Source organism: Leucopleurus acutus (genome assembly GCF_964270905.1).
Source record: "Leucopleurus acutus genome assembly, chromosome: 1".
In the NCBI taxonomy this organism is placed as follows: domain Eukaryota; kingdom Metazoa; phylum Chordata; class Mammalia; order Artiodactyla; family Delphinidae; genus Leucopleurus; species Leucopleurus acutus.
In genome coordinates this window covers 144,111,784-145,135,613 of record NC_139142.1, presented here as the reverse complement: position 1 = coordinate 145,135,613, position 1,023,830 = coordinate 144,111,784, and the positions used below count along the sequence as shown (strand labels likewise).

At 40.8% G+C, this 1,023,830-nt stretch overlaps 7 protein-coding genes and 1 pseudogene across 9 annotated transcripts; 4 read left to right on the top strand and 4 right to left on the bottom strand.

Moving 5' to 3' along the window:
- Positions 1–7,143: 7,143 nt before the first annotated feature.
- On the bottom strand, positions 7,144–8,242 carry LOC309960506 (surfeit locus protein 1-like; annotated as a pseudogene). Its single transcript has 2 exons — positions 8,188–8,242; positions 7,144–7,859 (listed from the first exon to the last, which is right to left on the bottom strand). The product of its transcript is annotated as a surfeit locus protein 1-like (transcript).
- Positions 8,243–99,707: 91,465 nt separating this feature from the next.
- TMEM266 (transmembrane protein 266) lies at positions 99,708–186,233 on the top strand (the record flags this gene model as incomplete). Its single annotated transcript, XM_082835997.1, has 10 exons — positions 99,708–99,745; positions 102,216–102,404; positions 118,490–118,644; positions 121,540–121,613; positions 139,070–139,126; positions 140,549–140,687; positions 142,537–142,652; positions 155,982–156,171; positions 184,238–184,300; positions 185,641–186,233. 10 exons carry the CDS (start codon positions 99,708–99,710, stop codon positions 186,231–186,233), a joined length of 1,614 nt encoding a protein of 537 aa, XP_082692123.1.
- Positions 186,234–196,704: 10,471 nt separating this feature from the next.
- On the bottom strand, positions 196,705–282,439 carry ETFA (electron transfer flavoprotein subunit alpha). Its single transcript, XM_082836090.1, has 12 exons — positions 282,300–282,439; positions 268,555–268,701; positions 266,232–266,313; positions 266,056–266,138; positions 261,367–261,466; positions 260,161–260,271; positions 259,420–259,521; positions 258,112–258,180; positions 252,459–252,541; positions 215,074–215,139; positions 208,143–208,223; positions 196,705–197,018 (listed from the first exon to the last, which is right to left on the bottom strand). Exons 1-12 carry the CDS (start codon positions 282,336–282,338, stop codon positions 196,980–196,982), a joined length of 1,002 nt encoding a protein of 333 aa, XP_082692216.1. The 5' UTR covers positions 282,339–282,439; the 3' UTR covers positions 196,705–196,979.
- Positions 282,440–308,486: 26,047 nt separating this feature from the next.
- On the top strand, positions 308,487–313,530 carry ISL2 (ISL LIM homeobox 2; the record flags this gene model as incomplete). Its single annotated transcript, XM_082839494.1, has 6 exons — positions 308,487–308,544; positions 309,392–309,581; positions 309,867–310,129; positions 311,953–312,236; positions 312,848–313,015; positions 313,414–313,530. The coding sequence occupies 6 exons, from the start codon at positions 308,487–308,489 to the stop codon at positions 313,528–313,530; spliced, it is 1,080 nt and encodes a 359-aa protein (XP_082695620.1).
- A 7,049-nt stretch (positions 313,531–320,579) lies between these two features.
- SCAPER (S-phase cyclin A associated protein in the ER) lies at positions 320,580–815,524 on the bottom strand (the record flags this gene model as incomplete). Its single annotated transcript, XM_082835986.1, has 32 exons — positions 815,487–815,524; positions 781,024–781,090; positions 758,026–758,143; positions 755,500–755,570; positions 744,891–745,088; positions 696,289–696,389; positions 691,960–692,076; positions 681,630–681,790; positions 665,315–665,577; positions 662,273–662,506; positions 651,309–651,479; positions 650,524–650,599; positions 650,210–650,327; positions 649,824–649,935; positions 646,389–646,529; positions 630,975–631,130; positions 625,652–625,794; positions 619,670–619,751; positions 617,501–617,653; positions 616,601–616,708; positions 586,394–586,530; positions 554,805–554,870; positions 545,245–545,371; positions 475,471–475,586; positions 451,449–451,572; positions 404,078–404,310; positions 391,639–391,794; positions 365,114–365,351; positions 359,833–359,982; positions 326,818–327,009; positions 322,967–323,018; positions 320,580–320,683 (listed from the first exon to the last, which is right to left on the bottom strand). Exons 2-32 carry the CDS (start codon positions 781,027–781,029, stop codon positions 320,580–320,582), a joined length of 4,224 nt encoding a protein of 1,407 aa, XP_082692112.1. The 5' UTR covers positions 781,030–781,090; positions 815,487–815,524.
- A 21,962-nt stretch (positions 815,525–837,486) lies between these two features.
- Positions 837,487–854,058, top strand: RCN2 (reticulocalbin 2). Of its 2 annotated transcripts, none has more exons than XM_082840394.1 (7): positions 837,487–837,757; positions 838,138–838,243; positions 840,796–840,992; positions 848,011–848,124; positions 851,439–851,535; positions 852,404–852,543; positions 853,064–854,058. In XM_082840394.1, the coding sequence occupies exons 1-7, from the start codon at positions 837,590–837,592 to the stop codon at positions 853,214–853,216; spliced, it is 975 nt and encodes a 324-aa protein (XP_082696520.1). In that variant the 5' UTR covers positions 837,487–837,589; the 3' UTR covers positions 853,217–854,058. The 2 variants fall into 2 exon arrangements, with proteins under 2 accessions (XP_082696520.1, XP_082696519.1); XM_082840393.1 differs by having other exon boundaries at positions 837,488–837,757; positions 852,401–852,543.
- A 42,550-nt stretch (positions 854,059–896,608) lies between these two features.
- PSTPIP1 (proline-serine-threonine phosphatase interacting protein 1) lies at positions 896,609–936,676 on the top strand. Its single transcript, XM_082834036.1, has 15 exons — positions 896,609–896,760; positions 916,349–916,449; positions 916,800–916,874; positions 924,532–924,566; positions 924,795–924,901; positions 927,208–927,270; positions 927,908–928,006; positions 928,952–928,997; positions 930,014–930,093; positions 930,699–930,797; positions 931,868–931,964; positions 932,505–932,595; positions 935,052–935,107; positions 935,303–935,436; positions 936,405–936,676. The coding sequence occupies exons 1-15, from the start codon at positions 896,728–896,730 to the stop codon at positions 936,534–936,536; spliced, it is 1,248 nt and encodes a 415-aa protein (XP_082690162.1). The 5' UTR covers positions 896,609–896,727; the 3' UTR covers positions 936,537–936,676.
- Positions 936,677–951,096: 14,420 nt separating this feature from the next.
- On the bottom strand, positions 951,097–976,676 carry TSPAN3 (tetraspanin 3). The gene is made up of 7 exons (XM_082836146.1): positions 976,451–976,676; positions 962,720–962,911; positions 962,396–962,470; positions 960,761–960,862; positions 959,220–959,372; positions 958,872–958,955; positions 951,097–951,996 (listed from the first exon to the last, which is right to left on the bottom strand). The coding sequence occupies exons 1-7, from the start codon at positions 976,511–976,513 to the stop codon at positions 951,904–951,906; spliced, it is 762 nt and encodes a 253-aa protein (XP_082692272.1). The 5' UTR covers positions 976,514–976,676; the 3' UTR covers positions 951,097–951,903.
- Positions 976,677–1,023,830: the final 47,154 nt, after the last annotated feature.

Here is a 1,023,830-nt window from a genome sequence, read left to right as displayed (position 1 = left end):
ACTTCCTGTACCCTGCATCTCTGGAATACCTGAATAGACAACGAATCATCCCAAAACTGAGATGGCGGACTGTGTGTGATTTTGTCTGTATAGCTTTGCTTTTACCATTTGTCCTAGATTTCTGTCTGTCCTTTTTTTTTTGGTATAGTTTTTAGTGCTTGTTATCATTGATGGATTTGTTTTTTGGTTTGGTTGCTCTCTTATTTCTTTCTTTTTTTTTTAAATTACTTTTTAATTTTTTTTACTTTTAACGATTTTTTTAATAAACTTATTTTATTTTATTTTTCTTTCTTCCTTTTCATTCCCCTTTTCTTCTGAGCTGTGTGGCTGACAGGGTCCTGGTGCTCTGGCCAGGTGTCAGGCCTGTGCCTCTGAGGTGGGAGAGCCAAGTTCAGGACATTGGTCTACAAGAGACCTGCAGGCTCCACATAATATCAAACAGTGAAAGCTGTCCCAGATATCTACATCTCAATGTTAAGACCCAGCTCCACTCAATGACCAGCAAGCTACAGTGCTGGACAACCTATGCCAAACAACTAGCAAGACAGGAACACAACCCCACCCATTAGCAAAGAGGATGCCTAGTATCATAATAAGGTCACAGGCACCACAAAACACACCACCGGACATGGTCCTGCCCACCAGAAAGACAAGATCCAGCCTCATCCACCAGAACACAGGCACCAGTCCCCTCCACCAGGAAGCCTACACAACACACTGAACGAACCTTAGCCACTGTAGGCAGACACCAAAAACAACGGGAACTATGATCCTGCAGCCTGCAAAAAGGAGACCCCAAACTCAGAAAGTTAAGCAAAATGAGAAGACAGAGAAACACACAGCAGATGAAGGAGCAAGTTAAAAACCCACCACACCAAACAAATGAGGAGGAAATAGGCAGTTTACCTGAAAAAGAATTCAGAATAATGATAGTAAAGATGACCCAAAATCTTGGAAATAAAATGGAGAAAATACAAGAAACGTTTAACAAGGACCTAGAAGAACTAAACGGCAAACGAACAATGATGAACAACACAATAAATGAAATTAAAAATTCTCTAGAAGGAATCAAGAGCAGAATAACTTAGGCAGAAGAACGGATAAATGACCTGGAAAATAAAATAGTGGAAATAAGTACCACAGAGCAGAATAAAGAAAAAAGAATGAAAAGAATTGAGAAAAGTCTCAGAGACCTCTGGGAAAACATTAAACGCACCAACGTTCGAATTATAGGGGTCCCAGAAGAAGAAGAGAAAAAGAATCGGACTGAGAAAATATTTGAAGAAATTATAGTTGAAAACTTCCCTAATATGGGAAAGGAAATAGTCAATCAAGTCCAGGAAGCACAGAGTCCCATACAGGATAAATCCAAGGACAAACATGCCAAGATACATATTAATCAAACTATCAAAAATTAAATACAAAGAAAACATATTAAAAGCAGCAAGGGAAAAACAACAAATAACACACAAGGGAATCCCCATAAGGTTAACAGCTGATATTTCGGCAGACACTCTGCAAGCCAGAAGGGAGTGGCAGGACATATTTAAACTGACGAAAGGGAAAAACCTACAACCAAGATTACTCTACCCAGCAAGGAGCTCATTCAGATTCGACAGAGAAATTAAAACCTTTACAGACAAGCAAAAGCTAAGAGAATTCAGCACCAACAAACCAGCTTTACAACAAATGCTAAAGGAACTTCTCTAGGCAGGAAACACAAGAGAAGGAAAAGACCTAAAATGACAAACCCAAAACAATTAACAAAATGGTAACAGGAACATACATATTGATAACCACCTTAAATGCAAATGGATTAAATGCTGTAACCAAAAGACATAGACTGGCTGAATGGATACAAAAACAAGACCCGTATATATGCTGTCTACAAGAGATCCACTTCAGACCTAGTGACACATAACAGACTGAAAGTGAGGGGATGGAAAAAGATATCCCATGCAAATGGAAATCAAAACAAAGCTACAGTAGCAATTCTCATATCAGACAAAATAGACTTTAAAATAAAGACTATTATAAGAGACAAAGAAGGACACTACATAATGATCAAGAGATCAAACCAAGAAGAAGATATAACAATTGTAAATATTTACGCACCCAACATAGGAGCACCTCAATACATAAGGCAAATGCTAACAGCCATAAAAGGGGAAATCGACAGTAACATAATCATAGTAGGGGACTTTAACACCCCACTTTCACCAATGGAGAGATCATCCAAAATGAAAATAAATGAGGAAACACAAGCTTTAAAAGATACATTAAACAAGATGGACTTAATTGATATTTACAGGACATTTCATCCAAAAACAGCAGATTACACTTTCTTCTCAACTGCTCATGGAACATTCTCCAGGATACATCATATCTTGGGTCACAGATCAAGCCTTCGTAAATTTAAGAAAACTGAAATCGTATCAAGTATCTTTTCTGACCACAACGCTATGAGACTAGATACCAATTACAGGAAAAAATCTGTAAAAAATACAAACACAGGCGGCTTCCCTATGGCGCAGTGGTTGAGAGTCCGTCTGCCGATGCAGGGGACATGGATTCGTGCCCCGGTCAGGGAAGATCCCACATGCCGCGGAGAGGCTGGGCCCGTGAGCCATGGCCGCTGAGCCTGTGTGTCCAGAGCCTGTGCTCCGCAACGGGAGAGGCCACAACAGTGAGAGGCCCTCATACAGCAAAAAAAACCAAAAACCAAAAAACAAACACATGGAGGCTAAACAATACACTACTTAATAACCAAGAGATCACTGTAGAAATCAAAGAGGAAATCAAAAAAATTTGTATTGCTAGAAACTTCCGTCTTACAACTGCTTCTGCCACATCCCATAGGTTTTGGGTCGTTGTGTTTCCACTGTCATTTGTTTCTAGGAGAAAAACCATATAATCATCTCAATAGATGCAGAAAAAGCTTTATGACAAAATTCAACACCGATTTATGATAAAAACCCTCTAGAAAGTAGGCATAGAGGGAACTTACCTCAACATAATAAAGGCCATATATGACAAACACACAGCCAACATCATTCTCAATGGTGAAAAACTGAAACCATTTCCTCTAAGATCAAGAACAAGACAAGGTTGTCCACTCTCACCACTATTATTCAACATAGTTTTGGAAGTTTTAGCCACAGCAATCAGAGAAGAAAAAGTAATAAAATGAATCCAAATCAGAAAAGAAGTAAAGCTGTCACTGTTTGTAGATGACATGATACTACACATACAGAATTCTAGAGATGCTACCAGAAAACTACTACAGCTAATCAATGAATCTGGTAAAGTAGCTGGATACAAAATTAATGCACAGAAGTCTCTTGAATTCCTATACACTACTGATGAAAAATCTGAAAGAGAAATTAAGGAAACACTCCCATTTACCACTGCAACAAGAAGAATAAAATATCTACAAATAAACCTACCTAAGGAGACAAAAGATCTGTATGCAGAAAACTATAAGACACTGATGAAAGAAATTAAACATGATACAAACAGATGGAGAGATATACCACGTTCTTGGATTGGAAGAATCAACATTGTGAAAATGACTCTACTACCCAAAGCAATCTACAGATTCAATGCAATTCCTATCAAACTACCACTGGCATTTTTCACAGAACTAGAATAAAAAATTTCACAATTTGTATGGAAACACAAAAGACCCCGAATAGCCAAAGCAATCTTGAGGAAGAAAAACGGAGCTAGAGGAATCAGGCTCATGGAGTTCCACCTATTCTACAAAGCTACACTAATCAAGACAGTATGGTACTGGCACAAAAACAGAAATATAGATCAAAGGTACAGGACAGAAGGCCCAGAGATAAACCCCCACACATATGGGCACCTAATTTACAACCAAGGAGGCAAGAACATACAATGGAGAAAAGACAGCCTCTTCAATGAATGATGCTGGAAAAACTGGACAGCTACATGTAAAAGAATGAAATTAGAACACTCCCTAACACCATACACAAAAATAAACTCAAAATGGATTAAAGACCTAAATGTAAGGCCAGACAGTCTAAAACTCTTAGAATCAAACATAGGCAGAACACTCTATGACATAAATCACAGCAAGATCCTTTTTGACCCACCTCCTAGAGAAATGGAAATAAAGACAAAAATAAACAAATGGGACCTAATGAAACTTCAAAGCTTTTGCACAGCAAAGGAAACCATAAACAAGACCAAAAGACTACCCTCAGAATGGGAGAAAATATTTGCAAATGAAGCAACTGACAAAGGATTAATCTCCAAAATTTATAAGCAGCTCATGCAGCTCAATAACAAAAAACAAACAACCCAATCCAAAAATGGGCAGAAGACCTAAATAGACATTTCTCCAAAGAAGATATACAGACTGCCAAAAAACACATGAAAGAATGCTCAACATCATTAATCATTAGAGAAATGCAGATCAAAATTACAATGAGATATCATCTCACATCAGTCAGAATGGCCACCATCAAAAAATCTAGAAACAATAAATTCTGGAGAGGGTGTGGAGAAAAGGGAACACTCTTGTACTGCTGGTGGGAATGTGAATTGGTACAGCCACTATGGAGAACAGTATGGAGGTTCCTTAAAAAACTAAAAATAGCACTACCATACGACCCAGCAATCCTGCTACTGGGCATATACCCTGAGAAAACCATAACTCAAAAAGAGTCATGTACCACAATGTTCATTGCAGCTCTATTTACAATAGCCAGGACATGGAAGCAACCTAAGTGTCCATCAACAGATGAATGGATAAAGAAGATGTGGCATATATATACAATGGAGTATTACTCAGCCATAAAAAGAAATGAAATTGAGTTATTTGTAGTGAGGTGGCTGGACCTAGAGTGTGTCATACACAGTGAAGTAAGTCAGAAAGAGAAAAACAAATACCATATGCTAACAAAAATATATGGAATCTAAAAAGAAAAAAAAAAGGTTCTGAAGAACCCAGGGCAGGACAGGAATAAAGATGCAGATGTAGAGAATGGACTTGAGGACACGGGGAGGGGGAAGGGTAAGCTGGGACGAAGTGAGAGAGTGGCATGGACATATATACAGTACCAAATATAAAATTGATAGCTAGTGGGAAGCAGCCACATAGCACAAAGAGATCAGCTCGGTGCTTTGTGACCACCTAGAGGGGTGAGATAGGGAGGGTGGGAGGGAGATGCAAGAGTGAGGAGATATGGGGATATATGTAAACATATAGCTGATTTACTTTGTTATAAAGCAGAAACTAACACACCATTGTAAAGCAATTATACTCCAATAAGAATGTTAAAAAAAAAAAGAAGACAATAGGATAACATTTGGAGTGTTAAAGTATAGAATTTTGAACCTAGACATTTATAACCAATAAAATATCCTTTAAGTTTTAAAAAAATTAAAACAAAACATGCTAAGTGAAAGAAGCCAGTCATAAAAACCACATATTGTATGATTCCATTTATAAGAAATCTTTAGAAAAGGCAAATCAGAAGAGACAGGAATAGATTAATGATTGCTTGGGACTGGGCCTGGGAAAAGGAAATTATGCAAATGCGCATAAAGGATGTTTTTAGAATGATGGAAATATTCTACAATTGGATTGTTTAGGTGGTTGCAAATTTGAGAGAGCTAAAATATAGGGCTTCCCTGGTGGTGCAGTGGTTGAGAGTCCGCCTGCCAATGCGGGGGGCACGGGGTTCGTGCCCTGGTCCAGGATGATCCTGCGTGCTGCGGAGCGGCTGGGCCCATGGGTTGTGGCCGCTGGGCCTGTGCATCCGGAGCCTGTGCTCCGCGACGGGAGAGGCCACAGCAGTGAGAGGTCCGTGTACCACAAAAAAAAAAAAAAAAAAAAGTAAAATATAAAATAAGTGCACTTTATGGTATATAAATTATGCTTTAATAAAGCTGCTAAAAACAAAATAAAGGAATACCAAAACAGATGTCATGAGTAAGATAATGATTTCTCTCAAGACATGGTATATTTAAAATGTTACTGGGACATGTAGAAGGAAATGCCTGAAAATGCAGATCTTGCATGTACAAAAAGAATGAGGTTAGAGATAAGAGATTTGGGACTCAAATTCCACAGGTGGCTGCTGAAGTCATTAGCTCAGAGTGTGCACACGTGTGAGACAGAGGCCATGGACTGATCCCTGGAAAATATCAATATTTAATGGTTGGAGAAGGAGCCCACTAAGAAATTATCAGAGAAATAAGAGAAGAACCAATATGACCAATGGCAAGCTCTTCTTCCATAATTCAAAATGCTTATCCTCTCTATTTCTAGATTTAGCACTCTAGACAACATCTAACTCCCAGTGATGAAAGATGAGGCTTCAGCTCTCTTACACTACCCTCTACCTCTTTAATTTGAATGTTTGATAAGTTACACTATTATCTATTTCTTCTCTTTGTTATATCTGTAATTTTAAATAATATACTCATACTTCTGTCCTCATCAATGAACTTGAGTCAATTCACAGACTAACTTCTTAACATGTAAAATAAGTAACTGTACTGCTAACTTTGCTTCCACCTTTTCTCTCCCCACTTCCTCCTTCTGCCTTAGCAGCTATACCTTGACTCTTACATCATGAAGGTTTTTAACATTTACATTCTCCTCTGTGACCTTAATGAAGTGTTTTCATAACTTTGCCTCTAGACGTAAAACTTGAAAACCAATAAATACAGTTCTGTCAATATAACTGTAAATAGTAATCACAGCAGATCCATGCAGTGTGAAAGAATAACATTTCCTTCTATTGTTTCAGTGTCACAATACCTGGGCCATTCATAAGACAATATTCCCAAAAGCAAGATAAAATAAATTCTCTTTTCTTAAACTCTAGGTTGATTAAAATCATGCTATATTTGAATTTGTATCTTATTTGTATCTTTTTTTTTTGCACAGCTTTAGAGTTTACAGTTTCCTTCTTTTTGGGGGGCGGGCGAGACGACTGAAAAATAATGTGCTTTATCATAACATCTCAAATATTCAGCTGCTTTTTTTTGTAGTGTAGAGATTTATTTATACCGATAGCACATGATCCAGCATAAAACCAAATCTCTTGAAATGTTTACTCCGTGACTTCCTAATTATTCAGGGACAGGGCTCATCAGCTAATCTCTTCACACACCAGGAGTCCAAGGTAGGAATTTCTTAAACCACAGGTATGACGTGGCTGCACAGAGTCTGTACCAGGTCAATGATGTACTGCAGGTGCTCATTCCTCAGAGTGACTCTAGTTTGCCCTCCAATAGGTCTTTTAAGAACTGTGCTCTGGAAGTCAGCATCAGTGAAAATGGGGTCTGCACCTGGGAGCCTGGACGTGGTCTCCAGGTCGTGGTAATGCCAGTGGTTCCTGTCTGGATTATTCTCAGAGACAAAGGGCTTCCTGGTTTCTGTCAGCCTCACCATCACGACTAGGTCCACTTCTCCCTCAATCTGTCCTTTACACCATGTTTCAGGATTCACTTTCTTCTTGGGCACAAACCGTCTGTTTAGCAGGATGGTAATTCCCAGGTCAGCACAGTAAAAAGGTAGCACCACCGAACAAAGAGAGCCAGTAGGCCAGCCTCCTGGGCAGGGTTCACCATGGTCCAAAACATCATGACAGCAACTTGGAGTGGTCAAAGTGCCTCCTGACCTTCACTGGCCTGTACTCCAGATTTTTCAGTTCCACTGGGTCTGTTGGCAGTGAGATGGGCTTGGCCACCACTCTAGACTAGCTCTGTGATCAACTTTAGCTTCCACTTCTGACGTTGGACCTGCCATGTCCTTGGGCCAAAGATAGCAATAGGAATGAGAAGCAGAAACCACTAGAGAAAGGTGTCGTCTTCTGTTTCTGTGGCAGTTGCGGCTTAAGAGCTGCCACACCTACTGGGTCTCTAGGCCAACACTTGGGAGGAACATGCAAACTGTGATGATTAGTTATGCTTTCCTTTAGGATCCTAGACACCTGGGTTTCAGTCTTGGGTTGGCCCAGCACTAGCCCAAGGAGGCATAGGAAGTTACTGCATGTCTACAATCAAGTGTATAATACAGGAGTGCGGGAGGAGCCAGCCCTGGGGCTTTCATGAGGACAGAGTGCTAACCAGAGCGGGTACACAACCAGGGCCTGATTCAGAGGCTCAGGGGGCAGTTCCAGAGCGTATTGCAATGCCCATACTCACCGACCCTCCTGGGCAAAGTGGAGGGCAGGGACAGGGCAGCTTTTCCTAGGTACATAGGGCATACCTGGATGAGTCCTCACCTGGGCACAGGACAACCCAAGAATGTTCCTCCTGATGACACCCGCCTGGTGCCCACCCTGCACAGCAACAGCCCTAGCCTTGTGGCCTGCAGCCCCAGCCCTCAGATATTCAGCTTCCTAATCATACTATTTATTACATGTAGTCTTCTTTCATTTTCTTAGACATCCTTTCCAAAGCTCTTTCTACCTCCTACTCAAATCTAGAGCTATACCGAATTCAGCATATCAGTAATAATCACTATCTTTTTAACTTTTATTTTTTTATTGAAGTATAGTTGATTTACAATGTTTCAGGTATACAGCAAAGTGACTCAGTTACACATATATGTATCTGTTCTTTTTCAGATTTTTTTCCATTATAGGTTATTAAAAGATACTGAATATAGTTCCCTGTGCTATATAGTAGGTCCCTGTTATTTATCTATTTTATATATAGTAGTCTGTATTTGTTAATCCCAAATTCCAAATTTATCCCTCCCCCTTTTCCCCTTTGGTAACAATTTCTTCTGTATCTATGAGTCTATTTCTGTTTTGTAAATAAGTTCATCTGTATCATTTTTTTAGATTCCTCATATAAGTGATATTATATGATATTCTCTAAAACCATAACAAAAATAAACTCAAAATGGATCAAAGACCTAAATGTAAGATTGGACACTATAAAACTCCTACAGGAAAACATAGGCAGGACATTCTATGACATAAATCACAGCAATATTTTTTTGGATCTGCCTCCTAGAGTAATGAAAACAAAAATAAACACAAAAAATAAACAAAGCTTTTTAAACTAAAAAGCTTTTGCACATCAAAGGAAAGCATAAACAAGAGAAAAAGACAACCCTCAGAATGGGAGAAAATATTTGCAAATGAAGCAACTGACAAAGGACTAATCTCCAAAATATACAAATAGCTCATGCGCTCAATATCAAAAAAATAAACAACCCAATCCAAAAATGGGCGGAAGACCTAAATAGACATTTCTCCAAAGGAGACATACAGATGGCCAACAAACACATGAAAATATGTTCAACATCACTAATTATCAGAGAAATGCAAATCAAAACCACAGTGAGGTATCACCTCACAGTGGTCAGAATGGCCACCATCAAAAAATCTACAAACAATAAATGTTGGAGAGGGTGTGAAGAAAAGGGAACCCTCATGCACTGTTGGTGGGAATGTAAACTGATACAGCCACTATGGAGAACAGTATGGAGGTTCCTTAAAAAACTAAAAATAGAACTACCATATGACCCAGCAATCCCACTATTGGGCATATACCCAGAAAAAAACATAATTCAGAAAGACACATGCAGGGCTTCCCTGGTGGCGCAGTGGTTGGGAGTCCGCCTGCCGATGCAGGGGACGCAGGTTCGTGCCCCGGTCCAGGGGGATCCCGCGGAGCGGCTGGGCCCGTGGGCCACGGACGCTGGGCCTGCGTGTCCGGAGCCTGTGCTCCGCAGCGGGAGAGGCCACGGCAGTGAGAGGCCCGCATACAGCAAAAAAAAAAAAAAAAAAAAGACACATGCACCCCAATGTTCACTGCAGCACTATTCACAATAGCCAGGACACGGAAGCAACCTAAATTCCATCAATAGAGGAATGTCTAAAGAAGATGTGGTACATATATACAATGGAATATTACTCAGCTATAAAAGGGAACGAAATTGGGTCATTTGTAGAGACATGGATGGACCGAGAGACTGTCATACAGAGTGAAGTAAGTCAGAAAGAGAAAAACAAATATTGTATATTAACACATATATATGGAATCTGAAAAAATTGGTATAGATGATCTTATTTACGAAGCAGAAATAAAGACACACGTAGCGAACAAACATATGGATACCAAGGGGGAAAGCAGGGGTGGGGCGGGGCAGGTGATGGTGGTGTGATGAATTGGGATTGACATATATACACTACTGATACTATGTATAAAATAGATAACTAATGAGAACCTACTGTATAGCACAGGGAACTCTACTCAGTGCTCTGTGGTGACCTAAATGAGAAGGAAATCCAATAAAGAGGGGATATATGTACACGTATAGCTGATTCACTTTGCTGTACAGTATAAACTAACAATATTGTAAAGCAACTATACTCCAATTAAAACAAAAAAGGAAGAAGGAAATCTTGCCATTAGCAACAACACGGATGAACCTGGACGGCATTATGCTAAGTAAAATATGCCAGACAGAGAAAGACCAATACTGCATGGTATCACTTATATGTAGAGTCTAAAAATAAGTTTTTTTTAATTAAAAACTCAAACTCATAGAAACAGAGAATAGAACGACGGTTGCCAGGAGCTGGGAGTAGGGGAAATGAGGAAAGGTGGTAAATGGGTATAAACTTTCAGTTGTAAGATAACAAGGTCTGAGGATCTAATGTATAACAAAGCAACTATAGTTGATAATACAGTATTGTATAACTTAAATTTGCTAAGAGAGCAGAACTTAAGGGTTCTCATTTTAAGAAAATGTAAATATGATATGAGGTAATGGATGTGTTAACTCGATTTTGAAAATCCTTTCACAATGCACACATATATCAAATCATCACATTGTATACTTTAAGTATATTACAATTTTATTTGTCAATAATGCCTTGATAAAGCTGGAAATGAAAACTCTGCTTTACAAAAGGCACTGTCAAGAAAATGAGAACACAAGCCACAGACTGGGAAAAAGCATTTGCAAAAGACATAGCTGGTAGAGGATTGTTATCCAAAATATACATAGAACTCTTAAAATTCATATAAGAAAATGATCAAACCAATTGAAAAGTGGGCAAAAGGCTTTAACAGACATCTCTCCAGAGAAAATATACAGATGGCAAATAAGCATAAGATTCTCAACATCATATGTAATCAGGGAACTGCAAATTAAAACAACAAGATACAACTACACACCTATTAGAAGGGCAAAAATCCAAAACAGTGACAATACCAAATGCTAGTGAGGAAGTGGAATGTCAGTAACTCTTTTTTTTTTTTTTTTTGCCACACTGCACGGCATGCAGAAGAACTTCCCGGACTAGGGAATGAACCTGTGCCCCATGCAGTGGAAGCATGGAGTCGTAACCACTGGACCACCAGGGAAGTCCCAGGAACTCTTATTCATTGCTGGGAAGGTAAAAGGGTGACTCCACTTGCATGACAATTTGGCAGTTTCTTACAAAACTAAACATAACTCTTACCATAAGATCCAGTAATCGCATCCCTTGGTATTTACCCAAAGGAGTTGAAAACTTATGTCCACACAAAAACCTGTACATTAATGTTTATAGTAGCTTTATTTATAACTGTCAAAACTCTGAAGTAAGCAAGATGTCTTTCAGTAGAAAAACAGGTAATTAAACTGTGGTACATCCAGACAATGGAATATTATTCAGTGCTAAAAAGAAATGCAATAACAAGCCATGAAAAGACATAGAGGATCCCTAAGTGCATATTACTAAGTGAAAGAAGCCAACCCGAAAAGGCTACACAATGTATGATTCCAACTATATGACATTCTGGAAAAGGCAAAACTATGGAGGCAGTATGAAGATCAGTACTTGCCAGCAGTTACAGGGGAGGGAGGGATGAATAGGCAGAGCACAGAGGACTTTTCGGGCAATGAAACTATTCTACAGGATATTATAATGGTAGATACATGTCATTATACATTTGTCAAAACTGAGAGAATGTATACCACCAAGAGTGGACCCTAATATAAACCATGGATTCTGGGTAATAATGATGTGTCAATGTGATGTTTATAGCTGGGGAGGCTGTGCATGTATAGAAGCAGGAAACATATAGGAACTCCATGTATTTTCTGCTCAATTTTGCTGTTAACCTAAAATTGCTCTAAAAATTTTGTGCAGCAACAAAAACCCAATGCAACCAAAAAAAAAAAAAAAAAAACCAAAACACCTCAAGGATGAAACATCTAAAGAGAGAGAATAGCATCCAAATACCCAGACTGTACATTAAGAAGCGCTGGGCTTGTAACTTAAAACAATGTACAATGCAAAAGCAGCATTCTGAATTGAATAGCATTACCGGGACTTCCCTGGTGGCGCAGTGGTTAAGAATCCACTTGCCAATGCAGGGGACACGGGTTCGAGACCTGGTCCAGGAAGATCCCACATGCCGCGGAGCAACTAAGCCTGTGTGCCACAACTACTGAGCCCGCATGCCTAGAGCCCGTGCTCCGCAACAAGAGAAGCCACTGCAATGAGAAGCCCCCGCACTGCAACGAAGAGTAGCCCCTGCTCGCCGCAACTAGAGAAAGCCCACGTGCAGCAACAAAGACCCAATGCAGCCACAAATAAATAAATAAATAAATAAATACTATTACCAATTAGATATAATTAGTTGAAAACATTGCTAAAATTTGGCCTTAAGGCCAAATTAAAGCTTCCTCATAATTCAGTACTTGAACTGGATGAATTTTTGACTACTGAAAGATTTTACTCTTACTATTCGAACTGAAAATATTATTAATTTTTTTTTTTTTTGCGGTATGTGGGCCTCTCACTGTTGTGGCCTCTCCCGTTGTGGAGCACAGGCTCCGGAGGCGCAGGCTCAGCGGTCATGGCTCACAGGCCTAGCCGCTCCGCGGCATGTGGGATCCTCCCGGACCGGGGCATGAACCCATGTCCCCTGCATCGGCAAGTGTACTCTCAACCACTGCACCACCAGAGAAGCCCTGAAAATATTATTTTAATATTCAATGGCATAGATATAGTACAAGCAGAGATGTCAGAAAAAACGCAAATAACTGAAACAAATTCATCCTTCCTCTTAAGAACAGATCAAATAAAGCATCCTTGTTGATTATAGCTTAAAGGTGCTATGCTCCAAGGTTCAACTCTGTACACTCTCTCCTTTGGAGATCTAGTCCATTCCCATGGCTTCAATTACTCCTCTATGGAAAAAACTCTCATTTTTATTTACAGCCCTAATCATTCTTATAAGCTCCACTTTTGAACTCTTACACATAAATATCCCACTTCTATTTAAATTCAAAATACAGAATTCAAACCAACAAATACTTACTGAGTCCCTACTCCGTAGCAGACAACAAAAGAATCGCAAAAGAGTGAAATCATTTCCTACTCTTAAGAAGCATATAGTCTAGTTGATGAGAAACATGAAAAGTTCAACAGCAAATGTATAGCCATGCAAAGCAGTTTCTACATGTTACACATACAAAAATTATAAAAAGTTAGTTGTTATAGTATTATTTTTTTTTTTTTTTTTGCGGTACGCGGGCCTCTCACTGTTGTGGCCTCTCCCGTTGCGGAGCACAGGCTCCAGACGCGCAGGCTCAGCGGCCATGGCTCACGGGCCCAGCCGCTCCGCGGCATGTGGGATCTTCCCAGACCGGGGCACGAACCTGTGTCCCCTGCATCGGCAGGCGGACTCTCAACCACTGCACCACCAGGGAAGCCCAGTTGTTATAGTATTTTGCTATAACATTATTGAGAGGTTCCCAATCCTCCATCAGTTCACACTAATAAAAAGAAAATCTCCAAAAATCTTTGCAACTTTGGAGAAAGCAGATTTCTTAGAACATAAAAAGTATGAACCATAAAAGAAAAAAAATGGATAAATTAGACTTGAGCAAATAAAAACTTTTGCTCTTTGAAAGACACCATTAAGACAATGAAAAGGCAAGCCACAAAGTGGGAGAAGATATTTCCTATAAATGTATCTGACAAAGGATTTGCATTTTATATTTATATATTTTATGTTTTTATATATGTTTATATATATATATAAATGAACTCTTCCAACTCAATAATAAGAGAGCTCAATTAAAAGATGGGCAAAAAAAAAAATGTGAAGTCATTTTACCAAAGACATATGAAAATAATAAGCACATGCTCAACATAATTAATCACCAAAGGCAACATAAAAGCACAATAAAAATCTACATCCCTATTAGAATGCCTAAAATTAAAAAGGCTGTCTGTCCATATCAGATGTCAGCAAGGATGTGGAACAACTGTAACCCTCATCATCACTAGTGGGAGTGTAAAGTGGTATAAAGACTTTGGGAAACAGTGTGACAATTTCTTAGAAATTTGAGCAGACATCTACTGTGGTGGAAAGCCTTTAAGGTGCATCCCAATGAACACCACTTCCTGATACTCACACTCTTGTATAACCTTCTTCCCTTCAGGGTGGGCTGGACTTACTGACTTACTTCTACAGAACAGATACGGCAGAAGTAATGACGTGCTGCTTTCAAGACTAGATTATAAAGATTGTGGCTTTTGTCTTAGATGTCTCTTTTTCCCTCTTTTAGATTTCTTTACTCTGGGGGAATCCAGCTGCCATGTCATGAGGCAGACCTGATAAAGAGGCTCACATGACAAGGAACTGAGGCCTGACAATAGCCACATGTGTGAGCTTGGAGGTGGATTTTCCCCCAGTCATCCTTGAGATGAGCACAAGTCCTGACTGACACCTTGACCGACCCTGAGCCAGAACTATCTGGCTAAGTCATTCCTGGATTCCTGACCTAAAGAAATTGTGAGATGATAAATTTTTGTTGTTTTTAGCCTCTGAGTATTTGTTTGCCGCAACAGATAACTAATAAACCAACCATATGACCCAGAAATTCCACTCTCTCATATTTACCCAAGAGGAGTAAAAAGCACATCTGCAGAGTGATGTGTACATGAGTATTCACAGTAGCATTATTCATAACAGCCCCAAACTGGAAAAACCCAAATGTCCGTCAACAGGTGAAGGGATAAATCAGCAAGCATCAGAATTATCTGGAAGGTCTGTTGAAGAATAGACTGCTAGGCCCTACCCTCAGAGTTTCTAATTCAGTAGATCTGGTGTGGGGTCTGAAATTTTGCATTTATAACAAGTTCCCAGATGATGGTATGGTGCTAGTTTGGCGCTTTGAGAACCATCATATTAGTCTACAATTTGAATGTCTATAGTAGTCTGTGCTGTATAAACTAGAACATATCCACAGGGTACTACCAGGTTGATGAAGGGAATAAAACTCTAAGGAATTCACTGGAAGAAAAATGGAGAATTAATCACCTAGAGAAAAGATAAAAAGGAGAAACTCAATAACTTTCTTAATTTACTACCCTGGATTTCTCTTTAGTCTCTATATGAATATGCTTTATTTCCTTACTAGACTATAGGTTTCCTGAAACAGGAATAGTGTCTTATTTATCTTTATCCCTCTAGGCTAAATCTGGCCTACTGCCTTATTAACAGTAGATGTTTAACAAATATTTTGTTATGAATTTATTGCTGATAGTTGACTGCTAGACTGACTTGTAATTTCTTATGTTTTACTAAAAAATGACAAGCTTTTTAATAATTATCAAGGGGATTCCTTAAAAGAGCATATCAATCTTCCCATATTTCATTTTAATTTATGTAAATAAGACAGAAAAATTATCAACACCTCAAACTTCATCTTCTTACACATAAGCTGAATAGAAGTGTGTGTTTCATAAACCCTAAAAAATAATTCTGTATGGAATGAACTGGAACTGCACAAAAGAATGTACTGGCCAGTGACACACCTTTAAATCTCATTCTTACAGGTTCTACAGGTTCTTCTGGTTCACCTCCCAAACACAAGAAAAGAATGTTAGCTGCCACTAGTCTTATCTCAAAAAGATAAAAACCCATCAACCAGAAAACTTTCTGAAATTTTTCAATGCCTATGATGGTTATGCCTTTGCAATATCCAAAATAGATTACAGTCCTGATAACAAGAAATTAAACAGAGAAACTTCTGCTTTAAAGATAGTGGTCTATTAATTTCCAAAATATACAAAAAGCTCAATCAACTCAATATCAAAAAAACAACCCAATCAAAAAATGTGCAGAAGACCTAAACAGACATTTCTACAAAGAAGACATACAGATGGCAAAAAGGCATGTGAAAAGATGCTCAACATCGCCAATTATTAGAGAAATGCAAATCAAAACTACAATGAGACATCACCTAACACCAGTCAGAATGGCCATCATTAAAAAGTCTACAAATAATAAATGCTGGAGAGGGTGTGGAGAACAGGGGACCCTCCTACACTGCTGGTAAGAATGTAAATTGGTGCAGCCACTATGGAAAACAGAATGGAGGTTCCTCAAAAACTAAAAACAGAGTTACCATATGTTCCAGCAATCCCACTGCTGGCCATATAACCAGAGGAAACCATAATCTGAAAAGATACATGCACCCCAATGTTCATAGCAGCACTGTTTATGAAATAAATAAATGTCCTATTTATGGAATAAGTAAATGTCCTAAATGTCCGATGACAGATGAATGGATAAAGAAGATGTGGTACATAAACACAATGGAATACCATTCAGCCATAAAAAAGAATGAAACAATGCCATTTTCAGCAACATGGATGGACCTAGAGATTATCACACTAAGTGAAGTAAGTCAGAGAAAGACAAATATCATGTGATATCACTTATATGTGGAATCTAAAAAATGATACAAATGAACTTATTTACAAAACAGAAACAGACTCACAGACATAGAAAACAAACTTATGGTTACCAAGGGGAAAGGTTGGGGGGGTAAATTAAGAGTTTGGGATTAGCAGACACAAACTACTATATATAAAATACATAAACAATATTCACTATCTTGTAATAAAACATAATGGAAAAGAATTCAAAAATAAAGACAGTGGCCTAAAGTTGGCATTTCTCTTTTTTTCCTGGAAATAAGCATACTCCCTTATTACTACAACAGCAAAATTTGAAATCAGGTAGTGTAAGTCCTCTAGCTTTGTTCTTCTTTTTCTAAACTGTTTTGGCTATTCTAGGTCCTTTGCCTTTCTATATACATTCTAGAATTAGCTTGACAATTGCTATTTTTAAAATGCTGTTGGGATACTGATAGGGAATGTGTCGAATCTACAGATCAAGAACTGTGCACTGAAAATAAAGCCTTATATTATTTTGACAAAAGAACCAAGGTAATTCAGTGAGGAAAAGATAGTCTTTTCAACAAATGGTACTGGGATATTTGAATATCCACGTGCAGAAAACAGACTTATACCTTTACCTTAAAGCATACAGAAAAATTAATTCAAAATATATCACAGACCTAAATGTAAGAGCTAAAACTATAAAACTTCTAGAAGAAAATCGTTGTGACTTTGGGTTAGACAAAGATTTCTTAGATATGACAGCAAGAGCACAATTCATAAAAGAAAAAATTGACAAAGTAGACTTTATCAAAATTTAAAACTTTTTCAATTAAAAAAAAATTAAGAAAATGAAAAGGCAAGCCACAGAATGGGAGAACATATTTACAAATCATATATCTGATTAGAGACTTGTATCCAGATGATATAAATAACTCTTACAAATGAAATAAAAGGAAGACAACCCAATCAAAAAATGGGCAACCACTTTTTCAACTTAGGGAAATTGAAATTAAAACCTCAATGAGAGGACTTCCCTGGTGGCACAATGGTTAAGAATCTGCCTGCCAATGCAGGGAACACTGGTTCAATCCCTGGTCTGGGAAGATCCCACATGCCGCAGAGCAACTAAGCCCATGTGCCACAACTACTGAGCCTGGGCTCTAGAGCCCACAAGCCACAACTACTGAGCCCGCATGCCTAGAGCCCGAGCTCTGCAACAAGAGAAGCCACTGAATTGAGAAGCCTGCGCACCACAACGAAGAGTAGCCTCTGCTCGCTGCAACTAGAGAAAGCCCGCACGCAGCAACAAAGACCCAATGCAGCCAAAAATAAATAAATAAAAAATAAAATAAATTTTTAAAAAAACCTACTACATACCTACTAGAATGGCTTGGCTATAATAAAAAATACTGACAATATAGTTTTGGCAAGGATGTAGAGAAACTGGAAGCCTCATACAAAACTGGTGGAAATGTAAAATGGTACAGCCACTTTGGAAAAGTGTGGCAGTTTCTTAAAAATTTAAACATGTGCTTATCATACAACCCAGCAATCCTCCTCCTAAGAATCTACCTAAAAGAAATGAAAACATATGTCCACTAGAAGATTTGTAAACAAATGTTCATAGCAGATTTATTTTTTAAAATGTAAACACTTTTTGGATAAACCAAACATGAAAAAAGTTCTACTAAAAAAACTGCATTAAAGTATGAATGGAAAGTACTGAAGAATGAATGCAAGGAAGGAAAATGATTCTAGCTAACGATACAGATGTAAGAAGGAATTAAGGGCAAAGAAAGCTGTGAATATGGTGGTAAATCTAAATAAACACTATATAAAAAGTGGAAATGTCCTTTGGGTTTAATTAATATGCATGTAGTATTAAATACCTGAAAACAAAAGCATCAAGTTAGGAAGGAGTACGTTAAATGTGTCCTAATGTCCTTTTATTTTCTGGGATGACAGCAAAAGTATTGAATAACATTAGACTTTGCTAAGTTAAGAATGTATGTTGTACTTAATAAGGTAACTACCAGCAGAATAGAAACTGTTTAAGTTCAAACTAGCAGAGGGGAAAACTGAAAAAAAAAAAAAATCCCAAAGAAGGCAAAGGAGAGAAAATAAATATGAAACAGATGAGACAGAGTAAACAGGAAGAAGACTTCTCCCCTCTCCTCTTAGGAACTCAGCCAATGAAAAAGTCACAGACTCTTTGTTTACTGTAGCCTTTCCAACTTGTTTCTCTCCTCTATAAAAGTGTTCTCCTTCCTTTGCTGTGTGGGGACTTGCACGTAGCTCACCATGGTTGCAGACCCCAAACTGAAATTCTCTGCTGATCCCAAATAAACCCACTTTTCTTGTCGCTGGAAAAGTAACTGGCAGATATTTCATTTAGGTAAAAAGTTAGAACAACGATATACGTTTGAATTACATAATAAACAAACTTGATCAAATGAAGATATACAAAACAATGCTCCTAACAACTGCTAAATATACTTTTTTTAAGCATACACAAGACATTTATAAAAAACATATCATTATTGAAAAGCAAGTCTCAGAAACGTTTAAATGATTAAAATCATACAGAGTAAGTTCTCTGACCACAGTGAGAATAAACTAGAAATTTTAAATGGGTCAGTGAAGAAATTTAAAACATATTTTAACTCAACTTTGCAAATATTATACATTAAAACATGTGGATGAAACTGAAGCCACATTTAGAGGAAAATTTACAACCTTAAATGCATATGTTAAGGGGAAAAATTGCTTACAAATGATAAGCTAAACATCCAACTAAAAATAAGAAGAAAAACAAAATCAAAGAAAGTTTAAAGAAGGAAATAAAAAGCAAAAACAATAAAATGGAAAGCAAACATACAACTGAGAGAATTAACAAGGCCAAAAGTTGATTCTTTGAAAAGACTAGAAAAATTGACTAACATTTATTGAGATTTATCAAGAAAAAAATTTTAAATTACAGGTCAATACCCCTGATGAAATAGATGTAAAAATCCTCGACAAAACACTAGCAAAACAATTCAACAGCACATTAAAAGTCACCATACGCCATGAGCAAGTGGGATTTATTCCTGGGATGCAAGCGGTTAACATATGCAAATCAATCAATGTGATTCACTATATTAACAAAAGTGATAGGGATAGAGTAGGATAATTAAAGAGTCAGTTTAGAAATCTCACTAGGGGATTAAAGACAGAAAGGGAATTTTAAGGGAGGTTTGGAGACTGTTGTAAGCTAATGACCACTCAAGAAAAGAATCCAGTAACCTAGCAACAATCTACACTACCTTGAAGGAAGACCAGGTGCGTCCAAGTGCCAACACACTCAAGCCACTAACCCTGACAGTTAAAATACAAGACAATAGATACAGGGTCTCAATCTTGTGAAGTCAGAGAGTTAATAGTCCTTGAAGAGTAGCATTTTTACATGTAGCCAAGACAGAAATATAGTTGACAGGGGAAAGAAATTAGGTGAAAGGGGACATTATACTGAAACCTAACATTAATTACCATATTTTAGTATATGTCACCACCCTTTTGCTAATATATATATATGATTTAAATAGCACCATGACAGTCCCGGTTAAACCATGTAGGGCCGAAGGAGGAACTAATGATGTAAGTCTTGATGTCTGCCAAAGAATGAGGAAGTAGGTAGTCTTCTCCCCTTTCCACTTTTTCTTTGATTATAAAAATGTATCCCTCTTTGTTCTTGGGGCTTTGCTCCCTTGCCGGGCTCCTTGTATCTGTCACCAGTGTCCTATGCTAGTAAACTCACTCTTTGCCTCACGCTGAATTGTCTCTGTAATGAGACAAAAGAACCTGAGCTTCAGTAAGTATTGACACCAAGTGAGCAGTTCTAATCAAAAGACAGTGGGTTCAAGTCCCCTCCTAAGCCAGGGATTGTGTGTTCAAGCCCCACTCTGAGGTGCGGGTGGGTTCAAGTCCCACCCAAGAAGGAGTGCAGTTTCAAAAGGACGGATTAAAATCCTACCATCATTTCAATAGTTACAGAAAAAGCATTTGACAAAATTCAAGATCCTTTCATGATTAAAAACTCTCAACAAATTAGGTATAGATGGAATGTACCTCAACATAATAAAGGCCTTATATGACAAGGTCACAGCTAACACCATATCCAATAGTGAAAAGCTGAAAGCTTTTTCTCTAGGATCAGGAACAAGACAACAGAGTAGTGAAAGCCCTAGTCTGAGTAATTAGGCAAGAAAAAGATATAAAAGGCATCCAAATCAGGAGGGAAGAAACAAAATTCTCTGTTTGCAGATATATGATATCACATATAGAACACCCTGAAGACGCCACCAAAAAAACTATAGAACTAATCAATGAATTCAGTAAAGCTGCAAGATATAAAATAAATATACAAAAAACAGTTGCATTTCTATACACTAACAACGAACTATCTAAAATAAAGAGGAATTAAGAAAACTATCCCATTTACAAAAAATAAATACTTAGGAACAAATTTAACCAAGGAGGTGAATGTACAGTGAAAGTCATAAAACACTGATGAAAGAAATTGAAGATGACACAAATAATTGGAAAGATGTTCCATCTTCATGGATTGGAAGAATATTTCCATATTACCCAAAAAAGATATACGATTCAAAACAACCTCTATCAAAATTCCATGGCATTTTCCACAAAAAATAGAAAAAAAAAAACCCTAAAGTTCCTATGGAACCACAAAAAACCCCTGAATAGCCAAAGCAATCTTGAGAAAGGACAAAGCTGGAAGCACCACACTGTCTGATTTCAAAATATACTATAAAGCTATGGTAATCAAGGCAGTGTAGTACTGGCATAGGACAGACATAGAGACCAATGGAATAGGATACAAAGCCCAGAAATAAATTCTCACATTTACAGTAAGTTGATCTTTGACAGGGGTGCACAACAGAGATAAGATGGTCTTTTCAATAAATGGTGTTGGGAAGTCTGAATGTCTGTGTGCAGAAGAGTGAGGTTGGAACATTGTTTCACACCACATACAAATGTCCACTCAGGATGGATTACAGACCTAAACATAGGACCTAAAACTGTAGAACTACTAGAGGAAAGCACAGGAAGAAAGTTTCTTGACATTGGCCTGGGACGTTCTGAATATGACCCCCAGGAGCACAGGCAACAAAAGCAAAAATAAGCAGATGAGACTGCATCAAACTAAAATCTTCTGCATGGCAAAGACACTCAGCAGACTAAAGAGGCAGCCTATGGCACAGGAGAGGATGTCTGCAAATCATACATTTGGTAAGGAGTTCAGAACATATTCAGAATATATGAGAGACTCAAACAACTCCATAGCAAGAAGATAGATGACCTGATCTTATTTTGTTTTTTTTGTTTTTTCCCAAACACCTTATAGTTCTTTATTTAAAGATTGAATTATTTAGCTTTAGTAAATTGAAATGTCTTAAACCTGTTAACACGGCCAATGAATTAAGGTTCTGAGTGATAACTTATTTTGTAAATAAAGGACCTGATTTTAAAAATGGGCAAAGGACCTGAATAGACATTTCTCAAAGGAAGACATACAAATGGCCAATGAATATACGGGATGATGGTCAACATCAATGATCAGTTGGGAGGTGCAGACTAAAACCACAGTAAGATATCACCTCACACATGTTGGAATTACTATTATCAAAAAGACAAAAAATAACAAATGTTGGTGAGGATGTGGAGAGAAGGAGCCTTTGTGTACTGTTGATAAGAATGTAGACTGCTACAGCCATTATGGAAAACAGTATGGTGGTTCCTCAGAAGACCGGAATTGGAACTGCTATGTGATCCAGTGGTCCCCCCTCTAGATATGCATCCAAAGGAAATGATATCAAATCTTGAGGAGATATCTGCATTCCCACGTTTACTGCAGCGTTATTCATGATAACCAAGATATGGAGTCAATCTAGGTGTCCATCAACAAATGAATGGTTGGAGCTGGTGTGGTGTATAACAATGGAATGTTATTAAGCTTTAGGGAAGAAGGAGATCCTGTCATTTGTGATAACGTGGATGAACTTGGAGGACATAGCACTGGGTAGACTGAGCCAGACACACAAAGACAAGTACTGCATCATCTTACTTGTATGTGGAATCTGGAAAAGTCAAAGTCATGGAGGCAGGAAGTGAAACAATAGTTGCCAGGAGCTGGGGGGGTGCAGGAAATAGGGTGATGTTGTTTAAAAAAAAAACAATGGCTAATTTCTCATCACAAAATAAGTCAGAAGAGAAGAATAAGGACCTCTTTCAAGTGCTGAAGAAAAAACAAAAATTCTTCTATCATAGAATTCTGTACCTAAAAAAATATTCTTCAAGGAATGACACAAAATAGAGACACTTTAAAATGAAAGCTGAGAGTATTTGTGGCTAATAGACCTACTCTCCAAAAAAACAACAAAGAAATTTCTTCAGGCTAAAGGTAAATGATCCCAGACTGAAGCCTGATTCCACAAGAAGAAATGAAGAACTCTATGGTAAAGAAACTAAGAACACGGTGGTAAATTCAATCTGTTTATGATAAAAACTCTCCACAAAGTGGATGTAGATGAAACGTTTCTCAGCATAATAAAGGCTATATATGACAAGCCCTATCAAAACCCCAATGGCATTTTTCACAGAAATAGAACCAATCACCCTAAAATCTGTATGGAACTACAAAAGACTCTGAATAGCCAAAGCAACGCTGAGAAAGAACAAAGCTGGAGGCATCACATTCCCCAATTTCAAATTCTATTACAATGCTATAGTAATCAAAACTGTATTGTACTGGCATAAAAACAGACACATACAACAATGGAACAGAATAGACAGCCAAGAAATAAACCCATGCCTATATGGTAAGTTAATCTATGACAAAGAAGGCAAGAATATACAATGGGAAAGGACAGTCTCTTCACTAAATGGTATTGGGAAAACTGGATAGTCTCATGCAAAAGAATGAAACTACTAACTTATAGCATACACAAAAATTAACTCAAAATTGATTAAAGACTTGAATGTAAGACCTGAAACCATAAAACTAGAAGAAAACTTAGGCAGTTAGTACCTTGATATGGTCTTGGCAATGATTTTTTGGATCTGATTCCAAAAACAAAGTCAACAAGAGCCAAAACAAGTAGAACTGTATCAAACTAAAAAACTTCTGTACAGCAAAGAAATCATCAACAAAATGAAAAGGTAACATGAACTGAATTCAACTTTGATTTGGACAAAGTTGACTGGGTGTTTTAAAGGGAGAATGAGGGAATAGGGAGGGGAGGTGAGTGGGGGCTTAATAGAGTTGAGGAATTGAAAAATTACAAAAAGCAAGAAGGTGGGGAGGTTTTTCCATGTGTGTCCCATCTGGGTTTGTTAACTGGCAGTTATCTAAGGTAGGCTCCTACACTGCCATAGAGGGTGGGAGATAGGAACCCTATCTTTGGGTAAATTCTTTTGGCAACCTTGAGTTTCCTGAGGCAGGCACTTTGGGGGTGGGGGGGAGTGTAATTCTAGGGATGTGGCCTTCAGCTGTTAGAAGGTATGTTACTGTTCTGTTCAAGGATGAGGCTTAGTCAAGAAGAGGGTTTAGAGGACCCTGGCTAGAGACTGGTCAAGAAGAAAATCTTTGTTAGCCCCCAAATGTGAATCAGATTCAGATAATACAACTGATTATTCAAGAATGAACCTAATATATATGGAATCTAAAAAAAAAAAAAAAGGTCATGAAGAACCTAGGGGCAAGACGGGAATAAAGATGCAGACTTACTAGAGAATGGACTTGAGGACATGGCGAGGGGGAAGGGTAAGCTGGGACGAAGTGAGAGAGTGGCATGGATATATATACACTATCAAATGTAAAACAGATAGCTAGTGAGAAACAGCCGCATAGCACAGGGAGATTAGCTCGGTGCTTTGTGACCACCTAGAGGGGTGGGATAGGGAGGGCGGGAGGGAGGGAGACGCAAGAGGGAAGAGATATGGGAACACATGCATATGTATAACTGATTCACTTTGTTATAAAGCAGAAACTAACACACCATTGTAAAGCAATTATACTCCAATAGAGATGTTAAAAAAAAAAAAAGAATGAAACTAAATTAGATCTATGATATTTTGGCTTCACAGAATTGCTCTATGCCCTCTCAGTATTTTATGAACAAGAACTGTGGATAAAAAATCAAAGTCAAAAAAATGTTCACATGTGACTGACATTAATATCCATGTGAGTTAATAATAATGGCTACCATTTCCTGTGCACTCACAGTATGCCAGACAAAATAATAAAAGCTTCATATACCTTATATAGGACTTAACAATAGTTTTACAATGTAGGGATTATCTTCTTTTTACAAAGGAAACTGACGCTAAGAGAAGTGAAGTGGCTTTTCCCAAGGTACAGCTTGTAAGTGGCAGAATTTTTAAAAATTTGCCATGGTAAATAAACTATACATACTTAGTCTTATGAATTTACTTATAAATGGAATATGTAAATATATTCTCAAAATCCAAGATATAGGATATATAAAATTCTTTTAAATCCCAGGTACAGAATGTATCTGAGATCCTCTTTCTCTGAAGATGATTGCGATTATATAAAAAAAAGCCATTTAAAGTTAGTCCACTTAGGGACTTCCCTGGTGGTCCAGTGGTTGACTCCACGCTCCCAATGCAGGGGGCATGAATTCGATTCCTGGCTGGGGAACTAAGATCCTGAACACCTCATGGCACAGCCAAAAAAAAAAAAAGTCCACTTAAAAGAGATGAAAATTTCGTATAAAAAGAGGGGTAAGAAACTTCCCTGGTGGGTGTAATGGTTAAGAATCCGCCTGCCAACGCAAGGGATACAGGTTCGATCCCTGGTCCAGGAGGATCCCACATGCCATGGAGCAACTGAGCTGGTGTGGAGCAACTATGCTGGTGTGGAGCAACTGACCTTGTGTGCCACAACTGCTGAGCCTGTGCTCTGGAGCCCGTGAGCCACAACTACTGAGCCTGCATGCCACAGATGCTGAAGCCTGCGTGCCTGGAGCTGGTGCCACGCGACAGGAGAGGCCACCGCAATGAGAGGCCCACGCACAGCGGCAGGGAATGGCCCCTGCTCACCGCAGCTGGGGAGAGCCTGCACACAGCAACGAAGACCCAATGCAACCAAAAATAAATAAATAAAAATTAAATTAAATTTAAAAAAATAGTGGTAAGAATTTTGATGTTTATTTCATCTTTTATTTAACAAATTTGGGTTATAATTGTAATTATGTGCTAATTCTTTTTTCATAATTTTTTTTTTTTTTCCTGTACGCGGGCCTCTCACTGTCGTGGTCTCTCCCATTGTGGAACACAGGCTCCAGGCACGCAGGCTCAGCGGCCATGGCTCACGGGCCCAGCCACTCCACGGCATGCGGGATCTTCCCAGACTGGGGCACGAACCCGTGTCCCCTGCATCGGCAGGTGGACTCTCAACCACTGCGCCACCAGGGAAGCCCCATAATTAATTTTTATTGGAGTATAGTTGATTTCCAATGTTTTGCTAGTTTCTTTTGTACAGCAAAGTGAATCATTTATACATATATTCACTCTTTTTTAGATTTTATTCCCATATAGGTCATTACAAACTATTGAGTAGAGTTCCCTGTGCTATACAGTAGGTTCTTATTAGCTATCTATTTTATATATAGTTGTGTTTATATGTCAATCCCAATTCCCCAGTTTATCCCTCCCACCCCTCTTTCCCCTTGGTAGCCATAAGTTTGTTTTCTACATCTGTGACTCTATTTCTGTTTTATAAATAGGTTCATTTGTACCATGTTTTTAGATTCCACATATAAGCGATACCAGTGTGTGCTAATTCTTAGAAGGAACAAATCAAGTGGGGATTTGGGCATAATTTTTCTGACAAAATTGTGTTATATATAAACAGATTTCATCTAATGTCTAGTTTCCATATGGACAGTCGTAAAGAAGGCTGTAAAAATTTTGACATTGTTGACAATTTTCCCAAGGCCCTCCTTTAATCCTGATATCCAAATATTTTAAGAGATGAGAGTCATCATCATCATTGCAATTTCTCTGTTTTTCAATTGTTGTGGCCTAACTCTGCCAAATCTTCATTTGTCATTGGTTTCATTTGTGATTTGAGTTCACCAACATCATTTTCATCATCTCTCCCACATCTTTTCAAGATTCACAATTTTGCCCTAAAATCACTTGTATTGTATTTGTGTTTTATAGGAGTATTCAACAATCATAATAAGAAGACCGGCCAACAATGTCTCTAAGCTAGACAAGGATGCATGCATGAGGGACAACCAATTTTATAAGTGGTTTGTTCATTAGTGAATGTTATTATAACTCTGGCTTCTCTTTGGAATCTCATAACTGTGGGAACTTAGGTAACAGTCAGATAACTAGGGTACCTGTACTAAAAGACCACCTGTGAAGTTTGAACAGATAATGGCATAAGATGAGGCCAGAGTGGGAGGCATCCACCTAGCAAGGCTGCCTCTCATAGTGAAAGAAGATGGGCACGTGTACATCATATACGATTTAAGCCTGCAAACTTAACCATAAAAAGTAGATAGAGAATCACCCAGCAGACTTTATACAGTAGTCATAAAAGCCACCACTCCAATAATAATACATGCTTAAAAATAAGAGTAATTTAAATCAAGAAAATCCCCAAGCTTTACACTCTGTTTCAAACTCTTTCTACAGAGTGTTCAAATATTAGTAGAAATAGATCAAAAAGAGTTTTCAGGGGCTTCCCTGGTGGCGCAGTGGTTGAGAGTCTGCCTGCCGATGCAGGGGATGCGGGTTTGTGCCCCGGTCAGGGAAGATCCCACATGCCGCGGAGCGGCTGGGCCTGTGAGCCATGGCCGCTGAGCCTGCGCGTCCAGAGCCTGTGCTCCGCAACGGGAGAGGCCACAACAGTGAGAGGCCTGCGTACCACAAAAAAAAAAAAAAAAAAAAAGAGTTTTCATCAGTTGGTTAAAAATATCCTTATCGTATATTTAAGAATTTCCCACTTAGATGTTAGCTTGCTAGTCTTACAATATTAGTAGTTTTTTGGCAGGACTGACTCAGGGTACATCAGGAAAGGAAAGCAAAATATTATGTATGAAACCAGCAAGCAAGAAAATCACAGTGGAGACCAATATATCTCAATACGCCAAAATCACTTCATGTATATTTAGATATGGTAATAATAGGATCTTCAGTGTCAGGCCTTTCCAGCTTATTCTAAAAATAATTTAAAAGCTTTTGTTTTTAGGGCTTCCCTGGTGGCGCAGTGGTTGAGAGTCCGCCTGCCAGTGCAGGGGACATGGGTTCGTGCCCCCGTCCGGGAAGATCCCACATGCCACGGAGCGGCTGGGTCCGTGAGCCATGGCCGCTGGGCCTGCGCGTCTGGAGCCTGTGCTCTGCAACGGGAGAGGCCACAACAGTGAGAGGCCCGCATACCGCAAAAAAAATAAATAAACAAAAGCTTTTGTTTTTAGAATTTAATGTATTTTAAAAGAAACTTTCAGATTAAAATACTTTTTTAGGAAGTGAAAAAAATGATTTGGATCACATTTTGTCAATATGTGAACACAAATTAAACAGCTAGTTTTTCTTGAAGCCAAACGTAATTTTTCTATAAAATACATCCAAATAAATATGTCTGTTCTCCTTAATTCCATATTTACCTGTGGTTAGTGTTCAAGCATTCCTTTTGATATAAAAAGCTGGCACACATGGCTATTACCACTAATTCATTTTAAGAAAGGCAAAAATAGAAAAGTACAATCACGAACCTCATATGGTTGAGTCAAAAACTGGAATAAAAAATTTTTCTGAAATGATGAACAAAAACATTTAAAAGGACACTGGAAGAAAAAGTACATGTTCTGATATAAAGGCTCTAGAGTAAAACATCATTTTGGAAGTAGTAAACATTTACTAGTAGTCAATGATGCGGAAATAAAAGATTGTCCTATACAAAAGTCAAAACTTACATTGAACCTGTTCTACTCCAGTCAGCAATTTCTTCCTGAAGACTTCTATTTGGTTGTAACAATTTTTAGCTTTTCTTGCTGTATACCTCAGCAGGAGAAACCAATTTCCAAAAGGTGTTCCCTAATTATATTAAATGTGCACGCTGAGCCATGCCAATATTCTATTCCAAAAAGTAAAAATGTAAGATAAGTCACATATGGAGGAGATGCCTGTCAACAGTAACGCATCAATAATGCAATTTATATGTGAATCAGGCTATTGTCAAAGTTTTTTTTAAAAAATCTTTTCCTCCAGGGATCAAACCCACGCCTGCTGCATTTGAAGCACAGAGTCTTGACCACTGGACTGCTAGCAAAGTCCTATGTCTGCTTCTTTCACTCAGCATTATATATCTGAGGTTCATCCATATTGCCATATGCAGTTGTAGATTGTTCACTGCTGTATAGTGTTCTTTTATGTGAATATACCATTAAAAATTCCATTATCCATTGGAAAAAAAATATTTTCCTCACTTCATATAACTATTTACTAATAAGACTTCATGGTAAAAATGAACCAACAAATAAAAACTATCCTTAAGGTTGCAGTATAGGAAAGAGACATTTATACTGCATCAGTTTAGAATGCTTTGGATTGCAGGCAACAGAGAACTCAGTTCACAACAGCATAAACAAATATGGATTCACTTCTCTCACAAGACAAAAAATCTTGAACTGGTGATTGCTAAGGTTGGTGTTTACCCATCAATGGTGCTATCCATATCTTCAATATTTTTGCTTCACCCTCCTGAGTGTATTTACTTTTAATATTCGTGTCTGTTGCCTAATGCTTTCAAGATGGTCACTGCAGCTCCAAGCATCACATCTAAGGTCAAAGCAAGAAAAAAGTTAACCCCAGCGCTGTCTGACCCTTTTATCAGAAAAAGGGAAAGCCTTCAATGAAGTCCCCTAGCAGGTTTATGGGCTAGAATTGTATTACATGACTACTGTAGCAGTAAAGAAGACTGGAAAATCAAATATTTAACTTTGCTAATTTTTATGGTAGAGGTAAGAAATGGATATGGATTGGCCAGCCAACAGTGTCTGCCAGTCCTCAACTCAATATGCACACACATACTTCTTACACATGTGTTAAACACAACATACTCATCCTCTCTTCAAGGAAGACAACCCCACTATCTCATCCAATTACTGCATGACGCAGGATCTTTGGTTGATTTTCTGTCTGCTCTATCAAGTCCAAATATGACAACTCTTATCTGACCATTTGTATGGCTAAAAGGGAAGCTGTCTCTTAACCACTCCCCTCACATATATACAACGATGAAAAAGAAAGAACAGAGTGACCCCCAAAAAATTCCATTAAGAAAGGGAGATAAGAGGAAGTACACAGTAGTAAAGAATCCACAATCTATATCATATCTTCCTAGACAGAAATCACAGATTCCTGGGCAGGCAATAAAGTAAATCCCTTGGCCAGTCACTCTGACAGCGCCTACTTTAAGTCTCAGGAGGATCTGCTTTGTCATTGTTCTCTGTAGCCATATCTAAGGCAGGTTTTGAAGCAGATGTCCTTCCCAGGGGATCCACAGCTTTTGTAGCCTACTTCATACTGGTTTGACTTAGGGAGGAAAGGATGAGGATTGCTTGGAAGGTAGAGACAATCACAAGGAATCGCCAGCTTTGTACCTGCAGGTTCCCTCAAAAACATATCAAGCTTCTGGTCTGTCTGCTTCAGATCAATTCCTTGTGTGAGTAACCACACCCAAAAAGCATTTCCAGAAATAATCTTTAAGCCTGGAGATTCTAATCTCTTAGCTGCTGACCTCTGAGCTCTCATAACAGACAAGGCAATTCCAACAATAGTCTTAGGTAAGAAGGTCCTACCCTTAATCCCTACAAAATTCCAAATTACAGGGCTCTTTTGTCAATTTAGAGTACAAGCTAAAGGCAGAATACCTCTGTAGCAAAGCTATATTCTTCTGCCCTCTCTGCTTTCATGCTGAGGAGCACTAATTTGAGTTCACCCCCTTCTGTAGGATCCTACTGAAAAGCCACAAGAAGTCACCAATACAGCACAATATTCCAAATTCTTCCTTTCATTTCTCCTAACACCACAGTTTCAGTTTGCATAGTCAGCCTTCCACAGAACAGCAGGTACAGATTAATCAAATGCTTTGCTACTGTATAACAAGGGTTACAACTTTCCTTATTTTTCTCCATAATGTCTGGAGGTAGGCAGTCCAAGATTGGAAGAGCTGTTCAACAATGTCCAGACTCTTTCAATCCTTCTCCTTCACGGTCCTCAGCTTGTCAGAATCATCTTTTCTCTCTCATACTTGTCATTTCATAGTTGCAAAGATGGCTGCTATATCTCCAGGCTTCATGTCTGCATTTAAGGCACAATGAAGGGGGAAAGAGGAGAGTACCAGCCACCACTGTTCTCTTTATCAGGAAAGCAAAAGCCATCCCTGAACTTGGGAGCCTTCCCTTCATGATCACTGGCCAAGGAAGATGGGATTGTCATGACTGGCTTCAACTAGTCAGGACTTTTTGCTTGAAGCTGGGAACATTGCTGTCCCTAACAAAATGAAGGTAAGCAATAGGGAATGGGTATAAGGAAGGTCACCAAGAATATCTCCACACATAGACATTTACAGTTTTAAGAGAATGTTTGAAAAATGAAAAGCAATCTCTATTTGGTGAAATTTCAAGCAATATAACAGAAGCGGGGGGAAGCTCCTCAGGCAGTGCTATAGAAATACACTTTAGGTAAAGAGATCTCTACTCAGGCATACCCATCCTACTTAGGAGTCTATCCCTTAAATTAACACCCTTTAGTAACTCTGCTTTTCACAGACTCTTCCCTTCCTTCAATTGTGAACCCACAGATTCTCTAAAATACCCATGTTTATTCAACAGCTGTTTCTATGGCAGCAGAGCCCCTGGTGGAAGGGCACAGGGGTGGAGGCTATTTATAATTTAAGGACTGACAGTACATGCCAATAGCAGCTATTATTGATGAAATCCTTGAGAAATGTATGAAACAGATAAATACTGTGAAAAGCCAAAACCAGAAATATTCATGGTGCCTGCTGTTCACCAAGAAACCTCTTATAATTTGGTTTCCCATCTATATTCACCACCTGGAAGAAAATACACTGATCATACTGGTACAACTGGTTTTTGTAACAATTTTATCTCATTGTATTGGGTTGGCAAAAAAGGTCGTTTGGGTTTTTCCATGTTACCGAAAAACCCGAACGAACTTTTTGGCCAACCCAATATTTAAATTAATTTGCTTTCTGGCTTTACATATTAGGCTGATGAGGTCGTTAGACTAATTTAATCCTCTCTGGGACACTTACTGACCAGATCAGGTTTCTAAGACCACAAGACTGAGAGTTAGACCCTAGTAAACTCACTAAGGTTATACCACCCAATGTGGTCTTTTGAATAAAAGCAGCTGGCCTGCCCCAAGCAATAGCCCTTTACATCACTGAGTGTATTCGCATGAACTTCTTTAAAACATTTAATCAATTTTCATTCCATGTAGCTGCTCACAAGAGCCACTTTCTTTGATGTAAATTGTGCTACCTATAAATATACTCAAGTCACCAACCATTCAAAGTAAAATAGTTTCCAAGCAACCCTCAAATCACCATTTTTATGTGTAAAAAGATAAGTAGTGTAGGGGTTATGGGCATGGGCTCTGGAGCCAGAAGGCTAGAGTGCAAATCCTAGTTCCACATTAGAACATTCTACCATAGAATCGGGCAAAAATCTTTGTGCCAATTTTCCTCATCCATATGTGAGGCTTGAGGTAGCAGGGGACAGAATAATAGTGCCTACTTCAAAGAGTTGTCTGAAAATAAAATGAATTTATATATATAAGGTGCCTGGAACACAAGAAGCACTCAACAGGTGTTAGCTATCATTATTCTTCACTGGAAAATCCAATAGTATATGGTTGCATTTAATGCAAATGTAAAATGATTTGCTAATAAAGATTCACTTTATATGCAAAATATGAAATAACACAAAATCCCCCCCAGTTAATAATTCATCAAGAATCACAGTTTCGGGCTCCCCTGGTGGCTCAGTGATTGAGAGTCCACCTGCCGATGCAGGGGACACGGGTTCATGCCCCGGTCTGGGGAGATCCCACATGCTGCGGAGCGGCTGGGCCCATGAGCCATGGCCGCTGAGCCTGCGTGTCCGGAGCCTGTGCTCCGCAACGGGAGAGGCCACAGCAGTGAGAGGCCCGCGTACTGCAAAAAAAAAAAAAAAGAATCACTCTTTCAAAGCTGGTTGGTAATTGACTTATAAACTCTTTTAAGCTACTGCCCACATGGCAATAGCAAACTTCCCATTCTTTGCTGCCAGGAATAGTCTTGAATTACGCATGTCTCCTACAAAAGGCTACAGCTTTATACAGAGATGTGAAGGAGATAATAATCATAGTACTTCCCAACCCCACTGACCTCTCAGTGTTGATCCTGGTCTTCCTGGAGGTTTCCTATGTCCTTGGAGCCTAGAAACTCTACAACCAATATCCAAACAGAATTAAGTCTCTGAACACTGCCCCAGAAAACTTTTCTTGAAATAAGGGGTCACTCAGCCTGGTTATTTTTCACATATGTGTACCCTTCTCAGACCTGGAGTAATTATCATCCATTCCCATTTTCCTTACTGTACATAGTTTTTTTTTAAACATCTTTATTGGAGTATAACTGCTTTACAATGATGTGTTAGTTCCTGCTGTTTAACAAAGTGAATCAGCTATACGTATACATATATCCCCATATCCCCTCCCTCTTGTGTCTCCCTCCCACCCTCCCTAACTGGTCAAGTTTAATACTTCCTTGCTCACAAAGAAATATTATCCTAAATGGCCCTGATTTTCCTTTAACCTATGTCTACTCTTCTCTCCTACTCAAATACTTCTTTCCCTTCTGTTTTATTTACTCGCCTCCATCAGCACAAGTCTTTTTTCCCTTTTGCATGTGACTGGCACATCTTCACTCTCAAACTCCCCCAACCATGCTCATTCCACACCCAATTCTTCAACTTCTGGCATTCTTTACCCTCTGCCCTATCCCCCATCTACTAGACAGTCCATTTATTTGAGGAAAAACTCTTTTATCCAAATTTATTTTTCACTTTTCTGCAGTTTACTCTTTTTAAGAAATATTTTATTTATTTATTTATTTGGTTGCACCAGGTCTTAGTTGCTGCACATGGCTTCCTTAGTTGCAGCTCAAGGACTCCTTAGTTGCAGCTCACCAGCTCCTTAGTTGTGGCAGGCATGCTCCTCAGTTGTGACTCGAACTCTTAGTTGTGGCGTGCATGTGGGATCTAGTTCCCTGACCAGGGATTGAACCCGGACCCCCTGCATTGGGAATGTGGAGTCTTAACCACTGCACCACCAGGGAAGTCCCTCTGCAGTTTACTCTTAATAAAAATCTGGTTCCTCCTTAGATCACAAGGTACCTTTTCCAATATAATTTATTTAGTCCTTACTTTCTGCTTTCTCTGAATCGATGGGAAGAAGTGAGGAACAGCCTCTTCCTTGCTCCCAAATGCCAGTTTCAGATCATCACACTGTGGCCCACTCTCCACTGTTTGAAATCTCTACCTTATCTTACATTTCAGAGAGCTGTTCTCAACAATCCTATCTGAACACACTCATCTTTAAATTTCTCCTCCCATTCTTCTCTCTAGTCTTAATAGAGGTGATTCAATTTCTGTTGACAGTAACGTATGTATTTGAAGAGCATGATATGAACCAGAAAAATTAAACATGTTAATGGTGATCACATAGTCAACGATGGAACAAACTGAATAAAACACATGACTACTTCTGTGCTCCTAAAAGAACTTTATAATTTTCTATAATACTCCTAAAGTCAAGTTCTACTAGTTCATATATTCTATCATTAGAAATATATCATGTTAGCTACTGCCTTAGACATAAATCACCGTATGTTTGTCAAAATAAACCGTAGCAACAGAAAATTAGAAGGCCTTATGATGGATATATAAGCTATTATTGGCAGATGATCACTGTACTTAGAAGACCTTCCAAAAAGAGGATTCTACAACTTCCCAAGGTAAATCATTATAATCTTACACATCCTGAATTTCAAAAGCTTTGACTCTTCTTATCTAAATTTCTCCTGCTGTTTTTCCTCTATAGAGATGGAAAAAGGACAGGCACCATCCTCAGTAAGTCAGCATCTCAACTACTTGAAAAGCAATATCATCCCTTAGCCTTCACTCTTCTAAACTCAACAACTTGAACTATTTTCCAGACTCCTGTTCTCCAAGGCTTTCTTAACCTTCTTTAATTCTATTCATATTATTTTTAAATTACAAAGACCAGACCAGCTTACAAGTTTGTTTTTAATATGTTTTTATGAATAGTTAACACATACTTGAACATGGTTCTATACACACACACCTTTCCAACTTTAGAATGGAGACCCAAGCTTCTGTAATTTAAAAGTTAAAGAACTTTCCATATTGTGGAGTCTACCACTATTTTCTCTTAGTTGAATTAAAACAATGATCTATGGCTATAGTTGACAAATTATGGCTCCACAAATGGCCCCAAAACATTACAAAGAATGAATTAACAAATAATTACTTACCTGATCTGTCCTCGGGTGAAAGTTTTTCACCTAGATTGCAGAGTAGAGATGAAACTGGCTCTCACTTTATAGTTCACCTCTTTTTCTTCTGCTTTGATAGAAATTGTGGCCACCATAAAGAAAAATAAAAACAGAAAATATTTTATATAACAATTTTAGCAACACATGGAAGAAAAGAGTAGAATCTGTTTACAAATTTTATGGGCTTTTTCTTTTACTTAGTAACACTCTCAAAGAACTTCGTAATAAGTAACAGAAACTTCAATATTTTTCATTTCTCCTGCTTCCCCTTTTTTAAGCCTCAGGAAAACTATTTATTGTTAATACTTCTAAATACTAGGCTAGGAGCTGGATTAAGAGGGAAACAGAATTTTATTAGAAGATTATTGTGTGGGAGGAAAAAAACCCTTTCACACAGAGACTTTTGGGGGATGACAAGGAATTTTATTTCTTTTTCTATGAAAGTTACTTTTTGTGTTATGTCTCCACCAAGAAAAAAATTTACATACAATATTATGGATAGAGAGTTAATAAGGATTGTCATTTCAATAAAGTGGTAACCTTCATGAGAAAGAAAGGGAAAAAGTGGTATAAAATATGATCTATCTTCCACTTTAAAAGTTCCTTTTCCCAAAGAGCTTTACTTTATATGGCATGAAGAAGAAGGTCAAGGCTCAGAACACCTTAAGTATATAAAAGTGGCATATATGAATAATATAAATTTTTATATCAAGCCAATTATCAGAATGCATAATCAATCCCTTAGAAGTTTATGGTCTTTCTAGACCCATATGCTGAAAACTATAAAACATTGATAAAGAAAGCTGAAGATGATTCAAAGAAATGGAAAGATAGCCTGTGCTCTTCGACTGAAAGAATTAATATTGTTAAAATGGCCATACTTCCCAAAGCAATCTACAGATTTAATGTCTATCAAAATATCCATGACATTTTTCACAGAACTAGAACAAATAATCCTAAAATTTATATGGAACCACAAAAGATTCAGAACTGCCAAAGCAATCCTGAAGAAAAAAAGAACAAAAGCTGGAAGTATAACCCTCCCAAACTTCAGACTATACTACAAGACTACAGCTATCAAAACAGCATGGTATTGGCACAAAAACAAACACAAAGATCAGTGGAACAGAATAGAGAGTCCAGAAATAATCCCACTCACCTATGTGCAATTAATCTACAACAAAAGAGGCAAGAATATACAATGGAGAAAAGACAGCCTCTTCAACAAATGGTGCTGGGAAAGCTTGATAGCTACATGTAAAACAATGAAATGAGAACATTCTCTCACACCATATACAAAAACAAACTCAAAATGGTTTACAGACCTAAATGTCAGATATGACAACATAAAATTCCTAGAAGGGAACATAAGTGAAACATTCTTTGATATAAATCGTAGATCAGTCTCCCAAGGCAAAAGAAATGAAAGCAAAAATAAACAAATGGGACCTAATCAAACTTAAAAGATTTCGCACAGCAAAGGAAACCATCAACAAAATGAAAAGATAACCTATGGAATGGGAGAAAATATTTGCAAACGATACAACCCACAAGGGGTTAATATTCAAAATATACAAACAGCTCACACAACTCAATATCAAAAAAACAAACAACTCAATCAAAAAATGGACAGAAGACCTAAACAGACATTTTTCCAAAGAAGACATACAGATGGCCAATAGGCACATGCAAAGATGCTCAACATCACTAATTATTAGAGAAATGCAAATCAAACCCACAATGAGGTATCACCTCACATTAGCAGAATGGCTATCATCAATAAGTCTACAAATAATAAATGCTACAGAGGGTGTGGAGAAAAGGAAACACTCATACACCATTGGTGGGAATATAAACTGGTGCAACCACTATGGAAAACAGTATGGAGGTTCCTTAAAAAAACTAAAAACAGATCTACCAAATGATCTGGCAATTCCACTTCTGGGTATATACCCAGGAAAAAAACGAAAACTCTAATTCGAAAAGATACATGCACCTCAGTGTTCACAGTAGCACTATTTATAATAGTCAAGCCATGGAAGCAACCTAAATGTCCATCAACAGATGAATGGATAAATAAATTGTGGAATATATATACATATGTGTGTATATGTATATATACAATGCCATTAGAAAGAATGGAATATTGCCATTTGCAGCAACATGGATGGACCTAGAGAATATTATGCTTCGTGAAATAAGTCAGAGAAAGACAAATACTACCTATCACTTATATGTGGAATCTAAAACTAATACACATGAATCTGTATACAAAACAGAAACAGACTCAGACATAGAAAACAAACGTATGGTTACCAAAGGGGAGAGGGTGAGGGATAAATTATAATGGATACAATAAGGATTTACTATACAGCACAGGGAATTATACCCAATATCTTATAATAATCCATAATGAAATATAATTTGCAAAAAAACAAAATCACTGTGCTGTACACACGAAACTAAGACAATATTGTAAAGCAATTATATTTCAGTTAAAAAAAAGAAGTTTATGGTCTTTCTGTAGTCACAGGAATAATGAACATGAAAGGTTTAATAGTAGCATATGACTTCCCTGGTGGCACAGTGGTTAAGAATCCGCCTGCCAATGCAGGGGGACACAGGTTCAAGCTCTGGTCCGGGAAGACCCACATGCGAGCACATGGAGCAACTAAGCCTGTGCGCCACAACTACTGAGCCTGTGCTCTAGAGCCCGTGACAACTACTGAGCCCACGTGCCACAACTACTGAAGCCCACGTGCCACAACTACTGAAGCCCACGCGCCTAGAGTCTGTGCTCCACAACAAGAGAAGCCACTGCAATGAGAAGCCCACTCACTGCAACGAAGAGTAGCCCCCGCTCACTGCAACTAGAGAAAGCCCACCCACAGCAACGAAGACCCAACACAGCCAAAAATAAATAAATAAAAATTTTTTCAAAAAAAGTAGTATAATTTTGTAACTACAAAATATCAGAAGTTTATCTACCTTCAAATTTAATCATGCTAGTTTTTTTCCCCCCTCTGGTTCATTTTTAGTCTGTTAGACAAGTGAAAAATCAAATTTTCTTCTTTACATAAAAATAATCATAGAATCAGAAAAATTTAGAGCTAGAAAGAAATTTAGAGAATTTCTAGATGTACCAAATTCAATCCTCTCCAAATCAGAGACATTCATTTAATTGCCTTTTTCAAAGTTAAAGAATGAATTGGAGGTGAAACCCTGGAATCCAGAATGCTTTTCCCACTTAATTCCTCAAGCTTACTGAGACACAACTTGTGTGTGTATGTGAGGCAGTGAGGCAGTAGGGTTGAACTTGAGGTCTCTGAATCAGACTGTCCAGGTTTGAATCTTATTTCCTCCACCTATTATCTGGGTGTTCTTGAGCAAATTACTTAATCCCACGGTGCCTCAGTTTTCTCATCTGTAAAATGAGATAACAACTATACCTTCCCAACAGGACTTATGAAAAAGTTAATACAAATAAAGCTCACAGAATGATGTCTGACACACCGTAGGCATTTAACAAATGTCAGTAATCATTAGGAGTCTATCAATAAACACATGGACATGTACTTGCTAGGTTTTAAAATAGCCTAATTAGACTAGAATTGGAATACTAGATCATTTTTATGTTTTAAAATACATATACAATCACTGATATTTCATTTTGCCATATAAACAGTGCCCCCAAAACGGTTTCCTCATGAAGTACATGCAAAATTCCAGATATTAAACACATAATAAAGCTCACTTAATTTGAATACCATTTATTTTGTGATCACTTGAGCCCAGTGGTATACTCACAATATGACACCCAAAAGGATCATTTTTTTTTCTAACACACCCTCCTCTACGTGACAAAATTATTTTTAGTAATGATCGTGAAATGAAACAAATAATAATAGCCAGGAAAGAAACAGACAGTGAAAATTCTTTTACTCAACTCCACTTATATGCAAATATAAAATAAATATTACAGTACAAAAAAGGAAAAATGCAACGGAATTCGTGTTTCTGAAAAAAGGAAAAACTTAAACCTACATATTGTTTTGTGGAAGTACTAAGTAATAACAATGCACCTCCTATTGATTCCTTCTTCAGTTTTGAAGTAAACATTAATAATTTAAAAAGAACAAATTTCAAAGTAAAAGATTTTTTAAATTCAATTATTCCGAAGAATAATTTCACATATTAACTAAATTTGTACTTACAAGCCCAAAATATTAGACTTTGTTTCCCTCAAATGTTACATGCAAAATGAAAACCCTAAGTGGTCATACAGAATGACAACACTGAAGTCATCAAGTCTGTTTCTTCATCCTTATAGTTGCTATGCAATCACTGCTTAAGAATCTACTATATAAATGCAAAGATATGGACCAAAGGGGCTGCAGACATGAACTGCACCTGAAACCTTGAATTACCCTGAGTTTTTATGAATTTATTTGGAAAAATATCCGTAGAGCTGAGTCTATGTTTATTGAAGGCCAGCTGTATAACTGGGAGTTCTCTGATTTAACTTCTATGTAGAATATGATATTTATTAAAGGATCAATAATTAAAATGTGCTAATTTGAAGCTTACATATACATTACTAAAACTTAACAGTAACTACACTAATTGTTTAGAACATAGACTCATAAGAAATTTTTCAGGGAGAAATATCTTATCATTGACACTGTTTGAATTTCTGGTACACAGAAATTGCTGGTAATAAAAATTGGACAGACTTTTAGTGGGTTTATTATAGTTTAATTCCCTACAGACAATGAGAATTTTTGTTGCCTACACCCCAAGTGATGCTCTCATTGCTCCCACGCCTGGCATGCTACCGCTCAAGGTGAAATCTGCCACTGAGGTACTATCCTTGAACATGGGCTCGCTACGTTAAGCGTATTTAAGCTACTTATGAGAAAACGTTTTTAAAAAGAATGTTAATTGAGGACCTATTCAGTGCACGGTACTGTGCTTTGTTTTATCCACATAGAATGTAAGCACATGAATTTTGCTAGTTACAAGTCAATCACATTTATTCATTAAAGCCCTCTCAGCAGAATTTTTAAAGCTATTTTGTTAGCAGTTATTATGTATACTTAAATTTTTAAATAATTATCAGAGTCGCATATATTCCATTTTTCAAGCTTTTCATTAACTTAAATTGGCTTTCTCCCTGTGTGTTCCAAATAAGTGAGGGTGCATCACAAATCAACATTCAGAAGAGGTTTTAAAATATTAACATTTACATAAACATTAACAACTTAAAATCTCTTGATATTTTAAAATTTCACAACTCATGTGGCATCAGATTCATATGTTCTACTTTTTCAAGCAGCTACCTCAAGAGAACAAATTTTAACTCTAATAGCAATCTTTTTCATTCATAGGATCAACATAATCTCCAGTCTGCCTTCTCATAATCTTGCAGCTGCATACATGCACAAATTTTCTGGTTATGTGATTCTGGTACTCTTGAAAAGACAGTCTTTAACTGAAAGAAAATCTGACTTACCTCAAAAGGTACTTTGGTATGGGATAGCGTGCCAATTACAGCTACATTAGAAGGAGATATATCTGGCAAGAAAGTGACACACAAGCCTTAAAACTACAGTTAATTTCTTCTACTCCTGCTGTATAGGTCCTATTTTCTTTTATGCTGTGGGGCTCCTTCACCCACAAAATCCCTCTCACTAGTCACCTACAGTCTAGTAACGCCAAACCCGTTCCGTTTATAGCTCTAGGATTCCCCAACCTCTCCCATTGATAAGAATCACCTGGGACAGTTAAAAATAAAAATAACAGGCCACACTCCCGTAAATTAGATTTTAATGGGTTTGAGGTGAGGCTCCGGTATCTGATTTTAATCAAGTATCCTCAAGAGATTCTTACACCCACATATAAGAATAAACTAGAGAGGCCTGCCAGAGATCTTCACAGTTCCTCCAAATTGATCAGTCTCAAGGGCTAATCCTCCTTTGGGTATTAGGACTTAGGGTATTTGAAAACAGAGCAGGAGAAGTTTGGAGAAAGCAGAATACCATCTTGTCTACAACTCTGATTTAGGTTTCCAACATCCTAAAGAATTAAAGAAGTGGAAGATTTTAGTTTGGATAGGTGATGTGAAGTACGACACCACCAGGGAGCAGCATAGAGCTGATAAATTACACATGTTTGGGGATTTTTTGACTTCACACTACCACATAAAATGGTGTACCTACATTTTCCATGAACTCAGATTACAAAAAAACAAAACCAAACAAACAAAAACCCCAAAGCAGCACACTTAAAAGACACAGATAAAATATGTTAGCATGTAATTTCCAGTTTTCTCTCTCTAGAGGGTCTTCATTGACAGCTGTTGTAGGAAAAAATTTCCCTTGAAGTAGCCTTGCACCTGAATCCAAAACTGGTATTAGATTACAAAGATTCCAGGTAAACCAAAGTGGTATTCCAATTTTTCTGTCTGCAAGTTTCAAAATACTTGTCCTACTCTTTTAACTAGCATTGTAACTGGATGCTTTTCAATGGTTTTAATCAAGTCTTTAGAGTTCTAAGTGTGAGGGTGGGGGGGGGGAATGGGGTGGAAAACAACTTTAACAAGCTATGCCGAGGGTTTTTTTTTTTTTAACACTTTTTAAAAGTGTAGTTGAAATTTTGCCACCACCTGTCAGAAAACTATACCCACCCACCCAGCAATCCCATCCATCCTCCCAAGTTTTCTTGACTCATCCCCACTTTCTCTTTTCCAGTCCACATTAAATGTAGAAAAAAGTCCTCTGGCAACCCAGGTAGCTTCTACAAATATCACCTCCAAGGGCTTTGTGTTCCTCTGAAATTCCATTACAGTTGGGTTAAGAAACATTGAAAGATGAGGGAGGACTTGAAGAAGGAATTTTACTTACTTCCCAACTTGCCAAAATTCGATACTCATTCCCTACCTAGAAATTCCTGTGTCTAAGAAAAGTATGATCCAAGCCCCTGTGGCAATTCTGTGACCTGGGTTTTGATTTCCATCTTCTAGCTAGAAAAGCTGAGGTGGGAGGAGGAAGAGGCAAGAATGACTAAGACATTCCTGGGAGACCAAATAGGCCTAACCAAAAAACAAACAAACAAAACAAAACAAAACAAAAAACCCACTCTAGAAGAGGTGTGAGAACCGGAAATCAAGGCTGTCTGCGGAGCTAGAGCCCATCCTGGAACTTAGCGTTCTAGAAAAGAGGGTTTCCAATCTTTTCAAGTATCTTAGCAAAAATGTCAGGACCCTACTGGAAAATGGCTAGTTTAGCCTGAATTGAGACGAGTAACAAAACCTATTCCGAATCCAGAAGCTGCTTAAGTGATTGTATTCCACTGCTCACAGCAGCACCTGCAGACATTAGAAAGAGTTGTATGGGAGGACTTTAACCTACAGAGAGTATTATGGGTGCATCCACAGCCCTCACGTACTCCACTTGCTCCACCCGCTAAAACCAAGAGCCACGGTCCTAAAGCAAGCATTCATTCTCCACGGGGTTGATGTTATCTCCAAGGGGCGAAATCTCACTCTTTTCATGTATAAAGCACAGATACACGTATGGTACATAAACAGCTATTCAGGATATGAATGGTATTATAATTTCATGGCGGGTGGGGAGGAAGGGACTGGTGAACAAAACGTTTAAAAAGGCTTTTCTTAAGAGAACGATAATGGAAAGAAAAAAAATAGGCTGAGTAACACTGTCCTATAAGGGTCCTGAGCTAAAACCATCAAATGAAGGTCCTGACAGGTAATTTTCTCCCAGACAGCAGCCTAAGGGTCAAGGGTCTCTGATTCTGGTTCGATCTCGGCCACAAAGAGGTGTTTTCCTCTCCGTGCCTCAAACCTCAGAGGGCAGTGAATGCCCGCCGTTTGCTCCCTCACGGGGTACCGTGTGTGGATGTGCCCAACAACTAGCAAAGAGCTTTGGAAACCGCAAAGCGCTGCACCGAAGCCAGAAGAGGTTTCTATTCTCGGCCGCACGAAATTCCCCGGGTGGGGCCCCCTCGGCCTCCGCACTTGTTGCTTCCCGGCCCCGCCGGCCTCCACCTCAGACCTTCTCTCCGCGACCCCCTCCTCTCTCCACAAGCGCACGCACAGCACCCCCCTCCCCCGGCCCCGCGACCCCCTCACCCACGCCACGAAACCGGCGCGCTCCGTTCAGGCCCTGGCGCCGGCCGAGTCCCCAGCCCCCATCCCCCTGCCCAGTTCCCGCCGACTGCCCGGCCCGCAGAGGCCGCCGTTTCCTAGACAGCCGCGCGGCCGCTCCGCAGCCTCCGGGGCACGCGCGCCGACGGCGGGAGGCGAGGGCGCAGGCGCGGGCCCGGGCGAGCCGCCGGCGCGTGGCCGCGCGCGCCCCCGATCGCGGTGGGCGGAGGAGCGGAGGCAGCGGAGGCAGCGGCGGGCCGCGAGGGGGCGAGGGGGCGGGGGGGCGGAGAGGGGAGCCCCGGGAGCGCGAGCCGCGGCCGGCGCCGCTGCAGAGCCGAGCGAATCCACAGCCCAGGCGGCAGGTATGTGTCCCCGCAGCCGGCCGTGGCCGGGGCTTCCCCTGCCACTCTTCCCGGGTCCTGTGGCCGGGGCGGGGGTGGGGGCCGGTCAGGGTTTGCAGGGTACGTGTCCGGGAGGGCTGGGATCTTACCACTGACCTTCATCCCCTCTGGTCGCTGTAGCAAGGCGAGGGTGCCTGGGGCAGCCTAGGGCTTCAGCTCCAGCCTGGGGATCTGCTTCTTGTCACATGCTTCTTATTTATTTTTGCAAACTGCCCTGGTTCGGGTCCAGCTGCAGATGCCTTACCTCCCATTCTTTGCCTCTGTGTGCCATCTTGCATTTATTAATAAAACATGCAAGCTGGGGGTTGGGGATTGCTGCTGGGGGGGAATCCCATTGCAGTATAACAAGCGGGTGCCTATTTTAGGTTTTCAGGCGTGGTATTGAGGTGGAAATCCCACACCCTGGGGATTTGTAGCTTTGTTGGTCGTGACCACTTCCTAGTGGGCTTCCCCCATTTGTCTGGAGGCGCCACAGCGGCAGGATGGACTGATAGGAAAGGATGGTGGGTTTTCACCGTCAGGCCAAAACCCCGTTCTAGGGACAGGTGCAAGCTACGGCGGACAGTTCCCTGCTTGCTAACTTGCCAGGGTGGCTTAAAACCAGAAAATTGTATCCCTTGATTGCCGAGACGAGGCCTTGAACAGAATCCCTGAGACTTGCATACTCAAACTCATTAAGGTTTTGCATCTGAAGATGACTAAAGCTTGCCACCTGTTGGAAGTTAGACCCCATGAAATCCCCCGTAATCTAGCCCACCAATCCCTGTTTCTGTCACTAATACTGAGATAGCAATAGGCCCATGTTGATTCCTTCCATATTCTTTAATACTGCTTGGCTTTTGTCTCTTTTAAAATAAAACCTACCTATGATTTGATGCCCCATAGGTTAGAGATTGAAATTACATGATTTGTTTATATTCCATACACATATAACATCATATCCTAAAGAGTAAATTTCTCTTCAGTGTATATGTTGCCTATGTCCCCAGCTTTTCACCTTGCTTCAAGAAACAGTTCAAAAAGTGGGATGTATGTAACTGATTACCTTTCTTTTTTCCCCCCCCGAAATACTGTGGTGAAAAAAATAGTAAAAGCTAGAAATATAGAATGAAAATGGTTACCACAAGATGTTGGGGTATGGCAGCAGGACCGTAATTTCTTCTAAAATATATAGTAGTCAGAGTGCCACATCTAATCATGAGAACACATTTCTTAAATGCTCATATGTGCCAGGTACTGAGCTACAAGCTATTGGTACATATCTCATTTCATCCTCATAACAAACCTGTTATCTCCATGTTGAAGATAAAGAGACTAAGACTTAGAAAGGTTAGCTAACTTGCCCAAGGTCACACAGCCAGGGACAGGATAAGGATGCAAACTCTAGTGCATCTGATTGCTGGGGGGGTCAGTGGGGGGGGGGGATGAGAGTAGCCTTTAACCCTGGTGCTGCTGTTTCATCTACATTTTCATTAAGATCAAAGCTTATGCATGAGCACACAAGCTTGGATCTGATTTTCCGTTTCATAGATTTCACATCAACCTTTGTGGCTCTCCAGTAAGAGAAACTGTTGTTTCAGAATGGGTTTGTGTGGAATTTTTTAAGGTGGCACTGAGCCTATAAACATGGGGTTCAAGATGTTTCCATTCAGCTCTCCCAAACAAGCAATTAAGTTCAAAAAGTTGTTTCCCTTCAGATTTAAATCTGTAAAATGTATATGCATCAGGTAGAATGAATTACGTTTTTCATTATCACATCCTACTCCAATCTTCTTGCCGCCCTGCATGCTATCTTCTGGTCTCGCTGCCAGTCATTAAAACAACATTGTCTGTCATGCTTGTGTGTGAGTGCCTTAACCAGCTGAAGGAATCCATACAAGTCGTGAACCATAATCCAGTCTCTGTGATTGTAGCAGCTCTTCATTTGAAAGTTTTGGAATTTGTACAGTCAACAATGGATATAAATTTAATCTTTTTTTGTAAATGCATTATTATAATGCAGGTATTGGATTGTGCTGCACATTCCTAACAGTTCTCACAGACTTAGAAATCACTGTAGTTGCATCAATGGGAAATTCACTCAGGGGGGCTACAAAGTTTTATCCTCAGGTCACATATTTGAGATGATGGTGAGAAAAGTACAGCTAAGTAGAAGGGGTTATTTGAAAATTACATCCCATGGAAATTACAGCTTTAATGATAAATTGATGAATAATATTAGGTCAGAAATAAAAGACTCTTGTAAATTCTATAAGGTCTGTTTTCTTTCTTGACTGGTTTTAGGACACCATGATGTTACTTTTTTCATTATACTCTATTCTGTTGATAGTAAAGTAATTTGTTATAGCCGTTTTGCCTCATGGAAATCACTCGGTTTTGGAAGAGCTCAGCCCCAGTGCTTATGGAATTGCTGAGATGGAGTCTTTCTGCCCTGGGGATTTCCAGTCTATGATCAGATAAACTCAAGATGAGTCCTGATGTTACTGGAAAAAAAGCAGAAAGCAAAGAGAGCTACTGCTTGATTCTGGGGAGCAAATTGGTTTTCCTATGGGGAGCACCATTATCTTCTTCAGTCAGAAGTCTCATAATTAAAAAGCATCTAAGAAGTCTACTTTCTTCTGTTCAAGCAGGATTTTATTTACTGCAGACCTGAGCACCCTTTTTTGGTGCAATGGTCAATTTGAGGAATGTTAAAATGTTTCTGACTACATATTTGTCTTCTTGAAACATATGTTTACACTGGGAAAAGCCATATGAACAACTATGGATGCTTAAGCATTATTTTTTTTTATTCCCCTCATCAGGGTTTTTTTTTCTTATTTTTGGAAGTGGGGAAGCAACTAAAATTTTTCCAAGCTATATAACTAGCATGCATTGCAATGACTGATTGTAATGCACATTTTAATGCATTGTTGAGTAAGATACTGGGAACTGGCATATTTGACTTTCCTTGACTGACCTTGTAGGCTACTTAGTTGTGAAATGTCTTGTTTCCTTAACAGTATTTCTTAACTCAGTAGTCTCTAAAATGAGATTTTTTTTTCAATGTCAACAATCTTGAATCACAGTAGTTCACAGCTTACTCTGAAATACTTGATTTTCACCAGTCTTCTTTTTCTCTCCTTGATGGAAGCTATAGCAAGCGTTTTAATTTTATTTAGAAAGCAGTTCACAACCTGCAAGTTAAGCCATCCCCTTTCCAGACTGAACCAGTCAGAGTTCACAAATGCTGGCCAGGCACACCCACCGTAGGACCTTCTCCTATAGAGAACCCTAGACCTCCTTCTGGACTTACATGCGCTCATTTTCCCCATATGGAAGATTTAAGAGGTCCTAAAGTGAGCTCACACCAGTGGGCCTTGGGTGCAAGGTAGGATGGAGGCTACGTATAGGAAAGAGTCAGGAAATCACTTCTCCTGTACCAACACTAGTCTATATTGTGATTTCTGCTTGCAAATATGTATTCATTATAAAATGTTTGATCATTACATAAATAGAGAAGGTAGAGGTCCATGGTTAGAATCTTTGATATTCTTATACTTTAGTGAGACCACCATTAATAGTTTGGTATAGATTTCTCTGGATTTTTGAATGTGGATACTAAAATGTTACTGTTTGCCAACAATACTATACATAGATGCACACTATTTTGCAGTTTCTCTTCTTGCACTTGGTAGTAGACTTTGGATCTCTAGAAGGCCCTTGAATGGCATACTTTCAGACACGGCCACAATGGGAACTAGATGAGAGGAGCCCTGTAACCAGGGGTAGAGGAAGGGAACTAATGTGTGCTGGGTAGGAACCTGGCATTAGCTGTGTCCTGGGATAGGTAGTTTCACATTCCATATCTCCTTTAACCCTTTGCAATGACCCTTTGTGGTCAGCTGTTTCTAGATTAGGAGAGAAGAGCCCAAGGTCCATGACATAAGGAGCAGAGCTGAGATTCAGACCCAGGTCAGTGTGGCTCAAAATCTGGGCCTTCTCCTTCTTTTCACTCTGATTGCAGGAGGGAGAGTGCTGTGTCCCATCGTTCTCTGGCCTCCCATCCTCCTCTGCCTCTGCCCCTGCCCATCCACACAGGCCTCCTTACTGTTCTCCCGCCTTTGGGCCTTAGCACTAGTGCTTCCGTCTCCTGGACTGCCCTTCCCGCAGATTCTTGCATGGTTTGCGCCCTCACCTCTTTCTGGCTTTGCTCAAAGTCTCACCACTCCTTTAAAACTACACGCCCTCCCACAGGCATTCCTGTTCCTCCTCCCTGCTTTGCTTTTATTCATAGCCCTTCTAAATATACTATATAAATCTCCCACAGAGAATGAACACTCCAGAGTACAGGGATTTTGTCTGTTTTGTTCACTCCCCTAACCCTGGTGCTGTGGAAAAGAACTGACAGGTCACAGTGGCATCCTTGAGTATTTCCAGCCTCCCACACTTTTTGTTTTTTGTAGCCCTTACAGTTCTGGTAGTGAGCAGTGAAACCTCTCAAATGCAAAGGCTTTATATGTGTTTGGGGGCAGGGGGAACAGCAAGGAAAGTAGAGAAGAATTGGGAGAGATGTTGTCTTACTCTTGAGTCGAGGTTAGGAAGAGAGGAACCTCCCAGGTAGAGTCAGCCCCGTAAAGATGGAAAGAAAGTCTCCTGAGGGCTGGGCTGTATAACAAGGCAGCAAAAGCTACATGCGGAGATGGCCTGGGTTGGGGAGGAGACCTGTGTGGGTTCCCCTCTATTTGGAGTGCAAAATATTTTGAAGACTTCCAAGAATGGTGCTCCAGATTCCACCAACTTTCCCGTGGCCTGAGTCACTAGAAAGGAAAAGGAATCTGTGGACGTTCACACAGGCAGGTTAATCACTGCACTACCAGCATCAGCCTTTTTTTTTTTTTTTTTAAATACCTGTTGGTGCCTTCCCCCCTCCCCTCCCCCTCCTCCCCTCCCCCTCCCCTCCTCCCCTCCCCTCCTCCCCCTCCCCTCCTCCCCTCCCCTCCTCCCCTCCCCTCCTCCCCCTCCCCTCCTCCCTCTCCCCTCCTCCCCTCCCCTCCTCCCCCTCCCCTCCTCCCTCTCCCCTCCTCCCCCTCCCCTCCTCCCCTCCCCTCCTCCCCCTCCCCTCCCCTCCCCTCCCCCTCCCTCCCCTCCCCCTCCCCTCCCCCTCCCCTCCCCTCCCCTCCCCCTCCCTCCCCTCCCCCTCCCTCCTCCCCTCCCCCTCCCCTCAACCTCCTCCTCCCCCCCTCCTCCTCCTCTTCGGTGTCTTTAATTGCTGCCTTAGGCAGTCGGAATTATCTGCCAGGAGAGAATTCCCCCCCAAGAAAATGCAGCCACCCTAAAACTGCTTTTGATTTGTAATGGAAACTACTCAGTAGCTAGGACAGGGGCTGATAACTCAGTTCCCACAGCTCATTAAAACAAAGAATTTTAGTAAGTATTTCTGCCTTTTGCAGCCCAGGTATTTGGAAGTCCAGACTGCAGTCAGGCAGCTCTTCTCTGGATTTCATTCTCAAGCCATAAGGCATGCAATGCTTTCTGCTACTCTTGGTTCGAAACAAGTCCGAAGCAAGTTATTTCCTCCGTGATTCTCTCAGTCTCCCACCCCAGTTTCAGAACTGCCATCATGTCCAGCCAATGCCATATATAGTATGGTCAAGTACCTTTCTCCCATAACGATTTCCCTTCAAACAGTTAAATCTTTGGTTTTACCTGAGTTTAACGCAGTGTTTTTTAAAAAAATTTCTGTGACACTTGCTAATTCTCGTTTAACCATGGCTACTAAAATTTGTTAGTTTTGCCCTTCAAAACAAAAGAACAAGGTGAATTATATTTGTAATCCCTCAAATAAAGAAAATGTTCCATTGTTTGGGAGGGCATAGTCTCAAAAGAGAAGCCTGGAAAATTCTCTCCCATCTCTCCCTGTCCTTCCATTATCAGTTTCTACCCAGGACTCTATTACTCCCCACTTCATGTCCTGCCAGGAACCCCGGTCCCCACCCTTCTACGAAACAGAACTCTTAAAGGTCACGCCTGATTGCCTAATCACAAATCCAGTGGCCCTTTCTCAGATTTCGTTCCTGATGGCTCAGCAACATCTGACCCCATTGACTCCACTCCTTGAAATGCTGGCAGCTTCTTCCTAATGTGTCTGGTCTTTCCTCAGCTCTTATCCTTCCTGTTCTATCAAGAGGCAGTCTGGAGAAGCAGTTAAGAGTGTGGGCTCTGCCCAAGGGGTGAATCCTGGCTCTAGCCCTTGCTAACTATGTGACTTTGCAGGAGTGATTTACAACCTTGTGCCTCAGTTTCCTCCTCAGTAAAATGGGAAGAAGAGTGGCTATGTCATAAGGCTGTCAGGAAGAGGATGAAATGAGTGTGCCTAGAAAACAGTAAGCACTCAGTCAGTGTCACCTTTTATCATTATAACTTGTAGCTGCAAGATAAAACCGTAACTTTAGCGCCTGATTAGTTTGCTTCTGCCCCTGACCCTTTCCAGTGTGTGCCCACTTCCGAGCCTTTGCCCTGCCCCTCCTTCCCTGGCCAGAGGAGGGAAAGAGAGCTGAGGGCTGTGCCTGCCTGGAGGCTCTGAGCACAGACCGCCTTGTAATGAAAGACATCCTCCCTTGGGCACCAAGCCTATCCCTCTCAGGCAGATTATAAATTACTTAAGGACACCAGCTGTGATTTATACTTAAAAAAAAAATACACGCCTCAACATTTAGCACTATACTTTACACATAGTAGGAATTTAACTCATATCTTTGGACTGCCAAAACATTATAGGTTTTCTTGGTCCTTCCAAAATCCTTTTTCCTCCTACACTGAAACTTCTATTGATCAGTCCTAAAGCCCAGTTAAGCTTTATATGGGAAAATTGAGTCAACACCACAGGGCGAGTTAACCACTTCAACGTTTTTGGAATGAGGAGGGATATACAGAAATCATTAAAATAATGGAATCACAGGGAGTAATTTAATGCTTTTTAAAAGGAGTTTGAAATCCTACCAACCCGTGAAGCTGTTAGGATTTTATAGTGTGTGGAGCTTTTTTCTGTCCTCACACCATCACTCCCAAGTAAAGTGAGCCCTGAGGGTATAAGTGGAAAATCTTCAGACCTTGTCACAGGCCTGCTGCGGAGCCAGTGCTCTAGTCCTGTTTTCTTTCCCCTTACTACCCAGGTGAAGAGGACATTGAGGTTGAATGAAGATCAAAGGAAGGGCTGCCTACTTAAAAAAAAAAAAAATTAATCCCATTCCTGACGTTCTTCCTTCTTCATTGGCATGGCAAATATTCCATCAGTTTCTGCTGTGTCTCTGAGGTCGTGTACAGTCACAGAGTTGGGCTACCAATAAAACCGATAGAATTTGTGCTCCCCTGGAAGCCTTAAGGACCATGTTCTTTGCATCTTGAGATTCTATAGCAGGGTTTTTAAACCTCAGCACTTTTGGGACCGGATAATTCCTTGTTGGGGGGAGCTGTCCTGTGCACTGTAGGGTGTTTAGCAGTATCCCTGGCCTCTACCTATTAGATGCCAGTTGCACTGCCACCCTCCCCCAGTTGTGATAACCAAAAACGTCTCTACACATTGCCAGATGCCCCCGGGAACATTTGGCATCTCCCATTTGAGAACCGTTGCTCTATAGACTCAATCAGGAAAACTCAGCATCTTACCATTTTGTAGAATACCAGAGTTTAGACAGTTGGGGGCAATTGAAGATAAAGATTTTAATAGCTATGAAAGGTAAATTTGGGTTTGAAATTACTAACACAGAGAAAATTTAGTGTTAATAAGCAGTTCTAGAGTCTATCATAAATAAGAAGAAGTAAACAAATGAAGCAGTTACAGAAATTGAGACCATTCAGGTCTGAACACAACAGCACATTCTAGGACTGTTTCAATCATCCTTGGAGTATTTTTGTTGGAATTGTATTTAAGTGCCCCACATACTTTTAGGCCTTTGACAGTAAGTATATTAAACCAAAAATCATTAATATTTCTAGTGAAATCTTGGTTGATTACCAATGGAGAAAATTATATTTGACCTAAGGTAGGCTGGCTCTCTTCACCAGAGTCTGCTTCTGACCACAAACCTGCTTGAAAACAGCACTTTCAGGCACTTCAGGGGCGAAGTAGGAATGACAAGGCACTTTGGGCTTTGGTGAAGGGCAACAATTGATCAGCGATCTCCATGGCTCTTAGAAAATTTAACTGTATACTTGTGATTTGAAACCCACCTCCAACTGACAGTCACCATTGTGTTCTTTCTAAATGCAGTAGCTAATTTGCATGCCATACCCCAAAACTGAAAGTAATAGTTAAACATACAGCTTTCTGAAAAACGTTAAGGCTCCAGCCTTAGGAGAGACCTGCTTTGGTCAGAGATCACATTTGGTATATTAATTGCCTTTGAAAAGGAAAAACATACACAGAAGACCCCAAGATGCTCACTACCCGAGAGTAGAGAAATAAGCCTTGTGCAGTTTCTTGAATCAAGAAGGTCAGGTGGAATTACTGATTCCACAGGTAATTGTGATCATCTTCAATGTTCCAGACTTGTGCTAATAGGTGGAAGGAACTCTAGTGCTGTGGACTGGATGGGGACCCCCAAAATGCATATGTTGAAGCCCTAACCCCCAGTGTTATTGTATGTGGAGATAGGATCTTTAGGAGGTAGCTGTCTGCAAGCCAGGAAGAGAGCTCTCACCAGAACTAGACCATACTGGCACCCTGATCTTGGACTTTTCAGTCTCCAGAACTCTGAGGAAATAAGTTTCTGTTGTTTAAGCCATGCAGTCTATGGTATTTTGTTATGGCAGCCCGAGCTGACTAATACATCCAGCATCCTCATTGTGCAGATGAGGAAACTGGACCCAGAGAAGTAAACGACTTTCCCACGGTCAAGCTACTAGTTAATGGTAGAACTGGAACACAAAACCTAGGTTTCCTGACACCTAGTCCAATGTCTATTCCCCTTTCCCCACTGCCTCGGGTCATATAGCACTTTTTTTTTTTTTTTTTTTTTTGCGGTATGCGGGCCTCTCACTGTTGCGGCCTCTCTCATTGCGGAGCACAGGCTCCGGACGCGAAGGCTCAGCAGCCATGGCTCACGGGCTCAGCCGCACCGCGGCATGTGGGATCCTCCCAGACCAGGGCACGAACCCGCGTCCCCTGCATCGGCAGGCAGACCCTCAACCACTGCGCCACCAGGGAAGCCCCATATAGCACTTTTATTCATTATCTCTAGAACCCGTGGCTCATCACAGTCTTTATACTTGCCCTGTTTATCTCAGCATTGTTGTGAGGATCAGTGAGATGGTACAAAAAAAGGCAGTTTAAGTTTCTGAACTACAAAATATTTTACTAATATAAATATCATACTCAACTCAGATTGTGCCTGGATAGCAGGAATCTATTTGGCTCTGAAAATTGTAAGTTGACCTCTAGTCAAGTTGGAACTTCTGTGAGGTAGTATTAGGCTAGGAGGTCTCAGGTAGGGGGGTTGGCCCTTAGCTTTAGGGGATGAATCAGAGGACGGAGAAGGCAGAAGGAGGTAGGGCACCTGGTTCAGTGGTGTACCATCTCGAAGAACAGCTGAGAGCAAGACAACTGCTCTTTTTTGTTGAGTTGTAAAAGTTGTGGGTGATGTGACTTTGCCTAGTAAGAGAAATGTCCCTCTTCTAAGGACAGAATATCAGAGCTGGAAGAGAGCTTGTGGTACCACTTGGAGTTCCTGGTGGTAAACAACAGAACAGTTTATGAACTACAAAATATTTTATAAATGTAAATACAACCATTCTCAACTTTTATTTATTGAAAATATATCATGAAGGAATATGCTTATCTGAAAGTAACAGAAGGTCTGAAAAACAGTGGCTTGAATAGGTAAATGACTTATTTTTATTGTGTAAGAAGTCTAAAGGTGGTGGTCCAGGCTTGCCTTGCTGCTCAGAGATATCATCAGAGGCTAGGGTTCTATTTAGCATTTTGTTCCTCATGGTCATGAGCGGCTGCTTCACCTCCAGGCATTTCATCTGTATTCCAGGCAGGAAGAAAGAGAGGGACAAATGTGAAGTGCAAAAGCTTTCTCCTCTCCAGTGCAAAAGCTTTCTCCTCTCCAGGTTTTGCCTTCATTTGGGGGAAGGGACTTGTTCCTTTATTTTAATAATCAGAACTGTATCACATGACCACTTCTTAATGCAAAGGCATCTGGGGATTCAAGTATTTTGCTTTCTAGCTTCTAGGGTAGAGGGAAACAAGGGAGAAAGAGGTTGAGTGGGGCTTGTGAGTCAAGTTGAAATAACTATCACAGAAGAACATGGCATTTCTGCAGAATCATAGGGGACTAGAGAGCCAGCTTCATCAAATAAGCAAGGTGGCCAGGCACAGCTCGAGGGCACTGGGCACTCCTGTACTCTTCTAGGCTGGTCACTTCCAGTCAGCATTCATGCCATACCCCTGGACTTCTCATTCCACCACAGCTAGACTTTTGCATTCTTAAGGATTCAAAGTCCTCAGCTGAGCCTGGGTCACATTTCCATGCTGTAGTATATGGGAGGGGTAGGGAATGAGACTATATGGCCTCCTCTTGGGCTTCCGTGGTGGACCAGGAGGGAGTCTGCCTGCATCCCATCTTGGAATTCCTCCAAAACGAGAGGGTAGTCCAATGCTTTGTAGCCACAAATATTCACCATCCCCCTATTTTATAGATGGGGACCCTGGAGCCCAGAAGGAGGAAAGGGCTCAGGCTGTACCACTGAGTGGGTGAAGGGCAGAGGCGGGGTTTTGTCTTATCCTCGTGCACCCGATCTGGTTGGTTCCAGGGAGGCAGCTCCCCTCAGAGTCTTCCCCTCAGAGTCCTTGACATTCCCTAAGGTGAGGGGATTTGTCCTTGGAGGCAGCCCCTCCTTTTCCCAGCAGTCCGTGGGCAGTTCCCTTTCTCTGCCCAGGACCTTCCCGGTGGCTCCCTCCTCTTTGTGTAATGTCTTCCTTTCCAAAAGTAAGAACTACCCTCCCACCTTGCAAACAACACTTAGGACTCTTCTAAGAGAATACTGACTGGGATTTTTTTTATGAAGATACTAGGTGGTATGTATCCCCACCTTCTAAAGAGGAACAGCTAGGCACAGCCGCTCAAGATTTATGTAAAGGTGGTTGAACTTTTCTGGCTGCCATCACCCACCTATATAGCCTGTGTGAAGAAAAGACTAGACATTCAAGGAGAGTTGATTCCCTGGGCAGAGTGTGAGGGACAGTGCAATGGTGGGGGGTGGGAGAGCGGGGAGAGCCTTGATTCCTCCCAGCCAAGGGAGAGGGCTCCCAGAGCACCAGCAGTTTGGTGCCCCTGACTCAGATCCTTTGGAGATTCCCATAAGGCCTTTTCAGAAGCCATAGCTGCCTCCCACGGCACATTCGGCATTTGGACACCAGCCCAGAGGATGCTGTCAGCCGAGGGAGATCTAGAAACAGTCAAGTGCAGAGACTTTAGTCCCTTGACTTCAATCCTTGACAACTCCCCCACCCCAGGCCCACCAGTGATCCTGGGAAACCAGAGCCATGGAAGAAGGGGAGGAGGAGAGAAAGCAGATTTCACCCCCTTCCCCATCACAAGACCTCAAGCTGTGAGCCATGATCACAGACAGTCTGAGCCACGATCAGGGGAAGAGCTTTGAGCTGGATGTGAGATTGAAAACTTGATTTAGACCAGATGAGTTTTTTTTTTTTTGAAACACCTGAAAATGAGTCTTAATGGCTGAAATGAGGTGGTTCTCGAAAGTGTAACCGGAAAGCTATAGAGTCTGTTTGAAGACAAAGGTTGGAGAGAAATAAAGCTGTTTCTAGTCGTAACCACATTCAGGCTGTTGTTACTCTCCTTTTCCAAAGATAACATTCCAACTTTTGAGAAGAAGCACGGGACTAAGGTATGAAGATTTCTGGAGTCCAGCCCCAGCTATTCCACACGCTAGGAGGGCAGCTCTAGAACAGTCACTTTACTCTCCTGGGTCTTGGCATCCTCTCCCCAAATGATGGGATTGTGCTTTGTGGTTTAGGTGTTCCAGAATAATTTCTCTACTCCTCTGAACCATGCAGTGACTTAAAACAGCGGGACAAAATAACTCGCACAGTGAGTTTGCTTTTCAAATTGTACTTCGGTTCTAGTTGTTGGAAGACTCAAGCATAGATGAATGGCATTTGGCAGGAGAAAACCTTAGTACACCCGAAACCCTTAATTATACACGATAGGCAGCTCTGTAGCTTGGTCTGTGTCAAAAGATGCCACATTATCAAATGACACATGGTAGAGATATTCAGAGTTTTTGCAACAGCTTGTTCATCTGTAGCATGATTGGCCTGTGTCAGGTAGCATCCACGTTTTCACCTGAGTCTGCGTTTGAAAACCTGAGGGCTCCTGTATTTAGATTAAAGGCCTCTTGTCTGGTTCCTGTGGAGATGAGTCCGTTGAAATTGATGACACTCAATAGGAAGTTTGGGGCCCATAGCTAGTGACACGTATTTATTTCCAGAGTTTGTATGTAGTTAAATATTATCACCACACTAGGTATAAGTTTTATACACAGCTCTGTATGTATTTTATTACATATGTAATATATAAAAATCACACATAAGTAATACATAAATACTTTTCCTGCAATATGAAAATCATATGTAATCATATGTAACCCTAAAGATAATTATTATTCCCCTTTTGATCCTATCCTTTCAGACTTGTTATACATGTATACATATATTAATTATCTTTTTCTTTTCATTATTATTTTGGTAAAATACACATAACATAGAATTTACCAGTTTGACTAATTTTTTTTTTTTTTTGTGGTACGTGGGCCTCTCACTGTTGTGGCCTCTCCCGTTGCGGAGCACAGGCTCCGGAGGTGCAGGCTCAGCGGCCATGGCTCACAGGCCTAGGCGCTCTGCGGCGTGTGGGATCTTCCCGGACCGGGCACGAACCCGCGTCCCCTGCATCGGCAGGCAGACTCTCAACCACTGCGCCACCAGGGAAGCCCCAGTTTGACTATTTTTAAATGTACAGTTTAGTGACATTAAGTACATTCACATTAAGTTCTGGAGATCTGTACGAAATAGAGCCTGTCATTACGTACATTCACATTGTTGTGCAGCCATCACCACCATCCATGTCCAGAACTCTTTTCGTCTTGTGAAACCGAAACTCTGTACCTGTTAAACACAAAAACTCCTTTGCAGCTCCACACCCCCCTACACACACTCTGTGTTATTGATGTCACAAATTTTCTCTTTATATCTTACATTTTTAGGTAGTATACGTTCAGTTTAATAACCTGCTGAAGACAGCAAGGAGGCCTGTGTAACCAAAGTGCTGTGATGAAGGGGGTAGGAAATGAAACTGGAAAGGGAGCTTGCAGGGCCTTGTGGACCATGGTGAGCACTTGGACTTCATTGAAAATTAACTGGGACGTCTTTGGATAGTGGAGGGCAGAGGAGTAACATGACTTAGTTTTTCTCAGAAGGTTCACTGGGCTCCTCTTTAGAGCGTGACTGGTAGGGGTTGGGAGAGGAAACAGGAGAGCAGTGGGGAGGCTCTTTCAGGTGAGAGTTGATGGTGGCGTGGATCAGGTTGCTCTCAGTGGAAGCAGAGGCAAGTGGTTGGATTCTGGATATATGTTGAAGGTAGAGCCGGTAGGATTTGCTGATGGGTTGGATGTGGGGTGGGAGAGAAAGAGGAGTCAAGGTTGACTTCAAGGTTCTGGGCTTGAGCAACTGAATGAAACTGCCATTTCCTGAAGTGGAGACGGAGGAGGAGGAGATTTTAGGTGGGGGGAAATGAAGAGTTCTGTTTCAATCACGTTAAGTTTTACAGTCTATTAGATGTCTCACTAAAGAAGTTCAAGTAGGCAGGCAGATATGCAAGTCTGGAGTTCAGGGGAAAGAATGGGGCCAGAAATAGAAATTTTGGAGAAAGCCTGTGTGGATGACATTTTAAGCCATGAGATTGAATGAGCTCACCTAGGCCCTGGCAGAGAGGATAGATGTATAAGATATGAGGCTTGAGTACTGAGCCCTGGGGCACGTCACCATTTAGAGGTCAAGAGGAGGTGGAGGACCCAGGGAAGGAAACTGAGAAGGAACATCCAATGAGGGCAGAGAAAAAGAGAACAAAATACCTCAAGAAGAAGGAATGAGCAGTCCGTTGTGTCTAATGCGGCTGAGAAACTGAGTGTTGTATTTAGCAACATGAAGGTCATGGCTCGTACTTGGGATGCGGCTCCCGTCACCAGGGTCTGTGTCTAACCGATGATGTGGGGGGGACTCCTGAATCAGGCAGTTCTCCTTCCTTTTAGTGCTTCTGATTCTTAGTGTTCTTCTGTCAGATATTCACATACATTTTGAAATTGGGGCTATATTTTGTCTACACAGATGCTTCACCAAATCCTGTCTGGGAGGAGAGGAAGACACTTTGGGTCCTCTAACTTTCCTTCCTGAAAGATCTGTGCCATATTTCTTGATAGAAAATCACATTCCCTGTCTTAACAGTTACCACTTACGTAAAAGAACTTTACCTTTTAGCTGAATGTTAAACATCTCATCCTCTAGGAGATAATTATCTAATTTTCTAAATCAGTTGACTCAAAACAAGTATTCTCTCTTCTCTTGGACCTTCCAAGCAAACAGGTGTTTTTTTCCTGCCTCACAATGGAGAGCAGTCTTGTTTTGGTGTGATCTGTGCTTTAACCATCACTAGTTCCCCTTACATTCATCAACCAACAGTTATTTAACAAAATTCCGACAATAGACTGTATTATATGCATCGAGTCTAATTGGAGAAAGAAACTCTCAGGAAGAGTTTATCAAGTCCCAGGCACAAGTGATTCCCACGGTCAGGGTAGGAAGACCTCAGAGGAAAGCAGGATTGTGAGAAGCTGTGGAGAGTAAGAAAATGTCATGCCCTGGGAAGGCGAGGGGTTAGCTGGGCCTCAAAAGGTAGAAAGGATTTGAAGAGGTAGAGTAAAAGATAATCATGCCAGATATTTGATATCATAGTCAAATTTAATGCTAATTGCAATTACAGTTTATAGTGACAGATTGGCCTGAAGAGATGTCAGAGATAATTCACATTGAATCATGAGCCCATGAAACCCATTCATACTGGCCTGTGCTTGAGAGGCCTATGATATCAAGATTCTAGATTTCCTTTCAGAGGGATATTGATGGTATATAGCGGTAGTGAGGTGCCTTAGAATTTAGAAATAAGATTGCCTTAATTTAGCTCTTCAGTCTCATTCATGTATGAGACACTGAAGATGTATGAATACAGATAGATACGTCCAGTGTTCAAAAGCCTCGAATGGTGGCGTGAAATCCCCCCAACTGCGAAAGATACTCACATGAAGTCCCCAGAACCTGTAAATATTACCTTATTTGGAAAAAGATGTGATTAAGTTAAGGATCTTGAGATGAGGTAATTCTGGATTATCAGTATGAAAGTCACGGAGAAGAAGACGTGGCAGTGTGGCCATGGAGGCAGAGATTGGAGTGATGAGACCCAAGCCAAGGAACACCTGGAGTGACCAGAAGCTGGAAGAGGCCAGGACCAGATTCTCCCCCAGAGCCTTCAGAGGGAGCCCAGCCCCACTGACACACTGGTTTTGGACCTTTGGCCTCAAGAACTGTAAGAGAATAAATTTCTGTTCTTTAAAAAGAATACCACCAGGCTTCCCTGGTGGCACAGTGGTTGAGAGTCCGCCTGCCGAAGCAGGGGACGCGGGTTCATGCCCCGGTCCGGGAAGATCCCACATGCCGCGGAGCGGCTGGGCCCATGAGCCGTGGCCGCTAAGCCTGCGCGTCCGGAGCCTGTGCTCCCCAACAGGAGAGGCCACAACAGTGAGAGGCCCGCGTACCGCCAAAAAAAAAAAAAAAAAAGAATACCACCAAGTTTGTCGTACTTTGTTACAGTAGCTACAGGAAACTAATGCAGGCGGTATTAGTTATTATGGTATTAAACAAATTGTAAATGTGGGTTTGGAAGAACCCAGAACTTTAGTTAAGGTTACCTGCTTTGTGATCTTAGGGAGGCAAGTCCAGACATAACTGTAATATAGCAAGTTTAAACATAATCATTTAACACCCTGTTTAGAGGACAGCTATGTGAATGGAAGTGGGGCAGTTGGCCCCAGACCATGGAGAAGAAGAGCCAGAAAACCAGAAACTTGCAGTGAATGCTGCAGACAGGCGGGCCTGCACTTTGCGGTCTGTCATGGTACAGGGAAGGCCACTGGGCCTCTCTATGGCCTGGAAGGAGTCCCTTCCTCTTTGCTTGCTGGGTGGTGCCCTGCCTCCTTGCTTTCATTCCATACAACTTACAGTCACCGATCAGCTTCCAGGTGTGCTGACTCTGGGCCCCTGCCAGTGAACTTGAGCATTTTGGATCCTGAAAGAGAAGCTTTCTCTCTTTCTCACACACATACAGATCAATACATTTGCAGCCTTGTTTTTATTCCTTGGGAATTTGATTAGCATGATTTAGCTAATCATGCTAAGGTTGACTCAACCTTGAGATTGACGAAACTAGAAGCCGCATCCTGACACTTACTGAATTTGCCAGCCAAAGCCACACGATGAGACTTTTTGATAGACAGCCTTCAGGTCTTCCAGATACTATCTAGTGTTATTGTTGATCCCTCCCTGCTAACTCAGGGACATCATGCTTCTCCCTCAATTTAAAATCTGGGAAATGCATTTATTCAGCAGACATTTTTTCTTGGCACTCACATATAGGGGTGTAGCTAGGGGCTGGAGAGCTCCTTAACATGCCCTTTAGGGAGAATGACCTCAGCTCCTGTATTTGTTTCCTAGGGATGGTGTAACGAAGTATAACAAACTGAGTGGCTTAAAAGAACAGAAATTCATTCTCTCACAGTTCTGGAGGCCATAAGTCTAAGATCAAGGAGTCAACAGGGCTATATTCCCTCCAGAAGCTCTAGGGGCGAATCCTTCTTTGCCAGTTCTGGTGGATTCAGGTCTTCCTTGGCTTGTGGCCTCATCGCTCCAAGCTCTGCATCTGTCTTCACTTGACCTTCTCTGTCTCCTCTTCTGTCTCTTATAAGGAAAGCTGTCATTGGATTAGGGCCTACCCTACTCCATATAACCTTATCTTAACTAATTACAAAGACTGATTTCTGAATAAGATCACATTCTGAGGTTCTGGGTGGACATGAATTTTGTGGGGACACTATTCAACTGACTATATAGCTCCTCAAGTTGGAAAAGCTGCCAGGGCTGGAATGAGTCTTAGGTTATGCTAAAATAAATGTGAGTCAACTACAGCACAGACTAAGTAGATACCAATTTGTTAAGTGCATGGGCTGTAAGATAATAAGGAAGCTTGGTAATGATCAAGAGACCACCCTCTCTGGTGGCAGCAGTGATACACAATGATGTCTCCTGTTAATATCCCTAAAGGCACCTCTCCAAATGGGGAACCTGCCCATCTGGCTCTCCTGCCCTCCTCTAATTCAGATCACTCCAGCAGTACTGCTCTCTACAGGTGGAACTAGTTCCCACATCGCCTGCTGTTCTCTGTGGGTGTGGATACCTGTCTCCTGGTGCAGGATCTTCACAGCTTTCCATGGACACTGGCAATTCTTCCAAAGGCTCTTTTTCTCCTCTTGGGATAGGTTTGTCTTCTAAGGGCTGCCCCACCCATAGTCACTCTGGTTATCACCCAAGTTATTGCCATCTTGGCATTTGTGCCCCGAGCTCAAAAGGTCACATGAAGGCATGTCCCCATGGCACTCTTGGACTCCATGGGACTCTGTGGAGAAGTTATTGATCTCATCTTTAGTTAGGTTAGCCTGTGATGTACTCCATGGTTGGTTTTTTTCTGATCCTTCCCATCTCAATGAGAAGACAATGTGTTCTATGCCAAAGTGTTACATTCTAGCCTCCCAAACTGTCTTCTTATTCCTCATACACTGGTATGAGACCCTGGAGGGCACATTATGCAAATGAAACTGACCCTATAGGCAAAAACTGCCTGTCCCACCTTGCACTGTGCCTAGGCTACAGCTGTATTGGAGCAAAACATCTGAAACCAGTGAGAAGGGACAAGAACTCACGTTCTGTGGCTCCCAAGTTGCCACAGGCCTTGAGTTCCAAATCCAGGTCACCCACTCACTGACAGTGTAGATCCAGGAAAGGTTTTTAACCTCCTTGAACCCAAGTTCTGTACATTGTAATTTATCTGTAAATTGGGCCTAAAACTATATACTTTGAAAAATTATGAAAATTTAGTGAGATGGCAAATGTATGTGAAAACTCCCAGCATTGTGCTGGTTGCACAGTCACCAGTCCATAAATCTGCTACCATGATTATGGGCAGAATCCATGACACAGCTGACACAAAGTGATTGTCTGATAGCACCGTGCAGATTCAGGAAAATGTCCAGTGAACCACGTGACTGTAAGAACCACCAAGAGTTAGTGTCTTTTCTCTAGATCTTTCCCCATTTTCCTGCCCTTTTCTCTTACCTCAAAGGAAGAATGATTCTTCCTTTTCAAAACTGAAAATCTATGTATTTGTGATTCCATCCTTTCCACCTATGGCAGAACTGTGTTTACATATTTCATCCCTTTACCTCTGTTCGCTGTATTCCCTCAACAAACCCAAGTTGTGCCTTTGCTTAAAAACACTCTTCCCCCAACTTTGCAGCCCACCCAGGATCCATGTAATCTCTCTTTCCATTAGCTGTCAAACTCCTTGAACACTTCTAAAATTGACTAATTCACAAATGTGTGTTTCACATGACCCTGTGCTGGGTACAGTGATGGACAGTGGACAGCCATCATGGCTGTCAGCAGAGGATGATACTACCAGGTCTGCTGCTGTTCTGTCTTGACCAAGACGGTGGCCACATGAGAGCAGCTTCTGGTCTGGCCCTTGCCCAACTCTTTTCCCTCACACGGGGCCCATTAGTCTCTGTTCTCAAACCTCCGCCAGCTTAATTTCAGTTTCCTGAACAGTCTCAGGTTCTCTCCCACAATAAGGAGCAACACATTTCACCTGATTAGTTCCTGTGCCTCCTTTAGATTCCAGTATTATTTGCTCAGGGAAACCTTCCATGCCCCCTCCACCCTATTTAGGACAGATTCTTGTTTACATATTCGTAGACTCATCACTCCCTGTGTTCAGACCACTTAACTCAGTTTCTAATTCTGCATTTGTGAGTGTGATTACTTGGCTTTCTTCCCCACCCTACCCTAAGCTCTAGGAGAGCAGGGACCATGACTGTTACTACTCATTCTCTGCATAGCAGCTAGTATAGTGTCTGTCTGGTGGTAGACCATCATTAAATAGTGGTAGTAGTGTCTTCCAGGAGCTAGTCCAGTAGCAACTAGAAAATAATGTGTTCTAGTGCTTTGAGCAGAGTATTCTAATGGAGTTATATCCTGTATGTTAAGGGAGCACAGCATAGCAGCAATTAACTCACAGGGGTGTGGGTACAGGTGTGAAGTAATCAGCACATAGCTCTGAAAAGATGAGTAGGCATTCACTATGCAAATGCAGCAGAGGGAAGGGCTTAAACAAAGAAGTGAAAGAACTTCATGAGTTGAGGGAGCTGAGTGAGGTTAGTATGACTGGAGTGAAGGGAACATGTGGAGAAGTAGCAAGAGATGAAGCTGGACAATTGGGACACAGATAATGGAGAGCCTTGCCTATTTCCTTTGGAATGTGAACATAGGTGGAGAGAGCCAGAGATGGTCTTTAAGTAGGAAAATAGTATGACAGGTTTGCATTTGAAAAAGACTTGTTTTGGCAACTGGAACTCTCAGACATGGCTGGTGGAATTATAAAATACTAGAACCATACTGGAAAGCCGTTTCGCGGTTTCTTATAAAATTTAACATACTCCTATCCCGTGAACTGGCAATTCTACTCCTGCATACTTCTCTAAAATTGAAAATATTATGTCCAAAAAAGACTTACACAACAATGTTCCTGACAGCTTTTTCATACGAGCCAATACTAGAAACAACTCAATTTTTCATCAACAGATGAATAGAAAAATAAGTTGTGGTATATCCATACAGTTGGATACTACTCAGCAATATAAAGGAACAAACTAGTGAAAATGCAATAACCTAGATGACTCTCACAGACACTGTGTTGACTAAAGAATCCAGACACAAGATAATCCATACCATGTGACTCCATTTATATACAGTTCTAGAACAGGCAAAACGAATCTATGGTAATAGAAATCAAGATATCAGCTGCCTCTGGGTATCAGGGGCTTGACTGAAAAGAATCACAAGGGAACTTTCTGAGACTACAGAAATGTTGTATATCTTGATTCGGGTGGTGGTTCTGTTTAAACCCATCAAACTTTACACTTATAATTTGTGTGTTTTATTGTGTGTAAATTATGCATCCACTTTTTTAAGTACTGGAGGAAAAAGACTTCTTTGGAAGCAGTTGGAGCATGCTGGAAGAGGGATTGAGAATTGAATTGGGGAGACTAACAATGCAGCTGAAAATTTTTAGGGCTGGGATTTAAGCTGTGGGTTTGGAAAAAGAGGGGGTACATTTCTGGATTATTGAGGTGATAGGATTTTTTTTCTCTTCTCTCCTCAACCCCCTCCCCTCTAGCAACCACCTGTTAGTTCTCTGTATCAGTGCCTCTGTTATTTAGTTATGTTGTTCATTTACTTTGTTTTTTAAATTCCATATGTAAGTGAAATCATACAGTATTGTCTTTCTCTGTCTGTATTATTTCACTTAGCACCTCTAGGTCCATCCATGTTGTCACAAATGGCAAGATTTCATTCTTTTTTATGGCCAAGTAATACTCCATTGTGTGTATGTGTGTGTGTGTGTGTATCTATAAATCTGTATATCACCACTTCTTTATCCATTTTTCTGTTGATGGGCACTTAGATTGCTTCCATATCTTGGCTATTGTTAATAATGCTGTAATTAACATAGGGGTGCATATATTTTTCATTTTCTTTGGATAAATACCCAGGAGTGGAATTGCTTGATTGTATGGTAGTTCTATTTGCAGTTTTTTAAGGGGCCTCCATACCGGTTTCCAGAGTAGCCTCACCAATTTACATTACCACCAACAGTGCACAAGGGTTCCCTTTTTCCACATCCTCACCAACACTTGTCATCTTTTTGATAATGGCCATTCTGACAGGTGTGAGGTGATATCTCATTATGGTTTTGATTTGCATTTCCATGATGATTAGTGATGTTGAGCATCTTTTCATGTGTCTTTTGACCATCTGTATGTCTTCTTTGGAAAAATGTCTATTCAACTCCTCTGCCCCCCCACCCCCGCCTTTTTTTTTTTTTTGCGGTACGCGGGCCGCTCACTGTTGTGGCCTCTCCCATTGCGGAGCACAGGCTCCGGATGCGCAGGCTCAGCGGCCATGGCTCACGGGCCCAGCCGCTCCACGGCATGTGGGATCTTCCCGGACCGGGGCACGAACCCGTGTCCCCTGCATCGGCAGGCAGACTCTCAACCACTGCGCCACCAGGGAAGCCCATCTCTGCCCATTTTTTAATCGGATTTTTTGTCTTCTAGATGTTGGGTTGTGTAAGTTCTTTGTGTATTTTGGATATTAAGGCCTTATCAGTTATATCATTTGCAGATATCTTCTCCCATTCAGTAGGCAGCCTTTTCATTTTGTTAATAGTTTCCTTCACTGTGCAAAAGCTTTTTAGTTTGATGTAGTCCTATTTGATTATTTTTGCTTTTGTTTCCCTTGCCTGAGGAGACATCCAAAAACGTATTGCTAAGACTGATGCCAAAGAGCATACTGCCTATGCTTTCTTCTAGAAGTTTTATGGTTTCAGGTCTTTTTCTATGATGATCTTTTATTTATTTATTTTTTGCCACACGGCATGTGGAATCTTAGTTCCCTGACCAGGGATTGAACACGCACCCCATGCATTGGAAGCACAGAGTCTTAACCACTGGACCGCCAGGGAAGTCCCCCAGGTCTTACATTTAAGTCTTTAATTCATTTTGAGTTTATTCTTGTATATGGTGTAAGAGAGTAGTCAGTCTGATTCTTTTGCATGTAGTTTTGCCTAGTTTTCCTAATACCGTTTATTGAAGAGGCTGTCTTTTCCCCATTGAATATTCTTGCCTCCTTTGTCGTAGATGGATTGACCATATAAGTGTGGGTTCATTTATGGGCTCTCTATTCTGTTCCATTGATCTATGTGTCTGTTTTTATGCCAGTACCATATAGTTTTGATTACTGTAGATTTGTAGCTTGAAATCAGGGAGCTTTGTCCAGCTTTGTCTTCTTTCTTAAGACTGCTTTGGCTATACAGGGTCTTTTGTGTTTCTATACAAATTTTAGAATTATTCGTTCTAGTTCTGTGAAAAAATGCCATTGGCATTTTGATAGGGATTGCATTGAATCTGTAGATTGCCTTGAGTGATATGTTCATTGTAACAATATTAATTCTTCCAATCCATGAGCACAGTATGTCTTTCCATTTGTTCGTGTCATCTTTGATTTCTTTCATCAATGTCTTATAGTTTTTCTGAGTACAAGTCTTTTACCTCCTTAGTTATATTTATTCCTAGGCATTTTATTCTTTTTGATGTGATTGTAAATGGGATTGCTTTCTTGATTTCTCTTTCTGATGGTTCTTTTTTAGTGTATAAAATGAAGGTGATAGGAATAACAAAACTTAAAAAGTGATAAGAGGAAAGAGTTAAGAAAACTTCGGGTTGTACCCTTTGGTAGGTAGGTATAGTTGGTGAAAATTGGGAAGCAAGTTTTCCAGGGAGCTTTTTGGTGGTGGGAGATGAGTTGAGTTCCAGAAATGTGAGCTTGCTGTGCCCCTGGGGCATCTCCACATCCAACAGGTGGAGTTAAATATGGGTCTGAAGCCTGGGGATATTCCAAGGCTGGAGATAAGGATGTGGGGTCGCCAAGAGGTAGGCATCATTGAAATCATCACGAATGGGAGCAGAGACAAGATCTAAAAACAGAACCTTGGAAACCTTGACATTTAAAGGGCAGTAGAGAACAAGGAGCCCATGAAGGAATCTGAGGAGATGTAAAAATGTGCCTCATAGAAGCCAAAGAAGGGGAAAGTGATTCAATAAATAGGCAGGGTTGATGTCAAATGCTGTAGCAGTCAGGTCAGAAAAGAACTGCTTCCACACCACTTCCTCTCTCCTAAGCCCTTTAGATCTCATCAGCTCCTTCCTCATGCTACTGAAATGCTTTTTCCTGAAGGTGGCCAGAGACCTCCAAGTCTCCAGATACCGTGACCTATTCCCAGCCTCATCTTCAACCTCCCTGCAGCATTTGACATCATTGACCATCTCCTTCTCCTTGAAATTCTCTCCCCTAGGTCTTTGTGACTCTATAGGGTCCTTATTACCCTCACGCAACCCTTTCCATGGTTCCCCTTCCTGCTCCTGAACATACTCGTTCCCTGAGGTTTTGCCTTCTTTTCTTCCCTTGACATCGAATTGAAGCATCTTCTCATGGTTAGATCTGTGCTGGGTGCTGATGATACCAGTAAGTGTAACACAGGCCTGGCTTCCCAGGAGTTGACAGCATAGCCACAGAGGAAGAGGAAAATAGATCTCAACAATATTGTATGCTAAAAAGTTATTAGCAGGGTTCTCTGGGAATGTGGAAGGACAACTGAGCCCGAAAAAGTTAGGAATGAAACAGTAAATAAGAATGCATAGCGCCGTGAAGGGGAAAGTCTAGGAAGGGATGGGATCCTCAGAAATTTCTATGGCTGAAGTGTATGTAGAAAATGTGGGGGTGAAGGGTGAGAGGAGGGGTGGAAATGTAAATGTAGAGAGGTAAATTGCAAAGTATTTTGTATAATCGTAAGGAGTTTAAGCACTGTTCTATATATGTAAGCAGTAGGGAGCCAGCTGGGGTCTTAAACAGAGGAAAGGTATGATCACACACACAAAAATTTTGGGAAGGTAACTAGCTGAATGAAGGATAGAGAGACTGGGAGGAGGCTGGGGACAGAGGGGCCAGTTAGGGGGCTGTTTCCGTAATTCAAGTGAGAAATGATGAGAATTCGAATTAAGGTAGCAGTGAGAATAGGGAAGATGATGAAATTCCAGAGATATTTCTGATATAGACTTGAATAGATTATTAGGCGACTGGTTGGGAGATATGAAAGAAGGAGAGGTTGAGGATGACGGCACAGTTCTTAAATAGGGAGATTTGGGTCAATGGTGACTCCATGATCCCAAATTAAAACCACAAGAATGGAAACAGCCTTTGAATGGAGGTAAACTAATGATTAAGATTCAGACATACTCGGCAATTCCCTGGAAGTCCAGTGGTTACGACTCAGCGGTTTCACAGCCAAGGGCGCGGGTTTGATCCCAGGTCGGGGAACTAAGATCCCACAAGCTGCACAGCACAGCCAAAAAAAAAAAAAAAAAGATTTAGACATACTAATTTTTTTAACATCTTTATTGGAGTATAATTGCTTTACAATGGGGTATTCGTTTCTGCTTTATAACAAAGTGAATCAGCTATACATATACATATATCCCCATATCTCCTCCCTCTTGCATCTCCCTCCCACCCTCCCTATCCCACCCCTCTAGGTGGTCACAAAGCACCGAGCTGATCTCCCTGTGCTATGCAGCTGCTTCCCACTAGCTATTTATTTTACATTTGGGAGTGTATATATGCCCATGCCACTCTCTCACTTCATCCCAGCCTACCCTTCCCCCTCACCGTGTCCTCAAGTCCATTCTCTACGTCTGCATCGTTATTCCTGTCCTGCCCTTAGGTTCTTCAGAAACTTTTTTTTTAGATTCCATATATGTGTGTTAGCATACGGTATTTGTTTTTCTCTTTCTGACTTACTTCACTCTGTATGACAGACTGTAGGTCCATCCACCTCACTGCAAATAATTCAATTTCATTTCTTTTTATGGCTGAGTAATATTCCATTGTATATATGTGCCACATCTTCTTTATCCATTCATCTGTTGCTGAACACTTAGGTTGCTTCCATGTCCTGGCTATTGTAAATAGAGCTACAGTGAACATTGTGGTACATGACTCTTTCTGAATTATGGTTTTCTCTGGGTATATGCCCAGTAGTGGGATTGCTGGGTCATATGGTAATTCTATTTTTAGTTTTTTAAGGAATGTCCATACTGTTCTCCATAGTGGCTGTATCAATTTACATTCCCACCAGCAGTGCAAGAGTGTTCCCTTTTCTCCACACCCTCTCCAGCATTTATTGTTTCTAGATTTTTTGATGATGGCCATTCTGACTGGTGTGAGGTGATACCACATTGTAGTTTTGATTTGCGTTTCTCTAATGATTAATGATGTTGAGCATCCTTTCATGTGTTTGTTGGCAATCTGTATATCTTCTTTGGAGAAATGTCTGTTTAGGTCTTCTGCCCATTTTTGGATTGGGTTGTTTGTTTTTTTGATATTGAGCTGCATCAGCTGCTTGTTAATTTTGGAGTGCTTCATTTGCAAGTGTTTTCTCCCATTCTGAGGGCTGTCTTTTGGTCTTGTTTATGGTTTCCTTTGCTGTGCAAAAGCTTTGCAGTTTCATTAGGTCCCATTTGTTTATTTTTGTTTTTATTTCCATTTCTCTAGGAGATGGGTCAAAAAGGATCTTGCTGTGATATATGTCATAGAGTGTTCTGCCTATGTTTTCCTCTAAGAGTTTGATAGTGTCTGACCTTACATTTAGGTCTTTAATCCATTTTGAGTTTATTTTTGTGTATGGTGTTAGGGAGTGTTCTAACTTCATTCTTTTATATGTAGCTGTCCAGTTTTCCCAGCACCACTATTGAAGAGGCTGTCTTCTCTCCACTGTATATTCTTGCCTCTATCAAAGATAAGGTGACCATATGTGTGTGGGTTTATCTCTGGGCTTTCTATCCTGTTCCATTGATCTATCTTTCTGTTTTTGTGCCAGTACCATACTGTCTTGATTACTGTAGCTTTGTAGTATAGTCTGAAGTCCGGGAGCCTGATTCCTCCAGCTCTGTTTTCCTTTCTCAAGATTGCTTTGGCTATTCAGGGTCTTTTGTGTTTCCATACAAATTGTGAAATTTTTTGTTCTAGTTCTGTGAAAAATGCCATTGGTAGTTTGATAGGGATTACATTGAATCTATAGATTGCTTTGGATAGTACAGTCATTTTCACAATGTTGATTCTTCCACTCCAAGAACATGGTATATCTCTCCATCTATTTGTATCATCTTTAATTTTTTTCATCAGTGTCTTATAGTTTTCTGCATACAGGTCTTTTGTCTCCTTAGATGTACTAATTTTGAAATTATTATGCAGAGTTTAGTTAGAGCTCTGTTTCAACACAGAGATGGTGGCTGAAGTCCTGGTGTTAGATGAGCCTTTTCAGAAAGCCCATGTAGAAGAGACCGTCAGTGGGTAGAGATGGAGCATCAAAGAATATCAGCATTGAAGGTTTGTGAAGAGAAGGAAAAACTTTAAAGGAAATAAAAGCAGAAAGGAAGGAAAGAACAAAGAATCCCCAAAACCAAGAGAATAAAGAGTTTTAAGCATCAGACGGTCATCAGCAATGTCAACTTTCACAGAAAGTTTCAGGACTAAAGGTGCCCATTGTGTTTGGTACTTAGGAGGCTCCTGACTAACATATCAAGATCATTTTTATTGCAGGGCAGGGGTGGAAACCACAGTGTTGAAGTAGGAAGAGAAAAATTAGAAAAAGCATAATGTAAAATTATGTCACATTCAGGCATGCAAATACTCAGAACATCTCCTTTCCACATAATTTTACTCAGGAAAATTACTTGAGGATGTAACTCCAGCGTAAATAAAAGGAATTCAGCAAAGAGGAGGACATGGTATCTGAGATGGAAAAAAATGGAACCAGGCCTTCCTGGTGGCGCAGTGGTTGGGAGTCCGCCTGCCGATGCAGGGGACGTGGGTTCGTGCCCCGGTCCGGGAGGATCCCACGTGCCGCGGAGCCGCTGGGCCCGTGAGCCATGGCCAATGGGCCTGCGCGTCCGGAGCCTGTGCCCCGCAATGGGAGAGGCCACAACAGTGAGAGGCCCGCGTACCGCAAAAAAAAAAAAAAAAAAAGGAACCAAGCCAGGATAACAGCTGTGCAGCAGATCCATAGAGTAATGTGTCCAAAATTCACCATTTAACAGGAAAATTAGAAATCTTGGTGATCTTACCATAAGATGAAGAAAACATATATATCTACTTTCTGTAAGAAAAAAGGCAGCGAGAAACTTCAGAGGTATAAAGAAAAACCTGCGGAAGACGTCTGGACTAAGCGCGAAGCATACTAAAGTATAGAATGATTTTGAGCAGCTTGATGGCGTACAAGAAAAGAAAAACAAACCTATATACTTGAACTTTTTCCATCCAGAAACTTCGATAGAAATAGTGTTGCATCCCTTTCTGTCCTGATTTAACCACACTACCTGATTCTGCAGTGGATATAATCATAAATATAAATGTTGCTTATTGCTCTACAAGTTTTAGATGCAATTTATGAGCAATTTGCAAAGCACGCAAAAATTCCTGTAGCTCCGAAACACACTCTGAATGATTTAAACCTTGACATGTAAAGAAGCATTGGTAATCAATCAATCAGCTAATCGAAAGTTGGAATGTGGAGAAGGGTATTAGTAATTTGATAGCTAACATTTATTGACTCTCCACTATGTCCCAGTCCCTATCCTAAGCCTACTATAGGTTATTGAATTCATAACAAAGCTATGAGTTAGGTGCTATTTTTATATCCATTTTCCAGATAAGAAAACTGAAGTACAGAGAGGCTAAGTAACCTGCCCGGGGTCACACAGCTAGAAAATGGAAGCAATGACATTAGCACCCCAGCCATCTGGCTCCAGAGCCTACATCTACGTACAATCCACTGTCCTGTCTCCTCAGGAGAGGCCGAGAGAAGTGTCCAGGCCAATGACTTCATCACACATCCTGGAGAGGCAGGAGATACCGACCCAAATGGATGCAGCAGACAGGAAACATATATTTTAAAAAGTAACCTGAGGGGGTTGCCTCTGCAGGTTAGGACTGAGGGGTGGGAGGCTGAGAGGAAAACTTTTACTTTCTGTCATATTATATACCTGTGTACCATTTGAATTGTTATTACTATGTGCATAGATTCGTTTCATCATTTAAAACTCCTGGGCTTCCCTGGTGGCACAGTGGTTGAGAGTCCGCCTGCCGATGCAGGGGCCATGGGTTCGTGCCCCCGTCCGGGAGGATCCCACGTGCTGAGGAGCGGCTGAGGCCGTGAGCCGTGGCCGCTGAGCCTGCGCGTCCAGAGCCTGTGCTCCGCAATGGGAGAGGCCACAACAGTGAGGGGCCCGTGTACCAAAAAAAAAAACTCCTACCCTTCCTTTAGGGTAAAAGTTTCCTCCCAAAGCTTCCCTAATTCCTTTAGTAAAAAATGGGCTTTCAATCCTCTGAGCTCCTGTAGGGTTTTGTCTCTGTCTCTGCCCTCTTTAGAACCCACTGCTTCTTTATTTTTTCTATTAATTTTTGTGTTTTTTAAAAATTTTTATTGGAGTATAGTTGATTAGAACCCACTACTTCTGACTTTACTACAGTTGCCTTTGAAAATGCCTTGAGGACAGCACCTTTGTCAGATTTATCTGACTGATCACCGTAGCCTTGGCACCATGCCCTGCCTATGGTATATGCTCAGTAAATATTGAATGAACTGGATGAGTGGCTTCTTTTAGCACCAGATCATGTCCATTTCCTTCAATTTGGGGAACTTGGAAAATGTAGCTTAAGTATGTCTATGTGTCAGTCATTGTTCTGCCACTGGGGAAGAGGGAGGTGGGAAGAGAAGGAGGTGTGGAGTGGACACTCTGCCTCATTCTTCTATAAGAGCAAAGTCACAAAATGACAACGCTGAAATGAACCTTAGGTCACTACGTCCAACCCCATCATTTTACAGATGAGGAAACTAAGGCCAGGGAGCAGAAAGGACTTGAAAACCTACAGTTAAATTGTAATAGCTGTATCAGCTTAGGTTCTTAAGGGTTTTTTTCCTAATTACCAAAGCAATACATGTTCAATGCTTAGCTTGGGGTTTTTTTTTTTTTAACCCCCTATAATCTCTATTTCTACCTGAACATGGTTTTGAGCTTTTATTTTTCTCTTAGAGGTCATGCTTTGTATGTGATATTTTAAGCTGGCACAGATTCTGTTTGGATGTCAGTGAATGATGGATGGGTGGATAAATGGATGAATTAGTGACTTTCCCAGGATAACATAGCTGGTCGGTGACAGTAGCAAACCACCTCGCTGAGGGATGCCAAGTACCTGACGCAAAAGCACTTCTGAGTTGCCATGACAACTACAGTAGTCCTCTAATTTCCATCAGAGCATGTGAGGATCAGGGTCAGACCCTTACGTACAGGCACAGAGGTTAAGGCCCAAAGGAGGCTGCTCCTTCCCAGGCTGTGATGGCACAGCCCAGGCTAGACTCAGGATTCAGCATTTTGTTGAAACCACCAGGCCTGGTCTGAAAGAGGGGCCAAGGGAAATGGATCCAAAGGACACTGTTATCCAGACAGCACCATGTGGTGAAGAGATGCAGGAGGCGGACCCAGATTCCAGTCCTGGCTCAGATACTGACTCACTGAGTGACTTTGGGCAGGACCCTGGGCCTCGGTTTGTTTACCTGTGAGGTGAGGTGCTCAGACTAGTGCCTAGGTGATGTCCACGGGCTCTTCCACTGTGAAAATGCCCTGACACTTTGCAATTGCAGGCCACACCAGTTGCAACATGTCTCGTCAGAATCCAGAAAAGGCTGGGATTCCAGCCTCAGACCCACATAGAGGAGACATCCCTCCCTGTACCCCTTTGTCACACACAGACTCCGCTCCCCTCTGACAGCCAGCCGGAGCAGTGGGAGGGCAGCCCGAAGGCAGGTAGACCCCCCCCAACCCTGGCCAGCTGCCCACTTCAGGTGAGGTGGGAGTGGGGCCAGGAGCAGGTGCTCTTCTTCAGAGACTGCCTCCCCCTTTGGAGGCACTCGGGAAGCGCTCCAGCTACTAGCGTGGTAAACAAAGAGCCAGGTTCCTTGGTTGGAAGCGGGGGTGTGTCTCCTACTCCATGGAGATGGGGGCTGGCAGGAGGTCAGCAGTTCTGGGAGCAGTGCTGGGAGGATAAAGAAGCCACCTGGCTAGAGGGGCAAGGTGATCTGGCGACCTTTGGTGACTCTCCATCCATGCCCAGTCCCTGAGGGTCGTGTCCCCCAGCCTCTTCATGAGCCATCTACCTCCCAAGCCTCTCCACCTTCCTGTGCTCATCGCCACTTATACTTCATTCATTCCATAAATATTTCTTGAGCACGTGTTGTTCTGGGTGCTGAGGATACCGTGTTAAATGAGAGAGACACAAAATCCCTGCTCTCAAGGAGCTTATGTTCTAGTGGGGGAGGTACTTAATAAATAAATACTAATCATATAGTATATTATACAGATGGTGAGACGTGCTGTGAAACGAATAAAGCTGGTAGAGGAGATAGGAAATGTGGGCAGAGCGTATTATTTGAATTAGGGTGGTCCAGAAAGACCTTGCTAATAAGGTGGCATTTGAGAAAAGACCTGAAGGAGGTGAGGGTACAAGCCCTGGGACGTCTCAGGGAAGAGCATCCCAGGCAGAGAAGAGGCCCAGAGCGGGGAGTGTGCTTGACACGTTTGAAGAACGAAGCTAGCGTGGCTGGAGAAGTGAGCACAGAGGAGACAGGTGGAAGTTGCAGGGGCTCCGGGGGGCAGGGTACAGAACCTTGAGGGCCGTCACTTGGCAGCCAGAGTAGGGAGCTACTGGAGGTGGTGAGCAGCAGGGTGATGTATCTGCCTTGGGTTTTAAAAGGGTTTCTGCTGGGCGAAGGACAGGCGAAGGAGAAAGCAGGGGGACAGGTGAGCTGTCTATTGCAGTAATCCAGCTGAGAGATGACGGGGGACGTGGACCAGAGTAGAGAGGTGGTGAGAAGTGTTAAGTTTTGGGATGTATCTTGAAGGCAGAACTGACAGATTTGCGGACAGGGTGGATGTGGGGTATGAAAGGAAGGAGTCAGGGATGACCCCAAGGCTTTTTGGCCTGAGCAACTGGAAGGATGGGGTTGTTCACAGAGACGGGAAAGGCTGTGTTGAGGCAGGTGAGACATCTAAGTACAGTTGTCTGGTCAGCAGTTGGATCCACAAGTCTGGAATTAAGGGGAACAGTTGAGGGTAAAGATGTATTTGGGAGTCATCAGCAAATAGACCTGCACTGTCCAGTATGGTAGCCACTATCCACGAATGGCTTTTTAAATTTGACATAAATTAAAATTAACTAACATTTAAAATTCAGTCCCTCAAGCACTCTAGCCACAGTTCAATTGCTCGATAGCCAAATGTGAGCAGGGGCTACCAAACTGGACAGCACAGGTATAGAACATTTCCATCATCACAGCAAGCTCGTTGGACAGTGCGTATATGTCTGGATGAGATTCCCAGGGGAGTAAATGGAGAAAAGTGAGCATTTATCTGTTGGCAAGGTGAGGAAGAGTGACCTGTACAGGAGGAGGAAAACCCAGGAAAGGATAGATTCCTAGATGCCAGTAAAGAAAGTGTACTGCAGAAGAGGTCAAATGCATTTATTAGGCCAGGTAGACTGACAATCAAGAATTGACCTGTAGAGGGACTTCCCTGGCAGTCCAGTGGTTAGGACTGTGCGCTTCCACTGCAGGGGACAGAGGTTCAGTCCCTGGGCGGGGAACTAAGATCCCGCATGCCATGTGGTGTGGCCAAAAAAAAAAAAAAAGCCTGTTTGGAAGAATTGACCAGGAGACTTAACAACAAGTAGGTCATCAGTGACCTCAGTGAGAGCAGTTTTGTGGAGGGCGAGGCAAATGCTTGAGGGAAGATAGATTCCAGAGAGAATGAGGAGAGAGGGATTGGAGGCAGCACATGCACACACCTTTTCAGATGAATGTGCTGTGAAGGAGCAGAGAGATAGGCAGAGGCTTATGATGTTAAGGGAAATTTTCAGGACAAGAGGAGGAGTATAGCATGTTTGAAGCACTTGAGATTAATCCAATGGAGAAGGAGAAACTGATGATGCAAGAGACAATTGAGAAAACCATGCCTTGAGTAAGGAAGAGCCAACAGGATCTCATCCCCAGCGGTAGGATGGTCTTTGGTTAGATATGGACAATTCATCTGGAGGATGGAGGGAGGGCAGAGTTGGTGGCAAGGCGGCAGGTAAGAGGGAAGCTGGGGAGCATGTGGAGGTTCTCTTGTGATTGCCTCAGTTCCCCCAGGGCAGTAAGGAGTTCATCAGCTGAGTGTGAACAGAGGCCTTGGAGGTGTGAGGAGAGAGAGGAAGGCATCGAGGAGTCATCCAGGAAAGCGCGAGAGTGGTGGGATTAGGGGATGGATGTGGGGTTGCCAGGCTGCACCAAGGGCTTGGTTAAAGTCTGTGGTCCTGGGCTTCCCTGGTGGTGCTGTGGTTGAGAATCCGCCTGCCAATGCAGGGGACACGGGTTCGAGCCCTGGTCTGGGAAGATCCCACATGCCGCGGAGCAACTAAGCCCATGTGCCACAACTAATGAGCCTGCGCTGTAGAGCCTGTGCTCCACAAGAGAAGCCACCACAGTGAGAGGCCCACGCACCGCAAGGAAGAGTAGCTCCCCCTCGCTGCAACTAGAGAAGAGCCTGCGCGCAGCAACCAAGACCCAACGCAGCCAAAAATAAATAAACAAAAAAAATTTTTTAATGAATAAAATCTATCTTTAAAATAAAGAAAAGGCCTGTGGCCCTGCCAGAGCCAACTTCCAGAATTTGCCCTGTTTTAACCTCTGTGTGTTCACATAGGCAGCTCTTTCTCATAGGAGGATCCTTTCCATTTCTCTACTCCCTTGTCTGCCCAGCCAACCCGTGGTCCTGCAAGGCACAGTTTGAGCATCAGCCCCTCTGATACCTCCTTCCCTTTCTTTTCAGCAGTGCCCATCCTTCTCCCAGAACTCTGGTAGTGTCACATTATCATTATTTGCTTACATGGGTGTTGCTTGAAGACAGGGGTCAGTAAACACTTTCTGCAAAGGGCCAGATAGTGAATATTTTAGGCTTTGTGGGCTGTTTGATCTCTGTCACACTATTCATTCTGCAGAAATTGTAGCACAAAAGCAGTCAGACAATACAGAAAAGATTGGGCGTGACTGTGTTCCAGTAAAATGCTATTTACTAAAGCAGGCAGTGGGCTAGATTTTGCCTACGGGCCATAGTCTGCCAACCCCTGCTCAAGGGGATGGCAGAGCTGGTGTCTCAGTTATCTCTGTGGCCCCCATATCTGTTGTCGGATCTGGGTACCAGGTAGGGGCTCAGGAAATGTTTGAATGGATGAAAGATGAATGGATGTGCTGAAATAAATACTTGGCCTGCCGAGATGCTTCGATTACAAGACAGTGCTCCCTCAGACATGCAAGTTTTGGTCTATTTGTCAGTGGTCTGTCATTACAGTCACCTTGTGACTAGGGAAGGATTACACACGAGAGCATGAGCCCTGGACACCCGGGAAAGATCGGAGATGGCCTCGCCATCCACTGCCTCAATGCTAAGCTGCCACCCTGTCTAGCCAACCTTGCTCCTACTTGTTCCCAGGTGCACAGCCCCCCAGTTCTGAGGGTCCAGCCTCTTCACAAACAAGCCCTCTGTGTTCACTCTCCCTCTGCATGGTTCCTGTGTTCTCCTTCAGCCCACCGCCCCTCGGCCCCTGCAAAGAACAAACAGTCATCAGTCGTATGCAAGCCATGGTGGGAGAATCATAGGCCCTTCCCTGAAGAAGCTCACTCACAGTCTGTGCATCCCTCCAGGGGTGCCCTCTGCCTACCCACACCGTACTCACCTGAGCTCCTCCTGAAAGCTTGCCATAGCCACCCCAGGCCGCCTGATTCCCCCTTCCTTTCTACTTTTTCACAATCCTGTGCTTCTGCACCGCACTGGGGTTCTCTTGGGTATGGATTCACATGTAAATATCATCTCCCCATCACAGTGTAAGCTGACAGAGCGCAAGGACAGCAGAGTGTGCTTTTGTTTCTCTGAGACCAGCACTGTCCAATAGAAATGTAAGCCACATACACGATTTTAAAATTTTCTAGGGGCACATACAAAGAGTTCAAAGAAACTGGTGAAATTAATTTTAATGTATTTTATATAACCAATATATCTAGAATATTATCATTCCAACGTGTAATCAATATAAAAATGATTTTATTCATACTAGGTCTTCAGTGTCCAGTGTGTATTTTGCATAGAAAGAATATCTTAGTTTGGGCTAGCTACACTAGAGTACGTAGTTCATGCAGGGCACGTGGTGGTAGCTGCCTACTAAGTGACTGCATTGAGTTCTCCTTGTGAAGTGCTTCACACCTACTGTCCAACCCTCACAGCAACCATATGAAAGAGGAACTGTTATCCCATTTTCTAGATGAGAAAACTGAGATTTAAGAGGTTGCTTGTACCCAGCTGCTAAGTCACAAAGCTCAAATTTGAACCCAGGTCTCGGTCCAAATCCTGTCCTTAAAATAGAATATTTAAGCTGGAAGTTTCTTTAGAAAATGATCCAAATGTCAACTCCATAAATATCACGTGTGTTCTCAGCACCTAGCCCCAGTGTCGGGCTCATCCTAGGAGCTCAAATACTTGAATGAGCGAATCTGGTCTCACTTTACAGATGTGGAAATTGAGAAATGGGGGGAGACTTGTCCAAATCAATCAAAATAGGGAAGTCAGGGGCTTCCCTGGTGGCGCAGTGGTTGAGAGTCCGCCTGCCGATGCAGGGGACACAGGTTCGTGCCCCGGTCCGGGAAGATCCCACATGCCGCGGAGCAGCTGGGCCCGTGAGCCATGGCCGCTGAGCGTGCGCGTCTGGAGCCTGTGCTCCGCAACGGGAGAGGCCACAGCAGTGAGAGGCCCGCGTACCGCAAAAAAAAAAAAAAAAAAAGAGGGAAGTCAGGAGCTAGAACCCACATTGCTGATTCCCACTGCACTGCTTTTGTTCTGTGTCCTTCTGTCATGCAGATGATCAACGCCAAAAAAGCATGGGAATTTGATATCTGAAGCTTTCTTTGTATTTGCAGGGACAGATTTTAGCAGGCATTTTCTTCCCCATCTCCACAGCCTCGGAACTCGCCATAAATCTTTCTTACAATTCCCGTCTCTCTTCTTAACTCCACCTACCCAGCAGCCCAAAGGATGGGCAGAGCAGTTGAGCCTGCTCCGTGACCAGGACTCCAGGTCTCCAAGTGAAGCCGCATAAACCGGCAAAGCTCACTGCACGTGGGCACCACCCCCAGCTTTCATCTCGGGTCACGCTCCATCGTGACAACTTGTGCTGTTTCCTTGGCTGGAGGGCAGCATGAATTTACAACAGGGTCACGCTAAGTAGCCGCCAGCAGCTGCCTGCCGTGCCTGGATGCCTGCCCTGGAGCCTGGTTAGGGAGGCACCCTCAGGCTCACTTCAGGCCTAGCCAGTCAGCATCCTCCCAGGGCACTCCTAGCAGCCTCCTTCCTGATCAGGTCATAGTAAAGGTCACAAATTGTAGAAGCTTAGAACTGAAAGGGAATTTAAACATCATGCATCCTACTGCTCTTCAAACTGTAATGTCCTACAAGTGTCCCGGGAATCTTGTTAAGATGCAGATTTCTGATTCAGTAGGTCTGGAATGAGAATGAGAATCTGCATTTCTAACAAGCTCTCAGGGGATGTCAATGCTGCTACTGGTCTAGGGACCACACTCAGAAAAGCTAGGATTTTGGTGAGAAAACTAAGGGGGGGAGGGATTAATTAAACTCACAGTCAAGTCTCCTCTAAATTTTAACTATACTTACCAACTGTATTTGCTATCTGCAGAATTTGTTGGCACTTATCACAGACTACTTTGTATTAATATCCTTTTCTTCCGATTAGACTGTTAGAAGCAAGGATATATCTTATTCTTCTGTGTATCTCTCTTGAAGTCCCCTCTGAGAGGCGGCATGAGCTGTGAAAGCCCATGTACCTGGGCCTGTGCCTTGGAGGGTCTTGGTACCAGGTGTTCCTGGGATCAGAGGCACAGTGAGGTGGAGCCCAAGTTGGAACTAGAAAGACCTCAGCAGGTACCAGACCTGAAGGGCAAGGTGAGGATGGAAGTGGAAACTTGTAGTTTGGGAGTTAGCAGAGGTGCAGAGGCTTGGAGTCTTTCTGAACACAGTCCATGGATAGAGAGGGAAGGCTGCGGGCTCAGCTCATTATGTGGTGCCCAGGGCGTGGGGCAGAGGCAGTGTGGCTGCTTTGGAAGCAAGGACACAGGCCCAGCACCGAGTTTTTCCAGGGGCTCTAACGTTTGTTGAATAAATGCACAAATGAAGATCAAAAAAGATGCAGCAGCAATAGTTCAACACATTAAAAGACTCCACATGCTTAGTGATGATTTACACACTTCCTGGCACACTTCAAAAGTGGCAATGGCAGGTTTTTCTCTTTGACTTAAAAATTAGTTTTTCTTTTGACCCCAGTGAATCGAGGTCTGTTCAGGGCACACACAGGACCAAGCATAAGCCCATAGACCTGGGGGGCCGAATGGAGTTGCCCAATAAATGCTGGATGTCAAAGATGGCCCCAGTCTCTCTGTCTGTGTGCTGTGGTACTTATTTTCATAAAGGTAAAAAACAATATGTAATGAAAAGATAAGCCACAAACTTGGAGGAAACATTTGTAAAACACACATCTAATAAAGGACTTGTGTCCATATTATACAAAGAACTCTTTTTTTTTTTTGTAAATAAGATCCTTTGTATCATTTTTTTTAATCTTTATTGGAGTATAATTGCTTTACAATGGTGTGTTAGTTTCTGCTTTATAACAAAGTGAATCATTTATACATATACATATGTTCCCATATCTCTTCCCTCTTGCGTCTTCCCTCCCACCCTCCCTATCCCACCCCTCTAGGTGGTCACAAAGCACCGAGCTGATCTCCCTGTGCTATGCGGCTGCTTCCCACTAGCTATCTACCTTACGTTTGGTAGTGTATATATGTCCATGCCTCTCTCTCGCTTTGTCACAGCTTACCCTTCCCCCTCCCCATATCCTCAAGTCCATTGTCTAGTAGGTCTGTGTCTTTATTCCTGTCTTACCCCTAGGTTCTTCATGACTTTTTTTTTCTTAAATGCCATATATATGTGTTAGCCTACGGTATTTCTCTTTCTCTTTCTGACTTACTTCACTCTGTATGACAGACTCTAGGTCTATCCACCTCATTACAAATAGCTCAATTTCATTTCTTTTTATGGCTGAGTAATATTCCATTGTATATATGTGTCACATCTTCTTTATCCATTCATCCGATGATGGACACTTAGGTTGTTTCCATCTCCGGGCTGTTGTAAATAGAGCTGCAATGAACATTGTGGTACATGACTCTTTTTGAATTATGGTTTTCTCAGGGTATATGCCCAGTAGCGGGATTGCTGGGTCGTATGGTAGTGCTATTTGTAGTTTTTTAAGGAACCTCCATACTGTTCTCCATAGTGGCTGTACCAATTCACATTCCCACCAGCAGTGCAAGAGTGTTCCCTTTTCTCCACCCCCTCTCCAGCATTTATTGTTTCTAGATTTTTTGATGATGGCCATTCTGACTGGTGTGAGATGATATCTCATTGTAGTTTTGATTTGCATTTCTCTAATGATTAATGATGTTGAGCATCCTTTCATGTGTTTGTTGGCAGTCTGTATATCTTCTTTGGAGAAATGTCTATTTAGGTCTTCTGCCCATTTTTGGATTGAGTTGTTTGTTTTTTTGTTATTGAGCTGCATGAGCTGCTTATAAATTTTGGAGATTAATCCTTTGTCAGTTGCTTCATTTGCCAATATTTTCTCCCATTCTGAGGGCTGTCTTTTGGTCTTGTTTATGGTTTCCTTTGCTGTGCAAAAGCTTTGCAGTTTCATTAGGTCCCATTTGTTTATTTTTGTCTTTATTTCCATTTCTCTAGGAGGTGGGTCAAAAAGGATCTTGCTGTGATTCATGTCATAGAGTGTTCTGCCTATGTTTTCCTCTAAGAGTTGGATAGTTTCTGGCCTTACATTTAGGTCTTTAATCCATTTTGAGCTTATTTTTGTGTATGGTGTTAGAGAGTGATCTAATCTCATACTTTTACATGTACCTGTGCAGTTTCCCCAGCACCACTTATTGAAGAGGCTGTCCTTTCTCCACTGTACATTCCTGCCTCCTTTATCAAAGATAAGGTGACCATATGTGCGTGGGTTTATCTCTGGGCTTTCTATCCTGTTCCATTGATCTATCTTTCTGTTTTTGTGCCAGTACCATACTGTCTTGATTACTGTAGCTTTGTATTATAGTCTGAAGTCAGGGAGCCTGATTCCTCCAGCTCCATTTTTCGTTCTCAAGGTTGCTTTGGTTATTCGGGGTCTTTTGTGTTTCCATACAAATTGTGAAATTTTTTGTTCTAGTTCTGTGAAGAATGCCATTGGTAGTTTGATAGGGATTGCATTGAATCTGTAGATTGCTTTGGGTAGTAGAGTCATTTTCACAATGTTGATTCTTCCAATCCAAGAACATGGAATAGCTCTCCATCTATTTGTATCATCTTTAATTTCTTTCATCAGTGTCTACAAAGAACTCTTTAAACCTAGTAATAAGAAAATAAACAACCCAGTTGAAAAGTGGACAAAATATCCCAACATCAGATACCTCACCAAAGCAGCTATGCTGATGTCAAATAAGGAGATGAAAAGATGCTCCACATCATATGTCATGAAGGAATGGCAAATTAAAACGAGATACCACTACACACCTCTTAGAATGGTTAAAATCCCAAAACACTGACAACACCAAACACCGGTGAGGCTATAGAGCAACAAGAACTCTCATTCACTGCTGCAGGGAATGCAGCTTGGTGAAGCCACTTTGGAAGACAGTTTGGTAGTTTCTTACAAAAATAAACATACTCTTAACCACATGATCCAGCAAGCACACTTCTAAGTATATATACCCAAAGGAGTTGAAAACTGTGTTCACACAAAAACCTGCACACGAATGTTTATGGCAATTTTATTCATTATTGCCAAAAATTGGAAGAAACTAAGATGTCCTTCGATAGATGAATGGATAAACAAACTGAGGTGTACCCAGACAATGGAACTTAATCAGCAATAGGAACACATGAGCTATCAAGCCACAAAAAGACATGGAGGAAGCTTAAATGCATTCTACTAAGTGATATGGTTACACTGAAAAGGTTGCATACTGTATGATTCCACCTATATGACTTTCTGGAAAAGGCAAAACTATGGACACAGTAAAAAGAGCAGTTGTTGCTGGATATTGGTGGGGGGGATTTTTCGGGCAGTGGATCTGTTCTGTATGGTACTGTCATGGTGGACACATGATATTTTGAATCTGTCAAAACCCAGAGAGTGTCCAACACAAAGACTGAACCCTAACAATAAAGTATCAATACTGGTTCATCAATTGCAACAGATATACCGTTGGAAGCTATGGGGGGGGGGTGGGGAGATGGTCACATGGGAATGCTCTGTACTTTCAATTTTTCTGTAAACTTTAAAACTGCTCTAAAAAATAAAGTCTATTAAATTTTTAAAAATGTGCTACTGAATTCCAAGGGGAGATCAGTTGCTGGGTAATGGCTCATCCATGTTTCTCCTTAGGTGCAAAGATGATCTTGCACATTCACTGCTGACAGCCCCTCCAAAAACTGCCTGCCTCAAAGCATTGACTTGGTTTGAGAATTGTCCTCGAGTTTTATGGGTTACTGAGGAATACTTTTTGAATGCAGAAAGCATACTCATGGGGGCCATCTAAGGGCCCTGAATTATTTTTCTGCCTTTAGAAAAGCTGCTGAACTAAATCTGGCACATAAAAATGTGCCTGAGGGATTTTTCTTTTATTTTTAAAGGTTTAAGTTAATTTTTATTTTATATTGAGGTATAGATGATTTATAGTGTTGTTTTAGTTTCAGGTATACAGCAAAGTGATTCAGTTATACATATATCCATTCTTTTTCAGATTCTTTTCCCATATAGCTTATCACACAATACTGAGTAGAGTTCCTTGTGCTATACAGTAGGACCTTGTTATTTATCTATTTTATGTATGTTCGTGTGTATATGTTAATCCCAACCTCCTAATTTATCCTTGCCACCTTCTTTCCTCTTTGGTAACCTTAAGTTTGTTTTCAAAGTCTGTAAGTCTCTTTCTATTTTGTAAATAAGTTCATTTGTATCATCTTTTTAGATTCCACATATAAGTGACATCATATGATATTTGTCTTTGTCTGACTTACTTCACTTAGTATGATGATCTCCATCCATGTTACTACAAATGGCATGATGTCATTCTTTTCTGCGGCTGAGTAATATTCCATTGTATATATGTACCACATTTTCTTTATCCGTTCCTCTGTTGATGGACATTTAGGTTGCTTCCACGTCTTGACTATTGTTAATGGTGCTGCAATGAACATTGGGGTGCATGTATCTTTTCGGATTATGGTTTTCTCTGGATATATGCCCAGGAGTGGGATTGCTGGATCATATGGTAGTTCTATTTTTAGTTTTTTAAGGAACCTCCATACTGTTCTCCGTAGTGGTTGTATCAATTTACATTCCCACCAACAGTGTAGGATGGTTCCCTTTTCTCCACATCCTCTTGGCATTTATTGTTTGTAGACTTCGATGATGGCCATTCTGACCAGTGTGAGGTGGTACCTCACTGTAGTTTTGATTTGCATTTCTCTAACAATTAGCAATGTTGAGCATCTTTTCAAGTGCTTTGAGATTTTATTTTTAATTTGCTAATATGAACCCTGACCTTAGTGAGCTTGTAGTCTAGAGTAGATGGTACAGGAGCCTAAACCACTATAACACAAGATAGAAAAGTGATTCATGCACTGAGTGAGGTACCATTAAAGTGGTTGGGAGAGAGATGCCCTTCCCCCACACTGTCTTCAGGTGGAAGCAGTGACACTGGGTTATAGAAGATTGGATGGGAGAGCAGGTATTATGGTTGGGGCCTGTGGAATAGGGGAATCCATGTTCCATGCAGAGAGAATTCCATAAGCAGAGGCAGGGAGGTGGATAATGTGTATGCATGTGTCCGTGTCCTGGGAAAAGTGGTGTCTGCACAAGGTGGCTGGACCATAGCACATGAAGAGGATGAAGAATGGCTTAAAAGGTATGGCCAGTTGGTGGCAGCCTCTGAATCACAGGCCAGGGAATTGAGACCATGTTCAGTAAGCAGCGGGGACCAAGCAAACCCCAGCTGTGCTTCAGAAGAGTCATGTGGTAGCAGCATATAAGATGTGTCAGAGAAAAGAAGCCTGGAGGTAAGGATACTTGTCAGAAGACCACTTTGAGGAAGTATCAAGAACCCAGGAAGTTGGAAGCTGTCTCTTCAGCCTCTGAATTCCCATATCCCTTTACCTGTATCTCTTGTATACACTTATCAATTTTTACCTTATGTATCTTTTTTAGTTTAAAAGTAGATTTAGTTCATTATTAAGGAAAATTAGACAACATAGAAACATATAAAGTAAACAGTTCCCTGTAGTCCCACCACCCAGAGATAACTACTGTTAACATTATGGCTCTATCCTTTCAGATCACATTATATAAATCACACTATACTGGCTTTTTTTTTTTTTACAAATATCAGCATAGTTTTAAAGCCTACTTTTTTGTTGTTGTAAAGTTAGAAGTTATTTTTTATTTTATTTTTTTGCGGTACGCGGGCCTCCCACTGCTGTAGCCTCTCCCGCTGCGGAGCACAGGCTCCGGATGCGCAGGCTCAGCGGCCATGGCTCACGGGCCCAGCCGCTCCGCGGCACGTGGGATCCTCCCGGACTGGGGCACGAACCCGTGTCCCCTGCATCGGCAGGCGGACTCCCAACCACTGTGCCACCAGGGAAGCCCTTAAAGCCTACTTTTTAAAATTACCTTACAGTGAACATCTTTCCTTGTCAATCAGTATTTCTAGATTTCTGTTGTTTTTTTGGTTGGTTTTCGGTTTTGCTTTCCCAGTTTTTCAAATTGTGGTAGAATACGCATAACATGAAATGTACCGTTATTGACAATACATTCACAGTGTTGTGCAACCATTACTGTTATTTAGTTCCAGAACATTTTCATAACCCCGAAAGGAAGCCCTGGACCCATTAAGCATTCATTCCCTATTCCTCTCTCCTCAGCCCCTGGCAACCACTTATCTGCTTTCTGTCTCCAGAGATTTATCTGTTCTGGAAATTTCATGTAAATGGACTCGTACAATATGTGGCCTTTTGTATCTGGCTTCTTTTACCTATCACAGTGTTTTCGAGGTTCATTATATCTAGATTATCCTTTTTTTTTTTTTAAACAAAAGGTGCTCATGAACAAAAAGCACTGAGAAACAAGACCTCTCCTCAAGATTTCCACTTCCCTACCTCCCTACCTGTTAATAATTTTGGATACAGCATCTGGACCTTTTAGATGAACATATCAAGCGATACGTCCTTCCAACATATTCTGCTGTCTCTCCCTTCCCGTCACCTGACATGAATGTGGGAAGATGCCTTAGCTTTTCTAGTCACTTTCAGGATTTAGGACAGGCTCATTTTCAGTTGTTAAACTATCCCATGTAAATCAAAACTTCCATTCAGTCCACACAGCCTGACCTGCAGATCAGCCCTTCTGCTCCTTCCCCACAATTCACTCAGCCTAATCCTGGGATGCTTTTGTAAGTTCCTTAGAAACCCACCTCCTGTGTTCTGCCCACTCTAACCCCTCTGGGGGCAGTAGGGGAGTTGCACGCACTATTCCACTGGATACTTGCCTAACTTTGGAGGGCTACCTTCAGTTCCTGCTTTTGACACTGTCCCCCTGGAACCCCTCTGGCCTTCTTGGGTGGAGTCCTGTCAAGATGTCCCCTGGAATCTATAACTGTAGAGGGCACTTGCCATATTTGTGATCATCTTGCATCCTTTTAGTGGCCTTTCTAGATCTGGGGAAATTCCCATGTTGAGTCCACCCCCCATTCAAGGTGGTAGCCTCCCTTGGAGCCAGGATACAGCTGTGTGTTCTATCTCTGCCAATCAGATGGAGCTGGGACCTAGGATTTGGAAGCTGAGAAGGAGAGGATGTTGGTGTGGTGCAGTGGCATCAGCGATGCTTTTGCTGGAGCAGCGCCAGGGTCCAGTCACTGTTCCTGACCATAGAGTTTTGATGCCTGGCTCTCTGACCCACCTGGCATTCAGCATCCTTTAAAAATGCATAATCTGCTTAAACTATTGAGTTTAATTTTTACTAAGATCCTTGACTGATGCCACATCCTTGCTTAGCCTGGTGGTTAAGGGCAGGTTGCTCCCACCAATGCTCTCTGTCCCCACCTGGCCACCTCCCATGCCCCAGCCAGCCTGGGAGTCTGGCATATGTTTCTCTTGCCTTCTCTCCTGCAGGCTGTCAGGAGTAGTAGTTACTGGACCAGCTTCACCATCTGTTAGTATGTTCCAAATATATAGTCTGACATCTCTCTTTAGAAAATGTGAGTACTTACCATTTTGTCCTCAACTTTTGGGCATCTGCAAAACTCTGAGACAACAGGAAAAGTCCTATTGCACACCCTGTCACACACATATTTTCTCTATATATTATGTAAGTGGGATCATCATCTAGTTGTCATTTTGTAACCTTTTTACTTAATGTTATATTGCAGACAACTTTCCATGTTAATGAGAATAGTACACCTTCATCCATTTTTTAAAAAAATATCAGCCACATTGGTGAAAGAATGATTTATAAACAATAAAAAGCACCCATTTTAAATGCACACTTGGAACCATCACCACAATAAAGATTTAGAATATTGCCTTTAGTCCCAAAAGTTCCCTCATGTCCCTTTGCAGTCAGTACTTCCCAGTCTTCAGCTCTAGGCAACCATTCAACTTCATCCTTTTCAATAGCTGTATGACAATCCCATAATATAGAAGTTCCTTAATGTATTTAACCAATCTCCTATTGATAGACATTTACATTGCTTTCAATTTATCGTTTTATGGATTCCTTATCAACACATATTTGTGGAGCACCTACTATGTGCTAGGCATGGTGCTATTATAACAATTCAACGAACTTCTCTATGTGTATATGTGTGTATGCATTTATTATTCCCCTAAAGTGTATCCCCTAACAGTTGAGTGACTGGGCCAAAAAGTGTGCACGTTAAGATAATTTTGATAAATATTGTTAAATTACCCATCGGCAAATTTGCAACAATTTACACTTCTATCAACAATGTGCATGAATGGCCATTTTCTCACACCATCCTCAGTACTAGGGATTATAAATCTTTCCCAGTCCATTAGGAGAAAAAATGGTTTGAATTTATGTGTCTTTGCTTACTGATGAGGTGGGCCAACTTAGCATCTGTGAATTTTATTCTGGAAATCACGGCCCCAGAAGCCAGACTCCCTTGACCTCACCCCTCAGAGTGAGGCTGTGGCCGGGCTCTCTCCACTGAACTGGAAGGACATCCTGTCCTGTTGGAAGTGGGACAAAGGTCACCCTTTGGTTCCTGACAGCTCACTACCTCCCGCCCCCCTTTTCTTTAAATTAATTAATTAATTTTTGGCTGCATTGGGTCTTCGTTGTTGGGTCTTCGTTGCTGCGCATGAGCTTTCTCTAGTTGCAGCGAGCAGAGGCTACTCTTCGTTGTGGCATGTGGGCTTCTCATTGTGATGTCTTCTCTTGTTGCAGAGCTCAGGCTCTAGGCACGTGGGCTTCAGTAGTTGCGGCATGCGGGCTCAGTAGTTGTGGCTCGTGGGCTCTAGAGCACAGCCTCAATAGTTGTGGCGCACGGGCTTAGTTGCTCTGCGGCATGTGGGATCTTGTTAGACCAGGCCTTGAACCCATGTCCCCTGCATTGTAAGGCGGATTCTTTACCACTGGACCACCCTGGAAGTCCCCCTACCTCCTCTTGAACAGCCACATTGGAGAAAGCCCCTCAAGGATGGGGTTGGTCCTAGTCTCCCGTGATTGGACCTGCCCCTGCAGGTACACCTGAGGAGGTCCATGTCATTTAGACTTCTAAGCTGGCAGAGAGTGTGGGTGGAAATATAGCAGGCTTAAATTAGATATAGTTCCTGACCAACGAGATAAAAATCATTATCAAAGGAGAATTTTAGCAAGAGTCACTCTTTTTAACAAGTAAGTATATCAATATATAGGTTAGTGCCCCAAATATTACTGGAAACTGTTAGAAAGTGGCACCAGAATCTCCTGTAGTCGCCCCCTCCACTGTGGTGCTCTCCTGTCCTCATTCCCAGGAAAGTCAGATCTGCTTCCATAGAGCACAGCTTGTAACTCCTGGGGGTGGGCAGGAGATGGGCACGGGTGGGAACCCAGGACCTGGTTATGTGGTTGGTTTAGCTGGGAGAGGTTAGGGTTTACGGCACAAGGAAGGAAACAGGATCCTCGGGCCTTGACTGTTGCTGAAACAGCTCAGAAATACTGTGACAGGGTAGTTCCTAAGTCAACTATGTCTTTTCTTGTGGTGTAAGGATATCTATTGCTATTTTTGGTTTCATCCTGTCCTCCATTTTTGCGCCAGTGCCCATGGAGAAGAGGGTATAATTAAGCAAGTATTTGGACTTACTTGGTCCACAGCCACCCTCAACAGCTTGCAAATGATTAAGACGCTCCCTCAAAAGGGAGCATTCATACTTTGCTGTGGAGTGTGAATTGCTATAGCCCTTTGCAAAGCAGTCTTGTTTTAACTATTAAAATTTAAGATACATACTCTTTGACCCAGTAGTCTCACTCCTGGGAATCTATCCCATACAAATAAAAATACCAGTACATAATGAAATGTATACAAGGATATTTATTGTAGCATTTTTCACAGTGGCCAAAAAAAAAAAAAACCATCTAAAACTGCCTATCAACAGGAACATTGTTAACTAAATTATGGAGGATTCATACCATGGAATGTTATGTAGCATAAAAGAAAGAATGAGTTCGAGTTTTACTGCCTGACTTGGGAGAGGGGGATTTCTATAGTTTCCGCTGTTGAGTGTGAAAAACAAAGAGCAGTTAAGTTTGAATAATGTATTTTTTTAATAAAACAAACAATGAGATGTTTATTTGTGTATAATTGTGTAAGCACAAAGAAAAGTAAGGAAAAATATACACAAGCTTAACACTGGTGTGTGTTTGTGAATATGTATATTAAGGGAGGGGGAAGCAAGCAAAAAAGAAAACATAGGTGCCACTAAAGACATGAATTTTATGATAAGCACATTATATAAAATTATATATTGTACCTGTGTATATATATGAATTAAGAAGTTAGAGAAAATGTAAATCTTTACCTATTGATCAGAAAGGATGTCCATTATATATTGCTAAGTGATAAAAGCAAATTGCAAAGTTGGTTTTGTTTTGTTAAACACAAACCCACAAAAATTAGGCTATATATGTGAGTACATGCTTGCATAATTCTGAGCAAGGGTTTCCACACCTGGGTATTAACATAAGACCTCAAGGGAGAAGTGGAGGGTTAAAATGGAGGCTGGAGAGAGGTTTATCTTTTTTAAAATATACATCTTTGTATTATTTTATGTGTTGCAGTGGACATTTATCTATAATGTGTCAGTGATCTATTGCCACAATAATACCACATAACAAACCACCCCCAAAACTTGGTGGGCTTAAAGAAACAAACCTTTCCTAACAGATGGCTGAAGGAAGAGGAGGATTGTTCCTGCCAGTGTGAGCAGTCATTAGCTACCTAATATTTATAAGGAAGTTTAGAGCTTTCAAAACACTCCTTTGTAATGCTTCATTCTTCTCACCTCTTTGAATTTTAATTTCTATCTATGCATCTGTCTTTATCACTAGCCCACTAGTTTCTTGAGTGCATCTCTTTTATCTTGATAACTCCAATGTTTGGTATACTTCCTAGAACGCAACAGGTGTTAATAAATGACTAAAGAATGATTTTTTTAAAAAACCAAAGTTTTATTCACCTCCTGGGTCTGTGAGCCTGCGATTTAGGCTGGGCACAGCTGTGTGACTCTTCTGGTCTTGATCCAACTCACATGCCTGGGGGTGGGGGGGGGAGGGGAGGTGGGCAGCTGTCTGTTGGCGGTCCTTGGCTAGGGTGACCAGGCATGCAGGCTGTCATGGAAATGTGTACGTGAGAGGGCAGTCCCAATCACGTGAATGCTTTTCATGTTTGCTGATACGGTTGTCAGGGTTCTACAGAGAAATAGAAGCAATAGGATAGATATATATGTGTATTGTCGTGTGTGTGTGTGTGTGTGTGTGAATAAAGAGATTTATTATAAGGAACTGGCTCACAGGATTATGGAAGCTGAGAAGTCCAGACCCAGTAAAGCCCATAGTGTAAATTCGAGCCTGAGTCTGAAAACAAGAGGCTGGTGCCCCAGCTCAAAGTCAGTGAGGCAGAGAGAGAATTCTTTCTCACTCAGCCTTTGGTTCTCTGTAGGCCATTGACAGATTGGATGAGGCCCACCCATACTGGGGAGGGCAACCAACTTTACTCAGTCTACCGATTCAAATTTTAATCTCATCCAAAACACCCTTGCAGACACACCCAGAAATACTATTTAACCAAATATCCCTTTATGCGTGTCAAGTTTCCAACCTACGTGGACAAAGCAAGTCATATGGCCAAGCCCAGTGACAGGTGAAGGGGCAGTGGAAAGTTATGTGACTTGTCTTCGTCCATTTGGGCTGCTGTAACAGAATACCTTAGGCTGGGGGCCTTCAACAACACACATTTATTTCTCAGAATTCTGGAGGCTGGGAAGTCCAAGGTCAAGGTGCTGGCAGATCTGGGGTCTAGTGAGGACTCTTCTGGTTTGCAGTCCGTGGTATTCTGGTTGTATTCTCACATGGCTAAGAAGTCATCTCTCTTGTGTTTCTTCTTATAAGGTACTAATCCCATTTGGGAGGACTCGTTCCCCATGAGCTAATTACCTTCCAAAGGCCTTACCTCCTAATATCATCACGTTGGGGCTTAGGATTTCAACATATGAGTTTTGAGGGACATGTTCAGTCTGTAACAATGACAAATACAGGAAGGGTGAGAATGGGGTCATTTTTGCATCATACCACATGTAGTCCAAAAAGTGTTGAAGAAAGAGGACTTCGTCCCTCCATTTACCAAAGAAGAGTCACTTGCCTGGTGCCATGTAGAATTCAATTGCCAAGTTAATTATGTCTGGGTTCTTAACATGTTTAGTCAACATCACGTACAGGTGAAGATTGCTTCAGAGATTTGCAAAGTGCGGCGTTTACGCTTAAGATCTTAAATCTTACGCTTAAGATTTGCTTGACTGGGACGGAAAAGGCGAAACGTAGGGGTAACAGGGCAGCCACTTGCAGCCCTAGCTCATTGTTGGTGCTTCCCCATATCATAGCTATTTGAGTTCCCCAGGAGCTCTGCAGAATTCTGGAGGGAAAATGACATCAGACTGGGGTTGAGGAATGCCTGTTGGGGGGGGGGCATCCTTTTCTGCCCAGGCCAGCCAGGGGTGAGGAGCCAGTAGGTCCTTTGTCCCAGCAGGGACAACTTAGGGGAGTGTTTGTTAGGAAAAAGAATATCGAGAGGAAGGGAAGGATTAGAATAACGGTCCTCTTTGTTTTCTTCTCGGAATACCTGAGTAATTTCAGATCTAGTTTTGTGTGATCTCGTTTTGTGTTTCCCCTGCTTTATGAGACTGGTAATAGTTGAGAGGCTGTGTAAGTGAAGAGGTGCAAACAATAGAAAGTAAGAGGGGTCCACGGGAGACTGTGCTGCATCTAGAAAAGAGAGCCACTGTGCGCTCCCTGCCCACTTGCTTAGCCACTAAGGATTGTGCAGTGGACTGGAGATCAGAGTGGGAGAATGCTCGGAGACATGATTGATTTTCTTCATTTTCACTTCTTGTTAACGGAGCAAGGTGTGAATGGGTCAGGGTAGCAACAAGGATGACTTCATGTTGTTATACACCAACCTTTCTCTTCTAGCATAAGAATCACCCTTCTCCGCCTGAGGGTGTGGAACATCATGTCTGTGAAAGGTGCCTGAGTGGTTTCTCCCTAGGAGCAGATTCTACAGTGAGCTTTAGGATGTCAAAACTGAACCCCACACACATGCAATGCTGTCTAACTAAAAGAGCCCCAAGGTTTGGTAAGAACACATCTTTCACATCTCCTGCCGACCAGTTACCAACACTTGGCCAGTCTTGTTTGGAGACCCAGGAAACTTATTCAGCGGAGTGTCCAAACCTGGTCTGGCAGACAATTGGTTATACACACAATAGCTCCTTCCTGTCCTTGCTTGTTAAGAGAACTGAGATTTGTTTATGGAAACAATATGCACAGCTCCAAAGGATGAATCAGGATTGGTCTAGGCTCTCATATCACTCCTTACTCCCTTGGCCAGCTGTGCGTTGTCCTCGGTTCCTTTGCAGCCGTGTGACCCCACTCTGCGCAAGAGACATCAGATGTTGACTAGAGGACTTGGAGAGATAATGCTGACTGAATAAAAGATCAAAGCTTCGTGAGGAGAAAGCCTTTGATTCTTTTTTTTTTTTTTACATCTTAATTGGAGTAAACCTTTGATTCTTTTCTTGTTTGGGAGCTAGTGTGAGGATGTGCAAGCTGGAGCTGCAGCAACCATTCTGCAACCACAAGGCAACAAGTGTGAATAATGCGTCACACAGGGGATGGGGGAATGGAAAGATGCAAAGAGCTTGGGTCCTTGGTGATACCTTTGAGCCACTGCCTCCAGGCCTCTTCCTATGTAAGATAATTAAAAGTCTTCACTGCCTAAGTCCCTGTTAGCCAGATATTCTGTTACTGGCAAATAAAAAGTATTCCTAACTGATATATCTGGTCATCTTCAGCCTGGCCAGGGTAGGTTTTGCTGACAATTCCACCACACTAGCTTTGTAACCAGTTGACTTCATCTGCAAAATATGTTGGGAAAAAAATACCTTCTTTATTACCTCAAGCAAACTTTCTGAATCACAAGATCAGAGCGTGGTCTGTGGATCAGCAAATCATTATCCCCTGGGGTTTCTTCAAAACGTAGACTCTCAAGCTTCCACCCCAGACACACTAAATTAGAAATTTCGTGGGTAGGGCTATCAATCTGTGTCTTCATAAACCTTCCAGGTGATTCAGTTGCAATGGAAAGTGTAAGACCACTGATACTGAGGGTCAACTGGAGTGGTTGCATGTCAGAAACACCAGGGGAACTTTAAAAAGATTCTCAAACTCCACCTGCAGAGTTCTGATTCAGCATTTCTGTAGTGTAACCTCTGAATTTATATTTCCCGGAAGGCCCCCAGGTGATTCACAGTGAAACCAGGTTTGGTAACCAATGGAATGCATATGAAAGCAGGTCACCTATGCCAAGGGGCTGTCACTCTAGTAAGAGATGAGGAATAGACCTGGTCACCCCGGGGACAGGTGAGCTGAATTATGGATTTTCTCACCTGGTAGGTAAGGGAACTGACTGCTTGATCTTAGAAGTCTTTTTCAGCTCTAAGTTTCCTAGGATGCCCACTTGAACTTTGCAGATCTGGCTGGAACAAGCAAATATGGTCTTGGCAAATTACGTAGAGAGACTCAGGAGCAACAAGTGGAAAGGACTGGAATTTTACTAAAGTTTAAACAGCAGCCTTGCTCCCCACCACTGCCAGACCCAGTAAATCCAAGACAGGTTTTCTCTTCTGCTTTTACCGGGTTTATGAGACACAGCAGGTTTGCACTTCAGATGTTCATTTATAGAGTGCTAGACTACACCTGCTTCACGCTAGGCTTGTGCTCTGGGCGTTCTTTCCTTTGGAAAATATTATTTTTAAAGAACATCATCTTAAGGCATCTTGCCTTCTGAAGTGTGCTACTTGTTAAGGATCAAAACTTCTGAAGCAGCCTACTTACCGTCCATCCAAATATGATTTTAACCCTCTCTCCTGCCTCATCTCTGCCTTGTACAGGAGATGCCAATCATTTCTTCCCCACTCCCACATCTCCTTCCAGGAAACTGCAGTCCCTGTTTCCAGCGAGCCTGTTCCCCCGCTCAACCCCTGCTGAGTGAGTGTTTAAATCCGTGACACTGTGGAAAATAAACGACACCTCATCGATTGACTTTGGAAGATTATTTTGAAAACCAATAAATAAAGGGGGAAAAGTTAAGCATTTATCCTTCCTTTTCTATATGAACTGTACCTTAGGCTAATCGAATAGTTGATGAGGGGGAGTTTTTCTTCATAGAAGCTGATAAATGAAGAAGGAAAGGTGAAATCGTAGCATGATCCTTTTGCAAGGCCTAATGAATTAATGGATCTAATAGGCAACCCTCAATGGCTGTTATGTCACAAAAAGAGAAAAAAGAAGACATTCTGTGTCTCTGAATGGAAGTCATGACACTGCCTCTAGTCTTGCAAAAAAAAAAGTTCCACCTGAATCTGATTAAAGTCTATAGACTAAAATTTACAGGAAATATAGAGGACAGAGGAACATGTTAAATGAAAACGAAGGGATACAATCACCATAATCCAGACTGTGGGAAACTTTCTAAGACCAATGATCTAGTTTTTCCAACAAATTGCACGGAAAACATAAGACACAGGGGGAAACCTACAGATTAAATGAGACTGAAGAGTCATATTAACCAATCGTAATGTGTGGACCTCATTTGGCTCCTGATTCAACAAACCTTTAAAAATTACAGGAAAAACAAGGAAATGTGAACAATTCCTGGATATTTGATAATATTAAGAAAATATTGTTGATTTAGTAGTGATGACAGTTTTGTGGTTACATCTTTTAAAAGGAATCCTTATCCTTATTCTTAGAGCTACGTATTGAAACATTTACAGATGAATGAAATGACGTCGGAGATTTCTTTCAAAATAATCATGAGAGGTGGGGAAAGGGCAGGATACAGAGAAGCCTGTCCCTGAGCTGTTAACTGTTGAAGTGGGTGATGACTAACTAGAATTTCACTGGACAGTTCCCTACTACTCTCTATATTTGAAATTTTCCTTCCTAAAAAGTCAAATTAAAATTAAATCACTTTCATTTCTATTTTTTATATATATTTTATATTAGCCATAATATATTAGTATAGGAGTTGATGTTTATTTTTTTATACATATAGATTTATCAAGTTTTACTTGTTCTTCACTGCTAAGGGTACCCAAAAATTTTGGAGTTTTTTATTTTTCACACTTGCCTGCCCAGCTGGACTGGAAGGTCCATGGAAGCAGAGACCTTCCTAGTATATTCTCCACAGAGCTAATACCTTGTGGAGCTTGTAAAGTGCCCACCCTGGGAATACAGCTCGTTAAAACACCATTCCAGAAGGGAGTATTGCTCACCTGGTCTCCTATTTGTGGACACCTCCATCCCGACTTCATTGTTAGTGGAGGATGGACAGTCCACACGACCATTTCCTACCACTGGGAGGAGTTGGTTAGCTTGAGGCTTTGTAGAGAGAACAGAAATGATTGAAACTGACTAAATCTGTGTTATGGAATGGAGAACGTTATAAATTTACTAGGCAGTTAATACTACAAATACTACAGGAGAGTTCTGGCTTTTACATGTAGACCCTCTTTATGAAAGTATAAGGTAAAGTGAAACCACTGGCAAGGTGTGGCTACAAAATGTCTGTCCAAATTCTCTTTGCTTGTTGTCCCTGCCTCTTGGTTCCATGTTGTTGTTGTTATTGTTTTTGCCCCAGAAACATCTGGTGTGAAAACGGTGGTCCCCTGTATTAAAGCCCTTATGATTTTAGAAAGCTCTCCATCTCTCTTATTTCCGGTTGCTCGAAGTTCAGACTTTCCCAGGATTTCCTCAGTTTCCTTTAACTTGAGCTCTCACTTTTCTTTTTCTTTTTAAATAAATTTATTTATTTATTTATATTTTTGGCTGCGTTGGGTCTTCATTGCTGCACGCGGGCTTTCTCTAGTTGTGGCGAGCAGGGGCTACTCTTCATTGCGGTGCACAGGCTTCTCACTGCGGTGGCTTCTCTTGTTGCAGAGCACGGGTTCTAGAGCACAGGCTCAGCAGTTGTGGCACACAGGCTTAGTTGCTGCACGGCATGTGGGATCTTCCAGGACCAGGGCTCAAACCCGTGTCCCCTGCATTGGCAGGCGGATTCTTAACCACTGCGCCACCAGGGAAGCCTCTCACTTTTCTTAATTACACAGAAGTTAGAGACACTTCTCCACTTTGTAAATTTACCATCACTGCTTACTCCAGGAGCACCTTTTACTTCTGCGTGATGTAACAATTCTATCCCTTTGTCTCTCCTGAGCTTCAGGATTGGGAGAGGGTATTCATCCTGGGTTGATGTCTTGTAGGAAAAGCAGTTTGCAATTAGAATATAACTTACAAAAGGACCGCCCCTTGGAGTAACCTCCCTTGTAACTTGTTCAAAATCACCCAGAACATGGGTCTGTCTCCTTGTCTTTGTACATTCTGCCTGATTGTTACTGTCTCCCAGAAGACTTCTAGGTGGTACCACAGCATCCACTTATAGAAAAGTATACTCTATTTACCTAGTCTGGATTTTAAGAGGAAATCTTACACTCGGCCATCCAAATGCTTTCAACAGACCGTGCAATTTAAATTTATAAAACAGTAACTATGTCGATAAAAGCCAACACTACATGCCAGGCACTATTCTAGGTGTTCTAGACGCATTAACTCATTTAGTTAGTTCTATTATTATTCCCATTTTATAGGTGGACAAACTGAGGACAGAGGGCTAGTGAGTGGGAGCCAGCCTCTGACTATTTTTGGGACAGCAGTCTTGAAGCAGATCTTATTTCCCTGCCCAGGGATTGAACCTAGCGGCTAGTCCACCAGGGGCTAGAGGCTAGAAGCAAAGTTCCCTGGTTCTTACCTCCTTTGAAAGCAAAAATGTTTCAAGGAGGCAAAAACTGCAAAACAGATACAAAGTTTATTATAAGAGGCACAGTACAACGGTATGGGAGAGCACAGAGAGAAACAGTTTATTTATTTTTTTGTTTTGTTTTGTTTTGCGGTACGCGGGCCTCTCACTGTTGTGGCCTCTCCCGTTGCGGAGCACAGGCTCTGGACGCGCAGGCTCAGCGGCCATGGCTCACGGGCCCAGCCGGTCCGCGGCATGTGGGATCCTCCCGGACCGGGGCACGAACCCATGTCCCCTGCATCGGCAGGCGGACTCTCAACCACTGTGCCTCCAGGGAAGCCCAGAAACAGTTTATTTATCGAAGTCAGAAGCAAGGCAGAAATACACACCCAGAGAGGAGTGCAGGCGTCCTGAATGAGGAGGCAGTAAAGAAGGGATTGAAATCACTTATATAGGGCAGTCCTTCTGGTCTTTGTTTACATTTGGCCAAGCATCTTGTTTCTTTTCTCACACCTGCCTGGCCCTGGGACCCTCCCCAACTTTTTGCACAACTTTTTGCTAGGATGGATCCCACCGCAGAGGCCTGTGGGGGTATGTCCACACTTATTATGGGGTGGCGCCCCCTCCCTTTTTGACCCCCAAGGAGCCTTCCTGCGCATGTGCAGACAGGGAAGTTTTCCTTGACCTCCGGAGCGGTCATCTTATCTCTTCAGCAGAGCTCAGCGTCTGCCACTAGCTTTGTCCTTGGAGCGTCTGGGTGAGAACAAAGCTTCCATTTTACTCCACTTGACAGACACCAGCTGTCCAGCCCAGGGGCCCATCTATCTCCTCACTCATGACCACAGGAAGGCTGGCTCTAGGGTGTGCTGCCTGTCTCCTGGAGAGACCCAATTGGGAAGAAGAGAGGAACGCCTGGAAGAGTGGAGAGACAGAACTACCAGAGGAGAGGGAAATCTCGGGAGAAAGAAATTTCTGGGAAAACGAGATATTTTTAAAAAATTAATTAATTTATTTTTATTTATTTATTATTTTTGGCTGTGTTGGGTCTTCATAGCTGAGCGTGGCTTTCTCTAGTTGCCGCGAGCGGGGGCTACTCCTCGTAGCAGTACGTGGGCTTCTCGTTGCGGTGGCTTCTCTCGTTGCGGAGCACGGGCTCTAGAGCACGCAGGCTTCGGTAGATGCAGCGCGTGGGCTCAGTAGTTGTGGCTCGTGGGCTCTAGAGTGCAGGCTCAGTAGTTGTGGCTCATGGGCTTCGTTGCTCCGTGGCATGTGGGATCTTCCCGGACCAGGGCTCGAACCCGTGCCCCCTGCATTGGCAGGTGGATTCTTAACCACTGCGCCACCAGGGAAGCCTGGAAACGAGATTTTTGAGACAAACCTGATTTTTGAGATTCCTAAAGCTGAAGTATAAAGTTACCCTGGTTCTTCCTTGTCTATTTAGTAGAAAGAGCTGTGGTCCAACCTGGCTCTCTGCCATCTCTGTGTGACACAGAAAAGTCACTTTATCACTCTGAGCCTGTTTCTTCATCTCTAAAAAAGAGTGAAATTATGCCTATTGCTATCCGCCGTAGGTAATGGTAGGAATCTGTTCACTATTGCTTTGAAGGAAAGTCTATATGGAAGAATGTTCTAAGGGCTTCCATTTTTAGATGAGCTTAGGAGGACTTTGGTTTTGACATCTGAGTGTAATCAATTCCTACTATTCAATTATTTGTTTTCAGTGCACCACATTTGTATGCCTTATAGAACCCACGCTTGGACATGCTGACATCAGGCTTCAAGACAGCTGAGCCCCACTAGACACCCAAAAAACCCATGGCTCTGGTTGCATCTTTCAACATGACCAGTCCGCAGTAAGTAGCATTGGGATCGGCCCTCTGTGGATACTGAGTTGGCACGTCAGGATTGGGGGTACAGCCAATAGCTCCTTCCCCAGCCCTGTAGAGATGGAGGGGCTCCAGGTGGTTTTGTCCTTGAGCCTGACGTTAAAATAATGTGTTAACATCTGCTTTTTCTCAGAGTTACCTTATTCATGTCATCTCATTTTTTAGTTCAAATAGGCAGAGGAATTCTGCAATCCAAAACTGGGATTGTAATCCCATTGCTAATCCAGTGGGATTGCTAATATCAAATTGGCCGAAACAAGTCTCATGACTGAACACAGCATCAGGGGTGGGGAAATATACTCTTCCCTTTGATGGGAAGCTCCAAAGTCACGTGGCAAAGTGAGGGGTGCAGAGCAGAGCCACTGATACGTGTTGTCCACCATACTGTTCTTCATATTCAAGACCAGGGAATAGTCCCAGTACTCAGGCTATAACTGTGAGACTTTCACTCCCCCTAAAGGAGGCCTTGTCTCCTCCCACTGAGATGATCCATGGCCAGAGATGGTGCTGGACCACCATGACCATTGGCAAGAGGGGAACAGAGGGCAGGAAGGCAGGAGTAGCTTATTCCATGCTTCTCAGAGCCACATCCTGTTAGTTTCAGAAACTCACCCCAGCCCTCCATGAATATCTCATTGATCAGAAAGCTCTACGTGTTCAGTTTGGCAGTCCACAGTTTCCAAAAGAACAAATTTGACCCAGCATCTACTTTTTGGGAAACATCTGGAAGAGCCAGGATTCCCCCCATGAACACCCACACTTTTATTTCAGTTGTTGAGAAACACAGAAGCTTCACATCCTGTGACTGTTCTGTCTGAAGATCTTGAGTCATTGTGTAAATGCCACACCATGATGAGTACTATTATCTGTGCTTGACAGGTAGCAAAGAGCTAAGGTTTAAAAAAAGCCTACAAAAGAGAAGTGGGGCATTGGAAATTACGTGGTGAATTCAGGTAGTTTAGGCAGCCAATCTGTGGTGTTCAAGGAAAAATCCCACTTTTTTCTCAATTATCTGGGATGATTCAAGCAAAAGAGAAGTAGGCAGATTCAGTTCCAAACTTTCTGGATAACTGCCACTGTGTATTATTGGTTAGCTTTCAATGGTGGTTGGAAAAATTTAGAATGTAGTACTGTCCAGCCAAGTGTAGGAACTTATCACTCCATAGCCCCTCCCACCTGCTCCATATTTCTCACATCCATGTCAGATCACAGAGAAAGAATAGAGCCTCTATTCCACCTCCTCATGCTTCAGCTGGAGAAACTGAGGCCCCAGAGGAGGTCCACAGAAGTCAGCATTGGAAACGGCACCAGAGCCCCTGAACAGTTTATCACAGGCTGGGCTGCATTACAACTGGCCTCTCAGTGTTCCCTCAAATGTTTAATTTTTACTCCTCTCCACTGTTTGGCCAGAGACACAAGACCCAGCCCCTCAGATTCTACAGATGAAATAGGGTCAAGGATGTGTTGGGGGAACCAAAGATGGAAGCCCAGGAAGTTAAAGGAAAATGATCCAGCCCACCATCTCCTCACAGTGTAGCTGTTGGTATTTGGAAAGAAGAGTTCTTAGTTACTGAACACACTGCAGGATGTCCCCTTTCTTAGTTGTGTCATTAGTGACCTCCTTTGGTAATGTGACAGCCACAAATGCCTCCACCAATTGTCAAATACCCCTGGTGGGTTGGGAGGTAGTCCTGCCTCTGGTTGAGATGCCCTGTAATGCCAATGGAATTGTGGGTTACTTGCAGTGCCCTAGGGGAGCCTGATGGTAACCTAGTAGGAGACCCAAAACCCCTCAGACATTTGTTCAAGTGACCCCCATTTCCTACTGTCAACCTTATAAAGGGAGCTGTAGTAGGACCAGTTTAAGTAGGAAGGGAGTGGCACCCAGAACAGCTGGCCCCTCCTGTCCTCACCGTCCCAAGGCTCACTTGGTCCCTACAGGCCTCCAGGTCAGCTCCCCGAGCACCAGCAGTACATCCAGTTGTGAACAAACACCTCTCTTCTCTATTGTGGTACAGATGGTAGAAACATTCCCAAGGACCTTTACAAAGAAACACGGAAGACAATTTAAAAGAATGTATTACTCCAACATAAAGTCTAGTTATTGAGAAGACTAAAAGTCTAAGTCCTGGCTTTGCTGGTTGGCAGAGTTTCCATCTGGGTCTTTACCTCCCTTTGATGAAGGACTCTGCCCCCCCAAACCTCATATTTTAAGATCTGAGCATGCTTCCACTTTTCCCCAGCTCGTGAGGGAGATGCGGCTGGTAGGGCCTCAGTCCAGTCCCTGGGTTGGCCAGCGGGGAAGAATGGTGACCTCACACTTCCCCTGCCCTCCTCCAGCACAGATTCTGGTGCATTCTCCCTCTTTTCCTTGGGGAATGGAAAAATCATTTTGTTCTTGAGGGATGACTCTGCCCTGTTGCCATCCCCAACTCAGGCCTGCCACAGAAGGAGGAACTTCCGAAGTTGAGATCATCTCCCAACAAGTAGATGAAGAAACCAAGAGCATTGCTCCCGTGCAGCTGGTGAACTTTGCCTATCGGGACTTGCCCCTGGCTGCGGTTGACCTCTCCACGGTGGGCTCGCAGCTCCTGTCAAATCTGGATGAAGATTACCAAAGAGAAGGGTAGGTGTTGGTACCGTTGAGTAGCTAAGACGTCTCTTGCATAACTCCCTGGGTTTCCATGGGTACCTACAGTGAGGCAGCCCAGAGGTGAGAGGTGCTGAATAGTAAGAGACCAGAAGTTCACATCAGGCCACTCCGGCTCTTCTCCTCAGATATTGTTTCCTCAGAAAGAGGCTGTGGGCACAGAAAATACCTGTTGCTGCTAGACAACCTATTAAGTGACATTTGCTTGGAACTTGGGGAATTATAAAATTAAACGCGGTCACACTGCATAATAGCCCATCCAACCCCCAATCTGGACACCTGGGAATCAAGAGACCAACAGGATTTAGTGTGACTCACCCAAGGTCTCAGTGCCTATAAAGAATGGATTTAGAATATACTTTCTTTTTATCACGTCTTCTTTCACCAGGGACGAGATGGGGAAGAAAGCATGTGTGCAGTAACATGCTAAGGGTGGGAGGGAATTTAGCACCATTCAGCCAGGAGCTTTGCAGACCTTAAAAAGGTCTGCTGCTTTTTCCAGTGAGAACAAATAGCATATGCTGGCCCCTGATTCAAAGGAGTGGCCCCTACCTACTCCTACTTAACTGGTCAATCAGATTGGATGCCTTTGTTCAATCTAGATAGGGAAGAAACAGCAGTGACACCCTCCATTCACGTGGGGGAAGCTGAAGGCTGGACAAGGGCAAGAACAGGTCCTGGGGTCACAGGGCAGGTCAGACTTTCCCCAGCCCCACCCTGTTGCTCTTAGATATAGACTTTTAAACATTGGCCAGGAGCTTGGGAGCCAGTTCTGGGCTACTCTCCTTCCTCAGATGCCACCGCTAAATATTTTGGAACATGCTGACAGCTTTGAATATAAAAACGAAGGGTTGCCAGGTTATTTTAGAAGCAAATGAGAAGCCTTAGCTACAATTAAATTTTCAGAGCTTGGATTCCCTGTAAGTGTTTTGGAAGGGCCTCCCCGCCTCCCTAAGATAAATTGCGTAACAATTGTGAAACCATACACCTTTTGCAAAAACTTCACTCCAGTGGCTTTCTCTGAAAATATAATTTTTTCCAAGTACTGTGCTTAGAGTCAGCAAGACATTGGAAACAAGGGTAGGCAAATGGGTTGGAAATAGTTCAGGGTGGCCTGGCGGAGGGTGGCAGCATTCTGAGCATGGGCAGCACCATCCGACCACAGGGCCAGCTTCTCCAGGTCTCCAGGTCCTTGGCTCCGCCAGAGATGTTGGCGGTCAAGCCTTCCTTGAGCACCTGGCTACTGTGCCACTGCCCTCTGGAGGTCAAAATTGGTAGTGCAGCCTGGTATCCTGCCCCAGCCATTCTCATGGACTCATTTCCCGCCCCACCAGCGCCACCTTTAGGCTCTTTTCAAGTTTATAGTCGGAAGGCAAGGAAAGAAGCGGGAAGACCTTGGAGGATCTAGTTCCAGACCCTATCCACACCTGCACCCTGGAGGCATACGCACCACAGGTGGTCCAGGCTTTGGGGGCACCACTCCTTAGCCTGAACTGGAGAAGGCAGAGTCCCTGCTTTGTCATTCCATTTGCTTCTGAATCAGGCCCCTGCAAGGTTTCTTCTGAGCAGGGAGAATACAAATGGGATGCCTGCAAGGCAGAGAGGCTCTTGATTTGGTTTGAGTCTCCAGGTGTGCCCTGGAAAGCTGCTCCTGTTGGGTAAATAGGAAGCAGCCGGGTGAAGAGATTTGCTTCGCTGCTGGAGTTCTCGGCAGCCGGCTCCATTGGCAGCTAGAGGGCTTCCTGGAGGAAGGAAGAGCAGGCACAGGACACAAGCCAGGTGACAAGGAAGCAGAACAAAAGCACACTGTGAAGGGGGGAAAAAGCCTCTCTTCACAAGCTTCTTGGCTTTTGCTGCATTTCCTGGGGTTTTCCCCAAATTTCCAACCTGGCCCTTTCTGAAATGATGCAAAACAACACAATTTACAGTTCTGGTAGGTCTTCGAAAAGCTTTGGTGTAAGTCTTGTCAAATACACCTCTTCCTACTAAGGGAAGTGTTATATATAGGAATGAATCTTTTCTGTAGGAAACGAAGGGACCTCAAGGATCTCAAGGACCCTAGCAAGATAGTGCCCAGCCACCCCACCATGAGTTCAGTGGTATTTCAGTCTTTTAAGTTTCCCAGAATCTGAGAATGTTAGAGCTGGAAAAATCCTTAGAAAGTATATATTCTAAATATTCTAATTGGATAGCAGAGTCCAGAGAGTGGAAGGAACTTGCCCAAGGTCACATAGTGACAGAGACAAAAATAGAGCCCTGGCTCCTGATCCAGGCTGGCACTACTGGGCTTCCATTTGTCACCTGTCCCTTTACAACGTCACAGTTGTGACTATGGTTAGCATGCATTGTACATGATACCACTGTTAGGCTATACTGTCAAAGGCCCTTTACTTTTTGGCATGCAGTCACTGAGATGTGGGTAAACCCCTAGGCACAGGTGGAAGAGTTTCATCTGTCTCAAGCTCCTTGACTTTCCTAACAGTGCTTTGTCCTTCTCGTGGACCTGCCTAGCAGATCTTAAACTGAAGAGCTATCTGTTGTCTACCCTCTTTGCTTCTACACACAGACTGCTGAGGGCTCAGGTAGGAAAGTCAGACAACTGTGCAGATTGGTGCTGTCTTAGTCTGGTGGGGCTGCCATAGCAAAGGACCACAGACTGGGTGGCTTAAACAACAGGTATTTATTTTTTCACAGTTCTGGAAGTGTGAAGTCCAAGATTGAAGTGCCAACAGAGTCAATGGCTGGTGAGAGCTCTCTCTTTGGGCTGCAGACAGCTGCTTTCTCGCTGTGTTCTCACATGGCCATTCCTCATTGTGCATGAGTGGAGAGAAAGAGTGAGCTCTGGTCTCTTCCTCTTCTTATAAGGGCACTAATCGCATCATTAGTCATTAGGGGCCCCACCCTGACCTCATCTAAACCTAATTACCTCCCAGAAGCCCCACCTCCAAATACCATCACGTCAGGGTGGGGTGGGTGCGGTGCTTAGGGCTTCAACATACGAATTGGGGGGTGAGGGGGGAGGACACAGACATTCAGTCTATAAAAGCACCTCCCAGACTCAAGGCCTCCAGTCTCAACTTGCTTCTCAGCTTTGCCTGACAGTTCTCTGTGGTCCTGGTTATCTTTCACTCCTGGTCCCCAGGTGGCCATTTCAGATTGTTTCCATTTCCGCCAAGCCTTCTCTTGCCTCCAGCAGATGACCTCCTCTCCTCCTTCCCTAAGAAAGTAGAAGCAGTCACAAATGAGCTTCACCCCACCCCTCAGTCCCTCACTTCCTCCCTTCTAGGGCCAACCTCACCTCTGAGTTCTGATTCCCCTCCCCTCACACCTTCTCATGAACTGTGCTGCATCAGTTGCATCCTCACACTGACTCGTCACACACTCAGGTCTCTCACATCCCCCCTTGACTCCACGCCCCCATTAGCTGCCACTATCTCTCTCTTCCTCTTTGCAGCCAGACTTCTTAAAAGCCTCATCTGCACTAGCCATGCCCCCTTTGCTCTCTCCCATTCATTCCTCAGCCTGCTGCAGTCCAGCTTTAGCCCCATCCACACCGTGGAAACTGCTCTCCTCAAGGTCATCAACGGCCTCCGTGTTGCTAGGGTCCTTACACTGTCCTCTGTCCAGCATTTGAAAACGTCATCCACTCCCCGCCCTTGAAACACAGTCTTGTGTGTCCTCTGCTCTATCACACTTTCTGGATTTTCTTCCTACCCCTCTGGCTGTCCATTCTAGGCCTTTTAAAACTTGTTCTTTCTCTGCTTTGTCCTTAGATGTTGGGGTTCTTCGTTTTCTGTCTTTGGCCAGTTTAGCTCTACTAATTCTACCCACTGGGTAATTGCATCCACCCACATAACCAAAATTCACATTCTTCAGCTTGTAACTTTCAAAGCTGAGTCTCTAGCACAGCTGCTCTCTCTTTCTCTCCCTCTCCCTCTCTCTCTCTCTCTCTCTCTCTCTCTCAAACTGCTGGCTCACATCCAACTACTTCCTGGACATCTCCACAGGATCCCAGACACACCTAGAATCCTAACAAGTGTCTGTGGAATTATCTGTTCTTCTACCTCTGAGTTGGCTGCATATTTGAGCAAATATTGAGCAAATGTTCTTGCCTCCCCCCAAGTCATTGCTAAAAATAGCCTTTTTGGTGACAGCACTTAAATCCAGCCTGAGGAACCATTATCTGCCCAACCAGAACTTCTGGCCATCTCAAACCCAACAAGGCCCCAAACTGAACTGTCTTTTCCTAAAACATATTCGGTCTGGCCCCAGTCAGTGGATCTAGACTTACCTGGCTGACCTCCCCAACCCATTACCAGAGGGAGTCACATGTGCATGTTGGCTCATTTCCAATGACCCTCAGCCTCCTTCCTGCCACAACAGGAGCCACTGGCTTCCAAGACACCAAAGATCCATGAAGCCAGTCGGCCAGGCATAGTCACCACTGGAACTTGCATCCTTCTTCCTCCCCTGCTCTGGCTCCCTCTTGTCCATGTTCCCTGCCCATGAAGCCGCTGACACTGACAGTGTCCACTGTGGGAACACTAGTGCCCAGTTCAGGGCCTTTCAGAAACCACAAGGCCACAGGATGCCCATGCAAGGTGGGCAAGAAAAGCCTCCCCTCCCCCCAGACTCTGTACCAAGCTATCAGTGAGCCCAGAAGTGTCTCTGCTTATGGCCACTGCTCTGGTCCTATTTGCTTCTGGCCTTCACTTCTCTACACCCAGGTCTCCGGTTCAATCCAAGGGGCTGCACTGGCACATCATGCCAGCTACACCATCATCATCATCATCATCATCATCATCATCCTTTCCCTCCTTGCATCTTCCCCCCAGCCATGCTCCTCCTCCTTCAATAGTGGTAAAACACAGATTTCCATGAATGTCTGCAGATGTGAACAGACAGAGGAGGGGGAAGGGGAACAGAGGAGGTTCTTGAGCACTTCTGAGCCCCAGCTGAGCCAGCCACAACGACCCACTACATCGGTACCCTGAGAGACCAGCTTAATTCCTTCTCCTTCGTCCTCATGTTCTGTCATCTCCAAGTCCTGTACCTTTCTACTGCCCTAATATCTCTTCACTGCATCATCCTTCTCACAAAGGATTGGTAACCCTATCAGCCAGGTGCTTTGGACTGCATACCACAGGAAGCCTATCTCAGACTCAAACAATGAGGGTTTTCATCAGCCCATGGCCCATGGAGCCCAGAGCTAGGGCAGCTTTGAGGTTGGTCCAGACCCTCAACAGTAGCAACAAGGACCAGATTCCTTCTATCTGTCCACTCTGCTGTCAACAGTGTTAGCTTCATCCTGATGCTGTAAGGTTCCCCTTATTTTTTGAGAGGGCTGCCCTTGGTAATCTGGCCACATCCTTCATACATGTCTGGCAACAGAGAATGGCTACCCATCATTCTCTTTTAAGAGCAGCAAAGAACTTTCCCAGAATCCTCTAGTTGCTCTCTCCTCATGTCCCATTGGCTAGAATTGGGTCACATGGTAAGGGGTATGGGAATCCACAGCCCAGTCAGGGCCACCCTTGAACTGTGTCATTTCCCAAAACACACTGCTGTTACCCCGTGGGTCAAGGGTGGGATGGATATTGGAGAATTGCCCACAATACACCACAGTCTCTAAGAAAGCCAAGCCTCCAGAATTGATCCAGAATTAGATCCAGAATTAGAGCTTCCCTTTTTCCTTTCTAGTCAGTGTTCGACTTGGAAAAGATCTAGAAGCATGTCTGCCTTCTCAGACTGTTTCTTCAGTAACTTGGTTGGCTCGATTATTTCGCTCAGATACAGTTTGAATTGTGTCCACTATCCCAGGGGACAATGCTTTGTGTTTCCATGTAACCAGAGCCCCTTCTGCCTGGTTGCCTTTGGACATCACCCCATTCAACAGTGGGAAAGTGAGACACAGAACTGCTTCTCAGTGAACCAACTGTCCACCTTTGGAAGAGGGACACTGGCTTTGCAGGAGGCTGACTCATGGCACAAACTGGGAGTTCTACTCTTTCTCAACCAGCTACACTACATTGAAGGCCTGGTTGGTTTGCAGGGTCTGGGCTAGACAAGAGGCCACAGCAGACAGAAAATTCGGAGAAGCGCAGAACCTCCACCCTTGGGAAGCTCACAGCCGATAGGAAAAATGATGGTGACAGTATATGTGTGAGGAAGGCGGCGAAGGCAAGGGTCATCACCCCCTTTTATAGAGGAGATTCTGTGGGCCACATCGAGAGATAGTGCTACCCATCTTTTTAGTGGAAAGAGGGTGCAGAGAGGGTCATGGAAGAGTAGGTAGGATAGTCTTTGTCAAAATATAAAAACAAAGTAAGAAATGAAAGATATTCAGCCTTTTGTAATTATTTACATTTTAGGGTTCTAAGAGGTCTGACCTGGTTGGTCAGGGCCAGACCCCCAGATGGGAGAAGCTTGGAGGAAGGCTGCATAGACAGAAAGGGACGTTATTGCTTGGAGATGATGCCAATGGCACATTTCTGCTGGAACTTAACAATCAGAGAAAGAAAACCTAATGGTTTTGAGATGTCAGGCTAGGAAAAGATGACAGGGTCCAATATAGCAACATCTTTAAATAAGGACTGAAATAATTTTAGATATGCCAGCAAACAAAGGCTGGAGGCAAAGAGGGAGGAGGGGAGGTACCCCCTGAGCCATAACCCCCAATTCCCTTCTCTTTTCCCATACTGTCCAGCCCAAGGACCACCCCCTCCGGAAAGTCTTCTGTCTCCCACCCCACCCAGGCCAGAGCCTCACCTTGGTGTACCCATAGCCCTTGACCTTCTTCTATCTCAGCACTTATGACACTGAGCTCTACTCTGGTACTGGACCAAGTGCTCCCTCAGGGCAGAGATCAGATCCTTTGAGCCTGGAACGTGAGGGGTGTTGATTAAATGAAGGAATGACTTGAGCGAGTGAGTGGATGAGTGAGGCTGGGTTAAGATAAGGATTAGAAGAGAAGAGGAAGGCCACTTCCATTGGGGGAGAGTTGGGGGCTGGCTCTAGACCTGTGTGGCATCCAGGAAGAACCACAGGAAGGGACCAGGCTTCTCACTCCCCACAACTCAAGGCCATGGTCTGTGGCTGGCCCACCTTTGAGCATCCCTGCTAATTCCACACCCCCTCCACAAAGTCATCCTAAAAGAAAGAAATCAGATTTGCCTCAGAACATGCCCACTTCACTTAGTACAACCTTAGCATCCTTTTAGAAGAAGGGAAGGGTTTTGGGGGTTTAGGGTTAAAAGGCATTTCCATCCCTGCCATGACCTTGCAAGTGCAAAGTCCAAAAGTTCTGCATCACGTGGCTTGTGAAGTCTTTGATTCATTTTTCCCTCAAGGAAGAAAAAAAGTTAAAAAGAGCTTCCTTATTCCATGTGCTTGATGCCAAGCAGATTTGTCTCTAATAAAACTCTGCCTCTTCCTCTGGCACACCAGCTGTCCCTGGACCCGAGCTGACCCTGTGACCCACGACTCCTTATATTTTTTGTAGGCTTAGGCTTCCATGAGGGTTCTTGATGTCCCAACCAGGAAATAAAGGTTTGATTCAGATCAAAAAGTATTTTCTGGTAAGCACAGGTGAGCCTATTTCCTGTAGTCCAAGAACTGCAAAGATTTTATATTGATTAAGAAGGCAGTAAGTTCACAGATAACATTATTTCTCAGCGAAATAAACCTCTTGTCCCCACCTACTCACAGGGCAGGGTGTACAGCCTCTGGAGAGCACTAGGTGGCGGCAGAGCACCTCTGACCACCTTCGCGTGGGTGCGTGAGCGCTGCATGGAATGGGGTGGGGGACTTGAAGCCAAGGCCAGGTCGCCCAAGGAAAGTGAGCTGACTTTATGGGATTTGGGGGTCTCCAGTCATCTGCGGAGGCCCTTGAGATCTGAACTTTAGCCAAAGAGAAGAAGAGGGAGCTGGCCATCACGGGATTTGCCAAGCCACATCTCAGAACCAGAGAGAGCTGGACAGAGAAGTGGGCGTGGGGTGTGCCTGAAAGCCGTAGCCCACTGGTTCCCACCAGGGTAGGAAGCTGACCTCATTCGGGCAGCCCTGCCCACAAAGCATAGCGTGAAGGAGACTCTCAGGCTTCTGGCCACTTCCCAGAATTGAGGACTCGAGGTGGGAGAGGGTCTTGTGGCCCCTTGGTCCAGCAGGGCCCCACTCCCTCCCCTGAGTAGGCTTGAACCCCATGGAAGCCCTTCAGAGATGTGTGGGCAATGCCCTGGGTTCCCCCAAGTAGGGGCAGCCAGTCGATGGTGCGTATTAGCCATTGTGTTCCCAGAGGGGGGTTGGTGGCTCGCCAAGCGGGGTGACAGCTCCTGGGCTGGGCTCTTGCCACCACACCCTGCTGTCTTTCCCAGCGCTTGCATTTCCCAGGGTGCAAGAAATCTGAGATTCTGCAACAGGAACATGTCAGACTCCCGTGACCCCAGCTGCACACAGCCCTCCTCCCTCCCTCCGCCCCAAGGCAGTGGGGGCTAACCTTTAGCTCTGATTGCAGAACGGAAGCTGCTCGTATGGGAACTTCAGTTTCTTCAGTTCCCCCAAGGGCTGGGAGAGTCACCTCTGACCTCCAACCTGAGAGTCCTCATGACTGCAGTGTGTTGTGTGCTCTCATTTCTGGGTGTTTTGTGCTGCTGTGGCTTGCCTCTTGGAATTGGGTACAGGAACAAAGGGGATGCTTGACAGTGCTTTTCCTGCTCTTCTGGTTCTCCCTGCGAGAGTGAGAAAGAAGTACAAGGGTGTCCCTGTGAGTGTTGGGTTGATGGTTCTCATGGGCGGGTATTTGTCTCTCTGAAGAAGTTCTGCACATGTGAGCTCATTTCCCTCTTCTGCCTTTTCCTCTCCCTTTATGTGTTTAGCTTTTCAGGGTAGTCTGGGGCAAAGAGCTCATTGCATAGTCTGAATTCACTTATAAGGCTGCAGGCTCCATGCGGATGAAGGCCCTGAGCACTCTCCTGTGCTTAGCGCCCAGTACAGTGCCTGGCACTTAGTGGGCATGTAATGACTATGTGCAGAATGGAATGGATGTTGAAACTGCCCATATTTAGATGATTAATCCCTTTTCTAATGCTCACAGGCCTAAATCATCATAGTACATATGAATGGTCGCCGTGCCGTAAGCGTTACGTTATGGGCTTTACATATGTTATTTTTAATATTTTAGAACGACAATCCTGCAGTAAGATAGTACTTCTTCCCATTTGGGAGCTTAGGAAACTGGGGATCAAAGATCGCACTCAGAGTTCAGGCAGTGGTGGGGCTACGGTTACCACCAAAACCTAGACAGTTGGAAGAATCTGGCTTTCCCCATTGTTTGTCAACAGAGAGAAAAATAGAAGGAATTGTCTTTTAAAACTACTAGATGAGTTAACATTTGTAAAGTGCTCGGAATAGCATACATACATAGAAAGTACCTTATAAGTGTTTGCTAAATCAATAAAAATAAAACCCAGGTCAGTGCCAGAAGTTGGATTTAAGTCAGCTTCGTGGCTTTCTCTGACAGTATGTTAATCCTCGGGAATAAATAGAGTAAAGAAAAACCAAGTGGGGCCATAGGATGTTCTGCTGACAAAACACCACCAAGTCTGTGGCTCCAGGCGGCAGGTGTTTAGCGTCACAGAATTGGAGCATCTCAGGGCCTGGACGGGTCTCAGCTGCCCAGTGCCGGGGTTTGAACTCGGATCCCAGGTGTCCTTAGAAGACCTATCAGTGAGAATCAAGGGGTCCGTGCACCCCTTGGAATGTTATGCACAGTGTTGTGGTTTTGTGCACTGTTCAGGTATGGGGCCACGGTTTTCACGCCCTGGAGAGCTCTGCAACACACAAGGGTTCTGAGGCTCTGATCTAGTAGTGCCTCCCAAGGTCATAGTTGAGGCAGGTTGAGGCAGGTTGGGGACCCCAGACTTCATTAAGGCAGGTTGGGGACCCCAGACTTCACCCCAGACTTCATTAAGGCTTCAACTACACACCCTTTCTTTGGGGACTTAATGGATGGAAATCTCCACTGAGTAGGACTGGCAGGCCATCTGGTCTGGCCACCTACTGGGAAATAAGCTCTTCTGTGATCTTCCGCCTCCTCCAGGGACATCATGACTGTCCCCTGCCTGTGGACTTTGCAGGCAACTTGGGGGTCTCCACAATCCCCATACCTCGCCACCGCCCCTTCCCCCCATCGTGCATCCTCCCAGCCATGCCAGCCTGGCAGCCACACTGTGGATTGCCAGGGTGGGAGAAGCCAGACCCCCCCAGGAGCAAACACAGCCCCTGCCATCCTGGCACTGCACAGAGCAATTCTGCCCTACCTTTCAGAAAGGGGCTGTTTCAGTGCCAGGCTTGGGAATGCTGCCTGATGGAGCAGTGACCTGGAGCCGCTTCCTTCTGGGCCACTCTCGTGGCTTGACCTCATATAAAGGATTCATCAGAAACTTGCCAGAGTTCATTTTAATATTCTAAAAGTTATCCTCTCAAACTTTTATGAAGACACCTAAGTATAGAAAGCAGAAGAAGTAAGGGTACTCGGCCTCTCCTCCCTCTCCAGGGTTTCTCTGAGGCCGCAGGAGTGACTGGTGCACCCACACAGTAGAACAGTCACCTGCCTGCCAGGAGATGCCATCTGGTTGGTATTTACAGACTTTGGCAGCCGAAGCCGGCCTCCTGGAGCTGTCCCCTCGCTGCCACTGCACCGATAGGAAATTGAGAGACGCCTGCCCTCTGGTGGTGATCCTGGGGATAACACCACCCTGAGAACCAGCTCTAGGGCTTTGATGGGCTGAACGCTCAAGAGATGGAGGAAGGTATCTTTTCTAATTAAAGAGTCAATGCTGATTTCCCTTTTGACCCATTAAACTCCTTGAGTCATTATTTAATCACTCAGGGATATTTTGAAGCTGGAAATATTCTATTTTTCTACTAAAACCCAGTCTCCTAGGAATATCTGAGTCATTTGAATTTCAGAGGAAATTTTGTTAGTAGCTGGGATTTCCAAACACTGGGGCAGCCAGAAAGTCTTCTGCTTCATCCCAGCCTCTTTTCTGGAGTCTTGGGGTCCGTGGTCCTGCTCTTCAAGGAGCTGGAAGCCCAGAGCCTGCTTGGCCTCCGGCTTCAGCCTCAGGTCTGGGCTAAGAAGCCCTCGATGCCCCCAAACACATACACTCAGTCTCAGCGCTACTTTCTGCTCCCCAGGGGGCCTACCTGCTTCCCCATTCCCTCAGTGTTGGGTCCTGCACCTCGGCCCCAAGGGCTGGCTGGGGACCTGCTTGCCTTCACTGCCTCATCTCTCCTGCACCCAGACTCCCTTTGCCATGCCCTGCCCACCTCCTGAGCTACCCGTTACCTCTTGTTAAATCCAAAGCAGTGGTTGTCACCTAAATCACTGAGATGCAGACACTTTTCAGTGGGTATGGGAAGGCCCAAGAGTCCGCATTTCCAACAAGGTCCCACGTGATGCTGATGCTGCTGGTCTACGGAGCCCACTGAGCATCAAGGAGCAAGGACAGTGGTTCTCAATCTCAGCTGCACATTGGAATCACCTAAGGAGATCAACACATGCTAAGGCCTGGGTCCCACCCCATAGTGTGTGGTTTGTGTGGTCTGGTGTGTGGCCCAGGCACTGGGATTTTTAAAAGCTCTCTTAGTGGTCCTCAGCCAGGGTTGAGAACCACTGACCTGGAAACAGATTGCAGCCCCCCTGCCGCCACTCCTCAGCCGCTACTGTATCCCTGGACACCATCCTTTCTTGGATGGGTGGTCTCCCTCCATCTGCTTCAGTTGAGTCCTCCCCTGTGTGTATTGTCCTGGGGTTCACATAGAGTGTGTGCAAATAGCACCCCTTGAACTGGTGCACAAAGGGGGTTTCAGGAAGTCACCCCCAGATGGGCATGGTTGAGGGGCTTGTAGTGGAAGGCAGAGCAGAGGTGGGGGGAACCACTGGGCTGGTGCGGGAGCGGAAGCAGAGGACCAGGGCAGTGAGCATGGGCTCCACTTTGCAGCTGCCTTGGGCTTTTTTGGGAACTGCGTGGGTTGGTTGCCCCGTGGGCTGTGGGAACACCTGCAACACCTGCTCGGGGTGGGGTTAGGTCAGCTGCCCCCAGCCCTGAAGGGGAAGCCCTTCCGGGTGAGGCCTACCCTGACCACCTAGTTTAAAATGTCACCCTTCATGCCCCCCTTTCCTCCCACAGTGCCTACCACCTTGTAGGACACCATGGAATGTCAACTGCCCTAGAGCCGTGGCCTGTGTTGAGCACAGTGCCTGACTAGCACATGGGGTGTCTGGCGTTCACCTGACTTCCAGACCTTCCCCTCCCTGCCTGGTTTCTGAGTCCTGCCACCTTCCTGGCCCCTCCCTGGCTGCTTCCCGAGGCCGAGGAGTGCCGTGGTGCCAGGGCAAGGCTCGCATTGCCAGCTTTGGACTACAGGTCCCCACTTTGCACCGACCGCTTCCTAATAACCAAACCTGGGTCTGCTTAGGAAGTTTTTCTGATCAAACAAGAAAACGAAAAGCAACATCTTTTCTTCTTTTTTCTGGCTGCACCTTGCAGCACGCGGGATCTTAGTTCCCCAACCAGGGATCGAACCCGTGCCCCCTATATTGGGAGCGTGAAGTCTTAGCCACTGGGCCACCAGGGAAGTCCCAAAAGCAACATCTTAACATTTGAAGCCGCAACATAAAATGACTTTTCGTTCCCATGGAGAGGCAGGTCAAGTGTGGAGTCTCCTTTTTAGAGGGAAAGCCTGCCACTTGAAGAAACAAGTGGTTTGTTTCATCCCTTTCTCCCTGTGGGACCTTCCTCTCAGGGTAGAAGGCCCGGTCTCTGAGGGATGCACCCCACGCTTCTGGGGTGCACAAGGCACAGATGAGATCAGGTGCCCCGCTTCTCACACTGGACGTGCAGGCGAGTCTTCCTCTGGTTGCTCAGCATGGCGCCAGCCCAGGCAGACGGCTTTGGCACCTGCCCTTTTCATTTATCACTGCGGAGGGTGCTTGCCTCAGACTTCAGGTGACAGTGAAATGGCATCAGTGTAGGGGCCACAGACGATCGGACTGGGTTTTAGAGAGGATGTGGAATTGGAGCTGGGTCTCCTTTGGGAACCGGGGAGGAGGGCAGGAGGGTAGGAGGCCACAGGAAACTTCCAGAGGGAGTGCCGAGGCAGCTGGAGGCTGGGCGAGAACTGGGGTGAGAGGTGCGAAAGATTAAAAATAGGGCCAGCGGAAGGGGGCGGGGATGTCACACTATGGGAGAAGGAGGGGTGACACTCTCGGGATGTATCAGGAGGAGAGGCGGTCAGCCAAGTAATGATGGCCAAAGGTACCTTACAATTCAGAGGGTCTTTCATAGGCAAAAGCATACACAGCTGATAGCACCTGTGGGTGGAGCCTCCAGGATTCTCTGTGCCAGGTAGGGCGCGGCTGTCCCTGCCCACTCTGGTCCTTCTTTCCTGGCCTCCTGGACAGACACGCTCAGCCCTCCCACAGGTGTCCTTCACGTGGCCTTTCCTTTCCTGACACTGTCTTCTAATCTGTATCCCAGGGATCCCATGCATTCCTCTGACCAAATCCCAGCCACCCTCACCAGGCCCCCTCAAGACCCCTCTGCTCTGAATTTAGGGCTGTCAGTTTAGCAAATAAGAATAGAGGACACCCATTTAAATTTGAGTTTCAGATAAACAATGAATAAATTTTTTTAGTGTCAGTATATCCTATACAACATTTGGGACATACTTATACTAGAAAATCGTTGATAGATTATTTACCTGAGATATAACTGCTTGTCCCGTATTTTCTCTGGCAACCCTACTGAGCTCCACATGGTATCAGTTTGGGGTTTACCCTGTAGCCTGTTGCTTTTGGGTGGCCCTCGTGAACCTGCAGGAAGGTGGAGAGAAGTGGTTCCACGGGGGACTTTGAAACCCATCTGCAGCACGTGAAGCAGGCCTTCATCGATGGCCTTCTGTCTGGCCTCCGCTCGCCTTTGTCCCCCTGTCTTCTGCTTGTCCTCAGTGAGAACCCTCTCTTCTGCCTGGCAGCTCTCCTCGCTTCTCGCCCCATGCTCTTGGCCATGGGCGAGGGTGTCCCATCAATCATCCTCTGCTTGTCCAAAAATGCCTCCCTCCTCTTCCCCCGTCACCTGAAAGCCAAATTTCCTTGAAGAGCCATGAGCTTTGTCCCACTTTCCAACAGCTGGGGCCTCCTTCAAGCTTTCCCTTGATGGACTGTGGGGAAGAAATCTCCCTGAAGCACCTACATTATTCCTCCGAGGAGAAGGGAGCACCTCAAGGCAGAGCTCCCCTTTCCAGAGACACCCTCGGGATCTTCAGGGATGGGTACCGGCCGCTTTGCAGCAGGCTCCAGCCAATTGCTCCCTCTGGACAGGAAGGACAGTGGGTGACGGCCGAATCTTTGGGCCATCAGATAATTTATCATCATCATCACCATCACCATCAACTACTTGGTGCTTTACAGGTCAGATACATTTTCTCATTTAACTGTCAATAACCCTGGAGGCTAAGGAGTTTGACAGATGGGGAGGCTGACGTCCGGAGTGCCTTTGACGTGGTCCCGGGAGGCTGAAGGCCAAGCCAGCAGTGAGGACTCCCCAGCCAGTGCTGTCTCTGCTGTTCTAGGGCGCCTAATTCTTCCTCATCAAGGCAGGCAGGCGGGTCCAGCTTCTAAACAACCCACCAAGGCAGTGAGGTCTGACTTCACCATCCCCATGCCCCCTTAGAGGCACCCCCTTTCCACCAGGATCTTGTGTTCCTGAAGGGAGTGGATCACATGCCCTCAGGGGCCCACCAGCTCTGAGATTCTGTGCCTTCTCTCCACTTCCAAACCTACTCAGGAAAGATTTCATTGTTGGTGGCCTCACGTCTCTGTGTGAACGTTCACGATCATCTAGTCAAAGGTTTCCCAAAAGACGGTCCATAGAACACTAGTCCCTCCAGGTGCTACATGACAAAAGAGTGCGTGGGCCAGCGAGTTTGGGAAAAACTGATACTGAAATCCCTTTTGGAGCACAGTGATGCATGATAGCATATTAATGGCACTACAAGGTCCTGCAGAGAAAAATAGCCACTTAACTTTTTTTTTATAATGTTTTAAAATTTTTATTTATTTTTGCCTGCACTGGGTCTTCGTTCCAGTGCGCGGGCTTTCTCTAGCTGTGGCGAGTGGGGGCTACTCTTCATTGTGGTGCACGGGTTTCTCATTGGGGTGGCTTCTCTTGTTGTGGAGCACGGGCTCTAGGCGCATGGGCTTCAGTAGTTGTGGCTCGCGGGCTCAGTAGTTGTGGCTCACGGGCTCTAGAGCGCACGCTCAGTAGTTGTGGCACATGGGCTTAGTTGCTCCGTGGCATGTGGGATCTTCCCGGCCCAGGACTCGAACCTGTGTGCCTTACATTGGCAGGCAGATTCTTAACCACTGAGCCACCAGGGAAGCCCTATCCACTTAACTTTGACCCAAATTTTCTAAAACTTATCCAACCCTAGTAACTTTTTATTGAGTAACAATCATTAACTTTCTGTGGAACTAGCGTTCCTTACAATCTACTTTGAGAAACAGGGATCAGTTCAAATCTTTCCTTGTATAGCTGAAAAAACAGAAAATTCACTTACGAATTCATTGAGCATTTATTAGAGGTGGGCTGAGGGTATCCTAAATGCAGAGCCTGTGCTAGGCTCTGAGACCTGTGCGGAAGTATGATATAATAAGTGTAATAATAATAATTCATGCAGCACTTACCACATAGCCAGGCTCTCCACTAACCTTTGTGGTCTTCCATCTTTACAAGAAGCCTATGAGATGTGGTTTTGTACCCATTTTAAAGATGAGGAGACTGAAGCACAGGGAGATGCTGTGAGCTGCCCAGGTCAGCCTGCATACCGAGCTCCATCTCTTAATGAGATGTTTCCGGTCTTCATCATTCTACCTAGTGGCCCCTTGAAGAAAGCTGTGTTTCATCAGGAAGCACAGAGCCGGGGAGGTGTTGAGAGCAGGGCTGTGGTGGGGACGCCACCCCCTCTCAGTGCCTCCTCCCCCACTTTTGTCCCCGCAGGTCTACCTGGCTGAAGCCGTGCTGTGGGAAGAGAGCAGCCGTGTGGCAGGTATTTTTGCTCAGTGCAAGTGTCAACAGTTTCCTGGTAGCCTGTGTAATATTGGTGGTGATTCTCCTGACTCTGGAACTTCTAATAGATATAAAGCTTCTCCAGTGTGAGTAGCAAGAGAGATACATATGTAAATACATATGATGTCAATATTCCATGTGCATTCATCAGGGGTCCCCAACTAGCAGTGTGATCTGCCCCCAGCCTGACGGCGCTGCCCACCCCCGGCCCCATGGCTCATGGGTATGACCACTGGGAGGAAAGCATCTGGCAGCTTCTCTCCCTGCCACCCCCAGCATCGCTTTGCCCCGCTCCGCCCAGTGTGGCCTCTTCACTCCCCTTCCCCAGCATTCCATGATCAGAAACTGATGAGATCCAAAATGTTGGGGACCCCTGTGTGCACCATTTTTTTTATTGTTCCCATTTGGAATTTTCCAGGTTGGGATTTGCTGTAGCTTAAAGAGAGTTCCCATGTGTGGAGGCGTCTCACCTTGTAGTAACTAATAATGACAGCAGCCACAATGACGCTATGATTCCTTGTATTTTTATCCATCTGTAAGTTGGCAGCGTTATTTATCTATAACGTGATCATTTTGAAAGCACTTCTCCATGTATTTGACCCTAGCAGCAACCCTGTGAGACAGGCAAGACTGGTATTATCCCTTTTTATGGATTTGGGAATTAAGCTTGGGAGAAGTTAGACTTTTCCTAGTTGAGAGGTATCAGAGCTGGGACTTCAAGCCATCAGGCCCGTTTTCTTTCCCAACCTGGTCCTCTGGGTGTTCGTCCTAGTTTCATGTTCACGGGAGCCTGACGCACATGGCAGCAGATAGCTTGTCTGCCACCTCTTCTGTCCTTCCAGGTGTCCCTTGGCAGCACGTCTGTCAGAGCGGAGGGCCCTCTTCCTGCCTCCCACCCCGTAGACCCCTGTTTGGTGCACCAGCAGGGGGCCAAGGGTCTTGACTCTTGGCTTTGGCTGAGTGAGTGGTTTCTGGTAGAGCTCCTGGCTCCCCAGAGGTCCCCCAGTCAGAAGACGGCTCATTCAAGTGCAAATGAAAAAAAGAAATGAAATTGTTGACCCCCCCCACCCCCGACCCGAGAGATTTCCTTTCCTGCCATTGGCCAACGTCCAGGACGGTAGATCTGGCCACCCCCGGACCCATTCAGTCATCTTAGACTTGTATTCTCCAATGCCCCCGGACCCTTTACCGGAGTCTCTGTATCCAGGGTCCGTCCTCTTCAGGGTTCCAATCAGCCGTCCCCGCTCTCTGAGAGAGGACGGCGGGGAGTGCAGAACTGCTTTTGTCTGATAAGCCTCGTTGGCTTTTGTACAGCTGGTGGCCCCTTGGTTCCAATCAAAGTATCTTCCAGCAGAAAGTGACTAGCACTGATTTTACAGTCAACCTGTCTTCAATTAAACCATGTTGTATACTTTCCCTCCTACTCATTGGTATGTCTGCTTTTTATGAGGTCTGACGGTAACAGAGTCATTCTTTCCTGGGTTATACTTGGGGCTCCTGGCCGCTCAGGCATTGAGTAGAACTGAGAACACGGCCGACGCTGGAATTTTGCTTAAAACTAAGCATCCAGGAGATTGATTTTGGTGGGAGATCCACTAGCAGCTCATAAAAGGCATCTTAAATTCCATAAAATGCACAATCAGAGATTTATTGCTCTTCTGAAGCAAACCATAAAAAAAGGCACAGGAATTCATTTGAGAAATAATGGGGAGAGATTTTATGCTTCCAGAATCATCTGGAGGTCTTTTCAGAGTCACACAGGCCTCAGCCTCCCGGTTCCCACTCGTATTCATGTGACCCAGGACGGAAAGAATCCACAGTGTGGCAGGACTTGCCTTCTGAGGCTCGTATTGGTCCAAAGCCAGGAACCCCAAAGTCTCCCACTTGGAACCTGTCTTTGAAGCCTCCTTCCCCCAGGACATGCTCCAGGACCTTGTTTCCACCCACCCCCAGGGCTTGCCGATGTCAGAGCTTTGGGGGAGGCTGTGGGTTCCTCTCCTTCGGCCAGCCCACCCCACTGATAGCTCTGGGCATCTTTCCTTGTCCCCCAGGGGATCTGAGCTGCGTGCTGACCAGAAGGAAGTGTGCTCCCAGCTGCATTCCTGCACCTTGTTTTAGTCCTGCCCCACTGTCCGGGGACGTTCTGAGGGGGCATCCCCTCCCACCCACTCTCCATCGGAGCCCACCTGACCTTGTCCTGGGCCCCAGCACCCTACTTTTGGCCTTACTCCCTGATAAACTATGCTCCGCTACAGCTCAGAGGCTGGTCACGGCCCCTGTATTGTGAAAGGGCCTGCCAGAGGTGCTGCCTTAATGCCAAGGATTGCCTGGTGGAAGGTGGGGTGGGAGCTTTCAGTGGCCGATAGCTCTCCCCGCTCATACTCTGGCGTCCGGAGGCGTGGCAGCCCCCAGCTGCTCGCTCTGCCACTTTCAGGAGGCTGACACCCTGCCCCACCACTGGTGTCCTCTCCAGTCCCGGCTCCTGCCTTCTCCCCCAGAAGACCCTGGCTGACGCCGCCGTCTCAGCCACTCAGAATTTTCAGAATGAGAAGAGTAAGCTTGCCTTAAGCCCCACTCACAGTGCTTTGGGGGTGAATTGTGGGGATTTCTGGAAGCTCATCTCGATCTGACCGAAGCTGCCCACCCAGGTCTGAGATGTCTTCCTGCTCCCTCTGGAAGGCTCCCCTGGAAGGCTTCTTTCTGGGCGCAAAGCCCACGGCGGCTGATGGGACGGAGCTGGAGCTCTGAGAGGCAGCCCGTTGGATGGAGGGAAGAACAGCATCACCGGCCCACCAGCCTCCCACCACCTCCATCACAGACACCCCTTAAAGCTGCCTGGTGTTCTCTGGCCCGAATGCATCCAGTTCTAAATACTCATGCTCCGGGCTTCTGGAGGCCTGCCTCCGCGCTGTGAGGCCCCCTCTACAGTTGCACCTAATTCCTTGCTCCTAAAATTGGCCCCTGTTATTGTGCTTTTGCAGTTTCCAGTGCATTCCAGTTTGCTGGCGTGATACACTGGATCAGTCTGGTCATTCTCTCAGTGTTCTTCTCAGAGGTAGGTCGAGACTTGGGCCCTGTGACCATCTCTTTAGGGCAACTCCTGGCCCAGGGAGACCAAGCTTTATTCTCTAAACACTTTCTAATGACAGACCCTCTGCCAGACCTTGAGGCTGCAAAGAGGGAGACACGATGCAGGGAGCTGAGTTCTGTGCTGGGCCTCAGCGGGTGACCCAGACGGTGAGCAGGTGTCGTCCAGGTGAGGGTAGATGGTGACATCTGTGAAGGTGAGACTGAGTGAGACATAGTTGAAGGAGAGCAAATAGTTTGTGTGACTGGTAAGGAGAAGGCGGAGGCCGGGCTGAAGCCCAGGGGGCTGGAGGTGGGGAGACTGATTAGGACGCTGTGGCCATGGTCCTGGGTACATAGGTGACTTGCCCCTCGGGGCCGAGGCCCAGGGGGCAGAGAGGGCGGAGTCACAGGGCTGGGCAGTGGACTGGACCCAGTGCTTCAGTGGGTACACGGTCTGGCTAGACTGAGCTGTGCCCCCTCTGTGGGAGCAAAGGGGCACGTGTCTGGGATGAGGGAGCATGGGTGCCCTTCGCCGTTGCTAGAGCCAGCTGATGAAGCCCGAGTCCGTATCTCTATGTGTGAGGTAAGAGGGAAAAAGCACCTGGAAGCTCATGGACCCTGGGTTTTGGTGGGAGCTGATAGCCCTGAGTGGGTCTGAAATGTGTGGGAACAGTTCCCCCACCTTGACATGGGGGTGAGTGACGCGTCCTCTGAGCAGCTCCCAGCCTCTCACAGTGACCCCCTGGCCTGTGTGTCAGGGGCATTGACTTGGGGCTGCTCCCGGCAGGGTCTTCAGGGGAAGCCGAGAAGACTGGGCTTCATCCTATGTGCGGTGGCGGGTCTTTGAAGGACTGGAGAGTTTTGTGTGGAAATCCTGTTCCTCCTAACAGAAGACGGGCCCAAGTCAGCTGGCCACTGGCCCACTCCCTGTGTGTGCCCTCGGCCCCACGACCACAGGTCCAAATTAGCCCATGCAGAACCCCAGTGGGGCCTTTCAGCATGGTCAGCAACCGTGGGCAGAAAGAAAGGAATACGGTACAGAGCCTGCTGGGGTGGCATGTATGCCTGCACGTGTGCACGTGCGCACGCACACACACACACGCACGCAGCTTACACCAGCAAGGGTCTCAGAGGCAGAGGGGGCTCTGAGTCCCAGAGCCCAGCGGGGCCTTGAAGGAGGAAGGATGCTCCGGGAGAGCAATGCTGTGGGTGGAGGTACGGAGGAAAAGTTTTTTGTACTGTGATCAGGGAGCCCAAGGAGTTAGGCACCCCAGGGTCCTCCTGGGCCGGCTCTGACCCCATCTAATGGCACACACTTTCTCTCTCAGACTCAGGGGAGGCCTGCGCCTCAGGCCTTGAATCCAGAATCCTGAGTCTGGGTGTGGGGTGTGGTGGGGCTGGTCAGCAGGCATTCCAAGCATGGAACATTCTTTCCCAGGCCTCAGCTCCCGCAGCCCACGGGGTTGGCAGGCGAGGACTCCGACACTGCCCTTCCTGGGAAGCGTCCCTAACAGCTCGCCGAGATCATTGCCCTGGAGGCGCCTCAGACCCCCGAATAGTGCCTGCTCCCCAGCCTGCTGCCCCTTGGAGGGTCCTGCCCTCCTGGCCCCCTTTGTCTCCGCTCACTGGGATTCCCTCCCATGCACACATGGGCTGTGGCCAGATGTCTCCTTGATGCAAACCTTGGAAAATGTGCCATGTGTCTGTGACTGCCAACAAAAATGTTTAATCAGTTGCTGCGGTTCTTCCATCTATCCCTCTGCTTTCGTTTTATTGGCTTTGCAGAATTTATCACCCAGTGTTAATTTGGCATTCCCTTCCTGTCACTGCTGAAGATGAGCCACCTGAAACAGACAAGCGACAGTGCAGAGGAATGGCGGCCTCAGATCCCCCCCCCGCCCCCCCCCCATGCCACGGAAGAGTCTGGGCTTCCCACAGGCTCAGCAGGGAGAGCTGGGGGCTGGCGGAGGATGACTGTGACCTTGGACCTGGTTAGAGATGGTGAGAGTGGGGGTGGAGCTGTAAGGTGGGAGTAACAGAGGAGTAACGGGGTAACAGGAGTAACAGAGGGGTAACAGAGGAGTAACAGAGAGGTAATAGAGGCGTAACAGGAAAGTAACCAGGGAGACCTGCCTCCCCCAGTACACCCAGCCCCGCGTGAGCAGAGGGGCTGGTACCCAGTGATCTCGTGAGGAGGCAGCCCAGCTAGCAAGCCGGGGTTTCACGGACCTCCCAGGAGAACCTAGCATCCGAAGAGGTTAGAGCAGTCCCATAGAGGCCCCGTCCCCCTGCTCCCTGGAGGGCTGGAAATGTGCGAAGGTGTCTGTGCTTCTCACAATGACTGGGGCACAATGACTGGGGCACAGTGACTCCCTCTTTCTAGTGGGAAGGGCCAGGGCAGCCAAACATCCCTCAGCCACAGAGCAGGCCCTGCGTTATTTGCCTGCTGAAAATGCCAGCAGTGGCCCTTTAAAACCACATGGACGAGGACAGCAGCCCAGGGTCACACAGCCAGTTCCCACCAAAAGCGGCCCAAGGCTCTGGACTCTTCGTCTGGTCCATCACCACTGCATCCTCCCCATGGCCCTAGTGCCGGCAGGTGGGGAGCAGACCAAGTATCTGGGGGAAGGGCCTGGACCAGCAACTGAGAAAGAAAAAGCCCAGCCCTGGAATACCTCTGACTACAAACCCAGCACAACTGGCACGCCGCCTCACCTAGGGAGAAGCGAATGCCACCCCTTGGGGGCTGGCCTTTCTTCCTCTGGGAAATGGCTGCAGGCCAAGGGTGGGGGTCAGTCCGAGCCAGATGACTTAACATGGGTGTGGTGTCACAGGCAAATTCCAAGAAAGTCCAACCCAAAGGACTCCTGATGCCAGGCAGCCTTTCACCTAGTGCTGAGCGATATTCCACCCCTTGTCCCAACTGAGCTTTAGGACAGCCCCTGAATTGGGAGGGACACTGTGAGTTAGGAAACTGAGGCCTATAGGAGGAGCAGAAACCTGCCAGGCCTGCAGGTGGGACAGATGCAGGCCTCGGGGTGGGTGTGCAGTGGGCCAGCCCATCCTTGCCCATCTCAGAGCTCTGAGGGCGGCTCCAGGGAAGATGCCCCGGAGGACAGAGCTAGGCCCACAGAAGAGAAGTTCAGGGCTGGTTTGGCCTCAGTTTGAGGACATCTATTCAAATAGGCCGAGCTATTCACCAGTGAGGCAGGTGAGAGCAGGCGCCCCGCACCCAGTCAGGCTGTGTGGGTGCCCGACAGGGGCCCGAGGTGACAATGGGTGCCTGGGAAGCTTCTGGGTCCTGCCGTGCTAGGCCAGGCAGGGTCATCCCACTTCCGTGGGTCCCTGCAGCACCGAGATGGGGCAGAGCCTTCGGAATCCAGATGGAGAATTATGCTAACGGTGTTTCCAAAGTGCCCCCCCTGCCCTTGTCTGAGACCAGGCCCAGCAGCCACTTGCCACCAGGGAGGCCAGCAACTTCTCTTCCTGAGACCGCATGAGGCCTTGGGGCCCGGCCAGGCTGGGCTACCCTGCAGCAGGGCCTTAGTACAGGTCATGGTGTGTCGGCCCCATCCCCTAATTGGGGTGGAGATGCAGAGAGGCCCTGCTCTTCCTGGGAGAGGAGAAAGCCAACCCACGGCCGGCCTTCTGGACAGGAGCCTCAAGGCAGCGGCTGCAGCTGCTGCGTCCTCTTCCTCGTCCTCCTCCCGTTTATTATTATTAGGATTCAGTTGAGGTGACATTTACATAACAAACATTTTAAAGGTTCAGTGGCCTTTAGCACACACAGTGTTGTGTGACCATCACCCCTTCCTAGTTCCAAAGCATTTTCATCACCCCCAGAGGAGACTCTGTCCCCATTAAGTGGCCATTCCCCCATCCCCCCTTTTCCCCAGCCACTGCCAACCACTAACCTGCTTTCTGTTTCTATGAACTTAACTCTTCTGCATATTTCATATAAGCGGAATTGTATGATGTATGACTTTTTTTTTTTTTTTTTGGTGGTGGTATGCGGGCCTCTCACTGCTGTGGCCTCTCCCGTTGCGGAGCACAGGCTCCGGACGCGCAGGCTCAGCGGCCACGGCTCACGGGCCCAGCCGCTCCACGGCACGTGGGATCCTCCCGGACTGGGGCACGAACCCGTGTCCCCTGCATCGGCAGGCGGACTCTCAACCACTGCACCACCAGGGAAGCCCGATGTATGACCTTTTGTGTCTGGCCCTTTCATGCAGCACAGTTTCAAGTTCATCCACGTTGTAGCATGCATCAGTGCCTTGTTCCTTTTGATGTCTCGATACTATTCCATTGTATGGATAGACCACATTTTGTGTATCCATCTGTCAGTTGATCAAGGTTTCCTTTAACATCAGCTGTTAGGGCCACCTCGTCCTCCCCGGCACTGTCTCTTAAAGTTGTCCTCGGCTGCGCTGGGTCTTGAGGGAGTCTGGCCTGCTGGGTTACCTGTGCTGTGTGCCAAGCGAGGGCCGTTGCCAAACTAAACAGAGCCAGGGCCTCCCTCATCTGTGCACATCAGCAGCCACCCCAAGATTCTGGATCTGTGAGGGGTCCCTCTCCTGCCTGCTCCCTCCTCCCAGGGGGGCCCTGGTGAGCCTCAGTCATCAGATGGAAGGCAAGAGGGTTGTGCTTCTTTTTTTTTAATTTATTTTTTATTTTATGTTGGAGTATAGTTGATTAACAATGTTGTGGTAGTTTCAGGTGTACAGCAAAGTGATTCAGGTATACATTATACATGTATCTATTCTTTTTCAAATTCTTTTACCATTTAGGTTGTTACATAATATTGAGCAGAGTTCCCCGTGCTATACAGTAGGTCCTTGTTGGTTATCCATTTTAAGCATAGCAGTGTGTACATGTCAATCCCAAACTCCCTAACTATCCCTTCCCCCCGGTAACCATAAATTCCGTTCTCTAAGTCTGTGAGTCTGTTTCTGTTTTGTAAATAAGTTCACTTGTATCATATAAGCAATATCATATGATATTTCTCTTTCTCTATCTCACTTACTTTACTCAGTATGACAATTTCTAGGTCCATCCATGTTGCTGCAAAATGGCATTATTTCATTCTTTTTAACGGCCGAGTAATAGTCCATTGTATATATGTACCACATCTTCTTTATCCATTCATCTGTTGATGGAATTTAGGTTGCTTCCATGTCTTGGCTATTGTAAACAGTGCTGCAAAGAACTTTGTGGTGCTGTATCCTTTCAGACCATGTTTTTCTCCAGATATATGTCCAGTAGTGGGATTGCTGGATCATATGGTAGTTCTATTTTTAGTTTTTTAAGGAACCTCCATACTGTTCTCCATAGTGGCTGTATCAATTTACATTCCCACCAACAGTGCAAGAGGGTTCCCTTTTCTCCACACCCTCGCCAGCATTTATTGTTTGTAGATTTTTTGATGATGGCCGTTCTGACTGGTGTGAGGTGATACCTCATTGTAGTTTTGATTTGCATTTCTCTAATGATTAGTGATGTTGAGCATCCTTTCATGTGTTTGTTGGCAATCTGTATATCTTCTTTGGAGAAATGTCTATTTAGGTCTTCTGCCCATTTTTGAATTGGGTTGTTTGTTTTCTTGATATTGAGCTGCATGAGCTGCTTGTAAATTTTGGAGATGAATCCTTTGTAAGACGGCGAACTTAATCGATGAATGTTTTGTGTGTTCTGACTGCTCCACCCACCAGCTGTTCCCCAGTCTCTCTCCCTTCCCTCAGCCTCTCTATTCACTGAGACACAGTATTGAAATCAGGCCAGTTAATAACTCTGTAACGGCCTCTAAGTGTTCAAGTGAAAAGAAGAGTCACACATCTCTCACTTTAAATCAAAAGCTAGAAATGGTGAAGCTTAGTGAGGAAGGCATGTCAGAAGCAGAGACAGGCCAGAAACTAGTCCTCCTGCATGAAACAGTTAGCCAAGTTGCGAATACAAAGGAAACTTTCTTGAACGAAATTAAAAGTGCTACTCCAGTGAACACACGAAGGCTGAGAAAGGGAAATAGCTTTACTGCTGCTATGGAGAAAGTTGTAGTGGTCTGGATAGAAGATCAAACCAGCCACAACATTCCCTTAAGTCAAAGCCTACTCCAAAGCAAGGCCCTAATTCTGTGAAGGCTGAGAGAGGCGAGGAAGCTGCAGAAGAAAAGTTGGAAGCTAGCAGAGTTTGGTTCATGAGGTTGATGGAAAGACGCCATCTCCATTACGTAAAAGTACCTGGTGAAGCAGCAAGTACTGATGCAGAAGCGGCAGCGAGTTATCCAGAAGATCTAGTTAAGATCATGAATGAAGGTGGCTACACTAAACAAAGGACTTTCAATGTAGACGAAACAGGCTTCTACTGGAAGAAGATGCCATCTAGAACTTTCATAGCAAGAGAGGAAAAGACAGTGCTGGCTTCAAAGCTTCAAAGGACAGGCTGACTCTCTTGTTAGGGACTTAGGCAGCTGGTGACTTTAAGCTGAAGCCAATCCTCATTTACCATTCTGGAAATCCTAGGGCCCTTAAGAATCATGCTAAGTCTACTCTGCCTGTGCTGTAAAATGGAACAACAAAGCCTGGATGCCAGCACATCTCTTTACAGTATGGTTTACTGAATATTTTAAGCCCACTGTTGATACCTACTTTCTTTCCACATAGTACTGCTCACTGGCAATGTGCCTGGTCACCCAGGAGCTCTGATGGAGATGTACAAGGAGATTCATGTTGTTTTCATGCCTGCTAACATCTATTCTGCAGCCCATGGATCAAGGAGTAATTTTGACTTTTTGGTCTTATTCTTTGAGAAATACATTTTGTAAGGCTCTAGCTGCTACAGATAGTGATTCCTCTGATGGATTTGGGCAAAATAAATTGAAAACCTTCTGGAAAGGATTCACTACTCTGGATGCCATTGGGAACATTCATGATTCATGGGAAGAAGTCAAAATAGCAGCATTAATGGGAGTTTGGAAGAGGTTGACGCCCGCCCTCATGGATGACTTTGAGGGGTTCAAGACTTCAGTGGAAGAAATAACTGCAGATGTGGTAGAAGTAGCAAGAGAGCTAGACTTAGAAGTGGAGCCTGAAGATGTGACTGAATTACTGCAGTCTCATGATGAAACTTTAATAGGTGAGGAGTTGCTTCTTATGGGTGGGCAAAGAAAGTGGTTTCCTGAGATGGAATCTACTGCTGGTGAAGATTGCCGAAACGACAACAAAGGATTTAGAATATTGCATAAACTTAGTTGATGAAGCAGCAGCAGGGTTTGAGAGGATTGACTCCAATTTTGAAAGAAGTTCTACTATGGTAAAATGCAATCAGACAGCATTGCCTGCCGCAGAGGAATCATTCGTGAAAGGAAGAGTCAATCCAAGCAGCGAACTTCTTGTTATCTTATTTTAAGAAATCACCACAGTCACCCAACCTTCAGCAAACACTGCCCTGATCAGTCAGCAGCCATCAACAATCGAGGCAAGACCCTCCACAGCGAAAAGATTACAACTTGCTCAAGACTCAGATGGTTAGCATTTTTTAGCAATAAGTATGTTTTAACCAAGGTATATACGTTATTTCTTTAGACATAATGCTATTGCACACTTAATAGACTACAGTGTAGTGTAAACATAACTTTTATATGCTCTGGAAATCAAAAAATTCCTGACTTGCTTTATTGCAATATTCACTTTTAAAAATATATTTTTAATTTATTGAAGTATAGTTGATTTACAGTGTTTTGTTAATTTCTGCTATACAGCAAAGTGATTCAGTTATACATATATATACTTTTTAATATTCTTTTCCATCATGGTCTATCATAGGAATTTTTTTTTTTTTTTCGGTTCGCGGGCCTCTCACTGTCGCGACCTCTCCCGTTGCGGAGCGCAGGCTCCGGACGCACAGGCTCAGCGGCCATGGCTCACGGGCCCAGCCGCTCCACGGCATGTGGGATCTTCCCGGACCGGGGCACGAACCCGTGTCCCCTGCATCGGCAGGCGGACTCTCAACCACTGCACCACCAGGGAAGCCCCAATCATAGGATTTTTTTAAATAAATTTATTTATTTACTTGTCTATTTATTTTTGGCTGTGTTGGGTCTTCCTTGCTGTGCATGGGCTTTCTCTAGTTGCGGCGAGCGGGGGCTACTCTTCGTTGTGGTGCACGGGCTTCTCGTTGCAGTGGCTTCTCTTGTTGTGGAGCACAGGCTCTAGGCACGCGGGCGCTGTAGTTGTGGCCCATGGGCTCTGGAGCACAGGCTCAGTAGTTGTGGTGCACGGGCTTAGTTGCTCTGCGGCATGTGGGATCTTCCCAGACCAGGGCTCGAACCCATATCCCCTGCATTGGCAGGCGGATTCTCAACCACTGCACCACCAGGGAAGTCCCCTATCATAGGATATTGAATATAGTTTCCTGTGCTGTACAATAGGACCTTGTTGTTAATCCATCCTATATATAATAGTTTGCATCTGCTAATCCCAATCTCCCAATCCTTCCCTCCCCACCCATCTCCCCCTTGGCAACCACAAGTCTGTTCTCTATGTCTGTGAATCTGTTTCTGTTTCCTAGATATGTTCATTTGTGTTGTATTTTAGATTCCACATATAAGTGATATCACATGGTATTAGTCCTTCTCTTTCTGACTTCGCTTAGTATGATAATCTCTAGGTCCATCCATGTTGCTGAAAATGGCATTATTTCATTCTTTTTTTATGGCCGAGTAATATTCCACTGTATACATGTACCACATCTTCTTCATCCATTCATCTGTTGATGGACATTTAGGTTGCTTCCATGTCTTGGCTGTTGTGAATAGTGCTGCTATGAACATAGGGGTGCATGTGTCTTTTCGCATTATAGTTTTGTCTGGATACATGCCCAGGAGTGGGATTGCTTGATCATATGGCAACTCTATTTTTAGTTTTCTGAGGAGCTACCATACTCAATATTCGCTTTATTGAGGTGGTCTGGAACTGAACCTGCAATATCTCCAAGGTGTGCCTGTATAGTCTTCTGTCTCCCCCATCACCTGGCGTAGGGCTGGGCATCTGACACCCACCAATGAAGGCATGAATAAATTAAACATGTGAGAAATTCTTTTTCAAAATCTTGTTTTCATTTCTTCATTTGCCATGACCTTGACAGTGATCTTAGGGAGCATGAAAGTTGGATATAGAGATGAATTTTCTAAACAAGTTGGAATGTACTGCTTTAGACAATGTCAAGCTCACCGCTGGTGGAAGTCGGCAAGCTCAGGCTAGATGACCAGCTCATTGGGCTACCAGACAAGGGATGAAAAATCATTGGAAGGTGGTTGGGCCATGCAATGTAACCTTCAAGGTCCTCCCTCCAGCTCTGAGATTCTAGAAATAATCCCAGGTCCAGAACATTCCACTTAACACCACATTCTCAGCAACAACTGATCCGTGCAAGTGGGGAGAGCTGGGCTAATACTTCTACCTCCTGGAGGAGGGACCTAGTAGGGAAGAAGCACATTCTCAGTGACCCTTGGCCTCAGACACAGACCAAGACCTCATGCCGGGCTGTCAGGGTGACATTCAGAAGGAGCTGAGAGGCCACCACACAGACAACCCAAAGTTTGGGTCCCTGGTGACTCCTCTGGATAAGCACAAGGTTCCGTCTCATCACCCTGATGTATAACAATAATCCTCATGTTTACAAAGATCATTCTGCCCATTGTAGAAAATACAGACAAGACAAAACGAGAAAAAACAAATCGCCCACAGACAACCACTATTCACTTGGTTTACGTCGACAGTGGCCAAGTCACTGGACATTCCCATCACCCACAGACAACCACTATTAACTTGGTTTACGCCCAGTGAGCCTTTTTCAATGCCCAAGTGTGTACGTACACACTTTTTCCTTAAGAAAAACGGGGTTATAGTGGACCTGATATTCTGGAACGCACTTTTTGTCTGTGAATATTTTGTAAATGTCTTTTCATGTACATACTTTTACAACCACGTGCTTGGGATTCTACCTAGTGGTTTTTTTTTTAATTAGCAAATAGTTGAAACACATCAAAAACATAGTGAACCATTTAATGCACACATGTGTTCCCACCATCCAGCTTTGTCAAATCCTAACATTTTGGCAATCCCCTGCCATACAGTGGCTGCAGCCATTGTACGATGTCCCCAGATTAACCCTCATCTTGGACTTGTGGGACTTCTCCCCGTTTTCTGCTGTTATAAACAGCAACAGCCCTGAAGACTCACCCCATCTCAGTGTGACTCAGTTTGGGCTTAAGAGCAGTGACCCTTGAGCCCGTGTGACGCCGCCCCCTGCTCCTCTCCTGCCCAGAGTCCTCCCTTCCGCCCTCTCCTCGCACCACTTCTGGCTGTTTCTGGCTGTCGTGGCGTGTCCTCCCACCCAGGCGGCAGTTCATTCATGTGGGCCAGTGGCATAGAGGGAAGGTCAGGCCCAGGCTCTGAGCCTCCTGGTTCAGCCTCCTGCCAGCTGTCTGGTCCTGGGGAGGTCACTTAGCTTGTCTGAGCATCAGCCTTCCTCGTCTGTAAGAGGAGGTTAAAAATATCCATCTTAGAGGGATTTTGTGAGAAATGAAATAATGTGTATAAAGTCCCTCTATTAGTCTAGGTTTTCCAGAGAAACAAAACCAACAAATATAACCTAGATGTGTATATTTATGTAATAAGAGAGATTTACAGCTTCTTGGTTCACGTGGTGATGGAGGTCAAGAAATGCCCCAGATCTGTAGGGGGCAAAAGCTGGAGGCCCAGGAGAGCTGATGATGCGCATCTCAGTGCACGTGGGAATCTGCAATGTCCCAATTCAAAGACAGTCAAGCAGAGAGAGCAAATCCTTCCTCCCTCTGCCTTTTGGTTTTATCAGGTGGATTGGATAGGATGAGGCCCGTTCACGTTGGGGAGGGCAATCAGCTTTTACTCATTCTTCCAGTTAATGCTAATCTCATCCGAAACACCCTCCCAGACACACCCCAAATGAGGTCTGGCCAGATATCTGGGCACCCTGCGGCCCAGCCAAGTTGACACGTAAAATTAACCTCCTAGCTCCTAATACAGAGCCTGGCACAGAGGAAGGACTTGATAAATGGAAGCTCTTGTTAATTTATTCATTCAGCCCACATTTTTGAGTGACTCCTTGCCAGGTGCTGTAGGTGGTACTGGGCGTGAGGATTCTGCCCTGATCATCAAGGTGCAGGCCCAGCTCAGGTGTTTGCGGTCTACTGGGAAGCCGCCAAGGGGACGTGTGTAATGAGAGAACCGGAAATGGAGCTTAAGTCTCCTGCTGCAGTCAGTAGGAGACCTCAGAGGGAAAGCAGGCTGCTTGCGGATGTGTGAGGTGCTAGGTGCGCGGTGGGGATAGAGGACCTTCAGGCAGCAGTCACAGAGCAGACAAGGGACAGCGTGAGCGACCACAGCGTGCCTGGTTGTTGACTACAGCAGGGAATGGTGAGAGATGTCCTGGGGACCAGGCCAGGTCATGAAATGCCCTCCATGTCTTGCTCAGGAGTGGGGGGTCTTGTTTTGAAGGCAGTGGGGAGGAGGCCCCAGGCAGGAGAAGCGGGTGATGAAGTTGGACTTTTAGAGAAATCCCTCTGGCAGCTGGTAAGGAGCAGCGGTTGGAGGTGGGGGCAGACTGGAATTTGGAGACTATTTAGGAGGTGCCATTTAGCTGTAAGAGGTTAAAGGTTTGACCCAGAGCAGTGGAAGTGGGACAGAGGAAGGGACAAGCTGGACAGAGTTGAAGGAGCTAAACTCTGCAGGACTTGGGGACCGGCCATCCTGGGGGAGGGGGCACATGCGAGCGAGAGTGAAGGTGAGCACGACTTCCGGGGGAGGCTGGCCTCCTAAGAGGGCGTGGGGATGCCCTGTGCTAAGCCTGGGAACTGCTGCAGGAGGAGGTCTCAGCTGGAGTCGTGGACTGGGTGGGGCTTCAGGGTGTCGGGTGCGAGTTGAAGCCAAGGGTGCAATTGTCCGGGGATAAGGGAGAGTGAGAGGAGAAGAAATGGAGCCCCAGGAAACAATTTTGGGATGGAAAGCTGACTGAGAAGGTGTAGCCAGGGAGGTGGGAGGAGAACCCAGAGGGTGTGGGATCCTGGAAACAAAAGGAGGCCTTCTAGAACAAGGAAGCCAGCAGCACACCTGAAGCTGCTGAGGGGTCATTGGTAACCAGGGCGAGCAGTTTTCCTGGAATGTTGGGTGCTGGCATCAGACTGCAGTGGGTTTAGTGGAGGCATCTCTTCAGAAACTTGGGAGAACGTGGGGTCAGTGAGAGATGTTTCAGGGTGGAGGAAGTGGAGGTGTTCATATGCCCAGAGGGAGTTCTGGGACAAACCTTGCACATCATGTGGGTTCCAGTTTCTCTCTTCGTCACCCAAGCCTAGCACGGTGCCCCCTGCACAGGGAGCACACAGCCAGGGCATGTCAGTGCTTAATTCACTGCCGTTTGGTCATGTTGTCACCACTGTGCTCTACCCTGTGGGTCTTGAACCCACTCTTTTAAGGTAGCCGGGAACCTCCTGCCAAAATGAACCCAGCATGGCGGGAGACAGTGCAGCCAGTGTGCCTGGGAGCCCAGGTCCCTGGAGATATCAGCTGCTGCCTCTCGGAAGGGGGTCATCTTTAGACCCCTAGGGAGGAGGCAGTCTCCATTCACCATCCTCTTCCGCACAGATTTGGAAGACTTGAGGAGGGAAGGAGGGAAGGGGTGGCTGCTGGCTCTACTCCTGTTTTATCAACGCCTAACCCCAGGGGGCACCCTTGTGCTGCCTGCAATCACCCCTCAACCTGTGCATGTCATCCAGCAAACCTTTCTTTTGCAAACCAGTTCAAGACTGCTTTTAGCCCCCACAAACGTTCCTCACATTTCCTAAGTTCTCCTTGTAGCTGGATCCCGGACTCCATGTCTTCCTTTTGCTTCTCTAGTTTAACCGGGGGCTTGCAGAGGAGGGAGCCTGTAGCCGTCTTGGCAGCAAAAACTTGCCCAAGGGTACATCTGCTTCTTGAGGAAGTACCAGGGGTCAGCCCCCAGCGGCCTGCTGCCCATCGTGTGTCTTCCTCAGGCCAGGCTGTTCCCCCTAAGCCGTGCAGCACTCCGCTCCCCAACGCCACCGGCTGCAGCCTTCCAGGGGCACAAGCTCAGGGCGAGATGTGTGCTGCTCCATTTTCGCCGGCTGGTGGGCCCGGCTTTGGGAATGGCTCTGCAGGGAGCGAGGGTGCCAGCCCCCACTCTGCTCAGCAGGCAGTGAGCCAGGGGATCTCCCTCTGCTTGGGGAAGGGGTGCCTTTGAAAAATTTGCTCAAAGGCGTCTGATAGACGAGCAGGTGTTTCTGCCTGCATCTCCCAGGGTTCCTAAACCCTAGGAAACTCATCAGGCCTCAATCAGGGAAAGAGGCCGATTCCCCTAAGGGGAGGGGCTCAGGCCTCAGGCGGCAGGAGGCCAGGAGTCCTTGCTGCCACCTGAGCGAGGCAGGGCCTGGAGCAGATGCAGAGGGTCAGGACTTCCCATCCTCCCCTCGTGCTGCCTGAAACCTGAGCCCCTTCCCTTGGGAGAAATGAGGGGAGTCCCTCCTGAGAGCGGGGCTTGCCGAGGGAAAAGATGAGGCCTCTGGGGTGGGAAGGAAGAGGGGCCTGGGGACCAGAAGGTTTACCTGCCCCTCTCAGCCTCAGTTTGTGCATCTGTAAAATGGCACGAGAGCTTGGATTATAGTAAATAATAGATGGTGCCATCTTGGAGATTTTGCCAAGACTCTGGCCTATCTTGATTGTCAGAGCATCCTCATCTCTGGAAGGTGAGACTGGAATGAAGGAGGCTGAAAACCCTTCTTAGTCCCAGGTGGGACAGAGGCAGCTGGAGCTGAGGGTCCAGGTCCCTCAGTCCCACCCCCCTCAAAGCCCTTTGCAAATCTTAGGCGCAGGATTTCAAGGCCGCGGGCCCTGGGGTGGGGGTGGGTGATAAAAATAACCCCTCCTTAGTGTCCTCCTGCAGTTCTGTTAACAAAGCTCTTTCCAACGGAGCTTTGTAGCAGCTGGCTAGCTGAGGCAGGCAGCACGGGGTCACTAGTTCTGCCTTCCTGCAGGCTGACTGAGGGCTTCGGCCGATGTCCCATGGTTAGTAAGGGATAGTCAGAGCCCAAAAGGGGGACCTGACCTTTGACTCCTGATCTAACTCTCTTTCTCCTTCTTGCATCTGGGCACGTGGTCTCCCTGGGTTTACCCAGGGCATTGTCACCTTACACATCCCTGCCGTTCTGTTGGGTACTCCAGGGGAGTTTGTTAAAAAAAAGGCATATTTCTGGGCCCTGCACCCAGAGATCCTGACATCCTGGATCTTCATGAGAGCCCAGGAATCTCCATTTTAAACAGAATCCCCAGATGTTGCTAAAGCAGGGGGTCCTTGCCTGCACATGGAGACACACAGGCCAACAATGGGTTAGTCAGTCTGGGTGAGACCCGTGCTGGGGGCCGTGACGCGGCAGGGCAGCATGGCCAGGTCCTTACCTCCACGGACAGCAAAGGATGCTGCAGGGGAAAAACCCCTGGGTGGAGTGTTTCAGAGCTGGGTTCTCATTCCACCTTTGACCCTGACTCGGAACAGCCAGTTCCAGGCCATTTCCCATCTACAGCGGGAGGCTGGCCCAGGAGCTGTTTCCCAAGCCATCACCACAGCTGCCTTTTGGCTGTTCTGTTTCCATGGGCTGGGCTAGGAAGGAAAGTCTCCCTCACAGGGTGGGTCCCCTGTGGATGGGCCAGCAAGGAGGGAAGGCAAATAGGTGGCCAGTACTCCCGCTGTTCCACTTGCCTACCTGGTACCACCTTGACCCATAAGCCCATGCAACCTCCATCCCTTCCTAGAGCACAGAGGCCCCGCCGGTGCTGTCTGCTGTCTGCTCCTCCCCTCTCTGGGGTTCCTGGCTGGGTTTCAGCCTGGCCAGCTCCCTTCCTCATACCCACACTGACATTTTAGTAAATGCTGCCTTGTTTATAAAGCAGGATGATTCCTTTTAAATGAGGTAACCTAGAGGAGTCAAATTCATAGAGATGGAAAGTAGATGGTGGTTGCCAGGGGCTGTGAGAAGGGGGAGTTGATGGTTAATGGGCACAGAGTTTCAGTTTGCGGTGATGAAAAAGTTCTGGAGGTGGATGGTTGTGATAATTGCACAACAGTGTGAATGTGCGTAATGCCGCGGTTCACTTTTAGAAATGGTTAAAATGGTATAATTCATGTTTGTATATTTGACCACAATTTCCAAAGACAAGCAACAGCGGGGCGGGGAGAAGGGGGTATCACATCCGGACCAGGCCCTGTTCCTCTCTGTGCTAGCCTGGACTTTTTGCTGTGGGAGCCCCAGAATTGGGATTTTGAGGTGGATGTGGCTGGTGTATCATTTCAGAGGAGACAAATACTGAGTTTCAAAGTCAGCACAGTTCGAGGGAGTGAACAGCAGCAAAAGAAACGAGGACAGTATCTGGCGTTCTTATGCAGCTTGAGTACACTACACAGAGTCAGACACCTCTGGGTCCAAAGGCCGACTCACCTCCCAAGGCCTGAGTGACCTTGGGCAGCTTCCTTAACCTCTCTGAGCTTCAGCTTCCCCTTCAGTAAAATGAGAATCATGTGTGAGGAGGGTTGGCCCAGGATCTGCAACCTACTGATATGTACCAGATGGCAAATGTTAGTCTCATAATGAATTGGAAGATTTGTATCTTCTAACTCATCTCTCTAGCAGAAGGGGAAACTGAGGCCCAGAGAGGTTATTTGACTTGCCCAAGGCCACACAACCAGCCGATTACTGAGCTGTGACCTCAAGATATTGGACTCCAACCCAGATCTCTCTGCACCCACTCGAAGCTGTGGTGCAGTTAAGCGAGAGATTGGGAAGCCACGTGGAATGGGCATCAGGCTGCCACATGTCCCTGTGTGTTATCAAACATGGTGACAGAGCTGGCCGCCACCAGCATCCCTCCTTCTCATCTCTTCAGGATAGTCCTTTATGGGGAAGAGGTAAATTTTAGCAGCCAAGCCTTTTTGTGGCTTAAGTGTGGGTAGAGATCCCTAGGCTTTCTACAGCTTTGCCACATTCAGATGGCTGGCCTTGTACTACAGGCATGTGGGAGCAGGGACCTCACCTGGTGTGAATTACTGTGAACTTCTCATCTTGGTTCAAGGAAGGGCCTACGACAATTGTACCAGGGTCATATGAGACCAGCTTTTAAGTATCTTCTTTGGAGAAAGATGTACTCTTGGTGAGGAAACCGCCACAGAAGGCGGAGGCATTGGAGTGAGTTCCTGAGGGCTTTAAGGAATCAGACATGCATGCATTTGTTCATTCATTCACAACTTGTAATCACTCAGTGTCGCTCTATGCCAGGGATTAGGGGTAAAGGAGAGAAATCAGACAGTGTCTCTTGAGCCTGAATTGGGGGATCAGGCAGATAGTCACCACAAGGTAAGATCAAGTCCAAGGGAGGGAGGGTGGTGATTGATGGTCCAAGGCCTATAGGAACACCCAGGAAAGAGGCACTGAGCCTGGGGAGGGTAGAAAAGCTTCATGAAGGTGACATTTGAGCCGTGGCCAGAAGGAGAAGGCCTTTCCAAGAAGAGGAAGGGGAAAAGGCCCTGCTGGTTAGCACACAGGCCAAGATGCTATAACAAGAAAACCAAAAACACATGGACTTAATTAAACAAGGTGGGGTCAGCAGTTAAGGCTTACGTGGTGGCTTGGGGCTAGTGGGGGCCCAGCATGCTTGTTGCCAGCCCTTCCTAACTGAAGACACCTCCCCACCACACCTACACACCCACATTCTAGTCTTTGGGAAGAGGGAAATAGGAGGACGAGCCTAATCCCTTAAAGGTCGCAACCAGGAGGTGGTACACAGAGCTTCTCTCCTTATAAGCCATTGGCCAGAACTTGGTCACATGGCCACTACAGATGCAAGGAAGGCTGGGAAATGTAGTCTTTATCTGGGTGGCCATGGTGAAATTCCAATTATTGTATAAGGAGAGAAGAGAGATTGGGGGTGGGGGGGAAGTCAATGGGGGAGTCAAAGCCACATGCAAAGACAAGGCAAAGGAGAAAGAGCTTGCATGTTTGTTGATTTGCAAGTGGTTTGTGACATGACAGGAGTGCAACAGATGACTGGAGAAGGAGGCAGGGTCCTGCGTATCATTCCAAGGATTCAGAGTGTATGTGTATGTAATGGGAGCATTGAAGGTGCTTAGCCAGGGGCTGGCACAGGCGGTGACGCAGACCTGAGCTAGGGCACTCAAAGCGGGGGTGGAGAGAGTGTGTGGGCTGAGAAACACTTAGGGGATGGTGAAGACTTCTCCCGTTATTGAACAGGAAGCAGAGCCCTTGATTCCGAGCTCTGGAATCCTCTCCGCCGGGAGGAGGGGGGAGGGAGAACAATAACCATAACCTCTTTTCTCACTTCCTCTCAGACTGTTCTTCGGATAGTGGTGCTCGGGATCTGGGATTACATTGAAAACAAAATAGAGGTAAAGACCAATGTCCATCTGCACCCCCCAAGCCAACCATCCTGGAAGCCAGGAAATGTCACTGTCCCATCCATCCCAGGGTGGGAGCCATCAACAAAGGCCATCTCCTTCCCACACTGGACACAGGAGTCTGTTCAGCTGTGCCTTTGGGTGGGTGGGGAGGGGGGTGAACTGAGAAAGTTTCCAGCAAAGGAATGGTCTAAAAAATCTCCTTGACTTTCTGCAAAATTTAAAAAGTTATTCTTTTTTTTTTAACATCTTTATTGGAGTATAATTGCTTTACAATGGTGTGTTAGTTTCTGCTGTATAACAAAGTGAATCAGCTACACATATACATATATCCCCATATCCCCTCCCTCATGTGTCTCCCTCCCACCCTCCCTATCCCACCCCTCTAGGTGGTCACGAACCACGGAGCTGATCTCCCTGTGCTATGCGGCTGCTTCCCACTAGCTATCGGTTTTACATTTGGTGGTGTCTATATGTCCATGCCATAAAAAGTTATTCTTGAATCATTTTGGAAAGCTTTTGAAATGTGTTTTAAAACAAATCCACTCTAAAGTGGCCCCATGATCAGAGAACTGAGTGGGGGAACCATAAAAGTGTTTCTCATAAAAGTGTTTCTGCAGAGCAAACCGGTTGCTTTGTTTTGTATAAAAGCAGGTGGCGTGTGGTGGGTGGAGATGAGGTGCGGGGGAGGCTGGCTGACCCCCAGAGTTTGGTGTGCACAGGACAAGGCAAGGCTGTCAGTGTCTGCTGCCCATTCCTTCCTCACCACCCCATTCCTCACCACACATACTTTTTAGCCTCTTTGGGCCAAATGCTGGGAGCAGACATAGGGGCCTGGCCTGTGGAAGTCTCAGACCAGGCCAGGCTGGAACAGGCAGATGGAAGGTCAAGGCCCAGAGCTGAAGCGCAGGCTGGGTCCCCTTCTCTCCGAGCTTTGCCTCCACGCAGGGTTAGAGACTCAACACCAGCACCAGATGCAGATGAGATGTGGGCTCTAGGCTGTTGCTTCCCAGGGGTAAGGGGCCTGCCTTCAGCCTCCACTGCCAGTGAGGGATTCAGTGAGGCCAGCGCAGGAAACCTGCGACATGGGATGCAAGCCCCACCCCGAGAAGGGACAAGATGCTGGAGACGTATGCTTGCAAAAGAAGCTTGGAACAGCCCAAGGCCGTCCGAACCAAGGCTGGCGATGGGCTGAGGTCACTTGGAGGAGAGAGAGGGCTCAGGGGCACGTCTGGGGTGGGAGGTCCCTAAAGACTAAGGAGGGTCACGAGAGGCAGCCAGGGATGGGGGTGAACTTCTGAGGGGGGTGCAGGGGATCACTGGCCAGCACCAGCTGCTTTGCCTGACCTGGTCTCTGGTTCCAGGACATTCAGGAAGTTGGCCCAGGGCACTGAAATCCACCTCCTCTCACAGGTGTTTGATGGGGCTGTGATCATCCTGTCCTTGGCCCCGATGGTGGCGTCCACTGTGGCTAACGGGCCCAGGAGCCCCTGGGATGCCATCAGCCTCATCATCATGCTCCGGATCTGGCGGGTGAAGAGGGTCATCGATGGTGAGTGGCCCGAAAGGGGTGAGTTCAAGGCAGGAAGGATGGTCTCTGGGGCCTCTCATCCCCTTATCGGGGTACCCTCTCCCTGGTCCCCAGCCCCATGTCCCATCCTGTGAACACTGTGGGGTTTGACGTCTTGCCAGGGAGCCCCTAATCCAGAGTCCTCATCAAACTGAGCTGTGATCAGGTCCAGCTTTGTAAGGCCCACGCAGGAAAGGCACTGGGAGATCATCTAGTCCATTCCTCTCATTTCACAGATGGGGAAACTGAAGCCAAGAGGGATGAGGGTCACACAGGAAACCAGCTCTGAGTCAGCAGTGAAGCCCAGGACCCCTGACGCCCACCAGTGTTCCCTTAGCTGTTCAGCTTCCCCCATCTTCACAGGCTCTGCTCTTGGCTCTGTCCCTGAGGGGCTGCCACTGGCTGGGAGCTCATGGGGCCCCGTAATCCAGAGTCCAGGCTCTCTCTCTGGGTCTCAATGTATGTCTTTTATAAGTAGGATCCACTGTGAGTAAGAGAGACTCAGAATAGCAGTGACTAAAACAAAACAGAAGCTTATTTCTCCCACATGAAAGCCTGGGCCAGTAAGGTAGGCAGTCCAGGGCCAATAAGGAGCTTCTGAAGTCATGATTCCAGGTGCCTCTTGTATTGTTGCTTTGCTGCACATAGCCTACTTTCCAAAGTCACCCTCATGGTTCAAGATGGCTGCTTCAGTGCCTGCCATCACATCCTCATTTCAGCCAATAGGAAGAAGGAAGGGAGGAAGAAGATAAAGAAGCAAAAGGAAAGCCCCAGCTGCCTTTTCTTTTTACACATCTTTATTGAGATATAGTTCACACACTGTAAAACACACATTTAAAGTACACAATTGAATGCTTTTTAGTATATTCATAGAATTGTGCAAACATCACCAAAATCTAAGTTTGGAGCATTTTTATCACTTCAAAAAGAAACCCATACCCATTAATTAGCAGTCACTCCCCATTCCCCTCCAGCCTTAAGCAACCACTAATCTACTTTCTGTCTGAATAGATTTGCCTCTTCTGGACATTTCATATAAGTGGAATCATTTATGTGGTCTGTTGTGTTTGGCATCTTTCACTTAACAGAATGTTTTCAAGGTTGATCCTTTTTATTGATCCTTTATTCCATTTTATTGTCAAATAGTATTCTATTGTATAGATATACCACATTTTATTTATCCATTTGTCAGTTGATGGACATTTAGTCTGTTTCCACTTTGGGCTGCTGTGGACACTCATGTACAAGTTTTTGTATGGACATATGTTTTCATTTCTCTTAGGTTCCTGGGTATGGAATTACTGGGCCATATGGTCACTCCTTGTTGAATATTTTGAAGAACTCCTGTTTTCCAGAGCAGCTGCCCCATTTTACATTCCCACCAGCCATGTGGGAGGGTTCTAATATTTCCACTTCCTCCTCAACTCCAGGTGCCTTTTAAGGAAGGCTTCTGGAAGCCGCTGTACAACACCTGCACTTGCATCCTGTCATCCAGGATGTAGTCTCATGGCTTCTCACAGCTGCAAAGGAGACTGGAAAATATAGTCCTCATACCAGGCAGCTGTGCACACAGCCAAAATTAAGGGTTCTTCTATCACTATGGAAAAGGAAAAAAAAAAAAAAACGGTATCTTAGTCGTGATGGGTTAGGGTTCTAGCCCTCTTATAGTTTCTGGGTGCTGTTGGGTACCTGACACCACCGCCCCCACCCCAGTTCTTCCAGGAACCACACCTGGGCCTGAGCCTGCTGCTGGCTGGATGCTGGGACCAGCCCCTCCCCCACCAAGCCCTGCCGCTGCCAAGCTGTTCACGGGACTGTCTCTGTTTTCCAGCCTACGTCCTGCCTGTGAAGGTGGAGATGGAGATGGTCATCCAGCAGTACGAGAAGGCCAAGGTCATCCAGGACGAACAGCTGGAGAGACTGACGCAGATCTGTCAGGAGCAAGGGGTAACGCGTGGCCACTCAGTTCTGCCCAGTTCCGTCCAGGGCTGAGGACCCTAGTGGTTTCTAAAGTCCCCTAGGGTGCCAGAGCTGCAGGTGCCCTGCGGTCAGTGACCTCCTCCAGCCCCTTCACAGACACATGGGAACCTGAGGCCCAGAGTGGGGAGACGCGTCTCTAAGGTCACTCATGCCCAGCCCAGCCCAGCCAGGCCCGGACTCCGCCCTGGCTCTAAGGCCAGGCTTCTTTTCATCTCTCCGTGGTGACCAGTCAGCTCTCCAACCTGAACCGGCTGAGTCGTCCCCTCAGTTATCAGGGTCTTCTGGTCACGGCGGTCTCTGAAGCAGGGGTCGGATTCTGTGTACAGAGGTTGCTGGGCACCACTGTGGGCCAGTTGCCACCCAGGACCCCCAGACACACTAGAGAGCCTTCAGCAGTGCCCTCTGCCCTCTAGGAACCCTGGCAAAGACTCAGAGACAGGGATGGGCCCTCCAAGGCTGTGCTGGGCAGAGCCAGGGGGCCAGGCAACCGGGGCTCGGAGAGGGTCTGTCTGGGAATCCAGAGGCTTCTCTCAAGGTCCAGCCCCCCAGTCCTCTGCTCCCTCCCCCAGGACTTCAACCAAGTCACACACTTCTTTGCCCTCACTTCTTTCCTCCCTAAGATGAGGGGACCGCTCCCATGTGAGTGGGACAGACAGCCCCTTCTATAGGAGTTTAGGGGAGGGGACTGGGGCGCTCAGGAGGTCGGAGGACAGCAGGGCCCTGCAGCAAGGCTGCAAAGCGCTGTAGAAACATAGCCTCAAGTGCAGGGAATGTTCTGGTACCAGCCGTGCAGGGTGGGAATGCCACAGAGCGATGAGCTCGTAAGGTGGTGGGAACGTGTGTGGGAGGATGGGCCCCAGCCCCGAAGCCCTCGCTGTCGGCCTCCAAGGGTCCTGGGCACTCACTTCCACGGGCCGTGCTTGTTCGCACCCGGAGCTGCTTCTCCCACTAAGCTGGATGCTCCCCTAGGGCAGGCTTCGTCCAACTCGTGTTTGTCCCCAGGCAAGCACCCCATACGTGTGGGTCTCCTGGCTCCCCAGCCCCAGGCTCTCGTGGCTGGAGAAGGCACTGGAGCGGGTGGGGAGTGTGTGGAATTACCCCACAGGAACACGCAGGCCACGTCTTCCAAGTCATCCCCTTGGAATGTCTGTCCGGGAACGTTTATCTCTTTATCTACTTGGGGAACACCACGGCCTTTCACTTCAGCACAAAACGCTTATGAGTGACAAGAGGGGCCATCAGGGGGCACAGTCCCCAGGGGCACATTGTCCATGGGGTCCCTGGAGTGGGGCCGTCTAGGCTGGGAAGAAGAATGCTGCTCCGGTCCCGAAGCAGTTGGCATCAGCTTCGTGCTTACCCGTGCATCTGGTCAGCCAGGAGTGTGCACAGGACAGGCCCCTGCCCTCAGGAGGCTCTGGGTGACTCGGGGCATTTAGCAGGCCCGTGTAATGCATGCTTCAGCAGGGACATGTCGGGAGCTCTCGGTGGGGTGGACGGGTTTCCAGAGGCGCTGACATTGAGCCACGGACCCCTGGCGAAGGGTGCCAGGTAGAGGGGACAGGTGAGGCACGAGAGTGGGCATTGTGCTGGGGGGATCAAGGCTGTTCAGGGTGTGAGCAGAGGCGGGGAGTGGGGGGATTTGGAGGCAGGCTTGGGGAGGGCTGCAGGGCTGACCAGGGAGTTTGGGCTTCATCCAATTGGGAGGGAAGAAGCCTGGAGTGTTGGAAGCAGGGCCGGGGGGATTTGCTCAGATTTGAGTTTTTGGTGTATCTTTCTGGTAGCCTTTGAAGGACGGATGGGAGAGGCAGGAGTGGAGACAGGAAGCCCGGTAGAGGCGGCAGAACCACCAAGGGGAACGCGGCCTGGGCTTGGGGCAGAGGGAGGTGGAGGGGTCAGGGAGAGGACAGCTCAAGTGTCATCCAGGACCCGGCCAGAGCGTGGTCAGGCAGCTCTCAGTCCGCTGTCTAATAGGAAAATGAATGCTCTGCTTCGTTGCATTTGGCCACGTGAAAGACACAGACGCAGCGCCGCATCTGCCCTCCATAAATGCATGGCCACGTTAACAGCCCACGTGCTACATGGCTGATGGCAGGCCACCCCTCCTGGTTTCCACTGTGACCCCGTCCTGAGCCCCCGGGGACCCCACATTCCTGCCGTCCCGGTTCACGTCACCCTCTATATGTGGCCTCCTTCCCAGGGATCTGGGCCAGAGGGAGACTCCCTTGGATTCTGCACAGGAAAGAGCCAATAAATAAAGACAGATTCCCTCTACGTAGTGACATCTGGAAAAGAGATAAACAGAAACAAACCATTTTAATTTAAAAAACACCTGAAGCCTGTCATCTTAGTTAAGACAGCAAAAAAGGGCCAGATGGGCTGGAATCCCAGCAGGCTGCCAGGGAGGCGGGAGGGGCTGGCCAGAGCCACACGCTGGGTCACTGGGTTCTGCAGAGAAACCACGAACGCTGCTCTCCCAGAGCCGTGCCCGCTCCACAGGGTGGAGCAAATAGACACCTCATTTTCAGCTGGATTTTAAGACCAGACTTGGGACCTGACTGAGCAAAAAATGCCCTTAAAGAAATGTGAATGCTGGCTCGTGGAACGTCAGGGATGGCTAGGCCCTTTGAGAGAATAGTGCCTGGAATGGTTAGGATGTTAGGGACAGACCTGAGTGCAAAGCCATCTTGGCTACTTGTGGCTTTGGGCACCAAGGGGACCTCTGTGGACCTTGGTTTTCCTAATCTGAAAAATGGGGATAATAATACAATCCTTGAAGGATGGTTGTGCGATTGCTTAGCCTAAAGCCTGGCACGTGATAAATGGTGACTCTATGGGAACTAACCACCCATTTCTCCACGTACACCCATTTTACAGATAAGAAAATTGAGAAGTGGTGACTTGCCCAAGAGCACAGAGCTAAGAGAGGGCTTTTAGAGTCAGGAGTGGATCCAGGTGTCCTATCTGTGAAAGGTGTTCTTCCCCAGCCCACCTTGCTAATGTTCTATGATATTTTTATACCCATGTCACTTCTCAGGGCTCGGTGAAAACATTGATTAGACTGTGCACCAGGGTGTCTTTAAACCACTGCCTGAGGACAACTCTTCTCTTGCAGGCACAAACCTGGCTGCCCTCAGCTGCCTCAGTAGCATTTCCAAAGAGTCTCTTGCTGCTGCCCTCACTCCCACCCCACCCAACCCCATTCCAGGTCATTCTGTTCATCTGTGTCACAAACTCTTGCGCTCTCTCTCTCTCTCTCTCTCCCAGCAGGAATTCTTAGGGCTTAATGAAGCAATTTCCAAACTGAATTTGTGTATGCTACCTAAGAAATTGAAATGTACCCAAAATTCCAATGAAGTGTGTAGAATCTCAATTTAAACAAAACACTCACTTTGCGTTCACCTTGCTCTCTCCCTGGCATGTATTTGTAAAACTGTTTGCCAACACTTCACTCATCTTAGCTCTTTTTAAAAATAAACTTTATTTTTTAGGACAGTTTTAGATTTATAGGAAAATTGTGGTGATAGTACAGAGTTCCCATATACCCTGTACCCCTTTCCCCCATTATTAACATCTTACATTATTATCATACATTTGTTACAATTAATGAACCAATATTGATATGTTATTATCAAGGCCCACACATTGTTCAGATTTCCTTAGTTTTTATCGAATGTTCTTGATCTGTTCCAGGATCCCATCCAGAACACCACATGACATTGAGTCATCATGTCTCCTTGGGCTCCTCTTGGCTATAAAAGTTCCTCAGACTTGCCTTGTTTGTGATGGCCTTGACAGTTTCGAGGAGTTCTGGTCAGGTATTTTATAGGATGTCTCTCTGTTGGGATTTGACTGATGCTTTTCTCGTGATTAGACTGGAGTTCTGGGTTTTGGGGAGGGAGACAGAGGTCCCGTGCCATTCTCATCCCATCATATCAAAGGTACATACTGTCACTATGACATCACCGTGGATGTTGACGCTGACGTAGTGTTTGTCAGGTCTCTCCGCTGTAAAGTGACTCTTTTTAAATTCATCTTAGCCTTTTTAGAAAGCTTAAATTGCTTCTTACTGTGACCCTGTGGAGACTCTTGGGTGACATGCTTTGCTAGCTTCTTGCATGACTATCTCACGCATTTTATCTTCTGTGCCACATGGCATCTCATTCTTACCACAGGCCACGCCCAAGGTGCCCCAGAACTCCCTTGTGTTATAGATGAGGGGCCCCTGGATTTGGCAGTTGGAGGAATCTGAGGCCAGTTAGGAGATTTGGATGGAACAGGGGTCTCTTACAGCTCATTCTAATCCTTTCCTCCCCCCAGATCACACTGACCTTCTGGTCTTCACAGGGAGACAGGATTCAGTGCTTCCCTCATTCCCTCATCTCTCCTGACTACTGGCTCACCTCATCCTTAGCAGATTCCTACTGGAAAGAGGAGCCCAGAGGGGCCAGGGTTGGGGCGGGGGGAGGGAGGGGGACACTGTTGGTCAGTCTCACCTTTCCCAAGCCCTGGCTGACCTTCTGCAGCCTTCTTCCAGATGGCTCGTTTCTGTGGTGGAAGCAGGTCGCCTCAGACCCCTGCATTCAACAGTCCTTCGACTGGAAGGTCCTTTCACTTTTATTTTGCTCTGTATCTGGATTTTGTTCTCTGCCCGTCCAGCCAGAATTTTCTTAGGCACTCATCTCTCTGGTACACAGATGGATTCCAGAGGTGGGGTGCTAGTTCCTGCCCTTCAGAGAGATGGTATGAACTTTTTGTCTCTTTCTTTGTACTGGCTGCTTCAGAAATCAAAGCTATTTCAGATGCAGTGGTTAAATCAATGCAGTGATATATTCTTCCAACTTGTCTTAAGAAACCACTTCTGAGGTTTCAGTACATCCCTGCCCAGGACCTTCATGCTCTGAAGTCCCCATTGTACTTGCTCTTTGCTCTATAAGCCTTGCAACAACTTTTGGTCCAAAATAATACGATCCAACTCAGCTCATGGTCGAAGTTTGTTTCTCTTCCCTGCTGGGCCCTGTGGGACCAGTTAAGTTCTTCTTCTTCAGCACCATCCAGTGAGACCACTGGCAAAAGACCCAGGGAGGTGGGGCTCAGTCTAGGGTGACTTGAGGCCCAGCAAGGAGGCCAGTGGAACTCTGTGAGCCCCTTAGGTCAGCCTTACACCTGGGGCAGGCGGTGGTCTCTGAAAGAAGAGTCCTGTGCGGGGGCAGCTTGGAGGGTGGAGAGCATCCTCTTACCGTGGGAATCAGCAAGTGGGATTCTAACCTCAGCTCCACCAATAACCCTCTTAACCCCTGGACCTCAGGATCCTCATTGGAAAAATGGAGGAAACAAGGCTTACGTCACAAGGATGCTGTGACTATCAGATTAATTCAAGTAATATATGAAGTCTGGCCCACTGGAGTCTCTCAGTAAATGTTAAAAAAGAGAGAGAACAAAAATAATACTAAATCATTTATATAATGGTGACCATTTACAAATGTGCTGCCACGTGTTTTAGCTCATTTTGACTTTGATGGTCAACGTTGGCAGGCTGGGTATTATTAATCCTTTTATAGATGGAAAGGCTGAGTCTGAGAGAGGCTGCTGCCTGCCCAGTGTCTCACTGTTTGTCATGGAAGGAAGGGCTGGGGTGGAACTCAGAGTTCAGTGTCCGTTTTCCTCCACCCGAAATAGGGCATCCGTACAAGTCACTGTTAGAATGAGTAACACAAACTGCTCCATTAAACAAATCCAGACATCTCCGTGGCCGAACACAAGAGGAGCGTGTTTGTCACCCACACCGCAGCCCAGTGCAATTACTTTGGGGAGGGGGTAAAGGGACACTGTTCCACACAGTCACTCTGGCCTCCAGGCTCTTCCCGTGTCATGGCTCCTTCTTCTTCTAAGTGTTTGGAGTTTTCTCCCTTCAGCCAGGGGATTAAGAAAGGGAGGGTAGAGAATTGTGCATAGATTTTTACTGGCCGGGCCTGAAAGCGGTGACATTGTTTCTGCCCCCATTTCGTGGGAGGACTCAGTTACACAGTCACACCTAAGGCACCAGATGCTGACAAAAGTAGTCTGAGTGGCCAAGGAGAAAACAGTCACCTGCACAGTCACCTAACAGGCTCACGATGTTTCTACCTCCATTCCCCCCTTCCCACTAGCAGGAGGTACCATCACAATGATTAATCCTTCCTGGATGATGCAAGTCTCCCTGGCCTGTTTCCTGAAGAAACAGGACGATAACCTGGACCCTAAGCGATAGGCGTTCCCGCTGGAGGCAGGTGGGGGGCGGTGTCCACTCCACGGTCCTTCGAGGGCCAGCAGCCCCTTCAGCAGGTCACGAGCAGCAGGAAAGGGGTTCTGTCCTGGCTCTGGGGGTGTCGCTAGATGCTGACTCGTTCCAGAGAGCCCCCTCTTTTCTTGCAGAGGCCACAAGCCCCCAGCTCAGCACAATAGTCTTTGTTACCCGGATTATTCAAGATCCCCACTGTGGGAAGTGAATTTTTTTTTTTTTAAACATGGGCAGTGATTTGTAAAACAGCCGATAGCTTTAATGACAAGCCTATTTAGCTGATAAAATTAGCCATCAGAGGAATAATTTATGTTATCCTTTTGCCATAATTTAAATTTATGGCCAACTACCAGTCATCTTCACAGTGGATGGAAAGGGGCCAAGGTCGAATTCAGCTTCACCCTGCTCCTAAATCATTAGTTTGCAACTGTCTCCTGAGTTTTATTGTTACCAACAATGGCGAAACTAATGGAAATAAACATTGGATGCCATCCCAATAGCAGATGGGTTTGAAGGCAGGGCAGTCTGTGCAGACAGCACTAATAGGATGGAAGAAAATTATTGCTATTGCATTAGATACCATTGAGCTTCTGGCCAAAGTGTGCATTGATCAGGCCAAGGCCCTGTCAGTTGTACTTCACAAACCAGACCATTAAAGGCAGAGATGGGCTGGGTGTGCCCCCCCTGCCGCCCCCCCCACCCCCCGCACCGGGGTCTGGCCCCGCCTGGGCATGCATTAAAAGCCCAGCCCAATGGAAGGGGCCTGACTCACTCCAGTAATGCACGCTGAGGGCTTCCCTGTGGATCCCAGCAGATCTGGTCAGGTTATCTGATTAGAAATACTTAGCTAATAATGTGCATTAAGAAGGGCTGTGACTGCACTTTCCTTCTTCCCAACTCATAGGAGGGTCTTTTTTTCCCCACTGGCCCAGTTTGCCAGTGGAAAATTTGCTTCATTTTATCCTCAAAGCCACCATGCACTTTCTGTCCCAGAGGCCCAGGCTCACGTGAACCTGGAGAGCCTCAGCGCCATGGGTGTTTCTCCTTATCTGTGTTTAGCAGTTTGACTAGAGGGTTTCTAGGTGTGGGAGTTTTGTATTTATCCTCCTTAGGGTTCGGATTTGTGGGTTGGTGTTTTCATTAGATTTGCAAAGTTTTTGGCCATCATTTATTTATTGCTTCTGTCCCATCCTATCAGTCTCCTTCTGGAGCTCTAATTACATATGTTAGACCTTCTGATCATGCCTCACTTTTTCCTTAGACCCTATTCTGTTCCCCCATTCTCTCTCTTTTTTCTTTTTCTGGCTATAACTTTTTAAAAAAAAATTAAATTTATTTATTTATTTTTACTTGTGGCTGCGTTGGGTTTTCGTTGCTGTGCGTGGGCTTTCTCTAGTTGCAGTGAGTTGGGGCTACTCTTCGTTGCGTTGTGTGGGCTTCTCATCGCAGTGGCTTCTCTTGTTGCAGAGCACGGGCTCTAGGCGCACAGGCTCTAGAGTGCAGGCTCAGTAGTTGTGGCACACAGGCTTAGTTGCTCCTCAGCATGTGGGATATTCCCGGACCAGGGATCGATCCAGTGTCCTCTGCATTGGCAGGCAGATTCTTAACCACTGCACCACCAGGGAAATCCCTGGCTGTAACTTTTAGTATTTTTCTATAGACCTATCCTCAAGTTCAACATCCCTATCTTCTACTGTGTCCAGTCTGCTGTTACACCCATCCAACTGAGTGCTCAATTTCAAATATTGTATATTAAGGTCCTAAAAGTTTCATTTGATTCTTTTTCTAGGTTCTATTTCTCCACTGAAATGCTACAACTATTTTGTCCATCTTTTCCCACACTTTTCTCTAACTGCTTTATGATTTGATAATCGATCCCTTTTTCCTGCTTGTTTGCATGAATAGTAATTCTTATTGTACGCTACACATTGTTGATGCATTTTAGAGGTTCTGGGTTATGTTATCTTTCTCTAAAGAGTTGGCTGTCTGACAGTGAGGCATTTCCGTAGGAGCAGGGGATGGCCCTGAAGACAGCACCAAGAATTAACTGGCCCTTTCACTTTGTTCCCTCCCAGTTAGAGTCCCAGAGCCAGCACAGAGCTTGTTATAGACCAGAATTCAGCTGCTCCGTTAGCCTTACTGAACACACAGTGAAACTGAGGCCCAAAGAGGAAAGGAGACTTACCAAAGTCAGAGTGAGGGAGGGGTGATGGGCCGAGAGTTGAGGCTCCTCCTCCAGCCCTGGCTTTTTCCCCACATGGGGGCCCTCCTGCTCTTTCCTGGCCCCCATTACCATGAAGCTCCCCCATATTCTGTTTGAGCTGAGTCACTTCCATCTCTCCCTTAAGGCTTCAAGTTCCCTGACACAGGGTCTGGGGGGCTGGAAGCCAGAGACATGGGTTCTGGGCCCAACTCTGCTCTGATGCACCATGTGGTCCTAGCCTTTACCCCACACTGTCCCCCAGCACAAAAGCCTCCTGCCCATCATGGGGCCTCAGTTCAGCCATCTGACTAAAGAGGCCCTGCTCTCCTAGGGCCCCTTGACAACGCTTCATCAACTGGAGAAGCACATGTGGCCATGTTCAGCATATGGGAATCAGGAACCAGGCTCTGAGGGTCCCAGCTAGAACATCCAGACAGTCCCCTGGGCTGTCACAGCCAGTGACCAGAGCTGAGAGCCATTTAGCCCATCTGCAGTGTCTCCGTAAGGAGTCAGCCGTTCCTTCTCAGGGTGAGGGATCAGAGCATCCAACCACCCCATGCCCTCTGGGTGTGAAGCTTGTAAAAATATGTCCCCAAAGCAGGTTGCCTCCTCCCTCACCCGCATTCCAGTCCATGCCCATGCTGACACTTCTACCTCCTAAACAGTCTTCATCTTCATCTCCACTGTCTCTACCCTAGTCCAGATTCTGGTCATCCCTGGCCTGCACTGCTGCAGCAGCCTCCCAGCTGGTATTCCCATGTCCGCCCTGGCTTACCCCCATCCAGTTCATTCCCCGCTCAGCTGTCAGCACAGTCCTCTCAAGATGCTCGTCTGAATCACCACTCCTCCACCTCCACCCCTCCACCCTTCTGTTCAGAAGATTTCAGTGGTATATTGTTTCTCTTTAAATAAGGGCTGAAGTCCTTAAAATGTCTTACCATGGCTACAAGGCTCTGCCTGGTGTGACCCCTGCTGACCTCCCCCAACACCTCTTACCTCCCGGTCTCTGTCTCCCGGACACACCGTGCCTCTTCTGCCACAAATGTCACCCAGAGCTAGCCCTTAGAACTCTCCTGGGACATTTGTTCCCTGCAGTGCCACAGACAGTGCCTGTCGCTTGGGCCACCCAGGACTCGCTGTGAAGCTGGGAGAGGCAGTTTCATTCCAATACACATAACAGGATTTTAACGTTTCCCTCGCCATGCTTTACCTGACTTCTTAGTGAATAAGTGAATAAAGGAGTGAATGGGGGAACTACCATACACTCGGGTTCATATTTCTAGCCTAAAACGTATTTCAGTGTACATGCCTATGTCTGCGCATGTGGGCTTGGGCAAGCCATGGCCTCTGGCGTCTGGCCTGAATTCCAGTGGGACACTCATGGGCAGCTCTGTATCAATTACAAGTTATCAATAATGCATCTGTTCAGAGTGGCCTAGGAGGCCATTAGCTAGGGCTGCCGGCCCTGATGAGCGGCCTTGGAGAAAGTGGGCTGGGTATGCCCATGGGAAGTTCAGATCATCCTGGGCAGGAGGGGCTCCCAGCCCCAGCAGAGCTAAGGAGGGTTGCCTAATGGGCCCTACGTGACATCTGAGACCTTGCTGCGAGAAGGGTGGCTCGAGCCCTCTCCCCCTGCACAGAAGGCCACTCTATAATAAGCTAGTCTCGCTTTCTCACTTTCTGAGACCAGTGGCCCCATTCGAGTACTGGGTTGTTGAGATCCAGGTCTGAGCCTAGTCTGAGACCAGAGTTAGGGCCCAGTGTGTGATCAGGATGTGGTCTTAGTATGTGACTTGGGTCAGGACTCAATGTGTGACCAAGCTTGGGGCTCAGTGTTGGGGTTCAGGCTTTGCCTCAGCTTTGGGTTAAGGTTGGGGCCCAGTTTGTGGCTGGAGTTAGGGCTCAGCCTGAAACCGCAGGAAAAAGCTGGGCAAAGCTGACTGGTTTCACACATTGATTTATTGATTCATTCAGCAGTATTTACCGAGTCCCTTCTGTGTACCAAGCAACAAAACAGGCAAGATCCCTGATCTTACAGAGATTATATTCTATATTCTATTCTTATATAGATTATATTCTATATCCCTGCGCTTACAGAGCGGTGAGGGTGGCAGTGGTGTGCTGGAGCTCCCACTGACTCGTGAGAGCCAGCTGTGCACATTTCTTCACAATTCTGCATGACATCATGTTGGTAGTTTGCAATTGGCCATGGTGGGAGTATTTATACCAGAGATTAGCATGTACTATAAATCAGGCCTCTTTTTTTCTATACCAGCACACTACTGCAGCTGAAGTGACCGACCACACGTGTTTATCTGATCTCCTTCCCCAAACTCCACCGAGATGATAGTAAAGAAAAAAATCATAAACACGTAAGAATTAAGAAACTCTCTTTAAGTCCTGTCCATCAGGACAAAGAGGATACAGATTTCAGTGGATTTAGGGAAATGGGGAGTGATTTAGCAGAGTGGAGAATCTATAACTATAGTGTCTAAACAGGCGGATAGTGAGGGAAATGGGCTAATTCCCCCCTCAGTACCCTTTAGAGTTTGGGAGGAATGGGGTGAATGTGAAGCTGACCACAGGGGAGAGGGGTTGGCTAGAAGTCTGTACACATAATATTTGAACCCTCCGTGTCCCCTCCCAAGTTCTGCACACTCCCCCATCATACAAGAGGCAAGAGGTTCGTCCTCTGGAGAAATTGAACCAGAGGGCTCTGCAGGTGGGCACTGGGTGAGGCAGAGGCCTGGGGAGAGGTTCAGGGCTGAAAATGAGGATTAGGTGAAAGTCCTTTCATCTAATGGCTGGACCCTCTGCCCCATTTTTCTGCCCTGCTCCCAGCACAGAGGCAGCCAGAGGTGTGTCCTCAAGCAGGAGGCTGAGGAACTCTGGGAAAACCTGAGTGTTCCCAGAGACAAAATTTGTGAACACTGACATTGGGAAGTTGCCCCGATGCCTGGCCACCCTAGTGTTAGTGAATGCTTCAACTGTGTGTTTCACTTTTGTCAAAAGAAAAATAATAAAACGTTAGAATAAACAAAAATATCAGAAGGTGCCAAGCAAAATGTAGAGAATTCGAACAGAGTGATGTGATGGAGTGCCTGGGGGCTGCCTTAGGCCAGGGGTCGGGGAAGGCCTCCACGAGGGGGAGCCAGCCGTGTGATATGGGACCAGAGGTCCCTGGGAAAGGGACCTTTGACCAACACACACTTACTGTGTTTAAGGAATGACGAGAAGGCCTGTGTCACAGCGGGAGGTAAAGGGAGAAAGAATGTGGTGAAGTGAGCCAGGTAAGCAGAGCCAGAACATGCACCTGTTACGTAAGCCAAGGTCTATGGACAAGGTCTATGGACAAGGGGGTGACATGATCTGATCTAGGTTTACGAGAATCCCTCTGACCCCTGTTGGCGAATGGACAGTAGAGGGCTGTAGGGCTGCAATCATCCAGGTGAGAGCTGGCAGTGGAGGTGGAGGGAGGTGGGCAGGCTTGTGGTAGCACTTAGGGAGCTGGACTTGAGGGCAGATTGGATGGCAAGGATAAGGGAAAGTGCGGAAGCAAGGGAGGAGATTGCATTTTTGGGGATACAGCTAAAATGAGATGAAAACACCTGAGGAGCAGGTGTGGGGATAGAGCGAAGTGTCCTGTTTAGACTATGTTGAGTTTGTGACACCTGTGCCCCAATTCTGTGTTGCTGTCAGGTAGGCAGTTGGAGGTTTGATCTGACATTGCAGGGAGGGGCCAGGGCTGGAGATTGGGATCATGGGCAAGTAGGTAATCTCCTAGGTAGGGAGCCCAGGCCCGGGGACTCCCTGGGACTCCTCTACCCGCCTCCCTGCTTCAGGCCTTTGGGGGTTTGACTGGAGGTTGTGGGGTTATGCCAAAGCGATGCAATGTGTGTTTGGAACACTAGGTGGCAGTGAAAGATCTCCTTCCTCCTGAGCCCATGGCCAGGCCCTTCAGTGTCAGACCCAAACTTTGCCTTCACCCAGATGGCCCACGGAGGCCCCCAGAGTGTGAACAGCCGTCTCAGCCACAAAGTCAAGAGGCATCTGGAAGCCTCTCTAGGCAACCTTCCCCAACAAAAACAAAAAATGAAACCAAAATAAAAATGCGTGCAGCTTTTTACAAAGCCTTTATGAAGCCCTCAAGTCCTCAGCTCTGTGGGGTGATAACCCCTGTTTTACAGATAAGAACACATGGCAGTACGCCGCAGGGTGGGAACTAGAGTCCAGTCTAGTCTGGCCAGCCCTCGGAACACCTCCTAGAAGAGGGGATATGGGCGTTGCTGGAAGACAGATGGGTCAGGGGCAGCCTGACCATGGGAGCCCTGACAATGGGCTCCCACCGGCTAGTTACACTGACCCTGAATATTGCGGGGTTTCCCGTCTTCCACTAATCGTCAGTGTGGGACGCCAGAATAAGGCTCTTGGGTGGCACGTTTAGGCAAGTAACCAGAACGAATCCCGTTCCCTGACTCCTCTTCCTCCGATGCTCTTCCCGCAAACCACGGCTGTGTTTCCTCTCACGGCCATCTTGTCTTCACTATGGGGCCAGACTACACAGTATCCGAGGTGAGACACAGGAACGTGTTTTTTATGACTCGGAAAAGCCTCCAGAAACGTCAGAGACTCTTGCGACTAGTGTCGTTGGGAGATTTGTAAGGAACGCCCCCTCCAGCCTTGGGATGCTCAGCCCATTCCTCCCCGCTCCCCCAAGAGCAAAGCGCCCAGACGTCGGGCTCGGGCCGGGTCCACGCCCCCCACCCCACCACGCCCCTGCGCAGCCCACCACCCACCGCCCCGCTCTTTCTTGCAGTTTGAGATCCGGCAGCTGCGGGCGCACCTGGCGCAGCAGGACTTAGACCTGGCGGCCGAGCGCGAGGCGGCGCTGCAGGCCCCTCACGTGCTCAGCCAGCCGCGCAGCCGCTACAAGGTGGTGGAGGCCGGTACGTGGGCCGAGGAGACCGCGGATGAGAGCGTCGTGGAGGAGCTGCAGCCCGTGCAAGGTGAGCCCGCCCGCGGCCTCCCCAGTCCCGTCGTGGGGAGCCCCGTCCCCACCCCTGCCCTAGGGCTCTGTGCACAGCTTCCCGGAGTTGGAGCACGCCTCCTGGCAGGACCGTGCCCCCATCTCGGCCCACGATTGTGGCGGTGGCGGTGGTGGTGACCCTCAGATCAGTGCCCCCGGGACTACCTTTCTGAGCCTCGGAGAAAGCGTTCAGGTAAGCTCCCTTGACCCGACCTCTACATGATCTCAGTGGCGTGTACTCATTTCATGCCTGTGGGCCACTGGCTGCTTTGCGTGCACTATTTCCCCAGTCCTCGCGGTAACCGCCTGCAGGAGGCTTGACTTTCCTACTTTATGGATGAAGGAACTGCGACCCAGAAAAGTTGTCCAAAGGTGCCTCAGTAATAAATGGCAGAGCTAGGCTTCCAGCCAGATGCTTAGGACTTTCCTACTGGACTGCCCAGCCCACTAAGGCCCAGATAGTAAGTTCAGGCCTGGGGCCCAGAACAGCCCAGAACCTATGCTTTGGGGATGGTAGTAAATTGATGGGCAGGTGATGTTGGTGGAAATGGGAGTGCCGGCCATACCCTGGGGCAGAATACTCTGTAGAAGACCGACCAGCTGTGTCACCTTGTAGAGGGGAATTAACCTTTCTGGGTCTTGGTTTTACCAGCTGTCAAATGGGAACAATGCTGAGCTTTTCCCACAGGGTTGTTGTGAGGCTCCAGGAAGCAGGTGAAAGTGGCTTCCAGAATTGCAAAGTAGTCCTGCAAATGTCAGGTGGTATTATTTCGTGATTGGGGGTGAAAGTACCCTCACCTGGTGATGCAGCCATGTCAGGTTTGGGCCTTTGGGAGGTTTGGAGAGACTGTGTTCTCATGGGCTCAGGCCAGGAATCAGCCTCGGCTCAGGGGGCACAGCGGGGGAGATCTGTGGTCTTGCTGGAGCCCCGGGGGAATCCTGGGAGCCTGAACATGAACGCTCACGTCTGAGTCCTCCCTGCCCCAACTTGCACCTGAAAATGTTATCACTAAAATGATGGTTAAGGGATTTCTTCACTTTACCAAGATATTTTTTAAAGTATTGATGTCCCCTAATAATTCAGAATACATTTTTGGGTCCCCATTTTTTACCTAAAGGTAAGGGAACTAAGATTCATCAAACTCCTCCAAGAGAAGCTTTTTACAGTGTGATTTCATTTCGTCCTCACACCTCCTTTCTCTCATACGGAAGAGGAAACTCAGACCCAAAGAGGTCGAGAGAATTTCATGGGGTCACACAAAAGAAATGGAGGTGCTGGGCTTGGAACCGAGGCTGTGGGATCCTAAACTCCAGCTTGATGTGGGGCCCGCTTTGCCTTGGCGTGCTGAGTGCTCCGTGCCAGGGCAGCGGCAGCCAGCAGGGCTGGGCAGGTTGGGTAGCAGGAAGCCAGAGCTCCAGACTCTGCCACTCCCCGGCTCTGTGATTTGGGGCTTCCGTGTTCCCTTCTGCAAAGTGGACTCATCACTCCAGCTCTGTCTGCCTTACAGGAAGTCTGGGGAACTGATGGATGTGAGAAAGCTCTGTAGGCTGTAAGGCACTGTGAACAGGTTTTGGGGAGCGGGGTGATTGCTATTATGATCTTTTGAGAGACCTTCCAACCTTAGAACTGTAGAATTTGGGGGGTAGGAGGGACTTCTGAGTCCAGCTCTTCAGCTGATACGCTAATCCCATCTATTACACCTGCCAAGAGTTTTACCTTCTTCTAAGAATAGGTACCCCGAACCTCCCAGAGAAGCCCATGCCAACCCAACATCAGATGGCTCTGCCTGTTAGAAAATTCTTCCTCAGGCTGTGCTGAGGTCCGCCCCCGGCACCCACCTCTCCCACATGGACGAAGCTTTTATATATAGGCCTGGTGGGTGCCCTCCCAGCTGAGATATCCTTTCGGAGACTGGCCTCTGAGTGTTTTCTCCTCCAGAGACTGTCACCTGCATTCCCACAACCAGTCCTCAGGGGACAAGCTCTCCAAGTTCTTGCTATTCTGCCCCTCCCTGAGCATCCCAATGTTTCAGTCACGCAGTTCTTGGGGAGCTGCAAGACCAGGGCAGAGCGTCGAGGGGCCACCCCTGCCTTTTTTCTGGACCCAAGATCCCTGTGACAAGGCCAGAAAACTCCTGAGCCTTGTGGTGGCTGCCTGGCCTGAGCTCACAGGTGACCCAGACCCACACGGCTCTGTCGAGCCCTGTGTCCCTGCAGCCCATCCTTGGGCAGCGCACTTTCTGTACCCCCATGTGGATTTTGACATTCATTTGTGTTCAGCTGGAGCTTGTTTGATTCCTGCCTTTACTCCGGGTTTCTAGGACTTTGTAGATCCTGACTCGTCACCAGTTCCTTCCGGTTTTACTGCCTACATATATCGTGAAACATTCCCCTTTTCCATGTGCATTGTTCAGCCTTCCTTATCTCTGGACCTCGGCTGGCTCCCTGACCTCAGCCCCCATAGGTGCCCTCTTCAGTCCTTTGTCCCCCCCTACACACACACAGTCATCTTTCATAAATCCTTCATGTCACTCCCTGAGTTAACACCTTGGCTGGTATCTCCTAGGGCTGCCGAAACAAAGTACTGCAAACTGGGTGGCTTAAACAACAGAAGTTTACTGTCTCACAGTTCTGGAGGCTGGAAGTCTGAGATTAAGGTCTTGGTAGGGTTGGTTCCTTCTGAGGGCTGTGAGGGAGCATCTGTTTCAGGCCTCTCCCCCGGCTTCTGGTGCTTTGCTGCTAATCCTTGGCATTCCTTAGCTTGTAGAAGCGTCACTCTGACCTCTGCCTTCTCTTCACATGGTGTTCTCCCTCAGTGTGTGTCTGTGTCCAGATTTCCCTTTTCATAAGGACCTTAGTCATGTTGGGTCTGGGGCCCATCCTACTCCAGTATGATCTCATCTTTTTTTTTTTTTTTTAATACATTTATTTATTTTTGGCTGCATTGGGTCTTCGTTGCTGCGCACGGGCTTTCTCTAGTTGTGGCGAGCAGGGGCTACTCTTCCTTGTGGTGCACGGGCTTCTCATTGCAGTGGCTTCTCTTGTTGCGGAGCATGGGCTCTAGGCGTGCGGGCTTCAGTAATTGTGACTCGTGGGCTCTAGAGCGCAGGCTCAGTAGTTGTCGCGCACGGGCTTAGTTGCTCTGCAGCATGTGGGATCTTCCTGGACCAGGGCTCAAACCCGTGTCCCCTGCATTGGCAGGCGGATCCTTTTTTAAAAAATTTATTAATTTATTTTTGGCTGTGTTGCATCTTCGTTTCTGTGCGAGGGCTTTCTCTAGTTGCAGTGAGCAGGGGCCACTCTTCATCACGGTGCGTGGGCCTCTCACTGTCGCAGCCTCTCTTGTTGCGGAGCACAGGCTCCAGACATGCAGGCGCAGTAGTTGTGGCTCACGGGCCTAGTTGCTCCGCGGCATGTGGGAACTTCCCAGACCAGGGCTCGAACCCGTGTCCCCTGCATTGGCAGGCAGATTCTCAACCATTGTGCCACCAGGGAAGCCCAGAAGGTGGATTCTTAACCACTCTGCCACCAGGGAAGTCCAGCCTCATCTTAACTAATTATATATGCAACAATCACATTTCCAAATTAGGAAATCACAGTCTGAGGTACTGGGGGTTAGGATTTCAACATATGACTTTGGGGGGGAGGACGCAATGACTCAACTCATAACAGGTGGCATATAAAACCCTTGATGGTCTTGTCCCAGGCTGGCCACTCCCCCGACCCCCACCATCTCATTTCCTTCCAGTCTGCACTCTGTCTTCACTTGCACTCTAGCTGAGTGAAACATCTTTGCGTTTGGGAAGTGTTCTGCGCAGTAGTAAGTCTCTGAGCCTTTCCACATGTTGTTCACTGGCAGGACAGGCCTGCCTGCCAAACTTCTTTAAACATCCTTAAAACCCGTCCCAGAGTGAGCTCCCAGTCACCACGCCCTTCTCTTGAGACCTTATACGATCTCCCACTAGGCCCCAAGTGTGCCAGGTCGGTCCCACACTTTATCTTCGGGGCCCACTGCGCCTGGCCCTCAGCAGGCTCCCCTTAAAGTCTGTTGCATGGAATGTAATCTGCAAGCCCATAACTGATCGAAGAACAAAATAAGGCTTGTGGACATCACTTGTTTCCCTTGGGTCCTGCAATCCTGGGTTTTCTCTCGGAGCTCGGGGGCATCTGGCAATAGCCCACTCCAAAAACCCCACTCCTGGCTTTCAGCTCCCCATGCTGGTGCTTGTGGAATCCAGAATAAAAGAATATAATATAACAAGAATAGAAGTATCTTCTTTTTGAAAGTTCTCCTGGAAGTCAGTGGCAGCTGTTGCCCACTTTGTCTTGCTTTCCAAGGATGCGAAGAGCAGGTTTACAGCCTCCTGGTCCATCACAGGACCTTCCTCCTGATGGAGCAGAGGGGGCTGGAGCAGCCTCTTCCTCGCTCTCCCTAGCGGTCAGACTCCTTGCCCTGCCCATGGCAGCTGCTCACCTGATGCTTGAGCCTGCCCGGTGCTGTTCTGTCTTCAGCTGAGCCCACCTTGAAACACCTGAGCTCAGCTGAGCACCTCCAGTACAGCCACACATTCTGCAGCACCTCTCTGTCTCTCTCATCAGGAGACTGAGCTCTTGAGATAACAGCATGGCCGTTGCTATCCCCCAGCCAATGACCTCCAGACCCTGGACACCTGATGCCACATTTGGATTCACAGGGAGTCAAGATCGGGGGTCAGAGAGTCTGCAAACAAACAAAGCCTTTAAAATAATCCCACACATTCTAGTGCTGTGAAGCTTTGAGTGCCTCCCTCTCTACCCTGTTCCTCCTCTCTCTGCAGTCCCCATAGTGGGCAAATTCCAGGAGGAAGTGGAGGGACACAGAATAAGAAGGGAGAAAGTGACTGGCTGCATGTGCCAGCTAGGGTGTTATGGGGTCTGTGCTGACCCTCCCGGAAACTAGAGGCATGTCTGAACGAGGCACTCAGGCCTCCCATAGAGGTGGCAAACGTGCACCCCTGGGAGCAGTTACAAATGCCCTTCCCATCTAGTCCTGGAATCCCACCCCTGTTCTCCTTTATCTCCTCTGTGACACCCCCTACCTCCCAGCTCTCTAGATGCACACCTGCCTGCCCCAGCCCACTCAGTAGAGCACAGCGCATTCCTGGTCTGCCACTTGATGGCCAACCCCCAGAGCTGTCAATAGAAAAGGCAGTGCCTCTGAGGCAGAGGGCAGAAGCCTGGGGGGCTAGCAAGTGGCATGCGTGATTCACAGCCTCAGATGGGCCAGAGAAACAGGGCACCCCAGCTGATCTCTCTTTGACCAGGAGCTGTGTCCAGGGAGGGATTTCCACGTCATTAGAAATTATGGCTAGACAGGCTAGGGGCGCTCTGGGCCACGCTGGAGACGGAGAAAGGTCAACGTTCATTGCTCACCATGACCTTCAGGCCAGCGAGGGCCCTGAAGCTCACCATATCACACTAGTACACAGACCATCTGGGGATTAACCTGCAGACAACAGCGATAAGTCTCAGGACCCTTGGGCAAGGGCCTTGCTCCAGGGGGGGATGGCAGCCCAGGAGGGCGGGAGTGCCATCCTCAGCCCGGGCAGAAGTGGCTCCTGCAGTCTCAACAGTTGCCAGCAGGTCACAGTCAGACTAATGCCGACCAGCTTCTGTTTAAACTTGCTCCAGCACAAATCATTTTTAAAACCCAGGCGGCAAAGTTGCAGGCTTTGGGGCCTGCCAAGTTCACAGTGCCCCTGTGTAGTCATTAATACTTCCCTCCCAAATTTATTAGTCTTGAAGCTCACCCATAACTTCTGAATTACAGCCCCTGGGGGGAGTGCCGCAGCTTCCACCATATATCACAGTGAGCCTCGGTGTCCCCCCGTGCTGCACCAGCGCTCAGAGAAACCCCCCCAGAGGTGCACCAGGCCCGCAGAGCTGGCACCAGTGTTTAACCTTGGGAGAGGAGGGGCCTGTGTGCCAATGGAGGCAAGCCGGGGTTTCTGCCATCACTGGCCTCCTGATGTGTGTGCCTGATGGGGGCCCCTGGGGACCCCGGGGAGCCCCGGAGCTGTAGAACTAGAACTGGGCAGCGAGGCAGCTGACAGGGCAGAGCTGGTGTGGGTGGTACTGAGGGAAGGACGTGGGTTTAAGACTCAGGGCTGGGTTTGAATCTCAACTTGGCCTTGAACAAGTTACTTAAACTCTGAGCAGGTCTGGCTTTATGGTGGGGTGACCCATACAGTCACCGAGGGCCTCACATTTGGTTCGATGCTCTGCTGTCACTCTTGAAATTCTTAATGCTTCTTTTCTTTCAGTGAGGTATAATTGACATATTAGTTTCAGGTATACTAGGTAATAATTCGATATTTGTATATACTGCAGAGTCACAACAACCCTAGTTAACATCCATCACTATACATAGTTACAGAATTTTATTTCTTGTGATGAGACCTTTTAAGATTTATTCTCTTAGCAACTTTCAAACATAAAATACAATATTAACTATAGTGACCATGCTGTATCATATCCCCATGACATTTATTTTATAACTAGAAGTTTGTACCTTTAGACCTCTTTCACCCACCCATTTCACCCACCCCCCAGCCCCTGCCTCTGGGAACCACCAATCAGTCCTCTGTATCTGTTTCTTTTTAGTTTTGTTCTGTTTTTATTTTCTATTTTACTTTTTTAACATCTTTATTAGAGTAAAATTGCTTTACAATGGTGTGTTAGTGTCTTGCTTTATGACAAAGTGAATCAGCTATATGTATACATATATCCACACATCCCCTCCCTCTTACGTCTCCCTCCCACCCTCCCTATCCCACCCCTCTAGGTGGTCACAAAGCACTGAGCTGATCTCCCTGTGCTATGCAGCTGCTTCCCACTAGCAATCTGTTTTACGTTTGGTAGTGTATATATGTCCATGCCACTCTCTCACTTTTCCCCAGCGTACCCTTCCCCCTCCTCGTGTCCTCAAGTCCATTCTCTACATCTGGGTCTTTATTCCTCTCCTGCCCATAGGTTCGTGAGAACCTTTTTTTTTTTTTTTTTAGATTCCATGTATATGTATTAGCATATGGTATTTGTTTTTCTCTTTCTGACTTACTTCACTCGGTATGACAGTCTCTAGGTCCATCCACCTCACTACAAATAATCGTTTCTTTTTATGGCTGAGTAATATTCCAGTGTATATATGTGCCACATCTTCTTTATCCATTCATCTGTCGATGGACACTTAGGTTGCTTCCATGTCCTGGCTATTGTAAATAGAGCTGCAGTGAACATTGTGGTACATGACTCTTTTTGAATTACGGTTTTCTCAGGGTATATGCCCAGTAGTGGGATTGCTGGGTCATATGGTAGTTCTATTCTTAGTTTTTGAAGGAACCTCCATACTGTTCTGCGTAGTGGCTGTATCAATTTACATTCCCACCAACCGTGCGAGAGGGTTCCCTTTTCTCCACACCCTCTCCAGTATTTATTGTTTGTAGATTTTTTGATGATGGCCGTTCTGACTGGTGTGAGGTGATACCTCATTGTAGTTTTGATTTGCATTTCTCTAATGATTAGTGATGTTGAGCATCCTTTCATGTGTGTTTTGGCAATCTGTATATCTTCTTTGGAGAAATGTCTATTTAGGTCTTCTGCCCATTTTTGAATTGAATTGTTTGTTTTTTTGATATTGAGCTGCATGAGCTGCTTGTATATTTTGGAGATTAATTCTTTGTCAGTTGCTTTGTTTGCAAATATTTTCTCCCATCCTGAGGGTTGTCTTTTGGTCTTGTATATGGTTTCCTTTGCTGTGCAAAAGCTTTGAAGTTTCATTAGGTCCCATTTGTTTATTTTTGTTTTTATTTCCATTTCTCTAGGAGGTGGGTCAAAAAGGATCTTGCTGTGATTTATGTCATAGAGTGTTCTGCCTATGTTTTCCTCTAAGAGTTTTATAGTGTCTGACCTTATATTTAGGTCTTTAATCCATTTTGAGTTTATTTTTGTATATGGTGTGAGGGAATATTCTAATTTCATTCTTTTACATGTAGCTTTCCCAGTTTTCCCAGCACCACTTATTAAAGAGGCTGTCTTTTCTCCATTGTATATTCTTGCCTCCTTTATCAAAGATAAGGTGACCATATGTGCGTGGGTTTATCTCTGGGCTTTCTATCCTGTTCCATTGATCTATATTTCTGTTTTTGTGCCAGTACCATACGTTCTTGGTTACTGTAGCTTTGTAGTAAAGTCTGAAGTCCAGGATCCTGATTCCTCCAGCTCCGTTTTTCTTTCTCAAGATTGCTTTGGCTCTTCAGGGTCTTTTGTGTTTCCATACAAATTGTGAAATTTTTCGTTCTAGTTCTCTGGAAAATGCCATTGGTAGTTTGACAGGGGTTGCATTGAATCTGTAGATTGCTTTGCGTAGTATAGTCATTTTCACAATGTTGATTCTTCCAATCCAAGAACATTGTATATCTCTCCATCTGTTTGTCTCACCTTTAATTTCTTTCGTCAGTGTCTTAAAGTTTTCGGCATACAGGTCTTTTGTCTCCCTAGGTAGGTTTATTCCTAGGTACTTTATTCTTTTTGTTGCAGTGGTAAATGGGAGTGTTTCCCTAATTTCTCTTTCAAATTTTTCATCATTAGTGTATAGGAATGCAAGAGATCTCTGTGCATTAATTTTGGATCCTGCTACTCTACCAAATTCATTGATTAGCTCTAGTAGTTTTCTGTTGGCATCTTTAGGATTCTCTATGTATAGTATCATGTCATCTGCAAACAGTGACAGTTTTACTTCTTTTCTGAATTGGATTCCTCTTATGTCTTTTTCTTCTCTGATTGCTGTGGCTAAAACTTCCAAAACTATGTTGAATAAGAGTGGTGAGGGTGGGCAACCTTGTCGTGTTCCTGATCTTAGTGGAAGTGGTTTCAGTTTTTCACCCTTGGGAACGATGTTGGCTGTGGGTTTGTCATATATGGCCTTTATTATGTTGAGGAAAGTTCCTTCTTTGCCTGCTTTCTGGAGGGTTTTTATCATAAATTGGTGTTTAATTTTGTCAAAAGCTTTTTCTGCATTTATTGAGATTATCATATGGTTTTTATCCTTCAGTTTGTTAGTATGGTGTATCACGTTGATTGATTTGCGTATATTGAGGAATCCTTGCATTCCTGGGATAAACCCCACTTGATCATGGTGTATGATCCTTTTAATGTGCTGTTGGATTCTGTTTGCTAGTATTTTGTTGAGGATTTTTGCATCTGTGTTCATCAGTGATATAGCCTGTAGTTTTCTTTTTTCGTGACATCTCTGTCTGGTTTTGGTATCAGGGTGATGGTGTCCTTGTAGAATGAGTTTGAGAGTGTTCCTCCCTCTGCTATATTTTGGAAGAGTTTGAGAATGATAGGTGTCAGCTCTTCTCTAAATGTTTGAAAGAATTCGCCTGTGAAGCCATCTGGTCCTGGGCTTTTGTTTGTTGGAAGATTTTTTTTTTTTTTCGGTATGCAGGCCTCTCACTGTTGTGGCCTCTCCCATTGCGGAGCACAGGCTCCGGATGCGCAGGCTCAGCGGCCATGGCTCACGGGCCTAGCCACTCCATGGCATGTGGGATCTTCCTGGACCAGGGCACGAACCCATGTCCCCTGCATCGTCAGGCAGACTCTCAACCACTGCACCACCAGGGAAGCCCCTGTTGGAATATTTTTAATCACAGTTTCAATTTCATTGCTTGTGATTGGTCTGTTTATATTTTCTATCTCTTCCTGGTTAAGTCTCAGAAGGTTTTGCTTTTCTAAGAATTTATCCATTTTTTCCAGCTTGTCCATTTTATTGGCATATAGTTGCTTGTAGTAATCTCTCATGATCCTTTGTATTTCTGCACTGTCAGTTGTTACGTCTCCTTTTTCATTTCTAATACTGTTGATTTGAGTCTTCTGCCTTTTTTTCTTGATGACTGTTGCTAATGTTTTATCAATTTTATTTATCTTCTCAAAGAACCAGCTTTTAGTTTTATTAATCTTTGGTATCATTTCCTTCATTTCTTCTTCATTTATTTCTGATCTGATTTTTATGATTTCTTCCTTCTGCTAACTTTGTGGGGTTTTTTTGTTCTTTCTCTAATTGCTTTAGGTGTAAGATTAGGTTCTTAATTTGAGATTTTTCTTGTTTCTTGAGGTAGGATTGTATTGCTATAAACTTGCCTCTTAGAACTGATTTTGCTGCACCCCATATGTTTTGGGTCGTCGTGTTTTCATTGTCACTTGTTTCTAAGTATTTTTTGATTTCCTCTTTGATTAATTCAGTGATCTCTTGGTTATTTAGTAGCGTATTGTTTAGCCTCCATGTGTTTGTATTTTTTGCCGAATTTTTCCTGTAATTGATATCTAGTCCTATAGTGTTGTGGTCGGAAAGGATACTTGATATGATTTCAATTTTCTTAAATTTACCGAGGCTTGACTTGTGACCCAAGATATGATCTATCCTGGAAGAATGTTCCTTGAGCACTTGTGTTTGGATGGAATGTCCTATAAATATCAATTAAGTCCACCTTGTTTAATGTGTCATTCAAAGCTTGTGTTTCCTTAGTTATTTTCATTTTGGATGATCTGTCCAGTGGTGAAAGTGGGATGTTAAAGTCCCCCACTGTGATTGTGTCACTGTCAATTTCACCTTTTATGGCTGTTAGCATTTGCCTTATGAATTGAGGGGCTCCTATGTTGGGTGCATAAATATTTACAATTGTTATATCTTCTTCTTGGATTGATGCTTTGATCATTATGTAGTGTCCTTCTTTGTCTCTTATAATAGTCTTTATTTTAATGTCTATTTTGTCTGATATGAGAATTGCTACTGGAGCTTTCTTTTGATTTCCATTTGCATGGAATATCTTTTTCCATCCCCTCACTTCAGTCTGTATGTGTCTCTAAGTCTGAAGTGGGTCTCTTGTAGACAGCATATATGGGGGTCTTGTTTTTTGTATCCATTCAGCCAGTCTGTGTCTTTTGGTTGGAGCATTTAATCCATTTACATTTAAGGTACTTATCAATATGTATGTTCCTATTACCATTTTCTTAATTGTTTTGGGTTTGTTTTTGTAGGTCTTTTCCTTCTCTTGTGTTTCCTGGCTAGAGAAGTTCCTTTAGCATTTGTTGTAAAGCTGGTTTGGTGGTGCTGAATCCTCTTAGCTTTTGCTTGTATGGAAAGGTTTTAATTTCTCCATCAAATCTGAATGAGATCCTTGCTGTGTAGAGTAATCTTGGTTTTAGGTTCTTCCCTTTCATCACTTTAAATATGTCCTGCCGCTGCCTTCTGGCTTGCAGAGTTTCTGCTGAAAGATCAGCTGTTAACCTTATGGGGATTCCCTTGTATGTTATTTGTTGTTTTTCCCTTGCTGCTTTTAATATTTTTTCTTTGTATTTAATTTTTGATAGTTTGATTACTATGTGTCTTGGCTTGTTTCTCCTTGGATTTATCCTGTGTGGGACTCTCTGTGCTTCCTGGACTTGATTGACTATTTCCTTTCCCATATTAGGGAAGTTTTCAACTATAATCTCTTCAAGTATTTTCTCAATCCTTTTCTTTTTACTCTTCTTCTTCTGGGACCCGTATAATTCGAATGTTGGTGCATTTAATGTTGTCCCAGACGTCTCTGAGACTCCCCACAATTCTTTTCATTCTTTATTCTGCTCTGCAATAGTTATTTCCACTATTTTATCTTCCAGTTCACTTATCCTTTCTTCTGCCTCCATTATTCTGCTATTGATTCCTTCTAGAGAATTTTAAATTTCATTTATTGTGTTGTTCATCATTGGTTTTTTGCTCTTTAGTTCTTCTAGGTCCTTGTTAAATGTTTCTTGTATTTTCTCCATCCTGTTTCCAAGATTTTGGATCATCTTTACTATCATTACTCTGAATTCTTTTTCAGGTAGACTGCGTATTTCCTCTTCATTTGTTTGGTCTGGTGGGTTTTTACTTTGCTCCTTCATCTGCTGCTTATTTCTCTATCTTCTCATTTTGCTTAACTTACTGTGTTTGGGGTCTCCTTTTTGAAGGCTGCAAGTCTGTAGTTCCTGTTTTTTTTGGTGTCTGCCCCCAGTGGGTAAGGTTGGTTCAGTGGGTTGTGTAGGCTTCCTGTTGGAGGGGACTGGTGCCTGTGTTCTGGTGGATGAGGCTGGATCTTGTCTTTCTGGTGGGCAGGGCCATGTCCAGTGATGTGTTTTGGGGTGTCTGTGAACTTATTATGATTTTAGGCAGCCTCTCCGCTAATGGGTGGGGTTGTGTTCCTGTCTTGCTTGTTGTTTGGCATGGGGTGTCCAGCACTGGAGCTCACTGGTCATTGAGTGGAGCTGGATCTTAGCATCGAGATGGAGATATAGGGGAGAGCTCTTACTGATTGATATAACGTGGGGCCGGGAGGTCTCTGGTGATCCAATGTCCTGAACTTGGCTCTCCCACCTCAGAGGCTCAGTCCTGACACCCGGCCAGAGCACCAAGACCCTGTCAGCCACACAGCTCAGAAGAGAGGGGAGAAAAAAATGAAAGAAATATTTTAAAATTAAAATAAAGTTATTAAAATAAAAAAAATAATAAAAAGTAATAAAAAAAAAGAGAGCAACCAAACCAGTAAACAAATCCACCAGTGATAACAAGTGCTAAAAACTATACTAAGATAAACATAAAAATCAGTTACTAGTCTGTCACATACAGCAAATCCTAAGTCTACAGTTGCTCCCAAAGTCTACTGCCTCAATTTTGGGATGATTCTTTTTGTATTCAGGTATTCCACAGATGCAGGGTACATCAAGTTGATAGTGGAGATTTAGTCTGCTGCTCCTGAGGCTGCATGGAGAAATTTCCCTTTCTCTTCTTTGTTCGCACAGCTCCTGGGGTTCAGCTTTGGATTTGGCCCCACCTCTGCGTGTAGGTCGCCCTCTGGCGTCTGTTCTTTGCCCAGACAGGAGGGGGTTAAAGGAATGGCTGATTAGGGGGCTCTGGCTCACTCAGGCCAGGGGTACGGAATGCAAGGTGAGCCTGTGGCCGCAGAGGCCGGTGTGACATTGCAACAGCCTGGGGCATGCCATGTGTTCTTCTGGGGAAGTTTTCCTGGATCACGGGACCCTGGCAGTGGCGGGCCGCACAGGCTCCCGGGAGGGGAGATGTGGATAGTGACCTGTGCTTGCACACAGGATTCTTGGTGGCTGCAGCAGCAGCCTTAGCGTTTCATGCCCGCCTCTGGTGTCCACACTGATAGCCGTGGCTCGTGACCATCTCTCAAGCTCATTTAGGCGGTGCTCTGAATCTCCTCTCCTCGAACACCCCAAAACAATGGTCTCTTGACTGTTAGGGAGTTCCAGACTTTCCCAGACTCCCTCCCGGCTACCTGTGGCGCACTAGCCCCCTTCAGGCTGTGTTCATGCAGCCAACCCCAGTCCGCTCCCTGGGATCTGACATCTGAAGCCTAAGCCTCAGCTCCCAGCCCTCACCCACCCTGGCGAGTGAGCAGACAAGCCTCTCAGGCTGGTGAGAGCTGGTCAGCAGCGATCCTCTGTGTAGGAATCTCTCTGCTTTGCCCTCTGCACCCCTCTTGCTGTGCTCTCCTCTGTGGCTCTGAAGCTTCCCCCTGCCTACCACCCATTTCCACCAGTGAAGGGGCTTCCTAGTGCATGGAAACTTTTCCTCCTTTACAGCTCCCTCGCCGAGGTGCAGGTCCCATCCCTATTCTTTTGTCTCTGTTTTTCCTTTTGCCCTACCCAGGTACGTGGGGAGTATCTTGCCTTTTGGGAAGTCTGAGGTCTTCTGCCAGCATTCAGTAGGTATTCTGTAGGAGTTGTTCCACATGTAGATGTATTTTTGATGTATTTGTGGGGAGGAAGGTGATCTCCACGTCTTACTCTTCTGCCATCTTGAAGGTCCTCCTGTTTTGTTTTTAGATTCCACATAAAAGTGAGATCATACCTTGTCTTTGTCTGACTTATTTCACTTAAGCATAATGCCCTCTGGTCCATCCAGGTTGTTGCAAATGGCAAGATTTCATTCTTTTTTACGGATGAATAACATTCCATTGTATGCATATGTGTGTGTATGTATGTATATGTGTGTGTATGTATGTATATGTATATATCACATCTTCTTTACCCATTCATTTATTGATGGACACTTAGGTTGTTTCCATATCTTGGCTATTATAAATAATGCTGCTATGTACATTGGGGTGCATGTATCTTTTCAAATTAGTGTTTTTGTTTTCTTCAGATATATACCAAGGAATAGAATTGCTGGATCATATGGTAGTTCTTAGTTTTTTGAGGAGCCTGCATACTGTTTTCCACAGTGGCTACACCAATGTAGATTCCCACTAACAGTGATCTTGGGTTCCCTTTTATCTATCTTCTCTCCAATACTTGTTATCTCTTGTCCTTTTGATAATAGCCATTCTACAAGTGTGAGGTGATATCTCTCTGTGGTTCTGATTTACATTTCCCTGATGATTAGTAAAGTTGAGCACCTTTTCATGTACCTTTGCCCTACTGTATGTCTTCTTTGGGAATATGTTCAGATCCATTTTTTAATTGGATTGTTTGTTTTTTTGCTATTGAGTTGTATGAGTTCTTTATATGTATTGGATATTAACTCTTACCAGATAATTTTGCGAATATTTTCTCCCATTCGGTAAGTTGCCTTTCATTTTGTTGATGGTTTCCTTTCCTGTGCAGAAACTTTTTAATTTGGTATAGTCCCAGTTATTTTTGCTTTTGTTTTTGCTTTTAGTGTCAAATCCAAAAATGCATTGCCAAGACCAATGTCAAGGAGTTTACCTACTGCCTATATTTTCTTCTAGGAGTTTTATGGTTTCAGGTTTTACATTCTTTTTTTTTTGACTCATATTTGATTTTAATTTTTTATACAGCAGGTTCTTATTAGTTATCTATTTTATACATATTAGTGTATATGTGTCAATCCCAATCTCCCAGTTCATCCCACCACCACCCTCTCTCCCTGCTTTCCCCCACTTGGTGTCCATACATTTGTTCTGTACATCTGTGTCTCTATTTCTGCCTTGCAGACTGGTTCATCTGTACCATTTTTTTGGATTCCACATATATGCGTTAATATATGATATTTGTTTTTCTCTTTCTGACTTACTTCACACTGTATGACAGTCTCTAAGTCCATCCACATCTCTACAATTGACCCAATTTCTTTCCTTTATATGGCTGAGTAATATTCCATTTTATATATGTACCACATCTTCTTTATCCGTTCGTCTGTTGACGGACATTTAGGTTGCTTCCATGACCTGGCTATTGTAAATAGTGCTGCAGTGAACGTTGGGGTGCATGTGTCTTTTTGAATTATGGTTTTCTCTGGGTATATGCCCAGTAGTGGGATTGCTGGGTCATATGGTAATTCTATTTTTAGTTTTTAAGGAACCTCCATACTGTTCTCCATAGTGGCTGTATCAAATTACATTCCCACCAACAGTGCAAGAGGGTTCCCTTTTCTCCACACCCTCTCCAGCATTTGTTGTTTGTAGATTTTCTGATGATGTCCATTCTAACTGGTGTGAGGTGATACCTCATTGTAGTTTTGATTTGCATTTCTCTAATGATTAGTGATGTTTGAGCAGCTTTTCATGTGCCTCTTGGCCATCTGTATGTCTTCTTTGGAGAAATGTCTATTTAGATCTTCTGCCCATTTTTGATTGGGTTGTTTGTTTTTTTTAATACTGAGCTGCATGAGCTGTTTATATATTTTGGAGATTAATCCTTTGTCAGTTGCTTCATTTGCAAATATTTTCTCCCATTCTGAGGGCCGCCTTTTCATCTTGTTTATAGTTTCCTTTGCTGTGCAAAAGCTTTTAAATTTCATTAGGTCCCATTTATTTATTTTTGTTTTTATTTCCATTTCTCTAGGAGGTGGGTCAAAAAAGATCTTGCTGTGATTTATGTCAAAGAGTGTTCTTCCTATGTTTTCCTCAAAGAGTTTTATAGTGTCCGGTCTTACATTTAGGTCTTCAATCCATTTGGAGTTTATTTTTGTGTATGGTATTAGGGAGTGTTCTAATTTCATTCTTTTACATGTAGCTGACCAGTTTTCCCAGCACCGCTTATCAAATAGACTGTCTTTTCTCCATTGTATATCCTTGCCTCCTTTGTCATAGATTAGTTGACCATAGGTGCATGGGTTTATCTCTGGGCTTTCTATCCTGTTCCATTGATCTATATTTCTGTTTTTTGCCAGTACCATATTGTCTTGATTACTGTAGCCTTATAGTATAGTCTGAAGTCAGGGAGTCTGATTCCTCCAGCTCTTTTTTCCTCAATATTACTTTGGCTATTTGGGGTCTTTTGTGTCTCCATACAAATTTTAAGGTTTTTTTTTTGTTCTAGTTCTGTAAAAAATGCATTGGTAATTTGATAGAGATTGCACTGAGTCTGTAAATTGCTTTGGGTAGTATAGTCATTTTCACAATATTGATTTTCCAATCCAAGAACATGGTATGTCTCTCCATATGTTTGTGTCATCTTTGATTTCTTTCATCAGTGTCTTATAGTTTTCTGAGTATAGGTCTTTAACCTCCTTAGGTAGGTTTATTCCTAGATATTTTATTCTTTTCATTGCAATGGTAAATGGGAGTGTTTCCTTAATTTTTCTTTCTGATCTTTCGTTGTTAGTGTATAGGAATGCAAGAGATTTCTGTGTATTAATTTTGTATCCTGCAACTTTACCAAATTTATTGATTAGCTCTAGTAGTTTTCTGATGCCATCCTTAGGATTATCTATGCATAGTATCACATCATCTGCAAACAGTGACAATTTCACTTCTTTTGCAATTTGTATTCTTTTTATTTCTTTTTCTTCTCTGATTGCTGTGGCTAGGACTTCCAAAACTATGTTGAATACTAGTGGTGAGAGTGGACATCCTTCTCTTGTTCTTGATCTTAGAGGAAATGCTTTCAGTTTTTCACCATTGAGAATGATGTTTGCTGTGGGTTTGTTATATATGGCCTTTATTATGTTGCGGTAGGTTCCCTGTATGCCCACTTTCTGGAGAGTTTTTATCATACATGGGTGTTGAATTTTGTCAAAAGCTTTTACTGAATTTATTGAGATGATCATATGGTTTTAATTCTTCAGTTTGTTAATATGGTGTATCACACTGATTGATTTGTGTATACTGAAGAATCCTTGCATCCCTGGGATAAATCTCACTTGATCACGGTGTGTGATCCTTTCAATGTGTTGTTGGATTATGTTTGCTAGTTTTTTGTTGAGGATTTTTGCATCTATATTCATTAGTGATATTGGTGTGTAATTTTCTTTTTTTGTAGTATCTTTCTCTGGTTTTGGTATCAGGGTGATGGTAACTTTGTAGAATGAGTTTTGGGAGTGTTGCTTCCTCTGCAAGTTTTTGGAAGAGTTTGAGAAGGATGCGTGTTAGCTCTTCTCTAAATGTTTGATAGAATTCACCTGTGAAGCCATCTGGTCCTGGGCTTTTGTTTGTTGGAAAATTTTAAATCACAGTTTCAATTTCATTACTTGTGATTGGTCTCTTCATATTTTGTATTTCTTCCTGGTTCAGTCTTGGAAGTTTATACCTTTCTAAGAATTTGTCCATTTCTTCCAGGTTGTCCATTTTATTGGCATAGAGTTCCTTGTAGTAGTCTCTTAGGATGCTTTGTATTTCTGTGGTGTCCACTGTAGCTTCTCCTTTTTCATTTCTAATTTTATTGATTTGAGTCCTCTCCCTCTTTTTCTTGATGAGTCTGGCTAAAGGTTTATCAATTTTGCTTATCTTCTCAAAGAACCAGCTTTTAGTTTTATTGATCTTTGCTATTGTTTTCTTTGTTTCTATTTCATTTATTTCTGCTCTGATCTTTATGATTTCTTTCCTTCTGCTAACTTTGGGTTTTGTTCTTCTTTCTCTGGTTCCTTTAGGTTACGATTAGATTGTTTATTTGAGATTTTTCTTGTTTCTTGAGCTAGGATTGTAGTGCTATAAACTTCCCACTTAGAACTGCTTTTGCTGCATCCCATAGGTTTTGGATCATCATGTTTTCGTTGTCATTTGTCTCTCGGTATTTTTTGATTTCCTCTTTGATTTCTTCAGTGATCTCTTGGTTATTTAGTTACATATTGTTTAGCTTCCATGTGTTTGTGTTTTTTACGTTTTTTTTCCTGTAGTTTATTTCTAATCTCATGGCATTGTGGTCAGAAAAGATGCTTCATATGATTTCAATTTTCTTAAATTTACTGAGGCTTGATTTGTGACCCAATATGTGATCTATTCTGGAGAATGTTCCATGTGCACTGAAGAAAGTGTATTCTGCTGTTTTCATATGGAATGTCCTATAAATATCAATTAAATCTATCTGGTCTATTGTGTCATTTAAAGCTTGTGTTTCCTTATTAATTTTCTGTCTGGATGATCTGTCTATTGGTATAAGTGAGATGTTAAAGTCCCCCACTATTATTGTGTTACTGTTGATTTCCTCTTTCATGGATGTTAGCATTTGCCTTATGTATTGAGGTGCTCCTATGTTGGGTGCATATATATTTATAATTTTTATATCTTCTTCTTGGAGTGATCCCTTGATCATTATGTAGTGTCCTTCCTCTTCTCTTGTAACATTCTTTTTAAATTAATTAATTAATTTATTTTTGGCTGCGTTTGGTCTTCGTGGCTGCATGCAGGCTTTCTCTAGTTGTGGCGAGTGTGGGCTACTCTTTGTTGTGGTGCACAGGCTTCTCATTGTGGTGGTTTCTCGTTGCAGAGCATAGGCTCTAGGTGTGTGGGCTTCAGAAGTTGTGGCATGCAGGCTCAGTAACTGTGGCTCATGGACTCCAGAGCACAGGCTCACTAGTTGTGGCACACGGGCTTAGTTGCTGCCCAGCATGTGGGATCTTCCAGGACCAGGGCTTGAACCAGTGTCCTCTACATTGGCAGGCAGATTCTTAACCACTGTGCCACCAGGGAAGCCCCTCTTGTAACATTCTTTACTTTAAAGTCTATTTTATCTGATATGAGTATTGCTACTCCAGCTTTCTTTTGATTTCCATTTGCATGGAATATCTTTTTCCATCCCCTCACTTTCAGTTTGTATGCGTCCCTAGGTCTGAAGTGGGTCTCTTGTAGACAGCATATATATATGGGTCTTGTTTTTGTATCCATTCAGTGAGCCTGCGTCTTTTGGTTGGAGCATTTAATCCATTTACATTTAATTATCGATATGTATGTTCCTATGACCATTTTCTTAATTGTTTTGGGTTTGTTTTTGTAGGTCCTTTTCTTCTCTTGTGTTTCCCACTTAGAGAAGTTCTTTTAGCATTTGTTGTAGAGCTGGTTTGGTGGTGATGAATTCTCTTAGCTTTTACTTGCCTGTAAAGTCTTTGATTTCTCTGTCAAATCTGAATGAGATCCTTGCCAGGTAGAGTAATCTTGGTTTTAGGTTCTTCCCTTTCATCACTTTAAATATGTCATGCCACTCCCTTCTGACTTGTAGAGTTTCTGCTGAGAAATCAGCTGTTAACCTTATGGGAGTTCCCTTTTGTGTTATGTGTCGTATTTCCCTTGTTGCTTTTAATAATTTTTCTTTGTCTTTAGTTTTTGTCAATTTGATTACTATGTGTCTTGGCATGTTTCTCCTTGGGTTTATCATGCCTGGGACTCTTTGTGCTTCCTGGACTTGGGTGGCTGTTTCCTTTCCCATGTTAGGGAAGTTTTCAACTATAGTCTCTTCAAATATTTTCTCAGGTCCTTTTTCTCTCTCTTCTCCTTCTGGGACCCCTATAATGTGAATGTTGGTGCATTTAATGTTGTCCCAGAGGTCTCTTAGGCTGTCTTCATTTCTTTTCATTCTTTATTCTGTTCTGCAGCAGTGAATTGCACCATTCTGTCTTCCTGTTCACTTATCTGTTCTTCTACCTCAGTTATTCTGCTATTGATTCCTTCTAGTGTATTTTTCATTTCAGTTATTGTGTTCTTCATCTCTGTTTGTTTGTTCTTTAATTTTTCTAGGTGTTTGTTCTTTAATTCTTCTAGGTCTTTTTTAAACATTTCTTGCATCTTCTCGATCTTTGCCTCCATTCTTTTTCTGAGGTCCTGGATCATCTTCACTGTCATTATTCCGAATTCTTTTTCTGGAATGTTGCCTATTTCCACTTCATTTCATTGTTTTTCTGGGATTTTATCTTGTTCCTTCATCTGGTACATATTCCTTTGCCTTTTCATTTTGTGTGTCTTTCTGTGAATGTGGTTTTCATTCCACAGGCTGCAGGATTGTAGTTCTTCTTGCTTCTGCTGTCTTCCCTCTGGTGGATGAGGGTATCTTACAGTCAAATCTTAATCCATTTTGAGTAAATTTTTGTTTATGGTGTAAGAGAGTGGTCCAGTTTCCCCAGGACCACTTATTGAAGAGACTGTCCTTTGCTCATTGTGTATTCTTAGCTCCTTGTTTGTAAATTAGTTGACCATACATGGGTAGGTTTATTTCTGGGCCTTAATGCTTTTTTTAAAAAAATAAGTTTATTTATTTTATTTATTTATTTTTGCCTGCATTAGATCTTTGTTGCTGCACACAGGCTTTCTCTAGTTGCGGCAAGCGGTGGCTACTCTTGGTTGCGGTGTGCAGGCTTCTCATTGTGGTGGCTTCTCTTGTTGCAGAGCACGGGCTCAAGTTACGCAGGCTTCAGTAGTTGTGGCGCATGGGTTTAGTTGCTCCGTGGCATGTGGGATCTTCCCAGGCCAGGGATTGAACCCGTGTCCCCTGCATTGCCAGGCGGATTCTTAACCACTGTGCCACCAGGAAGTCCTAACCTTAATGATTTTTAAACAAGTTATGCAGCTGGTCTTGTGTCTCAACCCTAATTTTTCCAAAATGAGAATAGTAGTGGAAGCACATCTTCACTGAGAGGAACTGAACATTCAGTCATACACTCTGCCCTCAGCCTGGTACACAGCAGGTGCTCAGTGAATAGTAGTGTCCCCCCTCAGTGAGGCTTGCTGAGCTGTGGAGCAGCAAGTTGGAGTTTGGGAGTGGGAGTCCCGACCAGCAATCAGGGCTTCCCTCTGGGCTTTGGGGCCTGGATCTACACAGGACGTGTGGGTGTGCAGTCCTGACCCCCACCCCCAGGCTGGCCAGTCCTGTCGCCTATGGGAGGCCCAGCTGACTCACCACCCTTTTGCTTCACCTCTGCCTCGCTGGGCAGGTTGGGGCCCTGCCCAAGGAGCAAACCCCACATAATGAGCATTGCCACCACAGCACCTGACCAGCTTTGGGAGGATTAGTCAGGATGGCTTCGCAGAATGTTCACACCCTAGGAAGAAAGGTGCTGGGCAGCTGAGAGCAGCTGCCACAGAAATGACCCAAGACTTTGGGGCTGGCAGGGAGCACCATGGGCCGGGGTTTCAGGGAGGTGAGGAACAGCCCCAGGTTAGACTTGACCTTCATTATCTCAGTGAAACATACAGCTCACCTGCATGTAGATATTTCTTATTCCCATTTTACAGGTGAGGAAGCTGAAGCTCAGAGTGGCTAGGGATTTGCCTAAGACCACACAGCAAATGTCTGCACAGTTGAGGTTGGCACCTGGGCTCTTTTGTCCTGAAGCCTGTGTTTGTACCAACCCTTCTTTCCTACCCTCCAGGGTCAGCCAACCCAGTCTCCCTGTGAGGTAGTTCCTACATGGCCCTAGGGCTCCTTGGTGCCAAATCAAAACAAACTGTGGGGCAGGGGGTTATTCTTAAATGGAAGGTGGGTAGTCCCATGTTGAGGCTGACTGATGGCCTCTTCCTGGCCACAAGCATCTGTGCCTGCCTTTCTTCCCTCCCCCTCAAGCTCCCAGACACCCAGTAGTCACTAGTCTCTGGGCAGGAAGTACCAGGGACTGAGAGCAAGGCTGTGTGCTGCAGGGTGCAAAGAGCATCTCAGAGGGTGAGGGGAATGGTCCTGGGAGGTCTTGCATGCCCCTGACCCAGCCATAGTCACTGTTCAGTCATCCTGTTTATTGGCCGCTGGTATACGCCAAGCCCCATGCTAAGTGCTGGGGAGACTCTGAGTAAAATGTGGCCCCTGCCCTCTAAGGCTCTTGGGCCCCTGTGTGGATGGGGACAGAACTCCAGCCCAAGTGGTCAGTTGTGGAGAAGGGGGCCTACCTGAAGCAGAGACGGGTGGGCGGGGGTGGGGGTGGGCGGGGAGCATTAGCACTGCTAGGGAAGCCCGGGCAGGCCTTGCTCTGACTTGTCTAAAAGTTCACTCTGAGGCCCCTGTGTGGGAACATGTTTGGAGCAGAAGAAGCAAATACAGACTGGACAGGCCTGCAGTGGCTGCCTGGAGACCTAGGTTCTGTGTCAGGCATGTGCATGGAGTGAGCAATCCCATTCATTAATCCCACAGGCATGACGAGAGTCCAAAGGGGAAAGCAAGAGGTCTGACCTAAGGCTGGACTATGGGCCATAGCAGAGGGTATCTGGGGTCCCTCAACTGGTCAGATTTAGCAGCAGTTGCATGGTTGGTAAGGATGGAGAAGAAGCATGGAGAAGTGACCAGGGTCCCAGCCTGGGTGGGCAAGGGAACCATTCACCAAGATGGAGGCGGAGGGAGAAACTGAGTTCTATTTTGGACATGTTGAGTCAGAGGTAGCTGGAGGTCATCCAGGTGAAGCTGTCCAGTTGGCCAGACAAGTCAAAAGCTCAGGAGAGATATCTGGGCTGAAGGTCACCTGGCCTAGGTTATTTTTATCAATGGCTTGGATGAAGATGTAAGCATCCTCAAATAGTCAACACTGAGACAGGAGAGAGAGAGAGAATACCTTAGTAGACTGAATCAAGATTCAGAATGCTTTCAGCAGGCTCTGGGCTGAAACCAGCAAGCTGACATTTGCCTGAGATGATAAACATGAAGTCCTCTGGGGGAGGGCGGTTACACAGCTACAGCATGGCAAAGGCCTGGCTGGCCTGGCCCCAGCTCCTGCAGAGAAGACCTGGGCATTGATGTTGGCCACGAGCTCGTGAGTCAGCAGAGTAGGGTGGTTGCTAAACCCACTTGGAGGAGGTTAGGCTGCATTAGGGGAATGATCACACCGGATCTTGGGAAGGACCCATCTGTTGCACAATCCCAGCCTTGCAGGACAGCAGTGAGGATTAAAGGAGGTTGGTGTGTGACGTGCCGAACCTGCAGTCTGGAGCATTGAAGGGCACAGTAAACGCTAGCTCCCTCCTCCCTACTCCTCCCCCCATCTTGGTCTCATCTAGAGCCCACAGTGTAAGCTTCAGAGTGGAGAGGCTGGAAAACTGGGGAGAGGTGAAAAATGGACAGGGGTTTCTCAGGAGAAGAGAATTCTCAGGAGGGATGTGAGGGCTTTTTAAGTGCTGGAAGTTCTGTCATACAGACTGTGAGTAGAAATCGGCTTAGCCTTGGTACCTGTGGGGGCAGGATCTGCAAGGCTTCACATAGCAGGCTCTTCCTGAGGAGACAGAGACTGGCTGCTTGACCAAGGAGTGGACGTCCCTAGGAGGCCCTGACTGTGCTCCTTGGAGGTAGAGGGTCAGGCACACTGACCGTGTTGAGCACAGATGAACCTGATTATTATTATTTTTTAACATCTTTATTGGAGTATAATTACTTTACAATGGTGTGTTAGTTTCTGCTTTACAACAAAATGAATCAGTTATATATATACATATGTGCCCATATCTCTTCCCTCTTGCGTCTCCATCCCTCCCACCCTCCCTATCCCGCCCCTCCAGGCGGTCACAAAGCACCGAGCTGATATCCCTGTGCTATGCGGCTGCTTCCCACTAGCTATCTACCTTACATTTGGTAGCGTACATATGTCCATGCCTCTCTCTCGCTTTGTCACTGCTCACTCTTCCCCCTCCCCATATCCTCAAGTCCATTCTCTACTAGGTCTGTGTCTTTATTCCTGTCTTACCCCTAGGCTCTTCATGACATTTTTTTTCTTAAATTCCATATATATGTGTTAGCCTACGGTATTTGTCTCTCTCTTTCTGACTTACTTCACTCTGTATGACAGACTCTAGGTCTACCCACCTCATTACAAATAGTTCAGTTTCATTTCTTTTTATGGCTGAGTAATATTCCATTGTATATATGTGCCACATCTTCTTTATCCATTCATCTGATGATGGACACTTAGGTTGCTTCCATCTCTGGGCTATTGTAAATAGAGCTGCAGTGAACATTTTGGTACATGACTCTTTTTGAATTATGGTTTTCTCAGGGTATATGCCCAGTAGTGAGATTGCTGGGTCATATGGTAGTTCTATTTGTAGTTTTTTAAGGAACCTCCATACTGTTCTCCACAGTGGCTGTATCAATTTACATTCCCACCAACAGAGCAAGAGTGTTCCCTTTTCTCCACACCCTCTCCAGCATTTATTGTTTCTAGATTTTTTGATGATGGCCATTCTGACTGGTGTGAGATGATATCTCATTGTAGTTTTGATTTGCATTTCTCTAATGATTAATGATGTTGAGCATTCTTTCATGTGTTTGTTGGCAGTCTGTATATCTTCTTTGGAGAAATGTCTATTTAGGTCTTCTGCCCATTTTTGGACTGGGTTGTTTGTTTTTTTGTTATTGAGCTGCATGAGCTGCTTATAAATTTTGGAGATTAATCCTTTGTCAGTTGCTTCATTTGCAAATATTTTCTCCCATTCTGAGGGCTGTCTTTTGGTCTTGTATATGGTTTCCTTTGCTGTGCAAAAGCTTTGAAGTTTCATTAGGTCCCATTTGTTTATTTTTGTTTCTATTTCCATTTCTCTAGGAGGTGGGTCAGAAAGGATCTTGCTGTGATTTATGTCATAGAGTGTCCTGCCTATGTTTTCCTCTAAGAGTTTGATAGCTTCTGGCCTTATATTTAGGTCTTTAATCCATTTTGATCTTATTTTTGTGTATGGTGTTAGGGAGTGATCTAATTTCATACTTTTACATGTACCTGTCCAGTTTTCCCAGCCCCACTTATTGAAGAGGCTGTCTTTTCTCCATTGTATATATTCTTGCCTCCTTTATCAAAGATAAGGTGACCATATGTGCGTGGGTTTACCTCTGGGCTTTCTATCCTGTTCCATTGATCTATCTTTCTGTTTTAGTGCCGGTACCATACTATCTTGATTACTGTAGCTTTGTAGTATAGTCTGAAGTCAGGGAGCCTGATTCCTCCAGCTCTGTTTTTCGTTCTCAAGATTGCTTTGGCTATTCGGGGTCTTTTATGTTTCCATAAAAATTGTTAAATTTTTTGTTCTATTTCTGTGAAAAATGCCAGTGGTAGTTTGATAGGGATTGCATTGAATCTGTAGATTGCTTTGGGTAGTAGAGTCATTTTCACAATGTTGATTCTTCCAATCCAAGAACATGGTATATCTCTCCATCTATTTGTATTGTCTTTAATTTCTTTCATCAGTGTCTTATAATTTTCTGCATACAGGTCTTTTGTCTCCTTAGGTAGGTTTATTCCTAGATATTTTATTCTTTTTGTTGCAATGGTAAATGGGACTGTTTTCTTGATTTCACTTTCAGAAGTTTCATCATTAGTGTATAGGAATGCCAGAGATTTCTGTGCATTAATTTTGTATCCTGCTACTTTACCAAATTCATTGATTAGCTCTAGCAGTCTTCTGGTAGCATCTTTAGGATTCTCTATGTATAGTATCATGTCATCTGCAAACAGTGACAGCTTTACTTCTTCTTTTCTGATTTGGATTCCTTTTATTTCCTTTTCTTCTCTGATTGCTGTGGCTAAAACTTCCAAAACTATGTTGAATAAGAGTGGTGAGAGTGGGCAACCTTGTCTTGTTCCTGATCTTAGTGGAAATGCTTTCAGTTTTTCACCATTGAGGACGATGTTGGCTGTGGGTTTGTCATATATGGCCTTTATTATGTTGAGGAAAGTTCCCTCTATGCCCACTTTCTGCAGGGTTTTTATCCTAAATGGGTGTTGAATTTTGTCGAAAGCTTTCTCTGCATGTATTGAGATGATCATATGTTTTTTCTCCTTCAGTTTGTTAGTATGGTGTATCACGTTGTTGATTGATTTGCGTATATTGAAGAATCCTTGCATTCCTGGAATAAACCACACTTGATCATGGTGTATGATCCGTTTAATGTGCTGTTGGATTCTGTTTGCTAGTATTTTGTTGAGGATTTTTGCATCTATGTTCATCAGTGATATGACCCTGATTATTAGAGCTGCTCAACAAAGAGGTAGGAGTCCCCTTCCCTGAGGTGCACAGGCCCTGGTGGGGAGAGCCCCCTGTCAGGCAGGTGTTGAGGTGATTCCTGCACTGGGGGTTCGGGACACAGCTCAGATGCCTCCGGTCCCTTCCCACTCTGCTCTGACTCCACCTCTTGGAACTTCAGGGCTGGCAGAGGGGTCGGGAGCCAGCTGTCGCAATCTCTAAGAGCCCCGCTGGCCCCCTCGTGGTACAGATAAAGAAACTGAGGCCCAGAGAGGGGCTGTGACGTGCCCAGGTTCCCATGGTGGGCGCAAGAGCCCAGGCTCTGGGTTTTTCTCATTCACTCCAGGCCACCTCCTGAGAATGGCCCCTTTGGGATTCATGGGTCTGTGGATACTTTAGCTGAGTTCATTGTCCTGCCCATGTCACATGGCCCTCTACAGCCCCATCACAGGTGTCTGCTGCCATGGCCTCAGGATAATACCAAGATAAGAGACCAGAACCTTCCACCTCCCACTACCCAGGGTGGCCTGCAGGGCTAGACAGCATTTACAACATAAATTATGAAGGACCATGGAGAAGACTGTTGCTGTCTGATTCTGAGGGAGTGTTGCTGGTTGATCCTGAAGCAGGGCCTGGAGCCAGCCTGGGGCCCCTCCCTCAGCTCAGACATTAGTGAAAAACACACCTTTTTTCATTTAAAAAAGAATGAAATGACCACAGGCATTTAACGATCAAAAGAGGCCAAAAAAGCTTTTAAGAGCCAGGTTGCTGTGTGTGCTGCCACCTTGTCTCCCAGTGTCAGGGCAGACTGGCTTCTGCAGCCATCTCAGGTGTGCCCAGGAAGGTGGCCACAGAAAGCATCAGGCCCAATCACCTGCAGACCATGGCTTCTTGGGGTGTGGACCCCAGTCCTTCCCTTCTGCCCCATCAGGCACCACCCAGCCTCCCTCAGGGCCTGTCTTCCTCAGCCGGGCACTGTGGTCTCTGTTCTCCTGTCTTAAAGTCTGACACCTTCCCAGCCACTCTCCCCACAACTTTGGGAGTGACTCGCACCTGACCATGTTCACACTTTCCGGTGGCTCCTCACTGTACTTGAGGCAAAGCTAAGCTCCTTAGGATGGCTTTTGGGGTCTCCTGTCATCTGCTTTTCCTCCTATGGGCAGGCCTCTCTGTGAAGTTCTCACCTCTCCTCTCTCCATTCCTTCCCCACCCCTTCAGGAAAATGAACCAACGTTTCTTTGAGACCCTGTTCCCTTACCATCTCTCTTGACCTGGACAGCTTTACACCTTCTCATTTGTTATTCATTCAATAACTGTTTAGTGAGCACTTACCATGTGCTGGGAACAGTGTAGGGGGTGGGCATGCCCAGCGCCCATGTCCATTCCTGTACAGCGTGCAAGACCGAGGGGGCTGTCGCCGATGATCAGCACCTGGCTGTGTGTGGCCGCAAATGGGGCTCTGAGGCTTTTGCACTGAGGACAGCATTCCCGGTGACCCTGAGAACCTCAGATGGATTCAGAGACTCGGGACATCCAGGCAGGGAAGGCCCTGAGGAACTATTTCCACACCCCTTATCTCAGAGAGGGGGAAACTGAAGACAGAGAAGGAAAGGGCCTGTTCATATCACACAGCAAGCTGGAGATGCTCCCTGATACCCAGTCCAGCCCAGCCCTGGGGCAGATGAGACATGCAGTCCCCCACGGAGGAGCAAAGTGTCAGAGAGCTTGTGGGAGACAAGTGCCTGCCTCCCCTCGTGGTAATGGGGGTAGGGGCAGGAATACTGGGGGAGGAGCGTGAACTGGCCACAGCCCCTGCCTCTTGGACTCTCTGGCTTACCATCACACTCACCCTTCTCGTCCCCACCTCCATAGAAGCTGCAGTGAAAGATGACATGAACAGCTACATCAGCCAGTACTACAATGGGCCCAGCAGTGGTAAGTCTGTGTCGGCGGCTGTTCTGCATGTACCAGAACTTCTGTGTGGCCCTGTGCCAGAGGTGACCCTGGCAACCCCTAACATCCAGGCTAGGGACAAGTCGACCTGGCTGTCCATCTCCCAGCACCTGTGAACCATAACTGCAGGCAGGGTTCAAGGCTCCCAGCAAACTCTAGTGCTAGAGCTGTGGGTGCTGGGGTGGGAATGCTCTGGGATCGCCAAAGAGAGCTGCGTGGGGGACCCTGGAATGGAAGGGGGCTGGAATCTAGACGTCTAAGTGACCTCAGCGCCTCCCAACCTGAGAACCTTTCAGGATGAGCATGATTGATGGGGGTGAGATAGCAGCGTAATTGGGCTCGAGAAGCAACAGGCACTGGGCGTGTCCTTGCTTGATTTATGTTTCATTCTTGCACCTCAGAAAGTCTTAGGGGGACCTAGTGGTTTTCATTTATGGGAAAGGTTGAGTTTAAAAATAATACTCAGTCCTTCAACATCTTGTTTCTCCTTAGCCAATGTCTTGAATCTTGTAGTTGGGGTTCCACAGCCCTTAAATCCTGGTAAACTCCGTTTTAAGGCTAGAATCCCTCTTCTGTCTCCTAGTACACTCTCCCCACCACTTTAGAGAGAAACCTTGACCACACTACATCCACTATGATTCAGCCCCTTGATACTTCTCACTTAGAGAAAAGACATTTTGAGGTGTCCTCCACCCTCCCCCTACAATGCATCATATAGAGATTAATCAGTCTTCTGAAGGCACAGCTCTGGTCACGTCACTATCACACTGGACCCATTTAAAACTCTGACCCCCCTCTGACCATGAAATTCAAATTCCTTGTCGTGGCACACCATGCTTTCTGAGTTAGGATGGGCTAGGTTATGCCACAGTGGCAATAACCCCACATCTGTGTGGTTTAAATAAATCAAAAAAGGCCTATGGCACACTGGCCAGGGGCTCTGTGCCCAGGCTGTCATCTTTACTCTAGCACCCAGCAGGCAGAACACCTGTCACCCCTTCCAGAACAGTGTTGACTGCCAGAGCAAAGCACGTCTGGTTTACATAGCTTCTCTGGGAAATGCCACGGGTCAGTTCTTACAGATGATTGGCCAAGTCACGTCACGTGTCCGCACTTGAGTTCAGCAAGATGGGGAGGCATAATCCTCCCTCAGGGTGGTCAGTGAATACTGGAGAACTGGACCGCCTACCAAGACTTCTCCCAGCAAAGCCCGTTCACACTCACTGCCCACCGTCCAGCCCCATTCCTAGACCCGCCCCCATCAGGGCACGCAGAGGTGTGGCAAGGGCGGAGTGTGACCCGCATCCCCTCCTTCCTTGCAGACAGCGGTGTCCCAGAGCCAGCTGTGTGCGTGGTCACCACGGCGGCCATAGACATCCACCAGCCCATCTCCTCTGACCTCTTTTCTGTCGATGTGCCCCTGAAGCTTGGCAGCAATGGTACCTGCGCCAGCGCCACCTCTGAGAGCGCCTCCTGCTCCACTCGCGGCTCCGTCACCCAGGCACAGAGTGACAGCAGCCAGATGCTGGGCTCCTCCACGGACTGCAGCACTGCCCGCGAGGAGCCGTCCTCTGAGCCTAGCCCCTCCCCTCTGCCACTGCCGCCACCACCTCAGCAGGAGACGGCGGAGGCCACAGTCCAGGACCTGTTGTCCTCCCTGTCAGAGGACCCCTGCCCATCCCAGAGGGCCTTGGACCCAGCCTCCCTTGCCCGGCCCAGCACAGCGGGCTTGGCCCAAACCAGCCCTGAGCTGGAGCACAGGGTAAGTCTGTTCAACCAGAAGAACCAGGAGGGCTTCACTGTCTTTCAGATCAAGCCTGTCATCCATTTCCAGCCTGCTGCACCTGTGCTGGAGGAGAAGTTCAGATCTTTGGAATCCAAAGAGCAAAAGTTGCACAGGGTCCCTGAAGCCTAGAGCCTCTGGGCAGGCTGGGAGGGAGCAGGGCAGCCAGCCATCTCACGCTCTCCCAGGGCCCTGGAGGCTACCGGGGCCACACAAGGGGCCCAGGAGCCCTCCTGGCCTCCCTCAGGGTGCTGCCTGCCTCCAGGGAGGTGACGCCAGGCCAGGAGGCCACACGCCTCAGACCTCAAAGCCCAGAGCTGGCGCCTCCTCTCACCCTGCTCAGGGGAGGGTGGTGCTCGTGGCTGGGGTTTTTTTAAACCACTTTTACAAAAACCAGCCTGTGGCCCAGCTTCAGCAGGGCAGAGTGCGGGGGCCAGCTCAGCCTCTTCCGTTGCCTTTGTTCCTGATGCCCACCCCGGACCCCCGGGAACAGCACTGTGAGCAGGGGCTATCCAGCCCCACCCCCAAGCCGTCTTTTCCAGGAATCCTGGGTGGAGCCAACACAATCACACACAGACCACCATCTGAGCCTATTTCATTTGTCCTCATTCTCTCATTTAGGCATGAGCATTTCTGAGTCTTTTCAAGACAAATCTAGTTTTCACCTTCACAGGACATAAAGGGATGGATCTGAAGGTGGGTGGGAGGGTTAGGGGGGGTGGGGGGACAGCCATTTTCCAATCTTGGCTTTAATAATAAAAACCACCTGCACTGAGACTTCCAGTTGGCAGAGGTGTTCCTTTGGTTGCTAGTCCAAGTGAGGACCCCAGAGTAGCTTTTTTGGGTTCGAGTTGGCCTTGAAAACCAACCCAGGGAGCCCCAACCCCTCTCTGGTGTGCCCGAGGCCTTTATAGAGTGGAAGGAGCCCTGGACCCCAGGAGGGAAGCGCTCACACTGCCTGCCTGTGTGACTGTCAACTAGTACCTTCCCTTCCCTCATCTCCCCACCAAAATGGAGCTCAGAATACTGTGTTCCTTGCTGACAACTCCCAGACGCAGCTCACTGACCCAGGGCTCCATCCCTCAGGGATCTAGAACTTAGCTGGTCCAAAGCTGAGCATGATATCTTGCCCGCAGCCTGCGCCTCCTCCCGGGTTCCCAGCCAGGGCACCACCATCCACCCAGCCATGAACGTGAATGAATGTTGGCTCCCTTCTCATCCCCCACAAGCAGTCAGGGAACGCTGGCCATTCTGCACTCCAAGTCACCTGCCCCAGACCCCATCATCACAGCCTTGCTAAGGCCCAGGCCCAGGTCTGGCTCCACCCCGCCCCTCCAATCAGTGTGTCCCCACCCGGGCTGCTGAGCCTGGTCACTGTCTCCCTTGCTGAAAAGCCTCCAAGGGATTTTATGACCACTATGTTTCATTTTATATGTCCAGAAGAAAAAGGGAAGGGACTTTTTTTCATTTCAAGGGCTCCCATTGCCTCAACTGAGTTTCTGGGTGGGGTCACAACTCCTAAATGAGCTCACTTGCCTGCCCCCTGACCACCCCTCCCAACCTGCTCTTTCTCCTCTCCCTGTGTGTGCAGGTTGTTCTCACTACTCAAGTGTCTCACTAGTAGGTCAGGGTGTCCTCCCAGCTCCTGTGGCCCCTTGGACTCACCCTGACAGTGCAGTCAGTGATCCCCTGGTTTGGTCAGCATCTGCATCCCTGCTTGCTTGGTCCTCAAGATCAGGGATCAGGCCCGAGTCCCATTAAAACCCTAGAGCCCTGCGTAAGGCCACAGGCTTGGGCACAGAGTCACTCAGGAAAGACGGCTGAATTGGAAAAAAGGAGGGAAATTACCACATGCAGACAAAGAACACCTCATGATTTGTGGGGAGATCAGCACTTGTCAAAAAGATATTAAAGGGGGCAGTGTCCAACCAAGCCGTTTTGGGGTGTAATCTGAGGCATTCCAGTTACAGCTTCCATTACTGAGCACTCTGTAAGGCCTCTACACACGTGGGCTCCTGTAACTTTCTGATGACCCTGTGAGGTGGTAACACGGCCCATTCTACAGGTGTAGCACCCAAGGCTGAGAGGTTTAACTTCTCTGAGGTCAAACACTAATAAGAGAGGCACTGAAACTGGAGCCCAAATCTGCCTGGCAGTGTGCTAGGTGCTAGGACTCCCAAGTTTTAGAGCCTTTGGAAGTAAAGTGGTCACTCTTAGGTTTTGTCACATGATGGGCTGGAGGGCATTACCTGATTTACAATCTCTAGGACAGGAGTCAGCAGGGTCTGTTATTAGCGGTCTGCATCTGCTGGACTAGAAACAGCTACCCTCCTCGGCCAGGCCCAGCTTGCTAAGCTGTGATGCCTTCTTTGCTGACTTCCCGTCACCCCAGCTCATGGGCTAGTGCTGGCTACCCAAACAGGTAAATGAGCCTGTCCTGTGCCTGAGCTGAAACCTAGCTCCTTGCTGGCACCGCCTCTGCTGTGGCCTTCTACTGCAGAGAAAACCACAGCACAGGGAGGAAAGCAATGGGGTAAGATGCTAGGCAAGTGGCCCCTGCTCTCTGCCTCAGTTTCCCCACCTAGAAGACCTCCACTTTTAAAAGCTGGTTTCTTAGGGTATTTACAAATTGCTGTGAGGTGAAATTCTGCCTGAGCACTCACTGTTGCCTTCCTGCTTGAACAGGCAGTAGCAGTGTTAGAACTGCCGCACAAGCAGATGAAGACTGGGGGCAGAGATGCCAAGAGGTGGTCCCACCTCTCTGAGAACAGAGTCTACAGTCACCGAGTTAGAGGGTGCACACAGACAGAGGAAGCCACTCACCTGAGGACAGGCGCAGGGCAGTCTCTCACAGCCTGAAGTGCAGGAGGTGGAGAGTAAAAGCTTTGGCTTTCACGGTTCCCCTGGGTGCCACAGCCCAGAGTTATGGCTGGCGGGCAGCTGGGGACCGGTGGACATGGAGCCTGAGCACTCCCTGGGAGGTTTGCAGCTCTGGGAAATAGCTCCCCTTGCTCGTCAACCCATTGAGAGCCCACTCTGGTAATCTTCCAGGAGACAGGAGGGTCTGGTAACAGCTGCTGTCTCCTATAAGCCAACAAGAGGGTGATAACAGTAATGGCTCCCATTTATTCATTTCCTGTTGTGATGGGTGCTCTTTGCAGCGTTCCCCCTTGATCACAGCCTTGCAAACTGGGTGCTGTTTTCCCTGCTTTACAGAGGAGAAAACAGACACAGAATGATTAATTAAATGACTTGCCCAAGGGCATACAGCTAAACTACTGGCAGGATTCAAACCCAGGTCTGTCTAGGTTAGATGCCATGCTGGATATGGTGAAATGAACTGTGGGGAATTAAACCAGGTGTCGTCAGGAGAGCCAGAGAGAGAAATCAGCCTATGTGGCCCCTCAGGCTGGAGGGACCCACCCACCCACTCTGCAGAGCCCTGTGGCTCCTCCCACAGGGCCAGCCTCCTGGCTCCGCCCTGCCACAAAGCTGGAGAGGAGCCAATCCTGTGGCCAGGGTGCCACCCTGACCTGCCAAACCTGGCAGCGAAGGCAAGGCTGAGAGCCACCAGTACTGGTGGCCAGCCCCCAAGGCAGCTTGGCCAGAGACCTGCAGGCCTGGCTCTAAGTCCACCCAGAACTGGGGAGCTGTAAGACCTTCCCTGAATGACACAACTGGCCCCTCTCCAGTCAGCCCTGGGCAAGTCCTCCAGCCCAAACCTTGGTTTTTCAGATCAAGTCACATAGACTCGGGTTTTTCACAGACCCTGGACAATTAGAGGCTGGTGGCCAGGAATTCTCTTTGGCGTGGTGGGTGTTTGTTTATTCCATCAAGGACTCTCGGCTCAGGAACACCTTTCTGACTCCAAGCTCCTGACTGGTGCTGCCTCCACGTTCCTCTCTGGTGTAATTTTCTCATCTCTAAAGAGACTAAAGGTGGGGCCATACACTCTGTGAGCTGGGCAGAGCCTCAAATAAGATGAGGTCCAAGGAAGCCTTCTTAAAAATCAAAGTATCTTACTAACAAGTCAATAGGACACTTGCACAGAGTTGCTTAACAAGGATACCCAACAACTCTGGGAGTTAACCCCAGGTTTTGAAAGGACATCTCAGGGCAGGAGAGAAGTCTGGATCGCTCCACCTCCACCCTCCACCTCAGATGCTGTGGTGCATACAGGGTGTGCCAAAGCCCTGGATTCTCAGCCCAGCTCTGTTTCTGGTTTGCTACATGGCTCCAAGCGAATCCTTGGACCTGCTTCCTCACCCTGTACAGCAGGAATAATAACTCTCGTCCCCTCCGCCCCCATCGCCGTGAGGGTTGCTGGGATAGCTAATGACATAATGGAAGGGAAAGCCCTTTGAGAATGTTTCAAGGGAGACACAAACAGAAACCATCCTTATTAATAATAGATGCCTGGGGTGTTTCACTGCCTACCCACGTTCAGCACTTCTGGGGAAGGCTGCCCAGGAGATGCTCAGCTATTTCATTTGCTGCCACTGATAGTCTGATGTGGGGAGAGGGTGGTAGATGGGTGTTGAGAGGACGTGTGCCCCACCCCCCAGCCCCAATAGCCAGCTCAGGCACTGTATCCCCACTGGTTCCCCTGTAAATAATGCCCTGGAGTCACCCCAAGTTACAGCACCGTTGTTCCCCAGACAGGAGCCACCTTATCTGCTTTCCTCTCCCTTTTCCAGTACAAGCCAAAAACATACATTTCCATGGCATAAACTGAGTGATGAATTCATATCTACTCTGGAATTTTTTTTTTTTTTTTGCTCCAGCACTTAAAAGTTTAATATTGTCTCCTGGTGAATAGTTAATTTAATTATCCAAAGAAAATGATGGAACATTTGCTGCTAAATTTATTGCAAGCTACCAAAGAGACAGGGCTGGCATAATTTTATGCAGAGCCCCAGGCTATATAGCATAGGGGAGCAGGCTGCCTATTCATTCTGAAACAAGCAAATGAAATTGACTACCCTGGAGATCAATCAGGACATTAAACACTGTGATGAATGTGGCAGAATTCTTCAGTGTCTGAGATTTACAGGGCAGCTTTCACCAAGCGCTCTAGGAGCCTCCCCAACATCAATTAGCCTCACATCTAGGTAGGCTCACCTCCGCCTCCACCGCATAAAGAAGAGGCATGGGGTTCTTGGACCTGGGTTTGCTAAGTGCCACAAAAGATAGCCAGTGTGCAGACTAGATCCAGATTCTAGTACAAAGACCCCCTACTTCCCTCAGCAAGGAACATTTTAGAATGGAGGAATCAGGTTAAAAGGGGACTGAGGGATTGGGGTCCAGAGTGTGTCACGTTCTTGGGCCTTGTTCACGCTGGGCCTTTTGCCTGGGATACATTTCTTTAGGGGTTGATTGTGACTGGTCCTTCCGAACTCGGCTCAGCTGTCTCATCTTGCTCCCCTCCGCTTCAGCCTGCCCCAGTCAGGCTGGATTAGGTACATCCTCTGAGTTCCCAAAGAGGGACTCAGGATATGGCATGTGGTTAAGAGTAAACTTTGGCCCAAGGTCACCACTCACTAGCTATGAATCCTTTGGCAAACGTTTTAAGCTCTGTAGGCTTCAGTTTTCTCAACTGGAGAATGGAGAATACTACTATACCTTGTGGGGTTATGAAGCTTAAATGAAATATAATGTCTGTAAAGCCCTCAGCACAGCATCTTGGGCCTAAAAAGCTCTCAAAAGTGGTTACTGTCTCCATTTACCTAAGCTGTTTGATATCTGACAACACATTCACACAGGTCAAAGCTTGAAGATATCTTGGAAGATTACCAAGTGCAATTTGCCATTTTACAGATGAGGAAAATGAAGGCTAAAAGGAGAAGGAATGTGGCCAGGGTACCTCTGAGACCATATCAGAACAAGGACAAGAAACCAAGGGTCCTGGTGACCAGCCCACTCAGTGCTCAGCCCTTCCTGTGGTCCCCAGGTCCCAGACCCCAATGTTTCCCGTGCAGGCCCCACGCTGGGAAGGGAAACAGCCCTCCAAGCTGGACTTGAGTACACAAAAAGGCAGCAGTAAGCTGCCTTTAACCACGTGACCAGTTGTGGTAGGCAAAGAAGGTGAAGCCCAGACAAGTAAAACCTCACCATGGCCTGACTGCTCACCAGTCAGGCACCAAAGAAAGTAAATGCCAGCTTCCTTCCCAACAAATTCCTAATTCCATCACACTTCCATGCTTCTAATGACGAGCTTGCTGTTTTGAGGCAGTGCAAGCCAGAGGATACGTCCTGGAGAAGCTGGAAGATGCTGGGGGGCAGCCTGGCACGGTGCAAAGGCCAAGCTCTCCAAACCTGGAGTCAGCTTAGGTTCCACATCTCAATTACTGCCTCTGCTCGGTTACCTCTCAGCGCATTTCTTCATCCAGAAAGTAGGGGTTAGTGATACCCCCTTTGGGGATCATAGTATTAGAGAAGGATATACAATGCACCTAGTAGGTTCTTAACAAGTAACATTTGCCGAAATTCTGGTTTGTGTTCTACCTCTACCATCTGCTTTGTGCCTTCGGGCAAATCACCTCTCCTGAGACCCTGACTTCTTCACTGTTTCCTACCTTTCCCACCTCTTGGAGTAACTTACATGAAAGTGCTTTTATAAACCAAGGATTATCAGCAACTCTTCTTCATTTGGGTTTCCCACAAAATATTTTTAAAACCCTAGGGCTATACGAATTGTGGCATTATATCACCCTATATGGGCTTTTTTTTACAGGTTATCAGTCAAGTCTCCTTTAGTTCAGCAACAGCTAACCAAATCCATCTGTTACAATCAATAGTGTTCTCCGCGTTTCCCAGCCTCTTAAGCACACTTTTACGTGGACCAAAACAAAAACCCCTCTTACCCCCGTGAGAGACAGTGTGAAATGCAACCAAGCTGACTATCCCTTTCAGAAAGACAGCAAAGAGAGCACTTATGGCTGAGGTTTCATTCAAAGCCCCCCAGCCCAGTACAGACACGCCCAGGCTCTGCCGGCAGCATGGCTCCCACTCTGTCCTGGGAGGAAGAGCCCCAGTCTCTGCCAGCCTCGCCTACAGCACCGGACCCATTTCCACAGTCTCAGGGGACCCATTCTGTACCCAAAGAGCTTTCAGCCAAACCCATCCGGGGCGTAAGGCCGGAGGATTCCTGCAACAGCCTCCTAATCACTTCCATCTTCTCCTCCTCCCTCCATCTGTCCTGTACACACTGCCAGGTTATTTTATTCCTCTAGGTTATGTTATTCCTCCAGATCAGGTTACAGGCCTTCCTCTATATATGTCAATATCTCCCTGTTGCCCGGAGGGTGCTTCTTAAGACCTGTTCAGGTGGCAGGGCCTCAAGACGTCATATGCAGCTATTTCTGGAACATTCTGGACATACTGACATGTTTAATTCTAACATACAAACAAGGAACAGAACAACCAGCAGAGAGCATTTTTAAGGATTCAACACATGTCCACTAAACAAAAGCTGTGGAGGGTCAGTGGCTGCTGACCTCCTTAGTTAATATCTATTTGCTACCTGTTCATTCACTTTGGAATCTACTTAAGACGACATAGCAGCAACCAAAGTTTTAGAAAAACGTATGCAAGAAAGACTTAGATTGGGAAATTCTATTATTTTTTTTTCTGTAAATCAGGAAAAGACCTTTCACTGTACCATCCCCAGCCCAGCTCCTGAAATGGCAGTATTCCTTGAGGGCAAAGTTTGAGAACCACTGACCAATAAGGAAAAAGGACAAACTCCTCAGCCTATCAGTCAATGTCCTCTGCAATCTGGCCTTAACTACCTACCACCATCAACCCCTTTCCTGACGCCCTGTGTTTCCACCCGTCACTGCCTCAGGCATCCACGTGAGCCCTTATCTGTTCTACTTCTGCCCCACATGCTAATATTAATGCCTCCACAGCTGGCCCACTGAGGGAGCTCTCCCTGTATGCGTTGACTACATGCTATCTGCTTTTCTAATCACTTGGGTCTCATCTTCCCTGGTAGCTGCAAATCTTGAGGGCAGGGGCTGTGCCTCTAACAGCTTGTATTCTCAGAGCCCAGGAGGAAGCTGTTCTCCCTGTCAGGACCACAAGCTTCAGGACAGTGGCTGGGCCAGACTTCCAGGTGTTTGCTCCAGCATCCCACACAGCACAGCTGGCGGATGAACCAGGGAATATGCCCCATAGTACTGCTGAGAGACCGTGGGACCAGGGGCAAAGCTGGGTTCTGTACTTTCTCAACTACTGGAAAGCTGAGACCAGGGCCCTCACTGGGCCTCAATCCATAGAGTAAGGAGTTGTTCGCTTGATCTAAACGGCCCCAAGGACCTACTCAGCTCTGCCCTCACAGGGCTGCCCTTCTACATGCGTACTTTTGCTCTCTCAGGGACTCTGGGTTCTGCCTAATTAACCAAATTCCCAGGGGCCGTATGAGGTTAACCAAAGACCTCAAAAAACTAGGGAGAATAGAAAGCTACTCCTAACACCTTTCCCCACACTGCTTCCAGAGCTACTGCTCTGGGTCCTCAAGCCAGATGCAGGGGCAGTCATTTGGAACTGACAGCTTGGTTTCCAACAAAACATAAGGAAAAAAAGGGCACGTCAAATTGCATCTTCTGGCATATATGGTAGTTTTAACAATTTGCCCCATCTCACACAACTGCCTTTTTAAGGTAAACTTTAAGTGGGCACTTAGAGGGGCTTCTGAGTTGAACGAATTCCTGCTGGAAAGACAAGCCCAGAACACTGACTCTTCTCCTCAACTAGGATCCTGAGGATGTGCCCTGCCCACCCAGCACCAAGCACTGAGTGCCCTTTACCTGAGGTTACTGTGCAGCGACTCCCTGTTCCTTGAGCCGAAGTGAAGCAGAATCCCATACTGGTGAAGCCACTGCTCTGAAGCCAAACTTCCTGGTTTCAAATCCTGGCTCTCATTTATAAGCTGTCTGAATTTGGGCAAGTTATATAACCTCTTTGTGCCTCAGCTTCCTCATCTGTAAAACAGGGATGATAATAATAGCATCTATCTTACAGGGTATTGTGAGGACTTAAGGGGTTTAATATATTTCAAGTGTTAGAACGGTGCCTGACATATAGTAAGCGCCATATTTAATGCTATTATGATGGTGCTGAGTTGTACCCAGTAAATTAAGTGAACAGCTGCTTAGAGCTGGGGCAGGGCAGTCATGATAGGAGGGAGCCAAAAGAGAGAAAGACCCACCAGTTCAACCCTGAGGCTAGGAGCCACACAGAGATACCAGCTGGGATGGTCCTCCGTGAGCCAGCACACCCTATATATACTGGGGGTACCTCTGCAGCCATCACCTTTGCTGTCTCTCCTCTCCCCCAGTTACAGTGTCCAATAGGGATGAGGAGTAAAAGGAGAAGGCAATGAGCAAGGTTAGCTTTCTTCGGAAGAGCCCCAAAGACAGCAAAAAGATATGAGAACTACTTTTGCAAGGGTGATTCAAACTGTGTGGCCTTGGACAAGTCACTTTACCTCCTTCACTTCTTCTCTGTGCCTCAGTATCCCTATCTGTCCAAGAGGTGTGAACCTGATGATCATTCAGCTCTGCATTCTAGGATTCTACAGTTGTAGCAGAGCATCACTTTGATGCTCCTCTCATCTCATTAAAAGAAGGCAGAAATGCCAGTGTTTCACAGCAAATGATTATGACACATCAAAAAGGGTTCAACTAGTCAGTCCCAGGCTGGCCACACAAAGGGACTGGCTGGCCCCTCTGCTCCCTCCCCTTATGTATCACTAGTCACTTCCCATCTCTTCCCTGCCATTTTCCTTGTCAACTACTATACCTTCTGCAGATTGGCTTCAGGGTGGCATTCTCTTCATTCAACTTGCCTACTGACTCCTGGCCTTTCTATGACCCCAGATACCTGCCCATGCCTTCCTGCAGGCTTGGCCAAAGCCTCACCAGCCTCTGTTCTGTGGGCTGCATTCACACCAGCTTCTGGCCTCTTGCGACACTCTCAACCGCAGCCATGCCCTAGGGCAGCAGAGGGAGAGTGCCAGTGCTCACCACACATGTGGCCAACTCACATACCTGGCTGCTTTCTAAGACAGCCCAAAGGAAGCCACCAGGAGGGCGAAAGAAAAGCCAGAGCATTCTCTGAGCAGGACTTTAAACATTTACAATAATATCAAACTATCTGTTAGCATAAGAGGCCATACTGTCTCAAAGCAGCCCCTCCTTCTCCACTTCCCTCTCCTTTATAGACACAAAGTCCTATCAGCTGACAAAACCTTAAAATGAAATGGAAAATTAAATTAACTTCAGCCAACTAAATATATTCAGCAGGTTCAGGTTTAGCTCAGGTCTGCTCTTGTCACATTAGCTATGATTTTCGGAAGACTGGAATATATTTAAGATAATATCCATGCTTTGTGGCCATGCTTTTTTAACTCTCAATTTGCCATTCCAGTTCCCTTATCTGTTACTAGATTATGTTGATTAGGCTGGTGGCAACATTCATGTTTACAATTTTGCCTAAAACACAGAGCCTTCCATGAACAACACAGGCAAAGATAAAATAATAAATTAACTTTCACTCCTTTTTTTCAATTTTCTCTCTTCCTTTACAAAGATAGGCATATTTCTGGTAATAGTTTTAAAGCTGTGAAAAGGCTTTATTATATATTTTATTACAGAACTAGAAAATTTCAAAAAATAACTGTGTGGAACCACAAATAATTAAAAAGAAACATAATAATAACCCCATAAAAAAGCATTCTGGCGCCTGTTAGAATTTTTCCTCAAATTACAAAATGTAGCTCTCCACGCTTTCCAATGATTGTTACGTTAGCCATGAATTTCTATTTCAGCTGAATATACTTTGATACAATTTTCCTTCTTAAGACATGGTCATGGCTCATTTTTTCTTCAATAGTTCTGTCATTTCAGGAACAACCTGCAAATTAAAAAAAAAAAAGTTATTAGCAACTTGAGTCTTCATTTTGATATGGTCACAACTCCTTAAGAAGTAAAAAGAGGCCAAAAGAAACAATGTGAATCACTACAGAGGTACAAAGTGCCCCCTTCTCTCCCCCACCCAGGAACTCCCGGTTCACCCAGTCTCTCTTCCCATCCATGGGGAAACTATAAACCTTGGGAGGGAAAGGTCACCTGGGACACATGGCTGGTAGGGCCAAAGCCCACTCATGGCTTAGGAGCCTTTCTGACACAACCCCAAACCTCAGAAAGGCACCACAGAAAATAGGAAGTCCAACTTTTCTCTGTGCTGAGAATAGTGTATATATATTTTAACATCTTTATTGGGGTATAATTGCTTTACAATGGTGTGTTAGTTTCTGCTTTATAACAAAGTGAATCAGTTATACATATACATATGTTCCCATATCTCCTCCCTCTTGCGTCTCCCTCCCTCCCACCCTCCCTATCCCACCCCTCTAGGTGGTCACAAAGCAAGCTGATCTCCCTGTGCTATGCGGCTGCTTCCCACTAGCTATCTACCTTACGTTTGTTAGTGTATATACATCCATGTCTCTCTCTCGCCCTGTCACAGCTCACCCTTCCCCCTCCCCAAATCCTCAAGTCCGTTCTCCAGTAGGTCTGTAATGAGGTGGATAGACCTAGAGTCTGTCATACAGAGTGAAGTAAGTCAGAAAGAGAAAGACAAATACTGTATGCTAACACATATATATGGAATTTAAGAAAAAAAAATGTCATGAAGAACCTAGGGGTAAGACAGGAATAAAGACACAGACCAAATACTGTATATTTTTTACCTTCGTGTTTTCTAGCATTCTTCCTTCCCTCACTGCATTCCTGCCCTTCCTTCAAAGTCCACACCAGAGTCTCTTGCTTAGTCATGACTCCTGTCAACCTCCTCTAGTACTTGTTTTCTCATTGTTCATTCATTCATTCATCATTCATTTAACAAACACTGTGGCTGTTGTTCCTCAGCATATGTTACTATCTTCTGGCACATAAAAATGAACTGCATGCTGAACATTACCCATCATCACTCTTTATTAAAATCAAGGCCTTGTGCTGATGCAGTGGCTGGTCAGCAGACACAGTAAGAAACCACAGTGAGGGAAACTGACCGAGTTGGCTCCCACCTTAAAAAGGATTAATTACTAACCCTTGGTCTTGGCAGTTTAGTGGCTACAACTGGAGCTTTTGGTGTGGAGCTGCTTTGTAACAGCCTGGACAACAGAGGAGGGCTACATGTGGGGACTGCAGGGGAATATCACACAGAGCCCACCTGAAAACTAGCTGAGCCACTCATGTAAAATATCAATTACTCAGTCTTCCAAGGGGCTGTCGACTGCCCTAGCTCACAAAGATCCCAGCTGAACTCGCCACTGATGAATATAGCCTCTCAATTATTTAAGAGAGCTACATTTCCATTAGGTGGAAATAATGTGTTCGTACAAAATTTATTAAGGAAATTGTTGACATGTTGTTCCTTCCGAATGTCACTTTGTCTCCAGACTATTAAAAGGCCCATGTTTACCATGGAGCCAGGAGGCATTAGCTCAGGGGCAGCATTAAGTGCTGGCACCACTTCTCCCAGCTTTTCTCGGTGGAGAGACCATGAGCTTATGCCAGTCATACAGATGACATGCTAAATGAGCTTCATGTGGGACCTACGTGTTTCATGAAAAATAGGCTAGAGCCCAACTTCTTTTAAATAAAACATTAATTTGGTTTAGAACACAGTTTTTAAAAACCTTACAGAATGTCCCCCTGCCACGGTCCCCAAAAAAGAGTCGAAGGGTCTTTCTCTCTCCATCCTCTACATCCTTTTTATTAGACCAACCTCAGACTTTCCAAGCATACCACACAATGCCTTAGTTAGGAAAAAGAACATGTCAACTCAGTTTATTGAGTATCTGATGGTCTTAGCACACTGAAAGATCTGGATTCTTATTTTTATTCTATTTTAGATACTGCAGAGGCAGTTCCCTATTCAGTAAGACCAAATGAGAGTGAATTTATGTTTAAAATACGATAATCTACTGATATAAGTCACAGCACAACTATATTTCACTCATTTACCTAGTATTTCCTCAGGATAAGCACTATGGGAGATAAAGAAGTTCAGGCCTGATTCCTGGCCATGAGGAGTTCCACTCACTATTTGGAGAGAAGAGCCAGAGGCCTATGAACAACCCAATTAGAAATGTGCTCATCTTCCACTGTAATGTAAGAGGATGAGAAGAACGGCACTAAAAGCTCCAAATTCAGGAGTCCTGAGGAAAGTTCAGACTGGTGCAGACTAAGAAAAATCAGGACATTACCATGGAGAAGAAAAAGATACTGAGCAAAAAAATAAGGAGGCAAACAGATAAACATTGCAGGTTCCAGAGACAGTAAAGGGATTAGAATGACTCCAGTGAATGACTATGCTGGGAAGAGGTGAAAAAGGTTTAAAAAGACAGGAGATACGCCAAGTCTAATCAATGGGAACACAATAGTCTCTCCAACGGAGATGGACAACTGGATATCCACACATACAAAAGAATGATGTTGGATTGGACCTTCACCTCACACCATATACAAAAATTAATTCAACATGGATCCACAACCTAATTATAAGAGCGAATACCATAAGACTCTTGGATCATGACAACAGATTCTTAGATATGACATCCAAAACATAAGCAACAAAAGAAAAAAAATAGATGAACTGGCCTTTATCAAAATTAAAACCTTTTGTCATCAAAGGACATTATCAAGGAAGTGAAAAGACAACATACAAAATGGGAGAAAATATTTAGAAATCATATGTCTGACAAGAGTTTAACATCCGGAATATAAGAAGAAATGTTACAACTCAACAACAAAAAGACAAACAATTCAATTAAAAAATGGACAAAGGACTTGGATAAACATTTCTCTAAAGAAGATATACAAATGGCCAAAAAGCACACATGAAAAATGCTCAATATCACTGGTCATCAGAAAAATGCAAATCAAAACCACAATGAGATACCACTTCACAACCATTATTAGGATGGCTATAATAAAAGACAATAACAAGTGTCAGCCAGTGTATGGAGAAACTGGGGCCCTTGTATATTATTTGGTAGGAATGTAAAATGAGGCAGCCACTTTGTAAAACAGTCTGACAGTTCTTCAAAATGTTAAACATAGAGTTATAAAGTAAACCAGCAATTCCATTCCTAGATATATATCCAAACAAGATGAATCAGTGCACAAAAACTCATACATGAATGCTCATGGCAGCATTATTTACAACAGACAAAACATGGAAACAACTCAAAAGTCTATCAACTGATGAATGGATAAACAGATTGTGGCATATCCATATGATGGCTATTACTTGGCAATAAAAAGGAATAAAGTGCTGATACATGCTAGAACATGGCGAACCTTTAAAACATTATGCTAAGAATCCAGCCACAAAAGACCATATTACATGATTCTATATCCAAGACTGGCAAATCTACAGAGACACAAAGTAGATTAGCTGTTGCCAGGGGCTGGGGAGAATGTGAATAGGGAGTGGCTGCTCATGGGTATGGGGTTTCCGCTCAGTGTGATGAAGATTTCCAGAATTAGACAGTAGTGATGGCTGCATAACTCTGTGAATATACTAAAAAAAAAAACCCCACTGAACAGTACATTTTAAGAGTGCAAATTTTACAGTATATGAATTACATCTCAGTAAAGCTATTATATTAAGAAAAAAACAAAGACCCCAAACTACCAGTCAGGTGGTGCCCTCTCCCCTATCACTCTAACTCTGATTATGATATTTACCATTTATTAAGCACCTACTATGTAAATGTATGGTAGGAAATACAAACAGGTAGGCTAATATTTAACATAGACTATACTAGGTGCAGTATAATCTCATTTAATTCTCATTACAAGGTAGTATAGTATTTATATTATCTATGAGAAAGCTTATATTCAGAGAGATTAAATAACTTGGCTAAGATAATTTAATTAGTATGTGCCCAAGACAGAATATGAAACAAAGCTCATAATTACCATACCATGTTATTTCTGTCATATGAAGAAAAAAAAAAACTTGTCCTAACTCATATGATTGTTGAAGGGTAAAGTGAAAGGATGAATATAAGAAAATAAAATGTTATGCATATACATTTTTACTCCAGACATGATGAAATTTGGTGGACACAGTATCCCTTAGAGAATTATTAGTCTAACAGCTATATACATTTGTTATGTGTGATACAGTTTGAAATTTTTAATTTTTAAACAAAAATTTGATCTAAAAAAGCCCTTTTTATACAGCTCTTATTTGACTTATGATGTTATTTTAAGATCATAATCCCAAATAGATAATAATTTTCATTCATCATTTGCATATTTGTATTTTTCAAGTTGTTATACCTTTAAATATTTGATTTTTAAAGAGAGGGTGGCCCCAGTGAGAAGTATATTCACTGAGCCACCCTGTCTCCTCTTCTGTCAGAATTACTATAATATTCATCTGGAATCATTCTGATTTCAACTGAGAAAACAATTTGATTTCTATCTAGTTCTGCCTTGGCTGCTAGTCTGTCAAAGATGTGGTTCTATTTACTGCAACTTATCTAAGGTACAGGAGTAGCGGTGAACCACCCAGCTGTGGTACCTGATGAGCTGGAAAGGCAGAGTGATGAGAAAACGAACAGAATCAGGAGCCTGGCTTAGTTGTACCAATAACTTGCTGAGCAGCTTCTCCAAATCACATCTCTCTGGGACACAGACAACTTAAGAAGAACACACCCTGCATGTTACTCATATAGCAATAAATGGGAGGCTGCAACTCAAGCAGAATTTTTAGTATCTTCTTTACTAGTTTTTCCCCAAACTGCATTTTTAAGGACTGATTTTCTCACTTTGTATTAATCAAAGGCATATATAACTGTACTTCAGAACTTCTGAGCCGCATGAGATAGACACTACCGTAATTCTAGCTAAAGGCAAATAAAAATTATGTCTTACTCCAAATAGTCTCCCTATAGTCAAATGTGGACTTCTTAAGGGATGGAAGATGATACTCCAAGCAAATGGCAGCCAAAAGAAAGTGTAGCTGCACTCATATCAGACAAAAAGACTTCAAGACAAAAAAATTAACAAGAGACAAATTGGACAATGTATAATGAAAAAGGGGACAGCTCATAAGAAGACACAACTTATTAACATATATGCACCTAACAGAGAAGCACCAAAATATATAAAACAACTATTAACAGACCTACAGGGAGAAATTGACAGCAACACAGTAATAGTAGGAGATCCTACTTACATCAACCAATAGAGAATTCAGACAGAAAGTCAATAAGGAAAGAGCAGCCTTAAATGAAACGTCAGATCTGATTTGATAGATTTGTACAGAACAGGCCATCCAAATGCAGCAGAATACACATTCTTCTCAAGTGCACATGGAGTTTTCTCAAGGATAGACCATATGTTGGAACACAAAACAACTCTCAATACATTTAAGAAGACTGAAATCATATCAAGCATCTTTTCTGATCATAATGGTATGAATCTAGAAATCAACTACAAGAAGAAAGATAGAAAAAAATCATAAAAATGTGGAGAATGAACAACATGCTACTGAACAACTGTTGGGCCAATGAGGAAATCAAAGGAGAAATAAAAAATTACCTGAACACAAAAGAAAATGAAAATATGACATACCCAAATCTATGGGATGGAGCAAAAGCAGTACTGAGAGGGAAGCTTATAGCAACACAGGCCTACTTCAAGAAACAAGAAAAATCTCAAATAAACAATCTACCCTAACACCTAAAGGAACCAGAAAAAGAACAAACAAAGCCCAAAGTCAGTAGAAGGAAGGAAATAATAAAGATCAGAGCAAAAATAAATGAAATAGAGACTAAAATATGATAGAGAAGATCAGTGAAACTAAGAGCTGATTCTTTGAAAAGATAAACAAAATTGACAAACTATTAGCTAGACTCACCAAGAAAAAAAGAAGGCTCTGATAAATAAAATCAACAAAAGAGGAGAAATAACAATGGGTACCACAGAAATACAAAGGATTATAAGAGAATATTATGAACGTATGCTAACAAACTGGACAGTCTAGAAGAAATGGACAAATTCTTAGAATCATACCACTTTTCAAGACTAAATCATGAAAAATAGAGAATGTGAATAGACCAGTCACTAGTACAGAGACTGAAACAGTAATAAAAAGCTCCCCAGAAAACAAAAGTTCAGAACCAGATGGCCTCACAGGTGAATTCTACTAAATATTCAAAGAAGATTTAATAACCACCCTTCTCAAACTATTCCAAAAAACGGAAGAGGGAACGTTTCCTAACTCATTTTATGAGGCCAACATCACCCTGATACCAAACCCAGACACAGAAAACACAAAAAAAGAAAATTACAGACCAATCTCTCTGATGAATATAGATGAAAAACTCCTCAACAAAGTATTAGCAAACCAAATACAACAATACATTAGAAGGATAACACACCATGATCAAGTGAGATTTATTCCAGGAATGCAAGGATGGTTCAACATCTGCAAATCAATTAACGTGACACACAACATTAACAAAATGAAGGACAAAAACCATATGATCATCTCAACAGATGCAGAAAAAGCACTTGACAAGATTCAACATCCATTTATGGTAAAATCTCTCAATAAAGTGGGTGCAGAAAGAATGTACTTCAACATAATAAAGGTCATATGTATCAAACCCACTAACATCACACTCAGTGGTGAAAAACCAAGTTATCCCTCTAAAATCAGGAACAAGACAAGGATGCTCACTCTCACCACTCTTACTCAACATAGTACTGGAAGTCCTAGCCAGAGCATTTAGGCAAGAAAAAGAAATAAAAGGCATCCAAATTGGAAAGGAAGAAGTAAAAATGTCACTATTTGTGGATGACATAATTTGATATATAGAAAACCCTAAAGATTCCACCAAAAAACTATTAGAAGTAATAAATGAATACAGCAAAGCTTCAGGGTACAAAATCAACACACAAAAATCTGCTGCGTTTCTACATACTGCCAATGAACTAGCAGAGAGAAATTAAGACAACAATCCTGTTTACAATCACAACAAAAAGTATAAAATACCCAGTAATATATTTAACCAAGGAAGTGAAATACCTGTACAATGAAAACTGTAAGACATTGTTGAAAGAAACTGAAGAAGACATAAATAAATGAAAAGATATTCCATGCTCAGAGACTAGAAGAATTAACACTGTTAAAATGTTGATACTGCCCAAAGCAATCTACAGATTCAATGCAATCCCTATCAAAATCCCAAGGACATTTTTCACAGAAATAGAACAAAAAATTCTAAAGTTTACATGGAACATAAAAGCCCCCCCAAAACAAAAGCAATCCTGAGGAAAAAGAACAAAGCTGGAGGTATCCCATGTTCTGATTTCAAACTATATAACAAAGCCATAGTAATCAAAACAGCATGGTATTGGCACAAAAACAGATACACAGATCAGTGGAAGAGAATAGAGCCCAGAAATAAACCCACACATATATAGAAAATTAATTTATAATGAAGGAACAAAGAACATACAATGGAGAAAGAATAGTCTCTTCAATAAATGGTGCTGGGAAAACTGGACAGCCACAGGCAAAAAAATGAAAATAGACCATGCCCCTCACAAAAATAAATTCAAAATGGATCAAAGACTTGAATGTAAGACCTGAAACCGTAGTAGTACTCCTAGAAGAAAACATAGGCAGTATGCTCTTTGATATTAGTCTTAGCAACATCTTTCCAGATATGTCTCCTCAGGCAAGGCAAACAAAAGCAAAAAATAAACAAATGGCAAACTAAAAAGCTTCTGCATGACAAAGGAAATCATTGATAAAATGGAAAGACAACCTATGAAACAAGAGAAGATATCTGCAAATCATATATCCAATAAGGGGTTAATATCCAAAATATGTAAAGCGCTCATACACCTCAACAACAACAAAACAAACACCCTCATTAAAGAATGGGCAGAGGAGCTGAATAGACATTTTTCCAAAGAAGACATATGGATGGCCAACAGGCACATGAAAAGATGTTCAACATCACTAATTATTAGGGACTTGCAAATCAAAACCTCATTTCTGTTAGAATGACTATTATCAAAAAGGCAAGAAATAACAAGTGTTGGTGAGGAAGTGGAGAAAAGGGAACCCTCCTGCACTGCTGGTGGGAATGTAAATTGGTGCAGCCACTATGGAAAAAAGCATGGAGATTCCCCCCAAAATTAAGAATAGAACTACCACATGAACCAGCTATCCCACTCCTGGGTATTTATCCAAAGAATACAAAAACACTAACTTGAAAAGATATACCGGTATTTAAAATGACCCATATACAAGGACCTACTACATTGCACAGAGAACTCTGCTCAATGTTATGTGGCAGCCTGGATGGGAGGGAACTTTGGGGGAGAATGGATACATGTATATGTATGGCTGAGTTGCTTTGCTGTGCACCTGAAACTATCACAACATTGTTAATCGGCTATACTCCAATATAAAACAAAAAGTTTTTAAAAATTTTAAAAAAAGAAAAGATATATGGGGACTCCTGAGTTCACTGCAGTACATTTACAACAGCCAAGATAGGGAAACAACCTAAGTGGCCATCAAACAGTGAATGGATAAAGAAGATGTGGTGTATATATATATACAATGGGATACTATTCATCCATAAAAAAGATGAAATCTTGCCATTTATGACAACATGGATGGACCTTGATGGTATTATGCTAAGGAAATAAATCAGAAGGAGAAAGGCAATTTCACTCATGTAGAATATACCCCCCCCCCACCAAAACAAAGTAAATGAACACACCAAATAAAAACAAACACACAGAATCAGAGAACAGAATAGTGGTTACCAGAGGGGAAGGGGCTTGGGGGAGGGTGCAATGAGTAAAGGGGATCAACGGTATGGTGATAGGTGGAAACTAAATTTTTGGTGGTCAGCATGCTGTAGGGTATACAGAAGTAGAAATATGAAACTTATATAATTACTGAAACTTATATAATGTTATAAAACTATGTTATCTCAATAAAAAAAATTTTTCAAAAAATTTTTAAAAGTGCGCTTCTTAAAACACCAAAAATAGCTTGAGAATCTCAGGTTGGAAATCAGCTGACTGGATGATCTTTGAGGTCCCTTTCCACTTTTACTGTCCTAGGACTCTGAATGAGATATCTCTTTGATCATGTGCATGCGCACAAACACACACACACACATACAATACAGATACATACACTCTCTCATGTTAATGCACAATGTGTGGGACACCACTGCATCTATCATTGCTACAAAGATAGCAATGATATCCTGCCTTGAGGCAGGAGCATCTTTGTAGCAATGATAGATGCAATGGTGTCCCACACAGTATGAACATCACAAATTTCTGACTGTCTAACACTTCATTCTTTTATCCAGTAAGCCCCGCATGTAAGTAGCAATACACAGTACACAAGCAGACAGAATAACATAACTTAAAATAAACAAAATTACTTATAGATTTACTCAAATATTCTCGAGGAAAAATAAAAGGTAACTACAGTAGATGCCTGTCTGCAAACATATCAACATGATACATGGTTAAGGTTCAGAAAGTGTTTGCTTTCATTTTTAAATTAAAAGGTCTTTATCCCTTTATCTGTATCTCACTGGAACTAAATGCTTTCTACTTGAACAAAGGTATTATTATACAGAAATACAAAAACATTTATCTTTTTCATACTAACTTTTCCTCCCACTGGCATATCTTGGTCAAATGACTGCCACTACTGTTTGTTCTTACATAGTTGGGCCAGGTCACAGGAGCAGCTAACCTACCTAAACCCTAAATTTCAGATACAGAACCCCAGGATCACAGAAGAGGGGGTGTATTTTTCCCATGCAATATACAGGCTCTTTTGGGAGGGGGGAGGTTCCATGGGGAAAGCTGCCCTATGCTGACCCAGGACAATAGCCCCAATTATAGTCTCTCCATGAAGTCTGGACCATTACTGAATAATTCTGAGCATTTGAAGGGCCCATCTTTCACTGAGCATGAACACACACTTCAAAATACAGATGTGCTCTCAAAGTGTACTCATTAGTTCATCTGGATCATAAACAGTGCTGGAGAAGCCATGGTAATGGGCCAATCCTCTTGCTGGGGAGACCACCCCTGGCTCTGTCCTCAGGTTGCAGCCTCTCCATTAAGGCCCACAGTAGCTCATTATACTTCTATGTGAGGGGTTCCTCACTCCAGTAAACCCAGGGTTGGATGCTACTTTCAGAGCCTCAATTCCTGCATGAGTGATTTCTGCACAAGGTGACCTGGAAGCCAGTAGACAGGCCCTGAGGGACAAAAAGAGGCCAGGCCATGCATAAGCTATGACCTTTAAATGTGGCCAAATGAATATCAGGTGCTCAACAATATCACTAAAGTAATTCTCTCACGGAGAGGGCAAATACAGGGGTGGTAGCAGGGTAGAAGGAACACTCAAAAAAATGAAGAGTGCGAGGAGTAGGAAATAAGTGTCCTTCTCTACAGCTGTCACTGTTAGGAAGGCCTGTGACTCTCAAACACAGCAAGCAGAGCATACTTGCTGAGTAGATAAAGTGGACTTGAGTGCCCACTCATCCCATGAAAAGCTATAGCATCACTAGTAAATCTCTGAATGAGGGGTTATGATGTGAATTTCTTTAAGGTACCTGCCAAATATGGTTCTAGGTTATAGTTACTTGAGTCATTTCACACTGTATACTAACTTGGCATATGAGATGCCAAGAGCCATGTGGATATTTGAAAGACAATATGGACTTCTTAAAGGGAAAGTTATAATGCTCTATATAAACATCATATATTAAGCAGAACAACTCTTCACTTTAAGTAGTTCAAAACTGCGTATATTAATATATACATACACAGACAGACACAGATACACAAACACACAATGTTTTCCTATAATAGCTTCCTCCCTGACCAACTCCTGGAGGTTGTTGGATGACAACCTAGATAACAGCCATCACTCTCAAGGCCAACTTACCTTAAATAAATCTGCAACTATTCCATAATCTGCCACTTGAAAAATTGGAGCTTCTGGGTCTTTGTTAATAGCCACAATTGTCTGTGAAACAAAAAGAGAGTTTGGCCTTTATAAGAAAACATACCACACAGATTGATGGTTCTATTCTAACTTCCCTAACAAATTTGTATTCTTAAAAATGTCTACCATATAAGATTAGTTTGATTAATGTATGCCAATATTGTAAGTTTAGAAATTTCTGGATTGGAACATAACAAGATTATCTCCGACCCCCACCACTAGCCCACTGCAGTATTAAAAAGGTTTTAAATCATTATTTTTTAAAGTTATTTTTTTACTTATAAAAATAAATGTTTTAGGTAAGTAACAAATCAGAGGAGAGGATTCTGGGAAGACAGCCAACTAGGAAGCACTGGGAATCTGTCTCCTCATGTACACTACAACTGAACTGGCAGAATCTTTCTAATGTAACCATTTTGGAACTTTGGAATCTATTAAAGGTTTGCCAACTAGGAAGCACTGGGAATCTGTCTCCTCATGTACACTACAACTGAACTGGCAGAATCTTTCTAATGTAACCATTTTGGAACTTTGGAATCTATTAAAGGTTTGCAACTTCCAGTGGAAGACTTGCATGGTAAACTGTAGCTCTTAGCAAAATAGTTGCTACCCACCCCCCAACTCCCAGCCCTAGTGGCAGGTAGCTGTGCACATATTCCTGGGGCAGCTTTCACACAGCTTACAGGAGCCAGAGTGGGCAAAAAGGACCCTGTTCTCCAAATATTGAGGATCTGTGCTTTGATCATGGAATGCTGCTTCTGATCACAAAGGTGCAAAGAGGACAGTGGCTACTGCTGTTGTACCTTAACCATCATTGTTCATGCCTTCCCCCTCCCGTCAAAGTTATTTCCAGGAGATTTAAAGGATCAGTGCTCTTCATTTTTCTCTTTTTCCCCTTTTGGGAGCCAGACATTAAAGCCTAGGACATTGAAAAGCAAATGCATATCAGGAGAAAACTACAAAGTGACCACACATGCCCAGGGAAAGGCACAGGCTCTGAAAAGACCCAAGAAGACAGTAAGTTTATACCTCAGGTAAATACGTGGCACAGAGACAGCCTACAACAATCAAAAAAACAAGAACAATAATAAGCAAAAACAATAACCAAAAACCCAGCAAACCTGGGGAAAAAGGAGAACCTGATTTCCAGAGATACCACATTATTAGATTCAAGCGTCCAGTTTTCAACAAAAAAAATCACAAGGCATACAAAGAAACAAAAAATTATGGCCTATTCAAAGGAAAAAAAAAATCAACAGAAACTGTTCCTGAAAAAGACCTGATGGCATATCTACTAGATGAAGACTTTAAAACAGTCATCTTACAGATGCTAAAAGAACTAAAGGAAGATGAGGAGAAGGTCAAGAAAACAATGTGTGAACAAAATGGAAATAGTGATAAAGAGAAAACCCAAAAAGAAACCAAAAAGACATTCTGGAACTGAAAAGTACAAAAACTGAAATGAAAAATTCACTAGAGGGATCCAAAGGCAGACTTGAGCATGCAGGAGAATGAATCAGCAAATTTGAAGACAGGATGATGGAAATTAACAAGCTTGAAGAACAGAAAGAAAAAAGGTTTAAGAAAAGTGAACAGAGCCTAAGGCACCTGTGGACCACCATTAAGAGGACCAAAATACCTATGGTGGGAGTCCCAGAAAGAGAAGAGAGAGAAGAGGGCAGAGAGAATATTTAAAGAAATAATGGCTGAATATTTAAAGAAATAATTTGATTAAAGATATGAATAGAAACAGCCAAGAAACTCAAAAAACTTCAAGTAAGATGAATTCAGAGATCCACACCAAGACACAAAATCACACTTTCAAAAGCTGAAGATAAAAAGAGAATCTTGAAATCAGAAAGAGAGAATTTATTTGCTACACACAAGGAACCCTCAATAAGACTATCAGCAGATTTTCCATCACAAACTTTGGAGGCCAGAAGGTAGTGAGCTGATATATTCAAAGTGCTAAAAGAAAAAAACTGTCGACCAATAACCCTATATCCATCAAAACTGTCCCTCCAGTGACTTTTGCAGAAATTGAAAAACTCATCCTAAAATTCATATGGACTCTCAAGGGACCCTAAATAGGACCAATGAAATAGAAGAGGGAGCCCAGGAATAAACCCTCACATATATGGTCAAATGATTTTTGACAAGGGTGTCAAGATCATTCAATGGGGAAAGGAGAGCCTTTTCAAAAATGGTGTTGGGAAAACTGGATATCCACATACAAATAAATGAAGTTTGCCCCTTACCTAACACTATATACAAAAACTAACTCAAAGCAGATCAAAGATTTAAACACCAGACCTAAAACTACAAAACTCTAAGATGAAAAACATAGGGCAAAAGCTGAATGATGTTGGTTTTGGCAATGATTTCTTGGATATGACATCAAAGGTATACGCAATGAAAAAACAGACAAATTGCACTTCATGGAAATTTAAAAAATTTTGTGGATCCAAAGGCACTATCAACAGAGTAAAAAGGTAACCCAGAGAATGGGAGAAAATATTTCAAATCATATATCTGATAACGGATTTTTTTTAATTAATTAATTAATTAATTTGTTTTTGGCTGTGTTGGGTCTTCATTGCTGCATGTGGGCTTTCTCTAGTTGTGGCGAGCAGGGGCTACTCTTCGCTGTGGAGCATGGGCTTCTCATTGCAGTGGCTTCTCTTGTTGCAGAGCATGGGCTCTAGGCGCACAGGCTTCAGTAGTTGTGGCTCACGGGCTCTAGAGCGCAGGCTCAGTAGTTGTGGCACACGGGCTTAGTTGCTCCGTGGCCTGTGGGAGCTTCCCGGACCAGGGCTCAAACCCGTGTCCCCTGCATTGGCAGGCAGATGCTTATCCACTGCGTCACCAAGGAAGTCCCATGATAAAGGATTAATATACAGAATATATTCAAAAACCTACTAAACTCAACAACAAAAAAAACCAAACTACCCGATTCAAAAATTGGGTGAATGACTTCCATAGCCACTTCTCTGAAGAAGATATACAAATGGCCAATAAGCACATGAAAAAATGCTCAACATCACTGATCATTAGGGAAATGCAAGTCAAAACTACAATAAGATACGACCTCAGATCCATCAGGATGGCTACTATCAAAAAAACAGACAAATGCTGACAAGGGTGTGGAAAAATTGGAACCCGTGTGCATTGTTGGTGGGAATGTAAAATGGTACAGTTGCTGTGGAAAACATTATGGTGGTCCCTCAAAAAATTAAAACTAGAATTACCATATGATCCAGCAATTCCACTTCTGGATGCATACCCAAAAGAATTAAAAACAGGGCCTTGAAAACATATTTGTACACCCATGTTCATAGCACCCTTACTCACAAAGGCTAAAACTTGGAAGCAACCCGAGTATCCACAGATGGACGAATGGATAACCAAAATGTGGTGCATACATACAATGGAATATTATTAGCCTAAAAATGAAGGAAATTCTGACACATGCTGCATGGATTAACCTTGAGGACATTATGCTAAGTGAAATAAGCCAGTCAGAGAAAGAGAAATACCAAATGATGATTCTACTTAAAAGATGTACTTAGAATAGTCAAAATCATGGAGACAAAAAAAATAGAACTGTGGTCGCCAGGATCTGGAGAGTGTGGGGGGAGACTGGGACATTACTGTTTAATGGGTATGGAGTTTCAGTTTTACAAGATGAAAAGAGTTCTGGAGTTGGATAGTGGTGATGGGTGCACAACATTATGAATGTATTTAATAACACTGACAGTGGGTACACATCTAATTTTATACTTAAAAATGGTTAAGATGGTAAATTTTTTGTGTATTTTACCATGCAAAAAATATTAAGTGCAGTGTACTAAAAAATTTGAATTTTCTGTATATAAATTATACCTCAATAATCTGACTTAAACCAAACAAACCAAATGTAACTGGAAAGTTTGGCAGTTCATCGAAAAATTTTAGATATATTGAATGAAAACCATGGATGAAAAATTAATTAACTTATTTTATATTTGGAGTGCTTTATTCAATAAGACAGAAGTCTACTTTATAAAATCATCATGAGATATATATTAGAGTCAATTCTCAGCTTATTTCACTTATAAAATGATTAGTATTTTCTATCTCCTATTAACAAGTATATATATTTAAACTTGTGACTATAAATGTTAGATTTCAACTTTAAAAAAGTAACAAATCCATATCCTAATTCCTAATCCATATCCTAATCCTAATAGGCTTTGTAGCTCACTATTTATCCTCCATGTACTGCATTCAATTTAATATTTTAAAATTACTATTCTGGGTCTATATGAGAATACAAAAGTTAACTATCTAGTCAGCCTGTTAAGATGAACTTTAAAACAAAAAAGTTTAAGTCTTTATGTATGCAGCAAATATAAATAAATGTAATAAAGCAAGTAAATTACAACATCTCCTACAAAAACTACCACAAGTTCTTCTTATCCCCTATAAAATTTTTAAGTGTAAAAGGTTATAATGACAGATCAGTAACAGATTAAGGAGACATAGTCACTAAAAAAGGTGTTATGTTTACACAATTATTCGATTAACAACAGACTTATTTATAAGTTACAAATAGTTTGGTATTCCCCACAGATGCTTCTAACACCATTGCAATTAAAGTAAAATTAGAGTTTTGACTCTAACATGCTGTTATTTTAATAAAAAGATCATAATAATGTGAATCTCTAGAAGAAAAATTAAGTACTTCCCTGCCTATTACACCATCTCATGAAAACAGCTGGAACACCTTTTTAAAGTATTTTGATATAGTCTGACTTAAAATATAGGCTACATGACATTATGTGTAATTCCCCTAGAGGGGCCCTGAGGCGGAATATTCCAGAATATCTGAAACTGGCACACACTGTAGTCCAGGTAACTAGTGATCCAGAGAAACATGCCATATATATTAAAGTATGGTCAGAGACGATAAACGAGGGTTTCAATATGAGCCTCAAATCCAAAGTCACAAGGACAAACATTTTGAATCACAGGCATTGATTTGCATCGAGGTGTTTCTCTTCTGGGAATATGTAGCCTGCTTCACAGCTACTAGCAGAGATTTATTAAATTAACGATGGTTAATGATTTTCCTGGAGGCCACCTAGTCAAACGTCTGACAGTTTAATCATCTGAAAGCTTTTTCATCCCACTATATAAAAGTTATTTTTAAAGAAAGAACACGTAACTGTGGAAAAGGAACCACTATAGTATTTAAGAAAAAAGATTTGGGCTGTTCACAGTTTTTCAGATTACTAAAAGAATATTCCTGAATTATCAACTGTAAATAACTATGATAAAATCTTACTTGCACCTTAGAGCTCTTTTAATATGTCCCTATAAATGCATGTTCTTCTTCCTTACAGACCTTTTAAAGCACAGACTGTATTCAACCATATTAATATGTATACAGTTTCATCAAATTTCATATTCTTTCAACTAGACCACAATGCTAACTAAAACTACAGCTTATATGCAATGCAACTATCAGATTTAAACCAATCACTTAATATTCCTTTTTAGAGCTTAACCAAAATTACAACCTAAGACTGCTGTGTCTCCCACACAAGACAGTGATGGCAGGGACTATGTCTTTTTCATTTGAGCATCTCCAGCATCTAGTACAAAGTACACATGTTTAATAAATATTTGTTGATGGCATGGAGAGACAAATTCTTGGCTCAAGTTTATTCTTATGGATTGTTCCCCAACACTGGTCTCCTTACTTCAATTATTCTTTTTGCTTTGACTATCTAGTCCAGTTCTCCCAATCCAGCCCTGTTGGCATGTAATGAGAACTTTCACCAAGATCGTCTAGGCAGGTAGAGTCTTTTATTTTAGAGAAGCAGAATTCTAGATATGTCTGAACTGGCCCAGCTAAAAATATTTTTTAAGGTTGCTGGTGTTGGAGTGGTTTTTTTCCTCTAATGCAGCAATAACATTTTCCCCATTGGCACTGCTGTTTTCAGAGCTCAGTAAAGAAACCTGCCATCCAACTGTGAAATCTGACTGATTTGGGGCCAATTCATTTAGAGGTTATAAGGAGGTAGTGCATGCATCTTTTCAAGTTAGAAGTTAAACCTATTGAAAGTTTTATTACCTTTTATATCAAACTTCCATCTGAATGGATAAAAGCAGGAGTGTCAGAGGCATCTCTGACTTCATGAAAGACTAAGTTCATAATTCAAACTGTGCATTGTTATGCATGAATTGTGTCATATTCTGAAATATATGTTCACAGAGTCATTACACATAGAGTCCAAGTAGCAAGTTAAAATCAAGTGTTTCCTCTATACACTGTATTTTTGACAATTACTGAGGTTTTGAGACACTCCAATCCAAAACATGTCAGTCGCAATTTAGTAACAACCCAAGAAGAGGGGCCTTGCTGAGGTATGAGGGTGGAACCATTAGGGGACTAGGGTGAAGCAGAGAGAGAATCAGGCATCAGAACCTCATAAACTAGATAAGTCAGAACCTCATCAAGTTGTTTTCACCCCACATTTTCTATCCATAGATTGTCAGAGCTGAAAGGGATCTTAGAGATCATCACCCAACACCTGCATTTGGCAGACACAGAACTGAGGTACCAATAGGACATGTCACGTGGTAAGTTGGCAGTGGAGCTGGGATCCAGGTTCACACCTCTTTCCATGACATAGCACTGCCTCTCCTACCAATGGTACATCTTCAGGCAGGGTACAGTAGCTTATTTATCTTTCAGTTCCCAGATTTGTGTTCATGTGAATGGTTCCACTATACACACTATAACTACATAGAAACATACCAGTCAAACCCAAGTTTTAAAATATGAAAACTTTTCCTCTTAGCATCTTTATTGTTGTGTAGTTACCTTGCTGTCTTTCATCCCAGCTAAATGTTGGATGGCTCCAGATATTCCTACAGCAATATAAAGTTCCTGAAACAAAAGAGACCATATCATTAGTATGTATTTATATTATATTATACCTTCCAAAGTATTTGCTATTAGCAACTCGAGTCTTATACCACAAGTATTTTAAATAGAATAGATGCAATATGTATTACTTAAATTATGCTTTCCTCCTTCTCTGATCTCCCTAACCCATAGTCCTCATTTTCCTCTGAATTCCTATAGTAGTGGTGGTATAATAATAAATACATGGATAATGAGAGTTATTGAGCATTAACTATGTGTCAACCACTGTGCTAAGCATTTTACATCAACTGTTTCACTTAATCTCACAATTTCCTGTGAGGTAGCACTTTTTTGTCTATGCTACTCATTTGGATAACCACACTTCAACTCATCACTCTGTATGTAACCATTCACAATACACACACATTGTATATAAACATATAGACACATACACTTACACATATTAAAATATATTTTGACTTAATTGTTTGCCTTCTCATGGATATTTGTGGAAGTGGTAATTAGGGTATATTTATTAAGCTTCATATTTAGAAAAACCAAAACTACAAATCAGTCTCAAGAGTCATCACACACACACAATCTCCTTAACTAAAAAATAACAAATTTCTCAAAGGCATAGAATGAACCTTTGTATTTCTAACGCCTAATAAATGGGTCACCGCACTGTAGTTTCTAAGTAAGTGTTGATGATATTTGCATCTCTTCCTACCCCTCTGCCCCCACTAATTACAAAGGGAATGATGACTTACTGCTGCTCTCTGTCCCTTTATCTAAAAATTTTAAAGTATCCATGTTTGACAAGTAAAATTCACTATCATCATGGAAAACTGACTTAATAAGTGCTTAATTAAAAGAGCTTAGCTGCTCTATTCTGTCTAGTAGGGATAATTAAAGCTTCAACTGAAAAGCTTTTCCCACACATAAACTGAACTAACAAGTCCTGGCTTGGGTAGGGGGTGCACCTACCATGTAACCAAAATAACACTACAGTTTTGTCACAAATGACAGTAAAGTTTCTCCTCAATATGAATAACATGGAAGGCATTGAAGGTGGCTCTGTCACACTCAGTTTTATTACAGGGCAGATACTTCGAAGTCAGTGACAGTGTCAGGTGGTCCCACTTTGTTTTCTGTACTGCTCATAATCTTATTTATGAGCATTGGAGCTTTTTAAAAAAGCTCTCCAGCATTGGACCTTTCTTAAAAAGCTCCCCACGATGCTCTAATGTATAGCTAGAGCTGAGGCCCAGTAAAACAGATGATTCTCAGCTCTTGTGCAGCTTGAAACCTGTAACTCGACACAGCACACTGACAGCATATCTCTGGGTCTCATCTTTAAAGGCATAAAGTGTCCATTGCTTCTAGAGCAGTGAGATACACTGTGTACCCCAGAAAGGACACAACCTAGCCCCCATTGTGAGTTAATCATCTAAAAATCTAAAATGAGCTGGGCTTGTTTTCTGATTCAACTTGCTCTATAGTTAACCATCAAAAGCCTGAAGAAAAGAAAGAGCAATTTGGCCTAAACAGACTGTGTCTTAGGGTGGAGGGTATACTGCAGAAAGTAAAATGTATGGGTGAGGATAAAAAGCAATCCCATGCTCCATGATTCTATCTTAAACATAATCCAATGTGTCAATTATGACCATACACAGCTGGACAATACAATAAGGCCCTGTCATTATACTGTCTTACCAGACATGGACACTCACATGAGTAATAAACAAGCACCACTATTTTCCATTGAAGATTTTACAGGTAACTTCAATTGATAATTTTAGCATCATTTCAGTTTATTCTGACTAGCATTTCTTTCAAGAAAGAACATTCATTAAATTATTAATCAAAATATACTTACTAAATCCTACATTCAGGAAAACCAGGCCAAAAAGTTCTAATGTAAAGATTTTTAAAGTAAGATATTTAGACAGACACTGTCTCACTAACCACTCTTTTAAGTATATTCTCAAAGCAAGTATTGGGAAGGATCAATAGTTCTGTAAATGAGTCTTTCTGACATACATGTCTTCATTAAAATTCAGCCAGTTTGGGCTTCCCTGGTGGTGCAGTGGTTGAGAATCTGCCTGCCACTGCAGGGGACATGGGTTCGAGCCCTGGTCTGGGAAGATCCCACATGCCACAGAGCAACTGGGCCCATGAGCCACAACTACTGAGCCTGCGCGTCTGGAGCCTGTGCTCTGCAACGAGAGGCCCGTGCACCGCGATGAAGAGTTGCCCCCGCTCGCCGCAACTAGAGAAAGCCCTCGCACAGAAACGAAGACCCAACACAGCCAAAAATAAAATAAATAAATAAATTTATTTTTAAAAAAAGAAAATTCAGCCAGTTTTAAAAGCTGCTCCATTTGCATTATAAAATGCTAATAAAAAAATGCTGATTCACTCTGGCACTACACATCAACATAAATATGATATAAATGAAATTTACTTTAAACCCCCTGAGAAATGAATACTGTTGGCTTTATCCATAAATGTCACTAAGGAAATAACAGATTCTGGGGCAAAGGAAACCAAAGGCAAGTGGTTCCAGGGTCATTCCCTCCTTTCTGACCAGCATACATTGCCCAAATAGGTCCACATGACCAACAGGACCTTATTTTATACTATCTTGCAAACATGGTTCTCTTAATAAATATAAAAGCTTTGAAACAACAGCCCTGAACGAGTCCTGAGATTTTGGCTGCTGTTCTGAGATCTGATAGCTCTCTAAGGCAGGAAGAGAGGCTTTTTTCTTCTTTTTTAAAAAAACGTGTACAGGCAATTAGACTAGTGTCATAGGATGCTTCCTCATGGTTCAGAAAGCATTTCTGTATTTCAATAATAATAATTAGTATGTACAAAACTCTCCACAGATGCTAATTTATGGAGCACTTTAGACACTGCTTCACAACATAACAAGGCAATGCCTGCCCTGAGGCACTTTCTTTCTAAATCAGATAGTAAGATAATTTGGAGAGAAAATGAGAGGCAATGTTGGAGGGGAGAACAGCAATTAAGGGTTCAAGAAGAGGTGGGATTAAAGAAAGGAACAGACACAAAAGGAAGGAGGGGTAGTCCTGGAGATAAAATCCTAGTAGCCTTTACAAAGGGAGGGAAATCTTGAAGAGTGAGAGACTAGGACAAACTACACAGCTGGTAGCAGTCTGGGTGGATCATCCTGCAATTCAAGGATGGAGACTGGTGGGAAGAAATAAAGCCACAGAGCAGTAAGAGAACCAGAAGTTATTCTGAAATATAAAGAAGGGACAGCACCTTCTTCAATACAAACAAATTCTGGCAGAAGTAAACACAAATCTCTCTTCCTTTGCCAAAGCCTAAAAAAGACTACAGCTGTAGACTCATCCAAAGAACTTACGGGCAGATGTCTAAACTACTCTAGAGTGGGCTCAGATAAAAACAAGAATGGGGCTTGGAAACTTCTGCATCTAGTGTGGTTAACAGAGGTTTGCAAGAGGAGCATATTATTGTTGTTTAGAATCTAGCCTCTGGAATCTCACTGCTACGTTTAAATGCCAGTTCAGCCACCTAACAGACATGAGACCGTGGGCCAATTATTTAACCTCTCTATGCCTCAGCTTGCTCATCTGAAAAACTGGGATTCTAAGAATCCCCACTTCATAGGGTTACTGTAAGGCTTCAGTTCTTAGCATAAGTATCTGGTTTCCCAAGACACTGGTGTGCCACTCATGAATTGAGATTTGCTCAAACATTGATTTTCTCAGCCCACTGGGTGACCAGTGGACTCCTGGGGTGGTCCCAGGGCTACCATGTACAGCTGAGCAGGCTGTATACTGAACAACTCTGAAGGGAGGTATCATTCATATCAGTCGTTAAAGATCTGCATTTTATTACAATAATTTTCCAACAGATGGCAGTAAAGTAACTTGAGAAAGGGGTACTTTTTTCCTAATTCATACAGAAGAGTTGTCTGGACTAGTAGAAGTGCAGGGCAGCAAGAACCCCCTGTGGTACAAACACTGTCATTGTCTTAAGGATGCCATAACATGGTTTTACTGTTGTTGGTACAGTTATACGTTACAGGGAATATAAAGACAACTAATTCTTTGTCCTGTGTTCTCGTGAAGCTCACAGTCTAACAATGTAGGTTAAGGTAAGATAATAAAAATCTGTAATTCATTACAGGAAAAAATCAGGGTGTGATAGAGCTCTGGTCTCTTATGCAACCCCTTACTTTCTGTTCCTGCCACCGAGAAGTGGAAAGGCCTTTACAAGCAGGAAGCAGTTCGCAGGATGACAGTCCTCTGTAGTCATTTCTATCCTCTGCCAAACAGGAGTCCACTTTTATATCCATCTGTTCCTGTTCCCTTAGTCCTTCAAACAAAATAAGCTTTTAGAAGAAGTTTTATTGATCCTAGCCTGATGATAAATCTGTATGTCTGAAAACAGAAAGACCGGAATGAAATCTTAACACTTTTACAGAAATCTAACCAACCTGTGGAATCGACATGGTCAGAGTATCCCCTGGTGGATGATTTGGGTTTGGGCTGCTTTCTTCAGAAAGTATGTGCTAACATCATTCTCCTGCTTTACCCAAACCTTGTGCAGGAAATCTGGAATTGCAAGAGGTATTTATTTCTGAGTCCTGCTCTCTAGAGGATTCTGGTGCAAAAGCTAAGGAGAAAATTTTCTTATTTCCTCATTGTGATTTTTGCCTAACGTTATTAAATCCAAGAGATATACAATATGATGTGAGCTACATAATTTAAAATTTTCTATTAGCCTCATTAAATAAAGTAAAATGAAATAGGTGAAACCAATTTTAATAATATAATCTCAATTAAGACTAGCCACATTTCAAGGGCCCAATAGCCACATGTAGCTTAGTGGTTACCATGCTGGACAGCACAGATCCAAGATGATTTAAGAGCAAGCTAAAGAAGGGAATTCCCTGGAGGTCCAGCGCCCACTGCTGAGGGCCTGGGTTTGATCACTGGTCAGGGAACTAAGATCCCACAAGCCATGAGGCATGGACAAAAAAATCAAAAACAAACAAAAAAACAAGCAAACAAACAAAAACAAGCTAAAGAAGAGCCTTCTTGTAAGCTCTAAGAGGTACTGTAGAGCATAGTTTGATAGTAGGCCTCAGGATAGAATGACATCAGTCTCTTGTGTCAGCTTTGCTTGTATTATCTCAGAACAAGAACATTTATAGGTTGTTCAAACTCTGTGAGAGAACCAAAAAGGAAAGTCAGCAGAATGACGAAGCTGAAGATGAGTGTAAGAGACATGAGACAGCAAGATTAAACAAGGGAGCAGCCAACAGAGACACAAATAGATGACAAAAATCCATCAATTTTCAGGTACAGTAGACCATCATAGGAAAACCAAAAGCAGATGAAAATGACTGGTTTAAAAACAGTAAATTTATACTCTGAAACTAATTATCAAATTTTGTTCTCTAGTAAGATATTTTTTCTTAAAATTTTAGAAAAACCTGAAAAATCTATCCTGAGAAGCTCACAATTCTTAAAAAAGGGTACAGGCATACTGTGGAGATTTTGCGTGTTCTAGACTACTGCAATAAAGCGAGTATCCCAATAAAGCGAGTCACAAGAAGTTTGTTTCCTAATGTATATAAAAGTATGTTTACACTCTACTGTAGCCTATTAATTGTGCAATAACTTTATGTCTAAAAAAACAACATACCTATCTAAATTTAAAAATACTGTATCGCTAAAAAAATGCTAACCATCATCTGAGCCTTCAGCAAGCCATAGTAGTAACATTGAAGGTGACTCTTCACAGATCACCATAACAAATATAATAAGATCAGAGACAGATGGGTTCAGATCCTGGTTCTTCCACTTAACATCTGTGTTCTCAGGTAGGTTACTTAACCTCTCGAAGGCTCAATCTCCTCATGTAAAATGGAGATAAATACCTGCAGCTAATAAGGATTGCTGCGATCATTAAATAACAGAATGCATGTGATGTGCTCAAGATATTAGACATTAATGCTATTATTATTATTACTGAATGATCACTAAATCTTTAAACTAGAAGGCATTAGACAACCAACTACCATATAAATTCCACTTTAAACTACTTAAGTAGTTTACTATTGTAATAGTAACTATTACTATCTCAAGGCAAGTTGTTACTTAACTTGATACAATTCTTCTGGGATAATGTACTGAGGAAATTTCTTTTTATTGATATTTATTAGTTTCTGTTTTGCATTTAGTACTAGCTGTAAAGTTTGAATTTCTGCCCAACTTTCTAGACAGTGCTGGCCGGCCTAGGAAGTTGAGGTGAGTTTCTTTACAAAATTCTAACACAATCTTCATACAGGTACCAAGACATGTCAAATTGGTCATACAAAAAATACATATATCAAGTTGAAATTACACTTTTTTTCTAGAATTGGAACAGTATTCTGCTGCAGCAACTTCAGATCTGCTTTACTTTAAACAAAGTAGAAAGGAAAGATTTAAACATTTACTTTTTTGTTTATATGAAATATGGCTATGAGAGGAGTAGTTAAATCTGGAGCTTTCCAAGTAGAAAAACCAGGCCAATATTACTTCATCTCTTTAAAAATCAGGTTTAAAATATCTTTCCTACCAAGTCTCCCTTTCTAAATAGAGTTGGGGAAGGAATGTAAAAAACTACATTTATTCAAAGATAAAAAATTTTAAAGACGTCATATAAGTAGTTCTCACTAGAGTTCAGCAATCCAATGTTACGTGCTCAAAAACAATACCCTATGACTACCTCAGACAGGACAAGTTTTACAGAATGGCACATGCTCTCTCAACCTTGTTTACTCAGAAGACTACAGAGGCATAAACTTAAACAGCAACTGTTACAACTAAAACACAACACATACACAGGACAAATGCCAGGTTAGGAGTTAAATGGAATTCATCATAACAAATAATGAACGTCTCTTTGAGAAGTAGATTAACTGAATTATGTTTTCTAATTAGGGCAAGTCTCCTGTGCATTAATATTGCTATATTTCATCCTGCTGCTCATTTAAAAGGCCAAACTATTTCCTCTGTTTGCCAAATTGTGTTTAAGTCTCTTCTCTTTTTGGAAGAGGCCCCAAAACGCAAAGCACAACTATCTGTGGCCCTTTTCTCAAACAGCTCTCTGCCTATATTATGAAATTCTCAGGCAGGATTATGGCTAAACTGAGTTTTACATGAATAGAGAACTTTACCCATACTCTTGGTTTGAAGCTGAAGGTATGTCCCATCCATCAGACAATGCTCCTATACTAGGACTAACTCAGGTTTTATCAGGATTCAAGATGGCATAGTAATCATCACAACTACATGAATTGTCTATAATATTGCCAGTAACCATGTTCTACTTTATATACATTAACTCACTTAACTATGACAACTCTAAGGGGTGGAAATTCTTCTCATTTTACAGAACAGAAAGCACAGGCTCAGGCAGCCTGCTGAGTTGTTCAAAGTTATATACACCTAGTAAAAGGCAGCCTCTTAACCTTTAATTTTTCTTAAGAGAATATTTTGACAATAAATTTTTAATATTTAACTATTTTGCAATTAAATGCTTAGCATTTATGTAATTAGTTTCTATACCAATTCACAGATTTTCTACGGTGGGGAGATATTCTTCAAGTATACCTAGAATGATAGAAAGCAAAGCATATTATATAAAATTATTATATAAAATTATTCAGATGATTAAATTACAATGAAATATTTGGGTGTATGACATCAAAATATTTAGATATACAATCAGTCTATTACAAACTTTGCATTTTAGCAGATCAAATAAAAATTTTGACTATAAAATTTTTTATCAGTAAGGTTTTTTAACTGACATGGTTAGTTAGATCATGCTAAATTATATATACCTATATAGAATTTTGGAGTACTAAGGAAACTCTACGAATTTAGGCATAATCTTTTTATTTAATCAATGAAAAAACAGAGGCCCCCAAAACCAAAGCTGGCAATTGAACCTGACTTCCAAGTACTATTCTTTTCACTCACCAAGCTACCTCTTTCCCAAAATTACTAAGAAGGCCATTGTTTGTGCACAGCCTTTCTTGATGATTATTTAATCTAAAATTATTAAGATAACTTCTGTGCCAAGGAGCTTATGAAAGGTACAATGTAACCAGAGGAACACAGTTTGGAGGTTCTTCAAAAAGCTAAACAGAGAATTACCATGTGACCCAGCAATCCCACACCTAGGTATACCACCCAAAAGAATTTAAAACAGGGACTCAAACAGATATCTGTATGTGCATGTTCATAGCAGCATTATTCACAATAGCCAAAAGGTGCAAACAAAACAACGCAAGTATCTATCAACAGATAAATGGATAAACAAAATGTTCATGGGGGCTTCCCTGGTGGCACAGTGGTTGAGAGTCCGCCTGCTGATGCAGGGGACACGGGTTTGTACCCCAGTCCGGGAAGATCTCACATGCCGCAGAGCGGCTAGGCCCGTGAGCCATGGCTGATGAGCCTGCGCGTCCGGAGCCTGTGCTCCGCAATGGGAGAGGCCACAACAGTGAGAGGCCCGCGTACCGCAAAAAAAAAAAATGTTCATGGACTATTACTGAAATATTTTTCAGCCATAAAAAGGAATGAAGTTCTGACACACGTTACATGGATTAAATCTGAAAACATGCTAAAAGAAGACAGTCACAAAAGGACAAATATTGTATGATTCCACTTTTATGAAATATCTAGCATAGGCAAAATCATAGACACATAAAGTAGATTAGGCATTACCAGGGACTGGGGTGGGAGGGAATGGGGAGCTACTGCTTAATGGGTATAGAGCTTCTATTTGGGGCCATGAAAACTTTGGGGAATAGACAGACAGTGGTTATGGTTGCACAACATTCTGAATGTAATTAATGCCTCTGAATTGTACATTTAAAAATGGTTAAAATGGTAAATTTCGTTACATTTTACCACAATAAAATCATCAAAAAGTAATTTCCTTGACAGAATCCTTTACATAATTATCCGTCTTCAAAACACTTAATTCTAGAATCCTATGGTTTCAACAACTGTCAAAAGTAAATAGTTCAACATAACATTAAAAAAATAACAATAGGTGAAACCAGGTAAAAGATTGATGGGAATTATCTGTACTATTTTTGCAATTTTTCTGTAAATCTAAAACTGTTCTAAAATGTTTTCTTTTGTTTTTTTAAAAAGCAACTAGAGTTCTCTGTGAAGTTCAGCCCAAGTTACACAAAGACTCCTTGAAGCACATTTTAAAGTTATAAGAATTGGAGCAGGGCTAGTAATGTAGAAAAGGGAAGTGCCTATAACACAATAATAAATTTACTATTCTTCCAACCTTACTGGAGACCTTCTAAGTAATCTCACTTTAAGGAAATGGAAGATATTCCCCTGCCCCAAATACCATTTCCCAAATTCCTTTTCAGACTAAGTTTAGTTAATATTAATATATAATTATATTAAAATAAGTTATTAAAATGTTTTATACAAGATCCAAGTACTCATGTCTTTGGCCCTAAAGTAAGCACAAGGATTGAATTACATACTCTAACTGATCAACCATCATTAAATAAACATTTCCTTTTAGTACAGTGTCTTATGTTCTCTGACATGAATGTGCATGTTTATCTTATCAGAAACTGCACATGAGAAAAAAATTAGCTTTTATATGAAAGAACCAAAAATACAGTTAGAATTAGAATAGAAATTTAGAATAGTTTTATTCAAGTTGCCACACCACGACAACTACAACAAAGATTTGCTGTCTACTCTTACTGATTTTCGTGCCAGCTGTTAAATGAGATTGACCACCTACATGTCAATTATATCAGTGGAATCTTTTTTTAAAGTTCTAATATATACATTAAAAAATTCAATTGTCTCTCCAAAACTTAAAAAATTTAACTTTATACATAAAGTAGTAATGGATAAAAAACCTGGCTGATATTTGTCCTCTGAAATAAATGTTTAGAGAAATCAGTCTAATAAAAATTAGCTAAGAAAATAAAGCAAAGATTTAATTAGAACCCAAAGATACAATTACAACTAACTTTTAGCAAAGAAGTTTTTAACTACTGCACAACCAAACTATTTATACATCCAAATCACAGTTTATTAGTTCTACAACTTCTCCTTTGTCATTTTAAGCTTCACTGTAAGGGCTTCGATCATCCAGGCCATGTAATTACCTTTAAGAAGCATGCTTAGGGTGTTTTCTGGACTACAGGTCCATACAGCATTTCTCTTTGTCCTCTTGGGAATAGAACATCAATTGCTTTCAGCTAAATGCACTCACATATGAATATTTTAGTACAATTTAATGCTTCTACACCAACCCCAAAGGAACAGAGCATCAATTTGTGAACACTGTTCTCTTGGAGTTAAAAGCCAAGCTGGATAATGCAGTATGAAAGGGGTTGTCAATCTTTAGCTTTTTAGCAAGTCAGAAAAGCAGTCCATAAATTCAGTCCCAGCTGTGTACAAATAACTCCATAAAATTTATTCATACACAGATTTTTCAACATTAGTGAAATTTTTCAAGAGAACCCCGAAACAAAATTTCTTGTCTTGCTAAATTCTCCCCAAAACTGCTTCTTCATCTAGTAACTATTCACCTTGTCTTAGAATTATAAATGAACCACTAATCTGTTAGTAAAATACCAAAATACAGACAAAGTAATCTACTTCCACTAAGTGTAAAAACACATTTTCCTGGCATTAGGTAACAGATTCTTTAATGACTGCAATATGCTTATATGTTTGGATGATTAGGAACATAAAGTCATCAACAGGGCTTCTAAAAAGCAATCCAGAAAAAAAGTTAAATGGGAACTACCACTAACTATGACAAGGCTTAAAAAGCCATATTCATTAAATTCTAGTCAGAGCATAAATCTGACACTCTGTTAAGCTCAACACATGTTAATTAATGTCCTAACAAACTATCAGGTATTAGTTAAAGAATTCAATACCTCTTCATGATTTCAAAACAAACAAACTTTCAGCTAACAAGGATTTATAATAGTAATGATAAAAATAGCTAATTCACAGTACTTATACTATATGCCAGGCACAGTTTTAAGTGTTTTACATATACTAACTCATTAAATCTTTAGAACTGCCATATGAAGTATACAGACTGTTACTATCACCATTATACAGCTGAAAAAACTGTGGCACAGAGAAGCTAAGTGATCTGTCCAAGGTCACACAGCAAGCAAGTGGTAATACTAAGAACTGAATTCAGACAATCTGGCTACAAAGTCTGGACTGCTAACATTTTTAACCATTATATGACACTGTCTACTGTAGGAAACTACTTTAACATCATACCTAGTGGTGAAACACTAGAATTCCCTTGAAAATAAGAGATAGGGATGTTTATCAATCAAAACTCCAACTGTGGAGCTTGACAAATTAATTCTAAAACTGTGAAGAACAGCAGAGAGCCAAAAATGGCTAAGACGATTTTGGAGAAGAATGAGGGAGAGGGGTATTGCCCAACTAGATAATTTTATTATAAAGCTTTAGGTGCAGTATTGGTACAATGATAACAACTGATGGATAGAACAGAACAGGGAACACAGAAACAGACTTGTGCATATATGTAAACTTGATATGTAAGAGGTAACACTGTAGATCAGTGGGGGAGAAAGGAAATGTGTAATAAATGATTAGCTACATGAGGAAAAATTAAATAGTTACTTCACACCAAACAAAAAATCAAATCAAGTAGATTATAAACCAAAATGGGAAAAGCAAAACTTTAAAACTTTTAAGAAAACAAATACTGATTAATATTGTTAAGACCCTGTCTTAGGAAAGATTCCTTAAATAAGACACAAAAAGCACATATCAAAAAAGAAAAACTGTTCAACAACGTTAAAATTATAAGCTTCTGTTTATCAAAAAATATGATTTAAAAAATGGAAAAGACAGCCATAACGGAGAGGAAATGTAACATACATAACAAAAGATTAGTATCTAGAATATATAAAAGAACTTCCAGAAATTGATAAGAAGACAGACAATTCTATAGAAAAATGGGCAAAAAAGATATAAACAGGAAACTCAGAGAGGGAAAAAGCCATGAATGGACATTTAGCATATGAAAAGATCCCTCACTAATAATCAGGGAAAAGCAAATTAAAAAACACAGTGCGATTTCATGCCCATAAGACTAGCAAAACTTTTTAAAAATCGTAGTAAAACATAACTAACAAAGAAGTTACCATTTTAATCATTTTTAAGTGTAGTTCTGTAGCATTAAGTATGTTTGCCTTGCTCTGCAACCATCACCACTACCTATCTTTGGAACTATCATCTATCTCTAGAACTGCAAAACCTTAAAAAAGAGAAAATACCAAAATACAGAGATGATGAGAATAAAGGTAAATTTTATAAACTGTTGTTAAGTGTAAATAACCACTTTGGAAAATAATTTGTCAATATCTGGTAAAGCTAGACATTTACTGGTAACTAAGCTATTCCACCCTTAGGCATACTTCTCTAGGGAAATACTAACATACAAGGAGACATTTAAGAATCTTTATAGCAACATTACTTGTAATAGCAAGAATTTATAGACTACCTAAACAAACATCCATTAATAGGAAAATGGTGGAGTTATGATATATTTATATACTAGAATACCATAAATCAATGTAACACAAATGAAAAGATGCTACCCACATTAAATGAATGAATCTCACAAACAAAACTGACTAAAAACAGGATAAAGAACACATACAGTAAACAAAGCTGGTATAGAGGGAATATACCTTAACATAATAAAGGCCATATATGAAAACCCCACACGTAACATCATACTCAACAGCGAAAAGCTGGAAGTTTTTCCTCTAAGATTAGGAGTAAGACAAGGACGCCCACTCTCACCAATCTCATTTGATATAGTATTAAAAGTCCTCACCACAGCAATTAGGCAAGAAAAAGAAATAAAAGGCATCCAAAGGCATTCCTTGGAAAGGAAGAAATAAAACTGTCTCTATTTGCAGATGACATGATATTATATACAGAAAACCCTAGCTCTCCTGCCCACCTGGCAGTGGTGCATGGAAGGCAGGGGTGTGGACCCCGGCCTGCCTTTGGTCTTCCACCACTGCCTCTCATGCCATGGGCACTCTAGCCTCACTGCACGTCTCATGACAGGCCCTCCCCACAGTGGGGTAAGGGCAGGGGTGTCCTGCCACCGCCATGCACCCCGCTCAGTGTGTGAGAGCATCTCGCCCTGCCCTCAGTGGTGCCCCTGCAGTGCTCCGGGTTGCCCCTCAGTGGCCCAAGCTGTGGCATCATTTCCCATTGCCAGCAAGGCCCTCGAGTCCCCACCGCGATGGTACGACCATTGAGCAGCTCTCTCGGGATATTGAGAGGTCTTTTCCAGAGATGTTCATGAATGGGCTCCTTTCCATCCTAGAGGTCGACCTGAATAGATTCTCATCATTCTATGTGATTTCCAGGGCACCTATCAGGCACCAGAGGGGGACCATGGACACCTAGGGGGACGGGAGGAACCCCCAGTGACTGGCTTCCGGGATCTTGGCACCCAGGCTGGAGGTATGGCCCAAGCTCCTGTGGTGGGAGCTCTGAGTCCAAACTGCTGGACTAACAGAGAACCTCAGACTCCAGGGAATATCAATCAGAGTGAGGCCTCCCAGAGGTCCTCATTTCAACACTAAGACCCAGCTCTATCCAACTGCCTGCAAACTCCAGTACCGGACATCTCAGGCCAAACAACCAGTGAGACGGGAATACAGCACCACCCATCAAAAAAAAAAAAAAATGAAATGACAAAAAAATATGTTACAGACGAAGGAGCAAGGTAAAAACCTACAAGACCAAATAAATGAAGACAAAATGGGCAACCTACCTGAAAAAGAATTCAGAGTAATGATAGTAAAGATGATCCAAAATCTCGGAAACAGAATGGAGAAAATACAAGAAACATTTAACAAGGATCTAGAAAAACTAAAGAGCAAACAAACAATGATGAACAACACAATTACTGAAATTAAAAATACTCTAGAAGGAATCAATAACAGCATAACTGAGGCAGAAGAACGGATAAGTGAGCTGAAAGATAAAAGGGTGGAAATAACTGTCAGGGAGCAGAATAAAGAAAAAAGAATGAAAAGAATTGAGGACAGTCTCAGAGACCTCTGGGACAACACTAAACGCACCAACATTCAAATTATAGAGGTCCCAGAAGAAGAGGAGAAACAGAAAGGGACTGAGAAAATATTTGAAGAGATTATAGTGGAAAACTTCCATAACATGGGAAAGGAAATAGTCAAACAAGTCAAGGAAGCACAGAGAGTATCATACAGGATAAACCCAAAGAGAAACATGCTGAGACACGTATTAATCAAACTATCAAAAATTAAATACAAAGAAAAAATATTAAAAGCAGCAAGGGAAAGTAACAAATAACATACAAAGGAATCCCCAAAAGGTTAACAGCTGATTTTTCAGCAGAAACTCTTCAAGCCAGAAGGGAGTGGCAGGAGGTATTTAAAGTGATAAGAGAAAAACCTACAACCAAGATTACTCTACCAAGCAAGGATTTCATTCAGATTCGATGGAGACATTAAAACCTTTACAGACAAGCAAAAGTTAACAGAATTCAGTACCACCAAACCAGCTTTACAACAAATGCTAAAGGAACTTCTCTAGATACACAAGAGACGGAAAAGACCTACAATAACAAACCCGAAACAATTAAGAAAATGGTAATAGGAACAAACATATGGATAATTAACTTAAATGTAAATGGATTAAATGCTCCAACTAAAAGATATAGACTGGCTGAATGGATACACAGACAAGACCCGTACACAACCTGTCTACAAGACACTCACTTCAGACCTAAAGACACATACAGACTGAAAGTGAGGGGATGGAAAAAGATGTTCCATGCAAACGGAAATTGAAAGAAAGCTAAACAATAATGCTACTAAATAACCAAGAGATCACTGAAGAAATCAAAGAGGAAATAAAAAAATACCTAGAAACAAATGACAATGAAAACACGACGACCCAATACCTATGGGATGCAGCAAAAGCAGTTCAAAGAGGGAAGTTTATAGCAATACAATCCTACCTCAAGAAACAAGAAACATCTCAAATAAACAAACTAACCTTACACCTAAAGCAATTAGAGAAAGAAGGAAAAAAAAAACCCAAAATTAGCAGAAGGAAAGAAATCATACAAATTAGATCAGAAATAAATGAAAAAGAAATGAAGCAAACAATAGCAAAGATCAATAAAATTAAAAGTTGGTTCTTTGAGAAGATAAACAAAATTGATAAAACATTAGCCAGACTCAACAAGAAAAATAGGGAGAAGACTCAAATCAACATTACTAGAAATGAAAAAGGAGAAGTAACAACTGACAATGCAGAAATACAAAGGATCATGAGAGATTACTACAAGCAACTATATGCCAATAAGATGGACAACCTGAAAGAAATGGACAAATTCTTAGAAAAGCACAATCTTCCAAGACTGAACCAGGAAGAAATAGAAAGTATAAACAGCACAATCACAAGCACTGAAATTGAGACTGTGATTAAAAATCTTCCAAAAAACAAAAGCCCAGGACCAGATGGCTTCACAGGCAAATTCTATCAAACATTTAGAGAAGAGCTAACACTTATCCTTCTCAAACTCTTCCAAAATATAGCAGAGGGAGGAACACTCCCAAACTCATTCTATGAGGCCACTATCACCCTGATACCAAAACCAGACAAAGATGTCACAAAGAAAGAAAACTACAGGCCAATATTACTGATGAAAATAAATACAAAAATCCTCAACAAATTACTAGCAAACAGAATCCAGCAGCACATTACAAGGATCATACACCACAATCAAGTGAGGTTTATCCCAGGAATGCAAGGATTCTTCAGTGTACACAAATCAATCAATGTGATAAACCATATTAACAAACTGAAGGAGAAAAACGATATGATCATCTCAACAAATGCAGAAAAAGCTTTCAACAAAATTCAACACCCATTTAAGATAAAAATTCTCCAGAAAGTAGGTACAGAGGAAACCTGCCACAACATAATAAAGGCCATATATGACAAACCCACAGTCAAGATCACTCTCAATGGTGAAAAACTGAAACATTTCATGTAAGATCAGGAACAAGACAAGGTTGTCCACTCTCACCACTATTATTCAACATAGTTTTGGAAGTTTCAGCCCCAGCAATCAGAGCAGAAAAAGACATAAGAGGAATCCAAATCAGAAAAAAAGAGGTAAAACTGTCACTCTTTGCAGATGACATGAAACTACACATAGAGAATCCTAAAGATGCTACCTGAAAACTACTAGAGCTAATCAATGAATTTGGTAGAGTTGCAGGATACAAAATTAATGCACAGAAATCTCTTGCATTCCTACACACTAACAACGAAAAATCTGAAACAGAAATTAAGGACACACTCCCATTTACCACTGCAACAAAAAGAATAAAGTACCTAGGAATAAACCTACCTAAGGAGACAAAAGACCTGTATGCAGAAAACTATAAGACACTGATAAAAGAAAGTAAAGATGATACAAACAGATGGAGACATATACCACGTTCTTGGATTGGAAGAATCAACATTGTCAAAATGACTCTACTACTCAAAGTAATCTACAGATTCAAGGCAATCCCTATCAAATTACCAATGGCATTTTTCACAGAACTAGAACAAAAAATTTCACAATTTGTATGGAAACACAAAAGACCCTGAATAGCCAAAGCAATCTTGAGAAAGAAAAACAGAGCTGGAGGAATCAGGCTCCTGGACTTCAGACAATACTATAAAGCTACAGTAATCAAGACAGTATGGTACTGGCACAAAAACAGAAAGATAGATCAATGGAACAGGATAGAAAGCCCAGAGATAAACCCACGCACATATGTTCACCTTATCTTTGATAAAAGAGGCAAGAATATACAATGGAGAAAAGACAGCCTCTTCGATAAGCGGTGCTGGGAAAACTGGACAGCTACATGTAAAAGAATGAAATTAGAACACTTCCTAAAACGACACACCAAAATAAACTCAAAAGGGATTAAAGACCTAAATGTAAGGCCAGACAGTATAAAACTCTTAGAGGAAAACACAGGCAGAACACTCTATGACATATATCACAGCAAGGTCCTTTTTGACCCACCTCCTAGAGAAATGGAAATGGAAACAAAAATAAACAAATGGGACCTAATGAAACTTAAAAGCTTTTGCACAGCAAAGGAAACCATAAACAAGAAGAAAAGACAGTCCTCGGGATGGGAGAACATATGTGCAAACAAAGCAACTGACAAAGGATTAATCTCCAAAATACACAAGCAGCTCATGCAGCTCAATATCAAAAAAAAACAAACAACCCAATCCAAAAATGGGCAGACCTAAATAGACAGTTCTCCAAAGAAGATATACAGATTGTCAACAAACACATTAAAAGATGCTCAACATCACTAATCATTAGAGAAATGCAAATCAAAACTTCAGTGAGGTATCACCTCATACAGGTCAGAATGGCCATCATCAAAAAGTCTACAAACATAAATGCTGAAGAGGGTGTGGAGAAAAGGGAACCCTCTTGCACTGTTGGTGGGAATGTAAATTGATACAGCTCTATGGAGAACAGTATGCAGGTTCCTTACAAAACTAAAGCAGAACTACCATACAACCCATCAATCCCACTACTGGGCATATACCCTGAGAAAACCATAATTCAAAAAGAGTCATGTACCACAATGATCATTGCAGCTCTATTTACAATAGCCAGGACATGGAAGCAACCTAAGTGTCCACTGACAGATGAATAACGAAGATGTGGCACATATATAATGGAATGTTACTCGGCCATAAAAAGAAACAAATTTGAGTTATTTGTAGTGAGATGGATGAATCTAGAGTCTGTCATACAGAGTGAAGTAAGTGAGAAAGAGAAAAACAAATACTGTATGCTAACACGTATATATGGAATCTAAAAAAAAAAAATGATTCTGATGAACGAAGGGCAGGTCAGGAATAAAGACACAGACATAGAGAATGGACTTGAGGAGACAGGGAAGGGTAAGGGTAAGCTGGGACGAAGTGAGAGAGTTGCACTGACATATATACACTACCTAATATAAAATAGATAGCTAGTGGAAAGCAGCCACATAGCACAGGGAGATCAGCTTGGTGTTTTGTGACCACCTATGGGTGTTGGATAAGGAGGGTGGGAGGGAGGCGCAAGAGGGATGGGATATGGAGATATATGTATACATATAGCTGATTCACTTTGTTATACAGCAGAAACTAACACAACACTTTAAAGCAATTATACTCCAATAAAGATGTTAAAAAATAAAAATAAAATAATGTCTGAAAATTAAAAAGAGAAAACCCTAAAGACTCCACCAAAAAATTGTTAGCACTAATAAATGAATTAACTTGCAAGATACAAAATCAATATATAGAAATCTGTTGTGTTTCTACACACTAACAACAAACTATCAGAAAGAAAAATTAAGAAAACTGTCCTATTTACAACTGCATCAAAAAGAATAAAATAACTGGGAATACATTTAACTAAGGAGGTGAAAGACCTGTATACTAAAAACTATGACCCTGATGAAAGAAATTAAAGAAGACACAAATAAATGGAAAGATATTCTGTGCTCATGGATTAGAAGAATTAATATTGTTAAAACATCCATACTACCCCAAGCAGCGTACAGATTAAATGCAATCCCTATGAAAATTCCAATGGCATTTTTCACAGAATTAGAACAATCCTAAAATGTGTATGGAACCAAAATATACCTTGAATAGCTAAAGTAATCTTGAAAAAGAATAAAAAAGCTGGAGGCACCATATCAGAAATTTGTAATATAATTTAAAACTATATTACAAAGCTATAGTAATCAAAACAGTATGGTACTGACATAAAACAGACATATAGATCAATGGAATATAACAGAGAACCCAGAAATAAACCCATTCACATATGGTCAATTAATTTATGACAAAGGAGCCAAGAATGTACAATGGGGAAAGGACAATCTCTTCAATAAATGGTGCTGGGAAGACTGGACAGCCACAAGCAAAAGAATGAAACTGGACCACTATCTTAAACCATACACAAAAATCAAATCAAAATGGATTAAGGACTCGAATAAGACCTGAAACCATAAAACGCTTAGAAAACATAGGTGGTAAGCTCCTTGACATTAGTCTTGGTGATGGTATTTTGGATTTCACACCAAAGGCAATAAAAGCAAAAATAAACAAGTAGGGCTATATCAAACTAAAAGGCTTCTGTGCAGCAAAGGAAACCATCAACAAAATGAAAAGGCTACGTACTGAATGGAAGAAAATATGTGCAAATCATATATCCAATAAGGGGTTAATATCCAAAACATGTAAACAACTCACACACCTCAATAGCAAAGAAAAAACAAAACAGAATCCAATTAAAAAAATGGGCTGAGGTTATGAACAGACATTCTTCCCAAGGAAGCCACACAGAAGATGGCCAACAGGTACATGAAAAGATACTTAATGTTGCTAATCATCAGAGAACTGCAAATCAAAATCACAATGAGATAGCACCTCACACTCTTAGAAATGGCTGCTATGAAAAACAAAACAAAACAAACAAAAACCCAAGAGACGACAGCTGGCTAGGGTGTGGAGAAAACGAAGCCCTTGTGCACTGTCGATAGGAATGTAAATTGGCACAGCCACTATGGAGAACAAAATTAAAAAGAGAACTACCATATGATCCAGCAATTCCACTTTTGGATTTTTATTCAAAGAACACATAAACACTAACTTGAAAAGATATTTATTGCAGCATTATTTACAACAGCCAAGATACGGCAACAACCTAAGTATCCACCAATGGATACATGGATAAAGAAAATATGGTGTGGGGCTTCCCTGGTGGCCCAGTGGTTGAGAGTCCGCCTGCTGATGCAGGGGACACAGGTTCGTGCCCCGGTCCAGGAAGATCCCACATGCCGCGGAGCGGCTGGGCCCATGAGCCATGGCCGCTGAGCCTGCGCGTCCAGAGCCTGTGCTCCGCAACGGGAGAGGCCACAACAGTGAGAGGCCCGCGTACCGCAAAACAAAAACAAAAAGAAAATATGGTGTGTACATATATACAATGGAATACTATTCTGCCATAAAAAAGAATGAAATCTTGCCACCTTGAGAGCGTTATGATAAATGAAATAAGAGAAAGACAAACACCATATGATCTCACTTAATGTGGAATCTAAAAAAACAAACAAAACAACTCTAAGCTCATTGATATGGAGAACAGATTGGTGGTTGCTGGGGGTGGGGAGGAAGGGTCAGAGGGTGGGCAAAATGAGCAAAGGGAGTCAAAAAGGCACCAACTTCCAGTTATAAAATAAATGAGTCATGGAGATGTAATGCACAGCATGGTGACTATAGTTAATGATATTGTACTGCACATTTGAAAGTTGCTACAAGAGTAAATCCTAAAAGTACTCATCAGAAGAAAAAAAATTCTGTAACGATATATGGTGATGGATGTTAACAAAAAAATAGCATGCTATCATTAACATAAAGTTTTAAAAATATACAAAACAGTAGTATGTATCAGTACTTCCCAACTTATTTATATCATGGCACACAGAAAATAGTAATATTTGTATGGTACACTAGGCTAAATGAACAAGGCTAGTCATAATATTTACTCTTCCAAAGACTGAGAGGATCAACATCTTGGCAAACTTGTAAATCATCCACGGCACTCAAGTTGAAAAGTTCAGCTATATACTGTTTAGGGACCTGTCGATATACAGTAAAAGTAAAAATGACATGCATTGAAAAAATAATCATCAAATTTAGGGTAATGGTTACGTTTGAGGGGAGGGAAGGATATGCATTGAACAAAGAGTTACAGGGGTTTTCAATTGTAATACTGCTTTTTAAATTTGGTGGTAAAAACGTAGGTGTTTACTGTATTATTTTATATATAAATATATATTTACATATATATTTTTAAAATAAAAATAAAAGAATGGGAAACAAAGTGAATTTAGTAAACATAAGCTAATTTTTCAAGCTTAGCCTAGCAAGAGAGATAAACAGGGTGGTAGCTAGCAGGGAAAAAGAGCTGCTGGGTGGGTAGATGAATAATTTTCTTTTTTTAAGGTTATAAAATAGCAGCCAGGGACTTCCCTGGTGACGCAGTGGTTAACAATCTGCCTGCCAATGCAGGGGACACGGGTTCGATCCCTGGTCTGGGAAGATCTCACATGCCACGGAGCAACTAAGCCTGTGCACCACAACTCCTGAGCCTGCGCTCTATAACCTGCGAGCCACAACTACTGAAGCCTGTGTGCCTAGAGCCCGTGCTCTGCAACAAGAGAAGCCACTGCAATGAGAAGCCCGCGCACCACAACTAAGAGTAGCCCCTGCTAGCCACAACTAGACAAAGTCCGCATGCAGCAATGAAGACCCAAAGGCAGCCAAATAAATTAATTAATTAAACTAAAATAAATAAATAAATAGCAGCCAGTAGAGAGGTGCCCTGGACCCAAAGTATGGGGGTAATTAATGAAATACCATCTCAAAGGAGGTAAGAAGTGATGGGATCCAACGACAGGTAGACATATTAGTATTAAATAAGAAAAGGGCCACCTCTTTCTCTGATACATATAGGTAACCTTGGTTTTTGTTTTGTATTGTTTTTTGCTTTCATAGAGAGGACAATAAGTTGACTTGTGAAGCAGAAGGAAAGGTCAGTGCCCAAGAATAAGGGAAATGATACTAAATAAGGGGTTTAAAAAATTGGTACAATATAAAATAATGTAGTTGATATATACTAACAAATCAAAATTCAGTTCAGGTAGATATACTTGTGGAAAACTGTCTGAGGCTATACAATCCACCAATTTTTTCTGGACAAGTGATTTTCAAAACGTGCTCAGGGCTCTAATCACTCTGCAAAGGTGCCATAGAAAATCTCTCAGAATACTGAGAAAGGGAGGGAGCTGAGTTAGTAGCACTCCAGATACATGGCCCCAATTCAATCCCACTTTTTCTTATGTTATGTATGGAGCTTTCTGATAAGATTTCATATGAAGAAGGGCTCTACAACGAAACCACTATGAAATTTTATCCTAGCCAGACCTACAGGCCCAAAAGCAAATAATTTTGACTCCTTACAGTAGTACACTTAAATATTAGGCAATTGGCTGACACTGAAAAATACTATTTTTTTAAAAAAAAAAACCTGCCCTATGAAACCACTGTCCTATTTATAATAAAGATATTGTTGAGGATGTTAATCAATAGTGTCCTCTGTATAAGGGCTCAAGGGATAAATGTATTTCTCTGATCTTGATACCAGGCCAAATTATGCTTCCCATGTGCAATTAGTTTGTTTTTACCTTAGGGACAATGTAAATGAAGACACTGATCTTGTTTCCCAATATGAACTGGCTTCTAGAAAACCTAGTGCCAAATTGGCAGCCCGGGTCTAACAAATGGACAAGGCCATACAGAATTTATTTTCTTTAAAATCTCTCTCCTAGTTTCAACACATATCTCCAACCTTTGTTTACTCTCCACCTGAATTTTCTCAAGACCACTCAAATTGCTATCCAGCCACCCCCCCACCTCACCCCAAGAGATACAAGGCAGAGTTTGGCTGTGACAGGTATGGGAGTGGAAAGTCAGAGCAGGAACACTAAGAAATCCCTATCTCTGAGGCCCAGGTGCAGAGGACCTGCCTAAGATAAGGTTAAATAAGAACTGAGAACCACCCCTTAACACAACCAAAGAATAAAGAGATATGACAAATAAATGCAATACTTGGCCCTAAACTAGACGCTGTACTGGGAGGGGAAATATATTATCATGAACATCAACAGGCTAATAAAATAGGAATATTCCATTAGAATATGGAAAACTGGAATTGGAATATCAACTGACAAAATCCAGATACGGAATGTAAACTGTACTTTGGCTATGTAAGAGACTATTTCTTTTTTTTTCTTTTATTGAAGTATGTTGATTTACAATGCTGTGCCAATCTCTGCTATACAGCAAAGTAACTCAGTTATACACATGTAAACATTTATTAAAATGTTTTTTCCATTATGGTTTATCACAGGATTTTGAGTATAGTTCCCTGTGCTGTACATTAGGACCCTGTTTAGCCATTCTAAATGTAATTGTTTGCATCTACCAACCTGAAACTCCCAGTCCATCCCTCTCCCTCCCCCACTCCCCCTGGGCAACCACAAGTCTGTTCTCTATGTCTATGAGTCTATGTCTATTTTGCAGATAGGTTCATTTGTGCCACATTTTAGATTCCACATGTAAGTAATATATGGTGTTTGTCTTTCTCATTCTGACTTACTTCACTTAGTATGATCATCTCTAATTGCATCCATGTTGCTGCAAATGGCATTTCATTCTTTTTTATGGCTGAGTAGTAGTCCATTGTATATATGTACCACATCTTCTTTATCCATTCATCTGTCAATGGACATTTAGTTGTTTCCATGTTTTGGCTATTGTGAACAGTGCTGCTATGAACATATGGGTGGATGTATCTTTTCGAATTATAGTTTTGTCTGGGTATATTCCCAGGAATGGGATTGCTGAATTATATGGTAATTCTATTTTTAGTGTCCTGAGGAACCCCCAAACTGTTCTCCATAGTGGCTGTACCAACTAACATTCCCACCAACAGTGTAGGAGGGTTCCCTTTTCTGCACACCCTCTCCAGCATTTGTTATTTATAGACTTTTTAATGATGGTCATTCTGACCGGTGTAAGGTGGTACCTCACTGTAGTTTTGATTTGCATTTCTCTATTAATCAGTGATGTCGAGCATCTTTTCACGTGCCTACTGGTCATCTGTAAGTCTTTTTGGAAAAATGTCTATTAAGGTCTTCTGCCCATTTTCAATTGGGTTGTTTGGTTTTTTGTTATGGAGTTGTATGAGCTCTGTATATTTTGGAGATTAAGGCCTTTGGGGCTTAATATTTGCTTAATTTGCAAATATTTTCTCCCATTCCGAGGGTTGCCTTTTTGGGCTTTTTTGTTTTTTATGGTTTCCTTTGCTGTGTAAAACCTTGTAAGTTTGATTAGGTGCCCTTTGTTTTTGTTTTTATTTCTATTGCCTTGGGAGATTGACCTAAGAAAAGTTTGGTATGATTTATGTTAGAGAATGTTTTGCCTATGCTTTCTTCTAGGAGTTTATGGTGTCATGTCTTATGTTTAAGTCTTTAAGCCATTTTGAGTTTATTTCTGTGCATGGTGTGAGGGTGTTCTAACTTCACTGATTTACATGCAGCTGTTCAACTTTTCCAGCACCCCTTGCTGAAGAGGCTGTTTTTTCCCCATTTTATATTCTTGCCTCCTTTGTCGAAGATTAATTGACCGTAGGTGTGTGAGTTTATTTCTGGGCTCTCTATTCTGTTCCATTGATCCGTATGCCCGTTTTGATTTCTGTAGCTTTGTAGTACTGTCTGAAGTCTGGGAGAGTTATGCCCCCTGCTTTGCTTTTCTTCCTCAGGATTGCCCTAGCAATTCTGGGTCTTTTATGGTTCCATACAAAATTTTGAATTATTTGTTCCAGTTCTGTGAAAAATGTCATGGGTAATTTGATAGGGATCACATTAAATCTGTAGATTGCTTTGGGTAGTATTGCCATTTTAACAATATTAATTCTTCCAATCCAAGAGCACGTGGTATCTTTCCATTTCTTTGAATCCTCTTTTATTTCCTCTATTAATGTTTTATAGTTCTCAGCATATAAGTCTTTCACCTCCTTGATCAGGTTATTCCTAGGTATTTTATTTTTTCAGGTGCAATTTTAAAAGGTATATATATATTTTACATTCCCTTTCTAGTATTTCATTGTTAGTGTAAAGGAATGCAACCAACTTCTGAATGTTAATCTTGTATCCTGCTACTTTGCTGAATTCATTTATTAGATCTAATAGTTTTTGTGTGGAGTCCTTAGGGTTTTCTATATACAGTATGTCATCTGCATATAGTGACAATATTAGCTCTTCCCTTCCAATTTGGATACCTTTTATTTCTTTTTCTTGTCTGACTGCTATGGCTAAGACTTCCACTATTATGTTGAAGAGAAGTGGTGAGAGTGGGCATCCCTGTCCTGTTCCAGATTTTAATGGGAAGGCATTCAACTTTTCACCCTTGAGTATTATACTGGCTGTGGGTTTGTCATAAATGGCATTTATTATATTGAGATATGTTCCCTCTATTCCCACTTTGGTAACAGTTTTTATCATGAATGGATGTTGAATTTTGTCAAATGCTTTTCCTGGATCTACTGAGATAATCATGTGGCTTTTTACTTTTCTTTTGTTAATGTGGTATATTACATTGACTTGCATATCTTGAACCATCCTTGTGAACCTGGGATGAATCCACTTGGTTGCAGTATATGATCTTCTTTATATGTTGTTGGATTCAGTTTGCTAATATTTTGTTGAGAAATTTTTCATCTATATTCATCAAAGATAAGGCCCGTAATTTTCTTTCTTGGTGGTGTCTTTGGTTTTGGTATCAGAGTGATGGCGGCTTCATAGAATGTCTTTGGGAGTGTTCCCTCCTTTTCAATCTTTTGGAAGAGTTTGAGAAGAATCAGTGTAAGTTCTTCTTTGTATGTTTGGTAGAATGTGCCTGTGAAGACATCTGGTCCTGGACTTTTTTTTTTTTTTTTTTTATGGTCCTGGACTTTTGTTTGTAGGAAGTTTTTTTTAATTACAGATTCTATTTCAATTCTAGTGATCAGTCTGTTCAAATTATCTATTTATTTTTGATTCAATTTTGGGTGGGCTGTATGTTTCTAGAAAGTTGTCCACTTCTTCTAGGTTGTCAAATTTCTTGGTACATAATTGTTCATAGTACTCTCCTACAGTTTTTTGTACTTCTGCGGTATCAGCTGAGATTTCTCCTTTTTCATTTCTTATTTTGTTTATTTGGGATCTCTCTCTTTTCTTCTTGGTGAGCCTGGACAGAGGTTTGTCAATTTTGTTCACCCTTTCAAAGAACGAGCTCTTGGTTTTGTTGGTTTTTTCCTATCGTTTTTTTAATCTCTATTTTATTTATTTCCTCCCTGATCTTAATTCTTTGCTTCCTTCTGCCAATTTTAGGTTTTGTTTGTTCTTCTTTTTCTAATTCTTTTAGGTGGTAGGTTAGGTTGTTTACTTGAGATTTTTCTTGTTTTTTTGAGGCAGGCCTGTATCACTATGAATTCCCTCTAACAACTGCTTTTGCTGGATTCCATAGATTTTGTATGGTTGTTTTCATATTCGTTTGTGTAAGAGACTATTTCTACTCTTTGGAAATACACACTGAAGTATTTACAGGTCATGATCTTACTGTCAAATAGTTCAGAAAAAAATTGTGTACATATGTGTACACATACACACATACTGTATTATTTTTAATTTTCAAATTTTTATAAGTTTGAAATTATTTCCAAATAAAAAGTTAATTTAAAAAAAAGGAATAGAAGTCTTTGTTGCAACAGTAAGCTACAGACTAGTGGATCCCTATAACTGGGTCTGAATTCTTACAGGGAGCATGAATCCATAAACATGCCAGATTGTTCCATATAAATAAATGTTCAGTAATCTTCCATATGTACGTGTCAACTGCTATGAATGACAATATAAAAATGTATTTAAAAGTATAACTAAATTCATAGCATCTCTGAGGTATTAGATATTTTCTTAAAAAATTGATAATAAAAGCAAAATTATTTTGTGAAATAACAAAATTTGCCTTTAAGTGTCCCCTTACGTGAAATAAGGAACTTCTTACTATTCATCATCAGAGAGAACTATGATGATGCTTTCCATAGCTGTAACAAAATGGCGACAAAATACAACATAGGATCTTCAAATAATATAAAGTTATAAGGAATAAGAATGAAAAAAAATCAAGCTTTAAAAGATTCAGGAGGTTTTGGTGGTAAGACAACACAGACCCAAATTTAATAAAGATAACTAAAAGTACTTTGTTCAGCTTTAAACACTAAGAAACATTGCATTATTACTAAACATTGCATTACTAGACACGGTTTTAACAGCAAACAACAAAATATGGAGGAAGGAGAAGAGACATTTTGGATGTCTTCGAATGCCAACAGTAGGATCCGGCTGCCAAGAATCTAATGCAATATTAAGTAGCACTAATTAAAATATTATTTAGGAAGATAATAATCCAACTCTGTACTAGTCAGAGCACACATGAAGTAATGTGCTCAATTCTAAGCCTCAGGACTCCTGCTTATGGCCCTGAGAATAGTTTGTATCAGACTAACCCCCCTCTTGCAGAGAAAAACTGTGAAACCTGGTGAAAATAAAGGCAGCAATTGTTTAAATACGTTGGAGATCAACCAAGATAGTGGACACTTGAGAAGCCAGAATTCTGTTGGGGAGGGAAGCACAATGAAAAGAGCCCACCATACACCTCTACTTCTTCCCTTGGGCCATATGCAGATCTCCCACAAGGGAAATAAAAGCCCCTCAGAAAGCAGCCACTTTAGATAGAAACCTGAAGTCTTATTAGTGGAGGGAACAAACAAGACAGTATTTATGGCTGCAACATTAGCTGGAAGGTGAGGAAAATATTCCAGAGGGACAACCAAAAACTCTGCTTACATATTCTGCTCAAAACTCTGGCTGACCACCCCCGGACACACACTGGACATGTGTCAGGTAGCCTCTAAGCCAGCTGGCTAGGCTAAAAGAGAAGAGGATTTGAGGTTTGAGTGCAGTCAAATTAATTGCCTGTGAAAACAAAAATGAATATTCTCAACAGAAATATAACAGAATCCATAATCTCTAAACATATTATTCAATGTGCATAATATGATCCCAAAGTACTAAGCCAGTGATTCTTAAAATGTGATCTGCATATTCCTGTAAGTCCCAAGACCCTTTCAGGGGTCTGCAAGGTCAAAAATATTTTCATAGTAATACTAAAATGTTATTTGTCCTTTTCTCTCTCATTCTATCACAATGCTACAGTGCAGTTCTCCAGTGGTTACATGACTGTTTGAGGAAATCATCTCTCTGATAACTACCAGAAGGTATGCATCTGTATTTCTGTGTTACCTAAAAATGTTTAAAGTAGTAGGTTTTAAGTATAAATATGTATGTTTAGAGAGATTAACTCAGTTTGTTCTCAGTACAGTAGCTTGTGCTCTTATAGCTATAATTTCTGTAACCTCATTATCATCCAATAAATTGATATTTGGAATCCCAAAGATTTCCCTGTGCCTACAAGGAAACACAAGAAGTACATTTTGTTACCTTATATGGCAATAAAAAATGTTTTGTAAATTTTTATATATTTTAAAATTTATCTAAAACTATAATTTTAGATTTTGCTAATATTTATACTAAAATACAGAAGACTCACTTTCCCAACCCACAGCTCCAACATCTACACCAAAAGATGCTGATAAAGATGAAACTGATAACAGAGATCTCTAACTTATGGAAAAGAGGAATCTATTCTAAAAAATATTGTGTAAAATTAAAAATAAGTGAAAATATGATGAAAGTTATCTTTCTCTTGGCTTCAGAGATGTTAATGATTTATGTTACTGTGTCTTTTGCAACAGAAATGATGGCCATTTTGAAAATAATTCCATTTAGAGAAAAATTAATTGAATGTTTTATTTTTAACACAGATGTGATGAGTTTAAAAGTAAAAAACTGTTTAGCTTTTCAAACCAGGAAGGAAAAAGTCACTGAAGCATCATATGGGTTATCATATTTCATTGGCTAGACAAGCACAGTTGCTAAAAGACTAATAAAGGTGACCTTGCTAAATGCCTGCTAGATGAAAAATCAGTGAAAGAAACTATGGCACTGCCACATTCCAATGATACAGGAACTTGCTGAATAAAAGATTCAACTGTAAACATGAATATTAAGTTAATAAATCATCTGCAAAATTGTACTTTTGCCTAACAAAGAGACAAATCTATATAGTTGGGTTTTGTGTTTTAATTGTATTTGTCCAGTATCAATAACAACTAAATACTGAAGAATTCCTTTATGTGAATGCTTGGCAACAAACAAAAGTGGTACTGAAAAACTCAAAGTATTAAGTAACATTTTTGGATCTCATGGTTTATCCTAGAAAAACTGTATTGACTTTTGCACTGATGATGTAAAAATAACAGTGGGTAAAACTGCTGCCTTAGCATTAAGCAAGACAGTTGCACCAAACTGTACTAGTTGTCACTGCATTCTTCATGGCCACATACAGTTTAAAAAAAAAAGAAAACCTGGTTTCACTTAACAATGCCCTTGATGAAGTAGTAAAACTTATTAGTTTTATTAAATCTTGACCTTTGAGTACACATCTTTTTAGTATTCTGTGTGACAAATCACGAAGTATGCAAAGTACTTCCATTGCATACAAAAGCACAATGATTGTCTTGAGGAAAATGGCTCGTGTGATGGTTTGAGTAAGCCACCCACATTTTCATGGATCACCATTTCCACTTCAAAGAACAACTGATAGATATTTGGAGTTTTGGCAGACATTTTATTGAAAATGAATGAGGTGAGCTTATCAATTCTTAGAAAACAAAGTTTTTGTTGCCATGGACAAAATTTGTGAATTAAGTTGATAATTAGAATTTTTTAAAAACTTGTATCCATGAATATGAACTGTAAAGACTCCTCTAATGAGATGAGTGGTGATACTGATGAAGGTAATGTTTTGATATTGATAAAATGTGTCAATATTTGAAAGATCTACAAAACTCACTAAAGGTTATTTTCTAAATGTTACAGGATAGTGAAAGATCCATTCGAAGTACAATACAGACCAGCAGATTTTAATGTAAGGGTATGAAAAGTTCATTGATATGTTTCAGATTCCACACTGCCAATACCCTTTAACAATTTACTCCTTGTCAAGTTCTGATGTAGTGTAAAAGAAGAATATCTACAATTTTATGAAAAGGCTATTAAAATATTCCTTTCTTTCTATATATCTGTGTGATGCTGGATTTTCTTCATATACTTCAATCAAACCAATATAAAACAACACACAGCAGAAACGAGAATCTAGCAGTTTTCTACTAAGCCAGATATCAAGTCAAAAATGTAAAAAAATTCCATTATTCTCATTAAATTTCTTTTGTTTTGGAAGACAGTTATTTTCACTAAAATGTTATTTATATTAAAAGAAATGGCTTTACTGTTGTTATTTTCAAAAGAATAAATATTTTAAAATTTTCTCAGTTTGAATTTCTAATATAAGAAATATCAATAGATATAACCCAAATAAACAAAAGCTCTGAGAGCCCTAAATAAATTTTAAAAGTAAGGAGCCCTAAGACAAAAAATTTGAGAACCATTGTACTACACACATAATGAAACAGGAAAGTGTGAAAATACAATCAAAGGACATCAACCCTGAAATAACCCAGAACTTGGAATTAGTACACAAGGATTTAAAAGCAGCTATTACAAGTATGGTCAAGGACGTAAAGGAAGATACCTGTAATGACTGCACAGATAAGAAATCTCAGCAGAGAAATGAAACTATAAAAAGAACCAAATGAAAATTTAGAACTAAAAAATACAAAATCAGAAATTTCCTAGATGGGTTTAATAGTATATTAGAAATTATAAAAGAGTCAGTAACCTTGAAGATAGACCAATAAAATTATTCAATCTGAAGAACAGAGGGGAAAAAAAACATGAAAAAGAATGAACAGTACTTAAGTAACCTACAGAAGAATATAAAGATATCTAAAATACGTGCAACTGGAGTCCTAGAATAAAAGTAGAGAAAAATAATGTGGCATAGTGTTCTATGTCAACAGGCCAAATCTGGACCGCCATCTGTTTTTGTACATAAAGTTATAATGGAATACAACTCATTCACTTACTTACAAGTCTATGGCTGCTTCTGCTCTACAACAGAAGAGTTAAGTAGTTACAACAGAGACTACGGCCAATTAAACCAAAAATACTTCCTATGTGATTTACAGATAGCTTGCTGTCCCCTGGTCTAGATCTTTTATGTCCTTACTGAAATTTTCCATCTAGTTATTCTATCAATTACTGGGAGAAGGTATTAAACCCTCCAACTATAATTATGGATTTGTTTATTCCTCACTTTAGTTCTGTCAGATTTTGCCTGATGTATTTTGAAATTCTGTTATTGGGCAGTTACACATTCATGATAGTTCTTTCTGATAAATTGATCCTTTTATCATTACATAATGGCCTCTTTATGTTTGGCAGTACCCATTGTCTTGAAGCTTGCTTCATCTGATATTAAAAAAGACAAACCAGATTTCTTATGCTCATTATTTGTATGGTGTATTTTTTTTCTATCTAAATGTATTTCTTTTAGGTAGCATATAGCTGAGTCTTGCTTTTTATACATCTGGTAATCTCTGCTTTTTGACTGGAATATTGAGTTCATTTACACTTTTCTCTCACTGCTTTTAAGAATTTATTTTTATCAGTATTGAAGTGGATGTACATTGTTTAAGAGTTTTGAATACAATTATATCAACCATAAAAATAGACCAAACAATTCTGCTTGTCCGTCAGAAACCAATTCTTGATCATGAGATTTCAGGTCTTCGTTTTGTTCTCATTTAAAGTAATAAAAGGTGTTTGCTGATCATTAACTGGAGAAAACTGCAAAGTCAGTGAATCTGGAAACTAACATTTATGACATACAGATGGCCAAGAGGCACATGAAAAGATGCTCAACACTGCTAATTATTAGGGAAATGCACATCAAAACTACAATGTGGTATCACCTCATACCAGTCATAATGGCCGTCAACAAAAATTCTACAAACAACAAATGTCAGAGAGGGTGCAGAGAAAAGGGAACCCTCCCACACTGTTGGTGGGAATATAAACTGGTACAGTCACTACGGAGAACAGTATGAAGATTCTTTAAAAAACTAAAAATAGAGCTACCATATGATTTAGCAATCCCACTCCTGGGCATATATCCGGAGAAAACCATTATTCAAAAAGATACATGCACCCCAATGTGCAATGCAGCACTATTTACAATAGCCAACACATGGAAGCAACCTAAATGTCCATCAACAGGTGAATGGATAAAGAAGATGTGGTACATATATACAATGGAATATTACTCAGCCATTAAAAAGAATGAAATAATGCCATTTGCAGCAACATGGATGAACCTGGAGATCATCATACTAAGTGAAGTAAGTCAGAGAAAGACAAATATCATATGATATCACTTATATGCAGAATCTAAGAAAAAATTATACAAAGGTACTTATTTATAAAACAGAAACAGACTCACAGACTTAGAGAACCAACTTATGGTTACCAGGGTAAAATGGTGGGGGGTATGAACAGACTGGGAGTTTGGGACTAACATGTACACACTGCTATATTTAAAATAGATAACCAAAAAGGACCTACTGTATAGCACAGGAAACCCTGCTCAGTACTCTGCTAATAACCTAAATGGGAAAAGAATTTGAAAAAGAAAAAAGTTTCAATAGGGAATGCAGCAAGGAGATCTGATGTTGGTTAAATTATGGACTCTTTCCAATTAGTTGGCTCTCCCTCCAAAGCAAATGTACTAAAAATAAAATGACTTCCTTTTTGAAAAAAATTTTTTTCTTTTTATCATTCTGTAAACAATTTGACTATTACACACCTTGTAGTTTCATTCCTGTTTCCTGTTCTTGGGGTTTGTTGAGCTTCTGAGATCTGTGGATTTATAGTTTTCATCAAATTTGGACATTCTATGGTCATTATTTCTTACAATAGTTTTCCTGATCCAATTACACATATATCAGGCCTCCTAAAGTTGTCCCATAGCTCACCAAGGCTCTGTCCGTTTTCTTCCTGTGTTTTCAAAATTTTCTGTGTTTCATTTTGGACAGTTTTTGCTGCCATATCTTCAAGTTCACTAATCTTTATTCTTGTAGTGGCTAATGGCAGGATAAACATTCTTTTCAAGTGCACAAGGTATATTCACCAAGATAGAGCATTTGTTAGGCCATAAAATAAGACTCAATGAATTCTAATACTGAAATATTAAAGAGATGCTCACCAAAATTAAATTTGAAATCAGTAATAGAAAGCTATCAAGGAAAAAAAATCACAAATATATAGAAATTAAACATTCTTAATTTTCTAAATTAGAAAATTTTTTTAACGAATGATGAAAATATATCAAAATTTGTGGGATGCATCTAAAGTACTATTTAGAGGGAAATTTGTGTCTTTAATATTTACATTTAAAAACAAGCAAAATACAAAATTAATGAAGTAAAGTTCTACCTTAAGAGCAAGGTAAACCCAAAGTAATTAGAAGGAAGAAAATTAAGAGCAAAAATCAATAAAAAGAAAACAATGAAAAAAATTAACAAAGCTAAGAGTTGGTTCATTGGTGTAGCTGCTCTGCAAAACAGTCTGGCAGTTCCTCAAAGGTTAAACATAAAGTTACCATATGAACAGCAATTCCACTCCTCGGTACATATCCAAGAGAAATGAAAACATATGTCCACACAAAAACCTGTACATGAATGTTCCTATCTGCATTATTCATAAGAGCCAAAAAGTAAAAGCAGCCCACACACACACAAACCAATCTTACACAGATTTTTCCTTCAGAAAATACAGCAGGAGGGAATATCTTTCAACTCATTTTATGAAGCCAGCATAATGCCAATACCAAAATTAGACAAAGATATTCGGCGGGGGGGAATTACAGATTATTTTGATAAAGACAGACCTAAAAATCTTTAAAAAAATATTAGTCAATCAAAACCAGCAATGTATTAAAAGGATAACATATCATGATCAAGTAGGGTTTACCACAGTAACTCAAGGTGGTTTAACATTCAAAAATCAACCAATGTAATTCACCAAATTAACAGAAAAAAGGAAAAAAAAACATGATCATTTCAACAGATGCAGAGAAATATTTGACAAAATTCAACAACCATTCATGATAACAACTCTCAGCAAATCGGGAACAGAAGGGAAGTTCCTCATCTTGATACCATTAAAATAAACAGGCAAGCCACAGATTGGGAGAAAATATTTGCAAAACATATATGACAAGTAACATATCTGGAATCGGTTTTTAAAAAAACTTCTACAACCCAATAACAAAAAGACAAGCAATTCAATAAAAAAGGTGCCATACATCTGAACAGATACTTTGTAAGGAAGACATCTGAGTGGCCAATAACACAACAGTGTTCAATCATCACAGATATCAGGAAAAAAACCACAACAAAGTACACCACTACACAAGCACCTGAACAGCTAAAATACCAAATGTTGGTGAAAATGAGGAGCAAGTGGAACCCAGATACATAGTTGGTGAAAATATAAAACTGTACAACTACTTTGGGAAGAAATGATCCAGAGGGGTGTCAGAGTCCAAGCACGGTAGGTAGGGTTATCTATATAGGAGGGCTGAATGTTCAGTGCAGGGTATGGGAGCCTGAGTGGGGCAAGGAGAGCATTTGTGCAGGTTAGCGTATTGGCAGGGTCCAGGTTTTTTACTGCCAATGAAAGGCATTACAAACAGGTAAAGGGAGAGTCAGAATTGACCTTGGACTGGAATTGGTGATGTCACTGTGAACTCATGGTTTTCAATGTAGATAGACTGATAGTGAAATAGATAAAAATGTTTGTATGTGTATATGAATACATATGCGTGTATATCTGCATACATATATACATACCTACACACATTCCCTAGCTTTTTTCACTGAGGGGTCCTGGGAATAGCAACGAGCACAATTAATATCCAGATGTCAGCTTCATACTATTCTTCACTAAAAGAAGCCAGGACTCCCTGGAGAAAAGACTGATGCCAGGGCTGGGATAGGAAAGGTACAAAAAGCCTGGAACATCTTACTCTGCCAGTAAGTAAGAAAGGCCTCAAAGAATTATGGGAACATGTCAAGAAGATACAGAAGCCACCTTGAAGGGGTTCTCACTGGCCAAATGTGGAACAATTTTTACATCAATTAAAATAATAACAACAGATTTTCACCCATTGAATAAAACAGGAACCATAAGTCCTATTATAAAGAAATGAATATTTATTTAACATTTATAAATAAATATAAATAAATAAACTGAAAGTGAGGAGAACTGGAATATTCACATCATTTCAAAGTAACTCCTCATAAAACATTTATTAATTACAAAGGGAAAAATAACTTTACAGTGGAGAAGTTTGACAGACATCAAAGCCTTTAATATATTTAAATTCCTTATGAAAAATTTAACCAAATGGTCAAAGTGAAAATCTAATAAGACACAATGAAATTGTGTACAATCTGATAGTATGAAATACATCCTTTTGCTATATAGGACATTATTGGGACAACTGGCAAAACCTGAACAAGGTCTGATGATTAGATAGTATTAATGTAAATTGATGTTAATCTCCTAATTTTAAAAGTTGTATTGTGGCTTTATAGGACAATGTCCTACATATTTGGAGATGATGGAGAATCATCTCAGCAACTTACTCTCAAATAGTCCACAAAAATAAAGGCTTTTACTCTGTCCTTGAAAGTTTTCTGTAAACTTGAGGTCATCTCAAAAAGGCTTTAAAGTCTTAAAGAAAAATACACACACACACAAAAATAAATATGTACACATATATATACATGTCAAACTCTAACTCAGAGTTAATGAATCAGAATCTCTGGGGCTTACATGATTTATGTTAAAGAAAGTCTTCAAAGCCTTTAATGTATTTAAATTCCTTATGAAAAATTTTCAATAATCCTATATTCATGACAGTAATGTTGAAGAAAGCTGACTGTATGGCATTTATTTACAATACAGGTAAGGATGCCACTGGTCATTCCCTGTCATTCTGCTATCCTACTTAATAACAAGTGTGTTGTTACTGAAAAGTCAATGTAAATAAAAGTTTGTCTCCCACCATACTTCCTTGTAGAAGTATTATTGATTAGGAAGGTTGTGGGTCTGATTTTTTGTAAATAAATTCAAGCCTAAAGATTATCTATTCACGTAAACTAGGACAAACAAGATTTCTACCAAAAAAATACCTATGTGCCACAGCTCATTAAATGCTAGGGAAGGCTTGAGCTTACTTGCTCAATAAATGCTCTCACAGCCTGACTAATGCAGTATCACAAGCAAATGGGTCACATGGTTTTGTGACTTTGTTTATTGAGTAACTATTTTACATTCTGAGATCTTATCTGACTTCAAATAAGCTGAATAACACAAAAAGCATTAACCATCAATACGCTAGATCTTATAAAAATTAAAAATTTCTGCTCTTCAAAAGAAAGTGAATAAAGAAGCAATAAAAAGACAAAGAACCCAATTTTAAAATGGGCAAAAGACTGAACACTCTTCAAAACAAACTTCAAAAGCAAGACAAATTTTTTGCCTATTTTGAAACTTTGAATGAACCTCTGATGGAACAGGGCACTGAGATATGAGATTTTTAAAAACAGATATGACTTAATATCCTGTTTTGAAATACATTAAAAAAATTTTGAAATACATTAAAAAAATTTTGAAATATATAAAAAAATTCATTTTCCTCCACACAATAAAGACTTAAACTGGCTGAGAATTGTATTCACTGAAAACCTGAATCATCTAAGAAATGTGAACAATCATTAGATATTGTTAGTGATTCAACTTTGAAACCAAAGTATTCCTTTTGTAAGTTTTGGATAGTTTTAACTGAATAGTCTAGTATCACTTACCCATATGGATAAGAATTTTCTGAATTTCATGCAACTAGACATAATAGAGAAATAAATTAGGTGTTCAGGAAGATATAAGACCACAGTTGTCACTCACGGCTCCCAATTTTGAGATTCTGTGTTCATTAATATAGATTCATCAGTTTTACTGATAGATTTTATAATATATAGGCTTTATGGTAAATAAATGTTAACGTGAACTTGTAAAATCCATTTAATAATAAAATGCTGCTTCTATCAATTTTATATTTAGTGTTGTGACATAAATTTGACAAACTATTCCACTGCTTTAAAAAATGTGAAAAACAATGCTGGATTTAAGAACTGCTCTGTGTTTTACTGAGGCCAAGAAATCCACAGACCTGTGAGAAGGACACATTCACCATGGTAATGGCTAACTGCTTAGGTACATTGAATAGGGCACCAATCACAGGGATGATTGTTCCACAAATATATACAGTTCTTATCCCCATAGAATTCTGCATGGCATATTTTATTGCGATACTTACCGGTGCTACTATTTTTCCTGTCTGTCCAACTTGCATGTCATTGGGAACAAAGCCAGCATCAACAGCAGCACGAGATGCACCAACTAAGGAAAAAATATTTGTCATTTTTTTAAGCTCTATTATTCAACTAGTTGGAATATTCACTGATAACAGTTAAAAAAAAAGAAGATTGATATAGTACATACATAAAACATACATTATAACCTGTTTGGGACGTCATTATATAATGCTCCTTTACACTGTAACTTCACAGCTTTTAAAGAAAGGTATTATAATATCTTTACCCCTAGGACCAGATAAAGAAAAGAGTTACATACAACACAAGATAAAGGCTTAACCAGTATTTTCTATCTAAAAATAAAAATGAGAATTTAACTAGCCTTCTATCCTCATTCAGCAGGAGTCAAAAGGGGCCCTGTACTTGGAGAAAAGGTACCCCACTCCCAGCAGGGGTCAACAATGAGCCTCAGGTCCTCTTCATCTCCATCTAGAGAGGACAAAAAGGGGGAGCCCTAGTGAATACTCCTCACTACCTCTTAACACTCACAGACTCACCTCCACTACCTATCATGAGTCAGTCAGGACTGATCACATTCTGCCCTTCACTTACATTAGTCACTGCAACAAGCCCCAGACTCAAAGGTTATCCTTCATAACCCATACACTGATCCCCACAATGCCCTGCATGCTCCCCAATCTGCACCTTCTCCCATGGCTCCCCAATTCCTGAAATCTTACACTATGATTTCTGGAATTCACAGCCTGATACCAGCAAACCACAAGTCTCTGTATCTTCCACCTATCTGTCTAAATGTTCCCTGAGGACAAGGATTCCCCTGCAGCCCTCTCCAGCAGATGTTGCTTTGCCTGCCACCATCTTCATACCACTGGGCCTAGAGGTGGTACACCAGGCCCTCACCGCCACTCTCAGAAAGTTTCCCCTCCTCCCTCCTTAAAACCCTTCAGCTTCGAATCTCATGTCATCAGATCATGTCACCCATATATTGCTGTGTCATCTATCAACCAGCAGGTCAATCCCCTTCATTCCTCAATGATTTTTAGCTTCTGGGTCTTTGTCACTTTCTCCAATACTAGTCTTAATTCTTGAAGACTTTGACACCCTGGCTTCTCAGTTCCTTGAGCAACTCTCCTCCAGTCATCTTGTCCTTCACTCTGCCCATGGTCATATCCCCAACCAGCCCATTAGCAACATCCCTCAATAATCTTGATTTCCAAAGTCTCTCTGTGACCTCCCCTTTCTAGCTGACTATTTTTAGTACCCTACTCCAACAACCCTCTGACCACACTGGGATCCACAATTCTATTCATTGTCCCTCTCTCCCCTCATGTTCTCTCTTCTTTCTTTACCCAGCTTAATTTCTATGATCAGTGACTCTAATCACTCCTCTGCATATGTCTTTAATTTCTTTGCCCTCCTCTTGTACCATCACACTCAAGTGGAAATCCTCCATCTCTGGTTACTGATTAAGCAATCTTTCCACCTTTTCCATACCTGTCCTACTATAGTTCTGCATGGCTGGAGAAAAACACCAATACTCAGCCATGTTAACTGGGTTTTCCTTTAAATAAATAGGCCTTAATTCTCTCCATCTTTCTTAAACTATCGATATAATTTCATATCTTTCCTTCTCTCTTCAAACTTCCAATACTCTTTAAGATTCTGCCTATTTCACTGAAAAAGTTGAAACAATCAGAAGAGAGTTTCCACATGCTCCAACTAACACATTCACCCATCAACCTGCAGCTGTGTTCATATTCTCTCTCGTCTACTCAAGAACATCCCTCCAGTAACTCTCCTGTCTATCTCGTAGTATGATTAATCTCTCCCTCTTAACTGAAGCACTCCTATCAGCATGTATGTATGCTATTATTTGTCCAATCTTTAAAAAGTCCCTCTGTTCGTCCCACTCCCCCTCTAGCTACTGTCTATTTCTCTGCTCTCCCATATAGTTAAAAGCCTCTAAAGAGTTGTTTGCATTCACTGTCTCCAATGCCAGGCCTCCCATTCTATTTCTAAAAACTTTTTTATTAAGATATAACACACATACAGAAAAGCACACAAATCACAAACGTGCTACTGCTCAATGCCTGATCATAAAGTGAACACAACCAGGTAACTACTACCTCGGACCATTCTTTTAAACCCACTCCAATCAGGTTTTCGCCCCCACTACCCACCACCCCCATTACTAAAACTGCTCAAAGTCACCAATGACTTCTAAGTGGCTGAATCAATTAGTCACCTTTCAGTCCTCACCTTCCTTGACCTTCCGTCCTTGCAGCATTTGACATAGGTCATCACTCTTTCCCTTACTGAAACACTTCATTTGGATTCCAAAACATCATACTCTCTATCCTGACTTTCCTGCCTTACTTACCCATTCCTTTTGGTCTTCGTTCTCCCCTTCTCCCCTACCTCTTAATCTTGCAGAGTCTAAGGCTTAGTCCTGGGACCTCTTCTATATCTACACTCAGTTAGTTCCCTTGGTGAGTTCATCTGGTCTCATGGCTTCAAATGCCAAATAAACGCAATTGATTTCCAAATTTCTATCTCCAGCCCAAACTTTTGAACTCCACATTCCTATACCAATTGCTTAATTGACATCTCTATTAGGATGTCTATTATTAGACATCTCAAAACTTAGTACAGTCATTCTTCAGTATCCGCAGGGGACTGGTTTCAGGAACCCCGCCCCACAAAGATACTGAAATCCAAGGATGCTCAAATCCCTTATGTACAATAAAATGGCATATATTTGCATATAACCTACGTATACAGGCATACCTCAGAGATATCGCTGGTTCGGTTCCAAACCACCACAGTAAAGCAAGTTACATGGATTTTTTTGCATATAAAGGTTATGTTTATACTATACTGTAGTCTATTAAATGTGCAATAGCATTATGTCTAACAAAATAATGTACGTACCTTAATTTAAAAATACTTTATTGCTAAAAAATGTTAATCATCATCTGAGCCTTCAGCAAGTCACAGTCTTTTTGCAATAGTAACATCAAAGGTCACTGATCACATATCGTAACAAATATAACAGTAATGAAAAAGTTTGAAATATTGCGAGAATTACCAAAATGTGACACAAGAGACATTAAGTGATCAAATGCTGTTGGGAAAATGGCACCAATAGGCTTGCTCAAAGCAGGGTTGCCACAAACCTTCAATTTGTAAAAAATGTAATATCTGCGAAGTGCAATGCCTACACTTTAAATCATCTCTAAATTACTTATAATACTGAATAATGTAAATGCTATGTAAATAATTATAAATACAATGTAAATGTTATATAAACAGCTGCCAGTGCAAGGCAAATTCATATTGTTTTTTGGAACTTTCTGGAATTTCTTCCCCCCAAAAAATTTTTTTTTTTTTTTTTGCGGTACGTGGGCCTCTCACTGTTGTGGCCTCTCCCATTGCGGAGCACAGGCTCCGGACGCGCAGGCTCAGCGGCCATGGCTCACGGGCCTAGCCGCTCCACGGCATGTGGGATCCTCCCGAACCAGGGCACGAACCCGTGTCCCCTGCATCGGCAGGCGGACTCTTAACCACTGCGCCACCAGGGAAGCCCCCGCCTCGAATATTTCTGATCCATGGTTGGCTGAATGGATGCAGAACCTGCACATATGGTGGCCTGAATGCATGCCCAAAACTGAACTGCTGGTCTATCCTTGGAAGCTGTGCCACCTGGGGTATTCCCCATCTCAAGCTAATGGCAACTCCATCCTACCAGCTGCCAGATAAAAACTTTTCCTCATAATCTATATTCAGTCTATCAGGAGATCCCAATGGTTCTACCTTCAAATATATATCCCAAAACTCTTTCTCCCCACATCTACAGCTACTAACCCGGTCCAAACCATGAGCATCTCTCACTGAATGATTGAAACAGTCTTCTAATTGATCTCCCTGTTACTGGACTTATCACCCTATAGTCTATTCTCAAAACTGTAGCCAGACTGATGCTTTTAATATGTGTCAGATCATGCAACTCTTTTGCTCAATGGTTCCCAATTTTACTCAGAGAAAACCAATCTCCTTACGAAGGCCTACAAGCCCTATGTGATCTGGTCTATTACTTCCAATCTTATCTCTTAACCACTCTCCCTTTCTGCACTTTTCATTCCAGCCACACTGGCCTCCTTGTTATTCATCACGGAGGCCAGACACCTTCCTGCCTTAGCAAAAAGCCCTTTGCACTTTACTGGTCCCTCTACCTGAAACACTCTCTCTCAGATTTCCTCATGACTTGCTTCCTTACCTTCTTCAAACCTTTATTCGGATGTCTCCTCATTAAGGCATACTCTGACCAGCTTATTTAAACCTGCAATCCTCCCCCTCCAATCCTCCTCCTTCTCCTTTTCCTGTTCTATTATTTTCATAGCATTTACTACCCTCTAACACACTATATTATTTACTAATTTATTGTGTTTACTGTCTGTAGTAGGCAGAAAAATGGCCTCTCCAAAGATATAGTCACTTTCTAATACCCAGAACCTGTGAATATTACCTGTATGACAGCAGACAGGATAAAAAATTAAGGATCTTGGGAGAAGGCACTTATCCTGAATTATCTAGGTGGGTTCTAAATGTCATCACAGTATCCTTGTAAGAAGGACACAGAAGGAGATATGAAACAGATACAGAGAGAAGAAAGTAATATGAGGACAGAGGCAGAAACTGGAGTGATGCGGCCATAAGCCCAGGGATGCCAAGGCAGCCTCTGGTAACTGGAAACAAACAGATTCACCCCCAGAGGGAGTGTGGCTCTGCCAACACCTTGATGTCAACACACCTGTGGCCTCTAGAGCTGTGAGAGAATAATTTCGCTTATTTTGTTCATTGCTTTCGCTTAGCTCCTAAAATAGTGCCTGCCAAATGGCGGACACTTGATAAATATTTGTTCAGTGAATGAATGCATGAATGAAATATCCTCAGTCAAATACCACCATCTGATTATAAAGAGTCGATATCCTGCCTTTATTCAGACAAAACCATAACTGTTTCTATGGGTACACATATTAGGTAATAAAGAAGCACAGGAAAAGCTTAGAAAGTTATACACAAAACTCTCAAAAGGGGGAGAACAAAACAGATATTTTTATAAAAAGAAGAACATATTCATGTAATGGTTGTATAATTAAAAACTAAAATATTTTTAGTTTTCTTATTTTTCAAAAAACATCATTCCATTCTCAATATACTTTTAATAACAAGATGTCTCTTCCCTATAAATTTAAAAAATAATGTTAAATGTTAGTTTCTACTTGTATGAGAGATTTATGTTAGACCACCAATAAAGGGAAAAATAAGGCATTCCTGAATCTGAAGTAGGCGATGAAGCTGACATTTAATTTTTTTTAATGGAAAAAACTACTAAAATGTGGCAAATGTTAAGTGTGTCATATAAATAATAAAAAAGAACATAGACAACCTCTCTCCACTGAACGCTACACCATTTACTTGGAGACTAAGAAAAACTGTTTCAGAGAGAAAAGTTGAAAACCAGAGAAAGCAAAAAATCTGCAGCTTTGAATGACTTATATACAAAAGAAACAATGAAGAAAAAATATTTCCAACGAAATGGGAACATTTTTCTACTAAGGAAAGTAACTTTACCTGCAGCGTGTAGTTGATCTGCCAAATCGTACAACAATTTAAAGTTCTCTCCACTCTTCAAACCCCGACCTCATTTAAAAAGATGAAAAAAAAAATTGAGCAAATATAAACTCCATTCCATAAAAATTTTGAACTTCGTATACATGAATGAATCTTCATATTACACAACTACCATCTCCTCTATAAAGCCTTTCCTGAGTTCTCCCATGATACTCCTGTACTTCTCCTATAAAGCATTCAACACTACTGTAATTAACTAACTGGTTAACTAATGGTATAATCAGTCTTTAAAATCAGTCTTCCCCACTAGAAGAAAAACTCTTTCAATACAAGATCCTTACCTATCTTGGTCACTGCTATATTTAGCAATACTTAGCTGAACAACTGAAAGAAGTTATTTTCATGGAAGTCATTCCACTAGACTTTCAACTCCTTAACAGCAAGAACAATCTGCCTTTTCCTCTTTGTTTCTTCAGCACTTTGCAATGGGCCTGGCAGAGAACATATACCCAATAAACATTTCTTAAAAAAATAAGTGAATAAACTAGTCAGATATACCTTTTTTGAAATATTAAATTATTTCCTCTCAATGCCACTTGCAACAGGAGGCTGTATGGAAGCTTAATTATTTCATTTGATGTTTAGTTTGGGAAGATTTTTAAATCACAGCAGTTATTTTTTTAAAAAGCCAGCAGGCTATAAAATGTGGGCCTTTTTGTTTGTTTCTTGGTCTTTTTTTTTTTTTTAAGTAAGAAACATGACATACAAAAAGAAGCAAGTCTTGTGCAATATTAACAGCTTTGATACTAAATGTGAAAAAACTTTCAAAGAGTTATCCATAGAGACCTGGACTGCACTGGAGGTCTTTCAAAGAAGAGTGAAGGGTGGGAATCATACAACACAGCGAGACCTGGACTGCACTGGAGGTCTTTCAAAGTAGAGTGAAAGGTGCGAATCACACAACACAGCCCTGAGATTCCAACCAGTTCTTTCTGTGATTTCAGAAGTCAACCATACTCTTTTGAATAACACAGAAGTCAGTCAAAAAGACAAAGCTATGGAGTTGAGAGATTTGTACCATGCTCCCCCTGGTGCCAATGACACAGATTTGCAACAGAAAGTCCAAACTGTGTATTAAACTCATGATTTCATTTTCCTAATCGGTAAAATGGGACTAATATTTGCAACTTACCTACTTCTTACATTTGAAAAAACACCTGTGCTCCTCTAAAATGAGTACTAATAAAAGCAAAGTATTTTAAGTTTACATCATTTTTTAAAATTAATAAATTACAATATTCCACTTACCACCAGATACCACCACTTTGGCACCTGTTAGCTCTGGTCGATCGCTTTTTGTTAATTTCTGGTCAAGCCATTCTGATATCCCCACTGGGGAAGCACTTGATGCTGCATATATTGATACATATAACAAAACATAGAGCATGAATTCAAGTTCTACAGTAAAAAATAATTTTTTCAGAGAAATATACAAAGAATTAATTCCAGGAAATTTAACTTTGTTAGTTACTGTGAATTTTTTATGCCACTAATTTCATTCTCTCTGATTTTATGAAAGACAACTAGATTCCAGCCTTCACCTCATTAGCTCATTGAGAAGTCATTTAACTCTCTGAGTCTAGCTATAAAACTAGAATAAGCCTCTCTCTATGGGGTTCAACAAGATACTGTATATGTTAAAGTATAACACCTTCCATAAGTTTACTATTATTACATTATTCCATTATATTGAATCTCTATTATAACAGGCAACAGTGAGAGGGGAGTAAAAAATCTTTACATCAACATAACGGATTAATCTTAATGCCCCCCCTACCCTTTTGATGTACACCAAAGCAAATATCCGAGGACCAAAAATGATATAAATATTTCTTATTTTTGTATAAACTTGGGAATACTATTTAGATTGAGGTCTCAAACACTCTGCATTAGAAATTTAACTAGAAGCCTTCTCTTATTCTAATATAATCTCTGAGCTAAAAACTAAAAAACTGAAACAAATACAAACAAATTCAAAGGAACACTCACCCTTTTCTGAGCTGGCACTACCTCCACTTGTTGCTGCAGCTTCAAAAGATGTTCCTCGGACAGAAAACACCTTCACTTTCTCATCACACTTCACTGTACATAAAGCATTTCCTGTAATACACATTTATTTTTAAAAAAACACCATGAAAGGCAAAAAACCTCCCAAATATTCCTTTGAGGTTCAGAATTTACTTCACAAAGAGAAGGAAGAAATAACTGTAGACCAGTTACTTGTTTTCTACCTTTACTAAGTATAGGATAAAGGACTACACACTGAAGAAACATATCAGTGGCTCTCTGTATAACCTTGGATGTCTTTAAAAATAGAACAAGTGCTGACCTGCGTGGAAGAAACAAACTGGAAAAGGCAGTCACACTAATCAGGTACACTCTTCCTAAAAGGAATATAAACAAAAGCTTCCTTCTCCAAAAACAACATAATCAGTAACTCAACAACACGAGCTGCAACAACTTACTAAGAACGAAGCTACTATGCCTTGCTAAGGGAGGAAAATAAGTGAAAACATGATCAGGCATAAAGGACAGGAAGTGTGATGCATCAAGACTTTTAAAGGATTTGAAACATTTCTTATGGATTAGCAATCACATTAAGAGTGACCTAAACTATGACCAAATATTTTCCTTTAAACACTACTAACGATGAAAGATCTGATTTGAGAATTGCCCATTTATACTGAAACACACAACTTCAATCAGAAAGAACAAAGAGTTCACTGCCTTCTCCAGCCCCACTAGAGACCAGCATGCTTACCAAAAGATCAACTAAAGAGATACCAAAATGAATATCGTAATGCAGATGGAAATGAAGTAAAAGCAGCAAAGAAGACTGAAAATACTATTTTACAATAAAGATGTTAAAAAAAAAAGAAAATACTACTTAAAAAAATAGAAAATTTTCTTTTCCAGGTGCCACTTACAAAATATACTAAATAGTAAATCTAATTTTTATTGATCACTGGAAAAATCTCACTCTGTACACTGAATGATTAGGAAGGAAAGAAGTGTGTTCCAGATTTACCAGAGAGAATGTCATGTCATGGTCCAGCAGCAATTCTAAGACTAAGATTTTCCTCAGAAATCTTTAAGATGGTCCATATTTCAAAATCCTATCTTCAAGATTAATCTCTGCTTTTAAAGTTTTCAAAAATTTAACATACTGATTAATTATTTTCCTTGGGTACTTACCTGCATAAATGGTTCTCACAAATGTGTCAGGTGATTTGATTGCAATGATGTCAGAAATAGGGGCAACATCAAGTTTGGCTGCTATTCTGGGCAAAAGGTTCTAAAAGCAAAATAAGTAGTGAGTTACACACATACATGCTGATGGATGGCTATAAAGTATAAGCAATAACATTCTCTAAATGGAAATTCTGTAGAAATTTTAATTTGAATCTTTTGTATTTCACATGCATCTTTAGACATACCACAATTTCAAGCACAACTTTTTGGATAGTCTTTGAGCATAAGTAAGAGTCGATGATTACTCTAACTACATTAAGAGTTTTATAGCAATAAATTACCTTAACTCAGTATGCTGAATTATGAGATACGATATTTGCTTTAATGATCATCATTTATGAAGTGTGACAGTTATAGACTACTGAATTTAGATAATATAGAAAAATATTTAGAGTAGTAGTAAAATTCTCAAATACTGAGAAAGAACATACTTGTATATGTTTATTTAATGTACATGAAACAAAAAATTTCAAAGCAGACATTTTCACCTTTTTAAAAAGTGATGTTGCATTTAAAAAGACCAAAACTAACCTAAGTGTTCATCAATAGGGGATAGGTTTATAAATTATAGTTCATCCATATAATTTTAAAAAATGAGAAAAGTAAAGCACAATGCCTCTCTCTCTCTCTCTCTCTCTATATATATATATATATACACACACACACACACACACACACAATATATCTCAACAAAAATTAATGTACGTGCTTTTCCTTGTATATGCATATAACATCTTTGGAATAGATACATGTGGTAACTTTGCTCCCACTAGCAGGGACCATTGGGCAAGCCACAATATTCCCAGGCCTTAGTTACTTCACCTCACAAAGAGAGGAAGAGAATCTCTATGCTTCTACTCTAAATTTCTCTGACTCTCAGGCTCTAAAACAGAATCAGTTAGTGAAGAATGAATATCCATGCTTTCTAGACTCAGAGGTTCTCTTAGATGATGACACCATCTACGTGTAATTTTAAAAGTGAAGTGTTGCTTTGATCACATAAATAGAAAAGGTGAATTGTACACTACTTTCTACAGAGAGCTTACTCCATGGCATCTCCTAAACTCAGCACATGATACTACCTCTAGCAGGCAAACTTTCATTATGACAGTACTCAAGCTCCTCTCCTCACTCCATCCCCAAACTCTCTGTTCCTCTAAGAATTCTCTCAGGATTATCCTCTAATCACTCCTTTATTCTTCATCCTCTTGCACGCATGTACAATTATACTATTTAATTGGCACTAACGTGTATTTTGTTTTAAAATACTTTTTAATATACATACTATATGACCCTCAACTAAATTTATAAAGCACCCTGAGAACAGAGATTGTGTGTCTTCTGCTTCTTGTGTCTCTGCCCCGTATCTAATAAGCAGTTCTACATAAATCGATGCTAACAAGTGTTAAAAGCCTGAATCAAATTTCCTCCTGTTGCATCTGAAAATCTATAAAGATTTTCTAATTTTCAATCTATTGCTACCTATGTTATATAGTAATCCCCTTTCAACCATGATAAAAGAGCTACTGAAAAGTACTGTAGTTTATAAATCCACAATTAGAAAAAATTAAGATTTCACAGGAAATAAAGGGCTTGGGAAAATAATTAAAATTCCATTAAACACAGCTCTAACTTGATAAATAAGAGGTTTAGAAGACACGTGCTTTTAAAACAAACCAAATTTGTCAGCATTTAAAGCCTACTTCAGTAAGTAACTCTTTTTCCTGAGCCACCTTCTTTAAATTGTTCAGGAAATACTGCTGGAATATTGTTACCTGGCTGAGCAGATTCTCTTACAAATTTTATGATACGCAGACCGTGCTTCTTTTTAAAGTTTTAGAACTTTCTAAATTTGAAATTTAATATACTTTGTACTTCTATTATCCCTTGTTTTATTTTAGCACTTCTTGAAAAAAATTTACCACAGTACTTAAAGGCACATGTTTTTCCAGGTCTGATCTTCTGTCTGAATGTCCTGAGAGGATGGATGGTAAACAGATCTATTTCTACACTATCCAACAGGCTCAACCACATGGTTTCAGGGAAGGAGAGGCAATAACTAACACAGTTTTCTTTTGATGCACAAAAAGATGACAGATTTTTAAACTCTAGCATACCAGTACAAAGGTGTGGTATCTTGAAAACACAATTGGTGAAGAACTGTTATACAGCCAATTGTTTAGCTTAATCTGATGGACTCTTCCTCATTCCAAATCCATTCAGAGGCTGCAGCAACAGCTACTATTATGTGACCTTTGTTCTCAAAACTCCCATATGCCACAACATAGCAATCAAGGCTAGAGTATTAAAATCTAGCTAATCAGATACAACAAACACCCCTTCTTGGTTTAACAATCTTTTAGGTAAACTGTCATCACAGAAACTCAGACTCACGAAATTGTTTAAATCACCCAACACAGAACCAAACTCTCAGAGATGGAATGGTCCATAAAGATCTTTTAGTTCAATGCTCATGTACAACAATCCAAAGTACAGGAGCTGGATGTCAAGCCTCTGACTTAATCATTTCCAAGGGAAGTGAAACCTGCCATAGAAAAAACCCATTCCATTTTAACATTTCTAGTTGGTAGATCATAGACATCACTTGGCCAAACCGCATCATTTTACATATCAGAAAACAGATTTCAGGAAGGTAAATGACTAGCCCAGAGTCATATATCATATATATAGAACCATCTTACTTAGCAATTACCAAACCCCACACAAAAATGGGAAAACTTATGATAGTCTGCAATGTGACAACCTAATTGTTGTCACACTGTTATTAGTAAAAGAACAATTATTCATTAAACTCATGTACTTACATTGTAGATTACAAATTCTGTTATTGCCCAGAAATTCTACTAATCTTAAAAGAAAAAATTTAATGAATTCAAAGTGATAATTCTGAGCTTAAAAACAAACTAGAGCAATTCACATGGGTGACAGTGCAAGATCCCTACATGTTTGCAGTGATTCACGTCTAGAAGCAATATTGCACTACATATAAATATTCACAAACACTATTCATTTTGCAAGAAAAGGGATCAATGTATTGGGAACTCACTGCTATTACCACTAGACATGGTTAGCTGATGAAAGAGCTTATATCTTATTCCCCAAACTCATATTTAAAAATCAATTACAATTGTGAATGTAAAAGGAAAAAAAGTCAAATCAAGACAATTCAAAAAAGAAATTTAAATGACTGATAACTATATGAAAAGATATTTGATCTCACTATCAATCAGAGAAATGCAAAATTTTTAAAGATATATTTTTCACACATCAGATTGGGGGAAATGTTAAAATGTACAATAGCAAGTGTTGGCAAGCTATGCAACTGGTAGAGTGCAAACTGAGGCATCCTTTCATGAGAGCAATTTAGCAATATACATCAAAATTTTAAAAGCACGTAGTCTTGACCCAGCTATTTCACTTCTAGAACTCTGTTCTAAATAAATACCAGCCCATGTATACAAAGGTATATACAAGGACGTTTCTTCACAGCAAAGTTTATAAATACAAAAAATTAGAAACAACCTAACTGTCCATCCTTGGCTAACTATGAAATATTATGCAGCCATTTAAAAAATGAGATAGACACATTATGAGCAAATATTTTCAAGATATACTCCTAAGTGAAAACCACCAGTCACAAAACAATTCATGCTATACTATCACATTCTAGAAGTAAAAAAAAAAAAAAAAAAAAAAAGTACATTTATTATAATTTGAAAATCCACAGGAAAAGGCTTAAAAGAATGTACAACTGTTAACACCAGTACTTTGGAAGAGGGAAGAGAGCTGGGAATAAGAAAGGGGAATTGTGATACCTTGCTCTGCATACTGCTTTACTGTATGCATCTTTTATAATAAGAATGTATTCGTGTACAACTTAATTTACCATCTTTAAAGGTAAAAATAAAAGCTACAAGCTGCAGCTTATTAAGAATGGGATAAAAGAAAAGGGAGCTAGAATAATACCCATGGTCACAGGGAGAGCAAGAAAGACCCACTGACAAATTCCTTCTCTTGGGCTCCCCCTACATTCCCCCTCCCTTTTTTTAAACTTCATGCAGACCACGACCCATCTCATAGCACATTCTTTCTTCAGACATATCACAATGCACATGATCAGATTACACATTTCTCTACCCTAAGGATGTCTTCAGCCACCACACAGCCCTTCCCAAATCCCCCAAGTAGATAAATTTGGCCTTTCTAAATATCCATCAGTCACCCAAACAAAGCCATCTCTTATGATGGGTTACTAATACAAATGACATTCACACAATGAGAAAGTTCAACATTGTTTTTAAAGAAAAATGATTTTTTTTAAATAGAGTTTTTCTCCATAACAAAATCTGAAAATCTGGAAGAGGCATTCTAATAAATTATGACAAAATCTTGAAAGAACAGAGTTGTCTCTGTGACAAAATGGAAAGCCTGGGGATAGCATTTTCACAGAAATTATAACAAAATCTTGAAAGAATAAATTTTAGCAAAACTATCACATTAATTCTGAAAGCCAGGATTAGCTATCTAAACAAAGTCTGTTGTACATTTTCAGCACAATGAAATCTAATGCTTCCAAGTAGTGACATCAGATTCCAGTCTCAATCTTCTCACCTTTCCAAAGGCAGATGCTCCAGCGCAGATGTGTGTGTAATTAAACTGCTTCTGAGTTGCCAAAATCAATGGTGTCAGTTCCTCTGAGAATTAAACACATTTGATAAACACATTTCATAGTATTTTATTTATTTCATAAATTCATAAACTTATTTATTTCTACTGGAAAAACTCACCTGGAAGGAGGCCTTTGTACACATCATGCTGAGCCACCAGAACTTTTGCTACACCTGTTACTTTGCAGAGATCTTGTGCCACCTATGAATAAAAGAGTTTTCAATTATCCATCTAACAGAAAGATACTGATAGATCCACCACTACAATTATCAACAGAGCATAAAATCTTAATGGCCAACTGTAAAAACTGTTCTTATGGGAAAAAGGACTATTTGAGAAATTAAAAAATTATTTAACAAAGAAAATCTTAAGCCAATTGATCTTACTGTCCACTGACCTTAAACAAAAATTCCTGCCTTGAAAAAGAGAAGTACTAATTGATAAACCAAAATCAACACAGCTGCCTACTCAAATTTTGTTGTACATTGTGCTCTTTCCTTTCACTCAGTGCAAATGTAAATTCATCATTTTAGAAATGGTGAAAATGAAGCAACAGTTAGATTCTTTCACAATAACAACACAGCCAATACACTTCAGACTCAGGGTTCCTAGAGCTAAAGAACAGGAGTTAACCACATTGGTATACAGACTACTGCACTTTCTCTGGCAATAATAATTTCTGCTGATTTTAAAATTAGTGAGTGAATCTGGGCAATAAAGAAAATCTTATATAACAGTCCCCTGTGAACCACTGAGTTCCTACTCACTGACATATATTTATCTATGATGAAGCAAAATATTTTGTATTTGAAATCCTCATTTCTTCTGTTCAGAATCAGGATGGGGTTCTGGATAAGCTTTTTGACCACTCAGACTTCCTGTATACAGAAGACAATTAGAATTCCTTCTTTTAAATCTCTTTAATTACAGCATAACTAGTTTCTGCTTTAGGAGAAACATGGTAATCATATTATGGTCTACTGTCTTCTTGTTTACCTCCATGCTGATTCACTGAGGTGTAGGCATAAAATGCTGTGCCTCCTGTCCCCTCCCCCTTGATGGAGGGTAAGATTGTAACAATATTCACTGAAGAAAGAATGCAGTGCAAAAGCACCTCTTCTGAATCAAGTGTTCACTGGAAGACAATCTTGTACTATCAAAACCATCTTTTTTTAAAAAAAAAAGAAAAAACCAGCAAAAACTTCAGGCACTACACAGAAGAGTCACTTGCTGTTTATGATAGCTACAGAAAACAATATAAAACTGAAATACGCCTAGGCTATTAACAGAGTCTCTATATACAGGTACTGATTGTTTTTCTTTAAGATTAAAATGTGACACGACAATAAAATTGTAACTGAAGAAAAGATGATTTGCTTTGATCTTTCTCAAAATAATGTAAATAAAATAGCATCAAATATTTTTAAGTCATATTAGAATAATTATTTAAAATCACAGCAAAATAAATAATCAAATCCAGAACTAGTATATCTGAAAGTAGGGCAACCAAAAAGATAGCTTAGCTATATCATCATACATTGTGGTTAATAACTATATAAGATTCAACAAGTGTTAGCAGGATTTTGGTAAAGAAATCCACATAACCGCAAACCTGCTTGAATACATTCTTTTAAGATACCAATTTCACATAAGAATATGGACAGAAGCAACACTAACATTCTGAACCTGCATTATATCACATGCTCTGTAACAATGCCATTTAATAAAAAATAAATTAAATCCTCTAAAAAGAAACATGCTCTATTAGGGATTTCTTCCTCTGAGGTCCAAGCCCCCAGCTATACAACTGGCAACTCCTGTATAGTGAGAGGGAACGGGCGGCTCAAGCTGGGTAAGCTTAATTGAAGCACAATTTCAACTACACTACAGCCCAGAGGTACAGACTCTGCATACCACATTAGAGCTCCTTTCCAGGGGGTTAGCTTACAAAGCTGTCACTGTCTTATTTCAACAACAACCAAAATGAAGAACACCTTTTAGTAGCAGCTATAGTTTAGAAAGCATGATACTTACATTTGAATTCTTACACCAATTAAAAATTAACACGCATGATACTTTTTCCAGATTTACCACTTACAGGAATTAAAAGCAATTAGCAAGCATATTCATCAATACAAAAAGGGATCAGCTATTAACCTCTAAGGGGACTCAAATATTATCACTCTACTTGGTACCTGATGGTACATGATGGTGCCAGTGGAACTAAATTAAGTATTCTACCTCATTTCAAAAGATAAAATGCCTGGTGAGCAAACCTTTTAGTTCCTTTTTTCACACGTAGTAACGGTTGTGACATTCAGCATTTAATGAGGATCAGAGACCAGTTTGGGTTACAGTCCTCAGCATAATTCTCTGTCTCCATCTCTCCCTGTCTCTTGATGGAGATTATATTTGCTATGGTTGACCTTAAAAATTTCTCACCTTGTCACATTTGGTTCCAGCTACTAAACAGGACACTTCACCTCCAAGACGATTGGCTGCAGTGATGGTATTTAATGTAATGGGTGCTAGGGTATCATTTGCATGCTCAGCTATTACCAGGGTACTCTGAAATCGTAGCAATGAGGCCTAAAAAGAGAAAGAAAAAAAGGAAAAGAATGTTGTAATACAAACTTTATTTTTACTCTAATTGGTAAGCATGTGTGCTTTAAAGAAAACTGTATGCAATATTCAGTTTTATAAATGTATTTATAAAATACTTGCTCAGTAGCAAAAATTTGGGCTGTGTCTATCACTCTATTACTGATAGTCTTACCTAATAAAAACAGAGAATACAAATTAGTATTCTACTGTTAGAAAAAAAATTTTATTATTTCCAAGCAACTTTCCCACTAATCCATGTTCAATAACAAACTGATAAATGTATCTAAATTTAAAATCCTTAGAACACATTAACCATCAAACTGGGAATCAACTACTACCAGTTACATTCACTTGCAGCAATACTGCTAAACAGTACATCTAGAAATAATGATTATGAAATCAATTACTAAAGTTCTGTTGCTTCAGGCAAAATGAATACCAAAATAACTGATAATGTAAATCTGCCTTTAAAATACAATACTACACAGCAATTTTGCTAAAGTTTCAATTGTTCAAATATGCTTCCAACTTCAAAAAAGAAGCTTTTGGACAGTATCTTGGAACCAACTAATAACCATCCATAGCTACTGTGGACTATCAAGAGACCACCAATAGTTCATGGTCATTTGAAATAATTTCAAACACCAGAAACACAAAGATGAACAAGAATGGTCCCTGCACTCAAAGTTTTCAAGAGAAATTAAGACTTGTTCACATACAATTATAAGACTTGTTCACATACAATTATAAGTTTTCAATTAATGAAGAGAGCCAAAATGTTGGCAGCTGCCGATCATGAAGCAGAGAATCAAGAGGAAGAATGGAAGGAAGTTTAGGTATTCCTATCATGTGAAAGGATAAGGAAGCATACCACAGGCACGAGGAAAGGAGAAAATTTTGGAACTATCCTTGTGGAAAACGGCAATGAGAAATGAGAAAAAGGGGCACTGATGATCAAATGTCATGGTTCTGTGGCTTTAAATTCAGCAATAATCTTCAGATCTGGAGTTGGAGTGAACAAAGCAGGGTGTAAAATGTACCCAGAGCTTGAAATTTACAAAGAGGGTATGAATGAAGGGAAGCCAGGTACATACAGGACTATAAGGCTGGTTGCACAACTAAACTGACAAAATACATATTTTTTTGTTTACTCTGTTGTATATACCAATTGCTATATTCTTCACCTTTTTATTAATATATGAGCATATCAGTTCAACTAGTTTCCATAATCATTTGGGTTATTAGTAATTTTTTATTATTATAAACAATGCAGAGACGAGCATCCTCATAGCCAAAGCTCTGCACTTATCCTCAACAGATAAGAGTTCCTTTTAGTCCAGTAAGACCTTTTTGGCTGAAACTTAGCCAAGTTACTCTACCTGTTCTGCTTCCACGGATTACTAAGTCAGATTCTGTGCAACCTTCAACAAAATAGGCCCTTCTTCCTCTAAGCCTCCTACTTCTACCACTGCAACCCCTTCCTTCTCCTCAGCCCCCTAAACCCCCTCTATCCTTGATGAACCTAATCCCAGAGCTGGGGACCAGAGACTCCAAGGCAAGCCTTCAGGGGCAGAAATGCTTCCAGAGCCACAGAATGAGAATGGAAAGAGGAAGAGGACAGCACTGAAGAATATGCCAGAGGAAGAAATTGCTGCACTGTGTATCAGTGGATAGCATTTCTTGTCTTTTTTCCTCCCTTTCTGTTCACTCAAAGGGAGCAAGAAAAGGGGAGAAAATTAGACTTTTGTTTTTGCCAAATCAAGTCACTGTTTGTATAACTTTTCCTTTTTTACGATAAAAAAAATTGCCTTCTCACGAGAGGTGAAATTCTTTACGGTTAAGGTTAGAAATCTTTATGCACTTCTTAAGATTCTCTTCTTATGACAAATTCCTAGGAGTGTTAGATCAAGAGATAGACACATTTTCAAGGCTTTTAATACTGATTGACACAAACTGTTCTCCAGAAAAGTTGTAGCAATTCACAACAATTCACAATTCCTGGGATGGCATGAAAGTTCTTAGAAGACAAACACCATGCCTGTTCACTTTTGTATCCCCATAGTCTAGAACAATATTGTTTCCAATATACATCTGTAGAATTATACGGTACTTCTTTTTTAATCAGAAGAGCACAATATCTTGTAAAGAACTTTGTAATTAGGACCCAATGGCATAATTTATGATTTAAATCACATTTCACAAGAATTGCCAGTAACAAACTATTTATTACCAATATATATCAGACACCATATTTTTGATTATGCTTCACACATCATTTGCCATAAAAATTATGAGCTTTTCATCACCATTTAAAGAATAAATCCAAGATTTGGTGGCAAAAGGCCCATATTTGCTATAAATTATAGTTCTAACATAAGATAAATTAGGTAGTGTCCTAAGGAATTGTCAAGCCTTTTAGAACTTCCAAGGGATCACTGCATATTCTTTCTAAAAGACTATTCAAAATTAAATTTATAAGAATAAACAACAAAAGAATATACATAAGAAACTACTCAGTCCGTCTATCTGATCAATCTTTACTAAGTACCACATATATCATAAGGCACTCCATATTACTTTATCAATTGACTCCTTTATAGTTTTTTTAATACTACGCTTTCTTCTAATTCAATGTTCCATCTTCTATTTCTCAGATACCACCTAAAGAGAAGCTGCAAGCATCTAAACATGGTTATGTAGCTTAATTCAGCAATAACAGCTATGTGTAGCCTACAGCAGAAGAAACTGGTCTGTGACCTTTAAAATGTTATTCCTCACTCCAGAGCCCAGTTTCTTCATCTTCAAATTGAAGGAGACAAACTAGATCAATGGTTTTCAGACTATACTCCATCCAGGGAGGCACCTCAGGAACGACCGCATAGAATAAAGTGAGAACCAGGCAGGTAGGGCTGCCAGAATGGTCCCCAGCTTTGCTTTAACCAAATTAACCAAACTAATATTATAGAGCCCTGTACTAAGATAAAATCGTATTTAAAATTCAAGAAACCTCTATGATGTAGGTACCATTATTATCCTGAGTTTACAGATGAGGGAATTGGAGCTTAGTGGCTACATAGCTAAGAAACAGAGCCAGGTTAAAGTCCAGGTAGTTGGACTCCAGATTTGGGGTTTTTAATTACCAGCTCTCATCAAAGCACCATCATTTTTAGCTGTTTTATATATGGGTCATTCCTGTAATGTTTCACTTAGCAAATATTCTCTTGTTAAAAAAAAAAATAGCACTGGTCAAAAAGAAACAAAAAGATGATATCAAAGGCCTCTTTTCCAGCTCTAAGAATTCTGTAACCCTAAAATCCTATTTTAAATAGAAGTGGTATATAATATCACAAAAGATACAAAAAATACAGGTCCCGGGCTTCCCTGGTGGCGCAGTGGTTGAGAGTCCGCCTGCCGATGCAGGGGACACGGGTTTGTGCCCCGGTCCGGGAAGATCCCACATGCCGCAGAGCGGCTGGGCCCATGAACCATGGCCGCTGAGCCTGCGCATCCGGAGCCTGTGCTCCGCAACAGGACAGGCCACAATAGTGAGAGGCCCGCGTACTGCAAAAAAAAAAAAAAAATACAGGTCCCATTACTGAAAAGGTTTTTAAATGAAAGTCATTTCATTACCTTATGACCCATTCATTGCATCTGTAGACTTTAGGGCCCTCTCTTTTATGGGGAAAAAAGGAGCCAAATCTTAAACATCTGAAGGTAACTATTGAAATCAGTAAGAGAGCTGCTCAGAAAAGAATCTCAATCTCTTCAAAACACTGCTACTTAAATTCAAATTAATTCATGCAGACCAGTGCCACCATATATTCTTGGTCATCAACCTTATCTGGGCCCTCTGCCTGGCAATGTTACTATGACATCCTTGTTGGCACTCTCACTCACTCTCCACAGCAACTATTTCCAATATCCCCTTCTGACATTTTTCAAACTGCCAACATAGTCTGCTCCTTACTCTCAGAAGAAAGCCTCGCTTCTTACTTTGCAATGAAAACTGAAGCCATCAGAAGAGAACTGCTTCCCCTTCCTGATATCCAACACAGAAATTCCCACCCCTACTCTATCACAGTAGAAGCTGCTGCAGGTCCTCCCTCCTGGATCTGATCCCTTCATCTGGACTCTGGATTCCATCCTCTCAAATCTAGTCAAACACTTCATTCTGTAATCACCTCTCAGTAACGTTTCCAACCTCTCCCACCTCTCCCTTTTCCTGGGCTCCTTCCCGTCATCTTTAAAACATGTTTGAAGCTCTCCCAATTTTAATGAAACCCAAAATTAAAAATCCATTATCCCACCTTTCACTCCAGCTAATTCCTCATCTCCCATACACACCTCAACTACTGTACTTGTATCCTGGCTTCTGCACTCACCAAAATTACCAACAAATACTTTTCATGCTTACTTCTTCTCTCAAAATGTTTGAAATTACTGACTAGTCCATTCTTACTTCCATTGCTTAATTAATAATTTATCATCTATATAAAAATGACAGATATACAGACAGAGATAGAGGTATCAAATCTCTCTCCTAAGTGCTAGACCTATATAATTAGGTTACACCTGCATATCCAATTGCTTAACTTGTCTCATCAATCACTCACCAACTCAGCAAATCCAAATCTTAACTCATCTTTCCCTTGATCCTCCAGCCCCCTCCCATACTGCTTCTCTGGAGTTCTTCAGGGGATGCACCATCCCCTAACAAGTTGCCCAAACCATGATCTGAGAGTCATATCTGGGTTTTTTCCTCAACTCTCACAGCCAATCAACCACTAAAGCTGTAACAATTCTTCCTTCTAAATATAGTATATCCTAACTCCACTCACTTCTCTCCATCTTTAATTCCACTACCTAGTGCAGGCCATTAACCCTCTCTTATTACTCCAACTGACTCCCAAACCAACTTTGCTCCCTTCCAATCCATTTCTCTCAGTGATCTTTCAATGATAAAAATCCAACGTTATTCTCCTGCTCAAACAAGTCAACTGCTTCCTGCCTCCTTAGGATATGGTAAACTAGACTCCTTAGATTGGCTTACCAGGCATTTATTCTATGGCCTGATCTACCTCCCTAGCCATATATCTTTTGCTCTATTTATAACTTACTTTCGGATACTTGAACTTGCCCTGCTCTTTCTGACCTTTAGCCTGTCCTCACATTGTTCCCTCTGACTTAAGGACCTCTTCCTCTATTACCGGATTAGCTTCCAATCACCCTTAGATTTTCTGCTTAAATGCCAACCCCTCCAAGAAACTTTAGTACAGTGCTGTGGTAAAGAGTACAGGCTCTAGAGCTCCCCTGCCTGTTCTTGTTTTTTGTTTTTGTTTTTAAATTCTCTGGCTGCACTGTGCGGCCTGCAGGATCTTAGTTCCCCAACCAATAATCAATCCTGGGTCCGGGCAGTGAAAGTGCAGAGTCTGATCCACTGGACAGCCAGGGAATTCCTGCCTGGGTTTAAATCCCACCTCCACCATTACTTCTTTGTGCCTCAGTTCCCAGATCATAAAATGTAGATGATGATAACAACAGTAATAATCTCAGAGTTGTTGGGAAGGATTAAATTAGTAATTGTAAAATAAAGCTCTTGGGATAGTTCCTGGAACATAATAAATGCTCAATAAAAGTTAGCATGAAAGCTTCCTGGATCTCCTCCAACTGGTTAACTTTCCTAGCACCAACACAGTACCCTGAATCGACTTCATTCCAGCACTTGACCACACGCACCTGATTACTTTGTCTTCCCTTCTTGATTTTGAGTACAGAGGTCATGTCTGGTCTTCTTACCGCTACAACCCCAGCTTCTACTTCAATGTCTAGCACAGAGTAGATGTCTAATAAATGAGTTGAAAATTGCTTCTAAAAACTTCTTCATCAAAAGGATAACAAGCCACAGATTGGGAGAAAATATTTGCAAAAAAAAAATATCTGATAAAGGACTGTTATCTAAAATACACAAAGAACTCTTAAAAGTCAACAATAAGAAACAAACTGATTTAAATATGGGCAAAAGTTCTGAATAGACACCTCACCAAAGAAAATATACAGACGGTAAATAAGCACACGTAAAGATGCTCTACATCATATGTCATTAGGGAACTGCAAATTAAAACAAGAATGAGATACCACTACACATCTATTAGAATGGTGAAAATCCAAAACACTGACAACACCAAATGTTGGTGAGGATATGAAGTAATGGGAACTCTGGTGTAAATTCAAAATGGTACAGCCACTTTGGAAGACAGTTTGGCGTTTTCTCACAAAACTAAACATACTCTTGCCATACAATCCAGCAGTCACACTCTTTGGTATTTACCCAAATGAGTTGAAAACTTACATCCACACAATGGGACTTCCCTGGTGGTCCAGCGGTTAAGACTCTTCTGGACTTCCACTGTAGGGGGATGGGTTCCATCCCTGGTCAGGGAACTAAGATCCCACATGCTGTGTGGTGTGGCCAAAACAAAACTTATGTCCACACAAAAACCTGCAAACGGATATCTATGAAAGCTTTATTCATAATTGCCAAAACTTAGTAGCAATCAAAACGTCCTTCAGGGGACTTCCCTGGTGGCACAGTGGTTAAGACTCCGCACTCCCAACATGGGGGCCCAGGTTTGATCCCTAGTCAGGGAACTAGATCCCACATGCATGCCACAACTAAAATTTCACATGCCACAGCTAAGGAGTCCGCAAGCCGCAACTAAGGAGCCTGACTGCTGCAACTAAGGAGCCCTCAAGCCACAACTAAGGAGCCCTCAAGCCACAACGAAGGAGCCCTCAAGCCGCAACTAAGAAGCCCACCAGCCACAACTAAGGTCCAGTGCAACCTACTTAATTAAAAAAAAAAAAAAGTCCTTCAGTAGGTGAATGGATAAACTGTGGTACCACTCAGCAAATGGAGTACTAGTCAATGCTTTAAAATAAAAAAAAGAGCCATCAGACCATGAAAAGGCATGGAGGAACTGTAAATGCATATTACTAAGTGAAAGAAGACAGTCTGAAAATGCTACATACTATACGGTTTGACCAATGTGACGTGCTGGAAAGGAAGAGCTATGGAGACAGGAAAAAGATCAGTAGTTGCCAGAGGTTGGCAGGGAAAGGGAAGAGCACAGAGGATTTTAGGGCAATTAAACTATTCTGTATCCTATAACAGTGGATACTTATCACCGTACATTTGTCAAAACCCATAGAATGTATAACACCAAGAGTGAACACTAACGTAAACTATGGATTTTGGATGATAATGATGTGTCACTGTAGGTTTTTCAATTGTAACAAATGTACCACTCTGGTGCAGGACGTTGATAGTGAGGGAGGGAAAAAGGGGTAATATGGGAATGCTCTGTACTTTCTGCTCAATTTTGCTATGAACCTAAAACTGCTCCAAAAAATAAAGTCTATTTTTAAAAAATCTGTTGCTTCAAAAACATCCTTTTAAACTTCTACTTTATACACTGAGCTATAAAAAAAACAATTTTAAGACTCTAGATTAGTTACTCCTCAAGGTTATTCATTTGAACCACAGAAAATGATGCGAATAACTGTCTTCTTGATTCTCCTGAGAATGAACATAGCTAGGACCATTCCAGATTCACAGGTAAGAAGTTATTTAATTACATACAGTGAATGCTTAAGGATTATAAATGTTTGTTGCCACCTTACACTTAGATCTTCCTTTTGTGTGTGTGGGTGTGCAAGAAGTTTATTGGGGAGTACTCTTGAGAACGAGACTCAGGAGGCATCAAGGAAATAGAACTGGGCGGTGGAAGAAGCTGAACTGCAATATTGCAGTGCAGTCACTACAAAGCTCTCGGCTGATCTCACAAGGAACCCTGGAACTAGGATGGCCCTTCAGAGTTGTCCAGAACTGAAGCAAGGGGGCCACAGACTTTGGGTGGTTTTTTGGGGTTTTTTTAAGGATAATCAAACTAACATGACCGACGCATTCTTTTATTTCTAATTCAACCCTGGAAATAACGCCATGTTTTAAAAAAAGCAAGATATGATCAAATAAGAACACATACAATATGTACAGAATTAAAACAATGGTAAACAGGTGATTTAAGATAGCCAAAACTCAAAAATGAAGTGGCCTTCTTATCTAAAGAAAATCCTTCACCCTTACTATTACTTCATCAGCCAATAACAACAGTTGTAAAGCACCTTAGTTTACAAAGTAATTTCACAGGTTTCTCTAGCCCCCTAACTAGATTAATGCTCTCCCCAATTACATATTCCCCAAACACCCTATACACCTTTCTGTCACAATGATCACACTTAAAATAATGTGTTCAATATTTGTCTCTCCCAGTCTGTTTGCACCATGTGGGCAGGGATTAGGTCTGTCTCATCCTCCACTGTGAACTCAGTATCTATCTTTGAGCGTGACACATAGTGGGCATTCAATGAATGTTTAGCGACTAACTGAAAAGTTTCCCCCTAAATGATCAAAAACTAAAAAAGCAACCGTTTTTCTCTCATTGATAACTTAATTATCTAAGCAGTTAATATGTGTATCTACCAAGGACAGTACGCAAACTTGCTAAATCACTAAAGAAATACCCCATCATACTTTTACAGAACTTACCTAGACTACTAAGTAGACTTAGTTCCCATCAGTAAAATGTGAAGTTTTCTTCTGCATACCTGCCACATACCCTTGTTAAGTTGACTGACCTTAATGAGACAGTACTCTTGAAGATAGGATTAAAGGGGTCATCATCCTCCCTCCACCCTTTCAGAGCCAGACTTCTTGAAAACAACGTCCTTAAGCATAAACTCTGCTGCCTCACCTCACTCTTTCTCCTTTACTCACAGCAAACCAGCTTTCACTTCCACTACAACACTGAATCCAGTCTCTTCAAAGTCACCAACAACCTGGGATAGCTAAGTCCAGTGAACACATTTTGGTCCTTCTCTTATTCAACCTTAACAGTTTTGACACTGTTTTTGCTTTTCAGTGTTTTTAGGAGCAACAAAGGAGATTCACTGCTCAGGTGCTCCTGCTGTGCCTTTAACTGTATGTTCAGGTAGTAAACTACCACAGGTGTTAGAAGGAAAAAAAAAGTTGGACTCTAACTCCCTACTGTACAAACCCACTCAAAACCTAAAGTAGTAAGAATAAGTTTAACCTACCTCCCCCACCTTTGAAAACTAAGTGGGGTAATGGGAAGGGTGTGGGGGTCGTTTTGCTTAACTCAAAAATTAAAAAGCAGGAACAAACTATAAAATCTTTCCAACTTCTACTGAAAAAGATAAATATATAATTAAAGTTACCCATCCCTATTTTAACATATATTTTGTAATTTAAAAACGTATATTACATTTCTGTACTTTAACCTCCTTAGTAATAAAATATGATAGCTTTTAATCATGACTAGAAATGTCATATGACATTGATTATATTATTAAAAACACAGTCAATTTACTTCACTTTAAAAACAGACAAGACCCTTAAGTAGACACGTTGGCAGGAAGCATAATTTTACAGAATTCCCCTTATGCAATAAATGTTTTAGTACCACATCAAACTTGGCTTTCTTCTTTCAAAAGAAATTAAAATTTGCATGTGAATTACAGAGTTCAATCTCATTCATCAATGATAGACCGTGGACTCTGAAAAATGTCATGTTCCTTCATACCAGTTTCATAGCTTCTGAATCAAGGTAGATATGCCTCCTGTCTGGCAATGAATATAGTAACAGGAAGACTCAAATAACCTTGAAAAGTGTTGCTTCACTCTCCATGTAAAACATCTCTTTGGTATCTTAGTCAACAAATCAATTTCAAATGTAAATGAATAAAATAACACTAATAATTCAAATCAATAACCCTGCAAGAATGTTAACTACCTATTTTCCTCTTATTGTGTTCCCCAGATGGAAAACACTTTCATTAACAGATAACATTGAGGACCACTCCCCCCTCACCAAGAGACTTTGCTCAAGGCCACAGATAAATCAAAATGAAAATGGAATTTAGATACCAAATGCGAGTCATTTAACTTACATTCTAACAGTTTAAGGTATCTCTTTTATTTTCACTAGTTGCAATAAATTTACCGTCTTAACCATTTTTAAATGTACAGTTTAATAGTGTTAGACATTCTAACAGCTTATGGTATCTTTTTTTCACTAGTTGCAATAAATTTACCATCTTAATCATTTTTAAATGTACAGTTTAATAGTGTTAGCTATATTCACATTATGATGTTAACAGTTTAATCTTTTTAATCTTTTAATAGATAAATCTATTATTAAAAATGTGGTTTTGTAGAAACATATCTTCCTGAATTTACTCATGGTTAGCTACAGAACAATTTATTTAAATTGCAAGAGTGGGGATTCAGATAACTCACTTTGACTTTACGGTATCATAAATATAAGTAAACAGGAGCCAGACTGAGTGACTTGCACTTTAGAAATCTGGGACAACTTGAGCACCAAAACATTTAAGAGTAGTAATGGATGAAGTAACCTACTGAATGAAGTAAGGATCCATGAGTCCATAAATAAATACATCAATAAGCAAGAAGAAAATGTTCTTTCTTATAATTATACAAAGCTAATAAAAGTAGAAGGAATGGACTTCTCTGGTGGTGCAGTGGTTAAGAATCCGCCTGCCAACGCAGGGGACGCAGGTTCGAGCCCTTGTCTGGGAAGATCCCACATGCCGTGGAGCAACTAAGCCCGTGCGCCACGACTACTGAGCCCGCGCTCTAGAGCCCACGAGCCACAACTACTTAGCCCACGTGCCACAACTACTGAAGCCCGCACGCCTAGAGCCCAAGCTCTGCAACAAGAGAAGCCACCGCAATGAGAAGCCCGCTCATGAAAACGAAGAGCAGCCCCCGCTCGCCACAACTAGAGAAAGACCACGTGCAGCAACGAAGACCCAACGCAGCCAAAAATAAAATAAAATTGATTAATTTTTTAAAAAGTAGAAGGAATGATGAAATTAGAAAAATCGCTATTTTACATCACAGTACTCATTTCTCAGGCAAGAATCATCAACAGATAAGACTAATGGGTGAAAGTCTGATGAGAAACAGAAGAGTTACATCGTTTCAATGTATCTCTCCACAAATTAGTTAACAGATAAGTAGTAATTTGATAGTGGAGAAACCTGCTGAACACTTTAGCCAATTAATTAACATCACCAATAATGGGATAAACCAACATTATGAGCCTCCTAATATGATGCACTGAGAACACAATACCACTTCTGTGATACTCCTGCCAGTACATAACCTGAAACTAATCAGAGGAAACACCAGACAAACCTAAATCGGGGGACAGTCAACAAAATAGAAGGCCTGTACTCTTCAAAAATGTCAATGCCATCAAAGCCAAAGAAAGGCTGAGGAGTTTTCTAACAAAGACTGAAGAGACATGAGAACTAAATGCAAGGCATGATCCCAGAGTGTCCTAGACCAGAATAAGAAATACTGCTACAGATGCAAACTATTACATAGAGAATGGATAAACAACAAGGTCCTATTGTAGAGCACAGGGAACTGTATTCAGTATCCTGAGATAAACCATAATGGAAAAGAATATAAAAAAGAATGTGTACACACACACATATATAAATAAATCACTTTGCTGTACTGCAGAAATTAACACACTGTAAATCAACTATACTTCAACTAAAAAACAACAATAAAAAAATACTGCTACAAATGAGTAACAATTGGTAAGACCTGAGTAATATCTACAGATCATAGTATTGTATCATTGTTAAACTTGCTGATTTTGCCCATTATACTGTGATAATGAAAGATGAACCTCCTTGTTCATAGAACATATACTGAATTATTTAGTATAGAGCATGTCTGCAACATACATATTATATCAGAAAAATAATATGTATATATGAGGAGACAGAAAGCAAATGTGCCAAACTGTTAATAGCCGGTGAAACTCAGCAAAGGGTTTTGAGAATTCTTTGTACTATTCTTGCAACTTTTCTGTAAGCTTGAAATATCTAAATTTTTAAAGTTAAATATGTATGTGTATTTATGTATCCATTTTACAAGTGTTCCCGCTGTTTTCCTATACCCTTGAAATTCAAATCTCTCAAATGTTCTTAATGACTTTAGAGGAGCTACTCTAAGCATGACTTCAAACTCTGAAAATAAAGTCAAGGTCAAAGTCTTTGGCAAACCACAGCAAAGATTTGGAAATACTGCCTATGTATATTGGCAGTGTTTATAATGACTTAAGCTAGTCATTCCATTTTTTTCTGTTAGTGCTACAAAATAACTGAGTCCTAAATTCCCCCTCCACAACTATTTCACTTATGCCAGACTTCTAACCTGTCCACATAACTATCTTCCAATTACTGTATAGGTAAGAATCTGGCTCTGATACCTGGAACTTTCCCAAATCCATGACTTTAACTTGTTTATGTCTGAGTCATCTGAGGAAAATTTCTGGGGAAGACTGAACACTGACCTGAAGGATGTGGGTTTGAACTTTGAGCGTATGGGGGGGGGGGGCAGGGTTGGGATTTTTTTTTTTAAGGGAACAAGAATACATAAGAAAAGGGCCTACAGATATCTAGAAATACTGCCAACTATGTTTCAGGGAGAAAATCCCAGCGGTGGGTATGAAAACATGCATGCACAAGAAAAACTGTAGAAAAAGTACAAAATGTCAGGAAAGTTTCTGACCCAAGTTTAGCAATCTTGTCACTTAACCATCAGAATATCTACAGAATCTACAATATAAATTGTTACTTGACTTGTAATTGGTCAATCTCCAAATACTACTGTCCCATAGCATTAGGAAAACACATATTTTCTATCAGTCTTTCTCATAATAGCAAAATGTGGTAAACTCATGATTTGTAACTAATGAAAGCATCAAAAACTTACCGCTACCAATATCGTTCCCTAGCTATTTAACCAGCAATCTGCTGGTTTAAAAGCAGGTCAGCTTGCAGTAAAAAGACGCCTGCCTTTCAAAATTGGCTACAGCTGTCAGCACAATCACCTAAACGCAGCACTGCCCCATTAGCCAGAGAGCAGAGCAGGTTTCCAAAACCACATTGCCCCTCGCTCGCCCCAGCACTTGACAGTGAGTGGATTCGAAGAGCCGCAATGCATCCAGGGAAAATGTTTAATTCTTCCAGAAACGTCACCTTCCAAGCTGAATTCAGGTTTTAAACTTTTTCCAAGAGGACATGCCGGCGGCGACATTTTCCTCCCTCGGGTAAAGATTCCCCGGGGACTCAGCTGCTCGCTCCCCGTCAAAGGTGGAGAAACTGGCGGCCTGTCAGTGCTGGAGGCTGGGAGAGGGGCTGGGAAGAAGACGGGGAAGAGGAGGGGCAGCGGGAGCGCAGGTTCAGTACTCTGACCTCTGACCTCGACCCCCACCTGGCGGCCCGAAAGGAGGCAAGGGCAGGCCCCAGAACTTTGAGCCCGAGCCCCAGGCCGGGCTGGGCCTGCCAGCGCGAGGGCCAGTCAGGTCCGGGGGTGGCGGTGACCTTCGCCCAGACCTTCACAGGGACAGCAGATCGAGGCTGGACCGTCACCGGGCTCGACCCTTCCCTCCCGGACTCACCGCCCGCCGGAACTGACCAGGAGCCACCGCTCGGAACATGGTCACGGAACCCGTTCGCTTCACACTAGCCGTGAACGTACCCAACTGCACCGCCTCCGCGAGTTACCGTAACGCTCGCGAGACTCGGGAACGAGAGCAGACTCCCCGGCGAGGAGAGCAAGCCCGCGGTTTCTGCCTGCCCACTGGGCGGTCGCGCAGCCAATGGGGCCGGCGGAAAGTTAGGGGCTGGACTTGGGAGTGGGGCAAAGGTGAGGCTTTTAACTAGGAGACGTAGGGGGAAGCCAGGCTAAAGAAAGGCACGGGCAAAGCGGTCCAACTGCCGCAGACCGTAGCCCAGACTGTCTGCCAGCCCCAGTGTGCAACGCTTGTTAGACTGAACTTTCCCACTGAGCTGATGACGTCACTGTCCTGGCTTCCCAGACCTCTGGACGAAGTTCACCTCTCTCACTCTAATCATTCTTCTGCCTGTTCATTTGCTCACGGATATCAATGTTAACCCCTGCAATGTGCTAAATACATTTTCCAGGTCAGGGGAATATAATAAAAGTATGCATAAAATGTTGACCTCACCAAACTCTGGAGGAAACATACGAGTAAACCTATCATTACTATTATGGGAGGAGGGATTCCTGGAATTGGTGATATTTGAGCTGGGTTCTAGAAGGAGGAACCTCCGGAGCACAAACAGGGAAAGAACATGACAGGAAGGTCCAAGGACAAGGGGCAGGATGCTGTGTGCTGCCTGTAGAAGGAAGCAGATTGGTAAAGGTCTTGAATGGGGGAGTAACATGCGGCCCCACCCTAGCCCTCTTCTTTCCCCACTCTTCCTATCCCAGGACAGGCCCACCCACACCCTGCCTTCAGTGCTCTTGACTGCCAAATCTCTTCTGACCTTTGGATCAGCTTATCCACCTGCCTACTGGGCATCTCCTCAGGATGTTCCTCAACACCTCAGACCCCCATATCCACAACTGACTGGGCGTTCCCTTCCAGACTTTATTCTCCTCCTGTATGCCCTTTCACAGGGAATGCTTTCCACCTCCACCCAGCTGCTCAAGCCAAAAACCTGGGGGTCATACTTGACTTGTTTCTTCCTTTCTTCCCTATCCTATGAGTCACTAAATTCTAGCGATTCCACTCCCAGAACAGCTCCCAAATCCATCCAGGACTCTCTACCACGCTCTGTGTTTGCACTGCTGCAGTTGCTTCTTTACTCTTCTCCCAGTTTCCAGTCTTCAATCCATCTCCCACTGCAACCGAAGGGCTCTTTCAAAAGAGCAAACTGGTGATGTTACTCCCCTGTTGAATAATACACTTCAATGGCTGCCCATTGATTTTAGGATAAAATGCAAACCCCTTAACGTGATGTATAAGCCCTGTGTGAGCTGATCTCTTCCTTGCTCTTTTACCCCCTTTCCATCTCCCATGGCCATACAGAATTTCCTTCACATCCTCCAACGCCCTATTCCTTCTGCCTCCCCACTCTCTTCCCCCTTCCTCTCCCCTTTACTCCTTCAACTGTTTAATACTTATTCATTCTTGACATTTCAGCTTGGACTTTCCTCCCCCCAGTAACTCTGAATTAGACCTCTCTTCCACATGCCCCTATTTCTGCCTGTACTTCACCTGTATATAGCGGCAATTGCCACATTGGTTGTAATGGCCTGGTTACTTGTCTGTCTCACCCACCTGACTGTAAGACCCGTAAAGGCAGAGTCTATCCTACTTTTTTTATTAATGTGTCTTCACACCTTGCACAATGCCTGGCTCACAGGAGGCCTTCAATCAGTGTTTGTTGGATGAATCCACAAATCAATGAGTGACTTGGCTAAAGAGTCTGGACTTTAAGCAGGGGAGTGATACACTCAGAAATTGTCTCACTTCCCAATTTTCTAACCATCTACCTTTCGATCCTTGTCGAGTCTACCAACAAATCCCACTGGCTCTACCTTCAAAAGATGTCCAGAATCCAACAACTTCCACCAACGCGTCTTCATTCCTCCACCACTACCACCTCCCCTCAGGCCCTTATCATCTCTGCCCTGGATCATGGAAGGAACCTCCTGACTGGTCTTTCTGTTTATACCTGTGCCTCCTGAAGTCTCCTCTCCAAACAGCAGACTGATTGTGTGCTCTGCTCAAAGCCCTCTTCTGCCACTGCCCGCTCTGTCACTATGCCCCAACAGAACTCGCTGCTCCTTGTACACACCAAGCAGCTCCCATCTCTGGCCTTTGCACTCCCATTGTTCCCTCTGCCTGAAATGCTCTCCCCTGGGGACCCACGTGCCTCTTTTTCTCACTTCATTCAGGTCTCTGTTCAAAAGCCACATTTTCAGAAAGGTCGACCTCGGCCACCCTACGTAAAAGAGCCCCCCTCCTTCTGCACTCTCAGTCGGCTTCTTTGACTTTCCTTCTTGGCATTTATCACCAACTGACAGGATGCACGTTTCTATTCATTTGTGTTTCTTGCTAATCTCCCTGCATGGGAATGTAAATTCCCTGGAGCAAGAACTCTGAGCCAACAAACGTTCGAAGGGCCCTGTGCTTGGCTTTTGCTCTTGCCTCTGTCTGGAATTCCCTTCCCCACTCAGCAGGCCTCTGTTCCACATTTAACACTCAGCTCACTTGACATTTCTTCTGTGAGGCTTTCCCCGCCCCTCTAGGATGAACGAACCCTTTCCTCTTCTTCACTCTCCTGGTTCTGTGACCATAAATTGAGCATACGTTACATCCACTTAGAATATGTCTGCACCCACGTGGTGGGCTGGGGCTCGGGACCCCCTCAGTGAGTCTGCATGTGGGAGGGGCCGTTTAGTATTCCGTATATCACTGCATTTGCCTCCCAACCCAGTTTCCCAGTTGGACTCATAGTCCTATGGAAGTGGAAAGAAGAGGGAAGGGTGCTTTAAGTAAAAACTGAAAGGGGTATTTTACTAAAAACGATGTAAAAAAAAGTGGTCCACAAAGCCACCTCCTCCCCTGCCTCCCCACCCATGACAAAGCAGAACACAAAAGAGGAGAGGAGCTTCCCCACCCCCTCCCCACCTCCATCTCCCACTGGGCAGCTTTGGCACCACCCAGCCTCCGGTGAATCAGCAGCAGCTGTGCCCAGCAGAGGCGCGATGCCAACAGAGACAGGGTGGTTCCTGGCAGAGCCGAGACAGAGCCAAGGAAGAAGCAGAAAACTGCCCAGGTCTATGATAACTGACCAGACCTGCGCATGAGCACAGAGGGGACGCCCCTTGGGACTTCGCCGGGGAGTGAGGGGGGGTTCTATATTCACATGCAGGTCAACAACCACCGAAATGTGTGTACGAAAACGTCTAACTTAGAGGGATTTCCCTGTAGATACTTGGGTGTCTGTTTTTCCCCCTCAGTTATGAGCTGCTCTGATGGCAAGACCCCGTGATTTTTATTATCTGGTTCATGTTTAGTGAGTGTTTGTAGAAATGTTTGTCCAAAGAGAAAAGGGAGTAAGAGAGGGTGGGGAGAGGGAGGAAGGAGTTGCCACAGTCAAGCCCTGAAGACTTACTCCAGTCTCTTTGGAAAAACAGCTCACCGCACCTCTTTCCTCTTCACAGGCCAGTTTCAGGAGCAGTTTCTCCAGGATTCCTGGTGAAAACTTAAAAGAGGAGAGTTAGTGGGATGAACTACAGCCCCAGCTGCTGCAACTCTCTTGGGGGGCCACACTCCTTCCTCGTCAGCCATGCTAGGCTCCCCTTACCATCAGCTGGCACCTCCTCTGGGCTCAGTGGTTTATCTGCTGATCTGAGCCCTTGACCACCAGGCCCTTCTTAGGCCAGAGTTGTTGTACTTGTCCATTTATCATCACAAGTGGGCAAGAGAGTACTGAGAAGCACCCAAGTGGATCACTCTTGGCCAAGATGATGTCTCCTCTTCGTCCCTGCATACAAGGTGCCCAAAATGCCCAGGTGGCATCTGTAGCTAAATACTTCAGTGGGACTCTTACCGTGTCCTTTGGTGGAAGAGTCCCAGTTTGGAGTCAAAGACCTCTAACCCTGCAGAGCCCGGAGCTGTGAGGTCTGGAAGCCCAATCACCTCAAGTGCTCACTGAGAGTGATGGTGAAGTAGGCCCCTCCTGCTTCCACCCTTTGGTTCCTGGATCCATGTATTCTTCCTGCTGGGGACACAGCACCATATAAAGGTCTTTGATTCAAGATGCACATGGCATCCTGGAGGATGAACCCCATCCTCATAAAGTATTGCCTCCAAGCTGGTGCTTCAAGTGGGCCTTCAGGAGGTCATTCTGATGCCCTATCAGGGCAGCAGCTTTGGGGTGGTAGAGTGTGTGACTGGATCATTGACTCCTGTCATCACAGACTCATTCCTGCACCTCCACTGCAATAAATTAGGTCCCGGGTTTGACATGATGTTACGTAGGATCCCATGCTGGTGAATCAAATACTCGATAAGCCCTCAGATAGTGGTGCTGGCTAAGGTCTTGGGGACAGGAAAGGTAAACAGTACCCTGAATATGTGTTAATTCCTATCTGGATGAATCATGGTTCTTCCAGGGTGGAAGGGGTTCAATGTAGTCAACATGTCACCACATGGCCAGTTGGTGTCCTGGAGGAATGGTACCATATTGCTGGCTCATTCAGCAACAGCAGTAGCTAGAACAGCCTTCTTAAGTGGGAGCCCATGCTACTAGGTTCATACTAGCCTCTCTTGCTGTCACTGTGGCCACTTCATTCATGTACCCTTAGTGCCAGCACTGGGTGGCTGACGGCAGAGGCTGGCTGAGGTCATCTGGCCAAGTGATTTTTTTGTCTTCTTGGTTATTTAGTGCCTCTTTCATGGTGAATGCTTGCTGGTGGGTGTTAACATGTGATACAAATACTTTCATACTTGGTGCCAACGTTCACACAGCCATCCATCCTTGTGTCTCTATCCCAGACCTCTTTGACCCTAATCCTCCAATCTTTCTTCTTCCAGGCCCCTACTAAGCCATGTAGGCCATTCATCACTGCCCCTGAACTCCCATATATTCTAACCTTGGGGCACCTCTCTGTCCACACAATGTGGATGACCAGGTGCACCTCCTGAAGCTCAGCCCACTAAGAAGAGTTTCCTTCACCACTATTTTCAAGGTCACCCCGGAGTGGGGCTACAATGCAACTGACATCCATTTTCAGTTTGAACTCACATACTGAGCCAACTCTCCATAAACCATATACAGGATTTTCTTCCTCTTGTCTGCTGGTTCTGAGGGATCCTACACAGAGCAGGAAGTGTGAACTGAGGATGGGTGCTGGTATAACATGGGGTCTGGGCTGCCTGCTCAGGCAACTTGGTCATGCTCTCTGGTCCTACTTGTGCTCAATTCCAGATGTACCTCTTCCATCCTAGGACAGACTGTTGCTGCCTACCTGATATTATGACTTGGTGGGTTTGATAGAAACCAGCTTATGATGGGTGGTTTCTGACATATGGTTACTTGGTGTGGTTACACCAGCTTCCTTTTTGCAAAAGGCACATAAATCTCTGCTGTAGGTGGCATGGCCTTGCTCCAGGGGCAAGGGCCTATTTTGTGATTCCCAGTGGAGGTTGCCATAAACTTCACAGAGCATCTCTTCTACAACTGATAGCACTAATACCAGCTATGGAAACATAAATGGCCTAATAGCAGGACTGCTGGGACTACAGCAGTAGTCCTTTTTCTGTATAACCTTTTTCTGCCCTGAGCTGCATTAAAGCTGGCAGCCTTTTGTGTCACCTGGTTTATGGGCCAGAGCAATATGTCCAGGTGTGAAATATACCATGCCAAGAACCCAAAGCGGACTACCAGGCGTTATGCTCCCTTATTCATGGTAGGAGGTACAATAATTTATCTCTTTCTTTGGATGGGTTATGTGGCATTCCCCTGACTCTGGACCCCTAAACATCTTACTGATGCTATCGGCCCCTGCGCCCTTATAGAATTTATCTCTCACCCTCTGGAATACATGTGTCAGACCAAGGCCTCTAATGTGCTAGCCACCTTTTTGTCCATCTGACTGAGTTAATATGATGTCTTTGTTGTAACAGATCAGGATGTGATGTTTTGCAGGATGTCTAAATGGTCTTGATCTCTTCAGTCTGTCTTACTACAGAAGTTGAAAGTTAACATAGCTCTGGAGCAAAACTATAAATGTACTCTAAATGTATAATGTTGATGTTCCATATGAATGCATACTGTGTCTCATCCACTTTCCTCATAGGGATAGGAAAGGACTTATTCACCAAATCAATATCCACATAAAATGTACCTGAGGCTGTGTTCATTTGCTCTAGCCAAGATACCCAAACTGGTGTGGTGGCTGCAATAGGGCTCCTACTTGGGTGAGTTTGGGCTAGTCCACTGTCATCCTCTAGGTTTAGTCTGGTTTCTGCAGGGACAATACTGATGAACTGAATGGAAAAATGATGGGATTCCTTTAGACCCGTAAATGTTGCTTCATTGTATGCTGCCAAGGAGGCCCTCTGACTTGTACACATGGTTTTCAATTGCCTGTTAATCACTCCTAGTCTTTTATATTTTTCTCTAGGGCATCAGTGGAGCTTAGTAATTGCCACCCAATGCCATTGTCTTGTAGTTACTATTTCCCTGTATCTCTCAAATGCCTAGCATATTCCCTTCCACAGGCAAAGCATCCCAATTCACCACCAGTGAAAGCTGTAACAATTGAACCACCACTTTATGTGAAGGGCTATCTGTATTCCAGCTACTGGCAGTGAGGGGGTCCTCAGTGCCGGTCTAGCAAAGAGTAACACAGCTCCAAATCCCTATCTCATCACCTGCTTTCTCAGACCGCTCCCATACTCCTGTTTCTATTGGAAGCAGGCTCTGAGACAAGTTTAAAGTACCTGATGACTACTGGGGGGATGCCCTTAGATTCACACCTCTGTAAAGGATGAGAGAAGCAGAATGGGGCAGAAGGAGAAGCTGGGAAGATATGTAGGCCTGAACAACAATGCAATGGAATGTGAATTATTCTGTTATTGAGTAAGTGGAAAAGCACTGTGTTTATTATGCAATAACACTATTGCCATGCTAAAAGAATACAGTATATGTCAACATTCACAGACTAAACGCTGACCATTATTGTCAACCCGTAGGAGAACAACCATCAGAAAAATTAGAAAATTAAAACTGGAATGTATCATCTGTGATACTTGAAACTGAATAGCTCATTACATCAGAATTTCTTCACAAATGGAAAGACTGAAAACAAAGCTGCAACCAAAGTAAATTTCTGATTGGCTCATCTGTTAGCCAAACAAGGAAAGCCTTTTTACTGATGGTGATTTAATTAAATTGGGCTTGATCGCAGCAGCTGACAAAATGTGTCCACAGAAAATTAACTTGTTTACTATGATTAGATTTGGGGGGGGGGGGTGGGTAGAAGAAATGAGGACGTGAAAAGCAACATCAATAATCAATTAAAAATCAAGGTAAATTATTTCAAGTAGTTTTCTGTGGCTTTTGATAAGTTAACAGATGTTCCCAATAATGCCCGGTTAGTCTTGTTTATTCAAGGAGTCAATGCTAAGTTTGAAGTTACTGTGGAATTGCCCTCTGTGAATAGTCTGAATGAACAAACTATTCCCTAAGAAGGTGAGAAAACACAAATCAGTACAACCTGAAGTGGAATCTGCTAAGATGTATTACACAGCCAATGGTGGCAAAAATATGTGTGAAGCAGAAAAAGGCTTAGACAAATTTAAAAACTTGTGAAAATGTAAGGTGTGTAAAGCCTGTAGTTATTCATTGTATTATTTGTCAGCAGCTATTTCCTTGAAAATATTTTGAATCTATCATTTTTCATTGTCTCAGTGTCAGCAGTGAAATTCATTCACTCTCATGGACTCTTATCAGTTCTGTGATTTTTTTGCTCAGAAATAGAAGCTGAACTTGTGCTACTACATAGCAGTTTGACGGTTTAGCAGTGATAAGGTTTTATTGTGATTTTTAGCTCAGGGCCTAGATTGAAGTTGTACTCGAATGTTTACAACAGCTTATTATCATAGCCCCAAACTGGAAATGACCCAAATGCCTATTAACTGGTGAATGAATTAACATATCGTCGTCTATTGTATTCCATTGTGCTATGGACTGAACTGTATTCCCTCCAAATTTATGTATTGAAGCCCTAACCCCCAATTTGGTAGTATTTGAAGATGGGGACTTTGGGAGGTAATAAGGTTCAGAGGAGGTCATGAGGGTGGGGACCCAGTGATGGGATTACTGCACCCTTCCTCTCTCCCACATTTGAGGACAGAGAGAGAAGGCAGTGTCTGCAAGCCGGGATTACCAGAACCCTACCATGCTGACACCCTGATCTTGGACTTCCAGAACTGTGAGAAAATATATTTCTGTTGTTTGAGCCCCTCATCTGTGGCATTTTGTTATGGCAGCCCAAGCTAAGCATGATCCATTGTATTCCATTGTAAAACAATAAAAAGGGCACATACTACTGATACACACAACATGAATGAATATCAAAAGCATGCTAAGTGACAGAAGCCAAACACAAAAGACAGACGATTCCATTTATATGACAGTCTGTAAAAGGCAAAACTAAAGGGACAACTAGCTGATCAGTGGTTTCCAGGAGCTGGAATGGAGGGTGGAGATTGACGGCAAATCCGCATGAGGAAACTTTCTATGGAGATGAAAGTGTTCTGTATCATGATTGTGGTATATATATCAATGATTATGTACACTTATTAAAACTCAACAAACTGTATATTTAAAATTGGTGAATTTCATTATATGTGAATTTCACCTCAGTAAAGTTGATTAAAACACATCCACACACACATACAGCAGGTCACCAGACTGAACCCTCTGCTGATACAATTTACAATCAGGATACTGATGCAAACATAAACTGAAACATTTCATTTTGTAATCTGACCCACATCCTACATTCAATCCACCAGCAAATCCTGTTGGCTCTAGCCTTCTGCTCCCACTCTAGTCTAGCCACTGTCATCTCTCGTGGAGTTATTGAAGCAGCCTCCTAACTAGTCTCTGAGTCTCTGCTCTTGCCTTCACAGACTATACTCAGAACAATTAGTGATCCTCTTAAAACGTAAATCACATTACACCACCCCGTTCAAACCCTTCCATCCTGCTGGGGAGAAACTCCAAAGCTCTTGCCATGGCTGCAAATCCCTCCCTGATCTGGCCCCTGCTTGGCTCTCCTATTTATTTCCTCTCTCTCCTTCCATTTCAGGTACTCTGTCTCTCTACTCTTCCTCAAACACATGAGCATACTCCTGCCTTGAGGACTTTGCACTTGCTGTTCCCTCTGTTTGGAATGTCTTTCCTCTAGACCTTCTGCTCAGTTTGCTCCCACTTTTCATTCAGGTCTCAGCTTAAGTACTGCCTCCTGGGAGAGACTTTTTCTGACCACCACCAGGTAGTTCTTTCTCCATTTTCTCCATCTTCTAATTATGTTTTATTTTTCAGAGCAAGGACTTTGTTCTATTCCCTGTTGTATCCCTTGCCCCTAGAACAATATCTGGTGTGTGTCAGGACTCAGTACATACTTTGTGAATGAACAAATGAATGAACAGATGAGCTTACTTGCTATGAAGCCTTCTCAGACCGCCTGGCCTGCCTCTCCAGGCCATCTCTCCCTCTTCCTCATCTTTCTGGCATTTGCTCTTTTTGTTTAATTTTAACAACACCTTTATTGAGATATAATTATGTGCCATACAATTCACCCATTTCATGTATATAAATAAATTATTTTCAGCATACAAGCCACAGTCAATTTTAGAATATTTTCATCACTTCCAAAAGAAACTTCAGGACTTTGCTAGTGGCGTAGTGGTTAAGAATCTGCCTGCACGCAGGGGACACGGGTTCGAGACCTGGTCCGGGAAGATCCCACATGTCGCAGAGCAACTAAGCCTCTGCGCCACAACTACTGAGCCTGCGATTTAAAGCCCGCGAGCCACAACTACTAAGACCACGTGCCACAACTACTGAAGCCCGCGCGCCTAGAGCCCGTGCTCCGCAGCAAGAGAAGCCACCGTAATGAGAAGCCCATGCACCACAAGGAAGAGTAGCCCCCGCTCGCCGCAGCTAGAGAAAGCCTGCACGCAGCAACGAAGACCCAACGCAGCCAAAAATAAATAAATTTAGATTAAAAAAACCCAACAACTTCATATTCTTTTTTTTTTTTTTTTTAGCTGTACGCGGGCCTCTCACTGTTGTGGCCTCTCCCGTTGTGAAGCACAGGTTCCGGACGCGCAGCCTCAGCGGCCATGACTCATGGGCCCAGCCGCTCCGCGGCATGTGGGATTCTTCCGGACCGAGACACGAACCCGTGTCTCCTGCATCGGCAGGCGGACTCTCAACCACTGCGCCACCAGGGAAGCCCAGGCCTGTGCACTTAAAACCTGCTTCACAGTTTCAAGGCTCACCCGTGTTCCCAACAAACAATTATTCTGCAATGACATTCTGCCTTTCTAAATACAGCACATGGAAATGGACCGCCCTTTTTAGCAGTGTCTGGCAACAGGACTTCTTTCTTGGTGCTAAAATTACCTGCAAATTATTTTAACTGTGCCACTTTCAGATTCTCCTTTCAACGTATCTGTTCCTTCCCGTGTGTTGTCATTTCTCTATTTGAAAGTCATGACCGTGAAACCTCGAACATTTATGGGTTATGCAAACTGCTTCTTTTGGTATATTTTTAATAATCACTGCTCTTATTATTACCAGATGTTGAAATCGCAAATGATAACAAAGTGACAGACTTTAAGGGTAAGATTATTTGGGCAAGAGAAATGTGACTTTTTGTCCTCTGAGAGATAGCGGGTGTCTTGCCTGGATTTGTATCCATTTTTTCCCACTTTTAGCTGAGATGTCTTGGACAAATTCTTTAATTTCACGGATCCTTTGTGTCTTCATTGGTAAAGAGTGCTGTTAATGCCTCTTTCATAGAGTTTTGTTGAGAAATGTGTGGGATTTTTTGTTATTTATTATTATCAATTAGTTATTAGTTATCTATTGCTGTGTAACAAATTACCTCCCAAATTTAGCAGCTTGAAACAATGTTTTTTATCTCACACAGTTTCAGAGTACTAGAAATTGAGTGCTTTAGCCGGGCGGTTCTAGCTTAGAATCTCTCACAAGATTGCATTCAAACTATTGGCCAGGGATGCAGTCTCAGTAGACTTAAATGGGATCAGAGGAGTTGCCTCTAAGCTCACTCAAGTGGCTGTTGGCAGGAGGCTTCAGGTCCTCACCACGGGGACCTATCCATATGGCTTCTCCCAAAGGCAGTAATCAGAGATTAAGATGGAGACAGAGATACCAAAACATAAGCTGCAGTCTTTTATAACCTAAACTCAATGGTGACATACCATCATGACTGCCGTATTCTACTGGTCACACTAACCAACCCTGTTACATTGTGGCAGAGGACTGTGCCAGGGTGATTAGAACAGGAGGCAGGGATCACTGGAGGCCGTGGTGGAGGCTGGGTACCACCTATAGATAGAGTACCCAGAAGGCATCCCTGAACACCACAAATTCAACAGCCCTTCTAGGCTCCGGAGATATAAAATAGACATTGTCCTTGCCCCCCACGACTCTCATTCTAGAGGCCCATAGTAAGTGCTCAAGAAATGTGTTTTTCCCTCAAGAAAAAGAAAGAGACAAAAACTTCACAAAAGGAGATCTTGCTAATCAGAGGTATAGCCATGATCGAGGTAATTCCCGCTAGGGAAAGTAGGGAAACTCTCCCTAAGGGTGACTATTACAAGTTGGATGACTCTGCAATTTTCAGTTTAGAGCCTGAGAATTTCTGTTAAGGATCCTAGCAGAAGTAAAGACAGCCATTACAATTGTCTGTGAGAAAAAGGTGTAGTAGGCAAATTGATGGTATCCACAGCCCAGCAAACAAGGTTATTTTCCAAACCTATCTTTTCAGACATTGGCTGCATCTATAGGCACACTAATAAGGTTCTAAAGTCCTGGGCTCCTTATCTCTATGTAAAAGCAACTAAGGTGGGACCTCTATTTGGCAATGACTCATCGACTGTCAATTTTGTTGATGTTTAACATAACGTGTATATACAGATAATGTATGTACTATATAATAAGGTGACCTTGAGTTTAACATCTTCTAGAAGGCACTCTGACCTCCCAGTTTACCCTAATTAGTGAGGTTTTACTCCCTTGATATTTTACCTGTGCTAAAATATTCATATTTCAGGTTCTTAGAGGAGGCATGTATGACTCACGGGATTAATGGCAAAGGAATTTGCCTCCGTTATCAGATTAGCCTTGCATCTCACCAGCCTTCATAATACTGAAGTGAAGCTTGAGATTTATACATAAATATTGAAGTCTTATTCCAAGTTTAATAAAACATGCATATCTTTCTAATATACCCATGGACAGAAACGGACACTGGAACTTTTGCTGATGCAGAAGAGCCCCCAGGTGTCTGAGAGATACCAATTCAAGTCCCACTGGATGGCTGTCATTCCCTCTAATGCCCTTGACTGGCCGTTTCAGGTCACTGAAAACTTTGTGGTTCAGTAGCTCTTTGCGGAGCCTGCCGTCCTCTGCCAGGCCCATGGAGGATGCCGGAGAAGAGACTGATACCATCTCTGAGCTCATAGATTTAATGAAAAACACTCGTCCTAGAGTCCCTGCCTCCACGAGAAAGAGCAAGGATTATATCTGTCTTATTCACAGCTGTGTTTGCAGTGTTTAAAAAAGGGATTTCAGGCAAACTCCGTTAGGGAGTCCCTAAGAACTAAATCATCACGTGGTCCCCGGGTGTCTCCACAGTGAAGCATACACACCATGAAACTATAATGAGAGCACTGGGGCCAAGCAGGGGGCCAGACCTTTCACAGTCCCCATATTTCGGGTTCATTCCTGCCTCCCGGCTTTGCTGCCAGGTGCCTGCTGCCTTGGTGCCAAGACTCTACCCCAGTGGTTCCTAATCTTCAACCCAAGAAGAAGTTTTTGGCATTTTGCAGCCAAATGAGAAAAACCAGAATAATATAATGAGTTTTTCACAAAGCTCGATGGGAAGGACTATTGATTCTGAGACTAGGCTTTCTTTTTTGGTGTTACTATGTTACCTCTTACATGAAATTATGGTAGGAGATAGTGGGTTTGTTTTTTTTTTAAGTGCCTCACTTGGCATCATGGAATTGGCCGTCCTGTGTGATGTCCCCATTGTTTTTTCCTTGGTTCCTGAATTCCAGAAGTCTGAGAACTACCATCATACAAGAACAGTTCAATCCCCACCTCACTCTTGGAGTCTTCCCTGATCCTTCGGGGCTCACTTTCCCTTTCTTTAAACACAATATCAGGGCTTCCCTGGTGGTGCAGTGGTTGAGAGTCCGCCTGCCGATGCAGGGGACACGGGTGCATGCCCCGGTCCGGGAAGATCCCACATGCCGCGGAGCAGCTGGGCCCGTGAGCCATGGCCGCTGGGCCTGCGCGTCCGGACCCTGTGCTCCACGGCAGGAGAGGCCACAACAGTGAGAGGCCCGCGTACCAAAAAAAAAAAAACCACAATATCAATTAGGATATTTTTCTAAAGTCATAAGTATATAGTGCAGGACAATTGGTAAATGTAAAAACTCACGAAGAAGAAAACAGAAATCCTCTATAGCCCCACTTCTCAAGAGAAAATAAACAGTCTGAGAGATGCCCTTCTATTCCATTTTCTGAGTTTTTCACTTAACTTTTTAACAAAAATGGAGTTATTTTGTATAAACTGTTTGGTAATTTCATAATATTCCATCCTCCTCCTCCTCCACAATTTTTTAAAAAATAAATTTATTTATATTATTTATTTTTGGCTGCGTTGGGTCTTTGTTGCCACGTGCGGGCTTTCTCTAGTTGTGGCGAGCGGGGGCTACTCTTCGTTGCGGTGCACAGGCTTCTCACTGCAGTGGCTTCTCTTGTTGAGGAGCATGGGCTCTAGGCGTGCGGGCCTCAGTAGCTGTGGCGCACGGGCTTAGTTGCTCCGCAGCATGTGGGATCTTCCCGGACCTAGGGCTCAAACCCGTGTCCCCTGCATTGGCAGGCGGTTTCTTAACCATTGCGCCACCGGGGAAGCCCCCTCCACAATTATGAAGTGCTGACTTGGTCTAGCTGCTGTGGTAAGCATTTACATGTATGAGCCACTTAATCCTCACAACAACCCCATAAAGTGGATACTATTATTATTCCCTCTTTGTAACTGAGGCTCAGAGAGGATAAGATACACCCCCATTTCACAGAGCTGCTAAGTAGTAAAGGCCTTCTGACCAGGGGTGCCTGGCTCTGGAGCCCAAACTCCAAAACAGTATGATTTAGTGCACTTCCATTATATGAATTTACCACAATTTATTTAACCAGTCTTTTACTTTTGTTCATTTTCCTTTTTTTTCCCCAAGTTTCTGGTATTATAAATAAAGCTTCTCTGTACAACCTCATGAGTAAATCTTTATGTACATTATCCGTAAGTACTTCCATAGAATAATTTCTAGCAGAGGATTTGCTGGGTCAAAGTGATGACAGCATTTTAAGGCTTTGTCAAAATTTGCCAAACTGCATCTCAGATTGTTGTGCCTTTTCAGAATGTTGTACCCTGGACACTCCCTCCAACAGGCTATGAGAAGGCCACTTTTCCCACACTTTGCCACCATTGGGAATTATCGGGGTTTTGTTTTTTTAAATCTTTGCCAATGTGAGAGACCCAAAGTGGCAATTTCTGATGCTTTAGTTACTAATGTGGTGGTAACCCCCAGAGACTCTGACAAAAGTGAAGGATTTTGTAGATGTAATTAAAATCCCTAATCACTTGATTTTCAGTTAATCAAAAGGGAGATTATCCTAGGTGGGCCCTACCTAATTGGGCGAGCCCTTTAAAGGGATCATTGAAGTTAGAGAGAGAGTCAAAGCAGCAGAAACTCTCTCTGTGGCTGGCTTTGAAGAAGCAAACTGTCATGAAATGAAGCTGAAAGTAAGTGAATTTCATCACCAATCTGGGAGCTCGAAAGTTTGTCCTTCCCTAGTCAAACCTCCATATGAGAATGTAGCCTGGCCATCACCTTGATTTCAGCCCTGTAAGGCCCTCCCGGAGCAGAGAACCCAGATAGGCCATGCCCAGACTTCTGAGTTACAGAAACCCTGAAATAATAGACGGGTGTTGTCTTACGCCACTGAGTTGTGTGCTAATATAACTAACAAGACTACAATTTTTCCACGTGTTTTTAATCATGTTTTTTTCTTCTTTCTAGCTCATTTTTCTGTTAGCATTCATCATTTTCTTATTTGAGTTCTTAATATATTTGTTTTAAAGGTATCAACCCCTTTGTCTGTCATAAATAATAATCAGCCATTGCATTTTTATGTGGTCAAATCCATTGGTCTTTCCCATCTGGAATCTATCTTTGTTGTGCACTTGGAAAGCCCACCCTCATCCCAAGGTTATAGGAAGAGTCACATACATTTTTGTCTAGTACTTTTGTGTTTTTTTCATTACATTTAAATCTTTAATCCATCTAAAGAGGGTTTTAATAAACGGTGGTGCAGAAAAGTCCAACTTTAATTACTTTCAAATGTACCAATAATACCTACTGAATAATCATTTGCTTTCCAATTGAATTCATATAAAATCAAAAGTCTAATTTTGGCCTTTTCAATCTGTTACATTAAGTCCATCATGTTCTGCTTTAGTATCAAACTGTTTTCATTATTAGAACTTTATAATGCATTTGAGTATCCAGTGAGAAAAATCACCCTTCATTTCACTTCTTTTATAAATTTTCCTCACTATTCTCACACATTTCTTCTTTCATTTTATCTTTCGAATTATTTTGTCAAATTCCATTGGCAATTTAATAGTATCTGTAGCATACCAAAATACATTTATAGATTTATACACATATAGATTATTTGGGGGAGAAATGACACCCCATAATTCCATACCAGAACATGTTTGGCATTCTGTGCATTCTTCATGGCCCTCATCAAGATAGGTTTATTCATGTACACTTGACATATTTCTTGTCGAATTAATGACAGGGTTTTAAATATTTTCATTTAAAATATACTAACTCTAGTATATTTTAATAACTGTTTATTGCTAGATTATAGGAAAAATATATTTTTTTACTTACTTATGCAACCATAAATTAGTAAGAGTTTGGCAAAAATCAATGAAAGAATTCTGTGAGAATCAGTTGGCTATGTGGAATTTACAGGTCAGAGTATTGTGTATTTTATAATTTATTTGTAAATTATTTGCTATAGTTCCTTTATATCAGTAAAATTTATTATGAACATATATATGCTTTATGTGTATGTATATGTGTGTATATATATATATAAGTGTGTATATATGTATAAAATTTCTTCCCTAGAGACTCAGTTCTTAAACGTTTATCAATACCCCACTCGTGGGATGTATGTGCCTATGCTGATTTGTCTAAGCCATAAGGGAATCCCAAATTCCTTGCCAGTAATTGGTTCAGGAATGGACAAATCTAAGCCAAGTTGGGCCAGTGAAACAGGAAAGAGGCTTCCCAGGGGATTCTGAAAAGAAGCTCTCTTGCTCTTTGGTGAGAGGCCCAGGAAGCCAGCTTCTCCAATTGGTCACAGACAAGGAGGCATGTGTATATTTTGGCAGCCGTGTGTGACCATAAGAACCACTCTCAGAATGAAGCTGAGTCTGTGGACAGTAGAGCAGAGAAACAGAAAGACACTGCTGATGACATCTTTGAGCCCCTGGGTCGTGTAACTCTGGGGTCTACCCTGTCTCTGTGCTTGTTCTTTGAGCCAGCTCATTTTCTGTTTATGTCCCTTTCACCTGAGCCTTCTTTAGCCCAAAGCACCCTGCCGATACATGAAGACTGAGTGAGGTATGGAGAGTATCCACCAGTTCCCAGCACACAGTGGCTGCTCAGTAAATGACAGCACCTCACCCCACCCCACCGCCTCCCACCCCCAGCCCCACCAGGCCTTGCTTCCCCATCCAGTGCAGGCCTGCCTCCAGCTTTTGCTCCTGCAACCTCCCTCCTCACCCACAGGCCACACTTGAAACTTTCTCACCCTTAAAGACCCTGCTCAAATCCCACCTCCTTCACAAACGCTGTCCAGCTCATGGGGAATTCTTCATGCTCAGCTTGTGTGAGCCTCATCACATACTGTCTCCTGTGGTTGCCTGTGCCCTCCTGAATCTGGGTCCATCTTCCCTAGAGCGGATCCCTTTAGGGCCTGGACCATTCAGTGTGCATCAGAGTCTGCCTCCTACACTGGCCTGGCTCAACCTCTTGCCCCCTGTAACGTTTAGTGAGTACTTGGTGCTGAACTTACCAGACTTTAATCTCTTCTCTTCCTTGCTTTTTGTAAACTGTGGGCACCAGGATTCAGCTGAATGAGATTCCTACAACAGCAAGAGGAGTGTTATTATTTTGTTCTGAAGGTCTTTACAAGCACAAGGCATGTCTAAAGTGGCTATAAATAATTTATATTGTCCATAACTCAAGCTGATCAAAATAGACCTCATCACAGTGATGCGGCAAAATCTGGTACAAGCTGCTTTTCTGCTGCCTCCAAACCAATTACACATTCGGCGCAGATGAAAATCTGCCTGGATTCCCTCCCGAATCGGATTAATGCCCCATCTGCAATCACATTCATCACAATCTGTCCATGATTAGACATTGGATAATCCCATTGGACAAGAGGTGACAACCCAGTTTCTATTATCTCATTTATTACCTATTTTTGGAATTTGCTGGTAACTCTAGCCTCTAGAAGATGTTTTCCAGTGAAAGAGGCTCCTCTGTAGATTCTTTTGAAAAACTGTCACTTCATAGGCTTCAAATAGAGCCAAGCACTTGGTGTTATTTATGATTCCTATTTTGTTTCCAGGTGATGAATACACAAATAGGACACAAGTCTGTGGTCTTTGTTACGAGAAACACACACACACATTTAGCTTCTTACAAATGTGTGTTGGAAAGAATAAAAGACATCCTTCAGAACCTTTAAAAGATCTGGACAACAACTTTCTGAAGAGGCATCCTCACGTTTGAGATATATGATACTTCCTTTTCTGTTTCTTTTAGTATCATAAAAGCAAGCATCTATGATTGGTAAAGGAGCCGTAACTGGCCCCAAAAGTCTGAAAACCTAAACCCACACACATGCACACATTTGTGCAGGATGGAGGACCTTCTACAATATTCCATTTTCCTGCTGGAAGGTCAAACTGAACTCCGATAGCTGATTGTTCCTCTCATTTGCATCTAGAAATACCGCTCAAGGGACTTCCCTGGTGGCGCAGTGGTTAAGAAGCCACCTGCCAACGCAGGGGACATGGGTTCGAGCCCTGGTCCAGGAAGATCCCACATGCCACGGAGCAACTAAGCCCGCGTGCCACAACTACTGAGCCTGTGCTCTAGAGCCCACGAGCCACAACTGTTGAGCCCAAGCACCACAACTACTGAAGCCCACGCGCCTAGAGCCCGTGCTCTGCAACAAGAGAAGCCACCGCAATGAGAAGCCCGTGCACCACAACGAAGAGCAGCCCCTGCTCGCCACAACTAGAGAAAGCCCGCGCGCAGCAACGAAAACCCAACACAGCCAAAAATAAAATAAATAAATAAATACATTTATTAGAAAGAAATACCGCTCAAGGGAAATGCTAGGACCACATGAGTTCGGGCAATTCTAACATCGCGCCCACGTTCTCAGACCCGCGGGTGCTGGAGCACAGCAGAGAAAGCCCGAAGTCACTCCCACCCCAGAAGGATACAACTCACAAAGCAGGATTGTTCCCCACAATGTTGGTGTCTGTATCTCAAACCAGATGTATTTTTCAATATCTTCAACAAGTAAGTTACAAGTGAGTGGTATTCTTTTCCTCCTTCTTCCCTTCACCCCATGGAAATGGTTGCGAGCAACTGATTACCAGCCACCCCTCCTTCAAACCAGCCTCCCTCCTGCCGTTTCTAGGTTTCTAGGTGGAGAGAGGAGCCTGCCAGAGGGTTTCTCCCTTCGTCTCCTGCCCCCGCTCCTGACTCACGATCTTGTTACCTCTTGCCTCGCTTGACTTACCCACGTGTTAATTTTCCCACAGCACAGCTATGTTCTTGCCATTTTCCCGTCTGAATCTCTTCAGTACAACAACAGGATCCTGGAGGTTCTCCTTTGCCAAGAGAGTCCCTCATACTCCTCAGTGGAAGTCTGAGGCTTCCCACTGTCTGACACGAGCTTCCCTTTCAGTCTTTCGCTCATGCTGACTCCTCTGTGGGAGTCCAGCCGCATGGACCTGCCTTGGGTGGCTCCAGGGGTCTTCCCTGTCTCTACGGGGCTTTGCCTGTGCCACTGCCCTGATTCATTCCTGCCTCTCCCAGCTGCTCACATTTTCCCCCAAATGCACTCAACTCACTCATCTCCTCCCTCTGTCTTTGAGACTGTTCCCTCTTCCAAGCAGACCTTCCTGCTCCTTTTCTGCTTGGAAGAATCATACTCATCATACAGGGCTCAGATGATTTGCCGTGGGCTCCAAGAAGCCTTTCCAGTCATCCCGTTCTGTGCTCCCTCCTTGGTGTTCCTGTTGCAGCTCTGGTTCTCAGCTCTGTGGTAGCCCTCGTCCCATAGCTGACCCTAAGTCAAAGGTGAACAAAGCTGGACACTAGGTAAAGTGGCAAGGACACATTTTAATTAGTAATATCTATTGCAACAGGGAGAAGAGTCCCGCATGAACCGAACTCAACTTCGATTTGTACGGAGGTGATGGGAATTGTAAAGGGAGAATGAGGGAACAGGGAGGGGGATGAGTGGGGGCTCGGAAGAGTCAGCAAAGTGATAAATTATAAAAGGCAGGAATCAGGGGTTGGTCTGTGAGAAATCCATCGGGGTTTGCTAACTGCTGCTTATCCAAGGTAGGCTTCTACGCTCCCACAGAGGCTGGGAGACACTGGCCCTATCTTAAGGTGTTGGATGGAACAAAAAGTAAATTCTTTCAGCAACCTTGAGCTTTTTTCAGGTAAGCACTTTAAGCGGGGCTGGGGTCATCCTAGGGATGTGGCGTTGAGACATTATAGACTACGTTAGTGTTTTGCTCAAATCTTCATAGGCTAAGACAGAGGTCTAGTTGAGAAAGCGCTTAGAGGAGGCTGGCTAAAGTCTGATCAAGGAGAGACTCTGTGTCACCTACCATCATCTTTCTCTTCTCTCTACCGGGCTGCCTTGTTTCAGTGAAGGCACCTTGTCCAATCAGGGCCCCAGCCCCAAGCCTTGCCCATTTGGCAAGAGACTGGCCTCTCTGCAAAACCACCCAATCCTGGTTTGGTTAATCTATTCCTTTTGGAGCTCAGTCTCTCCCTCTTTCCTTCCCTCCCTTTCTTTCTCATTTTGCCCAGTATCCAGATCTCGGCAAGGGGAGGGATAGTGCTAGAAAAAAACCGAACCCTAGAAGGTAGGCCCTGTGAGTCTGCAGGCTGGCAGAAGCAGCCAGGAATGCCAGTGCCCTGGGTCAGGCTGCTCAGAACCACTCCCAGGCCACACTGAGCCAGCTGGGGCTCCCCCTTCTGGAAAGATGGGAAAAATGCAACTGTCCCAAAAGGCATCAGCACAGCTCCTTCCTATTACCCCCTCCCTTCCTGAGATCTGGGCATGGCAGTTTATCCCTGTGGCTACCAGGGTGTGCTTTGGAAAGAAACAAAGGCTCCCATGTGTTGTTTTTTTTTTCAAAGGGTTAATTTTTCTCATCCTTCTGTAATGACCATATTGATCCCGCAAGGAAAAGAGTGCTAGAGACTGTGGGTTTCTTAATACAGAATGACCCTGGCACATGTCCACTATAAACAAAGCAACAAACAAACAAACAAGTTCATTCCCATCTGGATAGACTCAAGTAGCACAAGTTCATAACTCGTCTCATGGACTAGTGGGCTTGAGTCTCAGTCCCAGCTCTTACTAGTTGTATTAACTCGTGAAGGTTATTAATTTATTCATTTCTGAGCTGCTGGAAGATGGTAAGAGGACCTGGCCTGCCTCAATGCCTCAGAGGCAGAGTTGGCTTCATGGGATGCAACCGGTACAGTCCATGGGGCCCCATGCTTGTTTTCATGCTCTGCCATTGCCGTCTTGAAATTGTCACTCATTTTTGAGCGAGGGGCCCCGCATTTCATTTTGCACAGGTACCTGCAAATTATGTAGCCCATCCTGCCCTGTGGTTGTTGGAAGCTTTAAATGAGACCTTCTACGATTGCTTAGCCCAGGGCCTGGACTGCAGCAAGTGCTCAGTGAATGTTAGGGAGGGAGAAAGGGGCTCAGGAAAGAGGGAGAGGGACCCGGCAGTGTCACTGGATACCTGTTTGCTCAAAGGAAGTTGGTGTGGGTCAGGCAAGAGAGCCTGGGGAGAGAGGACGGGCTTGGATATCGAAGGCCTGGAGTCTGACTCTGATTTGCCAAGTTTCTTTCTCTTCCTGGGCCTTAGTTGCTGTCTCTGAAACATGGTGCCCAACTCCCCCAAAGTTGAGCTCTCAGAAGTCTATGGCGGTGGTGATGGGGATGCTGAGACCCTTTCTGGCCTATTCTGTACAATGTCTCCAAGTGCCTTTGGAGAAAAGTAGAGGCCAAGGTCGTGGGGTGGGAGGGGGATGGAGGCAGGAGGCAGAGGAGGAGGCCTGGTCCTCAAGTGGGCAGTAACAGAATCCCATCCTAAAGGACTCCAGCAGGAAGACCCCTGGTCTGGGTCAGGGGACTTGGCTTCCAGCTCCATTTCTGTCACTTATATGCTAGATGACAGGTCATTGGCCCTCAGTTTCCTCTCTGACACTCACAGTGGGTTTAATGCTCCCATCACTGGCAACAGCTTCCTTTGTGTTGGGTGGGCACTATGCCTGTGACATGCCCTTTGTGAGTGATCCAGATGCAAGATAGTGTAACGATTCCACCAGCAAGCTCCGGAGGCAGAGAGCCTGGCTCCACGAGCTATGTAACCTGGGATAAATTACTTAACGTCTCCAAGCCTCAGTGTCCTTATCTGTGAAATGAGGATAATTTTAACAATAGTAACTCCTTCCTGAAATGGTTGTGAGCATACAGGCAGTCATGTGTGTGAAGGTGGCCCCAAGTGAGAGTCCTATATGTTAGCCATGACGATCATGATGATACTGAAGATATAGGTTAAGCCCCACATTCCTTCCCACATATGCATTTCCATGACAAATAGGAGACAAATCATCTCCTGGCAGGTAAACTCTCCTGAGTGGGTAAGAACAGCAAGGCGGTTAGCGGGGAAGGAAATGGAGCGCGTGTGTGCACATGTGGGCCTGTAGGAGCTGTCTGGGGGCTCTGAGCTTGAGGACAGGCAGGCTGGGCGAGGATGACCACCTCTCTGGGCTGCAGATTTTTCTCTGTCAAACAAGGGTCTGAAAGAAAGTCTCCAAAGGGTCTTCCAGCGTATTCATTCTAGAGTTCTAGAAGGAAGGAAGAACGGAGGATTGACTAAGCAAAACTGTAAAATAATAAAGCCTGGTTTGCTTTAGGTGACCTGGCCTGCTCTGTGATCTGCTCCTAGGCCCTGGCCCCATGCCTAGTGCTTTCCTGCTCTTTCTTTCAGGACTTGTTCCCAGGGTAGGAGCTGCTATCCCTGTATCGTGAATGACCACCTGTTCTGTGATTTCTCAAGGATTTCTGCACAGTAAGCCTATCTTTCAGGAGAATTGTGAGTAGAGTTTAAGGCAACAGAGATGGGGTGGGGGGAGGTTTGGGGAGAAGGAATCCAGAGAGACTTCTTTGTGCTTCTGCAGTCTTCTCAGGAAGAGGGTCATAGCCGGGGCTAGTTTGTTTTTTTTTTTTTTGATTTTTTGTTTTTGCGGTACGTGGGCCTCTCACTGTTGTGGCCTCTCCCGTTGCGGAGCACAGGCTCCGGACGCGCAGGCTCAGCGGCCATGGCTCACGGGCCCAGCCGCTGCGCGGCACGTGGGATCCTCCCGGACCGGGGCACGAACCTGTTTCCCCTGCATCGGCAGGCGGACTCTCAACCACTGCGCCACCAGGGAAGCCCCCGGGACTAGTTTTATGGGATAATACAGAGCTATGGAGCTCAAGTTGCTATTCCCAGTAAGGACAGAGAGTGATCTAAAGCCCAGGAAAGGAGGCTCCCAGATCTCCCGTGTGCTGTAGCCTGGGACAGGGAGAAGGGGACCCTGGGAGCAGCCAGGAAGCAGGGCCAGATCAATGGTGTCTTGTGGCTGTGCCGGGGGAAGAGGATTTCCACTTCTCTCACTCCGGTGCTGGTCTCCCAAGGATGGCTGTGACCCAGGAGACCCACATGGAGGGATCCTGAAACGGGTCCATGGTTTTACAGCTCCAGAGAAGTGAAGCTGGTGAGTGATGGAACCACACCCATGTGGGTCTTCAACTGCACAGTGAAAGAAGCAAGGGAGAAGGAGCCAGGCAGACCTGCTTTGAATGCCAGCTCTGACTTACCCTGTGACCAGAAGCAATCACGTCACCTCCTTAAGCCTCAGTTTCCTCATGGACTAAATGAGTCTAATGCTACCCACCTCATAATATTGCGGTAAAGACCTAATAGGCTAATAACAGGGGCTTTGCACATGATGGAGACTAAAGAAATATTAGTTCTTGACCCAGCTACCTGACATCTCAGGAGAAATCACCACCTCCCCCCTCCTCCCTAATAGGGTCTCAAAGAATTGGCTTTTTTCTGGTAAGGAGGAATTTCTCCTCTTGGCAGGAGAGTGTTAAAAGTCTGGACCTAGGATTCCAACACAGAGCCTCCCCCTCCCGGCCGCCTGTGCCATTGAGTTAATTGATTTGCTTGCTCCTAGTTGGGTGCTGACAGTCTGGCCAGGCCCAGAGCGGCTGGAGGGAGAGGCCAACCGGCCAGGAGCACCTCCTAGTTCACTAGGGAAGCACGCCTACCACAAACCTCCTCCCCATTCTGAGATGGCACCCAGATACACAGACATTATTTGTACACAAATTCTGCACTCAGTCCACAGTTTCTGATCCTCCAGCCCCACAGGAGATACACACAGAGCAAGCACACATGGAAATGCACAAAGAAATCATCAGATGACACACACACAGATATACGTAGACCTCCCCTCCACGCCCAGAGGCACGCAGGCGCCGCACACAGGAAAGGCACGGCATACGTAGAGGCTCCCGACACAAAGATACAGCCATAATTGTGATGATCATAGTTACTATGTATTGCACTTATTATGCTCCAGATATTGTTCTAAGCCTTTTCCAGAGAATGCTTTAATCCTTACAATAGTAGAGGTAGATATTATTTTTATCCCTCATTTTCAGATGAGGAAACCGAGGGTCAGAGAAGTAAAATAAAGTGCCTGAGGTCACAGAGTGGCCTGGTACAGACATACCCACCCATACCCGTCCCCTCGCTCCTCAACCCCGTTTATTTTCATAGACACGCCGCATTGTCCCCACCCCGACATGCTCCACACACACTCAGGGCGAGCGCTGTTTGGGGCACTAGTGGCCAAAGACGCAAAAAATGGCCTGTTGGCACAGCGGCTGGTAAACTGTACTGAAGAACCAGATGGGTGGTTCAGGCGTTCCAAAGGTAGTGGCAGTGGTTAAAAGCCTTACAAGACCGACGGGGCCACCACGTGAAGCACTCAGCACAGCGCTGGGTGGCGGGCCGTCATCCAGTAGTGAGTTCAGTGTGCGCTGAGGGCCTAGCCCCAGCTCTGCGCAAAGCCTCTCCTTTCGCGCTTGGCTGCACCCATTTCCCGGCGAGCAGCCCAGAGTGTGAGGCCAACCAGCCCTAGTTTTAGCAGAAGGGCCGCCGAGCTCGACCGCGCCCTCAGGCCGACTTGGGCCGGGATCTGGGGTTCCCGTGGAGACATTTTATTCCCAGGCGCCCACCTGCGTCCCATCGCGCACCAAGTTCTTGGTACACCTTTTAATGGGAAAACAACGACAGCCACCATGGTTGGATAAATGTTATTTATAATTCATGGGCCAGTTCTTGAACCCTTTCAAACAAAACCCACAGAGATTTCTTTGAAAGAAAAATGCCTGGACTCTGCTCAGAAGTCGCGGGTTTTCTAAGGAACGACAAGCCGCTACACAGATAGTAAATTACCCCGCGCGCCACATTTGTTTCTGATTATTTGCGTTGCAGTTGGTTTGTGAAATAAAACAGAAGAGTTTATAAATATCATTTATTCTGGAAGTGAGACACACATTCGACCCCAGCCTTGTTCCTAGAAGGAGCTGTGCTATTCGAGTGGGGAAAGAATGGGGGAGTCCGTGTCAAATTACACTCCCGCCCCAAATGCAAGTCAAGGCTCGAATCTGGATCCGGTGATCGTCTTCGGATTCTGCGTTCTGGCGTTACCCACCTAACGCTCCAACTGGGAGAAGTTTTCCACAGGCGGACGGGTGGGGAAGTCTAAACAGAGTTTATCCAAACCCTTAACCTCTCTCTCTAGCTTGGACCCTGAGAACAAAGGCGCCTGAGAGGAGAACGGTGACCGGCTGGACGGTTGAAGGTCTTGTCCAAACAGACCACCCTTCCCCCCAGCTCTCGTCCTAAGAGAGTGGATTTTTTTTTTTTTAAGGAAACAAGGGAGCATCTAAAGGACAGGCCCCCCTTCACTCCCCCAGGTATCCATCACCCTGCTTGAGCGCGCCTGGGGAGACCGCACCGCAAGTCCAAGAGGAAGTTCAGAGCTGCGGCGGCAGCAGAGACAGCTCAGCGGTGACACAAGGTCCAGCCGGGATAGCCCGACCCAGCGCCAGAGTGAGGATCCTTGTACATTTCAGGGGAGGGGGGCTGCGCTCCATTGTTCACTCTGGGCCAATCAGGGTTAGCCCATTTCCTCCCAGCCAATCCTCCGTCACCCCCGCCTTCCACCCAATCTACCCCGCCCATCAGCCCCCAGGTCCCCAACACCTCCCTTGCGTCCCCAGCGGTTCTGGGGAAGCTTCGTGACGCCACAGGTCCCGCCCCCAGCTCCGGCCACGGGCGAATGCGTGCTGACGTCATGCTGCGTGCGGGCCGGTGCGGAATCGCTCCTTCAACTCCGCGGGGCAGGAGGAGTTAGTTAGCAAAAGAGCCGAGGCTGGGCGCGCGACCTTCGTCCTTCTGCCCCTGGCCGCACGCTTTGCGCACATCTCTTTTCTGCATGGTGGATATTATTTTTCATTATCCTTTTCTGGGTACTATGGGGGATCATTCCAAGAGTAAGTCTTCCTGTGTGTGTGTGCGTTGTTATGTGTGTGTGCTTAATATGCAATATTTCTAACGCAGAAGAATGTTTAGTGGATTCTACAAGTGGCTTCTATTTGACAGGACACTGGGAGAGAAAAAAAAGAAAACGAATGCATTTTCCTGCAGGACCGCTTATCCGTTGGAATCCTGTTGTTTTAGTTTATAATTAAACACTCTTTCTCAAGCCTGCTAGGCTGACCTCAGGCTGTGAAATCTGCTTCTGTTTCGCGCTAACGCAATAGGTTTGATTTAGGGATGTGGGCTTTTTTGTTTGCTTGCTTGCTTGCTTGTCTTTCGGCCTTTCCAATAAGGAAGATTTCTCTAGCTTGATCTGGGATATTTAAACTAAGAAATGTCAGAGGATGAGCGGAGACTCCGCCGAAAGCTGATGTGTCTGTATTGGGATAGGAGGGAGTCGCTGTGAGAGGGAGTGTGCGGACGGCAATGCCGGAACATCACCGTCCAGTATTGATAGTGTGGCGTCCGCAGGGTTTAAATGTCTATTTACTCTTTCTTCTCACTGACTTGTTATATTTTAGTTACAAGATATATCGATAAAACGCCTGTGTCCAAGTGAATGTAATAGCGAAAAAAATCGGGGAGGGGGATGGGGGAAGACAGAAAGCCTTCGCAAATTCAGAAGATTTTGCTTTTTCGTTTCCAATTGTCTGGACCTATGGAAAGCCCATTTCCTTTTTCTTGTGGTCGCAATTCTTGAAAGAGAGCGAGAGCGCCAGCGGGTTGGGTTGGGGCTGGAGCGGCCTCGGCCGGGGTCCGGGCAGCCAGGCCTGACGCGGGCCCCGCGCCCTTCCCCGGCAGAGAAGCCCGGGACGGCCATGTGCGTGGGCTGCGGGAGTCAGATCCACGACCAGTTTATCCTGCGGGTGTCGCCCGACCTCGAGTGGCACGCCGCCTGCCTCAAGTGCGCCGAGTGCAGCCAGTACCTGGACGAGACGTGCACGTGCTTCGTGAGAGACGGGAAGACCTACTGCAAGCGGGATTACGTCAGGTGAGGCCCGCGAGAGCCCGGGCTGCGCCACCGCCCGCTGGGGCCGGGGCTCGAGGATGGCGGGCCGCCCGCGCGCCCCGGCGCGGGCAGAACACGGCCCCCAACCCCGAACGCGTGCCGCCGCACACCTCCTGGCCTGGGAACCCCCCGAGGGCTGGTCCCCGCAGCCTCCCTCTGGGCCACAAAGCGTCCTGGGCGCGTGTGCCCGGGGTGGGTAGCAGCCCGGCAGGCGAGGCCGGCCGCAGGCCCCGTGCTGACACCACCGCCCGTGCCTTGGGCCCGCAGGCTCTTCGGCATCAAGTGCGCCAAGTGCCAGGTGGGCTTCAGCAGCAGCGATCTGGTGATGCGGGCGCGGGACAGCGTGTACCACATCGAGTGTTTCCGCTGTTCCGTGTGCAGCCGCCAGCTGCTGCCCGGCGACGAGTTCTCGCTGCGGGAGCACGAGCTGCTCTGCCGCGCCGACCACGGCCTCCTGCTCGAGCGCGCTGCGGCCGGCAGCCCGCGCAGCCCCGGCCCTCTCCCCGGCGCCCGCGGCCTGCATCTGTCAGGTAAGCCGCTTGCGCCCGGTACTGCGTCGCCGGCTCGGGAGTGAGTGCATGGGTGTGTGTTCGTATGGGGGGTGGTTGTGATCGGACGAAAAGTTGTCACTTGGGTGTATTTCCGTTTGCCTGCAGTGTGGGGTTTTCTGGGTGAGTTCAGAACCCTGTGTTAGGAACGCGGCTGAGTGTGTGTTCGTGTGACGGGGAAAAATTGCATGTGGGTAAATGTGAGCCGGGATTGTGTGTATGAGTGTGCAGAATAGTGGGGAATTGTGTTCTCCGTGAATATGTGGAATATGTGGAACACAGTAGTAGGAGCAGGAAGGTGAATGATCACGGGGAATCTGAAGTGGTGACTTTGTCTGTGGAACTTGTACTCGGAATTTCAAGCAGTATGTGTGTCGTCAGAGAGAAAAGATAGGTTTGCCTGGGGGTATGTGTGTAAGGAATACAGTTCCCAGCCTAGAGGTGGGTTCAGCCAGCCAGAAGCCCACCCGTAAGGACAGCTCTGAAGGCTAACCACTCAACAAAGAGCTAGTGTCTGCATTTGTCTTTTGAGGCCCAGTTTGATGCACAACTTAGCCAAACGTTTCTCGGTGGGGAAGGAGTGGACGTACAGTGGACTCAGGGATCATACACCTCAGGGGATGCTCTGGGTCCTAATCAGGAGATGCCCAGAGTTGGGTTCTAAGTGTGTGGTTACCGGGTAGGAACAGTGACTCTGGCTGAGCAGTTACCAGCAAGTAGCCACAGACCTGAAGCGCCAATCTCTAGACCAGGCTGAGCCTCGGGGTGCTGTGTGCTTGAAGTGCTCCCACTTCCTCTGGTCCTCCCTTTATTCCCGTATAGAATGAGAAAATTGGGCTAGATGGGCTGTTTGTAAATATTTATCCAGATCTAGATATGCCCAGAAGAGGATATAAATTGAAACAGTGAGACTTGTATCCAAACCTGGTTCAGATGGGAGTGCGAAACAGGATGAAGCCAGTGTTGAGGGCACCCTGGTCTCGGGTGTCGGAGGGGCTCCCTTTTGTTTGCTGCGGGTTGCGGGCCACGGGAATCCGGCCCTAAATACCCGATTCTACTTAACCTGGGGTTGAGAGAACCCAAGGCCGAGTGAGGAAAGTACCAGCGGCTGCGCGCGGGCCGGGAGGGCGGCCGCTGGGCCAGGGAACCTGGAGCCTTGAGGGAGGAGACCCGGCGGGCCGAGGCCCGAGGGCGGGCAGAAAGGAACCGTTCCAGGCCCTGGAGGCCCACTCGCGCCCCAGGGCAGGTCTTCGCGACACACGGCCTGGCCCTGTCCGAGAGGCGTCTGAATCAGGGAGAAGGGCTCTTGGGGGCCACCCGGGAGCGGGAGACAAGCCCCCCAATTCCGAGGCAGCGCGGCGCTTGGGGTCCGTGTGGGTCCCCTTCCCCTTTCCCCCTCCAGAGTCCCGGGCGCGCCTCCTTCCTCTTCCTCTGAAACTCCGACTTCTTCCGGAGAGCTTCCCTCGTCCCGCGGAACCCACGCGGGCATTCCTAGGGTCTGGTAAGTGGAGGAAGCACAGCGGGGGTCGGCCACTCCCGTCCCGCACAGGCCTAGCTCGGAACTCCCACGCCCCGCTTGCGCGCTGGCGAGATCGCTGCGGGGAGAGCCCTGTGGAGGAACTAGGGAAGGGACGAAAATGCACACCTTTTTCCGGGTAGGGCGAACAGACGGAAAGGGAGAGAAGACGAACAATAAAACGGAATAAACGAGAAACGAAATCGGGCCCCGGAGGACTCGGCCGCCGCGGGGCCCGGCGCAGGGAGAGTGAGTAGCGGTCACTCTCTCATCTCTCGCTCCCTTGCAGACCCGGGATCGGGCCGGCAGCCCTCGCTGCGTCCGCACGTGCACAAACAGACCGAGAAGACAACCCGCGTGCGGACCGTGCTCAACGAGAAGCAGCTGCACACTCTGCGGACGTGCTACGCCGCTAACCCGCGGCCCGACGCGCTCATGAAGGAGCAGCTGGTGGAGATGACCGGCCTGAGCCCGCGGGTCATACGCGTCTGGTTCCAGAACAAGCGGTGCAAAGACAAGAAGAAATCCATCCTCATGAAGCAGCTGCAGCAGCAGCAGCACAATGACAAGACGGTGAGAGACTGGGAGCTGGAGGATCGGATCGGGTGGAGCCTCGGGTTCGCCCTGCGGCATCTGCGTGCCCATTTCTGGGCCGGCTCTCGGGAGATCCAGGGGGAACTGGGCTCCCCAAGAGCGTGTGTTGGTGCTTTCAGAGCAAGGCTTACCTTGAGGTTGAAGGCTTCTTAATTACTGTATCCGAGGTCAGGTCTTCCCCAGTTCCAGCGGCAGACCAGAGTTGGGGTCTGGGGCGTAGTTCGGAGGTCAAGGTGGCATGTTTGCCAGAGCCAGCAAGTCGGGGCGGGTTGTGTCCTTCTCTCAGCATGACTCGGTTTGAACACTTTTCCTCTGTAAACCTGGAGAGGGATGGGAACGCAGGCCTCACGTTCGTTCCCTTGCCATGTTGGCTTCCAGCACCGAGGCTGGCCTATGGTGGCTGTTTTTGGGCCCGAGGAATTTGCACTGGATAAGGCGGGCTCACTTGGCTGCGGACAAGTGTATGCCTCCCTTAAACCGTTTCAGGCTCCAAATCACGTGCCAGTGCCTGGGGCCCCAGTCTCAAAGATGTCGGGAAACGCAAGACCTAATTCGAGCATCTTCCACCCTCTCTTCTGCTTGTCCCGCAGAGCCTGCAGGGACTGACCGGGACGCCCCTGGTGGCGGGCAGCCCCATCCGTCACGAGAGCGCCGTGCAGGGCAGTGCAGTTGAGGTGCAGACGTACCAGCCGCCATGGAAAGCGCTCAGCGAGTTCGCCCTCCAGAGTGACCTGGACCAACCGGCCTTCCAGCAGCTGGTGAGGCCCTGCTCTACCCGCCCGGAACTCAGGACTCTGGGGGAGGTGGGGTGGATTTAGCCACTTAGCCAAGGTGGGAAGGGGTGGGGGTTTCTCAGGGGATGAGGGGATTGGGGGGTTGGGGGGAGGTGGGTAGCTGCAACCGCACCCGGCTCATTAATTCGCTCTAAACCAGGTCTCCCTGGATTAAAGCGCTCGCAGGGGAGGTCGAGGGATTACCCAACCCGCAGCCCCACCCTAATACCCCTGCGTGCGCTTGGGGACCTGGCCGACTTATCCAAGGGCCTGCTCCCAGCCGGTGGCTTGTCCCCAAGGGACACCTTTGGGAGTAGGTGGCCCGGGAAAACCAGCTCGGGCGCTTCTTCACCCGCTCCTTCCCGGTGTCTCCGCTGCCCCAGGTCTCCTTCTCTGAGTCTGGCTCCCTAGGCAACTCCTCCGGCAGCGACGTGACCTCCCTGTCCTCGCAGCTCCCGGACACCCCCAACAGCATGGTGCCGAGTCCCGTGGAAACGTGAGGGGGACCCTTCCCCGCCAGCCCGCGGACCTCGCATGCTCCCTGCATGAGACTTACCCATGCTCAGGCCATTCCAGCTCCGAAAACTCTCTCGCCTTTGTAATTATTATTATTGCTATTTAAAGAGAGAGGACTGAGAGAAGCGGTCGGGATAGCCAAAAGCGCCGGGACGCAACCTGCTTTCACCAGACTGGAAAGCCCTGCTCCGAGGACTTTTCTTTTTACAAAACCAGAATTTGGGTTTACTAACGTTAGCTCTGCCATCTCTTCTCCCTCGCTCGGCGTGGCCGCCGCCGCTCTATTACCGGGCCCCCCGGCCCACGTACCCACTTGTGCGTGGAGAACGCGCAGGTCAGGTCCCGCGCCGGCCCAGCCCCGAGCTCGCCCACGCGGATGCGGGCATCTGCCGCCGCCCGGCCCCGCGCTCCCAGGTGGCCTCGCCCCGGCTCTAGCGGGGAAGAGGACGGGGCAATCCAAAGGAACAGGCACTCAATCCCCCAAAGCGCATGATTGCCGGAAAAAAGTAGAAACGAGACTTTCCTTGAAAATGTTTTAAATTATCGGTCGACGGAGGACAGAGTGTGTGAGCCTTTGCCGAACAAAACGTAAGTTATTGTTATTTATTGTGAGGACAGCCAGTTCATAGTGGGACGAATATTTTGATCTTAATAAAAAAAGATAATAACCCGATCGATGCTGCTCCTGTGTGCTGTTGGTGCAGCGGGAGGGCTGGACGAAGGCAGGTTGGGGTTGGGGCTTGTTTCAACGAAGATGAGGCTCCGCGCAGGGCCCACCGCTGGTGCCCGCGCCTCGCGCGCCACTGGCCCGCGTGCTCCCGCGCAGACAGGGGCGGGCCCGGCGGGGATTGGGCGCCGCGCGGGGGGCGGGGCTGGGTCCCTGTGCTCCGTGCGCCCCGTGCGGCCCAGCGAGGCCCAGAGAAGCATGTGAGAGCCCAGGACCTCCCGGAAGCCTGCGCGCTCCCTGTTGGCTCTCCACTCTCTGCGTTTCGCGGCAGAAGCCCGCGGGGCGGTGGGGTGACCCCGTTTGGGCCGGGAAACCTGCGATGTTCCGATGGCGTCCGTTTGGCTGGCTAGGGCCAGCGTTTCCGTCTCAACCTGGCCTCAGCTCCTGCAGCTGGACCCAGCCTGGCGTCCCTCAAGGCCCCCTAGACCCTCGCTCCACTTTCGGCCGGGTGCACTCGGCCCCCCGCCTGCGTTTCTTTTCCCGCGGGTCTGGAAGCCCGAACCCCCACCCCGGGCGCCTCGCCCGCCGAGCAGCGAGGCCAGCCCGCGGGCCCTGCCGCCCGGGCCCTGCCGCCGAGCAGCGAGGCCAGCCCGCGCGCCCCGGGGCGAACAGGGGGGCCTTGACGGCTCGTCCTCGGCGCTGTCCCCAGAGTGGATGCGCGACGTGATCAATCCCGCTGCATTTATTAATTCCCCCGTCTAGACAGAGGAGAAGGCCGTGCGGCGGCTCCTTATCTGCATTTGGCATCACCTGCAAGCGATACACTGAAGGAGCCACAACAAGCCCCCGCTAGGATCGAGGCTGCCAGGGAAAATAAGTCCACCCAGAACCAGTCTGGCGTGTCCTTGGTTTATTTTCTTTTCAGACCCGAAATGCAGGGGGCGGGGGATGGCCCGGGTGGGAGGGAGCTGGGAATGGCCCCTGGATATGCCGTGCCCAGGTCACTTGGTGTGACATTTCAAACCCCTGTGACTTGTTTTCTTGAAAACTGGCTTTAGTGATCGCAGGAAATAACCAAGAGATACTGAATCTCCAGCAGGCCCCCGGGCAAGCACAAAAAACCGGGAGGCTCAGGTTTTACCCTTCACAAATATTTAACCCTTTGGCAGCCTGGGGTAATTCTTTTCCCAGACCAGTCCTCTTTTGGTGGACTCAGAAAGCTGCCAGCCTGCCAGTGATTCCACTACTCTTGAACAATCTCTGGCATTGGGTTTCCTTGTCCCTCCAAGTTAAAAGACCCTTAAGTAGCTCCTTCTTTGTCCAGGCATTGTTTTGAAAGAGGGCAATGCCCTTACTGAGTAGGGGATAGTTGCAATCTTAGCTCAGGTAGCTTCTGGTAAGGAAAAATGTGTCCGAGGGGGCATCTGTGGTCGCTGGATAGAGGAATCGATGCTTTCTGTTGAAAAGCCGTGGGCTGATTGGATGCCAGACGCTGCTGTAGATGTTTCAGCTGAACTGATGGCAGAATTCCATCAGCAGGTTTCTCCCCTTCCCCCCCATTAGAGATGGGAGGCTGGAAGACTGGCTGGCAATTGAGGAGGTGGGAAGATCGGGCCACATTTATATTTTACTTCCTGAAAGTCAAGGTGATGCTAGCACAAAAATTAAAGAGAATCTTCCCCTCTTCAGAATTTAGGAAATGGTGCCGCAGACTTAGCGATAAGGGGAGAGATATGTAGGTTTAATGAGGACCAGCTTTACTCTCAAGTGCCCAGAAAGTGTTTTAATAATCAGGGTTAGATTCTTTGAGGGTTCATTCCCTTAACTTAGATCATTCCCTCCCAAACAGAACTATAGATATTTCCCTTTACCTTCTGGCTGGCCATTGGATTAGGGGGCTAAACTTCCAAGAAATCTTACTTTTGAAAACTTTTGATTTATCCAGAATATTGGGTTTTGTCATTTTTAAAAAGGAAATAACAGGTTCTTGAATTTAAAAAATTTCATTAATGGTTGTTGTTAATTAGCTCTGAATTTTTGCTTTGAACACACTGCAGTGTTTTAATGCTACAAATGGAAACATCTGCCTATCTAATTACAGTCACCTCTTCCCTTGACATCCATAGATCAAAAATCTAATTCCTCTTTTTGATATTTATATGAGTGTGTCTGTTTTTGAATATTGGGAAATTATCCAGATCACGGTGGTTACTGTGTATTAGGATACCTGTATCTATGTGTATTGTTGTATAAAACATCACAAGCTGTTCTCCTGTAGTTTGTTGCTAGCCATCCAAAGGGGCGCATCGTTTTCCTTGTGGGTTTCCAAGGAAAGGGTTTGACTCTGAAGCCTTATTACAGCGGTCCCTGGTGAGGTGTCAGATCTATGGTTGGTTAGTTACATTAATAAATATCTGTTTTACTGGTTCCCAGGTCATCTTTAAACATCTTCTGTAATACAGTAGGGATATCCTTGTAAATTAAACTACAAGTACATTTGTAAATTGTAATTACAATTACAAGTGTTGTATTTTATGCTTACTGAACTTTTAAAGTGAGATACCCAGCTGTGTAGTAAAAAAAGTCAGTTCAATCAAAGAGGCCATAGATGGGAAATGGGAGTAAGTTATTTAACTAGATTCACCTTAGAATAAGATTTTCTCAATGGATTTATCTAATAATTTGGATAGCTCTATGTAATGGAGGCAGAAAGGGATTCCCAGAGATGGAAAAGTTTATGGCTATTACACCACAAAATTTAATACATATTGAAAGGCTGCACAATTCTGGGAAATTCAGAGTCCCTGTGGCAGTATTTCCAACGAACTTTAATTTTTAATGGGTTGTGGAACAGAAATCAGCCTTTCAGTTTTGAATATGAAATAGCTTAAAGCTTAGTTTTGTCAGAGCTGCAAATACTGGGTTTAAATGAGACGTTGTCTAAGATTGTTCTCTAAAAAATGTGAGATTCTGCCACTGCTGTCTGGGGGAGGGCATAAATTGCCACACGTTTAGTTAGCTGTCTTTTCCCATACAAGTATTCACCAAAGAGAGCAAGAGAATTAGTTGACTAGCAGCACGCTGGAGAGGGGAAACAATGAATGAATAATAAACGATTTGCAGAGGAGTTCCCAATGGACTTGTGATAAAAGCAGGAAATTCAGAGAGTTTATTAAGCTGATGTAGGGAAGATTAGAGGCTTTTAAATATGGGTCTGATTGATGTAAAGGTAAACTTTCTTCAGGATACTGGGATTCAGTGCAATAACGAGGATTGTGTGACCAATTACAGACTAGCACCTTGTTGATGGAGACTGTGCATGGAAGATGCAGATAAATGGAGCTAGGCTGAGAGCAGTAATGGGAGAGACAAAGGGCACAGAGAAATACTCCATTGGGATCCAGATGTGGAGTGGTGTAGGGGGAGTGGTTCAATTTATAAAGCAAGTTTGGCGCCCGGCAGAAATCATGCCAGAAAGGCTGGAGTGCTAGGCGAGGCCATGTTTTGGATCGGGGCACCGCCTGGTCCATAAGGTCAAGGGCTCGTGAGAGAGTGGGTCAGGGGGTGAGCGGAGGGGCAGGAGTTCAGGAAGCCTGAGCGATTCCTCAGTGGGAAACAGGATATTCAAGGCGGTAGTTTCAGTGTTTAAGGCAGGAGACCCCAGTGTTCGTTCGGGGCGTGGGAGCAGGGAGAGGGACGTGGAAGAAGAGGAGTGGTGAGGAGTAATCCCTTCCCAGATTGAGACCCAAGAATTCAGAAAGCTTGGCAAGGAGCTCTGGAAAAAATGGCCCACGTGCTTTTCTTCCTGGGGAAGGAGGGAAAGATGGTAGAGGAGGCGAGGTCCGGACCTAGATTCAGGGTTCGAGGGTCACAGCGCCTCCAATTGCCTGTAGGGAGGGAGAGGCTCCGGAACTCGGCAGAAAGCGGCATCCTGCTGGGCGTCCGGTGTGACGAGCCCTGTAGAGCTCCGGGAAAGCGAGCTGCCGCCTAGAGCGGGAAATTCGGTTGGGCAGCGGCGTTGGGCGTTCAGATGTCGCTGCCCCCGGACGTCGGGCGGCTTTTACCTATTTGGCTCAAATTCTGGGCTCTAAAGCCTGGGCGAAATTGTAACCTTTGCTCCGACTGGGCCCTGTCGCGTCATCAGGTTTACAGGCTGGACCCAGCAGAGACTTTTCGCTTCGGCCCAGCGGGTCCACCTGTGGCCCCTGAGCCTCGGGAGACGCGGGACGTGGCCCCCGCCCCAGGAGAAAGCCAGTTGGTGGCACTTGTCTCCGCAAATTGGAACAAGATGTGCCTGCGCTCACCTGCGCGCTGTTCTCTCCCCACCCCCGGAGAGTTTAGAAGTAGTAAAACCCAAGGGAGTTAGAGCTTAAATCACTCTGGCCCTGCGGAGCGCACAATAAAGGAGGGAACTTGAGACCTGCAGAAACCGCGCGGGTCGGGAGTCACAGAGGAGCCGCCAGGCCCGATCCTCGCAGGCTCCCCAGCCGGGTGGAGCCGGGGTTTGTCTCAAACAAACCCTCTCCCCTCCCGGACGAGGGGGCCAAATGAGACCATTCAATTAAATGTTTAATTGCGAATTCTGGTATGGTTTCTGGAAGGTTAATCACAGCTGTCTCAATTATTTATGGCTTTTTGGCAAATTTCCGACCAGATAAGAAGTATATTCTACTGTGAAGCGTCTTGCAGGAAATCTGATAAATATTTGATTATTCCTTTCAGCTACAAGGATTCTGCGTCCACGCCCCAAGACCCGCGGGGCAAGCGGGATTTGGGAACTCCTCCCCTGGTTGGGGCGCCCCGGGCGACGGCGGGTCGAGCAAGGAGCCGGCCGCCGACACCTGGCTCCCCGGCCCTCGGGCAGCGGAGAAGCCCGGGCCGCCGTCCTGGAGGAGGGCGCGGGCGCCAGGGCCCAGCCCCTCGGCCTCCCGGGGGCGCGGCGCTCAGCCCGGCCGCAGCTCGAGGTGTTTCGGAGCGCGCCGCGGGGAGGGTCCGGGGTCCTGGGTCCGGCGCCCCGGGCCGAGTCGCCGCCGAGCCCTGGCAGCGGGCTCCGCCGAGGCGGCAGGGACTTCCCGAGAGTCGGTCCCACTAGCCTCGGAGCCGCCGTCCCCGCCCCGAGCCCAGCCGGGCTTCGGCCCCGCAGCCCGAGCGCGGAAGACGCCGGGTCCCGGGCGGCGGAAGTACAGAGCGCACTGGGATGCGTTCGCTTTTTCTTTTTTTTTCGTTTGAAATTGGATCTCTTTATTTTCTATTTGCAAAGGAGTAAAAACAGCATATACAAAACTCGGCAGCCTTGTGAGGCTCCAAAAAGAAGTGTCCTGAACATTAGGTAGCTAAATTTGCTTTCAACAATCCGATGAAACTTCTGTATTTTCCAGTCCCCTCCGTCCCCGGTCTTGAATCTGATAGTATTAAAACCATTTTTTACCCCCCGACCAGATCTTTCTTCTTGGTAATGTTTGATCCTTATCTGACAGAAATTATTACCAATGTCACTCAGTGACCGGCTTAGCACTGACCGTTGGCTTAAGGTGGAGAACCGATGAGAACAAGATATGAAAAGGTCAACATCTCCTGGCAGACACTCCTCCCGTTCAGCTGTGAGCCGTGCACAGGAGTTGAAAACTTCAATTCAAAGCCCTTGTGACCGTCTGTTTTATTTTTACTTCGGTTTTCATTGCAGTTATTTGAGAAAATACTTTAGGGTGATTCACTATGGTTGATCTTTTTGGATCCCTAATTTTTATTCTGGAGAATTTCAGTTCAGCGATGCTATTTCTATAGGAGACTCTCAGTATTGGCCGCTAGGAAAGTTTAAGCAGACCAACGAATATAATGCTTTAAATTCAGTTCAAATAGCCCCCAAAACATATTATGTAATTAGAATGTAAAACTGTTATAAACATCTTTTACTCAAACCTATAAAAGGGAAATTTAGAGCAGGTTAACTTTTAGTAAGTCTTTAATTAAGATACTTCCGGAGTTGGAATTAACGTTTTTCTTTCAAATTTGTATTGCTTTAACAAGAAAAGTCATCATTGCAAACAGAATAAGTTATTTTATTACAAGAACAAAACAGACTTGCTAATTTTATGTCTAATTTTACCCACATTACAAATGCAAAGTATATATTATCATAGGATGTAAGTTACCAAACTCCAAAATATTGTGCATAAATGAAATAAACTCAACTTGCAGAATTAGAAAGAACATTAAAGTATCTACAGTCTTTATAAATAGTGCAAAGTATATACCATATCTACAGAGTATAAACATGTGAAAATGAACTTCTTAAGGAACAGTTAGAATGTTTGATCAATTTAAAATATTAATGAGGGTACTCAAATATACAACCAACCAAAACATTTATTTTTTCTCTTTTTTTAAGAAAAACTGTCGAGCTTCTTCCCAGGCCTGCTGAGGAAATCTGTTAGCCAGCTCAAGATAGTCTTGGGAACCAAGGCATTTTCCTGAGAGAGAAAAAAAAGAAGAGTAAAATTAAAAAGAGTTAAATTCTTCAAAATGTAAGAAATGAAAATTATTTTGATATCTGAGTACAAAATGGAGACATACTCTTCAAATAAATCATGATGCAAATTTAAGTAAAGGTAACTGACCTATATCTATTATAGTATAAAATATATTATATATATTTTAATCACAATCTATTTCATGCTTCTAACCTATTCAGACATTAACCCCTATGTAAAACATTGTGAAAAACATTGTTTTTGGACTCTGGAGTAAGAAAATAAGTAAATAAGTATGGTAAACAAAATAAAGTGACAGTCATGTATTCCATCCTTAAGTTAGCCTTGAAAGGCTAAATCTGTATGTAAACGTTACAGTTATTTTCTAAAATAGTCTATTTAATCTAAAACATGATTTTAGTTTAAACATAACTTTAAAAATGTTCCAATCTGGCACTCAGTCACCTAACAAAGCAGAGGGAACTGTCAGGAGCCTTACTGGCTCTTGAAACAAACGATCTCCTGGCCAGCCAGTCATCTAGCAGCGAGTATTTGAAAAACAGAATTCTTCCTCAGCAATAAGAATGTGGTGCTGCCAGGAGCTGCTTTACACTTAGAACTTAGAGGTTCACCTGGGCAATGAACTCAACATCTTGAAACATCTTGAAACATTTTGGGGGGATTTAATCTAAGCAAAAGGGGAACAGATGTCCAAGGTGCAAACTGGCAACTTAGTGTGGCATCATCATTTTTTAAAATCAAGTAAGCATATTATGAGCTGTCACCAGTAGAGTGATGACTTTTTCTAAGCAAAGCAGAGAACAGTTCCCTATTTGTTGGTTTGTGGATTAACCCATAGTAAATCCACATTGGGGAAAGCATGAAAGTCAGAGAAGATGGTCCCTTGGAAAAGGAAAGAAGGTTGAAACCATGCAGACAGAGTCAGCCCCTGGGACTTTGCCTGCCAGATAGGCAGCAAATTGTGACTCATCCTTACGTCAGGAGAAAGAGGAAGAAAAAAGAATGTTTATATGTCTTACTGGCAAAAAAATTGCTGTACAATTAAAAAATAAATTAAAAAATACATTAGATTTTTCTAGGCATTTTCATAAATTCAAAATTTAAAACATTGTTTTATAAGGTATAGTAACAAATTATGTTGATTTCTGTCTAGCCTCCAACAGCTTAAAAAAAAAATGCTGTCACTGAGTCAGGGCAGAAGTGAACTTGCACACTAATGCAGGCTTAGACAAATGGTACCAAGTATGATGTTGACTTGAATTTCTAAAAAGGGGCATAGCTTTCTGTTTACTTCTCTGAGTGCCTGAACCAATAAAACGACATTTTTTCATATTGTTACAGTTTTAGATATATTCTCTTTTACGTACTTTTCAACACCTGCCCACTATAAATAATGTGTGTGTGTGAGACAGACAGACAGACACACACACTCCAGGGTGACCTCCCCTTCTCCCAAGTAAGGGCTACTGAATGGGTGCCCCATAGGGTTTTGCTGGGAGTAAACCTCTGGCCACTTTAAAGGCTATCAAACTAATGGAAGAATTGGGGAAAATCTGGATTAAGGTCTCATTAATCAGAGATGCTGTCACGAGAGCCAGACAAAGAGCAACTCGTACTTCTCAATTACAGTGTGGGTAGCAGAATATTTCAAAAAGTAAATATGCACTTTAAAATTCTACATCTCAGCTCTGATCACAGGACTCACCTCAGCAGGAATGCTATAGGGAAAAAAAACCTTGTAAATCTTTTGGCCCCTGAACTGTGCTGTGCTCATCTGATGGCTTTTTCGTCATGTAGAACAATTTTACACTTTTATTTTCAATAAAAAATTCAAGTACTTGAATTTAGGGGGATGTACGGGCTACTACCAATGACGATTTTATTCTGAACATGGAACCAAATGTATGTGATTTCAGCATTTATGTGATAATGTAGGCCAATATTAATGATCTGATTGTCTCTTGTATTGCAAAGTAGCTCTTTAGTAATTATTCACCATTTATTATACCTTGCATGAGGTGAGTATAAATTACATAAAGACGTTTTGTGGTTTTCTTTTACTTCCATAGATTTCTCTGTATATTCTGATGTACTCATGCTTGATGACAAAATCAATTTCTTTATTCCCTGAAATATATTTGGTATCCGAATCTCAAATATTTTAGGTGATGTAATAAACTGATTTCTCTAACAGTTTCAGAGGGTTGAGTGAGAAATGTCCAGCTAACAAACACATGACATTTAATTTCAATAGAGACGTACCTTTGGGCTGATAAGACTGGGTATCTGCCTGACCTGGAGTCTGTGCAAAATCCTGTGTGAAATGAGAAAAGTGTTTTTTTTAATACCAATGCTACGGACAGAGAATTTTGCTGAGCGTGGCTTTAAAAATGCTTCTGAATTCTGAGGCAACTATTTTTTTTTTAACATCTTTTTTTTGGGGGGGGGTACGCGGGCCTCTCACTGTTGTGGCCTCTCCTGTTGCGGAGCACAGGCTCCGGACGCGCAGGCTCAGTGGCCATGGCTCACGGGCCCAGCCGCTCCACAGCATGTGGGATCTTCCCGGACTGGGGCACGAACCCGTGTCCCTTGCATCGGTAGGCGGACTCTCAACCACTGCGCCACCAGGGAAGCCCTTTTTTAACATCTTTACTGGAGTATGATTGCTTTACAGTGTTGTGTTCATTTCTGCTGTATAACAAAGTGTATCAGCTATACGTATACATATATCCCCATAACCCCTCCCTCTTGCCCCTCCCTCCTACCCTCCCTATCCCCCCGCTCTAGGTGGTCACAAAGCACTGAGCTGATCTCCCTGTGTTATGCAGCTGCTTCCCACTAGCTATCTATTTTACATTTGGTAGTGTATATATGTCAATGCTACTCTCTCACTTTGTCCCAGCTTACCCTTCCCCCTCCCTGTGTCCTCAAGTCCATTCTCTATGTCTCCATCTTTATTCCTGTCCTGCCCCTAGGTTCATCAGAACCATCTTTTTTTTAGATTCCATATATATGTGTTAGCATACGGTATTGTTTTTCTCTTTCTGACCTCCTTCACTCTGTATGACAGGCTCTAGGTCCATCCACCTTACTACAAGTAACTCATTTTCGTTTCTTTTTATGGCTGAGTAATAGTCCATTGTATATATGTGCCACATCTTCTTTACCCATTCATCTTTCAATGGACACTTAGGTTGGTTCCATGTCCTGGCTATTGTAAATAGTGCTGCAATGAACATTGTGGTACATGTCTCTTTTTGAATTATGGTTTTCTCAGGGTATGTGCCCAGTGGTGGGACTGCTGGGTCGAATGGTAGTTCTATTTTTAGTTTTTTAAGGAACGTCCATATGTTTTCCATAGTTGCTGTACCAATTCACATTCCCACCAACAGTGTAAGAGGGTTCCCTTTTCTCCACACCCTGAGGCAACTATTTTTGCATGAATAGTTTGGAGCCCAAATATAAAAGTTGAAGAAACTGACATTATGTAATTCAGGTTCTCATACATTTAAATTAAATAATGATGACTCAAATCTTGCTAAGTATCACCAGGGGCCAGGTTGTTGCCTCCTGTGGAAAGTACAACTTTGTTTTATATCTAACAAACTGAATTCTTTAGCCAAATACTGTCTTAAAATATTGATAGATTTTTAACATTTTAAAAAGCACAACTATAAAAGCCCTTAACGTATTCTGCAGCTATCTTTTTTTAATTGAAGTATAATTGACATACAGTATCATATTAGTTTCAGGTGTGCATCATAGTGATTCCGTATTCATATACATTCCAAAATGGTCACCATGATATGTCTAGTTATCATCTGTCACCATACAAAGTTATTATATTATTCACTATATTTCCTATGCTGTACATTATGTTCCCATGACATTTATTTTATAGTTGCAAGTCTGTACCTCTTAATTCCCTTCACCTATTTTGCCCACCTCCTACCTCCCCATGCCTCTTTCCCAACCACCAGTGTGTTCTCTGTTATCTATGAGTCTGTTTCTGTTTTGTTATGTTTGCTTGTTTTTTATATTCCACATATAAGTGAAACCATATGGTAAAATTGCCTTTCTCTGTCTGACTTATTTCATGTAGCATAATACTCTTTAGGTCCATCCATTCTGCAGCTAAATCTTAAAGTCTAGTAATTTTACTCTTAGATGGAACATGAAAAATGTCATCTATAATATGTAAAGTTTCAGGAACCTAGGACAAACTACTAGCTCTTATTTTAAATATAATTTTCTAGTAACTATTAATCGTCTAACACAGGGGACCTTGAAGAACCATTTTATAAACTAAAATCCAATGTATTTTCGTTCCCTTGAGCACAGTTATTTATAGAAAAAAAACAAACTTGATTTAACTCCAGCAATCTAAAGTGCTATCCCAAATAAGCATTATAAGAAATTTCTGTAGTATTTATAAAATCTGTGTGCTAAAATAAAATGTATGTTAAATGTGTTACATTTACATTAAATTACATTTAATTGTGTGTTAACTGTAATGGAGAAGAGTTGAATTAGAAGTACTCCGAGATCAATACCAGATGAAAATAATATATATGATCCTTACTTTAGATTCTGATACCATTTATAGTTTTATAAATTGTTTTCCAAGCAGTTGAAAATGTAAGGGACTAAGTTGGTACAGATGCAAAATTGTCTTTGCTCAACAATCACTCTCTTGGTTCAACAATCACTGTCCTGGTTGAGGCCTCTCTGCTCATGCCATGAAAAACTGCATATCACCTCCCTGGCAGTCCCTGTCCCCCTTTCTTGCCTTACTTTTCTCCACAGCACTTAGTACCATCTGACATGCTATTTATTTTACTTATTTATTTGTTTTTTGCTTTGACTCCCCCCATTCTAATGAAAGACCTTTAAAGGAAGGCATTTGTATCTGTGTTATTTGCTGCTGTATTTCCAGTGCCTAGAGCAGTGCCCAGCACACCGAGGGCACTAAAAAATTAGTGAATGAAAGAAAGAATGAATTTTAAGATCACAGTCTTAAAATTCTCTATAACATCTTTTCTGTTTAAATTTAATCCTAAGGCTGTAAGAATATCTGAAGAATCCTAAATGTTAATTATGATGTTTACATGAAAATTCATTAAGATTTTAATTATTAATCACAAGATGTTCTTTGAAAAATCTCTACCCTACCTATAGATCTGAATATCTTTGAAAAAATTTTCAGAAATTGGAATCCAGACTCAAACAGAACAATTAAGCTGAAAATAAAACATTTCTAAACAATTGATCTAGTATGTTTATTAACTGATCATCTAATAGAGGATAGTTTAAGAAATGTAAACCACTGATTGCCATCTAAGGTGAAGAAGGCTTGGGGGACTCTTTAGCCATCCCAGCCAGCTGGGCACAGTTACACCCTTTCAAAAGTGATATTCGTATATTAGCCAGAATAAGGAACAATAACAATACAGAGCTCTGCTTTCTGTTTCATTATTATGAACAGAAAACACTGTCTATTAATCACACGTGCATCATGGAACAAAAACAGATTGGTTTTAGGGTGGAACATTTGAAGGAAAATGGAAGATTCTGATTCCAGTCCTACAGAATTTAACTGGATCAGAAAAATATAAGGCCATACTTAAAAGTTTTAGATTTAAGAAAAAGCAACATAACAGATTTTTATTATACACACACAGGCTGTGTGTATTTATTTATTTATTTAAAAATTTATTTTAAATATTTATTTAAAAATTTACAAATAAACTGACATTTTAATTGATCTTTCTTCAGCAATCATTATCTTTTCCCTATAAATAGACAAAAAGCAAGATGAATTAACAGTTAAAGCCTTAAAGAAGTCTTTTAAAAAACATTTCCTTAGTGCAGGCTTACCATTTCATTAACTGGAAAAATACCCTTTTCTTGAAATCCTCCAAGTAGAAATGATACAACACCCAAACCCCAGTTTTACTATCATGATATTTTAGAAATTAATTTCAAGCACAGAAATATGTGAAATTTTTAAAAGGTAGCGTGGATGGCAAGAATAAACAGCTGGTTCGCTTTTACTTTTCAATTGCATTAGCTTACACACAGAGCCAGAGAATTAGGCATAACACAGAAGGTACCTGAATGAACGTGGCCAGTAGAACACAGCTCATCTCCTGCTCCAGAATGATCTTGTTCTGAAGATTGTTGTAACAAGCAGCGATAAGTGAAGGGAACAGCACTTTGATCAGCCGTGGGTCACTGAAATACTGGAAGGGCAACTGGCAAAGCTTCTGCAGCACGGTGGGGTGGCGGCCGGACTGCACGATGACCTGAAACAGAGGAGGAACCCCAGGTCAGCTGCCAAAAAGCCCCGGCCTGCCTGCCCTGTGTCCCCCTTCCCCAGCCAGTAGTGCCAGTAAGAACCATGGAGAATATGCTGAATAAGTGTAAGGAGGAAAGAAAAAGACTCCTCAACTCCTTACCAGAGCTTAACTTAAGTGATATTTGAAAGGAGCAGAAAAGAAAGAAATCTCATTTCCTAACTTAGGGGAAAAGACTCCAAAAGTTCTGCACCCATTTAAAAATTCTTATAATCCACGAGGAATCATGCATTTATCATGGAGAGAGGGTGCCTGTGAAATGGGTTTGGGATACACACTGCTTTAACAGAGTGCCCCACCCTTCACTCTTCCCCTTAAAGCAAAACAGCCATATTCCTTAAAACCTGCAAAGAGCTCACTCACAAGAAAGATACCCTTTCCTATAGTCCTGCCCACTAACCTAGCTCACGGAATATATTGAACACAGATAGATCTATTCTGTATGCAGACAAACCCTTGGAAAGAAAAGGGGATTGTAAAGGGAATGGGAACAGTTTCAGCAAACACAGGCTCCAAAAGTTCCTTCCTCCGATCCATACAGCTTATCTATGTTTCCATCAGTGCCACTGAGTCTAAAAGGAGAATTGTTTAGATAAATGAGACTGTTGTCTTGAAGCAGTCTAGGTTTACAACTGTGTACATTTTAAGAAATGGGGCAATGCAATTAATGGGCTTGCAGGGAAGCCCTCCTAACTTACTCCCTAGGCCTACATGATAAACTAAGAAATGTCAAAATCAGATCTGTTTCAAGTAACCTTGATTAGACTGTTCTAATATAAAAGAGCTGGGTGACCCAAAGCCCACTTCTTGGTATAGGAGGAAGCTCACGGAAGGTTAGGAACACTGTAAAATCTAAGGTCAAGACCGTAAATTGTACTTGGAAAAACACAGTTTTACAGGTACACACCCAGACAGGACTGCATTCAAATTAAAACCAGAAGGACAGAATGAAACAGCAGAGGCAGGAGAAACATAAATTACAGGGATTTACAAGTTTTCAAAGTACTTTTAACAATACTTTAAGAACACACTCTCAGATGATAATGCAGTTTGGTTTAAGAAGAAAATCAACAAAGTAATAGTTCACATATTTTAGTTCAATAGCTAAAATGACATCAAAAACCTTTAGAGAATGTTGATAGGGACTTGTTAATACCTTCAAATCCAGCAGGAATTTTAAAGACTTGCAGTGTGACAATTCAGCACATGGCTATATGCTGCCATTTCTGACACTGGCTGAGAAAAATATGCCCTATCATCCACTTTATTGATAAAGCATTTGCTTAAATCTTTATTTTAATTATTAGCTACAAATTTTGTAGCACAGCCAAATGATCATCACTTTAGAATTTATAATGACACCATTATTAGAAGTCTCTTTTCTCCCTTTGGACAAAAATTAAGAACAAGTTTTTTCTTTGGAACTTCACTGTTAAAATGCTATTATTGGAAGACTCACTGATTGAAAAGACGTTAAACTGGACAGTCTGGCTAGCACAGGCACAATGTTAACTCAAAGATGACAACTCCTGGTTCCTGGTAAATTAGCCCAGAACATGAGAGCTTAACCATAACTTATTCCACCTGGACTCCTGACTCTCGCTGGGGTGAGGCAGAGCCCCTTGGGGGTCAGTCCCCTCTGGGAACAGGGCTGGCTATCAGTTGCCTGTTGAAAAAGTGAGTTTACAGAGGTCACCAGCAGTGTAGTGAGATGACCTGCCAGAGGCCACTAGCTTTAAGTCCTGAGACTGCAGAAGACACAAATGGAGGCAGGCAGTTTGGTTCCCTTGGGGTAAGGAGTTCTACCCACAGGACTGACTATGACAGGACTCAACCAGATTATAGGTAAGGGGTCCAGTCCGTGAGAGCCACACCCCTTGGCTTGGCTGTGAGCCAGAGTAGGACATGTAGTTGTCACTGTCCCTCAAATCACACTTCAGACATTGTGGGGAGACAGGATTAGGAGACCCCGGAAGTGGCCAACCTGTAGCACTGAGACTCAGTTGGCGAAGACTCCTGGATAATTCAGGTGGGCTCTTGGCACAGAGCAATGGCAGTTTGATGTCATGAGCACAGCTAAATAGTCATCTGAATTAGGCTAATAAGCACTTCCTGCAGGGGCAGGGAAGCAAGGCTGGGATACAAACAGCCTGACCTCAATGCTCAGGGCCTTGGGTACCAGGAGAGAGTTTCCTGAGGGGCTTTGGACAGATTAGGGGATGAAGGCATCATTCAGTTTTATTTCATCCACTCACTCCCAGGCCTTAGGGGGTAGGTCAAATGTCACCTTGGACTACGTAAGCTTTCCAAAATCAGTAGAAAGTCAATAGAGTGTCATCACGGGGCATGAAGTTCTTGCTGAATGAAAGAAACGTACATAAGAGAAATCTCAGACATACAATATGATGTAAATATGTCTCTCTATATGCCTTCCTCATGGAGCTGCAACTAAATCAATAACTGCTGGTCTGCCACCTTTGTCCAGACAAAGGGTTACCAATAAGGCCTAAGGTGGTACTACCCTGAACCTGGCCAGGCCACCTGCCCTTCCCTTCAGGACACACAGGCCAACACAAATATAAAGAAGCTTTTCACAGAGCCCCTTTCCAGAGTACTGCACCAAGGGAAGGATGTGACCTGCCTGTAGATTTCTTTGGTGGCCACAGTCATCAGAGACAGTAGGTATGGCCTCAGTAGTAATAAGAAACCTCCTCTCAAACATGATGTCCATTTTCAGATGCAGAGTAGGGCTCCAAGGAAACCAAGGGAATTTCTAGCAACATTCAGATCAAAAGAGACTGAACTTGCCTCTTGCGCTTAGGTGTGATTCTAAAATAGGTACTAACTTAAGAAGAACTAGGAGATCTGAGTTCCTGCCTTCACTCTAGTCACCAACTAGTTGTGTGACCTAAGCAAACAGCTCAGTTGCTTTGGGTTTTAATTTTTTAAAAAGTATACTTTTCATTGAAGTATAACACACACACCCATTAAGTTAATAGCTTGATTTTTCACGAAGTGAACTTAACCTGTGTCGCCAGCATACAAATAAAGAAAGAGAACACGACCAAGGGTTCTGGGTCTTTAATACACTCTTTCTCACTAAAAATTAGATTTCTGCATTTTGAATTTAAGACAAGTCACAGAAACTACTTGACTGTAGTAGAACATAAGATCTCTCTTATGTTCTTAGCACTTCGAGGCCTTCTTGGATTCAGTCTCTACCAATCATTCTCTGGAGAGAATTCTCCTTTGGTCTTCTAAGCAAAGGCCAGTGGGCCTAATTCCTCAGTCACTGAAGAAAGACACCTTTTACCCAAATGCCCTGGCATTCACCACCTTTTTCTTTGGTATCATTGGCAAGGGGTTGGGGGAGGGAGTAGGGAGAGGGTAAGAGAGGAAGTGGGAGAGAGACCCTCACTTCCTTTTCTTTTTGGAACTATCAACAATTCTGGGAAGAAGGGGCTTTAGAAAAAGGAAAGTTGCATGCTGCCAACGTGTGCTATAGCCTGTGGAAAGAGGGCCAAGAGGATCTGAATGCTGGCATTAAAAAGGCATCTGGGAAAAAAAATAAAAATAAAAGAAATCTGGAGTAGACAAGTGGACACGTTGATTCTTTCATCTGTTGATCCTTGACTACCCACTAAGCCTTCTGGCTCCAATCTTTGTACTTCCTACCAAGTGAAGCATAATCTGGGTGCACTGAGTGAGAGAGCCAGAAGAGAGCTCTAAATTCAGAGGACGTTTGCTGAGTGCCTCCTGTGTGCCAAATGCTGTCGGGGACATGGACAGGAATCAAGTTTTAGCTCTCAGGGAGATGAAGTATGTCCACAGTAGACAATGATGCAAAGGAGCCTGGGTCATCAGAGAGGGAAGGATAAGGTACTAGGGGACCCCTCACCTCCTTCCTTAGGCGAGGAAGGCTGCACTGGGAAGGTGGGCTGGACCTTCGAGGCTAGATCAGATTTGAGCACCGAGAATTGTAGGTGGAGGAATTTTAGGTGGAGAGAAGAAACGCCTAGGTTCAATAACCAGCCTGTCTTTGTCTGCTCAGGCTGCCATTACAAAATACTATAGACTAGGTGTCTTAAATGACAGAAATTTATTTTTGAACGGTTCAGAAGCCTGGAAGTCTGAGATCAGAGTGCAGCATGGTTGGGTTCTGGTGAGCGCTCTCTTCCTGGTTTGCAGACTTGACACCTCAGTGTGTCCTCATGTGGCCTTTCCTTAGTGAGTGCACATGGAAAGAGAGATCTCTCTCTTCCTCTTCTTATAAGGCCACCAATCCTATCACATTAGGACCCCACCCTCATGACCTCGTTTAACCTTAATTAACTCTTAAAAGCCCTATCTCCAAGTACAGTCACATTGGGGGTTAGCATATGAATTTTGGGGGGATACAATTCAATCCATAGCTCAGGTCTGATTCCTTATCACCCCTGGCCAGAATAAAGTTTCATTAGCAGGCTACCCTCACTAACCAGGTGGATTTTAGAAGTGACGGGTCAGTTGTCTCTCAGTGGGCATAAGCCGTGAATCTGCAGGCTCAAGGGTGCTTGGTGTTAGGTAGCCCTGGGCTCTAGGCCTGGCTCTGTTCAGTTAACCAGTTTGAGCCTCAGTGTTCTTTCAATAAAATAGAGGTAGATGGCAGCCTTCAGGGTTTACATGAGGATCAAATGACACAGTGTCCGTGACCACAATGCATTAATAAAAAACAATGTTAGTTATGAGCGTTTGGTTAGCTCACCAGCTCTGCTGCTCTGAGTCTTCTCCTGCCGGATCTGGCTTTCCTACACTTGCAGGACCAGAAGTCCCCTCCCAGCGTTAGGCTTAATGAATGCTTTCCATCATCCCACCCCCATCTCTCCATAAGGGCTGCTCATTAGAACAGGGCATCTGGCAGCAGCCACGTGGGAAGCCATTGTGGCGGCCTCTCCCTGGCCCTGTCTGCACAGGAGACAGCTATGCAAACAGTGCTGGGGATGCAGCTAGGATCTCGTGGTGGTGGGGTAGGAAGTGCATTCTGAAGGCTCTGAAAAGAAAATCCTAGCATAAGCACGATCCAAGAAATGCAGGTAGTGGTACAGAGAAACAGTCTTAGCTTACTCTGTGTGTGTGTGTGTGTGTGTGTGTGTGTGTGTGTTTTGAGCCTGTTGTGCTAGACGTGTCAATCTGAAGACAGAGCAGGAAGGGCCAAAGCTAATAGGCTGGTGTTGTGGCCTCCTGATTCAGACCCAGGAGAGCTTCCCTCCAAGCACTTGAGGAAATCCTTAAGCCCAGGAAGTCTTCCCAGGTAGCACAGCCTGAGAATGCCTCTCCTTCTCCACCCAAAGACAAGGCAGCAGCGTTTGCGTATTTAAGTGTGTGCAGCTTAATTCCTAGTTCCAGAAGGGCAGGAACTGTATCTTTTACTCTTCTGTTCTCCATTGCTCGGTTACAGGGCTAGGCACACCAAAGTTACTGGAATGAATGAATCGAAGTGACAGAGAGTCCCTACTTAACAAATTCTTCTGTGCCCTACCTTGGGGGAGAATCATACCACAATCTCTTCTCATGAGGTATAGATGCTGTTTTCTGACTCAGGGGCCTCAATGGTCTCCACATCATGTTGCCTTAAGTCTGCATAGCTAGTCCCTTGTCATAGACTGAATGTTTGCATCCCCCCCACTCCAATTCTTTTTTTTTTGCGGTACGCGGGCCTCTCACTGTTGTGGCCTCTCCCGTTGCGGAGCAACAGGCTCCGGACGCGCAGGCTCAGCAGCCATGGCTCACGGGCCTAGCCGCTTCGCGGCATGTGGGATCTTCCCGGACCAGGGCACGAACCCGTGTCCCCTGCATCGGCAGGCGGACTCTCAACCACTGCGCCACCAGGGAAGCCCACACCAATTCTTATGTTGAAATCCTAACCCTCATGTGATGGCATCAGGAGGTGGGGGCCTTTGGGAGGTGATTAGATCATGAGGGTGGAGCCCTCATGAATGGGATTAATACCCTTATAAAAGAGACCCCAGAGGGCTCTCTAGTCCTCTTTCTGCCATGTGAGGATATATGAGAAGTTGGTAGTCTGTAACCTGGAAGAGGGCCCTCCCCAGAACCTGAACAGGCTGGCACCCTGACCTTGGACTTCCAGCTTCCAGAACTGTGAGAAACAAATTTCTATTGTTTATAAGCTACCCAGTCTATGGAACTTTGTTATTGCAGCCCAAACTAAGACATCCCTAAAGAATGGGTTTTGTGATGCTCTGTCTCCTATCCTAGAAGGAAGTTGGGCTTGAGATCCTCAGCGTCCTAGGCACAAACTCAGGGTTCCCTGGCCTGGTTATAAAGAGAGGTCTGGAAAAAATCCTCCTCCTTTGTGGGTGGTGGGTGACACTGGTCTCTCACTTGATGTGAAAGAATCCAACATCTTCTAGGATATCACGTTGCCAGAACCTCAGCAATACCCAACTCAACAGAAAGCCTGTCACTGGCGGAGACATTACTCAACAGTCTATAAAGCCCCTTTCCCTACATTGTCTGAGTCTCTAAACACCCTGTGAGGTGGGCAGACAGGGATGACTATACTCTTTTATAAGAAGAGATCTAATGCTCAGAAAGTTTGAAAGACTTGTCGCAGGTCCGCCAGCCAGTCACTTATGCAGCTGGGCCTGGAAAACTCTTACGACTGACTGCTGGCTTTTCTCTCACCACTCAGGCCTGTCCAGGGCTGTCAGACACTCATGATGCTGCCCCTTACTAGGCAGAGGGGCTCTCTGTCACCTGAGCTCATTCCAATGACTGGCTGCCAGCCAGCTTCTCGCACAACTTTGCCCGCCCAGATGAAGATGAGGATGACATACTGTCATTCTAAACAGACTAAACCAATTGACATATACAGATTAAACCAACACAAAAGGCCTTTCTTCAAAACCCTATATTCTGTTTGGCTAGGTATCAAATAACCAGTTCTCTGCTATGGGCTGTGCTGTGCTAAGGGCTTGTCTCAAATGATCAGACCTAAGAACTTGAAAGAGAGGAACGGTTGGTAATGGGGCTAGATTCTCAGGAGTGAACTGTTGGAACATGTGACTCCGAAACGAGGACCCTCTTGTGATGGTTATGTAGTCAGCTGCCTTCTGGGTTTTGAGTGCCTGCCAATCTGGTCTTACATTTTTGAAACAACTGCTATCATCTATAATATATTTATAATGTTAATCCTTGGTATGACCTGAACAGTTTTTCCCAACAGTTAAATTTAAAGAAGAAAAAAAGGAAAGTGGAGGTAGGCTATTGAGTAGTTCTAAGTCTGGTCTAGAAATGCAGTCGGCCTGGGGAGAGTTTGCAGATTTCACACCTGTGAAATGACAACTGCTGTATTCACTTCAAAGATCCCAAGGAGAGTGGCTAGGAAGGCCTATGGAGACTCTATCATGTTATGTAAATGGAAAACAGCCTGATTCTCCTCACCCAGATGGCCCCCTTCCTCCAACTGTGACCACCTGGAATGCAGCCAAGAACCAGGAAGTGAGCAGGCAGACCACTGAGCAGACAAATCAGTTCATTCATCAAAAATCTACTGAGCATCTACTCTGGCCAGGTGCTGTGTTAGGCTCGGGGAGCGGGGTAATGAATGAGTCAGACACACCCTTGCCCTCATAGAGTGCCCAGTCTTTCCACAAAACTGATGTCAATTATTGACAGCAAAGTTCTGCAAGCTCCAACTCAGTCTATCAATTCACATTTCAGAAGCAAGTCTAACAAAGTGGATTGGAATCAGCAAATTAGGAGACTGCTAGAGATAGATAAACTGACAACAGGAAGAAGCATCTGCTGACACGAATAAGTGACGGGTGGGAATTAAAATTATTTCAAGAATAAATAAGAATTCAAAAAGTTGCCTGGAACCATTTAGTATATAAATAGTTGGTCTTGAGTGCATTAATGTACTGTAGTAAAATATCATATTATAACCCATTACCTTTTCTTAGTACTCTACACTTTAAAAATTTGCTTCAAAGAGAGGCTTCTGGGAAGATGGCGGAAGAGTAAGACGCGGATCACCTTCCTCCCCACAGATACACCAGAAATACATCTACAGGTGGAACAACTCCTACAGAACACCTACTGAACGCTGGCAGAAGACCTCAGACCTCCCAAAAGGCAAGAAACCCCCCACGTGCCTGGGTAGGGCAAAAGAAAAAAGAATAAACAGAGACAAAAGGATAGGGACGGACCTGCACCAGTGGGTGGGAGCTGTGAAGGAGGAAAGGTTTCCACACACTAGGAAGCCCCTTCGTGGGCGGAGACTGCGGGTGGTGGAGGGGGAAAGCTTCAGAGCCGTGGTGGAGAGCACAGTAACACGGATGCGGGGGGGCAAAGCGGAGAGATACCCGCATAGAGGATCGGTGCCGACCAGCACTCACCAGCCCGAGAGGCTTGTCTGCTCCCCCGCCGGGGTGGGTGGGGCTGGGAGTTGAGGCTGGGGCTTCGGTCAGAGGCAAGGAGAGGACTGGGGTTGGCGGCGTGAACTCAGCCTGCAGGGGGTTAGTGCGCCACGGCTGGCCGGGAGGGAGTCCGGGGAAAAGTCTGGACCTGCCGAAGAGGCAAGAGACTTTTTCTTCCCTCTTTGTTTCCTGGTGTGCGAGGAGAGGGGATTAAGAACACTGCTTAAAGGAGCTCCAGAGACGGGCGCAAGCCGCGGCTAAAAGCGCGGACACCAGAGACGGGCATGAGATGCTAAGGCTGCTGCTGCCACCGCCACCACCAAGAAGCCTGTGTGCGAGCACAGGTCACTATCCACACCCCGCTTCCGGGGAGCCTGTGCAGCCTACAACTGCCAGGGTCCCGGGATCCAGGGAAAACTTCCCCGGGAGAATGCATGGCACGCCTCATGCTGCTGCAACGTCACACTGGCCTCTGCCGCCGCAGGCTCGCCCCGCACTCCGTGCCCCTCCCTCCCCCCGGCCTGAGTGAGCCAGAGCCCCCGAATCAGCGGCTCCTTTAACCCCATCCTGTCTGAGCGAAGAACAGATGCTCTCCGGCGACCTACACGCAGAGGCGGGGCCAAATCCAAAGCTGAGCCCCTGGGAGCTGTGAGAACAAAGAAGAGAAAGGGAAATCTCTCCCAGCAGCCTCAGAAGCAGCAGATTAAAGCTCCACAATCAACTTGATATACCCTGAATCTGTGGAATACCTGAATAGACAACGAATCATCCCAAACTGAGGAGGTGGACTTTGAGAGCAAGATTTATGATTTTTTCCCCTTTTCCTCTTTTTGTGAGTGTGTATGTGTATGCTTCTGTGTGAGATTTTGTCTGTATAGCTTTGCTTCCACCATTTGTCCTAGGGCTCTATCTGTCCGTTGTTTTCTTTTTCTCTTAATAATTTTTTTTTATTTTAATAACTTTATTGTTTTATCTTACTTTATCTTCTTTCTTTCTTTTTTTCCTTCCTTCCCTCCTTCCTTCCTTCCTCCCTCCCTCCCTCCCTCTCTCCCTCCTTTCTTTCTATTTCTACTAATTGTTTCTTTCCACTTTTTCTCACTTTTATTCTGAGCCGTGTGGATGAAAAGCTCTTGGTGCTGCAGCCAGGAGTCAGTGCTGTGCCTCTGAGGTGGGAGAGCCAACGTCAGGACACTGGTCCACAAGAGACCTCCCAGCTCCACATAATATCAAACGGCGAAAATTTCCCAGAGATCTCCATCTCAACACCAGCACCCAGCTTCACTCAACGGCCAGCAAGCTACAGTGCTGAACATCCTATGCCAAACAACTAGCAACACAGGAACACAACCCCACCCATTAGCAGAGAGGCTGCCTAAAATCATAAGTCCACAGATACCCCCAAACACACCACCAGACGTGGACCTGCCCACCAGAAAGACAAGATCCAGCCTCATCCACCAGCACACAGGCACTAGTCCCCTCTACCAGGAAGCCTACACAACCCAATGAACCAACCTTAGCCACTGGGGACAGACACCAAAAACAACAAGAACTACGAACCTGCAGCCTGCAAAAAGGAGACCCCAAACACAGTACGATAAGCAAAATGAAAAGACAGAAAAACACACAGCAGATGAAGGAGCAAGATAAAAACCCACCAGACCTAACAAATGAAGAGAAAATAGGCAGTCTACCTGAAAAAGAATTCAGAATAATAGTAAACATGATCCAAAATCTTGGAAATAGAATAGACAAAATGCAAGAAACATTTAACAAGAACCTAGAAGAACTAAAGCTGAAACAAACAATGATGAACAACGCAATAAATGAAACGAAAAATACTGTAGATGGGATCAATAGCAGAATAACTGAGGCACAAGAACGGATAAGTGACCTGGAAGATAAAATAGTGGAAATAACTACTGCAGAGCATAATAAAGAAAAAAGAATGAAAAGAACTGAGGACAGTCTCAGAGACCTCTGGGACAACATTAAACACACCAACATTCGAATTATAGGGGTTCCAGAAGAAGAAGTGAATAAAAAACGGGACTGAGAAAATATTTGAAGAGATTATAGTTGAAAACTTCCCTAATATGGGAAAGGAAATAGTTAATCAAGTCCAGGAAGCACAGAGAGTCCCATACAGGATAAATCCAAGGAGAAATACGCCAAGACACATATTAATCAAACTGTCAAAAATTAAATACAAAGAAAGCATATTAAAAGCAGCAAGGGAAAAACAACAAATAACACACAAAGGAATCCCCATAAGGTTAACAGCTGATCTTTCAGCAGAAACTCTGCAAGCCAGAAGGGAGTGGCAGAATATATTTAAAGTGATGAAGGAGAAAAACCTGAAACCAAGATTACTCTACCCAGCAAGGATCTCATTCAGATTTGATGGAGAAATTAAAACCTTTACAGACAAGCAAAAGCTGAGAGAGTTCAGCACCACCAAACCAGCTTTACAACAAATGCTAAAGGAACTTCTCTTGGCAAGAAACACAAGAGAAGGAAAAGACCTACAATAACGAACCCAAAACAATTTAGAAAATGGGAATAGGAACATACATATCGATAATTACCTTAAATGTAAATGGACTAAATGCTCCCACCAAAAGACACAGATTGGCTGAATGGATACAAAAACAAGACCCATATATTTGCTGTCTACAAGAGACCCACTTCAGACCTAGAGACACATACAGACTGAAAGGGGATGGAAAAAGATATTACATGCAAATGGAAACCAAAAGAAAGCTGGAGTAGCAATTCTCGTAACAGACAAAATAGACTTTAAAATAAACACTATTAGAAGAGACAAAGAAGGACACTACATAATAATCAAGGGATCAATCCAAGAAGATATAACAATTGTAAATATTTATGCACCCAACATAGGAGCACTTCAATACATAAGGCAAATACTAACAGCCATAAAAGGGGAAATCGACAGTAACACATTCATAGTAGGGGACTTTAACGCCCCACTTTCACCAATGGACAGATCATCCAAAATGAAAATAAATAAGGAAACACAAGCTTTAAATGATACATTAAACAAGATGGACTTAATTGATATTTATAGAACATTCCATCCAAAAACAACAGAATACACATTTTTCTCTAGTGCTCATGGAACATTCTCCAGGATAGAGCATATCTTGGGTCACAAATCAAGCCTTGGTAAATTTAAGAAAATCGAAATTGTATCAAGTATCTTTTCCGACCACAACGCCATGAGACTAGATATCAATTACAGGAAAAGATCTGTAAAAAATACAAACACATGGAGGCTACACAATACACTACTTAATAACGAAGTGATCACTGAAAAAATCAAAGAGGAAATTTAAAAATACCTAGAAACAAATGACAATGGAGACACGACAACCCAAAATCTATGGGATGCAGGAAAAGCAGTTCTAAGAGGGAAGTTTATAGCAATACAATCCTACCTTAAGAAACAGGAAACATCTCAAATAGACAACCTAACCTTGCACCTAAAGCAATTAGACAAAGAAGAACAAAAAAACCCCAAAGTTAGCAGAAGGAAAGGAATCATAAAAATCAGATCAGAAATAAATGAAAAAGAAATGAAGGAAACGATAGCAAAGATCAATAAAACTAAAAGCTGGTTTTTTGAGAAGATAAACAAAAGTGATAAACCATTAGCCAGACTCATCAAGAAAAAAAGCGAGAAGACTCAAATCAATAAAATTAGAAATGAAAAAGGAGAAGTAACAACTGACACTGCAGAAATACAAAAGATCATGAGAGATTACTACAAGCAACTCTATGCCAATAAATGGACAACCTGGAAGAAATGGACAAATTCTAAGAAATGCACAACCTGCCAAGACTGAATTAGGAAGAAATAGAAAATATGAACAGACCAATCACAAGCACTGAAATTGAAACTGTGATTAAAAATCTTCCAACAAACAAAAGCCCAGGACCAGATGGCTTCACAGGCGAATTCTATCAAACATTTAGAGAAGAGCTAACACCTATCCTTCTCAAACTCTTCCAAAATATAGCAGAGGGAGGAACACTCCCAAACTCATTCTACGAGGCCACCATTACCCTGATACCAAAACCAGACAAGGGTGTCACAAAGAAAGAAAACTACAGGCCAATATCACTGATGAACATGGATGCAAAAATCCTCAACAAAATACTAGCAAACAGAATCCAACAGCATATTAAACGGATCATACAACATGATCAAGTGGGGTTTATTCCAGGAATGCAAGGATCCTTCAATATATGCAAATAAATCAACGTGATACACCATATTAACAAACTGAAGGAGAAAAACCATATGATCATCTCAATAGATGCAGAGAAAGCTTTCGACAAAATTCAACACCCATTTATGATAAAAATCCTGCAGAAAGTAGGCATAGAGGGAACTTTCCTCAACATAATAAAGGCCATATATGACAAGCCCACAGCCAACATCATCCTCAATGGTGAAAAACTGAAAGCATTTCCACTAAGATCAGGAACAAGACAAGGTTGCCCACTCTCACCACTCTTATTCAACATAGTTTTGGAAGTTTTAGCCACAGCAATCAGAGAAGAAAAGGAAATAAAAGGAATCCAAATCAGAAAAGAAGAAGTAAAGCTGTCACTGTTGGCAGATGACATGATACTACACATAGAGAATCCTAAAGATGCTACCAGAAAACTACTAGAGCTAATCAATGAATTTGGTAAAGTAGCAGGATACAAAATTAATGCACAGAAATCTCTGGCATTCCTATACACTAATGATGAAAAATCTGAAAGTGAAATCAAGAAAACACTCCCATTTACCACTGCAACAAAAAGAATAAAATATCTAGGAATAAACCTACGTAAGGAGACAAAAGACCTGTATGCAGAAAATTATAAGACACTGATGAAGGAAATTAAAGACGATAAAAATAGATGGAGAGATATACCATATTCTTGGATTGGAAGAATCAACATTGTGAAAATGACTCTAGTACCCAAAGCAATCTATAGATTCAATGCAATCCCTATCAAACTACCACAGGCATTTTTCACAGAACTAGAACAAAAAATTTCACAATTTGTATGGAAACACAAAAGACCCCGAATAGCCAAAACAATCTTGAGAATGAAAAACGGAGCTGGAGGAATCAGGCTCCTTGACTTCAGACTATACTATAAAGCTACAGTAATCAAGACAGTATGGTACTGGCACAAAAACAGAAATATCAGTGGAACAGGATAGAAAGTCCAGAGATAAACCCATGCACATGTGGTCACCTTATCTTTGATAAAGGAGGCAGGAATGTACAGTGGCGAAAGGACAGCCTCTTCAATAAGTGGTGCTGGGAAAACTGGACAGGTACATGTAAAAGTATGAGATTAGATCACTCCCTAACACCATACACAAAAATAAGCTCAAAATGGATTAAAGACCTAAATGTAAGGCCAGAAACTATCCAACTCTTAGAGGAAAACATAGGCAGAACACTCTATGACATAAGTCACAGCAAGATCCTTTTTGACCCACCTCCTAGAGAAATGGAAATAAAAACAAAAATAAACAAATGGGACCTAATGGAACTTCAAAGCTTTTGCACAGCAAAGGAACCATAAACAAGACCAAAAGACAACCCTCAGAATGGGAGAAAATATTTGCAAATGAAGCAACTGACAAAGGATTAATCTCCAAAATTTATAAGCAGCTCATGCAGCTTAATAACAAAAAAACAAACAACCCAATCCAAAAATGGGCAGAAGACCTAAATAGACATTTCTCCAAAGAAGATATACAGACTGCCAACAAACACATGAAAGAATGCTGAACATCACTAATCATTAGAGAAATGCAAATCAAAACTACAATGAGATATCATCTCACACCAGTCAGGATGGCCATCATCAAAAAATCTAGAAACAATAAATGCTGGAGAGGGTGTGGAGAAAAGGGAACCCTCTTGCACTGTTGGTGGGAATGTAAATTGATATAGCCACTGTGGAGAACATTATGGAGGTTCCTTAAAAAACTACAAGTAGAACTACCATGTGACCCAGTAATCCCACTACTGGGCATATACCCTGAGAAAACTGTAATTCAAAAAGAGTCATGTTATCAAAATGTTCATTGCAGCTGTATTTACAATAGTCCGGTGATGGAAACAACCGAAGTGTCCATCATCAGATGAATGGATAAAGAAGATGTGTCACATATATACAATGGAATATTATTCAACCATAGAAAGAAACGAAATTGAGCTATTTGTAATGAGGTGGATAGACCTAGAGTCTGCCATACAGAGTGAAGTAAGTCAGAAAGAGAGAGACAAATACCGTATGCTAACACATATATATGGAATTTAAGAAAAAAAAAGTCATGAAGAACATAGGGGTAAGACAGGAATAAAGACAGATGTACTAGAGAATGGACTTGAGGATATGGTGAGGGGGAAGGGTATGGTGTGACAAAGCGAGAGAGAGGCATGGACATATATACAGTACCAAACGTAAGGTAGATAGCTAGTGGGAAGCAGCCGCATAGCACAGGGAGATCAGCTTGCTTTGTGACCGCCTGGAGGGGTGGGATAGGGAGGGTGGGAGGGAGGGAGATGCAAGAGGGAAGAGATATGGGAACATATGTATATATATATAACTGATTCATTTTGTTGTAAAGCAGAAACTAACACACCATTGTAAAGCAATTATACTCCAATAAAGATGTTAAAAAAAGAAGTAAAAATTTGCTTCACATACATGATAATTCTCCTGTACCTGATATTATTGTAGGTATTCATTTCTTAAGGCATCAAAAAATATATATTAAGTATAATTTAAGTTTTAGAAGACAGGAGACTGTAATATTTAAAAAATGAACACAAGTAGTTAATGTTTGTTCTTTTTTTAACATCTTTATTGGAGTATAATTGCTTTACAATGGTGTGTTAGTTTCTGCTTTATAACAAAGTGAATCAGTTATACATATACATATGTCCCCATATCTCTTCCCTCTTGCATCTCCCTCCCTCCCACCCTCCCTATCCCACCTTTCTAGGTGGTCACAAAGCACCAAGCTGATCTCCCTGTGTTATGCGCCTGCTTCCCACTAGCTATCTATTTTACTAGTTTGGTGGTGTATATATGTCCATGCCACTCTCTCACTTTATCCCAGCTTACCCTTCCCCCTCCACGTATCCTCAAGTCCATTGACACAGACCTACTAGAGAATGGAGTTAATGTTAAATAAACATCATGTTTTAAAGGTAGGTTTGGTCTTCTGCATAATTCACTTATATGGGAACAGCTCATTCCCTGACCATACCAAAACCGTGACACTAAATAATAGAAATAAACTAGAAAAAGGTTCTGTGACAGTTTCTTGCCCTTCTCCAGATCCATCCATCCATCCATCCATCCATCCCTCCAAGCATCTTAGACACAGCCATGGTGTACTATAGTAAAATCTCTCTCTCTCTAGAACTCACCTAATTCAAGGAAACAAAACAGAAAATGGTCATGTTCTGTCTTACCTACTGATACTCTGTGAATCCTGCTGATTTTGCTAAGATCTAAGAATGATCCTGAATTTCCCTCTTATTTAGGAGAAAGTTTTGCATTTTGTTTTATTTTTATTAGTTTTTTTTTTTTTTTTCTCAGAATGCCCTCTGGCAAGCTTCTAAATACTTACATCACTGGGACTCCAATCCTATGTCTGCCATGGACCAGAAGACAGAAACACACATATGGCCTGCCTGGCTCCAGATGCACGAGCAGTTGTTTAGGCAAAGACAGGCAGATGTGAATCTCCAGTTTTCAACACTCTTAAGACTATAAGCTCCATGGGAACAGGGGTTATGTCCCTTTTATTCACTGCTGTGTCCCCAGCATCTGGCATAGTGCCTAGCACAGTGCCTGACAAGTTACAGGTGCTCAATAACCATCTGGGGAATGAATGAATGAGGACTGAGCTTTGGTTTCCAAACCTGACTCTAGGGGCCTATACCTTCCGCACCAGAGCCCTGGGCCTACTCTTCCCAGAGCCTTCAAGGTCCTCAGAGACACTGTCTTTGGACCTACAAGAACAGCTGACTGAGTACCTCAGCCAGCACCCTGTCCAATCCAATAGCCTCTTGGCACAAAGGTGCGGGAGAGTGGGGCTAGGTGGGGCAGGGGTAGCGTCTTTCAGCAAGACTTGTGAGCTGATCAGTCAAGCCTAAGGCCAAACCACCTCCCTCGGCCAGGGTGGTAGGGTGAGTGGAATACGGGTCAGACAGAAATGTATACAAATAGTTAAATCTCACCAAGGCAAATTCTTTATGCTCAGGAATTCCTGTTTTGCTTTTTTCCATTTCTTGTCAGAGACAAGGTGTCCTCAACAAAGGGGCAAAAATAGGTGTCTAGACATCTAAATTCATTATAAGAGACAGCCAAAAGAGTCTGTAAATCATTGGAACAAAGAATATTTTTCTAGCAGAGCAGAAACAAAGTAGTTGTTGCATTCCTTCCCGCAAAACTGGTCCTGCTACAATGCTGAAGTGAAGAGGTAGCGGCCGCAGTGGCCAGGCCAGTGCACAAGCCTCTCTATCCACATTGCTTTTGACAAGTCTCATCACACCTGAAGCCCAGGCCCAGGAGAGGAACAATATGACAGGAGGGGCCTTGAGGCCAGTGACCTCTATGAATCATATAAAGAAATGGCATGCCCCAAACACACACACACACCTTGTTTCTCTAATCTCATGCCTTGGGGGTAGAGTAGGGAGGGTGTTGAAGTGGCTTTATTTAAATACCACATGAGAAAAGTTTTAAGAGTCTGTCCACATACATAATCAAATCAAATTCAGAGCAGAGAAACACAAAGATTCCCTTGGCTAGCACTGCAAACAAATTCCTCTCCTCCCAAGCCTGCTTCTGCCATAAGATAGATTTCTAGGCTGAGTTAAATGCAGAGATCTTAGCAGACTGTGTGGGAGGCAGGCCCTTTAAGCACTAGCCTTCTTGCTGGTGGTCCCAGGGATTCACTGCTGTCTAGCGCCAGCAGAGGGTCAAGGAGGAAGGAAAGAGGGGGAAGAAGGGAAGGAGGGAGGAAAGCAGCCAGGGGCACGAGGAGAGGCTAAAGCCAGTAGTTGGGGGCTTGGCCTCTCAGAGGCTTTGGAAACCAGGTGATCCTACAGAAACGAGGGCTTTCTTCATGTAGTAAAGGGTGAGTGGGTGTCCTGCAGTGTCCCTCCAAGGGAAACTGGGTGAGAAGGCCCCTGAGCTGTGTTCCCTGCTTCCTATGGGTGACAGGCTGTGTGCTGAGTACCACCAGCAGAGGGGTGCAAAGGAGGCTTCTGGGCAGGCCTCCCCCTCAAACGCCACTCTGCTCCTGCAGGCGAGAATGATGCTTCAGAACCAGGGGCATCAGGTCCCAGTCCTGGGGCTCCAGTGTGGAAGTCCTGATGACCTCCACATACTGGAGTGACTTTCAGACGCAGGCTGAACATATCATCCTGCTGCTCTCCTCATCATCTCCTAGAGGATAAATCCCCAATTCTCAGCCCCACACGTAGGTCTCTTCATGACCTGGGCCTGGCCTGCTTCTTCACTCTTAGCTCTTATTCCTTCCACTACCTCCTAAGCTCCAGCCAGAATGAACAGTTTGCAGTTCCCTAAACCTTCCCAGGCTATTTTACATCTCAGTATCTTTGCTCACGGTCTTTCCTGTGCCTAGAATGTCTTTCCTACCTTGCTACCTGGTAAGTATTTATTCCACTGTCAGATATCGGCTCAAGCACCAGCTCCACTGTGAAATACTTCTAAGAGGAAGCTCTAGCACCGATCCAGGTTTGTTTACTGTCTGTCTCTCCCTTTTCTCTTAGAATGTCAGCAACTTGAGAGCAGGGACTTAATCTGTTTTGTTTTTCTCTCTCTCCTGGGTGTCTAGAACAGTGCCTGGACCATTGCAGGCACTCGTTAAATGTTTGTGGAAGGAAGGAATGAGTCTCAGCACTGACAGCACTGCTCCTAGGCTGTGGGTTCCACAAGGACAAGATCTGAGTTGTATTCATTTCTTTATCTCCCAGCACTTGGTTTGAGATGGGGGGTGGGCATTTAGCAAAAGCTGATAAATGAGAGAAGGAATGAGTGATGAACGCTCATATGGACAGAAAGCTCATGATACGGGGCATTTCCCCAAGAATAAGTCACCTCCAGCCTTCTGTTCCATGTTAGAGCTTCTTTTTACTTCTTTCATGTTGTCTATTTTGTGAGGAGAGTTACCTTTTAAATGAAGCATGTTCCAAATTCCCTTCAAACACATCTTGTAGCACAAGAAGTGTGGGCTAGATTCTCTTAAAAACTTGGCTAACCCTAAAAGTCACAGATTCTATAATTGTTAGGGACTATACCCATACGTGCTTTTCTGTTTTAATTTATGTTTGAGAAAGAACCTTGTCTAAAGAGCACAAACCTTGGAAATGATACAGACTCACTGTACCGTCATACATTTGAGGGACTACTTTATTTTGGATTTTTTGTTTATTTGCATTATCTGTGTCCCATCTACCACAAGGTGGGGGGAGGGGAGAAGAGAGAAGGCTGGTCACAGAAAGTCCTAGATAATGTGCCAGGAGGCCTGGCTCCAGGGACTTGAGCAAGTCCTGCTCTTGTCTGGCAATGAAGGGAGTTGGACTAGATGATCTCTGAAGGTCTGTGAATTTGCAGAAATAATATAATCCTGTGCTATGAGCATTCACACACATAAGCACCTTTTGCTGACTATACCTGCACAGATATTACATTTAAATATCATAAAAAAATAGTTTAGAATATATTTTTCTTATGAATGAAAAAAAGTCTTCACACAAAACATGCTATCTCCACATTCTCAACTATTCTGATTTTCTAATCCAGCTTCTTTAAGAAAAGAGAACTTATAATCACACACACACACAAACACACGAATACTGGCAAGATTATGTCCATTACAGACTAACAGGACATGTGTGTGTGGGGGTTGGGAGGGGGGTAGGTAGATGGACAGTATTTTATAATGCCCTAAAATACAAATATTCCAAGTGGGCTCTGGACCATTCCTGTGAGGAGAACTTGGGTCAAACCTTCTTCACCATGGAGCCTTTGGGTGGTGTAAGAACAACAGCAGGGTTAATAAATGCAGAGCACAGCCTGATAGATTTTCTGGTCACATCCTAACAGCAGCCAGAGAGCATGGATGCATTCCATGGAGCATTTATGGACTCACTAGCACCAGTCTATGACAATTTTATTTAATCATAAAAATATAATAGTAGTCAAATCTTTTTGTAGTTTCAGTTTACTGCTTTCTCAAGTGAAATAAATGGTCTCTCAGATTTCTTTTACTTTCATCTCTCTGCTCTAAGTACAGTAGGATAAGGTTCCAATTAAGGCCCATTAAATGTTCACGTTGATTCATGTGAGGCATTTTCCAGTTTCTTTTCCTAACACAATCTCAGTGTACCTCTGAGTTACCTCTGTGGTGTGTTTTCAGTTTAGCAGTTGCTCATATAGAAGAGAATTATTCGGGTGTGAGGTCTCCCTTCCTCCTATTTCTGCAGCCCAAAATGGTGAGTAGAGCTTCTCCTTCATTGCATTCCAGACAAGCATATGTTTATCACCTGTCAGGTACATCCAGATGAACTACACATGCCCCTTGGGAAGGGGAGCTGGCAGCTGGCCAGAGCAGACTGACCCTCCCAACCTCTCTTTGCAGCTGTGCTGGAGCGGCATGGTGAGTGGCAGCCCAGAGACCCCTACAGGGGGACCTCCTGGTGCTTCTACATCTTTTGGGTCCATGGAGACACACAGAGTTCTCTTCAGTTTCTCAACAGATGGGGATACACGCTTTGACGGCAGAGATGGCCTAGCTAAGGTGATATCAAGTGTCAGAGCTGACTGAGCGGATACTCCAGGGATTTTCCCATTAAGAGCAGGGAATGTGGAGGCTGACAACGATAGTTTCAATAACATCATAGTCAACACTTGCTCCCAGCCAGGGAATGTGCTAACACTATGCGCATGATCAAATTTAATCTACACAACAACCCTATGAGGTGTTATCAATGTTATCCCCACTTTATAGGTGAGGAAACTGGCACCAGGAATGTAAGGGGTTTGACCAGGATCACAGAGCTAGTAAGTGGTATAGTTGTGACCAACTCCTTAAAGCAGAGACCAGCCCGTGGCTACCATGACAGAACTCCTGCACACTAGGGTCTCTGACGAGGTGTGCATTATCTGACGGCAGACCAAAGGTGCATAATCCCAAAGGAATTACATACACATGAAGAGATTTAGGAAAAATATTTTAAAATCCCCCCAGGAAACTTGCTATTAAATGAATGATATGGTGATTTGGGGGTCTTTAAGTGTAGATTTTCCCAGTGTGTGCTTTCAGAGTGAGGCATACCTGCCAAAAAGCCTTTTTTTTTTTTTAACCAAATCATAACAAGTCAGTGTAGATTTGCTGTGACAATGCCACCAACTTGATAAGCAAATACCCCAAAGACATCCACTCTCACAGCTGAGAGTCAAACTTGGGGCCTACGTAATAAGGATGACATTTAACCTTCACAACAATCCTGTGAGTTAGGACTTCTTGGCTCTATGTTACAGCTGGGGAAAGCAACACTCAGGTTAACCTGCCCAAGTTCATCACTCAAGTGAGAGGAGGGGCTAGGACGTGAACCTAAGTCTGCCTCCAAAGCTTTCTCTCACACACCGCTGTTTTCTCAAATGCAGGATTTGCCAAACCTTAAGCACAGTGGTTTCATTTGGATCTCAGAACTACTGGCTCCAGCAAAAGCAAAACTAAGAAGTTCCTTTTAGAATAAATTCAAAGATAAACAACTTATAGTGCCAAAGAAATGGCTCTTAAATTTTTAGCTGAAAGTCAGTTCAGGAGGTTTGGTCACTAAAATAGAAGTGCTGTATCCTTCAAAATCTGGGGCCATTTTATCCTTTCCTGCAGTATTATGCCTAAGAAGAGATGTATTATCTCAACATCCAATAATTCATTCAACAAATATTAAGTAATTACTCTGTGCCGGGCACTGCTGTAGGCACTGCAGACAAAGGTGCTGTTCTCAAGATACTAACATTCTAGCAGGATGGGGTGGGAGTGGGGAGACAGGCAAAATAAATAAATGTCAAGGGCGGGTAATAAGTATACAAATAAAAATAGAGCAAGGTAAAGGGGAAACAGTAACCATGGGTCTGGTACACTATTTTAGATACTGTGGTCATGATAACATGACATCTGAGAAAAAAACCTTTGAAACACCCCCACCTCCCAAACCATGCTGATTTCTGAGGGAAAAGATTCCCAGGTAGAAAACAGCAAGAACAAAGGTTTGTTTGTAGAAGAGCAAGGAGACCAGCATGGCTATAGTGGAGTACTTGCGATTACTGCAATTAGAAATGAAGATTATTAAATTCAAGTGCTTATGTTGGTCTGGACATGACTTCCCACTTCACCTTAGAATTATATGTTTGTCCTCCATCAGAGCTGGAAGGGCCCTTGGGAGTACCCAGCCTAACTCTGGGTAAAGCCCAGAGAAGGGCAGTGACTTGCCCAGCGTCACACAGCTGTACAGCTGTGAGAGGACCCAGCCATCCTGACTGCTGCACTAGTATTTGTTCCTTGGTGCTGGGCTTTTTGTGACTGATGAGGATCTCATATAAGATTTCCTATCTCAGGAGAGGTGTTTTCTCTGTGATTACAGATTAAGTCTTTATAGTCTATCTCAGTGATTTATTAAAAAGGTCCCTCTATGACCAAACACCCAGGCAGGACCAGAAAAAATTAGATTCACCACTGGTCATGAGTTAAACTTTGACAAAATATCCCTTCTGGCCTCATTTTCCACCCCATTAGAAGATTTCCAAGGGAGCAAAGGATGACTGAGGGTTGTGCACACACCTGACCTGGCAGTAGGGTTCAGCTCTGGACCTTGTTCACAGGATCAGGGTTTGGGCACCTGGGGAATAGGGTGCTGACAGCTTATTGCTTGGCTTCCCCTTGTGCATCTCCTGCTGCTCTGCTCAGTCTTGGGATGGAGCTCAGAAGGAGATGATCAACTTCATGGCATCTTGCGGCTAAACTAAGCCCTCACAATGACCCTACCCATGCTCTTGGTCTCACTTCCACTGCTGAAGGCGCTTAGTGGGTTCCCAACTTTTTATAGGAGAGTGGAGATGAAACTATGGTTAGCTTTCAATTTCAAAGTTTCAATGTTAGATTTCCTGACAGTTATTTTACTGGAGTGTTCTGAATCTGAGTTCCCCCAAAATGAGAAACTGAGAAGACTGGTGAAGGAAGGATAGTTTACCTGTACAATTGTGTTTTTTTCCGATCACTATGCCAGAATTATGAATTCAGCCTACTGCTGAATCAGGTGTATTATTTAGTGCCATAAAGATGATGGTAACAGGGCCATCAGGGATAGCAACAGCTGCCTTTCTTGAGCATTCACTATGAGTCAGGGCCTTTATTGTCTCACTTAATTCACACAACAATGTGAGAAGTAGTGGTATTATGTCCTCCATTTCACAGATGAGGAAACCGAAGCTCACAGCTCAGTAACTTGACCAAACCAAGGTCACAGTGCTAGGAAAGAACAGAACACGGATCTCAAAGCCAGCTGACTTCAGAGCCTATGCTCTATGTCACGGAGGTGTGACATCTGACTTTTAGTACTATCAGAGATCAAGTTCAAAACCTCAATTGCCGACTGACTCAAGAAGTGAATCCATTCAGGTGCCACCTTAACTATCGCTGTATCAACCACAAGCAGGGGGATCCATGGGATTACAGTGAGCCACGAATTAGGACACAATCCTGTACAAAGGGGGAGAGGAATGTTCCTTCCTCAGTTAAGTGCTACAAGTATACCTGGCCAATGTTAGCCTTGGGTGGTGAAGGCTTCCATCTGAGAGCTCAGTGGAGGCTCCCTTGCGGAGGCTGCCATTTACTCCAGCTGATTCCCTGGCAATGCAGCCACCGGGTCAAGGAGGGAGTTCCTTATAACTTCTCAGGTGGTTTTTGGAGTTAAAAGGTACTTGGTACGAGCTCATGGTACTTCAAACTACCCTTGTGTTGGAAAAGAGAGATGAGGACACCAAAGAGATGAGGGAAGTAAAAGGTATCTTTTATTTGGATTCTGTGACATTGGTGACTTTTAATACAAGCAGCCAAAATTGCTAACTGGCAAATTTCTCCATTCTAATATCAGCCAGGTCACTCACTAGAAGTCTTAGAATAAATCTTTAGGCAGGGGACTTCTCTGGTGGCGCAGTGGTTAAGAATCCACCTGCCAATGCAGGGGACACGGGTTCAATCCCTGGTCCGGGAAGATCCCACATGCTGCGGAGTAGCTAAGCCTATGAGCCACAACTACCAAGCCTGTGCTCTAGAGCCCACGAGCCACAACTACTGAGCCCACGTGCCACAACTGCTGAAGCCCGTGTGCTTAGAGCCCATGCTCTGTAACAAGAGAAGCCACCGCAAAGAGAAGCCCATGCACCGCAACGAAGAGTAGCCCCTCCTCGCCGCAACTAGAGAAAGCCCGCATGCAGCAACGAGGACCCAATGCAGCCAAAAAGAAATACATCAATAATTAAAAAAAAAATCCTTAGGCAGAAGTTACTATTATTTTTGCGGTACGCGGGCCTCTCGCTGTTGTGGCCTCTCCCATTGTGGAGCACAGGCTCCAGATGCGCAGGCTCAGCGGCCATGGCTCACGGGCCTAGCCGCTCCGCGGCACGTGGGATCCTCCCAGACCGGGGCACGAACCCATGTCCCCTGCGTCGGCAGGCGGACTCTCAACCACTGCGCCACCAGGGAAGCCCCAGAAGTTATTTTTAATTAGGAAATTTATTATTCTACTTCTGGGAAAAACCCCATATTTTTCTTTGGTGCTGTAATACTGAGAGTAACTCCAAAATGGTTATACTGTTGAAGTTCTTCGGCTCTGCCTTAGACATGATACATTTTTATTTTGTGAAAGGAACTGTATCTGTCGCACAAAGAAAGAAAATACAGAAAGCTGACGTTTGTGTGACAGCTACAGAATAAGCTGCCAACACTGGGAGAACAGAAAGGCCTTGAATGCTGGGGTTTCCACTTTGAGCCCACCACAGCAGAGTCCATTCCTGGACTTGGATGGGGCTGGGGGAGTTTACCAAATGCGTGTGACCTAGGACCATCTGCCTTTGAGAAAAACAAAGAGTAAAGTAAGAATGTGTGAGCAGGAATTAGGCCACCTCTGAAAGTTCTAAAGGCTACAACGGAGCTCTGGAAAACCGCCACTCTTAAAACACAACTCTGTGTCCCTCACTTGTAGATGGTATACAACTGGGAAACTGCCCTGTTTTTGTTTTCAGGGAAACATCTGAGGTGAGTACAACAGATACATTTTAGGACCATTTAGTCAATTAACATTTGGATTGTCTTATTAAGCCATCAAACTACAAAAGACTTGGAAAACGCATGTCACACAGCTCAGGCAGAATCTAGTTTCAAGAGCTTCAGTGTCCAGCTTACTCGCAGGTTCTGATCTCCCCCAGACACATTAGGGAACCTTTGGTGCAGTGCCGAGCAGATGATTACATGATCTGCATGACTCTCTACAGAGAAGCTGATGGGGGGAGGGTGGGCCAACGGGATCCTTCCTACTTTCAACTATCACAGGAGACTCCGGCTCTGATTGCTGGAATCTATGGGGTCTTTCCAAATGAAAAAGTCAGTCACTAACTACAATGAATATGCAAAGGTGCTTATTCCCAATACAGTAATATGCAGGCAGTCAAATCATCTGTCATTCAAGTTAATTTAATTATCAGACCACATTTAATTATCAAATATAAAATGTAAATAAAGTGAAGGTCTGACAGCCCATACTAATTATGTTCATTATAATAATTAAATGGGAAGGAACGTAGAGTCATGAAAGTACCATAAAAGACAAGGAAGCTTTTGATTAAAAAGAATATTTTAATTAGAAACTGCAGCCCTATAGGAAACAGATGATTGGTTCTATCAAGGATGGGGCATTACTTTTATTATCCAGGTTTCTCTTCTAAAGTCATCTTTAGTATCATGGGGCTCAGTCCTTCCAGTTAATAGACTAAATGGTGGCAAATAAAAAGTGCCAATCCTTTATGCAAAGCAGTTTCCTAATAAAACAGCCTTAGGCTGCAGCAGGAGTTCAGGATCTCCTGTCTTATAAAGACACAAGCTGGAAATAAAGGATCCTCTGTGGACAAACAGGCACTGAAAATTAACATGACTTCTGCTTAATGATACGGAAAGATGAAATGAATTGAGCATCATAATTTCGCCTCTGAAATTTCTCTGATTTAAAGTAAGTGGCATGAGGTTAAATAAATTCACTTTCACAAGAACAGAAGTGAGGTGGAAAGGGCACTAACTGGACTGCCAATCAGGAGGTTGGGCTCTGCCAGTTCTTGCTTGGCAATTCCTTTTCCTTCTCTGAGCCTCAATTTCTCCATCTACAGTATGAGGGAGCCGGACTAGGTATCTCAGGGCCCTTCCAGGATGAAGGCTCCATGAAACTGTGATTGAAACTGGAATGAGAGCTTAAAACTGCACTTCCATATCCCTCAGCAAATGCTCACTTGGCAAATTACTGGGTTTTGGAGGGAGCAGAAAGGGGATTTAGAATGAAAATAAACAATCAACTTTTTAGTTATAGAAAACTCCCCAGTTCTACTGGGATATGAGCAGTTATCATTAAGTAAGCTTGAGGCTATTTCCCCTACCCTTCCCTTGCCATGCAGCCTGATGGGCATGGAGCCCAGCCACGGATGGGGAGCATGGCTGTTTGGTGCAGGTGAAACTACTGTGGCTAGAGATGGCATCACACAGCAAGGACACTAACATCTCACCTGTAAGTCTCTGCTTGTGAGTGTCTGCCAGTGGATCCCCCTGTATTAAGATAGGAGAACCAAGGTATATTCAGCTTTTAAGGATGAGCTGCCATGGAGTGGGCAAGCAGCTCATGAAGCTATCAGGTACTGAAAGGATCTGGAGTAGGGCAAGGAGGATCTAAAAAACCACAATATGTCTCCATAAAATCAGAATGCTGGTCTGTGGTTCTAATCTCAGCCATTAAAATATCACAGACTCATGGAGCTCAAAGGAGAGATGATCTAGGACAATCCTAGGTCATCCTAGATCATCATTTAAAAAAAAAAAAGGGCTTCCCTGGTGGCGCAGTGGTTGGGAATCCGCCTGCCAATGCAGGGGACATGGGTTCGAGCCCTGGTCCGGGAAGATCCCACATGCCACGGAGCAACTAAGCCCGTGAGCCACAACTACTGGGCCCGTGTGCCGCAACTACTGAAGCCCATGCGCCTAGAGCCCGTGCTCCGCAACAAGAGAAGCCACCGCAATGAGAAGCCCACACACCGCAACGAAGACCCAACACAGCCAAAAATAAATAAATGAATAAATTTATAAAACAAACAAACAAACAACAACAAAAAAAACCCACAACATTTTTTGGTGGTAAAATATGGATAACATAAAATTTACCATTTTAACCATTTTTAAGCCTACCATTCTCAATGGCATTAAGTACATTCACAATATTGTGCAACCATCACCACTATCCATTTCCAGAACCAAGCTATTGGGTTGGCCAAAAAGGTTTGTTTGTTTTTTGCCATAAGATGGCTCTAGTAGTGCTTAGTTGTCTTTACCTTTATTCGAAACAATTTTGTTAGATTGTATTGTGACAGCTGTCATATCAGAGTGCATTTTAAAACAATTATCAAAATTGGTGGATTTTTGTGTAGCCATTTTAATATTGAAGATGGAAGGAAAAAAGCAACATTTTTGGCATATTATGTTTTATTATTTCAAGAAAGGTAAAAATGCAACTGAAACACACAAAAAATATTTGTGCAGTGTATGGAGAAGGTGCTGTGACTGATCAAACGTGTCAAAAGTGGTCTGCGAAGTTTCGTGCTGGATATTTCTCGCTGGACGATGCTCCACAGTCGGGTAGACCAGTCGAAGTTGATAGCGATCAAATCGAGACATTAACTGAGAACAATCAACCACACAGGAGACAGCCAACATACTCAAAATATCCAAATCAAATGTTGAAAATCATTTGCACCAGCCTGGTTATGTTCATCGCTTTGATGTTTGGGCTCCACATAAGTTATGGGAAAAAACCCTTCTTGACCATATTTCCACATGCGATTCTCTACTTAAACATAACGAAAACATTCCATTTTTAAAACAAATTGTGATGGGTGATGAAAAGTTGACACTGTACAATAATGTGGAATGGAAGGGATCATGGGGCAAGTGAAATGAACCACCACCAACCACACCAAAGGCTGGTCTTCATCCAAAGAAGGTGATGTTGTGTATATGGTGGGATTGGAAGGGAGTCCTCTATTATGAGCTCCTTCTGGAACACTGAATGATTAATTCCAACAAGTACTGCTCCCAATTAGACCAACTGAAAGCAGTACTTGACGAAAAGCATCCGGAATTAGTCTACAGAAAACGCATAATCTTCTATCAGGATAACGCAAGACTGCATGTTTCTTTGATGACCAGGCAAAAACTGTTACAGCTTGGCTGTGAAATTCTGATTCATCCACCTTATTCACCAGACATTGCACCTTCGGATTTCCATTTATTTTGGTCTTTACAAAATTCTCTTAATGGAAAAAATTTCAATTTCCTGGAAGACTGTATAAGGCACCTTGAACAGTTCTTTGCTCAAAAAGATTAAAAGTTTTAGGAAGATGGAATTATGAAGGTGCCTGAAAAATGGCAGAAGGTAGTGGAACAAAACAGTGAATACATTGTTCAATAAAGTTCCTGGTGAAAATGAAAAATGTGTCTTAGTTTTACCTTAAAACCGAAGGAACTTTTTGGCCAACCCAATACCTCTTTGTATGGTCAAAAAAGAGTCATGTACCAAAATGTTCATTGCAGCTCTATTTACAATAGCCCGGAGATGGAAACAACCTAAGTGCCCATCATCGGATGAATGGATAAAGAAGATGTGGCACATATATACAATGGAATATTACTCAGCCATAAAAAGAAACGAAATTGAGCTATTTGTAATGAGGTGGATAGATCTAGAGTCTGCCATACAGAGTGAAGTCAGAAAGAGAAAGACAAATACCGTGTGCTAACACATATATATGGAATTTAAGAAAAAAAAAATGTCATGAAGAACCTAGGGGTAAGACAGGAATAAAGACACAGACCCACCGGAGAATGGACTTGAGGATATGGGGAGGGGGAAGGGTATGGTGTGACAAAGCGAGAGAGAGGCATGGACATATATACACTACCAAACGTAAGGTAGATAGCTAGTGGGAAGCAGCCGCATAGCACAGGGATATCAGCTGGGTGCTTTGTGACCGCCTGGAGGGGTGGGATACGGAGGGTGGAAGGGAGGGAGATGCAAGAGGGAAGAGATATGGGAACATATGTATATGTAAAACTGATTCATTGTTATAAAGCAGAAACTAACACACCATTGTAAAGCAATTATACCCCAATAAAGATGTTAAAAAAAAAATGCTCAAGCCTCAAGAGGGAAAATTATTTATCTAAGATCCTGCAGCTAGTGGCAGAGCTGAGGTTAGAACCCAGGCCTTCTATTTGCTAGATTATGGTCCACTTTGTGCTCATAAAACACACTCATTTACACTTTCCCAGGATCTTTACGTGTCTTCCCCACGTAAGGCACACAGATATGTCCCAGAAGCATTCAGAGTTGCAGAATGGCAGCTTCTCAGTGTACTGTCTAGGTAAATGGGCATCATCTTCTAAACCCTCCACCCCTGCTCAAGAAATACTTCAGAGATCACTGGTAGAACGGGCCGGTGATACATCTAATTTTCTCAAGCAATGTGAAATGAAAAGAACACTGAGCTGGGCTTTGCAAGACCTGTGTTCTAGTCCTGGTATTTTAGCAATTCTTTATGTCATTTCAGGGGGCTCATTTCACCTCTCTGAGTCCAGATTCTTCACCTGTCTGTGAGGTGGGAGTAATTCCTCTGCCTTATAGCCTCAATGAAGTGCTAATGAGGTCCAAGAGGCCACAGATGGGGCAAGCAGTATAAAGAATTCTACAAATACCAGAGGTTATGCTTTAGAAAAGCATCTCCATAAGGTGCAATGTCTCAGTGTTTGACAATTACTATCATTTCTATCAATTTCTGATTTCTTCTCTACTTTTTGTCATATTCTTTCTTTTCACAGATTGTTGCATTTCAGCAATTGCCTGAGGACTGAACTGACTTCTCTGACCTTCTACCTTCCACCAAATCAGAAGTGGATGTCCAGTTAGGATTCAATCCCTCTGGGAGGCAAGGTGTCGAGAAAGGAGGTCTGGCCTTTTTTACTTTTCTAATTTCTTCCTCTCAACAATTACCTCTAAACCCCACGGCTTCTTCCCCAACTGAGAAGCCACAGGGTCTCTGTCTCCTCCTTGGATTGCTTGCTGCTCTCTCTGCCCATTTAATCTGCTTTCTTCCTGTCCCAACATGCCCAGTCTTTACTTTGCCATCAGGTCCACGTCAGTTCTAACATGCCATTTCCAAATACCAGTTCCTCCGACCCCATTTCTCATTGACTCTGGTGAGCCCAGAGATACTTAGAGTGTGTGTTTTATCTATAGGAGAGGATTAGTCTGTGGTCCGGCAACAGCAGAAAATCTCTCTGAAATCCCACACAGTTCTGAGTTCAGTAAATTCATCACAACAGAGTTGGTTTAAGCAAAGAGCTTCAACCATCCCTAAACATGTGTGTGCTGAAGAAACTGAACTTTTTGCTGTAGAACTGTACAGCAAAATATTATCACACACACAAGTTACTTACCTCTTTAAAAGTGCAGTAGATAGTGTCATGATAAATGGTAAACGACTTAACAGGAAATTGTGAGGTAAACCATGGGCTGTCTACACAAGATAAAGCCACGCAGCCATTAAAAACTGTATTCACAAAGAAGGATTATGATATAATGTTAAGTGTACAAAGCAGGATAGGAGTGTATATACCATATGACCTCAGCTATGTAAAAATATTCATAGAGGGCTAAGGAGTGGGTGAAGTGAGTGAAGGTGGTCAAAAGGTACAAACTTCCAGTTATAAGGTACATAAGTTCTGGTGATGTAATGTACAGCATGGTGACTGAAGTTAACAATACTGTATTGTATATTTGAAAGCTGCTGAGAGTAGATCTTAAAAGTTCTCATCACAAGGAAAAAAATTTTAACTATGTGAGGTGATGGCTAACTAAATTTACTGTGCTAATCATTTTGCAACATATAAATATATCAAATCTTCACACTGTACACACTTAAAAATAAGACAGTGTTACATGTTAATTATATCTCAATAATATTAACTGGCAAAAATATTCACAGAAAAGAGACTGTAAGGAACCTGCCAAAATGGTAACAGTGACTATCTCAACGGTGAGATCAGGGATAACTGTGACTCCTCCTCCTTCTTTACACTTCCTATCTTTTTCATGATGAGTAAGAAACACTTTTGTAATCAGAAAGATAAAAACAAACTTTTAGAGGGAAACAAAATGCAGTTTAGTAGGTCAAATGGATACACATAAAGAAAAGAAAACCACACAGGAGATTTCACTCAACTTTCCTTCCTTGAGTAGCTTGTAAGAGACTCGTGGACCTGCTGGGCTTAGTCCGCGGAAACGACAAAGCATCAGTACCTGAGAGAGCACTGCGTGAGTGCTCCTGTGGCGGGAGGTGAGAAAGATCTGCCCTTCTGGCAACGAGGTCTGCGAAAGGGGAATTTTTCTACGTATGACGCTTCTTCTGGCAAAGGTCCACATTTTCTATATTTTAATCATGGAAATCTTTCTAGAATGGACTTCATATTCCTTAGCCTTCTTAAAGGGAATGCACAGAACATACATTTTGCCTCCATGCTCACTCAGGGTCCGCACGGGGGGCATCAACAATCATCCAGGGAAATCAAATACAGGGCTTAGTGTCCCTTTGAAACCAGATAGCTACAATTTTTTTTTCTTTTCTCTTTTGGCCGTGCCACGCGGCACGCAGGACCTTAGTTCCCTGACCAGCGATCAAACCAACGCCCCCTGCAGTGGAAGCGCAGAGTCTTAACCGCTGGACAGCCAGGGAAGTCCCAGACGGCTACAATTTCTGAGGTCTTGTGCTTGTCTTGTTGTTTTCTATCCTCTTTCTCCTTATCAGATAGGCAGTTGCAGCTCTCAGTGTGTAGGTTCTCACCTTGTATTTGGCTCTGGCACTACAGCTATCTCCTTCCTTCTTCCGCCCTGGTCTAGTTTACTGCAGGCTAATAAGCCTAGTAAGCAACTCACTTATTAGTGAGTTGCCTAAAATAAAAATCAGTAAGCTTAGAGTGAGGGTTAAGGGCTGTTCATAGGCCTTTTTCTCAGCTATAATCCACATAATTAAGGTTGCTGAATATGAGGCATTAGATAAATGAGGTAGTCAGGAATTACAATTTGATGTGTTAGTTATGCCATGACTCTGTTTTTAAAAATAAAGATAACAACCTAAATGGAAAACGAATTTGAAAAAGAATAGATACATGTATATGTATAACACTTTGCTGTACACCTGAAACTATCACGACATTGTTAATCAACTATACTCCAATATAAAATAAAAAGTTAAAAAAAGGTAAAGTGCTTTATTATTGTTATTTTTAAAATAAAATCTGTAACACAGATTTCCCAACTTTTTAAAGCAACAGAACCCTATTTACAAATGAAATCTTGCTTCGAAACCGAATAATCAAAATAGTTAAAAGCAAAACTACTCTGGGTGATTCAAGGGGGTAAGGCCCAAGCCCTGCCTTCTCAGGCTCCCCTCCAACACCATCTGGCACCCTCTTAAGCACCTAGGCAGAAGCCAAAGACCAAGAGCAGTTTCATAAAGCACCAGACTAATGCTATAATATTTGCAAAGTAACCCAAGTTGAAAGATGTAATCGATTTCATTAAAACAACCACAAAAAAATATGAATAAAGCATCAGGATCTATGTGGTAAGGGAGTAGATGCTTCTGTGTGGCTTAAGAAGAACATTTTATTAAAAATATCTTATTGTTATAGCTTTAAGAGGAAGTCCTAGTGCTGATCTAGTGCTGATCAAATCTCTTTGGAGAGAAGTCAGAGGCATATCCCTGGAGCCTGGTTAAAGGGCCTCACACAGGACAGATGGGTTCCAGCAGGCTAGCCTGCCTTTTCTCACTCCAATACCTCACACTCTCAGTGCTGGGGAAGCAGTCTGAGGAACTTTCCTGTGCCTCTTACCTGGTTATCTGGGTGGTTGACAGTGAAGTAGCCCACACAGACGATGACCTCATGAAGGAGGCTTTCGCAGGAGACGTGGCTGCAGTGGCCCAGTAGGGAGCTGGCGATGTGCCGGAATGCAAGGGACAAGCCCTCTGCCCCTACAATAGACTAACAAAGACAAGGACCAGTTAGAACTCCCCAGCCCAGGGACAGCCAGGGCTGCAAATCACAAAACACACCTGGGTCCTGTGCACCTTCTGCCATGATGCCAGAAAAGCATATGAAATTTCTAGAGCACTGTGCTTAACAGTTCAGTTCAGGGATTCCTGCTCCAATAAACGACCATAATAAATGCAACGTTTAAACTGAAAAAAAAAAAAAAAAAAAAAAACCAGAAAATAAAGCATAGCAGACCAAATGCCTGTACTACGTGGATCAAGACACTATTCACCTAAAGCATGAGTATTTATCCCATTTTTAACAAGGTATTTTTTTTCTCATTGCACAGTCTCACTGTAGAAAATTTGGGAAAATATAATAATACTAAAATTCACCTGTAAATCTACCATTTAGCTAACTTCCAATACTTTTTTTTTTTCTGAAGGAGAAAATATTTTCTTGTATGCAGGGATAAAAATATGACTCTAATTATTTACTTATGTTCAAATAGAAAAGAAATATAAATAACAATTAGTTATTCAAATAGCTCTTGTGCTCCCAAAGTAATGTAAAAAAACCCAACAACCTCTCCCTGCCCCCCCAAAAGAGCACAAAAAACAAACCATGAAGCCCCCTCAGCTATGAGGCTTCTGGGATCCTTTCTCGAGACAGTCAAAGGGCTGTTGGTGGTGGGCGACGCGGGAGGAGAGCCTGAGTCTGTCTGTGCAGCCTGAAGCGTCTATTTAATAAACATGTCAAACAGACAGAGCGACAGGAGGGCAAAGGGGAGAGGCGAGGCCCACAGAATGCACTCGCAGCCCACACTGGAATGAAGCACCACTGCCAGCCTGTGGGAAAAGGCAGTGTTTTAAACTCATCTCTTGATTTGAGGTCTTGGCTGGCTTGAACCAGGTCAGATACTTTGCAGCTTGGAAGTTTCAATGAATTCACTCTGCCTAACAGCCGGGGAGGCACAGTCTTTTTAATAAATACTGTTGAAACAAAATTACTACTAAATTTTAAGAGTGCCTTCTGTCTCCGTTTCATTGCACTGAGACAAAATGTTTTTCAAGCCCCAAAGAGACTTCAGGAGGGCCCTGCTCCTTTAAATCAAGTAGTGACACCTTCTCAGCTCAGCCCTTATTTAATTAGTTGTGTCCAGCTTGCTGTGACCCAGTGCCCTCTGTTTAACCTTCACTGATAAGAGCAGGTCAAGGGGCATGTAAGTTTGAATATAAAAATTAAACCAATTTATCAAGGAAACTATATTTCCTTTTTAGCCAGAATTAATTGCCAAGTCAGTACATTGATTTGTTTCTTGAGACCACCTTCAATTGTAAAAACTGTCAAAGTATATGCACTATACAATATCCGGGATCTCAAGGCCATCTGTGCCAATATGAATTCAGAGTGAAATCAGACTCTTTGCTGAAGGGAGAAAAATATTTTGACAGCCTTATTAGTATATAATGAAATGGAACCAGTTAAGAAAATATTCTAATGGATAATCTTTTGTGACTACTATGCGATGAGTTCTCAACCAAAACAATCACATAGGTTTATGGCTTCAAAGAAGGGTGCAGAAGCACTGGGAATGTTGCATTTGAAACCTAACCTTTTGATTCAGCATCTGCAAGATGGTTTGGGTAAATTCTTCACCTTCAGAATATGAGTCAGTCCACATTTCCTGAGGGCCTACTATGTGCTAGTTAGCACAGTGCCTTTATGTAATCTCATTTAAACCTCAGACTTGTGAGGTTAGTGTTTTTAATCTCTATTTTACAAATGAGAAACTCAGTGTTAAGGATTCAAATGACTTGTCCAAGGTCATACAACTTGGTAGTATGATGGCTCAAAGTCAGGTCAGTCTGACTCGAGACCCAGAGGTCTTGATGAGGATGCTTCTCCATAACAGCTCTACAGAGATGCATTCTTGCGATGCACTGGGACTCAAACCATCAACATGTCTTACACTGTCTTGTCTAACTCTTCAGAGGGTCAGACCATTTATCTCATTTCAATTTTCTTCTTCAGTTCCTTCAATCCTCTCAGGCAATTCATAAATTGTCTCCCAGATTTTTTCTGAGCTCAGACCCATGCTGTACCTAAAATCTCTTTTCCTGTGCTTTATAAACATAGTTCCTGAAATCTCACTTTTGACAAGTAAGTTGTTTTAATGAACTAGAATATGAGTTTCTCTGACCATATCTATCATAAAAATAATACTTTTCTCCTAAACTCACCCATTGCTTTACAATGCAAATATTGTGTATTTGTATGCTATTTACTTGAGTATTGCACGATTGATCAGGTGTCTATCTATGGCAATGATGTCTATGTGGTCAGATGCTTTGCTTTAGCTTGCTCAACAGAGTGTAGTGGTTAGTTAAAAAAAAGGACTATAAATCTTTGACAGCCGTCCCACTGAGAGATGGGGCCTATGTCTTCTCCTCTTGAATCTGGAAGGCTTATGACGGATTTAACCAAGAGAGGATGGCTGATATGTAACCATATGACTTCTGAGGCTAGGGCATAAAAAAGCTATGCAGCTTCCGTTGGTTCTCTTGGAGCAGTTGTTTTCCAGGAGCTTCGTCTCAGGAAACTCCTACTGAGAACCCAGACACCATGATGTTTTGAGAAGCCCAAGTCACATAGAGAAGCCATATGTAGAGTCTCTGGCCAGTAGTCCTTGATGAACCTAGTCTCTGAGTAATCAATCCCAGGCATAAAACATGAAAGTGAAGGAGCCTCCAGATAATTTGAGCTCCCAGCTATTTGAGTCAATTTGCCCCTCTTCTCCATACCCCCCAACCCCAGTCATTCGAGCCCCTCAGCTGAAGCCCTACATCGTGGAGTAGTGACAAGCCACCTCCACTGTGAAAAGCCCTGCCTGAATTCTGGACTCACAGAATCTGTGATCATAAAGGTTGTTGTTTACCCCACTAAGTTTGTTTGTTTTTCAAATGTATAAAAGTAACTGGAACAGTAAGGTAATCATTGGTAGATGTATTAAAGGACCTGATGTTAGAAATTCTAGGTATCTGGGTCCCTGCACACACTGATGAAGCATAAGAGAAAAACATGTGCTCGACTTTGGGCACCAAAAGGATGGCAGCCAGGAGGAAGGTCCCTGAAGGCCTTCCTGGCCCATGCACTGGTTAAGGGGAAAAAGGTACCTGGGAACAATGTCTGGGGAGAGGATGAGAAGCAGTGATGGCAAAATTGACTAAAATAAGACAGGAGAGTCAGAACAGAGAAAAGGAAAAGAAGAAAAAGCAGGAAAGAATTAAGAGAAATATGGAGTAACAGGAAGGACAGAGAAGAAAGAAGCAAAAGAAGTGTTAGGAACCAGCCACAAAAGGACATTCCCCTGGGGAGGTGGGCATCTCACTCTAAGAATGGCTCGAACTCTCGAGTCACCTTGGTGTTTCTCCTGGGGTTGTGGCAAAAGCGGCTCAGGTAGGGAATATATTCTGGGCTCAATACGGCAAGGAGCTGCAGAGGAGAAGTCGTGGTTTCATCTTAGTTGGGCATGAAGGGCTCCAGAAATAGATTTTTGACTTTTCTAACATTATTGGCCATTGTGCCTAAAGGTCATGAGGGAGCAGGGCTGGTTGGAGTTCACTGGTTCTTTTGAGTAAGGCTGCACAGGCTGTGAGTTCATGGAGGGCTGGGGGTAGGGCAGGGACCTGGGGCTCCCTGACACTCAGAGTGACTGATGGAATAAATGGCTGACTTAATGTAAATGCTTGTGTATGATGTGGTGACCCCTGAAGCAGTATAAATCCTGGTCAGAAGACCCATAAACCAGGAGCTCAGGAACATTTTTAGGTATTTGCTTTTCATAATCCCTGGTAACAAAAGAAATCACTCTAGTTGGACCTAGCTGATGGGTAGCCTGCTGGTCTCCATATTCTGAGGGCATAAAATTAGCATATCTTGATTTCTAAGCTGTTTCCAGACGGAACACAATGGGGTTGGGTCTTCATAAAACACAAATGTTACGTTCAACCCAGAGGCAAGAACCATTGGCATTCTCTGGAGCAGGTACCTCTTGTTCTAGGTGTGGCTGTAAACTCTCAGAACTTTACAGATTGTGTAGCTACCACCTAAGGCTAGTTCAAGTGCTTTGAAAACTGAAAAGCATTAACCCTAAGGAAGAGATTTCTGTTCTTATGATGGATAAACTAACTCTACAAAGTTGAAAGATACTGAATCCAATGATACGACTTACTAATTTCCAGTTGTGAAGAGAATGACAGGAAGACAAGAACTGCACATTTGTCACCAGCTACAAAACAGAAGTGTTTCTTCCATCTTGCGATGACCAAAGACCACAATTTTCATACATTTGTATCTCTATAACCTTTTTCCCTTTGAGCAAAGCAATTCATCTAAATTATGGGTTCATTATCTGCCAAGTTTGTTCCCTTTTTAATGAAATCACTTGACAGTTAATAAACTGAAAGAGAAAGTCTACTCCTTGGGGCTTGCTCTGTTCCAAAGGTTCAGTGTTTTTGAAAATTAAATTTCCTACATGAAAAACAATCTGTTTCTAAGCTGACAGTCTGGTGTTATAACATAAAGCAAGTTTTCTTTAGCTATAAAAACTTAGTATTTATAGGGGTTTGCACATTTAACTACACATGCACTTTACGTTGGATACAAGTCAGTTAAATCATTCATAGACAGTCATATCAATCAAAACAATTTATCTAATTTTGGTCGTGTTTATATAAGAAACCATTACTTTCCTTAATATTTAAATGTTTATGGTATGATAATGCCTTTTCTAAAGAAATCAAGACAGAAGATTTATAAGTAGCAGAATGGCATAGGCTTGGGGCCATGGGTACCAGTCCTGGCTCAGCCATGTGTAACCCTGGGAAATTACTTAACTGCCAGCTTTTCCACCTGTAAAATGGGTATAATAATATTCTGTAGGGTAGTCATGAGAATAAATAAGAAAGCCTATGCAAAGCACCTAATCCAGTTCCTAGAATACAGCAGCTTAATAAATAGTACGTATTATTATTCCCTGTATTGTAGCTTATTCCTTATGCCCCAATCCAGGAAAAGAACCTCTCACCATATCTACACAAAATTATTTACTCTTGGCTGGTTAACCAATTCCTGGTACCTGAAAAGCAGGCAGGTCAAGAGCTGCAAAGCTGTTGAAGAAACGTAAACTCTGAATGGCCACTTGGACTGTGTTCTGAGCGTAACTCTCCTTGGGACTAGAAGTGCCGGGGTCCGAGATTGTGCCATGGAAGAGGACACAGTAGAGCATATGCAGAACTCCAGCCAGGTCTGTGGCCTGAAGAGCAGCTGTCAGTCCTGTGGGATCCTGGCGATTATTGTCAAATATGCTGTGTGACCTGATAAGAAACATTCAACTTTTTAACAGAAATCTACTTAAAGGATGCTAGCATTTTTATAGGTCAAATGGAACATGACAAGCAGACCGTTAAAAGCAAACCATGTGAGTGGTGTAGTAAGGTAACAAGAAACCTCCAGGAGTAAATGCAGCCCTCCCCCCAACCAAGTGCACTGCGGCCCGCCCTTTTCTCCAGCTGGGAGACCGGGCTGCTGCAGCAGTGGCAACTGAGTACTCTGCAGCCAGGCTGAGGCTGCTTCCACCCTTTGCAGCCTAGATAGCCTCACTTTGTTTAGATTCCAGGCCTGGTGGAACTGGACAGAGTCCATGAGAGCTGTTGGGACTCAGAACTCAAAACACCATGGCTTCCTTTCTGGATACACAAGGGAATCTTCTCAGGGGAGGCAGTTACTGGGAAAGTACGAGGCCTCAAAAACCCAGTAGTGTGTTGGTATACCGTGACAGGGAGACACTTCAACCGCTTCTGAAGGCACAGTTCCATCATCAAGGAGTATTGGCAGGACAGGTTGTAGGGGCCAGGCTCTCAAGAACAAGCTAGTGCTGGATTAGCTTTGTACAAATCACCTTGAAGTTAGCTTAGCAATTGTGGCAGGCAGTATGGATGAGCAAGAAGCAACGGCAGTGGCAAATGAATTCCTCAAATCAATGGGAAAGGAAGGGTTTGCTAAATCCACCTCACTCTGGAACTCAGGTATGCGTGAAGCATCTAGTGATCAAGAGCCTACAATTTTAGTAAATGTGGCTGCTAAGCATTCATTCACCCTTTTTGCCCCTAGAAACCATACCCAGGTTTCTCTCCCCTTCCCACAGCCAACATGCTTCAGGTGGGGCCCCCTTCCTATTCACTCTGGCTCAAGGGTATGTAGGCCTAAGGTAAGGGGAACATGGAGGGAGATTCTTGGGCTGAAATGCCTGGAAAGAAGCCCTCCCTTTTTCTCCACAGGTTTGAATCTGAAATGTAAGCTGCTGCAGCCATTTGTTCTAACCACTGCACAAATCCTCAGGTCTCTGGGCTGTTCCAAGTGGGTCAGTCACCTTTCTTCATGGGACACAGCTTTTTCTCAGGAAGGGAAGTTACAAGTCCCTGCTCAGTGTCTCCCTTTAACCTGGTATGATCTGCATAAAGCTGAGCAGAAGTGTCTTTATGTTTCTGCCACAGGATGATGCCCTTCCCTATTTAACACTAATATAGGTCCCTCCCATTCCTTTTTCTGTTGTTGTTGTTATTGTTCCTTTCAGCTGGAATCTAGAATGGGAGAGAGGCATTAAAGATCTATGCTTATCTCATAAATTTGCCCAGAAGCACTGAAGAGATGCCACTAAGTAAATATGAATTCGAAAGTGCTGGCTGGCAAGTTTCTAGTATCTTGTCTAGTTTTCTAATCTATAACTTTTTAAAGGGATTATATTATTCATTCTAATTTGTTAGTTTCATCAAAGTATAGTTTTATTCGTAACTGTGGTAAGCATTTGTTTCCTGAATGTGCACTATTTCTGATAGTCTAAGAATGTGGGATGACACTTATACTTGTTCTCTTCTTAAGAAAGCAGGTCTTATGAAATACTATCATCTCATTTGCATGGCAGGACCTGCTAAGTACATTCACATCTTCCACCCCGCCTCATTTGTAGTTCTTCATAGTTGGTAGAGAAGGTGTTGTTCTCCTCACTTCACACATGACACAACCGAGACCCTCAGAGATTCAGTGAGATGTTTTAGGTCATAAACATTTGTCAGTGGCAAAGGCAGGGGTACTACCAAGAACTGTTGACTCTTTAAAGGCAGGGCTTTGTCCAAAGACCAAAACATCCAGGCCAAACAGGAGGTGACCTCTTCTTTCGTCTCCATGCCTTTTCTTAAATCAAATCTCGGGGTTAACTGAACACTGTTAAACAAAGTACACAGACGTTGTAATGTAATCCTGATCATCACCGAGAGACACTTTCTGTCTTATGGGACTCAGTAAAAACAAAAAGTTAAGAAATTATATTTATTTGCTTACAGGCACATCTGAACCTTTACACAAACTGTTAGCTAATGTCATTTCAGTTCACCCTTCCTTCCTTCCTTCCATTATAGCCATGAGAGTTAGGGGTCAGACCCCGACTAAAGACGTGAGTAGAGATTAATGTGTCTGAGTTTATTATATAGATTCCAAAAAGGGGTCTGTGTTTGTTTAACAATGACTGCCTTTTAGAACCAATGACAAGTCAGAAGACATTTCTCCCTAAAGCTAATTTCTAATAGGCTTTCAGAACCTTGGGGATGAGTGACATCACTGCTGGTGACAACATTTTTTCTTCTTTGTGATTCAGAATGGTCACCTCCCCTTTACTGCCTGTGTTGCTTTTAAACTGATTATTAGCATATTCAAATGCAGATATTCAGGAATATAGCTTTATTATTTAGAAAACTTTGTAACAGTTAATCTTTGCAAGCATTTATGAAATGACATGAATTCACTGCTATTACTTGTTTAAAAAAATAAATAAAAAAAAACCCAGCAAGTGAAGATCATCAGAATAGTTTCTCTTCTCTCCACCCCACCCTATTTAGGAAAATACCAAACTATAAAATAACATAACTCAGGATCTTTTGCAATATTCTTCTGATGAAATAAAAATGTTGATTCAGAAAAATCAATTAAATTAGCATTCAAGAACTCAGATGTGGAAATGGTTCAAAATGTATATTAATATTGCTTTGTGGAAAAGACACTTTTAAAGTTAGCCTACAGAATATACAGGGTGGAGGGGAGGGGAGAGAGCTTGTCTGCTGCATTTGGCTTCCACAGAACTAATGTAGACATGAAGGGACTTTAGAAAATGTTTACTTTTGATTTAGTCTGAAATACGGATAATTTGTCCTTGAACAGGCCACTGGCTCCTGTTGGTCTTAAATGTCAGCTATAATCACTTTAAGCCTAAATGTTTATAATAAAAAAGTAAAAGGCCTTATTCATATCAGGCACAGGTTATAAAAAGTTTTCTTTTTTTAAATAAATTTATTTTTGGCTGCGTTGTGTCTTTGTTGCTGTGCGTGGGCTTTCTCTAGTTGTGGCAAGCGGGGGCTACCCTTTGTTGCAGTGCGTGGGCTTCTCATGCCGGTGGCTTCTTGTTGTGGAGCATGGGCTCTAGGTGCGCGGGCTTCAGTAGTTGTGGCACACAGGCTCAGTAGCTGTGGTTTGTGGGCTCTAGAGCGCAGGCTCAGTAGTTGTGGCGCACGGGCTTAGTTGCTCCGCGGCATGTGGGATCTCCCCAGACCAGGGCTCGAACCCGTGTCCCCTGCATTGGCAGGGGGATTCTTAATCACTGCGCCCTCAGGGAAGCCCATAAAGTTTTCTTTTAAAAACACATTGAAGATATGAAAAATCAGATCTGAAATTTTGTATATTACACTCTAAGATCTTCTCAATTTTACTGGATTTTAAAGTGTTTTTGTTTGGTCTCTAGGATTAGAGATCTTAGTGGCATATTCATTTCTGTTCATTAATTGTGAGATTCAATCAGGAAAAACTATAACTGGGCCATCAATATACCTGCACAGCTCTTGAAAACCCTACTTTGCCTTAAAGGAGAGTATAGTTGGGCAAAAAAAAAAGCAATAATTTGTGTGGGCATGAATCACCTGCCATCTGTTCTATCTTTGGTATTTTAAACCACTTATGTAACAGGCCTTATTTGGCCCAAAAAAGCAGCTGTGACAGTCGCACACACTATAACCCCCTTTCCCCATTTGTTCCTGGCTTGTTTGCTCTTGTATGCCTGGTCGCAGATTTCTGATTCGGTAACATCCACCCTGATCCCCTTCAGTGCCGGTATCTTCTAGACTGCTCTCCTAGCTTCTTGGATTTTGGCTTTGTTCCCTCCTTTAGATCTGGAATCCCAGAGGCATCTTATCAGAACCTCCCATTTTAGCCTCTGAATCCAGAACACTCCCCACAAAGGTCTGCATAGTGCTGGGAGTGGACGGAGTTAAGTCACTGTCCCTCACAATGATGAATGTGAACTTCACTGTTCAAGGAGAAGTGAATTATTTCTTACAGAGTTATTCCAGCTGTGGGCTCTTATGTACTGGAACAGTCTTAGAAAGCTGACCTTCATCTAGTAACATCATCATTTATCAGGCTTTGTGGTGAGCAAAAGGGACATGATTATCTGTCATATATTCTCTATTGAAAAAGCCAAAGTACCTGTGCTCCAGCAACAGTGACCTGTGATGTATTACAAAATCAAGGAAGACCAGACCCCTGTCCTATAGAATGTTACAGTCTAATAGTGGCAGGCATGTGCATCAGCTTCCTATTGCTGCTGGAATAAACGATCACAAGCTAGTTGTTCAAAACAACACAAATTTATTCTCTTAAAGTTCTGGGGGTCAGAAATCCAAAATGTCTCACTAAGCTAAAATCAAGGTGTTACCAGAGCTGGGATCCTTCTGGAGGCTGAAGGGGAGAATTTATTTCCTTGCCTTTTACAACTTCTAGAGTATGGTTGCTCCTTGGCTCCTGGCCCCTTCTTCCATATTCAAAGCCGGCAGCATAGCACCTTCAAATCCCTCTCTAACACTGACTTTCCTGCTTCCCTTTGAGATTACACTGGGCCCACCTGGATAATCCAGGCTACTCTCTCCATCTCAAGATCCTTAACCATTCCTGCAAAATTCCTTTTGCCATGTTAGGTAACACATTCATAGGTTCTGAGGATTGGGATACAGGTATCTTTGGCAGGGCATTATCTCCCCCCACCCCTGATTTTTTTTTATTGTGGTAAAATACACATAAAATTTACCATCTTACCTGTTTTTAAGTTTACAATTCAATGGTATTAAATTCGTTCATAATGTTGTACAACCATCACTACCAACCATCTCTGTAAGTCTTTTTTTTTTTGTGGTACGCGGGCCTCTCACTGTTGTGGCCTCTCCCGTTGCGGAGCACAGGCTCCGGACACGCAGGCTCAGTTGCCATGGTTCACGGGCCCAGCCGCTCCGCGGCATGTGGGATCTTCCCGGACCGGGGCACGAACCCGTGTCCCCTGCATCGGCAGGCGGACTCTCAACCACTGCGCCACCAGGGAAGCCCTCCATAACTCTTTCATCATGTAAAACTGAAACTCTATACTCATTAAACAATAACTCCCTATTCCTTCCTCCCCCTGGCAACCACTATTCTACTTTCTGTCTCCATGATTCTGACTACTCTAAGTATGTCATATATGTGGAATCATCATATAGTATTTGTCTTTTTGTGACTGGCTTATTTCACTTAGCATAATGTCCTCAAGTTTCATTCATGTTGTAGCATATGGCAGAACTTCCTACCTTTTCAAGGCTGAATAATATTCCATTATATGTGTATACCACATTTTGTTTATCCATCATCCGCTGATGGACACTTGGGTTGCTTCCGTTTTAGCTACTGTGAATAATGCTGCCATGAACATGGGTGTATAAACATGTCTTCAAAACCCTGTTTTCAATTCTTTTGGATATATATCCAGAAGTAGAATTTCTCAATCATATAATAATTCTATTTTTAATTTTTTGAGGAATTGCCATAACATTTTCCACAGCAGCTATACCATTTTACATTCCCACTAACAATGTACAAGGGTTCTAGTTTCTCCATATCCTCACCAAACCTTGGTATTTTCTTTTTTTTTTTTTAATAGTAGCCATCCTAATGGGTGTGAGGTGATATCTCATTGTAGTTTTGATTTGCATTTCCCTATCAACGACATGGAGCATCTTTTCATGTGCTTATTGACCAATTTGTATTTCTTCTTTGGAATTCAAGTCCTTTGCCCATTTTTTAATTGGGTTATTTTGTTGTTGAGTTTTAGGAGTTTTCCATAGTTCCTGGATATTAACCCCTTAACAGATATATGACTTGCAAATATTATCTCCCATTCTCTGGGTTGTTTCTTTACTCTGTTGATATTATATTTTGATGCACAAATCAAAAAACTTTTCATGCAGTCCCATTTGTCTACTTTTTCTTTTATTGCCTGTGCCTCTGGTGTCACATCCAAAGAAATCATTGCTAAATCCAATGTCAGGAAGCTTTTGCCCTGTGTTTTCTTCTAGGAGTTTAATTGTTTTAGGTCTTACATTTACGTCTCTGATCCATCTTAAGTTATGGTGTTAGATAAGTGTCCAGCTTCATTCTTTTGCTTATGGATATCCAGTTTCTCCAGCATCATTTGTTGAAGAGACTGTCCTTTCCCATTCAATGGTCTTGGCACCCCTGTCAAAAATCATTTGGCTATAAATACAAGAGTTTAAGTCTGTGCTCTCTATTCTATTCCATTGTTATATATGTCTGTCTTTATGCCAGTACCACACTGTTTTGATTACTGTAGCTTTGTAGTAAATTTTGAAATCCGAAGTGTGAGTCCTCCCCCTTTGTTTTTCTCTTTCAAAATTGTTTTGGTTATTTGGGGTCCCTTGAGATTCCATATGAATTTTAAGATGGGATTTACTATTTCTGCCAAAAAAAAAAAAGCCTTTGGGATTTAGATAGGGAGTGCAAGAAATGTACAGATTTATAGATTGCTTTGCATAGTAATGACATCTTAACAATATTGTTTTATAATCCATGATCATGGGATGTGTTTCTAATTTATGCCTTCTTTGATTTCTTTTGGCAATGTTTTATACTTTTCATTGTATAAGTTTTTCATCTTCTTGTTTAATTCCTAAGTATTTTATTCTTTTTGATGCTATTATAAATGGAATTTTCATAATTTCCTTTCCAGATTGTTCATAGTATATAGTGTATATAAATGCAACTAATTTTTGTGAGTTGACTTTGTAGTCTGTTACTTTATTGAATTCATTAGTTTTAACAGCTTTTTTGTGTGGAATCATTAGTAGTTTCTACATATAATATCATTTGCAAACAGAGAAAATTTTACTCCTTCCCTTCCAATTTAGATGCCTTTTTATTTTTCTTTTCCTCACCTAATTGCTTTGGCTACAACTTCCAGTACTATGTTGAGTACAAGTGGCAGAAGTGGGCATCCTTGCCTTGTCCTGATGTTAGAGGAAAAGCTTTCCTTCTTTCATCCTTGAGTATGATGTTCCTTGTGGGCTTTTCACATATGGCTTTTATTATGTGAAGGTAGTTTCTTTCTATTCCTAATTTGTTGAGTGTTTTTATCATGAAAGGGTGTTGAAATTTATCAGATGCTTTTCTGTATAAATTGAGATGATCGTGTTTTTTTTCCCCTTCATTCTGTTAATGTGGTCTATTAAATTGATTGATGTTCATATGCGGAACCATTCTTGCACTCCAGGAACAAATCCCACTTGGTCATGGTGTATAATCCTTTAAACATGCTGCTGAGCTTGGTTTGGAGGTGTTTTGTTGAGGATCTTTAAATCAGTGTTCGTAAGGAATATCAGTCTGGAATTTTCTCTCTTGTGGTGTCTTTGTCTGGCTTCGGAATCATGATAATGCTGGCTTCATGTTAGAAAGTATTCTCTCCTCTTCAATTTTTTGGAGAAGTTTGAGAAAGACTAGTGTTAGTTCTTTAAATGTTGGGTACAATGTATCACTGAAGCCATCAGGTCCAGGGCCCTCCTTTGGAGACTTCTGATTACTGCTTCAGTCCCCTTATTAGTTACAGGTCTCTTCAGATTTTCTATTTCTTTGTGATTTAGTCTTGGTAGGTATTGTGTTTCTAGGAATTTGTCCATTTCATCTAAATTATTCAATTTGTTGGCATACGTTGTTAATAGTACTCTCGTATAGTCCTTTTTATTTCTGTAGAATTGGTAGCAATGTCCCATTTTCATTTCTCCCCCCCCCCAACTTTACCGAAGTATAACTGACAAATAAAATTGTAACATTCAATGTGTGTAAAACATGATGATTTGATATACATTGTAAAATTATTCCTATCATCAAGTTAAAACATCCATTACCTCATATAGTTAATTTTTCTTTTGGTAGAATGCTTAAAATCTACTCTTTTATAATTTCAATATACAATACTGTACTACAACTATAAAAAAACAAAACACTTCAAGAATCTGAGTGTCATCTTTGTGCAGGGACCATGCTAATCTTTGTTATCATTCTAATTTTAGTATATGCACTGTCAAAGTGAGCACCCCATTTTCATTTCTGATTTTAGTAATTTCAGAGTTCTCACTCTTGTTTTCTAGCTGAAGGTTTGTCAATTCTATTGATCTTCTCAAAGAACCAACTTTTGGTTTCACTGATTATCTCTATTGTTATTTTATTCTCAACTTAATTGATCTCCGCCATAATCTTAATTATTTCCTTCCTTTGCTAGGCTTGGGTTTAGTCTGTTCTTTTTTTCTAGTTCCTTAAGTTGTATAGTTTTTTTTTTTAATTAATTAATTAATTTTTGGCTGCGTTGGGTCTTCGTTGCTGCACGCAGGCTTTCTCTAGTTGTGGCAAGCGGGGGCTACTCTTCATCGCAGTGCATGGGCTTCTCATTGCGGTGGCTTCTCTTGTGGAGCATGAGCTCTAGGCATGTGGGGTTCAGTAGTTGTGGTTCGTGGGCTCTAGAGCACAGGCTCAGTAGTTGTGGCGCATGGGCTTAACTGCTCCGCAGCATGTGGGATCCTCCTGGATCAGGGCTCCAACCCATGACCCCTGCATTGGTAGGCAGATTCTTAACCACTGCACCACCAGGGAAGTCCCTAGTTAATTTTTTGATTTGAGATATTTCTAGTTGCTTTAGTGTAAATGCTTATAGCTATACACTTTCCCCTTGACAGTGCTTTTACTGTCCCATGAGTTTTTAATTTATTTTATTTTTTATTGAGGTATAGCTGACTTACAATTATATTAGTTTCAAGTGTACAATGTAGTGATAGAAATTTTTATAGATTATACTCCATTTAAAGTTATTATAAAATATTGGCTATATTCCCTGTGCTGTACAATATATCCTTGTAGTTTATTTTATAGATAGTAGTTTGTACCTCTTAATCCCCTACCTCTACGTTGCTCTTCCCCACTTCCCTCTCTACACTGGTAATCACTAGTTTGTTCTCTATATCTGTGAGTCTGTTTCTGTTTTGTTATATTCATTAGTTTGTTTTATTTTTTTAGATTCCACATACAAGTGATAACACGCAGCATTTGTCTTTCTGTCATTTATTTCACTAAGCATAATATCTCCAGGTCCAGTCATGTTGATGCAAATGGCAAAATTTTATTCTTTTTATGGCCAAGTAGTATTCCATTGTGTGTATGTGTGTATGCATCTCCTTTTTCCATTCATCTGTTGATGGACACTTAGGTTACTTCCATATCTTGGCTACTGTAAATAATGTGGCTATAAACACTGGGTGCATGTATCTTTTCAAATTAGTGTTTTCATTTTCTTTGGATAGACACCCAGGAGTAGAATTACTGCATCATATGGTAGTTCTAATGTTAGTTTTTTGAGGAACCTCCATACTGTTCTCCAGAGTGGCTACACCTATTTATATTATACCAACAGTGTACAAGGGTTTCCTTTTCTCCATATCCTTGCCAACATTTGTTATTTGTGGTCTTTTTGATGATAGTCATTCTGACGGGTGTGAGGTGTTATCTCATGGTTTTTAGAATTTTATTGAAGTATAGCTGATTTACAATGCCGTGTTTAATTTCTGCTGTACAACAAAGTGATTCAGCTATATATACATATATATATATACACATATATATATGTATATATATATTCTTTTCCATTATGGTTTATCACAGGATATTGAATATAGTTCCCTGTGCTATACAGTAGGACCTTGTTGTTTACCCATCCTATATATAGTAGTTTGTATCTGCTAATCCCAAACTCCCAGCTAACTTCCCTTCCCCATCCTGCCTCCCCCTGGCAACCACAAATCTGTTCTCTTTATCTGTTAAGTTTGTTTTTGTTTTGTAGATATGTTCATTTGTGTCGTATTTTAGATTCCACATATAAGTCATATCATATGGTATTTGTTTCTCTTTCTGACTTACTTCACTTAGCATGACAACCTCTAAGGTCCATCCACGTTGCTGCAAATGGCATTATTTCATTCTTTTTTTATGGCTGATAATATTCCCTTGGATATATATATACCACATCTTCTTTATCCATTCATCTGTCGATGGACATTTAGGTTGTTTCCATGTCTTGGCTATTGTAAACAGTGCTGCTATGAACATAGGGGTGCATGTATCTTTTCGAATTATATTTTCGTCTGGGTATATGCCCTGGAGTGGGATTGCTGGATCATACAGCAACTCTATTTTTAGTTTTTTGAGGAACCTCCATACTGTTTTCCACAGTGATTGTACCAATTTACATTCCCACAAATAGCGTAAGAGGGTTCCCTTTTCTCCACACCCTCTCTAGCATTTATTATTTGTAGACTCTTTAATGATGGCCATTCTGACTGGTGTGAGGTTGTACCCCATTGTAGTTTTGATTTGCATTTCTCTAATAATTAGTGATGATGAGCATCTTTTCATGTGCCTACTGGCCATCTGTATGTCTTCTTTAGAGAAATGTCTTTTTGGGTCTTCTGCCCATTTTTTAATAGTGTTGTTTTCTTTTTTTGATATTGAGTTGTATGAGCTGTTTATATATTTTGGATATTAACCCCTTGACGGTTGCATCATTTGTAAATATTTTCTCCCATTCAGTAGGTTGTCTTTTCACTTTGTCAATGGTTTCCTTTGCTGTGAAAAAGCTTTTAAGTTTAATTAGGTCCTATTTGTTTACTTTTCTTTTTGTTTCCTTTGCCTTAGGAGTCAGATCCCTCAAAATACTGGATTTATGTCAAAGAGTATTCTATTTGTTTTCTTCTAGGAGTTTGATGGTTTCCAGTTTTACATTTGGGTCTTTAATCCACTTTGAGTTTATTTTTGCATATCATGTGAGAAAATGCTCTAATTTCATTCTTTTACATGTAACTGTCCAGTTTCCCCAGCACCATTTATTGAAGAGACTGTCTTTTCTCCTTTGTATATTCTTGCCTCCTTTGTCACAGAAACCATAAGTGTGTGGGTTGATTTCTGGGCTCCCTATTCTGTTCTGTGAGCTATGTGTCTGTTTTTGTGCCAGTACCATACTGTTTTGATTACTGCAACTTGGTAGCATGGTCTGAAGTCAGGGAGCGTAATACCTCCAGCTCTGTTCTTTCTCAAGATTGTTTTGGCTATTTGGGGTCTTTTGTGTTTCCATACAAATTTTAAAATTATTTGTTCTAGCTCTGTCAAAAATGCCATTGGCATTTTGATAGGGATTACATTGAATCTGTAGATTGCCTTGGGTAGTATGGTCATTTTAACAATATTAAGTCTTAAAATCCATGAACATGGTATATATCTTTTCATCTGTTTATGTCATCTTTAATTTCTTTCATCAGTTTCTTAGAGTTTTCTGAGTATAGGTCTTTTACCTCCTTAGTTAGATTTATTCTTAGGTATTTTCTTTTATTTTTTGATGTGATTGTAAATTGGATTGTTCCTTAATTTCTCTGACAGTTTGTGTATAGAAATGCAACATATTTCTGTATATTAATTTTGTGTCCTGAAACTTGACTGAATTCATTGATAAGCTGTAGTAGTTTTTTGGTGGTGTCTTTCAGATTTTCTATGTATAGTATCATATCATCTGAAGACAGTGACAGTTTTACTTCTTCCTTACCAATCTGGATTCATTTCATTTCTTTTTCTTGTCTGATTGCTGTGCCTAGGACTTCCAATACTATGTTGAATAAAAGTGGTGAGGGGCTTCCCTGGTGGCGCAGTGGTTGAGAGTCTGCCTGCCGATGCAGGGGACACAGGTTCATGCCCTGGTCTGGGAAGATCCCACATGCCGCGGAGTGGCTGGGCCTGTGAGCCATGGCTGCTGAGCCTGTGCTTCCGGAGCCTGTGCTCCGCAACGGGAGAGGCCACAACAGTGAGAGGCCCACGTACCGCAAAATAAATAAATAAATAAAAAAATAAAAGTGGTGAGACTGGGCATCCTTGTCTTGTTCCTGGTCTTAGAGGAAATGCTTTCAGCTTTTCACTGTTGAGTATGTAATTAACTATGAGTTTGTCATATATGGTCATTTCTTATGTTGAGGTATGTTCCCTCTATACCCACTTTGTGGAGAGTTTTTATTATAAATCGATGTTGAATTTTGTCAAAAGTTTTTTCTGCATCTATTGAGATGATCATATGATTTTTATTCCTCAATTTGTTAATGTGGTGTATCACACTGATTGATTTGTGGATACTGAACCATCTGTGCTTCCCTGGATAATTTCCACTTGAACATGGTTTATGATCTTTTTAATGTATTGTTGGATTTGGTCTGCTAATATTTTGAGGATTTTGGCATCTATGTTCATCAGTGTTACTGGCCTGTATTTCCTTTTTCTTGTGATATATTTGTCTGGTTTTGGTATCAGGGTGATGTGGGCCTTGTAGAATGAGTTCAGAAGCATTCCTTCCTCTGTAACTTTCTGGAAGTTTGAGAAGCACAGATGTTAACTCTTCTCTAAATGTTTGGTAGAATTCACCTGTGAAGCCGTCTGGTCCTGGACTTTTGTTTTTTGGGAGGTTTTAAAATTCCTGATTCAATTTCATTACTGGTAATTGATCTGTTCATATTTTCTAGTTCTTCCTGGTTCAGTCTTGGAAGATAGTACATATCTAGGAGTTTGTCCATTTCTTCTGTCCAGTTTATTGGCATATAGTTGTTTGTAGTAATCTCTTATGATCTTTTATATTTCTGTGGTGCTGGCTGTAACTTCTCTGTTTTCATTTCTGATTTTATCGATTTGTGCTCTGTTTTTTTGTTTTTCCTTGATGTATCTGGCTAAAGGTTTATCAATTTTGTTTATCTTCAAAGAACCAGCTCTTGGTATCACTGATTTTTTCTATTTTTTTTTTACAGCCTGTTTCATTTATTTCTGTTGTTATCTTTGTGATTTCTTTCTTTCTACTAATTTTGGGTTTTGTTTGTTCTTTTTGTAGTTCCTTTAGGTGTATGGATAGGTTGTTTGTTTGAGATTTTTCTTGTTTCCTGAGGTAATCTTGTATCACTATAAACTTCCCTCTTAGAATTGCTTTTGCTGTGTCCCATAGATTTTGGATTGCTGTGTTTTTGTTTTCATTTGTCTCCAGGTATTTTAAAATTTCTTCTTTGATTTCTATAGTGATCCATTGGTTGTTTAGTAGCACATTGTCTAGCCTCACCTGTGTAATTTTTGCAGTTTTTTCTTGTAGTTGATTTCTAGTCTCATAGTGTTGTGGTTGGAAATGATGCTTGATATGATTTCAATTTTCTTAAATTTACTGAGACTTGTTTTGTGGCCTAGGATGTGATCTATCCTGGATAATGCTCCATGTGCACTTTAAAAGAATATGTATTCTGCTGCTTTTGGATGGAATCTTCTTTATATATCTATTAAGTCCATTTGGTCTAATGTGTAATTTAAGGCCAGTGCTTCCTTATTGATTTTCTGTCTGGATGATTTGTCAATTGATATAAATGGGGTGTTAAAGTCCCCTACTATTATTGTGTTACTGACAATTTCTCCCTTTATGTCTGTTAATATTTGCTCTATGTTTTTAGATGCATCTATCTTGTGTGCATATATATTTAGAATTGTTATATCTTCTTCTTGGATTGATCCCTGATCATTATGTAATGTTCAAGAGTGTTTTGTTTAATTTCTGCAAATCTGTGAATTTTCTAGTTTTACTTCTATTATTGATTTCTTACTTCATCCCATTATAGTCAGAGAAGATATTCTGTATGATGTCTACCTTTTAAAATCGACTGAGACTTAATTAGTGGCCTAACATGGTATTCTATCCTGGAAAATGTCCCATATACACGTGAGAAGACTGTGTATTTTGCTTTGGGGTAGAATGTTCAGGAGGGGCATTATTCTGTCACATGGGCCTATTCATTCATGATTCATTTAGTCAACAAATATTTACTGAGGACCTACTCTGTGCAAGCACTTTTCTAGGCACTGGGATTCAGCAGTAAAATCCATGTTCTCTTTCTAATAAAACTTACATTTTAGTGTACGAGATACAATGAACAAATAAACAAGTATCACATGTAATATATAGTATGTCAGGTGTGCTAAGTACTGTAGAAGAGCAGGGGATATGGGTAGGGAATGAAGATGCAGGGGTGTGTGTGTTTGTGTGTGTGTGTGATGCTATTTTATATAGGGTGGTTGGGGAAACACTTTCTAAAGCGCTATTTAGACAGAATTCTACAGAAAGTGAGGAAAGAAGCCATGTGGATACCTGAGGCAAGGGTGTTTTTAGGCAGAGGAACAGCAAGTCCCAAGGCTTGGAGCCAGGAGCATGCATGACATATTCAAGAAACAGTAAGAAGGCCAGTGTGGCTACAGCTGGTTAAGCAAAGTGGAGGAACAATGGGGGATGAGGTCAGAGAGGAAACAGGAAGACGATCAGGTAGGGTCTTGTAGAGCACTGTAAGGACATTATAAAGGTTTTACTGAATGAGATGGAAAGCCATTGTAAGGTTTTGAGCAGAGGGGTTATATAATATGACTTTGGTTTAAAAATAATCACTATAGCTAATTGGTTGAAAAGTTGTTAGAAGAGCCAAGACAGAAGCAGAGAGGCCAATTAAGAGACTGTTTCAATCATCCAAGTGAGAGATCATGGTGGATGAACCAGGATGGTAGTCATGGATGTGGTAAGAAGTAGCTGGATTCTGAAAAACCAATAGGATTTCCTGATAGAATGAATGTGGGGTGAGAAAAAGAGGAGTAAAAAATGGCTCAGTGGTTTTTTTTTGCCTGAGTAATTAAAAGAATGTGGCTGCCATTTACAGAAATGGGAAAGACAGTGGATAGAGCATGTCTGGGGAGGAAAATGAGGAGTTCACCTTTAAACTTGTTAAATTCAAGATGCCTATTAGACACCTAAGTGAAGGTACTGGATCAGAAGTTGGATAAAATGAGCTTCCCAAGGGTAGGGAATTTTGTCTGTCTCCAGGGCTTAGAACAGTATCTGACATAGAGTAGCCACTCAATAGACATCTGTTGAATAAATGAATAAATATACAAGTCTGAGTTCAGAGAAGCGATCTGGGCTTGAGATATTTGGGAGTCATCAACACACAGATGGTATTTAAAGCCAGCTCATCTAGTGAGTGAACATAGATTAGTCCGAGAATTGAGCCTTGGGATACTCCAAAGTGTAGAAGTTGGGGAGATGAGAATAAATCATCAAAGGAAACTGAAAAATGAAACCAGTGGGGTAGGAGGAAAAGCAGGGAAGTGTGGTGCCCTAGAAGCAAAGTGAAGATAGTTTCAAGGAGGAGGAAGTAAAAAATAAAAAAGTTTAATTAAAAATAAATGAGGACTAAAAAAGGATGAAATTTATAGAAATGACTATTAAATCCTATTTTTAGATTTAAAAACTAACTGCATAGGTTTAAGATGGGAAGAAGGTAAGTGACAGGGGACTGGAATATAGCTTTCAATGATAAGTAGGGGGAAAAGACTTAGCAAATTAGCTTCCTATCCATTCAAATGAAGAAACAGTCTTGCTTGATTACCCATAAATATAATTCAATTTTGACTGAGCTAAGAGGAGTAAAACGTACACAACCAGAAAGGTTTATCCTGATCCACTGCAATGAACAACTACTCTGGAAGTACTGGTTCTAGCACTGGGTATGGCACTACATTCAGGACACTGATGTATCAGAAAGTTCCTAAGGAAAGTGAATTGTGTGGTAAAACTATGTGGAAACAATGTCACCTGAGGTACATTTGAAAGTACTGGGAAATTTATTTCAGAACTGGAGGATATAAAGGTTATCTTCAAGCTGAAGAGGTATTACACTGTTATTTATGACACCAGAGGAGAGATGCTACCTGAAAGCAGATATTAGATAAACTTACAGAAAATTTTCTAACAATCAGAACACCCAAAAGTTAAATGGGCTGTTGGTGAGGTATTACATTCTTAACTATTCTGAATCAGTGGAGGAATACATTCACTGAAGTGACAGAGGGCACTCAAAACTCAGCTGGGCAATGGACAGGATGATGTCTAAGATTCTGTTCAGTTCTGGGGTGTTATAACAGGTGTGAATTTACTTCAAAAATTATAGTCTCCTACACAGACACACACACGCACACCCCCCCCCCCATATTTTATATATACAGTAGAGGGAGAAAATAGCTTGTTTAATGCAGATCTAATTTGGAGCCCTGTTGAAGGGAATGAGGATGACTTAGTAGAGATATGAGAGCAAGAGAAAACTCAAGGTGGAAAAGATACATGTGTAAGCACTATAAGATAGTCTGGACATTTGGTTAGAGAAGAGGAAAAATATAGGAGAAATTAAATAGTGAGAATATTAGGTAGGGTGAGGTTGGCTGATTACTTGGGAGGATTTCCAAAGTACCTGGTTATTAGTTTCAGTTGAATTCAAAGAGGAACTTTTGAGAAGGAAACCTTTCTGGGAAGAGAAGTGATAGATGATGAAAACAGAGAGACATTCTTGTTGTTGGAGATCAACAACCTAGAACACGCTTGAGAAAGAAGAAGACCAAGAGGACACCAATGAGAATGGAAGGTAAAGGGTGAGGACCCTAAGAAGAAACTGTGGTCTCTGGCAGAGGTCTGGGAGGAGGACCAAGAAAGTGGAAGATAAAGACAGTCTGGGGACAACCAAAGGTGAATGGAGAAAGGGCAGGGAGGAGTCCAAAAGGTGAGAATACGGCAGCTCTGGATGACTGACAACAGTATATGGTCCTAGATCTTGGAACTACAGACTAGGACTGTTGTCCAAGAATGCTTCTCAGATGGGACATTTCTGACCTCTCTATCTTCAGTTTTCTCATTATCACTGTAAAACACAAAAGGGCCCTGTGCTGATTTTGGCTAGTTCAGCTGATATTTTGGGCTTCTCTTATCTTTAGTATTTGGCAGTTAGGCTGAAGGAGCTCTGCCAGAGGCTCTGCTGTGTTGCCAAATGAAAGCAATTACTTCTTCTGGGTGAGTAACTGGGAGGAAAAAACTGTCATATCTGGGCTGCGTGATGCAGTACCCTCCTAATTAATCTTTCCTGCTTCCACTCTTGCCCCTATAATCCATTCTACACAGAGTAAAAATCCATTACTTTTTAAGTAATCAGATCATGCTGCTCTCCTGCTTAAAATCCTCCAGTGGCTTCCTATCACACTTAGAATAAAACCCAAACTTCCACTCTCTCTGTCCTGATCTCTTGGCCCTTCATCTCCTAGCACTTTCTTGCTCATCACATTCCAGCACACTGCCTTCTATGTTTCTGGTACACACCCACTTCAGATATTTGGGAGTCATCAACTTCCTATTCTGCTCAACTAGAATACTCTTCCCTCCGATCTTTACAGAGTTGGCTCCTTCTTAGCTCAGTGTCATCTTCCCAGAGAGGCCTTCCCTGACCACTCACCCAAATCACTCTGCTATATTACCCTGCTTTATTTTCTCATATCACTATCACTAGCTAAAATTATCTTATTCATTTACTGGTTTATCATCTTTTTCTCCTGTTAGACTGTGAGCTCCACAGAGTGAGTATTTTGTTCACCACTGGATCCCTAATACCTCGACAAGTGTCTGGCACATATCAAGTGCTCAGTAAACAGTAATTAATAAAGATTTGCTAAAGCAATGGAAGGAAGAGAGAGAGAACTGGTCTCAGAAAGGTATGCCAAAGGCATGAAGGCCTTGGACGTCTCCTTCTTACCTTAGGGGAGGAAGAACGTGAGACACAGGCACCTCTTCTTCCTATGCTAAGAGTAAGCCCAGGAAATGGGGCCCTGGCATAGGTCGATGGTGCACACCAGTATTTGCTAATGCTGCCAGTCATAGCTATTTACCGACTTCTTATTTTGTTTCTAGCCTGGTGCTAGGTGCCTGAAGGGGAGCTGCTAGGATATTTAGTCTCTCTCCTTAGGGAAACCTTTTCATTTGAAGACACAAAACATATACACAGGACAAAGGAATTAGTGAATTAGAAGTAGACAAATATCAAGCCATAGGTATAAATAACAGGAGCCACCTCGTATTTCTGTGGCAAGCATCTTTTTGATTTAATTGCATAGGACTGGATTGGATTCTGAAAGACAGAAGTCAAAGATAATAAAAGTCTGAGGTCTTAAAATCTGTTCATATTACTACAGTCATGAGCAGAATAAGGTAATCAGGAGGAAAAGCCAACTTTGGAAGAAAGCCAATGAGCTTAGAATCTGACATATTAAATATAAGTTCCTGGTAGAAACTGCCAGTAGGAATTCCAAGAGGAAATGTCTACCAGGGGCTTGTTTATGAATATGGTTTATGCCTTAACTTTACTTGCTTCTGGCTTCATTTACTTTTCCTTACCTATTTTTTTTATTCTAATTTTTTCATCTATTTTTTAAAAATAAGAAGACATATATACTTCTATAAGCCATCTCAAATCTTTTTGGAACAGGGTGGGGTGTAATAAATATATATAAAAAAGCACCTTGGGCAGAAGGTTAGGGTGACAGACATGTTAGCCCCCATTTGCCCCTACCCTGACCAACTCTGTGAAGAAGAATTGTCAAATTCATGTTTATAATGTGAGGAAACAGGCACTGAGAAGCTAAAGAATCTGTCACTGGTCACAGAGCTAGGAGAGCAGGAACTGCATTCACATTTTTCTGACACCCAAACCTGGGCTCTTCAATACAACAGTACAAAAGGATTTTCCTCTTGAGATCCTGACCCCCAAAGTCCTAGAGCCAGTGGGAGTTCAACTGCAAGTGCACACCAGATATATTCTGCTATCCTAAGTGTGGTGAGCCTGCATACGTATTGGCAGACTACCTTCATCACACCCTCTCCCCTCTGGGAGTAGTAAGTCAGTGAAGCCTGCCCCTAAATGCTGGCCCTGTGGGCTAAGGCCCAGGCAGCTCTCTTTCTCTGGCATAGTGCCTAGCACACAGTAGACACACAGTTTGAATTGCAGCAATGAAGCGATCATCTTTCTGTCCCTACAAGTCAACTACGACTTTATTACCAGCTGGGATAGATCTTTCAGAAATCTCTGTACTAGCATTTGCCCAATTGTGAATATAGAGACAGTCCAGAGGTTCCTGTTCCTGTATTCTTCTCACTTTCCAGACCTGAAGGATTCAGACAATCACTCTTCCTTATCAGTCTAGAGGCTGTTATGCTCCCTTGGACAGTGTGAGGATTGCTGGGAGATAACTCATGAGGAGCCCTTAGCCTGGGGCACATAAACAGTGTTCAACAAATGTTATTTCCTTTAGTTACACTTGTTTAGTCTTATTATGTTCACTTCATTCCCCATCTCCCAACACCAGCAAGCCTTTTGTCCGAGGACAGTGGCTAAAGATGCCAAGAGAAATGATAATACCAAGCATGAGACTGCAGAGAGGAAAGAATACAGATGAGAATAGGATACTGGGAACACATTTATCTCTAGGGTAGGTTGGAATGTGGAAGACTCTATTTTTCAAACATAAACATAGCAATATTTCTGGTACAATACGCTCTTCCAGAGCCTTTATATTGCCCATGAAGAGATGGGAGTCTACTTCTCCTCCCTTTGAAGCTGAATGGGACTCTGTGGCTGCCTTGCTGAATAGAATTCAGTGGAGGGGATGCTGCATGACTCCTCAGGCTAGGTCACAAAAGGTGACATGGTTTTCACCTAGCTCTCTCACTTGTCAGGATGCTCCTCCTTTGAACCTCCACCATGCTGTGCAGCCCAAATTAGCCTGTGCAGAGGGACCACATGGAAAGGTCCCTAACAAACAGGTAGCATGAACTACAGTCATGTGTGAACAAGCACACAGATGATTCCAACCTCCAGCCTTCAAGTCTTCCAACTGAGGCCTAGAGACTGTGGAACAAAGATGAGCCATTCTCCCTGTATCTTGATAGAATTCCTGACATACAGAATCTGTGAGATTAATAGATTGTCATTTTATGCCACTAAGTTTTGCCACTAAGTTTAAATTATTCTAACCCCACTAAGTTTCGGGGTAATTTGTTACACAACCACAGTAACTGGAACAAGAATGAAAGCAAAGGAGAATATGTGGTTCGGTGAGACGGGAGAAGTGTAGGGAGAAGAGTGGGGTTAGAATAATCTATATGTTGCCAAGGAGCAAATAGGACTAGTACTAGTAGGTAGTATTAGGGAGACGGATTACAGCTTGGTATAAGGAGAGGCTTTTAAAACATTAAAACTGATCAATGACAGAACAGGCTCCCCTGGTAAATAATAAGTTCCCTGTCAATGAAGATACTCAAATGTAAACTGAAAGAAGTTATTGAAGAGCTACAAATCTGAACAGAAGACTGGATTAAGGTGACTTTAAGGTTCCTTCCAGTCAATGGAACGTGACAGCACATTAGATCTGGGGTACAAGGAAGACGGATGAGAGAGAGATGACATCTGGAGCCTGATGCCCGAGAGACCAGTGATACCATACATAAAAAGAGAGACTATGAGAGGATTTAAAAAGATTCTTCGGGCTTCCCTGGTGGCTCAGTGGTTGACAGTCCGCCTGCCGATGCAGGGGACGCGGGTTCGTGCCCCGGTCCGGGAGGATCCCACATGCCGCGGAGCCGCTGGGCCCGTGAGCCAAGGCCGCTGAGCCTGCGCGTCCGGAGCCTGTGCTCCGCAACGGGAGAGGCCACAACAGTGAGAGGCCCGCGTACCGCAAAAAAAAAAAAAAAAAAAAAAAAAAAGATTCTTCTTTTTCATTCCTTTTGCCTCTTGCCCAGATGCTGTTAATGTTCTTTCCCACTTTCTACAGCCTCTCTCATACACTTTCACATGATAACTCCCAAATATAGTTTTTAGCATGTCATTGCCCTGATCAAAGGCTTTTAACGACACCACTGCCACCACCACATTCAGCAGATTGTTTTATATATCACACAGTATTTTTATATTTATTACCTCATTTGAACATCATAACAGTCTGGTAGGCACTAAAATCACCAATACATACATCTCAAAATCCAGCCAAATTAAGTACTCTGTTCATTCTTCATGTTTTTTTCTGCTTTGATGTCTTTGTGTATGCTATTTTCTTTGTCTATGTTTTTCTCAACTCTAAATATTCCAACCCTTTTTATCTTCCAAGGCCTAGATTAAATTTTAGTTGCTCTAGAAAACAGCTAATTCCTACAACTAAGAGTGATCTCTCCCTCCTCTGAAGTCCATCAATGATGATGTGATAATCCAATATTTATTAAGCATTTACTATGTGCCAGGCAGCATGCTAAGTGCTTTTTGTGTGTTATCTTCTATCCTCTGTATCACTCTCTGCCTTATACCATGGATATCTGTATATACCTCTTCTTTACTAGCTTACAAGGTCCTTGAGGACTCGATCAACATCTTAGCCATTTTTGTTTTCTCCCAAGCCTAGCACAGGGCCTGGCACAGAGCAAGCACTGTATAAATATTTGTCTAATGAATGAATGAATAATTCAGGCAGGCAGAGTTAAAGTTTACCTTTGCTTGAACAAATGGTTTTCAAGCACCCTTAAACACTTGAGAAGCACTCATTTATATCCACATAATTAATGGGCTAAATTACAAATCATTCTTATCTTTTTATGACACAGGTTTCCAGAGACGTTGGCTAGAACTCATTTTGTTAGTGTAGTTTACAGATGCGAAAATAAAAACCACAAATACACATAATAACAAATTTCTTTTTGTGTAAAAATATTCTAGCATTCAGAATAGTGTTTTCCAACCAATCAGAATTAACTAAGTTTTACAAGCTCCTGTTTTTCTTCTGTGCAGTCACAAGGACTGTAAACTCTTTCACTTTGGATCCACTACTTCTTGGCACTCTTGCTATAGTACTTTGCATAGTTATGCATCTAGAAATGATTGCTGATTAACTGCAAGGGTTTGTGTTGGTTACAATTTATAATCACTCATTACTGTTCGGATCCTATTAGTTTGGCTAAGGAGCCAGCACCTTAAGGGGGACTTGAGCCTTAGCCAATTATGGCAGTTGAGTCACTGCCCTGAGATTTGAAAACTATCCTTTTTTCCTTATTTCTTGCAGGCCCAAGAATGGAAAACTGGTAACAGTTAAGGCCCAACAGTCATTTCTGAAAGTCCTATTACAGATTGTTGAATTTTGTTGAAGTGATTAAGAATTATAGCTTGTGAACAATTCGCATATTAAAATTGTAGAGTAATCCTAATATAAAAATCAATCCTTTCACAGAAGATCACAATTTCGATTTTTACTTAAAGAAATGCAAGTTTACTGTTCAAAACCAAGGCTGGTACAAAAATCATGTGAGTACTTTTCTCCCCCATGCTGAAGTAGAGATTAACAATGTAAATACTGACATCCAAATTGTCTTTCAGAAAACCTAGGTAAAAATTAGAAGATTAAGGGCACAATAGCAGGGCAGTGCAAAGGCAGACCTGCTATAATCACCATCACAAAGGCCGGCCACCAGCAGACTGCAAAGTGTTTACTCAAAGCCCTGTGCTATCAATTAGTGTACATAATTATCTCAGGGTCCGCCAGTTCACAAGAGGCAGTTTTTGAAGGTCTCTCTGGGCCCCCTTTGTCTTTTACTCCTGTTGGTCACAGAAGGGCTTTGAGGACAAGCCTTCCTCGGCGCTCAGGCTCTGGCTGGCTTCCCTTGGCAGCCCCAACAGGAATTATGTGAATTCCTCTAGTATAACAACAACCAAGCTACCTTTCTCCCCACACACGGCTTTGACCTTGTGCTGAGACTATTTAACACATGCAACAAAGTGCTTTCAACAGGTCATTATAGTTTATAGTTTAAAAATATAATTTCCACAAAGAAATGGGAAGTATTGTAGCACAAAATGGGCTGTAAATATTAGAGGTAAACAAATCAGAAGATGTAGGAAAAACTCCCTGTCTTCCTGTAGCTTGGCAGTATTCAGGAAATACTGGAAGACTGAAGGATGAGAGGAAGAACAGCAGGCAGGGGTCATTCTTCTTGTCTCTCAGAGAAGCAGCTTACACTGATACTGCTAAGAATTTCCTAGGTAAATTAAGCCAGGAAACCACCCGAACCTGCTTTTGCAGCAAGGCCTACCAATAGAATTTGCAGAGTAACTGAGGTTGGAGAAGGAAATTATATTGGGTAAAAAATAGATGAAGAATTCTTAAAAACCACTAAGGGTTAATCATTGATTTATTTAAAATCCAGTTGTATATGTACATAGAAATAATTATACTTCATTTTATGAGTGTGTGTATATACGTATAGAATAAGGTTTTATATATAAACTTCATACATACACACTCACACTTTGGTCTGCCTGGATAATCCTTGGGCATGTCTAGAATCATGGAAAACCACATATATCCCCTAATTTGGAGACTACACCATCTACCACTCAAAAATTTCAAGTCAGAAACTTGGGAGTCATTGCAGACTCCTCACTTCCTTTTACATCCCATACTATCAGCTCTATGCCATTTCCCTTACATTTATTCTGTGTCCTCAATGTATCTGCTCCTCTCTATTTCTACTGTCTCCACAGCCCTCAACATTTCAAGAGCCTTTTTACTATTCCTTCTGCCTCTAGGCTCATGCCATTCCAGTCATTTCTATAGTTTTCAGGAGTGATCATCCTATCACAGAAATTTGAACATGTACGGAGTGCACTGAATACCTCATCTCCTGCCACTCTTCACAGTAACCCTATTGTAAACTACATCAAACTGAACATGAGACAATGTCTTATGTATCCATAACTCTTGGTTTGGGTTGCCCCCAAAGCAGTCCCTGAAACAAAGATATGGGTGTTAGTAGTTTATCTGTGAGGAAGTAGAGAAGGAAAAGAGGGTAGGGAGAAAAGCTAATCAAGTAAGTGTTAATGAACAGGCTACCACTGGGTCCCTTTGAGAAACCGTACAGAACATACCTCAGGATCGTCCCACTGAGGGTTAGCGGAGCTGGGATATTACCCACCAATGTATTGTTGGAGAGTCACTCCTGGGGGTGTTAACTCCCTGGCACTTCTAGCGAACAGCTACTTGTTCAGTGAATATCCTCAGGCAGAGAAATACAGGAAGCCACTTGTAGGTGACCTGATAGGCCACAGGCACCAATAACATCTACTATATCATGCAGTGCCCATATTATGCCCTTTCTCCCAAATGAATTCTTTACTCCACTTGTCTTCCTGGATCCTTTAAGATTTAGGCCATTGAAGCCCTTCTTGACCTCCTTTGGAAGTGCTTTACTTCCTTCTCTGGGCACATTCTCTTCTGTTGCAGCTATTATGTTGTAGCTATTAATTTGCAAGTCTGACTCCACACCAGACTCTGGGCTCCCTGAGGGCAGTAACCTTAGTACTTAGCTTGGTGTCTGGCCCAAGGCAGATGTTCAGTCAATGTCTACTAGACACGGACATGACTGTGTGTGTTAAAGAGAAGAGGATCCTGTTTTCCACATATGTAATTGAGAAAATTTTCAAAGAAACAAAACGTATGCTACCATATTTTGAATAATATAAAGTCAAGTGTGTAGGAGGGAACACCAAGGGAGGAATCTTGGGTCCTAATTCAAGTTAGTTTGGCTCAGTTGCTTTCCCTATAAAAATGAGTGGCTATTAATGACCTTTAAACTTCTTTCAAGTTCCACAGATTTCAAGTGACTGAATCCATGTGTAAGTGAAAGCGGAAGCCCACAAACTATACAACAACCACATATGGAAATGTTTATATGTGATATTCATCTGGATTCAAGGAAAGAGTATAGGTGACAAAGACTTGAGACGCTGGCAGGTTTATAATGGTGTGTATACAAAAGAGTGAGTGTTGGAAGGGTCTCCTGGGTGAGAGGATACCTCCCAGGGAGTGGCCTGGCTACTGCACAGGAGCTAGCTGGGCAGCATGGCAGCCTCCAAGCTGGCAGGTGCCAGGGCCCTGGATGGAGCCCTGTCACTGCTGCCAGCCTCTGGGCAGTGTGGGACCACCCGAGCTTACTTAGGTCACAGACCTACACATAGCCACTTCCTGAGTTCTCATCAAATCCCTGGAAGGTAGGCTCTGGCTACATTTCTAGAAGGAACAGACTAAGTGGAACACTGACTACAGGTCGTGCTTGGCTTCCTTGATACTCAGACAGTCTTAATCTTCCTAGAAATGTGACTCAGGGTAGAGGCAAGAATAAGGAAGAATAGGTGGGTGTCGGGGTCCTATGCATAACAGACTAACAAATGTTGAGGAAGTTCATTTCGGGAAACAAATTCTCTTTTAAAATATTCTGAATACAGACATTAGCATTGTGTGTACATTGAATACGGCTGGATAAGATTTCTTTAAGTAGCTAGACTTTATTAGTTTCAAATCATTAGTTTTCTTCTTGACAAATCCCTGATATATATATATATATATATATATATATATATATATATATATATATATATATAATTTGTATGCAGTGCTGTTTAGAATTTAATTGTAAGAAAATTGTTTTACTGAACATCCTTAATATGCCTGAGGGATATGTCATATTTCTATCGGAAACACTGAGTCACTATTGCAAATGATTTTTACTTGGTAAGAGGGGAGAGAAAAGAACACGAGGCGGTTTACTCTGTCTCCCTTAGAGAATTACTGTTTTTGAGGACAGTCCACAGGGTGGGGTGAGGGGGTTTACAGAGCCAAGCAGGCCAGTCGTAGTCCCTGGCACACTGGCTAAAATGATGCCCATGGGTCATGTGTGACGTCAGGGGGCTCCTGTTTTTGGATGGCTCCTTTCTCTTATTCATGGAGATACCTTGGAAGGACAAAGGGGAAAATAAAGTACTTAGGAGGTGATAACTGAAAGCATGTGATGGTCAGGGCACTGGGAAGCTGTGCCGTGTTGCACTGAAGGCCTGACTTGATTTGGTCTAGGCTTTGTCACTGACTTGCTGACTCAAGGAGAATCACTTGATTCCTCTGGATCTCAGTGGAAGAGGAACTGGATGACTTCTAAGGTCTCTTGTAGAAATTATAGTTAAGTTTATGACACCAACAAGAAAAAAAGGCTCTGACAGGAGCATGTAGCCAGGGAAAATGAGACATATTAGACAAGTCTCAATATGGGAAGCCAATAAGGACAGAGGTAGCACAAAGAGGAAAAGAGCCCAGGATGACCATGTACATCCCTATGAAATGACTCCAAAATGAGCAAAATCCAAGAGATGTTTCAAAAGTTGACTCCAGACTGACATCAAGTAGAGGCCTTACCTTCCGGTGACAGCAAAGCACAGCGTGCACATTCCGTGTAACAGCCCTGCGGCATGCTGCAGAAATGTGGCTGTTTTGGGATTCTCATCCACTGGGCCTTGCACCGAGAGGAAGCAGCCACAAAGCTTGTCGATCAGACCAATGTTCACCACGTAGCTAGATGTGGGGAGAAATGTGTGTTAGCAATCTGCATAGTCTGGCAACATCTTCACCTTCAAAGATAAATCTTAACAAACACAGGCTTAGACCCTTCAAGCAAGCAAACACAACACACATACGTTTGGGTACAGCATCTTAAATAACAATTTCCTAAGATTTAGTCCTGAATAATCAGCTATTTCTGTAAATGGTTCTCTTTTCTCTTTTGGTTATTCTGATGCTATTTTTTTCAGGAAAGTGATCATCTGATCATTCTCACCGGTCTAGTGAGTCTGACAATAATTGAAATGATTTACAATGATCTCTATCCTCTTGAAAAACAGTACTTCCTAAAGTACTAAGAAGCTAAATTCACCAGAATTCAGGGATTCAGAAAATAAGATAATGCTACCCAGACACTCCTGTTACAATCTAAACTTCTAATGCCACTTTAGATTCTCTACTTTTTTTTTAAACCCTATCCCCATTAGAAGTATAACAGTGAGAATCTAATTGCTCTGTTATGAAAAGCAGCAGTCCTGAGAGTTGACAGTAACACTTATGAAGTCATTTTCATCTTTTCAGTCTATTAAACAGTTTTCCAGAGTCGTTTATTAACCTGGACCAACAACAGTAGTTCTTTTATTAGTCTACAAAGCAGAAATAATTGAAACTATCTGAAGACTATAAATGACCTTGTAGATAAATCAGCCTTAGCTTAGACATTTTATACCAATTCAGTGCTATTGCATTTACATGTATGAAAAGCGCAGGACTCTGAATACAGCAGTTCTGAAAATCAACACATACAAACTTTCAGCAACATGTGCAAAGGAATTGATGCTTCTGCTTGTAAGTGCACTAAAATCCCTATCACTATTCATTTACTAATACAGTTTTTTGTAAAAGGAAGGAAAGCTGATGAATAATTCATGTTTGGAGCCTCTTCTAAGTTTACTATTTAAAAGGTATAAAATAATGTTCCCTTTCTCCTTTTACATTTGGAAATGCATTTACCTGGTTACTGAGCATCCGTGGCCTGTTAGGAACCAGGCCACACAGCAGGAGGTAAGCGGCCAGTGAGCTAGCAAAGCTTTATCTTTATTTATTTTATTTATTTTTTTACATCTTTATTGGGGTATAATTGCTTTACAATGGTGTGTTAGTTTCTGCTTTATAACAAAGTGAATCAGTTATACATGTATATATGTTCCCATATCTCTTCCCTCTTGCGTCTCCCTCCCTCCCACCCTCCCTATCCCACCCCTCTAGGTGGTCACAAAGCACCAAGCTGATCTCCCTGAGCTATGCGGCTGCTTCCCACTAGCTATCTATTTTACGTTTGGTAGTGTATATATGTCCATGCCACTCTCTCACTTTGTCACAGCTTTATCTTTATTTACAGCTGCTCCCCATCGCTCGTATTACTGCCTGAGCTCCACCTCCTGTCAGATCAGCGGCGACATTAGATTCTCATAGGAGTGCGAACCCTGCTGTGAACTGCGCATGCGAGGGATCTAGGTTGCACACTCCTTATGAGAATCTAATGCGTGATGATCTGGAGCTGAAGAAGTACTAGATGCTAGTGCTGGGGAGTGGCTGCAAATACAGATTATCATTAGCAGAGAGGTTTGACTGCACAGAGACTATAATAAATTAATTGCCTGCAGACACATATCAAAACCCTATCAGTGAGTGGCAAGTGAAAACAAGCTCAGGGCTCTCACTGATGCTGTATTATGGTGAGCTGTATAATTACTTCATTATATATTACAATGTAATAATAATAGAAATAAAGTACACAATAAATGTAATGTGCTTGAATCATCCCAAAACCGACCCCTCCCAAGTCCGTGGAAAAACTGTCTTCCATAAAACCGGTCCCTGATGCCAAAAAGGTTGGGGACCACTATCCTACAGTTTTAAAATTGGGAAGTATGAAATGATGACCACTAACCCTATTATCTTATAATGAAGGAAAATGACATATTGACATACTGAACCTTAGCCCTGCAAGTTACTGGATGACCTTGGGCAAATTACCTTGCCCCTCTTAGTCTGTTTCCTTTTTAATGTAATAGAATGTTAGTATAAGGTTCTTATAATAAGTGACTGATAAGCTAATACACGCAAAGAAGTTGATACATTTTATTGTTAGTTTTATTGTTACTAGTAGTAATAATAGTATTTTAAAAATAGATGCATGCAAACTTACTAATCATAAACACAATGAAAATGAAGACAACACAAAATACCATTTCACAAATATCAGACTGACAAAAATCAGTGAGTTAATATAAAACACTGATAAGGATATGAGGAAATGGAATTCCTATCCTTTACTGATGGAAAGTGAAATCTGTAAAATCACTTTGGAGAACAATTTGGTGTTACTTGGTAAAGTTGGACATGCATTTATCATAACATTCATAAATTCCTACTGTAGGCATATAAGCTTGAGAAACTCCCATATAGGTGCAAAAGAAGGTTTCTACAAGGATATTCATTGTATCATTGCTTGAAATAGTGAAAAAATAGAAACTATTGCCCTCAAATAGAAAATGGATGAACTGGGAATTTATTCATTTAATAGAATCTGTAGAGCAGTTAAAATAAATTTATCAGATTTATATGCATCAACATAGAGCTCAACCCCATGTTATGTGAACATAGAAACTGACAAAATAGTATGATAGCATTTATGTAAATTTTAAATAATACAAAAAATAGAAAGCAGAATATATTGTTTATGGATATTTATTATATATAAATATATACATATAAATTTTATATACACAAATATATTTATATATATTTGTATATATTTACATATATACATATATATTACACACATGTATATAAAAATTTTATAAAAATGCATAGGAATTATATACACACACTCTAACATAGTGATTTACATCTTGAGCGAGAGTAAGAGGAAAGGGATGGAGATGGGGAGTTAGCTGTATCTACAACATTTGGTTTCTTACCAATAAGAAAAAAGATCTAAGACAATATGGAAAAATGTTATTGGTTACTGAAAAATGTTGTCAAGTTGGTACATAGGTATTGATAATTTTGTTAGGTGTATGTTGATATACTTCATCATAAAATAATAGAAAACTTAAATATTTTAAAAGGCAATAATGACAAACAGAAAAAGCATTTGAAACGTGTAAGATGAAGGCCTAGTGTATTTTTCCCCCATGTTTATTGAGATATAGCTGATATATATATCATGTAAGTTTAAGGTGTACAATGTGATGATTTGACATATGTATATACTGTAAAATGTTACTGTTTTCCAGTTTCACACCACTGTGATTGGAAAAGATACTTGATATAAGTTATGTGTTCTCGAATTGTTGAGACTTGTTTTGTGCCATAACATAGGATTCATCTTAGCAATTGTTCCATGCGTATTTGAGAACAATATGTATTCTGCTGCTGTTGGATGGAGTGTTCTATATATGTCTGTTAGGTCCTTTTGGACTATAGTGTTGTTGAAATCTGCTGTTTCCTTACTGATTCTCTGTCTGGAAGATCTATCTATTGTTGGGAGTGGGGTATTAACGTCCCGACATATTATGGTATTGTTGTTTTGTTCTCCTTTTAGTTCTTCTAGTATCAGTTTTATATATTTAGGTGCTCCGATGTTGGGTGCATAAATATTTACCACACCACTGTCATATCCTTGGTGGATTGACCTCTCTATCATATAATGACCTTCTCTGTTTCTTTTAACCATTTTTAGCTTAATATCTATTTTGTCTGATATAAATATAGCTACTCCTGCTTTCTTTTGCTTACCATTTCCTTGAAATATCTTCCACCCCTTTGCTCTCAGTCTATGTGTGTCTTTAAAGCTAAAATGAGTCTCTTATAGGCATCATATTGTTGGATACTGTTTTTTTATCCCTTCAGCCACTCTATGTCTTTTGATTGGAGAATTTAATCCATTTACACTTAACGTATTGATAATTACTGATTGGTAAGGACTTACTATTGTCATTTCACTAATTATTTTCTGGTTTTTAGATCCTTTGATCCTTGCTTCCTCTCCTGCTGTTTTCTTTTGTGATTTGATGACTTCTTGCGGCAGTATGCTTTGACTTCTTTACACTATATGTATCTACTACAGGTTCGTATAGGCTTAAATAAAACATATATATTACATCCTATTTTAAGTTGATAAAAAGTTTGATAGCATACAGAAACTTTATACAATTGTCCCTCAGTATTTGTGGGGAATTGGTTCCAGGACCCGCTATAGATACCAAAATCCACAGATGCTCAAGTCCCATCATTGGCCCTCCATACCCTTGGTTCTGCATCTACAGATTCAACCAACCACAGATTGTGTAGCACTGTAGTATTTATTGAAAAAAACCTGCATGTGAGTGGACCTGCACATTTTAAACCTGTGTGGTTCGAGAGTCAACTGTACTTTTATTTCTCCCTCCTCATATTTTAGGTTATTTGTGTTATAATTTATGTATTTTTATAGTGTTCATTCAATAACAAATTACTGTGGTTATGTTTATATCTATTATGTTTGATTTTTTTTTTTTTTTTTGCGGTACACGGGCCTCTCACTGTTGTGGCCTCTCCCATTGTGGAGCACAGGCTCTGGACGCGCAGGCTCAGTGGCCATGGCTCATAGGCCCAGCCGCTCTGCGGCATGTGGGATCTTCCCGGACCAGGGCACGAACCCGTGTCCCCTGCATCGGCAGGCAGACTCCCAACCACTGCGCCACCAGGGAAGCCCTATTATGTTTGATTTTTAACTTTCAAACTAGACTTGTAAGTGAATTATGCACCACCATTACAATACCAGAGGATCGAATTTTGACTATATGTTTACCATTACCAGTGAGTATTACACATCCATATGTTTTTTTTCGTTTTTTTAAAAATTTATTTATTTTATTTTTGGCTGCATTGGGTCTTCGTTGCTGCATGTGGGCTTTCTCTAGTTGCTGCGCGTGGGCCTTCTCTGGTTGCGGCGAGCAGGCTTCTCATTGCGGTAGCTTCTCCTGTTGTGGAGCACGGGCTCTAGGTGCGCCGGCTTCAGTAGTTGTGGCTCTCAGGCTTGGTAGTTGTGGCTCACGGGCTCTAGAGCACAGGCTCAGTAGTTGTGGCTCACAGGCTTAGTTGCTCCACGGCATGTGGGATCTTCCCGGACCAGGGCTCGAACCCGTGTCCCCTGCACTGGCAGGCGGATTCTTAACCACTATGCCACCAGGGAAGCCCATCCATATGTTTTTATGTTATTACTTATCATCCTTTTCTTTAAAAAAAAATTATTTATTTATTTGGCTGCGCTGGGTCTGAGTTGAGGCACGCGGGATCTTCATTGCCACGAGCGGGATCTTCATTGTGGCATGTGGGATCTTTAGTTGCAGCATGTGGGATCTTTAGTTGCAGCATGCAGGACCTAGTTCCCTGACCAGGGATTGAATCCGGGCCCCCTGCATTGGCAGTGCAGAGTCTTAACCACTGGACCACCAGGGAAGTCCCTATCATCCTTTTCTTTAAACTTGAAGAATGCCCTTTAGTATTTCTTGTAAGGCAGGTCTAGTGGTGATGAACTTCTTCAGCTTTTGTTTGTTTGGCAAAGTCTTTATTTTTCCTTCATTCCTGAAGGACAACATTGTTGGGTACAGCATTCTTGGTTGACAGTTTTTTCCTTCAATATTCTGAAAGGCTGTGCCACAGGCTGGGCTTCTTGATCAGGTTGGCTGCTTGCTGTGCTCTGATGTTGAGCAAGGTCACTGGCTGGCCTCTCTGGTTGGGAGGGGCCTCCATTTATATCTCATAGTTGGGTGGGTAAAGAAACTGTCTCTGTGGTTGGGAGAGTCTTTGTCTGGGCTCCATTGTGGGGTGAGGATGCAGGCTATGCTCTGTAGTTGAGTGGGACAATAGCTGGGCTCTAAGACTGTCCAGGGTTACTGTTCAGTCTTCCTGGTTATGTGGGGTCAGAGGCTAAGCTCAACAGTTGGGTAGTTCTGTTGGCTTGGTTCCCTGCCTAAGAAGGGCTGTAGTTTTGGCTTTGCGGCTGCCTGGCTTCCCCAGCTGGCCTTCCTAGATGGTCAGAATAAAGGCGATGCTGAGCTAGAGGGCAAGGATGATATTTTGCTTTCCTTCCCAGGTTGTGTGGTAAAACAAGCTCTACAGCCAGTACAGTCTGGGGACTGGGGACCCTAATCAGCAGAACTGCCAACTGAGCTCCGTGGCCAGATGGGGCTACAGGCTCAGTTCCACAGATGGGCAGAGCTGCTGCCTGGGATCTCTTCTTGGGCACCACTGCAAGCAGCAATACAGTCCACCAAGATCTGAGTGCTGACTGCTGTCAGCCCCTCCACACCTTTCTACTTGATCACCAGTGGTCAAGCTCTGCAGATTCCCCCAGCAATCCCGGTGAGGTGAGACCCAAGTGGAAGTGTCCCACAATGCTGGGAGAGCTGGATGTCCATTTGGGCTCCCTCTTCCCACTGGAGAAACCACAGGCTTGTGGGGGGATGGGGGCTCATGCAGCGTTGTGCTGGCCTGTGGGAGGGCTGTTGTGGTCAGAGTGTAGCTGCTCCTCTTACCCTTCTAATGTGGTACTTCTTGATCTCTGAGGTCTGGGGGGAGATGCTTCAGTCTCATCTACCTCCTGCATTCTGAGTTTTCACAATGGTTTCTTGTCTATGGATAGTTACTATCTGGCTTTCTTGTGAGGCCATCTGTTTGATGACAGAATCTGATCAAAAGTAATGAACTAAGACCTTGTAAACAGAGGATTATCACAGGGAATCAACACTGATCCTGACAAACAGGAGCATCATCTATAGCACTGGAGTCCATTTCATAGTACAAGACGGTCGGCTGTTCTTTAGCACATTCCATCCATATCTCAGCAAAGTTCTGGAAGCCAAGAAAATCCAAGATCAAGGTGCCAGCAGCGTTGGATTCTTCTGAGGCCTCTCTTTTTGGCTTCCAGATGGCTGCCCTCTTGCTATCTTTCGTATGGTTGCCCCCTATGCATGTGCCTAATGATTTTAATACATGAAGAGCTTTTACAATTAAAAAAGTCAATACCTCCAATAGAAAAATGGGCAAAGTACATGAACAGGCAACTCACAAAATAATTAAAATGGCCAGTGAACATTAAAAAATGTTCAATATAACTACTAATACAAAAACTGAAATATTTTCACCTCTCAGTTTGGCTAGGACTCAAAAGAATGATGATATCCGACAGTGTCTAGGCTGAGGGTACAAGGACGTACTCATATGTAACCTTTATGTAGGACAATTTGGCAATATGGATCAAAATCCTTAATGCATATTCTTTGACCCCCAAATTATACTTCTCAATGTTTAATAGAAGACAATAATCAATTGTAGGGAAAGATGTTCTTTACAGTATTATCTGTAAGAGTAAAATACTGGAATAAACCTATGTAAGTAATAATAGGTTACCTAAAGCAAATCATGGCTACATAATTAAATACTTGGAAAGCCAGTAAAAATTCATTTGCAAGTTTCTGTTGATTTGGAAAAGAGCACTTAAAAAAAGTATGACCAAACAATGTGTATAAGTATTACAATTTTTTTCATAAAATAACCACATATATATGTACCAAAACCAAAACAAAACCAATGATTATCTTTGGGTGGTGGGATTAAAGATAATTTTTGTGTATTCAACAAAATCCATTGTGCTTTTCTGTGTTTTTCAAATCGTTTTTCTCACTGAGCACATATTAATTTTATAATTAGGAAACAAGTTATTTTAAAAAGGAGAATGGGGAGAGAGGCAGAGGCAAGCTATCTGCTATTACAAGAGAGACTGCACTCTTAAAGAAGTAGCAATGGAGCAAAGGTAAATCTGAGATATTTACAAGGTAGAATCAATAGGTACTAAAGACTTAATTGGATATTGGTTTGGTAAAGGATTGTGAAGAGTTTTTGACAATGCTCAGAATGCTGGCTTAAGTAACTGAATGGGATACTGGTGCTACAGATAAGGACAGAAGACACAGGAGAAGTATCTCCTTTGGGTGGAAAGATAAGGTGTCCAGTTTTGAACTTGTGGAGCCTGAGGTGCCTGTAGTACATCCTAGCTAGCTTGGCTAAAGTACAGTTTTATGACTTCTCCTTGAAGAGATGCCTTATGTTTACTAATTTTTGATTCCAAAAGGCTGGTATCAGTGACTTGGACTATCTAGTTGCCGCTAGGTTGCAAAGTTTGATTTCCTTATTTTGAGAGACAGATATAAATTTCTAATTGAACATGATGAAAAGAATTGTGCTTCAGCAAAAGACCATGAATAGCCAAAGGAATCCTGTGAAAGAACAACAAAGCTGGAGGTATTACATTTCCTGATTTCAATCTATATTACAAAGCTACAGCAATCCAAATAGTATGGTACTGGCATAAAAAGAGACATGTAGACCAATGGAACAGAATTGAGAGCCCAGAAATAAACCCATGCATATCTGGTCTATGAATATTTGACAAAGGAGCCAAGAATACTCACTGGGGAAAGAATACTCTCTTCAATAAACGGTGCTGGGAAAATCAGATAACTACATGCAGAAGAATGAAACTGGACCCCTATCTTACACCATTCCCAAAAAAAGAACTCAAAATGTATGAAAGATTTAAATGTAAGACCTGAAACCATGAAACTCCTAGAAGAAAGCATAGAGGAAAAAACTTGACATTGGTCTTGGCAATATTTTTTTGGATATGACACCAAAAGCACAAGCAACTGAAGCAAAATAAACAAGTGGGACTACTTCAAACTTAAAAACTTCTGCACATCAAAAGAAACAATCAAAAAAATGAAAAGGCGACCTGCAGAACAGGAGAAAATATTTGCAAACCATATACTGGATAAGGGGTTAATATTCGAAAAAATAAGGAACTCCTACAATTCAATGGTAAAACCACAAATAATCCAATTAAAAAATGGGCAAAGGACCTGAATAGACAGTTTTCCAAAGAACATATACAAATGGCCAATAGGTATAGGAAAAGATGTTCAACATCACTAATCACCAGGGATATGCAAATTAAAACCACAACAAGATACCACCTCACATCTGTTAGAATGGCTATTATCAAAAACAAAAACATAAAACTAAAAAGTCCCCCAAACCAAGAGACAACATTGGCAAGGATGTGGAGAGAAAAGTGAACCTTTGTACACTGTTGGTGGGGAAAGTATATTTGTAAAGCCACTATGAAAAACAGTATGGCGGTTCTTCAAAAGATTAAAAACAGAACCACCATATGATCTATCAATTCCACTTCTGGGTATATATCTGAAGGAAGTGAATCATTATCTTGAAGAGATACTTGCATTCCCATGTTCACTGCAGCATTATCCAGAATAGCCAAGACGTGGAAACAAAGTGTCCATCAACAGATGAATGGATAAAGAAAAGTGGTAAATACACACACACACACACACACACACACACACACACACACACATATACACACACAATGAAATATTATTCAGCCATAAAAAATAAGGAAATCCTGCAATTTGTGACAATATGGGTGGCCATATAAGGCATTATGCTAAGTGAAATAAGTCAGACAGTAAAGGATAAATCCTGTATGTTCTCACTTACATGTGGAAACTAAAAGAGCTGAACTCACAGAAACAGAGAGTAGAATGGTAGTTGCCAGAGGCTGGGGTGGAGGGTCGGGGAAAGGGGGAGATGTTGGTCAAAGGGTACAAACTTCCATTTATAAGATGAATAAGTTCTGGGGATGTAACGTACAACATGGTGACTAAAAATAACAATACTGTATTACATACTTGAAAGTTGCTAAAAGAGTGGCTCTTAAATGTTTCAAAACACACACACACGGTAATTATGTAAGCTGATGGGAAGTGTTAATGAACGTTACTGTGGCAATCATTTTGCAATATATATGTGTATCAAATCATCACGTTGTACAACTTAAACTTACACAATGTTATATGTCACCCATATCTCAGTAAAGCTGGGAAAAAACAGAATTGCAGAGCTTCAGGGTTGATGCATTTCTTGAGCAAATTTCAAACCAGTGTTTTTTCAAATTGCAATCTGCTTCTACCCTACACACAATACTGCTTTCCTAGAACTATGCTAAACATTTGACACAGACAATATTTGCATCTTATAGAAAAAAGAATTCTGATGTTTGATAGCCAAAAGATATTATTTGGATATTCTGTTAAAGGATTTTTTTAAATTTGTTTTTTTTTTTTTATCCCAGGACCTTGTGAAGTGTCTGGCACAAAGTGAGCACAAGTGATCATATTTTGAGGTGATAAATATCTGAGGATCCCTTAGATCTAGAAACTTGACTAAACTATGTAAAATAATGAGAATAAACACTGTTATTACCTCATCTTGGTTAGACACCCTCTTGCCTCTTCTATGCCAGATAAGGAGAGAACAGGGACATATGTCAGGGTGATGTGCCCTGCTCCAGCTCTACCTTAGGGGTAGTGCCAAAGACTGTGTTGGAACGCTTTCCTCACAACTTTACAATGCTAGAGATATAAACTGACAAAAAATGCACAGGTTGTAGCAGGGAGTGGTGTGAGATTTCCTGTCACTTCATATTTGAGAAGGTGAGAAAGAAAGCATGAAAGTAGTTAAACATGTTCTGTTTGCTTCATTAAGAAGATCTGAGATAAGGTTTGTGGTTCTACATATAGGGATCATCAAGCCAGCCTACAATGCATTATCTACAAGAAAACAATATTTAACAGAAGTGGTTCAAGTCAGATAAAGAGTGGCATGGTTTTGTACTGAAGTACTATAATTGTCAATCACCCTTTTTAAGCTACATGAATTATTTGGTTTGGCAGATTACCACTGTTATTTTTTTCCCCAATAACCTTCTTCTTTTTACAAAGGATCTGGTAACTATAATAATATATGTAAAAATGTAGGTACTTTCTCCCGGAAGGCCCACCAGAATTGCATTGAAGCACTTGGCTGGACCTTCTGCCTCATCACAGCTGAGGCATGTGGCTAAGCTGTCTGGATGACAAGAATGCAGGGTTGCTGCATCACAGAGTAGCCCAAGGGAGAATGCTGGGGCTGAATGGCATTCATCAGCAAAGAGGGCCAGGTTCTACAATGACCAGAAGGACATGGGGAAATTGAATGGGATCAAGCAACTGAGAGAAAGGCCAGGGAGGGTCAAAGTCAAGTGCTGTATGATAAATGGTTGTGGACCCAAAGGGCCTAGTACTCTCTAGCAATAAATATGCCTGGGGAAAGAGGGCAGGCAGATGGAAGGGACAAGTTAACAAAGTAATCAAGGGTAAGAAAGATACTGAATGAAACAACTGTTTTCAAGAAAGCACTACAAGAGACCAGTGTAAAATTTATGAACTGTGAAAGAAGCAAATGCAGAAGAGGGCATTCTCTTTCTCCTATGAACCTACTATAAGCTTCAGAGAATAACAAATTGCATGGGTTTTGGAAGTCAGAGATCAGTGCAGATCACAGAGGAGTTTCTGATAGGTGGGACAGGTAATTGATTAACACCAGATGGAACCCTGTTGGGAAATTAAATGTCCTACCTGATTCCAGATTCATGAGGGAAAAAGAATTCAGATGTCAAAGTAGGAATAAATTTCCCAGGAGAGAAGGTGACCTTGGAAGGAAGCAGGGTTGACCTTGAACAGGTGTTAGGAATTGCCACATTTGTGTAGTGGAAAACATACAGCTGTTGGGAGCACAGCTAGACCTGAGTTCCAGTCTCAACTCTCCTACTTAACTTTTAAACTTATTCAGTACATAACCTTGGGCAAAGCACTTAACCTCACTGAGCAATTTCCTTACCTACAAAGTCTGTATTAGAAATCCTACACTTATAGGGCTGTAAAGCCTCTACTACAGTACCTTACACATAATGGGTGCTCCATAAATGATAGCTATTATTACTGTTTTAAATCTGAACCAAATTTATAACCAGAGATGACCTGAGATAGGGAAATTCTTAGAAATTCTTTGAGTTGGAAGGAGTTGACAGCAAAAAAAGTTATAAAAAGCTTGGACACTACCTATTCTAATATCAAATATCTAAATATCAAGAAAGACAAATGAGCTCTAACTGTAATGCTTTTCATTAATAGGATTTTCCTTCTCTCTACAAAATGTGGTATATTTTGTATTAGGAATTTGTGGATGGTGTGAGAAAGATTGCCATCACATTGGGCCCTGAGACTTAAATTATTTTAATATATATTTTTTAACAAAAAAGACAGTTTTAAGAAATCTAGAAATTTACCTGATGAGGTCCTGAACTCGACTGTTAAAAGCATCACCTTGTGAGGGTTTGCTTTTCATTTCCTGTGTTGATATTTTTGGTGTAATTGGCTGGCTGTTTCCATCTGGTCGATTGGCAATCAGGCAGCCAAAAACCACAGCACTGACTTTGAGAAGTCCAGTTGTCAAGCCTTCGAAAACTTGCTTATTTGTATTTCTTCCCAAAATAGCATTATTTTCATCTGGAACATAAACCTAGATAGAAGAAAAATACAGTAATTGTGTTTCAATAAAACCACCAAAAATGAACAGAGATGATATGGAAATTTTCTGGAATCATAAATAATTTTGAAATTATAGAGGTGCCATTTGAATGTTTGAGTATTGGTTCTAAGGTCAGATTGTCGAGTTCAAATCTCAGCTTTGCGCCCGCTAGCTGGGTGACCTTGGGTAGGTTGTTACTTCCAAGCTTCAATTTTCTCATTTATAAAACACGGATAATGACGTTACCTATAACATAGGGTTCTTGTGAGGATTAAATGAGCTAATAACATAAAATGCTTAGCTTGTGCCTAGGTGCATAGTAAGCACTCAATAAATATTAGTTATTCAATTGAATAAAGTATATTACAAACTTGTATAAACTCAGAAAACAAACCAGTTGGTAAACTGACAGCACTGTTTCTTGTTAAAGTGAATTTTTAAAATATCTAATCTAAATTCCTCTCTTAGGAAAAAATTTGCATTTCTTATTACAAAATGGTAAAATAGTTTTTTGCCTAATACATAGGGTCATATTGAGCTGTTTATTTATGGTTTACAGGAAGTAATATGCCTGTTAAAAGCTGGACAAGGAGTCAGAACCTGGGCTTGGGTTCTGGCCTTGCAGCTATACATGATCTTAGACATGTTCCTTAACCTTTCTGTGTCTCAGTTTCCTCAACTGTTAAATGAGGCTAATCTTAGTATCTAATGAATCAACATATGTAAATTCTTAGAACAATGTTTGGCACATAGGTAAGTCCTACAGAAGTGTCATCTGCTACTATAACTGCTACTCTTACTGTGATTCCTACTATTACCAGGAGTAAATACTACTGTGTGTGAACATCAGCTCTTGCAGAGAAGTACAGCTCTTGTAGAAGTACAATGGCTAGATACATAATTATCAGGCTGGGAGCTCTGTGCCTTGGTATGTGATACTGGCTACATAAGGGTTCACTCTTCCCACGGAGAAGAGGGGCTCTTGAAGGCCTCACTACCAAGAAAGGGCAGAAACAAGAAGCTAAAGGTGGGGAGAAAGGAAGTTTGGAGTTGGAATCAGATAGCACTGTATTTAAGTTCCAGTTCCTCCTCTAGCACATCACATGACTGTATGTAAATACTTCATATTTCCAAGCTTTGGGTTCTGTATCTGTCTACCTGCTAGGACTACCATGAAGTTCAAATAAGATGACGAATGGGAAATCACTTGGTAAATTATTACTAATAACTTCACAAATGCACTTACTTAGTAACAACTAGTCTTTGCCTCATTCTCATTCTTTATCTGCAACAGTTTTATCAAAAGATAGAGGAATAAATGATCACTAGGATTCAAAAGGAAGATCTTCATAAACACAAGCAAATATTCCCTCCATTGTTTATAGTTGTTCATTTAGACATTCCATGAAAGTTACTTTTCTGAGAATAGCCTTGTTTAAGACTGTTGACCATCTCTAACCACTGAGCAATCCCTAAGCCAAAGTAATCACAGTAGAATCTTTCTGCAGTATGTGCTGATGGAAGTTCCCTTTGAAACTCTATAAAACAGTCACAGAGCTTCTTCAAGCTGTGACTAGCATAATCTAGCCTATCCCAATACAGAAGGTGGTATTAGGAGCTGAGTTTGAATCAAGGATTTCTGTATAAGTCAGGATAAGCTAGGTTATGCTGCAGTGAAAAATTCCTCAAAAATTTCAGTGGTTTCAAACAATAAAGCTTTATTTTTCATTCAAATGACATGTTCATCTGAGACTGGCTGGGTCTCCTGTTGTCCTTACTTCAGAGTCTAGGTGACAAAGCAACCATCATTTAGAGCAACAATGCCCAACAGAACTTTCTAAAATGATTGAAATGTTTCAATCCATACTGTTCTACATCTGCGCTTGTCACATGTGGATAACGAGTACTTCGAATGTAGTTAGTGTGACATGGGACTGAATTTTTAATTTTAGTTAATTTTAATTTAAATAGTGGCTAGTGTATTGAACAGTACAGAGGACTGTAGGTCACAGTGGCAGAGAGCAAAAAATATCTCTGGAGGGTCTTGTGTCAACATTAAATGAGCTGCCTGGAAATGACACATCATTTTTGCTAACAACTTATTGGCCAAAACGAATCACATAGTCCAATTCAACCACAAGGAAGACAAGAAATGTCATTCTACTATGTACTTGGTAAGAGGGGGAGAATCAGAACATCTGGTCCACAGCACTACCGACAGCAAAATATGGTTTCTTCCAGTATGATTATACAAATATTATTCACAGTTAAGCTATTTAGTAAATGATTACATTTACTTTCTTGTACAAATTTTTGGTTTCACTCAGATGTTGAATTTCTTATGTATGTATCACTAGTTCATTGTCAATCTTTCTGGTTAAAATGGAATTTCCTCTCAAGTTCAAACACATCAGGGATTGTTGATTCTTTTTCTCCCTCCAATGGAGACAATTGTCCTGAAACCGCCATCCTCCTGCTGTAATCTGGACTGGTTGCTCTCTAGGCATGCTACACAGCTCTCATTTTGAGATGCCCTTCATCTTCATCCTAAGAATTCCTTCCACCCCCACCCCTCAACCCGGAGTTAGATTCCTTTATTTCTTGGATTCCAAACAACTTCCAAAGAAAGGGTGCATGGGAAGAAAAATTTTGAGACCTTGTATGTCTGAAAGTATATTTATTTCATCCTTATACTTGACTGATAGTTTGGATGGATATAGAATTCTTGGTTGGAACTAATATTGGTTGGAACTAATTTTCTTTCAGAGTTTTTTGTTTTAAATAAATTTATTTATTTATTCATTTATTTTTGGCTGTGTTGGGTCTTCATTGCTGTGCGTGGGCTTTCTCTAGTTGTGGCGAGTGGGGGCTACTCTTCATTGTGGTGCATGGGCTTCTCACTGCGGTGGCTTCTCTTGCTGTGGAGCATGGGCTCTAGGTGCGCAGGCTCAGTAGTTGTGGCTCGTGGGCTCTAGAGCGCAGGCTCAGTAGTTGTGGCACACAGGCTTAGTTGCTCCGTGGCATGTGGGATCGTCCCGGACCAGGGCTCAAACCCTGCATTGGCAGGCAGATTCTTAACCACTGTGCCACCAGGGCAGTCCCTCTTGCAGAGTTTTTAAGGACTGCCCCATTGTTTCCTACTTTAAGTACTGTTCTTCATAAGTCCAATTAATTCCTAACGTTTTTGTACATGTCCTATTTTGTCCTCTCTGGAAACTTTTAGGCACTTCTTACCCCTGATTTCTTCTGTCGTGGTATAGGTCTTCCTTCATTTTTTGCTCAAAAACTCAGTGGTCTTTTCAATCTGAAAGTCATGTGTTTCACTTCTGAAGATATCTCTTGTATTACTTCTTTGCTAATTTCCTCATTTATTTTCTCTGTTGGATTTTGGTCCTGAACTGAGTCTTGAATTTTCTTGTATTTTTTTCTTCTGCTTTTCCTATCTTTTTACTTTGTCCTACTTCTTAGGCAATTTCCTTAACTTTATTTTCCAGTCCTTCTGCTGAATTTTTCATTTCATCAATTGTATTTTTAATTTTCAGGAGTTCTTTTGGGCTCCCTGTTTTGTTTTTACAGTACTTTGTTTTTGCTTCATGGCTGCAATATTTTCTCATCTCTGTGAAATTCTAATTTTTAAAGATATTCTTTTGTTTCCTGCATGGTCTTTGTTTCCTCTGAGTTCTTTCTTTGTATTTCAGGTTGTAGGCTTTCCTTAAATATGTGGTAATCTGGAGATTTCTGTTCATACTTAAGATTAATGCATAGGTGGATTTCAGTGTTTCACAATCTAGATCTAATCACAAGCTGGATACAAAGTCAGCATGAGGGGCTCCAATTTGGATGACTAAGCAGAGACCCTGCTGGGGAATCCCAACTGTCAATATTTATAGGTCTATTCTCCTGGGGCAGTTAGTGTCACAAGAATGGAATCCTATGCCCTCTAAGCCTAGAGTATATGACATGGCCTGCTCATTTTCTCAGAGGTTCATAGAAGAAGGGGCTGAGTGTCTCAGTGTTTAAGGAACAGATTTTCACTTAATCATTTTGTTTTTGTATGATTTCTGTATGGCTGTACCTGGTGGCCCCATGTCCTGAGTAACTTTGGTTCAACCTCTTGTCTTCTGCCAGTGTTTGGGGAGGGGCATTCACTTGGCTGTACATGTAGCAGATGGGATCTAGGGCATCTGAACTGCCTCTTATTTAGACTTTCAACCAATCCTCCTCTTTCCAGCCCTACTTGTACCCTCATTTTCTGAGATACTTGGGAACTCTAATTTTTGAGCCTTCTGGGGTTATGTGGCACAGGTTTTCTTCCGGTAGGAAGACCTCCTGCTAATTGAGGTTTTAGCTTTTAGGCAACTGTTTTTCAATCATCTGCTTTCCAGATTAAAACATACTTGCTTTACTTTCCTTCCCATTCTCTCTGTCTTTGAGGGGTTAGAACTTTATCTGTTTATCTATTTACTATAATATTAGTGGGGGCCTTCAGAGAGAGAGAATGTAACTTGTGTGTTCAATTGGCCACATTTAAAAATTAACTCAATAAATCACCTAAAGACACAAGTTTCTTTTTCTTTTACAAACTACAGAAAGAATATGAGAAACACATTTCTGGGTAATGTCAGGGTTCTTCATACATCACAGATTTTCATATTCCTTTCTTTTCAAAAACCTTGTACTGATATTAAGTATTTCAAATAAAACACTATACATGTGCATTTAGCAATCTTTCACTTCTCTAGAAGTATTTTATCCAATAATTGCACCTTTTAAGAATACAGTTGAGAATCACAAAGACATTAAAGACTTCTGAGATACCCAAATTAGTGTCATTTATTTAATCACCTGCTCATCTAACATTTGAATATCTACTACATCCATGGTCAAAGGAATAAAGTGATGCTCCGCTTATTCTAAGGGTCATTTAGACCTTGTATACTTTGATTTTACAAATAAGTGTAGAAAGCTGTGGTTTACTGGTTTATAGTAGAACAGAAAGAACGATATGAAAGAGAGAAGTGGTAGCCATTTTAGAGGTAGGCAGTAGCGAAATGTAACACTAATTCTGGAAGCATAAGAAAAAACAGATATAAGAATGCTAAAGGCACTGCAATGTGAGACATGTTATTTTTACTGGACTCACTCATCTTTATTTGCACTGAAATTATTATTTACTACAAATCAGTATAACAGTTTATGCTCAAAATGACAACCTTAAGATATCAAAAAAAAAGCTAAATTATGAGCCTCACTTATTTGAGGGGGGGCAAAGAAAAAAGGATGAAAACTAACATTTATCAAGTTTTTCTTCTATGCCAGATACTTAAGCATTTTCTTTATACCATTACATTTAATTATTGCAGATTAACATATCAAAGTTCAGAGATATCAAGCAACATGTCCAAGTTTCACAGCTAGTTAATAGAAGAGCTGGGACTTGAACTTGAGTTTATCAGACTCTGAAGCCCACGTGCTTTCTCTTACCCCACACTGACTTCCTCCCACTGGCCATCTCTTCTACTGAGGATTCTGGAGCAACTGTCTCAATTGGAGGGAGGTGAAAACTGATCATGGGCCAAACATTGCCTTTCTGATGTCTCTTCCATTAAAAGCTCTTAATTAGGGCTTCCCTGGTGGTGCAGTGGTTGAGAGTCCGCCTGCCGATGCGGGGGACACGGGTTCATGTCCCGGTCCAGAAGGATCCCACATGCCGTGGAGCGGCTGGGCCCGTGGGCCGTGGCCGCTGAGCCTGTGCGTCCGGAGCCTGTGCATCCGGAGCCTGTGCTCTGCAACGGGAGAGGCCACAACAGTGAAAGGCCCGCGTACCGCAAAAAAAAAAAAAAAAAAAAAAAAAGCTCTTAATTAATTTGAACTTTATTCTTGACCAAAGGGCATGAAAATATTTTATTTAAAGGTTGTTGGAATAATTATGGGTGAAATATACTAAACTTATCATTCAGAAACCATAAATGTGGTTGAAGGACCAAATGTTACTTCTTCATCAGCCCCCCCCAAAATAAGCTCAATGTAAAGTAAATCAGATATATTTTTACACTTTTCTTATTTTCTCTGTCCACAACTGACAACTTTTGATTTTTCTATTTCATTGGGGCTTTCTGCTTAATTTTAGAAACACCATTTTGGCAATTTTTAATAAAGTAAACAGAAATTGAAAAAATTCTCTAACCATCTGGCAATTATATGAAGAACACTTGTGGCCTGCAGGAGCCAAGCTTGCCATGGTGAACCCTGGGACCGCAGACCTCAGTCTAAAGTCTCTCACTGTACTGAACAGTCTTTTATTTTCTCACTGTGGTTTCCTATTTTCCAACAGTCTAAGCCCCTCACCTCATCACATTTTCGCCCCAAATTTGTTTTTTTCTCTCTAATCTCCTTATTTAATATTGATCCTTTCACTGCTGAGAATAGAGTTTTCTTTTGCTTGTAACCTTTGGTGAAGTCTTTGTCTCATAAGGACATTATTTTATTCAAACGGTCACAGAAATTCTCCTCACCCTTCTATATAGATTTTTCTTTTGCTGGTTTAAAATCCTTTTAACGCAATGTTTTAAATAGGAAACTGATGTTTCATCTAAGAAAGAATTTCAAAATTGACTGAATTAAAGTATGAAGGGGTTTATCTTCAGTTAGACAAAAGGTTCTTTCTAGTCTTCAAGAATGAGATTTGATAAAGAGAAACTTTAAGGAGAAGGTATCTACACTGTAAAGGATATTCTATTCAGAGCAGTACTCTGCACTGTTGTCTTTTGTCTAGTTGGGTATCACTGTTACTTGCCAGAGGTAAAGTAACTCGTTAACAGCCTGCTCTTTTGGGACACTTAGTAGATGAAATGCACACCTAGAGTTCTGATATACGCTTATAGACTAACACTTGAGTTTGCACTTCCTTCTAACACAGCTGCTGGGCCAAGGGCACACTGCAAGTTGAGGGGCCTGTCCTTTAGGAAAGGTGTGCAAGCAACATCCTCCCTTCCCCCCGTCCGCTGTCTATTGCACACCTGGCTTACCTGAGTCTGGAACACATTCCATCCTAGGGTGGGTGGTCTGTGGAGGGCAGGGGAAGGTTGCCTTCCCAGCATGCAGCAGTGCTTGTAACTACCACCTGCTGGTACGTACCAGGCCTGGCCTGGGAAAAAACAGAGCTATGTAGCTTTTGTCTCTTCTGAATCTGTCACTCCTGAGGCAGAAATCTAAAAACCACAATTTCTCTTCAATGGATGCAAGGTATTTCCTTTAGTATATTTCTTTAGAATACACTGGTGTGGTTATTATCTTACTCTTATAGTAGCAGCAAACTATAAGTAATTTCATATAATACTGTTATTTATAAAATTTCTCCTTCCTCTCAAAAAATATTTGGCTTTCTCAAAATTTGCAGATATTTCATATAGTTTTAGATCAAGAAAGAAACTTAGCATCAATTTTTTTCATTTTATATTTGAGGAAATAATGGTCTAGAGGAGAAAGAGACTTTCCTGAGAATGAAGAAACCATCAGGGCTAGAATAAGTACTGTGCTACTTCTCTAAACCTACTCCAAGGAGAAACCCAATATCTATAGGGCTAAGCTCTGAGGCAAAGTGTTTTAGCAAAATTAAATTAAAAGTCATTATCACTTTTAAAAGACGAGCTCACACTCTTTCTTTCCCCCACTACCTCCCACCATCAAAGTAGTTGTGAAAACTTTCCACATTCTTTTTTGCAATCCAGAAAGATGTTTTTATTAGTAGTATAAATCTATCCATCTGTAACATGATTCCATGAGACAGAAAATTAACTTGGTAATCAGTGGTAATTCTATCCAACTAATTTTCAGTATTGTGAAGTTGGGCTTAAGTATTTTTAAGTTGTAGAGTGTGTTCACAATGGTCAGAATATGAACTAAACTCACTGAGAACCAATAGGAGATTGTTTAGAAAGCTCCTGTCAAGTCAATGTCAGAGTATAGGGGAAAAAAAGGCAAAAAAATGTGGAAGGGCTCCAGCATCAGACACAGGTTTCCACATTGCTGGCACCATTTTATTTCCTTAGCTAAACTGTCTTCAGACTACAACAGTCATTTCACCATTGACATTTTATAAAACATCTATGCTCATGTTGTATTATGTATAAAAATAGAACTCATGAATGATATTTACCCTGATGATTTAATTGGCTTGAAAGCATGAAAAGAAATTACATATGAATGGCTAATAGTTTTCAACATTATCTTTTTTAAATTTCACAAACAATATCAAGACAATATTAAAGAGAATATTGCATTTTATCCCAAATATTATTACCCTTTTTAATATATTTATGCCTTTCAGACTCTGTTTATACATTTTCCAAAATCCTAAATAATATAGTTTCAGAAAGCTCTATAGTGCATGCCTTAGTGATCTTGATGCTTGGAAATTTCTTTGGTACTAATGTTGAATTATATTATTTTTCTGCTCAAAAGAATCCCTGGCTTCTTATCTCCTGCAAAGCTAAAGTCCAAAACCGCATAATGGCCAAAGAGGCCCTTCCTGATCTACTTCCCCAATTACCTCTCTGAATTCATGTATTACACTTTGTCTGTATGGCTCCTGCTCTGCTATTTCCTCTGCCTAAATACACTTCTCCCAGGTATCCTCATGATTCATTCCCCCTCTTCCTCTAGGTCTCTATTCAAATGCCATCTTATCCATAAGCTTTTCCAGACTATCTCTTTAAAAGTTACATTCTTCTCCCCCAAACCCACTTCCCTTTCCTGTTTACTCAGCTTTATTTTTCTCCCATTGCAATGGTCTAAACTAGTATGTATTTCCTCTCTCTCCAAGCTAGAATATAAGCTCCATGAGGGCAAGATTTTGTTTTGTTCAATTCTCTGATCCTGGTGCCTAAAACAACACTGGCTATGTAGGAGGTGTTAAAAAAATATCTTGTTTAATGCACCTAGATATTGATTTTCAATTTTAAAAACCCAATTACTGTAACATATTCAGAAGTTCTAAGTTAAAAATAAAACCAGCACTTAAGGGACTTCCCGGGTGGTCCAGTGGTAAAAAATCTGCCTTCCAACTGCAGGGGACGTGGGTTTGATCCCTGGTCAGGGAACTAGGATCCCACACGCCGTGTGGCAACTTAGCCCATGTGCCACAACTACTGAGCTCGCGCGCCTCAACAAGACAGCCCTAGTGCTGCAAACTACAGAGCCTATGCACCCTGGAGCCTCTGCACCACAATTAGAGAGAGAAAAGCCTGCACACCACAACTAGAGAGAATCCCATGCACTGCAACAAAAGATCCCGCATGACTCGAGGATTGTAAATGCCACAACTGAGACCCGACGCAGCCAAAGAAAGAAAGGAAAGAAAGAATAAAAACATGACATTAACAGAAAGATAGACAAGATGAAAAGGCAGAGGGCTATGCACCAGATGAAGGAACAAGATAAAACCCCAGAAAAACAACTAAGTGAAGTGGAGATAGGCAACCTTCCAGAAAAAGAATTCAGAATAATAGTGAAGATGATTCAGGACCTCGGAAAAAGAATGGAGGCAAAGATCGAGAAGATGCAAGAAATGTTTAAAGAAGAAACAAACAGAGATGAACAATACAATAACTGAAATGAAAAATACACTAGAAGGAATCAATAGCAGAATAACTGAGGCAGAAGAATGGATAAGTGACCTGGAAGACAGAATGGTGGAATTCACTGCTGTGGAACAAAATAAAGAAAAAAGAATGAAAAGAAATGAAGACAGCCTAAGAGACCTCGGGACAACATTAAATGCAACAACATTTGCATTGTAGGGGTCCCAGAAGGAGAAGAGAGAGAGAAAGGACCCGAGAAAATATTTGAAGAGATTATAGTCGAAAAGTTCCCTAACATGGGAAAGGAAATAGCCACCCAAGTCCAGGAAGCACAGAGAGTCCCATACAGGATAAACCCAAGGAGAAACACAGTGAGACACACAGTAATCAAATTGGCAAAAATTAAAGACAAAGAAAAATTATTGAAAGCAGCAAGGGAAAAACAACAAATAACATACAAGGGAACTCCCATAAGGCTAACAGCTGATTTCTCAGCAGAAACTACAAGACAGAAGGGAGTGGCAAGAAATATTTAAAGTGATGAAAGGGAAGAATTACAACCAAGATTACTCTACCTGGCAAGCATCTCATTCAGATTTGATGGAGAAATCAAAAGCTTTACAGACAAGCAGAACCTAAGAGAATTCAGCACCACGAAACCAGCTCTACAACAAATGCTAAAGGAACTTCTCTAAGTGGGAAACACAAGAGGACAAAAGGACCTACAAAACCAAACCCAAAACAATTAAGAAAATGGTGATAGGAACGTACATATTGATAATTACCTTAAACATGAATGGATTAAATGCTCCAAGCAAAAGACACAGGCTCGCTGAATGGATACAAAAACAAGAACCATTTATATGCTGTCTATAAGAGACCCACTTCAGACCCAGGGACACATACGACTGAAAGTGAGGGGATGGAAAAAGATATTCCATGTAAATGGAAATCAAAAGAAAGCTGGAGTAGCAATACTCATGTCAGATAAAATAGACTTTAAAATAAAGAATGTTACATGAGACAAGGAAGGACACTACATAATGATCAAGGGATCAATCCAAGAAGAAGATATAACAATTATAAATATGTATGCACCCAACATAGGAGCACCTCAATACATAAGGCAACTGCTAACAGCTATAAAAGAGGAAACTGACAGTAACACAATAATAGTGGGGGACTTTAACACCTCACTTACACCAATGGACAGATCATCCAAAATGAAAATTAATCATGAAACACAAGTTTTAAATGACACAACAGACCAGATAGATTTAATTGATATTTATAGGACATTCCATCCAAAAACAGCAGATTACACTTTCTTCTCAAGTGTGCACAGAACATTCTCCAGGATTGATCATATCTTGGATCACAAATCAAGCCTCAGCAAATTTAAGAAAATTGAAGTCATATCAAGCATCCTTTCTGACCTCAGCGCTATGAGATTAGAAATCAATTACAGGGAAGAAAACGTAAAAGACACAAACACATGGAGGCTAAACAATACGTTACTAAATAACCAAGAGATCACTGAAGAAATCAAAGAAGAAATCAAAAAATACCTAGAGACAAATGACAATGAAAACAGGACAATCCAAAACTTATGGGATACAGCAAAAGCAGTTTTAAGAGGGAAGCTTATAGCAATACAATCCTACCTCAAGAAACAACAAACATCTCAAATAAACAATCTAACTGTACACCTAAAAGAACTAGAGAAAGAAGAACAAACAAAACCCAAAGTTAGTAGAAGGAAAGAAATCATAAAGATCAGAGCAGAAATAAATGAAATAGATACAAAGAAAACAATAGCAAAGATCAATAAAACTAAAAGCTGGTTCTTTGAGAAGATAAACAAAATTGATAAACCACTAGCCAGACTCATTGAGAAAAAGAGGGAGAGGACTCAAATCATTAAAATTAGAAATGAAAAAGGAGAAATTACCACAGACACCGCAGAAATACAAAGCATCCTAAGAGACTACTACAAGCAACTCTATGCCAATAAATGGACAACCTGAAAGAAATGAACAAATTCCTGGAAAGGTATAACCTTCCAAGTCTGAACCAGGAAGAAACAGAAAATACAAACAAACCAATCACAAGTAATGAAATTGAAACTGTGATTAAAAATCTTCCAACAAACAAAAGTCCAGGACCAGATGGCTTCACAGGTGAATTCTATCAAACATTTAGAGAAGAGCTAACACCTATCCTTCTCAAACTCTTCCAAAAAATTACAGAGGCAGGAACACTCCCAAACTCATTCTATGAGGCCACCATCACCCTGATACCAAAACCAGACAGAGATACTACAAAAAAAATATAAAGAATTACAGACCAATATCACTGATGAATATAGATGCAAAAATCCTCAACAAAATACTAGCAAACAGAATTCAACAACACATTAAAAGGTTCACACACCATGATCAAGTGGGATTTAACCCAGGGATGCAAGGATTCTTCAATATACACAAATCAATCAATGTGATACACCATATTAACAAACTGAAGAATAAAAACCATATGATCATCTCAATAGGTGCAAAAAAGCTTTTGACAAAATTCAACACCCATGTATGATAAAAACTATCCAGCAAGTGGGCATAGAGGGAACCTACTGCAACATAATAAAGGCCATATATGACAAGCCCACAGCAAACATCATTCTCAATGGTGAAAAACTGAAAGTATTTCCTCTAAGATCAGGAAAAAGAGAAGGATGTCCACTCTCACCACTATTATTCAACACAGTTTTGGAAGTCTTAGCCACAGCAATCAGAGAAGAAAAAGAAATAAAAGGAATACAAATTGGAAAAGAAGAAGTAAAACTGTCACTGTTTGCAGATGACATGACACTATACATAGAGAATCCTAAAGATGCCACCAGAAAACGACTAGAGCTAATCAATGAATTTGGTAAAGTTGCAGCATACAAAATTAATGCACAGAAATCTCTTGCTTTCCTATACACTAATGATGAAAAATCTGAAAGAGAAATTGAGGAAACACTCTCATTTACCATTGCAACACAAAGAATAGAATACCTAGGAATAAACCTACCTAGGGAGACAAAAGACCTGTATGCAGAAAACTGTAAGACACTGATGAAAGAACTTAAAGATGACACAAACAGATGGAGAGATATACCATGTTCTTGGATTGGAAGAATCAATATTGTGAAAATGACTATACTACTCAAAGCAATCTACAGAGTCAATGCAATCCGTATCAAATTACCAATGGCATTTTTTACAGAACTAGAACAAAAAATCTTAAAATTTGTCTGGAGACACAAAAGACCCCAAACAGCCAAAGCAGTCCTGATGGAAAAAAAACGGAGCTGGAGGAATCAGGCTCCCTGACTTCAGACTATACTACAAAGCTATAGTAATCAAGACAATATGATACTGGCACAAAAACAGAAATACAGATCAATGGAACAGGATAGAGAGCCCAGAGATAAACCCATGCACCTATGGTCAACTAATCTATGACAAAGGAGGCAAGGATATACAATGGAGAAAAGACAGTCTCTTCAATAAATGGTGCTGGGAGAACTGGACAGCTACATGTAAAAGAATGAAATTAGAACACTCCCTAACACCATACACAAAAATAAACTCGAAATGGATTAGAGACCTAAATGTAAGACTGGACACTATAGAACTCTTAGAGGAAAACACAGGAAGAACACTCTTTGACATAAATCACAGCAAGATCTTTTTTGATCCACCTGCTAGAGTAATGGAAATAAAAACAAAAATAAACAAATGGGACCTAGTGAAACTTCAAAGTTTTTGCACAGCAAAGGAAACTACAAACAAGGCGAAAAGACAGCCCTCAGAACGGGAGAAAATATTTGCAAACGAATCAACAGGCAAAGGATTAATCTCCAAAATATATAAACAGCTCATACAGCTCAATATTAAAAAAACAAACAACCCAATCCAAAAATGGGCAGAAGACTTAAATAGACATTTCTCCAAAGACATACAGATGGCCAAGAAGCACATGAAAAGCTGCTCAACATCACTAATTATTAGAGAATTGCAAGTCAAAACTACAATGAGGTTATCACCTCAAACCAGTTAGAATGGGCATCATCAGAAAATCTACAAACAACAAATGCCAGAGAGGGTGTGGAGAAAAGGGAACCCTCTTGCACTGTTGGTGGGAATGTAAATTGATACAGCCACTATGGAGAACAGTATGGAGGTTCCTTAAAAAACTAAAAATAGAATTACCATATGACCTAGCAATCCCACTACTGGGCATATACCCAGAGAAAACCATAATTCAAAAAGACACATGCACCCCAATGTTCATTGCAGCATTATTTACAATAGCCAGGTCATGGAAGCAACCTAAATGCCCATCGACAGATGAATCGATAAAGAAGATGTGGTACATATATACAATGGAATATTACTCAGCTATAAAAAGGAACGAAATTGGGTAATTTGTAGAGACATGTATGGATTTAGAGACTGTCATACAGAGTGAAGTAAGTCAGAAAGAGAAAAACAAATACCATATATTAACGTATATTTGTGGAACCTAGAAAAATGGTACAGATGAACTGGTTTGAAGGGCAGAAATTGAGACACAGATGCAGAAAAAAAATGTATGGACACCAAGGGGGAAAGTGGTGGGGAGGTGGGGGTGGTGGTGTGATGAATTGGGAGATTGGGATTGACATGTATACACTGATGTGTATAAAATGGATAACTAATAAGAACCTGATGTACAAAAAAATTAAAAACTAAAAAATAAATGGAAAGAAAATGAATAAAAACATAAAACCCCCCAGCACTTAAAAAACAAAAATGTACAGTACGTAGTCACCCTGGATGAATTTGTAAAGTGAGTAAAAGGAAGAAAGGAATTTTGCATGTTATCCCCTTCTCTATGCAATATCCTACTTCTTCTTCACCTCTTATTCCTAGTTCAGTTGCTGCAGTCTATGGGATATGTCTTCTATTTTCCCCACCTGACAGTTTAAGTTATGTGCCTCACTAAAGTCCCCAAACACCCCGGGCACACTCTGCTTTATTGCAGTACTAACTGCAATGAATTTTAAATGTCTGTTATCTGTCTTTTCTACTAGACCGTAAGCTATTTGTCTCTGTAATTCCAGTGCCAACTACCTACTTGGTGCTTCTAAATATTTGTGGAATGAAAGAATGAGTAGGTTCTAGAGGCATTTACAAAGCAGTATTGGTATGCTGACGTTACTGTGCTGGGAGCTAGTAAGCCAGGGTCTCATTCTAGCTTAGCCATTATTACCAACATGATCTATGTGTCTCCAATTCTTTATGCATAAAATAACGGCATTTGGCTTTAATATTTATTGAGTCATTTGGAAGTAAGATGGTGAGAGAGGTACTTTTATAAGCATTTAACTCATTAAATGTTTACAGCAACCCTCTATTATATCTATTATTATCCCTATTTTGCAACTGAGAAAACAGAGGCTCAGAAAGGTAAAACAACATGCACAAGATTGTGAAGTCAGTAAATGATGAAGCAGCTTCTCAAATTCAAGACATCTGATTCCACGTTTAGTGACTTATCCCAACATCACTGTATCTTTCTTAGTAGGAGGTTGCAATGATTACTCTCTAAGGCCTCTTTTTATTCTCAGATTCTTTGATTCTGTAGGCCTAATTTATTTATGATTATGAAGTTATTCAAGTAAAGCCATCTATTTGGAATACAAGCAAGGACCAGGGAACAAAACAAACAGACAAAAACAAAACCAAAAAACCAACGAACAAAAAACAATGAAAAAGGAGATGGAATCAGGCATACTGATGCCAGTGAGAAAATAGTTAAGCAGTGGAAGTTGAGGTAAAAAATGACAGCACCACTATAAGCATCATCATAAAATACTAGAGGGAGGAACCCGAAGTACAGAAAATCAGAGATTCTCAGAGTGGAAAGCTCTGAGAATTAACTGAAAGCATTAACTGGTTCATCCTCCCAGATAATGTAGGGATTTCTCAATATGGGTCTGACACCCTCAGCCACAGGGTCTCCACCAACCATTCGCCAAGGCAGACCTTTCCAATTTTAGACAGTTCTAATTATTTATTATGTTTATGTCAATGTCTGTCCCTGCTCCTAGCCCTATCAATCTCCACTGACCCACTGGTCATTGGTCTTCTTATTCCTCTATGCAATCAGAATAGGTTTGTTCCCCTGTCCCCAGGAGAACCATTGAGAAATTTAAAAACAGTCCTCATGTATATTGAATCCCAGTTTCTTCATTTATTTCTTATTTTGCATGATTTACATTCTCTTTACCCATCAGGTTACTCTCTATTCTGCAGAGGGACTGTCATTCTCTTGTTCTACACACCATTCAACTATATGATATGACATCAGTTTTTTTCAGAAGTCATGTTTCACTCCAGATATACTAAGTTCATAGTCATCTAAAACCTATAGGTCTTTCCTCCAACCTTGAGTCTTTTTCACTGATGCAACAGAAAAGCTAGGTTACCACCACACCCTGCATCCTGTAGCTGATTTTTTTCAACCTAAATGCCAGTCCACTGAGATCTTTATCAGTCCTATTTCTATCACTCTAAAAACAGCCTATCCTTCCTAGTTTTGTGCAAATTTGATATGCCTGCATTCTATGCCTCTCATAGCCAGATTCCTACCAATACAAGGCTTAAGCCCAAAGGCTCTGAATGCACATAGCCAACCAAGGAACCCATGCTGGGGCACATCTTATTGAAATAGCTTTCATTCTCTTTTGGAAACTCAAACCATGCCATTTGTCAAATGGAAACCACTGTGGTTTATGGGTTGGGGGTTGGCAGGGTGTGAATGGGAGAAGTATATATACGTGTGTGTGTGCGCACACACATGTGCGCACACCCACACCTTCACAGATGGTAAATATCTGTGAAGGCAAAACACTGGGTTTCCTATCACATAAGTGTGGAATTCCTAAATAAATTATTTGGCATTTTGCAGCAAATAATGTCTCTTTTGCTCAAAGCTGCCATTCAAAATTCTATCGACCAAAAAACAAAAAATCATCCTTAAGTACAAGGGGCTCTTCTCTAATAAACCTGGTACTCTTCTCATTTTTCCTATCGCAGATAATGGCACTACCATCCATCTAAGTACAAAATCCAGAAACCTTGGTCTCATCCTCCTTACCCTACATATCCATTACCAAGGTGAATATTTCTTGACTCCTCTATTTCGATGGCCATCCTAATAGTCCAAGTCACCAATAATCTCTCTTCCAGACTACTCTGATAATCTAATTGGTCTCTCTGAATCCATATTTGCCCCCCCCGCAAAAAAATCCATTTTAGATATCCATATGTATATCTGATCATATCTGATACCCTTCAGGAATGTATATTTATGATTAAAGTCACAAACTTAACTGAACCTACAAAGTCCAGCATGCTCCAGCCCCTAAATCTACCTCACTTGCCCAAACTGACTGCCTTCACTTCTTGCTCACTAGGGTCCAGCCTCAGTGGCCTTCCTTTGGTTCCCTGAATTACACAACCTCTTTTCTACCTCAGAGCTCTCTTAGGAGCTATTCTCTCTGCCTAGATCATTCCCTCACCTGCCTTTTTGCCTAGCTAATAAGCAAAACCTAATCCTTCAGGATTTAGTTTAAATATCACTTCTTCATGGAGGCCTTTCTTGACCCTCCTAGCTTGGTCAGTTCCCATTTATGCTTTCCTAGTACCTTGTAAATATTCATTTAGCATGTAACACAATAGTAGTCACATAATTAATTGCATAATGACTATTCCTCATACCTGGTAAAATAGAAGCTCTACAAAGATTAGGACAAATGTATTTCATTCACTGTTCTATTCATAATACCTAATGTTCAGTTCTTTATATACTATAGGTGCTTAATAGATTTTTTTTTTTTTTTCCCAGTACGCGGGCCTCTCACTGTTGTGGCCTCTCCCGTTGTGGAGCACAGGCTCCGGACGTGCAGGCTCAGCGGCCATGGCTCACGGGCCCAGCCGCCCTGTGGCATGTGGGATCTTCCTGGACAGGGGCATGAACCCGTGTCCCCTCCATCGGCAGGCCGACTCTCAACCACTGCGCCACCAGGGAAGCCCTTAATAGATATTTTTTAAAAGACTAAACAATTCTTTGAAAATGGTACTATTGTTTATCCCCATATTATATGTAAGAAAACTGAGTTTTAGAGAAGTGAAGAAATTTGTTCAAAATTAAAAATTAGCTAATTATGGAGTGAGAATTTGTACCCAGGTAGTTTGATTCCAGAGCCCGGGCTATATGCCTTCTAAGGTATATGAGATACTTTTCAAGAAGCATCTTCCCTCTTACCCATTTTTATGTCTTTTTTTTATTGTGGTAAAATACACATAACATAAAAGTTACCATCTTCACCATTTTTTAAAAAAAAATTATTTATTTGGCTGTGCCGGCTCTTAGTTGTGGCACGTGGGATCTTCATTGTGGCATGTGGGATCTAGTTCCCTGACCAGCAATTGAACCCGGGCCCCCTGCATTGGGAGCACGGAGTCTTATCCACTGGACCACCAGGGAAGTCCTATCATCTTCACCATTATTAAGTGCACAGTTCAGTGGTAATAAATACATTCACATTGTTGTGCAACCATCACCACCATCCATCCCCATAACTTTTCATCTTATAAAATTGAAACTCTACACCCATTGAACAACTCCCCATTCTCTCCTTCCCAGAGCTCCTGGCAACCAACATTCAACTTTCTGTCTTTATAATTTTGACTACTCTAAGCACCTCATAGAAGTGGAATCACACAGTATTTTGTCTTTACGTGACTGGTTTCTTTCACTTAGCATAATATCCTCAAGGCTCATCCACACTGTAGCATGTGACAAAATTTCCTTCTAAAAGACTGAATAATATTCCATTGTATGGATATACTACACTTCACTTATCCACTCATTCACTGATGAACATTTAGGTTGCTTCCACATTTTATCTATTGTGAATAATGCTGTTTTGAACATGGGTGTATAAATACCTTTTTAAGACTCTGATTTCAAATCTTTAGGGTATATACTCAGAAGTGAAATTACTGGATCATATGGTAATTTTATTTTTAGTTCTTTCAAGAATAAGTTCCTTAAAAGAAAACACTTTCTACAATGGTTGTACCATTTTACATTCCCACCAACAGTACACAATGGTTCCAATTTCTCCATATCCTCACCAAATCATTTGTTTTCTGATCTTTTTGACAATGGCCATCCTAATGAGTGTAAGGTATTATCTCATTGTAGTTTTGATTTGTATTTCCCTAACGATAAGTGATGTTGAGTATCCTTTCATGTGCTTATTGGCTATTCAAATATTTTCTTTGGAGAAATGTCTATTCAGGTCTTTTGACCATATTTTAATTGGGTTTTATTTTGTTGTTGTTGTTGAGTTTTAGGAGTTCCCTATATATTCTGGACATTAATCCCTTATCAGATATAGGATTTGCAAATATTTTCTCCTAGTCTGAAGGTTGCTTCTTTACTATGTTCACAGTGTCTTTTGATGCACAAATTAAAAAAATTTTCACTCAGTCCAATTTGTCTATTTTCTTTTGTTACCTGTACTTTTAGTGTCATACACAAGAAATCACTGCCAAATCCAATGTCATGAAGCTTTTGCCCTATACTTTCTTCCAAGAATTTTATTGTTTTAGCTCTTATATTTAGGTCCTTGATCCATTTTGTCTTAATTTTTGTATAGGGTGTTAGGTAAGGGTCCAACTCTTTTGCATGTGGTATTTAGTTTCCCCAGTACCATTTGTTGAAAAGACTGTCCCTTCACCATTGAATGGTCTTGGCAACATCAACAAAAGTCACTTGATCATATATATGAGGGTTTATTTTGGGGCTTTCTATTTTATTCCATTAGTATATATGTCTGTTTTTATGCCGGTACTACACCATTTGATTACTGTAGGTTTGTAGCTAAGTTTGAAATCAGGAAGTGTGAGTCCTCCAGTTTTGTTCTTCTTTTTCAACGTTGTTTTGGTTATTTGAGGGTCTCTTGATTTTCCATATGAATTCTGGAACAGGTTTTTTTTTCCCACAAATACATCATTGGGATTTTTATACAAATTGCATGGTACACACAGATTGCCTTGGCTAATATTGACACCTTAACAATATTAAGTCTTGTAATCCGTGAACACAGAATGTGTTACGACTTACATATGTCTTCTCTAGAATCTTTCAGCAATAGTAGTAGTTTCCCTTGTACAAGTCTTTCACCTCCTCAGTTAAGCTAATTCCTAAATATTTTATTTTACTTGATGCTATGGTAAATTGAATTGTTTTGGTAATTTTCTTTATAGATTGTTCACTGTTTGTGTATAGAAATGCAACTAATTTTTGTTTGTTGACTTTGTATCCTACTACTTTGCTGGATTCATTTACTAGTTCTAACAGTTTTTTCTTTTGTGTGGAATCTTTAGGGTTTTCTACATATAAGATCATAACAGATAAAAACTGAGATTATTTCTTCCTTCCCAATTTGGATGACTTTTATTTCTACTTCTTGCCTAACTGCTCTGGCTAAAACTTCCAGTACTATGTTGAATCGAAGTAGTGAAAGTGGACATTCTTGCCTGCTCCTGATCTTAAAGGAAAAGCTTTCAGCCCTTCACCACTGAGTATGATGTTTGCTGTAGGTTTTCATATATGCATTTTATTATGTGAAGATTCATTTTTTTTCTTAGATTCCATATATATGCGTTAGCATATGGTATCTGTGAAGATACTTTCCTTGTTTCTAGTCTATAGAGAGTTTTTTTTTTTAATCATGAAACGGTATTTTGTATTTTGTCAAATGCTTTTCTGTATCAATTGAGATTATCATGTGTGTTTCTTTCCTTCATTCTGTTAATGTGGTGTATTACACTAATTTATTTTTGTATGTTGAAACATCCTTGCATTCCAGGAATAAATCCCACTTGGTCATGGTATATAATCCCTTTAATATGCTGCTGAATTTGGTTTGGTAGTATTTTCTTGAGGACTTTTACATCAATGTTCATAAGGGATATTGTTCTGTAGTTTTATTTTTTTGTAGTATCTTGTCTGGCTTTCATATCAAGGTAATGCTGGCCTCATAGAATGAGTTAGGAAGTGTTCCCTTCTCTTCATTTTATTTTTTTGAAAAGTTTGAGAAATATAGATATTAGTTCTCTAAATGTTTGGTAGAATTTGCCAATGAACCTATCAGGTACAGGGCTTTTCTCTGTTGGAAGATTTTAAATTGCAGATTATATTTCCTTGGTTATAGGTTATTCATATTTTTTTCTCCATGATTTAGTCTTGGTAGGTTCTGTGCCTCTAGGGATTTGTCCACTTTGTCTAGCTTATCCAATTTGTTGGTGAACAACTGTTCACTCTAATCTCTTATAATCCTTTTTATTGCCATAGAATTGGTAGTATAACGTCCTCACTTTCATTTCTGATTTTAGTAATTTCAGTCTTCTTCGTCTTCCCCTTTTTTTTCTTTGTCCATCTAACCAAAGGTTTGTTAATTTTGTTGATCTTTTTTGAAAAAAACAACTTTGGCTTCATTATTTTCTGTATTGCTTTTCCATTCTTTATTTAGTTTTTTCCTGCTCTAGTCTATATTATTTTCTTTGGGTTTAGTTTGTACTTGTTTTTCCAGTTCCTTAAGTTGTAAAGTAGGTTGTTGACTTGAGATCTTTCTTATTTTTTAATATAAGCATTTATAGCTGTAAAATTTCCCCTCAGCACCACTTTTGCTGGTTCCCTTAAGTTTTGCTTTTTTATTCAATTTCATTCATCTCTAAGTATTTTCTAATTTCCCTTGTGATTTCTTCTTTGATCCATTGGTTGTTTAAAAGTGTGCTGTTTAATTTCCACAAATTTGTGAATTTTCCAGTTTTCCTTTTGTTACTGATTTCTAACTTCATCCCACTGTGTTCAGAGGAGATATAATATATCTCTTTTTTAACCTATTGAGACTTTTTTGTGGCCTAACATATGGTCTATCCTGGACAACGCCCCATGTGCACTTGAGAAGAATGTGTATTCTGTTGTTGTTAGGTAGAGTGTTCTGTATATATCTGTTATAGCTACTTGGTTTAATGTGTTAAGTCCTCTATTTCCTTACTTATCTTGTGTCTGGTTGTTCTATCCATTATTGTGACTGGGGTACTGAAGTCTCCAACTATTATTGTAGAACTATCTATTTCTCACTTCAATTTTGTCAGTTTTTGCTTCACATATTTGGTATTAGGTATGTAAATGGTTATAACTGTTATATCTTGCCATATTGAAACTTTCCAAAAATATATAATGTCTGTCTTTTTTTCTTGTAACCTTTTTGATTTAAAGTCCTCTTGATCCAGTTTTAAGAATCAAGCATTTTCTTATTTTATCTCCATTATTTTTATCTGCATCCACATACTTCATTACACAGAAATAGAGAGAATTTAAGATAATATAGAAATGAAAATGCAATCACAGAGTTAAGATATATAATTCTAGTCTGAATAACTTCCCTCTTGGTCACAATATGTTGGAAAATAATAGCAAGTAGAGTAGAACTATATCCAAGATGGCCTCCTTCCAAGGGATTTGTTGAGAATTTTAGGGTCAAAGGCAATTGGTCTGGAACAATTTTAAAGGAAGAATATTTATATTATTTTCTCCTTTCCCTATTCCAACAAGGTGCTATGTACTTATCTCTCGTCTGACTCTGATGTTGTACTGTAATTACTGATTCTTACGTCAGTTGACTTACTATATTGTGAATGTGTTAATCCCAGAAATATATATTTTTAAGATGTACAGCATGATGAATTGATATACAGAGTGAAATTACTACAGTCAAGTTGGTTAACATAACATCTACTCACATAGCTACCATTTTTTTTTGTGATGAGAACACCTGAAATCTCTTAGCATATTTCCAGTATTCAATACAGTATTATTAACTATAGTTATATATTGTACATTAACTCTCTAGACTTATTTATCCTACATAACTATAACTTTGTACTCTTTGACCAACATATCCCAATCTCCCCCAGGCCCCAGTCCCTGATAACCACCATTCTACTCTCTGCTTTTATGAGTTTGACTTTTTAAGATTCCACATATAAATGGATTATATAGTATTTGTCTTTGTATGCCTGGTTTATTTCACTTAGCATCATCACATCCTCTGAGTTCATCCATGTTGTCACAAATGAAAGGATTTCTTTTTTTTTTTTTGGTCGCGCTGAGCAGCATGCAGGATCTTAGTTCCCCAACCAGAGATTGAACCCGTGCCCCCTGCATTGGGAGCATGGAGGCATAACCACTAGACCACCAGGGAAGTCCCAGGATTTCCTTCTTTTTTAAGGCTGAATAATATTTCATTATACCTATCTATCTACCACATTTTCTTTATCCATTCATCTGCCAATGGACACTTAGGTTGATTCCATATCTTAGCTATTATGAATAAGGCTGCAATGAACATAAGAGTGCAGGTATCTCTTTGAGATATTTATTTTATTTGGATACATATCCAGAAGTGTGATTTCTGGAGTCACACTTGAAGTCATTTAATTTCTAGTGGACATTTAAAGGACTTTCTGGAATACAGCCTAGTAAATGGCAAGAGACTGACACAGCCTAAATAAAATTCACACAGAACAGAAAAGAATATTTCACTTGCTGTGACGAAAGTGTCAGGAGTGAAAGGAGTGAGGCACAACGAGGAAAATAAATAAGCATCATAAATGGGATGCTGGGCTACACATGCCTAAATATTTAATTAGGCCCTAAGATGATTTGAAGGCAGCACAGAACAGCAAGGCAGGATGTTGAAAGACTGTTGGATTATGAAGCATGAAGAAATATGTTCAGGCTGGGTGAGCTGGCATGAGTTTTTTTAACTCTTTAATTTAAAATAATTACAGATTAATTGGAGACTGCAAATAAAAGTGTAAAGTGGTTCTATGTACACTTCCCAGTTTCCTCCAATGATTACATTTTATATATCAATAACTGTAGTATGATAGCAAACCCAGGAAATTGACATTGGTACAATGTGTGTGTATAGTTAGTTCTATGCCATTTTATCACCTATGAAAACTAGTGTAACTGCCACCACAGTCGAGATACAGAACTACTTCATTACCACAAAAACATCCCTTTATGGTCACACATACATCCTCCTCATCTATTCTTCACTGCTGGCAACCGCTAATTCACTTTCCATCTTTATATAAAATTCTATCACTTTGAGAATGTTATATAAATGGAATCATTTAGTATATGACCTTTTGAAACTAGCTTTTTTCACTCAGCATAGTACCCTTGAGATCTACCAAGCTGTTGAGTGTATCAGTAGTTCCTGACTTTTAATTGCTTAATAGTATTCTATGGTATGGATGTACTAAAGTTTAACCATTCCCTATTAAAGGACACTTTGGTTGTTTCCATTTTTGGCTATTACAAATAAAGTAGACTATTTATATTTAATGATAAGTTAGGACCTAAGTCCATCATTTTATTTTTTGTTTATCCTGTTTGTGGCCTTTTCAGCTTTTCGAACCTATACATTTATGTCTTTTGCCAAATTTAGGACAATTTCAGCCATTATTTCTTCAAATACTTTTTTAGTCCTGTCTTCCCTCTCCTCTCCTTCTGTGAGTTTGATAACATGAATATCTGATCTTTTGTTATAGCCCCATCGGGGCCCTGAAGCTCTGTTAATTTTTTTTTCAGTCTATCTTCTCTGTTGTTCAGATTGGGTAATTTCGATTGTTCCATCTGAAAATTCATTGAGTCTTTCCTCTTTCCTCCCTGTTCTGTTGTTGAACACATTCCCTACATTTTAAAGTTGTGGTTATTATAGCTTTAAGTTCTAACATTTTCATTTGGTTCATCTGTATATCTTCTATTTCTTTGCTGAGGCTTTCTCTTTTCCATTTGTTTAAGCATCTTTGTAATTGCATGTTGAAGCATTTTTATGATGGCTGCTTTAAAATCCTGTGAGATAATCACAACGTATGTTGGCTCTCTCTTCTCAATCAGGTATAGGTTTTTCTGGCTCTTGGTATGATGACTGATGTTTTAAATTATATCTTTGATGTCTTGGGTATTACAAGACTCTGGTTCTTATTTAAATCTTGCATTGTAAAAGGCCTTCTCTGACACCGTGCTGGTATGGGGTAGGGTATGCCACCTTGTTACTGTCAGGTGGGGACAGAAGTGCAGGTTTCCTGCTTGGCCTTTACTGACACCCTTGGCGGGGGAGGGTGCCCCATCATTGTTGGGTGAGGGTAGGAGTTCAGGCTCCTCACTTAGTTTTCCACTGATACCACACTGGCTTGCTGGTTTGGAGAGGGAGAGGTAGATGTTACTGCTCCCCACATGGCCTCCACAGGAAGGTGGTGGGGCTTGTTACCTCAGGCAGGTGGTAAGGGTGGTAGGATTTGTTACTAGAGGAAGGTGGTAAGTCCTGGCATCCTACTTGGCCCTTTCTGATGCCACTCTAGTGAGAGAGAGAGTGGAGTCTCACTACCTCTGGGTGGAGTGAAAATTCAAGCTCTCAGCATGGTCTGTGTTTACCCTGGTGGGACGAGGGGGGCTCTTTACTGCTAGGTGAGGATTAAAATCCCAGTTTCCCACCCAGCCTTCTCTGAAACCACCATGGTAGAAGGGCAGTGCATGAGTGCTTAACCCCTTCTTAAGGCCTCTGCTTCTTCCAGAGAGTAACAGCCACTGTCACTGTGCAGGGATTTTTCTTACAGTGGTAACAGAAGTAGTGAAAGAGGCAGTAGGGATAGTAATAGCTTATACTTAGTGAGCACTTAACAATGTGAGCTACCAATGCTAACAGCTTCACCTGGTTCATTACACTTAACCCACACAATATTGCCAAACAGCAGCATTGCTACTCCTTTTTCAGACAAGAAAGCTAGGGTTTAGAGAGGTTATATTATGGCCGAGTCAGGATTTCAATCCAGGCAGTCTCACTGCTAAGCCTGGGCCTTAAAACTACTTTACTATACTGTAGTGAGGATTAATCAAGATGACGTGTGAAAGTGCTTGAAAATTAGAAAGCACTAAACAAGTGCGAGGGAATTTTTATTACCACTTTTCAGAGTACTTTGACAAGTGACCATGATTAGGTAAATGAAATTTCAGGCTTCATCCAAAGCTAATGAATCATTTATACACTGTTTTCCACTGTACCAGCTACCCAAAAGATAAGTTTCATATTCCGTAAAAGCTGCAAAGCACCTCTGAATGAAAGTTTTAAAGGTAGAACTTTAGGGAAATACATGTACAGACTGTTTTCTCATAGGTATTTTTACATTTTTCACATATAGAAATGGGAGCTGAATTTTGGTTTAATCTCTTTAGATAGGTTTAAACAGAAGTTGTGAGGCGAGAGGTGTTATGGATAATCACTGAGCCATGCTATCTACTTTATAGGAAGGAGATTAAGTTGTGGAGGAATCCCTTTAAATAAATAGTTATATGTAGATCATGAAGTAGACAAATTCACATGAAAAAGGAAATGTATATCATTCACATTTCAACTATATTTGAAATGATGTATAATTCTCTAAAGCACATTAGCTTACAACACTGTTGCATTCATTTATCATTTTTCCAATACTACGTCCTAAGTTCTGTGATAAGCTCAATGGGCGAAGATAAAGACACAGTCCTACTCTCAAAAGTTCATAGGTAACTAAACTGTAATTAGAATTCCATGTAATAAGTACAACCCTAGAAGTAAACTCATGGCACTGCGAGGACTGGCACAAGGAACAGTGTGGAGGAGGTAACTCCTGGGCTGAGTCTCACAGGAAGAGAAGAACTTAGCTTGCAGGGGTCTCGGTGGTGTGGGGCAGTACAGTACACAAAAGGACACAACATGAATGAAGGCCTGAGAGAGTGCGGACATCTAGGGAGCTACGGGTTGATGGGTGTAGCTAGAGCAGCAGGAAATGAGACTGTCAGATCACACAGGCCTGGTATGCTTCATTAAGGATTTTGGTTCTTAACCCTGAAGGTGATGGGTAAGCCAATCAAGGATTCATTTTAGAAATAGGACGCTTGTCATAATGTGGTGTTATGGAAGGGATTAAAACTAAAGGCAGGGAAGAAGCCTATTATATTGCTACAAATGAGAGATGATGGGGATTGTAGAATAATCTGATTAACTGCATATCTGGTGAATGGGGAGGAAGAGGAGCGAAGAGAGGTATGGTTTTAAAACATTTCCTAGGTTTCTGACATAGACGGTAGTTTATCAGGGTAGGGGAGAGGTAAGGGGGGAGGACAGGCCCAGCTTTGGGCATGCTAAGTTTCAGGTACTGGGTATGGAGATGCTGATTTGGGATCGTCAGTGTGTGGACAACAGTTGAAGTCATAAACATAAAACTGTCCATGAAGACTGTACAGCTTGAGGAGGAGGAGGAGAAAAACTCAAAAGGGAATCCTAGGAAACATCAACATTTGCAAAATGGTCCTCTATGAGGAAAGTCCAGAGGGAGATTTTACACAAACCAAAGGAGGGGAGATTTTTAATGTGGAAGTCACTGGTGATCTTGGTGAAAGCACTCTGAGTGAAATGGTGGGAGAAAAAAGCCAAACTACAGTGGGTAGAAAGTGAATGTGTAGTGTGGAAGAGAAAAAAGTGGATGCAGACAGCTCTTTAAGATGCCTGGATGTGACACACAGGGGGGGTAAGTATGACCAGAAGCCAATGAGCTGTCATTTCTTTTCTACTGGAAATACAAGGATGCCTAATGACAGCAATACAATAAAGCTGATGATGCTGGCATTTTACAAATGATAGCTTAATCTTTGGCAACTTGGTCAAAAACAAATGCAGGAATGAAACAGAGAAAAATACAAAAGTGCTAGTCTCAGGATGGGTAATCTGATGTAACATAGAAGCCACATTTTCCCAAGTTAATTATAGGCAACAATAAGTAGTTTTCAAAATTATGTCATTTATTTGTTCTTCTAAAAATACCTATGAAATATCTATTAAACTGTATGTGAAATGCACAATTTAAAAAAGGGTTTTGGTCTTCCTCTTTCACAACTTTCGCTTGGGAAACAAATCCCCCCTGACATTTCTCATTGCACACAGTAAACGTCAAAGGAAGGGAGAGTACATATGATTTGAAAAAAGTCTTTTAGACAGTCTGATCTGCATTCCCACACCTTAGATGAGACTTCTTGCCCTAGAAAGGTACTTCAGGAAGGCAGGTCAGTTCAATTCGGTAAATGTTGGTTTACGTGTCTCAATGTGCCCAACACAAGGTGTGGAAGCAAAAGCAATGGGTTTTAGTATAGCTCCCCCACTAACTTTGTGAACTTGCATGAGTTATTTAACCTTTTTAAGTCTGTGGCCTCACCTGAAACTTGAAAGGGTTGTATGAGAGAATCCTTCAAGTTCTTTACAGTTCTTTATATTTTATGATTTGTTGACAAGTGGGTCAAAGGTTGCTAAATTAGACATTCTTTTCTCTCTACCTGGTGATTTTTAAGAGCATATGCAAAGTTTTCCTTCCACGCTTCCTGCTCCAACCACTTACCACTCTGTTCCCACCTGCCTAATTCCTACTTAGGTTCAGCTTCCAACAATACTTCCTCAATGAAGCCTTCTCCAACCTTCCTGTTAGGAAGGAATCGCTCCTTCCTCTGACCTCTCAGAACACCCAATCTTTACTTTGTTTATGGCACTCTTTGCTTTGGCATTCATGTCTTATTTTACTAGACCACAGGGTGGCAAACTTTTTCTATAAAGGGCTAGATAGTAAATATTATATGCTTTGCCGGCATACCGTCTCCATCACAACTACTAAACTCTACCATTATAGGGAGGAAACAGCCATATGTAACAAACGAGTGTGGCTCTATTCCAATAAAACTTTATTTACAAATAGGTGATTGTTTGGCCTGTATGTCCTAGTTTGTTGACCTTCGTGCTAGACGATAATGCTCTTGAGAGCAAGCTCCACACCATATTGTCTCTGCATTCCTTGTGATGCCTAGTATAACATATTCTTGCCTAAAGATGGCACACAAATAGATGGAATAAATTATGTACACTTAAAATGGGAGGAAAGAAAATCAATAACCATTCCCTCTATGTTATTCATTTCAAGAAAAAAAAGAGAGAGAATCGATATAAAAGCATAAGAAGATGGTGTAGCCCTTCAATAATCTAATCAGTGTCTTTACATTGCTGCCTTTTAGACAATACTTTTCCCTTTCTAAATCTAGGGCAAAAAATTAAATTTCAATGCCAATGGCCCTTACAATGCCAAAAGCCAAAGGCCCTTCTGCATATAACAAAAGCACATTTCCTCCAATTTTTTGTTTTGAAAAACGTCAAGCTGTTAGAAAAGCCAAAGAATATTAAACAATGAACTATACTCTACCTAGATTCACCAACTGATATCATTTTGCTACATCTGCAAAAGCACGTTTCAAAAATAAATTTTATTGTAAACTGCACCTATTTTAAGTGTAACTTGCAACAAGTTTTTTTTCTGAGAAAATTTTAAAGTTTTGCTTCTTAAACATTTGGGGAAGAGTGTTTGCCCAAGCATACCATGACATCCAATATCCTTAAAGGAAAATATTAATGTATTTGATTACATAGAATGAGTAACTTCTATACCGAAAAAGACAGTATAAGCAAAATTTAAAGGAAAAGGAGACACCAGATGCTAGGAGAAAATGTTAGCAACAAATCTATAGAACAGGAATACAATATATAAAGATAATAAATAAAAAATTTAATGTGTGAACAGAATTTAAGAAGACAACTCAATTAAGATGGATAAAGGATGTGAAGATATACAAATGACCAATAAATATATGCAAAGATATGCAATCTTACTAAGTTATCTAAATTTATCTAAAACATTAGTGAGATTCCATTTCAGTTTAGCAGATGGGCAAGTATTTTAATATACAGAATATATCTACATTGTAATATCTGATGTTGGTAAGTCAGTAAGTTTTGACAAATATGCACCTCTATAAGAACCATCAAGGTAGAGAACATCTTCAACACCCCGAAAAGTTCCCTTGTGCTCCTTTGAAGTCAATGTTCTCCTCCACCCCCAGGGCTCTAGGCAACCACTGATCTGCTTTGTGTATCATAGATTATTTTGCATTTTCTAGAATTTCAAATAACTGGAATCATAGAGTAGGTGGACTTTGAATCTGACTTTTTTTTTTTTTACTTTGAATAATGCTTCCCTGAATTCTGAATAATTCATCCATGCTGTTGAGTGTATCATCAGTCCATTTCTTTCTATTGCTAAATATTATTCCATTGTATGGATATACCACAGTTTGTTTACCATATCACCTGTGGGTGGCTATGTGTGTTGTTTAGGGATTTTAGTTAGTTATGAATAAGGTTGCTAAGGTCATTTGTTTTTTTTTTTGTGTGTGTGTGTGTGTGTGTGTTATGTGGGCCTCTCACTGTTGTAGCCTCTCCCATTGCGGAGCACAGGATCCGGATGCGCAGGCTCAGCGGCCATGGCTCACGGGCCCAGCCGCTCCGCGGCCTGTGGGATCTTCCCGGACCGGGGCACGAACCCGCGTCCCCCATCAGCAGGTGGACTCTCAACCACTGCGACACCAGCGAAGCCAAGCAGGTTATCTTTTAAGGAACAAAACTACATACTGAAGTGTGGTCTACATTAAGACTCTCATTTGCTGCGGTCAGAGGTGTTAATGAGACCTAATATTGCTGCTTTTCCTCTCTACACACACTGCTTTCATAGGTGAGAATGAACTGAGCAAGAGCAGAGGCCCACCATAAAGAATGCTTTTAGTCTATTTCCAGTATCTCATAAAACCCCAAGAGGACTGGGAAAGGGCATAGAAACAGGAACTTAGCTGTGTGTGTGACCATTTTAATGTCTGGTATTACTGTTCTCTTTCATTTACTAGAAACGCCAGAAGGCCTTCTGCTTGATGCCCTGCTATGTCTAAGTACAAACATGAAGATGTTGGGATGTAAGCTTCAGGAGGGCAAGAAGAGAGACTGAATTATTATAGGGTGCTGGAAAAGGCCTAAACAGAGTTCATCTATATTCACCCTTCTAATTTCTGCCTATCTTCCACACCTGACCCACTAGTAGTCTCTTTTTCTCTCCATTCTATATTGCCCTCCTGAGCCCTCCTCTTGTCTGTTTCCTCCTCGTCTTGGGTCCCACTCTTGTCTTCCTTTTAGTCTCTTCCATTTTCTTTCATCTTTCTGCTTTCTGAGTATGTGTACAAATGTGCATGTGCATGATTCTCACCCTTGCTAAGCTTATTTCAGGCTTCTCTTCCTAGTCTCTCTTCTTCCTCCCAAACAAAAGCTATGAAGTCTGTTAGACATAAAGAAATAGAATTATTCCCTTGCAATTGTTGATGACGGCCTTTGTGCTTTTCATTTGCAGTAGTTTTCTCCCTGCAGCTAGGTACTACAGGTTCCAGTCTGAGTACCGGGATCACCCATTTTCCTGAATCTCTATGTTAAATGACAACATAGCATGTTCAAAATGTACATTGAATAGCTGCACTCCCTTTAAGGAATTTTCAAAACATGGGTTAAATAGTTGTTTTTAAAATTCCTCTGCAGGTATTTTAAAACATGTTTCAACTATATAGCTATAGATATACAGTCTACAATGAAAGCTTCACTTTCCTTTCATAAAAACAATCATTTTTCCAATAAAGAAATCTTTTTAAGTTCAAGGCCATATTTAAGCCCTAAGAAATAAGTCCTGGTATTTAAATTACCAAGTATTTCAGTTACTGAGGTGAATGCATGTAGCTGATGGAAACCACATAACTCTTCCCAAATTCCAGAAGTCTAGAACTTTTATTTCTGTACTGCTTTAAAATCTATATATATGTATGTGTGTGTTTGTATGTGTATAAAATATCAAACTTCAGAAAAGTTGCAATTATAGTTCAGAATCATGCTGTACCTAGTTGTCATGTCTTGTTCCTACCCATCTAGAAAATTCCTCAGTGACTCCTTGAACTTTCATGATTTTGAGACTTTTGAAGATTACAAGTTATTTTGAAGAATGTCCCACAATTTGGGTATGTCTGATGTTTCCTCACGATTAGATTCAGATTATGCATCTTTGGCAGGAATATCACAGTAGTGATACTGTGTTCTTCTCATTGCAGCCTATCAGGTGACAGACAATTTTGATTTGTTGTACTACTGATAATGTTCACTTTCATCACCTAAGGTGGTGTGTACCAGGTTTTCCCACTACAAAGTCACTTTTATTTTGTAATTAATAACAACTTGGTAGGAATGTACTTTGAAACTAGGTAAATATCCTATTCCTCATCACATATTCATTTTTTTTTAAAGAAATGGGTACAGCATAAGTATTTCATAAAAAAGTAAATATTTCTCTTTCACTGGTTAAAAAAAGGCAGAGTGATATTTGGAACAGGATTTGAGATATAGGTCTTCCAGCTTAAACTGACAGATCAATTACCATTTGTATCTATTTAAAACATAGGCCATTATTTTAAAAAAATGTAGAAGTACAATAAATGTATTCTTTCCTCACATTTGAAACCTGAGAAATAAGCAAGCTTCTGTAGGGTAAAAGCTAAGGCCATGTCATTTCACTGTTAACTCAGTATCCGTCTTAAACTGAACCTGGCTTAAGTCCGGCTGGAGCTCTCACCGCTTAGCACTCACTCCTTTTCCCTCTGCCTTTATTTTGGCTGTAAACTTACTAAGGTTGATATTTTTTTCTCATTTCCTTAGATAATGATTAAATTACTTATCAATCAGTTCTCAGTTTAGATAGCTCCTCTAGGAACTTCCCCCGACTCTTGAATATCTCAGCACCCTGTCTTGACTCATCATAACCCTTAAAATATTGTATCACATTTGTCTGTTTGCTTGTTTGAACTGAACTATCCACAAGACTGTAAATTCCAAGAAGACTAAGATTGTGGCTTTAGTCCATTAAAAATTTAATAACTTAACTAGAACAATACCAACAGATTTAAACTCTTTTGGCTCTTCTGCTATCCCACTCCATGCCTCTCTACTTAAGTAACCACTATCACGAATTTTGTGTTTGTCATTTCCTTGCTTAATAAAGTTTTTTTTATCACATATGTGTCCCTAAAGAATATAATTTTTAGTTTCCCTTGTTTTCACACTTTATAAAAATAATATTTGAAAAAATTAATCAGTGAATTTAATTTACTAATATTTTTAGAATTTTTGCTTCGGTTCATGAGAGAAACTGGCCTGCATTTTTTTTTTTTTCTTGTTTAGTTTTGTTAACAAGGTTGTACTGGCCTCAAAGAATGAATTGGGAAGAAGTTCCACTTTTTCTCTTTCTGGAATAGTTTGAAATTGAAATGATCTCTTCCTTGAATGTTTGATAGAAGTTGGGTATAAGATCATCTAAGCCTGTGATTTCTTTGTGGAAAGACTGTGAATAACCAATTCAATTTCTTTAATGGTTAGAGAAATTTTCAGGCTTTGTATTTCTTAAGTTGGTTTGTTGAGTTATAATTTTCTAGGAATTTGTTAATTTAAAATTTTAAATGCACTGGTATAAAGTTGTTTGACGTATTCTCTTAACTTTTTAATTCTTCAAGCTGCAGTTAATTCTTTATATTCCTTATATTATTTGTGTCTCTTCTTTTTTTTCGTGATCAAGTTTGGCAGAGGCTTGCCTACTATATTAGATTTTATGAATAATTAATTTTTGCTTTGTTGATATTCTCCAATGTTTGTTTGCTAACTACCTATTATAATTTCCCTTGTTTTCTCTCTAGGTTAATTTGGCTGTTCTTTTTCTAAGATTCTTAAGTTAAATACTCAACTACTTATCCATACACTTTATTCTTTTCAAATATAAGCATTTAAATATATATATTTTACAGTTTTGCTTTATTGCATCCCCCCAAATTTTGATATGTAGTATTTTCATTATTGTCCTATTTTAAGTTCAAAAATTTGTGACTTACTGTATGACTCCTGAGTTTAAGTCTCTAAATTTCTAAATGTATATGGATGTTTATCTTTTTGTTATCAATTTCTATCTTAATTGCATTACATTCAGAGCAAATTGGTTGCAGAATACTTCTATTAAAAACTACAGGGCTTCCCTGGTGGCGCAGTGGTTGAGGGTCCTCCTGCCGATGCAGGGGACACGGGTTCGTGCCCCGGTCCGGGAGGATCCCACATGCCACGGAGTGGCCGGGCCCGTGAGCCATGGCCACTGAGCCTGCACGTCCAGAGCCTGTGCTCTGCAATGGGAGAGGCCACAGCAGTGAGAGGCCCGTGTACCGCAAAAAAAAAACCACACACACACAAAACTACAAACTTCCCCTTAAGCATTGCTTTTTGGGGATATGCTATATTTTCATTATAATCAATTCAAATTATTTTCTAATTTCCCTTGTGATTTTGTAGGTATATTATTGATTTCTAATTTTATTCCATTGTGGTCAGAGAATATACTTTCAGTTTCTTTAAATTTACTATGATTGTTTTATGGCCCAGAATATAGTCAATCTTGAACACACTATGTATGCTAGAAAAGAATGTGCGTATTCTGCAGTTGCTGGGTGTAGTGATGTATAAATATCAATTAGATCTAGGTGGTATCATCTATATTTTTACTGACTTTTTTTTTAGTCAAGTTATTTTATCAGTTGCTGAAGGAAGGTGCTGAATATCCGTCTATGAGAATGGAATTATTTTTCTCTTTGTTAATATTTGCTTCCTGTATTTTGAAGCTGTTATTAAGTACATATACATTTATAATTGTTATATTTTCCTATTGGTTAACCTTTTATCAATTTGCAATGTTGCTCTTTATATCTTCTAATACTGTTATATATTAAACTCCTCTTCGTTTGATATGAATGTAGCTATTCTAGCTTTTTGTTTTGTTTTGTTTTCAACTCATATTTATATAGGTCTGTGTTTTTATATTTAAGTACATCTCATGTATATAGCATTTGGTTGAGTCTTGGTTTTTACCCTTTTTGACAATTTATGCCTTGTAATTTTTTCAAGGAAAGTTTTGCACATTCTGTTTAGTATAATTATTGATATATTTGGGTTAGGTCTGCTGTTTCATTGTTTTCTGTCTGTCTCACTGTGTTTTGGAATATTTAGATATATTACAGAATTCCATTTTAATTTACATATTAGCTTCTAAGATATTTTGCTAGTAGCTGCTCTAAGGGATTATAATACACAATCTTAACTTTTCATAATTTACTTAGAGTTAAGATCGTACCACTTTGTATAAAATTCAGAAACTTTGTAACCTTATAGGTTTTCTGTCCTCCCCATCCTTTATACTATAGTTATCATTTGCAGTACACCTAAACATGTTATAACCTTATAAGACAGTGCTAAAATTTTTGGTTTAAACCATAACATGTACTTTAAAATTTTGTTAAAGAAACAAAGAGGAAGCAAATCTTCATTTCCAGTGTTCTTCATTCTTTCCTTCCTAAAGATAGCAATTTTCATTGGGTATCATTTTCCTTCAGTCTGAAGAACTTTAGCATTTCTAGTACTGCAAATCTGTTGTCAACTAATTGTCTTAGGCATATATTTTAAAATGTCAACTGTATTTATTTCACCTTTATTCTTGAAGGATTTTTTTTGCTGGATATAGAAATTCTGGATTGAATTTTTTCTTCTTCTAGCATTTTGAAGATGCTCACTGTCTTCTGGCCTCTGATGAGACAGATGTCAGACACTATCTGAATCATTATTTGCCTGTATGCAGTGTGACAACTTTCAACATTTTCTCTTTTTATTATACTTGGTTTTTATCAGTTTGGCTATGATTTACTTAGGCATGATTATCTTTGTATTTATCCTTTTGGAGGTTTGTTGAACTTCTGATTGAATCTATATATTTATGACTTTTACCAAATTTGGAAAAAATTTAGACATTATTCTTTCCAAAATATTTTAATGCTTCATTCTCTGTTCTTCTTCTGGATATCCAATATATATTACACTGTTTGATATTGTCCCACAAGTCCCTAAGGCTCTGTTCTTTTTCTTTGTTTTTGTTCCCCATTCCCTCCACCACACACATTCTTCAGACTGGTTAATTCCTATTCATATAACTTCAAGTTCAATAATATTTCTTCTGTTACCTCCATTCTGCTGTTAAGCCCACTGGTGAATTGTTTTTTAAAAACGTATACTTATTTTGTAAATAATTTTACACTTCTCTCAGCCTTCCCTAGTGTTAACACCCTACATATAACTATAGCACAATTACCAAAACCAGAAAATTAACACTGATACAAAACAATGAACTAATCTACAGACCTCACTAGAATTTTGCCAGTTTTCTCACTAACGTCCTTTTTTTCGGCTTCAGGATCCAATCCAGAATCCCACACTGAATTTAGTTGTCACATCTCTTTAGTCTCTATGAGTTTTTCAATCTTTGCATTTCATAAGCTATCTTGTAGACTGTCCTCAATTTCGATTTTGTCTGATATTTTCTCATATTTAGATGGCATTTTTGGCAAGAGTACCACAGAAATGATGATGTGAGCTTCTAAGTATATAATATTAGAGGGTAAATGATATTGATATGTTCTGTTTCTGGTGATGCTAGCTTTGATCACATAGTTTAGGTAGTATCTGCCAAATTTCTTTATTGTAAAGTTTCTATTTTCCTTCTTTGTAATTCAAAGTATCTCGTGTGGAGTTATTTTGAAACTTCGAAAATACCTGTTTCTTGTCATACTTTTACTCACTAATTTTTGCATCCGTTGATGATTCTCTCCTGCAATAATAATTACTGTGGTGTTTGTCTAATGTGATTTTTCTATTTTTCATCATTCCCTCTCATTAATTCATTTGGTGAATTTTTAAATTCAGTTACTGTATTTTTCAGTTTGATTCTTTTAAAAAAGCAGGCATATGACTTTTCTGGACTCAACTGGAAAACTCTATTCTTGGATAGCAGCTGAAATCTCAGTTCAGTTTGTCTTTAGCTGAGGCACTTGGAGTCTGTCCCACACATATATGGTACCAGGGTCATTCAGATATTTATAAATAATTTAGGGGATCCTCCTTTCTGGCTCTCTCCTTTTTGAATATCAGCCTTACATTCTAGCAGTTGTCTTTGCCCCAGATTCTGTCTTCTGGTTCTTTAGGCCGGAAGAATTGCAGATTTTCTACAGTAGTTCTAGTCATCCCATGTGGTACCAACTGTGGCCTGCCCTCAGGCTAAAAGCCATAAAACCAGGAAACTCACTCAATGCTGTTCCCTTCTTCCAAGTATCTATTCCAATCAGAATTTGTCTGCTTTTGATTGGTTTCTAGTACCTTCAGGTAGGTTTTTTTCATACTTTACCCAGAGATTATACTTGTCATCTGCAGGAGGGTCAGTCTGGTAGGAGCTTATTCAATAATATCTGAAGCAGTACTGGATTATCTATATGATACTGATTCTTTCAAATATGTTAAGACTTGCTTTATGGCCTAGTGCATAGTCAATTCTTGTAAATTTCCCATGTGAGCTTATAAAAAATGTATATTCTCTAATATTGCCATACGGTTCTATCTATGTGCATTAAACCAAGTCTGTGAATTGTTTTATTCAGCTGTGTACATATTTAACAATTCTGTCTGCTTTACCTACTATTTGAAAGCAGTGTGATAAAATCTCCACTATGATGCTGGATGTGTCAATTTCTCCCTCAAGCGGTCAACTAATGATTCTAGGTGACAGTAATAATAATGATGATGATACTATTTCATATGACTGCAGTAGAAGGGCAATTAGAGTTATAATCTGACCCATATTCTTTCACTAGGTCAATTTTGAATATAGCTTTGAGGGTAAAGTTCTACATCAGTCACAATATCCTTTAACTGTTCTCACCAAACTTACATTAGCGGTGTGTCATGTAATACAGTAGAAAGAAGGTTAGGTTGGGATTTTGGAGACCTGAATTTGAATCCCAGTTCTATTGGTAACAGGCTGTGAGACTTTTGGCAAATACCCACCCTATACATCTCCCATCCTTCTCCTTTTTTGAGTTCCATTGTCCTCATTTGTAAAACAAGGAGGACTGGACTAGACTAGATACTATGAAGGCCTCCTCTCTGTTTCTGATATACTCTGTATCAATAAGCTATATAGCCTACTAGACACAGAGTTCACATTATTGATGAAGAAAAGGGTAGGGTGTCCTTGACATGCTGAGCAAGTGCCACATAGTGAGGAAAGGAGAAACAAGACGCAAGTGGCATCAGGAAGAGCAATACTACCAGTAGAGCTGAAGGATTTCTGCTCCCTGTAATTAACTATTAAGTCCATGTTCTGGCTCCTTGGTACAAAGAAAACAATGTGGTGAATGGCCAATTCCAGGCCTTTGCTACTGTAATGAAAATGAAATAGGCACCTGCATGGCTCTGCACACGACTCAGTGAAAAATGATCCCCTTGCTGTAAGGTTGCACTTATATTTTCTTTGTTTGTACACAGGGCTTTCTTGTCACATTCTGAAGTGCTCACCAACAGTCTCTTTGATCCAACAGTACCATATCAATTATTTAAGGTTTGTACATCACTTTTCAATTAACAGTTTCCTTGGCTCCAGAAAATATATACACACAATTTATAAGAGTATTCTTTAAATATTCCATGAGGAACAGGTTACTATGAATTAAAAATAAGAATGCTAATAAAATATGTAATGCCTTTTAAAGTGCAATGAAACATCAAGAAATTATAAATCTTTTAATTAAATGCTTCTTCAGTGTACCTTACCCAGGTGACAATATTAAACATGTATAAAATTAAAGTCACAAAAATGTTACTTTATCTCATTTGTCAACTCAATAAGGTAAGGACACATGAATTTAGGTTATAGGAAGGGATGTCCTGGTCAGGGACTCAGGAGACTAGCATCCAGGTCACGGTTCTATCACTAGGTAGTTGTATGATCTCTTTGCCACATCTCAATTTACTAATCTGTAATATGGACTATTTAGAATTTGTTCAACATTAAAAGTCTATCAATCTATTTTCACAGCACTCAGTAGTACCTGTACTGGTCTTTTTTTATGGTAATAAACACGTAACATAAATTTACCGTCTAACAATTTTAAGTATACATTACAGTCTAATTAACTATATGCACATGGTTGTAAAACAGATCTCTAGAACTTTTTCATCTTGCATGACTGAAACTCAATACCCACTGAACAGTAACTTCTCACTTCCCCTCACCCCAGCTCCTGGAAATCACCATTCGACTTTCAGTTTAATGAGTCTGACTACTTTAGATATCTCACATAAGTGAAATCATGCAGTATTTGCCGCTCTGTGACTGGTTTATTTCATAAGTTTCATCCATGTTGTAGCATACGTCAGGATTTCCTTCTTTTTTATGGCGAACCAATATTCCGGTGTATGTACATACATTTTCTTTATCCACTCCTTTGTCAATGGACATTTAGGTTACCTCCCCCTCTTAGTTACTATGAATAATGCTACAGTGAAAAAAAAAATAATGCTACAGTGAACATGAGAGTGCAAGTATCTATTTGAGATTCTAATTTCAGTTCTTTTTGGGTAAATACCAAGAAGTAATCCCATATGGTAGTTCTATTTTTAATTTCTTGAGGAACTGCTGTTACTGTTTTCCAAAGCAGCTGCACCATTTTACATTTCCACCAGCAGTGCACAAGGGTTCCAATTTCTCCAAATTCTTGCCAATACTTGTTACGTTCTGTGTTTTTGATTTTTGGATATTATGTATTTTGGATATTAACCCTTCATCAGATATATATGTTTCAAATATTTTCTCCCACTCTGAAGTTTGCCTTTTCATTTTGCTGATTGTTTCATTTGCTGTACAGAAGCCGTTTAGTTTGATGTAGTGCCACTTGTTTATTTTTGCTTTTGTTGTACTTTTGGCATCATATCCCCCCCAAAAAATCCTTGCCAGGACCAATGTCAAGGAGCTTTCTCCTCATGTTTTCTTTTACGAGATTATGGTTTCAGGTCTTACATTAAAGTTTTAAGTCCATTTGGAGTTAATTTTTGTGTATTGTGTAATTTTTGTGTATGGTCCCCACCTTTTTGGTACCAGGGACCAGTTTTGTGGAAGACAGTTTTTCCAAGGACTGGGGTGCAGGGGCAGTGTGTGTGTGATGGCTCAGACGGTAGTGCAAGCGATGGGGAGTGGCAGATGAAGCTTTTCTCACTTGCCCGCCACTCACCTCCTGCTGTGTGGCCTGGTTCCAGGGGTTGGGGACCTGTTGTGTAAGATAAGGGTCCAATCTCATTCTTTTGCATGTGGATATCCACCATTTCCCAACAGCGTTTACCGAAGATTACCCAACAGCATTTATTGAAGAGACCACCTTTTCCTTTGTGTATTTTTGATGGTTTGTCAAATCTTAGTTGACTGTATATTTGTGGGTTTACTTCTGAGCTCTCTATTCTGTTCCATTGGTCTATGTGTCTGTTTTTATGTCAGTTTGCTTTAATCTGAATTATTTCCTTCCCTCTGCTAACTCTGGGCTTAGTTTTTCTTTTTCTAGTTTCTTGAGGTATAAAGTTGTTTGTCTGAGATCTTTCTTCCTTTTTAATGCAGGCATTTATTGCTATGAACTTCCCTCTTAGCACTGCCTTTAAGCATCTCATAAGTTTTTGTATGTTATATTTTGTCTCAAAGATACTATCTAATTTCTCTTTTAATTTCATTCTTTGATTCACTGGTTTTTTCATGAATTTGTTTAATTTCCACATATTTGTAAATTTTCCAGTTTTCCTTCTGCTATTAATTTCTATTTTCAATCCATTGTGGTCAGAAAATATACTTGGTATGGTATCAGTCATCTTAAATTTGTTGATGTGTTTTGTGACCTAACATGTGATCTATCCTGAAGAATGTTCCATGTGTGCTTGAGAAAAATGTGTATTCTGCTGCTGGTGGGTGGAATATTTTGTATATGTGTATTAGGTCCGTTCAGCCTACAGGGTTGTTCAAATCCTCTGTTTACTTAATGATTTTCTTTCTAGATGTTTATCCATTATTGAAAGTGGGGTATTGAAATCCCTTACTTTTACTGTGTTACTGTCATCTTCTTCCTTCAGTTCTTTTCAATGGTTGCTTCTTATATTTGAGTGCTCTGATGGGTGCATATGCATATATATTTACAATTGTTATATCTTCCTGAAAAATAGACCTTTTATTACTATATGATATCATTCTTTATCTCTTCTGAGAGTTTTTGACTTCAAGTCTATTTTGTCTGATATAGGTATGGCCACCTCTGTTCTTGTTTGGTTACCATTTGCATGGATTATCTTTGTCACTGCTTTCACTTTCAGCTTACGTGTGTCCTTAAATTTAAAGTGAGTCTGATCCGTTTGATCCGTTCAGGCACTGTATGTCTTTTTACTGGAGAGTTTAATCTATTTACATTTAAAGTAATTATTGATAGAGAAGGAACTACTATTGCCATTTTGTTAATTATTTTCTGTCTTGTAGTTATTTTGTCCCTCATTCCTCTCCTGCTGTCTTGCTTTGTATTGTTGATTTTTTTTTTTTCTGTAGTAACATGCTTTGATTCCTTTCTCATTTTCTTTTGAGTATCTTCTATAGGCATTTTCTTTGTGGTTGCCACTGGGTTTACATAAAACATCTTATAGTTATAATAATCTATTTCAAGCTGATAACAACATCAATCACATAGAAATATGCTACACTTTTACTTCTCCCCCCCAATATTTTATGTTACTGATGTCACAAAATACATATTTTATATCATGTATCCATTAACATACTTTTATAGTTATAGTTATTTCTACACTTTTGTCTTTTAATTTCTATAACAGAATTAACAGTGATTTAACCACCCTCCCATTACAGTATTACAGCATTCAGTATTTGTCTACATACTTACATTTACCAGTAAGCTTTCTACTTTCATATGCTTTCATGTTGCTATTTAGTGTCTTTTTGTTCCCAATTGAAGGACTCCTTTTAGAATTTCTTGTAAAGCAGGTCCAGTAGTGGTGATGAATTCCCTTAGCTTTTATTTATCTGGGAAAGTTTTTATTTTTCCTTTATTTTTGAAGGATAGTTTTGCTGGATATAGTGTTCTTGGTTGGCCTTTTTTTCTTTCAGCATTTTGATTATAACCTCCCACTCCCTTCTGGCCTGTGGTGTTCCTGATGAGAAATCCACTGATTGTTTTATGAGAGTTCCCTTGCATGTGACAAGTTGCTTTCCTTTTGCTGCATTCGAAATTCTGTCTTTGACTTTTGATAAGTTGATTATAATGTGTCTCTGTGAGATTCTTTGGGTTCATCAAAGTTAGGATCTGTTGGAATTCTTGAATTTGGATTCCCTTTCCTTCACTAGATTGGGAAATTTTAGGCCATTATTTATTTAAATAAGCTTTCTGCCCCATTCTCTCTTTCTCTCTCCTTTTGGGACTACCATAATACATACATTGGCCTACTTTACAGTACAGCATACGTCCCTTAGGCTTTTTTCATTCTTTTTTCTTTTTATTCCTGACTGGATAATTTCAAATGACCTATCTTTTAGTTCGATGATTCTTTCTTCTGTTTGATCAATGCTGATCTTGAATTCCTCTAATTTTTTCAGTTCAATCATTGTATTCTTCAGCTCCAAAACTTCTCTTTGGTTCTTTTTATATTTTCTACCTCTTTGTTATTTTCATTTCGTTCATATACCATTTTCTTGAGTTCATAGAACATCCTTATGATGATTATTTTGAATTTTTTGTCAGGTAATTCATATACCTGTTTCTTTAGGGCTGGTTTTGAAGATTTATCTTGTTCTTTGTAGGGGCCATGTTTCCCTTTTTCTTTGTGTGTCTTGTAACTTTGTGTTGGGATCTGCACATTTGAAAAAACAGGCATGACTTTTAGACTGTACATACTGGCTTTGTAAAGGGGAAGACACCAATCACCTTGACTAGGGAATCAGGCATTCTCTGACACTTTTGTAGGGGATAGGACTTCTCTGGGCCTGCGTGAGCAATTCCTCAATTAGAAAGGCTTGCTGGTTTCTGTTTCAGGAGATCATAATCTCTTGCTCCCTCTGGTGTCTGCCTGCAGCACTGCAAGTTCTCTGGTTCTCAGAAGCAAGCTGCCTTGCTCTCTCTTGTCCTCAGGGCCTGCCAGGCATCCAAAGTATGCCAGTTTCCTGTCAGTGCCATAAGTCAGGTGAGACAGATACAAGTCCCCTGGCAGCCCTCCAAAAAGCCAGAATGCAGGACTCACACTCAACTCCCCTCCCTCCTAGAGGGGAGAACCCATGGCCTGGGGTATTATCTTCCAGTGTGGAGCTGTGCCAACTTGAGAGAGGGGCGATCATGAGTAAAGCGAAACAGTTCTTCTTACCCACATCAATGTGGCTGTTCTTGGCTTTGAGATCATCTGGGGTATTGCAATATCTTAACTGTTTACCAGAGTTCTCACAATGGTATTTTGGTCTGTATATAGTTGTTAAGTATCTCCTGTGGGGAATGAGAACTGGGACTTCCTATTTTGTCAGTTTGCTCTTTTTCACTGGTCTTTTTATTGCCTTCTAATGTGCATGTCTGGTCTCCTCAAGGAGACATTTTGAAGGTAGAGGCCTACTTTTCTATGCACCGAAATGATTTAGGTACAGAGAAGATTCTTAACAATTACTTATTGAATGAAATCTGCTTTAACATATTTTAAAGTTTTCATACTTTTTGGAAGATAATACATCTCTGTTAGCCTTCATCCTAGATCATGCCTGTCTAAATGTACTGTTTTTACAGGGCTCCAAATAAATTCCTCAAGACCTTATCTTAAAAATCCTACTTTGAATCTGCGCTGCAAGAAAAAGCACATACTTTTACAGCGCCACATATGCTAATTTAGCTTTTGTAAAAATCATAATCCAGAACTGTAGAATTTCCATCCTTCCTCAAGGCATGGGCAAATACAATTTCTTCCCGAAAGCCTCTCCAATGCTCCAATTAGAACTCATTCATTCATTCATCAAATATTTAACAGGCACCTCTTATGTGCCAGGCACTCTTTTAGGCTGTGTGGGCTACTCTGTAGCTCTGATTATGTTACAGAACTTCTCATAGCTTTTCTTTAATGTTAATGTATGTAAGTTGTTCCTTCTTCAACTGTGGGCTTCTAGAGGGAAGGAACTGTGTCCAATTCACCTCTGTAACCCTGGAATCTGTACAATGCTTTGCACATAATTGAGATGAAATACAAGAGTGCTAAAACAAACTCCAAACAGCTAGATTGGGGGAAAATAAAGTCTTCGAAACCATCTCAGTTTGCTGAAGAACCAGAAAGGCTGAAGTGCACTATAATCAGGTATCATATAAATTCCACCAGATCTCAATTAATTAGCTTCTTTTATGCTTCTTTCTAATCCTTCTGGAAAATGTGTTGATGACTATTTTCTATCCTTTACTTAAAGGGTACTAACAAGTTAGTGATCCATATTTCAGTTACATGTATATCAAAACAAGTCAGCAATAAAAATGGAAATGCACTCAAGTGATTTCCAGAAAAATAAAAATCACCATCACTAGCCACCACCACCCTCCACTTCCCCAACTTAGAAAACATACCCTCCTCTCCCAACTATCACATACTCTATCACAGTGGTATTAGAATTGACAGCTAGAGAATGAAAAGCCAAAAGGAACAGCAGAAACCAGAAAGTGCCACATAGAGGGGGGATGAAATGTGTTTGACAAACTAATGTCCCAGGATCCCAGTTCTAAACTGAACAAAATAAACATAGAATGTGGTAAAATCCACTGGTTGGGAGATTAAAAGCTTTCTGAGTGTCAAGAAACCTTGAGGTCACAAGTAAGGGAATATTATTCAAAGAAAACTGGGGATTTCAAAATACAGGGAGAGGATCAAGCTACTTGTACAAGCTCCTGGCACATAGTAGGCACTTAGTAATTGAAAGCTATTATGAGAAGCTAAGGTCTAGCTCAAGTGTCCCTCCTTTGTGATGTCTCGGGCAGAGGCTACTGAGCTCCTTCCTCTGTGCTCCATTATACTATGTACAGGTTTCCAACACACCATTTTTATAGGCAGTTTACATGTCTATTCCCACTCCTATGCAGGGATTTCCTGGATGATTGGGATCATGTCTTATGCTTCTCTGGAACTGGAAATAGTAGGCGCTTACAATTATTAAGTGAGAGAATAAACAAACTACCTCATACAATAAGAAAAGGTTTCGATCAGAAAAGAATGAACAGCTAGGATGGAAGATCTTGTCTATAAGTCTTCTTGCTCATTCCTTCACATTTCAAATGTCTCTTTTGTTACTTGTTCTGTTCAAAGTACATTTACGTATCTTCTTCCATTAGCAATATAGAATAGGTTTCACAGAGTAAATTCTTCCAGATGATGCAGCATGCAACAGTGGGAGAGCATGGGGTTTGGTTTTATAGTTTTTGCTTCTTATTTTGAAATAATTTTAAATTGGTAATGGAAGAATATAAATTATATACTTTGTACAGGACAAGTAACAAAAGAGAATGGCTTTTAAATGTGAAAGAATATGCAAGAAGACTTAAAAACAGGATATGATGCAAGAATAGTAGAGTTCCCTTCAGCCAGTACCCCTACTGTTAACACCTTACAAAACCATAGTATAATTACCGAAAGCAAGAAGTGAGCCAATAAAATTAACTATTCTATAGACCTTATTTGAACGTTCAGTTTTCTCACTAACGTCCTTTTTCTGGTCTAGGATCCCACATTACATCTAACTGTCAGATCTCCTTAGTTTCCTCCAGTCTGTGACAGTTCTCCAACCTTACCTTTTCTTTCATGACACTGACACTTTTAAAAAGTACATGTCAATTTTTGTGTAGAATGTCCCTTAATTTGGGTTTGACAGACCTAGGTTGGACACTTGACTCCGTGACTTACTATCTATGTAGCCCTGGGCAAACCAACCTCTCTGGGACTCAAGTTTCCTCATCTGTAAAATGATATAATAATACTGACTTTCTGTTTTAAAAGTTAAATGAAGCAATATATATTAAAATACCTGGAATATAATAAGGCCATACCACAAATGCTAAGTCTTTTCTCCTTGCCCCTGCCTTTCAACTATTTCTGATAGAATTTTGCTAAATGTGTAACCCGTATTTCAATGCCTTCTTTTATAGATAAAACCATATATAACTTAGCCCTCAAGTGATGACTCAGTGTCATCACTATAAATAGCCATTATTGCACTGTGTAACAGTTCTAGGTCTGTGTTTTTTGTTCTCTCTCACTGCAGTCCCTTCTCATTGTCAGCATACCTACGTGTAAGGGCCTCATCATTTCCTTTCTGATTTTCAGCTTGAAACATATGGAGTTCCATTTATTTACTTATATATTCATCAAAGACATACTGAAGCTACTGTGTCAGGCCCTGTGTTAGGATCTTGGAGAAAGTGATAAATTACCTCCTGTCCTCCTTGATTTTATGGCTAGCTGGGGAAATGGACAAGTAAACAGTTAATTACAATTCAATGTGGTTAATTCTATGAATGACATAATGCAGAGGAGCATATAAGAAGAACACCTAACCTGGACTTGGGGAAAGAGTCAGGTTGGGGAAGGTTTCATAAAGAAGGTGCCATTATGTCTCAGTAAAGGTCTGCAGAATGTGTAGAAATTAACCAGATGGAGAAGGAAAGAGAGCAAAAGGCACACAGTTTAGGATGAGCTATTAGAAATACATGCTGAGTAAAAGTAGATCGGTTCTGAAAAATAAATCTCCTGTGTTATAAACTTGCAGCTTGAGAGCGATTTTGTGCCAATACCTCAGGAGCTCAGAAACTTGACCAAGAAAATTCTGGCCCCAGGGCTGTGTTCTGGAGACTGCAGTTGACAGGCCTAAACCTTTGGATATTATGCTGAGCTTACCTCTTTCAACATCTGTGAACCGAAGTAAAATGTAAGGCTACAATTGGCTGCTTGTTCCCATTTCAAACGTATAACAGGTTTGCCCCTTTCTGACAGAGGAGTTTCTTGCTTCAAAAAAATATATCAATGGTCATCAAAAAGTCTTTTTTAAACTGACCCTTTTAACTGAGCTGGTAAGATAGGTTTTGAGACTTTCCCAGCTGTCTTCCCTTCTACAGCACTCATTCCTACGGCCTCAGAGGTTTGCCTTTGAGCTTAACTGATTCCAAAGCCCTAGTATGACCATGTAAATTTATGATATCAGCAAGTGCTACAAGTATATTACCCATCAAATACTGGAAATTAGGAGAATGCAATATAAGATTTTCAAATTAAGAGGTTTTTCTGCCAGTTCCTATTTCACTCTCCCAATCATCTTCACTTTTTTTTTTTTCCCCCAATCTGGAGAGTAAATAAGCTTTTAGTTTTCTCCACAGGGGATATTTCTCAAATCTTAGCTGCTTCTAACTCAAAGCAATAATATTACATACCGTCAACTGGTGTATGAGGAGGTCCATTAAGAAGGTAATCTTGTTACTAAACAGAACATCAGTGCAGTTTTCTGAACAGTTATTGCAGGTGAGGTTGTAAACATTGATTGCATTGCAGAGAGACCTAACAGAAGGAGAAAAACACCACTTATAAAACTCATGCAGCTCTTCTCTAAACAATTTAAAATACATAAAATGAATGGTATAAAAGCAACAGGCATGGGATAGAAGTCACTCTAGAAAAAAAAAAACAAGCCAAATATTACTAGGTACAAGGTCCATCAGCTAGATATAAAAGCTTGTAATTTTTATCCACAGCCCAGTGTTCATTAGTAACTAATTATTGCCTCTTATTAATTTCTTAGTTGCAGCAGCAGGCAATGGAAATGTACTTACCAGTCTACTGACAAGGTCTTAATAATCTAAGATTAAATATTACCCAGGAATTTTGGGATCTAGAATTCTTTGAATAATACCCAGAAAAAAAGGTCTGCCAAAGCTCCTGTTGCTAGATCTCCTGGTTGACAAGGGCAGATGATGGAAGAAGGGAGCACACATGAGGAGAAACTAGAGGCTTTCCCTGTGAGACAAGAACTGCAGAGTTCTGGGGAGTGAGCACCACACCTGCTCAGAGATTGAGCAGGGGAGGACCTAGAGAGTAAAACAGTCTAAGGTCAAACCCATCAAAGAAATGTTTTTTTTTTTTTTTAAGGAAAAATTATATGCCACTGTTCAAAGAAACATTTGGAGCAACACTCAATGGGTATTCTTCTGAATGCTTTGAAAACTGTTGATTAACCTGCATTGCCTGAGTGATCAATGTTGATTCCTGCCTGTCTGACTAAATCTCCTGCTTAAGTCCTATGTATAAGTGTTTTGATTTAGTCCCTTACAACCAACCCTCTAGAACAACAATTCTTAAAGTGTGAACCATGGACCAGTAACATCAATATCACGTGGGAACTTTTAGAAATGCAAATTCTCAGGTTCCACCCCAGATTAATAAATACTAGAAACTCTGGGGGTAGAGTCCAGCAATTTGTGTTTTAACAAATTTCACAGGTAATTCTGATGCATCTTCAAGTCAGAGGACCACTGTTCTGGAATAGGGGCTCTAGAGTTTGACAGAGCACTAGCATCACCTGTGTATCTTCAAAGATATATACTTGCCTGAATTCCTCCCCTGGAGATGCTAGTTGGGGAATGGGAGGGCTCTAGACATCTGCATGTTTCAAAAGTTCTATGAGCAATTCTGATGTATAGCTAGAGTTGAAAAGTACAGGTCTAAGAACCAACAAGTGAGTATTCATTCATTCAACAAATATCTAAGTGTCTATGATTTTCCAGGCTCTGTGCTAGGTGGACAAGACAGACAAGCTCCCTGTCCTCATGGAGCTGATGCTCTAGTAGGAGAAAGATGGTGAAGACAGCCCCTCTTGTACTTGTAATCATCTGTTTGTCTGATATAGTTGTATCTTGCTTCACATAATTGATAGGTTCCTGAAAACTGAGCATTAGAATACACTGGTTATGAGTAGAGGTACTGGAATAAGACACTAGGTTAGAAACCCAGTTGTGCCATTTGAGGTTTTAGCAAGTTAGTCATTTAATATCTTAGCATCCATTTTCTTACCTATAAAACTGAGATAATAATACCTAAGCATCACATGGTTATCATGAGAATTAAATGAAGTAACAGATGTAAAATATTATACTTAGGACAGTGCCTGGCACATGCTTAAATACTTAATAATGATAGACTTCGTTAGGGTTATTAATCTTATTATTCTTGTTAAGAATAATGCACAAATAAAACATTAAAAAATCCAAAGTGTGCTATAGAAGCTATTATTTCCAGGATAATAAAGCACGGTGTGTCCCAAATTTTTTCATGGCATACTGGCATAAACAATGAAAGAGGGCTTCCCTGGTGGCGCAGTGGTTGGGAGTCCGCCTGCTGATGCAGGGGACGCGGGTTTGTGCCCCGGTCCGGGAGGATCCCACGTGCAGTGGAGCGGCTGGTCACGTGACCCGTGGCCTCTGGGCCTGCGCGTCTGGAGCCTGTGCTCCGCGGTGGGAGGGGCCACGGCGGTGAGAGGCCCGCGTACCGCAAAACAAACAAACAAACAAACAACGAAAGGACTCTAAGTTGAAGGGAGCCAGGAGGAGGCTCAGCTCTGGCCTGACTTAATCCCTGAGGATTGTACAAGAAAACGTGGCCTACATGTAACTCATTTAGGACACATTGGTTGGAGGCACTACCTAACAAATTCTCCACAAATGCAAATCAGCATTATTTCAGTTATTAGGTAACATATTTAGCTTTTTCAAGAGGGCTTTTCTTTTTAATTTAAAAAATAACATGTATTTGTGATTATAAAAATAATTTTAGATAACTGTCATAACTTTGGGAAAGAGAAGCACAAATAAACAGTAAAAAACTATCAAGAGATGATTGGTATTTGTACTTCCAGTCTTCTCTTCTTACAAATATTCACTTAGTTAATATGTGTACAATGAATATTTCTCCATGACATTTAATATTCTTCTATAGGGACTTCCCTGGCGGTCCAGTGGTTAAGACTTTGCCTTCCAATGCGGGGGGTGAGCGTTCGATCCCTGGACGGGGAGCTAAGATCCCACATGCCTTGGGGCCAAAAAACCAAAACATAAAACAGAAGCACTATTGTAACAAATTGAATAAAGACTTTAAAAATGGTCCACATCAAAAAAAATCTTAAAAAAAAATTCTTCTATAACACTGGTCTTCAATTTTTTAAGAAAAAGCAGCAGAATACTTTCTTACTCAGAAGCTTAAAAGCTAACAAAATCTTTTTCAGAAGCTTAAACCAAAGAACAGATAAAATCAGACCTCTTCTGACTGAAGCAGAAGTTGGGGACCCAGGACCCTACTTTGTTCTCCTCTCAAAGAGCCTTGAAGGGTTCCTCAGAGGCCTGGGGACACCTACGGGTGTGTTCCCTTGGAGTACAGTAAAAACTACTGAGCTTCAATACAAATAAAATTTAACTTGGTAACTTTTTGAATAGGAATGATGACCTTAGTACAACACACACAAAAAAGCATGGTGAAAAGTATCTCCCTCTTACTTATTTCCCTCAGCCACTCAGTTCCCTACCTTAGAAATCACCATGGTTACTAGTCTACATATCCTTCCAGAAGTAGTCTGTGCATATGCAAGAGTTGTTCCCTCCCACACAAATGGTATCATACAAGATTTGGAGGGTGAAGTGAGCCAAGGCCATCTTCCCGTGCCATTGGTTGTTGTCCTTATCAAGCAAGGTTTGGAAAAGTGAGGTTTTCCTGCAGTAGTATTCAGGTTCCATTTCCCGAATTCTGTGTGTCAAGAACCAGTGGGATAACTTGTACTACTTGATTTGATTTCCTAACCTCTGATCTGCAGCCTTAAGTACCCATTCTGTGGTTTCCCGGTTGTGAGAGAAAGTTGTGTGTGGCATTAGCTTATTTCCTTCCTAACTTGTGTTTGGCCTCAAAGGGAGCAGTGCCCCCAGTGGATATGTCTGGTATTGTTTTGGAGTCAACAACAAAAGGTCTACAACTTTTTCCAACAGTTTTGTAAACATCCAATTTCTTATTTTAAATTCCTTTTCTGATTAAAATACTTACATTGAGAAATATTATAGATTTTAAAAGATGGAACAGTGTCATCCAATGGATATAAAATTTTACTTCAATCAATCCCTTACTATTGTGCCCAATTTTCAACGTTATAAACAACACTGTTTTAATATTCAGAGTTCTTAGTTATATGCCACAGGAAGTAAGCTCTGGTTGACTTAAATATTAAGGAAATTAACTGACAGGCTATTGGGTATATCATAGGATTTAGAAAACACAGGCATAGAAGTTACCCTGCCCGGACCAATGTCCAAATCACATACCATGAAATTGATCTGCTAAAAAAAACACTGGGCACCATATGCCACAGCTTGAACTCACACTATGATTTTGGACACCAGATGCAGCTGCCTCCAATTGTCAAAAGAATAGAGTTTGGGATGTCCTTGCTTCTTACTTCATTAGCCTCAGAGTAAAAGTCTGGAGTGGGTATGTTGGGTTGTGAAGCCTAGGTCACAAGTTTATATACTAGACACAAAGAATACTGGGAAGCAAATACCTGGCATTCTCATGCTCTATAGTGGGAGGGCCACATTATATGCTTGGGAGCTCCAGAAACATAGGATGCGCTCAATAGCACAACTCATGTCCACAATAGCTGTACTGAACAAATCCTTCTGCTTCCTTAGGATGAATTTTCAGCAATGATAATTTGAGTCAAAGGATATGAACATTTAAGATTTTTGAGACACTGCAAAATTCAAATTGCCTGCCAGAAAGAAATATTTTAAACCAATTTATACTCCCAGAAAAAGAGTTTCTCCATGTTTTTACCAACATCAGATAATTTCATTATAAACAACTGTTACTGATCTGACAGCTAAAAATGGAATTTTTTTTTGCTGTACGCGGGCCTCTCACTGTTGTAGCCTCTCCTGTTGCAGAGCACAGGCTCTGGACGTGCAGGCTCAGCGGCCATGGCTCACGGGCCCAGCCGCTCCGCAGCATGTGGGATCCTCCCAGACCGGCGCATGAACCCGTGTCCCCTGCATCAGCAGGCGGATTCTCAACCACTGCGCCACCAGGGAAGCCCTAAAAATGGAATTTTTAAAGGTTGCATTTCTTTTATTACTAGTGTGATCAAAGACTTTTTCATGTGCTTATTGCCAATGTATATTTATATTTTCTTGAATTATCACTGTGAACCTTTTACCCATTTTTCTATTGGGGGGGGGTCTCTCTTTTTCTTATTGATTTATAAGGCTCTTTACCAATAATAAAGATATTAACCTTTTATCATCATATGTAGTAAAATAACTTTTCCAGTCTGTTGCTTATCTAAATTTTTTGTTTTTTGTCATAAAGAATGTTTTCATTTTTATTTGATAAAATCTGTCAAACATTCCCTTTAGTATGCCTGGGTATTGTGTAAAACTTAGAAGGACCTTCCCACTTCAAGATTATAAAAACATTCTTTTAAATTTACTTCTGGCATTTTCATAGATTTTTACATTTAAATGCAAGCTATGGAATTGATTGTGGGATAAGGTATAAGGTGAGTAGCCACTTATCTTTTTGTTAATTATTCTTATCCTCTATTTTAAATTTTTTATTGGAGGTTTTTATCTTTTTCTTAGTGATTTATAAGGATTCTCTCAATATAAATATAAAAAGGGTTAATATATGTTGTTAATATGTTTTCCAGTTTACCTACTGCCATTAATTTTGCTTGTTATTTTGAAGGCATTTTTTATGTACTGAAGCTAAACAATTTTAGGCAGTCAAATAATTCTTTCTTTGTGATTTATTTTTTTCTTCCTTTCCTTTTATCCTTTAAAAGGTTATTCTTCACTATAAGATGAGGTAACTACATGTCTTTGTCTAGCCATTTGTATTTATTTTTCTTCAATCATCACTGTGTGTGGTAATTTTATGGTTTTATAATTTACTATCAAATCATTTAAAATTTATTTTGGGGTGTGGCATGAGGCAGAAGCCTAAATTCCACCCCCCGCCCCAGAGATTACTCAATAATTCAACTTTTCTCTACTGGTTTGAAATGCCACCTTAACTATAACTATATATATAGGATATATTCCCTGGTTTCCTAGTCTAGTTGCTAATATTGTTCAGCATTGTGCCAATATCACGTTGTTTTGTGTATTGCAGCTTTACAGTGGGACTAACATATGTAACTATAGATCCCTCAAGGCTTAAAAAAAATGAGGGTACTATATTTAGAATGACACGTGGAATTATAGTTCTATAATTGTATCCTCTTTTCCCTTTGGTTTTGATCTATAAATGTTATGGTCTTGATTTCTAATCTTTTTTCTGTCTTATTCAATTAAATCCCTACAACTTGTCTAAAATCTTTTGTGGAATATTGTAAGGCATAAATAAACAAATACATGAAAAAGCAAACAGCACATGGTAGGGGATTTTGTCCTAAAGCCCTCTGTGCTTTAAAGAAACTGCATTTACTAGTAAAGTATGGAATATGCATCTGTATAATCTTATGCTCACAAAACTCTCCAAAGAAACTTCCACAAAGAAACTACTTTCTGATGAGAAAAAAGCGGTGCGGGGGGTGGGGGGCAGTAACCAAAAATCTCAGGGTCAGGAAAAACTTGTCCACTTAGTAGAACTTGTTTGAAAAACAACCTCTATTTGAAGAGCACCTGTCTTAGAAAGATCACTTCTTTGAACCCAGCTTGGGTGGTCTGCCCAAGCAGCTTTCCTTGTAATTTAAAACTCAAATGACTGGAAGCACTTTTTAACATCAAACAGAAAGCCCCAGATTTTAAAAGTATCTTCTGAGAAGACAGTAAAATCTTACTGTCCTTTCTGTCAAAAGTACACTGTGGTTGGGTTTAGATAAAGGCTTTCTGCTCCAAATAATCATGAATACATGAGTGAATCTTGTGTCAGTAAGTCTTCTCACTGCAAATGTTTCCTCTGAAAAACAGAGGACAGAAAAGGCGTCATAAAGCTGGGTATTTTAGCAATAAATACAGGAACCTATTTATACCCCAAAAGAACATTAATAGAATACAAGTGTAGTACACCTCTGACATTAAGATTAGTATCTAAGATGTTATGAAATAGTTAAATAGAAAAGCCCCAGGTGGTTGCAGCCTAAGAGGACTTGATAATATAACTAAGGAAGTATGTAAGTTTATATCCTTATGCAGTTTCTAGTGATTAAGACTTTTCAGGAAACACTGTTCACCAAAATCCACTATCTCATACCAGTGTCAAGAAAGCAGACATTTAAAAACAACTGTCATTGGCAGTTTAAAACCAGAGGCCTTATATTATAAATTATAATTTGCCTTTGGCTTGCATTGAGCATTTAATAAATGGCATATAGCTTATACACATGGAGGTGAGTGAAGGCTTTAAGTTCCCGCAGAGCAAAATTCTGTGCTAAGTAGGCACAGCAAGTAATAAGAGTCACACCAATACAGCTGCAAAGAGAAACTTGGAATTTTCATCAGTTACTGTTTCAGCCCTCATGTAAGCAAAGGATGGGCTTGATGTGGATAAGTGTAGGAAAGAGACAGAACATCACAAAACACAGCAAATGATATAGTTTAAGGAAAGAAGATTATCTGGACTGAACCAGAACACACAGCCCTGGAGTAATACCAGTTTCCTAGGGAAGGGAGAAATGAATATTAAAACTAGAGCTCTCAAACATATTATAATTTACCACGTACATTTTGTTTGCATTAAGCATTTAATAAATGGTATATAGCTTATATGCATTGCCATTCTCAAATTATGCTTTGTCTTTATAAAGCTCCAAACTACAAGAACTTTTTAAGATATTATTAAAAAGAATTATTTGAAACTAGGGAGATGCAACTGCAGTTAAGAATTCTAACACCCTAACTGGACCCACCAAGTGAGTGGCCCCTCACAGAACGGGGCCTGTGATGTAGGCCTGGCCTTGCAGGACTGGCCCACCTGAAAGCTGTATGTGCCAGTTCTGGAGGCTAAAAACTGAGACTAGTGTCAAAGCACTGAAAACTCTATTCTATTATACAACTACTTTAAGTTAGTTCTAAGCAAGGTCCTTGCCTGATTCATCCTTTTTGGGGCCCTCATAGTATGCAGCACAGAGCTGGCTGAGCACAGAGATGTCTAAATGAAGGGACAACTGTCTTCCTTGTTTCAAGGAGCATATACAAGAATGTACATCTGTGGAACATGCTAACACATTAATTAACCACATTTCCCACTATTCTGCTTTTGTAAACACTCATTAGAATGACTAGGGGTGGGAACCCCATCCCCCAGTTAAAGATCAAGTATCTTGTAAATTCATATTGTTATTTCAGATTCAAACTCAGGACTACGGGATTTTTTCTTCAAACTCTTCTATCAACATATAACAGCTCTCTTTCCTCTCTTTGACACTGAGAATCCTGGTCCTTAAGAGCAGCAACGATGACAGAGTTAGAATATCCATAATTACTTATTTGCTTTATGCTACATTATAACACACAGCAGTTTGAGAATAACAAAATTAATAGTACACTAATTATGATTACTGAAAACAGTTAAAAATATTTTGGCATATGCCATACCTATTCCTCACCTCCAAAGAGGCTGTACTAGCTACACTGTCAGAACATACAATCATCTCATACTACACTCTCCCTCTTAATCTTCTTTAGTTTTAGTGCCATAATTATATATTTAATGTTCACTATCAGTCCACATGTCAATGTATCTATATTCATTACTTGTCTGAAGCTTGTTCTCTATTAGACTCCTTAGCAAGGTCTTGTGGGAACAATATTCCCTGAGTTCTTGCATATTGATAAGTGTCTGTCCCTTTTATAAGGGAAGGTCAATTTTGCTGAATATAAACTCCTTGGCACGTATCTTCTTTTCTTGAGTATATTAAAAATGTTACTTCATTTCCTTCTGAAATAAAACACTGATATTGAAAAGTCTAATGATAAATGAATTTTCTTTCATTTATATATCATGTGCTCTTTTGCACTTTCAATATGTAATTTTAAAATTTGAAGTACAATTTATACACAGTTACCATTTACCCTTTTTAGTGCACAGAGTTTTGACAAATGAATTCAGCAGTGAAACCACAACCACAATAAAGATATAGAACCATCATCTCCCAAATTCCCCTGGATGGTTACTTTCTAGTCATCTCCTCTCCTAACCCCTGACTATCACATATCTGTGTTCTAATTCTGTAGTTTTGCCTTTTTCAGTCATAGAAATCGAATCATTCCATATGCAGCCTTTTGACTCTGGCTTCTTTCACTTAGTACAATGCATCTGAGATTCATCCGTGTTGCTGCATGCATAGATAGTCTGTTCCTTTTTATTTCGGAATAGTATTTAATTGCATAGATACTTTCCATGCTTATGAATTGCTTATTCATTTACCAGTTGAAGAATATTTGGGTTGTTTCAAGTTTGGGGCAATTATGAATAAAGCTGCTATAAACATTCATTTACAGGTTTTTGTGAGCACATATTTTGTTTTATTTCTCTGGGGTAACTAGGAGTGGGACTGCTGGGCCATATAGTAAGTATATATTTAATATTATGAGAGACTTACACACTGTTTTCCAAAGTGGCTGTTCCATTGTGCATCCCACTAGTAGTGTAAGTAAGAGAGTTACAATTGCTCTGTATGCTCACTGGCACTTGGTAGTATCAGTTTTCTTTTTTATGAAATTTTAGTAGGTATGATGAAGTCTCTTCTTGTGGTTTGAATTTGTATTTCCTAATGAGGTAGAGCATCTTTTCATACACTTACTTGCCATCTGTGTGTCTTCTTCGGTGAAGTATCTATTCAAATCTTTTGCCCATTTATTACCTTTTATTCCGTAATGTATCCAAAGCACATAAAACACTTCCTGGTCTATACATACCGGGAACTAAAAAATAAACACTGACAACAGAGCGAATGAATGTAATACTCTCTTCCTCAACAAAAAAAGGTAGAGAAAGAACACTACCCAGCTTGCAAAACATGTGGAAAGTTCATGATTTTTAAATTTTTAAAACAAATAAAATCAGCTTTCATTTGCAAATCTTTTAGTATCAGATCTCTTAGTTCTTCTCTACAGAAAGTAGAAAGACTCTAGTGTATATTACTGAACCAGTGAATTTAAAATTATAAAACAACATGGAATGCTAACATGTAGTGTTAACAGAGAGTGCTATTTGATTATGCTTATAAAGTTATTTATTGAGGCAAGGGAGAAAATTTTCTAAAGCAGTCTCATTTTAATAATGTTCACTTGGTCTGTTGTACCAAATAGATTTTAGACATATAGTACTGATTAGAATAAAATAAACTGAATAAAAGTGAAGCAAAATAGTATTTAACATGGAAAATGTATTTGCAAAAAGTTCTATATGTGGTCTTGCATATATGGAAATCTTTTTAAGTGTTACTATTTTATTGATAAAATTTGAAGATATTGAATAAGCAAGTCTTGGTTAATAAGAAAATGTCTTCTCAGCAAGAAATCTGAGGACAGAAGAATGATGCAGAAAATTTAATAAGGAAGAGATGATTCAGTTTTGATATTTTTGTGACCACAAAGAATGTGGACTTGTGACAGAATTTGGAGGTATTTTTACAGTGGACATTTGGATCCGTGTGAGCTGCGGACAAAGAGGAAAACTTTTCCCACTGGCACAGTGATGACTAGTGTAAATCCACACTGCCTTCTCTACCTCTGACTCCCTCCATTCTGACGCTAGAACACTGAGGGTGGGCGGGGATAGCAGGGGGGCCAACATCCAGGAATTGCAAATCAAGACAGCTCAAGGGGTCTTGAAGAGACGCTAATAATGCTGCCGACCAACCGATCTTTACTATGGGTATGTAAGTTAGGTGCATCCTACACTTCAGTTTGCATCAAAATTCAATGTAACAATCACAAATGATTATTACATTGCATATCATATTCTACAATGTAACATTTTAATAACACTGAGAGTAATTTTTTAATTAAATGATTTTCCTAAGTATAATGATGTCTCAGAGCAGGAGTAAGAAACTTTCAAGTGGATATGTTATTTCAAGGGTTCTTCTTTAATTGGTGAATTTGGGACAATTAGATAGGCAATTTAATTATTCCACAGAGACATATTCTAATTTTAAACGTGAAACCATATATATTTTAAGCACAACCTAATTAGACTTTCTACATTTCCTAAAATTAATCTCCCACTGAGAAGGTGTTATGTTTCAAAGATTACAAAAATATATTTAAAAATGTAGGATGAACATCAAATTAAAACATTAATTTTAAAGTCTAGTGTTAAACTCTGTCTTGTCTAATAACAAGACAGTTATGATTAGCAAGTCTTTAGATATGTTCTTACGTAGGATCTGGTTATATAATTTTAAAGTCACAATTAAACATGTTGGCTCTGGAGAAGACCCCAGGTGGTTTGCAATGTTAAACAGCAGATTAAAGTCGACACAACTAATTTCTTTACTTTAATCTTATTAGTGGTACAACAGCTGTCAACTGTAACCATTTGTGTTCAGCCTTCCGAGGCATAAACAAAATGCCTCAATATGTCAAATGGAGATGAGTATTTATCAATCACTATGGCTAATTAGCTTGCAAAACAATGTTTTTACTTTTATTGTCTTGGGGAAAGTTATTCACTTCTAGTAAACCTTGATCTAAAAATAGACATTTAGAATTATATTACAATAATCCTGCCTAGAAATAAGGAATTGCTTATTAACAGTGGATTGTATCCTAAATTTCACCCACACTGGCAAATACCATTTTATTAACACTTAATGAGGGGCTATAACGTAGCAGATACATGGGGTGGCGCATGATTTCCACCTCTATAGTACCCACATCTGTTACTGATGGGAAATAAGTCTTATGATAAATTTGTCCATATTTGCCACCTGATTTAAGTCATGAGAAGGGTGTTTAAGGTAACACAGAAACATTGCACTGCTTTTTTAGACCTCATTGCTAGATCTTCTCTGAACATTTTGTCTCATACATACAGATAGTTACAAGTGGTTTTGGTTCATCTTTCCCAATTTCTGTTAGATCATTCCTGTTGTCCCTCTTTGGCTCCTAACCTGTTAGGAGGGAAAAATCATTCCACAAGCATTTTCTGTACCCACACCAATAAGCCACTACAATAATTGGTTTAAAAACCTTAAACCAATCAACCAAACAATACCACCTCCACCAAAAGTAAAAAACTAAACAAATAAACTAAATAACAGCAATAAAAAAACCCCAAGCTACTCACAGGAATGATGACAGTAATTTTTATAAGGTATCAAAGAAATATGCAATTTTTATTAAATTTTTAAAAGTTAAATATTCACATATCAGAAACAGAAGTATAGCCATCATTACCCTGTAAATACCAGCTTTGTAAGAGATCCACTGAGGACCCTTACAGACTCAAACAAATTAAATCACACTTTCTGCATACACCTTCAATAATTCAATTTTTTTTTGCTGTGTGGTGTAGAGTAACTTACTGATTAGTCTTATCTTTCCCGGTGTGATGTAAGCTCTTTGAAGAGAAAAATCTCACATATCTCAGAAGGAATTTAACAAATACCTGAAGACTGATAATATCTCTCTTTGGTGATACCATGTAGGCAATAAGGTAGAGAAGGAAGAGTACCAGAATAGAATGCGCAGTCCTAGCTGCCAGTGTGATAACTGATGGTAAATCATTCAGTCTTTTTAAGCCTTAGTTTCTTCATTTATATAATGTGATAAATTGGTGAAGACAAGCCAAAAACTCTGTTAAATAAATGTAATATATTTATAAAACAGTTTTATTACTCTTGTATTTCTGACAATGCCAAGTGTTTTGCAGGGATTCAAAACAGCTTCTTTGTAAAGGTTCTGTCTCTCACTCATCTTTTACCCACAATACTAAACAAAGTACTACGCACATGGCAATAAAAGAATATATTAAATGACAGAATTCCTCTTTGGTTAAAATAGCAAAAGCAATACGGGCTTAAATTAAGGTAGTGGCAGCACTAATAGAAAGATGAGTGAATGAAAGAGATATAAACTTTTCTTGCCAAAATGTAAAATAAATAAGGAATAAATACCTTTTACTTTTCCCTGAATTAGTCATTTTGTCCAATTCCATCAGACTTAATTATTTTTGATATTGTACTGACAGTGTTCTAATATCTTTTCCTCTTATTAGAACATTTGTGCCCTAAGAATATCAAAATGTGTACAGCTTCCCAAGCACATCCTATTATTTCAGGCCTCCATGATCTTGCGCATGCTGTGCTCTCTGCCTAGTAGGATTTGTTAATTTGGCAAACTCTGAATCTATCTTTTAAAACCCAATTTAGATGGCATATCCTACAGGAGAGATTCTGTGTCCTCCTATGGCAGTTAATTACTCCATCCTTCATGCTATCTCTGTACTTGGTGCATACTTCTATAGTTATGTTTAGCACATCACACTAAATTACCTAGTCCCTTGTTTAGCTCACCTCTTAATGAATGAGCCTGCTGAGGGTATGGACAATGTTTTATTTCCACAAGTCTACTGCTCAGCACACAACTCTCAATCAGAATTGTACAAACCTCCTAGGTATGTGTGTAAAGGTATAATAACATATTTGGTTGTCACAATGACTGAGGGCAGAGGTATTTAATGGGCTATTACACACCTTGCAGTGTGCAGGGCAATCCCGCATTCTGACCCAGTGCCACTGGTATCCCATGCTAGAGTGTGACAATTCACAAAGCCCTTTCCTACATATTAGCATTTCACCTTCACAACAACCCTGTGAGATAGAAATCTTTCCCCCATTTCCCAGATGAAAAATACTACAGCACAATAAGGTCTTAAGAGACAGGTCTCACATTAAATACTGGCAAAGCTGGTATTTGAACTCTAATGCTCTGACTCTAAACCCCAGCTGAGTTTAATCCATTAGTGCATTATATTCCCTTTTCTCTAATTCTAAATACAGATATTCCTGGCTTCAGTTCTAGAACTAATCAAGTGGGAAAGTGAATATGTTTATAGAAGTAGATTTTAGCCTAAAATACATTATGTGTTAGACTGTGTACATATTTGTAAAATGTGATATTATAATCTTCATCCTATTTAGGTGTTTCTCAAGAATCTAAGTCCCAGACAGTAACAAAAGAAAAGAGGTTACAAAGTTAGCAAATTGCTACATAGTTCATAATTCTGAAAGTGCTACAGAGTATTTCAGTAGGACTGCTGTGTTACACTGTCTAGAACACCAAAGGACTTGGTCACAAACTCTACATCAATTGTTTAGTGCATTGACACTTTCCTCACAGAAATACACTGCTGATTTTAGAAGGAAATTAATAAGAAAATAGGATTCACTTAATAGAAATTAGCTTTACAACCATCTTTGCTGGAATGCATAAATTTGAAAAACTGAGAGAGATTTGTATTTACATTAACTCAAATGTCAATGCTGAGAACTATTTATATGAATTTTTATTTTCACTAAGGCAATAACCTGAACTCTGAATCAATAGCTAGGCTTGATGAAAATGATTCCCTGGAGAAGGCATTAAAGGAAATAGCAAGCAAGTTAGAGCCTCAAATAAGTTGTGAGTAACGTCCCAGGAGTTATTTACCAGTGACAGTTCAAGTTAAAGATTTTCTTAAGTAGACACGTAACCAAAACTGTTCAACCAACAAAATATTACCTGAGAACTTTCTACATGGAAAGAAAATGCCTTAATGTAGACTGGGCTAAGAAAAAAGTTTCAAAACTGCAAATTTTATCAGAAAACATGAATTTTGGTAAAACAACAACCCCATCTAGAATAAAGTTTTGCATTTCTTATTGGGAAAGAGAGAGAGAGAGGAATAGGATGATGCAATGCCCTGAAACTTGCATCAGGTACTTGACTATGTCATGCTTTGGGATAGATGTTTAATAATATGGAGATATTGTGTGGTTTCCCTGAGAAGAACAAAATTGCAAGTCCAAAAAAAGCTTGAACTGAAATAAGTCAACGTTTTTCTTCCTTCTTTTAAGTACTATAAAAATGACTTAACAAAAAAACATTTGTCTTTTACCAATGCTATATCTTTCTCCTAGCAGTTGAAACTGCACCGTTAAATCTTAAAATAAAGGCATATTATTCAGTTCTTAAAAATATAATAAAGCTTTACCTTGTAGTATAGGATTAACATTCTGACCTGCATCATGCTGTCAGGACTTGAGTGGGGGGTTGGGGGGTGGTGACTGCTCTTGCAATCTCCTCACATTCAAAACATCTTAACCTCAGCTTCAAAACAGGCAACTGGTTCTAATTTCAGAAGATAACTGGTACACTGATTAAGTTCATCATGAACAAACATTTTTCATTAAAAAGTTGGACTATGGTCCATTATGATCAAGTCTGAGAAAATAGAGTCTAAGAAAATATACTTCTAGTTTTTGTAAAAATAAGACAGTGTTACTGGGATTCAAACTAAGTTCTAATTATAAAGTTAATAATGAGGTAATCAATCTGTGACCCAAGGGCCAACCAAGAAAGTTAACACTTGAGGGCTATAAAGAACATGAGTAGTACTGTTACTTGTTCTTGCAGAACTTATGTATTGTTATTAAAGAACAATACACAATACATTTTCTAATCTGTGATCCTGAAAATAAGCTCTGCACTCTAGAGTATGTTACTTGAAGTGTGCTTACCTTAGCATCCAGGGACAGAATGTTTAATGTATATAATTTTCTATACAGATTCTCCAAACTGGGGTTAGGAGAAAAAAGGAAAGTTCTGCCAGTCCCAGCTTGTAGAAACATTTAATGTTCATAAAGAACTATACCCTAGAGAACTTGTAAAACGTGCTTTCTCTATTTCTACTTTAAAACATGGGCATTCATTCATTCTTTCTTGGTATGAAAGAATTTAGGAAAACAATTCTATGAGGTTGCAAGGAAGGTTCTATATCATAGTCCCATATTTTCAACCCAATCTAAGTTTTAAAAAATCTTTAATATTTGTATTTAAAAGTATCAGGCTCTAGGTTGGAAGGGACAGAAATTTACTCAAAATATGTCAAGTAAAAAGAGGCATTTACTGTAAGGCTGTTGGGAACTTTCACGTGACTCCAGGAGAAAATGAACTACCACACTTCAGGAGGGCAGGAACAATGCCAGCTCTGTGGACTGGGCCTACTCTCATTTCCAGCCCCCTTTTCTCTTATGAAGCAGTTTTGGTCTCCTCCTTTCCCCCCAACTGGCCTTCATTAGTCCTGCTAAACTTGGAGTGAACATAGCCCTGTAATGACCATCCCAGAAGTTATTCTACATGATTTTTCAAATTCAAACACACATACACACAAAAAATAGGTTGGAGTTTTATAATTTTCCAACTGCAAATCCCTGAGAGAGAAACTTGACTGGCCCAGTTTAATTTTGGGGGCTGCGTTTTAAGCCTGATACTGCTGGCTGGTCTATAGATTGGCTGCTTTTGAGTCAAATGTCCATTCTTGGTTTAACCAGCTACGGCCATTGGGGGAAACACCCTATGGCGTAAAATATAGCTGCTTAGAAGAGGCACAGCTGCAATGCCTAGAACATGTAGTATTTATAAAACCCAGAAAAAGGGAACAACGAATAGGAATGGAGTTGAGGCGAATATGAAGTGAATATGACAAGCCAAGAAGAAATAAAGGGTAGTAGGGAAGGAAGCTCATGGTGAAAACAGGTTAACAGAGTCTGGATTGTGTTACAAACTGAAGAGAAAGGCAAAGATTTAACAGTAGATGAGCTCCAAAGAGAACAGACACGTGAGTCAAGAGACCAGAATAAGAAGCAAGCTATAGGCCAGGCACACGAGGCCAGGCATCTGAGGAAACTAAGTTTGCAGACATTAGATACGTAACAAAACGTTCCTTTTATGAAGAGCTTACATATACCACCAGGCTCGCTACTCCACCAAGGTAACACAGCAGGCTAGTACTAATGATATTTAGAGTTTAACCCACCTCATTTCCCTGTAAGTTCCCTAAGGACAAGGTCTATTTCAAATGGTTCCTAGATGTGGCAATCCCATTCCCATGTCCATATGTACATACAACTGATCCCAAGAAAGGAATCCCTAGAGAACAGTTTCCCTGGGTATCAGGATCAGAAGCCCTACGTCATGTACCTGCTTCTGGTATACAACGGGATATCCCTTTTCCACTATGAAATGAACTGCATCAGTCGCTACCCTGTGAGTATCACTAGACCAAGAAAAAGGAACAGACACCTTTAGGGATGAAACCTCAATAATCATGGGAGAGTAATTCCGAACACTCTGCCATTTGGAAAGAAGAAACACTCTTTGAAAAAAGAGTATCATGGCTCTCTTTCAGGTTGCAGTCATGCCCCAAACATTGTTGCTCCTGACCCTCATTCTGGCAGCGGTCACGTACATGGCTTCCGGCGACTGTGAGGAGTGAACAAGGGAAGCCACGCAAAGCATCTGACACAGGGACTGGCACTGAGGAGGCTCTCAATAAATGTTAAGTTCTGCCTCCCCACCAACTTCAAAGGATCAAGCAAACGCAATATTGCCAAGTAGATAAATTGCATAAGTTTATGTTATTTTACTTTGGAGAATAAATTTGTGATCTTCCTAGTAAGCAAGGCTCTACCTCACATCATCCTAAACTTATTTATTTTTACTGTATTCAGTGACTATTGTTCTACCTGAGACTGATTTACTAGATAGATAAATGTATATACTCTAAAGAAGCAAAAAAGCAACTTAATTTGTTTGATGTGAATAGAGAGGTATACTTTATAAAGGCCACAGCAGCAGGAAGAATTTATTTTTCATCATAGATTAAAACAGGGGTAATCTTATATAAACCTGTGTACTCTGATTCTAAAGCTGTGATAAGGACAACAACCAAGAATATAGTTGTAGCATTCCCTTTGACCTTTTGAGGAAAGAAGTTATAGATATAAGATATACAAATCCACAGAAGTTTAAAGATGGAATAAAAACATATTGCCTTAAGTCTAGCTAACAGAGTGGTCAAAATCAGTAGGGCCTTATTTGGCTAAGATTGAGATGTGATCATATTTTAAGTCCACAGAGTCAAGTATTTGAAGCAGTGTGCTCTTTTACTGCTTTACTTCCGTGTCTCAGAAAATGAATTCATTCATGTATTCAAATGATATTTACTAAGATATCATATGATTTATAAGTAATGTATTTACTATGGTCTCTGATCCCAAGGAATTACAGTATCTCTGAGGAGAAGATAACACAACGAATGGAGTACTTGGCAACATTAATAAAGTGCTAAATTGGACTATTCTCTAAACTGTTTGATATTTCTTCAATATTTAGATGAAGATACATATCTTTTACAGATCAACTTCAGGAGTGGCACAAAGTTAAAGAAAAAGAAACTAAATTAGAGGCCAAATCAGGATCCAAAAATGATCTTGACAGGCTGGGCCAAAATTAACCAGGATGAAGTTTGGACTTAGGGTGAAAGAAACAAATGACCAAGTAAAATTAATAGATCATAGATTCTTAGAACCCAAAGTGACACAGACTTAGGGATTTAAAGTTCAATAATTAAGTAGGGTAAGTGGAGTCAAGACAACAACAACTACCAAAAAACCCCCATTGATATTAACTAAGTGCTTGCTTTGTGCAGAGCACTTAATAAATACACACACTTTTAGCAGTCAACAAGCCCTACCCTACATGGTAGGGTTACCATTTAACTGAGGTTCTGTTATAACAAGCAATTTAGCCCATGATCCCATAGCTACCAAGTGGAAAGCAGAGATTTAAGCTCAGATCTGACTGCAGAGCCTGTCTGTTCTCCATTATACCATGTGGTCTGCACTGCTCCATGTTGATAAGACTACTTACATATAAAAAAATTGTGTCCAGAGGGACAATGGAGGAAGAGAAGCAAGGCTGATGGAGAAGAAAGAGGGGCTGGTTAGTTCTGCTACAGAACAACCTAGAGCAGCTTAGAGAATAAAATAGTTAAGTAGAATAGCTTAACTATTTGGCCCCTTTATTGTCCATGAGTACCTGTCAAGAACTAGAAATACCAGATAAGTAAAAGGCAACCTGGGAAAGACAGCCCAGTATCATTTTTGGTGTTCCAAAAGGTTTGCTGGCTTCTTTATGAAATATGAACATTTACTGCTGCCTGAAAAGGGCTTGGAGATGTGGAATGCCAGCAAGTGTCAACTCTCACTTCTGTTATCATTGCCACTATGTAAATATACTACAAAAACACAACACAAAGTTTAGGTCACAGCAGATCCATCTTCTTATTTACATAACATGGGGCATTACTTTAGCCCAAAGAAAATGACAAACTATCATTTATTTTCAAATATTAAAAGCTATGTTAAGAGGCAAACTAGTATATATAGAATGTATAAATAACAAGGTCCTAATAGCACAAGGAACTATATTCAATATCCTGTGATAAACCATAATGAAAAATAATATAAAAAAGAATGTACATATGTATAACTGAATCACCTTGCTGTACAGCAGAAATTAACACAACACTGTAAATAAACTATACTTTGATTTAAAAAAAAAGCTATGTAAAACAACTGTTATTAGCCTAAACCAAAGGAAAGGTTAGAATATGTCATTCATTGTTTTGTACTTGTTTTCTCCAAGTAAAATTAGGAGGCAGAATAAATGAGTCATTCCAAAAGTAGATACAACATGAAATGAAAATTGCCTTGTTAAAAAAGAGGGGATATAGGTATACGTATAACTGATTCACTTTGCTGTACAGTAGAAGCTAACACAACATTGTAAAGCAACTATACTCCAATAAAAATTCAAAAGAAAAAAAAAGAAAGAAAATTGCCTTGTTTCATGGTGATCTTTCCTGGCACTGAAAACAATTTTACTGGAGCACATTTGTTAAAAAGGTTGATTTTAGAATACCATATCCCGACCAAGTCCTTTCAGTAATAACTGATAATATATATATATTAATTGAAGTATAGTTGATTTACAATATTGTGTTAGTTGTACAGCACAATGGTTCAGTCTTATCTATATATCTATAAATCTATAGCTCTATCTATCTATCTATATCTTCTTTTTCAGATTCTTTTCCTTTATAGGTTATTATGAAATATTGAGCATAGTCCCCTGTGCTATACATTAGACCCCTATTGGTTATCCATTTTATACATAGTAGTGTATATATGTTAATCCCAACCTCCTAATTTATACCTCCTCTACCCCTTTCCCCTTTGGGAACCATAAGTTTGTTTTCTATGTCTGTGGGCCTATTTCTGTTTTGTAAATAAGTTCATTTGTATCTTTTTTTTTGATTCCACATATAAGTGATATCATATGATAACTGTCTTTGCCTGGCTTATTTCACTTAGTAGGATAATCTCTAGGTCCATCCATGTTGTTGCGAATGGCATTATTTCATTCTTTTTCGTGGCTGAGTAATATTCCATTGTACATGACAAACCCACAGTTAATATCATACTCAATGGAGAAAAGCTGAAAGCATTTCCTCTAAGATCAGGAATAAGACAAGGATGTCCACTCTGACCACTTTTATTCAACATAGTTTTGGAAGTCCTAGCCACAGCAATCAGAGAAGAAAAAGCAATAAAAGGAATCCATGTTGGAACAGAAGAAGTAAAACTGTCAGTGTCTGCAGATGACATTATACTATACATAGAAAATCCTAAAGACGCTACCAGAAAACTACTAGAGCTCATCAATGAATTTGGTAAAGTTGCAGGACACAAAATTAATACACAAAAATCTGTTGCATTTCTATACACTAACAGTGAAAGATCAAAGAGAAGAATTACGAAAACAATTCCATTTACCATTGCATCAAAAAGAATAAAATACCCAGGAATAAATCTACCAAAGGAGGCAAAAGACCTGTACTCTGAAAACTATAAGACACTGATGAAAGAAACTGAAGACGACACAAACAGGTGGAAAGATATACCGTGTTCTTGGATTGGAAGAATCAATATTGTTAAAATGAGTATACTACTCAATGCAGTCTACAGATTCAATGCAATCCCTATCAAACTACCAATGGCATTTTTCACAGAATTAGAACAAAACATTTTACAATTTGTATGGAAACACGAAAGACTCTGAATAGCCAAAGCAATCTTGAGAAAGAAAAACGGAGCTGGAGGAATCAGGCTCCTTGACTTCAGACTATAATACAAAGTTACAGTAATCAGAATAGTATGGTACTGGCAAAGAAACAGACATGTAGATCAATGGAACAGGATAGAAAGCCCAGAAATAAACCAATACACCTATGGTCAATTAATCTACAACAAAGGAGGCAAGAATAGCCAATGGAGAAAAGACAGTCTCTTCAATAAGCGGTATGGGGAAAAGTGGACAACTACATGTAAAATAATGAAATTAGAACATTCTCTAACACCATACACAAAAATAAACTCAAAATGGGTTAAAGACCTAAATGTAAGACTGGATACTATAAAACTCCTGGAGGAAAACATAGGCAGAACATTCTTTGACATAAATTGCAGCAATGTCTTTTTGGAGCCATCTCTGAGAATAATGGAAACAAAAACAAAAATAAACAAATGGGACCTAACCAATGATAATTTGAAAAGGATTCAAGCAGGTTTATGGGCTTTCTCTGTTTCTAAAAAAAAGAAAAACAACCCAGTGAAGATTCAGAAAGGTTTCAAAAATTTAAATTTTCATAAGTGGGTATAATTCTCAATTTCACACTAAAAAATTCTGCTGGAAGCAAAATATTCACTCAGAGGGAGTTACCTAGCAATAATTATAGGACAACTGCTGAGGTACCATGTGTAGTAAAAAGGAAGATGGGCAAATTGGTGAGGAAAGAGGATCAGGGAGTTGATTTTTCCACTCACAGAGCTCTGGGGCTGTAGGGGCAGTGAAGCATTAGGCTTGCAGTCATAGGTGACCCACATGATAAATGTTACTAGACAGTGGCTGCAACTTCTCAAATCTTTTCCTGTTTATTGCTGAGAAAAATGAACTACTGTAGGATAGTAAAAAAAAAAAAAAAAAAAACAAAAAACAGTGAGAAACAAAATACAGTCTCTCTAGGTAAGAGCCATGAAAGGCCACAGGAAGCAGAAAACAAAATGCGCTAAGGTGGCAGAAGTTTCATGATGATGAGGGCTGGGAGCTCAACAGGGATAGAAGGGGAGGATCTGGGCAAGTTGAGAGCAAAGGAAGTCCCAAGGCCAGAGAGCAGTTAGAAGGAATATGAAAAAGTCACTGACTCAGGCCCACAAGTGTGCTTTGAGTCTACATTTAAATCTAATGTAGTTGTGGCATTTTTCTTGCCTGTCTCCAAGTAAGCAGCATAACCCTAATTCATTAGCCCGGAGAAGTGAGGCTAGTTTAGAAAGTAGAGTCATGATCTTGAGCTGTGCTAACAGGAGAATCTTAGAGTCAATGCTAGATGCCCACAGCCCTGAGTGCTGGCCTCACTCAGTAAGCAGTACCTGGCTGAAAACACAAACTTATTGGCCTAAGATGAGATGAAGAAACAAACTCTCAATCCTGGCACTGTGGCCAGCTGAGAAGCACTGATCTGGACTTTCAGGATTCCATGGCTCCTTTCCAAAGCAGGTGTGCTAATTCTTACTTAGGTCTTTTTGGGAACTATGGAAACCTCTTCTGTTCCCTAAACAAGAGGCACAAATAAGCACCAGAACATGCCCTCTGCCACAATGACAAAGGTAGCTTTGGGGAAATAGGCATTTCATCTAGGTTACCATTAAGGGAGCTCAGGGTCATGCGTGCTGCAACCTACCAGAAAACAAACAAAACAACAACAACAACAATGAAACCAAAAAACAAAACAAAAACTATAGGTGCAGTTAAGATGAACAATATGAATTATTAACAGTTATGAAAAGCACTGTCCCAAAGAATCAAATGTCATTTCCTTTCTTACCTCAAACATTTTATTGTATTTCATTCTTTCCTTCTTCTCTCTCTCTCTGACAATTAATATACATTGAGGGCTGACAACATGCCAAGCAACACACTGTCAATAAAGTCTACTTTGATAAGGAGTAGCAACTCTTCTGGGTTAGAACATCTATTTGTGTGTTATAACTGCCCCATGTACGGTTTTCTGCTCCAAAGAAAGATATCCTGACTTTAAAGGACACCTATACATTCTTTCATTAATCTCTACTTTGTCAGTAGAGCAAAACCACCCAAACTAACTCAGTATCAAAGTCTGTACTTAGAAATCTCTCACGTCAAATAGATAACACTGTCTTGAACCAGGCAAGATTACTACTTTAAAAACTGTCACCTAATATTTATATAACACTTTAAGGTTTACAAAGAACTCTCACATACATTATTACTTCAACTGATCCCCACACTGTGAGGTGAATATGATTACCCCTGTTTGACCAAATGAGGAAACAGACGCAACAAGATTAAGGCACTTGTCCCAATTCTCCCAACTAGTAACCAGCAGAGGTAAAACTGGAATTCAGGTTTGTTTGACTCCAAAGCTGGTGCTATTTCTATTTTACCAAATGTCTCTCAGGAAGAAAGATAACATACTCTTGGAATTTTTTTTTTCTGTTGTATCCAGCACACAAATGAAGCACTCACTTTTATAGAGCTAATTCAATATTTAAAAGTTTCTCAGTGATATAACTGAACTTTTATCAAAACTCTCATTTAAACCCTGTAAATAAGAGTCTCCACAATCCAAAACTTGTGCATGTTACAACTCAGGAATACAATACTTCTGAAATAATGCTGTCTGCTACTACATCCTAGATGGCCAGGGACCAAAGGGTGATGTAAAAGAATAAGCAAGTAGATCTTGGGTCTAAAGGATGCACATGATCCTTACGACAGAGCAATTTGCAGTTAAAAGACCAAACTGCAATCCACTTCCCAACTATTTGGCTGGGACTCCAGACTATGGCAGTCTTGGCCTCAGACTGCTCTTCCTGTACGTTAGGGACTTCTTCAAATTTCACAGCTCAGGCCTTTGTCAATGTACTTACCTCCTTTTTTGTATGCAATACAAAAAGTTAGCTGTTATTACTACTCATTTCTGTTCAAATTTTGTAAGCAGTTAGAATTCTCACAAGTTCATCAGTTCTTCTTGATTTAGGATTAGAAAAGGTCACAGACCAAAGAAATTTCCTTCATAAGGCTTTTTAAGCTCAATTTGAGTTTTGTAAATGAAGTCGAGCACCTCTGTTTTTCTCCCTAATGGGGAGTGTAAGCTTTTGCTATTCAAGCCTGAATAAACACACAATTTTCCTGTGGTCCCCCATATGGAAACCATAGGGCAGAAATGACTCACAAGTGAAACGTGAAAGACAGATTAAAAAACTATACTTACTTAGGAGGAATTCGTGAAACTGTGTTCACATTTGTGACTGGGACCACTACTTGAAGAATGTGTTCAAGGGCTGTTAATCCACCAGCAACTTGAAATGCAATCTGATCTGCCACATTCTAAACAGAAATACAAAAAGAAATTAACCCCATTTCCCAGGCATAAAATTATAACCAAATGAAATATTTAGTTGTAGTGTGAAATATTCTGTTGGTTCAATTATTCTACAAACACTTATTGAATGCTTACTCAGTGCTAGGAACTATAGGCCAAAAGTGGTGAACAAAAAATCATAGCTGCTGTCCCCATGAAGCTTAAAATTTAGTGGATGAGACCAACATTAATCAAATAAATATAAATAAAACAATTTGAATTACAGTAAGTACTCTGAAGAAAAAGGAAAGGTGCTCTATGAGAACAGTGCGGGAATCAACTGTATATTGGGGAAAGGGGTCAGCACAGGCTTTTCTGAGAAAGTTGAGGTTTTGAGACAGGCAAAAGAAAAGGGAAAGGGATGAAGCACTCCAAGCATAGGAAAAAATCATTTCATACAGAAGTTTTTAGCAACACTTTTAAAAACTGGATTATTTTGTAATGTTAATTACCACTTAACAAGACAAACTGACTTCCACAAAGATTTCCTTTGCTAGAACTTTTTTCTTCAGTAATACAAGATAATCTAATAACTAACCAGTTAGATGTACCTTTTTTAAAAAAGGGGAGACCTTTAAGATGGTGGAGGAGTGAGACGTGGAGACCACTCTCCTCCCCACAAATACATCAGAAATACATCTACATGTGGAACAACTCCTTCAGAACACCTACTGAACGCTGGCAGAAGACCTTAGACTTCCCAAAAGGCAAGAAACTCCCCACGTACTTGGGTAGGGCAAAAGAAAAAAGAAAAAACAGAGACAAAAGAATAGGGACAGGACCTGAACCTCAGGGAGGGAGCTGTGAAGGAGGAAAGGTTTCCACACACTAGGAAGCCCCTTCACTGGCAGAGATGGGGGTTGGCGGGGGGGGGAAGCTTCTGAGCCACGGAGGAGATCGCAGCAACAGGGGTGCAGAGGGCAAAGCAGAGAGATTCCCGCACAGAGGATCGGTGCCCACCAGCACTCAACAGCCTGACAGGCTTGTCTGCTTACCCACCAAGGCAGGTGGGGGCTGGGAGCTGAGGCTCAGGCTTCTTCAGAGGTCGGATCCCGGGGAGAGGACTGGGGTTGGCTGCGTGAACACAGCCTGAAGGGGCTTAGTGCGCCACAGCTAGCTGGGAGGGAGTCTGGGAAAAAGTCTAGAACTGCCTAATAGGCAAGAGACCATTGTTTCAGGGTGCACGAGGAGAGGGGATTCAGAGCACCACCTAACTGAGCTCCAGAGATGGGTGCAAGCCGCGGCTATCAGCGCGGACACCAGAGACAGGCATGAAACGCTAAGGCTGCTGCTGCAGCCACCAAGAAGCCTGTGTGCAAGCACAGGTCACTATCCACACCTCCCCTCCCGGGAGCCTGTGCAGCCTGCCACTGCCAGGGTCCCGTGATCCAGGGACAACTTCCCCGGGAGAACACACGGCGCGCCTCAGGCGGGTGTAACGTCATGCTGGCCTCTGCCGCCGCAGGCTCGCCCTGCATTCGGTACCACTCCCTCCAACTGGCCTGAGTGAGCCAGAGCCCCCTAATCAGCTGCTACTTTAACCCCGTCCTGTCTGAGTGAAGAACAGACGCCCTCCAGCGACCTACACACAGAGGCGAGGCCAAATCCAAAGCTGAACCCCAGGAGCTGTGAGAACAAAGGAGAGAAAGGGAAACTTCTCCCAGCAGCCTCAGGAGCAGTGGATTAAATCTCCACAATAAACTTGATGTACCCTGCATCTGTGGAATACCTGAATAGACAATGAATCATCCCAAATTTGAGGAGGTGGACTTTGGGAGCAACTGTAGACTTGGAGTTCGCTTTCTGCATCTAATTTGTTTCTGGTTTTATGTTTATCTTAGTTTAGTATTTCGAGTTTATTATCACAGTAGATTTGTTTATTGATTTGGTTGCTCTCTTCCTTTATATATATATATATATCAAATATACATATGATATATATATCATATATATGATATATATCATATATATATTTGATATATATATCATATATAATATATATGATATATATATCATATATATATATATTTTTCTGTTTTCTCTTTTTGTGAGTGTGTATGTGTATGCTTTGTGTGATTTTGTCCGTATAACTTTGCTTTTACCATTTGTCCTAGGGTTTGGCCTGTCGGTTTCTTCTTTTTTTTTTTTTAGTGTGGTTTTTAGCGCTTGTTATCATCGGTGGATTTGTTTTTGGTTTGGTTGCTTTCCACTTTTTTTTTTTCTTAATTACTTTTTAATTTTTAATAATTTTATTTTACTTTTTATTTTAATAACTTTATTTTCCTCCCTCCCTCCCTCCCTCGCTTTCTCCATTTTCTTCTGAGCTGTGTGACTGACCAGGTCTTGGTTCTCTGGCCGGGTGTCAGGCCTGAGCCTCAGAGATGGGAGAGCCCAGTTCAGGACATTGTTCCACCAGAGACCTCCTGACACCATGTAATATCAAACAGCGAAAGCTCTCCCAGAGATCTCCATCTCAATACGAAGACCCAGCTCCACTCAAAGACCAGCAAGCTACAGTGCTGGCCACCGTATGCCAAACAACTAGCAAAACAGAAACACAACCCCACTCATTAGCAGAGAGGCTGCCTAATATCATAATAAGGTCACAGACACCCCAACACACACCACCAGACGCGGCCCTGCCCACCAGAAAGACAAGACCCAGCCTCATCCACCAGAACACAGGCACCAATTCACTCCACCAGGAAGCCTACACAACCCACTGAACCAACCTTACCCACTGGGGGCAGACACCAAAAACAACGGGAACTATGGACCTGCAGACTGCGAAAAGGAGACCCCAAACATAGTAAGTTAACCAAAAGGAGAAGACAGAGAAATACACAGCAGATGAAGGAGAAAGGTAAAAACCCACCAGACCAAACGAATGAAGAGGATATAGGCAGTCTAGCTGAAAAAGAATTCAGAGTAATGATAGTAAAGATGATCCAAAATCTTGGAAACAGAATGGAGAAAATACAAGAAACGTTTAACAAGGACCTAGAAGAACTAAACAGCAAACAAACAATGATGAACAACACAATAAATGAAATTAAAAATTCTCTAGAAGGAAGCAATAGCTGACTAACTGAGGCAGAAGAACGGATAAGTGACCTGGAAGATAAAATAGTGGAAATAACTACCCAGAGCAGAATAAGGAAAAAAGAATGAAAAGAATTGAGGACAGTCTCAGAGACCTCTAGGACAACATTAAATGCACCAACATTGGAATTATAGGGGTCCCAGAAGAAGAAGAGAAGAAAAAAAGGGACCGAGAAAATACTGAAGAGATTATAGTTGAAAATTTCCATAATATGGGAAAGGAAATAGTCAATCAAGTCCAGGAAGCACAGAGAGGCCCATACAGGATAAATCCAAGGAAAAACATGCCAAGACACATATTAATCAAACTGTCAAAAATTAAATACAAAGAAAACATATTAAAAGCAGCAAGGGAAAAGCAACAAACAACATACAAGGGAATCCCCATAAGGTTAACAGCTGAGCTTTCAGCAGAGACTCTACAAACCAGAAGGCAGTGGCAGGACATATTTACAGTGATGAAACGGAAAGAATTACAACCAAGATTACTCTACCCAGCAAGGATCTCATTCAGATTCGATGGAGAAATTAAAACCTTTACAGACAAGCAAAAGCTAAGAGAATTCAGCACCACCAAACCACCTTTACAACAACTGCTAAAGGAACTTCTTTAGGCAAGAAAAACAAGAGAAGGAAAAGACCTACAATAAGAAACCCAAAACAATTAAGAAAATGGTAATAGGAACATACATATTGATAACTACCTTAAATGTAAATGGATTAAATGCTCCAACCACAAGACATAGACTGGCTGAATGGATACAAAAACAAGACCAGTATATATGCTGTCTATAAGAGACCCACTTCAGACCTAGGGACACATACAGACTGAAAGTGAGGGGTTGGACAAAGGTATTCCATGTAAATGTAAACCGAAAGAAAGCTGGAGTAGCAATTCTCATATCAGACAAAATAGACTTTAAAATAAAGACTACTAAAAGAGACAAAGAATGACACTACATAATGATCAAGGGATCAATCCAAGAAGAGGATATAACAATTGTAAATATTTATGCACCCAACATAGGAGCACCTCAATACACAAGGCAAATGCTAATAGCGAGGAAAGGGGAAATCGACAGTAACACATTCATAGTAGGGGACTTTAATGCCCCACTTTCACCAATGGACAGATCATCCAAAATGAAAATAAATAAGGAAACACAAGCTTTAAATGATACATTAAAAAACATGGACTTAATTGATATTTATAGGACATTCCTTCCAAAAATAACAGAATCCACTTTCTTCTCAAGTGCTCATGGAACATTCTCCACGATAGATCATATCTTGGGTCACAAATCAAGCCTAGGTAATTTTAAGAAAACCGAAATCTTGTCAAGTATCTTTTCCAACCATAATGCTATGAGACTAGGTACCAATTACAGGAAAAAAATTGTAAAAAATATAAACACATGGAGGCTAAATAATACACTACTAAATAACCAAGAGATCACTGAAGAAATCAAAGAAGAAATCAAAAAATACCTAAAAATATATGACAATGAAGAAACGACGACCCAAAACCTATGGGATGCAGCAAAAGCAGTTCTAAGAGGGAAGTTTATAGCAATACAATCCTACCTTAAGAAAGAAGAAACATCTCAAATAAACAACCTATCCAGACACCTAAAGAAATTAGAGAAAGAAGAAGAGAAAACCCTAAAGATAGCAGAAGGAAATAAATCATAAAGATCAGATCAGAAATAAGTTAAAAAGAAATGAAGGAAACAATAGCAAAGATCAATAAAACGAAAAGCTGGTTCTTTGAGAAGATAAACAAAATTGATAAACCATTAGCCAGACTCAACAAAAAAAAAAAAGGGAGAAGACTCAAATCAACAGGATTAGAAAAGAAAAAGGAGAAGTAACAACTGACACTGCAGAAATACAAAGGATCATGAGTGATTACTACAAGCAACTACGAAATGGACAACCTGGAAGAAATGGACAAATTCTTAGAAAAGCACAGTCTTCCAAGACTGAACCAGGAAGATATAGAGAATATAAACAGACCAATCACAAGCACTGAAATTGAAACTGTGATTAAAAATCTTCCAACAGACAGAAGCCCGTGACAAGATGGCTTCAGAGGTGACTTCTATCAAACATTTAGAGAAGAGCTAACACCTATCCTCCTCCAACTCATAGTAGAGAGAGGAGTACTCCAAAACTCATTCTACGAGGCCACCATCACCCTGATACTAAAACCAGACAAAGATGTCACAAAGAAAGAAAACTACAGGCCAATATCACTGATGAACATAGATGCAAAAATCCTCAACAAAATACTAGCCAACAGAACCCAGCAGCACATTAAAAGGATCATACACCATGATCAAGTGGGGTTTATACCAGGAATGCAAGGATTCTTCAATATATGCAAATCAATCAATGTGATAAACCATATTAACAAATTGAAGGAGAAAAACCATATGATCACCTCAACAGATGCAGAAAAAGCTTTCAACAAAATTCAACACTCATTTATGATAAAAACCCTCCAGAGAGTAGGCATAGAGGGAATTTACCTCAACATAATAAAGGCCATATATGACAAACCCACAGCCAACATCATTCTCAGTGATGAAAAACTGAAACCATTTCCTCTAAGATTAGGAACAAGACAAGGTTGTCCACTCTCACCACTATTATTCAACATAGTTTTGGAAGTTTTAGCCACAGCAATCAGAGAAGAAAAAGAAATAAAAGGAATCCCAACTGGAAGAGAACAAGTAAAGCTGTCACTGTTTGCAGATGACATGAGACTATACATAGAGAATCCTAAAGATGCTACCAGAAAACGACTAGTGCTAATCAATAAATTTGGTAGTAGCAGGATACACAATTAATGCACAGCAATCTCTTGCATTCCTATACACTATTGATGGGAAATCTGAAAGAGAAATTAAGGAAACACTTCCATTTACCAATGCAAGAAGAAGAATAAAATACCTAGGAATAAACCTACCTAAGGAGACAAAACACCTGTATGCAGAAAACTATAAGACACTGATGAAAGAAATTAAAGATGATACAAACAGATGGAGAGATATACCGTGTTCTTGGATTGGAAGAATCAATATTTTAAAAATGACTGTACTACCCAAAGCAATCTAAAGATTCAATGCAATCCCTATCAAACTACCACTGGCATTTTTCACAGAACTAGAACAAAAAATTTCACAATTCGTATGGAAACATAAAAGATCCCAAATAGCCAAAGCAATCTTGAGAAAGAAAATGGAGCTAGAGGAATCAGGTTCCCAGACTTCAGACTATACTACAAAGCTACAGCAATCAAGACTGTATGGTACTGGCTCAAAAACAGAAACAGATCAATGGAACAGGAGAGAAAGCCCAGAGATAAACCCACACACATATGGTCACCTTATCTTTGGTAAAAGAGGCAAGAATATACAATGGAGTAAAGACAGCCTCTTCAATAAGTGGTGCTGGGAAAACTGGACAGCTACATGTAAAAGAATGAAATTAGAACACTTCCTAAAACGATACACCAAAATAAACTCCAAACGGATTAAAGACCTAAATGGAAAGCCAGACACTATCAAACTCTTAGAGGAAAACATAGGCAGAACATTCTATGACATAAATCACAGCAAGATCCTTTTTGACCCACCCTCTAGAGAAATGGAAATAAAAACAAAAATAAATAAATGTAACCTCAGGATACTTGAAAGCTTTTTTGCACAGCAAAGGAAAACATAGACAAGATGAAAAGACAACCCTGAGAACGGGAGAAAATATTTCCAAATGAAGCAGCTAACAAAGGATTAACCTCCAAAATTTACAGCCAGTTCATGCAGCTCAATATCAAAAAAACAAACAACCCAATCCAAAAATGGGTAGGAGACCTAAATCGACATTTCTCCAAAGAAGATATACAGATTGCCAACAAACACATGAAAGGATGTTCAACATCCCTAATCATTAGAGAAATGCAAATCAAAACTCCAATGAGGTATCACCTCACACCAGTCAGAATGGCCATCATCAAAAAATCTACAGAAAATAAATGCTAGAGAGAGTGTGGAGAAAAGGGAACCCTCTTGCACTGTTGGTGGGAATGTAAATTGATACAGCCACTATGGAGAACAGTATGGAGGTTCCTCAAAAAACTAAAAATAGAACTACCATGCGACCCAGCAATCCCACTACTGGGCATATACCCTGAGAAAACCATAATTCAGAAAGAGTCATGTAGGGCTTCCCTGGTGGCGCAGTGGTTGAGAGTCCGCCTGCCGATGCAGGGGACATGGGTTCGTGCCCCAATCTGGGAAGATCCCACATGCCACGGAGCAGCTGGGCCCGTGAGCCATAGCCGCTGAGCCTGCACGTCCAGAGCCTGTGCTCCGCAACAGGAGAGGCCACAACAGTGAGAGGCCCGCGTACCGCAAAAAAAAAAAATAATTAAAAAAATAAAAATAAAATAAAAAAAGAGTCATGTACCACAATGTTCATTGCAGCTCTATTCACAGAAGCCAGGACATGGAAGCAACCTAAGTATCCATCAACAGATCAATGGGTAAAGAAGATGTGGCACATATATACAATGGAATATTATTCAGCCATAAAAAGAAACGAAATTGAGTTATTTGTAGTGAGGGGGATGGACCTAGAGTCTGTCATACAGAGTGAAGTAAGTCAGAAAGAGAAAAACAAATACCGTATGCTAACACGTATATATGGAATCTAAAAAAAAAAAAAAAAGTTCTGAAGAACCTAGGGGCAGGATAGGAATAAAGGCACAGACGTAGGGAATGGACTTGAGGACATGGGGAGGGGGAAGGGTAAGCTGGGACCAAGTGAGAGAGTGGCATGGACATATATACACTACCAAATGTAGAATAGCTAGTGGTAAGCAGCCGCATAGTACCGGGAGATCAGCTCAGTGCTTTGTGACCACCTACAGGGGTGGGATAGGGAGGGCTGGAGGGAGATGCAAGAGGGAGGGGATATGGGGATGTATGTATACATAGAGCTGATTCACTTTGTTATACTGCAGAAACTAACACACCATTGTAAAGCAATTATACTCCAAAAAAGATGTAAAAAAAAAAAAAGTCTGTGATAATGATAATAGCTAAAAATAAATAAATAAAAAAAGCCACTTCACCTATTTTAGGGAGAATATTAAGTAACCATTTTAGAACTCAACCTATGATTTTTCTATACAACTTCTGATTTGTATGCCATTCTTGTGGGAAGGATATATAAGCTCTTTGCATTCCTCTGGCATGGGGACGGCAAGAGTTTTTAAGCATACACAGAATCACTGCATCAAATATGTGAAATACAGGATAGCAACCTGCTATAGGCTGAATTGTGTCCCCACCCTCCACTGAATTCTTATGTTGAAGTCCCAACCCCTAGTACCTCAGAATGTAACTGTATTTGAGGATAAGAAATTTAGAGAGGTGATTAAGTTAAAATGAGGCTGTTAGGGTGAGGCCTTAATCTAATATGACTGTTGTCCTTATAAGAGAACAAGAGAAACCAGGAATGCACATGCACAGAGAAAAAGGCCGTACACAGCAAGAAGGTTTCCAATTACAAACCAAGGAGAGACGCCTCAGAAAAAAACCAAACCTCCTAACACTTTCACCCTGGACTTCAGCCTCCAGAACTCTGAGAAAAGAAACTTGTGCTATTTAAGCCACTCAGTCTGTGGTACTTTGTTATGGCAGCCCTAGGAAACTAATATTCAACCCCTCTATTACAATACCCCCTTATATTTCTTTTAATAGTATTCTACAGTTCACTAAGCCTTCAAATGTCTTTGGGATACTGAGGGGCTTTTTTATTGCGGGGGGTGCTTAGGGGAGATATATGAGTTATTCACAGGCTCTGTCAAACATGTTTTCCTGATTCTTCTGATGTTCAAAGCACAATGCTCTGCCTGCTTGATGTGGACTATCAATTATTGGCTCCAGTACATGTCTGGAGTTTGGTAGTATAATATCTTAATCATTCATTTACTCATTCTTTGTGCACAATAAAATACAGTCTGAGACTATAAGAAGTTCATCATGAATCCTAGACAAGACCTCACACTTTTAAGATTAAAAATTAACAATTTATGTTGTTATTAATGAAAAAATGTTTCCTTGCAATAAAACAAACAATCAGAAAATTGAAAACTAGGTGCTCAGTAATTTATTTAAAACCATAATGCTGTTACCATTCTTTCTTCTTATGCTAGGATGTCAATATAATTAGAAAATAGTAACAACTTTGTATTAGTACATAGCATACACAGATAAAACTGCACTAATCATAACTATATAGCTGGATGACCTATGGCAAATTGAAAACACATTGTAATAACTCCAAAATTAAAAAATAAAGCTCTATAACATGCCATAATACCCCTGTTGCCCATCCTACTCATTATCTCTCCGTCTTTCCCCGATGTAAAGGCTCTCCTGACTTCTAAAATCACAGAATCCTTTTGTTTTCTTTTCAATTCTATAAAAATAGAATCACACTTTATATATTCTATAATATCTAATTTTTCTTGCTTGTTTTTTCCCCTAAATTCATCCATATTGTTGCCTGTAGCAGTATTTGATTCATTTTCCTTGCTGTATGGTATTCCTTTGTCTGATTACATACCTCAACTTATTTAAATGTTTAACCGCTGATTGACATTTGGGTTGTTTCCACTTCGAAACTCTGGACAATGCTGCTTTCAACATTTTTGTATATGTATTTGGGCACATGTGACATGCAGTTGAGTATATGCTTAAAAGCAGAACTGCTGGGTCACAGAGTGTGCATAGGTTGTGTTATTAGTTATAGCCAAACAGCTTTCTAAAATATTCAGAACAATTTTTGTACACATTGCAGTGCTGTGATGATTTCAGTTACTCTACAATGACACCAAAACTTGCCTTTATCAAGTTTTTTTTTTAAACTTTAGTGATTCTAATGGGTGTATACTCGCCTTTTTTTTTTTTTTTTTTTTTTTTTTTTTTGGCTGTGCTGAGTCTTTGTTGCTGTATGCGGGTTTCTCTGGTTCCGGCGGGGATGCAGTGAGGCTTCCGTGGTGGTACAGTGGTTAAGAATCCGCCTGCCAATGCAGGGGACATGGGTTCAAGCCCTGGGGCTACTCTTCGTTGTGATGCACGGGCTTCTCACTGTGGTGGCTTCTCTTGTGGCAGAGCATGGGCTCTAGGCACGTGGGCTTCAGTAGCTGTAGCACATGGGCTCAGTAGTTGTGGCCCACGGGCCCTAGAGTGCACGGGCTTCAGTAGTTGCAGAGTGTGGGCTCAGCAGTTGCAGCGTGCGGGCTCTAGGGCGTGTGGGCTTCAGTAGTTGTGGCACACAGGCTCAGTAGTTGCAGCTCGCAGGCTCTAAAGGACGGGCTCAGTAGTTGTGGCACATGGGCTTACTTTACTGCATGGTATGTGAGATCTTCCCGGACTAGGGATTGAACCCATGTCCCCTACATTGGCAGGCCAATTCTTAACCACTGGACCACCAGGGAAGTCCCTGTATACTCACATTTAATTGAGGATTTTATTTGTCTTTCCCTGATAATGATGGGGTTGAACACATTGTGTTCATTGGCTTTTTTTTTTTATTGAGGTGTACTTTACAATAGGGTGAAGAGCTCAGATCTTAAGGATACCATTCAGTTAAATTTGATGAGCACCTATCAAGACCTGAACATTTCCATTACCCTAGAAAGTCCCCTCATGCCCCTTTCACAGTCAATCCCTCCTCCCTGATGCAACCACTGATTTGATTTATGGTACCGTAGGTTAGTTTTGTCCACGGTAGAATTTCATATAAATGAGATCATGTAGTACGTATGAATATTTAATTTGGTAGTGATTGGTTATCCTACCAGCAGTTTTACCAGAGCCAGGCCTAGGGTATCACGGAAGCATCTTTAGCCCAGGGGAAACGGCAGAGGGGCTCTGAGTCAAGATAGGGAAGCAAACACATATGTACACATCCTTTCTTCTATACTCAAATAGGAATTATAGATAAAATATTTAATAACATGAAAAAATAACCACATTAAAAATAAGTGAAACATCTCTGTAAAATAGGGATGGAAAAGCTCATAATAATGCATAGAGCAAGGGTCCAACTTTCAGCAGACTCTTAAAAGAACATTTGCCCTTCTAGACTTCTTCCTCAGCTTTCACACTGATTCAGCCTCCAAGTTCTGATTACTCATCTCCTGTTATGGCCCTTAACTTTTGCCTTTTCTATCCATGTCTATATTCTTACCATGTCAGTTCAGGCTTTCATGGTCTGTTGCTTGAGGCACTGCAGCAACCTCCTAACTAGTATCTCTGGATCCTAGCTTACTTCACAGCACACCATTCTCTAGAGCAGTTCTTCCCAAACACTCTAAGATAAAAGTCAGGTGTTTTTGTTTGTTTCTTTGTTTTTAATATTTTCACTCCATTGTGACCAATAGTTTTGTGAAATATAATACCAATTAAATACTAAACAAATGAGGGAAAAAAGGTGTACTAAGTTTGAGCCCACATTTTAAAATATTAGATGAAAGACAGTAGCCTGGCACTGGCCTGTGGACTCTCTTTTGAGTAGCCCTGCTCTGGATGCCTTTATATGCAATGAAGATAATATTCTCAAGAGTAAATGTGATCATGCCACTCTGTGGGTGAAACATTTGAATGACTGCTTCCTCACTGTCTACAGAATGAGGCCCAAACTCTTTAGCACAATTCTTCAGAATCTGATCCCTCTCTAACAGCTTCCTTCCCTGCCATGCTCCTGCCTCTCTCTCAACCAGATTCCCCATGTGGCCCATGCTGTTTCATGCCTCTGTGCTTTGGCATATACTGATCTTCCTAGAAGGGATGATCCTCTAGCATTTCATCTTTGTATCCCCACTAAACTCAGAACTTCCTGCAGCCAGGGACCATGTCTTCTTCATCACCATATCCCCAACACTTAGCAGAGGGGAATGTACTCAGAAAATGCTTCATCAACGGTTGTTCGGAAAATGCTTCATCAACAGTTTTGGAAAAGAAGGCTCACAAAGGTATTTTAACAGGATTTTAACTGTGAAAACACAGATAGTCAATTGCTCTGGTATGATCCCAGGATACAATTCCTGTTACTGCATGTGCCTAGTGGAATAGTTTTTCATTGGGATTGAGCTTCATGACCAGAGAACAAAATTCAGTTTTTCGAGACTGAAACACATGTTCACCTTGAGCCTCCTTAATAGCCACCAAGAAACTAAATTCTCCACTTGTACTCCGTTTCAATGTAAAGCCTTTGTATTTTGATATTTCTCAACTCAAAGTTATGTCATACCCTAAGCCAAGCAGATGCACCAATTGATGCAATCTGTCCACAGAGAAACAAAACAGCACCACTGCTGTTCTCATAGACCTTTCCACAAGAAGAGAGAACTGGGTCAACATTGCAAAAGTGTAGGGGAAAAGGACTGAGTGAAAGCAGACCATCTTAATGTACACATCTATGCCTTAAAAACAAAACAAAATAAACTCAAAGCCTTTCATGCAGTGCCAACAACATGGATATGACCTCTTGAAAAACTTAAAACATGGGCTCTAACAGACATTAAGCAGGAAAAAAAAAGCCAATTTCAGGAAGATAGGCCATTCAAAGCCAAATTTTTATTAAAGTATTATTGAAAATTGAAGTTCTAATTTGTCAATTGCACCTTTTCAAGGAACTGAAGCAAAAAAAGCAAAACCAACTGTGAAATAAAAAAACTCACAAATTTCTCCCCAGAGAAATCAAGGATGGTTTTGGTCATGTGCACTTCTGTATTACAGATCCAACAAGCCATTTTTGGATTCTCATCCACAGAGCATGGCCAAGTGGGAACACTGTTCAGTATCCTCCTAACTTCTTCTTCATGCCCCACATCAACTCCTATTCATGCCATCATCTCTGCCCTACCTCAGGGCCCCATTTCTCTCTGTTTGCAAGCTCCTCAAGAGTGGCAGCTGACTCATCTCTGCAGCCCCAGTGATGACACAGAACAGAAATGGTAAATACTTGATGGATGAGTGACTGAACAAAAGGATGAACAAATGAAAAGATCTCTCCCAAACAGCAAAAATGTCCTGTGAGATATGACAGTTTAACACAATTATAGGGGCCCGTGAGCATAACAAGGAGAAACACCTCCCACTGGATCCTATTTCCTAACACAGTGCAAATGAACAGCTCTTCTTTCTCTCTGTACATAAAGGTAGATGAGACAATCCTCTGATAGCCTATGCCTTTTTCACCTCAGGGGGACAGAAAGGGAAACTCAAACTGGCTCAATGATGAGTTGCCCAAATGTTAAAATCAAGGGGGGAAAAACACCTTCTTAAGCATGTGGCATTAAATACTCTTTATGCAAATGAAGATCACTTTCACACAGTAATCCAGGTAGACTTAAAGGACGTAGAGAGCCTCTCATTTCTTCCTCCTCTCTTTTCCCACCACACTAGCTTCTTGTGCCAATCACGTGGTACTTCCTATACACTGCTCTCTTTATATTCCTGGATGCCACAGTGAGGCTGGATGCTCCTCAAATACATGGTCATATACTTGTTCCTATCCCTCTCAGTGTCTAGAAAAAAGCAAGTATGCAAAAAATGCTTAACCATAACTATACTCTCCATCCAACCTGCCCCCTTCTCGATTTGTAATGTTCAAATGCTATCTCTCAATCCTTTAAGACCCATATCAAATCACTCATAAAGTCTTTCCTGATCCCCTCAACAAAAGTCAAAAGGTCTTTGTATTTAACTGTATTTCTCTTATGGCCCTTATCACTCTTGACTTTATCCCAGAGGTTTTTGTGTTCATGTGCTACACTGTGAAGCCTAAGCTCTCCTACCTCTGCATTCTCAACTGTGGTCAAGCACAGGATGCACATACTGCAGATACCAAGCAAAGTTTGTTAACTGATTGAAAATACCTCATCTAGAAAGGTGAACTAGATATTTTTCCTTTTTTCTGTTACCCCTTTTCCAAATACTCTGCGTTCAGACAGAAATTATGAAATTAGAACTTTCATAAATAGCTTTATCATTCTGATGTGAGCAAGAAAAAAATACCTCTGAAGAGGAAATATGTGGCTTTACTTGTGTACCAGACATAACACCTTAATAGCTCTCCCTTCCTTTGCTCTCTCCCACTGTGAGACTGACAACTGACTAATAGGATTAGAGGCTCCATTATAATAACCCAGCTTAGCTAAAGGCCAGCAAAAAATGACAGCTTCAATCTGAATTACATGGCCTAGGAATCCATTCAATTATTAACTAGAGTAACTGTTATTACCTCTCCCAATTAAAGGAGAGGCAGCTGTTAATCTTTGGTGGCCTGAAAAGGCTGATGGCCTTTGTACTTGACTTCTCTATAGACAGTAATTACATTCTTTGTGATCAGAGAGGAAGGCCTTCCTAGCCTTTTAGACAGAGGTGGCAGATGGGGAAAACTGTTTGCATGTTCATTAGCAGGATAGGCTAGGCTAGATTTGTTTGGAGCATCTGGTGACACCTTAAGACCTGTTTAGAGATAGTACAAGTAGGTTTTGGCAAGTTCATAAATTTAGAACTAGTAGCCCCATTTATAGAGATGAGAAGATTCTAGAGTGAATTGTTTTACAGCTGTTTTTCCCATAATGAAAACTTTCCTACCGCTTAAATGACATCATCTCTACTCAACTACTATCTTCACCTGTTATGGTCAGCTTAAAAGAAGCAAGTATAATGAACAGATATTCCTTCTTCTGTTACATGGCTTTGCTCTTCTAAGCCTTCTAATGTCCGCTTCTTCACATTCCCATAATCTACATAAAGGTTTGGCTCAGTCTTTCAGCCGTAGACACTCACACTTGAAAGAATCAGTTTCTGGAGTCAAGAATATCACAAGGAAATTGTAAATTTGTGGGACTGTGGTGCCAAAAAGAGTAAAATCATAACCCACAGTTTGAAGGGTTAGGTAATAAGGTAAGTGGGGCTGAGAGAGGCTGGAAAAGCTTTCTCAAGATGAGAGGAAGAATTCCTTTGTGATGCTAATCAGAACATGGACCCTGTGGAAGGCTCTCCCTGAGGGAGCTGAATTGTGCCATGTTTGACCTGTTTGGACTAAGTGAGATGAGGGCAGGGTGAGTGAGAGGGGGTGGTGCAGGAACTGAAGGATGAAAGCAGGACACAGACCTGAGTGCTCTTTAAGCTGTTATGAGACAGATGACCAAAGATTAGTGTATAGAGTTTATTACTGCAATCCAACAAAACTCACAATAAAGTCATTTTGATCTTCCCTCATCTTCACGCTCCACAAAGCTGCCAAGTGGCAGGCACTGGGCCAGACCCAGCACTCATAGCTACAGTGAGAGACAGACTTAACATAGACAAATGCAACACTGTGAGATAAGCACTATAATAAGGGGATGTACAAAGAGTTGTATGCACACAGAGGACTAGTTCTTCAGGATATAATGGGTGTCAATGTGGACAGTTTTCTGAGTTATCATGTTATCAAACTAAAAGACAAAAAAAGGATTCAAAGTCAAGGACCTACATATGAAGTTCCTCGTGCAACTCCTTTATTCTCCCACCATTCCTAACTTCCAGGCTACCCGCTGCTTTACCGCAGAACTTGAGGAGTCTTACCACAGCAGTTCCCTGTTTCCCTTGTTGCTGCATCTTAACTCTCCTGGGTGCTTTAAAGTTGGGAGGCAAAAGAAACTCAGGACCGTGAGACCAAGGAGAATCTGTTTTGGGCAAGGGAGCGATACGGACAAGGACCAGTAACAAGGACAAACTCCTTTAGGTCCAGCAGCTCCCAGGGAGCAGGACCGTAGAGCTCGAGGCTCTTGTCCACTGAGATGCAAGGAAATGGAGACGAGTGGTCCTAGAGCACTCTGTTCTTGCTCCATTGTGACACTGGCACTTCTTGACTGATTTTTCTATTATTTAATTGTAAACTAGATCATACTGATTATTTATTTAATCACAAGGTAGACTGTGAGCTCTTTGACAGCTGGGATTACGTTTCTATAGGTCCAGCAAAAAGTAGGTATTCAATAAATAGCTGTTGAATATAAAAGTACAGTCTAATTTCTGGGCTCTCACATCAGAAATTCTCTTAAGAGGAAAGAAAAGCCATCAATCCTTAATGAGAAAGAAAAGGCTTAGAAACACTCATGTGCCTGGGAAAGTCAAGGCAAGGATACAGGTAAGCTAGAAACTGTGGCTGATAAGGCAAGGCAGGCCCTGGTGTTAGGCTTGCCTGAAGGGGACAAGCCCAGAGAGGAGAGGCCAGAAATGTGAAGGCCAACTGCAAGGCCTTTGCCAGTCATCTTTGCTTATGTCCTGCCTTAGTCATCTCGGCATTCTTTTTTTTTTTTTTTTTTTCCCCCTTATACTCAAGGGAAGTAATGACCCAGACCCTTTTATGTCCTTAAGAAGGGATGCGGAGAGCAGTTTTCTCCAAGCGCCATCCTGGAGGGCTGAAAGTGACAATTCAAGGAATTACTATGTGGCAGGCCCTAGGCTGTTATCTAATCTAAGCCCTCAAAACTGGTACCTCATCATCATCCCATTAAAGAAAAATAGTCTTAGAGGAGTCAGTTACTTGCTTAAATTTTTACAGCTAGCAAGTGGTGGAGCCAGGGATTGAGCCTAGGTTTATCTGACTTCCAAGGGTATAATGGGTCTATACCAAGAAAGCTGGGGGGGAAATCTAGTGTGTGGCTATAGGAATGTACGTGACTTTTAGCACACTTATCACTCAATATCCCAATTTTGTAAAATCTTGGACTTGATATTATTTTAAAATTTCAAAGAATATTTTATTTTGAAATAATTTTAGATTGAAGAGTTACAAGTACAGTAGAGAATTCCTATATGCTTTAATTGAGCCTTCTCTCATATTAACATCATACAAAACCATGGTACATTTATCAAAACTAAGAGATTAAATTAAAACTATACTATTAATTAAGCTATGGCCTTATTTGGATTTCCCCTAGTTTTTCTACTGATGACCTTTTCCTGTTCCAAGATCACATCTAGAATACCACATTGTATTTAGCTCAATGTTATTGTGAAGACAAGGTGAAGTTACTCTTAGCATTCGAGGGGGGATTCTGAGCTCTTACATTAGCATTCACTAGCAACTAAAAAAATTCAAAAAACTTGAAGTAATCCAGACTCAGAGAATGCAAAGGAATGCCAAGTTTGACTATCACAAGTAAATAAAAAAGGAAATGAGAGCTAACTAGATTCTAAGGGACTGAAATATGAGTAGTTCTTTTAACTGGTGGTGCAGTTCTTGAGACTGTCAGGAAATGGGAAGAAATGTGCACACAGCAGGAGGGAAGCAAGCCTTGGGTGAGGAGGGAGGGAATGTGGGACCAGGGTTAGAAGAGACTCCAGGTGGCCCAGGATGGTCTCCCCCTGCAGCTCCAGGCCCAATTGGCCTTCAGTACTTTTTTGGCCTATGGCAGGCTTTCAAAACCCTTTCCTTCCTGGATGTCAGTGAAATCCAGTAAAGCCTTCCAACTGTAGCATGATACTGCTTCAAAGTCTTCAGAGTATGCCTTTCCCACTTGTGCCCATGATAGGATATTTACTGCAAGATTTTTTTCCAAGAAGCAGCTACGTTAAAAACCTTGTGATGGGGCACTAGGAAAATCAGTTACAGTTGATTTTCGAAATGATCCTGCTAGGAAGCACTGGGTCTGCTTAATTTAGTCAGGAGGAAATGAAAGGGGGGAAATAACTAGTGATAGGCAATGTTTTCTCAGATGGATTATCTGGAGTCTGCACTCCGGTTTAGTCCCTCCTGTTCTCTAGCATCTAAAGTATACAGGGAAAACAGAGGAGACAAAATCCACACTACATCTGTTACTTAAGAGACTGATACAAAGTATGGCAAGGAAGAAGGCAAAAATGAGCAGCCTTTCAGATTTTGGACTTCAAGATGATTTTGCTAATTTATACTTTGATTGTGGATGAAAACTGTGTAACCATGCAGAGCTTTTGTTCCCCATTAAGATGTTGCAAACAAGACCTTCTTATACAGACAACAGTGTGAAAGGCAGAATATCTGGTCATTCTTCCTGATTTTGCTAAATCAAATATGATCAAATGTTTACTGAAGAGTTAGTGCTGCCCGACTGAATTGTAACTGAATTAGAGATGCTCTGTGCTACCACTTTTAGCTAGTGAGAATAAGATAAGACCTTTACTAAAGGTGAACTAAAAGGTTTAAAAGTCTGCTTATTCAAGGCAAACAAAACTCAGAAGACTCATTAAGTCTGGAGAACACCAGACCATTACAGAATCTTATTTCTTTATAAAAAGGCATATATGAATCTCTTTCTCTTTACAAGGAATAATGAAGTTCATTTGAAGAGAAATTTGGTAATCAATTTATATTTACACAGCTTTTAGTCTGAAGTCTGAAAAAGGTTTTAGTTTTAAGTCAGAATGCAAGTCCCTATCCTCCCATTATGGGGAAGTAAAGTTATCTTATGGAAAAGAAATGTAAAGATCCTAAAAAGAGTCCACACTTCTGAGGACATCCATGTATAAACATTAAAAGGCATACAACACTAGGAGGCCTTTTCAGCAGGGACAGGGAGAGGTAGGGATTTGAGAAAGACAGGCAGAAATGATGTTTTAGATTTTGTTCGTTATGGCACAAATGGTGTCTTTTTTTTTATTTTAAAGAACAGATGTTATTTGTTTAGAGTTTGCTATAGCAGATAGTCAGCCACCAACAGTTACATTTGGCGGAGGGATGGGTAACCTTTATAATGAAAAAAAGAGAAGGCTTCAAGTATGCACTGTTTGGAGGCTATTGGCATGGGGAAGCTAGAGGTAGGTTAACTAGGAGTGGGCATCTTATGTGATGGCTTGAGTAGCATACTCATCTTTTCCTGGTGGGTCTTGAGTTAGAAGCAGGATCAGAAAACAGTGAAGCTGGCAGTCACTGATCAATTTCTGACCATTGCTTCAGAGGTAGTAGATTGGCTTCCTAAACTGGTTGCTGGTCATTGTTCTATTGTTATATATGGGCTGGCTATTGTCTATTTGTATATTCAGTTTCTCAGACAACTTGAACATACATGCAGAAAATCCAGAGGAACATACAAAAAAGCTCTAAAAATAATAAGTGAGTTTAACAAGGTCTCACAATATGTCAATACAAAAAAATTAATTCTATCGGCAAATCTGTAAAGATAGAAGTAGATTAATGGTTGCCAGGGGCTGGGGGAGGAGAAAATGGGGTGTAACTACTAATGGGTATGGGGTTTCTTTTTTGGGGTGATGATGTTATGGAATTAGATAGTGGCGATGATTGCACAACCTTGTTAATAAACTAAAACCCACTGACCTGCATACTTTAAAGGGGTGAATTTTATGGTATGTGAATTAGATACAAACTACGTCTTACTTACTGTTTAGAAGCTGTTAGCATGGCCTATGGATTAATTCTGCCACGGGTTGAATCCCAACTCGTTCGTTTACTAGGCATAACATCAGGCAAGTTCCTTATCCTCTTGATGCCTCAGTGTTCTTACAAATGAGGGCACGTAATTCCCACTTCAAAAGGTTATTAAGAGAATTAAATAAATTGACCTATATAAACATTAGAATCATCATCATCTTCTTTATATTGTCCCTGCTTCTTTAGCTAAGTACCTAGTATAATGTCATCAAATAAATATTAGTTCCTAACTGCTGAGGGTTCTTGCTTTTTCTAGACTTCACATTTCACTTCTAGTTCATTCAGTACTAATACCCGTAAGAGTAGACCCTTAATGTTCTTGAGAGGACATATCCTGGAATCTTTCTGATACCTCAAAATTTCACTGAAGTATGATTTCTCTCATAAATACCTTTATTTTAGCTGAGTCTACCTTCTCACCTCGTCAGCCTCAGCTTCAATATTAGTTCCTCAAAAGGGCGTTCTCTGACCTCTAGGTTGTATTTAGTCTTCCTACGACTTCCACAAACAACTCTGTATTTCCTCAATCATTTCCTCAAAAACTCATCACTCTTTACTGTAATTAACTGTTTAACTGCCTATAAGGGCAGGGCCGGTATCTGTCTGAATTAGTGCTATTTCCCATGTGCTTGGCACATAAAAAATTCACTAACATTTGTTAAGCGTGTGCACACAAGGTCAGGTACTCTCTTAAGTGCTGCTTTGCAAGCACCGTCTCATATAATACAACAGCATGAGGTGGATACAATTATCATTCCCATTTACTTGGAGAAACTAAAGTTCAGGGAAGATAAGTAACTTCTTTAAGATTATGTAACTAGTAAGGGCTGGTCTAAGACTCAAATCCAGGTATATCTGATTCTAGAATCTGAGCTTTAACCATCACACTATTCTGCCTCTCTGCATACTATGCACTGAAAAACAAAATTGTTTCATTGAACTAAAATGTCTGTGAGTGAGTACAATGACATAGAGTTAGTGCTGGGAAGTTTCCCTAGACAGGAAGATAGCATCATAGACATAATAAACTATACATTTCTACATAAGGGATGGCTCTATATTGTTCTTGAGAATAAGGCTTTGAAAACGAGCTATTATTCAAGTAGCTAGGAGTAAATGGTAAGAGGCAGAAAGTAATTATAGAAACTAAAAATTTTAGATTAAGAAGAAACCTGAAAATGATCTAATTCTGTTATATAATTTGAACACATTAGATCAGGCAAAGATGCACCATAGAATATTTTAAGGTGGCCATTTTGGGTAGTTTGGCAAATGTTATGTGCTCTATAATCTTACTATATTTTTATGGCATATTTTATAACTTATTGTCACAACTTGTAGATAGATGAACAAGCATGTTATATCAATTCAGCAAATAATCTATGTAGTACCCAGAATATATAAGGAACTGTAGTTGGTGCTTCAGAAGACCAAATCGACAGATAGCAAAAAATCAAATTTAAGGGTAACTAATGTCTGTACTTTGGATTTTGTATTCAAGAAATTAATGATGCAGAGGACTTTCCTCGTGGTCCAGTGGTTAAGACTCCATGCTCCCAATGCATGGGGCCCAGGTTCGATCCCTGGTTGGGGAACTAAGATCCCACATACCGCGACTAAGCTCGCGCGCCGCAACTACTGAGCCCGCGCACTCTAGAGCCTGCAAGCTGCAACTAGAGAAGCTCGCAACTAGAGAAGCCTGGACACTGCAACGAAGAGCCCACGCACCGCAATGAAGACCCAGCGCAGCCAAAATCAATCAATTTTTAAAAATTCAATTAAAAAAAGAAATTAATGAGGTAAATTATGTATAGGCTTTTTAAGATAAAAATATTTTCCAGCTTCCTTTGGTCCTTGATATAAGTATAATAAACTTGGGATATGTAAATGACAGCAAACACAATAAAACAGAGTCACTGCTGCAACTCTTTGAGATAACACCAATTTTTCCCTCTGAATAGACTGACTTTGTGAGGTAATTCCCAGAACTCTTTCCTAGTATTACCAAATCTGCCAAGTTGGCTACTTCTGTAAAGTAAGCTATTTGGCCCAGACAAACATCTATCTTGAATGTTTAGGCATTTACTTGCCTTAAGGCAAGGAATGGACTAGAAGACAAGCCAAAAAACCATTCAATTTATTTGAACAAACATTTATTGCCTGCCAACTGTGTGCATGGTGTTTGTTAAATGGCAGAAATACAGACGCACAGAGGATCAGGACCTGCCTTCAAAGACCTCACATTCTACTGAGAAAGAAAATTAAAAAACAGGTTAATGCAACATAGTGTGATAAGTCCATAGTGTGATATGATGGAGGTACAGGGTACACCCTGGGCTTACGTGGTAGGTACCTAACCTGCTTGGGTGAAGATCAGAAGAATGACAGGGAATACTTCCTAGAGGAGGTGACACCAGAGATGAGCCTCAAAAGAAGCCATCCAGGTAAAAGTATTTGATTATGGGGTGAGGGTGGATGTGTGTGTGTGGGTGGGTGAGTGGGGTGGAGGGAGGCAAATGCACTGAGCGGGAGAGAGGGAGGTGTTCTAGGGGATGAGGTGTATGCAGATAAAAGGGTACAAGACCCACTCAAGGGGCAATAAGCCACTGAAAATGGTTAAGAGTGTGAAGTGATGGGGGAAATGTTGAGAGATGATGACAGAGGGGTAGGAAGAGGACAAATTTTGCAGGGGACCTCGTACTCAAAGAAAGAGAGTCTAAATCTTATTCTAACGCAACAGAGAGCTTCCAAAAGGTTTTAAAGCAGAGTGACACACCCAGATTTTCACTTTTGAAAGCACGCTCTGGAAGCTATACGGAGGACAGACTGGAGAGGGGTAAGACAAAACACAACTCAAATAGTAGAAATGATTAGGGACCCAACACCATCAGTGACAATTCAAATAGAGAAGTAGGATGGCTGGCTAAAAGCTATATTTACAAGTAAAAGCAACAGCCTTGGCTGCTGATTGGATGTGGGAGAAAGAAGAGTCAATTTACCAATCATCTTCTATGTATAAGGCAAAATGGATACAAACTGGTCTGGCACAGGATCAGACTCTCCTCCACGAAAAAGCTTAGAATTCAGTTAAGTATACTAGGGATAAAAAGAATCTAATGATTTTCAAGGTAATGTCTACATGCTAAATGAGTATGTGGCAGTCACAGGACACAGGGTTCATGGAAGGCAGGAGAGAGACAGGTCTCATGCCTCCTTTTCATAATGCCAAGTGAAAAACATGTTTAAAAACGGTTTTAACCTTTTAATATATAACCTTGGTAAATGGAACAGTGGCTTGAATCGGGTATTTGTACATAGGACTGAAAATTAGACAGATTTTTTACTGCATTTGTCATTAATCAGCCATCTCTGTTCAATAATATTAATTTCATAGAAAAGATAAAGGAGTAAAATATGAAGGAGAAGGGGAAGGAAGAAACAGGAAGATACACTGCTTTTTCTAGGAAAGGCAATATTTCTCCCAATGAACGTCATATATTGGTTGCCATGACTCTGAAAAAAAAAGCCTACTTTTCTTTCCCTTAATTTGAACTTAAAAGGATTCCTATGGCATCACCATATAGGTGCCATTGTTCTCTGAAGGTTTTGTAGATATTGGTTTGGCATCTCTTCTATGTTCATAGCAGCAGGGGGGCTACATCATAGGCCCCTATAATCTGTACCAAAGAACAGAGTGTGGAACAGTTTGAACACGGAATAGTTCAAAGAGGAGACCAGAACGTCAGTGAAAGACTTTTGAATGATCTTGTGCTCATGTTTTCCAAGCCCTAGTCAGTATATCCATAAGCTCAGAAGCAGTGTATATTTAAGCTTTGTAAGCTATTAGCCATCCATAGACATGATTTTGTCTTCTCAGAAAGTGCGTTTTATTAAATTAACCTATTTCTGACAAAGCACCTTTTCTCTAATCTGCTGAGAAATACACTTACCATATTTCAGATGGCCTCTGAGTGGCACTGCCTAACAGTCAGTAGACTGTGTCAGATATGCAGTTATGCTACCTCCCCTTTTTTAAAGAACAACATAACTTGATAGGAAGAACTAGGGCTATTTCAAAGTAAACAGGCAGGTCAAAACTGTTAAGTTAAAAATTTCTATACAAGCTTAAACACCTTACATATATGGTCTGAACATATTTACATGAAGATGTGAGTGTTGTCAGGTAAATTTACTTATATATTACAACTTGCACTTTAAAAATTAATTTTTATAATCCTAATATTTAACACAGTGCCTGGCATTTAAGTACTGAGTAGGTACTTGAATAAATGCAAGTTTTTTACACTAATAAAACACTTCCCAGCCTACAAAGGAATACATCAAAAGATTGCAATCCCTAAACATACGAAATACCAAAATGCACAAGCAGCACAAGAGAATCACATTCTATACACATTGCTGTGTCCAATGAACATTACACCAGAATTTAAAGTTGCACTGTACAATATATACATACAATGCATATATTATAACTAATCAGAAATATTACTTTTTCAAAGGTAGATGAGCTACAGCATTGCCAGTGATCGGTGTGGATTTACAGGTTCCAGGCAATCCTACATTCCCATCTTTTACTACTCCAGCTCTGGGTGGTGCAGGGGTGGAGAGGAATAGCATCCTGCAGTTATAACTCTCTGGGTACCATCAGCCTCCTCTTTTTGCTCCTCCAACCTGTCCAATAATTTTTATAATGAAATCTTTGTTTTAAATACTCTTCTTTTTGAAATATCTAAAGTAGTCACTATTTTCCTGACTGGGTAATACTTTCTTACTGCCCACTGTTGCTTGACATTTTCATTCATTTATTCAACAAACATTTATCAAGCAACCATTATGTTCTTATATTAGGTTCTGGGGACAGTTAAAACAGACATGTCCATCCCTTTATGGAGTTTATAGTCTAGCATTCTAGTCTGGTATAATTAGTTTCTATTCACAAATACATAAGGATTAAAAACTCAGTGAAAGATCATAAAGTACTACTCAATTCTTACTGGTAAATGCTTTACTCAAAATTAAATTTATTGCTTTAAGTAAACCAAACAATAAAAGTAATTTTATTAGTTAATAAATCAAAGTGATAAGAAAAGTAAGTCAACCCTTCATAGTTGTACTTTAGTAATCCAATCCTATTCCTAATGTTACAATTAGGCATTGCAAAAATACATACGTGATACAAGTTATGCAAACTGTATACAAAGGGTACACAAAGCATATACAAAAATATCAGAGAAGCTGCATAGACTCATCACGAATTTACCTAAATCCTCATTTGAATTAGATAAGAAATTTATTAAATTTGTTTCTATGGCACTTGATACAAAGATAGTAGACAAGTCCAAAACATCCTCTATCAAACGGAGTCAGCAGTCTAATGTGTCCCCAGACACCAGGTTACCAATTTGTTTATCACTGATCTTGACTATAAGGTTTTTAATGTATTATTCATAAGTACATTATGCATTTTACTGCTTGTTGCAGAGATTTTAATTCAGAAAATGCTCTGTGCCAGCAAGAACTTAGTGTAAATGATACAGATAAAAAGATCATTTCATGTGTTTCTGACAAGTGATTTACATAACTTTTCTATTAATCAAAGTAGAATAAGTAGTGTATAACGTAACTTGTCACCCACATGGGGTTTTCTATTCTGAAAAATCCAAAATGCTTTGTGACTGACTTTAATTTTCTTATAATTGTCTAAATCTATGATAAAGAACAATTTAGACCAAGAAGTCTGAATTGAATACACATAATCCAAACTATAAGAGATACATTCACCCACTATGACTTATTCCAATTTCAGTTTGGTGGAGAGATATCTCTTTAATCACGGTATAGTAACTGATGCACTGGTAGTGAGTCAATTAAAATATTGACGATTTTAATTCTGTCAATAAAGCAATAGTTGCTCCTCAAATAGTATACTAATTTTTAAGTTTTATAGTTGAAAGGAAAGGTAAAACGATAATATTCAAGTTACTAAATTTGGAGCTCATTTAGACAAATAGCTTGCAGTAAGATATGAAAACCTGGACTCTACAGAGATGGTTGAAATACACACACACATACACACACACACACACACACACACACACACACACACAATGTGAACCTTTGATCATTATACTAAGACAGGGTAGGAAATAAATATTTCAAGTGTAAATGTTAACAAAATGCTAAGGGGGATGAGGGAGATTAGAGAGTGATGATTAAAGGGTGCAGAGTTTCTTTTCAGGGTGATGAAAATATTCTAAAATTGATTATATTGATTATATTCAACTGTGAATATATAAAAACAGTAAATTATATTGTTAAATGGGTGAATTCTATATTATGTTTAAAGCAGTTTAAAATGTTAACAATAACATAAAGCAGTTTAAAATGTTAACAAAATGGTTTTACTAAAAACCACACAATTTATTGAAATATTGGGTTTGAAACATTTACAGCAATTTCAGAATAGACCGATTAGCATAGTTCTCACGCAGTATTAACGTCTTTACTAAAAGTGGCACATTGCCTTAAGTAAACATAGTACATAAAATTCAAATTAGAACAACACTTATGAAAATATTTTCTACTTTATAAAAGATTCAGATTCAGTTGATAGGACTGAAGAAAGTCTTAAGTAATAGATCAGACATACATTTGCACAAAAATGAGAAAAACTTAGAATCAGACAAAAGTCTCTGATTCTAGGTTCTGATATGGACCGACATGTTTCTCTCTCTCGCACAGAAGCCAGAAGTTATGAGTTACAGGTTTCCAGGACAGTCACTGATTACCCTTTATGGGAATCTGATAGAACCAACGAATAATCAACAAAGAGATTCAGAATTTCTGTGCTTCAGAAAACATGATAATATAAACAACCTTAAGCACCTGAATTCCATGGGAATTAAACTACTGTCAGGATCTCATTCATTCATTCAATAAACATTTTTGTGTCATTTAAGGCTTGTGCTTCCTTATTAATTTGGGGGTATCCATCCAATGACAGTACTGAGGTGGGAAGTACTGTGTAAGGAAAACAAACAACTCACTGTAATTCCATGGTAAATGCTATAACATAAGTATAATCAGAGGGCTGTGAGAACACAGAAAGAGGAGAAATTGCTGCTTGTATTTTAAAAAGAAAGTACGTGCTTTATATATGAAAAATAACAATTATAGCATGTTATCATGTATGCTGGACAGGATGATATACATTCCACTTCAGTGTCTTAGTAAAAAAAGAAGTGCATAAATCAACTATCAAAAATCCCAATTGTTGTGTGTGATCAGGGTAAATTCACTTAACCTCTCCCACCTTAGTTACCTCACACATGCCATCAATTCCTGACTCACATGAGACTGAAATGACTGTCCGGACTTAAATAAGACTCTTTCATATTTCAAATACGGTTTGAAGTTCCTTTAAAACATCAACACAATTAGCTTTACACAAATCTTTCTAATGTTAATGGCCTGATTATTCAAATAGAAACTTTACTTACTTTACCAGCAAATCTGTAAAATTTTCATAGCTTTGCAAGACAACATGCGGTAACATACTCCTATAGAATGATTTGTTGTTAGAGTTAAAAAAAAAAAAAAACTCCACAAAACTCAGATATACGAAACGACCGTTCATGTGACATTTGTGCGCTGTGTGTATAGACTGTGTTCATCTACCTTGTGGAATATAGACAGCCATGGTAGGAGACCTTGAGAAGACTAGTGTTCGAAGCGATAAAAGAACAAGCAGCTACAAGCCAGGGCAAAAATTGGTACTTGTCCTAAGACAGATGCAGACAAAGTGTTTTTAGAGTTCAAAGAAGAGAGAGATCATTACTCCTTTGGGAGATATTTTCACTTGGATTACTAGGCTTTTATGGATGATTCCATTAGAAACAAGACCACCATATATCTGAGTGAATATTTTAAAATATATTCACTTATTTACATCTTACTGCATAATTATTCTTGCCTCCATGTTATTTTTATGATACTGAGATAGGAAATGAGGACAGTCCCACATTCTGCTGAGAAATGTTCATTCTGTACTTTTTGGGACATTTAAGACAACGGTTAACAATTTCTGGAGTCTTTTATCATTCATTCAGAGACTTAACAATAGATGAGCGTGTTATCTTTGGAATGAAACAAGAACTGTAACCTAATATTGAAATATCTCAGGAATAAACAAGAAATAAATCCTTCCAACTATAGGCTTACATGAAGGGAAGATCTTCTGAGACCTGAACTACTCAAAAAGTCCATCATAGGACCCTTAAGTTATGAAAAGTTAAACATAATTACTGGTCCACATTAATACTGACTATGTTAATACATGACTGTAAGGTAGAATTTAGTTTTTGGTCAAGTTGGATTTTCTATGCATACTTAAAAAAATATAGGTATCCCTTAACAGATGCCTATTTTAATTAAATTTAATTAGAAGTTTACCCTGTTAATGGTTTTCAAGCCTAGGTCAAGTAGTTTTATCTTTGCCTTATGAAATCACCGGCCTCATTTATGATTTACCTGATTTTGAAACCTTGTTCTAGAATCTAAACTTATAATATGACATTATTGCTGTGCAGTAATTTTGATTCATAAGCATAGTAATTTATGGAAAATATTCACTCTCCTCTACTCTTACTTTACCATTTCTGTCATAAAGTCCTTTGCATATTTTAACTCCCGATTATATACCCTCCTCATATCTTGTTATCACCAACTAAAGGGTTAAGTTTTTCTTCCTTTTCCTTTTTGTGTAAATAAAAAGTTTTTTTTTTTTTAACATTGTCAATGGTTAATGAAGCAAACTGATGCATTTTTACAATTTCTAGGCTCACCATTTTTACATATCCCATGCCTTCTCTCTGAACTCATTTTCCTCTTGCTGACATATCTTTTAATTGCTCTTTTAGTGAAGGCCTGTACTTCTTCTATTTCTTTGTCTTCAAATGTTTGAAAATGTCTTCATTTTGCCTTTATTCCTGAGTCATGTTTCACTGCGCGTAAAATTCTTGGTTGATATTACACATTTTGAAGATACTGTTCTCTTGCCTTTTGGTACCTCTCATAGCTGACAAGAAGTTTCAGCCTAACTGTACTTTTAAGATAATCTGTATTTTGGTAGTTTAAAATATTTTCTTCTTCTCTTAGATCTTCTGCAGTCTCACTATAATGTGAATGCATGCCTTTCTTCCATTCTTGAAAATTCTCAGGTTTGAGTGTGAAATATTAACTCCACTTTTCTCACCATTCTTTCCCTCCAGAACTCCAAATAGATACTATGGAATCCCCTCAGTATACATTCATGACTCCTAATCATTCTTTCATTCTTTTTATCCGTTTTTCTTCTGTGTTTGGGGGATATTCTTTAATACCATCTCCCAAGCTACTGATTAATTCTTTCCCTGTCTACTTTCAGTTTATATTTTAGCCTGCTGAGTTTATTCTTTATTTCAAGAGCTATATTCTTATTTCCTAGATTTCTTTTAGTTTTTTCTCATATTACCTATTATTTCACTTCTGCCTATTTTTTCATGCTTTCCTATTGATTTTAAATGGGTGCTTTCATTTATCTCCTTGAGCATACTAAATATATTTCTTTAAAAATCTCTTTCAGAGAATGCTATAAAATCAATTTCATCTGTTATAAATTCTTGCTCCATTTAAGAAATTGTTTGGCTATTCTTTCTAACATTTTATTTATTCATGTCTGTAATTTTGACTTGTAGGCACATTCTGAGCAGAGGTGTTTTGTTTTATTCTCTCTATCCCTTTATTCTCCCTTATCTCGTTTCATAGTTGCTTCCCCTGGGCAGCCAGGGCTCAAGGTCACTTAAATGGCAATTCAGAGGTTGGAGCTCCAGCAACGATCCTGGAGATACTGTAGATTTGGTTACTGAGCAGGCAGGTGGCTTGGTTTAATTCTTGGTTGTGAGGCTGTGTGTTCTCTTCCTTCCTAGGCCTGAAACTTCCTGCAAGCTGATGCACTAAGCAGTAGTCAGCAGCATTTTTTATTCAACCTGCTTTCATGAGTGGAAAATTCCCTAGCCCAAGCTTTGTCCTTGGGCTGTGAACATGACTTTGTATGGGACAGTTACCCGCTTTCAGTCCACAGGAGCCCAATCCTGGTCGCCATAGTGTCTCTGGTCTGAGAGTAGTATGGAATGGTGACTTCTGCCCTTTTGTTAATACTTTGTGTTTCTATTCATTCCATCCTGGTCCACAAGAATCCCAGTTTTGCTTTTGACCTGGCTATGTCCCCTTAGTTTTCTTTTAAAATATCGTTTATTATTGTTATGTATTTGAAGCAGAAGAGAGGTGCCAGTATATAAACTTCCTATGCCAACATGATCCAAAGTTTCCCTAACTATCTGAAAACCCTGTTTTTCCCCTTCTGATTTTCCCTATCACTCTCACTAACATTTACCTTCATCTTTGAAGGCTTGTCTTCCTTTGCTTCAATCAGGGGTTAGTAAAGTTTTCTTGATGGACCAGATAGTAATATTTTAAGTTTTGCAGGCAAAATGAAGGCTATTATGTAAAATATAATCACTAATAAATGTAAAGAGCATTCGTAGTTTGTGGGCCATTAAAAAACTGCCAGTGGGCCAGCTTTGGTCCATGGGCCTTAGTTTGCCAAACTCTGCGGTAAATATTATTATTTTTCAGGTTTCTCTCCTCCACTCTATCCTTTCATTACTCTATAGATTTTTATCCATTTCTACTGTTCTCTTCACTGTATCCAGGCCGATGATCCTAAATCTCTATCTCTAGCCTAGGTGCTTCTTCTAAGCCCCTTGTTTTTAGAGTTAACTTTATACTAGATATCACTATGTGGATGTCCCATGAGCACATGAACATATCGAAAATGGAATCTGTTCTGTTTTTTCTTATAAACCTGGTACTAAAAGGCACCATCATCCACTTCATGTGAAGCTTCTTCCTTCCCCATACTCCTCACAGCCAATGTTGATTGAATATCTCTTAAATACTTTTCAAATGCATCTATTTCTCATCCTTACATTTGTCAACTTAGTCTGCCACCATCTCACTTAAATATCCAAAATAGGCTTCTAAAACGCTTTACTGCTACAAGCTTGGCCTCCTGCAATCTACTCACCACACTGCAGCCTGAAGGATAGTTCCAAAAGAAATAGCAAAGCTACTGACTTCGCTCCCTGTTTGAAATTCTTCAGTGGCTCCCACTCTCTTTATCTGACCCTTCACTGGTCCCTGATTATCTCTCCAGTTTCACTGCTTACCACTCCCCATCCTTGCTATGTCCCAGTTATGATAAATGACCAAAAGTACCACACACTCTTGTGTGCTTCTCTGGGTCTTTGCAAGTGCTGTTCTCTCTGCCTGAAATACTCTATTAAAAACCTCTTACTCATCTTTCAAGTCTTAGCTTTGTTGTAAGGTCTCCTCTGATATCAATTACTAGATTATGTGCTCTCATAGCACCTAGTATTTAAATTTTACTCATTTACTCAACAAGTATTTATTAAGCACAGACAGAAATCCCTACTTTCATGAAAGTTTTATTTTAGTTGGGGTAGAGAGTCATTAACAACATAAATGAGTATGTTAGATGGTGATAAGGACTACAGAAAAAAATAAAGTAGAGATGAAGGGCTGGGGGCCGTGGAGGGAAAGAGGGTTACAATTTTTAAAGGATGGGAAGAGAAGGCCTCCTGAGAAGATGATGTCTGAATAAAGACCTGAAAGAGGTGAGGAATAAGCCATGCAGCTATCTGGAGGAAGAGATTTTCAGGCAGCAAGAAGAGTAAGTGCAAAAGGCCTAAGGGAGAAGAGGACTGACATGTGTGAGGAATAGCAAGGCCCATGAGGCTAGAGCAGAGTCAGTGAGGGGGAAGAGTAGTAAGAGATGAAATCAGAGATGTAAAGAGTGGGGCAAATCTACAGCTTTCTAGGCCATTGTAAGTACCTTAACTTTTGCTTCAAATACACTGGGAAGCCACTGGCAGGCACTGGGTAGGGAAGTGATGTGATCCGACTTAAGAATTATTCTGGATGCTGTGTAGAGAGCAGACTGAAAGCAGCAAGGATGGAAGCAAGGAGACCTATTATTGTACAACTTATTATATGGTATTTTAACTGCCTCTTTGCTTTTCTGTAGTCAGCTATTAGACTGAAGCACCTTGTGCGCAGAGTGTGACACATACATTAGGCATTTATATTTATTGAAAGAATGATGTACTTCCCAAGGATCTGTTTTTAAACATAGTTTTCAGGAATGAAGGAACATGCTCTCCTAAGAACATATTGCATAATAAACATCAAATGCCTTTTAGGAGACAGATGAAGTATCCTTCCAAAATGAAAGGCAGGATACGTCACAATAAAGTCTGCGTCCATCAACTAAATTATCTACATGTTATAACTTATCTCTGTGTTTCAATGACCATGTGACTCCTTGGTTTTCAATGACCAGGTGAATCCTACTCTCAGGCATCCTGTTTACTTTTTGGTCACTGTACTCTTTTGAAAGAGGAGTAGGCATTGCCTCCTTGTAAACCACGTCCTGAACCTTTCAAACCCAAATTATCTAAATGTGGTCTGAGGATGAGAAAAATTTTAAAGTATCATGTACGAGGCATCCACTGTCTAGAAAAATCTGTTCCAAAGACACTATGGCAAATTTATCAAACCCTTCATAGTCAAAACTTTCTCATGAGGATCTTGTTCTTTTTATGTTTTTTCCAAATAAAAAAGTGAGTATATGTACCTGCACATGGTTTCTGAGTGTGCACTGGGGGAACTAGAGAGCATCTGTTTCCTGTGAACATGCTATGTATCTGGAAATCATCATCATCGTATGCTAATTATGTACCATTGTTCACAGACCAACCTACATCACTGGGAAGGGAAAAGTGAAAAGGAAGAAATGAAGAGAGAGAGAGAGGCAGAGAGGTATGTTAATGATGGAAGAAAACATCAAGAAGACACACTTCTTGTAATCGAAGAACTTTAAAGTTATGTGTGTATATATATTTAACCCAAAGAACATATTTATGAATCAGTTCTGAACTATATAGATAAAAGCAGTGATTTAGATGACTGTAACAAAAATTTAGGGTTGAAGTCTGTAAATCTCAGAATTAAAAAAAATGACTATACATATGTTAGCCTTCAGGAATACTGGTATTTCTTGAACACTTTAGCAAAAGTTGAGGGCATAGAGACCCTTAAGTAAAACTCGCTAGGAGAATCTACTGAAGTTGGTAGAGGAAATCAGAAGATCAAACCACTTGGGATGAGATGCCTGTTTTCCTGACTGGGCTGGAAATATACTCCCTCCAAAAAGATATCTGAGACTGAAATATGGCTCTTGTAGTTGTGGCTTATGGGAATGTGTGAAGCACTCTGGACAAAGGAGTTAAGGGACAGTCACATCCAGATGCATGCTCAAGCAAGTAAGAGGCAGCAAGATAAATATCAACTTGCTTTGCTCAGTACACTGTAGTGACTAATAGCTTGGACTCAGGCTGCAACTGATTTGTTTTCAACCCCTGGTTCCCTACTTATCTGCTGTGGGACCTTGGAAAAGTGCCTCCGTCTCCTCATTTGTAAAATGGGGATAATAAAAGCAACAGGACTGCTGTGAGGATAACATGTGTTAAGTTTATGTTAAATATTTAGGATGAGTACCTGGCACAAAATAAGTGTTAATTATTAGTCTGCACCTATTGAATCATACTGTCCAGAGATGTTTTCTTCTACGTTCCCAGTATCTTTTGGCTCTGAGTAAAGGAAGCCTTCAGGATCCCACAGAGATCTAGTGGCCTATCTACCAATCTTTAGTAAAGTCAATGAATTGGATGACTGGGTTGTGTCCATGCTCTTTTCCTCAGCAGATTCCTTGTCCCTTTGGCATCAGGGCATGGTAGAGAACACAGATAATCAAAAGCATCCCCCAGCAAGAATAAACATCTTCTCTAAGATGGAGTAGATAGAACATAAGTTTTCTCCCACTTGCCACCCCCCACTAGGTACCCTTGGTTTCCTTATCCTCATTCCAACTCTTAGTGGCCATCAGCTTTGTTCTAACTTCTGTAAGAGGATCTTCTCATATGAGGAATGAAATGAGAAAGATTCTTTGGAAACCATGATGCCATCTGCAAATATAAGCATTATTACTATTATTGTGGGATTGGAGAGGTGGTACATCTATTCTGAGATTCCACCACCTTCTGATTATACTGGCCAAAAACTTTCTAATTCATATTCTGCCTTTCTATAATTGTGTTTGAGGTAGTCAGAGGAAAAATTACATTTAAATTCTCTTTGAATGATGTAACCATTGTCTTGAAATCCTACAACGCTTTTCTTCTTTAGCCACATAATAACTTAAAACTCCCCTTGCCATGACTATACAACTCCTTCAGCAGAGAGTAGCTTCCACAGTATGGTTCCAGAGACATAACGCTAATTAAATTTCAATCTGCCTTCTAAATAGTTCCACCCAAAAACCAGTTTGCTACTTTCACGTATCTGTAAGAGTCCAAGATTGGAGAGCTCGAAGAACCCTCAAAACCACTGTTTCATTGACGAGGAAACTGAGGCTAAAAGGTTTTGTCATTCCCAAGCACATACAACCAGGTAATGACACATCTGGAGCAAGAAGCTGAGGCTTATCATTTCTCTGGCACTGTTCTCCCTTGTCACAAAGATGACTACACTGGCAGTAAGATGACTATATGACTAACATTCAAGCTCCATTGAGATTATTTTTCCCATCATTTATTTTCCTTTTTGTTTAACATATTTTTCTCTTTTAAGTTTATAGTCTAATGTTGACTTCCACTCATCAATTTATCTATTACTCATTTATGTTTTCATTAAGTATCCTGAGGGCCTATACTGCTCACTGTACTCTTGAAAGCCTCAAGTACTGAGTTAATCATAGGTTTTCTAAAGGAAGTGTATCTTGAATGTGATCTTGAAGAAAACAGTAGGCACAGATAAACAGAGGAAATGGGGGCCTATTACAGAAGCAAGGAAATGCAGAAAGAAAAAGATGGTGTAAGCACAATACAGAGGATACTGTTCTGATTAACAAGGGGTGATGCCCTTGGAGAAGTGGGAATGAAGAACCAGTGAGGGAGGCTATGAATGCTAGCATTCTAGAGCAGAAATATGATGTCCTAAATTAAATAATTCAACATTTATTTAGCACCTACTAAATGCCAAACACTCTGCTTTACACTAGTGACACATGGTTAAATAAAACAGCCCTTACCTTTTAGAAGCTTCCAGTTTTAGTAGGGGAAACAAACAAGAAAATCAGTAATCATATTATGAGGTAGAAATGACAAATTGTATTATGCAGCTATGACAAAACTTGGTAAGGACTTTAAAAGCAAACAATGGACTGAGATAAGGCTCCTAAAGGTGATTACTGAAATTAGTTTTGAAAAACAAGTAGGGGATGGCTTCAGGGAGTAGGTGTTTCAGAGGAGGAAGCAGTATGGAGGCCGTTGGGAATGAAATGTACTGTTAAAAATTCAGTATGTCACGGACTTTCTTGGTGGCGCAGTGGTTGAGAAACCGCTTGCCAATTCAGGAGACATGGGTTTGATCCCTGGTCTGGGAAGATCCCACATGCCACAGAGCAATTAAGCCCGTGAGCCACAACTACTGAGACCACGTGCCACAACTACTGAAGCCCGTGTGCCTAGAGCCCGTGCTCTGCAACAAGAGAAGCTACCACAGTGAGAAGCCCGTGCACTGCAATGAAGAGTAGCCCCCATTCGCCACAACTAGCGAAAGCCCACGCGCAGCAACAAAGACCTAATGCAGCCAAAAAAAATTTTTTTTAAATTCAGTATGTCAGTATTTATATACATACATATGATCTCTGGACAGATCTTAAGCAACATTCACTTTATTTATACACTCCCCAAACCTTTGCTCAATAAAAGATTAAGTAAATACCTGAAATTGAGAAACAGGCTTTAATTGGCTGTAATAGTTGACATGACTACAGTGCAAGCAAAGGGCCACTCCTCCTTTCTAAAAACTCCTCCTCTGTCTACTTGTCAGCACATTTTTCTGACCTAACTTGGAGATGATCGGAAAAAATATCACCACAGGAAACACATTCTACATGTGAGTTTCCACATTTCACTTTTGGAAGAGGGTCATTAACCAAAATAGTAATATAATTTCTAATGCTGGAATGGCTTCTTCTCATCCTTTAGCCATCATCTGTAAAACACATTTTTTTAAAAAAAGACTAATTCAGAGCAATACATGGCAACTAGCATAAAAATTCTGTGCTATTCATCTTCTTGTGCTGCAGTTGGTCACTATAGTGAGCAGGCCTGACAGTTTGCAGATGAAAATGTAAACACTGAGCTCGACTCAGTTATGTTGAGGCCAACCATTTCTGACAGTCTCTACAACGTGATAAACACCGTCTGTCTATAGTTCCTCTGTATTTGAAAGTTACGACAAACATTTTGTTGAAATGTAAACAACTGACTTCGTGACTGGTGAAGCAGTGGGCTGCAAATTTATCTAAAATCAAGAAAACAAAGATCTTGTTTGACACTAGATAAACCATTAGTGGTCACCAAGGGAGCAGCTTTGGGAGGTCATAAGTGTTGTCATCAGTCTTGAGAAAATATGCACCAAAAGGTATTGCCGCAACTTAGTTGAGGCAAGAATAAGTAATATGAGAGACAAAAGAACTAGAAACTAGTAGAAAAAGGGTAAATTTTTCTTTTACTCTAAAGCACAGTTTTTAACCAGTAGAAAAAAGGTGAAATTTTCTCTTTAAAGGACAGTTTTTAATTGGAGCTGAATTTTAAAATCTATTAACCTTAATTTCTGTTTTTTCAATGACTTTAAGTGGAATAGTATGGAATAAAATTTATAACTAATTTTCTAAAAAACTTAATGAATCCATTCTTTCATTTATTCAATTCTACGGGAGATAATTGTTATTACTTCTTTGTACGGCCTTCCTGAAAAGTTATGCAAGTCCAGCCCAGTGCTCTGGAAAACTTCAACTTACCTTTTAATTAAGGTGGCATCGCAAACCAAATTCTACTATTGTATAATGATATATTATAAGGTTAAATTAAATATTTTTAAGTTATAAGGTTAGAATATCACTGACTGAATTTTTATGACAGCCTGTAAATGTTTACAATTCCTGTATCTGTATTCCTGGGCTATATATACTTAGACCTTAATGATGACTTTCAACATGAAGGACAGACATATTAAAATTTTTAATTTCTAGATATGTAAAAAAGTGTTTATAAAATGGAATGGCGGTCACTTCAAGACATGGTAACAAATATATTAAGTGAGAGTCCAAAATCAAGGACTTGGCTTCTTAAAGTTCACAATAAACATCAACTAAATTATTTTCTACGTTTTATATAAGGCAATTCATACTGCACTATATGGCAAATTAAAGTCAATTTTTTCTAGTGAATTTATTAAGATTAATCTTCTTTAGTCATTCAACCAATATTTAGAATATGTAAAATGCACTTCAAAGACCTCTTTTCAAGATTAGAGAAGGGAGATATTCCTACTATGAAAATGAAAAAAGAATCTGTATATTTTACTTTGATCAATCAGCTAAAATAAAAACTGACATAGCTTTATTCAACCTGTACCATTATATTTTAAATCAAAACCACTAGATTCATTTTGTAAATCATGTAATTATAAAATCAAAGACAAAAGCACATGAATTTGTTTACCTAGTGTAGTTCTTCCCACTGGTTAGCTCAGTCTTGTATTTTATAGAGTATCAGTCATATGTTAAGCCCTCTATGGTTTCTTCTCAACTACCTACCTGCCCCCTGAACACACCCAATACCAGAGAAACAGCAGCTCAGCAATATTTTCTAGTCACAGCCTAGTACTAACCTATTTCTTGATCGATCTGTGTGCCAGCTTCCATCCGCTTCTGTTCCTCCCAGGTAAAACTTTGCTGCTTTTTCTTGTGTTTCTTCCCCGTCTTTGCCTTTTACATCAGTCAAGATGCTCAGCACCATTTTTATACCTAAGACCTACATTAGAATAGCCTCAAGTAAAAACGTTACAGTCTTGGTTTGGTTCACCCTGTGACTGTTTAATTCTAAAATTTTCCACCAACTTTGTCCTGGCCCCAAAGTCTAGAACTACACATCATGGATGGCTTTAGCCTAAATTCCCAGTGTACAGGACAAATGCCTAGCTACCACCTTATGAAAGGAAGTCTACACCCTTCATAAATTACCTATTTATTGAAATAGCTTAGTAATCTTTATAGGCAAGAAAGTTTTCATAGTCTATGAAGTTGTACATTTTGGCTCATTTCTCATTCTAACCTCAAAGAAATTGGATGGTATATCTTAGACCTTCTTATTAAAAACATTATGTATACAAACTCCACTAGCTTACTCTTTACCCTTTTCCTAGTTAACAGAATAATCTCATCCATTCTTTAATTTTCTTGTTTCTTCAGTAAATCTTTATTGATCATCTAGTAACTATGTCAGACATTGGGCTAGGTCCTAGGGACTCAGAGACAGAAGGATCCTCAAGGACTCTACACTCTTATAAGAAGACAAACAAGCAAGTGAGCTATTCTGGTATAGCAATGATTCTCCACCCTAGCTGTATCTCAAAATTACTGGTAGAGATTTTTATTTAGTAAATCTGTGGTGGACCCAAAGCATCATTTTCTTTTTAATTTTTATGATAAAAAATTTCAAACATAACAAAAAAGAAGAGAGAATCACCCAGTTATCTGTATTTACTTTAAAAAAATTCCTAAATAATTCTGAGGCACAGAGTTGAGACCAATACAATATATTAATGATAGTGCTGTGAGAGGTAAACATGAACGGATGAGATTATAAAGAAAGGGTACCAAATGTTCATTGCAGCTCTATTTACAATAGCCCAGAGATGGAAACAACCTAAGTCTCCATGGATAAAGAAGATGTGGCACATATATACAATGGAATATTACTCAGCCATAAAAAGAAATGAAATTGAGCTATTTGTAATGAGGTGGATAAACCTAGAGTCTGTCATACAGAGTGAAGTAAGTCAGAAAGAGAGAGAGAAACACCGTATGCTAACACATATATACGGAATTTAAGAAAAAAAAAACTGTCATGAAGAACCTAGGGGTAAGACAGGAATAAAGACTGTGTCCTACTAGACCTACTAGAGAATGGACTTCAGGATATGGGGAGGGGGAAGGGTATGGTGTGACAAAGCGAGAGAGAGGCATGGACATATATACACTACCAAATGTAAGGTAGATAGCTAGTGGGAAGCAGCCACATAGCACAGGGAGATCAGCTCGGTGCTTTGTGACTGCCTGGAGGGGTGGGATAGGGAGGGTGGGAGGGAGGGAGACACAAGAGGGAAGAGATATGGGAACATATGTATATGTATAACTGATTCACTTTGTTATAAAGCAGAAACTAACACACCATTGTAAAGCAATTATACTCCAATAAAGATGCTAAAAAAATAATAAATAAAAAAAAAGAAAGGGTAGCTAATCTGGAGCGATGACAGGCAGGGGTGTGTGTGTGAGTGTGTGTGTGTGTGTGTGTGTGTGTGTGTGTGTGTGTGTGTGTGTGTGTGTGTACGTACAGGTACAGAAAGGGCAGCTTGGTAGGGAAGTCTTCCAGAGAATATAACACATCAGCTGGTTTTCTAACAGTGGAATTTCCAATCCTTTATTTTGCCATAGAGATTTCTAATCAGAAAAACGGGGATCTACCATGGGCACTCCAAGCTCACTGTTATCACTGCTACAGTTCCTTTTCCTGCTGTTGTCCTTTTCTTGGGTTGGCTAGGATTCCCAGTGGAGAAGGGACTACAGTCCTCTTCTTCGCTGCTCAGTTGAACATCAATTTACGTGCTTTAGGACTTTACCCCAAGAGCTTCTCACAAAATGCCGGATGCAATGTGCAATTTATAATTCTACTTCTAGAAATATGTCCTGCAGAAATACTTAACACAAGTACTCTGCAAGATCTGTAGGTCATTTTTTTTTATTCAACAAACTTTGCCACTTACTAATATTTTCCCTTCTGAAGAAAATTTAAGATCATAGGGTAAAATCAAGATTGGCTTTTCTTCTTTTGGAACTGAAATGCCAAAAACATAATCACGGGGATGTAGTAGGTGAGAATTCAATGTAAATTCAAGAGGTTATCAAACAAAACATTTTTCAGAAACTGTGGCTTAGCAACTTGGTGTGTGTCTCTCTTATTTACATTTGGATGTTAACTATAACAAAAGGTAAAACTCAATGTAAAGAGAAATACAGGTCTTAATTTATACAATGAAAACATGCTAGAGCAGACACACTCAGTAGGTCCTGTAGAAACGAGTTTAACATTTAGGATTATAGACTGATTGGTTTACCATGCCCATGCCATGACCACGTTATCCTCTTCCATTAAGAGTGTAGGAAATTCCAATTTTAATCTGTATTGATATGGCCTTTACGGACTTAAAGCATCAGCACACTTCATTCACATATTCCACAAACAAAAGAATGAGAGAGTTGGCTAAATAACTCTTAAGGTGACTTAACTTCTAACATTCTATGACTTTCTTCCTATAATTTGTAAAACCAGGAAAGTGCCTTGTAGGCTCAATATATACTTAGTGAAAAAATTTTATAAACCATTCTGAAAGAATATTTCATGAAAGGAAAATATACTAAAAATTTCATATTATTACAAGGACTACTTCTATATTTTGCCAGAATGTTTTAACTTCTTATATGAAATATAAGACATTGAAATGCTGAATATCCCATTCGTGCAATAAACTTATTATGTCAAATAAAAAGGCTTAAAAGTATTTTTCAATCTCAGCTCTGCCACTTACTGTGTTACCCTGGCCAAGTTAGTTAATCTCTCTGTCTCAGTGACTTTACTTTAAAAATAGGGATAACATCAGATAACATTACTATACTATAATGTTACTATAATGAGTTAATGAGACAACATAGGAAAGCGTTGACAGTAGATGCTCAATAAGTGCTAGGGTTTTGTCCTTGCTGTTGTTCACTGAGAAACATTTTCCAGCTTTAAGATGCCTTTTGGATTAATAATACCTGGTGTTGGCAAGGATGAGTGGAAATGGACCCTTGCAAACCATAGGTAGGCTTGTGAATTAGTATAGTACAAATTTCTTTCAGCTGCTCTCCACTTGGCCAGAATGATGGTTTATGGGACACTCTCCACTTCTGTAAAACATGCTGACTGATGCCTACATCCCAGTGAACATCTTGCCTCTGAGTGTTATCACACACAGCGTAGGTTCCATCTGTTCCCAAAGAAGTTTATGTTAATTGACTCTTCACCATATTATGTAATTTAACTAAATGTCGAGAAAATTAATGATGTATTAAGAAAAAAACATTTCTTTGAAAACTAAGTTGAATGCTTCGGAAAGATTCGATAATAACAGCTGCTATACAAAACTGCCAGCAAATTAGGTCTAAGTGAGATAAGTGAAAGGACTGGGGGAAAAACATAAAAATCTAGAGGACTAGGATGAACTCAGATGGTTTTACACTTTAAAAAACCTGAATGTGAAATCTGTATCTATTGTATTATAGGTAATAATACTCATGTAAGAACAATGGAATGGAATTCCAAAGAAGAGATCTATTCACAAAGAAAAGCCTTGCTTCTACACCAGAAGACTGATGAATGAACATAAACTGAAATGTTTTATATATTGAAACAAAATATTTAAAGTACTTAGGTATCATTTATCTTGATTTCCTTGGTTTGACCTTTGGGCTTAACTGATCAACTACAATTGATCTCAATTATACTGGCTAAGAAGGTTACTACTTTTTAACATGTATGAAGTATATATAATTGGCTTTTTTAAAATCAGAATTTCAATTCCATACCTAGTAAATCTATCCTGGAAAATAAGCCCAAGTCCACGACAGCACAGGTACAGAGATGTACATTGACGCACTATTTGAAAAAGCAAAATCCCCCCCAAAATCCAAACAAAAGTCCATCAATAGGGAAACGGTTAAATAAGTCAATGGCACAACTATTCCATGGAATACTATGCAGTCTTTAAAAAGAATTTCCAGGGTAAGTAAAAGAGAAGGTTGCTTTTCATTGAATTCCCTTTTGGATGGTTTAATTTTTTTAAAGCCATGTATTGCCATTTTTTCAATTGAAAAATAAGCCCAGCTAATTAAAAAGGTAAGAATTAGGTAGATCATGTGCTCACATGGAATAATATTCATAATATGCTACTAACTGAAAAGAAAGGACTAACAATACATATAGCTTGATTTTTTTAATTAGAAAAAGTATATATGTATGTATATGCATAAGAATATTAACAGACAAAAAATATGGAAGGATATTTTCCTAACTCCTTAACAGCTGTTATGTCTGAGATGAGGGACTAGGAGGGAAAAATGAAGGGGCTTTCGCTTTTCTATATATGTATTTCTGTACTGCTTAATTTTGTTTTTAACAGTCAACATACATTATCGTAAACCTAAAGGTCTCCCAAACAGATGATTAACCAAATAAATTATAGTACTCTCATATGATAGAAAACCGTGTGGTTCTTAAAATCATGTTCATAAGAAATACTAAGAAAATGTTTAAGTGTTACACATTTTCTACCAACACACATTACTTTACTAGAATAAAACTAAAATGTTTTATTTTAAAATTATATTAAAATACATATATTTTTATTTGAAACATTGGTAGTTTGCTTCTGAAAGTTTTAAGTGGAAAAGAGCTGTTGTAATCAACTTTTTATTTTCTGAGGACAATTCTGTATCCATCCCGTACCATTAGTAGAGGAAAATCAATGCAACCAATTCATACATATTGGAGACTTGTATGGATTTGTTCCTTCTCCCCTTCCCCACACATGACGGTATATTTTTGTTCTCTTCACAGAAATTCAATTAGCAATATTAGCCTCCTCCTCTGTCAGTGATGGACACCATTGAGATTCTCCTCACCACCTAAAGACATGTAAGATGGGCTTACTGATTCCCTGACTTACTAGTTAACAGGAGAATTACTGCCCACTCCTATAAATGACTCTATATGTTTCTTGTCATAAACACAGTGACAGCTCCTGAAATCAATCTTTCATGACCTTATTGATTAGGACACTTAGAAATAATGAGACTTCACTAGTGGCAGAGTAATGCTTGGAAAAAGAAAAAAATACTCCAAAGAGGGCTTGCCTATTAACACTGTGAAATTTATCTTCTCATTGCCCTTTTCTTATTACGGACATTCACCTAGAAACATACATGATGAAAAGTTAATAATCAGTTTTGTGGTTCATGTGCTTTTTCTTAATACTTGCTGGTAACATTTTAAATTAACAAAATAAATAGATATAAAAACAATTTTTGACCACTGTCTTCCTACCCTGTTAAGATCAGCACATAATTTCTAAACAAGGGGAACACCTGGGTTTTTCTGAGAGCGATTACAGGATAAAAGCTATTTAGGGAAATTCTGAATATTCTAGAAGGGGGAAGTTTTAAAACTGTTTCACTCATTTGAAAATTTTCTGCTTATATGATTTACATCTATGTGTTTGAAGCAAAACACATAATTTTAGAGCTGGACAGAACCCTAGAGATCTTCTAATTCAATCTACTTTTCATATTATGAAGAAATTGTCACCTAGGGAAGGGAAATGACTTGCCTAGGGTTATACCCAAACAGAGCTAAGATTGGAATCCATAACTCATCTGATGAGATGTTTTACAATTTTCCATAAAGTTGAGAGGAGGAGGTACAGCTTATCTGGTTAAAGAAAAAAGAAAGAATTCTGCTTCTTTTATCCTCTATATCACTTTTAGGGTATCTGGGACAGGGTTAGGAAACACGACCATGTTTTATTTAAAATATGGGCCTGTAGACAAGAATCACATCCCTTGTACAGTACCTGGCATATTACAGGTGCTCAATAAAAACAGGCATACCTCTGAAGAGTGTTCTGTGGATAACATTTTCCTGGTACAAAGCCTCTTGGTTTTTAATACCCAAACTTGATAGAACGCACTTATCTCTCATTACAAAGCTTTTCAGTTGAAATATACACAGAAAACTTATATGTACCCCGAACTCAGTACATTTTAAATACAATGATATGCAAGTTGAATTACACTCCAAATAGAACTCATAAACGTCAGGATTCCGTGTAGATAGTTCAAAAAAATGCACTGACTGACAACAAAGGGAGTATGTAATATGCTACTGCATGCAAAGCAAAATATTAACAACCATATTAATCGTTATGATGTTTTAGACACTTTACATTGTAATGTGTCTATTACTTACATATACATTTTGCCGTGTTTTAGTACAGTTTAGGAAACTGGAGTTTAAAATGTAATGTGTTTTTTTTTTCTCATTTAAAATAATGGGAAACAGACTTGCAGTTAGCATTCTCACACATAATGGATTTACTTCAGGAATGAATTACTAATGGTAAGAGGGAGATTTTCAGTGCAGACACCGTGCTTACAACTGCTGGGCACAGCGCTGTACTTTGCACTGTGGACAGAAGGAACTGTACTTCTAAATCCTGTCATTGTTGAAATCTGAGAACTGGATGTATCTGCTGCTACCCTTACTGGAATGGATTCTTTGTAGTGCCTTTCTTCCTTACCTCCTTAGACTCGGATGCAAAATTTGGCATGGGTGCTTCTAACTGGAAGAACTTAGATCATAGGCCCATGCCAAGCTGTAAGGGAGGCTGGAAAAATATTTTCTGATTTCTATTATGAGAAGGCTTGTACTCATAAGGTAGGACTTCCATAATACCATGAAAACTAAGACCTCAATATCATGATTTTGCAATAAGACACCAAATCCAAAACCAAAAGAATAAAAAATAAACTGGACTTAATAAAAATTAAAATTTTTATGCTTCAAAGGACACCATTAATAAAGTGAAAAGACAACCCAAAGAAAGGGAGAAATTACTTGTAAGTCATAGTACTGATAAGAGACATAACCAGAATATATAAAGGACACTTACAATTCAACCATAACAAATAACCCAGCTTAAAAATGGGCAAAGGATTTGAATAGACATTTCTTCAAAGAAGATATACAAACAGCCAATATACACAAACAGATGTTCAATATTATTACTTATCAGGGAAATGCAAATTTAAATCACAACAAGATACCACTTCTCACCCACTAGGATATCTATATCTATATCTGTCTGTCTGTCTGCCTGTGTATCTATCTATTTATTGGCAGAAATTAACAAGGATGTGGAGAAACTGAAACCTTCATATGTTGCTAGTGGGAACGTGAAATGGTGCCAATTTGGAAAAGTTTGCCAGTTTCTCAAAAAGTTAAATCTAGAATATACTATACAACTAAGCAATTCTACTCCTAGACACATATCCCAAAGAAATGAAATCATACGGCCACACAAAAACTTGTACATGAATGTTTATAGCAACATTATTTATAATAGCCCCAGAGTAAAAACAACTCAAATGTCTATCAACAAAATTAAATGTGGTACATCCGTACAATGCAATATTATTTGGCAATAAAAAGAGGACAGAATATTGTACTAATACATGCTACAATATGGATGAGCCTTAACAATATTAGGCTAAGTGCAAGAAGCCAGTCACGAAAGTCTACATATTGTATGATTCCATTTATATGCAATTTCCAGAATAGGCAAATTTATATAAACAGAAAATAGATTAGTGGTTGCCTAGGATGGAAAGGGTAGGGGAAAATGGGGAGTGATTGCTAATGGGTACAGGGTTTCTTTTGAGGGTGATGGAAAAGTTTTGAAACCGACTGTGGTGGTAGTTGCACATCTCTGTGAATATATGCTCTGTGAGCATATATTCTCTGTGCTCTGTAAGCACTGAACTGTATGTCTTAAATAAGTTAATCGTATGGTATATGAATTATGTCTCCTTAAGGTCCCCCTATATATAGAGGACCAGTTAACTATACACCTAATTGTTTTTAGTATCTACTGGTGGTTATTATCTAGATTCATTTCATTAGAGGATTTACAAAACTAGTGATTTTCAATGTTCAACATTCTTTATTAATTTATTAATATCGATTACTTGGTTACCCTAAGATAATATGTACATAAAAAAGCCAGGATAAACACTTGATTCCTTCCCTCAATTTACATATTTTCAGAATAATGAAATATTACAAAATATTTCAAATATACACAAAAATATAGAGAATAATATAACTAAAATCTATGGGCTCATTGCCTACATTTAATAAATGTTATTTTTTCAAACTGCCTTAATTTTTAAAAAAGAAACAGAACAAATAGGGTTACCTTCCCCTCCTAACTTTCTCAAAGGTAATGACTATCTCGAATTGGTATATATACCTCCTATTAGTGCTTTTACACTTTTATGTAACCCTTTCTCTCTCTCTCTCTCTCCCTCCCTCCCTCCCTCTCTAGCAACATAACATTTCTTTGAGCATTTTAAATTGTTAACCTAAACGGAAGCATACTGTATGTAGACTCTTACAATTTTCCTTTTATGGTCAACATTGCATTTACATTTTTAAAAGTAAATGTTTTACTTAAGTATACATATAGAAAAGTGCATAAATTATAAGTATAAAGCTTGATGACTTCACAAAGTGAACATACTCTTTGCCTCCATTCATTTTAACCGCCACAACTTAAGTGATGACTTACAAGACTCTGTGTTGCTTACCATCATATCCTCAGTATCCAAAGTGTTTAGTACACAGTTGAAAGTTCATTAATGTTTCTTAAATAAATGAATCAATAAACTGCTTCATAGGATTCTATTATACGACAAAGCTGCAATTCATTCATTCTCCTAGTGCCATTCCCCCACTGATGACATTCAGGTTATTTTGCTATTAAAATGAGGATAGAACACACATCCTTGTATAGATCTCACTGCACCCAGGTATAAGAGTTTCTCCAAAGTATAAAACTAGAAATAGAATTTTGGGGGTCAAACAGGGCATGCAAGCTTCTACTTTACCAGATCTTGCCAAACTGCTCTACAAAGTAGTATATCAATTAATATTTCCACCAGCAGTATATGAGGGATTCCTTTCACCATATGCTTTCAAACACTTAGTATTTTCCATTTTCAGTTTTCACCAGACTGGGAGTGAAATGGTGTCTTGTTTAAATTTATAGAAATCTATTAATGAGGTTGAACATCTTTCCAAATATTTAATGGCCATCTGGATTTCTCTTTTTTTATGACTCCACTCAATGTCCTCATGGGTTCACTTTTTCCTACTGATTTGTAGGATAACTTTAATATATTTTTCTAGTCCAATTTCTGGTTATATGTGTTGCAAATATCTTCTTTTCATTCAGAGCAAATAACTTTGTTTGAGTTATTATTTGAAGACATTTTTTACTTTAATGTTGTCAGTCATGTTACCTTAATTATATATGCTTTTGAGATCTTAAATTATGTTATAACTAATATCATAAAGATATACTGTATTTCTTCTAAATTATAAAAGTTCTGCTTTTTACATATAGGACTTTAACTTATCCTAAGTTTGTGAGATAGGGGTCTTATTCCATCACTTATTCACTTACACATACATCCATTCATTGATTGATTAGTATGGAAAACTAACTGTCCCAGTCCCATTTACTGAAGGGTTCATTCTTTCTCTACTATTGAATATGCAACTTACATCAAATACCAAGATCCTCTCTCTATATACATGTATATGTGTACACGTATGTATTATACACACACACACACACACACACACACACACACACACACACACACCCCTATATATGTAAAACAGTTTCTGGGCTAATATTTTCCACAAATGTATTTGTCTATTTGCACCAACATCACATATTTACTACAGCTTAAAAAAAGTCTCGTTTAATTCTTTGGTTTTTTTTTCCCAGTGACTATCTTTTCAAAATTTATCGTTCAGTTTTATTGAGATATAATTGACACATAACACTGTACAAGTTTAAGGTATCAAGTTTAATCAAATAATGTGTTGATTTAATATACATATATTTTATGAAATGATTACCATAATAAGGTTAATTAACACCTTCATTATCTCACATATTTATCATTGTGTGTGGGGGGGGGTTGAGGACCTTTAAGATCTATCTCGTAGTAACTTTAAACTATATAATACAGTATTGTTAACTTCAGCCACCACACTATACATTAGATCCCAGAACTTATTCATCTTATAACTAGAAGCTTATACTCTTTGACCAACAGCTTCCCATTTACCTTACCCCCCAGACGCTGGCAACCACCATTCTATTCTCTGGTTCTATAAGTTCGATTTTTTAGATTCTACATACATGAGATCATATAGTATTTGTCATTCTCTCTCTGACTTATTTCACACAGCATGCCCTCTATCCATGTTGTTACAAATGGGAGATTTCCTTCTTTCCCATGGCCAAATAATATGCATTGCATATGTACACACCACATTTTCTTATCCATTAATCTGTTGATGGATATTTAGGTTGTTTCCATGTCTTGGCTATTGTGAATAATACTGCAATGAACATGGGAATGCAGATATCTCTTTAAGATAGTGGTTTCATTTCATTTGACTATATACCCACAAGTGGGATTGTGAGATGATATGGGTAGTTTTATTTTTAATTTTTTGAGGAACCTCCACACTGCTTTCCATAATGGGTATACAGATTTATATTCCCATCAACAGTGTACAAGGTTCTCTATTTTCCACATCCTTGCCAACCCTTGTTAATTGCTCTTTTTTTTTTTTTTTTTTTTTTTGCGGTACGCAGGCCTCTCACTGCTGTGGCCCCTCCCATTGCGGAGCACAGGCTCCGGACGCGCAGGCTCAGCGGCCATGGCTCACCGGCCCAGCCGCTCCGCGGCATGTGGGATCTTCCTGGACCGGGGCACGAACCCGTGTCCCCTGCATCGGCAGGCGGACTCTCAACCACTGCGCCACCGGGGAAGCCCAATTGCTGTCTTTTTGATAATAGCCATTTTAACAGGTGTGAGGTGGTATCTCATTGTGGGTTTCCATTACATTTTCCTGATGATGATGATGATGATGCACCTTTTCAAGAACCTGTTGGCCTTTTTATGTGTTCTTAAAAAACGTCAATTCAGGTCCGTTTGCCCATTTTAAAATCAGATTATTATTATTATTTGCTATTAAGTTGTAGTAGTTTCTTATATATCTTAGATATTAACCCCTTATCAGATATGTGGTCTGCAAATATTTTCTCCCATTCCACAGGCTGCCTTTTCATTTTGTTGGTTGTTTCTTTTGCTATGCAGAAGCTTTTAAGTTGGATGTAGTCTGACTTGTTTATTTTTGCTTTTGTTGCTTGTGATTTTGGTCATATCCAAAAAAATCATTGCCAAGATAAATGCCAAGGAATTTTTTGCTTGTTGTTTTCTTCTGGGAGTTTTATGTCTCCAGGTCTTAGATTTAAGTCTTTATTCCATTTTGAGTTAATTTTTTTTGAGTTAATTTTTGTGAGTGTGAAAAGAGTCCAGTTTCATTCTTTTGAACGATTATCCAGTTTCTCCAACACCACTTTTTGAAGACGTTATCCTATCCCTGTTGACTATTCTTGGCTCCCTGGTCAAATATTAATTCACACTATGTGTTGGTTTATTTTTAGGGTCTCGATTCTGTTCCACTGGTTTTTGTGTCCGCTTTTATGCCAGCACTAAACTATTTTGATTACTATAGCTTTACATAGGGATTGCATTGAATCTATAGATGGCTTTGGGTAGTGTGGACACTTTTAACAATATTAATTCTTCCAATCCATGAATGAGATTTTTTCCCCATTTATTTGCACATTCTTCAATTTCTTTCATCAGTTTCTTACAGTTTTCAGTGTACAGATCTTTTCACTTCTTTGGGTAGATTTATTCCTAAGTATTTTATTGTTTTCGATGCTATTGTAAATAGGATTGTTTTACTTCTTTTTCAAATACTTCCTTGTTAGTGTATAGAAAAACTACTGATCTTTGCATATTCATTTTGTATCCTGCAACTTTAGAGATTTTGTTTATTAGTTCTAACAGCTTTTTTTGGTGGAGTCTTTGGGATTTTCTATACATAAGATCACATCTTCTGCCAACAGAGACAATTTTACTTCTTCCTTTCTGATTTGAATTTTTTATTTCTTTTTCTTGCCTAATTTCTCTGTCTAGGACTTCCAGTACTATGTTGGATAAAAGTGGTGACAGTAGGCAGCCTTGTCTTATTCCTGGTCTTAGAGGGAAAGCTTTCAATCTTTCATTGAGTATGTTGATAGCTGTGGGCTTTTCATATACGGATGTTATTATGTGGAGGTATATTCCTTTCATAACTGATTTGTTGAGAGTTTTTATCATGAAAATGTGTTGAATTTTGTTAAATGCTTTTTCTGGATCTACTGAGAGGGTCACATAATTTTAATCTTTCCTTCTATTAATGTGGTATATCACATTTATTGATTTGTGTATGCTGAATCATTCTTTTATCCTAGGGAAAAAATCCCACTTGATCGTGGTTTATGATCCTTTTAACGTGCTGTTGAATTTGTTTTCCTAGTATTTTGCTGAGAATTTTTACATCAACATTCATCAGGAATTTTGACTTAACACTTTTTTTTCTTGTAGTGTCCTTATTTGGCTTTGATATCAGGGTAATGGTGGCATTGTAAAATGAGTAGACAGTATTCACTCCTCTTTGATTTTCTGGAATAGTTTGAGATGAACTGGAATTAATTCTTCTTTAAGTGTTTGGTAGAACTGACTAGTGAAACCATCTGGCCCTGGGCTTTTCTTTTTTGGGAGGTATTTGATTACTGATTCAAATCCTTATTTGTTATTTTTCTGTTCAGATTTTCTCTTTCTTCAGGATTCAGTTTTGGGAGGTTGTACATTTCCAGAAATGTAGCTATTTCTTCTAAGTTGTCCAATTTCTAGGTGTGTAATTGTTCACTGTAGTCTCTCATGATCCTTTGTGCTATCAGTTGTAATGTCTCCGGTTTTGAGTTTTCTTTTTTTCTTAGTCTATCTAAAGATTTGTTAGTTTTGTTTCTCTTTTCCAAAAATCAGCTTTCAATTTAACTGTCCTTTTCTAAATTTTTTTTTCTCTATTTCATGTATTCTGGCCTGATCATTTTTATTTCCTACCTTCTACTAACTTTGGGCTTAGTTTCTTCCTTTTCTAGGTACTTGAGGTATAAAATTAGGTTGAGATCTTTCTTTTTTCTTAATGTAGATGTTTATCATTATAAACTTCCTCTTAGAGCTGCTTTCATGGCACCCCATAAGTCATGATATGTCATGCTTCTATTTTCGTTCAAGATCTTTTTAAAATTTCACTTTTTTTTTTCTTTTTTTTGCAGTACACAGGCCTCTCACTGCCGTGGCCTCTCCCATTGTGGAGCACAGGCTCCGTACGTGCAGGCTCAGCGGCCATGGCTCACAGGCCCAGCCGCTCTGCGGCACATGGGATCCTCCCAGACTGGGGCACGATCCCACGTCCCCTGCATCGGCAAGTGGACTCTCAACTACTGCGCCACCAGGGTGGCCCTAAAATTTCACTTTTGATATTGGTTGTTTAGGAGTGTGATGTTTAATTTCCACATATTTGTGTATTTTCCAGTTTTCCTCCTGTTCTTGATATCTAGTTTCATACCACTGCAGCTGAAAAGATACTTGGTATGATTTCAGTTTTCTTAAATTTGCTAAGATTTGTTTTGTGACATAACATATGATCTATCCTGGTTAATGCTCCCTATGCACTTGAGAAGAATATGTATTCTGCTACTGTTGGATGAAATGTTCTGTGTCTATTAGTCCATTTGGTCTAAAGTATAGTTTAAGTCCAATGTTTCCCTATTGATTTTCTGTCTGAATGATCTATCCATTATTGAAAGTGGGATATTAAAGTTCCCTTGTATTGTTGTCTATACCTCCCTTCAGATTTGTTAGTACTTTATATATTTAGGGGCTCTGATGTTCGATGTATATACATTTACAATTTTTATAGCCTCTTGATTATCTGACTCATAATTTTATTATTATATAATTACCTTCTTTTTCTCATTATAATTTTTGACTTAAAGTCTATTTTGTCTGAAATAATGTAGCTACCCCTGCTGTCCTTTGGTTTCCATTTGCATGGAATGTCTTTTTCCATGCCTTCACTTTCAGTCTATGTGTGTTGTTAAAGGCTGAAGTGAGTCACTTGTGGCCACCACATACAGAGGTCTTTTTTAAAATCCATTCAGCCACTCTATACATTTTGATTGGAGAATTTAATCAGTTTACGTTTAACATAATCATTGATGGGTAAGGACTTGCTAAAGCCATCTTACTGTCTTCTGGCTACTTTGTAGTTCCCTTATCCTTTCTTCCTCTTTTGGTATGTACTATTTTGGGGGTTTTGTTTCTTGGTTACCATGAGGCTTACATAAAACAACTTATAACAATCTCTTATAAACTGGTAATTTTGATTGCATACAAAAGTCTACCTTTTTAATCCCTCCCCCATTTTATTTTTTGATGTTGCAACTTGCTGCCTCTTTTTATATTGTGTAATAATTAACAAACTATTGCAGCTATAGTTACTTCTGATACTCTTGTCCTTGAACCTTTATACAAGAGTTAAGTGACTAACACACCACATTACATTATTAGAGTATTTCAAATTTGACCTTAACTTTACCAGTTTTATATTTTCATGCTACTAATTAGCATCATTTCATTTCAGCTTAAAAAACTCCTTTTAGCACTTCTTATAAGGCAGGGCTAATGTGATGAATTCCATCAGCTTTTGTTTATCTGGGAAAGTCTTTATCTCGCCTTCATTTCTGAAGGATAGCTTTGCTGGCTAACATATTCTTGGTTGGCAGTTTTTTCTTTCAGCACTTTGAAAATATCATCCTACTCTCTCCTGGCCCACATGGTTTCTGCTAAGAAATGCACTGATAGCCTTATTGGGGAGGGGTCCCTTGTATGTGAAGAATTTTGTTTCTCTAGCTGCTTTAAAAATTCCCTTTGTCTTTGACTTTAGACAATTTTATTATAATGTGTCTTGAAGATCATTTGGGATTGCAATTTTGGGGGCACCTATGAGTTTCATGAATTTGGATGTCTAAAACTCTTCCCAGATTCCCGTATCTGTGAAGTTCTCAGGCATTATTTCTTTAAGTAAGCTTTCTCAAGAGACCCTTTCCTTCCCTCCCCTCTCCTAATTGGATTCCAATAATGCAGACTTTTTCTTAATGGTAGACCATGGTTCTTGTTAGTTTTTCTTCACTCTTTTTCATTCTTTCTCAGGTAAATCTTACATCTCCATTTCTTTGGGGTCAGTTGCTGGAAAACTGTTCCTTTGATGGTATCATATTTCATTCATGTCTTGCATTGCTATCTTCTTGTTTAAAGAAGCCATCAGCTCCTCTTTACTGACTGGCTTCAGTAGAAAAATTAATTTGGTCAGCCCTGTTAGGGATTCTAAGTTTTCTCAGAACTATGAATACACTTGCTCCATACTTCTTGCTCCTCTTCTGAGGGAATGTTAAGATTATACGCCTTCTCTTGATCCTGCAAAGCCAGGCCATGTGCTGACAGCCTCCCTTTTGCTTTCCCTAGGGTGGTGCTGAATGTTCACATTTGGGTGATTTCTCTCAATTCCCCAGAGTTGGGCCAGCTTTCTGTGTTGCTCATTAGCCACCGGCAGAGGTTTCTTCTTGCTGCTGTTAGAGGCATGCACTGGGAGCTGGCCAGGGGGTGTAGGTTTGTGTGGATGAGGTGCTGGGGTACTTGTGGACCAGTTGAGGGGATTCTAGGGCAAGGTGTCTTCAGCATCTCATGGGCGAGCTTCCTGATGGAGTCCACAATGTGGTTCATAGGATCCATGTCCCTTTGATGTTCTCCAAGAGCACTAGCTGCTGTTCTCCCAGTCACATCCAAACTCCTAGTCACACAGCATACCTCAGTATTGAGGATGGGGCTAAAAAGAAGTGGGTCTCTTTGGCAGCGTCCTGCCCAGCTGGGGAAGACTAACTCTAATATGCTCTCACAATTCCTCCTTGGGAGAAATCACAGGCCTAAAAGGTGTCTCATGGCACTGTGCTGTGCCTCCTTGGGGTAGAGGTGACACGTCCTCTTATCCTCTTCAGTGTATCCAATCTCAAAATTTTTTGCTCCAACAGTGTGATGGAACTTCCCCTGGGTCTAAATTGGTGTTCTTTGGCAGGGGGAAGACTATAGGAAATATTTAACCCACCATGTTGATGATATCACCAACTCTCATTTATTTCTTATTTAAAATTGGTTTAGTTATTCTCAACTTTATTTTTCTAAAGACTTTTAGAATTGTAATATTCCATGAAAAAGTTAATTGCAGTTGTAACTGAATTTAATTTATGTTTTAATTTGTAGAGAATTGACACTTTATAAGTCTTCACAATCACAAACATCAAGTATTTCCATTTGTTGAAATACTCTTTCCATAGAATCTCATAATTTTATCCCTAAAAGTCTTATTTTTTTAAAAAAGGTTATTCCTAGGCATATAATGGTTTCTGTTGTTATTAAGAATGAGATTAAAGCTTTTCTTTTTTACATTTGTAGTTTTTGGTCACTGGTGTCTAAGAACACAACTTAATTTGGTAAATGGATCCTGTAACCAGGAATCTTTATCGTCTTTTTGGTTTTAAGAATTTGTGAATTTTCCTGGATTCTCAACATAGACAAGCACCTTATCAGCAAATATACACAACTTTGTTTCTTTACTGCTTATCTTTTATTCAGGCATGTTCAGATATGTTAGCAACATACTTCACAGATATCAACCAATCAAAAGGAAGCAATGGCTTTAAACAATCCATTTGGCTGTACTGGTGCATATCAGCCAGTAATCAGCACTGCTTTTTCTTGTTATATTGAACAAGAAAATATATCGTCCAGGACCTTGAAGACAGTGAATCAATGTTTCATTATTAAATACGATGTTTTTTGCAGGTTTTTGGTAACCACCCTAAACTAGCCTCTTCTTCTTAAAATTAAATCTTTAAAATTGTTAAAAATTAGGAGTAAGTGTTGAATTTTAATTTATGCCTTTTCTGTTTCTACTAATACTGTTTTTCCCCTTTAATTTTAAAATGATGGTTTATATTAATTTATTTTTAGATGTTATATCAATCCTTTCATTTCTGTAATAAATAATAGTTGATTATGTTGCTACTAAATTTTAATTCTCACAACTGAAAGAGTTAGATATGCAATCCTACCCATATTTTTCAAAGGAGAAAAGTGAAGTTTCTGGTACTTCCCTGGTGGCGCAGTGGTTAAGACTCCACGCTCCCAATGCAGGGGCCAGGGTTTGATCCCTGCTCAGGGAACTAGATCCCACATGCATGCTGCAACTAAGAGTTCGCATGCCACAACTAAGGAGCCTGCATGCTGCAACTAAGGAGCCGGCGAGCTGCAACTAAGGAGCCCACCTGCCAAAACTAAGACCTGGTGCAACCAAATAAATAATAAAAAATAGATATATTAAAAAAAAGATTAATTAAAAAAAAGAAAAGTGAAGTTTCCTACAAAGGTTAATAATCTGGCTAATCTCACAGAGCTACTGCATGGCTGATCTGGAATTTGAATTCAGGCCCATAACTACAAAGCCTGTGGTCTTAATAGCTGCATTACATTGTATCAACATCTGCCGACTGCCTAATTATTGCCATGAATTTAACATAAATTATTTCATTTAATAGTCACACAATCCTTTGGGACGTGTCAACATCATACACTTTACTGATAGGAAAGACTGAAGCCCAGATAGATTAATTAATTTGTCCAGGTTCACAAAATAAATAGGTAGCAGGTTCTAGGCCCATGCTTTTAACATTGCTCTCATCTGCTTCCTTAGTATCTGCCCATTGCTGGTGCAATTTTGACCAACATCACGTGCAACTTTCAATAATCCTCTATTTCTTCATAGTTCCTGAGAATGGAATAGAGGACAACATAGATGATTTAATTTATTCTAAGGCAGAGTTTCTCCAAATGTCCATTTAAGTATCTCTAATGTCAGAAAAAAAGTGAATTTCCAGGGACATGGGGGGTATACACCTAGTAACAGCAAGAAGCATCTTCATGAGTATCTTGTTTCAAAAATAAAAAAATGTTGCATTCCTTTCCATGATATCATCTATGTTTATTTTAACCAGAAAATAGTTTTATATGACATACTATTGAGGAGGAAAATAGTTTTCTACTTGCCTTACTTCATACACAAGGTATTTGCCATGGAGTCTATTAATGTAAAAAAAATGAGCTGAACTGAAGACAGCTAGCATCAAGGTCCTTATACAGGCAATTTCTCATTTTTTAGTGTCACTATTTCCGAGAACCCAGACTTATATAAATGTGGTTAAAAACAGTAAGTGTTTACTCACTGCATCCAGCAATCAATAACTAAGGTGAGCCCAAGAGTAGAATATTGCCAGAGAGGTAGCATGATGGAATACCGTCAGGCTGCTATGGGAAGAAACTTCAAAAAGCACATCTTACTGACAGGTAAAATCACTCATGTCATGTGCTGGGCTGAAAGGATCTCTTATACAGCATTGTCTATTTACTTATTTATTTTAAATCATAACAACAATGTACTCAACAAGAACTTTATTAGTGAAGAAATAACTCTAACAATTTGTTCTTAATATTATCAGTAGCATTGTCATTTTTAGCAATGTAAATGAAGATTAAATAATTCATGGTCCTACTTCTGGTTCTCAAACATCATTTTCATGACATTTCTTGCCTAATACAATAATTGACATGCTTTGGTTAAAATTTATCAATTATTTGCCACAAAGTATTTATTCAAGAGATAATACTAAAATAGTCTTTTTCACAAAAACCTGAGTGTAAAAAATTTTTTAACAATTTTTTTTGTCGCTAATATTTGCATAAAACTGACACTCCAGGGAAGTGTACTTTTGTATCTAATAGCTTTGAGAAGCCCCCCTTAGCAATGTTCTAGGGAAAGGTGATTAACGACAGTATATCGGCATTCACCTAGCTAGATGAGTAGTGAACTTGGTTTTGCTTTCTCATGCTTAGCTCTCTTTAAGCACACCATAATCTCTCTACTTCTAAGAAGAAATGAAAAATAACCACCAAAAGGTGTGTAGCTGGGATTCAGTTATAAATAACTCTAATGTCCTATAGTTCTGGTCAGTGAACTGAATACTTTTCTGAATGAGGACCTGCACTGTTCAGTCAACACAGACAGACATTCTCTTTTTAAACTAAGTCCTCTACGTGTGATACTTTTCTAAGTAGAAGATGACACACAGCTGTTTTCCAAGATTTGCAACATGGTTTGATATGAAACAGGTTGATCCTCAGTTACACAACTAGCTAACAACTCTAACAGCCATTTCTCAAAATGCTGCTGTTACAGACATTAATATCCTTCCAGTCTTAATTTATATTAAAAGTATGATTTAAAATGATACTAGAAGGTACCTCATTCAAAAATGGGAAACTAAGCAATTAAGATAAGCTCTCCATTTGAAAACAACCAAAAAAGCTGAATAAAACATTTTTATTATTCTAAACAAATTAAAGCTACCAGAGAGAGAACTGCAAGTCAAAAATCCAGGAGAAGGTAAAAACCAAGAGACAGAAGCACAGCCCTCAAAGCTGCTTTTGCTGATCCATGAGAAACAGTTACAAAATGACACAAATTAAACCATTCCAAAAAAGACTGAAAAGTTTCATCCTCATGATAAGCCTGAAATGGAAGTCAGCCAGCCAATCCACATACTTGCAGCATGTTTAGGACACCCAAGTGGCCTGGGGAACCTTAGACCTTGAACTTGAATTAACATGGTTCCAGAAACATTAGTACTCTTAGCACCTACCAAAAATAAATGAAAATATTTCCAGAGGAAGGCACCATCATATTAGGTTTTCAATTATTCTTAAAAATTGTTCAAATACAATGACCACAAAACACATGTAAATAAATTTTAAAAGACTGAAATTATACAAAGTATCTTCTCTAACCACAAAAGAATGAAATTAGAAATCAGTAACAGAAGAAAGTCTGGAAAACTCACAAATATGTGGAAATTAAACAATACATTCTTGCACAACCAATGGGTCAAAGAAGAAATCACAAGGGAAATTAGAAAATACTTTGAAATAAGTGAAAATTAAAACACAATATAACAAAACTTATGGGATTCACTGAAAGCAGTGCTCAGAGGAAAATTTATAGATGTAAATATCTGCTTTAAAAAGAACAAAGATCTCAAATCAATAACTTAACTTTACACTTTAAGGAAGTAGAAGAAGACCAAACTAAGCTCAAAGCTAACCCAAAACTAAAGGAAATAAAGATTAGAGTGGTGATAAACAAAATAGAGAACAGAAAAGCAAAAGAGAAAAATCAATGAAATCAAAGTTGGTTCTTTGAAAAGATCAAAAACATTGACAAACCTTTAGCTAGACTAAAGAAAAAAGAGAAGATTCAAATGACTAAAATCAGAAATGAAAGTGGGGATGTTACTATTGACCTTACAGAAATAAAAAGGATTATGACAGCATACTATGATCAATTATATGCCAGCAAGTTAGATAACCTAGATGAAATGGACAAATTCCTAGAAACATGCAAACTACTAAAACTGAGTTAAGAAGGAATAGAAAACTGGAATATATTTGTTAACAAGCAAAGACACTGAATCAGTAATCAAAAACCTCTCAACAAAGAAAAGCCTCGAACCAGATGGTTTCACTGGTCAATTCTACCAAACATTTAAAGAATTAACACCAATCCTTCTCAAATTATTCCAAAACACAGAAGTAGAGAGAACACTTCTTATCTCATTCTATGAGGCCTGTATCATCCTGATAATACAGCTAGACAAAGATATCAGAAGAAATTCTAGACTAGTACCCCCTATGAGTATAGATGCAAAAGTTCTCAACAATTACAATTATCAGCATGTAATGAAAAATTAACAGGTTAAAAAGGAAACAAGACATCACAAGAAAGAACGTGTAAAAACACACACTGAAAGATGTGAGATATTAAGGTTATTAGACACCGATTGTAAAATGTTATCTGTGTATAAATAAAAAATAAGCTTGAAAATATCTGCAAAGAACATGCAATTATAAAAAAAGGTCATAGCAGGTGTGAAAAAGAGCAAACAGGCTTTCTAGACATAGAAAATTGAATACTGTGGTTAAAATTAAGAATCTCATGGATAGTTTTAAGAGTGTATCAGAGACAACTGGGGAGAGAATAAATTAAAACAGAGAAGCTAGAAGAAACTCACTTATCTACAAAACTTTGATTTACGACAGATGAGGCACCAAAGAACAGTAGGGGAAACTAGTCTTTTCAATAAATGGTGCTCAAAAAATTAAGCACCTAGATGGAAAAAAAAATGAAATTAAACCTTACAATAAGCAGAAAAATTAATTCCAGGCAGATAATAAACTAAAAGTAAAGGCAAAACTATAAAACTTCAAGAATAAAATATAGAAAAAGACTTCTTGACTCAGGAATGGGACAATAGTTTATAAAGAGCAAAAACTATTAACCATAGAATACTGATAACTCTTTGCACACTAAAATTAAGAAATACTATATGATACCACTTATATGTGGAATCTAGAAAATACAACAAGCTAGTGAACAAAACAAAAAAGAAACAGACTCACAGATATAGAGAACAAACCAGTGGTTACCGGGGGGGAGAAGGACGGGGGGACACTACCATATTGTGGTAGTAGATTAAGAGGTACATGCTATTATGTATAAAATAAGCTACAAGTATATATTGTACAACACAGGGAATATAGCCAATATTTTATAATAACTATAAATTGAGTATAACCTTTAAAAATTGTGAATCACTATATTGTACACTTGTAACTTATATAATATTGTATATAAACTATACTTCAGTTTTTAAAAAAAGAACTGTTCATCAAAAGAACCAAAAGAGAGTAAAAAGACAGCTGAGTAATAGAAATAGGTATCTTTAATACACTTCAAAAACATAGAACTGGTATCCAGAACGTAGAAAGAATTCTTACAAATCAGCAGAAAAGTGAGCAAAAGATTTGAACAGGCATGTCACAAGAGAATTCAAATGGCCAAGCAATATGAATAGGTGCCCAAACCTACCTGCCAATAGAGATGCACATTAAACTACAGCAAGCATACTACTACATACCCACAAGATTGGCAAAAATTAAAAAGTCTGATAACATCAAGTGTTAGAAAAGGAGAAAGAAACAGGACTTTTATACTCTGCTGTCAGTAGAGTGGCTTGGTACAACTTATTTGGAAAACAATACAGCATTATCAAGAAAAGTTAAAGGTACACATACCCTATAACCCAGGAATTCCACTCCCTAGGGAAATTCTTGCACATGAGTACAAGAATACATGTTTAGAAGCACATTTTTTATAAAAACAACCCAAATTTCCATCAATGGTGAAATGGATAAGTGCTACTGTGGCAAATTTATATAATGACACAGTACATACAGCAATGGAAAAAACCCTCTACACAACATAAATTCTTAAATACATAAACCTGATAGACGCCAAGACACAAAAATACAGAGAGTAGCATTCCATTTATATAAAGTTCAAAACTAGACATGTTTAAACTAACATATATTATTTAGGAATGGATCCTTAGGGAATAAAACTATACAGAAAATTTTTAAAAAGTGGTTTCCAAAAAGTCAAAGTAATAATTTATCCAAATATTAAAAGAAATGCATGATTGGCAAAATAAATGTAGGTGGGTTGCAGGGTTCGAGATGCTGGTAATGTTCTATTTCTCAACAAGTAGTCACCAGGGTTTCTTGCTGTTATAATTATTCATTTTTCTGTGCAAGTGTGTTTTACACAAATTTCTGTGTGTTGTATTACATAAGAGGTTTTTTTTTTAAGACGAGGTTTTTTAAAAAGAATTTTAAAAGAGTTTACAAAGAGTTAATGTGCATAATCAGAAAATATCACAAGTTGTGTAAAAAAAGTTACTATAAGCTAGCAGTACAAATATTCATCACTGAGTTTTTATAACAAATTTATTTGCTTTTAATAGAGCACTCTTCAAAAAGAAGCCACAATAAGTGATTTCACACGAGATGACTAAAATAGTGTGTTTTTATAAAGGCAAGCCTCAACATCTGAAAAATAATATAAACTATTTTGGAATCATGATTATCTAATTTTTTTTGTTTTTTACTGAGACATAGTTTACATAAAATGCACAGATTTAAGTATTTGGTTTGATGACTTTTGGCAATTGGACACACCTATATAACCACATCTAAAACAAAATACACAAACACTTCCTCCTTTCTTTTCCTTCACTGTTTCTTTTTAAAAAATACAAACCATATACATATTAAATTTCTGTATGATTCTTAAAATAACAATTCCATTTTCCTTATATTAATTGTCTAATGCAAGCTAGTTGAAGAAGTATCAGAAACATTTTCATTTTACTTTGGGCCATACGATACACTTGTCACCTTCTGACAAGATATGGGTGTCATACAAGCTGTATAGTTACTTGTCAGCTGCTACGAGGAAACAACTACATAAATTGAGAACACAGTAAGTGAGGGGATCAAAATAAGACCATCCTACAACTGAATATTTTCCAGTTCCTCTCAAACTGAAGAGTTCCAGCTGAAAATAAAAGAAGTAAAACCTAATGCAACCATGAGGTTTGGAGGATAGACAGTGTCTACCAGGACCTGGACACAATTTTCTGAACACAATTAGGTTGAAAAAGCTCTTAGGGATTAGTGGTTTATCTTCTCTAGGCATGTGTTAAATAGCCACAAAAAGCAGAAAAAAGGGGAGTGGGGTGAGGAAGGGTTTCTACCTTTCTACCTTCCACAGTTTTTTGTTGGTGGAATTTTGCAAGATAAATTTCAGAAACACCAAAGTAAGACGGGGTTTGCTATAGGTATGACAAAGTCAATTGTGATTTGACATCTCAATTCAATTAAATTATGAATGCTGTCAGCTACGTGGTTTACTTATTCAGGTTCAAGAGATTCACAGCTGAATCCCTATTTAAATTTGGCAGGATTCTAAAAAAGTCAGGAAAGGCAACTGGACAAAATCCACGTCCAATCCATTTGCTTAAAGTGTTTACTTATAGTAACAGCATACAAATGTCTCATGTTACTGATAAACCACAGAAAGCTTGTGGGATGCTGTTACTATCCAAACTTAAATGTAATGTTCATTATGGCAGAGTAATGAGAAAGTCAATAAAAATACAAATCACATTTACTTAGAACCAATTTAATACAATGGCAAGTATGATGAAAGTGCCTTTGCATATATGAGAATGTTTTAGAAACTCTTATTTGAAATAATTAAACATTTCTGCAACAGAAGTGTCTTTGGAGCAATTTATTTTAACTTGAACTTTAATTATATTGTGAAACATAAACATACATTAAGACAGAAAAAAAGAAAACATTTAGTACAATTTTAAAGAATAATTATAATTTGAACATAACATCACCATCTGGTCAAGCAAAAAGAAGACTAGAAGCACTCAAGAAGCCACTTAGGTAAATCTTCCTGATCATACCATTCACCCTCCTCTTTGGATAATCATTATCCTGATTTTGACGAGAAATATTTTCCATATCTTCTTTATAGTTTTACCACCTATGTATACAGTCTAAAAGAATAATGTTACCTTTGTCTATCCTTAAAGTTTATGTAACTGGAAATGTAACAGTATATAAATATATTTTGGCGACTTGTGACTACACATTGTGAGATACACCCATGTTGTTACCCATAACTGTAGTTCATTCATTTTTTTTTAAACATCCTTATTGGAGTATAATTGCTTTACAGTGGTGTGTTAGTTTCTGCTTTATAACAAAGTGAATCAGCTATACATATGCATATATCCCCATATCTCCTCCCTCTTGCATCTCCCCATTCATTTTTACTGTTGAACAATATTCCATTACATGAACATACCATAATTAATATATTCAGCTGTTGATGGATACTTGGGTTATCTTCCATATTTGGTAATTATAAACAATGCTGCTATTGAACATTTGTGTACGTGTCTCCTGGTGCATATATGCATTAATTTCTCTAGGGTATAAACCTAGAAGTAAAATATGATATGCATGCCTTCAACTTTAATTGATCCTGGGCATACATCAGAGAAAACCATAATTCAAAAAAATACGTACACCCCAAGGTTCACTGCAGCACTACTTACAATAGCCAGGACATGGAAGCAACTTAAATGTCCATCAACGGATGAATGGATAAAGAAGATGTGGTACATATATATGATGGAATATTACTCAGCCATAAAAAAGAACAAAATAATGCCATTTTCAGCAACATTGATGGACCTAGAGATTGTCATACTGAGTGAAGTAAGTCAGACAGAGACAAATATCATATGATATCGCTTACATGTGGAGTCTAAAAAAATGGTACAAATGAACTTATCTACAAAACAGAAACAGAGTCACAGATATAGAAAACAAACTTATGGTTACCAAAGGGGAAAGTGGAGGGGTGGATAAATTGGGAGATTGGGATTGACATATACACGCTACTATATATATTGATAAAATAGATAACTAATAAGAACCTACTGTATAGCACAGGGAAACTCTACTCAATACTATAATGAACTATATGGGAAAAGAATCTAAAAAAGAGTGGATATATGCATATGTATAACTGATTCACTTTGCTGTACAGCAGAAACTAACAAAACATTGTAAATCAACTATACTCCAATAAAAATTAATTAAAAAAAATAAACTTGTAGTACCAACTTATATTATCACAAACAGTGTATGAGCATTCCCATTGCTCTATATCTTTGCTGATACTTGGTATTTTCAGTGTTTAATTTTTGCCATTGTGATAGGTGAATCACAGTACCACACTGCGTTTTTTATTTGGATTTTCCTGATTAATAAAGAGATTGACTATCTTTGCATCTATTTATTGGCTAATTAAGTTTCTCCTTTTGGTTTTGTTTTGGTTTGGTTTTTTTCCGCTGCACTGTGTGGCATGTGGGATCTTAGTTCCCCGACCAGGGATCAAACCTGTGTCCCCTGCATTGGGAGTAAGTTCCTCCTTTTGGAATGCCTATTCTCTTGATCATTTTCCTACTGGGTTGTTGGTAGGTTTTTTTTTTTTCCCTCATTAATTTGTAGGAATTCCTTATATACTCTGGATACCCTTCTTCATGGGTTGTACATATAAAGATCTTCTCCCATTCTGTTCTCTTGTCTTTCTACTCTTTTTTCTGGTGTCTTTTGATGAATAGAAGTTCCTATTTTAATGCAAATTTATCAACACTTCCCTTTATGGTTAATGTCTTTTTTTGTCCAGGCAAAAGCCCAAAGTCAAGAAGATATTCTTCTCTTATTTCCGAAAGGCTTTTTTTTCTTTTTACATTTAGGTCAATCTGGAATTAATTTTTTGTTTATGATGTGAGGTAAGGTCAAGTTTCATTTTTTAAAAATAAGGATATTTAATCATTATAGCATCATTCACAAAATAGACCATACTTTCCCCTAATGCTTTACAGTGCCTCCTTTTTCCATACATACATAAACAAGCATACACATTTGAATAGGACTATTTATGTTTTTAATTGTGTTCCATTTTTCTTTTTCTCCATCTTTGCTCCAACAGCACACTTTCTTAATTACTGCAGCTTTAAGCAAGAGATATGAATAATCTAATCCATGAACATGATAGATTTATTCCTATATAATATTTTTATATCATAAATACAACTGATTTTTTTATACTCTCCTTGTATCTAGTGGCCTTGTTAAACTTATTTATTAGCTTATGATGTTAGCTATGTTTTTTTTTTTTTTTGTAGATACAATTTGTCAGATTAAGGAAATTCCATTCTATTCCTGGTTTACCATCATGAATTGTTTGGCTGCTGAATTTACCAAATGTTTTTACTGCATCTTTCGAGATGATCATTTTTTTTCTTTTTTCTTCTATTAATATAAGCTATGATTGATTTTCCAACATTAAACCGAACTTGAATATCCTGAATAAATCCAACTTTGTTGTTATATATTATTCTTTTAATACATTGCATGATTCGGTTTGCCAAAATTTTGTTTAGGAAATCTGAATCCAAGTTCATGAATGAGATCGGCTTGTAATACGATTTTCTCCAATTTCACTATGATGTCTGTAGGTGTGTATTTCTCTTTATTTACCTGGCTTGAGCTTCATTTGGCTTCATGAATCTGTGGGTTGATTTAGAAGTTTTAGAAAGTGCTAAATGATGATGACTTCAAATAATGTTTCTACTTTTCTACTCTCCTTCTGAATAACTATACATACATTAGGCATTTTCACTACATATTATATGCCTCTTACACTCTTCTCTGTGTTTTCCATGTCATCTTCTCTCCATGTTTCAGTCTGGATTCTATCTTATGACCTACCTTACAGTATACTAATTCCCTGTCCAGCTGGTTTATTCTGCTGTTATCTCATCTACAGTTTTCTTGATTTTAATTACTAAAATATTCAGTTCCAAAACTTCTATTTTCTTTCAAATGTGCTGTACCTTTAAAAAAATAATTAATACTTATATCGTTGAACATAATAGGCATAGTTCTAGAGCCCCTATTGGCCTGTTTCTATTCATTTTTATCCATGTTGTCTTGCCTTTTATACACCTAATTATCTTTCTCTGTCAGACAGTATATTTGAAAATTATTTTGTTGAAGTAATTTGAGACTTAGGTTGATTATTATCTTCCTCCAGAGTAGACTATCCATTTGCTTTTGTTAGGTACCTGGGGGTATTAGCAATTCAAGATCACTTTACTGCTTTTTCCAATGATGGGATTTTCCCAGCTACCCAGATGATTTGCCGTTTATCTGCTGTCTGTGCAACGACTGGCATACTGCCTGTTTACAGTTCAGTCCTTTAAGGTCCCAACCCAAAACATGGGTTTTTGGCCACTGTCCTACGACTTACAGTTCCAGACTCCAACAATTTTTCCCCACCAGTTCTGCAATAATATCAAAAGTACTACTCAGCTTCTCATCTGCCCCTTTTGGATCACCAATTGTACCCAGCCCCAAAATGCCTGCCATGTTCCCAGATCTTAGACCAGTAATTCTTCACTACTTTATTAGCAATTCAGTTCCAGTTTGTATTTTGTCTAGCTTTATTCATTGTCATCAGTGAGAGGACTATTCTGAGTTACCTCCTCTGTCATTGCTGTTAGGTCTATAACTAAATATTTTCAAGCTTATCTTTTGTTTCCTTAACACGTAAAAGAACAGTTTTACGATCTGTGACTGGTATTTACAAAGCCTTGCAGTTCTAGTTTCTGCTTGCTCTTACTCATAATGACTTATCCACTTTTGTGCTTGTTTTTTGACTGCAGCTATTCGTTCTTATAAAATTACTTGACAAAAATTACCTGAGGCCTAGGATAAAGGTGTCTTCTTCCAATTAGGACTCGCATTTCCTTCTGCCAGGTTTCTAGGGGATGCTACTAACCAATCTGGGACTATTTTAAACTCACTTCACCATTTGATATAATACAGGTAATGTGAACTTGGACTGCAAATCTACTCCAGGGCTGGATTATGGTTATAACTTCTGCACTATACCGAGACACTTTCTTTGCAGTCTCTGAGGTCAGGTGAGAGGGTTCACCATTACGTCGGGGAGCAGGCTATGGTGGTTTTGGTGAAGGGAAAATCTCCTATTAGACTTCATACCTTAGGTAGCCCTTAGGCTTTTACTTTTGTCTCCCTACCCCATGAGGCCTGCAAAATCGTAATTCACATTTGCCAGCCTGGCAAATACTCTTGGGGCATTCAGTTATAAGCAAAACTGTCTAAACTCTTGCTTTTTCTTTGGCCTGATAACTCTTTATTTCTCCTTAGCTCTTTGATGCTTTTAAGAAAATTACTTTTAAATTTTTTCCAGAATTTTTAGATGTTTTTGATGATAGAGTTGGTGCAAGTCCCCTAGATCACCATATTTCTTACAGAAGTGGCTGCGGTTTGTTAAAAAGCATAATACATGCAGGAAAGCTTACAAACGTTTTATTTCTGAACAGAATCAGAGAACCCAAAAAGCCAGAAGGGACGTGAGACACACAGTAAGTATTCCAAAACCCAGGTCTCCTCAGTTTCCAAATCTCTTTTGTGACAAGAGCATTTTTGTGCATCACACATTTAACCTGTTAGTCCTAAAAACATTTCTCAGAACTTCAGAAAAATTACCTAAGGAAACTGTGTCAAAGCAGTAACAGAAAGCATCAGTGTGTTGAGGTCTAAATTAGAGGACAAAGACCTCAAGATTAATCTCTCACCATTCCACAGTGAGTGCCTGCCCAAGTTCTACCAGTCCCCCATCCCCACCCCCATCACTTCTAGGCTGTCTTCAAATCCTTCACTGGGTACTTGGCTTTGGTGTTAATGATTTTGTTACTCCAGGCAGTTTTCCAAACAAAAAGGAATGGTTATTTATAATTCCTAGACTGAAATCATAAATACCATCAGCTGAATTACACTGAAATGTCCGTATAACTCTATGAACAGAAGTTCACATAAAGTTAGTCTGTCTTGGCTAGGTAAAAAGGATTTTAGTTATAAAAGTTGCAAAAGGATCTTATTGTAGGTAAGTTTAGACTCTTAGGTGGTCCTGCAGTGTATACTCTGAGGACAGCTTTGCAGCAAGGTTCCTGACACAGATCATTTAGGCTGGGAGCCAGACAACATTTTTCTCCCTCAAATTATAAGGGATCAGTGGTATTCCAGTAAATTGCCCCTTTGTGAATGAAATAACTTTACTTAGATTTTCATACTGAAATACCATACTGAATACCTTTCTTATACAGATCATTTTACTTTTTCCTCAAAAATTTTGTGATTACTTCAGTCTGAAACAGTATTCACGAGATACGGTATACATGGTGGTATCTTCAAGCAAATGCCTTTTAGTTCAAAGTATAAGTACCCTTTATAAAAAAAAAATCAGTATCTGCTAATTTTAAAATAATTAGAGGCTTTTCCAAGGTATATAAAACCTCCAAACACTCCACCTAGTACATGTTGGACAACTAACAGCTTCTGAACTCTCTCATACTCTGAAAGGGACATGTTATACAAAAGAACTGACTCTATGTGGCTCTGCCATGATATCACAGTGAATATGCTGCTCTCAGTTCCTATAGAGGATTGTATTTTCTGATGCCAAAATGCAGCTGAGCACTATCTTGTAAAGCTGATCATTTATATGACTGAAAACCTGGTAATTCCACCCATGAGGCATATCCCCTAGAGTAGAGCACTGATTCTCAAAGTATAGTTCCTGGACCAGCAGCATCAGTGTCACTTGGGAACATATTAGAAATACAAATTCTTGGGACCCACTCCAGACCCACTGAATCAGAAATCCAAGGTGTTTTAACAAGTCCTCTAGGTGATTCTGATGCAGACTAAAGTCTGAGGCTCCCTGCTTTAGAGAAATTCTTGTTCACTTGCTCTGATACAAGAATTGTTTGAGCAGAATTGCCCCTTCTCTCTCTACCTCTCCACACCGCCCCCCCCCCACATCCAATCCCGAAAATGAACATCTACTGTCAGGAGAACAATATAAAAAAATGTACTACTAACACAATGTAGTACTCACTATACAACAGAGAAAATAAATGAAAAACAGCTACATTTACAAGCTTAAATAAAACTTAGACCCATAATTTTGATTGAAAAAAATCACGTTAAGTCTGCAGTGTGATATTTTATAAAGGTTAAACACAAGCAAAACTAAATAATATATTATTTAAATATATATTTATGTGATAAAGCAATAACACTATTTTTAAAAAACAAAGAAAGGATACCCCTTTAATTCTGTACAGTATTTCCCTCAGAGGGAGCAGAGGCAAGGGGATAGGGTGAGGAAGGAACACAGTGGGAACCATAAATGTACTGGGATCAATCTAGTTCTTAGGTTGGTCATGAGATTGCAGCTGTTCACTTATTTATGTAATTTTTATCACTACATTCTTTTGTATATATAAAATATTACATAATACATTTTAAACCCAGAAAACAAAAAAATGCAGCTCATAAACAAAGACAGTCATTACCTTAAGTAGAAAAATTAGAAACCACCTAAGTGATATAAATTGTATAAATTGTGATATGTTCATTCAGTAAAAAAGAATTTTAAAATATATGAGAAAAAATTTATGATAAAATGAGTTAGATAAAATAATGTAAAAAATGTACAGTAAAAGGATTAGAAAAAAATACAATAAAATGTCAATAGTGGGTATTACAGGGAGTTTTGTTTCTTCTTTGTACATTTAAATTTTTCTATAGTGAATAATAAATACTTTAAAAATCATTAAGGATTTTTAAAACTGTCACTGAAACATTTAATAACTCTAAGTCATTAAAGAAAACTACCAAATCTTCCATTGGAAACAGGAAGGAAGTTGGTATTTTGTGAAAATCTGTGATATATGAGCTTTATAATTCAAAGTTTTATATTTTCTGCCATAAAACTGTGTATCTTTACTACTCTGATTTCATTTAAAATAATTTCATGTTGTTTGTCTGGGAGGAAATATCACTGAGAAAACCGTGACCTAAAGAATATATTTTTGCCATAGAGGACTTCAATTAAAACAACTAAAAACAACTTCGATATCCTTAAGAACAAAAAGAAAAAATATCCACCAATGGTTGACCAGCTTTTGGAAACATCGAAGAAACACATATACTGAGAGTCTGCCTTATAGCCCGAGGGCCCATCATTATAAGAAAGAAACATAAAGATTAAGGCCAGAGGCCAGAGATTAGTTACATACCTCTTTTTCCAATATTCTAGCGACCTCACCAAGGGTACGATCTAAAGCAGAAACCTTATTGTTTGCCCATGAGCCACTGTCTTGTACTTGTAGTTGTTTTAGAAGATCTTTGGCTAATCGCTGAAGCCTTGGATACAAAATGAAAGAGAAGAATGACATGAATGTATTAGACTATAATATTTCATTTTCCTAAATATTTTTAAACAAAAGTTACTTTCATTATTGTATTAGAAACTGCTTCATAGAGCACCTAAGGGGAAGAAAAACAAACCACTCCTAAGGCTGGTATTATCCTATGTTCACAAACACCAATCTAGTCCTTGTGACACAAAATAGATCTAGAGGACAGTACTGTCCATTCACAGGATTAGCTGGAGCAATTGCTGCCATCAGTTTCCACGTGACCCTTAAACTAGAACAGAATTGGAGATGGGGAAAGGTGAGAGTATGATGGCAGAGAAAATGAGTATAAGACCTTGAGCAGGTTTTCATATTTTGATTTAAATCTTCAAGGTAGCCTTGGATACCATGTTATAAGCACTGTAAACTCTCAGAATATCAAACTCTCCATTTTCCAATTTACAGGCAATTTGGGGATTTCCTGCCACTGCTGATGTCATTTAGACAATAGAGCAATTATTTCCTTTTCACCAAGAATAACACATATTTCCTAGATCGTAAGATTCTTTAGTAAGGGGAACGTATGTAATATTTCTTTGAAGCCCTTACTTCTTCTGTTTCATATACCTTACTCTTTGATCAATCTTCCTCTCCTTTCAACTTACTTGCTTGAGTATCCTACCAGCAAATACTCACCAGACACTTTCCCAGATCTCTCCACTTTTCCCCTACGAATCATCTCCCTGTTGCCTTACTTCCATTTTTATCTATGATTGATTCCATAGGCCATCATTATAATCACTTTCTTGTAAACGTGTGCTACATTCCCTTTCTGTTGTTCTGTTACTCCTACAGCTAACCCCCAGCCATGGTAACAATCATTAATGTTTGTTTAGTGGGCCAGGCATCCCTCTCAGTGCCTTGCATACATTAATTTATTTAGCTGGATTAGTGAACATCTGCCTGCCTTTTCCATTTTTGATACTGAGAAACAGTCATACCATGCAAAAGACTGGTATGACTACAGATTCAGAATCTTACTAACATACGTTTGTCTAGTCTGCTCACTCTCCTACAAAGACTTGCTTCATATATTGCTCAATCTCCTCACAACTCCACCCATTCCTTTCTCCCCATTACTTTCACATATGAAGATCTTACATTTTATAGAGAAAATGGAAGCTACTGGAACCAGAAAATCTTCTTTCTGCCACAAAATCTACAAGGATATCAGCACTTCACCCATACTCTCCCTTATTTCTCCTATTACAATCAAGGAAGACTGATTCCTCCCACGTAGGGCTAGTCTTGCCACACAGGCTCTGTATGCACGAGGTCTTCCTGGATCTAAATCTCGCTCTTCCTGCTTCAGTGTCTTTGCAAATGCTATTCATTCATTCCTCTGAAATGCTTCCCCCACCTCCACATTATCTAGAAAATTCCTACTTATCCCTTAGTTTTTAGGCCAAACATTGCTTTCTCTGATTTGACTATTCCTTCAAATCACTTATTACAAGTCTCTCCCATGCAGAGATTTACAACAGAACTTTTGGTAATGATGGGAATGTTCCATATCTGTACTGTCCAACATGGTGGCTGCTAGCCAAATGTACCTATTGTGCACTTGAAATATAGTTAGTGTGACTGAGGAACTAAATTTTAAGTTTTATTTAATTTTAGTAATTTAAAAAGCCATATGTGGCTAGAAGCTATCATACTGGACAGTGCAGAAGCACAGTATTAACTTCATGAGACAGGGTTCTTTTCTTTTTTTATTATTAATTAATTTATTTATTTTTGGCTGCATTGGGTCTTCGTTGCTGCACATGGGCTTTCTCTAGTTGCAGCGAGCGGGGGCTACTCTTCGTTGTGGTGCGCGGGCTTCTCATCGTGGGGGATTCTCTTTGTTGTGGAGCACAGGCTCTAGGTGCGAGGGCTTCAGTAGTTGTGGCACGTGGGCTCAGTAGTTGTGACTCGTGGGCTCTAGAGCACAGGCTCAGTAGTTGTGGTGCACAGGCTTAGTTGCTCCGTGGCATGTGGGATCTTCCTGCACCAGGGGTCGAACCTGTGTCCCCTGCATTGGCAGGTGGATTCTTAACCACGGCGCCACTATAGAAATCCCGAGACAGGGTTCTTGTCGACCCATTCACCATCTTATCCGTAGCACCTCTAGATAAGTACCCTCAATAGATATTTAATGATGAATGGTCTAAGAAGAAATTTCTTCTTTACATTAATAGTATCCATAACCTCATATGTTACAAAATGCTTTCATGTACATGATCATTTTTAGTCCTCTGAAAAACACTGTCCATCCCTGTTTGAAAAATGACGACGCCAAGGCTCAGGCAAATTAGGTGACTTTCCTAAGGCCTCACGACTGGTAAATGTATTATTGGGACTAGAAACCTAGGCCTTTAATCTTCAAATTTAATGCCTTGTCTCCACACCATATTAGTCAATTCAAATAAGGAAATTTCATTCACAAATGAATAATATCTTAGAATATAATTTCATCCAGAAATGTATTTATGTAAAAAAACTGAACTCCTCAAAGAATACAACAGTAATTGCAGCTCAAAAAGGCCCTGGTGAACTCCAGTTTAAACCTAAGCTATCCATATGAAGTTTACTTTGATAAGTCAAGGAATAAATACAAACTCTAAAATCAGAAATACCTATGCTTAAACTCTGGCTCCAGAACATACCACATATGTAAACCCTGGCGAGGTTATTTATCTACTTTCAATCTCAGTTTCTTCAACTTGAAAGTGGAGATTTTATATATACATATATATTTTTTTCTTTCAGAGCTTCTGAAGACTAGAGATAATTAATGTAATGTACATAACACCATTCACTAAAGTAGACATTCAATAAATGACCAACTCTTATTACTATTCATTGACAGAAAGTCTCAACCTAACAAAAGGAAAAAGGGAATATAAAAAATACAAAAATAGAATAAGAGCAACATACTTCTTTTCTTCCTAATCGAATATGGGCTAGAGTCCCATCCGATTAAAGTTACTGACCTTATCATGTGGATGAATATTGGCAGCGAACTTCATTGTGTGACAGATAAGTAGCCACTTCAGCTTTTGGCTGAATAAAGCCTGCACACCATGTAACTGAATATCCAGCCATAGCAATGGATGCATATGAATCTAGCACTATTCTTACCAAGAATGCTCACATTCCACTGAAAACCAGGGGTATTTAGGGAGGCACAAGGGCCATTTTAATTCACAGAATACAAGAGGCTTGTATTTCACCCTGAGGTAAATCAAATCTGGGATTCATATGAACCTATCTTTCAAGGAAGAATGCCAAATCAAGGGGATGCTTAGGTAACATGAGCTAAACCTCTGTTTTATTCCCTGCCTCCAAAGAAGTACCACAAATAATACAGCCCCTCTCAAGAAAAACATTAGATTTTGATTCATACTATAAATAATGATAGAATGTCACAGGACTCAAGCCCTGAAAGCTGTATTTTCCCTACAGGGCAAGAATAGGAGCTGTTTAGAGGGTGCAGTTTTTTTTTTTTTTTTTTTTTTTTTTCTGTACGCGGGCCTCTCACTGTTGTGGCCTCTCCCGTTGCGGAGCGCAGGCTCCGGACGTGCAGGCTCAGCGGCCATGGCTCACGGGCCTAGCCGCTCCGCGGCATGTGGGATCTTCCCGGACCGGGGCACGAACCCGCGTCCCCTGCATCGGCAGGCGGACTCCCAACCACTGTGCCACCAGGGAAGCCCTAGAGGGTGCAGTTTTTATTAATACAGAAATTGCTATTTGAGTTACTTCTGGCATGTTAATTTTTTCTAGCATGAAAAGAAAACGTGAAGGATTCATAACTCCTAGCCTAGAACATGAGAAGTATCTGTCAGGTAAATGGCTTTATGGAGAATTTTTTAAGGTCAGATATTTTCTTCTCAAAACTTGAACAAATTCTAACAACTCTAAGTTCAAACCTGTCACTGGCAAATGTGAAATGTAAGGGCTTCTCTGTAAGGATCCCTAACTTTTATCACGGTCAATTTTGGGAGGTTCATTAGGATCATTGGGAAGATTTATAAAAGTATAAGAAAGGGGACTGGGCCCACGTTAGGAACTAACATTGTTCTTCGGTGTGATGGACAGGAAGACATAAACATATTAACTTCTTTTTTCTTTCACCTCCTCTATTTGAAAGGTACATAGTCTAAATTTAAGGCTACTGGTTCCCCTTCCATTTGTAAATAATATGCTTAAGCCTGTATTTCTAAATGTAACAGCCTAAGAAATCCCCATATAAGATGAAAAAATCAGTGTGCATATATTGCCTCCTACATTGATCATCATTCATTGTTGCCAGCCAGCATCCTTTCCTGTGGAAAAAGAACCCATCTATCCCTTTCAGGGAACTACCTCACCTTCATACTTACATGGGTATACTAGATGTGCTCAATGCTATCAGGGTGTTGCTGCTCCCAGACCCTCATTCTTAGTGGAAAGATCTAGAAAATGTGTGTATATTATTATATAAATAAATATAAAAAATACATATAACTGGGCGCAGTGGTTCAGAGTCCACCTGCCGATGCAGGGGACACGGGTTTGTGCCCTGGTCCGGGAGGATCCCACATGCTGTGCAGCGGCTGGGCCCGTGAGCCATGGCCACTGAGCCTGCATGTCCAGAGCCTGTGCTCCGCAACGGGAGAGGCCACAACAGTGAGAGGCCGGCGTATTGCAAAAACAAAAACAAAAACATATAACTATATATATAATTATATATACACAGAGTTGACGCTTGAGCAACAGGGCTTTGAACTGTGCAGGTCCATCTATACGCAGATTTTTTTCACTATGTATGTCCCACAGGATTCAGGATTGGTTGAATCCATGAACACAGAACTTTGGAGGGGAAGGCCGACCGTAAAAGTTACAGGCAGATTTCTGACTGCTCGGAGGGCCGGCGCCCCAGCTCACACCCTCACTGTTCAAGGGTCACGTGTGTGTGTGTGTGTGTGTGTGTGTGTGTGTGTGTGTGTATCCCTACACTTTACATCTATATTTATTTCTACTTATATATATAATGGAAAATACGAGTTAAAACCGATACCTACAATTCCAATTCACCACCGTAGGATTTTCTATTCTCCCTGGGTCTATTTTTAACTCTCTTCTCTCATCCTTAATATATTTACCTATGTGAACAATCCACCTAACATATCATGCATCTTTCTTTATGCATACTGTTATCTTCCTGCTTGGCCTCCAACTCCCTACTCTGGGCTCTTCTGCCATTCTCAGCTTGCTTGGGTTTCACATCCTTTGCAAGACTCCCCTGACAGACTGTGCCAGGATTACATTCCATGGATTACCCTCCTCATTTGGCTCTGATTCCCCACACCAGGCCATGGTGTCCTACCCCACATGGAAGCTCCCTGCGCTCTGCTTGGGCTGTGAACCTCCATACCTGGCGCCCCTCCTTAGCCTACTCTGACACCCACCGTTGTGCCACTGCTGCCTCCAGCCATCCAGCCAGTGCAGATGGTTGCTTGGTGCTCTCTCTTCTAGTGGCTTTAGGACTGAATTTTTCTGGAAAGGGAGGGGAAACTGGTGGAAGAGTCATTTTCATTTATTAGCTAGAATAATTTTATAAGGAGACATTTCTTTTCATCTGCTATTTGGTTACCAATTTCAATCGGTTACAATAATTATCCTTTTTGATGCTCAAATTGTCCTATTTTTGTCTATTAGTAAACTTTTCAAGTCAGCTCCTGAGTCTTTTGATAAAACACTAGCAGTCTTTGAGAGATTCCTTGCCATCTAGTATGACAGAGCATTCAGATCTAGCATTAGACATTTTCCCAAGAAGCTCTTGCTCCCTTTAGTGAGATATGCTCACTGCTACTGCATTGGTCATTGTTTCTAGGCCTCTTCAATCGACAGAGCTAGGAAATAAGTAAATGTGTGTACACACATATACATAATACATGTGTATCTATATATGTATACACAAATACATATACACACAAATATGCAGAACACTTTTTAAAAGATAAAATATCTCATAAATTCATATATTTCAAATTCAGTCCTACAGGGGTATTACCTGATCTCTAATGTATTACATCTATCTCCTTTCATCCAGACTGAGAATTCAGTTTCTCAGTAATACAGGGGATGAAAGAATGCTAGTCTCCATAATCTTCTTTACTTTATCCTTATTATTATGCACATAGACTCAGAATAACATTATCAATAATACCATCACCAATATAACTGGAGAATGGTTAATTTTTTAGAATATGTTTTCCTCATTCTCCCCAATATTTTTCTTATAGTTATACTATAAAAACAACTGAGATACAGTTATTACATAATATTCTTTTTCTTCTGGCCATCACTTATTCTTAGTTCTTTAAGAAACTATAACTTTACTATTCATCCCTAGTCTTTATGTTGATATCTAATAATTTTGATTGTCTAAGGTTCATTCTCTCTTAGTATTTAAGATCCTCAAGAAAAGAAAATGTGGGTCAAGGATTTTGTAACTGGCAAAACTGATTTTTTTTTTTTTTTTTTTTTTACGGTACGTGGGCCTCTCACTGTTGTGGCCTCTCCCATTGTGGAGCACAGGCTCTGGACGCGCAGGCTCAGCGGCCATGGCTCACGGTCCCAGCCGCTCCGCGGCATGTGGGATCTTCCTGGACCAGGGCACGAACCTGTGTCCCCTGCATCGGCAGGCTGACTCTCAACCACTGTGCCACTAGGGAAGCCCGGCAAAACTGATTTTTGAGGGCATAAAATTATTGATAAGAAAGAGTAAGAACTAAGGCAACATTGTTCACATCAGCCCTTCTTGAGAAACCTACTTAAGAATGAGGTTCAGGTGCTTCTCTCAAATTGGTTCCCTGAACCGTCCAGTGAAAACCTGTTAGTTATTTTGGGGTTATCCTTTCCTTACATCTGTTATCCCAGTTGCTTCTCTTTGCTTTCTTTCACACTGATGTCATTACCATGCAGGTCTTGTGGCTATTTGTTCCCATCCACTTGCACTTCAGATTTCATGTAGATATCTGGCAATGCAGTGTTTTTTGTAAATGCTTCCATGGGTTTTGGGTTTTCTTTATTAGTTATCTGGTTTCTATATTAAAATCTGAAGATATTGAAAAATTATGCTTCTATTGCTACTGCCATTTTTCTAGACTTATAATTTAAAAGAATATCCTGGTTGCCCTGTGGTGAAGAGACTGTAGTAAACAAGGGCAGAGCAGTATAGAACTAATTAGGAAGCTGCTACAATAATCCAGATGAGAGACACTGGTAGGTTAGACTACACTAGTTACTATGGAGGTAATGAATAGTTGTCAGATTCTGAATATATTTTACAGATAGAGCCAATAGAATTTTTTGATGGACTGAAAGAGTGTGAGAAAAAGGATGACTCTAAAGATTTTAGATGTCTTAATTTAAGGATGGGCTTGCCATCCTTAAATTAAGGATGAGCAAAAATATGAGGGGTAAGGTATGGGAGCAAATTTCAGGAGTTTGATTTTGCACATGTTCACTTGAGGCATCCAAGTGAACAGAGACATTCAAGTGGAAATGCTAAATAGGAAGCTGGATATAGTGTTCTGGAGTTCTGGGGACAGGTCTGTATTGGAGACATAAATTTAAAGTCCATCCAGATACTAGATGTTTAAAGTCATGAAACTAAATGAGATTACCAAGGGAGTAATTCTCTATTTGAACTCTCAGGACAAAGGCATGTTAATGTCAGTGGTCAAAGAGACAAGAAACAACCAGGCAAAAGATACTGAAAAAGAGCATCTAGTCAAGTAAGAGGAGAATCCAGAGAAAGTTGTATAGTAGATTGTTACATTAAAGGTCCCCCTTGAAGTATATCTTGCCAGCCATGACGTACATAGTCACCTCAGACAGTGACTACGGCCTTGGCAAAATGACTTGCCTTGGCCAATGGGACATAAACAAATGTGACACAAGCAGAGGCTTGATAAGGCCTGATATCCTCTATGAACACTGATGCAAAAACCCTCAATAAAACAAGCAAAACAAATTAAACAGCATATTAAAAGGATTATACACCATGACCAAGTGATCTGTCATCCTCAAGGAGGCTGACCAAAGCTTCCTTATATGGCAGTCACAGGGGAGCAAGAAAGCAAAGTTGTGAGCAGAAGCCTCAAGACTTCTGGAGCCAAGGCTCAGGAGTCACATATTGCTTCTGCAGTAGACTGTGGATGAGAACAAGTCAAAAGGCCAGAACAAATTCAAGAGTAAGGAAAATAGAGTCCACTCCTTGGTGGCAAAGTTATATTGCAAAGGGACATGCCTCCAGGAATGGCTCAACAACTTCTGGCCATCTTTGCAAACACTATACCACATCATATATTAAATTTCCTCAAATTTTGGATCTATTTCTAGACTGTTTTAAAAAATCTATTCCATTAATTTGTATTATTATTCACATGCCAATACAAAACTATTTGGTGGATAAATTAGGAGTTTGGGACTAGCAGATACAAACTACTATATATAAAATATATAAACAACAAGGTCCTACTGTATAGCACAGGGAACTATATTCAATATCTTGTAATAAACTATAATGGAAAAGAATTGGAAAAAATATATATACTGGATCATTTTGTCGTACACCAGAAACTAACACAACATTGTAAATCAACTATAAATTAAAAAAATAAAGTACAACTTCAAGTGCTAGAACTTAATCATATACATAATGAATAAAAGATATCTTAACCGTAAACATAAAAGTGGACATCCTAAGCTCCAGATTCACATTGCCTTTCAATAAGACTACACCAGTCTGTACCCCCATCGGTAGTATTATATAAGTACCTTTCTCTCACTGCACCTCTACTGGTAGTCTATTTGAGAGAAGCAAAATGATGATGTTTTTGTTTACTTAGCTATTACACTTAGTAATTACACTTACACCCAATGGCGGAGTCTAAATCCTCATCTGTCAAGTGGCCCTTGCAACAATCTTGAATGAGATCTCCTCAGAGTAAGAACCAGTACAGCCTTGCCAGAACTTGTTTTGTTAGAATAGGGTTTCTTTACCTCAGCACTACTGATGTTTTGGATGTGGTAATACTTTGCTGTGGAGGCCTATCTTGTGCACTGAAGAATGTTTAACAGTATCCCCTGGCTTCTGCACGCTTGATGGCAGCTGCACCATTTTTCCAAGCTGTGATAACCAAAATATTAACACATACCCCTAGGCACAGACAAATGTCCTCTCGCAAAACCATCCCCAGTTGGATACCACTGTGTTAGCAGAATAAAATTCTAGGCATCAGATACAAAGTCCATGACCACAGGCATACAATGATGGTTCAGATAAGCTTTTGTTACAGGCAAAGACTGAAAAGACAAAGAACTAAAATGTAGGATAAAATACTCACTTTGCTTTATAGGGTGAGTCTGAGCCAGAATTTTTTGTTTCCAATAAACTCTCGTATTCCTTGGCCCTAAAGAGAAAAGAGTTTTATCACTGTTAGTTATTTTGCTGCTAATTTTTATAACAAAATAAAATGTTGGCTGTGTTTTTCCTCTCCCAGTATTAGGAACATTACTACACTAATTTTCACACTTAGATTTCTGAGATTGCATCTTTAAAATATTATAAATCTATCAAAAAAGACTAAAAAATACATATTTCCTCACAGGATATAAAACAGATTCATAAAAACACTTCTGAGTTTAGGGACATGGTACAGAATGGTGCTATTTTTCAGAAATGTTAAAATCATGATAATTAAATTTAAAACCATACTAAGTTTCTACAAGGTGGTTGAGGTGCCTCAGGAGGCATATAATGCAAGATTAAATACAGGTAAAGAATAGTCACTTAACTCTAGAGATAATTTTAAAAGGCAGTGGAAATGACTTGACCAGATACTCAAAGATTTGTTTTGTTCTGCTTTTGTTATTTATACTGACTAAATACCAAAAGTCTGCAAAAATCTGAGATAACACTCTTCTGCCATTGTCCAACTAAGCTCCACCTTGCCTGTAACTGTAGGTGACAGCCATCAACAGGTCACCAAACTAAGCAGATGTCACTACAGCAATCCATTAACAATGACTTAATTTGTCAATTTCCCTTTTCAGAGGAAAAAGATAAAAATACTAATTTAAATATTAACCATTCACCCAAAGGGTTCTAGTCTCAAATAATTAGTCCAGTGACCTATGAAAGAATTAGTCACAATGTACACCAATCCATACAGCAATGACAGGTGAAAAAATAAAAACTGTTTCATAAAAAACCTGAAAGATGCAAATTACAACAAACCCAATGAGAAAAAAGCAATCTAGCATAGGTTATGCTTGGGAATGAAGAAATAACTAAATTAGAATTAAACATTAAATTATGTATTGTTTCAACCTACGTGTGCTCATTGCTATCAGCCAAAATATTAAGGCATATCAAAATGGGGAAATAACCACATTGTAGTTGCAAGTAATTGTGACCTCATATGAAAGGTGGGGAAAGTAACAATTTTGCAGGATTGAATATGTTCCAAGAGCTGTGCCAAGGAGCTACACATTTGTTGTCTCATACAGTCTTACAAACTCAATATATACATTGTCCTCCTTTTACAAAAAAGAATTTGAGGCTTAGGAAGATGCCAGTTATATCAAGACATATATTTTATCTGAGCCTTCAAGTGGAAAAAACTGAATACATTCTCCCATTCATGCACACCTAACTAGAAAAATACTACCCAAAGAAATCCTAACTTTACCTGGAATGGTAGTTAACCACTTTTTCCTAACTTGAATCTCACCTTGATTCACTTTTAGCAATGAATTAAATATTTATTTCCAGAGCCCCTACTCTGTATAAACTAGAGTATGGGGGGATAATGAGAGTTATATATATATCAGGGATGGGGTATATATATATATGTATATATATAGTGGGAATATTCAATGTATTTATTCTCCATAAGGAGGAGGAAGATACAGCATTAAAAGATACATAGTTCTACAAAGCTGAGTAAGTGACTCATGGGTACTGTCACAAGTGCTCATTTCCACCTAAGATGCTAGGGGGAGTTTCCTCAAGGAAATGGAAAGTGTACCTGCTTGAAAGATAGGTAGCATCTGAATACATGAAAAGAAAATGCCATTAATAGGGTAGAGAAGTGAGCAAATAATGCTAGACATGGGAAAAACACAGGTTTTGCTTAGGGAACAGTGTACAGATCCCTTTTGCTGGAGCAAAAGATTAAAATGTGGGAATAATGAGAGATAAGGCTGAAAAGAATTATTTCAGAAACTCTATTATTATTAAATTCTGATTACTTACTCTTTAAGATAATGACCCACTTTATTAATATTCTAAATTTATTAGTGTTGTGTTGTATACTGCATTCCCTCACTTTTTGTCTCCTTGTCATCGTGGTTGTACTCTTTCTTAGCCATAATGTGGGATATTTATTTACTCCGTTTTATTTTTTGTTAGCTTTTCAGAGTTTACCAATATTCTCCAAGAATTAGATCTTATCAACTTCTATTTAGTTTCCATTTTTATCTTTATAAAGATATAGTACATTGTAAGTGCCATATGTATATTTGTTAAATAAAAATATCTATCCTATTTCCCATGAAGAAGATATGAATATTGTTCTAACCCTTGAGTTGTTTAGACCACTACTACTTCAACTGATAAAATAATTTAAGGCTAAAATTTCATTCTGAGTAAAGTTTTGACCATACTCCATAAGTTTCATGTTCTCATTGTCACAAATTTCAAACAGTTTATATTTCCATTTTGTCTTACTCCTAAAAACTCTTACTTCAAATAATGTTTTCTGGCCCACTCCCACCCCTTGGTTCCAAAGTGTTAATTTTTTTGTCTTTATAATTCTTTTTTTCATTTTTGAGTCAGCTTTATTGAGGTATAATTTACAAACAATAAAAACTTTAAATTTTAAGTGTATAACTTGATGAGTTTTCACAGTTGTGCCTACCAACATAAGTGAAACCACAATCATGATATAAAGCATTTCCACCACCCCACAAAATTTTCTCATGTTTTTCGGTAATAGTTCTCTTCCCCCTGCCCCCACCTTCTTGTTCCTAGGAATAATCCATCTACTTTTTCCCAGTATAGATATCTGAATATCAAATTACTACAATCATACATACTTTCTTGTGTGTGGATTAATTCATTTAGAATAAATCTTGAGATTCTTTCATAATCAAATATATTATTAGTTAATTCCTTTTCACTGCTTTGTAGTATTCTATTGTTTGGACACCACAATTTATCCATTTCCAGTTGGATATTTTACTTCTTTCCAATCTGGGGCTACTACCTACTCTAAACATTTGCAGACAAGTCACTGCATGGGCAGATGTCTTAATTTCTTTTGGATAAATACCTAGGAATGGGGTTGCTGAGCAATCTGATAAGCATGTGCTTAACCTTAAAATACAAAAATGTTTACCAAACAGGTCATTCCAATTTGTACTTCTACCAGCAAAGAATGAGAGTTCCAGTTGCTTTAATCCTTGAAGAGTGTCTTGCTTAATTTCTTTATATCTGTGAAGTTCTCATATTTCCTTTTGACTTCTAACTTCATTTCCTTGTGGTTAGAGAAGATATCTTGCGTGATTTCAATATTTAAAAATTTATGGAATCTTGTTTTGTGGTCTAATGTATGATCAGTGCTGAAGAGTATTTCATGTACACTCGAGCAGAATATGTATTCTGCTGTTTTGGGGTAGAATGTTCTCTATTCATCTGTTAGGTTTAGTTAGTTGATGTTGTTCAAGACTTTTACTTCCTTGTTGATCCCCAGACTGGTTGTCCTATCCATTATTAAAAGTGGGGTATGAAGTATCCAACTATTACTGGTGAACTGTCTATTTCTCCCCTCAATTCTGTCAGTTTTTCCTTTATATATTTTGTGACTTTCTCAGGTGCATATATGTTTGTAATTGTTATGTATTTTTGATGGATTCATCCATTCATCACTACGTAATATCCTTCTCTCTTTATTGTACAATTTTGGTCTTAAAGTCTATGTCGCATGATAGCAATATAGTTACTTCAGCTATATTATCTTGCAGAGGGTACTCTTTGCATGAAATATTTCTATCCTTTCACATTAAACCACTTGGGTTCTTATATTTTAAGTGAGTCCCTTGTAGACAGCATATAGTCGAATGATTTTTAAAAATTCATTCTGCCAATTTGTTTCTTTTACTGGTGTCTTTAATGCATCTATATTTAATGTGATTACTGATAAGGACAGATTTACTTCTGCCATTTTGCATTTTCTGTATATCTCTTTGGTCCCCCAATTCCTTCATTACTGCTTTATTTTGTGCTGAATATTTTCTAGTGTACCACTTTCATTCCCTTCTCATTTCTTCAAGCATATGTATATACTTATTTATTTATCTATTGTTTTCTTAGCAGTTGTCCTGAATTATAATTAACATCTTAATTCATAACAATCTAGTTAGAACTAATACCAACCTAGTTTCAGTAGTATACAAAAATGTTCCTATATAGCTACCTCCTTTATGCTATAAGTCATTTCTTTATACATTGGGTGTCCATCAACATAGGTTTATAATTATTGTTTTGTGTAGTTCTCTTTTAAATCAAATAGGAAAAATGAGGAGATACAAAAATACTACATTTACACTGATTTATACATATATAGTTACTTCTACAGCATTCTTTATTTCTTTGTGTGGATTCAAGTTACTGTCTACTGTGTTTTTATCACAGACTGAAGATTTCCGTTAGAGCTTCTTGAAGTGCAGGTCTACTAGTGACAATCTCTCAGCTTTTGTTTATCATGGAATGTATTAATTTCTCCTTCATTTTTGAAGTTTTGCCAGATATAGAATTCTTGGTTGACAATTTGTTCTGCTTTTGTGTTTTTCTACCAGGAAACTGAATATGTTTATCCTACTGCCTTCTGACCTCTATAGTTTCTGATGAGAAATAAACTGTTATTATACTGAGGATGTTTTACATATGAAGAATTGCTTCTCTTTTGATGTTTTCAAGATTCTCTTTGTCTTTATCTTCCAATGTTTGATTATAATGTGTCATAACGTGGATCTCTGCATTTCTCCTACTTACGAGTTTGTTGAACTTCCTGGATCTGCAGATCATATCTTTCATTAAATTTGGAAAACTTTCAGCCATCATTTCTTCAAATGTTATCTGCCCTTTTCTCTCTCTACTCTTCTCTGGGACTCCCCTTATGTATATGTTGGTAGGCTGGATGGTGTCCCACAAGTTTTTGAGACTGTATTCAAATTTTTCCCCATTCTTTATTCTTTCTCTTCCGTGGAGTGGATAATCTCAATTGAGAATCTTCAAGTTCACTGACTCTTTCTTCTATCTGCTCAAATAAGCTGCTAAACCCTTCAAGTAATTTTTTTTCACTTCAATTACTGTACTCTTCAGCTACAAAATTTCTATTAGTTCTTTTAAAATTTTTATCTCATTATTAACATTATCCAGTTGGTTACATATCATTCACATGTTTTCCTTTCGTTCTCTGAGTATATTTAAAAAATTTTTAGGGCTTCCCTGGTGGTGCAGTGGTTGAGAGTCCGCCTGCTGATGCAGGGGACATGGGTTCGTGCCCCGGTCTGGGAAGATCCCGCATGCCATGGAGCGGCTGGGCCCATGAGCCATGGCTGCTGAGCCTGCACGTCCAGAGCCTGTGCTCCGCAATGGGAGAGGCCACAACAGTGAGAGGCCCGCATACCGCAAAAAAAAAAAATTTTTTTTTTTAAATCTTTGTCTAGTAAGGCCAATGTCTGGGCTTCCCCAGGGACACTTTCTATTAATTTTTTTTCCCAGTGTATGGGGCCAATCTTCTTTTTTTTTTGCATGCCTTGCAACTGTTTCTTGAAAACAAGACATTTTAAATATCATAATGTGGCAACTCTGGAAATCAGATTCTCCTTCCTCTCAGGTTTTGTTTTTGCTACTTGATGTACTTGTACATTTGCTTAGTGAGTTTTCTGAACTAATTTTCTAAAGTTTATATTCTTTGTCATTATGGCCCCTAAAGTCTCTGTTCTATTACTTTACCAATCAATTAGTGATCCAAGAGATTTCTTTAAACACCACAAACAATAACATCAAAACTCCTAATCTAGTCTTGGCAGATGGGCTCTGTGTGTGTGTTGGGGCAAGCCAACAAGACTCAGTCAGGCAGATTAAAACTCTACCTTAGCCCTCACTTCCTGCTTGCATAAAAGACTAATGGTCAGGACCTTCTTGGGTCTTTTCTGATCATGTACCCATCCCTGGGCATGCATATGGCCTTCTAGATTTCTCAGAGTATGTGGGAGGTTTTCAAAGCCCTTGTTCCCCAAGGCATCTCAATCCTCAGCCTTTCCCTGCAAATTTTTTGATTAATTATTTACACTAATTGTATACCCTTGCACTGGGCACCACCAACTAATACATTTGCCTTTAAATTGTTTTTGACAATCACCCCCAGGTAGCCTCCTCAGCTCTGGGAGGATCCTGAGTTAGGTAAAAGGAAGACAAACCCTTAGAACTAACCTTTCAGAGAACCATCAGTCAGGTTAAAACAACTACAGTTCTTTGAGTACAAGGTTTGTTCTACTCCCTCCATTACTAAGTACCTGTAACAGGGATGCTGGGAAGTTGAGACATGATCAGGGTAAGTTAAAACACCACTAGCCTCTTTTTTCAAACTGAAGTATAGTTAATTTACAATGTTGTATTAGTTTCAAGTGTACAGCAAAGTGATTCAGTGATATATATATATATAGATTTTTTTTTCAGATTATTTTCCATTACAGGTTATTACAAGATATTGAGTATAGTTCCCCGTGCTATACAGTAGATCCTTGTTGTTTATCTATTTTATAATATATAGTAGTGTGTATATGTTAATCCCAGACTCCTAATCTATCCCCCAACCCCCACTATCCCCTTTGGTAACCATACATTTCTTTTCTATGTCTGTGAATCCATTTTTGTTTCATAAATAAGTTTGTATCATTTGTATCATTTTTTAGATTCTACATATAAGTGATATCATTTGTCTTTCTCTGTCTGACTTGTGTCACTTAGTATGATAAACTCTAGGTCCATTCATGTTGCTGCAAATGGCATTATTTCATTCTTTCTTAAGGCTGAGTAGTATTCCATTACATATACACCACATCTTCTTTATCCACTCATTTGTCAATGGACATTTAGGTTGTATCATGGGGTATTCCTCTGTGGGTTAATCCTATATGGAACTCTCTGTACTTCCTGGACTTGGGTAACTATTTCCTTTCCTAGGTTAGGGAAGTTTTCAGCTATTACCTCTTCAAATATTTTCTTAGGCCCTTTCTCACTCTCTTATCCTTCTGGAATCCCTATAATGCAAATATTAGCGTGCTTGATGTTGTCCCAGAGATCTCTTAAACCGTCCTCATTTCTTTTCATTCTTTTTTCTGTTTAGTGGCAGTGATTTCCACTACTCTGTCTTCAGCTCACTGATCTGTTCTTCTGCCTCGTTTAGTCTACTATTGATTTCTTCTCGTGTATTTTTCATTTCAGTTATTGTATTCTTCAATTTTGTTTGGTTGTTCTTTATATTTTTTAATTCTTTGTTAAAATTTTCTAATTTCTTGCTCTGTGCATCCATTCTCTTCCCAAGTTCTTTGATCATCTTTTGATCACTACTCTGAACTCCTTCTAGGGTCGACTGCCTATCTCCACATCACTTAGTTCTTCTTCTGGGGTTTTATCTCATTCCTTCATCTGAAACATATTCCTCTGTTGTCTCATTTTGTCTAAACTGCTACTTGTATTTTCCTGTATGTGGTAGGTTGGTTAAGTTTCTCAACCTTGGAGAAGTGGCTCTCTGTAGGAGATGTCCTATGCATCCCAGCAGTGCACACGCCTCTCATCAACCAAGAGCCAGGGGTCAGCTGGTCCCAGGGTAGTGTCTGGTCTGGATTTGTGGACTTGGTCTGCAGGCTGTGGGACTGTAGTTTTCTTGCTTCTGGTGTCTGCCCCCTGGTGGATGAGGCTGGTCTAAAGGTTTGGGTAGGGTTCCTGGCAGGAGGGGCCAGTGCCTGCCCCCCTGGTGGGTTGAGCTGGGTCTTGGTCCTCTGATGGACAGGGCCATGCTAGGGGCATGTCTAGAGGTGGCTGTGGGCTCAGAGAGTCTTTAGGCAGCCTGCTTATAGATGGACACATCCCCACCCAGTTTGTTGTTTGGCCTGAGGTGTGTTGTTTAGCACTTGAGCCTACAGGCTATTGGGTGGGGCCAGGTTTTGATGCCAAAATGTCAGACTCCAGGAGAGTTCTTGCAGATGAATGCTCCCCACTGTGTCCGCCACCAGTGTCTCTGTCCCCAGGGGGCCACTGCCACCCCCACCTCCATAGGAGACCCTCCAAGACTAGCAGGTAGGTCTGGCCCAGGCTTCTATCAAATTACTGCTTTTGCCCTTGGTCCTGGTATGAGTGAGATTCTGTGTGCACTCTTTAAGAGTAAAGTCTCTATTTCCCCCAATCCTGTGAAGCTCCTGCAATCAAGCCCCACTGGCTTTCAAAGACAAATGCTCTGGGGGCTCTTTTCCCTGGTGCTGGATCCCTGGGCGGGGGGGCCTAATGTGGGGCTCAGAACTCTCACTCCTGTGGGAGAACCTCTGCAAATATAATTATTCTCCAGTTTGTAGGTCGCCCACCTGAGAGATATGGAATTTGATTATATTTCAAGTCTGCCCCTCCTATGGGTCTAGTTGTGGTTCCATCCTTGTATCTTTAGTTGTAGAGGATCTTTTCTGGTAGGTTTCAGTCTTTTTCAATGATGTTTGTTCTGCAGATAGTTGTGATTTTGGTGTGCTCATGAGAGGGGGTGAGCTTGGGGTCCTTCTACTCTGCCATGTTGGCCACTCTCTTCCCTCTCTTAACGAGGTTCATCTGATTTTTCTTTTTTTTTTTTGGTACGCGGGCCTCTCGCTGTTGTGGCCTCTCCCGTTGCGGAGCACAGGCTCCGGATGCGCAGGCTCAGCAGCCATGGCTCACGGGCCCAGCCACTCCGCGGCATGTGGGATCTTCCCAGACCGGGGCACGAACCCGCGTCCCCTGCATCGGCAGGCGGACTCTCAACCACTGCGCCACCAGGGAAGCCCATCTGATTTTTCTTAATTGCCTTTTCCCCCAGTAGCAGTAAACCTTTGATCATTTCCTGAGTTCAAAAAAAGTTGATTCTGACTGTTTTTGCCAGTTGATTCATTATTTTTATGGCAATATGGACTCTTGGAGTTCCCTACCCTACCTTTTTATTCACATCATTCAGGATTTTTAAAATTTTAAATAAAAGACCTTAATTCATATTTACATTATAATTGATGTGTTTAGCATTATTTCTGCCATTTTATTTTTTAAACCAACTTTGAGATATAATTCAAATACCATATAATTCACCCATTTAAATGTGTAATTCAATGTTTTTAAATATATTCATAGGGTTGTATAGCCAATCATCACATTCTAACTTTAGAAGATTTTTATTTTCCCTGAATAAAATCCAGTAACCTTTAGTACTCAATCCCAGTTTCTCTCCTCCTGCTCACATCCCCAAGCAACACTAATCTGCTTTTTATCTCTATAAAATTTTTTATCCTGGACATTTCATAAAAATGGAATCAAAAGATACATGACCTTTTCCTGACTGGCTTCTTTCACTTACCATAGTGTTTTCAAGTTTCATCCACATTGCAGCACATGTCAGTATTCATTCCTAAATACTATTTCATTGTATGGATATATCAAATTTTGCTTACCATTCAACAGTTGATGAACATTTGGGTTGTTTCCACTTTTGGCTCTTATGAATAATGATGCTATGAACATACCTGTACAAGTTTTATTTGACCATGTTTTCAATTCTCTTGGGTATAAATCTAGGCATGGAGTTACTAGGTCATACAGTAATTCTGTGTTTAACTTTTGGGGAACTAACAAACTGTTTTCCAAAGTAGACAGACCATTTTATATTCCCAACAATAAGGTATAAAGGTATAAAGGTATAAGGTATAAAGATTCTAATTTCTTCACATCCTTGTTACTAGAATATAGCCATTCTAGTTGGTGTGAAGTGGAATCTCACTATGGATTTGACTTCCCTGATGACTAATGATGTTGAGCATCTTTTCATGGTCATACTGGCCATTTGTATACCTTGTTAAAGAAATGTCTACTCAGATCCTTTGCCCATTCATTATTGGTCAGTCTATCAAGGCAAAAGAAATAAAAGCAAAAACAAACAAATGGGACCTATCGAACTCAAAAGCGTTTGCATATCAACAAAATGAAAAGACAACCTACTGAATGGGAGAAAATACTTGCAAATGATGTGACTGACAAGGGGTTAATATCCAAAATATATAATCAGCTCATACAACTCCATATCAGAAAAACACACAACCCAATCAAAAAATAGGCAGATGACCTAAATAGACATTTTTCCAAAGAAGACATACAAATGGCAAACAGGCACATGAAAAGATGCTCAACATTGCTAATTATTAGAGAAATGCAAATCACAACCACAATGAGGTATCACCTCACACTTGTCAGAATGGCTAATATCAAAAAGTCTACAAAAAGTAAATGCTGGAGAGGTTATGGAGAATACTGCTGGTGGGAATGTAAAGTGATGCAGCCACTATGGAAAACAGTATGGAGGCTCCTTATAAAACAAAAAATGGAGATACCATATGATCCAGCAATCCTACTCCTGGGTATATATACAGAAAAAACAAAAACTGTAAGTTGAAAAGGTACATGCACCACAATGTTCACAGCAGCACTATTTAGAAAAGCCAAGACATGGAAGCTACTCAAGTGCCTGTCAGTGGACGATTGGCTTAAGAAGATGTGATATATATATATATATATATATATATAGACACACACATACACACAGATATGCAATGGAATATTACTCAGCCACAAAAAAGAACAAAACATTGCCATTAGCAGCAACATGAATGGACCTAAAGAATATGCTTAGTGAAATAAGTCAAACAGAGGATGACAAATACTATATGATATCACTTATATGAGGTATCTAAAAAACAATACAAATAAATCTATATACAAAACAGACTCACAGACACAGAAAACAAACTATGCTCACCAAAGAGGACAGGAAAGTGGGAGTGAGAGACAAATTAGGAGTGTTTGATTAACAAACTACTATACATAAAATAGATAATTAACAAGAACTTACTATATAGCACAGGGAATTATACCCAATATCTATAATAATCTATAATGGAATATAATCTGCAGAAAAAAACCCAGACAAATCAATATGCTGTACACCTGAAACTAACACAATATTGTAAATCAACTACACTTCAATAACAAAAAAATTATTCTGAGCATTAAACACACAGTATATAAAAAGAATGACATGGTAACTATTCTTACTAAGAGTTTACAGTGAGGGGAGTAAATAAAAATTTAAAAAAATAAATAAGGTAATATCTGAGAATAAGATATCCTATAAAGAGAATAGAGTAATTAATATACAGTGGCTGATTATATGTATGTGTGTCAAGGAGGTGAAGGATTTATAGAGCACAATGAAGGAAGGCCTCTGAGAAGTAAGTCTTTAAGCAGAAACCTGAATCAAGTGAAAGAGCCAGTCACAGGGAAATCTCGGGGAATTTCAGGCTGGCTAGAGGGAACATCAAGTGCCAATACACTAGGGAATATTCAAGGAACAGAATGGCAGCAATGGTAAAACGAATACAGAATTATGTTTATTATATAAACATGCTACTCCATTAAAAATGCTTCCTTGAAAGTCATCAATGATCTCCAGTATTACCAAACACAATGGCTTTTTCTCTGTATTCATTCTCCTTGAACTTTCTGACTATATTTCACATCTCACTATCAATGCCTTTTTCATGCCCTCATCTCCTTTCACTTCCATTTAACAAGTATCTATTGTTACTATTGCAATTTTAATATTATAATAATGAATGCTAAATATATAATTTTAACTTATAGTCCAAATTTCAAACTCCTGAAGCTCTTCACTTGGAAGCTCAACCTTCACCTTATTCTCTATATCTTTAAAGCCAAAATCATTCTTAACATTGTACATCCACTTACCTATATTTTTCAATAGTACTTTGGACTAATATTTCAAAATTATTTTCTATTCTTCATTTTCTTTTCTCAATGTTATTATCAAATCACTAATCTTAGATTAAAACACTTCTTGATTGCTTTCTTTAAATTTATTATACTATACACTGTAATGTCAGCCCTATCACTTCATGCCTGAGTTAGTAAAATAATCTCCTATGCACCCAAGCTCTCAACCTTCTAATCCTACCTGTATAGCACAGGTGACAAATCTTCCCAAGTCATTAATTTCCTGATGTTATTCCCTTGGCAATCTATGGTAGTTCTTTCCCAAAAGATATAGTCAATCTTCTAACTAGCATTCTAGGCTCTCCATAATTTGACCCTTTGCTACTTATTCAACTTTATATTCTCTGACATATCAACTGCATTTTATAAATTTGGATTTGCACAGTACATTATCGAGACATTTTCACCAGTTAGGATACTGCTAGCAGGGAGCAGTACAGCTTAATACCTGCACAGGTTAATGCAGAAGGCAAGAAATAGGAGGAAATTATTACTTTTACAAAAATAAACTTCAACTGAAAAGAATAAATAGGCATTTAACAGGCTTACGAATGTGGACACTGTCTACCAGTTCCTCTGGGATATCACTTGGAGAGCTGAAACCTACTTGCTGTATGCTCAGCCACATCATCTCTGTGCCCCTATTTCATTTTTCCCCCAAGTTTACTGAGATACGATCAACATACAGCATTGTGTAAGTTTAAGGTGTACCAAGTGATGATTTGATACACATATATACTGTGAAATGATTACCAAAATAAAATTAACACCTCCATCACCTCACATAATTACGATTGTGTGTGTGGTGAAAATATTTAAGATCTACTTCCTTAGCAACTTTCAAGTATTAAAATATAGCATTGTTAACTATAGTCACCAGCCTGCACATTAGATTCCCAAAACTTGTTCATCTCATAAGTGGAAGTTTGTTCTCTTTGACCAATATCTCCCCATTTCCCCCACCCCTGAGCCCCTGGTTACCACTGTTCTAATCTCTATTTATATGATTTTGACTTTTGTAGGTTCCATGTATAAGTGAGATCATATAATATCTGTCTTTCCCTGTCTTACTACTACATAGTAAAATGCCTTTGGGGTTCCATACATGTTGTTGCAAAAAGGCATAATTTCGTTCTTTTTTATGGGTGCTCCCTATTGCAATCAAGGACATACATCAGCATACAGCTAGATGCTCTAAGGACATCATCAACTTCTTCCTGCCTCCCTCTCTCACATAATCTATCTCAGATTTCTTTCTTGTATCTATCTACTCCTCCACATGTCTGTGCCAAACATTCTGGCATCCTTACTGAACCACTGTCTAACTACTTTGTGTGAGGAAGTTTTTTTGTTTATTTCTAAGTATGGCCTTTAGAAAGCCATTGTATTTTGTAAGCCTGGTTTTCCGCATTTGTAAGATGTGGGAATACAACTAGCTAATTTTTTTTTTTTTTTTTTTTTGCGGTACGTGGGCCTCTCACTGTTGTAGCCTCTCCCGTTGCGGAGCACAGGCTCTGGACGCGCAGGCTCAGCGGCCATGGCTCACGGGCCCAGCCGCTCCGCAGCATGTGGGATCCTCCCGGACGGGGGCACGAACCCGCGTCCCCTGCATCGGCAGGCGGGCTCTCAACCACTGCGCCACCAGGGAAGCCCCTACTAGCTAATTTTTAAAGGTCTTTTCTAGCTCTAAGATTCCATGATTCTAAATTCTTATAAACAGTAGGTACAAATTTGTTAGGTAGGGACTTCCCTGGTGGCACAGTGGTTAAGAATCCGCCTGGAGGGGACACGGGTTCGAGCCCTGTTCCAGGAAGACCCCACATACTGCGGAGAAACTAAGCCCGTGTGCCACAACTACTGAGCCTGTGCTCTAGAGCCCGTGAGCCACAACTACTGAGTCCACAGGCCACAACTACGGAAGTCCATGCACCTAGAGCCCATACTCTGCAACAAGAGAAGCCACCACAATGAGAAGCCTGCACGCTGCAATGAAGAGTAGTCCCCGCTCGCCGCAACTAGAGAAAGCCTACATGCAGCAACGAAGACCCAACACAGCCAAAATACAAATAAATAAATAAATTTTAAAAATTGTTAGGTAGATTAGAAGTAGTTGCGAGCTTGCTAAAATGTAGATTCCTCACCTAAAACCAAGTTAATCAGAATCAACTGGCTGAAGCCCAAGAACCTATCTTTTAAATAGGATACCAAGTGATTCGGATGTAAGGGGTCAAAGACCACAGTTTGAAAATCATTGTCCTGTTTCATGATTTGATCTATATTAACAAAACAACATGAAACTTATCATTTATTGAGTTATCTCTTAGATACTAGGCCAGTAGATTTTAGAGTATGATGTGATACCAGGGGGTCTCGGAGAATCTTTCAGAGGTACAAGGTAAAAACTCATTCATTCTCATTCTCTTACAAGCATACAATGGAGGTGAGACTATATGGCATGTGATATTACAACACAGAAGCAAATTTGAGAATCCTCCTCTATTTTTTAAGCCAGACATTAAGAAAATTAACATAACTCTTCTTACTAAATTTTTTGCTTGTTTTAGAAAAGTTATTTTTCATAAATTTTTTTTCATTTTTAGACCCTTTGTTTTATAAATTATGTATTATTGCTTTGGCTAGAACTCACAGAATTATGTTCAAGACCAAGGGGGATAGTCTTTTTGGTTTGCTTCTGGTGCATGGGCTTATTCATGGGCTCTCTATTCTGTTCCATTGATCTATATGTTTGTTCTTGTGCCAGTACCATACTGTTTTGATGACTATTGCTTTATAGTATGCAGTTGGCCCTCTGTGTCTATAGGTTCAACCTCCATGGATTCAACCAACCACAGACTGAAAATATTAGACAATATTAGATTGAAAATATTAGAAAGTTCCAAAAAGCTTAAATTCGCTGTGTGTCAGCAACTATTTACAAAGCATTTACAACTATTTACAGAGCATTTAAATTGTATTAGGTATTATAAGTAAGTTAGAGATGATCTAAAGTACATGGGATGATGTGTATAGGTTATATGCAAATAGTATGCCATTTTTATATGGGGGACTTGAACATCCACATAGTTTGGTATCCACAGGGTGTCCTGAAACCAATCTCCTGCACATACTGATGGACAACTGTAGTTTGAAGTCAGGAAGTATGATACTTGTAGATATTTTCTTCCTTCTCAAGATTGCTTTGGCAAGTGTCTATTGACAGATGAATGGATAAAGAAGATGTGGCACATATATACAAAGGAATATTACTCAGCCATAAAAAGAAACGAAATTGAGTTATTTGTAGTGAGGTGGATGGACCTAGAGTCTGTCATACAGAGAGTGAAGTAAGTCAGAAAGAGAAAAACAAATACCGTATGCTAACACATATATATGGAATCCAAAAAACAAAAAAAGGTTCTGAAGAACCTAGGGGCAGGACAGGAATAAAGATACAGATGTAGAGAATGGACTTGAGGAGGGGGAAGGGTAAGCTGGGACGAAGTGAGAGAGTGGCATGGACTTATACATACTACCAAATGTAAAATAGATAGCTAGTGGGAAGCAGCTGCATAGCACAGGGAGATCAGCTTGGAGCTTTGTGACCACCTAGAGGGGAGGGATGGGAAGGGTGGGAGGGAGACGCGAGGGGGAGGAGATGTGGGGATGTATGTGTATGCATAGTTGATTCACTTTGTTGTAGAGCAGAAACTAGCACACCATTGTAAAGCAACTGTACTCCAATGGGGACTTTAAAAAAAAAAAAAGATTGCTTTGGCTATTCAGGGTCTTTTGTGGTTCCATACAAATTTTAGGATAATTTGTTCCAGTTATATGGAATATGCTATTGGTATTTTGATAGGGATTACATTGGCTCTGCATATTGTTTTGGGTACTATGGCTATTTTAACAATATTAATCTTTCAATCCATGAGCACAGTATAACTTTACATTTATTTATATTATCTTTAAATTCTTTCATCAATGATGACCAGTTTTTATCTTCTTGCTTAAATTTATCCCCAGATAGTTTATTCTTCTTGATACACCTGCAAATGGGATTATCTTCTTTTTTGTTTTTGTGGTATGTGGGCCTCTCACTGTTGTGGCCTCTCCCGTTGCGGAGCACAGACTCTGGACGTGCAGGCTCAACAGCCATGGCTCACGGGCCCAGCTGCTCCACAGCACGTGGGATCTTCCCAGACCAGGGCACGAACCCGTGTCCCCTGCATCAGCAGGCGGATTCTCAACCACTGTGCCACCAGGGAAGCCCGGGATTGTCTTCTTAATTTCTCTTTCTGATTGATAGTTTATTATTAGTGTATACAAATGCAACAGATTTCTGTGTATTAATTTTGTATCCTGCAACTTCACTGAATTCATTTATTAGGTCTAATAGATTTTTGATGAAGTGTTTATGGTTTCCAATTCATAGTATCATGTCATCTGCAAATAGTGATAGTTTTACTTCTTCCTTTCCAATTCAGATGCCTTTTATTTCTTTTTCTTGTCTGACTGCTATGGCTAGGAGTTCTAATAATATGTTAAATACCAGAGAGTGGGTATCTTTGTCTTGCTCCTGATCTTAGAGGAAAAGCTTTCACCTTTTTACTATTGAAAATGATGTCACTTGTGAATATGTCATATATAGCCTTTATTATGTTGAGGTACATTCTCCCTATGACCACTTTGTTGAGAGTTTTGATCATAAATGTATGTTAAATTTTGTCAAATGCTTTTTCTCCATCTCTTGTGGTTATTATATGGTTTTTATCCTCCATTTTGTTAATGTTTTGTATCACACTGATTGATTTGCAGGTACTAAACAATCCTCGCATCTGTGGAATAAATCCCACTTGATTATGGTATATGATCCTTTATATTGCTGAATTTGGTTTGCTAATATTTTGCTGAAGCTTTCTGCCTCTATGTTCATCAAGGATATTGGCCTCTAATTTTCTTATTTTGTAGAGTCTTTTTCTGGTTTTAGCATTAGGTGATACTGGCCTCATAGGAAGATACTTCCTCATTGGAAGCCTTCCTTCCTCTTCAGTTTTTTGGAACAGTTTGAGAAGAACAGGTATTTACTCTTCTTTAAATATTTGGTAGAATTCATCTGTGAAGCTGTCTGGTCCTGGACTTCTGTATGCTGAAAGTTTTTTTTTTTTTTAATTACTGATACACTTTCATTACTAGTGATTGGTCTATTCAGATATTCTATTTCTTCCTGATTCAGTGATGGAAGATGGTATATTTAGGAATTTTATATATAGGAGTTTATCCATTTCTCCTAAATTGCACAATTGTTCATGTATAATTGTTTGCAGTAGCCTCTCTTTCATTTCTGATTGTATTTTTTGTGCCCTCTCTTCTTCTTGAAGAGTCTGGCTAAAGGTTTGGCAATTTTGTTTATCTTTGCAAACAACCAGCCCTTAGTTTCACTGATATTTTCTATTGTATTTTTCACCTCTATTACATTTATTTCTCTTCTGATCTTTTTGTTTTACATCTTTATTGGAGTATAATTGCTTTACAATGTTGTGTTAGTTGCTGCTGTATAACAAAGTGAATCAGCTATATGTATACATATATCCCCATATCTCCTCCCTCTTGCATCTCCCTCCCATCCTCCCTACTCCACCCCTCTAGGTGGACACAAAGCACTGAGCTGATCTCCCTGTGCTATGCAGCTCCTTCCCACTAGCTATCTATTTTACATTTGGTAGTGTATATATGTCCATGCCACACTCTCACTTCATCCCAGCTTACCCTTCCCCCTCCCCATGTCCTCAAGTCCATTCTCTGCATCTGCATCTTTATTCCTGTCCTGCCCCTAGGTTCTTCAGAACCATTTTCATTTTTTGTTTTGGATTCCACAGATATGTGTTAGCATATGGTATTTTTCTCTTTCTGACTTACTTCACTCTGTATGACAGACTCTAGGTCCATTCACCTCACTACAAATAACTCAATTTCATTTCTTTTTATGGTTGATAATATTCCATTGTATATAAGTGCCACATCTTCTTTATCCATTCATCTGTCGATGGACACTTACATTGCTTCCATGTCCTGGCTATTGTAAATAGAGCTGCAATGAACATTGTGGCACTTGACTCTTTGGGAATTATGGTTATCTCAGGGTATATGCCCGGTAGTGGGATTCTGGGTCATATGGTAGCTCTATTTTTAGCTTTTTAAGGAACCTCCATACTGTTCTCCATAGTAGAGGCCACCAACATCCTGATACCAAAACCAGGCAAAGATGTCACAGAAAAAGAAAACTACAGGCCAATATCACTGATGAACGTAGATGCAAAAATCCTCAACAAAATACTAACAAACAGAATCCAAAAGCACATTAAAAGGATCATACACCATGATCAAGTGGGGTTTATCCCGGGAATGCAAGGATTCTTCAATATATGCAGATCAATCAATGTGATAAACCATATTAACAAACTAAAGGAGAAAAACCATATGATCATCTCAATGGATGCAGAAAAAGCTTTCGACAAAATTCAACACCCATTTATGATAAAAAAAAAAAAACCCTCCAGAAAGTGGGCATAGAGGGAACTCAACATAATAAAAGCCATATATGACAAACCCATAGCCAACATCTTTCTCAATGGTAAAAAACCATTTCCACTAAGATCAGGAACAAGACAAGGCTGCCCACTCTCACCACTATTATTCAACATCGTTTTGGAAGTTTTAGCCACAGCAATCAGAGAAGAAATAAAAGGATTCCAAATCAGAAAAGAAGAATTAAATCTGTCACTGTTTGCAGATGACATGATACTATACATAGAGAATCCTAAAGATGCTACCAGAAAACTACTAGAGCTAATCAATGAATCTGGTAGTAGCAGGATACAAAATTCGTGCACAGAAATCTATTGCATTCCTATACACTAATGATGAAAAATCTGAAAGAGAAATTAAGAAAACACTCCCATTTACCACTGCAACAAAAATAATAAAATACCTAGGAATAAATCTGCTCTGATCTTTATTATTTCCTTCTTCCTACTAACTTTGGCCCTCATTTCTTCTTCTCTTTCTAGTTGCTTTAGGTGTAAAGTTAGATTATTTATTGGAGATTTTTCTTGAGCTAGGTATCTCTATAAATTCCCTGTTAGAACTACTTTTGATGCAACCCATAGGTTTTCAAAGGTTGTTTATCCATTTTCATTTATCTCAAGGGACTGATATTTTTTTGACTTTCTCTTTCATTTCTTTGTTGACCCATTGATTAGTTAGTTTCATGTTGTTTAGTCTCCATGTGTGTGGGGTTTTTTTCAGTTTTCTTCTTGTAGTTGATTTCCAGTTTCATACCATGGTGGTCAGAAAATGTTTTAAATGATTTCAATCTTCTTAAATTCAATGAGACTTGTTTTGTGCCCTAGCATGTGATCCACCCTAGAGAATGTTCCATGTGCACTTGAGAAGAATGTAAATTCTGCAGTCTTGGGATGGAATGGTTATACATATCTGTCTATCTGGTCTAATGTGTTGTTTAAGGCCAGTGCCCCCTTACTGATTTTCTGTTTTGATGATCTATCCATTGTCAAATTGGGGTACTGAAGTCATATGCTATTAATGTATTGCTATCAATCTGTTTTTTACATCTATTAATATTTGCTTTATATATTTAATATAGGTGCTCCTATGTTGGGTGCATAAATATTTACAGATGAATAGACAACAGTGAGATGGTAGAATTAAAACAACCCCAGAAGTAATTTCATTAAATGTAAATTGATTAAAACCTGAAAAAAAATAGACACTGTTACACTGGATAAAAAGGGAAGATTAAATCATATGAAAATTATAGGAGATGCTCAAAATATATAAAAAGACACTGGTTACGTTTAAAACTAAAAGACTTGGAAAAATTTATCATGTAAATAATAAGTGGAAATGGTAATTATTAGCAAAAGTGGACTTCAGCATAAGGGACAGAAAAAGTGGACTTCAGCATAAGGGATAGTACCAGATATAAAGAAGGACACTTTATAATGGTAATGTGATCAATTTGTCAAGAAGATAAAATAATACTAAATTTGTATATATCTAGCAATAAAGCTTCAAAATTTGAAACAAAACTGGAAAAAACTAACATGAGAAATAGATAAATCCACATTTATATTTAGAAATGTTAATATTCTTTTTTATGTAACTGATACAAGATGAAATGGACAATACCAGAGATAAAATACAGATTTTAACAACACTATCAATGAAACACACCTAAGTGACACTACAGAAAATGCACTTACCACAAGCAAAATATACACGCTTTTCAAGTAAACATGCAGCATTGACCAAGACAGACCAGATGCTGAAGATAAAAGTCTCAATAAATTTAAAGGAATTGAAATTGTGTGCAGTAGCATCTCTGAACACAGGAAAAAAAGGCAAAAAGATACATGAAAAGTTGCCAATTATTTGCAAAGTAAGCAATACATTTCTAAGTAGCCAATGGGTCAGTGAAACTGAAAAATATTTTGAACTGAATGAAAATTAAGACACAACATCAAAAATACTGGAATACAGTTTAAGCAGGGCTTAGAGGAAATTTTATAGGTGTAATTTCAAATATTAGAAAAGAAGAGAGGTTTCAAGTCAGTAATCTAAGCTTCCACCTTAGGAATTTAGGAGAAAAGGCAAAATAAATATAGAGTAAACACAGGTAAAATAATAAAGTACATAAATCAATAAAATAGAAAACAAAAAAGTAGAGAAAAATCAATGACTGCAAAAGTTCATTCTTGAAAAGATTAATAAAACTGATAAATTCCTGCACAGAGCGACCAAAGAAAAAAAAACAATTACAACTTTTAGGAATGAAAAAGTGTATGTCACTACAATCCATACAGGCTAATAAAATATGGGAATTTTTGTTAAACTAGTTTTTAGAGCAGATTTAGAATCACAGTAAAGTTGAAAGTTACAGAGATTTCCTATACACCTACTGCCCTGAACATGCATAGCTTCCTGCATGATCAATATCCTCAACATGCAGAGCCTCCTGCATGATCAGTGATGATGGCCATTCTGACCAGTGTGAGGTGATACCTCACTGTAGTTTTGATTTGCATTTCTCTAATAATTAGCGATGTAGAGCATCTTTTCATGTGTGTATTAGCCATATGTATTTCTTCTTTGGAGAAATGTATATTTAGGTCTTCTGCCTATTTTTCGATTGAGTTGTTTGTTTTTTTCTTATTGAGTTGTATGAGCTGTTTGTACATTTTAGAAATTAAGCCCTTGTTGGTAGCATCTATATGGAAAAATAAACTTGGACCAATGCTTCCTATCATACTCACTAATTTATTTGAGATGGATCATAAATCTAAATGCCAAAGCTAAAATTACAAGGCTTCTAGAAAAAAAATATGGAGGCTTTTTTAACCTCTGGTCAGACAAAAACCTCTTAGAACCCAGAAAGCATAAGAACAAAAAAGAACATATTGATTGGGGGACGAGGGGAAGATGGCGGAAGAGTAAGACGCGGATATCACCTTCCTCCTCACAGATACACCAGAAATACATCTACACGTGGAACAACTCCTACAGAACACCTACTAAATGCTGGCAGAAGACCTCAGACCTCCCAAAAGGCAAGAAACTCCCCACATACCTGGGTAGGGCAAAAGAAAAAAGAAAAAACAGAGACAAAAGGATAGGGACGGGACCTGCACCAGTGGAAGGGAGCTGTGAAGGAGGAAAGGTTACCACACACTAGGAAGCCCCTTCGCGGGCGGAGACTGCGGGTGGCGGAGCGGAAAGCTTCAGAGCTGCGGAGGAGAGCACAGCAACAGGGGTGCGGAAAGCAAAGCGGGGAGATTCCCGCACAGAGGATCGGTGCTGACCGGCACTCCCCAGCCGGAGAGGCTTGTCTGCTCACCCGCCGGGGCGGGTGGGGCTGGCTTCGGTCGGAGCGCAGGGAGAGGACTGGGGTTGGCGGTGTGAACACAGCCTGCAGGGGGTTAGTGCACCACCGCTAGCCAGGAGGGAGTCTGGAGAAAAGTCTGGACCTGCTGAAGAGGCAAGGGACTTTTTCTTCCCTCTTTGTTTCCTGGTGTGCGAGGAGAGGGGATTAAGAGTACTGCTTAAAGGAGCTCCAGAGACGGGCACGAGCCGCAGCTAAAAGCACGGACCCCAGAGACAGGCATGAGACGTTAAGGCTGCTGCTGCCACCACAGAGAAGCCTGTATGTGAGCACAGGTCACTATCCACACACCCCTTCCCGGGAGCCTGTGCAGCCCTCCACGGCCAGGGTCCCGGGATCCAGGGACAACTTGTCTGGGAGAACGCACGGCGCGCCTCAGGCTGGTGCAATGTCACGCTGGCCTCTGCCACCACAGGCTCACCCCTCACTCCGTGCCCCTCCGTCCCCCCAGCCTGAGTGAGCCAGAGTACCTGAAGCAGCTGCTCCTTTAACCCTGTCCTGTCTGAGCGAAGAACAGACGCCCTCCGGTGACCTACACGCAGAGGCGGGGCCAAATCCAAAGCTGAGCCCCTGGCAGCTGTGAGAACAAAGAAGAGAAAGGGAAATCTCTCCCAGCAGCCTCAGAAGCAGTGGATTAAAGCTCCACAATCAACTTGATGTACCCTGCAACTGTGGAATACATGAAGAGACAATGAATCATCCCAAACTGAGGCAGTGGACTTTGCGAGCAAGATTTATTATTTTTTCCCCTTTTCCACATTTTGTGAGTGTGTATGTGTATGCTTCTGTGTGACATTTTGTCTGTATAGCTTTGCTTCCACCATTTGTCCTAGGGTTTTATCTGTCCGTTTTTTTTTTTTTTTTGGTTTTTTTGCTTTAAAAAAAATTTCTTTTCTTTCTTAATATTTTTTATTTTAATAACTTTATTATATTTTATCTTATTTTATTTTATTTTACTTTATCTCCTTTTTTCCTTCCTTCCCTCCTTCCTTCCTCCCTCCCTCCTTTCTTTCTTTCTCCTTCTTTCTTTTTCTTTTTCTCTCTCTCTTACTTTCTTCTATTAATTCTTTCTTTCTACTTTTTCTCCCTTTATTTTCTAAGTCGTGTGGATGAAAGGCTCTTGGTGCTGCAGCCAGGAGTCAGTGCTCTGCCTGTGAGGTGGGAGAGCAAACTTCAGGACACTGGTCCACAAGAGACCTCCCAGCTCCACATAATATCAAACAGTGAAAATCTCCCAGAGATCTCCATCTCAACACCAGCACCCAGCTTCACTCAACGACCAGCAAGCTACAGTGCTGGAAACCCTATGCCAAACAACTAGCAAGACAGGAACACAACCCCACCAATTAGCAGAGAGGCTGCCTAAAATCATAGTAAGTCCACAGACACCCCAAAACACACCACCAGATGTGGACCTGCCCACCAGAAAGACAAGATCCAGCCTCACTCACCAGAACCCAGGCACTAGCCCCTTCCACCAGGAAGCCTACACAACCCACTGAACCAACCTTAGCCACTGGGAACAGACACCAAAAACAAGACAGAACTACAAACCTGCAGCCTGCAAAAAGGAGACCCCAAACACAGTAAGATAAGCAAAATAAGAAGACAGAAAAACACACAGCAGACGAAGGAACAAGATAAAAACCCATCAGACCTAACAAATGAAGAGGAAATAGGCAGTCTACCTGAAAAAAAATTCAGAGTAATGATAGTAAAGATGATCCAAAATACTGGAAATAGAATAGAGAAAATGCAAGAAACATTTAACAAGGACCTAGAAGAACTAAAGATGAAACAAACAATGATGAACAACACAATAAATGAAATTAAAAATACTCTAGATGGGACCAATAGCAGAATAACTGAGGCAGAAGAATGGATAAGTGACCTGGAAGATAAAATAGTGGAAAAAACGACTGCAGAGCAGAATAAAGAAAAAAGAATGAAAAGAACTGAGGACAGTCTCAGAGACCTCTGGGACAACATTAAGCGCACCAACATTCGAATTATAGGGGTTCCAGAAGAAGAAGAGAAAAAGAAAGTGACTGAGAAAATAATTGAAGAGATTATACTTGAAAACTTCCCTAATATGGGAAAGGAAATAGTTAATCAAGTCCAGGAAGCACAGAGAGTCCCATACAGGATAATCCATGGAGAAATATGCCAAGACACATATTAATCAAACTGTCAAAAATTAAAAACAAAGAAAACATATTAAAAGCAGCAAGGAAAAAACAACAAATAACACACAAGGGAATCCACATAAGGTTAACAGCTGATCTTTCAGCAGAAACTCTGCAAGCCAGAAGGGATCGGCAGAACATATTTAAAGTGATGAAGGAGAAAAACCTGCAACCAAGATTACTCTACCCAGCAAGGATCTCATCCAGATTTGATAGAGAAATTAAAACCTTTACAGACAAGCAAAAGCTAAGAGAATTCAGCACCACCAAACCACCTTTACAACAACTGCTAAAGGAACTTCTCTAGGCAAGAAACACTAGAGAAGGAAAAGACCTACAATAATGAACCCAAAACAATTAAGAAAATGGGAATAGGAACATACATATCGATAATCACCCTAAATGTAAATGGACTAAATGCTCCCACCAAAAGACACAGACTGACTGAATGGATACAAAACCAAGACCCATATGTATGCTGTCTACAAGAGACCCACTTCAGACCTAGAGACACATACAAATGAAAGTAAGGGGATGGAAAAAGATATTCCATGCAAATGGAAACCAAAAGAAAGCTGGAGTAGCAATTCTCATATCAGACAAAATAGACTTCAAAATAAAGACTATTACAAGAGACAAAGAAGGACACTACATAACGATCAAGGGATCGATCCAAGAAGAAGATATAACAATTGTAAAGATTTATGCACCCAACATAGTAGCATCGCAATACATAAGGCAAATAATAACAGCCATAAAAGGGGATATCAAGAGTAACACATTCATAGTAGGCTACTCGAACACCCCACTTTCACCAATGGACAGATCATCCAAAATGAAAACAAATAAGGAAACACAAGCTTTGAATGATACATTAAACAAGATGCACTTAATTGACATTTATAGGACAGTCCATCCAAAAACAACAGAATACACATTTTTCTCAAGTGATCATGCAACATTCTCCAGGATAGATCATATCTGTGTCACAAATCAAGCCTTGGTAAATTTAAGAAAATTGAAATTGTATCAAGTATCTTTTCGGACCACAGCGCTATGAGAGTACATATCAATTACAGGAAAAGATCTGTAAAAAATACCAACACATGGAGGCTAAACAATACACTACTTAGTAACGAAGTGATCACTGAAGAAATCAAAGAGGAAATAAAAAAATACCTAGAAACAAATGACAATGGAGACACGACGACCCAAAACCTATGGGATGCAGCAAAAGCAGTTCTAAGAGGGAAGTTTATAGCAATACAATCCTACCTTAAGAAACAGGAAACATCTCGAATAAACAACCTAACCTTGCACCTAAAGAAATTAGAGAAAGAAGAACAAAAATACCCCAAAGTTAGCAGAAGGAAAGAAATCATAAAAATCAGATCAGAAATAAATGAAAAAGAAATGAAGGAAACGATAGCAAAGATCAATAAAACTAAAAGCTGGTTCTTTGAAAGGATAAACAAAATTGATAAACCATTAGCCAGACTCATCAAGAAAAAAAGGGAGAAGACTGAAATCAATAGAATTAGAAATGAAAAAGGAGAAGTAACAACTGACACTGCAGAAATACAAAAGATCATGAGAGATTACTACAAGCAACTCTATGCCAATAAAATGGACAACCTGGAAGAAATGGACAAATTCTTAGAAATGCACAACCTGCCAAGACTGAATCAGGAAGAAACAGAAAATATGAACAGACCAATCACAAGCACTGAAATTGAAACTGTGATTAAAAATCTTGCAACAAACAAAAGCCCAGGACCAGATAGCTTCACAGGCGAATTCTATCAAACATTTAGAGAAGAGCTAACACCTATCCTTCTCAAATTCTTCCAAAATATAGCAGAGGGAGGAACACTCCCAACCTCATTCTACAAGGCCACCATCACCTTGATACCAAAACCAGACAAGGATGTCACAAAGAAAGAAAACTACAGGCCAATATCACTGATGAACATAGATGCAAAGATCCTCAATAAAATACTAGCAAAAAGAATCCAACAGCACATTAAAAGGATCATACACCATGATCAAGTGGGGTTTATTCCAGGAATGCAAGGATTCTTCAATATATGCAAATCAATCAATGTGATAAACCATATTAACAAATTGAAGGGGAAAAACCATATGATCATCTCAATAGATGCAGAGAAAGCTTTTGACAAAATTCAACACCGATGTATGATAAAAACCCTGCAGAAAGTAGGCATAAAGGGAACTTTCCTCAACATAATAAAGGCCATATATGACAAACCCACAGCCAACATCGTCCTCAATGGTGAAAAACTGAAAGCATTTCCACTAAGATCAGGAACAAGACAAGGTTGCCCACTCTCACCACTCTTATTCAACATAGTTTTGGAAGTTTTAGCCTCAGCAATCAGAAAAGAAAAGGAAATAAAAGGAATCCAAATCAAAAAGAAGTAAAGCTGTCACTATTTGCAGATGACATGATACTATACATAGAGAATCCTAAAGATGCTACCAGAAAACTACTAGAGCTAATCAATGAATTTGGTAAAGTAGCAGGATACAAAATGAATACACAGAAATCTCTGGCATTGTTATACACTAATGATGAAAAATCTCAAAGTGAAATCAATAAAACACTCCCATTTACCATTGCAACAAAAAGAATAAAATATCTAGGAATATACCTACCTAAGGAGACGAAAGAACTATATGCAGAAAATTATAAGACACTGATGAAAGAAATTAAAGATGATACAAATAGATGGAGAGATATACCATGTTCTTGGATTGGAAGAATCAACATTGTGAAAATGACTGTACTACCCAAAGCAATCTACAGATTCAATGCAATCCCTATCAAACTACCACTGGCATTTTTCACAGATATAGAACAAAAAATTTCACAATTTGTATGGAAACACAAAAGACCCTGAATAGCCAAAGCAATCTTGAGAACGAAAAACGGAGCTGGAGGAATCAGGCTCCCTGACTTCAGACTATATTACAAAGCTACAGTAATCAAGGGAGTATGGTCCTGGCACTAAAACAGAAAGATAGATCAATGGAACAGGATAGAAAGCCCAGAGATAAACCCACGCACATATGGTCACCTTATCTTTGATAAAGGAGGCAGGAATGTACAGTGGAGAAAGGACAGCCTCTTCAATAAGTGGTGCTGGGAAAACTGGACAGGTACATGTAAAAGTATGAGATTAGATCACTCCCTAACACCATACACAAAAATAAGCTCAAAATGGATTAAAGACCTAAATGTAAGGCCAGAAACTATAAAACTCTTAGAGGAAAACATAGGTAGAACACTCTATGACATAAATCACAGCAAGATCCTTTTTGACCCACCTCCTAGAGAAATGGAAATAAAAACAAAAATAAACAAATCGGACCTAATGAAACTTCAAAGTTTTGCATAGCAAAGGAAACCATAAACAAGACCAAAAGACTACCCTCAGAATGGGAGAAAATATTTGCAAATGAAGCAACTGACAAAGGATTAATCTCCAAAATTTATAAGCAGCTCATGCAGCTTAATAACAAAAAAACAAACAACCCAGTCCAAAAATGGGCAGAAGACCTAAATAGACATTTCTCCAAAGAAGATATACAGACTGCCAACAAACACATGAAAGAATGCTCAACATCATTAATCATTAGAGAAATGCAAATCAAAACTACAATGAGATACCATCTCTCACCAGTCAGAATGCCCATCATCAAAAAATGTAGAAACAATAAATGCTGGAGAGGGTGTGGAGAAAAGGGAACACTCTTGCAGTGCTGGTGGGAATGTGAATTGGTACAGCCACTATGCAGAACAGTATGGAGGTTCCTTAAAAAACTACAAATAGAAATACCATATGACCCAGCAATCCCACTACTGGGCATATACCCTGAGAAAACCATAATTCAAATAGAGTCATGTACCAAAATGTTCATTGCAGCTCTATTTACAATTGCCTGGAGATGGAAACAACCTAAGTGTCCATCATCGGATGAATGGATAAAGAAGATGTGGCACATATATACAATGGAATATTACTCAGCCTTAAAAAGAAACAAAATTGAGCTATTTGTAATGAGGTGGATACACCTAGAGTCTGTCATACAGAGTGAAGTAAGTCAGAAAAAGAAAGACAAATACCATATGCTAACACATATATATGGAATTTTAGGGAAAAAAATGTCATGAAGAACCTAAGGGTACGACAGGAATAAAGACACAGACCTACTAGACAATGGACTTGAGGATATGCGGAGGGGGAAGGGTAAGCTGTGACAAAGCGAGAGAGAGGCATGGACATATATACACTACCAAATGTAAGGTAGATAGCTAGTGGGAAGCAGCCGCATAGCACAGGGAGATCAGCTCGGTGTTTTGTGACTGCCTGGAGGGGTGGGATAGGGAGGGTGGGAGGGAGGGAGACACAAGAGGGAAGAGATATGGGAACAAATCTGATATGTATAACTGATTCATTTTTTTATAAAACAGAAACTAACACACCATTGTAAAGCAATTATACTCCAATAAAGATGTTAAAAAAGAACATATTGATAAAATAGACTTCATCACAATTAAAGAACTTTTGCTTATTAAAAGCTATCATTAACAAAATGTATAGGCAAGCTCCAGATTCAGAAAAAAATTCACAAGACACACATCTGACAAAGAACGTGTAGCTAGAATATATAAACAACTCAAAAATAAAGTGACAACTTTTAACATGTGCAAAAATCTTCAACAGACACATCATAAAGGAAGATATGAATGGTTAAAAAGCACATGGAAAGATACTCAATACATATCATTAGTCACTAGGAAAATGCAAATTAGAATCACAATGAGATACCACTATGCTCACACTGGAATTAGGTTAAAATTTTCAAAACTCACAATACCAAGTACTGACAAATTGTTGGGCAACTGGAACTCCCACAGTTTGCTGATGGGAGTGTAAAACAGTACAACCACTGTGGAAAACAGTGTGGTATTATACTTTTAAGTATTTACCCAAGAGAAATTAAAATGTGTATACACCCAAAGACTTGATAGGAGCTTAATTTACAATGCCAACAATTGGAAACCCAAATGTCTATCAACATATGAACAGATAAAAATTTGTGGGACATGCACACAATGGATATGTTCAGCAATGAAAAAGAACAAACTATATACATGCTACAACACAGATAAGTCTAAGAAACAGTATACAGTTGACCCTTGAACAACATGGCTTTTAACTATTTGGGTCTACTTATACATGGATTGTTTCCAATAGTAAATACTATAGTACTACACAATCCCCGGTTGCTTGAACCCATGGCTGTGGAAACATGGATACAGAGGAACTGCAGATACGGAGGACCAATAAGTTATACGTGGATTTTTTGACTGTATGGAGAGTCAGTGCCCCTAACCCTCTCATTGTTCAAGGATCAACTGTACTTAGTAAAAGAAGCCAGCCACAAAGGAATCTAATTTCATTTGTATGTACTTCTAGAACAGGAAAAACTAATCTATAATGATAGAAAGCAGATCAGTGGTTACCAAGCACCAGGAGTGGTGAAGACTGACTGGAAAAGAGACACAAAGACACTCTGTGGAGTAATGGAAGTGTTCTAAACTTTGACAGGAGTATGGCTTACGTGAGTATCTAGATTTGGCAAAACTAAACAATCTGTACATTAGAGATCTCTACTATCACTTAAATAAATCATACTGCAATAAAAAAAAAGTCTATAGATACAGATAAGTATGCATAAAAACGATATATATGCCAAAATATTAGTATCAGAATTATAGTTTTTTTCCTATAACTTAAAGATTTTCTTTAATAAACTAGCATTATTACTATATATATTATACATATTACTATATATATTATATTAATATATATGTGTGTGTGTGTGTATATATATATATATACATATATAAAACTATACTATACTTCCCTGAAGGACCTCACTGAAAAGGTGACATTTGAGCAAAGACCTGAAGGAGGTAAGGGAGCTAAGCTCTACAGATAAAAGTAGGAAGAGCCATCCAGGAAGAGGAAAACTGAAGTACTGAAGTTTAAAAGCCCTGAGGTTTTGAGAAGACAAGTGACGTGATCTGACATTTTAACAGGTTCACTTTGGCTAGCGTGTTTGGAATAGACAGTAAGGAGCCAAGGATAGAAACAAAGAAACTAGTCAGAAGAGTACAGCAATAATCCAGGTGAGATATGATGGAGGCTTGGTTGAAGGAGGAAGTAGTAATGCTAGAGAAAGACAGTCAAATTCTGAACGTATTTTAAAGCAAAGCTAACATTATTTGCAGTTAGATTGGATGAGTAGTGTGGGAGAAAAAAGAAGGTCAAGGACAACTTCAAGGGTTTTGGCATACACAACTAGAACAGAGCACCTGGTCATTACGATAGGGAAGACTATGGGACAAGAACGGGTTTTTTTTCGGGAGGGGTGCTGCAGAGAAGAAAGCAGGAGCTTGTTGTTTGGACATACTAAGTTTGAGTAAAACTGAAGATATATAAAATTGGTAGTCATCAGCAAATGGAGAATATTTAAAGCCACAGAACTGGGTCAACTAGCCAAGGGAATGTGTACACAGAGGAAAAAAAAGAGAGGTCCAAAGAATGGACTCTACAGCATTTCAGGACCTCAGCAAGTTCTTAGCACAAACTAGAAATGAAGGTCAGTAATACCCTGAAGTATATACTGCAAAACTATTTTTAGAAACTTGGAGGAACTTCAAAAAATATAATCAAAAAAGCCTTTTCTATTCTTTGCCTGAATGAGTACTCTCGTTTTCACTGATGCTATAAGATGAAATCGACACCTTTTAAAATTACAATCTGAAATTGGAAACTACAGAGAGATAACCCCTGTTCACCATTATTCTAGACCTGTATTTCTGTAATCCCATGGGTGAAGCTTCTCTATCTTTCAAACCATTTGGGAATAAAGGTATAACAACATATTCAGACTACCTTCCTTCAAATAGCAAAGAACTATCTTCTAAGGAGGAACTACATTTGTGTCCTCGAACAAGACTCATCAGTCATCAGATGATGCTCAAAGCTTGTGAGGTAATGATATACTACACAGCTGTCTGATCCTCAGATATCACTTTGGAGGCAGATGATAAACTACAGATCTGACAACTCACTTTCCATTTCAAGATATTTCTTGAACTTTTTCTTGTTGTGACAGGCTACCAAATTGATTAAACCTAGTCATGGTATTTGACACTACAGCCAGCAGACTTCTATTTGTTGATTGCTATTGATTTTCTTTGATACTTCATTTAAAAATCAATAGTTGGAAAGAAAAATAGGCTTGGTTTACACATACTTAAACATACTGTTGTATGCTGAAGGAGGCACAAGTTTGGCAGGGCTTTGGCATCCAATTATAAGAAGAGCTCTTAACAGGTGAAAGCAAGGGCTTCAGATCGATATGCAGTTTTCTTTCTTAATCAAAGAAAGTGGCTATAAATTAGGCTCATCGGTGTTATTTTCAAGGCTTTCTTGAAGCAAACAAGTTTAAACTTTTTTGGCGGGGAGACAGGGTCTTCCTTGGATTTACATTAAAAAAGATACATCACTAAGAGTTTTTCTTTGTTTTTAAGGATATTTTTAGTACCTGAAGTTCATCCGGGCTTTTATCTTTTTGGCTTTTTTTTTGTTTTTTTGCCGCTCTTCTCCATCTTTCAAAGGCTCTGGTGGAGCTGCACTTTCAACCACAATGTCAATAATATACTTCTTTAAGGAAAGGTGCTCCTGCAAGATAAATAAATGAAATAATGGTGATGATGATGATGATTAAGAAATAACATAGCATTGATACAGACTACAGTATGAAAGAATATATAGATGAAAGTAAAAGTAATCTCTATGAAATACTGGTTTCAAAAATTGCTTGGGGAAAAACTGAAGAAACTGTTTTACTTGAGATTTTCATGGACTCACCAAACCTTTGCTGCACATCAATTGCGCTAAATGCTAAGGATACAGCGACATATCCCTGTGCCTTGCAACCCTACACTGCAGTAGGAGAGGTAAAATATGTACACAAATATATAATACCAAGCTTGAGAGTTAAGAGTGCTATAGGAGCTCAAAAGGGGAAACAAGATCACTGTTCACTCAGGGTAAAGAGGAAAGATTTTAAGAAGGAAGCACCATGTCTGCTATCCCTTGATTGAATTTGAACATATGGATATTGGGGATGTGTGTATTTGTTTGGGCTGGTAGTTGGTAAAGGTGGCAGGGAGGAGAAAGGAAAAGGGCATCTCAGAAAACAGGCAGAGATGAGAAAGTGGAAGGTGGTTACTGGCAGCAGAAGTTGGCCCCAGTGCCCTCCTTAGCCATCTTGGATTTTACGGCTCATCACCGTAATCACTCCCTTTCATGTACACAACTCGCTTGCCCCTCTGTTCTTCTTTCATACTTGCAAGGAAAAATCCTAACCCTAAATCCAACTCTTTCCCTACTCTGTACCCATAACTGAGCAGATTAATATGGCTATAATTACAAACCATGTTGACTACTCTAACTTTAAATTTATGACATTACACCTCAAATGGGCTCCAGTATTGCCAGGCAATCAAGCAACCTTAGTCTACCCACATTCTCCTTCCTAGAAATTATTTTAGACCCTCTCCTTAAATTTCCAACACCATTAGCACTGTAGATCACTTCTTCCTCCCTGACACTCTTTCTTCACTAGGTTACTAGACATCACATTGTCCTCCTAACTCCAGCTGTACCTTCTACGTTTTCCTTGCTAGATCCTTTTCCTCTTCTTGACTGGTAAATGTTAAACATCTCACACCTATCTTCAGATCCTCCCTCTTCTCTATTCAAACTTATCCATCAAGTGCAGTGACTTGAAACATTATTCACACAGGCAATTCCCAAATTTTTATCCCTAGTCCAGACCTCTCCCCTGAACTCCATTCTTACATCAAACTGTCTCCTGAAAATCTCCACTTAAGTAGAATATTTCCACCATAAGCATTTCCAAAATAATATTCTACAACAAAACTCTTACGCTCCCAATATAAATTGCTCTTAGAGTGTTCAGTAAATGGTCCCACTATTTGTACAATTGCTCACATCTAATACACTAGTAACTCCTATCAGCTCTACTTTCAAATATACCCATATTAATCCCAATCCAACCACTTCTCCCCACCACCATCACCTAGTCTAAGGCATCATCAGCTCTCATCTATATTATCGCAATAGCCTCTTAAATGTTCTTGCAGCTTCTATGATCTCCAAATCTTTCCTTTACAAAATCAGCGACTTTTAAAAATATAAATCACATCATATCATTCCTCTTATCAAAATCTTGAGTTCTCATCACATTTAGGGTCAAATCCAAAGTCCTTACCATGGCCTACTAAGCCCCCACATCATCAACCTCTCTCACCTCATCTTACACTACTCTCTCCTTTGTTCACTCCTTTCTATCCACAGTGGAGTGGTTGCTGTTGTTCCCCACATTCATCAGGAATGGTACTGCGTCAGAACTCTTGTTTCCTTAGCCAAGAATATTCTTCTCCAAGTACTTGCATAGTCTCAGGTAAAATGAACACCCAGTCTTAAGTAACACCTTCTATTATTTGCCATCTTCTTATTTTGTTTATTTTTCTTCATAGGACTTGTCTAATATTAGTGCCTAACATCAATATTCATTTGCAATCTCCTGCACTAGAATATAAGTTTCATGAGGGCACTGACTTCGTTTTGCTCAGTGATGTTTCAGTGTCTGGTACTGTGCCTGGCATATGGTAGGCACTCAATAAGTAAATGTTAAATGAATGATGAGAAGAGGGTGAGGTAATAAGATCTAAAATAGTATTTGTGGTCAAATGAATGAAGGTGGTCAAAATGTACAAACTTCCAGTTATAAGATAAATAAATCATGGGAATGTAATGTACAACATAGTGACTATAGTTAACAATACTGTATTGTATATTTGAAAGTTGCTAAGAGAATAGATCCTGAAAGTTCTCATCACAAGAAAAAAAAATGTTAACTATGTGTGGTGATAGACTTTAACTAAACTTATATGGTAAGTTTACATTTCATACACTATATACATCAAACATTATGTTGTACACCTAAAACTAACACAAATGTTCTGCCAATTATATCTCAATTAAAAAAAGACAAAAATAGTATTTATGAGGGTTTATTCTACAACATATATTGAGGTAAGTACTTTACATACTATCATTTAGTCCTTTATACTAAAAGGTATATATTGTTGTTATTCCCATCTTAACTATGAGGAAACAAACACAGAATCAAATAACTTTTCTGAAGTTAAAAGGTCAAGATCATGACTAAGCAGCTTTGGAGGTAGTAGTGATAGAGCCTAAGTTTAAACCCAGACAGTATGATTATGGAGTCTGTATTCTTGACTAGTACCTTACATATATGGCTGGAAAATGAGTTTGAGTCATAGAGTTGTGCTCATCATGAAAATTTTATGTTTAGTGAAGTCAGAGAAAGACAAATCTTTTATGCTCTCTCTTATATGTGGAATCCAAAAAATAAAACAAATGGATATAACAAAACAGAAACACAGTCACAGAGAACAAACTAGTGGTTACCACTGGGGCGAGGGATGGGGAGGGACAAGACAATGGAAGGGGATTAAGAGGTACAAGCTACTAGTTATGAAATAAATAAGATACAAGGATGTAGTATACAGCACAGGGAATATATATATATATATATTATATAATATATAACTATAAATGGAGTATAATCTATGTAAATATTGAATCACTGTGTTGTACAACTGACACTAATATAAGATTGTAAATCAACCATACTTCAATAAAAAAGAAACTTTTCAATTCATAAACCTACCAAAAAAGCAAAACAGAAACTCTACAACCAAAGGCAGAAAATATTCTCTCAAATGCAGAAGCAATTATTTTCTTTATTTAATCATTTATTAAATACTTACTGTGATCAGCAAAGGGCTAACGTGCATATATTATTTCCTAAAATCTTCACAACCCCATAGAACAGGTGGCAATATGTTTACATTTTACAGATATTTAACAAAGGCTCAAAGAGGTTCAATATTATGTCCATGATCACAAAACTCAAGTTCAAAACTACAACTGGCTGACTTCACAAGACCAACCTTTTTTACTACTCCACATTCCCTCCCGCTACACTGCTCATGTGGGCTGAGTCTCTGACATCTAATTGCTAACACTGCGTTAAGGAAAGGAAATCTTCTAAATGACGTCTTCAATTTTGTGAAAAGTTCAATTATACTATTTTCAGTTGTACATAAATGTTATTTACATATCTAATAGAATCCATTAAGTATTAATAGGATCCTTATTATGAAAATGCAGACATTATATAGAAAAATTTGGATTCTATCCAGAACAAAAAATTGCATCTTTTAAAAAGACATTACATTTACATACACATTCACACATACAACACACATCATGCCCTCAAATTTATGTTAATTTTTTAAAAACCTCAAAACTAAAAACAAATGAGAATATATATTTTTGTTTGATTTAACTTTTTTCTTAATACAAAATCAACATGTTAATTATAGAAAATATGAATAAAACTAAGAAATAAAAATCTCCTATAATCTTAACACCTAAAAATAATTATTTGAGTATATCATCCAGACATTTTTCTTCATATATATTTTTATTAAAATGGGCATACCTTTTATAATATTTTATAATCTGCTTTTTAAATTTAATATTGCAAATATATTCATACCATTAAATAATGTTCTAGAACATAATCTACTGATTATAAGCAGTACACCTAATTTTACTAAATGCTTTTTTGTTAGATATTTGGATTTATTTTATTTATTCAATATAATAAATAAGAGTGCAATAAATATTCCTATAGTTAAAATTTTAAACACAGAGTATATTATTCCTTTATGATCGAATCATAGAACTGAAATTCCTGGGTTACAGATTACACATATTTTTAAGGCTTTTCATATGTATTCCGAAACAACCAAAATGAGAATTAAGTCCCCACAAGTGATTTGCTAGTACCTAGTGTTTCTGTTTTCTTTTGTCTTTTTTTTTTTGTAAATATGTCAATTTGTTAGCTGAAAAAGTGATATTAGTATGCTTAACCATTTGTTTGTATTTTGTCTTCTGTGACTTAAAATGTGTCTTTTGTCTGGCTTTCTATAGACACATTTCAAGGTTTTATAGATTTGCTTCTGGTGGTTTGCATTATGTTTTCACTTTTTGTAAGAAAAGAGACCGCCTTTTGATGATAAAAGAAATGCATTGTTGAATGTGACACAGGATGATTAATAGTTATTTTTCCATTAAAACCATGAAGACTATACAGGAAGAAGGTTTTGAGATGGTTTCTGAAGATGGAGAGAATGTACAAAGAAGGTTTTTCACACTGAGATGTGGTTGAGAAAATTATGGTATATTTCTATGATGAAGTATTAAGTCATTAAAACACTTATGAGAATTCTGAGAAAATGAAGGCAGTGGTAGCAATGTTTAAGATCCTCTCGGAATCATCATATAAATCAGAAAGAAAGATTAGATAGCAAAAACAAAACCCACAGAAAATATTTACAACAAAGTAAGTGACAAGGTATCCCCACAGCCTCCAAATAGAAGAGGGTGAGGACAAACTACCAATAGGTCAGCTGTGTTTCAGTGCCTTTGAAGGAGAAATCAGAGGGAAACAACAAGAGTGAATAATGAACTTGAGAACAGAACTCTAAAAGGAACTGTTTTTCACTGGAGAGTTCAATAGGCCAATTTGCGAACAGCATCTAAAACTGAGAGGGGTTTCCCACTCAAATGGCAGGTGAGTAAAAGGTGCCTGCATTAAGAAGGTCTGAACAGTGTGGTGAAGGCTAGGCCCTATGAACTCTTGAAACTGAGCCAAGGAGAAACTGTTAAAAAAGGAACTTAATTAAGCCAACTAGGGATAATTGAGACAAAGGGGGAAAAAGCCTCGATAAAAGCAGAGCAGGGAAACAGAATCAAGAAATATTAGAAAGCAAGTCACTATATTTTTCACAAAAACAATAGAAGAGGGAGCTCTAAGAAGTTAGAATAGGTACCCTGAGTCACAACTCATTATAAAAGTCTTATAAAACCAGTTCCACATAAAAATAAGCAATACAAAAGTATCAAGGTCAAATGTCAAACTTATTAAAAGAAAAAGAAAATAAGTAGAATAGCAACACGACAACAATGAAAACACACCAAAAAAACCCACAGAAAAGATAAAAATGCAACCTTCTATTTCAAAATAAACTAAAACAAATACAGAAAATGTTCTAACACAAATCGCCATCCTAAAACCTCAGCATTTAGGTCACAGAACTCAATGAAGACTGCAAAAGAAAATAAATCATTTAAGAAATGAAGATAAAACAGATGACAAGAGTGAATGAACACAACAAATAATGCCTCAGACAACTAAAAGATAAAAGGTAGAAAAATACTTAAAGCAAAAGAAATAAAAATTATTTGAGAGTAAGTGGAAATACAGAAGATAGGGAAAGATGCAGCAAACTGAATAGAAGTGCCTGAAAAAGAAAATCAAACCGAGGGAACAAATCAAATATTAAAAACTATAATTCAAGAAAACTTTCCTGAAAAAGAATATAATTAAATATTGAAAGAGTACACCACATATCTGAAAATATTGACCCAGAGTGGCTAATACCAAGATATATTGTATTACAATTTCTAAAAATATAATTTATGAAAAAAATTAGATTATCATCAGCCCTTTTGACAGCAATATTTTATGCCAGAAGAAAACGAAGTACAGTAGTTCCCCCTTATCCTCGGTTTCACTTTCTGTGGTTTCAGTTACCTGTGGTCACCAGGGTCTGAAAATATTAAATGGAAAATTCCAGAAATAAACAATTCATAAGTTTAAAATTGTGTATTGTTCTGAGTAGTGTGATGAAGTCTTACACCAATCTGCTACATGGCCTGGATGTAAATCTTCCTTTGTCCAGTGTTTCCATGCTGCACCTACCCGTTAGTCACTTAGTAGCCATCTAGGTTATCAGATGGATTGTGGTACGGCAGTGCTTGTTTTTAAGTAATGCTATTTTACTTAATAATGGTCCCAAAGCACAGGAGTAGTGATACTGGCATTTCAGATATTCTCTTACTTGCCTAATTTATAAATTAAACTTTATCACAGGTATTTATGTATAGGAGAAAACAATACAGCTGACCCCTGAAAAACATGGGGGTTAGTGATGCTAATTCCCACACAGTCAAAAATCTACATGTAATCTTACAGCTGGCCTTCCATGTTCGCAGATTCAACCAACCACAGATCACTTTATTGAAAATAATCCATGTATAAGTGGACTTGCATAGCTCAAACCCGTGTTGTTCAAGGATTAACTGTATATATAGTATTTGGTACTATCCATGGTTTCAGGCATCCACTAGGGTCTTGGAACATATCCTCCAAGGATGAGAGGGGACTACTGTAAAGTATTTATTAAAGAAAGAAATGTGAGCTAAGGATTTTATATCCAGCAAAACCAACTTTCAAGTATGAAAAGCACAGATAAACTGTTATCAACATTTAAAAAAACCTCAGAGAATATTATTCTCATAAGACCTTCCTGAAGAATCTACTACAGAACAAGCCTCAGAAAACCAACATGACTAGAGAGACACAGACATAAGACTCGTGGTAAACATTACACGTACACTTACAGAACTAAGACTACACTAGTGATTAAAAGGTAAAGAAATATAGTTATATAATGGCTATATGTCAGACTTTTCACAGAATTACTAATAAAAAAGATGAGAATGGGGAAAACATGAAAAGAATTTTAAACTGTTCTCAGTAATTAACATTGGTGGTGGGATTATTAGTAATGTCATTCTAAGATTGCTGTGTGTGTAATGTGGGATGAAGTAAAGGAGATTATGGGTATTATAATTCTATCATTCCCTGTGTCCTTTATACCCTGAATGCTTGGTATGGAAGAAAAGAGATACAGATACAATATGGAGAAGGTTAAATAAAACCCACGTAGTCCTGAATTTGAATTGTAAGAGTTCATGAGTCCATCATCATTTAATAAATAATAAACGTATATGCACACACATATGTATATAAGAGCTTGTATGTAACATACTCACACACATATCACATACATTTTATTTCTTTATTCTGTAATTCTGTTCACAGTGATCCACCCAGCAGCAATGACCATCCCTTCTTATGCTCTTAAAATACTTTCTCAGTAAAAGTAATTAGGGCTTCTTAATGAAATAGTTAATCATAAACTAAATGTCTTGCCATACCAAGTAGCAAGGTAACTAACAAATTCAACTAGGCTCATGTCAAAAGAACTTGAGAGCAAACTTTAAGAGGCTCCCACTGACCAAAAGATAGCATAATCTAAGCTTTAAAAAAAGGACATTTTCCAATGACTGAAACCCATCAAAAGTGTTTAATTACAGAGTTTATAATGATATATACATTTTAAAAACTAATTGTGGACACAGTTGAAGGATAATAGGAAACCAACTCATTATACTGAAAACAGGTAAATAACCAAAATTTTAACCTGCCACTTGATAACCAAATAGTAGATGAGGGAAAGCATCTCCTTATAAATGTATTCCAAATAATAAATGCAAATGAAATGTATAATTAGAATATCCCCATATCCATGAATTAATGGATTTAAGTATCCATTAATCAAAACCCAAGAGCATCAACAGCTAATATGTCAACATCACAAAAAGAAAGACAATCAGACATTAAGTTCATCCTGATGAAAGAACTCAGCACCAAATACAGTTTTTCCAAATGGGTTGAACCTTAGCCTGATCAAGCTTCTAGATCCGCCTGCCCATGAGCAGGCAATAGAGACTACAGAGGAACATACTGCGTTGCAGCAGGCTGCACAGTAACAAAGCTTTAGCAAGTCACACAATTCTTCAGCTAGGAACTGAATTTCCCAGTCCCTCTTATAGCTAGTGGTAGCCATGTGACTGAATTCTCATCAATGGACTATGAATGCATGTTCAGTGTTTGAAGACCATTCACTTTCTTCCCCTTCTGCAAACTGGAACACAAAAGGGCCTATAACACAGCTCTGACTCTGAAGGGGGGGGCATAACTTAGGGGATAACAGAGACAGAAGATGGATCTCTGAAAAACCACACGGCATAAAGCCTTGGGACTGCTTACCTCAGGACTGACCACTTGGGATTGCTTACCTCAGGACTTTATTGTGAGAAATAAACTTCTATGTTCTTAAAATCACTGTATTTTTGTCACTATTACAGCAGATTAGTCTTTTCCCTAATTAATGCAATTATGTAGAAAATTTTATAATAATTATATATATATCTTTGCATTTTTATATGTGTATACGTATGTGCATAAAATGACTATAAGAAAATAAGGCAATGGGAGGGAGGCTCACGAGGGAGGGGATGTGGGGACATGTGTATGTATATGGCTGATTTGTTCTGTTGTGCAACAGAAACTAACACAGTATTGTGAAGCAATTATACTCCAATAAAGATCTATTTTTAAAAAAAAGGTGGAAAATTACTAAAAGTTGTCACTAGATGATTGATAGATTTTTAATTCTCTCATTTATAATAAGCATGTATAAGTAGATGGTAAATCATTTTAAAATAGTTCTTATGAGATGAAATCTGGAATTGACTTCAAAAGAGTATTTGAGGAAAGTGAATGGAACGTCAATAAGGCAGGATAAGTTTATCATTGTTACAGCTGAGTAATGATCACATGGAGGCTTGTCATATTATTCTGACTACTATTATAAATGTTTTAAATTCTCCACAATAATCAGTTTAGAAAATCTTGTAACAAGAAATAATTTGTACACATGCATCTTAAAATTCTATGTCGTGCCAAAAGGAGTAAATGAAATCACAATATTCCTATATCTCAAGCATCTAAGAACTGGACTTAAAATGAAATTTACATGTTTGCACACTATTCAAGTGCTAAAAGTGTGTACTACAAGTTTGAAATCTATTGTAAGGACAGAAGGAGACAATATCCTGCAGAAAATAATCCTTAATGACATCCTTTCTTAAAACCCCAAGGAACTGCCTAAGTTAAGAAAAATACAGCAGTCTCATCTCCTTTTACCCGAAATGTTGCTTGCTTCAAGTTTTCTATAGTTCTGGTCATCCAAAAATAGAGCTTTTCAGAGACTGATATTCCTGCCTCCATTCTATATGAACAATCAAATAGCTTCACAGCCCAGTCTACTTAATAATTAATAAATGTTCAGTTAAAAAAAAAGAAACTGTAAGTAATTTACTTCTCCAACAATATTACTCTATAAATATATTCACACTGCAGTGAGATTTACAACAAAATATCAGCAGTAGGGAATTGACTCCATAAATTATGGTACATGAATTACTATGATACTATACAGATTTGTTTAGTTTCAAACAACAGTAATGATATTAGAAACATTCATTGTATAATGGTAAATAAAAATTCAGTAGATGCAAAAATCCTCAACAAAATACGAGCAAACAGAATCCAACAACACATTAAAAAGATCATACACCATGACCAAGTGGGATTTATCCCAGGGATGAAAGGATTCTTCAATATACGCAAATCAATCAATGTGATACACCATATTAACAAATAGAAGGATAAAAACCAAATGATCATCTCAATAGATGCAGAAAAAGCTTTTGACAAAATTCAACACCCATTTGTGATAAAAACTCTCCAGAATGTGGGCATAGAGGGAATCTACCTCAACATAATAAAGGTCATATACAACAAACCCACAGGAAACGTCATTCTCAATGGTGAAAAACTGAAAGCACTTCCTCTAAGATCAGGAACAAGACAAGGATGTCCACTCTCGCCACTATTATTCAACATAGTTGTGAAAGTCCTAGCCACAGCAATCAGAGAAGAAAAAGAAATAAAAGAATACAAATTGGAAAAGAAAAAGTAAAACTGTCACTGTTTGCAGATGACATGATACTATACAGAGAGAATCCTAAAAATGCCACCAGAAAACAACTAGAGCTAATCAATGAATTTGGTAAAGTTGCAGGATACAAAATAAATGCACAGAAATCTCTTGCATTCCTATACACTAATGATGAAAAAATCTGAAAGAGAAATTAAGGAAACACTCTCATTTACCACTGCAACAAAAAGAATAAAATACCTAGGAATAAACCTACCTAGGGAGACAAAAGACCTGTATGCAGAAAACTGTAAGAAACTGATGAAAGAAATTAAAGATGATACCAACAGATGGAGAGATATACAATGCTCTTGGATTGGAAGAATCAATATTGTGAAAATGACTATACTACCCAAAGCAATCTACAGATTCAATGCAATACCTATCAAATTACCAATGGCATTTTTTACAGAGCTAGAACAGAAAATCTTAAAATTTGTATGGAGACACAAAAGACCCCAAACAGCCAAAGCAGTCTTGAGGAAAAACAACAGAGTTGGAGGAATCAGACTCCCTGACTTCAGACTATACTATAAAGCTACAGTAATCAAGACAATATGGTACTGGCACAAAAACAGAAGCATAGATCAATGGAACAAGATAGAAAGTCCAGAGATAAACCCACACACCTATGGTCAAGCAAGGATATACAATGGAGAAAAGACAGTCTCTTCAATAAGTGGTGCTGGGAGAACTGGACAGCTACATGTAAAATGTAATTAGAACACTCCCTAACACCACACAGAAAAATAAACTCAAAATGGATTAGAGACATAAATATAATAATGGACACTATAAAAGTCTTAGAGGAAAACGTAGGAAGAACACTCTTTGACATAAATCACAGCAAGATCTTTTTTGATCCACCTCATGAAACTTAAAAGCTTTTGCACAGCAAAGGAAACCATAAACAAGACGAAAAGACAACGCTCAGAATGGGAGAAAATATTTGCAAATGAAATAAAGGACAAAGGATTAATGTCCAAAATATATAACCAGCTCATGCAGCTCAATATTAAAAAAACAAACAACCCAATCCAAAAATGGGCAGAAGACCTAAATAGATATTTCTCCAAAGAAGGCATACAGATGGCCAAGAAGCACATGAAAAGCTGCTCAACATTACTAATTATTAGAGAAATGCAAATCAAAACTACAATGAGGTATCACCTCACACCAGTTAGAATGGGCATCATCAGAAAATCTACAAACAACAAATGCTGGAGAGGGTGTGGAGAAAAGGGAACCCTCTTGCACTGTTGGTGGGAATGTAAATTGATACAGCCACTATGGAGAACAGTATGGAGGTTCCTTAAAAAACCAAAAATAGAATTACCATATGATCCAGCAATCCCACTACTGGGCATATACCCACAGAAAACCATAATTCAAAAAGATACATGCACCCCAATGTTCATTGCAGCACTATTTACAATAGTCAGGTCATGGAAGCAACCTAAATGCCCATCGACAGATGAATGGATAAAGAAGATGTGGTACATATATACAATGAAATATTATTCAGCCATAAAAAGGAACGAAATTGGGTAATTTGTTAAGACGTGGATGGATCTAGAGACTGTCATACAGAGTGAAGTAAGTCAGAAAGAGAAAAACAAATATCGTATATTAACGCATATATGTGGAACCTAGAAAAATGGTACAGATGAACTGGTTTGCAGGGCAGAAATTGAGACACAGATGTAGAGAACAAACGTATGGACAAACAAGCTGGGAAAGCGGTGGGGTGGGGATGGTGGTGTGCTGAATTGGGCGATTGGGATTGACATGTATACATTGATGTGTATAAAATTGATGACTAATAAGAACCTGCTGTACAAAAAAAATTAGTTATATAAATATGCAGGTGTAGATCCATTTATCTATTCTGTTCCACTTGTCTATTTTCCAACCTAGATACTAATACTACACCACTCTGATTGCTATAACTTTTATAATAAGCCGTATAATCAGGTAGCATAAAATCTCCAACTTTGTTCTTTTTCCAAAGTTGTTTTTGTTATGAATCAGCTTGTAAATTGTATTCTGTTCCACTTGTCTATTTTCCAATCTAGATACTAATACTACACCATCTTGATTGATATAACTTTTATAATAAGCCTTATAATCAGGTAGCATAACATCTCCAACTTTGTTCTTCTTTTTCCAAAGTGGTTTGGTTATGAATCAGTTTGTAAATTTTTATAAGAAAGTGGAGAAGAAGTACTGAGATCTTCCTGAATGGAACACTTGTAGGATAGAGCCTGAGGATTTGTCCAAGGTGTTCTCATTTAAGTATTATTTCCTAAGCTCTGCATTTATCTAAAACAGAGATAATGTAGAAAAAAATGTTAAAAAAGCATATATATAATATGTATAAAAATTCTCAATTGGGCTTTCCTGGTGGCGCAGTGGTTGAGAGTCTGCCTGCCGATGCAGGGGACACGGGTTCGTGCCCCGGTCCGGGAGGAACCCACATGCCACGGAGCGGCTGGGCCCGTGAGCCATGGCCGCTGAGCCTGCGCGTCCGGAGCCTGTGCTCCGCAACGGGAGAGGCCACAACAGTGAGAGGCCTGCGTACCGCAAAAAAAAAAAAAAAAATTTCTCAATTAAAAAGGGCTACCTAAATACGTCTGATGAACTTAATGTGATTGAGAGACTCGGATATTGCTGCTTCGGTTATCTTGTGTGCGAGACCTATTAGATGTGTGAAAATACCGACCCCTTGGAAAAGAAGTCTGTGTTAATATAATTGTACATTCTATATTGTCATATGTAGCATATCATGTAGACAACTGTCTGGCTGTACTTGGAAGATTTTTTGAAATCTGATTGCTACTCGATGATTTTCTGTTTTAAAGTGTGAAACAGATCACATATGCAAGTAATAAGACCAAAAATCTTAAGACCAATGTATACAATTAAACCACATAGCTTATATTCTTAAAAAATAAAATAAAATTCAGGATTCAATCCTTGCAGTGCAGCTTATATATAAATAAGTGTGTAAGATTCATATATTCATATGTAAAGAGCTGAAAATTAGATCAAAATGTTAACAGTAGGCAAACTATATTTTTCTCAAATTTTCCACAATTGACATATATTTAAATTTTAATTATTGTGAAATTAATGGTAATAAGGAAATGTAAGGAAAAGGCAAGCTATTTAAAGAAAAGAGGATTTGTTTGTATTAGGTTAAGTTGCTATAGGCTCATTTGTGCTGCAGAAGAATAAGTATAACTACATAAAAATACACTCATCTTTTTGTATCTATCCACAATCCTAATTATTATGGCACAGGCACAAGGAAAAGCAAAGTATACTCTTTGAGACACAGTATCTATGACTCATTTCCAAAATATGAATCAATCAGGACCAAAAATCATCCAAAGACCCCTGGATCTTCTTCTTTCCTATAAAACTTTAAAAAATACAGCTCCTACCCTGGAATCCTGCTCAGTGCAAGTACTAATCTGCTACTAACAAGTCAGAAATGAGTCTTCATTGGCCATTCTCAGTATTTGACACTGTTAATTCTAAATATCCATTAAGAGGGGAGACTGTTTTTCCTTAGGAATAGAAAAGCAAATCAATGCAGTGGAAACAGCACTGAACTGTGAGTCAAGATAGCTATACCAGGATAAATTCTACAGCTCATGGCTAAGTGACTTCTCTGGGCCTCAGTTTCCTCAGTAGGAAAAAAAGAAAAGGGATTAGACAGTAAATTGCAAAGTCCCCCATTTTCTAACATTCTGGAAATGAATGTATCAAGCCCAAAAGCTAATTAATGATGGCTAACTGTGTATACACATACACACACACAAATTTAAGTCTAGTTTTAAAGTCACAGCTGTGACTTTTTATATAAAAACAACATTGCTGCAATAAGAAATACCAGTACAACATATAAGGAAACTAATACCTATACAGATGATCTCATCAAAGTTTATACCCTTCTTATTCTTTTAATTACCTTTTACAGCATACTAGACCAAACCCTGGCCTTTCTAACATAATTTACTATATTCAACGAAATAATTCATATTGAAGTTTATGACTTCGATATTCTATCAGACTCTTCCTAAAGGCTCTCATAGTTCTTTATTTTTTAAAAGAGACAGGAAAAAATTAAGCCATAGATAGGTTCATGATCTTTGGGAAAGAATGTCAAAGTTCTAAAAATAGTTGATTAGAAGGAAAATATAAATGACACAATATAGGATTTTATTAAACTATAATTATTATAGCTCTCTCAAGGGTTACCACACAATAAATACATTTCATAAAATGTGCTACATCAAAGAAAATAATTTGCTTCCCATTATTTAAAAATATTATAATACAGAACCGAGAATTTTTAAGGATGTTATTCTTCCTTGATCAAAAAGCATTTAAATATGTCTTCTTTGAATAAAAAGGACCAGAATTTCATTACAGTAATAGAAATGTATTTTTACTTGAAAATCAAACGTCATGTTCAAGAGGCATATTTCTCTAGAGCCAAAAGTTTACTTTCAAGAGCAGGGTGGATACCAAGTTACTAATCTAAATAGATGAGAAATTAATGCAAGGGTTTTCAATTTTGTTTGGAAAACAACATTTTTCTCTCAACCTCATCCTTTACTTTCTCAACCTTGTAATCTAAAATCCAATGATATTAATCAATTCCAGAACCAAATAATGTTTTCTCTTAAATTCTTAAAAATATTATGAGGCATTCTGCTCTTTGAAGCCTGCCTGGCACAACAAGTAAGATAAACAGGAGGCATTTTACAATATTTCCTCACTGTCTTCTACAAAAACTGGGAAAGGGTGAAGGCCTGGAGGGTTGGAACTTGTTTTTCTTGTTTTTCTGGATGACGATGGTAAGAAAAGTGAGGGGTGAAGAAGAGGTGGAAGAGTGGAGAGATGAAGGTGTTTGGGAAGGGAAGAAGAAGAAGGAAAATCAGGAGAAAAAGAGGAAGAAGCAGATGAAAGAAGGGAAGAAATAAAGAAATACTCAACCACAAACAACATGGCATTTTTAGACAGTACTTTACCACATATTTTGAATACCAACCTCACAGACATAGTATATTGAAAATAATAACAGGTTAGCTCATTAACATTTAACTTATTAACATTTAATTCAATACTAAGTGTCAAGGGCTTATGCTAACAGCTTAAGTTAAAGAGTCAGAGTTTTACTCAGAATAAGACCAAAAGAATCTAAACTATTATTTTGACTGATATCACTCTTCCATAAAACTATTCCAGCAGATTATCCCCCAGAAAGATTTCACAGGAAAGCTGATTTGTAATTACTGATTGTTTGGATGGCATTAGCCATATCTACAGATTATTATCATCCAGGCACTATTCAGAAGTGAAAGCACCATATACAAAAACTAGTTCATTTATATTCAAATGAGTGTTTAGAGATTCATGAAACTATGAAATTTATCAGAGATAGCATAAAATTAAGAGATAGGCTCAAGTGACATTATTTATCTGCATTTCCCTGGTCCCTGGACTAGTGCAGAGTGCATAAGCAGGTGCTGAAGAAATGCTTAAAAAAAAAGTTTGAGAGTTCCATTATATTTAAATAAAATTTTAAATTTAGTCAAACAGTAAATTTAAGAAAATCTGAAATGTAATGCCTTTTATCAAAATAATGCCCTTTGTGACAGCATCATTTTGAAAAATTAAACACGTGACAATGACAATTTTTAAAACTCGATAGGCTATTTTAATTATACAAAAGATTCAACTCTGCCAAGGTCCCTGTCTACAGGTATAGGATACACTTATGTTCTTATCTACTACAATCTATGTATTATATTGTTTGAAGTGACCGATGAGAAAAATGAAGCTAATGAAATACTGTGAAACAGACACCATGTAAAAGAGAAAAGGCCATCTTCTGATAGAATGATAGTCCACCATCTGTCCCCCTGCCACTCAGTGACAATTACAAATACTCCATCAGTTTTCTGATTGGTGGAGATGATAAATGAGGTAAAGACTTCTTTTTCAGATACTGATATTCCTTTCTGATCTAATCTGAGGTTTAACAGATGACTCAAAGAAAAGCCCAGAGTTCAACAAGCTTATAATTTATCATGCTGTGAAGATGGAAAGAGGTCTGAGCTCAATACTACAACAGGGAATGGTTCAGTGGTATTGAACCACGGCTTATAATGAAAAATATCTTTGCAGAATTCTCAGATTTAAAATATAGCAACTTAGATTAGTATCAGACTTCATCCTCAGAAATCGTTTCAATAATATCCCAGTAACAATATTACCACAGATCACAAATAACATCACCCTTTCAATACAGAATCAAAGAGACAATAATGCTCATAGACAGAGCTGGAACTCCCCAGTTGTGAGTGGCTTTCACAAGCCCTGGGTGACAAGGGCTTGAGAGAGTTAGCAGCTTCACATCATAGTCAACAGTACCAGAATAAACATTCCCTTTAAGTCTATTGACCTTTAAATGTTTAAGAAAAGGATGCATGCAAAAAAATAAATACATAGGTTAAAAGTAAAAGGATAAAAAAGGATATACCACTCTAACACTAGATAAAAGAAAGCCGGAGTGGTTATGTTAATATTAGACAACATAGCAAAGAATATTATTAGGAATAAAGAAGGTCATTTGACAATAAAAAGGGGTCAATTTAGTCAAGAGGACATAACAATGATTAGCATTTATGAATCTAATAACAAGGCTTTGAACAACATGAAACAAAAACTGGTTGAACTGCCAAAAGAAATAGAAAAATTAACAGTTAAAATAAAAGATTTCCATATCCCTCTCTCAAAAATTGATAGAACAAAAGTAGGCAGAAAACCAGCAAGGATATAGCAGATGATGAAACTTTTTGAGGTGACAATTATGTTCACTATCTTGATCTTGGTGATGGTTTCATGGGTGTATGACTATGACAAAATTTATTAAATCATAAACTTTAAAGTAAGTGCAGTTTAATGTATAACATTTATACCTCAAAGTGCTTTAAAAACAGCAGGAAATTCCCAATTTGTATGAATCTAGGCACTATAATACTGAGTGGAAAAGAGCTAAGTTCAAAAAGATCACATACAGCATGGTAACTTTATAGAGCAGAAAACAACTAAAATAAAAGTATATTTTTTAGTAACAGATCTAGATGCAAAAATAAAACTATGAAGGGAAGAGGAGGAAAGAGGAAGAATATAAAAGTGCATATCAAAAACCTAACCAAAACTAGGTTTGCCATAACAATACAAAAAAAAAAATTCTAGGAGAGAGGCATTAAATAAGAAGGAGGAATGTTTCATATTCTTAAAAAGTATAATTCATCAGTAAGATGAAAAGTGTGTAAATAGTTATGACCACGATAATTAAACTTTGTGATATATATATTGCAAAAACTGATTTTAAGAATACAAGGAGGCAAGAATACATAATAATAGCATATTGGCAGTCTTCATTTTTGAGAAAAGGATATTAATGAGCATAAAAATAGGTGTAAAAAAGTAAGAATATTCACATAACAATGAACAAATTTGATCTAACATATATTATACATACCCAAAGAGAAAAAAACATATTCTTCTTAAAATTTTACAATGTATGAAGCTATAAAGAAAATCATTAAATTTCCCAAAGTAGAACCTATATAAGGCATAACCTATGACCATTATGAAATAAAAATTGAAATTAAAAACAAAGAATAGTGCTCATTTTGGCATTACATATTTTAAATTAAAGCAATGCACAGAAGATTAGCCTGGCTCCTATGCAAAATATCTGACAGTCAAATCCATGAATCATTTCACACTTTTAAATACACACAAACACTCATATTCATAAAATAAAGCAAAAGGCATTGCCACCACTCTAATCTATAACCTTGGAACTACCTCTTTGTTTAAAAGAAAATAAAAACTGAAATACAAAATACTTGTAAAACCCACTAATTATTGAGAAACAAGCCAGCAAGAAATGCTTAAGACTTAAATGAAGAAAACTATACACTTTACTGAATGACACATACATACAAATACAATATATGAGTAGACAAACATGTGGCTGGATGGAAAGAAAGAATATTTAAAAGATGTCCACACTTATCTCAATGCAGTCTCAATCAAAACACAAACAGGATTTTCTTAGCTTACAAGTTAATTGCAAAGGTTATGTAGAAACTGAAAAGCAGAGGAATAGCTAAGGAAATTTTGAAAAAGAATAAAGAAGAACAAACTGACCCTATGAGGAGTAGAAGCAAGAAGACAGCAAATGATATCTACTCAATTTTTGGAGAAAATAAATGTAAAATTGCAAATGTCTACCCAGTGAAAATATCTTTCATAAACAAAAGCACATACAAACAAACAAAATTTCCTACTGGGAGATTCTTACTAACCTGAGTAAGTAGGCACAAAGACAGTTGTTCTATTATTATTCTACAAACAGTATACATACATCTTATGTACTCTTCTGTTACATAATGAATTTCACCAAAATATTTTAAAGTAGAAAAAGATACACCATGCATATACTAAATAAATGAAATCTAGTATATGTATACTACTGTCAAACAAAATAAGACTTCAAGAAAATTCTTCAGAGGTAGAAAAAAAAGCCAATTTATTTTGTGAATCTGTTATGAACTTGATGTTAAAACCAGAAAGCACCTGCAGATAAAAAGGAAAACTATTCACCTATAGCATTACTCATGCTACAGAGCCATTTCATATAGTAAAAGGCTGAATACATTGAAAGACATACAATTGTAAACTTGTATGCTCTTAGTAACCTAGCCTCAAAATATATGAAGCAAAAATGGCTGGAACAAGAAAAAATAAATTTATGATCATAGTGAGAGACTTTAATCTCCTCAATCAGTAATTGAAAGTAGACAAAAATCAATATAGATATAGAATATTGTAATATCATGACTAATATGCTTGATAGAATAGGTAACTAGAAAATACAATTTCTCTTCAGGCACAGAACATTTACAAAATCTTACCCTGTGCTATGCTACTTCAGATTTCAAAGGATTTCAAAGACTACATTCTCTGATCTTACTGTAATTAATGTAGAAATCAACAGACAAAACTCTTATGTTTGGAAATTTCAAGTCAATGTTCTAAACAACCAATGGATAAAAGAAAAAATTCTGAAGGAAATTAGAAAATATTTAGAAGTGAGTAATAATGAAAATATATTGTATCAAAAAAGGCCTTAGAGATTAATATCTTTAGGAAAAAAGGCTAAAAATTAATGAGCCAAGCATTCATCTTAAGGAGTTAGAAAAAGACTGGCAAAAATAAACTCAGAGAAAGAAGTAAAAAGGAAATAATAAAACCAAGAAATGACATTTACTGAGTAAAAAACAAAGAAGCGATAGGATCAACAAAACTAAAAACCAAATTTTTAGAAATACTAATCAAATAGACAAACTCATGACAAGAAAGATCAAGAAAAAAAATATAGGCACAGGACTTCCCTGGTAGTCTAGTGGCTAAGACTCCACGCTCCCAATGCAGGGGGCCTGGGTTCAATCCCTGTTCAGGGAACTAGATCCCACATGCCACAACTAAAAGATCCCGCCTGTCGCAACTAAAAGATCCTGCCTGTCGCAACTAAAACGATCCCGCATGCTGTAACGATCCCGCATACTCATGCCGCAACTAAGACCCAATGCAGCCAAATAAATAAATAAATAAATATTTAAAAAAAAATATAGGCACAAATTTTAAATGTTAGAAATGAAAAAGGAGACAGTTAAAGATTCCTTTAAAAATCACAAAGAATACTATCAATAATGTTTTGCCAAGACCATTGAAAACTTAAGAAAACATATAATTTCCTAGTAAATGAAAATTTACCAAAATAGATGTAGTAAATCATAGAAAATCAAAATACACTCAAATAAATAATTGCTAATTTAAAATCTGACCAACTCATTAGGATAGCTACTACCAAAAAAACATAAAATAACAATGTTGGCAAGGATGTGGAGAAATTGGTACCCTTAAGCAGTTTATGGGAAAGTAAAACTGTACAGCTACTGTGAAAAAAAGTTTAGTGTCCTCAAAAAATTAAAAATACAATCACAGTATGATCCAGAAATCTACTTCTGGGTATACATACAAATAATTGAAAGCAAGCATTCAAACAGATATTTGTACATGTCCATAGCAGCATTATTTGCCGTAGCCAAATGGTGGAAGCAAACCAAGTGTCTATCAACACATAAATGGATAAACAAGATGTGGTATATACATACAATGGAATATTACTCTGCCCTAAAAAGGAAGGAAATTCTGACATATGCTACAACATGGTTGAATCTTACGCTGAGTGAAATAAGCCAGTCACAAAAAAACAAATACTATAGGATTCCATTTGTGTGAGGTGTGTGTGGTAGTCAAATCCTGAGACAGAAGGAATGGTGATTGCCAAGGCCTGGGGGGAGGGAGGATGGGGAGTTATCATTTAAAGGGTAAAGAGTTTCCGTTTTGCACAATGAAAAGATTTCTGTGGCTGGATGTTGGTGATGGCATACAACGTGAATGTACTTAATGCCACTGAACTGTACACTTAAAAATGGATAGGATGATAAATTTTAACTCGTGTATTTTACCACAAATAAAAAACAGAAAATAATTTTTCAGAAAAAACATATACTAAGAACATATAATTTTATAGACACATTAAACAAAACCTTCAAAGAAAAGATTATTTCTATTTTATGCAACCTATCCCAGGAGTTTAAAAAGAAAGGAAAAACTTGTTAGCTTATATTATGAAGCTAATATAATCTTGAGAAAGGAAAATTAGGAAAATCTAACTAAAATATTTGCAAAACAAATTCAACTACATATCTTTTTATTTTTTTCGGTATGCGGGCCTCTCACTGCTGTGGCCTCTCCCGTTGCGGAGCGCAGGCTCAGCGGCCATGGCTCACGGGCCCAGCCGCTCCGCGGCATGTGGGATCTTCCCGGACCGGGGCACGAACCCGTGTCCCCTGCATCGGCAGGCGGACTCTCAACCACTGCGCCACCAGGGAAGCCCCTCAACTACATATCTTTAAATCAAGACCAAATAAGTTTAATAACAGAAAAGTCATTAATGTAATATATCACATTAAAAAAATTAAGGGAGGGCTTCCCTGGTGGTCCAGTGGTTAAGACTCCACGCTTTCACTGCCGAGGGCCCGGGTTTGATCTCTGGTGGGTGACCTAAGATCCCACAAGGCGTGCAATGTGGCCAAAAAAATAAATAAATAAAATAAAATATAGGAAAAAGTGACCTTTCCATAAGATCCAGAAAAAAATTTCAATAAAAATACCTACTTATTTTTTTAAGACCTTACAAAACTAGGGAACTTCCTTACCTTGATGAGAGCCATTTATAAAAACTTGTAAATTGTTAAAACTCCAAATCAGAAAATAAACAGGGTAAAAAAAGTCTTAATTTCATTCAGCTTAAAATGCCAAGTTACTGAACTAGTTACCAGCATAAATCTAAGGTCACTCTGTACCCCAAATCCTATAGCATGGTTAACACAGATGAATCCCTGGCAAGAGTCAATTGTACATGCTTTAATTCACTTGTTCTACAATGCCAAAAAGCTAAAAAGCCAACTTGAAATTAAGAATACATGCACCTATCTGAGCAAATCTCATCAAAGTGGTCAAAATGGAATCTAGTATTTTGTCTTTTATAATGGCATCAAAGGATATTGCAACAATTTAAAAGAATAAAGAACTAAGGATGTAACAAGCCAAAATACCCAACTTCACCATAATGGTCTTTTATGGTTGCAGATGCATTCATTTTCTAATTTTAACCTTGAACCAAGAAAAAGCAAAAAAGGGGCACAGAAGACTCCGGAGCAACAGGGACACATCTCCATTGTTCTATTTCTTTTTTAATTTTTTAAAATGCTTTTGCTTTTATCAAAGTTACCCATACACATAATTTACACAGTCAATAGTTCAAGGAAAGTAGTTTCCTACTGGTTCCCCCACTTCTTTCCTCAATCCAGAGGCAATGATTTTAGCTGGTTATTTTATCTTTTCTTCTCTATACTCCTTAATATATTTTGTGTTGCTACTTCTTCAGTTTTCAATTTTAGGATTATCTATTGACTTTTCATTGTGAAACATAAGGACTTAAGCTCTACTCCTGGAACCCGGTCCTCCCACCCACACTTTGTATCTCATGTATTCCCCTATCCTTCCAAATGTAAAGAAAAAAAAGAAGTGTTATCACCTAATTATCCAGGTGACAGGAATATGGGGTTTACTACATTACTTTCTTCTTTTTTTGGTGTAAAATTTTAATATTTAAAAAGAAAATTCAGCAACACTAGTGAAATATGGGAGAAAAGGTAATATATTTTATCTTTGCATCAAGTAATATATATAAATTATCTAGAAGGAATGAAATATTAAATTTATATGACTGAAATTTTCACATAATATAATAATATATATATCTAAAATTTTTTCACTTTATAAAAATTTCTTCAATGTAATTTTAAACTAGGCCACTTTATTTTTATTTTATATTGGAGTATAGTTGATTAACAGTGTTGTGTTAATTTCAGGTGTACAGCAAAGTGATTCAGTTATACATATACATGTATCTATTCTTTTAAAAATTCTTTATGCTAAGATACTTCATAATCTAAATAAAATTTTTTTGAGAGAGAGGACCAAACTATGGGACTGTGACAATTTTGCTTTATAGCTTTGTGATTTTCCTAACACAACAGATGTGCCTACTCTGCCAACTGCAAGAGAAGCCAAAGTGACAGAATAATTATTACTAAAACTCAGTAAGTTTGATCAGAGATAGGTGTTCCCTGCTCCTCTATGAATATCTACTTTGGAACTAAAACACTGGCCACTGAATTTCAGATAAAGAACCTAATAAAGTCTTAATTAAAGTAAAAACATTTATAATCACTTATTTATTAAGGAAAATTAGAAGAATTATCTAAATTAGGCATGTAAAATGCTAAATTTGTCGTCTATCCTCATTAGGGCAGCAATGTTCCCTCTCATAAACTATCAATAAATCTTTCATTTCCTTTATCCCTCCCACATGAAATCATCATACTATGGATTTTAAGATTATGCAGGCATAAAATTTCTATATAAAGAAATACATATTATAAAACTTTTACAGCATATTCAAGTAGAAGCAGCTTGAGTTGTATAAATTTGTCTCACTGTAACCCTGTTTCAGATCCTCCATCATCCAACTGAAAGACAGCAGCTGAGAAATGGTGATCACAGTTGCTCCAATCTTTTAACATCGCCCATGGACACAATTCTGCAGCTCCTTGTAATTGACACTTAAGAGCCAGATGGGAAAGTATCAGCCTATACTCTGTGAATGTATAGAACTAGCCACGGTTCGAGTCATTCCTAGCTACCATGATCTGGATTAAGAGTTTAAGGAGTTTAAGAGTTGTCTTTTATAAAACAATAGCGTTTAGGTATGTAATTAACTTCTTAAAGGCAATGGATACCTGTTGCAAATAACTGCCAAAAACATATTATAGGGACCTCCCTGGTGGTGCAGTGGTTAGAAATCCACCTGCCAATGTAGGGGACACGGGCTCCAGCCCTGGTCCAGGAAGATCCCACATGCTGCGCAGCAACTAAGCCCGTGTGCCACAACTACTGAGCCTGAGCTCTAGAACCAGCAAGCCACAACTACCGAGCCCATGTGTCACAACTACTGAAGCCCTCATGCCTAGAGCCCATGCTCCACAGAGAAGCCACCGCAATGAGAAGCCCACGCACCGCAACGAATAATAACGCCTGCTCACCGCAACTAGAGAAAGCCCATGCGCAGCAACAGACCCAACACAGCCAAAAATGAATAAATAAATAAATAATTTATATTAAAAAAAGTACAACACTTAACATATCATCTAGGAAACTCCATTCTAAACCTCAAATAAGCAGATGCCAAAAGGAAAAACTAATCTTAATTAGTTTAAGTAAACTATGAAATTTAGGCAACCACCATGATGCAAAAGAAAAGTAGCATGTGTTACAGTATACACGCACCAAGGACTCATGCAGGAAAATATGGTTGAAATGGCTTTTCACATTTGTACAGGTTAACAGTATTTTGAGAACTAAGAGTCACAGAATGAAATTTTATCCAAAACTAAATAGTTTAAGTTTCTAAACTGCAGTTATTTGTTACCTATTTAAAAATGCATTTTATAATAGAGCAACTGTTTAAAAGCAAAGATCAATGGAAGAAATACTGAGACAGTGATTAGCAGTGAAAGCACAACACGTAACATTAGAAGAAGCATGAGAAACAGGTATCACTGGAGTACTATTTCAAAATTATTAATGTGATTATCCATTTTACCTTCCTTAGCACATGGCCTTTGCCCATTTCAACCCAGCTAGACAGGTGATTAGAATTTGTTCCAAAATAAATAAAAGAAAAAAAGCACCTTATAATCAACTTTAGATATGCAGAACAGATATATGCAGCAAGAGAAGAGTTTTATAAGCCAAGTTAATATCCTGAGGTTTAATAAATTTATTTACTTTGCCCTTTAGCATGTCAATAATCAAGCTTGGAGGATTCCTATAGCATTTACTTCAAAGTATAGAGAAAGTTCCCTTTTGCAACCTTAAGGCTTAGTTACTTGGTTAGAATAAGGAGGAAAGAGAGGTTAAAGTAAATTTTACTTCTTTCTAGCCAAAAAAGTTTGGAGATGAAAGAAGGAAAAAAAAGTGTGTCCCAAGGGAGATAGGTGTGTTAGCTAAATCAGAGTAATGACAAAAGTATTATTTTGATTCTCAAAAGAAACTGTCTCTCTAGGTGTCCCTGGCACCAAATAGGGTATGGTCCATTAATATGGCCGTGCTGTGTGGTTTAGCTTTCCCCAAATGCCCTTAGTTCTTATGTGATAGAAGCCAGTAGGATGCCAGGGGCCAGAATGGAGGTTATGGTAAAGTCTCAGAGATATGAAAACAGAGAGAACTGAGGGGTGGCCTGATCAGGAGGAGGTAAATAAATGGCTGATGCTCCACTGAAACACCGTCCAAGTGGAAAGAATAGATCAAGAGTTCACTAGCCACCCTTCCAGATCGGTGGCCCTAAGTAAACTAAGTGAACAGGTAAACAAGCAACTCACACTGGAAATCAGAAAAGACAGAAGATACGATGTAGTAGGATCCCAACTTTTCCTTCTAACATGGGGTTACGTATGCCATACTCTTACTTCGATACGCAAAGATGCCATCTTAAGGAAATAAGCAAGAGGATGGGGACCAAGGATTGTTATAAAAGAGGCTGGGTACTAACTATGGAAACTAATTAAATTACCAGATCAAACTAAGGTTTAAAATAAACTGGTTGCCTACTTAAAATTTCTTCCTTAAAAAAAAAAATTTCTTCCTTGAACCAACGAAGAAGACTAAATCGGCTATAGATAGATAGCTACATATTCTCTGCAAATCCCAGGTACAATGCAAGTGAATTTACCACCATAAGAATTCCAAAAGTGAGAAGAAATATACACATTAACAATCAGCTATATGTGTGTGTGAATTATATATACACACAACTATAAAAATTTTCCCAGCCTATTAAACAGAAAATGAAGGCAATGGAAACTATGTCCTATAAGAAAGGGTAAGATGTTTTTACATCATTTCTCAAACTAACATAAAATGTACTTATTGAAGTATTGGGGGGAAATGAAGATCCATTCTGAATGAGTTCTAGTTTTTTAATTTGACTTGATTTTCTGTTGAAAGGCAAAGAAGATATTTTCCTAACATGATTATTAAAAGAGAGTAAATACTTGTGCTTCTACAAACGTAATAACCAAGGTAAAAAGAAAATGAATCTATTAGGAATTACGGAGTTATCTATTATTTCTCAGACTGCCATCAATTCTGGGAGACATCTACTACCTTTTTTTTTTTTTAAATTAATTTATTTATTTTTGGCTGCATTGGGTCTTCGTTGCTGTGCGCGGGCTTTCCGTAGTTGCGGTGAGCGGGGGCTACTCTCCCTTGTGGTGCGCGGGCTTCTCACTGCGGTGGCTTCTCTTGTTGAGGAGCACGGGCTCTAGGCACACGGGCTTCAGTAGTTGTGGCACAAGGGCTTCAGTAGTTGTGGCTTGCGAGCTCTAGAGCGCAGGCTCAGTAGTTGTGGCACACGGGCTTAGCTGCTCCGCGGCAAGTGGGATCTACCCAGACCAGAGCTCGAACCCGTGTCCCCTATATTGGCAGATGGATTCTTAACCACTGCGCCATCAGGGAAGCCCTTTACTACTTCTTCCACATCAATGCCAGGCACACTCTAGCCAAAGAGATTGGCTTATATCCCATTAAATACAGTGATATTCATTTTTTCCTTCAATCACCTAATTAGCATAATTTTCCAAGCAGAAATACTAATTTGGGATTTGTAAAATCACACTTGGTTGTAAACATTCACTAAATTATAACTTAAGATTCTTCATAAAAGTTGTTTTCATACTTTCCATGAATTAAAATAAACTATTATTTTCTCTATATTTAAATAACACGGTTGACAAACAGGTATAATGTATACGCTTTTAGGGCCAAGAAGTCTCACAAACACAGAAATGGATAACTTAAAAAAATTTTTTAAACCTTTTTAATTTCATTTTCTATATGGAATTAAATGTACTTTATGCAAGTCCTACAAAAATCACTATCAGCTTCCTCAGAGAGTGTGAAAACAGGATCACAAAAGAAATCAGAGTTTTAATTAAAACTAATACTTTACTATTTCTCTAGTAATGTGCTGAAAAATTAAATTTTGGAATGTATTTAAACTAGCACCAGTTTCTTTTGACCTTTAAAAATCACGTACTTTTATCGTTTGCATTCTAGGATGATGAAAGAGAAAAAAAATCAAACATGTAACAGCTCTTTTTGTGAAGTCTCAAGAAACATAAGAAAAATTTCCTGGTCAAATTACAATAAAAACACAAAACATTAAACCTTTCTTGCTGGGCAGCTACCTATTATGTTTAACAGGCTTGAAACAAAATGTGTCAGAGATCAAGAGTAAGTTATCTGATATGTCAAGTGCATAAGGTCAAAGGTCCAATTTTATTAGGTCAGAGGTGGTATAAATAAAATCTTATATGTCAAAGAAGAAGGGTCACAGATAAAGTGTATATAATATAAAGACATCACAGATGACAAGTAATAACTTTAAGTAGAACAAGTATGTTTACTATAGATACCTTTGCTGATTAAAAATGACGTGTGTGTGTGTAAATATAAAATTGCCTTTCTGTATTACACAACTACATTGCACACTTGTTTTCAGGAAAAATGGGCTATAACCAAGAATAACTACATGAATTGAGAACTTAAAGAAAATTTAATACTTTTATACTGAAACAGTACACAAAATGAATACATCGATCAAATCTCAAACCACAACAGCTAAACATCAAACTATGCTTTAGTAGCTAAAACAGTTAGATAATATTACACATTTTTCTTCCAAAGTACATGAATTAAATATTCTTTCCTTCTCTACTTCTCTCATTGAGATAAAAACACATAAAATTTAGATTCCAGTTTACATAATAGCAGTGCTCCACAAAAATTTAAAATATTTTTTTGTAAATTGAATAATATATTTAGTTTTTTTTATTAAGAGAACTTAGTTACAAATAATTTTTATAAGTGGAAGAATTTCCTTTATAATGAGAATAATTAAATTCTAATTAATGAAGCAATTAAGAATTTTTTTTCATAGTGGAACACACATAAACTTGACTCTAGCTCTAAACAGTAAACTTAAGTAGAAAATGGGGATAATCACATGAATGATTCAAGTAAAAAAAAAAAAAAATTCCATGTTACTCTCTCTTAAAATACCCATACGATTTGATTAAAAGGCAAAAAAATTATTTCAGGTAAACTAAATAGATGATTAGTTCCATTTTTTAATTTCACCTTTATTAATGGTACCTAAAGCCATTCTGTATAACCTTTCAGTTCAACTCAACTAAATGAGTTCTTATTAAATACCATACTATGTGTCAAGCATTATGTCAAACAATGGCTATTAGAGAAATTAAACATTTAAAGACTTCCAATTTCAGCCACAGTGACTGGCTTATACTGGACTAATCTTCCAACTCCAAAAGTTGCACAAAATATACAAAACATCTATTTAAAGGCATTAAAGAACAGCCAACACAGCCAGAACTTGAGAGACCATGATCCCTAAAAGGAGGGAAGCACATGAGGCGAGCTCCACATTCACTCTGGATTTTTCCCTAAGGGCTTATGCCAATTTTTGGCATGAGAGAACAGTGCAAGGTGAAAGTGGCAGTCTTACTAAGCTGAGGAGACAGAATTTGGTTTAGAGCTGTCAAAATAGTTGGAACTTGAGGGGCAAAAATCCTTAAAAGGAGGAATCATAAAGAAGTGAGCCAAATTAACCATGTGCAATTTCCCCTCAAACACTGGTCATATCCAGAAACTAAGGAGAAAACAGCAGCTTTGTTCCTCCTATCTAGGTAAGATTTATTAAGAACCATCCACAGAATTACCCCTGCTTCCTGACAGCATCCATTCCAGAGCAAAGTCCCACGTCCTTGAACACTCCCCCCAACCTCCAGGTCACCTAGCAAAGATCCAAATCCTATAATAAGTCCTTTCTAACACATTATTGAGAAACTATAACTTCCCATAGTGTGCATTTTCCCTTCTTTTAACAAGTCAATAAACCTAATTTTATTCAATTGTAGATGTGTTCCTGATGGTCTTTGCCTGGAGAGCACTGACAAAAACCCAAGAAAAAGAATGAACTATAGCTTCATATAAACATTAGGGACCAATCTCACAGACTTAAGGATGAGTGAAAGAAGCCAGGTACAAAAAGTACATACTGTATGACATCATTTATATGAAGTTCAAGAACAGGCAAGACTAATTGATTGTGCTAGTAGTCAGAGAACAGTTACCTTTTGGGGGCACGACTGAGATGGGGCATGAGGGAGCCTTCTGGGATTCAAGAAATTATTTATGTGCTGATATGAGTGGAACAAATGTAAAAATTCATCAAGCTATATACTTTAGATTTGTGTATTCTATTAATATATGCTCTACTTCAAAAAAGAGTTAAACACACATGTGCACATACACACAAGTACTGCCCTCAAAGAACCACAATAACCTTTCCTGGACATCTTAAAAGATGCTTGACAAACATGAATTTCTCATCTTTGGGTATGTTTAGAAATTTTCTATTAACAATAGAACCAACAAATTCAGAGATTAGTAATGTCATACATATCTCAATAACAGTCGAGTGAAAAACATTTATAAAACTACTTATACAAATCTAAATTCCATGTAAATAGCAATTATAGGTAGATAAATAATGCATTTCCCAAAATTTCTAAGTATTGTACTGATACAAAATTATCAATCTATATGATTTTTATATTGTTAACTGTTTTCCAAGAAACACAGACCATCACTAAATAAAATTATTAAAAAATTTAAATTATTAATATTTTAAAATTATTAAAATACCATAAACCTTTTTTTGCACTGAAATTATATAAACAGTATTAAATTCTTATTTCTATGTTTCTTTTAATATATATACTAAGATAAGGACATTTGTATACTATATTGTAGTAGTTATTAAATATTAAATATAGTTTTAAATAATCACAGAAATACATATGAACATGGATTTCTTCATAATAGAAAAGAACATAGAAGGTACTCAATAAATGAACAAAATTAAAGCTTACCACTTCCTCATCTGAAAGTTCACGCCCTTGGATGCTGCTATTTTCTCTCACAGCTTGCTGGTGTTTTTTTCCTTTAATGTGGCTAAAAAGATACACCTCTGAAGAGATCTAAAAGCATAAAATCAAAGCAATGTAATGAACATATAATTATATCTTACTTTAAATATTACACATTCTATCCAGTATACTATATGCAAGTTGCGATCACTCTAGCATTTACATATTAGTCTTAAAAATATTTTCTTTAGAATACAATTCTGAGAATCCTCTAGAACAGGGGTGCCCAACCCCGGGTTCGCAGACCGTTACTGGACCTCTTAAGAACTGGGCCGCAGAGCAGGAGGTGAAAGGCGGCAGGTGACTGGCCAGCGAGCGAGCGGCTTCATCTGCCGATCCCTGTCGCTTCCATTACCACCTGAACCATCCCCCCTCCCCCGTCTGTGGAAAAACTGTCTTCCACGAAATCTGGTCCCTGGTGCCAAAAAGGTTGGGGACCTCTGATCCAGAAGACACATGGTCAAAAAGGCATGTCATCAAAGCCAACCTTAACAGAGTATCATTTCTTCTAAGTATCAAGGTTCAAGTTTCAGCACTGAAAATGTTCCTTTTCTTCTGTGGTCACAATACCCAAAAATATTGACTTGGGCTATCATTAAGCAGGTATACATCCATTTTAGCAGCAACTGCATGCTTTGGTTCTTTGCACTGCTACTCCTAACTGCTGATACTATTTTTGTACTACTTACTTACTTTGCATAAAAATCATGAAAGAAATCCATGGTAGTCAGCAGATGCCTTAGTATGACTTTTAAAAGAGTGGGAGAATATATTTCCATAGTTTAATAAACTTTAGTAAATAAATTATAACGTATCATAACAATACTGATACTGACAACCTACCGGGACATTGCAGAGAGAACACTGCTTCTTTCTTTCATAAGGGGTCAATTTGGGGGCATAATCAGTATTTGCATGTCGTCCACTGCTTAACTCAGCAGCTTTTTCTTTTCTTTGCTCAATCTGTTCCATGTGCCTTCTAATGCTTTCATCATGCTGTAAATGAAGTCGAAGTGTGAGAATACAGAAATTTATTCAAGTTATACTGAGAACTTGAAAAAGTAATATTTCCATTAAACTTTCTAATATAACAAAATGTCTTAATTCAGTATTAACTTGGACACTGAGGACAAGAATCTACATAAAGCCCTTTAATATCTCCTACATGCACAGTAACATTTCCTAAAGTGTACTTCATGGAATTACACTGTGGGTTATTAATAAGTGTTGATATTTTGTGGAAGAGGTTCTATGGTCAAATAAACTTGGAAAATATTAAGTTAAAGCTACTTACTTACTCCAGCTTGTCACTGTGCATTATGACTCAATAAACCTAGCTTACACTAAGCAACATTTTACACACTTATTTGACAACAACATACTTTTGAGAAGCACTTCCTGGAACACACTATGGGAAATGTTGCCCCACAGGTAAAGACCAAGCTCATCCTCACAGCAGACAAGGCCCATCATGACACAGACCTTTACCCACATCGACTCCAGTGACTTCCCAGAAAACAAAAAATAAACCAACTAAAAAACACTACTTCAGACTTCTGACTTTGTGCTCATACCATTTCATACGGCTGGATGCCACCCCACCCATCTACCTATTCAATTCGTCTTTCTTTCAAGATTCAGCTCACAAATTATTCTCTAAAATTATTTCCCTGACTTCTGAAATTCTTCATGTTAGCTTAGTATCCTCCTCTGTACTTTCATAGCACTCCATAGCACTCTATCCATATGGAAATTATCTGCTTAGCATCTGAATCTCACACTAGATTGAGTTCTTGAAACTGAGAACCATGTCTTACTCATCTCTGTATCCCCATGCCTAGCACAAGACTCAATAAATATTTGCTGCATTAAATTTAAATACATGATAAAGTTCTAGAGCTATGCAAATAGTAAAATAGGGTTCTCTACTCCCTGGAATTTACTACCCCTGTGAAAACCCAACATGTAAATAATTGTGACACAATGTAAAATATTCATACTGCTAGAAACTACTAATGGTAAAGATTTTCTAGAAAATATCAGCTTATCATAATCTCCCAAGCAACAACTGTGCAATTCATAAACATTGAAATAATCTTTTAGTTTATTTCTAAATAATTAAAAGTCTATGAATATAAGAAAGCTAGTAGCAATGTCTTCAAGTCATTAACAAATTAATTACTAAAATCAAGAAATGCTAAAATTCCTTTACATTTTTTCTGTCAATTGCTTTATCTTACTAAAATAATTTCAGTTTTCAGATAGTTGAGTTGGAATTGATCATAGCCAAAACCATATGTCTTATTCTCCAAATACTGATATTAGGAATACAAATTAATTCAGTTTTTTAAAAAGAAATATGACTGATTCTTTTCTTTTTTTAATAAATTTATTTATTTTATTGATTTATTTTTGGCTGCACGTGGGCTTTCTCTAGTTGTGGCGAGTGGGGGCTACTCTTTGTTGCAGTGCGTGTGCTTCTCATTGCAGTGGCTTCTCTTGTTGCGGAGCATAGGCTCCAGGTGCACGGGCTTCAGTAGTTGTGGCTCCAGGCTCTAAAGAGCAGGCTTAGTAGTTGTGGCGCACGGGCTTAGTTGCTCCGTGGCATGTGGGATCTTCCCGGACCAGGGCTTGAACCCATGTTCCCTACATTGGCAGGTGGATTCTTAACCACTGCGCCACCAGGGAAGCCCTAATTCAGTTTTTTTTTTTTTTTTTGCGGTACGCAGGCATCTCACTGTTGTGGCCTCTCCCGTTGCGGAGCACAGGCTCCGGACGCGCAGGCTCAGCGGCCATGGCTCACGGGCCCAGCCGCTCCGCGGCATGTGGGATCTTCCCGGACCGGGGCACGAACCCGTGTCCCCTGCATCGGCAGGCGGACTCTCAACCACTGTGCCACCAGGGAAGCCCCTAATTCAGTTTTTATACAATTAATTAAATCGATAAAATTTTAATCTCATGCTACATTAAAATAGCTCTAAAATTTCAAATTAAAATATATAATATTCCTACCTTGAGCTGAATTTTTTTCTGTAGCTCTTCCATAGCTTCTTGTTGAGCAGCTGTGAGTGCTGCCAATCGTTCTTCCCTGTCTCTATAAGAAGATATTTAAAAATTATAAACTCAACTGCTTGGAGTAACAAATTTCATGAGGTTAAAAAAATACAATTAGGACACATAGGCTTATATATTCTAGAGAGTTTTTAAAATTATTTTTTTCTGAATGCCTATTAAGTCTCAGATATATTATTGCTCATTAAACATTTGGGAAGCAACAGACATTATTATTTATAAAAGTAGGTTTCTGGACCCAAGAATGGTTTTAAATACTAGCTCTGGGCTGTCATTTAAATATGGCATATTGAAAATATATATCTATCTCTTTTCCCTTCCAAAAACCTATAAAACAATATGAAAGGAATAAAAAAGGCAAAAATTCACAAAGACAAAGAGAATACGAGAGGAATCAATCACAAACAAATTATAAGACATACAAAGTAGTATGACCATGTTTAAGAAAAATGCAGTCAAATGAAACTCTCTGAATGAGGCCATATGCTAGATTTATTTGGTATTATAAATACATTATAAGAATTAAAAGAAAGTATGCCAACCTAAGGAAAAATATTGTGACAATGATTCAACAGATAGAGAATCTCAACAGAGAAAGAGAAAACGTTTTTTAAGAACTTTCCAACGAAAGAAACTAAGAGTCCTTAAACAAACGGCTTTCTAGGGATGGAGCAGGGAAAACATAAGATGAACTTGAAGCATCTTGCAGTGCCAGGAAGTAAGGAAGTACTCAAAAAAACAAAATGATGAAGTATGTCAAAGGCAAGCAGGGGTCAAACGAAAAAGCTTCCAATGTCCAAAGGTGAAACAATTTGAGCAACAAAATAAATACCATAATACTGGTTTGTAACCCATAGTATAATACAAATATAAACGAGTCCGCGTTGACATAACAAAGGAATTTAATAAATAAATGGGAGAACAAATATCCTGTACAGAAGAACTGCAAATAATTTATGTATGAATTCGTGTCTCAAGGAGGTAGAGAATAACTCCCCATCTCTTCAGCATAGGCTTGCTTCCAAGGAGGACAGCATAGGGAAATTTTTAAACTATACAGTGGAGAAATCTGACAAATACTACCTTAGCCAGGTGATCAAGGTTAACAAAATCAGTGATAAGTCAAGGTGACAGTATGAACCTTAGACATTTTAAAAATGGTAATTCACATTCACCCCTGTGCTCTTCCTCCCAAAACCCATAACCTCAGTCTAACCATGAGAAAAACATCAGACAAATCTTAAGAGAGGAAAAGTCTACAAAGTACCTAACCACTACTCAGAACTGTCAAGGTCATCAAAACCACGGAAAGTCTGAGAAACTGTTACAACTCAGAAGAACCTGAAGAGAAATGACAATTAAATATCTGAAGAAATAGTGGCCACTTTCCAAATTTTATGAAAAGCATTAATGTACAGAGTAGGATAATCATGAAGAGAACCAACCTACTGGTGAAAAACAAAGTCAAAAAGAAAATTTTGAAAACAGGAAAAAAACCCCAACAACTCACCATATACAGAGGAAAAACAGTATGATTAATGGCTGACTTTTCATGAGAAACAACAAAAGTAAGAAGATTCAAAGTACTGAAAGAGAAACCAAGAATTATATATCCATCAAAACTACCATTCAAAAGGAAGCCAAAATAAAAATATGCCCAGATAAGCAAACACCAAGATAATTTAATGAAAGCAAACCTGCCTTACAAGAAATACTGAAGGAAGTCCATCTAGCTAAAAAGATATGCCAAAGGGTAACTTGAATCCACAGAAAGAAATGAAATACACAGGAAATGATAAATATGAGGATAAATATAAAGGAATCTACAAATACATTTTGTCTATTATTCTAATTCCTTTGAAAAATGTGGGACTGCATTTAAAAAATCGTAACACTGTACTGTTGAGTTTATGACATATATAGATGTAATATATATGACAATACAAGGAGAAAAAGACATAGTGCTATATTGGAACAAAGTTGTTCTATTTTACCAAAATTAAGTTAATTTTAACGTGAAGTAGTTTGTGATAAGTCAAGATGAATACTGTAATAAAGAAAGCAAACACTAAGCAAATAACTAAAGTAATACAGTTTTTAAAATCAAGAGAAAAATGTAAATGACGCCCTAAAAAGTACTGGTTGAGGGACTTCCCTGGTGGCACAGTGGTTAAGAATCCCCCTGCCAATGCAGGGGACACACGTTTGAGCCCTGGTCCGGGAAGATCCCACATGCCGCAGATCAACTAAGCCTGTGCGCCACAACTACCAAAGCCTGGGCGCCTAGAGCCCAGGCTCCGCAACAAGAGAAGCCACTGCAATGAGAAGGCCAGGCACTGCAACGAAGAGTGGCCTCCGCTGGCGGCAACTAGAGAAAGCCCACGCACAGCAATGAAGACCCAACACAGCCAAAACTAAATAAATCAATAATTTTTAAAATGTACTGGTTTAACAAAAAAGAAGACAGTAAAGGAGAAAAAAAACTTGAGACATACAGAAAACAAATATCAAAATGGCAGACATTAAATTCAGTCATATCAATAAATTACATTAAATAAGAATGGACTAAACAATCAAAAGGCAGAAAATAGAAGGCCAGATATAAAAAGAAACCTCAACTATATATAAGTGACACACTTGAGATACAAAGACACAAAAAAATGTTTCCCGTTAGACAGAAAAAGACATATCATATAAACAATAAACATGGCAATATTTAAAACAGAAAAAAAATTGACTTTAAGACAAGAAATATTTTTTTAAAAACCCAACGAGGGATATTTCATAATGATAAAAGGGTCAATACTTCAAGGAGTTATAATAAGTATAAATTACATGCCTTTAATACTAAGGCACCAAAATACATGAAGCAAAAAACTGTCAAAACTGAAAAGAGAAATAGACAATTCAACAATTATTTTTGGAGATTTCAATAACTCTATCTCAAGAATTAATACAACTAGACAGAAAATCAGTAAGTATACAGAAGACTAAACACTATCAACTAACTTTATTTAACTGACATTTAGAGAACACTCATCCAAAACAGCAGAATACACGTATTTTCCAAGAGCACACAGAACATTCCCTAGGATAGTCTACATTCAAGACCATAAAGCAATAAGTTCAATAAATTTAAAAGGACTGAAATCATACAGAAAACATTCTTCAACCACAAAATAATTAATTAGAAAACAGAAAAACGGGAGACATTCCAAATATTTGGAAACTAAATAACATGCTTCTGAATAACTCAGGAATCAGAAATCATAAGAAATATTAGAAAAAATCTTGAATGAAAATAAAAATACAATGTATCAAAACTGATGAGATGAAATTAAAGAAGTGCTAAGAAGAAAACTGGTAATTCAAATGCTTATATTAGAAATGCAGAAATATCTAAAATTAATCAACTAAGTTTTGACTTTATAAAAGTAGGAAAGCAAAGCTAATCAAATCCAAAATAAGCAGAAGGAAAGAAATGATAAATATCAAAGTGGAAATCAATGTAACAGAAAACAGAAACATAATGTAGAAATTCAAAGAAACCAAAAGCTGGTTTTTTGGAAAGATCAACAAAATGTACAAACCTTTAGCTAGACTACCAAGAGACAGAGAGACAGAAAGACAGAGACAGAGAGGAGAGACATAAATTAGCAAATAAGGAATGAAAAGAGGAACATCACTATAGATCATGTTAAAATTAAAATCCTTATAAGGAGCTATTAACAACTTTATAAAAATATACAACTTAGATGAAAAGGACAAATTCATAGAAAAACACAAATTACCAAAGCTGACTCAATAAGAAACAGAAAAATCACAATAGATTGATAACATGTTAAGAAAAATTTATTTGGTAATTTAAAGTCTTCCCCAAAAGATAACTCCAAGTCCAGATGGCTTCACTAGTATATTGAACATTTAGCAAGAAAAAGTAACAATCCTACACAAAGAGTTTCTGTAAATAGTGGAGGAAAAAACACTTCCCATCACATTCTCTGAAGCTAGGATGGCCATGACATGAAAGCCAGACAAAGACATCACAAGAAAATTACACACCAATATCCCTTATGAATACATCCTTAATAAGAATTCAACAACACATAAAAATGATTTTACACTATGACCAAGTGCGAATTAACCCAGGAATGTAAAGTTGGTTTAATATCCAAAAATTAATTAATGTAATAAACCATATTAATAAAAAATGAAAGCTACATGATCATCTCAGTGAATGCCCCCAAAGAAGCATTTATTTAACCAAATTAAAAGTACATGCATGCTAAAAACTCTCAATAAACTAGAAATAGAAGAGAACTTCTTCAACCTGATAATGAGGATTTATGAGAAACCTACAACTACATTATACGCAATAGTGAAAGACTGAATGTTTTCCCCCTAAGATCAAGAACAAAATAAGGATATACAATGTCACAACTTCTATTAATGTTATATTGTAGGATCTAGTCAGTGCAATAAGGCAAGAAAAAGATATTAAAGACATCTGTATTAGAAAGCAAGAAGTAAAACAATCTCAATTTACAGAGCACATGAGCCTTTATGTAAAATATCCTAAGGAACAACAACAGCAAAAAAGAAAACACTATTAGGAAAATACGCATAGGAAAGTTGCGCAAGATCATAAAAAATTATAAAATAAAATATATAAAAAATTGATTGTATTTCTACATACTAGCTAAAATACTAACAAAAATGAAATAAAATAACTCCATTCACTATGGCTTCAAAAAGAGTACTTAGGAAAATATTTAAGAAAAGAAATGCAAGACCTATTTTCTAAAAATTAAAAAATACTGTTGAGAGAAATTAAAGCAGATAGAGACACATACCATATTCATGGATCATATACAATATTGTAAAGATGGCAATTCTTCCCACAATGACTTATAGATTCAAGGCATTACTATAAAAATGCTTGCAAGCTTTCTTTTTTTAGAAACTGGCAAGCCTACCCTAAAAAGTTATTTGGAAAGCAATTCTGAAAGAGAACAACAACATTAGAGAACCTACATTAATTGATTTCAAAACTTGCTATAAAGCTACAGTAGTTAAAACAGTGTGGTGCTGGAGTAAGAATAGACATGTAGATATCAAAAGAACAGGACAGAGTCCAGAAATAAACCCTTACATCTATGATTAATTGACCGTGAACAGGCAGCAAGGACAGTCTCTTAAAAGCTACCCTCTTCAACAAATGGGGTTGTGATAAATGGATATTTATATGCAAATAAATAAATTTATATTTTTGATTCATACCATACATAAAAGGTATCTTAAAAGGAATTAAAACCTAAATGTGTGTCAAACTGAAAAACTATAACATTTTGAAGAATATCTTATGACACAGGGTATAAAAGGATTTCACAAACAAGATCAAAAAGCACAAATCAATTTGGCCAATTAAATGCTTTTTCCTGGGTCTTTGAATCTTAAACAAGTGATTTTAAAATGTAGGGATGGCTGAGTGTCATTTAACATAATCAGGGCGGCAACATGTTGACCAGACCCTTTCCATCAAAAGACCACTGCCGTGGCTCCTGGGACCTAGTCTCTGATACTTGACGATGTCCCAGCCTGGTCATCTAACCACCTATCACTTTCGCTCCCAATATTTTACTTAAAATTTACTTTGCTTAAGTTAGCCAGAATCAAATTCTATTTCTTACAACTGAAAATATCTTGAAATATCAAGTTTCCCATCCAACAGAAATTTTCAAAAGTTTTCCATTTTGAGTAGGATGTCTTAATTCCTGGAAATCAAAATTCAGTATAACATTTCTGTATATGTAACACTTTCTAAAAATTCTACATGACGGCAAATAGCTTCAAGACTTGATTTGAATATGCACTCACTGCAAATGTTCATCAGGATCAAAATCCAGAAAGCAAATGAAGTACCTAGCTCTTTCCCGGGCAGCATCTTCCCGGGCTTTTTCCTTTTCTTGCCTCTGTTGCTCAATTCGGGCTTCTTGTTCTTTCCTCTTCATTAACAATTCTTCTACACGGGCCTGCCGTTCTGCTTCTAGAGCTCTCTTACGTTCCTAATGTCAGAAATATTTTAAAAGATGTTAGAATTATGTGTAAGATGAAAATGAATAAAGGTGACACAGCTTTGACATATACTTATATATTCAAGCCAAATAGATCCCTGGCTTCTCATTAGGTATGCTTCTCAGAATTTAAATGAAATCAAATACCAATACTATCTGGTTTTCATATGTCATTTACCAGTGTTACAAATAATTAGAAGAATAAATGCTGGGCTTCCCTGGTGGCGCAGTGGTTAAGAATCCTCCTGCCAATGCAGGGGACATGGGTTCGCACCCTAGTCCGGGAAGATCCCACATGCCACGGAGCAACTAAGCCTGTGCGCCACAACTACTGAGCCTGCACTCTAGAGCCTGGAGCCACAACTACTGAGCCAGCGTGCTGCAACTACTGACGCCCACACGCCTAGAGCCCATGCTCTGCAACAAGAGAAGCCACCGCAATGAGAAGCCTGCGCACCACAACGAAGAGTAGCCCCCACTCGCCACAACTAGAGAAAGCCCGCACGCAGAAATGAAGGCCCAACAAAGCTAAAAATAAATAAAATAAAATAAATTTATTTTAAAAAGAATAAATGCTATTTTAAGCAGATACTATCTTATTAGAACCTGATACATATTTTATGGTTAATCACTTCTAAAGCCTTGTGTTTGGACATGGTTATAGAAATAACAGAACATGGTGAAGAAAGCATAATTAACAGATTTTATTTCTGAACTAAGCTTCCATATAGGACTTAAGTGAAGAAAAGCTTGTGGCAGGGAGAAAGAGGCATTGTAATATAGCATAGTGGGTAAGAAAGTGGACACTGTATTAGATTCCCTGATTTTGTTTCCTGATTACATTATTTACCAGCTGGGTGACCCTGGTCTAGTTATATTATATATATGACTTAGTTTTCTGGAAGACAAGTAACAATAGTGCTTATTTCTTAGGATATTGTGAAGAACACATGAGATAATACATGAAAAGCACTTACATAGGGGTTGGCATATACTAAATTCTCAATAATTATCATCATCATCATCATTAATGGAGAAGATACTTCATTAAAATACTGTGATATACTTCCTGTGTATTTTTGCCTACTAGGAGTACTTAGCTAATTTTCACCATATTACTAGATGTATTGATATATTTCTTTCAATTCATCCCCATCCCCCAGGGAGCTCACACAACATCTCCCTGGTCCCTACTCTTTATGATAAATGGAACACACTACACTGATCTAGGCTCTAGTAACCACTACTTACATAGCCTTGGGCAAGTCATTTTACCTTAAAGAGACCCAGTTTGCTGTGAGATCTAAATTATTAACACAGGTAAGTACTTAGCAAAGTGTTTAGTACATAGTAAAGTGTTCGGTAAATGAGAGCAGAAAAGAAATGCTAAAGCAGTTTCTGTTTAGATAACACTGGGGAGAGATGCTAATATTCCTAATAGTTAACTAAGTTACTAATAAGCTCACAATGGTAACTTTATATCTACAACAAGCTGTATCTACCCAGGGGAAGAAAACCTTTTTAAAGTAGTAACACAAAAGTGTCCCTATTTCTTTTCTTTCTTTTTTTTTTTGGCAGGGGGCCTGAGAACTAGAGGGAATGCACTGAATTCATGAGAGCACATCTGACAAATCATAGACTGTTGCAGGTGGGCAATTAAATTTTAAATATAGTCTTTACTTTCTAACATACTATTCATGAACTGGTTATAGCTATTTCTCATTACTAAATATAACATGTAGAAACTTTTTTAGTTATATACTCTCTGAAAAACTCAAGAGTAAAAAACAATCAAACCTGGTACAGAAAATTTTCTCCAATAAAAAACATGAACAGGGACTTCCCTGGTGGTCCATTGGCTAAGACTCCACACTCCCAATGCAGGGGGTCTGGGTTCGATCCCTGGCCGGGGAACTATTCCCTCATGCATGCCTCAACTAACAGTTTACATGCTGCAACTATGAGTCCACATGCCACAGCTAAGAACGCCACATGCAGAAACTAAAGATCCCACATGCCGCAACGAATATCCCATGTGCCACAACTAAGACCTAGTGCAGCCTAAATAAATAAATAAATATTTAAAAACACGAACAAAAGAGTTTTCCCTTAAACTCAAATTTATTTTTAAAAAATCTGCATTATGTCTGAAAACACAACTTTCACACTAAAATGCAAAAGGTTAAAGCATTAAATATAAAGAATTAAACCAGAACTTTCCATTTCAATTTTTATAAAACCAAAATCTTGAGGGATATACTTTTAAAAATTATAAGTTGGTCTTATAAATGAAATTTATTAATATTATATACAAACAATTACTTTATGTGTATGTGCAATGTAGCTACGTTGAACGCAAAAATATGATGTCAACTTGCTGATTGTTTTTACGGATATAAGAAATACTCCAACATTGTACTAATAGAAATAACTGGACTTCAAAAAATATCCAGTCTTCTAATTTCTGTTTTTAATAAGTGGAAGAGAAAATTGGTAACTGTATACCTAATGAGTAAAATTAGTAAATTCACCTAGTGTTTTCGTTTCTAAAATTTAAGTTTCCTAAAGATAGGAAACTTTGTACTCCACAAAAGCATCTTGTACAGGGAAGGAGTTCGATAAATATCTATTAAACAAATGAAGCGTAACTTTATAATATTCATTATAAATCTATATACTCACAAATAAAAAGCATAAACCTACAGCAAATGAACTGTAAAGATATCTAACTCTCAATCCTTCTGAAACCTCTCAGACTCCCATGTACTTTGTTTCACAGTCAACGATGTGTTTATGGCAGCCTAAGAAAGGATTTTTGCAACCCCGCTCTTTACGCCTACAAATCAGAAGATTAGGGCAAGAGGACAAGGCAGAATATCTAAGAAAACTGGGCTTAAAACTAATCCATCAGTAATTTATATGGCAAAAAAGGGAAACTGAGAATATATGACGGCAGCATTAACTTAGTATTTCACTTACAAAAAACAAGAATCACAATTGCCTTTAACAATTTAACATTTATGTGAATGTTTCAAGAATAAAAGTAAAGCAGATGGAGGGCCTCTGAATTCTTTATTAAGTCAGTATCTTACTATTATTGTATTTACAGAATGTTTGGCATTATCTCCTTGCACATATAGTAATGACTACATATTTAAAAAAATTTTAAATTTTATATATATGTTATATATTACCAATGAATTTTTCTATTATCAGTTATCTCGATTAAACTTATGTACATACATTTTAAATTTTTCACTGAAAATTAAATCCATAGGAAATTTCTACATTTTTAAAGATAAAAATAAGTCCGAGTAGTCAAAAAAAATTTTAAGTGTTAGTGAGTTCAGAAGATTCCTTACTACTTTCAGAAAATAACTGCTTTCCTTTACGCCTTAATAAATGTTCCAAATTATAAAATAAGAGTCGTCATTTTTAAACAGAAGATAACTCCTATATTTCAAATCTGTAAAATAAATGCAGAAAAAGTAACTAAAGATGTCTACTCAAAAATATACAATATTACTCATATATTTCCCCCCAAAATCCAGTTAAGAAGTTACCTCTTCCACTGAACTTTCCCTGACATTCCCCTCCCACCAAGAGAGCTAATTATTCCCTACTCTGTGATACCACTGTAACCTATACAGTACAGGTTTCTATTACACTTTCACACTATGTTGTATTATTTGCCATAAAGGCAAAGATCATATCTCATTTATTTCTGAATTATTAATGCCTAATGGTTGCTCAAAAGTAACACACAATTTTCAAAATAATAATTATTTTTTTAACATCTTTATTGGCGTATAAAAAATAATTATTTTTATAAATTGGTTTGATGCAGAAAAAGAAAGCAATAAAGCTGAAGGGATGGCTCAAATTAAAAATTCAAATATCCTATTTCATTTACTCATTTAAGAATGCTAGTTAATGAGTAATTAACTTTTAAATGATAAAAATGAATTTTTTACTGTTCCTTTGAGAGGAAAAGCTAAAGTTTCTCTAAAAGTAATATCCTGTATTTTTAAACATAAGTTAGCTTGACACTCAGATTAAAATGAGACCTTGAACTCAAATCAAATAGATTGGGGTGAATATGGGACTGATTGCTAGTGTACAAAAAGAGCATAAAGTAACCAATAAACTTGAAAACTGTAATGATATTTTAATTTCCTAAAATTACCAGTGACATGAAGAAGCATGAAACATTAATAACATCCCTAGCTTTTAACATAACAACAAAGCTCTTCATGGTCAGGTCCCTAACTCTACATGCCATACTCACTCATCTCCTGCATTGAATGCCTACTTTGCACCATTTACGACTGTCTCAGTTTTCAAAACTTAGTTGAGGCACCGCCTCCTCCAGGAAGCTTTTCCTGATGTTCTCACATCTTTGCCACTCTCAATTTGAGTAACAGGTTCTCCTTTGTGCTTCCAAAAACGTCTTTACTGTTACACTAATCCTATGGGTTAAGATTTGTTTACATATATGTCTTCCCATTGAGATCAAGGATATATCTTTTTCATGTCCTTGAGCAAAGCACAGCACACAGATTATAGCAGTAATTCAATAAACGATAACTGAATGAATAAACAAATAAATATTAGTCATAATAGATAAAGTATGTCTGCATCCATATTTGATCTTGAGGAAGATTTAAATAGTTTAAAACCATCACTAAAGTTTATGTGTTAAGTCTTCTTCCCATTCTGAAAATGGTAGCTAACTTAGGGTATGCTACAGAGGTTAAAGTACGTGATGACACTGCCCAATATAGGACAGGTGCTCCTTGTCATAAGCATAAAGATTGCTCAGTTACTAAGGCTATATACATTGGTTCAAACACAATCCATTTGTAAGGGAAGAAAGGAACATATTCTTGCCCAACCCAATTAGAAAAGAATAGATAATAATCTGTCCAGAGCAATTTAGTCCTTCATCTGGTTGAGACTAGAGATTCAAATTGACAAAAACACTGATACCCTTTCTGAAGGAGTACACACTGCCTTGGCAATCAGACTTCCCATTTCCAAACCGTGCTACACTAAACCATGCATCCTTGGGAACACAGACTTGGTCTTACTCCTTTTTGTATCCTCAGCACCTGGCTCAGAGCCTAGGAAATGGCTGGTGCTCAATAAATGCTTGCTGAATAAAATTCTACCTGAACAGCTTCATCACGTGCTTGCTTTTCTTCCTGTCTTCGCTGACGCTCTTCCTGTAACTCATTAAGCCTCTGCTCATATTCCTTCAATTTTGATAAAACATCATGCCGTTTGTTCTGGGCTTCGAGGGTATTTATAAAGGCAATTTCGTTTACCTGCAATAAAAAAAAAAAGAGAAAGTGAGTTTCAAATCAGGTTAATTCTAAGGCACATCACAAAAATAAGAAACTTAACAGTCTTTATATAATAATACAAACCAGTTTTAAGGCATAGACCAAAAAATGAACGACTTATAGTCTTTTCTTTCAATACTTAGCCCCCAAATGGATAATAATCCAGTGTACATAACAAACCCATAGGCCGCAGTAAGAAGTGATTTAGAGAAGTGGTCCCCAACCTTTTTGGCACCAAGGACTGGTTTCGCGGAAGACAGTTTTTCCACAGACGGGGGTAGTGAGAGGATGGTTCAGGCATTAATGCGAGTGATGGTACAGGCGATAATGCAAGCGCTATTCAGGTGGTAAGGGAAGTGATGTGGAGCAGGAGATGAAGCCGCTTGGTTGGCCGCCACTCACCTCCTGCTGTGTGGCCTGGTTCCTAACAGACCACAGGACTGCTAACGGTCCGCGGCCCAGGGGTTGGGGACCCCTGATTCACAGTAAAGGTCTGCCATTGAAATATATTTTTTTTATAGAAGCATAGTTGATTTACAATGTTATGTTAGTTTCGGTGTACAGCAAAGTGATTCAGTTATACATATACATATATTCTTTTCCATTATAGTTTATTACAGGATATTGAATATAATTCCCTGTGCCATACAATATGACCTTGTTGTTTATCCATTCTATATATAATATCAATAGTTTGCATCTGCTAGTCCCAAATTCCCAATCCAACCCTCCCCCTTGGTGACCACAAGTCTGTTCTCTATGTCTGTGAGTCTGATTCTGTTTCATAGATAAGTTCATTTGTGTCATAGCTTAGATTCTACGAATAATGATATCATATGGTATTTGTCATCTCTTTCCTACTTCACTTAATGTGATAATCTCTAGGTCCATCCACGTAGATGCAAATGGTATTATTTCATTCTTTTTATGGCTGAGTAATATTCCATTGTATATATTTAGATCTTCTTTATCCATTCATCTGTCAATGGACATTTAGGTTGTTTCCATGTCTTGGATACTGTAAATAGTGCTGCTATGAACATAGGGGTGCATGTATCTTTTTGAATTATAGTTCTGTCCAGATATATGTCCAGGAGTGGAATTGCTATATCATATGGCAACTCTATTTTTAGTTCTCTGAGGAACCTCCATACTGTTCCCCATAGTGGCTGTACCAATTTACATGGTCACCAGTTTTGTAGGAGGGTTCCCTTCCTTCCACACCCTCTCCAGCATTTGTTATTTGTAGACTTTTTAATGATGGCCATTATGACCAGTGTAGGATGGTACCTCATTGTAGTTTTGACTTACATTTCTCTAATAATTAGTGATGGTGAGCAACTTTTCATGTGCCTGTTAGCCATTTATATTGTCTTCTTTGGAGAAATGTCTATTTAGGCCTCCACTGAAATGTTTTTAAGAGACAAATTAAGATTTTTATAGAAACCATTTTATAGTTACTTAATATCATTGTGATTTGATATTATACAAGTTACATTAATTTTAATAGGTATGTACATTATTCTAATGAGTATGAGATGACAAAACTTAAAGTAAACAAACAAATCATTTTTCTTCAACATACACCAAATAAGTGACAATTAGGTACAAGATATTAAACTGTATACCTCATCCTCAACTTCACATATATTGAGTCTGAACAGTCAAGTTTTGCTAGAGAGTACAGTTTTTTTTAATAGATCTTTATTGGAGTATAATTGCTTCACAATACTGTGTTAGTTTCTGTGGCACCATGAAGTGAATCAGTCATACGCATACACATGTCCCCATATCCCCTTCTTCTTGAGCCTCCATCCCATCCTCCCTATCCCACCCCCCTAGATCATCACAAAACACCGAGCCGATCTCCCTGTGCTATGCTGCTGCTTCCCACCAGCCAACTGTTTTACATGCAGTAGTGTATATATGCTGATGCTACTCTCACTTTGCCCCAGCTTTGCCCTCCCACCCTATGTCCTCAAGTCCATTCCCTATGTCTACCTCTTTATTCCTGCCCTGCAACTAGGTTCATCAGTACCATTTTTTTTTTTTTTTAGATTCCATATATATGTGTTAGCATACAGTATTTGTTTTTCTCTTTCTGACTGACTTCACTCTGTATGACTCTAGGTCCATCCACCTCACTACAAATAACTCGATTTCATTTTTTTTATGGCTGAGTAATACTCTATTGTATGTGTCATGTCTTCTTTATCCATTCATCTGTCGATGGACATTTAGGTTGGTTCCATGTCCTGGCTATTGTAAATAGTACTGCAATGAACACTGTGGTACATGACTCTTTTTGAATTATGGTTTTCTTAGGGTATATGCTCAGTAGTGGAATTGCTGGGTCATATGGTAGTTCTATTTTTAGTTTTTTTTAACACATCTCCACACCATTTTCCATAGTGGTTATATCAATTTACACTCCCACCAACATAATTAAATGAAATAGAAACAAAGAAAACAATAGCAAAGATCAATAAAACTAAAAGCTGGTTCTTTGAGAAGATAAACAAAATTGATAAACCCTTAGCCAGACTCATCAAGAAAAAAAGGGAGAGGACTCAAATCAATAAAATTAGAAATGAAAAAGGAGAAATCATAACTGACACCGCAGAAACACAAAGGATTATAAGATACTACTACAAACAACTATAGGCCAATAAAATGGACAATCACAAGAAAATGGACAAATTGTTGGAAAGGTAAAACTTTCCAAGACTGAACCAGGAAGAATTAGAAAATATAAACAGACCCAACACAAGTAATGAAATTGAAGCCATAATTAAAAATCTTCCAAGGGCTTCCCTGGTGGCGCTGTGGTTGAGAGTCCGCCTGCCGATGCAGGGGACACGGGTTTGTGCTCGGTCCGGGAAGATCTCACATGCTGCGGAGCAGCTGGGCCAGTGAGCCATGGCCGCTGAGCCTGCACGTCCGGAGCCTGTGCTCCGCAATGGCAGAGGTCACAACAGTGAGAGGCCCGTGTACCGCAAAAAAAAAAATCTTCCAAGAAACAAAAGTCCAGGACCACACGGCTTCACAGGCGAATTCTATCAAACATTTAGAGAAGAGCTAACACTGATCCTTCTCAAACTCTTCCAAAAAATTGCAGAGTAAGGAACACTCCCAAACTCATTCTATGGGGCCACCATCACCCTGATACCAAAACCAGACAAAGATACTACAAAAAAAGAAAATTACACACCAATATCACTGATGAATATAGACGCAAAAATCGTAACAAAATACTAGCAAATATTAAAAGGATCATACACCATGATAAAGTGGGATTTATCCCAGGGATGCAAGGATTCTTCAATATATGCAAATAAATCAATGTAATACACCATATTAACAAGTTGAAGAATAAAAACCATATGATCATCTCAATAGATGCAGAAAAAGCTTTTGACAAAATTCAACACCCATTTATGATAAAAACTCTCCAGAAAATGGGCATAGAGAGAACCTACCTCAACATAATAAAGGCCGTTTATGACAAAACCACAGCAAGCATCATACTCAATGGTGAAAAACTGAAATCATTTCCACTAAGATCAGGAACAAGACAAGGTTGCCCACTCTCACCACTCTTATTCATCATAGTTTTGGAAGTCCTAGCCACAGCAATCAGAGAAGAAAAAGAAATAAAAGGAATACAAATTGGAAAAGAAGTAGTAAAACTGTTACTGTTTGCCAATGACATGACACTGTAAATAGAAAATCCTAAAGATGCCACCAGAAAACTACTAGAACTAATCAATGAATTTGATGAGGTTGCAGGATACAAAATTAATGCACAGAAATCTCTGGCATTTCTATATAGCAACAACGAAAAATCAGAAAGAGCAATTTATGAAACACTCCCATTTACCACTGCAACAAAAAGAATAAAATACCCAGGAATAAATGTGCCTGAGGAGGCGAAAGACTTGTACTCATAAAACTATAAAACACTGATGAAAGGAATCACAGATGACATAAACAGATGGAGGAATATACCATGTTCTTGGACTGGAAGAATCAATATTGTGAAAATGAATATACTACCCAAGGTAATTTACAGATTCAATGCAATCCCTATCAAACTACCAATGGCATTCTTCAAAGAATTAGAACAAAAAAATTTACAATTCATATGGAAACGTGAAAGACACCAAATATCCAAAGCAATCTTGAGAAAGAAAAATGAAGTTGGAGGAATCAGGCTCCCCGACTTCAAACTATACCACAAAGCTACAGTAATCAAGGCAGTATGGTACTGGCACAAAAACAGAAATATAGATCAATGGTAAAGGAGAGTAAAGTTTTTATGAGTAAAGTACAGTTAATGATAAAAAACTGGAAAATGTCTGTTGGGGTCAAATTTCTCATTCTTGAAAGCCAGAAGGAAGACATGCCACAGTGAAAAAGGTAGAGTGAAATTGGGAAGTAAACAAACTCTGAAGCTTACTCTCTCTGAAAGAAGTATAGACTCCAGGAATCCATGTTGGATGAAATAAAATCTATCACTAGATATGTTACAAACTGAAACAAGAAAGTTTGAATACAGTTCTAGCAAAGATTTCCCAATCTCCATCCCATGTAACTACTGTCATAAGTAAATTAATATCATTTCTCAAGGTATACTGAAAGTATAAGACAAACAGGTATGCTCAAGGAAAATTAATCATAATGTATCAAGGGTCACATGTTAAACATAATCAAGATGAAAGAAAAAGAAATGAGACCTAATGCTCCAGACAAAATAAATAAAATAAAATTCAGAGGGAAGAATGTGCAAAAGCAGCATAAAAAATACAATCTGTGATGTTGGTTAAATGCTACAAAATTTTAGTTATGCTAGTTGAATATGTCTGGAGATGTAATGTACAGCATGGTGATAATAGTTAATAGTACTGTACTATATACTTGAAATTTACTAAGAAGATAGATCTGAAATCTTCTTAGTGTGTGTGCACGCACACACACACAGTAACTAAGTAGAGGTAACAGATATTTTAATTAGTCGGATTGTAGTGATCATCCCACAATGTATATCAAAATATCAAGTGTGGGCTTCCCTGGTGGCGCAGTGGTTGAGAGTCCGCCTGCCGATGCAGGGGACACGGGTTCATGCCCTGGTCCGGGAAGATCCCATATGCCACAGAGCAGCTAGGCCTATGAGCCATGGCCACTGAGCCTGCGGCGTCTGGAGCCTGTGCTCCGTAACGGGGGAGGCCACAACAGTGAGAGGCCCGTGTACTGAAAAAACAAATTTTATTTGTATAACAATTTATTTATTTGTATAACAATCAACAATCAATTTATTTATTTGTATAACAATCAACAATTTGTATAACAATCAAAATTGTTATACAATTTTGATATGTCAATGATATCTCAATCAAACTGTAAGTAAGTAAAAAAATAAATAAAACATTTCCTGGAAATTAACTGGAAGAAAACATAACCAAAGAAACAGCAGAATATCTCCTAGGCAAACTTTGTAATGTAAAAAGAAGTCAACACGAACCTGAATTTAAAGGTGCAAAAAAGATGATAAAATGACATGATAAAATAAAGGAAGACTAGAGAGTTAAGGAAACTTAGGCCAAAGTAACACAATCACAGAATTAATTAAATTAGAAAAAGCATGAAACAGAGCAAAGATCGTAAAAAGTCGAATCACTAACAGAGGAAAGGCTTGTTATAATCACAGTTAATATGGACTTTAAAATGAAAATTTATGTGTAAGTAATAACTTTTGAACATGGAGAACAAGTTAAGATGATCTAATGTAAGAATAATATCTGTAAAGTTAAGAAAGACAAAATATTCCAATATATAATACAGAAAATTTTCCCTGAAAAAAAGAAATACTGAAAATTGAGAAAGCCCACTTTATTTCATGAAGAATTTATTCAGAAGATCAACACCAAGAATACCCTTATTAAATCACAAAACATTAAGGAACAAGCACAAATTTTTTAAGCTTCCAGGTAGTAAATGCAAGTCATCTATGAGAAAGAGGGAGAAAAAATCTGTCTAGCCTCAGGCTTCTCCACAGAATTAGTTAATGCTAGAAAAACATGGAATAATGCCTACAAAACTTTGAAGGAAAGATATTCTGAACCATGAATCTGATCTCTAGCCAAGATGTACTCAGAAATGCCACAGGCCTTTGACACCTAAGAACTCAAGGAATAGAGCACAACAACCTCTTCCTGAAAAAATTACTTGTTAATAAAATCCAGCCAACCAGGTCAAAACAAAGAACTCATGAATGGAGGATTAGGCAAGCTGTGCATCCATTCATACACAGAAGGAAAACTAAATTGTGGAATTTATAGTTTCAGAGCAAAATGTAAATGTTATAAACCTTAACAATGTAAAAATAATGAAACTATGAAAATTGTTGGGAGGAGATCTTGTGATAAAGAAACATTTATTACAAATTCAATAAGTCCCTCAACTTTACTTCCATGTCACTTCCTTCTCTTAAAATGGAACTAAAATAGAAATGAATACTTCTTATTAAGAAGTACCATGGATAGTATAATTCTTTTTTTAAAATTAATTAATTAATTAATTAATTTTTTGGGCTGTGTTGGGTCTTCGTTTCTGTGTAAGGGCTTTCTCTAGTTGCAGCAAGCAGGGGCCATTCTTCATCGCGGTGTGCAGGCCCTTCACTGTCGCGGCCTCTCTTGTTGTGGAGCACAGGCTCCAGACCCGCAGGCTCAGCAGTTGTGGCCCACGGGCCTAGCTGCTCTGTGGCATGTGGGATCTTCCCAGACCAGGACTCAAACCCGTGTCCCCTGCATTGGCAGGCAGACTCTCAACCACTGCACCACCAGGGAAGCCTGATAGTATAATTCTATTTTATAAAGTTATCTATTCATTCAATCTGAACATTATTCTAAAGAGATTTCTGGAAGAGTATTTATAATGTCAATGGTAGCTACTTCTGAGGGTGGGATTTTGAGTTTCCTTTGCTACATATTGCTCGAATTCTTTAAAATGAGAATAAACTATTTTCATAACAATATGACCACTATTCTACATATAAAACAGTATTAAAGAAAGCTAGAGTAATGCATTTATACTAAGAAAGACAAGAGAAAGTCCCTAAAGGTTTTTAAGTTGAGAGGTAATACAATAATGCCCTTAAGAAAGATTAATTTGAAGGGAGTAGGGACAAAAGGCAAGAATAACAACTGCAAATATTGATAAATGATCACAAGCTTTCCAAGTCTAGATTAATGGGAGACTAGTGATACCATTCATCTGAAATATGAATTTCAGGAAAGGCAAATGATTTGGGATACAGGGGTGGTGAGCTGATGAGTTTCACTGGATACAATCATCAAGCAATAGGTAACTGAGTCTAGAGCTTCATTGAGAGGGTGGGGTTAAAATGCAGATCTAGGAGTCACTACAGAGAGGACAGCTGAAGCAATGAGAATGACTGTGATATTCAAGGAAAGGAATAAATGAAGTGGACTGAAGGCAGTAACATTTAAGCAGCAAAAGAAAAAGGGAAGATAGTAAAGCATTGGTTAGGAAAGCAGAAGGAAAACCAAGATAGCGCAGAAGAAAGTGTTCTAGAAAAAAATACATAAAAGTGTTGATAATGAACAGATCCAGAAAAGGCTTTTAAACATAGTGATAACAGAGTAACATTCTGAAAGGAAAGTACAGTATAGCACAGAGGAAAAATGGTGTCATAAGGAATTCAAGAAGACAGGAGTGATGAGGTAGTGGAAATGAGCACAGACAGCTCTTTCTAGGAATCTAGTGATTTCCAAAAGGAAAGAGTAGGTAATCTATAGAACAGGTGGAAGTAGTCAGTCTAGAGGAAGAAAGCAAAGGAGCAGGCACAAGAAGATAACTGATGAAGCAAATTTTAAAAGCAGGCAAGAGGACACAGCACAAGGAAAAGGCTACTGCCATAAATAAGGAAAAAGATGTCTTTTCCTCAAAAAAAAACCCCAAAACCCTGTAATTATGAGTAGACACATTGCATCTGAAAAGCTATCAATGAGACCATTAAGAAACTGAAAATAAAAGCCATTTTATACTATTAAATAAATGATAAAATCGGGTGCTGAATAACTCTGCCTGTAATAATAATCACTAACAACTAAATAGTAGATGACTTATTTTTAATCATCTGTGTATCCAAGAAAGAACTAAGACATTTGAGAAGACTGTTAATTTATGCCAAGAACTCACAAAAAAAGTATATGTGGAAAAAATATCTTACACAGGACTGAAATAAATATATTTGGTATGTCTCAAGAACATATTCTTAAATTCTAGTGGAACTTAAGTATATTTTAAATCACTGGATTATTAGAACTTCTGGATTAGTAATAAAACAACAGAAATGCATTAGGGACTTAAGGAAAAGGTAGGAAGTGGAACACAAATAGGATGTGGCATTCTATGAAATTGTAATATTTTACAGAGTATTTACAGCATACCAAGGATGGCATTAACTGCTTCACAATACGCACAACCTAATTTAATCCTTTCAGAAATTCTTTGAGATGTAGGTAAGATTATTCCTATTTTACAGATCAACAAATAGGCTGAGAGGCTAAAATAACACCCAAGACCATTCAGCTACTATGTGGTAGAGTCAGGACCTGAATCCAAATTTATCTAACTCCAGAGACTTCAGTCCTCACTATTATGATGAAAAATTACTTTTGAAGAAGGAGCAACTGTTTGATATATGTGGAACCAAATTTCCTGATCATAAAAATCACCTGGGGGGCTTATAAAAAAATAAAGCTCCTCAGGGGCCACTCTAGCATTACTGAAAAAAACCTGCAAAGCTTGGAAATCTCTTTTTAGCAACTCATATTACTGTTATAATCAGGCAAGACTGGGAAATATTGGCATGTGATAAAACCAAAGGTAGGAGGAGGTTTTGTCTCATAGATTAAAATGTCTGGGGATGAAAGTAATCGACAATGTTTCACACAAACTTTTAAGATATTTATGTAATTATACTAAGAACAATTCATTCATAAAATATTTAAATGAATGAGAGAACAAGAAAAAACTAGATTGTCTATTTTTATTTTCTTTGTAGATATAATACATTTCAAAAGAGGGTTTCAGAGATTATCGAAGAGAAAGCAATGAAAATTAAGAGAACCAACAGGGCAGCAGTTGGTAGCAGGGTTTTAAAGCAGAATTTCATATTAGCAAAAATCTTAGTACAGACTGTTAACTCAGTGAACCTGGATTATTAAGAATTTTTAAAACTGAAAATGGTAGCTGATATCTTTATGTAAAAACAACCAGCAGTCAACCACTTATCTTGACGGAAATTATTTAAACTATAGTTTGGGTTAATATGTTTATAGGAGCCACTTTGGTTTAATGAGATTATAATGAAAGTAAATATATTAGGCAATTAGATCAAAATTCATACAAGTCATATAAAAAAAAGACCACAAAATGAAAATACTAAACCAATAATAAGAACAGTGGTAAAAGCATAGGCTTTGGAACCACAAACATCAGGATTTTAATTCCGACTGTGTGACCATCAACAATCTGCCTTCAGACTGCTTCTCTAAAATATAAAAATAATACATAGTTCAGAATTTCCACTTCCAGCTATGATAGAGTAAGAGGGTCCAGATGCACCCTCCCACCTTAAACAACTAAAAAATTAGACAAATATATAAAGTATATGAAATTCAATGAATGTAACACAGCAAATATCAAAAGGACAAAACCACATTATTCTTGCAATAGATGGAGAAAAAGGATTTGACAAAATCCAATACCCCTTCATGATAAAAACACTCAACAAACTAGAAGTAAAAAGGAACTTCCTCAATCTTTGAAGTGTATCTATGAAAACCCCATACCTAACATCATACTTGATGATGAAAGACTAAATGCCTCCCACTCCAAAGATCAGGAACAAGACAAGGATGTCCACTCCTACCACTTCTATTCAGTACTGTATTGCAGGTTGTATCCTGAGCAATAAGCAACAACAACAACAACAAAAATCAAAGCCATCCAGATTGGTAAAGAAGAAGTAAAACTATCTCAGGTTGCAGATGGTATGATCTTGAATATAGAAAATCTTAAGGAATCCACTAAAAAGCTATTACAACTAATGAGCAAGTTCAAGCAAGGTTTCAGGAGATAAGATAAATATATAAAAATCAATTGTATTTCTATACACTAGCAGTAAACAATCTGAAAATGGAATTAAGAAAACAATTCCATTTACAGTCACCTCCAAAAGAGTACAATCAATACTTAGGAATTAATTTAAACAAGGTGAAAGGCTTGTGTGCTGAAAATTAGAAAACACTCCATAAAGAAATTAAGGAAGATTTAAATAAATGGAAAGATATCCTGTGTTCATGGATTGGAAGATCTAGTATTATTAAGATGGCAATACTCCCCAAAGCATGGTAAAAATTCAATGCAATCCTAACAAAACTCCAATGGACTTTTTTATGGAAATGGAAAGCTTATCCTCATCCTAACTGCAAGTTGCCCCAAACAGCTAAGACAACATTGAAAAAGAACTAAGTTGGAGGACTATAGTTCCTGATTTCAAAGCTTACTGAAGTGCTACAGTAATCAAAACAGTGTGATACCAGCATAAGGATAGACGTATAGACCAGTGGAATAGGACTGAGAGAAGAGAAATAAACCTGTACACCTATGGCTAATTGATTTCCAGCAAGTGTGCCAAGACCATTCACTGGGGAAAGAATAGTGTCATCAAGAAGCAGTGCTTGGACAAATGATATCCACCTGCAAAAGAATAAAGGCAGACCCCCTACCTCATTCTGTATATAAAAATTAATTCAAAATGTATCTATGACCTAAATATAAAAGCTAAAACCATAAAACTCTTAGAAGAAAACATGGAGGTAAATCTTCATGACTTTGAATTTCGCAATAATTTCTTAGCACAAAAAGTACAAAAAATAAAACAAAAGATAGATAAATTGGACTTCATCAACATTAAAAACTTTTGTGCAAAGAACATTATCAACAAAGTGAAAAGGTAACCTACACAGTGTGAGAAAATATCTGCAAATTATATATCTGATAAAGGACTAGTATTGAGAATATACAAAGAACTCTTACAGCTGAACAACAAAAAGACAAACAGCCCAATTTAAAAAAATGAGCAATGGACTTTGAATAGACTTTTTTCTAAGGAAGATATACAAATAGCCAATAAGCACATAAATATATGCTCAATATTGTTAGTCATTAAGGAAATGGACAGATTCCTAGAAAGACACAAATTACACAAGAGAAATAGATAATATGAATAGCCCTATGTATATAAAAAAATGGAATTTTTATTTAAAAAACTCATCCACAAAGAAAACCCCAGGCCCAGACGGCTTCATTGGTAAATTCCACAAAAAATTTAAGGAGGAAATTGTACCAGTTCCACATAAACTACTTTAGAAAACTGAAGAGGATGGAAACCTTTCCAAGTCACTTTAGGAGGCCAGCATATTCTGTTACCAAAAGCAGACAAAGACATTATAAGAAAAGAAAAAAAAAGATCAAAATCCCTCACAAACGTTGATGCAAAAATTCTTAAAATTTTAGCAAACGAAGCACACCAAAATATAAAACTGATATTATATCATGACCATGTGAGGTTTATCCCAGAATTGCAGTTACTTTGGTATCCGACAATCAAATACTGAAATTCACCATTTTAAGATCTTAAAAAAACACATATCATCTCAATAAATGCAGAAAAAGCAGGTAACCAAATTCAAAGTCCATGGTAAAAAAATTTTAGTAACTAGGAATAGAAAGGAAGTTCCTCAATCTGATAAAGAACATCTATGAAAGATCTACAGCTAATATCACACTTAATGGTGAAAGACTGAACACTTTCTTCCTAAAATTAGGAGCACGGCAATGATATTGGTTCTCATCATTAATCAACATTGTGCTAGTACTGGTTAATGCAATAAAGGGAGATTTAAAAATGAAAAACATACAGGAAAAGAAGTAATAAAACTAGAACTAGTAGGTTTAGCATGGTTGTAGCATATAAGGTAATACACTAAAATCAAATGTGTTTCTATAAATTAGCAGCAAACAATTAGAAACAAATTTAAAACAAGATACTATTGACAAGAGCATTAAAAATATGAACTGCAGATAAATTCCATAAAATATATACAAACCAAAATAAATGGAGATATATGCCATCAGACATATGGTTCAGAATACTCAATATCATTAGGATGACAAGTCTCCCCCAGATTAATGTATATATTCAATGCAATTCTAATCAAAATACAGGCAGGCCTCTTTCGGGCAGGAGGAGTAGAAATTCATAAGCTGATCCTATAAATTACATGGAAATGCAAAGAACCTAAAAGAGCAAAAGTAGTTTTAGAAGAAAATAAAACTTAAGGATTTATACTTGATTTCATGACTTATTATAAAGGTACAGTAATGAAGATACAGTTGTATTTATAAAGATAAATGTAACAGAATAGAAAATCAGAAATAGACCCACACATATATAGCCAATTGCTTTTCAACGAGGGTCTAAGGCAATTCATTATACAAAAGATAGTCTCTTTAACAACTGATACTGGAACATTATATAACCATATGAAAAAAATGAACCTCAACCCTACCTCACACCATATAAAAAACTTAACTCAAAATGGAACATAGACCTCACTGTAAAATTTAAAACTTCTAGAGAAAACTTAAGGGAAAATCTTAGTGACCTTAAGTTTACATAACTTTTTTAAATAGGGTACAGAAAAACATAAAGTATAGAAAAAAAAAGTCTATATGGGACCTTTCCAATTTTTAAAACTTCAAAAGACACTTTTAAGAAAATGAAAAGGCAATCCGTAGACTGAGAGAAAATATTTGCAAAACATAGATATTAATATCTAAAATATACAAAGTCCTCTAAGAAATTCTGCTATTTCCCACAACATGGGTGAAACTGGAGGGTATTATGCTAAGTGAAATAAGCCAGAGAAAGAAAGAAAAATACTGCATGGCATCACTTATATTTGGAATATAAAAGAAAAAGTGCAACTCATCGAAACAGATTTTTCTTTCTGTAGTTGATTTCTAGTTTCATACCATTGTGGTTGGAAAAAATGCTTGACATAATTTCTATCCTCTTAAATCTGTTGAGACTTGTTTTGTGGTCTAGTATGTGATCTATCCTGGAGAACATTCCATGTACACGTGAAAAGAATGTTTATTTTGCTGTTTTTGAATATAATGTCCTATAGATATCTATTAAGTCCAACTAGTCTATTGCATCATTTAAGACCATCATTGCCTTATTGATTTTCTGTCCAGATATGCAACCAACTGAAATGCCCATCAACAGATGAATGGATAAAAAAGATGTGATATATATATATATATATATATACACACAATGGACTATTACTCAACCATAAAAAAGAACAAAATTCTGCCATTTGCAGCAACATGGATGGACCTAGAGAACTTTATGCTTAGTGAAGTTAAGTCAGACAGAGAAAGACAGAAACTGTATGATATCACTTATAATTGGAATCTAAAAAATAATACAAATGAATATATATACAAAACAGAAACAGACTCAGAGATATAGAAAACAAATAAACCAGTGGTAACCAAAGGGAAGAGGGGAGAAGGGAGGGGCAAATTAGGGGTACAGAATTAAGACATACAAACTACTATGTATAAAATAGATAAGCAATAAGGATATATTGCTATTACATGGAATTACAGCCATTATCATGTAATAATTTTAACGGAGTATAATCTGTAAAAATACTGAATCACTATGCTGTACACCTGAAACTAACACAATATTGTAAATCAACTATACTTCAATTCAAAAAACTCAAAGAAAGAGCGAACAGAAAAGTAGTTGCCACAGGCCGGGGGGAGGCAGATAGAAATAGGAAGAGATTGGTGAAAGGGGACAAACTTTTAATTATAAGATGAATGAAATCTAAGCATCTAATGTATAACATGGTAGCTATAGTTGATAACACTGTATTGTATTGATATAATTGAAATACGCTAACAGGGTAGAACTCAAATGCTCACACACACACAAAAGATAAATATGTGAGGTGATGGATATGTTAATTAACTGGATGAGGGAAATCCTTTCACAATGTATATGTATATCAAATCACCATGTAAATATCTATTTTATTTGTCAACTATATCTCAAAAAAGCTGAAAAAGAGAACTGTTTGACTAATAACAAAACAATCTAACTTTAAAAAATGAACAAAGATATTTGAACAAACACTGTACCAAATAAGAGCTACAGATAGGAAATACACACATGAAAAGATGTTCAAAAAGCAAATTATAACCACATGACACTATACATAAAGACTAATATGGAATGGTTAGAATTACAGTATGTAACCATGTCAAGTGTTGGTGAGAATGTGGCTAACTAGAACTCACATCCACTGCTGGTAAGAGTATATAAAGTGTTTCTTTAAAAGTTAAACCTATCATAAGACTCTGCCAATATCAGGTATTTACCAGAGAAAATGAAAGCACACATCTGCACAAAGATTTGTACACGAGTTTACACAGCAGCTATATCTATAATAGCCAAAAACTGGAATGAAAACAAATGTCCATCAACAAGTGACTGGATTAACAAACTATGGTATTTCTACACAATGGTATACTTCTCAGCAATGAAAAGGAAATGATACACAATAGCATGGATAGAATTCAAAATAACTATGCTGAATGAAAGATGCCAGGGGAAAGAGTACATACTCTATGATTCCATTCATACAAAATTCTGGAAAATGCCAACGTCCATAGTGACAAAAAGCAGATCAGCAATTGCGTGGTAACAGAGTTGGAGGAAGGAATGAATTACAAAGAGGTATAAGAAACTTTTGAGGGTGATGGAATTGTTTATTATTTTCATTGTACTGATGGTTTCAGGAATATATATGTCAAAACTCAACAAATTGATGCTTCACATATGTGTTATTTATTGTCTGTGAATTATACCTCAATAAACCTGTAAAAAGTAATACATATCTCACAGGATTACTGTAAGAATAAGATACTGCACATAATATCAAATGAGCATGTAAAAATGCTGTTATTCTGGCACAGGATAAACATTTGATAAACATTAGCTTCTCATGTAACAACTGAAAAAGTACTCAAGTAACTAATTCAATGTTCAAAGCACCTAAGTTATACCTTAGCTTCTTCCTCTTGTGCTTTTTTAACAATTGCTTGTAACTGCACCTCTCGTTTAAATTCAGCATGAAGTAATTTCTCTTCCATCATCCTACGTCGTTGGTCTAGTAACTCTTCTTTCCACTTCCGGACATCTTTCTCCTATATGCAATGAATTATCACATCATTAATTTCAGCATACATAGTCACTTGACAAGAAGTGCAAACAGATAAACAGCTTAGGAATTATAAAGTCAAGAATATGGAAAGACCTAAAGGATCATGACTAATGATTACGAACACAGCCTATGGAGCCAGACTGATGAGTTCATAATCTACCATGGTCACTTGCTAGATATATAAACTGGGCAACTTTTTTAGCCTATGTCTCAGTTTCCTTATCTATAAAGAGAATAGTAGTAGTACCTAACTCATAGGTTTTGAAGATTGAGTAAATATATGTAAACTCTTAGAACAGTACATTAGACATTGCCCAAGAGAAATATTTGCTGTTATTATTATACTGCACTATGAGCACACTTAAAATGAAAATAGTGTATATGTCTTATCCTTATAAACATTAATGGCTCTATAACCCAAATTCAAGACAGATAATTTTATCCTAGAAATTGAAAAAAAGGTGAGAAGTCTGAAAAATAAATATTTGCATAAGAAACATTCTCTGAAGGAACAGAGAGTTTTGACTATAGAAGAATAATTACGTTAGCTCCCTTTACTTCCTTAAAACAATATCAAATAGAAGTAAAAGACTTGTCCTGTGCTCCAAGAAATCAGAACCTGCACCTGCAATAAGAATAAATTATAGAAAATCAATGTTGGCTCAACATGAATGGGAAGAAAACTAACATTTCAGTTGAATTTCATCTATATAATAATGTATTTAACCACCTAAAAAAGTATGATGCAGAAACAGTACTGGATTAGGAGCTAGGAACAGGTCCTTAAAGCTCTAGCTCTGCAAATTATTGGTCATGTGACATTGGAAACAGCCCTTAGCCTCTCCTAGATTCAGTTTTCACATCTATAAAATGGGGTTCAGGGGGACTTCCCTTGTGGCGCAGCGGCTAAGAATCCGCCTGCCAATGCAGGAGACATGGGTTCGATCCCTGGTCTGGGAAAATCCCACATGCCACAGAGCAACTAAGCCCGTGCACCACAACTACTGAGCCTGCGCTCTAGAGCCCGCGAGCCACAACTACTGAGCCCGCACGCCACAACTACTGAAGCCTGCGTGCCTGGAGCCTGTGCTCCACAACAAGAGAGGACATCGCAGTGAGAAGCCCGTGCACTGCAACGAAGACCCAAGGCAGCCAAAAATAAATAAATAAAATAAAATAAATTTTTTAAAAAATGGGGTTCAGGATCTGTTCAACTCTGTGTGCCTCACAGAGGTATTGTGGTGATCAGATGAGACCATATATGTATAGAATAGTGTTGAAACAATAACTTATTATATAAATGGAAGGTGGGATTTATCATTTAATAATTGAAGGGATACCTACATTGATGGGAAAATTAAACCAGAGAACCTCTAACGTCTTGTACAATTTCAAGAATTTACTATTTTGGGGCTTCCCTGGTGGCGCAGTGGTTGAGCCTGCGCGTCCGGAGCCTGTGCTCCGCAACAGGAGAGGCCACAACAGTGTGAGGCCCGCATACCGCAAAAAAAAAAAAAAAAGAATTTACTATTTTGTTTGCATGAGTATCTGGAGATTATATTATATAGTGAGAAAATAAAGTATATAATTTTATTTGTATTAAAAATACAATAAGAAGGGAAATTATAATTGTGTTAGAACATTTTTCTAAAGCTTAAAATGAAATAATATATTAACTCTTATAGAGCCCCATGACATGGAGACTGTTTTTCATATTTGATCTATTCAATCTAAATGATTAAAATCTTGATTAAAATGATTAAATTCTTGAGATTCAGGTAAAGAGAAAAATTACAGATTTTCTTCCTTTCCCAGCCAACTTTTCCACTGTACTAAGGAGAATCTTATGCCACCTCATTTTTACATTCAAATTATTTGGTCCAATTGTTTTCCCCAATTTTAAAACAAACATAAGTAATGCAAATATTTTTAACCTAGGCATATTAGTCCTCCTTTCTAGGACCAGAAGGTAACAAAGGAGTTCACCTATACTATAACGGTTACCTATCTTCTGTCATGCTATGTTAGGTATATGTAGTTCACAGACTTCAAGATGGCTCCAAATGATCCCAGCCACCTGGTATTCAGACCCTTGTGTTTTTCCCCCCAACACTGTATCAGGTTCGTGACCAATACAATTCAGCAAAAGTGATGGTATATCACTTCCAAGATTAGGTTATAAAAGACAGTGCAGCTTCCATTTTGGCAGCTCACTTGTTCATTCTCTCTCTTTCTCGTCTTCTCTCAGATTACTCTGTGAGAAAGGTAGCAGCCATGTTATAAGAACATCAGCCTACGGAAAGACCCACATGGCAGGATACTGAGGTCCATAACCAACTGCTAAAGAGGAATCCAGGCCTGCCAATAACCATATGAGAGTTTGGAGGTGGATCCTTCAACTCCAAATGACTGCTGCCCCAGACAACAGCTTGACTGCAACCTCAGGAGGGACTCTGAACAAAGAAATAACAACACAAGCCACTCCTGGTTTCCATGCCCAAGAAACTGTGAGCAGTTGTTTTAAGTGAAAATGTGTGTTGTTTTAAGCTGCTAAGTCTTGAGGCCCTTTGTTACACAGCACACATAACTAATACAGTACTCATGTCTGCCATGTGTAACTAACAATAAGAATGACCATATGCTGAGCAACAGCCACCCGAGCACCACGCTACTGTTTTACTTGCCACTTTCATCATCACAACTGGTTAACAATAATAATTGTCATTTTATGGATAAAGAAATTAAAAGGCAGTATTGTTATGTAATTTGCCCAGGGCATCATATCCTATTATGTGGTTCAAACCAGGATTTCACCTGATTGGCCATCTCCAGAGCCCATGTTCTTTCCACTACATCACACTAACCAGAAGTTACACTGCTCTAAATACTCCAAGAATCTCTTCCATAAATCTAATTAGTGCCCTACTTATTCAAATCTGATCATCTCAAGCTCAAAACTGTCCTACCAATTCATTGAACACTTTGCACAAGACTCCCCAAGGAAACCTCCACTGAAAATGGCAAAAGACAACGTGCAGCTTTAATAATCCATGCGAACTCAGCAAAACATCAATTTACCAGCTTTTTTAGGAATGACAAATTCTGTTTTCTTTCTTTAACAGGTAGCTTTCTGTGACTCAGCAGATAGAGATGCTTTTGTTTCCTAGTAAATTTATTTTTATTGTTCTTTTAGCTTCTCTCGAACCAGAAGAAGTCAAGTTGAAAATAAGCCCATTAATTTAAGGCAATCATACTTCCCTAAAAATTAAAAACTCACCCTTTCTAACAATTTCTGAAGCTTTAATGTTTTCTCTTCACGTAACTTTTCCCTTAGCTGCTGTGCTTTCATTTGTTTTTCTTCATGTTTCTTCTTAGATTCTGCAATTGTTCTATTAATACAAACAAATGGATAAGAGACACAAATGTTTACATGATAAAGTCAATAATATCTTCTTTAGTCTTCAAAGTTCTTAAAATAAATATAAAAAATATACAAAACTAACTTTGGCCTAAAATTTCACAGAAGCACTGTCACTTTTCAATGGATCTGGAAATGTCTTGAATAATGTACCTTAAAATAGTATGTAGTAACTCCATTTAATAGTCAAGAACATCTAGTTCCCTTCCTGTGAAACATTTCAAATTAATTTTCAAAGGCCAGACCTTTTACGAGATGGTGAGGAAAGTTTTTCATGCATGTGAATTCCATGTCCTGGAGGTCTAGCAGGTTCCTCCTCTACAATATCCCCCCAGGATGTATTTTGGCGCCAAGATTCACGAGCTGTTTTCAGAAAAAAGAAAACTGCTATTGCTTAACCACATAATTCTATAAAACCAACATTTGAGAACAGACTTTTAAAAGGCATCCCACTCTTATTTATTTTACACAAAAACCCCAAGTAATAAGATAATCTATTTTATACCCCTCTACCTATACATACAACACACACACACACAAACATACAAACATGTAATACCTTCATAATCTGCAAGGACATCGTTCCAATCCATAGACATACCACAGAAAGATACACTTCCACTGCCCATGCTGGCCTAAAATGTAATAAGAAAAATTGAGTAACAAATATTTGAACCAATTATAACCTTATAAAATGAACTATATATGAAATTTTTCTACCTATTGCTCATATATTTCATTGAGCAAACAGTCCAAAACCAGAAAAAAGTTACATACCTCTTACAGTCACAATAATTACCAAGTTAAAAATACCACAGCCTATACATTTTAAGAGGAAGACTAACCTACGTGCCATTAACAGCAGAGACAAGCCAAGTAATTTTAAAAGAAAACTACTGGGTTTAAACTATTACTACATAAATTCTGACATATTTAGAGCATACATCAGAAAAGCTAAAAAGTATTTGTTGGGCATTAAAATTTAATAGGATAACATAGCAAACATTCATGATACTTTTATTCTTTAAGAAATCCCTCTCATCAACATATATATCCTGAGCACCTAGTGATAGCAAGGCAATGTATCATTTGATTTTATTAGCAGAAGGAAAGATATATCTTTGACTCTTCTTCAATCTGTACAATTATAATCTGAGAAATGTTACGTATTTACTTACTCTGAGATTCATTTTCTTGATTTGTAAAATGAGAAAACAACTTCCAACTTGTCAATTGCATTATATATAAAAACACTTAGTAATGGTAAAGTGCTTAAAAAAAAACTTGCTATTGTTTATCGTATAAGTCTCAATCACCCAGAGAATAAAAATTCTAAAAGCTCACAGAAAAATCACTGTCGTTGTCAGTTTCAATATTGATATCATTGTTTTCTTCAGCTTCAATTTCTCTAGTTAACTGTTCCTCTTCAGCAATAGCACTAGCAATGGCTTCTTCATTGGCCTTTTCTAGACGATCTGCTAGCTCTTCCTTTTTAGCAAGAACTTCTGCCATAGACTATAAAGTTAAAAACAAAATCAGTTGACTGGAAAGTTAAGTAAGTATTTCTTTATGTTCTAATCATAAATAGTATATATAAAAATAGCATTGATCTAGAATTATAAAACTTGGGGTCCAGTTATATGACTCGGAAATTTCTTAAAAGCAAAAGACTATTTTATATTCCATAAAATGATACAATAATCCATGAGACCTTTTTACTAAACTGCTGTGTATGACAAACTGTGAAGTTGTATAAATAATAGTTATTGTTATTAATAATAAACTGTGAATTTCATTTGAGCACCAAAATTCAAAACATTTACAGGTCAAATATTTGAAAAACCAAAGAAAAACATTATACTTTAAAGGGAATATAAAAAAAAAATTATGCCGTACTGGTGATGACACTTTCTGAACATATATACCTTACTTAAAATTATGCATTAGAATTATGTAATACAAATATATGCATCAGAATTATTAATTAATAAATCCCTATAAAAAGCTAAATATGCATATTATAAACCCTAAAGCAAACAGTGAAATAACAAATATTTATGGCTACTAAGCCAACAAAGAAGATAAATTATAAAAGAAAATTAATCAAAAAGATGGGAGAAAAAGGAAAAAGGGGATGAAGAACAGATGAGTCAAAGAGAAAAACAATAAGATGATAGATTTAAAGGAACCATATTAATAATCACATTACACGGAAAGAGAGACTCAAATTGGATAAAAGCAAGACCCCAAACCACATGCTGCCTATACGAAACCTAATTTAAATATGAGAATATAAACAGATTACAAATAAAAGAGCTACCATACTAACACTAACCAAAAGAAAGTTGAAGTACTAATATCAGACACAGTAGATTTCAGAGCAAAAAATATGACAAGGGATAAAGAAGGTCATTTCATAATGATAAACTGTTAATTCACTAAGAAGACAAAACAATCCTAAAGGTTTATGAACATAATAATAGATCTTCAAAATGAAAGAAGCAAAAACTGATAGAATTACAAAACAAAATAAACTTAATGGGAATGTAAAATGATGCAGCTACTTTGGAAAACAGTCTGATAGTTTCTCACAAAGGTTAAATGTAAAGTTACCATACGACCCAACAATCCCATTCCCAGATGTATACTCAGGAGAAACAAAACCATATGTTCACACAAAAACTTGTACACAAATATTTAAAGCAGCATTATTCATAAATTCGAAAAAGTGGAGAAAACCTAAATGTCCATCACTGATGAATGGATAAAATGTGGTATATTCCACATTTTTCAATCAGTGGAATATTATTTGGGCATAAAAAGGAATGAAATACTGATACAGGCTAAAACACGAATGAACCTTGAAAACAATATGCCTAGTGAAAGAAACCATTCACAAAGACCACATATTGTATTCCACTTCTATGAAATGTCCAGAACAGGCAAATCTATAGAGACAAAAGACAGATTAGTGGTTGTATAGGGCTGGGAGGGTGGGGTGAAAGGGAGGACTGCTACTGGGCACTGGGTTTCTTTTTGTAGTGATGGAAGTGTTCTAAAACTAATTATGGTGATGTCTGCACAACTCTGTGAATATACTAAAAAACACTGCACTGTACACTCTAAATGGATAAACTGTATGTTATGTAAATTATATCTCAATAAAGTTGGCTTAAAAAAAGTAGCCCCACAGATATATGCAGAGATTTCAATACCCCTCTCTCAACTGGTAGAACAAGTACAGAAAATTGGCAAAGGAAACCTGAACAATATTATCAACAAAACTGACTTAGATATTTTCCCAAGAGAAATGAAAACATATGTTCAAAACAAAGACAAACGTTCATGGTGCCTTTATTCATAATAGAGAAACTGGCAACAACTCAAACATCTGTCAACAATTGAATGGATGAACATACTGAGTTACATGCACACAAGAGAGTACTCCTAAAGACAATAAAAGAAGAAGGAACTATTAATATACACAACTACATGGATGAATCTCAAAATAATTATGCTGAGTGAAAGAAGCTAAACAAAGATTACATTATTCCATATACAGAAATTTCTTAAAATGCTAATTAATATGTAGTAACAGCAGAATAGTGATAACCCTGGGAAGGGGAAACAGGGAAGAGCAGAAAGGAGGGATTACAAAAGAGAAAGTGAAAACTTTTGGAGGCAATCGATACTTTCATTATCTTGATTATAGTGATGATTTCACAGGTATAAACACATGTCAAAATATATCAATGTGTATATCTTAAATATGTGAAGTTTACTGAAAATCAATAACACCTCAATAAAGGTATTAAAAATGCAAGTGCTTGAGCTTCAGCTTATTATTGAATTGGTCTGGAGTGGAGCCTAGACATGGGTATCCTTCTTAAAGCTTCCCCTCCCCACTTCATTTCCCCTGTCGATACTCTGCCCCCTCAAAACATACAAGATTGTCCCTGGGGAAGAGAATGGGGTAAGAGAGTTTAGATGACAGACTGTTTCTTTGCATCATAAGCTTTTTCTCTGTAAACGCTAGAATATTATAGAAACTAACTTGTTAAGGTGCCACACAAATATCATACCTAACAATGATTTAAAAAAACTATTAAAGTTAAATATATTTAACTTTGCAGAAAGTAAATTCTCACATAAGCCTATTTCCTTCTCAATTTTATCTTCTCCAGAGAACATTTCTATTTCACCTCTTAAGACCTGAAGAGGTTTTAACAGAGTAACAGAGCTTACGGATGAAATAATGATTAAATTATCCATATACAACTTCTACTATTTTCACACTGTGAAATTCAAATACATACCTGCATACATAATCATTTTTTAAATTTCTAAATTTTCATTAAAATTTGTAATTTCAGTAAATCTAAAAAAAATAAATCCATGGTAGCTAGGATTTACATCAGCACATTTTTACAATGGTGGCAAAAGTGGACCTTAAACATAAAGGGTTCTTTATGTTTAATAAATAAATTTTATTATTATAAATTCTTACAGTCATTTTTTGCTTAGGCTTCTGTTAAATAAGAGAACTACAGATTTTTTTAGTTGAACCATGTATGTGACAATACTATATTGAGGGGAAAAAAGAAAACAATTTTCTCAACACTGCAGCAATTCTCTATAACCCTCTATTTAGAACCTAAACAATAACATGCTTATCTAGAGCAACCCACAGAAGTATCTGTGCCAAGACAAATTAAAAACATAAAATTTTCTCAAAATATTAGTTTAGTTAAAATTCCTCTAAGACCTCTAAGGATATGATAATATTCATATGTAAAGCAGAACGTATTTTCCTTCAAGTATGTAAATGTCATTCTCAAAATAACCAAGAGTTTTTAATACTCTACCATAAGCTTATTTTACCTACGTGATCAAAATAAAAATGATGAGAGAAGAATTTTTAAATAATTATTTTATGCTTATTTAACTATAGGATCTTTTTCCTCTTTCGAAATTTGAATCTCATAGAATCCATTTGCAAAATACATAATTTAATATGATAGCTAGCTATGAAAACAAAAATATAAATACGACCAATTTCTACCGATACATTAAACCCACTATTTACATGACCGTAAATTAGTTAACCTTTAAAACATTCGCACTAAAAAACCTAAGTTAAAAAAAAGTTGCCCTTTATTCCTTTATAAAGGAATCTAAATATTTGTTTTTCTTATTACTGTAACTCTTATTTTTCCCTTAAACAATCCATATCAAATTTCAACTATCTAATCTTGTTCTCTCTCTAAAATGTATAATTTGGCCTAATATCATCTGCTGGTATCATCTTTCAACATGATGAGGCATTAAGTTTAAAAAGAAATTATAGTATACAGTGGCCAATTAAAAACTAAATTTGGAGTGTAGGAGGAGGAACCGAGATGGCGGAGTAGAGGGACATGCTCTCACTCCCTCTTGCAAGAACACCAAAATAACAACTAGCTGCTGGACAATCATCCACAGGAAGACACTGGAACTCACCAAAAAAGATACCCCACATCCAAAGACAAAGGAGAAGCCACAGTGAGAAGGTAGGAGGGGCACAATCACAGTAAAATCAAATCCCATAACTGCTGGGTGGGTGACTCACAGACTGGAGAACACTTATACCACAGAAGTCCACACATTGGAGTGAAGGTTCTGAGCCCCATATCAGGCTTCCCAACCTGAGGGTCCAGCAACCAGAGCAGGAATTCCTAGAGAATCAAACTTTGAAGCCTAGTGGGAATTGACTGTAGGACTTCTACAGGACTGGGGGAAACAGAGACTCCACTATTGGAGAGCACACACAAAGTAGTGTGTGCATCGGGACACAGGGGAAGGAGCAGTGACCCCAGGGGAGACTGAACCAGACCTATCTGCTTGTGTTGGAGGGTCTCCTGCAGAGGCGGGGGTGGGGGGGATGCTGTGGCTCACCATGGGGACAAAGACACTGGCAGCAAAAGTTCTGGAAAGTACTCCTTGGCTAGAGACCTCCCAGAGTCTGTCAATAGCCCCACCAAAGAGCCCAGGTAGGCTCAAGTGTTTGGTTGCCTCAGGCAAAACAACCACAGGGAGGGAACCAAGGCCCACCCATCAGCAGTCAAGTGGATTAAAGTTTTACTGAGTTCTGCACACCAGAGCAACAGTCAGCTCTACCCACTAACAGTCCCTCCCATCAGGAAACTTACACAAGCCTCTTAGATAGCCTCATCCACCAGAAGGCAGACAGCAGAAGTAAGAAGAACTACAAATCTGCAGCCTGGGAACAAAAACCACATTCACAGAAAGATAGACAAGATGAAAAGGCAGAGGGCTATGTACCAGATGAAGGAACAAGATAAAACCCCAGAAAAACAACTAAATTAAGTGGAGATAGGCAACCTTCCAGAAAAAGAATTCAGAATAACGATAGTGAAGATGATCCAGGACCTCGGAAAAAGAATGGAGGCAAAGATCGAGAAGATGCAAGAAATGTTTAACAAAGACCTAGAAGAATTAAAGAACAAACAAACAGAGATGAACAATACAATAACTGAAATGAAAACTACACTAGAAGGAATCAATAGCAGAATAACTGAGGCAGAAGAATGGATAAGTGACCTGGAAGACAGAATGGTGGAATTCACTGCTGTGGAAAAGAATAAAGAAAAAAAGAATGAAAAGAAATGAAGACAGCCTAAGAGACCTCTGAGACAACATTAAACGCAACAACACTCGCATTATAGGGGTCCCAGAAGGAGAAGAGAGAGTGAAAGGACCAGAGAAAATATTTGAAAAGATTATAGTCAAAAACTTCCCTAATGTAGGAAAGGAAATAGCGACCCAAGCCCAGGAAGCGAAGTGAGTCCCATGCAGGGTAAACCCAAGGAGAAACACGCCGAGACACATAGTAATCAAATTGGCAAAAATTAAAGACGAAGAAAAATTACTGAAAGCAGCAAGGGAAAAATGAAAAATAACATACAAGGGAACTCCCATAAGGCTAACAGCTGATTTCTCAGCAGAAACTCTACAAGACAGAAGGGAGTGGCATGATATACTTAAAGAGATGAAAGGGAAGAACTTACAACCAAGATTACTCTACCGGGTAAGGATCTCATTCAGATTCAATGGAGAAATCAAAAGCTTTACAGACAAGCAAAAAGTATGAGAATTCAGCACCACCAAACCAGCTCTACAACAAATGCTAAAGGAACTTTTCTAAGTGGGGAACACAACAGAAGAAAAGGATCTACAAAAACTAACACAAAACAATTAAGAAAATGGTCATGGGAACATACATATCAATAATTACCTTAAATGTGAATGGATTAAATGCTCCAACCAAAAGACACAGGCTTGCTGAATGGATACAAAAACAAGACCCATATATATGCAGTCTACAAGAGACCCACTTCTGACCTAGGGACAAATACAGACTGAAAGTGAAGGGATGGACAAAGATATTCCGTGCAAATGGAAATCAAGAGAAAGCTGGAGTAGCTCTGTTCATATCAGATACAACAGACTTTAAAATAAAGAATGTTACAAGAGACAAGGAAGGACACTACATAATAATCAAGAGATCAATCCAAGAAGAAGATATAACAATTATAATTATATATTCACCCAACATAGGAGCACCTCAATACATAAGGCAACTCCTAACAGCTATAAAAGAGGAAATCGACAGTAACACAATAATAGTGGGGGACTTTAACACCTCACTTACACCAATGGACAGATCATCCAAAAGGAAATAAATAAGGAAACAGAAGCTTTAAATGACACAATAGATGAGATAGATTTAATTGATATTTACAGGACATTTCATCCAAAAACAACACAATACACTTTCTTCTCAAGTGTGCACAGAACATTCTCCGGGATAGATCACATCTTGGGTCACAAATCAAGCCTCAGTAAATTTAAGAAAACTGAAATCATATCAAGCATCTTTTCTGACCACAACGCTATGAGACTAGAATGAATTACAGGGAAAAAAACGTAAAAAACACAAACACATGGAGGCTAAACAATACGTTACTAAACAACCAAGAAATCACTGGAGAAATCAAAGAGGAAATCAAAAAATCCCTAGAGACAAATGACAACGAAAACACGACGATCCAAAACTTATGGGATGCAGCAAAAGCAGTTCTAACAGGGAAGTTTATAGCTATACAAGCCTACCTCAAGAAACCAAAAAAATCTCAAGTAAACAATCTAAACTTACACCTAAAGGAACTAGAGAAACAATAACAAACAAAACCCAAAGTTAGCAGAAGGAAAGAAATCATAAATATCAGAGCAGAAATAAAGGAAATAGAAACAAAGAAAACAATAGCAAAGATCAATAAAACTAAAAGCTGGCTCTTTGAGAAGACAAAATTGATAAACCATTAGCCAGACTCATGAAGAAAAAGAGGGAGAGGACTCAAATGAATAAAATTAGAAATAAAAAAGAAGTTACAACAGACACTGTAGAAATACAAAGCATCCTAAGAGACTACTACAAGCAACTCTATGCCAATAAAATGCACAACTTGGAAGAAATGGACAAATTCCTAGAAAGGTATAACCTTCCATGACTGAACCAAGAAGAAACAAAAAATATGAACAGGCCAATCACAAGTAATAAAGTTGAAACTGTGATTAAAAATCTTCCAACAGGGCTTCCCTGGTGGCGCAGTGGTTGAGAGTCCACCTGCCGATGCAGGGGACACGGGTTCGTGCCCCAGTCCCGGAAGATTCCACATGCCGCGGAGCAGCAGGGCCCGTGAGCCATGGCCGCTAAGCCTGCGCGTCTGGAGCCCGTGCTCCACAACTGGAGAGAATGCAACAGTGAGAGGCCCGTGTACCGCAAAAAAAAAAAAAATCTTCCAACAAACGAAAGTCCAGAACCACATAACTTCAGAGCTGAATTCTATCAAACATTTAGAGAAGAGCTAACACCCACCCTTCTCAAACTCTTCCAAAAAACTGCAGAGAGAGGAACACTCCCAAACTCATTTAATGAGGCCACCATCACTCTGATGCCAAAATCAGAAAAAGATACTACAAAAAAAGAAAATTAAAGACCCATATCACTGATGAATATAGATGCAAAAATCCTCAACAAAATACTAGCAAACAGAATCCAACAATACATTGAAAGGATCATACACCATGACCAAGTGGGATTTATCCCTGGGATGCAAGGACTCTTCACTATATGCAAATCAATCAATGTGATACACCATATTAACAAACTGAAGAATAAAAACGATATGATCATCTCAATAGATGAAGAAAAGGCTTTTGACAAAATTCAACACCATTTATGATAAAAAGTCTCCAGAAAGTGGGCATAGAGGGAACCTACCTCAACATAATAAAGGCCATATATGACAAAGCCACAGCAAACATCATTCTCAATGGTGAAAAACTGAAAGCATTTCCTCTAAGATCAGGAATGAGACAAGGATGTTCATCTCACCACTATTATTCAACATACTTTTGGAAGTCCTAGCCACAGCAGTCAGAGAAGAAAAAGAAATAAAAGGAATACAAATTGGAAAAGAAGTTAAACTGTCACTGTTTGCAGATGACAGGATAATATACATAGAGAATCCTAAAACTGCCACCAGAAAACTACTAGAGCTAATCAACGAATTTGGTAAAGTTGCAGGGTACAAAATTAATGCACAGAAATCTCTTGCATTTCCTATACACTAATGATGAAAAATCTGAAAGAGAAATTACAGAAACACTCCCACTTACCACTGCAACAAAAAGAATAAAATACCTAGGAATAAACCTACCTAGGGAGACAAAAGACCTGTATGCAGAAAACTATAAGACACTGAAGAAAGAAATTAAATATGATACCAACAGATGGAGAGATATACAATGTTCTTGGATTGGAAGAATCAACATTGTGAAAATGACTATACTACCCAAAGCAATCTACATATTCAATGCAATACCTATCAAGTTACCAATGGCATTTTTTATGGAACTAGAACAAATCATCTTCAAGTTTGTACGGCGACACAAAAGACCCCGAATAGCCAAAGCAGTCTTGAGGGGAAAAAACGGAGCTGGAGGAATCAGACTCTCTGACTTCAGACTATACTACAAAGCTACAGTAATCAAGACAATATGGTACTGGCACAAAAACAGAAGTACAGATCAATGGAACAAGATAGAAAGCCCAGAGACAAACCCACGCACCTATGGTCAACTAATCTATGACAAAGGAGGCAAAGATATACAATGGAGAAAAGACAGTCTCTTCAATAAGTGGTGCTGGGAAAACTGGACAGCTACAGGTAAAAGAATGAAATTAGAACATTCTCTAACACCATATACAGAAATAAACTCAAAATGGATTCGAGACCTAAATGTAAGACCAGACACTATAAAATCTTAGAGGAAAACATAGGAAGAACACTCTTTGACATAAACCACAGCAAGATCTTTTTTGATCCACCTCCTAGAGTAACGGAAATAAAAACAAAAATAAACAAATCAGACCTAATAAAACTTCAAAGCTTTTGCACAGCAAAGGAAACCATAAACAAGACAAAAAGACAACCCTCAGAATGGGAGAAAATATTTGCAAATGAATCAACGGACAAAGGATTAATCTCCAAAATATATAGACAGCTCATGCAGCTCAATATTAAAGAAACAAACAACCCAATTCAAAAATGGGCAGAATACCTAAATAGACATTTCTCCAAAGAAGACATACAGATGGCCAAGAGGCACATGAAAAGCTGCTCAACATCACTAATTATTAGAGAAATGCAAATCAAAACTACAATGAGGTATCACCTCACACCAGTTAGAATGGGCATCATCAGAAAATCTACAAACAACAAATGCCAGAGAGGGTGTGGAGAAAAAGGAACCCTCTTGCACTGTTGGTGGGAATGTAAATTGATACAGCCACTATGGAGAACTAAAAATAGAATAGAACTAAAAATAGAATTACTGGGCATATACCCCAAGAAAACCATAATTCAAAAAGACACATGCACCCCAATGTTCATTGCAGCACTATTTACAATGGCAAGGTCATGGAAGCAACCTAAATGCCCATCGACAGATGAATGGATAAAGAGGTTGTGGTACATATATACAATGGAATATTACTCAGCCATAAAAAGGAACGAAATTGAGTCATTTGTTGAGACGCAGATGGACCTAGAGACTGTCATACAGAGTGAAGTAAGTCAGAAAGGGCTAAACAAATATCGTATATTAACGCATTTATGTGGAACATAGAAAAATGGTACAGATGAACCAGTTTGCAAGGCAGAAGTTGAGACACAGATGTAGAGAACAAACATATGGACACCAAGGGGGGAAATCCGCGGTGGGGTGCAGATGGTGGTGTGCTGAATTGGGCGACTGGGATTGACATGTTTACACTGATGTGTATAAAACTGATTACTAATAAGAACCTGCAGTATAAAGAAACAAACAAACAAACAAAACCTAATACTAAACTTTCTTTGGGTTATTTGTATGGAAATATGTTAATATAAATGTTTCAGACATTACGTGAAATTTCTAAAAATCTTACATGTTCTGGTATAATGTTATAAGTCATAATTCTAGTTATTACTTTAAAATGTATATCTCAGAAAAAACTAAATTTCCTTGTCAATTGCCAAAAAAAAGAACTAAATTTGAATTTTTTCTCAACAACTTTTTATATGTGCCTATTCCTTTTGAAAATTACTTTTTAAACAAACCCAACATGACCTAATCTGAATTATACTCAGGCCAAGTATCTTAATATTAAATGGGAAGGAGAAAGACATGAGCAGAATTAAATAGTCATCCAAAAACATAAACCTATAAGTAATTTTAAGTCAATGCATTTTTAAAGATTCTGCCATAGGGATGATAAATAAATTTCATCTTAAAGACCAACTCCAAGCAAATGATAGTAACTGTCTAAAGTACTCTGTTAAGAGAATTCTTAAAGCTAAGTTCATTAAGCACAATTTCCCATCTATCAGAGTGGTAGATGTGCATAGAAAACATTATTATGATAGTTTCTTAACATGTGATCAAATCACACACAAAGTGAATGATTTTGAGCAAGTTATTTAATTCTCACAGTCTCATTTCGTTCCTCTACAAAATAAGAAGAAACTTAACTATATCAAAAGTTTGCTATAAGAATAAAATGTTAAAATGAAATAACATATATAAAATGCTATGTTAAAAAGTGCTTGTAAAGTGTAGAGAAATATACATTACAATTTTTTATTATTGGGGTTTATGTCTCTTTAATATATTTACTCAGAATTCCGATAAGTTGTTCTTACCAAGTTAGCAGCACTCACATTTGAAATATCTGAAGGATCCATTTCACTTTCTATTCTTTCTTTCTCTTCTGAAAATTTGTCTTCAATTGCTTGCAAAGGTGTGTCAGCTTGCTGAGTAACTGAAACACACTCTATATCAATGTGAACGGCAGGTATTTCAGAAGTTTGCACAGAATTGTCTTCTAAGAAACTACTGCCAGAGTTCTTGACATCATCCAGTGTACTCACTGTGAACTAACAAAACATATTACAGATTGAATCAGAGATAATGGAAAATACTCACCAACTTATTTCACTCTAGAAAACCTGATTCTGCTTAACCTATCAACTGTAAAGCAGCAGTTGACTGACAGATGACTCAGTCATTTTTTGGTATGTTTCAAGTATAAGAAGAGAAACCATTAAGCAGCCACAAATTTTATTTGCACATCTACTATGTTTAGGACACCACATAGCACATAATACCAAATCTCAGATATAAAAGAGAAATACACCATAAAAAGTAGAGTATATGTCAGCATGCAGTTTCATTATGCAATTCATATTCTTTAGACTTCAATAGGCTCTCCATTCCCCTTTAGAAATATTTAACACATAACCAAGAGAAACGTAAAAACCATTTAAACAAATACAACTTATGCTGAAGTCAAATACATACCCATTTTTTAAAAACTTTCTAGTTTAGTGAATAGGAACAAGCCTTTATTTTCACTTTCTAACAGAGTACAGAAAGAATGGTGCCATGTTTTCCAGCTATACTCAGAGTAATGAACTCCAAGGAGAAGAACTAAAATCTAAAATAGTGAATTTAAAACTTACTCACATCACTACTTAAATAAACACTAGATAAACAGTGCAGTGGCCATAAAAACCCTAGTTTGATATAGTATTTATATAAACATTAAACTTGGCCAAGTCATATAAACTACTTTAAAAATCCTACTATTGGTTAGAACTTTAAAGTGTCCCAAAGTGTTCATTTTAGCATAAGCATTATTCAAATTGCATCACAATGTTTATACTGCTATCAACATTATCCATACATCAGTCACCATGGTTTATAATCTTCTCAGTAATATTTACATTAGCATTATTGATCTTCACAATATAGTCAACGCTGTTTATTAAAAAATCAATATCAACTTAAATAACAAAATCAAAGCTAAACTATAATGTTGAAAAATATATAAAAATGCTAATTCCATTTTCAGAATGACAGTGGAGAAAACAATTATTAATATTAGCTTGGCCACCACAAGCAGTGAACTTTTATACTGAAATAATTTAACAATAATTACTCAAAAGTTCTATGTATAGGCTATTTCTAAAACCTCAAAAAATCACGTAAGTTTATTCATTACACAAAATCAGCATAATTTTTATACTGTTAAATTTTATAGTTAAAATATAATACATGTACCAAGAATGCCAGATGTTAGTTAAGTGATATAGAAAGTGATTTCGTCATCAAATTTACCTACATTTAAAAGTTTCTTAAAGTTTCACCCAACAACTATGTACTGATTACTTCCTACGTATCTTTGACTCTGCTCCATATTGTGGGAAATTAAAAGGCAACATAAGATAATGCCCACAAGGAGCTTTCAATCTCATGTGGGCACAAAACATACATACATTAAAGAGTTATAAAACATCAGGAACAATGTAGGATTAAGAGCCATTATTATCATTAAGGAAAAAAACCATGGAAGTTGAGTACAGTTTCTAATAAAAATAAATATCCTACAAGTAAAAGGAGAGAATTTTAAAAGGTAGATACTATTCTGTACTGAGAAATATGACAACTATTTTACAACTTTTTTACTTAGTCCCTGTACCTTATCAAAGAATCTCTCTCATATTTCATTGGACATTTTACATAAAATTATACTAACTGAACATAAAATTTTTTTGTAAACAAGTATCTTTTAAAAATGCATTGCTGGGACTTCCCTGGCAGTCCAGTGGTTAAGACTCCATGCTTCCAACGCAGGGGGTGCAGGTTCAATCCCTGGTCTGGGAACTAAGATCCCACATGCCATACAGGGTGGCCAAAAAATAATAATAATAAAATAAAAATTTTTTTAAAGTCCTGTTTTTTAAAAAAAAATGCCTTGCTTAACCAAGTAAGTAAAATAAACTTCAAATGGACTGACAGAAGAGTACTGGGAATATTAACTTTAAAGAATTATTTAAATATAAATCACTCTATACTCGAATTGTAGGAAGTAAAAGTAGAGCAAGTGAAAAATTATTCTACTTTCATCACCATTTAAAATAACGCTACAAATGAAGCAGTAGGACACCATTTTAACCAGTAATCAAAGTTAACAAACTTGGGCAAATTGATATGATATGCCTTTAAATGTGAGGCTAAGAACAATCTCTTTATTTCTCTCAAAAATGTATAAGCTAAAGTGAATAATGAATAAACAAACTGAAGAACACTGTACAAAAAACCCACAATGTATACTTCAAAAATATTAATGTCATGAAAGACAAAGACAGGCTGAGTAACGGTCCCTGGTGAAAGACATTAAAGAAACAAAGACAAATACAATGTGTGACTCTAGATTGGATCATGCATCATGGAAAAACATTCTATGAAGAAATTATTGGGACAACTGGAAATTTTTGAATACAGACTATAAATTCGATAACCATATTATATAAATGTCAAATTCCCCGAATTTTATAATTATAGTGTGGTTATGTAAAAGAGTTTCTTTGTTCTTTAGAGATATATGCTATAGCATTTAAAGGTGAATGGTTAGGATATTTGCACATTACTCTCAAATGTTTAGCATACAATATGAGTGTGTGATATGTAAATAGAGAGAGAAAAAAATGTGGCAAAATGTTAATCTGTGAATCTACGAAAAGGGTACAGGAGAGTTCATTATTCTATTCTTGCAACTTTTCTGTAGATCTGAAATTTTTCACAATAAAAGTAAAAAATGAAGTAGAAAAATTAAGACATTCCAACATATGTATATATATCCTTTATAAAAAAGCAATAAAAGGATTTTCAGAATGTACTACCTGGGTTCTCTCTGCGAGAGGATGATCACATGAGTGTAATGAGTCTTTGAGCCGAGATTCTATAGTATTAGAAGGTCCACCTCCAACAAATTCACCTTTCTGAATACTTTTGTCAGGTAGAAGATGTACATTTTCTTTATCACTGTCATCCTTTGACCTTAATGCTTCTGTTGGTAATGAAACTTTTGGCACCACTGCTGTTGATCGTGAACGAACAGGCCTTCCTCTCTGAACAGTTTCCCATCCTTCAGCATCTTTCCGTTCTACGCAATTGAGGGAAGAAAATAAATCAAGATTTCTTTGATGATAAACATTTTCAAAACCCTACAAAATAACATTTTCCAATCTAATTCCCATTAAATATAACTAAAATATAAACATGACACTAATTACTATGCAAGGTGTATTGTGCACAAGTGTGTGTGTGTATTCTCTAGTTCCTACAACCACACTGTGGGGTAGGTATAATTATCCCTATCTTACAAATGATAAAACTGAGATTAAGACTGACCTAAGACCCTGGGACTTCCCTGGTGGTCCAGTGGTAAAGAATTCACCTTATAATGCAGGGGACACGGGTTCGATCCCTGGTCCCACATGCCAAGGGGCAACTAAGCCAGAGCACAACAACTACTGAGTTCACACCCCTCAACTAGAGAGCCTGCATGCCGCAAACTACAGAGCCCATGCACCCTGGAGTCTGTGTGCCACAACTAGAGAGAAACCCATGTGCCACAACGAAAGATCCCACATGCCTCAATGAAGATCCGGTGTGCCACAACTAAGGCCCAATGCAGCCAAAAATAAAATAAATAAATAAGAAATAAAACCTTAAAAAACAAAAAAGACTGACCTAAGGCCCCATAGTCAGAAAGTAATAACATTTATACTGTGTACACTATGTGCTAGAACTGTTCTAAGTGCCTTAGATGTAACTCTTTTAAATAAACCCTCTTAGAGGGTTCACAACAACCCTCTAAGATCAGTACTATCATTCCCATATTACCAGTGAGGAAACTGAGACAAAGAGAGGTTGAGTAATTTACCCAAGGTCACACACTTAGTAAAGGTAAAGCCAAGATGTAAGTCTAGGCAAATTGGTTCTGATGTCCATACCCAACGAATATGTAAAAACTACCTCCCCTTCTTTTAGAATCCAAACATAGGCCTTGCTCCAAAATCCACGTTCTTTTTCCCCTGTCTCAGTACTAACAGTATACACTGACTTAGGAAAAAAAGGTAAAAAACTATTTTAATGATCATAAGATTATAGTGTTAAATGAATGAACCCTCAATGATCTAGTCCAGTATTTCACCATACACATAAGAAAATGAGGGCCTGTGTCCAAAGTCACAGAGCAAACTAGCCTAAAATAAATAAGCTTCTACCAAAATGTTTCAAAATTTCACAACCTGAGATATATATGTATACAGTGATAGCCACAATTTTTAAAATTTTATAGGCTAATTGTAATCTATCAAAATTAGTATGAAGACTTCCAGTTCTGGCCAAGATGGAGTAGCCTCACCTTCATTTCCACGTCCTCCTACTTACAATTAAGAACTCTGGAAAAAAACATACAAAATAAGCACAGGATGATTTTAAAAGATAGAAAGTAGTAGGTGGACTGCCTAGTGACCCTGGGAATTGAAAAGCAGCACAGCAGTGAGTTCTGTTTTTGTTTATTGCTGACAGGATGCTATAAAAGCCTCCAATCCAGAAGGACCAACTGACACAGACAAAACAGGCAACAGCAAAACTTGTTTTGCCAAGCCAAAGAACAGAGAAAAGGATGGCCTAAGAAAACAGACAACCATTTTGGCAATATTCCTTCTATTCTAGCCAAACGTCAGTGGAAAACTTCCACCCCATAGTTTCAATAGGGGTAAGCAGAGAGCTGAACTTCCGTTGCCCACCTGGCAGAAGCAGATGGTGGTCCAATTCCCTCACCAAAACAATGTCAGCAAAGGTGAACAGTGAGCTGAGCTCTTACCTCCAGTTGGCATTAATAACACTAAACAAAGCAGTAGGAACCGTACTTACTCAGCACTCCACTTTCCCTCACACCTAGTGTCAGTGGGAGCTGAACTTCCACACCCACCAAGCAGCAGTGAGACTTAACGAGGTGGTGAAAGTCAGAACTGGTAGACACTGACCTAGTCAGCTAGCTGGGAGGGAATCCGGGAAAAAGTCTGGAACTGCCTAAGAGGCAAGAGACCATTGTTTCAGAGTGCACGAGGAGAAGGGATTCAGAGCACCGCCTAAACGAGCTCCAGAGATGGGCATGAGCCATGGCTATCAGCACGGACACCAGAGAAGGGCATGAAACACTAAGGCTGCTGCTGCAGCCACCAAGAAGCCTGTGTGCAAGCACAGGTCACTATCCACACCTCCCCTCAGGAGAGCCTGTGCAGCCCGCCACTGCCAGGGTCCCATGATACCGGGACAGCATACCCGGGAGAACACACGGCATGCCTCAGGCTGCTGCAACATCACAGTGGCCTCTGCTGCCGCAGGCTCAAGCTGCATACCATACACCTCCCTCTCCCCAGCCTGAGTGAGCCAGAGTCACCTAATCAGCTGCTACTTTAACCCCGTCCTGTCTGAGTGGAGAAGATGCCCTCAGGTGACCTACACGCAGAGGCGGGGCCAAATCCAAAGCTGAACCTCAGGAGCGGTGTGAACAAGAAGAGAAAGGGAAATTTCTCCCAGCAGCCTCAGGAGCTGCGCATTAAATCTCCACAATCAACTTGATGTACCCTGCACTTGTAGAATGCCTGAGTAGACAACAAATCATCCCAAAATTGAGGTGGCAGACTTTGGGAGAACTGTAGACTTGGGGTTTGCTTTCTGCAAATAATTTGTTTCTGGTTATATGTTTATCTTACTTTAGTATTTAGAGTTTATTAACATTAGTAGAATTCTTTATTGATTTGGTTGCTCCCTTACTTTTATATTTTTTTTTTTCCTTTTTTCGTGAGTGTGTACGTGTACGCTTCTTTGTATGATTTTTTCTGTATAGCTTTGCTTTTACCATTTGTCCTAGGGTTCGGTCTGTCTTTTTTTTTTTTTCTAAGTACATTTTTTAGTGCTGGTTACCATTGGTGGATTTGTTTTTCAGTTTGGTTGCTCTCTTCTTTCTGTCTTTTTATTTCTTTTATTACTTTTTAATACTTATTTTTCATTTTTGATTTTAATAACTTTTATTTTATTTTTTGTGTCTTTCTTTTTTTCTCCCTTTTCTTCTGTGTCGTGTGACTGACAGGGTCTTGGCACTCTGACCAGGTGTCAGGCCTGTGCCTCTGAGGTGGGACAGCCGAGTCCAGGACATTGGTCCACCAGAGACCTCCCGGCTCCACGTTATATCAAATGGCGAAAACAATCCCAGAGATCTCCATCTCAACTCTTAAACCCATCTCCACTCAAAGACCAGCAAGCTACAGTGTTTGACACCCTATGCCAAACGACTAGCAAGACAGGAACACAACCCCATGCATTAGCAGAGAGGCTGCCTCCAATCATGATAAGGTCACAGACACTCCAAAACACACCACAGGACGTGGTCCTGCACACCAGAAAGACAAGATCCAGCCTCATCCACCAGAAAACAGGCACCAGACCCCTCTACCAGGAAGCCTACACAACCCACTGGGGGCAGAAAACAAAAACAACAGGAACTATGCACTTCCACCCTGTTAAAAGGAGACCCCAAACACAGTAAGTTAAGCAAAGTGAGAAGACAGAGAATTACACAGCAGATGAAGGAGCAAGGTAAAAACACACCAGACCAAACAATTAAAGAGGAAATAGGCAGTCTACCTCAAAAAGAATTCAGAATAATGATAGCAAAGACAATCCAAAATCTTGGAAACAGAATGGAGAAAATACAAGAAAACTTTAACAAGGACCTAGAAGAACTGAAGACCAAATAAAAAATGATGAACAACACAATAAATGAAATTAAAAATTCTCTAGAAGGAATCAATAGCCAAAAAAATGAGGCAGAAGAATGGATAAGTACCCTGGAAGATAAAATAGTGGAAATAACAATCACACAGCAGAATAAGGAAAAAAGAATGAAAAGAATTGAGGACAGTCTCAGAGACCTCTGGGACAACATTAAATGCACCAACATTCGAATTATAGGGGTCCCAGAAGAAGAAGAGAAAAAGAAACGGACTGGGAACATATTTGAAGAGATTATACTTGAAAACTTCCCTAATATGGGAAAGGAAATAGTTAATCAAGTCCAGGAAGCACAGAGAGTCCCATACAGGATAAATACAAGAAGAAACATGCCAAGACACATATTAATCAAACTATCAAAAATTAAATACAAAGAAAGATATTAAAAGCAGCAAGGGAAAAACTACAAATAACATACAAGGGAATCACCAGAAGGTTAACAACTGATCTTTCAGCAGAAACTCTGCAAGCCAGAAGACAGTGGCAGGACATATTTAAAGTGATGAAAGGGAAAAACCTACAACCAAGATTACTCTGCCCAGCAAAGATGCCATTCAGATTCGATGGAGAAATTAAAACCTTTACAGACAAGCAAAAGTTAACAGAATTCAGCACCACCAAACCAGCTTTACAACAAATGCTAAAGGAACTTCTCCAGGCAGGAAACACAAGAGAAGGAAAAGACCTACAAAAACAAACCCAAAACAATTAACAAAATGGTAAAAGGAACATACATATCAATAACTACCTTAAATGTAAATGCATTAAATGCTCCAACCAAAAGACACAGACTGGCTGAATGCATAGAAAAGCAAGACCATATATATGCTGCCTGCAAGAGACCCACTTCAAAACCACGAACACATACAGACTGAAAGTGAGGGGATAGACAAAGATATTCCATGCAAATGGAAATCAAAAGAAAGCTGGAGTAGCAATTCTCATATCAGACAAAATACACTTTAAAATAGACTATTGCAAGAGACAAAGAAGGACACCACATCATTATCAAGGGATTGCTCCAAGAAGAAGATATAATAATGGTAAATATTTATGCACCCAACATAGGAGCACCGCAATACATAAGGCAAATAATATCAGCCATAAAAGGGGAAATTGACAGCAACACAATCATACTAGAGGACTTTAACACCCCACTTTCACCAATGGACATATCATCCAAAATGAAAGTAAACAAGGAAACACAAGCTTTAAGTGAAACATTAAACAAGATGGACTTCACTGATATTTATAGGACACTCCATCCAAAAACCAACACAATACACTTTCTTCTCAAGTGCTCATGGAATATTCTCCAGGATAGATCATATCTTGGGTCACAAATCAAGCCTTGGTAAATTTAAGAAAATTAAAAGAGTATCAAGTATCTTTTCCGACCACAATGCTATGAGACTAGATATCAATTACAGGAAAAGATCTGTAAAAACTACAAACACATGGAGGCTAAACAATACACTACTTAATAACCAATAGATCACTGAAGAAATCAAAGAGTAAATCAAAAAATACCTAGAAACAAATGACAATGAAAACACAAGGATCCAAAACCTTTGGGATGCAGCAAAAGCAGTTCTAAGAGGGAAGTTTACAGCCATACAGTCCTACCTTAAGAAACAGGAAACATCTCAAATAAACAACCTAACCTTACACCTAAAGCAATTAGAGGAAGAAGAACAAAAAAAACCCCCAAAGTTAGCAGAAGGAAAGAAATCATAAAGATCAGATCAGAAATAAATGAAGAAGAAATGAAGGAAACGATAGCAAAGATCAATAAAACTAAAAGCTGGGTCTTTGAGATGATAAACAAAATTGATAAACCATTAGCCAGAGTCATCAAGAAAAAAAACAAAAGACTCAAATCAATAGAAATAGAAATGAAAAAGGAGAAGTAACAACTGACACTGCAGAAACAAAGGACCATGAGAGATTACTACAAGCAACTCTATGCCAATAAAACGGAAAAACTGGAAGAAAGGGACAAATTCTTAGAAATGCACAACCTGCCAAGACTGAACAAGGAAGAAATAGAAAATATGAACAGTCCAATCACAAGCACTGAAATTGAAACTGTGATTAAAAATCTTCCAACAGAGGGCTTCTGTGATGGCGCAGTGGTTGAGAGTCCGCCTGCCGATGCAGGGGACACGGGTTCGTGCCCCGGTCCAGGAAGATCCCACATGCCGCGGAGCGGCTGGGCCCGTGAGCGATGGCTGCTGAGCCTGCGCGTCCGGAGCCTGTGCTCCACAACGGGAGAGGCCGCAATGGTGAGAGCCCTGCGTACCGCAAAAAAAAAAAAATCTTCCAACAAACAAAAGCCCAGGACCAGATGGATTCACAGGTAAATTCTATCAAACATTTAGGGAAGAGCTAACACATCTTCCAAAATATAGCAGAGGGAGGAACACTCCCCAACTCCTTCAAAGAGGCCACCATCACCCTGACACCAAAACCAGACAAAGATGTCACAAAGAAAGAAAACTACAGGCCAATATCGCTGTTGAACATAAATGCAAAAATCCTGAACAAAATACTAGCAAACAGAATCCAACAGCATATTAAAAGGATCATACACCATGATCAAGTGGGGTTTATCCCAGGAATGCAAGGATCCTTCAATATACGCAAATCCCTGAATGTGATACACCATATTAACAAATTGAAGGCGAAAAACTATATGATCATCTCAATAGATGCAGAAAAACCTTTCGACAAAATTCAACATCCATTTATGATAAAAACCCTCCAGAAAGTAGGCATAGAGGGAACTTTCCTCAACATAATAAAGGACATATATGACAAACCCACAGCCAACATCGTCCTCAATGGGGAAAAACTGAAAGCATTTCCACCATTATCAGGAACAAGACAAGGTTGCCCACTCTCACCACTATTATTTTAACATAGTTTTGGAAGTTTTAGCCACAGCAATCAGAGAAGCAAAAGAAATAAAAGGAATCCAAAACAGAAAAGAAGAAGTAAAACTCTCACTGTTTGCAGATGACATGATACTATACATAGAGAACCTTAAAGATGCTACCATAAAACTACTAGAGCTAATCAATGAATTTGGTAAAGTTGCAGGATACAAAATTAATGCACAGAAATCTCTTGCATTTCTATACACTAAAGCTGAAAAATCTGAAAGTGAAATTAAGAGAACACTCCCATTTACCATGGCAACGAAAGAATAAAATATCTAGGAATAAACCTACCTAAGGAGACAAAAGATCTGTGTGCAGAAAATTATAAGACACTGATGAAAGAAACTGAAGATGATACAAATAGATGGAGAGATGTACCATGTTCTTGGATTGGAAGAAACAACATTGTGAAAATGATTCTAGTACCCAAATCAATCTACAGATTCAATGCAATCCCTATCAAACTACCACTGGCATTTTTCACAGAACTAGAATGAAAAATTTCACAATTCGTATGGAAACACAAAAGACCCTGAACAGTTAAAGCAATCTTGAGAAAGAAAAATGGAGCTGGAGGAATCAGACTCCCTGACTTCAGACTATACTACAAAGCTACAGTAATCAAGACAGTATGGCCCTGGCACAAAAACAGAAATATAGATCAATGGAACAGGACAGAAAGCTCAGAGATAAACCCACGCACATATGGTCACCTTATCTTTGAGAAAGGAGGCAAGAGTATACAATGTAGGAAAGACTGCCTCTTCAATAAGTGGTGATGGGAAAACTGGACAGCTACATGTGAAAGAATGAAATTAGAATACTCGCTAACACCATACACAAAAATAAACTCAAAATGGATTAAAGACCTAAATGTAAGGCCAGACTCTATAAAACTCTTAGAGGAAAACACAGGCAGAACACTCTATGACATAAATCACAGCAAGATCCTTTTTGACCCACCCTCTAGAGAAATGGAAATAAAAACAAAAATAAACAAATGTAACCTCAGGATACTTAAAAGCTTTTTTGCACAGCAAAGGAAAACATAAACAAGATGAAAAGACAACCCTCTTAATGGGAGAAAATATTTACAAATGAAGCAACTGACAAAGGATTAATCTCCAAAATATACAAGCAGCTCATGCAGCTCAATATCAAAAAAACAAACAACCCAATCCAAAAATGGGTAGGAGACCTAAATAGACATTTCTCCAAAGAAGATATACAGATTGCCAACAAACAGATGAAAGGATGCTCAACATCATTAATCATTAGAAAAATGCAAATCAAAACTCCAATGAGGTATCACCTCACACCAGTCAGAATGGCCATCATCAAAAAATCTACAAACAGTAAATGCTGGAGAGGGTGTGGAGAAAAGGGAACCCTCTTGCACTGTTGGTGGGAATGTAAATTGATACAGCCACTATGGAGAACAATATGGAGGTTCCTTAAAAATCTAAAAATAGAACTACCATATGACCCAGCAATCCCACTACTGGGCATATACCCTGAGAAAACCATAATTCAAAAAGAGTCATGGGCTTCCCTGGTGGCGCAGTGGTTGAGAGTCCGCCTGCCGATGCAGGGGACACGGGTTCGTGCCCCGGTCCAGGAAGATCCCACATGCCACGGAGTGGCTGGGCCCGTGAGCCATGGCCACTGAGCCTGCGCGTCTGGAGCCTGTGCTCCGCAACGGGAGAGGACACAACAGTGAGAGGCCCGCGTACCGAAAGAAAAAAAAAAAAAGAGTCATGTACCACAATGTTCACTGCAGCACTATTTACAACAGCCAGAACAAGGAAGCACCTAAGTGTCCATCAACAGATTAATGGATATAGAAGATGTGGCACATATATACAATGGAATATTACTCAGCCATAAAAAGAAATGAAACTGAGTTATTTGTAGTGAGGTGGATGGACCTAGAGTCGGTCATACAGAGTGAAGTAAGTCAGGAAGGGAAAAAGAAATACCATATGCTTACTCATATATATGGAATCTAAAGGAAAAGAAAGAAAATGGTTCTGATGAACCTAGGGGCAGGACAGGAATGAAAACACAGACATAGAGAATGGACTTGAGGACACGGGGAAGGGAAAGGTAAGCTGAGACAAAGTGAGAGAGTTACACTGACATATATACACTACCAAATGTAATATAGCTAGTGGGAAGCAGCTGCATAGGACAGGGAGATCAGCTCGGTGTTTTGCAACCACCTAGAGGGTTGGGATATGAAGGGTGGGAATGAGACGCAAGAGGGAGGTTATATGGGGATATACGTATGCATATAGTGATACAACAGAAAGTAACACAACATTGTAAAGCAATTACACTCTAGTAAAGATATTAAAGGAAAAAAGAAAAAGAAAAAAAAAAAGCCCTGGAATAATCCCAACCTGACTGTGATTTGTTATCATTTTTATTTATCGCTGTATTTAATTCACTAATATGTTGTTCAATGTTCAAGAGAAAATGTTTTATTATAATATCCTTTTTAGGTTTTGATATTAAGGTTATAAAATGATCTCTCTTTTATTCTGAGGAAGAGTTTCTTTAAGATTGAATGTATCTTTACCTAAAATGTTTGGAAGAATTCACAGGTGAAGCCATTTTGACCTGGAATTTTCTTTGTGAAAAAATGTTTCATTATTAACTCACATTTTTTTAATACTTACACATTCCTTCAAGTTTTTCTAATTCTTGCTATGCAACTTTTGTTATGTTTTTCAAGTTATTTGTTAATTTCTTCTAAATTTAGTGTATAATATTGCTCAGAATTTCTTTTTAATATTTTGGGGATCTGTGCCAATGCCCCTGTTTCATTCCTGGTGCTAGGCCTTGTCTCCTTTTTTTCTTGGTATTACTAGAAGTCTGTTAATTTTATTGGTCTATTTGAAGAACTACATTTTGGTTTTGTTAATTTTTCTCTATTCTCACCTGTATTTTTCCTTCCATATTCCCTGGGTCTAGCTTGTTCTTTTCTAACTTCTTGAGATGGACAGAGTATGGATTTTAGGTTTTCCTCCTTTCTAATTGGTGTAACTGAAGCTAGAAAATTTCCTCAAAGCTTTACCCTAATCCCAAAGATTTCAAATGTTCATTTTTATTCAACTGACATTTTCTAATTTTCAGTGTGATTTCTTCCCTGACTCATGGATTATTCAGATATATATTCCAAAATTCCAAAAATCTGAAAATTGTACAGCTACATTTTTGTAATTAATTTCTAACTTCATTCCACCATGTTAAGACAGGCAGAATAAGTTCAATCATCTGAAAGTTGTTGAAACTTGTTTACTGTGTCAATTTTGGTAAATATTCCATGTGTGCTTGAATATGTATTTGGACTTACAGCCATGACAAAGTAGCCTGTATTAAAATTAATCTTCTTCCTGCCAAACAGAACTACAAGAGCTAGACGAAATATATAAATGAATTGTTTAAAGGCATTGGAAAGCAACCAGTATAGGCAAGACTTGAGGAACTACAATTCCTGAGAATAGGGACAACAACATGAGATCCACATTCACCCTAGAATTTTCCCTGAAGACTGCTGGAATTCACAGTGTAGGAAAGTGAGTTCTAGCAGAAACCAGCAGTCCTATCTAGCTAAGACAGATATTGGAGTTCGATGAGTCTAAAGAAACTGGGGCTTCAGGGGAAAAAATCTTGGAGAGGGGGAAACTGCAGGAAAGTAAGCCAAAAGAATCTGCATTCAATCTTCCCCTAAGAAGTCTGACAACTGCTAAGCTTTGCATATACAGGGCAAGATTCCAAGACACCCAGCAGAAAACAGCAGCTGGGATGCTAATGAACTAAGCAGATATTGTAGCAACTGTATGGTGCCGAGGAAATAAAAGTTGGAACTCAGGAATGAAGTGGTCTTGGCAAGCACCCCAGGTTTTCAATTGAGACTCCAAAAGGAACAAGAAAAAACTAAAACACATCAACTTTAATAAAACCTCAAGCCAAACCTTGACAGGATTAAGGTGTTCTGCTTGTTCTCTACCTTACTGCCATAAAAAACGATATATTTTTAGAAGCAGTCTCTATAACTTTTAGTATACAATGTTAAACATTCAATTAAATATGAGGCATCCTAATCAAAAAGAGTAAAATAACTCTAAACTGCCCCAAAACTGTTTTTTAAACTAACAAACTCACAGATGGTTCAAACATTTCACTTTTCAGACACAAATTTTTAAAATAGCTATTATTAATATGTTCAAGAAAATATGGATTAGACATACAGAGCAGAGGATGAGCAGAATGACTAGAAGACATATCAGTAAAAAGTTTCCAGATTGAAGTACCAAAAGGGAAAAAAATGGAAAAAAAAAGCATTAGTTGTTAGACATATCAATTATGTCAAGTTCATTAATCAGGTTGTTTAGATATTTTTGATCTTTACTGATCTTTATCTACAGGTACTATCATTTGAGACAGTTATGGTAAAATCTCCCAGTGTAAATATAGACTTTTTTTCAATTTTTCCTTTCAGTCCTGTCAGGGTTTGCTTTATATGTTTTAAAGATATGTTATGTACATATAAATTTAGAGTTACTTTATCTCTCTGTTGAAATGACCCTTTAAAAATTTTTAAAAATCTCTAAAATGTTGCTTGGCTACTCTTATTTCATCTGGTAACAATACTAGCTTTGAATTGAATGGGGTATGTATAGAATATCTTTCCCTGCCTTTTCCTTTTGACTTTTCTACATCTTAATATTGAAGGTGTATCTCTTATAAGCAGAATACAATTGGGCTTTTTTTTGTGTGTGTGGTATGCGGGACTCTCACTGCTGTGGTCTCTCCCGTTGCGGAGCACAGGCTCCGGACGCGCAGGCTCAGCAGCCATGGCTCACGGGCCCAGCCGCTCCTCAGCATGTGGGATCTTCCCGGACCGGGGCACGAACCTGTGTCCCCTGCATCGGCAGGCGTACTCTCAACCACTGCGCCACCAGGGAAGCCCCTATTTTTAAAAGTGTTATAATCTTCATTTTTAAAATTTAATATTTAGGCCATTTACATTTAATGTAGGGATTGATACATTTACTTCTATTACATTATAATTCTTTTTTTGATTTGTCTTATGTGTTTTGTGTTTCTTTTTTTCCTCTTCTCTTGCTTTCTTTTGGATTGATCAAAAAGATTATTAGTTGAACATTCGTTTATTCTTCTTTGTGGTTTTCCTGAATTTATAACACAGCGTTGACTTATGTCTAATGCAAACGAGCACTTTTGTAACTTCTTAGACAATGTTAGAATCTAGAAAATATAAACTCCATTTATTCCTCTCTTATCTTTTGGGTTACTGTCATAAATTTTCATTCTACATATATGTCAAGCTCCACAAGACATTGTTTCACACAGTCAATACACATTTAAGGTTATCTGCATGTTTATTCCTTCTATTTTTTTTCATTCCTTCATGCATTTCTGGGATGCTATCTGGAATCATTTTCCTGCCATCTGAAGAACTCTGTGGTTTTTTTAGTGTAGGTCTGACTACAAATTCTCTCAATTTTTATTCATCTAGAACTACCTTTATTTCACCTTCATTTTTGAAGGTTATTTTTTGCTGGATGCAGAATTCTGTCTCTCCAGTTATTTTCTTTCAGCACCTTAAAGATCTCATTCCACTGCCATCTGGCTTTCATCAGCTATAAGTTGACTCTTGCTCATTTTAAAAGTCTTTTTTTTTTTTAAAGCTGTGACTACTTGCAAAGATTTTCTCTTTCTTTGATTTTTAATATTTTTATTATATTGCATCTAGATGAGATTTGTTTTATATTTTTCCTACTTGGAGTTTACAGTGGTTCTTGAATATAAGACAGTATCTTTTGACAGTTTGGGGAAATCTTCAGTGATTACCTCCTCAAAGGTTGCTTTTGTACCATTCATTCCATCCCTTCAGACTCCACTTACAGGTGTGCCTCTTATGCTCTTCTCTGCATTCTCCTCTCTCTCTCTCTTTTCTCTCCATGATATAGCCTCAGTATTTTCTACTGACTTAGAATTAATTCAATCCCAACTCTCCTAAATTTTAAATCTCTTCTCAGTGTGGGTAAACACATTAGTTGTTTTAAGAATTTCATTTATCATCCTGGATTCCTCCCTTCCAGGACACTGTGACCATAAAAAAATCTGGACTGGCTGCTATCTAGACATTTACACAGCAATCATCCTGGGATCACCACCACAGAATTATTACCTTTGCCTCTTCTCTGTACTGGCTCCCTCTTGTAGTGACAGTGTCCATAGAGTTAAAAATCTTTTGAGACCTAGAATGTTTGAAAATGTCTTTAATCTACTCTCACATCTAATGGATAATTTGGCTGGACATAGGATTTTAGCTTAGAAATTATTTTCCTCCAGAATTTTGAAGACATTGCTCAATTTTCTTGTGGCTTCTAGAGATAATTCTGCAAAAGCAGGTGTCATTCTGATTCTTGGTCATTTGTATACAAACTGATTCTTTTCTCTAATTTTTTAGAGCCTCTCATCATCTGTAGTACTCATAAATTTACCACCTTTTTTTTTTTTTTGCGACACGCGGGCCTCTCACTGTTGTGGCCTCTCCCATTGCGGAGCACAGGCTCCGGACGCGCAGGCTCAGCGGCCATGGCTCACGGGCCCAGCCGCTCTGCAGCATGTGGGATCTTCCTGGACCGGGGCACGAACCCGTGTCCCTTGCATTGGCAAGCAGACTCTCAACCACTGCGCCACTAGGGAAGCCCCTCCCAACATGTTCTGATGTCACTGCAGTTTCATCCATTATAGTGGGCACTTAATGGGCCCTTTTGGTTAAAAACTTATTATCTTTCTGTTAAACAAAATTTCCTTTAATTATTTCATGACTTCTTCCTTTTCCTTTATCTTTCTATAATCCATGTTATTCAAATAGTGGATAGTCCAGTATCTATTTTTATATAATAAGTCTAAAACTTAGCATCTTAAAATACTATGTTATTTCCATGCAATTCTTTGACTCAGGAATCTGAAGAGTGCTCAGTTTGGTGGGGGGAGGTGTAGGAGGGGGTTCATCTCATCTCCATATGGTGTCAGCAAGGGTGGTTCAACTGAGACCAGAGAATTCATGATAGCTTCACCACATGTCCAAATCTTTCATACTAGTTACTGGCTGAGACTAAGTTCTTCTCCTGGCCACTTTCTCTTCACATGGTCTCTCATTATTCAGCAGCCTATCTTGGGCTTCTTTACATGGTAGCTGGCTTCCAACAAGGAGAAAATTGAAGCTGCAAGCCCTCTTACCAGCTAGGTTGGGAATTTACCAAACCTCACTCTAGATACATTCTATTGATTATATCAAGTCACAGGACCAACCAAAGATTTAAGGCGAGGGAAAACAGAATCTACCACTTGACAGTGGAAGTGGCATGCATGCACAGGGATGAGAGAAACTGTTCACACCCATCTTTGCAGACAATCTACCACAGTCCACAATCTGGCTTCAGATTGCCTAAGTCTTCCAAGACTACCAGACATTCATCAATTAGAGAATCAGCCTTGAAGACCAATATCTCATGATCTATATCAGATTTGGATGTGTTCCTCAGGTGTGGGTTCTCTTGATCTGGAAACCTGGCAGTTCAAGTAGAAGAGGGCTTGAAGTGGAAGCAAGATTGAGGTATCTCAACATTATCTTTATCCATAGTCTTCTACTTAGTCTCGTTGTTTGCAATACAGTACCCCCACCTTCCAATGTGTCTGGTATCTCTCAGGTCAAATACCATCTTTTGTACCTTCTCTAGAAACTAAACCTCCAATATTCTGTAGGGTGAGAGAGATACATCTACTCTCATCCTACTATTCAGAGTTATGGGGAAGTGGGGAGGATTTGAGATTCTTCTTATAATCCCTACCTATACCCTCACTTCCAGAGATACCTGCTCCCACCAATTTCTGATCCTTTTGGAAGTTATGTGGATCAAATTGGATTGCTTGACAGTTTTGCCCACCCCCTGAGCTGAGGATTCAGCTAGCTTACTCAAATGTCACAACTGGTCTTGCTATTTTCCAACTTTCAAAAATTTGTTCATATCATCTCTTCTCCTGTCTCTTTTTCCTTAAGTCCTTTCATATCATTTTAGTTGAGTCTGGGGAAAAAGCAAAGTAACTGCATGTGCTCACTCTATCATCTTTAACAAAAATCAATTTTATAGCATATCATTACAAACTTGAGTACTATACCTACTGTAATTATAAATTACTTAAGATATACACCGTAATTCACTGTGCAAAACAGTGCATCAAAACCCCACAACTGAAAACCAAAGTGGTCAAAAACAAAATTCCTTGGTATATTAACGAGTATTTTTAAGCCTAGTCATAATGAAGATCTATCATTTCACTTCAACCAAACGGGTCACACTCATAAATAATCTGAGAGTACTGCTTTAAACAAAACCATGATGCATGCTAATACTATAATTCCTTTAAGCTCTTTTGCAGTTTTGATTTTTTAACACATTTCTCTCAGACTTTCAAGACACAGACACTAAACTTCATGATTCCACATTTTCCTACCTTTTCCTAAGAAAGAACTCATACCAACTCTCAATTTTCTACTTTCTCAATGGAGAAAGCAAGGGCAATATATTCCATAAAAGTAAGGTATATATCTGAAATAAGCCAATAGCACTTACTGAGACCAAAATGGAAAAACAGCGCAACAACAACATCAATAATGCAAAGGTGGCAATACCTTTGTTATATCCAATAAAACATTTCTTTATGAACCAAAAAACTCCAAAGTGATCCTTCATTGAATAGAAAAGAAAGCAGTATTCTCAAGTTGTTCCTTAACTAATAAGACAAACTCATTATTACTTACTATTACTCTAAAATCTAAGCCTCTAAAGATGTATAAAAATCCACTCTGGATTTATGAAGGAAACTCCTATGGAATCAATTCAGATGAGTCTTCAGAATTACAGCCCTTCTATTTATTTTTGCCCCTTTATTATTCTGATGGTATGGAAAACAGATATGTGAGTAAAGATAAACACATGATATTATTTTAGTACCCAAACAATATTTAAACATTAATGAAATGAAGTACTGACATGACATTTTAAAGTGTATACTACCTAGAAGATGAACTACTTTATTTCTTTTCTACTTACAAATGAACTGACAAAAGATAACATTCTCCTTAAAGTTTACACAGGGCAAACCTGAGACTAGAATGACCTCCAAAAGTTTTCATACAGTTTTTAAGATGATTTTATGATTTTAACTAAGGCAAATTAACATCATATAAATGATGCACAAAGATAAATATATAATGTTATTAGCACCAAATTCAAATAAAATAAATATCTTCACATAAATCTACTTGTCTAATACATACAAAGGTTGATTCAAAGTCACTTGCCATTTTTGCGGGAAGGCTTCTGCACTGTCATTGGTGGGCAAGACTGGGCAGGTGCTACATCCGAAGAAGCAGTAGAGCCTGTATGATGAGCCTTTACCTTGTCAGCCCAACTGACACCTGTGGGAGCCAGACGCGGAGCAGCCACTGTGCCAGGTGAACCCCTATGGAGAAAATGACAGCATTTAATAAATCAAATATAAGTTAAAATTTTAAATATATAGTTAATATATTTAAATTTTAAATGTATTGTGTGTGTGTGTGTGTATCCACATATATAGAATAACATACTACCACAGCAATTTAAGGCAAATATACTCATAAATTTATCTTCTTCTAATACTTCATTAATATACCATAACATATTATATGGGAACAAATATAACAAAAAAGCTCTCACCAGATTGGTTTAAAAGAAAATTTCAGTTAAAGGGGGAATCTTAAAAAAAATGCATATATTTTTTATTTAAAATTTTATTTTCATTTAAAACTCATAACTTTTAATATAAATGTGCATTAATTTGCCAATTTATCAATGTAGGCATTATTAAAACAGGCTTTTTTTGTGTATATTATTTCATACATGATGCCTTATTGACAATGTCCAATTTTGTTTTCTTTAAAATGGAGTGATACTTTAGTGACACCTATTAAATAATCTTAGTACACAATCCTCCTCAGTTTTAATAATAATTTCCCCAATCTTTCACAGCTGTCCTATCCACTCATCTGACAGCAAAACTTTAACAGTTCACTTTATGAAAGCTTTCCAAAAACTTATCTTAGTTTTCACAGAAACAATGACTCTTTTACACTCACATTTTAGTGGTTTACTTAATATTTAAGTTATGAGTTATTATATAGACAACTTGAGTAAACAAGTTTGGTAACTAACTGCATAGTCTAAAGCATTTAACTCAACCAGGAAGAACAGAATTGCGCATATATACTAAAGTAAGCCTATAAGCCACAATCTTTCAGCATGCTTAAACATGTTTTACAATGATAATAAAGAGTCTCAATTAATCCAATGACACAATACATGGAGATCAGTATGAGAACCTTTACTATGCATGCATTAAAGACTTCCAGGTTAAAATAAACCATTTACTATACAATACTCTGAACCACAGACTAATGGACTGCATTACAGGGAAATTTCCCTTAAACTGGTGATAGAATATAAAAACATTTGGTTTTATTTGCTTATATGTCTTTCCCCCACTCCACTAAGGTCCAATTATTATAAGGTTCCAAAGTCCATCAACCTTCACCTAAGGCAATATTATCTAATAATCTCATATGAAAGCAAAAAATTGCTTCTACTGAATAACACTTTATGAGCTCTTAGTAAGGGTCAAGTATTGATACAATGCCAGATGCTTGTGATAGAGAAGATATGACAAACATCTTGCCTTAAAGAAGGTCATAATATAAGTACAAAGAGTAAACAAACATTAAAAATTTTAACACACTGAGGGTTTGAGGCAGCTGCTGTCGTGGGGTGGATAAGGCAAATCAGCAAGCCACTCCAGCAGCCAGTCACAGGAGAGCAATGCTTTGGACCTGCCATCAGCTTATGACATACAGGATTATGTGTTGCAGAGACCCAGCAAGGAGGTCCACAGTGAGGCTTTTAGTCCTGAGGGAGCCCTTTCTATTCCTTGCTCTTGTGATGTAGATCCAGCTGTGTGGCTGACAGGGTCTTGGTGCTCCTGCCTGAGCCTCTGAGGTGGGAGAGCCAAATACAGAACACTGGACCATCAGAGACCTCCCGGCCCCACATAATATCAATTGGCGAGAGCGCTCACAGACATCTCCGTCTCAATGCTAAGACCCACATGCACCCAACGGCCAGCAAATTCCAGTGCTGGATGTCCCATGCCAAACAACTAGCAAGACAGGAACATAACCCTATCCATTAGCAGAGAGGCTGCCTAAAATCATACTAAGTTCACAGACATCCCAAAGCACACAACCGCATGCGGCCCTACCCACCAGAAAGACAAGATCCAGCCCCACCCACCAGAACACAGGCACCAGTCCCCTCTACCAGGAAGCCTATACAAGTCACTAAACCAACCTCACCCACTGAGGGCAGAAACCGAACACAACAGGAACTACGAACATGCAGCCCGCAAAAAGGAGACCCGAAACACAGTAAGTTAAGCAAAATGAGAAGACAGAGAAATACACAGCAGATGAAGGAGCAAAGTAAAAACCCACCACACCAAACAAATGAAGAGGAATTAGGCAGTCTACCTGAAAAAGAATTCAGAGTAATGATAGTAAAGATGATCCAAAATCTTGGAAACAGAATAGAAAAAACAGAAGAAATGTTTAACAAGGACTTAGAAGAACTAAAGAGCAAACGAACAATGATGAACAACACAATAAATGAAATTTAAAATTCTCCAGAAGGAAGCAATAGCAGTATAACTGAGGCAGAAGAATGGATAAGTGCATAGAAAGTAAAATAGTGGAAATAACTACCACAGATCAGAAGAAAAAAGAATGAAAAGAATTGAGGACAGTCTCAGAGACCTCTGGGACAACACTGAATGCACCAACATTCAAATTATAGGGGTCCCAGAAGAAGAAGAGAAAAAGAAAGGGACTGAGAAAATAGTTGAAGAGATTATGGCTGAAAACTTCACTAATATGGGAAAGGAAATAGTCAATAAAGTAAACGAAGCACAGAGAGTCCTATACAGGATAAATCCAAGGAGAAACACGCAAAGACACAAATAATTCAAGCTATCACAAATTAAATACAAAGAAAAAATATTAAAAGCAGCAAGGGAAAGCAACAAATAACATACAAGAGAATCCCCATAACGTTAACAGCTGATCTTTCAGCAGAAACTCTGCAACCAAGAAGACAGTGGCAGGACATATTTAAAGTGATGACAAGGAAAAACTCACAACCAAGATTACTCTCCCCAGCAAGGATGTCATTCAGATTCAACAGAGAAATTAAAACCTTTACAGACAAGCAAAAGTTAAGAGAATTCAGCACCACCAAACCAGCTTTACAATAAATGCTAAAGGAACTTCTCTAGGCAGGAAACACAAGAGAAGGAAAAGACCTACAATAACAAACCCACAACAATTAAGAACATGATAGAACTACCATATGATGCAGCAATCCAACTACTGGGCATATAATCTGAGAAAACCATAATTCAAAGAGTCATGTACCAAAATGTTCATTGCAGCTGTATTTACAATAGGTAGGACATGGAAGCAACCTAAGGATCCATCAACAGATGAATGGATAAAGAAGAGGTGGCACATATATACAATGGAATATTACTCAGCCATAAAAAGAAATGAAATTGAGTTATTTGTAGTAAGGTGGATGGACCTAGAGTCTGTCATACAGAGAGAAGTAAGTCAGAAAGAGTAAAACAAATACCATATGCTAACACATATATATGGAATCTAAGAAAAAAAAAAGTCATGAAGAACCTTGGGGTAAGACGGGAATAAAGACACAGAACTACTAGAGCATGGACTTGAGGATACGGGGAGGGGGAAGGGTAAGCTGTGACAAAGTGAGAGAGTGTCATGGACATTATATACACTACCAAACGTAAAACAGATAGCTAGTGGGAAGTAGCTGCATAGCACAGGGAGATCAGCTAGGTGGTTTGTGACCACCTAGAGGGGTGGGATAGGGAGGGTGGGAGGGAGGGAGATGCAAGAGGGAAGAGATATGGGAACAAATATATATATGTATAGCTGATTCACTTTGTTATAAAGCAGAAACTAACACACCATTGTAAAGCAGCGATACTCCAATAAAGATGTTAAAATAAAAAGAACATGGTAATAGGAACATACATATCGATAATTATCTTAAATGTAAATGGTTTAGATGCTCCAACCAAAAGATATAGACTGGCTGAATGGATACAAAAACAAGAAACGTATATATGCTATATACAAGGGACCCACTGCAGACCTAGGGATACATACAGACTGAAAGTGAGGGGGTGGACAGAGATATTCCATGAAAATGGAAATGAAAAGAAAGTTGGAGTAGCAATCCTCATATAAGACAAAATAGACTTTAAAGACTATTACAAGAGACAAAAAAGGCCACTACATAATGATTAAGGGATAAATCGAAGAAGATATAACAATTGTAAATATTTGTGCACCCAACACAGGAGCACCTCAATACATAAGGCAAATGCTAACAGCCATAAAAGGGGAAATCGACAATAACACAATGATAGTAGGGGACTATAACATCCCTCTTCCACCAATACACAGATCATCCAAAATGAAAATATTTAAGGAAACAAAAGCTTTAAATGACATATTAAACAAGATGGACTTAATTTATATTTATAGGACATTCCATCCAAAAACAAAAGAAAACACTTTCTTCTTAAGTGCTCAAGGAACACTCTCTAGGATAAATCATATCTTGGGTCACAAATCAAGCCTTGGTAAATTTAAAAAAGTTGAAACCGTATCAAGTATCTTTTCTGACCACAATGCTATGTGACTAGAAATCAATTACAGGGGAAAAAAACTGTAAAAATTACAAACACATGGAAGCTAAACAGTACCCTACTAAATAACCAAGAGATCACTGAAGAAATCAAAGAGTAAATCAAAAAATACCTAGAAACAAACAACAATGAAAACACAATGACCCAAAACCTAGGGGAGGCAGCAAAAGCAGTTCTAAGAGGGAACTTTATAGCAATACAATCCTACCTCAAGAAACAAGAAACATCTCAAATAAACAACATAACCTTACATCTAAAGCAATTAGAGAAAGAAGAACAAAAAACCCGCAAAGTTAGCAGAAGGAAAGAAATCATAAGGATCAGATCAGAAATAAATGAAAAAGAAATAAAGGAAACAACAGAAAGATCAATAAAACTAAAAGCTGGTACTTTGAGAAGATAAACAAAGCTGATAAACCATTAGCCAGACTCATCAAGAAAATACGGAAGAAGACTCAAATCAACAGAATTAGAAATGAAAAAACAGAAGTAACAACCGACACTTCAGAAATACAAAAAATCATAAGAGATTACTACAAGCAACTATATGCCACTAAAACAGACAACCTGAAAGAAAAGGACAAATTCTTAGAAAAGCACAACCTTCCGAGACTGAACCAGGAAGAAATAGAAAATATAAACAGACCAATCACAAACAATGAAATTGAAACTGTGATTAAAAATCTTGCAATAAACAAAAGCCCAAGACCAGATGGCTTCACAGGCAAATTCTAGAGAATTCATTTAGAAAAGAGCTAATAACACCTATCCTTCTCAAACTCTTCCAAAATATAGCAGAGGGAGGAACACTCCCAAACTCATTCTACAAGGCCACCATCACCCTGATACCCAAAGCAGACAAAGATATCACAAAAAAAGAAAACTACAGGCCAATATCACTGATGAACATAGACGCAAAAATCCTCAACAAAATACTGGCAAACAGAATCCAACAGCACATTAAAAGGATCATATACCATGATCAAGTAGAGTTTATCCCAGGAATGCAAGGATTCTTCAATATATGCAAATCAATCAATGTGATACACCATAATAATAAATTGAAGGATAAAAAGCATATGACCATCTCAACAGAGGCAGAAAAAGCTTTCAACAGAATTGAACACCCACTTATGATAAATATGCTCCAGAAAGTAGGCACAGAGGGAACCTATCTCAACATAATAAAGACCATATATGACAAACCCACAGCAACATGGTTCTCAATGGTGAAACTCTGAAACCATTTCCTCTAAGACCAGGAACAAAACAAGGTTGCTGACTCTCACCAAGATTGTTCAACAAAGTTTTGGAAGTTTTAGCCACAGCAATCAGAGACAAAAAAGAAATAGAAGGAATCCAAATCCGAAAAGAAAAAGTAAAACTGTCACTGTTTGCAGATGACATGATACTGTACATAGAGAATCCTAAAGATGTACCAGAAAACTACTAGAGCTAATCAATGAATTTGGTAAAGTAGCAGGATAAAAATTAATGCACACAAATCTTTTGCATTCCTATACACTAAGATGAAAAATCTGAAAGAATTAAGGAAACGCTCTCATTTACCATTTCAACGAAAAGAATAAAATACCTAGGAATAAACCTATCTAAGGAGACAAAACACCAGTATGTGGAAAACTATAAGACACTGATGAAAGAAATTAAAGACGATACAAACAGATAGAGAGATATAGCATGTTCTTGGACTGGAAAAATCAACATTGTGAAAATGACTATACTACCCAAAGCAATCTACAGATTCAGTGCAATCCCTATCAAACTACCAATAGCATTTTTCACAGAACTAGAACAAAAAATTTCACAATTTGTATGGAAGCACAAAAGGCCCCAAATAACACAAAGCAATCTTGAGAAGGAAAAACAGAGCTGGAGGAATCAGGCTCCCTGACTTCAGACTATACTACAAAGCTACAGTAATCAAGACAGTATGGTATTGGCACAAAAATAGAAACACAGATCAATGGAAAAGGATAGAAACCCCAAAGATAAACTCACGCACATATGGTCACCTTATCTTTGAGAACGGAGGCAAAAATATACAATGGAGAAAAGACAGCCTCTTCAATAAGTGGTGCTGGGAAAACTGGACAGCTACATGTAAAAGAATGAAATTAGAACACTTCCTAACACCATACACAAAAATAAACTCAAAATGGATTAAAGACTTAAATATAAGGTCAGACTCTATAAAACTCTCAGAAGAAAACATAGGCAGAACACTCTACGATATAAATCAAAGCAAGATCCTTTTTGACCCACCTCCTAGAGAAATGGTAATAAAAACAAAAATAAACAAATGGGACCTAATGAAACTTCAAAGCTTTTGCACAGCAAAGGAAACCATAAATAAGACGAAAAGACAACCCTCAGAATGGGAGAAAATATTTGCAAATGAAGCAAGTGTCAAAGGATTAATCTCTAAATTATACAAGCAGCTCATGCAGCTCAATATCAGAAAAACAAACAACCCAATCCAAAAATGGTCAGAAGACCTAAATAGACATTTCTCCAAGGAAGATATACAGATTGTCAACAAACAGATGAAAGGATGCTCAACATCACTAATCATTCGAGAAATGCAAATCAAAACTACAATGAGGTATCACCTCACACCAGTCAGAATGGCCATCTTCAAGAAATCTACAAACAGTAAATGCTGGAGAGGGTGTGGAGAAAAGGGAACCCTCCTGCACTGTTGGTGGGGATGTAAATTGATACAGCCACTATGGAGAAGAGTATGGAGGTTCCTTAAAAAACTAAAAATAGAACTACCATACAACCTAGCAATTCCACTACTGGGCATATATGCTGAGAAAACCATAATTCAAAAATAGTCATGTACCACAATGTTCACTGCAGCTCTATTTACAATAGCCAGGACATGGAAGCAACCTAAGTGTCCGTCGACATATGAAATGGAAAAAGAATATGTGGCACATATATACACTGGAATATTACTCAGCCATAAAAAGAAATTGATCTGTAGTGGTGGATGGACCTAGATTCTGTCATACAGAGTGAAATAAGAAAGAGAAAAACAAATACCGTATGCTAATGCATAAATATGGAATCTAAAAAAAATAAAGGTCTGATGAACCTAGGGGCAGGATAGGAATAAAAACGCAGATGTAGAGAATGGCCTTGAGTACATGGGGAGTGGGAAGGGTAAGTTGGGACGAAGTGAGAGAGTAGCATTGACATATATACACTACCAAATGTAAAATAGCTAGTGGGAAGAAGTTGCATAGCACAGAGAGATCAGCTTGGTGCTTTGTGACCACTTAGAGGGGTGGGATAGGGAGGATGGGAGGGAGACGCAATAGGGAGGGGATATGGGGATATATGTATACATATAGTTGATTCACCTTGTTATACAGCAGAAGCTAACACACCATTGTAAAGCAATTATACTCCAATAAAGATGTTAAAAAATATTTTTAACACATTGAAAATCTAATAATATAAGTATATGCAAGGTTTAGCAGTAACAAGAGATAAAAATGACTGTGATACGGTGGGGTGGGGTGGGGTGGGGTGGGCAGTGAGGGGAGCAGTAAGAAGCCATGAATAAAGGGTAAGTTTTAACAGAAGAAAGATAATTGACCAAGTAAACTACTCACCAATCCTCACACTACACATCAAATGTTAAGACTCACTCTAAAGAACTAAAGTCCAAACAAATTTTCGTCTTTAAAAACAAATTTTGCCAGGGAAATTTAAGGAAAACAACAGTGATGACTGTGATGAACAATATCATAGCTGACAGAGCTGTGAATAGCATTTTGGGCAAACAGGGGCTAACTTAAAAGGAAAAGTTGGAGAAGCTGCCTCAGGAGGCAAAAAGGAGAAATGCTGATAAGTGCTTAAATTAAAAGAGTTGCTTCAGGGCTTCCCTAATCTCTCACCTCTGACTGACCTGGCTCTGAGGAAGCAGGAACTGACAGTAAAGGCAGAATTGTAAACTCCAGAGCACCGAAGACATAGTGATCACATGTAAGACCAGACAAGAGCTAGGAGATTTACTGGTTCAAGGTGATTTACTGATTCAAGGCATTTAAGGAAACCTCTGTCAAATCATTAGTTGACAACTAAGATAACTGAGCAGAGACTTTAGTGACTACACATGACAAAGAACATAGACTTCATAAAACTAGTTCAAGGAAGTCACTAAACAAACAAATAGCAATAAAACCACCACCACTAAACAGCCACAACAGCAAATCCTGGGAAGGGTAGCAATCTGATCCCCAGAGCTGTTGCATTATATGATTTAAAATATCCAGTTTTTAACAAAAAAAAAAAAATAAGATATGCAAAAAACAGGAAGGTATGGCTTACTCACAGACACACAAAAAGAACAGTAACTGAAAGAGGTCCTCAAGGAAGCCTGAACTTTGGACTTACTAGACAAAGACTTTACATGAGCTATTATAAATATGTTCAAACAATATCTAAGAACAAAAGGCAACCACATCTAAAAATAAAGTATGATAACATTTCATCAAATACAGAATATCAATAAAGACAGATTAAATATAAAAAAGAACTACATAGATGTTCTGGAGTTGAAAAGTACAATAATGGAAATGAAAAATTCACCAGAGGGGCTCAACAGCATAACTGAGCTTGCAAAATAAAAAAACAGCAAATTTGAAGACAGGTAAAGTGAGACTATCTAACCCAAGAAACACAAAGAAAAAGAATGCAGGCATTTGAACAGAGTCTCAAAGACCTGTGGAACACCATCATGATTACCAGCACAGGTATAGTGGGATTCTCAGAGGAGAGAAAGGGACAGAAGGAATATCTGCAGAAATAATGGACAAAAACTTCCCAAACTTGATGAAAAACATTCATCTACAAATCCAAAAAGCTCAACAAACCTGAAGTAGGATAAACTCAGAGATCCACACCTAAATACATCATAGTCAAACTACTGAAAACCAAAGACAAAGAGAGAATTCTGAGAGCAGCAAGAGAAAACTGAGGCATCTCATGAAAGGATTCCCAATACAAATAACAGTTTATATCTCACCGGAAGCCACGGAAGCCAGAAGGTAGTGAGAGGACATAGTCGAAGTGCTAAAAGAAAAAGACTCTCAACCAAGAATTCTATGCACAGCAAAACTATCCTTCAAAACCTGAAGAATAAGATATTCTCAGATAAACAAAAACTGAGAAAAAATGTCACTAGCAGACCTGCCCAAAAAGATATATTAAAGGGAGTTCTTCTGGTTGAAATGATAGGACACTAGACAGTAACTTGAATCCACATGAAGAAATAAAGAGGACCACTAAAAGTAACTACATAGGTAAATTCAAAAGACAATACAAACTTATTTTTTCTTGTAACCCTTTTCTTCTCGTATGTGATATAAAAGTCAACTGCATAAAACAATAATTATAAAACTGTGTTGATGAGATTATAATGTATAAAGATGTAATCCATATGATAATATGGGTAACACAGTTTATGATATATTTAGATCATTTGTTGTGAAAGAAATTGCCAGTTGATGTTACAAATCATTTAGCATGAAATATGTTTATGAGTTTTAATTTTTGGATCCTAATTATGTTTGAATATATAACATTTCCTGAAACTTAAACTTTACTCTCCTGGATTTTTTTAACTTTTTATTCAAACAATTTCAAACATAAACAAAAACATATACATGGATATATTTATAGTGAAATACCAGTTTTATAATACTATATATTACCCACAAAAAAATTATTTACTGTAATGCAAGCCTCAGTAGGCTTTTTTGAGTTCATCTCACCCAAAATTTAAGCTTCTTCGAGCATTTGACGTTACACTTATTCTATCTGTTGACGGACTTGGAATCACATGACGTCCTGGGGACATCTTCTTTACTTCCCATGCCAATGAAGTTGGTCTGCCAATTCAAGACATATAGCAGATTAACAGAGAAAAGGGGTGGCAGGGGGAGGGGTAATCTAATCTTTTCTCTTGGTTGTTAGTGCATGAAAACATAAGCAGGTCACAATTTTTCCCTAGTGCATTGTTTTCCAGAAAGTTACCACATTACCAGTAAGTAATCCCAGATGATGCATGGTCCAGGATTTTCCACCCACTACAGCATAGCAGCATAACCATAATTATCTAAAAAAGGGCTATGGGGTTACAAAGACAGGATATAAACTACTTATATTTTAAAAGCTTCCATACACCCAGCTAAAAACACATTAAAAAGGCAATGGTACTAATTCTGGCTGCTTGTGTCTAATATCCTTGGAGAGCTAAGTGTGTAGAACCGAGATCAAGACAGAAATACAGTGGTGAGGGTTAAAATGTAGAATACACAGGAAAATATGAAGTCTTCATCCTCTACCTCTTAATCACCTGTGAGAGTGACATCATAGACATTTCACTGCTCTTTGCTATAAAAGCTAACTATTCCTCCTTCTTCACTGGCCCCACAACCAATCAGCTGATAGGATGCACAATCTCTACTAAGATGTTTTTCCGAAGCAACATCTTCTTTATCCTTATGCCCTCAATCAGACCTCCATAACTCCCCAAATCTCCTTGCCTCTTACTTTCCATTTAATCTAGTGATTGTGATTTTTTTCCCATTAAAAAGTAAAATTTATTGTTAGAAAACAAGAAAATTCAGATAGATGATTATCCAAATAAAGTCTAAAGCTTTTGATAACTTATTGCTAAATTGCCTTTCAGAAAGGTTGTAACAAATTACACTTCCACCAGATGAAAAGTACCCATTTTACTTTAACGTTGCCAGTAGTTGGTATCTTGTCTTAAAATTTTCGTTGGCTTGTGAAAGAGACAACATTGCTTGCAAAGCCTAAAATATTTACTATCTGGCACTTTACAGAAAAAGTCTGCTGACTCCTGTGCTAGAGTTTCAGTCTTTGATGAGTTCTTTTTCCTACAAGGATGTCAATAAAGATGTTTAGTTGAAAAAAAACATTCACTGGCAAAATGGTATTTGCTTTTGTTTTTTAAATTATAATACACTTACTATCATTACAAGTGAGGCTGAACTTTTTCACCAGCCATTTAAACTTCATCTTTTGGGATTTGTACATTGGTATCTACTGTCCATTTTATCCACTGATACTTGCATCATTTTCTAATTGATTTGCAATCATTTACTACTACTACTATTATTATTACTATTATGGCTACAAATCTTGTCACATAGATGACATAACTATTTCACTTGTAATTATCTTTTTATGTAGAAAGGCATATTTTCTTCCTGTTAAATCAAGCCTATCAATATTTTCCTTTGTGCTTTTTGCCTTTGTCTCACAAAGTCCTTACCCACAATAAAAATATATAAATATTTATACTTTCTTTTCTAAGCATGTACAACATCAGTTTTTACATTTACATTTCAAGTCTGCGTGAAATAAATTTTGATGCATGATTTGAGGAATGAAAGATGGATAATGCCATCTACAGGAAATTTAAGGTTGCTTTCTATATCTGGGAGCTGCCTCAGGAGGCAAAAAGGAGAAATGCTGATAAGTGCGTAAGTTAAAAGAGTTGCCTCAGGGCTTCCCTGGTGGCACAGTGGTTAAGAATCCACCTGCCAATGTAGGGGACACGTGTTTGAGCCCTGGTCCAGGAAGATCCCACATGCTGTGGAGCAAAGAAGCCCGTGCACCACAACTACTGAGCCAGCGCTCCAGAGCCCGCAAGCCACAACTACTGAAGCCCACGTGCCACAACTACTGAAGCCCATGCGGCTAGAGCCTGTGCTCTGCAACAAGAGAAGCCACCGCAGTGAGAAGCCCGCGCACCGCAACGAAGAGTAGCCCACGCTCGCCGCAACTAGAGAAAGCTCGCACACAGCAACAAAGACCCAACACAGCCATAAATAAATATGCAATGCAGCCATAAATAAATAAATAAATAAATAAATAAATAGTTGCCTCAAGTATATTTTTGTAGGATATGAATAGCTGTTGGACGTGGCCTCACAAGCTTTCTCAATACAATCTTCAACATAGCCACTGTTAGCTTGGAGTTTGCAAGCAAGAAAATAAATCTAGTTAGCTTTTTTAATGCACTAATGGTTATATTACAGACTCTTTTTGGATATAAGGAACAGGAACTCCATCAAATTAAATAAAAAAGAAAAAAGTAATAAAGACTTATTGTAAGGATACAAACTGTAAAATGTCAAGGACATCCTCAAGGTGGCTCATGATTAGCCACCTGGAAGAGGCAGGCTTTAAAGCAACACTCTTAAACTCTCAAAGACCACATGATTTCTCTCATTTCTGCCTCTCTCTGTACATCTATTCCATTTTCTTTGAAATTGCTTTCCTCTGCTTATCTTTACAAGGGCAATATAGTCACCAATCACAAATCAGTGTGATGATCTCTTAACTTGGTTCAACCCACTGAAGGAATGTACCCCCCACTCCTGCCCAATCTAATCACCTATTACCAAGGCGTAAAGACGAAACTGCTTGTTACAAAGACAACTAGGCTTGATCCACCCAGGGACAGAGTAAAAAATTTTCATTGTGAGAAAAAAATATTAAAAGGATCAACATATCATGGCTTCCTTGAATTTGGTTTCCTGGGAATCAAGACTTCCTGGATTTGTCTCTTGGGATTCCTTCACTCTCTTGATTTCCCCCTGGGGCTGATACACTAGGATGGGATAAAAGATACGTTCTCTATAGGACGGTTCCACTCACTGAGACTGAACCAAGGTTAAATCTAAGGGAAAGAGGCAGCCTAGGCCTGTTTTCTCTGGGTAAAAAGGCATCATTGTAGCTCCATGTGAACTGACCCATTTCACAAGGGCTCAGGTTTCACTTTTAAGTCTAAATGAAATAGTAAATTGTTCTTTTGCCTTTGCACATAGCCAAAATGATACTAAATCCAGTTGGATTACCTATCTCTGGAATATCTCTCAACTCTCCCTAGTGCCTTTACTCTAGTCTGAGTAGCCATCATCTATAAACTATACTGATGAATCTCAACCTTCCCACACTACAGCCAGAAAGATCTTATAAAAACACAAGCCTGGTATGTGGTTTCCTTACTTAAGAACCTTTACGGCTCAAAATAAAGTCTAAGGTTTTTATCATGTCTACAGAGTCCTACATAATCTGGTCTCACCCTACCTCTCTAGGCTCCTCTCATGCCACTTTTCCCCTGCTCTCTTCACTCCAGCCCTGCTAAACTTTAAATTCTTGACTACACTGTGCTCTCTTCCACCTCCAGGATATCATATACCATCACCTCTACCTGGAATTACACTTTTCTTCTCTCCTTGTCAAGCTAACTGCTTCTTGATATTTCTTCCCCACTTAAATGTAACCTCCTCCTTGGGGAAGCCCTCCTGGACTTAACAAACTGCATAATGGTGCATTTTCTTATACTCCCAAAGTATACTACATTTCTTTTGGATGACACTTTGTACACTAGTAAGTGTTTACTGTCAATGCACTGTGCACTTCATGAGGGCGGGGACTATGTCTGTTTTCTTCACCACAATAGTCCCAGAGCCTGACACATAGCACTCACATGTTGTGTGCTGATTCCAAATGAAGGTTTCTAAAATATCTCTAATCTCTCATTATTCCCCTCATCTCATCAATTTTCCTCAGTGCCTACTACATTAAGAAATACTATACCTTTCCCTACATGCTGTCACTTCACACACTCTGCACTTCTATAGCTATCCTTATTTCCTTCATCTGAAAGGCCAACCACTTTGTTAAAATCCATCACTTTCTTTAAACACTTCTGTATTTTCCATGAAATCTTTCCTGATCTATCCCCCAAAAGAAATATGACCCTGTCTTTCACTGAACATCTATAATAGTTTTTCATAGTAGTAAGTTCTATTTTATTCGACCTTTAGACTGAAAATTCATGAAAGGAGTAAATGTATCATATTAGGCAATTAAATTTCTGTACCAGATAAAAGTGCATTGTACTAGTAGGTACCCGATAAATACTTGTTACTTAACTTGAGAAATGCAGCTCACAACTTTAAGATTTTTACAAGTTTCAAATTAAGCTGAGATCAAGTTCACTGTCAATTTTAATAATTGTTTTTGAATCTGCTATAAATATAAAGACCAGAATTCATTACCTGCTTTGAGCATCTGTCTTCTCTAGCTTTTCCTGAAGTTGAATCCAGTCAATCAACGCTTTGAAATCTCTTACATAATTATCCAGCATCATTAGCACCTCCTAATTCAAAACAAACAACAAACATTAGATTCCATTCTGAAACTAAAGAGTTTCAAGAAAAAATTTTAGAGTAAAAGGACTTAGGAATTAATATTTTTTACACTATATATGCTCATTGAGGAAGCAGCAAAACCTACAGATATTATTTGAGGGGGGTTGTTTTATTTTCATTCTCACTCTTTGGTAAGAAATTAGGTGAAGCTGACAGTCTAAAGACCAAGAAATGGTACTGATATTCCTTCTCAAGACTTTCTCAACTGACCATCCTTTTAACCTTTTTTTATTGTTAAATTTAATAAACAGAAAAGTGCACAAAACATAAATGTACACATGAAAAGATGCTCAACATCACTATTGGAGAAATGCAAATCAAAACTACAATGAGGCACCACCTCACACCAGTCAGAATGGCCATCATTACAAATTCTACAAACAATAAATGCTGGAGAGGTTGTGGAGAAAAGGGAAGCCTCCTGCACTGTTGGTGGGAATGTAAATTGATACAGCCACTATGGAGAACAGTATGGAGGTTCCTTAAAAAACTAAAAATAGAGCTACCATATGACCCAGTAATCCCACTCCTAGGCATGTATCCAGAAAAAAACATAATTCGGAAGGATACATGCACCCTGATGTTTACTGCAGCACTATTTACAACAGCCAGGACATGGAAGCAACCTAAATGGCCATCAACAGAGGAATGAATAAAGAAGATGTGGTATATATATACAATGGAATATTACTCAGCCATAAAGACGAACAAAATAATGCCATTTGCAGAGACGTGGATGGACCTAGAGATTGTCATACAGAGTGAAGTAAGTCAGAAAGAGAAAAGTATTGTATATTAATGCATATATGTGGAATCTAGAAAAATGGTAGAGATGAACTTATTTGCAAAGCAGAAATAGAGTCACAGATGTAAAGAACAAACCTACGGATACCAAGGGGGGAAGGAGGGGTGGAATGAATTGGGAGATTGGGACTGACATATATACACTACTATGTATAAAATAGATAAATAATGAGAAACTACTGTATAGCACAGGGAACTCTACTCAATGCTCTGTGGTGACCTAAATGGGAAGGAAATCTAAAAAAGCATGTATATATGTATGTATGACTGATCCATTTTGCTGTACAGCAAGAAACTAACACAACACTGTAAAGCAACTATACTCCAATAAAATTTTTTAAAAAACAAACATAAATGTACAGATAAATTATTTCAAAGCAAGGAACCATGCAACCACCACCCAGGACCAAAAATTTATTAATATCAGTCTCTAAAAGTTCCCTGATGTCCCTCTCCGAATCACTATTCCACCCCTGTTCCAAAGTAACCACTGCTTTGACTTCTAATAGGTTAATTTTGCCTGATTTTGAAATTCACATAAATGAACACATAGAGTATGTATTACTCTGTGGCTTCTTTTGTACGTTTACCACATTCATTCATATTGCAGAGTGTACCTGCGATTCATTTACTGACACTGTCCAAGGTCACTACTAAACAGTATTCTAATGTATTAATATTGGGTTAGCCAAAAGGTTCGTTTGGTTTTTTCCATAAGATGTCTCTAGTAGCACTTAGTTGTCTTTAACTTCGTTCAAAACAATTTTGTTAGGCTGTATGTGACAGCTGTCATATCAGTGTGCATTTAAAAAAACATCAAACCTGGTGAATTTTTGTGTAGCCATTTCAATACTGAAGATGGAAGAAAAAAAGCAACATTTTCGGTATTTTATGCTTTATTATTTTAAGAAAGGTAAAAACGCAGCTGAAACACAAAAAAAGATCTCTGCTGTGTATGGAGAAGTTGGCTGATGAAACGTGTCAAAAGTGGTTTGCGAAGTTTCGTGCTGGAGATTTCTCACTGGATGATGCCCCATGGTCGGGTAGACCAGTTGAAGTTGATAGCAATCAAATCGAGACATTTGTTGAGAACAATCAGTTATACCACGTGGGAGATAGCCAACACACTCAAAATATCCAAATCGAGTGCCAAAAATCATTTGCAGCAGCTTGGTTATGTTAATCGCTTTGATGTTTGGGTTCCACATAACTTAAGCAAAAAAAAACCCTCTTGACCATATTTCCACATGCGATTCTCTACTTAAATGTAATGAAAACATTCCGTTTTTAAAATAGATGAAAAGTGGATACTGTACAATAATGTGGAATGGAAGAGATCGTGGGACAAGTGAAATGAACCACCACCAACCACACCAAAGGCTGGTCTTCAACCATAGACGGTGATGTTGTGTACATGGTGGAATTAGAAGGGAGTCCTCTATTATCCTCCTTCCGGAAAACCAAACAATTAATTCCAACAAGTACTGCTCCCAATTAGACCAACTGAAAGCAACACTCGACGAAAAGTGTCCGCAATCAGTCAACAGAAAACACATAATCTTCCATCAGGATAATGCAAGACCGCATGTTTCTTTGATGACCAGGCAAAAACTTCCCAGCTTGTCTGGGAAGCTCTGATTCATCCACTGTATTCACCAGACACTGCATCTTCAGATTTCCATTTATTTCGTCTTTACAAAATTCTCTTAATGGAAAAAATTTCAATTCCCTAGAAGACTGTAAAAGGCACCTGGAAAAGCTCTTTGTTCAAAAAGATAAAAACAGTTTGGGGAAGATGGAATTATGAAGTTGTCTGAAAAATGGCAGAAGGTAGTGGAACAAAAGGGTGAATACATTTTTCAATAAAGTACTTGGTGCAAATGAAAAATCTGTCTTTTATTTTTACTTAAAAACCGAAGATGGGACTTCCCTGGTGGTCCAGTGGTTAAGACATCGCCTTCTAATGCAGGGGGTGCAGGTTCACTCCCTGGTCAGGGAGCTAAGATCCCACATGCCTTACAACCAGAAAACCAAAACATAAAAACAGAAGCAATATTGTAATAAATTCAATACAGACTTTAAAAATGGTCCTCATGCAAAAAAATCTTTAAAAAAAAAAAAACCGAAGGCACTTTTTAGCCAACCTCAAATTTATTTATCCAGTTTATTGGTTGGTATTCATTTTAATATTTATTTATCCAATATTTACCCAATCTAATGTTGAAGATTTAAGTGATTTCCAAATTTGGGATATTACAAATTATATGCTGTTATTCATGTACATGTCCTATGCATATGTGTATCTATTTCTGTTGAGTGTATGACCAAGAGTGTAATTGCGGAGTCACAGATTAAGCATGTGTTCCACTTTATTTATTGTTTTAAGTTTATTTATTTTTGGCTGCTTCGTGTCTTAGTTGCAGCACGCGGGATCTTCATTGAGGCATGCAGGATCTTTCATTGCAGCACACGGGCTTCTCTCTAGCTGTGGCGTGTGGGTTTCCTCTTCTCTGGTTGTGGCACACAGGCTCCAGGGAGCGTAGCCTCTGTAGTTGTGGCGCGCGGGTTTCAGAGTGCATGGGCTCTGTAGTTTGTGGCACGCAGGCTTTCTAGTTGAGGCGCGTGAGCAAAGCAGTTGTGACACATAGGCTTAGCTGCCCCGCGGCATGTGGGATCTTAGTTCCCTGACCAGGGACTAAACCCACGTCCCCTGCATTGTAAGGCGGATCCGTTACCACTGGACCACCAGGGAAGTCCCAATGTTCCACTTTAGTATATAATACCAAACTGTTTTCCAAAGTGGTTGCCACTCCCACCAGCAGTCTATGTGAACTCTACTTGCTGCACACCCTCACCTACACTTGGTATTGTCCATTTGGGGTCTTCTTTGTTTTTAACCTGAGCCATTCTGGTTGATGGGGGTGTAATGGTTTCATTTTGGTTTTAGTATGTATTTCTCTGATTACTAATGATTCTCAGCACTTTTTCATATGCTTCCTGGCCATCCTCTTTTTGTGAAGTGCCTATTCAAGACACTTCCCATTTTTCTAGAGTGTCAACTGTCTTTCTCTTTTTGATGTGTAGAAGTTCTTCACATTTTTTGGATATGTGTCTTTTGTTGATTATATGTGCAGCACATATATACTTGCCTTTTCACCCTCCTAATGGAATGGAATTTTTGATGAACAGAAATTCCTAATTTAAGGTAGTCTCATTTATGAGCCTTTCACCTAAAGACTGATGTAGCAATCGTTTTCTACCACAAGGTCAGGAAGATATTCTCCAAAATTATCTTTTAGAGCATGGGTCTATTTCTAGAATCTCTCCTCTGTTACACTGGTCTGTTTATCTATTCTTATACCAGTACCAAACTATCATACATTGCTACAGCTCTAAAGTAAATCTCAAAACTCAGTAAATTCTCCAACTGTATCTTTGACTTCAAAGTTGTCTAGGCTAATTCCAGGCTTTTGCATTTCCATATAGATTTTAGAATCAGCGTGTCAATTTCTCAGGGGAAAAAAATCAGAATTTTCATTGCATTTGCATTGATTCTATAGATGACCTGGAAGAAAACCAACATTTTTATAACATTGTTTTTCTAGTCTATGAACAGATCTATAGCTCCATATATTTATCTTACTCAATGTGTCTCAGTAACGTATTACACTTATCTGTGTAGAGGTCTTACACATCTTCTGTTAGATTTAACCCTAAGAATAAATGGAAGTTGTTTTAAAGTTTTTCTTTTTCAGTTACTGTTGATTTTTTTATTTTGAACTTGTATCCAGCAACTTTAACTCACTCAGTACTTCTAATAGCTAATCTTTAGATTCTTCTGGACTTCATAAATATACATATATACATACATACATATATATATATATAAAATCTGTGAATAATGACATATCTATTTTTCTCCCTAAGCCTTATACCTTTTATGTCTTATTCTTGTATTCCTCTGCTGGCTAAAATCTTAAGTACAAGGTTGAACAGAAATAAGGTTAGCAGCCTTTCTTGTCTCATTCACAACTGCAGAAGGAAAGCTCTCAAAATTTCACCATTAAGTACGATGTTTACTCTAGAATTTTTGGAAGATTCCTTATATCAGTAAGGATGTTCCCTTTTATTCCCAGTTTGCTAGTTTTATCATGAAAGGGTGTTGAACTTCATCAAATATTTTTCCTAAATCTACAGAGACAATATGATTTTTCATCTTCACTCATCTAATTTGGTAAATAACATTAATTTCATATTCAAATGTTAAAGGAACACTGCAGGACTGGAAGGAATCTCACTTGATTGTGATGTAGTGTCTAATTTTCAAATAACCAGATTTGATACATCGTTATATGGTTTAGGACTTGTGCACTCTGTACTCCAGAGTGGCCTGTATTTTCCTTTCTCGTAAGTGCTTTCGTTATCAAAGTTATGCTGGAAAGAATTCTCTATTTTTCTAGGTTCTAGAAGAATTTGCATAATACTGGCACTTTTTCCTCAATTTTAAAAATTGAGATATAATTCATATACCATAAAACTCACCATTTTGAATTATACAATTCAGAGTTGTGCAACATACATGCAAAGAGTTGTGCAACTATCTAATTCCAGAACATTTTCATCACCCCCAAAAGAAACCATAAGCAGTCACTCCCTTTGCTCCCCTCTCTCCAGGCTTGGAAACCACTAATCAACTTTCTGTCTCCATGGATTGGCCTGTTCTGGACATTTCATATAAACAGCATCATACAATATGTGGTCTTTTGAGGCTGGCTTCTTTTACTTAGTATAATGTTTTCAACGTTTTTCCACCGGATAGCATGTATCCGTACTTCATTCCTTTTTATAACTAAATAATTGCATGAATAAACACACTTGCTTATTCACTTGTCAGCTCATGGATACTCAGGTTGTTTCCACTTTTTGCCTATTATGAATAATGCTGCTACGTACATTCATGTACAAGTTTTTATGTGAACACATGCTTCAAATTCTCTTGGGTGTATAACTGGAAGTGGATTTACAGGGCCATATGGTAACTCGAAGTTTAACATTTAATATTAACGACCAAACTTTTTTCCACAACAGCTGTACCATTTTACATTGTTATCAGCAATATGAGAGGGTTCTATATTCTTCATATCCTTGCCGAGATTTGCTATTTTCTGACTTCTTGATACTAGTCAACAAAAAGAGGATAAAGTGGTATTATTGTTGTTATTTCAAATTCCCTGATGACTGAAAACGTTGAGCATATATTCATGTGCTTATTGGACATTTGTATATCTTCTTTGGAGAAATGTTTATTCAAATTCTTTTTTTTTTACATATTTATGGGAATATAATTGCATTACAGTGGTGTGTTAGCTTCTGCTTTATAACAGAGTGAATCAGCTATACATATGCATATATCCCCATATGCCTTCCCTCTTGCGCCTCCCTCCCGCCCTCCCTATCCCACCCCTCTAGGTAGCCACGAAGTACTGAGCTAATTTCCCTGTGCTATGCGGCTGCTTCCCACTAGCTATCTATTTTACATTTGGTAGTGTATACATGTCCATGCCACTCTCTGACTTCGTCCCAGCTTACACTTCCCCTTCCCCATGTCCTCAAGTCCATTCTCTACATCTGCGCCTTTACTCCTGTCCTGCCCCTAGGTTCTTCATAACCAATTTTTTTTAGACTCCATATATATGTGTTAGCATATGGTATTTGTTATTCTCTTTCTAACTTACTTCACTCTGTATGACAGACTCTACGTCCATCCACCTCACTACAAATAACTCAATTTGGTTTCTTTTTATGGCTGAGTAATATTCCATTGTATGTATGTGCCACATCTTCTTTATCCATTCATCTGTCGATGGACACTTAGGTTGCTTCCATGTCCTGGCTGTTGTAAATAGAGCTGCAGTGAACACTGTGGTACATGACTATTTTTGAATTATGGTTTTCTCAGGGTATATGCCCAGTAGTGGGATTGCTGGGTCATATGGTAGTTCTATTTTTAGTTTTTTAAGGAACCTCCATACTGTTCTCCATAGTGGCTGTATCAATTTACATTCCCACCAACAGTGCAAGAGGGTTCCCTTTTCTCCACACCCTCTCCAGCATTTATTGATTCTAGATCTTTTGATGATGGCCATTCTGACTGGTATGAGGTAATATCTCATTGTAGTTTTGATTTGCATTTCTCTAATGATTAGTGATGTTGAGAATCCTTTCATCTGTTTGTTGACAATCTGTATATCTTCTTTGGAGAAATGTCTACTTAGGTCTTCTAGCCATTTTTGGATTGGGTTTTTTTTTTTTTTGATATTGAGCTGCATGAGCTGCTTGTAAAATTTGGAGATTAATCCTTTGAGAGTTGCTTCATTTGCAAATATTTTCTCCAATTCTGAGGACTGCCTTTTCATCCTTTGCTGTGCTAAAGCTTTTAAGTTTCATTAGGTCTCATTTGTTTATTTTTGTTTTTATTTCCATTTCTCTAGGAGGTGGGTCAAAAAGGATCTTGCTGTGATTTATGTCATAGAGTGTTCTGCCTATGTTTTCCTCTGAGAGTTTTACACTGTCTGGCCTTATATTTAGGTCGTTAATCCATTTTGAGTTTATTTTTGTGTATGGTGTTAGGGAGTGTTCTAATTTCATTCTTTTACACGTAGCTGTTCAGTTTTCCCAGCACCACTTATTGAGGAGGCTGTCTTTTTTCCATTGTATATTCTTGCCTCCTTTATCGAAAATAAAGTGACCATGTGTGAGTGGGTTTACCTCTGGGCTTTCTAGCCTGTTCTACTGATCTATATTTCTGTTTCTATGCCAGTACCATACTATCTTGATTACTACAGCTTTGTAGTATAGTCTCAAGTCTCGGAGCCTGATTCCTCCAGCTCCGTTTTTCTTTCTCAAGATTGCTTTGGCTATTCAGGGTCTTTTGTGTTTCCATATAAATTGTGAGTTTTGTTCTATTTCTGTTAAAACTGCCATTGGTAGTTTGATAGGGAGTTCATTAAATCTGTAGATTGCTTTGGGTAGCATAGTCATTTTCACAATGTTGATTCTTCCAGTCCAAGAACATGCTATATCTCTCCATCTGTTGGTACCAGCTTTAACTTCTTTCATCAGTGTCTTATAGTTTTCTGCAATAAAGGTCTTTTGTCTCTTTAGGTAGGTTTATTCCTAGGTATTGTATTCTTTTTGTTGCAATGGTAAATGAGAGTATTCCTTAATTTCTCTTTCAGATTTTTCATCATTAGTGTATAGGAATGCAAGAGATTTCTAGCTATTAATTTTGTATCCTGCTACTTTACCAAATTCATTGATTAGTTCTAATAGTTTTCTGGTAGAGTCTTCAGGATACTCCATGCATAGTATCATGTAATCTTCAAACACTGACATTCTTCTTTTCCTATTTGGATTCTTTTTATTTCTTTTTCTTCTCTGATTGCTGTGGCTAAAACTTCCAAAACTATGGTGAATAATCTTGGTGAGAGTGGGCAACCTGTCTTGTTCCTGACCTTACTGGAAATCGTTTCAGTTTTTCACCATTGAGAACGATGTTGGCTGTGGGTCGGTCATATATGGCCTTTATTATGTTGAGGTAAGTTCCCTCTATACCCACTTTCTGGAGGATTTTTCTCATAAACGGGTGTTGAATTTTGTCGAAAGCTTTTTCTACATGACTTGAGTTTATCATAGAGTTTTTCTCCTTCAGTTTGTTAATATTGTGTATCACATTGATTGATTTGCGTATATTGAAGAATCTTTGCATTCCCGGTATACACCCCACTTCATTATGGTGTTTGATCCTTTTAATGTGCTGTTGGATTCTGTTTGCTAGCATTTTCTCTTTTTTTCTTTTTGTGGTATGTGGGCCTCTCACTGTTGTGGCCTCTCCCATTGTGGAGCACAGGCTCCGGACATGCAGGCTCAGCGGCCATGGCTCACGGGCCCAGCCGCTCCACGGCACGTGGGATCTTCGCGAACCGGGGCACGAACCCGTGTCCCCTGCACTGGCAGGCAGACTCTCAACCACTGTGCCACCAGGGAAGCCCTGTTGGCTAGCATTTTGTTTAGGATTTTTGCATCTATGTTCATCAGTGATATTGGCCTGTAGTTTTCTTTCTTTGTGACATCTTTGTCTGGTTTTGGTATCAGGGCGATGGTGGTCTCATAGAATGAGTTTGGGAGTGTTCCCCCTTCTGGTAAATTCTGGAACAGTTTGAGAAGGAGAGGTGTTAGCTCTTCTCTAAATGTTTGATAGAATTCACCTGTGAAGCCATGTGGTCCTGCGCTTTTGTTTGTTGGAAGATTTTTAATCACAGTCTCAATTTCAGTGCTTGTGATTGGTCTGTTTATATTTTCTATTTCTTCCTGGTTCAGTCTCGGAAGGTTGTGCTTTTCTAACAATTGGTTCACTTCTTCCAGGTTGTCCATTTTATTGGCACATAGTTGCTTGTAGTAATCTCTCATGATCCTTTGTATTTCTGCAGTGTCACTTGTTACTTCTCCTTTTTCATTTCTAATTCTATTGATTTGAATCTTCTCCTCTTTTTGTTGATGAGACTGGCTAATGGTTTATCAATTTTGTTTATCTTCTCAAAGAACCAGCTTTTAGTTTTCCTGATCTTTGCTACTGTTTCCTTCATGTCTTTTGCATTTATTTCTGATCTGATCTTTATGATTCTTTCCTTCTGCTAACTTTGGGGTTTTTTTGTTCTTCTTTCTCTAAGTGCTTTAGGTGTAAGGTTAGATTGTTTATTTGAGATGTTTCTTGAGGTAGGATTGATGTGCTATAAACTTCCCTCTTACAGCTGCTTTTGCTGCATCCCATAGGTTTTGGGTTGTCGTGTTTTCATTGTCATTTGTCTCTAGGTATTTTTTGATTTCTTCAGTGATCTCTTGGTTATTAACTATTGTTTAGCCTCCATGTGTTTGTATTTTTTTACAGAATTTTTCCAGTAATTGATTTCTAGTCTCATAGTGTTGTGGTCAGAAAAGGTACTTGATAACGATTTCTAATTTCTTAAATTTACCAAAGCTTGATTTGTGACCCAGGATATGATCTATCCTGGAGAATGTTCCATGAGCACATGACAAGAAAGTGTATTCTGTTGTTTTTGGATGGAATGTCCTATAAATATCAATTAAGTCCATCTTGTTTAATGTATCATTTAAAGCTTGTGTTTCCTTATTTATGTTCATTTTGGATGATCTATCCATCGGTGAAAGTGGGGTGTTAAAGTCCCCTACTATGATTGTGTTACTGTCAATTTCTTCTTTTATGGCTGTTAGCATTTGCCTTATGTACTGAGGTGCTCCTTCGTTGCGTGTATAAATATTTACAATTGTTATATCTTCTTCTTGGATCGATCCCTTGATCATTATGCAGTGTCCATCGTCATCTCTGGTAATAGTCTTAAAGTCTATTTTGTCTGATATGAGAATTGCTGCTCCAGCTTTCTTTTGATTTCCATTTGCATGGAATAACTTTTTCCATCCCCTCACCTTCAGTTTGTATGTGTCCCTAGGTCTGAAGTGGGTCTCTTGTAGACAGCATAAACATAGGTCTTGTTTTTGTATCCATTCAGCTAGTCTATGTCTTTTGGTTGAAGCACATAATCCATTTACATTTAAGGTAATTATCAATATGTATGTTTCTATTACCATTTTCTTAATTGTTTTGGGTTTGTTATTCTAGGTTTTTTCCTTCTCTTGTGTTTCCTGCCTAGAGAAGATCCTTTAGCATTTGCTGGAAAGCTGGTTAGGTGGTGCTGAATTCCCCTAACTTTTGCTGTCTTTAAAGGTTTTAGTTTCTCCATCAAATCTGAATGAGATCCTGGCTGCTTAGAGTAACCCTGTTTGTAGGTTTTTTCCTTTCATCACTTTAAATATGTCCGGCCATTCCCTTCTGGCTTGCAGAGTTTCTGCCAAAAGATCAACTGTTAACCTTATGGGGATTCCCTTGTATGTTATTTGTTGTTTTTCCCTTGTTGCTTTTAATATTTTTCCATGTTTTTAATTTCTGATAGCGTAATTAATGTGTGTCCTGGCCTGTTCTCCTTGGATTTATCCTGTATGGGACTCTCTGCACTTCCTGGACTTGATTAACTATTTCCTTTCCCATGTTACGGAAGTTTTTAACTATAATCTCCTCAAATATTTTCTCAGTCCCTTTCTTCTTCTTTTCTTCCTCTGGGACCCCTATAATTCGAATGTTGGTGCATTTAATTTTGTCCCAGAGGTCTCTGAGACTGCCCTCAATTCTTTTCATTCTTTTTTCTTTATTCTGCTCTGCGGTAGTTATTTCCACTATTTTATCTTCCAGGTCACTTCTCTGTTCTTCTGCCTCAGCTATTCTGCTATTGATTCCTTCTAGAGAATTTTTAATTTCATTTATTGTGTTGTTCATCATTGTTTGTTTGCTCTTTAGTTCTTCTAGGTCCTTATTAAACATTTCTCATATTTTCTCCACTCTATTTCCAAGATTTTGGATCATATTTACTATTATTACTCTGAATTCTTTTTCAAGTAGACTGCCTATTTCCTCTTCATTTCTTTGGTCTGGTGGGTTTTTACCTTGCTCCTTCATCTGCTGTGTGTTTCTCTGTCTTGTCATCTTGCTTAACTTACAGTGTTTGGGGTCCCCTTTTTCTGGCTGCGGGTTTGTAGCTCCAGTTGTTTTTGGTGTCTACCCCCAGTGGGTAAGGTTGGTTCAATGGGTTGTGTAGGCTTCCTGGTGGAGGGGACTAGTGTCTGTGTTCTGGTGGATGAGGCTGGATCTTGTCTTTATGTTGAGGAAGACCACGTCCGGTGGTATGTTGGGGGTGTCTATGACTTTATTATGATTTTAGGCAGCCTCTCTGATAATGGGTGGTGTTGTGTTCCTGTCCTGCTACTCGTTTGGCATAGGGTGTCCAGCACTGTAGCTTGCTGGTCGTTGAGTGGAGCTGGGTCTTAGCGTTGAGATGGAGATCTCTGGGAGAACTTTCACCATTTGATATTACATGGAGCCAGGAGGTCTCTGGTGGACCAATATCCTGAACTTGGCTCTCCCACCTCCCACCTGTGCCTCCCAGAGGCACAGGCCTGACACCCAGCTGGAGCACCAAGACCCTGTCAGCCACACAGCTCAGAAGAACATGGAGAGCAAAAGAAAGAAAGAAAGAAAAAAATAAAATAAAATAAAATAGTTATTAAAATAGAAATAATTATTAAATATTTAAAAAATTAAGAAGAAAAAAAAAACAGAAAAACAGGTAGAAGAGAGCAACCAAACTGGAAAACAAATCCACCAATGGTAACAAGTGCTAAAAACTATACTTAAAAAAAAAACAAAAAAAAAACGGACAGACAGAACCCTAGGACAAATGGTAAGAGCAAAGCTATACAGATAAAATCACACAAAGAAGCATACAAATACACATTCAGAAAAAGAGAAAAAGGAAAAAATATATATATATTGCTGCTCCCAAAGTCCACCGCCTCAATTTTGGGATGATTCGTTGTCTAGTCAGGCATTGCACAGATGCAGGGTACATCAAGTAGGTTGTGGAGATTTAATCTACTCCTGAGGCCGCTGGGAGAGATTTCCCTTTCTCTTCTTTGTTCACACAGCCCCTGGGGTTCAGCTTTGGATGTGGCCCCGCCTCTGCGTGCAGGTTGCCTGAGGCCGTCTGTTCTTCGCTCAGACAGGATGGGGTTAAAGTAGCAGCTGATTAGGGGGCTCTGGCTCACCCAGGCTGGGGCGGAGGGAGGGTTATGGAATGTGGGGCGAGCCTGCGGCAGCAGAGGCCAATATAAAGTTGCACCAGCCTGAGATACGTCATGTGTTCTCCTGGGAAGCTGTCCCTGGATCATGAGAACCTGGCAGTGGCGGGCTGCACAGGCTCTCCCAAGGGGAGGTGTGGACAGTGACCTGTGCTTGCACACAGGATTCTTGGTGGCTGCAGCAGCAGCCTTAGCATTTCATGCCCACCTCTGGTGTCCCTGCTAATAGCTGCGGCTCACGCCTGTCTCTGGAGCTCGTTTAGGCAGTGCTCTGAATCCCCTCTCCTTGCACACCCTGAAACAATGGTCTCTTGCCTGTTAGCCAGGTCCAGACTTTTTCCCGGACTCCCTCTGGCTAGCTGTGGTGCACTAGGCCCCTTCAGGCTGTGTTCACGCAGCCAACCCCAGTCCTCTCCCTGGTATCTGACCTCTGACCTCTGAAGAAGCCAGAGCCTCATCTCCCAGCCCCCACCCGTCCCGGAGGGTGAGCAGACAAGCCTCTCAGGCTGGTGAGTGCTGGTCCGCACCGATCTTCTGTGCGCGAAACTCTCCACTTTGCCCTCTGCCCTGCTGTTGCTGCGCTCTCCTCCATGGCTCCGAAGCTTCCCCCCACCAGCCCCCATCTCTCAAGGGGCTTCCTAGTGTGTGGAAACTTTTCCTCCTTCGCAGCTCCCTCCCAGTGGTGCAGGTCCCGTCCCTATTCTTTTGCCTGTTTTTTTTTTTCTTTTGCCCTACCCAGGTATGTGGGGAGTTTCTTGCCTTTTGGGAAGTCTGAGGTCTTCTGCCAGCGTTCAGTAGGTGTTCTGTAGGAGTTGCTCCACATGTAGATGTATTTCTGATGTATTTGTGGGGAGGAAGGTGATCTCCACATCTCACTCTTCCGACATCTTGAAGGTCTCTCCTATTTAAATTCTTTGCCTATTTTTTAACTGGGTCATTTGTCCCTTTTATTGTTGGACTGTAGGCGTTCTTCATATATTCTGTATATTAGACTGTTATCAGACATATGGTTTGAAAATATTTTCTCTCATTCTGTGAGTTGTCTTTTGACTTAATAGTGTTGGCTTAATAGTGTCCTATAACACACATAAGTTTTTACTTTTGTTGAAGTTCAATTTACATATTTTTTATTTAATTATTTGTGCTTTGGGTATCATATCTAAGAAACTATTGTCCAGTCCAAGGTTACAAAGATTTCCACCTATGTTTTCTTCAAATAGTTTTATAGTTTTATCTCTTACATTTAGGTCTTTGCTCCATTTTCAGTTAGTTTTTTGCACATGGTGTGAGGTAGGTATCCAAATTCATTATTTGTGTGTGGATGTCTAGTTGTCCCAGCACCATGTGTTGAAAACACTATTCTTTCCCCATGAAATAGTCTTGGCACCCCTGTCAAAAAACAGTGGCCACAGATGTGTGGATTTATTTCTAGGCTCTCAATGTTATTGCATTGATCTATATGTCAATCATTGTTCTGGTAACTTACTGCTTTGATTATTATAACTTTGAAGTAAGTTTTGAATTCAGGAAGTGTGGGTCCTTCAAACCACTCACATTTTACCAACTGCCCCACTACTGTACGTTAGAGAAAAAAATAATCTAATCCAGGATCCAGTCGAGGATCAGGCATTGCATTTAATTGTCCTGTCCGCTTAGTTCTGCTACAGTTCTTCCTCAGTCTTTCATGACCTCATATTTATAAAGGATACAGGCCAGTTATATCATAATATGTCAATCAATTTCAGGTCAAATTAAATTATCAGGAATATCACATTTCTGATGTTGTGGCCTTAGTGCATTATTTAAAAAGGTACCTGGGGCTTCCCTGGTGGCGCAGTGGTTAAGAAACTGCCTGCCAATGCAGGGGGCATGGGTTCAAGCCCTGGTCCAGGAAGATCCCACATGCCACGGAGCAACTAAGCCCGTACGCCACAACTACTGAGCCTGCGCTCTAGAACCCGCGAGCCACAACTACTGAAGCCCACGTCCCTAGAGCCTTGCTCCACAACGAGAAGCCGCTGCAATGAGAAGCGCGCACATCACAACGAAGAGTAGCCCCCATTCGCCGCAACTAGAGAAAAGCCCACGCACAGCAACGAAGGCCCAATGCAGCCAAAAATAAATAAATAAAAGGACACCTGCTATGTATATGTCCTATTACTGGTGATAATAACCTTGATGATTTGATTAAGTGGTACCTACCAACTCCCCCACCTAAACTTCCTATTTTTCTTTGTAATTAATATTTTATAGAGAGATATTTTGTGACTATATAAATATCCTGTTCTTCAACAAAATTTCACCCACTAATTTAAGATCCATTGGTGATTCTTGCCTGAATAAATTATTATAATAGTTGCTAAATGATGATTTTCTAATTCCATTATTCCCTCTACATTTACTACTTAGCATCCTATTGTAGGAAAGGTGCTGTCCCTTCTCCCTCATTTGCCTATTTATTCATTTAGTTATTCATAACAGTATGGATTCATCAATTCCTACATTATTGAATGATCCATTACTATATTTGTTTTGATGCTCAAATTGTCCCAGATTTGGACAATCAGAAGCCCTTAATGCTGGCTCCTATGTATTTCTGACATGTCCCCATTATAGCAGAGCATTCCCTAGCTTTCTGTCACAAAAAGAATTTTCAGGCTCATCTTGTATTTTCCCTGCCCCTGCTCTGGAACCAGCCATTCCTCTAAGAAGCTCTAGTTCCTCTTATTGGAGAATGGTATCTTGACCACGACTAGGTGTTTAATGTGCTCACTGGTACTGGTGTGTCAATGCTTCAAGGTGCTACCAGTAGACAATAGAAATATATATATATTTTTATAAACACACACACATATATGTATAGTTTACTTTTTTCCCCTAATTTCTTGAGCTGGATACTAAGATCATTGGCTTTTAGCCTTTATTTCATTTCAATTATATGCATTTTAGCACTATAAAGTTTCCTTTAAGCAGGACTTAGGCTCCATCTCACGTATATTGTTTTTGTTATCATTCAGTTCAAAATATTTTCTAATTTCTATTATAACTTCTTCTTTGACCAATGGATTATTCAGAAGTGTTTTGCTGAGGCTTCCCACTAAGGATTTCTATCTTTTCCTGGATCATGCCCCTATCATTCTCCCCTGCTTAAGAATTCTTCCCTCTCCTAAGCTGTCTGTAGATTTGTTATTTATCACCTAGCACTTCCAGTCCTCAGAGAGAGAGTTGACCTGAATTTTCTATTCCATCTCTAGTAGAAGTGAAAGTCCCTCTACCCAAACATTTTCATAAAGCAATACAGGGTATGCTCATCCAATTTACAGGTGAAATATATCTATGGTAGACAACAGAATTCGAAAAATATATAAATCTGCACTGTTCAATATGGTAATCACTTGCCACATGTGGCTATTAAGTACATGAAAAGTAGCTCATCTGAACTTAGACTTGGACCAAAAGAAAAGGAATGTAAAATACCTTAATGTTCATACTAAAAAATAGTAATAATGGTCATACTGATTACATGTTGAAATAATTTTGATGTATTGGGTTAAATTTAAAATATTACTTAATGTTTCTTTTTGCCTTTTTAATGTAACAAATAGAAAGATTAAAAGTACATATGTGGCTCACATTATATTTCTATTGGGCGGCACTGATCTTGACAGGCTACAGTAACTTGGCAAATCTAAAATGATGAGATTTTTAAATGATAAATTTCTGATTCTACCCTTTGATCCAGTAACTAACTGTACAAGTAAAAGATTGGGGGGAGGTTGGTCTTAACAACACATGACACATATAAAAAGACTAATTTTATTTGACACTAAACTCAAGTTGAGTAAATAGTTTGCTGAGCGAGAGGTAAAAGTGAATAAGGCCTCACACTTCAATAATACAAGGATAACAGCAACTATGAAAAGGCTGTGAGTCTCACCAGCACAAGGTAAAATGAGACCATTTCCTCTGTGGGATTTCCATTTGTATTAAACATTTTTTATTGCTAACCAGAATTTTCACTCCCTTTCCAGTTTGGGGAATTGGGTTCTTGCACAGATGTAAAAGGAGAAGATCCTCCTCCTCCTTCCTACTACTTGGCAGTAAGGCTCAGAAATATGATTGGGACTTAACCAATCAGATTCACTTGCCTGGGACTTTGAATCTCAAACTAGTAAGGCAACGATGAAGAGGCAATGGTGTTATCAAAAAACAGCAATACAACCTAGCCAGATGTTTCTCTGCAAAACCTCCCTTGGTTTCTGCCTACTTTCTAACCCTGATTCGTCGGTTCTAGTGACAAATCTGTGAACTATACAATATCCTCCCAATAAATTATTTTTTCTACTTAAATCTGCTAGAGTCTATTTTTGTTGCTAGCTACCAAGAGCCTGACTGATAAGCCATTGTAAGCACAATTTAAGGAGGCTAGATAGATAAAGCAGAACACAATAAAACAAGTGTGATAATAAGGAAGACTTTAACATCACATCATAGTAGGAACTATAGTAAGAACTGGATGACTAGATTTTAAAAGACTAAAGGGATGGTATGATAGATACCTTCACATGTAAGAGAGCTTGACATAAAGGGATTATATTATTTCCGTATGAATATAATTTATAGAACAAAGAATGCTTGGTGAAAATTACAGATTTTTACCTGGCAGAGCTGTCTCAAAAGAGAATTAGTTACCCGGGGGAATATGGTCAAGGGTAACTCTGTAATTGTTATGTGGACTAGACAACTTTACTTACAGTTCTAAGATTCTATGATTTACTCACCAAATGCAAATTTGTTAGGAACCCACTATGTGCCAAAATACTGAATCTGTGAAACTCAAACCACAGGAGAGATGTATTCTATGCTTTAAAACACTGATAGCATGCCTGCAAATGCTGCTCTTTAGGCTGAGTGAATTAAACAGATTATTCCCTCAGATACCCAATGTAACATTTATCAGTGGTACTTTCTGACAGAATGAATTATAATTTACAATCCCTCTTAAAGCAAATTTCTATCCTCTCCAATCTTTAGAAAGTTTTACTCTAGGACCTGAGAACAAGGGGGCAGGGTGGGAAGGGTAAGGTGGGACAAAGTGAGAGAGTAGCAATGACATACATACACTACCAAATGTAAAATAGATAGCTAGTGCGAAGCAGCTGCATAGCACAGGGAAATCAGCTTGGTACTATGTGACAACTTAGGTGGGACGGGGATGGTGGGAGGGAGGCGCAACAGGGAGGGGATATGGGGATATATGTATACATATAGCTGATTCATTTTATTATAGAGCAGAAACTAACACAACATTGTAAAGCAATTATACTCTAATAAAGATATAAAAAATAAATTAAAGTAAATAAAAAAATTTTAAAAAGATAATTTTATCCTAAAAAATTGGATTAATAAGTAAAACTATTAGCTGCAAAATACATTAAATAACAAGCAAATCCCACAGAATTATCTGATGAGTGATGAAATCACACTGTCTACAGTCAGCCACTTCATTTTCAAGATAACACTGACGTTTAGCGATCTGGATGTGATGGCACAGAACCCAAACCCTACTGACACCTGGCCCACTGCTCTTTCTGCTAAGTCATATCTCCAAGACTTCCTACACCAGCAGCAAGAAAAATAAAAGGAAGAAAAGATAGGAACGAAAAAAATTACTAGCAAAATCCATTATCAAGGGCATGTTTCTTCCAGTGTTCTTTATTAACACTTTTTACATTTACTACTAAACTGAAAGTTTCTGATGTGAAAATTCAAAAAAATAATAATAGTCTCTTCTAAATACTCAGTCTTAAATTCTACTACCATATATGTGAAATCATCAGTTTAAAAACAAATAAATTTGGAAAAGTAAATGTTTAGAATTTTACCAGCATTTCTTATGCGATTGACTCAAAGCTAAACATATCACAGGCAATTATGCATGATTTAAAACCAGTTTTCAATAATATGATGGACTACTGCATTCTGTTCATCAAATACAGCATTTGCACTGGCAGTGAGCTTCCAATGGCAAAATAAATTTTAAATTGACTGGATTTCACAGGGAATCATTTCTAAATCAGCTTGTCTAGTATAAACAGATCATCTGTGCTCCACTGTACATACTCATGATAATAACCATTGCTGCACTCTAATTTTCTTCTTTATTTTTTTATTAATTAATTTATTTATTTTTGGCTGCGTTGGGTCTTCATTGCTGAGCACGGGATTTTCTCTAGCTGTGGTGAGTGGCGGCTACTCTTCATTGTGGTACGCAGGTTTCTCACTGAGGTGGCTTCTCTTGTTGTGGAGCATGGGCTGTAGGTGTGCAGCTTCAGTAGTTGTGGCACGTGGGCTCGGTAGCTGTGGCTCACAGGTGCTAGAGTGCAGGCTCAGTAGTTGTGGTGCAAGGGTTTAGTTGCTCTGTGGCATGTCAGATCTTCCCGGACCAGGGATTGAACCCGTGTCCCCTGCACTGGCAGGCGGATTCTTAACCCCTGTGGCCACCAGGGAAGTCTCTGATTTTCTTCTTTAGATAATCCAAAATAACATTACTGGGACACTACATTTTACACATCTCGCAAAGACTTTTTCTTAGCACAGACTAGTTTTGCATATGAATGACAATGAAAATTTTACACAAGAGTTAAATGCACAGGCCACTAAGATCTACTCCGTTACTCAGAAACAGGAACTGATTTCAAGTGTAACTATGTGTAGATATTGCTTAATTGGCCAAAGTTGTCATTTAAATGCATAAGACAAAGAACTTCAAAGTGTATTCACTTCACCAGTATCACACCATTCTCATCTTACTATAAAGACTAAAGACATACCACTCTCACTTTACTATAAAAGCCAACTTTCCAATACTCCCAGAAGATGACTATCAGAAAATGCTAACCAGCTATAAAAATGCTTAGGTTTTATAAATACATTACTTTTCTATAACAAAATCTTAGACTGATGTTTTAGTGTCAGTGACCCTCAAAGACCTCAAAAACACTTTTCACTTATATACGCCTAATTATTCATAAATGAAATATAGTACCAACCTCACTTCAGTCATAAAAGTTATATTCTACTTTAAAAGATTCTTCTGAACAAAGAAGTATTGTTTATTTTCTTTCAAAGGTAATCTTTAGTGCCAAATCACTGGTAATAAAAGTCTTCTTACAATCAGGAAAAGGAAAAATTTTTAAATTTAGTCGGCTTCCTTTTCTCAATTCTACTAACAGATTCAAATTCTTTAACTTAAATGACCTATTTATTTAGGGCACAGAAAGTTTTAATTCAGGATAATTTATTTTAAAAGTTTTCTACTGATTTCCCTTTTTGCTAAAAAAAAAAAGAAAAAACCCTCTAAAAGGTAAGAATATAAGCAGCTATACTTCTAATACAAGTTGGCACAGAGAAAGTACATTTGGTGGCTTAAACAACCTATTTTAAGGAATGTTTAGCTCAACGTTATCAGAAATGATCAGAGTGGTACCGTGCAGCTGTAATCCGAGTCATGTTTTACGAACAAGGGAATACAAACAAGACAAGCAGCTGGAGCAGCCTCACAGTCACTGATGCACATCTTCCTCCTTACAGCTATGAAGGCCATTTTGTCAAGCAAGATGAAACAGAACAAAAGTGGCTCTGAAAGTAATGTTATAGGCATTCAGATAACTACATATAGATGTACAGCTAAAATTACCAATTAGTTTACCAATTGGCTGCAACGGATTCGATTGGTTTGTAACTAATTCTAGTTACTGGCACACAGAGCAGGATGGTTGGCGCCATCCCTTTGTCCTCCTGACACACAATACTAGTGCAGACCCTTGGGCCCAGGACATCAATACAGCCCTCCAATTCAGCTGCAGGAATGAGCACAGTGGTGTACCTCAGTGATGATGAAGAAGTGGAAATAACCATCACATGAGAAGTCAGTGATAAAGGGAATGTTATGAAAGAAAGAACTTTACAAAAAGTGTAACAAGTTTTAAAAAGCATTATTTTTTAAAAACAGCTAATCTAACTTTTAAAAACTACTAATGAAATAAATAGTTCAAAAGGGAAATCATCTGAAAGCAAAATGGCAAGTAAACCACTAACAAAACTGACTAATTTCAACATTCACGGTCATGTTCATTCCTTTATCATTCACTTCTTTCAAATATCTCGCCTTAATTTTCAGTATAAGCAACCTGGAAAAAGAATACATTATATGTTCAACAAATGAAAGCCTGTAAATGAAAATCTGCTGATGGAAACCATTCTCCTATAATTTAATCCTTACTAGGATCCTTTTGGATAAACAAAATTTGCAGTTGCCTGGGTAGTGATAAAAAAATATTTTGCTGCAGTGGCTAATTTTTATCTCAACTCATTTGCAAGCTGGCTTGAATAGATGCTTTTCTCTTATGTAATTTCCCACTATGAAAACTGAGAGACCTATTGCAACTAAAAATGAGCAAAGATACTCAAATAAAATTGTTATAATGCACAAAATCAACACACTCAAGTTCAAATTCTCCACTGATACTTTCATGGTTACCTTTAAACAGCTACTTAATGAATTTCTTATGCCTGGAATATTCTCCCAATACCAAACTAAATGTTTACATTCAGGCTGAAGGTCCTCAGGTGTCATCTAGTCAAACTCTTCATTTACGAACACAAAGGTAGGAAAAGGTTTGGTGATTTTTCCGAAGTCATGCAACTAGAGTAGAGAAAACACTAAAATAACTATTATTCCATGAAATCGACTACTTTCCTTTCAAGGGACAGCACAAATATCACATGTAAAGAAACTCTACCAGAATCCTGCAGCCTGTATCTCTCCTTCTATGAATATCAGCATATGTAAAAACTAATGTTAACACATATTCAAAACTCATAAGTGCTACTCATGAACCTGAAAGGGAGAAAAGACTTTTCTCCCTCAATAATTACAATATATTGTAATATTGCGACCCACATCCTAAGAGAAAAGTAACATGACATTTTTCTAAAATTTTAACCTCCACTAAGTCACCATGCATAGAACAGCAAAACTTCTTCTGAAGACATAAACTGACTCTCTCCCAGCAAACAAACCTCAAATATTTTTAAAAATCCTGAGGAATAGCATGACAGAAATATAACCTTTGCTGCTACACCTTGTGATCTGGACATCAGGAAGAAATGTGTTCTGTATTGCAGTCATTACCTGGTAAATTTCCATCATGCAAAATTAACAGTAGAATTCAACTGCAGGAAAAAAACAGTAAAAAAGAAAAACTGTAAAAACCACAAATACATGGAGGCTAAACAGTGAGCTACTAAATAACCAAGAGATCACTGAAGAAATCAAAGAAGAAATAAAAAAATACATAGAAACAAACGAAAATGAAAACACAACAGAAAACCTATGGAACACAGCAAAAGCAGCTCTAAGAGGGAAGTTTATAAAAATTCAATCTCACCTCAAGAAACAAGAAAAATCTCAAATAAACAATCTAACCCTACACCTAAATCAACTAAAGAAAGAAAAACAAAGAAAACCCAAAGTCAGTAGCAGAAAAGAAATCATAAAGATCAGAGCAGAAATAAATAAAATAGAAACAAAGAAAAATATAGCAAAGATCAATAAAACTAAAAGCTGGCTCTTTGAGAAGATAAACAAAATTGATAAACCCTTAGCCAGACTCATCAAGAAAAAAAGGAGAGTACCCAAACCATAAAATTAGAAATGAAAAAGGAGAAATCACAACTGACACCACAGATATAGAAAGAATTATAAGAGACTACTACAAACAACTATATGCCAATAAACTGAACAACCATGAAAAAATGGACAAATTCTCGGAAAGGTATAATTTTCGAAGAACGAACCAAGAAGAATTCGAAAATATAAACAGACCTATCACAAGTAATGCAATTGAAACTGTAATTAAAAATCTTCCAACAAACAAAAGTCCAGGACCAGATGTCTTCACAGGTGAATTCTACCAAACATTTAGAGAAGAGCCAACACCGATCCTACTCAAACTCTTCCAAAAAATTGCAGAGGGAGGAACACTCCCAAATTCATTCTACGAAGCCAGCATCACCCTGATACCAAAACCAGAAAAAGATATCACACAAAAAAAATTATAGACCAATATCACTGATGAACATAGATTCAAAAATCCTGAACAATATACTAGCAAACAGAATCAAACAACATATTAAAAGGATCGTGCACCATGATCAAGTAGGATTTCTCCCAGGGATGCAAGGATTCTTCAGTATACACAAATCAATAAATGTGATACACCATATTAACAAATTAAGGAATAAAAAGCATATGATCATCTCAATAGATGGAGAAAAAGCTTTTGACAAAATTCAACACTCATTTATGATAAAAACTCCCCAGAAAAATGGATAAAGAGGGAACCTACCTCAGCAAAATAAAGGCCACATATGACAAATACACAGCAAGCACCACACTCACTGGTGAAAAGTGAAAGCATTCCACTAAGATCAGGAAGAAAACAAGGATGTCCACTCTAGTCACTCTTATTCAACATAGTTCTGGAACTCCTAGCCACAGTAGAGAAGAAAAAGAAATAAAAGGAATACATACTGGAAAAGAAGAAGTAAAACTGTCACTGTCTGCAGATGACATGAGACTATACATAGAAAATCCTAAAGATGCAACCAGGAAACTACTAGAACTAAATAATGAATTTGGTAAGGTTGCAGGATACAAAATTAATGCACAAAAATCTCTGGCATTCCTACACACTAACAGCAAAAAATTAAAAAGAGAAATTAAGGAAACAATCCCATTCACCACTGCAACAAGAAGAATAAAATTCCTAGGAATAAACCTGCCTAAGAAGGCAGAAGACGTGTACTCATAAAACTATAAAACACTAATGAAAGGAATCAAAGATGACATAAAAAGACGGAGAGGGCTTCCCTGGTGGCGCAGTGGTTGAGAGTCTGCCTGCCAACACAGGGGACACAGGTTCATGCCCTGGTCCGGGAAGATCCCACATGCTGCGGAGCGGCTAGGCCCGTGAGCCATGGCCACTGAGCCTGCACGTCCAGAGCCTGTGCTCCGCAACAGAAGAGGCCAACGTACTGCAAAAAAAAAAAAAAAAAAAAAAAAAGATGGAGAAATATACCATGTTGTTGGGTTGGAAGAATCAATATTGTGAAAATGACTATACTACCCAAAGTAACCTAAGATTCAATGCAATTCCTATCAAACTACCAATGGCATTTTTCACAGAACTAGAACAAAAAATTTCACAATTTGTATGGAAACACAAAAGACCCTGAAGAGCCAAAGCAATCTTGAGAAAGAAAAACAGAGGTGAAGGAAAAAGGCTCCCTTACTTCAGACTATACTACAAAGCTACCGTAATCAAGAGAGTATGGCACTGGCACAAAAACAGAAATATAGATCAATGGAACTGGACAGAAAGCCCAGAGATAAACCCACACACATATGGTCACCTTATTTTTGATAAAGGAGGCAAGAATATACAATGGAGAAAACACAGCCTCTTCAATAAGTGGTGCTGGGAAAACTGGACAGCTACATGTAAAAGAATGAAATTAGAACACTCCCTAACACCGTATACAAAAATAAACTCAAAATAGATTAAAGACCTAAATTTAAGGCCAGACACTATAAAACTCTTAGAGGAAAACACAGGCAGAACACTCTATGACATAAACCACAGCAAGATCCTTTTTGACCCATCTCCTAGAGAAATGGAAATAAAAACAAAAATAAACAAATGGGACCTAATGAAACTTAAAAACTTTTGCACAGCAAAGGAAACCATAAACAAGACCAAAAGACAATCCTCAGAATGGGAGAAAATATTTGCAAATGAAGCAACTGACAGAGGATACATCTCCAAATTTTTCAAGCAGCTCATGCAGCTCAATAACAAAAAACAAACTACCCAATCCAAAAATGGACAGAAGACCTAAATAGACATTTCTCCAAAGAAGATATACAGATTGCCAACAAACACATGAAAGAATGCTCCAAATCATTAATCGTTAGAGAAATGCAAATCAAAACTACAATGAGATATCATCTCACACTGGTCAGACTGGCCATCATCAAAAAATCTAGAAACAATAAATGCTGGAGAGGGTGTGGAGAAAAGGGAGCACTCTTGCACTGTTGGTGGAAATGTAAATTGATACAGCCACTATGGAGAACAATATGGAGGTTCCTTAAAAAACTAAAAACAGAACTACCATACGACCCAGCAATCACACTACTGGGCATATACCCTGAGAAAACCATAATTCAGAAAAAGTCGTGTACCAAAAGGTTCATTGCAGCTCTATTTACAATAGCCAGGAGATGGAAGCAATCTAAGTGTCCATCAACAGATAAATGGATAAAGAAGATGTGGCACATATATACAATGGAATATTACTCGTCATAAAAAGAAACGAAACTGAGTTATTTGTATAGTGAGGTAGATGGACCTAGAGTCTGTCATACAGAGTGAAGTCAGAAAGAGAAAAATAAACACTGTATGCTAACACATATATATGGAATCTAAGAGGAAAAAAAAAGTCATGAAGTACCTACGGATAAGATGGGAATAAAGACACAGACCTACTAGAGCATGGACTTGAGGATATGGGGAGAGAGAAGGGTAAGCTGTGACAAAGTGAGAGAGTGGCATGGACATATATATCAAACTTAAAATAGATAGCTAGTGGGAAGCAGCTGCTTTGCACAGGGAGATCAGCTAGGTGGTTTGTGACCACCTAGAGGGGTGGGATAGGGAGGGTGGGATGGAGGGAGACGCAAGAGGGAAGAGATATGGGAACATATGTATATGTATAACTGATTCACTTTGTTATAAAGCAGAAACTAACACTCCATTGTAAAGCAGAAACTAACACATCATTTTAAAGCAATTATACTCCAATAGAGATGTTAAGAAAAGATATTCAAAAAAATGAACAATGTGAATATGATTTTGAAGGAGACAATTTAGTTAAGCTCAATTTCTCTTCTAAACACTTCAAAATTCATTGATAAAAATGATTTTCTGATAACAAAATTACTCTCATTGTACTATGAAGAATATATTTAACAAAGAAATGAAAAAAAAAAAAACATGACCCACAGAGTAAAAAGGAAATTCAAGGAACAGGAGAAAATATTTATAAATCATGTATCTAGTAAGGGATTATATGTATCCCTCTATATAGTCTATATATCCAGACTATATAGAGAACTCCTAAAACTTAACAACAACAAAAAAAAAACAATTCAAAAACGGGCAAAGGACTTGAATAGACATCGCTCAAAAGAGGATTTACAAGTGGTCAATACACAGATGTAAAGATACTCAACATCACTAATAATCAAGGAAATGCAAATCAAAACAACGAGATATCACCTCACACATGTCAGAGTGCCTATCATCAAAAAGAACACAACAAATGTTAGCAAACACATGGAAAAATGTGAACCCTTGTACACTGTTGGTGGGAATGTAAACTGGTGCAGCCTCTGTGGAAAACGGTATGGAGGTTTCTCAAAAAAACTAAAAATAGAAATACCATAAGACCCAGCAGTTCCACTCCCGCGTAGATGTCCAAAAAAAAATGTAAACAGTAATTCAAAAAGATACATGCACTCCAGTGTGCACAGCAGCATTATTTACAATTGCCAAGATGTGAAAGCAACCTAAGTGTCCATCAACAGGTGAACAGGTAAAGAAGATGCTGTATATACACATACACCCCCCACACACACACAATGGAATACTACTCAGCCATAAAAAAGAATGTAATATTGCCATTTGCAACAACATGGATGGACTTGGAGGGTATTATGCTAAGTGAAATAAGTCAGACAGAGAAAGACAAATACTGTATGATATCACTTATATGTGGAATCTAGAAACTACAACAAACTAGTGAATATAACAAAAAAGAAACAGACTTAGATATAGAGAATAAACTAGCGGTTAACAGTGGGGAGAGGGAAGGGTGGAGGGGCAATATAGGGGTAGGTGATTAGGAGGTACAAACCATTATGTATAAAATAAGCTACAAGGATATAATGTACAACCCAGGGAATATAGAAAATATTTTATAATAACTATAAAAGGGAGTATAACCTTTAAAAATTGTGACTCACTATATTGTATGCCTGTAACATATACTACTGTACATCAACTATACTTCAATAAAAAAAGGAAAAAAAGAAAAAGCAATACTGTGATTTAATTGATAGAGAAAACAACTGTCATGAAGAAACTCAATGAGCTACAAGAAAACTTAGAAAGGCTGTTCAGTGAGCTCAGAAATAAAATTAATGAGCAAAAGGAATACTTTACCAAAGAGACTAAAACTCTAAAAATGAACCAAATAGAAATTCTGGAGCTGAAGAACTCGATAATACAAGATGAAGAATGCATTAGAAAGTACTGGAAATAGAGCAGACCACATGGAAGAGAAAATTAGAGAGCTCAAAGAAAAAAATCTAGAAATGATACAAGCAGAAGAGGAAAGAGAAATGGGATTTTTTTTTTAATGAGGAAATTCTACAACAGTTATCCAACTCTTTTATGAAGGGTAACATTAGGGTAATGCACACCCCAGAAGAAGAAAAGGGAGAAGAGGGCAGAGCATTTATTTAAAGAATAATAGCTAAGAACTTAACAAACCTGGGGAAAGAACTAGATATACAAGTTCATGAAGCTAAGAGGACACCTAATTACCTCAATGCAAAAAAGACCTTCTCCAAGACGTATTAAAATTGCCAAAAGCCAATGACAGGACTGCCCTGGTGGCGCAGTGCTTAGGAATCCACCTGCCAGTGCAGGGGACACGGGTTTGAGCCCGGTCCAGAAAGATCCCACATGCTGCAGAGCAACTAAGCCTGTATGCCACAACTACTGAGTCTGTGCTCTAGAGCCCACAAGCCACAAATACTGCGCCCGCGTGCCACAACTACTGAAGCCTGCGTGACTAGTGCCCGTGCTCCACCACAAGAGAAGCCCCTGCTAACTGCAACTAGAGAAAGCCCAGGCACAGCAACGAAGACCCAATGCAGCAACCAATCAATCAATAAATAAATAAGAAAAAAAAGCCAATGACAAAGAAAGAATTTTAAAGACACCCAGAGAAAAAAAAGACAGTAACCTATAGAGGAAGCCCCATTAGGCCACCAGCAGATTTCTTAGCAGAAACTCTACAGGCCAGGAGGGTGTGAAATGACATTCTCAAAATATGAAAGATAAAAACTGTCACCCAAAAATACTCTATCCAGCAAAATCATCATTCAGATATGAAGGAGAAATAAAGACTTCCCCAGACAAACAAAAGCTGAGGGGAGATTCAGGTGAAAGGATGGCAGCGCTGAAAGATCCTGAGATGACCTCCTCTCACAAGCCCACCAAAATCACAACTATTTGCAGAACAACCATCAGTGAAAAAGACCAGAACCTACTAGAAAAGATCTTCTACAACTAAAGATATAAAGAAAAAACACAACAAGTCAGGTAGGAGGGGTGGAGTCATGATATACTCAAGTCCCATACCCCTGGGTGGGTGACCTACAAATGTAAGAATAATTACAATTGCACAGGCTCTCCCAAAACAGTGAGAGGTCCAGCCCCACAACAGGCTCCCCAGCTCAGGGGCCCTGCACCAGAAAGATGAGCCATCAGAGAATCTGGCTTTAAAGGCCAGCAGAGTGCAGTTTCAGGAGACCTCATGGACTAGGGGAAATTGTGACTTCACTCTTAAAGGGTGTGTACAAAATCTTGCTCCAGGACCCAGGGCAGAAATAGTATGATAGGAGCCTGGATCAGACCTAACTGCTGATCTTGGAGAGTCTCCCAGAGAGGGAGGCACCAACTGCAGTTCACCCTGGGGACACAAACACTGGCAGCACCCATTTCTGGAAACTCCTTTAACTACGTTGGCACTGGTGTTGACAAGTACCATCTGGGAATCCCCCCTCTAGCTTATTAGCCCCAGGACCCAGCCCCATCTTGGCCCAACAGTCTGTAGGTGCTAGTGCTGGGACACCTCAGGCTAAACACTAACTGGATGGGACAAAACCACACCCAGAGACAGACAAGTTACCTTAAGACCCCCTGAGCCCACAGCTGCCCCTGGACAAGCCACTGCCCTCCAGAGGGTCCAGGACCCAATCCCAAACATCAATGCACAAGCAATGGATCCCAGGACCCCAAAGGCCCTCCAGACAGAGACTGTGGAAACCACCCTTACCCAACAGGGGGCAGACACCAACCACAAGAAAAGCATAACAGCACAGTCTGTGAAACAGCCCATCTACTAGCATATCAGATCCTGCCCTGAGACTGGCTGAGCCCTGGCCCCACCAACTAGTAGGCCAACACAAGCTTCATGAAACCCCAGCCCCCACAGCCAAATGTGTCAGGAACAGGCCCCACCCACCAGCAACATGACACCAGCTCTGAGACCCTTGGGACTTACAACGAGACCCTGGAACATGGCTCTGCCCACCAGTAGGCCAGCACTAGCCCCATGACCTCCTTCACCCACCACTAGGTGGACAATAGTCCAGGGGTCTCCTGGACCCTGACTACACCACCAGTAAGCCAGCACTAGTCCCTGGGGACCCCCAGGGTCCCAGAGTCAGCTGCCTTGTGACCGGGTCCTGCCAACCAGCAGCTGTTAGCTTTCACACAAGCAGAGCCTGGCAACCAACTGGGCTGGGGGCCAACCAAGCCTACCATACCATCCACGTAGTCAGCCTGCCATAATAATAAGACCCACACAGCCCTCATAAGGGGAACCCCTAGAGCATATAGCTCTGGTGATGAGAGAGGAGTGCGCTGTTGAGGTGCACAGGAGATCTCCTACAGAAGGCCACTTCTCCGAGGTCAAAAAACATAACCAACCTACCAGATACATAAAAATAAAAACAGCAACTTAGGCAAAATGAGGCAACGAAGGAACATGATCCAAACGAAGGAACAAGACAGAACCCCAGAAGAAGAGTTAACTGAAGTGGAGACAGGCAATCTACCTGAGAAAAAGTTCAGGGTAGTGATCATAAAGAAACCCAAAGAACTGAGGAGAAGAATGGACACAAAAAGCAAGAAGTTAGAAGCTTTAAACAAAGAGCTAGAAAATATAAAGAAAAACCAAACAGATGAAGAATATAATGACTGAAATGAAAAATACACTAGAAGGAATCAACAGTAGATTAAATGATACAGAGGAATGAATAGAGAGCTGGAAGACAGAGTAGTGGAAATCACTGATGCCAAACAAAAAAAGAAAGAAAGAAACAGGAATGAAAAGAAATGTGGAAAGTTTAAGAGACCTCTGCAACAACATCAAGCACATTAATATTCACATTATTGGGATCCCAGAAGGAGGAGAGAGAGAGAAAGGCACTGAGAGCATAATTAAAGACATAATTGCTGAAAACTTCCCTAACCTGAGAAAGGAAACACACATTCAAGTCCAGAAAGCATAGAGAATCCCACACAAGACTAACCCAAACAGGAACACACCAAGACAAATTGTAATTAAAATGGCAAAAATTAAAAATAAAGAGACTATTAAAAGCATCAAGGGAAAAATAAAAACTTACACATAAGAAAACTCCCATAAGGCTACTTACATCCCCACTTACCTCAATGGACAGACCATCCAGGCCAAAACACCAATAAGGAAACACTAGACTTAAATGACACATAGACCAGACGGACTTAAAAGATATCTACAGCACATTCCATCTGAAAGCAGCAGAATAAACATTCTTTTCAAGTGCACATGGAACATTCTCCAGGACAGGTCACATCCTAGGCCACAAAATAAGCCTCAATAAATTTAAGAAAACTGAAATCATATCAAGCATCTTTTCTGACCACAACACTGTGAGACTACAAATCAACTGCAAGAAAAAAAATGTACAAGACACAAACCTATGGAAGCTAAACAATATGCAACTAAACAACCAATGGATCACTGAAGAAACCAAAGAGGAAATCAAAAAATGCCTGGAGACAAATTAAAATGAAAAAAAAAAATGATCAAAAGTCTACGGACTACCAAAGCAGTTCTAAAGACATTTATATTTATACAAGTGTAGCTCAGGAAACAAGAAAAATCTCAAACAACCTAAACTTACACCTAAAGGAGCTAGAAAAAGAAAAACAAACAAAACCCAAAGTTAATAGAAGATAAGAAATCATAAAGATCAGAACAGAAATAAATGAGACTGAAAAAAAAAAGAACAAAAGATCAATGAAACTAAAAGCTGGTTCTTTGAAAAGATATACAAAATTGATAAACCTTTAGCCAGACTTATCAAGGAAAAAAGAGAGAGGGCCCAAATCAATAAAATCAGAGGGGACTTCCCCGGCAGTCCAGTGATTAAGACTTCATTCTTCCAATGCAGGGGACATGGGTTCAATCCCTGGTCAGGGAACTAAGATCCCACATGCTGCATCGTACATCCAGAAAAAAAGACAAAGAAGGAGAATAAAATCAGAGATGAAAAAGGAGAAGTTACCATGGACACCGGAGAAATACAAAGGATCATAAGAGACTCTACAAACAACTATATATCAGTAAAATGGACAACCTAGAAGGGATGGACAAATTCTTAGAAATGTACAATTTCCCAAGACTGAATGGGGAAGAACTAGAAAATATGAACAGACCAATTACCAGTAAGGAAACAATCAATTAAAACAAAAATTCCCAACAAACCAAAGCCCAGGACAAGATGGCTTCACAGGTGAATTCTACCAAATACTTAGAGGAGAGGGAACACCTATCCTTCTCAAACTATTCCCAAAAATTACAAAGGAAAAAACACTCCTCAACTCATTCTATGAGACCAGCATCACCCTGATACCAAAACCAGACAAAGATATGACAAAAAATGAAAATCACAGGCTAATATCACTGATGAACATGTATGCAAAAATCCTCAACAAAATATTAGCAAACCAAATCCAACAATACATTAAAAGAACCATACACCATGATCAAGTGGGATTTATCCCAGGGATACAAGGATTTTTCAATATCTGCAAATCAATGTGATACACCATATTAACAAATCTAATTGAAGAATAAAAACCATATGATCATCTCAAAGGCTGCAGAGAAAGCTTTTGATAAAATTCAGCATCCATTTATGAAAAAAAACTCTCCAGAAAGTGGGCATAGAGGGAACATACCTCAACATAATAAAGGTCATATATGACAAGCCCACAGTTTAACACTATACTCAACAGTGAAAAGCTGAAATCATTTCCTTTAAGATCAGAAACAAGACAAGGAGGTCCACTCTTGCCACGTTTATTCAACATAGTATTGGAAGTCCTAGCCACAGAAATCAGAGAAGAAATAAGATAAGAGGAATCCAAGTTGGAAAGGAAAAAGTAAAACTGTCACCATTTGCAGATGACATGATACTTTACACAGAAAATCCTAAAAATGCCACCAAAAACATACTTGAGCTCATGAATAAATTTGGTAAAGTTGCAGGACACAAAATTAATATATGGAAATCAGTTGCATTTCTATACACTAACATTATTAGTGTATAGAAATGCACTGTTGTGTAAATTAAGAGAAACAACCCATGAGAAATTAAGAGAAATTAAGGAAACAACCAATGTACAACTGCACCAAAAAAAAAAAAAAATACCTAGGAATACACCTACCTAAGGGGGCAAGAGACCAAACTAGAAGACACTAATACTAGGAATAAGCAACAGTGGAGATATAGAGGAACCAGGAAACAAAAGATAAAATGGCAGTACTAAGTCCTCATCTATCAATAATCACCTTACATGCAAATGGACTGAATCCACCAATCAAAAGATACCGAGTGGCGAGACAGGTTAAAAAACAAAACCCAACTGTATGCTGCTTCCAGAAGACACGCCTCAACTCTAAAGATAAACATAAGTGAAGGGATGAAAGAGGATACTCCAAGCAAATGGCAGCCCAAAGAAAGCTGGTGTAGACATTCTGCTATCATACAAAATACACTTCAAGGTAAAAAAGGTAAGAGACAAAAATGGATAGTAATAATGATAAAGAGGATACTTCATAAGAACACGTAAGTTATTAACATTTATGCATCTGACATAGGTGCACCAAAATATATAAAACAATGATTAACAAACCTAAAGGTAGAAATTGACAGCAACAGTAATAGTAGGGGACTTTAACACCCCACTTATGTCAATGGATAGATCATCCACACAGAAAGTCAACAAGGAAACAGCAGCCTTAAATGAAATTTTGACGAGATGGATTTTATAGATTTGTACAGAATATTCCTCCAAATGCAGGAGAAATCACATTCTTCTCAAGTCCACATGGAACTTTCTCAAGGGTAGACCATATTTTGGGACACAAAATAAGTCTCAACAAATTTAAGAAGACTGCAATCATATCAAGCATCTTCTCCAATCATGATGGTATGAAACTAGAAATCAAATTCAAGAAGAAATCTGGAAAAATCACATATATGTGGAGACTGAACAACATGCTATGGAATAACTATTGGGTCAATAAAGAAATCAAAGGAGAAATTAAAAATTACCTGAAGGCCAATGAAAATAAAAATATGACATACCAAAATCTACAGGATGCAGCAAAAGCAGTACTAAGAAGGAAGTTTATAGCAAAGGAAAGAAGAAAAACTGTCACTATTTGCAGATGACATGATAATATATACAGGAAACTGTGGGAGACTCCATCAAAAAACTATTAGAAATAAATAAATGAATTTAGTAAAGTTGTAGGATACAAAATTAATATACAGGAATCTGTTGCATATCTATACACTAATAATAAATTATCACATAGAGAAATTAAGAAAAAAATCCACTTAGAATTGCATCAAAAAGAATAAAATACCTTGGAATAAATTTAAGCAAGAAGGTGAAAGATGTGTACTCTGAAATCTATAAGAGTTTTAAGAATTATTATTATTGATGAAAGAAATTAAACACAACACAAATAAATGTAGAGATATACAGTCCTCACAGATTGGAAGAATTAATATTACTACAATACCTATACTACCCAAAGCAATATACACATTCAATGCGATCACTATCAAAACACCAATAGCATTTTTCACAGAACTGGGAAAAACACTCCTAAAATTTTATGGAAACACAAAAGACCCTGAACAGCCAAATAATCTTGAGAAAGAAGAACAAAACTGGGGTTTTGTTCAACATCACTAATTATTAGGGAAAGGCAAATGAAAACCACAGTGAAATATCCCCTTATGTCTGTCAGAAAAGCGATTGCTAAAAAGGCAAGAAATAACAAGTGTTGGAGACGATGTGGAGAAAGGGGAAACTCATGCACTGACGGTGGATGTAAACAGGTACAGCCACTATGGAAAACAGTATGGAAATTCCTCAAAAAATTAGGAACAGAATTACCACATGATCCAGCTATCCTACTTCTGGTTATTTATCCAAAAAACAAGAAAACACTAATTTGAAAAGATAATATGCACCCCTATATTCATGACAGGACTATTTACTGTTGCCAAGATATGGAAAAAACCTAAGTGCCCATCAACAGAGGAATGGATAAAGAAGATATGTCATGTCTGTATGTGTAACACATATATATTTATATTTATATTTATATACAGCAGATGAAGGAGCAAGGTAAAAACCCACCAGACCAAAGAAATGAAGAGGAAATAGGCAGTCTACCTATAAAATAATTCAGAGTAATGATAGTAAAGATGATCCAAAATCTTGGAAATAATATGGAGAAAATACAAGAAACGTTTAACAAGGACCTAGAAGAACTAAAGAGCAAACACACGATGATGAACAACAATGAAATTTAAAATTCTCTAGAAGGAAGCAATAGCCTAATGACTGAGGCAGAAGAACGGATAAGTGACCTGGAAGATAAAATAGTAGAAATAACTACTGCAGAGCCAAAAAAAGAAGGAAAACAATTGAGGACAGTCTCAGAGACCTCTGGGACAGCATTAAACACACCAACATTTGAATTATAGAGGTCCCAGAAAAAGAAGAGAAAAAGAAAGGGACTGAGAAAATATTTGACGAGATTATAGTTGAAAATTTCCCTAATATGGGAAAAGAAATAGTCAATCAAGTCCAGGAAGCGCAGAGAGTCCCATACAGGATAAATCAAGGAGAAACACGCCAGGACACATATTAATCAAACTATCAAAAATTAAATACAAAGAAATAATATTAAAGCAGCAAGATAAAAGCAACAAATAACATACAAGGGAATCCCAATAAGGTTAACAGCTGATCTTTCAGCAGAAATTCTGCAATCCAGAAGGGAGTGGCAAAGCATATTTAAAGTGATGAAAGGGAAAAACCTACAACCAAGATTACTCTACCCAGCAAAGATCTCATTCAGATTTGACAGAGAAATTAAAACATTTACAGACAAGCAAAAGTTGAGAGAATTCAGCATCACCAAACCAGCCTTACAACAAATGCTAAAGGACCTCTCTAGGTGGGAAACACAAGAGAAGGAAAAGAGATACAATAACAAACACAAAACAATTAAGAAAATGGTAATAGGAACATACATATTGATAATTATCTTAAATGTAAATGGATTAAATGCTCTAAGCAAAGGATACAGACCGTCTGAATGGATATGAAAACAAGACTTGTATATATGCTGTCTGCAAGAGACCCACTTCAGACCTAGGGACACATACAGACTGAAAGTGAGGGGATGGACAAAGATATTCCATGAAAATGGAAACCAAAAGAAAGCTGGAGTAGCAATTCTCATATCAGACAAAACAGACATTAAAATAAAGACTATTACAAGAGACAAAGAAGGATACTACATAATGATCAAGGGATGAATCCAAGAAGATATAATAATTGTAAATATTTATGCAACCAACATAAGAGCACCTCAACACATAAGGCAAATGCTAACAACCATAAAAAGGGAAATCGACGGTAACACAATCATAGCAGGGGACTTTAAAACCCCACTTTCACCAATGGACAGATCATCCAACATGAAAATAAATAAGGAGACACTAGTTTTAAATGACACATTAAACAAGACGGACTTAATTGATATTCACAGATATTCACATCCAAAGCCAACAGAATACACTTTCTTCTTAAGTGCTCATGGAACACTCTCCAGGATAGATATCTTGGGTCACAAATCAAGCCTTGGTAAATTTAAGAAAATTGAAAGCATATCAAGTATCTTTTCCGACCACAATGCTATGAGACTAGATATCAACTACAGGAAGAAAACTGAAAAAAATACAAACACATGGAGGCTAAATAATACGCTACTAAATAACCAAGAGCTCACTGAAGAAATCAAAGAGGAAATCAAGAAATACCTAGAAACATACAACAATGAAAACACAACAATCCAAAACCTATGGTAGGCAACAAAAGCAGTTCTAAGAGGGAAGTTTATAGCAATACACACCTACCTCAAGAGACAAGAAAAATCTCAAATAAACAACCTAAACTTACACCTAAAGCAATTGGAGAAAGAACAAAAAAACCCAAAGTTAGCAGAATGAAAGAAATCATAAAGATCAGAAATAAATGAAAAAGAAATGAAGGAAACAATAGCAAAGATCAATAAATCTAACAGCTGGTACTTTGAGAAGATAAACAAAATTGATAAACCACTAGACAGACTCATCAAGAAAAAAAGGGAGAAGACCTAAATCAACAGAATTAGAAATGAAAAAGGAGAAGTAACAACTGACAGTGCAAAAGTACAAAGGATCATGAGAGATTACTACAACCGATTGCCACTAAAATGGACAACCTGGAAGAAATGGACAAATTCTTAGAAAAGCACAACTTTCAGAGACTGAACCAGGAAGAAATAGAAAATATAAACAGACTAATCACAAACAATGAAATTGAAACTGTGATTAAAAATCTTCCAAAAGCAAAAGCCCAGGACCAGATGGCCTCACAGGTGATTCTATCAAACATTTAGAGAAGAACTAACACCTATCCTTCTCAAACGCTTCCAAAATATAGCAGAGGGAGGAACACTCCCAAACTCATTCTACAAGGCCACCAACACGGTGATACCAAAACCAGACAACGATTTACAAAAAAGAAAACTACAGGCTAATATCACTGATGAACACAGATGCAAAAATCCTCAACAAAATACTAGCAAACAGAATCCAACAGCACATTAAAAGACTCATACACTATGATCAAGCGAGGTTTATCCCAGGAATGCAAGGATTCTTTAATATATGCAAATCAATCAATGTGATACACCATATTAACAAACTGAAGGAGAAAAACCATATGATCATTTCAATAGATGCACAGAAAGCTTTCAACAAAATTCAACATCCACTTATGATAAAAACTTTCCACAAAGTAGGCACAGAGGGAACCTACCTCAACATAATAAAGACCATATATGACAAACCCACAGTCAACATCGTTGTCAACAGTGAAAAACTGAAACCATTTCCTCTAAGATCAGGAACAAGAAAAGGTTGCCCACTCTCACCGCTAACATTCAACATAGTTTGGAAGTTTTAGCCACAGCAATTGGAGAAGAAAAAGAAATAAAAGGAATCCAAATCAGAAAAGAAATAAAACTCTCAGTGTTTGCAGATGACATGATACTATACATAGAGAATCCTAAAGATGCTACCAGAAAACTGCTAGAGCTAATCAATGAATTTGGTAAAACAGCAGGATACAAAATTAATACACAGAAATCTCTTGCATTCCTGTACACTAATGATAAAAAATGTAAAAGGGAAATTAAGGAAACACTCCCATTTACTACTGCAACAAAAGGAACAAAATACCTAGGAATAAACCTACCTAAGGAGACAAAAGAGCTGTATGCAGAAAACTATAAGACACTGATGAAAGAAATTAAAGATGATACAAACAGATGGAGAGATATACCACGTTCTCAGATTGGAAGAATCAACATTGTGAAAATGACTATACTACCCAAAGCAATCTACAGATTCAATGCAATCCCTATCAGACTACCACCGGCATTTTTCACAGAACTAGAACAAAAAGTTTCACAATTTGTATGGAAACACAAAAGATCCCGTATAGCTAAAGCAATCTTGACAAAGAAAAATGGAGCTGAAGGAATCAGCTCCCTGACTTCACACTACACTACAAGCTACAGTAATCAAGACAGTATGGTATGGCACAAAAATAGAAATAAAGATCAATGGAACAGATTAGAAAGCCTAGAGATAAACCCATGCACGTATGGTCACCTTCTCTTTGAGAAAGGAGGCAAGAATATACAATGGAGAAAACACAGCTGCTTCAGTAAGTGCTGCTGGGAAAACTGGACAGCTACATGTACAGGCATGAAATTAGAACACTCCCTAACACCGTATACAAAAATAAACTCAAAATGGATTAAAGGCCTAAATGTATGGCCAGACACTATAAAACTCTTAGAGGAAAACATAGGCAGAACACTGTATGACATAAATGACAACAAGATCCTTTTTGACCCACCTCTTAGAGAAATGTAAATAAAACCAAAAATAAACAAATGGGACCTAATGAAACTTAAAAGCTTTTGCAAAACAAAGGAAACCATAAACAAGATGAAAAGACAACCCTCAGAATGGGAGAAAATATTAGCAAACGAAGCAACTGACAAAGGATTAATCTCCAAAATATACAAGCAGCTCATGTGGCTCAATATCAAAAAAACAAACAACCCAATCCAAAATTGGGCAGAAGACCTAAATAGACATTTCTCCAAAGAACATATACAGATTGTCAACAAACACATGAAAGGATGCTCAACATCACTAATCATTAGAGAAATGCAAATCAAAACTACAAGGAGGTATCACCTCACACCAGTCAGAATGGCCATCATCACAAAATCTACAAACAATAAATGCTAGAGAGGGTGTGGAGAAAAGGGAACCCTCTTGCACTGTTGGTGGGAATGTAAATTGATACAGCCACTATGGAGAACAGTATGGAGGTTCCTCAGAAAACTAAAAACAGAACTACCATATGACTCAGCAATCCCACTACTGGGCATATACCCTTAGCAAAGCACAATTTTAAAATAGTCATGTACCACAGTGTTCACTGCAGCTCTATTTACAATAGCCAGGACATGGAAGCAACCTAACCTAAGTGTCCATGGACAGATGAATGGATACAGAAGATGTGGCACATATAGACAATGGAATATTACTCAGACATAAAATGAAATGAAATTGAGTTATCTGTAGCAAGGTGGATGGACTTTGAGACTGTCATACCAAGTGAAGTAAGTGAGAAAGAGAAAAACAAATACTGTATGCTAACACATATATATGGAATTTTTAAAAAAAAGGTTCTGAAGAACCTAGGGGCAGGACAGGAATAAAGATGCAGACACAGAGAATGGACTTGAGGACACGGGGAGGGGGAAGGGCAAACTGGGACCAAGTGAGAGAGTAGCACTAACATATATACACTACCAAATGTAAAATAGATAGCTAGTGGGAAGCAGCTGCTTTGCACAGGGAGATCAGCTCAGTGCTTTGTGACCACCTAGAGGGGTGGGATAGGGAGGGTGGGAGGGAGACACAAGAGGGAGGAGATATGGGGATGTATGTATATGTAGAGCTGATTCACTTTGTTATAAAGCAGAAGCTAACAGACCATTGTAAAGTAATCATACTCCAATAAAGATGTTAAAATAAAAATAAGAAAAAATGAAAGATTAACATCATTGGTAAAAAGCACTACAAAAGCAGAAACAACAACAACAAAAATGAGATGGGGACATACCCAAAAGGACAAGAAAAATGTTCACCAGAGAGTAATAAGGGTCTTTAAAAGGCAATGTATTGACACTAGGAAACAGGGAGGGGATGTGTGAATGGGAAAAAAATGCAAAAAACAAATGAATAGGAACTTTGAAGCTGACAAAGAAGAAAGCATGGGTGGCTGGGAGAGTGGTGGTCATTAACAGAAATAAAGAAATCAGGAAGCAATCTTTTAAAATGAAAGTATAATATGGTTTGATGGCTACTCCTAAGAACTAGGTTACCATTACTAGGAACTTAGCCCAGATAAGTCAGGTTTGACTAACCCCAGTAATAGTTACAACATGGTGATTGTGGGATCAAGTTATTAAGTTATTCCAAATACCCCAAAGAAAAATAATCTATTCTCTATTGATTATAATAAATGAGAACCAAATACAAGGAACAAAGACTTATCAACGAAGATATCATCAATGAAGTGTCATGTTAAATACACTAAAAAATAACAATTCATCTACCTCTACAACTTAAACACTGAATCATAAAATAATGTCTCAGGAAATGTTATACACATAGGAGTAATTATTCTTTAATCAATAAAGATAGCAAATTTTTACTGTAAGCGTACAATGAATGAAAAACAGCAAAGAATACATAACTAGAATAAGACCAGATACAGACAGAGGAAAAGATAGCTATTAATGGGGTGGGAGGTGGGTGAAATGGGTAAGTTGGTCAAAAGGTACAAACTTTCAGTTACAAAATAATGAAGTTCAGGAAATGTAATGTACAGCATGGTGACTATAGTTAATAATAATGTATATCTGAAAGTTGCTAAGAGAGTAGATCTTAAAACTTATCACCAGAAAGAAAAAAAATTGTAACTATGTGTGGTGATGAATGTCAGCTAGAGTTATTGTGGTGATCATTTCACAATTTATACATATACTGAATAAATGTAAAAAGTAAATTTTTGAAAGATAGTTATTAATGTAAAACAATGGTAAGGTAACCAAAGCCTAGTCCATAAATGCACAGGTGAACTCTTAGCCTACTCTCCCTGTGCAGAATCTCATGTTCTTTGTAACAAACTGCAATATCCGAGCTAAAGGGCAATAGGCAAATCAAACAAACCAAAAATAGATAGAGAGATTATAATATTAACATCACACAAAACAGAATTCACAAATGTTAAATTCACAATGAAAACACAACTCATATGATCCTTTATACAACTAATAATAAGGCAGCAAAATGGTTTAAAAAATCTTAGTACCTTTATTTTATATATTTTCTTTTCAAATTTCTGTAAAAGACCATCGATTTTTACAGCAAAAATTAAGAAACTGAGACGCTTCCAGTGTATAGAGTAGTAAAATATAAGCAATGAGAACATAAAAGGTGGAGTAGGTCAATGGAATTGTGCTGTTGTAATGTCCTTACACTCTTCATGAAACAGTGTGATATTAATTGAAAGTAGATTATGATAAAGTAAACATGCATGTAATACTTATTCCTACAGCAGGTTATTACCTAAAAGTTTTGCCTTAAGTTAAATCTGATTTTCCAATAGAAACAATGGCATTAAATGAAGATGTTTTCCTAGGGACTCAAATTCAAGGCCTCCCTCTGGTGCTCACTGCAGAGTATACTTCGTTGTGACAATGCCCCAAATTGGCAATGCACAGCCTGAGAGGAGGTCTTCTCCCAGAGCCTGCCCATCCTCGATGCTCCCCCCAACTGATCTAACATGGCTCCCTGTCTCCAGGTCAAAGCCTCTGAGGACACTCCTCTAACCACTGCACTCTCCACCCTTCTCTCTCCTACAATCCAAGGCTCTCCAGCCTATTGTTTTGCTGCAAAAACTTCTTTTGCACTTCTAGACTTTTGCACTTATGTGCCTAGATGGGATGATTCTATAAATCTATAAATTCTATAAATTTTGCAACTTTAAAAAAAAAATCTCAGAAATTCAAGGAAATATTGAAGAAACGGCAATAGTAGTGAGAGACTAAAATATCTGTGTCTGACAGATCAAGAAGATTAAAAAAAGTAATAATTTGGAGTATGTAAATAGTAACTTTAAAAATATAAACTTATCAATTTCTATCTAGAGAGAATCCACCTTACCTATTCCTACCATGTCCAAAGGATATTTGCAAACACTTAGCTTCTTTACTTTCTCCACATCTATCAGGCTTCTGCAATAGTCATCTCCTTTCCCATCCAGCTTAGGTTCCATGGTCCACTACTCCAACTACTCTCTTACCCTCTCCAATCCTTTACTCCAATGAAATTACACTGCATCTGCCTAAAAAATACCTACCCATGATTAATTCATCTACCCACCATCTTTGTGCATTTTTAGCAAGCAACTGAATGCTAAGTATACCTCAGGAGAGAGAGGAATCACATCACTGTGTAAACCAGCGTCTTCACCCCCCAAACTCTATGTAGTCTCATTGCTTCACACAGCCTTTTGATATCTATTTACAGAGCATTTACTATGTTTCAACGCCAGTTCCAAGAACTAATGACGGAGGGGTAAACAAAACAGTATGGTTTCTGTCCTCATGGAGCTTACTGTCTAATAAGGGAGACAGATATAAAAACAACAAAATAAACAATTATGTAATTTCAATTGTGATAAGTGCTTCTAGGGAAAGTATTAAGAGTACAGTCGGTCCATACGTGCCCAAGCAGAACCCATGGATACCCAGGGCTGAATGTACTATGTCATTTTATATAAGGGGCTTGAGCATCCATGGATATTGGTATCCACAGGGCAGGGGTTGGGGGAGAAGGTGTCCTGGAACCAATCCCCTGAAGATACTGAGGGACGACTGTATATTATAGGGGAACCTGGTTTAGTCTGAAATATCTGGATAGGCTCCCCCTGAGGAAGTGACACTTAAACTGAAACCTAAATTAAGAATAGAAATTAGGTAAAAGGGATGGGGGAGGTGAGGAGGTGCTGGGCAAGGAGAATGAGGTATTAGTGTTCTGGCAGAAAAATCAGAATGTAGAAATGTCTGAAGACTAGTGAGCGCATGGCATGTTTGACTAACTGAAAGAAGGCTGGTTTAAATGAGGCAGAAGGGAAGAGAGAAAAGTGGTGTGAAATGAGGTTAGCACTGATCAAGTCACTCAAGATTTTAAGGTCATGCTGAAGATTTTAATGCTCAGAGCAAAGGGAAACTTTTGAGGAGCTATCATCAAAAAAATTAGAGCTGGGGCTTCCCTGGTGGCGCAGTGGTTGGGAGTCCGCCTGTCGATGCAGGGGACACGGGTTCGTGCCCCGGGCCGGGAAGATCCCACATGCCACGTAGTGGCTGGGCCCGTGAGCCATGGCCACTGAGCCTGCGCGTCTGGAGCCTGTGCTCCGCAACCGGAGAGGCCACAACAGTGAGAGGCCCGCGTACCGCAAAAAAAAAATAAAAATAAAAATAAAAGTAGAGTTTATTTTTGTGGTTTTTAAGTATCATTTTGCCTATAACATGGAGAATGGATTGGAAGGATGCAGGGAATCCTGTTACAAGGTTTCAGTTGTAATCCAGGCATTTTTTACTGGTGGCTTGGACTAGAATGGTAGCAGTGGAGAATGAGAGAAGTGGACAGATCAGAAAGATTTAGTAAGTAATCTGAAAGAGGCTGATTCATTGGACAATGGCTGGTGTGAGGTGAAGGGAGGAGGGGGGAAGAGAAATACATCTCCAGGTTTGGGGCAAAGGAAGCTACAATGAACTTGGTTTATATACGTCAGTTGGACATGCTTGTGAAATATACAAGTGGAGATGCCAACTAGGCAAGTTGGATATACAAGTCTGAAAATCAGACGAAAGATACAGGCTAGACATATAAATTTAAGAATCATCAGAAAATGAATAGTAAATTAGGCCATGGCATGGAGAAAACTGGAGGGAGAAAGATGGTCTAAAAGGAGCCTTAATAACTTCTCAAAAGCTAAAGGTCAGGTGGAAAAGAAAAAGCCAAGAGGAGGCAGAAGCAGCAGCCAACAAAGGAGGAAGAAAACTAGCAGAGGTTGTTCCATAAAAGCCAAAGAAGGGAGTGCTGTAAGAAGAGGGGAGTGGTCAACAGCATGAAATGCTACTCAGAGATCATGGAAGGGACTGAAATATAGTCACTGGACTTAGTAATACTGAGTGACTTTAATAAGAACTTAACAGAAGCTCTGATAGGATGTGACACCAGGTTGGAGTAGACTAATGAGTACCCAGGAGAAAAGGAAATGAAGGCAGCAAATGTAGAAAGTCTTCTAAGAAACTTGGCTAAGAAGGGGAGGAGGAAAATGGGGACTGGGAGAGTAGATGAAAGGATAAGTAAAGTAGAGAAAGGGTTTGGGGGTTTCTTCTTGTTGTTCTTATTTTTGTAGTTCAGAATAGAAGAGAAATAAGCATGTTGTATGCTGATGGGAAAAGAATCTAATAAGGAAAACTGAAGATACAGGAAAGAGAAGAATTTCCAATCTCAACTGTGACCTTCAAGGCTGCTGGGCAATCGGTTTCTATATGTCAGCCCTTTCATCTCCATCACAGTTATTTCAGACCTTTCCACTCTCTTCAAACTTCCAACCCCACACCTCCTACTTTTCAAAATAAAGAGAGCAAAGAACCCATCAAATGGAATTTCAAATTCTTATCACAAATTTCCACCTTGATCCCATCTGTTCTTATCCCTCTTGAATGCCAAGTTGAACAAGCTTTCTCTCAACTGCAGTCATTCTTAACCTATGCACCTCTCCTACTTCTTCCATGGCTTTTGGGACATTCCTATTCTCCTATCTCCTTCCTACTTCTATGATGATTCTTTCTCTGTCCTGGACCTATATTCCTTTCTCCACCTGTGACTTCTCCTTTCATCTAATTATAAAATTTATTTTCTTTTTATTGTGTGTCATACCTTTCTAAGCACTTTCTCACATCTCATTTTGATCCTTACTTGTTGAATTGAGAAGTCTCAACTATTGAGATATAAACATAGAATACTTTTATTTTTCCCCCATATAACTAACTACTCAGTTGAATCCTAAACCTGCTGAGTATGCTCAGTGAAATTCCACAGTTTTTCAGTCACATTCAATTATCAAAGCTTGTTTTTTAAATCCCATCTACAGACAACCTGCCTAGCACAAGTGAGAATTACATGCTTTAGCAGATGCTTGTGGTGGGGAAGAACACAGCTTGTCCTCACGGTGTCTCTCCTCTCGTCCTCACTGTGTCTCTCCTCTCGTCCTCACTGTGTCTCTCCTCTCGTCCTCCTCTGTACCCCTTCAAACTCTCCTACATTCACAAACTTATGTCCTTGCCATAAGTGGCAGCTGTGGGAACACAGCAATATCCTACTTATTATAGAGCTCACCAGTTATTAGTGATGGATCTACTACAGTCATCAGCCAGTCCTTCTCCAGGGACTAAGGTGATACTGACCACCAAAAGAATCAAGTGCTGCCAGGCAGAGATGCACCCCTAACCTTTCTCTGAATCAATTTGAAGTCAGTGGTCTCTACTGATCTCTGCAGTACATGGTAATTTCGGCACAGGGAACATTCATGGTTCTCTAGGCAGTGGTCAGGTTTACCCTGGCTCCCTCTGCCCAAGCAGTATCTGCCTCAACTCCAACAGAGGTTGGTATATTTTACCTAACCAGGTGTCCCCATAGGAAGCCCCTATTACTCCAACATCTTCACTAATGTACACAATTCTACCCTCACATAAATCGTGAGATGCACTGGGGTTCCTCTTTACTTGGTGAATGACAAGTCCCATCCTATCTCCTTCCAAAGAAAGCATACTACCCTTAAGTCCCTTCAAGCCCAGCTGGCATGAGCTACTCCAGCAAGCTTATTATGCTATGAAACTTCTAAGGGAGATGTAGGTACCACTCTCTATATTCAAGGATGCCCCCAATATTCCAGAGCCACACATCCAGTTCCCCCAGGTTGAAATGGAAAAAAGGGAATGGAAAGTACAATATGTTCCCAGTATGCTTTTCCCCAAAATCTCTCAACATATTCCACAGGCACCAAAATCAGCACGGCAAAGATCCAACCAGAGAACAAGATGCCAGTTTCCTGCAGCCATACACACAAACTTCACAAGCAATTCACGCACCACATCAAACTTCATTAACTGTGCACTCCCCAAAAGGTAATCTCCCCCTAGCCCACTTTATATGGAAGAAGGGGAAATGCAGTGGTGATGGTCAGATTACAGCTTTGCTGAAAAAGTCAGCTCTTAGCAAGTCATGCAGTGAAGTAGCTGATGGCATAACAGGCATGCCTTTAAACCAAAAAAATGAGAATTTTAGCCTCTTGATTAAAGAGATTGGCTCTGGTCAGCAATCCTGGTTGATACAGTTAAGATACTTTTTCATGCTGTATTTATCATGTGAATTACAAAATACAGGAGTTATTAACTGCATTTTACATATGAGACAAAAAATTGAACTGTGGTTACTTAACAAAGGCGTTGCACAAAAATCACGAAGAAGGATAAATATTGTCAGTAAATCTACAAAATAAAGGCTGAATGTACCTGTACAATGAGGATCTATAAAATGAGGGTTATACATCTTACAATGGTACTAATCAAATGAGATAATGGATAGAAGTGCTTTTAAAATGAGAATAGAACAAAACATAAATAGAACTCCAGTTATTATATACCCAGCACATGGATAAAGCAAATATTAAACTGTATATTTTTACATCACCACCTGTAAGTCCTAGATGGGGAGAGGAGCAGAGTTGGGTATGAAATTAACTTTTAAGCTCCCAGATTTTATTTCTCAGCATAAAGCTTTGAGCATCTTGACACAGTACAAAGAATAGAGAACACATTTCTACTCCTCTGTCAAAATCTTCTCCATTCTTTCTTTCTTTTTTAATTAAAAAAAAATATTTATTTATTAATTTATTTTTGGCTGTGTTGGATATTCATTGCTGCACGTGGGCTTTCTCTACTTGCGGTGAGCAGGGGTTACTCTTCGTTTTGGTCCATGGGCTTCTCATTGTGGTGACTTCTCTTGTTGCGGAGCACAGGCTCTAAGCACACGGGCTTCAGTAGCTGTGTAGTACATGGGCTCAGTAGTTGTGGCTCACAGGCTCTAGAGCACAGGCTCAGTAGTTGTGGTGCACAGGCTTAGTTGCTCTGCGGCATGTGGGATCTTCCCGGACCAGGGATCGAACCCATGTCCCCTGGATTGGCAGGCGGATTCTTAACCACTGTGCCACCAGGGAAGTCCCTATATTGCATTATTCTACTTTGTATTTGAAAATTCTCATAATAAAAAGTTAAAAATTAAAAAAAAAATTTTTTTAATCTTCTCCATTCTTGTAATCTACAACTTGCACAACCAATTTCTATTACTGTTAAACTTTCACAAAGCTTTGACAGGACTGAAAATAAAAGCTACACTGTCTTTGTTTCATAGATATGTTGATTTGTATCATATTTTAGATTCCACATATAAGTGATATCATATGGTATGTGTCTTTCTCTTTCACTAGAGATGATAATCTCTAGGTCCACTAATGTTGCTGCAAATGTCATTATTTCATTCTTTTTGATGGCTGAGTAATATTCCATTGCATATATATAATAATTTTTTTTTAAAAAAAAGCTACACTGTCTTATGGCAAGTCTAGCTTCCCTGAATACAGTATCAGAGATAGATGCAAGAGTTTCTGCTCATCACAGAGACATGGCTGAAATTGGTCCAACTCACTTCTATAAAGAAGTACACATTTGACAAATTTGATTTCTTCAGTCAACCTTTTGTTATTTTTAATCACAAAATCAAAGAATCTGCTGAGCTTATTGATCTCTAGGGATGACCTAAAGATTATCTAGGCCCACATGCTCATTTTATATAAGAAACTATAACCCAAAATTAAATCCAATAGTGTTTTCTACCACAACATGCTGATTCATTCCACCCCAATGATACGATTTTCCTTAAAAATATTTTTCTTAAAACATAAAAAGTTTTACATGCTGATAGTAACAATATTAATTGTGACAACCAAAGCATAAATGTGGGTGATTTCAACCACTGTTCATTCTGAAAACTGTTTCTGAAGAGTCATATTTTTAGGCTAGTTTAAAACATTTTGGCTGTTTCCAGTTTTAGAGGAAACATAGCTGTTGTGTCAACATGTAACTTTGCTTTGACCCTTTGGACATTTCAAAGGTTAAACAATGAATTCCAGGATTTTCAACCATGTTCACTGTAGAAACAGAAGCTACCTCTGTAATATTTCTATGATGATGTATCATTCTGGTTTTTCTCAAAATAATTTTATTTAGTATAAACTAATACAGTATATAGTTTGTATCTACTAAACGGCCAGACTTTCTAGTGAATTTTTAGAGCCATATTATGCTATGTGTCTGTTTAATATACTATTACAAATACAAGGTTATCTAAAATTAGAAAACACACCTTACAATGACATCCTAATCCCGCCCAGGATTGTTTATGGTTAGCCATCAATCTCACTTTTCCCTGATCACAGTGAATTAGAAGAGTGATAAGTATCTCAACAGAAAAGAAGCAATGTCCAATTAAAGACATTAAACAGGAAACCAAAGAATGTGAAAATCTCACTAATGCCACCTACAGTACCAATGGAGAACACAGATAAGAGATTTTTTAATAAATTGTGTATATGTGTACCTATCCCTTAATTTCTTGCCTAGGACTATGTACCAAGACAACTTTCTACCAAATCTTGCACAGAATATAAAAGTACATAAGTAGGTAATACAAACAACAACAACAAGGGTACTCTTGAAAAATCAAAACAAAGAAAAACCTGACACACTCACAGAAGCAGAGAGTAGAACAGTGGTTGCAAGTGATAGGGGAAATAGGGAGATGTTGGTCAAAGGGTACAGACTTTCAGTTATAAGATGAATAAGTTAAGCAGATCTAGCGTATAGCATGGAGACTACAGTTATTATTAAAGTACTGTATACTGAGGCAAATTATCAAGTCAGATGTAGCAAAAATTGGAGAATCTGACTTCAAATGGATTACAAAGCCTCAAAGCAAAGCTTACCTTACATTCCACCACACTCTGATCTGATTCACAAGTTACATAGATTTCATCTACAGCCCGGCGAAGATTGTCAAAAAGGAATGCCCAGTATCGAGCTCTTAGATCAATTTTCCGAGGGTGCCTTGTTTTAGTGGGACTTTTATCAAAGTGTTTATCTCCAGTTGTAGATGACGTTATTTTACAGTCTACTGTAGTGTTCTGATGAAATAAAACAAAACATGAAAAAATATTTTTTAAAAGCCTCCAGGAACTGGATTTTTGTATAAATCAAATTTTTCAACATAAATACTTAAAAACATGACATTCTTCTTTTTCACTTATATCACACTGAATTCATCAAAACAAAACTTCTCAACTTAAATAAAAGCGGCAGGTTTGTAAGGTCAATTACATGTTTCATTGAAAATTAGGATGATTTTAATGGTGAACAGACTCAGTCAAAAAGGAGCACTAAAGTGGCTCCTGATTTACTAAAATATGTGTATGGCACATTTACATACAGTAACAAATAACAGATACTAATTTCAACATTTTGAAATTGCTTGTATATATTCTTTTCATTTAGAAATGACATATCTATACTTATATTCAGTTACTTAATTTTATCTTAAACGTTTTTCCACTAAAAGTAAAAATATATAAATACAAAACAATTTACTAGAAAAGAACACTGATTAATAAAACCAAGCATCAGCTACAGAGCAGACTCACCAAATAAAGTAACTATAGTATTCTATGACCCAATGTTTCCTCAGCTGCACAGGCGGACTTTGAAAATACAAGATTATATTCTATACTTTTATAGACTGTACCAAAGAATCATTCCCCCACAAACAGGAGCGTGCAGTTTACATAAAGACCTGAACTTCTCACTAGAAGTACAAAGGAGTTGCTTATCTCTCTGTGGCTACTTAAACTGATAAATAAATAAATACTAACCTTGTACTACAGTTACAACAACAAACAATCTCAAGTTTCTTTGGGTTGTTTTGTATGTGTGTATGTCATTCCTGTTAGCTTGTTTGTTTTTCCTTTTCATAGAAGAGCCCCAGAGTGAAGAATATCCAAAATAGAAGCTAATACTCTCCTGTTTTATTTTAGGCTTTGGCCTTCAATGTAACAGTGATTCCTATACTTCAAAAATCTTTTATAGCCAATCTTCGGTTTATATAGAATCTTCACTATCAAAAGTCAAGCAAACAAAACATATATACTCACAAAGACATGCACACTTAAGAGGCTGAGATGGAGCTGCTCATCCTCCACAGTCCCCCATCCAGACTAAGGTTGTCAGACTCAGCAAATAAAAATTAGTAAATATTTTATCTGACAGCCTTAGTCCGGGCCCAAATTCTCAACACTCAAGCAATAAAATTTAAAGTAATCATCAACAACCCACAAAACCTTTGCTTCAATGGCTCTCCAAGCACTTTCCAACCCTAATAGTAAATGATAAATCATGATGGCAAATACCCACTCACACAAATTTTAAAGTATGTATTATTAGCTCTACTTTACAGCTTAGAAAATTGAGATTTAAAGGCTGATTTGTCCAAGATCACATAGCCACAGGAGACTATCTTCCAGTTAGAACTCTGCAATTACACCGCTGACTTCCCATTACACTGCACCCCAAGGCCCTGTGCTAACAACCCTTTACCGAATATTCCAGACCACCTCATTTCTCTTCCTATATACCACCCAAAGTTAAAATTAACTTGAATTTTCCTGAATTATACTTCCTTCACAAACTTCTTAGAGTGATCAGCAAAACACTAGTAGCTTCCTGTGAATTCAGATCCTAATCTTATAAAATTCTCAAAAATAATTTAACTCATCTTCACCCATTTATGTATTTACCCTATCATGCATCCATATGTATATGATTCAAATACTTTAACCAACCTTTCTTAAAATGTAGAATAGGCAAAACTGCTTTTAGGTTAAGATGTTTCTGTTCTCCGTGATTGCTCTATCTGAGGCTTTTACTAAGAAAGACTCCAGAAAGGCAGAAACTACAGCTAGGTAATTCCATCTGAAGGGCAATGTACTATACAAACTTGACATTTCAGCTTGACAAAAATAGTAATACTTTATATTTGCACATTTATTTACATTTTATGAAGGGCTTTTGAAAACATATCATTTAATCATCACAGCAAACTATAAAGACAGGACAAATATTGAAATATTATTATTCCTATTTTGTAGATGACAAAATCAGTAAGATTCAATTTCTTGACCAAGTCAAAAGGCTGAGTGACAGAACTGGGACCAGAACCGAGTCTTCCAACTTCTGCTCCAATGTTCATAAAGCATTTCACATAGCACCTAGCACACAGTAGTACCCATATAATGTTAGGTATAATTATAGTGGGAAAGACAAAGAGGTGAAGAAATATGCTCACAGAAAAATGTGAATAAACTAATGGCAAAATTGCCAAATTTGTGAAGAAAGGTAGAAGAAGCATATCAAATTGTAGAGGCTGATAAGTCTGTATAAAGTTTCAAAATACAGCACTCTTACCTACCACTGATAAAAATAACAGCAGTGATAATAATAATTGCAGTGGCATCTAATATTCATGTCATACTTGCTATGTGCCAGACACTGTGCTAAGTGCTTTCCATACAGTTATACTTCATTTAATCTTTGAAGCAATTTTATATCACAGTTACTATTATTAGTTCCATTTTATAGAGGAGAAAACTGAGGTTTAGCTAAATTAAATGATAAACCCAAGGTCTCACACTAAGTAAGAGACAAAGCCAAGATTCAAAATCAGGTAACTATCCCATTGTTATGACTTACTGTGCCTGTTTCCAAGACATTCAACAGAAGACAAAGCAACCTAAACTTCTGGAAAAAGCTAGACACAACTGAATCTCATGTTTTAAATAAAATTCAATATAACAAATGTTATACTATTTTAATCAATCACTTCTGAGAGAAAAAGAGGAAAAAAGAAAGAAAGGAGAGGGAAAGGGGAAGGAGGAAATTGAGATTTCTGACTCACCTCTCTTAGAACTCTCATCAACTCCCCTGAGAATCTGAAGAAACCTATGGACCTAAACCTCTGACAACAGCTTGTCTTTTTACTGTCTCCATATTTAGTCTTTTCTAGAATGTTCTAAGGTTGGAATCATACAGTATGCAGCCTTTTCAGATTGGCTTCTTTTACTTAATAATATGCAATTACTTTCCTCCATGTCTTTTCATGGCCTGATAGCTCATTTCTTTTTAGAGCTGAATGTACCACAGTTTATTTATCCATTCACCTACTCGATATCTTGGTGGCTTCCAGGTTTGGCAATTATGAAAAAGGCTGCTATAAACATCCATGTGCATGTTTTTGTTTAGACATAAGTTTTCAACTCATCTACATATACACCAAGGGCATGACTGCTGATCACAAGGTAAGAGTATGTTTACTTGTGTTAAGAAACTGCCAAACTGTCTTCCAAAGTGGCTGAATTTCCACTCTGAATTCCCACCAACATTGAATGAGAGTTTCTGTGGCTCTTCATCCTCACCAGCATTTGGAGTTATCAGTGTTCCCAATTTTGGTCATTCTAATAGGTGTGTGGTGGTAGCTCATTGTTTTAATTTGCATTTCCCTGATGACATATGATGTGGCACACCTTTTCATATGCTTATCTGCCATCTGTACATCCTCTTTGGTGAGGTGTCTGTTAAGGTCTTTGGCTCATTTTTCAATCAGGTTGTTTCAATGATTGAAACATTGAAACATGTTTAAAAAAAGAGTCCTTTGTATATTTTGGATAACAGTCTTTTACCAGATATCTTTTTCCAAATATTTTCTCCCAAGTCTGTGACTTGTCTTCTCATTCTCTTGACATTGTCTTTTGCAGAACAGAAGTTTCTAATTTTAATGAAATCCAGCTTATCATTGATTTCTTTCAGAGATCATGCCTTTGATACTGCACCTAAAAAGTCATCACCATATTCAAGGTCATTTAGGTTTTCTCCTATGTTATTGTCTAGGAGTTTTATACTTCTGCATTTATGGTCAATAGTCCATTTTGAGTTAATTTTTGTGAAGAATGTGAGGTCTGGGTCCGGATTCATTTTTTTTTTTTTTTGGTCGTATGGATGTTCCAGCACCATTTGGTGAAAAGACTACCTTTGCTCCATTGTATTGCCTTTGCTCCTTTGTCAAAGATCAGTTGACTAATTACGCAGGTACATTTCTGGGCTTTCTATTCTGTTCCATATATCTATTTGTATTTTCTTTTGCCAATATCACACTGCCTTGATTACTGTAGCTTTATAGTAAGTCTTGAAGTTGTTTAGTGTCAGTCCTCCAACTTTGTTCTTCTCCTTCAATATTTTGTTGCCTATTCTGGGTCTTTTGCCTCTCCATATAAACTTTAGAATACGTTTATTGATATCTACAAAATAATTTGCTGGGATTTATTGAATATATTCTTCAACCTGGGAAGAAATGACATCTTGACCATATTGAGTCTTCCTATTTGTCAACATGGAATGTCTCTCCATTTATTTAGCTCTTTGAGTTCACTCATCAGAGTTTTATAGTTTTCCTCATATAGATCTTATACATATTCTGTTAGGTTTATACCTACCTATTTAATTTCGGGGAGTGCTGATATAAATGGTATTGTGGTTTTGGGTTTTTTTAAGATTTATTTTATTATTTTATTATTTATTTATTTTATTTATCTATTTTTGGCTGTGTTGGGTCTTCGTTGAGGCATGTGGGATCTTTCACTGCAGCACGTGGGCTCTTCATTGTGGTGTGCGGGCTTCTCTCCAGTTGCGGCATGCGGATTTTCTCTCTCTAGTTGTGGTGCGTGGGCTCCAGGGCATGTTGACCCTGTAGTTTGCAGCATGTGAGCTCTCTCGTTGAGGTGCATGAGCTCCCTAGTTGTGGCGCGCAGGCTTAGTTAGTTGCCCTGCAGCATGTGGGATCTTAGTTCCCTGACCACGGATCAAACCCTGCATTGTAAGGCAGCTTCTTTACCACTGGACCACCAGGGAAGTCGCAACGGTATTGTGTTTTTAATTTCAAATACCACTTATTCATTGCTGGTACACAGGAAAGCAACTGACTTTTTTATGTTAATCTTGTATCTTGCAAACTTCTGTAATCAATTATTAGTTATAGGAGTTTTTTTGGTTGATTCTTTCAGATTTCTTACATAGATGATCATGTCATCTACGAACAAAGACAGTTTTATTTCTTCCTTCCCAATCTGTATACCTTTTATTTCCTTTTCTTGTCTTATTGCATTAGCTAGAACTTCCATTATGATGTTGAAAAGCAATGGTGAAAGGGGACATCCTTACCTCATAACTGATCTTAATGGGAAAGCTTCTAGTTTCTCCCATTAAGTATCATGTTAGCTGTAGGGTTTTGTATTTTTTTTTTATTAAGTTGAATAAGTTCCCCTCTATTCCTAGTTTAGTAAAAGATTTTTATCATCTTTTCTAGGTGTAGAATTTTGTCAAAGTTTTTTTCTGCATCATTGATATAAAACTAGGTTTTTTCTTTTTTATCCTGTTGCTGTGATGAATTCCATTGATTTATTTTAAATTACGAACCAACCTTGCACCTCTGGGATAAATCCCACTTGCTCATGGTGCATCATTCTTTTTATTGTGGGATATGATTTGCTAATATTTTGTTGAGGATTTTTGTATCTATGTTTGTGAGAGTCACTGGTCTGCAGTTTTCTTGTAATGTCTTTGTCTGGTTTTGGTGTTAGAATAATGCTGGCCTCATAAAATGAGTTAGGAAGCATTCCCTCTGCTTCTACCCTCTAAAATGGATTGTAAAGAATTGGTATAATTTCTTCCTTAAATGCTTGGTAGAATTCAACAGTGAATCCACCTGGGCCTGGTACTTTCTGTTTTGAAAGGTTATTAATTATTGATTTAATTTCTTTAATACATTTAGGCCTATTCGGAGTGTCTATTTCATCTTGAGTGAGTTTTAACAGATTATGTCTTTCAAGCTATCAGTCCATTTCATCCTGGTTATCAAATCTGTGGCAAAGAGTTGTTCATGGTATTATTTTATTGTCCTTTTAATGCCCATGGGATCTGTACTGAAATGAATAAGTAGGGACAGGCAATAGGACTTTGGGACAGTACTATCCATATGAGGTTAGCGGTCATAAGTGTCAAAAGAGCCTTTCAACGTAACTGATACTTTTCTCCTGCCACTTTCAAATGCATGGGGCACAGAGCAGAATAGGCAGAAAAGTGGCTGTAATGAGGACAACTCTGTCAAGCGTGTACTACCAAGGGGCAGGGTAGCCAGACAGTTGGGAGAGTGGGCAAGAAGGCAATTATCACAGACAAACCATAGAATCTCAGGTGGATATCCAGGAAAGTGTGGTCATATGGAGGATGAGGGATAATGAAAGGGTGGTAGGATCAGTAAATTATAGATTGCATGGGGTTGAAGAATTGTTAGAGTCACATGATCACAGAGAATAAGGCAGGAGGAGAGATGACAGGTAGAAAATGTGATGGCTGAGACTGAGATCCTGGAGGGAGAGTAGTTGTTAGTGAGAACAAGGCAAGAGTCTGACCATCAGAATGAGTAGAAGACAAAACTATTGGAGGAAAGAAATGCAAGAAATTGAGAGGACAGCAGTAATGGTGTAGAGCATGCAGTGAGCCTGAAAATTATATCTTCAAGGAATAAGAAGTGACCTGGAAATCTGTAAGTGCTGCAACAAGAAGAGGGAGCAGGTGGTATAGTCTGATGGCATGTCCTTCAAATCTGAGGAGTTTTAGGAGATGGGAGGGAGAACTGCCCGAAATGCCAGTGAGGAGCAAGCAGGAAACCTAACCCACCTCTAGGATCACAGGTAGGAGTGCTGTGGGGGAAGAAAACAACTACTACTTAAAACAACTGTGGAGGAAGCAGTATCCCCACACGTGAGTTGGAATTTACCTAAAACAAGAAGGTAAAGGGAATGTGCAGGGAAGAGAGGAACAAAGAAAGTTTTGCTGATGGTAAACTTACTTCTAGAGGGCAAAGTTGTAGGATTTCACAAGTAATCCAGAGGCATTTCCCTGATTACTACTGAAACTGAGCATCTTTTCACAGGTTTACAGGCTATTCAGGTTTCCCCCATTTTTTATTGGGTTATTTGTGCTTTTTCTGATGAATTTTAGCTCTTTATGAAGTCTTTGATGAATGCTATCTTCTCCCAGTCAATCTCACCTTTAACTTTAAGTGAGTTTTTTAGTATATAAATTTAATTTTGATATAACATATCCATCAGTTATGCTTTTTGTCTTGTCTAGGAAAGCCTCTTCTAATTCAAGGTCATAAAAATATCCTTCCAGATAATCTTAATTTTTTTGTTTTCTCATTTGGTCTTTAGCCCATCAATAATTTTTTTTATATTACATGAAAATATCCTTATATTTTATTTGTAATTTAATTGCATTACAGTCAGAGAACATGCTGTGTCTGACTTCTATATTCTTGTCTGACTTGTATTTACTGAGACTTCTTTATAACCTAGGATGTGATCAATTTTTGCATGTGCTTTGTGTACACTATTTGAGTGCCAATAAATACACACATATACATGCATACATATACATACATATATGTATATGTATTTATGAGATCAGTCATAATCGCATCTTAATTCTATCTTCTTGCTATTTATTCCTGCTTGATCAGTTTCTGAGTAAGAGATATGAATATTTACCACTATGATCATGAATACACTTTTCTCCTTGTAATTTTGTTAGTTTGGGCTTTAAATATTTCAAGCCTATGCTGTTAGGTACCTAAAAGTTTTATACTTTTATACTTTTTGGATGATTATTCTTTTCACCATTATATAATTTCTATCTTTCTGTAATCAATGCTTTTCATGTTGAAGTCCATCTGGTTTGATATGAATATTGCTATTCTAGCTTTAGAGCACATCTAGAATATCAAGTATTTTGCCTGGATTTTTTTCTCTTTCTTTGTTTTAAACTTTCCTTGAAGTTTTAAATATGTCTCTTATAAGCAGTATACAGCGCAATCTAAAATGAGAGGTTTAATTCAATCATCTGACTTTTAAGAACTGAATTTAATCAGTTTACATGTACTGATATTATGTTTGCTGAAATATTTATACTTAGTATCTACCATTATCTTTCATGTTTTTCACTTACTATGATTTTTCTTCTTTTTTTCTTTCTCTTTCCTTCTATTTAGTTGAAAAGCTTTGGTTTATTCATTTTCTCTTTTCCTCTGTTTATTTGGAAATTGTGCCCGCTTGTTTTAGTCCTTTAGTAGCTAGCCTTAAACAAAGACTTCTTCCTAAATAAGACAAGGATTTTATCACGTTAACTCCCTTCCAAACTCCCTACGGTCTTCTGTGTTAACACTGTTTAAGATTACAGCTCCACCTTTCTAAATTTAATTGTGTGAGTGCTTTTGAAAACCATCAATAGTTAATGAGATTTACTAAAATATTTTACAGCTATCTTTTTATCAAGCTCCCTCCTACAGGTTACCTTTTCTTCTTGCTGAAGTATGTCTTTAATAGTCCCTTCATTAAGCATCTGTAGGTGGCAAACCCTTAGCCTTTGTACATCTAAAAATGGCTTTATTTCACTCTTGCACTTGAATGATCATTTGAATGGGCACAGACTTCTGGGTTAAAAGTTATTTCGCCTTATAACTTTGTAGATATTGGTCCACTGTTCTTTTGTTCATTACAAGATTATTGTTATTCCTCTGTGCTTTTGTTTACTTCCTGGTATTTTAAGAATTTTATCCTTAACATTTTGCAGGTTCTCTAGAATGTATCTAAGTATAAATCTATTTTTATTTATCCTGCTCAGCTCTACAGTTATGCTCTGAATCTCTTGAGAACTCAAAGTAAGGAAAATTTTAAACATCATTTTTCCAAATATTGCATGCCCACTATTTATTCTCTATTTCAAAAGTCCTAGAAGGCATATGTTAGAGTTTCTCAATCAAATTCTCTTTCCAATTTTCCATCTCTTTAGTTCTCTGAGCTACATTCTAAATCCTCTTAAGTAGTTAGTGTCTTCCAACTCACAAATTCTCTCTTTAACTAATCTCTCTGTCCAATATATCCTTTATTCTTACTAATTGCAGGTACGAATAAAAAATTAAAATTTCACGGACAACATTTTCATTTGTAAGATGTTCACTTTTATCTATAAATGTTCAAAATTCATATCCATCTTTTATTTCAGAATTTTCCTTTTTGCATTATATTTAATCTTTCCTTTGAGGAATTTAAACTTGTTTATTTGAAAGTCCTCTTTAGAAAAATGACCATTTTTCATTACCTCAGGAGTAAATTCTCTCATTTGTGGAATGTGTTGTTTATATCTTACGATATTATTTTCCTCATGTGCCTTGATATTTTGTTTTGCAAACTTATTTTGCATTTAAGTTTGTTTTATTTTAGTTTTTCACTTTGCTCACCCTAACTACATGTGTACTAGTTTTATGGTTACCATCATCTGGCCCACCATGGTCCCCTTCCAGAGGCCTTTTATTGGGGACTTAAAGCTCTCACCCTTCAAGAATATAGCAGACCCAGTCATGAACCAGAGGGCCACTCTCTTTTATTGCTTCAGATGTCAATTATCACAGGCCACAACCCCAGGCAGATTGTAGTGTTCTTTGTCTCCTAGTGCAGAACACTGCACAAGCCTAAAGTTTTATGCCATGAGCCTGGATCTGTTTTCCCACCACAATCAGGGTGTTTCAGCCTCCCTTATATAGGACTTGTCCAGTAAGTGTGTCCCCAACTCCACTTATCTGTGAATATATGTGTTTGTTTTATTTCTGATCCAGAGAGATTTTTATTTTATTTTTGAAAATCCTTTGTCTCTTTAATTTTTAAAAAATATTTTATCATTGATGCCTCTTGTATGAGAGGACTAGGGAATATTTTATGAACTCACAATGCCACCTTGATTAGAAGTCCATGTTTTCCTTATGTGTAGTTTGGGGTTTACATAATACATATTGGTATATTTAATAACATCAAACTAAAATAATATATATGAAAGGTTCAGGGAAAATAACTACAGATTACAGAGCTAACTATAAATATGCCAAAACACTTTTAAAAATAAGGTAGGCTTGTGTTCTCTAAAATTTTAGTAGAACAATCTGAAAAATTTTAGATTCAATACATCTTTATTATCCTACATCCAAAAGACTTCATTATACCTAGAAAGTACATCATAGAAGAATCACAAATATGGAATGTGCAGCAGAGGAGTTAAGAGCATAAACTGTAGAAATTGATGGCATGGGTTCAAATCTTGGCTGTGTCACTTACTAGTAAGTTACATAACCTCTCTCTACCTCAGTTTTCTCATTTGTAAATGAAGAATAATGCCTACATCAAAGGGTTGTTATAAGAAACAAATTAGTATCTGTAAAGTATTTAGTACAAGTTAGGCACATAATACTACATACACATTTGTTAAATAAAGGATGTTACATTAAATTTTTATATGAAGATAAAATATGCAATATTCAAATCCTGAAAAATTAGATTTTATAATTGAAATTAATCACAAAAAAGTAAACAGTTGTATATGCTGTACCTGTTTTGTCGTTTTATGAGTGCCTTGAATTGTCCTCTTTGATTTTCCACCAGTTTGACATTTAGATTTTCCTTCAAGGCAAAAATAGATAAATATATAGATCAACAAATAGATAATATAAAACTGAAATGTGCAAATTATCCAGGCATACTAACACATAATCTCCTTCCAGAGACCACAGAACAATCTATACATGGCCAACATGAACTACAGATGTCATAAAAAACAAATTTCCAAGGTCCCAGAGACTGCTTTTATTGAATGGCTTTCTCAGAATAGGAAGAAAATCAACTTCGTCAAGAAGTCAGATAGTCTGATAATTTAAAAACAAAATCAGGTTAGTGACACTCTTCAGCTTATATATAGCTCCTTTGAAAATAGTTCTTTGAATTCAAATTTTAGTTTGACAATAAAATTAAGAATACATTTTTTTTTGTTTGTTTGTTTTTGCAGTACGCGGGCCTCTCACTGCTGTGGCCTCTCTCCTCCCGGACCAGGGCACGAACCCATGTTCCCTGCATCGGCAGGCGGACTCTCAACCACTGCGCCACCAGGGAAGCCCAAGAATACATTTTTTTACCATATAAAAACTCAGTATTTTCTGTTTTAATTTATCTGATTTATGAAATATATAGTTTCATTTTGAAAAGGGACATTTTCAGTTCTTTGTATTTCTGCAGCAGATATAGCTTTCTCACTTGCTCTTTTTTATAAGAAAAACACTAACTACTGTTTTATAATCACTCTATTCTTGAGAGCTATTCCAAAACAGGAGTAAAATTCTGTAATGTACAACAGACTCGTTTTCCTTTTTGCAAAATAATTTTGGGCCAAGACCCCTGAAGCAGTACAAATGAAATGAACCATAACACCTACTATCAATTTATCTGCACATCAGAGGGCCTCCCTCACTGTTCTACCAGGGGTGGAGGCAGAGAACTCTCCACCCCCACACAGCCTTTTATTCATCCTTTCATCATAGAGAACAATGTATCAGAGGCTTCTTAGAATATCCAGGAGAATAATCAGCTTAGAACAAGTACCAGAGGAGACAGGAATAAAACAAAGAACAGAAGAAAACTTTTAAAAATTGAATTATCATCCTCAGAAACATCTGAGTATAGATGACAGCCATAAAACAAGAACGAGTTGATATTTTTTAAAAAGCAAAATAAAGATTTTTCTGTAAGTGGCAACGTTTTAACAATATAAAATAATCATTAAAAATTATGAAGTTAACATTTTTCCTTTGTCATCATTATTATAGATATTCAGAACGTTCTAATTCTTTGTGCTCTTATTTCCATTAGTTTGCAATAAGCATAAATGAAGCTTTAAAATAGTACTGGCCGGGCTTCCCGGGTAGTGCAGTGGTTGGGAGTCTGCCTACCAATGCAGGGGACACGGGTTCAAGCCCTGGTCTGGGAGGATCCCACATGCCGCGGAGTAACTGGGCCCGTGAGCCACAATTGCTGAGCCTGCGCGTCTGGAGCCTGTGCTCCGCAACGGGAGAGGCCGCGGCGGTGAGAGGCCCGCGCACCGCGATGAAGAGTGGCCCCTGCTCACCGCAACCGGAGAGGGCCCTCGCGCAGAGGCAAAGACCCAACGCGGCCAAATTAATTAATTAATTAAACAAATTTTAAAAAAAAATAGTACTGGACAATTTTTTATGTATTTATGTGCAATATCAGGATATATACAGATATAGGATTCATTATTATATTTTCTTTCCTTTTATGTTTTTTGAGTAGAAGCAATTTTAATAATAACACCTTCAGACTACGTTGTGTTCTGAATAACCCATGAAAAATGAGAAAATTTCATAAAACAGTATTTATAACATAGAGCAACCATGAGATATTTCTAGGTTTCTTGCCACTTTTGTACTAAATAATGTTGATATATATTTTCTATAAAACAAATGAAGTAATAGTAAGCTCCATATGACAATTTTAGCTAGTAAGGAGCTAGATTTAAAAAGAAAAATTTAATTTCCACCTCTATTTAATAGTTTTTGTGATCCAAAAGAACTGCTCTCTAAAAATACCTAATAAGACTGACAAATGAGTGAGGTGGATGGACCTAGAGTCTGTCATACAGAGTGAAGCAAGTCAGAAAGAGAAAAACAAATACCACATGCTAACACATATATATAGAATCTAAAAAAGAAAGAAAAATGGTTCTGAAGAACCTAGGGGCAGGACAGGAAGAAAGACAGACGGAGACGTAAAGAATGGACTTGAGGACAGAAAAAATCTAAATCTCCTAAACTTTAAAAAAAAACTAATCTGCCAGTCATAATAACACACCCAATTACATTCCTATGTGAAACAGTGAAACTAACAATATCATTTTCATTTGTGTATTAGGTAAGATAAAAAATCAATTAAAAATTATTTCTTATTTAATACATACTAATTTGCCCAAGACTTCTAATTATAAACAGTCTTCAGTCTATCTACTGTTCAAGACTAAATACATTCTTCTAATTTACAACAAAAATGAAACTTTTTTTTTAATACATACCATCATCATCTTTGCTTTCTAGTGGAACACTCCAAGCTATTAGGTTTCTTGCTGTACGACCCTCCTCTGCAACTATTCTCCTTACTTTGTCATGACTATTGGAGCGCTGGAATGAAGCCTATGCACAGAAAAGAGAACATGTATTAGTTTATTAAATTAGTCAACATAAAAAATATATCTGGCAGACAAATTCATCATTTCTATTATTTTCTCAGAAAGGAAACACTTAAAACTAATTTGGGATCGGAAACGTGCTTAGACAGAAATAAGAGTAAGTCCCAGATCTTTTTTACTTCTAAAAAGACTGAATTTTACAACTTTAAAAATAAATAAATCATTTCAAGAATGAATTCAACCTAAGGTTTGAAAAACTGTCCTAAGGAGCACAAACACTGCTGTGTACCCATTTCAGCACCACTCCCCCGTATGTATCACAGGTTAAAGAGGGTACATATTCCCTCTGAAAGCTCTCGGCAACAAAAAATGTTTTCAAGACTCCTATTTTTTTCCCTACAGATACTGCTAAAGTAAATTTTCACTCAGCTGTAAATTTCCACTGCATAATTTATCTCCAAGTTATTGGGATCTAAATAATAATTCCTATAAACTAACATATTTAAGTTGCAAAATTTTAAACTCTGCCCTACTGCACACAATGTGTGTATGTATACATGTAAGTGGTGTGTGTGTGTGTGTGTGTGTGTGTGTGTGTGTATTCTTGCTTTCTCTAGTTCCACACAGCTGAAAGCAACACTAGCCTACAGGTTCAGCCCCAACAAAACCCTGGGCCAATGGAAGCCAGATCCAGTAATGTAAAGGAAATTACCTTCCCACTAATGAATGCTATATGAAAATAGCCCACTTTTATTTTCTGTTGTAATAAGATCATGGATGCCTTTTCTGTCTTCTTTTGCTTCTCTATATTTTTATTTTTATTTTTTTACTTTTTTTTTTTACTTTATTCTTTTGTAACATCTTTATTAGAGTATAATTGTTTTACAATGGTGTGTTAGTTTCTGCTTTATAACAAAGTGAATCAGCTATACCTATACATATATCCCCATATCTCCTCCCTCTTGCGTCTCCCTCCCACCCTCCCTATCCCACCCCGCTAGGTGGTCACAAAGCATTGAGCTGATCTCCCTGTGCTATGCGGCTGCTTCCCACTAGCTATCTATTTTACATTTGGTAGTATATATAAGTCCATGCCTCTCTCTCACTTTGTCCCAGCTTACCCTTCCCCCTCCCCGTGGCCTCAAGTCAACTCTCTACGTCTGCATCTTTATTCCTGTCCTGCCTCTAGGTTCTTCAATACCAGAAAATAGCCCATTTTTATAAGTCAAGAATCTATGAAAAGAAAACGGCTCTAAAGCATCCCTATGAGCACAAGGATGCAGCCTCCTTGCCCAACCCTTAACTCCATGTGGGAAATCTACCCCTTTCTGAAAAGAATTCACTCCTGGCCCAGCCCAAAATCCTAGTCCAACTAATGAGTGAGTTCATCTTCTCTTCTAGTTCTTGCCAGTCTAAACTCTTAGCATCCCTGGAATCCTTAGTCAACAACAAATTTACTGGACAATTACTATGTGCCAAGCACTGTGTAAAACACCGAGAAGAATAAAAAATATAAGGTAATATACGTGTCCTCAAAGAATTAACAATCCAAATGAGTGAACCAAACACATAAGAGCAAAAACTAATATATGAATTAATCAGTATGGTATCTAGTCTCCAGATGCCCCCCTTCCCCTCAATAAACCACTCCTGCTGGTGTTCATGCCCTTGTGTAATCCCCTCCCCTTGAACCTGGCTTTTTGACCTATAAAATGAGGTGGAAGTGACACTGCGTAATTTCTGAAAATAGGTCATAAGAAGCTTTGCAGTCTCTACCTGGGTCTCTTGGAATGCTCCTTCTTAGGATATTCACTCTTGAAACCCAGCCATCCATGCCATGAGAAGCCAAAGCCACCAGTAGAGAGACCACGTAAAGTCAGCACTGATGGACAGGCCCAGCTGAACTCCCAGCTGACAGACAACATCCACTGAGCCATCTTGGACATTCCAGCCCAGTCAAGCCCCCGGATGAATGCTGCCATCCCAGCACCCCAGGGCAGAAAAACCACCTAGTCAACCCATAGTATCATGACAGGTAACAGGAACTATATGTATGCACACTAATCCACAATAAACACATCTGTATTTCTGTATCTATCTGTATAGAGATATTGAAAACTGTGAGTTTATATTAATACCTCTGATACCTCTGATTTCTTTTTTTAATATTTATTTATTTATTTTGGCTGCACAGGGTCTTAGTTGCAACACACGGCATCTTCCTTGCAGCATGTGGGATCCTTAGTTGCGGCATGCAGGTTTTTTAGTCGCAGCAAGTGGGTTTCTTAGTTGAGGCATGCAGACTTTTAGCTGCGGCATAAGGAATTCTCAGTTGCAGCATGCGGGCTTCTTAGTTGCAGCATGCAGACTCTTAGTTGCGGCATGCATGCAGGATCTAGTTCCCTGACCAGGGATCAAGCCCAGGCCCACTGCACTGGGAGCTCAGATTCTTACCCACTGGACCACCAGGGAAGTCCCAATACCTCTGATTTCAATCCTACATCATAGGTTCATTTTAGCCTTCCCCTTTCCTTATTCGTAATTTCTTTCTCCAACAGTAAGAAACCCAGCTCTCATCATCTAAAATATATTTACTTACCTGTTCAATTCTAATATATATATAAAGTAGTTTCAAAAAAAAAAGGGGGGAATTCCCTGGCGGTCCAGTGGTTAGGACTCTGTGCTTTCACTGACGAGGGTCCAGGTTTGATCCCTGCTCAGAGAACTAAGATCCCACTAGCCACGCCATGTGGCCAAAAGTAATAAAAAATAAATAAATAAAATAAAATAAAGTAGTTTCATAACTGCTAACCCATGTCTCTGTGAGAAACACACTTACTAACAAGATTATATTTCTATACAGTTCCATCTTTAGCCTTACAGTGTCCAAAGTACTAAATTTTGTTTTCCAAAATTACTTAAATTAGTTCGTCTCATCCTCAACCCTTCAGTGTGGTTACATTATATACCTGTAATATGTTACTCTTTAGTTTCTGGGTTCCCCTCACGTACTGGTAAATTTTAATTCCTGGCTTATTTGGGGAGTATGTGAAAGAAAGGCAACACGTGGTTCTCAAACAAAAGAACGTATTAATTAGTATGACTTTGAGAGAAGAAAAAAGTCACTACACTCTAGGGCAGGGGTCCACGAACTTCCTCTACAATGGGCCAGACAATAAACAATTATTATTTTAGGCTTTGCAGACCATACAGTCTCTTATGACAACTACTCAATCATGCCATTTTGTGTGACAGCAGCCATACACAACATGTAAACAAATGGGTGTTGCTCTGTGGGAAATATATATTATTGTTCAGTTTGAAATAAATTCAAATTATAGAAAAGTTACAAATTAGCACAAAGAATCCTCAAAATATCCTCATGCATTTTTTTCCTAAAACATCTGAGAATAAACTGCAATCATCATATCTTTTGCCCTTAAGTACTCCAATGTGTATTTCATATATCCAAAGACACTCCCCTATATAAATATACTACAACTATCAAATCAGGAAATTATCATTGATCCAAATTATTATCTAAATTAGAGTAATTATTTAAATTTCACCAACTGTTCCACTAATGTCTTTGATAATATAAAGTTGACAACAGAGAGAGGGGGAAGATGGCAGAAGAGTAAGACTCGGAGATCACCTTCCTCCCCACAGATACATCAGAAATACATCTACACGTGGAACAACTCCTACAGAACAACTAGTGAACACTGGCAGAAGACCTTAGACCTCCCAAAAGGCAAGAAACTCCCCACGTAAATGGGTAGGGCAAAAGAAAAAAGAAAAAAAATAGGGATGGTACCTACACCAGTGGGAGGGAGCCATGAAGGAGGGAAAGTTTCCACACACTAGGAAGCCCCTTCACGGGCGGATACTCCGGGTGGCAGAGGAGAGCGCAGCGACAGGGGTGCAGAGGGCAAAGCGGAGAGATTCCGCACAAAGGATCGCTGCCGACCGGCACTCACCAGCCTGAGAGGCTTGTCTGCTCACCCACCGGGACAGGCAGGGGCTGGGAGCTGTGACTTGGGCTTACCCCGCATCGCAGGGAGAGAGGACTGGCGGTGTGAACACAGCCTGAAGGGAGCTGGGAGGGAGTCCGGGGAAAAGTCTGGACCTGCCGAAGAGGCAAGAGACTTTTTCTTCCCTCTTTGTTTCCTGGTGCGCGAGGAGAGGAGATTAAGAGCGCTGCTTAAAGGAGCTCCAGAGATGGGCACGAGCCGCGGCTAACAGTGCGGACCCCAGAGACGGGCAAGAGACGCTAAGGCTGCTGCTGCCGCAACCAAGAAGCCTGTGTGCAAGCACAGGTCACTATCCACACCTCCCCTCCAGGGAGCCTGTGCAGCCCACCACTGCCAGGGTCCCGGAATCCAGGGACAACTTCCCAGGGAGAACGCGCGGCGCGCCTCAGGCTGGTGCAACATCCTGCAGGCCTCTGCCTCCGCAGGCTCGCCCCGCACTCCGTGCCCCTCCCTCCCCCTGGCCTGAGTGAGCCACAGCACCTCAATCAGCTGCTCCTTTAACCCCGTCCTGTCTGAGTGAAGAACAGACGCCCTCCGGGAACCTACATGCAGAGGCGGGGCCAAATCCAAAGCTGAGCCCCGGGAGATGTGAGAACAAAGAAGAGAAAGGGAAATCTCTCCCAGCAGCCTCAGGAACAGCGGATTAAATCTCCACAATCAACTTGATATACCCTGCATCTGAGGAATACCTAAATAGACAAGGATCATACCAAATTGAGGAGGTGGACTTTGCGAGCAAGATTTATTATTTTTTCCCCTTTTCCTCTTTTTGTGTGTATGTATATGCGTCTGTGTGAGATTTTGTCTGTATAGCTTTGCTGTCACCATTTGTCCTAGGATTCTGTCCTTCGGTTTTTTCTTTTTTTTTTTTTCTTTTTGCGGTATGCGGGCCTCTAACTGTTGTGGCCTCTCCCATTGCGGAGCACAGGCTCCGGACGCGCAGGCTCAGCGGCCATGGCTCATGGGCCCAGCCGCTCCGCGGCATGTGGGATCTTCCCGGACCGGGACACGAACCCGCGTCCCCTGCATCAGCAGGCAGACTCTCAACCACTGCGCCACCAGGGAAGCCCTGTCCTTCGGTTTTTTTTTTTTTTTTTTTACTTTTTAAAAAAAATTTTTTCTTAATAATTATTTTTTATTTTAATAACTTTATTTTATTTTATTTTATCCTCTTTCTTTCTTTCTTTGTACTTTTTCTCCCTTTTATTCTGAGCCGTGTGGATTAAAGGCTCTTGGTGCTGCAGCCAGGAGTCAGTGCTGTGCCTCTGAGGTGGGAGAGCCAACTTCAGGACACTGGTCCACAGAGACCTCCCAGCTCCACGTAATACCAAACGGCAGAAATCTCCCAGAGATCTCCATCTCAACACCAGCACCCAGCTTCACTCAACGACCAGCAAGCTACAGTGCTGGACACCCTATGCCAAACGATTAGCAAGACAGGAACACAACCCCACCCATTAGCAGAGAGGCTGCCTAAAATCATAATAAGTCCACAGACACCCCAAAACACACCACCAGACATAGACCTGCCCACCAGAAAGACAAGATCAAGCCTCATCCACCAGAACCCAGGAACTAGTCCCCTCCACCAGGAAGCCTACACAACCCACTGAACCAACCTTAGCCACTGGGGACAGACACCAAAAACAACGAGAACTACAAACCTGCAGCCTGCAAAAAGGAGACCCCAAACACAGTAAGATAAGCAAAATGAGAAGACAGAAAAACACACAGCAGATGAAGGAGCAAGATAAAAACCCACCAGACCTAACAAATGAAGAGGAAATAGGCAGTTTACCGGAAAAAGAATTCAGAGTAATGATAGTAAAGATGATTCAAAATCTTGAAAATACAATAGAGAAAATTCAAGAAACATTTAACAAGGACCTAGAAGAACTAAAGAGGAAACAAGTAACTATGAACAACACAATAAATGAAATTAAAAATACTCTACAAGGGATCAATAGCAGAATAACTGAGGCAGAAGAATGGATAAGTGACCTGTAAGACAAAATAGTGGAAATAACTACTGCAGAGCAGAATAAAGAAAAAAAAATGAAAAGAACTGAGGACAGTCTCAGAGACCTCTGGGACAACGTTAAACACACCAACATTCGAATTATAGGGGTCCCAGAAGAAGAAGAGAAAAAGAAACGGACTGAGAAAGTATTTGAAGAGATTATACTTGAAAACTTCCCTAATATGGGAAAGGAAATAGTTAATCAAGTCCAGGAAGCACAGAGAGTCCCATACAGGATAAATCCAAGGAGAAACATGCCAAGACACAGATTAATCAAACTGTCAAAAATTAAATACAAAGAAAACATATTAAAAGCAGCAAGGGAAAAATAACACACAAGGGAATCCCCATAAGGTTAACAGCTGAACTTTCAGCAGAAACTCTGCAAGCCAGGAGAGACTGGCAGGACATATTTAAAGTGATGAAGGCGAAAAACCTACAAGCAAGATTACTCTACCCAGCAAGGATCTCATTCAGATTCGATGGAGAAATTAAAAACTTTACAGACAAGCAAAAGCTGAGAGAGTTCAGCACCACCAAACCAGCTTTATAGCAAATGCTAAAGGAACTTCTCTAGGCGAGAAACACAAGAGAAGGAAAAGACCTACAATAACAAACCCAAAACAATTAAGAAAATGGGAATAGGAACATACATATCAATAATTACCTTAAATGTAAATGGATTAAATGCTCCCACCAAAAGACACAGACTGGCTGAATGGATACCAAAACAAGACCCATATATATGCTGTCTACAAGAAACCCACTTCAGACCTAGGGATACATACAGACTGAAAGTGAGGGGATAGAAAAAGATATTCCATGCAAATGGAAACCATAAGAAAGCTGGAGTAGCAATTCTCATATCAGACAAAATAGACTTCAAAATAAAGACTATTACAAGAGACAAAGAAGAACACTACATAATTATCAAGGGATTGATCCAAGAAGAAGACATAACAATTGTAAAGATTTATGCACCCAACATAGGAGCACCTCAATACATAAGGCAAATACTAACAGCCGTAAAAGGGGAAATCGACAGTAACACAATCATAGAATGGGACTTTAACACCGCACTTTCACCAATAGACAGATCATCCAAAATGAAAATAAATAAGGAAACACAAGCTTTAAATGATACATTAAACAAGATGGACTTCACTGATATTTATAGGACATTCCATCCAAAAACAACAGAATATACATTTTTCTCAAGTGCTCATGGAACATTCTCCAGGATAGATCATATCTTGGGTCACAAATCAAGCCTTGGTAAATTCAAGAAAATTGAAATTGTATCAAGTATCTTTTCCGACCACAATGCTATGAGACTAGATATCAATTACAGGAAAACATCTGTAAAAAATACAAACACATAGAGGCTAAACAATGCACTACTTAATAACGAAGTGATCACTGAAGAAATCAAAGAGGAAATCAAAAAATACCTAGAAAAAAGTGACAGTGGAGATACGACAACCCAAAACCTATGGGATGCAGCAAAAGTAGTTCTAAGATGGAAGTCTATAGCAATACAATCCTACCTTAAGAAACAGGAAACACCCCAAATAAACAACCTAACCTTGCACCTAAAGCAATTAGAGAAAGGAGAACAAAAAAACCCAAAGTTAGCAGAAGGAAAGAAATCATTAAGATCAGATCAGAAATAAATGAAAAAGAAATGAAGGAAACGATAGCAAAGATTAATAAAACTAAAAGCTGGTTCTTTGAGAAGATAAACAAACTTGATAAACCATTAGCCAGACTCATCAAGTAAAAAACCGAGAATACTCACATCAACAGAATTAGAAATGAAAAAGGAGAAGTAACAACTGACACTGCAGAAATACAAAAGATCATGAGAGATTACTACAAGCAACTCTATGCCAATAAAATGGACAACCTGGAAGAAATGGACAAATTCTTAGAAATGCACAACCTGCCAAGACTGAATCAGGAGGAAATAGAAAATATGAACAGACCAATCACAAGCACTGAAATTGAAACTGTGATTAAAAATCTTCCAACAAACAAAAGCCCAGGACCAGATGGCTTCACAGGCGAATTCTATCAAACATTTAGAGAAGAGCTAACATCTATCCTTCTCAAACTCTTCCAAAATATAGCAGAGGGAGGAACACTCCCAAACTCATTCTAGGAGGCCACCATCACCCTGATACCAAAACCAGACAAGGATGTCACAAAGAAAGAAAACTACAGGCCAATATCACTGATGAACATAGATTCAAAAATCCTCAACAAAATATTAGCAAACAGAATCCAACAGCACATTAAAAGGATCATACACCATGATCAAGTGGGGTTTATTCCAGGAATGCAAGGATTCTTCAGTATACACATATCAATCAACGTGATACACCCTATTAACAAACTGAAGGAGAAAAACCATATGATCATCTCAATAGATGCAGAGAAAGCTTTCGACAAAATTCAACACCCATTTAGGATAAAAACCCTGCAGAAAGTAGGCATAGAGGGAACTTTCCTCAACATAATAAAAGCCATATATGACAAACCCACAGCCAACATCGTCCTCAATGGTGAAAAACTGAAAGTATTTCCACTAAGATCAGGAAAAAGACAAGGTTGCCCACTCTCACCACTCCTATTCAACATAGTTTTGGAAGTTTTAGCCACATCAATCAGAGAAGAAAAGGAAATAAAAGGAATCCAAATCGGAAAAGAAGTAGTAAAGCTGTCACTATTTGCAGATGACATGATACTATACATAGAGAATCCTAAAGATGCTACCAGAAAACTAGTAGAGCTAATCAATGTATTTGGTAAAGTAGCAGGATACAAAATTAATGCACAGAAATCTCTGGCATTGTTATACACTAATGATGAAAAATCTCAAAGTGAAATTAAGAAAACACTCCCATTTACCATTGCAACAAAAAGAATAAAATATCTAGGAATAAACCTACCTAAGGAGACAAAAGAGCTGTATGCAGAAAATTATAAGACACTGATGAAAGAAATTAAAGATGATACAAATAGATGGAGAGATATACCATGTTCTTGGATTGGAAGAATCAACATTGTGAAAATGACTCTATTACCCAAAGCAATCTACAGATTCCATGCAATCCCTATCAAACTACCACTAGCATTTTTCACAGAAATAGAACAAAAAATTTCACAATTTGTATGGAAACACAAAAGACCCTGAATAGCCAAAGCAATCTTCAGAACGAAAAATGGAGCTGGAGGAATCAGGCTCCCTGACTTCAGACTATACTACAAAGTTACAATAATCAAGACAGTATGGTACTGGCACAAAAACAGAAATACAGATCAATGGAACAGGATAGAAAGCCCAGAGATAAACCCACACACATATGGTCACCTTGTCTTTGATAAAGGAGGCTGGAATGTACAGTGGAGAAAGGACAGACTCTTTAATAAGTGGTGCTGAGAAAACTGGACAGATACATGTAAAAGTATGAGATTAGAACACTCCCTAACACCATACACAAAAATAAGTTCAAAAATGGATTAATGACTTAAATGTAAGGCCAGAAACTATCAAATTCTTAGAGGAAAACACAGCCAGAACACTTTATGACATAAACCACAGCAAGATCCTTTTTGACCCACGTCCTAGAGAAATGGAAATAAAAACAAAAATAAACAAATGGGACCTAATGAAACTTAAAAGCTTTTGCACAGCAAAGGAAACCATAAACAAGACCAAAAGACAACCCTCAGAATGGGAGAAAATATTTGCAAATGAAGCAACTGACAAAGGATTAATCTCCAAAATTTATAAGCAGCTTATGCAGCTTAATAACAAAAAAACAAACAACCCAATACAAAAATGGGCAGAGACCTAAATAGACATTTCTCCAAAGAAGATATACAGATTGCCAACAAACACATGAAAGAATGCTCCACGTCATTAATCACTAGAGAAATGCAAATCAAAACTACAATGAGGTATCATCTCACATGGGTCAGATGGCCATCATCAAAAAATCTAGAAACAATAAATGCTGGAGAGGGTGTGGAGAAAAGGGAACACTCTTGCACTGCTGGTGGGAATGTGAATTGGTTCAGCCACTATGGAGAACAGTATGGAGGTTCCTTAAAAAACTACAAATAGAACTACCATATGACCCAGCAATCCCACTACTGGGCATATACCCTGAGAAAACCAAAATTCAAAAAGAGTCATGTACCAAAATGTTCATTGCAGCTCTATTTACAATAGCCCGGAGATGGAAACAACCTAAGTGCCCGTCATCGGATGAATGGATAAAGAACATGTGGCACATATATACAATGGAATATTACTCAGCCATAAAAAGAAATGAAATTGAGCTATTTGTAATGAGGTGGATAGACCTAGAGTCTGTCATACAGAGTGAAGTAAGTCAGAAAGAAAAAGACAAATACCGTATGCTAACACATATATATGGAATTTAAGAAAAAAAATGTCATGAAGAACCTAGGAGTAAAGCAGGAATAAAGACGCAGACCTCCTAGAGAATGGACTTGAGGTTATGGGGAGGGGGAAGGGTGAGCTGTGACAGGGCGAGAGAGAGTCATGGGCATATACACACTAACAAACGTAGTAAGGTAGATAGCTAGTGGGAAGCAGCCGCATGGCACAGGGATATTGACTCGGTGCTTTGTGACAGCCTGGAGGGGTGGGATAGGGAGGGTGGGAGGGAGGGAGACACAACAGGGAAGACATATGGGAACATATGTTTATGTATGACTGATTCACTTTGTTATAAAGCAGAAACTAACACACCATTGTAAAGCAATTATACCCCAATAAAGATGTTAAAAAAAAAAATCTAGAAACAATAAATGGTAGAGAGGGTGTGGAGGAAAGGGAACACTCTTGCACTGCTGGTGGGAATGTGAATTGGTACAGCCACTATGGAGAACAGTATGGAGGTTCCTTAAAAAACTACAAATAGAACTACCATATGACCCAGCAATCCCACTACTGGGCATATACCCTGAGAAAACCATAATTCAAAAGCAGTCATGTACCAAAATGTTCATTGCAGCTCTATTTACAATAGCCAGGACATGGAAGCAACCTAAGTGTCCATCATCGGATGAATGGATAAAGAAGATGTGGCACATATATACAATGGAGTATTACTCAGCCATAAAAAGAAATGAAATTGAGTTATTTGTAGTGAGGTGGATGCACCTAGAGTCTGTCATACAGAGTGAAGTAAGTCAGAAAGAGAAAGACAAATACCGTATGCTAACACATATACATGGAATCTAAGAAGAAAAAATTGTCATGAAGAACCTAGGGGTAAGACGGGAATAAAGACACAGACCTACTAGAGAATGGACTGGAGGATATGGGGAGGGCAAAGGGTAAGCTGTGACAAAGTGAGAGAGTGGCATGGACATATACATTACCAAACGTAAAACAGATAGCTAGTGGGAAGCAGCCACATAGCACAGGGAGATCAGTTCGTGCTTTGTGACCACCTAGAGGGGTGGGATAGGCAGGGTGGGAGGGAGGGAGACGCAGAGGGAAGAGATATGAGAATATATGTATATGTATAACTGATTCACTTTGTTATAAAGCAGAAACTAACACACCATTTTAAAGCAATTATACTCCAATAAAGATGTAAAAAATAAATAAATAAAGGTGACAACAGATATAAGCTCAATTATTCCAGAAGCTCTACAAACTCCAAGCATGATAAATATAAATACAAAGAAAACCATGCCTAAACCAACCACAGAAAAACTGATGATAGCCTGAAACATAGAGAAAAACTTAAAAGTATACAGAGGAGGGAAAAACAGCTCACCTTTAAAGAAGCAATGATACAGTAAGACTGACAGCTTTGAATTGTCCAGGAAGTGATAAAAGTAATAATTTATAATAAATAAATGAATAACTTATTACTACCTATTCAGTACAATAGTAGGGTCAAAACCTTGACTGAAGAGAGTTCAAGAGAATGTTGAGTGAGAAAATGGAGACAGTAAGTATAAATAACTTTTTTTGAGTTTTGTAATACAGGCGAAAAGAGAAAGAAGAAAGGAAAAATGAACAGAGAAGTTTTTAAGATGGATGATAGTATGGTTTTATGCTGATGGGAATGATCCATAGGAAGTGAAATTGCATATGTAGGGAAACAGGGAATAACCAAAGAAGCTAAAGCTGCGAGTGACAGGAACTGAGTTTCAGTGTACACGAATGAACCACCCAGCTCAAACTATTAGGCAAACAAAGACTGCTCTCTTCCCCTCTAATACTCTGTGCTATGAAGTTAACCCAAATTTCCCTCTCCAAAACTTGACTATTTATATTTTTAAAATAAATACCTGCCTCCACATTCCTTCACTCCTCTGACCTTACCCTGGATATCCACATGGCATCTACTTACCTGACTCATAAGCTTTCACTGAGACTCATTAGTCCGTGACCAATGTCCCAGCTCCATTCTGTGCAAAATACTTGAATGATCTCTTTTCTATTCCCATACTTTCCAATCAGTGTAACATCATAAAATCTCCTTTTGCTTAAAGACATCTCCCAATGATTATATAACTTAGGTTGGCATCTATCATTTAGGTTACCTAAGCATTGTTTTAACCAAAATGTATCACTATTCCTTTCAGGCCAGATGAATACATTTAAATAGGTGGTCTACTTTTCATCTGTTTTTCAGATAATTCTCTTATGCAATCACAGAAAATTATATAGGTAGATATACATATATATACATACATATATATATATATATCAGATCATAAAATCCACTATTCTTTACTTTATAACTCAAGAGTCTTCATAAAGTAATGAGTTTCTCGGAACTAAAATGACCACAAGAGAGCAACACTGTAGTACTGCTAGACCAGAAAATTGGAAACCTAATATTGTCTTCTTCTATAAACATTTCAGTTCTACCACAAATTTTGTAGTTAGTTCTTTTATACTTAGTACACATACATATATTCAAAGAAAAAGCCACCCGCTCAACACTGTCTTCATTCTTAATTCCAATACTTCATAAGGAAAAACATTATAACACTCATCTTACAACACATGACTGAAAACCATTTTTCAGTTTAAAGCACAAGTGCCTACTGCAGTATATGCTGAATGGATTCTTTTCAGTAAAACCTCATATATTATAATCAATTTTAATAATCCTTATAAAAATGTCAGTAGTAAATTAATGCAATTTTAAACATTTTAATTAAAGCATCAGGGTTTGAAATGCAATAAATGAGTCTGAGATACTTCAAAACATTATAGATGTCTATTTCAAACAGTATTTTCACACAGGTTCTTTTCTTCCAAGAGACTTAAACAAAATATATGTATTTTCATCCAAAGTCACAGTGTGCCACCTAGTGCCATAGGGAGATTTTACAGAGGCTTGTTCAAAAACTAAATGTTTCACCCAATCCAAAAATGGGCAGAGGACCTAAACAGACATTTCTCCAAAGATTGCCAACAAACACATGAAAGAATGCTCCACATCATTAATCATTAGAGAAATGTAAATCAAAACTACAATGAGATATCTCACACCGGTCAGAATGGCCATCATCAAAAAATCTACAAACAATAAATGCTGTAGAGGGTGTGGAGAAAAGGGAACCCTCTTGCACTGTTGGTGGGAATGTAAACTGATACAGCCACTATGGAGAACAGTATGGAGGTTCCTTAAAAAACTACAAATAGAACTACCATATGACCCAGCAATCCCACTACTGGGCATATACCCTGAGAAAATCATAATTCAAAAAGAGTCATGTACCAAAATGTTCATTGCAGCTCTATTTACAATAGCCAGGACATGGAAGCAACCTAAGTGTCCATCATCGGATGAATGGATAAAGAAGATGTGGCACATATATACAATGGAATATTACTCAGCCATAAAAAGGAATGAAACTGAGTTATTCGTAGTGAGGTGGATGGACCTAGAGACTGTCGTACAGAGTGAAGTAAGTCAGAAAGAGAAAAACATATACCGTATGCTAACACATATATATGGAATCTAAAAAAAAAAAAAAAGGAACAGAAAATGGTCAGAAGAATATAGGGGCAAGATGGGACAAAAGATGCAGACCTACTAGAGAATGGACTTGAGGATATGGGGAGGGGGAAGGGTAAGCTGGGACAAAGTGAGAGAGTGGCATGGACATATATACACTGCCAAACGTAAAATAGATAGCTAGTGGGAAGCAGCCGCATAGCACAGAGAGATCAGCTCAGTGCTTTGTGACCACCTAGAGGGGTGGGATAGGGAGGGTGGGAGGGAGGGAGATGCAAGAGGGAAGAGATATGGTGACATATGTATATGTATAACTGATTCACTCTGTTATAAAACAGAAACTGACACACCATTGTAAAGCAATTATACTCTAATGAAGATGTCAAAAAAAAACTAAATGTTTCAATAAAAAGCATACACATCAGTCTTAAAGTTTTTATGTTTGACTCTTCACTATATAATCTAAGAAAGTAAGTGCTCAGAATGTTTACCAAGAAACATATATACCTCTTAGCAAGGCTCATCAAACAAAAGAAAAAAGAAGGCAAAAATAACCAATATCAAGAATAAAAAAGGAACATCACTACAGATTCTAGAATCTCCAGAAGTCAAAAACATAAAAGGATGTTATAAATAGTATCAATAAATTTGGAAATGTTGATGAAATGCACAAAATCCTTGAAAAACACAACCAAACTTGGCATAAAAGGAAACGGGAAAATCTGAGTATTTATTAAAGAAATTTTTAAATTTTAAATACTAAAGAAATATTTACTGAAGAAGTTCCACAAAAGATAATCCAGGCTCAGATAGGTTTCACTGGTGAATTCTCTTAATCACTGAAGGAAAAATTGCACTACATTCTTCCAGAGAATAAAAAAGAAGGATCAAATCTCAACTCATAGAGTCCCACGTGACGCATTTAGGATATGAGAACCTAAGAGGACAAGAGAAGTAAATTACCCGTTCAAATTCTTTCAGAAGTAACAATGTGAAAATTACATATACATACACACACACTCACACTTGCAAACTGAATCCAGGTAAAACATCACAATCAAGTTGATTTTATTTCAGGAAGCAAGGCTGATTTAACATTTTAAAATCAATGAATGTAATTTGCCATATTAACAAAATAAAGGAGAAAAGTTTGATGCTCACTTCAGCAGATGAAAAAAGCATGTGATAAAACTGGACAATCATCCATGATAAAAATTCTTCACAAACTATAGCAAACAGCATATTTAATGATAAAATCTTGAAAGAGACAAGGATGCCTACCATCACCACTTCCATGAATCACTGTACTGAAGTTCCTAGCCCATGTAATAAGGTGAGAAAAAGAATGAGAGGGAAAATATAAGGTGAACCTGGAACAGCTTGTTACACTAGAAAGTATAGAAGGACTCAGAGAATAATAGGAGCATATGAAAAGACACAAGAGCCAGTTTGAAGGAGTTTCCACCAGCTAAATCAGGGACAATCTGAGCATCAAAATAAATGGTAGTAATAGATTATAACAGTAAATAAATAAAAAACCCAGAAAGCCTGAAAGACAGACAGGCACACAGATAATTGGGAAGAAAGCAAATATTTATTATCTACTTTAATTAGTATTTATTATCATCAGTGGATGCTAAAACTAATGGGTAGAAAGTTTGATGAGTTGCAGGGTATTTACATAGCATCAAAGTATCTCTTGACAAATTAATTTCAAAAGAGAAAGCAAACTTTAAATAGAAGAACCTGGCAATACCCTATATTAACCAAGTGATCAGAGTCAACATGATCAGTAGCAGGACAAACTGACATCATATGCTTCATGATATGATATACTGACAAGGATACATCATCATTCATGTGCTATTCTGCCAAAAATACAAAATCTGACTCTAATAATAAGGAAACATGACCAGAATCGAGCGACATTCTTCAAAATAACTGTCCTGTACTCTTCGAAAACGGCAAAGTCAAAAGAGGCAAAGAAAGTCTGAGGAATTATTCCAGGTTAAAGGAGACCAAAGAGACAACTAAATGGATCAAGAAAAAAAATAGCTATAAGAGATATTATTGAGATAATGACAAACTTTGACTACATTGTGGCTTATATAATAGTATTATATGAATGTTAAATTTCTAGATTTTGATAACTGAATTGTGGTCATGTAAGAGAATGTCCTTGTTCTTAGGAAACATACACTGAATATCTAGGGATAAAGGAGTATGCTAGCTTCAAATTGAGGCAGGAGATAGGTGGGCCACAGGCTGAGCAGCTGGAATCTGTCCCCTGTGGACAGATACTCCAAGAGAAAGATAATGGCAGGAGCAAGGAGGAGCAGAGTCTAGCTTGGATAAAAGATAAAGAGACCACATATTTCTCATTTTTAAGGACTAGGAGACCTCTCCAACTACACGTGTGCAGAAAGACTCCTCTGGGGTCAAAAGGGGAGGGGGCGCCACCCCATAACAGGTGGTGTCAACCTCCCCAGAGGCCTCTACACTGGAATCCATCTTGGCAAAAAGATGCACACACATTTCAGGGTGGGCCCTAGGACAGGTCCCCTGTGGGAAAGAAATGAGATAATTGGCCAAAGGTAAACAAAGACCAGGAAGAAGTGCCCTATGTAAGTGATTTGAATCACCTCTCTGGTGCACTCCTCCTCATTAGGAAGGACACCCACACCCTTTCTCTTCAGGTGTGTATCTCTGTCTTGCTTCTGTCTTAAATAAACTGTTTCTCTGTGCTCTCCGACTTGTGCTGTGTCTCTAGTAATAAACTTTGTTCCTGTTTTTACAGTTTTTGCCTCCTTGAGAAATTTATTTTTCAGTGAGGGGCAAGAGCCAGGGCAACTTTGCTTCTAGCCTCTAGCCCCTGGTTGTCAAGTGGTTAGGATTCCTGGTTTTCACCCAGGCTACCCAGGTTCACTTTCTGAGCAGGGAACTAGGATCTCTCTTCAGGACCACTCACTGCTGTCTCCTCGAGATCAAAATATTTTCAAATGGTTCATGGAAGAGTAATATATTTATGCACATAACATGCATATACTATATGCATGTTTGTGCAAATATGTGTGTGTGCAAATACATGTACATGTCTATAGGTACATATGTATATGTGTTTGTATGTTTACATGATCTTTTTTTTCTGGCTGTGCCGCATAGCATGTGGGATCCTACTTCCCCAACCAGGGATCGAACCTAGGGCCCCTGCAGTGGAAGTGCAGAGTCCTAACCACTGGACCACCAGGGAACTCCCTATGTGTAATTTTAGATACACATATTGTGTATATATACATTTATACACATCTGTATGTTTTATATACACACACATACATATAGAAAAAGAGAAAGAGAATATGAGAAAAGAGACAAAATTAGCAATTGGTAAAGTTAGTTAAAGAATATATGAGAATTCCTTGTACTCCTCTTGCAACCTTTCTTAAATTTGAAATTATAGCAAAATGAAAGGTGCTAAAAATAATGCTAATAAAGGATGATATTTTCATGAACTTCAGGTAAAGAAAAAAGTCTTAATCGAGACACAAAAAGCACTAATCATAAAGGAAAAAACTAATAAACTGAACTTCACTGAAATTAAGAACAGCTTCTACTAAAAAGACATCATTAAAAGAATGAAAAAGCAAGCCACAAAGAAGATATATGCATAAAAGAAACAAAGGTATTGTACCCAGGATAGATAGAGAACTCCTTAAATCAATTAGAAAAAGAAAGACAACCCAACAGGAAAATAGGCACTTCACAAAAGATACAAAAATAACCAATTACCATACAAAAAGCTACTCAAAAGCAGGCACCGGAAATACTAAATTTTTTTTTTAAATAAATGACTATATTGTATGGTGGTGGTGAGTTGGGGCAACTGCTTACACTGCTGACAGGAAGCTAAACTGGTACAACCACTTTGGAAATCTGGCATTATCTACCAAAGCACAAACCAGCCTCTGTTTATCTCTCTAGCCTCATCTTCCATTACTCTTTTCTTTTCTTTTTTCTTTTTGATAAATTGAGTCTCAGAAATTTTATTTTATTTATTAATTTTTTTAATTTTATTTTTGGCTGCATCGGGTCTTTGTTGCTGCGCATGGGCTTTCTCTAGTTGTGGCAAGTGGGGGCTGCTCTTTGTTGAGGTGCACAGGCTTCTCATTGACTTGTTGCACAGCATGGACTCTAGGTGTGTGGGCTTCAGTAGTTGCAGCACACGGTGCTCAGCAGTTGTGGCACATGGGCCCTAGGGCACATGGACTTCAGTAGTTGTGGAGCACGGGCTCAGCAGCTGTGGCTCACAGGCTCTAGAGAGCAGGCTCAGTAGTTGTGGTGGATTCTTAACCACTGTGCCACCAGGGAAGTCCCTCCATTACTCTTCTTGTCTGTCATGCTCCAACCCCACTGACTTCTATTCAGTTCCCTACAGCCACCAAGCTCCCTCCTAATTCAAGGCATTTATATAGAATTCTCTCTGCTATTTAGAATGTTCTGCCACTCTACAATGTACATTTATTGGCTTCCTCCCCAGCATTCACTCCCTACATCTTTCCTAATAGTTCAATTTTGTTGCGGTCTCATGTGGTTCTAGAGAAGTAGACTTCATCCCTAACTCCAGGCAACCCATGACCTTGCCTAAGCCAATCAGCATATTCCACTCCTCCAGGCATAACAAGTGATTCTGGTGTAAGCATGTAACGTAAGGTGATCAATACACAGTGGACTTCAGATCTTCTCCTGAAATATTGGAGAAAAGACTCATGTTCCTACTGGCCATACATGAGGGAATACAAAGTTCTGAAAACTATCACTAACCAACTGGAGACCTTAAAGGGAGCAAACCTTAAGATTATGGCAACAAAACAGAAGGCAGAACCAAGGGAAGAAAAGCAATCAAATCCTTGGTGAAACTGTTGAGCTAATAGATCAAGTCTTATGTCTACTTGCTACTGAAAACATCCTAACTAAGACAGTGTTCCTCTTAGCCCAGCCAAGGCCTAATGATCTTTCAAGCCCCGACTTAATGGTACTTTCTTAGAATGAGGTATCTTCAACTCCCAGACTTGGCCAGGACCCCTTTTATATACTCGAATCAACTTGTACACCTTTGTAGCACATCTCACAATTAAATTTTAAATTATATAATTATGTGTTTACCATCTATGCTCCCCATTAGACTGTAAGCTTCTGGAGGACTGGATTCTGTTCATCACTCTAGCTAGTGTGTGCTAGCACAGTGCCCAGCACATAAATACATCATGAATGATGAATAATTGGAATGATAAAGAAATCGTCATAGATAGCTAGTGGGAAGCAGCCACATAGCACAGGGAGATCAGCTCGGTGCTTTGTGACCACCTAGAGGAGTGGGATAGGGAGGGTGGGAGGGAGGGAGACACAAGAGGGAAGAAATATGGGGACATGTGTATGTATAACTGATTCACTTTGTTATAAAGCAGAAACTAACACACCACTGTAAAGCAATTATACTCCAATAAAGATGTTTAAAAAAAAAGAAATCATCAATAAATAATTGACAAAATAAATATATCATGAATAAATGAACAACATCATTGGGAAATAAGGTGCTCAACATAAATCCACAAGTAAAGTTCTGCCCTGCTAAGCACAAATTCTTTTTGATTTTACCATTTTGGATGAAAATCTCTGAATCACAGTTCCCTGACTTCTGAAACAGAGACTACTGAAGCAACTTCCTCTTTTCTTGAAACTTTCAGGCTATCACTACAAACACCAACTTTTGTATGATATTGTAATATATAGCCTTCAGGAGCTATAGAAGGGCAGTGGATGACTGTCTTAAAATAAACGGGCCCAGGCCAAAGTGTTTTTAGACTTTTTGGGCTCTTTACTTCCTAATGATTTTGCAGAAAACAAAAACTTAATTCTTAATTATTTTGTCTTCTTCCCTATCAAGCTATCAGCTGTCAATTCTTATCTGTTAGAATTCTGGGAAATGTACTACTATGTTTCTGAATAAGAAACTCAAGAATTCTACAAGTACAGTGAATATATTTTCTGTATGTGAATTATCTGTTATGGATGATCACAGGCATATTTCATTTACTTTCAGGGTTTTGGCCACATTCTTCAGAGTCACAATAAGCAGTGCTTTACTATACCTTTCCCATTAAGCAGTTTAAAAACAACAGAGATCAAAAGGAAATACTATGCAGCTGTAATAAGGAATGAAGATCTCTAATGATCTAGGATATATTGCTAAGTGGGGGAAAAAAGTATTAGAATACGGTATTTTTGGATTTGAGAAAGAGAATGATAAATATATATAAATTATATACATACTTATATATTTTTCTTCTTTTTGAAAATATAAGCAATAAAGGATAAACCAAAAACTAGTCAAAATGATTACCCACAAGACCCATTAGGATAGCTACTACCAAAAAAAAAAAAATAATAACAAGGATGTGAACAAACTGGAACCTTTGCTCACTACTGGTTGGAATGTAAAATGGTATAGCTGCTGTGGAAAACAGTATGGAGGTTCCTCAAAAAATCTGATATGATCCAGGAATTCTACTTTGGGTATATAGCAAAAAGAATTAAAACTAGGGTCTCAAAGAAATATTTATACATCCATGTTCACAGCAGCATTTTCAAAATAGTTAAAATGTGGGAGCAACCCTGTCCGTAGACAAATGAATGGATAAGCAGAATGTAGTATATACATACAATGGAATATTATTCAGTCTTAAAAAGTAAATTCTGACATATGCTACTACCTTAGGATAGTATGCTAAGTGAAATAAACTAGTCACAAAAAGACAAATACTGTATGATTCCACTTATATGAGGTACCTAGAGTAGTCATAATCATAGAGAGAGAAAGTAAAATGGTGGCTGCCAGGGGCTGGGGGAGGAAAGAAATAGGGAGTTATTGTTTAATAGGTATAGTTTCAGTTTTGCAAGATGAAAAGAGTTCTGAAGATGGACAGTGGTGATGGTTGCACAACTATATGAATGTACTTAATACCACTGAACTGAACACTTAAAAATGGTCGAGGGGCTTCCCTGGTGGCACAGTGGTTAAGGATCTGCCTGCCAATGCAGGGGACACGGGTTCGAGCCCTGGGCCAGGAAGATCCTACATGCCGCAGAGCAACTAAGCCCATGCACCACAACTACTGAGCCTGTACTCTAGAGCCTGCAAGCCACAACTGCTGAAGCCCACATGCCACAACTACTGAAGCCCACATGCCTAGAGCCCGTGCTCCACAACAAGAGAAGCCTGCGCACCACAACGCAGAGTAGCCCCCGCTCGCCGCAACTAGAGAAAGCCCACGAGCAGCAACGAAGACCCAATGCAGCCAAAATAAATAAATAAATTTTTTAAAATGGGTGAGATGGTAAATTTTCTGCACTTTACCACAATTTAAAACATGGAAAAGAAAAGACTGCCCACAAAGGGAAGAAGAGGATGAAGAAAAGTCATACTTCTCTAAATGAATACTGTTTAATAGGAATTGTGAACCATGTAAACATTGCATATAATATTAAAACAAAGTAAAACCAAAAAGAAAAAGAAATATCAAAAATCAAACAGAGGTTGAAAACAGTGGAATAATTTTTTCAGCATACTGAGAGAAAAATTAGTCAATCTAGACTTCTATACTCAGCAAACCATCTTTCAAAATTAGGGCAGGAAAAAAAGATACCTTAGACAAACAAAAACAGAGCTTATTAGGACTTAAAAGGCCCTCACTATAAGAATTTCTCAGAATATTAAAGGCAGCAAGAAAACAATCCCAAATGACAGATTTAAAACATTTAAAACTCAGCTTTTTTTTATGTCTTTAAGATATAAAAGAAACTGGAGTGTGGAATGGGGCAGGATGAGATAGGAAAGGAGAATATAGGTAGAAACAGTCCTGCCTTTATACCCAAAAGAGGAGGCTCCTGCCCTGAGCCCTACACTTCAGGAGATTACACCTATCAAAATACCAAAACATCAAAAATATCAAAACCCAAAGATAATAAGTAACTAATTGAGGGTACAGGAATTAAGAGAGAGAGATTCACAAACTGAACTGAGACCTCCCCATCCTAAGAGAAGACAATGAAGAGAAGGAAGGAGGCAAAGCACAGCCTCTGTGCTGAGAAACCAAGGTAAAAACATCTAATTTTACTTAAGAATGGCCACCCCCAATCTCCCAGGGAGGTGTCTAGGCAGCCTGGATTCCCCCAGAAACTGCTTTCCCTCCTCCTCCTGGGTTTGAGTGGGATAGTTTAAGAAGATACTTAGAACTGCCTTAAATCTTGAGTTAGAAAAGTAGAATATGGGGAAGGAGAACCCATCTGCCCAGACTCTCTGGGGACTTTCACCACATCAGTCCCCATCTAAGATTCGGAGACCACCCTGGCCCAACTTCCACTCTGCCAACCCCAGGGAGTATATTGCTCCTTTAAGAGCTGGCTGGGCCCTGGGTAGGAAAGTAAGTCAGGCTGCTGACATAAACTGATTTATAACTTTTTAAGATTAAGACATATTGTTAAAAAAAAAAAGCTGACTTCCATTTCTATTCTTGCCCTAGGTTGTACAAATGTTAGGAGTGAGAGTCTATGGCTCTCAAGTTGAACAGTACATTCACAGTCAGTTACTTTATTGTTGTGCTTTATAACAAATGTGTTCCATAGAGTGTCTTGAAGGTAACAAATATTACATCAAAAAAGAGAATGAATTAAAAATAGAAGGAAGGAAGGGAGGTAGAAGGAGGCTAAAAAAACTAAGGTTAATGCTTAAGGTAGCTTGATCACTTACCATCATTTTTTAATTCCCTTCTATGCCAAGAAGTTCATTTACCACACAAACCCATGGGGTGTGACTCCTATAATAAAAAAATATATAGTACATACTCTTAGTCATAACATTGTCATAAAATCATATTTATTCATAAAAGATAAAAATCTCATCCCCGCAGGTTTCTCATTACATTAAACAACAAAAACATCACCCCTTTATATTCCGTTTAGATATACTATAGCATGTTTTAAACACTCTATGCTGAATAATACCTCAATATCTCCAAAAGAAATTAAATGGAAGAGAAAGAGTATTAATTACATAAATAGCCTATGACATTCCAATCCAAAGGCTTCCAGCTTTTTTTTACTAAACACACACACACACTTTATATCATGACTCAGTTCATACATACATGATTAACTGAAACAAAGTTTCATGAAGTAATATTTATCCCTATTGTGAGAGATGCACTCTGATTATTTCCTATTCTATTCTATTTCATTTTTTAAATACTGCTTTCACTGAATTGATTTATGACCCACTAATGAATCCCAACTCAGTATACAAAACACTGTGTAACCTCTCCATAGGAACTTCCAAAAACTGAGATTTTATCATAATATCTCAATTACAGAACATCTAATTCTCTACGTACAACAGATCCTACTTTTCAGGGAACCGAGTTAATATTGGTCAACCCTTTATTCAAAGAAATCCAAAGCTAGGAAACTAGATAAAAAACAAGAGGACAGAGAAATTGTGAGAAAAAATGGCTTAACGCCGTAACAAAAGCTACTGAACAAAGAAAAGCAAGCAACAGTTGGAACCCAACCTTCTGGGATGACAGTCTAGGTCATTTATCTTCGTCAAGTGAATCTGCTCCTTTTAAAATGCAGCACTTCAAACGAAAACATATGTTCACACAATAACTTACATACAAGTATTCACAGCAACATTATTCCTAATAGCCAAAAAGTGGAAACAACCCAAATGTCCAAAAACTGTTGGATAAATAAAATGTACTATATCCATACTATGAAATCTTATTCGGCCACAAAATAGAAGAAAGTACTTGTACATGCTACAACATAAAGGAATCTTGAAAACAAGATGCTAAGTGAAAGAAGCCAGTCATAAAAGACCACATATTACATAATTCCACTTATATGTAATGTCCAAAATGGGCAAATGAAGAGAGTCAGAAAAACAGATTACTGCTTGCCTAGGGCTAGAGAGTTGGAGGATGATGAGTTACTGCTAATGAGTACAGGGTTTCTTTTTGGGATGATGAAAATGTTCTAAAATTAAATATGGTGACAGTTGTACAACTCTGTGAATATACTAAGAACCACTTTTTAAATGGGTGAGTTGTAGGGTACATGGATTATATCCCAGTAAAAATGTTATACTTTTAAAAATATACTACCTCTGTTCACAACTTCTCCAATGCCTCTACATCTCACTCAGAGTAAAAGTCAAAGTCCTCACAGTGGCCTACCACACCCTAAACCTTCTAACTCCCCGTAAGTCTCTGACCATACCTCCTACTCCTCTTCTCTGGTGTTCATTCCACTTCAACCACACTGGCCTCCTTAAGTTCCCCAACATGCCAGACACACTACTGCCTCAGGGCTTTACAATTTAAAGTCCCCATCTGGAACACTCAAGATTAACTCCATCTTTGCCCACATGTCACTTTCTCAGTGAGGCCTTCTGACACGCTCTTTTAAAAAGTGCAACCTGTTTATCCTGACTCCCACCACTGGCACTCCCTATCCCACTTCTTCTCTAGAGCACTCATTACTTTATATTATTTACTTACTTGGTGGACTGTCTCTCTTTCCCCACAAGAATGTAAACTCCATTATGTTCTTTTTTTTTTTTTCTATTAGACCTCCCTCCCACCCCACCCCCATCCCACGCATCTAGGTCATCACAGAGCACCAAGCTGAGCTCCCTGTGTTATACAGCAGGTTCGCACTAGCTCTCTTTTACATGTGGTAGTGTACTTATGTCAAACCTAATCTCCCAATTTGCCCTACTCTCCCCTTCCCCTCCCTGTGTCCACATGTCCATTCTCTACGTCTACATCTCTACTCCTGTGCTGCAAATAGGTTCATCTGTACCATTTTTCTAGATTCCACAAATATGCATTAATATACAGTATTTGTTTTTCCCTTTCTGGCTTATTTCACTCTGTATGACAGACTCTAGGTCCATCCACATCTCCAAAAATGACCCAATTTCGTTCCTTTATATGGCTGGCTGAGTAATATTCCACTGTATATATGTACCAAATCTTCTTTATCCATTCATCTGTTGATGGACATTTAGGTTGTTTCCATGTCCTGGCTAATGTAAATAGTGCTGCAATGAATATTGGGGTACATGCATCCTACTGAATCATGGTTTTCTCAGGGTATATGCCCCACAGTGGGATTGCTGGGTTGTATGGTAGTTCTATTTTTAGTTTTTTAAGGAACCTCCACACTGTTCTTCATCGTGGCTGTATCAATTTACATTCCCACCAACAGTGCAAAAGGGTTCCCTTTCCTCCACACCCTCTCCAGCATTTATTGTTTGTAGATTTTTTGATAATGGCCATTCTGAACAGTGTGATATGATACCTCACTGTAGTTTTGATTTGCATTTCTCTAATAATTAGTGATACTGATCATCTTTTCATGTGCCTCTTGGCCATCTGTATGTCTTCTTTGGAGAAATGTCTGTTTAGGTCTTCTGCCCATTTTTGGATTCGGTTGTTTGTTTCTTTAATATTGAGCTGCATGAGCTGTCTATATATTTTGGAGATTAGTCCTTTGTCCATTGATTCGTTTGCAAATACTTTCTCCCATTCTGAGGGTTGCCTTTTCGTCTTGTTTATGGTTTCCTTTGCTGTGCAAAAGCTTTGAAGTTTCATTAGGTCCCATTTGTTTATTTTTGTTTTTATTTCCATTACTCTAGGAGGTGGATCAAAAAAGATCTTGCTATGATTTATGTCAAAGAGTGTTCTTCCTATGTTTTCCTCTAAGAGTTTTATAGTGTCCAATTTTACATTTAGGTCTTTAATCCATTTTGAGCTTATTTTTGTGTATGGTGCTAAGAAGTGTTCTAATTTCATTCTTTTACATGTAGCTGTCCAGTTTTCCCAGCACCAGTTATGGAAGAGGCTGTCTTTTCTCCATTGTATGTTCTTGACTCCTTTGTCATAAATTAGGTGACCATATGTGCGTGGGTTTATCTCTGGGCTTTCTATCCTGTACCATTGATCTATATTTCTGTTTTTGAGCCAGTACCATAATGTCTTGATTACTGTAGCTCTGTAGTATAATTTGAAGACAGGGAGCCTGATTCCACCAGCTCCATTTTCCTTTCTCAAGATTGCTTTGGCTATTCGGGGTCTTTTGTGTTTCCATACAAATTGTAAAAAATTTTTTGCTAATTCTGTGAAGAATGTCATTGGTAGTTTGATAGGGATTGCACTGAATATGTAGATTGCTTTGGGTAGTATAGTCATTTTCACAATATTGATTCTTCCAATCCAAGAAAGTGGTATATTTCTCCACCTTTTTATGTCAACTTTGATTTCTTTCATCAGTGTTTTATAGTTCTCTGAGTACAAGTCTTTTGCCTCCTTAGGTAGGTTTATTCCTAGGTATTTTACTCTTTTTGTTGCGATGGTAAATGGAATTGTTTCCTTAATTTATCTTTCTGATTTTTTGTTATTAGTGTATAGGAATGCAAGAGATTCCTGTGCATTAATTTTGTATCCTTCAACCTTACCAAATTCATTGATCAGCTCTAGTAGTTTTCTGGTGGCAACTTTAGAATTTTCTATGTATAGTATCATGTCATCTGCAAACAGTGACAGCTTTACTTCTTCTTTTCCAATTTGTATTCCTTTTATTTCTTTTTCTGCTCTGATTGCTGCGGCTAGGACTTCCAAACTATGTTGAATAAGAGTGGCGAGTGGACATCATGTCTTGTTCCTGATCTTAGTGGAAACGCTTTCAGTTTTTCACCATTGAGAATAATGTTTGCTGTGATTTTGTCATGGCCTTTATTATGTTGAGGTAGGTTCTCTCTATGCCCAATTTCTGGAGTGTTTTTATGATAAATGAGTGTTGAATTTTGTCAAAAGCTTTTTCTGCATCTATTGAGATGATCATATGGTTTTTATTCCTTAATTTGTTAATATGGTGTATCACATTGATTGATTTGTGTATACTGAAGAATCCTTGCATCCCTGGGATAAATCCCACTTGATCATGGTGTATGATCCTTTTGACATGCTATTGGATTCTGTTTGCTAGTATTTTGTTGAGGATTTCTGCATCTATGATCATCAGTGATATTGGTCTGTAATTTTATTTTTTTGTGATATCTTTGCCTGGTGTTGGTATCAGGGTGATGGTGGCCTCATAGAACGAATTTTGGGAGTGTTCCTCCCTCTGCTGTTTTTTGGAAAAATTTGAGGCTTGGTGTTAGCTATTCTCTAAATGTTAGATAGAATTTGCCTGTGAAGCCATCTGGTCCTGGGCTTTTGTTTATTGGAAGATTTTCAATTACAGTTTCTATTTCATTACTTCTAATACGTCTGTCTATATCTTCTAATTCTTCCTGGTTCAGTCTTGGAAAACTGTACCTTTCCAAGAATTTGTCCATTTCTTTGTGGTTGTCCATTTTATTGGCATATAGTTGTTTGTGGTAGTCTCTTCTAACCCTTTACATTTCTGCAGTGTCAGTTGTGATTTCTCCTTTTTCATTTCTAATTTTATTGATTTGAGTTCTCTCCCTTTTTTTCTTGATCAGTCTTGCTAAAGTTTTATCAATTTTGTTTATCTTCTCAAACAACCAACTTTTAGTTTACTGATCTTTGCTACTGTTTTCTTTTTTTCTACTTATTTCTGCTCTGATCTTTATGATTTCTTTCCTCCTACTAACTTTGGGGTTTTTTTTTTGTTCTTCTTTCTCTAATTGTTTAAGGTGTAATATTAGGTTGTTTATTTGAGATTTTTCTTGTTTCTTGAGGTAGGATTGTATTGCTACATACTTCCCTCTTAGAACAGCTTTTGCTGCATCCCATAGGTTTTGGGTCGTCGTGTTCTCATTGTCATTTGTTTCTAGGTATTTTTTGATTTCCTCTTTGATTTCTTCAGTGATCTCTTGGTTATTTAGTAGTGCACTGTTTAGCCTCCATGTATTTGTGTATTTTACACTTTTTTTCCTGTAATTGATTTCTAATCTCATATCGTAGTCAGAAGAGATGCTCGATACAATTTCAATTTTCTTAAATTTTCTGAGGCTTGATTTGTGACCCAAGCTGTGATCTATCCTGTAGAATCTTCTGTGTGCACTTGAGAAGAACATGTATTCTGCCACTTTCAAGTAGAATGTCCTATAAATATCAATTAAATCTATGTGGTCTACTGTGTCATTTAAAGCTTGTGTTTCCTTATTTATTTTCATTTTGGATGATCTGTCCATTGGTGTAAGTGAGGTGTTAAAGTCCCCTACCATTATTGCTACTGTCGAATTCCCCTTCTATGGCTGTTAGCATTTCTTATGTATTGAGATGCTCCTATGTTGGGTGCATATTTATAATTGTTATATCTTTTTCTTGGATTGATCCCTTGATTATTATGTAGTGTCCTTCCTTATCTCTTCTAACAGCCTTTATTTTAAGGTCTATTTTATCTGATATGAGTATTGCTACTCCAGCTTTCTTTGATTTCCATTTGAATGGAATATCTTTTTCCATCCCTTCACCTCAGTCTGGATGTGTCCCTAGGTCTGAAGTGGGTCTCCTGTACACAGCATATATATGGGTCTTGTTTTTGTATCCATTCAGCCAGTCTGTGTCTTTTGGTTGGAGCATTTAATCTATTTACATTCAAGGTTATTGTCTATACATATGTTCCTATTACCATTTTCTTAATTGTTTTAGGTTTGTTTTTGTGGGTCTTTTTTCTTCTCTTGTGTTTCCCGCCTAGAGAAGTTCTTTTAGCATTTGTTATAAAGCTGGTTTGGTGGTGCTGATTTCTCTTAGCTTTTGCTTGTCTATAAAGTTTTTGATTTCTCCATCAAATCTGAATGAGATCCTTGCTAGGTAATCTTGGTTGTAGATTTTTCTCTTTCATCATTTTAAGTAGATCTGCCACTCCCTCCTGGCCTGCAGAGTTTCTCCTGAAAAATCAGCTGTTAACCTTATGGGGATTCCTTTGTATGTTATATTTTGATTTTCCCTTGCTGCTTTTAATATTTTTCCTTTGAACTTAATTTTTGTTAGTTTGATTAATATGCGTCTCGGTGGGTTTCTCCTAGGGTTTATCCTGTATGGGACTCTGTGTTATCTGGACTTGGGTGATTATTTCCTTTCCCATTTTAAGTAACTTTTCCACAATAATCTCTTCAAATATTTTCTCAGAGCATTTCTTTTTCTTTTCCTTTTCTGGGAACCCTATAATTTGAATGTTGGTGCGTTTAGTGTTGTCCCAGAGGTCTCTGAGATTTTCTTCAATTCGCTTCATTCTTTTTTCTTTATTCTGCTCCTCGGCAATTATTTCCACCATTCTGTCTTCCAGCTCACTTATTCATTCTTCTGCCCCAGTTATTCTATTATTGATTCCTTCTAGTGAATTTTTCATTTCAGTTATTGTGTTGTCCATCTCTGTTTGTTCTTTATTTTTTCTACATCTTTGTTAAACATTTCTTATATTTTCTCGATCCATGCCTCCATTCTATTTCTGAGATTCTGGATTATCTTTACTATCATTACTCTGAATTCTTTTTCAGGTAAGTTGCCAATTTCCTCTTCATTTATTTTGTCTTGTAGGTTTTCACCTTGCTCCTTCATCTGTAACATATTTTTTTGTCATCTCCTTTTTTTTTTTTTTTTTGATGTGTGGGATTGTCTTCCTGTCTTACTGGTTGTTTGGCCTGAGGCTTCCAGCACTGGAGTTTGTAGGCTGTTGTGTAGATCTGGGTCTTGGTGCCAAGATGAGAACTCCGAAAACCTCACTCCAACGAATATTCCTTGGGACCTGAGGTTCTCTGGTTCTCTGTTACTCCAGTGGTTTGGACTCAGGGCTCCCACTGCAGGAGCTCAGGCTCGACCCCCAGCTCATGAACCAAGATCCCACAAGCTGCACAGGGCAGCAAAAAGAAAAAGAAAAAAAGGAGAACAATAACAAAGAGTAAAAACTACAATAAGATTAGAAAACTAACAGATGTGTTAGAAAAAAATTTTTTAAATAAAAATATAGATGAAACAACAACCAGAAGGTACACTGGAACAGCAGCAAAAAAAAGGAAGGAAAAAAAAGTGAGAAAAGGCCTTGGCTGTTTGGAGCAGGGCTTAGGCAGGGGCAGGGTTTAGGCAGTGGTCAGGGCCTATGCTTCGGACTCACAGGGCTGGAAAAGGCACCGGGGGGAGAGAGGCTTAGGTTCAACACAGCAGGAGGGGCCCAGGAGGGCCTCAGGCCTTGGAGGGCAGAGGACCAGGTCCAGGACCCCAGTGGGCTCCCTGGGCACGAGTGGGCAGGGGAAATGCTAGACACGTTCCCCTCCGATTCTCCAATCCTGGAGGGTCCCTCCCCACTGGCCTCTCTTTTTCTCCCCACACCCCATCTTATGCCGCTAGGACCCACACAGCCAGAGGTGGCCCCAGAAGGCAGGGGACCAGACCCAGAAGCCCAACAGGCTTCTCGAGCTGAGTGGGCAAGGAATATGCCCGTGGCACTTCCCTTGATACCCCAGTCCTGGAGGGTCCCCTCCCGGTCCGCCCCTTCTCCCCTTTCTCTCTCTTCCCTCCCTACTATGCCCCTAGGACCCCCACAGGCGGAGGGGGCCTCAGAGGGCAGAGCACCAGGCCCAGATACCAGCAGGCTTCCCAGGGCCCAAGTGAGTGGGGGAAACACCCGGCACGCTTCCCCTGATCCCCTGATTCTGGAGGGATCCTCCCCATCCACCTCTCCTCTTCTCCCTTCACCTCCCTCCTATGCCCCTAGGTTCCAGGCAGCCCGGACGGTGCCTTAGAGAGCAGAAGACCTGGTCTGGGAGCCCAGCAGGCTTCCTGGGGCCTGATTGGGAAGGGGAAATGATAGGCATGCTACCCATTGATCCGTGAGCCCCCGAGGGTCCCCCAGGCGAGGGAACCCCTCCCCTCTGCCAGCCACCCCTCAGGGGCCCTGGTCCTGTCTGGCCTCCACTTCTCCTCCCCCTCTCACTCCCCCCCCACATCAAAGCCAGTTTCCTGGGGGTTCCTCCCATTTCCTTGGGCATCGAGGTCCCCCACCAGCATCCAACAGGTGCCCTAGTTGTGGGGAGAAGTGAACTCTGTGTCCTCCCATACTGCCATCTTGACTCCGCCCCCTTTCTCATCTGGTTTTGCTATTGCTATAGCCTCAGAATACAGAACAGAGCCTAGCATTGAACAGGCGTTAATTAAACACTTATTTACTATTGAATGAAGCCTGTACTAAAGAATCTTTGCGATCAGAGGGCAGACAGCAGAAGCAAGAAGAACAACAATCCTGCAGCCTGTGGAACAAAAACCACATTCACAGAAAGACAGACAAGATGAAAAGACAGAGGGCTACCAGATGAAGGAACAAGATAAAACCCCAGAAAAACAACTAAATGAAGTGGAGATAGGCAACCTTCCAGAAAAAGAATTCAGAATAACGATAGTGAAGATGATCCAGGACCTCGGAAAAAGAATGGAGGCAAAGATCGAGAAGATGCAAGAAATGTTTAACAAAGACCTAGAAAAATTAAAAAAGAAACAGAGATGAACAATACAATAACAGAAATGAAAAATACACTAGAAGGAATCAATAGCAGAATAACTGAGGCAGAGAATGGATAAGTGACCTGGAAGACAGAATGGTGGAATTCACTGCTGTGGAACAGAATAAAGAAAAAACAATGAACAGAAATGAAGACAGCCTAAGACACCTCTGGGACAACATTAAACACAACAACATTTGCATTATAGGGATCCCAGAAGGAGAAGAGAGAGCGAAAGGACCAGAGAAAATATTTGAAGAGATTATAGTCGAAAACTTCCCTAACATGGGAAAGAAAATAGCCACCCAAGTCTAGGAAGCGCAGAGAGTCCCATACAGGACAAACCCAAGGAGAAACACACTGAGACACATAGTAATCAAATTGGCAAAAATTAAAGACAAAGAAAAATTATTGAAAGCAGCAAGGGAAAAACAACAAATAACATACAAGGAAACTCCCATAAGGTTAACAGCTGATTTCTCAGCAGAAACTCTACAAGCCAGAAGAGAATGGCATGATATACTTAATGTGATGAAAGGGAAGAAACTACAACCAAGATTACTCTACCCAGCAAGGATCTCATTCAGATTCAACGGAGAAATCAAAAGCTTTACAGACAAGCAAAAGCTAAGAGATTTCAGTACCACCAAACCAGCTCTACAACAAATGCTAAAGGAACTTCTCTAAGTGGGAAGCACAAGAGAAGAAAAGGACCTACGAAAATAAACCCCAAACAATTAAGAATATGGTCACAGGAACATACATATCAATAATTACCTTAAACATGAATGGATTAAATGCTCCAACCAAAAGACACAGACTGGCTGAATGGACACAAAAACAAGACCATATATATGCTGTCTACAAGAGACCCACTTCAGATCTAGGGACACATACAGACTGAAAGTGAGGGGATGGAAGAAGATATTCCATGCAAATGGAAATCAGAAGAAAGCTGGAGTAGCAATACTCATATCAGATAAAATAGACTTTAAAATAAAGAATGTTACAAGAGACAAGGAAGAACACTACATAATGATCAAGGGATCAATCCAAGAAGAAGATATAACAATTATAAATATATATGAACCCAACATAGGAGCACCTCAAACATGAGGCAACTGTTAACAGCTCTAAAAGAGGAAATCCACAGTAACATAATAATAGTGGGAGACTTTAACACCTCACTTACACCAATGGACAAATCATCCAAAATGAAAATAAATAAGGAAACAGAAGCTTTAAATGACACAACAGACCAGATAGATTTAATTGATGTTTATAGGACATTCATCCAAAAACAACAGATTACACTTTCTTCTCAAGTGCGCATGGAACACTCTCCAGGAGAGATCACATCTTAGGTCACAAATCAAGCCTCAATAAATTTAAAAAAGTTGAAATCCTATCAAGCACCTTTTCTGACCACAATGCTATGAGATCAGAAATGAATTACAGGGGAAAAAATGTAAAAAACACAAACACATGGAGGCTAAACAATACGTTACTAAATGACCAAGAGATCACTGAAGAAATCAAAGACAAAATCAAAAAATACCTAGAGACAAATGACAATGAAAACATGATGATTCAAAACCTATGGGATGCAGCAAAAGCAGTTTTAAGAGGGAAGTTTATAGCTATACAAGCCTACCTCAAGAAACAAGAAAAATCTCAAGTAAACAATCTAACGTTACACCCAAAGGAACTAGAGAAAGAAGAATGAAGAAAACCCAAAGTTAGCAGAAGGAAAGAAATCAGAAAGATCAGAGCAGAAATAAATGAAATAGAAACAAAGAAAACAATAGCAAAGATCAATAAAACTAAAAGCTGGTTCTTTGAAAAGATAAACAAAATTGATAAACCATTAGCCAGACTCAGCAAGAGAAAAACGAAGACTCAAATCAATAAAGTTAGTAATGAAAAGGGAGAAGTTACAACAGACACCGCAGAAATACAAAACATCCTAAGAGACTACTACAAGCAACTCTATGCCAATAAAATGGACAACCTAGAAGAAATGGACAAATTCTTAGAAACATATAAACTTCCAAGACTAAACCAGGAAGAAACAGAAAATATGAACAGACCAATCACAAGTAATGAAATTGAAACTGGGATTAAAAATCTTCCAACAAACAAAAGTCCAGGACCAGATGGCTTCACAGGTGAATTCTATCAAACATTTAGAGAATAGCTAACACCCATCCTTCGCAAACTCTTCCAAAAAATTGCAGAGGAAGGAACACTCTCAAACTCATTCTATGAGGCCACCATCACCCTGATACCAAAACCAGACAAAGATACTACAAAAAAAGGAAATTACAGACCAATATCACTGATGAATATAGATGCAAAAATCCTCAACAAAATACTAGCAAACAGAATCCAACAACACATTAAAAGGATCATACACCATGGCCAAGTGGGATTTATCCCAGGGATGCAAGGATTCTTCAATATACGCAAATCAGTCAATGTGATATACCGTATTAACAAATCAAAGAATAAAAACCATATACCATCTCAATAGATGCAGAAAAAGGTTTTGACAAAATTCAACACCCAGTTATGATAATAACTCTCCAGAAAGTGGGCATAGAGGGAACCTACCTCAACATAATAAAGGCCATATATGAGAAACCCACAGCAAACATCATTCTCAATGGTGAAAAACTGAAAGCGTTTCCTCTAAGATCAGGAAGGAGACAAGGATGTCCACTCTCACCACTATTATTCAACATATTTTTGGAAGTCCTAGCCATGGCAATCAGAAGAAAAAGAAATAAAAGGAATACAAACTGGAAAAGAAGAAGTAAAACTGTCACTGTTTGCAGATGACATGATACTATACATAGAAATTCCTAAAAATGCCACTAGAAAACTACTAGAGCTAATCAATGAATTTGGTAAAGTTGCAGGATACAAAATTAATGCACAGAAATCTCTTGCATTTCCTATACACTAATGATGAAAAATCTGAAAGAGAAATTATGGAAACACTCCCACTTACCACTGCAACAAAAAGAATACAATACCTAGAAATAAACCTATCTAGGGAGACAAAAGACCTGTATGCAGAAAACTGTAAGACACTGATGAAAGAAATTAAAGATGATACCAACAGATGGAAAGATATACCACGTTCTTGGATTGGAAGAATCAATATTGTGAAAATGACTATACTACCCAAAGCAATCTACAGATTCAATGCAATCCCTATCAAATTACCAATGGCATTTTCTACGGAACTAGAACAAATCATCTTAAAATTTGTACGGAGACACAAAAGACCCCGAATAGCCAAAGGAGTCTTGAGGGAAAAAAACGGAGCTGGAGGAATCAGACTCCCTGACTTCAGACTATACTACAAAGCTACAGTAATCAAGACAATATGGTACTGGCACAAAAACAGACGCATAGATCAATGGAACAAGATAGAAAGCCCAGAGATAAACCCACGCACCTATGGTCAACTAATCTATGACAAAGGAGGCAAAGATATACAATGGAGAAAAGACAGTTTCTTCAATAAGTGGTGCTTGGAAAACTGGACAGGTACCTGTAAAAGAATGAAATTAGAACACTCCCTAACACCATACACAAAAATAAACTCAAATTGGATTAGAGACCTAAATGTAAGACCGGACAGTATAAAACTCTTAGAGGAAAACATAGGAAGCACACTCTTTGACATAAACCACAGCAAGATCTTTTTTGATCCATCTCCTAGAGTAATGGAAATAAAAACAAAAATAAACAAATCAGACCTAATAAAACTTCAAAGCTTTTGCACAGCAAAGGAAACCATAAACAAGACGAAAAGACAACCCTCAGAATGGGAGAAAATATTTGCAAACGAATCAACAGATAAAGGATTAATCTCCAAAATATATAAACAGCTCATACAGCTCAATATTAAAGAAACAAACAACCGAATCCAAAAATGGGCAGAAGACCTAAACAGACACTTCTCCAAAGAAGACATACAGTTGGCCAAGAAGCACATGAAAAGCTGCTCAACATCACTAATTATTAGAGAAATACAAATCAAAACTACAATGAGGTATCACCTCACACCAGTTAGAATAGGCATCATCAGTAAATCTTCAAACAACAAATGCTGGAGAGAGTGCGGAGAAAAGGGAACCCTCTTGCACTGTTGGTAGGAATGTAAATTGATACAGCCTCTATGGAGAACAGTATGGAGGTTCCTTAAAAAACTAAAAATAGAATTACCACATGACACAGCAATCCCACTACTGGGTATATACCCTGAGAAAACCATAATTCAAAAAGACACATGCACCCCAATGTTCATTGCAGCACTATTTACAATAGCCAGGTCATGGAAGCAACCTAAATGCCCATCGACAGACGAATGGATAAAGAAGTTGTGGTACATATATACAATGGAATATTACTCAGCCATAAAGAGGAATGAAACTGAGTCATTTGTTGAGATGTGGACGGATCTCGACTGTCATACAGAGTGAAGTAAGTCAGAAAGAGAAAAACAAATATCGTATGTTAATGCATGTATGTGGAACCTAGAAAAATGGTACAGATGAACCGGTTTGCAAGGCAGAAGTTGAGACACAGATGTAGAGAACAGACGTATGGACACAAAGGGGCACAAAACCGTGGTGGGGTGGGGATGGTGGTGTGCTGAATTGGGCGATTGGGATGGACATGTATAAACTGATGTGTATAAAACTGATGACTAATAGAACCTGCAGTATAAACAAACAAACAAAAAAACAACTAATACAGAACTTTCTTTGGGTTATTTGTATGGAAATAGGTTAATATAAATGTTTCAGATATTACATGAAATTTCTAAAACTCTTATATGTTCTGGTATAATGTTATAAGTAATAATACTAGTTATTACTTTTAAATGTATATCTCAGAAATAACTAAATTTCCTTGTCAATTGCATTATTATGAACTTTCATCAAATCTTTAACTGTGGTCATTTTTAAGTCTTTTGTCATTTACAGACAGTTCTGGGTGTACTCTGATGCTTTTGCAAATATGTTCCTATAAAAGGGTTTCATCTTCAAGGAATTCATGGAAAACACTTTGACAAGTACAGGTTTCTGGTAACTGACTATAGTGCTGAACTGAATGAATAAGCATTTTCAGAACTCTAATGGAAATCTGATGAACTCATAAAAGTGCTAACAAAAGATCAAGATAAAAAAAAATTAATTACATGGGACTGAGTGAACTGATGAGGATGATTATAATTGTTATGACTTTCTGTTTGAATTAAAAAAAATCTGACAAGGACTCAGAGGCAAAAAATATACAAATCAATTTTCACTGCAAAGTAAAGGAGCTGTTACAGTGGAGGATTACTGGACTGAATGTCAATATTATGACATAGTATGAGTGTGTTTCGTGTTTGGTAATTGCAATCCTTGTTGCTTTTGTTGTGGTCATCCATTTATAATGCTTGGTGTCAGTCTATCTCTTGTAAAAATAAAATACAGTGTGTGTGTGTGTGTGTGTGTGTGTGTGTGTGTGTGAAAAAAAAGGAATCTTTGCTCACAATATTCGTTTCTTCTCACCCTATATGTATTCAAAGCCTATCAATTCTTCAAGGCCAACTCAAAAGTCATCTTCATGAAACCCATTTTGATATCCCCAGCTGACAGAGATCTTCATCTGAATTCCCAGATCACTTCATCTGTAATCATTACCTCTAAAAAGTGGGGGAAAGTGTGATACAGTAGAAAAAGAGTATATAGGCACAGGAGTCAACCAAATCACTGGTCATGTGACCTTGAGAAGTCATTCAACCCTTCTGAGTATCGGTATTCCCACCTATAAAAATTAAGGCTGGGTTGTTTTCCCAAGAGAATTTTTTCCACACAAAGACCTATATACAAATATTGAAAGCAGCTTTATTCATAATATCTCCAAACTGGAAACAACCCAAATATCAAAAAGAAAAGAGATAATCCAATTGTGGCATAAATGTATAACAGAATAGAAAGCAATACAAAGGAATGAACTATTGATATATGCAATAAAATGGATATCACAGACATTATGTTCAGAAAAAGAACCTGAACACAAAAGAATACTGAATTTATATCATTTATATCAAGTTTTAGAACATGCAAAACTAATCCTAGGTGAAAATATCAAAAGAGGATTTCCTCAGTTGGAAGGGAAGGACTGGGGAGAAGTACAAGGCAGTTTTCTGGTAAGATGGATTGCGGTAGTGGTTCCCAATTATATATAAATGTGTCAATACTCATTTAACTGCCCACTTAACAAGTGGTTATACTTTTTGTTTGTAAATTATACCAGTAAAATTGATTAAAGAAAAGGGCACACAGCTTAAGGGGAAAAAATAAAGGCTATCCTTGATTTATAAGGTTGTTAGGAGGATTAGATGAGAAACACTTCTACTGAAATCAGTATGGCACAGTGGGAAAGACTACACACTGATATGGGACTGAATCTCAATTTAGCAAATTACTATAGCTACTAGTTACATAACCTTGGACAACTCATTAATCCCTCAGAACTTCAGTTTTCTCTTTTGTAAAGAGAATAATATCTACTTTACAGAGTTAAATGGTAGCATACTAGAGTTTCCACCAGTTAAGAAAATATCTGTTACATAACAAGTACCCCAATAGTTTTTTTAAATAATACATAAAATCCAGCACATAGTAGATGCTCAGTTAGTTTTCCTTGGATGAGAATTTCCTCCTCTACTATATCTTAGGATCCTGAAGGACAGGATCAGCATCTCAGTGATCTTCTCTTTCCTCTACTTAAGATTCTACCTAAAAAATGGTAGTCACTCAACAAAGATTTTGAAGGAAAGGAAGGAAGGAAGTAGGCTGGCTTGTTGCTTAAGCAGAATTACCTCTTTTTCTTTTGGTCATTCCAGAATCAATTACTGAGCTTTTCAGTAAAGACCGTTGTAGGCTAGATACCAATAACTTTTTTAAGGCAGACACAAAACTTATGTACTATATGATCTATATGCACTGGAAAACAGATTTGAAATAGACAAGAAGCAATGTGAAGTAAAGAATGGGTCTCTGAAGTCAGACCCAAATACATATCCCAAGACTGACACTTAAAAATCTATGTAACGCAGGACTTCCCTCATGGCACAGTGGTTAAGAATCTGCCTATATTTGTTCTTTGCTATTTTCCAGATTTTCTGAAATACAACTGGAGTATAATTACAACCTTAAAAGATTATAATGATATAAATTGAAATGTATGCAGGAGAGGAGATCAAGACAGCAGGATAGGAGGATGCTGAGCTTACCTCCCCCCAAGAACATATTTAAAAAAAAAGAAAGAAACACATAAATTCTCACAGAAAACAGACTGGAGACTGGCATACAGACTCTTATATAACCAAGGCTGTAAAGAAAGATCCACACAGAGTCAGGAAAGAAGGGAAGAGTAGTGATCAGGTTGGAACCCACAGCTGAAGGAGGGGACACAGAAGTAGGGGAATTACTTGGTTTTGGAGATCCTCTTTGGAAATAGAGGGGTTTGAACCACATATTGGGCACTCCAGGCCCGGAGTCCGACACCAGAAAGACAAATCCCCTTCACTGGTTTGAAGACAAGTGGGACTGGCAGGGGGGCTGTGAGAAACGTGAACTCCACTCATTAAGAGCATGCACATGCTTGCTTGCTCCCAAAGCAAGGCAGAGGAAGCAGACTGAGACTGCCTGGGACTCTAGCTGGTTTCCACAACCACCCCAGCGCACGCCCTGGCCTACCTTGCTCCGCCACACAGCTCCCGACTAGGGTGAAGCCTGCCGCTGCCAAGGAAAGTGCACAGTTGTGGGGGATGGTGCCAACTTGGACCCAGCTCTGCATCTGAATGGGGCAAGGGCAGCCATTACTGGCACTCCCAGAAGCAGCAGATTGGGAGTGGTCTGGACTGTGACTGTAAGGCCTGGACGGCCCCAGCGCATGCCCCAATCCACACTGAGTGCCCGCTCCAGCCCCTCTTGCTCCAGTGCAGCTCCGCAACTACTGAAGCCCGCATGCCTAGAGCCTGTGCTCCGCGACAAGAGAAGCCACTGCAGTGAGAGTCACACGTACCGCAACGAAGAGTAGCCCCCACTTGCCACAACTAAAGAAAGCCCTCATGCAGCAATGAAGACCCAATGCAGCCAAAAATAAATATAATTTATTTTTTAAAATTTAAGAAAATTTACATCAAGCAATATTCCAACCATAATAGTATGAAACTAGAATCAATTACAGGAAGAAAAATGAGAAAAAAAAACACAAGGGGACCAAACAACAGACTATTAAAAAAAATAGATAAATGAAAAAATCAAAGAGGAAATCAAAAATTACCTTCAGGTAGATGAAAATAAAAACACAACTCTCCAAAGTCTATGGGATGCAGCAAAAGCAGACCTAAGAGGGAAGTTTATAGCAATACAGACCTATGTCAGGGAACAAGAAAAATCTCAAATAAAAATCCTAACCTACCATCTATAGGAATTAGAAAAAGAAGAACAAAAAAGCCAAGAGTGAGCAGAAGGAAGGAAATAATACAGATCAGAGAGGAAACAAATAAAACGGAGACCAAAAAAACAATAAAAAGGATCAATAAAACCAAGACCTGGTTTTCTGAAATGACAAACAAAATTTAAAGCCTTTAACCAGGCTCATCAAGAAAAAAAGAGAGCAGACCCAAATAAACAAAATAAGAAATTAAACAGGAGAAATTACAACTAATATCACAGAGATACAAAAACTCATAAGAGAATACTACAAGCAGTTATATGGTAACAAATTGGACAATACAGAAGAAATGGATAAATTTCTAGAAACATACAAACGTCCAAGATGGAATCAACAAGAAATGGATAATCTGAACAGACTGATAACTAACAGTGAAACTGAATTAATAATAAAAAAAAAAACTGACAGCAAACAAAAGTTCAGGGACTCACAGCTTCATAAAGAAATTCTACAAAACATATGAAGAAGGGCTAATACCTATCCTTCTCAAACTATTCCAAAAAGTTGAAGAGGAGGAAACACTCCCAAATTCATCCTACAATGCCACCATTATGCTGATAACAAAAAGAGACACAGATACTCCAAAAAAAGAAAATTATGGGCCAATATCTCTGATGAATATAGATGCAAACATGCTCAACAAAATATTAGCAAACTGATTTCAACAATATATAAAAAGAATCATACACATGATCAAGCAAGATTTATTCCAAGGATACAAGGACAGTTCGATATCTGCAAATCAATGTAATACGCAACATTAACAAAAGGAACAATAAAAATCACAATCATAGATGCAGAAAAAGTATCTGACAAAATTCAACATCCATTCATGACAAAAACTTTCATCAAAGCTGGTTTAGGAGGAACATATCTGAACATAATAAAGGCTATTTATGACAAATCCACAGTTAATACCATACTCAATGATGAAAAGTTGAAAGTTTTTCCTTTAAACTCAGGAACAAGGATTCCCACTTTCACCACTTCTATTTAACAAAGTATTGTAAATCCTAGTCACAGCAATTGGACCAAAAAAAAGAAACGAAACGCATCCAGATTGGAAGAAAAGAAGTAAAACTCTCCCTATTTGCAAATGACATGATGCTATATATAGAAAACCCTAAAGTCCCAACCAAAAAACCATTAGAACTAAGAAGTGAATTCAGTAAAGATTCAGGGTACAAGGCTAATATACAGAAATATGTTGTTGTTCTACACACTAATAATAAACTATCAGGGAAAGAAAAAAAAAACATTTAAAATCACATAAAAAGAATAAAATATCTAGAAATAAACTTAATCCAGGAGATGAAAGACCTATACTCTGAAAACTATAAAATACTGATGAAGGAAACTGAAGATGATACAGAGAGATGGAAAGATAACCCATGTTTATGGATTGGAAGAATTGTTACTATGCCCATATAACCCAAAGCAATCTACATATTTAATGCAATCTCTATCAAAATACCCATGACATTTTTGCACAAAACTAGAACAAAAAATCATTTGGAATCACAAAAGAAACTAAATAGCCAAGGCAATCTTTAGAAAAAAGAACAAATCTGAACTCACACTCCCTGACTTCAGACTATACTACAAAGCTACAGAAATCAAAACAATATGCCACTGACACAAAAACAGACACATATATCAATTGAAGAGAATAGGGAGCCCAGAAATAAACCCGTGCACTTGCAGTCAATTAATCTACAACAAAGGAGGCAGAAATATATAATAGAAGAAAGCCAGTCTCTTCAATAACTGCTGCTGGGAAAACTGGACAGCTACATGTAAAAGAATGAAATTAGAACATTTTCTCACTCAAAATATAAAAATAAACTCAAAATGGATTAAACACCTAAGTGTAAGACTGGAAACCATAAAACTCCTACAAGAAAGTGCAGGCAGAACACTCTTTGATATAAACTGTAGCAATATTTTTTTGGATCTGCCTCCTAAGGCAAAGGAAACAAAAGGAAAAATAAGCAAATGGGACCTAATTTAACTTACTTGGGTAAACTATAATGTGTAGATTAATAAACATAAATAAGGGATGTGTGTGTCACAGTAGAGTATTTAAATACAATGGATTTCTGAGGAGCAATCCACTTGAATAAAAAAAACCAATAGAGTGAGCAAGCACAGGAGTGACACCAAGAGCCCACGTCAGGTTAAATGTCACCATTACATCAGGTTAAAAAGGCCATGTTCTCATTTCTCCCAAAAAGATAAATAAATGGCTAATAAGAACATCAAAAGATGCTAAACATCATTAGTCATTAGTGAAATACAAATCACAACCTCACAACTACAATGAGATACCTCTTCACAACTACCAGAATGACTATAATCCAAAAGACAGACAAAACCAGTGTTATAGAGGATGTGAAAAAACTGGAACCACCATATACTGTGGATTGTGAATGCAATATAGTGCAGCTGGTTTTGTAAACATTCTGGCAGTTCCTAAAAGGTTAAATACAGAGTTACAGTATAACCCAGCAATTCCACTCCTAGAAACATACTCAAGAGAAATGAAAATATAGCCCCACAAAAAAAAGCTTATACACAGATATTCATAGCAGCATTGTCCATAGAATTCAAAAAGTGCAACATCCCAAATGACTATCAACTGATGAATGAATAAATAAAATGTGGTACATCCATAAAAGAAATGAAGTTACTGGAAAAGTCAAAATTACCAAGACAAGAAAAACATCAATGGTTGCCAGGGATTCAAGGGGAAGGAGGAATGAATAGGTAGAGCACAGAGAATTTTTATGTCAGTGAAAGTACTCTGTATGATACTATAATGGTGGATACATGCCATTATACATTTGTCCTAACCCATAAAATGTAAAACACCAAGACTAAACAGTAATGTAAACTATGGACTTTGGGTGACAATAATTTGTCAATGTAGGTTCATCAATTGTAACCAATGTACCACTCTGGCAGGGGATGTTGATAATGGGGAGGCTATGCATGAGTGGAGACAGGGAGTACATGGGAAGTCTCTATATGTGCCTCATAATTTTGCTGCAATTCTAAAACCGCTCTAAGAAAAAAGTTTTATTTAAAAAAAAAAAAAAGGTTCGGGAGCGTTCACATGGTGCCGCAGGAAGATCCTGAACTCACCTCCTCCTACAGACACAATGAATCTAAAACTACGTATGGAATAATTTCCTTGGAAAGGGACATGAAAACTGGGTAAACAGAACCTCCACAACAAAAGGTAAAAGCACAACATCAAGACAGATAGGAGAGGCAAAGGATCAGAGAGGCAGAGAAAGTTTCACCAAGGAAAACCCACCCACCAGCTGTGTCAATTCACAATCGGGAGGGACCACAAAGGTATGGATCTTTGCCTGAAAAGTGAGGGATGTGAGCTCCACATCAAGCACTCCAACCCATAGACGCTACACAGGAGAGATGAGCCCCTCAAACTGTCTTCAAATACCAACAGAAAATATGCCCAGGAAACCTATAGAACTTCAGAGTATGGACAACCCACTCTTAAAGGGCTCATAGGTAGACTTAACCCAAGAATCAGCATAAAAACACCTGATTAAAAAGCGTGGACCCTAAGTAATGAGGACCCACTTACTATCTTGAAGTATCTGCCAGAGGCAGAATCCAATTAGAACATTCCCCAGGGACTGAGACACTGACAGAAGACTTTTTTTTAAGATTTATTTTTTGAGGTAACCTGGTTCATAACATTATATAATTTTGTGTATACAACATTATATTTCTACTTTTGTATACCCTACAGTGTGCTCACCACCAAAAATTTAGATTCCATGTGTCAACACACAGTTAATCTCCTTTATGCATTTCACCCTACTCCTTTCTGTCCCTTCCTCTCTGGTAACCACTATTCTGTTCTCTTTATCCACGTTTCTTTTGATTTGGTTTGTTCACTTATTTTTTGTTTGTTTTTATATTCCACATAAGTGAAATTTTACAGTATTTGTCTTTCTCCATGTGGTTTATTTCACTTAGCATAATACACTCAAGTTCCATCCATGTGGTTGTAAATGGCAAGATTTCATCTTTTTGTGGCTGAGTAGTATTCCATTGTGTGTGTGTGTATACAAATACATATCCATATCCATATATATATGTATCACATCTTCTGTATCCATTCATCTGTTAATGGGCACTTAGGTTGTTTCCATATCTTAGTGATTATAAATAATGTTGCGGGGACTTCCCTGGTGGCACAGTGGTTAAGAACCCACCTGCCAATGCAGGGGGCATGGGTTCGAGCCCTGGTCCAGGAAGATCCCACATGCCGTGGATCAACTAAGCCCGTGCACCACAACTACTGAGCCTGCACTCTAGAGCCCACAAGCCACAACTACTGAGCCCGTGCACTACAACTACTGAAGCCCACACACCTAGAGCCTGTGCTCCACTATAGGAGAAGCTACCACAATGAGAAGCCCGTGCACTGCAACGAAAGAGGAGCCCCCGCTCACCGCAACTACAGAAAGCCTGCGTGCAGCAACAAAGACCCAATGCAGCCAATAATTAATAAATAAATAAAATTTTAAAAAATTATTTTAAAACAAATAATTCTGTGATGAACATAGGCATACAGTTATCTTTTCAGATTAGTGTTTTCATATTCTTTAGATAAATAACAGGAAGTGGGATAGCTGGATCATATGGTAGATCTATTCCTAATTTTTTGAAGAATCTCCATAATGTCTTCCACAGTGGCTGCACCAATTTACAGTCCCACCAACAGTGCATAAGGGTTCCCTTTTTTCCACATCCTCACCAACATTTGTTATTTCTTGGCTTCCTGAATAGTTATTCTAACAGGCATGAGGGGTATCTTGTTATAGTTTAGATTTGCATCTCCCTATTAATGATGTTGAACATCTCTTCATGTGCCTATTGCCATCTGTATGTCTTCATTGGAAAAATGTCTGTTCAGATCCTCTGCCCATTTTTTAATTGGGTTGTTGCTTTTTGTTATTAAGTTGTATGAATTCTTTATATATTTTGGATACTAACCCCTTATCAGATACATCATTTGCAAGTATCTTCTCCCCCTTAGTAGGTTGTCTTTGTTTTGCTGACTGTTTCCTTTGCTGCACATAATCTTTTCAGTTTGATGTAGTCCCATTTGTTTATTTTTGCTTTTGTTTCCCTTGCCTGAAGAGACAAATCTAGAAAGATATTGCTAAGACTAATGTCAAAGAGCATACTGCCTGTGTTTTCTTCTGGAGTTTTACGGTTTCAGGTCTTACATTCAAATCATTAATTCATTTTGAGTTAATTTTTGTGTATGGTGTGAGCTAGTGATTTTTGTGTATGGTGTGAGCTAGAGTTTCATTTTTTTGCACATGGCTGTCAAGTTTTCCTAGCACCATTTGTTGAAGAAGTCAGCCTTTCTTCATTGTATGTTCTATGCTCCTTTGTCATAAATCAATTCTCCATATATGAGTGGGTTTATTTCTGGCCTCGCGAATCTCTTCCACTGACCAGTTTATCTATTTTTCTGCCAATACCATGCTGTTTTGCTTACTATAGCTTTGTAATATAGTTTGAAATTAGGGAGTGTGATACCTCCAGCTTTGTTCTTTTTTCTCAGGATTGCCTTGGCTATTCAGTATCTTGTGGTTCCATGTAAATTTTAATATTATGTAAATTTTATAATTTTTGGCTCTATTTCTCTGAAAATTGTCCTTGGAATGTTGATAGGTATTGCACTGAATCTGCAGATTGCATTAGGTAATATGGACATTTTAACAATATTACTTCTTCCAAACCATAAGCATGGAATATCTATTTATTTATGTCTTCTTCAATTTCTTTCAATGTCTTCCACTTTTGAGTGTAAAGGTCTTTCAAATCCGTAGTTAAGTTTATTCCTACATATTTTATTCTTTTTGTTGTAATTTAAATAGGATTCTTTTCCTAATTTCTCTTCCTGCTGGCTCATTGCTAGCAGGTAGAAACACAACAAATTTTTGTATTTTGATTTTGTACCCTGCAACTTTACTGTATTTATTCTTTCTTTCTTTCTTTCTTCTTTCTTTTTTGGCCATGCAGCATGCAAAATCTTAGTTCCCCAACCAGGGATCAAACCTGTGACCCCCACAGTGGAAGCATGAAGGGCCAACAACTGGACCACCAGAGAATTCCCCTGTATTTATTATTTCTAATAGCTTTTTGATGGAGTCTTTAAGAGTTTTCTATTTATAAAATCATGTCATCTGCAAATAGTGGTGAATTTACTTCTTTCCAATTTGGATGACTTCTACTTCTCTTTCTTGCCTAAGTGCCCTGGCTAGGACTTCCAATACTATGCTGAATAAGAGTGGCAAGAGTTGGCATCCTTGTCTTGCCCCAATTTTAGAGAGATAGCTTTAAATTTTTCACCATTAAATATGATGTTATCTGAAGGTTTGTTTTATATATGGTCTTTATTATGTTGAGGTATGTCCCTCCTATGTTGAGAGTTTTTATTATAAATTAGCATTAAATCTTGTCAAATGTTTTTTCTGCATCTATTGAGATAATCATATGATTTGGGGCCTTCATTTTGCTAATGTGGTATATCACATTTACTGATTTGTAAATGTTGAATAAATCCCACTTGATTATGGTAAATGATCCTTTCAATGTACTGTTGAATTCAGTCTGAATACTTTTTGCTGACTCAACAATACTTTGTTGCAGATTTTTGCTTGTATTGAAATGTTCATCAAAGATATTGGCCTGTAATTTACTTTGTTTGGTATCAAGGTGATATTGGCCTCACAAAGTGAGTTAGGAAGTGTCAGTGGGAGCCATTTTTGTGATGTCAGGCTACCTTGCTAATGCCAGCGCTGGCGGGCATGCATTTGAATTTCTCCATGTAACCTGTTAGTGCCAGTGGCCATGCCCCACTTAGAGCTCTGCCTACCCCTGTGCCTAAGCCAGGCCTCATAGCCAGCTGAGTGAAAGCTCTGCCCATCAGTGCCCCACAGTCACTGTGGCCCTGCCACAATAGGAGGCCCATCCAGTCCACCTAGGAACACCTGGCTCTGGTGGCCAGGCAGAATTACACTTCTGAGCCCCACAGGACATCTAAATAAGACCACTCCTTCAGGATTGGGAAACAGCTGATACAGCTAATACACAGAAGCAAACACAGAGACTTAGGCAAAATGAGGAAATAGAGAAATATGTTCCAACTGAAAAACCAAGGGAAAAAAACCTCAAAAAAAGAACTAAATCATAGAGAGATAAACAATCTACTTGATAAAGAGTTAAAAGTAATGTCATAAAAATGCTCACCAGGGACTTCCTTGGTGGCGCAGTGGTTAAGAATCCACTTGCCAATGCAGGTGGCACAGGTTCAAGCCCTGGTCAAGGAAGATTCCACATGCCATGGAGCAACTAAGCCCATGCGCCACAACTACTGAGCCCACGTGCCACAACTAATGAAGCCCATGCACCTAGAGCCTGTGCTCTGCAACAAGAGGAGCCACCACAACAAAGAGTAGCCCCCGCTCACTGCACTAGAGACAGCCTGTGTGCAGCAACAAAGACCCAATGCAGCCAAAAATGGTAATAATAATAAAATGCTCACCGAACTTGGAAGAATGGAAAAACACAGTGAGAACTTCAACGAAAAGATAGAAGACATAAGAATGTACCAAACAGAAATTATAACTGAACTGAAAAATACACTACAGGGGTTCAACAGCAGACTTGATGAGGTAGAACCAATCATCAAGCTGGAAGACTAAAGAATGGAATTCACCCAGACATAGCAGCAAAATGAAGAAAGAATTTTAAAAAGTGAAGATATGATAAGGGACCTTTCGGACAACATTAAGCAGCATAACATTCACATTATAGGGGTCCCAGAAGAAGAAGAGACAGAGAAAGGGCCAAAATAAATTATTTAAATAGTAGCTCAGAAATTCCCTAATCTAGGGAAGGAAACAGACATCCAGGTCCAGGAAGCCCCAAGAGTTCCAAATAAGGTGAATCAAAAGAGATACATAACAAGACACATTATGATTAAAATGCTGAAAGTTAAAGGTAAAGAGAAAATCCTAAAAGCAGCAAGAGAATAACAACTTGTTACATAGAAGGGAAACCCCAAAAGGCTATCAGCAGATTTTTCAGCAGAAACTTCACAGGCCAGAAGGGAATGGTATAACATATTCAAAGTAAAGAGAAAAAACTTCCAACCAAGAATGCTCTACCCAGCAAGGTTGTCATTCAGAATTCAGTAAGACATCAAGAGATTCCCAGAGAAGCAAAAGCTAAAAGAACTCATCATCACTATACTGGCCCTAAGAGAAATATTAAAGGGACTTCTTTAAGCTGAAAAGAAATGACACTAATTAATAAGAAAATTTATGGAAGGAAACATCACACTGGAAAAGGTAAATAAGTAACAAAGGTAGTGGATCAATCACTCAGAAAGCAAGCATGAAAATTAAAAGACAAAAAGTAATAAAATCAACTATAACTGCAATTAGTTAAGAGATACACAAAATAAGATGTAAAATGTGTCATCAAAGTATAAAATGTTGGGGGTAGTAAAAAGATAAACCTTTGGAATTTGTTCAAATTTAAGTTGCTACCAACCCAATACATAGTACTAATTATACAGTAAGTAGGATATTGTATGTGAACTTCAGAGTAACAGCAACGAAAAAACTTATAGTAAATACACAAAAGAAAATGAGAAAGGAATCTAAACATAACTCCAAAGAAAACCACCAACACACAAGGGAAGAGAGAAAGAAAATAAGCAACAGGGAGGAACTACAATAACATCCAGTAAACAGTTAACAAAATGGCAATAAGTACCCATCAATAATTACTTTAAATGTAAATGGACTAAATTCACAAATCCAAAGACACAGAGTGGCTGAAGGGATTTAAAAAACATCTATATGCTGTCTACAAGAGACTCACTTCAGAAGAAAGAACACACACAGACTGAAAGTAAAAGGATGGAAAAAGATATTCCATGGAAATAGAAATGAAAAGAAAGCTGGAATAGCTATACCCATAACAGACAAACTTTAAAACAAAGATGGTATTAAAAGACAAAGACATTATATAAGGATAAAGGGGTCAATCCAGCAAGACTGTATAACATTTCTAAATGTACATGCACCTAACAGGGGAGAACCAAAATATATAAGGCAAATATTAACAGAATTAAAGGGAGAAATGGAAAGCAATACAATAATAGTAGGAGAATTTAACACCCCACTTACAACAACAGATAGATCATCCAGACAGAAAATCAATAAGGAAACATCAGGTTTAAACAACAAATTATACTAAGTAGATTTAATAGATAAATAGAGTACATTCCATCAAAAGCAACTGATTACACATTCTTCTCAAGTGCACATGGAACATTCTCCAAGACAGATCACATGTTAGGTCACAAAACAAGTCTCAGTAAAGTCAAGAAGACTGAAATCATGTCAAGTATCTTCTGCAACCAAATAGTATGAAACTAGAAATCAATCGCAAGGGGAAAAAAATGGGAAAAATCACAGAAACATGGACAGTAAAACAACATGTTACTTAACAACCAATGGGTCACTGAAGAAATCAAAGGAGAATTTAATACCCAGAGACAAATGAAAACAGAAATGTGATATACCTAATTCAGTGGGATGAAGCAAAAGCAGTTCTAAGAGGGAAGTTCATAGCAATACAGGCCTACCTTAAGGAACAAGAAAAATCCCAAATAAACAATCTAACCTAACACCTAAAGGAACTACAAAAAGAAGAACAAATGAAGCCCCAAATTAGTAGAAGGAAATAATAAAGATAGGAAGGAAACAAATAAAATAGAAATTAAAACAAAAAAAAAACACAGAAAAGATCAATGAAACTAAGTACTGGTTCTTTGAAAAGATAAACAAATTCAACAAACTTTTAGCTGGACTAACCAAGAAAAAAAGGAGGAGGACTCAAATTAAATCATAAATGAAAGAGGAGATGTTAAAATTGATACCTCAGAAATACAAAGGATCAAAAGAGACTATTATAAATAATTATACACCAACAAATTTGACAACCTAGAAGAAATGGATAAATTCCCAGAAATATATAATCTTTCAAGACAATCATGAAAAAATAGAAAATCTGAATAGACAGATTTCTATTAAGGAGTCTGACACAGAAATAAAAAACCTTCCAATAAACAAAAGTCCATGACCAAATGGCACCACTGGTGAATTCTACAAAACAGTCAAAGAAAATTTAACACCTATCCTTTTCAAACTCTTTCAAAAAACTGAGGAGGAGGAAAACCTTCTAAACACATTTTACGAAGCCAGCATTACCTTGATACTAAAACCAGACAAGGACGTGACCAAAAAAACAAAAAAAAATAACAGGTCAATATCTTTGACAAACACAGATTAAAAAATCCTCAACAAAACATTAGCAAACGGCGTCCAACAATACAGTAAAAGGATCATACACCAAGTACACCACAATCAAGTGGGATTTATTCCATGGTCGCAAGGATGGTTCAAAATTCACAAATCAATAAATGTGATACATCACAATAACAAAAGGAAGGATAAATATCACATGATCATTTTGATACATGCAGAAAAGCATTTGACAAAAGTCAACATCCCCTTATAATAAAAACTCTCTACAAAGTGGGTACAGAGCAAACATACCTCAACATAATAAAGGCTACATACAACAAACCCACAGCTAACATACTGAACAGTGAAAAGTTGAAAACTTTTCATCTAAGAACAGGAACAAGACAAGAATGCCCACCTTCACCACTCTTATTCAACATGGTATTGGAAATCCTAGCCACAGCAATTAGGCAAGAAAAAGAAATAAAAGGCATCCAAAATGGAAAGGAAGAAGTAAAACTGTCACTATTTGTAGATGGCATGATACTATACATAGAAAACCCTGAAGACTCCACCAAAAACTGTTAAGACCAATAAATGAATTCAGTAAAGTTGCAGGATACAAAATCCAATACACAGAAATCTGTGGTATTTCTACACAATAATAAACTATCAGAAAGAGAAATTAAGAAAACATTCCCATTTATAACTGCATCAAAAAGAATAAAATACCTAGGAATAAATTTAACCAAGGAGATGAAAGACCTGTAAACTGAAAACTATATAAGACACTGGTGAAAGAAAATGAAAAAGACACAAATAAATGGAAAGATGCTCTATGCTCATGGATTGGAAGAATTAATATTGTTAAAATGTCCATATGACCCAATGTGATCTACAGATTCAATGCAATCCTATCAAAATTCAAATGGCAAAATTTACAGAACTAAAACAAACACTTCCAAAATTTGTATGGAACAACAAACAATCCTGAATAGCCAAAAAAATCCTGAGAAAGAAGAAGGCTAGAGGTATCATGCTCCCTGATTTCAAACTATACTACAAAGCTACAGCAATCAAAACAGTGTGGTACTGCCACAGAAACAGAGACATAGATCAGTGGAACAGAATTCACAGTCCAGAAATAAACCCACTAATATATGGATAATTAATTTACACCAAAGGAGCAAAGGATTGTCTCTTCAATAAATGGTGGTTGGAAAACTGGACAGTCACACACAAGAAAATGAAACTAGACCACCATCTTACACCATACACAAAAACTAACTCAAAACAGATTAAAGGCTTGAATGTAAGATCTGAAACCATAAAACTCTTGGAAGAAAACATAGGCAGTAACCTCACTGATCAGTCTTTAGATGTTTTTGTGGATCTGACTCCAAAGGCAAGGAAAACAAAAGCAAAAATAAACAAATGGGACTACATCAAACTGAAAAGTTTATGCACAGCAAAGGAAACCATCAATAAAACAAAAAGGCAACCTACCAAATGGGAGAAGATATTTGCAAATGATATATCTGATAAGGGGTTAATATGCAAAACATATAAAGAACTCACACAACTCAACAACAACAGAAAAAACTCAATTTAAAAATGGGCAAAGGATATGAATAGACATTTTTCCAGAAAAGAAATACAGATAGCCAACAGGCACATGAAAAAAAATGTCCAACATCACTAATTATCAAGGAAATGCAAATCAAAACCACAATGAGATATCCCCTCATGCCTGCTGGAATGGCCATTATCAAAAACAGCAAGAAATAACAAATGTTGGAGAGGATGCTGAGAAAAGAGAACTCTTATACACTATTGGTGGGACTGTAAATCGGTGCAGCCACTACGGAAAACACTATGGCGATTCCTCAAAAAATTAAGAATAAAACTATCATTTGACCCAGCTATTCCACCTCCAGGTATTTATTGGGAGAACAAGAAAACACTATTTTAAAAAGATACATGCACCTCTACGTTTACTGCAGCATTATTCACAATAGCCAAGGTAAGGAAACCACCTAAGTCTCCATCGATGGATGAGTGGATAAAGAAGATGTGATATATATATACAATGGAATATTATTCAGTAACAGGAAAGAATGAAATCCTACCATTCTCAACAACATGGATGGACCATGAAGGTATTATGATAGGTGAAATATGTTAGAAGGAGAAAGAGAAAAAACTGTATGATTTCATTCATATGTGGAATGAAAAAAAACCCAAACAAACAAACAAAATAAAACAATGACGAACTCACAGATACAGAGAACAAATTAGTAGTTACCAGAGGGGTAGGGGATTGGTGGGGGGTGGGGGGGAAGTGGACGAAGGAGGGGGCAACTACATGGTGATAGATGGTAACTATAATTGTGGTGGTGGTCACTTCATAGTGAATACAGATGGTAACTTATAATGCTGTACACCTGAAACTTATATTTTAAAAAAAGGAATAAGGTGCTGATACATGCTACAACATAGATGAACCTTGTAAATGTTACGTTATATGGAAAAAGTCAGACACAAAAATCCGCATACTGCATGATCCTATTTGCCAAAATAAGCAAATTCATAGAGAAAGAAAGTAGATTAGTAGTTACCTGGGGCAGAGGTAGGGAGTAGGATGGAAAAGTGGGGAGGGAAGTCAGGAATAGGGAATGAATGCTAATAGTTATGGGGCTTCATAGTGGGATACTGAAATGTTCTAAAATTGATTGTGGTGATGGTTGCACAATTCCATGAATACACTAAAAACCACTGAAGTGTACACTTTAATGATTGAATTTAATGGTATGTTAAATATCTCAATAAAGCTGTTTTCTAAAAATAGAACTTACAATTTCCAAAATTTCAATCAGTTACTAGTTTCATGACATTTGCCATAACTACCACCCATACCATCTACAAAACATTTTTCTATAAAAAGAACTACATTTCTACTTAAATTTTAAAAGAAAATTTATAACACTAACCTAAATGAAAAATCAGCTAATATAAAAAAATGGATATGGCAATATATTGGCAGTGCTACTCAAATTAAATTTGAGAACCCAGGCTATGGCAAAACAATGGCCACGTAGAAAATAGAGCACAAAAAAACAAAATAAGTCAGTAAACAGGGAATGAACACTAGGACTAACTGGCCTCAACGTTTCTGAACAAGCTGCTGCCTGTGATGAACTGAGGTCTCACTTGTCCTACCCTGCCCTGCAGTCCCAGAATGTAGAGACACCTGAGAGTCCTAGAGATAAAAATGTGAAGACTGGCTCAAGTGCCAGGAAAGGCTTCTCTCTTCTCTGAGTTCGGTCACCAGGCTCTGTAAAGGCAAGAATCAAATGGCAGGCCCCAAATAGTGAGAAACCTGCTAGTAGCACTACTCTAAAAATTATAGGCCCAATTAACTGAAGTCAGGACAGTACATCTATGAATTGTCTCGTGTTTGTCAATAAATTCTAGAAAAATCGGGATTTCAATCAGTTCCTCTCCAGTGTTCATAAAATCTATCACCCATGTTTTTGCTTTTTCTGAAATATAAGAAAATCTTAGTATTTACCTTTCTGAGACTGGTACTTAAACAATGCTGATGTCCACATACTCCAAAACTATCAGTAATTTTTCACACGTTTCCTAATGGAAAGTAAGTGTATTACAGTAAAATAAGTAGTATTTTGAAGAGCAACACAGACATTTTATAAGTCCAAGTTGTTTAATGAGGTTTTCAATTAGGATCACACCTATATTTACTACCATGAAAACATCAAGTAAAAGGCATTTATTTTCTCCCATGAACCTGGCATGCCTCTTTGAAAATATCAAAATTACTTCTCTTTCCAATAGTATATTAAAAGCTGGCTTGACACATACAGAAATCTTTACAAATGAAATATGATGTCTGAGATTTGCTTCAAAACAATGGGGAGTGATAGCTTTTACAGGACAAGACTGTCCGTGCATAGGTAACTGCTGAAATAAATTGGTATACAGAAATTAATTTTTCTATTCTCTCCATTTCACAAAATATATAATATTAAATATATAATAAACTGAGTGCTTTAAGAAGTTAGGGGACTTCCCTGGTGGCACAGTGGTTAAGAATCCACCTGCCAATGCAGGGGACACAGGTTCCAGCCCTGGTCCGGGAAGATTCCACATGCTGCGGAGGAACTAAGCCCGTGCACCACAACTACTGAGCCTGCACTCTAGAGCCCACGAGCCACAACTACTGAGCCCACGCGCCACAAGTACTGAAGCCCGGGCACCTAGAGCCCGTGCTCCGCAACAAGAGAAGCCAACGCAATGAGAGGCACCACAACGATGAGTAGCCTCCGCTCACTGCAACTAGAGAAAGCCCATGTACAGCAATGAAGACCCAATGAAGCCACAAATAAATAAATAAACATATATATTTTTTTAAGTTATCATTAAAAAGTAGTAATTATTTTAGCAAAGCTTCATGAAATCTTTAGTGTTTCATGTCACAGAGGGGAAAGTCTGCCTATAAATCATTTCATTCTAATATTTTTTTAAGGTTGTCTCCACCAATGGACTGTAGATCTTTTGCTTATATTCCTTAAGACTTACTGCCAAAGCCAAACACGTTTGTGGAAAAGGTTACCATCCCAGCATAAAACTGGAAACAGATTTCTATTAGTGACTTATTTTGTTATGCATGCCATCTGCCGTTTTCACTTCTACAATTTCAAAAATGCCAATTTCACAATGGATATTAGATTGCACCATTAAAGAAAATTCTATTTAACTTCCCACTAAATACCACCAACACTTTCTAAGTGTTTAAAGAATGTTCCTATGTGATTCCCAAAGAATTTTTGCTTCTCCTTTAAATTAGGTTGGGTTGTAGTTGGGTATGAAGGTGAAAGAAAAGACAGAATCTCAAGCCCCTTAATCTTATCCTTAAAACATTAAAGTGGTTAAATGAAGGAATTAATAAAGTCAATATCAAATCAACATTTTAGTGATTCTTAAATATCTATGAAGCTGTAAGGACAAATATTTTTGAAGTCTATGTTTAAAACACTAGATCCTTTGGAGACCAATCAACAAATTATTCATAACTGCATTCAAATAGCAACACTGATTATGCTTCTATGCATAATCCACCAGGTAGACTGACCTAAACCACCAGGGTTTAGAGAATTTTAGAGAATTTTAGAGAATAAAGAATGGCAGCTCAGTGGAGTGGAGAGAAAGAAGGAAAGGAGCATGCATCTGCTGAGTGCTTACTACGGGCCAGGAGCAGTTCTAAACACTTTACAGACACCTCATTTACTTGCTATCAACAAATTTATGAGGTGGATAATAACATCCATATTTTATACATGAGGAAACCAAGACTCAGAAAAATTAATCTGTCCAAGAACAAGTAGGAGAGCTGGGATTCAAACTCAGATCAGTTTGCCTTCAAGGCCATCATACCACACTCCCTCCCACAAAGACACCTTTCCAAATCATATTAAAAATTCTTTGATTAATTAAAATATTAATTCCTTAGTGGATATTATTCAGATCATTTCAACATGCAGCATAAATCAATCTGCACCACTACATTTTGAGGAAAAGTCATAGTTACCTGGAGGAAAAAAAAAATACAAGGGCCAGAGCATCAATATAAACCAGACAGGGACACTGGTCAGAATACCAACCTCAGGTCTGAAAACTTAATTCCAGATGAACCATTCACCAGTGGGTGATTTGGAGCAAGTAATGACCTCAGTTTCCCCACTGGTAAAATGGACATAACGCTTAACCCATCCTTCCACCTCGGATTGTTTATGAGAATGAAATTAATGTTGGTGAAATCAATATGTAAACTATAACAAACTATAATACACATAAGGAACTACTATCTACTCAGTAAGATGACTGTACTGAACAGCTATTTTCATGTTAGAATAACTTAGCACAAACAGAGTGAGGAATACAGTTCACAAACGACAGGAAGCTGCTCTCAGGCGGGCAGGCCCCACCTCAGCGAGAGCCACTTGACAGCAGCAGGTGCTGCTTGGAGGACCAGTTTTCTGCCTGCTTTCAAACTAATCCCGTCCCTCACTCCGTCCCTCACTGGTAGGGGAGGTTAGGCGGGAATAAAGTGCTGGGAAGAGAGCACTAAAACAGGCAGAAGGCTGGGTTCTACTACACCCAGGTGTCAGGCCCTGGCTAAACTCTTTACCCCTCCAGGCCTCAGTTTACGCATTTGTAAGATGGAGAGACCTTTCCCGCCCTACTTCCCGGGGAGAGCTAATATCCGAGTCACTGTGCAGGGAAAGCGTGGTAAACCCCGCTGAGAATGAGATGATGACGATCACCTGTCAAATGAAAGGCTGGGAGGGCGGTTCCTCCGCTAGCCCTTCGCAGTTTAGATATTCCAGAAACCTCGGACCGGGCCGCCCCTCTAAGGAGTAACGCAGCCCCCCTGTCCACCTCTCGGCCCGCGGGGTGCGCGCAGTCCCCTGTCGCTCACACCCCGAGCTGAGTCCACAGGGCAGGCCCAAAGCCTGCCCACCCCCGCCCCCAGGCCTCCTCAGAGGACCCCAGGGCCCTCCCGAGTAGCCGCGGCTCCCCTCCCCCAGCAGTGTTCCCTGCCCTTCTCCGCTCCCACTCCCAGGTGAGGGGAGGGGGTGAAAGGGCGTACCCCGCCGCCATTTTGTCCCCTTGGCCCCCGCTAAGCATTCCGCCGGCCCGCACCCCAGCCCAGGCCCGCCCAGCTCTGTGCAACGCGCGCCCCTCGCGGACACTCACCCCTGACCGCCCTGCGCAGTTCGGGGCGGCTCCGAGCGTCCCGCCGGGAAAGGGGCGGGGCGGGGGCGGGGCGGCTGCAGAGGGGCGGGGCGGCTGTCCGCTGCACCACGTGACTTCCAGCGGCAGCCGCGCCTCTCCCCGCTCCACTCTTCGGCAGTCCGCGCGCAAGCGCAGCCCGGTTCCCGCCTATGGGCCGCCGAAGCGGGAGGCAGGGCGTGGGCGTGCTTCGTGGCCCGGTCACGGCTGCTTGTAGGTGGCTGGCTGTTCCACCCCCCTAGGCTGTGCGATTGCACGCGCTTTTGGCCACACGGTTCTCTCTTTCGGAATCAGCCCCTTCCCCCTGCCTCCCTTATCACCAGTCTGTCCCATAGATAAAGGACCTAGAAGTACGCCTCAAAAATCTGTGACTGAAAGCGCTTCAGAAAAGCAGCAGCCCTAAGCTGAACACAGTTTATTCTCTGCCGCAAAGCTTTATTCAGCTTCTCTTGTGCGCCAGGCTTGAAAGTCTCAAAGTACAAAGACCTAACAATTTAACGGTGTTAAATTAGAGCTCTGAACAACGCAGACCATAATTGTCACATGAATATTCCCCCATCACTTTTCATACATCTGAGAAACTCTCTTTACCTTTCCCTCTCCTTTGCTTCCCACAATAAGCAGGAAGTTATGGAATCCAATGGAGTCTACTTCACAACTAGATTGTAAGTACTGTGAGGGCAGGAACCATATTGTTGGCTGTTCTGGCTCCTCTTCCCTCTTGCCTTCTTAGAAAACTTGCTCTTTCGTTCATTTATTTAACAAGTGTTTTTTGAGTACCTACTATATGTCAGATGCTATTCTAGATGCTTGGACTTAAGAAATAAACAAAAGAGATAAAAATCCGTGCCTTCCTGGAGCAAGGTAGAAACAGACAATAAATAGTGAGCATAATAAAGTTCCATGATAATGAGATGATAAGCACTACAGTAAACAAAATGAGTAGGATAAGGAGGCAACATAATGCGATTTCCTGAAAGGTGGTCAGGGCGTTATTCCTCTTATCAATTGTCCCCTTTCTCCTCTCCCTTTCATTTCCATAAGCATTTAAATAACCTCTCCCATCTTGAAATCTCCCACCCAACCCACCAAACCCCACTTCAACCTCTGCTTGCTTTCTTCTGTTTACAGATCTGCTGTTCACGGATACATCTCTCTGACTACCTACACAAGGACGTCTCCAATTCCTCAACTACTACTCATGTCTAGAAGCTCATGTTAGGGACTTCCCTGGTGGTCCAGTGGTTAAGAATCCGCCCACCAATGCAGGGGACACGGGTTCAATCCCTAGTCTGGGAGGATCCAACATGCCATGGAGCGACTAAGCCTGTGTGCCGCAACTACTGAGCCTATATGCTGCAACTATTGAAGCCCGTGCACCTAGAGCCCGTGCTCCACAACAAGAGAAGCCACCACAATGAGAAGCCTACTCACCACAACAAGGAGTAGTCCCCGCTCGCTGTAACTAGAGAAAGCCCCCATGCAGCAATGAAGACCCAGCGCAGCCAAATAAATAAATAAATAAATACTCATGTTACTGCCCTCCGGTTTCTGCCCCACCACATTATGAAAACCACTCTTCAAAGTCACTAGGGATCTCCCTACTGCAGATCCTATGGGCATTATCATCATGACCTAACTTAATTTCTCTGAGTCAGTTGACATTCCTTACATCTGGAAACACTCTTTCCTTGCCTTCCACTTTTACTCTCTTGATCTCACTTCTCCATCTCTAACCATTCCCTCTCCACCTCTTTTGAAGTCTCCTGTTATTTCTCTCACCCCTTAAATGTTGGTATCCCTCAGGGATAGGTGTAGGCCCTCTCTTTTCCAGCTGGACACACTCTCTCTGGTGATTGCTTCTTTTTAAATTCAGCTGGTATCTTTGTCCCCTATATTTCCCAATATATATCTCCAGCCGTGATTTCTGCTTTGAGCTCCAGAGCCACATGGTTAACTACCTGGTCATCTCCACTTGAACCTCTCAAAATCAAGAAGACAAAAACAAAAACCACTCATCTTCCTTATATACATATAAAACAGCTTGAGATATTTTATTTATTACACAGTTCACTCAAAGTGTTCAATGGTTTTTAGTACATTCACAGAGTTGTGCAACCGTCACTATAATCAATTTTAGGACATTTTCATCACCCCAAAAACGAACCCAATGCTCATTAAAAGTCACTTGCCCACTTCCTCTCAGCCATAAACAACCACTAATCTATTTTTTCCATATATAGATTTGCCTATTCTGGACATTCTATGCAAAAGGAATCATGCAATATGTGGTATTTTGTGACTGGCTTCTTTCACTTAGCATGTTTTTCAAGCTACAACCACATTATAACATGTATCAATACTTCAATCCTTTTACGGCTGAATAATATTCCATTGTATGGATATACCTCATATTATTTATCCATTCATCAGTTGATGGACATTTAGGTTACCTCCATTTGGGGGCTATTATGAATAATGCTGCTATGAACATTTGTGTACAAATTCTGTGTAGACATATGTTTTCATTTCTCTTCGATAAATACCTAGGAGTGGAACTGCTGGGTCATAGGTAACTCTATGTTTAACTTTTTGGAAAACTGCCAGACTATTTATAAAACCAGCTGTATCATTTTACATTCCCACCAGCAGTACACGAAGTTTCCAATTTCTTGATATCCTCTCCAACACTTGAATTGCCTGTCTTTTTTATTACAGCCAACCTAGTAGGTGTGAAGTGGTATTTCACTGTGATTGTGATTTGTATTTCCCTAATGACTAATGATGTTCAGCACCTTTTCATGTGCTTATTGGCCATTTGTGCACGTCTGTAGAGAAATGTCTATTCAAATCCTTTGCCTATGTTTAAATTGGGTTACCACTCATTATTTTTTGCACAAAATCTGTTCCTATTATTGTTCTGACAAATACTCTGGTGCCGCTCCATGAAATGCCCCTTCTTCAGCCCCACTGGTGGCAGGCTTGACCATGTGACTTGCTTTGGCCAATAAAATTTGAGAAGAAGGATCAACTCCAAGCAGAAGCTTTAAGCACCAGCTGGTGGGTTCACCATGTCTCCTTTTTGTATGCCACAAGACTAGCAATCTGTTTCAGAGAGAAGTTGTTCCATCAGCCTGGGTTCCAGAGTGAAGATGACATGGAACAGAACCACAGCTGATCCCCAAAGGACTTGTAGCATTTTTCTTTGTAAGCCACTCAGATGTGTGTGGACATTTGTTACTGCAGCACAACCTAGCCTGTGCTAAAGGATACACCTGTCCTATGTGCTGTGTGAGTGCCTCTACTATCCCTCCAGCCTCCTTGACATGGCCTACCAGGCCATGAAGATCAGGCCTGTTGACCTCTCCAGGCTCATTTCCAGGCCATTCCCTCAACCACCCTATACTCCAGACAAAATAAAATACGTTGAGACCCTGGAATTCACTTCTTCCTCTCTTTCTCTCCCCATCCTGGACCTTTGTCCAATTTGTTCCTTACTACTGGAATAACAGTAATATCTATCTTTCCCTGAGTATTTTCTATGTGCAAGACAATATTTATATATGGTCTCATTTTGTCTGACAGCAACCCTGAGAATTAGGTAATCTATCCCACTTTACAAATCAACAAAGTCCCTAGACTTACTTTTCCTAGAGCAAACAGCTAGAAAGGGGCAGAGACAGGATTTGAACCCAGGTCTGTTTGACTCCAAAGCTCCTCTTTGAATCACTATGCTATAAAAATAGATAGAGTTATTTATCTTTTATTGAGCATTTACCATGTGGCAGGCATTACACTGAAGCACTTTGCATGGACTAAATTTAACCCATGTAAAGAAATCACATACAATAAAAGTATAGAATTGTGGTATCCCATAGCAGTTAAGACTCTGACTTTGGGGTCAGATCATGTAATTGTGTGACCTTGAAAAAATTACTAAACTCTCTAAACTTCATTTTCCTCATCTGTAAAATGTAGCAGTAAGATGTACCTCAATGGGTTTTTGTGAGTATTAAATGAATCAATTTTTAGAAAGCACTTAGAATAGCTTAGTCTATAGTTAGAGCTCAAATTATATCAGCTATAATGTTTATTTTCTCATCTAGCCTCGCAACAAATAGATATGAGGTTGGTACTATTATGTAACTGTCCCCTTTCCTTCAGCTGCCCTGTCCTTTCCCACCTCTTGACTTCTGACACACTACTCCCTCCAGAATGCGCCTGCTCTTCTTTGCCACCTGGCAGACTCCCACTCACCTCTGGGACCTCAGATATCCTTTCCTGCACTGTTGCAGCAAGCTTGGTTGCTCTCCCCACTGGGCTTCCAAAGCACTTTGTTCAAAGTCTGATAGTTAGATCCCCTTGAAAACTAGGAACAAGAACCCAGTAAAAAGTACAGTTTACTGTAAGACTGGAATTGAAACGCAGAGGCCTTCGAAACCAGTCTCTCTTGCTTCTCTCAGGTGGATTCCCTGGCTTCTCTGCTTCTTTCTGTTTTTGGCAGTAGGAGAGGTGAAGCCAAGAGATTTCCCCTCGCTTGCTCTCCCTCAGGCACCATCTCCAATGGTTAATACATCTTCTCCATGGCTCCAGCTCCAACTGGGAACCTCTTGCCATGGCTCTAGATTCTGCCTGACAGCCTTGGCTTTGATGTTCTGATAACATCACATCTTTCCATTGTTCACCAGCAGATTAATTTGCTCACCTGTTTGATTTGAATGCTGTTATCACCTCCAACGAGTGGAAAATAAAATTCTAGTAATCCATGGCAGACAATTGTACTGTAATTGCTTGAATTAGTATCTGTGGTTGCTTGAAATAAAGTGCCAGATGAAGGTAAGGAAATTAGAAAATTCGAAGCTACTGTAATGATAATTACAAGGACTACAGAGTAGGCTGACAAGCATTAGACACAAGCATTAGGCAGCTTAGAGAACAAAAATGTTAAATTCAGGACGTTAAACTCTCAGCTCAAGGTGTGATCGGAGAACCAGAAAGCTTGTACAGTGTAGTAGAGAATCTCTTATTTCTTATGACTTAAGGACAGACCATGGCTGAGGATCAGAACAAATTTATTTGTCCAAGTTGCTAGAGTATAATGACATTGAACTCACAGCCTTTCTAAGTCACTGCCTTAAAGTTAGGACATCAGTTGGAAATTAGCGGGGCCCTGTGACTTAGGATGGGGACATTTGAGGTGACTTCCAACTAGCCCCCTAAATATCCCTGTGCCCCCTCTCCTTTATAAGGAAACTGACCTTTCCTTGTTTAAAGATTCTACATGCAGCAGTTGCCTTGCAAAGAGATATCTAGTCTCCCTTAAATCCTAGCCCCCCGCCCCATTACCTCCAAACCCAATTCTAAAGTTAAATCCAGGGACTTCCCTGGTGGTCCGGTGGTTAAGACTTTACCTTCCAATGCAGGGGGCATGGGTTCAATCCCTGGTCAGGGAGCTAAGATCCCACATGCCTCCCGGCCAAAAACCCAAAACAGAAGCAATATTGTAACAAATTCAATAAAGACTTTAAAAATGGTCCACATTTAAAAAAATCTTTAATAAAAAATAAATAAATAAAAAATAAACTTAAATCCAGGGACCCAGGAGAGAATTGTAAGGTATATTCCAGAAAATAAATAAATAAATAAACTCATACACCCAAACAATTACAGTGTCTTTTATATTTACATTATCAATAACCTGGAAAACTATACCCGAGTAGATTCTACGGGTATTATATGAGAAAAGATAGAATAAAATGATGAGTCAGGTTAAATTTAAACACAAGTATCCTTCTTCTTTTAATGTGCTAAACTGAGCCTTTCTAACAGCTTGCCTGATATGGTTGACTGAAACTAAGATTCAGTAGTGGCCTACATTCAATGAAGCTGAGATGCCAGAACTTCACTCACATAATGGGGAGAAAGAAAGGTAAAGAGTCTTGTACAAAAACGTCAAGCCACAGTGTCACATATGAAAGAGTCAAGGTGATGGGAATATTAGAGTGAATGTGTTATGTGTAACCTGCTCACCCTCCTCTTGACTATGCTTCCTGGAAGGGCACAGAGGGCACTAACGCACTGAGAAAACATTAGTGAGAGAAACATGGGCATCCTTGAAAGCCCTGCAATGCCCTTAGGGGTCTGTGGAGGTACCAGCTTGATGACAGGGTCTCTAGGGATGAAATAGATGGGTAACCTACTAAAGTATTACTTGATAAACACAACTGGGAAAACTAAAGTTCTAGCACACAGAAACCCAACTTGAGTAGCCACAAAAGGAAGTCATAGCCTCTCATTTAGTTCCCAGTTACGGCACATACCCAGGGCCCAGTGATTGAAGGAGAAACTGGGCTCTCTTGAGGAAGGACACTGCGACATTGTCACAACTGTATACCATAAATATTTCTCCAAGCCTTTCCCAAAAGGACCTGTGGCTATTAATAGAATGAGCATGCACTGAGGGAAGGGACATACCCAGACTTTGAAGGATTATTAGACACTGATCTGAATTTATGCTAATCCTTGGGGGTCCCCGGATAGATTGAGGGCTTTGGGTAATCAGATAATAAATTAAATTTATATCCAAGTCCATCACACAGCGGGTTCTGTAGACCCATGCTGAGGTAATTTCACCAGGTCCTAAATGTATACTTAGACGAGACATACTTGGCAACTGGCAGATCTCCTGCACTAGCTCCCTGAAACTTGCAGAGAGGACTATTTTGGTAGGCAGAGCCAAGTAGCCCCTGGAACTGCCCTTCCCTAACAAAATGGTAAGCCAATAGCAATACCACAGACCTGTGGGAACTGCAGGGATCGGTGCCACCATCTAAGATTTGATAGATGCAGAAGTGATGACTCTTTTCTCACCTCTGTTTAATTCCTGTGTTTGACAGTGGCAAAACTAGACAGTGATTGGGATTATTCAAGCTTCTACTCAGGAGATTTCTAACCCTTGTTAATAGATAAATATAAATACATGATTGTTCACAAATATATTCTTAGTACCTAGAATAGTGTTGAATGTGTGATAGGTGCCTCAATAAATATTTGTCAAATGAAAAAAAAAATGAGACAGTGTCTTCACTTGAAGCTTCTGATCCAGATATGGCATTTTTGCTGGGACAAATCAACATAATCCTGCCCACGTAGCATGCAGTTGTTGATCTGGCAAATCATTTTTCCCTCAAATCAATTAGCAAAGAAAATCAGAAGCAACAAATTTTCATATGTCAGGAACAGTGACTGACCGTTACAGTTTTACTTCAGGGTCATGTCAGCTCTCAAATTCTGTCACAGTATAGTCCACAAGGACCTTGATCATCTGAACATCCCATAAAACATCACTCTGATCCACTACATTGATAATATCGTGTTGATTAGCTTGGTGAACAGGAAGTAGCAAATATTCTTAGTAAGACATAAGAATTCCAGAGACAAAAAAATTCCATGAAGGGAATATTGCGATATCCCTGTATAGCAGTGGTTCTCAACCAGAGGCAATTTTGTCCCCTACTGAACATTTAGCAGGCAATATCTGGAGATGTTTTTGGTTGTCACAGCTGGAGGTAAGGGAGTTAGTGGCTATTGACATCTAGTGGGTAGAGGCCAAGTACACTGCTAAACAACTTGAAATGCACAGGACACCTCCCCACAACCAAGAATTATCAAGCCCAAAACGTCAAGATCAAGGTCAAGAATCTATTTAAAATTCACTTTTAAAAATTCAGGTTACAAAGTCTACAAATAACAAATGCTGGAGAGGGTGTGTAGAGAAGGGAACCCTCCTACACTGTTGGTGGGAACGTATGTTGGTGTAGCCATTATGGAAAACAGTAAGGAGGCTCCTCAAAAAAACTAAAAATAGAGTTGCCGTATGATCCAGCAATTCCACTCCTGGGCATACATCCAGACAAAACTATAATTCGAAATACATGCACCCCAATGTTCATAGCAGTACTATTTACAGTAGCCAAGACATGGAAGCAACCTAAGTGTCCATCAACAGATGAATGGATAAAGAAGATGTGGTGTATGTATATACAATGGAATATTATTCAGCCATAAAAAAGAATGAAATATTGCCATTTGCAGCAACATGGATGGACCTAGATATTATCATGCTAAGTGAAGTAAGTCAGGCAAAGAAAGATAAATATCATATGATATCACTTACATGTGGAATATAAAAAATAATACAAATGAATTTATTTACAAAACAGAAATACACCCACAGACATAGAAAATGAAACATGGTTACCAAAGGGGAAAGGGAGGGGTGCAGGATAAATTAGGAGCTTGAGATTAGCAGATACAAACTACCATATACAGATACAAACTACTTTGTAGATATACCATAAACAGCAAGGATTTACTGTATAGCACAGGAAACTATATACAATATCTTGTAATAACCTATAATGCAAAAGAACCCGAAAAATGTATATATATATACGCAACTGAATCACTTTGTTGTACACCTGAAACTAACACAATATTGTAAATCAACTATACTTCAATTAATTAATTAATTAATTTTTGAAAAGAGAGAAAGCTCTTAATAATCAGGGAGATGACCCATCCTGTGGATGTTGGTCAGCTTCATTATTCAGCCACTGAGTCCTTGTTCACTGGGCTTGTGTACTAGTAGCCATGGCAGCAGGCATAAGGGCTCAACAACATGGACTTCCCTCTCCAAGGCAGAAAGCTCAGACTGCCAAGAGCAGAAGCCAATATTGAACCCTTGCTATCGCACCATTCCTCAGGGCACTGGGGGCATGCCGATTATATTGGACCTCTTCCATCATAATGGGGCAGAAATTTGTTCTCACTGAAATAGATACTTCTTTCTTCTTTCCCTATCCAAAATGGTTCTGCCAGCAACACCATTTGTGGACTTATGGAATGTCCTGATTCCATGACTCATTATCATGATGTCCTATACAAGATTGCTTCTCACAAAGGATCTCATCTGAAAACAAGAGAAATTGTCTCAGACTCTTGTATTTCACTAATATTATCACATACCCCATCATCTGAGAACATCTAATCTGGTAGATTGATGGAATAACCTACTGAAGTCATAATTACAGCACTACTTGTGGAACACACCCTGTGAGGTCCAGTGCTATCTTAACAGGATGGAGTTTATGTTTTGAGCCAGTGACCAACAGATGGTGCTGTTTCTCTTACAGCCAAAAATACCCAGGTACTAGAAGCTATTACACCTAATAACCCTCTGACAAAATTTAGTTTCCCTTCTCCCCAGCCATAGATTCCTCTGGTTTAGAGGTCTTTGTTCCTGTCTTAGTTTGGGTTCTTGCCCTAAGACAAGGTCTTGGGTGCATGCAGTTTACCTGGAAGATAATTCCAATAAGCACAAGTAGTGAAGGGAGGAAAGTGAGACAGAGAAAGGAGAAAAGCCAGTAAGGTGTGTGATGATGAGCAGGTGATTGCTGTGGGCAACTGAAGCTCAATCTCACCAAAATCCCTCTGAAAAACAGTATGGAACAAGCTTCAGAATTTTCCTTTTGGAGGACAGGAAGGCAAGGCATATACCCACCAACTCCAATTAAAGGACATTAACTCCCTTGCATTTCTGGGCTGTTTTCCTTTGGCAGAGTGTGAGAAAAAACTCACAGGAAGAGACTAGAGAAGGGGGGAAGCTGTCATTGTGCAGGGAGCCTCTATTGCAGCTGCAGGTGACTCAGGTGGACCAAGGGGATATGGACAGAGGCATCCACCTCATCTGCTACAGCCCCAAGGGAGGCGTGCTTTCATGAGGGGACACAATAATGGTCCAATTGAGTGAGAAATTGAAACTGATACCTGACTATTTTGGGGTCCTCATGCCACTAAACCAATAGCCAGAGGAGAGGTTACAATACTGGTTGGAGTTGTCAGTCCCAACTAACAAGGGCGATTTAAGTTGCTGCCACACAATGAGGGCAGAGAGGATTCTGGTACCCAGAAGGAATCATTGGGGAATCCCTTGTTTTTCCATCTCTAGTAGAAACGATTAAAGGAAGAACCCAATAAAGGCAAGACCACTGAGGATTTGGATCCTTCAGGAATGAAGGTTTGGCTCACTACCCAGGCAAAGAGCCACCACCAGCCAAATCATTGACTAAGGACAAGGGAAGCATGGAATAAATAGTGACAGAAGGAAGTAATAAATATCAACTCTGCCCTATGACCAGTTATAGAGATGATTAACAGCTATGCATATTTTTGTTATGTATATATTAATATTTACTGATTATTTTTTCCCTTTCCTAGACTATTTTGTACAAAGGTCAATGATATTTAACTTTGCCAATTGGTTCATATGTCACCAGACCATGAGAAGCCATGGTTTACTGGGGAAGACTGTGAATTCCCTAGAGATCTTGGACTTAAAAAGAGCAATGATGACTTGCCTCACCCATACTGAAGAGATGATGAGGGCATCTTCATTTTTGTGAACCATAGTTGCATCCTGCTAGAAAGAAGCATGAAGTTGTAACATAGGTGGTAAATATTATGAATAGCAAAAGGCGTGGACTGTGACACTTTGTTTGCCTGTTTGCTCTTGGTCTGTTCCCTGATCTTCCCCTGCTCCACTCTAACTCTCAGAGAACTACATTTCCTAGCATCCCTCGACAAAGGGCTTCCAGATAGATTAGGCCAATGGGAGGCCCTGGCAGAACACTGGAGAGTGGAAGGAAGGGAGAATCAGGGTATTTCCCTCTCTTACTCCTCCCTCCTCAGGCAACATCTCCAATAGTGGCTATGTTTTCTCCATATGTCCAGCTCTCACCAAACGGTCCCTTCATTCATGGTCCAAAATCCTTGTCATGGTCTAACTCTTGGGTGGTGCCAATTTCAGACAACACCACCTCCTTCTATTCTCCTTCCATCATTAGAAGTGGTAGCAGCTGTGTAATGTTGCCAATCTGTGGTTTGTCTCACTATCTATTGTTGAATTTCTCAGCTCTTCCATCAACTGGTATAATTTCCAAAATTAAAAATCCCTCTTCTTTTAAAACGTAGGGTAGATTATGTTTTCTTGACTGTATCCTAACTGATACATAACCTGAGGTTAATCCCACGCTCAGTCTGGTTCTATGGGGTGTTTATAACACACTGGTGGCAGCCTTGGCACACTGACAAGGATTTGAGGCAGTTGTCATCAACTTGGTAGTGGATATAAGCAGAATGAGGTGTAGGCTATAGCTGCTGAAACATGGGTTTGATGTGAAGAGTATATGGTCCAACCCACCCTGGGCCCTTTTAATTTTACAGCCCTCAAGATCTGCACTATCCAATACAGTAGCCACTAGCCACATGTGGCCATAGAGCAATTGATATGTGGTTAGTCTGAATGAGATTTGCAGTAAGTGTAAATTGTATACTGGATTTTTAAAGTATTTTAAGAAAGGAGGTAATATATTGCATTAATAATTTTTATACTAACTGCATGTTGAAATGATAGTATTTGGGGGCATGTTGGTTTAAAAATTCATTAAAGTTAATTTCACCTGTTTCTTTTTACTCATTTTTAATGTGGATATTAGAAAAATTTACACATATGCATCACATTATATTTCTGTTGGACACACTGTTCAAGACACCAAATGGGTTCTTTAAAAAGATAGTAAGGGTTGGTGATAAAAGGAACTGTGGTCAGGTGAATAACAGCTCCCAAAGTTATCCAGGTCCCTGGGTCTGTGAATGTTACCTTATATGATAACAGAATTTGCAGATGTGATTAAGTTAAGGATCTTAAGATTTAGAGATTATCCTAGATTATGCAAGTAGGCCTTAACTGTAAATCACAAGTAAGAGGAGAGTGTGATTTGACCTAGCTATGTGAGGACTGGAGCAAGATACTGTACTGCTGGCTTCAAACGTGGAGGAAGAGCCCAACAGCCAAAGAAGGCAACTCTAGAAGGTGGAAAAGGCAAGTAATCTGATTCTCCCCTAGAGCTTCCAGGAAGAGTGTAACCCTGCCAACGCCTTGATTTTGGCCCAGTGAAACTGATGTTGGATTTCTGATGTCCAGAACTGTAAGAGATTAATTTTAAATTAAATTTGTTGCTTTAAGCCACTAAGTTTATCATAATTTATTACAGCAGCCATAGGAAACTAGTAAAAGAACCAACATTTCTTTTTTAAAAAAATAAATTTATTTATTTATTTTTGGCTGCATTGGGTCTTCCTTGCTGCGCGCAGGCTTTCTCTACTTGCAGCAAGCGGGCTTCTCATTGCCGTGGCTTCTCTTGTTGTGGAGCACTGGCTCTAGGCACGCAGGCTTCAGTAGTTGTGGCACGTGGGCTCAGTAGTTGTGGCGCACAGGCTTAGTCTCCGCAGCATGTGGGATCTTCCCAGACCAGGGCTGGAACCCATGTCTCCTACACTGGCAGGCAGATTCTTAGCCACTGCGCCACCAGGGAAGCCCTTTCTTTTTTTTTTAATTTTATATTCTTTTTTTGAATTAGCATTGTCATTATGCTAATTATATCATGTTATCATATAGTCTTGCTTTTTTTATTAGAGTTGCTTTTTATAGATTTCTTTTTTTTTCTTTTGGCTGTGTCGGGTCTTAGTTGCGGCACATGGGATCTTCGTTGCTGTGGGTGGGCTTCTCTCTAGTTGTGGCGTTCAGGTTTTCTCTTCTCTAGTTGTGGTGTGCAGGCTCCAGAGTGTGTGGGCTCTGTAGTTTGTGGCTCACGGACTCTCTCGTTGAGGCGCGAGCTCAGTAGTTGCGGCATGCGGGCTTAGTTGCCCCGTGGTATGTGGGATCTTAATTCCCCAACCAGGGATCTAACCTGTGTCCCCTGCATTGGAAGGCAGATTCTTTACCACTGGACCACCAGGGAAGTCCCAAGAACCAACATTTCTTTGTGTACTTTTAGGTACCTGCACTTAACATGTGTTATCTGATTTAATCCTCATGACCATCCTATGAGATAGGTATTTTAAAGATGAGGAAACCAAGATATAGAGAGACTAAGGAACTTGCTCCAGGTATTACATTTAGTAAGAGGCACGATCTGGATTCAAATCTAAAGCCATGTGAAAATAAAATTCATGCTCTTTCCATGATGTTGCACACATCTCCTCATCTCTCTGGGCTTTGTTTTCTCCACTTTTCTTCCACCACGTTGACCCCAGAAGTCACAGGGTACCTGGAAAATGAGTTAGCATGTTACTGCCACCTCCAGAGGGAGAAACATCCAAGTTGGTCACGTGACTGCCATTTTCTCAGGCAGAAAACTGCTCAGAGGGTAAGTGATTCTGAAGCAGTCAACCAAGGCATACTTCATTCCATTCCCTGGGAGTACTAAATTTAACCCTCTAAATTTAATCTCATGGTGAAGAGGTGCTACCACCTCCATCCAAGGGGAGAATCTTGGTGTCAGGGAGGAGTTGAGGATTACATACCTGTGTCTAGCTTCAGCAACCTCATGAATGGGGATGCCAGTGTGGTACATACTGGGAATTAACTCAGTCTCCATAGGATGCATTACAGAGACTGGGTAGCTGAAAAGTACATATTCCTGACTCCTTTGCAACAGGGTTTCTGAATGTGAATTGATTTCTGATAATGGGATGACCTCATGAAATATAAGGCAGAAGTGAGATAAAGTCTAAAGCCATCTTTTTACCCCTTACACTGTCAAGAAAACTTGGGAAAATGTGAATTTTTTTCTGTAGTGGGATTCTAGTAGCCATTTTCCATCTTTCTGAGTGCTGAGAGACAGTGCCATCATCCACGGGGGCAATAGCAGCAGCTTCTTGATTACAGTTTCCTGACCCCTAGATCAAAACTATGGGGGGGTATGTCTTGAATAATTCAAATGATGACCTTGGAGTGTTGGTGACGGTCCATTCTGTATTTTTCTGGGAATAATTTCTAGTAGTCCAGCCTAGATCTTTCTCTCCTAAACCTTATATGCATCAATTTCCTGCAATAAATCTCTTCCTGTAAAAAATACCTAGAGTGGTTTCTACTTTGCATTGAACCTTGACAGATACAGCTGTCAACTGAAAGAGGGAAAATGACAAATACAACTTAGAACATATTTCATCTTAATTGCCGCTAAAGTGTGCAGATCTAGTTGTTCAACAAATATTCATGAGTATCTACTATGTGTCAGAAACAGTTCTAGTCAGTGAAGAAAGACCAGTGAAAAAGAGACATACCTGCCTTTTAAGTGGCTTGATTCAGGTTGTAGAGGCCAACACAATCAGGGATAGAGTGTTAGAAATACACTGGTAGGTAAAGTACCCTGTATTATCAGGGTACATAAGAGAGTTGCCTAACCCAAAGTTGGGGTCCAGGAACATATGCTGGAGGAAGTGATTTCTGAGATTGCAAATTAATTAGAGCTCACAGAAGCTAACACTGACTCACTTAAGCAGTAAAGAAATTTGTTTAAGTGATATAGGAATTTGAATATGAAGTATGGATTAGATAATAGTTTTATATCAATGTTACATTTTCTGATTTAGATAATTGTATGGTGCTATGTAAGAGAATATCCATGTTCTTACAAAATATACACTGAAGTATTTACGAATACAGAACTATGGTATTTGCAACTTACTCTCAAATGACTCAGAAAAAAAGTGTGTGTGTGTGTTGCGAGAATAGTTAAGGAACTCCCATATTCCCTTTATTTAAATTTATCAGTTGTTTACACTTTGCCTCACTTGCTTTACCATTCTCCCCCCCCCCCAGTTCCTCTCATCCCCTCTCTCCCTCTCTGTATCCCTCTCTTGCTTTCTCAAGGGTATATGATTCCTTAACTATTCTTGCAATGTTGTGTTGCTAAGTATGAAATTATATAAAAATTAAACTTTGTAAACCAAAAAAGTGATGTCGAATTGCCAGGAGGGCTAGAAATATCTCAGGCTCAGTGCTCCCCAGCCAGGAACAATACCCAAAATTCACACCCCAGAATTTGTCAGTGAGAGCACCACTACTGCTCAAAGAACTTGATCTTTCTATAATGTTATAGCTGTCGAAGAGTCCCTCGCAGTCTTCCTGTGGCTTACTTCTGATATAGTTTTGGGAGATTGTATCCAGTTAGTGGTGGATCCTAGATAATGTACCCACACACTAACTTTAAGGAAGGTGAGAAATTGAGTATATGCCATTTTCAGCTTCTAGAGTGAGAGACAGACGTTAAGGTGGGAAATTCTGCAATCATCCAAAGGAAAGCAAACACTCGATTGAAAAAAAGTGACAACATTCACTAGAGTGCACTTCTTTGCTACCCATGCCAAATATTAACATAAACCCTTCTTCCCATACTTAATCCTCCAGAAGAAAAAATACTGCCAGTTAACATAATGCAGCTGTTCCTTATAAAATCAAAACGTGCTCACTTTCTCCCTAAAGGGATGATAACTTGGAATCTTACTGGTGGCTGAATCCAGCTTATATAGAATCTCTGTATGATGTTCAGTCCTCTTCTGGTTCCATCATGATCCTGTCTCAGAATTCTGTAACCCATGAACAATATTATAAAACTAACCACTGTCAGCATGACCTGGAAGAAACGGATAGAAAAGAAAAGAAAAATTAGTTTAAATATATGCATGGCAGAACAATGAGGCAGATCCTATCATCTTTATTTCTGCAAGAACTCACAAACCTATTTCAAGGGCAGGAATAGAGATGCAGATGTAGAGAATGGATGTGTGGACACGGGGGTGGGGGGATGAATTGGGAGATTAGGTTTGGCATAAATACACTACCCTGTAAAATAGATAGCTAATGGGAACCTGCTGTATAGCACAGGGAGCTCAGCTCAGTGCTCTGTGATGACCTAGATGAGCAGAATGGTGGGCTGGGGGGTGGCGGTGATGGGCGGGAGGTCCAAGAGGGAGGCGATATATGTATACATATAGCTGATTCACTTTGTTGTACAGCAGAAACGCACACAACATTGTAAAACAATTATACTCCAGTAAAAATAAAATAAAATAAAAATTAAAAAAAAAGAAGTCACAGCGCTGTAATTGATATTTCTAACTTCCATCCCCTACCACACATTTTATGTTCTCCTGCCCAGAGCCACCAGCTGCAACTGGTCAGGCTTCATTACTTGGGTTGAAGAACCCGAACCCTCATTCCCAAGGGATCTGAGCCCTTGATGGTCTTATAAGACTGTTGGAGTCCTCCATTAACTTTACCAGCAGACATGGCAGTACTAAGAGTCAACCCCAGGAGATCTGTGAGTCCCAGCCATTGTCCTTTAAGCCTCTGTGTTTATCGGTGACACTATCTCCTCTTGATAGTGAGGATCAGTCATCCCAGCTGGCACCTTTTTTGGCCTGTATTCCTGGTGACATGAAGAGCTTTAAGCATCCAGGTGGTAGTCTTAATTTCCAATCAGTGGAACCATGGTGTGTCCCCTGGTAGAAGCATTCCTCTCATGCTTACCAACACCTCTACACCAGCGCTCTAGAATCATAGGGGTAGAAAACAAAACATTTCCCAGTTTGCATTACATGTGAAAGGTACACTTTCCACTTCCATCTTGGAGACTATACTTTTGCAGTGGAAAAAAAATAGGACCATATCTTGGTTGCTGACTTAGAACATATAGCACATCTTGTAGAATAGCACAGTAACCTCGCAAAATCTCCCCACTAGCATTTTAACTGAGTTTTCAGTAGACCATCCTACCTCTCTATATTTCTCTATATTTCTATTTCCAGGTGATGGAATAAATGATAAGACCAGTGAATTCCATAGACATCAGTTCATTGCCTTAACTCTTTCACCATAAAGGAAGTTTTCTTAGTCAGAAGCAATGTTATATGGGATACCATGATGGTGTATAAGACATTTAAGGCTGTGGATGGTGGTATGATCTGAGGCATGGTGGGCAGGGATGTTGAATGATGCCATCAGAGAGCAGTCATCCAAACACTCCCATATATCCTACTTCAATTCTAGGCATCCTACTTTCCAATCAATGCCCTAATTTTCACATAAGAGAAAGGCCGTTATTTCAAAAAGTGCCTAAATTCAACAAATGGAATTTAAATTTGGTTTTCAACCACCTACAGGTATAGAAAGCCCATGGTTTTCAGTCCACACCTTCAGTCACGGTCTGCCCAGCACAACTCACTGAAGGATCCCATAGGCTAGTGTTGGTTATATATTTGAACAACAGTTTTTACCATAAAAATGAGATTTGGTTAAAGAGAAATGTATATAGAACAAATGATGAACTTAATACTGGTTACTAGAAAGCAAAACAAAAAGAATAGAAAAAGTAAATTATTGGAAATAATAATTTCTCAGTTGAATCTCCAACAAAAAGAGGGTTCAAAATATCATAGTTAAGTTCCTGAATATAGATGATAACTATAATCACCTGCATCAACTAGCTACCAGTTTAATGCTTCTGATGCCTGAAGAGCACTTTGTTTTGTTTTCACCAAGTGATTGTTCAGCTTGTGTTTGGAAATCTAAGATAACACGAAATTCAACCCAACCTGAGGCTGCCCTAATAGCTACAAGTTCTCCCTTGTGTTAAACGAAATTTCTTCTCACTGAAATTTACACCATTGAAACTAATTTCACATCTTGAAGTTTTTCATGTCATTGTTAATGACATTTCTGCAAACACACCTGATCTTCCATACAGAAAGTGGGTCAAAGTCTATTAAAATCCATTAAAAGTACAAAGTATAGTTATGTATACCAAGATAATCTGCCATTCCATTTTAATGATTTTTATAATAGTTGAAGTTCCCCTATTAGGGTTATGTGGTCTTCTCAGCTATTAAAATTCATTGAATGAATGATTTCCTTCTTATTTTGGAGAAGAAATTGGGTGCAGGTAGTTTCTTTGGGAGAAGTCTTTGGTAAGGTTCCCTAGAAACAACCTGAGATGGATATTTGTTTGCATGTAACTTATTGAGAATGTACTCAGAACAGACAGGTAAGGGAGGGAAGGAAGCAGGATGGGAAAGGAACTATGCAAGAATGGAGTTTCAGGTGAAAGCTATCTTCAGTCTCATCCTACAAGAAGCTATGGAGTATGAAGTGTACTGCAAAGCCCTTTTTAACTTGAAGCAAGGGAGTGGAATTTTTGTACCCCTACCCCATCTAGATATTAGTCATGGTCCAAGAAATGGGCAGTTGGTATAACTCCCAGGAATCTCCAGCCCCAGAGGCTTCAAACATACAAGGGAAATCTTCCAGAGAACGTTGCAGGTATGACCCTTTACCCCAAGTATATGGCAGCTGGCACTGAACACAAAAACTAAAGTAGTTAAAGGAATCTCAGAAGGTCTGGGTAGAGCATCAACAATGTCTGCCAAGGCCCACCTCTTGCACCATTCAGATCCACGTGTTTTTGACATTAGATTCACTCCATTCTATCACAGCTTCTCCAGGATTCTGGTCAGTTATAATTTCTGGCAAAACATAAGAGAGGAGGGTTTGTGAGATGAGCTCTAGCCCCTGTTGCTTCAGTTAGACCCTAGGCTATCATTGATACTTATCTCTCACCTGTACTGCCCAATCTAGATTTCCCTCAACCTCAGGTAGTGTTTGTGCTGTTCTATATGGTTTGTCTAGTGGATGACCTAGATCCTCATTGCTGGGGATGCTGAGCTCCTGATTACCATGCCATTAATAGGTCATGGTTGCTGAATTTTTCCACTTACAGTTAAAACTGGCCATGGAATATCAAGAGACTCCTTAGTGGATCACCGAAGTGCCAAATGTTTCTGCCTGCTCCATTACGTAGCAGTAGCCCCACCTCCTCATGATATCAAAGTCACTTTTCCCCCACAAGGTGGTAGCTCCTTTTCACTGGCACAAAGACCCCAAAGTGGCAAGGTGGCAGTCAGAGTATTAAGTTAAGTAGGATTCTTTTTTCCCTGGTGGAAGAGTCCTTTTTCTGGAAACTAGGAACTACAGAACCACAGGACCTAAAAATTGTGGGGCTAGGAAGAACAAATTCTTCAAACGGTTTTCTGAGAGCGATGGTGAGTGGAGTCACTCCGACTTCCACTCTTTGATTCTCAGACCCATGTATTGTACTGACTGGGGACACAGTACCACACAATGATTGCTGGTTTAAGGTAAAGAAGGATAGAGACCCATCCTCACAAAATGTCATCATAGTCAGATGTTCGTTTCTTACCAAGGCACAATAGCATAATTGTAGATGCTTTTCAAGGTTAAAATAGAGTTTAACTCTATGCTTCAATAAAATTCTCTGCTACAGATGTCATGACTCTGCTCTAGAACCCAAGCGGTCTTCACCATGACTCTCCTACTAGAACTGCTAGGCTAAATATGTAATTCTAAATAAATATTGACTTATGAAATAATAACAATACCTTATAGAGTTTAACATTTAGAAAGAATTATAATACATGACAACAATAGCAGTAAGGTATGTGGTGAGTAGTAAATTGTAATTAAAGGGTTCTAAAATCCTTGCATTGTTCAAGAATTGGGAAAAGTCCTAATTTATATTAGAGAAATTTCCATTAAGTCAAGGATGCATATTATAATCTCTTTTATAACACTAAAAGACAGTAAAAGAATGTACAACTAGCAAGTTAATAGACAAAAAAAATAGAATAATAAAAAGAAAATTTTAAATTTTATTTTAAAAAGGTAAGAAAAGAGAGAAAAAGGAACATAGAATGTATTGGACAGGTAGAAAACAAATAGTAAGATAGTTGGTTTAAACCCAAATCTCTCAGTCACTCTATCAAATATAAATAGAATAAATACTCCTATTAGAAGGGCAAAGATTTTAAGACTTAATGTAAAACTTCAATTATAGGCTGATTTCAAGAAATACATCTTAAGTATAAAAATACAATGAGGCTGGAAGTGAATGAATAGAATAGAAAAATGTATACTTGCAACCAGTAATCAAAAGAACCCTGATGTTGTTATACTAACAACCTTATGATGAAAGGCTTTATTAAAGGTAAAGATAACATTTCATAATGTTAAAGTATCAGTCCACCAGGAAAATATAAATTTGTATGTTCTTAATGACATAGCCTCAAAATATGAATAACAAAAATTGAGAAAACCAAAAGTAGAGAAATATACAACCATAGTAGGAGATTATGAAACATATCTCTCAGTAACTGATAAAACAAGTGGACAAAATATCAGTATAGATATAAAAGATTCACACCACACAATGAGCAGATGTTACCTAATTGACATATATAGAAAACTGCAATCAATGACTTCAGAATACAGATTTTTTTTCCCCAGTGCACATGGGTGGGAACTCTTCAGAAGTTCCTGAGCAACAGGAATCTGAGATCCAGCCTCTCTAATAGAATAAATAACAGATACAGTCATGTCCGTCTTTCCTCCCTGCAGATTTGTGTTCTAATTCCACTCTCCTATTGAGTGCCAGGTGGGAGTTTGTTTAGCCAGGGCATGTGAGACACATCTCCTTTGGGTATTATGAGTAAAAAGTGAGCGTAGGGCTTCCCTGGTGGTGCAGTGGTTGAGAGTCCGCCTGCCAATGCAGGGGACGCGGGTTCGTGCCCCAGTCCGGGAAGATACCACATGCCGTGGAGCGGCTGGGCCCGTAAACCATGGCCGCTGAGCCTGCGCATCCGGAGCCTGTGCTCCGCAACGGGAGAGGCCACAGCTGTGAGAGGCCCGCATACCGCAAAAAAAAAAAAAAAAAAAAAAAAAGATAAAAGTTTTTCTTTTGTTTTTTAATTGTTTGTTTTAGAGAAATCAACCCTGAAGTGTTGCCTATATTTACACTCTGAAACTTAAAACTTTATTCTGTGCTGATCTTTATAACACTGGAAAGATTCCACTGAACTTACTCTTTGTTCTCTAAACGTTTCAATGGTCTCTGATTAAAAAAATAAAATTCCAGCCTGACCCAGGAAATTTGTCCAATCTGTGCCCATTCAGTTTTTCAGTCTGGAGCAGAATTCTTGCACCCAATCCAAATAGAGACTGTGAGAAGTGAGAGGACCCAGAAAGCCTTTTCTTCTGTGTGAAAAGGCCTGATCTTAAGTGGACCAATCAATGAAAGAAAAGGGCTCAAGCTGCAGCCTACAAATTACTTTGAGTTTAGTGTGCTTGGGATGAGGTGCAGAAATCACATAGAACTGTAGGTGGACATGGAATAAAAACCACGTGCACATGCATTCTATCTGCAAAGGATTTCCTAGGTACTTACTGAACTATTCCTTTTGCGCAACCATCTTTTGCTTTTCTAGCAGCATGATGTAAGCTTACCTTTCTTGAACACTTTACCATACGTGCCAGGTACTGTTCTAAACGCATATTATTTTAATTTAATCTTCATAATAACCCTTTAAGGTAGTCTTATTACTATGATCATTTTATAAATGAGCAAACAGGTTTTCAAAGGCCAAGTAACTTGGCGAAGGTCACAGAACTTGTAAGTCGCGAAATTGAGCATCACATACAAACATCTGGCTTAAGTACTTGGGTTCGTTCGTCCTTCTCTGGTCAAATAAATAAGTAGTGATACATTAAAGACTGGCAAAAACAAAGATTTTCCTAGGTACTGTATTATTTTCACCCAAATCTCCAGCCTTTCTTATTGATGGAAACCGGGTCGGACACACGGAGTGGACAGGGGGCTTCTGGTAGGAACGAGGCTGACAGAAAGAGACAGGGCGGGGGTGGGGGGGGCGTGTCTTTTAGAGGGCGTCGTGGCGCAAGGAAAGGCTCCTCCGGGGGTCTCCCCTCCCGGCCCCGACCGCCAGCCTCCTGTAGCCTCTGGGCCCGCAGCAGACCGCCACATCGCCGCGGCCCGGCCCCAGCGCCGTGCGGTCCAATCATCGGCGCGGCCTGGCGCCCCGCCCCTCCGCCGGGGCTATATAGGCCTCGGCCTTGCCTGCTGCATCGCTGCAGTTGTCGCTCGGGCTTCAGCCAGTGATCATCCGAGGAACGGAGGCCACGGCCCTGTTCACGTTCGGTTCCACCCTCCCCACGTACCGCGCGCCGCCTCTCTGCGGCCGCCCGCTGAGCGCCGCCGCCGGCCTGAGCCCCGTCCCGCCTCCTTCCTCACCTCTCTATGTGTCCGCGGCTGGCCGGCGCGATGCGGCTGGGCCCGAGGCCCGCCACGCTGGGGCTGCTCCTGCTGTGCGCCGCGGCAGCCGGCGCCGGGGAGGCCGAGGAGTTGCACTACCCACGGGGAGAACACCGCGCCGACTACGACCGCGAGGCGCTGCTGGGCAGCCAGGTGAGGCGGCCAGGCCGGGGGCTGGGAGGGCCAGGCCTCGCAGCGCGGCTGCCGCGGGCTTTGTCCCGGGACAAAGGGGGCGGCCGGGCAAGGCCTGGCCGGGGCAGCGTGACAATGGGGGCCGGGCGGGGCGCAGCTCACTCTCCCGTGGACCCCGGGGGCTGTAAGGCTGAGAAAATAGCGCGGCCGAGGAGCCGGATCCCTTCTACCCTCCCTACAAGAGGCAGGATCGCTGAGGTTGTGTAGGGGGCAGGGGCCTTGGAGAGCAGGTGTGGGTCACCCCAAAAGCCCTCGGCGAGGGTAGCTCTATTTTTCTCCACCATTTTGCCCTCCTGATAGTAATGCTTGACCACCCCCTGTATATCGCTTACCCCCCAAAGGAAGAAGTCGATGAATATGTTAAACTCACCCCCGAAGAGCAACACAAAAGACTGAAGTCAATCATAAAGAAAATTGACTTGGACTCAGATGGCTTTCTCACCGAAAGTAAGGACGTCCTACACAACTAACAATGGAGACATCCCTTTGTAGGAGACAGAAATACAAACATTTAAGCAGGGTGTCTGTTGAGTGTAGATTGCTAGTGTTCCAATCAATTACAGGTACTGTGTGAGAGGGAAAAAAGGACATGGTGAGTAGGTTTTATACCTGGAAATCTTTAGACATAGGATACCAACTAACACTTAGTGCTTTCTCTAGTAATATATAAACATCACTGACCCTACATGGTATGTGCAAGTCACACCTAGAGCAAACGCCCTGCTCCTCACATGACTTTTTATCAATATCAACATGATTCACTTTAGAGAAACATGCTAAAAACCTTCTTAAGGCATTAAGTGGTTTATAGCTCTTTTGATATATGCTTCATTAGAATCTTAACAACTTGCTTCTTTTTATAAGCAAGTAGAAAAGGACCTGTTGCATGTGAATTATGTTTATCACAAATTATTATAACTGATAGAGGCCTTAGAATCATTATGTCCACCTCTTTTTGTAAGAAACTGAAGCCCAGAGGCATTAAGTGCCTTGCTCCAATGAGTGGCAAAGCCAGGATTAGAACCCATATCTCCTGCACTTAATTCAGTCTTTAATATCCTTCACTTAAAAAAACAAAGAAACAAAAAACAAAGTGAGTGCTCTTAGGTAGATTCTAGAGTCAGAAATGAAATGCACAGATTCTTAAAAGAATACTCCAAATAAATTGCTGTGCATCTGCCTCACCTCATTGCTTAATTCATGTGATGAACCCGATCAACTTTCCAAGTTGATCCTCAACAAAAATTCAGGAGCTGTTTTCTTATAACTCTTATTTAAATACTGTTCAGCATCTGAAGAATGAAGTTGCTGGAGAGAGAATTATAAGCTGATTAGTAAATTCAAGATGTGTTGTCAATGAAGTATTCACATTGGTGCCCTCAGGAATATTAAGGTTTTGTTCCTTGTACTTAAACAACAGAACCTTTAGACTAATTATCCAATAAGAATAGGTCCATCTTTTGTTACACTAGAGAGCACATAAAACAAGTTGATTTGGAAGACTTGGTGCTGTTTATCTGTAAGGGCCTACATGTGTTCAAATATTTAATAGTAAGCTTTTTAAAAAGTTAAAATTAAAAGGAACTTAGTCCAAATCTTCATTTTATAGATGAGAAAACAAAACCTAGAGAGGGTGAACTTATTCCTTACGGCAGAGCTGAAGTATGAACCCCTGTTTCTGACCTTTGTTTTGTTCTGTATTCTGTTAAGCCATGATGATCATTCCACTTGAGGACTGTTCAGGGAATTTTGCTTATTTGCACTTTAAGGGCCAGGACTGGACTCAGGTTCTTGAGAGACAGCTAAGTTCAGTTTGGGCTTTGAAGTCAAACATGGGTTTGAATCTAGACTCTGCTACTTACTAGCCGTGAGTCCTCAATTCCTAACCTCAATTTCCTGAACTGTAAAACAATTATTATAATTGCCTTGTTTTGAAGATTAGAGACAAAGTATATAGAGGACCTGATATATAATAATTGTTCAATACATAGTTGCCATAATTATTCTGCCCTGATTTAGAGTTTCAGGAGAGACGTGTCTTTACTTTTCTATTCACCTGACCTCCCCCAAACCAATAGAGGAGTACCACTCTTTAAACCAAATGGTGTATTATCTTTAAACCAAATGAGTACTCTTGCTTCCTTGCAAATATTTATGTTTTTCTTCCCCCCCCTTTTTTCTATAATGCAGTATAGTAAATATTTCTATGATAGATTTTTAAAAGTTCATCTGAAGGTGGATATTTGCGATTTAGAAACTTTTCCCCTATGTCTTCAGGTAGCCAGTTAAGACAGACAGCTATTATAAGAAGGGCATAAATCATAATTGCTACCCATAACTTTTTAAAATTTCCTCCAGATGCTTTATGACATAGTTAAAGGGAATGTGCTGTAACAATATTTCTCAAACTTCAGTCACTTGAGTACATTTTTCACAATTTAGGCCCTATTTACTTATCTGTTATTTCCTTAATATAGTCTTGATTCAACTTAATGTAAAATGTATTTTAAAGGAAAACTTTATATTTCATAAATGAAGAACACTATTTTTTCCAATACATATTAAAATAAATGGGCAGTTATTCAAGTATTTGTGCTTCCTGAGATATCTGTGATAATTAGCAAAAGTTATCTACAATTTTTTGGATAATATGTTTTAAAAGTCAAGTGCTATTTTGGCCAATTGGTAGTTTATTTAATAAATACTTGTTGAGCCAGGTGCTTTCTAGGCATTTGGAGTACCTCCAAAACATACCAAAACTCTCTGTACTCAAAGAGCTTACATTCTGTGTAGATCACATATTATAACATTCTTAAGACTCCAAACAGCTCTCCCCACCTCCTACTCCTATTTCTATGAATACAACTAGGCCAGTTCTCACTCACTATTTATATACATTAAAGATTTTTTTCTTCTTTTAAAGAATGTTTAGAAATTCTCACTCGTTCTAAGTATCAGAATTACTATCACATTCATTGTGTTCTGGGAAATTCTCATAGGTGAACTCAGTTCATGGATTCAAATGTCTTTTAAACATTATGCTATGCAAGAAGCGAAACAACAGTTTGTTGAATATGATAAAAACAGTGATGGTAGTGTGTCGTGGGATGAATACAATATTCAGATGTATGATCGCGTAATCGACTTTGATGAGAACACTGCTCTGGATGATACAGAAGAGGAGTCTTTTAGGCAGGTGAGTACAAGTGCACAAGCTTTTGATCATATCAGTTCACTTTACCTTCCTGCATGAGTGAGCACAAGAGGCCTGAGGTCATAGATTGATTGCTTTGTTCTCTAGGCAATCACCTGTTTCACTTCAGTGGTCATTTTGATGGTTTCCTTTCTAGCCAGATCTAGGACTCTTATTCTGGACTACTTCAGTTATCCTTGCATCTGTATTTCTCAGCTGCATCATTTGTCCTCATTTCCAGGGTTGCTTTTTTAGTGTATTTTGAATATGTATCTCAATATTTTTTTTTTGTTATTGAACAATTGGTTTTATTATTATATTAAGAAGACTGTAGAGGCCTATTCCCATTTTTAAGCACATAGTTTTATATAAAATAACTAAAATTTTTTTAAATTGTGGTAAGGTACACATAACAAAATTTACATTTTAACTACTTTTAAGTGTGCCGTTCAGTATTGTTTAGTACATTCACATTGTTAGGCAACCACCACTCGACTTTCTGTCTCTGAATTCAGCTATTCAGGGTACCTCGTGTAAGTGGAATCATAACATTTTTGTGTGTGTGTGACTAGCTTATTTAACTTAACATTCTCAAGTTTCGTCCATGTTGTAGTATGTGTTGGAATTTCCTTTTAAAGATAATAATATTCCATTATATTTATATATCACATTTTGTTTATCCATTCATCAATCAATGGACAGTTGAGTTGCTTCAGCTTTTTGGCTGTTGTGAGTAATGTTGCTGTGAACGTGGGTGTACAAATATGTCTTCGTGGCCCTGCCTTTAATTCTTTTGGGTATATATCCAGAAGTGGAATTGCTAGATCATATGGTAATTCTATTTTTAATTTTCTGAGGAACTACAATACTGTCTTCTATAGTGGCTGCACCATTTAAAATAACTTATTTTTGAAGATTCAGTATCACTATGAGTTCTGTTGTGTCTCATTGTTTAATTTGTTGAAATATATTTCTTAAGCAGAGTTGAGGAAGACAATATTTAGGAATCACTAGGAACTTTTAAAGACTTTTTACTTAGTAATTACTAGGAACTTTTTAAGACAAATTACTATAAGCTTGAGAAATTACTGTTTCAAATACTGTTGTACTTCAGAGGTAATTTTAAAGACTTTTTTTTTTTTGTGGTACATGGGCCTCTCACTGTTGTGGCCTCTCCTGTTGCGGAGCGCAGGCTCAGTGGCCATGGCTCACGGGCCCAGCTGCTCTGCAGCCTGTGGGATCTTCCCGGACCGGGGCACGAACCCGTGTCCCCTGCATCGGCAGGCGGACTCTCAACCGCTGCGCCACCAGAGGAGCCGTAAAGACTTTTTTTAAAAGAGTTTTTTGTATGTGGAAAAAATAAAACCAAACACCTTGTTGCAAATGTTCTGTCCCAAAATATTAATCAAGGGTGCTTGGAAAACATTTGAGGCTCCTCTATTCCTTAACTTACCTATCCCATTATTAGTATCTACCTTTTAGTTTTTACCATGGCCATATTTTATCAGTATATATGCTATTTATTATAGAATCATATTGTCCACTTGAACTCTGTAGGCCATCACTAACTCAAAATTGGTTGTTTCTCTGCTAATGATTATGCATATGCTATGCATATACCACTGGTGTGGAGGTTAAGAGCTCCAGCTTTGGAGCCAGTCTGCTTGGCTTCACATTCAGGCAGACCACTTAACAGTGGTGCAGCTTTAGGTTAAGTCAGACCTCCTTATGCCTCAGTTTCCTCATATCTAAAAATGGGAATGATAATAGTATGGAGAAACAGTAATAAATATTGAGAGTAGCATTTGGACTGGTAAACTCTTCTATGTTGATCTGAAAGAATACTGTTGAAGAAAGCAGGTGTGATTCACATGTTTATCTTTAATATTTATATACAATCAGCTTTTGAAAGTTGTTTAAGCATTTGTTAACTATATCAGCTTTAGATTAGTTAGGATTTAATATATAGGGGGAAAATGTCTTTGCTCCTTTTTTTCTCCTTATTTGGGTCTTCATCTTACAGCAGACTGAAAAGAGTGCAAATCAGTCTTTTCACTACTTAGTGCTAAAAAGAAAACAAATGATAATAATGAGATCTGGGATTTGTCTACTAGTTATTCTCCTTTACTATAGGAATTAACTCATCTTAAAAGCATCATTCGCATTCCAAGACTTTTCTAAAACCAGACCATGGTATGATATTATGACTTCCCTTCCAGAGAATAATACAGAAGTTAAATACAGTATTTTAAAATCTTACTAGAATTAGATTCTGTCCTTTTTTTTTTTTTTTCACTCAAAAGATTCAATTAGCATCCCATCAAAAGTAAGAAACGTGTGTGGTTTTTAAAATCTGTATTCTTTTGAGGGTTGGGGGTGTGGGATGAAATAATACATGATGTTGAGGAGAAAATCTTCACTTTGAAGAGGTACATGACTTGTTAATATAAAGTATTTATGAACAGTTTTTCTTTTAAAAGACGTCTGGTTCTAATGCTATGTTCCCCACCCAGGTACTCAGTACATGTTGATTATAAGACACTACTTTTAAAGAATGAATTAGATGGATCTTAATAGCCTAAAGGAATTTATGGATCCCTAAAATGAACTCTTCTCAATGGGAGTCCTAATGGTTATTTTTTGACAACACAGGAATATGTCTCTGCATGAAGTTCTATTTATAATACTTTATTAGATTTTGATATGTAGAGATATAACCCACTAAAAGTGGATGTGGGGTGTAAAGATGAACCCAGACACAGCTGCATTATTACTCAAAATAAAAAATCAAGGATGAAGAATGAATCGGTCTTAATCGAAGTAACAGACTAAACATTATACCATAAAATAATCATAAAAAGTAATTGGATATCTAAATAAAATAAAATGTTTCTATATGGAAGCCTAATAATAAACAAAAATCAACTTGATACCTGAATTTTATCTTATTTTTGATGTTTCATATAGAGAATAGAGATAGCCTGGAATAATGACCCTCTCAGGCAGTGAAATGTCTGAAAAAGCATTTCTTTATGATCTGATGAACAAGTATAGTCAGCACTTTTAAGCAGGATAATTAAAGTTTGAGGACCAACCTGGCAGAAGCTCAATTGCTCTAACTTCTAAAGCCAGCTGCTGAATGTGCATGTATAAGCAACATTTATTTATATAAGATATTATCTTGCATGTGGTTAATCAGAATAAGACCTAGGCTTTTTTTCTGGTATCACAGGTTACATATTTCCTCATGTAAAATTTTTAGTCTACCAAAAGATGGCAGTTTTGTTCTTCACAAGTTTCTATTACAATATAAACTAAACGAGTATGGTAGTTTCTATCTTTTTACTACTGTGTATAGTACTTCCTACTCTCGTCTAAAACACAAGGTCTTTATACAGAAGAGAAAAGTGTTGAGGTTTTATGAAACTGATAGTCTTTTGTTGTTCTCTTTTAGAAATTTGCCACTTTGAAAAACGTCTTTCAGTGTATTGGCTTCTTTAATATGAGTCTCTTAAATTGTGTTCCTCAAATGACTAAAACTAAAAAATCACATTATTTCATTTTATTTTTAAAACTGAGAAATGTAAACCAGAAAATACCTTTTTTTTTTTTTTTTTAAAGAAATCTTAGCTGTTGAAAGAGATCCTTTCTTTCCATAGGCAAATTTGGCCAAATTCCGCTCCCTCTGCTGAAACGTGGACCTCTTGCTCTGAATTGAAGGGTTCTTTCATAAGGAAATCTAAGCACTTAGTATTTTGAATAGTGATTTATTCAAAAAGAACTTGATTGACTCAACAAAGTACCTCAAGTTCTTATTTTTCTACTTTTCCCCATGTTAAACCTGCACATAACATGTAAATTATTTGGTCTAATTATTTAAAATTATGAAACGTTAAGTTAAAACAGCTATTTGGAAACAGTGTTTTCCCCCTGTCGTGATTGGGTGGATATAACTGGCTAGTGGAATCTGGATGTTTAAAAGACAAATTCTTTGGGGAAAGAAATGAGCCTCTCCACTGTAAATCAATCATCGTAAAAGAACTAGTGTTTCAGTAAATGACTGCTACCTAACCTCTAGTATTCCAAAAAACCGAAAAGAGTGTTTCTTTTCAACAGTGAATCACATAAGTTAAAAGCTTCTAAAATATTTGAAATTGTACTTTTTCAAAAATGTGCAGTTTAATACACTTAAGTTTATAGAAAGTTATTCCCAGAAATTCTCAAAATAGAATTTATGCAGGATTAGCAATATGCCACTATTGGCTTCCAAGGCTCTTAATCACAGAATTACCTTTGAGAAATTCATTAAAAGCAGCCTTATCCCTAATAGCTGCTACTTCTTGATTTCCTATCAGAGTGTACTTGGGGGAAAAAAAGGAAGATGGGTGTGAGAAAGTAGAAAAGTGTATGATTATTTAACCTCGACCTCAAGATAGGCCCTTTTCAGCTTTTGATGTGTTTTATCTGGACATACAGAATTAGCACTGTAAAGAGCCTACAGAGAGTAGACTTCCAAATATTATGTACATTTATCAAAAGTATTCTCATTAAAGGACTATTTTTTGAAACCTGTTAACCTGTTTTTGAAAAGTCATTTTGAAGACCAGAAATAGTTAGAAATAGACATACCAAGAATTAATACATAGTCTAAATTTATTGCTTTGGGGACATTAAAAAATTATTGAGATTGTTAAAGAAGATAGTATGTAGTACTGTAGAAAGAACAGGGAGGATCCAAGTTCAACATATTTTAGCTGTTTTCCTGACATCCCTTTCAACAAATCATTTTAATCTCAGTTTTTCTATCAATAATAGTAATATGTAACATTTGTTTAATACCTAATACTTAAGGTTTCTAATTGCTTGATAGGAATTCTCATCCCAATTGCTTAACAGAGATTTTTTTCTTATTTATTATAAATTGTTCAATTTATTTAAAAAAACAAAACAAAACAGTTCACCCATTTCTGTCACCTCCCCACCTCCCCACCTTTGGCAACCACCAGTCTGCTCTCTGTATCTTGAGCTTGGTTTGGGGGGAGTTTTTTGTTTGTTTGTTTTTAGATTCCACATATAAGAGGTCATACAGTATTTGTCTTTCTCTGACTTATTTCACTTAGCATAATGCCCTCAAGGTACATCCATATTGTCTCAGATGGCAAGATTTTATTCTTTTTTATGGCTGAATAATAAGTCCCATACATTCGAATGAGTTCCATTCGTAAGTCCGATTTGTTTTGTTCGTTAAGTCCAACAAAGTTAGCCTGGCTACCCAACTAACACAATCGGCTATATAGTACTGTACTGTAATAGGTTTATAATACTTTTCACACAAATAATAGATAAACACAAACAAGAGAACATTTTTAATCTTACAGTACAGTACCTTGAAAAGTACAGTAGTACAGTACTACAGCTGGCATCGAGTGAACAGGCAAGAAGAGTTACTTACTGGAGGAGGGAGAGGAGGTGGGAGATGGTAGAGCTGAAGGATCGTCAGCAATAGGAGATGGAGGGCAAGCTGCAATTTCACTCACGCCTGACGCTGATGCCACAGGTTCTGGTTGCTTTCTGGATTCAATTCTATCTACTGTCTTGAAAAAACGATCCAGTGATATCTGGGTAGTAGCTCTTTCTTTCTTGTCACAGATGACACGGTAGCACTGGGTTGCATTCTGAACGGCTACTGCAACCTTCGTGTACCATTCTACGTTTGGGTCCTGTGCCTCGAAAAGTAACAGTGCCTCCTCAAATAAAGAAAATCCCCTTGCCATTTCCTGTATCGTGAATCTCTTCAGTTCTTTAGTTACTTCTTTTTGTCTCTCTTCATCCTTTCTCTGGGCCTCCAATTCCATCTTTTCGCCTCGTTCCACTCTGTCAATTATTTTCACTTTTGTTTCTATTATCACTTGGTGCTTCTTAGCAGTACCAGCTACATTACCACTGCTTTTACACTTGCTTCCGGACATCCTGGGCCTGAAATAAAGATACTGTACTACTGTACTGTATACAGTATTGTACAATAAAGTACACAAAAGCACAACCACTTGTAGAGGATGCACGCATGTGACAGTGTATGCCCGTCATGTAAACTAACTTACGTGATTGGACATACTATATATTGGCTATTAAATAATGCTGCAGTGAACATAGAGGCTCATATATCTTTTTGAGTTAGTGTTTTCATCTTCTTTGGATGAATACCCAGAAGTGGAATTCCTGGATCAGATGGTAGTTCTATTTTTAATTTTTTGAGGAATCTCTATACTGTTTTCCGTAGTAGCTGCATCAATTTACATTCCCACCAACAGTGCACAAGAGTTCTCTTTTCTCCATATCCTTACCAACACCTGTATTTCTTGATTTCTTGTCTTTTTTGTAACAGCCAGGTGTGATATCGCATTGTGGTTTTGATTTGCATTTCCCTGATTTATGATGTTGAGCATCTTTTCATTTACCTGTTGGCCATCTGTATGTATTTGGAAAATGTCTATTCAGATCTGCCCATTTTTTAGTTGGACTGTTTGGGTTTTTTTCTGTTGAGTTGTACAAGTTTTTTATATATTTTGGATATCAGCCTCTTATCATATATATGATTTGCAAATATTTTCTCCCATTCAGTAGCTTTCATTTTATTGATGGTTTCTTTTGCTGTGCAGAAACCTTTTAGTTTGATGTAGTCCCACTTGTTTATTTTTGCTTTTGGTGTCAGATTATCCCAGTTGTATAGGTGAGGAGACCAGAGAGGTTAAGCAATTTGCCCTAAGTAATAAGCTAGTGAGTGGCATTGCTGGAATTCAGATCTGAGTTTCTCTGACTCTAGAGCCTGTGTCTCTGTACTGCTTCTAATAAATGTTTGTTATTTGCCCAACTTACCTTCAGAGGGATGATGTGAAGATAAAATATGATAATGGGTGTAAATGTACTTTAGATTTCACATAGTTGTATTTTTCAAAGTATTTTTAACGATGTTATGGTATGGATGAGACCTTTAAACGTGTTCAATATTTAATTTTCAAAGCTTCATTTAAAAGACAAGAAGAGATTTGAAAAAGCTAACCAGGATTCAGGTCCTGGTTTGAATCTTGAAGAATTTATTGCTTTTGAGCATCCTGAAGAAGTTGATTACATGACGGTAAGGAAGAAACATTTCAAGATGACTATTGAATGACCAAAACTTTAAAACTTGCTTTTACAAAGTAATTAAAATGAATTGTATGGCAAACAGAATTTTGAGAGACAGGAAGATCTAGTTTTCCCTGCTTAAGATAAGGAGTGGGAAGAAGGAGGTTTTCTGGTGGGGTGGGGTGGGGTGTGCTTATTGGGAGGAAGAAGGTAAGGAATGAGTTTTCTTTAATCTCTGTAACATATATGAGCATCAGTCTTTCCCTGGCTAGTTTCTGTTTCATAACCACATTATCTTCAGTGCCTTCCTTGTCTTTTTGTAGTTTTCCGACTTTCCTCTGGTGTTTCAGTATTAGTAACACTAGAACTTCCTATTTAGTTTACAGCATCACTTGTGAAAACTTTTGGTCTGGGAAAATGTATCACATTTGGATCCCCTTTCATAAGGTGTGTGGGGGTAGGGTAGGGAGTACAGCTGCTAATGACTAATGATGTTTTTGCAACTTTAGGCATAATGAGTCCTCTCATCCCTTTAGTGCTTAAAAGAAGTACCAGCTCTTCAAAATTTTGTTGGACTCTAGGTTTAATTTAACACTGATTAAGTCCCTCCTATGACTTGACAAGCTTCTTGAAAACAGAAACTATCGTATTAGAGGGTAAAGATTAATATAAGACATGGCTTTTAAAAAATAGGCTAAACATTTATATTGAGGTCTGTTGCCTAGCATCAGCCTCCAGCCATGTGGCTTAGTTCCCTGGACATTTCGGGGAGGGGAGATGTAGCTTTTTGTTTAATGGGTCATGGTCAGATGCTGCTACCTTGTTAGACAGGCTGCAGATATGTTTTTCATGACCTAGTTTAAGAACATTGGCACAATTTGTTTAATTAGGGCCAATTAGGGCCAAAAATTGAGCCCTAGCATGGTAGGCAGAGGATGTTGGATCTTGATTGAGGAATAAGGAACAGTTGAAGACTGAGGAGGGAAATGACCAATGAAAGCAATGAAATAATTTAGGCATTATATGTTATGGCCCCGGAATACAAGGTGGCAATGGAATGAATTAGACTTGACCAACATTTTGAAGAAAGCATAGACAGGAATGTTGACTGACTAAGCACGGGAAGGGAGGGGGGCAAGAGTCAGAGATGACTGTGAGGTTTGGGGCTGGCGTAACAATGAAAGCCCATTGCAGAATGGGGTGTGTCAGTATGGGGAAGTATGTTCTTTGTGCTGAGTTGGCCTTGATGGCAGCATATAAGGTGTGTGACCATAAATTGGTGTCTCATTCAGAGCAGCTTCATTAATTCCTATTTACCTTAATTGTTTTTGCGTATCCCTTTTTCCCTTTAAGGATATGTTTGATATAGGAAAAGGCAGGAGTACAAGATCAACTAAGTGATTCTACGTTGGATTAAAATTTGGAATTTAAAGATATTTTCATTCACGTAGTTCCAAAAATTATTTTAACCAAGGCAACATTATTGTAATAAGTCTATTGTTTCCCAAGAGGATTACTTGAATGGAGGAATAATCATTTTGATCAGTGATTCTTTCACTGGGTCACAGACTTCTTAAAAAATATGATGCAAACTATTGTTTCCCAAGAGGATTACTTGAATGGAGGAATAATCATTTTGATCAGTGATTCTTTTACTGGGTCACAGACTCCTTAAAAAATATGATGCAAACTATATACTGTGTCCCAGAAAAATCCTATGTATGTCCATGCTCATACACGTGAAGTATTGGATTATAATTTCAAGAGATTCTCAGGTCCTCTCTCTAAAACCAATCTTTGGATATCCAGGTTAAGATCCCCTGGTTTCTATATATAAAATCTGTAATATTTGATTTTTAAAAACGCCAACAACTTGTATTTCAGTGTTATTTCATACAGATGTAGATAAAGCCCCTGGGTTTGACTAGAATGGTAGACTTTTGAGAATACATTTCATTATAGTTGTGATGCTAGAATCCAGATTGAAAGGTATTTGGGTGGCAGTAGGTAATGAGGAAACAAGAACAGTAAGGTATAACCTATGAGAGGAAAAGAAAAACCAGGATGATGGCTAAAGAGTGCAGCATAGTCATTGGGGACTTGAATGTTTTTAAAGGCATAGAAGAAGGAGCTAGTGGAAAAGAGATTGGAGCCTTGGGAGAGGCTGGAGTTAAGAGTGAAAGAAAGCACTCAGGAAATGGGGTAGTATGGGATCTAGGAAGACAGTTGAGGGCTTCACCCTAGAGAAGAGGGGGAGAGAGCTTTAACTGCTGAGATCAAAGGCCTAAAATGATGAGAGGAAAAGGCATATATAGAGGTAATTAAAGGTGAGGATGCAATGCTGGGAAACAAGGAAGCATTTCAGAAGACCTGTACCATGTTTAGAAAAACAGGAGGGTCTTTGTCAAGAGTGTATTGGAGAGAGTTAGGGTGAGGCCCAAGGAAAATGGAGGTTTCAAAAAACAGCTGTAGAGTGTATGTTAGGGAAAGTGAGGCAGAGATAGACTTCGAAGCTGCAGTGAGACCCCACCAAAATGGCAAATTAATTTACAAGGACTAGTTTCTATTTTTGTATCTTTCTCTGATTCTGGAATAAAGGAGAAAGTGAAGTGAGTCTGTTGTACTAGATGGGGATTGGCATAATAAGAAGAGGGTACAAGGGGATATAGGAATATAATAAGGGAAGTACTGAAGCAGCTGGCCATTAAATGGGTCATCTTGGGTCAAGTATAACGAGAAAGGGTGTGGTCTCTGGGTCAGAGGGGAGTGGTTGGTAAGAAGCCTTGGTAAGCGTGAGGAACAGATTTGGGGGCAATCTGGTGTGGATAGGGTAGATTGGTAGAAGAAGAAGCAGGGAAGTTGAGGTTTTATAGGGGACTGCCCCATTTCAGGTCTGGGGGTAGAACAGCAGCTCTATTCAAAGACATCTGAGACAACGGTTCTTTTGGGGTTGTTAATAGATTTGAGGGAAAGTGGAATTAAAGAACACAAAGGTAGTAAGATACGTCATTCTTCAGAAGGAGGGTAACGTGCAGAAAATAGGAGTGTGAGTTTAGTGCCTAGGTTGTTCAGGAGGGTGAAGTGGAGTGCTCAATAATAGAAACTTAAGGATGTTGAATTTTAAGCTACTTAATATTTGGGGTTTTATTCCTGCTTCTAAATTCCAATGTTTAGAAAGATTGTCTTGCAAGTATGGACAACCAAAATAATTATTCCTAAATAAGTTCTGTAGTAGCATTGATTCAGATGGTGGTGGGATTGAAACTTTTGTGACTAATTTTTTTTTTTTGTGTGTGTGTGTGTGTGTGAACGGACATGCAATAGGAATTTGTCATTCAAGAGGCTTTAGAAGAACATGACAAAAATGGTGATGGATTTGTTAGTTTGGAAGAATTTCTTGGTGACTACAGGCGGGACCCAAGTAAGTATCTTGGGGATGTGTGGAAGGGGGTGGGGAAGAAGAAAGAAATTGAAAGACAGTCTTGCTCATTGAGAGTTCTGTTTGACAGAGGAAAATGGAAGAAGAACTAGGCCTGATTCCTCCTTGTTCTGCCAAGTTCAGTAAAATACAAGGGAAACAAAGGAACTTAAAACTTATCTGAGAATGCTGTTTTTACTCACTTTTAGTTCCACATCTAGATCCAAGCATTTTTATTCCTTTTCAAACAAATACAATGTAATCATTAATCCAAATGGGTGAGGAAGTAAAGGTTGATATTTTTAAATAGACTTCTGTACCCTTGCATGTAGATCTTGAAAGAGAAGAAAATATAGAATCCTATAAATACTGGAGTAAGACTGGAAGGTGGCTTACTGAGTGTTTGAAATTTGAGGAGTTTTTAAATGCAGCTTTTTATGAAAGCAGCTGTCTTTTCAGAATTGTTGCTTAAAAGCATCACTTATTGTGAATGTCCCTTTAAAATTACACATGGCATTGCTTTGTAAGAGCACGCAGGAAGCTTTAGTCACATGATGTACATAAAAACATTACCTAGCTCAAACTTGGGAAAATTGTATCCGAACAAGTAGCAGCAGTTACCAAAATTACTAGTTTGTGATAATAAGCAACAATTTTAAAACTCTGAGTATCACTTTTGAAAATTACTATAGAGTTTATACTTATTTCAGGACTTTTCAGTTAAGTACCTCTGTTTCTTTGGGCCTCCTTTATTTGGTGAGCTTTAATTCATTTCCTTTATTCTAGGGGTATACCAGACTTATTGGATACATGTGATATTCTTGCATATGCATGTTTATGTTCTTGGGTTTTTTTTTAATATATTAAGCAGCAAATGAAGATCCAGAGTGGATACTCGTTGAGAAAGATAGATTCCTGAATGATTATGACAAAGATGCTGACGGCAGGCTTGATCCCCAAGAGCTGTTGTCTTGGGTAGTACCCAACAATCAAGGCATTGCACAAGAAGAGGTAAGTGTTACAGAATTACTCTCTCATCCCCAAATTGGTGGTACTGGTAGTAAAGGAAATTCAAAATCTTAAGCCAAAGAAAGAAGTAGTGGAGTTATTTATTTAGGAATAATGCATTGCTATTTATTGATTTAAATCTATGATCTGTTTTAGATTTTCAAGGAGACAAAGAAGTTAAGATTGTATCATGTATTAATCTGATAGCACAATAGAATAATTAAAATTTATATTTACCTATAGGGGCTCAAAATGAGTTATATTAATTTTGCTTTACTTTGAGATATCCTGAATTGGATTTGAGTTGGGAGGAGGCAGAACCCAGCAGAAATTAAGGAAGGAGGTAATGAGAGACTCCGTAGACAGACCTGGTCACAATGGTTAATGTTTTTAGATACTTAGACAATAATGAGTGCTTGGCATACCTGAATGGTTTTGACAAATCAAATCACATTAATATGTGAACATCTTGCTGAAAATGCTTATTACACTTGACACCTTTTTGTTCTGTTTTATTTTAAAGGCTCTTCATCTAATTGATGAAGTGGATTTGAATAGTGACAGAAAGCTGTCTGAAGCAGAGATTCTGGAGAACCAGGACTTGTTTCTTACCAGCGAAGCCACAGATTATGGCAGACAGCTTCAGGATGAATATTTCTATCACGATGAGCTTTAATCCCTGGGCATATCTGAGTAGAGTACTGGCTCCTTTTATAGTTTGTTACCAGCATTACTTTTGTGATAAAATGTTGATGTTATATTTTACATTCTTACATCTTACCACAATCAAGATTAATGTACATTAAAATTTTGGCCTTTTAGAAGAAACGTAAAACAAAAACCTGATATTTATTTCAAAACGTATTGAAGAAATGAAACAATATTGTGCCATATGACAACATAGTCTTTCCTAAATATTCCATTTGTTTAGTACTGTATTATGGAATGTTTGAGTTCTGTTTCCATACTTGAAAAAATGGAGGATTCTAGAGATGGCTGAACAATATTATTTAAGTAGTATATGACTGAGCTATCAATTTTTGTTTTAAGTAGATTTAATTTGGGAACTGACAGAAGGACATTGTGTTTAGTTTTAGCATTTTTGTTTTAAAACCTTTAAAGGAACCTTAGAAGGACTTATGCCTCACATGTTAATGTTGAGAAGTTCTGCTTAATTTTAAAATGGTTTCTATAAAAGGTTTTATTGTATGAAATAGAACTTTATATTTTTGCATATGTATAGATAGTAATTATATTTAATGTGTAACTATAGCATTAAGGTGAGTGGAATTTGACATTGTCCAGAACTCTTTTCTTTTTTTTGACTGATTAAAAATGAAATGTCCTATCTTTTTATATGTGTGTTTTTCTTTAATCTTTCACATAAACCTTGAATTTAGCAAAAGTTTTGTTGTATTATACATTACTTCACCTCATCCATTCCTGTATTTTATTTGGGGAGTGAATGTTCTCAAAACTCTGTTAAATTATATTCTTGCTGCATATTCTTATTTTGCCTTTTTTTTTTCTAGATAAAAGAATCATATTATAATTGAATGTGCACCTGACACATTTCAGTTGCTATTGTGGCAAATGTGGTCTTGCTATTTGGGGCTAGAAATAATCATAAGAACTACACAGGTTGAAATCACCAGTAGAGCTGGTTAGTTATCAGCAGTAGAGCTCAAGATCAGTCATAATGAAATTAAAATCATACTTGATAAGCATTTGTCCACAACTAAATGGTCAGTTTTAACCTTATTCAGGAAGTCAACTTATTACCTTTGTGGGGAGTAAGAAAAGTGAGAAGGTGAGAAATTCATTTTTTCATAGCTTTGACTCACAGATAGTTTTTCTTTCTGTTTTCTCAAATTACTTTTATTTGTGGGTGACGAGGTCAGCTATGCATTCTATTAATCTTTTCCCAATCTAAAGTTGTCTCCTTTATAGCACACACAGCACTGGAGGGCTCAGCCAGTCTTTATGAGTTACTAGAGAAAATCTGAAGCCCTTTTCTAATAGAATTAACTGCATCAGCTTACCTTTCTACTGCTCCCACCTCTGCTGATGTGAGTCGCGAATGCAAATTGTAACCTCTCACACTTTAGTGATAGCTTGCTTACCCTGGTATCTAAAGTACATGGTTTTCATTTTAACTTACACAATACCTGTCTGGCCTTTTAAGAATTAAAGATATACCATTATCACTCATCTGCTACTTGTCAGACTTATTGAAGTTGGAATATTTGGAATAACCAGTTTGATTAGCATGCTAACCATTTGTTTTTCTCACTAGATTCTCCAAAATCTATACCAGAGTTGTTAGATCATTGGATATGGCTTTTATTTTTAATCTTAATGAGTTAAGAGTTAGCATTCTACATTGTCTTGATTTCATGCAGTTATAAGAATTTTGGTGACATTATTAGCGGTCACAAGTATCTGTACTCCTTTAGTTCCTGGCATAAAGAAAATTACACTTTCCAGCCCCCATGTGGGTGAGCAAGGGCTAGTTCTGACCAGTTAAATGTGAGTAGAAGTAGTATGTGTCACTCCCAGACCAGGCCAGTGACAAACCTTTGCCATGGCATTGTAGAGGATGCCTCACTTGAAATGGTGAAGCCACAAGATCAAAGTAGTCTTGATTTCTGAGTGATCACATGGAGGTCAGTTGGACCATCAGTGGACTTTGCATGATCAAAAAATAGACTTTTATTATGTTAAGCTACTAAGATTTTGGTGTGTTTTTTTGTTTTTTGTTTTTTAAACTACAGCAGAGCCCAGCCTATCCTTACTGAGTGAAGATTTAGTATTAAACAATTGGCTTTTATAAGCATATGGAGAAGAATCATCATCTACTTGAACGGAATTTCTATATCTTCTGCTAATTCAAAATAGAAAAGTTTATTTTTAAGGCTTTTATTTGGATTTAAATTTTAAATAAGCCTCTTTAAAAATAAAACTTTAGGGCTTCCCTGGTGACGCAGTGGTTGAGAGTCCGCCTGCCGATGCAGGGGACACGGGTTCGTGCCCCGGTCCGGGAAGATCTCACATGCCGCGGAGCAGCTGGGCCCGTGAGCCATGGCCGCTGAGCCTGCGCGTCCGGAGCCTGTGCTCCGCAACGGGAGAGGCCACAACAGTGAGAGGCCCGCGTACCGCGCAAAAAAAAAAAAATATATATATATATATATATTTTAATAGAATTAGGATAATTTGAATTTATTCATATGGAATGAGAGTAAAGATAGAATGAGGCTTTTTGAATAAGCTGATTCTGGCTGAAGGACTTAATTACTTCCATTGTTTGACTTCAGGTACTACTTCAAAATGGAAAAGTTGGCAGTATTTGCACAAATCAGTTCATATGTGGTTCTGATTGGGCAAATATACAGGACAGAAAATGACTTTCTAGTTTGTGGTATGAACTTAAAGGAAGCCAGGACATTCATAGTAAAAAGCCATGATGTCATGTTTGCCTCACTTATTAGTTCTTTCCTTTGCAGTTTTTTTTTTTTAAACAGACCTTATTTTTCGAGCAGTCTTAGATTCACAGCAAAATTGAGCAAAAAGGTAGTTATTTCTCATACGCTCTGCTCTTTGCATATGCACAGCCCCCTCCACTATCAAAATCCTGCACCGGAGTGGTATATTTATTACAATTGATGAGCCTACATTGACACATTATTATCACCCAAAGGCCACAGTTTACATTAGGATTCACTCTTGGCCTTGTACATTCTGTGGGTTTGGACAAATGTATAATGACAAATCCACCTTTATACAGAGTAGTTTCACTGCCCTAAAATCCTCTGTGCTCTGCCTTTATTCATTCTTCCTGCACCAAACCCCTGGCAAACACTAAACTTACTGTCTCCTTAGTTTTGCCTTTTCCAGAACATCGTATAGTTGGAATTATACAATATATAGCCTTTTAAGGTTACTTTGCAGTTTTGAATGTACACCATTGTTGCTCTAGGTTTTTGTGTTACCATATTTCCTTTTAAGTGAGAAATTTCTACTTAAACTTCCATAAGATCTTTTCAACTTTGGAAAATGATTTGGGAAAGCCAGTAAGAGTCGAATTTTTGAAACAAGTATAACAACTAGTGTGCTTCATTTCAACATGGAGTTTTTGTCTAATATTTGGCCAGATTTCCTGGCTGCTATGAAATTTTTTACAACTGATATCAGTGAGTAGCTCAACTACTTAAGAGCCACCAGAACAGCTACTAAAATGTCTCAATTTGATTTGGAAAAAAAGACAATTCAAGTACAGAGGAAAACAAGTATGGTGAAATACCTAGAGTTCGCCATATCTTTATTTCAAATTAAAATTAGTTCATGAGCTGTCGAAAGTAAGCCACTTGAATTTATAAAACTTTAAAAATGGTTAAAGAGATTGTTTAAAAATCACATAGCCTTTAGTCTTGGTTTTATGTACCCTAGACGAAAAAAATCATCCTAGTTCTGTTTTGTTCTACAAAGATATTTTTCTTTTCTTCTGAGGCCAGGATCCAATGAACGTAAAGCATCGTTCTTTTGCTGTGTAGTACCATTAGCAGTGATTGGTAACACAGGTAAAGAGACCATCTCACTACAAGGATACACTAAAAGCATGAACAAAGGTGTTTTTTGTGCCAGCTGCTGGCCTGCCTGAATTGATGTTTTGTTGTTCTGTCTAACAACAAATGACCTCATACAAGTGATTGATTTTGTAAGAGTACTCTGTAATAAAAAAACTTGATTATATTTAATTGTAGACTTGCCTTCGTGGTGGTAAGGAAAGGGAAGCTGGGCTAAGCTGAGGCTGAGCTGTGACTAAGCTGTTTACAGGTATTTCACCTCACCGGCATATAGCAATTAGTCTTCCACCTGTGCTCCTTTAGCCCTTCCTTTTTTTTTTTTTTTTTTTGCGGTACGCGGGCCTCTCACTGTTGTGGTCTCTCCCGTTGCGGAGCACAGGCTCCGGACGCGCAGGCTCAGCGGCCATGGCTCATGCACGCGCCCAGCCGTTCCGCGGCATGTGGGATCTTCCCGGACCGGGGCACGAACCCGCGTCCCCTGCATCGGCAGGTGGACTCTCAACCACTGCGCCACCAGGGAAGCCCGCAGGCCTTCCACTTTTTAAACCCCAGCACCGCAGCAAAGCTCCTAACTCCCGAACAACCCACCAAAGCAAAACAGCAAATACTGCGAGCTTAGAAAAGAGATGAGGGTGATTTGTATTAATGCCACTTTCCTACTCAATTTAAAGGACATGATAAACATTTATTTATAAAATTTCCTGTATGACAAAGAGAAAAAAATAACAGTTTATCTGGAAATCAATGTGTTATCCTTCCTTAAAGTTAAAAGAATGGAATGTAAGTTTCTTGAGGACTGCAGCTGTATCTTTATCATTGTGTTTCCAGTGCCCAGTATGTGATTAGCACATAGTAGATATTTACTGAATGAAGTTACTAGTGACACAAGATGAGAGAAAGCTGACATAATATCAGTTTGTTTCAATGACTAATTTTTTAAATGTCTCAGCCTGTCCTTGCCTTGTGGTCTCTCTTTAAAAAAAAATTCTTTGGATGTTTAAATATGTTTGTTTAAGTATCTTTGAGATTATTCTGTTAGTTCTAGGTGTACTCCCATTTGTCAGTCCACTGACTCTCCCTCATTATGGTTTGCAAGTTTAGACTGAATTCACATTTAGTGAGAGCTGTTTGCATAGAGTCTCATGTGTCCAAGGTTGTAGAAATGTCATTTGTTAGGTCCTGTGGGTTTTATCAGTTCTAGACAGGTTTCTGTGTTAAATTTCTTATCCTGAAGTTTCTGTACCTCACAGTAGTGTGAATTTGGACTCCGTATATCTGCATGGGCACAGTTTTGATGTCTGATTTCTCATCAGTGACCTTATCTACCCACGATTGGCAGATACTGTACTTCCTTGTTCCTTTTTAGACCAGTGAGTGGGTTTTTCTAGTCTTCATTTCAAAGAGAGCCTCCTTCATGGTCCTGGCCCGCTCCCCACTGTAGAAGCATCATCTCCTTTCCTTTTCTTTGGCATTAAGACCTCAGCCCCAGTGGTTAAGGCCCATATTCAGGTGCCGTATGTGATTCTTCTGTGAACCATCGTGCCCTTGTTCATTCCTTCTTTGTTCTAGTACCTGGAGATTTCTCTTTCTTGCTCTTATACTCTGATTTATATTCTTAAATGTTTTGGATTGTATTTTGTCTAGCATTTAAGTTTGTTTGGAGCAGGATTTCAATCGCCATGATGACTAAGAAGCTTTACTGTTAATTTATACTGAAAGAGCTGGATTTTTAATGTGACTATAAGCTAGTAGCATAAAATAATGCAAAGTATATAATGCAATCTTAAATGCTTTAAAAATAAATGCAATGTGCAGATGTGAGAAAAGTCCTACTGCTAGTTAATCTCATTTGCATTTTGTTTCTTAGACTTAGCCATGGGGACTGAGCAAACCAGAGGCCAGTTGAGTCAACTAAATGACTAAACTGGAATTCTTAAAATTCCTTGAAAGAAGAATGAGGGGGACATATCAAAACGATGCTGGACTCAGCTTGTAGGGGTTCCCACTGGCCAAATATGGTATAATTTAAGCATCAAAATAAATCATGATAATAGATTATAACATTCGAATAAAATAAAAATCTATGAGTCCATGGTGAAATAAAGTAATGAATTAAGAAATAAATGGGGGAGAAGGGAATGCTCTTCCATACAGTAGAATGCCAACTTATAAATGTAAAACAATGCTGGAGTTAGAAAATCATCAAGGGATGCCCAAACTAGTAGGTGAAAGTTTGATGAGGAACATTATATTTACAGTTTCAAAGTATCTTCACACAAATTACTTTTTTTTTTTTAATGTTGAGCCTTCTTTTAATTATTTTTATTTTTGACTGTGTTGGGTCTTCATTTCTGTGCAAGGGCTTCCTCCAGTTTTGGCAAGCGGGGGCCACTCTTCATCGCTGTGCGCGGGCCTCTCACTGCCGTGGCCTGCCCTGTTGCAGAGCACAGGCTCCAGACGTGCAGGCTCAGTAGTTGTGGCTCACGGGCCCAGTTGCTCCGCGGCATGTGGGATCCTCCCAGAGCAGGGCTCGAACCCTCGTCCCCTGCATTAGCAGGCAGACTCTCAACCACCACGCCACCAGGGAAGCCCTACTTTTTCATTATAAAGAGAAAGATAGTAACTATAGCTGAGAAACCTGGTGGACACCACCTTAACCAAGTAGTCCAAGTTAACATCACCCATACTGGAACAAACCAACATTGTGTTTCTGATATGGTCATTGAGAAGGACACACCATCACTTTTGTGGTATTCCTGAAAAAATACAGCTGACCCTTGAACAACATGGACTTGAACTGCGGGGGTCCACTTACACATGGACTTTTTTCCCAGTAGTGAACACTACAGTACTACATGATCTGCTGTTGGTTGAATCCGGAGGTGCAGAGGAACCGCTGACAGAGAGGGCCGTGTGAAAATTATACTCAGATTTTCCACTGTGCAGAGAGTTGGCACCCCTAACCCCCCTCGTTGTTCAAGGGTCAACACTACATAGTCTGAATCTAACCACAGGAAACTCACAGAAACAAAGTGAGGGACATTCCACAAAATAGTTGACCTATGTTCTTCAAAAATGACAAGGTCAAGAAAGACAAAAAAGGCCAAAGAGCTCTTCTAGTTTAAAAGAGACTAAAAAACTATGACAGCTAGATACAGCATGTGATCCTGGACTGGATCCTGAAGAAAGGAAAAATAGGTATCAATGTTGTTAATGGAGCAATCCTGACATTTGAAAATGTTCTGTGGTTAATATTGTATCAATGATAAATGTCCTTATTTTGACAGTGGGTATTTATGAGAATGTCCTTGTTCTTAGCAAAGTATTTTTAGAAGAGAAAGGAGTATGATGTCTGCAACTTACTTTCAAATAGTTCAGAAAAGAAAAAAGGTCTGTGTTCATGCATAGAGAGGAGGAGGGAGGGGAAAGAGAGAATAAGGATGCAAATGGGGCAAAATATAAACAGTTGGTGAATCTAAGTCAAAGTTATAATTTCAAACTTAAGAAGAGTTTCAAGAATACATCAAAATTTAAGAATTAGCTCTCTCCCTAAAATACCTTCTAACAATAGGATTGATTGTACACCATTCAGCAACTGTTGGTTCTGCAGATGGATTTAATTAGGAGGTAATGGCAGGAAACCAGGTGGGTCATTTCAGAGTTTAGTGGTTAATGCCACCAAGTGTATGAGATTGTCAGGTTGACTTTGAGAAGATCATTTTGGTTCTGGCGATAAAATGATCTAGAATAGGCACGTGTAGCAAAAGTGTAGGGCCACCAGAGTTCGTCTCTGCCTTTCTGAGTCCTAACCCCCATCCCATCCTCCTCCAGATACTCAGTATTCTGATGACCTCTTGTGCTCTCAATCCCTTCCTTCCCACTACTAACCTGCCTTGTAAATTTCCATACCCATCAATATTATCTTACCTGTTGGTTTCTGTCCCTACCCTCTTGAGAGCTTTTAAAACAGAAAAAATATTTTCTCTTTCAATTGTATTTGTATCACATGAAGTTTACATTATAACTGAACAGGTTGGCAGAAGAGAAAGGGACCAGAAATACTCTGGTGTACAGTGACTCTATTCAAAACTGCGTGAGAGAATAGAGTTCACCAATGATAGGGATAGGATAGTATCCTAGGCAAACAGGATCACAGGAGAGGAAACATCTAGTTTTGATGACAGAACCCTTGAATCCAAACCATTGCTGGCTCCAACTAGAGAAACTGGATCCCCTTTCCTGCTTGCTCACCTGGGTTGGCATTCCCATGGCAACACAGTGCAAACAGAAGCTCAAATATGGAGTTTACATAAGGTTTCTTGAGCATATGTCTCCTGATTGCAGCCTCCTGAAAAATGCTTTTTTTCTTTTGGTTTTCATGATGCCATGCTTTTCTAATTTTTCTCCTTCCTGTTTGATCACTACTTCTCAGACTTTTTTATTGGCTTTTCATCCACCACCTGGGGTTTATCCATGGCTTTCTCTCTTTACACACTTTGCCCAGACTATTTCCACTACCCCCATAACTTGGAGAACTTTTCTGAGACTCCCAAATCCATATCTCAGTGTTGAAGGAGCCTGCACATCCATCTTTTGGCATATATGAATACTTGAGCTTTTCATGAGTTGAGAAGTCCTTGAAAATGGGCTCGTTATCTCATCTGTGAGGACTGTTTGCTTTGTGGGCCAGCAGTAAGAGGATATGGGGTAAATCCCTGTGGTGTTTGCAATGGAGCAAATGAGAGAGGTTGAAAAGGAGCTGGATCTCCCATATCAGGGGAAGTATGAAATGGGGGAGGCCCTTGGAAGGTCCATTTTAGAACCCATATGGGTATAATCAAGTAGTGTGGCACTGACATAAGTATAGGCTTATAGATCAGTGAGTAGAATTGAGAGTCCAGAAATAAAACCATGTTGATAGACAAGGGGGAAAGACAATTCAGTGGGGAAAGAATAGTCTCTTCAACAAATGGTGCTGGGACAACTGGGTAGCCATATGCAAAAGAATGAAGTTGGACCCCTTCCTCAAGCCATATACAAAAATTAACTCAAAATGGATCATAGGCCTAAGTGTAAGAGCTGAAACTATAAAACTCTTAGAAGAAATTGTATGAGTAAATCTTTGTGACCTTGGTTTGGGCGAAGCCTTCTTAGATATGACACCAAAGCATAAGTAACAAAAGAAAAAATAGATAAACTGAATTACATCAAAATTTAAAACTTTTGTGCTTCAAAGACACCATTAAGAAAGTGAAAAGACAACCCACAGAATAAGAGAAAATACTTGCGAATCATACCTGAGAAACTACTTATAAAAAACTACTTATAAAAACTACTTATAAAACTACTTATAAAAATAAATTATCCAGTTAAAACATGGACAAATTATCTGAATAAACATTTATCCAGAGAATATATACAAATGGACAACAAGCACTTGAAAAGATGCTCAACATCACTAATCATTAGGGAAATGCAAATCACAGCCACGGTGAAATGTCACGTCACACCTACTCAGTATGTATATAATCAAAAAGGCAGATAATAACAAGCATTTGTGCAGAAGTGGAGAAATTAAAACCCTTATACACTGCTGGTGGGAATGTAAAATTATGGAGCTGCTTTGAAAAACAGTCTAGCAGTTCCTTAAAAGGTTAAACATAGAAATATATATGTCCCAGCAATTCCACTCCTAGGTCTATACCCAGAGGAAATGAAAACATACATACACACAAAAACTTGTATAAGATGTTCACAGCAGCATTACTCATAATAGTCAAAAGCATGGAATCAATCCAAATGTGCATCAACTGATGAATGGATAAATAAAAGGTGGTATATTCATATAATGGAATATTATCTGGCTATAGAAGGGAATGAAGTACTGATAACAAAGTACAACATGGATGAACCTGTATATAATCTGCTAAGTGAAAGAAGCCAGTCACAAAAGACTGCATATTGTATGATTCCAAAATCTTCAGAGACAGAAAGTAGATTAGTGGTTGCCTGGGGCTGGGGGTACAGTATGAGTAACGACTGCTATTGAGTCCCTGATTTATTTGGGGGTGATGAAAATGTTCTAAAATTAGATTGCGGTGACAGTTGCAGAACTCTCTAAAAATTGTTGAGTTGTACACTTTAATTTTCTGGTATGTGAATTATATCTCAAAAAGATCATTTAAAAAAGAAAAAATCAAACTCACATGAGTTCCACAGAAGACTTGCCTAATCGGTCACTGCAAGCCACAGAATCATGATAACCACCTGAGAGAGGAGAGAATCCTCACTACAGACAGTGATCTCTCCCCAACCCCTGCCATCCCACCTCTCCTCCCAGACTCCAACGCCAGAAAGGAGCAGAGGGCAGCAGAGGCCACAACTACCCCACCCCACTTGCAATCCCCTGGAATTTTGTGCTTGGGGGGCACACCCTGGGGGCACTTTGGGAGCATTTGAAGGGCAGGGTCAGGGGTCCTAGGTGCCCTGCCATTTTTGGGACAGTCCTGCACAAGAAATAAGTGTCCTTTGTCCCACATGGTTTTAGAATGTCCCAGTGGACATTCATGTAGATAAAAGACCTGGATATGATCATCTGAGCCTAGAAGCAAACTCCATTTTACACAAAGTAGTTTTTACATGGTTTTAATGTACACTGTATTTCCAGAAATTCAACTACTATGTAAATCAAAGGAAGGTTGGGCTTCCTTTTATTTAGAACTTTTCCAGGAGTTGTTCACCATTGCAGAAAACCGGGTCCCAAATGACATGGCCACTAGCGGTATTTGAGTCTCTGATAAAAACCCTGGTATCCATCTGCGTTTGTACCCAAGCCCATTCATGGTGCAAAGAGCTGACAGCAGTACTTCAAGATGTCTTCTGGGGACAGTCATTCCCAAGTATTTACATGTTGAGATAATACCCTTCCCAAATTCATACTCTGAAGTCCTAAACCCCCAGTACCTCAGGATGTGACTGCATTTGGAGACAGGACCTTTAAAGATGAAAGGGTGGGACGCTAATCCAATAGGATTGGTGTCCATATAAGAAGAGAGGGAGACACCAGGGACAGAGGAAAGGCCATGTGAGGACACAGAGAAGGTAGCTGTCTTCAAGCCAAGGAGAAAGGCCTTACCAAAGATCAACCCTGTAGGCACCTTGACCTTGGACTTCCAGCCTCCAGAACTGTGAGAAAATAAATGTCTGTTGTTGAAGCCACACAGCCTGTGGTTATGGCAGCCTTAGCAGGCTAGTTTACCCCCCACACACATGAGCTGTGACTATATGTCTACAGAGATATGTCAACACTGTTGGTACCTCAGTGGGGCAGGGAATAAATACCCTCACCTCTCTCCTTTTGCTGTGGCCTTTGTATCAGTGCCTCCTATTGGCCTAATGCAACAGGAACCCCTGGTGGATACAGTCTGTGGAGGTTACCTCTCTGGGCCCAGAGCAGGCCATAGGAGCATGGAGAATACATGGAGGAGAAGGGACAATCAATATATATTGATTTAAAAAAATTTTATATGTAGATAAGTTATACTACATATGAATTCTATTTCAACATAGTAAACCAGCTATTAACCACACAATTGTTATTACAAGGAGCGTTGGGTCTGTTTAGAGTTGAAAACCACTGCCTATAGCCACCAGTGCCTCTAGGGAGGAGGGGAAACAGGTTTTGAATAGACACTAGTTTAAAAATGAAAAAGAGTATGTCTTAAATACTGTGTCCTATACTGTGAAGTGAAGGAGTTGTAACCACAAAAATGACAGGCAAGTTAAAGAATCTGAACAAGATATCCTTAAGGGACACAATTCCCAATGGGAAAGATGGGTTTAATTAACCCAGTAACTGTAAGGGGACAATTATATTCTTAATGTATCAGTTACACCGAATTGCATGTATAATTTTTTTTAAAAAGCAATAAAGCAGTCTCTCTGGGCTTAGTAACGCACATACATTATATTTAATATTATTAAATCATGTATAATTATAATTTGGAGGGTAAAGTAACGTACCTTAAGAGGTTAACCCAATTCTAGCAGACTGAAAAGAATAAGGCTTTTTCTGATCATAGAAGTAAACGTATACAAAGATGCAAAATGAGTGAAGTAGTCCCACCAATAAACCCACCTTTGGTGACAACTCAGGAGCCCTCTGATTTCTCACGGCTCTTTGCTGCCTTCTCTTTGCTAAAGCCCTTCCTCCTCTTCATTCTTTGGGAATGAAGATCCCGAAGGAGTGGACCTTCATTCGTCACCTAAATAACCCACAACAAATGATAGTGATTCCTGGTCTGTTCTTCATCCAGACTGTGAGCTCCCTAAGGCAAGGACTGTGCTGTGAAGTGCTTTATATCTCCTCCAGTTTCTGGTGGACACGTAGTAAGGGCTAAATATCTTCTTCAGTTGGTGGTGTGATTCATTTTCCAATTTGTAGGGGTTGAACCAGCGATTTTCAAACTTTGGGTACATTATGATCACCTGGAGAGCTTTCCAAAAACATTGACGCTCGACCCCCTCTCCTAGAGATTCTGATTCATTGGTCTGCGGACACCCAGGTGATTCTAAAATGCAGCTGAGTGTTGACAAACTGGTTCTAGTTCAGGGTTTCTCCATCTTGGCACTATTGACTTTGGGGACTGAATTATTCTTTGTTGGGGACAAGGAAGGGCTGTACACAGTAGGATGTTTAGCAGCATCCTTGGCCTCTACTTGTGAGATGCCAGTAGCACCCTCACTTCAGTTGTAACAGATAAAAAAAAACGTCTCCAGACGTTGCCAGAAGTCCCCCAAGGGCAAAATCGCCCCACTTAGAAACACTGGTCCAGTTGCTCTGCATATTGCTTTAAGAGTCTAGGTTTGAAAGCCCATAATTTTGTTTTCTGTGTCTTTTCTGACAGGAAGCTGCATCACTGTGTCTGGGTAAAGCACTAGGCTGGTGTCTGAAGGTGGACCTGAGCTTCAGCCACTTAACCTCAGTGCAATCCAGGCAGCTCTCTTCATTCCCAGGTCTGGTTTCTCATCAGAGGGCTATGGAAGAGATCAGAGGAGTCGATCTTTATATTTCCTTCCAGCTCTGATGCTTTTCTTTGCTGCTTTACCTAGCAACCAGTTGGAAATGGAGTGTGTTTTATATTTAATACATTTACTGAAAAGAATTTTATATTTCCCATTTAATTAAGAAAAAGTAGATTAAATTGCTTTATGGTTATGACTTTACTGATTCCCCACTCCATCTCCTGTAGCAATCTCCCAGGAGACATAAGAAAAGTAAGGCATGACATTGTTTTCATTCCTAAGTTACATAACCAATTTCAGTGTGGAATATGATTTAAACAGACAGGAAGAAACACAGCATTTTTATGAGAGGAATTTAAACGTGGAGATGATGGATTTAACTTTCAAAAAGTGTCTGTAGGAAACTTAAAAGGTGAAAGTAATTTTTAGAAACTGTAATGCTAGTATTAAATGAAGTTAAATGAACTATTTCCTCTTTGGGGTGTGTGATTTCAAATGAATCTGTGATAATTTAAAGAGACTCCTGTGTAACTACCTGCAAGGAGGCAGAGTAGAATTGGAGGAAGGCGGGGTTAGGCACTTAGGTCTCTAAATCACTCTCCGAAGCCCAAAACTTTTAGAGTCCAATCCAGACGCTTCTCACCCCTCCACTACTACTGCCTGGATTCATGTAATTGCCTCTTATTCCTTGCTTCCATCTTTGACTCCCCTTCTCCATAATCTCTTTCCTACTAGGCGACCAGAGAATAGACTTGGTCCTGCCCACCCCACCACTTTACCATTTTACTCAGAGTAAAAACCAAATAGCTACAGGATTCTACACGATCTGGCTTCTCACATATCTTTCTGACCTCATCCCCTGCCCTTTTCCTTTATTCACTCCTCTCCCTCCACATTGGACACCATTACAATTCCTAAACACACCAGGCACTTGGCACGTTCCAGTCTCAGGACTTTTGCACTTGCTCTTCCCTCTCGCAAGGATGCTCTGCCCCCAGATAGCATAGGGTAACTCCTTTTATTTCCTTCAGGTCTTGGTAAGAAGTCACCTGCTTAATGCAGCCACCCTGACCACCCTATTTAATACCGTAACCTGCCGCCCACATACTGACTCGTCATTCCCTAAGTTCTGCTCCTCTTTTGTTCCCATAGTACTCATCACCTTCGAACACACTATATAATTTACTTATAACGTCTGTTCTCGTGTCCATTTCCCTCCACCAGAATGTAAGCTCCATGAGGGCAGAGTTCTTTGTTTTCTTCTCTCATGTTTTCCAAGCAACTAGGACAATGCCTGGAACATAATAGGTGCTCCAAAAACTATTTGAATGAATGAATGAATGAATGAATGAACCATGAACTGTGAAACCTGAACTTGGGCAAGTAGCTTAACTTCTCTGAGTCTCTGTCTCATGACTGTTAAATGGAGTTGATGAGTTGCCGTATTTACCTAGTAGAGTCATGTGTGAATCAAATGAGTTCTTACCTGAAAGGACTTAGCACAGTGTCTGGCATACAGAGAGTCCTCAGTAAATATTGGCTGTTCTTATTGTTATTATTAACCTGTTGCCCAAGATCAAAATCGGGGTGTAGTGTATGCTGACGAATGAATGCGCTTCTGGTTGCATGACTTAATAAGCAATGCGTCAGAGGCAAGGGCTGAACTATGAGAATGGGCAAGGTGGAGCTGGAAAGGCAGGTCAGGTACAGGAAACGCACCTTGAAGGTAGCTCAGGGTGCTGCCCTGGTGCACTTCCTCCACTCCCCCAAGAGGTGTGTGGAGCTGAGCTGTGGGCCCTAGGAGAGGATCTGTGTTTGGGGGAGTGTGTGGAGAATGATCATTAGCAAGATGAGAAGGGAAGGGGAGTGGAAGTGGGGAGATCATGTAAGAGGGGGTTGACTCATCTAGGAAGCAATAACGAGCCCTAGGGAAGACAACTGTGGTTGCAACAGATGGTAGAGAAGTTTTGGAGACAGAACCAACTCCTTCAAAGCAAACTCAGAAAGACAATCTACTTTTTATGCTCTATCAGGTAGCAAAAATACGATTAACATGAATGATGTGATTCTTACCTACTGTTAATTTCTAAACAGACTTTGATTTTTATTAACAGGCTTTGGGGCCTATTATTCAACAGAGAAGCAGACTGTTTTTCTCATGGGGAATGATTAGACTAGAAAAAAAAAATAAGGAAATTCTTTCCTTGCTAGGTAATAATAGAGAGATATAGCAAGCGTGGCCAAAATACAACATGAAGGAAAGCTCTGGAACCCGCTGTTGTGAAACAGTTCTTGTCAGACCTCAGTGAGTACTGTAGCAGTTTCTCTCAGAAGTTAAAACAGGAAATACACACCTGATTAAACTCCTTTAAGTTCAGATAGCTGCTGCTGCAGGTTTGAAAACCCTGGCATTTCAAAATCTCAATAACGTGACTTTCGAAGCAACAGAAGGGCAAACCTTTGATAAGGCTGCAAGGTGAGATGCCAGAGATGAAGGTTCCTTTTATATATATATTGGCCACCAATTGACAGCTTCTGCCCTTTAAACTTAATTGCCCGCTCTCTTTGGGACTAGGAGATTTCACAGTCTGTTGTCAGTCTTTGATGCTCAGGTGGTGTTAAATATTTTAAAAACCAACAAAACAAATTCCCCAGACTCTAACACCTCTTTGCCCTGATGACAGCCCAGCCTCCTACTTTGTTTCCCTGCTCAGCTTCTCTTCCTTCCTAGCATCCTCTAGGATTGCAAAGTCAGGTCGCTGTTACTGTTATTTTAAAGTGTTTCTCATCTCTTAGGAACCACATCTCCTGGGAACCATATTTCTCAGAATTTTGAAAATTTCCTTGTTCAGGTCCCTAGGACACATCTGCAGGGCCCTCAGGCATACACGGGAGTGTTGATGAAATGCTTGAGGGCCGTTCTCTTGATTATTGCCGCCTCCAAGAGGAAATGGCTGTTTTCTTGCCCATTTTTCCCTAAGGGCCAAAACTGGGTCCCCAAGAGCAGTTTCCCTTGGGCTCTGAGATGAAATGGTCAGCAGACAAGGCTAACGTGTCCCTTGCTCCACTTCCAGCCCTGTGAGACTGCACATGGAGGTGATGCTGCTGGGGGAGATGAGGCAACTGAGGAAGGAACCTCGATGAACTCAGGCACCTGTGGAGCACGCGGATCCCGCGGCACGCTTTCCTACAGGGCACTTAGAAACACTTCCATTTTTTGAAATCTTGGTTTCTTTGGGGTATTTCTCCATTTAATCCAGTGGTTCTCAAAGTGTAGTTCTGAGACCAGCAGCATCAGTATCACCTGGGAACAGGTAAGAAATGCACACTCTCAGGCCCCACCCAGGGCTTCTGAATCAGAAACTCAGGAGTGTGTTTTAACAAGCCCTCCAGGTAATTCTAGGGGTCAAGTGTGAGAACCATGTATCTGGCCTGCTGTTCTATTGGTGTGGTCCTCAAATTGCTTTGCTAATAATAGTTTAGAAAGTCGGCTTTGTGTTTCTGTGCATCTGAATTCGCCTCGTTGTAAGGGCTGTGGTTACTCTCTGACGGCCACAGCCTCCATGACAGGAGGGGGAGAGGGAGGCGAGTGCTGTGAAACAAGCTGTGAAACAAACGCCTGGCGAGGAAATCTCAGACCTGCCAGAGTCTGCTTTGAATCTTCACACCTTTGAAAAGGGAGAGCACTCAACAACTGGGGAAAAAAATAAAACCCATTAAAGGGACACACAGCTGCTATTTGGAATCAGTAGCACAGCAAATTGAAGTGATAGCCGTAAAACATTTTTACTTCTGACAAGAGAATCCCTTTAGGGCAGGTAATGATCTGTTAAATATCAAAGGAGCAGACCAAGGACCCTAGGACATTTAATAGGGAGAAGTGAGGTGGGGAGAGGGGGGAGGAGGTGAGCTCCGCCTTCAACAGGCCACAGCTTGGACCTGGGGAAGTTGACCAGGAACAGGACCAATGCAGAGAACCACGGAGAGGTGTGCGGGGATCCTTTTGATCATTAGAGCTGCCCGACAATGGGATGGCATCTTAGGGGCGATAGGGAGCCCCCTGGCTCCGGGAGCACGTAAGTCTAGGTGACCCTGTAACAGAGACGCCATAATAAAGGAAATTCTTGTATCAGGCAAGAAGCTGCACGAGGGTCAATATTTTGCAGATTTAAAAAAAATCAGAACTCTTTCTTCAAGTGAGATAGTACCCCTTGGTACTTAAATTTATAAAACAGATTAAACAGGGGCCTCTTTTGTGATCCCTGGGACACATCCTCTTTGGAACGTCCCAGGTGAGTACCAAAATCCCTTGCAATATGAGCTCCTCTGATTCTGTGGTTCTTTGACCTCTTTTCAAACCAGAACTTCTCTCTCTTCTCCCCAGGCTTCTCTTGAGCTGCCCAAGAGCTTCCTTGGATGTGTGTCACCAAAATAGCAATGGTTACAGAAGATGAGAAAAACCTAAGAGTGCGTGCAGCCACACGCCTCACACGCCCCTCCCCAGGGATGGCGCACAGTGAGGACTTTGCATGCTGAGGCTTGATTCCTAGTGGCATGCGAGGGCAGAGGCCCCGAGCAGGACACGCCTGTCTTTAGCCACCTTCAGTGCAGACAGGAAAAAAGGCAGGCAGACTAAAGCCTGAGCCAACAGGTAGACCTAAATGGAATGGGTTTTCCAAGCTGTGAGAGACCCATCTTGAAAGTGGCCCAGATGCTGTCTGGGCCTGCCCTGGTGGGGGTCTCAGAAGTGAAGAGGGGGCCTTCCTGAACTCTGAAGGGACCAAATGTGAGATGGACCCCGGACCCGTGGTAGGGAGGGCTGTCAGCCAGGGCCTTCCCTTCTCTGCCCAACATTGTTGGCTCTGAGTCTGTTTTTTTCCAACAGAACCAGATTTTTTGTCATAAAATTCTTGGACTACTTGAGCTTCTGGATTATAATGTCCTTTTTTTTTTTTTTTTCCACAGTGATGATAGCTTTGGCCTCTCTTATAAACACCTAATGGGCAGAAATTTTCTCCTTCAGAAGAATAACAAAAAGAAAACACCAAGGAGATTTCATTATAGTGCAGCTTCTTCTCTGGTTGATGAGAAGCATGACTGTGACCTGAAGCTGATTTTGTTTATTTGAAAGGAAAGACAATTGTTCATTCACTCAACAAACATTTACTAAACACATAGAGCTGCTGGGCTTCTGCTTGGCGTTGGGCATATTGTCAGCTCCAGCTCTGAAGGAACCATGAGGTGAGGGGATAAACATGGGAAAAATCACAGTTCAGGCATCCATGTACTGATAGCAACTGGTTTACACAGGCTGCATAAAAGAAGGTGAATAAAAGAAGAACAAAAAGCCTTCTAAGCAGACAATAGAGAATGTGTAAGCAGCATGAAGTCAGGGGTAGTGAAACCAAGACCCCTAAAACCGAGTTCCCCTGCTGAGTTTGATTAACCTCTCTGTCTAAAATTATTCCCTTTCTTGCTCCTTCTGACCTCAATCCTGGGCTAACTGAACACTAATCAACCAGAGTCAGATGACTAAAACTGCTGTTGTCGATAACATCGTTAACCTACAAACTCAGGTTTTTTCTCCAGGACAAGATGAGCTAACAGACCCCCAAGCCATGGACCACCTGGCCAGAGATAGTAAACCAGAGACAACCTGACTCCTGAAACTACAATTACGTTATTAACCCCAGCTTCTTTGTTCTTCCCCTTAAAAAACCCTCTAACTCAAAGACCGAGTGGGAGTGAATCTAAGGCGTGTCTCCCACTCCCTTGCTTGGCGCCCTGCAATAAACCCTCACTTTGCCGCTAACACACACTGTCAGGAGTTTGACTTTCTGCGCTGTGGATGCACAAGCCCTTCTTGCTTGGTTACAGAAGTATGGACGTGTCCTCCTGGGTGGAGAGGGGCATGAGAGGTGCTAGGGAGAGAGCAGCAGCAGGTGGCTTGGTGAATTGGGCAAGGTAGGATCTGGTAGGGCACTGTCTGCTGAGCTAGGGAATTTGGACTTCATCTTAAGAGTGAGGAGGAACCATTGATGGATTCTAAGCAGAGGAGAGTCCTGACCACATCTGTACTTTAGAAAGATTTCTCTGTGAAAAGATAATGCCTAGGATTTGCATCCAAATGACCTCAGACCAAAATACGAAAATCAATTAATTGCAGGACTTTGTAATGGGAAACAGCCCACTTGTCTATCAAAAGGCTGGTCGAATAAAGAAGTACTAGGCAGCTGTAGAAGGGAATGAGGGATATCTCCATTTATGATATATTTCTGAGTAAAAAAGGAATGTGTGGGACTTCCCCGGTGGTCCAGTGGTTAAGACTCTGTGCTCCCAATGCAGGGGTCGCAGACTCGATCCCTTGTCGGGGAACTTAGATCCTGCATGCCACACGGCCCGGCCAAAACAAATAAATAAAATAAAAGTAAATAAAACAGAGAAAATTAAAAAAACCAAAAAGGAATGTGTGTATAGTATCTATCTAAGAAAGGCAGGGATACAAATATATAAACATACAACTGTATCTACTTATATTTAAAACAGACAAGCAATGGATAAACCAATGAAAAGTGGTTACCTATAGGGGGAGGGAGAGTACAGTGTGGAGAAGATGGGGAGAAAAGCTGGACTTCTTTGAATAAAGCTTGGCTTGTGTATTTGACTTTGGAACCAAGTAAAAATTTCATGTAAAAAACAAAATTATAGGGCTTCCCTGGTGGCGCAGTGGTTGAGAGTCCGCCTGCCGATGCAGGGGACGCGGGTTTGTGCCCCGGTCCGGGAAGATCCCACATGCTGCGGAGCGGCTAGGCCCGTGAGCCATGGCTGCTAAGCCTGCGCGTCCGGAGCCTGTGCTCCGCAACGGGAGAGGCCACAACAGTGAGAGGCCTGCGTACCGCAAAAAAAATAAAATAGAAAGAAAGAATTCCTAAAAGTAAAATGGAACAAATGATCATAAGTGTGCATATGGTTAGTGGGGTAAGCACACAGGGGAACTGTTCCAAACACAGTAATTTGACTGTACACCTATAGAGAGATATGACCTAAGGACAAAAAGGACTGCAAACAAACAATCTTAACTTGTTTTCAGCAATCATTTGGCTGGTGAGAGAATTGGTATTGGTGTTCTGAGACTGTTGTGTGTGCAATGTGGGATGAAGCCAATGAGAAATTATGTGAAATTCTAATTATATATTTCTTGCTCTCTTCTTTTTTGGCTGCATTGGGTTTTCGTTGCTGAGCGCGGGCTTTCTATAGTTGCAGCGAGCAGGGGCTACTCTTCATTGCCATGCGCGGGCTTCTCATTGTGGTGGCTTCTCTTGTTGCGGAGCATGGGCTCTAGGCGTGCGGGCTTCAGTAGTTGCAGCATGTGGGCTCAGTTGTTGTGGTGTGCAGGCTCAGTAGTTGTGGGTGTGGGCTCAGTAGTTGTGGCTCGCAGGCTCAGTATTTGTGGCACACAGGCTTAGTTGCTCTGTGGCATGTGGGATCTTCCCGGACCAGGGATTGAACCTGTGTCTCCTGCATTGGCAGGCAGATTCTTAACGACTGCACCACCAGGGAAGTCCCTTTCTTGGTGTATTTGAGAAATGAGATTCTTAGCATGGAAGAAAGGAGATGCAGGTGGAAGAAATAAGAGGTTATGCAAAAGCCCCGTAGCCCTGAATTTGAGTTGAAAGTATCAGTACGAACTTATATGTTTTATCTTTAAGACTAACAGAAAACATTATTCCCTAGCTCTGATCTCTGAAAAGACCTAGGAATAGTAATCAATCCTGTAGCAGTGAACACCCTCGGTGCCCAGATCTTAGTCTTGAAATTCCATTTCCCGACAAAAGACTAGGGCTCCATGAAGAAATGTTAATTCCAGGGCTGGGATAGGAAATGAACATGAGGAGCCTGTCATACCAGATGGGAAGGAAGTCCTCAAAGACGGCTAGGATAGTGTCAGAAGGACTCAGAAGTCAACCTGAAGAGGCTCCTTCTGGCCAAAGTTGGACACTTTTAGCATCAATAACGGCAAAACTTCAATGGATTGAATACATCAAATATGTTTAATTCCATGAGTTCATAATGATACTAAAACAAATTTAATTGGTCACTTTTGGAGTATGGTCATGAGCAAATTCATTATTTTGAAAATTAATAAAGACATATAATTATCTTTGAGCATTTATCTGTCTTTCCTATACAGGCTGTACTACCGGGTAACCAAATAGTAGATGAGGGGAAGTTTCTCTTTATAGAAGTAATTCAGTTCATAAACGAAGAAGGAATTATAGAATTGGAATATCACCATTTGGCAACTCCTAATTAATTAATGGGTAGTGACACTGGATCAGCAACATCTGCTAATATCACAAACAAAGACAACCAGATATCACATGGCTCCTGTGAAATATTCTTGCCAAAAATTTCAACCTAAATCTAGATTCAAGTAGCAATTACAGGAAATACATGGGACAGAAGAAAATATTAAAAGACACCATGGAGATGCAATCAGTAAAATCTATATTGTGGAAACCTCTATAGGATAAATGATCTAGTTTCCTTGCAAATAAATTGCAAGGAAAAAAAAAAGAGGAGGAAACTGATATTTAAAAGAAACTTAAGGTAGACAACGAATGTATGGATACAAGGGGGAAAGGGGTGGGGTGAGAGGAATTGGAAGACTGGGACTGACACATATACATTATTGACACTATGTATAAAATAGACAACTGATGGGAACATTGCTGTATAGCACAGGGAATTCTACCTAATACACTGTGGCAACCTAAATGGGAGGGAAGTCCAAAAGGGAGGAGATATCTATATGCATATGGCTGATTCATTTTGTTGGGCAGTGGAGGTTAACACAACATTGTAAAGCAACCATACTCCAATAAAAATTAATAAAAAGAAAAAAACTTAAGAAACATATCACCAATTACTGTGTACAGGACTTATTTATTTAGATCAAGATTCAAACAAACTAAAAAAATAAAATAAAAATGTTGTGACATTGAAAAACAGTTGGAAATTTGAAAGCTGGCTGGATATTTGATGACATTAACATTATCAATTGTTTTTAGGTGTGATGTTATGGTGGTTATGTTTTTCTCCAAGAATCCTTATCTTTTAGAAATATACACAGAAATAGTTACATATAAAATGCGATATCTGAGATTTGCTTCGGAATAATAGAGGAGGGGCAGGATGTGGGTGGGGATGGAGAAGGAACAAGTTTAGCCATGAGTTGACAATGACTCAGGTGGGTGATGGGGACATGAGAGTTCATTCTTCTATTCTACTTTTGGATACGTTTGAGATTTCCCACAATCAAATGTTTAAAAACATAAATACAAAGCCATGAAGCCAAAAAGAATGATCCCTGCAGCAACCTGTGAAAGATGGACTGGAGGGAATATTTAGGGGCGCTGATTTTCCTCTACCCTCTTCTCAAGACCCTTTTGCATCTCCTTCTCTACTCCCACGCCTCATATTCCATAACATCTGACAGAAAAACCCGAACGAACTTTTTGGCCAACCCACTAGAACAAGAGAACGGCTGATTGTACATCAACCTCACAAGAGAAGGCCTGGTTAGGCCTGCCCCCAATATTTGCAGGGCTCAAGCTAAGAGTACAAATGGAAGTCACATGCCATGGGACATCTAAATAATACAAGTTATAAATCAAGCTAACAAATTGCTAAGTAAAATATGTTTTATCCTCTTACCCTGGAAAATATATTTGCCTACAGACCTGGAACACCAGGTTTGAGTTAAAAATTCTTGAATTCTGTGCTGGAACACGGAATCTGGAAAAGGAGTCCCTTTTTTCTCCCACCCCCGCCCCCAGCTTTGTCTCACGTTGTAAAGAACATTGTGTGCATGTGTGTATACATCCCAGGTCACATGTCCAAACTCTGTCCACATCCTCCGCCAAAGCTGCCCCTTGGCCATCCTTTGGGCCTAGGGCTGCACACACCAACAGTTCAGTTTACACTTAGGGGGACAGAATTGTGAGGAAGAGGCCCTTGAAAGATTTGGGGCCATGTGGGCATGCTATTCCAGAGTCTCAGGGATCTGAAATTTGTTCTAGAAAGGAGACACAGCTCTGTGTGGTTACATCTCCTTGGTTCTGTTGACTCCTTATGCTGTGGAAAAGGGTATGGTTGAGGGAGGGCCACAGTGGGGCTCAAGGTCCACGAGTCCCCAGGGTGACACCAGTGGTGGCTGGTGGGAGGATGGGAATTTTATCTCAAATGAAGCAAAATTCGGAGGCCCTTGGAGTTTTCAAAATCCCAATTTAAATACATGACTTTCACCTAAAGGATGATGGAAAGAGGATAATTTCCTTGGCCCCCAGCCCTAACCCCACAGCAAGATGACGAGCCACAGAGAAATCAAGGCCTATGGTTGGAGAGGGTGTCCTAGAAGACATCTTAAAGGGACTGATTTATCCTTTAGGATTAAAAAACTGACAGTTTGGAGTAACATTATAAATAATACAATTATTTTGGTTTGGGAAAAATACAAGATCAATTATACACATCTTACCTTCGAGAAAGTCACAGTGCTTATTGAAATTGAATTCATATCACGCCTCCAAGATGAAACTGGCATACTTCCCAAGACCAAACAGCAGGGGAAGTTGCCCCCCAAGAGTTGTTGGTATGGCTGGTCAGGTGGTTGTCTCTCAGGTTCATTTGAACAATCTTTGCTTTTCAGCCGCCTAAAGTCCCACCCTCAGTGCTTGTTCCCTTCATTAGCAGCAATACTGTCAAACAGTAATCAGCATCCAGGCTGTAAAGAACAAAGAGCTTTATGTGGGTCTTAAGAATTGCAATTTCGGGGCTTCCCTGGTGGTGCAGTGGTTAAGAATCCGCCTGCCTAATACAGGGTACATGGGTTCAAGCCCTGGTCCGGGAAGATCCCACATGCCTCAGAGCAACAAAGCTTTTGTGCCACAACTACTGAGCCCACGTGCCACAACTACTGAAGCCTGCATGCCTAGAGCCTGTGCTCCGCAACAAGTGAAGCCACCGCGATGAGAAGCCTGCACACCAAGAGAATTGTAATTTAGGATACACAGATTTGGGTAGAAGGGAAAGAGTGTTCCAGGGAAGAAAAAGAGTCAGGGGTTTATAAAGGCAAAGAGCGTAAGGTTGTTAAACTTGTCTGGCAGGAATTATGATTGGCTCTGATACAGGAAAGGAAATATTTCTCCTTAAGGGATAGGCTGTCACGAGTTATTTAGGGTAAGGGTCTATATGATATCTTGAGTGTCTGGAACATTGGGCAGATGTTCTGGATGCCTGAGTTGAGACATAAGTGATCAAAGGCCAGATTCCTTCTGGGCTGAGGTGTGCATAAATCACACTCACTCAGTGCCTCCTGGCTTCATTTTAGAGAATTAGCAATACCGACTCCATTTTAATTTTCCTTTCACAGTACATGCCAGGCTCTTAAAGCAGCATGCAACTTGTTCTAGGAAGGGAAACCTTTCGGATCCTTATACCTTACTGAGAACAAGTTCATCAGCTTTTCCCACAGGGAGGGCCGGGGCAGCCAGAGAGCCCCTGACCCCTGCATGGAAGGGCTGAAGAATGAGCACAGGACTTTAGAAACGGTACAGATTTCCACACAAGTTTGTCTTTATAATTTTGCTGAGGGCTCCTATACCATGGAAGGATGTGATACAGAATGTATCACAGACATAAAAGGTCAGTACTTCTTCAGGGCTCTTTAAGCAAGGCAGCGCTCTTGAGGCTTGTGTCCTTGGAATCCTGGCTGATGTGGGAGCTGGATGTACAGGGCCAAAAGCACAGCAGGCTTCGGGTTGACTAGTGCTCTGCCAGGCCCTGCCTAGCCAGTTCCTGCCCTCACAGCCACGGCAGCCTGAACACTGCTGGGAGCTAGAGCTGTTGGGCAGTCAAGGACTTCGAGGTAGGCCAGGACAGACTGTCTAGGCTCCGTTCTCTTGAAATTTTGGTTCAACTCAAATAGACCTCTGACCACATCTCTGGCCTCCAGGGGGCACGTTTCTCAGTCTCACAGTCTTTTTTAGGGTGAAATTTCTTGAGCCTTGACCACAAGCTTCTAGGAATTTTCTAGATGGGTGGGTGATAAACCACAGGCCACTGTGCTTCCCCCCCCACCCCGGTACGCGGGCCTGTCACTGTCGTGGCCCCTCCCGTTGCGGAGCACAGGCTCCGGACGCGCAGGCTCAGCGGCCATGGCTCACGGGCCCAGCCGCTCCGCGGCATGTGGGATCTTCCCGGACCGGGGCACGAACCCGTGTCCCCTGCATCGGCAGGCGGACTCTCAACCACTGCGCCACCACGGAAGCCCACCACTGTGCTTTTGACTCAAACTCTTGGAAGACCTTGGGCCCCAGAGCTGGAGCAGATGAACTTGGCCTGGAACCTGGAGACAGGAGCTTTGCAGGGTTTTTCCTTTGTTTTGCCCTTAGGTATGGACAGGAAGGTTGAGTTACTTAGCCTCATGGTCCATTATCATCTTTGAGCAAGGCCCCTTCCTTGATTTTGAATTAATGAATTCCCTCTTATCCCGTAGTTCCCTCCCATCCCCCTCTCCTCTATAGGTAAGCACACTAATGGGCTTAATGCACATCTTATTATTTGCGTGTGTTCTTGCATGTATTTTGTGAGTATATATTTTCTAACTCGGAAAATAATTTATTTTTCTTAAATGTAAGGGAAAATTAGAAGCACTAATACCTTATCAGGACTTTATGCAAATGTAGAATAAACATGTTATTCCAAATTCAGGGCCCAGGCGATGTGAAAATGAAAAATAATTGGGGGGACAAAAATACATTGTGAATAACACATCCATTTCCATTTCCATTTAGGTATATTATGCCAAGGTCAGTTTATAGTATTTTGGTACATTTGAAATAGTACTGACTTATTGAGAGTAACCACTGAAATACCTTTCAACTATGTGAAGTATGGAAAATTGCAAAATTAAAAAAAAATTAACATAGGAGAAATGTTATACTATTGTGCTGGGTTACAAAGTTAGCGTCCAGATTTTGGATGAAAATATGTTCCCCTAGTATCCTAAAAATAAGCAAAGTCTTTGAAATCTTTTACACACTGGTATTAGATAGTCCTGTTTATTTTACTCACACCAGAGGCAATAGTACAATGCTAAAAATAAGCGTGCACCTATGCCTGTATTATTAATGTATGGAAATTGCATTCTGTTATAAAATCTCATCTGGTTTCCTACTTTTTTCACTAAGCGCTCTGATTTTAAGATGCATCCACGTTGCTGAGTGTGCCCGCAGCTCATGGGCCACGTTTTACTCATCCACTCCCCCACCGGTGGACTCTCAGGCTGCCCCTCCCTCATCCATCATGGGCACAGGAACAGAATTTCTGGGTCACAGGACTGAGACAGAGGCTTTAGTCTGGAAACCTATTAGCACAGCAAGTGCCAAAACCCCTTTCTTGTGCCTGGAAGAGATGTTTTGGAAGTCTGAAGAGCTACCACGCCTCCCATCCTCCCTGTAGCACTGGGCTTAACTCCTAAAACTACAGGATTTGAGGTAGGAAAGCTGGATTTGAGGAGCAGCCTTTCTGCCCTCCTCTGCGCCAGGAGAAGACATCCCAGGGTCCAGGTGAGAGGCCCAACATCGCCAAAGAATTTGCTGGCAAGCCCTGAACGCTGAGCTGGCCCCTCCTGCACAGCTCAGGGTAGGGGGACAGCCAGCCCTCACCCCAAGGCTGGGAAGTGACTGGGGCCAGGCCCGGGCAGGCAGAAGACTTGAGCAGGAACACCCTGGGAACAGTAGGCACCCCTGCACCTGCCCCCGCCCCCGGGCGAGCCTTTGGGGAGCAGCTTCTCTAACTATTGGACTGAAGCCATAGTCCAAGAAGCTCAGGCTTCTGGCACTAAACAAAATTCAGAAACACCCAGATTGACTCCAGGAAGAAGCTCTTCCAGCCCTAAGATGGGGCCTATGGGCTCTTGCTGATTTGCACTGCCCGACCCCTCCAGCCTTCAGGGGGCGCTGTTTCTCTAACATCAGAGGTTCTGAGCCAGAACCAAGGGCAGCTCTCAGGTGACAGCTCAGTGGTGCCTCACATTGATGGTAGAGACCTCTCAGACAAAGCCCTGGGGAGAAGGAAGGGAAATTGGCTCAGGCAGAAACCTGACAACTAGCATCGCCTTTTCCTCCTTGCTCCAGGAGACCCTCCTATTCATCCAGACGCTTCCAAATGCAGACCGAAAGAGGCTGAGCCCTCCCTCCACGCCGCCCTGCCCTGCAGTTCCATTTCCTGCCTCCTCTCCTCCCTAGCAGGAGAGCAGGGACCTTCCCCGGCAGGACCCGAGGATGGCCTTCTCCAGGAGGACACAACCACAACTTCTGTGTACGACAGGCACGCAGCAAATAGTAGGAAGACAGTGTAGGGGAGGACTTTTCTTGGCCCTCTGGACCCTTGTCCCATGGGCATGACTTTCAGTTAAGGACAGCCTGGGGCAAGGCCAGTGAGATTGAGGTGGGAGAGTGGGGAGGTGAGTAGGAGCCCATGGGGTGTGAGCCTTCTGGGGCAGCCTAGGGTGGGAGTGGGTGGCAGACTCATAGGAAATAAGCATGGTCCCTGCCCGGAGAAAGGGCACTTGCTATGAGGGTAACAACCATTTGTGCCACCACTATTCTCTAAGCATCTCTTATGTGTCAGGCACTGGGCTAGTTGCAGGATACTGCTGTGAACAAGAGCTGTGTGGTTCCAGTGATCTGGATCTGACACTGGAGAGCAGAGGAGTCAAACAAACAGTTAAGTAAGCAAATACTAATTCTAAATAGCAATGCGAACAATGAGGGAAGTTGGGAGGATGTTGAGATGGAGGATAATGGGGAGGAGGGAGCTACTCTAGAACTCAAGGCCTTCGAGGTCGGCCAGGACAGTGGGCATGACCTCACTTGGCCTCATGTGCTGATCAGGAAAGGAGGCACAGAGGCTGAAGCAGTGATCATGGAGGTTTTCCTCTGCCCAGGACCCCTTTCCCTCTTCTTGTACAGCCCTCTCAGTTCCCTTCTCCACTCTTGATCCATAAGGGCTCCTGGAGAGGACATGTGACCCAGATCTGGCCAATCAGAGCAGCCCATCCCACACTGGCCACAGTGACTGGTTCAGAGATGGACCCATGACCCAAATCAGGCAAAGGAGAGTCAGGCTGGAAACTTTGGCTGGACCATTAGATAAGAAGCTGTCTCTTTTCGTCGGAGGATGCTAAACAAGGATATAAGCCTTGAACAGCCATGGGTGGCCACATAGAAAGAGCCTGCCTGAGAATAGAGGCAACCCCAAGGAAAGCAGAGCTGAGAATTGGTGAGGGAGGGAGAGAGAGATCTGTTGACCAAGCCCTAATGCTACTTTTGATTATCTGAATCTGCAGGAGGGAAGAGGAAAAGAAACATCAGCATTCCCCAAAACTCTCTTCAAAATCATCTTCTTCACCAGTCCTCTCTCTCCCCTCAACTCTATAGGAAGCTGGAGGCAGGTAGTGGGCAGCAGTGCAGGGTCTGTTTGGAGCCCCCTTTTGGCAGGTCCTGCAAACACAGGTAGTTTCCTAATGTCTTTTCTCATCTTCACCTTCGGACATCAGCCAAAACTCTGAGAGAGAAGAAAAGCCCCATTTTTAACATCCTGTTACATGAGTATTGTTGGCTCATTTCTATAAATGAAGAAAATGAGGCTCAGAGAGTTTGAATAACTTGCCAAGAACACAGAGCTGGTCAGGGACAGAGCTGAATTCACACCCCAGTTTGTCTGGCTTCAAATCTTCCTCCCCCTTTCTACTACTCCAGTCTAGGGGGTGGTATGGCCCGGCAGGCAGGTGGCCCCTAGCATTGTGGCTATAGGCAGCTTGACCTGGGATTCAGGGCCATTTAACTCCAGCTCTGGCAGGCTGTGGGCAGGGCAGTCCCACATTCAGAGAAAGTGACATCTATGGGGTCTGGAAAGTGCAGCTCAGAATCTAGGGTTACCACCATGGGCTGAGTGTCCACTGTGTGTTACTGTGTTTCATCCAGATAAGACACTGACTACCAGCCAGAGCTGATGAGACCTACTGCTGGATACCTTCTTATCCTCGTTTCCTGAGTCAAGACTGACCCCTGTGGTGGCGTGAGGCTGAGGCTGGCCAGCAGGGAGCCCCAGCTGTTAGGAGCAGAGGAAGGCAGTGTCAGAGCCAGGCCCACACGCCTTTCTCCCACATCCATCCCATCCCAGACCTGGGCCAGCCTCCTCATGTCTCTCCAGACTCCTCCCCTGCCTCTCTGCCTCCAGCCTCACCCCTCACCCTTACCCACCAGAGCTGCCATTGTTTGCCTGATTGTTCACCATCTTGTAGCCAAATGAATGGTCCAAAAGCATGTTTTACAACGGCAACCTTTATCTACAGAAGGTCTTTGAAACTTCTTGGCCTCGCATTTACAGTGGTTCAAAATGTGGCCTTACTGAACTTTGTCAACTTTGTTTCTCTTTTCTTTCAGGTGCATACCCTGCATGTGTGTCAAACTGTGTGTGCTATTCCTACTGCCACTCCTTGGCTCAGGTGATGTCTGCCATCCCTGCCCTCCCCTCTCCATTGTTAATATTGACAATGCACTCCTTCAGTCTGTCCACCTTTCCTTCAACAGGTATTCCAGGAGTCTCGCTCTGCTCCTGACATTCCGGGCAGCTTCACCGACCTGCAGCTCTGACACCTCATCCCTTGTATTGTGATCTCTTTAACCCTCTCGTATTAACCTCCTGCATGAGACATCCTTCTTCCCTTGCTCCACTCAACTGCAAATCCTTCAAGGGAAGAAACCCTTCAAGGGTCTCACCCATTTTGCAGCTCCTGTGACAGGGGTTAATAAATGTGTGTTGCTTGAATGGGACAAACACAGGCTCTGGCAGGAAAGCACTAAAAACACTGGCTTGAGAGGCTAGAGCTTAGTCCCAGCTCTGCCACTTCCTAGTGTGGCTTGAGGAGAGCTACTGTCCTTCTCTGGGCCTCAGGATGCCCATCTGTAAAATGGAACTACCATCCTGTCCTGACCACCTTACTAGGCTGGGGTGGTTGGGAGACTATGCAGGTGTCGGCTGTTATTACGATGGTTTCTCCCATAGGCAGGGTGTGTGTTGAGGGTGGAGGGAGATGATTGTGTTTCTTGGAGCCCTTTAGCCATAAGAGCTGAGTTGAGCAAAGACAGCAGGAGGCCCCTCCCAGGACCCTCAGATGCCAGTCCCAGGGGTTACGGCAGGGGAAATGACCAGCGACTTGGTGCACGTGTGTCTTTCTGAGGCATGGATGCTCCAGGGCTCTCTGCCAGTATCCTGGGAGGGGGGCAGACAGGAGCTCTTCTCCAGCCCCTGACTGCCTGTGAAGGGTCAGTGGGCATGACCTCACTTGGCCTGCTTGCAGTCCTATGGTTCTCAAGGCTCCAGACTGCCTCCAGTGACCTGGGGTGGGGTGTGCAAAGGAAGGTGGGGTTTGAGTCGGGGCGTTTTATCATCATGGGCTATCCGTCCAGAGGGGAAGCCGAGGTTCACACTGGAGAAAGGACTCGCTGAGGTCACTTTTACAGTCCTGGTGTGGATTTTAGAGACAGAGACAATTGAATCTTAGCTCTGCCACTTACTCCTGTAAGAGCTGGAGCAAATTACAACCCTGAGTCTCAGGTTCCATAAATGTTAATGGGGGCTTACAATTCTAATGTTGTAGAGCTATGAGGATTGGAGGGAATGATGTGTATACGGTGCGCATTCCCGGTGGCAGCTCAGGCATCTGGCTCCATTCCCCAGGGTGATGGGGATGCTCCCTCCTGGACATCCTGCACTGCTCTGGGCAAATATCTCCCCGTTTCTCAGGTGACAAGGCTGCCAAAGGCTTTAGGAGAGAATCAGGTCGGCTTTGGACCCAGGACAGGAGGTGGCAGGTCTAAGATTCTGCAAGTCAGGAGACTGATTCTGAGGAAGTGAGCGGCTTAGGGCCTGGGACTCCTTTCCTTCATTTGCTCATTCATTCTGCAGATATGGATTGATTGTGCACTCAGGAACAGATTCTGTCCTGGCTGCTGCTCCATCAGGGAGGACGAAGACCCAGATGCTCCCCACCCAAAATGCTCACGTTCCAGTGGGGAGAGAGACAAAGCAAGGAGACACAAAGAGAGTGGGATTGCTATGGGAGTTATGTGCACAAGGCAGGGGATACCGAGGTAGTGGAGCTGCGGAAGACTCACACTTCCTTTTTTTCTCATTTTAATTGCAGGGCACATTTTCGTGGTTGAGATCGAGCTGTATAATTTTATAACCTGCTATTTTCATTTGGCATTATGTCATAAATATTTCCGCCCTGTGATTATTGAACTCTTTATTTTTTATTGTTTTTAATTTATTTAATTAATTAATTTATTTTTGGCTGCGTTGGGTCTTCATTGCTGTGCGCGGGCTTTCTCTAGTTGCATCGAGCGGGGGCTACTCTTCTTTGCGGCGCGCGGGCTTCTCATTGTGGTGGCTTCTGTTGTTGCAGAGAGCGGGTTCAGTAGTTGTGGCGCACGGGCTTAGTTGCTCCGCGGCATGTGGGAGCTTCCCAAACCAGGGCTCGAACCCATGTTCCCTGCCCTGGCAGGTGGATTCTTAACCACTGCACCACCAGGGAAGCCCCAGTTGAACTCTTTATAAATATTTTCAATGGCTGCAGTGTATCTTCAGTAGAGCAATGCCCTAATTTAATTAGGCCTGGACATGTAGATTGTTTTGGGTTGTTTTTTTTTCCTATGATAAATAGTACTGTTACAAACATCTTTGTACATAAATTATTTCCCATGTTTCTTGTTATTTCCTTGGGGTAGATTTCTAGTCATGGAATTCCTGGACATGGTATATCAAATTTTTAAAATCCCTCAGTAATTCCTTGATACCTACTGCAAAATGTCTTTCTGAGTCGGTTTTTCGGGTGCACCCTAGAGCAACTGTGGCACCGTTTAGACTTAAGTCTGTATAGAGGTAGGGGATCATCGTAGGAAGATAGGTTGGGGTGGGGGTTTGAATCATACAGACTTGGAGGTTCCAGTCCCAGCCCCTTCACTTACTCATCCCATAGCCCTGGCCACGTTGGTTTTCCCATGACAGGTGTGATAACACTATCCTTGACCAGTTTTCTGCAGATGAGAGATGGCGGATGTGAAGCACACAGCTCAGTGCCTGGCACACAGTAGGAGCACAGTAACTGGTTACTGCTATGGAATGACAGCCTCCTGGTCGGGCCTGAGGTGAAGTCATGCCCTCTGGAAGCTGAGGCTTCAGGGTGAGGCCTCAGCTCCAGCCTCCGCTGGCCCAGGCCCAGGTGCCCCTACACTGACCAGGCCAGGGCCCCCAGGAGCGCTGCAGGCAGCAGGGCAGAAGGCAAAGGCCAAGATCGGAGGCTAGAGAAAGTGAACAAAGGGCTCTGGGGGCAAAACAGAGGGAGGAAGTGATTTCCAGGCTGACTGAGGAGGGGAGCTGGGAAGGAGAGGGAAGAGGGAGGGGTAGAGGTCTCAGGGGCCACAGGAAAAGGCAGGTGATGAGAGCCAAAGGGAAAGGCTGGTTCAACACCAGGATGTAAGGTGAATCCAGGTACCAACCAGGTCCCCAGAGGCTGGCCCAAGGGCAGGGGTGGGCACCAGGGGGCTCTGACAGGCTGCCCAGCACCTGATTCTATGACTAGCTCACTGAGTGCCCCTGGACAAGAACCTGACCCTTGCCGGGCACTGACACACCCATCTGCAGAAGTCTCTGGTGTCCTTCTGTCTCTGACATCCTCTGGCCTGGCAATGCCCTGAAGAGATGAATGACTTCCCATCTGGCCCTCTGAGTAAGTTTAAATACCTACCAAACAGTTTTTCTACTTCAGACAGGAGACAGAACTGCCCTGGGTCTCTTGGATCAGTGGGAAGACTTTTCTGAAGGATTATTGGAAAGGGGAAGGGCAGAGGTCAGAGGGAAAGGGCTTGCTTAGAGAGAGTGACCACAGCCAGAGCAGAGTGGACAGGGCAGCCCCAAGTCAGACTCGAGGAGAATTAGAAAACGCCTGCTTTGGTGGGTGAAGTCCCATGTTCATACTGCTTGGCTAGAGAAACCAGCTCTGGTTTTCAGCCCTCACTCATCCCCTTGGCTTGATACTCTGTGTTGCAGGTTGAGTTCTGCAAGAGCAGACACTGAGGCAGAGTTTGGAGCACGTGGTGTGTACTAGAGACCCACAACTATGAAAGGAAGGGGGAGAAAGCAGGACTGGGCAGAGAGAAGTCAACCTGTGTTATAGGCTCAATCAAGTCTCAGCCAACCCAGCACCAGGTCATCTGAGTTGTCCAGCATCAGACCTAAATGGAGGGGCCTCTATCCTCTTGTCTCCATCAGTCACCAGATTTGAGCTGCCCCAGAACAGCTGTGATCTCAGGTAAGGCGGCCCCCTGCAGCTGCGATGAGCTCGGAAGGAATTGACAGGAGGTTGTGTGCTGAGCACTCTCCCTCCCTTCACTCTCTTTGAAGCGGGTGGTGGGGGTGGGGGGATCTGGGCAGCACAGCTTCATGTCTTTCATAGCTTGGGCAGTGAACCACCACCTGCTCAACTGTACATGGCAGGCCTGTGGGAGAGAAATTTCAGAGGATACAAACCTGTGCCTTCTCTAGATGCTTTGAAAAGTGTGGAAGAGGAAAAGAAAATCAAATAACACATCATTGTCTTTGTACTAAGGGAGTCCCTGTCAGGAGAGTCACATCCTCTGAGCATGCTGGTTCCTGATTTTCTGGCCTGAAAGTTTTGAAATGTCCGGTTGTCTTATCTCACCACTTCCTGCCCTCCCCCTGCACTAGCTCCTGGGCCTCGTAATACGCTTTCTGCTGGGAAAGTGTGTTCATTCTTCCATTTCTCTCCTTTTCCCCTTTCTGTGTGATTTGGCCACAAGTTCTTGACATCAGGGAGTGAGGAGGCAGCCCTAGAAAGAGACGTGACCTTCACAAGAAGAAGGGAGATGGAACCCTCTGGCTCCAAGGTCTTCAGTGGCCCCTTAGTGCTCTTAGTTTGAAGTCCAAACCCTCAACATGGCATGTAACGCCTGCATGAGCTGGCCCTGCCTCTTCCCAGCCTGGCACAGAGCATCACTGAATGAATGGAATTTTTTATTTTTATTAATAGTGATGATGAAGAAGAAGATGATGATAAAAGAATTCATGTTTCTCTAGGCTCCATCAAACCATGTGCACTCCTCGGGGCTCAGATCAGCAATGACCTAAAAATTCTTGGCTCACCTGCTCATACAAAATTCTGACTCTCTCCTTAAAATCTATTCCAACCATTTCTGAGAGACAAGCGGTAAAGAGCAATGAGTTAAGAGCAAAAACTTTGGACTCACCCTTGGAAGGAGCCAGGATCCTTGGAGAAAGCTTGATTCCAGAGCTGGGGACAGGTAATATGTCAGATGAGCCTGAAAAATCTCATGCCGGAAAGTAAGGAAGTGCTCAAAAACGAATAGTGCCACATCGAAAGGAAACACGAGCCACCCCAAAGGGGCTCACACTGGCCAATCTGGGACAGTTTGAGCATCAAAATAAATAACAAGAACAACAGATTATAACCCATTGAAAGAGAAATTCTCGAGTCGTCATTAATATAAGTAAATGAATAAATAAATGAGGAAAAGGGAACATTCTTCTGTTCAGTAGGATGGCAACTAATACACATAGATGGAAGGGTGGAGTTGGCTGACATCAATGAATGTCAAAACTAGTGGGTGTGGGGCTTCCCTCGTGGCGCAGTGGTAGAGAGTCCGCCTGCCGATGCAGGGGACACGGGTTCGTGCCCCGATCCGGGAAGATCCCACATGCCGCGGAGCGGCTGGGCCCGTGAGCCTGTGCGTCTGGAGCCTGTGCTCCGCAACGGGAGAAGCCACAACAGTGAGAAGCCCGCGTACCGCAAAAAAGAAAAACAAAAACAAAACTAGTGGGTGAAGGTGTGATGAGGAATAGGATACATATATTTATTTACATAGCCTCAAAGAATTTTCCTATAAGATACTTATTAATCACAAAGGGGAAAACAGTAACTCTATGGTGAAGAAAACTGGTGGACACCACTGAAATTGAGTGACCAAAGTTAACATCACCAACAATGGGACAAGCTGACATCATGTGCCTCCTGATATGATGCACTGAGAAGAACACAGAAGCACTTATGTGGTGTTCCTACCAAAAGAGCATGATCTGAATCTAATCATGAGGGAAGAACCAGACACAAATCCAAATGCTGAGGCATTCTTTTTTTTTTAATTAATCTATTTACTTATTTATTTTTGACCATGTTGGGTCTTCATTGCTGCGCACAGGCTTTCTCTAGTTGCAGCGAGTGGGGGCTACTCTTCGTTGTGGTGCGTGGGCTCTTCTCACTGCAGTGGCTTCTCTTGTTGCAGAGAATGGGCTCTAGGTGTGTGGGCTTCAGTAGTTGTAGCACAAAGGCTCAGCAGTTGTGGCTCACGGGGTCTAGAGCGCAGGCTCAGTAGTTGTGGCACACAGGCTTAGTTGCCCTGCGGCATGTGGGAACTTCCCGGACCAGGGCTCGAACCCCTGTCCCCTGCAGTGGCAGGCAGATTCTTAACCACTGTGCCAGCAGGGAAGTCCCAAAATGTTGAGACATTCTACACAATGACCAGCCTGCTGCTTTCCGAAGTGTCAATGTCATGAATATCAAGGGAAAATAGAGGAACCGTCAGAGATTGAAGGAGACCAGGAGGGAAAAATAGACTTAAGGGACATTACAATTGATGGAATTAAATTTGAATGAGAAGTGCAGACTAGACAAGAGCATTGTATCAATGTTAAATTGTGCTGTGGTTATGTAAGAGAATGTTCTTGTTCTCAGGGAATATACACTAAAGAATTTAGGGGTGAAAAGTTCCATGTCTCCAGCTTACTCAGATAATATATACTATATTATTAAGCATATATAATTAATTAATATGCATATGTAAGCATATAGAGAGACATAATAATAAAGCAATTGGGTAAAATTTAAATAATCTGCTGAATCTGGGGAAAGAGGACAAGAGTTCTTTGTACTCTTTACTTTTAAAATTATATCAAAATAAGAATGTAAAAATTTTAAAAGCCAAACCAACACATGAGAAAATGTGCCTTTTACTGACCACCGTAGCAGAGTGCTGGTGAGGGCAGGGCTTAGGAGGGAACTAGGGAGATGGGCACCTGCACCCCAGGAATGTGGGGTCTCACCGTCTGGTGAGAGTCTACTGTCACGCCGTCCACGAGGCTCAGGCTACCAGTCACTCCTCGGCTTTGTTCTGCTGTTTGAAGTCCTGGGAATGAGGCTTTTCCAGTCGATCCTGAGAGGACAGGGCCTCAGCAGCAACAATGCCAGGTCTGTGGGTGCATCATCACGGTGGGCTGAAAGCCCGCTCTGCGCGGGATCTGAGCTAGATGCCTTTTCATGTTCTCAAGCACTGGGCTAGGCACGTTAGAAACATCTTATTTAAATTTTAGAGCAACCTTATTAAATACATAGACTTATCATCCCTGTGTTCCAGATGAGGAACTCAGTCTCGGTGAGGTGAGGCTGGAGCCGGGTTTCAAACCCCACTCTTCGGACTCCCAGTCTAGTGCTCTCCCTGCTCCCCCCTCCCCGCCCCGGCTGGACATGCCTGGAACCCTCCTGTTTCTGCACTTTGGCCCATGCTGTCTCATTTGCCTGTATCCGTGCTCCCCTCCCCATTTCTCAACTTAGTGATTTTCTGGCCCAGCCAAGACTGAAGTCCAGGTCTCCTACCTCTGAATCCCAGGTTCTCAGTGATAATTAAACACCAGCTGGGCCACAATCAAGCTTTGCTTTACTGTGAACAAGTCATTTTCTGACTAAATTAAGACCAGCCCAACTGAGGAGAGGAGAGGATGCAGAAAAACTGTTTTGATGCTCTGTTTTGAGACAGAAAAGAGCTACGATGGAAAACACAAAACAAAGCAGGCTGGAAAGGACGGGGGCAGGTGTTGGCGTGGGAGGTGGTTATGCCATGCCTTCCCTGTTAGAATCAGGTCGGTTGTTCTGTCGCACTGGGCCTCAGTTTCCCCATCTGTAAAATGAAGCAGTAAGAGGATAGAAGGAGCTCCCATCCAAGCGTGTATGTCTGACTCACGGACTGTGACTAGAAACTAGGAGGAGTCCGTGTACCCGACCCAGTCAGGCGGTCTGAGTTGGAGTCTGGCCTTATGTTTTCTAACAAAGTCCCACAGGGCTTCTGATAGGCACCCTTCCTCCATTTGAGAACCTCCAGAGCGTCTCTGCGGGCCCTTCCACCACTGCAGTCCTCCACTCTCTGACCAGTGAGTGATGGTGGTTCTCAGCCCTCACTGAAGGAGCCCTTCCCCCATGTCTACCGGGCTGGGCAGGGGGTCCTGATTACTCTGCTGGCTGCCCACTGGCCACTTTGCACTTCTTTGATGTCTTTTAAGGATCCTGGCCAACAACACCCAGCTTCTGAAGACCAACGATGATTGGAAACTCAGAGTCACACCCTGGTCGCTGCACATTAGTAAATCTGAAAGCACCTTGTCAACTCAGAAAAGCTGTGTGAGCGGGAAGAAGCTTTATTTTTTGCAACTGCTTTCCTGGGGCAAACTGAAAAACAGAATCTATATCACATCCTGAGGGCCAAGAGCCACACCCTCGGTCCCCTCCGAAGATCTGGGGCCAGGATGTCTCCAGGCGGCAGACATAATTTCTGGGAACCCTGGGCCCCATCCTGCATGACCCCTTGTCCCCGTACTTCCTCCTCTACTACTGACTTCCCTTCTCTCCCCTTCCTCCTCATCATGCTTCTGCTCCAGACCCTGCCCTGGCCCCTCACCTCCAGCCCCACACTCCAGGAAGGAAAGACTCCACTTAGGATGGAACTCTGACAAGTTAACTGAACTCTCTGAGCCTCAGTTTCCTTATCTGTTGGATTAGGTGAGACCTAATGGCATGTGACCTGCTTAGCACAGGGCCCTGGGCAGTGAGACCCCAGCAGGCTTACCGCTGTCGTCCTAGAACTCCCTGTTGCCTGGTCTCACCAGTGAGCTTGTTCTGGTTAATCAGGCCCCAGCTCCCCTCCTGAGGGAGGACTTCCCAGGCAGAGCCCCTCTCTCCTTGCACCAACTGCTGTCCTGCCGTTCGGCACATTTCCCCACCTGGGCTGCCTCCCCGCTGAGACAGGCAGAAGCCCTGCCTTGTTTGTTTCCAGGTCTCCAGACAAAAAGGCTCAGTAAATGCTGGTGGGTGCTCTGCAGCAGAGCTTGTTCTATGCTGGGCCAGGGTAGCTGCGGTCGAGAGTGGGAGCCCCAGCCCAGTGGACCTGGCCACCTGGAGGGACCCCACAGGCATTTCCCCCGGGAACAGTGGACCACAGTAGCTGGGTACATGAACATTCCAGTTCAACCATGGGGTAGGTGGGGTGGGAGGGCACACCACAGCCATGCCAGCATCATGGCAGTGCACTCTGCTCCTCCAGGAAGGAAGGAGATACATGTGTCACCTGGCCTGCCTAAAGAATGGCAGATATTATCAAGACAGCGTGTTAGCAATGAAAGGGCCAAAACAAATGTCGCTTGGACCAGTGGTGATACTGTTTCCAAATGAAATTCGTGGTAAGGGCCTTCCGGATTCCTAATGTCACCAAGGAGCTTTGAAATGCTCTGTTTCTACAGCCCCTTCCCCTTTCCAGAAGGCTCCAAGCTATTGCTTAAGATTCTTCCTGTATGAGATGAGGTTGAAGGGTAGCCTGGGGCCAGATCATGCAGGCCATGTAAGGACAATGACCATTGTTCTAACAGCAATGGGAAATCATAGCAAGGTGACAACGGGAAGGTGATGATCAGATTTGGGTCTGAAAATGTCACCCTGCTGTGTGGAGAACTGACAGTAGTGAGCAGGGTTGGCTACAGGGATGTGCATCTTGAAATTCCTAATAATATTATCTTTGGATTTGTATTTTGAAGTGAAGTCTGATGGGACAATGAAGCATGGATTCAGGGCTTGGAGCCTCGGCTCATGCATGGTCCCGTCTCCTACTACCACCCCTGATGGGTTCTCAGCTCTCCCCTCCCCACTCCTGCCTAGCAACCACTGCCACCCTCTGCCCCCAGCAGGAACCTGGTGCAGGTGTGGGGAGGCTCAGGGTTGCCTGGTGGCATCTCAGGATGGGGCACTGCAGCGGTTGTCCCTGTGCCGTGCTGGCAGCACCGTGGCACATTCAGCAGGTGACTCGGGCTGGTGGGTCTCCTGCTCACTTCTGCTCCAGGTACCTAGGGCATCCTGGCATGAGTTTGCAATATTCTTGGGGATCACCCTCCACCATGGGAAAGGGAGATGCCTGCTTTACTTCTCTGCCCCCCCTCTGGGGAGTGCAGTCTGGTAACTGGCAGGATGGGAAACCCAGCAGCTTGGGCCTCCTACGGAAGTGAGTCAAGAGATGGAGGGTGCTTGTCCTTCACGTATTCCTATGCCCAAGGGAGCGTAATATTAAATAGCAAGTGAAGCACCAGGACAGGTTGAGAGAACATGGGAAAGGAAAAGACTTTATATTTTAGGACCTTTAATGGCAATTTTCCCCTTACCTTTTTAATAATAGGCCCCATACTTTCATTTTGCATTGATGCTGCAAATTACATGGCTGGTCCTGGTAGAGAGCATTCAATGAAATCAAGCATATAAAACACATGCAGGCCCTGCAGGCAGTAATACTCCCTCAGTGCTGGCTAGTATTATTGTTTTCGTTGTTTCTTTGGCTCAAAAGGATGGATGAAGCGGCTTCAGGAGCCGAACCCCGCCAGAGGGCTTGCTGTGGCAATCAGTGTTGTAATAACTGAGTTTGCATTTTATTCTCAATCCTCAGACCCACTACCTCTTAAATTCTTCAAGTAGATGTGTTCAAATGTCATGCAAAACAGGATGGGGCTCTGCCTGCACAGGGGGACTCCCCCTTTAAGAAAAGGAGCAAAGCGTGCCTCAAACACAGCTGCCCAGACCTCGAGGCAAATTGTGTTTTGAGGCAATTGTGATAGTGATTTTCAGGACTGGATCCCCCTCCCCAGGGGAGCTGGTGATGAAGGGAGGCCTGAGGGCAGCTCCCTTTTCTGAGGGGAGCTCAGATGACTCCGTCCCCCTCTTCCACCTCCCTGATGTCCCACCAATCCATCCCCTCCTCCCTGCCTGCCCATCTAGGCCTCATCCCTCTCTCAGAGTTACAACAACACCCTCTTCTTGTCTCACCCCCTCCCAACCACTTCCCCTCTGGAGACATCTTTCTAGAACCTGTCTGTGGGTCCTCCAGGGCAGAGACCAGGTCTGTGTCCTCTCTGAGCCCCAGTCCCAGCAGGGCCTGCCAGGAGTTGGTACCCAGCAGTGTTTGTGGACCTGATTGGGAGAAGGCTGTAGTGGTCACGGTGGTTGGCTCCCAACACACGTAACACCCCAATCAAGGCATCCCCTTCCTGAGGCCAGTGATGGTGGTATATGAGCATGTGACTCAGTCTCATTCTGGCCAGTGAGACACACGAGGAGGTCTCCCGGGAGACTGGGTGGGGAGGACTTTGGAGAAAATGAGACAAGGGGAGGGGTCTCGTTTCTTCCTCTGTGGCTGTGTTGAGTTGTAGACCAGAGCCGTTGCAGATGGAGGAGGGAGACAGTCAAGGAGGAGAATCACAGAGAAACTGAGCTGGGGCTCTAATGCACTTCACCTGGAGGCCGTGCTGCCTCCAAACCCCTTGTGTGGGTGATAACACACGTCCTCCACGTCAGACCCTCTGGTTTCATGTTCCTTGCGGCCAAGGCGTCCTCAATGGGTGCAAATAACAAAGTGAACCTGGAAGATCACGTGCCAGGGCTGGACTCTCACCCAATGGCACCACCAGCCCCAGCAGCCTCCCTGGACTCAGCTTTTCCTGCTACGGATCAGGGTGACAGGTTCTGGAGGCAGAATTGGAGAAAGGAAGGACGAAACCCATTGTTACGAGAGGGCTGTTGATTACAGACACCTGTGAAGGTTAAGACATGGGCTTTGGCATCAGGCAGACCTGGGTCTGAAGCCTAGCGCTTTACTTACTGGCCTTGGGCGAGTTGCATAAACTCTTTAGTTTGCTCCTCTGTGAAGTGAGGAGGATGATAATGTGTGCCCCACAGGATGGGGTGAGGACTAAGTGAGGTTGTCCATGTAAAAAGCTTCCGCAAGTGCTCCAAAGCCGAGCTGGCTGTCCTGGTGGCCCAAACTTGGGAGCCGCAAAAGGTGAGGTGTGGGGAGGGAGAAGACCTCTCTGCAGCAGAGTACTTTAGATTGATGTCTCCTGTTACTTCCTTCCCCAGTTGCTTCGCCCCACAACCAGCATGGCCATCCGTCTGGGGCTGCCCTGACTGGACCAGAGCAGCTGGGAAAGGAAGGCCTCATGTGTGGGAGCCTTGAGATGGACCTTGGGGGATGGGAGGATTGGCCCAGGGAAGGAAGATGAAGGAAGGCATGTCAGGAGGGAGGCTGGGGAGCAGAGGGGCAAAGCTATGAAGGTAGGAGTAGAGAGGGTACCTTTGGGGAGAGGGAAGAGGCCTGTTTGGAGCAGAAATTTGTGAGGGGTGATGGGAGGAGTCCCTGGAGAGGCAGGGGAGAGAGCCTGGCTATGAAGTTTCCTGCTAAGAGGGTAAGAGCCGTCTATCGACAGAAAGTTTCTAGTCCGCCTCCAGAACTAGAAGCGTCACCCCATTTGGTAGATGGAAAAACCAAGGCCAGGGAGGCTGAGTCGGTGCTATCAGAGGCGGTGATGCCATTGGGATGAGGAACAACCTCAGCACTTGGCCTTCGGGGTTCAGAGTTAAATTTACATTAGCTGTCTTCAGCTGCAAGCAGCAGACAGCCTGACTGGGGTGCCTTCAATGCTGGAGATGTTTATTAGCTTGACCCCAAGGATTCTGGAGGTAGGGGGCTAGCACGGTAGCCCCACTGCCCTGCAGCTCTCCCTGACATGTTCTCTCTTGGGTGGTTATTGCAGAAGTGTGGGTGTGCCCCATCTCTAACCCTGGGCTTACATAACTGGCACTTGGGCTCTTAGCTCTCTCCTGCGGCAGCTCTCATCCGTCTAATCACCACCAGTCAATGGTAAGGGAGGCATCGCCAAGGGTGGTGATTTGTGGACGAGCCTGATTCATCCCTTCTTGCCAACTCACCCTGGGCTCCGGCCCCCCTGCTGATGTCTTCTGCTGAGTGGGCAGGCCCTGGCTCCCCAGGGCGGTATCTGGAGCTCCAGCCCAGGGCTCTTCCCAAGTTGATACCAGACAGAGCCCCCAGCACCTGCCCCATCAAAACCAGAAACTCCAGTAATGTTCTCAACATTACTTTGTGTCTTTTCCAAAGACTGGGGGTGACAGATGGGGAAACTGAGGCTCAGAGAGTTGGAGGGTGGATTAAGGTCCCTCTGAAGGGTAAGGCCCAGACAGAACAGAAACTGGGGCCTCAACCTGGCTTTTCAAACTCCCACGTTTATGCCTTTGTAATCCTGTGTCTCTCGGTCCAACCACATTCTTCCAGCCTGAAGACTCCATCTTCAGAGGGGGGCTTCCTGCCCCAGAGAGTGCCTCACCTGGGGACTTGGAGGGAAGGCAGTATCCACAGGCTGTTACCCCTTGGCTAGTTACCTGCTCACCCCACTTCTGTGCTTTCACAGCTCCCCCCAGCACACAGCTCTGTCTGCGCCCAGACCGTGAGCTCCTTGAGTTCAGGATGTGGACTGGGGCAACGTTCACCCAGGGTCTGTTGATGTTCTAGGCTTGGGTGAGCCCCTCCCTCCCCGAAATGGTTTGCTGGTGAGGGGTGGAGAGTCTAGCGTCTCTGGACCCGGTCTGGGGTGAGGCTTGGTGTGGTAGGTGACAGCACCTGGGATCCTGCCCTCCTCCTTACCCACAGCTTCAGTGGGCCTCAGGCTCCCTAAGTTTATGGCCTCTGAGAATGGCCCAGCTAGGGCATCGGAAGGAGGCAAGTGGAGACAAGTAGCTGGGTGGCAGATGGCAGGCGGGGCTGCACAGGGGAGCTGCACAGGGGAGCATGGCAGCTCCACTTCCTGTGGGGCGACGGCCCTGGAGCCTCCCCTAGGGGAGGTTGCACAAACCTACCCGCACAGGCCCCGGGCTGCACCTCCCACTGGCCCCTGCCTCCCCACAGCCCGGGGCTGGCATCCCTGCTCTCAGTCCTGAAGCCTGGGGCTGTGTCCTCCGTCTCCACGGGGCTGGTGAGGGGCCGGGCCGGACACTGGGACCCGCCCTCCCATCACTGGGCACCAGCCCTTCCTCATTTTGCTGCTGATTCTAGCCCCAAACAAAACAGGTTGAGCCCTTTTCCTCCCTCCAGCAGTCTCTGGCTTACAGCTGCCTTCTGAGGCACTGCAGACGGCGCCGGCCTGGAAGGGGGGCCCTGGGCCAGCGCTGCCAGGACGGGGACGGTGCGCCTGCCTCCTGGCCCTCGTTCAGCCCTGTCTGTGGCAGGAGAGGGAGCTTTGCCGTGGCAGTCGGCTGAGGAAGATGCCCCAGCTTCAGTTCAAAGATGCCTTTTGGGTGAGTGAAGACGGCTGCCGGTTTGAGCCAGTGGTGTGGGCCCCGGGGAGGCCAGTCCGGCCGAAGTTTCCCCGGGGGCAGTGGGTGGGGATGCGGCTCCAAGAGGGGGATTTCTCATAAAAATAGCAGTTGATTTTTGGTCTTTATCATCGTGGAGGTGACTTGGGCTGCTTCTGAGTCAGAAGACGAAGGGGATCCTCAGTCTGGGGTACTGATTTCTCTGCAAACTTCAACACAGTGAGTGGGCGATAGTCTCTGTGCTCCCAGGGCTGGTTTTTCCCCTGAGTGACCCTCTCCCCACAGCAGGAACTTTTTAGGAGTGTCTGATATATGGGTGGGAGCTCGAGGAGGTCTTGTGAGGCGAAGGAGGGAGGGGGTCAGGTTTGGGGACCAGAAAAACTTGACTTTGGATGTTGGCTCTGCTATTTAGAGGCTGGACAAGTCATTTAACCTCTCTGAGTTCCAGTTTCCCCCATCTATATAGTAGAGAGAGATATTAATAAACGCACCAACTGGATGGGAGGGTTAAAACAAGGTGAGGTAACAAACTCCCCCGCACCTTGCTGGAGCGCCAAATGGGAATTCTCTTCCCCTCACCCAACCCCTCTTCCTTGCAGACCTCAGGGGTCCTTTGAAGAGGCAACAGGGCTGGGCAATTCCTTGCTGACTTTCTTAAATCCAGTGCACATGTAAATCAAGCCTTTTCCTAGTGAAATTCCAGCACCCAGCTGGCTCGTGGGGGTGAAATGCTTGGCCCAGGCCACACAGCCCGCAAGCCCAGTTTGGACCCCAGATCCCTTCAGCTTTTTTCCAGCTGTCTCTCAACCTCTCCCTCTGCTCCTCAAGCTCTGACTGTTCCCAGTGGCTCACAGGAAAAAGCTGAGACCTCTCTGGTTAGTGCTGGGGAATGTGGCTGTCCTGAGGGATCCCCTCCAGCCCTGCAGAGGACACCTGGCTCTTTGCTCACTTCGCACGGCCTCAGTCAACAGCCTGGCCTCCCTGGGCTCTTTCCTGGGGCCTCCAGCCAGGAGGACGAAAGCTAACGAGCCAGGTCTTCCTTGCCTTCCAGGCCACGCTCCGCTTGGGGCCCGTGGCCAGCGTGTGAGTGGCCTGCTTCCCGCCGGCACTGACTGCACAGTGGGCAGAGGGATGCCTCTCTGGGCCTCCGTTTCCCCATATCTACAAAGAGGGGCTGGGACCGGCCCAGAGAAGCCAAGGGAGGCAGACCTGGTTCGGCCCATTCCAAGCACCAGGCTGGAAAATGGGGCCCATGCGAGGGGCAAGGGGCGAGGGGCTGCAGGGGTGGGGTGACAGGCCGGACAGTGGGTCACTACATCACTGCTCTGACTTGGAGTGCAAAGTCTGGGGAAAGGACAGGGCCTGAAAATCCAGGTGCTTAGTCGCCCAAGGCAGGCCAGGACATCTTGACTATATTTTAGCTCCAGGACATCTGTCCCAGCCCAGAGCCCCTGGGTCCACCTTCCCTAGGACAGAGCTGGGCCAAGGAATAGCCCTAAGGCAGGATCTGGGCAGTGGGGGATGGTACATGAGGGAGAGCAGGGTATGGTGGCAGCAGCCGACCTGTGGCAGCTTCCTGAGTGGTATCCCGCCCACGCTCTGTGCTCTCCCCACCTCTGAGCTGCTGCGGGCTTCATGGCCTACAGGTGCCCCCTCTCCGCCACTGCTCGCTCCCTGGGCCTGGGGTGAGGGTGCAGCTTCCCTAGGGAAGCCTGGAGCAGAACGGGAGAAGTGGCCAGTGGGAGCCTCTCACACTGAGCCTGGGCAGATGCCCCAGAAGGTCGGTGGCAGCACCACTGCCCCCAGGGCTCTGAATTCTAACACCTCTCACAGGAGCTCAGCCCCACCCAGCCCACGAGGACAGCTAACAGTTACTGAGCATTAAAGATGTACCAGCCGCCCGTTCTCAGGACTATGTATCTATGCACCCATTTAAACCAAGGAGGTAGATGCTATTGTTATCCCTATTATTCACAAGAGAAGACTGAGGCACAGAGAGCCTAAGTCATTTGCCCAAGGTCATGTAGCTGGGATGAAACCGGATAGGTTGGCCCCAGTGTGTGGACTCTCTCACCCAGATGCTTCATTGCTCTTCTAGCAACAGGGCCCATCACTGGATCTTTGGGCCACATTGGTGGAGGAGGGAGAAAAACTGTCCTTCTCACCTCCCAGAGAAGTAAGATCAGATGAGGTCCATAGAAGTCTTTTAAAGCCCAATTTACAGACAAATCTGTTAAATGGAAAAGACTTAATGATCTAACTGCCATGGGGGTGTTAGGGACAGGGGCCTGCCTGCCCCTCCCCCTGGCTTTCCCCCACCCCAGTCCAAGGCGCACCAGCTCCATTGTGAGGAGGGAAACAGAAGTGTTTTCTGAGGAGCTAAGAGCTTGCATTGAAGCTTATATGCTTTACTCATACGAGATGCCCTATAGTGGTTAGAGCCCATGAACTCTGATTTTACCCACAGTTATAACAAGCTTGGTCGTGTGGTCTTTTAACCTATAGATACAGCGACTAGTAGGGATCTACATTTGGTTAAATACTGGTGGGCCTGAACCGTTAGAGACGGTTTCACAGATAGCTGGTAGCCTGATAGCAAGAGGAGACAAAGAAATTATAAAAAGCAGACACAGTGGTTCAGAAGTGGTGGGAACATTCAGCATGGGAACAGCCCAGTCCCGTCCCTCAGTACGCTGATATTTGCAACTTTTGCCAGTGTGGCCACACAGTATGTATTTATAGCCTGCGTTTATCTTCAGCAGAACGTTCAGAGGCAGGCCGCTGTGGGAGTGAGGCAGGGGCGGGCCTAGCCGCAGGGGGAGGGAAGGGATCGTTTGATGTCTGTTATACACGCACAGTGATAAAGAACATCACGGCTTTGCAGGAAGTTTGTGGCTGACCCTCAGAGCAGGGGCTGTTGGTGAGACAAGGCCGAGGATGAGAATACCAGGTGCTCGAGCTGAGGGGGACTTAGAGCTCATGTAACCTGACTCAGCACCGAGCGGCACAGAAGCCCCCAGGATGCGGGGATACCACCCCCCTTCCCCAGTACACACAGCTTTCCTTGCCAAACTGTATTGCAAGAAACACCTGTCTGCCTCCTCAGTATAAGGCTGGCGAGTGGGGTGTGTGTTCAGTCCATGTTTATAGAATAAGTGAATGAACAGTAAATGCATCCACGGTCCTCATGCCTTCCTGAACCTATCTTCTCCTTCATTTTACTTTAGTTACATTCTGCAAATGTTTGTTGAGAAGGGTTCACTACCAGGTAGCCTAAGCTGGGCCTCCCACCCCCACGTCCAATCAGATGAATGAGACTGTCTTGCCCTCAAGGAGGCCAGAATCCAGTGCTGGAGACTGAGCTTTTCTGATAACATGGCCAGGCACGGGGCATACCCAGAGGGGTGCTCCGAGCTGCGCTTTCCCCTCCTACCCCCTCATTGCCTCCCACCTATATGTCCAACCGCCTTTGCAAAGAAGTCACTGGATATTGCTTCAAGAGGGAAAATCTAGGTCTGGACCAGGTTTTATTAAGATCCACATCCTGTCCCACTTGGGGTTGTTAAAAGGAAAAGTAAGGGCCGCATATACTACCTCTCACTCCCTGCCCTTCCCTCCCTGCCGCCCCAGCTTTGGGCAGGAACCATCAATGGGGACAGAGAGAACAGGGCTGAACTTTTCCCTCTGACTTGAGGTCACATCTCTCCCCTTTGAGGCTGGGCTCCAGCTTCATCTGGAAACCTCTGTGCCAAGCTGGGAGGAGCTGAGCTCCCCAACAGAGGACAGAAGGAGGTACCACATCCTTGGGTGGGGGAATGACTCACCCAGGATGCACTGGGTGAGGGTGGGGAGAGGGGACTCAGGCCCCGTGTGTCTGATCAGCTACTGTTGCCTCTTCTCCTTCCCAGTTCTGAGACTCTGAGGTTCCCCACAGAGGAGGAGACTGAGGTGGGGACGACCCTCTTTTCAGCATAATTCTGTTTTGAATGTGTGTGGGCCTGAGTATGATTTCCTCATCTTCAAAACACCATTGTTAATGACTGCATGGTCCTCCAGCTTGTGGATTTGGTGGACATGCTGTGATTTATTTATCCAATCCCCTATTGTTGGACATTTAGGTTACTACCAATTATTTAGTATTCTGGACAGTGATGTACTGGGTAGATCTTTGTGTATCAAGGTTTTGCACTTGAGGACTACGACTTTGGGTAGCTTCTCAGAAGAGGAGGCATTCCTGGGTGAGAGAGTGGGCCCAGTTCTCTAGCATTTGGCACTAGCAGTCACTTTGGGACCCTTCATAGTCCTCTGGCTGGGCAGGAGACTTTTCATCCAGGAAAGAGGGACCAGAGGGACCTGGAAGGGGCTGGGAGGACTGGGTCTGGAGGGGCTTTGCTGGGAACCTAAGCCCACTCAGGCTTCGTGGGTGGACTTGCAGCAGGGCAGGGCCCTGTGGCCTTGAAGGCTGAGGGGGCCAGTGGCTGAGGAGTGGGGTCCTCCCGAGAAACAGGGGATTGTAGAGGCAGGAGGTGGGAGAGGGAGGCCCCTGGCTGTCCTTCCTTTGCCGCCACCTACTGCCTTCCCAATGTCTCCCTGGCCTTGGCTGTCAGAAGGGGTGAGGATGGACTCTCTTTCTGTGCTGGTTGCAAAGCTCTTCAAGGCATGGTGTTCTGTATAAAAAGCATAGAGCCAAGCAGTGTGTCTTGCATGCGACCTGTTGTGAAAAGTGGGGGAAATAAGCATTTATGTCGGCACAGGCTTGTATTAACAACCAGAGTCTCTAGAAAGACACACAGAGAACTAATTAAATTGATAACCTTGGGGGGAGTCAGAGAAAAGCGATTGATGGGTTACAGGGCTGGGTGGCAGTGAGCGTTGTCACTATGTATCTTTTTGTAGTTTTTAATTTTTGAACATGCAAATATATAACCTATTGAAAAATTAAATTACACAACTAAAAATGAAAAAGAGAATGTTTATTTCCTGTCTGTGAAGATTTTTTTCTCTGAGTCCCAGCTACTTAAATCATCCCCAGAGGAGCGACAACAGTGCCTGTTTGTTCAGTGCCTGTTAGGCACCAAGCACTGCGACAGTCATTCCATGGGTGTCCCCAAACCCACCCTGCAGGGAAAGACTTGCCAAAGTCCTCCTGTCTGCAGAACGGAGGCATGGGCAGGTCAAGGGCCTAGTTCATGGTCATATGTCCAGGACAAAGCAGGGGCACCCACCTAGCTCTGTCGGACCCCATCCCTTTCTGCCCCTGACTCCAAGGAGATTGACCAGTTCTTGGTTCAATGATAACTCCTGTTGGATATAAGGGCGGCTCCCTATAGGTTAACACTGGTTTCCATGGTTTTGGAAGTAATGTGATTTTTCTCTCCATAATTTTCTGCAAGTGATCACGGATTACGTATTTCATTAAAAGGAAAATATTTAAAAACACAACTAAGCAATTCCTGTTTTCAAGGCCAAGATGGTGTTTTTAGGCGACATTTGTAGCTCGATAGCATGAACTCTTCCACGTACTCTGTGCACACTCTGTGGTGCGTGTGCCCGCTGGGACCTGAACTTGGTTCCTCAGCGCCCACTCCACAGGACACGGTTGGCCGTCTAATGGCAATAGGTGACTGCAGAGGTCTGTGGTTGTGTTTGCCCTGCTGTTGCGATGCCTGCAGATGCTCTCCTGTAGGATTTCCTGGAGGCGGTGTCCTGGGCCAAGAACATAACCCACACCTTTGATTTTATTATTGGTGGAAAACAAGATCTGCTTCTCCAGACCCTCTTTTTGATCCAATTCCCAGGAACTCATGGACTTTTCCTAGCTGCTCCTGGCACCTCTCCCCAGCCGGGGTTGCCAGCTCCTGGGATGGAGAGGGAGGGCCTTGCTTGGGTTTGGAAGGGTTGGTGAGGATTTGGGAGGTGGCAGGAGGGCAGAGGGTGCTCCAGGTGGAAGGAATGGCGCAGGCAAAGGTGTGGAAGGGGGAGAGGGCACAGTGGGTTTGCAAGATGGTTTTCTGGCCCAGAGGACTGTGCAGGGTGACTGGTAGGAAGGGAAGACCCTTGCCGGCTTGTGAAAGGTCTTGACCAACCTTGAGTGAAGGCAAAGATGCTTTCTTCCTTTTTGCACCCTCTGCAGGGATGGATGTTTCCATTCATGCAGAGGCTTGGAGGCTGCAGGCTGTGGGTAGGATGCCCGCCCACCTCGCCTAGAGCCTGGCTGACGCTGCAAACCACATGATGGAGGGAACTTGTGGAAACTGAAACTGCCTCACGTCCAGCTAGAGAGAGTGGTACCCTGTGCCCTGGGGGCTGCCCATGCTAGGGCTCCCTGCTGTGCTAGCTCCGGAAGGTCCCTCCCTCATGGGCTCAGTCACTCCCTGTCTTCCAGTCTCAGAATGGGGAATAGGCCTCTGTGAAGCTTCCACCCTCACTCGCTGAGGGGAACCTGGAGAATCCTTTCCCCTCTCTGAACTTCAGGTACCTCATCTGTAGGATGTCAGAGTGATGCTCACCTAAGATAAAGGCTTTGAAGATGGAGAGGCTCAGGGGTCCACATTCTTCTGCTCAGCATCAGGAGTTAGCAGACCAGTAACAGATCTCAAGGGATCCCCACTTATAATTGGATAGGCACCTACAGGGTGAGCCTCATATGTGGATCCTCCCAGTCTCAGGATGCCTCCCCAACTCTGTTCACCATTGCATATTAAATTCCACCATTAGAGAGTCATTCCTATGGCTTCAGGTGACAAGATGCAATAGCCCCATGAGGTTGGTATTCTTATTCCTGCTTTATAGAGAAGACTGAGGCTTATACAGGCGATGTGGGCCTGGGGATACCACCCCGTTGGACTTTGGGGCTGCTGGGTTAGGCCTGACTGCTACCTTCCCAGGCCAGTTCAGAAAGCCCTTGGCGTCAGTGAGAGTGTGCGGTGGTTTGCCGAGACCTGGTACCCTGAGCAATGAGTGACAGGGGAGGCGGGTGAATGACATCCCCTTCTGCTGGTGTTGACAGGCCACCCACTATTGGGCAACAGGAAGTGTCTGCTGGTGCTCCAGAGACTAGCAGCCTGGGTGGGGATGGGGCAGCCAGATGGGATCAGGGCTTCCCAACTGCAGAAATGGAAAAGCGGAAGCTGAGCTATACTGGAGAGGAAAAGGGGGTGATGGGCTGAGTCAGGAGAACGCTTGACCTCTTCAAGGGACAGGGAGGCCTGTGTGGCTGGGGCAGAGTGACAGAGGTAGAGAGTAGTTGGAGATAAGATCAGAAATGTGACAGGGACTAAAAATACCAATGCCCAGGCACTGCCCCAGGTCAATTGCATGCAAATTTCGGGGTGGAGGAGCAGTATTTTTCAAAGTTCTCCAGTTTCCAAAGCGCAGCCAAGGCTGAGAACCATTGGTGTAGATAACTGTGGTGTTTCAGATGCATCGCTGTTGCTGACAATGAGCGTATATCTGGCTTTTACCATTTACGTGACCTCATCTGACTCACTTGTGAATGAGTAGAGGGTAGAGGGTTGTTTTTTTTTTTAACCTTATAAGCTTACACAATTACTTTTTTTGTGGTCAGTATACGTAATGTAAAATTTACCATCTTAACCATTTTTAAGTGTGCAATTAAGTGTGTTGTTCAGTTTTAAGAGTTAGTTTTTGTATATGGTGTTAGGAGTCCAATTCCATTCTTTTGCATGTGCATATCCAGTTTCTCCAGCACCATTTGTTGAAAAGACTGTCTTTTCCACATTGAATGGTCTTGCCATCCTTGTTGAAAATCAGTTGACCATATATGTGAGTGCTTATTTCTTGCTCTCTGTTCCATTCTATTGGTCTGTATGTCTGTCCTTATGGCAGTACCACACTATATTAATTACTGTAGCTTTGTAGTAAGTTTTGAAATCAGGAATTGTGAGTCTTCCAACTTTGTTCTTTTTTTTTTTTCAAAATTATCAGCTATTGAGGTCCTGAGTTGAGGTGTTTTTATTTTTTTATTTTAACTTTTTAAAATATAGTTGATTTACAATGTTGTATTAGTTTCAGGTATACAGCAAAGTGATTCAGTTATACATATTATATATTGATATATTCTTTTTCAGATTCTTTTCCATTATAGGTTATACAAAATATTGAGTGTAGTTCCCTGTGCTATACGGTAGATCCTTGTTGGTTATCTATTTTATATATAGTAATGTATATCTATCTGATAATCCCAAACTCCTAATTTATCCCTTTCCCCCCTTTTCCCCTTTGGTAACCATAAGTTTGCTTTCTATGTCTGCAGATCTATTTCTGTTTTGTAAATAAGTTCATTTGTATCTTTTTTTTTATATTCCACATATAAGCGACACCATATGATATTTGTCTTTCTCTGTCTGGCTTACTTCACTTAGTATGATAATCTCTAGGTCCATCCATGTTGCTGCAAATGGCATTATTTCATTCTTTTTTATGGCTGAGTAGTATTCCATTATATATATGTATCATACCTTCTTTATCCATTCATCTGTCGATGGACATTTAGGTTGCTTCCACATCCTGACTATTGTAAACAGTGCTGCTATGAACATTGGGGTGTGTGTTCTTTTTGAATTACGGTTTTCTCTGAATATATGCCCAGAAGTGGGATTGCTGGGTCATATGGTAGTTCTGTTTTTAGTTTTTTTAAGGAACCTCCATACTGTTCTCCATAGTGGCTGCACCAATTTACATTCCCACCAACAGTGTAGGAGAGTTCCTTTTTCTCCACACTAGAGATGTTTTTATAGGTGAGGAAACTGAGGTTTGAGCCTTCCTGAGGTTGCCAACCTGGACTGGCCACCAGTCTATGACAAACCCCCTATAACTCTCCCAAACCTGGACATACTTGGAGAGACACCATCCTTAGAGAGAATCCCCTGGGGATGGTGGGCTCCTCCTTACAGTTGCCCTACCTCTGGCCCCCTGAGAAGGCCCATGACTTCTGAGCTTACTTGAGGCCCCACCAGCTCTCACTCTTCGAGGAGGATTGTCCCACAGGCTGGGGTCACCGACTTCTTCAGTGGATCATGAGACGGCCCTGAGGGAATTGATGTCCACCCTGGCCTGGGCCTGCCTAGACCTGAGGGGTCTTTGAAAACCAGGACTTCTACTCCCAACTGCCCAGATGGCAGCCACTGAAGCAGAAGGGGTCCTCTTCTTTGTCACCTCTTGAATGTTTTCCCTTCATTTGGACCAGCTCTGAGCCCACTCTCCCAGGCCTGGGGCCCCCAGACTGCAGGTGGTAGGAAGGTCCAGGAGGTCAGCTGGAGTCAGTCCATGCAAGCAGGGTTGAGGTGGTAGGCAGGGGACCAACACAGAAGTCTGGATCAGTGTCTCTGGAGCTGTCGTGAATACTAACAGCTTGGGATGTGGGGGTCTGCACAGCGTAGAGCAGCAGCGTAGTAGGTGCTGTGTTGGTGTCTGCAGTTGTTCTCAGTCTGACCCAGAAGAGGTGGAAATTGACACTGGAACCAAAGGAACAGTGTGGCTAATTCCAGGGCCAGGGGAAGACCAGCAGCTGAGACTAGGTCTTGGCTCAGGGCGGGAGCTGCCATGAGGCTGCTGGAATTTTATTTTAGTCCGCAGATCACCCCCAACCTTAGAGAGACTGCAGATTCATTGAGGGGAGGAGTTTGCATTCCAGGGCCCAAAGGTCTTGGTTTGAGTCCTACCAACGTACAGGTGCAAGTGAGGGGCTGAGTGGGAAAGGTAAGCAGTGAATGGTTCCAGAGAGCACAGGCTTCCCTCAGGCAGCCCCAGCGCCCCAGAACCCTGGAGGTGGCATCTTGCTCCACTTAGAGATGTATTTTCCCACAGTGCTGCGCTATGCCGGATGCACACTGGCTGTGTTGGGCAGGGTGAAGCAATTTCCCAGTCTCCAACACAGAACCCTTGCTTGGAAGGCACCGTCTTTGTCTCTCACACTGCCTTTAGAACCCGATGCACTGCTTGGATTCCACTGCATTCACGGTGTGGCCCTGGTGAGTCCCTCCACTCTCTCAGCCTCTGGCTCCTTGTCTGTATTAAATCCGTTACTGTGGTTAAAAGATAGACGTGGTGAAATGAATGTTAATGGCCTAGGGCAAGAAGCCCCGCATATAGACCCTCGGCAGGTACAGGAGCCCAGGAAGACCCTGGGCTTGGAAGGCGTTGGAGCCAAAGCCCAGGGTCAGCTCTGAGGCCCAGAACCTACCAAGGCCGGCAGAGGAGGCTGAGGGACCTAATCCAGGGGCTGTGGGTGTCTGTTCCTGCCTTTGGGGAAAGGTGTGAGGAGTGGGGGTCCCCTGCACCCCAGGGGCCCATCTCTGTCTCTTGAGCAAGTCTCAAGCCCAGAGGAGGCTGTCAGTCCTCACCCTGAAGCAATTCACAGCTACCAAGCAAGACACCCCACGTCAGCCCAGTGAGGGCTTGGAGTCCAGTGTGCGTTCCGCTATACGGGTGAAAAAATGAAGGCTGAGAGATCGGAAGCAAGCAGTCGATTGGATTCCAACCAGCTAGGATTCAAACCCAGCTCTCCTTTTTTATTTCCTTTCTTGGTTTACTTTTACTTGATATGTACTAATCACCATGGCCACCATTTTCCAGGAGCTCCTTAAGTTTCAGGGTGCCCTTTGCTGGGCTCCTACATATATTATATCATTTAGTCCTCAGAGTCCCAGGGAAAGTGGACAGTGTGTTCACACTCATTTTACGGAGGAGGGAATCTGTGCACAGGAGCTTAAGTAACTTGCTCAACTTGTGTGCGCGGGACTGGCCAGGATGAGGACGCAGTGCCTGGGGTCTTCCCACACCCCCTACCTGGACTTTCTCTTGTCGAGGTGTTCCCTGTGGGCCATCCTCTGGCAGGTGTAGGAGGTGTGGGAGGGGTGATAATTGCAGAAGGAGACGTGCAGAGACAGCGCCTGGGCCACAGACGCCGGTCCCCAGTCCCTGGCCGGTCACTTACAAGCTGGAGGCCATGCAGCAAGGAGCCCTGTGCAGCCGGCCACGTGCAGGGGATGGTCAGTGCCTGCCCTTGCCGACAGGTCAGAGTCTCCCCCAGGGCTCAGCGTCGGGCGGCTCATTTCCCTTCTGCCCTCCAACCATGTTCCCTACCTGCCCTCAGCCCTGGCCACTGCTGGATCCTACAAGCCCCCCGCCTAATCAACTTGAGTGGGGGGCACTACAGAGGAGCTGTGTGACCTGGGCAAGTCACTCACCTTGCTGAGCCTCCGTTGCTCATCTGTGACGTGGGGCAGTAAGGGCACAGTCCTGACGTTGCAGGCTTCTCTGGGAATTAGAGGCATGGAGAACACTGGCCTCTACCCATCCACATCCCATCCATCCTGTTCCCTTCCCCCGAATTTGGAACCTGGCCCTGAATCCTCGTTACCTCCAGGGAGGGTCCCACCCCTTGGTCTGCCTGACTCAGGGCTCCACCTCAGCCGGCCTCAGGCTACCTCTTCAGACACCTGCTCCAGCCCCTCAGACCCCTCACTGCTGCTTTCTGCTGGGCTTGTAGCCACTCGCAGCTCTGAGCATCAAGCTTCCGGTCTCCTAAACCCGAGGGGCTCATCCCCACCTCCAGGCCTCCGCCCCAGCTCGTGTTCACTCCCTGCCCCACCTCTCTTGCTAACTACTACACGTTTTGGTTTCATAAAGCAGGAGGGAGAAGTGGGGGATCGAGCTGGGCTTTTAAGAGCAGAGGGGAAGTGAGAAGTACATCACAGAATGGGGGAGGGCAGTGCAGTAGAGGAGGCCCTTCCTGCTTGACACTGGAAGAGGCCTATTTAAAAGAACAAAGTCGGAAGCCACACACGCCCACACAATTGCTGCTTGAGCCTGGACAAGTTACATAACCTCTCTCATCCTCGCATTCTCCCCGGGTCGGTATGACTGAGATAAGAGGCCCCAGGTATGCACAGTTGGTCCCCTTCTGTTGCTTGTGTTGTTCCCCTGGCCCCCACACCCGGCTCCGTGGGATTCCTGAGAGCTCCTGAACATTCTCAGGGCTCCAACAGGGCCCCCCGAAGGCCGCAGGTAACCATCAGCACCCCGCCTCCAGATTCCCCAAGGTCAAGGGCCTGGATGTCTCAGGGGCCCATCCAGCAGGGCTGCTTGAGTAAAGGGCTGTCTAAGGCCCAGGGGAGGCCTCAGACTGGGACTCAGTGGAGAGCTAGAGGCCTCTGGAAACTCATTTCTAATCCCAAGCCCCTGTCAGCCCAGCTGAACCCAGAGTAGCTCATCTAACCACACTCAATGTGCTTTTGTTCCTTAAAAGGAAGCTTTCTTGGCTCTCTCCTTTTGCCACGTAGTCTGGGCCATCTTAGAAAAGCTGTAAACCACCCCCCCCCCCATCTGTCTGCTTATGAATGGACCCCTTCAGTCTTTGAGTCAGGGGACACCTAGACCCAGAACACCTAGTTCAGCACGTCACCTGAGGCCCGAGTCCTCTCTGCGGAATCCCTAACCTGATTATAGACCCCGGCGATGGGGCATTCTCCATCCATCAGAGCAGCTCACCTGTGTTGCACATTTGGGGACACTTGGGCTCTTGGAGTTGGCCTCTCTGGGGGCACCAACCACAGACACGCCTTCTGCTCCTGATGGCCCCACAAAGCTCTGCAAATGACAACATTCCCCAATGGCTCCTCAAGGGCTGAGACTAGGGAACTTCTCTTTACCCAACCCTCCTCCTGGGGTACTCTGGGTAAGCAACCGGCTTGCTCACTTAAGTCTCTGATCCATCCATCCATCCATCCATCCATCCATCCATCCATCCATCCATCCAACCAAGCCATACGTGGGTGTCTGGTCCTTTGCTTTTCCTCAGTTTAGCAGCCAATAATGGTGCAGATGCGGGGTAGTAGCTGTGAGGCAGTGGAAAGAGTCCAGCTGCTATTCATTGGCTTATCCTCTCTGAGCCTCAGTTTCCTTATCTGTACAACAGGGATAATAATACATTGTACCAAGTAGAGGGGACAAGTCTGTCTGGCTTATTTAAAGGTGCTGGATAACGAGTCATTGAATTGCAAACAAATGGTCTGGTGTTCTCCATGGGGCAGCTCAGGAGCTGTCATAAACCCACGTCAGCTCGAGGGCCTCCCTCAGACGCTTCCTCAGCCTTTGTCCAGTGTATTTGCTGAGTGTTGCTGTGCAGACCTGGGCACCAGGACCCAGTAGGCAATCAGACCCACGTTCTGCCTCCAGGGGGCTGCCTTCTCCAGAGTTCAGTGCTTACTACCTCAGGTGTGCTGACAATCCCAGTGGTTTGGTTTCTCAGCCCACAGCAGGCAAGCAACAGTGGACTATTTGTTAATAAACCAGCCATGGTAGGCACCTTGGCCGCAGAGAACTGTTAAACTGCGGTAAAAGGAGAGGGCAAAGCAGCCTGGGCACCATGAGGCCTGTAACCGTGTTCAAAATCGCAGTCCTTGGCTTCTGGGGCTTCCTGAGATGAAGGGAGTAAGTCCAGTCTCCCTGTTCTGTCTCCTCTTCACTAGTAAAAGGTGATTTTTTTTAAAAAAGAAAGAAAGAAAGAAAAATGTTAGAAAAAATATATAGGGCTACCCTGGTGGTCCAGTGGTTAAGATTCCACGCTTCCACTGCAGGGGGTGCGGGTTCAATTGGGGAAGTTCTGCACGCTGTGCAGAGCAGTCCAAAAAAGAAAAAAAAAAAAAAATATATATATATATAGAGAGAGAGAGAGAGAGAGAGAGCGCCTAGCAACCCAAGAGCACATCAGTTATTAGAAAGGTTTTTGACAAGCATGGCTAGCATTTTACAGAAGGTTTCTGAACTTGGTTAGGGTGCAAGCAGGAAACTTAATGTTTTTCCTTCCACCTTCCAAAGCCACTGGTAGCTCTCCCTTCCTCTACCCTGGGCACGTGTTAGAGCGTTTCTAGTCCTTTTCAGGTCTAACTCCCTCCAGTTCCACCACATATCAAAATCTCACTCTTGTTCACTTGAAAGTTTCCCAGTCTCCCCACTTGGCCTGTGATTGGAAGCCGATGCCGGGGGACAGAGAACGGGTCCGTCTCTGCACTCGCCGTGTTCTGCCACCTCCACTGCCTGCTGCTTCTGTGTCTCCACAGATGGCGTGGGGCGCGGGCTTGGAAGCTCTAAAGGGGTACTTCACCCCTTATTTCCCTGGTGCTGCTGTAGCTGGTGCGGCGGGTAGCAAGCGCACACAGGTCAGCTCTTCCTCTCCTGGCTGCCTCGGCGGGCTCTGTCCCCTGCAGCTGTCCACGTCTGACCCCTCCCAGCTGCTCCCCACCGTCCACTCCACGCAACTTCTTTCGGGGACTCTTCCCTCGCTTACTACCGGCAGCTCTTCCCAGCCACCTTCCCGGCCTCCTCTTGGTTCCCAGGAAACACATGGTGCCAGTTCCCAACTGCTCCCTCCCCAGGCCTCACTCCCCTCAGGCAGCTCCAGCCCACCCTGGACTTCAGACTTCTCTAGGTAAGATGCAGCCATGGTTGCCATGGCTTCCAAAAGCCAGCAGACAGACAGCAGCCTCCCTGCTGGAAGGGCAATTAAAGGTCACTTCCTGTCCCTAAACCTGTTTCACAGTCAGGAGGCCCCAGAGAGGGCAAGGGACTTTACTAAGACTACCCAGCTTCTTCCTGGCAGATCAGACCTGGTACCAAAACCCAGGCCTCTCCCTCTAAGGTTAGAGGTTTAGCTGTCCTCTGAGGGACCTTATATTCTGGAATTCCACGTAAGGGAACGTTTGAAAAGGCTTCTGCAGCCTTTTAAATGGACCCTCTGGTGGGGGAGGGTGTGTGGTAGGGAGATAACTTGTTTTTTCCAGCCTGGCACATCTGGGTTCTGTCTGGTGGGGGCAGGTGGGGGGGTGAGAGGCAGGCAGGGACAGGGTAGGGCATATGGGGAGCTACCACTTGCTGAACAGCCACTGAGCCTGGGGCTTTGCAGAGAGGTGAGGGAATGAGCCAAGATCTGGTCTGGGGGAGCTGGGTTCAAATCCCTGCTGTGCCCTTCAGGGCCCCTGAGCAGATTAGGTAACCTTTCTGGGTTCCATTTTTCTCATCTGTAAAATGGGGGTAATCCCGGCTCAGGGCAACCTCTGACCTTGCTTTTACTATTCTCACCTGTGTACATTATTTCACTGGCTTCTCAGATCAAACCTACGTGGTGGGAACAATTAGGCTTCTCTTTACAGGGAGGGAAGTAGAGGCTGAGAATGACCAGGACCACAGGGTGGGGTGTGAACCCCTATCTGGTCTGCTGAACTCTGTCCAATCTCTCAGGCCAGGCCCGGGCCCCCTCCCTGACTGGGCGGCCAATCTGCCCTGATAGGGCTGTGCCCTAGAGGGTGGGCTGTCAGGGCCAGGAGAGGTTGGCCTCTGCCCTCACTTCCTCCATGAGGAAACCAGGTCCCGAGAAGGGAAGTGGCTTGCTTGGCGCCCTGGTCTCTGCGGCCTAGCCCATGCAGCCACCAAGAATTGTATGGGTATAGGGGCTTCCCTGGTGGCGCAGTGGTTGAGAGTCCACCTGCCGATGCAGGGGACACGGGTTCGTGCCCCGGTCCGGGAAGATCCCACATGCCGCGGAGCGGCTGGGCCCGTGAGCCATGGCCGCTGAGCCTGCGCGTCCGGAGCCTGTGCTCCGCAACGGGAGAGGCCACAACAGTGAGAGGCCCACATACCGCAAAAAAAAAAAAAAAAAAGAAAGAAGAATTGTATGGGTATAAAAAGGAGGAAGTGGCAGTGTGTACAAAGGCTAGCTCTCTACCCACCCAGTGGGGGCATGGCAGGGCCGGGGTCAGCTGGCGGGCCTGGACAGTGGCTCACAGCCAGAGCCACCCAGAGAAGGGAGCAGGTGGGCTGTCCCTGAGCACAACCCGGCACCCAGGCCTCCCACATGCTGCCTTCAGGCTGAGGTAGGACCATGCTTCCTCCTGCCAGAGTTATCCTGAGCACCTCCTCCTGCAGCCCCGATCTGAGCCCTCTATGGGGAAGAGGAGGTCCAGAATGGCCACACAGTGAGGGTGGCAAGGCCTGGGGTCCCACATCTGGCTTGAGGGAGGTCTCCCAAAAGAGGGGACCGCACCTGCCTGCCACCTGGCACCCTCCCCTGGGGTGGATCGCCCTAGTGCCACATGGTGAGGGCGGGGCCTCCGGCTGCTTGCCGGCTCTCAGCAGCTCATCTGCAGAGCCAGCACGGCCCTTCTCCAGGGCAGCATTCCTCTGACCCAGCCTGGCACAGAGCTGGCCTCTGTGAATCCATGGTAACTGAATGACAGACCGAAACACAGCTTTGGTTTGAAGCAGAGAGAATTTGGGAAATCATTTTCAAAAGGTTTTTTTTTTTTAATCTTATTTTTTTTTTTTTTTTTTTTTTTGCGGTGCGCGGGCCTCTCACTGTTGTGGCCTCTCCTGTTGCGGAGCACAGGCTCCGGATGCGCAGGCTCAGGGCCCATGGCTCACGGGCCCAGCCGCTCCGCGGCATGTGGGATCTTCCCAGACCGGGGCACAAACCCGTGTCCCCTGCATCGGCAGGCGGACTCTCAACCACTGCACCACCAGGGAAGCCCCTTTAATCATTTTTTGATGTTTCAAAATGTAAAAGAGCTGCTGGACTGTCTGTTGAATGACTGATGTCGGTATGTGAGTTTGGGGACAAGCTGACCTGGGTTCACATCCCAGATTCTGATCTTTACCAGCTGAGGGACTTGGGCAGTCACTTCCCCTCTTTTCCTCCTTATCACCATCCTTACCTCCCTGGGTGTGTGGTGTTTTCAATAAGAAAACAGCTGTGATATTCTTGATATGGTGTGTGGTAAGTGGACTCAATAAATAGCAATTTCACAGAGGGCAAGGCCACAGGCAGGTCTCAGGTGACAGAGGCTGCAGGTAGACAGAAGGAGATGGGAGGCCCTGCCTTCTAGTAGCTTCTGCACTGTGGAAATGGCAGCCTGAGCCTGTCAGCAAGGGCCCTGAAAGGGAGCCCTGGACGCCTAGAGGATGAAGCTGGGTAGGTGCAGGGAAGAAAGGCCAGGATGGGCCCCCTGGAGGAGGTGACTGGTGCGGGGCCTTAGACAGTAAGCCTGCAGGACTGATTGATTAACTGATTGAATGATTGGTTAGTTCATTTCCTCAGCAGCTTCCTGAGCCCAGCTGTGCCCAGCTCTGAACCATGAGTCAGAAGCCCTGGAGGAAGAGGCAGTGGTGGGGTGGAGGAGGGGTACAGGCTGGCAGGGAACAGGCCCCAGGGACTCAGGCACTTCCTTGGAACAATCTAGTCACTTGTGACGGTGGCTCACTTGGCCAAAGCCCCTGCCGGCACCAGCGCGCTCTGAGCAGGAGCTGGACCAGACTCTCAAGCCTGGAGTGCTTTGGGGACTTGAGCTCCTGAGGACCCAGTCTGCAGGACCCCTCTGCCTGCCACCTCCTCCAGAATGGCCAATGTAGGTTTGCTTTTGCTTCTCTTTCCACTCTGGGGGTCTCAGGAAGGACAGTGGGGTTTTCCTGGGGAGTGGGAGCTGGGCATGGGGCTGGGAGGGAAGAGCAGAGTGTCCGCTGCAGGGCTGGGCTTGGTCAGCGTCTCCCTGCTCAGGCCCCCCTCCCAGAGGCATCGGTGCCCTGCAAGTCCAAATCCTTGTCTTGCCTCCGCCAGTAGGACCTCAGGCAGGTCCTTCCCTTCTCTGGGCCTCAGTTTCCCCAAGGACTGAGGGGCACTGGACAAGATGCTTCCCAGTTCTGGTGGTCTATGGAATTTGGCCCTGAATACTGGTGTCCAGCTCAGAGTGACCCTCTTGGGGGGGAGGGCAGATCCATTTTCCTCGCTGGCTGCCACAGGCTTTAGTCCTGGGGGTCCGGAGGGAGGACAGAGGCTGAGGGGCAGGAAGCCGTGGTCTGCTGCCTGCTTGCCTTGGTGGCAAGTGGCCCATGAAAGCTACAGAAATGGAAGACTGGTGCACACTAGCCTGGACATTGTGGTGGACGGGCCTGCAGGAGTTGGGGGGTTGACTCCCTCCTGCTGGGGTTCTGAGTAGTCAGCCAAGGCCCAGGCCCGCTGCTTGTCACCCAGTGGGCAGCTGAACCTGGGTCTCAGGAATTTCTAGTGCTGCTTAAGGAGGAGGGTGTGAGCTTGGGATCCTAACCCTCCTACAGGCCTGCAGATTCCATTATTCTGAGTTTGCTGAAGGTGGGCTGGGCCTGGCACGGGGCCATCTGTAGCAATCTGTGGCATCTCTGCCCTTCTCTACCACATCTGATTCTCCTTAGACTTTGAAGAAAAACACCCTCTCCTCAAGTACTACCTCCCGCCCCCAGCTTCCTACACCAGCAGCTCAGAACCCACTCCAGGGGTGAGAGTCAGATCAACAGCAGGACGGGTGGCAGAGAGGCAGCTGTGTCTTGTGAATTCTCCAAGATGGCCCTCTCCCCACCATCCTGGCTAAGAGGCGGACCTAGGGGGTGCTGGGTGTCCTGGGCTGCTAGGTGTGTCCTAAGTGTGTGCTAGGATGTGCCCTAGGCCTGACCCTCAAGGCCCACCTCAGCGGATGGGTGCAGGAGCCCGGCGTGGCATCCGGTACACAGTGGATGATCAGGGAACAGCAGTTGCTCTTGTCTCTGCAGAGGCTGTAGAGTGCAGGGGGGTGAAGGGCACGGACCCGAATAAGACAGCCTGGGTTCAATGCCACACCTGCTGCTTTCAATCTGTGTCACCCTGGGTACGCTTCACCCATCTGTGCCTCAGTTTTCTCACTTGGACCCCTGAGATAAGAGGGTAATTGAAAAGGTGACAGGAGTGAGCAGTGTGGGGCACCCCATAAAGGCTGTCATCACGGAGCCTTGGTGGGGACCCTTCCCATGGCTGTCTTAGGTTAGAGTTGCTGTGTCCTGACTATGAGCTCTGATCCACAAGGGGCTCACCTACACCTGGTACCTCCACAGATGGGGGACCTACTGTGTGCCTGTGTGAAGCTGTTACCGACCAGCGTTCTCGGCTTCCTTAATAAATAGAAATTGATCAGAGGCCAGACAAGAAATTCAGGCAAGGTTTTATTGGGGCCCCTGCCGCAGCACCGGGGAGCGAGAACAAACAACACGTTCCCTTGTTTGCCCGCTCGCTCAAGGGGGGAGAACTTGTTCTTTATACTGGGTGAGGGTAGGGGTGTGTCCAGGGGTCAGGCTGGAGGGGTAGCTTAGGTGGTTTGCCCACCCCTTAGCTGGTATTGTGTGCAAGGAGCTTTTGCTCCCCCGGCTCTTCAGAAGTGGCAGTTGAGGTTTTTTTGGTCTTTTGTATCTTTTGGTCCAGAATTTGCCCCAAATGCACATGCACGCCATATAATTTCTTTGTATTTTGTAGCTTGAGGAGAGGTGTGTCCAGGTGCCAGCACTGCAGTGCTGCAGCAAAGGGGCCCAGGTCCCAGCCTGTCTCAAAGCCAGGTCCTGAGTCCCAAGAGCTCGTTCTTGGATAGGGCAGAGGGGGGCAGACGGGGAGGCCAGGCTGGAGGAGGTCAGCAGGGTCCTCACCAGGCTGCAGTCTGCATTCCCCTGACCCACGCAGCCCGGCTGCGGCCCTCACCCGTCCCTCTGTCCTGTGTTCCAGTGCAGGGACTTCACGGCCCACACGGGCTACGAGGTGCTGCTGCAGCGGCTGCTGGATGGCAGGAAGACCTGCAAGGATGTGGAGGAGCTGCTGAGGCAGAGGTGAGCCCCTCCCCCCAGCCCCTGGGAAGTGGCTGAGCCCCCATCCTGGCTGCGCCCCACCCCACCCCCCGCTATAAGAAGTCAGGAGCGCGACTTTCCTGTTTGTCCCGACCTGGGCCTCCCGCAAGTGGGCAAATAATCTAATGTTCCTCCATATGTCCTTGAATTTAGCCAACACTTATTTAGACGAAGGGCTGGAGGCTTATCCTTCTCAAGGAGGAGCCCGCCAGCCAGCTGACCCCCAGAGGCTGAGCGGGTGCACCGTCAGGTCCTCCTGCCACCGCCGGCGGAGTCTGAGCCGCGGGCGGCGGAAGTGGAGGAGACGCAGCGTCCATGGGTTGTCATTGCAGGGCCCAGGCAGAGGAACGGTATGGGAAGGACCTGGTGCAGATCGCCCGGAAGGCAGGCGGCCAGACAGAGATCAAGTAAGAGGGCCCCTCCTGCTTCGCCAGGCACTTTCCACAGGGTTTAGGGCCTCCCCGTGTGGGGTGGACTGGGGAGGGCCGGCGAGGGTCTGGATGGCTCCCAGGGCAGGGTGCCTGGAGGGCATCTCTCTTGGGAGTCAGGCATTCTGGGTGAGGTCAGGTTCTGTGTGTGGGAAGAAAGCCAGCAGTCTGAGCACCAAGGAGGCCCTGGGCAGGGGGTGAGGTCATCTGTCCTCAGGTGCCTGCAGCACAGCCTGCACCCTCTGGGCGGCCTCCATCTAAGTCCTGAGAGTCCTGAGGGGAGGTGACAGGACCCCACTGGCTGCCCGAGACCCCGCAGCATCGGCTCAGGCTTCCAGGAGGGACTGTGTGGCCACAGGTGGGGGTGCCAGTTCCTCACCCGTTAGCCCTGGGACCTTGGTGGGGGGGTCACTGACACTCTGTGCCTCCATTTCCTCATCGGTGAGCAGATGACAGTACAGCCTTCCTCAGAGGAATATGTGAGTCCAGGGCTGGCTCAGGCCTGCCTGGGAGGGGAGGTAGCAAGGGCACTTACTGCTGTGAAGCCGCTGGGCCTCTCTGGCCCTGGGGCCTGGGCCTGTGTGTGCGGACTGTCAGGCGGGGACACAGATGGAGACAGAGGGACGATTTGAGGGCAGCTAAGGAGAACTTTCTAACAGTGGAGTGGAGGGGCTGCCTCGGGACGTGTGGACTCTCCCCGCTGCATGAGGACCGAGCCAGGCTGAGGGGCAGACAGGACCCTGGACTCCAAGTCCTGGTAGGGCTCTGATGAGTCCTTCTCCTCCTACCCCAGAGCCGCAAGACCTCACTCAGCTTGCAGTTGCCATAGCAACCCCTGCCCCCTGCCCCTGCTCCCACAGGGGTCAGGCCTGTGAGCGTCTGACGCTGCCCAAGGAAAGTGGCCCTGGACCCCGTCAGCTGCAAAGCCCAGAACCTGGTCCCCTTGTTTGAGTGTCTGAATAAACAACACGCTCTAAGTCTCCTAAAGACATAGGCAACCCTGGCTGGTCCCTGCTTCCAACCTGGAGTCGGAGAAAACTTAGGGAGGGCCAGAGGAAGGTTGAAGAGCGGTGTGAGCCAGGGGAGTTGAATGCTTAAGGCCCAAGGGTCCTGCGCGGGACCACAGAGTGTGAACGGCAGCTTCAGGAGTACGAATGGACCATAGAGTGTGAACGGCAGCTTCAGGAGTACGAATGGACCACAGAGTGTGAACGGCAGCTTCAGGAGTACGAACGCAGGAGCCCCAGTCCCCACTTGACCTTTGTGAGCTGTGTGACTGGGAGCAAGTCACTTAACCTCTCTGAATTGGGTTCTCATCTGTCCACTCCGGTGGGCTGTTGAGCAGATAAAGATGGCAGGGCCGAGGTTGAATACCAGTGCAGAGGAGGGCTCAGGACATGGTGAGGAACGAATGGAAGTCTGTGGGGACCTTCTTTGTCTTCCAGGCAGGGGGTGGAATCAAGGGAGCATGACCCAGGGGGAGTCCCTGCCCACCTCCTGCCCTCCCAGGCCTGCTGGAAAAGGAGAACTTTCCCAACAAGAGAGGAGACCTCCTGGGGGAAGTGTTCCAGGCAGGGTCACGGTGGGAGGTCAGGCTGGAGATGGACTGCGTGAAGCACACTCAGGGGGCTGTGAGTCACGGGGGACTTAAAATAAGGAAGGAGAAGCCACCAATGAAGAGAATAAAGTGGGAATGGAGCCAGGTGAGCAGTGGGAAGGGTGGAGAGGTGCACAGAAGTGGCCAGGGCGAGGCTGTGGGCAGCACTGATTCCCTGCGTGGTTATAGGAGGCCGAGTGGGTCAAGGTCTGCCCTGCCCTATATGCTGTGTGACCCTAGGATGGTCACTCACTCCCCCTCTCTGAGCCCTGGGTCCTCAGCTGTGAAAGGGGACAATCACTCCCAAGAGTTGCTCTGGACAGTCACAATGTCAAGCAGAGAGTGCCAAGCCACAGCGATGCTCAATAAACAGCAGGGGTCTTTACGATCTCATGGGCCCCTCCATAAGTAAGATAAATTGGGGTCACCCAGTTTAGTTTAAGGCTAAGGAGCCTGCCTGGCCAGCCCAGACCATTTCCTATGAGGCCCAGCCCCTCCTTAGCCCTGGCCCTATCCTTAGAGACACAGCTTCCATCCAAGGTGGGAGCACCAGGGTGGGGCCCCAGGCCAGGGAAGGGAGGAGAGTCAGGGTCCACCTTGCTGCCTACCAAGGAGGAGCTGGTGCCTGGGCTGGGAGGGCCAGGCCCTAAGGCTCAGCCTAACCAGTGGAAGGAGAGGCAGGAACAAAACCCACAGGGGCACCGCTGCACAGCCACATGGGTTCCAGAGCAGGCTGGGAGCAGTGCATGCATACCAGCACTGCCCCGAGTTCCCCATCGAGCTGGGGTGGCCAGAGGAGCAGGGCAGAGCAGAGGGCACCTCCTGGGAGAGGTGGACAGGAAGGGAAGGCACCTTCCTGACAGAGGACCGGCACGGACAAAGGCTGGAGGTTGGACAGCTCAGGGCACATTCAGAACCAGAGAGTCAGGAGGCAGGAAGCAGACCATCCCAGCTCACCTGCTGCTTCCCGTAGGGCTGTGCCCCTTGCAGCTCCCAGCTCAGCTGATTATGCACAGTAGGTCCTTCACCATTATTGCTGTTGATCCACGAGGCATGTACTAGGGCTGGTGACACGATTAAGCCATTCCTTTCTTTAACCGTGGGCCAAGCATCCGTCATCCGTCCAAGCATGTAAGGAGCACCTACTATGTGCCATGCCCTAGGCTGAGTTGGGAGGGATTCAGAATTTTTAAAATAAAGGGCCTCACTGTTCTGAAGCCAGGGCCTAGCACACTGAGGGTAACTTCACTCTCGTCCCCAGTCCTTTGCATCAGAACATCACTCCAAGGGCCCTCTCGTGCCCCACCTCCTCCAGGAAGCTCTCCCAGACACTCTGGCCTTGCCTGCCTGTCAGGGTCTTGGCTTAGACCAGGTTGCCCCACCCCACACCAACATGGAGGGCTCTTTGTGGGTAGGGTGAGTGGCAACCATGACAACACGGGTCGCTTCCTTGTCGCCGTGGAGACTTGTGGGGTTGGCACCTGGCAAAGCTGGCCTGGCCACTCTATGTGGGGACTGACAGCTCATCCTCCAGGGCCCGTCTCCTGGTCAGGGGGAGCCCCCTGCCTCCCCATGGCCAAGGCCCCTGTGTCCCGTGGGATGCTCATTCTCAGCCCCTGGGAGGGTGGGCGGAGGGCTGGGGGTGCATAGGCTGGATGCGGTGAACGAGGAGGACAAAAGCCAAGGGGTGAAGTGACCCCAGAAATAGCCCAGCGAGAGCTGAGAGGGTGAAGCAGGCCAGCCTCCCCACCCCTGCTGCCTGAAATAGAGCATTTCTGTGTCATCCCCTGACCTCAGACTGGTCAGAAGGCCAGAGACTCAGCCACATGTATTAAAACAAGGTTACTCCCACCTTCAAGTGATTTTTAGCATTCTCCTCCTTCACACATTAACTCAGCAAGCATCTGCGGGGCAGTGGCAATGGAGGACACACAGATAAGACCTGGTCCCCAACTCGAGGGATCCCCACAAGCCCTTTCAAATGCATCTTAAAGAAGCGCTCGGTGGGTGCAGGGGGCTTACCCATAACATCTAAGCCACACATCCAGCCCTTACAGAAAGTTCACCTTGACTCTCCTTCCAACCTTGGGGCTTTGCTCTGGCTGTTGCCCTCATTTCTCCCCTGCGAGGTCTAGCTGAAATACCACCTCCCCCAGAAGGCTGTCACCTCCCCCCGCCTCTTGTTCATCCTGCGCCACGTAGGGTGCTGAGTGTCACAAGCTGCAGAAGCTGCATGGGGCAGGGGTTCAGGAAATAAAGGGGAATTGAGGCAGGGCTGGGGGCAGCTTCCTGCGAGCCCCTTTGCAGTAGCCGCGAGCAAGGACGGCCCCCACCTGAGTCCTCACACCCTCTCGTCCCTGCTTCACCCCCACTTGTCACAACCTAAAACGCTGTGTTTTCCTGTCAAAAGAGAGGGATTTTTTTTCATGATCTCTCTTCCTCTGAGCTCAGAGCATGAAGGTATCACTGAGGATACTGGAGGGAGAGAGGCGGGCCCTGTTCCCATCAGGGCTCCTCTGGGGTCAGCTCACTCAGGCCCAGCCTCCAGCAAGGGGAGCAAGAGGCCCATCTCCTGTGAGCTGGGAGGCAGGGGCCTCCTGGCTGGCAGGTGCACAGGAAGTGGGATGGCAAAGCAGGGACCACGAGATGGTGCGTGTCACACGGTGGTACAGAAGTACAGAAGGAGAGACATTTACACTGGAAATTCAGACTGTTTGGAACAGAATTCCAGGCTGAGTGTCCTGAGAGCAGGGTTGAAAGGGGCAATGGGATGAGTTACACATGAGGACACTGGTGACTGATAACAGAGGTCAGAGGCTTCCAAGGGGTCCCCATCCTTGACATGTGATGGAGACACGGTAGAGGAGAGCTCTGGGAAATCTGGGTCATGGTTTCCCTGAGTGGTTTGGAGTTGAGAAAGGCCTAGGAACTTATCGCTCTGGGCTGTAATCCTAGGGACAACGGGGAGGAGAACCAGGCATTGCTGCTGTTCAGTGGCCTCACAGTTCAGTGCTGTGACAGACACTCAAGGTATCAACCCAAGATGACAATAGGAACAAGTGCTCTGAAGGGACAGAAGAGGAAGCCAGGCAAAGATGCTGCACATAGGGAATTAGCACATGCAAAGGCCCTGCGCAAGAAGGAACATGGCATATAGAAGGAACTGGTAGGTGGCCAAAGAACAGGGATAACAGGTGAGAAGTGAAGCTGGAGGGCTGGAGGTGATGGGGCAGGGGCTAGGGTGGTGGCAGTGAGAGGTGGACACATAGGAGATTTGGGAAGTGAAAAAGAAGGTAACAGAGGGGGAGGAGGGTGGAGTCAAGGGCGGCTCGTAAGTTTCTGGTGTGCATAACCTGGTAGACGGTGGTGCCTTTGCTGAGAAGGGAGCCCTGCAGGGGGAGCAGGTTTGTAGGGCGATGAGTCCAGTTTCGGACACTCTTGAGTTTGAGGTGTCTGTGAGACGTGAAGTCTAAAAGGAGGTGAGGACCAAGCAGTGGGTGTGCAAGCCCCAGCCTGTGGGAGGGGTCTGGGCAGGGTGTGGTCATGCTGTGGGTCATGATGGGGCATGGAGAAGTGGCCATACTGGACCTAGAGAGGCTCTAACCATGGATGGGGAGACTGAGGCAGGAGATGAGTGTGTGAGAAGGAGGTGTAACCGCTGGCAAGGTGTCAATTCTGTCAGAGAAGAGTCCTGACCTCTCCACCCCCCGCCAGGGCAGGTGGGGTCACCATGGCAATCGCCCCTTCCTTCCTCTGGTAAGAAGCAGAAGGCTCGGGCTCTCTCCACTTGTGTGGCCATGGTCGGTTTCTTTACCTCTCTGACCCTTGTTTTTCTCACCTGTAAAATGCGGATAATGATGGTACCCTCCCTGCCTGGCAGAGGTGTGAGGATTACATAATTTAGGCCAGCATCTGAACGTACATCAGCAGCACCTGGAGAGTTGTTAAAACACAGTGTGCTGGGCCCCTCTTCCAAGCTTCCACTTCAGGAGGATTGGGGTGGAGCCTGAAATCTGCGTTTCTAACAAACTCCCAGGTGATGCTGCTGCTGCTGGTCTGCTGCTCCTCCATGGCCTCAGTTTCCCTAACTGTCTTCATGGGAGGAGGGAGCCCCCCCTGTGAAGCCTGCCTTGCAAGGCTTGAGGGGAAATGCAGGCGGGTGGGCAGGGCTGTCTCCCTGGGTGTCATGTGGCCATATGGCCACCAGTGGGTGGGAGCGCTGCTCCGCAGAGAGGCTGGATGGGCTGCAGCAGGATGCGGCCAGCAACAGGATCCTCGCCGCTGCCTGGGTGTGACCCCAGCAAGCCTGGCCACACTTGGGTCTCAGTTCCCCTATGGGGGAACTGTGGCTCCTCAGGCGTCCTGGTGAGAGGGGAGTTAAGGGGCCATAAACACAGGCAGAGAATTTTACCCTTGAGATAGACAAGCCTCACTTCAGGGCCAATCTGCAACCTCCACACACCGTCTCTGTGCACTTGGAGTCTTGGTACCCACAGGGCTGCAGGGAGTGGGGGGGAAAGGAGCCCAATCTATGGGGCTGCCTCAAGGGGACCCCCTACCTGAAGGCAAATCCAGTGGGGGTTTCTGATGAGAGGGGGCATGCAGTACGCCCTTAGGGGGGCATTTTGGAGCTACAGCTCAGGTCAGGTTAAGAGGCCTGGGGGACCCCCAGGTCAGGGTGTGCAGTAGTAGGCTCAGGGGAGGGTGGCACAACAGCAACCCTTGTAAAGCATCTTCTTTGCACCAGCTCAGAGGTGCTTTATACATATACATTCATTTAATCCTCATAACCATTCTGTTTGTGCTATTACCCCCATTTTACAGAAGGGGAAACTGAGGCACAGAGAGGCTAGGTAACTTGCCCAAAGTCATACAGAGAGTCAGTGGCAGAGCCTGGATTGAACTCAGGCCGTCTGGCTCCAGGGTCTGCTTCTAACGCACCTGGGAGTCCAGAGCAGGAAGCCCCTACCCAGGTTCCTAGCCTGGGATTCCAAGTCACCTCCCTCCTCTGCCAGGAGGGGGAGCTCACTCCTCTGAGAGGCCCCTGCCCCTGAGAGCTGATGAGCTGGGGAGAGGCACTTTACCGTCAGTCCTGCTCTGAGCAGCAGACAAGACTGGGCCCTGAGTGGGCTCCGACATCTTTGCTCAGACCTCAACTCCGTTGGTAGCTCTGGGAAACAGCCCCCTGGCAGGACTGCCAGATAAAATATAGAATGCCCCGTTAAATTTCAGATAGACAACAAATATTTTTAAAATTTACGTGTGTTCCAAATATTACATGGGGCATGTTGACATTCAAAAACTATTTGTTGTTTATCTGAAATTTGAACTTAGCTGGGTGGCCTGTATTTTTATTTGCTCCATCTGGCAACCCTACCCTTGGGCGTAACCCCCTCACACCTCCTATGCCCAGCCAGCCCCTTCCCTTTCCTTTCTCCTTGGTGCCCTCTCTGGAGTGGGCAGTGTCTGCATGTCTGCTTCAGACTGGCCACCTGGTGCCTCCTGACTCCTCCTACTGGGTTTTCTCAGGCACCCCAAGCTTAGTGCACCCTAAAATAACTCCCCATTTTCCCTCCTGGGCCCCTCTCAGAGGTGTCACCACCATCCACCCAGCCACCTAGCCAGAGACCAGGGAGCCCCTCAGTTTCTCACTGTCCGCACCTGTACCTCCTATTCATCCTGTCCGAAGGCCCCTACATCTCTCCCCTCCATCACCTCTGCCCTGCTTGTCCCCCTCTTCCCCCACAGCCCCCTCCAAAATGTCCTCAGGCCACCTGCCAGGTCTGAACCCCACCCTCTCCTGCTTCGAGGCAGGGCCCTGAAGATGAAGATGTGCAGAAGCCAAGAGCATTCTGTCACAGTGGGAGGTTTGATTTCTGAGCGGATGGTCACAGTCCAGCTAGAGGGTCCCTGGGATCTAGGTCAGTGTGTGTGAGTAAGCCAGGGCCCTCCCACCAAAATAAAAGTCCCCGGGCCCAGCCAGGACTTCAGGTTCCCCTGCACTGTCCTCCTGCTGACCCTGGTCTTTCTGTTTTGCAGCTCCCTGAGGGCCTCCTTTGACTCTCTGAAGCAGCGTAAGTCCTGCCTGCTCCCCACTCCAGGCTGCAGGGTGACAGGACCTTCTGGGAACACCATTGGGGATGGATGGATGCTGGCCAGGAGTCGAGGCTGGTGGTGGACTTGGGGGTGACAGAGATGAGCTGTGGGGTTGGGGTGGGCTGGCCCAGGCAGGGGCAAATATGTGAGTGGCTGGGGCTCACCAGGTCTGACACCAGGGACCACTGTCCTTACTCCACCCCCAGAAATGGAGAACGTGGGCAGCGCCCACATCCAGCTGGCCCTGGCCCTGCGTGAGGAGTTGCGGAGCCTGGAGGAGTTTCGTGAGAGGCAGAAGGAGCAGAGGAGGAAGGTAAGGGGGCACGGGGATGGGCCTCGAGTGGGCGGTGGCTGTTGTCGCTGTAGAGGCAGTAGGGGACGGGCTCTCCCGATGGGCAGCACCCCAGGCTTGCGGGTGATGGCGAGTTGAAGGAGGAGAGGGGGCTGTGGACAGACGCCTGGTACTGGGACCAGGGCCCAGCTCTCGGGCCTGAAAGCCCCACTGGGGGTCTTCCCCCTGCGCTGTCCCAGGCCAGGAAGAGGGAAAGACCTTGGTCTTTTTGATCATCCTACTACAACAGGCTATAGAGGGTCCATGACAGCTTGGGGGTATCCAAAGGAGGCAACCTAAGTTGGGGAGTCACCAGAAACTGGTCCTGAGCCCAAGGATCAGGGCTGTTTACCTGGGAAAAAGGAAGACTTGGGAGTCAGTCACTGCAGCCACTCTGCAGGGCGCCTGAGGCTGAGGGGAACAGACAGAGCTTCTGGGGAGTGGGGGCTGCCGAGCCTACCTCAGCATCCAAAGGTACTGTTCACCCATCTGTAGGGTATGGCTGTCCCTTGATGGAGGGATTGCATGGAGAGGGAGTGAGGTCCCCATCATGGGAGGTATACAAACAGAGGCTGGAGGCTACTTGTCAGGGAAGCTGCAGAGGTTGGATGGGAGGTGGGCTTGGTGACCCCTGTGTCCCAGGGTCCCCTCCCAAGCCTGAGACTCTCTGACTGGCTGAGCACGTGGCCCTCTGGGAAGGCAGGTACGGACACATGATCTCAGGGCCTTAGTGATGAGCGTGGTGCCTTGGACAGGGTGGGAGAGGCCAGGGCACAGGAGCACTTCTTGCTTGGAGAGGAAGCATTATTGTAAACTGTCCAAAGAACTGAAAATGGAAAATTCCACACAACTGAGCTGTGAAGGGACAGAAGGCAACAGTTCATGGCTGGGGCCAGGCTGGGACTGGGTGTCCCGGCCAAGCCACTTACCCTCTCTGTGCCTGTTTCCCTCTTGTGGGATGGGACACTTACATCCACCTCCCAAGCTTTGGGGGACCCAGCCCAGAACTAGGCCCCTTGCAGTCTTCACAGGCAGGGTGCTGGCTCCGATTAGTAGCTCTGGCCCCAGAAATTTAGTGTGGCTGTACTCCCTGTCTGCCCATCTGGCTAGCTGGGGCCTCAGGCTTTCACGATTCTAAATTTGGGTTCCTGAGCAGACAATGGGTCCTCCAAGCCAGCCCCAGAAGTTGGCCCAGCCTTAAGGAGCTGCAGCAGGCGACCCCTCTGAGCTGGGACTTGCTTGCAGAGCATCTACTGTGACAGCAAGGCCCCAGGATGGCTGTTTTGAGCTTTCCTGTGGCCAGTGGGGCTGTGATGTCTGAAAAAGCTGTTCTGGACAGAGGGACAGTTCCAGGGTGTGATCAGGGCTCCCACAAGCGAAGGACAGCCGTGATGTAGTGTGCGAGGAAGGCTGCCTGGGTGTGTGTGCACACGTGTGCATGTATGGACATGGGTGTGCACCCAGGAGAATGAGAGGACACCTCTGCACACCTGTGAGCATGTGCATGTGTTTCAGTGTGTGTGTGTGTGTGTGTGTGACCAGGTGGCTTCTCGAGGTCTCCCCGCTGGCACCGGCCCCACTGAGACCCCAGGCACGAACCGGCTCCAGCCCCAACACGAGAGGTGTTTCATTTCCCATTATCCTTAGAGCCAATCTCTGTCCAGGCCGAGTTCCATCCTCTCCATCTGTACAAGGAGCCTGGGAGGCGAGGTGGAGGTGCAGGGGCCCCGTGTGCATCAGCGGGTGACCATGACCAAGTCTGGGGTGTGTACACAGGGCCCATGGCTGTGTGTGGCGGACATGGGAGAGTGTACGTATGTGTACTTGTGCGTGGTGTCTGAGGTTGCTCTGTGAAGGCCTTGTGTATATGCAAGGGGGAGCGTGGGGGCCTGTTAACGTTTACTTATGTGTGTGTGTGTGCCAGCGTGGGTACACGGGGTATGATGGCTTTGAGTGGGTACAGAGGCTTATGAGTGGAGGACAGTGTGCGTGTGTGTGCGCATGTGCACGTAGGTAGGTTGGGTATTCCCGGGCTAGAGACCAAGTCCTGGCTGGGGTCTGCAGGGAGAGGATACACCATGTGTATCCATGCCCCGGGTTCCTCTAGCTTTCTGTTCTGAGCAGTAGTTGTGAAAGAGCAGGCTGAGGGAGAGGGAGGGCATCTTGTCACCACCCCCTTCAGAGCCAGGAAGGAATGCTGGGCCTCATCCCAAGGACACCCCGTCCTCTGGGCCTAAGGGAGTGTCCTGAGGCCACGCCCCAAGCTCAGAGCCTCACGTCCCCTGCAGTATGAGGCCATCATGGACCGTGTCCAGAAGAGCAAGCTGCTGCTCCACAAGAAGGCCATGGAGGTGAGCGCAGGGGTCTTAGGCCTGGAGGGGTGGCCGGGGTCAGGGTGTGGATGCCAGGAGCCCTGGACTGGGCCCCTGGGACAGGGATGCCTCAGGCCTCCATCCAGCAACAGGCACAGTGGCCTGTCGGGTTCTTGGTGTTGCACTTGCTCCCAGGGTGCCATGCAGATTGGCCCACGGCCTGACCTTGGGGGGCTCCTGACTGATGGGCAAGCAGCCAGTCCCGGACAGCGGTCTACAGGGTCATCCAGGCTGTCAGCTGGGGACTCCAGGGGCAGAGGGAGAAGGGACCCCTGAGCTGTGTCTCCTAGTTCACTGAGTAAGGAGAAAAATAGCTCCACCACGTGTGCGGAGGCTGGCATCGTGATGACGCATGGCATTTTAAGGGCCCTGCTGGCGGTTTGATGCAACCACACCTCTGAAGAGGCCGGGGCTGTGGGCAGGGCTACATTGTCCCCACTGGGAAGGGGCCTGGGAACAAGACTCCCTTCTCCATCTCCATTCTGGATCCCCAAATCCTTGTCCCTGGTGAGGAGGCCCCCAACCCATTCACAGCCCCCAACAGGGAGAAGGGAGGTTGGGCTCAGGAGCCTCACTTGGGGCCCCCAAGTCACGCCCCTCCACCGCTCCCCCCCAGTCCAAGAAGACATATGAGCAGAAGTGCCGAGATGCAGACGACGCCGAGCAGGCCTTCGAGCGCATTAGCACCAATGGTCAACAGAAGCAGGTGGAGAAGGTGCGTGGAGCCCCTGAGGCCATGTGGTGTCACAGGGCTGGGGCAGGGCGGGGAGGGAGGGAAGGGGTGCCACAGACACTCCAAGGCAAGGTCTGCATCTGGGATATCCTGGCTGCTCACCTCGCTCTGAACCTTCATCCCTCTGTCTGTGAAATGGGTTTCCTAGAATCTCAGGGTCTAGATAGACAGTCAGCTTGATCCCCTTTGCCATCTCCAGGCTGCACCCAAGGACCCACTCCTCAGAGCAGGCCCACTGCAGCCCAGGCCCAGAGCTCACAGGGCAATGAGAGCAGATGCTAACCCTCACACAACCCTTTGGAGAAGGGCTCAGTAGGCCCATGTCACAGGAAACAGGCCCAGAGATGGTAAGTGACTTGTTCAAGGTCTGAGGGCCAGGCAGAAACAGAGAAAGGACCCAAACCCAGGTTGTCCAGAACCCAAGCTCTTGACTACTCTGGCCTCTTGGCCAGGGTGGGAGTGTCAGAGATGCCAGGGCTCAAGAACACATTTTGCCCATTGCACAGACAGGAAAGCTGAGGCCCAGAGAGGGCAGGGGCCTGCAGGTGAGTTGGTGGCAGCAAGTCAGGGACAGAGCCCCAGCCTCAGCCAGGGGGTTCAGCAGTGGGCGTGGGGCCCCAGGGCCCGGCCCCTGGTCTACATTTCTCCCTCTAGGTCTCAACATCTAGTTTTCACATGTACCTGCATGAAGTGCAGGTTTCTGTTTTATTCCTTTTTCACTGGAACCAGGCTGTGGGCCCTTGTAGGGTGAGGCTGGAGTTAATGATGGAACTTGCCCACAGTTGGCTCCTGAGTGTCCCCCTGTGTGGCCAGAGAGGGGGTGACAGAGTCCCTTCAGGGTTGTCCAGGGAAACTCGGAGCCCAAGGGCTGGGCTGGGGGGTTCCCGGGGGCGGGGTTTCAATGCTGCTTTCCCTCTGTCTCTTCAGAGCCAGAACAAAGCCAAGCAGTGCAAGGACTCAGCCATGGAGGCAGGTACGTGGCTAGCCCACCTCCTCAGCCTAGGGGGTAGGGTGGCTTGGACATCCCTTCCCCCACAGCACACTGCCTTCACCCTGGGGACACAGTCACGCTCATCACTCTCATTTCCATACTTATGCAAGTAAAACGAAACCATTCGTTTTCTCACATTTGCCAAGACTGTTCTTGGTGCTTTGCATGTTTTAACTAACACTCACAACAATCCTGCAAGGTGGTCATTATTACTATCCCCTTTTTTTAACAGATGAGGAAACTGTGGCACAGAGAGGTTAATTAACTTGCCCAAGGTCACACAGCCAATAAGTGGTAGTAACTGTATTTGAATGCAAGCCATCTGGCTCCAGGGCCCAGGACTTTCACAGCCACAATCAAGGGAGACAGGCCCACTCATCGCACATACCTCTCTCTCTCTTACATACACTGAAACCCATCAGAGCCTTCTCTGGGCTTCTGTCTCCTCTATCCTTCTCCTGATGCCAGAAGACCCCAACACCCCTATCTCTGCTGACACAACTCCTAGGACAGAGAGCTTACCGTTGCTCCCTTTCCCTGGGAAGGCTCTCCCTCCTGCTAGCGCTGCCTTTCCCAGGACCCAGCTGCTCCCTTGGCTGGGGGCACAGAGGTCATGGTCCAAGCCTGCTGGCTTCCCAGCCCGATAGCTCCCAATGCTCCCCTTCACCCCTCCTCCAGGGCTGCCCTCTCTGAGCCTGTTTCCCATCTGGAAAGTGAGACGGTGGGACCTGGGGATGGTGAGAGGCCCAGATTCTGACTTTGGGTGTATGAGGCTCTGCTCCAGCCCCAGGCAGCTGGACCACAGGGGGAGCTGAGAGTCACCCTAAGGGCAGTACCACAGTGGGTGGCCCTTACGAGCGTTCAGATGTAGCACCAGCAGCCAGGGCAGGTCTAAGGAGGAGGAGGGCACTCTGGGCAGGGGCACTGCAGGAGCAAAGGGGTGGCCTGTGGGGGGTGTCTAGGCCGCTGGCCTCCCCAAGGACTGCCTGTGCTTCCAGAGCGCGTGTATAGGCAGAACATCGAGCAGCTGGAGAAGGTGCGGGGCGAGTGGGAGCAGGAGCACCGGACCACCTGTGAGGTGAGACACTCCCTGCGTGGAGGCTGCTTCCCGAGCTACGAAATGGGAGGGACGCCCGTCCCCGCTCCCGCCGCTTCACGGGGGGAAAAGAGGCAGTGCTGCGGGAAAGGCATCATTCCTTCATTCATTCACTCATCCACTCACTCCACAGGCCCTGTGCTGGGTCCCTGCCCCCGGGGAGCTCACCGCCTGGCTTTGTGCTCTGGGTCCCCTTTTGCAGGCAGGCATCCTTCACCCCTTTTGGCTGAAGCCGAAACTGAGGCTCAGACAAAACCCATAGCTTCCCTGGGCTCTGCTGATGAGCAGGGCCTGGGAGACAGGCCTCAGGATTCAGGGTCCAGGGCTCCTCTTAAGACACTCCCCAGGGGTACACTCCCCCACGCCTGGAGGAAGGACGGGGCAGGAAGCCCACAGGCAGTTCAACTTCCCTCCCCAGAAGCCTCAGGAGCTGGCACAGAGGTGGGGGTGGGGATGCCCAGGAAGAGTCTTTCCTTTCGGCTTGGCTTCAGCAGAAGGGGTCTGGCTGGTCAGCCCCAGCTGAGCTGAGTGGTGCCTGGCCTGGCCCAGCCCTGCAGCAGCCCCCGCCGCCCCCGCTTCTCCCCCAGGCCTTTCAGCTGCAAGAGTTTGACCGGCTGACCATCCTCCGCAATGCTCTGTGGGTGCACTGCAACCAGCTCTCTATGCAGTGCGTCAAGGATGATGAGGTAGGGGCTGAGGGCAGGGAGGGGCAGGGAGTGGGAGGGGGGCGTGAGGAAAGGTCAGCCTCCTAGCAACAGCGCACCCAGGCCCACCTGAGCCTGTCAGCAAATACCTAGTCCTCTGTGGTCCGAGCCCTGGCCTCAGGGTCTCCGACCTCAGCGCTGAGCCCCTGCCCCAGGCCTCGAGTACAGGGAGCTCAGTACCACAAAGGGCCACAGCCTCTCTGCCTGCAGACTGGGCTTTGTGGTTACCCTGGCATCTGCCCTCTCTGCTCACCCCTGCTCCAAGGCCTTGGCTCTGCTATCAGAGCCACAGAGCACATGCTCCCTCTGCTGGGATGGGGAAGGGAGGTGGACACAGCACCTCAGAGGTTTGCAGAGAGGCTGGGGGACCCTCGGTTGCCCTGCTCCAGGCCTGGCACTTGCAGGAGCCAAGGTCCGGTCCCTCTTCTGTCTCTAGACATCTCCAGGGTGTCCTGGTTCCCCCTTACATGCCTGGTGGGCTGGGTGGGTCCTCCTCAGCAGAGAGGGGCCGCCACCTCCCTTGCCAGGGGCCTTGCAGTCCTAGAGCCATAAGCTCCCTCCCTCATGGCAGCCCTGACGCCCTGATGCCCGCTGCTGTTACTTGCCTAATCCCTTCTGCCTATGGGGTGAGGAGTTTTGGGGGTTTTCTCCCCAAATGACTTGAGCCCACCTGGTGACCTCCTTGTAGCGGAGGAAGGAGTGTGGGCTCTGAATCCTCTCATACCGGATCCAAAGCCCAGCACACTGAATTCCTGCTTTGTGACCTTGGGCAAGTCACTCTCCTCTGAATTTCCTCATCTGTAAAATGAGGAAGCAGTGTCTACCTCAGAGAACAGGAGTGGGGTAAATCCCTTGCAAAGGAACTTGTGCACAGTAGGTGTTCCGGAAACAGGAGAAGCTGTCAGCCAGGGCTCTAACCCCTCAGGCAGGCCTGGGGCAGTTACACCTCAAGGCCCCTGGTCAGAGTTCAGACCCGAAGCGGGGGCAGGCTTGACAATGTGGGCATGGAGGTGAGGCCTGGCCCCTCAGCCTCTGCTTTTTCCTGCCCCCAGCTCTACGAAGAGGTACGAGTAACGCTAGAAGGCTGCAGTGTGGATGCCGACATAGACAGCTTCATCCAGGCCAAGAGCACCGGCACTGAGCCCCCAGGTGAGGCCCACGTATTGGCAGCACAGCCTCTGGGTCCAGGCCCGCCTTCCCTAGGCCTGGCCCAGGTTCTCTGAGCCTCAGCTGCCAGGACAGAACTGGGGTGGCTCACAGCTCCTTTCTGGGTGGAGAAGCCTTGGCCAGGCCCGGGGAAGGGGTCAGGGACAGTGCAGTCCCCTGGTTGGGTCCTTAGCCTGCCGCCTCATCCAAGATAGAGGATGAGCAGAGCTTAAGAACACTGACACTGAAGGGGGAGATGAGGATGGGGACAGAGGCAGGTAGCCTCCCCAGAGCACCTGCTCCAGCCTGCTTGGTGCCACTAAATCTTGAGTCCAGACTATTCGGTCTTGGTGGTACCCACAGCAAGATATCTCTAGGAAGGGAGCGGGCCCCGTCCTCAAGCACCAAGGTGGCCAGGGCAAGGATGGTAAGGTGGGGCCCCAGTCTGGGTCTCTGGATGGGGAGAGGATGGGGTGCCGAGTGGCACAGGTCCTGCCTGCCCTGCCCTTGCCACCCTGGGCCTCATGCGCTTGCTGCCTGCAGCTCCGGTGCCCTACCAGAACTACTATGATCGGGAGGTTGCCCCGTTGTCCAGCAGCCCTGGTGTTCAGCCGTCCTGTGGCATGATAAAGAGGTGAGCCGCCTGCTGGGTGCCAGCCGGACGGGATACAGAGGGTGGGGCCGGGGGTGGGGAACGGGGGCTGCCAGGGAGGGAGGCCAGCCTCTCCTCCTGCAACTGGCTCTTCCACATGTATTTATTGGGCATCTATTATGTGCCTGGTGCCAGGGTTTAGGTGCTGGGCACTCTTCGGGGACAAGACAGGTTCAATCTAATCTCATGACACCCTCAGCCCGAGGGGACCTAGGCATTAAAGAATCACAGCCCCCTTATTCACTAGCGACTATGCTCAGAGCTCCAGGGAGACCCCAGGCTGGCTGACCCCTTGGGCTCTGCTGCTAGCCTGGTTGGAGCCTTGGACAGTCAGGCTGCAGTGGCAACCCTCTCCCACTGGCACGGGATCAGGGCATAGGAGAAGGCCCTCCAGCCAGTACTCTTGGAGAATTCTCCAGGTTTTTCCAGGGCCCCTTCCCTGGCCTGGCTGTGGTAGGTGCCAGGGTCCTGGTGTCAGGCCCCAGCGTGTCACTTGCACAAGTCACACACCTCCTCTAGGCCCAGGGCCTATGCGTGTTGGGGGCAGACTCAGACCTAAGGACCCTCTTGGTTCAGGCCTTGGGTGACGATAGTGACAGCCCACTGGGAGCGCCATGGCCTGCTCAGGGAGCCCCCCTGCCCAGGAGCCAGTTCCCTGAGCTCCCCATCTGTGCACATCTAGGAGCATCCATGGACTTCACATGGTGCCTGCGCCCCACCCCCACCCCCAGGCCTCTGTGACCTCCTCCCTCCCTCCAACCCACTGCAGAGAAGGCCCTGCCTTTGAGAGGCGGGTGGGGTGGAGGTGACGGGCTCCCGGTCCTCTGAGGACAGCTCATTTCTGAGGCCTCTGGAGCCGCCCTGCAGGAAGGCTCCTGGGAGGCAGAGGCTTGTGGGCACCATGGCATGCTCCTCTGGGAACCCTGAGAAAGTAAGAACCCCAGGAGGAGGGCATTCCTACCCTTGCTATCATTCCAAAATCTTAGGGGACTCAGACCTCCCTGCACTCCCAGTGAGGACCCAGATCCCAACACAGATGGTCACTTAAACAACGGGACAGAAGAGCTCACCTGGGGCAGTATCAAGAAAGGTCAGAAAGGGGTCTGATGAGGATGAAAGATAAAGAGGGAAAGAGGTCGCACAGGCAGAGGCCTGGCTGTTGCAGGGGACAGGCAGGGACCACCGTGTGGGGACCAGAAGCCAGGCAGGGCTGGGGAGGGGCAGGGGCCACTGGCCAGGAAGTGAGTGGACGGAGGAACGGAGTCGAAAGCGCAGACAGCCCTGGCACACACAGCCTCGACGAGCTGCTCCTCCAGCCCCAGCCCTGCTGGGTTAACCCTACCTGGCAGGGGCAGGAATGCCACAGGCACCAAGTCTGCAGGGCCCAAGTTAGCATCAGGCCTTCCCACATGTGCCAAGTCCATGCATGCCTGTCCAGGTGTTTCCATCCTGGGCCCTCAGCTCCACAAACCCTGCAAGGGGGCGGGGGTCCCGGATTCTCCCACCCTGGGAAAGGTCTCTGTGTCCCACCTGGCACTACAGGGCAGCCTCCTACGGGCCCAGCCCCTTACTGGGCACTCAAGACCCCTGGGGGGTCTGCCCTTGTCCCTATTTCAGTCTTATCTCCTATACACCCCAAACTGGTCCACTCCACTTCCCAAATTCCTCTGTCTGTACAATCTGCACCTTTGCACTCCTCTCCCATTCACCGGCAATGCCTTGCACTCCAGTCTCTATCTGATAAAGCTGAGTCTTTGCAGACTTGGCTTGACCCCAACAGGCCAGGAAGCCTTTCCTGATCAGGGGAAGTAGCATCAGCCTCTACTCGTTTAGCCCTCAGCACTGTCTGCTTCGGGGCACCCACATCTGGTTCCTTACTAGGTACCCCAGTGTCTGCCTCTGCCTCTTGATTCTTGCCTTTTTTTTCTCTCTTTTATTCAACAAACTTCCATGAGTCCAGCTCAGTCCAGGTCTGAGCCAGGAACGAGGGAAGGGGTGAATTAGCCCAGCACTGCCTCCTGGACCTCACTTTGTGTGGTCGGGGAGCGGCTGGGCTGCCCAGGCTGGTGAAGGTCCTAGTGAGGTGTGAGTGGGCCAAGCTCTAGGGGGCAGCTCCTTTGCCCATGGGGGAGGCTGGAGCAGGAGCCTGGTGGGTGTAGGGCCTGGGCCCTGGAGCACAGAGGTCTTAGAGCCCCCATTTAGGCCCTGCAGGGAGCAGGTACTGAGAAGACGTCTACAGGGTGAGGGACTGAGAGAGTGCGGCTGGGCAAGAGCCACTGGACCACTCTTTAGGGAGTCCTCATGGTGAGGGGCACCCCATAAATCACATCTGTGCCTGGAGGCTAGGGGCAACCCCAGCCCTGGAGCCCTGTGGGCTTCCTGCCTCATCTACTCCCCCCATCCCACCCCGACTCACCTGCTTTCCTCCCTGTCCCCAGGTTCTCTGGGCTGCTGCATGGAAGTCCCAAAACAACATCGTCAGCAGCTTCTGCAGGTAATTGGGGGTGACAACTGTCAACCTGGGGTGAAGGGGAGGATGCCTACTTGGCACAGATGGGCCTTCCAACAGCTGGGAGGTCGGGGGTTGGGAAGAGGCTGGGCCAACTCTGGGGAAGCTCCACGTCGGGGGGGCCTCCAGGGACCACTGTTCTTTGTAAGGGGCGGGTGCCAGGCCTCACCCTGCTCTCAGCCTCCACAGAGACCCTGACTCCCACCTCTGATCGGAATGAGGGTGTCTATGCCGCCATCGCTGTGCAGGAGGCGCCAGGACCCCACACCCTGCCAGCCCAGGATTACAGGGCGCTCTATGACTACACAGCCCAGGTGAGGCCCCGCCCTCCCCTCCTTGGGAGGGCACCAGCATGCCCAAGGGTGTGCTCACACGTAGGCACATGCACTGAGTGGGCTGGGGTGGGTGCCCTTAGAACAGCACCTGGCCTTTGGGAGGGGCCCAGTGCGGACGTGCTGAGTGAAAGCTGATGAACGGCACGAGGGCCTTGGTCACAAGCACATGCGGTATACAGGCAGGTGTGCACGTGTGCAGCAGCTGGCAGAGCTGCAGCTATCTGAGGAAGTGGTCTGAGGATCAGGCTCTGCGCCCACAGGTGAGGGCCTTGTTCTCCGTGACCATGGGCGCCCAGAACAAGCCATGGTCGGAACGAGGCCCTCAGCTGTGCCGGGGTTGATTTTCTGAAGCCCACAAGGGGAGGATGAGTAAAGGAGCCACAGGGCAGCTGTGCCCAGATCCCCAGAGTCTAATCTGCTCCCAGTTTGAGGTGAGGGAGTAGAGCTGGACTCCAGATCCACTGGGACTGAGGCCAAGCATCTCCTCGGGGCTCGGCGGGCTGCACTGACTCCCGAAGCCTGGTCCCTGGACAGGGAGACAGCCCAGGAGAATGATGGTGTGCCTGTATGACAAGGGCTAACAGAGGTCTGGGCGTGGCAAACACACCTGACTTGCTAGGTTGCCGCGTCTGAAGCAGGGAGGGGAAGAAGGGAGCAGCAGGGAGGTGAAGCAGGGGAAGAAGCCCCAGGTTGTGTGGGAGGCCCACAATGACAAACCAGAGGGGACAAGAGGCTGAGCCCCACGAGGCACCCCACACCCTATGTCTCCAGGGCTGCCTTAGCCCAGAGTGGCCGTGTCTTGCAGCCCCAGGAGGCCAGCATGTCTCAGCTGACAGCCCATCTGGGAGACAGGCTGGCATTTACTGCCTGGGGTTGGGAGAACGCCTGACCAGAGGCCCTCCCAGCAGGCCCACTTCAGCCTGATGCGTTTTCATTCTCTTGCCCAGAATTCCGACGAGCTGAACATCTCTGCGGGGGACATCCTGGAGGTCATCCAGGAAGGGGAGGATGGCTGGTGGACAGTGCAACGGAATGGGCAGCGTGGCTTTGTCCCTGGCTCCTACCTGGAGAAGCTTTAAGGAAGGGGCAGTAGCCCCCGCCTGGACCTGTCCTGTCCACGGGGCCAGCAGTGCCCCCACCACTGCCCTGGCCTCGCAGGGGCCTCAAGACAGAGCCTACCCTCAGGAAAGGTACCGGCTGCTCCCGAGCAGTCCTTCCCACAGGGAATAAAGGAGCGCTCTTTTTCCTCCTTGCACCCGTGTCCAAGTGCTCAATTCGGAGGAGGCAAAGGAGGGGAGAAGCCCAGGAGAGCAGAGCTCCCCACCTGCAGTGTTGTCACTGAGGCCCCAGCTCGGGTCTGTCCCTGGTCTGCTGGGGATGGGGAGGTACCCTAGCCCTGGGTCCCGGGGAACTGCCAGGGAGACATGTTCACAGCGGGCAATGGGAGAAGGCCGCAGCGGTCAGGGAGGATGGGGTAGGGGCAAGGAGACGCTTGGGACAGCTGGGATGGGGAGACCAGGCTTCCTGGGGCAGAGGGACTAGAGCAGGGCAGCAGCAGACAGAACACAGGGAAGGCAAGAGCAGCAGGACAGGGCAGGTGTGTGAGCACAGGGAGGAGGGACACCTGGAACGTTCTGGGGATGAGCCAAGCTTAGTTCCAAGCAGGAAACAGGTGACAGGTCTGCCAAGGTGGAGGGGCTGTGGCATGGTCGCTTAGGCAGGCCCGGAGTCTATGCGGGCTGACCTGGGCACAGAGGTGGCCAAGCTCTTCTTCTGCTCTTGGTGCTCTCCGGCCTTTGTCTTTTTGGCCCCAGAAACGTAACTTCTACTGCTGCCCAAGGCCTGCCACGGCCCTGCTCCAGCCACGCCAAGGGCCTGGGGAGTGACTGCGGGGGGAGAGCCCGTGGGAACTGGCCGCTCCGCAGTCCTAGGCCTCCCCAGCGCTCGCCTGTGGGAGCCCCAACATTCTGCCGGCACAGCAGGCCAGCAGCCCGCCCCAACTCAGGGCCAGACATGCCGGGGGGGCCTCCTCCACCGGGCACACCTTGAGTGAGCCTGTTACTATCCCCACAGACCACCTTCCCTGGGACTTCATCACTTGCTTGCTCGTTCATTAACCTTTGTGACCCACCCACTGTGAGCTCAAGAGGAGGAATCCCTCAGACACTGGCTTTACTCAAGGGGCCCTTGACCTGGTGGAGGGGAACAGATAGACCAGAAAGCTGGCGGCAGTACAGGAAACGTCCTGATGTGCCAAGCAGTCCTGAGGCTTCTGGGAACAAGTGACCAAGATAAGCCAAGGAAAAGGGGAAGCTGTTCCAGGAAAGGAAAGAGGGGGTTCCTTTCTGCTCCTGCCTGCCTGTGATGACAGCCTCACAATGGGCAGGGACAGAGAAGGGAGCGAGGGGCATCACTGAATTCTCCAGGATTTAGAACTAGAAGAGACTCTGGGGGAATCTAATCTGACCTCCTGCACAACTGGGCACCAGGCACTCCTGTCAGCTTCAACATCTCTGTGACTGACTGGGAGCTCATGGCACCCACGGAAGCCTGCCGTGGACCTGTGGCTTCCCACCGGTCCTGGCTCTGCCTGGCCAGCTGTCCACCTGGCAGCCATACGGAGGAACATTCCACGTGCTCAGGCAAACAGATGCCATAGTAGCAAAAATGAGGGCTTTGACCAAGCTCTGCCCTAGGAAGATGACCAGGAGGGGCTGGTAAAGAGGGCTGTTCCTCTGTTTATTGCAGACGTCCATCTTTATGCCCTTATCTTCATCACTTAAGCAAAAAAGTGGGTTTGATTAAGCAAACATGACACCTGGTCAAGGAGGGGGATGGCCGGACTGTGGCCTCTGACCTCAGACTCAGGTGTGAGAACACCTCGAAAGTCTACAAAGCATGAAAGGGTTGTTTCCACCCAGTGTTATTCATGCTGGGGCCAGGCAGAGGTGAAAAGGCACAGGGCAGCCCCTGGGTGCAGGGTAGGGTCCTGGAAGCATGGCTCCAACTACCCTCCGCTAGATGCCACCCCACCACTGCTTCCGCCAGAGGGTGTATGGCAGACGGGGTGGGAAAGGGCTTTGGGCCTCTGAAAAAAAATCTGACTGAGGCTTAAATCCTTCCTGAAATGTAAATAAATTGTCTTTTATAAAGCATATTGTACAAGTGAACTGACCAAATGACCATACCGGTCCCTGACACATCTGAGGTTTATAAATAGGGATGTTTGGAAAGAAAAATGTAGACTTGTGCTTGGTTTTATGCTCCCTGAAGGAGAGAGAGAGAAGTCAGTGACTAAAGCCCTGCTTACACAAATGCTTGCCTGGGCCAGAAACGCTGCCCAGGACAGCCAGATATGAGAGCTGTCAGAAGTAATTCAATCAAGCAAGGTATTTTGATGACTTCTGTGTGACTGACACTGTATTTGAAAATGGGGGGGGTACTAAGATAAGGGGGTGCTGTCAAAGAGCTCACTCACCCCAGAAGTAGTACAGAGACACTATTGCCCCTCTGATACAACGTAGACAGTGAGTAGGGCAAGAGTAGGACCGGGAGACCAGGTGCAGGCTGTCCAACACAGAGATGATGGTGGCTTCTCCAGGAAGTGGCAACTGGGCTGGAGAGCAATTCTGGAAGAACGAGGGAACTAGATCAGCAGGACTTGGTAACTTACAGGATGTGAGCCAGGAATGGAAAGAGTGGAAAGGAAGGAAATGAGAAGCAAGTTCCCTTCCCAGGTGGACTAGAAGGTGGAGGAGGGGTAGCAGCAGGGACAAAGTCTGAGCAAAGGCCCAGAAGAGGCAGGACAGCCAAGTAGACTGACCACTGGCATCAGGTCATATATGGGCAGCCAAGAGGAAAGAAAAGAGGAGAAAGTTAGGTTATCAGTGCTTTATTTATTCCTTGAAAATACCTTGTCATCTTGATTGAGCATTCCATTCAACTGCAAAGATTTTTTTAAAAACCTTTGGCCTAGATATTTATCATCATCTCTGACAGGTGCCGCAGTGTCTACAGTCCTGGAGGGTGATGGGTAATGAGTGTTAGATAACAGAGCCTGCACTCCGGTCATTTAGGCAGCCAGAGAATAGAACTGAAAGCAACTCTGGGGTCACAATTTATACCAGGAAAAAAGAAACCCACGAATGAATCTAAGTCAGATTCATTGCCTCTGCAGCCTTCTCCAATCTCTGCGCACCAGGTCACAACCTCAGCTGGACAGACAGCCTTCCCAGCAGAGGAGATGGTGACAGATAAAGAGGTTGTTGGGGTGTGGTGTAATTGGGTGTATAAATAACTGCGGCCCACTTCTTGACAGAGGGCTGCTCAAAGCCAGAATGGAGCAGGAGGAAAAGCATGGCCTCTGAAGTCAGACTATCAGGGCCTGAATCCATGCTCATGCTTCCTCGTGTGGTCTTAGGCAAGGTACAACTTCTCTGGACCTCAGTATCATCATCAGTAAGATGGGTGCAATAAGCCCCTGTGTAAGTTGCTATCCTTGTAAAGTTCAAAATTAGATATAAGCGCTAATTAAAAGCATGAGATGATCATTTTTAATAAAAAAGTCCACCACCTCCAAATCTTGGCTATAATCAACAGTAGCTTTGCGCTTGGTACAGCATCCTCACTTAACGTGCCCTCTGAAGAGTGTTGGTTATGTCGGTAATTCCTCCCCAATGACAAGGAGGAAAGGAGAAGCAATGCACTGTTTGACCGAACTGGACACATGCACCACTGGGGTCTAACACTTAACTCCAACCACCTTCCCACAGCTATTCTCAGGCCTGGCAACCTCAGCACAGGGGTAGCTGTTAGGCTCCGTCTGGCTGAACCAGAATATCTGCCTATTTCCCATCCTGGCATGTGAAGCAGCAGCACAAGCCCAGAACAAGGTCACCACCAGCAAGTGGGCACCCCATCCTCAGCACCCTCACAGGATTCTCAAGACCACAGGGATGTAGCTTTCAAACTGTGCTCTACAAAGCCCTAGCAGGGGCCAAAGGGAGGAGAAGCGGCGCTCCCACTCCATTTCAAGCTCTACTTGTAGAGTTTACCTATTGGACCAGCCGTGGTTCTCATCCCTGGCTGCTCAATGGAATCACCTAACAAGTTTTTTTTAAATGTTGATGCTTTGGTCACACCTTAGACGAACTGAATCCAATTCTCTGCCAGCTGAGCTTGAGCATAAATATTTCGAACACTGAGAACTTTTCTAGCTAATGGGTTCTTCAGCTGAAAAAAGAAAGTTTGAAAACCATCTTCTTATGGCACCATAGTGACATTTCAGACACTGAGTGTCCCACTATGGTGCTGGGGATACAAACATAAACAAGTCTCTTTTCTATCCTATTATAACTTCTGTATCTATTTTACTTTCAGTGGATAAACTCAAGAGACCAGGACCTGTGTATGAGTTAATTTCCCCCACGACTAGCCATGTACTCAGCACTGTCCAAAAAGGTATTCAGTAGGTAAACTCAGAAAATTTCTGCAAGGTACTGCACAGTACCCTCAGGAAATCTCAGGGACACTGCAATAAAGAACCACACAGAACATGCAAATTATTTTCAAGAACTGCAAGGATGCTGCATATAAGATCAAGTACCCAAAAAGTAGGGGCTCCTACGCACCAACAATAACCAATTAGCAAATGTATCAGCAACATTACCCCATTCACAGTAGCAATAGACATTGAGTTTCACAGAAAAGTTTCCCAAGTAAACTTAACTCTGTTCAAATCTATAAGAAAAACAAAAACAACCTATCAGGACTTCCCTGGTGGCGCAGTAGTTGAGAGTCCGCCTGCTGATGCAGGGGACACGGGTTCATGCCCCGGTCCGGGAAGATCCCACATGCCGCGGAGCGGCTGGGCCCGTGAACCATGGCCGCTGAGCCTGTGTGTCCGGAGCCTGTGCTCCGCAACGGGAGAGGCCACAACAGTGAGAGGGCTGCATACCGCCAAAAAAAAAAAAAAAAACCTATCAAACTGGGCAGATGATACAAACTGGAAATCCAGGAGATACAAATGGCTGAAACAGCTTTAAGAGTCCTAGCTAAGAGTCAAAGACATACATATTTTCATCTACTGGATGGGAAGAAAAGGTAAAGGCTGATAATATCCAAAGTGTCAAAAACAGATCAAGATGGTGGAGTAGGATGGGGGACTCACCTCCCCCAGTGAACACATCACAAATACATCTACATGTGGAACAATGCTCACTGAAAACTAACTGGAGACTGGCAGAAAGACTCCTGTGCCACCAAGGCTGTAAGAAAGATGCACAAAGAATCAGGCAGGAAGGTAATAGAAGTGATCAGGTTGGGACCTGTGCCCTTGGGAGGGGACTCAAACGAGCACGGAGATTACATGGGCAGAGATCCTTCCTGTGGAGTGAGCGGTTCCAGCCACATATTGGGTGCCCCAGGAAGATGAGATCCCTTGGTTGGCTGGAGGGCCGATGGCACTAACAGAAGGGCTGGGGGAAGCCTGGACTCGACTCATGAGGAACAAGCACAGACTTGCTTACTCTTGAAACAGGGCAGATTGAAACTACACAGGTCTCTGACCAGTTTCCCACCACTGCCCTGGCATGTACCCAGCCTGAGCCGAGCAACAGCTCTGGCCTCACTTGTTCCAAAAAGCAGCTCCACACTGGGGCAAGGGCTGTCTTGGCCAAGAGTAAAGCTCGGCTGTGAGGCACAAAGGTAGCCCAGACCCAGAGCAGTGTCTAAGTAGGGCGGGGCAGCCATGACTGGCGCTTACACAGGCAGCCCATTCAGAAGCTGTCTGCTGACTATGGCCAGACCTCCACAGCCCAGGCCCGACCCACACCGAGTGCCCACACACGCCCCACTTGCTCTAAGGTGCAGCTGCACACCAGGGTGAGCATAGCAGTGGCTGAGTGAAGAGACAAAGGAGGCTCAGATGTGGAGCAGCATCTGAACAGGGGAGAGGCAGCCATTACTGTTGCTTACACAGGCAGCACGTCAGAAGCAGTCTAGATCCCTGACTGTGGCCAAACTGCCGCAGCCTGCGCCAGCACTGCTCCGCTCTGGGGTGAGTGTGCCAGTGATGGCATCAGAGGGCACACACTTTAAAGGGAACAGAGCTAGCTCGGACCTGACCCTCAGAACTTCTGCTCCAGCAACTTGAGACCCAACCTGCCCCTAATAGCATGGTGACAGCCATTGAGAACAAGGGACATCTCCTCTTACACGTGGCTCTGGCCCTAGCCCCTCTCTCTGCAGTCCCACCTTCTACCAAGGTGACAGCTGCCAGCATGCCCTGGAGAAAGATGTGACTTGTGTTCACGTCAGATCTAGCTTCCCCACCAAAGCCACTGGGCATGTGCAGACTGTATAGGGTTGCTCCCACACAAGGATACCCCTTTTCAAGACTGCAGTAGGTAACTGTTTCACCTAATTTCACAGAGACAGAGAAAGTTAAAATGAGAAGACAGAGGAGTTTGTTTCAATTGGAAGAGCAAGCAAAAACCTCTGAAAAAAACAACTAATGAAACAGAAATAAACAATTTACCAGATAAAGAGTTCAAAGCATTAGTAATAAGAATGCTAACTGAATTAGCGAAAAGAATACATAAACACAGTGGGAATTTTATAGAACTAGAAAATATAAAAAAGAACCAGTCAGTACTGAAGAATGCAATAACAGAAATGAATAACACACTAGAAGGAATTAACAGATTAGGTGATACAGAAGAATGTGAAAGTGATCTGCAAGAGAGAATAATGGAAATCACCCAATCAGAACAGCAAAAAAAAAAAAAAAAAAACAGTAAAAAATGAGAACAGTTTAAGGCATCTCTGAGACAATATCAATCATACCGACATTCACGTTACAGGGGTCGCTGAAGAAGAGAGAAAGAAAAAGGTCAAAATGTATTTGATGAAATTATGTATGAAAACTTTCCAAACCTGAAGAAGGAAACAGATATCCAGATATAGGAAGCCCAGAGGGTCCCAAACAAGATGAACCCAAACAAACCCACACCAAAACATATCATGATTAAAATGGCAAAAGTTAAAGAGAAAATTCTAAGGGCAACAGAGAAAAATAAAGAGTCATATACAAGGGAACCCCCATAAGGCTATCAGCTGATTTTTCTATAGAAAGCTTGCAGACCAGACGGGATTAAATATTCAAAGCGCCAAAAAAGGGCTTCCCTGGTGGTGCAGTGGTTGAGAGTCTGCCTGCCGATGCAGGGGACATGGGTTCGTGCCCCGGTCTGGGAAGATCCCACATGCCGCAGAGCGGCTGGGCCCATGAGCCATGGCCACTGAGCCTGCGCGTCCAGAGCCTGTGCTCCGCAACGGGAGAGGCCACAGCAGTGAGAGGCCTGTGTACCGCAAAAAAAAAAAAAAAAAGGCGCCGAAAAAGGGAAAAATCTGCAACCTCACATACCCAGCAAAATAACCATTTAGAATTGAAGGAGAGAGAAAGAACTTGTCAGATAAGCAGAAACTAAGAATTCATCAATACTAAACCAACCCTAAAAGAAATGTTAAATGGTCTTCCCTAAGTGTAAAGGAAGAGGCTATAACAAGAAGTATCTACAGGAAAGGAGAAATCCCACTAGTAAAAGCAAATATATAGTAAAGGCTGAGGATCAACCAAACAAAACAAACAAACAAAAAAACAAACAAAAAAATTGTAAAAACAACTATAACTACAACAATCAGTAAAGGGATAAACACGAAGATGCAAAATAGGACATCAAAAACAAAATATGGAGAAGGAGAGTAGAAAATATACACCTTCTGGAATGTGTTTGAATGTAAATGACTACCTGTTTGAAATAGGCAGATATAGTTATAGATCAGCATATATAAACCCAATGGTAACCACGAATCAAAACCCTAAAATAGACACACAAAAACTAGAAAGGCACACAAGCATACCAGTAAAGAAAGTCATCAAATCACAAGGGAAGAGACTAAAAGAACACAGAAGAGCTACAAAAACAAGTAATAAAATGGCAGTAAGTAGATATCTACCAATAATCACTTTAAATGTCAATGGACTAAATGCTCCAATCAAAATACATAGAGTGGCTGACTGGACGAAAATACAAAACTCAACTATATCCTGCTTATAAGAGACTTCCTTCAGAGCTAAAGACACACAAAGACTGTAAGTGAGGAAATGGAAAAAGATATTTCATGCAAATGGAAATGACAAGAAAGCAGAGGTAGTAGCAATACTCATATCAGACAAAACAGACTTTAAAACAAAGTCTGTAACAAACGACAAAGAAGGACTCTATATAATGATAAAGGGATCAATACAAGAGGATATAACACTCATTAACATATATGCACCTATTACAGGAGCACCTAAATACATAAAGCAAATATTAACAGACATAAAAGGAGAAATTGACAATAATACAATAATAGTAGGGGACTTTTAAGACCCCACTTACATCAATGGAGAGATCATCCACACAGAAAATCAGTAAGGAAAGAGTGGTCGTAACACATTAGACCAGTTGGACTTAATAGATAGCTACAGGACCCTACATCCAAAAAAAGCAGAATACACATTCTTTTCAAGTACACATGGAATGTTTTCCAGGATAGATCACAAAACAAGTCTCAACAAATTTAAGAGGATAGAAATTACATCAAGCATTTTTTTCCAACCATAACAGTCTGAAACTAGAAATCAATTACGGGAAGAAAAACGGGAAAAGCACAAACACATGGAGACTAAGCAACATGCTACTAAAAATACAATGGGTCAAAGAAGAAATCAAAGAGACAATCAGAAAATGCTTTGAGACAAATGAAAATGGAAACACAACTTTCCAAAATCCATGCGATGCAGCAAAAGCAGTTCTAAGAGGGAAGTTAATAATGATACAGGCCTTCCTCAAGAAACAAGAAAAAACTTGTTTCTAACCTAACCAACCATCCAAATAAATTAGAAAAAGAATAAAGAAAGCCCAAAGTCGGCAGCAGGAAGGGCCTAATAAAGATCAGAGAGGAAATAAATAAAATAGAGACCAAAACATAACAAACAAGCATCAGAAATGATCAATGAAACCAAGAGCCGGTTTTTTGAAAAGATAAACATAATTGAAAAACCTTTAGTCAGGCTCATCAAGAAAAAAAGAGAGAGGACTCAAACAAAGTAAGAAATGAAAAAGGATAAATAACCCCCAAAATCACAGAGATACAAAAAATCGTAAGAGAATACTATGAATAGTTATATGACAACAAATTGGACAACCTAGAAGAAATAGGCAAATTTCTAGAAACATACAATCTTCCAATACCCAAAGTATCAACAAGGCTGTAGGAAAATGCAGAATTTCATATACTGCTAATGGGAATATAAACTGGTATAACTTTTCTGAGGGTAACTGGATGTATCTAAAGGTACAAAGTAAACCACTACTAAGAATCTATCCTTGAGTCCACGCAAAGATGTAGAACACAGGGTAATGAAAATGCTTCGGAACTAGACAGAGGGGGTGGCTGCACAATACTGTGAACGTACTAAATGCCACTGAGTTGTTCACTTTAAAATGTTAACTTTATGCTGTGTGAATTTCACCTCAATAAAGTTTTTTAAAATCAAAAAAACATTCTAAATGCCTGACAGCGTGTGTACGAAGGTGTTCACTGCGGTGAGGCTGGAATCAACGAGTGCCTGTCCACTGTACATTGGTTAATCATACTATTACTATATCTATGCAGCTAACAAAATGCAAGAACAAATTCTACAGACTGATACAGGTAATAGTACACATTTTGCTGAGAAGAAAAAAAGAGCATCTATAGAATAGAATTCATATAATAGCAAAAAGCAAAACCACAAACCATGACCAAGTCTGGTTTTTTTGCTTTTTTTTTTTGCAGTACGCAGGCCTCTCTCACTGTTGTGGCCTCTCCCGTTGCGGGGCACAGGCTCCGGACGCGCAGGCCCAGCGGCCATGGCTCACGGGCCCAGCTGCTCCACGGCATGTGGGATCTTCCCGGACCGGGGCACGAACCCGTGTCCCCTGTATCGGCAGGCAGACTCTCAACCACTGCAACACCAGGGAAGCCCCCCAAGTCTATTTTTGTATATGTAGAGAAAACAGTTTAGAAGGGTACATATCACTGCTAAACTTGCTTACCTGTGGGCACATTTTCCTTATAGGTGTCTGTATGGTTTACATTTTTTAAAGCACTATTACTTTTGTTAAAAAAATTAGGAACAACTTTTAAAAGGCAGTAAGATAACTCTGATAGAATGAGAAGCAAAGACACCCCTGTAGTGATGAGTACAGCTAGAGCCAGGGACCAGGGCTCCTTGGAGAAACAATGATTCCAGGGCTGAGGGGAGGTGGGTACAAGATGAATCTGGAACATCTCGTTATGTCAGAAATAATAGAAGTGTTAAAAAAAATGTTGGGATGTAGGAGACAACTTAAAGGGGCTCCCACTGGTCACATCTGGAACTATTTAAGAACCAAAAACAAAACAAAAAACAAAAGGACAATAATGAATTACAGACCATTGAAAAAAGGAGAATCCATCAGTTCACAATGAATATAAATAAGACATATAAAAATAAATAATTGGGGAAGAGAGAGGGAGGGCAGACTGGTAAATGAGGAAGGAGTGCTGAATTGGAAAAACAGTATTTCACAATCATCATTTTAAGATGGAATCTAAAACAACAATCATCATAGGAAAGATTGAATCAGGCCAGAGTCAGCACTATTTGCTAAATCTAGGCAGAAGTTTGGTGAGGAGCAGAATATTTACATGGTCTTATACCTCCAGAGATTGCTTGAGTTGGAAGGGGAAAAACAATAACTATACCATGGAGAAAGTGGAAAACGTCCTGTCCCGGTGTGCTAGGTATGAATTTGTTGCCTCTTAGCTCCAAACTTGCCTTCCTTTCCCTTCCTTGCCACACTGAAGCTGGGACTCTGCAAACTACATTTCTCTTCGCCAGCTGGCCAACAGGGGCCTCTGAAGGGGAAAGCAGGGCTGGAAGAGACCATTAGTGTTTCAGTCTGGCCTGGATCCCAGCAGCATCCTCCACAGCGATTCTTTGCTCTCATGTCTCGGCAGGCACCTCCAGGGAGTTCATTCTGCAGCACAGGGCAGGCAGCATGTTCCTGTTGGTCAGGCTTACAGGGCCCTCCTCTGAGGTTCTAAGTTCCTTCCTTGTCTTCTCATCCCTTGATCCTCGGTGTGGTAGCTGTTTTCTATTCAGACGCTTTAAAGCTCTCTTCTTTCCCTTTTAGTCATTAACTACCTCTTACTCAGTTAACAATTATTTATATTAAAGTTTTCCTATTTACTTTTTCCCCCCTCACTGGACTCTGATACACCAGGTGATCAAAATTAAGATCACCACTGAGGGGCAGATGACATTGTGCTTCCTGACAGGACATATGACATAGTGTTCCAGCCACCTGGAATGCAAAACTCAATCCAATCTAATCAAGAGGAAACATCGGATAAACCCAAAATGAGCGGCATCATTTAAAAGGAGAAACTGTATTCTTCCAAAATGTCAATGTCAGAAGTGACAAAACTATGGAAATGCTCCAGATTAAAGGAGACCAAAGAGACATGACAACTACCTATAATACTTGATCTTAGACCAGATCTAGAACTGGGTGGGGGTGAGGTTCTAAAAAGGACATTATGAGATCAATTAGAATGTGAATCGTATTTTAAACTATTTTATCAGTGTTAAATGTACTGAATTTGATAACTGTATTGGGGTTGTTACAAAGTATCTTTATTCTTAGGGAATACCCGCTGAAGTATTAGAGTTAAAGGGCCATGATGCATGCGCAGAGAGAGAGCATATGCAAGAATACAAATGACAAATCAAATGGGGTAAATGTCACTCAGTGGATCTAAGTAAAGGATATTTGGGCCTCGTACGTACAATTCTTATTCCTGCAACTCTTTTGTAACTCCGCATTTCCAAATAAAATTAACTTTAAAAAAAAGGCAACAGGTTACAGCAGTAGTTCTCAGCCTTCACTGCACTCTGGACACCCCAAGCCACTTCCGAAGCTCTGGGACCCAGGCATCTGTATTCTCCAAGTTCCCTGGGTGATTCCAATGTGCAGACAAGGGTGGGAAATACTGGTGCAGTGGGGGAGCTCACTCATTAAATTCAGACATAAAAAGGGGCTCTTTTGCCCTCCAGAGCAGCAGTCCCCAACCTTTGTGGCACCAGGGACCACTTTTGTGCAAGATAATTTTTCCATGGACCGGGGGCGGAGGGGAATGGTTTTAGGATGATTCAAGCGCATTACATTTACTGTACACTTTATTTCTATTATTATTACATTGTAATATATAATGAAATAATTATACAACTCACCAAAATGCAGAATCAGCGGGAGCCCTGAGCTTGTTTTCACTTGCCACTCACTGATAGGGTTTCGACATAAGTCTGCAGGCAATTAATTTATTATGGTCTCTGTGCAGTCAAACCTCTCTGCTAATGATAACCGGTACTTGCAGCCGCTAGCATCACCGTCTCAGCTCCATCTCAGATCATCAGGCATTAGATTCTCATAAGGAGCACGCAGCCTAGATCCCTCGCACGTGCAGCTCACAGGAGGGTTCGCACTCCTATGAGAATCTAATGCCGCGCTGATCTGACAAGAGGCGGTAATGCTAGCGATGGGGAGCGTCTGTAAATACAGATGAAGCTTCGTTCACTTGCCTGCGGCTCACCTCCTGCTGTGCGGCCTGGTTCCTAACAGGCCATGGACCGCTACTGGTCCGTGGCCCAGGGGTTGGGGACTCCTGCTCTAGAGAATAGCCCTGGGGATTAGGGTCTCAGGGTAACAAAAACTCCTAGTCTCAGCATCATGTGGTATGGCAGAGACCCTGAAGACCCTGAAGCAGGTAGAAGGTGAATTTGTATGGCCCTGGTCAACATGGAGAGATCACCCATCCAGAGGTTCCAAAGGAAAAAGGCATTTCCATGACTATGACAGGTATTAAGCACAATTTAAAGCTGGCAGGAATTAGAATGGTTTAAATGGCCCCAGAGCTACCATCTCCCCTTGTCTTTTTGGTTGCACTGTTAGCATGGTCAATCTGGGTCCAGCTGACAGAGCACAGGAGAGGATGCTGCTCTCTCTCATCAGGCAAGCCGGGGAATGAGTGAAGGACAGCGGTGTGGAATTAGCCTCCTGGGCAAGTTCAAGGAGTGGGTTACCAACTGGCATATTTTCCCAAAGCATTTTCCTACCGTGGAGGCTCAGCTAGCTAGGTCAACGCAGAAAGAGCTGAGGGCAACCAACAATCACAGTCCAGCTATTGCTCACCTCAGCTCCAACCTGTGACAGGGTAGCCATAGAATGCTACATATGGAAAACTGGAAGCAAGGCTGGGGAGAGACAGGACTGGGGAATGGGGAAGGTAGTAGTCAAAGGCCACAAAGACAAGCAAAACATTCTTGCCCAACGTGCAATGGGTAGGAACAAGAGATGCGATGGGTCAAGAGAACACAGCAAATTTCCTACAGTTCTCTAAAATCAGGCATGTTTTGGTTAACTTCCACTTTGTGAACAGAAGTTAGTTTTTACTCCTCTCCTTTCTCACATCATCTCCATTTTCAGGCAGGACAGATTTGCACAATATTTAGGCATCTCAAAACTGATGGATCCAAAACTGAACATGAACTCATGTCCCTAGATGTGGTCCTTACTGGCTCCATATCTCTGCAACAATTCTGCTTCCCCAGTTGACTGAGCCAGAAACCTGGGACTCATGCTAGATTCCTTCCTTCCTCGCCCTTCTCTCTGCCCCATGGCCAATCAATGATCAAATTCTGCCATTCTCCGTGACTCCTAATTCCTCCTGAGTCCACGCCCCACACCATCTCCACCAACAGGGCGCCACTCCAAAGAGCCCTCGAGCTCTCTCCTAAACTACTACATCCACCTCACTGAGGCCTCGCATGGCCCCTTTAGCCCATCCCCACAGCTACAGGGACGCCTATGACAGGTCATGACAGGTCCGCCTGCACCACTACCACGTTCACACATGGCTGCTTCTACCTTCAAGTAAAATCTGACTTCCACAGGATGTCATATAAGACCCTAGAGGACCTGGGCTTTGCCAATTTAACTTCTTTTCGTTTTATTTTAAGCCCCAGGCACAATGAGTTACTTGTAGCTCCCTGCACTTTCCATCCCATTTCACATTCCTGTATACCCTCTCCCACAAAGCCTATTCAGCCTCTGGGCTTGGGCCTCTCCTCCAGGAAGTTGCCTCTGACCTCTCCAGGCACCTCCTTTGGGCTCCCATTCTTTAACCACTACAATCACTGCACTGTATGGAAATTATCTGCTTCTGTCTGTGGCTCTGATACTAGCATTCCACATTCCTTGAAGAGGACAGCACCATCACTGTATCCCCAATGCCATGCACACAGTAGGTGCTCTATATTTGTGGGATATACTGGACTGAAAAGCATCTGTAGTTTTTTGAATATCAAGGCCTTTAGAATTTAGCAACAGATATAATTAAAACACATGCAAAGCATAATGAACTGCAGATAGCACCAACATTTAAAACATACTGCTGCTCTGGAATTGAAGTATCTCCAAATAATTAAAACCTACATGTTGAGGGGGTGATACAGAGTTTATTGAATTAGATTTTTCTATTTACAACTGAGATCACATCTACATACTATTTTGCTAGTCTACATGGGTACATTATTTCTAACGAGTTTAGACTTACAATGAATGGGCTCAATCATACAAAAAAACACACGCACACACTCACACTAATTGTTTTAAAACAGTAGTGCATACATTACACTCCTCCTATAAAGCCAGCTTTGATTAAAAACCGCTAGTTTCAAAGATCAGTCTGATTTTGAAGATGAACCAAGATACACGCTGTATGATTCTAAAATCTATTTTAGCCATTTTGTACAGTTGCTATCTTACTGAACTATAGTATATATTTTTTAAAAGGACACTGATGAGGGGCACCATCTGGTATTAACTTTAACCAGACAGCTGACTGTCTCCCCCTCCCCCCAAAAACCTTTGGCCAAGAGCTCTCCATTGTGAAGACTGAAAGGACCCGGTGATACTTCAGCAGCAGTCCCATTACTGCTTGGAGGTAACAGAAGCAGGCTCATGTCCGCCTTTAATTCTACCACACTACGCAACTCGCAAATGGTTCTGAGATTAGAACATTTACCACCGTACTTAAACACTTACGGACATGGAGAGTCAGCTAGAACAGGGGAAAAGAAACTCACAGGTGGGTAGGTAAGAAGGTGGACACGTGAAGAGCCAAACTGCTCTGTCCGACACCTGTGTACATGTGCTTTAACTAAATGAACTCAGGAGGCCAATAGCAGTGGACCTGCTCAATTCACCTTCCAAAACAGAACAAGACTAAAAAAGCTCAGGTTTGAGTTTTCTACTATGCATAGGTTCCACCGGTGATGAGCAGCTCATAAGCAGGATCTCTACTCCTTCTGCACAATACGATGCAGGCACACAGCATGCCCAGCAGCTGTGGGAAGAAAACAACAATGGAAAAAAAAAAGGCTGAAAACCCTCTTACAGCAAGTGCGTATTTCTTTGTTGGCAATGGAACTGTTTCTAAGTTCAAAGATCTCAAATCATCAAAAAAGCACTAACAGTAACGGAAGCAATTTCAAATGAATACATTATCTTTTTAGGATCTAAGTACCAAGTTTTAGTTTCCCTGCTTCACACCTAAGAACAATTTGTGAAGCCAGCAGAGAATCAAGTCTCTCCTAGTGCCATTCCCATCTCAATCTAGAGCAGTGCTGCATGAAAGAACTTTCTGCAGTGATGCAAACAGTCTATACTGAGCTGTCAAATATGGCAGCCACTAGCCACGTGTGGCTACTGAGCACTTGAAATGTAACTAGCGCAACGAAGGAGTTGCAATTTTTATTTTATTAAAATTAATTTAAATTTAGACATATGTGGCTAGTGGCTACAATACTGAACAGCAAAGGTCTAGGGAGTGGAATGATCAAGACTATGTATGGTGAGCAAATTTAATGGTGGTGGGTTTTTTTGTTTTTTTTTTTTTTTGCGGTACACGGGCCTCTCACTGCTGTGGCCTCTCCCGTTGCGGAGCACAGGCTCCGGATGCGCAGGCTCAGTGGCCATGGTTCATGGGCCCAGCCGCTCTGCGGCATGTGGGATCTTCCCAGACCGGGGCACGAACCCGTGTCCCCTGCATCGGCAGGCGGACTCTCAACCACTACGCCACCAGGGAAGCCCTAATGGTGGTGTTTTTAAGCATCTGGATTTGAGGGAGAGAAACTTGATAACAAACCACAAAGTGAAAAGCCCAATACATGAGTAGCCCAAAAGCCCTATGGGGGAAAACCAATCCTGATACTAAAAAGTATAGTTCAAAGGTTTTTGTTCCACAATTATTTACTATTTTTGAAATCTAGGTTTGGCTCTGTGGTATTATATACATATTACTTTTTAAAGGTCACTTTTCCTTCATCATTTTATTTTAATAAGGCCTAATCCTTCTGTGGTAGCAAACTGGAATAGTAGTGCCATGTTATTTTGGATAAGCGAGAGGATTAAGCTGGATTAAAAAGAAACGATTCTAGGGCTTCCCTGATGGCGCAGTGGTTGAGAGTCCGCCTGTTGATGCAGGGGACGGGGGTTCGTGCCCCGGTCCAGGAAGATCCCACATGCCGCGGAGCGGCTAGGCCCGTGAGCCATGGCCGCTGAGCCTGCGCGCCTGGAGCCTGTGCTCCGCAACGGGAGAGGCCACAACAGTGAGAGACCCGCGTACCGCAAAAAGAAAAAAAAAAAAAAAAACAAAAGAAAGAAACGATTCTAGAATTTTTGACCTGGCTTCTTACAAAATATAAACAGGTACTAAAGAGCTAAATAAATTAATTTGCTGCTCTAACTTTTCATAGACAGTGAAAGGTCTCAGTTATTTGATTTTTAAAAGGCAGGGCCCTCTGTACATATGGGGTCAATCTAATTTCAACAAAGTTTACCTGATCCATAAACAAGACTCTCAAAATCTGAAGTGGAAGATTACTAATGAGACACATGTACAGAGAAAAAGGATGTCCTCAAACTGATTTCTCCCTGATAAAGTCACACTCTCCAATTTCTGCCCTTATTTATTAGCCTCTATTCTACCCATTCAGGATATATACTTGCTGCTTGAATTTAACAGTTTCATTATATCAATATTTGCTGAGTGCTTACTAACGCAAAGCACCTTAAAGACATTTTAAAAGTGGATATTGTTGAAAGTTTACTAAATATCTTAAGCCAATTCTAGACATGTTTAGTATCTAATTCCTAAAGAAATACATTTCCATTCACTGTACAGCAAAACATTCTTAGAACAGCTATAAGATCAAACACAATTATGTTCCCAGGCAATGTTAAATTGAGCAATAAAAATGCTAAGCTCTGAAGTTACTGATTAGCTTGGGGAAAAGATCTCTTCCCATCCCCACTTCCTCACATTTCTTTCAGTTGGCTAACTTCTACCGAAGGAGTCAGCATTCTCAAAATGGGGTCTGAAATAAGTATCCTTTTTTTCCTGACTTTGATTTCACTTAAATCAACTTGCACTGATTTAAAAACAATTAAATAAATTTGATAAAACCCTACTCACGCTTGGAAATGAGTCTGTTTAAGAACATTACATATTACAATTTAAAAAAAAAAAATTAAGCACTACACAATAACTTCTTATAGTGCAAACCTCATCACTAAGTATTACAGGTCCATTTCCAAAGCTTTGCTATACTAAAATCTCATCAATTATTGAAATTTTCCAAAAACAGATTTTAAAATATCACACAAATATTTTAGCTCCAGTGTGATTTCTTGCAATGAAACTTTCCCCTGTAGTAGTCACATCATGAGAACTAATCTACACTTAGTCCAAATATAACACCCAGCAACTGCAAAAAATGATTAGTAAATACATAGACAAGTGGTGATTAAAAAAACTGCCAAGGACTAAAATGCTCTATGATACAATAGGTAGGTGGCATTATGGGGAAGTAGGTATTTTATACAAGGTAATTAGAACTGCACACTGAAAACACTCTTTTCTGAGAAAAATTTAGAAATACCTATCAAAAAGTCATCCATATTCTCTGACCCCTCAATTTCATGACTACAAGTATTTTGCTACAGACTTTGCCCATACATACAGAGGAAATTCACTACTTGCATTTCTGTAATAGCAACACTTCCATAAGTGCCCATTAATGTAGATTAAATTATGAAGTATGTCCAAAAAATGGAATACTATATTGCCACAGTAGCATATTAATTTGTTTTTAAGAAGGTACAAAAGGTTACATATCATACATTATATGTAAACTTTTGTACCTTTTATGATACTTTTGAAATGATAAAATAAAATTTTAGATATGGAGGACAGATTAGTGGTTACCAGGGTATGGGGGAGGGGGCATAGGACAGAGGTGGGTGCAATTATAAGAGTTATCAGGCAGACACTTGTAGTGTTGCAACTGTTCAGTATTTTGACTATGGTGATGGATACAAGAACCAAACAGGTCATAAAGTTGTACAGAATTGAATACACATATAGAAATGAGAAATCTAAAAAAAATCAGTGGATTGTATCAAGGCCAATATCCTGGTTGTGATATGTAATAGTTTTGCAAAATGTTAACCACTAAAGGAAACTGAGCAAAGCATACAGGATTCTGTCTGCATTGTTTCTCAAAACTGGAGGTTGCATACAATTATCTTAAGAAAGAAAGGTAGAAAAATTGCATCCTATCAGCTTCTATTTGCATAAAAAATATTTATGTGCTTGTCTAACCACAAACTACTTCTGGAAGGATACACAGGAAACTGGGAACAGTGGTTGCCTCTGCAAGGGGGGACTCGAGAGCTGGGGTCAAGACTTGAGAGGGAGGCTTACCTCTTACTAAATTTGTATCTTTGAAGAAAATTTTATCAAATGGGTTTTTCAATTAAGAAATTTTCAAGAAGTTAACAATTAAGATTAATTTCCCCAAAATTAAAAAAAAAAATCTTAGCCACTCAAGAATTAGCTTCCCAAGCTTTGGTTTTAAGTTTTTAAGGAAGAATTACTTGAAATACTTTTTTAAAATGACTGTCAGAATCAAGCCACTCAATTTTAACTATCTGGGGGCCCAATCTGAAGTGCTATTCATTTATGTATTTTAACTCATTTTAATGAATTAAAATAGAAGTCAGAAGAGGCAGGAAGGAAATAACAGTCTCAACCTCCTTCACACTTGGCATACAGACCAGAAAAAAGCAACAAGGCCTTGGGAACCAGTTCTCTGTGAAATTTTGCTTTCCATCATTCCATCTTAAGGACATGCCAACGTTGTGAGACTCCAAAGACTGACAATTCCCATTTTCCCCATACTGCCTTTGCAGTGAGCCTTACACACAGCTGAAACTTAAGAGCTTGCCAAATCAAAACCTAGATTTTATTATTATCACCAGACTGTTGAAATATAAAATTTATAGCTGGTCATTTGTTCATTTAAGAGGTTGGCTACTCTCAGGGAAGTGAAATACCTTGCTCATTAAGAAACTAACAGTATAAAGGGTGTAGCAAAATTTTTTAAATCTCATTCTCTTATAGTTTTCAGGTTTTTCTTTCTTGGTAATTTTGGTCCTACCCAAACCTAGACCACTTAACAAGACTAGAACAAGGGTGGGCAGATGTTTCATAAAGGGCAATACAGTAAATATCTTAGGCTTTGTGAACCAAGAGACAAAATTGGTCTCTGTTGCAACTATTCAACTCTGTCACCATAACACAAAAGCAGTCATGGACAATACATAAAATGTGTGGGGCTCACACAAAAAGAGGTGGTGGGCTAGACTGGCCCACAGATGACCAACACTCAAACAAGAGGCTTTTACTGGTAAATTAAGTTTATGGGAAAATTTCTTCTTAAATTCACCTTTATGCCTTAGAACATCAATGAAATGTAGCTTAATAGTTAGTACCACAAATGACACTCAAAATCAAAGGAGACAACGCTTAAATATTTTTGATACTCACAACACTACCAAAAATCAATCAATCTTTCCCATTATTTAAAATTGAATTTTCTGTGATAGCTCTTAGAGCTTCCCCACTTTAGAACCTGAAGAAAAGTGCTAATCATTTTTCAATACTATTACATTGTGTATTCTAACCAGTTTAAGTGTCAATTTGCTGTCAGATTTCATTAACAGAATTTAGGAATTTAATCTTCTGAGAATCTTAATTCTTCAATTTGTAATTGGAGGCAGAGTACACATGGAGACGGGGTTCAAGCTTTAGTGATGGTCGTAAGTCATGCTATCCTTGCTCTCCCTCATTTTCATGGCCTTTAAAACCAGGGACTGCAGAATCTCCAAGCATCCTTCTAGCTCTTTCTCTATCAGGATAAGTATAAAAGCATAAAAGCTCCCTGCTCTTTGAGTTGTTTCTGCCTTCATTCAGGTTTTCCACACACATGGCACCAATCTACATCAGATTTTGAATATCAAAAGTTTAAACATTTATAGGTACTCTTAAAAAAAAAGTAGAAAATTCTTTTATTTCAAATGGATGTTTTTCCCTTTAAAACCAGTTTTTCAATTTTCAAAACTACTAGGTTTTGAGGCTGTAAAAGCTCTGAATCCCTGACTTAGTTTTGCTGAACTGAAAACATCAAAGCTTCATCAGCCATTATTTAAGTCAGGGTGATTTAAGTATAAAATGCACATGAGAAGGCATCTTTAGGAGACTAGTTAGAATATTTATTAGCCCCCATTAAAAAATATTTAATGAAGAAATATCTGACTGGTTAATAAGCTTAACTAGATGAGGGACATAGCTAAAGTGTTGATTTCATCAGTCTTCTATATACATGTTGCACATTTCATGATCAAAAGCACCAAGCATACAGTTCTAAAGTTTTTTTGCTGCATGCTAATACATGCAGCTTTATTACCACACATAAAATCATTAAAAATGCACAGATCAGGATTTCACTTGGGAAAAGAGACCTCCCTCACGTTTCATTATTTTTAGCTAAATGAATGTGTTTACACAAAGAAAATATGAAGTACACTCCTGCTGATAAACAGACTACTGCTATGCTGAGCCAAAAAGAAAATGCTTAGAAGGGCAGAGACCATAGCAAATAGAGCTCGGCTTTTCAATGAATCATTTCAGAGCTCTCTGAATTATCAGCAAAGTAAACATTCACCCTTTTGCCATTTTATAAGGCACTTCCTGTTCAATACACTAGTTTCTGTTCAAATATACAGAGAGCAGACAAGCCAAGCAACTTACATATAAACTAGCAATTATGTTGGTTTTTCTAACAATTAAATGATATCAAAACTTTCTTCAAGTAGACTCTCTAGACCTGAAGCATGTTTCAAGAACATACTAAAAGAACACTAAAGAACACTCTGAGAACTAGATCTGATGCAAAGGATTTTCAAATAGTTGTAATATCCTCTAACAGAATCCCTAAGATATAATGTATATACCCAAGAAACTAGGAATGTAGATTATACTGGGCAGAAAAATAGCCATCTTTCTTACTTGTTTTTTATGTGGGTATGAGGGATAAAGGATGTGTATGGGGTTTTTGATAAAGTGACAGGTAATTAAAACAATTACCAGCTACTTTGTACAAGCTCTTATTAAGGGGGAAAAAGACTGTTTTCACTGGTAGGAGCTGGGACAAGTCCCCTCAGCTACCAGAAAGACATGGTACATTTCCAAATATGCCAAGTGGTATAACAGACTTCTTGATGACAGTCCTTCTAAAAAAACTAAGTCCACAAATACAAGGGAGGTTAGAATCTCAGTTTTTAATTAAAGGTCTTTCCTGTAAAGTGATAAAATTGCTCCCGTTACTGTAAGAGACTAGTGTAGTACCACTAGTCTTGAATTATGTATATGAACATATAAAACCCTTGATGACAGAAAAGCAAGAAATGGAAGGAGAAGTTTTAAAAAGATTAAAATAGAACTTTCCACTTCCAAGCTGAAATACAGCAGTTTGATTTTTTTTTAATTCTGTGAAGTTCTACTGAAGTACCTCCCAAGAATACATTATGACAACAGTTTGTATTTTGAACAGGTCACTCACTAATCAAGTCAAGAAAATAAGATAAGGAGCCCCCTCACACATGGTTCCCCCATCCAGATCTCTGGTTTCTGGGACCATTCTGGGTCTAAGTCTAGAAACAGGAAATGGAAGATGCTGGAAACTGGTGTCTGGTACCTCAATCACTTCCAAGTTATCTATATACACAAAGATTAACTGTACTTAGTGATTAAAACCATTCAGGGTTGCCATCAGAGAATCAGTACACTCTGAAAACTCCTTGGCTAGCTGTGCTTACCTGAATAGCTGCAAATGCCAGTGCTGCCCAGATAACATGCATCATGATTTCTTGTAGCTTCTTCACAACTAGAGCTTCACACCCCTAAAACACCCAAAGTCATCCTCATTAGTCTTTTTAAAAAGTGAAAGCTGCAAGGTCACATATTACTACTCACTGGCAGAAATGGAAATGACAGAAACTAAAAGAGGGAAAAAAGATAATGCATTTGAAAATAATTTATATTAAAATTAAATGGCATTAAAGACAAGTAAAAGAAGGTAGAAAAGAAGTTCCAGGTAGAGATAATTCACCAAGAAAAAAAGCTACCAGGTTAGATTCAAGTGTTGGCCAAGAAACTGAACTTACCTCGGCATAGAGGTCAGAGGGGTGGGCCAGACTGCCATTACAGCTGCTGGCGGTCTCTCTACAACAGCTAAGAGGGACACTCTGGTTTTTGGTTTCTTTGAACCAGTCTGTATTTTCCCAGTCTGAATAGTTGTGAATTCCACAACAATGCAGCTAACAGAGAAGAGAACAGAGATATTACTTGTCACAGAACACATACCCCTGTGCCGAACTTTAGAGTTCCATGCACTGAAGAGCTTTAAGCTACTTTTAGACCAGTGATGTCCAACAGAACTTTCTGCAGTGATAGAAATGTTCTGTGTCTGTATGCTCAGTATGGTAGCACCCAGCCACGTGGGGCTATTGAGCAATTAAAATGTGGCTAGTGTGACTAAGGAACTGAATTTTTAATTTTAATTTAAATAGCCACATGTAATTAATTAGTGGCTCTAGAACCTCCATTCGAGAAATCATATTGTCCACAAGAGGTAGTTTACAGCTAAGAAAAATCTTTACACTTTGCCTGTTAAACATCTAATCCTGAGTTAAATATTATTTCCAATGACAAAGTATTTAAAATATTTTGTCTGAAATGTCTGGGACTTACTTTAAGTTAATCTAGCAAACGATATGTGGGAGTAATAGATGAAACAAGATTGACAAAAAGCTGACAATTTTGAGGTGGGTTTATGGATACAAAGATCTACTGTACGATTCTCTCTACCTTCAGGTATGTTTCAAATTGTCTACAATAATTTTTTTTTAATGGTTTTGTCTGTTATCCTTTCTGGTCTTGCTTTCTCAAGGTATATGAAGACTTCTCACCTCCTCTGAAGTCCATCTGGATGCTGAACTTTCCTGTGACATGTACCTCTCTTCCATTATCACCTCCTCGTTAGCTAATTATTTTTAAGGGAAAATCAGATGCTTCTTATCTGGCTGTGACTAGGTAATGGTGGGAAAAAAAACTTTCCAAGGGTGAAGGTAAGATGATCGGACTTGGACTTCGCTGGTGGCGCAGTGGTTAAGAATCCGCTTGCCAATGCAGGGGACATGGGTTCGAGCCCTGGTCCAGGAAGATCCCACATGCCGTGGAGCAACTAAGCCTGTGCACCACAACTACTGAGCCTGCGCTCTAAAGCCTGTGAGCCACAACTACTGAGCCTGTGAGCCACAACTACTGAGCCCACGTGCCACGACTACTGAAGCCCGAGTGCCTAGAGCCCATGCTCCACAATAAGAGAAGCCACCTCAATGAGAAGCCGTGCTCCTCAAGGAAGAGTAGCCCCTGCTTGCTGCAACTAGAGAAAGCCCATGCACAGCAACAAAGACCCAAGGCAGGCAAAAAATAAACAAATTTATATTTTAAAAAAATAGCATTGATCATTTAGTTTAACAACTCATGTGTAGCTGCATTTGAAAAAAAAAGGTTATTGGACTCATCACGAAGCTAACCACAGCTGTAAATGTATACTGCTAATTTACATAGTAACAGAGTCAAGTTTAATGTTTGCTCAACAGTGATTGGTCCTCAAAAACAAATTAGCCTCAGAAGAACTCACCTGTCTCTGTACATAATCAATAGCCCGGCTAGCAGCATCAGGGTTGGTTCCATTGTAGGTCTTATATACTTTCTGAATGCTGCGATCAACCTCATTTTCCACCTGAATTAAAACAAAGAATTCAGTCCCTCAAAAATACTGATAAAAGTAACATTAGTCAAGGCTCCAGCTAAAATGCCCTAATGGCATGTGTGCAAAGTGGCAAGATATTTCCATGAATTTCTTGTAAGAAAAAAGTTTTCTCCCTTCCTGCCTCCATGTAGATTCAGGTAAAACTTCAGACATATTATATCACACAGATTAAAAGCAATCACAGAGAAGATTGTGTGCAAGATGGCAGGCTACCAATTTGTTCAAGAGGGAGAAAGCAGTTGAGCCTTGAGATAGGTGTCCTAACTTATAAACAGACCACCTTCTTTTTCAAATAAGTTTTCAGTGGGTTCTCAGAAGACCTACTCATTTTCCTTTCCTAAAGGAGGTAAAAATTAAACAACTTAAAAAGCCCCCACAAGATACTTTTGGGACAAATACCAACATTATTTCCATTTTACTTATTTAACGTTTAATTAGACTTGGGCAAATATGTAAAAGTAATCAGCAGGTTAAAAAAAAAATCAGTCCTTAAAAGTGGCACCTTATGAAGAGCTGCAGTTCAATGTATGTGAATGAGAAGACAGGAAATAAACTCTCCATAATGTATTGCCAAGTGGCAACTAAAGTGTCATTTAATAAAGTTTGCTTGTACCAGATTCTCCTTACCCTTCTAAGATGATTAGACCTATTTGGTAATTTTATCAGTGATGTAGTAAGACTATAAAATTGATAACGAGATCATAGGTAGGGGGCATAATCCACTGCATTCTTTTTTTGGCATAGCTCTCTGGTACCTTATGTAGCAATCGTTGAATATTAAATTGGCATATCATGCTTTTGACTCAAAATCATAAGAGAATAACCCTACTATGAGAATAACCCTACTATGCCTTTATAACAGCTCTATAGTTACCCCCAAATTAATTTAAAGCAGCCTGTTTAGCCTTAAATGGTACTGTAGATGGAAAGCAAAAGCAGGAAAAATAGAAAGGAAAGGGGAAAGAAAAGAAGAATGACCAGAAAAGAGGAAAGAGGGGCAAGAAGGCAGTAGCTGGCAACAGTTGCCTTAGTGTTTGAGTTGGTAGGACCCCTTTTTCCTCAGGAACAAATTGCAGGATTACAACTCCCAATCACCTTTTTCTATGTCCAGAACCAACGCATTTTTTTTTAAAAGAGGCAATGGAAAATGAAACCCTCAGTTTAGTTCTTCTAAACAGAAATCTGGGAATCTATATAGGGAATCTATAGGCTGAGGAAATTTGAACAAAGTTCTCAGCTGACCAACTATTCATTTGCAGATCATCCTACGGTCATTTAAAGAAAACTACCTACAAACTAGGACAGTAGTAGAATTAACACTTTGCTATATTAAATGAGACTAGAAGTCCTGACATATAATTTCTAATTATCCTTTCATTTTCAAAGCAGTGGCTAAAGTGAAGTCAGGCAAAAGAAAATGTTTACTCTCAAAATGAGTTTGTTCTATTTCACTTGAAACACTTAAGCCACCTTTTAAAACATACATTCCAGTAGACAACATACCTTTGCTCTGTAAACATATCCCAAAACCACTACAACAACTTCTGTGACAAAAACCAAGAGTAGGATGATGACAAACTGTAAGGAAAATGTAAGGAAACATTGTCAAAAATTAAATACAAATGAAAAAATAACTCTAAATACTCTCTTGATAAAAAGCAATTATCTGAGATAACTGCTGGAAGTTTAAGACAAGTGCTAATTCTGTTCCAATTATAAAGAGAGTCAAATAGGAAATGGAGTTTCATGCTCAATTAAAGCAAGTAACACAAATGAATATTCCCACATACTATGACGACACATGCGATCAGTGAAGAGCTAACTTACCGTGGCAAGTCCACAGCGGCTTTCCCGGATTGTGGCACAGCAGCCAATTAACCCAATAATGAAGAGCAGGGCTCCTACAGCTATGATCACCACAGCAGGGATGAGAGTGTACACATCTTCAAAGAAGTGGTCATAGTCGTCATAAGTGATGAAGACATAGGCTCCCACATAGCATAAAATGCCAGCTGCTCCCTGTAGAAAACAAGGTCAGAGCGCTGGTAAAATTCTCCAACCCCTGCTGGTAAAAATCCCCACTATTTCTTAGCATGTTATAACTCAATGAGATTTTCCACCACTTTTAAATCTTTGTAGACGTTTTTTCTGTGAAGCTGAAAATTATTCACTAGTAAGAGCATTTCGTTACTAAAGTTGTAAAGTTTTCCAAGCTCCATCTACTTTTCAATAACTGCTGGTTCATCTAGGACCAAGAAACCATGAATCCAGTAAGTAAGACTGATGACAAGAATGAAAACACACACACATCCCAAAGCGCTTCTGTAGCTCAATTACATGTCCAATGAGGGTCAGTGTGGAGGTGGGGACTGCCCCCAGCAAATGGGGAAATCGGGTACAAGTGGCAAAGGCAGGATTTGAACCCAGGCGATCTGACTCCAGAATCTGCATTTATAATCTCCATCTAATGACTTGGGGAAAGAAAATACAATAGCAACTAATAACCATGATACCCATATCTAAAACATTTGCTGTCCTAGTTGAGACTATGAAATTTACCATTTTCATAGCTAGAGGGCTACGTTACTAAAGAACTGTACAAACCCTTTAGGTCTATTTATTCTTTAGAATCGTGTTTCTCAAACTACACGAATAGGAATCACCTGAAGATCTTATTAAACTGCAGACTGATTCAGTAGGTCTGGGGGTGGGGCCTGAGATTCTGCATTTCCAACAAGCTCCCAGGTGATGCTGATGCTGCTGATTCTTGAACTACACTTTGAGTAACAAGGTTTTAGAGCACCTAAAGGCAAACAATGCAGAAAGTCATGGAACAGCTGCTGCTCCAGACACAATGCTCCAGTTACAGAGTTTTACGTACATTTTCCTTTTATCATTGTCAATTTTGCTATCATTGTGTACCAGCACAATACTGACAGCCCAATGCTGCTTGCTTTTATGTGAATGAGCAAATACAGTGTGAGGTTAAGTGTTAAAACATTTGGTTTAATGAATTATCATTTACAGAGCACTTTGAGACATTCACGTAAAAAGAATTATTTCACCATTCTTCAAAATTTTAACACATAAATCATTAATCTTCAAACTAGAAAAGGGCCTCCACAATGATACTGGAAATATCGTTAACTCCTCTCAACCTGGAAACTCAGTTTATTTCTTTTTTTTTTTAATAAGTTTATTTATTTATTTTTGGCTGCGTTGGGTCTTCGTTGCTGTGCACGGGCTTTCCTCTAGCTGCAGCGAGCAGGGGGCCACTCTTCGTTGCGGCGCACAGTCTCATCGCGGTGGCTTCTCTTGTTGCGGAGCACCAGTCCCAGGCACGCGGGCTCAGTAGTTGTGGCGCGGGCTCCAGAGCACAGGCTCAGCAGCTGTGGCGCTCAGGCTTAGCTGCTCCGCGGCATGTGGGATCCCCCCGGACCAGGGCTCGAACCCGTGACCCCCGCATCGGCAGGCGGACTCTCAACCACTGTGCCACGGGGGAAGCCCTCAGTTTATTTCTTGAGTCTGTGGGACCCTGTAAGCTTGGGCATCATCAGTATATTTTCATATACCAGGCCAATAGAATCATTCAGATCTGGAAGAAAAAGACCCCATTTATGGAGAGTTGAGAAAGTAAGCTGATTTTTTAAAAAAATAATAATGAACTTTTAAAAAGAGAAGACAAGACTAGAGTAATGGAGGCAATTTTAAAAACCATAATCTTTTTTTTAAAGCTTTTTTAAAATTTTTATTTATTTTATTTTATTTATTTTTGGCTGTGTTGGGTCTTTGTTGCTGAGCGCGGGCTTTCTCTGGTTGCAGCGAGCGGGGGCTCCTCTTCGTTGCGGTGCACAGGCTTCTCATTGCGGCGGCTTCTCTTGTCGCGGAGCACGGGCTCTAGGTGCGTGGGCTTCAGTAGTTGCGGCTCGCGGGCTCAGTGGTTGTGGCTTGCAGGCTCTAGAGCGCAGGCTCAGTAGTTGTGGCGCACGGGCTTAGCTGCTCCACGGCACGTGGGATCTTCCCAGACCAGGGCTCGAACCCGTGTCCCCTGCATTGGCAGATGGATTCTTAACCACTGCGCCACCAGGGAAGTCCAAAAAACCATATTCTTTTAAAACTCTCCTCTGGCTTTCAAGAGGCCCCACTGCTGGCTTTCTTCCTATTTCTCTCACTGCTTGCTCTCTCATTCTCTTCATGGACTCTTCTTTACCAGACAAATGTTAGTGATCTCCAGGGTTCTACCTTCAGTCCTATGTAAATAGTTTTCATTTTGTAGGCTCTCCTTGGGCTATATTAGCCATGGCTTCACCAGCCACTGCAGCTCTCTACCTAAGCCATCATCTCAGGACTACACATCCCCATCTGGAAGCCCCACAGACACCTTGCCCTCAACTTACCTCAAAACTTACCTCAAACCCTCTCTGCCTTCCTGCCCACTCCATTAAACCTTCCCTCATATTCTGTATTTCAGAGCAAATGGCACCAGACAGGTTTTTTTTTCTAGTCAAATGCCTGAGAGTTACTCTATTTTCTTTCTTTGTCTTACCTCTACATCCCATCAATCACCAAACTCCTTCAGATTTACTTTCAAAACACTACCTGAATACCGTAACTTCTCTTCAACCCTCTGCAGTGCTTCTGTCTTAATGTGGGCCTTACCATTGTTCACCCTAAACCTTACTTCCTGACCCTCCCTGTCCCTTAATAATATGTTCTTTATATGATCAGTTATTTTTGTTAAAAATATAAAACAGATCAAGGCATTAGCATGTTTAAAATCAAGATGAGGCAAATAAGGCCCCTGATAAACTAAGCTGTTCCTCCCTGCTTTTCAGGCTCAGACTCCATTACCTCTCATGTACCCTGAACAACAGAAAGCTGTTATTTCCAAATGTACCACATATCCTCTTACTTCTTTACCTCTACTATTCTCTTTGGAATGCCCTCTCTTCATCTGCCTGGGAACTCCTTGTCACCCATTAAAATGCAGTTTAAATATCACCTCTTCCTTTTGGAAGCCATTCTCGACCATTTCAGGTTGGATTAGGTGCACTTGGTCACATACCACCCCCTACACAGCTCTAACAGAGCATTTATTACAACAGTTGCAATTATAACTATATATGTCTCAGCATGCCATTAGGGCACAAACTTTGCCTGTCAGTCTTTCAGCCCTGTACCACCATCCAGCACCTAGAACGGTGCCTGGCACATAGAAGGTATTCGTCAAAATTCATTGAGTACGCTTCATTTCATCCAGTCCCTTGAAATGGTCCTCCTATCTCAATCATAAAGCTTTGGTTTGAATTTGCTTTGTTTCTCTTCAGTCTAATGCTTATAGTTTTTAGTCCACCATTCAAACAAGATTTGGCAACTTAATCCAGCTTACTGAATTCCTGATGGCCATGACATCTGGAATACATTAGTTTATAAATGCTTCACCTACAGCAACTGTACCTGTTCAAAGGCCCACAGTTCACTGACATACTTACTTTGGTGACATATTATTATAGGATGATGGAAGGCATAGGAGAGGGGAGAGAGGAGAAACAGCTTAATAGTCTGGGTGCATTAACTACCGAAGTACATGGAATACTTAACACTCTTACCAAACATTACTTTTTATTGACTACATATATGTGATATACAAACACACACATGTATACACACACACATTTTGTTACAGTAAATACTTTTAGTCCCCAAACAGAATTAGAAGAATACTAAATATGAAGCCATCAAATACTGTCCAGTTTGTCTTCACTAGTCATCTCTCTATCCTTTGGACTCTTAGCTTTTCTTACTCTAATAGGCAATCTTCATTTCTTAAATGGCTTAAATTAAAATGAATTCCATCTTTGAGCTGCTAGTAAATGAAATTTAAGACCACATAAATTTGAATAGGGCTTCCCTGGTGGCGCAGTGGTTGAGAGTCCGCCTGCCGATGTGAGGGACATGGGTTCGTGCCCCAGTCTGGGAAGATCCCACATGCCGCGGAGCGGCTAGGCCCGTGAGCCATGGCCGCTAAGCCTGCGCGTCCGGAGCCTGTGCTCTGCAATGGGAGAGGCCACGACAGTGAGAGGCCCGCATACCACACACACACACAAAAAAAAAAAATTGAATAAAAACAGGATAAAACTGGAAGATATATGTACTCAACAATTAATCTGAAGCATGGGAAAGTGAAGAACCATCTGCATTTTAAACATGAAATGATGAGTTTTCAACCTAAAGAGATCCCTATAAGGCTCACACTTGGTGCTGCCTGGGTGTGGGCCAAGTGAAATGCTTCCAGTGCAGCCATCCTCCACCCATACAGATAACGAATGCAATGGAAGGCTAGGAGGAAATGCCATTTGTAAAGCCGCCTGTTCTTTTCTAATAGACTTGAAGGCAGTTTCTTTTCCCAGGCTGCAAACTAGTCAACATCCAAATCACACAGCAGAGTTGAAAACATAACGCTTCTGTTTTGACAACATACAGTGGGAAGCAACTTAGCAGTTGCACACACCAAAGCAGAAACTGCACTGATTGCTGATATGAAACTATATAAATCAAATTACTGACAGAGAATGTCTCCTAAATTGAAGGTAACTTCAAAAATTTCTTCTTTTAACAACATGTATATATAGTGCTTAATGTAAGTTGTATAGTAAACAATTTATGAAATGACATCAGTTACTCTGAAAATATAGAGAAGGTGTCCCTAAAACAGCTGAAGACATAAAAACAGCAATAAACAACTGCTTTAATGACATCCAACCATCAGTATGAAAAACATAGGTAGAGCTTATATGGTAAACGGAAAAAGGTTATAAGTAATTCCTAACTAGGGACTTTGTAGTCATGCAGATTTTTGATATAGGAGTTGTGGCTATTAGAAAGCCTACAAGGTAAGCAGGGTTAAATCCTTCTGAAGGGTAATGCTGGGATTGAGATGTATCAAAGGATCTGGGCTTTGCCAACAAACCAGCTGCAGGGGGGGAAGAGGAGGTGCAGCAGAAGAGGGAATGAAATGTAGAACTTGGAAACAGCTGAACTGCATTAGTCATCGCTGAGAAAATCTGAGCCTATAAGGAGGATTTGTGCCAGGACAGTATACTAAAAATACTCATCCTTTTTACAAATAAGTGAAGGGAAATTTAACGGAAAGGCTGAGAGCTGAAACTATAGAAAAAAGAATTTTTTGAAAACCATTCTTCTTTACCTTTTAATAAACTCATGTTCTAAATTAAGTCACAAAATTTTAAAACTTTAGGAAAGCCAGTGCTTTTGCACAACCCCAAGCTGTTCCTCCAGAAATAAAGCTACCTGTCAGAAAACTTTAGAAGTATGAGTTCCAGAAGTATGACACTTCACTTTATCCTTTTACCCTTCCACTACATATTCAATACATACAAATGTGAAGCCCCTTTAAAATTAGAAATTTCAATGTTATATAAGATTGATTTTTCTACAGTTTAGAAACCAGTGTTTTGGTTTTACAAACTAATTGTTTTGTTTTTGTACTTTTGAAATCCTCTGTGAAAGACGATGACATGCTAAAATCCACAAAACTCCTAAATTCTTTACTTTTCTAAGGAAGAAGGAATATGAAATGAAAGGGAGCACATCAACCACAGTGATACTTGCCACTGGAATCAGGGAACATTAAAAACAAAACAGCCTTGTTACAAGCCAGGAGGTAAAACACCTCTGCTGTGAAAAGTGCATCTATATGGAAATTTAGAAATGTGAAGGTGCATCCCACATCCCACAGAGCATATGGGTGAAGATAAAGCAAAGAAGAACAGGAGTGATTTTCTTGCAGTGGTATACAGTAGTCATGGATTCATTTGTAGAAGGGAAAGAATCAGGACAGTGTAAAGATGAGGGGACCATCTGAAGTCATTCAGCTAAAAAGCACAGTGTCTCACAAATTCTTGTTGCCTGCAAGAACTACTCCTTCAGTGTGATTTTTGCCTCCAACAATCAATTGGTAAAGCAGAAGCGACTGGAATGTTGGAAGAAAGAGTAGAAAGACCTGGCAAAAACCACCATGTATTCTAGACTTCATAAGAATGCAGATTTCAAAAAGTAAAGAGGGGAAAAACAGCAGCAGAAATCCATCTTATGTACCTATCTTTTAACATTTAATTCAGAGTCTCCTGTACGGTCATATTAGTTTTTCATGTACCTCGCTTCTCTCCTACAAAGAACCCATTGGTAATTCTATGCAGTGCATTTCTGAAAGCTTTTCCAAACTCCATCCCTCCTTGTGCCATTAGTAGTGTCTTAAAATCACCTCAAATCTTTCAGCATTCTACTTACCATAATATTCTCTAGTCAAACCTATTTGTTTCAATTCTGACTTACTCTGACGAAATACTTCATATCATTAAATATAATTACTCTTACCAAGTCCAATGCCTACATATTTCATTTACTCTCTTATCACTCAAGAAAAAAAACTATCCCAAAGATTTCAATTCCGGGCTTCCCTGGTGGCGCAGTGGTTGAAAGTCCGCCGCCGATGCAGGGGACATGGGTTCGTGCCCCGGTCCGGGAAGATCCCACGTGCCGCAGAGCGGCTAGGCCCGTGAGCCATGGCCGCTGAGCCTGCGCATCCGGAGCCTGTGCTCCGCAGCGGGAGAGGCCACAACAGTGAGAGGCCCGTGTACCGCAAAAAAAAAAAAAAAAAAAAAAAAAAGATTTCAAATCCTCTTTCAGAAATTAAAGCTACTCTAACCAAGAATTTCTGAAGCTATTAAAATATATCATTTTCAACCTAACAAATTGGTCAATAATAAAGGCAAGCAGTATTCAAAGATATGTAAGGGTACAGAGAGAAGAGCCCACAGAAGTACAGAATAATATAGAATAATCTTTCTGGAGAGCTATCTGGCAACACATTATTAGCCTCAGCATTTATACTTTTGTACCTACTAACTGCACTTCTAGGAGTCTATTCTTAAGAAAATAAGTCAGATGAAAACAAAGATTTGTATAAGGTATGTTCATCAAAATGTTATAATATTATAACAAAATTATAATAGCGAAAACAAAAGAAAAAACCCTAGCATCCAGAGGTATATTTGCATTATAGCCCTTAAATATGTTAAAGCATAATTTACTAATATGTTTGTGGTGTGTTAGGGGAAAAATACACTTACATGCAGACATTAAAAAAAAAGGAAAAAAAACACCAAAATGTTAATACTGGTTGTCTCTGAGTGGTGGAATTATGGTAACGTTAGTTTAAAATACTTTTTAGTGTCTTCTTTAAAGAGCAAATATATTATTTGCATAATCATAAAAGTAAATATTTAAAATTATATCTGAAATTGAGACTTTGTTGTTCTTTCACAAACGAATTCTTAGATCTCTCCTTAACCACCAACATAAAACAGGTATCTCTTCAATCCCAAATATTTTAGGCACTTCTGCCAATCTTCCCTGTTTATCACTTTTCTTGGGTCTGCCTGGCTTTGACTCATCTTTAGATGTTTTCTGACTATCTAACACAATTCTGATCCTTTCAGTACACATCCTTTTTTTCCCCCCATAAATGTTACCTATTAAGGAGACAAGTAAAAAACAAACAAACAAACAAACCCTACTTGGAGGGGTAAAATTTTGACAGTAAGCCACTTCTGCCATCATTATCAATATCACCATCATTATTGCCATTATTCTTAAAGAAAAAGTATTTTAATCCTTTAAACCAATATTACTCCGATGACATTCCAAAGGTCATGTTCCTCAATTTTGTCCTATTTTCACTGTTTCTGTATTTGGTTTTTTATAATCACTGTTCATCTAGCTTAACAAAGTTGTTCTATTTAATCCAATTTATATCCACGAGTTGAAAGACCCCAAATGTTCAGGTTGCAATGAAACTGGAGATCCGCAACTGCCACAGCCAAATTATTTTAACAGCATGGAAATTAAATATTTTCAGATTGCAGGGCTCCAGGGGTCATCTGAGAAGCACGTAATTTAAACATGCATTTTTCTTTGAGACCCTCTGTCCTCACACCCTACTCTAACTGTAAAAAGAGTCAGTTATTACTACTGGAGCCTGAGGTCCTTAAGCTCTATAATAGTAGAGTTTGTCCTTGCTTGGGTTATGTGTTTAATCAGTAGCAGCAACAATGTAAAATAAGTATGTCAGCATTTACTATAGATTCCCTTTTAGTAAATCAAGAACAAATACATCAATGCAAATAATTGTTCTCATCTACTGACTCTACAAAACTATTAAGGAGGGGGAAGGAGGAAAGAGATGATATTTTTAAAGGAAGACTTGAGACTCTCTGTGAGTATAAGGGGAAGGAGGAGGGGGAGGAGCAGCTAGAAATTAAATTCAATAGACTATTAAATGGTTTTGCCTGTCTGACCCCTCTTCCTATAAGCTGTCAGAGAGCAGGAACTGTACCTTTTTGCATTTCTCAGAAACATGTAAAGCACAGATATTCAACAAATATTTACTAAGTGAATGATTCTTAGAATATACTTGTTTGATGCAAGTATAAATTTTAAGAAAATAAAATTTCTGCAAAAATCCTAAGCTAAGTTGGATCTTATAGAATAAAATTCATTAAAATATTTCAAAGCATGATAAATATCCTAAAGAGCTACTAAACAACCTCTTCCTTAAACTGCCAACTAAAGAGAGCTTTCCTGACTAAGTTCCCCATGCGATGCGCTCTTCCAGTTAATGATTACTCAGAGCCACAAACAAGGCTCTTGGTATGGTGGACAGCTGACTGAGAATGTAGTAAGACTGGAAACATTCATTTTCCTAACTGTCAAAGTTAAGAAACAGGTCTCCTAAAATACACCATAACTTGCTTTTCTTCTAGTGAATTGAAAAATAACTATGAAAAAAGAAATCTGTTAGCTGGAGGTGTGTTCCAATGACATATTCTTTGTCAGAGCAGTCATTCATGATGATAGGAATACAGGAGGTGGAGAAACAAATTCCAGGATGTTTGATAAAGGTTCCGGTTTAAAAGTATCATATTCTCAACTCAAATGTGCAAGATGTGCTAGAAAAGACAAAATATGTATATGGAGATTTGTGAAGAAGTCTTCCTTGAAATATTTCATTATAAATTTTTATCTTTTAAACAAAAGCATGAAAGTATAGTTAAGCTTTCTTTTGGTAATTTGAACACACCAAGTATATTCTTGCCTTAGAGCCTGTAGGCTGTTCCTTGTCTTAAATGTCCCCCATCTCCTCCAAATCACCCCAAAATCTGTTCCTTCATATTCCAGATTAAATTTCACCTCCTTGGAGAAGACTTCTTTGCCAACCTAAAGCAGCCACCCAATCACTCTATCACATCACCCTGTTCTAAGTCTCTGCATAACACATCACTATCTGATATTTTCCTTGCTTATTTTTTCTTTTTTTTTTTTTGCGGTACACGGGCCTCTCACTATTGTGGCCTCTCCCGTTGCAGAGCACAGGTTCCGGATGTGCAGGCTCAACGGCCATGGCTCACGGGCCCAGCCACTCCGCGGCATGTGGGATCTTCCCGGACCGGGGCACAAACCCGTGTCCCCTGCATCGGCAGGCGGACTCTCAACCACTGCGCCACCAGGGAAGCCCTCCTTGCTTATTTTTAATTGCCTTGCTCCACCAAAAAAAAAAGTTCTGTAAGAACAGAGATATTCATTTTTCCACCATTCTATCAGTAATATAAGCACAAAGTAGGTATTTAAACATTTGTGTTGTATTTGTTTAACAAAGCAATTTTCCTTAATTATATGTATTCACAGAGGAAAGAGTAATATGAAACTTTTTTAAGATAAGGTAAATTTTAATGCTTATATAAGGCTTTTAAATATGATTTGTATGTAAAGGGTATTTCATATGAGTGAACGATGATTAGTGAAGGTGCCACATTCCAAAGTTGTTTCCAAAAGCATTTAAAAGGTGTTTAACCTTGTGGTATTTCCCACTCCACAGTTGTGTTAGTGTTACTATGGCCTTTCATACTGATGAAAAACAACACCCTAAGCAGATGTGCCAGACTATAAATTCTGCAAGCATGGACAAAGCTTTCTCTTGTAGTCCCTATAATGCCTAAGACACATATGAGCAAAATAAATACTAGCCAATTGGTTTTTCTCACAGGGTAGAAAAAGTAAAAGTAATTTGTATAACATGGGTCTTCATTAAGTACTCAATTAACTTGCCAGAATAAAAACCTGAAATTATAAAGTACTGATTTAAACTTGTTTTAGATGAGGCCTCCTGGGTCAGATCAAATGACCCACTGAATTAAGACCCTTGTCTGACCTTGGTGCAAAAGTGCAGTTTAGAGAAGAGGTTAATGACTGTTCCAATAGCCTTCAAAATTTAGTCATGTAACTCAAACACTCCTGTCTTCCAAAAATTATCATGGGTCTAGAACTAATACGCTTACATTTAAAGCTATGCCACTCCATAAAAAACAAAGAGATCCAAGTTGTACATCCCTTCACTAGTCCAAAATTACCTTTCATGCTATAGGCCCTAATATTTTGGAATTTGGTGAGGCACTCTCAATTTCCACTAAGACAACCTTCAGGATTTTAGAACCCACTGTTTCCCCTTTGTCTGAGCCTTTCCATAGTAACTTCCTTAGACTGCACTGTTCAAAATAATCTACACCAAGTCAACATTAACAGTTTTGGCTGTCAGATCATTTAATATCGATCCTAAGTACTTCAAGTACGTATCTAATTGCACATCACAGCTCTTTGAACAAGCTTCCAACGGAACCAGGATATCATGATATAGAGAAGTGTAGTTTAAAGATGTTGACAAAGCAATTAAACTTTAACACTTATCAACAATCAGTCATTACCATCCGATAGTGAAGAGCCAGTGCAACAGAGCCTGGGCAACTTTGCTGAAGTTGCCCAAGGGAACCTAGATAAACTTCAGAGATGCTCTGTGTAGGGAATGCTTATTCTTCCACTTATAGATTAAGGCATTAAAAGGAGGAAGGGGCCACTATATAAGAATATACTTATTAGAACTGAAGAATGCATTAGAAATTCCCAGGAAGAACAGGTTAACATCTGTTTTATGTACTTCCTCATAATGACCTAATTTTTTAAACTGACAAGTTAAATAGTGTAGTTTAAATGCTGGGGCAGGTTCTAAACAAGGTTAAAATCAGTGTTTTAGAGCAAGTGAGTCTAACACAGCCTAAACAGTTCCTTCCCCTTTCCAAATCTTTTGAAATTCCACTTTGCTCTACCACCACCGGCTCTAGAGCACAGGACAACCTGGGTGTGAAGGCTGGCTCTGCCCCACCTTGCGTGTGCCCCTTTAAGTAAACTTTAATGTCCTCATCTGTAAAAGAAGCACGATATTCCCTGCCAGAAGGAGTTGTTATGAGGATACTCCATGTAAAGTGCTTAGCACAGTGCCTGGGTTTTAAAAGCACTCAAATATTAGCTATGATTACCAACATCGTCAGATTCCAACAGTTGGTCCTTAAACTAATACTTTGGCACGAGACATATCTAATATTGTTTCCTCCTTAGTTATGTTGCACTAATCCTGCTGTACGCCACAGTTTTTTTCCCTGCATGTCTGCTTAACTTCCTCATCAGAGCTCACAAATGTTTTATTATCCTACTAACCTAGATAAAGAGTGTTTTTACCACACAGTTTAACTTCAATCTTGGCAAGAAGCCACTATGAAAAGTACAACTGAAGTTCATCATAACCTTCTTCACTAAGTGCCAACAGTACCTATACTTACATAGTTTCCAAAGATTAATGAACCTTTGAATTAACTGCTATTTTAAATGAAAATTTAATTATTTAAAGAAAATGGCTCCTGCATTTCCAATATTTTGTTTCATTAGCAATTCCAGTCCCTGAGCTTGAATAGCCTAGAACTCACCTGACAGTACACAGACTCTTCTCCAAAATCAAACTGTTATGCCCATAAAAATCACAAGGAACTGTAAAGGCTACAAAGTTAAGTCTATACCTAAGAATCTTCTTATCTAATAGTGTTTCTCATCTGGAGAGCCATGGAAACTCTTTTAGCTTTTAAAAAGGCTTGTAAGTCAAACTAAAGTATAAGAAACACTGCTCTAATTGGAAAAGAAGAAATCATGGAAACATCAATGACACGTGGGTGATTCTGAACAGTACTATCGGCCCTACCAGTCAGGATTCTTTCCATCACACCATAAATATCCTGAAAGACTCTATGGCAATACATGTGTGTAGTAAGTGCCTTATTATATGTAATTATCCTTTTATGCTACAGCAGTCAGGATATGAAAAGTTTCCTCCTTTGTTGGGGGAGGGGGGAGTGTGTTGTAAGAAGGAAAGGATTCCTCCTAATTTAGGGTATGTTTGTGGGAAAGAGTTGAATGGGGACATACAAAAGTATGGGAAGTGGGAATGTTCAAGAAGTGTCCTGGGGACTGGGGACAGGGAAGTGTGTCCAGGACAGCAAGTGTTTAAGAACATGGTCAATGGTGAGGAAGGAAAGGTGACTGAGGACTTTAACTGCAATACCAAGAGGAGGTTGAACCTTAATCTACTGCTGAAGCTTTTGGGGTGTGGGCGGGTGTTTATTTTTTAAATGAAATAAAGTGATGTGAGGGAAGAAATGCTTAATAAGATTTATCCGGGTGCAAAGTCCAGATGAACTAGAGGGTGGAGAGACTGACAGGAATAACACAGGTTATTACAAAAGTCCTTGGCGAGATAAGGACCTGAAGTAAGAGGAAGGGGCTATAAACACCCCTTTCTTTGAGGGCGTGTCCAAAAAATGTGTAAGCCACCCTTTATTGAAAGTGAACTAACTCAACGCTTTCAAGATCTTGTGACATCCGAGTCATATTTAACCAAGGTTTATAATCTCAGGCTACCCATCCCCAGGACCAAACAAACAGACTAATTTTCTGGTTACAGGATTATTTGGCTTCTCAAGTTGAAACCGTTCCATTTTCTGGGCTGGTAACCAGTCAACCAGTTCTCCATACACAAAAAGCTCTAAGGCAAAATCCCTCACCCCTGAGTCGGTAGCGTCCCCGCACTACTGCACCGTTTGCTCGCACGCCTCGGGGCTGCCACTAGAGCTGCCAGGGCTCCGGGCCCCGACAAAGAAAGCAGAGCCCGACCCTTTGGGGAATATCCTATTTCGAGCCTGGTGTCCTAAAAGAATCTGCAATGAGAGCTCTCCGTCCAGCAGGCTGCTCCGGGGAGGGGGGAGGCCGGGGGGCCTCTCAGCGCCGGCCCCTGGCACAGAGCTCGTCGGCGGGGGCACCGGGCCCGAGCGTGGAGGCCGCAAGAAGCCCCCGAGGGCTTCCTCTCACCGCCATCTACGCCCGGAGCCTTCGTCCCGGCCAGTGAGGGACCTAACGAAGAGGCCCCCGGGGCCGGCCCGGGCCCCTTCCCCTCGCGCCTCCGCCACAGGGCCCCCTGGCTCCCTCAGCGCCAGCCCCGGCCCAGCCTGGGTCCCCGCTGGGCCCCACAGGCGCTTCAGCCGAGGCCTCCTTCGGGCCGCACCGCCGGCCCCCCGCCCTCTCCCGCCCGCCGGCCACGCTCACCCAGAAGATGAGGTTGAGAAACACCAGCACGGTCTTGGAGGAGGTGATGCCGCACTGGCCCATGGTGCCGGCGGTCGGCTGAGGCCCTGCTCGGCGAGCGGGACGCGCTCACCGAGCGAGGCGTCAATGGCGACGGCGCCTTCCCTGTGGGAACTGCACGGCCTGCGAAGCGTTCACCGCAGCCCCCGGAGCCGTCGCCCACCCCTAGCCCAGCAAGCACCTCGCTCCTCCGCGCAGCCGCCGCAGTCTCCGCCACGCCACCGCGCCACACCCCGGCAACCGAGTCCTGCCCCCGGACAGGCAGCTTCAGCCAATCACTCCCGTGGTTCTACAGCGAAGCCACGCCTCTTAAAGGAGACGAAAGCTCAGTGTCCTTCTTGGCCTCTGGCCGCCCTTGGATGCAGACGGCTCCTTAGGGAAGTTTCAGAGGACCAAACCCAGTCCCCTCCTACTGAGCTGCGTTTACTATGCCAGGCTTACAGGTGATTCAGAGTCTGAAGAACGCTGTCTTTCTACCTAGCCCGTTCTCCCCTAAGGAGGTCGGTCCTGACAAAGTAACACCTAAGCATTGTCTGGGAGAAGTGCAGTAAACATCAACAAATATTTATGGAGAACTTATTGTGCCAAGCGCTAGACTAGCTCTCAGAAGAGTCATTGGAAAGGAGAAAAGGCTGGTGAGGGGGTTGGCCATGAGGAGACATTTTCGTGTAGATGTGTGTTGGGAGCAAGGTAACACATGAAGTCTATTCCTGGGTAGGGCATTTTGGAACAAGACTTAGAAAGATGACAGAAACATCTTTTCACATTGCAGCATTTCACACTCTTCCCCCAATCTTGCATTGATCATAGTAATGAACAGTTATTGAGAGCTTACCCCATGCCAGACTTTTTATGGCCATTTGCTCAGTTAACCTCCATCACAACCTTAGGTGAAGGTATTATGGTTATCAGCTTCATTTTACTGGTGGAGGAATTGAGGCTTAGAAAGATTAACAAACTTACCCAGAGCCACACAGAGACTAGGTGGTCTAGGGCAGAAAACCACATTCTCAGCCACACACGAAACTGCCTGTTTACTGTCTTACCTGCCATTACAACCCTGCACTCCCTCGTCAGTTGGCCCTTAAAGATGCCCATTTGCTCGTCCTTAATCATCTCATTCTCCTGAAATCTCCCTGGCTATCACCTTTCCCAGGTACTCTCACCAATACCTTTTCATCTCAGCCTCCTATTGATTTGTACCAAGCAGCAGCAGCAGCCACTTATTCACTCATTAATAAGCACCACCTCTGTGCCTCACTGTTCTAGGTAGTGGGCATTTCACAGTGAGCAAGACAAATCCTTGCCCCCATGGAGCTCACATTCTGTTAAAGGAGGTAGACCTCAAACAAATAGGCAGGTTAGGTTTATGACATGATATTGAGTAGTGATAGAAAATAATTCAGAGGAAGGGGATAGAGAGTGATGCAGGAAGTCCTCCGAACAGAAGATGTTGGAGGAGAACCAACTAAAGTGAGTGAGCAGGCCATGTGAATATTTAGAGGAAGAATAGCCCAAAGGTGGGAATAGCAAGTACAAGGGCCCTGAGCAGGAACATGACCAGTAGGAAAAAGAACATTAAAAAGCCTGACGTGCAGGAGGTCAGTGGAGAGCAGAGAATGAAGTGAGCAAGGCCAGATCACCAAGGGCCTACTAAGCCATATGCAGCAGAAAGATACTGCAAGACTTTGAGCAGGCCAGTAACAACATCTAAGTTTTGTTTTTTTTTTTTTGGTTGCATTGAGTTTTTGTTGCGGCACGCGGGCTTTCTCCAGTTGTGGCGAGCAGGGGCTACTCTTCATTGCGGTGTGTGGGCTTCTCCTTATGCTGGCTTCTCTTGTCGTGGATCACGGGCTCTAGGATCATGGGCTTCAGTAGTTGTGGCACACGGGCTTCAGTAGTTGTGGCTTGCAGGCTCTAGAGTGCAGGCTCAGTAGTTGTGGCGCAAGGGCTTAGTTGCTCGGCGGCATGTGGGATCTTCCTGGACCAGGGCTCGAACCTGTGTCCCCTGCATTGGCAGGTGGATTCTTTTTTTAATTTTTAGTTTTAGTTTCTGCTTTATAACAAAGTGAATCAACTATACATATATCCCCATATCTCCTCCCTCTTGCGTCTCCCTCCCACCCTCCCTATCCCACCCCTCTAGGTGGACACAAAGCTCCGAGCTGATCTCCCTGTGCTATGCGGCTACTTCCCACTAGCTATCTATTTTACACTTGATAATGTATATATGTCCATACCACTCTCTCCCTTTGTCTCAGCTTACACTTCCCCCTCCCCATGTCCTCAAGTCCATTCTCTACGTCTGCATCTTTATTCCTGTCCTGTCCCTAGGTTCTTCAAAACCTTTTTTTTTTTTTTGGATTCCATATATGTGTGTTAGCATACAGTATTTGTTTTTCTCAAAAAACTCAATTTTCTTTCTTTTTATGGCTGAGTAATGTTCCATTGTATATATGTGCCACATCTTCTTGATCCAGTCATCTGTTGACAGATGCTTAGGTTGCTTCCATGTCCTGGCTATTGTAAATAGAGCTGCAGTGAACATTGTGGTACATGACTCTTTTTTTTTTTTTTTCATGACTCTTTTTGAATTATGGTTTTCTCAGGGTATATGCCTGGAAGTGGGATTGCTGGATCATATGGTAGTTCTATTTTTAAAGGAACCTCCATACTGTTCTCCATAGTGGCTGTATCAATTTACATTCCCACCAACAGTGCAAGAGGGTTCCGTGTTCTCCACACCCTCTCCAGCATTTATTGTTTGTAGATTTTTTGGTGATGCCCATTTGACCAGTGTGAGGTGATACCTCATTGTATCACCTCAAATGAGGTGATACCTCATTTTGCTTTGAATTTCTCTAATGATTAGTGATGTTGAGCATCCTTTCATGTGTTTGTTGGCAATCTGTATATCTTCTTTGGAGAAATGTCTATTTAGGTCTTTGCCCATTTTTGGATTGGGTTGTTTGTTTTTTTGATATTGAGCTGCATGAGCTGCTTGTAAATTTTGGAGATTAATCCTTTGTCAGTTACTTCATTTGCAAATATTTTCTCCCATTCTGAGGGTTTTGGTCTTCTTTTTGGTTTCTTTTGCTGTGCAAAAGCTTTTAAGTTTCATTAGGTCCCATTTGTTTATTTTTGTTTTATTTCCATTTCTCTAAGAGGTGGGTCAAAAAGGATCTTGCTGTGATTTATGTCATAGAGTGTTCTGCCTATGTTTTTCTCTAAGAGTTTTAGAGTGTTCGGCCTTACATTTAGGTCTTTAATCCATTTTGAGTTTATTTTTGTGTATGGTGTTACGGAGTGTTCTAATTTCATTCTTTTACATGTAGTTTTCCAGTTTTCCGAGCACCACTTATTGAAGAGGCTGTCTTTCCTCCACTGTATATTCTTGCCTCCTTTATCAAAGATAAGGTGACCAGATGTGTGTGGGTTTATCTCTGGGCTTTCTATCCTGTTCCATTGATCTATGTTTCTGTTTTTGTGCCAGTACCATACTGTCTTGATTACTGTAGATTTATAGTATAGTCTGAAGTCCGGGAGCCTGATTCCTCCAGCTCCGTTTTTCTTTCTCAAGATTGCTTTGGTTATTTGGGGTCTTTTGTGTTTCCATACAAATTGTGAAATTTTTTGTTCTAGTTCTATGAAAAATGCCATTGGTAATTTGATAGGGATTGTATTGAATCTATAGTTTGCTTTGGATAGCATAGTCATTTTCACAATATTGATTCTTCCAATCCAAGAACATGCTATACCTCTCCATCTGTTTTTTTCATCTTTAATTTTTTCATCAGTGTCTTATAGTTTTCTGCATACAGGTTTTTGGCTCCTTAGGTAAGTTTATTCCTAGGTATTTTATTCTCTTTGTTGCAGTGGTAAATGGGAGTGTTTCCTTAATTTCTCTTTCACATTTTTCATCGTTAGTGTATAGGAATGCAAGAGATTTCTGTGCATTAATTTTGTGTCCTGCTACTTTACCAAATTCATTGATTAGCTCTGGTAGTTTTCTGTTGGCATCTTTAGGATTCTCTATGTATAGTATCATGTCATCTGCAAACAATGACAGTTTTACTTCTTCTTTTCCAATTTGGATTCCTTTTACTTCTTTTTCATCTCTGATTGCTGTGGCTAAAACTTCCACAACTATGTTGAATAATAGTGGTGAGAGTGGGCACCTTTGTCTTGTTCCTGATCTTAGTGGAAATGGTTTCAGTTTATCCCCATTGAGAAAGATGTTGGCTGTGGGTTTCTCATATATGGCCTTTATTATATGGAGGTACGTTGCCTCTTTGCATACTTTCGGGATGGTTTTTATCATAAATGGGTGTTGAATTTTGTCGAAAGCTTTTTCTGCATCTATTGAGTTGATCATATGGTTTTTCTCCTTCAATTTGTTAATATGGTTTATCACATTGATTGATTTGCGTATATTGAAGAATCCTTGCATTCCTGGGGTAAAACCCACTTGATCATGGTGTATGATCCTTTTAATGTGCTGTTGGATTCTGTTTGCTAGTATTTTGTTGAGGATTTTTGCATCTATGTTCATCAGTGATATTGGCCTGTAGTTTTCTTTCTTTGTGACAATCTTGTCTGGTTTTGGTATTAGGGTGATGGTGGCCTCGTAGAATGAGTTGGGGAGTGTCTGTCCCTCTGCTGTATTTTGGAAGAGTTTGAGAAGGATAGGTGTTTGCTCTTCTCTAAATGTTTGATAGAATTCACCTGTGAAGCCACCTGGTCCTGGGCTTTTGTTTGATGGAAGACTTTTAATCAATCACGGTTTCAATTTCAGTGCTTGTGATTGGTCTGTTTATACTTTCTGTTTCTTCCTGGTTCAGTCTTGGAAGGTTGTACTTTTCTAAGAATTTGTCCATTTCTTCCAGGTTGTCCATTTTATTGCCATAGAGTTGCTTGTAGTAATCTCTCATGATCCTTTGTATTTCTGCAGTGTCAATTGTTACTTCTCCTTTTTCATTTCTAATTCTACTGATTTCAGTCTTCTCCCTTTTTTTCTTGATGAGTCTGGCTAATGGTTTATCAATTTTGTTTATCTTCTCAAAGAACCAGCTTTTAGTTTTATTGATCTTTGCTATCATTGCCTTCATTTCTTTTTCATTTATTTCTGATCTGATCTTTATGATTTCTTTCCTTCTGCTAACTTTGGGGTTTTTTTGTTCTTCTTTCTCTAATTTCTTTAGGTGTAAGGTTAGGTTGTTTATTTGAGATTTTTCTTGCGTCTTGAGGTAGGATTGTATTGCTATAAACTTTCCTCTTAGAACTGCTTTTGCTGCATCCTAAGGTTTTGGGTCATCTTGTCTTCATTGTCATTTGTTTCTAGGTATTTTTTGGTTTCCTCTTTGATTTATTCAGTGATCTCTTGGTTATTTAGTAGTGTATTGTTTAGCCTCCATGTATTTGTAGTTTTTACAGATTTTTTTCTGTAATTGTTATCTAGTCTCATAGTGTTGTGGTCAGAAAAGTTACTTGATAACGATTTCAATTTTCTTAAATTTACCAGGGCTTGATTTGTGACCCAAGATATGATCTATCCTGGAGAATGTTACATGAGCATTTGAGAAGAAAGTGTATTCTGTTGTTTGGGGGTAGAATGTCCTATAAATATCAGTCAAGTCCATCCTGTTTAATGTATCATTTAAAGCTTGTGTTTCCTTATTTATTTTCATTTTGGATGATCTGCCCATCAGTGAAAGTGGGGTGTTAAAGTCCCCTACTATGATTGTGTTACTATTGATTTCTACTTTTATGGCTGTTAGCATTTGCCTTATGTATTGAGGTGCTCCTATTTTGGGTGCATAAATATTTCAATTGTTATATCTTCTTCTTGGATTGATCCCTTGATCATTATGGAGTGTCCTTCTTTGTCTCTTGTAATAGTCTTTATTTTAAAATCTATTTTGTCTGATATGAGAATTGCTGTTCCAGTTTTCTTTTGATTTCCATTTGCATGGAATATCTTTTTCCATCCCCTCACTTTCAGTCTGTATGTGTCCCTAGGTCTGAAGTGGGTCTCTTGTAGACAGCATAATAACAGGTCTTGTGTTTGTATCCATTCAGCCAGTCTATGTCTTTTGGTGGGAGCATTTAATCCATTTACATTTAAGGTAGTTATCGATATGTATGTTCCTATTACCATTTTCTTAATTGTTTTGGGTTTGTTGTAGATCTTTTTCTTCTCTGGTGTTTCCTGCCTAGAAAAGTTCCTTTAGCATTTGTTGTAAAGCTGGTTTGGTGGTGCTGAATTCTCTTAGCTTTTGTCTGTCTGTAAAGGTTTGAATTTCTCAGTCGAATCTGAATGAGATCCTTGCTGGGTTGAGTAATCTTGGTTGTAGGTTTTTCCCTTTCATCACTTTAAATATGCCCTGCCACTCCCTTCTGGCTTGCAGAGTTTCTGCTGAAAGAATAGCTGTTAAACACATGTTGATTCCCTTGTATGTTATTTGTTGTTTTTCTCTTACTGCTTTTAATATTTTTTCTTTGTGTTTAATTTTTGATAGTTTGACTAATATGTGTCTTGTGTGTTTCTCCTTGGATTTATCCTGTATGGGACTGTCTGTGCTTCCTGGACTTGATTGACTATTTCCCTTCCCATATCAGGGAAGTTTTCAACTCTAATCTCTTCAAATACTTTCTCAGTCTCTTTTTTTTCTCTTCTTCTTCTGGGACCCCTGTAATTCAAATGTTGGTGTGTTTAATGTTGTCCCAGAGGTCTCTGATGAGACTATGCTCAATTCTTTTCGTTCTTTTTTCTTTATTCTGCTCTGCACTCGTTATTTCCACTATTTTATCTTCCAGGTCACTTATCCATTCTTCTGCTTCAGTTATTCGGCTATTGATTCCTTCTAGAGAATTTTAAATTTCATTTATTGTGTTGTTCATCATTGTTTGTTTGCTCTTTAGTTTTTCCAGGTCCTTGTTAAACGTTTCTTGTATTTTCTCCATTCTATTTCCAAGATTTTGGATATCTTTATTATCATTATTCTGAATTCTTTTTCAGGTAGACTGCCTATTTCCTCTTCATCTGTTTGGTCTGGTGAGTTTTTACCTTCCTCCTTCATCTGCTGTGTATTTTTCTGTCTTCTCATTTTGCTTAACTTACTGTTTGGGGTCTCCTTTTTGCAGGCTGCAAGTCCGTAGTTCCTGTTGTTTTTGGTGTCTGCCCCCCAGTTGGTAAGGTTTTTCAATGGGTTGTGTAGGCTTCCTGTGGAGGGGACTGGTGCCTATGTTCTGGTGGATGAGGCTGGATCTTGTCTTTCTGGTGGGCAGTACCACATCTGATGGTATGTTTTGGGGTGTCTGTGAACTTATTATGATTTTAGGCAGCCTCTCTTCTAATGGGTGGGGTTGTGTTCCTGTCTTGGTAGTTGTTTGGCATGGGGTATCTGGCACTGGAGCTTGCTGGTCGTTGAGTGGAGCTGGATCTTAGTGTTGAGATGGAGATCTCTGGGAGAGCTTTCGCCATTTGATATTACATGGAGCTGGGAGGTCTCTGGTGGACCATGTCCTGAACTCGGCTCTCCCACCTCAGAGGCTCAGGGCTGACACCCAGCTGGAGCACCAAGACCCTGTGAACCACACAGCTGCTAGTGTTGGAGGGTCTCCTGCAGAGGTGGGGGGTGGCTGTGGCTCACCACAGGGACAAGGACACTGGCAGCAGAAGTTCTAGGAAGTACTCCTTGGCGTGAGCTCTCCCGGAGTCCAGCAAGTAGATTCTTAAGCACTGTGCCACCAGGAAAATCCCCTGATTTACGTTTTTAAAGTACCTTTCTTGCCACACCATATCCCAGTTAAAATTTAAGAAATAAATCAACCAATTAATCACAGCTCTCAGGTGTGATTCCTTGTGAGTGTCTGTCTCCTTGCTAGTCCCCACCTCTACAAATGTTTCTCTCTCTGCTTTACTGTGACGCTGTTCCTCCTTCCCCAAAGCATCTCCTTTGCATTTCTTCAGCCTCATCCCTTCCCATTTATCTGAGGAGGCCTTAATTCCCTGGCACCTGCACCTCCATCCTGTCCTTCCTTACTATGACCCCTTGGGTGGGTCTTCCTACCACATCCCCCTTCAATATTAGAATCAGCTGGGCCACAAGACATTCTTCTGGGCATGGGTTTCAGCACCACACGTGCTTCTAATGTGCTGCCAGGGTTGCAAACCACTGTTCTAAGTTTACAAACATGCTCCAGTCTCTCCATCCTAAAAAGAAAAACTTTTAGTTAATACTGCAGTTTTCTTTCTCTCTTTCTTCTCTCATCCAAAGTTCCTGATAGCTCATCTAGCTCTGAAAGATCAGCTATTTTCAGACTTCACCGTGCATGTGAATCACCTGAGGAGCTTGTTAAATGTAGGGGCTGTTTCAGAAGATGGGGGTGGGACCAAGGTGCTGCATGTCTAATGGGCTCCCGGGTGATGCAGCTGGACCACTCTTTGTAGTTAAGAGCTGGCCTTCTGATCCTGACTCTCTTGCTTCCAACTCACTTTTTTTTTTTTTTTTTACTTACTGCCTTGTGGTTTCACCCCGTAGTGCTACTGAAATTGCTCCTGCCAATGTTACCAATGACCCATCTGTTACCCCTGCTCTGAGGCAGCACGTATAACAGTGACGACCACAGACTCAGAGAACAGAGAGCCTGGGTTCAAACTACTTACTAACTGGGTGGCCTCTCTGTGCCTCAGTACCCTCATCTTCGGGAAGGGATCATGATGATAGCCCCTACCTCACCTGGTTGTTGAGAGAATTAAGTGAGTTATTACACACAGAGCTGTCAGAACAGCGTCTGGCACCCAAGTGCTTTGTAAGCATTGGTGTTTTTCATCTCACAAGGCCTCTCATCAGTGTTTGACTCTGCTGACTTCTCTCTGCTTAATCCTCTCTCTTCCTGTAGCTCCCAGAACAGCCCCCTCTCTTAGTTTTCCACCTTCCTCTCTGGCTGCTCTTCTTCCTTGGCCCCCTTGGATGATGGTGTTTCCCAGGACTGTGGCTTAGGCTCTTGGATATTCTCACTCCACCTGGGCCATCTCACCCAATGCCTTGGATTCAGTTACCACTTAAGTGCATAACTCTGCTGAATCTAGAGCTCCGTCCCTGATCTTTCTGTCAGTTTCCTATACATGTATCCAACTGCCTGCTGCATGGCTCCAGGTAGATTCATTAATTCATTCAGCACATATTTATTGGTTTCCTGCTCTGTGCCTGATCCTATGCCAGGTGCTGGGGATACAGCAGTGAAATGGTCAGATCTGGGCCAAGGCATCAGGGAGCTTACAATCCAGAAGAGAGATTCAACACTAATCATGCCATTATTGACTTATTGCAATGGGGATAAGCAATATAAACAAAGGCGCAGGCTGCTATGAGAGTGAATGATGGGGACCCTGACTTTGTCTGGTGGTGACTCATGTGTACTCTGGACATGGCATGTCCCAAACTGAACTCATTGTTTCCCTGCCCCTCCTCTGCCTGTGTTCCTTAGATCAATGAACAACACACCTAACAACTTACCCAGGTCAAGTCCTGGACCTCGTGGGTCCCACTTTCCCTCACTGACTGCTTCCACCCAATAAGAGAATCCTTCCTTTTGGAAAATCAGCCTTCTAACTCCTGGCACCCTAAATTCCAACTGCCTAATGCTCAAGCAGGCTGGTGTTAGCCCCTGGCAAAGCTGCACCTAGAAAAAGAGAAAATGAGGGGGTGAGGTTCATCCCCAGAAATGCAGACCTACTGTGTGTCCTGCTGTACCTGACTGGCACGTCTATTTTGGGGGCGAGGGGAGGATGAAACATGCATGCCTTCTCTTACTGACCCTTGGCTTATAACTTTCCCCAATAAACCATGTTTCTTAATCTATATCGTGTGAACTAAAATGTGTCACATTGTGTGACACAAAGGGGCTATGTTTTACCAAAAAAGAAAAAGACTTATTTATTTTTTCCATTGTAAAAGTAATGTCTCACAGGGAGATCAGCTCGGTGCTTTGTGACCACCTAGAGGGGTGGGATAGGGAGGGTATATGGGGATATATGTATATGTATAGCTGATTCATTTTGTTATAAAGCAGAAACTAACACACCATTGTAAAGCAATTATACTCCAATAAAGATGTTTAAAAAATAATAAATAAAATAAAAGCAATGTCTGCTTAGAGTGATTAGTGTCTTTATTAGACCAGCTCTGCAGTCCGATTTGGGACACTGGGGAAAAAAAACATAGATACAAATGATAGAGAGTAATAATACCTGCTTGTAGTAGACATTTGTCTTTTATAGCTGTCCCACATTTGAACACCCTACCAATTTGGAAGGATCCCCATTGTATGAATCTTGTGGGAAGCCCAGCTAAGAGCTAGAAACCTCTTCTCCCTGCACTCAGGCAGCTGGAACATGGGCACATGATTGATGCTGAATCAGATGATCCTGCTTAGAAATCTGAACCTTGAGAGAGTGACACAAAGACACAAGGACAGTTAGAGGGGGCATTGGGAGTCCAGCAGTAGGGGTGGCTATGAGTGCTCTGGTGGCAGTGCCAGTGGCAGTCTTCTAACCAAACCATTAACCTTGGTTTGACCTTGGCTGGGCTGTCTCCTGCTAAGCTTTCCTTGGCTTCCAGCATTCCTAAAGATGCTGGGAACTACCTAGTATTTTTACAATAAATCCTTTTCTACTCAGGCTAGTTGGAGTCAATTTCTGTTGTTTATCATCAAGAATCTTGACTGATACGATGATCATTACAGAAAAAAGTGGAAAATTCCATAAAGTAGAAGGAAGACAGAAACTCATTGCTCTACATCCAGAACAAAAACTATTAACACTTTCTTCCAGTCTTTTACCACATACATATTTTGACATAATTGCAATTATTTAATTAAATAAAAGTTTATATATTCTAAGCTAATTTTAAATTGTTGTATTATCTCAAAGATGATATATATTCATTGTAGAAATTTTGAGAATACAAGAAAAAAAAAGGTACAACCAGAGATAATTGCTGTTAATAATTTTGTGTATTTCCTAAAAAAATTTCTGTATATTTTTATACTTTACATAACCAAGAATACACTGATGATTCCAACTGTTTATGCATAGCTAACTGAGAAACTTTAACAGTTCCTACATAAAAGATGATATGAAGAGAAGCCAGGAGATAGATGTGGATAATATCTGCCATTCACGTGGTGTATTACTCAATACGAATTAAAAAGCCTTAATGGATTCAGGGCTTTAAAGATGCAGAAGATCATTATGCAAGTTTCTTGGCAGTGAACACGCATATTATGCTGCCCTTCACAACTCTGCTTCTACTGACAAAAATACAGAAGCCTTTTTGTTCAGCTATTTTCCTGGCACAGTGTTCCAAGCTCTTAAAAAATTGTCCATTATGGGCAAGTGCTGAAACACAATAGGAATCATTATTGTTTTCAGTGTCATCAAACATGGCAAAGATACCACATGAATTGTGGAATGAATTATGGAGCTTGAGAAACACTTCTCCAGGAACTGGGAGAGGAGTGGGACAGAAGAGAAACAGCTGACAAGCTGATTCAGTGAAGTGACAAGGAGCATGCATCCTGGGACCAAACTGCTCAGGCTGTCTCTTGGTTCTTACCCCTCGGTTGTTTTGTGACCTTGGAGAAGTTACTTTAAACTCTCTGGGCCTGTTTCCTCACCTGTAAAATAAGGAATGATGCTTGCTAATACATTCAGATTTTGCAACTCTCTTCAAAATGAGGGTGAGGTGGGTGATAAGAATAATACAAATTTCATAGACCACTGTTTATTTGGAGACAATTGAATAAGTGAAAAAATAGAATACTCAGCTCTACTACTGAGTGGCAGGGTCCATATATGACAGAATTCAACTGGCTCACGGCATTTGAGAAGCCTTATAAGTTCTTTATATCACAAGTTTCCATTTCCTAAATTATCCATTTTTTATTAAAACTTTTACTGAATGAAAACATTACATTCAGAAAAATGCACAAACCATAAGTGCACAGCTTGATTGCAACAGAGTGAACACATTTATGAAACCACCACCCAGGTCAAGAAACAGGATGACCAGCATCAGAAATCTTCTCTCACAGCCCCTCTTGGTCATTATCCTCTACTATCCTGACTTCTAACACCATAGATAAGTTTTGTCTGTTTTTAAGCTTTTTATAAATGAAATCATATGGTATGTACTCTTCTGAGTTTAGCTTCCTTCACTCCATGTTATGTTTATGGAATTCCTCCATGTTGCTGTATGTAGTAGTAGTGTCTTCATTCTCATTGCTGAATACATTCAATTGTATTATTATATTATGATGAACTGACACATTCTATTGTTGAAGAACATTTGGGTTGTTTCCAGTCTTTAGGTTATTTAGAGTGGTGCTTCTCTGAATATTCTTGAGCCTTCCAATCCATGAACGTGGTATCTCCCTCCCTTCCTTTATTCAGGTCTTCATTCATTTCTCTCAGTAATGTTGTGTGTCATCTTGTACACTTTTCATTAGACTTTTTCCTATATATTTATATATAGGAATAAATATATTTATATATTTATATATAGCAATATATATTGCTTTTTTGATGTCATTATAAATGGTCTCATTTTTGAATTTCAGAAATTGTAGCTGGATAATAGAAGAACTGCTGACTTTTGTATATAGACAGTGTTTCCAGCAACACTGCTAAATTTAACTAATAAATTAATTGATTGTTTTTCTCTATTGTTTATTTTCCTACTTCATTCACTTTTGTTATTATTATTTCCTTCCTTCTACTTTGTTTGGGCTTAGTTTTCTGTTTTGTTTTTTTTTTTTTCCTAGCTTCTTGCTCCGTAGAGAGATGGGGGGGGGCCCTCTTCTGTTCCCATTGTCTGGTCTCTGCCATTCTGGATCAATTGGAGTCTGTGAAAAACTATGCCCTACCTCATGGATCATTACCAGTTCTTCCCCTTCTGTACCTGCTCCCACCTCAGTGCTTTACCTTGAGATTCTTCACCTTCAGTATGCTAAGTGCCAGCCCCAGGCTTTCCTACTTTCTCTCCTTTTGTTATTTTGGGATTGAAACCTCATTTAGTTGCAGAAAGGTAGACGCAAGAAGGACAGGAATTTAAGAACACTGGGCTGGCTATCTCAAAAAGCAGGCCATTTACAGCACAGGGGCAGCTGCACAATTTTCTAGTTGTTAGATAGTTTGGGTCTCTGGATGACAGGAAAATTAAGTGTATCTCTAGCTTTATTTATGTGAATGGATTGTTTTGTTTCCTAGTTGAAGCACGGGCAAGCAAAATTGTTTTGCCGTTCCGATTCTAGTAATTGATTGTCTGTCAGTTTTGATTTTCAAAATTGTTTTTCATTTTTGTGTTTTTCAGGTAAGAAGCGCAGAAGGCTGTAATGGGGGCTGCTCTCCAGACACCATTTAGAACAAGACATCTCACAGGACAATCTTTCTAAAATGCAACTCTGACCACGCCTTACCCGCACTTAAAGGATTTTAATAATTCTCACTGTCTACTGAATAGAGACCAAACTCCCAGCTTGGCTAAATGACCCTTTGTAACAAAGCCCCTGGCTGAGACTCAGGACACACTGAGCTACTTTCAGTTTTCAAAAACTGCCTTGCCCTCGCTCCCCTCCTGGCCTTTGAATATGTTACGCATGTGGCCTGGAATGCCCACTCTCATCCCCTTTTACCTTGAAGGACTGCTCATCCTTCAAGATTCAGCTCAGACTTCACTTCCAGAAAGGCTTCCTGATCTACCCGCTGAAGCTGGGTTAAATCCTCTTCCCTGAATTCTGACAACCCCCTCTCCCCCCATGCATTCTGCTATCAAACCACTTGCCACATTGGCTTGTGATAGACTGTGCTATGAGCTCCTTTTGAAAAAGGACTGTTTCTTATGTATTTCTTTATCCCATGCCCCTGGGAGGAATTCAGTAATGGTCTGTAGGTTGAACAGTGTGGCTCCTGCTGGGCTAGGAGCTCCTATCAGATGTGATTCTGGTGGTATAAAGGCCGCCACACATATGAAGATGCTGGTGCACTGAAAAGGCAAGGACAGCCCCATTTACTTCCATAAGACCTACGGCCCCTGCTAGCTGTGCCCCGGTGTGCGTGCAGACAAATGACAAGTATTGCCTCCCATGCCTCACACTGTGCAGGCTAATTGCCCTCTTCCATCCATCAGGGTCCCCTCTCTGTTAACACCCCCAGTCTGTTTCACTGAGGGTAGAAGAGAGACAGGAACAAGTGTGAAAGCTGCTCCTTTCTACCACCAGAGCGGAGAGAGGGCTGCTTCCACCAGTGGAAGGAGCACGGCCTTGGGGTCAAATATCTTAGAGTGAAATCCTGGCTCTGCATCTACTATGACACCTTGAGCACAGAGGATTTTCAGGGCAGTGAAACTACTCTATACAATACTATAATAGTGGATACATGCCATTATATATTTGTCAAAACCCACAGAATGTACAGCACAAAAAGTGAACCCTAATCTAAACTATGGACTTTGGTTGTAAAAAGAAATTGTATCACTTTATGATATGCAATGATTGCCAGGACTGTTAAGTGAAAAAAGCAAGATGCAGAACAATATATATAGTATGCTACCTTTGTGTAAGGAAGAGGGTTGGGGAATAAGAAATATATATTCACAATTGCTTATATCTGCATAAAGAAAACTGGAAAAGATATACCAGAAATTATAAAAGTGGTTACCTCTAGGGACTAAGGAATAGGGTATATGGGGACAGGGGTGGAAGCACAACTTCCCAATGTATGCCTTTCTGTTTTGTTTTGATTTGTGAACCATATGAATGTATTACCCATTAAACCTGTTTAAAAAAATTAATTCATTCTATAACGTCTAAATTGCATGGTACAAAAACCTACTCATGAGACTTAATGGGGGAAGTGTGCTAATGTATCACATGGAAAAATAACCTGGACCCAGGTAGTGCTTAGGAATCATGGGATTGGGAAACTTACAGGACAGTGGCTCGTCTCTTACTCATGCTTCTGCCTTTCTACCAAGGGGCTCTGCAGTTGCATCTGTCTGGGCTTCTTCTCCACCACTTAGACTCCCCACCTACTCATGCCTCAGCACCAGAGCGAAGCCTCTTCTCCCTGTTCATTTGAAGCTGTGGTTAGAGACAGTTTCAAAGAACAGGGGTTTGGGCAGGAGCACCATGATAGGCTTGCGTGGTACGGGCTATTGCTGGAGAAGTCACTCAGATGTTAGGGCAAAGAGCCAACCAGAACTGGGCTCCCCTAGACATGGATGAGCAGATGATGGCTCTAGGGTGCCTGGAGAAGAGAGGCAGAGAGACAAACTTGACAGGTTAGGAGTCTGTCCCCACCTCCTGTGTGACCTGGGCAAATCCCTTCTTCTCTCTGAGCTTCAGTTTCTCCTTTGTGGGACAAGGGGATTGGACTAGATCCCTTCGGTCTCAAAAGGGGAAAGCAGCAAAGTGCAGTGAAAAGAACATTGAACTAGGGGTGGGGAGACCTGGTTTCCAGGGCTTCTACTCCCATAGCCTTGCTATTGGGTCTTCATCAGGCCATGTGACCTCCATGAACCTCAGTTTCCTCTACCAGAAAATGGGGATAACACTCTCTGCAGATTGCTGTGAGTTAAATAAACTCATGTGCATGAAAGTGCCTTGTCAACTGTCCTGTGAGTGTAGGTATGAGGGGTGATTATAAAGGCTACCACCTCTATAAAACTGAGGTATAACCCCTTCCTTGTCCCTCTGTCAGGATGACTGTGGGGGGCACATGAGACAGTATAGGATGGGTGCAGTGACTGAGCCCTGGACTGGGACACAAGAGCTGGGCTCTATCGCTTGCCACCTGTGTGACCGTGACCAAGGGTCCTTTCTCTCTGGGCTTCCATTTTTCATCTGTGGCCTGGGAATGATAGAGCCTGCCTGACAGGTTATAGTGAGGGTAGATGCGAGGGTGAGCCTGAGGGTGTTGTGTGGACTGTGGTGTGATTTTTGGTGAGAGGAATGATTAATGGGACTGTTCCCTGGCTCCCCAGTTCCTGATGGAAACTATTCTGTGATGTTAGTTAAGCTCACTTACACAGGCCTCCTCCAAGGCCCTGGGAGGGGGCCAGCAATGTATTTACACGGTCATAATGTTTCTGTAAAACTTATAGAAGTAAAATGTTTCAGTTAAGACCACAGTCTCTTCCACTCTGAGGTTTCTGTCATATTTCCACTCATGTTGGATGGTGTTGGATGGTCATGGGCATTTTTGGGATCTGGCTAAGGGGAGGTTGAGTTGAAGGTACATTTATTTGACTTAGTGGATATATTTATGTAGTTTATAGTCACTTCTGGGTATACTCACTTCTGTGTATTGCTAGCCATTCTGGCAATAATACTTCTACCCACCAATACCTATCACGCAGACTCACCCATTATCATGACATGAAGGTGCAGGCCAGAGACCATGTTGAAATATGAACGTGTCAATGCCCAGCACTGGCAGGCTGTGGAGGAGAAACAAAATGTGAAGTATATAGAGCCAGAAGCTAGTCTGTGGAAAATTCTTCCATCATCAGAACGTCGATTTATTTCTCATGGATGCCCAGTCAAAATGGAAATTCCCTCCTCTCAAAAAATATACTCAGTAATGCCACGTATACAATTATAAATGCACCACACATTTTGCTTCTCTTTAATGGGATTCATGCAAAATAAAATATATCAGAAGTCCATTGTTTGTAGGGCTTGAGCACTACAGCAGTCCTACTAACAGGAGGTATTTCTGTGTGTGAAGCTGCACGTTTTATGCATCCCAATATATGGAATCACATTTTGGTGTAACTGATGCATCATGTTCTGATGAGGTCTGGCAGTTCCAGATGAAATGGCACACAAAATTGCCCAACACAGCAAGACGGCCTGGAGAAACAAGGACTGCAGTGAAAAAACTCCTGCACATACTCATCAATAAGTACAGTGTATGTAGCATAAGAGTAATTTTATTACACAATCATGTAGCTCAAAGCAATGTAGTAGCAATTTAAGAATGCATCTGAATTGCTCTGGTTAACGAGCCATCAGTTCAGAGTTTTTAAGACTGGTCCTTACCCTTAAATCTTACGGTTCACTTATAAAAGCGGGATAGAAGTTTCCTCCAATTTGAAAATAATCCTAAAAATTTACAACTTTACCAACAAGCTGTGAAGCTGAAAGAAACTTTCCTAAACGATTAACAATAAAATAACAGATTGGCTAACACACAAGAGGAAACACTGAATTATCTTCCTAGTCTCCTTATAGAAAATGCCATATACTATACTTTATAGTATTGTCATACGAAGAGGACATCAAAATGTATGCAGCCAAAAATCAAGGAAAATAAGGTATTACAAAGGCACGTTAGGCACTTAAAAATATTATGCTCTTTGGGGGGGGTGGGGTTTGTGATATTTGTAGTACGTCAGCTTTCCTTATTTGTAGGTTGTTTTGCTTTCTTTTCTCATTCTAACTGCTATTCATGCTTGTACCTGATTTTGTATTTATAATTTTTTATTATTTTTTCCTTTTGGAAGGCCTCCAGTTGTATAAACTTAGGGCCCCACAGAACTTGGATCTGCTGCTGCCTGAGGAGCTGCACTGACTCCCACCCCCAACAGACCCCTCCGGAACGGCCCCCCCACCGTTCTCTCCAGCCACCTTGGACCTTGCACACCGCACCCTGCAGCTGGTGCCCTCCATCTGAGCCAGCCCCAGCCTCAGCCCCGGGCACAGCAGGCAGCAGTAACAGGCACCTCCCAGGAGGCACAGGGCCTGGCCCTGGGAGCTCCCACCCTCTCGCACACTCTGTATTCCGCTTCCTAACCCGGGCCTCACTGCTCTCACATCTTCTCTGGCTCTTCAACACCTTCAGGACAAGATTGTCTGACATTCAAGGCTCTTCTGGGTCTGGTTTTATTTTACATTGAAAATGGGATTTTAAAAATTACATTTCCTTGAAGAATAAAGCTAACAAATAGGAAAGTGGTTTTGTATCTGGTCACCACAGTAAATTATTTCATGTATTTATTTTTTCTTTTTTGTCTATTTTTTTCCTGTTGATTCTCTAGGAATTTCTAGGAAGGCAAGCATGTCATCTGCAAATAGCTGTGAGTACTATTCCTTGCCAATATTTATATTTCTGTACCAGGCAGAGGTTTTGTTTGCAAACAACAGAAACCAACTCTACTTTAACATTGGAAGGCTATTGGAAGAGGCAAACTCTGGGAAGTCAAAATAACCAACCAAGTCCCACTAGAAATTCAGACTTCTTTCCATGCTTAAGTGCTTCCCCCTGACCCCAAAAATAAGTTCCAGCCTAGCAAACTGAAAATATCTTCACTGTTTTATCAGTTACCCTGAACAACTCCAAGTCCAGGATTTCTGGGCAAGGTCCATTCCTTCTCTAATTCTGTCCTAATCCTATCTCAATACTCTGCGAACAATATATACAATAATGGATTAAAGGGAAATACAAGAGAAATTCATTGAAGTATTTAAATATATACATGGCAGAGAAGAGAAGGAAATATGGGTAGAGAATATGGGGCTCTATGCCTTGGCTCAGATGTATGACCTCCCTCCTCTACCATTTATTCCATCTTGACTTTGCCGTCAGCCAACACCTCATCTGGTAGGGGTTTTTTACCTGTTGGGGTGGCCTAGACCATCATTCCTGAGGGGTCTGGGCCCTGGTGGTTTTGCCTAACATGTTTGTTGTAGTCTTCTTTCTATATATACCACTATGCATAGCAGTATTAGCAAGCAGAGCAGAGGGTTCCCGGAGAGTCAGCCTCATTTCTTCATGCCCCATTGTAATGACCTCGCCATTACCCTTTAATACTCTCAGTCAGCACTGTCCAGTAGAACTTTCTGCAATGGTGGACATGTTCCACATCTCCTCTGCATGAAATGGTAGCCAACAGCCATATGTTATAGCCCAATAAGGTAGACACTAGCCATAAGTGGATACTGACCACTTGAAATACGACTAGTGTGACTGATGGACTGAACTTCTAATTTAGCTTAAATTAAATTTAAATATAATAGCCACAGGTGGCTAGTGGCTACAGTATTGGACAGCCACATGTAAATCAATCCTTCCAGCTAACACCATGATCTCCCTTGGGCCTGTTCGTCCACTGGCATGAGAGACCATGATGGCTGGTTGGCAGTATTAACTTCCTATTCGCTGGAACCATTATGTGTCCCAGACAGAAGCTTTCCTCCCTTGCATATCAAAACCTCTCAACCCACAGATGTAGAATTGTGGAAGCAAAAAGCAAATTTTTTGAAAGGGGGTTATTTGGTTTAATAGTGACACATGCCATTCCCACATCCATGCCTTAGTGCCAAGATTGCTATAAACTTATCACTATAAGTTGGTTGTTGGTTGAGCTCATATACCACATCCTGGAGGACAATGTCCCAAACCACAAGATGTTGTCTACCAGGGTGCTGTAACTGATTCTTCATCTGTCTGTCTACTCTTCTCTCAGGCCAGCTCTCCTGGTGTATGCTAAGACCTGTGAATCCCATGACCAGTGGCCCATTGCTTCACTTCTTTGACTGTAAAATGAGTTCCTTGGGCAGAAACAGTATTGTGGGGGCTGTTCTGATGGTATTTATGAAGTCCACTGATGTTGGTCCTGATGGAAGCATGATGGAGAGAAAATGTCTATTCAACTCCAGTATACATATTTACTCCCGTGAGGACAAATCACTGCATCTCCATGATGGAAGGAGTCCAGTATAACCAACTTGCTCTCACAGAGCTGACTGTTCCTCTCGAGTCATGGTATGGAGAGTCCAGTAGTATGATATCAGATGTGCAGAACTGGCCTCCATTGCTGGAAATTAGACCCTTGTCAGCAGCAGTGGCTGCTTCAGCTTTGGAGCGGCTGTTAAGTCCTTACTTGGATGGGTGGTCTCTGCAGCTTCCAAAACCACCTTATTCCTGTGTAGGCCCAGGAGCAGCTGGGGAAAGAAGTTGATAGATGTCAGCTCATCCACTGGGTGGGTCATCATGTCCACCTGGTTACTGAGAACTTCCTCCACAGTAAGGACATTTTAGAGAGCATTCATGGGAGACACGTAGTCTCTGTCTCTGGGTCACTTCTGACAGATCCATCCACATTATCTTTCCCAGACCACATGGTCACCAATCTCCAACCTTGTTCTTTCCAAGCCCCTGGTCATCCAGCCAGACCATTAGCTACTGCTCACGAACCAATGTAGATCTCTATCTCAGGCCATCTTGCCTTCAAGGAAAGAGGCCAACAAGATATAATGTTCTAAAGTCTGCCCTTGAGAAGATTTCTCTTCCCCACCATCTTTAGGGGCCACCTCTGAGTGGGACAGTAGCACCACAGAAGCCCACTTCTGGTGAACCAGCTCTGTGTAAACCCTGCTCAGTTCTTTTCCTCCCCCGTCAACTGGCTGTAGGAAATACTCCATGAAATTATAGATGTGGGGGGTGATGGGAGGGCAGGACCACAGTATCTGAGATGTCCCTACAGCTGTGTCTTGGTGACAGGCCACTCATGTGCTCAAGTGAACGCACAGAGCGCCTCCTGCTGCAACAACTCCCTCAGGGCAGTTTGTACTCCAGCCTTCTTGCTCTCCCTGCATCTAAGCATCTAAATTCTTGTAATTATAATTCCATGGTTTATTTTGTGTATCAGATTTCAGTACGCCAGCTTGGCAAAAGAGTCTCTTTCCATCTTTATGTCCTACATAGGTTAAATAAGAATATCAGTGCCTCGAAACTTTGTCAAATTTTACTTTGAAATCATTTATGTATTTTTGTGTTTTGGTGGGTAGAAACTGAACAATCTTTACAATTTTTTCTGTAGTTATTGGACCACTTCAGTTTTCCACCACTTACTGAGTCAACTTAGGTAATTTACATATTTCTAGTAATTTTTCCATTTTATCAATAATAGTTTTCTATTTTACCTAAGTTTTCAAAAAATGTTTGACATTGTGTTATACATATCATTTGCCTAAAATCTGTATAATCTCTTCTGTATCTGCAGCTGTATCATTCCCTTTGCCATTTATAATGATACATATCTATGATTTCTCTCCCTTTTCTTAGTCAACTTGGCAGTCTGATCAGATCTCAACTTTATCAATTCTGTTTTATTTTTCTGTCATAAATTTTTTACATTTTCTTTATTCCTCTCTCTTACTTTCCTGAGAATATTTTATTGTTCCTTTCCAGCTTCTCGAATTGAATACTCAGGATATTTTAAAAAATAATTCTTACAATTATCCACTTGGATGTAAGCTCCATAAAGAGAAACTTTCTCTCTTTTGGTCATTGCTCTATCCTCAGCACCAGAACAGTGCTGGCCTATAAGAGACACTCGAAATATCTTTGTGGAATGCATGAATGAGTTATTGACTTTACACAACAGAGCTTAAGACTATGACACTGCTCTGAGGAAACTTTCAGTCAGATTATCTAGGTTTTGGTATAAAATACTCTCATTGTTGACAATTTCATGCATTTTGCAATCAGAATTTTTATTTTTCAATTTAACTTGAGCTATTTAGAGGAATGTTTGAAAATTTCCAAGTAGTTAGACTTGAGATGAAAACCTTCTCTTTTTGTTGTTAACGTCTAGATTTATTATGTTATGAGCAGGGAATGTGGCCCATCTGAGTTTTACTTTTTGGTTTCTGAGATCTTTGTGGCCCGGTATGCAGTCAATTTTTGTTACTGTTCCATGAGGATCTAAAAATAAAACAGTTTACTTTTGGGCTACACATGATGCTTGTAAAATTTGATATTCAAATCTTCTCTTTACTAAATTTGATTCTGGGTTATGATAAATCCTTCCACTATGCCTATGGTTTGGTTGAAGTCACTGTGTATCTCATATCTTCTTGGCAGACTATATCTTTTATTTGAAAAAAATTATGTTCTTTATCTTGCTTAATGCATCTTGTCTTGAATTCTACTTTGTCTGATATGAGCATATCCTACATTGCTTTATTTTTGTCAGCTTTTTCCGGGGATATCTTTGCCAGACCTTTAATGTTAATCTTCGTCATTTTGTTTTAAGTGAGTATTTTGTGACTGATTGGTGTGTAACTAGATTTGTGTGTGTGAGTGTGTATAAGAATATGTGTGTGCGTGCCCAATAAAGAGATTTAACTATAAGTCACAGGTATACTGTAACAATGAAATGTTTGGTCTTCCTGACATTTAATTTCATGTTTTCTGTTTATTATTCTTTCTCAATATTTCCCTTTTTCCCTTTTCTGAATTTAGTTGGGTTGACAAAGCATTGTCTGTTCCTTGTTTTTCCTCTTGTGGTTTTTAACTTCCATATCATACCCATATTATTAGTGCTTATCTTTATTTATCCACTGAATAAGACAAGTCTTTTATAAGAGATAGATACCCAGCTTAAACTGGCTTAAGAAAGATTTTCATAACCGAGGAGCCCAGATGTCCAGACGGAAGTTTAGATGTCAGCTTCTCAGAGAGCTGTCTAGGAATACTAACTGCTGGCATCTGGTGGCGTGGTGAAAAACTGAACTTTGGCTGCTGAGATAAGGGTAGCCTTCAGTGGACATTCAGCTTGTTACCAGGCAACATGAGCTTCCACAGTCATTTGCTGGGTAATCCCTCTCTATCTCTTCATGTCCTTATTTTTTCTGTTCCCTGGAATAATTTAATGAGCTTTGAGAATGTCTGTTCCTTCAACTTTGTAGAACTCCCCTCTGAAATCTTTTTTAGGGATTAGCTCTTTAACAAATTTCTCTATTTCTTTTATTCAGATTTATCTATTTAGACTTTCTATCTCTTCTGGGGTCAGTTTTGATAAATAATGTACTCCTGGAAAATCAATATTTCAACTAGAGTTTTCAAAGTTATATGCACAGTTATGCAGAGAAACCATTTATAATTTTGAAATTCCCTCAGTTTCAAAGGTTATTCCCACTGTCTTTCTTGTTTTGGATGTGTGTGCTTTCTCATGCATAATCCTCTCATTCTCTGACGGATGGACGTCAATGCTCAGAGCAACGTTGGAGCTCACTTGTTGAAGATGACAGTGCTTCTTTTAGCCTGGGTCTTGAGAAAACTGTGGGCAGCAAAATCCCCACCTCACTCTACTCCCTTCAGTTGGACTCCACATGAGCAAAAACTAAACTATTGTGCTAAGCCACTGATATTTTTGGAATTTACCCATTACAGCACCTTATCTAATATCCACATTTTCTTCTATTATTTTTATAATTTCATTTTTACAATTAAGATCCATCTGGAATTTGTTTTAGAATAAGAAGTAACATGGAAAGCCATCTTTTTTTTTTCTTTTAGATACATGGTGAGTTATACCAAAACCCTTTATTGAATGGTATTTCCCCCTGCTGACTTAAAGTACCATCTTTACCTTAAACTAAATTCTCCTATTATTTCTGTCCTTTTTTTGAGGTCTTAATTTTTTCTTTAATCTGCTGACATGCCAAGACCAAATGTTGTTGGTCTTGTTTGTTCTTTATCAAGTTTTCCCTGAGATGTACTGTACTTTTTCAAAATGTTAATTCAAGTCTTCCCTTACTTTAGGAAATTTTCCTCTAACTTTCTTGAGCTCTTTGTTCTCTCTCCACATCACCTTTTGCATTTTCAGCATTCTCCTTTTGGATGCTTCTTAACTGACCTTCATTTTGGCAGTCATGTTAGTAATTTCCAAATTCTCTTTCTCCTTCATAGCAGCCTGCTCCAGTTTTATCTATGTGGCATCCTTCAAATCTCTCAAACAATGCAGCTCAGAATTTTTCCAAAGTTACCTCTTATTTACTGAACTCAAACATTTCCACTGGAGGCCTGTTCTCAGTTCTTGCCTTTGTCCCCTCTTTTGAGCTTCTCTTTCTCCTCTCATTCTGATTTATTGTTGTAGCTAACGTTTTTTTTTTTTTTTGAATTTTTGAATTTTATTTATTTTTTATATAGCAGGTTCTTATTAGTTATCCATTTTATACATCTTAGTGTATATATGTCAAACTCAATCTCCCAATTCATCACACCACCACCCTCCCTGCCACTTTCCCTCCTTGGGGTCCATATGTTTGTTCTCTACATCTGTGTCCTGCAAACCAGTTCATCTGTACAATTTTTCTAGGTTCCACATATATGCGTTAATATACGATATTTGTTTTTCACTTTCTGACTAACTTCACTCTGTATGACAGTCTCTAGATCCATCCACGTCTCTACAAATGACCCAATTTCGTTCCTTTTTATGTCTGAGTAATATTCCATTGTATATATGTACCACATCTTCTTTATCCATTCATCTGTTGATGGGTATTTAGGTTGCTTCCATGACCTGGCTATTGTAAATAGTGTTGCAATGAACATTGGGGTACATGGCTCTTTTTGAATTATGGTTTTCTCAGGGTATATGCCCAGTAGTGGGATTGCTGGGTCATATGATAATTCTATTTTCAGTTTTTTAAGGAACCTCCATAGTGCCTGTATCAATTTACATTCCCACCAACAGTGCAAGAAGGTTCGCTTTTCTCCACACCCTCTCCAGCATTTGTTGTTTGTAGATTTTCTGATGATGCCCATTCTAACTAGTATGAGATGATACCTCATTGTACTTTTGATTTGCATTTCTCTAATAATTAGTGATGTTGAGCAGCTTTTCATGTGCTTCTTGGCCATTTGTATGTCTTCTTTGGAGAAATGTCTATTTAGGTCTTCTGCCCATTTTTGGATTGGGTTGTTTTTTTTTAATATTGAGCTGCATGAGCTGTTTATATATTTTGGAGATTATTCCTTTGTCAGTTGCTTCATTTGCAAATATTTTCTCCTATTCTGAGTGTTGTCTTTTCGTCTCGTTTGTAGTTTCCGTTGCTTTGCAAAAGTAAGTTTCATTAGGTCCCATTTGTTTATTTTCATTTTTATTTCCATTACTTTAGGAGGTGGATCACAGAAGATCTTGCTGTGATTTATGTCAAAGGGTGCTCTTCCTATGTTTTCCTCTAAGAATTTTTTAGTGTCTGGCCTTACATTTAGATCTTTAATCCATTTTGAGTTAATTTTTGTGTATGGTGTTAGGGAGTGTTCTAATTTCATTCTTTTACATGTAGCTGTCCAGTTTTTTCAGCACCACTTTTTGAAGAGGCTGTCTTTTCTCCATTGTATATCTTTGCCTCCTTTGTCATAGATTAGTTGACCATAGGTGCATGGGTTTATCTCTGGGCTTTCTATCCTGTTCCATTGATCTATATTTCTGTTTTTGTGCCAGTACCATATTGTCTTGATTACTATAGCTTTGTAGTATAGTCTGAAGTCAGGGAGTCAGATTCCTCCAGCTCCATTTTCTTCCCTCAAGACTGTTTTGGCTATTTGGGATCTTTTGTGTCTACATACTAATTTTAAGACTTTTTGTTCTAGTTCTGTAAAAAATGCCAGTGGTAATTTGATAGGGATTGCACTGAATCTGTAGATTGCTTTGGATAGTATAGTCATTTTCACAATATTGATACTTCCAATCCAAGAACATGGTATATCCTTCGATCTGTTTATATCATCTTTAATTTCTTTCATCAGTGTCTTATAGATTTCTGCATATAGGTCTTTTGTCTCCCTCCATAGGTTTATTCCTAGGTATTTTATTCTTTTTGTTGCAGTGGTAAATGGGAGTGTTTCCTTAATTTCTCTTTCATATTTTTCATCATTAGTGTATAGGAATGCAAGAGATTTCTGTGCATTAATTTAGTATCCTGAAACTTTACCAAATTCATTGATTAGCTCTAGTAGTTTTCTGTTGGCATCTTTAGGATTTTCTATGTATAGTATCATGTCATCTGCAAACAGTGACAGTTTTACTTCTTCTTTTCCAATTAGGATGACTTTTACTTCTTTTTCTTCTCTGATTGCCATGGCTAGGACTTCCGAAACTATGTTGAATAATAGTGGTGAGAGTGGACATCCTTGTCTCGTTCCTGATCTTAGAGGAAATGCTTTCAGTTTTTCACAATTGAGAATGATGTTTGCTGTGGGTTTGTTGTATATGACCTTTATTATGTTGAGGTAGTTTCCCTCTATGCCCACTTTCTGGAGAGTTCTTTTCATAAATGGGTGTTGAATTTTGTCAAAATCTTTTTCTGCATTTATTGAGATGATCATATGATTTTTATTCTTCAATTTGTTAATATGGTGTATCACACTGATTGATTTGCATATATGAAGAATCCTTGCATTCCTGGGATAAATCCCACTTGATCATGGTGTATGATCCTTTTAATGTGTTGTTGGATTCTGTTTGCTAGTATTTTGTTGAGGATTTTTGCATCTATATTCATCAGTGATATTGGTCTGTAATTTTCTTTTTTTTGTAGTATCTTTGTCTGGTTTTGGTATCAGGGTGATGGTGGCCTCATAGGATGAGTTTAGGAGTGTTCCTTCCTCTACAATTTTTTGGAAGAGTTCGAGAAGGATGAGTGTTAACTCTTCTCTAAATGTTTGATAGAATTCACCTATGAAGCCATCTGGTCTTGCACTTTTTTTTATTGGAAGATTTTGAATCCCAGTTTCAATTTCATTACTTGTGACCGGTCTGTTCATATTTTCTGTTTCTTCCTGGTTCAGTCTTGGAAGGTAATATCTTTCTACGAATTTGTCTATTTCTTCCAGGTTGTCCATTTTATTGGCATAGAGTTGCTTGTAGTAGTTTCTTAGGACGCTTTGTATTTCTGCGATGTCTGTTGTAACTTCTCCCTTTCCATTTCTAATTTTATTGATTTGAGTCCTCTCCTTCTTTTTCTTGATGAGTTTGGCTAATGGTTTATCAATTTTGTTTATCTTCTCAAAGAACCAGCTTTTAATTTTATTGATCTTTGCTATTGTTTCTATTTCATTTATTTCTGCTCTGATCTTTATCATTTCTTTCCTTCTACTAACTTTGAGTTTTGTTTGTTCTTTTTTCTTTAGTTCTTTTAGGTGTAAGTTTAGATTGTTTATTTGAGATTTTTGTCGTTTCTTGAGGTGTGCTTGTATTGCTATAAACTTCCCTCTTAGAACTGCTTTTGCTGCATCCCATAGGTTTTGGATCGTCGTATTTTCATTGTCATTTTTCTCTAGGTATTTTTTGGTTTCCTCTTTGATTTCTTCAGTGATCTCTTGGTTATTTAGTAATGTACTGTTTAGCTTCCATGTGTTTGTGTTTTGTACATTTTTTTCCTGTAACTGATTTCTAACCTCATAGCGTTGTGGTCAGAAAAGATGCTTGATATGATTTCAACTTCCTTAAATTTACTGAGGCTTGATTTGTGACCCAAGATGTGATCTATCCTGGAGAATGTTCTGTGCACACTTGAGAAGAAAGTGTAATCTGCTGTTTTTGGGTGGAATGTCCTATAAATATCAATTAAATCTGTCTGGTCTATTGTGTCACTTAAAGCTTTTCTGTCTGGATGATTTGTCCACTGGTGTAAGTGACGTGTTAAAGTCCATCACTATTATTGTGTTACTGTCGATTTCCTCTTTTATAGCTGTTAGCAGTTGCCTTATGTATTGAGGTGCTCCTATGTTGGGTGCATATATATTTATAATTGTTATATCTTCTTCTTGGATTGATCCCTTGATCATTATGCAGAGACTTTCTTTGTCTCTTGTAAAGTCTTTATTTTAAAGTCTGTTTTATCTGATATGAGTATTGCTACTCCAGCTTTCTTGTGATTTCCATTTGCATGGAATATCTTTTCCATTCCCTCACTTTCAGTCTGTTTGTGTTCCTAGGTCTGAAGTGGGTCTCTTGTAGATAGCATATATATGGGTTTTGTTTTTGTATCCATTCAGTGAGCCTGTGTCTTTTGGTTGGAGCATTTAATCCATTCATGTTTAAGGTAATTATTGATATGTATATTCCTATTACCATTTTCTTAATTGTTATGGGTTTGTTTTTGTAGGTCCTTTTCTTCTCTTGTGTTTCCCACTTAGAGAAGTTCCTTCAGCATTTGTTGTACAGCTGGTTTGGTGGTGCTGAATTCTCTTAGCTTTTGCTTGTCTGTAAAACTTTTGATTTCTCCGTGGAATCTGAATGAGATCCTTGCCGGGTAGAGTAATCTTGGTTGTAGGTTCTTCCCTTTCATCACTTTAAATATTTCATGCCACTCCCTTCTGGTAGAGTTTCTGCTGAGAAATCAGCTCTTAACCTTATAGGAGTTCCCTTGTATGTTATTTGTCATTTTTCCCTTGTTGCTTTCAATGATTTTTCTTTGTCTTTAATTTTTGCCAATTTGATTACTATGTGTCTCGGTGTGTTTCTCCTTAGGTTTATTCTGCCTGGGACTCTCTGTGCTTCCTGGACTTGGGTGGCTATTTCCTTTCCCATGTTAGGGAACTTTTCGACTATAATCTCTTCAAATATTTTCTCGGGTCCTTTCTCTCTCTCTTCTCCTTCTGGGACCCCTATGATGCGAATGTTGTTGAGTTTAATGTTGTCCCAGAGGTCTCTTAAGCTGTCTTCGTTTCTTTTCATTCTTTTTTCTTTATTCTGTTTTGCAGCAGTGAATTCCACCATTCTGTCTTCCAGGTCACTTATCCGTTCTTCTGCCTCAGTTATTCTGCTACTGATTCTTTCTAGTGTATTTTTCATTTCAGTTATTGTATTGTTCATCTCTGTTTGTTTGTTCTTTAATTCTTCTAGGTCTTTGCTAAACATTTCTTGCATCTCTTGATCTTTGCCTCCATTCTTTTTCCGACGTCCTGGATCATATTCACTACCAATATTCTGAATTCTTTTTCTGGAAGGTTGCCTATCTCCACTTCATTTAGTTGTTTTTCTGGGGTTTTATCTTGTTCCTTCATCTGGTACATAGCCCTCTGCCTTTTCACCTTGTCTGTCTTTCTGTGAATGTGGTTTTTGTTCCACAGGCTACGTTCCAGGCTACGGGATTGTTGTTCTTGCTTCTGCTGTCTGCCCTCTGGTGGATGAGGCTGTCTAAGAGGTTTGTGCAAGTTTCCTGATGGGAGGGACTGGTGGTGGGTAGAGCTGGGTGTTGCTCTGTTGGGCAGAGCTCAGTAAAACTTTAATTCGATTGTCTGCTGATGGGTGGGGCTGGGTTCCCTCCCTGTTGGTTGTTTGGCCTGAGGCGACCCAACACTGGAGCCTACCCAGGCATTTTGGTGTGGCTAATGGCGGACTCTGGGAGGGCTCACGCCAAGGAGTACTTCCCAGAACTTCTGCTGCCAGTGTCCTTGTCCTCACAGTGAGCCACAACCACCCCCTGCCTCTGCGGGAGACCCTCCAACACCAGCAGGTAGGTCTGGTTCAGTCTCCTATGGGGTCACTGCTCCTTACCCTGGGTCCCGACGCGCACACTACTTTGTGTGTGCCCTCCAAGAGTGCAGTCTCTGTTTCCCCCAGTTCTGTTAAAGTCCTGCAATCCAGTCCCACTAGCCTTCAAAGTCTGATTCTCTCGAAATTCCTCTTCCCATTGCCGGACCCCCAGGTTGGGAAGCCTGATGTGGGGCTCAGAACCTTCACTCTAGTGGGTGGAATTCTGTGGCATAAGTGTTCTCCAGTTTGTGAGTCACCCACGCAGCAGTTATGGGATTTGATTTTATTGTGATTGCACCCCTCCTCCCGTCTCATTGTGGCTTCTCCTTTGTCTTTGGATTTGGGGTATCTTTGTTGGTGAGTTCCAGTGTCTTCCTGTTGATGATTGTTCAGCAGTTAATTGTGATTCTGGTGCTCTCGCAAGAGGGAGTGAGAGCACGTCCTGCTACTCTGCCATCTTGAACCAATCTCTCTAGCTAATGTTTTGATTTCTCCTAGTTATAAATGAAGGTCTAAAGCCTTACTCTCCAAATGAATTCTGCTGCACACTGGTTCGTGGGATATTAAAAGAGAGCATAAGAAAAAAGTTCAGTGGTTCTGCAAGTGTGAGAAATGATGAGTTAAACAAACTATTTTTTAAAGTTACTGAAGAAATAACACTAAATAATGGTGAGGATATGGAGCCACAGAAACTCTCACACGTTTCTGGGGGGAGAGTGTAAACTGGTACTCTGGAAACTAGTTTGGCAGTTTGCATACACCTGTAAATCCCATTTCTGGGTGTAACTATCCAGGAAAAAGGTGAAACTTGTTCACAAAAAGTGTAGTACAGAGAAGTATTTATAACAACTTTGTTCAAGCAAAAACTGGAAAACTCTATTTACCAACAGGAAAAGAGATAAACACATTGTAATAAATATGTATCTTACAGTGGAATACTCCTCAACCGTTAAAAGTAATGAACCACAGACACATGCAGCAACATGGGTGGACTGTACAGATACTATTTTGAGTGAAAGAAGCCAGACACAGAAGAGCACACGCTGTATAAGAATCCATGTACGTGAAGCTTTAGAATAGGCAAAACTAATCTATCGTTATAAAGCAGTTGCCTTGGGGGTGGGGGTAGGGGTGATGGGCAAGGGATGTGAGGGGACTTTCTGGGGTGATGAAAATGTTCAAAATCTTGATACAAATGTGGGTTATATGGGTGTGATCTTTTGTCAAAATTCACTGAACGTGGTAACTGCACTGAATGTCAATTAGACAATGAAAGTGACTGCAAGATCTCTCGGAACCTTTGATAAGCTAAGACATATTATGAATGTCAAGAGCGGGGTGTGGCACACAGGGTTTCCCGGCCTAATCTGAGCCTTGCTGGAGGGGTGTGGGCAGAAAGTGTTCCCTCCTAAGTGTAGGAACTGGGAGCAAATGGCTGTGTCGGGCACGAGCCACAGGATTCCTTGTGCCTAGTGTCCCAGGTCTCTTAGAGTGCTGCCTGCACCAAGAGGCTGGGGCTGGGGAGGGGCAGGTCTCTGTGCCCTGCTCTGGGGAGTCCAGGCCATGCCACCTGCTCCCCACCCACCCAGTCCTACAGCTTCTGCTAGTGGGGCCTCAGGGTGTCCACAAGGGGATTAGGCTGTAATAGTCAATAGCAGTAGAGAAGTTTCTGGCATGGTGGGAGCTACCACTGCTACCAAGACCCACTTATGCTTCCCTCTGTGGTGGTTGTGAGGTCCTATCCCCTCTGTCCTGTGCATGCCTTCCAGAGCCCTCACTGACTCAGCACACAGTCCTAATCCGGCAAAGCCTGGAGACAAAGGCTGGGCTGGGTCCAGCTCCAGAGGCCCCCTCCCACCCCTTTGCTCAGCCCTGCCGCCCAGACTCAGGAGGCTCTCAGGGCTCTAGTGGAAAAACTGGTCCCCAGACTTCTCTGAGTGGGTCACGGGCTATGCTGCACCAGTGGGCTTCTCATTTTGCTTGTTCTCATCTGCTTCTCAGCTTCTAGAAATCCTGCAGAATGACTAATTTGTCAATGGTACTTTTGCCGTTTTCGAACACTGCTATAGAGATGTTCTTATTTTTCTCTTCTGTCAATGCAAATGGGGCAGAACAGGTAATTTATGAATGAACCAGGGTGTGTGTGTGTGAATGTCCATTCAGCCTGAGCCCAGGCGAAAAGAAGGGGCTGGAGGAGAGACGGGGGAGGCGGCCTGGCAGGCAGTGGACAGCCAGCCCCACGAAAGGTCCTTGCTACGCACGGGAATGACATTGCTGTGCGTTGGGGCTGACAGATGCTCCACGGGAGATTAGGAAATAAGTCTGCATCTCCCCTGGGCCCTGATACCATCAGCGGTTAAGAGGCCTGTCCGATTTCATTACAAATCTTCCATTCCCAGGGCTTAGAGCTCAGCCTCCAGACTCACAGGTGTGGGAGGACAGTGGGCCACAGCAAGGGCATTTTGCTTTTAATTGTGGTCATTAATCTGACACCAACAGCTGGTCTATCCTGCAGGTGAAGCGGGGGGGGGTGACAGGAAAGCCATCAACTGGGAGCCCGCTGACTCTGCTGCTTTGCTCTCTAGGAAGTGGGGAGAGAGAGGGAAAAGCTTCCTAATCTTGCTTTCAGGGCCCCCTTTCCTGGCCTCACTGGGAAGGATCTAGGTTTGCTTTCTCCCCGGATTTTGTGGGAGTTTCCTGGAGCCTGTAGATGACTAGCTCCCAAGTCATGTTCCTCTTATTTTTCCAGGGCCACGGTGGTGTATGGTGGCACCTTGCCTCAGGCCAGGCCCTGTCCCAAAGTCAGGTTATGTCCCAGTGAGAAGGGTGGAGTGGGACTCCTTACCAGGGCTTACCAGGTAAGCATCTGGAGCAGCCCAATGAAGCGCACGACACAGTAGGGAGAGGCCCAGAGCCAGATGGGACAGAGCTAGAGAGAAGGCCAGCATAGCCACAAAATGGGAAGGTGGGCCAGACAGCGTATGTGTGTGCACGCGTTTGCGTGTGATGGGGAGGGTGGACAGGAGAATTTCACCCTGGCAAATTCTATCCCGTCTCCATCCATCCACAACCCTGAGCTGGCACTCCACAGGAACAGCTCTGACAGGCCCTGGGGGCGATTTAGAGGCGTGGGTCCGCCCTGGGAGCTTGCCAGCATCGGACAAGTACCCAGTGGCAGATGGGCCAGAATGGGGCAGAGAGCAGGTGGGGAGAGGCCCCATGGGGTTGGGGAGGATGTAGGCAGATAGAGACCTTGAAGGTTGAATGGAATCCTGACAGGCAGAGACAGCGTGGTGAGTACATGGGGAAGGGGTGTACTGCTGGGTGTCCTGGCAAAGCACCGACCAAAGGGTTTGCTGAAGGGTGGGGACCTACTAGAGAGAGGGTCCACTAACAGAAAGCTTGATTCCTAGGTGGCAGGCCTGGGGTCCAATTTCCGGGGTTAGAGGCTGCCTCTGTGAGGACACCTTTCGGAAGATGGTCCTCAGACCCCCTCAGCCTGAAGGGGGCCAAGAGCAAGGCTGGGGCAGCCATAATCACAGCAGTCATCGACTACCATGTGCCAGGACCCTGGGGACCCCATGGCAGCCCTGGGGGCGGGGGCTGATGCCGGCGTGGTGAGTCACTGAGGCTTGGAGAGGACAGGGACTTGTCCAGGGTCACACAGGGCGAAGCGTGTTTGAACCCAGGCCCTTCTTGCTATACTGTGGGGCCTTCAAGAGGGAAGTGCAGCCTGGCTCAACTCCTCCCACCAGCAAGAAGGGCCTGGGCATGGATGGGGGAGGAAACAAGATGCCCAGGTCGGCCCTGGTGCTTCTGCAGATGACGTTTGGCGCTGGGAAGGTCTTTCGATTCCTCAAAGGAAAACCTAGACACTTGTCATCTTTTAGGGATAATGTGGGGTAAAGAGTCAATAAGGCCCCATTTGAACGTGGAGCACACTTATTTGGGGTAGGTCTGGCTCAGCCTGGGGAGCTGCTGCTTGCTCTCCCACTTGCGAAGCTTAGTGACCTTGGGCAAGTCATCGCCCCTCTCCATGCCCAGGCTTTCTCACTGGTGAAATAGGGTAAGAACAGGATCCACCTCACAGGGTTATACCGAAGATGGAATGCATCATGCAGGCAAAGCACATGTAATGGTATCTGGCTGAAGAAAGCTGCTAGAGGTGAGCTATTGCTGCTATTGCAAGTCTTAGCACCTCGCAGAACCATTCAGAGGAAGAACAACAACGATTCAACAACTTGGCTCCAAGTTGCCAAGGAGCTTGTCCAAAAGGGAAGGTGTCACCCCTCCCTTCCTCCTCACCTGCTCCCTCCCAGGGTTTCCTTGGGACACCTGACCAAGCCAGGAAACGTTGACTCTACTTCCTAAATATTTCAGGACCCAGCGCTGCTCTTCCATCTCTATGGCAATGAGCTGAGCTGAGGGGCTCCCAGCTTCCCTCACCTTACAGGTAGGTTCTCCCTGCTCATAGATTCCCCCTCTGGACCCTCCTCTACTGCAGCAGCTAGAGGGATTTTCCTCCAGTGCAAATCTGAGCTTCTGAGAGCCTCCTGTGACTCTCACGTGTTTGCCGGAACATGCCAGAATAAACTTGGCTTTGCACTTGCAGACATTCCTCTGTCTGGAATGCCCTTCTCCCCATTTTGTCCACCTGCTGAACTCCCTTTTATCCTTCAAAATCTAGTGCTGACACGCCTCATCTTGAAGGCTTCCAGACCACCCTTCCTCCCCAACAAGTCTGAGGCAATATGCCTGGTCTTTTATGCTGCCTTTTATGTTGTGTGGACCCCTCTGTTGTCACCCAGTTTACATAATCGTTACCATTGTGCATTCTCCTTTGGACCTATCTCCACCCTCACCCCTAATCCAGGGTCTGGCTCGTGTCGGTTTTAGCTGACCCAAACTGAATTTGTTATTAGTCAAAGACTCCATGAGCTATAGATGTCACTAGATCAGGGCCACACTGTGTGGCCTTGGTCATGCCCTTTCCCTCTCTGGGCTGCAGTTTCAGCATCTCTATAATGAGGAAGCTGCCAGGGTCTCTGGGTTGTTCTGAGTTTCTGGAACTTCCCAGGTCTGCCTGCCTACTCTAGGGGTGGACAAAAAGTTTGGGGGGGTCTCCATGCCTCGCAGACCACCTACTTCTCTGGTCAGCTGTGCCCACGGGAACCAGCAACTTCATCCCCCTGGAATCTGGTGACTAGCATTCTTGGGAAACACAAGGATGTTTGCAGAACTTAATATTTCTTTCTTTTCCCCCAAGCAATGGATAAACCTCATTAAGCCGAGACAAGAGAACTGGGTCATGCCCTGCTGATGCCAAGCAGGGGCTTGTGAATGAAGCAGGCTGTTGAATTTCAGACATAAGAAATAATCTGCTCCTTGCACCCGCCTGATCACTTTATTAGCACAAAAGATAAATTTAAACCTCTGACTTATGACAAAAGGAAGTAAGTCTGCACTATCCTCCTAATTAAACCAAGAGAAGCCAGCTAGATGCAAGGACACCAGGCCCACTCAATTAATTAACATTTATTACAATCAGAAAATAATCTAATTCAATTAAAATGTCTCCACAAAAGCGGTTTAATGACTTTCCCCAAAATAAAGTACATTTGACTGGAGCATTTATTATGCCAGGGACCAGTGTCATTCATGAGGGAGCTGAAATGACAGCCCTGATGTGGCTCTGTGGAAAGGGGAGGACAGGGCAGGCGGGGCCGGGGAGGGCTTGGCCAAGCCCTTCGTCAAGAGAGAGGGGATGCTTCTGGACAGCAACCCTCTAGTGAAGAGGCAGGCCCAGAGCCAGAGGAGCTGCCCACAGCTGCCTTCACCCTCACCCCCACTTCCTGCTTCAGCCCCCTTCCCTCCTGCCAGCTCATCGCTGTGCCTGGTACCCCCTTCCCCTTATAGGATCAAGCTTGGGTAAGGTAAGGAATTATGGGGCAGGCTTGGATTCAGGAGCCTGAGCCCCTTTCTGCCTGTGTCACCTTGGGCAGGTAGGAGGTGTTTAGAGAAAGGACTGTTAGCAGGGCTTTCTGAAACTTAGCCAGGAGATATTTGCAAAGCTGGAGAAACTGCCATTTGAAAGCTGCAAGCAGTTTTCTGACTCTCATGAGGCAGAGATTTGAATTCATAGTGCCTTTGTTCAGCAAAAATCCCTTGGTGGGTCCTTAGTTATAAAAACAGAAAGCAAATACTTGGAGCTCATCCTTTGGAGCTAACAATATCTGAGCACGTACTATTGCCAGGCAGAGGGCTAAACACATTTGTTGGACTACGTCCTTTAATCCTCACAACAACCCTGCAAGTTAGAACTCTCCATTGAAACCAAGGCTCAAAGTGTGCCTGAGGACCACGGTTAGTTAGAGGTGAACCCTGGATCCAAACCTGGGCAGCCAGACTCAGGGCAGAGAGGCCCCCAGCAAGCTCAGAATAACTGTGGGACTCGGCGGGGGTGGGGGTGGGGGCGGAGGGAGGCCTCTGTCATTGGACTTGGGTGAGGCCCCAGAGTCTGTCCTTTGGAAAAGCCCCCTGGAGACTCTGGTGCTCTGATCTTGGAGACTGAAATCTCTACATCCACCCTGTCTCCTGGCGTCACACCTTGCCCAACACCCCTGCTCAGCTGTGGCCTCAGAAAAAGGACAGTATGAATTAAGCCCCTTCTCATCCAATTCAATTGCACCTACATTGTCTGAACTTTATACAGTCACCAGCATTGAGTATAAGCTTTAAAAAGAGCGCTGTTAACTTGATAGGCAGAAAATGGGAGGCCAACAACAGGATCCTAACTAAAAAAGAAAAAGGCGGAGGAAACAACACTTGCGGGATATATAGCAAATGTTAGTGATGGTCACTTCTGGATGGTGACCAGCTTCTGGTGGGTCAACTTTATTTTCGATTTTCTACTGTAAACAGACATCACTTTTATAATCAGAAAAAGCTATTAAAATGGTTTTTAGGTATGCCCTCTTAGCTTTTCATTTCTCTTATTTCTAGAAAGTTTAAGCGTTTGGATTCTTCTATGACTTGTCTGTTCTCATCTCTCTATTGGCATTTTATGTTCTTAATGATGTGTATAAGCTTTTTATAACAGGATTTTAACCCTATGTCCATTGTATTTGTTGAAATGGTTTTCCTGGCTGGTTATTTACTTTTCAATTTTGTTTCTAATGTTTTCAGTGGACGAAGGTTTATCATCTTTATGTACTCAAACCTATTGATCTTTTCCTTTCAGGTGCCTTCTGTTGCTTTATAAGTTAGAAAATCCTTTATCAACAGCAGATAAAACAGGTATTGACTTAGCTTTCTTCCTAGTTCTTAGGGTTTCTTTTCTTTTTTCTTTCCTTTGTGCCATGTAGCTCCTTGTTTGATCTGCTTGGATTTATTTGAGTTTACAGAGTGCAGATTATTTTCCAAATAGCTAACTGATTGTACCAGCACATCTTATTGGATAAGACTTTCTTTCCCTTCCATATGGTAATATCTTACTGATCCTATATTGCATTTTTGTAGATAATAAGCTTTGTTTTTAAGTTACCTATTCCATTACACTGACCTTTTTTTCTTATATCTGTATCACACTGTTTTATTGATCATAGCTTTTTCATATACTTAAATAGCCTCTCAATTTCAATAATTCCTGGGTTTCTTTCACCTATTCATTCTTCCAAGTGCCTCTGAGAACCATTCTGTAAAGGTCAAAACAGCAACAACAACCCACTGAGGTTTAAGATTCAAATTTCATTGAAATATTTGAGGAGATACATGGTCTTTCTACCCAACCTGGGGGCTCATCTCTCTATCTGCGCATCTTCCATTATAATTCTTGGGAGAGTTTTCTAGTTTCTCGTATTTCTTTGTTTACCCATCCCTACAAGAATGTGACTAGATGCCCAGAGAAGCAGAAATGATAAGAAGAATAATAAATTTACATATGTTATATAAGACTGTCATTTTTAGTGAGAGAAGCTGTCTTTTGAAAAGTGCCATGATCGTGATGTCTATTGGGTCAGCCCTTAAGTGAGTTATGTGAGGAAAGCAATTTGAAGAATATTGTACACATCGTACAGGTGTATGTGTATGTTTTGCACAAAAATGGGGCAAGGGGTTGAGCACTTTACCATCTAGATCACCACAGCATGGGGGGAATGGAGAGGGTGGAGGAATGGAAGGTAGATTCCCGTCCACCCCTTTGCTTCCCACCCCCACCCCTACACACAGGAAAAGAAAGTTGCCAAAGTGGCCAGTTACCTCTATGGTGGCTGATGGTCACTCAGTTGCCTTTTTTGGTCCCAGAAGCAGTCCTAGGAGGCCCCCATGGTAGGCACCTGCTTGGTGGGTGAAACTGGGGTTTACTTGCTTGGCAAACTTTGCCCCTCTCCACCTGCAGAGTTGGGGTGGGGGGGCAAGTCTGCTCTGGGGCATCTTGAGTGGGAAGTTTCCACAGGCGGCCAGTACCTCCCTCTCCTCAGCAGACACCCCGTTTCTGGCCAGCTCCTTACAGAAGGAGCCAGGATCTGACTGCTCAGCCTGGCAGGCCCTTTCTGGATTTGCCCCCTTCTCCATCCCCACTCTGCTTGCTTCAGGAAGCCTTCCTAGGCTGCCCCAGTCTGTCACGGTTGGAGTGAATGACCCTAGGACCCAGTTATACATTGGCATAGAAACAGGCTAGCAGACTTGTGATGTGGTGGGGAAGAGAACTGGCTTCTGAGCGAGCCAGGCTGGGCTTGAATCTCAGCCCTACTACTTACCAGCTGTGCAGCCTTGGACAAGTTTTTCTTTTTTTTTTTTTTAACATCTTTATTGGAGTATAATTGCTTTACAGTGGTGTGTTAGTTTCTGCTGTATAACAAAGTGAATCAGCCATACATATACATACATCCCTATATCTCCTCCCGCTTGCGTCTCCCTCCCACCCTCCCTATCCCACCCCTCTAGGTGGTCACAGAGCACCGAGCTGATCTCCCTGTGCTAGGTAGCTGATTCCCACTAGCTATCTATTTTACACTTGATAGTGTATATATGTCCATGCCACTCTCTCACTTCGTCCCAGCTTCCCCTTCCCCCTCCCTGTGTCCTCAAGTCCATTCTCTACGTCTGCGTCTTTATTTGGACAAGTTTCTTACTCACTCTGAGTTTCAATCTCCTCATGTGTAGAATGGGGGTCAGAGGGCTGGAGTGAGGATGGGCAGTGGGGAAGCCCGGCCCAGGACCCGTGGGCCGCAGTTCTGCCCCTGCCCCTCCTGCGAGTCTCGCTCAGACTCTTGAGGAGACAGATGGGAGGAGAGAGCAGAGGCAGGAGGCAGGACACACACCAGGCCGAGAGCTGAGTCTGAGGAGCAAGCTGGCGATTGCAGACAGCTGAGGGAACACTTCCAGCTGGAGTCACCCCAACAGCTTCTTGGCTGAATGGGGCCCTGAAGAATGAGGAGGAAAAAGGACAAGAACCCTGTGGGCAGGGAAATCTCCAGGTGTGTTTGACGAGCAGCAAGGAGGCCAGCCGAAGCAGGGCCTGGGGGTCTGGTCAGCAGTAAGCATGACCGGGTGGCGGGACTCGGGCTCTGCAATTGGGTTGTCTTCTCTGGGCACCAGGGAGCCACTGATTATTCTGGGGCAACAGCAGGGGGTGAGGGAGGAAGGCCATGAGCTCTGGGAAGCTGGGAGGAGGAGCCGGACCGTCTTGAGGACAAATGCTAGTTCCCTCACTAGGGATTTGGGGCAAACAAAACCTCTCTGGCTTGTCTTCTCATGGGTAAAATGGGGATAATTCTAGAACCTACCTCATAGGGTTGTTGTGAAGATAAAATGAAGCTAGTTCAACCGTAAGAAGCTCTCCCTTGCTCTCCTTTGTGCTCCTAGGAAACAGCACTGACAAGAAGGCACACAGATCTGGGTTCATACCGAGTCTGATTAGTTGAGTGAAAATGGGCAGAATGGAGCCATCTCCTTGGAAGGCTGTGGGGATGAAGCACACTCTCACCTTTGGTAGTGTTGACGCTCCCACCGGCGGCAGCCCAGGGCCTCTCTGACCAGCGCCCAGGCCACAGAGCGTGGGGGAAAGGCTGGCTGCCCTGACCTGCAGGAGGCCCAGGGTCAGGAGGCAGAGGTAAGTCAGTGGGGGACGCTGAGCCACTCAGAGCCTGAGGGAAAGAGGCCTGCAGAGCCTGACACCCACAGTGGGGCTCTGTCCTCAGCATCGGGGAGGGGCCTGAGTGGCCTGGCCTGGGATGGCCGTGGCGGCAGGGTTAGGGTGTTTTCGGCTGTGCCCTGGGTGTGTGGTGGAGGGAGGCGCAAGGAGGAAAGGCGCTTGTGGGGAGAGGAAGAGCCAATAAGGAGCCACGGCCTTGCAGGTTTTCACTCTGCCTGACCTCCGACCCCTGGTTCCAAGACTCCAGCCCAGGTGTAGGCTGCTGAGTGATGGGTGGTGGAGGTGATGGACTCAGAGAGCTGACAGCTCTGTCCCCCGACAGAGATTCGGAGCCCCTCTACTCCTGGGGCCCCCGGGTCCCCCTCACCGAGCACATTCCCCAGCACCCAGTAGCCCTGCTTGGATTCTCAAACTGGGACTGGTGACCAGTAAGGCTCAGCCTTTTGGTTGCTTCCATGTACCTTCCAGAGGGTAAGGGAATAGTTGGTTGGGATATGTGTGTGCAGAGAGTTATGTTATCTCCAGGAGATCGGGGGTTCTACCCAGGCAACCTGTTTCCACTCAGAGGTCTGCAAGTTTGAGAGAACCGGACCTTGGCAGCCAACTCTCTACTCACCACCCCCACCCCCACCCCCGTATGCAATCCAATTTTTAAGTTTCATCTGTTAATTACCTCGGCCTGCTCTTACTGGCAACCTGTGATCCGCCAACCGCAGTTCTTGGCTCCTGAGGCACTAATGAAGTTCTTTCCCTTGTAGAGCACAGGCTCACTTAAAAGGAAGTATAATTTGCTAGGCCTTGGAAAGCAGCAAGAGCTCCCGGAGCAGAGGGTGTACACTCAGTGCCAGGCAGCCAGAGAGCTTCTCGCACCAGTTAATTCCAGGTAGGAAAGAACTCAAGATTCTTTGTGGCCTGCGTTGAAAGAAGCCAGTTCTCAGGCATGTAGGAAGCCAAAGGCCCTACTCAAATGTCAGTGGCCCATCACCTCTGGACAACCCAGAATCAAAAGGGAAGAGTGGTCTTCCTGAGGGCCCACTAACGGAATTCCTAGGAATGGATCCCATGCTGTGCAAGGTGATGGAGGGGAAATAGGATCTGTCTCCAGCTATACCAAAGGACAAAGTGATCCCATTGATGACCGTGCTCCACCTCACTTGGAGTCAGGCTTGGGCAGCCCTGAACTGGTCCCACCATCCAAGCTTGTATCTTTTCAGGGGCCCCGGTTGGCCACTCACCAGCAGAGCATTAGACAGCAACCCAAGCCTAGTGTGCTCCATCCCTGGAACAGCTCCAGCTGTCTGTCTTTGTCTTTGGTTCTCTTCCTCCAGAAGCCAGTGTGCTGTGCTCACAACGAGGAAGGCTAGCTCCCCGGCTCCTCTCCAGCAAGCAGAGCCCGTGTCCCTGGGGGTCGTCTCTCAGTTTTGTTGCTGACCCTTCCTCCTAGGCCCAGGCAACAGAGAGAGCTTTGAGGCCCACATCAATATGGGTGTTGCCTCCTCAGCAACATAAAACTTGAGTATGGCAATCAGTTTTCTGGAATATCCCTTAAATACCATGTCTGAAAATTCCAGAGTGGAGAGAAGCAGAAACACTGGGCTGGAGACAGTGCCCACTGTCCGGGGTTTAGAGCTCATGTTTGCACTTTCACTCATTCTACTCCGATAACGTGCCAGCTGTCACTGCCACCGCCCACTGCCGACTCGTCCTGCCTGAGCCCGGTGGTGGCCTCCTCTCTCGGCTCCTGAAGTGTCTGCACATTGGCTTGTCTGCCTCTGTGAGGACACTGTGTGTGACCGTGTACCTTTAGGAACAGGCAAACGATGTGGATTCTGTAGCAGATGACATTGTACAAGGCCCTGCCTTGCGCATACTGTCTGCAGAGCTCTGAGATGGCCACTCAGAGGCTCAGCCTCAGCCTGCTAACCAAACCTCTCAAACGTGTAATAGCACAAACCCAGGAAGTCTATATGGTGACTGGTCACCAGGGGGCGATCTCACACAGCAAACCCGCAGCCCTCTGAGCTCTGGGGGAAAGCTGAAGGCCTTCTCGTTCCCTTCCATGCCTAGTTTTCTCAGTTTAGGGAGGGAACGAATCGAAATATAGTCCAGGTCAGCAGGGAGGAGCATTCAAGAGGGCATGCATCCTGGGATTTAAGATGTAACCATGTCTGCAACCAAACTCCCCCTCCCCCGCAGCACGTCAGCGTGGGAGAGCTGCTGAAAGGACAAGCGCTCGTCTGGTTTTTAGTGTATATGAAAATGAATTTATTTACACAGTAACATGATGCCACAGAGAACACAGCAAAGTACCACAGCAAACCAAAGGGCGGCGCCACCTGGTGACAGAGGGGACCTTTCATTGGTAGGTTTATACAACTCCAAAACATGTTAAGTAGAGGTGAAGCTCCAGGAAAGAGCAAAAGAAACAAGATTTTCAAAAAGAGAGCATGGGCAGAGCCATGGGGAATGAAAGAGAGAGTGGAATGAGGGCTGCCATGATTCAAATCACTGAGAAGGACAACATCTGGCTTCTGCCCTCATCTCACGCCAAAATGCCCGGCATATCATCAACAGAAAAATCCCATCCCAGTGTGTTCACACATCTGCTAAGGGAAGGGATAACCAAGTAGTATTTGGAGCAAGTTTCCTGAAGCAGTGTGGTTTATCTTTCAAAAACGCTACCCTGAAGCCATAGGACTGGTTCAACATTCAAGTTATCATGAGTGCGGACACACACATACTTCCCACACACTACACGGGCAAAGTGGATTTTCCATAATATAATATTTGTAGCAAAATATATGACTCTGTACTTCTGCTAGGTTAGAAAATGTCCGACCTCTTTGGATTCCCTGAAACTTTCTGGATTAAAAAAAAAACAACAACAAACATGGAGGCAAATGGATGGGTAAAGGTGAGAAGCTGGAATAAACGCGGAGGCTCTCTGGAGTGGGAAACATGCGATGGGATGTCCGGATGCAAGCCCCGGCCGCCAGCCCAGGTGGGGAAAGCTTCTAGCAGTGGCTGACGCAAAAACCTCCTCTAATTTCAAACAGCTGCAGAGAGGGGGGTGTTTAACAGCTATATAGCACCTTGTACATTCTGGGCACTTATAAATATTAAATGGTGGTGATGGTGAGTGATAAACACCTCAGTAGGAAGGTTTATAAAAAAATATTAAAATTTGTTAAGAAATTTCCCACGAGTTCTTTAAACAAACCTATGGAAACTACCATATCTCTTTTAAAAAATTCCTCAGCTCTCAGTATTACGTGGATATGATGTTCCCAAACTGAAGTTTGGGCAGTAGTCACAACCATGTCAACGAGAGAGGAAACAGTTCCTTCTCCTTAAATACTGGGGAACTTTATAATCTGCGCAAGGTTTTCTTCATCATCATCATCATCATCATCTTTTTTTTCCTAATACACAAAATGGACTTGTTTTAAAAAAATAGGTGCTTATTTGAGGATGCATTATTTTATCAGCTGAATACCTGGATGTGGAATGTATGTGAATTCTCCTCCCATGGCATCTGTCATAACTCAACCTCATCACCTAAGAAGCATCAGGACAAAAAGGCTTGATTTCTTTGGCATAATCTCTACCTAGGATCTTGCACTGCACCTCTTGTGGCTTCCCTTATGGCATCATTTTTGGTCCAACGGAATCCCCACTTTCAGCGCTGCCATCAGCGTGGACAGCTGGGCTGCAGTGCGCACTTCAGCAAGAGCAGCACTTGGATTCGTCTCAGCACAGCACTTAGGGCCTTTGAGAACATGAGCTTCAATGAGGTAAAACTAATAACCCGGTTTCGTGGGCAGCCATCCTGTTTACTCATTAGGCTGAACCAGAATCTTTAATCCTTATCAACTAGTGAGGGGAATAAAAAACATGTCAGAGTTAACCCAGGGAGTCAAGTTCCTCCCCCCCACCCCAAAGTATGCTCATACTTCATTTATACATCTAGAATCATTTGGAATATAGTGCAGAATAAGAAGTCCATCCCAATTTGTGGAACTAGCCTGTATTTTTTTCAGATCACTGCTGGTAACATCTAGGGAAAAATCCTAGTTGCAGGTTATCAGCAAAACCAAGTCAGGTTACTTCCCAGCACCAAAGTATTCTTAATTCAAATTTGGGAAGCCGAGTGCAATCCTTCTACGCCCTACCGTTTAGTAGGCCCCAAAGATCTTTCATGGAAATTTTACAATGCTGGAAACTTTAAAATACAATTTTAGGTAGTTTAACTCCCAGAAATATCATTAATATTTCTAGAGGTTCAGATCTCTTGGCTGAGAGTTTTCTAAGTTCACAAACTTATTCTGAGTTTGGAAGCACAACTATCCCCCACTGACAATGAAAGGTTACTCAGAGTCTTGAAATCCTAACAAATAGGTTTTACTTTTAGCCCCTCAACATCAGTAGGCTAGGGAGTGTGGGTGCTTGTGCCCCCCCCCCCCATATATCTCAGCCGGTTTATCTTCCGAGGGCAAAACTTGAAACCCACTGCCATATTCCTGGCTTCCAATTCAGACTTAGCCTAGGGGTTGGTGGACGTCCTTCCCGATTCTTTTGTTGTTGATTCCACATGTTGCAACTGCTCTTTTCCCCATCCTGCTGTTATTCTTGATGAATTAGCTTCTGGGCATCACACTAGTACACCAAAGGGGCTCTCCTCAGGCTAGCAAAACAGCCCTCTCACAGCCCCGTCCTTCCTGTGGAACATCTAATTCCCTTCCTTCCCAGACGAGGTTATCATGCTAACAAGGCACTCTGCTGTACATTCAGTCTTGGTCTTGGCTACTCCAGCCATTGTCCTGTTTCTCTAGTACCCAAATGTGTACGAGAGATTATTCTTGCTCATGTGGCTTAAGGAAAAGTTCCAATAGCGGCTTAATTGTTCAAATTCTCAATATAAATGGAAGAATCTATAGTATAAATTTCAATAGAAGAGAAAAAATCCAATCAGTATTGAAGACAATAACTTGACATTACTTGAGAAAACAAAGTGCTATACTAGTCACAATCCAAAACTCATATATATATATATATATATATATATATAAAAATATGTATGTATGTCTGTCTGTGTCTGAGGGCAGGATTTCTTTCCAGTTGATGAATCTATTCGAAGTTCCTACTACAATTAAAATGGAAATGTAAAATATTTGTGATAATATGAGATTGACTGAATTTCATCATATTTGGAAAAATATTTGGAGGACCACCTGATGTAAATACTTCTTGCCTAGAAATAGGGTTATTTTGCCTATTCTGCTCTAACCTGTAACACCTTCTTCCCTCCCCACCTTACATTCCTTGGCCCTCACTCAGAGAGCTGTTAATCTAGCCACCTGTCTCAGGGAAGCCTGAGTCCCTTCTCTGACTAGTTGGCATTACTCTTTTGCCCTTAACAAATCTGAATATGAAAACAGTACTAAACACATCTGATGTGAAGAGGTGCTCGGTTTGCCAGTGCTATGAGATAACGGTAGTGGAGGGTGTCCATGATTATAATACTATAGAGTTAAATGAAGAAGACTGGGTCCAAGGCAAAACAGAAACAGAGAAAAAAAAGTGTGTGTGGTGGGGGAGGGAGGATACCTAGAGAACAAATAGAGGGGCCAGGAAACATTCTTCATTAAATATGAAACCTCATTAAATAGTCAACATTCAAATTTACATGGGCAAGGCACCACGAGAGTGACATTGAGAAAGTGTCTCAATATGCAAACCACGGAGGGGGGCTGCTAAGGGAACGTGCTGGCTGACAGGGTCAGTGGTCTGTGCACTGCCACTTCAGTGTATAATTGGGCAGGGAGTTATGTGCACATGGGCTATGCTAAGGTGAACCGAACACCAGCCTGCTAGGCAAGGTGTGGTCATGTCACAGGACACCGAGAGAGAGAGTGGACTGCTGGCCTGCAGCGGCATGCCCACCTTGTGGCCATTCCTAGGGGCAGAGCCTTGTACTCTGGCCAGAGGAGACAAGACTCTTTGTGGGCCAACCAGCTCTCTTCCCTGGAAGTCCTGTACTGCTGGCCAGGAGGACAGGCACATGTTCCATAGGGAGCCTCACATGTCCCATTCTCTAAAAAAAAAAAGAAAAAGAAACAAAAAAGAGCACAATAAAATACATTCTTCTCCTTTCTTGATCCTCTTTGATATAGGTGAATCACATGAAAGGTTGTTAATAATGTTAAAAGTTTAGAAATTACCAAAAGGCCACTAACGTGCTATCTAAGTAATACTGCACAATCAGGCTTGGCTTTAACAAATTCTGCACCGGTAGATGAGGGGCCCAGGGCTGTCTCACCAACCAGTGCAGAGAACGCGTCTATCAACCCTGCCACAGGTTGCTCCCCCAGAGGCCTGGCCTCTACTTCCAGCGTGCATGTGCACACACACGGGTACATACGTGTACACACTCTCACACTGTCTTGAGTGACTCTTGGGATTTCAAGGTTGAAGTAAACAGAACAGATACTCACAGTTTTGAATAAAACACACACACACACACACACACACACACACACACACACACACGCACACCCCGGTGGAAGGAACGCTCGTCACTCAGCTCAAATATGTGCCAAGGGAAGAAGGGGAGGGTTTCTGGAGATATTGCTTCAGGTGAAGTTGCAACATAAACATTGTATATACAGCTAAAAAAAAAATACATACCAAAATTGCACATATATCCATAGAGGAGGAGCACAGACCCCACGTGCGGTGAACAGCTCTCAGCCACCCACCTCAGCAATCCAAGTTCCCTGGGAGCTGTCCTCCAGAGCCATTTCAGAGGGTCACAAGGAGCAATGTGCCTGTGCACTGGGAGGCAGTCTCTCTAGAAAAGGCCGGCATTCTGGGGAGGAGGTCAGCAGTCTCATCAGCGGCCTTCTCCCCTTCCCCTGCCTTCTGGCCGTCCTAACAGCCAGCCACGCCATGCCCTCTAAGGAGACGTTACAGCTCCACTGACAGCCGTTTCGTGCAGGGCTGTTGTCTACAGCATTTGGTAGACTAGTTAACGCTGGCTACTGACAGAAGGAAGCTGGCCAATTACTGCTCGAGGGAAAACTGTGATCTGGGCACCGGCAGCCCTGGCTGCCAACGTTGACAGCTCTGACAGTAATCAAAGAACAGTACTTTAAACTCTGTCCCCCTGATGTCCCCTAGAGAATTGCACATGCAGGAAAATCATCTCCTTGTGTCCTGCCAGCTATTTATAAGATCTGAACTGCACTCCACCCTGCTGAGGCACTGGTGACACCACCTTGGGTCAGCTCTGTAATGGGCCACAAGTGGCCGATAAACCCAAACTTCATTGGCAAGTGGGGAGAGAGTAGAGGTGAAGGAGAATCAGGCAGTGGCAGCAGAGGGGAGACGGTTAGGGCCGCCCTCCATGCAGTGCACACACTTATCGATAATAGAAATGAAAATGGGTTCATGACCCAGAGGATGGGATCTCTCCTTGTCCTTCTACTCCTCCTGGAACAAAGGATACAGTCCCCGGAACCAAAACTGGGCTGATGCTAAGGATGGCAGTTCCGCCTGGTAAGAGAGTCAGTTATTGATCCTTTAAAGGAAGAAAGTCTGTTGTGAGAGCTTAGTGGATGGTGGTAAGGACTGGTTAAATCCGTCTATTGCTAGTGAGAATAAATACACGGTGTTAAAAAGACAGGGGCTATTCAGAATTATGGAGGAACTGGACCCAGCTCACTGAGTTCAAACCAGAGGAGCTGTCCCTTCAAGGACATGTCTTCACTTCCCCGGCATCTGGGGGACAGTTAGGGCGGAAGGCATTCCCATGGAAGGCAGCTGCGTGTTTGTGCGGCTGACT

What these genes read in the sequence shown, in the direction of transcription:
- ETFA (XM_082836090.1), bottom strand. Translation starts at nt 282,338, where the DNA reads ATGTTCCGAGCGGTGGCTCCTGGTCAGTTCCGGCGGGCG. An exon ending in CTGGTCAGTTCCGGCGGGCG is followed by an intron (nt 268,702 to 282,299) that starts GTGAGTCCGGGA and finishes TTCTCTTTTTAG; the next exon opens with GCCTCATTGCTACGATTTCA. An exon ending in AGATCAACTACACGCTGCAG is followed by an intron (nt 252,542 to 258,111) that starts GTAAAGTTACTT and finishes TTTTTTCCTTAG; the next exon opens with TTGGTGCATCTCGTGCTGCT.
- RCN2 (XM_082840393.1), top strand. Translation starts at nt 837,590, where the DNA reads ATGTGTCCGCGGCTGGCCGGCGCGATGCGGCTGGGCCCGAGGCCCGCC. An exon ending in AGATGGCTTTCTCACCGAAA is followed by an intron (nt 838,244 to 840,795) that starts GTAAGGACGTCC and finishes AAATTCTCATAG; the next exon opens with GTGAACTCAGTTCATGGATT. An exon ending in AAGAAGTTGATTACATGACG is followed by an intron (nt 848,125 to 851,438) that starts GTAAGGAAGAAA and finishes GACATGCAATAG; the next exon opens with GAATTTGTCATTCAAGAGGC.
- PSTPIP1 (XM_082834036.1), top strand. Translation starts at nt 896,728, where the DNA reads ATGCCCCAGCTTCAGTTCAAAGATGCCTTTTGG. An exon ending in AGTTCAAAGATGCCTTTTGG is followed by an intron (nt 896,761 to 916,348) that starts GTGAGTGAAGAC and finishes CCTGTGTTCCAG; the next exon opens with TGCAGGGACTTCACGGCCCA. An exon ending in ATCGTCAGCAGCTTCTGCAG is followed by an intron (nt 935,108 to 935,302) that starts GTAATTGGGGGT and finishes CCCTGCTCTCAG; the next exon opens with CCTCCACAGAGACCCTGACT.
- TSPAN3 (XM_082836146.1), bottom strand. Translation starts at nt 976,513, where the DNA reads ATGGGCCAGTGCGGCATCACCTCCTCCAAGACCGTGCTGGTGTTTCTC. An exon ending in TTCTCAACCTCATCTTCTGG is followed by an intron (nt 962,912 to 976,450) that starts GTGAGCGTGGCC and finishes TGTTTTCTACAG; the next exon opens with GGAGCAGCTGGCATTTTATG. An exon ending in TGGCATTTGCAGCTATTCAG is followed by an intron (nt 951,997 to 958,871) that starts GTAAGCACAGCT and finishes TTCTTCCCACAG; the next exon opens with CTGCTGGGCATGCTGTGTGC.